This window comes from Myodes glareolus, chromosome 8 (genome assembly GCF_982192425.1).
Source record: "Myodes glareolus chromosome 8, mMyoGla1.1, whole genome shotgun sequence".
NCBI classification, from domain to species: domain Eukaryota; kingdom Metazoa; phylum Chordata; class Mammalia; order Rodentia; family Cricetidae; genus Myodes; species Myodes glareolus.
Window position 1 is genome coordinate 94,440,279 of NC_142033.1, and position 1,153,433 is coordinate 95,593,711.

The 1,153,433-nt window shown below is 39.7% G+C and overlaps 2 protein-coding genes, 3 long non-coding RNA genes and 5 pseudogenes across 13 annotated transcripts; 5 read left to right on the forward strand and 5 right to left on the reverse strand.

The window, feature by feature from the left end:
- Positions 1-56,006: 56,006 nt before the first annotated feature.
- On the reverse strand, positions 56,007-534,615 carry LOC125401168 (uncharacterized). 5 transcript variants are annotated; one of them, XR_015738615.1, is made up of 9 exons: positions 534,466-534,615; positions 322,822-322,882; positions 317,668-317,721; positions 155,677-155,824; positions 76,630-76,744; positions 74,376-75,131; positions 71,880-72,011; positions 70,407-70,496; positions 56,007-57,181 (listed from the first exon to the last, which is right to left on the reverse strand). It is a non-coding gene; the product is annotated as an uncharacterized LOC125401168 (long non-coding RNA). The 5 variants fall into 5 exon arrangements; XR_015738614.1 differs by lacking the exon at positions 534,466-534,615 and adding an exon at positions 382,427-382,517; XR_015738617.1 differs by lacking the exons at positions 155,677-155,824; positions 534,466-534,615 and adding an exon at positions 382,427-382,517.
- A 154,640-nt stretch (positions 534,616-689,255) lies between these two features.
- On the reverse strand, positions 689,256-689,409 carry LOC125401313 (U1 spliceosomal RNA; annotated as a pseudogene).
- Positions 689,410-704,060: 14,651 nt separating this feature from the next.
- LOC148121218 (large ribosomal subunit protein eL36 pseudogene) lies at positions 704,061-704,402 on the forward strand (annotated as a pseudogene).
- Positions 704,403-735,300: 30,898 nt separating this feature from the next.
- On the forward strand, positions 735,301-834,784 carry Fancl (FA complementation group L). 2 transcript variants are annotated; one of them, XM_048435390.3, is made up of 15 exons: positions 735,321-735,442; positions 739,427-739,510; positions 741,911-741,969; positions 752,582-752,642; positions 763,564-763,620; positions 774,237-774,337; positions 796,010-796,106; positions 800,328-800,396; positions 828,498-828,648; positions 831,209-831,292; positions 831,541-831,586; positions 831,675-831,756; positions 832,639-832,755; positions 833,856-833,927; positions 834,280-834,784. In XM_048435390.3, exons 1-15 carry the CDS (start codon positions 735,347-735,349, stop codon positions 834,313-834,315), a joined length of 1,212 nt encoding a protein of 403 aa, XP_048291347.3. In that variant the 5' UTR covers positions 735,321-735,346; the 3' UTR covers positions 834,316-834,784. The 2 variants fall into 2 exon arrangements, with proteins under 2 accessions (XP_048291349.1, XP_048291347.3); XM_048435392.3 differs by lacking the exon at positions 739,427-739,510 and having other exon boundaries at positions 735,301-735,442.
- Positions 774,424-776,846, forward strand: LOC146893969 (large ribosomal subunit protein eL8 pseudogene; annotated as a pseudogene).
- On the reverse strand, positions 834,358-951,699 carry Vrk2 (VRK serine/threonine kinase 2). Of its 4 annotated transcripts, none has more exons than XM_085692307.2 (13): positions 951,544-951,699; positions 949,494-949,634; positions 893,675-893,724; positions 893,051-893,120; positions 891,593-891,680; positions 882,450-882,555; positions 880,716-880,808; positions 865,571-865,703; positions 856,697-856,817; positions 853,829-853,887; positions 849,750-849,916; positions 844,040-844,186; positions 834,358-834,696 (listed from the first exon to the last, which is right to left on the reverse strand). In XM_085692307.2, exons 2-13 carry the CDS (start codon positions 949,627-949,629, stop codon positions 834,397-834,399), a joined length of 1,470 nt encoding a protein of 489 aa, XP_085548433.2. In that variant the 5' UTR covers positions 949,630-949,634; positions 951,544-951,699; the 3' UTR covers positions 834,358-834,396. The 4 variants fall into 4 exon arrangements, with proteins under 4 accessions (XP_085548433.2, XP_048291344.3, XP_048291345.3 ...); XM_048435387.3 differs by lacking the exon at positions 951,544-951,699 and adding an exon at positions 949,877-949,994; XM_048435389.3 differs by lacking the exon at positions 951,544-951,699 and adding an exon at positions 949,877-949,994 and having other exon boundaries at positions 834,545-834,685.
- A 22,812-nt stretch (positions 951,700-974,511) lies between these two features.
- Positions 974,512-975,321, reverse strand: LOC148121219 (dehydrodolichyl diphosphate synthase complex subunit Nus1 pseudogene; annotated as a pseudogene).
- Positions 975,322-1,028,883: 53,562 nt separating this feature from the next.
- LOC146893972 (uncharacterized) lies at positions 1,028,884-1,030,262 on the forward strand. The gene is made up of 2 exons (XR_015002590.2): positions 1,028,884-1,029,647; positions 1,029,981-1,030,262. It is a non-coding gene; the product is annotated as an uncharacterized LOC146893972 (long non-coding RNA).
- Positions 1,030,263-1,036,957: 6,695 nt separating this feature from the next.
- On the reverse strand, positions 1,036,958-1,037,885 carry LOC148121220 (olfactory receptor 5V1-like; annotated as a pseudogene).
- Positions 1,037,886-1,116,444: 78,559 nt separating this feature from the next.
- LOC125401227 (uncharacterized) lies at positions 1,116,445-1,118,199 on the forward strand. The gene is made up of 3 exons (XR_007232271.3): positions 1,116,445-1,116,640; positions 1,116,774-1,116,925; positions 1,118,040-1,118,199. It is a non-coding gene; the product is annotated as an uncharacterized LOC125401227 (long non-coding RNA).
- The last annotated feature ends 35,234 nt before the right edge of the window (positions 1,118,200-1,153,433 follow it).

Sequence of the window (1,153,433 nt, forward strand, 5' to 3'; positions counted from 1 at the left end):
AAGGCTGACTGGAGGGAGGGGTGGGATTGAATAACAAATCTAAGTGATACAATCACATCATTTACAATCGCATAATGGACCATATCCCAATTTTCAAAAGGCATAAAGTATCCTCATTAATACGATAAGTACAGCAGTCAAATCAGCGCTGTGATTTTTATCAGGGTTTTTGACTATACGTGAATTAGAATGTAAAATGCATACAGAATTTTTAATGGGAAGGCTTTAGCATTCACGGAATGTATTTCTTTCTGTCATTTGCATCACATTAAAGTGAAATTCTACATAAAGGGATAAAGAGAGGATGTCCTAAATTACAGTTTTCCCGTAGTTGTCATGCCCACACATAGAAGAATCTGATGCATGCGCTTGAGTAGGATCCTACCTCTGAAAGGTTGTGTCAGTCTCTGTTTGTTTGCGGGTTTTATGTGGCTGTCAAGGCTGGGTAGAGCTCTGGAAGGTCACACTATCAGGACAAAGCTAATAGAGATCATGGCAAGGGCAGGGGGGCATGGAGGGAGGGCGTGTGATTGTGTGCGTTGTCAGAACAACGCTGTTAAATACTGTGCCTGCATTTCCTCATTCCACAGTGCACTAGTAAAACCTCACTGGTCTTCCTTAGAAGTAGTCTGCTCTTTTAAAAAAAAATATGTATTTTTAAAAATTTACATGATAACTACATCTTTTAAAGAAAGTCTGTGTTGTCACAGTAGCCCACTTCAGTGAAGTCATGGACATAGATTTGTCATGGGCATAGATGTTGTGATATTAGCTCTACATAGTACACCATGCAAGAGTATGTATATTTACAAGACTGTTCCATAAAAGCTTGCTTCATATCCAACACGTGTGTATATTCTTGTGGGTAGAAACATGACTCATGGGTTATAGGTGAAGTTGAAAATAATGGCGATTAGAATCACAGTGCTTGGTAGCCCCTCTTCAATGAGACCCCAAAAATGAACTTCCAGTTTTCACTATCCTTTTGTCAGCCATGGTGTACGGCAGCTGAGGGAGAATCCTGGGAATCAAGGAGAGGGCACTTTGTGTCCTAGATGCCCTGCTCTGCTTCTCTGTAGCTGTGAGAAAACTCTGACCAAAGGCAACTTGGGGAGGGAAGAGTTTGTTTGGCGTATTGATCGCCTTACATCACTGAGGAAAGTCAAGGCAGGAACTCAAGACAGGAACCTAGAGGTAGAAACCAAAACAGACTCTGTAAGAATGCCATTATTGGCTTGCTCTCTATGGTTTGATCTGTTTGCTTTCTCGCCCAACCAGACACTGAATGTCCAGGAATAACATCACCCATAGTAGACTGCCCCCCCCGCCACAAAAATAATTAATCCACTAAATGCCTCAGAGACATGTCCACAAGTCAATCTGATGGGCAAACTCCCTCAATTAAGGTTTCCTCTTCCCATATGACTCTGACTCATGTCAAGTAGCATGATTGATTAAATGGAGTCAGAATCTACCCAAGGCCCTTCAGCCCTTCCCTTTTTTCTTTCCCCCTCTCTATCTGTGGGTTGTTTGTTTGTTTTTGTTTTTGACTGTGTTACAGTTTGACTTTCTGAGACGTGGTCTCACTTTGTAGCTGAGCATGGCCTTGAACTCACCATCCTCCTGCTTCCTGCCTTCAAGTGCTGGGCTTGAGGCCGGCCCTACACCAGCTCATCCCAAGCCATCTGTCTTCCCCCTCCCCCTCCCCTTCCACTTGACGCTCTCTGGATTAAGTTTGGAGTTGGGATTTTAACCAAAAAATGTATTCAGGGTTTGATTCGTTTATGCCACAACAGATGTTTTCAATACCTAAAGTAATTTTAAATAACAATTTGGGGTCAATGGGAAATTAGCATTAATTAGCTAGATATATTCTGTCATATGTGTACTACTTGTGCTTTGAAAACTAAATTAGATGTTGTGAAACTGGTCTCCACCGCTCGACTGCATTCATTCAGGGAAGCAAACCAAAGTTCCTCGGTTCAACCAGATATGATTTTGGTTTCCATCTAATCCATGCTGACCAGGAAGGTGCTAGCAAAACTCAGAAATTAGGACACTAAGTAAGAGCAAAGAGTGACTCTGTTAGTTATTGTTTAACAAGAATCAATAATTTTACCATAATTTATTAAACTGTAATTTCATCTAGAACGCTACTGCAAATTGGTCCTTGGTGCTGATATTCCTTTGATTTTTTTTTTTAAATAAGGTTTCCTCATTCTCACCTCCTAACTCATCTGCAGCACAACAACATTACATTTTTAACAAATTCATAAGCCCACAGAATATGTTCTTTTTTGCAATGATACTCACTTGTAAGTAACAGCAAAGTAAGTTGAAATTTGTTTCAATACTCCATGTCTGAAAGATTGCCTCCACATTCAAGCAAAACCAGTAACCAGTTATCCGCCTTAGCAGAGTCAACCTTGTGCCTCACCCTTTCCTTTCTTCCTGACGTAGGCTGTTGATGGGCCTTGGCACCTGTGCTTCATTGTTTTCTCATTTATTCCCATCATAAGAGCTGCTCTAATACTTACTATGTCTGCCTATGTTCAACTCACTGCCCAGTGATTTCTAAAACTGCTTGAACTTTTCTGTCTTCTCTCTAGCCAGGACTTATGCAGTCGCTACTCGCGTCTCCAGAGATGCATGCAGCTCCGATTGATTCTAGGTTGCTACATTGCAGCATTAAAGATTTTGTGCCTCAAAAAATGTCTGGTACCATGGAAGTCACTGAAGCATGGTCGCACAACCTCTGCCACCCATTGCTGTTTGTTTCCTGATTTGTTAGAAAGGAATAGCTAATTTGCGATGTTTGCAAAGCTTCTGTCTAAACCTGCCAAGTAAGATGTCATTTATACTCTTTCCGCCTCTTTGTGGTTTTACCTATAAAGAGGCAGGGCAAAGAGGCTGAGTAAGGTCAGCTGTTTAACTAATTGAACTGGCCTTAAGTTTATTATTCCTTCCTATGGTTTTAGCCGTTCAAGTTCAAGTTTTCTCTGAGACAACTGATTTATATGAGCATCCAAAGTCATGGGTGTAATCCTGACAGAAATAAAAACTTAGATTTATTTTAATCAGTATAAAAATGATGGATAAGTTAAGAACCAAATAAATATATACAAGCATATATATGTGTCTGTATATATGCATATATATATATATATATTCACTTAATTCATGGGGAGTTCTGTCTTAATAGCTTTGTATAGCATGTCTGTAGAGCAGTGAATACCTGGGACCTTCCTAGCATCATATTCTTTCAAAGTTTTGCCAGACCTGTTTTTCTAGATCATATGAGCATACCCTAGTGAAGGCTCCCTGAATCATTTTATCTGTCTTCTTTTTCTATGTAATAGATAAATTATTTTTGTATTCCTTCAATCTACCAATCAGGATGAACTTGCCTTGGTTTGCTCCAATGCCCCAGCTGCCTTTTGGGAAGGTACTCTTCAGTAAGGGACTGTTTCATAAGTGGTATTATAATTGTCCTTCTTCCTCTTCATGCATCTGACTTTCTCCCCCCCATCGTATGGATTTTACAGACTCTGCATCATGCTAGGAACCAGGCCTATCATATCCATCAAGGCTAGTGAGCTAATATACCCAGTGATGTTTACTCTGAGTAGTTAAGAAAGAAAGGCAGGTTTTTGGCTTACTTGTGGCCAGAAGGCTTGGCTTAGAACTTGCTCCCTCTACACTGTATTTCAGAGAAAATGTGAGGTGCCCCCAGGGCAGAAGTCAAAGTCTGGCTGAACCCATTTAATATTCTTCCAAACAGTATGAGATATGCCTTTACATAATGCCTGCAGGTGCTAGCAGGATTTTGTAGACCCACAAGTCAAGTGACTCTTAAAGATTTCACATTTTCTTCAAGTCCTATGCCACATATTTAATGTTGGAAATTCCCACTTCTCCCCGCCCCCCCCCCCCAGAAAAGTGCAAGAGATCAGAACTTAAAGTACTCCATTTTCCTGTTGCTCCACAATCACCATCTTCCCAGCTCCATTGAAACCTGCCAGCAATAAATTCCAGGCAGTTTTCTAATTCTGTCAGCTAGACCCCATTTCTAAATATGAAAAAGACCAGGGAAACTTGTCCTCTTTTAAGGTCTCAGCTTCCCCAGTCATGAAAATGTCCTTTTCCTTTTTGTTGGTAGATTTGTGCTTTACCCTGTTCCACATCCAGCAATCCATTTCATAGTCAAGCTACAGTATGAGGCATAATACTGCGAACGTATTTATGGGAAAGTGTGGTGTTTCTTTTCTTTTCCTCCCACAGGAAGATATGTAGAAGGGAACTGCGGTCGTTACTTATTTTTATTCCTCTTGCTTACATCCGAAGAATTGCCAGGCTAGTCTAGTTGAGGCATGCATGTTCTCACAAGTTCGCTGCTCACCCGGTCTGGGTCCCAGTCAATTCCTCCTGTATCCTAGGCCCTGGTGCATCGACACTGACACATTGATGTTCTCCTTGTGAGAATTAGCCTATCACATTCATTTACATCCACTTAATTGCTGCTGCTATTGTTTAGTCCGTTAACCTCCAGCTAGGGTGCAATTCACGTGAACACTGGGGAAGCACAACCATTCGATTAGTTCTGCAAAGTAGATTAAAATCTTCTGCCTAATTGGAGACTGTCCATACTGCTGCCTGCCTTCCAGCTCTGCAATGAGCAGGCCATGTGTCGTCAGGCAACGGTTCTCGGTTGGACGATGGCAGTCCTGACCCGAATGGATAGTGCTCTGTGAGTATGCTTCTATGCAGGGTGGCACTGTTAGAGACAGTGGTGACAATTATCACCAGCCTTGTCCCCAACAATTAGCAGCAGCTTGCCTCATTCATTCTTGTGAGGGCTACACACACACCTGGAGAATCCCAAGTTTGGTATATGATTATACCATTAATTTACCAAATTTGAAGGGATTTTATTTTAGAATTCAGATACTCAGTAAAATCCTATGAAACAATTGTATAGTTTGGGGAAGGAAAATGAGAATCAAGAATATGAGTTATAAAGAAATATGACTTGATCCAAAGCAGAAGGTCCTGTCGGACATGACTAATTTACACTGAGCCTAGCTTTGGCATGGCAGCAAGCCTGCACTGGTGACTAAGTTGCTGCATAGTGGTAATGAGGGAAGTCTTAATACTTCCTTGGCAATGTATTTTCCTTTATTTCCAGTGAAGTAAAGTGCTTTAGTATGTATGTTTTTGGTTGGTTTGGTTTGGTTTTTGGTTTTTGAAGATACATTTTTTTCTGTGTAACCCTGCAAACCAAGCTGGCCTTAGAGATTCACCTGCCTCTGCTTCCTGAATGCTGGGATTAAAGGTGCACACCACCAAGCTCAGCTGAGGTGCTTTAAGAGGTTGAATTATGCTTTATCTAAAAGCAATAAAAAGCTTAGATTCCTTACCCGAATTCAAGAAGTGGAAGTAGGTCAGATTTCTTCATTTAGTCTAGAATGCTTGTCTCAATTTACATTCAATCCATCTCTCTGGCACATTTTCTGATTTTACTAAAATTTATCTAACAGATAGGACTCAAATGTACTTGAGCCTTTTATGGCCTAGCATCCTTATGATGCTGGTCTGGCTAATGCAGAAGGGGTGGGGTGTTCTTATAGATATGATGGTCACATATAAGAAGTGCTTAGATTAAGCTTTGGAGCCAATCTGAGATGTAATCTAAAAGCATATTACATGGTGTACATCAATCACGTCATTTAATTGTCTCAGCAGAAAGCATGTTCTACATCTCTTTATAGATTGACTGGGGCTCAGAAGGGTTCAGTGACCCATATGAGGTAACACAGTCATATGTAACAAATCATTGAATTGAAAGTCAATTCTAAATGCCTGATAGACTATTTCATTCCCACTACCCATGCCCCAAGAAGAGAAAAATCATGAACTGCATCTTCAAGAAGGAGTAAATGTTCATAGGATGGAAAAGACGGGAGCCGATGTTTTCTCCGGGCATCAGTTGGGGCTGTGGGTATAGCAAAGCAACAAGAGCACAGGAACTTTGATGGAAGGGGATGAAAGGCATTGGTATAGAGCTTGTTACGGCTGCAAGAAGTCTAGGAGAGACAAAAAAAAAAGGTGGAACCTTTCTATCAGCTTTTGACTAGGACCAGCGACACACCGAGGCTGACTTGAGAATCAACAACTCTAGAATTTGAAGCCATATTGATGCATCTCTTGAAGTCTCCTTGTATTCTCTACAAAGGCTGAAGAAGTGGCAGTAATGCACAAGCCCACAGTGGTGCCTGTTGTGAATCAAAGTCTTTGGCTAATTTATCAATGCTTCACCCTCTCCTCCCTGATCTGCCTTCCCATTTTACACAAAGAAGGGGAACAAGAGAGAGAAGGAAGAAATAACTGGAAACAAAGACACTAAATTACAATTATCCTTCATGTTGGGAGAGATCCTTGGGGAGAGCAAAAGTGGGGATTCCATTTCATGTTGAAATATATTTGTTAGTAGTCAAGGCAGAAAACTATTTCCTAACATAGATTCTTTACCTATCACTTTATTAGCATATAGATATAGATATAGATATAGCCTATAACTTTATTAGCAGATGTTAACTAAAGATGCATGGGCTTCATTTGAAACTCCTTGGACTTCTTGGAGTTGGCAGCTACAGAAAACCCAGAGGCAGAAGAGGAAAATGAAGTCTTGTCCAACCTCTTCACAAGTCTGCACTTACAGGGGCCCTCACTTGAGAACACAGTACCACATCTTCACATCTCCATAGTCCGGCAACTCAGGGCTCATGGCACAGATGCCATTCGTAAAGGTGGAGAAAGAAAAGCAGCTCAAGGAAAAGAAGCTTACAGATCCTCCACATTTACTGTTCTCATTGCTGTGACAATAGCCCGAGATTGACATCTCAAAGGAGGGATTTGTTTGGACTCATAGTTTCAACGGCTTTGCTCCATGATTGTTCATCGCTGTTTGAGCAGAATATTATGGAAGCAGGAGTATGTGGTCATAGAGAAAGCAATTCACCTCATGGCATCAGGAAGCAGAGAGTGGAGGGGCTCAGGATCAGGTTCATCTTTAAGGACCTGCCTGTAACAACCTACTTTCTCCAGATGGGCTACCTTCTGAAATCCCAGAGGGCTCCCAAGGTAGGTCCACCAGCTGGGGAGTAAGTGCTTAGCACATGAGCCTACAGCTGTCATTTCCCCTTCAAATCCTAAGACCCTGAAAGTGGGTGCATCAGCACATGGGCAGAGAACATAAGGCCTTCATGTAAAGCATGACCCTTAAGTGGGGATCCAGGATTCGGCTGGAAAGTCTATTAATCCTTTCAACCCATGACCCTTTAAGAAGGAATAATTGGGGTAAGGAAAGGAAAACTAATGGCCCAGAAAAACAAAGTACTTAAGGCAGGAGCATTCTTCCCTGTGTCTTATAACAGTACTATACAAAATCTATAACAACATACCTTGTTTGGGCACCAGACTTCTGCCTTGGGGATTCAATAGTCCCACAGTATTTCAAGAGACCAGTGTTAATCATATCAGAACACATGGAAATCTGCACGGGGCATAGCCAGTTTTGCAAATGCACAGCCAAGTCCTTAACAGGGGAATCATATAGGCTTACTTTCTTAAGTTTTTAAACAGGTAAATGACTTTCAAATTCCATGCAGTTCAGTGTTTATATGTACAACACATACATGAAGATTCAAACTGACAGAAAACAAAGAAACAACTTTGAAAACCACTAATTTTTCTAGCACAAATATGCATAAACATACCCACACCCACCCACACACACACACACACAGAGATGCACACAGACAGACAGACAGAGATAGGAAGAGACAGCAACAGAGATATTCTTCAATATTTTCCTAGTTAAACATTTAACTCAGCATAAAATCTCACCCGGAAACCCTGTTCTTTGACTCTGTCTTCATGTAGATATAGAGCTTGTTCAATCAGAAAAGTCTTGGTGGCGGCAGGGAGTTCTTGTGGCCTGGCTCTGGAGCTACACTGGCTTGACATAGAGTCATTCAGCTTCGGTCCTACTGAAGTGTACCTTTTCCTCTGAGAAGATCATCTCTGTTGACCCAACTTAATGTTCCCTCCCCAGATGCCTTCCACGCAGCTTCTGTGTGTTAAGGTTGGGGAATGTCAGTTCTCTAGTGACAAGATTGGAAACAAAATTGAAACCCAGACACTGTGTTAAGAAAGCATAGGGAGCCACATTCATTACCAGCCCAGGCAACAGCATAACAGCTATTCTCCGCACTCCCTTTTGTCAAGATTTTAACCCAACTTCTCATTTAGCTGCACCTAAACCTGCATGATTATTGATCAGTTGTGCTTTACGGAGAACTTACGGTGTTTCAAACCTTGTGCTCAGTACATATCATGAACTCCAGTTTTATTATCTGACCATCTTATAAAATCTGTACCTTATTGTCCCACTATTCTTATCTTTGTAGAGATGAGATCACAAGCATTCAGAAGGTAGGTCATAGAATCAAAACCAAACACCAAGATCTCCTAAGCTTTCTGCTTCTCATCAGTGCTTGTCTGCATGTGTGAAAGTATTTCTATAAGATACAAAGAAGAAGCAAATTTTTGACTAACTTTTAATAAAGCTGCAACCAAGGATGAATGAAGACAATGAGGCAGTATCAATATGAAGTAAGGGAAATGATATTTACCTTCCTACCCAAAACAACTGAAAACAAATGTAGCATATGATTATATATGTGTGTGTATGTGTGTATGTATATATGTATATATATGATTATATACACAAATATTAATTATATTATTATATCTATAGGAGAGAACTTAGTTTCAGAGCATTGGAATTTAGACAACAAAATTGAGTAATAACTCAATGAAACATAGCAAACACATCTCCCTGAGATTGTCCCACATTTTTCTCTTGCCATTGTACTTAGGCTACAGAATATAAGGTAACCTACTCTGATATATTTTCTAAAGAGAAGGAAAATGTATGTCTGTTCAAAGATGTGACTACGTATGCATAGCAACAGTTGCATTTGTGACATCTCCAAACTGGAAACAATTCCTATTACATAAATAAAATGCAATATGTCCAAATGTTGACTTGTCCTCAGTAATAAAAATGAAGCAGTTGTTGATCTATGAAACAGATAGATGAATCACATATAACTCTCCCTAGGGAAAGGAAACTGAACAAGAAAAAAGTGGGCATATTATATGGTCAATTTATGTAAAATTCTTAAAATGGCAAATGAATATGAAATCCCAGAGCAGAGCATGGGTAGGCTGAGCAGAAATGAAGAACTGTGCAGGAATGGTAGGAACCTTTGGGGTAATGGGTATCTTCATTGACTTAACTGTGGTGACGGCTCTAATGTACCCTCATATGCCAAAATTCATCAAACTGTAAATTTTAAAAGTCTGCAGTTTATGTTATGTTAATTTTGCTGAAATGAATTTGTTTATAAAAATTGAATGCTTTGATTAATAAGTTGAAAGTTTCTATAATTTGTTTTGTAACCATAGTGTATAAAATGTATAAGAGGAGGGGAATAGTTTACCTTTTTCATTTATGACTTCTAATGCCCCAAATTGGGTGCCACAATTGCTGCTTCTGAATAACAAATCCCCCCAAATGTAGCAGCATAACATATTCATATGATATGTCATGGAGCATGTGTTCCCACCATCAGAACACAGTGGGATGATTTCCATTTGCTTTGTGATAGTCAGGGTCTAGATACACTGTAGCTCCTCTGCATCACTGGCCTCTCTGTGCTGTCAGAGTGGAAGGTAGCCAGACTTTGGATGAATCAATTCTAGGCTCCAAAGAGAAATCCAGGAGAAAGCTGGGTCCCAACAGCTCACATTCATTTCACTATTTATGTTTAAAACTGATATAAAGATTTGCTCAGATTTAAGGTGAAGAAATGCAAATCCCATTTATCGGTGGATCATTCTCAACACATATGTCAACACTGTAAGAAGAACACATGCCAGAAATATGTAGTGATATAGTCACATTTTTATTTATTTACTGAAAATTAGGTCTTTCTATTTTAGAGTCTTGGCTATCCTGAAATTCACTATGTAGGCCATGCTAGGCTACAGGCTAGCCTAGAACTCATGTGGACTCTCTGCCTCTGTCTCCCAAGTGCTGGGATTGAAGCTTCATGCCACCATACCCAGATGATATAACCATATTTAAAATTTTTACTCAGTTACACAGTGTCTGTATCATTTAAATGAATAAATGAGCATCATTTGTTAGAGTTTTGCAGTTTCACAAATATTCATCCTACAGAGACTATATATCCTCTTTAAACAATATGGATACAAGGAAGAACACATTATCATACACCATAGCAAGTATACAATTTAATAAGATAATACAGGAGAAAATAGGAAAACAAATAGTTTGACATAAATGATTGGTCTTGGAGAAGATATTTACTAATTTCAGGATCCACTGAAAGAAGCTATACTTCCTGCCCGTTCTGTGTAGCAGATCCTGCCCCACTGTGCTAAGTCAGATCAGGATCTAGTGAGTAATGGGCAGGATCTCACTGATCCCGCAACAATGTGTATAGAAGCCTGGTGTATAACTGAATTTGTGTGTGGGGGGTGTGTGTGTGCACAATTGTGTGTGTGTGGGTGCACCAAAGAGGTTGCTGAGTACACTTCTCAGTCACACCCAGCCTTACTCTGTTGGCACAGGGTTTCTCATTCTCTCTGCAGGGAGGCTTGTATCAGGTGAGCCTCAGGAATCCTTCTGTCTCTGCCCCTTGCAGTACTGAGGGTACAGGTACTCAAGGTACTCCTGGCTTTTTATATGGCTTCTGGGGAATCTATCTCAGGCCCTTGTGTGTCCCGCAAAGGCTCCTACCTTCTAATTCATCTCCCTAGTCCCTAGATTCTATTTCAGCATGGAATTTTAGAGCCATGAGTAGATTCAGCAGTCCTTTAAATAATTTGCTAAATATTATAACCCTATTTATTGCATCCTTAAAAGCTCACATAATGTTACAGATGCCCACTCTGGTATTCTATGTGGAAGAGATTGTGGAAGTTGGTTCAGTGGGAATTATTTCATTGGCAAAGTATTTGTGACACAAAATGTGTGTTTGCATACATTTTGTACCTACAACAGTGCCTTCATATTATTTATAGAGCACAGGCTCTGTTATTATTTTTATGCACTGGTATATTTTGGCACTTTTGTGATTTCCTTTGATATATGATTTACTATGTCGACTAATCTTGAAGAAAGGAATCCATAGTAAATAAATAGATTGACATTTGTCCTTCCTTAGAATATGTGTCACAAAAACGGTAAAGGACAGATGGGAAATTCAATTTCACTTCTTACCAAAACTTCTAATTAGCGCTCTTTCTCTCTCTCTCTCTCTCTCTCTCTCTCTCTCTCTCTCTCTCTCTCTTTCTCCTTTCTCATCTGTGAGTTTCTTGATAATAAATATGCCAAGGGGAGTTAGGTCCATGCTTCAGAACTAGGAACATTTCCATCAAAGAAAGGCTAGAAATCATGAAGCAAGAAGGGGAAAAGCCATTTGCTTTTTTGTGGCTCTGCCTCTGCCTCGGTCCTGCCAGGCCTGCCTGAACATCAGCGGAGTTCAGTGGTAATTAAAGCAAGAGTGTTGTGAGAAAAGTGTGAATTACTTTTACAGGGATCCTTGGATGTTGCTCCTCACTGACAAAGCACAGAGGGGGGCCTCTGCTGGATATTAAAGAGTGACAGTAGTCGGCCTAGGAAGGTGGCTTCCCAGCACAATGCAAAATTGTGACTTTTCACAAGTTGGTATCTCTGCCACCATCCGAGTTATCGGCTCAAATTTCAGATTTTTTGCTTTGGCATGTCTACGAGCAAGACTATGTCGCATTCAGGGACTGTGGTCTGGTTGCTGGAATTATGCAGAACTAAGCCGTTTTCTGTCTTTCTTTTTCCTGTTTTTTTTTTGACTGCATTATGGAATTATTTCAGCATTGAAGTTTATTGAAAATAGTAAGGGAAAGAGCCATGAAGGGGTCACATGCCTAAGCCTCATGGCAAGTTGCTGTGATGTTATGTCAAGGCTTTTTCTGTCATTTTCATTTTTAAAAAATTTATTATGTGTGCATGTGTGTGCATGTGTGCATGTGCGTGTGTGCATGTGCCTGCATGCGCGCACACACATGCCGTATGTGGAGCACAAATAGAAGTCAGAGGATAACTTGTGACGTTTATTTTTCTCCTTCTACTGTGTGGGTCTCAAGGCTTAAAACCGGGTCATCAGGCTTAGCAGCAAGTGCTTTTCTTAGAGGAGCCTGCTCACCATCCTTTTCTATCGTGTTTTTAAAAAAAGTGAAGATGAGCACTCTGCCAACGACAATGCCCAACACAGGCGGCTTTGTGCTCTTGGGATGTAAACCCCCAGGTGGAAGGACTCCTTCTACCCACCCTCCTACCAACCCAATTAGGAAATGATCAGACCGTCCTCTATGTGGTTCAGGCTCCTATTGGGCCAGCTCCCACGCAGATGTGATACCTTGTTGATTCTGCTCCTTATCTAACAAGAGGAGGAAAAATGGTGCTAGCCAAATCTAATAAACTGCTTTCTTCAGATGTGAAACAAGAGTGGAAAATAGCTCAGTGGACTATGAATCGCTTTTCCTTTCATAAGCGAGCAGACACTGTCAGGATTCCTGAGTCAGTTTCACAGGTCTGCAGAAAGGTAACACCAGTGGAGACCAGGAAGCTGCATGTGCACAAAACAAGGTCTCGTGAGCTGACAGGTATGTGAACCAGGGATGGTGGTGTGTTAAGATTATAGAAAAGAGTTTTAACAGCAAGGTAATACGCATGTCTTCTTTTTTTGCTTAACACACTGCCCATAAATAAATGGACAAAAAGTGACCCTGCCCAGGGTGACCATCAGAGGGGTGTGTGGATCTGAAGGCTCAGCCAAGCTCAAGCCAAGTGACATCATGGATAACTCTGGCTATGAGATTGGACGACAGAGTCCTGAGGTCTGCACACCAGCTGTATAGATTGCCTCATGACATTTTTATGTTATGAAACATAAAGTGGCATCTTCTTTTTAAGATAAGTAAATTAAAATGTAAAGGATATTTTTAGCAATGTAATTGACGAGCCTACCTTGTCATACCACTCAGACTGGGTAATATGATGAAGCATGGGGTTCCCAGAATGTCCTCTGCGAGTGGAAACACTGGCTGTGATTTCTCAAGCAGTGGAGAAATATTTTAAATAGAAGGTTATGAAATGAAATGTAGGAGATGAGGCTGCAAGATGCCAAACAATAGATGTTTTCAATAGACAACAGTCATATAAACAGAGCAACTGGCCTGCTCCCAAATGACATTCTTCCACCCCACTAGTGCAAAGTTTAATTAATATGTAAATAGCATGCTTGTTTATAATTGATATAATACCTCCTTTTCTAACTCTGAGCTGTCAAGATCCACGGAACTATAAAATGTTGGACAGTAAACATTTGCTGTAACCTGATCCTCCCCCAAGAAAGGTAACGAAAACTGAAAAGATGAGAATGACAGAAAATACTTAAAAACAAAAATAAAGGCCACTCCTCAAGTCTGTCAGCAAAAAGGGCCCAAACTGTTTTGGGAGACAGATTCACCATATTATATTGGACTGAGACTCCATTCTTTAAAAGAAAGAAATAAATGCATGAACCACCAACCTCAAAGTGATGAAAAGCAAAATGGGTAAGGCAAAAAAAAAAAAAACCCTCAATTGACACAGCTATTTTCATCACATCAAATCAGCCATCTGTTCTTGACACAATTTATTATCATTGGGAAGACTTTCTCAGTTCAGACATGGCGATGAAGAAAGATAAAGAATTAACAGATAAATAACCAGTTTGAAAAATTCAGGCTAAGACCTGTTTCCCAATTCCTATTCCCTCCTTTCTCCTTGCTCCAATTATTCTACAAAAAATTTCAATGGCATGATTAGATGTGTTTATGGTGTTGTTTTTTCCTCCCTCTTGTATAACAAACCACACACACTTGTTTGTGCCAAGTGATACCAAAGGTGATCAGCATTGAACAAGAAATTAGTAATTTGTAGTGATGAAAATGACCACATAAACTAAGAAAGGCAGGTGGCCACAGTGAAAGGGAAGGGAAGGGAATGAAATAGTATGAACCATGGTCTAAAGATACTGATGTTTTTCCTCTGGAATTCAGTGATCAGAAGTCCATGCATTTACCTATGTCAGGAAGACTTAGAGAAGATAGCCTGTGACGTCATCCCGGAGTGCTTCCAACAGCCCTGCATGGGTAACAGAGAAAGACCAAGCAGATGCAGAAAATGAATAATAAAAAAGAAACTATTTAAATCATGCGATTGTCACTGACTTCATAAAGCGAAGTTGGAAATTCACAAGAGTTAAGCTCATAAATTTAAGATGGAAGAAGTTAAAATAAAACTCTTGACAAATATCAACAGACCTGCTTTAAAAATTATCCAAGCTGGTTATTTTAGCTACTTAATGTCAAAGAAAAAAGTTTGACTCTTCCTCAAATAGTCCACAGATTCATAATGTAGATTTATAATACTCTAGCACACAGATTTTGGATCAAGCTGGAAATAATACTTTTTAACTACAAACTTGAAAATGCTAACTAAGAACAAGAACCATTACAGTTAAGCCATGCAGATTCCTTAAAACTTCTTCCATCCTAACACTCAGATAAGCCAGACATGGTAGCTCACACCTCCCAGAGGAAACCCTGTCTCAACAAAGAAGAAAATAAGCTATTGTGCTGAGTATTGTGTGTGGGCATATCCTTTCTTTGTTATATTTGTCCTGATCTTTTATTCTGATGATAACTGATTGCTAGGGATACATTTATAGCTCCGCATTCTACAACCTCCCTGCTGTATCATTCTGCACTCCATCTACTCCCTTCTCAGTTTTGTCTGCCATTGGCTTTCCTACTTTTTCTTATATTCCTCATTTCCCTTGTTGCTGTAGGAAAGCAAACAGCAAAATACCTTCAAAGTCATTCTACCACATTACCTATCACCTTAGCAAATATAAGTTAAGCAGGTCCTGTGCTAGACCATGGGCTTCACAGAGAGTGGGCCACATGCAGTCCTTGGCCTTCTGTAGCATAACTTTCTGGATCAGATAAAAAAGAAAAAGAAAAAAGAAAGGAAGGAAGGAAAAGAAAGAGAAAAAAGAAAGAAAAATTACACCCTTAGGCCAAATCCAGTTTGACATGTTTGACATCTGTACATAGATTTCCATAATTAGATTTTGTGAGAACACAGACCTTTGGTACATTTACATATTGTCTATAACTATATTGGGCTATAATGAAAAATTTAAGTAGCTTAAAATATTTGCTCACTGGCTCTTTATAGAGAATGTTGATGGGCTCCAGATTCATCTCCAACTGTTTTAGCTTGTCCTTTCTAGGCTTGGCAAGTAAGTCATTGATTCTTTTGTGGTTCAGTGATTCCATCCACAGAAATGGACACGTGCATGAATTTCAGCCTGCTTGGTTGAATCTCACAAATACACCACACCACACGAGAGAGAGAGAGAGAGAGAGAGAGAGAGAGAGAGAGAGAGAGAAACAAAGAGAGGATAAAAGGAAAGAAAAGAAAAAGAAGGGAGAGAAGGAAGGAAGAAAGGAAGGAAGGAAAGAAAGAAGAAAGGAAAGAAGGAAGGAAAGAAAGAAAGAAGAAAGGAAAGAAGGAAGGAAGGAAGGAAGGAAAGAAGGAAGGAAGGAAGAAAGGAAGAGACCCCTATTTGTTATGTCTAATCAAGTAGTCTTTTTCCTATTGCTAATTCCTCATTCTTGGTCCCAAAATCCCATACTTTGATTTTGATAGTCAAATAAGAATCACCTTGTACAAATGCTTTGACTTTTATCACATTGAGGATATCATCTTCCTCCACAGTAGCTTTTTAATGAAAATCTCAATCTTCGGATGAGGATCTCTTTTGCAAGAATGCAACAAAACTGCTTCAAGAGTTTCCCAAATACAGCAGTGCTTAGAAACAGAATCAATACTTAGTGTACTGGTTAGATGCACCACCATCTCCATTTCCCAAATGTGCACACAACCTGTGACAACTGAAATACGGAAGTGTTGACTGAAGTTCCTGAGTCATTGGAACTTTTTCTCATTTTGTATTTTCCTCAGCAATTGATTCTAAAAGTGCAATTCCTTTTGGAGTGTATTTTGTAAGATAAAGATCCTCGGAGGCCACTGAATGCTTACTCTGTCCTCAGGGAGGACTTTTATTGATTCAGAATGTACCTATGGGAGTGCAAGGCCTCAGTATTAGAGAAAAAAAATCAAAAGTTAAAAATAGCTAAATGTTACTTTCTCCTTCCCTCTCTTGGCCTTTCACCTTGGCGGAAACTATGGATTTGGAAGACTTTACAGGGATGCAGAAAACCCTTAGGGAAAGCAGATTTCCCAACCTAACATGGTTCTAGACATCAAGGGAAAGGAGCTTGAGGGCTCCTGGGTATTTCTCCATCGTCCAGCTCTGATGATGAAGATGAACCGAGGACTATGTGGATAGAAGTTCTCAGAAATGATGTGGCAGAGTAAGTTGCTCTGATCTAGATACAGCAGAATCGGACTGTGAATGACTCACCAGGGATATGCTGACGTTTATCCAGCCTCTGTGGTACACAGTCTGTTGTATGATGCTTTTTAACTTTGATTAAAAAGAAACAAAAAAATGTATATATTAAAAGAGATCCTTCAACTGGCTGTGTGTATAATGTTAAACAACAGAAGGAGGGGCTGGAAACTAGTTCTATGTGGCTTTCTAGCTTCTGCACACTTTATCAATCACCAAGCTATCTCTTATGAATATTTCTGAAGAATTTTCAAATCACTGCTATCAAGGAGACCATTGTTCAACTATCTTGTGTATCATAATCCCTTCCTAGATACCAACAGCTATTATCTCACTAATGGAAAAGGCAGAAAATATTTATAAGATATAAGTCCACACAATGAAAACGACAGTTCTTTAAATACATAAATAAGTTAGGGCTGTCCTAAAAGAGCAATTACTCTCCATTGAGACACATTGGTACCCAGAGGGTCTGGTATCTAACGGACCTACTTCTCAGAATGGTAGCCATGACTGTTGTGACTGATCTGTGCCTTAAATTCGTTCTCTGCGTCAGTCTGAAAGATACCTATGATTCCCTGGAGCTCAATCCCCTCCTGTTGCATGATGCTGGAGGAAAGTGGGAGAAACTCTTTATAGCTGGAACTTGCAGAGTGCAGCTCTCAAAGCTGGCTCACATGCAAGTAAAGAGTAAGTAAAATAGGAATAAAATGATGGCATTTTTCAAAAAACAGCTCTAGGTCCTTGAAAATGATTATTTCTGTTTGCCTGTAACTGTAAAAATGAGTTTCAGGTAATAGCTTTTCTTTTATATAGTAAATGATGAATGATCATTTAAACATTGACTCATCTACCAGCCAAGATAGGACAAAGCTATAAAAACTTACTGTGCTGAAAGGGAATTGTGAAGACAGAAGTCACCTGATTTTTCAACTAGGTGATTATACCATGGGGATATTCATTTGTCTTTGCGTCAACTCTGGAATTACATAAAATATATTTTGCCAGCCAAGAAAATCAAGCCCTTTAGCTTCTACAGATTATATTTTTCTCAAACCCTATAAATACGTTTTCTTCATCCAAGTTACTATATATCCTTTTAGACTTTGAAAATTGTGACAACCAATCAAATGACCCACCAAGACATTCAGCAAAAGTGACAATATTCTTTGAATATTTATTTTCTCAAAGGAAAATGTAGGAATTCTAAGTCACTAGTAGGGATCAGGCCTGACACAGATCAGGGTGGGGGAAGAAATGTATGAACAGTTCATGTAAGGATATGGACTTTTAAAAAAACTTTCTGGAACTTTAAGTTTTTAGTTTTTGCTTGTCATAGAATTATAAAAACCCCTTTTAATTTTCATAACACTTCAACAGCACTGGTAATACAGAGACTGAAATTTTAAAGAGGAGAAAGGGAAGAGAGGATGGGAATAGGTCAGAATGTCCATTATCTTCTTGCTTCAAGGAAAAAGAGAGGTTCGATATGCACTTCCCTGTCCAAATGCAAACGTCAGTGAATTTGATAGCCTCATTCTGTAGACACCACTGTTGAGGGATAAATAGTTCTGACCGTTGATGTCCATCACTGCTCATCTTCTCACAGTAGGATAAATTCTTAGGCAAATCCATCTTCCTCCCCATTAGTCCGTGGTTCTTAAATATAATTGCGAAGACTAAAGAATATGTCACTGGGAAAAATAATGCCAATGTTTAGTCCTTTTTGATTACATTTCTTAAATAATGCAAATCCCTACCCCCATCTAAGCGTTAAGGGACAGCAAAGTGAAGACTCCACCATACTCAGAGGAAAACATTTTATCTTTCTGTTTGCATGCAATTGTTATCAGATTCCATCAGTCATGTCTATTTCTATAGCATATTTATTCTAAAGGCCAGCTAGGGAATTTCAACAAAAAATTAAAGAAACCAAAAAATCTCTCTCCAGTCTTTTTTTTAATAATATTTTTACTTAATGGTTAGAATGAAATAAATATCTACAATATTAAATAATATTCGACTAATATACTTATTAGGTAAACCTAGAGCTCCCTCTCACACACATATAGATACATGTTCATATACACTTGTATTATGACTCTTTTCCTGGGGAGATATTGAGCAAAGGTCTCCTCAACCCTGAAGGGAAAGTATGACAGGTCAAAGTAACAATATCACAAAAGTCTAACTTGATGAAACAATGAATTTTCTTGGGGATATTTATAGGAGTTCAGGTAAGGGATTACTTGCAGAAGCGGGGGTGACTCAAAAAAAGCTACTTCACTAGTAGTCCATCCCATTCAGCATGGCTATGACTCAGAAAATATGGAACCATAGAGCCTGACAGGTTGGAGAGTCTTTCCTCAGAAGCCCTTACTATTCATACAACCTAGGTGAGGGAAAAGTCTTGTGAATCTTGTAAATTTCAGGAATTCTCTGGAAGTTATGAAGTATTTATTTTCTAATCTTTCATATGCGCTCTTCACTATGGAATGTTTCAGTTTGAGTCAATTGCTAGATATCAACACACACAGAGACACACGCACAAACTTGATCTGTGCTCATGGTATCTGGCTTTTCTACTGAACCTTGTAATATATCTAGCTCTTTGATAATTGCTATCATATATAGATCACTCTGTCAATAATCACAAAAAAGTAAAATGTTTATCTTCGCAGTGTTGGATATTAGACAATATTGATACATTTCTCGAAAGCATTATTGATGGGATAAAAAGAATTTGATTTGATTTATTTGTGTTACATTAAAAACTATTAGAACACTATATTAAATAAGTTAAAACAGGTATGTTTTCATTAATATCTCGTAAGAGGTACATATTAAGTTTATATGTGGCTTTACAATTGAGAAATATACTTATATACTTTTAAGTCATGGAGAAAGTGCCAAATTCATATTTAAATTGGTCTAAATTCAGCCACTCTAAAATAGCTGTCCTTATCTTGAATTAAACATCAATCTTGTTTTTCCATTATTTAGAAACAGATTGAAATATATATTAGCTTCCCATTATTATTAGAACAAATTACAAAGCTCAGTGAGTTAACAGAATTATTATCCTACAGTCCTGCAGGTAATACCTCTCACAAGACTAAAATAAAGGTGCATGGTGCTGTCTAGAGACTCAGGTAGATAATCAGATCCCTGGCTTTTCCAAGCTTGAGGGCTGTCGCATCACCCCCTTGATTTATGGACCTTTTTTTTTATTTTTAAAGACAAGACTGGATTAAGAACTCCTCAGATTGCCTTGGTCTGGCTTTCTTCCACGTGAAGGACTTCCTTTTGAAGATCTCTTGTGATTTTGTTATGTCTGACCAGTATATTTTCAGGCAACCTTTCTAATGAAAGTCATCTGATTATCCACAAATGTGTTTCCACTTGTGAGGTGCATTGCTCTTTGCCACGAATCACAACATATCTATAAACTTCTTTATTTTCTTTATTGTTTTCCAGTGTTGGTATTGAACTCAGGACCTTGCACCTGATAGCCAATCTCTCCACTGTTGAGCATCATCCCAAGCATGTATGCATGTTACTTTAAGGAGAGAAAGCTAGTTGACTCAAATTTAATTTAAGCCGAGCATTCTCCAAATTCAAAATTAAAACCAAAATTGAATTTAATGAACTATAAATGAATGTTTTTAGATGCTAACCATTATTAAAAATGAATGTTTGAGCTTGAAAATAAAATATTATCAAAATGCAAGGTGTTATAAATTGTGTTTTAAGATTATGTCTCCAAAATCACAACTGCTTGCATTTCCTTTAGAGAAATACAAAATTGCACCCCTTGTATTATTTTTATTTCCGTAAGGTGTAAAAAGTTGAACTCAGTCTTCACCACTGAATCTCTGCTAGCGTGAAGAGATTCCTTCTAGGTGAATTCAGTTAAGCAGTCCTCATTTTGAGTTATTTGTTCTAACTTCCCTCTTGTCGCGTGGGATTTACCTTCATCTATTTGTTTATTTTAAATATATTTTGGCTTATCCTTTGAGCATTTTATGCGCTTACCGTATATTTGACAATATTTCCCTCCCACCTCCAACTGCTTCCAGGACATCCCACTTCACGGTATCTCCATCCCAACTCCTTTTGGTTTTGTTTCTTAAACAGTTCAACTTCTTGTTCCTTCGTTTCGTTTTTTCTTGGTAGAGTCAGGGCTGCCCTTATGCATTCTTCATGGTTCTCCTGCCAAGGGCGGTACCTCCGAAGAACACTGACTCTCCTTCCAGCCTGGCAGCTGTCCCCAGCCAGGGTGGGGCCACATGACCCTCTTCCCACCTGTAGTGGATGTCTACTGGCTTGTCCTGCGCAGGTCACAGCAGCTCCTAGGAGTGCATGTTTGCAGTGGTCCTCTGCTGTCCAGAAGCCAGCCCCTTTTCCACGGCAGCTCTGTCAGCCTCTGGCTCTTACCTCTACCTCTTCCCATCCCCTTTCCTGGTATTCCCTGAGTCTTGGGGGAGGGTCTAAAACGCCCTTATACACCTGTCTGCTGGATCCTGGCATGTTGCACTTTTATTATGGTACCTGGGTCCACCAGACCACCATGCAGTTTTGAATAGATTTTTCTGCAGTTCACTAGAGTTGAGTGTTGTTTGGGGGACCTGAGGCTAGTCTCATGTTTCTCTACTACTCAAAGCTTCTCTGTCTTGATAACAGCAACAAAAGATCTTTAAAAATCTGCTTGATGATTTCTGTTTTAATCAAGCTACACTTGTACCCATCTTTTCCTAAGACTATAATATTTTTAATCTATTTAATCAGGATTTTCTTTAATTGTAGGACATTTTTCTACATTTACCTTGGTAGGATTTTTCTGAATCATTTCATAGGTGTTTTTTTTTCTTCTAGGATTCTAAGCACAAATTACATTAAATCATCTTAATCATTTTTTACAGTAATGTATTTCTGATTGCTTTTGTACTTGTAAGTCCCCACATACACACACGCACACACTTATTCAGAGTATCTTAAGACTTCTCTAGGTCAAAAATTAAGTATAGCTGTGTTTACAGATCTGCCGGATGAGTGGGGAAGGTTAAGTTCATGTGACCAACAAAAAGCAACCCTTGCACAGCACCTTTGAGGCTGTGCCCTGCAACCCTGACCATCTAAGCCACACTTAGTTCTCGACAGCTTATGGAGCAAGTTTGTGTAAATCGTCTCATTTAACCTTCAAGTCGTTCCAAGACGTAGACAGACAGTATTATTTCCACTTTTCAGATATGTGTAAAAGTTGATCATCTGAATCACTGCCCCATAAACAGTTAAAAAGATACTGTCATTTGAGTGATCTCGGCTTTTTCTCTTTTGCTCTTTCCCAAAGAAGATACATATGTCTCCAGGCTCCCTGGCAGCAGATTTGTGCTATAGACCTTGATGAGACAAGCGGTGGTAACAACAAAATCCACCATCCAGCAAGACCATGCAACACATTTCCTTCCATCCAAGCTCTGGCTGGCTCCATCCCTGCTTAGCTTCCAAGACCAGACAAGACTGAGCTGCGCTGGAGCTCCTCGGATACCTTTCTGACAAGGTGAGAAAACATTCGCTGTAATGCTGAGACTTAGGGAAAGGTTTTACTCTTCTGGTAAAACAGAAGACACAACGGACAAGGTTGGCATCTCTTCCTCCTCCCTTCTTCACTGCCTTGGTAAGTGTGCAGTGTCAAGAGATGGGCTGTTAGTGGAGCCTTGAGGAAAAGGGCAGGAATAAATCTGATAGGATTCACCCCAGCAGGGTTGACTCATGAAACCGACAAACCACTGCCTGCCCTCCTCTAAGCTCCTAATTCCATGAGACAAACAAACCTCCCTATACCCAAGTCATATGGGTAACAGTTTGTTACTTCTAGCCGAAGCATTCTTCCTACTTTCAATTGCTGATAACGTCCATGCAAGGAAACGTGTACACTTATCTTCAACTTACATCATAAAATAGTGGATATTTTTTCTATCTTTTCTTATAATTAGAAAGATTAATTAAGGAGCTGTGACCTCACCTGGGAAGAAATAAAACCTCCAGCATTTTAACTCACTGGGCAAGTATTCAAAATGAATTGCTCCCAGAAGCAGAGTTAATTTATGCCAGTTGAATAGAAAATAATATTAGTTTAATTCATTGTGTTTCCAAGTAAATCAGAAGAATAACAATGACTGAAATTTCTTTGTGTACGAATCTAAATATTTTTCCTTATTTGCAAGACTGTATTAGACACTGAATGATTATTTTCATTTACATGGTATAAGCAATTCACTTTCTCATACATCTTAAAAGTCTACCTACACAAGAGATAAGAATTATGCTGTTTTATATTAAAATTGATATAATTTCATGAATTATTTTCATTGGCTGATGATTTATAAACTATTTTCCTCTGGAAAAACCTCATTATTTTTGAAGACACTACTGTTACTGCTCTCAGAAAGAAAAAGAAAAAAGAACCCAACTTAAAGTGTACCTACCATGTTGTGCCAATTTACAAGTTTAGGAGTGATTTGGGCAAAATTTTTAATTGGCTTTGAATTGTTCCGTTTATCTCAGGACTAGATAAACATTAAATAATTCCAGGAGGAAATGAAACCTTATAACATGGCATACTAAAGCTGTTTGGGCAAGCGGTTTTTTTTTTGCAATAATCAGATAATTATATATAACTAGTCATCATTACTTGAAACAAATTACTTTCTGTTGAAGCATGAAAGAGGTTTCCTGGCACTATTCTGAGCACAACTAATCTTATTGACAATAGGTGTCTGTCTGCAGAACCTGTTCATTGGTCCTGTGGATGGGTTGTGCAGCATGGTATGGGCTCTGCGCTGTCGTGAGCCTCTCTTAATTATATCATTTTTCAAATAAATATTTGTATCTTTTATTTTGAAAAATCACCGGTTGCAGGAACTTGGCAAACAAGTGCATATTTCGAGTGCAGAATGCTTTGTCTGTCGTTCATTGTAGATTATCTGTAATAATACTCTGTTTCGGGACACAGCAGATCCGTGAAAGAAAAAAAAGGCACACAGCCATTCACCGTGTATTTTAAGTATTTTAACAGAGGAGTTGCCCTGCTTTCAGACAGTCTTGCTCCACTGAATCACTAGTATCAAATGGTTTCGAGTGCTGTGGTGTGACAACCAAGAGCATTAACGCACTTGTGTGGTGGAAAGGCCATGTTTGGGAAGGGGGAGATTCTTTGACTCTGTCTGCACAGATTAAATAAAATTAACAACTAAGGTATTTGTTCAATGAATTCTGGCAAAGAGAAAAAACAAGTGGGAATCAGTTATTCAAAGTAGATAAAGGTAGTGATGGACTTTAGTAGAGAAGTACTCTGTTGTCTTCACATTTGCTGTAAATAGAACTGGGCTTGTGTCCTAGGATAGTTCACTGGGATACTCTTAGGGAGATTAACTTGGGGGACAGCAAAGGACAGAGTCACAGGCAACTCTCCTTTCTTACTGAGATGATGATAAACCTGCTTTCACACGGAAGAGTGGATCCTGGGAAGATCAGCATCAATGGAACAAGGGACTATTTTCTGAAATCAAAACTTGATTTAGTCAGTGTCTGAGCAGGGTATTACACAAGAATGCTATCATTATTACTATATAACCATGATACACTGTGTTTTAGCCACAAGAGCAATATATTGTGCCCATGTTTATGTGTAGAAAGTTATTGCTTCGAGATTTAAAACCTTGTAATAATTACATACGTCTAAAATTTAAGTATAAATATTATGCCACAATACAGGTAAAATATAGTAAGTTTAAAGACAAAAGGAAATCATCAGCTAATTTCAATACCCACAGAAAAGCTTTGGATTACAATTTTGACTGATGCCATTTGTAAATTTTCTAAATTGTCCGCCATTGGATAACTGTTTTCTACCATTGGCACTGTTAGTTCGTTTTTCCCTTTGTATTTTCAATACCAAATACCACAAGTGGAATTTGCTTATATATGAGAGCCTCATGCTTTCCTCTAGAAAAAAAAAAACTCTTTTATTATCTACCTCTAGTTTCAGTGTAAGTTGGGGTTGACTGTTGTTTTTGTTTGTGCTTGGTAACACTTCTCTGTTTGTCCTTCCCTACAGCAAGATCCTCTGCCTCAATCCCTACAGCTACGTTCTACATGTCATGGTCGAAAAAGAAAACTCTTTCACTTTGCTCTTCCTGAGAAGTACTTCAAATTTCAGAAGGAACTCACAAGGATCATTATGGGGATTTCAAGTGGAATGGGACTGGGTCTTGCTCTACATAGCTATTGATTTCTGATTAATCACCTACATGTACTGGGAAAAAAAGGAATAGTTGTTGGGTTTTGCTTTTGTTGTTGTTGTCCTTTTGGGATTTTTGTTGTTGTTGTTGTTGTTGTTGTTGTTTTTTCACAGCTGTGCAGTAATTCCCCCATGAGTTCTCTGCCACGGTTTGGAGTAAAGGCTGGTCCTGTCTTCATGGCCATTCATTCCTCCGTGTGGAATCTGAAGCCAGGTGTCCACAGCTGGAACTATTGGTGAGAACTTAAATAATTACCTCCACGTGATCTCCTGACTCTCTTGTGATGTTGTGAATAGATTTTTGAAGTAATCGAGAAGGGGATCACTTGAGCTGAGGTAGTCCTGTTCTAAGCTCTTACTTTTAAAAGTCATATTGTGCCAGGTGAGAGTGGTACACACCTTTCATCTCAGCACTTGGCAAGCAGAGGCAGGTGGATCTCTGTGAGTTCAAGGCCAACCTTGACTACAGAGCTAGTTCCAGGACAGCCAGAGTTTTTGCACAGAGGAACATTGTCTCAAAAAATAAAACCAGAAGTGATACGCCCCACCTTTTCTATATTTTTCAGCTGCTGTTTGGGTTCAAGTCCAAGTGTATAACATCACAAAGCATTAGCACAAGAAGAACTGTCTGGTTTCTTTTCTTTCTTCCTTCCTTCCTTTCTTTCTTTCTTTCTTTCCTTCCTTCCTTCCTTCCCTCCTTTCTTTCTATTTTTTCTTTCTCCCTTTCTGTCTGTCTTTCTTTCTCTTCCTTCTTTCCTCCATCTCTCTCTCCCTCTTTCCCTCCCTCCTTTCTTTCTTTCTTTCTTTCTTTCTTTCTTCCTTTCTTCATTTCTTTCTCTTTAACTTGAAGCTTGATTTTTAAAATATTTATTATTTGTTTAGATTTTCATGTATTTCATTTCCCTCCACACAGTACCCCATTCAACTCCCCTCCTCTCTTCTTCTTCCTACTTCCTCTCAACTTCATGACTTCTTTAGACACACACACACAATCAATCAATCAATGAACTCAGTAGGTTGTATGTATACATATATTTTTCATATCATGCATACAATTGACTGAAAAAATGAACACACACACACACCACTTACTGAGTCCATTTAGTGTCGCTCATACCTGTATGTATTTAGGAATGACCCTTTGGAATTGGGTAAGCTATGAGGAGATTCTTTTCTGGAGAAGACCAATTTTCCTTTTCTTAGCAGACCTGAATTTCCCATATCTCTTTATCTAGGGATGAGGTGTTGTGAGATCTCCTCCTCTCTTTTGGACATGCCCACTATAATTGGCATTGTGTGGGATAGTTTAGGAAGCCATATTGCTGAGGTTTCATGGCGGCATATCCCTTTCATACATAGAAGGCACTATCTTGTAGCAGAAGTCCTGGTCTTCTGCTCTTTACAGTCTTTTGGTATCCTTTTCTGAAATATACCCCGAGCCTTAGGTGTAGGGGTTCTGTTGTAGATGTATCAATTGAGTACTGAACAGTCAGATGTTCTCTTCATTTTGACAGCTGAGGATTTCTGTAATAGTCTCTCTCTACTGCAAAAAGAACGATCTTAAATGAGGATGAGAGCTACACTTACCCGTGGGTATAAGGAAAGGTATCGAGAATGCAGCTGGTGCTTACATTGACTTAGGAAAATGGCAAGACTTGCTTCTCCACTAGGGTTCATGTAACATTAAGTATTATTCGCTAACACCCACTCCAAAACTGAATTGAAATCTTGTGCCTAGGATTAAATATACATTTGAAGAAAGTACAGGAAACAGAACAATTTCACACCAGAATTACTTTAAAAAGTCCAGAATGACACACCTTGAGAGCAAATTCAACTTCTTCCGGAGCTTAAAGAAATACAGGAGTAAACGGAGAGGAAACAATGAGCCCAGTGGCAGAGTACATATCAGACAACCAAGAGGGTTTGGGTAGACTTGCAACTGTGTATGTGCGATACCATGAAACTGTTCCTAACCTCAGCAGGCAGAACTTTTGTTATAGTTATGTACAAACAAGTCTATATTTTCAGAACTGGAGTTACAGATGGTTCTTAGGAGTCCAACCTGGGTGCTCAGAACAGAACTCACCTCCACTACAGGATTAGTACATGCTTTTGACATATGCGTCAGCTCACAAAGTGTTCAAGGATAAAACATTGCCTAATTTATTTGCCTAGTATTTATAAATTCTATATTTTACATATGAACCAAATTATCTATGGCTACTTAGTTCTTATTAAAGAATCTGTTCTAACTGATACCGAAAAACTAAATTGTATCCATTGATGGAATACAGCACGATGTTTCGGTGCACATGTAATATGCATATTTCACATGTGTCGTTCACACTGGAGTAAACATACATATGTCCTCAAGTAGTTTTTTGTTTCTTAACACTCAAACCCAGTTTTCATTTTAAGTTCCATCGGTTCCTTCTAGCCCAGTGTCCTCTACATTAAGCAATCTGTACAATTATGTTTTTCCTGTTTGTGACAAACATAAAATAGAATAGTGTTTCCAATCTTTTTTGTTCAACTATTTGCATTTTGGGCTATATGTTTATTTCACTGTGTTGTGTTCTCATCTAGATTTATTGTCGTTGGTAATATACTCATCTTTGCTTGTACTTTACTTTGAGCTAAAAATTGTTTCTTCTTTTATATTTGCTCCTGGTGGCTTTCTCTGCTTCTGAATAAAGTGAAATATAAATAAACTGAATAAATAAATAAATAAATAAACTGAAATAAAAATAAATAAACTGAAAATGTTTTCTCATGACAAATTTCCTTTTTCTCAAGCTTCTTTTCTATTCAAAGTCTCCACTAGGAAGTCCTTAGAGCTGTGAGACCTTTCAGCAAGATGTTAGAGCCTCCCCCAAAATTCCGACCACCCTGGAAGAGGAACAGAAAGCCTGTGAGAGCCAGCAGTTGAAGAGAAGCAGACCAAAACGGTATATCCGAGGCATGGCTGGACCCCTGCGTTTGTAAGACCCACAGCAATTGTGATTCCTTTCACAAAGTCAGGCCAGGCAATATTACAGCATGGATGGGCGGGTCCATGAGTGCACTTTCATAACTAGGACAGTATAATACTTTAAGTTGCAAGAGTTGAGTGGAGTAAAATACAGGCACCCTTTTAGTTCGCTTTCTTCTTTCAATGAAACAATCTACCACGACACAAGATACCTTCAAAAGCACCACTGAGCTCTTAAATTCAAAAAAAGAAGATCTATTCAATTGCTCCACACAGCTTAGAATCCAAGATAACATAAACAATTGTTAACTTCAGAATATTCTGTTCTGTTGGCATTGTTTCTACATTAAAATTATACCGCACAGGTATTGACTATGGCCATCCATTTTTAGGAATTTGGGTATTCTTATTGATAAAAAAAGAGAAGTCCGTTTTTAAGATATTTTACATATTTTATTGTTATTTGGAGGGAAATCCAAATATCTACTCCATGAACTTAAATTCCTATGGCTGCCAGAACTGACAGAGAATCGTCAAGGCAGAGCCAAGTTCACGCAAGACTGTCTACAGCACTCTTATAGCTAAAGGCAAACCAAATATTGACAAGATCTTCTCAAAACAGCATGTATAACGTGTGGCTGAAATAAGCCTGAGGTAAGAAAGAATACAGATGGCAGTATAATCATAGGCTGGGTCTTAAAGATGCCAAACACCCATTCAGGAGTGAAAGGCTCAGTAGATCAGTTGGTGGTTTGTGTACGTGCCATCAAGCAGCGGACTTTCTGATGTCACAGAACTGACAGGCTCTTTGACTCCACTTGAGCAGATGTATCATCATGATATATAATCAGTATTACTTGTCAAATCTGTAACTCAAATAAGTTGTATGAATAATGATGTCCTTCCCAGTGTCAATATAACCCAAAAATCCATAGGTCCCCCACCCTCTTTCTGATACTTATTCCTATAGAAAATTCCTAGATCCTCCATCTCATCCCTAGACCCACCACATGGTCCCCACTGTGAAGTTCAATCTCATCCCATAGGCACTCTAAAGGAAGGCAGACAAGCGATAATAAACTGAGACTGTGGACCTGTAGAAATCTTCCCTTCCTTTTTGGTCCAAGTATTTTGTCAGGAAATGTGGCAAACCTTGAGAGACTGATAAATGGATGCAATAGATGAGAAAACGGAAAAATGAAAGTGCATGACAAAAGCTCAAAAGCATACACTGCTCATTGAATTCCAACGGAGGATACATGAAGCATTGATAATATCGAGGAGGAAAATACAGGAACCATTCTGACTATTTGATTTTTCTACTTTGTTAAAACTCTTATTTGTTGTTGTTGTTGTTTTGTTTTGTTTTGTTTTTCACAGGAGGGGTGTTTAAATAGTGTTTAGGGCATTGACAATGCAATGTGTCTTTGCTCAGTATGATGAGGAACTGAACAAGGTGCACCAAAATCACGTGGCGACAATCCTTCCCTTCTATCTTTCCCCGAACTTTTTTTATAACCCCGTAAAAATTCTAATAAGTAAAACTTTCTAAGGTTTGATTAAAGATGGCACCTATAACTTGCGTAAAACACGGTTTTCCATGTTTTCATGACCAAAATACCTATTACTGAGAAAAGGCAGCCCCTTAAGAATGTCCAGAAAATGTTTGCAGAAAAAGGAAAGGCTTTGTGAAGTAGAATATGTATATGAGAATTCACCACTCTCTTTCCTGTTAATATCTGGTTTATCTTATTTAGTAACCCTTAAAGATTTGACATACTGGGTGGAGAAATTTTTTTTTCAACCAAATCAATCAAGAGTAGGTGGAAATTCAAATGATTTTTAATTGTGGCCAGGAAAATCTCTCTTACCTAGTGGTAGCTTGAATGTAATTGACTCCCCATAATTTCATAGGAAGTGGCATTATTAGGAGGGTATGACTTGTTAGAGTGAGTATGGCCTTGTTGGAGGAAGTATGCCACTACGTGTGTGGGGGGGGCAGGTGTTAAGGTTTCCTATGCTCAAGATACTGCCCAGTGTGTTGGTCAGCTTCCTGTTGCCTGCAAGGTATAGGACTCGAAGCTATTCTTCCAGCACAACATCTGCCTGTGTGTTACCTGTTCCCCACCATGATTATAATGGACAAACCTCTGAAACTGTAAGAGAGCCACCCCAATTAAATTTCTCCTTTTTAAGGGTTGCCATGGTCATGGTGTCTCTTCACAGCAATACAAACCTCACTAATATGAGCGTACCTATTATGGTCCATGAATAATTTGGCTACTTTGATACACATAAACAAATGCAGAATTGGGTTTAATTGGCCTTAAAACTCAACATAATAAAAACAGAGTATCTTAGCATCTACTACAAAAATATAGATGACTTGTTTGCTTTCATGGTTACATTCATTTTGCATTTTCTTGGGTTCCTTTATTTGTATAATGGCTTTTGATTCATTATACCCTTTCCAGATAATTAGTTAATGAGTTTATATGAAGCACCTACTCTGCATCAGAATTCAAACTGTGTAAGAATCTTGTTTTACTTTCAAACAAAAAGGTGCCAAATGATTACATTTGAGCAGGCAGTGCTTGATCAGACTTCTGCTCAGTGGTGCTGCTCGTATTTGTGTTAAAATATAACACATATGGTCTTAAAGCCTTGTTCCAAACTCAAGTGCACTAAAGGGCCAGTGGGTTAAATTTGTATCCACATGGACACATAGAACCATTTAAAACTATGAGTATTGTATGCTTGCAGTCTCTGATGTAAAAGCTGTCTTGTTTTGGAGGAACAAACTCCTTGGCACAACCTCCACGTTGGATAAATGGGCCTGGTTTGGGGAGTCACAGGAGGTTGGATCTCACCTTCTCATGCCTTTGGGAATCCTGTCACTGTCTTTCATGTAAAAATTATCTTCTCATCTACAGAGGGCAGTAAGTCTCAAGGGAAAAATGAGGAGGATTCAGTAGATCACATGGGGGTGAGCAGACACGTGATCAGTAAGGAGATGATTCAGGCAGCCTTTGCCCTCTGAGAGGAATGCTTTGTGCTTAATGGCAAAGCAATCTCAACCTCCGCCCAGTATCATACTTGTCAACATGGCCTTGGAATCTTAGTTTCTCTGAGACAACCCATATTTTCTTCAATTTTCACTACTTTGGAGACCATCTGACCCAAGGCCACTATGAAGACAATTCAAGGGGACTATCAGTTTAAAGGGGGGGGGGGGGAAGATTTTGTTGAGGGGGTTGAGGTTGCCAGTCAAGTAACTAAGCTCATTCTTATTGCCCCCATTATCATGGTATGACTTAATTGTTCTGATCTGGCTTCTCACCCAGGGTCTAGGTAATAGAAACTATGTCATAGCTGGTTTTCTGTTCATCCCTAATCAATAAAGTCTGTTTAGTATTTATGCTCATTGCAATGACCTTCTGCTTGAGGGATGTCACAGAAATAAAAGAGATAAAAAACAAATGAGAAATTCCCAGAGTTGCTCCAGCAGTAGCCTAGCTCCAGAGAGGGCTTGAGTTCAGGCTTCTTCAGGGAACAGGGGAACCAAGAAAATGGACCCTCCACTTGATTTTACTTGGAATTTCAGACGTAACTGACTCTGCCTGGAAGTGGAAAATGAGGAACCACCTGCTACAACATTTGGAAATTTTAAAGCAGTTATTCATTCATGCCTTTGCATTCCAATCAATATTTTGCAAAACAGAAAGAAAAGCTTGATGTCTCAAATGACAATATAAAAGAGTAGCATCCGTGTATAAAATGGTTTTGTGGATATGACATTGCTTCTTGTATGTTGACACATCAAGTAAAGACAAATTAGGTGAGAACCTTTTCTAATTTGCTGGCTATAATCCCAGGTAATAAAAACTTAGAAAATTAAAAAGAAAAAAAAAGGACACCTTCAAAGATCGAAGCAGTATTATAAGTCCAGTTTCTTTCTCCCACACACACAGCACACCACCACCAATCCTGTTTATTGGTTTGTGTGCTGCTCTTGGACGGAGGGCTCATCTGCATTTTATCAGGTATCTCTAGCATTAAAGCTTATTGCAAAGTGAGATATTATTGGTATATTTTATTACTTGTCTATGCGAGGTTGAACAAAGTGAGAGGCATAAATGAATTCAGTTTTACAGTACTTTGTTTTAAACAAATGTCACTAAGTACACACACACATACCTAATTATCAGTTCTTACACATCCCGCCAAATATCAAACCTATAGTTCATAAGCCACAAACACGACAGGCAGTAAATATATTCCCCCTAATTTAAAATTTTATTGCAAAATACCCCCTGCACTATATTAACCTACATTAAATCACATCCTACATCCTCAGCTTTCCTGGTGTTTGCCTACTTTTGGTTCAAAATGGAAAATAACACTAACTCTTCTTTCTATCATGACTAATAAAAGTAAACCAGAGAGAATAACTCCATACAAGAAAAGGGCCTAAAACTGCTGGAGAGATTAACTTGAACTGTAACAAAGAAAAACAGAACCAACCAAAACACCTGGAGCTTTGGTGTGGTGTCCAAAGATTTTGTGTACTGAAAGTCAGGGTTCCTCTGCATATTTTTCTACGTTCCCGTGGCTCTTTCTGAAGCCAAGCAAGAACTAAGGTACAGATATGAGCCTTCGCTTTCAAAGCCGGCAGGTTGTTTGTGTGGAGGTGAGCCACTCTTGCAGTAAGTACAATTTTTCTCTCGAAACTCATGTAAGGGAAAGCCAGTTCATCCTCATTTTCGCAGTGGTAAAATTCCCTGAGAGAGGCACCGGCATGGTGAGATGTGCCTGTGGCATCCTTTGCCCATCCACAGATAACTATTGCCGTCCACCCGCAGGAACAACTCCTCCAAGCTCAGCCCTAGCAGAGGCTCCCATACACTTAACCCATGGTCTTCCCATGCTTCACAGCCTCCCAGCCGCGCTCATTTATTATCATGGCAGACAATGGGATATGGTGAAGACGGACGCGTGGCAGTCATATTCCATTTGCCAGTGTGAATTATCCTCCGATTCTACTCCTCTGGTCGTGGTGGTCTCTGAATGGCCCACTTTGAAAACGAGTCTGAAGCCATTAGAACAAAAAGCACTGGAAGGGCTTAGGCTGCTAAAGGCTACATCTGGGCTCAGCAACATGCATACTAATAACATCATTACGGCCGAGTGGTTTGGAGAGCGTGTTTACTTTGTTGTGGTTGCCGTCACCTTCTACAGCTGAATTGTTAATATGTGGTTTTAAATTCAAATAGCACACAGGGCTAATTTTCTTGTATTTGCCCAAAAAATTAGGTTACATAGTTCATCTAATTCTCCCTCCACTTTTCCATGTGTGGGTGGTACTCCTTGTAGAGAGGACTTCTTTTCCATGACATTGAACTTGAACCTGACTGACCTTTCTATAATGAGTGAATTGAAAACATCTCCCCTTGGAATGTGGCTTGTAGATACTGGCTATGCTAGTTTTTCTGCGTTTGATGAATTAAAGGGGCAGAGTCTTTTTCACAGACCTAGGCCAAAGAAATTATTCAGCAGCGTTAAAAGTAGAGAAAAGTAGGGAAAAGGAAGAAGAAAGGAAGTAATGAGGGAGGGAGGGAGGGAGGGAGGGAGGGAGGGAGGGAGGGAGGGAGGGAGGGAGGGAGGGAAGAAGGAAGGAAGGAAGAAAAGAAGGAAGGAAGGAAGGAAGGAAGGAAGGAAAGAAGGAAGGAAGGAAGGAAGGAAGGAAGGAAGGAAGGAAGGAAGGAAGGAAGGAAACATTTTAAAAGCCTTTCACAAAAAACTCTGCTTTAGGAGAAATGGGAAGCAAATTAGGGTAAGGTTTGACTTGTCTCAGGAGTACTGAGTTTGTTTTTCAGTAGCATCATTGTCTTACCTTATTCTCCCTTCCATTTAAATATTAAAGAAAGAGCCTACCACTTTAAACGGTGGGTATTCTGACGAATATTTAAATAACACGTGTGTTACTCCTCTCTTTCAACCCTGATAGCTACATTTCCTCTTCATTGTTCTTTCTTTACTCATCTTCCCAGCCGGAAATCCAAGCTTCGGGGAGAGAGAGAGATGAGGGACCAGAGCTACTGGCTTGGTCCATCAGTAGGTTTCTTCTGTGTGTTCACAGCCCATGGATTCATTCATGGTTCTTCATTCTTTTTATGGGAGGAAAATACAGAATTGATGGAAGACAGCTGAGAACAGTCAGCCTCGGAAAGCCCAGCATTCCGGCTTCTGATCCTAATCATAATATATCCCCTGTCTGCTTTGTCAAAATCTATCACTCAAGCACACCTTCAATGGACAGTAATTTGAGGTGTGGCTTATTAGATCACACGATCTTATGAATAATAAAAAGTTATGGAAAATTGCATCCAGGACTGCTATCCAATTTTCAGTGTGTCACCCACTTTATAGTGAGGCAGCATGTTTATGCATGATTTCTGTTTCATATGTATTGACTAGATCATTTTCTCTGTTGTCCTGAGAATTGATGACACACACTGTATTATGAATGATGACCTCCACAAGGGGGATAACACTTCCTCTAGATTACACTATTGTCAAAACATATTGAAATTTTCTTTACACATGTTACTGCTGTATTTTTCTGCCTGAAAGACCCTGTTAAAGTGAAATCTTGTATTTGTTTTTTGTTGTTGTTGTTTTGTTTTTTTTTCATTGTTGTGATTGTTGATTTTTTTTTCTTTTTGCTAAGTAAGATCAGAGGGACAGGTGTCAATTTTTTTCCCTCCTCTTAATACTTTTGCGGAATGACCAATGAAAAATAATAACATCATCTTTCAAAACACCCTCTGGCAGGACTGTGTCAACCCTTCAGGGCAGTTTCCGTGACCTTTTGGGAGGAATTTGAGCAATACAACATCCTTTGGCGTGCTTAAAATGATCACTGTCTCAGGAGCCAAGGAACTCCATTATGTACAGACTCAAATATTCTGATGGGTAATAGGCACCGCAGAAAATCCAAACAGCAAAAGGCTTCAATGAAGATTGTTTTCTCTTCAGTTTCCCTGACAAAGTCTCATGGAGGGCGTTATTATTCTTCACGGCACCCTCCCCACACACACACCTCCTCCTGAGGAATCCACACAGCACTCAACTAGCAGTGATGCAACACCACTGCTGCTTCCGCCGGCACGTGAAAATAGTGTGCAATATTACTTTCTCCCTTGCACCGGATCAAAATGCAAATCCACTCTCTGCCAGAGAGTGACCCGGGTGTGGCCACTATACCACACAGCCCATGGCAGTGGCCTTGGAGTGAAAACGGGGCAGAAGACCACTGCTGAGCCCAAAGAAAGCCAGATTATTGATCCCAGGAAAATCTCCATATTGTATTTGAAGACAGCATTGATGGGATGTAGAAAATAACTAAACTATGGAACTAAGAATAATTCTGAAATCAAGCAGTAAATAAACACTTCTCCTACCTAACTGTATTCCTTCTTCTTACTATTTTCCCAAAGATTTGTGCTATTTTAATCAAAGGATGCCTGGTGATGCAACCTTACTGATTGGAAATCAAAACCTGAACTATATATTTGTGCAGGGCAAGAAAGTGTAGCATATTAAAGACTAAATGTCAAGAGGTATTAAGAATAGAAAACAGAGGTACGTGAGAAGGAATTTTATGTTTTAATTTAATTTAATTTATGGGACTTTTGTATTGGAGACTATTGAACTGACAGGAAATGAAGATAGTGCCTATCTGGCTGGAGATATGTAATTGAAATTAATTGTATGTTCTTTACATTCTCCATTTCCCTTTTAAAGCAGGATGGGTGGAATGCTTTAGGTCTTCACTTATAGAGGCAGGTTCAAAACCTTTATAGTCAATCTTCGGGCTTTCAGAACACCCCTCTGTCTCCACATCTCAAACACTCCCTTCCTGACTTCATTTGGTTTAAATCACAGGGCTCCATCCGCACCCCCACCGCCCCCAGGCCACCCTGGCTGCCTGCCCATCCACACATTTCTGTCTGCTTTTGGAGTGCTTTCAGAGGCCTATTCCATTGTGCCCTGGTGAGCCAGACACCTTCGCCCCTCCCAGAGACCCAGGGAAAGGGTTATCAAATTTCCTCACAGGCCCCTCAGAGCTTGCTCTCTGGAGCCTGCCGAGAAACTGTGCTGCTCCCGAGAGTCAGATGCTAGGATGTGTGGTCACACAGTCTGAGGATATGCTGTGGGCTGCGGTGGACCGCGGAGACCGGGTGCCTCTGGAGGGAGCGCAGAAGCTGGCCTTTCCAGGGAGCCCTTTTGTTTTCTGCGACAAGACAATGAGGGTTAATTTTCATCAAGGGTTTGCCTCTGGTTCGGAAAGGGCTTGCCTCCGGACAAGCTGTCCCAGTGGTTCTTACTGAAGTGCCTGAGATGGCTGCCGTATGAACAAGAGATGCAGGACCTTTACCTCCTCCAGGATAAAGTAGGAGAGCCTCCCTCTCCCCACAAAATGTACCGCAGCTCCCATCACTGCTTCAGTGAGACAGCTAAGGCCCTGATGAATTCCAAATCCAAAATCATTTGTGTAGCAGAGCAGAATGTTTTTGTTGTTCTAATTAGTCTAGACTCCAAGTCTTCAAGTTGATTGTAATTTACTTAGTTGGCTCCCTTTTCTATTCACCATGACCCCTGAATTTTGTTTCTACAACTATCAGCTAGTCATATAATTTTGAACAGCTATGTGTAGGCCTGACCTACTGCTGACGGCATAATTAAGATGGCGTAGTGGACTGAGTGGTAAGATCCCTGGGATCAACCTTCATTCTTGTCTCAGAGAAGAGAGGGGAATTGAATATACTGGGGAAGGAAGATGCAATGTTTCCTTTACTTCATCTCCCTTACCTCTCCCTCCCTCCTGCCCTTCCCTCTTCTCCTCCTTTTTCTTCCCTACCTTGCTCTTTTTCTCCCTCCCTCTCTCCCTCCCTTCCTTCGTCCTCCCCTCCCTCCCTCCCTCCCTCCCTCCCTTCCTTTCTTCCTCCCTCCCTCCCTTTCTTCTCCCCTGTTATGCACAGTATCTTTTGCCTTCTCTAAGAAATCTGATGGAAATTAATCTACAACATGATGCTAGACCGGAAGTAGAGCTACAAATCAGAAAGGGGGTGGAGGTGTTTTGTAACACACAAAACAAGCAGGACTGCTCTGGACAGCAGATAATGCAAACTAGCTTTGCTGGAAATGAGCTGCAAAATACCTTCATTTTCTACTACAGTGAAACCCTGATAAGATCACAACTGCTAGGGTCATACGGTATATCAGGTGGAATCACAGCCTTTAGAACTCCATTATTAATGCAGACAACCTCACAATCAAAGAGGATGAGAGCACAGTTTCCAGATGCCAATGATTTGATCCTATCTTACTTGGCTGTTTACATTCAAATAATGTGACTGTATAAATTTAAATAATACAAACCACCAACAGATGGATCCCAGTGAAAACCTGTGCTTTCGCTGAGACCCTGAATGTACACTATACAGTGCTTTACAATTTATTTGAGCAGAGCTCGCATTTAAAAAAAAAAATGGGAGGGGGATAAAAAGAGACTCATTTCTTCTACCATTATGGAAATAAAAGGACGGCGGCTTTAGTTCGCGCTGCCTGTGCCAGGGAAACATGCAGTTCCCTAACCTCTGGTACAATGTACCCATAAGGTAGCAAGCATCAAAGCATATTAAAAGATATTAACTGCATATTTGCTTATGAACAAGATAAAAAGCTGTAGGGCCTCCAGGTTCTCAAGCTGTGAGTGGAACAGCTTTGCAATTTGCCTGCAAAACTGCATTTTGATCTTAATGAATATAAAATGGCTGCCATTAAAAGTAAAACAGATTATTTCGGGTCTTCCAGGGCCCATAGCTCTTTGCCGGCCTTGGAGGGCCACTATGATCTTTCATTAAAATCTCACAGCAGGGCTCCCTCACCAGCAAATCAAGCCTTGCAGTCTAGGAGATTGGCTACATTTAAAAGTAATTTTCAGAAATCTACACAGATTTTCAATTTGGTAATGAAAGCCATAAGAGAATGCAGGCGGCGTTTTGTCGAATATTGTTACTGATCCAGCGCGCGCATTCGTTAGAAATTAAACTGCCCCGTAACTACCATGCTGATGGCAGCTTGCCATTTCGGCTGTACTCTAATCTCCGTTTGTTAATGAGTAGCATGTGCTAATTGTTGTCATCCTTACCACCGGAGCGGTCCTTTCCTAGCTAACATATTGTACCTGCCCAGAGGTAGAATCTTTTGCTTTGTCCCTGACCAAGTTGGAACGGAGACTGGAGTCGCTGTGCCTGGCAAGAGAGAGAAGCACCCTCCCACTCCACAAGAGGGAATCGAATCTCGAATTGGGTGTTTTCATGTCAGTCGGATGGATACCTTTTTTGTTGTTGTTGTTGTTGTTTTCGTCTGCTTGTTGTTTTCAGGCAAGCCTAAGTTTTATAAAGTTCCAGAATAGACAAAACGTTAAATGCAAAGAATGCTTTGAATAAACGCTAAGGATGAACGTAACCACAGCAAATAGAGTAACTTCCTAGGAGCCATGAGAGGCTGGACCGTCCCAGGAATCCGAAGTGTTCGCCAAAGTCAAAGGAAAACGTGCACATCCACCCCTGGAATAGCCATACATCCCGCAAGCTTTGGCAAGCAAGCTTGACTGGGTTTCTTGGTGTATTCCTGGACGGAAAATCTAGATAACTATCTGTGTATGCTGCTCTGAGGCGGCTAGTCCTAGTGGGGGCAGATGAGTGGACTCGGTCTGTGGTTCCCCTGAAGGAGACAAGAGGAGCTGAAAGAGGAATTCAGAAAATTCAGTATTCTGATGTGTGGTGCCGACTGACATCTGAATAAAGAGAAGTGAACGATAATTACAGATGAATAAATAGAAAGCATTTGTGTACATGCATTCAGGACTGAACAGGGCCGTTTTAGTTCCTTTATGCATGTCCTTCCTTGATATACGGACTAAGACGAATTATTTTCCTGAGATCCTAGAAACAAAATGTCAAGTATGCTTCCCTTTTGGAAAATGCGCTCAATAAATTTTCTTTACTTGGCAATTCTCTTTCCCTGGCACCTTTAGGGCAAAGCACTTCCCTGCACTAAAATGTGACGAACAAGAAGAGCTGCTCTCCACTCACTCTGACTGGATATAAATTCTTCCTGCTGATACAGAAAGAATCTCCATTTAGAATAGCACTTCTCCCTGGCAGAGTGCTGGCAGCCACGAGAACATATATGCAAAAGATATGTTTATTTTCAGAGAGCCAAGGCGGGCGCCGGGTGGCTGATGTAAGCAAGCCTCTGAGCTTGTCGCGTCGGAGACACTTGCCTGGGCCAGGCCTCTTTGGTTTTTCACAATGAACAATTTTAATTGGGCAGGATGTCTATGATTCTCAGGGAATGACACGGGGACCCTTAACAAGGTACCACTGCTAACGTGCGCTTTTGGATGTGAGGAGTCGGCTCACACCATAGCCTTGTCTCTGTGGCCTCTGGAGACCAGTGGGAAATAGCTAGGAACAATTTGGTAAGGCCGTTTTGAATCTGTCCACCTGTAGTTATTATTCTAATTGCGGGAAACAGCCCTATAAGACGTTAGGGTTTTTTTTTTTCTTCCCTAAAGTGACATTATAAGAAATTCTGCTGAATCTTCCCAAACTCGTCGGGCCGAGGCTTCTTTCTTTTTACCTGTCACCTGCTGTTCTAATATTCTGAGACTTTCAGATACATTTTGACAACTATATACTTTTAGGTCCCAGGTTATTATTTCAGCATATTCCAATATATGAACACAAAAAAGATTTATTATCATTTTTTTTTACTCTCAAGAACCAGAATGTAACACATACTAAAAATTCCTTTAATAACTATAGTGGGAAAAACAAGACTTTTGGTCTTAGAAGTTAGTGTAATTATTCCTCAGATACTCAAGGTAAATTTTACTAGTAATGATAGAGTGTAATTATTTGTTTATTATGTTTCAGAAATATAATATGTGGAAGCAACAATTGTCCTTGTCCATCACTTTAATTCATTAATTCTGTTAGAAAATATACATTTATACATAGACATATATATTTAGTGGAAAGTTTTTCCTTAAAAGTCAAAGACAAAGCATTTATGACCTTTTAAAGGGGCATAATCAAAGTTTTCTAAGGAAGTTTGTTATTACTTTATAAACATATGTTTTCTTTTGCAATTACATTTTTTAAACTAAATGTTAGGGCCCCCAAAAATTGGGAGGGAGAGCTTAAAGTAGTGACTTATAAACACATAACTACTAAAATCTTTAATAATTATATTATTAATTTGGGAGTCAAGGCCTGCATGAAATTCCAATTGAACAGATTTCTGGAAATGCTATAGCATTTATTTGAGTGCATGAAGTTTTAAATTTCATTATTTTTATGAAAAATATTCTAAATTGTATGCTAGGTCCCATAACTTGTTTGAAATATAACACTCTAATAAATATGAATTATTTTGAATTTACTCAACAAACCTCATAGAGCCAGCCCTAAAGGGACAAGTGCATTTCATTCCACAGGCTAACTGATAAAATACTTCAGAGTTTATAAATAATTTCCCCCCAGAATTAATACTTGCATTCCAGTTTGAGAATTAGATTTGGAGCCACATGCCTTTAGTCCCAGTCCTAGGGAGGCAGAGACAGGAGAACAGGTCTCTGTGAGTTTGAGACTAGCCTGGTCTACATGGCATATCCAGACCAGTCAGGGACTACACAGCGAGATCCTGTTCAAACAAGCAGACGACATCAAACCCTGCTTGGTTCCAGGTTTTGACCTTAAGAATGACAATTTTTATCACTTGGCTGAGCTAAATTCAAATGGCTTTTGTCTTGTCCTTTGCTTCTAGGGAACAGAAAACCATGAGCTGCAAGAAAATAAAGAGTTAGGCAGGTAACCAGGGGACTAGAATGGTGTGGAAAGATGCTATCCTCTCCGGAACCTCCTCTGTCTGTGGGGAGAGCATCCCAGACCAAGAGCCTTTGGTCCCACACTCCCCAAACTCTCTATGCTTCTTCTCCAAGTCTGCACAGATTTAGTTTTCATTACTTCAATGTCAACTGTGTTTTCCATCTTCGGAGGCCATTCATCATACTCTGAGTGATTCAAGAGGATGCTCAGAGCATGAGGAATGAGGCTAGGTGAGAGGCAACAAAGAAGTAACAATTGCAAAAGATATTTTTGCTTTGGTTTTAAGCAAGCAAGTTCAAACCCTGAGTCCTTCACGGTGTGCATAATCAACCTAGGTGCCCTAGCCCACCCCCACCATAGCAGCTTAGCAGCCTGCAGCAACCTAGCTGTGTCTAGGCACAGCAAAGGGATGAAAAGAAGAGCCAAGGCAGAGGGCAGTGAATGTGATGCCTAGGAAGTTAGCGCCACAGAGAATCTTGCTGCTTCCACTGTAGTTCCTCCCTCCTGAGTTCTCAGTAGCATGGATGCTGGATGCAGGGTGAACTTCTATCTTGAGCATTTCATGAGTGTCTTTCTGTGGTTCTAACTGGCTGAGAAGGATAAAGGTTTTGCATATGGCATTAAAAAATAGAACCCAGAAAAATAGAATAGGAAAAAATATTTTGAGACACTGGAGAAAATCTGAATCTGGTATCACAAGAGTAAAAGACTTTACTTTTAGACTGGCTTGAGTGTGTTATATAGGGACTGACTTCCATAGATAGTAACTGCATCCTTCTATAAAAGCAGTAACAATCTCTTTACCCAACATAGAATTTGGAAGGTTTCAGGACCGCATTGGATGAGCTTTAATAACTCTGGAAGGCAGAAGTGAAAAGAAAGAGCAGGGGACCCCCTACCAAGTTCAAAGGCTGGTGTCTCATGTTTACGCATGGGAGGCAAAAGGGAATGAACTATTTTCTAGAGTGGAAATGTAAACTGTGGGAGAGTAATATTTGCCCTGTGCTTACGAGTGGCAGTCAATGCTGTCTGCATGAAACGCGGACTCTGCTCATCTAGAGCCTCAAGAGGCTGGAGGCCATCCATACAGAGCGCTAGGGGCATCAGCCACGGGCAGGTTTGGGAAAGAAGCGGGAGGCACATTGCAGTTTTGTTTTTGCTATTGTTGTCTTTATCAATGGCACTAAATAGCAGTGAGAAAGACTCATCCATACAAGGTGAAGTGTTTCTTGGAAGACTGGAGAAAATGTGTGTGGGCAAAAATATCCTAACCAAACAAGCAAATTCATGCTTATCCATGAAGTTTAAATCAGGACTTGTGATTTAGAGGATATTAAATTGCAAATGAATTGGCTAGGATTTTCCAAAAGACAAAGCAGAAACAATATATACGGCCTGTATTTCATTGATACATGGTATTTACAGACTAAGAATAATAAAACAAATACTCAATTTAACTTTGAGCAAAGAATAAGAGCTGAATTCCTGAGCCAAAAGTGATGAGAAGTTTGAAAAGCAGTCTTCTCTTATGTGAGAGCATGTTACGTTAACAGAAGAATGACGCTAGTCATGGGCTTTATCCTAGACTCCAGAATGAAAGCGTCAGAATAGAGAAATTAAAAAAACAATTCCACAACCATATATTTTTCAAGGGAAAATAAGCCTGTTTTTAAAATCTTGGCCAAGTCCTCGCCGATTATTTTCGAGGTATATAAAAGCGATAACATGAAAGGCGTGCTCTTTTTCCCCTTCTGGGCTCTTCAGTGTAGAGCATAAAGGCGCGTTTACCCCAAATGGACGGCTGAAGACACAGTGAAGAGCCAGTATAAAAGTGCTGCAAGAATATTGTCGGGAGGGTTAAAGCCCGAGCAAAGGCTGAAAACCTGCCAAGGACAACAGAAAGCTCTTTTCAGCTGTTTGTAAAGAAGAACAAAGGGATAGGTGCATTGATTGGGCCGCACGGCAAAACGGTAACAGATGTCACAGAAAACAGGGCGACTCAGCAAAGGATGATCTTCGGACTGGAAAGGGTAGAGGGAAAAGACGAAAGAGAGGCCCAGGGCCCAAGATGAGTTCAGACATGCTGTGGTTGTCACCTGGCTGCACTAGAAAAGCCAGACAAGCTATCGGTGCAGTTAGTAAGCGAGCCTAAAAAACAATGAAACCGAGAGAATCCAGATGCAACTACAGAAAGCCTCACAACCATCCTTACACAATGATGGTTGTCCATAAAGTAATGTGGCTAGAGAAGGAAAGACCCAGTTTGCAAAACCAAAAATCTACAGAGAACGTATTCCGAGTAAGATTCTAGAACTAGGGGGAGCACTTCCTATATAAATGGGGTGAGTCAAAACTACTTGAATACATGTTCCCAATGCATACTTGTTAATTAATTGATGCAATTTGAGCGTTCTCTCCTGGCATGTGCCCTTTGCACTTTATGTTACCCTTTTGTTCTTTCTTTGATTCTCGCTTGGCTTGTGCACAGCTTCACTTAGGATTTTCCACATTTCGAGAAAATATATACTCTGTGCGTTATCTCAATTAGACTTAGCAATCATGCACATGGTATCCACCTATGAAGTAGGTAGGCTCCGACAATGTGAGTTGAGCAAGCATAGCCCTTTTCTCTCAGTAACTTACGGCTTATTAGTGAGTGGAAGAGGATGGCAGGGTAGGTCCATCCATACCGTGGTGAGATACGGGAAAAAGGCATTGATTGTGTACCACCCATCGAATGGCACTACATAGAGCTTTACATCTTTCCTCAAATCCTCCCAAAAGTCTCTGGGCCAAGAGCCCACTGACACTGATGCACAACACCAGTGGATAGTTCAGACCGAGATGAAAGGTTGTAGACAGTTGTTCAATGGCTACTGGGAGGGGAGAATCAGTTCCCTCTAAGGATGAGTTTCCACAAACGTTGTCAGTCTCAACCTAGTCAGTCCTGGACACATGAATGTATGAACAAAGCTAAATAGACTCAGTAAATTATATAGATATGTGTACACACATACGTACACACACATGCATGCACATACATGCAACAAAATTTAAGGAATAGATCATAAATTTGGAAGGAAAGAGACACGCAGGATTTGAGGCAAAGGGAGGGGCAGGGATAATGTAGGTGCCGTGATCAAAAATGGCTTTATCAAAAATTATTGAACCAACAAACCCCCTCAAAAAAAACCAAAACCAAAAATGGCTACTTAAGTCTGTTGTGGGTTTACACTTATAATCTCAGCACTCAGGAGGCCTAGGTAGGAGAATCTCCATGCATTCAAGGAAATTTTATACAGAGTGAATTCGAGGTAAGTTTGGACTAACGTGAGATCCTCCAAAAAAAATAAATAAATAAAAAGCAACTAACTGAAATATTTACAGAAGATGTGGGCCTAGAACTCAAAATAAGAATCATTGAATTCCATACCCACTGCTCTATTATACCACACAACAAACAAAGGCCCATTGATGACCAGTCTGTAGTGGTGGAGTCCCTTGGACATTCTAGAGATGACGCAATACTGTCGCAAGAGCACTTCCCAGAGGAGAAGACAGACAACAGTACTGAAGTTCTGGGACATTCCATCCTCTGATGAACTATTCCCAGCCCATGTCACTGAGGTGGAGCATAGATGGAGAAAGAAAAGGCATTGTAGGTGTGTCATTGGCTGCTGTTTCTCCTCCTCTCATCTCTGTCTCTCTGTCTCTGTCTCCGTCTCTGTCTCTGTCTCTGTCTCTCTCTCTCTCTCTCTCTTTCTCTGTGTGTGTGGGTGTGCGCGCGCACGCGCGTGCGCGCGCCCACGCTAATGTACACACAGAGATATCCTAGATATATATCATTAAACTGACAACTACTTAAAACATAAAGTTTCAGTGCAAGTTCCTTTGCCAATTTATTACCTGATTTATTCCTAACCACCAGTGTTCTCTTTCTCTCTTACCTTAGCTTTCTCTCTGAGTCTTCAACATATGTACTTCATTTTATGCATGAAATGAGTTCTTGTAAAGTTGTGTGATTTTTTTCAGAAAATGAAATATTATATTAAAGATACTAGGGACGTATTCTTTTAAAAGAACCTTATGGCAAATTGCTTTGTAAAGCAAATAATGACCCTATAACCAATCTTTCTTTAAATCTAGATTTCCATATATAAGATTTGACTAAAAAAATGGTACATCTGTACTTTATTTTTACATCTGTCTGCTAGCTGTACTGCAACATAATAGTATGCCAATTTGAAATACCATAATTTTTATACTTTCCCAGTTCTCACAATGCAATCTTAGAAAATGTATTATTTTCTGTATAATTCCTGCATATCCTTTCTTTCCTTTGGTGGAACTTTGGACTTGAGAGCTGTCTATCACACATGCACCCTGTTCCCCCAGTTTGGAGAGATTGGTAGCCGCTCGTCTTTCACAAAGCCGTAATAATGTGCCGCCATTAGTGCACAGCATTGTATGCTCCTCTGCACAGTTGATATTTACAACAGACTCCTGGATAGAATAAACAGCTGCCTCAATTGTTTTACAAGTCAGTAAACTAGACATCACCAAAACTGAACTTCTGCAGGTGTCTTGCCTGTCCACAACTCATTAATTTGGATTGGCTGACATGTATTAACATAGTCATCACACGTTACACACATGCAAACACACACTCATGCAGACACATAATTTGCATTTGTCAATGGTACCTTACTATATGGTGGTCAAAGCAATGATCAGAGAAGAACACTGTGAGATGTGTCCCCCAAATCCAGCTAAATAACACTACCTTACCCTGTTACTTGGAGGGTGTGTGTGTGATGTGTGTGTTAAAATAGGATTTATTCTTTTGAATTTAAGCACATAAGTACTATGTAGACTCACCACACAGAACACTGATTTTTTTCAGAATTTGTTCATATTTTGTAGATGAAATTTTGCATTCTCTGACCAGTTCTCTACGTCGCCCATGCATCTTAACAATATTCTAGTCTCTGCTTTCCTATCAGCTAAACTTTCGTGGATTCCATTTTTATGTAGTTTTCATCATTCCGTGGGTGGTTTACTTCAATTATAATGCCATCCAAGTTCACCTACACTTTCAAAATCACAGGATACTTAAAAGCCATATTTTCTATTTATTTTGTGGATATGAGTGCTTACCTACATGCATGTATACGCACCAGGTGCAATCCTGCTGCTGAATGAGGTCAGAAGATGAAATCAGATTCTCTGGACCTGGAGTTACAGATGTTTATGAACTGCCTTGTGAGTGCTGGGAACTGAAGTTGGGTCCTCTGTGAGAAGAGCAAGTACTCTTAACTGCTGCACCATCTCCCAGCTCCCAGACAGGATATCATTTTGTCAAGCTAAATATGATTATACTTAGTGTGTTTCTAAGCACATGTCATATTTTCTTCACCTTTGGAAATTCAATGCCCACCACTCTCCCCACTGCACACACCTTGATTGTGTGAATTATCGGGAATGAACAGAAGATTGCAGAGAACTCTTGAGAGACTGATTTTACTTCCTTTGGATATAAACCAAGGCATAAGATTGCTTGGTCAGAAGTAGTTCTTAGTGTAAATTTTGAGGGGATAACATTGTTTTCCATAATGGATGTACCAATGTGTAGTCTCATCAACAATCAAGAGTGTTGTTTTCTCTACTTCTCTAACCACACTTCTTCCCCTTCTGCCATTTGCTGGTAGAAATTCTAATAGGTTTGGGATGGCTTTCATTGTGATACTGATTTGCATTTTTCTAATGATTAATGATGGTGGGAATTTTTTGCAATTTTTTTACATTGCCCCCAGTCATCTGCATGTCTTCTTTTGAGATATATCTGCTCAGGCCCTTTGCCATTTTTAATTGGGCTGTCGTCTTTAATGCTGTGGAACTGTTCAAGTTTCTCATGTATTTTGGATATTAACCCCTTATCGTATAGATGGGTTGCAAATATCTTCTCACATGCTGCACATTGTCTTTCCACTCTGGCTATTGTTCCCTGCGCTGCAGACAGGCTTTGTAGTTCAATGCCATTCCACTTGTCGGTTTCTGCTTTTGTTACCTCTGCTTTCAGGGTCTCATCAGAAACAGTGAGGTCCAATGTCAAGAAGCTTCCCGTGTTTCCTTTCAGAACTTTTAAAGTTGTAGGCATTCCATTAGTCTTTAAACTCATTTGAGTTGAACTTTGAGGACAATGTTGTGTAGGAGTCTGATTTCATTCTATTGTGTGTAAGTTTTGAGTTTTCTCACTATTTATTGACAATATTGCCAGTTCCCCACTGCGTGCTTTGATACACACAGTAGCTACTATTGTATGCATATTCTTATTGTTGGAATAATGAACAATTTAAAAAAATGGGTCTCACAGAGAAGGCCAATCTTTGGGTGAAGAGTTGGTGAGAAAAGTATTTTTGTGTAAAGTCAGATTGATTTTCGTAATATCTCTGCTACCGGCTATCTTGATAGTTTCTTGTTCATTTCAGGCCTCGGTAATATTTTCTGTGGAGTGGGATGCTCAGTCCCACTCCCATAGGCACACAGAAGTTTTGCTGGCCTACTCAGATGAGATGCTGCACCTGTTGGATGACCTACTTAAATTTCTTAACATTTGTTCCTAGGAAGCAAGTTCACATTAACAGCATGTATATCACAAGGAGACACCATAAATGGCCATCTACACAACCAACACTTTTTAAAAAATGGAAACTGAAATTAATTCCGCCATTGTGTCTGCCCTGGATGACAGTACCGCCCACCCCAGGAACTCTTTTCCCAAAACCGAAGGAAAAAAGTGGTACAGCTATGATCGAGGATCTAAGAAAGAAGATGCAGGTCTTTACTAATTTGGCCAGACGGAAGGTTTCAGAGATGAAAATCCTGAACCCAGGCCTTCCGCTAAAAGAGTCAGACCCCTTACATGCTTTATTCCACGCACTTCAACGCATCAGCCTTCCAAACTGGCAACGAACCCGGTTTGTCTCACTCGCTTTCAGCTCCTCCCTCTGACGATCAAGGTGACTTATAAACAGCTCCAACAGAAATGATTTTTTTTTCTGAAGCATCTTCTCAATAATATCTCTGAAAAGGCAGGGAGGCTAAGAGATACATGACATTCTCCGATTTTGTCCCTGGAGCCACGGAATGCACATGAGCAATTTCTTCATTTGACCAAAATGAATGGTCATCGCAAAAACAAATGTAACTTTGGTATCCCTGATTTGGCAGAGACAGCTTAAGGGCTCAAACTTAATAGACTTTTTCTAACCGATTAGGATCTCAGAGTGGGCTGCATCATCCTGTCAGAGCCGATAGCCACAGCCAAACCACAGGCACCGGGCTGCCCTTCATCCATGACCTTAGCAGACGAAATAATGGGCTGTAGAACCACCCTCCTAAGATTCCCAAGGAAGGAAGTTGAAGGCAGTGTTCGTTTTGCTTGGTGGTTTTTTAGGGAGGCAATTAGGCATTAAGCATAGAATGGCGTTTAAAGAAAATGCCGAAGAGTAAAGCACATTTCTATATTCCAAAGGTCCAGGAGAAGCTATGCCTAAGAAGGGATTAGCTACTATCAGATGATATTACGACTGGATTAATGATGTTCCACATTCACTATATTTATAAAAAGAGAGGAGAAAAAGAATAGGAATCTTTTAAGGGGCAGATAAGTGATTTCTATAAACCTTAAAAGCTAAAAGAAAACTCATTTTTTATAGAAGATAGTGGTTCTAATAGTATATTTATTTATAAATCCTTAATTGGGGTATTTTCCCCTATAAAAACCTCTACATTTCAAGTAAATTGCTGTTAACATAGTCCGTGAGGCTTGAGGGAAGTGTGTGTGTGTCCCTGTAAGTGTGTGTGTACAGAGAGAGGGCCCTCTTGTATCAAAGCTTTATATTCTACCAAGTATTTTAACCATTCTTATTTTAGACAATTGTTTTTGTAATGGATATACCAAAGGTGATCATTTTGTTTTATTGCTAGTCATTGCTGACTGAAATACTTTGCCATATGAAAGTAATTACTGTGACTATATTACTTTTCTAACCTATTCATGTTAGGTCCCAAATACTCACAGTATGAAATTCTTTTACCCTGTTTAAAGAGAAAGAGTCATTGGCTATCACACTCTGACCTTCTTTACATAAAGACATGCAATGGTGATGCTATTGCCTTTTTCTGTTTCCTTCCAAGTGTTCTCAGTATGTGTTTTTATGATTCCAACGCTTGCAGGAACAGTCTAACATTGCATGGCATTACAAGACAAACGCTGAGAAGTGAAGTAACTGACATAAATGTTATAAGTCAGGAAATGCAGCAAATAATTTCAGGTCATCATAGCAAATATAAACAATTCATAGCATGTCTGAAACAGGAGGAAAGAAAGAAAGGAAGAAAAGGGGAAAGGGGAGTGGAGAAAGGAAGTAGGAGGGGGGGCCAGAAGGATGGAGGGAGGGGGAGGAAGGGTGACACAGAAGGAAGAGAAGCTGGGGTTTCTTATTTGGAGTCCTGGACCTCATCGTCTGGTTCTCTGGACTCCTCCAGGTAGAGCCACACCACAACTGGAACTTTTATTTGAAAACAAGGTTGAAGGAAAACATCACGGCTAACAAATAATGCCTGTTGACTTTCTGTTCTAGCCAGCTAGTTATCTGAGAGAGTCATGTCCTACAGCTTCAATCAGGCAGAAGAAAACAGCATTAGACCCATAACAGAAGCACAAAGGGCCTGGGAAAGGAGGAACTGACTTCCAAAGCTGAGCTCTTGTTCACTGACGTTTACCTCACGGACTACAGCTCGTCCTTCCTGGGCACCTGCCACCTCACAGTCCACTCTGTGCCCACAGTTACTGTGAGAAAAATCACGCAGCTTTCCCCGGGATCTGGTATTCATTCCAGAGGAGAGAGGGAGAGGATGCATTTCAGCTGCCAGCTTCTGAGGATGCTGTGCTCCCAAGGACAAATGAGCGGCAACTGTGATTCTGGGGGCTTCTGTCAAGCCATGCGAGGGTGAGTGCCCAGGAAACGTACAGAACCTTGCCAGAGTTTGATGAGCCAGGATCCCACGTGAAGATCCCAGTGCCTTCTGGTATTTTTACCATTCGTGTCTATACTTTAAGTATTAATTTCATTTAAAGCATAAACTCTATTGTCTTGGACCAGCGTCTTTAAAAAGACTGGCTGGATGAACTTTGCCAGTGTTAGCGGTAAGAGCCCTGAGTACTGCTCGATATAAAAGGGAAAACCTGCGCCTGCAAAACAACTAATGGACACTTGAGTTTATTTAGCCTTCCCAAAAGTCCTACTAATATTCTTGGAGTGAATGTCATAGCCACCGTCTCCAAACCATCCTGCCAATTGGTGGGTAAGGGCAGAAGCCTCCTTCTAAACCCTCCTTGTTATAAGAAACGACATTTAGCAGGTGATTCCGGCAGATAGTGCCAGTATGCTACGAAGTTTGCTCTGTCCTCAACCGAAATCTTACAAAGAGAACAGCTTTGGACATGTTTCAGTCTGCAGAGATGAAGGTACAGCTTCACCAGAAGAAAAGACAGAGAGACCGCTGGTTTTCTCAAATCTGGTCTCTCTCACAGCCCTAGTGATGCCTGTCTTCTGTAGAACTCTAACAGAGGCAGAAAAAGATTGCATGTTTGTCCTTATGAGGGACTTGGGTCCAGAGTCCTACAAGCCCAGCCTGCAGGTGAAGCAGTAGTGAGGTTCTTCGCAAATACTAGAGTAGATGGAGCCCACACAAGGTGTGGCGAGAAGAGGGCGGGGTCTTAGGCAGAGCCCACGGCACATCTTCTCCAGGCAGGATGAAGTGGGTGGGAAATGGAAGGGGAAGCCGGTCAAGAACACATCATTCACAAAGAGGAAAGGGGGTGGTTAGGGGCCAAGTCCACAGAGGAGCAAGGGAATGGCTTAAAGATGTGATCACGGCTCCCTAGGTTTAACACAGGGTTTGTTTTCATTGGCAACACAGTCACATATGCAGGCGTTCAGGAAAGCCGAGGACAAAGTGAATTTATGAAAATAGGAGGTGGGTTCCATCTCCTATTTGAGATGTTGGGAATTGACAACGAAAATGCAGAGACTGCCCAAAAGAGACGCAGGTCAAACAAAAGTGGCGGGGAGGGTGGGGGGAGCAAAAGCAAAATATAATTTACCTACATTGGAAAGCTACTAGCCAGCATGGGCTCAACTGGAAGTGAGAGAGCTGAAGTATTGAACATGAAAAGCTTAAAATACTAGCAGTGAAGATGGGTCAGAGGGTAAAGACACTTGCATCAGCCTGGCATCCTGACTCCCACGGTAGGAGCAGACAGAGAACTAACTCCTGCTGGCTGTCCGATGCCCTCCGGTTTTCTCCTGTAGCTCACGTGCGCACCCCCAACACACACACTGGGAACACAAATAAATACATGTCCCCAAAAGACCTAAGTACTCATAAATTACAAATGCCTGTGACAGAAAATTCACTGGACAAAGTATTATTTTAAATTTCATTTTTCTATTGGGTGCATTTGTCAACTAATCACATGACTCTTGCCCACAGTCTTCAAAATTCCTCCGAGATGGGCGTTGTGACTTGTGACTCCCACGACATCCGCATGGTTATCACTGTGTTCTGGGGCCCGGCTGCTGAGGCGTGGAGCTGGGGCCCGTGTCTGCTATGTTCTCACCCTCCCGATTTCCTTCTACGTGAAATTAATTCTTCGGCATAAGAAACAGGAACTGAAACGTCTTTTCAAGACTTAGGATGTAAACAGATGTTTTCTCGTATGCATCCTAAAACCACACACCCTAACTTTATCTGAAAGACAGCAAAGGACCACCTGCCAGCTCGGGATTGCTCCCTCCCTCCCAGGGCAGCAGGTCAGACTGCAGAAGTTACACTACCCCTACCCAAATACAAGTGCCATGACGGACAGGAGTGTGCACAGCCAAAATACACCACTGTTGTACTCACTCCAGCATTGCTCTTCTAACAAACATATAAAGACAAGTAATATTCAAAGATACTCGTCTCCCTTACATATTTTAAGATTGACAGCCACACTTCAGGTCAATTGGAATAATCATATCAATGTTTTTTTTATACCCCAAACAATCTAAAGCAAGATTTTCATAAAGGATAATTAAGCAAGCTAATATCGTAAGAAGTCGAGCACACAATAAGAATGTGTGCGGAAATACCTGCTTTGTGTAATTCAGAACTGGTGTTTCAGGAGATTAACAATTATGATCGCCAGTCCTCTTCTGATTCTATAATACTCCACACAATCTTTTTTAAATTACTTTATTAACCTTTCCTCCCAGCACAGAAGTGCCCGATTATAGATAATATTTCCAAATCATCTGAGGTGTAAGTGTATTTGATTTGCTCGGTAATTATTTGTCTACTTTATTACTCTGGCCAAGCACATGCGCTCCTTGACCAGCTCCATCTCAAGTCCAGTTAAGAACGGGGTCATATCCTTCTGTGCTTTGTTCGTTTTCGGCACTGAAGTCCATGAAACTTCCCCATTGGAGACCGGGCTGGTACCTGGGAACACAGCACATGTTAAATATGGAAAAACCATACTGTGCGCTGTCGTTCAAGCTTTAAGAACCCTGGGCTTAATGGAAAGAATGTTGCTCAGAAGTGAAGGATGGAGTTAATTCCCTGCGTGACTGGGAGGGGGAGTGTAGGTTCGAGCATGCAAATGTCCCTTGATAACTCCTAAAAGCCTATCATTCATATCCATCTGATGGCCTTGCCCCAAGGCCTTTATCTGTCCCTTGTCATTCATACCACCTAGGACATTGCTTCCAGTTTGGTGTGACTCAAGTATGCATTTTGGGCATCTACAGGAGCTCACACAGACAGGAAGGGACGTAATATGATTAAATGGGGAACATCACAGGGCCTGCCATTTTCAAAGGGACTTAGAGAAAAGAAGCCACTGAGAATCAATCTTGGATTTGTAGGGGGAAAATTTGTCTGCAGCAACTTCATAAGTGTACTTACAGATAACTTATAACGGAATAGTGCAAGGCACATGGCTCACTGTGGAAGGCCACCACCAGGCTAAAAATGCAAAGCCACGAGTGTGTTGTCCACAATCAACCAATCTTGAAATTTCCATATGTAGAAGGATTCCAAGACTGTGTTAGAAATACAGGACTCCAGCGTTCAGTTCAGTCACCCATGGAATTACAGTGTAGGGTACGGATGCCAGTATTTTAGACCCAAACCGAGCATAAAAAAAAAAAAAAACCCACAAAATAAAATTCAGTGTCAGCACAAAGTTGACAGCAAATGATTATAACAGCTCCAAAGCTTGAAAAAGAGTGTAAATAACTAGTAACCCCCGCGGGCTCACTCAGCCTGCATACATAACAAACCTGATGGACAGTCTCTGTGGTAAAGGCAGAACGGGGCACCGGGAAAGATGCGAAGATTCCGCCAACCAAGAGCCAGGACTGTCACCTTCCGGACTAAATCAGCTCCTTCCACGCAGGGAGGGAAGCAGCGCCCTGGGTGCAACTCAGCAAGGCCAGCGGGCCTCGCCTCCAAGCAGGAATGTTAATTATCGGCTCTTAGGCGGTTATCAAGGCTCTGCAACCCCACCAGCGTTTGCACTCTGCGAATCCTCCTTTCTCTGATCTTTAATCCTTGGCACTTTGAGTCCATAAAAGATTGTGATTCTGCCCGACTCTGCTCATTTTACAACGGAAAAAGAAAGGCAAAAGGAAAACCGTCCTCTGCTCCGCACACAAGTCTGAACTTAATGGGGTGCTTGGAAGAAAAGGGAATTTGTTCCTCTCTGTATGCATTTATACAAACAAATGTGCAACCACCCAAACCTGTCTCTGGCAAGGGGTGTTCACAAGTGCTGAGAAAAAGACAAGTACTTCCTTTTCCTGCCTTGGCCTCAGCCCTGAGTGACAGACTTCAGCTCTGAGAAGGCAGGGCACTGTCACCACCAGTACTAACAAACCCAACAGGGCAAAGAAAGCATAGAGGCCTTCTGCGCATGCCTAGAGACCACTCCACAGGTCCTAGATTCATTTACAAGATAATTAATCAATTAGCAAATGATCCTTTCACCTTTATTTTTTATTTACGAGGCAGGAGACCTACATCTCCAAATCCAATGGCAGACCACTGGGATTCCAACTTTGCCCTTCAAACGCATTGGTCTTATTTATCTGAACGGAGCAGATGCTTTACCGTGCCAGCCGTGGTGACTGGATTGTTTGCTATTAGAACCCGAGTAAGATTTAAGCTAAGCGGAAGAACATAAATATGACATCTTATAGACATTCATGATGATCAACTGTGTTGTATAGTCTCCAGCCATGACTACTTATTCATATAGGGAAAGAGGGAGCAAATACACTTGACATTGCTAAAAGGGAAGCGACAGTCATTGGAAGGACAGGCGAAGAGGCTCGCACGGCCGTTGCTCTTGAGGACAACTCTGGGGTCTTTAAATGCAATTAAATTGCTGCAGTGTGTACATCCTGTTATAGGCTCAACACTTCTCGTTTCTTCCGGAGCTCCCATGTTCTATGTGATACCTCTTTGGAAAGCAAAGATTGTCAAGCAGCTTTTGCTTAGGGACCAGAATGTTTATCAGGTCTCCCAGACAACCATGGCTGAGTGGAAGGTCTGACAATGATACCATTCCCCTCAGATCCCACCTTGGATCTGAGCTTTGGCCAAGGGGCATGGCGGCTGTGCAACCCTTTTTCCTCTTGGGGCTGCAGGAGCCTGTCCCATGGAATATGAAAGTGGAAAAGAGCTGGGCATGCTGACTGACGCATGGCTGTAATTCCAGCACTCAGGAGGCTGAGGCAGGAGGATATGAGTTAGAGAACAGCCTACATTAAACGGTGAGTCTCTCTCTAACAGAACAAGAAGGAAAAAGGAAAAGAAAAAGGCGGGGAAGGGAAGGAAAAGGAAGGGAGCTGTGTGGTTGTTACCCCTTCATTCCTTTTACTGCGACCACCCCCACCTTTCCCCATCCTTCTGTAATAACCGTTGCCAGATGGGATAACACCAAACATCTGATTTAGCCAGGGTAGGTGGCTGAGTCTGTCATTAGCTAAATAATCAGAAAGTCTGGGTCTAAGGCTACACTTTTGAGACAGTGATTATGTATAAATTTACTCCTTTGTGCACAGAACAAAGACAAACTCGTTCATTTCTCCAGCCATGGAACACTGAACTCCAGGTGTACACACGGCAGGTGTACACACGGCAGGGACATACTGTCATCCACTGTCGTTAGGACAGCAGTTCTCAACCTGCCGCTCTCATCTCTTTGGGGGTTGAATGACCCTTTCACAGGGGTCTCATATCAGATGTCCTGCATCTCAGATATCTACATTGCGATTCATAACAGTAGCAAAGTTACAGTTATGAAGTAGCAATGAAATAATGTTTTAGTTGGGGGGGCGGGTCACCACAACACGAGGAACTGTATTAAAGGGTTGCAGTGTTAGGAAGGTTGAGAACCACTGCCTTAGGGGCTTCAGAATGGGCTCAGAGACCTATGATCAGTCATCTGACTGGGGTCAACAATAAAAGAGTTATATGGGAAACTTCTCTAACCCTTAACTCTGTTTTAAAAAAACAAAAAAGAAACAAATTTGAATGCTTAAAAGAACTGTGAGACCTCATAAATGAGAATATTAGAGAAAGACCCTCGGAATATGAATGCCCTAAAAACAAACCAACGACAAACCCCATATCCCTTTTTACCTTGAGAAGACAACTGAAGGAGAATGGAGAAATGTGAGCAGAGACAAATGCTACTGGTTAGTGGAGCTGAGCTAACCATAACCAGACTTTTCACACACAAGAATAAAAGTCACAACAGTGAACCCTGGACACATTATTTCTCAGCAAAATCAGCACAACCCAACAGACCTGACATTAAAATTTCAGAAGGATCCCGAACTGTCCACGGATCATCAGCAGAGCCATGCCGCAGAGTTTCTTTTTATGGGTTTGGCAGCGTAGGTGTAATAGTATTAATAGTTTAATGTTTGATACATATTGCCTGTGATGCATTGCTTGCATAAATAAAAAGCACCAACATTCAATTGCCACTGAAATAATCACACAGTCTAGATCTTTATTATATCATGCATTATTTAATTACAATAATCAGAGCCCTTCTGAAGGTAAAACAAGATTAAAAAGGTTTTGTTTTATTGGATCTATATATTTGATTTAAACTTTACATGTTAGCTTTACATTAAGAATTTATAAGGCATCAGTTCAAATGGTGCTATTATAAGAGTTTATTTCTTTTATAATTAGTACAGTACTCTTAAAGTACTCTATGAGATAATATTTCAGTATTTTAATGAGCTTTTTAAGTGTAATTGATGTAACAATCATTGAATTACACATTTATACCTGAAGAATAATGAAGGAAACATTTTAATGAGAAATTTAATCATTATTAGCAAATGATCTACTAAACTGCCATTTGCTGACATTTAAAAGCTTAATAGAAGAAAACTGTATTTTCCTCCATCGGCATCGGCATTGATGGTGATTGCTTTTCTGTTACTCCGATTTCCCAGGTTCACTTTCCACCACCACTAATGTATTTATAAATTTGAGAAAACTTTCTTTAACCCACCCTTGTCAGCTCCTTCCAGAAAATGTGGGACTTGACACGTCGAGGGATAATTTAAATAAATTAGCCCCTTTCCAGCCTTCAGCAGTTTTCAGCATAAAAGGGTTCTTTCTGTGACTACTCACGCTTGCATCAGCTTGATTTTGATGAATGCCCTGCGAATTCCCTGATAGTACCTCAGACAGAGATCTTAGACCAGTGTCAACAGGGGCTGCGAGAGCGCCTTCATTTCCAGCACACATCAGCATTCAAGGCCTGAGAGACAGCGGGGGCAAGGGGAGTCACCAGTGGGGTAAGCAGAATACCCATGCCAAGGGAAAAAGGCTTAGAAAGGAGACATAGTAAAATCTGTAACACTGTGTTTTGAAGCTAGAGACCCCAAGACAATACCAAAAGGTCTGCATTTGTGGAATTGGAGCTGAGGTCCAGGCAATGCCACCTCTGGTCAGTGTGCATGCCAGGGAGGCATGATGTCTTGGGCAAGGACCCAAAGGGACCATGTCATTTTTCCACTCCACCTTTACCAGTGGGCAGCATGCTTTGGTATTTCTGTAAGAGACACTCCTTTCCAGACTACTGCAGCGGAGTCGAATGTCAAGGTGCAGTACACATGGTTCTCTGAGAGATTTCATCCATCTAGAAAGAAGAAGAGAGTTTGGTAGAAACACACTGTTAAACAACCAATACACAGTGAGATATTCAATTTCTGTGCACACATGTATGCATGCATTGGGGGGGGGCTGAGTGTGACAGAGAGAGAGAGAGAGAGAGAGAGAGAGAGAGAGAGAGAAAGAGAGAGAGAGATAGGTACAGGTGCCCTCAGAAACCATAATCAGGCCTCAGACCCCCAGAATCTAGAGATACAGGCACTTGTGAGGTGGCCAGTTTAAGTTTTGGAAAGTAATCTGAGGTCATTTGCAAGAGCAAGTGTTCTAACTTCTGACCTACGGCTCCAACCCAATACCATTTTGTAAAGTAGCTCATTTTAACTGTTCAACAGGTTCTATTAAGCACTGTATCTTGGTATATAATTGCAGCAATTACATTCCCCCCTAGCTCTTCCTTAACCCCTTCCTCACTGTCTCTTCTTCCTTCCCCACCCTTAGTAGCCCCTCGTTTATCTTCATTCTCTTTGACTTGCAATCATATTTTTGTTTAAGTGTTGCGCTCGGAGTCACAGTGGGAGTGGATTGGATTCAGGAAAGAACAGATGGTAGCACATGGTTCCCACCAGTCCCCTGCCTTGATGACCTCCTAAGTCCATCTCAAGTCAAGAGGTGCTGTGTTTGGCACAGTTCTCCTTGCCTCCTCTGCCCTTCTTCCCCTTCTGCTCCCCTCCCTCCCCTCCCTTCCCTTTCTCTCCTCTCTCCTCCTCGCCTCTCCTCTCCTCTCCTCTCCTCTCTTCTCCTCTCCTCTCCTCTCCTCTTCCCTCTTTTTTCCTTTCCTCCCCATCCCATCATTTTGCATGTGCTCAAAAAGATTTTAGATACACTTAACTTTTTTTTCCAGCACAGCTGAGGGAGCTTGTTTCTATGACTGACTATGCACTATAGCCAGCACCTTGGTGACACCTTCAGCCCTGATGGACTGTGCAGGAAAACCTCCCCTATCCTCTTGAGTGCCCAACACCCAGACCTCCTATTGGACACCAGCAATAGATTATGGCAATAATAAAAAAATGCAGAGGGTTAGAGCATCCAGGAGATATGGATAGACCACCTTTGAAGTGAAAGGGAAAATGGAGAAATCTCAGCTTCTTCATCTGTTGGCTTGGATAACAGTGGCACAGGTTGTGATACTGGTGTTATTCATTATAAGAGATAAGATTCCAGCATCCAAATACACTGGTCATGATGTACTGGGCCATATTTAAAGATTATGCATAAACCACTTCTGTCCTTATATTGGAAAATAAAATTATAACAGACCTCAAGTAAGAGGGTTCTTTTCTAAATAAAGGATAATAGTGACGTAGAAAATTGTTCATGTGTCATGTTAGAAAGGAATTTTGGGTAGCGCAGAACTTTATTTATTGACAACTTTCTTGAGATTTAGATCGTATGTGTTTATAGGTACAATATGCAATCATAGAGAAGTAAGATATGTTGAAACAACTTTCTGATTATAATTTTATGTTAATAAACACATTCCCTTAAAACCCCACATCAAAACCAAAAATATAGAAAAATCTTAGGATATGTGGTAAGAAATGTGAGCATATTTTCAAGGAATCTTGGCAAGGATTAGCCATCAGAAAGTTTTACCAAAATAGTATTCGAATGGTATTATTCAGCTGAGGATAATATACTGAGATACCCTGAAGTATTAAATATGAGCCACCAAATTTCCATTAACACACATTTTGTGTTGCAGCAGGATGAGAGTTATGCCTGTGCACTGGAACAATTTCACTGTCTCAAGATGAAAGGTGCGGCATTCTTCAAGATAAATAAATAAATTACTATTATTATTATGTGTAGCACTAAGCCAATGCAAAATAAAAGGGAGCATTTTCTAGAATGTGGAAGAACATTGCCTCCTGAGAGCATAATGAAGTGAGCCCAGGCAATAAGCGGCACTACGCAAACGGCAGTGCGGTGATAAAGGGCAGCCCCGTGAATTGTGCGGTAGTTGTGGATGCAATTTAATTCCTTCAAGTGTGCCACAAAATATTCTGATATTCAAGAGTGTGCCATTAGTGCAGAAAAGGGCATACAGGTGGAAATCAGAGAAAACTAGAACAAGAATTAGTTCAAACGGAAGCTGCTGTTTGAACAAAGCCTCCGTTTTTTTATAAACAGTTAAGGACTCTCGTCTTCTCTAATCACCTTGGTTTCACTCGCTGTGTTAGACTCCCAAAGACTAGCTCGTACAGTTAGCAAACCAGATATAAACAAATGGTCCATAAAAAAAAACTAAAAAAAGAACCCTGCACCTTTAAAAGTCTCCATCTAAAGGTCCTGGGAGTATGAGATGAAACCCACGGAGAAGGTTAGCAATGGCTGACCTCAGGGCAGCATCATGTTGCTGCCAACAAAGGTGGTCAGAGACAAGTTCTTATGGCAGCCGTTGGGCCCTGCTCCCAATTCAGGCGATGCTCCTCATCACACAAAGGCTTACACAGAAGATCGGAAACTGTTATGAAGGGAGATTCTTTAGCTCTCATTTGAAGAGATGGTTTTCATACAAAATATATGAAAGCTCCCTATGTAGTCCCGAGTAAATTTAATGAGTCCAATTAAAGCTTTAGACCTACTTTATTGGGACACTATCTGAGCTAAGTGAACCATATTTGGAATGGGTACACACAGACTTACACTTCACACACATGCACACACACACACACACACACAGAGAGAGAGAGAGAGAGAGAGAGAGAGAGAGAGAGAGAGAGAGAGAGAGAGAGATTTTCCTGGGACAACACCCAGTGCCACTAAGCTCCTATCTTTCTCAGAAGTCACTCTACCTCTAATGACTTGTTTAACTGGTCCACATTGACTTGTGGCTCCATCCTTTTCCTGATACTTTGCTGCTAATTACTTCCAAGAGGATACTTGGCTGAGATATTTATTTGAAGGGGAGTATGAGTTCCATTTGAGCAATGTTTGAAGGACTAGTGGTGTCCATTCCTTACAAGTACATTTAAGTGAAGACTCACGGCTTTGGGAAGTGTGGTGATCTGTGAAGAGTCAGTTCATGAGAAAGACATGTGCGCTAACAGGATGGTTCACATCAACATGGGATACAATTGTTTTAGAAGGAACTACTGGACTCCAGTCTCTCACAGTCTAGAAATACTGCCCAGTAGCTCTACAGTGGCTCTTTAGTCTACACAGGCCTTAGTTCCATAGAGTTGTTTACCTTCATAATCCCTGGATAGTTCCTACTTTCTATGTGTTATTAAAAATCAGATCCAGTTCTACGTTCTTTGAAACCTAGAGCCAATGACTGCAACAGAGAGATTAATTTCACAGAACATTATTCTGGGCCAGTAAATCAATAGCAGAGGTCATAACAGTTGTGGTTTTCCGAGATACCGTCCCATCTCTTGTCAAAGGGCAGGGGATTTTTGGTACACAGGTGTTGGCTGGGATCAGTCGATGGTGTGGGGCACAAGAGGTCAGGCATTCCTGCAGTGGTGCTCTTGGTGCAGAGGGAGACAACGACTATGAAAGCCTTTGTGGATGGGTGTGAAACCTGTCACCTTCCCAGGGATATATGGATATATGGCTATATCCAGGGATATAGTCATAGGGGACAGTAGCAGAAGAAAGGAAGCTGGGATATATCTTAAGAGGACTCAGCTAAGAAGCACAAAACAAGCTGCTATCTAGAAATGTCTAGCACCAAAGTGTAAGGAAGCTGAAATCCTCACAAAGCATGCAGAGAAGCCATGCATGATGGCCGCTGTAGTTTGGCTCTCTCTTGGGGCAGCATGGCAGAAAAGTGAAGGCAGGCTCTGGGAACTCTGGAGAGGAAACATTAACTCTGTGAGCTAAAAAAATTTAGTTATTTTTTTCCTTTCTCAAACCTGACAACCATTTCCATGTTAACGCCCTAGAACCTTTCAAAACATGGACTGAGGACTTAATGTGGTACTTTGTAATTGTCGGAACTTTTATTAATAATGTTTAATTCTAGCTCTGTAGATCCATCAGACAAAACTTACTGACATGTTTAAAAAAGCAAATGAACCTGTGAAATAAAGTCAGGGCCAGGAACAATTTTGGAGCTCTAGTTGTTAAAAAGAAGAAGAAGAAGGAGAAGAAGAAGAAAAGAAATAAGTCTGGACGTAAATAAGTGCTGCAAGTGAGCAGTAAAACATTCCAGCAAGTCCTCAAGATGTTGGTTGAATACGGATTTTGGAGCCTAGGATTTAGCTATTTATTTTGAGAGCAAAGCCATGGGTGTGCTAAGAAAAACGTACAGCCATTTTTATGGCTTGACTTTTTATTATAGGAGCCTTGTGTGGAGGCGGTCCAGATACAGTGTGGGCCGTAGTAAATGCTACAGACTAGAGTCACATTGCTGAGTGGCTGAGAACTCTTGGGCCAGGCTAGTTAGAAGTGTTCTTGCACACATCACTTCTGCCAGGGAGCACCAACTGAAAACACATGGACATCACTGAGGGGAAAAACTCTTCTGTTCCATCAGAGTTTATCAAAACAGGGAATTTAGAATTAGGTCCCAAGATTTCTGTTTTTGGTAAGAAGCTCTTAAATGAACAGTAGGGCTGAAAGCTTGTCTTTGCTCTTCAGTAGAGGGAGGGCAACATGTCCACATTAACTGCTACTTAAACAAAACGCAAAACAAGAACTCTAAAGACCAGGTGACATAAGATTTTCTAAGACACTTGTGCATCAGACAACTAAGGGCAGTGGTCTTCAAGGAGCAGGAAATAATGAATGAGCCCCTCCGTCACTCTTGCAGGAGCTCTATGGGTCTCCAGGGTGGAGAACAGGCCAAACTCAACCATACCCTTAGCTAAGGACATAGAGTTGGGGTGCTAGAGGGCAACAGCACGGAGAGTTGAGCAGAAAGAGAAGCAATGTAGTTGTCAGAGAGTCCTGGAGTTAACTTGAATTCTCACCAGCACAGTTGCCTGAGACACTGTGAAACTGAGAAATACCCAAAGACTTGGAAAAAAAAAAACCCTGCCAGGTAGCTAGACAGTATTAGGAGACTGCTTTTGCCAGCAGGACTGGGAGACTTCACAATGTTCAAAACATGATGAGGAAGATGCTGGAATCCTTGTTCCATGAGGAAAAGACACCCAGGGCTTGGATCAAGCACTCTTCTGAAGTCTCTCAAGATCCTTAAAAGTAATGTCCTTTGGAATTGAACATTTTAAGCAATATAGCCATACCTATAACAAGTAATTATTAAGAGAGTTAAAAATAATCTGTACTTACTAGATAAGCTTGTAATGCCAAAGGTTGGCAGACACACAGTCAAAAAAAAAGAGAAAGATTTATCACTCTAAGTCAATCATGGTGATACAGGCATCCCAGCACAGGAGAGGCAGAGCAAGAGGTTGGAGTAACTAAGGCATGTCTAGACTACATAGTGAAAACCTGAGCCCTACCCCCAATCCCACTGATGGTAACCAAAATATAGCCTGCGTAATTACATTGCTATCAAAGCACATGTGTGGGTGCTGGGGCAAAGAATATTAACAGTTCATAAAGAGGACAGTATGGATTTTCTAAATATTCATGCACTTAACAAAAGACCTTCAAAATATATGAAGATTTGCAGGATATTTAGAGAGAGAGAAGAGTGTAAAACTTCAGTAACCCTTTCTCAATAACTGACAGAAAAACAATCAGTCAGAGCATAATGGTTTTGACCTATTTTATACACAGAGAAAAATATTCTAAACACCTGAGAATACATATTCTTTTCAAATAAACACCAACCAGCAAGATAGCTCATAACCCACAACACAAAATATGTGCCTATAAATTTAAAAGAACTCAAGCCTCAGAAAAAGGTTTTTTAATACAGCAAAATTAAGTTGAAAAATGAAAACAGTAAGATTTATGATCAGTTCTCAAATATTTGGAAATTTTAATAGAATTCTAAATAAACCATAAGTTAAGAAAATAAAAAGAAACTGAAAGCCATCTGAGCTGAATAAAAATGAAAACAACAATATATCAAAACCAGTGGGACTCAGTAGAGCAGCCCATGGATTGGGAAAAAGGCATATTAACAGAAAATTCCTGTATTAAGAAAAGAAGAAACATCCAAATCAATAAAGCAGAGCTTCATCCATAAGAAACAAGAACAACAGTCACATTAAAAAATGAATTAAACAGAAGGAAGGAAATGGAAAATATCACAGAAAAAATCAATGAAGTAGATAATATGAGAATAGCCTTGCCTGTACCCATCAGCTGAGCCCTGAAGAATGGAGATCATAGCTCGTGGTGAGTACACTGGGATAAGTTGAGGAAAATCAGCACACCTCATGAACTACCAATGTAAACAGGCATGCGGCAGACAATAAGATCTATGCTATACTCCAGAACCAGTGGTTAAGTTAAGGTTGTATTGAGTGTAGAAGCTATGTTTGCATAATGAGGAAGAGGAGAGGGAGGGAGGGACAAAGGCAAGACCCAATGGAAACAGGATAGAGACCCTGAGCCACGTGTGCCCTGACACAGCAGCGCCATTGGATTCTAGTCACCATGGAAAACCATGAGAGGCTGTGGCATTGGAGGGTGTTGTAACCAAATCCTTATCATGAAAGACCGTCTTGGGAAAGCATGGGAGTCAAAACCCAGAGAAGGAAGCTGAAGGGGAACAGAGCTAGAGAGCTGCTTTCTTTTTCTATTGCTGCCTTAACACACATGGAGGATCCTGACGGCGGAAGGGAGGCAAGCCTCTAATTTCAGTTCTTCAGACAGAAACTCAGCCAGGTGGTTTGGAGCTAGCAGTGGAAGAGCCCTTGCCTTGGGAATCTGACAGAGAGAGATCGTGAGGTTAAAATATGGGCAGCAGAGCTTTCCTTCTGGAGACTCCAGAGAAAATCTTTGTCACGCCAACTCCTAGAAGCATTCCTTGAATTAGGTCCCTTCTTCAGTCATCAAAGCCAGCAACGATGCATCAAATCCTTCTCCCGGTCACAAACCTTCCTCCTCCTCTTCCTTTTTAAAAGACTCCCGTGGTCTGTTACTCCCATATCTTCAGAGGCTCAGTGACCTCGGTCCCTTCTCTAACTTACCCCCCACCCCACTGCCATGTCAACACAGCATCCTGGGGTTGGGACTTGGATACTTTTAAGAGACCATTATTCCTCCTTTCTCTACAGCTATTGCAAAATTCCATGTAACAGATGAGAAAGCCTCAAAGAGACATGGTGGTGGGAGGAGACAGGAAGGAAGGGAAATCTTGGTGAGTCGTCCTTAGGAGGGTAGCTGAAAGGGCAGAGGGAAGTGCTTAGTGGGCTTGGAGGACGCAGGGCATGAAAAGAAAAATAGGAAATCTCATTGATTAAGTTTGAAAAACTTAGTAAAAGACGATCTCATTAGCCCTTTGAGCCCAGCGTGACTGTCTCTAAAATGTTAGCACCAAGTTCTTACAGTGCACTTGATGGTAACCAGAGGACTAAGAAGCAATCATAAAGTTCTTATAGAGTATTAAGGGTGAGCTGTGCCAAGGCCTGCTGGAAATGTGAACTGAAGTGCAGAAAAGCAGGAACTCGAATAACTAGGGCATGCTCATTGCCAGGTAATTTGAAGTCTCTACCAGAGCCCTTGGCTGTAAGTTACTCCACACAGTAAAGGCTGACATACACAGCATCAGACTCAGGGTCTGCCAGCTCTCACGGTTGTTACTCGAGGGTTAACATGAGAACTGAAGCCCCTTTCTGCATCTTCAAAGCCAGCAGTAATTCATCAAGTCCTCCAGTAGAGTCACTTGGATCTTCTTTTCTGTGCCCCACTTCCTCTCTAAGACTCTGGTGGTTCAACCGGACTCACTCCCATAATTAGCTCATCATAGTTTTGTGTGGAGGGGGGGGGGGGAAGCACACAGATTCAATTGACCTGATTGGGGCAATAAGAAGCACAAAGACACAAGCCTAACTGTGAAATCCTAAGGAGGGATGTTTCCAGAACCAAGGGACTTGCCAGTTAAAAAGCCAAAGACCATAGAATGGTTGTGCCCTATGCATCAAAGTCTTGTGGCTTGGTGAGGCTCCTGACTTCCGAGGGCCACACTGTAGAGAACAATGGTTTGATGTTTGTGTGACTTCCTAGGGCCACACTGTAGAGGAAAATGGTTTGGATGCTTTTGTCCTTCCCAGTATTCAAGGTCACTTAATCATAAGAACAGCATTAGTGAGAGGTGGAGAGTGCAGGTCATGAACACTCCTGTCCCATAGGAGGTAGAAGGAGGTTAAAGCATTTGTAAATGAGGTTTCACACAGTGTATTATCCCTTTCCCCCCCTTTTAATCCCTCTGTCCTGAATGAACGCAGACTTTTATTCTTTCTAAAGAACTAAGCATTCAAGCTGCCAATACAGAGACAGAGCATTCCCCGCTGCACTGACTCTGACTGATTTTGAACTTCTGGGTCTCTACAACTGTAAAATAAATAAATAAATTTCTTTTCGTTATAGACTGCTCAGAGTCAGGCAATTGGTTATAGCAGCACTACACAGAATAAGCCATCATCTACTCATATGATATCATATCAGTTACCTCATATGAACCTGTGAGAATGCATGCTTATTACACTGGACACCAAGTTTCTATTTAAGATTTGCGGCATCTCCTCATTCAGTGAGAATCTTAAGTATGGGCATCATTGAAAGGTATGGTTGAATTCACTGCAGAAAGCAAGTGGAGTGAGAATAATTAGGTGGGATGCTAATGTTAACACACCTAGAAATAAAGGTCATTTAAAAGAGAGAAACTCAAGGCATTATAGAAATCTGCTCATTCACAGCATGGTAAACAGTGCGACATACAAACCATGCATCATAAAACATCCATGACAAAACTTTAGGGTCCACATGCATGGCTGAGAATGGCAGGAGAGACCAGGGAACTGGTGACGTATCAAACCTTCCTTCATTTTCTTCTATTGTAGGACCACAACAACCCAAAATAAGCTTCATAGCCGTGGCTGCGGTGACATATGAGCAGGGATGTCTGGCATGAACAGAGGTGAGCAATAAAAGTGAAGCAAATGAGCAAAAATATATCAAGGCTGACAAAAATGATGTGTTTTCATTGTTAAGAGATGTAGTGAAATTCGCATCTGGTGAATTCCAGTCCAGCGTTTTCATGATATATCTTTTATAATTTCCCTCTAATTATAATGAAAATCATTTCTCAATGTAATTTTGCAATAAAAATGTTTCTTTATTTCTCATTACATAAGAACATGATCTCGTACAGTGGTAGAGCGGACTTACAGTGTGCACTCCGTGTCTTCTCTTTCTTACCATTTAATCTCCTCATAGTCTACAGATGTCAAGAGGTTCAGATTAAGCTTGTTAAAGATCTGCTTCACTCGAACTCACTGATGATTATTTATTTAGCAGTTTTATGTAACCCTGTCATTGCTAAGCACTCTATTAATTTGCCGAGGGACAAATCAACACTAGTTATTTTTCTACCGGCTATTAGACTCGGTGCTGCTGTTTGCTAGAAACCACTTGCCAGTTAATTATAAATTATGGGTCCTCTTTGCCTATATTAATTGATATCTCCTCTGCCATTGTAATACTAGACAAATAAATTGAAGGCAAGATTTATTAAGCAGTGTGTGCCTTGTGTCTCTTGATTAGTATTCTTTACTTTTTTAACATTTATACTTGTTTATACAGATTTGACAGAGCAATGCATTAGAGAAATGATCTTTAGGGTGTTTTGTGGTTAGAGAAAAAAAAGGAAAAGAAAAGCACGGAGAGAAATAGAAAAATTTAATAGACTCACAATTCATCGCAAGCAGCTCCTAAAACGCTGCTGACTCTTGTGCTAAGAAACGGTGGTGACAGACTCCTAATTACACACAAGCTAATGCTCAAGTGGGTTTAAAGTCTATGTGTCCTGTCGTTATAAGATAAACTGATATGACCATCACCTCGGAACTCTCTTGCTTTGCGCGTGCAATGTCCTTTGTTGTAAATTTTCATCTGCTATACGTGCTTCTGTGTACAGACCCCTTTGATCCTCAAAGCCTTCATTTTGTTTAAATTGTGACTTGTTAGATGGTCTTTGTGCAGGTTTAATACATTATGAGACGATGCGTGACAGCTATTTTTAATTTTCAGCAGCATGAATTCTAGATGGCGCTAGCACAGAACCTGCGCCTTTCCAGTTGAGACCACAAAGGAACTGGAGTCAGAATTTAGGTGAGCTAGGAAGGGGAAATTACCAAATAAAATCTTAGTCTAATCTTCATACTGCCTGGACGGTATGAAGCACTGAAGAATTGCAGGTTTTGTGGAACTCTTTACCACAGCTGGTTCTTGTACTATATTCTGATGTCAAAGGGCACTGGGACCCAGCTAACCACCAAAAGAGCTGGATCTCTGAGATCCTAGTACATAATTTCTCCACTTAATTGACGGCTTTGGCCCAACTTGCTTTTGTGGCATGCTAGATTCCTAAATCCAGTCGATGGCCAGCAAGCTTGCTGGCGTGGTAGGCTATTTGCCTGTTAGTTCTCCAGGAAAAGGAGAGATCTATTGGCCAAGCAGATCTACTCCTAGTTCAGCTTACACATAACTGCATCTCTTTTCCGTTCTATCCATGGTTGACGATCTGAAAACTCTCCAACTATAATGCAAGAGGGTACCTTTTGAGTAAAATCAATCCATTCAGAAATAATGCACTCTGCTAATGTGACCATGAGCCACATTATAACAAGATTTTAAGACTCTTCTACACAGCATGCTCCCTTTATGTTGGCTGTTTCTGGACACCCCACTCCCCCGAGGACATAAGGAGTGACAAAATTGCCTCATGGTCAGGGTTCATTCAATTCAGAAAGCATGGTATCAACCATCACCAACCAAATTATTATTTTGTCTTTAGATCCTCCAGGTTACTCTTCCTGCCCACATCCACCTCAAGGCTCAAAATCCCTTTCCTCTTGGTCAAGCATGGTCAGAGCAAGTACATTTTTAGTCACTACTTAGAACTAGAAACCCCTGTGAATAGAGGAGGATTAAAGCTCACACACACACACACACACACACACACACACACACAAAGAAAAACTTAAATAATTCAGGTTTCTCATTTAATGTTGTCAATTACAATTCAATTTATCTTATTATTTTTTGACCTACTCTACTTTAAAAAAATGCCGAATATTATTTTATACCAACTTGGTCATTTTTTTTTAAGTTGGAACAATTTGCTCCCCAGGAAATATTTAGCAAAGTCAGGATAAAAGGCAGGGGCTGCTCCTAATCTCTAGTGAATGGCAGACAGCAATAATGCTGAGCACCCTACAATGTACAAATGTGCAAAGAACCATTGATTCTAAATGTTGATGGTGCTGAGACCGAGAAACATGGATCAACTCTCTCAAAATAGGATCAGCTCTCCTACTTGAGGGGCACCAGGGAATAGAACATGACTTTTAGAAAGGAAAGCTCAGAAACATAGTTATGACGCTAATATCTAGACCTGGGTGAGTTCCGGAAGTTGTCTGAATGTGGTATTGATGCTAGAGGTTAACTTCAAGTGTTCAGACTCTGCAAAGATTAAAATGTACATATTTGGGAACCTCAATAAGTTTTCCATGAAGTTTGCTGGGGATTATCTCATGAGAATATTGCAACAGAGCATATATGGTAAAGAATTCAGTTCTACTCAATTCAAAAGAGTGGAACTGGAAGTTGTAAGCTGGCCAGCAGGGCTACCATCAGAGGTAGAACTATGAATTACGTGGTTCGTTGAGAAAGTGGAAAGCAACAGCAGGCAATTGCACATTGATAGAGGACGTGAAGTAGGTTTTAGTGCATCTGGAAAAGAACTATATTAACCTGAGATATGGTTTTTAATAGCAATTGTTTGTCAATATCCAGTTGTTCATCAACTATTCAATATAATGGTTGCCCCCAAATCCATCTCTCAATATGTTTTGGGATTTTAGCACATATTTAACATACATGTGGGGATGGGGAGATGACTCAGACAGTAAGGCACTTGCTTTGTAAAGACAAAAAGTGAGTTTCATTCCAGAACCCAAATGTAGGGATTTGTACTTGGAAGTTATCTGAATGCTGGGGAGTTAGGAGCAGATTTCTGGGGCTCCTTGGCCATCCAGCAGAGTCTAGCTATTGAGTTCCATGCCAGTAAGTGATTTAGCCAAGAAAAAAACAGAAACGTTACCCTCTGACCTCCAAACGTGGACATACATATTCACACATATCACATATAAGCACACAATCCATATTAGAGACATAGGAGTTCACATATTCAATATTGAGCATGATTACTCATTTAAATTTAATATAATTAGATTTAATATCATCTATTGGCCTATTCTTTCCAAGTATGAACTTTGCAACCAACCCTTTCCTGTGTTCTCCTCATTCTGGAGATGACTCTCTAAGACATACAAATGAGATTGCTGATAAAATTTATACATTTGACACTAGCGACCTTCCTTGCTGTCTTTTTCTGGGTATCTCTAGTGCCCAGAACAAAACACTACTTCACCACCTGTGTATCTAGTAGGTTGTTGGTTTATAGCAGTAGGAACACATATGATGGATGTTCATATACAGATGCCACAAAGCAGAACTGTGATGCAGTAGGTGGAAGAATTGTGCATTTACACCCAGCAGAAACTCTCCCAAGGTCCACACTAAAGGTTGGACAAGAGGCAGGTAAGTCCCTCGCCCTCTAACATGAGTTTTTTTTCTTATTTTAATGAAATAAAGTTCTTTGTACTCTTACGTTGTCCATGGTCACTATTCTGCTGGTAAGAAGAGACACTGTGACCACAGGATTACTTATAAAGAACACATTTATTTGGGGCTTGCTTACAGCCTTGGAGAGACAGCCCATTATCACCATGGCAAGGGGCAGCCAGGTATAGCACTGGAGCTGGAGCTGAGAGCTTTACAACCTGATCTGCAGGCAGCAGGCAGAGCCGCAATGACACTGTGGTTAGTGTGGGAATCTGAAACTTCAAAATGCTCTCCCAGTGACATCTTCCAACAAGGCCACGCCCTAATCCTTCTCAAACAGTTCCACAACTGGGGACCAGCTAGTGAAACATATGAGCCTATGGGGGGCATTTTCATTCAAACCACTGCATCATCTCGAATGAATAATCTTGAAATCCATGTATGTACAACTAAGTCAGATGGTCTTACAATACCTGGCCATCCTCTTAATTTGTGTTTCCTGGTAAGCTTCTGTGTGTTCCTGTAGGACTCCCTTATCAGTGTTCATAAGCAGGGAAGCCAAGCTGGAAAGGAATCATGATGTCATTCCAGCAGAAAAGGGGATTCTCACCATAATCACAGCACAGCCACCACCAACAGATTCTGCAGCAGAATTTTAATAACTTGATCGTTATTTGAACTCTCAAGAGATTTTGTACCATGGCCATCTTGCCATCTTAATACAAACTAACACCAGAAAGTGAGTAACTCTTAGACGGTCAGTCCTCCATTGCCATTGACTAGGAAACTATGGATTTTTTTTTTTTTTTACCAATGCTTTGAAGGGTCAAAGTCATCCTTCCCTCCTTTGTTTTCCTTACATTTTCATATACACTGTGCCCACTCAGTTGGCAACCATAGATTCTGCCAGAGTGGAGAAAACTGCTTCCCTGGGCTGGGGGCGCGGGGGGCGGGGAGCTCTGAAACCACAGGTGTCCTTCAGCAAAGAGCATTCAAACAAACCCTTCTCTTGCATACAAATTTAAAATATGAGTATGAAAGAATGGTCAAACTGCAAGATCTGCTTATTCATTGAACAAATATTAATAGGAATCAGATGCTTGGCATACAGAACAATCTACATATTCCCTACAGGAGGAGGCATTTTCTTCCCCTATAGGTACAGGAACTAAAGAGCAAAAGAATAAAGACCTCTGCGTACCAGGTCACAAAGGAGTGAAGAGCAGGAACAGTACAGAGCATTTATTTCGAGGTAAATATACTTTGAAGTTCATTATTACTTGAAAAATCAGTTCACTTTAAAAGCCATTGTCCATCTGATGGGGCTTTAGAGTTTGATTGCAGAATTCTCTGAAAGGCCTTGTTTGGGATGTAATTAACATGACAAACAAGGCAAAGACACAAGTTTAGCAAAAAAAGCTCACTTCGAGTGGATAAATTCCTCTTTTTTCCTTTCTCTGAGCGAGAAGGCTGGGTGAAAGCCCATGAAATAACTGCTGGCAAGTGGTGCTCTTGAGCTGAGGACTTGTGCTGGGGAGACTCTACTTTGTCTAGCAAACACTGGCAAACAGAAACCTTGAAAGAGGAACATTTATTTATTTATTTCTCATTTTCTTATAAATACTCCGTTCTGACCTCCGGGCTTCCCTGACAATGCTCCAAGTTACAGGTGGTAGGCGGGGTAGAAACTCAGAAACGCAGCTTCTTGAGCCCCCACCCCCACACACACACACACACTCACACACACACACACACACACACACACACACACACACACACACACACGCAGGCTCACATTGCCCTGCTGAAAGTCGTGGCTCAACCTGGAAGCACCAGGAACCAAGGCACCTTTGGGTGACTGGGTTCCCGAGAGAAAACAGAGTCTGCACACTAGCCATTTCCAGAGTAGAAACTCACTGTCTCCCAACGTCAAAGCCATACAATACCTGAGTAACGACTTCCTTTTCCAGCATGGTCATGGCCAAGGGCACACAGAGGCAATTTCTGTTATTAATGTGTCTTGGAAAGGAGAACTCCTTCCAGTTACTTCAAGAAGGTGATGGTTTAGTGGCCATGAGCTGCGTGGGAAAAACAGAACAGAATGTTCTTCATGTGGTAACTCTGCAATCTACTGCCCTATAGATGATGTCCCTCCTCTAAAGAAGGGTGATTCCTCGGGTTTTGTTGTCTGCTCCCTGTTGTTATGTTGTTTTGCTTGACACAGGGTCTCCCCATGTCCCCCAGGCTAACCTCAGCCTCCTCTTAGGGGCATTGCTTACAAAACTCAGCCAATATCTCTTGCGATTTGAGGGGATTAAATGAGAGATCTAAGCAACACACTATTTGGCAACCATTGAATGGTGAAAACAATGTGAATTTGATTATTATGTTAAAAATGTGAATTTTAAGATCTTCCAGAAACCAGTGCCAAGATAGAACTTGATGTGCAAGGAATTTAGAGGAGTATTCGCCTGTGAAAGAAAATGACAGAGAAGTCCAGAGGAGCAGCCAGGGAGTCTGTCGCCCTACCCCAAGCCCAAGGAGAGAAGAAAGGAAGACTGGAAGACTTGCTTTCTCTCCCTCTTCCCCCTCCACCCTCTGACAATAGATCTTACTGTAGTAGTTCAAGATCACACCAGACTCACAATATTTCTGCTTCAGCTCTGAGTGATAGAATTATAGACATGAGCCCCCATGCTCAGCAGGCTGTCTACAGGTCCCAGAGTTCCCATAGCCTCCCCAAACAATACTACCTCTAGAAACAGCAGGAGCCTTCAAGGGACATTTCACATTCAAGTCACAGCACGGCTTTTAGTCAACTCTTATGTGATTTCCCCTGTTGTCGCTTTGTACTTGTGTAAGAATCTGAAGAGACCAGTGAACTCTTGCACAATGCACATACGCCAATAAACGAAAGGGTACAACTCTAGAGGTCTGGGGCCCGCTAAGGTCCACTCATGCCAGCAGATGCGAGGCTCAGCACCACAGCAGCAGTGTTTGGTTTCTAAAGCTGCTAGCCCCCCCAGCTCCTGGCGTATATGCATCTGTGTTCCTAAGATGACCAAATGGTTAGTCTGACGAGGATGCTGGACTTTAGTCTGACACACGAAAGCATCATTAACCAAGTTAGGCTGATTGGAGGCACACATTTAAATAACAGGTGTTTCAGACACCCTTCTCTTAGGATATGAACAAGTTTTCTCTTGCTCTCCTGAAACTCACCAGCGTCACAACCGCACCAAGATAGACAAAAGGGGCGAGGGGCACATGGAGACTCAGTCCCCACATTAAATTCTCTCTCAGGAAGATGTTCTGTGACATCCCGCATTCATCACACACCTCGCGTTCACCTCACAGGGTCCCTGTGCACAATGGGCAAGTCTGTTGTTTTACAGGAAAGCCTTTCTTCTTAGCAGTGAATGGCTCCAATCACTGGGTCTCCAAAGCGCTCACTCAGCCCTGCAGCCTTAGCTCTCCATTTTCTTTCCTTCGGAGGTTAGTGCCAACACTTCAACCTGGTGGTTTTTTTTTTTTTTCATGAGTTTAAAGAACATGGCAAGTGACAGAGGTCTGGAAGAATATATTTCTTCCAAAGCTGGTGACCAATTAGTTGCTTGCCACGGACTGTCATTTCCGAGCTATGGGGGCTGCGTTCTTGTAGCCTGGTGATAGACACACTGTTTATTTTCCACTTTACAGCCTTTGCCAATACTCCGAGTCCCACACCGCTGCCTTTAATGCTGCTCTTCTGGATGGCTTGTGACAGGGGACAAGATAAAAGGTATGTGAGAGTGCAAACTGGCAGCTGTGAGCAAAACTTATCTGGGGCGCACAGCAAAGAGAACGGCCGTCTTAGTACCGCACCTTTTATTCTAATGCTTCCAAATGAAATCACGGAAAACACCAAGTCCGTGAGGTTAATGCGCAGACATAAGCACTGTGGCTAAAGACTTTCGGAGGGTTATTAAGCTGTTGACAAGATGAGAATCAGACACATTCGCCACTCGGTCCGTAATTGTCTTCCATCTAGGAGCAAGGCCTCCCCCCAACTTTTATGATTCATCATATTTATTCTTTGTTTCCTCAAGCAACATTTTTTATTAGTTGCACACTCACTGCAGAAATTTAATTTCTGCCAGAGAACAACAAAGCTGTTGATTATTATTATTGAGAATCTGGTACAACATCGAGTGAAATAAAATCTATAAGGCATTAAAATGACAGATTAGGCAAGAGCTGTATTCATTTACAAGTGTTAGAACATCATGCTAATGCCTCACAAGCACAACATAAAATAAAAATCAACTCGTCTGTGCTGCTTCAGGACGGAATGCCGTGAAGCTCCCAGGAACACAAGCCAGCGCCAAGAAAAAGGCAAAGTCCTTTTGTAGTTTGCGTATAGGTCATCCTTGACAAACACGAACAAAAAACACTTATCTCACTTGCACAACCAGAAAGCTCTTCTCCTCCGTCATCCCAAACTAAACACTGCTAATCCAGCTCGGATTTATGCTTTCATGGGCGTCTTCTTGTTTTTACTGGAGAGTAACTCTGGACTCGTCAGGGAACTTCAACACTTTAGAGCCCGCTTCGAAACCCCAGAGAAAGTGGAAACCAGGGTCCTGAAATGTGTAAGTCAGATTTATTCTTTGTAAATAGCCTTCTCCCCCATAATTTACGTATACGAACTCACTCAAAGCTCATTAACCATCCTCCCCCCCATTTAAGACAGAACATCTGTGCTTTCCTATCATGCATTGCAGCTTAAGACCGATAACAGGCAAATTGTGAGGATGCTGGAGACCACAGGTTAAGCGTGTGAACATCAGATTAGGTGAATGCCAGAAACCACAGGTTAAACATGTGAACATCAGACCAGGTGGATGCTGGACACCGTAGGTTAAACATATAAACATTATACTAGGTGGATGCTGGAGACCACAAGTGAAATATGTGAACATCAGACTGGGTAGATGCTGGAGACCGAAAGTTAAATATGTAAACATTATAACCACAGGTTAAACATGTGAACATCAGACAAGGTATTCTCCTAAGAGAAGAAAACTCCATTATATCTGTCACAACATCTCAAAGAACTTCTAGACCAGAGTGTCAAAAACTGTTAAGACAGACAAATGAGCTGTTTATACAAGCCTCGTAGAAGGGACTTGGTCAGGTTCATGTCTCAGTTTTATATTCTGAAAAAGAAGTGCATAAAAGTGTATATCAAATCTCATCATCATAGTTAGCTCTCTTAAGTGCTTCAGTAAGGGAACTATTTGTAGATCAATTTACTTTTTGACATTATTAATAAAATAAGATGGTTACATATTTTCTACATGAATATATATTTTAAATAAAGCTTATAAAGCAGACATGTGCACTTTACAATAATAATATTAATTATATGTATAATTCTCCCTGGGTCATACAAATTCATAAATGAAATTTATAAGTCAAATATTTAAAAATCAACTTCTGATTCATTCAATATTTAATTCTCAGAAGGCAGCATCAGGTGTCAAGGGCATCCCTTCTTCAAACCAATGGTGGACAATCTTGACAAGTTTGACATCTATCTGCGATGGTTGATGATTAAATGGTAAGAACAGTTGAAAAGAATCTGTTAAGTGGCTGCTCTTAACACAAAGGGTGACAGGGTGAACCACAGAAGAGGGGAGACAGGTAAGCTTTCACCAAGGAGATGTCAGACACCGTTTGCTTTTTAATGTGCCACAGAGGATGCACCTAGAAAATAAACTGTTGGTGTGTCATAAATCTTAGAGCACATGGAATACTTCTACGTATTCTCTGCTCAAGAAAGCATATTTTAATGTAAGTCAGTGGGCACAGAAACCTTCTTTGCTATGGTTTATTAAACATACAGAGAGATAATTGTCGAAAACCTTGTGAAACTTGTCAACACATTCCTGGTGGTGCTATGTGGTAACTGAGGTGGGGAAGTGCAGTCCGGGAAGGAGGATCTGGCTAGGGCCTATTTCAGTCTTAGCTGCACAATCCCGAACAATTTAATTTCCTCTCTAAGGCAGTGGTTTGGAGAAGAGATTTTTAAAGAGGACCTGCCCTAGAATGCCTCAGTGGTGTTACAAAAGCTAACTGAGAGCAGATGATGTAGGAAAAGTAGAAGGAAAAACTAAGGTAGAAATAACATTAAATAAACAATCATCGTTCTCGTTTGGCCTTGCATTAGAGTTTCTTCCCTTACTAGACTATCACTTTTTAAACCATCTCTCACTGTGAAGAATGGAATGGAGTATTTCCTGAACCTGTGAATAAGTGCTTTTGGAATCGGGAATGCAGTGTATCCTGTGTGAAGAAGCAAAGACTGAATGAGCAGAGATTCACTGACTAATAAATCTTAGAGCTTGTATACAAGTCTGGGAATTGTGAAAATGTAAGAACATTGGTATGGGAGATAGACACATATTCCAGGCGCATGGTGGCACCTAAAGCTTTAATGAAGAAAAATCCATCTATGGGGGTAAGAAGGGAAAAAAAAAGAAAACACATGAATTTGAGTTTGGCATTCTCCCCACTGTCTGGCTGCTAATTTTTTGAACTTCACCCAGGCTGTATGTCCAACAGACCACATGGTGATTGCTAAATTGCTCAATGACCACAAGCTACAATCATGAGGAAATATTCATGAAAATTAACATCCCATTTAATACTTACCACATTTCCAGCCAATACTTTGTGTACCAGAAAGTCCTCGAACAGGCTCCAAAACTTTTCAGTTCCTGACAAATGCTCTGGCCTCTCTCCAAGGAGCTGGGCAGCAATCTGGGCTCTGTTGGAGAGTATGGCAGTGGCGTGAACGCTGGTGGAGGAGAGAGTTCTTCCCAAGACCATCTCAAGACCAGGGAGCTTGGAACAGTCCCAGCTACCAAGGTCTCTATTATTGTGACTGGAGGCAGCATCTTAACTGCCTCCAATCTTAGGTAATCAAAGCTGGAAGTCAAATCAGCAGCAAATATTTGATAAATTGTGTTAAATAGGAGAAAACCACATTTGCTTTTGAAGTATGATGGCATTTATCAGAATGAATTCTCAACTTTAGACTCTTTAAAATTTCCTTAAAAACAGAAGAAATGATACCCATTAGAAGAGTCTTATCTTCTCAGGAGCTTGCCATGCTATTAACTTATATAAAGTGTCTACCCTACTGTGTTGGGTTATTTATGCTTGTATGCTTAGCATCTACGTGCATACCTACATCTATCTCCTTATCATGAAAATTTATTTTCTCTCATTACCCTAAGAAAGCATAATTGTTTGTATTCTTTAGCATTTTAAAAACTCCTATTTATAGACATTCCAAGAAAAATTGAGTTTTCCACGAAGTTCAAACACACCCAAGTGACTGTCTGATACAAGCCTGATTTTCTTTAGACCATGCTATTCGGGGGGTTGTACAAATGATTACTTTCAATGATAAAACTTTAAAGTGCATGGCTACATCTTGAGCTCTTCAGAGTCTCTCTTAGGTCCAGCTCGGTCTTGCACACAGTGCCTCCATTCCATCCATGGATGATCATGCTGATAGATACCTCTACAGGACATAACAATGTCTAAACTCGATAGCGTCCAGAACTACCGAATGCCCACAGCAGACAAGGGTAAACGCCGATCCAGCATGGCATAACTGAAAGAAGACTCAGCCAGAAGCAGAAGAATCTTGTTCACTTCCTGTATCTGGAACTAGCAATGTGACTGCATTTCACAGCGTCCTTTGCTGTCCCTTGATAAGAAGTATTTATACTAGATGACTTTCAAGGTCCATTTTATCACTAACTACCACGCTGAATCTTTGCACTGTCTGAAAGAAATACCAGGTCACTGTAATCCATGAGGGCCATAGACCAAGGCACTACTCCTTTTGGGTTGCTTTGGTACTGGTGTTGGAACGCACAATGATGGTTGTCCAAGCACACGGTTAACTGAGTTTTCAACATCAACCTTCCCCCCTTTGATTGTTATTGCTGTTCCTTAGACAGCTCTATGAACATTGTCAAGAGTTTCTTTCTGCTTTTCTGATCTTCATGGTCCCCTTTCTAAAGATGTTTGCAAAGTAAGGACTCTCTGCGGGACCTCTGTGAAGTATCACAGCGACGGCAAGCCTGCACACAAGAGCACATCCTTGGGAATCCATGAAGATCTTGCTTTTGGAGTAGCGTGGTTCCTGACACTGTGCACCATGACTCCCCAGGCTACACTACAGCAAAGTGCCATTTCTAGAGGAGGCACGTAAGAGAATCACTCCATTCAGGTAGGCACATGTGGAGCGTTCTGGGCACATCAGAGAAGCAACAAAGAGAGTTCTGAGGCACACTCCAAACATCATCCTTCAGCAACACTGTAATATGGGCTATAAAATCCTACCGTCAGTCTCCTTAGACTTATCCCAATGCTTGATTTGATCTGATTTACTTTGAGAGAGAGAGAGAGAGAGAGAGAGAGAGAGAGAGAGAGAGAGAGAGAGAGAAGAGCGCGTGAAAATAACTTATTTGGTGATCTCCAGTCTACAAAATGCTGTAAGACATTCCCAAAACAGCTCAAAGGGGATTAGAATAAGCAGCAAGTGTTCTTATAAGGTGTTCTGAGCTAGACTATTAAAATAAATATGAGACCATTTCACTAATGTAAATAATTCAAAGACAAGTGTCTTTCTGCGCAAAATAACTGCTTGAGTCTCTGTACCTCTCTTTCATTTGTTTCAAAGGGTTTAAGAATTTCCCAGTGTCTAGCCTCAAGCCTTAGGACTTATCTGCTTTGTTTGTGAAGGCAGGCCTCTTTCCAGCCCTGGGGGGGGGGGGGAGCCAAGCCAGTGGAATGACTGAGATGATAAACCAGGAAGGCAAAGACCGGAGTTCCGACCCCACTTTCTGCTTTTCCTCCATATGCATCATGCAACTCTGGAACTCTTTGCACCTTCGTGGCGTCATCTGGAAAATGTGCCAGTGGTGTCTATCCCGTGCCATCTGCAGAACCTACAGAACAGACTAACTTACACATAATGCTTGCACACCTAAAGCTCTTAGTATGTGATGATTTATTGTTTCTATACACTATAGTTTACCCTTCCAATTGTTTAAGTATGGTTTCTTCAAGTTTTTCCATTGGTAATCCCTTTTATCATTTTACAGCATCAAATATGTAAGTATATAAAATCGATAATACAAGTCAAGGACTTACTGATAAGTTAAGATTGTGTTTGAAAACAATTCTTTGTCATCATACGTAAGATTTTTACCGCTTATTAAAGACAAAAGTAGATTTCCATAGTAAGGAGATAGGCAAGTTTGTTTAGTTTTCACACAGAGATTAGATCTTGTAAGTATTTGAAACTGTAGAGTATCTACAACCTTCTACGGAGTTCATGGGTGGTTTGGGATTAGAATCACCAAAGTCGAAAATTCTGTTTCACATAAATATGTAACACAAAACCACAGAAGTATGCTTAGGCCATTTCAGATATTGTTGGAAATTCTGCCCAAATTCAAGCCAAAATTCATTTGATGATTTTTTTTTTATGAAACTCAAGTCAGCAACTCAAATAGCAAATTTTAAAATCAAATACTAACACAATGTAATCCAAGTACTACTAATAATGATGGGATGAGGGAATAATAGTGAGAAAATATTCAAGGTCTTTGTTTTACATAACTGAAAATTCTGTTTCTTTAAGAGTAGAAAATTTTGTTCCATGAAACAGTACAGTTCGCAGCACATAGCAGTCTTAAATCTCAGGCAAACTGTTGAGACTGATCGGCATGGCATGTACAGTGGACCTTACTGCTGTGTGCTCAGAACCAGGGTAGCACCACGCAGCACGGCCAGTCGCTGCAAACGCACCCAGATTCATCACATGTTCGATTTGGAATGTCCTGGTTGTTGCATGTTCAGAAATCTTATACTATAGCCAAATATTTTACAGTGCCCCCCCAATTCGGTTAGGTGACCCGCTGTGAGGTCATGCCCCCACAGTGGACACATCTTGCATTTAAGACACTGAACATGTCATATTTACATGTGAGTTACAACCAGTCATGTCTAGTTTCAAAAGAAATGCCAGAGGCTCGTGTGGATGTGACATTTGTCTCCTGTGAGAGGCGACAGCAAAAAAAAAAAAATAAGGCAGAGGTCCAGCACTGTGGTCAAAGACGAGCTCACTGGAGGCACCCACCCCCCCACACACACACACAGACACACTCAGTTCCTGCTCTTGGGAAAATATTAACTGTAAATATTTCAATTAATGATGCAAGAATGTTGGAGGATGCTGCGGGAGGGTGGGAGGCGGGGTGTGGAGAAGGTCTTCACACACGTGCAGTTTCCTCTATCCGGCTACTCGATGACAAGTGGCCGACTGGGGGGCGGGGGGACAAAGTCAGAAATTCCAGAAGGCCTTAAGTCCTTGACAACGCGGGAAGAAAAGAATGAAATGACCCCGAGCAAACCTGGGACAGGACGCAGCAGAGCGTGTGTTTTGCAGCACTCTGACAAAGCAGAAACAACACACACAAAGATCTGTTTGGGCTCGTGGCTTTAGTCCACCGTGGCAGTAAAGGCACAGTGGAGCCGCTTCATTGTGGTGGTGGAAGTGTGTGACTGAACCAAGCCGCTCACAGGACCAAGAAGCAGGGAGGAAATCCAGAAATGAACAGAAACAACACATGGGAAAAATCTGCCCTTTGTCGCCTACTTCCCCAGCTAGATTATGCCTTGTCACATTCTAGAAAAGTGCCTCCAACCTGGATGCAAGTGCTGAATAATGAGCCTGTGCAGAACATTCCAGATTCAAACCACTGCAGAGACAGCACTGATTCTGAAAGAGAATCCTAACAGGCTTGCAAAGGCTAAAGCTTTCTGTGCAGAACACCGCCCTGACAGTCATAGAGGGCGGTGGCCACATTTTCCAGGTGAAAATCTGGCTCTGAATGCTAGTTCTGTCATTTGTCAGACATTCGTACACAGTTTGCCAATATGTACAATGGAAAAAAATATTCTCTATAGTGCAGGACCCCGTGGTCTCTGGCACAGACCTGGTGTTTAGCTGGTGAGATGTCTCTGCAAACCTATCCAGAGCTGTTAAACAGTTTCAGATAGGATTCTGTAGCCTTGGTCTTCAGTCAAGTTCAATAAGCTACCCTCCAAAGCCAGGCCCTAGACCGCACCTCCAGGACTGCGGTGAGACAGACCCCCAACAGTCCTCTGGCTGGCAGCTCCTCTTTGTTTGATTCTCCTGTGTTTCCGGTGTCTTTCATGGTCTTTTCTAATTCAAGCCAACGCTACCTACCGCACAGCGTCGTGTTCTTTATCATTTAAAACATACAGAATGACTAAGGCTGGGGCTATGGTTCAGAACGCCCTGCCTTCAGCAAAGGATGAGGGACCTCGATTCAGATCCTTCACCCCAGAAAAACACGGGGAGGGGTGACTCACACCTGGAACCTGAGTGCTGAGGGAGGGCTGGAGACAGGCGGTCTCTGTCTGGAGTGTGCTGGACTGAACTAGTGAGTTCTGGTTCAATGAAAGGCCCAGTCTTAAAAGATAGAGATGGGGCTAAGGAGACAGCAAGCAGGGTAAAGGCGCCTGCTGCCAAAGCAGGCAGACTGAGTTCCATCCTGGGGACCCACACGGAGAAGGGAGAGGACTCACTCCAGCAAGCAGTCCTCTCACCTCTTTGTCTGCATGTGGGGCTCAGGGACGCACACGCACGCGTGCACACATACGAATATATAAAGGTAAAACTACTTAAAATAATTTAGTAATGATTTTTAAAAGGTGTAAAGTAGACAAACTACATCTAACGTCATTCTTCCATACACACATGTACCCATACTGGCATGCATACACACATGTACCTATGCTGGCACACACACACACATACACACACGCACACTATTTTTTCTCATATAGCATTGATATGAACTGGAAAAATAACATAAAGTGAGAAAGGGAAGCACATTAGGGACAAATAGCACTGAAAATAAAACCATACAGGGCAGTGTAGGAGAGCTTTCTTTTTTCAAAAAAAAAAAATCACATCATCGTATTTAGTTATTCCTTGAGAAAATTAATGATCTGAACTAGTGGAAATGTTAGCACTTTTTTTGACACTTTCCCATACATACTCAGTCTATGTGCTGTCAAAACTGGATATTCTAAGAACAGGCTGTGAGAAAACATGTAGCGAATGTGCCTGCTGGAGGGAAGCATGTCCCTTTCAGTGTCCCCAGACACAGAAATGCATGAGATGGCCACTCTGCAGAGGATGCAGTTGTGACTCAAACAATCTCTGAATAGACAGAGGTCTGAGGAGACAAAGGTCACACTTGCCACTTGCAATATTATCAGTGATATCTCTATCCATTCCCCAGCTAGGAGAACCAGGAGGGGAGAAAGATCAAATGTCTGATCCCATTTCCCTTGGTTTACCGTGCTCCCAAGTCATTCTTCCCAAGTAGCAGTGTGGCTTAGTGGAATCATTGCAAATGTTTGTAAGGAGAACAATGGTGTGTGTGTGTGTGTGTGTGTGTGTGTGTGTGTGTATGTGTGCGCATATGTGTATGTGTGTGTCTGTGTGTGTGTGTGTGTGTGTGTGTGTTTTGCCATAACCACATCCTAGCCCCAGACATAGGAACCAGACATGCTATGATTCTATAGGACTTGAAGGTAAGGTAAAAATTTCTACCTTCAAAGCAAAAGTCTGGCACTGCCACATAAACACACACATAAACACACACACTCACATGCACTAATGGTCACATATATATGGGCACACACATGCATACACACATACTCAAGCACCATAAGGTCATATGCTATTTTAGATATCATTAGAGCATTATTACATTCTATGTGTCTGATAGACAAAACTCAATGTTTGTGATTTTGAAAGTCATTGATCATTTTAAAGTATAATAAGCTTAAACCAAAGACCTTCTAAGTATAACATGGCTCAGAAACTATCAAACACCATTACTGTACCAATGTGTTCATTATCTCCACACGACTTATGATGTATTAGGTTAGACCACATGAAATCGCCACTTTTCTCGAACTCATATGCTCAAATATCAGCAGTTTCACGTGGCTTGATTAATAGGCATTCGTGTCTCCCTGCTACCCAGGAAGGTAAGCGCTGTCAGAGTAGGGCTTTGTATGCTCACACTGCACTTCTGGAGCTGGGAATGGGCTATGACTTTGGGAAAGCTTTCAAAGCTACTTCCTGAGCAAATGAATGGGAGAATCTGATGACCACAGTTGAAAAATCTGTGTGTGTCAAGTATAGTGCTCAGAATTAGGACTACATCTATCAGGGAGACTTTCAGTTCTTCTGAAAGAGAAGGGTTCAAAAGGGTTCAGCAGCTGCAAACCACTAGGCAAATGTTGAAGCAGGATGACTTGGGACACTATGAGGGTGAAAGGTAAGAAGACAGTCTGAGTCTGATTGACAGGTGGGAGAGCAAAAGGACTAATGTGTGCTTCCCATCAATGATGACATCAGTCCTGGGATCCGAAGAGTAAATGTAATGCCAGTATATGAGAGTAAGCAGGAATGATCGTAAAAGCGGAGCCAGATTTTGGACATTAGACATGTTCACCTATGGCTTCATCAACCAGTGAGAAATGAAGAATGTCAGCCATCCATCATGAGTTTGACTGGCTGGGTTTTGGTTTTAGTATAGGATAAAGTTTAGAGCCTCGATCTCAGGAGCAACGGAGCAATACATTGGTATGAAAATCAATCAGAGAAAACTAACCAAGAAAACGAAGTAATTATACACATAATGCGGGAGTGGCTCTTGTTCCCTTGGCATATTTGCAGAAACTAAAGTTTAACCATTCACTGTATTTACATTCAAAGACAGCTCTTTATTCTTGTGTTTTAGAAGCATAGGTTTTCTGAGTTGGCAGGGAAAAATCACTACTACTGGAACATAAGTTCTAGCAAAAAAAGACAAACAGAAAGAACCCATTTCTGGGTAGCGGCAAGTCTTTTGTAGAGCCCATGGCTGGCATTACACAGATATGTAAGGCAGAATTTTAGGCTCCATCATTGCCATCCTGGGAGCAGGGTATAATCTTGGGGAAACAACAATAGGGCCACCTAGAAGATGGGGCCACTGGAAATAGAATAGAGAGTGAGATGGGAGGAGGTTCACCATGCAAACCCTGAATGCAGACTCTTTCTCTTTCTGGACACCTATGAGAAACAGTCAGGTCACATCATCATTGGCTTCATAACCCAAACCATTTCCCCATCTCCTCATTGTGATTACCCTTGCATGGTAAGGGGTGGGGGAGGGAAAGCAGCTTCCCAACCTTGTACTGCATCCAAGTGGCTCCTTCCCTGGAAGAGCATCTGATGGCATAAAAAGTCGCTTCTTCATAAAGCAGCATCCACTCATATCGAGTTGTTTGGGATGCAAGGCTACAGTCTGTGGTGCTTCTATCATGGGGGCAATTCAATGAACGTTTCATTTCCAGGGAAAATCTTGACTAGTTAAATTTGGTCCACACAAGCTACCTTGCTGGGAAACCGCAGCCTGCATTAAAATGACAATTATATTGTTTTGCTGTGACAGAGGGGAAGGTTAAAATCCTCCCCTGGCTGGACATTGTTTCTGTGATCCTGGCCCTCTGCGAAGCTGCTGTGTGAACGAGCCCAGAAATGATGTGAAATATTTCTAATACAAATTTTATTTTTATGTGAAACTATTCAAATGCTGCTGTACAACATGAACTACCTGAACCAAATCCAATCCTCAGGTCAATTCCTCCTTCCGAGTGCTCCTTAGATAACAAAGTCTTGTTCTGCGAATCTGTTCAATATATTAAAGTTGATTCACTCGGACAGTGTGTAAGATATAATACATTAATCTGGGCCATTTCAATTTCTGAGGCTGGGACTATAAAACCGGTGTGCTGCATATCTAATTTTTTTTGAATACCTGATTTATGCATCCCTCTGATGCTGAGTGTCGATGCTATGGCGGATGCGGCTGCTACATTAACAACTGGCTGCATCAGCACTCAAATCTTATCTTGTTAAATCAGACAAATGTAGCTCAATGAAAAGGAAGGAATAAATGCCTGGGACGGTTGAAAGGAGTGAATTTTAATCCTGTTGGTTAGGGGAATTTTGTGGTTTGTTCTAGATAACTAAGATGGGGGGTGTCCCTGGGACATTAGGTGTCATGATTTCTATTTTTATGCGATGCATATAATATACGCAGAGCACACATATGAAAATATATAACTTATGCAAATTAGCACACGCCCTCCTGGCAGATACAGTGCTGCAAGGTGCAGTGTCTATATTTTACAGGAGCCATAAAATCTCTATTAGATAGACAATCTATAAAAAATGGCTCTCTTTTTAATATTTCCATTACCAGTATAAAAACTGCTCCTTTGTGCATAATTCTCTATATTTTTTCATCAAAAAGAAGTTACCATGAAGGCTAAATACCAGGAGGATGGAATAGCTTATCACAATCATTATAAATATGATGATTCTAGGAACTTTTGTGGCACAATGAATGCAGCTACAATTCTACAGACAGACAGTATTAATTCTCATTGAAGGGGAATGTCCCTGTGTTTGCACAATCAACACAGCTTTATAAATGATCTTTACGCTTTCCAAGAAAAAAAAATTCCCTCTTTGCATAGAGCACAAATGGCCAAGGCATTTATAATAAATGTAATACACTTCAGAAATAAATTCTTAGGGAGGACTCTGTGATGCTAGTATCTATTTTAGGTCTCTTTTTCTTAAAGCATCTATAGTGCTTAGTTTCAGAAGTCAATCAAAAGCCTTCAAGAAAATATGCTTGGAAGCATGGGACCCATGCAATAGAGATGTAAAAATGCATTGGCTCTTAAAATATAAGCATCATAAAACAGAATGATTACAGAAGAGGCCATCATGGAGCTGGAATTATTTAATTGGCTCGAAGATGAACTTGCTTCCTTAGTGACACTTTGGGAAGATATTATTTAAGCATAAATCAGTTCTGCTTTCATTGGCTTCTCCCCTTCCTTAGTGTTTAATTATAGAAGGTGTATGTGTCAGAGATGGGAGGGGAAGAACGCTTACAAACAACAGAGATAATCATAGCCCCTCCTCTCCTGGTGGGAGACTTCCAAGGCTCTTTTCTGCTGGCTCAGTGTTACAATCACAGTGACCAGCGCTGTGGCATGCAAGCCCTGGTAACTGTGGCTGACTACTACAGAGAAGTACAGGGCTGCAGAAAGGCTCCCAAGCATATGAGAGAAAGACCGCATTTTATTTCTGGGAGTTATCAGAGAGAAGCTCTTGCCAAGTCTTGTCATTTTGCACATGAAGACACCCAGACCAACGATGGGGGAAAAAGCACCTTGGTCAAGTTCGAGGCCAGGACAAGACCCAAGTCTTCTGATAGCCACTCCACTGCTTCTCCAATGTGCCACAGAGCCAACGCTTCCCACACCTCACGCAGCCTCCACCTTCCTAGTGATAGCCCCAAGCCAGAGCCTCTCCTTTTGCCAAAATCATATTCCCCAGACTTCTCATTAACACTAAAATTTGGAAACGGTATTTCCCAAAATGTCATGAAATCTCGGCTCATATGAGCTTTATCTTAATAGTAGTAAATTGTGAATCTTGTCTGGGAAAGATTCAGAGAATAAAACCTTGAATCATCTAGCTCTTAAGAGAAGGGACTATTTCCACCATCTTTTTGCCGGAACACAAAACTGTGTTTTCAAGAGACAGGATGTAAATGTATCTTTCAAAAACATCAAGGGAAAGTTCAGAAGCAGGTCATGTGGAATGAGTGGGCGACTCAGGTGCAGAGAGGGCACAGCAGGAGTGATAGGGGACTGGACAAGGCGAACATTTGCGTCTGCGCAGTGTGGATTTGAATTTCGTAAACACAGAACTTAATATGAAGAACAAATGAGAAAGTGACTTCGAACGAGATCGACAACCTAGCAGTCTCTGAGCTAGTCAGGCAGATGGATTTGTGGGTTCTCTGCCTGGATCCCATCAAGCACGCAGGACAACTTTGCAGACCACAAGGCAATGTGTAACCCCTGGAGGGAAGTCCTGGACCCCGAGGTAGCTTGGATGGTGTTCTGGCTGCTGGGTGGACGAGGAGATGTGTGAAAATTAGACATTTCTAAAATATGATCCATTTTTGGAGAAGTTTATGTCACAGCACCACACAATGCTTGAGAAAAATGTCAACAGGGGTAGCAGAGTAGGCAGGTGACCGATGACTTTGATTGCTAAAAGGACAAAGAGACCTGTGGTTCAAAATGAGCCTTCCTTAGAACTCAGCTGATGCTGCAGACATATTAAGAGCAAAGAATGTATGATCCAAGCCTCACTAGATACTTGAATTTATGTCAACGCAATTCCATTACATATGTGTCCCCAGGGTCAGACCTACCTCAGGTGCTTTCCTCATTCACATATGATAAACATAAGAGTCAATGATGTACATCAGAAATGTCTCAATGTCTCTATAAAATATGCTTCTAGTGTCCACAGGACACTGGGCCAGTATATGTTTGCATGTATGTTTATTGCGTGTGTGTATGTGGGAGAGAGAAAGGGAGAAAGACAGAAAGGGAGAAAGGGAGAGAGAGAGAGAGAGAATGACAGGAGGAGGAAATGAACGGGAAATGTCTCTAAGGTCACAGAACACTGACCTCATTGGCAGGGCTAATTTGATTGTGCAGAACAATAGCACTGTACTCCTTTGCCAGCGAAGTGCATGCTAATTATGCGATTTGCCCTTGATAAGACCTTGGTGGGTCATTCAGCAGTTGTGATCTGTCACTGACTTCTAATCATGTATTATCGTCTGGGTGAGTCAGAATGGGACCCTAAGCTTTCTGTCTTTGCAGCAATGTGGCACTCTAATTACCTTATGCCAAGTGGATATGCAGCGAGTGAATTAAGTGATCAGTGCGATTGCCTTCAGAAATCTTCCCTTTCTCCTTTGTGTTGCTTCATGGCAATTTCCATGTTAAGATGCCGTGAAGCTTTGGGTGGGACTGACATTGCCACTCTTAAAAATAATTGTTTCATTTTTAATTGAAGCAGGATAATATAAAAGTGCAAGCTCTGGTGGTGTCTTACCTTGTAGTCCGTGGAACAAAGCAAGACATGCCAATCAGAATCCGAGGGACAAACTTGTGGAAAGTATCATATCTGGAGCCTGGCTTTGGCTTTCCAAGAATGAGAATCAGAATGGAGGGCTTGGGGTATGGCTTGGGTTAGGGAGAGACCACGGGGAACCAGGAGACATTTTTTCAGTTCATTATGCTTCTTTTTTTTTAAAGCACATTAATAATTTGGACTTTATAAGCATCATTTTCTACTGCTAGAAAGCACCTGAGCTTCACCAGAGGGATCCCAAAACCATAAACAAACAGACCAAAAAAAAAGTATAAATTGGGTAATGTAATCTGACCACAAAAGTCTTCACTACTAAGAGTCAATGAGAAATTGTGCTTCTTGGGCTTTTAGTTCAGTAGCAGGCTCTTGCTGTCTTAGTTAATGTGTTCTGTGGCCGCCGGAGGGTTCTCCTGCCTTAGCTGTGTTGACGAGGCTTGAATTCTTATTATTTATTTTACTTAACTTATTAACTTATTGTGAGAGCTAGGAAAGCAATTCTCAAAAAGTACCGAGTAACCTGTTCTGCCAAGCCAGCTGTATCCACGTTTGGATTTACCTAGAGAAAGATCGAATGGCTTCTGCAAAGAAAACGCATGAAGGCCTTTAGAAATGCGGTAAGACAGCCAGCCTGACGTGGACGATCCTTGGAAGTAGGAGCCCTCAAACCCTGCTTCAAAGTTGTCAGGAAGCAGACCACCCCCCTTCCAAAAAACAATCCACCTGACACCACAGCATCCCAGAAGTTGTTGAGGCAGGAGCAGGAAATAGAAGAGGATTTCAAAGAATTCCTGCCTTGTGTGTCAACATCACTGCAGAATTCTTTTATAGTAACTGGAAGGAAAAAAAAAAATCAAAACCAAAGAGGACAATTGAGAGAAAAATTGCAAGCCTTATTTTCCTTGAATCACATGATGTGGAAGGAACATTATTTGTTGAATCCTTGGCTTGTTTGGGTGGGAGGGGGAGAGAAAGAGCAGGCAGGCAAGATAGTGAAAGAAATGGGGTGGAGGGAGAAGGAGGGGGTTGAGAGAGCCCAGAGAGGGAGGGAGGGAAGAAAGAGAAGAGGCTAGAAAAAGAGAAACCTAAGCTCAGAATATTCTGCATTCCCTGGGTGGCAAAACAAAAGAGCCCAAGGAGGGGGAAAAAGCTACGGAAAGTTGACACAGTCAAGAATAATGGCTAAATCTATCAAGTTTGATCAGGTCTACTATAATGAAGTGAGGCTTCATATTCCAAGCAGGGACAATGAAGACAGGAGCCGGCTCTGGAAACGCACCGCTCACTTTGTGCTTGGAATATGCAGCAGCCAGCAGGGAGCCACCAGATAATTACACAGTATTTGTGCGGTTCCAGGAAGCTTCCCGTGCAGGTTGAATGCCCGTGCTATATTAAAAGGCAGCACAGTGAAATGTTTTTAATGAATATTTTTGTCAGAGAAAGAAAAGGCATTTGAATGATTGTGTGTGTGTGTGTGTGTGTGTGTGTGTGAGAGAGAGAGAGAGAGAGAGAGAGAGAGAGAGAGAGAGAGAGAATGTGCCTGTGTGTGTTTATGCTTACGAATAGGGAAACCAAAGGTGGATTATCACTGTCAAAATACCGGTACCTTTATTTATTTTTGTTACATTCTTTACTGTTTCAAGAGGCTGACGTCCTTTCAATAATATGAATCACAACATTTGGCTACTGTTCTTTCCAGCTAACTGTACATAGAACGCTGCTACTTCTAATAATAACTTTCAGTAAAATAATGCATCAAGCATAGGCTTAAAACTACTTCTAAAAATTCCAGTGGTAAATAAAATGCTCAGCCACACAGATTCAAGGAAGCTACAGAAGAGCTAACACAGATGTTGACACAGACTACTCAGTAGCCTTTGGCAGTGACAGCTCGAAGACATAAGAATGTACTGTTTCCGTACTCTTTAATTCGCACCTAACAGATGTGAATAATCCATTGAATTTTAAACCCACACATTCTATTCATGATGCCCTGTTTAAGTTCAGTTTGTAGGGCAAGGCCAGACACGTACACCAAGAGAATTCACTCTAAAAGGTGGTTTTTTTTTAAAAAAAGCTCAGACCCACTAATATAAAGCAGCATATGTTTCAAATATTTGATGAGAAAAATATAACTTTCTAAAACGAATTTTTTCAAATGCTGGAGCCTCCTAAGTAAAGACAGCATTTTAAAGGCTAAAGGATATTCAACAATTAGCAGTAGATAGCACACAATAACTTTTTCTCCCAAATTCAATATATTCTGTACTTCAAACTCTTTGGAGAACAAAAGCATCACACAGATATTTTGCCTTTCATATCAAATGATTTTCAGATAATATAATGACACACATACCAAGGTATTAATTTAGGCCTGAAACCTCCACATTCTAAAGGAGAATATTGTATTTCACGTGGCTAAGTGCAGATTGTGAACCATTATCATTGCTAACAAGCGCATTCTGATGAGGTACCAAGGATCTTTATTCGAAGGGAGAGTTGCTACCACATTGCATGACCCACATGGGAGAGGTCAACAGTTAAGAACAGTAAGAGTCTCAGGATTGGCTGGTCTGATGAAGCAATTCTCTGTCTCTCTCTTTTCTCCCTAAGAGTAATTTCAAGTAGGTGTCTCAGCCAAGATGGTTGCCACTCCCTCCAGCAATTGACTAAAATTTAATAGCTCTGACCACCACCACTCCCAACAAAAAAAAAAGGAAAGGAAGGAAGAAAGGGAGGAAGGAAGAAAGGAAGGAAGGAAGGAAAGAAGGAAAGAAGAAAGGAAGAAAGAAAGAAACTGACCCAAGATTATATTTTTTCTTCTTTTTTTTAAAGCAATATCCTTTCTAGAGCATCAAGAATTACTCTCAAGGTTCCTGTCATTGAAATGTTTCCTTTATAAGCTGCATTAATAACAACAAATACTGAAATGGAATCATTTAAATGAAAGCTGGTTTCTCTGATCACAATGAGGGAAAAATCCAACCCTTTTAGTAAATGAACTCAAAGCCAGGGTGGACCAAATCCTAACAAGGGAATTTCAACAGAGTAAACGGCAACATGTATTTCAGAAGAACAAGGGATTGCCTTGGCATGTCTAAATCTGATTATCAGTCTGTCCTCGAACACTTTCAGTCTGAAAATGTAAGCAGGCAGATGTGTCTTCGTTTGAATTACAGCTGTTATACATAGCACTCTGTTGCCAAGCTGTGCATTCAAAACGTAAGGCAAAGTGAGGCTTAGTAACCTTTTCTATTATTTCTCCATTGAGTAAATAGAATATACTATTATATTAAATAGCTTGTACATTCATCATGAAATTTATAAATCATACACATCAAATGGGCTGGACATCTATTTAAAAGATTTTTTTTTTCCTGAGTAAAGAGATTTTGCTGCAGTCTCATTTAACCAGAAAGAGAGAAGTCCTGGGAGCGTGGGATGTGGACTTGCTTCCTCTCGCAGGAATTGCCAGGATTAATTGACAGGGACAGTATCCAGTCATAGGACAGTGCTCAGCCCTAGGCCAATGCTCAGTTAGATGGCAATGCAAACGATTAACTTCAGAGCCAAATATGGAAGAATGTTAGGAAAGTTCTGTTATAAAATGACACCATGGTGCCCTATGGTGACAGTGAAAGCCACATCTACATCTATTAGAACTGTTAGAGGCAATTTCTTCTGTGCATTCTTCTTTCGCTTCCATCTCTGTCGTCTGCTTATTGTCCACATAAATGCTCCTGAATGGAGCACTGGGGACAAGACTCCCCAGGGAAAGGGTCAAGTCAAACTCTTCCTCTGGGTTGGGAGAAGGTATGGTGAGAGCGGAGTCTTCGCCTATGATAGCTGCAGCAACATTTCTACAATCTATCTCTCATTTGAGCACGCCCCGTTCTGCTAGGGCAGGTATCTTGAGTTAAGTGAAAAGATTTGTCCATGTTTGCAGCATGTGTATCAGACCGCGTCATTCCAAACTCTCAGCTTTCGCAGGTGTCTTTTGTGATATAAAGAGCAGAGTTTTCATCGACTCCCTTAGTCTGGGTACACTTGTGAAACACTGTTTTGGTGTGGGAGAATTGTCTGTATTCTGTCAATCATATTTTAATAAAATGCTGATTGGCCAGGCAGGCAGTATAGGCAGGAAAGCCAGACAGGAAGTAGAGGTGGAGCAATGAGAACAGGAGAATTCTGGGAAGCAGGGAAGTTCCTCTGGCATTCCTGTACAGACCACCGAAGAGGCAACATGTAAGCTGTCACACCGAGAAAGGTACTGAGCCCATTGTGGCTAACATAGATAAGGATAATGAGGTAATATATGTTATAAGAGTTAACTAGAAGCCTGACCTAATGGGCCAATCAGTTTATAATCTTATGGAGTCCTGTGTGTGATTTTCCTTGGGACTTGCTGGCTTGTTGGGGTACTGGGCGGGACAGAAACCCCAACAAGCCGGCCCTCATGTTACAAATGGCGCCAACGTGTGGACAACTGTATCCACATAAAGCCTGAGACAGCTTGGGAAGTAATTCTAGAACAAAATAACAGCATTGCATGGTTTCTTGGTGGCAGCAATTTCTCGCATCGGCTCTGCTTGCTAGAGGCAAGCAAGGCTCTCATCTAAGAGAGGCTTCCTGACTCAGCTTTAGTTGCAAAACCTTGCAGCTCTTTTAGGAGGTCCTGCCATGAAACACTTAAATGGTGTTGGTGAAAAGCTGAATGCATGCTTTTCAGGGTTTTAGCCGTAACAGGAAAAAAGCTGTTTTGTTTTAAAATGCTGGCTTTCTGGGCTGTCCTGCCAGAGCAAACTCTGACTCTTTCAGGCAGGCAGTCCGACTGAGTGTGTTCTGTGAGCAGAATGCTGCAGCTTGCTTGCTGGCAAGGACCTTGAAACGCCATAGAGTTGTGGCAGTGAACACAGCTCTGGCTGGTACCTCAGCCTTGAGGCTGAAAAGCTAAGGAATGAGCTGGATCTAGCCGTCAAAGCCACAGCTCTCCATATTGCTTAGTAAATTAAAGACTCATATGGTCAGAAAAAGAAAAATATACAGTAAAGAGAGATTCAAAGAGGAAGAAAACCTCTAAATGGTTTACAGTGTGTATATGCAGGCTAAAAGTTAAAGTTCTTAAAGTTAAAAGGAAAGAAAGAGAGTAGTTGGGTGTGGTGGTACACACCTTTAATCCCAATGCCTGGAAGGCAGAGGCATATTGACCTCTGTGACTTCAAGGGGTAGAGGTAGATTGACCTCTGTGACCTCAAGGTGTGGTAGTACACGCCTTTAATCCCAATGCCTGGGAGGCAGAGACAGATCTCTGTGAGTTCAAGGTGTGGTAGCATACACCTTTAATCCCAGCACTGGGGAGGCAGAGACAGGAGGATCTCTGTGAGTTCAAAGACAGCCTGGTCTACAGTGTTATTCCAGGACAAAGATATACAAAGATCCTGTCTCAAAAAGTAAAAGTAAAAATAAAAGAAATAGAGGTTAAAATAAAGCCACATAAAGATGGAAAATGCACAGAGAATCTTCATACTGTATGCTATTATGCTCTCTTTAAATTGTTTGATTGCTGGGGAAGGAGCAACAACTGCTAAAAGACTTTTGTTTATAAATGCTGCTAAACTAACCCAAGATAGGAATTTTGAAAATACCTTGGCTTCAAAACTGAAGTCAAAAGGTATGTTACTTTGGAGAAGAGATTTTGCTTTTGTTTCCACAGAAAACAAGAGACTCTGGATTTATTCAGAGTTAAGAATAATCACCTTTGACCAAGGGAGGCCACCTGAAAAATCTCCGATAGGAACTGATGGCCCAGATGACAGAGGTCTACATCCAGAACTGATCCAAGACTGCTGCCTGAGATGATCAAGACTCACAGGATACTCCAGTCAGGACTTGATTATAACTTTAAATTTTCTTTAGGTTCCCATAAGATCATCAGCGCCCCCAACCAGCAGGAAGTAGCCTGAAATACTACGCCCACATTCCCAACAAATGGACTATGGGTATTTTTCTTTGTTTAAAAAAAAAAGAGGGAAATGGTGTGGGAGAATTGTCTGTATTCTGTCAATCATATTTTAATAAAATGCTGATTGGCCAGGCAGGCAGTATAGGCAGGAAAGCCAGACAGGAAGTAGAGGTGGAGCAATGAGAACAGGAGAATTCTGGGAAGCAGGGAAGTTCCTCTGGCATTCCTGTACAGACCACCGAAGAGGCAACATGTAAGCTGTCACACCGAGAAAGGTACTGAGCCCATTGTGGCTAACATAGATAAGGATAATGAGGTAATATATGTTATAAGAGTTAACTAGAAGCCTGACCTAATGGGCCAATCAGTTTATAATCTTATGGAGTCCTGTGTGTGATTTTCCTTGGGACTTGCTGGCTTGTTGGGGTACTGGGCGGGACAGAAACCCCAACAAGCCGGCCCTCATGTTACACTGTTTGGTTCTTTTCCTTTGTTTTTTATCTGCTTTTTGTTTGTTTGTTTGTTGTTTTAGGATGAAAAGCCGGTGATCATTCTCATGGTGAATATAAAATGAATTTCTTCGTCTGCAAGGCTGAGTGCTGTTCCTCACAAACACTGCTGTATCCATAAGCAATCTCCTCAGATGCAAAGCAGTGTTACCCCGAGATGAAGTGGCCCTCGGAAAAGCCCAAAGCTGTGGCCCCGCCCCTTTGCATGCAGAGCTTTGCATCACAGCAAAAGGTTCCTCTCCACCTTCATTTTCTTCAGTTGGCCCCTTTTCACATTGTTATAGCTAGTGAATAGAGCAAAGTTGGATTCAGAAGAGAACCTTTAGCGTTATCATAATGCTTCGAAGAAATGGCTTCACACTGTATAATCTATCAAAGGTGTCAGATTTACAAAATGCAGATTTTCTGTCACATTTGGGCACTCCGAGCACTGGATCTTTTCACCAAGGTGCTGACTGCTGTTTTAATGAGGCCCTTTGGTGGCTGTAAAAACCTGAAAGAAGAGGATTAGAGGGCTAACCCTAGATATTGTCTATTTGTCTTACAAATTTCACACTAACTACCAATTACATCGCCATAAACCTTTTGGCTACTTCAAGCTGTATGCCATATAACACATAAAAAATATGCTGTGTTAACCTCTCCTATATTATACATGTTACTATGGCCACTGATGCAAGTAACATATCTAATGAAGCCAATAATGAGGCTCTTTAAAAGTAGTCTTGTTATAAGAATAATATTAGAGCAGCTCAGTTAGAGGCTAAGATCCATTATGGAATTCTTCCTGTATACTCTGGTCCAGGGTCTGGAGAGATGCTGACACGCTAATTCAAGCTAGGGAAGGGCATTAATCTTGCAACCTTCTGCTTGTCATGCTTAATGGGACATCCTGCCTAGGTGAAATGAACCTGATGTATTCAGGTAAACATAATTTAATAAGGAAAGATAAAAAGAAATAGACGTCTGGCATGACCCTAGGGAAATGAAAATATCTGCCATTTTATTTGAGAAACTAACTACCTAGAAGCATGGTGCCAGGTATGGGCCACTACTCGTAGGCACTCATAAATGTGCAAGCACTGAAGAATCAATGGGGAAACTACATGGGATAAAGTTTGAAGATGTCTTAGTTCATTTTTTTTTCTCACCAAATTTCATATTATCTACTTCCTTGGCAGGGAATGGTAGAATGGTAATACCAGATAGGGAAGGTGACTGCATCCATCTCGACGAAGACACAAATCGATGTGGAACGGAGCATCTGAGTGTGAAATCAGGATCTGTAACAATGCAGCATGACATTTAAAAATCATGACTGTCGGTGAGTAATAGAGCCTCCTCTTTCATTTGCAATCACTCTTAAGTCTAATGAGTGTCCAGAAATTGTGTCAACGTTTCAGATGAGCTTATGAAAGGTGTGTTGGAAAAGGTAGAAGTCCATCCTGTTAAATGAAACATGGTTTATCACATACACACACACACACACACACACACACACACACACAGTCCATACCTATATACCCATCTATATAACTGCTTTCAGAAATAATCTACATTAGCCTCGGAGAACGCTGGCTGGTCTCACCATTACCATCACCAAGCCAAGCAAAAATTAAGATCCTCAATATTCTGGCAGTGGGTGGCAAATCTCTTCTCCAAGTCACTAAATGGAGCTTGATGGTAGGAAGTGGCCAAGTTCTCTTTAATTTGAAACTAAAATGGAGACGACGTTATGTGATCAAGGTTAAAGCACTGGGTAAGTCATAAAGACGTTCAAACATATCATCTGAGAACACAAGAATCTCAGTTGCCTCTGCTGTTTCCTCAAGCAATTTTGATGTAAGTTAACATATGGTTAAAAAAAAAAAGCTCTTTGAACAGTAATGTGGCTGAAGCCATTGTTATGAATTTGAAATGAGCATATTTCTATAGTTTGTTGGCCAGGTACTTGCAAATCTTCAATGCTCATTTTTTATTGAAGATTCTAGTATTTCCCCCTCCCCCATAATATATGTTTCTTGTAAAAATGAGCATTTTACTTAGAATTTGTTTCTAACTGGGATAGAGAAAAGTGTAAATGTTTCTTCAACAAATGAATTAAAATTAAAAGGTAAAGGACACTTCCGCTAGTAAAACATCTAATAAGATAGTTGTGACGTGACAGGGCTCCTTTAGCTTCCGGCCCCTGGGACTGGGATTCCTCCAGCAGGTCCCCTGGCAAACATCTGCATTCATCAACATCTAGTTCCTAGTGGGTGCGCAACACTGATTCTGCTAGCCACGATCGCCCAAGATAGAAAAAGACCCACCGGTGGCAGAGGCAAAATTTGGTCTGTCCCAGGCATTAGGAAGAATACTGGAGAATAACTCCAGTAGAAGACAGTCACTTGGTATGTAGAAAATCAGGCATTTGGAACACTACAGCTAAGTTTTTACTCATATTGTTATTTTTGTCCAAATCTCTTAAGTGTATCATCTGCAAAGTGTTAAGAGGAGTTACTTATTCATTAAGCACTTTGCATAATCTTTATAAGTAGCACCATGGAAACCAAAAGCACTGCACTACTTTGGTCTTCTCCCTGGTTGAACTCAAAGAAACAAATTCCGCTCTGTGGAGAATAGAGGAAAAGGGGGAAAACCAGGAAGGCGGTGTCTGTATTTTCTTTATGATTATAGTGTCAGATTATTATCTCTCCTTTCTTAGCTCATAAATTAGCATTCCCGAGTCATGAAAAGCCTGTCTTGGAAGTAAGGAGGAGGCCCTCTTCAAATCCCCCAGGCCTACTCAAGCATTCTCCTTGCCTACATCCTCTTTAACACATCAATCTAGAGGGGGATTATTCCTGGGGCTTTTGTTTCAAGTGCCAATGATCTTGAACTCCATGCTCACAGTGTTAGGTGACACAGGACTCTAGCTGAATGTGTGCTGTGAAGTCCTGAGGGAGGAAAGTCTATCTGTAGAACAAACACACAGAGAACAGTTGGACTCTATGGCCCCAATTCCCAGGAATCAGAATTAACATGAAATTTGGGATCATTTTTTACGTTGGTGTTTCTAATCATTCTAATGAAGTTAACTAGCTTCTCTGGGTCGTTTTATATCAGGAGCTGTGCTCTATTCTATGTGGAATAGACTATGCTAAGCTGGCTTTAAAAAAATGTCACCTTAGGCACCTGAATTAATAGTTCGGTTATGTACTCCGTTAAGTCTTTCCTATAGATCAGCATAAGTGTGCTAGACAGACAATTCTTTAGAGCTAACATTTTTAAAAGGTGCCAAAGCCCCTTTGAGATCTGTGTGAATTATCCAGATCCAGGAGAGAAAGTTAAATATACAGTGCTTTCACCCCCTCCTTTTCTTAGTTGCACTGAATAAGTAAAATTGCAGCGAAGTTGGCAAGAATAAATACTTCCTCGGTTTTTCTAAAGCTGCAATTAATGATAATGAAGCCATACCTTATATGGCAAGAAATACAGTACAAATTGGATAAGTAAGAAAAATGATCAGCCATTGTGTGCCTCCGATATAGTACATCAAGGTATCGCCACTGTGGGGCTATCTTTATTTTAAACCATTAAGCAAAACAATATAAATCTGCAGGCAGGTGTTTCTTGTTGCAGAAGTATTGAAAGTTGTAATGCAAACAATCTAATTTTAGCATCTATGTAGAGTGTGAAGTAAATTTACTGATCACTGATGCATTGAGCAGAGGACGAAACAAGCAGCGGGAGCCTTCACCAAGATTATCCTATTAAAGCGGGAAGCCTTCACGTGGCTGCTGCGAAGGAAGTCGTCACAGGCAGGTGATGGAAGCGGGGGTCTGACGACTCGTCAGTGGGCCCAGTGTACATGTTAAGTTGTTGTTTTCTGCTCAGCTAAGCAGCAGAGAACTGAGATGTTGGCAATGAAGTGCAATGACAATTAAATTGTAACTGACCTACATGTTACCGTCATTACGCTTTCTCTTTTTTACTGCTTTCCCTCTTATTTAATCACACAGTATGGGGTTTTTATTAGGCTGTAATGTTAAAATCTTCATCCATTTAGCCATAAATGTGTGACTGGATATCTATCAGACTTTCCTGCACTATGCAAACAAAGCCATTTTGCTGAATCACTGTTGACTTGTTTGTGGCCTAATTTAATGAGCGCAATAATTTACATTACTATCCAGTTAACATTTAGGAGTCCAGAAAAGACCTTCTAGCATGCAGTAAGCCACTGTACACATTCTCTGTTCGTATCTCTACTGTTTGCAGTAAATTTTATATGAGAATCTGCACTGCTTGTAAGCCAAGCTCAGCTTCCATCAGCGGAAGGTAGCCCTGAGGGAGGCTAGCTGTGCTTGGGTTGAGTCGCTCCCTACAGTGGAGAACTAGCTAGTTAGGTCTCCCTTCCTCTGAGTACTACAGATGTTCCGCCTGAATCCCATGGAAACAATAGACTCTGGAAGTCACCAACAGGCAGAAATAGTTTAGCTCTTTCTCTCTCATTTTCTCTTCTTGTTACTTTTCACCCATTTCTACTTCACCTTCCCTCAAATATGGGAAGGAAAAATAGGTTACCAGGGAGAGAGGGGTGGGGAGGGAGAATGAGCATTAGTTTATCAAAATAAAGTTCCAGGATAGGCTATCAAACAAGGAGTTAATAAACAAAATGAGTTATATTTACAAGTTAAAATGGCCATGAACTTGAATTAGCTACTATTTCATATTTCCCTAGAAAATCCCCACTCTTCTACCCTCTTAAACTACAGATCTATATGCTGTCTTCTTTTCAAAATATAAACATAGTATAACTTATTTCTGTTTCTATTATAATACTTTGAAAAGAAGAGTAAAAGACATCTTTTTCATTTCACTCTGCCTTAGCTATTTAACTAGTATCTCACAATTCAGTGGCTCAATTAATCACCAAGAATTCTCATTATTTCGATATGAGTCTTATGCATAGATGATGAAATTAAGACTATTCACTGGCTCAAAAATAACCATTATTTTAAAGGCAACACACATGCACACCAAGTTAAGAGTTTACAAATAAGTATTTCCATACAGTGATTTGAAATAGACTTTAATTTATTTTCCTCCTTCTCAGAGCAATATCATTGCAGTATTTGAGTCAAGATTTAAGTCTTTAATTACTATCTATTATGCAATGCCTCAGACTGACATTACAATATTAGAAGTCTCTAATGATAATACAATGAGAAGAAAATCATGGATGAAATAGGTATTTTAAATTTTTATTTCTTCCCAGGAAGCAGACAAAGGCAACCGTCAGACTTCTTACTCCTGGAGATGTGTCACTCACATGAAAGATGACTTTGGTTTTCATAAAATAAGTGACAGGCCACATGAGATTCTTCACTGTGATAAACAGGGCCTCTATGTGTGGAACTGCATCTTCTTAAAAAAAGTCACTTATTATTCTATTTCATGTGTAGATTTGCATACCTGAATGTATAAGTGCACACCTCATGTATGTAGGAGCCTACAGAACTCAGAAGAGGCTGTGAGAGCTGCCTAGCCATGGAGTTACAGGTACTTGCGAGAGACCATGTGGGTTCTAGAATCCCCAAACTGTATCCTCTGCAAGAAGAGTAAGCAAGCATTCTTTTCCTGCTGGGCCATCTCTCTAGGTCTCGGTGGTGTGGGAGAATTGTCTGTATTCTGTCAATCAAATTTTAATAAAACGCTGATTGGCCAAGCAGGCAGTATAGGCGGGAAAGCCAGACAGGAAGTAGAGGTGGAGCAAAGAGACTGGGAGCATTCTGGCAAGCAAGAAGCTCCCTACACAGTTCTGCCCAGACCACCGGAGAGGAAAGATGTAAGCTGCCCAGCTGAGAAAGGTACTGAGCCATGTGGCTAACGTAGATAAGGATAATGGGGTAACATAAGTTATAAGAACTAATAAATAGCCTGACCAAAATGGGCCAATCAGCTTTATAACTTATAGAGATCTCTGTGTGATTGATTTTCTCTGGGACTTGCTGGCTGTGGGGTACTGGGTGGGAACAGATACCCCAACAAGCAGGCCCTCATGTTACACTCGGGGTTTCATCTTAACAACCACAAAAAAAAAAAAAAAAACCATAAAAAACCTAAACAAAACTAACACCTTTATGGAAAGAAAGTAATCTATCAAGTCATGTAAAGAAAAGGGAAACACCAACAGCAGTATAGTCATCTTCCTTCAACTCTATGCCTCTACTGAATTCCATGCACTGTTCTAAGCCCTGGGTGGGGAGTGTCAATATAAATGATCAGATCCATAGGGCACGGTGGTCAGGCCTTTGGCCCCAGAACTACCAACCTAGATTAGGCAGTCAGTACACTGAGAGCAAATCTCTGAAAATAGAACTGAAAGGCAAATGATCAGCATTCTGATCCCTGTGGGATATGTATTCTGGTCCGGAGAAACAAAAACAAACAAAACCGTAAGCCAAATGCCAAGTAGTATGTATACCAGAACATGAGATTCTATAAAGAAAAATGAAATTAGAAAAAAGAAGAAAGATAAGGAAGGAGAGGAGGAGGAGAAAGATGATGATGATGAAGAAGAAGAAGAAGAAGAAGAAGAAGAAGAAGAAGAAGAAGAAGAAGAAGAAGAAGAAGAAGAAGAAATAAATCTGGAAGAAAGGCTGGATTTTATATTACTGCTCTCAATAGATTCACCACAGTGAAGGTACTTTCAAAGACTTGAAGTAGATTGTTCAATTATTGAAAATATCTGTTTTGCATATAATATTAATATGTACCTCTGTATATTTATCATGTTGGAACAATATGATACAACAGATTTTGAATTTATTTTCCACTGAAATGGTTCAAAGAGAGAATAAAAAGAACAAGAGCTGGAAACAGTGTGCCATTGGTATGCCCTTAAGACAGACAGGTCTTCGTATCTGCCCCTGAATGCATTCATTTTGTATCTGTAGTTCATCATTTGCCCCTGGTGTAAACCTTTTGCTTGCGGGGTTTGCAGGGATGAAGTTCCAGTCCAGGTTGGATGAATATCTACCTATGTCTTCTTGAGTATACTATCCAACAGCTAAGATTTGAGATGACTTTTGGGCACCCACTCCAAGCCAAGAACTTCCCAATAAATATCATTATGAAGTAGGTACATGTGTGTTTAATACAAAGGCCAGTGTATCAGTATTCTGGAGAAGCAGTCAACAGGACCAAATCACCCAGATGCTAAGTGAGAGAGAACATTTTTTCTGTTCTGTATCACAGTTTTTCTTGCACTTATTAGGGCAAAGCAAAGGTGAAAACAAGAACAATATAATCTACACTGTCAACAAAGAATTTCAAACACATGGGAAAGCTGATGTCTGTTTGATGTCACTAATTTGAAATTAAATGTTCCCATTGCAGATTTTACCCACACAAAGGTTTCTAAGATGCTCTTCAATATAAAATGCAGAGTCTAGGTCAAACTTTTAATAGGGACCGACATTTCATTGATGTTTCTTTTCTGTGGATGGCTTCTGTGAATCTATGCAGCATCTATGCAAGACTTAAGACATTAAAGCCTTTCCAGGCAGGATGGCTAGTGGGAGAAGTTAGAGGAGCCCGTAGTCAAAAGATTTTTTCATTTCTTCGTCTTACAGCATCATCTTTCTTCAGAGACATTTTAAAGCTTTACAGTGGCAACAATAATTTTGATAAATTTAATAAGAACCTCCATGAAGACATTCATTTACTGTACCAATAGGACGATCTTGAATGAAAAGGTCAGAGGCTGCCGAGCACTTCCTGGTCAACTACTTTCTATTCAACTTTTTTTTTCCATCTCTGGAATCATGGCACTTGAAGTGGTATGCCTCGGGATTGAAAAAACGAGGAAAAAAAAGAAAGATAGAAAATAAAAGATTTGATCCAGAATCTAACACTACAAATCTCAGTGTTGACACTTTCAAACATCATGATTATCAACTAAATTCTTTTTACTGCATATGTGGAGTTCTTGTTGTTTTGTGTTGTTTCATTGCTGGTATCAAACGCAGGGCCCTCATATATAGTAATCTCTACCCTCCTTTATCTTTATTTCAATTATCAGTTAAGTTATTCATTTACATAAAATGGGATAAGAGATTTGCTTTCCAAATTTTGTTGAAAAGGTTGATTTTTTTACCAGGAGGATTCCTTTCTTCACTCTACTGTCCAAGCAATGTCTGTAGTACAAGACAGATGTCACTCTGCTGCATTTGCTCCCTGGTTCAATGCCCTCCCGATGCCAATACAGTTCCATCTTCACACCCTGTCCTAGTCACCATCCTCCTTCATTCTCACATAGTCCCTCCTGCATTTGTCATACTCGATGCAAACCTACGCGATTTGAGTCCCCAAAACATTTCCTGATGGTTCTCACTTCTGTACTTCTTGGCATGCTGGTACCCCTTCTTGGACTGGCTACTTTTTCCTGAGCCTGTAAGGATGGTTCCTACCCATGCAGAAAGCTTAACTTGGTTTCCACAAATATTCACTTTTTAGAAATGCATGCTGAATGCTCAGTGCTGTGACTCAATCACTGAATGAATGCCAACCCCTTCTTTCCGACACAAGCTTATGGCATGCAATCAAATGTGTTCTCTCTTTGTAGCCACACCATGCACAGTCTTTCTGTATAGCTCACGTCATCAGTGAGCAACAATGTGAAGGGCACAATGGAGGAGGCACTCCAGTGAGAGTCTGTGTCTGGCCCAACCCCAGCTGCTCCATGTTACTCACTCTGACATCTATAAAGATCACAGGCCCAACAGATGCTTCATCGGGAATACAGCATTACTTTACAGATAATTTAAGGGCTGTAAATAGTGACTTTATTGTAGAGGGTCATTTTACATTCCATTATTTTACGGTATTATTAGTGGACAATGCTGTCTCCCCATATCTATGTGAGTGGGACTTAAAATATCTAATCCTTAAAGTACAGGTTAAGTTCTTGCACAGTTAGTTATCGATATAAGAGAGTTGGAAAGCAGCAATGAAATTCAACACCTGATTATGGTATATCAAACTAGCTTTTGAGTATTTCCATGAAGTTCTGTTGTGTCAACACCGTCATGACTATTAACTATTCAGTGATCACCAAGTAATTTCATTACACCACCTGTCTTGCTAGACTACTGACTCTTGAAATATAAAGCCATTCACTTGGCATCCTTGTCTAGATTTGAAACTAGGTTTGTGTTCAAACCTCAGCTAAGTTGTCAACTTCTGTGACCTCGAGCATATTGCTTAAACTTCCTAAACTTGATTTCCCCATTTTCAAATGGCCATGATAACAATGGCTCCATCGGAGAAGAGTCTGAGACTGGAATGGTCTGACGTGTGTGGCAGGTTCTGGCATGTAGTACGTGCTCATTAAAGGTTAACCACCACAGCCCCGTCGCATGTTAGCACAGTTCAATCTCTGCCGCCGGTGACCTCAGCACCCAGCACAGGGCTTGTTTATGTACTATACAAGGAATTCGTTGAATCTTAGCTGAAAATTTCAGCAAATCCTTTTAAAAATTGAAATTTGTCACTTAGGTTTGCTTCCCAATTATGGTTCAGTTGCCTTACAGACATCTCCAGATGGCTGAGTGTGAAAAGATCACTCTAATTGGGCTGAATTCCCGAAAGTCAGTCATTTTCTCTGCACCATACTAAGGGCCCGAGGCCTTATCACCCAGTTACCTCTTGTCCCTCCTACCTTCCTCCACCAGAACTGGCCAGCCTCCGGGCAGTTGGCTTCTGTCTGCCTCTCCCATCAGCCACTGCCAAGGATGCTAGCCTGTCCTGTATTGGAGCCAGGTGGGGCTGGCAAAGCCAGCTGTTGTCTGCCTTGTATTGCCTAGACTTGTAGATGCCAATCTCCCTTCTTCCTGGCTCAGGATAAATCTTTGTCATCTTTGCTCTTTTCTGCAAATCCCAGGCATGGGATCCCATGCTTGAGATTTTTCTTGTGGGAATGGCACTGTTCTGAAAAGGATAATCCTATCACTCACTTACCTATATTCACTTGTTTGTTTTACTGAAACTAGATCAATGGAAATGTGAGGTGGCACGGTATGCCCTCCAGAACTCAAAGAAAACAAACAGACTTAATAAGGTTGTGGGAGGGGCACCCACCATATCCAAGCATGAGGCTTCTGGATCTCGGAGCCTCATAGTGAGTGCTTTAACTCAGCACCGCGCCTAGGATCTTCCATTTGTAATTATGCTGAGCTGCAAGCTGATTGATCTCTCTTTAGAGGGAAGTGGAAAAAAACAGAACTTAAGTGTTTTCAGCGTTCAGCTCTCCTCACTGCTATAGCTGCTTATCTGGCAGGAGCTAGTAGGACGCCTACAACCGCTTCAGCCCTAACTCTCCAAACGCTGGCAACAATTAAATGAATTCTTAAGAAGAGAATCAGAAAAGCAGGAGGCAAAATGAATGGCTTATCCAAGTGCTGGGGAAGGAGAGGCTGTGTATTCAAGATGGAAAGCGTATAAATACACACACACACATGCATATTATGTTACATATCTATAAAAATGTGAAATGTTATTTATTTTGAGAATACCCAGTCATTTCCATCTGTAGTAAGAATCCATAATAACATTCTCTGTTTATATAACTCTTTTCACCTCAAGAGATCCCGAATGCATTTCAGACAGCTCTATATACAAACAGAGGGCAGGAGCGCCGCCATCTCTACAGTTTGGTGGTGGGAGCCAGGGAGAAAATGCTCGTGTGGCTGCATTTATCTTAGGGAGAACTAATAAGACAGCAAAGAGCTGGTGAAGGGCAGGAGAAGCCCATGATCTTAAGCCATCATCAGAGCGACCTTTGATGTGTGTGTAACACTGGGTGACACCTCAAATTTTGATTGTTAACTAAGTGAAAAAACCCTGAGAACTCAGTGTATTTCCTTTGGAAGGATGAAGGCTGATACAGGCAAGGCAAGGTTAGTGAACTAGGGACTCAGGGCCATTGGAACCAGTCTGACACAGGCCACACCAAGTCATGCCTTCCAGTTTATGATATTGAATATGCCTGTGGCAGGAACATATAGAAAGACAGTACATATAGATTCAGCTTCCCCATGCTTTCACTCATAGTCTGTTTCAGATGAGTGGATGGATCACCTTGTATATTCATTGCTACTCATCAAAAATTAAGTCAGTTTAGTGCACAAGCTGAGTGCTCTGACTTTCACAGTGTACCATTTAAAAACAATGGAAAAGAAAATGACAGTAACAGTCTGTAGGAATTCGCATCTCATGAGCTAAAGCTTGGCAGAAGAGGATATTCTACATGTCTGTAAGAGTAACACACTGCAAACATCTTAGTATCTAGAGAAAAAACTGGAAAACAGCTCAGCCTTGTTAAAAGAAAATACTACTAAGTGCCCAGCTATAAAGACTGTACTGAAAGCCGTGAACCATGCTTGTCTGACTTAGCAGTGAAAAATGAACAAACACACAGCAGCAACAAAAGAGCCCTTGTCTCTAAGGAAAGAAGAGGGAGATGGAACCAAGAGATGCATCCACTAAAGAGAACAGAAACGAGGGCTTCTGGTATAGAAATATCTTGTTGCCAACTCTGAAAAGAAATTCATCCTGTTCTTCAAAATCATGGTGGACTATTGGTAACTCATCTAGTGCCTTGGTAGAGTCAAGGTCCTCCTCCTGAGACTCCCTCCTATTAAAAATGTCCAATCTCTGAACATAGCCAAATGTCCCTTCTCTGTTTTGTGATGAAAAGGACCCGACTCTTCCTAGGGCATAGGGCAGGAGTTGAGAATTGTAGAATATCATTGAGTACTTTTGAAGCGGTGTTGATGTTAATGATAAACCTTTATTATAAGCACGACTTTTAATCTTATTTTCCCTTGAAATAAGTCAAGGTGTTGGTGGGCATATGCCTCTAATGAAGGACTACAATCCAATGAGCCGGCCATAGGACCTGCATAGCAGCAGTGATTGCTTTGAATCACTCCACAAAAACTTTGAAGAAGCTGTATTGTAATCATAGCTGCTTGCTGCTCAAACACAACTCCAGCACCATATGGCCCCAGCCACAGTTGTTTCAAAGGGTTTGTAGCAGAATTTCTTTTTTTTTTTTTTGCGATCTCAAACTTCAATAAATTCTAGATGATCTTATTTACACTGCAGGTATTTTCACGCAGGGAAAAGAACTTTCTCTGGTGACCCAGCAGAAAGATTATGATGGGGCAAATACAGTCAATCATGAAGAACTTCTGTGGTTGATGAAATCCCTCCTTCCATGTCTCCTCTTTAAGCGTAAATGTAAGCTATACAGAGATAACAGAGATAATGTGGTCTGTGAAGAACAACAGTTGAGAAACTACAGGTCCTGGTCAGCGCCTCAGGCAACTAACAAAGGTCCAAGAGTTTCAGATACCTGAGGTCACATCCCTAACGGTCTGTAGATCTGTAATGCTCCAAGGTGGACTTGCTGCTCACAGCTGCTGCTGCTGATTGACAGCTTGGGACACTGGGGGTTTAAACACAACTGGTAATGTTCTCCACCACCAGCTGTTTTAGGTGCTATGATCTCCAGGATTTCCTCCACGGAGCAAGCAGCCCATGGAGGTAGCAAGAATACTGGATTCCTACCTGGCGTCAGTGTGGAGTGGGAAAAGAGGCAAAGGTCACATGGTGAATGCCTCACATGACTCCCTGAGCTTCACTCTGAAAAAGCTTGGAGACAGAGGTAGCAGGACAAAGGGCCGAGTTGAGTCTCAAGAAAGGTTTGGAGAAGATTGTCTTTTTCTCAAAAATGTGCCTCCTTTTGCCATGTGGCAGGAAGAGACACCTATAAAGACAGTTTATCTCATTGCCTTAAGGGAAGGCACGCCTGTGGACTCAGCTCCCAGATTTTCTCAATGGACTGGTGAAATAAATTTTTACCTAGGAAGAAAGCATGTAGGTAATCCAAATGGATTACCACAGCTGGAGCTAAAGGCTTTCCAGTTCTTTCTGTTGTTTCTTTCTCTAAGTTGTAGCTAGCAGATAGACCCAAACTGTTTGGAAACATGAAGGACTCAAGTCTTGAGGTAACCTTTAAGAATATCTAGGCTTCACTTTCCATTGGCCGGAAGTGGGGAGGAGGGTCTGGGAAGACAAGAAACTTGAATTCCCTTTGTCTGCCACATTCTACCCAAACACACATGTGGACAGAGGTGGAGACAGTAACACATTTTGGTCTATACACATTAAATTAGTTACCATTTCAGCCCTGTTAAATGGCAGACACCTCCATCTGCATAAATGAACATGAGATAGACAGAAGGGCAAGAATTCACGTGATCAGAAGTCATGGAGTTTAACACTACAAATGATGATTTTTAATGGTCACTAAGTGTTGGAAATCACCCTACCAAGTACTTTGAAGCTTATAGCAATTGACCAAATCCACTAGCAAGCTCAAGGATTGTGGATAATTTCAAAGATGGCAGGAACATAACAGCAGGCTAGGAGATTTGAAAAACAACCGTCATTTTTCTTCCAGCTATGGGTAGAAGCTGCTTTTTCCCCTCCTGTTTTAAATTATGTGTGTGAATGCATGTCAGAGGATGGTTTATAAACATAAATATGATGTTCAGAGTGAGAAGAAAAACAACCGAAGGTTGAAACCTCTGGAACTGTGGGCCAGAATGCAGCCATCTTTAAAAATCTTATTTTATCAGAACCACAAAAATACAGTAACATATCCTGTTTCTAGCTCTGTAGCCACTTTCAGCTTTGGGGAATTTGTACTAACAGAGGTTGGTGCTGTCTTTCTCACTAGCTCCGTGTGCCCATTGTTTACCTGCACAGAAATAGTGAGGCAGGGTGCTCAACTCATTAGGGAAACAAGGTTGACTATTTCTCCATCATCCTAAAAGTTCCTGTCCATGCTGTCCACGGGCATGGGCAAGAAGGGTGAATTGTTTATGTCATTCTGCACCTTACATTTTTTTCTGAAAATCACCCCTATCATTCAATTAGCCAATGTAAGTCACTCACTTTGCCATGGTTTAGGCTGTGAAGGAGGTAAAACATTACCGGGAATAGGAGAAAGAGTAGACTAAATATCACCAAAGATAGGAAAGCAGAAAGTCACTTTTATTGATGGTATAAGAGAAGCTGGAGAAATGCCAAGTATTTGTAGAGACAGGTAGACAGCACAATGTGTCAATGATCCAGGAAAAAAGATTATATGGTTTAAAGTTGAAGCTACAGGTTGTCAAATAAAAAGCCTGTACCCAGGTATAAAATACCTCCCCTTGAGTTGTTGATTGCCCCAGAGACCTCCCAATACAATGCAAGCTATTTCTGTTGCTCTTAGTTGCCTTCCAGAACGTGATGGCAAGACACTAACATTGAAGACTAATCCAGCTGGTACTGAGAAGACAGTTTCCTTCCTCCTGGATAGCTCTCACGGTGGTAGGAAGGTGTTGTACAGGCTGCAGGGGTGGGGAAGACCATCATTGACTGTCCAACTCAGCTGGGAACTGTAACAATAGCCCATCTTCAAAATACACCCATGGGTGATCTAGGAGTAAGAACATTATAGGCTTAACTAACGGCTTTCGGGTGACATTTAAGGACTATTCCATAAAAGGAAACGCATGTCTGATACTGCAAATCTGGCCAAAAACTCAGGGCCGGGGAGCTCATATTTCCTAGAGATGAGCCTATTACCATTCTTTTTGCTAAATGGACATAGTAACAAACTGTCCTCTAAATTCCTATCTCTCTACTTTTAGCATAGGGCAGCTCTCAGCTCTCACTGGAGAAGTATAGGAACTCCTAACTGGTTAAAGCACAGAGAAGGTGACTGAGGAGTGTGGTCAGCCATGACAAGGACACCTGTGTCACACACCTGCCCCAAGGCTCAGGGATCACCACAGAAGATAGGGTAGAAACATTGTAAGAGAAGATGTCAGGGGGGACAGGAACAAAGCAAACCTCTCTAGACATGATAAGACTGTTGTACTCATGGGCTCATAGCACATATGGGTGCCTTCACATGTTCAAGTCAGTCAAGATTCTAGCATGCAGTGAGGATGGGTTCATGAGTTCCCACCCGTAGCTGAGAAATTATGGACAGCTGATAGCTTTTGGGAAGAGAGAGATAGTTTTCTTCAGGGCTTTGGCTCTTGGGAGGTGGAACACAAGCCCAAGGAACGTCCCATCCCCAGAAGTATATGGACATCATAAATTGTAGTCAAGGGGTTATTAATTAAGGTTAGGGAGGTAGAGAATGGGGGCCGATGTGGGTAGAGTGTAGGGATGGACATAATCAAACCTCATCCTACAAAATCCTAAAATAATGAATGAAAGTAAAATAATGGTAATCATAAATAAAAACGGATAGAATCTATTATTCTGTGGAGATATGCACTCTTTCTTGTGATTTTACTTTTTTTTTTTTTAATAAATGGAGCTTTCTCAATTATCATGAAGGGACATTTACTTACTTCCACAAAAACACAGGAAGACCAGTGACAGATGGCTGCTGACATTGTGTCTCAGCTAAAGAGTTAACAGAGATTGGAAGGGACAGAGGAAAAAAATCATGGAAAATGACCCCAGCCCCAGCTCATGGCGATGTGTAGGAAGGCAGAGTCACTGTGACAGAGAATCTCACAGCTCTAGCTTTTAAAAGAAAGATCCAAGTTCTTGGTGTGCACACACATCTTCTCATAAAATATCTGCACAGCTATTTTCAAAAGACAGTATAGAAAACAAACAGATATGATATGAACTGGAGCTGGCCAATGGCTTCTGCTAGGAAAAAAATAATTCTTCTCTAAGTATGGCTGTGGAGGGAAATGTAGAATTATATGGTCTCTCAGCTCCTATTTGGGGGCAATAAATAGCACCTCTTTCCTGAATTCTTAACCTGCTTAGAACAAAACAGTGAACACATTGAAGGCAAATTCTACCATTCTTATTGAAGGAAGCAAGGCTGGGAAAGATGAGCAATGGAGATCGCTGGGATTAGAATCATTTCTACAGTTGGGTTAGGTCTCTCTGCTGTCCCTCTGTACCTTCCATATCAACCCAAAGATTTACTCCCTGCAGGCATTTGGTTTCCTAAAGAACGACAACAGAAAGCAGCTACCACCACTTGGTTTCTATTACGATATTCCACCCTCAGGAGGCTCATTTCTCTTCCCACCAGTGGAGGTGAACAAATGGGTTGGTGGACCCAGGAGTATTCCACAGTCGTGATGAAGGAAGACACAATCACCCCAATAGTTATTTTCAGCCAAGACCACCTCGAGAACACAGTGCATCTTTGTACAAGTAACAAAACGGCATTCCACCCTGGCAGACGAATGGCAGAAAGGCCCTTTCCTCCGGCCAATGCAGCCCCAACCCCGGGGGCACACAGCTTGGCAAGCAGCAGCAGGGCTAGATTCCAGCCCACACTTGCCTACTCGGCTGGGTGCCTAAGTACAAAAACCCACAACTGCCCGTAGCAGCCATGCTTCAGACACTAATAATACTACCAATTTGATTCCAGACTCTCCAGCCTCCAAAGTCATCACATTGTGTGGAGACACACTCATTGTCCATCTCGAATCGAATCGTTGGACTCAGTGTTGCCAGGCTGTGATGAGTGTGTGGGGGAATGGGAGTGGGAGGGTGGGAATTGAACACAGGAGAGGCTGACCGCCTGTGCGGCCTGATGCTTTTATTATTATTATTATTGTTCTCTCAATATCACAATCACCAACTTAGTGCAAATTTTCAAAGCACGAACAGCCATTTTTTTTTTCAGCATGTCAGAATTTAGTGAGACTATAATCATTTCCTCACAACGTTTTTTAGTAAAGAATATATTAAAGGAGACACTGTTTTAAAAGTTTCCATGTTCAACGGTGACTTGTCCCACATTCTTTCTATTCAGATGTCAGACTGTAATTGCTGGTTTGCAGCAAGGTTACTGGGTGGGTTCGAAAATGCGTTTCAAACGAAATATCCAAGGGACTGAAGGAAATGCAGTTACCAGTTCCTGTAGCCGAGGTGGGTTCGAGTTCTATTGCAAATAACCAAAGTGGCGTCAGTCTCATTCAAATCCATTACATGCTCATGACACAGCATCTTCCTTTGGAGAGCTCCACCCAGAAGGAAAACCAGAAAGACACGGGGATCTAATTAGATAAAAGCACACAGAAAAGCCATGGGCCATCTCACTTCTCAGAGATGAGAGGCGTGGCTAAGAAAGGAAACCAAAGATTTTCTTCAAGCCAACACCTTCACCACTTGTTACAGCCGAGGGATTTTTATCAGAGCTGTCTTCGGAGAGCTGCAGAAGCCAGTGACCCCTCCTTCCGCAGACCCCTACACAAATTAGGTTCCCTAGGAGAGATGAAAAGAATCCTGTGCCGCTTAGTTTAAAGTTAATTCTTTACCCTCGTCTATTACCAGCAAACAGGACTCCCTATTTTTGCCAAACAATTTCCAGGTGTCCAATATCCGTGAGGAAAGAAAAGCAGCCCTCGCTGTCTGCTCGACCCGCAAAGACTACTCCCTCCCAGACAGTCTGAGATCATTCAATCTTTTATTCAGTACTTATTAAGAAAATCCCAAATAGCGTATTGATATCTACTGCTGCTGCTTTCTCTACCACCCTTTTATAGGAACACAATGTATATAACCAAATCCGCCCTCATGTGAAGCTTAAAATGCTCATATATTTTTCTCACTGAGAGGAGCCACTGCCTCATTCATCCTTTAATGAGGAAACAACATCAGAGAGGCAAATGAACGCAACTCTGTCCCATAAGCAACTCACATGTGAAAAAAACATACTTATTGTTTCTTCCGTTTTAATGACAGAAAGATATCCCAAGTGCAGAGGTGAGTTCTTTGGACAGAGCAAGACAATGCCTGTTCCCAACTGTGCGTCCTCTAATCTGTGGTTAAGCCCTATACTGTGGCTCCTCCTTAGCTGTCTTCATTTATGTTCCTAACACTTTCAACTTGGAGAGTTCCAGGGTGAAAAGTCGGCACGCAGATAAACACCCTTAATGTAAGATGCCCACAATTGATGAGCTTGCTTTTTCTTCTGCTCTCTCCTCTCACAAAGATAACAAACAGAGAGGAGCGCGTGGCACATGGGGAAGTGGAGTTAAAATGTACTGCACGTTACCAATCCTAACATAACATTGGCAGCTTGCATCATCCCCCTGCCAAACCCAAATTAACACACTGCCTCACTGGAAGGCAAAGGCTGTAGCTATATTTATAGCTCAATTAACAAGTTTCATAACTAAACCTCCAGAAGTCCTAGGCAAACCCGACAAATGCTACGCGTCTTAACACCAGGGTGACCCTGCCAGAATGCCACCGTGTCCTCACGAGGAACAACTCCTGCTATCACCTCTGAGAACAATGATGATTGGCGCTGGCCCAGTGGATAAAGGGAGGCTTGTGGGCAACTTGGCACTCGTTGGGGGTACATTTCCTTGCAACACCCAACCAACACACATACGGTGGATTCAAGCAGGCGGCTAATTCTTCCCTCTGCAGATGATAGAAATGCTGTCTCCTCAGGAGCCAATGGCTGAGAAAATGTCTGCCATCTTATGACTCAGGAGTCTCGGTTCCTCCAGGAACAGTAGAATGCAAACAGAGTACGTCACTTGGAGGGTACGTTTTCTTCAAAACAAGAAGAAGAGCTCTTCATAAAAATCTTCAGAGGAGGTTATTTTGCGTGAGGGAGAAAAGTCTCAGGGTAGTTTTGCAGATCCAGAGAAAATACTGAAAATCTGATAGCATGGCATAAAGGTGGTTAAGCCAAAGAGAGGGGCTGTCATTGGGCTGACTGGAGTAAGACCAAGAAAATTCTGCCATGTGTCAGTTCCTCCTGAGTCTCATATAAGTCTTAAAACAAAGAAGTGCTGCCAACACCATAAAGAAAGGGCCAAATGTCTTTGCGTGGGTCATAGATAATGCACTTTATCTCTAGCCCCATCCTATCTCTTTCATCCACTTGTGATACTTGTTCTTTGTCAAATTGTGTTCTCCCACTAAACCAGAACGGGAGGTCCTACAAGTGTAAGACGGCCATTCCAGCAGGTGGCCAATCCTTTCTTCTGTAGATGACGGAAATGCTGTCTCCTCAGCAGCCAGTGGTTGAGCGAATGTTCCATCTTAAGTCTGGAGCAAGCATGTGTGCATAGATACACACACACCTAATATTACTTCTTTGTAAATATATTCTCTGTATTTGCTACATGCATGAACAGACAAATTAGTACAATTCCCCTGTCAACTGATCCCATCAGAGCTTCCACCACACTGTCCCCAAATTACCATAGGTTTTATTCAACAGAAATTTAAGTCCTATAGACTAAACCACCCATGATACACAAAAAACCCTGATATGAACAGTAGACTCCTGTATTTAAAACAGTAGACTCCTCACATTTTTGCTCACAAAATAACACACTAGCTTCCATGAAGGAGGCATGTTAGAAGCACTTTGAAAAGATTGATGTGCAAGCAGGAAACATTTTCAGTGTGCCTCAAGGGCAGTAGAAGCTCATGACTTATGTAGGAGAGGGAGGACACTAAGCACAGAAGGAAAAGGCTAGGCAAGCCTCCAGAGCTGTGAAAGTACGGGAGCTCAGACACAGACTATTTCAGTTTACACAGAAGAACTCAGCCAGGGTGAGCTGTTAAATGTACCCTGGGAAGGTAGCACACTTTATAAACCATTGGCACCCCCAAAGCATCCGAAAAGTTTCGATGTTATTCTACAAGAAAGAGATACATACTGTTAAAGTACCTCAAACATGGAGTACCAGGAAGGGAGGATGCCACGGAAAGGCACTGTGAGCTCACTGGAGGGAACAGCCAACATGACATTAAGTCAGGAGCTTGATACAAGGCATAGAGGAGACAGTTGAAGCCTAGGAGGGGTCAGGAAAGGTTCCTTCTCTTGGGAGAAGTCTATGTGACAGAAACCTCTAGAATTAACATATAGGCAACAGGGGAGGGAGAGGAACGTCCAGTACTGGCCCCCACTTCCTGGCTTGGGAGAGTTCATTTTTGGTGGTATTGAGGGGAGGGCAGAGAAAGCAATTAGCAGGAGCAAAGTACTGAACTGTTGGCCTCGTGATCAATAGCAATATTATTTTTCAAAAAAGTTTTATAAAAATGAAGGCAATAGAAGTGAATCCAGGAGATCAAAGAATGCGTTTGACATGAATAAACGAAGTCTTGCCAAGACAATGAGGTTTGTTTATTAGCTCAGAAAAGCTTGAGGAAGAAGAGGGTTGACAACATAGAGTCTAAACAAACAAAAACAAAGAGACAAACGAAATCCTCTTCTTTGTGATATAATAAGGATGAAAAACATGCCCAGACCCTAGACAGGGCAGCACCAGAGTGAACCCAGAAACACTGAAACACACTCTGGATTCGGGGGTAACGCTGAATGTGGCTCAACACAGGCTCATTGATGGTGATTCAGATACTTTGTGCATCACTACAGTAGAGGACATGACAAATTTTTTTGCTTTCTGCTTAATTTTGCTGTGAACTTAAAATCACCATAAAAATCAAAGTACACCAGATAAAAACCTTGGTGGGGTACAAAGGGATAAAGTGACAAATTGAGCCAAAAGCAGAAAATATGACTCTCACTGTCTCCACACAATCACAAAGAACTATGTAAGTATACATATGTATAAATAATTTATGTTGTGAAGTAGTCTGCAAAGAAAATATTCAGGACAGAAAATATATCTGATGTAGGAATGTCCTTGGGAAGGGCTCCCAGTACAGTGTTCTGTGCGTAGTAACTGTTAGACAGATATGTTATTTTCAGTCCTGTGGTAGTCATTTGTTTCCTTTTTATTGCAAAGCAATTGGGAACACGACCCCAGCTCCACAATCAGGCCATTAACTCATATAATGAATGATTTTGAAGACTTAGAGTTTGAGTTTCCTATAGAACTTCAGACAACTCTGTACACAGTACCCTCATGCACCGATCTGTTCTTCAACCCATCTCCAAAGAATGTGCTAGAACTGGTGGTCATTTTAGCTGTCCTTTTTATTCTGAGAAGTCTTTGAGCACTTTTATCCATATGGTACTTTTACAGAAAGTGGCTCAGGACCTCTTGGATTTAAACGGCAAATTTGCATGTACCAAATGTGAGATGCTCAGCTCCGTGCCACAGCATTACAAGTCCAGATGAAGACTGGGGGCTCTAACTGGAGTCACTGCACAAGAGATACCACATGACATCAAGCATTGGGCTCCTCTGCCTTTCTGCCCAGCTGGCGTCTGTTGCTTTTACTCAGTTTTCCTCTCCTTCAGTGACACACCATGGTTGCCACACTGTTGGAGGTCACAGGGTGCGTGAGACTGTTGCTTTCTCAACACCTTTATTTTGAGAATGAAGCTTCCCAAAGAACCCCCAAAGACCTGCCTGATACCTCACCACTGGCTGTAAATTTCCCAGGACCCTCTGTCTCATATCATTTTTAGGTGGCACCAGGAGTGAGGCTGCCACACTTGCCTTGGAATAAGCAGAAGTCATTCCCCTAGAAGAGAAGCTTTTAGAAGCACGTGACCTTCAGAAGACTGGTTAATCTGTTGTATGGTACAGGGTGGGCCATGGAAATGGATTGGGAATTTTTAGAAGTGAATTTTGATGATAATTGTCAGAATATACAGCATAAGAAAAACATTTTTTTTCTTTTGGTTTTTATCAAGACAGGGTTTCTCGGTGTAGCCCTAGCTATCTTAAAACTCCCTCTGTAGACCAGGCTGGCCTTGAACTCATAGAGATCTGCCTGCCTCTGCCTTCCAAGTGCTGGGATTAAAGACTTTAAAAGTGTGTGCCACCATGCCTGGCAAGAAGAACAAAACCTTTTAAATTTACACAGTTAATATGTAAATATAAAAAGTGCTTTGAAAAAGTATTTCTGGAGTGAATAGATAATATAGCAGAAAATTGTGAATGGGTTCATATTGGTTCAGAATTATTCTAGGGAACATAAGAAGGAACCTGCCAAAATCTGGAGACATACCATGAACATTAGTGTGCTGTCTCAGGAGAATGTCCATGATTCCAGGAGAGAGTCTTCTCATCCAGCCTACTGACATTAGGCTGCTTGCTTTAGCTTAGACACAATACTAAAATCTGGACATAAATGCTAATATGTCAAGTTCCTATCAATAAAAGAGGATATAATCCAGAAGAGACGTTCAACAGCTAAACAAATTACTGTAATGTGTGTATTTGGGCACACTGTGTGTGTACAAAGAAAAGCCTGGTCCCAAGAATTTCATAACAAAACCCAATGTTTGACTTGGGCCTTGAGAATTGATCAGTTGTTCACCAAATGTTCCAAGACTTGGAGGAAGAACATCTCCCAAAGAAGAAATACTGTGGACAAAGGCATGAAAATATGACCTAGTAATCTGTCCTTGTGAAGTTTCAAGTAGATATAGATGTCTGGAGAAGGGAATTCAACGAACGGTGAAGAAAGAAACATGTCTGAAAATCCTGGCAGGCACTAAATAATGGGCAGCCTTTTCTGCCTGTAGAAAATGAGCTTTTACGCAACATGTAAAACAAATAAGTAGGGTTTTTTTTTTTAAATAACCAAAGAAGTAAAGTTTAGATACTAATTTAGTATTCCATGGAAATTCACAGTATTGCTCAAGACAAAGCAATAAGAGAGACACAGGTGAAGGAAGAAAACATAATATTTGATGGAATATGGTAGAAATTCGGATGTGGTAAAAGATGGAAAATTCAGGACTGAGTGAGTGGAAGCATAATGAGAATCAGGAACAAAAAAAGATAGGAATTGTTAAAACAGGGAGAGATTGACTAGGGAAAGTCTGGAACTCTCTGAATTTAGCACTGAAAGATCCACATGCTGGGGAGTCCTTCAGTTCTGGGTAAAGCAGGGCAGCTGGTGGGAAATGAAGAGTGAGGGAGGATGATAAGGTAAATTTCAAAGGCAGCACATTTTAAACCCATTGCATAGTAGAACATTCTATTTGTATTGTCTTGTTCCCAAACAGATGGCCAGTTCAATGAGAATTACACTAGCCAGAAGGCAGATTCAAAAGCAAGTTTCTGCACTACACCCTACCTTGTAGTTCTCACCCTGGGGCTCTCGTGTACTTGATATTGGAGGTCCTAGCATGGGTGGCTGTCTGTCTCTCCACTTGAGTTCAATGGCCAGAGATCCAATGTAAAGGATGATGGATGGGCATTTCTTCAGCCATGGGTGAGAGCTGATTAGAATTATCCTTAAAGCAATATACATTTTTGTAGCCTATGATCATTTCCATCAAAGAGGTTACCATCTGTTTTTATTGTCTCCCAAAACTTGTAAATTCATCTGAAAACAGAATGTTTCCATGACTTATTAATGTTTGTACGAGGAAGTCATATACATGCTCTTCATGATTACTGACCAATAATTCGTGGTAACACTGAATTAAAATAAGTCAATAAAGGGAGATATTATGCTTATCACATGCTAATCCAAAACAGTGATGCTTTCTAAATTCCTCTCTCTTTTTCAAATTTGAAGTAAGAATCTGGAAGCAATGCGCTAGGCGCTGAGACATTTGGGAGGCCACTCCAAGAAGAGCCTGACCATTGAGCCAAGCTTTGGAAAAACCCAGGAACAGCACAGGAAGAAGAAATTCCATTCAAGACATTTATTTGTCCTTGAGATCAATATTATTCCACCAATAGCGCACTCTACAAATTGACCCAGTGCTCTGAGAGTCCCCAAATGTCTTATTTGAAACAATGGAGCAGACATAGAGGATGGTGTTCAACTCTTAACTTAGTAATTACCACTACTGATTTAAACCAGACCTTTAGTGTTATTTTAACATAGGTTTTGGATTTAATTATCTTAAATGACTCAAAGAATGCATACAATTCCCAAACTGTTTATCTCTTTTATGGTAAAATCTCTTTCCTTATCCCTAGAAATCTGTTTTAATTATTTAATCAGTTTGGCTGAAACTCACAAAGCATTAAATTGTTAGTTGTTACTTAACATTCCTTATAAATTGCATTTATTAATTTCTGGATAGAGACTTGTCCATTGCTACAGTAATTTAAATTAGTACCACATGGTTACCGACCGCTGCTGAATGATGATTAAATCTTTGGGGCAAATTCAGTCTTTTAAGATATTTAAATGGCACTTGAGATAAGCTAACCAAATTTGGGCCCAAGAAGTTACAATTTATCAAAAATGTAATAAGGCATGGCCAGAATATTCATCGTAAGCAGCACATAATGTGGTCCATGAAATGACATTTTAGCATCTCCCTCACTGTGGTCACAGGGAAGTGTGCTGACGCTGCAGACAGTGATGCTCGGTTGATATTTAACACTTCCCATCTACAAGGTGCTTTGCAATATCGTGGCTTTTTATACACTCCAATCCCCCGATACTCTATCCATCATTTTATTATTGGACATAGTGACATATTTCTTTCCTGGTACTTTACTTTCTCAAGCACAAACAGTCAACAGAGCCCACAATCCTAGGGAATCTTAGCAACAGAAGGAGAAGTTGGTGGCATTTCAGAATGACATAAATCTCGAGGAGAAAGGCTGCTGAGGCTGTAGACTCCACGCCTCTTACGGACAGATGATGAGGGGAAGGATCTAGCCAAGTAAAAGGAATGCAGAGATGGGGAGAGGCCTGGGAACATGGGGTGCCCACTTGCAATCCAGAACATCTCCTCAATCAGTGATTGGATTCCATTAGCCCAATCCTCAGCCTTCAGACTTGCTTGGATCTGTGAACTAACCTGACTGCTTCTTCCCAGTTAACTAACTGGGGAAATCAAAAGATACAAAATAAAATATAGCCTTGAATACCAATTAAAACAAAACAAAATCAGAGTGACAAATGAGAGCAGGGCATGACGGAGAATGTAAGTACCATCAACTGGAAAGACCGGCTGAAACACTTGGGGAAAATATCAAAATCAACTAATAAAATAATAGATTCATCTTCCTGCAGCTGAAGATAAATATTAAATAATCCTAGGTGCTGCTGGCTGAAAATTAATTTCCGCAAGGTAAATAGTCTAGTACGTATATGTGTTTCAATTTCTGTTTGGCAAGGTGCCTATTTTGAGCATCCTATGCAAGCCTTTGAAGTATTAGGACTGCTCAGATAACGCAGGTGCTTAACCAAGAATTGCTTCCTTGGGGCTCCTAAGCACTGAGGACAAGTCTGTTTTGGATCATCACACTCCTAAGTAATTTCAGGTAGTCAGCCTTAAAACACAACATTTTTTAATACATTAATGATACATTGCAACCCTTCGGGAGTGAATTGTGCCCAAAGAGAGAAGTGACACTCACCTATTAGAGAGCCACAAGTGCTGAACCACTGCAATTTGTGGTCCACAAATTACAGTCAGGTGCAGTTGCCTGCATGGGCAGGTTAAAATAGGATACACCGTGAGTGGGGGGTGGGGAAAGGGTGCTTCAGACAGAGTCCTCTAATGATTAATTTACAATAGGAAGAAGGATCAAAGGGCAAATAGCACATTGTATTCTAAATCACGCAGCTATTACAGTCAGCCTATCTGCCAGCCAAGCCTTGTCACCCCCTAGATGTCCTAACTGGTCTGCTTTCATCTGGTGTTTGTAAAAAAAAAAAAATAGTATGAAAAGTCCCCACGAAGACAAACATATTTCCATATAAATTTCAGAAGTGTTCAACTAAAAACCAGCAAAACAACACCACCACAATGCACAATCTGAAAAATTTCAGAAGATTCCTGCAATAACAAAACCTTTTTGTTTGCCATGTTTATTTATTTACTCTTTAAATTATGACTGTCTTTGAAAGACTCTCCTGAGAGGCACAGGGATTCAAGTATGCTGCTTTCTGGAGCAAACACAGTAAGTTCTCACTTGTTGAGGAGGAGAGTGGAAATCCATTGTGGAGTCAATGAATAGTGTGGGTCTCACTTCCAAACCTACTCAGATTCTTCCTATAGGACAGTCAACAGATTTTAGGGTCTGTAGCGTGAGATGCTTGTTGTGATACCCTTCCAGCACGCCATAATTCTTTCCAGAAGGAGCATGAAAGCCAGCATTCCAACCAAGCTCCACCGTGAGCAGCTGTGCTTGGTCCCCTGAACCCCTCCTGGAACCTCACCTGGTCCTCATTCTACATTGTAACTCAATCTGAGCTGTTGGAGAATTTCCCTTAAGGTAGATGCACTTCAGCACCAAGTAACATGGCTTAGGAGTATTTTTAACAGTCAAGGTCATATGCCCCTCTTCTATAAAGCATCATTCCATGCTTCCACAACACAGCGTGGCAGCTATTGGCAGGCACTTAGGGAAGAGAATCGAGCCAGATGTTCTCTCACAATCAGAGATAGGAAAGTTCCCTGGCTTCAGAAGAAAATTCCCAGTGAATTGGACTGAGAAAACATTTGGAGTTGGAGAAGCTGACTTTTGTTCTTGTAGCCTCTTCATCTATGCTTTCATGCTTGATTGATTTCTCACATTCCACATCAACTAAGAAAGAATCTCTGTAACAAGCCAACATTCAAGCTGAGCAAAGCCCTGACTCTGTTCTACACTCTCCTAGCAACTGATCAGAGTTAGGGTACCTGAGCGAGTGTCCCACAAGCTTGCTAATGGTCAGATCTACAGTGACAGAGAAGACGAAACTTTCCTTTCTCACGGGAGCATAAAGTTAAAGATGTGAATATCCAAGGAATGAGGTAAAGTAGAAGCAACCATTTGCAGCTCAACTCGTGGTGGAAATGGGACCCATAACAGGGAGCGGGATGTGGTAAGAATAGGGAAGAAGGGTTCCCGCAAAGAGGCTGGCCAACAAGATGGTCAAAATGGAGCAAGTGTAGAAATGAAAGACTGGAGAATACCCGAGACTCATTGTGGTAGGCCCCCATTCCTACCTTCTAAGAGCAAGTTCCCAAATATCCAACTTAGCTTTATTTATAAACAGCCATCTACTTGGAGTGGTCTAGCTGTAGTTGGCCAATTATGGTCCTGGCATGTTGAGATAATAATAAGAGAGGAATCTGGGTGTAAAAAGCACTCTGATGGCTCCTGCCTGCTCATGCTGCTGTGACACCTTTTGGTAGGCATTATGGGATTAATGTGTAGCATTAGAGAAGGGGCCTCGGAGGAACCTGAGATCTAATCGGAGGCTTTTATGATACAGAGGAACAAATCTGAACAACTTTGTTAGTCTAATATCTCAAGTTTTAGACTTAAGGCTGCCCTCTATTCCCTAGCTCCTTCCTCATATGAAAAAGGGACAAGCGGAGCTTATATAGCATATAAACTGAAGTTTGTCACCAATTGAGGGAGGCCAGGGCCAATGCCAGCTGAGGGAGGTGCACCTCTGCATGAAGCTAGAGCATCTAATGTAGACCGTAGCCTCAAAACCAATGTTCATTTTGGCCTTCGTTTCTCCTTTATCCCCCCTTCGTGGAAGTCAGCAAAAATAAGTTTCTTCTATTTGTGTAGTCAGACTTTCACACTGACCCTGTCCTCTGCTCTGTTTGCTCCAGGTTTAAATGACCTGAGTCTTCTTGGCCCCATGAATGATAATCGAATACAAACAAGATCTGTGAAATGCGAAAGAACCTCAAAAGTGAGAATCACTGTTCTCTTGACATCTGTAGGTCATGCTAAAATAAATGCCCTCTACATATGCGGATCACCTCGTCACAAATACCTGGACAAGACAAGAGTCGATCTGGCCTCATACTTTCAGGAAGGGTTATCATTAATTATTAGCATTTGCCATATTCTGATATTGCAGAATAGTTAATATTTGAAACCTGTCATGATCCAAGTGCTTAGACTATCTGGTGTCAAATATCCACATGGCTGGAGCAAATCTGCTCTCACACACCAAGTATCTGAGGGATGGATTGTTCATTTTTGTTGAGATAGGGCTGCTGTTGCTTATACATGGGTTTAATTATGTTCCCCATTTGCTTTTATATGCACTCTCACTCCTGTTGTGGCAGGGTTTTATTATTATTATTATTAATCTCGGTAAAAAAGGAACAGATTCAATACAGACAAAGAATAAATGTCATAAAAACCGACTGTAATAATGTGTTCAGTGGGAACTATGGTCATAGCCGGGTAAGGTTGCACACCTACTCATGCTTTTGTGATGGTTGTGTTTCTACTATTTCAAATTTAATACCTTTTTTAATATATTATATGTTACCTCCCATGTATTTAAGCTGTACTTAAAAGCATGCTAAGAACTGGTAATTCTTTAATGGTTGTTCACTTACAAGCGATTGTGGGTCATTACACAATCATTTAAAGGGCATTAATGAGAACCATTTAATGGTTTTAGTAGAATATCATTGTAAGGGACAGGGGAAAAGTTACTGGCTGTAAATTTTTATGACCATTTCTTACAAAACGTATTACTTTAAAGATTTATGTATGTAACAATGAGTACAATAAAAGCCATGCTAAAAATAATTTGAAATCAAAGTAATGCATATAGATAAGTCTTTGCTCTGCTGCAACTGGGTGGGCCCCTAAAAAATTTCTCTCCCCCTCACTCCCTCCCTCTGTCCTACCCTTTCTCCCCCACTCTCTTCTCACCTTCCACACCCCTTCCATTTATATTCTTGAACACGCTTTCAGTACCAAAAGATAGTTATTTTAGGGAAGACAGTTACCAACTGAAATCTTGACCAATGTGATTTTAGTTAGGGAGAGAAGTGGCTAGACCCAGAGGAAACGCAATAGGACAGTGAAGCAGAGATACCCCAATCCACTGTATGTCTTTGCATACAGAACCGTCCCTCACATATCATTATTTTAAGCCATTCTCTTATATAGCATAGAACCAAAATAGAAAATCCAATACTTTCTAGGACATCGCTCCCTAAGGTAGGCTAGAGGACTAAAGCCGAAGAGGAACCAACGCTGGCTGCATACCCATAGATAGCTGCAAGATACCTGTGCAAAGTGGCCTCAGGCCCACCCAGGGGAGTGCTGCGGATCTGTGTGAGTGTAGCCCCTCTCCCAAAACAGACGTGTGAACGTGAGGGGCTCCACTGCTGGAGGAGTAAGGGGTTAAAGTGCTGCGAGAACAGAACATTCCCTGCATTATGCTTGGGTCTGCCTACTTGGGGTTCTCACGGAGTACATAAAGAGGAAAGCACTGGCCCATTCCTGGTAACCTTGCATAAGCAGGAGGGTACTTCTAATTCAAAAGAAAAATCTGGAGAGGTCCAAGTGATGAGCAGAAACACATCCCTAGAAAGCCAAGACTGTACTGTTTGCGTTAAGTAACACTTATATTTCTCTCTGATTCTCGCCCAGGACCCTATTTCCAATAAGACAAAGATTTAAGTTAAATTGGTCAAAAGATGTGAATTACAACTTTTAATTAAAATGTAGAAAATGGTTGCTTTAAAATAAACATGATAATACTTTCAAGGTCATTAATATTTTATAGAGAGAACAACTACGGCGACCTGAATATTTTAGGATGTGACGTTTTCAAGTCCGGCAGAAGAATTTTCAGGAAGTTATGGATGTCCCACACGGAAGACTGCCGTGGTTCATTCCATTTCCCAGCTCTCTGGAAGCCCAGCAGTGTGCAGCCCACACATCTGAATCCACAGAGGGGTTTCTTAGCCAGTAATGACTAGGGTGGTGAGGATGACATAGCCAGGGATTCAATAAATGGTTGCTGAATACAAAAAGAAGCGGCCATTTCTTAATGTGAATTATGCATCCTGTTATAAAAAAATGATCCCAACAAAATTAATGCATTATTTAAACATGTTTTCTCATATCTTAGATAGAATGAAGCAATGTAATTGGAAGATGGGGAGAGTGCTCAAGTGTGCTTTTGTATATGTTGTGGTGTCCTTAATTAGTGCCTATTAATATAGGCCTAGTTTTGAACCTGCCAATATCTAATATCTCCTACATGCGTGTTCTTGCCTCATTAAGTGTTCCTTGACACAATGTGTAGCCACAAGGATTGCTGGGAATGGCTTTCCTTTTACCTAGTTGGATGTTTGGCTTCAAACATCCAAATCTGCCCCTATATAGGCGAGCCCTGGTGATACTCGCTGGGATGACAGAGCTGCTCTCCCGCTGTCAAGATGACATCCTTATGGGTCTTCCTATTTGTCTCATCCACAAAATGGGGAAATGACCACATCTGTCCTGTCAAGTCACTGTAAAATTAAACACCATGACAAATACATTAAAAAGTCATGTGATCGAGGAGCTTGCTTTCCGAACAAATGGCGACTATCCACCCACCTCTACTTCCTGACTCCGGAGAAAATCTTAAACTGCTCTGAAGTCATAATTTGTCATGTTCACTTTCTTGTGATTTTAAAATGTTTGTTTAGTGGCTCTCCTTTCTGTCACCTCTCCAAACTCGTCTACAGTTTCCTAATGGGAGGGGAACTTCTTCATGTACCTCCTTATGCCCGCATCATCTGGAATAGCTCCATGTGAACAGTTAGGGCCAACAAATATTTATTAGAAGAACGAATTGTAGTCACTCTCTCAAACACATCACGAAGTCCCCAGTCTCTGCATCTTCTGATATGTACCTGAAGTTACAGACACAGCAGGGCATTTGGTTGCTGCTTCCCCGTGCGCTGTCTGGTTTCATTAGGTAAAAGGATGGACCAGTGAGGTCAGTATTGGACCATCAAGCCCAATGTGAATGTGTTTATTTTGCAAACAGAATTTTCTGCGCCTAAGAGGTGGATCTTTGTCCTCTGTAAGTACCAAAATAAAGAGTGTGACTGATACCAAGTCAGTTTAGCATAATGAGAAGGGCATATCGACTCAAATGTTAAAACTTTCCTTCACATACCTGCAGGCCTGCAGCCTTGATAGTCAAAAGGTAGCGTATATTAGCATGCACCATACAAAGTGTAGGGGGGGGGGCTTGTGACAATGCAGCCAGCTGGGCACACGAAGGCAGCAGACAGAGCAGAACGCTCTGGGTTCTTGTCCTAGGCAGTGTTCCTCTGCTCCACAACATGGTCAGGTCACAAAGCCATGCTCTGCCTTGGTTTCCCGAGTAAATGCGAGCATAACAGTCTCAGGGCATTGTCACGGTGTGAGATGGGAAGAGGAGCACCGGTACAGTGAGGGTGACATGGGCGCGCCCTGGCAGCGGGCACGCTCTGGATCACTCCATCAGAACACCAGTACAGCGAGGGTGACGCGGGCGCGCCCTGGCAGCGGGCACGCTCTGGATCACTCAGCAGCAGCATCCACAACCATGTTTTTTCCCTCTCCTCACCAGCTCGTCCTCCCACACAAACACAAAACGGTATACTGGAAAATCTTTGATGAGGCTCGCCGCTTTTCTGCGGAAGTCAGAAGAAAACAGAGAGCCAATTCTTCAGAAAACGACCTCTTTTTGGTGGTGCCCAGTGTTGTGGAGGCTCTTGGTACTGATTCCTTCAAACAGATAATCTGGATTTAGAGAGTAATAAAGTCAAAGCAATCGAGAGATGCTATAGGAACAGAGATTCCCTAGGGATGAGAAAACTGAAGGTCAGGGAACATTGGGGGCCACAGTCATGAGAAAAGTGCTTCTCAGAAAGCATGGGGTGAGGGGAGCAGTCAGCTGTACAGTGGAGTCAGAAAGCACATTTTTTTTTTCAGAAAACAGAGCTCTTAGAGCTATGGATCTCTGGTACAGTTAGATGTATAGGCACCCCATTAAAGGAGGGGACCCACCCAACTTTGAAAAGGTTGCTGTATCATTGAAAGGTCCTCAGACATGTGTGCTCTCTCATTTTGATGTGGTTTCTGGAAAAAGAAAGATAAGTTAAGAATAGAGACTCATCTTTAACGAATGCTTGTTCTTGTCTTTGTTCTGGGTCTGAAAGATGCACTCTTCCCATTCACTGTGGCACCATTATTTTTCTAGAACATTTGCAGCAGTGTGTGGTGCTAAGGCACCCCTGCCAGACAGTAAGTGTAATGTCCCCACACCTCACGGACATCTTCCTACTGAAGGACTTGTCATCTCGGTGGGGAGGAAGATCCCCTGAACACAAGTCATGTGGTGATTTATTCCTTCATGCTAATTGAGACAGACTTAAAGGGACATACTTAATGTTCGACAAAAAAAAAAATGAAGTTTCTGGGGCCACTTGAGCAGGAAGATGATGTCACTGTTGCTACAGCAGCTGGAGCGTTAGGAGACAGTCAGACAATACAGACTGGGAGTCTAACAACACGGGTCGTTTCTGAACAGGGGAACCTCTGCAGACTTCTCCAGTACTCTGAGACAATCATCTTAATGCCGTTGTGATTGTTGTTCTGCTGTTGCTCTTGTTATTGCTGTTCTGTGTCTGTTTGGGAGGGATCTCCTCTGGGAAGTTAGTAGAGTTCACCTTCTGGCAGGGTAATCATTTTTTTTTTCTTGGATCACAGGGTATGATTTAGCCACTTTCTCTGAGTTGTTCAATTGCTGGGAAAACTGTGGGGTTTGGGCTTCATGCCTGAAGGAGACACAGCTGGAGATCAGCTAAGGGTGCCTGCTTCCCCCATCTCCCCATGTCCTTTGGGCCCAATTCACCACAACCTGGAAGAGGGAGCAAATTTGCCAGAAGGCAGCCTTGTCTTCAAATTCATTTTAACTACCACTTCTGAGGACCTAATAGGACCCAGGCCTGTGCTTTAGACTGTTGGAAATAAGACGTTCCAAGTTTTAGAAACAAGTTGAGGTTGAGTTGAGTCACATTGCTTGTGCACACACACTACACACACACACACACACAGAGAGAGAGAGAGAGAGAGAGAGAGAGAGAAGGAGGAGGAGATGGGAGGGAGAGAGGGAAGGAGGGACAGAGGGAAAGAGAGGGGGGGGGGAAGAGAGCAAACCTTTAAGAGCAAAGGAGTAGAAATGGTATCCAGCTCTCCTATCTTAGAAATGTATTAGAAACCCCAGCAAAGCCCTAGGGAAGGTAGAGTTGCTGGGACATTAAGCATGGTATTTGGGGATCTCTTTGCGACAGGAAGGAGGGGAGCAGAGACAATGTTAATTGCAAGAAAATGGGCAAAGAAGCAGGCTTTAGCTTTCATGCTCTAACAGGGCAGGGGAGGGAGATTACAAGGAAGGACAAAAGCAAGGCGTGTGGCCTTCCCCTGCTTCCCGAGCGAGGGTGATGAGCGCCACAGGATTTGTTGCCGAGCCCACGGCCAGCACAATCTATTAAATAGCTCAAGTTAGTCAATGTGGAAGAAATTTTTAGACACACATGCCCAACCATATGTGCATGGCCAAGATTTAAAATAGAAAAGTGAGAGACTGTTGGATGACTGAGGATTTTTCCCTTGCCAGGAAGTCCTCCTTAAGGATTTCATAGCTTGCAAAAGAGAATTGCTTGCCAGACAAGCCAAGAAAAAAAGACATGGAAGATTGGGACCTGCTTCCTTAATGACAAAATGTCACGCTGTTATGTAAATCAACCCGAAGAAAAGATCCGGGCATGGTTAAGATGGCCTTGCATGGACAAGAAAGGTCTTGACATCTCCTCTCAAAATTGCCTCAATTCTTCAAATCACAGGGCTAGAGGCACACATTGAATTCCATGGTGACTGCATGGAGCAAAATAAAGAAACCTCTCCAGGAAGAACCTGGGCTTCAATAAAAATTATACAATGTGGCTACAGTTAATAAGGGTTACTAAAGCTCCTGAATTGTTAAGTTTATGAGAGATTGAAGTGAGATCATGTTTCTGTGTGTGTGGAAGGAGATTATAACAGATGAAGACAGATCCATCAGCTATGTAAGCTTCAGTATCACTATAGCTGAGCTGCATGTGCAGGACATGTTGCTATTACATCTATGTGTGATAGTTATAATGTAAGACAGAGACACATCAGTTTTACCTGTGTAACATGCACTATTGGAAACACATCAGCACTACTCTATATGTGTAAAGTACATGCTGTAACACATATACACATCAATGCTATATCTGCGTGACATGTGCACTATACTATATACCAGTCAGAATTATCGTACCTTGGGACATGTGCACTACAGCATAACTATTCACCAGCATTATTTTAACTTGCAATATGTGCACTGTAACATAATAAATAACATGCTATTATATTTGTACAACATGTGCCAGGACTACTCATATGTGTTAGACAGGCATTGTAGCTCAAGTACTCACTAGGTTTATTGTATCTGTGTTAGCATGTACACAGCAGCACACATAGGCTGTTTTAGCAACAAACACCCATCTTTAGAAGCCCATGGTACAGTTCTTTCTACTTCTCTCTTTCCTGTCTTCCTGGCTCATAGAAACTGACGTAGGCAAGGCACCATTCCTGATGCAAGGAACACCAATTTATCCTCTAATGGCTAATGTTTAGCTATGTAATTTCCCAGTGCCTAAGGTTGAAGATAATCCCATTTTCCCCCCAGCAAACAGTGGCCAGGGTGCGGTCTAAAAACAAAGCTATCTTCTCTGACTTTGGAAGCTTTGACACTTCACTGCTTCAGCTCTTGGGTCATTTGTTGTAATTTATGAGTTACAGAAGAATTAAAATCATGTCTTCTGGAAGTTCCATAACTCAGGAAGCTTCCTCTTAAATTGTACCATCAATTTTCAATTCACTTAGATTCCTGTAATTTTATGACCAGAGGGGGACTTTAGGATTGATTTAATCAAATCCTGTCATTTTACAGAAGAGAAAGGTGAGGCCCTGAAATGTTAAGTGAGTTGTTAGCTCCCACAACTACTTGGTAGGTAAGTCAGGTGAGCAATCTGCTGCTTTGCCTTCCACTCCAGTATTTTTAATACTGTAACATGTTTAAGCCACGTGCTACATAATTACTCTTCTGCATTTCTAAGAGCAACCTGTATCTTTTTGCCAAAATCCACTTCCCCCATGTCCCCAGTTTCTAAAGTAAGAGGGGCATGATGATCTCCCTAGAAGAAAAGAATTATCTCCAAGAGATAAAATGATAGGGTGGAGTCACTGATGAAAATCGCAGTGGACTGTGTTGCGTTGTAGGCCATAGGCACATCACTAATCCATTCCAGACACAATCTGGCATTAGAGAAAATGACAGCATCACTGTATTAAAGAGCAGTCCAAGGGATACCCTGAGAATGTTTTTTTATCCAGTAGGGAGGAACCACTGCGGTGATGGGCTACTAAACTCCTCTCGACCTACTGCCAACAAGTGATGTGTGTGTCTTCTACAGGCAACATCGACAAAGTAATAGGAGTTGACCATCTTTGTTTATATCCCAGATGAAAAGGTAAAACATGCAGCCCACGTACCTTCCCTTCCTGGAAAAACAAGGCTATAACTTCACGCTAGGGGATGGAGGGTGCCATAGCTTCCCATGGGGTCTCATTCCAACATCTAGGCATCTAAGTCTCTAACCCATGGGCAATACTTTTATTTCAGTCTTACTTGTCAAGTTCAATTCCCGTTTTAGGGGACAATTGAAATCGTTCTTAACCCCGAACAAAGCAGGGCTTCATAACTGAGAAAGTCTACACCCAATCTGTCTTTGCTAAGTAGTTAAATGTAATGAAGACTCAGTAAGAAGGAAACTCAAATCAAACGGGACTGAGTTATATTGTTATAGACACGTTATTAACCCATGCCAGCGACAATCCAGTATTGTGAAAAATAACCATGTTAATATGATTAAAGAGGCACCCCAGAGCACAGCAAGCATAAGTGGTGTCCAGGTTGCTGTGCGGGAGTCCTGCCTAATAACTCCATGGCTTTGGGAGACGAAAGGGCTCTTTTCTGAGCCTCAGATGCCTCACCTCTTTGCTGAAGGATATGGACGCAGAGATTCTTCTAAATCTTGGTTACTCTGGGAACTTCCAGTAGTACAGGATGATTGCCAGCTAGAGCATATCAGAGATGATGAAGGTCTTGGCAGATATAGTTTAAAATTCCCTTAATTACAGCGTCTCTCTGATCCTGAGCCCCCAATAAATAATCAACAACTGTCAAAGGAAAGCATCTCCATACTATTTATTGCCCTGCAAGTTGCCATGACAAACTAATGTCAAGCACTGGTGATGGTACTTGAATTGCTGTATGTACTCAGATAATTACTATCTATAATTTGCAAATAGTCAACCGCATGTACACGGTAGCGATAAGGATAACAATACAGTGGATAATGACTTAGGCTTGCACGAAAATATTTTGCTCAAGGTTTAAAGTATTTCCTAAACATCACCTCATCTTTTCGAATCCCAATACTGCAAGGTACAGCCGGCGACAGAGAAAGGGAGGGTGCGGAGGGTTACATCCACACCTCGGAGATGGGCAATGCGGGCCCTGACAAAAGTGCTGATTTCCCCCGGGTGACACAAAGCCGGGAGCAGGCCTGGGAACATGGTCCCCATTTTTGAGTACACACACTGCTGCCTAGAACACATCCTCCCCCGCTCTCCAATTTACAGTATGAAGTTTATGATATGGCATTACCCAGGCACTTTAGGGTGTCAATTTCTTTTACAATTTTATAAACTATCATTTGGAAGGCGGAAGAAATGCATGCTTCTGCAGTAAGAGCTCTCCTGGCTGCCCACCCTCTTGGGATAAGGGTTTGTTTCACCTGAGCAGAGTTGCAAATGTGAGCCACGCAGTGCTGGGAAAGCCATGGGGTTTGTTTTTAATTTAAGGAAGTGCTCTGATTTGGTTACACGTTTTAAGCAGCCACTGTATAATACACATCCACTGAATCCACTCAGACAGGAACAAGTTATGCCCTCCTAATACTGTCTAGAAACCAGATGCATCGTGACTGTCTTCTTTTGGTTTCCTTTTTACTCGCTCTCTCTTGCTGCACAAAATTAGTTCCTTGGATACTGAGATTCTGGAGGCTCATTGTCTTGCAAAATATTCAGGTGCCTCACAATGATCTCCAATAATAAACCTCCAGTGCACCAACAAAACACAGATAAAAATGTGAAAGTATATGCATATATACATAAAATGAAATATAGATACGGTCCGAGGGAGTGACTCACGAACACAAATAAAGAGGAAACAGGGAGGCAGGGAGATAGCTTCCCTCCCAACCAGAGAACTGGGAAACAGAATGGATGCTCATTAAAGTCGTTTGCTGGGCTCCAATTTCTTCTGTGATTAAGAGGTATTGGTTGAAGGAGATTGGTGAGGGAGATCAATATACTTGTCTTCCTTCTTAATTCTTCTTTAATGTCTCTGTCTCCGCGGGGGAGGCTGAATCAGAGAAGTGGAGTAGATCTTTATTCACTAGGGGTTGAACTTCAGGGAAAATGGAAGGAAGAAAGGGAGGAAGGAAAGGAGGGGGGAGGGAGGGAGGGAAAGAGGGAAGGAAGGAGGGAAGGAAGGAGGGAGGGAAGGAGGGAAGTCCAGTCAGTTTTGGCTATAATAGATAAATCTATTGGATACCCAAATCTCTTTTTCCCCAAGCTCTCAGCTTCTCTTCAAGGGCTTCCATGTTTCTGGCCAATAGAGCACACAGGAGTGAGGCCCGAGACTACTGTCAGGTGGAGTCATGACAAGGCTCTCCGTGGCTTTGAAAATGGAATGGTGGCATGAAGTACCAAACATGGTCTTTGGCGTCAAAATGTCTGTCTATAATTTCTTCGGTATACTCACCCACAACCAGACACTACAGGGATTTCCTACCTAAAACAGACTGGTGCCACCATCTGAAGCTCGAATAGCAGGATCTGCCTGGCACTCTCCAGGCTTCCCAGATCCAACCGCTCTGTCTCTGTCTTTATTCTCTCTTTCCTTCCCTCCCTGCCTCCCTGCCTCCCTCCCTCCCTCCCTCTCTCCCTCCCTCTGGCCCCCCTTCCATCCCTCCTTCCTTCCTTTTTTTTTCCCTTCCTTCCTCCCTTTGTGTATGTATACATGAATAGTCATGTCTGGACAGGTACATCTGTGCATGTGTACATGTGAGTTTGTAGGTCAGATGTCAACCTTGGTGTCATTCTTCAGGGCCATCCACCTTGTTTTCTTAACTCAGATTCTCTTCCTGGCTCGCTGATTTCGGAAGGTTGTCTGGTCAGTGACTGTCGGAGCTTTTCCTGCCTCTCCCTTCCCAGCTCTCGGATCTCCAGTGCATGCCTTCACATCAGGCTTCTGACATGGGGACTGGGGATGCAGTGCAGACTCTCATGCTTACACAGCAAGCACTTTGCCGAATAGACTTTAGCAACAGAGCTACCTTTTCCGGTCACCAACTTTGAAAATCAGGATGACTCTACCCTCCAGGTACATATGCAAGACCCACAGACTCTCGATTGTCACATGAGGAGAACAAAAACTACTTACATCTAAAGAACAGAAGGCAGGAGCCCTGACAAACATCCCATAGCATAAGCAAAGGAGTGTTGCTGACAACCAAGAACTATCTAGCCCTACGTGTTCATAGTGCTGAGTTCGAGTGATGGGGCTATCTGGACACTTCCACATAAATAACTGTCACAGCTCACTTAATTCTGAATCTTTGCAGTTGAACCATCTGAAATTTAGTAATTGCTACGGTGTCATGGGTATTCTGCATTAAACATATTGTAGGGTCATACGGGTCAAGGGTTCTCAAAAAGAGTTGGGGATGCTTGGTTTTGGGGAATTGGAAGAACCTGAGAAATCTAAGTTATTTTTGTGCCACAGGCTCCTTTATGTTAATGAAAACCTGCTCTCTCTGCTTTCACATGACCTCCCTTGCAGTTGAGTGGTCATGTAAGTGAATTCTAGCCAACAGGAAGTGGGTAGAAGTAATACAAAATTTCTAGGTATGCCTATAAGAAGTATCATGTGATTGTTTATTGCTGACTCCTTCCCTAGAGTCAGACCAAATAGTGGGGTTTCAGCAGAAGAATGCATTGTCTAGCAGGATGACAGATATACCCACTGTAAAGTGTCAGAGCCCTGATGGTCTATGTTGAAGACCACTTGTTAACCAATAAAAATCTTCACCGGACTTTATATTAATGATAAACAAATAAATGTACAAGAGTTCACCATTGTCACAGTGTTTGACAATATTTAACCCACATTATATTAAGGTAAAATTATATTTTATTTCAACATATTATATTGAAATATAAATAAAAGTTTACAACTTTTATGAAATGCATGGTCACTTAGAATTTCTATCCTTGACTTTCTATAATGCTACTGACTTTCTCTTGGGAATGTAAGCTGATATGCTTTGTATTATACCTTAAAATACTTAGGTGGTTTCTGTTACACTTGATGTATTTTAAACCTTATCATGGTGGTATGACCTTCACAACTGTAAAAGAAAATATTGCTTCAGAATGTGCTGTTATAAGTACAAGCTTACCTCCTATTATAGAGAGCCAAGGGCCCACTTACCTCTTTCTACACTATGGTGATAAAAGCATAGGCTCGGATAATCTAACATTCCTGCTAATAATGACGCATATTAATAAAATAACAATGCACAAAGGGTGAGAAACGACTCAGGTAGAAACACTGCCAACAGGGCAGGAACTTGACACTACCTGGAATTCTTCAGCAGAACCTTCTCATGCTCTCCTACACAAGCTTCCTTTAAATCTTGCCTACTTCTGAACTTGGTCATGGATGCTAAGCATTCTCCTAACCCCGTGAACAAATATAAGTTTTCAGTTCTATTGACCGTACCACCTTCAGAGCCTGTGGCTTATGCCCCAAGTCCTTGAGTATGAATTAACCAAGACCGTTGTTCCAAGACTGAAGGTTCCGTGAGGACAGAGACAGTGTCTAGAGTGTTCGTCAGTGGATCTCCAGTGTGAAACACAGTCAAAGCTGATTTTAATATATAAAACTTATATATATTAAATATATAAATTTAAAAAGTATATATATTAAATGTCAAGTGAATACACAGAAAAAGGAAAGCCATCTATTGCCTCCTGCTGGTCAATGAGAGTCGTACAATAAATATATCCTTGAAAAACTTAAAGCAGTAAGTCTGCCCTCAGTACTTGCATATTCCATCAACAGCATTCAACTTATTCAGTCACTTCATTCAAAAACTGTGAGTAAAAATTGATCTGTACTGAGCACCTGGACATCTATTTTCTAAAATGGTGTTTACAGCGTTGGGTATTAGAAGTAACCCAGAGATGATGCATCACATGCCAGAGGATTTTGTTCATCATCAAAAACACGACTTCCCTCTTTGCTCATAATTTCATTCCTCACACTCTTCAACTGGACTTTGGAAGCTCAGCCCAGTGCTCTGATGCAGGTCTCTGCCTCTGTTTCCATCAGTTGCTGGATGAAGATTCTATGGTGACATTTAAGAGATTCATCAATCTGACTACAGGGCAAGGCCAGTTCGGACACCCTCTGCCCTATTGCTTAGGGTCTTAGCTGAGCTCATCCTTGTGGATTCCTGGGAATTTCTCTTCTTGCTAGCGCCATGATGGCTCCCTCAATCAAGACAGCTCTTTCCTTGCTCTCATCTCTGTCTTTCTTCCATCTCGACTATCCTCAAGTTCCTCAAATTCTCCTCACCCCTCCCCTTACCCCTCCTCTTACCCTTCCACCCTCTCTTTTCCCCCACCCCTATGTTCCCAATTTTGTCAGGGGATCTTGTCTATTTCGACTTTCCAAGTGAATCTGTATATGTTTTTAGGGTTTATGTTGTTACAGAGGTCAAGACCATGATGGGTTCACCCACTGAAACACTCTACCCGAGCTAATGGGAGCTCACCAACACCAGTGGACTAGGAAGGAACAAGCATAGGACCACCTCGTCCCTCTGAATGTGGTTGAAAGTTACATGGCTGGGGCGGGCCGAGAGGCCACTGGCAGTGACACCAGGATTTATCCCTACTGCTTGTACTAGCCTTTTGGGAACATATTCTCTTTGGATGGATACCTTACTCAGCCTAGATATAGTATAGTAGAAAGAGCCTTGGACCTTCCCCAAAGCAATGTGCCTTCCCCTCTCTGAGGACTAAATGGGGGATGGAATGGAAGTAATTGGAGGGAATGGGAGGAGGGGAGGAAGTAGGAACTTGGATTGGTATGTACAATGACAAAAAGATAGTTTGTTTTCTTTAAAAAAAATAAAACGGGAAACAATAAAACCCTAAACATGACTAAAAAATTAAAAAAAATAAAGAAATACCCCTTCCTGCCAATAAAACACAACTTCCCGATTCTCCAAGACCCCATGCTTCTAGGCACATTGGGATTGTTCCTAGGGAGTGAGAAACACAAGTACCTGTCTTGGAAAGTGGCTTTTTCTCTCTAACAGTCTGTGTTAGGCTCCATCTGCTTTAGCTGCCTGGTAGTATGACTTGAGAACATAAGAACCCAATATACTTCATACACTTTATACATTAGTTAAACCTTATATTAATATCATAAGAATCGTTATATTATCACAAGAATGGCAACACAAACTTGAGGAAACACCCACAGTTCTCAATAAAGACCCATGGTAGAGTACAAACTCAGTTTACATCGTAATGTCACTTTCTGCCCCTGGGTAGAAATGGGCCAATCTTGTTAGTACTGTTGCCCAAGAATGGAAAGAAGCTGACTCAGGGAGGCAGCACTAAAGGAATGAGGGCTGGGGCAAAAATAAGGGCCAAAGGGATCCGATGAGATTGGAGTGATGGGATTTTCCTGTGAACCTTTCTGCGGTTTCACATTCGCACAGTGAGTTCTGATTTGACTGATGCTGCACGTGTTTGTGGAGAACTCTTCCTCACTCCACGTCCCTCACTCAGAAACGTCATCCCAGAATATTCTCATGAGGGACACTGACGAGCGCCGGCAGAAGCTGCTTCTGATCCACAGTCCACTTGATGACAAAGAACTCCAGTCTCCCATTGTCCCTGCTCTAGGGCTGGACCTGCTCGTGGGCAGAGCAAGAGGTCACTAATCCTTCACTCTCCGGGGGACTCTGAAGCTGCCCTTAGACACACATGTGCACAGACAGTTCATCTAATGGCTTATGGTGGGAGCTTGTTTGAGGTGCTCAATAAAACCTACCACTAATCATAATGTAAATTTTATGGTTTCCATATATAAAAGCCCAATGTTTGTGCATGTTTTGTTCTAAGTGATATAGAAAAATATACCAAAAGGACAAAAAGAAGAAAGTTTGGTTCTCATTCTGGTTATACTACCAAATTTATCAGGCCAGCAGCCACAACCACAGGAGGAGAGAAAAGACAATAATGTTTTCTGTCTCATCAGAAGATCATGAAATACATTCTTATTACAGAGGAAAAAGTGTTAGGAGAGAAGTATAACACATTTATTGAACAAGGTTCTTCATGTCCTAGGTGCTTACACAACTAGAGATCTAACAGCTCTGGGGTTGGGAGGATACTTTTATCAAGACTTAATGAAAACAGAAATGATCCTTAAGACAGAAACACGACTAGACAAAGGCAGCTGTGATTAAGTGGGAATACACAGAGGGGCAATCCAACAAGGCCTGCTTCTTCTTGGTATAGCCGTTCCTTTCCTGTTGACACAAGGAGGACAACTATGTGGCTTGGTTTAAATGAGAGATATCACCTCGAGACTCTAGTATTTGAAAACCCCAGTTGATGGTACTGTTTGGGAAGGCTCAGGAAGTGCGGCCTTGCTGAAGGAAGTATGTCGCTGGAGATGGGCTTGGAGAGCTGACACCCTCAAGCCTCCTCCAGGCTGCTCTCGTAACTTCCTGTCTGCATTTGAAGATACGACCTCACGGCTTCTTAGTCATGTCACCGTGCCTGCCACTTACTGCTGTGCCTCCCCACCATGGTGAAATTTTAACTCTGTCTTCTTTAGGTTGCCTCCATCCTGGTATCACAACCTCGTCACATAACACCCAGCCCATAACAGATCTGCATGACTTTCAGAAGAGGTAGGTGGGAAAGGGGCCTTTCTAAGGGTTAGGGCTTGCTTTGGGGAGAAGGAGGAATAGGGACAAGAGGGCAGCGGGGTAAAGCTATTCTTGTTGCCCTCAAGTAAGTCAAGATACCATAAAACAGGGCGTTGGGTTTGGAACCTCAAAACCATCCTGAAAGTTTTTTTTTTCTCATGTATGAAATTAGGAAAGAGTGAACGAGGACATGGAAGGTGGAGGAGCACATGCTCATCTTATTCACAATGTGGACCTGATTTTGCTTCCAGTTGCCATGACACAAGGATGCTTTTGGACTGTGGATAAGGCTTCTCCACAAATGATGTTTCATTAACAAGAATACAGCAAGTGAACATCATATTATCCAGTTGCTGCTGGCTGGGAAACGTCATAGCACATACCTACAACACTGTACAAATATGCATAGACAGGATTCTCAAGTGTCAGTGGAGCTTCTGAACTTGCAAAGGTGCCTGCTTGCTTGGCTAGCTCAGAGGCAGTCCATCACACTCTAGCCTGTAAGGAAAGTCAACAGTCAGGGAGAAGTGAGCTGTATACAAAAACAGAAACAAGATCTGTTTCTGGCCACCTCTTTTATGCCACCCATTTTTGTGGAAGGATCTCCATCTCCAACAGATAGGCATAATTTTATCAGAGGATCACTGAAGCTCACTTTCCTGAGATGCATGCTAGGTTTGTGGCCCTGGTTTAAAACGTTATCTAGCCTGGGGTTATGCAGAAATCTAATGAAACAAGAAGTTTCCATTGAGAAGTTTCAACCTGGTAGAAAAAGAAGTTCTTGCTTTAGCAACCCCAATGAACTGATTAAAACTGAGCCCCACAAACACACATCCCAGTATCATCAAGAGCAAGTCAAATCCACACCAGAGCTAACAGGAAACTCAGTGATGGAGAGTCAGGGTGGCCACTGAAACAAAAGCCCAGGCTCTGAATGCCAGCTCAGCAGGCAGCCATCCTTTTCAATGGGACTCTCCCTTTGATGTGTGTTTTTTAACTGCAACTTTCATGTGGTGATGGAGGAAGCTAAGAGCAAGGTGGTAGCATTATGTGAAGACCAATGCTTTCAGATGCCCTTTGCCCTGCAACAGCACCAGGCAGACAAAGAAGAAGCACACAGATGGGAGAAACCTATACGTTTTTTAAAGAATATCCGTGCTGGCAGAATCTAAAAGGGTGAGAAGAAGCATGCCCTCAATGGCACAGAAAAAGAAATGGTGGGGCCACTAAGACAGACAGATTGGGCTTAAAATAATAGTTGACTTGGATCACAACCCAAATTAAAATTGTGTGTGTCCAATTAGCTGAAAGTAAATTATCCCTGGGTGTGGCAAATATTTAACACATTTGTTTTCAACCGTGGCAGAGTGAAGACGTAAAAGGAAGGGGCTTCCTCAGGACTATGAAGGTGGGTCTTGCTTTTCAGAATGCATATGTTCTCAGAAAACCCACGTGACAGTAAAACAATATTTTTACATGTAAGGCACCTGCTATTTTTTTTTTTTTTAAAAAAACATGTTAGGAAGAAGTTAAATTGGTTTCAAATAGTAGTCAGAACTTTACACATGTCTAAGTTTGCCGAGTGAGGTTGATCCAGCTTGAAGAATGACAGGTCTTTGTAGGGTACCCTCTCACTGTAAGTTTATCCTACAGGAGGATTTTCAAAACCAGTCTGCATGACCCTACCCAAACAGGCCCCAGGGAGTCAGAATGTCACTAAGTAGGGGCAGGCAGCCTAGAGGGTTGAACTGTTATGTGGAACGGCAGCTTACGGAAGACTACAGCACTAGGTGGGGCTCCCTTACCTTAGGTGGAGAGGTGGGAGGAGGAGTCACACAACAGAGGCAGAAGGCTAGTTAGGCAAGGGTCCACACTGCCAGTGCCACCCTGACGGTCCAGGGGTAAAGAAGGCAGAGGTCAAGGAAAACCAAAAGTGGAGTAGCTTTCATGAGGAAAGCAGGAAGTAGAGAGCCCTCTACACACACACACACACACACACACACACACACACACACACGGAGAGCAACCAATGCTGGAAATCATCTCTTCAGAGGTAGAGTGGCTGAGAGGCCAACTAATGTGTTAGGAAAATGAGGTAGAGTGAAAAGGTAGATGGCAGGAGAGATAGGAAAAGAAAGTAGTGTTCATCATGGCGGACAGGCACATTTTCTTCTGTTCTAGCAAAATAACAGAAATGGAGTAATTTGTAAAGAATAGAAATTTATTTTGTCTTAATAGACCTAGAGTTCCAAGAGAATTGGTCAACTTTTCATCATTGGGTGAGGACCTCCTTGTTAGTAATTTCTTTATGGGCCATCCACTCTCTTGATCTCATCTAATCCTAATTACCTCCCCAAGGTCCCACTCCCAAATATAACGCAGGTATTCTGAGGGATTAGATTTCTCACACATTGATATTTGGGGACATGTCTAATAACGACAAAAGTAGAAACACAAAGATTCAGGACTGGGTGAGCGTTTAACTTTTTAATGATTATTTTTAAAGTATTCCACCACGCAAAATCATTATGAAAAGCTAAGATGCTGCCGTCTGTACCTCATCCCTTGAAGCTTAATGGATGTGTCAGAATCTATTTTGAGAGCAAATAGAATGAAGGCAAACTACGTTGTCAAGAGGTGCTAATTGATCGTTGGCAAAACATTTTTAATATCACTCCATTTTATATAATTTTTACTAGTCCATTGCTGAGGAATATGCACTTGGGTGTGCATGATCAGAGACTGAAACTTTTCTCCTACACCAGCACTCTTCTGTAGACAGGAGAATGTTCCATAAGCTTGGCTCCCTTGCTGGTGTCAATTACATTTTATTATAAGAGTTCTCTGAGTTCCATTCTTAGAGCACTAAGCGGTGGGGACTCCACCCATCTGCCTTGCGTTTTACCTCGCCCCTCCAGCTCCATGGGGTCCTGGAGGGTAGAACACAGTTCTTTACAGTTCTTGGGGATCTCAAACCCAGAAACCAAGTACTCTTACTCTTTCCCTCCCTTCCACCTCTGAAATGATCTGCCTTCATTTTTGAAACAGATCCATCACTACTCCTAGTTTTCCATGTCTATTCTAGAAGATTCTCCATGTACCATCCCAACACTCCCTCAGAATTTAATCCTGTTCCAACATCTATCAAGCATTTAATTGTCCATTCCTGGCTGGCTTATAAGCGCCTGGAGAGTGGGGAGTAGGCCTTATGCAATAGCTCCAGTGGATGTCACATAGTCAAGCAAGGTACTCCCGCTACCCTTCAGAGCATATCATCACAGATGGTCAGCCTCCCTTTGCTGTCTTGACTGAGGTGTTGCCTCACCCATCTTGACATATTTATCCACCATTGTGGAGGTTCCCCTGTGTGTCAGGCATCCCCCTCTCTGCACATAGTTTATAGACTCTACTCTGAAGAAAGCAACGGTTAGTCTAGGAACCTGGCCACTGCCCACGGGGATGAAAAGTCTACATCAGATTTAAGCACTCCTACAAAGCTGGACAGAGCGTTTTTTGTGATTCGAGTGAGGTGAACCAGGGATTCATTTTGTGTTACACAGAGCAGAAATACTTATTTTGTATAATAGTTTGTGTTCTCAGAGAAGATGGGATCATGTGTGGGAGATGTTGAATGGGGCAAATGACAGTAACCAATGAAGGGATGGAACTTGGGAAGGTAGAGCCCTTCTGGTCTTGTGAAGGAGGAGGGAAATGAAAGGCCAGGGGGAAAGGCTTCCATCAGAACCACAGAGTTCCTGGGGAGATCCAACAAGGCCAACGAGGAGGATACATTTTCTCTACCCTGTTTTTCTCTCTGTTTCTTTCCCTGAATCTTTGAAATTTCAGACTGTATGTGACCTCAAGAAGCAGCCATTGTTATCATTAAAGCCGCCATTAAGTCCAGAAGCACCTTGTCTTAAAAGCCACCACGAAGGAAATGAACAACCTATTCTATCATAAGCCTCATTCTAGAGTCTTAACAGGAGCGCAGAGTATGGGTGACTGAGAAATAAAAACCACTAACATCTGTTGAGTAGCTGTAGGTGTCATGGTCCATCACAGGTACTCTGTATGTCTGAATTTTATTCAGCCTTCACATTAATCCCACAGAGTAAGTATAGAACTCATCTCCATTTAAAGATGAAGAAACTGAAGCCAAGACTGAAAAGATTCTTGATCACTACAAAGCTAGTAAGCCGCAGAAGAGAATTCAAACTACTTCACACTTGAAACTGATACACTAAATAGTAGCTTAAATAAGTTTGTCTACCCTATGACAGAGGCAGATGGGTAGTGTAGTTTCTCTTGTAGTGTTTTGAGTTTTGAGGGGTAGGGCCTCCCTCCCCCTCCCCTAGTGCTTGTCAATAGGTTGTGAAAGGAAGAGATTTTCCCTTCCCTGATAGAACAGTTTTAAGAAGACAAGGCACATAACCCCGGAGGCTGTCTCTTCCGTTGCCTGGAAGCACTGAGGCCCCAAATCTTAGTAACTATGTATCTCCATTGGCAGAGCTTCTGTTGACAGAGGTGTTTGAACCAGCATATACCTATTGACTTGAAACTGATGAGAAGAGGTGGAAACTGGTAAAGAGATTTTAGGGATGAAGGACCTCAATTCTTGTCTTTGTCCTCGGTTCTGTCTTGGTCAAAAGTCAGCAATGCTAGAAGTTTTGGGGTCTCTGGTTTCTGATTTATTTTATTTATATCTTTCTTCATCTTCCACACAGCTGCCTGGACACTGTCTGTGAAGTTGTAATAGGAACTCCAGCTCAGGCAGCTGGGATGGGGAGGCACACGAGTCCTTACTTCATGGCTTGATCAACTGTACTGACCAGATTAACAACCTGTCTTAGCCCCCATCCCACCAAAAGCATCACTCAATCTTACATGGGGCACTCAGTGGCAACCCTTTCTTTTGCTGTCTTCTTATTTTTTAAGTTCTCACCTATAAGGCTCTAATAAATTTCTTTCCCAAATTCGCCTCCTATTTTCTGTAAAATTTATTCTTGAAGTTCACAAGTTGATGGGCCCAGAAGCTATTGGGCCAAGATGACTTTGGTGCTGTGTGTTGATTGTCCAGGATTCTTAGCACCCCTGAATTAAGCTCACTGCAGGCAAGAAAACTTGTCACTTTCCAGGATCTCGGGTCTTTTCCTTATTATCTTTCTTGTAACAAAACCAACTTGTAGTTGATTTGTGTCTAAGTCATCTTTGACCAAGGAAGACTGTGCATACAGCAGTTACATTTCTGCCTAAGAAAAAGGAAGGTATCTTGCTGCAAACTGTGAAGTACCTGGCTCAAAATCACAAAGGTATCCACAGTAGAAATAAAATCCCCATTGACCTCATGGCAAAACTCTTGTTCTAGGATTGTTTTTGTTTTTGATTTTTTGAGGCAGGGTCACTCTGTAGCTTTGGAGACTGTCCTGAAACTAGCTCTTGTAGACCAGGCTGGCTTCAAACTTACAGAGATCCACCTGCCTCTGCCTCTCAAGTACTGGGATTAAAGGTGTTCACCACAACCGCCTGGCAAGATTGTAAAGAAGGGAAGTCAATAATAGGGCAGAAATCCGGAGTCTTGAAGTCCTAGGGAAGATGCTGAAGAAGCCCACTGCATCTCCTTGAACCAGTCTAAAAGGAGAGCACAGGAGACATAGTGTGGACAGAGAGCCAAATGCTGAGGGGGAAACATGCACCTGCTCTGAAGGAAGTCTGGGTAGCAAGCTCGTCTTCACTGAAGGAAGGGTGAGTAGCAAGTTTGTCTGCATTGAAGAATGTCTGGGTAGCACATGTATCTGTACTGAAAGAAGTCCAGCTAGCATACACATCTGCGCTGAAGGAAGTCTAGGTGGCACCATGGCATGTGAGATCAAGAAACCGACATGCAACAGGGAAACATTAAGGACTTTTGCATGGGGCTGATATGTTGCTAGGTATTTGCCATGTGTGAGAGGCTTCCACAGCATAGAAGTTAAAGAAGAAGGGGGCTTAGAGAAAAAGTTCTTGTAGACTGGGCCCTTGTGGTGAGACAGGGAAAGGGCAAAATCTGGATGTGTATGTCAACGCAGACAACCAAGTTGCTGCAGGCTGTCTACCTCACTTCATACTAGTTACACTGCCGGGGAGGAAGGGCTGCATCTGCCAGGTCTAACTATCAGGGTCTGGCTACAGGGCACTGAGCATCTTTATTAGGGGAAAGAAGCCAGATCCCCAGGCACGAAAGATCTTTAAATTCCTGGCTACCTCTGAATAAGTTGCCCCTGAACGTTTACATTTTTCACCCCATCTTTCACCCATGGCCACGAGGAAGCAATCTCTGAGGCATGGAGATCAGGTCTCAGGTGTCTAGGCCTGTCCCTTCCACAGCTCCTATACAGATCGACTATCTCTAGGCGACTTTTGGGAGGGGTAGATACAACTGTATGTTTTCTCTTGAGGACAAAGGCTGCTGACTATCCAAAAGTACATTGCCTACTCCTTGTGGACTGTGTATTCTAAAAACACAGAAGTGCTCTTCTGCCTTTGTGAAGAAGGTAAAAGCAAGAAAGTGGATGAAATGGACAAACAGCAGCCTACTTCATATTTGGATATTATATTGTCTTCAGTGAAGTGTGTCTAATGTTCTTGAGCCTTGTGAATAATGAAAAGGGTGTCCCCCCATTGAGATCCAAGTAAATACACTGTAATTGGTTTAGAGTGCCTGTAATACTAGTGTTCTCATATTTTAAAACTCTTTTTCTCCAAGTTTCAATAACATGTTCTTGAAAGATGTACTCTCTAAGTAATTCTTTGTCCTCAGAAAGGCACTCCAATCACTTTTCTCAACTGATGCTCTGGCATCCTTCCAAAACTGATTTAGAAGTTATGGCTCACACCCCGTGTCTGCGTCGTCTAACCTTGGCACATCCCTGAGTCCCATGAATAGGGTTGGCAGTTGGGAAGAATGGCTATAAAAAGAGGGAGAGCTGCTTGTATCTGGCTCTATTGAGCAAATTGTGCTTTCACGAAAATCCTAGAGAGTCAAAAAGAAATTGTCGTGCTACCTACAAGATCTTGGTAACTCATTGGGCCGTTCTCAATACTGAATACTCAGTAAAGAACTTAAATTATAGGGTGCTTTGTAGTTTTCAAAACTTCTATATTATCTCTCTCTATATTCTATATAGAGAATATATATTTTATTAATTTAAGAATCCTGGAAACTATGCAGAGTAAAGATTATTGTTCCCAGCAGACAGATGAAGATCCCAAGGCATAGAGGGAGTATGTCCCCAGAGAGCAGGTAAAAGGCTGCGCTGAGAACAAACCACAGTTCTCAGTACTGAGCTGAGTTCTCTTCCCACTGGGCCATGCGACCTGCTCAGAAACATTTAGCCATGGGCCATCAACTTCCAGACTGCCTCAGACTCCAGTCAGATTGTTCCTTGCACTGGTCACACCAGGCCCAAAGAAAAGAGTGGTGACTTCGAGGAATGGACTTCCCAGTAGACATCAAGGAAGCACCCGCTGAGCTGTGGGTAGAGGAGAAACCGCCTTGTCCTCAGCACCCTGATGCTCCAGAGCCAGCACTCACTCGTCTCATTAGTGTGTAATCTCTCTGCTAGCTCCATGGAGTGAGGGTTTGCTTTGCCTACTGTGAGAAAAGGCAACTGAGCTAAATTGGGCCCTCGGGCACGCACCCAGCTTCCTCAGAGCCTGTTCTGTTTAGGAGGAGTCCTCCCATGCACATCTCCCGGGACAGCTCTCCACAGCCATAAGTATACTTGATTTCCTTTAAAACAAGTAACCTAGAAAATGAAATAACGCATATTAGATTAAGCTCTGTCCCATTTGGCTAATTCAGAAGTTAATGGAAGGTCTCTTTCGGTCATTGGTATTGGCAGAGACACATTTAGTCAATTCTCATGGGAACCTCACACAGGTACAGTAGCAGCTCTTATCCATAAATTAAGGATGGCATTTCAAAGGAGTTTTTCCTCTCTAGGAGGTGCCGTGTAGGTCTCTCTGGACAAAGGCCCCACATACCAAACTACCAAGGCAATACGGAGGATGGGAGGGGAGCTGGGAAGGAGAGAGAGAGAAAGAGAGAGAGAGAGAGAGAGAGAGAGAGAGAGAGAGAGAGAGAGAGAATGGGGGGAGAGAGAGAACTTACAGTTAATTTCTTCACTTTGAGCTTTATGCAGTCCTTTACGCACACCTTTGTTAGACACATCACATATAATGACGGTGTATAATTGTTCGGCAAAGTAAATGCTAGCTTGGAAGATCATGTAAGTAAGAACAGATTAAAGGCAATCCATATCTTTTCTTTAACGGCAGTCTCTATTTTTAAGTTTAAAAAAAAATCCTGAATTAAATTCCTTCCTGGAAACACGCTGTCTAATCATTTCTGTGATGGTCAGAGCTGGGGAAGCTCTCCCACTTCCTGTCACTCCTGCAGCAGTGACCCCCTTCAGACAAAGAAGAACATGCAGTGGCCTTCACACTTCTTCCTAAACCGACCTTAAGCCAAACTAGCCTGACAGGGGAGCACTCAAACTCTGAGTGGCTGGGCTGCTTACTTCATAATCCTGTGTCTACATTTACATAGAAGTTCTGTGTCAGTATTTTCCCCATGTTTGCTATCAGAAGAATGCTAACCTCAGAGAGTAAAGAAGGCAGGTTGTTTTCTCCTTTCTGTAGGAATGAGTAGTTTTAAATCAGGGCTCTTGAAGATCTCAGGATTTGTTTTGTTTTAGAGGTAGCTCTTCTACTACTTTAACCACTGAATAAAATGAGATTTATTTAACTACTCCATATTCTGGATGGTCACTGCTTTTATTATTTATTTAGAATTATTTTCAACTTTCCTAATTTATACTTTGCAAGAACATTTTTCATTTTGCTGAGGTTTTCAAACTTATAGAAATGTAAGTACAAAATTCTCTAATTGTGTTTATTTTCAGACTTTTCCTCCCATACCTAAGCTTTTTAATATCTTCATTTTAGTATAAATGACAAGGCTTTATAATTTAATTGAATAAGTAGATAAGCAATTTATGATATCACACTGCAAACATGTGATATAGATACGGTTTATTCCATCTATAAATGTAGTAAAATAAAATTTAAGATAAAATGTAGTTTTCTAACCCCTAGGAATTTTTTCCTCAATCTTGCTATGTTTAGGTTTTCAATTCCTTTATCTCTGGTGTTTACTCTTCACTTCCTTCCTCGTGGCTCTATGTTTGCTTAGCTTTTCATTTTGACTTCAGTTCATTTGTAGACATTCTTTCTTAAATTCCTCAAGAAAATGAAGGCTTTTAGGCTAGTCCTTCACCTCAGAGAGCAGTATTGGATGGCCTCCAGGGGTCTTCTGAGCGCTGTTCTTACGTTTGTTGTTGTTATAAATTTTGGTTATTGTGAACACTGTAGCCTCCATGCTCTTTGACGCATAAGTTCCAAGAAGACAGGCTCTCGGCATCTGATTCGTATGTATCCGTAGTTCTTAGGGAGCTTTCAGCTTTGCCTATAGCATACTGGCAAATGATTCCCATTGTTTTCAAGAACTTGGGAATAATTTGTAGAACTTGGAAACTAAAAGGAATTAAAAGACTTTGAGGAGAATGTGCTAAACTTAAAAATTTCTGGTAAAATGTAAGAACTATAGATTCTATTATATATCTGTCCAAATTACCTTGACCTGTCAGCTGAACACAGCTTAGAATGAGGGAAGACTAGATGGCTGGAGGTGTGGCCTAGATTAGAATGGCCTGTGTGCGTGTCTGTGGGAGGGTGTCTTAATTGTTAACTGATACAGAAGAGTCCAGCCCACTGTGGGAGGGCCATCATGAGGCAGGTAGACCTGGGCTGTGTGAAAAAGCTAGCCAGTCCCTCCACGGTTCCTGCTCCAGGTTTCTATTGACTTCCTGTCCTGACTCCTCTCAAAGGTGGGTTGACACCCTTTCCTTCTGTAAGTTGTTCTTGGTCACACTGTTTGTCACAGCGACAAAGGGTACATAAACAGTGTCTTTTCAGTAAACAAGAGAGACATCCTTGCAAGGACAGGAACTGAGAAAATTAGCAATAGAGAAGAAAATAAGAATCAAAAGCCTCTCTTTCCTCTGGCCAATACTTGGATAAGCACTGTAAATATTGCTTCTAATTCAATTCTCCAAAGATTGAGTCCCTGTGTGTTTTCCCTAACTTTCCCTAGTTGGGCTTTATCACTCTTTCCTTCTTTTTCCCACCCTTTTTCCCTCCTACAGCAATGCACACGGCCACTCCTTGGTGAAAGGAGGCTGACATATTTTGTTGGACTTGTGTCTCATTTATGCAAAAGAACATGCTGCATCCAAACAGCACTCAGTATCCATCTTCTACTACTGTATTCATCACAGCCTCTCCCTTTCAATGAATGGACTAGACTCTGTCCCTGTCTCAGCATAAAGTCCCTATCTTAACAGGATAGTCACAATCCACACTGGGAAGCAGGAGGTCACCTTCTATCCATCCATGTTCGAAAAGGACTGTGGTAGAACATTGGAAGTTAATAAAAATGTGTAATTGTTTTTAAAAGCTTACAAGGAAAGTTAATAAAAGAAAATAGACTAGTTGTAGCTTGCCAGAGAATCAGATGCCGTGGAAATCACCACAGCATTTGGAATAGAATGTCCTTGGAAGAGAGGCAGAAGAGCTGAACCCAAGGCTGCTTCACCCACAAATTGGCACCGTTCGCTAGCATCTTGCAGATCCCATTGAAGAGGGGTGAATCCCCTTTAATAAATAGATGCACGGGCATTAGACAGAGAAAACATGCTTCCCATGGTGCCTGCGAACACCCCTTTCATACCACTTGCCCCGTGCTGCCCTCTAAGACTCCGCCTCCCAACAAAGATCTGCTTGCTGACCTGTGATGTATTTTTGATCTCGAGATGTTTAAACTAACTTTTGTGAATTTTCAAGTTTGATCCAGATATCTAAATTCCATGTTTTTTTTTTCTTTCAGAAAGAAGACCTTCTTTTTACAGATTACCTGTCTCTCCACAGTGTCAGCTTCCCCTGTTCTCTTCTGGAGCTCAGACACAGATACCTGCAGAGATCCATTGGCCATGAGTGAGTAACAGGGCAGAATGCAGGCTTCTGGAGGGCAGGGGCACCATGTAGATACATGTGCCAAAGAATTGTTCTACCTCAAGTCTTGGATTACTTTAGTTATTAGAGAAGAATGAGTAAGAATAACCTAAAGTTTGAAGAGAGAAACTGAAAAGCAGCAAGGGACAGATACCTATTATCCACTGAGCCCATGGGGAGGAAGCTGAGGGAGGTGTCAAAACAAGTATTCCTAGACACCAATTTCCCTAAGATGTCACATCCAGCAGCCACACTTGCTATAAAAATCTAAGCCTCGCACCTGCAGCATTTTCATTCTTCACAAACTCATTGCTGAACAGCAACTAAAGTCCCCTGAAGAGTTCCCTACTCAGGTATCTAGTGGCTTTGCAGAATGAATTGGGCATCTCAGAGTTTCACCCGAAAACTGCATTAGAACCTGAAACTTCCTGTCATAGGATTTCCCCCATAATTTTCTCGTGTATGTACACAGTCTACTAATTACTTTAATACTAATGTCAGATTTAGGGATCTAAAGGTACCATCCTTTTCAAATATCTCCCATGAACTCATGAAAACTTCCTTGTACTTCCAGAGCATCTATAACGTATATTTTACCTCCTTTTCCCACTGAGCAAAACAGAAACGTATAATTCCAATCGCTAAGAATTGAAATAGCCAAAAAGCAAACCAAAGAAAGACCGAAGTTATATACTACTTAGAGGCCCGGATGTCTGTCTGCCTTCCCAATCTGCCCTAGCCGGTTTTTATTGTTATGGAAAAACAATTTGTTTTGTGGGATTTCTGACATCTCCCTCGTCTGCATTGTTCTCCTGTGTCTGTGCATAGTTAATACGTAAGAAATCAAATTCCCTGGGAAGCATGTTATCTGAAAGTTACAATCAGTATATGCCACTATGTTTAATTTTTTTCTAAATTTTCCTTCATCCTCTTTGTCGATACCTATTTTTAAAAGTCATTATTGCCTTCCAGCTGTCCAAATTTTCTTCTCATTTTTCTCTTGAAAACTGACTTAAAGCAGGAGGTCAATATCTCGGCCATCATTAATTTCACGCCCTCCTCTTCTCATTTATTCCCTGGTCTTTTTTCTCTCGAGGATCACTTTTTTTTTTCCCTTGAAACATTTATAAAAGACTTTCTTACTCCATTTAACCTCTTTTACTAGCAATATCTCATTTCCCACATTTGTGCTTCTTATCTTTTTTTTCCTAGCTTTAACTTGTTACATCTATTTTTATATAGTCCCTGCCTTCTTCAGCAGCAGAACAACTCTCCTGTTAGACATGGGTCTTGAACAGCCACTGGGAATAATACACTGTATTTTTACAAGACTCTTGGATGAAGAGGGGTCCTCTACCCCTGTGTTCAGTCTGGTTCTCCTATTTCTGCACTGCACATGGAAGCTTGTGTGCGTTAATTATATTCTAGGACTACTTCTCATCTGTCTACAATAATGAATCTTAATACACGCTCCCATTGCACTGTCTGCCTTAGATTTCCCTCCAATGTGCTTCACAAGGAGAAGTAGTGTGCCTTGTGGTATAGCTATCAATGATCATATTTCTAAAAAAGCAATGGGAAGGATGAAAATGATTTGCCCTATTAAGGTAAAAATATTTGCATATAGCTGAGGGGTTTGCATGCTGGAAGACTCCAGAACCATGACTCAGAGATGGATGTCCCCATATTTCTTAATGGCATTTTATTCTGTTCTTTTGAAATGGCCCTTTTCTCTATCTGGTCATTTTCTCTCACTGGATTGAAGACTTAGCTACACAAGCACTTGTTGCCAGGTAGTTTCTGCTTAGTGAACTGATATCTTCTACAGCGTAGTTTATCATCTCCTCTGAGCTTTCAGGGCTGCTGACAATGTTGACTCCCATAATATCTGAATGAAGGCCTTCATAAATATTTTTCTGGGTGATTGATCTATCTTCTAGTTGTTTTTCTCACACCTCTTCCCCTCAACAGATAACAGATGGGATTCCATCATCATAACCAGATGTTGTGAAGCAAGTACCAGGAGCCCAGCTCTCCCATTAAATATCCTTGCTGTTTCCACAAAACACTTAACCTCCTGGAGCCTCCATTTTCATGTCTGTAAGTGAGGAGCAAAACACCTTTCTGAGGTTCAAGGTGATCAATCAGTGAAGACACACTCAAAAGTGTAGCCTTCTATGAAGCATATGAAACCCTTTGATACCTTTTGTTTCCTCTTTGATAATTTGTCATAACCAAATCATATATAAATTATTCTGTTTTGCCCAGTTCTCTTACCAGCGTGTTTTTTAGACTAATAAACTAACAATTATATGTCTAGGTCTGTTACTGGATGAGAAACAGTTCATGGCGAATCTGCAGACATTAAAGGGAAGGATCATTTGAGTCACTCCCACCTCCTCTAAACCCTGACTCACTAGCAGCCACAGTTCCCACTTTTGTTTAGAAGAGGAGGAGAGACCCTGAAGGAAGAACTAAGTGGGGCTCTTTGATAGTTAGCTGAATTTACCCTGTTGAGGTAAGGTGTTGGGTCGTCAGTGGGTCTGGAAGGCATTTTGGAAGGAAGAGGGAGACAAATGTGAGTCCAATCGTAAGCAAAGTCTCCTTAGTTCAACATATAAACAGAAACACTAAGTCAAATCAGATGCTTATACATTTTTTAATCCCATCATAAAACATTTTGTTTTGACAGCCTGGTAATGTAAGTAGAAACACCGATCGAAAGAGCCAGCGTCCCTGCCTACTACCTGCGAGTCTAGTCTTTCCTGGGTATAAATAGAAAAAAAAAATGTATGTTTATGTAAAGGGAAACCCTGATTTACTAGAACTGATTGCTTCGTAGTCTAATTACTTTTCAACTGGCTGTTCCAAATTAAGATGTCATTGATGGCTTTTGGTGATATATTTCATTTTAAGCAAATTTATTCTATAGTAGAGTACATCATAATGGGAAGCAGACTTCCGACTCTTCCCTCCTCTTTGTAGCCTGATATCTTGACAAGTAAATTAAATTTAGCAGTTAAAATGCTTCCATTAGTAATTTTATTAAGTTAATTAAAGTATCTCTCTTTCTGAATTTTAACTACCTTTCTTTCAGAACAATGTTGATTTCTTTCTCTCTTTCCTTTTTAATTTCATGTCTTTAAAGACTCTGATATGTCACAGGACCAATCAACAAATCCATCAGTATTGCATTCCCATGGCCAAGCAAGTCGAGCAATGAGCAGAGTTCTGAAGTTCTTAAAGGGGGGTCTGCTTCCAGAGGCAGAACTTGCGTTTCTCACATCTTTAAAAGCAGGAGGATGATGGGAGCAGAGATCAAGGAGAAGAATATGCATGCCTTTGAGGCTTGCTGCATTTTCACTATGAGCCAGCGTCTTCATATCTTCAGGTACGGCCTAAGTGGCTCAAGTGCAGTTTAGTTGATAGGTGGAAAGAAAAGCTCCAGCTCCTTGATTTAGTGTCCAGGCTGTCCTCGGCAAGACCAAAGTGGTGAAGTACACGCTAAGTGAGTGCTGAGCCCTCTCCAGAGAGTAACTTTTCCTTTTCTTTCCTTTATTTTAAGTAGAATTTTTAAAAATTTTATTCTTTGTGTCTTTCACATCTATGCATCTCAAACTCATTCATCTCCCTGTCCCTTTGTATCCACTCTCTGGCCTTGCAACTCCAACCCCCTCCAATGCCAACCCAATCAAATAAAATTTAGAGGGAAAAAAAGGAATAACCTTATCATGGAAGCTGTAGTGTAACATGGTGAGTCATACAGTAAATCATTTTATCCATGTATCTTTTCTTGCAAGTGTTCATTGCAAAGAGTCAATGGTCTGGTTCAAGGCCTCTGGTTTCTTCTATACTATCAATGCTGGGCCCTCACTGGGCCCCCTGTTGTTACCCTGTGTTGTGGAGATCCTGAAGCTTTGATATATAAGACTATCCAGGGTTCCAGAAGATCATAGATGGGGTGGATGTTTGGCTAGGTCAACTCTCAATTCTAGTTCTGGGCCTAGGTAGTTGCAGGGTTGGTCAGCCTGCCAACTCTCCTCCAGTACCCACCACCAGGGTAAGCTCTCTGGCATTGCCCCAGCTGGTTCACCCTATGCAGCAAGGAGCAAGAGGCAGGCCAGTATTCCTGCTCTTGGACCCTCAGGATCCACTCAGCCACACCTATACCAGAAGGGCCAGCTCTACTATGCTGCCTGGGAGATGAGAAAGGTGAGGAGATGCATGGCCTATTCTCAGAGTATTGGAGCTGGTAAGGGGCAGAGACAGTTTTCCTGTTCTTATGATATCAGTGTCAGCTCACCCCACCTGGCTATGAGGGGCAGGAAGAAGGCACCCACCCCCATCCACATCACCATATGGCAGATGAGGGGTGTGGCCAGATCTCCCATGCTCATGTTCTTAGGGCCAGTGAGAAGCTTTTTCAAATAACCCGAGCATTTGTAAGACACATGAATTGACACCTAGTTTCTTCATGGACTAGTGCCTGCTTCTTGGGGAAGGGTTTCTTAAACCTTAGAGTTACAGAAAATATTTTGGTAGACTAGAAGGAAGCATGGAGTAACTTTTTATTTCAAAAATGGAAAAAAAATGATTGTCAGAATTAACTGATGCGGAATTTCCTTCTGTGTGTTGTGATTACCATTAATGAATAAAGAAACTGCTTTGAACCTGTAGCAAGACAGAACTTAGGGAGGCAGGGAAAGCTAGGCTGAATGCTGGGAGAACAAAGGGCAGAGTCAGAGAGAAGCCATGGAGCCACTGCCAGAGACAGACATGCCAAAACTTTGCCAGTAAGCCACTGGAGATGGGTTAAATTAAAATGTGAGAGCGAGTCAATAAGAAGTTAGAGCTAATAGGCCAAGCAGTGTTTTAAGTAATATAGTTTCTGTGTGGTTATTTCGGGTCTAAGCTAGCCAGGCAGCAGGGAACCAAACAATGTGGCTTCCTTCTTGAACAATTAACAATGCCACAAGCACCAGAAACAGCAGTGAATGTAACAGTGATTGTTCACCATTATGAAGTTTTCTCTCTTATCTATCAGAACCTCCTCAAGGAAGATTCTTCTAAAGTCTCAATGTCTGTGAAAACATAGTATGATCACAGCAACACTTACACAGGAAAACCTTTAACTGAGGGGGCTTCTTTTCAGTTTCATAGGTTCAGTCAAACATCGTCATTGCCAGACATGGTGCTAGAGAAGGAGCGAAGAGTTCTACATCTTCATCTAAAGATATCAGGAAATGAACAGTTGCTTCTGTGTGTTGCTTGAGCATAGAAGACATCAAAGCCCACCTTCACAGTGACGCACTTCCTCCAACAAGACCACACCCACACTAACAAAGCCGCAGCTGCTAATAGCGCCACTCCTTGTGCCGACTATTTTCTTCCAAACCACCACAACATACAATCAGTGCCTAAATGTTAACTAATTAATGCAAAATGTATGACTTCATTGCTTTGTGCTTGGAAATTGGGTGAATATATTTACCTTTTATAAACGACTTGAGGTTCCAAAGTAGCTAGTGTGTTTACAATCTTAATACTCAGAGCATCTACCTTATAGACTTGAACTTCACAAGCTAGGCCATGTAAAGAGAAGAGAAAAAAAAAAACCAAGAACAAACCAAAACAACAACAAAAAGCCAAACATAAAGGGAAAGGGAGAGCTTGTACCTAAGATACTGTGGAGCCTCTTTTAAAGTATCTCATTGCCAGTGTACTAACTGGGATGTTGGCTTTGTGGGTGAAACTTTCGCATTGGGTGCACCCATGCATTCAGACCTGGAGCGACATCTTATTTATAACTGGGAAAGCCTGTCTGTCACTCATTCAATGAGGAAATAAAGGAAAGCCAAGAATAGGGTTCATGCCAATTACCATTAACACCTCCCATCTCCCCCTCCCGTTTTCTAATAGCACCCGTCTGAATATCTTTGTGAGCACTGACACTCACAGCTTAGTCTCCACCATCTCTCTCCAGATCGCCCCCATAGCTCCTGAAATCCTTACCCATTTACCCTCTTACTCAAGTCTCTCCACAGTCACACTTGGGTACCAACTCCCCGTCAGTCCACTGCTTCTGTCCTTCCGCCCTCTCTCTCTGTGAAACTGGAAACCTTTTGTTGTTATATTCTGAGATCATTGCTTTCCTCCTAAGCATAGCTCATCGTAGCTTTTGTTCTTTCTATCCATTCCCCACTCTTCAGACTTTTTTTTACAAAAGACCAAGGAATAGGAATGAATCTGGAAACTCACAGACCCTCTCTGTCAGGATAAAATAGATAAAGCCAAGAAATTATTTCTTAGGTCAAAAGAGAATAAAAACATATCTGTTTTTCTCTCTGTATCTCTCTATGTCTCTCTGTGTGTCTGTCTCTCTCTCTCTCTGTCTCTCTCTTTCTCTCATGTGTGTGTGTGTGTGAGAGAGAGAGAGAGATTTTCTCACATTGGTATAACTGAGATGGCTGATATCTATCCACCCCTTCTTCCTAAGATTCTTTCTGAATGCCTACTTCACCTACCTTTCTCTTTTACTCCTTTTCTCCCTCTCCTTCCCTCCCTTCCTGCCAGCTTTATTATCAAGATGAAAGGTATTAAATCGTTACTTCTCACTTCCTCTTTGACCCATAATATTTTAGTACTTGTTTTGAATAAGCAACTTGAGAAACAAACAAAAAATTGTCAAATCTCTGTCTGTCTGTTGGTCTGCCCCCCCACACTTTGTGTGTGTGTGTGTGTGTGTGTGTCACTTTTGTAGTAGATGCTTCCTTTATTGTGTGAGCAAGCCCTTTCCATAATGATGTTTTAAAACAGAGTCCAGCATAACAACTCTATAGTTAAGAGTCAGCTATACAGACTAACATGTGAGAGTATAGATCATTCAGGGCTTTTCTTCCCCCTGATTTAAAAACCTTCTATGTTGTAACCTCTACTAGAGATAGAGCACTAACATTTTCCTAGAAAAATAGTTTCTATAAATGTGATACAAGGAATGGCTCTTCTCACTCAAACTTACCTCTTATGTCCTTGATTTCGCTGTTTGCATTGCAGACACTCCTAGGTGAGAAGTTTGTTTCTGATGTGAAGTCTGGGTCCAGTAGTGAAACTGGTTTCATATTTATAGTTAGTTTTCTGCTTCTGGGAGAAGGCCAAACTGATAGGTCCTTGTGAGTGAGAAAAGAAGAGAATGCGGTTATCAAACACGAGGTTCTAGAAGATGAGAGCATCAACCAGATGACAACTCAATCAAGAAAGCATTATGTCCTCTCTTCCTTCTCCTTACATTCTTGCCTGACTTTCCTCCTGGGCAGAGCTCAATTAAATGTATAGATGCACAAAAGAGCCATGTGGATTGGAAAATGTGTGACAAAATCCCCATTATTGGTTGCATGGAAGGAAGAATGTGTTACTTTAAAATTAAATACCAAAGGCAGAGAAGTACTGATTTGGATGCAGAAACTGCAGAGAGCTGCAGTTCTGGAAGATTCTCTAAGCCTCTTTTTTGTCCTTCACCCTGGAGGCTTTTGAAGAGGCCTGAATGTCTGCCTTAAAGTGAGTGATGCTACTTGAAATGAAAATGCAAGAGACCACATATCGCTCTTCTACACAGGCTCAGGCTAAGCTACGGCACGCTGATGGACGATTTCAACGTGAGTGAGTGTGATTTCCCAGCAACAACTTCTAAACCCTATGCTGTCATTGACCTCCACAGTGCAATTGAACATGTTTATGAAGGCATACAAAATAGAACAAAATGTACTGGGAAGGATGTGGAAGTCTCTTTCCAGTAGCATAGCACAATCGAATCATGTGACCATGTCTACTATGGAATGCAGCCTTATGCCCTTCTTATGCTCAGTAGTCTGAGATGGAACCCATTCCAGCAAAGGAACTTTCTAGTACAGGGACCTAGTTGGCTTCAGTAGAAGAGACTGAATTAGATGGGAAGTCCAAAGTGTGGTCAAGGCCATAAAAGACTAGAATTAATAACAGGAGACTATGATGTTTGTCTTTTCTCTTTCTTCTTCTCTGTCTTTTCTTAAATCATAGATACCAGGAAGGTGAACTATGCCAAATCAAATATTTTCATATGTGCTGTAAGTGCCTGAGAAAGCAAAAGCTATGCATCCAGTCCACAGCCCCTTAAATCAAACACAACTATCTGCACATTGAAATGTATGGCTCATAGTATATGTTAAAGCAAATAGCGGAAAGCTTTCTCTAAAGAGTAAAAACCTCAAGTGCATGCCGATGCAGCGTGGTTGGCTAATATTTACTGCTTCTTTGCTAAGGTCCAAGATATTTAGTTCTGCAGACACCAAAAGCAGGTATGCCTTATGTCTACCAAGCATGCCTAAAGAAAGTTTCTTTTCAATTAAATAAGACATTAGCATTGACCTTCTTGAGCCTTGTTAGAGAGAAAAAGCAAACACCACCTCACAAAGCCTGCTTTTCATGAGATCACGAAAGCAACTGTCGGACGCAGCACTGCCTGCCCTCCCTTGTTCACTGAGATGTTCTACGGGGATGCCATTATCTTCTCCTGAGGCTATCTTCTGGGATACATTCCGTGTATTTCGTATATGTATCTGAATAGTTCTACCCAGGAATGTGAAGCAATTTCTGTTGGAGTCCGTGTAGGAAGATAGAAATTGAGAACAGCCATTAGTTAAAGCACGGGCATCTATATCATCGCTGCTCCCCTCCCTGGAACTCTAGCCGTGAATATTTCACATTCCACTGGTTATATCATTATTCCTATACACACCGATTGCACTATAGGATATTACAAGGCAGAGACCATCGTATTCAACTTTAAATTGCTAAAACATCATAATATTTGGCATATTGGTCTTGAGTAGTGAAATGATTGCGTGAATGAATGAAGCAGGCCATTTGTATTTAAATCCAGACAATAACTATTTGGGCTCCAGTCACTCTGTAATGGAAGTGTTTTCAGAGAGCACTGGAGAAAACTTGGCTGGCTATTCTTGGAGAACACACTGACTATTTGTTGGATGGAGACAGTTCACCGAGGAAGCAGATTTTGACCCTTCAAGAACTTGAATGTGATGATGAGCTTACGACAGTTCTAAAAGCCAACATACGGTCGGTGGCCAGATTGTGGTTCTGGACTCAGAGGCTTCCATTTGGAAGCCAGACAAGCATTTGAATTATGGGTCTAATGAAAGTGTCAATAGCAATCCTGTTACTGGAGGAGCTGTAAAACCCTGCTTAATGAACTAGGCAGGGACACAGAAACACAATGGTCTAAAATGTACTGTAGGAGAAAATGATAATTAGCCCAGATTTCATGTACAAGATAAAATGCATAGGGATGATATTACCACTGAGCAATATTATAGCCCTTCAGGGGACTGTTTTGTTAACACTGTTTGGCTCAGCCTTTTCCATCCTCCTTGTGTAAGTTGAGATTCACTCCACAGTCACAGGGCTGAGAGTTAGGAGAAGGATGTCAGACGGTAAAATTCCTGTCATAGATGCTGACGAATGTTAGTGACAAAGGGTTCGGGTACCCTGCTGTCTGGGAGCTGCAATATAAGATGCCTGTTTTACCACCTTCAAGAACCCTGGGACGCACTTGTTCTTGTCACCCTGCTTCTGAGCGAGCAAAGGGCAGAATGAAGGGTTTCATTTGACTCTGTGAGCTGCAGAAGTAGTCACCTCTCCAGTGTGTGTGTGCTTCTTCCCCAAAATTTTTGCTTTAAAGTACCATATTGTGAAGACTATAACTATCCCAAAATTAAAAGAAGGAGCAGAGTGTGGATGTGGGGCAAAGTTAGTGTGTTGAAGAAAGCTGGAAGGTTTCATGTACCTGAATTCACTCCATGCTTGTAGGTCTCTCTAGGGAAGAGGATGGACAGATAGCAGCCATATGACATGAGAAGTGAGGCATGAAAGGGGTGTTTATTTTGGAGAAGACAAGGATTCAAAAAGATTTTGTAAAGGGGAGCCAGGGAAAAACATATTGGAAACTGGTTTTCGTGTTTAATATGTACTCAGCACCCAAAAATATATACTCCCAGTGGGGTAGAGAAAAGGGAGCATGCTTTGCCAAGCTAACCCACAGGCAAATCCTAGATAACCCACATGCTAAACCTCCTGCCAGACACAAGTCTATTTGTAAATTACTCCACTTAATTCCCCAGGTCACATTGCCTTTCTCTGCAAAGTGGTTTATGACATTCACAATTAGGAGTTTGCTATGAAACTGAACGAACGAAGTATGAAGTAAACTGCTATGATAGTTGAAAGATGAGTCACTTTTGAAAAGTGGTTTTGTTTCCCATGTTCTGGATAATGTGTTTGAGAATGTAGTTTCTAGCCTCCCCCATCACCCCATTGTGAAATCAAATTGAGTGACTCTCTGCTTTCAGAATGATCACTCGTTCCCATGTATTCAATAAATGAAGCCCAAACACAACGAGGCACTTCTGCTAGAGTGTCCCAGAGAGCGAGGCCCTGGTCTCTTCCTGGATGAAGCAGAAACAGAAGTAAAGAAACCATTAACCCACATCGACTGCACAGAGTGAACAGAAGCCACATGGCTTCTGTTTGCTAGACTCTTCCAAGCCCATCACCTCATTGGCTCTTGTAGGGAACCCATAATTGCGTCATTATTCCTTTTTAACATAGAATCTAGACCTCAGAGTGGCCAGTGATTTCCCAAACTCATTCAGCAATACACAATCTATCTTTTCTAGGATTCTTGTCCCTTTTCTTTCAAGAGCAGAAAAAACACTCTTAATAAATACACAACAATATAATGTACATTGGTTAGAGAGCTGGTAAAGGAAGACTGAGATGGGTATGGTGGACCAGTGGGAGGCAGGGGCAGGGAGAGAGAGACACAGCAAGAGAGAGAGGTGAAGGGAAGAAGATGGTTTGGCCACAGTTTAAAAAGTTTTAAATTTACATGTACAATATACACTGAAAATTGAAAACAACACAAAATTCATTTTCCCCCTGAATCTTAGTCCTGATTTAAGCAGCCAGAACTGGGAGATAAGAGGTGAATTTATCTGATGTTAGGACTGAGCAGTGTAACATCTAAGAGTCAGGTAGAGGGGATACACCAAACTACAGAATAGCAGATTCCTAGACAAGGTAACAGATGTAGGGACAGCTTCGTTCTAAAACATAGCCTCCAAATGTCCTCCTAAACCAACAAAGAGCCATGCTCTCTGGTCCTCACTCCTGCTCTCTTCCCTTGGAATCAAATGTTCTACCCTGAGCTTCTGCCTTCACCATCTTCTCACTGGCTCTGGGACGTTCAGTGCAGAGTAGATGGTACAGAAGGCACAGATTAACAGCACAGACTGGTGCCCTAACTAGTTCCTCAGATTAGTTGATGCTCATGACCTATTCCAGTAAAATATTTAATTATCTTCTCTGCTCTATTAAAGTGTATCCTTTCTGTGTTTATTTTTGAGTGGCCATCACGTTTGAGGAACTAGTTTTCTTTATTGTAGAATACTGTTTTGTGAGTTGTGACATTGAGGGAGCCATAATTGACAGGGTTGATATTTGAGACACTGCTTCCCCCACAACTCCTAATAAGAAATCCATCCAATCAACTCATCCAGAGTACCAGAGTCTTCGTGCCTTTCAGTTAAAATCAGAGGCAGAAGTCCCAATTCCAAAGTTGAATTTCCAGAAAGGAAGGTGTCTCTGAACTGTTGCTAATTGCTTTATGTTTCGAGGTCTGCAGAAATTTATTTCTAGCAATATTTCCCTATACTTTCAAACTTGTTTATAAAAAAAATCAAAATAGTATCGTTTTTTTATAATCCAGGATTTACAGCAACTTTGTATTAAAAGTCATGTTGAGGTCTCTAAGCCATTCCAACTGTTAGAACCAATGGCTTAAGGAAAGAGGTTTTGTTTAGATAGCTCAAGACCTTTGTTGATGATTGAATCCTGGCTCGATGCCTCTATACATCTAAATAATTAGGAAAAATACATTTAAATGAGAAGCAGATGCTGTTTCCAGATTTCTATTTTCACTGTACAGAATAAATAGAACCGTTCATCTCTGTGTTTACTCTTTGAATATGGCGCATGCTACATGAATCATTATTTAAAGCATAGGGTGTTCCTTTCACAGAGGTAAAGGAAATAGGGGACCTCTGTGGTGCTCGCACTTCCAAAACACTTTCTGCTCCAAGAAAACTAAATAAGTTATTCATTCTCCTTTACTCCTTTGTATGCTCCCATGCCTGGTACTAAGCCAGTTACCCAAACAGAATGGGGATGCACGCTGCTGAGCGCAAGGATGGCAGGCCTGGCTGCTGATCGGGAGCTAGTACTTGGCAAGAGACTACAAGCATACTGCAAGTGCTCAGTATTCCTCCTATTAGATGCGAAACCAATTAGCAAGAAACTGTGCCCAAGCTAGGGAGATAGAGGACAGGCCATTGCAGGGTATTGTGAGAAAGGAAGGCAGTTTCCTGTAGCTTCTTTTCCTGTCACCGTGTCAGCACTCAAGCAGGCTGAGATTTCCAGGTTCCTATTTTAGCCGGAAAGTTACATAGTAGGTTCTTCAGGCAATCCCAGGTGCTTGAGGTGGATGAACGGAGCAGTTATGTAACTAACAGCAAAGGCCTCATCAACTCCAAAATACAGCTGGTACATGTGGAATCATCTCGTTGCTAAAACGGCAGTAGCCAAAGCTACCAAGCCCAAGGAAAATCAATAAACCATGAGACTGTCACAGAGTTTAATGGAGTTTAACTGTTTTCTCCTACTCTGCCACTTCCCCATTCAGAGTTCTGCTTCTGCCACACTTTAAATATGCCTCACTGCTCAATACGTCACACCATGTGGCACAGTTTTGGGCACATAAAACCATCAATTAATCAATACTTCTGAACTAACAATATGGATATAATTTAAATTCTTATTAACTGCCTGTAAATAGATACCACCATTAATGAATTGATGAATCAAATAATAGTTGCCACTTAAGAAGTATCTACCTGCACTAGGCATGGCTTTGTATCATGTTCAACATCCAAAATAGTATTAGAAAATATGTATTCATCTCTGTGTCTTACAGACAAACCAGAGGTCCTGTTAAAATGACTTGCCTGAAGTTTAGCCAGCAAGTGACAAAACTCTGTCTACTTTGCTTCACACCGACAGATTCTTTGACCACAGTATGATGCTGCCTTCCAAAGTCATTTCCCTGAACACTTGTTGTCACATCGTTTTCAGCAGACAAATTGAGTATAGAAAGAAAGAGTAATACTTTTAATCAGCTTTTGGAATGTCAGAGTCAGGTCTTCCTCAAACATGTAGTGAGTAACTGAACCAATAAGCTTTCAACGGAACCAATAAGCTACATAGACAATGTTGTCTTCAGCAGACAAAGGTCTGAAGGGCTCAGCCACCTTCATTGTGTGGCCAGGAAATAAACCAATGAAAAATTCATCTGAAACTTTTGACTTGAACAGAATGTAAAACATTTGAAACAAGTTTTATCCTATATGCATGCAGATAGATGCTGAAGAAAGTAAGGCAATGTTAGAAACAGAAAGACACACCCTAACACCCTGCTTCCTGCTGTGGTCACTGTAACTGTGATTGTCATCATCATGATAGGCAGAATGGGCTGAGAGATTGCAATAGACAAGACAGAGGTAAGAGTATTATGGACTTCTTCTCACTTAAAGTTCTCCAATAGCAAATATTAAGCCTATTGTGACAGGAGGCACAAGAAGGTGAGTAACATATTCATGGCCAAACAGAAATGAAGCCAGCTCTTTCTGGGTAAAAATTGAGTTCATATAGTATTGATTTGTATATTGTACATAATCACTCTATCTGTAATCCTGTGGTTTCACTTTATAATGTTTTTTACATATTCGATACCTTGGTTTGATAATCCGCACTAGCTGACAAACAGGAAATTATGCGCCTGAAGGGCTTGCGTTTTGCTGATGAGAGAACATGTAGAACATGCACTACAGTTTAAAAGCCTGGCCCCAACACTTGGTATGTTCCCTTTCTTCAAAGTAAGACTATTGACTTTGTTTCTCACGACACATAAGGAGACTACGAAAATGTGTCGTAGTGTTTGTTAATGATGGGTTCTTCTTAGACAGCAGGCAGTCCATACTCTGTCACTTGACACGTCTGTGGGAAAATTCCAATTAAAATTGATAGAGCTCTCCTTCTACAAGGACAAGGGATATTCTTCTGCCATCACTTTTAGCTTGAACATACTATTTACAAATGAAATCTGAAAATGAAAGACAGTTCCATTCACGGAATACAAGATGGTGGATACAGCTAACTGACCTTTGGCGAACATTTTGTAATTATATTTTATTTATTGAGTGCATGTCCTGGCCCAAGGTTCAAAGTGATGTTCAGTTTGTCTAAACAGGTTCTCTTTTCTGATCATTATAAATGAAAAGTTATACAAAGAACAAAGCTTCATTTGGATATTTAGAGGCCATGTGTTTTTAGGAACAAGCTGACTCAATTCTTCCTGTAGATGGGTATGAACTTGGAGAAGTCATTTAAATTCTTCAAGTCTTCCTTTCATATCATAAAATGTAGGGTTGAATCTTGCTTGTCTCAAAATCACTGTGGAACTGAAATCAGGGACTCTGAGCCTACAAGACTCAGTGCACATGCGCACCAGTACACTGCAAGCAGACTCATAAGAACCACGGAAACCGTCTCAACGAATTCCTGGGAACTAATTTGACAATGTGACTAAATTATAAATAGCTCTAGTCTTCTAACACATATAAGAAGGTAACAAGATTTTTCAGCTCAATGCTGCAGTGATCTTAGGCTTTTGGGATTTTTTTTCTCCATTGTCCTGAAACCTATGCATCAAGGCAGTAGGAGGGAGAAATTCTGTGCGTTCGCTTCAGAAGCTGATAACATCTATATTTGGCATTCTAGAATAACAACATATCCAGCAGCAGCTAAGATATGCATGTTTCAGAACTGAGAAACTTTTAAAATCTCCTTTTAAGCAATGTGGCCACAGAAGACTCTTAATAATTGATTATAATTGATTTTAACCTTGTCCTAACCTGGGCAAGATGGTGAAGCCAATCATCTTTGTCCAGATGGGGTATGAGAAAGAGCCCCCAGTCCACATCTTTAAAAGCTCCAGACATGAGCAGAAGATAAAATATTTAGTCTGCCAAAGCCTTGACCTCCCCATTCCAGCCAGTTTTGAACTTGAATTGATTTCCGACAAGGCATCTGGGAGATGATTACAACAAAACGCACTAAAGCTGGGCAGCCTTTATTTCAACATCCCAGCAGTTTAACCTGTTAATAACAGCAATTGTTTTAGATACAGTACTATTCCCGTAACCAGCACGGAGAGTAGGTAACGGCAGTGCAGTGTCCAGGGCAGCGCTGTAAGGAGACACATCACAGGCCAGAAAAGGGACTGGCAGGGCTGTCTGCAGAAACCCATTCCCAGGGTCTAGCTTTGGGAATCCAGTTCCTACTTTATTGTCAAAAGTCACAAACAAAAGAATTGTGGGGTCAGGAAGGTTGCATGCTGGGAGGTCACTGCAGGTCAGGGGCTCTAGGATCATGTCTGCATTTTGATAGAGCTGAGCTACACTGAGCAATGTACTTTATATACCTATGCCTAATATGCTTTGTTTGCAACAGTGCTGTTCATTAAAGGCATAATTTGAGCCACATAAGTGAACTCAAGGGTAAATTGCAATTTTCTTTTATCCATACTGAAAAAAGTTAAAAGGTAAAATGATGTTTAATGTATCATTTCACTTAATAAATTCCAAATGGCAAAATTTCTATGTATAATCAATATAAAAGCAATCATATTATATTTTATACTTATTTTTAATTCTAAGACTTTCCAAATGGGTGTATATATTACACTTCTGGCATGTTTAAGTTCATACTAGTTATATTACAAGCACAGAAGTAGTCACATGTGGCAGGTGGGTACCATGTTGGAATGCACACATTTGAAAAGTGATCAGGTTAGACAAATCACTGCTACTGTGTTCTCCAACTATAGGATCCCAGGAGGAATCCAAATGCTATTCCCGGACTTTACATTTTAATCAGCTACAGATGGAAAGCAATGTAGCCTGTTGATTGGCGAGATGAGGATGTTATAGATGATTGTACTGTGCTCACAAGTTTGAGCTTAGACTCCACTGAGACCTATGTTGACAAATAATATGGCCTATAAGTCTTATCTTGATCAGTTATTTTATACCAGTTACCCATAAATGGGTGGGTGGCTGCATAAAATTTCTTGATATAGCCCAATATTTTTCGATAAATGAGGTGATTATTTCATGCTTTCCCAGCACTGTTTATAGAGCATTCACATTGCTTATGTAAAATCTTTTAATCATCTAAACCACCCTTTGATGTGGGAATTATAAACCTTATTTAACACACATAAGTCTGAACCTTGAGGAAACTAACACACCCAATGTCATCCTTGTGGAAAATACTGTGTGGACCGAAACCAAGTCTTTCCAGATCCTAAGGCCAGACTCTTAACCACCAATTGATGAAGGTTTTACAAACACATAACAGCATTTGATCTTCAGTCTCCCTACTAGAAAGGTCTCCCAAACTGAAGTCAAGACAAAGAAAGGCTAATCAAGTTGCTTTCACTTCCAACACCTGGGAAAAAAAAATCAATAGGACCATACCAAAAGACAGGTATCTAGCACACACATATCTCCCTATTCTTCCAGCTGTGACTCCCTCCCAATCACACAGAAGACAGGAAGAATGGAAGGCAGAAGGAAGAAGTAATGAAGGATGTATCATTAAACATTGGTGTATTTCAGTAGAGGTTGAGGCTCAATGTACCATTTTTTATCCCTGAAACATGGACTGCATAGCCATGATTCAAATTCATATCAGAATATACATGTCACACTCTCTAGTGACTAAAGGCATCATTTCTAGTTAAATGTTGGGGACACTTCATTTCACCTTGACTATTCCTCTGCTTAGAGAGTTTCCCAGGTGCAAATGTCCACCATCACCAGGTTTTCAACAATAGAAGGAGACAGTTTAATCAGTAGAAATTTTTCAACAATTTGACAAAACATGTTAATTTCTTAATAATTCCTTTTTCACTGAGAAGATTGCTAGGCATGGGCAAAAGCACGAGATACATGTATTGTTTACAACAGTGGGTGTTTTTTCATGTCTCTGTCAGACATATAGAGTTCCAATTGTAAATTTGCAGACTAAACCATTTCTGTTAAAACCAGTATTCTAACTGAGTTGTTAACCGGACTCAAAACCAGCCATCCTATGAAGCCTGGAAAGGCCCCACCACTGACTAGAAACATGGCCTACTCATTTGTTTAGTATGGATTAACTTTAAGGGTGTCTGACATGGCTTCAAAGACACTTTTCTTCAACTTGGATAGTCAGACGCTGATACTCAGTGTGCATAAGATGGTAACAGCCTAGATGTGCTGTGTTCTTTCCGTGTGCCAAGCTCTGTCTTGAGTGTTGTATATGGATTATTTAGTGGTACGGGAGAATTGTCTGTATATTGTCAGTCATGTTTTAAATAAACGCTGATTGGCCAGGCAGGAGGTGTAGGTGGGAAAATCAGACAGGAAGTGGAAATGATGCAAGGAGAGCAGGAGATTTCTGGGGAGGAGGAAGCTGATTCCTCCCACTCCTGCCCAGATCACCGAAGCAGCAGGATGTGACCTGCCCCACTGAAAAAGGTACTGAGCCACATGGCTAAAATAGATCAGAAAAATGGGTTAGTCAAGATGTAAGAGTTACCAGTAAGAAACCTGACCTAAAGGGCCAATCAGCCTTATAACTTATAGAGATCTCAGTGTGATTTTTCTCTGGGACTAAACATCTGGGGGGTGGGGTGCGGGAAGGACAGAAAAAAACCCAACAAACAGTCCCTCTCATGTTATAATTTAACTCTCATGAATTCGACATCCCCACTGTAAGGTTAGGAAATCTAGACAAACAATACTGATCGATATTACCAGTGTGTTTGGTTGCCATATTTTTCTTATTTATTGCTTTCTACTGCACTTCTCAACATCCATGCAGCCATACATCTGCCCTTATCTGTCCATTTTCATCTTAACCACAAAGTTCTGTGTCTGTTGACTGTGGAGAAGTTTTTATACTCTTTATCAGTTCTTTGTTATTGTATAATAAAGCAAATCAGATATTTGCAACAATTTTGGGCATATTTTAATATTTATGTTTTAATTTCTAAGTTCATAAGTGACTAGCTTTACTTATGTATTGATCTTTCTACAGGTAAACAATTGCAGTTGAGCTTAACTGGAGAATTCACCTAGGGTCACTATGGGTCCTCAAACTGTCAGAGTTACCTGGTATTTCAAGAATAGTTCTGTGATCAAGGCTACCTCCTTCACCTGTACACAAGTGTCAACTCAGCCACTTTCCAGCAGCAGACAGGCCCATGTCACATTTTTTGCTTATTTTTCAATTGTATTTTAATTACAATATTTTCCCCTTGCCTTACTTCCTCCTAAACCCTTCCATATGCCCCTCCTTCAAATTCATGATATCTTCTTTCATTACTTGCTATTGCATGCATTTATAAATACATATACATTTATATATACACATGCATTTATATTAACACATGTACTCATAAATATAACCTGTGAATATATATGATGTTACTTCTATGTATTTTTTCAGGGCTGACCTTTTGGTACTAGACAGCAAATTGATGTGCTTTTTTCCTGGGGAGGGTCACTTCTGCTCCCAGCATTGCTCAATTGGCTGTAGTTCTTTGTGTGGAGTTAAGGCCCAGTGGGCTTTTCCCTGTCCAGCTTGGCATGTTTGTTGGTCTTCTCTTTATTCAGTTAATGTCTGAAGCCCATGTTTTTTAGCATAAGGCCTTGGCTATGTGCCAAGCCCTGGTTTGCCGGGACTTCAAAAGCCTTGCCTGTGTCACGGTTGTTGTTACGTTCTCAGCCCAAACGAGTACTCCGGTAGAGTCCAGGATCAAAGATGGAGGGAGTGCCACAGCAGTTTAAATGCATGTTAAATTGTCTTTAAACATGGTGAAGGAAAAGAATCAACTTAAATACAGGTAGAAGACTAAAGAAGAGATGAACATTGAAACTGTGCAGAAAAGCAAAGAATGAACCAAAATCTAAATTTGGCCTTTGGTCTGAGCCTCAGACGTGAAAGAATATCAAGTCATATATTATCACTGCAAAATATTTCTTTCCATGGCATCTTTTGGAAGAATAGCCACCAATTTTGCATTTTAATGGAGAGCAGTATTTTATTGGAGGTCACAACACTGTTAAAGACTGTTTTACAAAAGGCTGTTGGATGGTGACAACGGCTAATGCTGAATTTTTGCCATGGGAACTTTTATTTTACTGAAACATCAAGATTACAATCAGATGCGTTCATCCTCTGTTGAAGTAATGAGCAATGGTACATCTGAGGGGAGATTCAAAGTGCACCATTTATCTTATCTTCTTTTCAATTAGGCTGAATAAAGCATAAAGTTGGTTCCAAACTACATCAAAGAAACAGGGTGAGTAAATTTATTACGCCACTAGAGTGCTAATCTTGGCAGATAGTAGAAAAAATATTTTTAGCATCAAATACGCTAAAGCAGTAAATCTGAACAAGGTGGGTCTCATCAACTGACTTCTCCCCTGTGTGAGGTAAAACTCTCGCAGACAACTTAGCCCTCTTCAGAAGCCTCAGTGGGTATGGCTCGCTATGACCATTGATGAAAAACAACAGTGATGATCAAACAAAAAACCACGGGCCAGATAGTTGGTTCAGTGGCTAAAAGTACCTGCTCCTATTACAGAAGACTTGAGTTTGGTTCCCAGCACCCATGTTGGACAGCTCACAACTGCCTGCAAATTTTGCTCTGGAGCAATCCAACTCCTCTGGCGATGGTGTGCACCTGAATTCATGGACAAGCCACACGAACACACACACACACACACACACACACACACACACACACACACACACACTAAAAATAAAGAAACAATAAATCTTTTATAAAATAAGGAAACAAACCATGCACCCAAGACTTTACATGAAATGTAAAAAAGAAGAAAAAGAGAAAGGGAAAGAGAAATGCAACTGGACCATTCTGATGCTTTGGAATTTTGTTTGTTTGAAATCAAACCTACCCCAGAATCTTGTTAGCCTTTCATCTGAAAATTTTCCAAGGCAGAAAATTATACAGGTCTGTCTTGGATCAGATCAGTTTAGAGCATACACAATCACATGTCACAGAGCACTGTTAGCCAAGACAAGCACTGGAAGAGAGTGTAGTAAAAGGAATCTTTAAAACTGGACTCTCGGGTAGGGGAGACAGTGTAGTCAGGAAAATGATTGTCATACAAGGACCTTATTGTCTGCTTTTGTTGTAGTTTCTTTTTGAGACATGATCTCACTTTGTAGCCTTGATTGGGCTGAAACTCTCTAAGTAGACCAGGATGGCCTGGATCTCACAGATATCTACATGCTCTTTTCCTCCCAAATGCTGGGATTAAAGACATGTACCACCACACTTGGCTCAAGCCCAAGGAACTCTCCAGTACATATGTAAAAATCTGGGTGTATCAGTACATTTCTGTAATTCCACCTCTGGCTGAGCAGAGATAGGTGGATTCTAGGGGCTTAGCAGCCAGTCAGTGAAGGTAAACAAGTAAACTTTAGGTTTAGTGAGAGACTGCTCCCCAAAACAAGATGGGGAACAATTGAGGATGACACTGGACATCAAACTGTTTTCTCCACATGCATGCTCATGTACTCATGCATACACATGTATACACAAAACATGTGCATGCATCACACACACACACATACATACACACACACACACACACACACACACACACACACACACACTATGGACTGACTCAGGATACGTGAATAAGAGCTCTTGGTTTTGTAAGTACATCTAGTTTCTTTACTCCATAGTACACAGCCATTAGGACCAAGCAGATAGAACCAGCTGTTCCTTCAGAAGAGATAGTATATGATGCTCAGAAATTCTGCTTTCAAAAAGATGAGTAAAAATGAAGATTAACAAATAACAGAGTGAAAAACATTGATGTGTTGTAGAAATCTGAGAAGTAGCTGAATTAGATATTTTCTAGTCTGACCATAAACTATATACTTTTTAGCCATTTTGAATTTTACTACTGTTCAGATCTTAGAGAATTGATATGTTAAAATAGATCAGAATGGGGGTGAGTCCATGGTCAAGACACAAGAAATTCATGCCCACTTCTGCCACTTTCCACATGCCCAACCTTCCACATGACTGAGCTCATTATACAATTTTTCTTGGATTTCAATTAATTATCTACAAAATAAAGACTTAGACTCTAGTGTCAGTGCAGAAAAAATAAGTGTGAAGAAGGAAGGAATCAGAACCATTAGAACAAGTTGTGTTTGAGTTGGGCAACAACAAACAGGACCCAGTGACTCAGGAGTCTAGGCAGTCCTCTTAATTAATCCTGGCAATATATCAAATCATTTGAATTGTGCCTTGTTCATTGACTTGAATTAAAAAAAAAAAAAACAAGATGCCAAGTGTTGAAGAAATATAGTCTGAACAAATTAGAAGAATTATCTTGAGTGGATCATACTTCCATGGTTTCATAATAGACGTAGTAGTTGGAAATTAATTGAAGTTGTAAGGAGCAAAATTCTGACTCTGGCTAGTTTGAGTCAGAAGTGATAGATAAGAGGAGTCAGTGGATGATGCGACCGCCTCGAACCAGCAATGACGAGGCGACAATGGAGCTCTTCTTGCGTGCAGTTTATCTGGAACCTTGAACAGTTGTTTCTCTCTCGCTTCTCTCCTGTTTCTGTCCCAGGGCAGACCTCTTCCAATCCTTATATAGGCTATGGTCACCTATCCCGGAGTGCCACGTGGACATCGCCCATAGGCTCAAGCATACGCAAGCCACACACGATCATAGCAGGTCACAGGCCATCACCATAAAAGGAGTTGTTTATCACAGAGAGCGCTCGCTTTCGGGCTCGCAAAGGGCAGCAGCCGGCGCCTTTACACGGCTCCACGCAGCTCTCTACAAGTGGAGATGTCAGATAAGTCAGTCCTGTAGCTTTTATACAGCATTCTCCCTTTCCCAAATGTTGTCACTTGAGTCTCTACAACGCTAGGGCTGGCATAGCAGAGATATCCACAAAGTTTTAATGGTATTACAATGGTATTACGGGAGGACATTGTTGCTGTCCGTGGTGCTGACCTTTTTGATAGTCAGTGCCAGGCTGATTTTCCTGAGTAAGGGTTGCCACGAAATGAAGACCATTTTTCAGGTCACCCAAACAGAACAAGAATGTGAGTTACTTGTGAACAAGATTTTATCATAAAATATTGACAAAGAAGTGTGGGAGGGAGCCGCCGCAGGGAATAAACAAAGAAATGTTGATATAATTTGTAAATAATCACAGGTACTACCAATGAAATAATGTCAAAATGTGGAACTTGGTCAGGAGAATGTAATGGCTTACATCCAGTGAAACCCACAGAGTCACTTCCTTATATAAACAAGCACTGAGGGTGAGCTGTAGAATAGTCGTCTCATAAGATAGCCTACAGACTGTGTTTCACCAAGCAGCTTTCATGCCCATTAGCTTCATCCTTTTGCTCTTGATGGCTTTTTAAGACCTAGACTGAAACAGGACAAGCAGAACAATGTCTGCAAATTGTATGCCACAAATATCATTGGGCTATGAACCCTGCTTGCCTGTGTGGCAGGATCTAGTTAACCATTGGTATCTTTTAGAGCAACGATATGAAGAAAATTTTTTTTTTTGTAAAAAATATATATTTATTATTTGCGCAAGATATACATATATATTCATTAAAAAAGTCAACTAAAGTGTCTAGTATCTTCATGAAGAAAATTTTTATAGTGTTTTCCAAAGTGCTGACTGAATAAAGAAGAGGTGGTAGGCTCTTTAGCCCCTTAGTGGGGTTAAGTCTTGATCAAGAATGGGGCCTATGAAAGAAAGTGTTTGGAGAACCCCAATTTCTGTTCTCCCATTTTCTGATATTAATATAATCTTTAATAGGACTTCATAGAATTAAGATTGTATGGTACAATATTCTAGCAGTGCAAGAGCAGGGGGAGAGAGGGAGAGGGAGAGAGAGAGAGAGAGAGAGAGAGAGAGAGAGAGAGAGAGAGACACGTGGGGGTCTCTCCTTTATATTTTTTTCTTACCCTTCCTGTCTTGGAGTTTCCACCCACCAGAGCTACAAGACTGTGAGGTTGAAGGCTTGAGTCTAGGAGTGTTAGAGTATTAAGTTGGAGGGACCTTGGGGGACAGATAACTGTCATGCCAATCCTGGACTTCATTCCTCCAGATTTTCTTGACACATGGAAATAAGCATGTATTTTTCATCCGAAGCCACTGCTACTCTTTTTTTCTGCTACTACCAGCTGAACCTAATCCTAATTAATACACTATTCATCAGCATTTGATGAATGCACAGCAAATACTGCCACATGCATACCCAATCAAGAAAAATAATTAAACAAAAAATAATAAGCCATTGAGCGTCATGAGCTCCCGTGATTTCTACATGAATTCTCAAATATCTCTAACCATTGCTGTTCATCACAATAAATAAATTAAATAGATTTTACAAAATAATTTATTTACAACATGCTATTTTGAAGGAGCAATTTTCTTTCTTTAAACATTCCCCTCTGTCTGACTCCTGATGTGGGAAATGTGTTTGTGAGCATCACAACAAATTTTGGAAATAGCTGACTGGGAGAGGCTTGTAGAGACTACCCTCCAAAAACAAGTTAGCCATCCTTGATTTCTAGGTCTCTCCAAAGAGACTGAAGGTTCTATTTATTGGGGGATGAAGGTGTGCACTCAGAGCTGATTTTTGCACAAAACTTGGTATTTTCATGCAGCATTAGGAATGGCAAGAATCGCATTAACTATGCCCCGTATGGAAATTGCTGTGACCCTTATTTCCTGCATTTGGACCAATTGTCAATTGTCTTTGAATGCAAAGGCTAGAAGTGATCTCTGTATGCAGACAAGCTGTGTTTCAAAATGGACAGCTAGTTGTGAGCACATTACAGGAAGGGCCAGAGTCCCCTCCAAAGGCCCTTGCTTCCCTCTTCTTATTGCCTAGAAAATGCCAAGAAAGTTTAAAATTAATGGCAACCAATTGAAAAAGAAAAGGAAATCAAAGAAACATTTATTCCCTGAGAAATGGTCCCATTTTTTTTTTCACCTATACATAAGGGTACAGACAGTTTTTATTAGTTCCGGGTTTTGTGAAGGAAATGGGGAAGAGAAAAGGCATATGTATGGTAAGATCATATTTCTAAATCCAAGCAAAATATTTTCATATTATTTTATATATCATAGAAATACAGTACAGGCAGAACTGTATGTTCTCACAAATTCTATTAGCATTGTTAACTTTGGAGTAGGATATTTATGAACAAAATCAGATTTTTTAAAAAAATATATACATGGCTATATTTCCTGCACCACAATAATAAGAATATAATACCACTTATAATATTATGAGTTCTTAATTCCACTGTGTCCAGAAACCTGGCCATGGTCAGCAATTTAAGGATTGTAGCTGCAGGGACAAAGAGGGGTGAGAGCGCTGATGTGCTCAGTGGGTCCTTTTCTGAACACAAACTGGAAAAGAAAGTTAGCTTGGGCTTTAGTCCTCCTTCAAACCCTTCGTTAATCAGCAGATACTGCTCTCAAGCCAATGTTTAATTTGGGGTAAGATTTGATATAGAGGAATTAAGAGCGAATCTGTAGATGACTGAGGTTAGCGATAATCCCACTGTCAAAAAGACAAGGAAACCTATTTAATCTACTAATGGGCACTGTTGTAACGATCTTTATTTGCATAGGGGACAGAAGCAAATATTATTGCCAAGGCAATGTCACTAACAGAGCAATTTGATCCAAGACAACTCCAAGAGAAGAGATAAAATAAAACAAAACCTCTCTGTTTTGTCACATTTAGGAGATTTTTTTTTCTTCCTGGCCAGAAACACAGAACTGTTGTGAGGATAAGAGGCAGAGGTGAGCGGAGCAGGTCTGCGGCATACTGTTCAAGTTCAACAGGATATGGTGCTGCCGTCTGTGCCGAAGGCTGACATTCTGCTCCAAGGAAGCGGTTTCATTGTGTCTGGTTATCTCTTATCCATCCAACTTTATGCTGTCAGGTGTAAAATTAATTTCACTTACAATCTCTAAAGATGAACAGAGGGAAGCACAGACTTAATAAAATAGTTCAGAAATGGCTGTTCTCCTTCCTTTTGCTCCCGCTTTTCCTGCTCTTTAAAGTAAAAATGGGAACACTGCTGAACAGTGTGTGAAGACGGCAGAACATCCTGCCACCTCCGCGATCAGAGCTATTGCAAACCCCTGCGCCTGGAAATATGCATATAGGGAAGCGTGGACACTCCTGTAATTAAGACTCCATTTACAACCCCAGGCTTGTTATACTATACCACCCATTTAACTTTATTGTGATTGATCTGTGTCAACTTTAACTATACTCACAAGGAAGTCAATAAATAAAGATCAATAGATTTTTATTTCTTCAGCTTTTTTTTATTAGAAAGAATAGATGGGCTAAATAACACCATCAACAGCAGTACCACCGAGGCCGTTTGCTGTTTTCCTTGGTAAAACACTGTATTAAGACAAATCAGATTTAAGCTGGTGAATGGGCTTGCTTCATCATTTGATCTTCCATTAGGGCTGCCGTTGGCATTCTGAGATGGAAACATTGAAATAAGCAGGGCACATATATATTTGTAGCTTCTGAGATAAATCTTCTGTGTGATCTGCCCATTGAACCTCTCACTCACTAACACTGCCAGCTTTTGCATGCCTACTTTAATGTATTAACTATCTACAAAAACTGAATGGCACTCTGTGGATGAAGAATGTTCACATTAAGATGGGCCAATGAAGAACTCCTTCTTCAAAGGGGGAAGGATGAGTCTCACCATGCTCTGTGGTGATTAAAAGATGTGGTAGCTAAGAGTCAGAGAATGAACATATGGCTGTGCAATGGAGGCCCCATGGACCAGAGATATAGTGGGCTGAAGAGGGCCCTAACGAACCAGTCATTCTCATTAAGTTGCCCGACTACAAGGAAATAAGACGTTGAGGTGAGGTAGTGAGGATAAGTGACCATGAGGAAAGATTAGGCTTGCCTGGGAAATGATAAGGGAATGTACCATAAGTGAGCTAACATTTAATACAGAATGACTTGAAAAAAATTGAAAACTAACACCTACAAGTGTGAGTAACTATTGAGGGTCAGCTACCATAGAGCAAACTAGTGTCATTGCTTACCCCTAGGTAAACAGACACACACACACACACACACACACACACACACACACACACACACACACACACCACATTTGTGACCACTGACAACTTGCCTCACATGAGAATGTTGACTTTATGGTACTCGTGGTGGCTGTCATGAATAGGAGCAGCCTGAAAGCCTTCAGCCTGGCTCTTATTGGTCAGAGCTTTCTTTGGAGAGTGTTTTCACCCAGAAAATGATCATGTCTCCTCTTAACCATATCTCCAATCTCAAAAGAAAAGAATGGGAAACAAATGGAGGGACGTCTATATCTGTATTTCAAGTGGCACACTTTCTAAAGTCAGCATGGCATTTGACCCAATCTTGTGTGTCCAGAAATGTCTCATGTGAAGCTAGCCTAACTATAGCAACTTCATTTCATAGTAATACTATCTGTAATTTCCTGAGTTTTGAAAAGGGAATTCCCATGTGCTTAGTGACTTTGATCAGAAACATACTTACTATTTTTTTAATTCTTCCTCTGCTGCCTTCCTTACACGTACGGAGTAAATTATGATCTCTATTTCATTGGTCATTTCATTCAATTTAATCTAAAAATTAGGTGTCTACATAAAAATATTAACAGAAAAGGAGGAGGTATTGCGATGTAGCCTTAAAAAACTACCACATTTATAAAGAAACTCACCTAACGCAAGACGTTGTGCAAAAGTGCAAAACACAGAAATAAATAAAACACGATGACTAAAGAAATGCACAGAACAGTGAATCAGGGGTTTGAAGGAGACTGAGGGAGAACACGGAGCATAAACAACTCGGAGAAGCTCAGCAGAAGCAAGAGGCAGCAGTGTAGAAGAAGAAGAGAACACAGAGATAGCAGAATAGTCTTGTGCAAAGGGTGAATGAATGAAAAGATAAATTTGGCTTTAAAGACAGTGCTACTCCTTAGACCAACCTGAATGACTTCAGAAGACAGAGAAAATGTGAAAAATAAGGCTCTGTCTGAATTCATGTTGTGGAGGGCTTGCATCCAGGCTGAGGTACCCGTGCATGATTGACAGCACAAGGCGGACCCTGAAACCTCATTCCAGGGTGCACAGACCTCCGGTGCAGGTTGAGAGTACGCCTTCTTGCACAGTGTTGGTGAGACGTGGACTACTGAGCATTTTGGAAACCAATCTGTCAATACTCAAGCAAAAGACTCTTTAATCTCAGCAGTCGTTTTGTAGGTTCCTGTCCTGTATAAATCTCAGCACACAAGAATTCAATACAAATACATTTATAGGTCTACTGTCTTAAAGTAGTTTCTTTAAAGACAAATAATTACCTACCAAATGTAGAAATGACTGATGTCAACACTGTGCTGCAATTACTTTCATCTAAATCTAGAGTGTTCATGTTACTAAGTACTCAAAGTACATTTTATGTCCACACATTCAGGCACACACATACATTCGTATGCATAGTTATCATACCTATTGTAAAACAGACAAATGTAAAGCCACACAGAAAAGAACTCCCTTTCTTCACTTTTGTCTCATTTCATTTCATTCTGCTGAAAATATGTCACTGTATAGCCCAGGTTGGCCTTAAACCTGCAACCTTCCTGCCTGGGTCTCCTGAGTGCTGGTAATACAGATAGGAGCTCCTATGCCTGGCTATTTCCTTCCTATTTTGGGTTTGAGGTCAAAAGTAACAAAAGCTTGGGTGCGTTATGTCTTTCCACATTTACAGTGACCCCAGAGTGTGACAGACATGCTGCTTTCTTTGGGAGCCAGGTTCAGTCAGTGTCTCTACTCACTGACAGGATTTGAAACTTCAGTGCATGTGTAGCTAGAAATGCCTTGGCTTTCACCAACAGACACAGTTCGGCTCTTTCTAGTGAGCATAAAGTACACAGTTGAAGGGAATTTTCCCGACATTTGATAGAGCACATCTTCCGTGAGGATATACAACCCGAAAAGTTCTGAGAGGATTGCTGGCATGCCCTGTTCTTAAAAAGGGAACGCAGGTGCTAAGGAAATTAAAAATCAAAAGTCTGTAACTGAAATGTCAGGACAGTCGTTTACTGCGGCATTACATGTTCTGGGTAATGTCGGTCTTTTTTTGTGTTGTTGACCCTCTCTCTTATCTTAAGTTTTTAGTCCCCATATATAAACGAAGCATCCCCCTGAAAGAGCTGGATCTATTTGCCCATGGGTTTATGACTCATGTTTATATAGGTTGTAAATCCCTTTCAGGAATTACAAGGATACCTTGCTCTGCTTTTCCTAAGCTGTTTGTTTTTTCTATTACTTTACATATTGTTCTGTGTGTCCAAGAAACCAGAAATCTGTGCATTTGGCTCAGCAAATGTCCCCTCTACATTCCCTATATTAATGTTGAATACCACAGTTCATAAACTGTAGCAAAACCAACATTCTACTCCATGTCAGGTTTTTAACCAACTCTGTGAGTCAAGTATTTAACCTTGAACAAATATCCAAGGGATTTCTTTCACACAATGAAATATAACTCTGTGAAGGATTGGATTTCCCAGTGCCTAAATTTGGGGAAAAAATGAAAAAGAAAAAGAAGAAAGGAAATAAAAGGAATAAAATGTCAATAATTCTCCATGCTAGAAGGTTGCTGGGAGAGTCAGCTGGATTTTGGAGATGAAGGTGTCTTTTAAAGTTTCTAAGAGTGTGTGCAGTAATTAAAAACAAGTGTTGATTTGATCCATGTTAATTGTTTTAGTTCATGTCTCTATAATTAATAGTGATGAAAGTAATAGGTCATCTTTTCTGAGATCTTAGATTCACATTTATTTAAAAGGTCTTTGATTGATAACATATCAATATCCTGACTTCCCCAGTCTTCCCATCATCTGGAACTAATTTCCACTGAATTTTCTGATGAAATGACTCAGCCCAATGTCACAGATGGACAGGCAATTGAATCCCTAAATTGTACAGTTGGGAAGGGAGTCCAACTTTTCTCTCCACTCCCAAAGACCGTTTTCTGTGCGTATCTTCCTGGGCTCCCCTTTCCTTGACTACTTCACTCATGTATGTATCTTTTCCTCCATTTCCTTTGCTTCCTTCCAAAGACGATCCTTGTGAAGTGATGCATGCATCAAACTTGACCCTTTTAGCCTTTGGATGAAATGGAGAAATCACACAATCACAGAAAATAAGAACAATCTGGAAGTGAACACTGTCTTTTTTGAGCTTTAAGTCTCCTGGCCATCCTTGTCCCAGACGACTCTCCACCAGTCATTTGTTCTTAGACAATGAAACAAAAAGTGTAGCTACCCAATTTTGTTAACTATCGCCATAAAAGCCCAATTTTATGACCATTTTTATTATACAGAATGATGTTATTCCTTTATTTTAATTATTTTCAATATTAGGTCCAAAGGATTTTTCCTTTCTTCAGAGTTAAGGCTCCTTGGAGTATTTCCCCAACTGAAAAGAGTTATCTTCCTCGAAATCTCACTGTCCTTAGCCATTAATAGATTTTTAATTGTTTTAGGGTTCCAATTTTTTAATTCTCAGGGTTCCAATTTTTTTAGGCAGGCTGGAGAGTCAATGATGATGTTGGGATGGTCTCACTAAGGGCACTATGTTTTTACTTCACGGGGGGAGTTTGGAAGGCTTTCTGGCCTGTACAAGAGCTTGTCTCTGCAGAAAACACCAGGAAAATATGAGAAGCGGTCGATCAGGCTTGGGGCGTGGGCATCTAATTCCTCCACCAACCTCTGAGACAGAATCTGTAGTCAGTCAGAGCAGTCAGCACCGATATGAAGAGCAGTTTCTCCAGAGCCATGTCAGGTCACCAGAATTCCATGGCTAACAGTCTTCTGGAAAACAAAGTCCCACAGATGGACTCTCCAGGGATATAATGAAACCATCTGCCCAGCACAGGCGACTATGCTTGGAAAGTGACAAAGAGTATCATTTTAATTTCCATGGGTTTACTTACAATCATGATAGTTATAATTGTGCATGATAGAGAGAGTTGTATGCAAATGTTCATGTATTCGCCTGTATGTGTGCATATGCACATGGAGGCCTGAGGTCTATTCCAGGTCTTCCTCAATTGGTCACCACCTCATTTTATGCGGTGGGTTCTCTCACAGAGGCTAGAGATCACTGATTGGCTAGACTAGACTGAAATGAGTTCAAGAGATCATTTTGTCTTGCACCCACAGTGATGGATTTCAGATGCATGCTTCTACGCCTGGCTTGTACAAGGGTACTAAAGACCCGAACTCTAGTATGTTTGCTTTTATGACAGACCCTTGACTGATTGAGTCATCTTGTTTCTATCATACACAATGTGATGTTTTAAAGTATATATACATTGTGAAATTAGTTACTAATGTGGTAGTAAGGCTTCTGAAAATTAAAAGTGAAATCACCATACAACTCAGAAATTCCACTGCTGATTGATTCACGGTAATCATATCAATACGTGGAAGAGATATTTATAGCGCATGTCTGTTGCAGCGGTACACAATAATTAAGACAATGAATCAACCCAAGGGAATCCCAGGATAAAGACATGGAAAATGTGGGACCCAGACACAGTAGAATACTAGTTAGTCTTAAAATGAATGCAATCTTCTCATTACAAAAACATGGATGAACCAGAATAATATTATGCCAAGTGAAAAAGGTCAGAGTAAGCACAGTTATAGTTTTTGAGATCATACTATTCCACAGGCTCAGAACACCATTCTAAAATTGTACATATTATATATCATAATTCTTTTTTCCAGATGCTACACTCTTCCCAGGGCCATCGAGTTAAAAAGCAGCATGGCTTTAAATACATTTTCTACACAGTTCCCCATTCTCCTCCTATTTGGTTCAGAACTTGGCATCACCCATGCCTGTGTTCCCTTGAATAATGGGACCCACTACCAAGAGTTGTTCCAGAAAACAGGGTCTGAGAAGGCACAACTATCACCTCCAACAACCAACTTAAAGGTTGACCATGCCCTACTTCTCTTGAGAACCATTTAGGAACCTGCCATTCATAAATATGTCCAATCCCTTTTAAAATCCATTTATATTTTTGCTGGAATCACCTTTTAGGATAATGAGGTCCCTTATTTTATTACCTCTACATGAATTAGTATTCTCTTTCATTTGTCCTTAGCTGACCCCCTCATTTGCCCGAGGCTAATGGACCCTTAACCATCCTTACATCGTCCATCTAAGATGACAGAAGATTTAGAACATGATTGAGCCTACAGGTTCAGTGTTCTTCAGCAAACATAGTAAATGTTGGGCGTGGTTGGTACTGGCTACCTGTCCTTGGCTACTTGAATTTAGATGACTAATACATTTGGAGGCTGAGGACCAAGCAGTGACACTCTTAAGAGCCCTGTCCTGGGTTAGCTGTCATCCTGTGCTAGCATATCTCCTAACCTACCTGCTTGAGTCTCTGTCCATGGGAAGCCCTCAACATAGTAGCGACTGCAGGAAGGGATAGAGCTTCAGACCATCACTGAGGTTAAATAAGGACGTAAGTTTAAAGATACCACATTGCGGAAGAAAACATAAGGAGACTGAATTCAGACATGGGAAATAGGCGCTAGCTCTTCCCTGGGAAGAGGACACACGGCAATCACAGAATGAGGAGCTAACCTCATTATTGGAACTGGCACATAAAGTCAAGCTGATTTCCAGGCGAGGAACTTTTCTTATCCTTATGAGAAAATCAATATGTATTTTGGCCTGAAGAAAATATTCTCAAACTGCACTGAAGGAAAGCAATAACCGCCTTGTTCTATATGTACCTCATTTACTGAGGTGCGGCAACACACTGAGGGAGACACAAAGACAGTTAATATTTTCCTGTAGCTGTTTTCTCATTCTACTGGGTGTCAGACTCATTTTTTTCTTCCTCTTGGCAAATCATTGTCTTAATCTTAACGTCTTGTTCTAGCTCCATGAGTCTACAGTCCCTTTTGGTAGATACAGTGGTTTCCTTTATGGATCTCTATTGATCAGCACAGTTTTGACTTGCTCCATATCTGAAGTGGGCTGGTTCACTCCTCCTTAAGCAAGCTGGTATTTCCCTGCTCTCACCATGTTGGTGTTGAATGCTTTATAGACATCTGATAGGCTTAGTGCACTCTAGCTCAGAAATCCTAGACTCTGGGGATCCTCCTGCCTCTGCCTTCTGAGTAACCTCCTCGGCTAAACTGTTGTCTAAATATTTATCTTCATACCCACAGACAAAGGCTACTCACATCCTTAATCAGAAAAACTTCTTTCTGCCGTGACCATCAGTTAATTTGGAGACCCATGTCAAGTCATGACTCTTAGAATACGTGAAACCTTTGTGCTCATCCCTAAACAGAACATTTATTAACCCCACTATAAGGCTCAGAGAATATTGCAGACGAGAAGGCAGATGTAGGAGCCTGAAGACAGGGAGAAAACTTGAAATGCTGTCTTCAGGGCATGGCACGGCCATTTGCAAACAAGCTCTCACAGCATCTGTCGCCAGCACAGGACCCGCACAAGGCTGAGCCTGTCAGTAGCCACCATGAATCTAGAGACTTACAGGGCTCTATTTCCTCCTGCTGGGCTATGGGTGATTGAGGGATTCTGGGGGAGGGATAGGTATTGTCTTCAGCTGTGCCCCAAATGATGAACCCACCATACTCCTGTGGACACTTCCAAACGTACAACTCCACAGGTTAAAAGAGGGAGTCACTAAACAAAACATGAGTGTGGATGTAAGAAGGGGCCTGTAGGGAAGAAGAAGGAACGACACGGGAGGAGGAAGATCAGCAAGCAGAGGGCAATGGAAAACAATATATGATCCACATGTATGAAATTATCTGAGAATAAACTTAATCAACCAGCAATCACTATTATTTATGTTAAAACTTCAGTCTTAAAAATGTGTCTCCAAGTCCCTCTCTTATTTGGAATATGATCATCTGTGGTCTTCACCAGTTCAAAAATCAGACAGGGATAGAGGGTGAGAAACATTTCATAACACAGCCATGTGATGAAACAGCTTCTCTTCCCTGAGCCATTAGGGACTCCTAGACTTGGGAAACACTATACAATTCCAGTCACAGTGCTGTATGGACATCAAGGAGTATGGTACTCTGCCCACTAAGGGATACTTCTGTTATCCTAATGGAATCCCTGAAAACCAGTCACTGTGCAACAAACATACATGTCATTCCAGTTTAATTCTGCTGCTGTGTCAAGGTTTTGACTAAAGACAACTTATTGGGGGGAGGGCTTATTTACCTTACACTTCTAGGTTCCAATCCATCATGGATGAAAACCTGGGTATGACGGCAAGCAGAAACTCCAGCAGAAACTATGATGGAACACTGCTTCCAAGCTCTCTCTCTGGTTTATGCTCAGCTAACTTTCTTACAAAGCTCCGGGCCACCTGCGTAAGGATAGTTCTGCCCATATTGGTCTGGGCCTTCACGCATCAATCAGACATCAAGACGATTTCTCCCAGACATGGCCCCAGGCCAGTCTGATCTGGACCATCCCTCAGGTGAAGTCTCCCTCAGATCAGTCTAGGCTGTGTCAGATTGATAATGGAAGCTCATTAGAATAGAGGCCAGTTTGCCAGCTTCCACTATTGCTTGGAGGAAAGAGAAACTAATAGACAAATGTCTTCCCAGCTGGCCTAGAGAGGTAGCAGGTCCCTGCTCTCTATTTCTGACTGGTCTCTTGTCTTCTGAGTGATGGGAGACTACAATGTGTCACGGGGTTACACATGCAAGACTGGGGTTCTGCCAGGGTTGGATTAGGAATAATCAGCCTGCGAAAGAGACTTAACGTTGGTTCTACTGACACATCTGTTCTCCCCATCCTCCTCCTGTAAAAGTTGAGAATTCTGGCCTAGAGCCTGTTTAGCACTGTGGCATACCTACTGTCTGTTTGTCTGTAGTCTTCCTGCCACCACGATTAAAGAACAGTATTTTTGAGTATCACTATTCATATTCTCAAAAGATTAAAAGACATAACTTTAATTTTCCTTGAAGATCCCCCATGATCCATCCTATTTGTATTTGGTAGTAGGTAGTGTGCTGCTAGTTCATCAGTGTAGCAATAAACCGGGAAGGTGAAGTCACACCCTTCTGTAGGCTTGAGGAAGTGCCCATTTCCAGGCTTCCGGTTGGGATGTTTGGCTCCCTCTGTCTCCTGCCAGTAATGACACCCACAGGGCTCTGCCCACAGTGCTCTGCCCAAGATTGTAAATCTTCTTGCTAGAAATGACTAAAAACAAACTTACCCTGTATTAGACATAGCCATGGCACTGCAGACACATTTAAGCCCCCTCAAACAACCAATTGAAGACATCATTTCAGTTAGCAGTAAAATCTGTTCGTTGTCCTCACTGGTGATTATAATATTAAAAATATCTGCCTAAAACGAAGCCTTTATGGATGTTAACCCCCAGGAGCCTGAGTATTGTTTATACAGAGAACAGTGTGTCTCAGCCGTTCGTGACACTCAGAAGCATTTGGGACGAACAAGCGCTGAGTCATTTTCAAACTAACCAAGTACTACAGACAGTTATCACCCCGATACATTATTTATTGCCAGGGCCTCCTGATGCCGGTGCTTACTGAGGAACCCTCCTGTGATATTGAAGGCCAAAGCAGCGCCTCTCCCTAACAACAGTGTTGTATCTTTGGCAACTCGAGCAGGGACTCAGAAAATCAATACCACTTCATGAGCCAGGTCTTGGTCTTCTCTTTTTACGAGGATTCTGTCAATGCAAGGGGCCATTACTGTACTTTAAAGGCATGATATAAAATTGCTTCGACAAGATATAAGACACACCGTTTGCAAGAACCTGGTGAGAGTATTTTAGTCAAAGTTAAATAGTTTCATCACATAATTACTTCTATTGGCAAAGCTCCAGCTGAAAGCACTCTCGGAGGTGTGTGCTTTCTGTCACGGGTGGTCAGGGAGAGCCACCTAGGAAGTCTGAGAATGGGATCTGGGTTGTTCTAAACAAGGTCAAACTGTTAAAATGGAGGCAAAGCCTAGCATCTGATGCCATTCGCAGGGAAACCACAACAGTGTCGATGAGTAATTTTTCCCCCATCTTTATTTTTTTCCTTCTCCTTCTGAGTGGTTGGAAAGTAGCTTTAGTTTTATGGCTATAAAATATTTTATCCTAATTTGTAGTCTGGTAATTCATTTTCTAAGGACTCTTTAGAATTTATTCAGGGAGAAAAGGAAACCCTGTTGATTTCTCTAACCGATTCCCATTCTATGACAAAATTTCACGTTTGTCTTTTATGAGGTTTTATGTGTTGCACTCAAACCATTAGCTAGTTGTCTTCTCAATATAAAATTTAATCATTTATATAATACCTTAAAAGTCATGAAAACTTTGAACCTATTTAAGTTTTCTTTCATTTAAAAATGTGAAATATTATATATATATATGTATATATATATATATATATATATATATATATATATATAAAATCAGGGGTTGACACTAAGAATAGAAATTCTTTATCCGCTCAGTCTTTGTGATTTGCACAAGAATGAAGACCTCTCCCACAGAAGCTGCTTTGGATTTGCAAAATGGGTGCATGCTTGCTTGCTAATCCATGAACCCCACTCATATTGCAACTGTTGATTGAGTGTGCCCAAGCCCTGCATTTTTCTTCAGTCCCATAAAACCTACTTGAATGCTTTGAGATATTGCCAATTTAACAAAAATTTCAGCAATAACAATGAGAAAGAGACTTAAAGGACATGCATGCACATCTTGTAAAAAGTTGGCTAGAAACTAATCACATTAGCCTACCATTAGTATTCTAGATGCTTTCCCAAGCCCCTACCTAATAATATGGCCCAAGTCTGCGTGGTTAATAAGAACTAGAAGAAAAGTGACGTCACTTCTTCCTACAGATTTCCAATCATGGCATTTTGTAATCACCGCATGTATCTATTTTAGAGTTTTTTAAATTGCATCATTAATGTGTAGGTCTATTATTAGATTCACTGGAGCTAATAATTTGGAGACAAATTGCACTTTTCTTCCTGGGTCCATAACCATGTTCTTGAATGGCCTAATTTATTTTCTTTGTATGCTTTAATTAGGAAGTAGGAAAAGGGCAAAGGTCATTCAACCCCTTTTTGCTCAGGATAATCTTGACCCACAGATCAGAGACAGTAAACTAAAGGCTCTGTGCCTTCTAACTGCAATGGATAACTGAGCTTGGCTAGATCTTTAATTGTTAGATGTTGGGCAAAATGTATACATCGTTCCTCATGACACTTTTAGCAACTAGAATAGTAGTTGACATAAATGCTTGTGGAATGAAGGAATAAAGAGAAGGATCAATCAATTATCAGTCACTGAGAATGTCTGACATAATTCTACAAACAAGGGCAGTGCAAGGAAAAGCAGGACTATTGGCAGACTATACCTCCAAATATGAAGGTGGATGGGTTCCTCGTTCAAAGAATTGTCTTTGGTCTTAAGTAGATGTATTGATTCAAATATGGTACTGTAAGTAATAGCTTCAGAGAAATATGATTCATCAGCAGCCCTATTCCAAAAACATCCCAGCCTTCACAGGGCGGCAAAAACATACATATACAGAAACAAAGCTTTCTTTCCACGGTGAAACACATGTCAGTGATAAAGATGACCCTAGAACATTATTAGGGTAAATTGTGCAATGAGGAGAGACAGTTTTACAATGATGTTAATGACGTTAACTGCACTGGCCTTGGCAAAGGCATGACTTTCCATGGTCTTATATTTTCTTTCTGAGTTTTGAAAAGTTAAACTATTTGTGTGTTCTAATTTTGTAAGTGCCAAGCCTGGCACTATGAGAATTTCAAGACCCCTATACCCCAAATGTCACTCTGGCAGTGGAAGTAAATTTATTCTAAAATCTCTAGGGCCCAATGGCTTTCCTGTTTTACATAGGACAGTACATGCTTTTCCTCCACATGGTCATTCAGAGATCCAGTTATTATTCAAGTTTTCAGAGTGGGTCTACCAGTTTTGTGTTGATGTCATGCCAAAAATTATTTTAAAAAACTCATACTAAGTCTAAAGAAATTACCAGAAATTAAATTTCGTGTCTTCTCTTTCATATCTATTGTCCAGAGTGAGAGTGGATCAAACTAAGGCCAAGGGAGGCTGTGAAAGTTTCTGTGTACTCAAGGGGGGGGGGAGAAAATGATGTGGGAACTACTCATCTGACCACCTCTAACTTCCAAAGTAGACATCTGGCACGGCTCTACACAAATGTACCCAAAGAGAGTAGGTTGGCCCACTATGATGAGAAAGAACATCAGAGTAGTAGCTCCTCATTTTCAGCATCCTGACTTCAGGAAAACATGTTCCGTGTTCTAAAACTCCACTGAGAAGACCAAGCCATGAAAAGGAAGGGATGACCAATCCTTGGTGTTACCAGGGCCAGGCCACAGATCCCGAGGATTACAAGGTGTTTGGATGGTAAAGGAGTAATATTCTCAGAGATCCATCAAACTCTTTCAAAGTCCATTCCCTCCAATTTCTGTTTGGCTTCCAACTTTCTTGTCACACCACTTCTCCAGACTGTAGCCATGCAGAACAAGAGTGGTTTCCCAAGTCAGAACACACTGAGCTGTACTTGCCTTTAGCCTGAACCCTTACCTCCTACACCAAAAGTCCTTTGTTTTCTCTCCTCTCTTCCCAACTCCTTCTTCAAACCAACATTCAAACACCCCCTCATGTAGGACTCAAGCCCATCTTAGAGTTCTTGGCTGTAATACTCGGGATTTGCTCTCATGTTGTCTTCCCATTAGCTTCCTCCATGGGCAAGGCCAGAGTTTCTCCCAGTGTCTACTTGAGCCTTTGGAATGTCATCAGAATTGATGTGTTTGTTGCTGAATGCATGAAGAAATAGTGACAAGCAAACGTGGCTCTTACATGAAATATTGGGATTTCTAAAAAAGTTCTGAATCAGGTGACCCGAAACATAAAGGAGCCAATAAATGCAAGTGACCCCAAAATTTAAAAATGGGGCATTTTTTTAAAAGTAAATTTTGGTATGTCGGAGACTGCTCACTCAGAAACATATGCCTACATCTCTCTGCAGAGCCAAGTGTGGTAATTTTCAATTTGCTGTTTAGTGACGGCGTTTTCATAATTGGGATGAAGTGCGAAACTCCATGAACACTGCCCTAAAAAGTCACCTTTCCACCTGGGCAATGTGATGGTCCTGGCTTTCAAAGGTGTCTGAATGACTGTTTCCCGAGGGACCAGGCAGAAAGGGGATGTGCTTTGTAACACTACAGGGTTACTGACCTTCCATTGTAGCCGATCTGCAAATGTCAAAGCCATGAGTATCTCTAAAGAGAAAGCTACTGTTTCAAAACAGATGTTTCAAATAGAGGGCCTTGAGAGCTGGCCTCTCCCCAGACACACTTGCCTCAATTCTGAAAAGCACTGAATACAAAACATGAATCATGCCCCTGCCCCCGTTCCTCTTTAAGAGTAAAAACAGAATGCAGAATGAAGTTTCACTTTTTTTCTCCAGCTTAAAGACTGAAGAGTGAAAAAAATCCTAGAACTAGAGAAGAAAACAATGGCCTCACATTAAGGGCGGGGCTGGGGAGAAAGAAAGTGGATGTTTTCATGCCATGAGTGGAGGCAATGCCTGCGATTAGAGGAGTCTGGATTTGGGGAGCATAGTCCATGAGACGGCTGAAGTTGATCCATTTGACAGATGGGAGACTCATCACTGTCGTCACAGTTGTGACTCTGATTAACTATTGATAAGGCAGAGGGATACTCCCACAGGAAGAGATTTGGAGTGCTATGGTGGAGGGACTATATTATTACATTCCCAGTCTAAGTGTGTTATGAGGGAATCTTTACCCATCAGAAAGTTTACCTGATTTGTTTATTCATCCAACGGATAACTTTAGATGTCACATTACAGTTGAGTGTTAGTTAAGGGTGCGACTTGTGAAGAAGCCTAAGTACATCAGTGCTTAAAGAATGGAGTGCACAACAGGGCCAGGAGATAGGGACCAGCACTGGGCAGCAAAATCCTCACAGGATCTATACCGGTTTGGGTGAGAACCAACATTTAGAGATGGATAAAAATCACTACATCAACCAAGTAACCATTAAAATGGGTTTTACTCACTGGGGTTCTAGGTTGCAGGACCAGGATAGAAGGTCACAGTGGGAAATTGGTGCTAGGAACCTGGAAATGCTCTCTTCTGCTCTAAGTGCACCTTTGCAGAGGAGCCTGGGTTCTGCTCAGTTAGGAAAAGGGAGACTTTCCCTGCTCCCAGCCTGGATGGAGCTGGGGATGGCAAATGGACTCTCTTTACTTGTGATATGGTAAATGTATTTCCCAGGAGAGGAAGTTAATAAGAGAGAATCATTAAGATGCAAATCCTCTCTGAGGAGGAAACAAATGAATAGGGGAGAAATGACTAACACAGAGCCATTTCTGCAAGGCAGGGAGAGTAAGGCAGGAGGACTGGGAGAGGCAGGTAGGGAATGTGGGTTCTGTCCGACTATGCAATGCAGACCGCATCAGCACCTCCCTCATACTGGATATCTGAGTCAGAAGAATCACTCTAGGGCAGGCATTGGCCAGCTTCTACAAAAGCCATAGAATAAATATTTACAAGGACAAAAGCTAGTGATATATACATATGAAAGTATCATATTTTTCTTTCAGACTCACTTTAAAACAAAATGTTTTAAACCAAGAAAGAAGAGAAAACTACATGGATGACCCGATTCCTCCCAACTGAAGGAGTTCTAGGCACCAGGGACTGATTTCAAGATGCCCAGGACATCAAACTATGAATGCTTGATTCCCTTTTCTGTAATCCACGGTGCTGCCTGCCTTTACCCCCATTCATAGCCCACCAGGTTTCTTATGACATCTCTGCACTATTGACAGTGCAGCATGAATGCAGAGTAAATAGAAATTATATTGTTTAGAGAAAAATAGAGAAAGAAAAATCGGTTCATGCCAATGTTTTTCCAAATATTCTCAGTGTACAGTTGGCTGAGGAGTAGATACGGAGGGCTGATGCCCTCAAATCTCCTGTTGTGACCTGAAGAAGCCGTGAACAGGATGTGTGAATGGATAAGCAAGACTTGTTCTCATGAAATCCGTACAATGATGAGAGAGGACTCGGGAGCCACATTTCAGACCCTTGCCTTGGAGGGTCAGTATCTGTGTCCCCAGGACCAGTGACATCGGTATCTCTGGGGAGAGGACTAGCACCTTAAAGCTCCGGCCCCACTCTTGTCTTCCTAGAGCAGAAATGTGGGGTTGGCAGTCAGAGTCTTTTGTTTATTTCAGCAGAGAACCAGCCTCCCTCCATTCCTGCAGTACTTAGTTAAAGGCAAGTTTGCAGGACAGGAGATAGTAAGAGCTTCACCTTTGACCAAACAAAAGAGAAGCTTCACGATCTCATGCTAACTTCAGAAGATTCTCTCTGTGTTCTCTTGCTTGCCTCGTGGGCAGCTTTTGTGATGCATCAGCTGACAAAAATATGGGAGCAATACACCCTGCCTGGGTATGCACTAATCATGGAGAGAATTCCAGAAAACACTAAGAGCAGTTCTGGCGAGGGAGAAATTTGTGGACGACAATCTTGGTCTCCTTAATGGAAAACCAATATGCCTTTCTTCAGCAAACGGTGAGTAGTGGATTAAAAGGCATTAAGCTGCCTCCTTTGCCATTTCAAGTATGCATTCAAATTCAAGACAGCATTTAAAATATTAAAATATCCACTGAGTTTATTACTAGCTCATTTAAAATGGCGACCATGAAAAATTTAGTTTAAGCTACCCAATAAAGACTCAGGGGACGCTTAAAAACACACAGAGAGATAACTGAATTTTTAAAGGGAGTTCCTCATTAACTTTTCCCCCTCATCTGTTACCATAGCTATTTTCCAGCTGTATAAACAGTCTGGAGAGTATGCCCTGAATGAATTCACCGTTCAGAAAACAACATAATTACAGCCATTCCAGCAAACCGAGTGCCAAAAAAGTTACAAATTAATTGAAGGTTAGCACTGAAAATTAAATCCTAGTCAGCTTGAAGTCATCTTTCAGGCTCCTTTCTATAGAATTAAGTAGTGAATTCACTGCATATCAGCTTGGTTGACAGAGTTCCAAAGATCAGGTGGACAAATGGCCTTCTAGCCAGCTACCACTTTGCCGGGATCTGATATTGCTAATTTCCAGTGGAGCCTGCCAATAGCATCTCACAACATGCTGCCCGTGATTTATGCAGGATGTGGAAGTGCTTCCTCCTCTCCTCTAAGTGTCTACTGATTGGTAAGATATCAATCAAGTCATCTCACTCTTGACTGTTTTGATTGAGGCTGTTGAGAGATATTACCAATTTTTTTGTGTTATTGTATCTTTTTCAGACTTGCAAGACATTTGCAAAAATAGTACAAAGGATTCATGCACAACCTTTATCCAGATTCCCTAAATGTTAGCATATGTCAAGTATTAATTAGTGTTAATAAGATAGTTCAATTATCAAAACCAGGGAGTTAACTTTAAAAATCCAGTTATATAATTGACAAAATTTATCCAATTTCTCCCCTTGTCCCTTGAATGTACTTTCACTGGTCTAAGATTCCCAACAGTGTTATAGCTGGCATTTCTCATTTTTTCTTAATTTTCTCTAGTCTGATGGGAGCATCTAAGGAGGTGCTCCACAGTGCCCAGATTGTGGCATGCTCCAAAGAGTCAGAGATGGTATTGCCTTTCAAACATCTACAATTTAAGATAAAATCAAAATAAAACCAGAGGATAGACATTGGAAAATACACTGAAGTAGTCCATATTTTGAAAAGAAAAGAAATATGTTTAGATTTGGGGAGAAAATCCGTTAATGAAGATGATCTCAACTCAGAAGGTCTTTGCTTCCAAAAAGTGATCATGGCTAAATGAAACATCTGGAGTATTTATACACACCTTTCAGATAGTCTTTGTGGTCAATGTCTTATTCCAATCACTTAATGGATGATAATAAGCCGGGGTTCAGCATGTCACACCTAACAGGGATTTGGGGTCAGCTGTGAAGTTCACCTGAGGATTTGGAACAAACAGGCCCTTTCCTGGTGTCATTTCCAGATCCCCTGCTGACAGTGAAGAACTCACCAAACACATTAAATAAAAGTTCAGAGCCTAATTACCGTCCCATGACCTTTCTTTTTTTGGACTGCTTTGAAACAAAATGTATCAGAACATACTATGAAACACTTGACAGAGAATCAGAGGTTTAAGCTCAAGGTATTTCTGCTACCAACTCTTCTCCATTTATGCCATTTCTTTAGTATAGAATTTCATCCACACAGTTCACTCAAACCGCGTTCTGGTGGATTTCTAGGCTCGTGGGTTTGAGAGGCCGTTAGAAGTTTACTAACTGACATTTTAAGCACTTAATAGATGTGTGAGGATTTTCAGCTCACCTAAGCTACCTAGCTTTAGGAGAGCCTTCTGCCCAGAACCTCAACACTCATCCAGCCTCACTTCACAACCTTGATTTCCTACAGACTGCTCCAAGGCCTGCCTTCCCCTGTAACTTGCAATTGGTCAGTTCATCCATGTCTTCTGAAAGGAAGTTTGTGAAATGACTCAAAGTAGCCCCAGTTTTGTGTTAGGAGGACCAACTGTTGCTCCAGAAAGACGAGCATTGCGTACATGTCCATGGGTCACACTAGTGCTGTCTCTTGCAGGGCTTTCAAAATTAATAGACTTGGTCTTTATCAGCTACTTCGTTACCATATGGCTTCATTTTTATCTAGTATGAATGCCTAAGAATTGGGGATTATAAAAGTGTGAATCTATATTTACCTATTTTAGACTCCCCTTCATTATATTTGATCTACTGTTGCAGCCTTCTGGTAGCTTTTCGATAGTGAAGCAAATGCACGAGTTCTCTACCTTTTTTTTTGCCATCTACTAATCAGAAGAATAAGCCATCCTGATCCTTTAGCAAAGCTACCATTTAAAATAATAGACAGAAATGTGCCCCACTTTCAGAAATACAAGCACAGTCAATTCTGTAAAATTATTTTTTTCTTTGTTTAGTACCACATGTTGTCATGAAATTAAGTGATTTCTAATGTACGATCTATCATTCACATCTTACCACTTAAACTCCCCAAGACAATCTCAATTTTACAGAACGTGATGCAGCATACATGGCTGTCTAGATCAATATCCTCTCTTTGGTCAGGGACAGAAGGGAGAAACCCAGGTCAACAAGCCTTGGCTGGGGAAAGTCAGGATGAGTTGTGAACATGTCACATGTTCTACTCAGTGGAGCATTAGCTCTACCAGTAAGCAAGCTGATTCCCACCAATACTAAAGACAGCACCCATGTTTCCCTCCTGATCCTGTCTATATTAGCATCGTTTCCAGTGTTGTGATGAAATATTCTGGCAAATACAAGAGAGAAAGAGCTCATTTTTGTCTCATTGTCTCATAGGGATGGATTCCATCATGGTAAATAAGACATGACAATATTCGGGGGAGGTATGGTGGCAGGAGTCGCAAGCTAGCTGGTCACATCATATCTACACTTAGGAAAGACACAAAGAGAACACATTTGGGGCCAGCCCTAAAACCTCAACGCCTGCCCTAGTGACATGATTCATTTAGCAGTAAGGCTCTATCTGCTAAAGATTCCATGATCTTGCAAACAGCTCCAACATCTGTGGGCCAAACACAGGGCTCTCTGGGGGATATTCCACATTCAAATAATAACATATTATTATATTATATGATATTATTATTATTACTACCAATTTTGGCAAGGCCAGACTATGTAGGCCTAGATGGCCTGGAACTATAGCAATCCTTCCACTTCAGTCTTGCAAGAATGAATGTCCATCATATTTTATTTCTCTTTTAATTTTAAAAGAAGATTTTATGCATACCAGTTTGCTTGCTTTCTAGAACACTCTCTTTTCCATGTGTTTTCCTTTTATATACATGTGTATCTTCAAAAGAAGGTCTAACTTTCCTCACCAAAAGCTTGTACCATTGTCTCTAGTTCACAAAACTTCAGGACTCTCTTTGAGGTTATATTTACTTCTGAGTGTTAAAAATACTCACTTTATTTACATTCTTTCACACTATAAATCACCCACAGTCCACTGACATACCCCATTCTAATTCCATGACTAGGAATATAAAATATTGAATAAATAACTCTTGTATGATATATATGACATATAATACATATATACATATATTCACACATACATGCAATATATATATATAATACACACACACACAAGTATAACATTTGTTTACTCATATAATGGACTTTTATTTTAAAAGAAAACCAAAACAGAAATGTGAAACACTCGTGGTGCACATGTGTATATGCTTTTTGGAAACAAATTATAAGCACTTTGTGAGAATCACCCAAAGGGCGAAAGCAAGAGAAGCCTTAGATAATAAGCGCTATGGGGCTGGACTGAACCAACGATCTTAGTGCTCATGCTAATGAACTGTCAGCTAATATTCGTAAGATGATTGTAGATTTTTAATTTAAAAGCACTTTGCCCATGAAAAGTATAGGGATTTCAGATTTCCTATGCCATATGGCCTCCTACACATGGTGACAATTTCAGAAAAGTTTAGAAAAATGGATATATAGACAGATAGGTAGAAAATGGATTCCTTTGTTTTCTATTTCAAAGACTATTTTTTTTTCTCCTCAGAGATCTTTTGAAATTCTGTCTCACTCATTGCTCAGATTGTAGCAAGCAAGAAAAATAGTGGAGTAAGTAACCAAACCACAAACAGCACGTACAAATGTGTGAGCTACACTTTTAAAAGCAACAGTCACAGTGAATGCCGAACCAGTCCCTTCCTCACTGGCAGGCCTCCTCCCACAAGAATCCAATAGACAGTTCACCACAGTGATGGTTTCTGTCTCTAACCCTTACTTCAGGAGTGTCCTTCACCATCCATTAACACATCACTTTCAGGGGGAGAAGATACAACAAGACCCGGCATGAACTACATTCTAAGGAAGGAGAAACTGGGGGACAAAATTTAGGCCTTTCTCCCTTCATGGTCATGACCCAGGACTGGTCTCCAGCAACCTGATACTTCTCCCCAACCCTCTATCTTCACATCATAACACAGAAGTTGGGGAGCCAAGTGGCAACTTTAAAAAGGCCTCAACTATAACAGGAATGCACACACGTGAGTGAGCTGCTTTGTTTGGCATCACCTCACTGATCTGTCTTGCAAACTTTTCTCTTGAAGACATATTGCTTCCTCCCTTGGCAAATGAGGCAGGAGTAGTCTAGAGATGGGTACACCAGCGAAACTATTGATGTCAGGATGTGTGTGATCTTTTATCATTTAATATTTTATCTACTTTGTTATGTTTGAGTTAAAAAAAATTCCTTCCCTGCTTTGTCCTGACAAGACATGGTGGCTGTCAATCATCTCACAGACAGCCCCTTCCTTCCTGTACCCTTCTTTGTATGAACATGACATTGGTATCTTCGGGTCTCCAGATGCTTTCAAGAATCCTCTTAAAACCAAGAAGAGAGCTGGCAAGGTGGCTCAGTCAGTAGTGTTTGCAGAGCTAGTATGGATGGTTTGATTTGTGGTCTCAAGCACCCCCACAAAACAGCTGTGCACAGTGGGGGGAACCTATTATCCTGGCACTGGGAGGGGGCAGACACAGGCAGATCCCTGGAGTTTGCTGGCCAGCCAGCCTAGTTTAATCAGTGAGCTGCAGATTCATTAAGACCCTACCTCAAAAAGTAAGGAAGCTAGTGAGTGAACAACTACCCATCCCACCTTCAAATAAAAATCCTGACTAACCATGCACTTCTCATTATTATATGTTTTATTCCCTTCTCAGCTCAGAACCAACGAGCCATGAATCATGAGTGACCAGCAAAATCCTTCACCTCTCTTAGAGAAAACCAATAGTAGTAATTCATCTATTATTATTGTATTATTATTGTATCCTTAGCCACCTGACCCAGGAATGGGACTGAGCCACACGACCACACCTTATATGCGTCTCTTCATTTAGCACTAATTGTCTGCTATTGTTCAGTAGTTAGAGGACTGGGTTTGAGTAAGTCAAGAGCATCCTCCACAGAGGCTGGTATTTCTGAATTATCACTCTGCCTTTTCCTAAAAGATGAAGGATGTGTAGAGGACACATAAAACTTTAGTCAATAAGTCCATTATTATGATTGGCTGAAAACCAGAAAATGCATCCATCAAGCCATTGTGTTGCATCTTGTGTTAAATTATGGTGATAAATAGTCCTTTGTCTGTGACGTCACCTACTAATCTATTCCAAAACCTACTCACCAACACCATTATGCATCACTCATGTGCCTGCCAGCTTGCAAATAAATAAATAAATAAATAAATAAATAAATATCTCTACATGAGAAAGCAGACAAGATTGTGCTTGACTCTGCAGACACAAACACTCTCTGCTATTTTCATGTCACACTGTGAAACAATTGCTTCTTCAGTTCCCAAAGTTATCTCGAGTGTGTAGTAATTTCCTCAGTGCTCAGCTCTGGGGTTTGCAACTCACGTACTTTTAATTGTTTATAATTTACACTGGAACTGGACAGAGTCCATTCGGACTCATGCTGCTGTGTAAGTACTGGATGACATATTTTTGCCACCTTGCTCTGGGTCGAATTTAATCCTGTTGACAAGCCTTTAACATAGAAATTTCGTGTGGAATGCCCTAATATTCTCAGGAGCTATGTAAAAAGACATGTGGCAGTTGTTATCAGTATGTTTGGGATTTACGTCTGATTTTATACAAAATGTTCTCATACAATTAGGCATTTCTTGAGCTCTTAGAAAATGCTATTTATTAAAATGAAATTAAGAAAAAAATGGATAGATATTTTAATCTCTGGTCTATATAAAATAATCTCCTTTAAACAGACACATCAACCATGCATCCATGCATCCATACATGTGTGTGTGCGGAGTACACACGTGTGCACCGCGCACACACACACACACAAACACACAAACATACGATGACCTCAGGTAACATTCTATCTCACACATGTATACAAATACCTGATACATTGTAGTTTTCCTTATCAACAATCAATTGATAAATATAAATAACCCCATTTTCTCTACTCAGAATCAGAGGAAATGAGATACAAAGTAAAAGACAAACTGCTCATTGGAATGTCATTCAAAAACATGGAGCTGAAAATGTCTAATTTACTTTTATTTTTAATTCAAAGAATTGGGAGAATTGGTTCTTACTGAGCAACACAATGGAGGGGTCACAGCTTCTGCTTTTTCTCTGGTCCCATGTGCTATGACTGGCTTACACAGAAGAAATACTCAAACACACATATAAACCACTCAAACTTAAACAAGTTATATTGTACATTCATCTGCTGTGCTTGTTTATATATTTTAATTGTTCGAAAAATTTATGTTTTTGATAGACACATAGAAACTGTTTGCTAATATGTCCATTGGAGAGAAAGATAAAAACCAGTTGCAACTAATGGAATAGCATGTCCAACTATGGAACCTACAGAAGAGTATGAAAGATTCCAATCACTCTTTAAAGCAGTGCCTTTCCCCTGTACTGGACCCCCTCTCAACCGTCAACACTACTAGAATCCAAAGGAGTTACATGTTGGAGTGAAAAGAGAAGTTCTAAAGTGGGGCTCTCTTTAGCCACTCTTAAGGAAATTTGGCTCCGACTCAATACTCAAAGTAAAATACTTTCCAAACCTCTCCCACTCTAGTGTTTGCTGTCATGACTGGTGTCTAAGCGAGCAGATTAGCCCCTGTCTCCAAGAGAGGTAGCATGATCTTCAACCCAGTCCACTATTCCAGCAAGCTAGCTGGCTAGTTTTCTTCTGTTTCCTGCTCTCTCCTCTCCACTTCCTTTCTTATAATTCTTTCTCTTATTGTTGTGACTATACTCAGCATTGAGTGGAAGCATCTTTTCATTAGTTGCAAACAGTGACATTATTCTGTTATCACTCATGAAACACCACACACACACACACACACACACACACACACACAGCCACTCTTTCTCACTGTCACCTTGCACCGCATTCTGACAAGCTCCCGAATCCTCACTCTTGTCTAGTTGCTGCTGTTCTCACCACCCTTTTGCTTCCTGGTGGGTCTGTAATTGTCATTTCATCCCCGGAGCAACATCAGGATCACTCAATAAATTGATTGTCAGGGGATATCTGAAGAAGAGAACAGCTTGAGCTCTAGAAGCCAAGTGCCTGATGGCCTCCAGCCCAGAAACAGGAAGCAATGGAGATGAACCGGCCTCATCCCCCGCCATTGCTCTGACACTCCGATGGGAAGTCAGCAAATGGATTTCATCCTATTTCTACTCAAAGACAGCAAACAGTGGTAAAGAGATGGTTACAGAGTAAAATAAACCCTTCTTCGGCTTTGCTGGGATGTAGATGTCAAACTCTTAGTTTCTAACAGTTCACTTCAGTCTTCCTGATGTGCAGGTGACTTTCCCTTCTGTACAGATACACTATGTCTCTCCCATATGGAAATGAGGCCGTGGAGGGTGTTCCTCCATGGCTGAAGCTCATCTGAAAGATTGTTCAAGTGTTGGGTGTTTGAGCTTTCACTCTGAAGACAGAGTCATTCAAAATCCTGCTGCGGGGAACCCTTCTATCTTGGTAAAGTCCCTGGAAAGCATGCTGCTGTTTCTGTTAGCAAAGAGCCTGGGGCAGGGAGTGGAGAGAGCTCTACCTTTCAAGTTACCTTTGAGCAACCTTGATTTAACTTAATGAGGAAAGATCAAGACCATGGGGGGAATTGCTTCATGCAGGTGATATTTCTGTCAGGAGATCACTGCCATTAACCAGCGCAAGGGAACCCAGGTAAGTGTCGGAGATGCGGTTAGTCCCAGGTCGACCTTGTGCTTAGTTGCTAAATCCATCAAACTGTGAAAATAGAGCTTGCTAATTCCATTTTACCAAAAAGAAAAGAAATACTTACAGGCATTACAAAATTTAACAACAAAAAAATCACTGAATTAAACTCTATTGTTCATGCTTAAAAAAACAAAGCCATGTTCTTTCCCAAGGAATCCTCAGTGTGAGGCAGTGTTCAGACAATAAGAAGGGATGAGGATACTGTTCGCTGCAAAAAAAGAAAGAAAGAAAGAAAGAAAACCAACCTTAGCACATTCATCTACCCTGATCTCACAGTGCAGATACTACACTACTGTACCATAACTTCAACAAGCATCTATCAAGTCAATCCCACGGATTAGTGATGCTGCCGGCATCACCACAACGTCAAAGACTACACCCAGAATGACATCTGATGGATTGTTTCCTGGTTGTAAAGGCAGTGACTGAGTTTTCTGGACCAGTACCCTCTTAATAAATAAATAAATAAATAAATAAATAAATAAATAAATAAAGTAAGACCAAAACTGAATTTTCAAAGAATAATCAGATCAGGCACAGATGTAGGTATACAGAATTCACAGACAGATGACTGGAAGGGTTTCTGGATTAGGCTTAGGTGGAATTGGAAAGTCTAATTACACACTAGCCTCCTTGTTGCTAAAAATTTTACAGAAAATAAAGATGTGAAGAGAGAGTATCTAAGCAGTTTAGCTTACATATATTGGCTAATCATCCATCTGTGTCTCCAAAGCAAGTTTGGTTCTGAAGCTGTATGTCTGCTGCTCTCAGGCTGAGGACATCCCAGCAGAGGCTCTCCGAAGGAGTGAAGACAAAGATGACGAAAGCCCTATGCATGTCAGGCGAGAGCCTGGCTGCAGACCAGGAAAGGGCCCTGGAATTTGTTAGATGGCAAGAGACCCAATATCCAGCACCCTTTAGCCCTTCAAGTTCAGAACTAATCAAGGTGTGGGGAGAGAGTGATTGATGAGTCAGATGAATGCCATCTACTTGCTGATAACAGTTTGGACAGCACACCTTCCACGGACAGCAAGTAGGCCTGGGCACAGCACTCTGCACCAGGCACATGTGCCTTCCCATCTAGGAAGGGGCACATGTGGTAAATACATTGGCTGCCATGCAGAAGCAGGTTGCCCAGCTCACTATAAGAATGTAGACCAGGAGTCCCTCATCGATGACTCACAGACAGGCCTAAAGCAAAATCTTAAAAACACCTAAACCACATAAATTTACTCTTTCTCTAAACCAGTCTGAACAAACAAATAACTCCTCCACTGGGCCGGAGCCAGACAGTAGGTAGGTAAGCGGCAGGTGGATTTTTCTAGTGATATTTTCTGCCCTGGTCGTTTTCTCTGCACTGACCTCTACCTAGAGCCATTGTTCATGTAGAATTTGATACACAGGAGGCTGGAAGCAGTAGATACTGCCATCAGAAGTCACATGTGCTCACCCAAGCGCTAGTCTGACAGGGTGGGTGAGAATCTGGGCAGACAGGAACAAATGCTACCGTGTGAGATAAGCAAGAGGGTTGCCAAGAGACAGCACCACGGAGCAAACCTACACAGGTACAGCTCGAGACTGGGCTTCCAACATGTGTGAGGGCACGAATGAGATGGACAGACCACTGACATCACAAACCAAAAGAATAGCATACCCAAGCGAAGTGAAAACGGACGGGAGTGTTATAACCTTAAATAACTACATGTGATATCAGGAAAGCGATAGAGACATAAATACCACCGAAAGTAAGTCACAAGAGCAGAGCGTTTTTCTAAAGAGTGGATCAAAACGAGAATGGCCATCCATCTGAAAAACACTTCTTTACAATTTGATAAATGTAAATTTATAAAATTATTTTACCATAATAAATAGTACAAATAATCAGATAATCTGTAACCTAGTTAACAGAAGAGTTGTTGATCTGTGTGATGTAACTGAGAAGCCTTCTAGTCAGACAGCTCATAAAAAAGAAAAACAGGCCAGATGAGGCAGAGAAAGGAGGTGGATCCCAGTGAGTTCGAGGCCAACCTGGTCTACAAAGCGAGTTCCAGGATAGCTAGGGCTATTACACAAAGAAACACAGTCTTGAAACTCCCTCAAAATAATCACTGACGAAAGGAACTCCAAAGACCCATACATAGAGACAGGGAGACCATGAGGAGAATTATGGCTATTAGCATGGAAAAGGGGACAGAACAGAAGAGTAGAAACAGAAACCACAGTAGCAAAAATGACAGTAGGAGCCCATGCTTTTTCTACACATGCAGACATGGCTTCCCACACCCCACACTGGACAAGGCAATTCTGGAAGAGGTGACACATTGAATATTAAAGCCAAATCAGACAGGGAAAGAAAAATAACGAGATGGATAGGGTTTGCCTCTTATGACAAGATTTGGCTTCCTGTTGAATATAAAGAAAAGGTAAAGGGAAGATAGAAAAATTATTCTCAGCCTTTTAGCCAGTGAAAGACCACTGGGAAGAGTCAATATAGTATGCAGAACAGGCTTATGGGAGTCAGCTAGCGTAAACTTTCTCTCTCTCTCTCTCTCTCTCTTCCTCTCTCTCTCTCTCTCACACACACACACACATACACACGCACATACACACTTGTGCCATCACTAGCAAGAAATTATGTAAATATTAATGAAATCAGTATTTAATTTGTAAATCAGCAGAGAACTCTAGGAAAAAATGTTAGGTATTACCAACAAAGATCTTTCTGTTATCTTCTGTTAAAGAAAATCATTATCTCAAATCTACCAAAGAGATTCTTCTTTATCAGCACCTAATGAGAAGCTATTTTCAAAAGGAGAAATGGTTACACCAAGTGGCCTGGATAAATGGCAAAATCCTCATATTCTAAGAAACTAGAAAGCCAGAGGATCCTGACAAGAGAGCAGCACAGTGGAGGTGTTCGAGAGCCAGGCAGAGGGAAGTAGGGGTGATCTGCTGAAAAAAAATTAGAGCTGAAACAAAGATGGCAGTAGACAATGTATCAAGAAGCTGAAAGGATAGGGTGCTACAAATTAAAACGAAGAAAGGAAGGAAGAAAAAAGTAAGGAAAGAAGGAAGGAAGGGAGGAAGGAAGGAATGGAGAAAAGAAAAAAGAAAGGAAGAACGGGAGAAAGGAAGGAAGGGAGGGAGGCAGGAAGGAGGAAAGGGAGAAAAGCAGGAAGAAAGCCATAAAAGAGATAGACACAAGCACCTGCACCCAGGAAATGTGATTGATAATGCTTGGCTATGGTGAATTTTGTTTTGTAAGAACAAAGGCTATTGATAATTCAAAAAAGAAGAAGATGAAGGAGAAGGAGGAGGAGGAGAAGGAGAAGAAGAAGAAGGAGGAGGAGGAGGAGGAGGAAGAGGAGGAAGAGCAGCAGCAGCTAGGTTCTCAGGTTAATATAAGAACGACTTAGACCTTTTGTCGACTTAGACCTTTTGTTTACTAAGCATCAGATGTCCTGTTCAGTTTTGTAAATAAGAACGACACTTGCCTAGAGATCGCAAGGGTGTTGGTATGGTTTTTGCTCTGCTGGGACAATATGGGAGTGAATAATAAAATGAAAATCAAGGTTTCTGAATGATTACCAAAATCAATCTTTACTTCCCTAGGATGGATGGCTAAGTGGCTTTTGAAGACTTAGAAAACAGTTTATAAAGGAAGGAATCATTATCAAGAGCTTAGGGTGTTGGCTCAGACTAAGACTTTGAGGGGACCTTTGGAAATATTTAAAAAGATATATTGGCAAAACGATGAGGCAGAGATGAAGCAAGCCTGCATTCTGATCTGTCACGTGCATTGCAACTGTCAGGTTGTTTATGTTCCAGTGCTGACCCTAGAGGAGTTAAAATGACCTTTAGGAGAATCCTTACTGAGTAACCACAAGACACGTTTGAGGCAGTGGTTACCAACACACTTATATGGGAAATACAATTGTTTCGGTATTGATTCAGAATTAAAACTGCACACTTGCTTCATATGTGGATTCGAAATTAAAACTGCACACTTGCTTCACTACTTGGAATTTTTGGCGATTCTTTCTAAATAATTGTTTTAGTAAATGAGATTCTTCATTTGTACAAGCTCCTTTACACGTTGTGGTTGCTGGGAAGAGCTAGAGAACTCTTTGGGGATTTGTCTTTGCTTAAAATAATCCTGTATGTAGACAGAAGAAACTCACTGTCCCTTTTAGCAACTATATTTAGATCGAAAAGTGAGAACTACTTGATTCAAATATGACAGAGACTTAAGGAACGTCAGGATTGCCAGTCAGCTCTGTGCTGTTCACCTCCAGGAGGGGCTATGGGTGCTGCAAATTTGGAAGAGGAGGTCTTTTTGCAGATTGCATTACTACCCAGGCTTGGAGAGCTCACCCGGTAGTCCTGGGCTTTGCCTACAGCTAGACTAGATCTTAGAAAGGTATAGTTTTATCCAAGAAGAATTCGGTACATCCTTAATCTTGGGTGCTGACACAGAGAAGCCAAAGGAAGCCAATTTCTATACATGGAGGTCAGGTTTGAAGAGATATATCGTCCTCTGGTAAAATCTTAGTTCTCCTACTTCCTAGACCTGTGGATCTAGGTATATTATGCCGATTTGATGAGTCTGTCTCCTGCTTTGTAGGTCAAGGGTTAATAATAATAATACCTCCGTAGTCGGATTGTTGGAGAGGTAAAGGGAGACTTCACAGGTGTTCCTCCAAGTATGCATGGCGAGGATAAAATGTCAGCTCTGTCACCACCAGCACCTGCAGCAGCCGCACCCCTGCGGAGCCTCACACAAGTGTTCCTTTACCTTCTGCTCCTCTTCCCCTTCATTCCTACAACAAATTGATATTAATCCTCTACTGGGACCAGGTCTTTTGCAATGTAGGATAGTAAGATGAGTCGCACAGGTTTTACCTCTCTGAATGCAGGCAACCGGGCCTCATCACTGGAGTAAAAGTTCTCCCTGTAAATGGAAGGATGTCCATTTTTGCTGGATTCAATATTTGGAAATTTTAGGAGGTGGAATCTAGCTGGGGATATAGGTCATTTGTGATATGTCCAGGGAGGTGATCTCTTGCTCTGGTGTCTTCTCATGTGTCTAAGTCTATTTCCTCTCTGCCATACCACCATCCTGCCAACCAGTGGTGCGGGAGAATTGTCTGTAATCTGTCAATCATGTTTTAAATAAATGCTGATTGGCCAGGCAGGAGGTGTAGGTGGGAAAATCAGACAGGAAGTGGAAATGATGCAAGGAGAGCAGGAGAATTCTGGGGAGGAGGAAGTTGATTCCTCCCACTCCTGCCCAGGCCACCGAAGTAGCAGGATGTGAACTGCCCCACTGAAAAAGGTACTGAGACACATGGCTAAAATAGATCAGAAAAAAGGGTTAATCAAGATATGAAAGTTAGCTAATAAGTAGCCTGACCTAACGGGCCAATCAGCTTTATAACTTACGGAGTCCTGTGTGGGTGATTTTCTCTGGGACTAAATAATTGTGGGGACCTGGTGGGAGGACAGAAAAACCCACAATCCAGCAGGCCCGACCTCTTCATGTTACAAACCAGCACGAGGTGAGCAACTCTGTCTATACACTCTTGTTTCATGAGGTAATGCCCAGCCCAACCAATGGAGAAAGACAACCATAAGCCAAAACAAACTGTTCCTTCTCCCAGTAATGAATGAATGAATGAATGAATGAATGAATGAATGAATTCTGCTCCTGGTGTGACCTGCTGAAAGCTGGGAGTTTATGAGTGCAAGTCTTGGTTTCATTCTCTTGTCTCCCCTGTTTAGTTTCTTCTGGACCCATCTCTGTACAGTCTCTGGGGCGCAAGGTATGTCATGAGAAAGTATGACAGTGAAAAATGAATTTCACTTTAATAAATACAGTACTTAAATTCTTTGAAAATGTGGTGCTGTTTCAGCTGAAAAACTAGCCAGACTATTAAGGGAAGCTGGTTAAGACACCGAAAATTGATGACAAACTATACTGGATAACTGTGAATTTCAGTTGTTCTGGATCAGTTGAATTTTTGTGACCCCTCTCCCCCTGTGTATGTGGTAGTTCTATTTTTCTCCAATAAAACTGTTATCAGGACCATGAGGGGTGCGTCCACCCACTGAGACGGTGGGACTGATCTAATGGGAGCTCACCAAGACCAGCTGGACTGGGATTGGTGGAGCATGTGATCAAACTGGACACTCTGAACGTGGCTGGCAATGAAGGCTGACTGATAAGCCAAGGACAATAGCACTGGGGTTTGATTCTACTGCATGAACTGACTTTGTGGGAGCCTGGTTTGTTTGGGTGCTCACCTTTATAGACCTGGATGGAAGGGGGAGGACCTTGGACTTACCACGGGGCAGGGAACCCTGACTGTTCTTAGGACTAGAGAGGGAGAGGAAGGTGGGGAAGGGGAGGGAAATGGAAGGTGGGGAGGAGGTGGAAATTTTTAATAAATAAATAAACAAACAAACAAATAAACACTGGAGAAAAAAATAAAATAAATCTGTTATCTAAAAAACAAACAGTGCCTAATAATATTGTTTGGAGTACAAACCCAGGAAAATATCGGGAAAGTAAATGGATCCCCTTGTCGTTACTTCTTTGAATTGATCATGAAATTCTGACTTTGGAAGAAACCAAGGCTTTGGGTAGAAAGAATAGGTGCAGCCGAAGTCTCCGGAAACTCATGCAGAAGTAAACAAACTGACAGTGGTAGCTGAGTGTGAGTGGGTAAGTGGAAAGCCAAGTCCTCGCAGAGTGAGGCGTCAGGAAGTTCAATAGAGTAAAACAGCCAGGTGGGAAGTGAAAAGTTAAATAGAATTGCCGAAAATGAGGCATATCTTCACAGGAAAGCTAATTTCCCTTCAGATGCAATGCTTCAGGTTTGCTACCCCAAAGCATTCCTACCATATCACACATCACCCCACAGAGCAAAATCCATCCTTCCTTTGGCAGTTCCTAAAATTCACATCTAAAATGAACGCAACATGAGAGCTCTTTCTTCAACTAGAGAAATAAAGAAAATTACTTAACTTCATAATAGTTTGAATTACAGCATTTGAAAGAAAATAAAAAGCTCAATCTATTTTTAATTAGTTTAAACCCACAACAATGAAGAATTAAGAACAAAAGATAATCTAACCTTGTTATCTGCATCCATCTCATTTCAATCACATATGATTTCTTCCCATCATTGTAATTAAAAATGGGAACAGAAATTCTTTCCAAAAGGTATGTGTTAGAGAGTGCTACTATAGACATTGAGCATCTGAGGCCTAGTCTTACTTTCTCTGCTCGAGTTTAGTCACTTAACTGAGTTAGGTTAGTGTCCTGTCAACATGAGACTGCTGAGTTGGGCAACTGGTAAAAGTCTTAGAACATCAAACGATGATTGCAGCTGTATGAATTTATGTATCTGCTCTTCCAGACTTTGTGCCATAATAATACTCACACAGCACAGTTAAATAAACAGAGATAAGGAATTGTTTTCATCAATGGTTCTCTAAGTAGGAGCCAAGGGTATCAGATTTCCAAAGGTTTCTATAATAGAGTATGTTTTCAACTTCACTTTACATAGACATGTGCACATATATAATACAGGATATACTTAGATGGATAGAATTATAGGACATACTTTGATAGAATTATAGCTGGCTATCTTTTGTACTGCCTAGATGTGCTGCAGGAGATTTGTTCTCATTGCCATTCTGAGACTGTCAATAAAGTTAAAATTTGAATCAGAAAGTGGAGTCCACTTTCAGTTAGCCAGAATAAACCATAGAATTTTTGGTGGACCCTGATTAGGATAGACAGAGACAGAAAGGAATAGGGAAGGGCTTAGAAAGTTTCATGGGTCGATCTGGGAAGGTGAAGAGGCAAGATCTACTGATCATTCCTCCATCACTCTGTAAATCCATCAGGTTCATATCTGACTCCCAAGTGTTTAGTGATAAGAGTAACTTAGATGAACACTTCATGGATGCCTCCCGTGTTACCAAGTATTTAGCAGTCATGTTCGTGGTTGAGTGACATCACTGAGTGAGTTATGATTTAAAAGGTTAGCAAATGTTTCCCAATTTTGTTGACAAGTAAAAATGTCTGACTTACACCTAAAAATGTACTATGACAATTTTTCTATATGCCTTTACATGTATTTTTCTCACTGATTTAAAACAACAACAATAAACCTCCAAGTTTCAGAATAAAATCTACTGCATGCCTCATTCTTTTAATTGCTTTAACTTAAATTCTAAGCTTGGGAATCACATTCCTTGGCAGAAATACCTCACATTCTTATATCATTTGAATGAAAAAAACTATAATATAAATGTAATAGTTCTTCTGTAGGTATTTTCTAAGAAATACTTTTCTTAAAAATTGTGTGACATTCCCCAGTTGTAAGGCAAGACGCTTGGAAGAAAAGCTTATATCAAGATCTAGGGATAAATTAAGTTTTATGGGGGGAAATATGTATTATTACAAGCTTATCAGTTTAACATATTATTCTTTCCTGCATCAGCATAATACATATTTTTAATTTTTATAAAAATATGTGACACTCAAGAAAGGCTACAAGAACAAGAGTTATCTTTAACAAGTGGTAAACTTTGAAAAGTAAGCATCAAGTGGGAACATTAAAAGAGGAACAAATTATATCTTGAAAAGAGAGACAAAATTGTTTTCATTATGAGAGCCAAGGCACTTTCCTGTGCACCAGCTCTGAGCACCAGAATTTTATCTCCTTTGTTTGAAGTAATACTGTATTGGTTTGGGGGGCCTATTTGCAATCCTGAAATCTCCCCCATCCCCCCCCCAAAAAAAACCCCACAATTTCTCCTACCTATAAACTCATATCCATTCTGGCATAACCACAAGACAACCACATATTTCTCCACAAGGTCTCCTGCCTTCGGTGCTCCTCTCAGGTATTCCAAAGAATGAATTGCATTACACAAGTTATCTAAGAAGCCCGATTCTATTCCAAATGTCCCATCAGGCTGCCATTTTCCCATAATGTCATCCAGATGGCTTTCAGCCCACATGAAGCTACTAGAGACATAATAATATTCCTGAAGCCCTTGTCCCTCCCCTCCCTCATCTATATTCCATTTATTTCCTACAGACTCACTTGCTAACTAGGAGAAGATAGAGAAAAACTTTACATAAGTCATATGCATAAGCAGGAGCTCAGTTCTCCGTGCTGTATGAATATAAGTGCTCTTTTTCCATGGAAATAATAAGGGAAAAATAAAAGAAAGATGCATTGAATTATAAGACACCATCAGCCGATGAGTAAAAGACATGGGTTGTTTTATTAATTAAGTCAAATAATTGGTTTTAAACCTACCAACAGTTCAGCATTACATCAAATGTAGGTGAGTGTCAAAGGATACATGTTCCCCATCACAAATTTATTCTTCACAAACTTAGTGATTCTTCATCAAGGAAAAAATAAGCCATTGCATAGTGCAGGTTCAGCAACGAGAGCTGTCTGCCCTGGAAATGACACTAAGAAGTGTTGGACACAAAATCTTTGCACGGTAGGCTCATCTTGACCAAAATGCGAGGACAGGCAAATGCTGTGACATCTACGAACCATCCCAGAGCCCTGTTTCTCCAGGCAAAAGAATGTGTCTGGCCAGACAGATTTATGAAAAGTCAGTAGTTAATGAGCTATCCTCAGAAATTCTGGAAGTCTCCAGGGCCTCTCGTCTTTGCCCCTGGAGGGCTTGAAAAGGCGAGTGTTCATTTTGGGGTTGCTAGACGGCAGTGGCACTCCTTGTGGGCCTGGGTTCACTGGTGGCAGGATAGGGACCTCTAAGGAGGCCAGCATCTAAACACGCAGCAAGTCAGAGAGGCAGGGTCAAAGCAAGGTCACAGACATCTCTGTCGTCCAGAGAGGAAACTGGCATGACCAGTGGAATCCTACAGATGGGCTCATTTTTTCATTTGTTGTTTTTTTTTTTTTTTAAATGTTCCTGAACTTAAAAAAAAAATCAGAAATCAACAATCTCTCCCTTTGGCCTAAGTACTGTGGGTGTTCTTCCAGCCCATTTGTTGACATATACTTTCCTTGTTAATAATAGATAATTATTTGGCAAAAACAACTAGCAACCTACTTTCCCTCTCTCTCACACAAAATAAATAGCTTTGAGAAGACAGATTTTATAGTGAAGTGTTTTTACTTCTCTCTCTAATGAATTACACAGATTCAGATTCAGAACCAGAAGTCTTGATCAAACTCTTAAGACGGTAAGACAGGATTTTATGACATTTTAGCTTTCAAATATTTTTAGGAATGTGTATTGCCTCTTCTTTCCTGTTTTTTGCTTGTTTGTTTGTTTGGTTTGGTTTGGCTTTTTTCTTTTACCTTTTCTATTTTATTTTTAAAGAGTCGAAACAGGTATGAACTTAAAAGCTGACCCCTTGGAAGGGCCTTTTTCCCCATCCTTTGTGTGTTAGGAACACATAACTATTTTTTAATTTGGGTTTTTTTTTTCTTTTGAAAGCTTAGCCTAGCTTAGGCTCATTTCTGCTTTGCTCTTTTAACTTAAATCAAACTGTTTCTCTTTATCTACCTTTTTGCCTTTTTGCCTCGGGGCTTATTACCATTGACACTTAAGTATATTTTACTTTCACTGCTCTGGTTCCTGTCTGGCTGGATAGTGATTACTTGACTTCTGGCCCCAGGTGTCTTCCTCACTCTCTCCTCTTTTTCCTTATTCTTCTAGAGCCTATGTTTCTCCTCCTACTTATTCTCTCTGTCAGCTCTGCCTATCCTTTCTCTGGCTAGCTATTGGCCTCTTCAAATCTTTATTAGATCAGTCAGATGCTTTAGGCTGGGAAGGGGCAACAAATGCAACACATATTTACATAATTAAACAAATCAAGCATAAACAAACAATGCACCTTTACACAGCTAAAGTAATATTCAGCAGCATAAACCAATGTAGCACATTTTTGTCCAGTTAAAATAATATTGCACAACATTTCTCCCTTTTTGTCTAAACAAAAAGAAAGGTTTTAACTTTAACATAGTAGAACTTTATACAATAAGAACAGTAGTAGTGAAGAGGGTGCCTGAACTGGCATGGTCCTAATCAGATTGGTGACTATCCTAATTGTCATCAGAAAGCATTCACCCAGTAACTGATGGGATCAGATGTAGAGATTCACAGGCAAGCACTGGATCAAACTCTGGGAGTCCTGTTTTATAGAGATGTGGGAGTGTGGGAGGATTGTACCAGCCAAAGGGGTCAAGATCATGACAGTGGAACTCACAGAGATAGCTGACCTGAACTTGTGGGAGCTCATAGTCTCTGGACAAACAGCTAGGGAGCCCGCTTGGGACTAACCTGACATAGGTCCTCTGCATGTGTGTGACAGTTGTGTAGCTTGGTTTGTTTGTGGAGATACTAGCAGTGGGATCAAGATCTGTCCCTGGCGCTTGAGTTGGCTTTTGAGTACCCAATTCTCAAGCTGAGTTGCCTTGTCCAACCTTGATGCAGGGGAAGGAACTTGGTCCTGCCTCAACTTGATGTGGCCACAGGAAGTCTGCCCCTTTCTGAAAGGAAACAGAGGAGGAGTGGATAGGAGGGTGTAGAAGAAAGATGGGAGAAATAATGAGAGAAGGGGAAAGGAACCTGTGGTTGGTATGTAAAATAAATTATAAAATGTATTAAAAGAAAAAACAAGGAACACACAACTGCAGACTCAGGTGCTTTTTCCTGACGGGCAGTTGCGGTTTGCTTCCCTCCATTGTCTAGACTTGGTAGGGATGGAGGAGGGCAAGGGAAGATGTATGAAAACTGAGTGACTGACTCCTATCCAGACCACTCTCTTATGGTCTAGGAATTGCAGTTGCCTCTGCACATCAAACATCTCCTGAGCTTAGAGCTGATGTAATGCAAAGTCTGAAACTAATAGTTGGAGACAACTGAGTAGGCCCCTAAACCCTAAGTCTCCAAAGACCTTGCTCTTAGGGGCTCCTGACTGCTCAACCTAATGCCTCAGTGCCCATTGCTTTTCTCTAATCAGGGTTCATGATCCTCTGTCATTCTGTAATGCTGAGTGTGAAATCTGTGAGTGTAGACAAAGGTTAGAACACAATCATTTTTTTTTTGTCTGAATACTGCCAAATGCTTTCTTTAGGACCCAATATTCTCAGGGCAATATTGAGACTCAATAGTCCTTGTCCAACTATCCTGACATTTGGTATATTTCTTGTTTCAGTTATGAGGTCTTTTTGCTAATGTCTGCTAATTTTACATTCAAAAGAAATTTGGCAATCACTGTTAAAAATGGTAAAAGAAAAGAAAATCTATTTACCTCTAATACAGTAATACATTTTTGGATTAACATATTACCAAAGACAAATATTTTCTCACATTTATAAACATTCATGCATTGTTCTAGCATACTAAGTTGTGCATATACAATGGCAGAAATATAATGTGCACATTGCAAGCAGCAAACTTGTAGATGCTTGATTAAGAATATGAGTGAAAGCTATCATACTGTTTTCCTATCACAAAACTGACCTTCATGCTTGTCTAAAGCATGCATGCTACTTTAGTGACTATTTTTTTAGTACATGTTAAAATCAAAACACATTTACTGAATGTCTCAAAGGGATTTAATGATATAACAAAGAGAAAGACATCCTAGTGCTAAAAAAAAAAAAACCCCACTAATTCTCATTCTCAGGTCATTAGATTATTGGATGATTCTTTCCAACTTTTGGCTAAGAAGGTAAAACCAATGAACGATCATCAAGCCAGACTGGATTTCCTACACTTGCATCTTCCGAATAGCTCATATTAAAAATCACAGGTATAGGTGCAGACTCTGGTATGGTATTTAAAGTACAGTCAGTCTACAGCAACAATTAGACTAAGTACAGCTTTGCTTTCTCCAAGGTTTATTTTTTTTATTGATACCACACTAAAGAAGATCTGATGGTGAGACTCAGGGAACTGCATGCCCAATGAAGTATTATATAAAACTTATAGACTTTGTAGAAGTGACTGAAACAACTTGGGCTTTTGGTTTTGGTGTGTATGGTTGTGTTCAGTCATCATTCCAAAGTCTCCCATGCTCCCCTCACACAGTGGGCACAGAGTGGATGAGTCCACAGATTTGTGCCAACTAATTGGTGATTTTCCTGGTTTTGATATAAGAAAAATGGTCATATGGAAATATTTTGTAACACCATTTCTGTCTATATGCTTTAGGAATATATATTCCATATGTGCTATTGTAGTAAACACACACATTCACACGCACGCGCGCGCACACACACAGAAACATATAGTAAGATGTAGTAATGGAGTCAGACATTAATCCCAGCTGTGGTTTTGGTACTCACTTTCCTGAAGAAGCTCCAGATGTCATCTTGCATTCTGATCACTCACCTCTGTCCTCTGTGTCTTAAAATTGGAATTTGCAGCAAGTGCATTCAAGTGAGTCCAATCAAAATGTTCCCGAGCTAATCCTTCTAAGTCATGTGAAGATATTCATTTTATCTTTTATACTTTGCACAAATTGTTATAATCCTTTTGTCTTTGCCTTTTAATAGTGGGAAATTATTATGAGATAGAGCTAGACATGATAGCTTTCAAATCAAATGATCACTTAGAACTATTGCTGCTTGGCATCATGAGATGACATCTTGTCCTTTCCAGGGTCACAGTAGAAAAGGATAAAGAGTTGTTCCCAGGCCTGTGCACTAGAATGCTATGTGCATCCTTCTGTTTGTTGTGGGGTGGGTTCTGCTTCTTCTGAACCCACAGGACAACATCAGCCTTTGGTCTTTCCACACCCTTCTCACCTTTATGTTATCACTACCCTCACTGCTGATTTATAACCACCACAGTAGATACCATTGACTTTTCTTTTTTTGTGTGAATTTTTGTCTTCTTACTCTTCTTTCTGCTCCCTTTTCTGAATCACATTTATCAAATAGGGACATGGTTAATTCTCCAAATTACTTCACTGCCATAGCAAGTGTTTCTAGAGTCACCAGAGCTCCCAAAATTGTTTAAAAGAAGGATTTTACTTTTGTAGAGATCGTACCTTTCATGTTGTGCACTTACTCAGTGCTAACCAGTATCCCAAAATTTCACGTGTTAGTGGTCTACATGCCTTTATGAATTAGGCAATAGAGTTAACTTTGTCTATGAAGCCATGGAAGTGAAGACTGGTTGGTTGGAATAGCTAATTTTCTATATCACTCAACTAAATATCTATTCAATAATATCTCACAGAGTTTTGATACATTTTTAAAATTTCCCAACAGTTTTAGTTAAGCAATTCTCAACATCATCACCTTAAATATTTTTCTTATTAAGTTGGATGAGTTTCTTTAAATGTCCACATTCAGATAGGAATGCATATCACTGGAAGGAAGCCTGCCTACCATGTGCAATATCTTGGGTTTGATCTGTAGTACCAAAAAATCAGATGTACGTGCTATAAGTACATGAGTAGATGTCACCGAATCTGTCCAGGGTGCCATCCAGATCTGTAGACTTCGTGATAGTCATCCTCTTGATGACTGCCTTCCTCTGTACCTATCACAGCAAAGGAATTTGTCAGTAAATTGATGGCTCCCTGCTGGGCTGGAAATAATAAAATGGGTTACATGCAAATAATTTTGCTATAATGCTTCCAGTAGTAAATTGACAACTTACATAATGAACCAGTAGAAAGACATTAAACCTTTTTAAAATGATATGAAATGAACTGACTTGATGGAAATATTTTGATGTATTTATAAAAATGACATAATACAATTGCATAAAATGGTAATAAACACTAGCTTTCTTCTAAATCATGTATTGCTTCACTCCTGAAAATAAAAAGAACAATGGTAATTTCCCAATCGTTGGAGATGAAAGGGAACAAAGAACTAAATTCTCCCTAAAATGTAATAATATAATAGTTTTATATTTGAGGCTTAAGTTAAATAATGCTTATAAAGTGATTTCAATTGTGGCTAAATATATATCCCAAGAATCTGTTAAGTTTCAAAACTGTTCCTGCCAAATTTATACTTTGTTAATCATACCCAAGTTTTAAGTTATGGACTTTGCACAAGATAAGTGCGCACACTTAGAGGCTTTCATTTCTACTATTCACATATAATGAAATATATTAAGTTAATTGCTTGATTGAAACCTCAAAATATGGAACATCATAATGAAAGGTCCTCTTCCTACTCTACCAAGACTATATGGGTGTCCAGACGTTCTCACATGTTGACATCATTTCCAGTAACTTAAACAGCTCAAGGACAACAGTCATATACAGAGGACACACACACCATACATATGTATATATACATATATTTCAAATTATGACAAATCATATTCATTTTTCCAAAATCATATCCACCTTGCCTATATTTATTGGTCTTCTTTTTGAGAAATTTCCTGACTATTCTTGTTAATCTTCATGTGAATTATACAACTAACTTGTCTAGCGTGATGATGGATAAAGATGGGGTATTTTTATCAGGATCACGTTGAATTTATAAATAAACTCAGGGAGGATTAGCATGTTAATGACGTTGAGTCTTTCTATCCAAGAATGTGCTAAGCCTTTTCATTTTTTTTCATCATTTTTGTGGTCTTCAAAAATATTTAAATTTTTTTTCACCTAAGTTTCATATTTCCTATAAACTCATCTATAAATTTTACCTTTCTTAAAGTTAAAGCAAATGTTTTTCTCTCAATATTTCTTTTAATTTGTGGCTTATTAATGTAAAATGTTTTCATATCTGCATATTAACTTTATTCCCTGATTTTTTACTATTGTAATAATCTCCATGTATTTTCTTTGATAAAATAAATTGTTTTATTATTCTAAAGTTAAAACAAATTTCCTATTTTTACATTATCCTTTTTGTCCCTCTAATTGCACTGGCTAGTTCACCTATCTATACTAATCTATGATAGTGAATGTCCTTTGCTAGTTTCCAACATTAAAAGTCATATATAAAAAGTTGATGGACTTTGTTGTGTGTGATACTGAATATTTTTGTTTAACATTATAAAATTCAAAATGAATATTAAAATGAAAAACATACCTTTTAAGCATCTGTGAAAGTAAATTGCATAGTTTTTCTTCCCTTGATATTATATATCATTATGTGGAACCATTTTGGTGATATGATTTTCTTTGAATATTATACTGGAGCCAGATCCTAATATTTATTTAAGTTTAGAAGTAACCAGTGAGTTCTTGGTCTATAATAGTAATTATCCAATTGGAAAGCTTTTATGATTAATAGGGAGCTTGAAAAAAAAAACAACATAGCAAGATAAACAAATAATGACTCACTCTCAACAAATATCCATACCTACTGAGAGCAGACTGGGAAAATGGGGGAAGCTGTACATGCCTGAAATCTCTGTACTTGTCAGGCCGAGGCAGGAAGACTACCACAAATTAGAGGTGGCCCTAAGTTACACAATGAGACTCTGTCTCAGAAACAAAACAAAATCAAACAATCTATCAGTCTATGGCCTGGGCGTCTGGGCATCAGAAGTTAAGACCTATGAGCACAGGATTTTCTTTTCATGCCAAGGCTATGGCTGTTGTTTTTGTGGTTCATTTAAAAAGATATTTTGGGATTTTCCTTTGACCTATGTTCTTAAATTTAGTTTATGCAACGGTAGAATTGTTTACTTGTTAAAGAAGGTTTCTAGCAATTTCCCTGTGAAGGCATCAGAGTTTGTTTCATTCTGGAGAAAGAGTGGCGCACAGGTAACCTGGCTTGTTCTGTGTTTGTTCCACAGACCATTCCTTAAAGACGTTTCACGATTCTTTTAGAGTCAAGTACAATAAAATATTCCACCTGTGTTTCTTAAAATAATTTTGCGGATCACGCAGCAGCCAGGGAGGGCCCTGCCATTCTTCTTGTGTCAGATTTTATTCTACTCCCCTCAGTGTTACACTGCATTCAGTTTTACCTTGAAATTCTCAGGTAGAGGCTCAAATGCTGGACTTTATGTTTCTTATCTAGTTTTTAAATTCATTAAGTTTTCTTTCTCCTAGTCCTTTTATTTTACTGTCTCTACTTGGCATCAGATATTCCTTTGTTCATATAAGAGGGTAAGGCTAAGAGCTGGGATTGAACATTTCCACCAGATAATAAGAAATCTAGTTTTTCTTAAATGTATCCCGAAGTTTGGTTTACAGCTCCTCTTCAGCTCTCGAGTTAAGACATTGTTCTCTAGGAGGTAGCAAGTTTTGCTTTCTGATCTTGCCCATAATTTTATTTTTCTTGCTTTGTGATAAGGAGGATGCATGCTTATATATCTGTGCAGATTTGTTTCATTTGATTGCATAAAGCATGAACAGGTTTAGGGTTCATGATTCTTAGAAAAAAATTCTATTTTTATGAACTAGAACTTCATGTTTTATACTTTACTTCTCATGTAATCATAGACTGACTATAAGAGGTGAATAATTGTTTCTGTTTTTCTTTGCATATCATTTTACATGTTGATCCTATGGCATTAGTGCATAGAAAATTATAACAATTATATCTTCATCACTGATTTCATCCTTCCGGGTTACAAAGGTTTTTCTTGTCTTAAGAACTTCCCTTGTCCTCAGTCTTCATTGCTGTCAATGCCAAGCCGCTACTATCTATCATGGGTGTTCACACTGGGATGCCATGTTCTTGCCTATCCTGTTCAAATAGGAGGCAACTTTGTCTACCTGGTGATATTTGGCAATGTCTAGGACACTGTGGTTTGTCCTAACTGAAAAAGGCAAGGCTGTGCTACTAGCATCCAGTGGGAATAAGCCTAGGCTATTGCTAAACACCTCATAATGCATGGGGCAGCAGCGATATCAACCGTTCAATAATTCTCTAGTTCAAAATGCTAGTAGTGGTGACTTTAGACTTGACTAAACAGAATGGGTGTACTCCAAGGTCAAAATGCAAATAAGCAGCATTGTTTTCATCAATTTTGATGAGTTTCAAGGTTGTCCAGTGTTTTGATATTACAGAATGCCTTTGTGGTCTATAAATGTGTCAGACCATATACATAACTACCTGTGCTGCATGTGATCCCTGGGTGCAGGTTAGACACTTTCTACCATTGCCTTGATGAACATATACATCAGATTATTTTAGATTTTGTTGCAGGTACTATTAAGTATGTTTGGCCATCAGGTATTTTATACATTTATTGTTCTAAATAATTTAGCATGGTGTTTAGAAACAGATTTAATTATTGTAGCTATATCTTTATGTACTATTTCTTGGTCTCTAATTTGGGGGCATTTATCTGATAATTTTTTATTTTGAGCAATGAAAAATACATCATTAAATTTATGGGAATCTAACTGAGTTGGTAGAGTGCATGCCTTGAAAGCCCAAAGGCGAGAATTTGAATTCTAAAAAACCATTTAAAAAAATCAGGAGTGAGCACATGATTGCAGACTCAGGTGCAGAGGACATAGAAACAGCAGGACATTTGGGACTCACTGGTCAGCCAGCCGAGCCCATTTAGTGAGGTACAGGCCAGTGAGAGAAAGTGTTTACAAAAAATAGAGACTGAATGAAATCTGAGGTAGGACATCAAGGCTGACTTCTGACCTCTACTGTTCACACACACACACAAACAGACACACACACACACACACACAAGAGCTGACAGTCAAATCCGGGACATTATATGTGGGAAGTAAATTTTCTATCCCTCTGCTATATTCACAGCTCTCTCAGTTTTTCTATATTTATTTTTTATAATACCAAGAGATTGCAGGTAAATTTATCACAGATTATAGTCATCATACTTCTTTTAATGACCACATTATTTTTTCTGATAATTTTTTTGTAGATTATTTTTACAAGGACATTCTTAGCAGGAAAGAAAGAGAAAGACAGAGAGAGAGAGAGAGAGAGAGAGAGAGAGAGAGAGAGAGAGAGAGAGAGAGAGAGAGAGAGAGAGAGAGAGGAGAAAGAGAGAGAAGACAAAGCAGACTGAAAATCTCCACCTTCACCCAGACTCCTCTTTTCAAGGGTAATGTGTGTGTTTGGTGAGGTTTCAGAGCCTCTACCACAAGTAGACCTTGTGTTTGTGGCCAGTTCCCCTCTGGCTGCAGTCACAGTTCTGGTAGGCACATGGGTGCTGGTGCCCTGGTTGAGTTCTCCCAAAATCTTTCTTATTTTGTTAATGTTTGTTCTCTAATTGTTTCCTCCAGAAGTGCTTACTGAAAGAACACGCCTCATCTAGAGTGTTTGAAATAGCTGTTTGGTTGTCTTCCTCCTTCAGTCCTATTTTTGTAGGTAGTCTATAGATTCAGTTGTGTTATTCTTGGGAACTGAAGATTGCCGTGGAGAGTTTGTTACCAACCTGATTTTTAATCCATTATAAATATATTCACAACTTTTGTTTTTCTGTTTTAAGCCTGTAGTTTTGCGAGAATGTGTTCAATTTTGCCAAAAATGAGCCAAGGTGTCTGGGATGTGTGCCCCTTCAATGTATAGATTTATTTGTTTCCTTTGGAGCAAATTTTGTCAAATTGTATCCTTAATTAATCACTGCATTAGTACCAGGTTTTCTTCCATAAGGAATTCAAATAAGCATATGGGGCCCCCTGCCCCTCCTACTGGAGCTCATTACCTTTCTTCCTAGTTCATTTCCTTTGCCTGTCTTTTTATCCCCTCCCCTCTGTGCTGCTGGCAGTGGCCTCCCCAGTACTCTCCCGCCTTGTGGGCCAAGCACTTGCATGTGTTTCTGTACTGCCTTATTTTTCTTCCACTCCTCCTGCCCCCCCCCCCCCCCCCCCGAGTTCCCTCAGCTCACTTTTCATTCTTTCTGCCACCCGATCATTTCCCGAATTCCTACATTTCTGCTCTTTGGTTTGCTTTAAAAAGCAAAACCAAAGACAAATGAAATGAACCAATGGCATCAATTGCCTCTGTGTCCTAGTGTTTGCCTGTGGTGACAGAGTCCGGAGCAGGCGAGACTCTTTCCTATTCAAGAAGGCTCCTCTGGAGAGACAACTTGTCCATTTGTACTTCTGCGTTCGTGTGACTTGGAGTCTTCTGAAAAGCTGTCTAACATCCCCGAGTGTGAACTCTATTAAAGCAGACAAACACCATAGGGCTTTTACTTTCCTCCCTGTGTTGCTGTTTCAAGGGTATTTAAGAAGATGAAGGAGGCCCTGAGTTTATGAACACACACGTTTTGTTCTCCTCACGGTTCCTTAGGTATCCCGTCTTTCTGTCAGTACTTTATCTTTTTCTGTATTTGATTTACCATTGATACTTGTACATGATGCTTTTGGATCAAATCTACCTCCCATTCCTTCCCTTCCATTTCTCCCCTATCTCCCTATCTCCCATGCCCGTTCCCTTCCAAATCTGAGTGTGTTCCTCCCTCCCTCCCTCCCTCCCTCCCTCCCTCCCTCCCTCCCTCCCTCCCTCCCACCTCCCTCCCTCCCTAGCAATTGAGTCTATTTAGTGCGGCTTGAATGACTGTGGGTGTAGGATCACTCCATAGAGGCTCTGAGGACCCACATCCCTTAAGAAAATCCTCTCCCTCTCCCAGTAGCCATTGACTGCCCATAGCTGCTGAGGTGGGGTATGACACCCACCCCCACCCCCACCTCCCACCCCCCCCACCATCAAGGCCAGGGTTTTGTCAGTTTGTTTTTATGTGGGTTTGGTTCATGCAGTCACAGCTGCTGTGAGGTCAAGTGAATAATTACACTGTCATGTCTAGCAAATATTATTTTGCTACATGTATCTCCTGCCACTGGCTATTATAATCTTGGAACCCCCCCCCCCACCTCTTGTGCTCTGATTTCAGAGCTTCAGCATGTGCTCTAGATGACTCATTCAGAGCTGAGCACTCCACAGTTTCTTCCTGTCATCATGCTGACCTGATTTGGGCCTCTGTTGTTCCTTACAATCTACTGCAAACACAAGTTTCTCTCATAGGCACTGAGAGATAACTGCTGGTGCATTAGTGGCATGAGTGTCATGGCAGGGACCAAACACTTTTTGATTTGATTTAATGTCTGATCCACAAGACAGAACCCATGCTTGGTATCATTAACTGGGCCAAAGAATTCATGGCTGGCTAGACATAGATCCTCCAGGAGAACCTAATACTATCATCTTATTAAATGAGCATGATAAGAAATAACATTTTATATTTCATACATTTTTAAATTATTTATCTGGAATTCAATCCTTTTGCATGGCTGTAGATTGACTCTAGGGCCTCATTCATGCTAGGCAAGCACTATGCCCCTGAAATAAATTTGCAGGCATATCTATGGAGTTGATGTGCTATCCATTGTTTGGAAATAACACCAAAGTTAAATTATCATGTCATCAAGTACATTTGATTTGTCCTCTATCTCCTCTTTGCTTTCAATACTAGAATGACTTGTCCTAAACTTCTGTCTATAAACGATAACATAAATTTCATAGAGATGGCTCATATAGGCTTAATTTTTAGATTTAATTTTTGTAATTGATCATAAACATATGTTCATGTGCTGTAAAAAGCAAAAATTTAAATTAAATTTAATAATTTGAGACACATTTTTGTACATTAGTTACCTATTTTTATATTAGTTATTCACAAAATTAAATACCTTTAATTAGATATTTATATGAAGCTTAATTTCTATACTTTAATTCTGTTATATCTTGTCTATTTAATTCTATAGCATCTTCATTTTTTTATATTTTACTATAATGTTATATGTCAAATATAACTTTGACACATCACCTTCATTTCTGAAAATATTATCCATCTATGTTATGATATTTGTAACATGAGGGGATTCTCCTGCACCAGATATTTTCCTGAATGTTATCCTCAACTTGGAGATATTCACTGCATATATCTGAAGTGCTTTGAAGATATAAATATAGTTTAAAATAAATATACAAGGAAATACATATAACAGGGAAAAACCTAGATTATATTTTGAAACACCTACCTGTGTATTCAAATGTATAGACATTACAAATAAAAGATAACGAACATTTTTGAATAGATTTCCCTCTCCCTGACTCTATTAGCCTTCATCCAAATCACAGAGTTTTTCCTCACTTCAATAGTCATGAATTGTGGGGGAAAATGTTTTTTTTTTATTTTAAAATAGCAATTTTTGTTTTTAATCTCTGTATATTTCCTAAATCGGGTTCTTAAGTTTTATTTTTTTCCCAAATACCTTTTAATGATAGTTTAGAACCCAGAGGGTGTTTAACTCACGAGTAGAGAAGCGTGCTGCACATCCTGAGGTCCCGAGTTTGACCCCCAGAACACACATAGAGGTGGAAAGAGGAGCCGACTCCGCAGAGCTGTCCCCACACACTCATGTGAACACCTATGCACCATACACACGTGCACATACAATAATGGTAAAACAAGCCCTTAAATAATTCAATACCAGAGGGAATGAGGAGACTAAACTAAAGGAGTCATTGGGTAAATAACGGAAGAGAAAGGTACGAACTCAGTGTGCAAATTTTCAGATAATATTTTATACATCACCACGTTATTTCCAAGATAAATAACAACACCCATAGGCCAAAAACAAGAGTTAGAGGTACTGATTCACTGGGTAGCATTTATTGTTTGTCCAGGGTTCAGACAGCATCTTATCAAATTCCTCACAACTACAATAGAGACAGCTTCAGGACCTCAGTTCTGCAAACTAAAATATGGATGGACTCTCAGTCTGCCTGAGGCTCAGTGAAGTACTCACACCCTGCTTAATCTGACCCCAAGCCTCTTCTCTTGTCCACTGTGCAGCGCCGAGAGACTTCGCTCTCAGAGACCTGGACTCGGTGTGCAGACAGCAGAGGCCCTCATTGGGTTTTTCCATGTGTTGCAGCAGCAGCGTCCGCATACCACCAGCTGTCTCTGGCAATCCTCCTTCCTTTCCTAATGGGGACATACACGTCAGGAGACAAGAGATGAAGGCAGGGCTGGCAAGGCAGACAAGGGCTGAGCCATCCAGTCAAAGTTCAAATGTATGTATTGACTATTTAGTCAGGCTTGGTGCCACACAGTCTTAATGAGCTTGGGGTTTATCAGAAAATAAATTACAGAGCCCTGTCCACAGGATGCTTACATTCCAGCTAGGGGGAAGCAGGAAAACAATAGGAAACAGAAAACTGGGCAGCGGATTAAAATATGAAACAGAGAACGAACCAGAGTTAGGTGGAGGAGGAGGCTTGACAACTTGAGAGGAGTTTGCACCACGAGGCTGCTACAGTATACAGCAGAAAACCTAGTCAATTGCTGAGTGTTTCCCAAATGGTAGAGAAAGTTATTCTAGCCTAATCTGTGGCTGAGCACTGTAAAGTCCTGGTTGGCACCTGTGTTTCATCATCATCAACAACAACAATTAATTATTACACAGTATCATTTATTAAGTCAATTATGACATGCCAGATACCATGAAACCCACAATTTCATGAACGTGATTTCATTTACTTGACCTTTATTTTATATTTTCTTATTTATTTTGAATTGATACTTATGGGTGAATTTGCTTTGCTCAAGGTAATAGTGGAGAATGGGTCCTTCCTTGGCTTGCTTTCTGTTCCTCCCAGGGGGGTTGCACAAGGCCAGACCCCCAGCGCAGGGCACACAATACATAGATACTCAGAGCGTATTTGCTGACAACTGAAAAACAAATACGGATTCAGAGAAAAACACTGTGAGCACCAAAAATACGGACGGAAAGAATCAAATGGCAGAGACCTGCCTGTGTGCACAAGCCCAGGAAAGCTGTGGGAAGCCGGGCAAGAGGGCCTCGGCAGGAAAACAAAAGCACAGACATCAAGGAAAACTTCACACTCCCACTTTCCTCCTGTTGCCGGCTTCTCTTCTTCCCCTCTCTCCCGCCCCGCCCCACCCCCTCGGAGGGGCCTCTTGCCAAGGATGCTGCTTGATGGGCACCTGAGCAGCCTGTGCTCCCTCATAATTGATAATGGAGGTGTTTTCCAATCACCTTATAAATCATAGCATGCAAATGGTTACAGCCAGGGTGAGGACGAGATAGGCTAGGTTAAAGAAACCATGAGTACCTTGAAAATAAAGAATACCTCTTGCCAAACACCTAAGATCATTTCTTTTAGCACGATTGCCTGCCTACGTATTAGCCATGAAATTACAGAAGGAAAAAAAAAAACCCAGCACCAATAACAGATACGACTATTTCTAAGGGAACACAACGGCACGGTGGATCCCAAAGCAGCTTGTGATCATGAAATTACATAACCTGGTATGCTTTAAACAGAAATGGCTTGCTTTCTTCACTGTGTTTTAGCATGTTTGCTGCCCCAAATTCTCTTGAATGCAGGTGAACTATGAATCTCAAACTAATTTTTATTACATAAAAGGAAAAGAAGAAAAGATGACATGTCAAAGCTAAGGAGGTCAGGAGAAAACCAACACCAGCATGTGTCATTCTGAGAAACAAAGAGTTAAGACTGACTTTATAAAATAAGAGACATCTATGGTGGCTGAATTATTTTTGCATTCAACACAGTGTTCACGGGGGGAGGGCTTCTTTAATTTCATGGAAAGCATTGCTAAGTATTAAATATTTCTAGCACTGTTTACAGCCAGAAACTGTGGATTTTTTTTATATAACAGTCTATTGTTATGATTCAACCTAAAGAAAGCCAAATTAAAGCTGATTTACTAAATAGGTTAAGGATAGCGTCCCCATTCACGATTTCAACCCTATTTCATGCTTAGACAGGCAGATCTTAATTATACACAAAAGAATACAAATGTTATTAGCATGATAATAATTATTTAGGAGATGTCCTTTAAAAAAAATAAACTGGCATTGTCACTTCTGCAGCTACATTTTCAACAGAATGACAGCCTCACTCGTCACAAATATGTTCAAAGTACATATACACAATTCAAAGCCATGCAGAAGACCTGGACCGTCTGAGCTAGATACGCAGAGCCAGCGACGCACTGCACACCAATCATTGCGTCCTCTCCAGGCTACTGCTTGCAAATACCATCCTTTGTGACATTTTGTCAAATATTTGGAGGAATCTGTACTCCTTATCACATCTTCATCCCGATGTCCTCACCAACAATCAGGCACCTGGAAACTAGTGCCACCAACGGCATGGACTCCAGTTCAACATAGGCATAAAACAATGCCAAATGAATGAAAAGAACATGAGAGATTGACAGGAATGTAGCTGAACAGGCCGGACCCAAGCAAGGCAAACTGAAGTTCATGTTCACTGCCTTGCTGAGCTACGTGTGGCAGTCCTGAGAAATCTCTGCAATTCCACCCTGGATTTCTGTATTCAGAGATGTAAACATTACGTACAGTACCCAGTACATGGCATAAGAATCAATGAGCCTAAAGGTCCTGCATTTGGAAAACCTACACGTGCGGCGACTATCTCTTGTCAATAAGCCCACAAATGATTAGAGGGAGAAAACGTATCCTTGTCATAGGACTAAAGAGTTGGTTACAGTACAAGCAATGTATTTTTGAACATTAATTTGCCAGAAGTGTATCTGTTGTCTGTTGCTCCAGGCTGGCATTTTTAATTATTTCTGGGACAAATGGATCAGTGATACACAGAAAATCTGTAGGGCTTCTTGTCAAATTATTAAAATAATAATGAAAGTAGTCATCTCCAACTGCAAACTGTCATAGTCTTTGAGAGTCTGTGGTCATCTACACGGTTAAACAAGCTAAAGCGGTCTTGCACCCTATTTGGAATCCTAAGTGTGCTGACATAAAATAGATGGTGTAGTGTCCATTGTATACAATGACGCCCACTGTGACAAAACCCGACTATGTTTAATGACCTTTTTAAATCTTATACCTAGAGTCCATAAAAGCATTGTAATTCAGTTGTAAAACACACTTTAATAATCAAAATGCAGCTGTTAAAATAGCAGTGCTCATAATTCTAACTTGAGGCAATTTTTTTTGTTGTTTTTAATGTAGAAGAGCAGACCACAGTTTAAAATTCCTATGAGGTCACTATTGGCCATTACAGTGTTTTTTTGCAACTTAATAATAGATGTTTTAAAGTTTAAGTGCGGCCTCAGGCACTCATAAGCATTTATTACAAATCGCTGGTTGCCTCCCTTATGCAGAGAGGAATAACATTTACATACAGTAGCACGGATTAATAAGATAAAAAATTTGAAAAAGCCGTCAGTCAGGGAGTGAAACTGGCGCTAATAAAGCCCACTATATTCTTCGGAAATATCAAGCCGTCTGTTCCAATATTTTGCCATTCCCCATGAGGTATACAAATCCAAATCAGATAAGTCTCAAGCCATGCCAGAGACATGCTGCGCTGCTCTCCAGTGGCACTCGGCTGAATCTTTTATTTATCTTCAGAGCAATTGTACATTCTAGTACACTAAAGACTGAAATAAACTGAACATCACTCATCAGAAAGTTTCATAAAATGGGGGCCCTCTCCTTCCTTGTTTGCTAAAGCATGATTAGCGAGAAAAATGCACTGTGAAGCGTGTACCATGGCGAGGCAATGTAATAGCAGGCGTGAGACCTCTGTGGGCAAGGGCTAGTTAAACAGAACAGCGCCTTGCCGGGTTGAAAATGATGCTCACGTGAAACCAGACCTAAAGGACAGCAAGCTGCTTTAGGAAGAGGAGAAGCCTACATTTGCTTCTTCGTCGTAGGCTTCAACCCAAAGGTGCCAGGAAAAGAGAATGCCAATGAGCACACGGAATTTCACACGATGATTAAACGGCAAAGATTCTTGTTATAGAAATCACCATGTCACTCTCCCAAACTGCAGCATAACAAAACTGCACGCGAAACCATCTCTGCCCCTCGGAACACTGCTAATTAAAAAGTACAGCCACCGGTGCTCTGGTTGGGGAAGGAGCTGCCCGTTGTTTCCAACCCAAGTGAACATTGATAAAAGAAATTTATTTATTTATACATAATTATTATTGTTACCCCACTGAACAGTGCTGGGGATTTAGAGAAATGAGACGCCATGGTTCTAATTTTTCTTCAAGAAGTCTGCCATATTAACTCCACTGAATAATTACTGAAAAGTAATACACTCGTGTAATATTACCTTATGCAAAATTGCATTAATCAAAAAGTGAGCCTGCTGCAATCAAGTAATTTGAGGGAGGGGGAGGCATACATGCATAGCATATTTTTCTCGGGACTTATTTTCTTTGCAGCAGGGTATTACCTAATAGTTTTGTGGCAATGATCCCAAGAAAGAAGTAAATCAGAGAGTTAAAAAAAAATAATATACAACCTAGCCCCTGAAACTGGGGGGAGGAGTATTCATGGAAATAGCAAAGGAATGTCCATCTACTATCATGACACCTCCTTCACAACACCGACTCCCTACACAATAAAATAAATGCCGCTTGACCTCTCCAAGGAGTCAGACTATTGTTCCCCACAGGAGGAAGTTAACGCAGCCGCTTAATTACACCCAGGAAGCCTATAGAACCTGGGGCTTACGATAGAAAATGAACAGTTTCTTGTGATGGGCTTTCTTCAGAAAAGAAGGGGGGAGGTGGGAGGAACAAATGTATAAGTGGAAAAGATCATCCCAGGTGTGCATGAAACGTGGCAAATTAGTAAGGGTTCTTGTGCATGCATAATGTCTCATAAACACCCAAGCCCTAACAGCACTAATGTGAGTGCCATTGTTTTTATAGCCTTTTGTCTTCTAAGTTTTTGCAGTGGAGGGTGCAGAGGTGCCACTCAGAGTATAGACTTGTGCAACCACAAGGGACGAAAGAGCACGCATTAGAAATGTCTGTTTTCTTTCTTAATTTTGAAAAAGCTGGGTGGCAAGGTGGCAGGCAGGGCTGCTGACTATGTTGTTGTTGTTGTTGTTGTGAGATCGTTATTTTTTTTTTTTCTAGATTCATCGAAGTGGCCGCGCCTGCAGAGAGCGGTTTCTCCCACTAGCCTCTCCCGGGCTAGCTGTGAATAGTGCCCATTTTGAGATTAGGAGATTAGGTTATTCATCACTTGAGATGCTCCCCGCTGCGCTGCTCCTATCCGAGCGCAGCCAAATCAAAACATCTCTGGAAGGCATTTCAGAATAATTGAATGCATCATAATTTCCCTATTAATACATATCTCATATTACAGATTATGCATGAAATGTTCACATTATCTGTTACTTTTTGTTAACGTCTTGCTTCTCGCCAGTAAATTTAATACAGAGAGTGAATCAGCATGGTGTGATGAAGGGATAGGTTACTGATAGCCATTTGTTTTATTTTTTTATTTTTTTTTAGGATTCAGTAGAAAATTAAAGTAAATCGATCATTTTATAGCCCCACTGGAATGGCTACAAGGGCATGTTGCTAAGCAAATGGTAATTTAAATGTACTGTGTAATTTTTCTATGCAATTTACTGAAGGCAGATTTTATTTCTCAGTTAATATCAGATATTCTTTATCTCTTAGTGCATGATGTATCTGTAATGGACAAATTATTAATCTATGCTTTTATCAAATGCTACAACCTGACAACTGGCCTTGTAGGCACTATAGGAGTCAAATCCTGTGCCCTACAAGAACAAAGCTACTATTAATATCTGAATGGGGACAGGTGATCAATTCAATCTTCACTTGCATAAACGACATGCATTGAACTCTCACAGAAACGTAATCAAAGTAAATCCAAATGAGATGTAATAAAAGTGTCCATATCTCACAACAAGAAGTTTTATTCAGTATTTTAGAACTGAGAATTTGCATGTCATGACAGTGATCTAACATAAAATAACCAGTTAAAATATTTTCTGATTTTCTTCATCCTTTCAGTATAATATGGAAGCATATAATTAACTACTGGGAATATAAGAAACATTTGAAAACAATTACATAGAAGCATGCTGCAGACTTGTCCTCCAGGCATAGCCCAATAGTAAATAATTATTTTTCTCTTTCTTTAAAAAATAGGAGCCATCCTGTATACCAGGGTGATTTCATCTCGTGATGAATCAAACGGTCCATATTTTAAGACAAATAAGATACTGAAGAGAATCTCTGCTTCATGACATCCATCATCTTTATGAAATTAAACAGGAAGAAGGAGGAGGACCCATTTACCCTTCAGGTTGCTAACGTGAAGGCAGGATCCTCCTACTGCCGGTCCACAGAATGTAGTGTTGTCATTAATGAAAAAGTTAATGGGCCATTTTCTTATATATCAATTTACATTTTACAATTTGAGTATACAAATGATATGTACAGCAGAGAGCTGATTATTTTTGCTCAAGGAAATAGTTTTAATGTGTTTTTATGGACATCAAATGTTGTGAATAATGATGCATCCGCGGAATGAGAGAGAAGGCAGCTCTTGGGCTGTGACCAACAGTCCTTGGATAAAAGGTCTGCTGGGACAATAATGTTCAGCGGAAGGCCTGAACAGTAAAAACGGGAAACAAGGAGGAGTCTGGGATGGTTGCAGGGAGACCTGCAGCTGGGATTTGGAGTGTCACCCCCACACTCAGGTGTTACTCCCAGCGTTGAGAGAGAAACGCCTTTCAAAGAGAAGGTGCCCGTGGGACAGGGCAAAAGCAGACAGAAAGATGCTGCTGATTCTGGCGGACAGAAATCAATTCCTGAAATTAGAGATAGCTGACCATATAAGAGAGGAATTTTAATTACACCATTATAGCGCCGTCCCAAGACACCTTTGCTATCCGAACTTCTCTGTTGAGGACCGCTTTCCTCCCATCACCCCATCAAAAGGCGGGGATGGTCCCAGGAATACTGCAACAGTGCTTTGCAGGGGATGTGGAGAAGGATTTCTTGAGGTGACATGTACAAAGTCTCTTTTCCACAGAGCACAGAAGAGTCAGAGACTTACTGTGTGACCACAAACGGAGACCCTGACCAGCCTTCCTGGTTTTAGTCACTGGGATGTTTGAATATAGGCCATTGCCATGTAATACCCCTGAATTCATCCCTGTGCAGCTATACTTGGGAAGCTAACTGAAGGGCTTTCTGACTGAGACAACACAAGCACATGCACTTACACACACATACGCATACATGAGCGCGTGCGCGCGCATGCACACACACACATACACACACACACACACACACACACACACACACACAGAGGCAAACTCTTGTGTACTTGCCAAACCCATAGTTCCCCTGAAGTTGATCCTATCCAATTCTACCTGCAACTGAAAGTTTATAGCACAAGTCTACGGACACACACACACACACACACACACACACACACACAGCCAGCAGAATGCCAAGACATCTGAATGAGAGAGAAAAGTTCAGTCAATCATATATCTCCTATTTAAATTTGCATATTGGGGAAAGAAAGTTCAATATTCTTCAATCTAAGAGAACTCTCCTGAAAAATTGTAAATAAATATAAAAGCTTTTATAATAAAAGATTGGAAGTGAGTCTGAGCAATCTGAGTGGCAGAGACTCTGTAAGGGAACTTTTTACATCTAAACATGTCTGACACTGGAAGAAAACATACAAGGTCACACAGCCATTAGCCAAAAGTCACTTCACAGATAATTCTTCGCTTGTGTTTGCAATCAGTTTAGACAAGAAAGGGGCCACAAAGGAAAGCAAGCATGAACCGAAAAACTGACCACAAGCTGTGTGGGGAAAATTAAATTAAGTGAGAAAAAAATTAATGTAGTTAACATTTTATTAAAACACGTTAATTTTTCCAAAATAACAACACAACAAAATTAGGAAAGCATATTATGTTTTAGTGCATAGAAAAGGGGGCTCGTGATGAGGAAACACCTAACCACATGTGAATATTAACAAGAGCCATACTAGAATATGAACAAATCGCATCTTGTGACGAGTTACAAGTGACAGGAGTGGAAAAACATCGCTCAAGGGATCTAGGGTTATCACCACTTTATTTTGCTTCCTTCTTTTCTTTTGTAAAACAATTACAAAATGGGAAAAAAAAGGTCCAAGTTTTTTATTGTTAGCTTATCATCTTTATATGGCAGTCACTGCTTTCTCTTCTGCCACCCAAGCCTCAGGGACAAGAGCTGCCCTTAGCCAGTGTCCAGCAAATGCACTGCCTGGAAACCTACAGCCAATGCCTGTCAAATGCCTTTGCCCCAGATGAATGCAACCATCAGCCACTGGGAGTGGGTACCCATGGGCAGGTGTGGAGACGATGATGACTGGAATGATGTGAAAACTGAACTTTCTGAATGCCAAAATTTTTAAATTTGGAAAGGGTCCTAGAAAAGCATCTTAGCTTCACCCTTATTTAAAGAGAAAGGCCTTCCCACTCAGCCTGTGCAAAAAACAAAAGGACCTGTTTAACTTCCATCACACTGGCCCAGAAATCTTACTTCCACTAATATTCAAATTTATTCTCAAAGCCCAGCATCAGTACCTTTAGGCACACACAGAAGAAGAAGAAAGGGTTTAGATCTGCTATCTTTAGCTGTCTTCTATGCATGACTAAAAGCTGAAGAAAATTAACTGACCTCCTATGAATATGAACTAACTTACAACACGCCAGTTCTCTTGTAAAAGATAAAGGGGCAGAGATGTGTGTGCTTTTTAATTCTTAATGTAAGGGTGCTTGCGTGTGTGTGCAAACGAGCACAGACACAGACACACACAAACACACACACATACACACACACACACACACACCAGCTAGCATTCAGTTAATAAAAGTTTGCTACAAAATTTACACACTGTAGTACTAGTGTCGGTCCCCATACTACTTTTAAGAGTTTTTTAGAACTTATCAATCCTTCCACCTGATCATCCAGGAAATCTAAAGTGCTGTGGATCTTGAATCTATTTTCTCCCGACTGGAGGGATGCTATCCTCAGTGCATACTGTAGCAACATTTCCTTTTTATCTTTCCAGTCACTCTGATGTTCTCTGTAGACTGGGAATGGCTATTTCCGGTGGAATTATATACCACTTGGAATAGCTCCAACAGTCAAATGATTTAATTCCAACACACCCTAGAATGTAACATATTTAGTCTCAAGCACCCAAACGCACCACGGTTACAAAAATATCCAATGCCCTTTCCCTATAAACCGTGTTATAAAATAAACAGGCCAACTGTTTTTGTCACCTATCATCCTGTCTCCTAGAAAATGACTCATCTCTTTCCTTCCAAAACATGTCCATTCCACACACACGCGCACACACATTTTACGAAGAGCGTGCACAGTTCACTTCCCTCTTGGCATTGCAGATGCCGCATCCCCCTTTGTGACTGGACGACCTTTAAAAACCCATCTTTAAATAAATGAAGACGTTTTTCCATCAAAGAAGTATTACCATAATTTTGTTTTCAAAGGAGATATTTTTAATCCTCTGGTACAAAATAAAGAAGTCCAGGCCGGAGGATTATTTTTGAAAGCTAACATCTTTTGCATAAATGACAGTACCCATGATCCTCCACACTTTTCATCTAATGAGCTGTAGGTCCTACCTAGCAGACTCAACCTTTCTTTTATTCAAGCTCTCAAACTACGAGAGAACCTAGCCAATCAAGACAGTCCGGGGGTTATAGCTGTTTCTTTTCTCATGTGAGGGGCAGGCTTCTACTGACGAAATGCTTCTCTGACAAAAGACTTATTTATAAAATCCAAACTTTTCTTTTGGGGACTGTTCTCCAGAAGGCTGAGGCAGTACAACAGGCAGCAGGACCTTTTGTAGGCAGGTTTTATAGCTAAACAAAAAATACATGGAAAACATATTACAAAAATGGACAAAGTCGATAAAGAAAACATGCACTTCTCTCCAGCGCTCAGCAGGCACAGACTCATTTCCCACCATTCTAAAGTAAATCAGCAATCTATCCTGAAAACTAAAAAGAATATTTCACCACAAATTGACTGCATTTAATAAAATTCAAGCTCTCCTGCCCAGACAGAGAAAAATTGAAATCAATAGTCAAATTCTCCATGTCCTTTTCAATGAGAGAAACTAGCACATAACTTTATTGTTACCCCATGAATTACCCTGTGGCTCTTTGGGTTGTGGCAAGAACCCTGCCAGTTCTTTAGTGTTCAGGCAAAGAAGGAAGACAAAGCACAGGAAATAAATCAACAAACGACTGTCTCCTTTGGCAAATAGATGGATTGAAAAATAACAACTTCTTTGTTAAGAATGCAGTCAGGATACCAATCCTTGACACATTGTTGAGAAGTCTATTATGGGAAGTCTATTATCAATACACACACACACACACACACACACACACACACACTATATGGAGATATTTCTCAAATAGATTTTTATTGGAATTTCTCTAAAACAGCATGATGCAATGTTGCATTGATTAAGGAAAATAGGAAAGAAGGAAGGAGAGAAGGGCAAAGAGGTTGGGAAGTGGGGAGAGAAGGCCATTTAACATGGTGCTTCAGTCACCATCGTGGAGTACTGAGACACTGACATCGTGATGGCAGCTGGAGTAGACACAAGCGGTGGGTGATGTTTTCTGACTTCACCCATTCCACCATGGGGATGTGTCTGCCAACTTCTTGGGAAGAAGGTGTTCTATTCCTGGAGGGCCAGGGCTTCCTGGCCTTCGCAGCTATTGTAAACTGTACTTATGGAAAGGTCCCAGGGCAAAATTTGTGGCACTTCGGTGCCCCCTTGTGTCCAATTTGGCACCAGCATGAACTCCACCAAGTCTATACAGAATGTGAGAGTGGGGATTTCTTCCCAGAAGACTGCAGGGTGGCCTCTGGAAGAATTGATACGCTCTGCTTCTACATGCGTGACAAAACCCACTGTTGGGCGAGGGGAGAGCTTTCCATTCTGCTTTGTATCACAGCTCTTCGGATGCTTCCACCTGAGTGTCTGGGACTCATCTGGAGATAAACCTGAGTAAACGGTCATGTAGCTTTGCACCTAGACCCACCTCCACACAAGAAAATCTTATAACACTGATAATGCATATTCTTGTAATCAATATAGACTTGGAGAAAGTACTTAATATCTTTTTGATTAGTCATTGCTTGGTCTCAAATCTCTTTGGATTGTTGTCCTTGTCCTTTTTATGCATTTTCATGACACTATGTCATTCTGCGCATCATTGTTCTTTTTCTCCTATATGCAAAATGACTTCGTGGAAAATTCTGTCACCAATGGATGAAAGAATGTGTCTACATTTATCAGCCCTGTTCCCACTCCCTGACACACACCTCAAAGCATTAAAAGCCAATTCTACACGTACTGCAGCTTGGAAAGTTTTCAAATTTGATGCCGGGTTGAGGGCGAAGGACAATTTGTCCATAAATACAAATTTGTTTCTGATGTTTATCTCTGCGGAAGCCTTGACTGAAGATCTAGAATTGGATAGGAGTTCTGTCTGCAAAAATTACCTAGAAATCATCGACTCCTTCTTATCACATTTATTCACGCAGTTCCAAGGCATTCGGATGGGGAGGTTATAGGCTTTCTTTGAAGGAGACAACTGTTAGCTCTTTCAATCTCCATAATGTATCGAAGGATGGGACATGAGGGAGTCGGTGAGAAACCAGAGAAAGGAAAGGCAGAGAAAACAAGCTGAGAGAACAAAATCACTTGAATGAAAACCTGAAGAGAGGAGAAGGAGCCAGACCCTGTGTCCTGGTAAGAGTGTCCTTTCTGTCCTGGATGGGAGAAGGAGCTGTGGCCCCTGTCCTGGCCCTTTACTTTTGTTTTTGTTTTCTGGAAATAAATACCAATCCCCTTGAAGACGATGATGCTTCACTCGCAGCTCTCTCCATGTAGCATAGAACACAATGGGTCTCGGATAACGGCTGCTCACTGCAAAGGCCAGCCAGACCCCAGATGGACCATCATCACTGCCACTCTGACTCAATCAATTTGCTTAGCATTTTCAATAGGATGAGAACAGAAACCCTTTGGTGGCCATTGTGGATAGTAACTACCATTGAGCAATACTTCCACTGAGCACTCTAACCAGGAGGCCATGGGCTGGATGAAAAGCAATGGAGTTTGCTTCTTTCTCAATTTCAACTCCAATGATCAATTTCCATCTTCATTTGCTATCAATAGTACACTTCATTGGCACGTGACCTTCTTTGATAAGAATGGACTGACTTCTGTACACATGCTTCATATAACTAATGACATTTACTTTGAAAGAAACCTCACTCTAAGAATGGAGGTCTGTGAGTTCATTACTATAATTCCTATCATCTTGACACTGTTCTTCCAAGAGATTTCTACCTTCCACTGGCAGGGCTTCGCTTAGAATACTTAGAAGCTGAGGTCAAAGTGAGTCATGCGTTTTTACCACTAAAGCGCAAGGTTTGCAAGTAAATTACATTCGGACACACAGAAGTGAGAGGGGCTTTGCAGTTATACACAAAGTACAACAAGGGAGGTTGCAGTCCACAGTTTTATCTGTGAAGATGAAACAGAGAGTTGCTTTCTCAGGGCCCGGGAGTCAGGTCTGGAACCCTGATCTAGACAGATACACTGAAAGATAGCCACCAACGGAATTAAACCAACTCCTCTTACAGCAGCTGCCTTCAGCCTAAGGTTTTCCTGGGCAACAGAGGGTGGCCCACAGAGACCTACAGCCGGGTGAACTAAGACAAGAAATTCTGATAAGGAACTCTGTCTGAATTTTATCTGTCTGCATTTTGCCTTGAAATGCCCTTCCTCTGCTAGTAGTCCCGTAACTTGTTCCCTTACTATACTCACTCTTTGATACAAAGAGGCTTTAGGAAGGCTTTTGCTGATCATCTCACTGAAGCTACCAGTTGCTACTCAAATATTACTAATACCTATATCCCACTGTGTTTCCCTCCATAGCGGGAACTGCTGTTGGCGTCATAGTATACTTGCTTATTGTCTACCTGGCATCCTCTTCCAGTAGAACAGAGGTTCTATGATAACTTTGAGCATTACGGTCTGCAGAGGAATAGACGCATAGCAAATATTCAGTGACTATAAAATGGTCAATTGCATGAACTCTGTGTACTTACAGCTTTCCTCATGGAACCTCAGACCTTTACTACAAGCATAAACAAGGTGCGGTAGTGAGTAATTTCAGCACTCACAGGGCTGAGGCAGGAGGATAGCAACTATTAGACCAACCTGGGTTGTAGAGAAGGACCCTGCCAAAAGCCATCAGCACCATTAGCACCATACACAGCACCAGCACCATCAGCACCATCCCAAGCACCAACACCAGCACCATCAGCGTCAACACCACCAGCACCAACACCAGCACCATCAGCAATAGCACCAACACCAGCACCAACATCACCAGTACCAACATCAGCACCAATATCAGCACCAATATCAGCACCATCAGCACCAACACTACCAGCACCAACACCAGCACCATCAGTACCAACATCACCACCACCACCATCAGCACCAGCACCATCAGCGCCAACACCACCAGCACCAACACCAGCACCATCAGCACCAACATCACCACCACCAACACCAGCACTAGCACCGTCAGTACCAACATCAGCACCAGCACGGACACCAGCACACACACAAAAGAGCTTGAGAAGCTCTGCTTCAACTATTAGTATTTGGCTTTCCAATGTATGCATCTGAAGATTTTGACTTGTGTTTCTTGTACTCTTTCCGGAATCCCAACCACCTAGGATGCTTGTTAGAAGTCAGATCACTAGACCCCACCCCTAGAGTCTCTGATTCAGTGAGTGACTGTCTAAGAGTCTGCATTTCTAACAACTTCCCAGATGATGTTGGTGCTGTTGATTTACGGACCACACTAAACATTACTTTTTCTCTAAAATCTTGCAGTCATGGTTGTTCAGCATTTTAAGCAGGGGATGGTTGTTAAGTATTTTTGAGAAATTAAAACACAGACATATTATGGAATGCAATGTAAATTTCTCATGCATTTTTAAAACAGAAAGAAATAGCGTGCTGGCTGGGGTTGACTCATTATGCACCAAGAGTTTCAGATGCCTTGAGTACAACTGGGTGAAGAGGCCTGCCATAAGCCCTGTACGTGTTGGAGTGGATTTTTACACATGTCGCTGATTCTACAGTGCAGCGAATATTTCCCTGGGATACTCAGAAGAAATGCAGAGGTCTGGTCTAGAGCGGGGAGACCATCCGTTTGGCTAGTGACAGCTCTGAGACGGTCTCAGGAAGCACATTTCAACTTAGTAGTTAGTGGCCAGCACCCAGGGGCTCTTCCTTGCCAGAACTCACCACAGAGTGTGACAGTAAGATCATACCGTCTGTTATCTGGGTCAGCCATCTGGGTGGCTATTACTTTTAAATTGTCCTCTAGGGATTTGGGTTTCGTCATTCTCCTTCACCTCAAAAAGCAAGGAATTCATCCAGGAGTTCTGGCTTAAGGAATTTTGTTATGGTTTATACTTTCAATGCTCCCAAGACTGTGGCAGGGGGGGAAAGATTAAGCTAGTATGGATTGCATAGTAAGTTCAAGGCCAGCCTGGTCTTCAAGTGATCCTCTTCTAAAAGTTAATGATAGCTAAAAGTGATTTAATATATTTAAAAATACATAGACTACATAGTTCATAGCTCTGTTTTTCACACCTTACTGCTGATGATTGTGTCAAACTGAACCACAACAAGCTATGACCAAGGCCAAGGCCAAGGCCAAGAGTCTTCTTCGAGTTGCAGACTACCGAGAAAGTGAAATCCAGCAGCCCTTCTTCACCTTTCTCTCTGAAGAGCCTTTTCTTTACAATCAGTGCGCTCCTAAGAGTCCAATCCAACAAATGCTGCTCTCGCCTGCTTGACAGCTTAGATGATGAGAGCCTTTGTGGGCTAGTTTTCACAGTTGTCAGAACCAAGGCCCTACCTCCATTCAACTAACTTCTCTCCCCCAAATAAAACCAAGGCCTGTCTCTCACAGAGAAAGACATCTACTGATTCCTTCCTACCCCTTACATGAACTGCTCATGGAGATTTGTTTAAGGTTTTGATAGACTGGAAGCTATCCTCACACACATGCTATTTTCTACTCTAAACCCTCCGGGCAGCGGCCCCTCCTCCAATTCTGAAACTTTATTTCTGTTTTTCCAGATGTATGTGCCAATCAGTTTAGCTCCTGCCAATTCTTGTTTATTAATAATGCTAACGAAAGAATTGAAATTCTACCAGATTCCAATCTCTTTTTCATGCCTCAATAATGAGTCCGAAAAGGAATGAATTCTGATATTGTCTCAACAACTCAAAGGACTAGGTGCAGTGAGCAATTTAACTGGCTTTTACCTACCTTGCACGAACTCGGGACTATTCGTGGTGCTAACTGCCACTGTACATGTGCAGATAATTTGCATTTTCATTGTTCTTTATTTTATGTTATTAGTTATTCATGAGATGAATATCGCATCCAACAACTAATCTATAAAGCCTTTGCTTTAAATAACCACGCACCGTTTTTGTTGGAGGAGCTAGACTAGAGAATGGATGTCCATTTAGAGATCTTGTACAAAGAATTGAAAAATGAATGACATATGTGCACTCCCTAGAATCATGCAAAATCGTAATCTCAAAGAGACTTGCAGTAGAGTTGGAAAAATAACAGACTGTGCTACACAGGTCCATACATCTAAGGGCCACATTAGCCAGCTGGACCTACTGAGAAAGGTCTCTCACAAGCCAGCCAAAAGGAAGAGAAGGTCAAGATTAACCATACTATATAACGAACCTGTAAAAGACTAATTATTCTTCTCATCAAACAGCACAATCTGCATGTGAGGTGAAAAAACCGACACAGAAAGCATCTGAACTCCATTTATTTACAATTGGAAACAGTCCAAGTTTCGTACACATTGGTTTCTACTTCTCCCAATAAAGGCTCATGTCTATATTAACACATATTAAAAAGAAGAAAGGACTCTACTCTCCTTCTTGGTTCTCATTGAAAGTATGCAATTCAATAAAAGAAAAATCATTCAAGTGTGCCTGTGAGGCCTTCGCTTGAGGGATGAAGTTGGTCAGAGAATGGGTATCTCTGTTGTTGCTGAACATAAGCTCTGTGTCCCCTCCTATCTGGATATGAATGTTGAACATATGTAACCCCTAGATATGTTAGTCTAAAGGCACAGCAATGATCTCATTTTTCAAGAGTAGAATAAGTGGGTCCTTTACTCTATACTCAGAAGGGTTCCCTGAAATCCCTCTGTGGTTACATAGGGAGGGGCTCCTTCATTATGGAGGCTGTGAACTCTTTGCTTTTGACTTGTGCAGAATGAAGGTCACTATCTCTCTTAGGGACTAAAAAATAACTATAAGAAAACTAAATTTTTAAAAATAATATAGTTATGAAACTCAGAAATTCTTATAGAAAGAAATTGATGGCTATAATAAGACAACCTAAAAAATGAAAAAGGAGAAAGGAACCATCTAAGTCTTAAGAAAGCTAATTGAAAAGAAAACTTGGTTTTTCTTGCTGTTGTTGTTGCATGTTTGTGTGTCCCAACACGTGAAATTTGATAAGTGTCCCAAACTAATAAAGCAGTGATCGCTAGCATTTATGGAACTTCTTTGTGGCAGGCACAGCAACATGGGCTTCAAGGCTCCATTCCCTATTAAGATAGGTCACATTAGCAAGGTGCCATGATTGTCACAGATGTGGAAATGGCGATTCAGAGACCTTAAGAACCTTGGCTAAGGTCACATGACAGGTAAATGGCAGAGTGAGAATCATAGTCAAGGAGTTTGTCTCCAAAGTGGGTTCTTATCACATATATGTCTAATTACCTCTCACGCTACATAGAAAAAAATTGGTACAGAACTGCTGGACTTTGCTGAGGATGAATCAATTATGCCTGACTGGCAATGTGAATTGTTGCAAAACTCAAAACTTGTATAGCATGCCCAATAAATTGTGCACATTTACTCTGTAGTTTACAGTAATTAGATATGCATGATCACACACACACACACGGTAGCCATCTTATAATGCCATTTAGTTCTAAATGATTGATGTGCCCTGAGAAAATTTAATTCTTTTATATTATAGAATCTATTTGACTAATTCAACATTTCTGGACATTTCTTAATTGTAAATACAAGGCCAGTCCAGGAAAAACAATGGAAAATACAGTGTATCTTTTGGTCAGCAATTTTCCTTTCTTTCAGTGACTGTCCCACCCCAGGCTTCACGCTATGGATGGCGGTTTTCCTCTTTGTGTCCTCTATTACCTTAGTCTCCAAATCTGGTACTTCTGTAGATAGCACTTCAGCTCTGGACCTCCTATTCAGTGAGATCATCCTTAGTATCCCAAACCTCAAATGTGTGAAATGAGGTACAGAAGGGCAAGAATGTCTGTTCTGGGCAGTTCTCATCCTTGGATCCCAGGCTCTGAATCACTAAGCATAGAACAAACCGCTGTAAACCCAGGTGTGTGCTCTGTTGGGTAGTAAAGGCCAGGGAGGAGGATGCACAGGCACACTGGAGGCATCTCTGAAGCAAGGCATTTCAGATGGAGACTAAACCGAGAAAGTTCATTTCTGCCTTCCTGTGGTCCTCTTGACTGCGACCTACACCCGACAGTTTACAAATCACTTACCCAGCAAGTTGCCAAAAGGGAACAAGGGGGGATTTGCCACAGGAGGAGGGTTCTTTTTATTCTTCACTCAACCTTTTGCGTCTCTATTTCTCAAGATGAGATTTGTACCCAGCTACCACAAGGTCTTCCAAGGCCACACTCAAGCTAAGAAAATACAGTGGGACACTTACTGATGGGCTCCAAGATGTGGGAGTGGCCAGCTTCCGAGGATTCACTACAAGCCTACGTCCTGTTGTCTTTTGTGTTCAAAACTCCTCCCACAGTGATGGCAAGGAGCCAGCCAGAGGCTCTGGCCACCAACAATGTGAGAAGCAAATGCATTAGAGTGTAAATCCAGTCTTTGTGCAGGGTCATAGCTATTGACAATCTATCGATGCTGCCTGGAGGATTCAAAAGCTCTTATTCACCATGTGTAGCACATACCTGGAATCCCAACGCTCAGATGTCCAAACTGTCTGGGACATCATGAGCTACAGGCAAAACTACAAGGCTTTGTGTCAAGGAAAACAATACCAAATCAAACCAGAAATAGAATGTATGTTCAATGTAGGTCAAAGTGCAAAATTCAGATAACGAAAAACCCGAGTGATAATTCCTTTGATATTTTCCCATTAATAAATGCTTATAGAGTGAGGCAATAGGGTTTGACAGATTTTGATTTATATCACCACCACTGCACATTCACCATATATACCTAAAGCTTCAATTTAGTGGCGTAGGATGTTCCCCCAGCTCTCAGGTGAACCTCAGCTTGATACAACACGGCCATGACTATGGCATGAGCCCAGAGTTGAAGAGCATAGGTCCCCATGTGGTCCAAACCTGCCAAGCCAAAACCTGGCCCCTCCGGTTCGTTTTCTACTGTCCTCCCATGCCCTGTCTCACCGTACTTCCGGGGAGACTGATGATAAGAACGCATCTCATCGGGCTGTTCTGAGACTGGTGAGAAAACGTGTGACGAAATGAGAAGCACTGTTCTGGCTCCTTTTGAGCCGTCCATAAAGGCTAGCTGATTGAGTAACTCCTCGAGTGGTTATTTCTTAAGAAGACAAGCCTTGAGAGAAAAAGGGAAGGGTCACAGTACCCAATCCTGATGTCTATTATGGTTTTCCACCACGGGGCTGTCTACCAGTTCCTACTCCACCCCTAAGAAAGGCAGAAGCAAGATGCCCATCTGATAAAGCGAAAGCTTTATCAGAGCTTGCTGATAAAGACAGCCAGCACGGGATACACACATTCTCAGGCCTATCCAAACCTGGCTGTTTATTTGACAGCCTTGTGGTCCTGAACTTGAAGTTTTAATGACTTCATCTACCAAGGAAAAAGAAGTACGGAAGCAGGGATTCGCCATAAAATGCGTGACGGCGAAGGAAAGCAAATAGCTGAGGCACCCTTTTCCAGCTCTTTGTAGCAGCCTGGTTGCAGATGTGGCTCCCACCTGGGACCTGACACTACCTATTTCTGGACTTTTCCGATGGGTAGACTTCTAATGCAACCCAGTGCAGCCCACAGCAAGCACCTAGTGTGCATCAAGCGCTGAACATAACATGGATGCTGGAAACGGGAGAAGCAGTGAACCAGGGCACACTACAAAAGTAGCAGGGAACAAGTCTTCAGGAGGGAAGGGTGTGAATTAAATATTAAATATAATCTCAGGAAAAAGTAAATTGTTGGATTTTTTTTGACTTTCAGATTCCACTGAGAATATTTTTTTACCATGTTTCCAAACTCTTAAACAAAATTTTATGCAGATAAGAAACTGAGACAAGCAAACAACCACATCCATCACAAGAAGAGAAAGAAAAGGGGAAGAAAAATTGAAAAGAAAGAAAAAACAGAAAGAAACAAGAGACATCACCAGGAAGGCCCTGGGTGGGCCTGAGTCTGAGAAAACAGCCCTCAGCATTCCTGTCTACATACGCTCTAGGCCAGTGGCCTGCTGGTCCCTGGGATGCTGGGGTCTGTCAGGATGGCTAACGTGAGGAAGGGTGGGTCCTTCTCCAGCATGCAGAGACCAGCCTCAGCCCAAGCCGGGGCCTCATTCTTATTCTCAGTTCTCGCAAGCAGGCTCCCTTTCTGTCTTAATCAGCTCTGATCTGCTTTTAGCAGACAATACTGGGAATAAAGGGCAGCATGAATTTTGGCATGTGTGTGGCTTTTTTCCCTTAATCTTCCATCCAAAAGAGAAAGACAGGGAGGGGGGAAAGTCTCCTCTCTTTCCCAGACTTCCATTGTTTTAGAACGGAAAGAAATTAAGGCAGGAAGAACGGTGACTGTAGTGGGAAATATTTCCTTCATGCCAGGCTGTGTACTTGCTTACCTGCAGGGCCCATTTGAATTTACAGTGGATAGTGCTGGGCCTGGAAAGCTTCTTTATGAAACATGGAATGAGAAACATAAATAGTCCACCCTTCGATGCAAAACACTGACTAATTCCACTGGTGCTGAGTAGCATGTGCCGAAGAGATGGATTATCTATAAAACATAATTTCACTAAGTACTGCTATGTAATTTGTTAAGCATTTAGTAATAAGTATGTCTAATAAAATATGAAAAAAATATTTAGAAAATGAACCATAATTTTAATATAATTTTAATTAATGGGAGTGCAATTGCAGTGGTTTAAATTACATTCCCAGTGGTAAGAAGCCTTTCAAACCTAATTTGTAAGCCAAGATGGTGGCTCTAATGACTGGCAGCAAAGTTTCTTCAACAGATTTCATGGGGCATGATCCAAAGATAATAGGTTCTCAGCCCAATGACAATCCAATTACAATGCCAATCAAAGTCAACTTCATGCACTCTAATTATCAGATTTAGCTGTCAGCTCAAATACAAACATAACACTTTTATTTAAATAAAAATTTAATTTAGAGAAAAAGATGACTTCATGTGTGATTTATTGAGACTGCCAGAGCAATCTAACTTATTTCTCCGCTAATACAATAAAATCAGTCTTGTATTTAAAAAAGAAAAAAAAGAAAAGCAAAACCTTTTTCTCTCTCACATCTTCCTATATCTTCTATGTTGTATTATTTAGACATTAATTTAAGCAACAAAGCAAACCCTGGCATGGCAGCGGTAGTCGCCAACTAGAAATAAATGGGCATTAAGGTTTCTGTGAGACAAAATTCCAGGTGAATAAATGACAAAAGCTAATTAGTTTCTACCAGTCGTCAGGAGAAAGTGTGTTTCAAGTACAAACCCATTTACACAACCTGAAGCTAAAATGGAGACTTCTCTTAGCGAAACAGAGTGGGGAAGCAACGAAGGCAAGTATAATTCTCTCAAAGGTGAGTAGAGGGCATCTGATATTCACAAAGTAAACAGTACCAGTCCATGCTGTGGTGACCTGGTTCTCATGCCCCACCAGCCCAAAGAACATTGGCCAGTTGTCTCCACCATAGACGATCTGTGAGTCACAGATGTGGCCACCGAGGCCATCTCAAAGTTCTCAGTGGCCACATTTAAAAACAATAATCAGTACCAAAAAATCACTTAAATAACCTTGTTTACTTAACTTAGTATTTCCAAAATACCATTTCAACAAATAATCAATGATTCTCAACAGTATTAATGAAGAAAATTTACAACCGTGTTCTAAGCTTCAAGATCAATGTGTAGTCTACACTTAAACTTTAGATTTCCTGCCTGGTGGTGGCAGCACAAACTTTTAATCCTGGCACCCAGGAGGCAGTAAAAGGTGGAGTTTGTGAGATCGAGGCCAGCCTGGTTTCCAAAGCAAGTTTCTGTACAGTCAAAGAGGTTATAGATCAACCCTGTCTCAAAAATCAAAAAGGAAAAAAAAGAAAAACCGGACAAATTCCCTTTGGTCATATTCTTTGCTGTTTGTGGGATGAATTCACTACCAAAGCCTCATAGTACATATTAGAAGGAAGAGTGTTTTAGGAAGATTTTTCTTTTCCCATATATGTCTAGCAAACATACAATGTTTGTATAAAATAGTATTCAATCTCTTTATCATGCAGAGACACAGAGGATGGCAGTCTCTGCAACCCTCCCTTAGGGATGCCCATTGTTAAATTTTGGGATGCTCCAGTAACTTACGGTTAGGGACAGAGCTGTCTTTTTTGACACTCTGCAGTCTTCTGTGTCCTGCCCTGTTCCACACTTGCTAGAATCTTTTCCAGGTACAGAAGCTGTTAACAAGCACCAGCCTGCTGCCTAACGTTAGATAAGAATCTCATTGGGTTAAAACAAAGAGATAATTCATTTCATCTTATATACTTGGAGTTGGAAGTCACTTGAATTGAACATGCAAATGGATGCAAACATATGCAAATTGGGGTTTCTCCAGATAAATTGAATGGGGGGGAGCTTTATACTATTAGTAATATTCAGGGAATCTGTGGTATTGAAAAGGAAATTATTTCCTTCCTCCAATTCGAAATGTGAATAGCTTTCTCGGTCCTCGTCAATGAACCTAAAAGTTGCCAGAGTTTAGAGAATAAGATATTTTTTTGAAAGACTGAACCAGATATTAGTCACATTTGATATCTTACTATTTTTGAGCTTTCACCATTACAACCTAAATACAATTCTCCCGGGAAGCTAAAAAGCTCTTTATTAAGGAACAATGAGTTCCCCAAATAAATCATGGCTTTAGGTTTGATAATACCATAATCAACAGTGCTTCGAAGAACAGACAAAGTAATAATCCATGGCGGGAACACGAGAGTGAGAATGGAATACAAAGAGCCATCAGTCCTTGTTTTGAGGAATAGTAACACGTATTATGGTACCTTCGTGTTTATTACCCTGCTTTGAACGTAAATGCCTTCTTCTGGAATCAATTAATAGCCCCGTGGTGCTTGAGTTGTTCCCATGCAATGTCATGAAGCAGATAGCTGGGATATACATTGTCTATTTGCCTATGGTATCCTGAGTTCTGGCTCCTGACCCATTTGTCATCATATGAAACCAGTTCTTACTAACCCTGGACCTGTCCCTGTACAACTGTATCTGAATTCCAGACATCGCCTCCCAACCATGTGTAAAGTAAAGCTGTTCCCTATAAAATTTGCCCTCTGAGCATGCTGTCTCAGTGCCTGGCACAACCATTTCTCCAGTGGGGCAAACATAAATTGAAACTTACACTTAACAACTGCAGCTTTACACTCATATTGCAATACACACACACACTAACTTCTGTACAGGTGACCGTGCAAAGTTCAGCCCATAATCCCTCACAGTAATGTAAAGGGAAGAATCACAAGGGAGTAATGACGTCATGACCTCCCAACCACACATGAGGTTTCTCTTTCCCCCAGAAGCACACACTAAGAACTGTTGGCAGGGCCGCAAAGACTGACTTCCATTTCAAGTCTTAACCCAAACATGCAAACGACTTTCTTCTTCAGTTCCTCGAGTCCAGCTCAATCAAAAGAGAAAACAAGACTACACAAAACAAGAAGAGAAAAGGGGAAATATACAGAGAAACAGAAACAACGTTACAGTCTGGCCTGAAATAGATATCAGCCACCTTCAAATGGAATGCCTTGCTTTCCAGTTCCTCACCAGGAAGATGGTTCACTATGCTCGGAGGACCAAGCTCAAGGCCTCTGCGCCGAGGCCACCTACAAAGGGCTGACTTGAAAGAAAGAGATGGGAGTGGGGCAGCCATCTATCCTGGATAAGGCCCTTATTTGGAACTTCATGTTCATGCATGAGAAACTCAATTCCCCGCATGTCTATTAGAGAGCCCACCTTCGCCCTTAGCAATCAGAGGAGAAATAGTACAATACAACTGGCTAAGTCTTAAGTACAAGGAACACTTTTCTTCTTCCATGTCCATTCTTTTCAAAATATCCCTCAACGCTGTTCTTCTCTCTCCACTAGCATTCCAATGGCTGCTGGTACATCTCATTCCTAATTTCTACTTCCCTTTATAAGATCTATGGAGTTTCTGTAATGTTGAAGGTAATTTATATTCATTTAAGATATCTTTAAAAGTAATCTGAAATATGAAGATAAAATCACATAATCCAATTTCAAACAACATCTAAACTTATGCAGATGGTTGTCTCGGATCTAGCTCTATTTTCAGTGTTGACCCTGTATTATATTCACTTCACATAAAGTAAGCTCAGTCTAATTCAGCAAGTAATTTTCTTGCCTAGTTCTGTAGCAGCAGAGACTGTGAGACACTGTTAATGAGTCAGATCCTGTCTTCACAGAGATCAAAGTCATTCCACTCCCCTGTTTAGAAACCTGTAGATCTCCCACTGCCTTTTGAAAACACTTCAGATATCTCAGAGGACTTAGCTCCTAAGACACATATCACCATGGGATTTGCCCTCTGAATCCTCCTTTGCATTTTATGATGTAGACATGGGGTTTCACACTCAATTCCTGCAAACATGGTTGTTTTTGAAAACGCCATTTCCTCTAACTTTATCTCATCCATGAGTTATGTCCCTCCCACATACACTATCACATCATGACCTTAGTGAAACACTGAGCATTATATCTATCTATCTATCTATCTATCTATCTATCTATCTATCTATCTATCTACATACCTATCTACCTATCTACTGATAGATAGGTTTAGAAATAGATATATATTAAATACAATGAGTAAATCACACTATACCAAGCTTACCTAAGAGCAAAAGCCTTAGATATACTCAAGCACTTAAATTTTTTTCTTTCTTTTTTTTAATTGATTTTTTGAGCTATACATTTTTTTCTCTGCTCCCCTCTCTTCCTCTCCTCTCCCCTTCAATCGTACCACAAGGACATGTGCTCAACTATGTTCATAGCAGCATTGTTTGTCATAGCCAGAACCTGGAAACAACCTAAATGCTCCTCGACCAAAGAATGGATAAGAAAAATGTGGTACATTTACACAGTGGAGTATTACACAGCAGAAAAATATAATGACATTTTGAAATTTTCAGGCAAATAAATGGAGCTAAAAAACATCATATTGAGTGAGGCAACCCAGGCCAAGAAAGATAATTATCATATGTACTCACTCACAGGTAGTTTTTAAACCTAAATCTAAGAAAACCAGTCTACAAATCACAATGAGAACCCTAAGAGAGAGACATACATAGATCTAACCTACATGGGAAGTAGAAAAAGGACAAGCTCTCCTGAGTAAATTAGGAGCATGGGGACCATGGGAGAAGCACTTAAAATTTAAACAAAGGAGGACAGACTCTTAGCATTGTTAATTCCTAAGGAAGAAGTGTCTATTTCAGGTTGTAAGGGACGTTGAGGTTTCTGATCTCTAGATGAAAAATATAAATGTAAAAATATTCTGTAATTCTGCCAGCATTCAACCTAGGAGAGGGAAGTTTTCAGAATTTGTGTATAAAAGAAGTCTCTTTGGAAGATAGTACTGGGGCAATTTCAAGCACAAAATGGAAGCCATTTGAAAAAAGCCAAGCAATGGAAACACAATCTTTCGTCGAATTAGAGAGAGAGGGAGAGAGAGAGAGAGAGAGAGAGAGAGAGAGAGAGAGAGAGAGAGAGAGAAGCCATTAAAAAAAGAGTTGAAAGAGAGATTGGGGCACTAAAGTCTTTAGAGAATATGTCGAAAGGGACTGTGACTGTGGACTTTCTGCAACATGCCAGTACATTTCCAATGCATGCCCATAAGAGTAAGCTTTTCTTTTGTTAATGCACAATTGTCTGAAGATTAATCTAGTCATTTGGCCATGCCTAAATGGTCCATGTCTTTTCATCTGTCCATATCTGGCAACACACCCTCTTCTCTGCACACCTGTCCCACACTCCAGCTCTGTTCCCCTGTGGGTAGCTAAGCCTGTATTTCAGATTTACTCTGGCATACCCTCTTCTTTTGTCTGAGTCTGTCAATGATGACTTCCTGGGATTCTGACCGACACGGCTTGACGTTATGGTCTACCATTTAACTCTATTCCATGGCATAGACAAGCTATTTATCAGAGTCCTAAGGACAGTCTCACCCTGTCTGTTCAAGTTCTCCTAGACAAGCCCTAGGCAATGAAAACCTTAGAGGGAAAGTCTAGTGCCCTAAGTTCTACACTAGCGTGTAAGGTGATAAGCTTGTTATAGAAAAGAGTTACATGCTAATGGACACTGTCCCTATGGACTTCAGCAATACCTTACAAAGGACCTCACTTTTCTGCAAGAGGAAGACCCCGCTCATTTTCTCCTCACTGCTCAGAATTCTGCTCATCGTTAGTGCCCTGTTCTCTCTTCTTCAGTCTATCACACATCTAATATCCCTAATCTGAATCTTCACCTATTGGATTGATTCCTTTTCTTCCATCTGCAAACAAACACAAGATTGCAAGAGCCTTCAAAATAAGCAAAGAAACCAGTGTGTCTGCCCTTTCATGCACTACTTCCTTTGCTTTCTCTCCACCAAAAAACTGGTGGAAAGTAGTTCACAGTGGTTTTCATATATGTGAAATTTCATTCTTGTCTGCTCTCAGAACTCCATGGGGTGAAGAATCCCTATCACTTTTCTGAGGGACAGAACCATGATCCTATTTACTTGCCAGAAAGTTCTGACTGACCACCCTCCCAAAGTCAGTATGCAAATTTAGCAGCTGTTGCTTTGACCATCCCCTTTTGATTGTAAATACATTAGCAATACCCTTACCTTATAGATGGTGTCACTTGTTCCCGAAGCAGCTAATACATATCTTTGTACTGACAACATTTAAACCACAGATACCCTTCCAATATATCTACTGCGATTCCTGGAAATTATAGGTTTCCAGACTTTAGCTCTTCTCCAAATCTTGTCACATAAATGTCTGGGAAACTTGCCTGAACGCTTTCTGAAAGAAATGCTTCCAACATCCAGGAGGTGAGCTTGCCCCTTGTGTCTCTGTACTAGTTCTTACTAACTCTTTCTTCTTGGGAAGTAAGTTATTTATGCTGTGCGAATGGCCACTGACCTTCCAAAAATAATATAACTTTAGGGACATTAAGCATCTCCATGAGCCGAGTATCCACATACTTCTGTTTCCATTGCTGGAAGGACTAGCTCCGTAAGTAGTCTGTTCATGACAACATTAAAGCCTAGCTAGTTTCACTAGCTTATTGTCCATTATAACCATGTCTTCCTTCTCCTGATAGACTTCTTGTGATGATGACATCAAAGTAAGCTTTCAACAGCATTGTCAACCTGTGCAACATACCTTGTTACTGTTTTCTTTCGACAACAAATCTTCCTAATGCCTCCACATCTCCTTACAAGAGATGACTCAGTCTGCAGCCATCTTCCTCAGCTTCTTCAGCCACAGCACATGTCACCTGATTTTACGTTTATAGACTTAGTCATCACACACATAGCTTCTTTTCCCAGCCACACCTTCCCCAGTTCAGTTCAGGCCACTGCCTTTTAAAGCTGGGGCCTGTACTGGAAACCTGTGACTTTGTATGGGAATCAATGTCTAAAAAGGTTCCTGTATTGAAGGCTGAGCCCCCTACTATTGACAGGTGGACCTGAAGGGAGGAAGTAGAACACTCCCTTTGCTTCCTGGACCCCTTGGGATGAGCTCTACCTTACAGTCCCCAACGTTATGTTCAAATATGCTTTGTATATACTGTGATGGAGCTAAGTAACCAGGAGTTTGAGCCACAAGACAAAGTAAACCTTCCTTCCTTTTTAAGTGTTCCTGTTTCTTTTTTAATTACAGCAACAGAAAGCTGAATAACAATCTCTCTGCAACTCCAAACCATTCCACACTCTGCTATCATATTCATCCCAAACCATCCCATATCCTCTATATTCTATAAGTTTACGTGGGAGTCAATCCCTACCAGCTTAAAGGCAAATTGATCTGTCGTTCAAAGTCCTTTGCCCATAGATGTTTTGTTTCCGATTACTACTTTTTCTTCTGTCTAACTGTCCAGCAATGTGGATTACTTCCCCAGCATGGCTTACTAACCCCTCTCTCTCTGTGCCATCATTTGTGCTGTTACCTCTGCAGGGAGCATCAATTTCTTACCTTAGGAACAACAGTACTATCCACCCTTCAGTGACTTTTTTATGCAACCTCTGTAGACCTTCCTACAAAAGCGTTTCTGCTGTCTTTTGAGTTCCTTTACCATCTCCAAGTCAGGACCTTACAGCTATTGCAATTCTGCTCGCAGTCCTCTATCTTTGCATATTTGTTTTGTCTTTCTTAAAGAAATTTAGACTTAGCTGCGGCAGTCATGATAGGCAAAATTACAAGATGGAGATCCCTGATCTCTGGTATAAGTATTTGCCTTCCCCAAGTTGTGCAATCATGAATCTAACCCCTGCTGTGAAAAATTTTACATGTGAAATTAAGCTTGTGAATTAGCTGACATTTAGACAGGGAGATTAACTGGGTGGGTCTGACCCTATTACAAGAAATTGTTAAAAGGAGAACATTTTGAGTTGTGTTTGGTGATACAGACCTCGAATCCCAGTACTCAGGAGATGGAAGCAAGAAGAACATCACCAGCCTGAGCTACAGAGTGAGGCTATGCCACCCAAAGCCAAGGTACAGCTTGGTGGCAATATACTTGTCTACCCTATCAAAGGCCCTAGGTTTAATACCCAGCCTTCCTCCAATATCAAGCAAGTATAAAAGCCTAAGCTTTGGGCCAAAAGAATTGGCATCAGAAGATTCAAGTGCAAGGTAAGGGAGCAAATGAAGAATTCTCTGTTGCTCGTAGGAGGCCATCGTACAAGTGACCAGCAATACTGGAAGCCATAGCAACCCTGGGCGAGAAAACCATCGAGCAAACCGAGATCCTCGTCCTACACCTGCAAAGAACTGATCTTTTTCAGAGATGAACTTCAGGAGTAGGTTATTCCTCATCTCCCAAAACAAGTCATCCTCCACCCGATACCTTGACTTACCCAGTGAATCTCGGAGCAGAGAATCACGTGAGCCAGTTTCTGATCGACCTAATGTGATTTAACTTGTGGGTAGTGTTTTAAACTAATAAACTTGTGATAGCTTCCCATTTCCCCCATGTCCATGTGTGCATGTGGTATGTGACCATGTGCACCTGTTTGTGGGAATCCATGTGGGGGGATGCGTAGACATACGTGCGCACATTCGGGGAGATCAGAGCTTGCAATTAGGAATCAGTCCTGTTTGTTCTTCCACCATATTCATGGAGGCAAGTCTCCCAGTTAAGGCCGGGGTCCCTAAGCATCTTTGCCATTTGAATCTGGAATTACAGACAGGCCTTCATACCCATTCAACATTTAAGTGGCTTTCTATAGATGCAGCCTCTGGTCATCCTGCCTGGGTGGTCAAGGGTTTTAAGCCATCTCCTGCAGCCTACAATTAGTAATAATTTCTTAGGACAATAACAAAAAAGAGGAGGGGGAGGAAGGAAGGAAAGAAGAAAGAAAGGAAGGAAGCAGAGAAGGAAGGAGGAAATCATCCAGCAGGGATAGATGTCACTCACACTCAGCAACAGAAGGCTGAGTGCTATGAACAAAGAGGTGTTCTAGCACACAATTAACTTGTAACTGTATAGAGAAACATTTGGGCTGTAATCTTGTCAGAGAATAAACAGGCAATACAAAGAGCAATTAGTATGCTGTCTTTAGGCCTCTGTCTGGAAATACTTGGGAAACTTTTAAAATTTTGGCTCAAATAAAGTCATATTCTATCACACTTTAAAGTGCTCCAAGGTTAATCCCTAGAAGAAACATTTTGAAAGCTTCTTGTGGTTGGTAAACTTATTTAAGGAAATACCCAATTATGGGGGCTGTTGAGGTGCTTCAGAGGATAAAGGGACTTGTCCCCCCACTCCCGTACATGATGAACTGAGCTCAATCCCCAGAACCCACATGGTAGAGAGAACCACCGCCTATGAGTTACACATGTGCCATGGCATGACCACACACACACACAAACAAACAAATAAATATAACAAGAAAACACAAGACATGGAATTGGGACCATTTGCTGAAAACCCCTAAGATACTGAACAATAACCTAATTTTTTACCTGTGGCTTCAAGGCAAACTTATTTTACCAAGTTTCCAAAACCAACTTCAAATTTCAGCCCCAGACAACAAAGCTCCTCCCTCTTCCCAGCGCAGTCCCCCAGTCAGTTTCTCTAAATGCATTATCTTATCTAGGCCCAAAACATGAACAAAATGTATATGGCTAATACGGAGCCACCATACATTCTTTTTCTGAAATGTATACCTTCTGGCTTTGTTCCTGGCCTGTAAAGTCTTGTATAAGAAAGCTGCCCAGTGTCAGAGGAGTGACCCTCGCAGCCATACTCTCTGTCGGCACACAGGCCTGAAGAAACACCTCACACGACAGTGTCCTCACTGAGCAGATGAGCTGCCATGTGGACCACAAAGAACTATCGCCACTATTAGGTGAGAGGGAAGAATAGAAGGCCCTGGAAATGGCAGCAGTCATAGTAGTGAAATTATCCAAAGCTGATTTTTGACACTCCTACCAGCCCATACACACTGGTAATATTCTTCATTAAGATTATGGAAAGATTTGCAGGCAGGTGACATGCACACTGGACCATCTATAACTTTGGCTTCTGTACAGTCAGACTATTATTTACCCAAGAAACTTAACTGCAGTGAAAGCCCAATAATTCAGCATTGGAGAGGGATATATTGTACTTGCTATTACGGTCCATCAGATCAAAAACTCACTTTAAAAAAGTATCCAAATACAGATGAGCACAATGGGCTTGAACCATTACATACTATTGTGCAAATAATACACGTTTCCAAACTTACTACAGCACCGACATGTGCTTCCTTGTACTCTTATTCCACACAGAAGGAACTAAAGAGATTTTAAGAAAAGAAATAAAATAATGGGAAAAAAACAGCCACTATTTCAAAATATAAAGAACCAACAGAAGTATGAAAGTCTAAAAGGCAAAGAAAAACATTTTCCTCCTAATCCACATTCTGTCGGTTGTTTTTGTATTGTTACTATGTGTGCCTCCAATCAACCAAAAGGACACTGCTGGCCTACCCACTAAATGTTCTGCATGTTGTCTGCTTGTGTTATTCAATGGATCTGAACAAAGTTTCCATCTTCAGGCTATTCAGAAAACTACTGAAATTCCCAGAGATGCTGGACATCCTTGCTTCTTCCTATCCTGCATCACCAGCAGCAATGGCCTGTCACTCTCTGGTGTCATCTGCTCAGTTTCTGTCATTACTGTATACACAGTGCATGTGGCACATACAGGAGGATCAGGGCTCAGGTTTATGAGGAAAGCCGTGAAATAAATTCTCAACGTGCGAAGGTTTGAGTGTGGTAAATGACTTCAACTTCACACACAGGTGGAGAAAGCTGAGACTTATCAAAAGCTTATTTGTATTTAATAATGCTCTTGATTTGGAGGCTGGAGAGTATGCATTCAATGCAAGATCACTAAAGTCACTAACTGTGTTTGAGAAAGCGTGTGCGCGTATGCATGTTTGTCTGGGCATCTGTATGTTATGTGGGTGCATCTCTTTGTCCCTTCCTTCCCCACTTTGTCCCACCCCTTCTCTCACCCTCCCTCCTAACTTCCCCTCCTACTTCTCTCATCTTAGACACAGAGAAAACACTACATGCACATTATAGTGCCCCTCACATTAGCTTCTTATGACTGAGGAAATGAAGGGACAAATCCCTAAGCCTGTCTCCTCCTCATCTATTGTAGTATTTGAAAGGGGAATTTCTTTAAATATTTGTGTACTCTTATGACATAACTTAAAAATCAGAACCCTTTTATTTTCACTTTATTTTCTCCTTTTTATCAAGATCAGGATTTCTTTTTCTTTTCCTTCCTTGTCTAAAAATGATCCCTTCAAAAAGTCAGCAAAATATTTTGGCTTTCTTCAGCAGCACTTTGGACTTCTCTGTTACAAATTGTATAAACACTTTCCAGACAGGGGAATTTGAAGGGCTTAAATTATTTCTCAAATGATGTCTGTATCGCAGCAGCTTTGCACTTGCAGGACGAAGATGGAGGAAGAAGCAGCCATAGAGCATAATGTGTCTGGAATCAGGGGCTATTGAGCGCATGCAAATCTGGATGGGAAAATATCTTCCTTCTGCATTATCCACAGCAAGGATTCTGAGCTTCCCAGACTGAGGAGACACATGCTCTGGATGGATGTGGTCTGTCATTCATATTGAGCTCACATATTTTACTTCCTGAAACCAAACAAATACTGATAAACTACTTCTGTGAGCCTTTAATCAAAATTTCAGCACAACGCAGTTGGCAACAGAAATATCAGTCCATGGAGCCGGAAACCCTTTCATCATCAAATATACAGGAATAATAATTATATTTATCTGTTTGGCTCAGGCTGCACACCAAGATTTACCCTTGCCCTAAGGACATAGAAATCATCAGCCATTGTCATCTCTACAGAAAAAAAACCTTAATAACTTAGAGGTTAAATGGTTCTCAATAGTTGTGGGGGATGAGGAAAAGGGTAGAAAAATAATACATTACATTTAGCATTTTCTTCTGTAATGCTATAATACATTATGCTATGTGTTAACCAATTAGCAGTTCTGATAATGACCCCAAAAGCACTAATAAACATTTAGTTTGACTCATAATAAAAATTTGATAAGAGAAGAAGGGTGAGGATATACATATTTTAAATTTCCATCTTATTTGGGTCTGTGTACCTTTGTCAATATAGTTCAACTCAGCATATTCCAAGACATTTGAAAAATAAAAGAATTAACTTTGAAAATCATTTTCAGGTAGAAATGGTGCATATGTATCTGCATTGCCCTAAAGCAAAAATTGAGTCAGGAGTGAAGTGGGGGGTCTATGGACGGGACCCAGAAAGCCTGAGAAAAGGAATAGGGAGAATAGATTAAAGAAAAGATCAACACAGGTTAGGATGTTTTGAGGTGGTCATCACTATAGACATATGATACTCATTCCTTCTCATGACTCTTAGGAACCAAGTAGATATAAATCTCAAAATGGCAATCTGAAGGATAGATGGTACGCATTCTCTCTAACTCAGTTTATAAACGACAGTTAGTTTAACCTGGACACCTTTCTGTTTCCACCCACCAAAGGTTTCCTAACCCACTACCCCAGACTTAATGAGCAGAGGACGCTCTGAGTAGAGAAGCTGAAAGAACTCTGAGGTGGGAAACCAGGAGCACCACCTGGATTGTCTGTTAGAGTCCAGGGGATTTTCTGGTCTAGAGGGGTTTTTTTTTTTGTTTTATTTTCCTCATGAAAAGTGAATACTGACTGGAGAAATGGCTCTGTGACTAAAGTGTCTGACTTGCAAGCATGAAGACCTAAATTTGCATCTCCAGAACCAGATGCAGTCTGGCACTGAAGCAAGCATCTTTAATCCCAGTAACCCTATGGGGAGACAGAAGCCAGAGGCAGAAGAACCGGAAGCTAGCAGGCCAGTATGCCTGACAAGCACAGCAGTAAACAAGAGAGGCGTTATTTCAAGCAAGACAGAAGAATGGAAGGTGAGGACACAGACCCCAAGGTTGTCCTCTGGTCTCCAAATGCTTTCTATGGTATAGATACGCATGTACAGAGAAAGAAAGAGGGGGGAAATGGAGAGAGAGAGATGGAGGGAGGGAGGAAAGAAAAAATAGAATGGAGGAAGGGAGGAAGGGAGGGAGAGAATGAATCAAGAAATGCAAGAATGTTGCATTTTTGAAGAGGAATAACCTTTCAAACACAGGGATTCAAGGCAAGTCTGTATCACTCTTCGTGGTTTGCCTGAGATACTTAGCACCACCCTCTGTCCACTGTTATCGCTTCACATAACCCTTCTGTCTTCTCACTTCAAAAGTTTCCTTTTCCTTTGCCAACTGTTATTACCTTTCTACAACATTCTGTAGTTGTGAAACATGCCCCTCATTAAATTACGATGTAAAAGTTAACCCCCAGACTTGTATCAAAACAATTTGGGGCATTTGATCTTTAGAATGTCAGCAATAAAACAGCAAGACCGCTCTTGTTTGTTCACTGATTATTGGTCTAAAATTCTACACTGGCCTCTAAAGTTAGGGAAGGAAAGACAGAGAAAGAAAGTCGGGGAAACGAAAGGACAGAGGGAAGGGGGGAGGGAGTAAAGGAAGGAAGAAGGGAAAGCAATAGGAAAAAAGGAAAGAAAGTGGGAAGGATCTTTAAAATTTTGGTTAAAATCTTTCTTGGTTCAGTTAGAGTAGAGTAGCCATTCTCAAACCTTTTCTGGCAAAACATTCCCACAGGCTTCATGATAATTACTCAATCTATGGGTCATTAGGGTCTCTTGCTAGAACTTGCTATGTCTACAGTAGCCACACTGTTAATTTAAGAGGACACACATGTGCTTTAATTACACAGCCCTTGAGAGAAAACAAAATTTAAGTAACATGAGCAGAGGACAGCCAACTGCTGACACTCTTTCCAATAAAATGTGTTTAGCTCCAGGCTAAAGCTCACCGTCTTTTCTCTCAAGGTGTTGTAGGAAAACTGCTACTAGGTTGACTGAAAGGCCTCTCTCCATCAAGAAGGCACAGTAAACAAAGCTCACAGGTGGCAGGGCATCAGAGTCATCTTGGGCTTTTCTGTGTCATCAGAAGAGAACTTGGACCTGAGATGACTGCAGTGGACAAATCCTATAGAGGCTGTTCAGCATTTCTGTTTCCTCTTTCCTCTCAGTGGACACAGCCTTGTGAGACAAGTCACCAGCCTTGGGGGTTTAGTCCTTAGAATATTTGCTTTTTTAATTTCTGTAATTTTGGTATAGAATCTTGAAACAACTACAAAAAGTAGATTTAATGGTTTTCAATTTTCAGTGTTTTTGGGATACGCAAGAGCTCGAAAAGAACATCACTTAAGAAAGAATGGAGAAGGAAACATTCCCAGTCCCAAAACTATCTCATCTCACATCTAGACTTCCCTGGCATTGATCAGGACTTAGGTCACTCTCTAAGAATGCATAGAAGAATCGGTATAAGATAATTGCTCTTTTATGCACCGAGTGCTAGAGTTCTGAAAATGTCTCCATAGATTCTGAGGGATTCATGCATCCAAGTGGCTTTCACCTGCATCTGCCTTCTCAGCCACAGAACTCAAAGCTACAACAGAGAAAAAGACTTTGGAGGGAAAGACATGAAAAGTATAGTCCACAAACAAACCTGGATGCTCCCCACTCAATGGAAAAGTTAATCCATGTGCTGCTGGTTGGAAAAGGTCCCATAGAAGCAAATCACCCCTCAGTTATTGAAGAAGCATCCTTCCTCTGCTCTTCTTCTCAATAACATTATTCTTTACATCTTCAACAAAAAGATCCCTAAAATATCATTTCTTAGCATGTTACTTTCTGAGAAAAAGCTTAAGAATATTTTCCATGCTGGTGTCTTCATGTTACTTTTGTGTGTGTGTGTGTGTGTGTGTGTGAGAGAGAGAGAGAGAGAGATTTGTTTCTTAGTAAGCTCAGTCGTTAAGAGGTTATTATTCAAGATTTGTCTTAAAGGGGTAATACTGTGGTCAGCATTTAAAATCCAGATTTTGCACAATAACAGATCTCTGTAGAGGAAAACTCAGATGTTCACCCGTGTCTGCCCTCTTCACCCATCATCCTAAACAATGACCATGTATGATAATGTCAGGAAACACTTTTTAAATTTAATTGATCTTCATAAATTCTCCTGATTTTTGCCTCTACTTCCTGAAGCAAACTGGAGCTGTTCTCTCCTAGGAAAAGGACTGATGCTTCTTTCCAAACATGCATCAATCTACACAGTTCCATGAGGAAGAACAGACAGAGTGACGAAACGTAGATTTGTCAAGTGTAAGGGACTCCAACAAGTGCCATTTCCTCTGAAATCAGTTGTTCTGTTAGACATTTAGTGTAGGCACAATTATAGTGGTTTACTGATGAAGAATCTAATATTCCAGACTCTCACCTTTTCTCTGGGGCTTTGGCCATCCTCATCTTCACGACAGCCCATGCCCACATCCCTTCACCGAGGCTGGCTCCAGCTCCACCGCATGCCTCTGCTCTCGTCCACACGGCCTCATCATAGTTCTTCCCTACACTTCCTTTCCGGGCGGTTCATTCTCTCCCCTCCAGAGTATCTGGTCTTCCGACAACGCCGCACAAATTGCCATTCCCCTTCCCAATTTGGTTTGACGTGTCATCTCCACCAGAACAATTATCCACATACGACCCATTTCATCTAAGCAAGTCAGAAATTCTTATGAGGAGAAGTTGTCTTGTCCAGCATTTTCTGAGGCCCATAAGCATCCTTCAGGCCACATGGGCACATACCTTTTGCTAGCTTTCATTATTCTGTGTAGAACGAGAAGCTCTCCTTATCTCCTGTGCTTAGTGAAGGACCCAAATTCTACCGAGGCTGCCTTTACTCGACAAGCTTTGGGACCTTAGAGCTGACAGAGTTTAAAGGCAATATAAGTTTAAAGAAATCTTTAAAGTGCTTTGTTATAAATCCAAGGACTTTTGGGAAGAATTACACTCCTACTTTACACACCTCAAAGGAACTAAAAATTTATGATACATGGTGTAATTGTTGTTAACAGGCTTTTAATAATAACTGAAAATAGAATAAATAAGACTCAATTACTGTTGATATAATGTAGTGGCCTGTTTCTCATAAAACTAAGAGGGAGAAAGGACAATATGGGCAAATGTACTAAACCCATTTCAAGATTATTGGTTTTCTTATACATTCCATATAAATAGCTATCTATTTTTGCTTTTGTTTGTTTTACTCAAGGTCCTAACACCTAGTCTGAAATTCACTCTGTAGCAGACATTTGCCCGAAACAAGAAGCAATCCTCCAGCCTCTGCTTCTGCTTCCTGAGTGCTGGGATAAGGGCATGCTTTCACCTGTGTTGCTGACATTGTATGTATTTACAACACTGTCATCCATCCCTTGGCTTGTTGTTTTTTCCTCACATAGTGCCGTTATAGAAATGTTAAAGTATTTGTGACCTGGATTATTTCCTTTTTAAAGTACATGAGCTAAAGATTTTTAAAGAATGTTACTGTCTTGTATTAAATATGCCCAGACTATGAAGACATATTGGAACAGTGAGATTAAAAAGAAAATCAAATAAAGTTATAGCTCCTCAAGTTGCCAATAGATTTTTGTGGGTGGTCTAAGAAGACACAAAGTATTTAGGTGAAAGAGGGCAGTTCTAATTTCTATGTTTATTATATACATCTCCAAGTCACGTGCTTCCTCAGTCCAGCGACCTCTGGTTTGCAGACATAATTCTTAACTATACAGAGTGGGGAAGCTGGTGAACGTTGAAGGAGATCAACACGTGGGTGAGGTTTCTACAGAGTTGAGGGAGATAAGCCCTTAGCTAAGCAGAGGAAGCATTTCATCTAAGGGAAGTGAACAGGGTGATGCGGCTTGTGCCCACCAACCCCAAAGCGATGGAAATAGTAAGACAGAGACAGTCACAGAATAGTTTAAACTCTAGAGGTTTTCAAAGTATTCAGAACATTTATGCTAATTAGACTCACAAAGAATCTGATCATTTTGGTCTCTTCAGGAAGACTATTAAAAGATCTGGGATGACATGAAGGAGTATAAAAAAACTAAGCTGAATTATAGACACCAACGTTGTTAAAACAGTGACTCATGGTAGATTAATTTATTGAAGGCTATAAGTTTAATTACAATCATTTTCAAATCTTTTCCCCTTTTAAGTCAATAAAAAAAATGGAAAACGTATAGTTTTTTTCAGAGGAAAGAAAACCATACTTGGAGAAAAGATGGCAGAATCTAATTTAATGTCTACAGGGTTTTTTTTGTGTGTGTGACGTTTTAAGGGGGGAAAGGTCAGTAACATATGGTTGCAATTGTTGGTGCACGATTACAGCAAACACTTTTCCTTAAGACAGGGGAAAGATTTATGTTCTTTGGTAAAAGAACATGTATCATGTGAATGATAGTGAAGCACACCAGAACAGAGGTAATAGGGGAGATGAGGGAGCCGATATTCAGAGCCATGCTAAGAGAGCCATGCCGGAAGAGAAAGCCAGACACCCATGTGCTGCAACGACCACACGAGTCATTAAAGAGTGCTCCTCACTCCCCATACCATGCATCCGCTAGCTTTCAAAAACCACAACATGAAAATATACTGGCACCATCTGAGTTAATTTTGAAAGAAAGATGTTTCATAAAGGGAAGTCCGTGCTACTTGTGACCCCCAGAATAAATACCTGGAGTATGGAGTACACATGGCACTGAGGCAGGAAACAGTCTCTAAAGCACACATAGATGACTACCCTTTTCCAGGTGAGTTTTGCAGTTTTCCCCTTGTGTTTCATGAGGAAATAATTAAAACAGAGATAGGCAAAATCCAGTGGATAGTGTCCACTGCTAGAGAAGCCATGCTATCCATGCTTTCTAATTTTTCAAGTCAGAAGCAGTACAGCTTCCCCACCTTCTGCAGATCCTGTCCTTTTATCTCCCACAGTGAATGGTCAGCTATGCTTGCTCCATTCATTTCTAGAACAGTGCCTTCCTTATCAGAGGTTCCCTGTGTCTCCACGTATAACACCTGACAGAAGATAGCTAAGCAATTGCTGAGTTGGGTTGCCACCCTTTTCTCTTGCTGGTTTATAGCAAAGACAAAAGTTAGTAATCAGTTTAATGAAATAAATGTTGGCTGATGTCTGTGTAGGCAAACCGGAAATGTGGAGAAATGTAGACCACAGGAAAATGAGAGCAGGAACAATTTGAGACTAGGTGACAGAATGTGGGTTGCAATCCTAAGACAAAGCTCCAAGGAGCAGATGGAGTTGAAGCCAGGCTTTGAAGCACAGCAAGTACGCAGATGGATAGAAACTCAAAGGTGAAGAAAGCCACCATTTATCGAGAACCTCGTCTGAGACATGTGCTAAGTCAGCGTGCTTATTCTTAGTTCATACTTGAGAGATACAGGGCTGGGAGGGATTCAGTTGGGCAGAAACAAATCTCTATTGATTTGTGTAGGTTGGAAGCAAATCCATGTCTCTCTAACCTCAGTGTCTAAATTCTTCAGGACATGAGGAAAGGAAGTGTGGGAGGAGTGATGTGTGGTAGAGACAGTTGGGAAATCTGCCCAGCTGCCAAAGCTATATCTTTGAGACACTGTGGGCATCAGGTTTTCAGTTTTGTAAAGTGGTGTAATCTAAAGAGAAATCAAAGACAGATCAGCAGAACCTGGGGGTGAAGGACACACATTGCAAACGTTCTTAAGACTACTAGACCTCCTAGTCTTGGGGTGTTTTCTTTGGGCTGAAGTGTGGCCTCCACACAGTCTTCTCTTTCAAAGAACTCTCAATATTTGCTTCCTCTGAGTTGAATGGACCAGAGAACTGTTACCTGAACTAGATTATAACTCCTTAGAGTCAAAAAATTTGCTAATCCAGACGCCAAAGAGAGAAACACTGGCAACTGTGCACTAAGAGATAAAACAAGAATCTTTTTTAAGTTCTACCTAAACGGACAGCACTGTTAATGCATTTAGAAGCCCACAGTTGTGAGCTTCATATGGGCAACTGGCTTCTGTAACATAAAGCAGAGGTAAGCACGGAGACCCCAGGAGCAGCTCCACAGGGTTCATGCTTCCTCCTGGAGACTCACCTGCCATGTGACCTTTGGTAGGTTACCATTTGGGTCTTGGTTTTCCTGATCTGTAGAATGTGCAAATTCATACTACCTACCTCCCAGTGCTATTGCTAGGATTAACTTATATCGTGCAAATAAAGATCTTAGGCAGTCCCCCAGAACCTCGAAGGCTTCTATTAAATGCCAGGAGCTAAGGAGGTAAGCAGGAAAGTTTACAAGCCAGCACTGCTGGGGTTTGCCCTATTGCTCTATTTTTATTTCTCCTCAAATCATGCGTATGATCACACCAAGTATTTACAGGTACAAAAATGGATTCCTGCTCATCACTATTTTGCTTCAATAGTATTGTAATAATACTGTAGAGAGGCACATGTTTGATATGACAATCATAGTGAGCTAAAATTCTGATTCCTTTTAAGAGCTAATGTACAATTAATCACTGCATCATTAAGTTAACATGTACTGTAGTACCAAATAAGCCCTGACAGATATCACTCATCCTATACCAACACAGATCTCTGTCTCTCTCCCCACCTCCCCTGCCCTGCCCCAACACACAGCCTTTGTGGTTTGGACAATTTTCTCAGGGGACTCAGGAATTGAGGTTACTTTTATCTTGTAATTTTCTATCCTCATACACAAATGAAGAAAGGGAGAGAAGAATAAAGGGAAGCGAAGAAAAGAGGTGCATAGGAAAATCAAAGATGGAGAACGCTAGCCATTTTAAAGTGCCTTGGACGGGAAATGACATTTGATTTCCATTTACATCATATCAGGAAGCATTAGTCTCTCAAACACCTCCAAGGAAATAAAGCACATGGATAAAGCAATTAACATTCTTATCTGTGCCCCATCACAGGGTGATGTAGGTCTGTGCTGAAGCTCTCTGACCAGCATACAGTGAGGAGCCTTGTGGACACTGGGATCCCATTTGGGGCCTATTTATAGTGAACACACATTTCTCAAGTGAAGTGGACAGAGGACATATGTTGTCATAACAAGGTCCTGGGTGCAGAAGACATTTTAATAAAGATCCCCGGTCACTTCCTAACATATGTTATGAGGAGCAAAAATACAGATTTCATGAAGAACCTGATTTAAAAAAAAAAGTTGGACACATCTATTCTGTGAATGTAAAAGGCTACTAGAATAGAGTACATTCTGAGAAACAGCATACGACCTGGATCCGTGCCCATCCTAGCCTTGGGAGTGGCTGGAACAACGGCTCCATTTGTGGCTAAGACCACATGTTTCTCTATTAGAGGACCCGAGCTCAGTTTCCAGTACCCACATGCAGCAGCTCAGAAATATCTGTAACTCCACCTCCAGGGGCTCTAACTTCTTCCTCTAGCCTACAAGGGCACCTTCTCAACATAGCATACTCACACAGAAAAGAATAAACAAAACATTAAAATACAATTTTTTTTTTTACTGAAAAGAAAAAAGTTAGAGTGTGGCTGGGGAACTAGAATTTCGAGTGCTAGAACAGAGTTTGTCATCAACCAGACGCAAAGGCCATAAAGGATTGCCAAATACTTCCCCTGGAACTTAAGAACATTTCTCATTAAACCTGAACTCTGGAACGAAAGGAGTTATTAAAAAGATAGTTTTCCAAATATCGTATTGACTTCACTTTTTTCCAAAGGTCTTCTCATTTAAACAATTGCATATATTAAGTAATAACTCATTTTAAGTAGTTTATAAATCAAATAGATTACCATTTGTGTATGCACACAGCTCTCTTAGAGGACCACATCCCAAATAGGCCAAAAGAAAAGATCCAACAGCCCCTGAAAATACACTCAAAGCTTAGGAAAGGAAAGGTGAGCTATCCCCCAACAACTACCAGATTTATACAAACACATGGGCATGTGTGCAGACAGGTACACACACAACACGACTGCAGGATTTTGTTCCCAGTTTTTCAACAAACTACCATAGACTGTGAATTAAATTAAAAAACTTATACCAGAGTCTTCTTTCAGGTTTATTTCCGAGATGTCTTTAATTTTGATTTCACTTTAAAGAAATTGAAACAGACGATCACCAATACTAGATCACTTGCATACTTCATGAAGGAACACCAGGCAAATTCTCAATCATTGGGCCTATCATTAAATTTTAATTTATTTTTATGGCTTTATATCTTATTGACTTTTCCAATAACCTGAACAGCTCTTAATCCCAACTGAGTCAGGTAAGAAGACACTTACCAGACATGTGCTCAGACTCTTCTATCCCCGGTGTAGAACAACTATGATCAAGAGTATTATGTCAAGTTGATTTCCAAAAACATCCAGAAGTGAGAAACTCGTTATTGAAGTCAGCACATGCAGTCCCATCACAGAAACACTACAGGCAGCTGACAGGCCTCCAACACAGTTTTTAGGCACTACAGTATCTCCCAATTTAGTAAATGTTTATAGCTTCATAAAGCAAATAAAAGGGTATTTTACACACACACACACACACACACACACACACACACACCATGTTCTCTTAGTTGGATTGGACTGCCATAAGACAGTATAAGCAAGATGACCAACAATTATTTCCTGTAGGTTCTATGGGATGAAAGTAAGAGATAGGACATCTTAGGGCTTTCTTCAGGCAGAGACTGCCATCTTCTTACTGTGTCATCAGAGGATCAAAAGACAGCTAACCAGCGTTATGGTCCCCTTTTATAAGGGCACCAATCATCACCTTCCAAAGGCCTCAGATCCAAATATTATCATATTAGGATTAGAGTTTCAACATAGAATTGAGGATAACAAATACTCCATCCATTGCATATACATATATACCTACAAAATATAGTAAATATATTTACAAAATATTCATACATGTCTATGTGTGTTGAATGCAAATATGTACAATCCTTCCCTTGTTATTTCTCTCTCTCTTTTTTTCTCTAAAGAAACTAGGAACACTTTGCATTTGGGATAAGAAGAGTCAGAATCACACAGGTAAGTTCTACATCTCCACACATTTCCACATCTTTCTAGACTTCTTGGTGGGGAAGGAGAACTTAATGTTGGAGGCTCGTGGGCCTAAAATAAGACTCAGTTCCCAGGAACAGTGTCTCTGCTCTGTTCTTCCTTTTTGTTTATTTTCTAAATACAAGCTTGCAGATCTTACCCATTACCCACCTTATCACAAACAAGTTGATTTTGTGATAATGGGATCTTGTCTCATATTTTTTTGAGAGTGTCAGATAGTTTTTTTGCAGATCATCTCCAAAAAGAGGGACTCATAGCTCCAAGAACACCTTCCCAGCCCTGGGGTTGGTGCTTTTGTTCCAGGTCCACCCCCTATACAGATTACACTGGCTAGGCACTTCCCCACAGGGCTCTAGAACATACACAAATCAGAACTGGGTACAGACTTCGATCAAGACAATTCTAAACACAGAGCACACTGTAGCAGTCAAGGGGTAGTGGCATCTCTGCAGGGCCAGAAGAATCTTCACATAAGCATTGACATTTATTCTGCTCTTGGAATTTAAATGAAACAAAACTTCCTTATATAAGAAGGTGATGAGAATATTAATAAAAAAAGAACAGAATCTGCTATATACACCAGATTGGCCTAAAATTCAGAGATAGACCTGCTCCTGCTTTGGTGAGTGCTGAGACTATAGACATGTGCCATTGGGTCTGGCAGTAAGTTCATTTTAAGGAGGAAGACCCTAGAAGATGGTGAGATGAGAAGACAGCTCCTGGTTCTCACCTGACCCCTCCCTCCTTAGCCCTCAGCACAATCGCACAACCTGGTCCCCTTCTCGGGCTTCATCCATCCTTTCTCTTATCTCTCCAATCACAAAGAGTTCCACGTCCTACTCAGAACTTGGAGAGGACTTATGTCTCCCACCCCAGCAAATTTTTAGAGATACACAACTTTCAGGACAAAAGGGAGTAGAAAAACAAAACACAGCACAACGAAATAGCATAAAGCAAAATTTTTCTGTCTTCAACTTTTTTCATTTTCCCCCTTTAGAAAAAAAACACCTACCATTACGATAAAGTTACAAGGCAAGCAGGAAAACCATCTCTATATAACCTGCAAAGTTGTGGCTTGCATTAAAAGTGTCTAAATCCTAGCAATAAGGAAATTACAAACTGTGAAATGGTTATTTGGATACTTTCATTCTACCAAAAATATTGAATATCCTAGCACTTATTATACCAGTTTGACAACATTTTAAAACCAGAGTATGTCAGGGCACAGCATTACATAAAGGATACTTTGGAAGACAGTGGTGGTATATCCTCATCTAACCATCCAGACTCCACTTTTGGATCTGAAGAGACCATTCACATCATGACAAGGAAATTGCTTTGTGGGCAGAAAGCACTGAGCATCACTGTTGGAAAGCTGCCTTTGTGGTGGACATTGTTGGTTTTGATTATGCTAGTAATTATGATTATTATTAAAAATATTACCCCAATCTACCAAACTGAGCTATCTCGCCTTTGTTCTTATTTTGATTCTTATACAATCAATGAACTATTAAAAGCAGGCTCTGATGTTAGTGTAGAAATTAGATTGAGGCAACAGAGAAGCTAGGTATCAAACTGAAGCTAAAAGCAATGCACTGTTTCTTTTTACATTGATATGTCCAAAACAGAGTTAACTTTTTAAAGGTGCCATCCTGCAGTATTCAGTGTGAGTGTGACAAGGCAAGACGTCAGTCACTGCTTCCTGAGAGTTCAGGATTTGTTTTCTGTAATCTCAGAGTGAGTGATTGCTCTCTACTCACCAAGACTGATCTCTGAGAGACGAAGAGATATTTTCAGATCCCACTTCCTGAGAAGAAATCATGCTTTCACGATTCAACAAACAGCAGACTCTTCCAATAAATACATGAGCATCATTAAAACTGAGAACAGAAGCTGGTACTCTCTTTGAATGTTTGAATTCAGCTACAGACATGAAGCTGGTTCAAGCAACCTGTGACATGGCAACCTTCAACTTCTAATTGCCATTGGTTAAGCAGATTCGGGAGAAAAGTACCCTCGTCCTGTATGCTTCATGAGCTTTTGTCCCTGAACCATTCCCGTTTTCCTCCTTCAATAACAAAATCACTCTCTAGTCCTCCATGATTTTGCTATACTTATCTTTTATGACTGTCACTGATCTTTTGTTCTGCATCTGCTGTGTAATTGTAGATTCTGTCCTACCCCCACAAAACATATTAAGCTTAATAAATATATTTATAAGAATTACTTTGTATAGTCCTTTTGCAATCAGCCATGCTGGGCATGATGGCCCAAGATGATGAAATCCCATTGACTTTTTGTAGCAAATTAGTCTACCACCTAATCGGTGAACCCTGCTAAGCTTTTGAATTATGACAAGAACCAGCAGCTCAGTTAGAACACTCAAATGAATTATATCAATTCATAAACTTGTTCATGTCCAGATTTCATTAGCCACACATTAACAGCATTTTATGTTTATTACTGTTCTGACATAATCTATAAATAACTGAAATGCTAATCATAGTGTTCTGCCGGGCATCATCATTTAATCATAAAGAGATACATTATTATAAACTATAATAGACAATAACAAGCCTGGGTCAATGGCCGCGTATTAAAAGATCACAATTATATCCTATAAGGGTACGTACCTCATACATTTGATGACACCTAGGTCCATATCTAATCACTTGCAAATGTTTCCCCTCTGACACACTTGCAGTGCAAGGTGACACAATTAAGAAAATATGCTTGTGAAACAGTCCAATCCTTAAACAGCAAAGTAAACAGACAACAATTAATAGTGGGAGAAAATATCTTCTTGCCGTAGCCAATTCAATTAACTCTTCATTGTTAGGTATTTTCTTCAGTAGGAAAGGAACTCACATGCCTAAAATCTGGCAGAACAAAAAAAAATGAAAGAAAATATGCAGGCTAATCAACGTATATCCTGAAAAATCTATTAAAGAAAACTAAAAATCAGCTACAATCTAGCTAAAACTGTGAACAAGGCCTAACCACTGATCAGATCCCCTCCAAGCTTTGTTAATGGTTTGTAGAAACCTGTAAAACAGCAATCTTATATTACTTTACAAAATCACGTCATGAACAAAGATGTGTGCTTCCTTGAGAGAGGGAATAACTCCCAAACTCAGTAATGCCCCCAGTGTTGGATGGCCTGCTGTTCGTGCCCTTGAGATGCACTGCCGAGTTTTGACTGGCTGAGGACAGAACATCGGTCAAGTTTGGATATTGATTTAACAAGCTGATGGGGTCATTACTGAGGCCGGTTATATGTTTCTCATGCTTTTGCTTCAGGAAAGTAGCGTGATGAAATACCATCTACTATGCAAATAATTCTGACAATAGATTATCAACTGAAAGTCTTTTGGATGAGAAACAAAGCTGACCCAGAGTCCAAGAATTAATGACAGATTATTAAACTGAAGTATTTTATCCCAAGAATTAGCCACTAATTTAAAGTCCTGCTTGAACAGGATGTGGAAGTGGAGTCAGTGGGTCCCTGCCAGCACTTGCACCTCAGAGCTCAGGGTGAACCGAGGGAGATAAAGAAAGGGATGTAGAACGCTATGGAAACCAACCTCTGGGGACTTAATATTCTGATCAGCTCACCTCCGAACATCTGGCTCTTAAATGTTCACGCACAAAAACAAGAGAGCTAATGAAAGCAGCACATATTATCTCTCCCATCAATGTACCTCACAAACACCTGCTAAAATTAAAACAAATTGAATCTTGATTGCTGATTAAGTACCCCTTCTTTAGCTAGATATTCTGTCATTATTTGCCCTGGCGCACAATGCATAAACTGATGAATGGCGAGTGGTGGGCTGCAGCAGCAAAGGTGGCTAAAAGGGACTCCAAGTAGATGAATATAAATGGAGCAGATTAACTTTGTGTACTCTAACCCTGCAAAAGAAAGGGAGGTTTCACCCCCCTCTCCCCAACCCAAGAATCGAAAGGAGAACGCTGCGCTGCGTTTAAAACAGGAAGGTGAGCCAGCCATTCAGTGTGGCCCACCAGCCCTCGCCACCCTAGCCATGGTTCCTGTTGCCGCTCAGGCAACCTGCGCGCTATGCTTCATTTGCTCACCCTATCTCCGTGGCTAAGCTTAAGAGAAATCCGTTGGCTAGTATTTGTGATTGCGAATGCAAAAGCTTTGTTCTGTTCTCGTTGTATTATTTATTTGTTTATCTGTTGGTCTTTGGATCATTAACCTTTCCAGACATAGGCTAGTAACGTTAAAACTAGAACCTTCCAAGTCACATTTGGTTTGTCCACATTTGAAACAAACACTGCACTGTATGGGCTTTCTAATTTTTTTTTTCTTACTTACACGATTTACTGCCAATAAACCAAGAGACTATTCAGCATGCACACTTCAGTTAGAATAAAAATACCCATTTGAGTTTTCATCACACATATATAAATACCTTCCTATGTGAACATTGATGACAGATGTGTGGCTAATCTACCATGTTAACTTCATTTGAGAAATTGTGGTTTTATTCAAACTTTATTAGCTAAACTAAAATTGATCCTGATAAGTTTTAACTCAATATTTTACCTGGCTCAAGTATATTTCCAGAATTCATGCAACTCAACAGCCCCTCTGCATTTGCAACACATTCACACAAATTTCCTGTGAAAATAATCAACTTGTATTTGCTTCAATGTCTTTTGATTAAAAAAACAAAAGTAAGGTGAGGAAGAAATAGCAGCATATAAATCCTTGTTAACACCACAACCCACACAACCTGGTTTTATTTATTTATTTATTTTGACTGACACGATAAGGTCAGAACAGCACATATGTTTGGCATATGTATTTTATCAGGGATGTTTATGTTCTGTGCAAAAAGTTGCTTCAAATGACAGGTTTCATACGGGGCTATAAACAAAAGGAATGAAATGCCCATGAATCACTTCTTGTTCCTTGACTTTCTTTTCCTTATTGCATTCTAAATTATTTAAATATACTATTAGGCATCATATTGGAAAAAACAGATGTTTTCTAATTATGAACTGATTTTACAGTGTGATGGTGTCACATATTTAAATTACAAATACACATTTTTAGCATTCCAGCTGTGCTTTACAAGAGTTTAATTTGCTTCTTCTGATATGTCACATTGCACCTGCCTTTTTTAAACTCCTATAAATGTAAAACATTACTCAAACACAATTATTAAGACATGTTGAAGAATTCTAAAGATTCAGAACAGATTATAGAAGATGAATTTTATATACAGATTTAATAATGAATCTACCAAATGTGTATTTGAGTAACATTTACAAATATTTTTAGAGAGATATGAATTTTGACTGATGATTTGTATACATATGCATGTTCAGTGGTATGTAGAATTTAATTTTATTTTCATAGCACCTTCCAGTTAACTATATCTTAAAAGTCCATAATAAAAAAATGAGCTCAAAATATGCACTTTGTAGTAAAAGAACAAAAAAAGTAAAATCCAGCATCTATTAATAACTCAGAAACTTTTTATTACAACACATTGTGAGGGCACATTTTGCCCAGAAATTGACTATTACTTAACAGATACTCCTTGTCCCTTTAAGAACAAATCTGTGATATCAACAATTGCTTCAAAACAAAATATGCTAAATATTGGGAATTAATTAATTTGTACTATTGTATGAAGTCGATGACCAAAGAGTCCATGGTGATGGATATATTTATGCCAGACTGCTGTTGTCTCAGGTAGGATACTATTTCCAATGATCAGTTTTCCAAAGGGAAACAACTGACACGACAAAGTTCAGTGTTCACATCGTTATACTCTGAATATTAAGATAAATTGATACGTAGACATGAATGAAGGTATACACAGATGCCAAAATACTAGCACCACAATGGTTTTAATATGAAGCCCTGCCAGGGGAGTCAGAGAGGACAGTATGCTGTGCTGCTACAGTTTTCAGAAATTATTTTCCAACTTTTAAAACAAATGAATTTAGAGAAATCTATGTTTAAAATGTATATAGAGGGAGCATTTACCTAGGCAGGCATATGCAAAGGGTATTTACTTTCTCATCAATGCCCGAAAATATATTTTGAGAAATGTATATTTATATTAAAAGTGACTGTGAGAACAGATCAAGAGGAAATATACCAGATATAACTTTAAACCCAATCTCGTCTCAAATACAGAGTAGCAGAAGCTTTCTCCTAACACTGCTTTGAAGAACTGACATGCTTAAACGAAAGTGAGGGGTGTCTCTCCCCCTTCCTTATTTTCACAATAATGGCTGAAAAGAAACCATTTATAACCCTTTCAAATCTTAATATAGCTAAATGATTTATTTCTGTAAAAACCGCCTTCACTATCCTCAGAATAAAATATTCAAGAGAAAGCCAATAAGAATGTATATACTGTAAAACTGCCCCCAACTTCAGTGTGAGTAGCTAAACATAATGGTGAATTGACTTTTTCAAAAAAGAAAATTCTGAAGACTAAATGAGGATGGTAAAAGTATTATGGTAATAAATTTTACTAGCAAACAAATAAAATCACACTGTAAAACCTTTCCCAAAAAGAGGCTTTAACTGCAATGCATAATCATATATAAAAGCCTAAAATGGAAATTTTTATCCATTAAAGTGAGAACAAGCTAATTCAGGATAAATGGGACAGCATTTGGAACTATAAAGCATTCAGCTGCACTCTTGGTGAACAAAGACCTCATTTTAACCATAAGGTTATTGACTGAAAAGCAAAGTGTTTCCTCTTAAATATGGAACTTTCAAAAGGACCCATTTGTAAATCTGAATGTTCGTAAGCTTTGGTGGCCTGTCACCGGACTCCCTTCTAGATTAGACTTCATTCAGTTTCCTGACGGTCATCCCATGTGTACCTAGCTCTGGGTAAACTTGATTGTCCTTCTGACATTGCCTTCAACTTCCTGTCTCCCACTCTCTTGTCCTGAGAAATCCTCTTTGGTTCTGGTGACAAAACCTTTCCTCTACATCATTCTTTCAGGTTTTTCCTCTTGGTTTTACGTTGTAATATGTTTCCTGAGGTGACATGGAAGAAGAAAAAAAAAAAAACAAACCTCTTCACCCAAGAATGAAAAGTCACCTGCACACAAAGGATTATGTTCAAGCCTAGTTTTTTGACCAATAAATTTATGGGAATTACTCACAGGAGCATAGGTGGCTGCAAGGCAGCTACCCCACTAAGAAGTCTCATCCACAGCACAACCAACTCAAGAAAAGCTGCTACACTGTAGACTTCCTGGGCAGCTGAAGCACAGTAACACTACCGAGAAGAGCCAGCAGAAGGTGTGCCTACTAACCTCTTTTGACACTCTTGGGAAGAAGGGGATCCTTGTTCTTAACTTTGGGAGGACTCCTGTGTCATGTGAACTTCATGTGTCTTATGGATCATGAAAGCTCCTACTTTTCTTCCAGAGGGAGTGATTCTATACAAATAGTACTTCACAGGGTCTTCCCCAAGTGACTACAGTTGCCTAAGTCAAGATGGCGATGGCTATCCAATTCAGAAGAAACAGTGTTGCAACATCCCAGGTTTCTGACCATTTAAGGGAGGCTCATCTCAAGACTGGAAGACACTGAGATACTACTGTTGGGCTGTACAATGTAGAGTCCAAGGAATGAAATACAGTGGCCCCAATTGTATTTTGCAAAGGAGCCCTAGATCTAAAAAGCTTAATAGCAAGCAATATTTAATTATTTCAGAAACTAATAAGTACCATTCGGTTCAGTCTGCCGTAAAATGACAGTGACAGACCTCACTCTAAGTAGGGAAGTCTCCTGCAGCTACAGAAGCAGCTGTGCTATTCTGTACAGGGACAAGAGTGGGAATTCAAAAGCTGCATGCATGAATGGGAGATGTCTTTAAAGATTGCTCCCTCAGGATGCTCAAAACTTGAGAATAGAAAGATAGTTTTCCTGAAATATTCTTCTCAATACACAGCTGAGACTTCAATGAATAGATTATTTGATTTAGGTAATAAGAAGGTTAATAAATGGAATTGCAAAGATCTTTGAAATATTACCAGCTGATTCACACTCCCAGATCCAGATCCCTGGCTTCTTAGCATCCTAGGATATTCTCTCATACATCCCTTTTATTCATTGTACATGATAAATCAAATAGATGCTTAAATATGAACACACAAAAAGAATGTTTTGACATGAATAGTATTGAGATCCACACCTCTGTATCATACAGAAGCCATGAGGTTCAGGTCTCTTTGCATACTCACTATTGAGGGCATATTCACGGTTCACTGTCCTATATTCAGCTTACGGAATTCCTTTCTTTATAGGTTATAGATTATCATACTTCTGTGTTATTACAGGGGCTACTGCAAGCATATTTCTGTCATATGGGGAAAACAAGGGGTTTTTTTTTTCCTTTCTTTTTTTCAACACAAGTCAGAAAAGTAGAGATACTTACCACCCTCGTTGGCCTGGCTCTGGCAACCATAGTTTGACCCATGGAGCCAATAAAAGATGGAAGAAAATGATGGGTTCCAAAAATTTGTCCCCTGATATAATACACACACACACACACACACACACACACCCAACACACACACACACAAATCATGCACACACAAAGAGATAATTGTCAAATTATCTATTAATTGGTAATTGTGCATACTGCAGGAGAAATTATAATCAATGAATGCATGGAGCTTTAAGATAAGTCATGAAGATTAGAAAAAAAAATATTGGAGGTTCCACTCACCTCAATTCTTGCACCCCTGTTCGGCAGCATGAAGTCGGGGCTGACAAGTAGACCAGAAAAGTAGAAGAAGTTGCTGCGTAAGATAACCAGAGCTGATCCATCCTCTCTGCACCACCCGACTCTCAGCCTGTCAGACACCCTTGCTGTAAGCTCCTTCTAGGCTGTACTTTTCACAAGGCGCAATATGGATGAGTAGAACAGTTACTGACACACTGAGTTCAAGAGGGAGGTGTCCGCGTCAAGAAGTACCCTGAGACGGTGCTGTGGAGACTACAGCCTTAGCATGTTACCTCTGGAAGGAGAGAGTTCAAATGATGCATAAATGGTCCAATGGAAGATGACACAAATAGAACAGGCGATCTTTCTCCAGTTGGGAAGACATGACCTTACAGCAAACTGGTCAGTACTGAAGGTGCACCGTCAGTTAAGAATTTCAGAGGATACAACGAGGAGTACCATGGATAGCCCAACAGTGCAGAAACTTGACCAGAGGGATCACACCAGATTTTGGGGTAAAACACTCAATTGATACAAGATGTATTAAAAAATATTATTCTATATAACACATAAAATAAATGGCAAACAAGAAGCAGAGAAAACATGCACACAAAATGCTGTTTTCTTAACTAAAGATGGAAATGAAAATTCTTTAAAGAAACACTTTCAACATTTCTCCCGTAAGCCAAAGATGGGAGCCGGTCAGATGATACTTGTCTCCAAACATGACAACCTGAGATTGATCTCTAAAGCCTACACTGGGATAGGAAAGAACTGATTCTGGCCACCATCCTCTGGCTTTCATGTGTACACCAACAAACCACACACACACACACACACTCACATGCACACTAAATGTGGTGCTTTTGTAAAGCAAGAGATGAATAAAAGAATTATCAGGAAATGAACCAGTTTGGATAAAGATGTTTATGCTGGAGAAATTAAAAGATTAAGAAAAGATGGGAAAGAAATCTAGAGTTCTATCATCAAATAATCTGGATTAAAGAAATGATATGCAGATTGAGATTAAGAAATTTGGTCATCTACATACATGTTTCAGAAGGCACAGGAAAAAGCATAAAAAAGCAATTAGTCAAGGAAAAAAGGCATTAGAAAATCTAGAGAGAGAGCCAGGCTAAGCTAACTATGAGAGGATGTGCCAAGTGGGTAAAGATATACCAGCATCTTAATTGGAACTAAGCAGAAATGGCCTGGTTACAAAAAAGCAAAACAGTCAAACTGCTCTTACATCTCTGTTGGATTTCATTAAATCTTACCTAGGTGCCAAAATGCAAGAGGTACACGCTTTTATATTAAACTTTTTAAAATCTTACCTAGGTGACAAAATACAATAGGTACACAGTTTTATAGGAAAAAGTTTATGACCCAAGAATTCTGTATACACACAATTGTGGAGTAGAGCTAAGGGATGCACTTCTGTTTTTCCAGGACTCAGCAGGCAGGGGCTGGAGCATCTTGAGTATAAAGCCATCCAACATGGTCAGCAAGACATTATCTCAGAAAAAGAATGAATGAATGAATGAATGAATTAACGAATGAATAGCTGTGTTTTAGCTACACAAGTCCCATCTTTACCCTAGAGATACAATTAGAAGCTTGGTATGCTGACTTAGGTCTGCAATCCAAGCATTTGGCAGGGTCAGAGGATAAATAGATCTAGCTGTTCTCTGCTAACAGGAAATTTGAGGCCAACCTGGATTATATGAGACCATGTCTGAAAAAAAATTAAATATAGAAAACAAAAATAATAACAATCAACTAATTTTTAAGAGATATCCTCATTTTTATAAGGGTTCAAAACTCACATTTTCTATATATCCCTTACTCAAAGACCTATTTAAACTAACACAGAATATTCAAAATAGCTAAAAAATTAAAATGGCAGAGTTCAAAAACAAGTGGGGGAAAATGAACACAATATTATGTCATTTTTAAGAGTGAGTATGGCAATAAATTAATAAGCTTGAGATATATCTTGCAAAGTAAACAACATTTAGATATAATTGCTTTTGACATTTATTACCTGGTCCTAACACACAGGGTGTGTTGTTGAAAGCAGCAAGAAGACGTGACTTCCTGTCTTAGGTGATAGTATCGTCCTCAGCCTCTCCCCACACCAGTGATTAGAGTCATCTGAGATGAAGCTCTATTTTAATGTAGAGATAGTCAATTATGCTAAAAGTAAGTATATGCCTTACAAAAGCCTTTTTGGAGGGAAAAATACTTTTTAAAAGGAAAGAAGGAAAAAGAAAAAAGAAATTATAAGGCTACTAACACAAATAGAAGTAAAAGAAGAGTAGAAACTTATCACACTCACATAGTAAGAAGCAAGATTAAATATATCAGCTATGAAACAAAATATGAAGATAAAATACTATTTTGAGAAGCAGGATCAGCTATTTATTAGGGTGAGTACTTTGAAATGAATGTAGCTAATAAAAGCATGGCTAAGACAAGATGATGTCGTTGTCCTACAATATTGTGAAATCACAATAGAAACAAAGCAGGCGCTTCAACCATGACATCAAACACGGAAGAATTTGAATTTTAAAAATAAGTAGAACAACAGACTCAGCATAGTGAAAGCTGCGATGCAGTAATCTCAATAAGACTGCTATCTGAATATGTCATCTACATTCACAAAGGCAGCTTAACTGTGATACAGGATGTAAGGTTAAATGGATAGAAAGTCATAAATGATTACAAGAATTAATGGAATAGCAATAGGATCCTGCCATGGATTGAATGCTCAGACTGTTGCTCTCACATGACAAAAATCCCATTCACCTGTTTAATATGATGCTCATTAAGTCTTACTAACTGTTTAAGGTGATTGTATGATCTTCATACTCAGCTAAGAAACTAATATTTGTGAGTCACGCCTAACTTCACAGAACAGGGAGATGCAAAACTTCACTGCAGGATCTGTCTCCAAACAAAACTAAAAGCAAGAGGTTAAAAAAATGGCCAAATACGAACATGATATTAAAAAATGAGCAGGTTTATCCTATTAATACAATAAAAGGATGAGGGAATGAGATCTCTCAACATGAAAAGACATGAAGTACCTAGGAAGAACTGTAGTTAAGAAAAAACACAGTGGTCTGGAGTGATGGAGCTACAAACCCTGACTGCTCTACCTACCAGAGGACCTTGGTGCCATACCCAGTACCCAGCTAGCATGGCTGCGCATACCCATCTGTAACTAGAGTCCCAGATCTGATGCCCTCTTCTGGTCTCTGCAGAAACCAGGCACACAAGTAATATAGAGATACACATGCCTACAAAATACCCATATGCAGAAAATAAATTAAAAAAACACAGGGAAGAGAAAAGAACACTGCAGACATTCACTAAAAATCATAAGAAAATATATAAATAGGCCTTTCATGTCTCTGATATAGATCACATTTTCTGAGACGATCAGCTTTCTATTTTATGAGTTTGAGGCGATGACAATTAAAAGCTCTTCACATTTTTTAACAATGTTATTTTAAAGTTGAGTCTAGGAAGAAATATAAGACTCTCCCAGAATTATGTTAGTTGTCTGATGAAGACAGAGAATATATCCAGCATCCCTTGCCTAAAGGAGGAATTCCATAAATATTTATTGAATAAAGGATAGCTAAGAAAATTGTGAAAAATATTCTAATTAGTGTCTCTAAGAGAGTGTTTCTAATATTCTCAGTGGAGACTTGCCTTAGTGAAGGTTGATAGCTTTGAGATAGAAAAGGAACAAAACTGAAAGAAGAGGAGGAGGAGGAGAAAGAGAAGGAAAAGGAGCAAGGAGGAAGAGGAGGAGGAGGAGGAGGAGGAGGAGGAGAAAGAAGAAAAGATGTTTCTAAAGAAACATTTAGAAATTAAAACAATTTTAAGTGGGAATATTCGTTCTTTGGCTATTAATGGTTTAAAAATTATCTTTACCAAATGATAGTAAAGCAGATAATTAATTATATCATGTCCACATAAAGAATAACACACAGTCTTTTAACATACCAGTAGATAAGTAATGTCTTCTATTCAGCTTATTCATTCAAGAAACGCTCACAATATAATGATAACGAGAAAAGAAAAATGCATGAATACAAACTCTTCATGGCATGGTTCTTAAAAACACAGATCTAAGAAGCATGGAAAAATACCAGAAGCAAGTATATTAAAATATCAGAAGTAGTTATATTCGGATAGAGTGTTCATTGTATTTTATTTTCTTATTTATACATTTCAGAATTTTCTATTTTCTGTAATGAATGTATTTAACTCATACTATAAGAAAAATCACTCCCTAAAGACTAGTTTATTCAAGGTAATAGAACCAGATTACTGAATGTGGAAATAAATCTGGCCTCACTTTCTATTTTGGTGCCTCCAAATTTCAGAGTATGTCAATTTCCATATGCTGCAAAATCCCAGGAAAAAACTCATTTTCAATCTGTGGATCCAAAATAGGAGCTTTCCCCAAGAGTTGTTTTCTGCAGTCTCTCTCACACTCCTCACCTGAGACTCAAAACACCAACTTGAAAATATTTGTGTATAAAAAAAATGTGAGTAATTTAAAATAATTTTTAAATCACATTTCTCTACTTCAGAATGCTTATGCAGTACATGTACAGAATGTTTCTCTGAGATGAAAAGGAAGAAAAATGTCCCTGAAGTACATGCTAAGACTTTTAAAATAAGTAGTAACCAGAGCAAACGATTTCTCTATGTGGCAATTATCAAAACTATAAAAACTAATCGTCACACGATGTTTGAAAAAGATTGTATATTTTAATGCCTTTCAAGTTTCCTAATTCTAAAATCCAGAATGACAGCTTAGCCTTCTCATGAGAATTTTGCTACCATACCATATCTGGCCACTGAGAATTAAACAAAAGATTGTTTCACCAGATTAAATTGAGTCACCTTGCAGAATATTGGAGTGTGTGAAAATAACAAAATAAGTTTCTACTTGCGTCTGTAGATTGGGGCAAGAAAATGAATTATTTTGATTACATATTCTAAATTTGGAGAAGAAATGAAAAACATACAAATAGCTTCAGTGGGGGACCGGTAACCTTTTAATAAGATTTTGTTAATCTATGTATAACTAGATCTTCATTTCAACGCTTGTAGACAAGTTTTGATGCAATGACTTAATTTTAGGGAAATGTAACTTAACAAGTTGTCAGGATTAAAATAGGAACATGTATCTTACTCACGAGTCTTTTATTTTTAATGGATAAAGAGATGTGGAGCTTTTGAAGTTTCCAGATAAGCAATGTTAGACCAAACTTTTGGGGACTGACAATCGGAGTGCACTCAAGTACATAGGAGTCACCCTGGCAACAGCCCCAGTGGGATGGCCCATGATGACAAATCTAATTTCTCTGCAGCTATGAGAGTTTGATGTGGCATTATTAAATAACATAAAGCCAATATTAGCAATACTTAACATATTAAGTGATACGGAACTTACTTAATATGTTAAGTTACATGGTGTACTTGCAGCCCTTCATTCTTCAACAGGATGTAATTCTCGCACCAGTTCGGAGACATCCTGGGAAATCATTATTCTCACCTCACGTATGAGCTCATGAAGCCAATGAGAATCCACAGTTTACCAGTTCCTAGAGCTGAAGCCACCAGTGAGACTAGAACCGCGTCTTGGAGAGACTTTTCTAGTGTTCTTACCACTAAATCCTGCTGGTTTTCAAGAAAACAAGCTTCCAAATGAGGCCCTTCCTCCTCTCCCTTGGGTAACTTTAATAAAGTCAGTGTAAAACAAACAACAAACTGGCTGTTCCCAAGCAGATGGCGCTGCTCATCTGCGGGTAAGCAGGGAGGCCTCCAACATGCCAAACTCACAAGCGTTCCTTCCTGAGGACTCCATCAGGCTGGCGAGACAGACAACGCTCATTCCGCATTCTCTTCAGAACAAGAGCCACAGTCCCTGTAAATGGTTGGGTAGAATTGTCCAGCTCTTGTGTAGGAGAGCAGGAGATAGGTCACTAGTAGGGATGGAGATGACCAGATGCCAGCAAGTCCTGCCCCAAAGGGAAACTCTCAACTACAAACAGAATGGGGAAAAAGCAAAAGGGAGCCTGCACCCACTGGTTGGCAGCCAACAGGTTACAGCTGGGACCTAAGGCAAGATGGCTTTAAGATTTTTACAAAATTGTGTTTGTGAAGATTTATAAAAATTCAATACATAATATGTTACCTAATGTTTTTATTTTCTTTGTCCAACTATAATTAAATGGCATGTGTATAATACATATGCATTCATATATAATCTATTTTTAAGTTAGTACCATATAGATGTCTACAAGTCGCCTTCCGTTTGTCATAATATCAAGCAAATATTCTATTTTCTGTGTTCTGGGGTGATAAAATTTAGTCAATATTGGAATAGAAACTGCTCACAGGTCCTAATGAGGGTAAACTATTTCAGCACGAATTGGGGAGATGTGATATTCATTTATTCAGTAGCTTATGAAATATTTGAATTAAAGACCACTACACACCAGGCATAGACTTAAGAGGTAAGACACACAGAGAGTTAACACTTAATCTTAGGGGTTTACATTGTGACTGGAGGGAACAGACCATAAAACCAGATAAGTCACTTAAGATGGCTGTAAGGATCAAGATGGAAGTAAATAATGGCCATCAGTGACAGGACAGTTGAGAAACAGTTCATGGGAAAGAGCCCTGTGCAGAGATTGGGAGGGGAGACTTTCAGGGAGAGGGAGCAGAAAGGACAGTATTCTGCAAATCAGATTTTCTTCAAGGTTCCAAAACTGCTGAGGATACCTAGAGTGCCAAAGTTGGGAGAAGAAGGAGAAATAATTGTGTGGGGAATAAAATCCACTTATGGGAGATTCAAGCTGTCAGCATCAGAAAAGTTCAGCCTAAGGAGCAAGCTGAGACATGTTTCTGTCAAAGACCCAGGAATGCCAGCCAGACCGATGTGCTCCACCATCGCGACAATACACAGGCCGAAACAGTGAACTGGGTCTGTGACACTGAGCTCAGATCTTACCCACATGGGTTACAGCCATCCGCTAGTAGCTCCCCGATGTTCCTAGGAGAATGCTGTCCCCACACCAACAAGCCTGCCGTCACATGAGATCACACATATTCAAACCTGTACAAACCCGATCTCCATGCCGACTGTAAGGATGCTAACTGATTTGCAGTTTCCAATCAGGCTGTGTCCTATGTGGCCTTCCTGTGCACATCATCCCTGTTTATGTGCTCGTGTTCCCACTAGTGTAATTCTTTCAAGACACCTTGCTTTATGGTTTCTTTAAATAGAAGCCACAGAAGTAAATTTAATTTTTTTTTTCTCTCGGAAGAACAGAATTCGTGCACATTCCCTGCAGAACACCCAGGCAGCACGGTGAAAGAAAATGACATCAAGGCTTTGTGAGCAAGATGAACCAGAAAATAACTCTGACGCGGCCACATTCTGAAGCTCGGTGTGAACTTGCATATATACATATATATGTGGTGATACTTGTGGAATTAGGTTAATTCGATGGACCAGCGGTTGCATGAACTAGATATAGTGATTATAGTTTCACGTTTCATCTCATGCTATCCTTTGCGTTTCTGAGCTTCATCTCACAGATTCCTCCTCTCTCTACTTCCCTGCCAATAATCACTGTCTCATCTTAAATTATTAGATAAAATGGATTCTCCTTAACAAGTGTAGGGAAAGCATCAAGTTTCTGAAGAAAGCAAGCTCGCATAAGACAGAGGTGTGAGTGAATGCATTTTGTGCAGGTCATCTGTGTTCTATCTCCACAACTCCAGAGCCCTGACCCTTGGGGGGCGTTTGAGGAGTGGCTGTGGAGAAAGTCAAGGCCACTAGGGCAGACTGTCTTTAGGGAATTGTTTGTTAGCAAATGACCAAAAAGGTTGCGCGTCTCCACCCAAATAGTTCAATAATGATTTGAGCCGAATATTAATTGTTTAGTTTAAAAAGGACAAAGGAGACTAGAGAGGAGAGCTGAGCTCTGGGAGTAAAATAAAAGACTTCAGTCACCGGGTAGCTGAGGGGAAAGCAGAGTTCATTGGAAGTAATTTAGTGACTACTTACAGAATTACAATAAAGGTGACAAAAATCTCAGAATTCGTAAGGCAAATGTAAATATAAATATAAATCAATTACTGGCTTATTATTTCATTAAATTGAAGATGGAAAGGACCAATTCTTGAGTCACAGAGTTTGCCTCCTGGGGTCCTAGATAGCTTTCGCTGTCAAATTAAAATAAAAAAGATAAATAAACATGAGAAATTAAGAATGTCGAAGTGTATGAAGGGAAAAGGAAGAAAGGGAAATGATGTTTCACAGCTATTATCCAGGCTAAGAGCAACAAAATTACTTGATCATAAATTCAAGATAATCTGGTTTTCTTTATGAGTTCCCATTTTATTAATGAAAGGAAGGCAACACCTTATTGTACCCGGGTGAATTAAAATGCCTATTTGAAGAAGCAATCCTCCATAGGGGTCTTTAATAGAATCTGTGAATGGTTCTAGAGCCAGATAATTTAGCTGTAAAAAGGCAATATTAATATTAACCTCTCCATGTGCACAGACCTACCTTGAGGGGCACAAGAACAGGAAAATGTTAACAGAAGGAGCTAGGCACATGGTTTCTCCTTTTAAAACAATCCTCCCCCCCCCCCACACACACAAGTACTATTTCAGGGCAAAAACTGAAGAAACCTCTTCTACAAAATTGCTTAGAATACACACTGGCATCCTTCATGCCTCTTGCTCCTGACAGCACTGACGGGCAATTCAGCACTTTCAGCACCTCTCAGATTATTTTTTGACTTCATATTTAGGGGGTACGGCTTGTACAGAGGCTAATGGTCAAACATTTAATCGAAAGAAACAGAACAGAAAATGAACTTCCAAATGGAGAGCAGGAGCCATGACAACACGTCTCTAAATGAGATGCAGGTGCAGAAGGGACCCTGGAGAGTGTGACTTAATAAAGTTACCCCAAAAAACCATAATTTGAGAATAGAGGAAAATGTACTTTAATTGAGCAACTTGTCCTGGTCAGTTGGTGGGAAACATGGATATAACAATAGTGGTTTGCCTCTTTGCTCCAGACTTGGAGTCAGTTTTATTTTTTCTCTTCTTCTTCTTCTTCTTCTTCTTCTTCTTCTTCTTCTTCTTCTTCTTCTTCTTCTTCTTCTTCTTCTTCTTCTTCTTCTTCTTCTTCTTCTTCTTCTTTTTTGAGAAATGTCAACACATTTCTCTCCTCTCTCTCTCTCTCTCTCTCTCTCTCTCTCTCTCTCTCTCTCTCTGTCTGTACGGTGCCTGTCACTAGTCCTATCTCTGCCATCACCACCATCCTCCAGATTACAAGTTTCCTAGCATATTTCCGTCCTGTCTCCTCCATTCCATCCTGGATAACTCAGTTACACTCCTTCCATTGCCACATCTGTCCACACTCCAACCCTACTACTTAATCACCTTTAACTGATCCAATATATATTTTGTGATAAGGTATGCTGTTTCACTTTCATTGTCTTACTACAGAATTCTCTTGATCAGGTGGATTTGTGGACATGTCTATTCAGGATTGTCTTGGTTGCTAACTGATGTAGGAAGAGGCAGGTCACTACAGGCAGCACTGTTCCCTAGGCTGGAACCTGAAATATATAAAAGTGAAGAAACCAAGCTGAAAAGCAAACCAACAACAAGGGTGCATTCATTCCCTTTGCTCTTGGCTATGTTGAGTTCCTATCTTAACGTCCCTGTGATGAACTACAATCTCAAGTTGTAGGCTGAATTAACCCTTTCTCCTCCATGTTGCTTTGGGTGGTGATATTTTATTACAGAAAAGAAAATGTCACAAAAACATGAGGATTCAATCAGTATTTTTTGCCTTCTAATCCATTAATTTTCAACATATATTTCTCTACTGGGTGGAATGCATAGTTCCCCGAAGGATCCCTTGATCTTCCCTCTGTAGTTATTTCCCAACCTCTGGGTTTTGTTTGTTATTTTCACTTATATATATTAAAATTCTACTAGTTCCTCTAGTCCCAGTTCAAAGATTACCACTTCTATGATGTTCTCCCTTACTTATACAAAAAGTAGTACACCAAAGTCCACCAGACTTTTCAAAAATTCTTATCAAATTTCATCCTACACTAAAACTATTTTTAAAAGGTGGCTCTGCTAAGATTAATTTTGTTTTTTTCTTGTTGGTTTTTGCTTCTGTTTTTTGACTTTCTGTGATAGCATCTTTCTACACAATCCTGGCTGTCCTGGAACTCACTATGTAGACCATGCTGAACTTGAACTACTAGACATTCACCTGCTTCTGCCTCCTGAGTGCTGGGACCAAAGAGATGCACCACAATCAGCCTTAAGATTAATTCTTAAAAGAAATAATGTAGTCTTTCAGAAAAAACAAATTTCAGTCTAACAAAGCAAAATATGATGCCAAAGTTTTTTTTATACATGTACCTGTATAGGCTTCAACTTTCCAGGGTCTTATATTTATGTGATATTATTAGTTTTAGTTTTTCAAGATTGGTTTTCTTTATGTACTCTGGCGGTCAAAGAACTAACTCTGTAGACCAGACTGACCTAGAACTCAGGGAACTCCCCAGTGCTCCCCGGTGCTGGGATTAAAGGCATGTACCACCACACGCAGTTCAATTTATTATTAATCTTCTTTATTAGATATAACAAATAAAAACAGTAAGCCTTTTGCATGGTAGGAATGAAAAAATATGTGTCAGATAATGGTATGACCACATCTCAAGAATATTTCTGGTGTGATTAAATAGTCTCAAGAGTTGTCACATAGTGAAAGTCTGGGGTGGGGGTAGAATAAAATGGGGCACATATCTTTTTCTTGTTTCTACTACCACTATCATCTTTAATTCTGGGGAACTAGAAGAATAATCAACAAATAAAATATCTAATTTGTCAGAGTAATCCAAAAGTCATAAATATAATCCAGAAAAATAATTTATCCAAAATCTCCCCAATCTCATATTTACAAAGCAACCTCAGTCTTTTTACTTTATTGAAGAGCTATAGATTTTTCTCCACTCCCATCCCTTCCTCTCCCCTCCCCTTCTACCCTCTGACCAAGGTTTTTGTTGTTGTTATTTTGTTGTTGTTGCCATTTTTTGTCAGATTGTTACAGATGGCTCTCTACTTGGAATTAATTATAACTTCTTTTCTTCCCTCCACAAATAGAAGCCACACACCTGCTGAATAAGGTTTGTTTGCTTTGAGTATTTACTTATCTATACACCTTTTACAAGATTTCAATGTTGCTATAATGGTAATTAAAAGAAATGTCATTTTTCATAAATTACTACAGAGATATTTGCTGCCCTGTGTGTTCTTTCAGAATCTTCTCATTTTCTGCTAAGATACGGAGTCTATTTTCCTTTCCTTGAACTGTGGAGGCTTCTAATAGTTCAGTCAATCCAGCTAAGTGTCCTGAGTGATATTATTGACTAAGTCAAAAGATACAGCTTCTTCCCTGTGCTCTTGTGTCCACCCCCACCACATTGCAATACACGGAGATGCCACATGTAGGTCTTTGGGTCAACAGCCCCAGTAAGGTTTCAACTTATAGTCAACATTAACTTCCATAAATCTTGGCAAACCATCTTCAAATGACTCCAGCTCCCAGCTTTCAACTCTCCCAGCTGAGGCCCCAGACAATGCATTGGAGACAAGCTGTTCCTACCATGTCCTTCATGAGTTCCCAACCCACAAAATCAATGCACCTAATAAATGTTTTATGCCAATGAATTAGGGATAATTTGTTACGCAGCCTCAGTAAGTGGAACAGTAATTAGGTAGCTGGTTGTTTTCTAGGTGTCCAGCTGAGTTGCAGGGGGAAGAATGGAGGGAAACAACGGAGGAGTTGAAGTTCCTCTAAAACCTTAATCTAGACGATTAGTATATCAAACATGTGGCAAAGTCCATCTTAGGTAGGCAGAAGTTAGCAGCAATAAGGTCCCAAATAAATGAGATTCCATTCTGCAGACTACCTACCAAGAAGCAAAGAAGGAAGAAAGAGCAAGGTAGAAGTAGTAACCCACACAAAACTGGCAGCATAAAAGTTTACACAGGACTTATATTCATTTAGCATTTGTCAAAAAAGGTCTGTTTTTCTCTTTATCTTTGTGACTGTCTCCCCCTACCCTCTTTTTTTCTTTTTCTCTTTTTAGGAGATCTCAAGTACTTTTTTTTTTCTTTTCTTTTTTTAAATTATTCTCTCATGTATTACATCAGTGAACTTTTTCTTCTCTTGAGTTTCAAGGAATGCAATTTCTAATGCACAAATTTGCAATAGGGATGAAGAGGAGATTTTTGGTTCTTAAAAAAATAAGACTGGGAGAAGCTGACTCTCAGCTTCCACCTACCAGAGAACCAATAGGGCACAGCCCCTCTCCAACTGGTTCCTAAGGAGAAGGTGTGTGGTGGGGGACTATCCATGCCATTCTCTTGCTCCCTTGTTCTATTGAGGCTCTGTGAGGGGCTGATCAGGAGAGAGTTACTTATATGCTCTTGTTTTCCAAACTTCACAGAATTCATTAATCCCTTGCTGACATTTTATTTCCCTTTAGACAATATACTTCATGCCTGGGTAGGAGAAAACTTTCAGACCCACTACTGGTCGAATATAAACAGAAAACATGTAAATCACACAGCATCTAAATAATATTACAGGTTTTCAGTGCTTTAGACTTGAATAGAGAGACTGTTTTAATGGAAAGAAGGAAAAGAAGCCACCATTTCAAGTAAATTAGAATCAACCTCCAGGCAAAAGGACTATACCTGCAAAATCACTTTTCTCCCTACATGAAATTTAGAGCTGAGAACAGAAGGAGCCCGTTTCCAAAAGCGACGGCTTCCAATCCGTTCATTTACTGCTCACTAAAACTCAAAAGTCAGTTCATTGTCGAATCTAGTCATTACATACATAATATCAGGCTTGAGCAAATTGAGATTTCTTTTATGAATTTGTTCCTCTGTGCGGGATAAAAATAGCACCGGGTGAAAAAGCCACTTAGAAACTTAAGAGATGACAGAGTTGCCCAGGAAGGGAGGCTGGGATTCTGATGATGCAAATGTATTTCAGGAAACTTCATCTCCACACAAAACCTCCTTAACAATTCAGCAATTACCAAAGCCCCAATATTCTTTGAATGTGCACCAAGGGAATAAACGTTGATTATGCCGAAATTTGCAGCAGCTCTTCCAGTATGAAGAGAGAAGGATATGATGACCTTGTTGGATGACCCACACAGGACAGTGCCAAAGATGTGTCCTTTGACCCAACCCGGTTTATACCCAAATAATACTCAGAGAACTTGAGTGAAAGCTCCCTGCTCATCAATGGTGAACCTTGACACCTAGCCTGCAGGTCCAGTTTGAAACCTTAAAATCCTACAAAGCTTGGGGTAGTGGGTGGAAATTGGGCAGGGCTGGAATTTCTCAGTTGCTAGATAGTTGTGGTCTCTAAGTGGCTCACCATGGCAACAGCCTCTTGGTTACTTTAATGGGCATGTTTTCAAAGTTCTCCAACTCCAACAAGAATTTGCTAACTAAAGAAGTGAGAGGCATTCTCCCAGCTCCTCCACACAATGTTACAACATACTGAAAACACTCAGGTGATGATTGGAAAGGTGGCGGGAAAATCTAGCTTCCTGTGCAAGAAGCCTGTCAGCCTTGACCCCAGGCATGGTGTGCTTCAGCTGACTGACTCGCTGAAATGGAAAGGCCAAAGTTTTGTTTTCTCTTGACTAGAGAAATGATGCAAGGGCTTATAAGAGTTGGGTAGAGAGACACAAGATCGCTTAATCCTGTGTTTAAAAGACCCCATCCTCTAATTATAGGGACCTTATTTGTCTCCTCAGAAAACAAGAAGGAGCTAAGATACTTTCAAAGACATGCTTCAAGTAAATATCCCCAAATGAACCTTCTGGAAAGAAAAGGAGTCAGTATGGAGCATTCCGCACTCACAGGCTACAGCAACCATGATGGCAAGGACGGACAAGTTCTATAGTAGAGGCCTCCACACACTGCTGAGAAGAAGGGGGCACGAGTTTTGCTCCCCCTTGGAGAGAAGGTATTTGAGGACCTTTAATGAGCTTTTTATAATGAAGGAAGATAGCTTTAGTATAAAAAGACTTTCTCCATTAAATAGGCACAGCAGATTAAGACAAGCTCTGTTCAAAATGTCAGTGAAGATAGTCCCTTTTCTTTCGTGCCTAGTAACTAAAGATGAGAGCAGTGGTATCATTCCCAATCCACAGATAAGGACTAAGGGCTGTGGACACCACCTTTCTACATGTGGTGACATGCTACATATGGTGGGACTGCAACAGAAATCTGGGTTCTCTTGATTTCTGATGGATTCTTCTCTCACACATCGCCTATAACAGAGATGATAGCCTAGCTCCTATTTCAGACTTTTTCTTTGTTTTTAACAACTTTTCTAGCAACCAACAGAGACTTGCTGAAACGATCAAGGGGCATCAATACTTGGTAGGAGAAAGGGTGGGTAAAAGCATTAAAGTTGAGGATACTGAGCTTTTCTGGTTTTTATCAAGAGTCATAAGTAGCATAGGCTGGCTATATTTCTACACTGATTTAATTTACTTTGATTGACAAAGGTTATGGGACCTAAGAAACTTCTAGTTCAATAAAATAGGACTGCATTGTTATGAAATAATCTTTTTGTACCCTGTGAAGATTTAAATTTTCCAAGGCACCCCCTGATTCGTTTGCTAGAAGAGCTGACTGGCCAGTAGCTAGGCCCGAGGTATAGGTGGGCAGTAAGAAACAAAGGATGCTGAGAAGAAGAAGGATGGAGTCTGGGGAATTGTGGAGAGAAGCAAGATGAAATGCGCCATCTTGAAAGAAGGTACCACCCACATGACAGAGTGTAGATAAGAAATGTGGGTTAATTTAAAATGTAAGAGTTAGCTAGCCACAAGCCTGAGCTATCAGCTGAGCATTTATAATTAATATTATCTCTCTGAGTGGTTATTTGGAAACAGCTGCCAGGACCCCAAGAAACTCCACCCACACTGCATAAACTACTGTATCCCTTTCTAGGCTAGTGATTTTTTAATAAACAACTCAGGTATTTAAAATAAAGTGGCAAATATCCCATCAGAAAATATAAAAAGAAACTTTGTGCACATAAAAGTCATAAGAACTAAAAAAATCAAAAGAAAGATCTCATCATTGTGTGCTTTAAGCAAGCATCTTCAATACCCTGAACAACAATACACAAGTCAGGGAGACATAGTTCAATCTATCTTCACCTAACACATGGTAAACTTCTTAGGTTCTTTATCAAAGGTTCCCTCCTCAGAAGTGTTCTCAGGACTCTGGTCACAAGAGCCTAGCTCCTTAATGCTCAGTCCTGATGGAAGCATTGCAATTAGCACTCACAGACTGCCCGGCTTTTGCATGCCATTTGCATGTGTATGTCGATCTGTTCATGACCAAATGTGTCCCGCAGAACAAAACATAAAAAATGTGCACCTCAGATTAAGGCCTTCCAAATTTGGGGGGTGGGTTACCCTTGCAAATCCTTAGTTAAATTTCCTGATTTCTCTGTGACTTGGTTTCTTTAATTGAAAACTGAGACTCCATCTCCCTCTCCAGCCTATGTGCACATTAGAACACATTATAGATGCTTGGAGTACTGACTAAGGGTACTGACACACAGGAGACTGGCAATGAGCATCAGATTCCTCCTCAAGAGTAGAAATTCCCAGGGCGGGATATCACATGTCAGCAGAGCCTGTAAAAGGACAATCACCTCAAATATTGTGGGGCTCAATTATAGTGGGAGAAATGGAAAATAATAATGGGATGACTAGAAAGAGGTATAAAGCCCAAACTGCAAGAGAAATGGAATGAAGTTTTTATGTGGGCATATGACAGTCTTGTTTACCTCAGAGAATATGAGTGGATTATTCCTGGTGGCTGCTAGAGAGGAGGGGACTGAGTGCCATGTCAACAGACTGCAGGGCAAGCCTTTGACATTAAGGCTGGGTGGAGTGGGAGGATGAGAGAGAAAGTGCCAGGATGCCAGAGCCTGAAGAAAGACAAAGTGGGGAGTCAACAGGGACCCCTGTTTGAACATGAGGAAAAGTTAAAGTAACTATACCTCTGCCTTTGAATAAGTGGTTCTTGTTTGTTATTAAAAACATGTAAGACAACAAGAGGTAAAAAAATAAAACAATTAGCAACTCATCACCTTTGAAAACCGATGACATCCTATAGAATTAAAAAAAAATACACAAGTTTCATGCAACACTATAATTTGGCTATCACAGGTCTTTAGCTTTTAAAAGTTATAAATACTCACACTTACACATGCACATACTCACGAGTGACCATGCATGCATGCAAACACACACACAGACACACACATATATGTGTGTGTATATATAATGCATATATATATCATATATGTAGCTCTCATATCAGATTAATTGCACTGAATCAAGATCTTTTTCAGTTCAATGGTTGAACAAGTACAAACTTGAAAGATAATGTGCTCTTGAAATCTTAAGTAAAGTTGAAAACATTAAGAAGAGCCGAAGACCTTGGCGAGACTTAAACTCAGTTAATGACATCACCCAATAAAGATAGCACCTTCATGTAAGGGTGCCCTAAGAAATGTGCACTAGGAACACTACAGTATTTTACTGGATACTACAACAATGACAGACTCTACATATAGTGTGTTATCCCCAACTCCTCCCTTCAAGACACAAACAAAAACCTCACTGACAAATTCCCTCTAATTTCTCAACAACACAAATTTAAGTATCCCAACACTATTTTCCTGTGATGCGAGTCCCTCCATATCAACAAGATGGGGATTCGTTGTCATGACAACAGAATGTGACTTTGATCAGCTCCAATGATCATTGGCAGTCACACGCATTTGATAGATACCAAATTGTGAGTAAGGTTTCATTATCCAATTTTTCAGTCTCTCATTCTGTAAGAAGAGGCTCCAGGAGGCTATTCCTATCCGGAGGGGGCTGAGAAAAAGAAAAGAAACAACATAAACCCTGGAGGGCGGCTGCAGCTCTGGGACAGAGTCAAGTGCTGGTGAACGGAGTGGCGGTGGGGTAGCGAGAACTTTGCAAGTGACTTTGGTCCACCTTCTGGATAATTCATTGCCTGTGCCCTTGCACAGCACCGGGAAGGAGAGGCTGCTTCCCTCTTCCCTCCATGGCAGATGTAGGTGATATTTAAGGTTGTGTATGCAGGTGTTGAGGCTGATTTGTGTGGGAAGAGGAGAGGCGGTAGCCTGTAGCTTGACAGAAGAAGGAGAAAAAAAATCTGAACAATGTGTTGAAAAGACTACAGTCTGAGCTGCACAGGACCAGCTGTTTTTGCTAATTAGAATAACAAAAATAGCACATGCTAAAATGTTTTTCTTTTTTTTTTTCCTCTCAAAAGCAATGAATGCTCTAGGAACTCTAAGGAATGAGCTTTAAAATCCATTGAAATGGAGGCACATTTCAGGAACCATATGGGGAAGGAACTGCAAGGGAGATGGGGAGGACGGGAATAATATTTGATTTGGGGTGAATTGTTTTTGACAGATAATGCACTGAGGCTGTCCCCCCCCCCCGTTCTTAATATTAAAAGGCAATGCTGTCATCACGTCTAAGTTTCACAGAAACGCCGTTGTTTCTGTGGTTTGCAGCAACGCAATGTATAAGCACCATCCCCGCTCCAAACTAAGGGACAGACCCTGCAGAAAGCTGCTAGTGTTCTGTCGTGCATACTGTGTGTCTCATCTCCTTTGTCACGTTTCCACTGAGGGAGTAAGGAGCAAATCAAAAACTTCGAATCCAGGAATAACATTTGTGAGCATGACAACACTCTGGACATCTGCACTGTTAGAGCACTTATAATAAAGTCACATGGCCATGGGGAAATTTCACAGAATTACAATCACAGCAATTTGCCAAGGTGTATAACTAGTTTGTTTTCAGCTGTTCCTCTCATGAATAATTATCAAGCAGGAATATCCTAAAGCTACCACAAGCTGTCACTTAACCAAAATATTCAATATTTAACATTGAATTTAGAATTTCATAAATGAAAATAATTACTGCAAAAGCAAAATAATATACAGTGTGTATATTTGCATGTATAAATGCACACAGCTTACATGATAAAAATTCAGCTTCCAAAGTGTCCTTCCCACAGGAAAGCATATCTTGGGATCTGATAAGAAACATGACACGAGGAAATCTCAGCCATTTTCCAGTAGAGCAAGGTTTCCAGTCCTTTAAGAACTGCCTCTCAGCACGAAGTGAAGATGGAAAAGCAGCCTCTGCATAGTGATTGTAGCTGATTACAATCATGTTGGAATCTTTATTAGAGTTCTTTCAATGTTTGGAAACAAATACTATATAGCCATTAATAAGTTATGTTGTTAAATTAATACAAGCACATCACTAAACATCTCAGCACTAATATCTAGACTAAATATCTCAGATTACTCTTAAGTATCATAAAAAGTTTTCTATCTCTGCAGTGAGAATGTGAGGATATAGTTTCTTATAATACTACCAAGTTACTACACATGTGTGTGCATATAGTTCTTATATTTCTAGAACCTCTTTACAAATTATCTGGCTGAAGCAAATGGAGATACCATTCTCAGAAGCTGATTAGTTATCGTGAGTGCACATGGTGGGTACTTTAACTTGTTTCTGCAATTCTAGTGTGTGGTAAGGATTTCTGTATTTTATTGCTTGCTCTCCCATTAGTAAAAAGTTCCTCAGTAATAAGCCTAAAATATATATACATATATATGTACATACATTTCAGTTGAATAAAAGATAAATGATGTGAGAGAAGGAATTCAAACATGAGCAGCAAATCTATCTTACTGAATTGTGGGTAATAGGTAGAAATTCCTTTGGGGGATAAATAATTTTTTCACTTGGATAACACCATTTGGCTCTCTGACTAGATTATTAGTTTCTTAGAAACTTTAGGGAAATAATCCTACTTTGTCTTTCTTATGATATATTTTAATCATACCCAAATGAAATATAGAAAAGAAATATATTCATAGGAAATAGGACTTATTATAAGCATAAAAAGTTACAAAATCATCATGAGTTTTCAGAGAGTTACATGACTTTTATTGAGCAATTCTAGTGAAAGAATGTTTGATTGGAAAGCACAAAAGCAGGATTTACTGCCGAACTAGATCCAAAATGGATTCTTCCAGATCTGCATCAATTTAAGCTTAGTTTTCTGCTCACCAAAAATGTAACTATTTGTCACAATGAAAAGATACGACAATGAATACGAAGAGTGTAAAAAAATGGATTATTACAATAATATCATTGCTAGCAGAATTTATTGGATTACAACCCAAGCAATTAGGTATTAAGTGAATACGCAGAGCAGGCCAACAGCTGACATGGAGAAGCTGAGAACAGGGAGAGCTGGTGTTCACAGACTGCTCACTTTGACCTTGCACCCTATACAAAGCAGAACGTGAGCCGCGGCTCAGAAAAGTGACACAGACTTCAAACTGCTTTCTTCCTCCCTTACCCTTCAGTTTTCCACCTCGGACTACAAACCCATCATGACACATCCATTCTCCCTGCTGTTGTTCGATTTCACCCCTTCATTTCACTGGGCCAAGGATTTTCCTTTCTGCCATCTCTCATTCCCCACCTTTGTCCATCAAACATAGAGATGATGGCTTCCACACTCTTCAGCCCAATGGCCCACACACTATCTCCATGCCTGACCTAACACTACACGGGCTCTCTCCCTGGGCTCTTCCTTCTGCCGAGGATGGAGGGAATCTACACTTCTCAGCTTTGCATCTGAAAATCTATTACTGATCCCCAAATCACTCATCTTATAGTCTCTGTAGAGCCATGTCAGTTTCCAAAGGCGGAATGCAATCTTGAATCTGGTGTATAATAGGCCCTACAACTTTACTCTGTTACAGTCTTAATCAAAGCATTCTGGAGCAAAGAGGGCATTTCTTATTCTACTAAATATTGAGTAAGTTTTCTGTTTTTGATATCTGGCACATAGTAGAGACTGAATGCAAATAAATTCCTAAGAAAACTTGATCTGGTTTATTGAAGTAAATAAGAGCACTCCCAGAAAATGTATTCCTTATTTCTAATTATCAAATCCAAAAATTTCTTAAATGTCCTGGTACCTGCCACCAATTCCGGGCTCCATTTTTCCCAGTATTCCACATACACACAAGAAAAAAATTTAAAATTTTAACACAGAAAACCAAAATGTACAGGAAACCCAGAATCAGAAATTATTAGAAAAAAGTTAGATTGATTGTAAGACCATGAGTCCAGACTGAGAAAATAAAAGTGGGGGGGGGGGGGAGAGCCCTTAGAGGGTCACCTTATAAAACATGCTCCTATAGAAGTATTTCCCCTAGGCTGTTGCCTGCCGTGTAGCTAAGTTCAAAGACTTGAGCCTTTTTCTTCACAGGAAACTGAATGGCAATTCTGTCCAAAATGATCACTGGTTTTCAAAGACAATCTATACTTCTTTCCTTTCCAACTATATTTCTATGGGCTTCAGACACAGAAACTCAGAGAGATGGCATGGCAGGGAGTGGAAGGGTGAGATGCACTGCCTTCAGGAATGAAGCGCGAAAGGGATGAACCAGTACAGGGATAAACAGACCCCCAATGCTCCAGACACCTCCACCACTGGCGTGACACAGGAGGAAGGGCAGAAGAAACTATCTCAGTACCGGAAGATCACCTGACTGCCAACGAGGAACAGGAAGTTGGCAAGCAGAATGGACAGACGATCAGCCAACAGTGCAGTGTATACATGAAGGTCGAAGAAGAAAACATGAAAAATAGTGACTTTAGAGTCAGCTCCTATTTGTGTGAATGTAAGCAAAACAAGAGAACTACAGGTAAAGGTGGAAAAACCAGCAAAAAGAATATCATCTGCATCTATACAAACAAGATTCCACAACTTAAGGTAAAACAGAAAATACTCCAGGAAGAATAGACTGCTAAAATCCAGTATGAAAATCAAAATTTCATATAGATAAATAGAGAAGTTGGACAAGAAAACCTGGGGCAAGTTCCAAAATGATTGATCAAAAGTGCGGCAAATTTAAATATATTTTCAAATCTAAATGACAACATCAAAAATAACTCCTGCAACAAATAAATCTGAAGCTAAAAAGGTAAATGTAGAATGATATTATTGAATATATATCTGAATCTGAGGCGGCAGTCCTTTGGCTGGGAGTCAATGAAGTCGGCTTGGGAACTGCGGCCCAGTCCTTATGGGTAAACAAAGGATCTTTCTTTCTGGACTTTAATATCGGAAAAGGAAAACTGAATGCTTGGGAAAACAGGGCAAATATGCAGAAATATTATGAAAATATGCTGTTTTCTAGGCTGTGGTGATGGCTCAGTGGATAAAATAGATGTCATGCAAACCTGACAACCTGAGTTCAGATCCGCCAAACAAACCAAAGACATGCACTGCACACATCTGTGCTCTCAGCTTCCCTCCTAGGAGACAGCAGGCAGTGAGAGGAGAGTCTGTAACGGCACAGGTGAGCTAGCGTGGCCTACACAGCACTGAAGAGCCAGAGACAGTCATGCCACTGTCCTCCATGTGTGCTATGACACAGACATGGCATATGATTTAACACATGTGCACATATGCGCACATGTCACACACACGTGCCTCATACACGTACATAAAAACACTAAAATAAAGAATTTTACATTCTGAATCACTAGCAAAAGAATTGTTAACTGATTATTATCAGCCAAATTATCAGCCAAAACAAAGGCAGCATAAATTTAAAAATAGGTGAAAGAAATTCAAAACTGAAGAAAGGCTAGAGGCATGGTTCAGGAACGAATCAACTTGACAGACTGTTCTCTGACCTTCACACACACACACATACACACACACACACACACACACACACACACACACACACACAGAGAGGGAGGGAGAGAGAGAGAGAGAGAGAGAGAGAGAGAGAGAGAGAGAGAGAGAGACAGAAACAGAGAGAGAGCATAAAAAATTAAAATCTTGAAGGAAATAAATAAATAATAAAATGAGCAACAACTAATAAAAATAATTGGACTAAACTAAATTTACAGATTTGAAAAATTTGCAAATAGGCCGAGTTCTAGATTGAGAGGCATCGGCCGCTATGCCAGCTTTATTGGGAAGCACAGGCAAGCGTTTAAATAAGTTAATGAATAGAGATATTCCAAGCAAAAACAAATAACTAACTAGACTAGCAAGGATAACTATGAACAATGTTAAGATTTCAGATATAAAACAAAGGCTAGAATAAAATAAAGCAACTGTATATTGATAAACGTTATGGCAGTGAGCCTACAGGGCCAAACCATGGGTTTATGAGTCAAATTAAACAGCGTTCAAATATACCATGCCCAAGTCAGCAGGGAGGTAAAAGCGAAAAACTGGTGAGAAACCAGCTTGTTGTGATAGATATTAGATGAATTTCTTTCAGCCTTGGACTGATCATGAAGTTGAGAACACAGAGAATTGGATTATTGTAATTTAAATAATGGTAACATGAATTTGACTAGTATAGTGAATAATACGGATTGAGCTGTCTGTTCTAAGTGGATTTTTCTTCCATTTGGAGAATCATGTATGATATATTTTAAAATTGATAAGGTTCTAACTCATGAGTGGAAGTGCAATATATTATGACAAGCAGAAATAATATAGATTGAATGATCTGACTATATGATCTATAACTGCAAATATTTTAATCAAACTGAAATGATTGCATAATCACTTGAAAATGTATGTGTACCTATGCAACTATACATATATACATACACGCCTATATGCATATAAACAAAACCCACATATAAAACCCACATATATTATTACATATACAGACACAAAGGTATATAATAAACACTTAAGGAATAATAAGAAAAATATAAGCTAATAATAAAAATTTTACCATAGTCACAATATCTAGAGTTTGCAAAAGGTAATGGAAAAAAGGAATGGGACTACACGGAAAGAAGGACTGTCAAAATGTTGATAGTTGGAGAAATTTGGTGATAGGTCCCTGAGGGTTGAGAAGACTATTTTCCTTACATTCCTAATGTGTGAAATTCTTCTTAATATAAATATTTCTAAAGTACCACACATTATAATTTATGGGTTGCTTAAAAACCTCTTACCTGAAGGCAAATTTCAAACCCTAGATAGTATCCATAAAAGCGACCCAGAAAAATTAAAAATGAAGAAGTGGACAAATAATAATTGTACAAATGCATGAAGCTTTAGCATGGGAAAGAAGACAAGCAAGAGGGCGTCAAGGACAGGCTTCAGAAAGAAAAACAATCTTTGCCAACTGTATGTCAAACAGTGGATGAATACAGAGAATCTATGAAGAGTTCTAAAACTTAACATCAGAAACCAAATCATCCCATCAATAAATGAATTGATTTATTCAGCTCTCAAAAGAAGAAATGAAAATGGCTGCCTAATACTTGAAAAAGAGTTCAATAGATCTAGAAACACGGAAAGTGCAAATAATGTTTTGAGATTCCATCCATCTTCTCTCATCAAGAGAAGAGCAGGCTGGTAAGAAGCTCCGCTGTTTATGTACTTGAGACCTGAGGTCTGTTGCCAGCACCTAAATGGTACCTATAACTCCTATCTGAGGGCATCCACTATGCTTTTCTGGCATGTGTGGCGTCCTGTACCCATGTAGTGTACATGAAATCATGCAGGCACTCACGCTTGCACATAAAAATGATAAATAGAAAGTATTTTTTAAAGAAAAGAAAGAATAACAAACGCTGGAGGAAAGATGTGTGTGTTGGGAGCAGCTTTACTGATGGCAGGATGTAAACCGTCATAGTCACTATGAGAATCGCTGGAAGGATTCTTCAGAAACCTAAAAATAGAATTACCATAGGGTTCAGCTACAGCACTCATGGGAGCCCAAGTAAGTATATTACAGTGATACTGAGACAGCCATGTGTTTTGCCGCACTATTCACAGTAGCCACAATAAGGAACCAGCTTAGGTGTCGATCATCTGATGAACGGATAAAGAAAATGCAAGGCAGAGGATGTGTTTACACCATGGAATTTTGTTCAGCTGTAATGAAGGATGAAATTGTGTCATTTACAGAGAAATGGATGGAACTGGGGTTACTGACTCAAATAAATTATCACATTTTCTCTCATATATAGAATTTAGATGTGTGTGTGTGTGTGTGTATGTGTGTATGTACACAAGTAAATATTTATATAAAACACGAAACAGAATGGAGACTCAGAGGAAGAATATGAGGAAGAAGAGGAGGTGATGGAATATATCTATCATGAGAGCAGAACAGAGTCTACTTGGAGGTCGGAAAGAACAAAGGGAAAAGTCACTGAGGAACGAACAAATAAAATTTAAAAGAATGCACAGGGATCACTGTGCCACTTGCCACACTTAGACACTTGCCAAGCCCAAGGATCTAAGTTCAATCCCCAGGAACAACATAATGAAAGAAGAGAACTGACTCTTACAAGTTTTCCTTGATCTCCACACATGTGTTTTAGTATGCACACCCACACACATAAAATTAATTAAATAAAATGGAATCAGTGAATTCAAAGAAAGCAGAAAAGTGTCAAACTATCACAAAGTTTAAAAATGATAAAAATAATGTTTGCAAGAACTAGGTTTTATAGAAAGTTAAATATTTAATTAATTCAATCCCAAAGGAGGACACAGGTATTTAAAACTTAAATAAGTAAGAATATTAAATGTGGATTTAATACTCAACAAAACAAAACTGTGAAATCAGGATAAGACAACAGAATAATCTGGAGGGTGGTTCCTATGGAAATAAACATATTTCTTGGCAGATTAGCAATATATTGAAGAAACAGAGCAAATTAACAAATACAAATCTTAGTGGATATATTTAATGACAAAATTTATAAATAAGCTGAAAATGGTCCAAACAACACTGACTGATCATAAGCAAGAAGGCGTGGACATGTGCAATGTAAAGATGGGCAGGAGACGACTCAGGAAGTGGGTCTAGAGAGGTAAAATAGGGCAGGCAAATGACGACAACATAACAGGAAGACTCACAAGGTAGAAGGGCAAGGAGGAGTCCATATTTGGACTTGATGATTCAAGATGCAGCTTCATTTCCAGTTGTCAGACCACAGCATTTACGAATCTCAAGATGGGAGAAGGGTTTTGAGTTAGCAAGATAATATAAGTGAATTAAGTACAGGGGTGATCACTGTTGACACAAAAGTCAATAAAAGCATCCAAGGAGAGATGGTGCAGCAAGAAAAAGACAGGGTAAAGGTTTAAAACTAGAGAGAGTCACTTTTTACTTCAGAATCATGGAAAGGAAATCTGTGAAGAAAAATGAGAAATAAGAACTACAAGAGCAGGAGGAAAAACAGACACAGCTATGGGAAAGCCAAGAGAACCAAAGAATAGAAAGATGGATGGAAAGAGAGATATCTAGACGGCCCATTAGGCACTTCCTTAGTCTTAGACCCAAAACATGGTGGAACTGGTTCCCCACATATTCTGCTCCAATTACATTTAGAGACAACTGTCAGCTGTGAACTGGTCATTGGAATCAGAACACAAAACAGACATTCTGGTATGTGGAATACCAGAAGTGTTTGTCAGAGGTCCTGGGACTTCCTTCATCTCTCAGTCCAGACTTCTGGGCTTGCTACCCACCTTCTGGTTTTACTCAGTTATTCCAGCTCCTGTGAGCTAACAAGCTGATGGGGCTGCAAAGTGCAAAAGTGCCCAGCAAATCACAATAGCACTCACACACAATAGGTGTGCATTGTCACAGTTCCTCAAGAGATGTATTCTGTCTAATTTTCCTAAACCCAAGTAACTTTCTAAATAAGACATCTCTGTACAAAAGTAGCCAAATGAGGAAGAACTGTAAGTCACCTCTCTTACTCAGAATTATCTTGCTAGAGACAGACAGGCCCGAATTGGGCATGTTCAGCAGTTAGAACAAGAACATGCCTCTAACTGGGCACAATACTCACTCAACAAGAAGGAAATCACGCCTGGGACTGGATACCTAGCCAACTACCCAGAAAGAGTGATGTCATGAATCTTGGAGACAAACCTACAACTACTACTATACTAAACTAGCAAAATCCCTAACTACATTTTAATATTTATCCTTATACTCACAGATAAGTATAGTACTTGCCCCTCATCAAGAAAACTTCTCTTTGCAACATATGGAGACAATTACAGAAAACCAAAACTGATCAAAATGCAGAGCTGTGAGCCAAGACTCAACGGATACTTCTACAACATAACTCTAGCACCTAAAGTTTGGGGGTCATTGTGGGCAGATGTGTGTGTGTGTGTGTGTGTGTGTGTGTGTGTGTGTGTGTGTGTGTGTGCGTGCGCGCGCGCGTGTGTGTGAGAGGTGGGGGGGTTGTAGGAGCCAGAAGATCAGGAAGGTTGCTGTGAGACAGTATCTCCTAGAAATGTCAGAAGCTACACCCTTAAAGTCTCACCAACATGGCTGCCTAGGCAAGAGTTGAACAAAGACAGCATTAATATTCAGGCTAACATGGGAGGCAGGAACTCATGAAGCCTTCCCACAAGACATGGACTACAGGGGTCCTTCTCAAAACTTTTGAGGGCATCAGCCTCCTTTCTACAAGCAGATTTCTCCTCAGTAGGGCACAGAAACAGACATGGTGCATATTACATGGGCCTAGAAGGTATTCTTTCAGAAATACACTCAATTAACACCTCTTTTCTTATTCTTCAAGAGCACATTTAAATACAGTGCTACCTGTTTTGTGTTTCTTGATATATCCACTTACAATGGTTCTTTGCCTTATGAATAAAAATCCAACAAGAAAAGCTTCCAGAACTTCTTGTCAAGCATTATGGACATATATCTAAGCCATAATCTCTACTTTTTGGCATGTGTACATATGTGATTCAAAATTTTGAAATGATAGGTTGATTGATTAATACATTTATTTGGACGAACAATTCCATAATGTTGTTTCTGTAAAATTTCTAAACAAGATCTGATATTCAAGGTTTTTTTTTCCCCAATACATACTCTGGAAATGTATTTCTAAAAAGTATTATGCAATTTCATAGACCTAAATGAACATTTAAAATGGGATAAATTACAGTAAAATAGTGCAGTACTTTGCTGCCACCAGATCGCCGGGATACTATTATACTAATAAATAAGAGTGGATATGATAAACTGTTTTCAATTATGTAGTATTTGGAGCTATATTAAGTATTCTAATAAGAGGAGAAAATGGCAATATAAAAATGCTTATGGAGAAATGCAACAGAATAAACATTTAATGAAAGGTTCAGAGGGGAGAAATGTATTCTCTTACATTCTTTTCCAGAAAAACAAAGTTTCCCAATTCAAGAAACCAATTCAAATTCGGAACAAGAAAACCCAGGACGTGCAGTCTTGCAATCACTCAGAGCCTGACGCTGCGATGCACTTTTATTTATCTTATTCACGGCATCTCATGAGAAAACGTACAAGTCACTTAACATCTTTTTGCCTCACTTTACACCCCTGCACACCAAGAATATATTTCCACAGCAAACTTGTTTCCAGAAATTTACTAAAAACTGACATAAGAAACACACATCTAGGTCAATGTCATAGTTCATAATTCAAGTAATCTTCATCTTTATAAACAAAATATCATTTCAACATACATAGACGTTATTTAAGTAAAGGATTGACATTAAGCTCAACAGAAATAAGCTATAACTTTTAATTTTATCTAAAGGATAAAAGTGTAACACTTGTTTTTATAAAAAGCAACACAATACTAATTTTAAAATATACATTCTAAGTTTATAATTTATAGTAAGAAGTATTGAAATGTCCCCTTTCCCTTCTGAATGAGGCAGTAGGACCTGCGTACCAACATTTTAGCAGCTTTTCCTGTTGATTCAAGTAGACTTGTCATCTACAAACCATTCAAAAGATTTGTCAACCACATATTACATCCACACAAACAAATTCTGTACATGTACCACAAGGTGGCATCTTCCTATTTTAGTACAAACCTCAGAATATTTGCATAATTTCAATAATTTCATACACCTGAATTGTTTTTAAAAATTAAGGTAACCATTTAACACCTATCCAAGTATATTATAAGTCTGCTGGACAATGTAAGTAGTGATTGTGGATATTTCTGTTTCAGAATTCTCAGAATATTGAGTCTTTAACAGAACAATGAGCTGTTCACACTGAAAACTCAACAAAGAATTGTCTTTTCAATGTTCAGTTCACAGAAGCTACCAGCATATAGCACACACTGTAAAATGCACGCATTTGAATGGACACTTCCTAGAAAAAGCACAAATGTGGGGCAGGCTACAAACATCAGTGTGCTAATTGTCTTCATTGCACAGATAAAACAGAAGTGATATTAAATAAGTAAGTAATGCATGTCTTCAGCAATAGGACCTTGCCATCAGGTTAGGGAGGGTAACCAATAGCCTTGGCAATGACCTATAATGATGTGGTTGAAATCATACAGGACACCTCAGGCTAGTAAGTCACCAAGCAACTCCTTCCTAGAACAGGAAGTTTTTCTGGTGGCATACGATGTCTAGCTGGGGCATCTCTCCCAGTATATGGTGACTCCATTTAAATCCGTTCAAATGTGTATGCATTTTAGAAAGTAATGGACTTCCACTTATGCAATGCCTACTGAATCTATCTCAAAGATATACATATTTACCTACATTTTCAGAAGATTTAAGAAAATGTTAGCAAATATACTCATTCTACATTTAAATACAGCACTCCAGCACCAGACAGATGGCTTAGCTGGTAAAGGCATTTGCCTCCAAGTCTGTTGACCTGAGCACAACCCTGGAGGTGTGCACGGTGAAAGAGAGAAATGATTACTGCCAAGTTGTCCTCTGGCCTCCAAGAAAGTACTATGTTACACCCATAGACACACTAAAGTGACTAAAGTGTAATAATCCCTTTAAAATATGCAGTCTAGAGTTCCTCAAACATGGATCATGCAAATTGGGGGTTGGGGCTTGAAATGACATAAATGGTATTCTCCATGTCCCAATAATCTCACATACAAAACAGCACAATGCACAATGAAATTAAACTCTGTAAATTTTAAAGAGGAATTAACCTATAGTGAAAAACATCAATTGGAGACCTTTGCCAGGATCTAGCCAGATGAGTGTGTCTGGTCCTCCCCTCCATATATCCTTCTAGTTCCTCAGAACTCACACAGATCCCACATCCATCTTCCCTGGCCTAATTTGAACAATTCTACCTAGGAATCCGTCTGCTTACCCCAGCCATAATCAGTACATCTTTTGCTAGGGGATAGCTAGGTGGATCCACATAATCTTCCCTTCCATAAATCTTGCCAAACTCTTAGATCCATCATCAGACTCTGGACTTTGAGCAGGACACATACCTTATACATCAGTCCAGAATCCCTATACCAATCTGACTTCACTGTAGCTATGCCATATCCAACTTTTGGTCAATTTAACACACTTCTTTTGTTCTGACACAGACTTATCTGTTCATATCAGATACAGAATTAATAAATAAATCCCCATTCCCCAATTTCACTTCAAAAATACAGTGAATTGGAAAGATGAAGGCAGTGTCTCCTCAGTAAACTCATCAGCGGTGTGGAAATGCTGACTGTGAAAATTATGTAGATGAACAATAGGACATTTTAAGAGATGCCGAAGAAAACCAAAACATAATACTAATAAAAATAATAAAGACAATCCAGAATTTAAAATGATAAGAATTTGAAAGAGATAAAAATGGTAAAGAGGATTCAAGTTGAAAGGAAGACAAAATTGAAAAAGCCAATAACACAACTAGAAAATCCAAGGGAAAGCCTTATAAGTAGAATATAGAATATCAGCCCTCAAAGATAAAGTAGAGGATCTAGACAAAATAAGTACAGAATATTAAAAAATATCGAGGGAAGGAACAAATGGGAAATGAGGGAATTACAGAAATAGTTGAGGGACAATATTATCAGATCAATAGCATAACCAGACATTCAACAAGATCATAGAAGAAAACTTAGCCCCCACTAAGGAAAGGCATATAGATAAAGAAGCACACAGAACATCACACAGACAAGATCAGAAAAGAAACTTCCCACAACACATCATGACTTAAAAGACTAAGCATACAGAAAAATAAAGAATAGTGAAAGCTTCTGACAAAGGGGAGAGACAAAAGTCACATATAAAGAAAAACCCATCAAAATAACAATTGATATCTCATTGGCTACTTTGAAAGCTGGAGGAGCCTGGAACCCTGAATTCCCAGTCCTAAAAGACCTTGACACCAATCTTACTAATGTACCCAGGAAACTGTCTGTCATAGTTGAAAAAGAAAAATTTTCCTCATAGTTTAAATATCCTTAAATTTTTTTATAAGCAGCAGACAAAAACTTAAAGAAAATACAGAAAGCAATACTTCAGGCTGAATAAACAAATGAGCAATAACAAAGAAAAAATGTAGCACTGACAACACAAATAACACCACCCCAAATCAACAGCACAATGGCTGCAATGAACACACACCTTTGACTAATAACTTCAAATAGTAAAGGCATAATTAAAAGGTACAGGTTGCCTAAATGAAAAAAAGAAACAAATCCATGTGTCTGTGGTCTATAAGGAAAATATTTTAGCTTTAAGGATAGGCACAAGCTTAGGCTGAACGGATGCACAAAAGTGTTTCAGTCAAATGGAACCAGGAAGCAAGCAGATCTCTACTAAAAACAGAAACTCACAGAGATCAAATCACTCATTACTAACTGCTGAATGGATAATAAAATGTGGTTTTCAGGTAAATAGATCAAACTAAGAAAAGACTATATTGAATGAGGTAGTTCTACCCCCGAAAGACAGACATCTTATGTTCTCTCTCATCCCTCATCATAGCTCCATGTCTTCAGATATGGAGGTCATTACAGAAAACCACATTTGTTCAAAACACAGAGAACAAGACATGTTATGGTGCTGAGTCCTAACTCATATATAACACAATTTCTTAACCTCAGACCTGACTGCCATTGTGGAAGATGGGATGAAAAAGTTGTAAGTTTGCTGTGAGAATGTGTCTCTGAGAATGTCAGAGAACCTTTACCCATGAAGTTTCATCAAAACAGCTGGTTAAACAAGACCTAAACAAAGGTGATACCTGTAGACATGCTAGTATGTCTAAGGCCTCCACCCTTGACAAAGAACTACAACCAATTAAGGAAAACGGAGAGCAGATGAAACAGTCTTCCCCAGGGAAGAGCCCCTTGACTGGTTATAAAATATCAAGTAGTCAGACCAGAAGTCATATGCAAACAGCTACCATTATATGATTGAGAATTATGTATTTATATAGTTAGTAAAAATATGTAGCAACAAACAAAGAAAAAAGGGCCAGTTTAAAGGAATAACTTGGGAGGGTTAGGAAGGATAAAAGGGAAGAGAAAATACAATTGCATTATAATTTCAAAAGTATTTCGAGAAACAACCTTAAGATATTCCTGAAAAATAGTCTTAAAAAGAAAACAAATCTAAAATTTATTAGTGAACTTGTGTTGTTGAATTTTTGTTTAACTATGCAATGATGTGTTTCATTTGTTTCGCTATATAAAGATGCTTTCCTGTTTTACCTTGCCTGCCTATGGCACCCAACTGCTCTAACAAAAGGTTGAACAGCCGATAGTGAGGGATGAGGTAGAGACAAGACTTCTGGGCAGGCAGTGTAAGTAGGAGGAGAAATTAGAAAAAGAAACACCAGGGTGATACCAGGGACCAGACAGACAGACAAGAAAGCAGGAAAGAAGGACATACAGAATCAAAGAAAGGTAAACTCCCAAAGGCAAAGGGTAGATGGATAGAAACAGGTTAAATTAAATTAAAAGAGCCAACGGGAGAGGCCTAAGCAGAGGCCAAGCATTCATAATTAATAATAAGTCTCCTTGCCTTTATTTGGGAGCTGGTCGGTGGCCCAAAGAAAATCCCAATTACAAATTTGTGAGATATTTTTTGACAAATTTTGAATATATCTACTTTTCACAACCACAAAATCATAACTTTTATATGACCCACTTGAAACTTCATTTCACAGTTTCTTTGCCCATATCTACTTGAGAAAATTGATTTTAAGACAAATAAGAGTTTTAAGATAAGGTAAAAACATATAAAGTAAAACTTAACTCAGTCAGTGTGCTTTCTGATACAAATTGTATCTAATGCCTCATTTTCTGATAAATAATAGAAGATATTCACTATGAAAGCACAGATTATGTAGTGACAATACACTAGGGTCACAGATGGTGACAGAATATGGAGTGGTAGAAGTTTTCTGACTCCATATGGTTACCCACAGCAAGATTCAGCCATTAGCCCATAGAGTCTCCTGTGAAACATTCACATATATACAAACAGAGACATGCACACCTGTTCTTAAAGACATCAGTCTAGTACTGCTTTATGTGAAGAAAACACTGACCAAAGATGCAGACATAGTCAACTCCTAAGCATGCATATACACACACACACTGTGAGATATATATATCTCACAGCTACTCGGATGATTAACAATGTAGAGGTGGTTCCGAGAACCCTAATTCCATCCTCTAGACATGCTTTCTTGTATAACTTGCAAATCCGTGGAAATACATTCACAAAAGGAATAACTGAACCAATTGTAGCATTTAAACCTGCTTTTTTGACAGAATAATGAGGTGGTAGAACCACCATGATTTTCCTTGGATCTACAATATATGTAAACTGTTCAACACTAGTATTTTCAGTCTTTTAAATGACATGAACCTCATATATAAATGTTGATAGGCAACTGAATTTCTTCTTTTTTTCCCCTGGGACAAGGTTTCTCTGTATAGCCCCAGCTGTCCTGGAACTTGCTCTGTAGACAGGATTGGCCTAGAACTCAGAGAGGTCCACACCTCTACCTCTTGAGAACTGGGATTAAAGGTATGTGTCACTACCAGTTGGTTGAGAATTACATTTCAAATAAAAACCCTATTTGTAAAATAAACTCCTTCTCACACCACACGTGGTCTCTAACATCAGAGAATAAAACAAGTGATGGCGGATTCTGACATCCTTTAGACGGGATTGAGAAACAATTCATACAGGAATACAGCCCGCCTCTGGATATGTCTGTGAGGATGTCTCCAGCGGGGTGTAACTGAGAAAAGAAAACAGTGGCCAGCAACATCCCATATATAGGGACTGAAACTGGATTTTAAAAATGATAAGAGCAAACGGAGCACCACAACATACATTTATTTCTACTTTCTGGCTGTGGATCCCACCATGATTCCACAATCCCGTAGTGACTGCATCCATTCAACTGTGAACAAATGAACCTCACCCCCTGTAACTTATTCTGGCTAGGGGTGTGGTTAGAGCAATGAGAAAGGTATTTTAAAAAGCTAGGGGGCAGGGTGGAAGGAGAAACTGTAAGGACCTTCAGTAGGTACATGCCCTTGGAATGGAAATACCTGAATGTGTTATCCAGCTGCATAATAGGTGAGGATAATACATAGACAGGCTTACCCAAAGTTAAAAATAAAAACTTCAATGTTTAAAAAAATTAAAATTAAAAGTCAATAACAAAACTGGGGATATGTTTGTGAGAAAGAAAACTGTACATGTATGGTCGTACATATGCACACATATGTACATACATTTGAATAGAGTTTTTAGAATAGAAATCTAAGACAACAAGCAATAGGTTGGGAACTGGGCAAAGTAAGAGATTTGCACAGAACCCCAAATATCAGCAGCCTTAAGAAACCTAAAAACACCCTAGAAATCAAAGAAATTCAAATTAAAATAATAGGATGCCATTTTTTTCTTCTTGATTGAAATATTTTTTTCATCCTTACACTGAATTCCATGGAGGATGAGGAGAGGCCTCTGGAATCCTGCCTTGGGGAATGGAAACTTCTAGAAGGTAGTTTAACAACCTGTGTAAGGTTTGAGGATGTGCATATTTTAACTAGCAAGTTTATGTGCAGTAAGAGATTCAAAGACAACTGTGCGGAGATACAATGTCCTTAAGAAACAAAAAAATACAACCCCAAGGATTGAAATATTGAATCTATTAGTTATGACTTGCAAAGGAAATAATATTAATGAAGTGAGAAGGTGGCACACATATATGAATAATGAATTATGAAATAGAATAAACAATCTTTTGAAAAAAAAAGAAAAGATATAAGAGATAGAGCCCAGGAGTACATGTTAAGACTCCGTAGCAGCTCCTGCCCAGGTAAATTTCTAATACTTACTTTTGCCTTATTTCTATTTTCTAATGAATGTTCTGGCTAGTTTCACATGTCAGCTTAGCTGGACTGTGATTCCCAATTGTTTGGCTACACATCAATGTAATCATTACTATGAAAGTGCAGCTGTGATTAACATTACTATCTTTAGACTTCAAAGCAGGTTTACCCTGTGTGAGCCTCATCCAATCCACCCAAAGCCTAAAGACAAAGGAGGGCACCCCAGCAGAAGGAATTTTGATTCACATTAACAACATAAGAGAATGCACCAGAACGCCCAGGCTTCCTGAGGATTGCGAACTCAAGGTTACACATTCCTGCCTAAGTTGCTAGGATGCCTGCCCATTTTTGGATGGCTACACACACACCCCAATTCAGGAGGAAGGAGGAGGGGAGGGGAAAAAAGTCTAATGAGCACCTACAATTTGGGGATAAGAACAATAAAACCTGGAAAATATTGCAAGACTAAACAATAATGTGGGGATGAGAAAAATGAAAACTGAAAAACTACATTCTGCTGGAGACACATTAGCATCACTGAGAGAAGATGTCTTGCCTCCCGGCTTATTATTTAAGGGTCACCGGCTATCATGCAAGAGGTGGACAAAAAATGTTAAGAAAAATGTCCTCCTAGCCCTGCCTAATCACATCGCTGCCATCTCTATTATGTGAGACGACAAAATTTGTCACTTGTCTGCTATTTACAGGTGAAATTTTAATAATTTATAACATGTAACCATTTGCTGATAAGATAAACTGCAGTCCTGAAGGTATAGCACTTGAAAAATAAGGAACACTTTTCATTTTGTTGCCTTTCCATGTTAGTATCTGCTAGTCTATCATGCTAATTAATAAATGTAGCAGGCAGAGTCAGTCTCGGGGTTTTTTTCTAATTTTGTTTAATTTATCAAATGGAATATAATCTAGCAAAGAGTCATTAATTTAATTTCTTCTGAGAGGGAATCATTATGAGATATGTTAAATTTTCAACAATGCAGCTTCAAAACAGCTGTAGCCATGGAAAATTTTTATAGTTTTAATTGAACATCTGTGCATTTTAATTGATTAATTTGAAGAAAATACAGGAGAAAAGAAAGAACAGTAGGTAATATGAATTTAACAAACCTTTTTTTGTTCTCTCTGCTTCTTAGTTAATGATTTTTCAGTATAAACAAAACAAGAAAATATCAAACAACATTAAATAATTCCCATGGCTATAAACACAGCCAAATTGATTTAGTAGAGCAGACAAGTGTTTTATGATAGGATTATTTTCAATCAAAATATATAGAGGGATGCATATGTGAACACATAGAACATTTATTCAGGTCTCTGTTGAAAATGTCGGGCAGCTTACTGAACAACATTTCAAACACTGCAGAAATACTCAATGTCCCAGCAATGACAGCGGCCACCATGGGCACACAGGGAGCATGCAACCAGACACAGTTCTGTAACTTTTACAAGTGCCGAAGGACTGTCCAATATTTCCGTCTTCATATTTATCAGTTTCTTATCAACTATCATTTCTTATCAATAAACTTCTTAATAGCTCATCAAATTTATTACGAAAACTTTATTCTCTCTCCTCTCTCTCTCTCTCTCTCTCTCTCTCGCTCTCTTCCCTCCATGTACCTGGTGAGAATATTACTTCAGAATTAAAAATGAACAAACCTCTGAAAAATCTGTTGATGAGTAATTATAAAATAGCCACACAACTATTCCCATAGGCACTGAGTCATTCAAAAAACTCAGAGTCACCTCTGCTATCATTGCTGATAGCTGGTAAACACATTCTATTTTAAACAAGGACCTAATGATATTTTATCAACACCAGTCAATGGTGATGGCTGAAATGGATGAAAAGAGCCAATACACAAATGTATTGAAGAATAATCTGGGCTGCATATTTCATACAGTGGTGGAGTGATTGCCTAGAAAGAGCAAAGTCCTAGTCCAGTTCCCAGTGCTAGAGATGAAAAAAAAATATTAAGAGACAAGGCCAAAGTCCAGGTCTATTTTAGATAAAGAGACAAGAGCTAGTCATTGACCACAACACTGGATAAGAATAAGCACCACAGTAGTATGATTTCAAGACGCCTTCTCAGAAAGCAGTCAAATTAAAAGCTCAATAACAAATTTATTTTTTCTGTATGAGGAAGAATTTACATAGAGAGATACTTTCATTTTAGAAGCCGATGGGTACTTTACATTCTTTTCAGACCACAAGAGCAGGGAGATGGGGGTTCTGTTTGATTGAGCAAAGATGCTCACTTGACATGAGGATCACCCTGAGGCCTTCGCTTGAAAGGTGAATATACTACAGATAGTTTTCATATTCCTAATTGTTGTGGCAATAAAAAACAGGGATTTGAAAATGCATTCCTAGCTATTGAGTTTCTGTTTATCTGAATGGAATGTAAGTACAATCAGCCTTGTGATAATTCCATTCACAAAAGTGTAAACAGATGACTTTGTCCTGTCAGAGACCTCTGCAATCATCATAACTGTGTGGGGTCACCCTCATCCTGAATGACACTTCCCATTCCCAGCATTTCATAAGTGAAACACTACACATTTGTAAGTCATTCAAATTAGAAAGCCATTTATGTCAGGTGATACTGTTGGGCAGTACAGTGGATAGGTAGTTAAAGTTTTGTAGAGATAGTTATCAAGTCCGAGAGGAAAGTTTATTCACTTGAATTTCCTCATGAGGAAACAAATTTGGGTTAAAAGTAGTAAACATTTGTTAAATATAGCACAGGACTTGAAACAGAATTTTGTTAAATGAATGAATGATCTGTTTGAATGAAACGAACCTATATCCCAAACAAAAAAAAAGTGAGTATCAATGACAAGAAATGAGTCAAAACCTGTAGAATGATGACCTTCCTTCTGTTATTCCTCTTTCCTTTTATAGCATTGGGAGTATGTGTACACATGTGCACATGCATGTACACACATGCACATAAATCTACACATGCACAGGCCTAATTATGTTATTGAAACTGACAAATTTGTAGGTGTGTGAAAGAAGCTCTGGCTTAGAGGCTCAATCTCCTGTGCTGTTTGTCACAGATCACTTAGATTCAAAAGCATAAACATTCTCAGAAAGCAAGAAAAATAGAGCTACTAGAGATGGAGGATGTTTCCGAACTCATGTGATCTCCGAGAGGCAAATGAGTTCGCATCACCAGGACCCAGAGCTGAGGTCCTTGTCAAACTCCATACTAGAAGAATATAAATACTGGGAAGGATGCTACACAGAGTATTTGTCGTTTAAATGAAACACCTTTAAGTACCTTTCCAAATGAAAAACAAACAAAAATAGAAAAAAAAGCCTCACATTTTTAGGATTATGAATGAAATTGAAAAGTAGAAAAACAGCCCTCCCCCCAAAAAAAATGCTTCAGGTCTTGCAGTAGCAATGCCTAGTTTTACTCATTTTCCTGATGCTACAATGTTTGTTTATATTTTAAGAAGTATATGTTCTTAGCATAAATGCAGGATATAGAACAAATCAGTTAATAATGTAATAAAACACTTAGAAATTATTGGGGGAATTATAAAAATGTAAGCACTAAGAAAATATTGAGAAAGGAATTGTGTTGAATGCAAACACTAAAAATTCTAAGTATGGAATTCTGTTGTCAGAATTAGTTAAAAAGAGAATCTTGGTCTCAGATGTTATGAAGACCTACAGTTCCCTTACAATATCATATAATCATTATTAATGCACTGAGATAGATAATATGATTTCATTAAAAAAACAGACATCAATATAAAATAATTTAGTTCAGAAATATTGAAGTATTAATATTGCTTATGAGCTACCACTACTATCTTTATGTGTCAAAAAATTCAATCATCAAGATTTGAATAACTATGGTTCTGAGTGGTTTTTCCTTTATTTACTTTTTATTCCTGCAATTATTTGTATAGTGCTGGAGATAAAATTCAGAGCCTATGCTTGCTCAGTAAATGCTCCACCATTCTGCTAGTCCCTAGTCCTTGTATTTAATATTTATGGGTGAAAACCCTACTCTCAAAGCTAAAAGGAAGAAAAGTAATTGCACAAAAAAGTGCAATGAGTCTTCCAGTTTCATCATTACAGCAGAAAGTATGACTTGCCAGCTCCCTGTGCTAAAAACAAGCTACGCAAAATACAACCAGGTGAGTGCAATTCCTAGAGCCACAGCGGAAGATCTTAAAACCAGAGTGAGCTGCTTATGCCCCAGTTTGGTAAGGGTTGTGTCCAGGTACCCTTGGAGTTCTCTCTCCACAGTCCAGGAGCTTGACTTTGAGCATTTACTGAGATAGAAGGAAAGCAGTTAGCCTCAGGAGAAAGTCTAGAACATAGACAACCACTGCCTTTTACCAATAGGAAGAAAGGGTCTTCATAGGATTAATCACTACAGGACTAAAAGATCTAATAATTAACACTAGAAAGTGATGCAAAAAAAAAATCTCTCTAGATCCTGTAGGAATCTACAGTAGGGGAAAGTTCTGGGGAAAGAGTGAATGTTACTTGAGATTTGCCCAGTGGTTATGAATTCATAAACCATGAAGTTGGTCTGACTGCCTACAGATCAAGATATCCTTGTGATATCCAGTAAAAAAAAAAATCAAAAGTACTTTGTAGATGCATATGTTTAACTCAGGCAGCACAGGTGTCCTCAGACAAAGGCATTTTATGCATGAAATGTCATAATTTATAGGTAAAAATGCATAAGAAACTAAGTTTAATACAGCTGCACATTAATAGAAATAAAAAGACTGACCTTGGGCCAGCAAGACTGTTCAGTGAGTAAAGGAACTTTCCATAAACTAGAAATCCCAAATTTGATCCTTAGAACCCACAATTCTGAGAACATAGTGGAAGGAGAGAACCAACTCCTGTAAGTTGTCCTCTGACCTTTAAATGCATCTACAAACATAGAAACACACACTTGCAGAAAAATAAATAAATCAAAAGTAATAGAAAGGGCTACACTCTGATTAAATATTTTAATCTGAGGATTAAAATAGCTGATAAGAACCCAAATGTGTTTTTTTTACATCATGAAAAAAGTTAAAAGTCTTTCACAATTTTATAAAAATGATAATTTTAATATTTTAGGTAGATGGTAGAATTTTCTTGAATTTATTGGTTGACAAAGTTTTGATATAGCAATTTAGAAATCAATATGGCTATAAGAAATGAAGTCATGTATTAATATTTAATATTAATGTAACTATATCAATCTTTTCAGTTCCAAAATGTAAATAATTATTAAAAGTTAATACAGAAAAACATTATAATCAAAGTATATTATGTATGTGTTTGGAAGTATCAAAATAAAACTCAATAAAATTTTATTGTAGGATTTTGAATGAGAATGAATCCATTGCCTCATATATTTGAATACTTGGTCCCCAGGTGATAGGAACTGTTGGGCAACATTTAGGAGACATGACCTTGCTGGAGGAGACAAGTCACTGGAGGCAAGATTTGAGGTTTCCAAAGCCCATGCCATTACCATTTAGCCTTCTCTCTGTGTGTCTGTGCTTGTGGATCAGAGATGAGCTCTTAGCTACTGCTCCAATGCTATGCCTGCCTGCTTGCTGCTAAGTTAGCTCCACGATAGTCATGAATTCTAACCCCCGAAAACAGTAAGACCCAAATAAATTTTATTGTATACGTTACCTTGGTCATGGTGTTTTACAACAACAATGGAAAAGTAATTAAGACATTTAAAGAATCGATATGTGCTCATATAAATTTTAAAATAAAAATAAAGAACTGACCCAATAGGGCAAATGAAAATAATAAAAAAAATACTCAATTTTTCAGAAAGATGTGGCAAATGTAAATATATACATACCTAATAACAGAACCTCAAATGTCAGAAAAAAATAGTAAATCAAAAACAACAGAAAATTGCCTACTTGTAATACTTATGAGTATAGACAGAAACTCTATTTAAAAAATTAGCAAGTTGAACATAAACAATATATAAAAAGAGAATACATTATGTTCACGTATTTACTTATGAGAATTATAATTAAATACTAATGTCCTTTTCATATTTGAAAACTAATCAGCAAAATGCATTAAGTGAGCAGAATAAAACAGAAAGGCAATAGAGTAAAAGGGTAAAGAAATGACAAAATGTAACACTGAACGATTAATTAAAACAACAACAGAATGAAAACACTGGAAATAGAAGGCAACTATCTCAACCTGATCCCTTATCAACTACGACTCACAACTGGCATGATATTTAACAGTACTACTGAAAACGTTCCCTGCAAGACTGGAGCAAGGTCATGGGTTCCACTCTTATCACCTCATTTTACCAGAAATCCTCTACAATGCAATAAGATGAGAAAGAATAAAAGCCACCCAGTTGAAAAGAGAATATGTGAAATGATCTTTATCAGGCAACATCATCTATACATGCAGAAAATTCTAAAAGTTGTACAAAAACTTTATGTTTACCAAGAAATTAGGATCCCCTTTTAAAAATCAATTGTGTTTCAAAATATGCTCAGCAAACTTTGAAGAAATCAATTTCAATATAGCAATTCAATCACAGTAACAATATTGATGATTTCCTAGCTTGTTTCTCAGCTCCACCATTTTCCACAAGCCCCTCTGTCAGGGTAACACAGAAAAGACTGTGCAAACAAAAATACACATCTTAATACAAAACAAAACAGTCTGGAAACATGAATAAAAACATTAGGGAATCCATCGAATTCTTCAGTTTGCTAAGCTGAGTCTTTGACTCTTCCCTGATGGTGCCACAGTTAAATAAGAAAGAAATTCACTAACCTCCAAAATTATATCATTGTAAAAGGTCAACAAGATTTCACCATTTATGTTACCTGAGTTAATGTGGCAAAAATTACTAAGTATATATCAACTTTAGACATTTAAATGTCAACATGATTGTTACCAGATCATTTGTTTGAACATTATAACTACCACAATTATTCTTCTGAGAGAAAAAAAATGTGATAAGATCTGTCTATAAATCAATGCTAGATAAAATTGAAAATTATCAACAGGATATGAGAATTAAATTGTGTATCTTTTCACAAAATATGCCCAACACAGGACAGCTCTAACTTGGGAGAGTCTTGCTAATCATACATGATCTACATGCTTTCTTCACAACAGAATGAGAAAACACTACATTAGCTCTGTTATCACGAGGTGGAAGTATACAGAGCAAAGCAACTGGCGTGAACTGACACAGCCTGGATGTCAGTGGAAGCATTCAAAACTAGGGGATGTGACTTCTGTCTGCAGTCTCAGGCAGTGCACACACCACAGTGAACCCGTGTTAAAAAGATAAGAATGTGTGTGTTCTTCTGAAGCGTGTACATTAATCATGAAAAAAAAAAAAGGTATTTAGACGATGATAATCTTAGAAGAACACAAAATACAAGTAGAGTGACAGTGAAAGCCATGGGAACATGTGTAGGGAACGTTCCTGAAATATGAAGGAAGGGCATGTGAAGGCCTGGCGGTAAGGGCATCCTGCCACCTAAGTTTCAGATACTTTTATACATGTATGATAAGACAGAAACTCAACAGTGAGATATGTAAATATGAATTCCCAAGAAAGAGTTCACACTGAAGACAGAAGTGTGGGAGTGATCAGTCTGTAAGCAGCATCTCCAGGCCCCAGACTTAACTGAGTCACTGGGTTGAGAGTATGGTAAAGCAAGAAGCGAACTGAGGTCAAGACATGGCACTAGAGCACACAAAGTGACTGAGGACTGAGACTGAGCAGAGGTGACTGAAAAAAAAATAAAGGCACCAAGGTGAAGAAAACAAGGAGTAGAAAAAACATAGATAAAAATAATACCCAAAGTAGAGGAGGAGATGGCCACATGGGCTGAATTCTTCCTTGCATGGAATGGAAAACAGCCATATCCCCCTTTAGGCCAAGAACGAGTATCTAAAAGTCTTGTGTAATCTAGCGTTTAACGATTCATCTCACACAGAAAAGCCTGATACCTCAAATATAAGGCAAAAGGATGAATTTTTACAAAATGAAGAGTTCACCCTGATTAATTAAATGGGTAATCCTATTTTGTGTATCACTTGCAGAACACAGGATCTGGTTATAGGATCAAAGAAGAGGGAGATAAGGCTAATTGTGATTTCAAGCACTAAACAAAGAAGTCGCACTTCTTCCTCATCTCCCTTGTATATATGTGTCTACTGAGTCTTTGGACGTGCACCACACGTGTGCAGTGCCTGACGAGGCCAGAAGAGAGCACTGAATACCATAAAACTAGAGTTACTGGTGGTAATGAGCCACTCAGTGGGTGCTAGGAATGAAATTTCACCAGCCCCTTGTCTTTTATTTTTGCTGTTTTTTCATCGCAGAGTTCTTATGAAAAAGGCCATGTCAGCACAGCTAGCATTTATTATATGCGTATATCATATAATAAACGCATCAGATACTTATCAAAATATTATGGAATTAGATGATTTTATGATACCCACATTTTAAAAATGAAGACATGACTCTAAGAGGGATACATTTGATCTTACTAATCAGCAAGACTCTTTTAGGGTCACATGATTGACTGATCTTTACTCCAGTCTACAGTTATGTATTTTAGGACTCTGCTGTTTAAACCTGTTCTTTTGCAGCCCTTCTCAGCTATTCATCGCCTTACAAACTAAACCTTCCAATAAGAGATGAAAAACAACACAAAATAACAAGAAACGTTTTAAGGAGGTAAAATCTCAGCTATATAAGTAACCATGGCTGAGTTTTGGGTTTAACTGTCAAACAGGAAAAAATTGCAATAAATTACAAAATTTTCATTTACAGGAAAGAAAATTATGTCAGTTAGGCAAAAGGCATTTTTTGGTCTCAGTATATAATAAAGAGTCATATGTGTCTCAGTCTATATTATACAGTCTATATTACCTGTATTATATATTTAGAGTCTATATTCTCTATATCATATAATGTACTGAGTCATATAGACTCTATATGAACAAGAGTACTTCTTATACATATTTGTTTTTGGGCTGAATCAAGTACTTAATGATCAAAGCCTTCAGGAGGATTCGCTTCAAGGAGAAGGGCTAGTCTTCATCTGGTTGTATAGAAATTTCCACTAAAAATGGGGCAGCCTCTCAGAATCTTTAGAGTGATTTGTTGTCCAGGATGTGAATATCTCAGTTTCTTATAGCAACTTTAATGGATGCCCAATAACTGAAGAATCACAATCATGGACGGTCACAACTGTCGCATGAACTCTGCAAAAATAAGACATGCTGTAGTCTTTGCAAATAGCCTATATCACATCTCTTGAGAGCAATTAAAAATATAAGAAACAAAATTTTAGCAAAATTTGACACATGCTGCTTTCACCCCAGCTCCAATTTATGTCTCTTTACAAGAAAAAAAAAAAAGAAAAAGAAAAAGAAAAAGAGAAAAAGAAAAATCTGCGGATTTTAACTAATGAAAAACGGGTTTGTTTTTAGAAAACATCCTCACTCTGGGCTAAAATAACAGAAGTAACCAAGGAGAATATGCGTTAATATGGGTTGGATGTGAATACAACTCAGACGCTTTCTTCTTGTTGATTAGATAATCAAAACTATTAAATGCTATTTCAAAACGTTTTTCATAATCCTAGAATCATTGATGTCATGTTCAAATCACTGTGGATTTTTGTTGTTGCTGTTGTTGTTGTTGCCGCTGCTACTATTCATGGGGACACAATGAGTCACTGGCACATTTCCAGTGCAAGATGCATCTGAATAATACATGACATGCCCTTTAGCTAGCATCATGAGACCAGATTTAAAACAAGGTAAGAAGTTTCCTCCGTGTACACTTGCAGTGTTCAGCTGTTCATAATCTATAGTGTTAACAATTTATCATCAAACCCAGTGACTCGCTGCCAACGCATCAAAGTGGCCACTGGATGCATATGATGAAGTCTGAGCATCTGGCCTCCTCTATCCCTGACATTAGCACAGACAACAGAATCAGTGGACTATTGAATGCAATTACAGTAAGCGAGACAGACAATAAAGATTGATAGCGCCTTCTCTTTTTATCACACACAAAACTAGTGGGGGTTAGAGCTTTGCCTTGAGCTGCCTTCATTTAACAATGATTGAAAATATGCAATTGTGTTGGTAAAACACTGTAGCCTGTACCACTTCATTTACTGGACACATTATCAAATTAAATGAAAAGTGAACTGCCAAAAGCAACAGTTATTATATATTAATGATGAATATTTACTTAGCATTGTTCACACATCATACAGAGAACAGAATCCTTCTTGTTATCTTCTTTGCAGGTTCCACTCGAGCAGCTTTTAACATTTCTATGTTTACGTTGTCTTCTGTCTACAAATTTCTGAATACAGATGTGCACGATTGGTTTTGTGACTCTCCATGTGACTACAATGTGTAATTAATAAAAGGTTCTAGTCGCAGATGAATCCTAATTATTACAGAATTTTTTCATCCTTCGCAGCAGCTCTCATTCCTTTGGCTGCTTTTGAAGCAAGGAAAACTGAATGCAGGGTGCATCCAATGGTGTAAAGGTTAGGCATGCTAGCTTCATTGAGCTTTCAACATATGGAAAGTAACAAAGACCCTCAAGACACAAACAAGCCACAAAACTATATTTTAGATTTTTCACTACTGAGTATCCTTAGTAACCATCAAGGGATGTAACAGTTTGCCCACAATCTAACCTTAAAACAATAAGTACATAAAAGGGCAAAAGGCAAACAGGACTGCGGAGAACCAGTGAGCAGAAAATGGTAATGGATCAGATGCCACAGCTCTTAGAAGGGGAAACTGTGCTGAGCAAGTACCAACAGCTCTGAAATGCAAAACTCAGGGCTTCATTAAGTGGACCAACATTTTGTGTTCATACCTATGTCTCGGGAAGACAGGAAGCAGGCACTTGGATTGTTCAGTTATGCAGATTAATTCAAGGTTCTTTTTAAATCGCACACATCTGGCCTTGCCTTCCAAGGAGAGATACAGGAAAAGCAGGCACTCAGATATGAAAGGTAATCATATCTCTTTTCAAAGATTTCAATGACCTGAACACTCTGTGCTGTGTCCCTCACAGAAAGCAAACAGGAGACAGAAGGAGAGACGAGGCAGGGAAACAGCCATGGGCTCTCTGGTGCTATCCCACAGGCTAACTGTAAACAATTCTGTACAAACTCAGCTGCCACTGTGTTTGAAACGAGAACACCCACCATACGCAATGTAAACAAGAAATAGAGAATGCAGGAGGCTCCACAAACATGGAACACTTACCAAGACAGCGGACTGCTCTGCTCACAACAACACTTAGCAGAGGGGACTGAAAATCTGGAAGCCAAAGAGGAGTGCTGAGTTAGGACTCACGGCATGAAAAGAAAAAAAGCGTGCTTTCCAAAATTCACCTTCAGAATTTAACAAACTTTCCAGGCACTTTCAAATTCTAATCCCCATGTTGCCTTTGAGTTTTTTTGAGGGGTGTCTCCTGAGCCACCCTCCTCAGGCTCACCTAACTGCCAGACTGTCCCAGGAATTCCCAAAGGAGCTCCAGGTCACAGCACGTGGAATTTTTATTCGGCAGATTTCTAAAATGAATTTTCATTATAGAATATTTAGCAAATGAAATATGAATAAATCAGAAAGGAAATCTAACACCTTTAAAGTTTCCATTCATAATCTATTTTTTTCACATAAGACTTGTCAACATTTTTAGTAGCTTTGGGGATAGTCATGTTAAAATGAAAACATAATATATGCTTACAATTAAAAGTCAGCATAGCTGCTATCAATACAAGTGGAAATATGAACAGATGTCCTCACAGAACATCCAGTAGCTGTCCATCATAGTGTTTTAGAAGGTAAGCATATCTTCACAGTCTCTTTATTTTAATTAGTCTGGGCACATGTTTTATATAACCATAAGTCAACTATACCGAGTTAGCAACAATTCTTTATTTTTTACTTCATATTTTGTTGACTTTTATCTAGATCTATCCAGAGGTATCATTTCTAATGGATATAAGGTATGGTATTATAGTAAATCGTAATGGTTTTTAGCCCTCATCTTATATTTCTTAACTAGTCATATATATATATATATATATGTGTGTGTGTGTGTGTGTGTGTGTGTGTGTGTGTGTGTGTGTGTGTGAGAGAGAGAGAGAGTCATCTCTATACTTTATCTTCATTTACATGCAAACTGTTTTGCAATATAAATGTATAAAAATAGAATTTATGTTTCAGATATCTATGCTTTAAACTTTTAAGATGTTCTGAAACACTGTCCTATCAAAAGGTTATGTCATGCTCGACTCTTTCCTACAAGTATAGATGGGGACACATTTCTCCACAACTCATGACCTCCAAATATTGTCTATAACAAAATTTTAGCAATATAATGTATGGTGTCTCAGGAAAAAAAAGTCACTTTCAACTTCATCTCCTATGTTTATTAGCCATTTTCATCCCATCCATTAACTACCAACTTTGAAAAATATTCATTTTTCTGTTATATAATTTATTTTTCTTACATCTGGAAACTCTCCACCCCACCTTCTACCTTGTTTACAGTGTATGTATACAGAACTCCTTTTGCTTTTAAAATGGATTTTCTGGATTGAAAATGACAAAAATTAACCCCAAGTTCATTTTTATTGTTTCATTTTAAGAATCCATGAAAGGGAGTTTAAATATGAAAATATGTGCTTTTCTTTACTTTTGTTAAATGGGTAAGAGAGGGTGAGGCAAAATTCCCCCCAGGTTATTCTTATTTTCATCCACCTACAGACAGCTACCTGCCATGGTCTGTAGTGGAGTCCAGGTGCTAGGGTTTGACCCAGACTTCTTATTCCACCGCTCAACTCCAACATGCAGATGACACCCTTGTCTCAGAAACTTAGGGGAGAACAGGTGACGAGAAAATCAAATCTCACAGGGTGATCCCCATGGGAAAAACGCTGATGAGTTGTCTGTCCCTTCTTAACCATTTTGTCTGCGCTGCCTGCACCTTGCTAGCTTATATTTCTATCTTCCAACTTCTCTCAAAATTCAAGGGCAGGATCTTGGTATAGACTTTCAAAAGGATTTTAAGGACTCAAAAGCTGCTTCAGAAATGTCATTTGAAATGATACTTGTATTTCCTTGGTCACCATTCCCTTTGTAAGTAGGCGAGTATCTCAAGGAACTTCAGAGTAAAGTATTGTTGATGTGTGGCAATTACAGTACACACAGCTCTATGAGAGCTAATAGCAATGCTTTGCCCAATCAAAAACTGAGGTTGACTCATGGCAAAGCATTTTAAATGGTCTTTTGGCTACTCCAATTGACAACCCAGCCCACAGACTGAATTGTGTGTTAGGGCCTTCCAGGCTCAGTGGCCGAAATACTATCTCTAGGAGGTGGGGAGACAGTACTGACTATTCCTGCTACAGGCTCCATGACAACAGTTTGTTTACCTATGCTGTACAGCCTGAGACCCTCCATAGAAGAATCACATGGGTTTTTATATAATCTAAGGCTATCACAGGACCCACGTCATGCTTCTTCATGAACCTATCTCCTTCTTCTGCTTTGCAGCATAGAATGTGTATTGAAGGAAACAAAGAAGATATTTTAGTCTGTTGCTACAATGTCCATAGCTTGTAAATCCAAGATCTACTCAAACAACAGAGAAAGAACATACCGCTAGCTCAGGAAACAGACTGTACGTAAAGGAAACCCAGGAAAGTCATTTCATTTTATCCGGCACTGTGATACAACGAAATGTAAGTGTTTGTGGTTGTTATGAATATTAGATACATGCTTACTGAGCAATGACTATGAGCCAGGTATCATGTTAAGCATTTACATATACTATCTCATTACCTTTAGTAACCCATGGATGCTCTAATATCCAAGACATACAGGGGATGGATGAGGGTCAGGAAAACAGTGTGCTGCAATTTTAGGCCAATTGGCACATGGTACAACTGGTTCATAATTGCTTTTTAACCCCACAATAAGACTATGCCAAGCTTCCATGCTATTCCAACGATGGAGATAAAAAGACTTCCTTCCTAAAAGAAAAAAATATCAGATAATATTTGTGTACATAGATAAACTTTAGCCTCTTTGTAGATCCTACTTTTTAAGAAAATAAAACACTTTTACCGCTGGGTCTGTGGTACCTTGCTATGGTGGCAGCAATCAGTGGTAGCACAGCTGAGCGGCTGTCAATGGGATAGGAAGCAATTCAGAGGCACTGTGTCTACTGCTAGTCTTTCCTAATATTTCTCTTAAATAAGGAAAAGAAGGGGAGCCTGAGAGGTATTATACTCACCGGAAACCTGAAAGAAAACAACTGTCTTCACTTGAGTCTTGTACCAATTTTTCAAAAAAAAAAAAAAAGTTTAAAATTTTTCTTTACCTAGGAGGACTTCTTTCTTTCTCTCTCTGCCATAACTCCCAGATACTCTCTCCTGAAAATTTCTGTCACGGTCCTTACTGTGGCCAGCTATATTTTCTCCATTCATGGGGGTAAGACTACGTCAGATTATGGAGGAATGAGTTGGCTGGGAACATGTCTTAACATTCCCACTAGAAATGATCTCCTTAAGAAATGATCTCGATGTCAAATTAGATACTGCTTGAGCTGAACAAGTAGAAAAACATCAGCTAATTTAGCTTCTTGTGGCTTAACCACTTACATTCTTTTATCATAGTAATGATCCCTGTTTCTTCACAAGGCAATGGTCTAAGAGCAAAACCCAACATTGACTGAACCTAAAAATCCTTGCGATCACAGTCGTACTCTCTGGAGGAGCTGTTGAGTACCCGGCTTTACGGCAGGACTCACCAACCTTTCTCTTACCTAATCACTCAAGACATTGCCTTGCTACTGCTTGGATCTTAATGACCTCAACATTTCACAAGTAGTTTGCCTCCTGGTTCTCCGCTTGACACAACTATAAAATGGAAGATGATGCAGAGAAATAAATTTAGATGTAAAATACAATCCATCTTCTCATGAGAGAGAGGATGCATGCCTGCGTCTCATTGGCATGCACCTGATTGTAGTAAGTGGCACGTATTTCCCAAGGGAAGATAACCTCTGCTCACTGCTACAAAAGCTTTATTCCCCACACCATGCAAATTATTTAATTTAAACACTGCTTGATATGACTCTCCGAGGAGAAGGGTGTTCTTCTAGATCCATCTTTAATCTGTTGGTGTATACCTGCACATGAGCAGATAAAATGGGCCTCTAGTCCATATAGCACATGTGACAAAACTTCAGAATAAAGGACCAGAGGCAACAAATTGTGTCTAAAACTTGGAAAATGATGAAATGCAAATGGCATCTCTTTCCTAGGGGGAAGAGAGAGTTTGTACACAAACATGCAGTTAGCCTTCTCCTAGCATTTCCCCAACACTGTGTAGCTGCTACCCAAGATTTTTAAAGGTGCATGTGCATTGTGTGTGTGTGTGTGTGTGTGTGTGTGTGTGTGTGTGCAGGCACAAAGTTCAATGATCATTATACATAATATAAACAAACCAAATTAACCTATGTATTTAACTCAAGTGGGAAAAGTGATGAAAAGACTAAAGATCCAGCTCTCATCAGTTGTACCCTGTGCTGGGGATGTCAGTTTTAAACTCTTTTAATCCTTCTGTCTCTTCAATAGCTTAACTTCTGCTTTTCTACTACATATTAATCAGCTACAAAAACAAAATGAAATGAAAACTTCAGTGCTCTATTAATGTCCCTAAATTTCATCATGAAGACTCTTAACTTTTTAAAGAAGTCTTAAATGGGCCCCATCAAAATAATCTCCCTCCTAGAGGGAATCCTTTATATAAGGCATCATACAAGAAGGACTAACTGTACTAAGAGCACAAACGTGCACCGACAGGGACCCGACTAGAGAGAGAAGCTAACTTATTTTAAAAGCAAATACACATTAGACAATAATTTCAATATTAACTTACTCTCATCTTTTCTTCATCAGAAAAAGCCAGAAGGCTATGAGCCCCGTTCACCCTTCCCTTGGTCTTCCTCTAGCATTCTCCCTGTGTGGTACCCCCTGCTCTGGGGAGGTGAATGCCTTCCTCCTACCAGCCTTGTTATTTATTGACATAGCTTGCAAGCTGGGGCATTATCTGCTTAATGCATAATTCAAAATCTCTTGCATGTGCCCTGCACTTTTGCCTTATTCCCTGCAACCTGAATGAAAGATGAGAGGAAGTATTTCCAAGGCGGGCATATAAAAGGGTTCCTGAACATTGCCATCGAACCTCTCCCACTCTGGCCTGCCTGCCATGCAGTTCCCAATCACCTTCATAAGGTCTCATAATGAGGCAAACACAGTCTAAGAGATGGTCTCAAAGTTAGTATTGAGTGAGAAGCTTTGGGATACAGGGTCTGGACAAGCAGGGAGGAATGACAATGATTACCTTACTATCCCATTCTGAAAGGACAGTTGGACGTTTTCAGGAAGGCAATAGTCTCACGTGTCTGTAATTAAAAAAAAAAAAAAAGAGAAATCATGTTAGAATTTTAGTTTCCAGTGGGGCAGTGTAAGGCAGTGTAAGCAGAGGTAGAAAGGGACAGAAGGAGAAAGAGGAAGAGTCAGAGGCCATGGGGAAAGGCTTCATGGCATGGTGGAGAAGAAGTGTCTGAGAGAGAATTAAGACAAAGTAAGAAAGTCAATGGTGCAACAACCTGGGAAGGAAACTGGGGGACCCCAGTGCTTGAGAGGGGCATTCTACAGGGTCAACTCGGTAGGTGGTTGATTCATTCAGGAGCAATTCAGGAAGAGTGGTTGGATAAATTCTTTACAGAATCCCTAGCATCAGATTAATTTATTTGATTAACCAGCTTTTATATTTTTAAAATCTGTCAAAAGAGAAAATAAGCTATAAGCTAACCTGTAAATACTCAGATATAGGTAACCTGGACACTCTGATTTGAACACAATGAGCTATTAGAGAAATATGAAAATTTACATACAAACATCACCCCAGACATACACTCTGCATGTATGTATCAGTGTTGATTTCTAACAAGAAAGCATCAACATCCTCCAGAACACCGACAAGTTTGTTACACATACCTACGTATATGCATACATTCATACACACACACACACATACATGTAATATACGCTCTGAGTTTTCTTCTTTCTAGGGTCCAAAAAAATCTTTTTAGAAACCATTCTGTACTTTATACAATCTAAATGCTAACTACACTGCACCAGCACACATCTATGCTCACTTTGCCCTGACATACCCACATGAAAGCCAGAGGTGACATTAAAATCAGAAGGTCACCAATATCATTTGTGCTTATTACTAAGTGTGGGATTCTAGTAGAAGCTTTTTACATGCATTTTGAGTTCACCAAGCAATAATTCCTCTTTTTTTATAAACAGAAAGGCATGAATTATTAAAAAATTAGACATTTAGAATAATGGCCCTCCATACGCAAAGTATTTATTTCAACTTTCATCATTCATAGTTTATTGCATTGATTTTTTCCATCAGTTTACTTAGCATTAAGCTTCCACTGAACTCATCAATAAGAAATGAATTTTGGTAACTTTCAAATCCACTATATTATTTTCCTTTTATTTGTAGTGAATTTCTCTTCTCTCAGTGGTATTGCTGCAATAAGTCAGTCATTATTTCTTTATGTTTTCTCTTCTTTCTTTAGGATTTCATTTCCCTTTACAGCACATCTTGTGATCACAAAGAAAACAGGGACACTTATTTCTTTTAACAGTTGAAATTGCTGCAAGTGATTTAGCTGTCATTTAATTTGATTCCTCTCTTCTGTCTGTAGAGAAATATGTTTAATGTACTGGAAATTATGTTAATAAGAAAAAGCATTATCTCATTTAATGAAATAAATATACAAATATTTCAAAATAAAATAAAGAGGCAATCTTCACTGAGAAAAATGTCTCTTATGCTTTGTGTAAAATAAACAAATAAGAAAAATATGATGAATATATTGAAATACTGACAAAAGTGTGCCTATGTTCCAAGAAAAGAAGGAGGCTTGGTGACTAAATTAGAGAAACTTCATCAAAAAGACATATAATAATGATCAAATAATTAATTTCATATTTCCAATGATGGCAGGAAAGATCTTTTACCTTTCATGAACAGACCTTATAGTTTTGAAAGGTTCCCTTTGTATTTTCTCCTGTTATTTTAAGTGATTGCCATTGCTCAAATTAATAATTATCAGAAATCTCACTGAAAACATGACCAAAAACCTATATAACTATAAGAATAAGAAAGGTTAGAATTCTTTTGATTTTGCTAATCAAAACAGAGTCAATGAAGTCATTCTATAGCTTTTATATATTAAAATTTATCTAATGAACAAAAAGGTTAAATAAATATTGTTGATGATTTGTGCTAAACTTGAAGCAATTATGTAATAAAAGCATGACCACTGTAACAGAAACACATAATTAGCAATTTAATTACTGGCATGAAGACAAGCTAAAGATGTCAATAAAAAAAAATCTTTAGTGACAAGCCGATTTTACTCTTTCCTGCAATTTGAGAGCAATACTCACCACCTGATGAGAAAAACCGTTTTTCATACAAAGCGCCTACCTCTCTACAAACTGAGATATTCAATTTAAAGCATTCTTACTTCGTATTGCATAGTGAATCATTACATTTTCTCCCATCTAGATTAGCACTTTCTCTTCTCTGAAAACACAATATTTCTAGTCAGCAAGTAAAGAACATTATGTTTTTTTAAAATGAGTTAAAGTAGCAGGTGTTCTTTGTTTCAATTACATTTTTTTCCCAGTTTCAATAATATGTTTGACAGCAATATGTCCCTGGGTATGACATTCCAAATACCCCTCTTTTTTACCCCCGACTCTCAGCTAAGAAACAGATATAAACCAACAACTGTTAGAAAAGGTGACAAATGCCAATAGGAGAAAGAATGAGGAACATTCAGCATTCCTCTGTGTCTTGCACAATTTCTATCCCCTTCCCACATCTGTAGTTAAGGTTATGGGTAAGAGGCGAATAGAAAAACAAGTGAGCTAAGTTTATTGTGAAACGATCCACTTGTCTTTTTTATCACAAGCCAATTTTCAGACTTTTAAACAGTCTTGAACTACTCATCTCCGAATCTTCAATGCATTCATGCCACCTCCTGTGTCACTGGTATTTAACGGGTAGCAGAAAACAGATCCCTCAAGATAGAACCACATTAAAAGAAGTTATCCGTCTTGTGATAAAAAGTGAATCATCTTGGCTGGTGTATAATAGCCACTTGTACAAGCCCAGCACATAAAGTGAAATCATGAAAGCCAGACTAGCTAAGAAGTTTGGTCTATAAATATCCCTGGGGCATGATGGGATACACTTAAAAAATAAATTCCAGCTACTAAGAACATAAAAAAGAAAATATCTCAACGCCAAAGCCATTTATCTTGGGCCCACTAATCTTGATCATTTTTGAGATATTGTGCCAACCATATGTCCTAATTAGATAGTCCAGTCTTGATATAAAAATATCTAAATTTTTAAAGTCATTGATTTTGTGTGTATGCATGTGCCTGTATGTGTGTGCACGTGTGTGTGTGCGCGTGCGTGCAGTGGAGTTTATGTTTGTGGGCTATGCATGGATATGTGTTTGAGTACACATACCAACATGGGAAAGAAGGCCAGAGCAGGATGTTCCAGGCCCTTCTTTGTCCCTTCCCACCGTATTTCCTCACACAGGGTCTCTCCCTGAACCTGGAGATAAGCTGGTAGCTAGCAAGTCCCAGAGACACCCCTGACGCTGCCCCAGGCTGCATTCTGTAACAGACAGCATGGCCATGTCCAGGCATTCTGGAGATTTAGATTGGGTTTCCCATACATGTGCGGCAAGGACTCTTGCATACAGTATTGTCTCCTTGTTTCCAGACTGAGAAATTTTTTAAGCATATTAACAAACTCAACAGCTTCTTCTATATGTGAAGAAACCGAGATTGTGAGAGGTTAAGCAGTTTACTCAAGGATAGCCAAGGGGTGAACTCAGATATTGTTAGCAGACTTCAAGCCATGAAAGAAGTAGCACTGAACAAGGTTAAGTGGTCCAGAAACTGGCCATGTACAAACAGAACTTTTATGGCATGTGTAGAAGAAAGGTGGATGACCGATCAAGAAAGCAAGCAAGACTAGCCAAAGGAAGAGGGGAAATGAGAAGGGTGAAAGTATTGGGTAATCTTAGATGTGTTTTCTGCACAGTGAAGGGTTATGAGCAGTTTCCAAACAGAATGATGCAGAGTGCAGCAAGTATAGAAAACGAGAGAGAAAGAGAAAGGGAGGGAGAGAGAGGGAGAGAGAGAGAGAGAGAGAGAGAGAGAGAGAGAGAGAGAGAGGGAGGGAGGGAGAGTGGGGTGAGTGAGTGAGTGGTCACTAAGAATCTGAGCTTAGAATTCTATAGTTTTAGGTACTGTAGGTCAGACTGTGACTAAATTATCTGCAAGGAACGATGAAAATATCCTTCTAAAGTGAGGGAGCCCATCTAGAGATGAACTCTCATGTGTAGAGAAAGTGATACCAGGTTGCCAGAATAAAATTGAACCTCTGAATGTGGATGCTGCTATCCTTGCAATAAGGCCACCAACTCCCCTCAGTAGAGATTGGCTCTTCGCTGAGGTCACATCCACCGAGGTTCAGATTTGGTTCCCAAACCATCAATTACAGGGATGCATTTAAAAATGAAATCACTGGGTAAGTACACAATTAACTATGTGTAATCAAATTTTTTACATCTCATTTTCCCTGAAAGTAAAATAAAGAAATACTAAGGGAAAAAATGAGTGCCAATTCCTTTCTATTTGGCAAGAGGTGATCCTTCTTCATGAAGATACAGAATTGTGTTTCAAATGGAGGGAGCCAAAATTCAGTTTTGCTTATTCCTCTTGGACTCTTAAAATAAGCCATGGGGACTCCTGAGGTAAATGTAACAGTAGCGGCAAAGATAGTATGAATGAGGCAGGGCATAACATATTTAAATGCAATGATAAATTAATACTCAGTGTCTCCTCAATGCACAGCTCTGAGCAAACATGATGCAGTTATACCAGAATAGCTATAGTCACAGCACAATTGTTGTAGTTGTGAATTCACAATTGTGAATAGCTGTAGTCACCTCACAATGGTTGTAGTCACACCACAATGGCTATAGTCACACCACAATGGCTGTACTTACATCACAATAGCTGTAGTCACATCACAATGGCTGTAGTCACACCACAATGGCTATAGTCACACCACAATGGCTGTACTTACATCACAATAGCTGTAGTCACATCACAATGGTTGTAGTCACACCACAATGACTATACTCACACCACAATGGCTGAAGTCACACCACAATGACTATACTCACATCACAATAGCTGTAGTCACACTACAATGACTGTAGTCACACCATAATGGCTGAAGTAAAACCCCAATGGCTATAGTCACACTACAATGGCTGTACTCACTCCACAAAGGCTATGTACTTATGGGCTGTTTTGAGTGAAGAGTCATGCAGAAAGGTGCCTTATTTTTTAATTGAATATAATCCAAGCACGATTTGGCAGACCACATATTTAAAAGGTTGGGAAGGCTTGCAGAAATTGATTCATTCACACTGTTGTGAATCATTTAGCACACACTTCAACGAGAGCTGAGCTGCTCCTCTCTGCCTCCCACTTCCTAAGCAAGACTGTTAATCAAAATGAAGACTCTTAGATGCAGCCCTTGGAGTGCAACCAAGACAACAGAATGAAGCACCACCATTGGAAGGCTTTGCCTCCACTAAGAGCAGTACAGGTTATGGGGGCTTTATTTCAAGGGGGCAGTGTTAAAAACAGTAGTGCACTTTAAAATAGATTCTCTGACAGGGTCATTATTGCTGTTACAGAGACCCAAAAGCAAGTCTCATGTTTAGGAAGTGCTTCTGGAAGTCCCTTAAAGAGTGCACTGCCTGCTTCATTTAAATGTATATCACCCACTTCATTTAAAGATGAGAGAGGGAATAAAGATGTGTGTAGCTCGGTAGTAAAGTGTGTGCTTAGCATGTACCAGGTCAGGGTTTAATTTGTATCAATACAATACACACACACACACACACACACACACACACACACACACCAGAGAGAGAAGAGAAAGTGTATAAAAGAGAGTACTACTGAAACTTATCTAAATGATTAAGGGGAGACCTATTTGTAGAAATCTTGTGATTATAAAGAAAAGGTAAATATCTTTCTTTAAGAAAAATATGCTGGCACTTTCTGAAAATGAACAAATTTATGGGGCTCAGTGGTGGGTACGTGCCTTGCACACCTGAGGCACAAGGTCCCATCCCCAAGTACCTCAGGGGAAATTATCAATCAAACCAGGACATTTAAAGACCATTGCATAAATATACAAACGCATGTGCACACATGCACACACATACACAGACACACACAAAATGAAGCAAAAAATCTAATAATAAAAAAAAATCAAGAAAAATAAAAGTTGATAAACTACCTGGTTAAGCGAAATATGCAAGTAATAAATTGTTAGTAGTTAACTGATAAAACCTATTTTCAAATAACTAAAGTAACAAAACAATCATACAGAAAAAAAAAATAGAGAGTCTGGCAGATGGGCAAATCCACTCGTAGATCTCTTCCTTTATAAAGCCAGGGAGGCAGATGAGGGGCTGTGTGAGGTGATGTGGGATTCCCCTCTGCATCCACTCCTCACATGAAGCTGCTCCGTCACTGACACAGCCCCTGTTCTGGAGGCAAGCGCTTGCACAGCGGCCCCTGACCAAAAAGGTTACACAACTGCAGCAACCTGGTCGGCTATGCTAGCAACAGAATCGTCTAAAAGAACATAGTCATGGAAAAATGAGGAGGGTACAGTGGACCCTTAACCCCTTCTAGCAAAGAATATACACTCCAATACCAAACGTCTAAAAGACCACTCCCACTTGGCTTTAAGAAGCCCAATATACCACTATAATTTTAAGCTGTACTTTTCGTAGCTATAAACAAAAGCTTTGATTAAAGAAGTGGCTGCTTTGCTCTCCGGCCTGAAGCAAGAGCTATGGCAGTTAATCACAGCAGGCCTCCCATGTATCAGATATGTGATATCTGCAATTGAGTCTCCATACCCATTGCTCTGCTGCACATTAGATGCGATTCTGGAGGACCAGAGTGGGTGGGCAACTCCAGAACTTTGCACATTTACTCCCCCTCCACAGCCCTGGCCAGGCACAGAGGGGAAACACCAGGCTAGTCTTTGCTATCACATCCATCACCCTAGGTCAGAGCTCCCTCTCCCAGATCCCAGTCAAGTGTGCATGCTCCACTCAAGGGAGTTCCATCAGCAATTTTAGAACACGGATGCACTTAATTTTCATTTGGCCATTCGTGGCTAGCACAGTGTTTGCTGGAAAACCTATTCTTTTAGATCAGGATGAATCTGGATGCTGTTTAATTTAGACTAGTGCTTCTCGGCCCAGGCTTCTCAATTAGAATCGGTTGGAGAGCTTTTCGGAAGCCATCCTTGTCCAGGACGCATCCCAGGAGACCTGAATTAATGGGCTGGGGTGGGGCCCAGGCACTGGTATTTTTTCAAGAGCTCCCCAGGTGGCTGTAATGCACAGCCAGGGTGGAGATCCACTGATTTTACAGCCTAGTGCTGCAGCCAAGGCCCCCCTGCTGGGAGGCTGGAGAACTGATTTCTCACCCAGAGTCTTATGTAGATTTATGTGCTAGTAAGAAGATCTTAGTTTTGTAAGCAATAAAATGGGAATAATAGTGTATTACATACCAAAGCAAATGGATTATGTTAGAAGCATTTCCCTCATTCCTCCCAAATACAAGTTCACCTAAAGCTTAAAGAAGTTGTTTTAACAACCCCCCCCACCCCCCCCATGCACCCGAGGTTACCTGGGACTCTTGTCTATTTCCAATCTCCAGGCGGATAACTACCTGATTTTCTTCAGGTTCACTTTCTTGTTTAGCATCTCTAGGATCACGAATAATAGGCTCAAAGACCTTTAATTATGGCTAGAATCCACTTATGAGTGAATACATACCATATTCCTCTTTTTGGGTCTGGCTTACCTCACTCAGTAAAGCGTTTTCTATGTCCATCCATTTGCATGCAAAATTCAAGATGTCATTGTTTTTTACCGCTGAGTAAAACTCTAATGTATATATGTTCCACTTTTTTAACCATTCTTCTATTGAGGGGCACCTAGGTTGTTTCCAGGTTCTGGCTATGAGAGTTCACCAGGGCCAGTTGGACTGGGACTGAACGAGCACATGATCCAACCAGATTCTCTGAATGTGGCAGGATTCTCGGAATGTGGCTGGCCTGGAGTCTTTCTGAAGGGCCATTGACAATGACACTGGGACTTGTTTCCTCTGCATATGCTGGATTTTTGGGATCCGCTCTGTTTGGATACTCACCTTCCTGGACCTGGAGGGAGGGGGATGGAACTTGGACTTCCCACAGGGCAGGAAACCCTGACTGCTCTTTGGGATGGAGAGGAAGGAGGAGAGGGAGTGGGGGGAGTGGGAGGGTGTTGGGAGGAGGGGCGGAAATGGAAACTTTTATAATTTAATAAACTTTGAAAAAAAAAAGAAGTTGTTTTAGGAACTTGAAGAAGGGAGTATGGTCATGCAAAAATCAAAACGGGGGATATTTAATAGTACCAATTCTTAGAAAAGCAAGAACAGTGTTCTCATTTAAGGATAAAATACATTTGGTAAATACTGTTAAATGCATCTGTTAGACAATTTTAAAACTTGTAACAATTCACATTCATAACTGCAGTATCTCAGTGGCAATGAGTCATTTTGAGCCTTCTTAACAGTTCACGTCAAATAGGTTAGAATAACGGCATAGCCTGTATTCGGTTCATGCTCTCTCTAAGAAGTCTGCTAGGAAAAGAAAAAAAATAAAAATAATCTAATGGTTGACACTAATGTCAAAACTTAATCATTCAACTTCCTAAGTAAAAAGTTACCCCCAAATGATAGCAGACCAGCATTTTCTTTAATCTCTAAAGGAAAGTGTTCCAAATAGCAAAGGCATTTGGAAGCATTTTAACTCCTCAGATTCTTTTCAGCTTCTCGGTCATAGTGTCTGCTTATGCTAACATTGCCAAATCCTCACAGGATAGTCAGTGAGGCAAGTATTTCCCTAAAACTTGAGGTGTTTTTTTTTTTTTTAACTTGGTGCTACAATTGGGAGGCATGATAATTATGTTATATACGGATTTATTACATTCTGATATCAGGCGACCTGCTTCGGCCTGTATCTGTACCTAGGATATACCAGAGGTTTTCACAGACAGCAAGCCTAGTACAAGAGTGACGAGGAGCTTAGACAAAGGACTTGACCTAAATACATTATGTAGCACTGGCTGTCTGTTAAATAGGTCAGCCTGGGCGCTTAAAAGTTATGCAAAACTTATTTCTGCCACACAGGAGATATGCCACTAGTCAAGCTGTATAAAAATTAGCTTTCTAGGCAAGAAGAAAATATTTCTCATCACTGGGAAGGAAAAAAAGAACTCTGGCTCTGTGTAAGACGTCTTCAATACTCCACTACATTTGTCATATGTCTTTAGGCTGCAGAAGTAATAAAGGCAAAGAGGTTGATGAAATGCCTAACAATACTGGGGTTCCTGAAAGTGAGGGAGAAGTCTTTGAACACCACTATAGAAATGAGATTTCAGAGTTGCACAGGTCCGCTGTCCAAACCAAAGCATGTTTGCATAGCATGTAGATATTATTTATTGTTTTTAACAGATATGAACCCCAGAAAGTTTCTCTCATTAGAGGGTGTGGATGCCCACCTCCTCCTACACCCATAGTTTCTTTCAGGAGAGATGTGAGTGCCACCTCCCCCTCCACTTGTGTCTCTACTGTGGACAAAGTTTAACTTGGCCTCATCTGCTGTCTATGGTGTGGAAGCCACACTTAAGCAACTGAGGATGCACTCAATACACATTTCAGGCTCAAATCTACGGTAGGTAATAGTTCTAAACTTTCTGTTTCACCACTGGGCTCTAAAGAAAGTCACTAAGGATTCCCAAAAGATGATCTCAAAAAGCATCAGAAACAACATTAACTAGAAAATTATCAGGGATGCAAAATATACTATCACTGAGATTGACTTGAAGCAGAAAACCTGGGATTGGGTAAGACAAATAATTTGTGCACTAACTGTGCCCCCCAATTATGCTATTAATAACAGAGCCGGAGGGTGATGGACTCCCAACTTACAAGCTTAATTCTTAGGTGTCTTTAACAATAGGGACAAGGAGCAAGATAAATGAACCAGAACCCACAAGTTCCACATTAGCCAGAGTCAAACTTTTCCTCCACACGAACTTCTATTAACAATGGGCATCTACAATGTTTATAAGAGGCCCAAAGCCTTGTCAGCAGGAATAAGATACCTATTTAAAGCTCCCAGGAAATTCTCTGCTTCTGGAAATACGAATCAAAGCAGTAGATTTGCTGAGGACAAGTAGACATAAAGGAAATAGAAGCAAGCAACACAGACATTGGCTCATCTTACTGCTTAATACTAAGAAATTCAAAGAGAATAACAGCATCTAATGAAGACATGAATTCACAGTAAAACACGTTTTGTGGGGTTTTATGAAAAGTGTGTCTTGAAGAATGACCCTTCATGGAAAGTCACAAAGAATTATAAATTCCCCAAGTCCCCTCAGATTTGTTGGGATCACAATACATATTAAGTTCAAATATTTGGTCTTAATCAGTAGCTCTTACATGGCAAAATAAAATTAGATACTTCGGATTCTTCACTGAAGGACTGAATTTTTCCATCTCACCTCATTACCTTCTACACACTCAGAGTAGGTTTAGCTTAATGTATTTGAGTTCCATTTCTGAGCACAAACTCATACGATTTTGCACGATTGAAAGATATTCATTAAAGAGACAGCAAATGAAGTGTATGCGAATTTGAAGCAGGCTAATAAAAATACTTAAAAGAAAAAACATGCTATCTCTTCCCTCATAACATGCCGAGAAAAGAAAACTCTGAGCAAAAAAAAAAAAAAAAAAAAACCCCAAAACCAAACCAAACCAACCAAACAAACAAACAAAAAACAGCTGCACAACTAAAACGCAATGCACTCTGGGAAACAGCAGCCACCTTATCCCACACACCTGTTTGCTGACAGAGCTCAGCAAAGCTTGAATGAAGAAACAGAAGGCAAGGTGCAAACATGTCTCTTGGTTTTTGTGTCACACTGAACTCTCAAGCAGATTTTTGCTAGCAGCCTCTTGCTGAGACAGCCAACTTCAGGAAGGTTCGTGACATTCTGCAGGTAGATTGAGTCAAATCCGGTTCCTCTGGACCACATCATCATTGCCTCCTCCCTCTGACCTAGTGAATGCAGCAGCCCCCTACACACGCAGTATTTCTACCCAGCAGGCGTTTCTGTCCCACCACCTTACCCCCTCGTGCTCATAATAGCACCAAAGTGGGAAAAAGAAGTAGTCTGTTCTTAGTTTGCATATTGAGAACGAAATGCATCCAATTCCACCGCTGCCTTTATCGCTTTGTTATGTCATCGTTATTCACCACAGTTCCTGCCTTCATTTGCAGAGTTTGGGTTTTAATGTAATGGCCATTCAATAAAAATGTTGCTTTTAAGGGTTTGCATATCATCCCATTTTCTCTTCAACCCTTCAGCAACCATATGGCAAGCAATCAGGTCTGCAATCACTAGGTCCATATTATGTCGAGCATGATTTCAGCATTATGCTATTACCCATCTGTTTTTGTAGAAAAAGACATGAACCCATGTATAAGAGGTCAGTGGTTTCATTGCACACCGTATTCCAGAAATCTATCTCTGTTCACTTGAGATCACTTTTGTGATTTACTCTCATCTCCCGGCCAGACTTCCTCCCTCGCCCTCTCCCTCACTCTCTCTCTTTTTAAAGAAGTGCAGACAATCAGTGCCATTTGTCTGTCTGACTGTTGTGGACAGTTATTTGCGACTGTTGGGGTAGGCATTTAAACTTTCATACTTACGGATATTTATCCCCAGATCTTGCACATTAAAAAATGTGGGTGGTGGGGGAAGCAGAAATCAGCCTTACATGGTTTTATGCTTTTAGCTATCCACACAATAAAAATGACAGAATTTTCAAGCAAAATCAGAACAGAAAAGGAAGTTCAAATTCTTCCCTCAGTTTTGGATCTTCTAACACCAGTCTACAATATAGACTGATAATTCTTCCAGAGTTGAGGAAAAGAAACAAATGTATACACACAATCACAAACACACATGCATGCACACACTTACTTGTCCTAAGAAACACATGTGTACATATATATTGTGTGTATGTCTATGTATATACATGTATATAGACATACACACAATACATACACACACACACACACACACACACACACACACACACACATGGGTCCAGACTCAAGGACAAGAAACATCTGGGTACATATATACACAAGAATCCAGACTCAAGGCAAAGAAATAAGTGTGTATTTGTACATATACACACATGTCCAGACTCAAGGAAAAGAAAAGCATATGTTCATATATACACACGTGTTCAAACTTAAGGTAAAGAAATGAGTGTGTACATATACACACATGTCCAGATTCAAGGAAGAGAAACATATATGTACATGTACACACATGTACAAATTTGTACTATGTACCCCTGTCCTGTGTAATACATACACTATATCTGAATAGAAAACCCAATTTTTTGTGAATAATTCTGAGAAATACCTATTTGGATGTTTATAAACACCACTTACAATGAACTAATGAAGTTAGGTCAAATCAGCTGTGTCTGTGTGAAGGCTCCTAGTTTGAATTCAGCATATTCCAGTTAGCCAATGACTTTGTTAGCTAAGACTGGCAACAAGTATGTATGTAAGTACTCCACTGTTATTGGCTTGAAATCAATTTAGGAAGCAAGTCAAGTTCAAAGATGCAGGGAACCTACAGATCCTATTGGGGCTGTCAGTAGTGCCTTCCAACCCATGTGTCTTTCTAGCCTGACCAGTGGTTTCTCAAACCTGATGCAGGCTGGAATCCACTGCACAAAGTTCTAAAACTCTCAGTATCTGGGCCTAAGCCCCTGAGATTCTTGCTTAATTAATATGGGTGTGGCCCAGACAACTGGAATTTTATAGAAGAGGAGTGAGGCTGAGAGTCTCCAGCCCAGTAATATATCATTAAATAAAAGTCTTCTTATTCAATCCATCATTTTGAAAAATGCAATGATAAAGTGTATTGTAAATTTAAAAAAAAATAAGCTAAAGACATAAAATATTTTAGGAACAAGGTAAGAAATCATAGGCTGAGAATAATAAATTATGAATAAATGATATGAATAAATGACTTATTTATTCTTTAAATTTTCATTTAGCATTCATTTTTATCCCATTGTTATGGGACATGCTGGTCCATAGTCTAAGCATTAGATTCTATTCATTGTTTTTCAAACTCTAATTTACACGGGGATCATTCCCTAATAGTAGAGGCTCTGATTGAATAGGGCCAGTGAGAGGTTTGAAATTCTATATTTGCTACTAGCTCCTTCACTGTTGATGTTGAATGCTGACCAACACGTAAGACTTTGAATATCAAAGACAGATAGTCAACTTTGAAATCAGGGTCCATTCAGTCTACATTGCTGACCAGAAGACTACAACCACCTAAAAACTCAGGCAAGAACAACATGATGAAACCTAACCATACCATACATCTGCACAGATAGTGCTGAGTGGTTTTGGCAGTATGAGAATAAAGATAAGAACTCCCTTTGTGTCTAGTGATTTCACACACTGGGGTTAATTATTCACTATTGGTTGTACTTGTAGTCAGTTGAGGCGTTAAGCTTCTTGGGGGAACACATCTAGCTTATACATCTTTTTCTCTAGCTAGTCGTGGTCATTAGCATTATACATCATCGCTGAATTTCATCTACAGATCATGCTCAGTTTCAAAAACCTTCCATTTATTTGTGAATTCGTTAGACACTTTATGGAGAGCCTCATATCTTACGGTCTGTCATACTTGACAAAAACGAGTAAGTACTAAAAAGAAAAAGGATAACAAAAAGTACAGTATTAGTCTGGGTCGACTAAGAAGTGACGCCAACAAGGAACCTTGGTACCTAAGACCACAGCAAAGTTGAGACAGAGGGATTAGGACCGCATAGTCTACACACGGGGAGAGAGCACAGCATAGACTACACACGGGGGAAGAGCACAGCATAGACTACACACAGGGGAAGAGGACCACATAGTCTACACACAGGGGAAGAGCACAGCATAGTCTGAACACGAGAGAGGAGGAAGCATGGAGGCTTTTCAGCCTCCTGGACTGGAGAGTGCTCTCCCAGGATAGAGGAGGTGGCTGTGTCCCAGGAAACAACTTGGACTTATGGTGTCCAAGCCCAGAGACTAGCTCCTGCATGTGGGGGCACAGCTTCCAAGGAAAGTTTATGCACAGCATATGAGGATCAATCATAGTCCCTGTCGTTGAAGTGCACAGATAGATCTTGAGAACCGGCATGGGCACTCTCTAGACGGTGATACATGTATGACGCTACCCGCAGGCTGTTGGAATATTCAGATGTGAGTCCATGCAAAGAAGGTTCTGAGTTGACAGCTTTAAAGCAAAGTAGTGAAGATGTCACGATCATCTCCAGTAAACTCACCTGAACAGCCACCATGCACATATACCTCAATGCGATGACAAAACATCGAAAAAAGCACATTAAGAGAGTGCAATCTTCCATCAAATTATATGCATTTAAAAATGCATGAGTTTGCTTTTAAGTAGTGTAAGGATCTAAAAAATGCAAATGCCTTAAACCAGTGAATCTTTAAATCTAAATTTTTGCTTTACTTGATTTATTCCTAAATGCCATGTTTAATCCTCATGAGTCCCTTACAGAAGCAGTCTGCTCCATGGAATTTCAGATTTCTAATATGATCCAAAAAAAAAAAAATCTCAAAACTGGAAAAGACATCAAGATATACGTTTGTCATTGCTGGGATCAAACTTGAGGTCTTTACATATGTAAGATGTCTGCCAATGAAACATATCCTTAACCCGTAAGGTGCGAATCACCTGGCTTTGTTCATTATTTTTAATGCATGAAATATAGTTATTTGTTTTTTCTTTATATACACCTACAGTGTTATAAGTAAGTTTAAATTTAAAATACATACTTAAGTTAAAAATCAATGTAGTTACGATGATTAAGAAGTTTGACTGTTAATTGATAGTTGTATAAAATGATAGCTTTATTCCATCTTAAAACTCCTCTGCATATAAGTCAATATTATATTTTTTGGCAAGAGTAAATTATATTTCTATACTGTTTAATCACTATTTCCCATATCAGTTTTAAATGCACTAGGGGACATTTTAACTTCGATTTCTTATACCAATCAAATTTTATAATCCATTTCATTTGGTTGCCTATACTGCCATTTTGTGGCCAGCAATGAATCAGCTTCCCCTGAGTACAGATGTGATTGCCCAGTTTGATGTTCAAAGAATCTGGATGAACACAGTTTTCCAGGTCCCTTGGATTGTCCATTCTCCTGCCCAAGGAGGTACACTTGGCAGGTCAGGAGGGCACTGTTATAGTTAAACTGTTTGATCCCTGCTGCTGCTTCTCCAAGACAGAGAAATCAAAGATGCCTGTGGCTCCTCTATTATCCTATTTTGTCTTATTTTAAATGTGATGGCCTAACCTTTCCCACAAGCAGCAGGGAACTCTGAACTTTTCAGAATTCCTTTAAAATATTCAGCTCAGTATTTGTTAATGATATAAAATTGCATCACCAAAAAAAAAAAATGCTACTATGAGCCTGAGAAATCCACAAAACCAAAAGATGCTCTTGCTCTCAAATTTGAGAATGCAGTTTAAAGAGGGGGGGGGAATCTCAAATAAAATCTCTAGATATTGCAGGTAGAGTGGAAGAAAGCTGCGGCAAAGCTTAATTCTTATGGAAAGAGGTCAAACTCACAAGGAAAGAGAAAGCTGCACATGTGAGCATGCTGGGGATCAAGACAGAGAACGCCGTGTGGAGTGTTATATCTTTGCTATTAATGAACATTTGCCACTCCTAAACATGAACGCTTCTCATAGCAACTGCTGATGTTGGATTATGAGCCTAGCCTTTATCAGCTCAGCCATCTCTCCAGTCCCATCCCATAACAACTGTATTGGAGTGTTAGCTTTCCCAGCATCCTGTGTGCATTGTAATCGAACATTCAGAAAGTAGACTAAGGCATCAAAAGAGCCAGTGAAATGGACCAGTGTGTGAAAGTACTCGTGGCTAAGCTGATGACTTCATGTCGATACCCAGAACCCACATGGTAGGACAAGAGTCCTACAAGTTTTCCTAAAACAAGAAAACCACACAGACAGCATGATCATGTATGTTTCCTATGCTAATCCACCATGTGTGAATAGGGCTTCAAAACAACAGGGGCTAGAGGAGGGAGCACACCAGACGGTGTTGTGAAGAGTAACAACTGTAGTTAGCATCAGTGCAATTTCATAACTCACACAAAAACATCAGAAAGTGGAAAAGAGAAGAGTTATGCTGAAGAAATCTGCAAATGCTAATAAATGTGACTAGAATCTAGTTTGCTTCCTTGATGCTTTGGGGCAGGCTCATTTAAAGTACAGCACTGAAATTTTGCACAGAAAGGCACATGAGTTATATTTATTAATATGTTCTTTAAATTGCAGCCACCAGTCATATTTCAAAAATAACTTTCATGGCAATGTATTTTTAAAAAGATATGAACTAAATTAAGAAATAATAGTCATAACTATATGATGTCATCACCACAACTTGATATGAAGTTGTTATGAAGTCTTGATATGAAGACTAGCTGGCTAAGTCTGTGAAAACAGTAAATACACAGTATACCCACTGGCCCCACCCCAACTATCATGTTATGTGTTGATGATCAATAAGAAAACTTCTACAGCTAAGCTCACACTTATCTCAGAAGCCTTATTATAGCACCAGAAGCATCTACTACCAATCAACAGGATTCAGTAGATGATTTGAAACCTACCTGCCACTGACGAACTGACGATGGGGAACATGTATTATTTGGAAAACTTAATTTAATTTAGCATTTATGTATATAGTTTGGGATTCTATAAGTATGTAGTATGCACATGCACACATATCCCCCATGTGTGTGTGTGTGTGTGTGTGTGTGTGTATGTGTGTGTGTGTATGTGTGTGTGTGTATGAGAGAGAGAGAGAGAGAGAGAGAGAGAGAGAGAGAGAGAGGAAAAAGAGAACATAGGTTGGGAAGAAAGGGACGGATGGAGAGTCTCATATGCACAAATACACTATCTAATCTAGCAGGAAACAGACTATTCTACTCCTCCAGAACACCTTCAGGCAGGCACCCAGCACCAAGCTTTGCTCATGTTTTTTAACCAATAAATACTTCCTGGCATTTTACTTAAAAAAAAAAAAGAAAAGAAACCTGAGCTGGGAGTGTACTTTATTGGTAGAGCCTTGCCTAGCATGTGTGAGCCCCTGTGCCTGATTCCCAGCTCTGCGAAAGAAGAAAGGGTTTATCAGCAAGTTATTTGTACTTACTTGTTTGTTTGATTACAGAAGCCCATTTGGGTCTGAATGAAATACAACTTAGAAACTGTGTCAGCAAAGGTAACTGGAAGGGGTGAGCAAGTATAGAAATACTGGCCCACAATCTTCCATCTGCAACTCTAAAAACAAAAAGCTTTAAAAGGCTTTTCATAACTCATGTGGCAGCAAAACCAGACCTGAACTAATTTCAAGAAGATTATTTTGAATCTTTATTTATCCCACTCAGTGTGAATATTCATACATTTCAATGCAGAAACATGAATGTGTTTGATTATAGGGTGCTGCCCCAGACCCAGCTGGAATATTGCATAATCTGTACTGTGTGCACCATATTACCTTTCTAAAAGAAATTTCCTGAATGCAGAGACACATCTGCCCCAAGGGTTCTGGGTAAGGGATTGTGAACCTGCCTGTGTAAACTTCATACCACTCAGCCTTTGACCTTTGACCTTTGCACAAATAAGCTGCATCACTTAGTCTGAGTCAATATTTTTTAAAGAAGAGACGTTTGGAAGACACGGTGCTACACACATCAACTGTCACACCAATCAGATCTTCTCCTATCACGAAGGGTTAAGATGATTAATCCAGACTTTTGAGCCTTTGAGAATCAGGTTTCCCATCTGGAAACATGGCTCCTGTCCTTTCAGCGTGAAGGTATTCCGATCTATATCAGGTCACTGAGAATTTCATACTTCCTCTACCACATTTCAGGAAAAATCACATGATAAAGACCGATTAAAGCCCAGAGGGATTTTATTTGACATACACCCTCAGGATTTCTAAACATCCATAGGAACACACGGTGCCTCAGTAAACATCCCTTACTGGTGTCCTGTTGAAGACCTACCGTTTGTGAATGTACTCATACATACATATGAAGGAAAAGCATCTTCACGAGTGATTTTAATATCACCAGTATTGAAAGACACTGATCAGATCCTTACCAAAAACCCAAGAAGAGCATCGGCATGTGATTTTCAGTGGCGCAGAGCTGGCACTTGACAAAGGATTTAACAGAATCCTTCCAAAAGCTGCAGCAGCACCACTGGGCCTTTGCTAAAGGCTTCCCTTTTTGGGTGAATTTGCCACCTCCCAGCCGCGCAGTTCATTGTCCCATGTGATGGGGAGCAGACCTGTTTGTGCTGTCACAATGGCCAATAAAACTGCGCTGGAGACTCTTCATTTTAAACCCAGAATAAATAACGAGTTCCCATTTCCATCTCCCTGTGTGAGTCGCAGCAATCTTCCCCAGTCTTCACTTTAGCTGCTTTTAAAGCCCAACTACTTAGGAACCGTGAGTGTCGGCAAGTTTAGTGACTCTGATCCTCCCGTCAGTAAACTGATCCGGCGCTAAAACAGAAAGGGCCTTGTACTATTTGCATTTTTACTCAGTTTAGTCACAGACCACAAAATAAATTAGTAAATTGAGCAACGAGGCTTCCCATTTGCAGAACCCCAATGTTGCAAGTAATCATTCCTGCTCAGACTCACAAATCCCTGAAAACGTAATAATTTCCCTTCATCGAAAGAAAGGAACGAGCTGCAGCACCCATCCCTCGCCACAGCTGTGCCAAAGGTCGTGGGCTGGGTTTGGATTTGAAAATATTCACGACATGAACCTGTTGTCCAGGTGCGTGCCGGATAACACCTCTTCAGGATTTAGGCTGCAGGAAGAACACAGTGCGGGGGAGCAGTGGACAGAGGGAGCCTGATAATCCAGCCCACTGACCAGCGCTCAAGTCTACTCAAAGCTAAATGCAGGCTTAAATAATGCCACCTGCAGGTCTCCGGAGGCCCAGCTCCTTCTGTCAGTGTGGCAGTCGAAGTGGTCACCATTCAAGACAAAATCTTCACTCATGTCAGACGTTATGGGAAATTGAAGCGCAGTAGACGGCAGCCTTTCAATGCTGGAGCGACTCGCGACTAGGCACCTCCTCGGTGTGAAGCAGAAGCCTCCATCAAGGACGTTAAAGGCAGGACTGCTGAGAATAGACAAGGACTTTTCTGGCTGCATGGAGCTCCCAGCAAATTCTCTTGTCACCGTGGCCTTCCCACTTCAAATACGTGACTCCAGGAGAGGGACACAAGATGGGTGTCTACCACGGAAATTTTCACTGTAGCTTGGGGAATTGGGGGTGCAGACCCTAAAACCAGAGCCTGGCACTTCAGTTCTTCCGGGAGGAGAGATTCTCGGTGGAATCAATTCAGTCTTCTGAAGTAAGAAAGTCTACACCAACCTTCTGACTATCTAAGATCAAGATACACAGTAGCACATGGCCGTGGGTTTGCCCCAGGCTCTACAACAATCTTTCTCAATATCATTGTAGTACAAAACAGACAACTTAGAACCTTCGGCGCCCGCATGAGGTAACCGATGGCAAAGGGAAAGTATGAATACCTACAGGGTGGAAACAGGGAGCCAGTAGCCAAACTATTTAAGTTGAAAATGTCCGCGTTGTTTTGCTTTAGTGAAAACCACTGACCCCCGGGAAAAGGCAGCGCTAAACGTCCTCGGCTAAAATCACAAGCACCAGGCCCAACTGGTTTTGTTTCTACTCCACTTGATCTCTCCCAATGACTGGGAAACAGCAACTAAGTTAAAGACGCTGACCTAACAGACATAATGGAAAGGCTGCTGGGAGTACAAATGAGACGAAATAGTTCGCAGTCGCGTCAGTAGTAACTTCAGTTTTCAAGTAACCATTGGCTTAAACTATAATTTACTGTTGTTGATTTAAGAAAAATAATGCACTCAGAGGTAAAAGTGAGTAAATCAATTTTAGCAGCAGTGTAACTCTCGGGAATATACACTTATCTACTGCGGTGTTCCCTTTGTGTGTTGTAACGGTATGGACGAGAAACTGCCACGTGGAAGACGGTGTTTCTGAAAACGTAACGTGACTGCGCACAAACGCTCCCAAAGAGTCCGAGAGGGAAAACAGGGAAAGCCTGCTGTCCAATTCATCACCACACAAGCCTTGCTGATGCTAACCTCATTTCTTCACCGTGCTCCTCCACAATAATGGTGGTCATCTAAGTACTGCTAAGCCTTCCAGCAAGCACTAATAATTATGCATTAGTACAAACAACAGTAGAGCCTTTTTTTTCAAATAATTACATATATAATGGATGTGTCTTTTAAAAGTTGTTTACAGCTAATTAACCAATGAATAATTGTTTTCTCTTCCTGAACAGGGAAAGCTTATCTTAGAGTCACAGTTAAAAATGCTTTTTCCCCCAGTTTTACAGATGTTGTTAGCAATTAAAACTGTTAAAACACTATTAAAAGGAAAATATTGTATTAAAGGGCTTACTCATCCCTGTTGATGCTCGACAGTCCATCTTCTTAAAGTCATTTCTACTTTGAGAGGGTCCTGGTAGCCTCCAACCCCAGACCCCTCTCTACATAGTTCAGCCCCTTTGGTATCACAACACAGTTTGTTTCTTGCTATATGGACTAGTTTAATTGTGGGCTGTAATAAAGGTCATAATTAATATCCCAACACAGACACTAACAAACAATTTTAAATTGCCAGCATAATCAAATGATGCAAACATCTATGAGCTACAAAAGTTCATTGCCGCAACTGACAATTTCTTAATTGTATTCAGTCATTCATGGAAATTTTATTAACATCGAACTGATGTATCCTGCCCTTCCTCTGTCACAACACCAGGGATCTAATTTCATTATTTTCCACAAGATTTGCTTGACTACTGCCATGATTCTAATATTGCTTTAGTCCAGATGTTTATGCTATTTAAATTAGGAAGAAAAGGCTTTTGGGTAAACACAATTAAAGAAGTTTTTTTTTTCAAATTTAGTTTAACAAACTTCTTTTAATTAATGCATATAGCAGCACTGTTGTGGCTTTTCCACTGGGTTTATATTCATTCCCTACTGTGTGTAACACACATTGAGTTTGCAGCTAGCTTTTCATTTTCCACTTGCATCTAAATATTCATCAACGTGAAAAAGAAGCATAGGACTGCACTTTAAACAACCCCATATGTGTGTGCCCACAACCTATATCCAGGCATAAGCTCATTCACACACACCAAGATATAACTAGGAGGCCAGCCAAATTTGATATTTTATCTTTAGAATCCATTTTTTTCTTTTTCTAAATAATCCCCATAATAAGTTGATTTGATATCCTTAGTATTCTCTAAAGTTGAATTGTATTTTCAATGCTTTGAGAAACTTTAAAAAAAACAAACAAACAAATGGAAGGTAGTCTGTAAATGGTTTGCTGATGTGATGTGCGTGCGTGGGAGCTTTGGGATTCCAGGAGCTGAGATCTGATAGGTGAGCAAATCTTTGTTTCCTTGGGCCACCATTTCACTCGCTGACTTCCTCATTTACGTGACTAGAAGAACTCAAGACATGTTGACGTTTTATTAAGTACTAGAAAGTTAATAAATTCAAATCCTTTTTGGAAGATGTGTAATAGCCAAAAATACCAGTGTATGGCAAATGGACGCTGCTAAGCATCTCAGAGCAGATCACTCATCAGCATGGGCTAAGGATTCCCCAAGGACTCCAGGGAGTCCATCCCCTATATGACCGTGTTTGCAGAGGTCACACAATGAGGGACGACTGACCGATGATACCTTCAATACCTTTCAAATCATATGATTAGTCCTCCTCTCCAGTCACCCGATGAAACCACAGTGTTTTAGGCAGAACAGAGCCTCAGAGAACTTTAAAATGGTGTCAGAACGCCAGTGAGGACGCCTGCATTGTTTTACTAGATCTTCCTGCAGTTCTGGTATCAGGACAATCAATTACACAACTTGGACTGACGAAACTCCCCCAAGTATAGTTGAGAAAAAACAATAAAATTTCCTCAAAGATCTGGGCTTGAAATGTCTCAATATTTCACAAGCTCGGAGATATTTACAAACAACTGCAACCTCTGCCGGCATTCTGAAATCATACCTGCAACCATTTATCTGGAGAGGTTAGAATTTCTCATCCATAAACTCTCTTCCCTTCAGGAACTTGGAAAGGGCATGTTATCACTTTATCTATGGGCTACTCTTGCTGCTATTATTTCCCTGCGACTGCACTGATTGGAAGTGACTATTTCTTGGACCTTATATTACTTGGGAAATCCACTTGCTAAAAACCGCAGTCAGACACTCCCCTTCCTCATAATAAAATGATGATCTCCTCCCTCTTCCCTGTAGAATTCAAGTATCAATACAAGATTACACTTGAGACCGTGCTTAGGGATTTCCTTAGGTTGTTTACTAATCATACTGCTCCTGTTATCCAGAAGGGGGAACAACTGGAAAGCACTGGTTCCTCTGGATCCTGAAAAATAATTACAGGAAGATGCGGGTGGAAGGGAGTTCTTTCTTTCCAAAGGCTTCTGCAGGGGATGATGAGGCAATAAGAGCCCAAGATTTCATGTGGCAAGAAGGAGAGAGAATGAAAAGGCGAGTGAGAGAGAAGGAGAGATTGCGAGAGGCATAATTGATTTGGAATGCTAGGAAACTTTGCCCTGTACGGGTTCTATACCTTTAAATGTTATTTCTCCTCCCTCCTGTACTCCCTATTTTAGACAGCTACATTTGGCAAAGTTTCCGAGTATACCGTGTCAATTTTATAAAAACTAAAAATATTGTTGAAAAAATATTATCCCAAGAACATACGTAAAATTATAAATATTCAGCACATCAAGCTTTTGATATACTTTGGTGCACATGAACTGAGTAGCTGTCAAAATTACAACAGGCAACTCAAGTAATTATGCAGATTTATGCAAAACATTAACAAGAAGAATTAAATGCACAAATGAGGTGGCTACACTTGAATTGTTAAGATTATGAATAATTACCATGAATCTTTTTGCTCTTAATATAACTTGTTTTTGATAAACAAAGCCTTAATTATCAGAATACTTTTGAGAATTTTGGTGACCTTCATTAATCTTACAAAACAAGTCTCTTGTGTTCTGCATTGTAAAAGGCACATGTTCAGAATAAGCACATGGAACCCTAGGAAAAGCATATGCTAATGGCCACTGGTGAAGAATACCTCTGGTTTCCGGTACACGGCATTCTGCACACGTAGCCAAAATAACCCGAGAACTGAAGATACAACCAGGTGAAAAACAACAGAAATCTGCTCCAGAGCTGGAAAAAGATACTGGAGCGACCAGATGCGTTCTCAGTTTTGTAGAATAGTAGGTTAACTTTGAGACAGAAGGAAAATAGAAACCTATTAATCCTTCCTTTCTGAGATGGAAGGAGTTCAATAAATCACTTCTAAAATAACAAAACGCTGAAAATATTCAGTCATAACTCTTCTACATGTATCTCTCAGCCACCAGCTTTACTAAGGCAAACACCAGCGTGGAGAGTGCTCTTGCCACATGGGTTACTAGCCATGATTCTCTGAATGTGTTCTTCACATGCACTCGGCTCTACTGGTAATTTCTACGCTGCCCTCCTTCCCTCAGATAAGCAGTGGGACCTCTTCATGTCCCCTCAGTTAATTTCAGAATTAATTTGCAATGCTGTCATCAACACTGTAACAATCCACTGATCAACAGTTGCAATTCTTCATAACACTGTCAAACTCCCAGCTGCTACAGTGGCAAGCTGAATTGCCCTGCTACTGACACACTGCTTGGGGACCAGTGGAAGGAAAGGACTTTGGAAGCATCTAGGCTTTATAGCTAGCCACAGTATCTCTTCCCTGGGGAGCAAGCTGTCAGAGCAATGCTGTTCGTCATTAAAACACACACACACACACACACACACACACACACACACACACACACACCCCACAAGATTGGAATTTGTTTGGGCAAATATCAAATAGCTTTGGTGCATAAACATAAACTTATAGAGGTCACACTCCAACAGGGTACAGGCTTGCACTGTAAGAATGGCCGTGTCTTTATATATTGTTACATGATATAACAGCCCAGCCCAGGAAGGTCTCCGTCTCCAAGGGACAGTACAGATTGTGCAGTGACTCAAAAGAACAGACAGTAAATACTGCTAAATTATGCCCAGACGAGTTAATAATTCTCAAGCATATTTCTGAAGACCATCCTGGCTAAAACACATCACCAGCACATTGCCAAGTCCCTGCCTGCTGTCCCAGAAACTTTGAAGATTTAAAGAGAGTAACTTATTTAAAATGATTTCCCCCCCTAGGACTGCATCCAAGTCAACAGAAAAGTAGCCGCCTGGGACAATCTGCTCCCATGTCTGTCCCTCCTCTCATCCCATGTGTGACTGTACTAGCGGAGTCACACTGGTGGCCGATGCTGCAGAAACACAGAAGGGTTGACCAAGAAAAGAAAGAAAAGGAAACCCGTTTTAAATACAGAACAAAGAGACTTTATTATTATTTTTTAATGGGAGAAATGTGTCAAAGAACTTGGCTGAGATCAATAAAGTAATAACAAGATCATTTCCTCATTCATGAAAACAAAAAAAAAAAGAAGTCAAAGATAGACATGCTTACTCCAACAGGGAAGCTTTCCCTCCCTTGTTCTCATCAGCAATTTACCAGCAACATTTCCACCATTTCTTAGTTCCTGCATCCCAATCACACACACACACACACACACACACACACACACACACACTTTCACATACATATGCACACATTCTCACCCACAGACACACACACATATATTCTTAAGCATACACACAGGAGGGTTGCTTTGGCTGTCTGGATTCGGGGCTAGGTTGTTAACTAGACTCATCAAGGTGAAGCTACAGGTACACCAGACAGGGCCATGTCTGACTGTTCATGAACTGTGGCTGGTAAGTACAGCTTCCTCAGGTGGCACTTCATGACACTGGCTGGGTAGAAAAAGTAGGGAGGTACACTGAGGCTTCTAGGTGGGAAATCTACATACAGCCTCATATGCTAATTCCTTTGTTTGTTCAGAGCAAAAGTACATTTTAATTTTGTTGCTCATTCATGATAGAAAAATCTAAAACTTTCTTTCCAGTAAAATACCACAGATGACTCTTTTTGGTCTTCAAAATGATAACAATATCTAAACATAAAAAAAAGCCAAAGTTGATGATACATAATCAAGTAGCAGAGAGGAAGAGGCTCAAGGGTAACATTCAGCACTTAAGCGTTTTCACAGAAAAACAAAACCAAAAAAGGGCAGAAAGACCCCCTGTCATGGCAACTGCTGTTGAGGAAAGGGACCGGAAATGGTCAGGTCCTGCATGCTGACAGCAAGCCTCAGACCTTTCATGTGAGGTGTTTCTTTCTCTTTTGTTAGTGAGGCCTGCCTTATTGTGTAGGCAAAAAAAAAAAAAAAAGAAAAAAAAAAAAAGATTCCACCCAGGGACTGCACAGGAAGGAATGAAAGCTTCCTGTTTTCATATAAAATTTCATTTAGAGTCATTTAAAAAATGAATAAGAGTAGATGTCCAAGATAAATTACATCCAATTACAGTGTCTAAATTTGAAGGATGTTTCCAAGAACAATCCACTCATCCATCCAAAATTCATTCAAAGCTTTATTATGCACTCGAGAATGAGGTGTCAGTCTCAGAAGCCCACATTTACACGGCACGGTGGCTGTTGCTGTTTGATGGTATCCTGGACTTCCTAGGCTTTATCACGTCTGACACAGAAAGAATTCAGCAAGAGGGACATACAGTCATCTGCTCCTGACCTCAGATTCCCGAAGAACATCAGATTCAAACCAATGGTATGCAGATACGGAGAAATACTTGCATGATTGCTTCAAGCAATTGTCCTGTCCCTAACTAAGATGGCATTCATCACACTCTGTCATCTTCAAGGAACTATGAACAGTTACTTCTCAGTCCCTGGCAGCCAGGCAAAGCCTCATGACTGGATCTAAAAGATCAAAGTCCGCTCACACAGCACGGGTCTCTGGATTGCCAGGGCTCTCGGCCTTGTCTAGTATGTGTCAGTACCAACAGCCAGCACCATAGTAAGAAGTGAGGACAGGCAAGCAGCCTCCTCAGGCCTCACAACCGGCTCTGTAGTGACAGGAGGTGAGTACAAGTGAGCAACCTCCCATAGGCTCACAAGCAGCTCTGGAGTAACCAGAAGTGAGGATGGATGAGCAGCCTCCCTGAGGCCTCATTGGTGTTTCCCCGGAGGACTGTGCAGATCTGCAGGAGACTTTACATGAACAGGAAAACAAAAGCACCAAGATGTGGGCTCTCCTTATGTTACTTCATCACAGCTCAGCCCTTAGAGTCTTAAACTGTAGCTAGTTACCTCATATGACATAACTGAATATGGTAGCTATAACGGGGATGACAAGAGTCAAGGTTTTCTGAACACACAGTCACCCAAGTCAAAAACAAGGTGAATCAGAGGTGTTTTCGGCAGGATTCACCCATGTTGCATCCTGACACCTCATTGCAGCCTTGGTTTGAAATGCATGGCATGCATGTTTAGTGCTGTGCATGAAATTATAACAAGAAACACTAGCAAAGTTTTCCTGAAAGTCTTGGTTCAGATTCACAACTTCTTTTTATAATGAACATCAATGTTTCCACTATACACACACAGTTTTGTGCTAACTAGTAGAAACATAATGGTTTAATTGTGAAAACACATGTTTTTAATATTTGCTATTGACGGTCTTCAATATGTAAGCATCAAATTAGTGTTAATGTTGGGTTAGAGTGGTTGATTTAAAAGATAATTTTTGAATTGTTGACTTGAGTTTCATTAAATGAATTTTGGATTAAGGATAGGATAAAATTCCTAACAGTTTCTGAAATGACCCTCAACATCCTTGTGCCCTTGTATACTGCAGATTTATACAAGACAGTGTTCTCAGAATTGATTATCATCAAGTCAAAATAATCATCAAACATGAAGATCAATGACCATGCTCTATGCCCTACAATATAAAGTATTCAGCCAAGAATTAAACTGTTATCAAAAATAAACACATTCACCTCACTACTATTTACATTTGCTTGACTCCTAAATAAATAGTAAAATCAAATGTATAGCAAAGCATTCTCTTCAACTTGTATGATTTATTATCAATAAATAAAACTACACAGTTGGGAACACCTAAAACTTTCTCAGGTGAAGAAGAATCACAAGTGGAAAAAGTTCAAGATGTTTCTTCCACCTGAGCCTAATAACATTGACTATCACATTAGATCTTGACTATGCTGTTCTAAATAATGCATCTTTAATTGTGGTTTTTACAATATTATATCGCAAACTTGTAAGGGGTGCTAGATTTAGGGGCCGTGGGATGAATAGGTGGCAAACCTTGGAAACATTTAAGTGAAAACAATTTAGGGCTCCTATTTAGTCAAGGGTCCTACCCACTTTTCTATTTATTGTGATGAAATACCCTACCGGAGGCAGCTTAAAGGGGAAAGGGCTTAGTGTGGCTTATAGTCCCAGAGAAATACAGTCCTTGGAGGTGGGAGGCTGAAAAAGCATGGTGACTGTAGCAAGAAATGGCCGGAAGCAAAGAGTGAGGAGAAAGAGAGGCCCCACAAGTGAATACTTCTTTCTTTAAGGCTCACCTCCTAAACCTTCTAAAACCTTCCCAAGTCACGCCACCTGCTGGGCCCGACTGTTCAAACACATGATCCAGTGGTGGACATTTCACATTCAACCCACAACAGTCTGCCTTTTTCCTTTCCCTTTTCCTCTGTCTCATAATTTCTTACTTAAAACAACTAGTGTTTTAGGTAAGAAACACTTACTCGTGAGAGCAATGTTTTTGACTGAATGACTTACAGGATGAAAAAGGTGCTCTACAAAAACTCAAATCACAGCCTCTTGTCACTCGACAGAGCCCTACATCCACCTCCAAATAGCGTTGTGCAAGAGTTGGCCTTCATCTTCTTTATTCATTCATCAAAGACCTGTGCTGTTTATGCATCCTCAGAACCACTGTGGCTCACATTTCTAAGAAGATTTAGAAAAAAAAATAGTTCATAAACAGCTTCCCACTCTTTGAGCCCACAATCAACAAGAAAAAGGGTTGTAAAAGCATCAGCCTTAGGTACTTAGAGCACAGTAAAGATCCAGCATCAGTCTCAAAAGACACAACGTTGAACCCAGAAATAAACTGGGCAAACTCAGAATAGGAAAACGAATCAGGAAAGAAGTGTAGCTCACTCATAGCCATTGTGCCCTGCTGATGTCATTGTTTTGCATAGTGGATAACTTGCTACACTAAAAGCCTCTACTTCCCAGGCATTTTGTATCTGGATGGAATGATGAGACCAGAGTGGTGCAAATGAGAAGTAAATAGAGGAAGCCCTGAGGAAGGTGGTTGCTATCTAGAGGTCCTTGCTTTAACTGTGCTTATCTTTCTGACTCCTGTCTCTGACAGCTTCAGAATCCATCACCTTCTTTCTACTGACCAGGACTTAAAGGGATGGATAATGAAGAGAAAATGAACATATTTTCTTGACAACCCTCTGAAGTCTGATTGCCTACCCTAAACGACCCTCTTGCAGGCTTCTCTTACTTTATCAGGACACAGATAGGCTCATCTCTTAAGATGAGTAGAGGAGAATTCCAGAGAGATGTGGTGAGCACAGACGGATGATGGATGAAGGGTAAAGTCAGTACCGCCTGGAGCTGCTTGCCTGGAGCTGCCCAGTACCTGAGCCTTTTTTCCCCATAGCAGCTGCTGACCTGATCTCTGTTCTGAACGTGCAAAGTAGCATCAAGGACAATGTTACATGAGCACAGGTTGTCTGAGCCGAGTGAGCTCTGCCTTTGCTGCCTATGCTCCCAACAAGTCAGAGGACAGCGCTGAGCTGCAGTGTGGAAGCTTCCTCGACTACACATGGGGAATAGTGTCCTGGCCATGACCGTGCTCGAAGAATTAAATGAAATAGCAGGAGAAACATAATGAGTACATGGTGAGCTACAAAGGATTGCCACCCTCAGATGGAACTCCAATTACGGAATTGGGCTTACAGGTTTAGTTTCAAACGCTTCCAGACTGTCATGAGTGTTGTTGCCTCGTAGGACCTAATTCCATTTTCAATAGAGCAATATAGCTATGCAGGCATGCATGACCTGGGAAGACCTAAACAGTCATCAGGGCTTGGGTCTAGCTAGAAGATGAGCAGGGCGTGGACTCGGGCAGCCTTCACTTCAGCACTAATGGAAAGAAATGGTGCTTGAGCTGAAATGAATAATTTTCATCTTAGTACAAAGAAGTCCTTTTTCCTTGAAAATACAGGTCCTTAAAGTTCACAGTATGGGTGACTTTAGAATCCAAAAGAATCATTATCTCGAGGAGTATGAAACATAAATGTCTTTTATAGAAACAGATTGTCTACAGTTGACTTATATGTCTGGACTATATAAAATGCATATCTTTATAAAATTGCTCGATACATGGCTAACTGAAATTTTATACATGAATGTTATTATTACACACAATAATACCAAATGCAATAAAGAAACTACATGTCTTCTGTTTTCTTTTTCCCTTGTTGGACATGGAACTCTCACTTCACACATGCTGGGCAAACATTCTCCCACTTGAGCTTCACCCCCCTAGTTCATGCATGAATATTCTGTTTCTATACAATATTCTACAGGACCAGTTATTTTTAAAGTAAATAAAGTGGACCATCTTTGAACACAGAACTTTATAAGTTTGAAATTCTGTCAAAATTGAACAATAGCAAGCATAAGAAGAGAACTAAAGGTTCCACGCTGCCTGTCTCTGGCACATGACAGCAGAACCAAGTCTACTCCTGCCGCCACCGAGCTCTCACAGTATTCTCTCCTCATGGCCTTGCACGCTTCTCTGGTAATCTTGCACGTGCTTGGTAAACAAGGAAGTTTGGAAATATAAACACATAAATATGCCACCCTCTAATTAGTCTTCTTTTTTTTTCTCTTTGTTGATAGTCCCCTTGTCACTGATGGGCCCCTAATGACAGTCAGACAGTACGGTTGGAAAATCACTCGCTCAAATAGTACATTTCAAATTCCTACTTGTTCTCTCCCATCAGCACAAGCAAATGCTCAGCTGTGTGGAACTGTCCATGGTTTTTCCAGCTCTTTTTACTTGGCTCTACTAAGAATAATCCATGTATGTGTGGCTGTGTATGTGTGTGTGCGTATCTGTGTTTGTGTCGATGTGTGTCTTGTCTGTCTGTGACCGTGTGTCTGTATGTGTGTGTATGGGGTAGCATATGAAGGTGATGCACCATGTATGTACATGCAGAGGCTCCAAGAAGATGCTGAGCATATTTCCCTGTCATTTTCTACCGCATTGCCTGGAGACAGGGTCTCTCCCTGAACTGGAAATCTTCTATTTCATCTAGGTGGACAAGCCAGAAAATGCCTGGGATTCACCTGTCACATCTGGCCCCCAATTCTGGGATAATAGATACAGACATAGTCATGCCTGGCTTTTTATGTGGGTGCTAGGGATTTGAACACATATCCTCATGCTTGCACAGGGAATATTCTTACCCACTGAGTCTTCTCTCCAGCCCTCTGTTAAAAAAAAACTTATATTCTTCATCTTGTTGCCATGGTTGATACTCCTGTCCTGCATTGTAAAGTTTCTGAGAGGGAACAAATGATATTCGTCTTCTATTTTGGGTTCTTATATGCAATGTTTCTTATCTTGCACTGTGCTGTATTACAATCATATGCACCCCTGCCACCACCCTCTCCGTTGCACTGGTATTCCTCAAGACCATGTCCTCTTCCTTATGCATCTAATGGTCATGGTGCCTGCTGATGAATATTATATAAATATACACTCAATATCAATTGTTGGAAAGTAGGTAAATAAATTGATACGTTATCACACTGGTTAATTCAGTTAGGGTCTTTGTTGTTGTTATTGTTCTTGCTACTCTATCTGTTCTTCATAGTCTTATTTCAAAAGCAACAAATCATATTTTTCTTAGTTTTACTACAATGCTAGAAGAATAGATATATGAATAAAATCCTTTCCTCTTGAGGTAAATTCTATTTGACGGAGCTGGCATTCTGTCAACAAATAAAGAATCCTGCACATGGCAAGCTGTACTAACATCAAACATACCATAGAAATAAAACATTTGCATCCTACCCCAGAAACAAGACAAATGTATTTTTGGTAACAAGAAACCGATTTTGAAAATAAATATGGCATTCAAGTGTCATAAAAATTCAAAGACTTACCAGTTTTTGTACATTATATATTTCTAAAGTATGTTATTTCAGAGTTCAAGAAGACAACATAAAAAAGGCCTAAACATTGTCATATGGGTACCATAAACTTTAGAAAAGATGTTTTCAAAGTGTTACATGTAAAGATAAACAAGAATCAAGGCAGAGGTTATCACACCCAGACTACCCCAGAAAGTGCTGAAGAAAGAGGTGTCTACACAGGCCAAGGTCTCACCTGGAAAGCAATTTGATGACAACAGGTCCTATGAAGTTTTAGAGAACAGTGTGAGAGCAGGGTTCGGGTTAGAGTCAGGGTGAGGCCTGGAGAACCACTGGCAGTTGAGACAAGAGCCCAAATGGTGAGAAAGAAACACAGTGATGGTACAGTCTTTCAGATTCACATCCCTGGCAGAAGGAAGAGCGAGTAACCAGAAGCTACTGGCGCCAGAGGATAACAGAGGAAATGAAGTGGCTGCTTTTAGCGAAAAGGTGATTTTCTTATTTTTTTTTATATATAAAAGGCTAGGGAAAAGGTGGTGGAGGCCAAGACAGATGACTGAAAGATGTACAAAAGGCAGTACCTAGATAACCAAGAAACTTTCACACATACAATCACTGGAGGGATTTTGTTTGTCACTAAGAGAACTAGCCAGGTAAGGATGTGCTAATGGACCCATAGTGGGGAAATGGCCTCAACAGAACAGGGAGCAATACACTAAGGAACTCTTCCTTCATCTTGGGCAGTGTCTATGATTTGATTGACATGTAAATGCCATCTTTGTCAGATCTGCCAGTACCGCCACGCTAAGGAAGCCAGTGCTACATTCACAATGGAGGGCTGTAACATATCTGAGTACACTGCCAAGCAAGACTCAGAAACTGAGACTAAAGTTAAGAGACAAAATTATTAAATCTTCAACTACAGAGAAAGGAAACGAGAAAAAAGTAAAAGATTTGGAAAATGTGGCCTAGATATGGGAGCTTTGCTAAAATGCTCTTAGAAGTCTTTGCTATCGACAAGCTCCATATGCACAAAAATATGATGTGGTCGCAAAAAACAACTCAGACTTAAGCATTATGAATGGCAGTACAATTCCAATATTCTGGATAATGGTCCCACTCTACTATTAAAAGTATGAAAAATAAAATATTTTGTTTTATTCTGATCTCTATATTTAAGATAACACATGGCAAACCAAACTACGTTCAGAAAACAGCCATTAAATAGTGGCTGAATTGACTATGGTGCATTATCTGCAGACGGGAACTAAGAAGGAAATTATTGTCCTGTCTCCAACTGTTTGTACAAGTCTCAGATCAGATCTGTATGATGGCATCTTGTGCAGTTGTGGGAGGAAGTGATCTCTAACTGAAAGAGTCATCCTCAAATGTTTTGATCTCAGGACACCATTATACATTATACCCAACAAATAATCAAGACATTTATAAATTTCAATTTATGTGGACTATACCTACTAATATTTAGTATATTTTAAATTTAAAACTATTATTTCTTTAAAATAGCAAGCATATAACATGTATATATAAATAAAATTCCTTTTTATTGATTTTTATTGAGCTCTATATTTTACAATGCTCCCCTCCTTGCTTCTCCCCTCCCCTTCAACCTTCTCCCAATGTCCCTATGCTCCCAATTTACTCAGGAGATCTTGTCTTTTTCTACCTTCTATGTAGATTAGATCTATGTATGTCTCTCTTAGGGTCCTCATTGTTGTCTAGGTTCACTGGGCTTGTGGTTTATGGGCTGGTTTTCTTTACTTTATGTTTAAAATATACTTATGAGTGAGTACATATGATAATTGTCTTTCTAGGTCTGGGTTACCTCACTCAAAATAATGTTTTCTAAAATTCTAATGAGTTGTTCTCAAGTTAAATCATTTAATAGGAAAAGTAGTATGGCGTTTTAGTTTTTAAAAATCTCTTCAATGTCATATTTCATAAAAGACAGCTGTATTCTCATAGCGACATTAACATTCAGCCTGCTAAGATGTCACATGTCATGTAGTCTCTGGAAGGCTTCACTGTATTTTTTGTGCAAGATACGAATGAAAAAGACAAATGATGTCTGTGTAGTATTAGGAAAACAGTTTTGACCATGAAGGTCCCTGCAAGAGAGTCAGAGTCACTCAAGGTCCTTGGATGACACTTGAGAAGGGTTGATCTGGTACAAGGAAAAATTATTAATAATTAGAATTATACAAAATTGAGGTGGATCATGTCATGAGACAAGTTGGGGTTCCTGGAGCTATTGAATAAAAGCCCAAATTACCTAACTTGTCAGGAGTTTCACATTTTAGGAACAGTGTATAATAAACCCATCTCCCTTTTAAATGCCTGCCATAACTCTACAGCAATGTTAAAACTGAATGCCCTACTAATATCTATTTTTAAAGAAACTGCCATTTAAAAAATTACTTGAGTTTACTACTCAGACAGTCTTAGGGTTGCTGGGGAGTGCAGGCATGTGGGGTTCAATTTTTCATGCACTACTGAATTCTCTCTGTAACATTTCTGAGCAATGATGTAACCTCACAGGTAGGAAACAACCCTTGGCAACAGACAACTCTTAGAAGAGTCACCTGGCAGTACTTTCTGCATATTACAGATGCTTTTGCCTGCCTGCAAACGTGCTTATTCTACACCACTCAGAAGGTTTGCCTGCTCTGACAATCTTTGAGAACCCCTCCATCTACATGATAGGCTTTCAAATATTTGAAGATGGTGATTTTGTCTAAATGCATTTTTAATAAACAGGCTATCTTTTGTGAGATAAGCATGATTTCATTGGTAGTTTAAGATGTCATCTTATAATGAGTCTGGACAAGCATCTCAAATGAAAAAGGGAAATATTAGCAGAAAGTTAGTCTTTCTCGCTACAAGGGTTTTTTTTTTTCTTAAGCAATTCTTTTGAAACATTGCGCTGAGTTTCAAAGCAACTCTATCAATCACCCAACTCTTTGTACATGAACAATTAATTTACTAGGCTGGAGTTGACTTGTGGAGGTATTTTTAATCTATATCAAAATGGAGTTTTCCGTCTGATTCATAGTAGATTAATCAAGATAGAATACAAAGCAATTTTGTCTTTCATGAAGCTACATTATATGAAATCTGATTCAGTTTACTGAATTGATTATCGATGGAAGAAATATGCATTGGGTATCATAACCTGGAGTCAACATCTGTTTGTTTTGAGCTGACCTATCAGTTAGAAATGAACTTCCCCACCCACCTCCCACCCCAGTGATAATAGAACATGCTGATCAACAGGAGCCTGGGTACTCAAAATACCGGTATTGTAGCAGAGCTATACTAATCAGCATTCCCTTTCTTAGCTACATAATTCACACAAAATTAAAACCCAGGATCTGCATCTCCCATCCCACTCCCCCCCCCAAAATAATGCAAGAGGTATGGGTGAGTGATTATTCTCTGTAGCTGGCAGTGTATGGAATGGCATCTCAATTACAGCCTGCTCCCTGGAATGCTAACCTCCATCCGATGGTTTTCTACAGCAAACTTCCTTTTGACTCTTAGGCATAGAAACTGAATTTGGGGTAACACTTGGCCCTAGCCTTTCAGAATCGGAAATGTCTTCGACTTTCCACAGTGGAGGTGGTATTTATACTATGAGGTTCTGGAAGCAAAAAGAATGGACAGGACACTTAGATTCCTATGTTTGTTTGTTTGTTTGTTTGTCAGCCTGAAGGACAAAGTGAAATAACTATAGGCAGCTGCTTTATCTAAACTTAGAACGCTCTACTTGAGAACTAAGTGAATTCTCTTCCAGGCATTGTAAATAATATCCACTTTCCTGCCTATAAACCACTAACATCCTACTATCTTCCATCAGGTAGGTCCTTAATCCCCCCATTGTCAACTTTTCAACTTATTATAAAAGCATCCTATACTCTCCCTTTTTTTTCTATTCAATAGATAAAATTTACATGTGGCTGAATGCAGAGATCTTAAGAGAGCCATATAACATGCTTTGATAAATACACATTCCATTTATTCCCAATGAGGTTTTTAAGGCCTTAATCAAGATATAGATCACCCCCATCACTCAGAAAGATCCTCCTCCGGTCCTGCTCATTCACCATCCACCATGTCCGAGTCTTCTCTCCAACTGTAGGGGATGGCATCGTGAGCCTTCACCTACCGTGGTTTCTGAGCTTTGGCGGTGTTGTCATAGTCCTTCCCTCCACATTTTTGGATAACATTCCACTATATGAGTATCTCCAAATTATGACATCAATATCGAGCATTTGAGTTGCTTTCAGTTTGGGGCTTTTATAACACAAACAGTCACAAACAAGGCTTTGATGGTGGATGCCATTTTTCATCTGTCTTGAACAAATCCTCTTCACGAGCATCTCTAATAGTTTACATGCTGTGTCTGTCAGTTCTCCACATATGCACACCAAGGTGCAGAGAATGATCATATGCCCACCCTGGGTGTTTGTTCTTGTTTCCTTTGTTTGCTTTTTCTTCTTTCCATTTTGGGTATTTTTGTTAATTTTGTTATTGTTGCTCTGTTTTGTCAAATTAAACTTCTTGCATTTTACTGACAATATAACATACACATACATACATATTTATAATGTTTTTGACATCTAAAAATTTGCCAAAGAAGACTTTATAGCTCCCTCCTGAACTATATTATATGCATACATGTACTCTGATGTTACCTCCCATCTCCACACCACACATGCTTATATGCTTTCTTAAAGATTATCTTTCTTATATAGTAGATGCCTAAATCTTTTCATTAAAAATTTTTAATTTTACATACTAGCCCCAGTTCCCCCTCCCTCCCTTTTCCCCCTCCCTTCACTTCCCACCATCTTGCCCACCCCTACATCTACTCCTCAGAGGAAGTAAGGCCTCCCTTGGAGTCAGTGAAGTCTGGTATACCAATTTGAGGCAGGATCAAGCCCCTACCCCCTTTATCATGGCTGAGCAAGGTATCCCGCCATAGGAAATTGGCTCCAAAAAGCCAGTTCATGCACCCAGGATAACACAAGTTGTCAGTTCAGAGTCCGTGAGCTTGCACTAGCTTAGGTCAGCTGTCTCTGTGGCTTTTTCAACCATAATCTTAACCACCCCCACTTCCAGCTCATATGATCCCTCCTCCCTCTCTTCAACTAAGCTCCCAGAGCTCAGGCCAGTACTTGGCTGTGGGTCACTGCATCTGCTTCCATTAGTTACTGGATGTGGGTTTTATGATGACAATTGGGGTAGTCACTAATCTGATTAAAGGGGAAGGCCCTTTCAAACACCCTCTTCACTATTGCTAGGAGTCTTAGCTGGAGTCATCCTTTTGGATTCCTGGGAATTTGCCTAGCACCTGATTTCTCCCTAATCCCACAATGGCTCCCTCTATCAAAGAATCTCTTTCATTGCTCCCCCTCCCCATCTCTCTCCACCTTGGCCATCTTAAGCCCTTATGTACGTACCCATTGCCCATCCCCTCCCATCTACTCCCCTTCCCAGTTTTTCCAGGAGATCTTAACTATTTCCCTTTTCTGTGCCCTTTCATCCATGCCCCTCTTTGGGTCCTCCTGTTTATCTATATGTTTAAATTTTTAATTAGATTTTATGATCTAAAGAAATTTCAAATAAGACACTCCCCAATGGAAGTAAATTATAATTCATGCTACATATAGAATTACAAAATATGAGTCTTTAGTATAATCTGCCCAAAGCCTGAGTTTCATAGAAGAGGAACCAAAGACACAGAATATGAAAAACCTTACCAAAGGGAAGCAACTGTGAGTGACAGAGACAACATCAGCACGTAATCCTCCCTGACAATCTCAGGAAACCACATTGACCTATAGGTCTTTCTAAGGCTGAAATCTCACCACAAGATGGAAAAGAGAGAATATCAAAAAATTAAAGCTTGTGCTCAGCATGTGGTGTAGGAGGTTCTTCTGTCTGTGTGTTGCTTTCATTGGTTAATAACAAAACTGCCTTGGCCTGTTGATAGGGCAGAACTTAGGTGGGTGGGGAAAAACTAAATGGCATGCTTGGAGAAAGAAGGCAGAGTAAGGTGAAGCCATGGATCCTCTGCCTGTGATGGATGCTGGTTAGAGTTTTGCTGGTAAGCCACTGCCATGTGGTGATACACAGATTAATAGAAATGGGTTAAACTAAGATGTAAGAGTTAGCCAATAAGAAGTTAGAACTAACGGGCCAAGCAGTGTTTTAATGAATACAATTTCTGTGTAGTTATTTCAGGGCTAAGCTAGCCAGGTGGCCGGGAAGAACAAGCCAGCCCTACTCCTACAAGCGTGCACAGAGCCCTGGATTCAATTCCCAGCACACATCTCCAAAAAATGAAACAGTCACTTTATCTTCATATGATTTTCTCTTCCAGAAACTCTTTACTTATTATGTCTTTACATTCATGTTATGCAATATTTTCAAAAATGTTATACCTTGTCTGAGTTGAAACTAAATCCTCAGTCCATGTTATAAAGAAAAATGGACAGTGATCTATATTTTTATAAAGAGCAACTAATGTGACAGGACTGAGAAAATGCACAAAGTCCAGGAGGTGGAACTTTATCTTGCCATTCATGTGCGCATCACCATAGCTATTCCCTGTGTAAGCGTCTCCAAAACAGCCACCACCTTTCTGTAAGCTGTGTCTGGCTTTTGAGCATGTCAGTGTGATCCAGTTTTTGACCACACATTTCTACACTTACAGATTTTCCATGGAATGATATCAGTGGGAAGATTGTGTGACATGCAGTTCTGGGATTACTCTGTCCTTGAGCCCCAACAATAGCCCACCCTCTCTGAGCACATCCCCGGACTTGTGAGGATGACCTTCCTGCGCATCCCTGGACCTGTGAGGATGACTTCCTGTGCATCCCTGGACCTGTGAGGATGACTTCCTGTGCATCCCTGGATCTGTGAGGATGACTTCCTGTGCATCCCTGGACCTGTGAGGATGACTTCCTGTGCATCCCTGGACCTGTGAGGATGACTTCCTGTGCATCCCTGGACCTGTGAGGATGACTTCCTGTGCATCCCTGGACCTGTGAGGGTGACTTCCTGTGCATCCCTGAACCTGTGAGGATGACTTCCTGTGCATCCCTGGACCTGTGAGGATGACTTCCTGTGCATCCCTGGACCTGTGAGGATGACTTCCTGTGCATCCCTGGACCTGTGAGGATGACTTCCTGTGCATCCTTGGATCTGTGAAGATGACTTCCTGTGCCACTTCTGTGTGTTTTCTCTATAGCAGTATAAAACAAGTAAGGAAAAAAAATGGATTTTGTATAGATTTGTGTCAAAATCAATGATTTTTAAAAGTTGAAAAATTAGTTTTAAAAATTTCCTCAGACATAAATAACTCTCAATTTGCTACAGATCAAAGTGTTTAGCACATTTCAGAAGTATTGAATCAACAGAAAAATGTAAGCAATAAGGAAAGTTAAGATCTTCTTATAGTAAATTCTAAAGCACCTTTGGAGTGGAAAGACAAGATTTATTTTTATGTGTCAGAAACCTAGGTGGTTTGAAAATTCAATATGCTACATTACATCATTTTTCTAATATTGTCTTTTCTACACACATTTTCTCCAACATCAAACATTTCTTAACAGTACTATTTGGGACAGTTTTTATACACAATTACATTTACCTTAGAAAAACATGAATGTCTTTTATCTCAGGTAGTGAAGCCACTTTGTAAAACTTATATCACCAAAAGTCAAATGTCTGTCATTTGTTTTAGTTAATATTTGAGTTTACAGGGGCATATTCAAGAGGCGGCAGCTGCTGTACATTGTGTGACATGTAAAGTTGGCATGGATCTATCAGGTATGCAAATATTTATATCTCCATAGGCTAAGTACAATGTTCAGCTCTTGAGAAATGATGGGTTTGTTTAGAAATACTATTAGTGGCTTCTCTTGCACTGAAATTCACAATTAGAATTTGCCTAAAATTTTCAACATTGAAAATGAGCAGAAATCTGGAAAAATGATTCAAAGTAGTAGATGTAGACATAATTGCTAAACTTAAGTATGCACACACACACACACATAAACACACAACCATACTTGTGTAATTTGTTTTCAAAGAAATAAGTCTCTCTCTCTCTCTCTATTTCTCTCTATCCCTCCCTCCCTGTCTCTTTTCGGATATTACCTAACTGTGTATCCCTGACTAGCCTGTAACTTGCTATATAGATGAAGTTAGCCTAAACATCACACAGATTCCCTTACCTCCGTGTCCATGTTCTGGATTTGAAGGCCTGTGACACTGAACACTCCACCGCACACTCCACTGCACAATGCACTGTACACTGCACCTCACACTCTACCAGACATTCTACTGCACACTGTACAACACAGTGCACCACACACTTCATCTCACACTGCACTGCACACTTCACCATACACTGTGTCGCATACGGCACCACATACTCCGCTGCACACTGCACCACACACTCCATCTCACACTGCACCACACACGACACCACACACTCCACCATAACTCCACCATACACTCCACCGCACACTGCACTGCACACTCCTCCACATACTGCACCTCACAGTCCACTGTACACTCCACCACACACCCCACCATACACTGCACTGCACACTACACTGCATACTCCATTGCACACTGCACCCACACTGCAACATACACTGTACCCACACTGCAACATACACTGCACCCCACACGGCACCATACACTGCACCCCACACTGCACCATACACTGCACCCCACACTGTACCACACACTGCACTGCAAACACCACCAAACACTCCACAGTACACTCCACCACACAATCCATACTTCTTTCTTTGGGCCAGAGTTTGTAAGTAGAATTCATGAATCAATTTAAAAAATTTTAGAGACACTTACAAACAATTCTTGGGTATTTATAAAATAGAATGTATATAATGATGGATTATTGTCTCTTAACAATGTCTGAGACAAAAACAATCCTTTCCAAAAACCTGAATCTCAGACTCCTGGAGGCTTAGGAGGGAGAATCCCAAGTTGTAAGCTCGCCTGCTGTGTCAGAGTGAAATTTTTTTCTGAAAAAAAAGAGAAAGAAAAGGGAAAAAAGGGATAAAAAAGGGAAAAATCCTTTCTTTTCACAGTTTATAAACTGAAAAGTGCCGTGATACACTGCAACGTTCACAAACAGTATACAAGTGCACGACTTACAGGAAGATGAACAGTTGTCATCCTTGGAAGGTGGAACAAAAGAAGCTTCCTGTTTGCTCTTCTCTCCCTCAGTACAACCACCATGAAACTGTAGTTGTGTTGAGGAAGGGAGTTCACGGTCATCATGAATGTGGGAAGAATGAGAGAGGAATGGAATCAAAAATCTGTGTAAGCACCTTCACATCATTATCAGGGAGGACATAAATATACAGCCACCGGCGAAAGATCAGAAGCAAAGGAACAGCATTTGTAATCACATTGCATATGTGGAAGCAAAAACTATCTGTGAGAAGGAACTTTCTTTAAGATACAGTATGAAGTGAAAAGGATAAAGATGAAATTCTAAAAAACACCTGTCCATGCTGAGTATATATTCAGGAATATTGGATTAATGAAAACATGTTAGTTTCCATAGATAGATAGATAGATAGATAGATAGATAGATAGATAGATAGATAGATAGATAGATAGATAGATAATTTCGAATAACAGAACATGTCTTTATTTTGGCCCAATTATAATCTCAGATTTCCTTACCTATCCTTTGAGTTCACACTACCAAAACCAAGGCTGACAGTGTAGTCAAATGTCTTTCCCTGACCTTGAAGCACAAGGAAGGAATGATCAGGTACATGGTCTGCTAATCAAAAGCAGTTGGCTGAATAAAAGCCCCTCTTTCTAGACCCATCCCAAATTCTTAATCTAAATAATTATCTCCCCCATTTCCTTGTGATGTGTAAAGTACTCAGTTCAGGATTTTATCTGGCATTTTCAAGACCTAATCATTGAAGATCACTTGAAATTTTCAGGTTGACAAATATCTTGAAAATTAATCCTGTGCAAACTAGAAAATCTGTTAACGTGACACAGAGAAAAGGCAGTCCCAGGTTTATGTTCAATTTCTCGTTTGTAAGGAGAGATAATGGGCTAGAGGCCATTTCCACAAGTGCTTTTAATGCTTTTACTACCTGAAAAAAAAAAGAGTATAGAATACAGTCCTGGCCTTATTTTCTTAATGATGTTCTGCCAAAGTAAAGATGTTTAAAGATAGTCAATTCATAAAGTAAGAGATTATTAACTTGTTGAAGAAATAGAACACACACATTATATATTATATAATATATTATATATATATTCACACACATACAATGCCTAGTGTGCTATGTAAACAATCTTTTTTTTTGTTCTACTTTCCAGCAAAAGCACTATAAAGAGAGAGTAATCAGCTGTAATTATTGCTTTTGAAAACTCAAGCTTTAAAACCCACAAAATAGTTTAAAAATAAATGCAGGAAGCTTCGTAAAATACATTTTCTCAATTCAACAAAGAAAAAAAATCAAACCAGTTAGGACACTCAAGTGTTATTTGCAGCAATCATGATAAGTCAATTTTGGCTTAAACCATGATTGTCATAAACACTCACAAAACATATTATTTACCAGATGGCAATCTTACTCAAGCAAACACATAAAACTTATGTTTCATTATTATCAAATAAGGATGAACTTGCCACTGAGATAACCTCCAGCAGTTAAACAAACATCTATAAAGAAAGAGTGCTGTGGCTTCTTCCACTGGGTAAGCATACAGAGTAATGTTAATATTTAATATTGCTACCTTATATTAAAGAACCAAAGCCTACATAAGAATGCCCATGAAAAATGGCTTGTTTGAATATGTGGGTGGACTTGTAATTTTATTTTCCTGGTTCAAAAGCAACTATATTTTAGTATAAGAAGAAATAAGAGTAGAAAAATCATATCTAATATAAAAATGTATATGTATATATTTAAGTATATGTGTGAATTTCAAGTGTGTATGTGTGTGTGTGTGTATACATACATGCATACACCATATGCATGAAATACCAGCAGAGATCATAAGAGGTCATCAGTTACCCTGGAGTTATAGATGGTTGTGAGCAATAATGTAAGTGCTGGGAAGAGAACCCCGCTCCTCACAAGGCAGTTAAGTGTTGTAAGTGTTCTTAACCACTGAATTATCTTTCCAATGCCAAGTAAAATAAGTTTAAAAGAATGTTCAGTTGAGGAAACAGAAGGATTCTTCAGTGGTTAAAGCACAAGCTGATCTTCCAGCTAACCCATGTTCAATACCCAGCACTCAGACAGCACCTCACAATTATCTGTCAGTTGAGTCCTAGGGGATCTAACATCTGCCTCTTCTGCTCTCTGAGTACACTACATGCATGTGCTGCAGAACATACATGCAGACATACATTCAGGCAAAAAATACACACATGTAGAAATTCATAAAACATTTTAAAAACTTTCAGTCACTATTGTTAAATGTGTAATGCAATCAAAAACTTATAACTGTCTCTCTCCACCAAATACAATATCAGGATCTATCAAAACTTATCATCTATGGATGTACAGTATTAACATTACAGACTCATTAATGTGATAGGATGCCAACGGTCTATTTGTTCACTGTTGAAATTATTATTCACCTAACTTGAAACAGAGTTCTTAAATTCCCAGGATAGCCTCAACTCTGTGTCCTTCTGCCGCAGGCTTCTCAGTATTCAGATTATCAGCATGTGCCACCATGCCACCCCACTAAATGTTCCTTTGTGACAGACTCTGCAGAGTGATTTCAGTGTGTGTGTGTGTGTGTGTGTGTGTGTGTGCGTGTGTGTGTGTTCTGTTTGAAAAGTGCCTCTTTGGAACTATGAACATTTTTTTAATTTTTAAAAGATCATAGAAACTAAAATATACTTTCAAAATTAGATTTTGAGTTACATTGATTAAAATGAGTGGATCTTCTTTTGCCTGCTTGCTTGGTTCCTGGCCAAGCAACACTCTCAAATAGGCTATGACTAAGAAAACCATTGTTAAGTAATATGAACACCCCTTAACTTCATATGGGTAGAAACAAGATGTCCACTCAGTCTCAAGAAACATGCCAGAACCAGAAATCAAAGTCATGGACAGACATAATGACTTTCAGAGAGAATAAAATGTCAAGTCCTGTCCACATACCATGTCAGTGCTGCAAGGATCCAACTCAAGCACCACGGAATTAAACCCAGCATTTGCTTTGGCTGTACAGGACAAAAGGTCTACAGAGTGTCCTAACTACCTCACTCACTGCAGAATCTTCTGTGGAAATTTCTCCATTTGTTTTCACTCTTGAATGAATCACTGATAGATGTTGCTAAATTATCATCCTTCCAAAAGCAAACACATGTAAAGATCCAGGTAATAAAGCCAACACACCTTGGTCTAAGACAATATAATGGATATATTAAATTAGAGAGATACGTGGAAGAACACTTTGCTTTTCTCCAAGTTCTCCTGTATGATTAACAATTAAGGACAGGAATGCCCATTGAACAGCCCCCAAACAGAAGGTGGCCACTCTCTATTGGGCTGTAGGGAGGCACCACACCTCCCAGAACACTGCACCACTAACAAGCAGTCTGCCTTTAGATTGTAACTTCCATGAGGGTTGAGCTTCTCTCTATTAGATTCTAGATTTACTGAATCTAAATACTGAATACTAAAATACTGAGTACTTTCCAAAAAATATTGTTCTGTGATAGGCAAAATGGGCCACCTATACTGTCCATCAGCACCAAAAGCTGCAATGGACTCAAGTGAAATCATTTCATCACTACCAAGAAGCCAGAGAGCAAAAACTTTGATAGCTGTTCCCTCACGAGGACTCTCCTAACCTAGACCAAAATTGAATTCTCATTCTTGAAATATCAGCAAAGTATTTTTCTGACTCATAAGCTCTAACACCCAATGAATTTATTTGGGTTGCATTGTTCTTTTTTAAGTTCTATTATACTCATTTCTTAATACTTAGGAAAATAAAGCACTTAGTCACATGATATCCAAATACTACCTTCTACATGACCATTTTATACAGCTAACTGGCATATTTAAACTCTCATGCTTCCACTCAAATTAAATGCAGGTAGTAAAAATTGTAAATCTGAAAATAGCTGATAAATTTAGCAAAAGAATAAGAATTTTTATAATTCACTGGTAAACACGACTTTTGTGTGAATATGGAAACATCACAGAACAGTGTGGAAAACTATCATCGAGGAAACAACTGCCCACCATGTCTCCACCCAAGTCTGCCCTGCTATACACTTTATTGCTCTTTCTGGAAATGGTGAGCATGGTAAATGAGGAAGTCACTTTCAGCCTTCACTAAGCAGACTACCGCCCATCACAGAACCAGCCTCTGCTATGGAAGCACTGGGAGATATGTGTTCTAAATGATCCATCTGCATCAATTGTCCATGTATCACTGTCTTAATAATTCAAACTGAATTCCTCAACGGTGAAGACTGATATTCCTGATCAAAGGGAAAAGGAAGCCACAGAGAAATAGCAATTGAGCCTCCTTTTCCTAGGCAGAAGGAATTCAGTGAACAGGAGTTTCTCCTGCTAATGTGGCTTGAAATGCCACAATTCACTGGCAGAGGCTCTCTCCAGCAGGCCACTGGAAAATATCATCTATATACAAGTGTGCTGCTAGTTCTCACGTAGATCCCTTGGTGCCCCTGGTTAATAACGTGATAGAGATAGTTCCCTGAAAAATGAAAGGCAGGGAGACATTGCCCACAGACGCAGGACAAGGGTTGTCTAACTCTGAAATGGCATGGCAGTGACCTTTCCCCTCTAGCCTAAGGGCTTGCAGCAGCCGGGACAAGCACCTTTAAGGGCTGTTTCCCAAACTCCTCCATGACAGGCTCCCTTGGTCTGACCAAACCTCTACTTCTGTATCTCTAAAATGGGTACAGTATCAGACTTAGTTCATGTATGTCTCAAAAAGTAAAAAGACAGGGTAGCTTCTAAAGGCGTATAAACTCCTGCAGTTCCGGTGAAATACTGTCATTAAGAATGTAATCATGAGTTATTAATGCTAACATAGTAGGCAAGGCCATTGTTTTCTTGGCATGTTTAGAACTAGAAAGATAAGAAAATAATTCCTATTGATTTCACAGCTCGCAAAGGAATATAAAGCTAAAAAAAATGGTCACTTGTAATTAAGCAGCTCTGTTTCTTCTAATTTTTAGAACAAATGCAATATTATAACTCTTTACTTTTATTAACTGCCAGAATCAATCTGAGAACCCATTTTCCCAATACTCAGAATGAAAAGAACGGGAGTTTGTTTTCATTAGACACAGAGATGTGGTTTCATAAACATGCATGCATTGCAGAGGCATTATTTAAGCCATAGCGCATATAATGAACAAACTGTAATCATATCTTTGTCCCAACTCAATTACAAAGGGAACTCATAACTTAGAGACTTGCAATAAATATCTATTTCCAATTTTGGGCTGATCATTAAATATGGTTCACTCTGGGAATCTGTTAAATGCAAGAATGTTAAAATTCACTTACATTACTTAGGACATATTGATTCTCATGACTATTAATCCACATAAAACAAGTGGTTCATCTACAGAGCAAGAAGCATTTCAGCAAAATTCCACTCAACTCCCAGGAGTCTCTGGCTCTGTTCAAGTCAGAGTTCCAACGTTTTCAACCCCAGGAATCTCCATAATCTCCATTTCAGCTCCTTATTGGCATGTGAAATGAAGCTTATTTCTTCTTCTTTCTTCTTCTTTCTTCTTCTTTCTTCTTTCTTCTTCTTCTTCTTCTTTTTCTTCTTCTTCTTCTTCCTCTTCCTCTTCCTCTTCTTCCTCTTCCTCTTCCTCCTCCTCCTTTTCCTCTTCCTCCTTCTCCTTTGTCTTCTTCCCCTCCTCCTCTTCCTCCCCCTCTAATTTTTTATCCTCTTCTCTCTTACCATCCTTTCCCTCAGTTGTTGCCTCTTGATGGACAGCAATGTTTACTTCCTTCCGCTAACCTCCTACCTATCTTACTCTCAGGAGAGAAATGGAATAAATTATTTTCAGACATATGCCTAGTAACCAGATGTCACAAGTTAAAGTTCCCACAAATAAGTGCATTTCACCAGATTAAGTGTGCCAATCAGGAATGTTCACAGTATACAATCCAGGCAAATATCCCCATATTTGAAAGCTATGAATTTTTTTGCTTGATTTTGGTTTTGTTTATGGGCATAGTCAGTCTCATGCTGCAGAGCAGGTTGACTAACAACTCCTATGTAGCCCAGGCTTGTCTTGAACTTACAGCAATCTTCTTACCTCTGCCTCTAAAGTATAGAGATTGCAGGAATGAGTCATCACACTAAACTGAAACTCTGAAATATGAAATTCTTATGTTCCCAAGCACTTCAAGTAAAATCCATTCAAACCATAGCTTTGTTATTTTGAACAAAACAATCATTGTTTAAACTTCTATTTATTTGTGAACTGAGATGACAGATTTCTAAAAGTCAACAGTAATTTAAATTTTAAAATGGAATTTGCCACATTTTTAAGCTAACAGATTATAAGCGCAGTTATTTTGGAGGTTAACCAGGTTGCACAAACATGTCAGATGGGAGTTGTGAGAAAATAGGGATTATAGGAGCCTGGAGCAACCGGAAGAGCAATGTCTCATCAGAAGGGGCTCACATTAAAAATAAACCCTGAAAAACCACTATTCCAGTCAAACTCAATATTATGAGTGAAACAGTGGCTTATGAATGAATGCCAAGGTAGGCTGCAAAGGCTTCTCTGTAACATGGAGGGCCGGCTTGTTGGGGTATCTGTTCCCCCCAGTACCCCACAACAGGCAGGCCCCAAAGAAAATCACACACAGGACTCCATAAGGTTATAAACTGATTGGCCCATTAGGTCAGGCTTCTTGTTAACTCTTATAACTTATGTTACCCCCATTATCTTTATCTACATTAGCCACATTGGCTCCGTACCTTTCTCAGCTGGGCAAGTTACATGCTGCCTCTTTGGTGGTCTGTGCAGGAGTGGCAGAGGAACCTCCTTGCTTCCCAGAATTCTCTTGTTCTCATTGTATCACCTCTACTTCCTGTCTGGTTTTCCCGCCTATACTGCCTGCCTGGCCAATCAGCATTTTATTAAAATATGATTGACAGAATACAGACAATTCTCCCACACCACTTCTCCAGTTATAACACACTGTGACACTGTGACGTGCTGCGGTGTGGAGAGTGAGAGCTACTACAACATCAACACTGCTCTTGTGCAAGCTGGAGAAGTTACCGTTGACTTGTTTTGTAGAAATGAGGTAACAGCAACAAGCTCTGACTGTTGTAACCCTGGCTAGACAGGACCTCACAGGGGAGCTACTACGATTAGGATATCAGAGAGCAAGAAAGATGACGGGTCAACATGAGCGGAAAAGGAAAGTCAATAAACTGCCAAATTCCCAGCATGACAAATAGGGAAGTTGTGGAGCTTTGCTGTGCCTTCTCCGTTCTAAAAGACGGGAAGAAGGAAGAGAAAAAAAAAGAATGACTCCCAAACATATTACATAGCATCATTTGTAATGAACACAGTGAGTTCGTCTGAAATTCTAAAATAGGTCAACTAGAACTCAGAGGGGCTTTCTCAATATTTAAAAGGCATCTTTGAAGAATTCATGCAAATCATGAGCTCTTGCATACCACGCCCTTCTTTCTCCTTGCAGCATTAGCTAGATAAGAGACAGAAAATCCGAGTCACAAAAGACTGCTAACCCCACTGTACGAGCTTGGTTAGGTTAAATGCATACTCTCAATGGGTTATGGGCTTAAAGAAATCAATTTTCCCTACTTGAGCCAATTGTGGCAGTCTTAATATTGACCACATGGACTCAACTGTCTGCTGCACATACCTCACAGCTACTCGGGGCTCAGATATAAATGCTGTGCATATAACACACTTTCCTCAGAATAATAATAAAAAAAGGCAGTTTGAAAAATTCTTTTGCTCTTTTTCCTCCCTTCAATGGGGGCAGTACCAACAGGCCAGAGTGTCTGCATACATTATATAGATCTTTACCCAATCCTATAGTGAGAACAAACCAATAATTATCATCACAGCGCAGATGGGCCTGAAAGGTATGTGTGTTCCATTAAAAGTTGTGCATCAAAGTTCAGCACATACAGACACAATAAGGAAAAATATAACTCAACAAATTGACTTCTTTTGTCTGTTGCTTGTCTAAGACTCTTCACAGGGCCACATCTGGGATCTGATTCAATTCCAAATTCTATATACATCTGGCAAGATTACTTTTAAAGACATGCACACCAGAGCCAGCATCACTGATAATGTGTGATATACTTCAAACATACTTTTTTCAATAAGAGAGAAACAAGATGTTATTGGAATACATGGAAAAATTAAAAAGATTCAAAGTTTCTTGCTTAATTACCAAAGCAAATGTATTTGTTTCTGTTTCCTTTCTCTTAAGCATAGGTATTTATAAAACAGGAATGTCTAGAAAAGTATATATGTATGTATGTACATATATATATCCTGTCTTCTGAAAAAGAACATTTATTCCATAATGACATCATAGTACTTAGAGACTGGCCACCTTCATAAACAATATAGTGAATTAAGCTGACTAGAAATGTGATTATCAATATGAAATATCTTTGCCATAAGTAACTTAAAATCATTTTTAAAAGCTTAGTGATGTCTTTAGGCCTTGGATTTTCTCGCTACCATGTTTTATAGAGAAAAGCCTGACCATAGGTCACTGCTATTTACACCACACTAGAATATAAATACCTAAGATCGGATGGGAAGTGTTGCTGATATTTTCATGGATTTGGAAAAGCTCGGTATTGGAGAAAAGCCTATAAGCCATGTGCAGATCATGACACCTAAGAAGTAAAGTGGTTGCAGTGTGAAGGTACTGTGTTGGCTTATGACCTGTCTGAAGGTCCTGAGGGTTTCTCCGTTATAAAAATTACAATTCCAAATTTCTCAAGAAAAGCTTAAAATTTTAAACTTTTCAATCTTCCAAGATCAAATGTTGGCAATAGAACCAAAAATTATGAGGAAAGAGAGATACATACATACATACATTACATACATTACATTACATTACATACATACATACATACATACATGCATACATACATGAATATTTGGAGTCTGGTCTATCTCTGGTCCACAAATTAAGAAGCTACCTAGCCCAGGCTAAATCGCAGGTAGATACCTAGCACAGGAAAACCTATACATTAATCAGTTAATGCTGACTTTCTGACTTGCATTTCTGATAGTCATATTCTTGCTAAGTGCTTCTCTCCTCCGAATTTCGGTCCTTCTGTCTATAAGAACTGATCACTTCTCAAGTTACAGTCTGCATTTCAAAGAGTTGCTCACAGATACCCAAAGATAAACAGATAAAATACTTACTTAAATGAATAAATACACAAACTCTCTCTCTCTCTCTCTCTCTCTCTCTCTCTCTCTCTCTCTCTCTCTCTGTGTGTGTGTGTGTGTGTGTGTGTGTGTGGCAGTTTGGGGAAACTGCACATGAGCGTATGTGCCTCTCCTAGTTTACGGACATCAAGTTGTCACAGGCCCACTTTCTTTCACATAATTTCATTTCTGTAGGTTGAACAGAATCAGCATATTAGAAAGCACATAGTACGTTGTTGAGAGAAAGCGGAACACTATGGAAATGGGAGCGTAAGGGCAAGCCCTCCAGGGAGGACTGATGCAATCCTCCAAGTCATCCAACCCTGGCTCAGATGAGCTCATTCTGTTACTCAGGTCAGTGCATCACTGCCTGTGGACAATGGCCCTGTCCACTTCCTCAGAGCAATAATTCTGAAATACTACGTCCTACTCCTCTATCCTCGATCAATTCCTCTCGTATGTACATCCAATTCAAATTTCCACTTCTGGTTCGCAATCCTCCACGGACTCCAGCAGTCTACCCCACATCCTTCTGCTCACTTCAGTCTCTTCAAAATCACCTTCCTCTTCTACTTTTCCACAGGAACCTGCTGCTTTTCTGTCCTGCCTTTTGAAGCGTCTCTCAGTAAGTCTCCATCTTGGTATTCCTCCACTTAATAACCATTTTTCAGTCGCCCATCCCCAAAGAGCTGTTCTCCACAAAAGCCTCCAAGTGATAATTCCTGACGATGCTGGATGAGATAGTTGCGCACGGCTCCTCATATGTCATTTGCATTCCGCTGTGGAAGAATCCAAGTAATAAATGAATAGCATTGTGCTTTCTTTTTCTGTTTGTTTCTTTTTTTTCCTTCAGACATGTGAAAATGTAATTTTGTGACAGTTTTGTTAGGGGTGAGAATTTTGCCTTGTTTTCCCTTCCTGCAGTGGTCTCCGGTGTCATCACTGCCTACGAAGCGAGTAAAGGCCCTTAAGTTACAATGGCCATATCACTGCTTTTTAATCAGGAAGGGGTTGGATGAAATCTCCCTCAAGTGTTAAAAAGATAGCAGTTTATTTTTTTTTTAAGAAAAAAGTATTTAAACTCCTCACTAATTACTTAGGTGTGTGCACACTGATACCAGCGCAGGACATTACACCCTTCAACCATCTTCAATACATCATTAAATTAAATTCAGGAAGAGATGTGGATTTAAATCAGAAACATGCTTCAGCAATTGGGAATATAATAGCTTGCAAATTTCTCACTTTTTTTTTTCTTTAAAGAAAAGAAAAGCCAATAGAATCTTCCTTGGAGGCAAAGAACATTTACACAACTGGGCATCTATTCTCAGCACAACTACAGAATTACTGCCCTCATCTGACTAAAAGTTTTGTAGCAAAAAAAGTATCTCAGCATGCCCAGGAAAAAACATAATTGAATTAAAATAAAAAGAATGTTCAGGCTGACCATTTTAGAAGGAAAGGTCTTTAAAATATTCATCCTAGATTTGATAATGGAATGTCTTCTTGCAAAAATTCCTTCTGAGTTTTTCACTCCACTCATAGAATTCTCTGTATTCTCTTGCTTGCTTGCTTGCTTGCTTGCTTGCTTGCTTTCGATCAGTTTTACAGAGTAGCATCTATGATGAAATAACCATGTTTGGAGCTGGGGAGAAACCAGAGATAAGGTCTCTACTATCATGGGTTTCACAGCAGTATGTGGATGGAACAAAGAGATTAGTGTTTTTCATAGATAACAAATTAGTTCTACTTTGTAATTAGCATTGGATAGAAAGGGGTAACTGGGTAGAATAAAAGGCAGCATCAGATAGAGTTGAAAAGTCAGGTAACATTCTTTTGAACACGTAGAGATAAACAAAATGTTTGGTGCTTTCTTGATCAAAAACACATGACTTCATGTGCTGACCTAAAGAAAATGAATTAAAAAAAATTGAATCCACCTAAACTAAAAACAACAAATAAAATGAGAAAAACAAAACAAAACAAAAACCTCCTACTTGGTGAAATGGGGAATTCCAGATCAAAGGAACAGAGCAGATGAGAACACTTAACCAGGTAATGAAAAGGGTGCCAGAGGGTCTGGGACTCTGGGAGTGAAAAGGTGAGATGGCCAAACTGATGATAAGACAGGTAATAAGGCATCATTCAGGACTTTAGATTGTGATAGGGATTTTGATTCTTAGTTTTCGAGCAGGGAGAAAGATAATTAGAGAAAATGACTGGAAATTAGTTTGAGAGAGGACATGAGATTATCAGTCAAAAGACCACAGTCTAGAGGAAAGGTCCTGGTAGCTTCTTCCAGAACGAGACATTGTATTTGAGAAGTGGGTAAACCAAAAACTTGACAGGGCTGTCTGGGAAATGTTAAAAATGCTGAAAGGGTATAATGAAGAATACATTTAAAACAAATAGAAGACTATATTGGAGGAATATTGCATACAAATTGTGAATCTTAATTTATTCAGTGAGTATCATGGAGTTCATTGCACTTGTCAGACTAAAGGGAAGTCTACATCATAGACAGTTAAAAGTTATGAGGCATGGCGTCTATAATACAGAACATAGCTAAGTCCATGGGCAAAATTAAGATTATCAATGACACAGGCATAGAATGCAAAGAGGAGGGCCAGGACAAAGCCTTCCAAATCTCAGACATTTAAAGATGGCGAATGGGGGGAGGATGAGTCAGATAATGAATGCCAAATAAGAAGTGGTTTCATTCAGAAAAAGGGCCAGGAGACATGGTGTACAAGCCAAGGGAGGACCATGTCTATTCACTAGTGAAGAGGCAGTACATCAAAGGATGCTGAGCGGTCACTAAAGGATGCAGCACCAACAGGATGCATAGATGTTTTGCTTTGTCCTTTCTGGAGTAGAACGGATCTAATAGTGCAAGTCATGCTGCGTGTGTTGAACAGTTTGTAGGAGATAAGGAAGCAAGTACAGCAGGGAAAGATCCTTAGGGGTGTGAGGCTAAACGTCACGTGATGGTTGAGACATGTCTTGATGTGTCTAAATTGGGAAATCACCAGGAGGAAACATCAATTTCCATTTCAGATATTATCTCCCAATGCCACACAGTCTCCATGTCTAGAGTCTCTCCCGTTCAGAAGAAAATTCCTGTGTCAGGCTTCCCTTCCAAGTTTGTGCACACTCATTTCCCACTCTAACAATTTACTCTTTAGACCCTGAAATCCGGAGCAGAAATGGGCACTCTAGACAACCTTAACTAAGGGGACCTTTTCCCATGCCATTGTTCAGACACGTTCTAAAGGCACATTTAACTCATGAGTCTCACAGTTCAAAGGACTGATGGCTGATAATTTCTTAAGAAAAGGCATAAGGACTCAATTTTTTTTTAATGTAATAGGGAGTTAAATAAAAAAAGTGTCACCGTTCACTTGTGCTACCTCAACCATAACTGTACTGCATTGAAATTGTCCTTATCTATTCAATAACTAACTGTATCTTGTCATGTAAAAGCTCTGACATGACAATTAACATCTCTGTTATTCTGCAAGTAAAATTAAATCGCTCACTAGTAAAATAGAATAAAGACAACCGGAAAAGGCAGATCTGCCACCAATCTTCTGACCCCCATTCTTTTCTTGTGTGTCTTTTCCTTTGCAACTTACAGAGAAAGGCTGAAAAAAAAAACTTTGACGTTTGTTCCGTGATGTAATATATCACTCATCCATCCAATTATGACTCAAAGTAAACTCAGACTTGGAAAGCCACTGTAGCAGTGAAAATGAAATAGCCATAGACAGATGGGTATGCATCTTTCCTACGCAGCTCACCTTCCCGTCATCCTGACTGAGGCCCTTCCCAGGATACCTGTGAAGATCATCATATTGACACCAACTTCCATTCATCCTGAACCTACTAGGCCGGTCATGGCAACGTGTGAATTATGTGTGCTCTCTTCGTGACCAGCAAGTTGGTATTGCTGTTCCAATCTCTCAGACGTAGCTAAACTTAGAAGCTGACCAACTTGCCAACCGTCAGCTAGTAGCTAAATAGATAAAGACTAAACGAAGACAAAACTGACAGAGCCATGTTTTTCCACAGTGCTATACTGCTTCCATAAATGAAAGCTATTTTCAAGCACGAGATTTGAGTATGTGTGAATTTAGATAATAGATAAATACACACACAGATAGATAGATAGATAGATAGATAGATAGATAGATAGATAGATAGATAGATAGATAGATAGATAGAGGGGGGATAAAAACAGATAAATGATACAGATGGCTGACATATATAGATGAATATAACATAGACGAGGTTATGATGATAAACAGATCACAAATGATACATTATAGATGTGATACTATATAATAAATGGACGGATGGGGATTGTTAAAAGTTAACAGAATTAGAGAGGTGTGGGTTTCATAATTAGGAATGTAGAATCTATGTTTTGGATTCACATCTCAATTTTTCTTTATGCTTCAATATCTTCAAATGATATATGGACATAATAACATACAAAACTAAGAGTTCTTATAAGGATTAAAGGAACATAAATGTGTGTATAGTGAAATGCACAGTGAATAATAAAGTATTAATTTCTGATATTTTAGATTTACTCGTATGTGTGCATGCACGTGCATACGTGAGTACATACACTACATGCATGTAGGTGTTTGTGAAGGGCAAAAGAGGACATTGGATTCCGGGACAGCCAGAGCAGCTTTGAGAGACCCTGTCTTGAAAAGAAAAAAAAACCCAAAAACCAAAAAAAGAAAAAGAAAAAAAAAGAAAAGAAGAAAGAAGTTGATGAGAGTCACATTGAAGGGGAATCAAGTCAAAGGCACCCTTTTCTCCTTCAAAATAATGCAAGAATGTTTTCCACCAAAATGCTAACACCGCTTACTTCTGGATGGAGGTACGAATATGGGAAATATTTACTTCTATTTCATTCTTTGAGAATTTTTAAAATTTTTACATTTTTTCCCTTTAGACAAGGACAATTTATGTTGCTCATTCTAGCCCGGAACTTCTTCCTCCTGTGTTGTCATCTAAGTACTGGTTTTAAAAGAACCTTCTAGCACAACAGACACTATACACACTCTTTCTAATTCCGTGTTCTTGGAACTATTTTAGACACTAAAGGTGTTACCCAGTGTGAAACCAACCACCCCCTGAGCTTGTGAGCTTCCACTGGACAGGACAGGGGTACATTCAACAAACCGAGACTGAAGTCCAGCAGAAGGAAGTTCAGTTACCAGAGTATTACACGCGGTTGATCAAGCACCTCTCAGTATCTGAGAGGGGACTTGAATGGCGCAGATCACCCGACGCTGGAGGAAGAATATTCTAGACAAAGATTATACAAAGTTCCTGAGGGGAAAAATCCCACTTTTTTTCCCCCCTTCAGCTTTCTTTTTTTTTTTTTTTAAAAAAAAAGTTATTTAAATTTGGGTGAAAAGTAAAAGAACCCCAGGCCCTGGAGTGCCATCATTACTGCCATTCTGAATGTCAATAGCAGAACCAGGCAGGTAAAGCTTGGTTTCATCCCGTGACTGCACAGCACTGACTTGGACAAAAAATTATACCAGGGGGTTGAGTGGTCTCTTGCATTCACTAGTATCTAAGTGGCAAACAGGCATCAGATTCTTAACCTTCCCATGTCAAGAAGCAGCAGTTGGCTGCCTGCACCATGTGCAAGAGCTGAGGGATGTGGGGAGATGAAGAGAAGCATGTGGTACCGCCCTCACTGCCAAAACACCCTCCACAAAAGCACTGCACGTGGAGAGTGGTTAGAGACTCCGGCAGGACAGAGCACCATGAAGGGTCAAGCTGCTCCACAGAGACTTCCTCTCAGTGAGATCAGACAGATTCCATGGGTTCCAGAGGCCAGGAACTACGGTGGCTATTAGAAAAGTAAGGACAGTCACTGATAGACCCTTTTAAGTGCCTTCACCTAAATATGTCGGTATTTGGGGGAGGGAGGATGCCTAGAAAAGGAAGCATGAGGTCTGACATCATGCCCAGTCTGGCAGGGATAAGTTTAGGGCATGACCACTGCTAAGAACGAGCATTTTAGCTCCTGAAAGCAATAGAAGAGCATAGTGTTGTCACAACAGACTGACATCTAGGGCGGTAACTAAGCTTCCTCCTTCAGGACCTATAACCTGCCCTATTTACTTCCGTATGCAGAAACCCACCCCTTTTGCTGGGCTGCTTCCTGGGGTCACTTGCTCCAGCATTGATGACATCAGTGTACAGGTAATATCAGAAAGACAGACCAGCATTAAATCTATGGGACCTTGAACTTTTATCTGAAGAATGAAAAAGACTGAAATCTCCGTTTCTGCTTCTGATTGTCAGGAAAGCGTTGAGCTTGTCAGGCCTTACTGTAGTCAGAGACTTCCTCTGGCTGAGGAGAGTACTTGTGTCCCGATTGGTTACGGCCTATAGAAGGAGCACATGGATGTGGCAGTGAAGGAATTCTGCCCAGTTCTGAATAAACCAGGTCATGGCTTTCAGAACAGGTCAAAGAGTGCTGAGCTTCTCAGGCATTTCTGAGGAATACCGAGAACGGAATGGGTTCCTCTGTCAATCGTTAGCCGCTACACAACCTAAAGGGCACAGAGCTTTGGGGAGGGATTATTAGGGGTAGATTTTAAAGCTTTGAGGGACTTTTATGAAGAAGTTTAAAAACAACCATCTCAGAGTACTAAAAAGTTCTCTCCCCAGACTTGAAACCAAATTTCCCCTATCCAGATGGCTTCCAAGGCCAAGAGGGAGGGGAGCCCCGCTGCCTTTTTATGTTGGTCTTGATTGTTGCTAATGATCCCCAGCTGTAAGGATCCCACATCTCTTTAACCTCTCTCTGGTTGGCCTCACATATCTCTGCCTCTCTTGCAGAGAAAATGGAGCACAGCCCAGCGCCCTTTCCCCGGAGGAGCCTGTGCTATACAACACACGACGCACGTCAGCTGCCAAATGGACCCCAAACTTTGCCCAATCACACTGGTGAGATCCCTCGGCTGTCCCTGAAGAAGTGGGTATTGGCGTCCTAACTCCTGACATTAATGTGCAGGCGTCCCACGAACCAGAAAGGAAGATGAGGCATTCAGTACCCTGTGGCTGAGGCTCTGATGCTTCCTCCTCTGGTATGTAGGAGTACTACCTTCAAAGGTACCACCATTGCAGATGTATGACGTGTTATGGATTCTGATTTTAGAATCATACTCCTTGCTTCAAAGTTATCTTCCAGAATGATCAGCTAAAGCTATAGGATGTTCACAACAGTTTTTTCTGGTATTCTTGCTCATCATTCCAAAACCTTTGAACTGGCAGCCCTGTGGGTGCAGGAGGCACAGAGACAAAACAAGAGCGTCGGTCAAACCAGGATGGGGCAAAACATCAAATAAGGTCTGAGGAAAGGTAGTATTCAAAACAGAGGAACCGTCCCGACAGAAACAGCAGCAGCGCAAAGGGAGAAGCTGGACTTGGACTGCAGTATATGATCCATAGGAACGAACACATTTCCAGGCGCTAATAGGGACGTGAGGGGATGGGGATGGAGGTAGGCCAACCCTGGGACTGGGGACATAGCTCAGGGTGCCAGAGCAAGATCTTGCATTGGTTTACAGAGAAAACAAACAAATAACCTAGACATTCAATGGAAACTTCATTAAAAGATGTTATATGAAGCAGATCTTTGACCTTCCAAGGTCCACTCCTGGGTTGCTCTATCCAGGTTACTGAGTGCCCCACACTCTTGACCATTTGTTGAAACTTTGACTGGTTAATGATGGGCAATTCAATGTTTTACCTCTGCTGCTTTCACCGGTTTTACCAGTAAGGGGAGGGGGGGGTCGTAGCTACAGTATCAACCCAAGAGCACAGGGGACTATTGACTCTCATGCGCTGTAAAATAACAGGCAAATACTGCATATGAACTTAAAAATCTCTGTGTGAAATGGCTTAAAGTCATCTCAGACTTACAGAAAGTAGCAGCTTGGTGCTCCTCCCTGACACACACGTATTCTCTACAGCACTTCCGGGCCACAGAAACACCACTCCATTGCTTGCCCTGGGCCCTTCAGCCGCATCCAAATGAAATGCCCTGAGTCCAGCTGAGCCTTCTACTTAGGATTTTAAAAATGGACCCAATAAAGAAAATGTGATTTCCAAACATAGAATCAAGTTTCCTTTGTTTTTTCATTTGATTCTGGGCCAGAGGGAGCAAGACCCTCTCTCCACTTCTTTATTATAATTCTGAACAGGAAGAAAGGGAGAGATTTGAATCTTAACCCTGAAAACCCTAGCCAAGAGTAGTGCAGTGAAATCCAGCCCACGGATCAGGCAGGGGGACGCAAAGGAAAGCCGAGGCATCTCGGTTCACAGCACGACAAAGGCTGCCATGTTGGCAGAGACTTTCCGCTTTTGGCTACCCTGTGTCCCTCCCCCTGCCATAGTCCCACTTTCCTCTCTCCCAGGTATCTCCAATACCTAAGAAGGTTTCTCTGGGGACTTGAGAGATTGCTCAGGAGTTAAGAGAGCTTCCTGATCCTCCAGAGGACCCGAGACCAGTTCTCATCACCCAGGACAGACAGCTCACAATTACCTGTAACTTCAGCTCCAGGGCATCTGACCCCTTTTTCTGGCCTTCGGAAACACCAGCCTACACACAGCTCTTCAATTCATCACTTATTAAGGTGCAACCACAAAGAAAACCAGAAGTCTCTGGCTGTAGAGGCAGGCGTGTTAAAGAAAAGGTGTATCGGCTAACCATCAACAACTACTTGTGGGAAGCCTCTTGTCTGAGACGAGCGATGGCTCTGAAAAGGAGAATGAGTTTTACATTTCCCTCTTCCCACTACTTCTATTAGTCATTCTTTATAACACATCTTGATGACAAATGGACCAAACCTCTGAACTGTAAGTCAGCATCAACTAACTGCTTTAGACTTTAGAAGAGTTGCCATGGTCATGGAGGCTCTGCACAGCAATGGAAAAGTGACTAAGACAACCTCCTTTGGGAGGACATGTAGTCCAGGCCTATAGTCCCAGCCACCATGTCAGGGGCCACAGAAACACAGGCAGCAAACATGGAAGAAGGACGAGAAACAAAGAGTTCCCATTTCCAGGCCTCAGGAAACAAGACGATTTGTATGCACAAGCCAGAGCGTGTGAAACCCAGTGCAAGAGCATCGCTTCAAGACACATATCAGCCCTGCCAAGTGGACAGTTATGAAAACTCCGTCCAGAGAATTGTTGAGATTTTCCTCAAATGCCAAAAGTCAGTCTGTTAAAAAATCACACCCCAGGGACAGATCTGCAATCCATCTCTGACTCCATGTCATGTTTCCTCAGTTTACTTCCAGTCAAAATGCATATATTTCCCCAGTGCTCCCAAGGCTGGGGTCGGCCCAGCTAATGAAAAGCAAGCTGTCTCTTCTCCCCGCTACACACAGCGGTCAAATAACAAGATGCGGGTTCTGATCCTGGCATGTTTGTTGTTGGTGATGATGTAGAAACTGATGGCCGACAGCTTCATTTTCTCTGAGCTGGGAAGGCCCTGCTGGGAGACATGGGAACGAAAAAAAACTTTTGATTTTGACTAGAAGTAAAACAGTTGGATAAACATGACATGACACGGGTGTCAGAGTGCATGATGTCAGAGTGCATAAAAATGGGCCGAGAGAACTCACAGACATGGGCAGAATACATATAGCTGAGATGCAGGCAAGTGCTGGAGCCCTCTGTACACTGGTGGTATTGGGAACTCTCAGAATGGAGTTCTGAAAACAAGCAGAAAAGAAGAAGGTCTTGAAAGTTAGCTATTATCTTTTTACCACTGTACTATTAAAAATAAGACAAAACCCCCAAATCACTAAGTAATTTAAGAGCAAGGGTTGTGTGCCAGGGACAGGCATCACATGGGGTCATTACGGAAAGTCTAAAATTGAAATAACAAAGGAGCTGGAGCCTGTTTCTGGGAGAGTGACAGCTGAGTCGGAACATTAAGCGAAGTACAGAGGGCACTAAATGGGGGGACGGGTGCTGCTGAAGGGCTCAGACTTTCACTGCAGCTCCACAGAGTACACCAGGCAAATTATTCAAAGCAGAGCCAGCTAGGTCCCCCATAAGATGTAAATGTGGCTTCTTCACCCTCTCTTCTTGAACTCTGCCTCACTCAGATGATTCATCTCAAACAAGCAAAACAGCATCAGGCTATGTTCTTGCTACTGGAGAGGATGGAGTTCATCTTCTGCGTTAATGACGAAGGATTATTTGAGTAAACCAGAATACTGAATCATCTAGCTATCACAGAGGCTTGTCAACACAGCCTTCTCTCTCCAGTCCCTTGGAGCAGTGTTTGGGTTTAACCTTTCATAGACTGCAAACCACTTTGATACCCTGATGAAAGAATGGGAAATTTTCCCAGGAAAAATATGCAAAAATGCCAGACATAATTTCAGGAGTTTCAAGGATACCTTGAAATTAGGAGAGGCCATGAATTCTAGACCTGGCAGCAGTAAAAGGGATCACAAATCTAATCTGCTCACTAGTCTTCATGGCCACCGCCATTACAGCCCCTAAATTCATTTCCATATCCCGCAGAACCACTACTTAGAAAGGATTCCGTGACTTCGGTGGCTGTTTTGTGACCTCCAGTAAGCAGAGAGACCGAAAAAGGCTCCTGTGGTCCTCTATTTCCGAAGTTCTTGCATTTCTGCTGTCTGTTGTCTTCATGCTCCAAGGGAAAGCAAACACACCATAAGCTCTTTCAAATATTCTGAAGCCATGGAAAATGATTTCCTTTGTTCCTTCCCTCTCTGCTGTCTGCCTGTCTTTGCTGTACAATGTCAGACTAACGTCTTAGTCTGCCCTTCCCCAGGCTAAGTCCCTGCATCTTCATCAGTACCCCACAGCACTCTTGCCTCTCATCTGTCCTTAGAACAGGAGGAGAACTTTCTGCAAGGGTGAAGAGCGAAGAAGAGGGAAGGACTACAAGCCCCCAGAGGTGGGGGTGGGAGCGCTTCCTCTAAAAAGCTTGTGAAATGGCGACCAGCGAAGCAGTTTGAGACATATTATATCAATGTTCCCTTGCCTCCAAGACAGCCTTTCTTGCCAGAGGGAATATCAGTTTAATAGGGGGGGTAAGATCAACTGGCTCAGGGCAGGAAATCTCAGCTCCCCTAGTAGAGAGTCAATACAAAGGGGGTAAAATTAATGACCCTGTTGCATGCTTTTCCTATAGTCACAGTGCATCAATCAAGGACAGAGTCACCCTTCAAGGCTGATGAAATCAATACTGAGGTGCAGTAATCCTTGATTGTATACAAGGTTTAGCAGATGGGTTTCCAACTGGAACCCAAACTACCTTGCTCTCCACACTATCTTTGAAGCTTCCAGACCATCTCCAGGCGCAGATCTCAAGGTCTTTTTAGAACCTTGATCTTGGATCATGAAGATTTAAACTTACTAACAAGGTACAATCTTGGGTTTCAGCCCAGCTCTACTGAACCAGCATCTACAATTTGTAAAACTCAGATAATTCCTATGTACATATGCAAATTCACAATTAACGATTTGAGGTGGGTTTTGTTTTTTGTTTTTTTCTGTGGTGGTTATCTGCTTATTTGTTGTTTGGTTTTTTGTTGTTTTTTATTTTTATTTTTATTTTTTTTGTTTATACAAAGTCCAACATGTTAGCTTAAGGTGGTCTGTGTAAATGAGAGTGCGTTTTGGGTTCCTGGCTGCTCTGACCCGAATAATCACACAGGAACTATATTAGTTAGAACACTGTTTAGACAATAGCTTAGGTGTATTTCTAGCTAGCTCTCACATCATAAATCAATCCATTTATATTAGTCTGTGTATCACCATGAGGCTGTGGCCTACCGGTAAGATTCTGGCATCTTTCTCCTTCGCCAACTACACGGCGACTGTCTGATGCCCAGCATTCAGTTTAGTTTTCCCGCCTAGCTCTATTCTGCGCTGCCATAGGCCAAAGAAGCCTCCTTATTAACCAAAGGTAATACAACATATTCATAGCATACAGAGGGAAATCCCTCATCAGACCTGAAACTCACTATGTAGCCAGGTTGGTTTCACACTTATTAATCCCCACGTCTCAACCTCCTGAGAGCTGGGATTAGAAACATAAACCACCATGCCCAACGTTAAAGACATTTTAAAGGACCCAGAGATTTTTTTCACAGCCGTGGCAAAGACTTTTGCTCTTTAGAGAGAAGAAAACAAAGTTAGCTGGTCAATTTCAGAGGCGAGAGGATAATTTTTACACACACACATAACACCCAAAAGTTTCTTCTAAGCACACTGAAGATGAACTGCAAAAAAAATAGCCTCAGACATATAGGTGCAAAAAGTGGAGTAAGTTAAGTCTCGGCCACACGAGAGGGAGGCAGAAACCCCAGCCATCTGTGACCACGGAGTCTCAGGACTGAGGCTGTGAGACAGTCATCAGCTGCTTAGGATTTCCATTCCACTTCAGGCCTTCCTTCACCACACTCCCCTAATTAGTGCCTGTGTCCTGTCTCCAGGTGACAGGCAGTGATGGAACTCTGTGATAGGGTACCCTCTCACCATTCATCACAAGGCCCATAGGTTACGGCAGATCTAACAGAGAAGCAGACATGACGTGTTGTCCACAGAACTGTCACTTGTGATGTATGAGTTACACAAGACTTGAGTGTTGGAGGGACTCCTGTGAAGTGTCAGATCAAATAAAGCCATCAAAAACTTAGGGAAAGGACCACAAAGGAATATATTAGGCACTGCCCAGTCACTAATGCAGTAGGGCCGTGTGACTCGGGAAACAGAAGACTCAGATGTTGGGTTGCTGTTTTCACCTATGAAAATGCTTTAAAATGGGGATTTGTAGTCCAACCTCCAAACACAATATCCGCTGCGGGAATCAACAGAATTATCACTCTTCTTAGTCGTTCAAAACGCTCGTCCATGTCCTTTTTACTGTTTTCAGCACAGCATTTGTACAAACATTTTAAGAGAATTCTTCAGTCAGTTCGGAGAGGCTTATCCTTATTTATAGTTATAGATCAAAAGCCATCTAGCAAAATAAACAACGGACAAAAAAACCGTGCTTCATCAGACACTTGTTTTCAAAGCCTCTGACAGTCTTAGAGTGAACCACATAAGGGACAGAACTGACATATAAAATGGCAAGGGTGAACCTCAAATAAGTCAAACCTTGCTAGGATTCTGTACTCTGTAGCAATTGCAAGGTCAGTGGTCTTTCCAAGTGCCCTACTACATGTTCTCTATATGACCATGTGTCTTAATGACTAATTCATTACACTATAAATTGAAATGTATAGGAAGATAAAATCGACCTAAATACATTAAAAAGTCAAGCATCTAACATAAAAATTAAAAAACAGAATGCTGCAAGACATTTAATTATTTTATTCCCTTTCCTTTTGTGCAATGCTCAGGATTAAACCCAGGACCTTATATATTCCAGGCAAGCAGTCTACTGCTGTGCTACACCCCCAACCCTTTAGTCTTCTTAAATTACAGTTATCAACACAGGACACTGAGGCTAATACAGCATACTAATAACAGTCTGTCCTGAAGGGATGACCACCGCTTATCTGCCAGCTGCACACTTTCGTGAGATTTTATAGCACCAAATCTGGGAGGCTGTTTTAAAAACAAAACAGCAGTCAACATGTGTCGACGCAGTTAGTACCACTTTCACCCCAGGCCCCAAGAAGACTTTGATCTCTACAGTGGATATGCACAATACAACAAAGACATTGATCTCTACAGTGGATATGCACAATACAATGAAGATGTTGATCTGTACAGTGGATATGCACAATACAACGAAGACGTTGATCTCTACAGCGGATATGCACAATACAACAAAGACATTGATCTCTACAGTGGATATGCACAATACAATGAAGATGTTGATCTCTACAGTGGATATGCACAATACAACGAAGACGTTGATCTCTACAGTGGATATGCACAATACAACGAAGACGTTGATCTCTACAGTGGATATGCACAATACAACGAAGACGTTGCAGTTTTCTAGGCTCTAGACTCAATTATTGAGCACAGTTAATAGAAGCACAGTTAACTGAACTTTTAAACAGGAAACAGACTATGCCATTGATGCCTACCTACGTACAAAAATCATAAACTAATAAGAAATAATAATGACAACAATGTTCTGACTGCAATGGGCTAAGGGCACCACCCTTTTTCTTTTGGGCCACCAACCAATTTCCAAATTATGACACGGAGATTTCTTATTACTTATGAGTGCTCAGCCTTAGCTTAGGATCATTTCTTGCTAGCTCTTACAGTTATAAACTGTTTCTCTTCCTCTACATTTTGCTTTGGAGCTTTTTACCTTCATTTCCTTCTGTATATCTTCCTTTCACGGTTTCTTGTATCTGCCTAGGTGGCTGCCTGGCTTCTCCCTCTTTCTTCCTCTTTCTTCTCTTCTCTTGAGCCTAGATTTCTCCTCCCAGTTGTTCTCTCTGTACCCCAGCTCCCGCCTGCCCCTCTCTTGCCTACCTATTGACCGTTCAGCTGTTTATTAAACCAATCAGGTGTTTTAAGCAGGCAACACGAAACAGCAACACATCTTTTCATAATTAAACAAATCCAGCATAAACAAAGGTAATGCATCTTCACGTCATTAACAAAGGCAGCAGAAACAAATGGAATGCACCTTTAAAAAGTTAAAGTAATATTCCTCAGGACAAAGATGACACATCTTTGCCTAGTTAACGTTCTATTCTACAACAACTAAGTGTGAAATCCACAAACTCATAAACTGGAACCTTAATTTCTCAGCACATCAGTGTCAGGGAGACGGAGCCCAGTTAGAGGTCTTCGGGCTGTGGGAATAAGGCCCTCGCAAAGGGAATGATGCCTTCTCTGGGGAATGAATTTCCATGTGAGAGTTTTGTCTAATTTTCTCTCTTGAATGTAGACTCATTTGACCTTCTGTCTTCCACTATGAGTTTCATAAGGCCTTATCTGTTGGGACACACACAGATGGAAGCCTGTTTCACCTTGTCTGAAGGTCAGAGAACTTGAGCTTATATTTTGCTCTTTCAAAGTTGTTAACAACAGGTGTGACTATAAAACAAGAGCTCCTGACCCAGGGTGTAGTTACTTGGTATTTTGGACATTAAGATGGCCCATAGAGGTGGATCTGCTTCACCCTGACCAAACGTCAGAGAATTTGAGGCTACGTCTGCTCCTTCTTTTAAAATAAAAGGTTTGATATAGGGAGTGGATGCCTACAGAATACTTTCTCTAGGGTGTATTCATTGCCCCAAACATCAAATGTTTTACACAGAAAATAATGGCTTGATGTCTCAAATACTGAAACAAGTAACTGTTCTGGTTGTCCTTCGTGCCATATTAAAGCAGTCTTTTGCCTTCTTCCCCCTGCCTCCCCTTTTGTAGTGAGGTGTAAAACTGTATGAAAAATAAATGTGGGCAAACTGAGAACTCAGAATTCAACCTTTAGAATTAGTTGAGTTGCCCGTCCAGTACTATCCTATGTCTCTGTGTTTCTTCCTTTTCTCTGTTCCTCCTACCCAACATTTCTAATCCTCAAGCCCCTACACGCACGGGAACATACAAACCCACCGTGGCTGGACCATGACAGAAGTTACTCCAAAAAGGTGGCTTATGACACTTATCAGAACAAACTGATACCAGTGCCTTGCTCTTAGAGCCTCCAGACACCAGAGCCATAAAGCAAAAACATGCCTCTTTTTACTAAAATTGCATTTCCAAGTCTCATCTATTCTGTTATCATAACCGAAAATGAACTAAAACACCAACTCATTCCATTCCACCTAATGCCAATCCTTTTCAATAGGTTTCGATAATTATTAGAAGAAAATGACAGCATCCCTGTCATATTTGATGAGAAATAGCTGTTGGATCTAATGGACTGTATCACTGCTAGCACTGAAGCCCAGTGGTAAGAAAAGCCAGCACAGAGAAACCAAGGACAAAGAAGTGAGAAAATGTCCCATGCAGTTCTGTGTCAACTCTCCTTATCCTACTGTTGGGATGGTCACCGTTTAATGACAGGTGCTGCACAGACGCAATGCTCCTTGCCACTGCCACTGAGAAGTAAGCCGTTAGGTTTATAATCTCAGATGTCTGCCACCACGGAACAGAACCGGAGCATTTTAGCAGCCTTGGCTGTAGAGATAGCTGCTGTCCTGCTTTACATCTCTGTTGCTGGGATAAACATCACAATCAAAGCAACTGGGAAAGTACCAAAGGGAACACAAGACAAGAACTCAAGGTGGAAACTGACCCCAAGACCACAGAGTAGCACCACTTACTGGCTGGTTTCTGGGCTCACTCCTCAGCTAGTGTTTTCATGTAGCCCAGAATCACCTACCGAGGGATGGTATCGCCCACATTGGGCTACACGAATTAGCACTTATGAAAATACTCAAAACACCAGATCACAGACCAATCTGATAGAGGCAATTCTTCAGCTGATAGCCCCTGACCCAGGTGTGTCTAGTGGACAACCAAGATTAGCCACCACAGCAGCTTACTATGCCCTTCTTTTCAATATATATTATATAAAATATCAGAAAAGGCCTCAGGAAACTTTCATATCTTTATAAGTCATAAACTTAATAGGGGAAGAAAAGAAAACTGTGTAATTTGGACCCTTTGCCTTCTACAGAGTTCCCAATAGTTGTCATTGAAAAGATGGAAAGTCACCAGTGGTACTCAAATTCAGTGAAAAGAATTATGGGATGCTTGACTGCATCTTTCCTTCACAAAGGTCTTAATAAAGCCTCCTTGGGCTCTAGAAAAAAAAACACTTTTCTATATACCTGAATCATGGATGCCTGTGAGTTGCTGGTTACTTAACACATGGTTGTTGTCTGTAATCCACTTTCCTAAGAGCCCAGGTGGATGTGAGACGCTAGCTCACATCCTTAGGAAAGGATATTAGTGAGTGCTGAGTATGATTTTGAGCAGAGCTCAGGTTAGTCAAGAAAGCACAGCAGTCTGTCTGGGCAGCAGTGAGAGAACAGGGCACACTCAAGAGAAAGAGCAGAAGCATGAAAAGGCCTACAACTATGACAGTCTAAAAGAAAGGCAAGCCTCAGTCAAGCCCTGCAGCACAGCAGGGTGTAGAAGGTGAAGATGGACGTGAGAAGAGAGGCAGAGGGTAAAAGGTGGTGATGGTGAAGAGGAGGGGCAGAGGATAAAGGTAGAGGTGAAGAGGAGGGGCAGAAGATGAAGGTAGAGGTGAAGAGGAGGGGCAGAGGATAAAGGTAGAGGTGAAGAGGAGGGGTAGAGGGTGGAGGCAGAGGTGAAGAGAAGGGGTAGAAGGTGAAAGGGTAGAGGTGAAGAGGAGGGGCAGAGGATAAAGGTAGAGGTGAAGAGGAGGGGCAGAGGATGAAGGCAGAGGTGAAGAGGAGGGGCAGAGGATAAAAGTAGAGGTGAAGAGGAGGGGCAGAGGGTGGAGGCAGAAGTGAAGTGGAGGGGCAGAGGATAAAGGTAGAGGTGAAGAGGAGGGGCAGAGGGTGAAGGTAGAAGTGAAGAGGAGGGGCAGAGGATAAAGGTAGAGGTGAAGAGGAGGGGCATAGGATGGAGGCAGAGGTGAAGAGGAGGGGTAGAAGGTGAAAGGGTAGAGGTGAAGAGGAGGGGCAGAGGGTGGAGGCAGAGGTGAAGAGGAGGGGCAGAGGATAAAGGTAGAGGTGAAGAGGAGGGGCAGAGGATAAAAGTAGAGGTGAAGAGGAGGGGCAGAGGGTGGAGGCAGAGGTGAAGAGGAGGGGTAGAAGGTGAAAGGGTAGAGGTGAAGAGGAGGGGCAGAGGATAAAAGTAGAGGTGAAGAGGAGGGGCAGAAGGTGGAGGCAGAGGTGAAGAGGAGGGGTAGAAGGTGAAAGGGTAGAGGTGAAGAGGAGGGGCAGAGGGTGAAGGTGGAGGTGAAGAGGAGAGGCAGAGGATAAAGGTAGAGGTGAAGAGGAGGGGCAGAGGGTGAAGGTGGAGGTGGGGAGGAGGCTATGTGTGTCTGATGGAAATCAACCAAGGTGTTTGGACAGAAGAACCAATGATACCTGGATGTATACACAGAAGTTGTTATGTGTGTCCTCAGTTTGCTCCCTTCTGAACTTTACTAGAGAAGCCTTCAAGTGACTCCATGTTCCATTAATCTAAAGGAAGCTTCTCTGACAAGATCTGCTATAATGTATCTAGCCATTACCAACAATGAAATTCTTCCCTGAATCATAAAATGCAGAACACAATAAGACAAATTAAGAGAAATTATGGAAAGGTCAACAATTCACATAATAGTCTGTATATTTTCTCAAACAAAAACACTGGGCCTATAGAGACTATCTTGTTAAGTTTGCATATGGTATAAGCACCGTGATTTTATTATAACTGCAATGTAACTTTACAAAGTTAGATATCACATGGTCTTATTCTTGATCACTTAGGCTTCAAGAAAAAATTTGAATTTAAAAGTCGAAAAATGATGAGGGTTATTAGTTGAGATTAAAAATCTCATACACTCGAATTTTTGTTATTCCGTGGTCCTTAACTGAGGACACACATAACAACGTCTGTGTATACATCCAGGTATCATTGGTTCTTCTGTCCAAACACCTTAGTTGATTTCCATCAGACACACATAGTCCAAACCCAAGACAGTTTGGACTTTTATGATTCTCTGTTCCGGCATAGGCTCAGTCTCACTACCACACTGGAAATGAAATACCAGCCCATAGACCTCAAGCCAGGACGCAGTCTCTGAATCAGCAAACACATCAACCATTCCTAAGTGGCAGTTGGGGATGTATAAAATGTATTTAAAGAAAAAAAGAAGAAGAAAAAGCCATGAACTATGAAAGGGAGGTGTGTGTAAGTCAAGTGATTTTCTATAATCCAAACAACACTCACTCTTCCAGTTTGGTGTTCTTCTTATTACCACACATCAGTGAAGTAGGATTCCCTCCACCCTTAACAGAAACTTTGCTCGTCCTTTATCAGATTGTATTTTACCTGTAGTGTCCATGAATAGTTACATTTTTGAGAGTTTCTCTAGAAAGTGTGTGTGTGTGTGTGTGTGTGTGTGTGTGTGTGTGTGTTCATGTCCCTACTAGGATTATTTTGGGAGAAATATCCAATTACAATCCAAAGGACAAGCCCTGAGGATATCAGAAGTGTAACACGGTGGTTCTGCCAGTGTTCTGCTCACATGAGCTTTGTGAGTCAAGCACAGCACTGAAAGCATTTCCTGCACTCATGGCCCCCTTGGTCTTATCCCCATCTTGCAGGCTCTACTCAATTTGAACTCACCCCATCTCAGAGGATCCCCCCGGTCCTGCTTGGGTTCATTTCTAACTTCATTGGGACCTAACATCTACAAAATGTGTTCAAAACTTCTTTAAATTACTTTCAAAATACCCTGTTAGCATAAAGTTTCATAATTCCAATAGCTGCTTTGCAAAGTGTAGTTTAAATTCTCTTCCTCGAAATGTCTTCATTCTGGCTTAAGAACTCTCTAGGTTACATTTTTATATTTATGGAGCTCACATCACAGTAGCGTCAGAAGTTCCTTTTCAAATGCAGAAACGGAATGACCTGTGATAGGGACAGAAAGCAAAATTGAAATAAAGGCTCCCCTCCTGGGACCATGGATCCAACAGCTATGGGAATGTCTAGTTTGATTTCTCCTTCATACTCATCAATGTTAAAACACCAAAACAAAATCTAAGCAAAACGCTGACTTTAGTTACAAACCTTAGAACTAGTTACTTCTGTACACCTGCACAGTGCAGCTCCACTGTTGTGCAAGAAGCCAGGAGTCCATAGCACATTGACTTTGCAGATGCTCCAGGTAGTGGCCAAGAATGCTAACCACGATCTGACCATATTAGTGGATGGTGAGGTCACAGAGTGAAGAGTTAATAAACACATGCTAGGAAGCACGGCAGCAAAGGGCTGCAGATAAGTGTCTTTGAACAGAAGGAGCTCTCTGCCTCCACCTGCCCACTGCTCTCCCAACAACAAGAGTTTGATATTAGAGAGAGTTGTCCACAGAGCAAAAGCAAGAATCCTCTCCATTTTGGGAGACAATTTTACTCTGTGTTTTTTTTGTGTGTGAATTAATCCTTATTTTGAAAGAATGCTATTTTTTTTTTAACTAGACAATGTCTCTCTTCCCTACTATGGACCACTTGTAAAAATCAGACTCTTGTAAGACAAATGCTGAACACTTGAAACCCAGCCCAAGCGTTAAGAACCTTAGCAGAGTCTCTGACACTTTTACTGACTTTTGGTACCCTACCCCTCATACTGGGTCACCTTGCCGAGCCTTAATACACGGGGCGGTGCTTACACTTACTACAAGTTGATAGGCTATGATTTGTCAGTACTCATGGGAGACCTGCCCTTTTCTAAACAGAAATGGAGCGGGAGTGGATTGGGGAAGCTTCTCCTTTGTAAGCTTTCAGAACTTATATAATTTTTTTTCAGCAAATTCAGTATACTACATGGAACTTTCAGGTCATACTGATGGTGGGTTTGATGTAACAGACACCAGTAATTACTCAATGCAGTATGTCTACCCTTGCCCAGAACATTATTACAAGCCTCATTATCTATTCTGTGTGAATTTATCTGTCACTGCCTCAATCATCCCATCCATAAAATGGGGTAAATAATTCCCACCCTCATTTACCTTGAACAAATACTGCTGGGGAAAATGAGCATATAAATTAAATAGCTGCAGCTCTCTGGAAGGAAGTTGCCTTAGAAACACAGACTTATTATTTCTCTATAGAAAAAGCTAAATATATTAGAGTTTGCACAATGTTGTTGGCTGTGATTTTGCTCTTTTTAACCCTAGGCTGAAGGACTACATTAATTCCAGTCCCTAGGTAAACCTTTTATTCCATTTTCCACAAGAGGAATAAAAAAGTTACTTTGCAAAGAAAGGGAAGAAAGAAAAAAAAATGCAGTATTCCCAAACCTCATTTACGGAACATTCTGTTCTCCAAATTACAACGCAGCAAGCAGGCGAGTGGGAACTTTTAGAATCCTGCATCCAAGCCGGTTCCACACAGCACCCACTAATACAAAATGGCTTTAATTACTTTAATATAAATCCTGGAAATGTGCAGATGGATTGTAATAATTATGCAAAACTGCGATGGTCCTTTATAGCAACACAGATCTTGCGAGCTAAAAGAAAATGAAAGGAACACAAGTTCAACACAATATGTCAGGAAGCATATCTCCTAAGAAGTCCTGTATTGCAAATGCCAAGCTGCACGTTTCATCTGATGTGGCAGTTGTTATGGAAACTATGCTTTTGATTGAACAGCAGAATAAACACCTACCTAAAATCAGCACGATGGGCTACTGAATGAATTAAGAACTCCCCAAGACAACAATAACTTGGAGTTCTTCTTTGAGATAAATTTGGAAAAAAAACACCACACACACACATATGTGTGTTTGTGTTAATGAAATCTAACGTGAGCGTCAGTGTTTTGAAACTGAATCTCCTTCCTTACCTGGAACACTGAGAGTTGCTTCACACTGTGTGTGAATGACATTGTTTTATCTCCCAAACACACTCACTGGCACCCTCGTTCACTTAAGACTTAGCTCGTGGAAAGATCTGATGCTTTGCCAAATAGATCATCTTTTAAAAATAAAAAAGTCAAGTTCCTTTACTTTTCTTCTAAATTAGTAGAGCAGAAGACTTGAGAAACGAATGTGAGGTTATTACAGTTGTGATTCTTAAATCAAGTGGGTCGTATATAAATGTGAAAAGTCCCCAGGCACGACAGAAAGGTCATTTAAACATGGTTTTCATATTTTTATGAGTATGGTATTATACTATTGCTGGTTCCTATTGATATTAACAGCCTTTCATAAATCATAATACAAATATTTCTATCTTCCCATGCAGATATAATTTACCCATTTACTGACTTAATTAAAGGATTGCTCTAGAAAACATGGAATGAAGCATATGGAGGTTTGTTTTCTCCTTTACCTTCTGCACAGGTGATTTGGGAGAAAGCCGGTGCAACAGGCACCATCTTACAAACTTCCTTATAACGGGCATGCATTCGCCCATTGGATCAACATCTTTCAATTTATTAGCATGACAAAGGACACAATTATTTTGGATATGCCTGAATGCAATTTTCATTAACTTTGCAATGATTTATTAACAAAAGTGTCAGGAATGTAATAAAAGCAGCAGGGCTTCTTAAAATGCCAAAATAAAAAAAATTTAAAAAATGAAGAATACGGCAGAATTTCCCAACTCGCCTTACGGCATCAGGTCAATAAGGTTGCCTGATTCCATCAAATGCATCAGCATGGTGAGTGAACTCTGCAATTAACAAAGAGTAAGCACAAAAAATGCTAATATCTCATTTGAATGTAATTATGCACAGATTACTGTTCACTGGAACAAGAAACGGGATTTTAATTGTCATCCAAAGTTACATGCAAACCCTAGATTCTTGTTAACTTTTTTCTTTTTTCCTTTTTTTTTTTTTTTTTTTTTTGGTTGGGGAGTTTCATGTGAGACTAAAGCTTGCAATTCACAATTCCTATGTTCAGGTACATTGTAAAAGGCATGCCTTTGTTTAAGAGACACAAGTCACAAAGTTTTAAAATAGCATCATTCCATGGATACTGGCAAGGTTAGTTTGTAATAAGTTTCACCATCGTTTGCATTTTAATACTATTTGATCTCATTTACATGTTTAAATTTGTTCCTGTAATAAAATTCATTAGTATGTTTATCATAACTACATAATGAATATAGCCCTTATGTAAAATAAAAAATTGAAAGTACATTAGAGACATTACAAGCTGTTTGAAATTACTGTGCTTTGCATATTATACCTTATTAATTAAATTATAAATTATTTATTTATGTTATTTCTTTAATCAGGGGCAAGCACTAGAACAATATTATATTAGTATAAGAAACACAACACAACTCAAAGCTAAATCACATGTGGACCAATTTTCCATGCAGAGGCACACAGATCCATTCTGCCTTGGGGTGGCGAGAGTCATTCTCCCTGCTGTGTATTAAGGCTGCAGGAGACCTGCTAAAAGGAGACTAAGCATAGAGGAAACCAGTGTCTCCTGCAAGTTAAAAACGTCACTTGTTAGTATAATGTCTCCCTTTGCTTTCTCCTTTTATTAGTATAATTGGATCAGATATGCAGATGGAAGCAAAGAGCAAATCATTATAGGAGTTAATGCCCTGTCCCTTGTATTTGGAGTCCATGGGCAAGAAAAGAGTCATCTTTTCTATTCTTTTTATTTTTTTCTGAGTCCCTTTGTCAGCAGTCATAAAGAATATGAAGGAATAAAGTGGAGGGGGAGGAGGAGAGAAAGAGGGAGACAGAGGAAGAGAAGGAGAGTAAAACAGACAAAGAATGTGACAGAACCCAACATTTAGGGAAATAACATTAACTTAGATTTCTTTTAATTTGTCATATATATATACATGCATACATAAGCATATACATACATGTATTGTGTATATCTACATATATCTTGTATGGTAGCACATGCTTTGCGATCTTGGTGCTCAGCAGATAGAGGGAGGATCTTGAGTGGCAAGCTAGCCTGAGCTACACAATGAGACCCTTTTTCAGAAAAAGAAGCAACAATAGAAATCACTTAAATGTGCACAAAACATTCGTGTCTCTTTCTACTTCTGTGAAGCTCTGAGATCCATTTTCTAAGCATGTTTCTAAGCCCTTGTTCAAAAACTCTGATTTGACCAGGACTCGGCCTCTGTCTGTTTTCACGCGAGGTTTGATTATTTTGATAAGCACTTGCTTTGGTCTGTACACCAAGCATGTAGAGCTTTGGATAAGCACTTCAACCCTTAAAGAATCATGCGTGGGTACCAGCGGAGAGGCGCACCATTCACAGAACTGTCTGCCAGGAAAAGTGCAGGGCTATTATCAAAAAGGTCTGGATTTTAATCCAGATAATCTTAACTCACAGAGTTCTCCTGTTGTTTGGACCAAAGTGCAGCAGATTTTCTATATAGTGTCTGCTCAGCAAATATCAATTCTTGTGCAACTTTCATGCAAAAACAGGACGGAACATTATAACAGGCTGTGTTAGAACTCCCCAGGCCTGTGTGACGTCCGAGAACTCATTTCAGTAGATCTCTGCCTGGGACATAGAGAAACAAAAGTTGAGTGCTGAGAAGGCACTTATACATTTATATTTATATTTATATTTATATTGGTTTGAAACAAATATAAATTCCAACACCAACATGAAGCAAATATAAGCATTTCTTAATTCATAGATTTGATTTTGGAATTTCCATCATCTTTTGGTAGGCTTGCAATTCCATCACATTTTACAGTCCACACACTTTGATAAATGCCAAAAGAGGAAACAAGGAAAGCCGTGGGAGCCGAGCAATGGCCTGGTGATAAAGGTCTACTGTGCGTTGTTTGGCTTTCCAGTTTAACAGGATCTTTGGCAAATTGTTAAGATCAAACATGCCATGATCTCCCCTTTCATGACACTCAGGTAGCACATCCTTCTGAGCCCTGCAGGAAGACAGACTCAGATGAGCCAAATTCTAGAGAGCCAGGTTTTGGGTGCATAGAGTCGATAGGCTATTTTTCTGGATGGTCGCTAAGAACTGTCCATGCTACAGGCTAGCTCTTGGTCCTCTACACTCTCTGACTTCATGTGGAAAGCATCCAGCTGGGAAGCTTTAGTGGAAAGCTGGGGCAGGCCAAAATACAGGTTCTTTCTATTGTGTTATGCCTAGAGAGTCTGACTCCTCTTACAGCCATCGCTCTGTTCTTACTAGAACAGTGCTATAACGAAAAGCGAGAAACGATTGCTTTCACTGAAAGTTCTTTAGACTGAAAATGAAATTCCAGATATAACTAATTTCATTAATGTAAGAAAAGAAAATTTCCAGAAATCATTTTTTTATTTAAATGAAATGTGGAATAGACAAGGCAATCCTGCAAGACTCAACTGGAGCTTTCTCTAAGACTGTATATGACTTATATAGTAATAAATGACTACAAAAATAAAAAAAAACTTGAATATCTATTATGTTTCATATCAAGCTCTATATAGAACAGGACAAGAAAAAGAAATCAAGGCAGTTTCTTGAAGAAGGAAACCTTGCATAAAGATGGTCATTACAGAGAAATTAGATTCACTCAAAAAAAAGATTCATCCAGAGCATGTTTCCAATCACTGTGTTGTTTTCCTAAGGGCAAATTTCCTGCCAAAATGCTTCATTAGCAAGTAATCATGGAACCCCCACCTTAGTACTACTTCTAAACCCAGGGAGTATGAGTGAACTCCATGTGAAGATAGATAAAGGCTGTGGATAAGGGGAAAAAGGGAAGAGAGGGGTATATGGACCCACTCAATCATGCGGAGAGCGGAAGTGACATCAAGAGGAAAAACAAAAAGAATTTATTATAATTCTAATGATTCAATAGGTGAAACTAGCATGCAGTGCATGGCTTTAATTCCAACACTAGAGAGGCAGAGGCAGCCAGATGTCCGAGTTCAAGCACAACCTGGTCTACATAGCAAGTTCCAGGCCAATGAGGCCAAAACAGTGAGCGAGACCCTAGAGAGGACAGGAGATGGGGATATAAAGGTAAAGGCATGGACTGGAGAAATGGCTCAGTGGTTAAGAGCACTGACTGCTCTTCCAGAGAACCCAAGTTCAATTCCCAGCACCCACATGGCAGCTCACAATTGTCTCATGATTCAGTTCCAGGGGATCTGACACCTTCACACCAATGCATATAAAATAAAAGTTAAATAAACCATAAAAATATTTTTAAAAAAAGATAAAAGACTTTTTAGAGGTCTAGAATTTGATCAGCACAAGTTTAAAAATCTTAAAATATTAGTTATATCTGCCAAAACTGACCACAATATTAAGTGTCTTGGTCATCTTTGTGTATTAGTGTTTATTGAGGCATGTGATTACAAGTTTGTATCTATAAGGAGGAGGTGAAATGCTGTTCTTGCGTGATTATACAATATAATTTCCACAATCCAAATGGCTTGTTTTGTTTTGATGGTTTCTATTGGGGCTTTTGGGTCTCACTATGGTTAAGCTGGTCTTGAACCTAGGATTCCTTTACCTCAGCCAATCAAATACTGCAAGGAAAGTCATGCCCCACTTGCTCCCCATACCCACTCAGTTTATCTATTAATGCATACTCTTATGGGGTACTCACTATGAAGAGATAAATGAAAACTTCTTGGCTTAATTTAAGAGAAAGTATTTTAGGAAACTATTTTTACTTAAAATGCAGCGTCTATAGCCTGCATGTGGAAAACATGCAATCATGTACATACAGCAAGTAACTCTGAAGATAATATACAATAATGTATATACAGTAACTATAAAGAAAACATGCAATCATGTACATACAGTAACTATGAAGAGAACATGCAATCATGTACATACAGTAACTATGAGGAAAACATGCAATCATGTACATACAGTAACTATGAAGAAAACATGCAATATTGTACATATAGTAAGTAACTATGAAGAATATATACAATCATTTACATACTACAGTAGTAACTATGAAGAAAACATGCAATCATGTACATACAGTAAGTAATTATGAAAAAACATGGAATCATGTACAAACAATAACTACAAAGAAAATATGTAATCACGTACATACAGTAAGTAACTTAGCACCTACGTCCTTTAACAGATATTAAAAAATGGCTTGAAACTTGATTAGAAATGGAAAAACTCCAGAGAAAGGCAGGACCACTTGTGTTTGTCAATCACAAATTGTAACCAGTAATCTCAAAGCCCTACCTAACCCCACGCTTTTCAAGGGTACTGATCACTTTTCATGATTTCCCACACCCAGTTGAGACCTGTCCACAAAGTCCCAGACCAATGGATTTGCTGAACTCTCAGTTCAATCTTTATTTCAGAAGTCCTATAGGATCACAAATCTGAACACACCCGTTCAAGTTGGAACTTCTGCCTCTCCATTTCTCTTAGCCAGAAGCAACTCCCTCCTTTCAGTTCTTAAGTCCCAAAGCAATGTCTTTCCTGCTTCTTTCTCCTCTCACACTCCACATCTAACGCAGCAGAGGGTCTACACATCTCCACCCTGCAGCACCCGAAATTATTTTGAAACAATTCTTAATCCTGCCATTCTCTGCACAATGTTCAGCAGACTCCCAAACACATTCAAACAGAAACCGAAATCCATGTACCAACACAGAGTGCCAGCAGGTCCTGTCCCCAGTCTCCTCTCTAGCTCCCTCCCTGTACACTTTTGCTCATAGCATCTCCACCCACACTAGTCCTTGCATTCACTGAAAATCAGCATCTGCTATACTTCCTCCTCGGGACTCCTGTGCCTTCTGCTCTTCCTTCTCATCGTGGATCTTCTCCTCCGTTGCCTTGCCAATTCCTTCCTTTTGGTTTTGCTTTTCTCTATAGAATATATTGTTTGAAATCATTTTGTCTATTTACACCTATTTGAACGCAAGCAATTTGAGATTTTTTTTCCTAATTTGTTTTCTGCAATCATTCCAGAGCAAAGAAATTAAATTATTGGTGAATATACATTCTCAAGAGGACTATACTAGTTCATTAATTCACTTAAAGAAAACTAAAGCTCCAAAAGAATAATCAATAATCCATGTAGCATAGGAAAAAAGAAACAGTGGGTCTCGGTGTGGTGGCGCATGCCTTTGATCTCAACACTTAAGAAGCACAGACAGATAGGCAGATCTTTGAGTTTGAGACCAGACTTGTCTACATAGTAAGTTCCAGACTGTCAGGGCTATGCAATGAGACTCTCTTTTAATAGCAATAATAACTTTTTATTTTAAGAAAAAGCAGGTACATAATAAAATCCCAGCAGATCTTCTGGGACATTTTATGGTTTCCATCATATAACTGGCTAACACAAAGCATTCCACACATTAGGTACTCAAAGATTTCATGAACTTTTAAAGTATGAGATGATATAAATATTATGTAGTTGTTTTTGCTCTTTGTCTAATCCATTTTGTTGAATGTCATTGGCCTTACTTGAGTTCATAATCTCTTATTCGATGATAAGTCTAAGGTCATCTTTGGCTATATAGTAAGTGTGAGGCCAGGCTGAGTTATATGGCTCTCTGTCTCCTTCTTTAAACATCAAGTTAAAAATAAAACGAATGTTACACTGCACAAGTGGATAATAATTATTCTTACCCAAGCCTGCCTCACAAATCTAGAAGAATTTTAGAGTGTTTTTCTATATCGATTTGGGAAGCTTTATAAAGTATTATTCAGCTCAGAGAACAATCTGTAGTTGAGATTCACGTAGAAGAGACACAAAAGCGAAGAATTCAAACTCCAAGCTCACAGAAATAAGATAGACAATGTTCCACACATTCTGCAGACCTTTCTCTTAAGCTATCTTGAACATACTACTCTATAGAAAGATACAACCTCATAGATTTACAAATGGAAGTCCTTATGGCTAGACATTTAAATAAAATTGAAGATAGCATTTGGAGTAGAGATGGCTTATTGAGTATATTGAAAAGAGGGATGCAGAAGTTTAATAAGTGTTATTAATTTTTACCAATGAAGCAAAGTAGATGGAAAAGACCCTTGCAATGGGTAGGCTTGAGCTGTAGGGTGTGTGTGAAGCTCTGTCTTCCTCTGGAAAGGCCAGTCTAAGGTATAAAACGTTGACTTCGAGGCTTAAGTCGTAGTAACAACAATAACAATCAGCACCATGACAAGGGTTCAAGACCAGCAACAGAAAATCTGACTATGATTTGTCCTTTCTTTTGTTTCTAGCATTAGGGATTGAACCCGGGGGCCTCTAAGACCTCCACCACCACCTATTTCCCCAGTCACCTCCCTTTGTTTTTTGTTTTATTTTGTTTTGTTTTACTTTGAAACAGGGTCCAAGCCTTAATTCCTTCTGCATCAACATACAAAATAAGTGGGATTACAGGCTGCTAATTATTTTCTCAATTCAAAAGCCAGAGAGGGAAGGCAGGAGAGAGGGAGAGAGGGAAGGAAGGAGGGAGGGAAGGAGGAAGGAAGGGAAGGAGGAAGGGAGGGAGGGAGGGAGGGAACAAAGAGAGAGGAAGCTAGATGAAAAGTTATCCCTTCCAATCTCTCCCATTCACCTCTTAACTACCTCCCACTCTTGCTGCACACAGTATGAACTGAGGACCAGCCATTCCTGCTTCACCTGGGAGCTTGTGAGGCAAGGGGGCTCCGGAGGTCAGGGGAGACCTACAGAGGCAGACTGCATTTTATCAAGGTTCATTTGCACATTTAAGTCTGAGGAACATTTATGCCAACTATCATGAAATAATTTTAGAAAACAGTTATGGAAACTAAAGAACAGAGAGTCTGCCCAAACGCAATAGGCCATAGGAACAGGCTGCCTAGAAATTAGTCTATCAAAAGAGATCCTTTCCCCTGGGGGCCTGGCTTACCTGGTTTTTCTCTTTCTATTGAGAGGGCAGGCAAAGGGCCTTCATCACACAGGCAAGTCTTCTTAAACACTGACTTAAGTAATCAGAAAGCAATGTTCTTTCTTTCTTTATTTAGCTCTGTCAAGAGCATCCCCATTATCACCTGAATAAAAATAATTTCATTCTCAAGTCTAACATTTAAATGATATAAGATTCCAGTTTAATTAGGACAACAATATAAAGCCAGCGAAATCAAAAGCAGGGACGATTTTCTAATGGATTTAAATTACGAGCTTGTGACAGACTGTGACAGATGACATATTTACTGTTCACGGGAGCTAAATGAATACCTTAGATAAAATGTGAGCTAAAAACATAGCAAATTTGGAATTAATTAATCCATTGATGATTTAATACACCCAACTTTTTCGTGTAAAGGAAAACAGATGTGTAAAGCCAGTTCGTTAAAATGACAAAATTCAGCACATCATTGGAACTTAGTACCAAGTTGGGAATTTGACTTTCTTCAGAATTGAAGATGCTGTCATCAGAATCACCTAGGAGCTTGTGGAGTCCAGTGATACTGGAGCCTCGGTGTGGAGGTTCTGACTCACTCCTGATCTAGGGGGCTTCTCTCACCAGCCAGGTATTACCAGCTCTGCAACTTCAGAGCCATTCTCAGTGAGTATCATTTCTAGTGCATCAATTTTTTTTTTGCTGACCTGTACATAGAGGCTTTCTGCAAAATGTTTAATAAATTCAAGATCTAGCATTAGATCTAGTATCTTAGCATGACCTTTATTTCCTTAAGAAATAGAGAATTCAAATAGGACTGCAGAAACTGAGTGGGAAATGAGAATGGAAGTGTACGCGTGCTTGGAGCCATCACAGTGAACTAATGACTAATGACTGTGCAATTGAATACTAATGGAGAGACACACGAAATCAACATGAACAGGAAATGAACTCAATATGACCAATGGTTCTACAATTAAAATCAAATAAATGCCTCATAATAGAAAGACTTAAAAGATATGACTACGGCCAGCCCCATTATTCTTCAGGTTACACGTTAGTAAAAAATAAGCCCAACGTGAGGGAGAACTATCTGGCTTGATATCTTTTGAAAAGTTAATGTGTATCTGAAATGTGAATTATAGTATTGTAATTATCTTCAAATTAAAGTATGTAAAACTAGTTCAATAGCAAGTCGCTTATTAAAGCAAATCAGATAAACATGCATTTCAGGAAGGAAACTTGAGAGGTTAACTTTCTGGGACTGCTTAATTAATTAATTATCACTCTGGATGTTTAACTCCTTAGGTCTTGGCAGCCTAGGCAGAAAGCTTCCAACAGAAGCGCCAGGACTTGAAAAACAAGAAACAAAGAAAACAAACAATTTATTAAAGACTTTCACCTTCAAGCCTGGAGAGCAAATAGAAAATTTTAAGAGTTGATCATTAACTTTTATAACTACTTTTTAAAAATAATGGAATACATATTTCCTTTAGTTCTATTCCATTTACTTCCTTTTCCACGACCCAATGGCTGCGGGAAGCAGATTGAAATGAACTGCAATATTTTCTCTCAAAAAATCTACTCACTTATCAGCTGTGGATCTAATCAAGGACCTAATAAGTCCATAATGGCACATTTGCTTCCCAGGAGAAACCACTGCTTCTCATCACTACAGAAAATACCCCTCTTGCAAGGTGCAAGCAAGAGCCACAGACTCACTGCAACAGTCTAATAATTTGATTGGGAGCCCTTAGGCACGGATAACTTAGATGACAATTAGAAAGCCTTCACACTGGTGCTAACATCTGTGTGCTGAACCACTGTATACTGATTAAAGGTTTTTAAAAGAGAACTAAGTACTTCTCCCATTAGAGCGGAGTCAGTTCTAATGGCCCTCGTCCTTGGTATGTAATACTTCAACATTCCCTGCTGAGCTTCCTGCTTGCGAATCCACAGAATGCAAACGCTGGCTAATCACCAGCTTAGAAGTGTCCAATCAATGGCTCAGGTGTCAGTGGGCATCAGGGCACAGCCCTGGAAAGGGGAAGAAAGCACTGTTCATTTTGTTGCTTTTCCTGGGTAGATTTCCCTTGAGTTCGTAGCTACATAGATGAGGTGATTTGGGTTTTGTTTCCCTGTTGAAGGAGGGATTCTAAGAAGAGGGTCAAAACTCAGAAAAATTGCCATGGGGGCGCCAATTAATGGAAGTCACCACGAATGAGGGCATGCACACCACATCTCTCAGTGTCCTTCCTGAGTTGTTATTAAATGAGTCCTGTGTGCAAGGAGAAGAGAGTGGGGAGAAAGCACAGCCATGGAGCTCTCTCAAGCCCGAGCCACTCCTCTCCTTCCCCGCCATTCATTAAGGCCCTTTTCAAGCACATGGCTGCAGCAGATGTCCCTGAGAGAACATTTTGTTTCCCCCCTGCATCCCAGCTGAAACACCTGGGCTCAGACATGACGTCCAGTGGAGGCTATTTTCTTTTTCCTTTTTTAAACTTTCCTTTTATTTGGTTTGCATACAAGGCTAATAATGAGGTTTAAAAAACTATACACAATCAGTGTACAATTACACTCCTCGGGAGCCTGACATGTAATTTCTGATAAACCCATATAACTATGAACAGCAAAAGGAACCACAGAGCGCACACAATGTGTGGGGTCATCAGAATACAATGCCAACACAATCTCTGCGTCACGTCTTGTTGCATAGTATTAATCAGTGCAAACATTGTTTGGGAAATGAGAGGGGAGAGAAAGAGCAGTTTCCCAGCTGCCAGTGCTTTGCCATCAAATGTGATCGTCAGTTGCATCTCACAGAAGAACTTCACTGCTAGAGCTGAGGAGCCAGGGAGGACTTTGGAGGAACTGACCTAAGCTGTTCAAAATCAAAGAAAGAACAGACCCTTCTACATAGACCCAACCAGCTTGCTCATCTCACAAAAGGTATTTCTTGAATTATTTCATAATTCCCCACATTTAGGACATATATTTAAACCTTTGACTGCTACAGTAGGTGGGTATTGAGTAGGCATATAAGCTAAATGGTCAGTGTTACTGGCTCATTAAAAAAAATACAATTTTGATTTTCAGTTCCTACATATTGAATCATGATTATTTTCTTGCTGCTGTTATAGGTAAAGGATACGACAAAGTTTCATTAAGAAAGAATTACCCTGGACCACAACGTGACAGCTCAGGTCACCGGGAAGCCCAATGCAATACTATTGTCAATACTATTGATATGTCTTAAGAAAAGTGAGACTGGAAAACGCAGAAATGTCACAAGCTTTGTCTTACCTTCATTTTAATAGAGCATAGCATGACCTGTATGGGAGGGATTGACTACTTCAATTAGGTTTATGTTATTTTCAATAGGACTTCAAATCAGTGCATTTAGCTGGAAAGCACTTCCTGGCTTTATTATTACTGTTGTCATCCTTAAAATGCATTCTATTTATTTTTTTAATTCACCAGGAGGGGCGGAGGAATATGGGAGCAATAAAGAAAACGAGCCAGTAACATGCCCTTGGGGACCAATAGTAAAGGGAAAAGAATCTCAGAGGAAGAGGGATGGCAGACGAAAATGAAAGACATATCTTATTAAACCATCATAATTAAGAAGTAATGGGTATTCATAAAGAGGCCCAAGACCCAAGGCCTAAAGATGTCTTCAGTAGCAAGAGCAAATGTTGGCTCATGTAGCGATCAACAAATAATCTGCATTAAAAAGCCATCGGAAGCACAGGAGAATGAGAGGGCCCAGACCTGCCTTGTTGCAGTCCCTGCCTCGTGCCATAATTCACTGTGGGTTGACCTAACCTGAAATCACTGCAGAAGAGAGAAAGTAGGAATGCTTCCACCACACAGAAATTCTGGCAAACACAGGTAAAGAGCAGGCACCTGACTCCTTGTCACCTGTGGCTTATGTTGTGGGATAGTCCAGCCTGCAAACCCTGAGATTACAGTTGCTGCCAGAGAAGCCGGGGGAATCAGACACTGATGATGAACTGACCCCCCCCATTATTCATTTTGGTACAAAACAGGAATTAATTGGATAGGTTTTTTCCCCTGAGTTCCTTTGCTTTAAGTTAGCTGGACCTGAGAGCAGGAAGACGAGGCTAGAGGGAAGGAGAAATACGTTTGGTCCTTGGACACCCCCTAGTGTCTATGTGAGCATGAACACGGCTGGCAGGCAGGTCTCTGCTTCTCTGTTGTACTGAACAGAAAAGACCAAAAACAGAATGCTGAGGCGAAAGAAAGTCCTAGGACGCCATAGAGCTGGAAATCTACTCTCTAGGCCCGAAGGCAATGTCAGAGCCCCATTCCCCTTCCACACTTCCTGGAGTTCCTGTTTGATAGTGACTTCTCAGTGTGTCAAGAATTTGTCTCAAGAAAATATGGAAATTATACAGGAAGCCAGAAAGGGTCTATAATTTGTTTCCTTTTTTTTAAAAAAAAAAAAAGAGAGAGAAGGATCTCAGAGTTAATATAGTAAATGCAAAATGAAAAGGAGAATGGGGAAAGAACTCTATTGGGGAGAGTCTCTGACCATCTGTCTTGACACAGATAACGTGCAAGTGTTTGCAGAAGCACTGTGATGCATTTGCGTCTGCCCGGTGATTGGACATAAGTACTGAGTACAGCCAGGGAAGACCGCTGGTTGCTCCTCACCGTCAGCACTGTTCTGTGCGAGATCTCATGCGCATGACCAAGATAGAATTTAAAAGTGGCTTGGAAAAGCTTCCGTGTAAGTACCTTTGAAGGTTCCTGGACAAATTGGGTGACTCCCTTTCCATCTAGGTAAATTAATTTTCGGTATCCCAGGGTTATCTATGGGCTAGGCCTTCTCTGTTAATGTATTGTTAAAATTATGAAGTATTACTGTGAATTTTACCCGCCCTCATTTCAAAAGTGTGAATGAGCAAATGTTATTATATGTGGCTTTTGCACATGGCCCTACCTGCCCCAGAATTCTCCACAGTATTTTTTGGGGAAACATTCCCTATAAGACTTAATGAAAATCCAAGAGCCTTTGTGTTTTCCTAATTTTTCTAGAATTTTCTAACTGGTTGGGGAAAGCAACTGGTCATTCTATTGAACACTGAAGACTATATTATCACAGCAAAGGGAAGCTTTTCTTGCTGCATCTGGGATTTATCACCTAGGAAAGATCTGGGTCACATCATTTCAGAGATGAGGACCCTAAGAGAGCATTGCACTGGAGACTGTAAAGCAAGCAGATGTCAGAAGCCTCTTGGCCCACTCCACAACCACTCTGAGCCTCTGAATGAAACTTTCGGTTTTTATTTTATTTTTGTTTTTAATTCCTTCACAGGAAATGCTAGTGACTTAAATACCAAAAGAAGATAGCCATGTTTCTGGTTATAGCCAAAACAAAACAAACTGACTTTGAAAAATGAATCTTGGCATATGAGAACAAAACCTATATAATTCTTTTGATCTTTAATCCCTATGCCAATGTCTGTTTTGCAGATTATGACCTCAGCCCCTGACAAATCTGCTTAGTGAATTTTTGGCTGACAAACTTGGCAACGCAAATACTGTCTGACACGCACTCAAAGGCTAAACGTTTTCATAATGGCTACTTTACATAGCCTCGTAGGTTTCCCTTTAGGACACAAATTAGACTTTTTTTTAAGTGACAGTATTAATATTTGTGATTACACACAGAACTGAGATTTTTATTTAATATGCTGGGCCCTCTTTTAATGCTTTTCAAGGAGATCGACCGCTTTGCCAACAGACGGGTATTGCAGCAGGGGTGATTATAGTCATTTTTCTCATAATTGGGAGCCACCATTTGGTTGCCATCTTTCACTCGCTCATTTACTCATCATATAATCCTTTATAACAGGGTTTGCAGTGTGTCATAAGAATGTGCCAAACAGTCGGGAAAGAAAGAACAGAGCAACCCCTGACTGGTGGGGACAGGAGGGATTTTTAACCACAGCCCAGTCCTTCACACTGCAATAAATTTTCACTTAATAAAAGTGACCCAACAAGGGGGGAAAAAGGGGTTGGGGAAGATTTGTGGAGAATCTGTGTTTTCTCTCTGAAGACATCTTAAAGATCAGGTACTCATGCACGTGGTGAGAAAGTGTCTTTAAAAGATAAAAAGGTTTAAGTGCTCACTACAAATAGGAAAATCCCTGTGCTCCTTCCCTTCCAGCCAAAACCTAAACCCAAAATAAATGTAGCACGCTGTCCCTCGTATTCACTTATCATCACTTCAGGCTCATTTCACACCAGATCCCAGTAGTTGGTACTAAGTCATCAACAGTGGCCCTGTGTGAATTGTCAAATAATGGAACGACTCGGAGACAAATGCTGGGGCACCCGAGTTCTCAGCCCAGTTCTGTCGTCTTGGGAGAGGTGTGTGACAGAAGGTCTCGGATCCCCTTAATGTTCCGAGCAAAGAGAAACATTGCTCTGATTCCTGGGTTTCCATAAGAAAGAAGAAAAATAAATAACAGAGTGAGTCTGAAAATATTTCCTGATTTAAAGACTAAATACGAGGCCTTGCAGTTTAGCTTGCAATGATGCTTTCTGTTAGCACTCTGCCGTCTGGGAGCCAGTGAGGTTGGCGCAGCCATCTGCAGTGTGCATTCTATCTGACTCTGCATGTGCAATTTCCCTTGGAATTTTCCAAAAGTATTAGAACTAAGCTGCTCTTTTTTTTTTTTTTTTTTGGAGAGAACTATCAGATGAAAAGTCTCCTGCTCATTTGCTTTTAACTGATCAGTAACTGTTTTTCTTCCACAGGAGACCACTGACAGCTATGTTGCCTGGAAACAATAGCAAAGGCTGGCGCTGCTGGACCCAACTCTGGAATACTGGTTTGATAAAGACCTTGGATTTGTCTCTCTCTGCCAACTTTTTATTGTTGGTGGTGTTTTTTGTTTGTTTGTTTGTTTGTAATGATACAGATAGAATTCTGAAACCTGTATGTGATAAGCAAACATCCCTACCCCCAGAATTTTCTTGTGTATGTGTGCATTCGTGGGCAATATGTGTATGTGTGTGTGTACTTGGCCCTGTTCTTCCCTTATAGGTCCTCGCTTCATTTTGTGAGGAAGTTTCACTCACTCAACCTGGAATTTATTGTTTTAGCTACACTGACTGACCAATAAGCCCAAGAGCATCCTGTCTCTGCCCCCAGCTACTCTGGTCAACACTGCACTCAACTTTTGCAAGGATGCTGAGCATTGGAACTCAGGTCCTTTAGTTCCTAGCTCCAGTCTCTGGAGTTACTGTTAAACTTAATCATCTAAATTCCATTCTAAACTGGAGCACATGGGTTTTATTTACATAACTAAGATCTAAGATACTCCTCATGTGTTACCAACTAGCCCTGGCAGGAGGACCAGTACAAGCAAGACTAAACTAGGTACCATCAACAAACCTTGCAATTTTTAAATAAGCATATGAATAAACAAAGCCTAGCTAAGCAAGTATTTTGCTTATCAGGTTTAACCTTTGAGATTTCAAAATGAAAGCTAGAAAATAAGACACTCCTATTATAACTCAGGAGGTAGTGGTTCTCGCCCAGCACTATTTCCAGATATTTAACTCCACATACTCACTTCTTTCAAAAAGCCTCTGCAAGAAGTTCACTGGATAGCAGACCATCCAACAAGACAGTTTGAATAACCCAAATCTAATTTTATCTAACAATTGCCTCACTTAACGAAAAGACAAGACAGGATGTAGGAGACAATTACATCTATGGTAACTGAAACTTTAAATAATTAAATAGTTAACTTTACACTTTTAAAACCTCTAAGCACTGAGGACCCTTTGCTTGCCAAAGTTGAATTTGTCCATTTACACAAAATTATAATTAAACTGACAGTTATACAGAGCAAGTCCTTAGAATCAGGTGTAGAAGTCCACTTCATAAATTATAATTAGCTTTTAACTTAATCCTTTTGTGGATCTCAGTTCTACTATTTAGATGGAGGGGAGTTCTACTTCTTGTTTGTTTGTCTTGGTTTTCTTTGTTGTTGTTTTGTTTTGAAGACAGAGTCTCCCCACATAGCCCTGGCTGGCCTGGGGGGGCTCGCTGAGATCCGCCTATCTTGGCCTCTACCTCGCACGTGCAGAGATTGAATGTATATGCCATCACACCAAGCACACTACCCAGGATAACTTTTACCTCATTCCCTACCAGCATGACAAACGAACCCATGAAGCACCAAGTCATAAAACCACCTTAGCGGCCTGCTTTTTTTCTCAATGGGGGAAAGCATTCTTTTTCATCAGAGTCATATTGGAAAGTAGCAGGCATCCAAAAATTCCCTGCCTTTGCAGCTTCCCCTCCGTGTGGATATATATTTCTATCCAATGAACTACCTGTGCCCACTAGAACGCACACCACCATGTAGCAAAAATTATATACACAGGTATATCCCTGTATCAAAACAATAACGTATCTAATTCCCTTAATGCACTGGCTTCACTTTCTTTAAAGGGGAAATCATTTTCCTGTTTTAGTTTTTGTTTTTTCAGGAAAAGAGGGAGGCACATGGAGACACGATGATAGAGAGATTGATGTCTCCTCCAGTTTTCCTTCTGAGTTTAAAACTCATAAACTATGTGCTAGTGTGAATTCTTAGGCACAGCCTGTCATATCCATTGTGATAATTAATATAATGGCGTACTGTAAATGCCACTGTTGTTAAGGCTGTTATCTGGGTGGTTGCTGTTGTTTCTGACAATGCTATTAATAACATTCCTATGTTGATACTGATCCTAGCAAACAGTGTTAAACTCAACGAGCTCAAGGCACTGCCTCCTATCCATACTGGGATAAAGCCCGTTCTCTGGACAGCAGTGGACAGTTTAAACAGTGCACAGAAGAAGACATGACCTATCCTGGATAGGAGTGAGTGAGTCTTTGTCAAAGCACTGGCAAAACTGTTTTTGTGGAAATTCTTCATACGAAACATTCAAGGAAGAGGACTCTTTGGTAAGATAAGACCTATGTGAATTAAACAAGAGAGAAGCAAAGATTTCAGTTTTAGAATTCCAAATATCTATATGTAGCAATAAAGCAATGTCTTGATAAAAACTTTATTACTTCTCTATTATTTCCCTAATCTATTACAAATGCAATAAACTCAATTGTAAAAAAAAAAAAAAGCAAAGAAACAAAAAAAGGACAATACAGGGTCACATAAAGAGAAAAAAAGACTGTGTAATGCCATCAATGACTGGGCATTCTGGGTACTTTAAAGTTTGTGAAATTTATTTTATAATAGAAAATATCCTGATTAGAACAATTTATCTAAGAGTTTTTCAAATAGCCCATCATAATCTATTAGGGGAAGGTACCATCAGTTGGAGTTTATGCTCAGCATTGTTTTTACAAGAAAATGAAAGTTTTTTTTACTGCATAATAGTTTTTGTGGAACTTTTATTCATATATATTTATACATATACATATATAATATATATTACAATCAAGTGCAGAGTTATGATATAGCATGAACTTCTAATTGTAAATCATAGACAAGATACTGAAAGAAATGTCTAAAAAACTTTGTCATGATTTTCATTTACCTATCTGAAAAATAGGAAGGTATCTGTATAACATTTTAATAATATGGCATATTTCCCAATAAACTTAATCTTGGTAATAAAAAAAAGTCTTTAAAATTCTGTTTTATTGGGTTACAGAAGGAGATGTCAACTGCCTCTGCTTGGCTGCCCTCATGTGTGCTGGATGCTACTAAGCAGAAAGACACACTGTGAGCCCTTAGAGAGCTCACAAAGTAGATATTCATCAAGCAAGCAATCAAATAATGGTAAAGTGTTTAGTTGTGATAAACGCAATGGTGCTCACAAAGTCTAAAACAAAAATACAGTCTAACTTACCAAAAAATAGAGTTCAGGAAGTGCCTTGACTCATGCATCTTGGGTCCAGGAACCCTGACTAGGGGCTGTGAGGACATGAAGTAAAGACAGAGACAAGACACACATACAATGATGAAGATGGGATGGAGGCAAGGCGGCCTCCAACCACTGGTACCTAGAAACCGAATGTGCCTATTAGGTTACAGCACAGGGGAGGGGTTACTTTGTCCCTGTAGGTCAGTGGTCTTGGGCTGTAAATGTCCAGGACGAGGAAGCTGCAGCTGTGGTTCTTGACACACACGAATCAATTGTTCCTAAACATTTATATGTGGACTTTGAAGGACAGCTTTGTCATCCCTCTGGAACCTGGTTTGCCAATGTACCATGGGCCAATTGGTTCTCGAGTTCTTGACAGGTAGTACACATGTGAAAATACAAATTAATTCAGGGCTTCACTCCCTCGGGTTTCCTCCGCTCCTTCTAAGCAGGGTGCTTTGAAAGAGAAGATCGGTGGCATCAAAGCCTAAGAGGGCAGAAGGTATGCCGAGAAGTCTAGCTGGTTATACTTGGAATATGAATGGAGAAGGTGGGACAGTCCACTTTGTGTTGGTATAACAATGTGCCAGACATGGGAGGATTCAGAATGGTGAGAAAGTCGTTCTTCACATCTGGAGACTGGGAGGTCCAACATCAAGGCACAAGCCCGAGATGAGGGGATTCTGGTTGTGCATGTGTGTGACAGAGAGGAGCAAACTCACTCCTTTTATGTCAGCATTAATTCATTTGTGAATGCAGAGTTCTCATGACCCAAACAGCTTGTTAGGCTACACCTCCTAATACTGTACATAGGGAAACGTATTTCTAGAATATGAATTTGAGGAGACACATTCAGAACAAAGCAGAACACTGCATGATCCGTCAAGAACCTAGCAATCATTTCTTTATTTTCAATAAAGGTTTCTCGTGCGACAAGACACTGAACAGACCTTGAGTATTTTGCTCAACTTTTTATACAAGTGAATATGTATGCATCCACGGTAGTAACAGCTTCATAAGCCACCAACACACCCCTTGTAGTTATTATCACCCACCACTCTCTCTGTTAGTGGGAAAAGTACCAAGAGACTTTAAATGCATCCTGTATGTCCTGGCAAGCACATTTAACTGATTGGTCACACGTAGGAATTCTGAAAACCGGATTAGAGGCACACTTTAAGCTCTTGCTCTCTTTTCTCTAGAATTATTTTGCAATGTCATTAAATATTCAGCAATAGGAATCTTTAATTTAGGGAAAGTCAAGATTTCTAAAAAAGAAAATCACGTTTAATTTAAGTAGAAAGTTCTTAAAAGCTCAACCATCTTAAGTAACATAGCACAGCAGGAAGTAAAACAAAAAGTTATAGGAGATCTCCCCTTGTTTTACTAAGTGGACATACTGCCACATTGCCTTCTATACATTGTATTTACACGTAGATCAGTGTCGCTCCCAACTTGGCCAAAGAAGTTTCTTTGTGGTAGGCATCAGTTAAGGAAGAGACACATAATGGCTCTAACAGGTCATCTTTCTCAACCTGGCGCTCCAGGCTCAGGGAGCACTGGATCATCATGGAAGATGGGGTGGAAAGAATGGAAGAGACAGAGGAAGGGAAGAGTGCAGTGAAATGCTGTCTTCCCCACACACATATCACATGACCTGCACAAGACAAGATCAAACCAACACAATCAGGCAGCATTGCTGAGAACAGCACCGCAGCACTAATCAAAGATGGTGAATGACGAAAAAAATTCTAAGCGCTCTAAAAGGAGAGGACCTGATTGTGGGAAGAGGACGTGTTGGGGCCATCTGAAGGGAATGGGATGAGGGACCTAAAGATGGGGAGGATCAAGATACATTTTATGCATGCATGAAATTGAGAAGAATAAATAGTACATATATTAAAGTATGCGAGGTAAATTTGGTATTTATAGTATAAAATATTTATAGAACCATGTTAAAAATATTTCTCAGAATGTCATGGTGGCACATGCCTCTAGCCCCATCATTCAGGAAGCTGAGGGAGGAGAATCATGAGTTCCAGGCCATCCTGTGCAACAGAGCAAGCCTGTGACTCAACACTACAATCTCAAAATAATCATAATTATATTTTCTTCATAGCATTTTGGTAGGTTTTTCTCTATCTAGTAATGACTACCAAAAAATTGATTTTTTTTCTTTCATGCATCATACAACATAGTCACAAATGCAGTTACCCATGAACTCATTCCTTCAATTGATACAAACAGACACATGCAATTGTGATTTAAAATATTTATTGAATGATCTAGATACTAAAGAAACTCCTTCAATTCTCTTCCTGCAGACACAGATATGACTCTAGGAAACTTAAAATCTACTTAGACTATCTATCCAGTTTCAGTTGTATTCCTCCACACATTCGATAGAAATCTAAACTCATGTCATAGAATAATAAACTACAAAACTCTGATGCCTGACTATTTTCTGTCTCTATCTCCCTAGGCCTCACACGTTATGTTCTGGCCACACTTGCCAGTTAGTAGCTCCCACTGGGGGCATGACCAATGGCTACTCACATATCAGGAATAATATCTATCACTTCTACTTTGAACTAGAATGGTATTTCCTCCATTTTCAGGTCGCTACTTACACGTTTCAACAATGCAGTGACATATACCTCCCCAATGAGAACACCTGGGGTTGCTCCTTGTAATACTGATTACAGTATAAAACTATGGATAATTTGTATGTATCCTGCGTTTAGACTGCTTTTCTCCAGTAAACTGTCAGCCCCCAAAGTGTGAAATTAATATCCAATTCCTTCAGAAAATGTAGAGCTCTGCTCTTTATATGTCTATAGAATATGTTTGTTTTAATCATACAGTTATTGTTCAGAACTTCACTTGGTGCTTGCTATTTAATCTTCCTGAAAACAATTTTATCACCTAAAAATGACTACAATGATACCTTCCTTGTGTACTATATTTAGACCCTAAAAGTGCCATGTATGTACGGCCTGGAATAGAGTGGAACTAATAAATGAACTCAATGCTATCCCCCCTCATCTGTTCGTCGCCTTCATGCACATCAAAATGTGTTTCAACACTGTCCAAAGAAAAGAAATGTTTCACGAATCTGGCATCCTTGGCCATGAGTTTACTTTCTCATCCGACTCCCCAATTAAGAGGAAGCTCATTTTGACGCTTAATGGAGAGTGTCGCAGGTTCACCAGAGTTCACATCAGCAGTCTGGAGTGAATCTGTAATAATCCATGACCACAGACCAGTTTGTATTTTTCCACTAATAAAACTCAAGAATGGCTATGTTTAAATGAAATTTTGCAGGTCATTAATCCATTCTAAGGCCTGCCTTTTTGAGCTGTTTAATTGGTAACAGTGATGGTAGACCCAGATTAAAAATTTGGACCTTTGTAGTAGATGCGTTGATCAGTTGTTAATCAATGTATGGATTTATTAAAGAGTTTCTAAATGGATTAATTGAAAAGCTCTAAAAGCCCACTATCATCTGCCTACAACAAAAGGATTTGGATGATAAAATCTACAACGATTCTGTACAAAACATCAGATTCATCTGTGGCCGGGATTCAACTTTATGATAACCTGTGGAAATAGCACCTTTGGAAGAGAGGTTTTGTTTGGGAAGGGAGGGAATTGGTAGACGAGATTGAGTCTGAAAGAGGCAGCTTACAACTTCCAAACACTGACACCTCAGCAAGTCATCCTCAAACCGCATGCCTCTGATTAGTTCAAAATGAGCCAAACTAGGACTATGGAGCCCCAAATTGACCCCCAAACTAAAGGACAACTTGAGGTCAGTAAATACAATTAGCTGTGCCTTCCTGGCCCAAAGCTAACAAAAGGTTGAGTTTGGGGTCACACAAAACAGCATTTAAGCACCGAGTTAGGGGATTGCCATTAGTTGTGTATTCCCACTCGGCCCATGGGCCCAGGCTCATGTGAACAGAATGCTGGTTTCCTGCTCATCTCTACAGAGACTATGAGCATCTGGCTCTCTGTCCTCCCAGGGTGCCAACTTCCCCCTTCCCGGGAGCTCTCACAGCTCCCTTTGGTCTTTACTTCACCATTGGGAAAGGTGTTCTTGGGGAGGCATTCACATCACTATACAGGGTCATGGTTGCCCTGCTTTTGCTGCCTCTAGTTTTTCAAACCACAAAATGCCTGCTCTATGTTAGCTGCCTGAGAAAGTCAGTTAAGGGTAAGTGAAATAAGAAATACCATCCACACTTAGTACATGACAAATACAGAGCAAAGAATATATTTGTGCTCGTGATAGATTGATTAAGTTCTATGGTCTGGTAATTCCTCACGTTCTCCACAATCCTTTGTTTATTGCAACCAGCCTCGTTTTCTTCTTTCCTTCCTTCTTCTCTTTCGTTCTCTTTTCTTTTAGACTTTCACAGTGGCATGTACCTATAATCTCTACTACTCTGGAAGCTGAGACAGGAAAATTACGATTTCAGGTCAGCCTAAGCAGTGAGAATGTCTTAAAGTCGAATGTAAAGAACTGATAAGGGTAACTGACCCTGGGTCCAATCTCTAGTACCATAAATAACAATAACAAAAAATGAAAATCATAATGAGCTCTTTAAAGAAAAGATGTTCATTTATTAATTTCACCCACTGATGGTTGACTGGGTACATAGATGGACACATGAATAGAGACAGTAATTTCATATATATATATACACATATATATATATGCACACATACATTTAACATATGATAAGTAATTACTATAATCCCTTTTGTTTGTGTAGCAGACTTTCTACATGGAACAGTGGATACCTGACTCTGAGGATAATACCAGAATCCATACATGTTTTTTTCCTTATACTTATAATTTAACTCATAAATTAATCATAAAATATAAACCATGGCTTATCATAAATCTTAGCATCATCAACAGACATTTTTTTCTTTCCTTGTCAAGTCCAGAACTTTCACTCTTTTTGGTTTGTTTTTATTTTTCAAAACAGGGTTTCTCTGTTTAACAGACCTGGCTATCCTGGAACTTGCTCTGTAGACCATGATGGCCTCGAACTCACAGAGATCTGCCTTGCCTCTGTATTGTACACACATGTGAGAAGGTGGGTGCATAGAAGAAAAGAGATACTAGTTACTAAGTTATGAAAACCCAAAGCAGAGCTGGAAACAATAGCCAGTCCCCATTCACATTCAGTATTTATGTGAATAACTGGTGTTCTTTTTCAAGAACATTGATGGATGAGTTCACAGAAGCAGTGTTAAATTGTCTCCATGGTCTCTGCAGAAGTTTTAATGACTAACTGAAGTCCTATCCCCCTCCTGCATTCATCTGACACCTTGGGATTGTACTGACTCACCATAAAGATGATGACTGAATGTTGACAGTGATTTAATACTGTCACCCCCAGTAAGGACACAACTAAGAACGGTCCATGGCCAGGACACTCAGGAAATCCCTAATTCCTACAAGGCAAAGAAAGATCCCTGGAAAGGGTCGTTTAGATTTAAAGTTAGCCTATTGTTTATTTCTGCTACCAGCCACTCCAGAACTACAACCAGCCCATCTCCTTTTTCTCTTTTTTCATGTGCAGGAACACATTTAAACCACAGTTTAAAAAGACAAATGAGAAACGAAATGCTTGATTTTGTTCGCCCACCTCTGTTGGAAAACTTGAGATCTTGATTTCCACAAAATATACACTCCCTGTCTTTTGTTTCTACCTTAATTCTAGATAAATCAGACTGAACACACAGGATGGTCTCCTTCCTTCCTGCAACTTACAGGTCAAATTGGGATTTAAAAAGGAGAACTCTGCATGGAAGTATGTTTACTTGTTGTAATAACAGTGTAGGTATTTCTCACGTATTCATAAACAATGCGCCTCTCCTCCAGTCTCGAAGTCACTGCAAACATTAAGCCATTTAACCACTAGAAACAAACAAACAAAGAAGTTTTCTTCATTTGCTGGAGAAGATCTTTATATCACCCCTGCACATCCCCCTCTGCCCCGAACCCTTCTGCTTCACTGATCAGTGAGCCAGAGAGACATGCACATGGCTTGGTATTCAATAGACACCATACAGGATATCGGTGAGATTTCAGATTCTCAATATACTCAAATTTGCTTTCGCTTTAATATTATCATTTTAGAAATTCAGACTAACTGGTTTGAAAAACAGGCAGCCATTCCATGAATATTAAGGGTAAAAATGCATACTATTATTATAGGGAAGACATTAAAATATAATGCTCTGACATCTAAGATGAAATTATTGCCACAATACACCACTAACACAGGATACTACCGCATATATATATATATATATATATATATATATATATATATATATATGCGGCAGTATGCTATTTCCAGAAAAATTCAGATTTCAAAGTAGAGCTTATGATCTTTAGATGGCATTGACAGAGGAAAGAGTGGTAGATCTTTTCCATAAACAAAACAACCCATGGTATAATTACAGCCATAGCTGATCACTGTATCAGAGAGCAGGGAGCATCATAATCTGGGTTTAGGCAACTCATCCCACACAAAAATACCTAGGAAGTAAAAGTATTGAGGATTGGTTGTCTATCTGTACTTAACTATTAAATATCAGTTGAATTACTTTAAAATTCTGGGTTCAAACAAGCACATGGTTTCCTTTAAAAAAAAATTAGGATTTTAAAAAAAATACAGTTGCTTGGTGTTTAAGGTTTGATGGACTGAGTCCCAAGCCTCCCCATAAACACGTGAGGTAGTTTGTGGACATGCTGCAGTAGTATACTTGTGTGCAAAAATCCAACATAAAAACTGATCACATGCCCACAGCTGGAGGCCGTGTAGGCCTCATTCAGGAAGGCATCAGGCATTATCATTTAGCGCTCCCACAGCGGGAGGAAAAATGGTGGCACAGAGGAGAACCATCACATCAGACACACTCCAGGGTTCCCTTTCCCTGCATTGTTCCTCGCCCAAATGTAACTCTTTAAATTTTAAGCAGGAAAAGAACACACAGAATCATCACTCAGAACAACAACTGCAGCAAATAGGAAAGAGAAGTGGGAATGAAGGGGGACGGGGGAGTCAAAGCACGAGGGAGAGAAGTCCTCATTAGTAAATATCAGAAGCTTGACATAGCCTTTAATGTGTCCTTAAGAGCTAAACACACACACAAAGCCATGTACCTCATAACTGCACACAGGCACATGAACACACACACACACAAACACACACAAAAGCACACAGAGGCATACATATGCTCACACACACGTATTCACGTACACAATTATGCATATGCTCACACACACAAACACGCGCACACATGCACACAGCAATGCATATTCTCACACACACGCACGTGCAACACAGTTATGCATATGCTCACACACATGCACATAGCTATGAATATTCTCATACACGCATGTGCACACACAGTCATTCATATGCACACATACACACATGCACACAGTTATGCATAGCTCACACACACATGCACATGCACACACAGTTAGGCCTATGCTCACACACACATATATACACACATGCACACATGCACATGGTTATTTATATGCTCACACACACATACATATACACACGCACACATTCACACAGTTAGGCATAGCTCACACACACATGCACGTGCACACACAGGCATATGCTCACACAAACATATATACACACACTCACACATGCACATGGTTATGCATATTCTCACACACACATACATACACACACGCACACATGCACACGGTTATGCATATGCTCACACACACAAGACACTGAATACCTTCTTCAGTTCAGACACAGAAGTTTTGTTTCTTTCTTGGGAACTGGGCTATTTTATCATTGTTGATCACAAATAAGTTACTCCTTAGTAAGTAAATGCAAATGCATGCAAGAATAGCTCACTGATGAGAGTTCTGTCTTATAAACCTATACTTATCAAATATAATATATATTAATGCCCATTAAGATAATTGAAAGAGTTGAAGACATATGAACTGTGGCACCTCTTATTTTTCCTTTTTGAGAGGAGAAATCACCTTTAAACCCTATTATTTCATTCAATTTCCTCATAGAAAACTATAATTTAGGAATTAATTTTAACTTCCACAAATCTCAATTTCCATGTTATTTCTTAATATAATAATACTATCATCATTTTATGAAAAAAAAATGTTACATCTGAGGCTTATTTTTACCAGAAAATCAAAATTCATAGGAGAGGTGTAGTTCAGAAAGCAGGGGACTTTCTGAGGAAACCATTGCTCTGCTCATGTCTACGGCAGGCCTCTCCTTTAGTGGCTGTATGACCAGTCATCAACCCTGGGGGTCTGCAGATGCCCAGTGCATTTGGAGTCTGCTCCTCTCTGCATCTGTTGCACTAACTGCACACCTTGCTGCCCTTGTGGGTATCTGTTATGATGCAGACTAAAGAGTATCCCCTGGGTCGTGAACAATTTGTTGCTTACAGTGTTCTATTTATTGAGAGACACTTTTCGGATACAATGGCTGAGTAGAGATGGACCATAGCTCAGTGCCTCCATCCATGTGTAACCCCCCTAGGAGTAGAGATATGTCACTCTTATCTCTAGCATTTTTCTGCATCTTACAGTACATTTCTGATATGTTTTGTTTCTGGTTTTGTCACAAGTACATAAATTAAGCGGCAAGCATACCAATTAGGGATTCACAGTAACTGTTAAGCAACACTTAGATGTCACAGTTAGCTACAAAGAACAGTCCTGGGCTTCTACCCTGAGTGGTATGAGTTGTTCATGTGTGTCTGTATGTATACATGCATGCATGTGGATCTGGGTGCATATAAGAACCTACAGTTGTAAATATATGGCATATTATATATATGCACGAATATGCAAGCATAGACATATATGCACAAACATATACATGTAGATACACAGATATACAAACAACCTTTTTAAAAAATTTCTACAAATTTTCCTTAAGTAGAAAAATAGATAAATCCCTTGGCCAAAATAGGAAGGAACAAACTGAGTGTGTACATTTCCTCTTTAAACAGGGGATCAGATCAGGCTAACAAGATGTTTCCCTGAAATACTGGCCTCAAATGAGTCCATTCAGCCATGGCAAGGAGAGGTTTCCAGCCAAAACATTTAATTAGTGCCCAATTAAGACAGCCAGAATGATGTGAAGTCCGGGCTCTGGCCGCGTGCTTGCCTCAGGATGGGTAAGCCGCTTAAATGACTCTAGTCTGACTAAAAGCTGTCAACTGTCAAACTGTCAGTGGGCCATATGGGTCAGGCAGCATCTCTCTAAAGAATTCAACTTGTCCACTCATCAGAGAAAACACCTTTAACACCGTCAGGTTGACAAATACCCTGCAGCGCTTCAAAGCGTAAAGGAATTGGAGTGGTAGTCCGGCTAAGGCAGAACTCAGTGCTGGAACCCTCAGATACCAGGGGGGCTCCTAACTCTTCCTGTGGCAGAGAACAGCTGCCTACTAGAGGGGCCTCCTCTCTCACCTCACCCTTTCTCTTTGATCCTCGAGCACGGCTGAACAGCCTCATGCTCGGGCTATAGGCACATTGTCTTTCTGGACTGTCAATTTTGCTAACTTGATAGCTCTGCCAGCAATGCCATTCTTTTTTTTCTCATTCTGCCCCAACTAATCATCTCTCATTCACACTCAACCTTCTACATTAAACTTAACTGTGACAGGAAATTGGCCCTGCTCAACTCCTCTACCTCAACCTCAGTCTCCAACCCAGGCTTCCTATATCCCTGGGGCCGATCTTAACGTCAACCAACTCCTTTTAAAGCCATTTTGCTTCTTGACTCAATAAAACCCAATAGAAGAGGCAGAGCTTCTTTACCTTCATCATCCTAGCTAAGGGCCAACAAATTAACCAGAAATACTCAAATTAAAACAGATAATTCCCACGTTTATTTCCTTCTCTTGTCTTAAACTATACCTTTGATTCAAACATATACCACATAGTGGGACAGATTTGCCTATGTGCATACCATACCCCATCAGTGCAGAGATGACTCCTTCCTGCCCAGTACCTCCCCTGTGCCTGGATCACTGGTGACACCATGCCAAGTGTTGTAATAGGGCCAAAGGTTCATCAACTACAGGATCAGACCAAGAACTACCAAATGGAGGTGTGTGCTGCCAGGCAAGGGCAATGATCTTTAAAATAAGGCACTACTTGTTTTTAACTGTCAATATAGGGTTATCCATTTTAACCCGTGCCCTACTTTGGTATGAGGTGATAATGGACATGGCTATACGGGTGTCTGCAATATCTCTTTACCTCTCGATTTTCTAGGAGTCAGATCTGATCCTTAAAATATTGTCGTTTCTCTAAATAAGAGCTAGGCTTATCTCTAAACCTTAACATGAAACCAAAAATTCGACTATCGAGCTCAATCTCAAATTTACTTCTTTCTATTGAACCAAGTTTTAAGACATCTCATAAGGAAATTGAAGCAATATCTAAAGAAAAGAATAAGCATTCCTCCTAAGCCCCAAATAAAAATAAAACTTTATCATTTGACAAAAGTATCACCAGGGGAAAAAAAAACACAGGCAACTGCTATCATCCTGCAAATATCAACTATTGATCACACTCCCTAGTATTGATATATGAGACTGAAGATAATATAGCAGATCAAATCTGAATTATTATAACATTTTGGATAGAACAATTTAGAACAAATACAGAAATATGCCTTTTTTCTGGATAGAATTACAAGGGTAACAAACCTTCACACTGAGGTATTTTTATAGACATTTATCTAGAAGTGAACCTGCTTGTACCCAGAGGGTGGGCAATCACCTATAGAGAGCAAGAAGAATGGTTCGAACGAAACAAGGACCTCCTACACATAGTATCAAATGCCTGGATCTCCAAATGCCATCATGGCTTCAATCACAAGCAGTCACAAAACGGGGAGCTTCAATTTTTTTCCATACTGTCATGTGTGTCAAGGGAACAATCAGTCCTCAAGTCTAGGAAGGACTTTCCCAATGTCTCTAAATGCAAGGGGTAGTCCTGCCCAGGACACAGTCAGAATGGCTGACAGGAGCTCCCTCTACAATGTAGATCTAAGATATCAGCAGGTCACATGCACCACGTTTTTCTACAAGAGGAGTAGACAGGATACCAACTTTTTCTCTGTCCCTTATCATTTCCAGGGGTTTCCCTGAGCCTTTTTCAAAAGTTAGTAAGAAATCTTACGTGATGGGATGAGGCTTCCTGACCCATTTCACCTGTTTCTCCCCTTTTCTTGCCTATTTTTTTAATGAAAGAGGGTATTTAGTAGACCCCCAAAGAGTTATATATGTAGTTATTGTAAAATATAGGAAGTTAGACAAAGAAAAAACAAAAATTTCAGTATGCATGCATGTGTTTATGTGTATATCACATGTGTTTGTTTGTATTATATGGTATTTACTGTGTGTGTGGCATGTGTATGTTGTATGTGTGTGTGTATCTATGTGTTCCTGTATATGTGGTATGAGAGAGAAATATAGAGAGGCAAACTGTCTGAGTGGAAACAGAGAAAGACAGAGAGAAACAAAGACAGAGACAGCTTCAAGTACAAAGAAAGAAAGAGCAAGCTATTTGGTAGCTCACCTCAGGAAAAAAAAAAAGGTGGATAACATGCAAGATCTAAAATCCCAAGGGCCTACCACTACCACTTAGCTATATTTAGCAAGAAATTTGCGTGGAATGCATTGACTAAGAAAGGGAACTCTAAAGAGAAATCTAGATGCTGAGAGGGAGATGTCTTTTGATGACTCTCTGAAGTCCATGAACTGATAATTCCCTTCTTGGAAAAAGGAAAGTTTGATGCAATTAACTCTAGATGTACCTATATTTTCGAATAGATAATGACGGTAAGAATTTGAGGTGATGGTCATGTTGGTTTTCCTCCTAACTACCCCTCCTAGGTAAGACTTATAGTCGCACAAAGATGTGGGAACCCGAATTCCCCTTTGCTCACCTCTTGGGATTTCTTTCTTCCTTTTGGAGAGTGTTCCTTCTTTATGTCAGAGTGGAGACATGCACCATGACCAGGTGAAAAGCAAAAGCCATGGAGGACAAATCAGAGCATCCTCAAAGGAACCATGATGTTTAGGGACTGGGGAGAAGGAGAGGAAGCGTGCTTAGCTGAAAGGGAATGCTGGCAGAATCATAAATACGTCCAAGCATAGAGCTTGTTAAACAGTTAGATGTCGTGGTAGTATTGTTCTTCACGTTCTGGGTACCTGAGGAGGAGAAAACATACTGAAGGGGTTTCTCTAATGTGCCCTTTCTACCCAGAGATCAAACCTACCAAAGGACACACACAAGTCTTCAATCGTCCTGCTGAAATTTCATTAGCCAATGAAGATTGAACTCGTCACAGCGGAAGAGTGGGGGTTCTGCCCCAGGCCGCCATTTGTCCTTCAAGCCCTTTTATTTCCGCTAAAGTTCATTTACTTACCCCCACTACCAAAACTGCCAGCAGACTAATTCCTTCTCTTCAAGAAGAGGTATTTAAGCCCAACCATGGACGCATCTTTCTCCTCCCATCTACGTTAGCAGACTCCATTATTAAATGGTAAGAGGGAACGTCTGAATGCCTCTGTGTCTTCAAGGACTGACATGATCACAGAATCTGATGACATCAACGTGTGAATAGACATTAACAACAGCAAGTAAAATAAGAAAGTCAGAAAAGATAGTTATCCAATATTTATTTTATGAATGCATCTAGATCACAATGCAAAGAGGGGATTAAACTTCATATATAATGTAGGAATAATAAAAAAATGTGTTGGTACTAGCAAGGACTTATTAGCTGGATATCTACATCTATCTCTATCTATCTATCTATCTATCTATCTATCTATCTATCTATCTATCTATACACACACAAAGCAGAGGAAACCAAATACCAAGGTTGCTATCAATGTATAGGTCTTAAATTAAGGACAATGTCTGGTCTGGGGTCTATATCAGTTGATAGAGTACTTGGCTAACATGCATGACTCTCTAGGTTCAGTCTTCAATATTGCATAAAACAAATGAGAGTCCCTGGGTGATAATGACTCCAAGGCCTATGGACTATGTCTGTTAAAAAAGAAGTTGGTGAAACTGGCTAAAAATGTAAAAATGTTCTAGACAATGAAACCTTTCAAATCAAACTCTGTGAAAGAGAAAATTAAGAACAGAAGTTGAACAACACCAAAACTGTTTAGGTGACATGAGAATGCCAGTTTTCTATGCACTACCAAAGACTATATTCAACAAATATTTGCATAGAGAATGAAAAATATAGGAAAAAACATGAAAATTAAAGAGAATGAATTTCTACTTTCATTAGAAAAGTAATCAGTCACAAAAAATTAAAAGTAATGGCACTCTTGAAACCAGTATATTTTACAGAGAAAGTATATTTTACTGCCATGTATATATGGATACGCACACACACACACATTCTACACACTAAGTTCAAACAGTAAGAAACGAGTAAATATTTTCACAAGTTATCAGTCATCTAGGTAAATAGAATAAAATAGGGAGAGTTCTCTAGAGTATCCATAATGTTCAGTTTCTCAAACAGGCACTTGCAATCTGTGAAAATGCACAGAATTAGGTACACTCCTCTCAATGCATGCTTGAAAAATAAAAAGTTTTATAAAGAAAAAATGCTACCAATAATTCAAATCTTTCTAAATCTTTGTTTATCCTTTGCTAAGGTACTTAAGAAGGAAACTCAACACAAAAACCAACAACGGCATCTTGGATTACAGAGAAAAGGTCTGAAAGAACTCACGTGCTGTCAGCGTGTTTATAGTCTTGAAAATGGTCATAAGAAATAGGTGGTTGAGTCCTCAGAAAATGGGCAATGAACAAGGGAACTGTCCTGCTAGGTGTATGACTAAGCCTGCTTAACAAGACCGAACTGATTCTGAAGGAAAATACATTGTGTAAGTTCCATGAGAATCCTAATAATCTAGAAAAGAAAGACCTATTCACAGCCATGACACTGTAATTCCACATTGGATTCCCAATTTTCCCCAGGCATTAGGCATCACTGAATCTTTGATGTCTACATGCACAGAACTGCATGTCAGGGCCTGTTCTACCTACTGTCCTGTTCTTGCATGGTGTGGGCCCCAGAACCCTGTCTAGGGGTGACAAGTAAGTGTAGAAAGGACAGGCACACAGACAGCCACACAGAAGAGCTGGAATGAGGAAGATTGGACTCTCCAGTGGGTAAACCTCAGCGCCGTGGAAACTCAGCATGTTCATTATATAGAGTTGAACAGGGAGGCAGGACTACTGTACACAGCTTGGTCAGGGAGGTGGAGCTATTTCCCACAGATAAATAAGGAGGCAAGGTTATGAGACACAGCTGAACAAGCAGGTTAGGGTTAATCTTGGTAGGTGCAATCTCAGTAGGGGAGCAGCCTTTGGGATATTAACAACTGGAAGAAGAAAGCTAGGACCCAGGACGGGCATTCTCTTCACTGTCAAAGCTCACACTCAGACCCAAGGAAGTCCTTGCCATCTCCCTGTGCCTCCCCCAGGAAGGCTTTCCCACGTCCATGGATCTGCAGCACTGGAATCCTTGATGTGACTGTACTCACATCAACAACATGTTCACTCACGATTTCACTCGCCCCTCCCCCATTATCTTCCTCCTGAGTTATTTTGAGACATAAACGAGATAAAATAAAGGGTTCTGAAAGTGGCGTAGTCAAAAAAATATAAAATATTGAATAATCTAAAATCATTGATTAGTTCAATCTGCCTCCATTTATTCCTTTTAATCTACCTTGTTTATCCTATTTAAACACATCTACCGAGCCCTCTGTAGTTCCAGTGCTTTGGGTGCATTTGTGATCTTCACTCTCATCACCAACAATGACCCAAATGGATCCTGGCAGGGCTGCCTCAAATCATATCACCTCTTCCTGCCTCTCCTCACTTACTTCTGTCACACTGTGTACTTGCTGGACCTATCTTCTGTTCTTTCCAAATTCAGTGGTAGCATGGGTGTGTGCACGCACACGTGTGCGTGCAAGCATGTGTGCGTGTGTTGTGTGTGTGTGTTGATAAAAAGACAATCTCAAGCATCATTTCTCAAGTATCACTCATGGTTTTGATTTTATACAGGGTCTCTCCCTAAACGGATGCTCACCTATTTGGTTAGGTGACCCAGGGACCCACCTGTTTCCAACTTCCCAGCTGGAATTACAGTGCACACCATTACCCTTGGTTTTCTATTTTTGTGGATTTTGGGGCTGGAACTCAGGTCCTCTTGTTTGCAGGAAGAGAATCTTACTGAGCAATCTCCGCAGCCCAAAGTCAACTTGTATTGTAAGGTGTTGGCTGTGTCCTTTCTCATGTAGGGAGCTTTTTCCCTTAAGTCCACACACTATACTGAGCTATTTACTATTTACCTTCTGTGGACACTACCTTCTATCATGTATACTACGATTCCTTTTCTCAGCAAATTGCAAAATTCCTTTAATGGGGGGGATTGGCTTCTGTATCTTTGCTCCCTTTTGCAGCAAAGCGCACAGCATTCCATGAATGATGATAAGATCAAGCTTCAGTAAATACCGGAGATCTCGATAAAAATGCATGGAAATGAATTAAGTCAATAATTCCTTTAAAAAGCAGCCGACAGCCACACTGAAGTCTGTGTGGCCAAGGGGCTATTTCTTTTGCTCATTTTAAATCTGTCCCCTGGAAAGTGCTTTAAAGAGCTACAAATAAACATTCTCTACCAGGACCCAAGAACAAATCTGCCCCTGTCCCTGACCTATGAAGTAAATCTTTTTAAATAACAAGCCCATACACAGAACTCAAACAAACACGAAATCAATTAAAAGCAAATGGATACAAAATCTGAACAATCCAAAATCTATGTATACTAGGTGGGTAAAGAGTGGCTGAGCTTCAGCAAAGGGAGCGCAAAGTTCCAACCAAGATCAGACTCAAGGAAGCCAGTCACTAAGGCCCAGGGGAAGACAGAGAAAATTCAACTGATGTTGGAATTAGCTACTAAGTTGCATCTGATTAAATTCCTGCAAATAGGTGTGGCTATAAGTGGGTGGTGACACTGAACTAAATAAGCAGGACACAGAATGGAGAAGGGACTAGGACCGACAGGGAGGAGGGGAGGAGAGCTGGCAATGAAATGGAACACACAGGAGGAATGTCTTTGAGGAGGTCACTGGTCTCTGGTTCTTTCTTCAGCTTCAGAGGTCAGAGAGGTGTTTGCTGGAAACCGAATACAGCTAACTTTGTCATTTTTGTTGTTTTTTCTCTGTTTTGTACTCATGCCCAGATTCAAAGTGATGGCTTCATAATAATAAATTAATAATTAAGGAACCCAAGAAAAGATCCAAAAGATATGCCAAGAAGGGTTATAAGCTTGGCTCGATCTCTCCTTTTAGTGAGAGACAGAAAATAGGTTTGAATTTGCCTGCCTAGATGGCTGGAAGGCAGTGACAGACATCCAATTACAAAGCTCAGGGGGCATTTTCTCCTGCCACCCGTGGAAGCCAGGCTGCCTGGCATTCACATTTTAAAACACTTACTTTTCTTCCCAGACTTGATGCGATAGAGTCGTGTTACCCTGGCCCTTCCAGGGGTTTCGTTGTACAAATATCTTCCCTTTGAACTTTCTTCAGTGCAAGGATTGAGAGGTGCTTGGGGAATTCCTGAACTCCTATACCTTTAACATCCTAAAGAACTATGGCTCCGATTTTCCCAGCTGAGATTCTGTTGCCTTTCAACCTTTGCCTCTGGCTTTCAAGACATGACCAGTGAACAGACAGAACAGGGAGCTGCCGGTGCTGCCCACAAAACGAGGAACTGGACAGTAACTACCGGCTTGAGTTCATGACATGCACTGGTCTCAGTTTATAGAAAGTTCTCAGCCCTGGCCTCCTTTGCGCCCTGTGAAGATGGCAGAGTGGAGGCTGTCCTTTGCATTGTGTAAGCAGGGCAGAAGCCCAGCAGGCTAATCTGTCTGGTCTCATTCACACAGCTGGTGCACTACCATGCTGGCACTGGAACCCAGAGACCCCTGAGTCATGTGGACATGTGCAGGCTACAGGAACTGAAGGCTGAGCTCCAGAGAGCATGAAGCTCAGAGACTTTCTAAAAGATACAGACAGAGATAAAACTCTAACCCAGAAAGGGACTTAGCAAATATCAAAGGCCAGCTCCCTCATTTTGAAGATAAGGTCTCATGTGAATGACTGACTGACCTAAACTTACCCATCAAACCTACATAAAGAAAGTTCCCAGTCCAGTGCACTCTTTCACTCCATGACCTCCCTCTGTTTGGTGTGGCTTAAACAAAACAAAACAAAAACCTCAAAGGCATTCTAGATAGAAAGTCAGTGTGACAGGATAGAATTCATTTACGTACGCGGACCAAGTAAATTGGAGGTTTGATCATACATGGAATGAAACTCAGCCTTGCACGTGGGTTAACGAGGGCGAAGAGATTTCCACTAACAAACTGCAAGTGCAGAGGTGGCTTGGAAGCTAGGGCCAGAGCTAGTAGGCCTTCCTTTGCTTCCCTGCCTCCTCCTGGGGAGTACCTATGAGTCTGAGAGGGAGTCCGTGTCCTCATAACCAAGTGAACACTACCTGTTCCTCTGGCCGGAGAGAGCAGATTCTAAGGGGAAATGCTCACTGCAGTGGTGGCAAGGAATATTCATCCTTTCCCCGTGGTTTGTGTCCTGCACTCTCCCTGGACCCTTGTCAGCGTTGATGGGGCCTGTGCTAGCTGTCTAATACGGGAATGAAAGGCCATAATGTCATCACACCCAGACTACAGGACATAGATTCTCCTTTCTCAGACTAGCATCTTAAAGGACATGGTGAGAGTCAGTGGGTGCTAAACATGGAACATGGTATTAATATTAAGGAAAATAGCTACCATATTACACTGTTATCTGAAAATATGAGTAGTATAGGAAATTAGTTATTCATGACCAAAAAAAACTTGGGAACACTCAACTCATAGAATACAGATATTACTAATCAAGCTAAAATCAAATAGAATAAACAGGTTCACAAATCAAGAGTTTGTCATGGAATCTCTAATATTGCCCTGTTATGTGATACTTAAATATCTGAGTTCCAAGAGAGTAGACAAGTCCCTAAGGACCTGAATAAGAACTGGAGGACACTAAAGATACTAGCTTCAACCTGGTTATGTCAGCTAGGACAATGAATCATGGGAGCCAGCAGACGCAAAGCATGGAGCTTGCGGGATTTTTGTTTTTGCTTTTTATTTGCTGTATATGGGTATTTATCCTGAAGTATATCTGCATACCATGTGTGTTCCTGGGATCTTCAGAGGCCAGAAGAGAGTGTCAGATCCCCGGGAGCTGGAGTTACCGACAGTTGTGAGTGGCCCAGATACTCTAGAAGAGCTGCCAATGCTATTAGCCTCTGAGCCACCTCTCTAAACCCTCAGTCATGTTTTCAATGATAAACCAAGAATTAATTGCGTGAATTTCCTATGAAATCAGGTGGCAAATGACTAGTCCTGACTCTTCTCTCCTTGGTGGCCTTCCTCTCCTCGGTCCTGTTATCCTCTCAGGACTATATGTCTCAATGCACAGCATCCTCACCCCGGGAACTGTTACAGAGGCCAGCTCATATCTGTAAACACTACCTGGGTAGAAAGACACATTTCTCAAGGCATTCAAGAATTCAGCGACTCTTTGACATAAAGCAAACTCCAGAAGAAGGAAAGTTCCCTGGATCCCCTTCTAACTTCTTTTCTTTCCTCAAGAAGTTCACAGAGCCAACAAGCAGCTCCTGTATGTGAGAGGTACCCAGTCCCCAGAGTAATGGCACTTCTTCTGCACCCCTGAGCATGCATCCCACAGTGAGGCTGAAAAGCCAGGCCTGACTGAGTCTGCATCAGTCTATAAACAACGGAACTACATGGAAGACTGTACGCCAATAACCTAATAGTTAAAAAAAAAAAGAGGGAGAAATTTAACTAAACTATTTCTTTGAGATTTTATCTCCTAGGTCTCATTAATTTTTTATTAAATAAGCACATAGACTTTTCTCTTCTAAGTCTGCCAATTTTTGATAGGCACCTTGCCCACGAACCTTCATTATACAAGTCGCCTCCACCTGCTCTGTGATCACAGTCACGGAGACATCTGCGGCTAACATCCCAAACACTTAAGGTGGCAGACCTTTAAAATAAGGTTACACTCAAAATCAAGTACACGTTCAATGCAATTTTTAGTTTTTAGTTTTAGTTGCTGCATTGGTTTTTCATCTTGGCCATTGTTCCTCTTTCTCTTTATTTTCTCTGGGTATCTGTGGTATACATGTACGTGCACGTGTATAAGAGGGTCCCCGTGCCTGTGGGTGAGAGGCCAGAGGGCCACAACAAGCTGTCTTACGCAATTGTTTCTCTGTCTTATTCTCCGAGACAGCATCTCTCTGGACAGAATCTTACCCTGTCTACTAGACTGGCTGCCAGTGAACCCCTGGGATCTTCATGCCTATCTGTCCTCCAACCCCCACTAAGTCTCACCTTCACCCCCTAGGTAGGTCCCCCAGCTTGCACATCAAGCAGTTCATTTACCACATGAGCCATCTACCTATCCTCAGCCAGGATTTTCTCTTTGTAGCCCAGGCTGGCCTGAAACTTGTCATCAACCCCTGTTAGTGCCTCATACCTCCAGGCCTCAGCACTGTGATTATTTGAGTGCACTGCCAGACACAGTGCTAATGCTAATTCTTTCTTTTTTCTATGAAGTTTTAAAAAGGTCTGAAATACAAACCAGTGAGGAACTACATTAAAAAATAATAAACTTAATGATAATAGAAGTTTAAAAAGTGAATGAGTATACTCAAGGGGGGGGGGAGCCTTTGCAATTAAGTATTTGGAGTTAAAGGGATTATATTACTTTTCAATTAACCAGAAAAAGCAGTTAATCAGAATCACATATTTCTGGTGCTTTTCAGTTAATGACAATTTTAGGAAATTTAGTATCAATATACATTGGAGTTTGTCACAAAGATAATTTGAGGTTGTTATAAAATGTATTATGTAGAAAATGTCAAGGGATGTGGAGATTGTTAATAGAGCTAAAAGTGAAGAGGCAAGTGATTATGCTGAGTGCTGGTTATTTCAGAAATAGTCAAGAGTTAAAGAAGAGTAGTATTCCATTGTTCAACCTTAAATCCTTTCAGGATGGGATCATGGCTGGACCAGAAAAGTGAGAAAGATGCACCACAATAGGAAAACAGCAATTCCTTTCTCAAACTTCTTAATCCAAGTGGCCAATTGCTGGTTGTCATTGCATTAATCTAATTATAACTCTCTCCTATTGAATTTAAAAATACATGAAATGACTGGGGAAAAATAGCAATGTGTAAAAATCAAAGGCTTCTACAGTTAATGTTACATTCAAAGGTAATTACTTAACACAGGCAAAGCCGAACCACACAACCTACAATTCTGGAACTTTCTATAGGCCATTTTTCTTCTATTTTAAATAAAAGAAATTCCTTTCATTTTGTCAAGAAAACTTTTCTCTACCTCACTACTGCCTGACAAGGGAACAGATGGCAATTTAAGGGGAGAATTTATGAGAGCCACAATCTTAATGTTGCATAAAGGAAAGAAAAAGACTCGCATCAAAACCACTGACAAATGTACTTGCTAATATTAATGCACTCCCCATTCATCCAATATGCTTCCTAATTGCTTTTCTGTACATAATAATGTGGCACCTGCTGCTCAACATTGCAAACGCATCAGGATTTCTCCAAAGTCAAACAGCTCTGCAACTGGCCCTCTCCCAGTGATAAATGTAGACCACTGTATCACGCACAGTTCCTGTCAGTGGCATAATTAAAATTTTATACTTACAGAAAAAGATAGTAAACAATCAGTTCTTAAATGGATTCACAAGAGGAACTCTTGTTACAGCCAACTTTATAATTAGCATGCATCATGTGCTGCTAACACATCCATGACAAGAGGAGGAAAGAATTAGGAACTTCAGTTGTTCCCTTTAATGCTACACTCAAGTACAAGAAAAAGAAAAGTCTACTGTTACTGTACCCACAGCGCTACGATTCCACCATCTACCATCAAAGTCGCTATAGTGTCCCCCATACAATTAGTCTGTGTTTTCTCAAATGACAAGAACACAAGTTTAGATTAGGCTGCAGAAAACTTGCATGCTCAGTCATCAGTAAAAAAAACATGACTTCACCTTGCTATTAGTTGAGGTCCTCAGCTTTGTATTAGGAGGTATCAGGATCCAAAAGCTATATCTTGCTGGCCAAGTGTAGCATTCAGGTAGTATTAGTAAAGTTTGCGGATTAAAAATGGATTTACCTTCTTAAATACTTGAAAGAAAAGTAGAAAGAAAAATAGTATTCATTACACATGAAAATGATATGAAATTCAAATGTGTCCACAAATAAAGTTTTATTGTAACACACTTGGGTTCTTGCATTTATGCATGGTCTATTGCTGCCCTTTTGCTACAGGACATAGTTGAGTATTGCATTACAGACAGTATAGCCCTGGTTCCTGAACAGAAAGAGTTTACTGACACCTGATCTAAAGCATCTGTAGTCTAGAAATCTATGTAATTGGAGTGTATAGTTATTTATGTGTGTGCACACCTGAAAGATTAGTGATCTAGATGCAAGGTTCAGCAAGCTTATGTCAGAGTGTGAGCACATGTATAAGAGAAAGGCTAAAAATTGTAATTCTAGATGTAATTAAGTATCAATGTCTGAATTGTGATAAAAATCTAATTATATTAATTAACCATGTGGGCTTTAATCTTGGCTATAATTATATCTAGCAAATTTACTCTTTTGTTTCTGTATCTAAACACTGGATGCTTCTTATGTCTAAGAAGAGTTTGCTCTGTTAAAATAAAAAGGAAACAAGAGCAAAATAATAGTAATTTACTTTTGTCTATCATTCAAAGTTGAACTCAAGGGAGATTCGATACAAGATCTCCACTTTTTAAAACTATGACCTTACTTTTAAAAAGTTACTTGGTAAAATTGCTTGAAACTACAAATACACACACACACACACACACACACACACACGACACACAAAGATACACAGAAATATACAGACAAATGTCTGGCAAGGGTGTGAGGGTGAACAAAGACTATTTCCAGGGTATGACATTGTAGCAGGGTCTGGCAGATGTTATCAATGGAAGAAAGGAGGCAACGTTCACAAGGAGACCATTACGGACTAATCACACAATTTCCAGTAATTACTGAACCAACTACTCTTTTAAAAATAGTTTTTTTTGAGACAGGGTTTTTCTGTGTAGCCCTGGCTGTCCTGGAACTCACTCTGTGGACCAGACTGATCTCCATCTTAGAAATCTTCCTGCCTCTGCCTCCCAAGTGCTGCGACTAAGAGTGTGTGCCAACACCAACAGACTTTATTTTACTTTTAAAAGACATACAAAAGTATTTATTTGCTATTTATTAATTCATATGTGTGTGAATGTACGCCAGATGTGTGCAGGTGCCCCTGGAGGTCGGAAGTGGTCTTCGAACCCTTGGAGCTGAAATTACAGGCTGGTGTGAGGTGGGTGCTGGGAGGCGACCTCATGACTTCGGCAACAGCAGCAAGAGCTCTGAAATGCTGAGCTTTATCTCGGCCTCAATCATTGTTTTCAAAAGAGAAGCACTTAAGTTACTTGAGAACACAGTGTTTCTCTGGTTCTGTTCAGTCCTTCCATGTGAAATTCTATTTTTTAACACAATTATCTCAATTGAAAATAAAAAACAGTGAGAAAGGGAGAGAAAATGCATATATGGGTAGATTTCTTCCGACTCCCTCTGAGAAAAAGCGGTGAAGCATATCACATGACCTCTCATCACTGAAGAGGCACGGAGGTACACCATGTGATCTTTCCTAGTCACTGAGATTGGAAGCGGAGTGCATCACGTGATCTCTCCTCACCATTGTGGTGGGGAGCTGGGCACATCATGTGATCGCTCCTCGTTACTGTGATGGTGAGCTGGACAATGAAGATGAGGTCTGGTGGACAAAGCCTCAAGCTATCTGACTGACTCTTGGGTTTAAAGTGGATTGACATGGGCTGTTTCAGATCTGACCTGGGGCCAAGGGCTGGTGACTCTTTCTTACCTCCAGTTTCCCCTCTCTCCTCTCAGGTCACAGTCCCTCTCATTGGCCACAGTCCTTTACTGCACAATTACCATTTTTCACATCTGGGTGAAAATCCCTTTCTTCTCAGTTGAAGGCTGAAAAGAAATTTGAATCTGGAGGTTTTTCTTTGGCTTTTGCTTCACCAGCAGCGCATGCCCCATAGGATGTCAGATCTTTTTTTAAACGGCCATACCTTTGAGCAAATAGTATTAATTCCAACACTTTCAAAAAGAGGGGGAGTACTATCTGTGAATATAAATGAAGCAACAAATTCCACAGCTAAAGATCTCGGGGAGATTAAGGTCTAAATCAGAGGCACGAATGCAGATACAATAATTGGTATCATGAATGAAAATGTTACACACTAAACTCCTAGGAAAAACAAAAAACCGTGTTTTGAAGATGAAGCTGCATAAAAACTGCGGCTGCGAGTGAAAGCCAGGAAGTATGTGTTCAGATTCCATGCCAGGGAGGAGATGAGATCCATTTTTACACCAGCCCCACGGAGGCTGGCTAGCAACCTGCTTAGAATACAATAGACAGGATTTAAATTTCCTTCCCTTTGCAGGGCTTGCTCATTTGCATGCTAGGCCCCAGAATGGTCTCCTCTTTCTGCCATTTCACAGAATCGCTGCGGTCTGAGCGCTGGGAGCAAACTGCAAGGTTCAAGGGTGCTTGTGAGTTCAGCACAAAGCTCTTTTATCAGCGTGTTCGCAAGGGAAAATGCACTTCCTTTCCCACTTCATCGGGCAACTTTCCCTTTGAGGGGCAGCTTCAAAAATCTCCTCCCTAGAAACAGCTCTTCAGCCTAGAAAGGACTCGATTCCCCCACCAACTCGCCATGGGGACTGCTAATGAAGAGATGAAATTAGTGGTGCCCTGGAAGAACTTTAGAAAAAGGCTCCTCTATCCGTTTGCACCCTGGTGTCAGTTTCTCAAATTTCTTCGTTTAAAAGATTACACGTGGCTGTTATTCAGGCTTGTAAGAAAGTCCGACGGGGATGAGACACTGAAGCAGGACGCTATCAACACTTTCCGTTCAAACCCATTTCAGGATGATTAAAGCCTATGGAAATGTCCCAAATATCCAGGTCAGAGATGAATAATGGAAGAGAAGAAAAGGAAATAAACTCAAGACATTTTTGCAGCTCAAATAGAAAATACCAATCCAATGAGCGCAGTTGTTTTTGAGTGCCTAGACAACGCATTCACATCATAAAAGGACGTTCCGTATATAAAGAGAAATGTTCGCTCGTTGCAACATAAAGATCTCAGACAGGATGCTCGACAAAATAATAAAAGGACGATATTCATCAACAGATTTCAAACTGCAGGTTATCCTCTGTCACCGCCAGACAAGTGCTCCTAGGGACTGGGAGAGCCTGGGATGGCGTTCCTATGTAAATAAGGGGGAACTGCGCCCAAGTGGGGCTTTCTCCGGCAAGCAAGAGCCCTCACAGCAGGAAATGTTTTATTGTAATGCAAATGTATTTGATTTCTTCCAAAAATCCCCTTTCCTGTCGTTCCTGTCTGAATGTATCATCACCGTATTTGCAGTTCTATTAAGCACCATTTTATATTAGCCTAATTTACGTAACCTGCCTAATAGGAATCGGAAACTTTACAGTTATTTTACTGGATCCAATTAGTATTTCATTGTTTTAGCCTGAACACAATATTGTACAATAGTCCTCAATACTCAGCTAAATGGGATAGGATGTACTCCACGTAATACAATAAATGGAAGCATATGTTTTAAGCTAATTAAAACGCAGTTAAAACCTGCCTGAACTGAAACCAATTGCATCCTTTAATATCTGGTGAGTGACTATTTTTTTTTTGAAATCTAATAATGAAATGTCATATCAGGGTGAACTTAAGGAAAACCAAATGAAACCAAACCAAGAGTTAAGAACTGAAAATAGCTGGACTGAATTACTAGGGGCTCATTTCCTGGATGTTCATCTCACTCTCCAATCCTGTCACACAGAGACGAAGAGTGAGTGTTTCTCAAGCTAAATGCACAACTTCAAAAAAATGTGTAAACATCGTTGGTACAAATATCTGCCATCAGGCTAGGATGAGAAATGGCTTAAGCGTTCTTACAGATAAAAATAGTTTATCATATTTTTTAACATCTGCTCACTTTCATGAAGTATATCAAGTACTCTACATTCTGTGTATCAGAAATAATATATTTAGCAAAAAAAGCTACCAAATACAAATCAGGAAAAGTTATTCAACAAGGATATTACAAATGTGACAAAAAAAAATCAAAATCAGTTGATATCGGGCTGGCCTGAAGAAAACTCATCTGCTCAATCGAGGTTGTGAAGATAGTAATGGCAAGCAATGCGACTATTAGCAGCGTTAATACTTCACACTTGCTTAGACAAAACTCTTTACATTGCAGGAAAACACGCTGTTTTAATTGCAGGCTCCTCTTTCTGAATTCATCTGTGTGTCTGTGCAGATTCCTCCCTCCTCTAGGAACCACAAGCACTGCCGAAATACAAGTAGGAAATCTCTACTTCCAGCCAAGAAGACAAAATGCTGACACATGACCCAATTAAAAGCACATTTGCTCCTTATTTTTATAGTCTCATCTTCCATTTCAACGATCGAAAAATAGAATTTGAACTTGCAGGTTTTCCAAAATACAGCTTCCAGAAAAAGAAAGTACATACAAGAGGGTTTTTGAACACTTAAGAAAAGCAAAATGCTTAGCAAAATACCAAATGCAATATTTTTGTGGGAAAAAAAATCTTATTTTTCACACGGACAATAGTAAAAACTACATGAAAGTGGGCTCCTGTGCTGACTTCATTTTGACATTAAGATGGCTGCACCTCAGACAAGCGTGTACTTTATGTCATTCCTTTTGACTTTGCCATTAACTCCATAACAGCTGGCATCAAATACAACAAATTGTCATATAATGAGCTTGTATATTGCTAGCAATTACAGAGTTAAGTTGGATAAATCCTTAGAGTACAGGATAAGTGTGCCTTCCACCTGACAATAAATTAAAGGTGACACTCTCTTTAATTTAAAATGGCCTAAGATCATATACAAAAATCAACAACAACAAGAAATACAATGATTGAAACTCCATCTCCAAATTTTTCCACGTCTGACTATATCCACTTCATATGTTTATGAGACGTGTCATCTCCATCTATTATTTAAACACCTTTTATACATTTCTGAGTTATGAAGTATGTTTATGATAACCATACTTATGAATTTGGAAGCTCAAATTGTGAATGCAATATATCTTGGTTTCCTTGTCAATAAATATATTTGAACAGAAGTCAGGTAACCAAGCCATAATAGTTCTTAAAGTAAAACAACACCAGGGCTGTGCTTTGAGGAGAACACCAAACCTGGTTTTGCTTCGATGCTCTTGGGAACCACATAAACATGACTTCTCCTCCAGTGAATCCATGCATATCAAAGGACTAATTTTTCTTTAATTAATATTTAAGGATATCTAATTCATATAACCTGGAGCATGCATTATGGGCCATAAGCAAATGGAACTCAGATGGCAGCTGAAGTTAGATTCAGACAACCAGTGACTTGAATTTGATTTGTCAACATAAAAACACCCACTGCACATTATGTAAGGGGGCTAGGAGAGACACCAGATCAGGATAAGACTCCTCTCAATACAAACAAAGCAAATATTGAAGTAAAATGGGAGCCATGAAACCTAAGCCATCCCAAAGAAGAAGTGGTGATCTGCAAAAAGAGGTAAGAACTGAGCTGCAGGTCCCAATAGAAAACTTAAAATGTTTCTACACAGTTCCATTTTCCCATTCTAAATACTTTTAAAGACGAAAACAATCCATTTCCCATGTCAAGCAAGGACTGTACCCCTGAGCTGCATCCCCAGTCCAGAAACAGCACTTCTTAAAATATAAACTATGACATCTTCCATCCTGTGCTTCCCACACAGCAAATGATGATTAAATGCTCCCCCAAACCTTTTGGAATTCTAGAAGGTAGAAGTCTTCTTACGTGGTCTACACAAAATAAGACAAAGTAAAATAATAATATTAATAATAATAGTAAGCAAGCTGACTTTGGGGACGTTGACCAATTTCATCATTCCCTCGTGTTCCATAAGCAATTTGTATTATTGGGTTTGAAGACACAGATTGGCACAGATTCAAAGTACTTAAGCAGATCAGCCCAAAAAGAAATTAAGCTTGTTGACAGGCAAGAATTTGAACTGAAGTGGAAATTGCAAAATGTAGCAATTAACCGTTACTCTCGCAGACATTGGTGATATTCCGGGCATGTTACTCTAAAACTCGACACCTTGGCATAGTGAATATTTCAGGCAGGAGAAACTGAGAGGTAAGATTTGTGTGAGATCCTCCCTGACCTTGCTGTGCCCTTTCCCCTGAAGTCAGGAAGGTTCTGGGGAACTTTCCCTACAGCAGTGTTAGAGCAAAGGGAAAGGCTCATTGAGAGGACAGACTGGAAAAGACAGTGGAATCAACAGTCTGGGTGCAGACCTAACATTCCAATGGGGCAGGCCAGTCACCCAGCTAGGAAATCAGCCCTCCAGAAGGCAGAGAAGCCATACCAAAGAAACAGGAGAAAGAATTGCCCCTCTAATGAGGGAATGCATTTTCTTCCCCCATCACCCTTGCTTCTGTGTAATCACTACAGAGCGGCCCTGAGATTCAAGGGGGGTCTGCCCACCCGAGTCTCATCAAAAAAAGAAACTCCTTCTTTTTCTTCTCTTCTTCTCTTGGATTCAGGCCAGAGGCTAAGTATGCTTTTTCTGGTTCTTTGGTATTCTTGGGATTTCTCTGAAGCTCCCTGCCTCTTTTGCCATGCACTCACTTGCCTTGCCATGAGGCTGGCCTCCATGACTAACTCACAGGGCATGGTTGTTCTCTCTCTCTCTCTCTCTCTCTCTCTCTCTCTCTCTCTCTCTCTTTCTCCAGATACTGAGATTTACAATTTGTCTTCACAGTATTTTTTTTGTTTTATTTTTCTTTTAAAGTCCAATAAAATTCTCCTTGAACTTGTTTCCTGTTCCATTCTTAAATTCTTTCATTAACAACACTAAGAGCTGGATTCTGGTTTTCCCTGGTAACACATGATAACTCTGAAGGAACTCCCCAAACTTTGCAGTAGTGGCAGGTCATAAGACCCTTATGTTGGAGGCGCCTTCCTATACTTAAAGGAAATGAGCACCCCATCTCTAAAGACACAGAATCACAAAGACTCTGAACGAGCAATGTTCTCCCCGGGTTATCAGTGTAACATTGCCTATCTGTACACTGCCTACTCTTCGTTAAACCTGCTAAAAACACTTCCAACTGCTGCTTGGAACTTCATTTCCTTTTGAAGATTAACCTAAAATTTACATTAAATAAATGTGTATGCTATTCTCTTGTCACTCTGTCGCTGTTGCAAAAAAAAAAAAATTAGCTAAATAAACAAAACAGTAAAAAGGAAAACATACTGTAATCCCTTTGAGCACCCACTTCTCACACTATGAGAAGATGGAGACAAAGCTGAAAATGCTACATCTCATTTTTAATTAGCAGAAATGTTCTATTCCTTTTATAAACACCTTCAAATCCTCATCCAGCAGAGGAAGGCTGATGTGGTCACGTAACGTGGCATGGAGGATAGTGCATTCCAAGTCAGGGTGAGAAATGCTTCAGTGCCTCTGGCATTAAGAGCCCCATGGACCGCTGATTCTGTTAGTGCTTGGGTGTGGTCAAGAGTAGAAATTAGGGCAAATGTTACTCAGTTACTTCTACAACTAGGGATAGCACGTAACCCCAAATTCTCCTTCAGCATGCTCAACTCTTTGTGAGTTAGCTGTACGGTGTTAAGCTAAAGGACTCGTGTGGACAGCAATCATAACTGATGGCTCTGATACAAGGACCGCAAAGACAGACTTAGAAATACCATCTGCAAAGTCCAGTTGGATGCACATGTTGACAGATACACACATTTGGGACGAAGCAGAGACTAAGATAGGGTCTATAGGACAAAAGAGGAAGGATTATATGACAGAGTAGACCTTGTTTCAATTAACTTACAACTTTCTCATGTTGGCTTATCAGTGACAATAATAATACCAGCAAAAATAACATTTTACCAAAGAAAAACACCTGCAGATGATTTGGAAACAAGAAGTGAGTTTTAGAATCTCAAACTGTAAGAAGTCTTTTCTATCTTACAGATAAATCTGCTGACCAGCAGACCATTAATCTGAAATCTAAACATCAGACAAACTTTGCTTTTACCTCGAACTCATAAAACCATAAAGAACTTGCTTTCCATGGCCAGGCCTTCAAATGGGACAGGCCACTTTACCTTTGTTCTAGGTGGAGGATTTGTGGGCAGATGACAAGGTGCTAATGAGAAGCTAATGTCCCCACATCTGGCAAACTGCCAAGCTCAGGATGCAAGGATTAGAGCATTTGTCTGAATTAGCACTGTACAGAGGAGGGAAGGGCTAGGAGACAGTCAACTCTGGATTGAAAAACTTGACTATCCTGGACTTTATCTCCCACTCCTAAGGTAAGGGCTATTTCAAGACAATTCTATACTTTCTCTTGGTAGCATGGGTGATTCTCCTTTTGATACACTTGTCTCGCTTCTCACTGTGGGATAAATTAGTAAGAATTAGCAAGTTCAGAAGCTGTCCCACCTCATCACCACATCTGGATAGAAGAACAATGAAGAAGAAGGTAAAATTCTATATCTACATTCCTCTCATCCATCATGAATAGAAAAACAGTTTATACAAGTGTCTAGCCAATACAGTACTCGCATTCAAAATTTTTGTTTTCTAATTTTATCATCAAAAATTCACAGCATGTGTTTTTAAGTCAGGGAGTTAAGCTGATTCTGCCTAAGGAGAATGGAACAGAGGTGCTTTTACATGGCCCCTTTCATCGGGGTCAGCAACGTTCATTTTATAGCAATTAACCCTACTAAATTCAAAACCACGTGGCTATGCTGATAGAGATTTTCCTTTATATCAAGAAAACAAGGATGGGCGCTAGAGTGAAAATGTGGGTTTAGGGCGAAAACCAACCTGCCCAAGGCCTGCGGCTCATTTCTTAGATCCACAGGAACAGGCGGGGAGAGAAAAGAATGAAGAACGAGAAGAGGTCTTGTAGGATCATCAGACCTTTCAGTTGGGTGGTTGGTTCACTTACTCCTCTTTTCATATGATTCCACATTGTAGAGTCCTGCTTACCATCTGACCACAATGCATAAACCTTCATCTTAGCACTGCACAGTCCAGTTTCCTGCATCTCAGTCCTTTGCTCTCTTCAGGCCCAGGCTACACGTGCATTCTCAACGCTATCCTTTCCTAGTCTCACACATTCTCTCCAACAGAATAACTGATCCTGGTCATAACATTGCTGTTGAGTGTATTCAAGGAAAGTGATTGGGGGCACCAGATTTAGGAGACATAATAGGAAGAGTTGCCCATAAGCCTGTGGGAAGTCAAAGTGTGTGTTATTCTCAGAAGATGTTTGGTATGAGCTGGGGAAATGGTTGTAGCAAACAGACTCTAAACTAAAAGCTTGCAACAGGTACTGAAAAGTCAAAGGTCACTTGTGACAAACCACTTTTATTTTTTAAAGGCGGCAGACAGTCGTGACACAAAACGAAGAAGGCAAAATATTAAGCCGATTACCAGACAACAGTTCAAGGGCATGATGAGTCAGCAGGAATTTGGTAAAGGTGCAAAGAGACAAATTCCATGACGGCACTGAAAACTATGGCTAGTGAGATGGCTCAGGGGTTAGGAGCACTGGTTACTCTTCCAAAGGATCCAAGAGTGACTGTGAGCACCTACATGGTGCTCACAATTATCTGTAACTCAGTTCCAGAGTTCTGACACCTTCTTCTGCCTTCCTTGTGGTACACAGACATATATGGAGGCAAAACACTCAAACAAAAAAATATTAATTTTTTTTTTAAAAATATGGTAAAAACTGGATGGCTGGACGAAGGAATAGGGAAAGTACCAAAACCACGAGGAAGATGTGTCTTCAGTCTACTGCTGGCTGCTTTGCGTTTTTTGCTTTCATCGAGCATGGACTGACTGACGAAATTTGCTTGAAAACCTAAGTGTCCAAGTATGAGTGGGTAGCAAATGGTGTCTGACTTTGCTTAAGTTGTGATCCTGTCAATGTACCCTTGACCCCAAGGTTGACGCTTTCACTGGGGGTAGAGAAGCAGTAAATACTTGAGTCCTGTCATTGCGGCATCAACAAAAACATTGTACAGCAACGCCACCTGGAGAGAGCAGGGGAGACAGTGAGACAGCAAAAGACAGACACAGAGAGAGAGCGCAGAGAATGAGAGAGGAGCTAAGGACACAAAGAAGGACAACGTGTTAAAATTGTATTCTAATAGTACTCTATAATTGATTTTTCATTTATTTATTTACTTTTCTATTTATTTCTGCACTGTTGAGGATTGAACATAGGAAACTTTTTCTGACAATGACATGTGAGTTCCATATGATTTTCAGGTGTCATAGGATATTCTTCTTCTTTGATTTTGTGTCAACCACTAAAATATATAACGAAAAGCCATTTGTAACTCACTGGTTAGACAAAATCAGAATCTGATTTCCTCCTGAGACCATAGTTTTTCAAGCTTGACCTTTTGCTGTTTTAGGGAGACAGACTAAAGCAAAAGACACTCTAAGCTGTGCTGTTAAAATTCAGTCTCTCGGGTCAGCGAGACGGTTCCGTGTGGAAAGGAGCCTGCTGCCGGGACCTGAGATGGATGGCTACATTCACCAGGTGGAAGGAAGAACAACGCTTCAAGTTATCCTCCGGTCTTGGCACACTTATACACAGCGCCTGCATGAACACTCGTGCCAATGCCTCCCACACACATATATACACATACACAAAATGTAATTTTAAAAGTTCTAAAGAAGTCTTGGAACATCAGGTTTATTTTGGACTGTCCTTTAGAACCGTTTATAGACTACAATACCTGCAGGAAAATGTACAACTCAGAAAGTTTTCATGAATTTAACACAAGCATTTAATCAGCACCTAGATCAACAAACAGAGCAACTACCAGCGTCTGGAGTCTCCCTGGCTTTTCCTTCCCTGCCAAGCACCATCACCCAGCTCCTAGACTGGTCACTCTCCGGTTGTCTAAGCATTGGTAAGCGGTCCTGGTTGTTCTGTTTGGGGAAGGAGGTTATTGTTTGTATGGTAGCTGAATTTAAAAGAAATTAAACAAAAAAGTCATAGCATAAACAATGGTTGTAAGTCAGAAAGGAAGTGGGATGCTGCAATTGATGTTTCTGTTCTGAAATCAGACAAACACACACTCCAGAGAGGAAAGGGATTTCAGAAAACTTCCAGTGTTCTCCAGAATTCCAGAGGCAGAGATATTTATTTAATTATAATTCAATTGCCTGTCCAAATATTAGTTTGAAATGTATATATATAATATTTTATATATATAATATTTATATATAATATTTTATATATATATAATATTTTATATATATAATATTTTATATATAATATTTTTTATATATAATATTTTGAGGTGTGCCATTATTATCGGTCCTAATATCTTATTCATTTTGATTATTACAAAGTTAAAAAAAGTCTTTTGAAATGTGTATGTATTTCTATGTCTGTGCATCAGCTGCATTGTGGGGGGCTGAGTAGGTCCAAAGAGGCATCAGATCACCCAGGCTGAGAATTCGAATGTCTGGGAGTCAGGTGGAAGTGCTGAAAGTGGAACCTGGTCCTCTGTAACAGCAGTAAGTGTTCTTACTCATGAAGCCATCGTCCCAGCCTCCAAGTTAACAAATCCCTGAACTGTTTTACACTCCACCATGACTGCCCAACACCCGAATTATTAGCCTTTGTGACCAGCCACCAAAAGTACTTAGTGATTTTATTAGCTCTTTTCTTTGGTTTAGGTACTAACAGCTGACAATTTTAACCGTGACACCAAATAACTACCACACAATGCTAATTAGATTGACATGATAACGAACTTCCTTCTTAAACCAGTATCCCAAGATTAGACAGCTTTAACAACCTAGAAAGGCAGACACTTTGAATCTCCAGCCTTCAGTTCCAGGATCTGGGAGTTTTGCTAGCATAATCTCCTAGCAGATCTCATGCAGGGCCTTTCTCCCTGACTCTCATCCACCTTCAGATATCTTCACTACAGTTATTTTATACCAACAGAATCCTTCTGTTTATTTAATGGAGAAAAATTAAAATGCATTATTATGTGAATCTAAAGAGCAATATGCAAATTGTTCACAAATAACTCACAGTATCTCCATGTGTAAAAAGATTAATTCTGAAGATCGTTAGATCAGTCCTAAAGATCTCAATTCTGTCTCATTGGCATCAGTGTGCTTTTCACTTGGACCACGTCAAACCACCTAGCTTCCTCATCTAAAACATGATATTTTTACTGTCTTTCCAGCTATCTACATAGGTCACATGTAGTTATAAAGAGAGACTTGTCTATATATAGAATAATATGCTTATTATTCTAAGAATATGAAAGTAATGTTCAATTAGGAGAACCCTCCTTTTCTGAAATGCCTGAATACAATCTAGTTTAAAATAATTAAAGTTTAAAAATAATTTTCTTGAAATGTTATGAAGTTCTATAATATTTCAGAGGCTAACCAATAAAATGTTTCAACACAAACTAATGAGTATTTTTAAATTCCAAGAATCCATTCTCTAGCAAGCAGTGAAGATTTCCAGCTAATAGCCCAACACCTTCATCAGCTATCCAGTGTGAGAAGTCAGATTTCTGTTAGTCTTCCTAGCCTGGTCAGTATAAATTCCATCCAACTGAAAGCACAGCTCACCTGGGCCATCTCAGACGATCATTTTCTACGGAACTGCATTCCTATGGATGGCAGCCACAACAATGGAGTTCCACTGCCAGTATGGAGTAAGCAGTCCCATGCCATTGCCTCCCTGGAGGCACAGCTCCACCACCCATGGCGACATGAAAACAAATCTGCACTAACTCATCAGCATGAAGAATGAAAACAAAACAAAACTCTCTGGCTGTCTTACATACCTGTAGCTGATCAAAAGTAAAGTCTTGTTTTAGAGAAAATGCAAAACTTCACAAAGACTAAGTTGGGATGCATAACCCAGAAAAGGCTCTTGTCTTGCATACTTTAGTGCAAACTAATTTTGAGCAAACATGATATTTGCTTGCCCTCTCTCCCAAATTGCTTAATCCACCCAGAACAATATAAACAGGACATTTGGGAATAAGTGTAGTTCAAGTTCCTTTATTTTAAAAAAAGCAAAGATCACATTTCAGCAGGGGCAATGGTTTAGTGGTAACCCTCTAAAGCCCTGGGTTAGACTCTCACCGGCCAGGGGTCTATGGCAGGAACAAGAGAAGAAGCTTCCAAACATGAATTTAGGTGTGCCAGCAAATGCTTACATGCTGCCAGGACTGGGACAGGGGCATGGTGACTGACTGTAATACCAATGTTCATGGTGCATGAACATTGATTGACGGAGTTCTCAATGTGATAACAGCAAATCACAGAATGTGGGAGACACAGTACTGTAGCACACTGCTGTATAGAATCTTTCCATGAAGACATCTTGGGAGTTAAGGATGTCAGAAGTAATGGTAATAATTCACGAACTAATTAAGAAGTGATCATTTGGGGTACCTGTTACAGCTACATCTGAATACAGACATAGGCATAATAATTTAGTTTTTAAAGACAAATGTGTTTGACACTGGGCCCATCATATCCCTGACAGTTACACAGTTAATTTCTGGAAGTCAATACTTGCTGGCTTCGGCTTATCCCTGGGTGTTTTATTGTTAATTTTGAGCAATTAGATAGATGTTATGTTAAGGGTTACAGTGGACTTGCAACCAAGTGACTCATAGTTGAAATGGATGTCAGGTTCTGAAGAAGAATCAGCAACTGTTTCTTACATGGTTCATCCCATCTGACGCAAAGAAATTAAAAAAAATCTTCATTTAAAGTTTTTATGTAGAAAAAAACGAACTTATCTCAGGTTCCTTGACTTTGTGTGTTCTTTGGTTAATGTACCTTTTTGTGTCTTTATTATCTAACTTATAAAATGAAGCTAATAATAGTACACTATTGGTATCATAGGTTTTTGCCCTAAGTTCTTCTCAAAGTTTTACATTTTCAAAATACAATGACAATATTTAATTTCTGTCCTGAAATGCAGTGATATAAAGGGGGAGTTGAGAACTCCATGGTAACAAGATCCAGTAAGACAGGCTCTCATCATTTGTGAACTATGCGAATAAACTCTACCATTTGTATTTGGACTAAATTTTCCCTTCTCTCCAGTCTACAGTGTATTCTCAGTAACGGGTTTCAGCAACAGACAAATGCAACACTGGTATCTTAAATTTTTGCTATTACTTATTTCTGTTTGTATATGTGTGTGTGTTTGTGATTACGCATGTGTGTGTATGTGTGTGTGACTATGCATGTGAGTGTGTGTATGTGTGCATGTGACTATGCATGTGAGTGTGTGCATGTGTATGACTACACGTCAGTGTGTGCATGTGCGTATGACTACACATTGAGTGTGTGCATGTGTGTGTGATTTTATATGTGAGTGTGTGCATGCATGTGACTACGCATGTGAGTGTGTGCATGTGTGTGTGACTACGCATGCATGTGCAAGTGTATATGATTATGCCCGTGAGTGTGTGCATGTGTGTATGTGACTATGCATGAGAGTGTGTGCATGTGTGTAACTATTTATGTGTGTGTGACATTGCATGTGCGTGTGTATCTGACTGCACATGTGTGTGTGACTATGCATGTGAGTATATGCACGTGTGTGACTACGCATGTGAGTGTGCGCATGTGTGTGTGACTACGCATGCATGTGCAAGTGTATATGACTATGCACGTGAGTGTGTGCATGTGTGTATGTGACTATGCATGTGAGTGTGTGCATATGTGTAACTATGTGTGTGTGAGACATTGCATGTGCGTGTGTATGTGACTGCACATGTGTGTGACTATGCATGTGAGTATATGCACGTGTGTGACTACGCATGTGAGTATGTGCATGTGTGTGTGTGAGACTACACATGTGAGAGTGTGAGAGTGCGTATGTGTGTGTGACTACACATGTGAGTGTGTGTGTGTGTGTGTGCGCAATGCCTGTAGAGGCCAGAAAAGGGTATCAGATCCCTTGGAGCTGGAGTTACAGACGTTTCTTCTGATTCTCCCAACGTAGCTCTGAATCCCAAAGTCTGGTCCTCGTGATAGAGCAGTGAGAGTCCTCAACTGCCGAGTCATGTCTCCAGCCCCCACATTTGTATTTTAGATGTGCCCAGAATTTGTAGCTTTCTTGGTAAGATCCACTCTTTTCATAGACTTCTGCCTCAGAATTCTTAATTAGCACACTACATTCCAAAATGTTCTTTTTCACACTCAAAAAAAAAAAAAAAAGAAAAAAGAAAAAAAAGAAAAAGAAAGAATTTAAATTACAAATATGTTGAGTGATGAGACTAACAGCCATGTTACAATGCAGAATCCCAGATTAGGTCTGAGTACCCAGCATACAGTGTGGCCTCTGGCAGCTTCTTTTCCAATATAACCGACAATCCTACTGGTAGCCAAGTTTTGAGGGTAATAAAGAGGAATTCTGACTTCGATGACTCATTTACAAATGCCAGGGTCCTCTTCCAGGAGCTCTCTGTTGTGAGAGTATTGAGTCAGATGCTTCACGTGAACGGAACACGGGAAACAAAGCTTGGGGCTTAGAAACATTAAGTGTCTCTCCTTGGTTCCTCCACTGACTTTGATTACAATGGCCCTGCAAGATGTCGGAACAAAGAGAGAAAAGTCTAGATTTGCTTGCCAGGCTAATTGTAGACAGCTCACACCCCAGAATTCCAGTACCCCATCACTCCTTAATGGGAATCGCAACTCCTAGGAAGGAGGTGCCGCTGCTATGGTTGCCATTAACTCCTGGCTTCCTATCGGGAAATATGCCTTTACTGTAGGGTTTCTTCCATCCATCTCTCAAAGCATAGAAGAACGTATTCCTTTTAGTGGGAGTCACTAATAAACTCTTGCTTCCCCTGCCTGCCTGCCTGCTGTGGGCTTGTGCAGCTCAGCTACATAGATGACCAGATTTCCCCTCTCACGCCTCCATGTCCCACCACCACGCCCCTGGACCCTTTGCATTTCTGTCTTTAATCAAGGCTTTGTAAGTTGTCCTTCAGCATGCCATGCCGCGTCCTTCCGCTGATCAGATTCTATCAGGCAACGTCACGCAGTTCAAAAGCTTAAAGAAAAGTAAAAGTTAAGTTTCCAAATGGACCAATCCTAGAGAAAAAGTTAAAACGGAAACAGTGTTAGCAAGAAATTACTGCAGTTTTCATGAGGTGGAAATAGGATTGGCAGGGAGAGTAGGGAGAGCTAGTACACTGAATATGACTAGCAGAGTGGACAGGATCATGAGAGGAGGGGGACACTGAGAGAGGAAGTGGGGAGAGGCAAGAGAGCTGTGGCCTCTGTGGCAGTTTATCTAGGAATGAGAAGCTGGGGAAGAGCGGCCCATGAGCTGGAGAAGTTTAGGGTAGGGGGCAGGGTGAGAGGAGCCAAAGGTACTGAGTGAGCCTGGAGGCTACTGTGAGCTGTCATATGCCAATAGGCACCACAGATAGCCACTTGCCTAGAGTTTCTTTGGAACCTGACAATATAGAAGGGATTCGCCTGGATAGAGGTAATTTTAGAATCTTTAATGTCACATGTCTCAATATAAGGAATCCTACAGAAAAAATACAAAAATCAAGAATCTTGTTAACTTATTGACTTATAAATCAATAATTTCTTTTCATGCATGTCTGGGTACATGTATGTGTGATTGTGTGTGTGTGTGTGTGTGTGTGTGTGTGTGTGTGTGTGTGTGTGTGTGTGAATGTGAGTGTCTGTACAGGCCGAAAGAGGACATCAGTGGGTGTCTGTAGAGGCCGAAAGAGGACATCAGATTCCCTAAAGCTGGCATATAAGATACCTGATATGGGTACTGGGAACTAAAATCTGGTCCGCTGCAAGAACAATAAACATGCTTAACCACTGAACCTTTTCTCCAACAATCCAAATTTCGTTTATATCATGAAAATGTTTAAAATAAAAAGAAAGCCTTTACTACACTGCTATTATTTTATTACCATTGTAAAAAAATTGCTACTCTGGGGAGATCATCCAGTAACTTCCTGTTTTCTTCAAACGCCCTAACCCCTAGTGAACTATTCTTTCACTCCCTTTCCACCCTAATGTACCTCAATATTTCCTCTAACCTCCAAAACACAATTTCTTTTTATCATACTATTTATGCCAGGAGTGTTTTGAACATATTCTCAGCATTAATCTATATTTAATGCTTATGTTTCAAAGGAGACACAAAATATAGCCAAATAATGGGGAACCATTCACAATGTGTGAGCAAGTTGTTGCAAAGAAGCAGGGAAGTGGTTGTGTCGAAACTGAATATTTCTGTTATCACAAAACAGGAAAACATCATAAATATTTTTTGAAGAGCTGTTTTATCTATATATACTGTAGAAATGGCATCAGCACCAGGTACTTCCCACTCTTTTTTTTTTTTTCAGCACACAGCCCCAAAATTTTTCCTGGCTGTCACCTTCCCTGAAAAAGGTCCCAGGGCTATAGACAGCTCAAGTTGAAAGTATCATCTAGGTGCAACATTATTAAGCAAGGACTGAATTGTTTACAGAGGTTTGACACAGTATTTACCTTTCCCAGATACATCTTCCTCTCTCTTTTCTATTGTTTTCTTCTATCTACACCAACAACCTTAAAGTCCATAGAAACAATAATATTTTTAGCAACTACCAACATAGTAAAATCTTATCTTACAATGTTTTGAGTAGCATAGCTGAAAGGGAAGAGGGAAGGATTTGTATAGTTATTATACTACTTTTTAAAGTGTTTCATCTTATTAATTAAAATTTGCAGTGAATAATTTTTTGTTTTGTGATTTTAATTATGTGTTTCCTTGTGTATATATATATACATATATATATATATTTGCTCATTTATTTGTTTAATCTGGAAGGTATTGCCAAGGAGCCAAAACCTTTCTAAAATTTGCTATCCTCCTGCTTCATTCTCCCAGTATTTGAGTTTTAGGCCAATACAGCTTTCAGGCTGTATTTCATTTTCCTTTGAGATGGTCCACACAACAGTCATGAACTTGAGGAAGAAGAGAAACTAATAGAGTATTGGAGACACTAATTGACCAGCTTCGATGCTGTTTGAATTCTGTCCTTCCCAACTATAAGCAAAACAAGGGAAAAAAACGGACGGTAAATTTTCATTTTCATGGGTAGAACTGGTAGGTAGAATGCAGAATTCACAGGTAGAATGTAGAACTGGTGATCTTATGGGTAACTTTGGGACGTTTGAAATGCCAAACCCTCGTGTTTGTGACTCTTGGAGAGATGACACTGGCAAAGCAAACCACGTTTCTCCTTAGTTGAACCATGCCAGAATGTACTGAGTGATGCAAAGAGCCAGCGTGAATATGGAACTCTCAGGCCAGACCTCACTTGAAGAATAACTCCACTCAATTTGGGAGAAATTTTGCATGTTTCAACAGGCTGGATTTTCAGAAGGGAGATAAACAAAGGGAAAATGATTTAATTTTCTTAAATGGAGTTTGTGGTCTGCTCAGCTTTACGGTGTACTTTGGGGGTAATTCACCTTTCCTGGCCTCCCACAGCCACCAAAGTGTCTCAAGACACTCAGAGCCTGTGTGATGCCACTGTAATTTATAATGTTTCCTATGGGAGCGCCTGTGCTCTTGGGGAGGACTTGGGAAATCACAGGGAAGCCTGCCACGAGACACACAGGACACACAGGACACACAGGACACACGGGACACACGGGACACACAGACCAGCCAGGAAGCTTGTGTCAGGCACACACAGTTAACTGATGGAGATCCCGCTGATAAAAGGTAGAAAATGCATACTTTGAAAAGCGACTGCAGTTCTTCTATTGTGAATTTAATTTCACAAATTATATACACAGGCTTAACATTCTCCAAATGGAAACAAGATTCTGAAGCTACAAAATGGCTCCTAACACAACAAAAACCCAACTCTTAAATGTCCTTGCTTTATTTCCCTCTGCAAATGGTCTTTCTATTGGGAACTCAGGCTTCTTTCATTGACACCTCTAAAATACAGAAATGATCGGAAGACTTTTTCATCGTTTATGTAGTTTAAGATAAAAAATGGTAAATAAATCATTCATACATTAAGAATGATTACCAGCATGTAAAGTGGAATGCAGAATTACCTTAGATATATTATCCACGATGCTTTTCAGCACAGCAGCTAATTACCAGCAGAAAGGTCATGCAAAAAAATAATGTGATTAGAAGAGGTTGAGGGAAAAAAATAGCCACATATTTGGACATAGACCAAATTCCCTTTTTGCCACTGTAACTGAAAACCATTTCTTCAATATTTAATGAAACGCTTATGTTGCCGCACCTGGTCACATTGTCAGCACAGCCTAAGCGCTGCCTCCCCCGTGGGTCATTACTGCAGCCATCTGAAAGGGGGCAAACTGTTCATCGAGGACAATAATGCCAGTCTTTAAGAATCTACAGCTACAAAACAGCGGGAGACAGAGTTTTGGCTTTGATCTTGGGAAAAATGGCTGGGGGCAAAATGCTGTTCCCTACCATCAGAGACTGTACAGTTCGCAATAATTGTGTAAGTCAAAGTCATTCTCGGGACTCAACTTGGCTGCCCTGCTTTGCTTTCCAGTCTCCCCTTGCAGAAAGCTCGCAGCTCCTGGTGAGAGATCCTTGTCAACAGGAAAACACTAGTTCACGCTACCCTGCTAATGATCCAATGCATCAATACCTCAAACAATCACAACAAGCAGATGTCCTAAGTTAATATAGACTTCCCTGGGATTTTCCTGGTGAAACAAGGCTGTAAAAGGCATTAGTCTTTTGTCCTCACTAGAGAACGGCTAAATCCTGGCACCAATTCCTTGGGTATGTGAACCTCAGCCTAATGGAATTTAATTACTTTAGTGGTATTAATCATCTGTACAGTAGAGCAAAGAGTATTTTATTGCCACTTTTAAGGGTTATCGGCACATTTATTTCAAATGAACTGTCAAACTGCATTATGTGTAAGGCATGCCAGGTTTGAAATCTGCAGCTCAGGTGAAAATAGATTCACATTTTAAAACTCTTCCCCCACCATCAACATTCTACCCATTATTAGCAGCAGCACATATGTAGGACTCTCAAAATTAAAAGAAATTAAGTGTTGAATTACCTATTCATTTTTTACTCTCTGATTTTATCTCTCATTCCAAGCCTTTTGACTACTCATTTGCAAAGGTTGCTTTAGACGAAGGACCCCAGGAACACCGATTGGAGTCAAATAGGCTGTGACACCATTACAGGCTTAGTCACAGAAAAGTGAGGCTGGCCTTGTCCATTATCAGGCAATAGACTCGAGCTCAACACTGAGCTACACCCGTCTCATGCTAGGCAGCAAAAGCTTCTGTTTCCGTTCATAACCAAGGAAAATGAGTGTACTTGTCTGGATTCTCTTAGTTCGTTTTTAACCCTATCTGAACTGATTCATAAAGAGTTCTAAGAAACTCTGGCATCATGTCCAAAGCTTGCCGTCTGTGCTCAAGAGATCCAACACTGAACCGCATGATGACAAACTCAGGTTGATTCTGCTGACTTCCGGAAACTTCTTGCTTCTCGCAAAGCAGGTGACAGAACTCAGAGGTGGCAAGCTGAGGAGAGAGTGTGGAAACAATACACAAAACAAGGACAAAGACGGTGGGAAAGGCCTCCAGAGCTCCAGAATTCAGTCCTTAGACTTTAATCTCTCAAGGATTAGTTCTATTCCTGAATCATTTTTGAATTTCTTTGGCTTCTACATCCCCCAAAATGGTAATATTCTCATAGGGTAAAGGTTCAAGGATAACAGTCTATGTGGACATAAAATGACCTCAGCCCAGCCGTCTGCATCCACTGAGCCTTACTTGTTACTAGTGGCTGTGGTTATCACACCACTGGAGAAGCATACCCCGCCCCTCCGCTACACGGCTCTGCCATTGGTCAGTGGGACACTTTGTGAACTCCAGTGACATTTAAGATATCTTCGTTTTTCTCTGCCTCACCCTGCTCCTTCCCTCCCGATGTCCTCACAGTCCCTGACCTGTTCCTCAGCCACCTGTTTAAGGGATTTTCCACTCGTCTCATTTCGGAGACATTCTGCGGCAAGAAGCAAATGAGAGCAATTTGTGACATGAGATGCTGCATGTGCGAAAGACACATAATTAGTGTCAGAATGGATGCATTTGCTTTTTAAAGTCTATTTGTCCTGTGATTTCAAATGAATCAAGCTGCTATATCTCTCTCAACAGCTTCATACTACTCCATAATGAATTAAATGGCTCCCTTGAAAAAAAATGTAAGCATTATGAACAAAATGCTCTTTCAAATGTTGGAATCAGAAGGACTTAAAAGGACTCTTCTGTCTAGTACCCCTCAGTCTAAAGATCTATGACAGACACGGAATCATTGAAAGAAAAGCATTCTCTCAGAAAACACACACACACGTTTTTATCTATCTTTCCAAACATTATAATCACCAGTTGTGGATAGGGAAAAAAAAGCCACTATGTTGAGCAAAAGCAGAATAGCAAAGAGCTGAATTGCTTTAGAATGGTTCCATGTCCTAAGCATGCAATCAAGGCCCCAAACCCTTTCAAAGGCATTTCATAAGAGAGGAAAGAATGTTCTACTCGTAGCTCTAAAAGGTTTCCAGTCTCCCATTTTATAGAGTCCTCTATTTCCACTTTGTTTCTATCCCTCTTTCTTCTGGGAATCTCTTTGTTTAGTATTAATGTCTCCTATAAGTTGTCTCTCTAACTCCTCTGTTCAATACGCATGGTGCTTCCAAGCATCACAAACCTTGGTCTTCACTCATTCTCTTCGGAAATGAAACAAGAATATCTTTTAATCTGATGAATGGTAATGTGAGAGAAGGGAAGACAATCATGGAAGCTTTCAGGAGACAAGGGATACAACTAGTTAAAGATGATAGTATTAATAATGGAGTTGGTTATAGCCGGAAACTGCAAACTCAACCTGGTCTAGCAAAATCATGTATATGCAAATTATCTATCAAGTTCAGTTCCTAGTAATGATGGACACATCAGATTTCATAAAAGCGTTCAAATTACTGCTAGCTTTACAGAACTAACCATTTCCTAATTGAAAAGCAGAAAATAAACAAAAGGAAAGAATGGCTAGATTCCATGCCATGGTCCCTGACAGTCCGGTCTAGCTGATTGTCCCCTCTGCGGACTGCAACCTGGGCTGAGTAAAAGCCCAACTCTGGGATCCTGATTCCTTCTTATTTTTCCAGCCAACAGCTCTGCATCTTCATTTGTGAAATGAAGACAATGTTAATCATTTTAAGAAGCACACGAGGATAAATGAGAGAAAATTTATATGCCACGTTAGACTACATAAACCCAACGTGTTATAAAATGGCAACTATATTAGACGCAAATTAAATAATTTCATTTCTTTTCTTGGAGGAAGCCCCAGGCTTTACACTCATGAGCTCTGGCCATTAGTTCTAGGTAACACAGAGAAAGTAGCCTTGCGAGAGAGAAAGTCTATTCTGAACTCTCTGTTCAGAATAGAACTCTGTAATCTCTAAATACAGACTCCTCCATTCATACTGGGAAAGCCATTTGCTTTGATAACCAGAGGAAGAGAAGAAGGACCTTATTTTATATCTGTGCCACCGGATAAGAGTGTCAACTCACAACCAATATTAAACGCTATTTGGGGACTAGCTTTGCAACGCTGGGTAAAGAACCAAAGCACCCGCCCACAGCATTGGTCCCTATCACAGACTTATGCTCAATCCATTCCCATCAGCACATAGATTGCTGCGTTAAAGAGTATTTTTCCACTTATTAACTAATATGTTCATCTAAACATCAATCACTCCATTGCCAACATTGCCTTTAATGTAATGTCTTAGGCAAATGTGACTTTCTGCTTATAGAAATTCATCTTTTGGAGATAATTTTCCTTTCCAATAATTCTTTTGCTCCATTCTTCTGCCATCTCCCTGCCTGCCTGATATGCTTTAAGGCGCACTGACTGAACCTGGGCTTGGTGTTCTAGAGGAAAGGGTATCACTTGCTGTACCACCAACTCACTATTCCCGCGTCATTCCTGCCTGTCTTAATGTACACTCCGGAGTCCTGTCTGCCTCTCGAACCACTTGTGTCTGTTGGGGAGATTGACTGAGCTGCCCACGATGGCTCGCAATTCACTCACACCGCGCACACTGTTTTAATCATATCTGCTTTCACAGTTATCATATCTTTTATGAACTGAACTGTTCTTATACTAATTTGGCTTTTCTTTTATGTAAAATGGTCCAGGCAGGATGAGTAACACACTAATTCAAAGATCGAGTGATAAAAGCTATGTTAGCTCAGTGGTGAAAGAGCGACGTTTCAAACACAGTGTTAATCATTTCTACAAACACGAGAATCACATTAAAAGATTTTCAATATGGAGTTAATATTAAAATATTTAATACTTGTGACAGAGATTTATGTGTCTATCTTGTTTTTCATAAATGTCTTTCCCACTTGACTAATTAACCAAAGGTATCCGTGTGTAGACATCCTGCCTCCATCACAGCCTGCCTTCTTTCTGTACCTGTCACAAGGCAGCAAACGGAAAAGCTCAGTTCTGCCCACTAGTACCCTCCAAGGACAGTGTGCGGCAGGAAGATGAGGCCTTGGCTCCCTGGTCAGCCCCGCTTCTTGGTATGTGTTTTGTGCCTGGACCCAGACTGCTCACTCTCTCTGCACAGTACACATGGACCTTACAAAGGGCTGTGGCCCAGTGGTATACCTAGTTCAGATTCAGCATGCACAAGGTCCTACTACGTTCATTGCTAGTACAAAAAGAAAAAAAAATGAAAAAAAAGTTCCTTACAACGTGTCACATTTTAAATTTTTTAAAAATGTGATTCTTAGTTTTCACCTACATTTAGTATTTCCAGTCACACAACTGCTGACAATGATAACCATCAGGAATGCACCTGGTGCCTTTGCTCTAGACATTCTTTAGGGCTCAAGGTCATCGCTGAAACTCTCCAGCTTCTTTCTGGTCATTCTCAGTATTCCAACACATTCTTGCCTTCAAAATTAAAAGAAGTTTTTTTTTCCCCAATACTCATACCCTCCACCACCCTAAAGCCTTATTTGAAGAGAAGTAATACTTGTACTAATATTTAAGGCAACAATCCAGGAAGTCCTACTACTTCAGCCCCCTGTTAGATGGAAAACTATCAGGGCACAGCAGCCAATTAGGATTACAGTTAATATAATGAAGCACAAGTAGTAAAATAAACATGTTTTACATATCTGCATACAGCACTTATAGGCACATATGTTCAATGTATTAAATAAGAGTTTATAGGACTGAAGTGATGACTCAGCAGTTACGAGTACTGGTTGCTGTTTGATAGGACCTTGGTTCAATGCCCAGAAACCACATCATGTCTCACAGTCACCTGTAACTCCAATCCTAGAGGATCTGATGCCAACCACTACCTTCTGCTTCTTCAGGCACTGCATGTACAAGGTGCATAACTATACATGCAGGTGAGATATCCATACCAAAAAAAAAAAAAGAGGTTAAAATTTTGGGGGAGTTTATATTACATACCTATTTGGGATACTTATTTCCAATATCACTTTCAGTCCATATTAATTTAGCTACTGGTTTAAAAGTAAATGATTTTGTAGACAGGAGATAAAACAGGAGAGGGATGGGACGTATGCACAGAAATATTGACATCATACATCTAACATCATAAATGTGCAAAACAATGAGAACACGTAGCTTGACCTCTATGCCCAAGAATTCGTTTTGAAAAACACAACTAGCCAGTTTACTAGATATTTGAAAAGTTCTGATTTGAAATGGTATATGAACTTCCAGCTTTTAAAGAGTACTCAACGTGAAAACTATCCTTAAATTACAGCGGCAATGTTTTATAGAACAAATGGGGATTATGAAACCCTTTAGACTTATAGGGTTTCATTTTTAACAGTATAAAAATACAATCTTGCAGTGGTTGAGTCCATGAGACAGGATGTGGACCTTTACAAAAAGAATTGATGCAAGTGCCGCATTGTCGTGGAGTTGCCAATCACTACACAGCAAAGCTGACAGGCGCCACTGAGAGAAGGCAAAGGTAAAAGTCCAGTTGTTACCTGAATTTACAGTCTTCTTTTTCAAAAACTTTTTAAAATTTATTTTTGAGATTATAAGACAATTACATCATTTCCTCCTTCCATAGTCCTCATTGCTCTTGTTAAAATTACATTAGGAAGTTCTCAGAACCAGTCAAGAGATGGTGGCCGCCTAGACCATCTGGATAGAAGCAATGTGGTGGAAAGGAGTCATATTCAGACTGTTACTACTGATGGTGCTCACTAGAAAGGATGAGGAACAAAACGGATCAGCATCACCCAGTGTTTGACCTAGAAAATGGAAGGATAGATTTGCCTTTTTGATTAAGGTATGGAAAGAAATCTGAATTTCAGGATGGAACATGAAAAATTAAGAGTTATTAGGTACCAACTGAACCATCAAGTAAAGAGATACATAGTTCTGGCAAAGAGGTCAAAGAATGAAGACATACTTTTAATTTTTAAAAATTACTTTCTACGTATGGGTGTTTTGCCTTAATGTATGTTTTTGTACCATATGCAGGCCTGGTGCCCTCAAAAAACAGAAGAGTACATCACTGCCACTCCGCACCCCAGATTGTTGCAAGTCATTATGTAGGTGTTGAAAATAGAACCTAGGTTGTTTGGAAGAACAGTGAGTACTTTTCATCATTGGGTCATCTCTTCAGCCCCTGAAGGCATAAATTGATAGTTTTCAGTGTCTAGATGATACAAACTTACATGGATTGGATAGGGGAGTGTTATGCTTATAGGGCCTATCATACAGGCAAAGAAGTCAAGAGGGCTCAGGATTGAACACTATAATATTCTCCTTTGTGGACGCCAAGAAGGGGAGGCGTTTGCCCTAATGAGCAGGTGACAATCAAAGAGAATACTGCCCTGCAAGACCTATTGACATGGATAGTGCTTCAAAATGCAGAGAGAGATTCACCATGTCAGATATTGCCCTCTGTCTATGTTAGAAGGAGAAAGAGACATTGAGCCAAAGATCACGGGAATATATGGTGACATTCGCAGGGGCTGTTCTTAAGGAAAAGAGAAGAAACACCAGCTGGAGTGGGTTCAAGAGCACTTGAAACTGAGGGTGCAACTCAAAGAGCACTTCGGGTTGGGGTGCCGCTCAGTAGGTACCACTTGCCTAAGATGCCTTTGGTTTGGCCAAAGAAATAAAGGAAGAAAAGTAGAAGAGGCAAAATGAGGAAACATATATGTTAAATTATCAATAAGCCAAACACAGAAAGACAAATGCTGTGTTTTTATCTAATATATAGAAACTAAGAAAAGAAAAAGAGACAGCTATCAGAAAACAGCAGAATTAGTAAGAAGTGAAGAGAGGGAGTATCGTAACAAAGATAACAGATGTGATCAAAGCCATATACGTAGCACACTTCACTGCGTGTTACCAAGTGCAATAAATATGTATCAACAGTTATAACGTTAAAGGCTAGTGTTGGGGAAAATGACAGTAGATAATTTTTTTGAGATTTTGTGACTGTGTAAAACATAAAATTTCAGGTGTATTTTTTTTCCAGAGCAAATGATATGAATTTCTGAAAAGTGGTACATAATTAGGTATTATTGGATGTTTGGGCTCATTAACAACAAATAGAAGGTCAGGCATAGTGGTTATGGCTCTCACCCCATTACATAAGAGACTGAGACAGAAAGAAATTTCAAGGCCAACCTTGTCCTCCATAGGGAGTTCAATGCCAACTTGGTCTGTATAACCCATCTCAAAATTAAATAAACAAATAGATAATTAATTTACCTAGACATTTCATATAGCTAACACAACCCATTTATATCTTTAAATACTCAGATTTTCTATATGTAGCAATGCTGAATGGTTAAGTACAAGTTAAAATGACATATAAAATGGACCTCTATGGTGGTCCTAGCAATAGCCAGAGAAAAAGCTTGGCCCCAGCTTTGTTACTGAGTAATTTCAGTTTACACATCCTAGTATTAACTCTAGCATTTAGCTCAGTGAGTGGCATGCAGGTCAATTTGAGTTCCTTCCACTTTTATGAGTATCTGGTTTTTTTTAAAAAATACAATCACCCCTTTCTGAATGGAAGTATAACCTTGCTTTAGAAACTCAATCTTCAGACCGAAACACCAGTGCGTTTTTATCCCAAGAAGGTATTTAGAAGAGGAGACAAGGGTGGGGCCCCTGTGATGGTATAAGCGGTTTTACAAGAAGAGGCAGTAAACTGAGGTTAGACGATACACTTCTCTCAGCATTTAATGCCTTCCTACTTCTCATGGTGCAGCTCCAAAACTCAGTCGATGGGACACATCTAATGTGGATTTCTAAGCCTCTAGAGCCATGAGAAATGAAAGGGAAAATATCCAGGTATTCTATTAGAACAATGGAGAGGGAGACTGAAAGAAATGAGAAAAATACTCCAGCACAGCATATTAATTTCTGGATGTTGCTTACCCTCATTCTGCTATAAAGATCAATTGTAGGAAATAGCATTTGGGGCATTCCTTTGTCGATACCACATGCCATCCTTTTTATGAAAAGTAAACTTTATTTTTTAAAAAAATTCAAATACATTTCTAAGCACAAAAATTTATGAAAATCTGTTGGATGATTAAAATTAAATCAATAAAAACTGAACAGATTCTATATTTTTACAGATCCCAGTATCCAGACATAGAAGGTTATAGTTTGGATCTCGAGGGTTTTATAATATGAAAGGAAATATAAAGCAAACACACATGAAATTTACCTAAAAATGTGTTAGTCAGAATAAGGAGTTTAGAAGGCCAAAGGAGAGATGTCACAACATTGATAATAAATATGTTGTCAAAATAAGAGCTTAGATAAGAAAAGGACCCCCAAGGCAACAGCCCTAGGAGTGAGAATCATGAAAAGGAAGCTTTCCGAAGAATCATCTTGGAGTGGAGCTGATGGTAGGAACCAGAACAAGCAGAATCTGCCTGCGAAAAGGAACCCTCAGGGAGGAAGAGGGCAAGCTACCTGTGGGTCGGAAATCTGACATGTTTGGCAAGCTCTCCTTCAGAATGTCCCAGAACTGTCATTAGAGAACCAAATGGGCCAAACAGTGTCTAAGGTCTCTCAGCAAAGTGGATGAAAGATTCCAATTAATGCAGAGCTAAGTACTGGAAAGTGCTCTCCTGGAAGGCTGCCTTTCCAGTCCCCTGACTGCAGCCAGTGTTCCACCACCGGGCTCTCTCTCACATTCTTTACTGGAATTGTCGTCTTTCATTGGTGAGGCACTGGTCAGCTCCAAAGCTGTTTCCCTGGTGTGGACTTGACTTGTGCAGTTAGGAGCAATCGAATGGACCTTTTATGAAGCAACTTCAAGACAAACAGAACGGAGAAAGTGGACACATCTACTTAACCTGTGGAGAATCACACGGGATTTTTTTACAAAGCCATTTAAAAGTCACAAATGTTAATACAACTAGCATCCACAGTGCAGTGTAGCAACAGACTTTGTTACTAGCCCTTGTGAGGCCCAATTTAGGTCAAGTTTCATGAGTCAAAGAAGAAAGAAATATGATTTGCCTCTGGATAATTAAGAAAGGAAAATAATTTCTGTATTTCTTTCTTTACCAACTTCTTTAAAGCAATAACACCATTGATATTATAAGCTAACAAGGTATTAGAATGAAGTTTTCTGGTTAAATTAGGTGAATTGAATGTAATCTGATATTTTTCTCTCTAAATCTTGAAATGTTTATGGGCAGTAAGAGGACAAGCCTGAGCTGAACCCGACAAATTTGACCTCAGCTCAAGGGCAAACAGTCCACACTGAAAGCAGAGACCCTTAATCAATGGTTCTGGCCAGTTCGAACTCAAATCATAAGACTTCTAAACAAAACCAAAAGTTGAGTTTCGTATTTAAAATGTTGTGTTTTGACACTTACTTCACCTAGGCCAGACCTTGATAGCATCAAAGCTTTAGAATGAACTTTGATCGACTGAAGTCCTTCTTATCTTCCAACTAGATAATATTCAAGACAGCTTTCTTTTCTGAATACTCAGAGCCTTCAATTGCTCATCTTCTCAGCTTGCTAGCATCGTCAGGAGAGGCTGGAACCACAGCGTGCGCCGTCCAAACCTCCAGTCCACCTTGGAAAACCTTAAGTCACTTTTGACTCTCCAAATGCCAAAGACCTGTTGGATTTGGTTTTAGTTTTAAAAGAAGTTAATTTGGCTCTAATTATAAGAAAAGTAACTACCTATAAATTATAGCACGCACATGCAGACACACACACACAGACACACACACACACTTACACACTTGGTATAGCAAGGCAGGATTTTTATTGTAATCATTCCAAATTTGAAAGCTCATCTCCACAACTCTCTACCACAATGGAGCTGAAAATGCAAGAAAGAATTGTTCAATAAAAATGACTGCACATCTCCTTTGCTATGGAAGGCAGCTCATGTTTGTTATGTCAGGCACATAGTCTGTCAGTCAAATAATCTAGGAGGGAAATCCAAATAAATTTAGGACCCAGAAGAAAGCAGAAGGACCAAATCCCCCAACATGACTGACATTTCCTAACAATATCTAAAGTTTTGCTGACTGGATCAAGCTAGAGGAAAAATGAAGCAAGCAAACATTTCTCGTTTTGTTTTGTTTATTGTACATCGAAAAAAATCACGGATAATCATAAGCCTTGCTACACCAGGAAAAGAAATAACAAGATTTAAAATTGTTATAATAAGGCAGTGGTGGAGAATACAACTACATTATGTTAATTATCATGTTTATGCTATTAGCCAATGTAAATTACTACACTTATTAAAGAGGCAAAAATGACTCCGGTTTAGCATATATAGATAAGTTATAGTAAGGTTTATAGGCTGAGACTAAAATTATGCCTCCTTTGCAATAAAAATAATGACTTTAAATAGAAAATAATAAATAACATAAGTGAAAGAGCAAGTGTATACTAATTAGTCTAACTTTTATAGAGGGCAGGACCCCAGTTTTATTATCAATAGTGTATCATACTCTATTCAGCTCTGTACAACTGCGGCCTTCTTTAGTTAAAGTAAATGTTTAGTGTGTCATTATGACTTTAATTCGTAAAGAGCGCGGTTCTTTATTTTCCCCTTGCCATTTACATGCATGAAGAAAGAACCAAAATAATCTTCATGACCTTTTGACCCATTTGTTGTTTAAAACTTTCCCCCTAGAGCCCAAATTAAAAACCCAGGAAATATTTCACACACACACTTACACACACAAAGGTGCACTCTAACACACAAAGGCACATGGACACTTACACACAGAAGAGTGCTTTTGTTTATTTTACTTCTTTCATTAAGATTGAGTTTCATTTTGCAATATTAGGATGATCTTGAACTTACAATTCTCTTTCAGCCTCCTGTCTGATGGAATTAGTGGCATGTGCCAAATATAGACTAGGAAATATTCCTAGCATCTCCTCATAGTCAGAGAGAGAGAGAGAGAGAGAGAGAGAGAGAGAGAGAGAGAGAGAGAGGAAGAAGAAGGAGGAGGAGGAGAAGAAAATGAGAAGAAAAAGAAGGAGGCGGGGAGGAGGAAGAGGAAGAGGAAGAAGAAGAAGAAGAAGAAGAAGAAGAAGAAGGAGAAGGAGAAGGAGAAGGAGAAGGAGAAGAAGGAGAAGAAGGAGAAGAAGGAGAAGAAGGAGAAGAAGGAGAAGAAGGAGAAGAAGGAGAAGAAGGAGAAGAAGGAGAAGAAAAGAAATTGGAGGTATCGTCTTTATGAAGTAAAATTGTTTTTCAAAACCGGGGTAAGCAAAGGTTTCTTTTATTGGTAATAAAATGGCTCTGTATACTGTGTATGCAGTGACAGGGCTGGCAAGAAATAGTTAGTGGGCACATTAAACATGGTTCCCTTCATCAATGTTTTTGCATCACCTTGTATTTCCCTGTAACAATCACAGATTAACAGGTTGGTGCAACATGCAAAGATGAAAAACTCACAACTTTTATAATACTTGAGAGGGAGGAATTTATCTCCACAAGAAGGAGTGTGGTCAAATAGCAGTCATCAACTCTTTTTCTTGCAAATAAATATTAAAATTTATAGATTTAGCACCATAAATATGAGGATATTGTCTAGCCGCTTATTTGTAGAATGAATTCTTAAACTTACTGCTTTTAAAATCCAAAAAGTTTTTAAAAGTGATTTTTCTTGCCTACAGTAAAAATATTAAGATTGTTGACATGAACAAAAAAGGAAATTACAGAAACTACAAAAACATTGTAATCAAACAGTACAGGCCTGGAAAAGGAGTCAGAGATCAAAGGAACACTCTAGAGAAATCAGAAGGGAATTAGGTCACTAGTTCAACATGTAGAAGATACAAGATAATTTTGCTGAAAAATATTACTTAAAAATAACAATGCTTGTGGCTACCTTAGGAGAAAACAAACATAATACACTAAAATTACAATTGTTAAAAATTCAGATGTAAAATACATAAGAAAACTAAATGCCCAACCCAAAGATTAAAGAAAGGAATATATGATTAAGACATTCTCTAATGGTTTTTATATTTACTTATTTAGGTCTGTGTGCATTCATATAAATAGATTACATGGTGCACGTGTGGAGGTCAGTTCTGTGTTTGCATGGAGGCTCTAGACATTGAATTCAGCTAATCATGACTGTCAGAAAGCACCTGCATCAGCTAAGCTATCTCTCCAACCAGCCTTTTCCATAAAAAAGACTTCTATAACCCAAACCCATTGCACGCTAATATATCTAGGAAAATTACAATCCAGATAAAATTGAAATTTATGATCTATAATCTACAACTAGTTTTCATATTGACAATAAAGTGATAGACATACATCCCGTGTTGATGAACCTTGATAATACTATGTTAAGTGAAAAAAGTTAGATACAAAAGGTCGCACATATACTGAACATTTTTTATGTAAAATATCAGAATAGGTAAATTAACAGCAATCAAAGTATGGTCAGGACTTGGGAAGAAAAAACAATGGGCAGAGCAGAGCGATGACACTCTTTAGTGGGTACACATTTTCCTTTTGGAACCAGGCATATGATTCTGAAACAGTGACCCACCAGAAGCCACTGAATTGTTTAGTTTAAAAAAAAAAAAAACATTAAATGTTATGTGAGCTTCACCTCAATTACAAATCGAGGCCCTACCACTCTAAAGGTATAGAAAGCACTGATGTACATTTCATGGCCTAGTCCTAATGATCAATAAGCTTATTAAAAGATATTACATCATCTAAGTAAATAAGAAAAATTAATTTAAGGGGTTACTTTTTGCCTATCAGGTTTAAAAAAAATAAAAATAAGTCAGTCTTATAGCTGATGAAGAGTCTAGGAAACACAGTCATCTGTAAGACTACACTGCTAACCTACATATTTTTTCTTATTTTATATATCTATACATATATGTGCATATAATATATATATATATATATGAATGTCTAAATGTGGATAACTGCACATCTGATTGCAGTGCCTGTGGATTCCAGAAGACGGCATTGATCCCTTGAAGCTGGAGTTACAAGCAGTCATAAACCACCCACCCTACTTGAGTGCTGGGAACCAGTTCCAGTCCTAAGTGAGAATTATACTTTAAAGTGTTGAGACACTGCACCAGTGTCTGTTTTTCTGACTAATGTTTTAAAAATTATTTTAATTCATTTTTTAAAAATATTTTTTTTCACATTTTACCTTCTAATCCCAGTTCCCACTCTATCCCCTCCTCCTGCTCCCCTGCCTTCCCCCTACACTAAACCCATCCATTCCTCAGAGAGGGTAAGGCTTCCTATGGGGAGTCAACAAAGTCTGGCACATTACTTTGGGGCAGGACTAAGGCCCTACCCCCTATATCTAAGCAGAGTAAGGTATCCTTCCAAAGAGAACAGGCTCCAGAGCCCATTCAAGTACTAGGAACAAATTCTGGTCACACTGCTAATAGGCCCACAGACTGGCCTGTAGATGGAAGTTTCTGTCCTGCTCAGTCCTGTAGCCATTCAGTCACAAAGAAACATACAGAGGCTTATATTAATTAAAAACTGCTTAGTCTATTAGCTCAGGCTTATTATTAATTAGCTCTTACAACTTAAATTAACCTATAATTCTTTTCGATGCTTAGTCCATATGGTTTGGTACCTTTTCTCAGTAAGGCATTCTCATCTTACTCCCTCTGCATCCGATTTGTGACTGCATCTCTGCCTTACCTCTTCCCAGAATTCTCCTAGTCTGGTTGCCCTGCCTATACTTCCTGCCTGGCTACTAGCTAATTAGTATTTATTAAACCAACACTAGCAACAAATCTTTACAGTATACAAGAGTATTATCCCACAGCATTGCCCCAGCCACAAAAATGTCATCCACATTCAGAGGGCCTAGTTTGTACTTGTACAAGTACAAACAAGTGGATTAATAGCAGGGTCTTTGATTCAATTCCATTGGCTCACCTGTCTGCTTTTATGCCAATAGCAAGCTGTTTTCATTAATGTAGCTCTTTAATAGAGCTTGATATCAGGGATGGTGATGCCTCCAGAAGTTCTTTTCTTGCACAGGATTGTTTTGTCTATCCTGGGTTTTTTGTTTTTCCACATGAAGTAGAGTATTTTTCTTTCAAGGTCTGTGACAAATTGTATTGGAACTTTGATAAGGATTGCATTGAGTCTACAGATTGCTTTTGATAAGATTGCCATTTTTATTATGCTGATCCTATCTATCCAAGAGCATGGGAGATCTTTCCATATTCTGATATATTCTTCACTTTCCTTCTTCAACGATTTTAAGTTCTTGTTGTACAGGTCTTTTATTTCTTTGGTTAGTGTTACCCCAAGACATTTTATGTTATTTGTAACTATTGTAAATGGTGATATTTGTCTGATTTCTTTCTTAGTCCTTTTATTATTTATATATAGGAAGGCTACTGAGATTTTTGAGTTGATCTTGTATCCTGTCACATTATTAAATGTATTTATCAGTTGTTGGAAATCCCTGGTAGAATTTTGGGGTTCACTTATGTATACTATCATATCATCAGCAAATAGTAAAAGTTTGACTTCTTCCTTTTAATTCATATCCCCTTGATGACCTTTTGTTTTCTTATTGGTCTATCTAGAACTTCAAGTTCTATATTGAATAGGCATGGAAAGAGTGGACAGACTTCTCTTGTTCCTGATATTAGTAGAACAGCTTTGAGTTTTTCTCCATTTAATTTGATGTTGACTGTCAGCTTGATTGCTGTATATTGCTTTTATTATGTTTAGATACCTTCCATGAATCCCTGATCTCTCCAAGACCTTTATCATAAAATGGTGTTGGATTCTGTTGGAAGCTTTCTTAGCATCTAATGAGATGATCATAAGCGTTTTTTTTTTTTTCTTTCAGTTTATGTATATGGTGGAATACACTGACAGATTTTTATACGTTGAACTATCCCTGTATCTCTGGGATAAAGCCTACTTGATCAAGTTGGATGATTTTTTTTTCTGATGTGTTCTTGGATTCAGTTTGCCAGTATTTTACTGAGTATTTTTACATCAATGTTCATGAGGGAGAATGGTCTGTAACTATTTTCCTTAGTTGAATCTTTGTGTGATTTAGGTATCAGGGTAACTGTAGCCTCACAAAGAGTTTGGCATTTTTTTTCTGTTTCTATTATGTGGAACAATTTGAGGAGTATTAGCTCTTCTTTGAAGTTCTGGTAGTCAGAGAACCATTAGGTCATCCTTTGAAAACATGTCCTCCAAAAAAATTGAAAAATCTAGAAGATATGGACAATTTTTGGGGTATGTACCACATACCAAAATTAAATCAAGATAAAATGAAAATTTTAAATAGACCTATAATCCCTAAGGAAATAGAAGTTGCCATAAAAAGTCTCCCAAACAAAAAAACCCAGGGCAGAATGGTTGTACCAGCTTCCTAATCTGCCCTTTGGAAGGGAGGTCTTGGAGACCGAAAACAAGGACCTTGAGGATGCACAGGCCTTTGCTCTTCCTATCACTAAGCCCCACCTCAGCACTGTTAAGCCATTTCAAAGTGGAGGAATGTGAGGCTGCAGTGAGAAGCCATGGAATATCTGAAGTAAATGGAGATTCTCGCCTCATTCACAGAAACACTCAGCCATCTGTGCACACAGTCTGAGTGTAAGCTCCTAATGGGTAGTGATAGTGAGGAAATGGACACCATCCCCACAGACTTCTCATTTCTTGTCTAGCACAAGGTAGGTGCTCAGCTAGGAGAAACAGATCTAGAGCTCCTGACAATAGAAAATACACTATTTTCAAATACACTATTTTCACACTACTTAAATGTTCTTTCACCACTGTGATTTGAACTATACATTTGTGTGTATGTGTAGACACACACACATGAACACATGCACACACATACACACACACACACAACAATTAAGAGGAATAGAAGCTATGAATTTGAGAGAGAGAATGGGGTGTAATACATGGGAAGGTTTGGAGGAAGGAAAGGGAAAGGGAAAACAAAGTAATTCTATTTTAATTTCAAAAACATTTTTAGAAAAACTATCTCAAAAAACAACAAAAAAAATTTTCAAGATCACAGAATAGAGTCAACTCCTGCAGATAATACTAAGAAGGCATTAGTCTTATCCTAAGATGGATGCCCCCTAGAAAACATGGGATTCTGTTATCCATCCTGGCTTTGGGGGATTTTCATCAGTGATAGCAGGGCAAGAGTGTAGCATGGCAGAGTCCACATGGGTATGAATCTGTGACTTAGAGAGCTGCAACCATCATGGTGGGCCAGGAAGCAGAGAGTGGAACCTGAACCAGAACAAAGCTAAAGCTTTCAGAGGCTCACTTCTAGAGACTTAACTTCCCTCAACTAGACATAACCTCTAAATGTTCCCCAAATCATACCACAAGCTAGGAACAGTCACTCCAAACATGAGCCCCTAAGTCACATTTCTGATTCAAGCTGCAACACTCTAACCTTCCCACCTAAACTTCAATGAAACTCAGCCAACCAAAATCTCTAGTGGTTCACATCAGCTGCTAGCTCTTGCTTCCTTCATATCTTCAAACACATATACCATGTCACATAAGCTCCATTATATAATATAGTCATCACTATTATCAGAAGATGGCAGAATAAAAGACCAAAGACTATCCATAATCTAACCATTGGGACCTTTCAAGCTCTATCCTGAGTTGGGCTCTTCCTCAGCTTTGAGATCTAACCTTGTACATTCCAGTTCGAGAAAGAATCCTATCAGCTTAATTAACACACACACACACACACACACACACACACACACACACACACATTTGGCATCTTTCTGATTTCGACATATTAACCTCCATGTACTATTTCCAGCGTGAGTTCTACTGAGCTACTCCCTCTTCCCCCATGTTTTCTCTTTAAAAATATCCACCCACTCTCTGCTCCTGCTCCTTGGCTATTAATCCCTTTTGTCCCATTGGGGTTGAGCCTGCTTTCTCTTCGTGAGAGCAAAACCCAATGCAATACTCCATCTGCACATGGCTTGTGGTCCTCATTGAACAAAGTCTTTAACCAATACCTTTCTTTCTTTAGCCCATTCCAGAAAAGAGCTAAGTTTAAACATTGAGTTAAAAGCAAACTCTTTCTTTCAGATTTAATGAAAAAATCAAATATTTCAAATTATTAATTTGTAGAAGATTAATGAATGAAGCAGAAGAGTTGAATATTATTTTTAATAGCTGCAGTACCACACAGTAAAATGATACTTATAGAATCTACCTCGGGAAATGGAGCTGTAAAAAAAGAAATATGTATTGACCCAAGAAAAGGGATCATTAGTAATGTGAGGTTACCTCTAATTAGATAACCTTGATGGAACAAGGCATCACACACAAAGTAGGCCTCCTTAATCCTGCACTTCAGATGGGACTACAGAGACACCTTCTTGAAAATAATTAATGTTGCCCATGACTACCACTCAGCACCCTTTGGGTCATGATAATATGACAGGGGACAGAGCAGGTATATCTCAGAAAGGTTAATAGATGACATTGACATAGCAGAATAAAACAAAAGTTAATTCCCAGGGAGATCTAAACTTTTGACTAGATCATAAAAAATATTCATTAAGAGAAGAAAAAGAATTACATTGATTGGATTTTATATTTTAAAAGCTTTGAGCTGAGAAAGTTTCATTACTCTAAAATACAAAAATATGAGATATTACAAAGAGACTTTTAAGATAGGATGATGATTATTAATCTAGGAAATGTAAATTGGTATGGACCTTCTCAAGCCATGTCACTCAATGAGTCTCTAACTTTTGGCCCAGGTGCCATGGTGGCAGCCTCTTATGCACTGGAGGGACAAGAAATTTCCTTTGGCTTCTTTTTTTCTTCTGGGAGACTGCAACCTGTTTAGCTGGGAGGCAGGAAGTACATCTAGAACAATTCAGTTTTGCCGAAGAATAAAAGAGAAGCCATGACAACTGCATAGACACATAGGAGGAAGGCAATTTAAAAGAAAAGTAGCAATGAATTTTAAAGAGAGAGAAGTATATGGGAGGTCTTGGACGAAGGAAACTGAAGAGGGAAATGGTGTGATTATATTATAATCTCAATTTTAATAATTAAAAAAAGCAAAACATATACAGGAGTGGAGTTGGGGTGAGAGGGATAGAAACAATATCCTGGGCAGATACAGATGAAGCCCCTGGGGAGAAAGAGAGCAAGTTCATATACGGAGCCAGAAGGACACACAACACAAGAGAGTAACGCGACAGACACGACTGTGAAATATCAGAGGGTCCAGACAGAAGAACCCAGTATTGGCCATCCAGAGAAGACACATGAAGGTAGACAGTTGATCCACATTCCTGATACATAGTCACCACCCTTACTCAAACTCTGGTTTCCAATTTTTGTTTGTTTTTTGGATTTTTGTTTGTTTGAGATGAGAACTAGCTTGCTATAACTTTTTCCCAGATGACAAATTCTACTTTTTATACTTGTACAATTATGTTTTTTATTTTGTTTTGTTGCTGCTTTATCTCACACAATCAAGAGCATTAAAAAGGAGAAGGAAGAAGAAGAGGAGAAGGAAGAGGTGGAAAAGGAGGGAGAAGAGGAAAAGGAGGAAGAGGAAGAAGAAGGAGGAGGAGGAAGAGAAGGAGGCAGCAGCAACTTCAAAGATGTGTGTTGGAATCTAGATTCCCTCTGAGCCATGGCCTAGAGGGTATTGCCTCTGATGCACATCTTATTTCCCCGAACAGGGGCTCTTTTTTCCAGTCTGGGTTCCACTCAGCATCTAGCTTCTTGGTGATTTTTTTTTCCTACACTGTGCCAGAGACCTGTCTGAACTCCCTGCCTGGCCTAGCTCTGATCAATACTTTGCCCAGAAGCCAGAATTCTTTTATCAGTACTTCCTGTTTCAGTTCTTTCATTATTCATTTTGGTTCTAGTTAGCACAGGCTCCCATCCAAGATTAGAACTCACGTCTGTCTAGAGTTTCAAATTCCAGTTCCACATATGTCACACCACCACGGTGTGGCAGGTACAGTGATGCGTGACCCCTGTCCTCACTGCTGACATGAGGTCTGCAGACAGCCTTTTCATGGCTGTTTCAGTATGAAAGAGAAGCTGTGTTCAAGATCACACTCTCTAAGCTTGGTCAACATTCAATGATCAAATACAGTGAGACTGGAAAACTCTCCATGTCCCAGTACAATCCGAGAGGTTATGTTGGGGACCCCAAGACATGGAAAGTAAAGATAAACCCAATCATAGCCTGATTTCTGCTGATCATCATTCAGGGGATGCTGTTGGAGGTCATTTGGAAATACCCCGTTAACGAAACACTATCTCAAAGTATGAATCCTAGGGACTCCAACTTAAACCACGGTTTCTTCCCAATATGCGAGTACTGGATATTTGTTTCTTAATCTCCTTTTTATCTCAGCTCAAAGTTAAAGAATAACTTCCACCGACTTCACAGCAATTTCTTACGCAACATTTTGGGAGACATTTTAGGTAACAATTCCATGTAAAGATATTTTTTATTTTAAAAATTCCTGGATCTAGAGATTGCCACATGTTCATGTTTAAAATGTGCTATGATTTCAAAAACCTTTATGTCTAACCCCAATCTTTTTATAAAGACATATACATAATACTGACTTCCTTCCTGAGTGAAATGGACCCCAAACAGAACACTTCAAACAGTGATCAGCATCTCCTTCACACCCTACACAACAGATGCTCTCCACATGGTTCTCAGTGGAAAAGGTTAGAGGCATTTTGGGGAAGATGCAGAAACATTCATGGTTAGCACAGTAATAGAGAGGATTAAAAATCATTTTTTTGTCTAAGGTAAAAAAAAATGCCAGGTATCATGGCAGTAAGTGAGCCAAATCCTACCCCAACTCCCCCCAAAATTAACTGACATATAATGCTGAATAATTTTCTCTGGCTTTGTAGAGCATTCATGTAGATGAAAAATCAATATAATTGTATCCGCTTAGGATACAACTCCATTTCACACATAAAAATGTATTGTCACAAGTGTAGCGTAAACTCTTTTCCTTGCATTGTAACAGCTGTGGAATCAAGAGAAGACTACTCAGTGATTTATTGTGAATTTACCAAGATGTTCATCAATGCTAATTTACATTACTGGGTAGCCACCATATCAACTATGATGGTATACTGCAGCCAACTTTATCCCATATTCCAGGCTAGCCCTGCCAACCACTTGTATTCAGAGCTATGAATTATTGTATTCTAGATCATGTTCCCTTTTCTTCTAATTTCCTAACAACTTAGGAATTGTGTTGAAGGTGTTTTCAAAAACTGTATTAAATACATAGTTCTTCTTTGGATAATTGGGAACTATAAAATCTTTCTAATAAAAAAAATTATGGTCCAGATAAGTCTAAGAACCATTCACAAAGTGTATCTTACGGCCTGTCGAAGGTGTTAATTTAGATCTTCATTTCAAAAATGCTTTTAAACAAAGAAAATTCAAGGTTTAATCAGAAAGTACTGATTCTAAAATAGACCAGAATCATTGTTCACATTATCATTCATGGCAATTAAAATACGACAAACAACGGCTCACATGAGATAGAAGTGAAAGCATCTATAAAATGCTTTGTATACTTCTCTTCTGTCCATATTCTAAAGAATGAAGTAAAGCCTTCTCTCTACAGAGGCAATGCTTTATTTCCTGAGTCTTTTTTAATTAGAAAATTCTAATATTTAAAATGGTTTTTAGAAAGAAATTAGTAATATAAGCCTAAGGCTGTGGCAGACGGGACTAATGACTTTCGTCTCAAAAGTTATTCATTAAGACAAAGTTCCAAAGTGAATACAGACACCACCTGTGGTCACTGACCATGAACGCTGAGAACAGCACAGTCTGTGTGTTACTATGCCATTTGTCATCTCAGAGGAATCTACAGCAGCCATACTGGCTAACAATGGACTAAGTTATCCAGAGGCCTGACATACTGTGCTCTTTCTTTTGCACCTATGGGCTCACTATGTGTAAAGAAGAAGACACCATTCTGCTCCGAGACACCCTTAGGTCTTAACAGACTATTATTGTCATTTGAAAGCACAACTGATGTCTGGTGATGTATAAAGAAAGCCTTTTAATCTCACCACAGCATTGATCATAGACCTTTTCAATAAAGGGACATGGAGCAACACTATAACGACTCTTAGAATACTATGGTTTCCTTTCTTGGATCTCTACTGTGACTAATTTAAACAGCCATTCCCCCCCCACTGCCTCCATTCTTTCCATCACCTACCCCCAAGGTGGGGAGAAAGAGAAAGTTCCTGATTTTCACTGAGACAAGACTTGCAAACAACATTGCTCTTAATTATGCCAATGATTCCTTTCCTCTTTAAGGAACAGATCACTCAGCCACTTACTGAGCAGGGGAAGTGTAGAGGCTTTATATTCTATGAAATGTTCTGCTTGCTGATTAAAGTATTCCATACCCCACACTCTTTTACAGAGAGCTAAGAGAAGCTCTCTGGAGGATCTACTAGGAGTCAATCTGTTTACCATGACTCTATTTATCATCATCATCATTATTATTATTATTATTATTATTATTATTATTATTATTGTGCAAAGACAGCCTTAGGCCTTCCCTGCTGTCAATTACCCATCAGTCAAGTAAACCGAGAGCTGCATCATATAAACTTTAGAACAATGAGTCCTATGAGATCAAAACAGAGCCTTGGAGGAATCAAGGCGACTTTGCAGAGGACCTGAGAATAAATTAATGGGCTCCAGATTACACAAAAAGCAAAGGACCTGGGGGAAAGTAATTGATTGGTTTTGTTCTCAAGTATTCTGTACTCATTCAAGAATTTACCTCCATGTATTTTGCTTTCATTTTGTTTGTTTCATTTGTGATACTGGGGTTGAATTCAAGGCTGAAAGGCAGGTTATACCAACACAGTTACATCCCTCATCTATTTCCATACAAACGTTAAACAAGAAGGTTAAGAGGTAAAAGAGGCTCACTAATTTTAAATATTGCATTTACAATATTCTATAAAGAGACAAATATAAGGGCAATAGGTATGTAAAAAATGTCCTATATACTAATCATTAGAAATCCATAAAATGCTCCAGGAAGAGTGTTAAGTATTTAAAAAAATAACAAATAATGAGTTCCAAAAGATGTAAGAAAAAGGGATCCAGTGCATGGAATGTAAATTAGTAAAATCACTATGAAAAACTGTAGAAACTCCTCAAAAAAAATGAAAACTAGAATTATCATATGATCTGCCAATTCCACCGGTAGGATCATACTCAACTGAAAGAAAAGCCAATCTAGTAAAGAGATATCAGCCATATTTTTACAACACTAGTCACAGCAGCCAAGAAATAGAAGAACCTAAAAATCTCCAGCTTACGAGGGGCAAATAAAATGTGGTATGCCCTCACAATAGAATATTATTCATTCATTCACATATATATATGTGTGTGTATATATATATATATATATATATAGAGAGAGAGAGAGAGAGAGAGAGAGAGAGAGAGAAATCCTATCATCCATGACTACATGAATGAACTGGAGAGCATATGTCAAGCACAGAAAGACATATACAGCATGATCTCACTCATATGTGAATATCAAAAGGCTTTTGTCACAGGAGTTGAGAGTAGAATGCTAGTTAACAGAAGCATAAGGAAGTGGTGAGAACTGGACAGGCAGTTACTTGGGGGTTCTTTTGGTGGTTACACATTGGGGTGACTATATAATGATAATAAATGCTTCAAAAAAATCTAGAAAAATGCTTTCCCCATATGAAACAATAAATGGTGATCTGGGTACACTGGCACACACCTGCAATGCTAGCACTACAGAAGCTATGGCAAAAGGATCTTGAGTTTGAGGCCAGGCTGGCCTACAAGATCCTGTCTCTAAGTCTTCCCAGCCAAAAACAGCTTGAGAAGACTGGAATGCTTAATCCAACTGATGAATTGCATAATGCAAATGTTCAGGAAAATATCACAAGATAGTGATAAATATGCATAATTTTATGTATCATAAATTATAAATTCAAGATTTAGAATATTATATAAACAAATGCAAGTTATTCATTGTTGGAGAACCTTTAGTAATTATTTCATTATTTATAGTTTTAATGTCATCAGTCAGGATTTCATGAGGCCAAGGAGAGAAAAGAGAAAGACAACTGGTACATATAATGCTTGTGAGGTCCATTGTTTATCCCCAGTACCATATATTCCTATCCACGTGTGCACACATGCACTCACGTACACACATACAAAAAAATTTTTGAGAAAAATATGAACTGGCACATATGGAATTAAATGAACTGATTATATACATAATTCATTATGCATTATATATTCCTATTATAAAAGTGTTAAGCACAAAAACAACTATATCCCATATTAAAATACAACAGAACATAAAAAACCAGAATGTCCACCCATTTATTAACTAACTCCTGCTACAAAGAACAGTCAAGTTTGGGATCTCAAGATTTAAACATAAAGTTTCCCTAAGTTTTGAATGTCACCTCTTTTAGCCTTAACTGGACTAAAATTGCTGCTGAGTAGAAAGAGAAAAAGAAAAATCTCAAGTGTTTATTAAACAATAAAGCAATCAAAGTATCTTAAAACAAACAAAACAATGGATTTCTCATCTTTGCAGCTGGAGAAGAAAGCCACTCACAAGCATTTGTCTTTGCTTTGCTTCCAAGTACATTGGAATCCACACTGAAGAGGGAGGGAGGAAAGTCTGGTTTCAGTATACTATTGATCTATCAGAAAGAACTTAATCAATCTTCTTCATAAACTATTAAAGTCGAGCTTGAGAGATGAACTCACCTGATGCATTCAACACTGACTGCTGCTTTCGAAGAGCAGAACGGCAGTCATGTCTCCGTCTACAGCTGCAATTCGGTTTTTAAGGGACAAGAGTTTTTCTCCATTAGTGTCTTCAAAATGCTCAATTAAAGAGCACCACTTTGATACTGGCCCATGGTAAATGACTAGCAAAATGAAGACCATAACCTCGCGTTCTAGCCACAGCCTCCAGAGAGAGCAGGAGCCCGAAAAGGCATATGTTCATCAAAGGGAATTCAGCACTAGTCCCAAGATCCTGCTGTAGTGTGAATTCTGAAAAATGCTCTGGCAGCCTGAAACCAATGTTGAGACCTTAAGCTCAGATAAATCTTGGAAATTCAAAGGAAAACTCAAAGCAGCAGTAAATCTGTCTTTACTGCATATACATTTCAGCCAGGGGCTTCTCTATGTAGTATTAGCTTACATGACACCCCATTCAGCATCTAACTGCCTCATCAATACAAGCAGAAAGGTCATTTTATATTCAGAGGCCAACCTCAAAAGCACTGGATGCTGTACACTGGGGGTGGGAGGGAGGAGAGGGGCTCTGTACTCTCTTTTTATTAGGAAAGGCTAATAGCACAAATCTTCAATGACCAAAGAGCATTCCCTTTGGCTCAGCTTTCTGGCTTCTCTTGCCTCTTTCCAGGGCCCTCAGGATCAGGAACAAAATACTAAGGTAAGTGACAACAAAGAATTATCTGGAAATATCACTGCCTGACTGAGACAGTGACTTGTTTTCCTGGAGCCGATAACATGCCAGAGGAGATGAAAAGACTGCCCAGCCATTAAGAGCACATACTTCTCTTGCAGAGGACTGGAGTTCAGTTCCGAGCACCCACATTGGGTGGCTTCACAACCATCTATAACTCCACTTCCCACTTCTGTCTCTGTTCAGTATAAATTTGGCATGCAAGAGGCCCTGGGATTGATCACCGAAACCACAATTATACGTGAAAGTTTGCATGTGGTCAGCATAGAAATGTTTTTAACAAATATTTTAAAACGATTTAATCCACAGATATGTGCCTTTGGGTCCCACTGTACAGAGTAAAGACCTAGAGCATTTCCATAAAACTCAACTAACTGCCTACCCAACTGTGTTCTGGAACCTCTTTCAAAGAAGATTAAGAAGCCTCTTCAAAAACCACACAAGCTTTATCTAGCTGCCTCTCCCTCAGCCTTCATCTATGTGCTCATTGGCTTCACATTTAAGCAAAACAATAAAAGTGCCAACGTCTGTTATTAAGTAAGATGCTCTTGTGCATGTGGATTCCTTTCCAGATCTAGGGCTAAGGACCTCACTCTTTACCTAACGGATATAGGAAGATCGACACAGTATGGCGTCTAATGTTTATTTACTGTAAAAGTCAAGAATAGCTGCAAACCCATTAAGAGGATGCTTCAGCAGATTATACTAATTTGTAATTAATTTTCAGTGGTATTTATGAGAAAACCCTTTCATCGGTATAACTTAGACTTTGAAAATTATAATATTAACTAATATTAATTAAATAATAATTTATAAATTCCAATAGTTTTAATTATCCTTTGATTAAATTACCAGTTAGTCAATTCCACACTGCTTTTGATATTAATTAGCTAACTTAAACATGATCTACTGAAACTACTCCCCTGTGGATTAAGGCATATTGTCTAAACAGGTCAACACGGAAATACTTAAGTGTGACAATTTAGATTGCATGATTAGTAAAATTAATTGTTTAAGGTGCTGGCTTTTCCATTCTCAATTTGCCAGTGGGTAAGATCTTTAAAATATACCCTGGCTTTCCCTAGGCCCAAATTCCAAGACATCCCACATTCTGTTACTCCCCCCCTCCATTTTCCCTCTCATTTCTCTACCCTGTTACAGAACCTTCTAGTCTTCTGAGACCTAAATTAGTGTCAGCCTATTAATCATCCAACAAAATATGTCAGTGGAAAATGAAGTTACAAGCCTAACCCCTCCACAGGCAGCTTCTCTGCCCCTCTTCCTACCAGTGGGGCTGGGGACCCCAGTGCTACAGTCCAATTTAGGTCTCCTTTGTGAAGTGACAAGCAGCCCAGACCTCATTTTTTTCTGTGCGAATATTTAATTTAAAGCCATCTCCCACGCAAGTTCTCACAGAGAATTGTGCCTGTGAGTCCACACATGGCTCTTTCATATCGGATGCTTTCCCCACCCTGCTCCGCCCCACTACTGCAATGCAGAAATTAAGCTCTCCTTAATTTTATTAAACAGTTATCAAAATGACAGGCTATGTTAATCATTAAATCATCAAGAAAATTCAAGGATGTACTATAAGCAAGGAGAGTGGGGGATTTTATCTTCACTATGAAGGACAGAGAGAAAGAGTGCTGACTGGCTTCCAGAAGTTTCTAGGAAACACAGAAGACTACTGGAGCCTCGGGACCCAATCTCACACGCTTTACTCAAAGGTAACCCTGGCCAGACTCCTCCCTAAGAAGGTGTCACAGAAGATTTCACGACAATATGTGCCTGCAAGTGGGCAGCTTTCATGCTTCCACCATCGTGTGTGCTGTCTTCTGACTAAAGCATCCCCAAACTCCCTGTTTCCACAGATCAACGAGGCTAAGTTACATTGGGAATCCTTGACTTTCCTCCAGGACAGGTCTTGTTCTGGGTCCTCTGCACTGGAGCTGAGAAAGGAGCAGCAGCTGACTGTGAAAATCCACAGACCCATTTGCTAGCTCAGAAGCTCCACAGAGAAATGGGGGAAAAGGGGGAGCTTGAGAAGATATTGGTTGCTATTCCTGTTGTGCAATTTTGATAAACCAAACCTACAAATGTACAGATGAAACAAGAAGGGATATATTACACAGTCCTGGATTGCTGTTTGCTTGTTGTGCTTTTTGGCATTTCCAGGTCTAGTGATTTCCCTTTATTTTTGAATATTCTTGCTCTAAAACAATGAATGACTAGCTTCCTTCATGAACTGATATAGAAAATTATATCTATATATTTGAAAAAATTCCTTTTTTGCACAAGAATTGTTTTGTGTTATCATTAGGACAGGTTTGACTTGAGCCTGTGGGACGAATGGAACATACAACTGACCTTTTGTATAAACACAGTGAAAGTTTTTCTATAAATTACTTTGATAAACAAAGAGAGAAAGTAACAGGCAGAGGAACAAGTGACCATAAAGTGAAAGTATTAGAAATGTACACTTGTAAAATCACAGAGCAGCAAAGTCAGGAAGACATTTCTGTGTGAACATAATCTTATGTGGATTCAAATCTGAGCAAAACCGAGACAAGGTGAAGGGACAAAACACATGTGTTAGGGAATCGAACATGCCAAGTACAGGTCCCAGGGAGCAAAGATCCCAAAGAGACAGCATGTTGTATGTTCAACAACTGCAAGGTGGCTATGAACACAACATAGGAGAGGAGAAAACCAGGGAACAAGGGTGAGGAGGGAGAGGTGGGCCACTGTGGAAACTTAACAGTCTATTCTGTGTGATGTCACGGGGAAGGAATGACAAAATCTGAGTACTTATATTTTAATTTTTTTAAATTGCATTTCTACATGGTATGTTTGCACTATTCTCTCCCTCCTCTCTCCCTCCTCTCCTCTGACGTCTGCCTCCTCTCAAATTCAGGATAATCTAAATTTTGAATGAATTACTTTTCTTTCTTTCCTTTATTTTTTTTAAGAAAAAAAGGTTAAGGATGCAGTTAAAGACAAAGCAAGAAGCTGTGGCCTGGCAGAGATGTGAAAACCTGGAACACAGTAGTCAAGACAATGATGACAATTGGTTGAATTCAAGACACACTTTGAATATGAAGCCAAAAACATGTTCACTCATACGTTAGGTGTGAGATAGAAAACAAATTAAATGTTGCAAGAAAATCTAACCAAAACTTATCATTACATTGCTAACATTAAAAAAATCCTAGATGTAATTCAATGATGAAAGACTTTTGATGAACAAATACTTAGTGAACTAACGGTAGGTAATCCTATGAACGCATTTGGAGCATAGGAAGAAAGAGCTACAGACAACTGCTGTAAGTTATAGCAGGAAGCACAACCAGCTGTTTAACATCTGTTTCCACTGACCACTGCTTAAAATACAGACATTACTTGATATGTGTGAGTATAATTTATGAGGGAGGGAGGGAGTGAGGGAGGGAGGGAAGGAGGGAGGGAGGGAGGGAGGGAGGGAGGGAGGGAGGGAGGGAAAAAGGGAGGGAGAGTGAGAGTGAGAGAGAGACAGACAAGAGAGAGAGGGAGAGAGACACACAGAGAGAGAGAGAGAGAGAGAGAGAGAGAGAGAGAGAGAGAGAGAGAGAGAGCACAAATGGGAGAGAGGGAACACTCACTCTCAGCATCCCTCTGGCGCTGTCTCAGGTTGCTTGGCTAGATGATGTACCAATGGTTTCTCATAGTGTCTCTGCTTCTTAGGCTTCCAATTCCATAGTGAACATCATTTGGGGAAAAGATCTTCTGGGGCTCACATTTTACGAGGTTTCAATCCCTCATGGCAGTTTGGATATGACTCAAGACATAAGCCAAGTCACTCATGGCACAGAAGCCAGTAAGCACCAAGAGGGTGTCTGTGCCAGTTGAATGTCTACTGTCCTGCTAGTCAAAGCCATATCATGGCCTATGGAATGGTATGGCCTGTGTTCTGGCCAGTTCTTCCCTCCTGAGTTATCCTCCCCAGGAACGATGCTACAGAAGCATCAAGACACATGCTTTAGCAATCTCATGATGCTCTCAACCCATCCAAGGGGACAAAATTAACCACAGATTATATTTTAGAGAAGGATGTACACTAGGGACTAGCCCCAAGTTAAGCATACCAGTTTTTTAAAAATAAATGCTGCTATATCACTGTCTCATAAAATAATCACATTATTCTTAAGAGTTAACTAAAATCAAATTTTAACTATCATGTTAAAAGCTTTGCCACAAAATTTCTAGACATGCTAAAAGAATTTGTAAGGTATAACTAATGGTAATAATACATGGTTTTGGCCCTTGAATGTCACAGGTTGATTAAACTTTCATTTTATTTGAAATAAAATAATATGTACTATTTTTGTATATAGTATGACCTATCAAATGTTAGTAGAAAAATAAGAAATGAAAACAGCCAGGCATGGTAGTTCACTCCTTTAATCCCATCACTTTGGAAGCTGAAACAGGGGATCACAATTTTTATGTCAGGAAAGGTCTCAGAAGCCAAGAAAAAAGGTTATTCTAAAATTGACCTAAAAATATTGACATTGAAATAGTATTTTCCTCTTGCATGTACCTCCATCCATATCCTTGCATATGTCAAAATTTCCCACAATGCCTAGTTAGTAAACGTAGCTATGCAGCCACATCTCCTTTTGGGTTTCTCACTGAGGCCTTACAAAGCTCATAGTAATATGTCAACAAAGCTGACAACTACACTTTGACTTGTAAAATAAAATTCATTTTTAAAGTATCATAAATCTAACAGAGCATGTCTTATATTCTGCTTGGTAGAAAATTGGATACTAAACACCAGGGACAAACTGATCTTCTGAGTCTGGCGCGTGAGTAAGTACAAAAAGGAAAAAAATGAGAAAGCGGGAGAAAAAAATCGTTACCTGGAGTTGATAGTTTAACTGATCATGATCAATTTGAAGTGCTTATTGCTTAAGTAAATGACCTTTGGGGTGATTTCATTAGCTCACACACTGCAAAAGGTTATATCTGAATTCAATTTTATGATTGAGTCTAAGCATATAAAACCTCAAAATAGTTTGAATGGATAGGAAAGTAAAAAGTTCAGGTTCTGAAACAAAGACCTGCCCGTTAGGATGCCGCCTAGCCACGAATCTTTATTGTAAATACCTGAGAGAAGAATAGCAATGTTGATATTTTCACTTGATTCTATCTCCTCTTCCATCTTGAAAATTCAATATGGCATTATTCTTTAAAATCAGACACTTCCTTAAACATCCTTGAAAGGATTTTGCATGCTTCCTTGAGACACGCTAAGCAGGAGAACCAAGAAAGCGTTTGAAAACTGGACTGGGCATAGACACGTCTAGTCTTCAAGTACTTGGAAGAACCAAGGCGAAATGGTTTCTCTAAATACTTTGAAATTAAAAATAATAATGGATGAGAAAAGTGCTCAAAAGAAAAAAAAAGATATTTTTATCCTACTGACCTAGAAGTCAAAGAGAATAGTTGATTTTCTTGATGTTTTCTTAGTCCCATGACTTTTTTTTAGACTTTTTCAAGTTGGGGTTGAAGTTGAAGCTCTGTGATAGAAGGGGGGTTTAGAGGCACAGGTTCTGGACTCAGTCCCCAGCCTCAAAAGAAAATACAGTGCTGAAAACCCTGAGGTGCTTCTGTCTTGGCAGGATCCTGTTTTTTCATTTGCAGATCAAGGCCCCTTTCTGTTGTTCTCCTCACTCTTTTCTCCCTGAGGATCTCCCCTTTCCCTCCTAACTTTGATCTTCTCATGCTGGGGACCATTTCCCCTAGGCTCAGCTGCAAACTGGTGTGAATTTGCCTGCCTTTCAAGGACAGGCTATGTAGTCGCAACAGTCACAGTAGGAAAGAGAAAATCATGTGATTTGTCCATCTTCTCTTTCCCCTCTCCCCAAGCTTACTCAGTTCACATAAGAGAACCTGGGGAGGAGAGCTCATGTCTGTAACCCTGATATTCAGTAAGACTGCAAGTTCAAGGCCAGCCTGTGGTGTATAGGGAGATTCATGTCAAAACCGAAAGAAGAGACCAGCAAGAAGGGTCAGTGGGTACAAGTACCTACAACCAGCTTAATTGCCTAAGTTCAATTCTCGAGGCTAACACATTAGAAGGGAAACATTGACCCCCAGAAGTTGTTCTCTGATCTCCACATGTACACTCACACATAATTCTTGCATGTGTGTGTGCACACATGCACACACACAGAAATGTAATTTTAAAATTTCAATACATAAATAAAAATTCAAACCAACCTCCACTAAGCAGCGATTCTATGATATTATATTCTATGATATTCTATGATATATATGATATGATATATATGATATATATATATGATATTATAATTACTTTGCATTGTTGAACTTGTTTCTTCCTTTCCTTTCCTGCTTTCTCCCTTCCTTTTTCCTCCACTTTATGAACTTTTCCCACTGACACCAGTGGAAAGGGTCCTTCCTGCTTTCTAACTTTTCATACCATAAAGAGTAAAAAGATTGGGCAACTCCTTGGCCCTGTGCTCCTGGCTCTTCACTGTGAGCTCCGATCATGCAGCCTCTTTTCTTTCCCCATATAAGAAGCAAGCCAGCACTCAGGAGGCAGAGGCAGGCAGATCACTGTGAGTTCAAGGCCAGCCTGGTCTACAGAGTGAGCAACAGGCCTCAGTGCAGTACTCCCGTGTGTTACCTAAGGCATGGAAAACTCTTCCTGCAGAGCAATGACCCCTGACAAACCAGCAACATGAGCGTTATTCTGGAGTATTTGTTATCTTTTGTGTGAATTCACATTTGTTGTTATTGTTGCTGTTGTTTGGTCTTGTTTTTTTTTAAGATTAGTTTATTTATTATGTATACAACTTCTACCTCCATGTATGCCTATAAGTCAGAAGAGGGCATCAGATCTCATTATAGGTGGTTGTGAGTCACTATGCGGTTGCTGGGAATTGAACTCAGAACCTCTGGAAGAGCTGTCAGTGCTCTAAACCTCTGAACTATCTCTCCAGTCCTGGTCTTGTTTTTGAAACTGGGTTTCCCCATGAAGCCCTCTGTCCGTGAATTTACTTTGCAACTTTGACTGGTCGGGAATTCCTGATCCTCCTGCCTCAAACTCCCAAGTAACTGAGATTATGAGCTACCAGGACCAACTACATTTTGTTTGTGAAGTTAATATGGGTTTTTTTTTAAAAGATTTATTTATTAGTGATGTATACAGTGTCCAGTCTGCATGTATCCCTGCCTGCCAGAAGAGGGCACCAGATCTCATTACAGATGATTATGTGCCATCATGTGGTTGCTGGGAATTGAACTCAGGACCCCTGGAAGAACAGCCAGTGCTCTTAACCTCTGAGCCATCTCTCCAGCCCAGTTAATATGGTTTTATGTTTAAATGCAAAGAGGTAGATTGCTAATAGGCCGCAAGGTTAATAGCGAGTCTCTCCTTGGCCTAACCTTCCTTATACTTCCTGAGTTCTCAGCAGCCTGGGACATTTGGATTCCATGTTGTCTCTACATTGTCCATGCTAAGATATATTCTTCTCATCTCCACCACCGCCAAGCTGTTTCCCCCTGGTGCTGCTTCACAGGAGTTCTACCAAGTAGATTAGAAAGAATCTCCCTAAACCTGAGGTAGTGCTCTGCCCACTGACGCCAATCCTTCACTCTTGCTTCTTGACTAAAAATTCCATGTTTTCTTGTTGTGTGGGAGCTTATCTCAGTTTCTTTCCCATTGCAAAAACCCATAGGAGTGGTCTCTACACCTGAAAGTCCTGAATATGTCCATCCCCGTGCAATATCTCATCATTCTTTAAGGAAGCCATTAGTAGCCTTTCCTTTAAGAGTCGCTGTGCTTTGGTGGACATTGGAGGACCCAAAAACAAACCGAAAATAGAAGTAATGTGAGGACAGTAAACCTTTAGGGTGCAGGAGCTAAGAGCCTACGCTTAAGGAGGACAAGGGCATTCTGGGCACATTGGCAATTCTGGTCTCTTGGCCAGAATGCAAGTTGCTCTGTGATTACTTACAAATGTTCATGAAATCTCTGTCTTAGATATGTTTTCTTTTTCTGAATATAATGTCACTTAAAATATTAAAGTCGTAAAAACTCAACAGGAAAAAAATAACTGACAATTTTGACAAGCTTTCGAATTTAGAATTCTCATCTGGAAAGGAGGAATTCCGTGTTCTCGCGTACTTTTCCGACGACACATCCCTGAACAGTTCTCACATACACTGAAGGTCATGTGGCTGTGCAGAAGCATGGGTCACTAGTGCCACTGTCTCATGCACAAGTGACTAGCCACATGTGCACACAACCTACTCTGCTAACCTGTTTCCCGGATCTGACATACTTATTTGGCTGACTTATGAGTTATGGGATAATTAATTCCCATATATTCTGAAGATTAGGTAGACAGAAAAGAATTTTGTCCATTCTTTAGAATAGGAAATGTAGACTGAGGACACGTGTTCATTTCCTGGCCACCCAGACCCAAAATAATCACACAGAAACTGTATTAATTAAAACACTGCTTGGCCTATTAACTTATGCACATTTCTAGCTGGCTCTTGTATCTTAAATTAACCCATTTCTATTAATCTGTGTATCACAACATGGTTGTGGCCTACTAGTAAGGTTCTGTCCGGCGTCCAGCATCTGTCTCTGATGCAGGTACATGGTGTCTCTCTCTGACTCCACTTTCTCTCTCTCTTTTATCAGCTTAGAATTCCTGCCTCGCCCTATACTGTGCTGCAATATGCCCAAAGCAGCTTCTTTATTAACCAATGGTATTCATAGCATACAGAGGGGAATCCCACATCAAGGCAAGTCTTCCAACTCAAATATGTAAGTTATAATTGGGGTACTAGATTAATTATTATTCTTATGTAGCCAGTTCAGATTCAGCTAGTCTGTGTGAATTCAAAATACACATTTTCTTTTCCTAGTTTGTAACTTCGTACATTTGTGACTCTGATTTTGTGCATATTACCTCTTTCTGCCCCTTCCATACATGACATAAATGTTCTAGAATCGAAAGTCTCAACTAAAGCTGAGCCTTGCTCTTCCAAAATCCACAAACTTGCTCTTATTAAATCAAGTTTTTAAAATCATTGAGTCATTAGTGTGTTTAGGATTAGATTCCCAAGCTCTCCCTCATGTGTGTCCTTTAGACACCAACTTACATTCTTAAACCCCTCAACCATTACAGTTGAAGCTTTAAGTCCTTGGCACTGTGGAAGACTCAGATAAAAGTGCTCGAACCAAGTAAGCAACGGCACAAACTTCAGTGAAGCTCGGTGATACAGGAGTGCACACAGTAGCTGGAAAGAAAAGGATGCTGCTGTTGTTGGACCATACATTGGAATTAAGGCTTTAAAGAGATAATAGCTGTTAACTACATTTTAAACCCCTCAACCAGTCAATAGGAGAGTGATGGGTAAGTAATACCAGGCAATGGTATTAGCAGCTACTTCACATTGAGCATGTGCTCCTCTCTGTGATCCATCCTCCCCAATGTTCTTGGCAAGCGTCCTTCTGTAAATTCCTCTTCTATAGCTCAGAAACACTTACCCTCAGAGACAGGGCAGTTTCTCTCTTGTCACAACTATCCTGGGTTTGGAGCTTGAGACCACATGTTTAATGGCGACTCTACAATCTGCATTCAGAAACATGCGTAAGACCAGACAGCCCACTCCCTGAAGAGTGGAGCACTATTTCTCGGGAAGAGCTATGTATTTCTCCTTTTTCTAGGAACTCTAACAAAAATACACGACAGAAGCCACTTAAAGAAGGCGATGTTTTGTTTTAGGTCAAGGTTTCAAGAGTCCGTGGTGGCAAGAACATCGAGGGGAGCTACTTACAAGCTGGCAGACAAAGAGACAACAGCCCTAGGCCAGAATGATGGGCATGTCTGCCAGGGAGACCCCATATCCCAAAGTTCTGAAACATCACAAAAGTATCTGGATACCAGGTATTCCTTGTGGGGGAACACTTTATATCCAAGTGAGAAGCCAGTGAGAACAGGCAGGAGCAACCTGCTAAGGGGCATCCTCCTCTGTGCTGCTACCCGGTGCTTGGCTCTGTGTGGCAGGGATGGCACACTTGCCACTAGACAGTATTTACTGCTGGACAGGCACAATCAGATTGCCAATCAGCAAGGTCCTCTGGAGAAGATGCAGGGTATTGTTTGGAGGGAAGAGATTAGATAATCACGTGGATGTCTATTGCGATTATAGAAGCAAGAAAGAGTAAGAGGCAAGACCCATCACATTTCTTGGCATACAGAAGAGAAGACAGTCATTAGATATTCAGGATGCTTGGCTGAGGGAATGAACTTGACCCGTGAAATGTTTTGTAGTGAAAGATACATAATAGCATCATCAACTTAGAGCTCTAACACAGAAAGGGAATTAAATGAGAAGCTAGAATGTGTTACAGCTTGGATTTTGAACGTCCCTGAAAAGCACATGTGTTAAAGACTGGAACCGCAACCTGAAGAGATATTGAAAGGTGGTAGAATCAGTAAGAAGTGGGAGCCTAGCAAAAGGAAGTTAAGTGACTTGGAACATGCCATTAAAGGATTTGATACTCCAATCCTTTGTCCGTCATTGGTTCCCATTCATCATGAGGTAAGCAACCTATTCTGCTTCACGTACCCTACCATGATGTCCTTCTGGTCATCACAGGACCAAAAGCAATGAAGACAGCTGACAAGGACAAACTGAAGTCATGAGCTGAAACAACCCTTCTTCCTCTCAGGTCATTCGCCACAAGGTACCACTGCAATCATCAGCAACACAGAGTGGGAGTCAGTTCAGTTTTAGACTTGGTTTTGTGGTTTGGTGAGAGACATAGGAGGCCAATGGACATTCGGTTGAGATGGAAGAGTAGTGAGCAGGAAGCATACAAGTTTGAAATCTGGGGAACAACAAGCAAAGCACAGCAGGGCTGTCATAGATGTGAATGGCAGCTGAAAGGAGAACCTAACCTTAGCGGTAAAGAGGAATCTGAGAAATCACAGGTTGAGGGCTGACAGAAGGGATGCTCTGTGAAGCTGCTTGAGAATGTATACGGGAATGTCACTGAAGTCCCAGAAAGAACAGGCTCTGATGAGGCACAGCCAGGTCAGCAACAGCAAGTGCTTCAAAAATAGCCACAAAAATATGACAAAGGCAAACAAGCAGACATTCTCAACTTTATACCCTACCAAGGCATTTCAAAGCAAAATACCATCCAGTAGAAATGTAAATGGCTCTTTTTTATTTTTCAACTTGTTCATATAGGTGAGACTCTGCTGTGCATATAACTATTTACTGCACCGTAAAGTATAAGAGGAATTAAGGAGAAATCAGAAAACAAAACAACTTACAATGTTTCTGGCAGTGCTATTTATAGTTAGGAAACAATCTAAATAAAGAAGTTGAATGTAATAGAGCTGAGTGGAATTATGCTAAGGTTAAGGGGAAGGATGATCTTGGGGAAGAAAGCTACCGAACACAAGTGCCTCAATGACAAGGTTTTAAAGAAGTGTTTTTGGATTACTTACCAACTGTTCAGTCACATCAGGATGCACTAACAAATTCATCCATGTTGCATCTTCATGATACCCTCTAACCTCCACATTGCCCAGAGCACGGTAGATGACATCCCAGACTGTACCATAGGGTCTTAAAGAAGGGCACTGGCAACACTAATAAATGGGCAAAAGCAAGAATCAATAAATATGTGGTTAAAAACAAGGTCTTCTCTATCAGGAAGATCATGGATTACCACTCTTGTCTTCACTTACCAACTCTCCATACACTGGGCAAGGCTCTAAATTTCTGTGTTATAATTGATCATAGCCTTATTGAGGGTTTCTATTGCTAGGAAGAGACACTATGACCACAACAACTCTTATAAAGGAAAACATTTAATTGGGGCTGGCTTACAGTTTCTGAGGTTCAGACCCTTATCTTTATGGTGAGAAGCATGACAGCATGCAGGCAGACATGGTACTGGAGAAGAAACTGAGAGTTCTACATCTTGATGCACAGGTAACAAGAAGTGAACTGTCTCTAAACTGGGCATAACTTAAGCATATGAGACCTCTAAGACCACCCTTGTAGTGGCGCAATTCCTCCAGCAAAGCCACAACTACTTCAGCAAGGCTATACCTACAAATAGTGCCACTCCCTATGGGTCAAGCATTGAAACACATGAGACTATAGGGGCCATACCTATTCAAACCACCACAATCATATAGTATATTTCACTATATGACAAGATCATTTAAAAAATCACATATAACACTCCATATTTGTTACTCACTGTATATACTCTACTTTATCATTTAATCTATATTAAAGCTAATTTAATTATATATTATTATTGCTACTATCCTTTTGTAGATAAAGAAACAAAAGAACAACAGAGAATTCAGACACTTGTTCAGGAACACACAGTGCAAAACAGGCTATCTCTGTCTAAAGAAAATGATATTAGACCCTGTGGAATGATAAGAAACGGCATGGTGGCCTCAATTAAACAACTGTCTATTTTATGGATGCAGAAGGCTAAGAACGTGTGGTGACTGGTTTGAATAAGCAGAGGATGTGCTTATTCAAACATGGCTGCTATTCAACAAGTCTTTCTTAACCCCAAACATAATAAAAAAAATCCAATGACTCTAAAAAGATATTTGTGAATATATAAATACATATGTGCATATATTCACATGAAGGCAAGACATGTGAGTACAACCTGTTTTTATCTATACATTTTTGTATATAATATCAAGAACAGATTTTTAAGAACAAATATACCCAAGTGACAATGGTGATTTTTTTCCTTGCTGAAGGGAAAGCTATGCTGGTGGGAATGAAGTTTCAGCTCAGCCTGTTGCCCTGCTCAGAGGCAGACAGCCTGTCAATCAGCAGGGAGGGACCTTACCCAGGAGTGGAAAGGCAGTCACCTAACTGCTCCCTACCAATTTAGTTGGGGATTCATTCTAACTATTATTTGAAGTGCCTAGAAATTAATGTAATATTTCCTGTACTCATTTGCGATGCCTGCGGGCTAGAGGCGCCCCTGTGAGGGCCAGAGTGGGGTAGGGAGCTGTATCCAGGGCAACTCAGAACCAAGTTAAAGCAGGAGCAGTGCTTGTAGAGCAGGGCTGACACTGGGATTAGGAGCTGTTCTCGGAGACCGTGCCAGCCTGATAAATTGAAGTGGTAATTTGGGATTTCACCAGAGAGAGCAGTAAATGTAATAGAATGAGAAAAAAAACCCAAGGGGAGCCAAGACTGAGAGAGCCATCCAAGTTGGTTTGGGAGGTTTGGTTGGGTTAGGTTTTGCGTTTTAAATTCAAGTCCCTCTTTTTGCCTCTGCATTTGAATCCTGAATTTGAGCATCTCTTCTGCTACTGCAAATCTATTAGTAAAGTGGATTGCCTTTGTTAGTCTAAATTGCTGTGTGTTTGCAAATACATTTCAAGAGCATGCCACTCAAGAGGAAGCTTCTCAGGGACCCAAATTGCAGTGCCTATAAGTAACTCTTGACCTCAATGCATCTATGCCCTGTGTGTAATGAAAGTAGGTGCAGAAGCGGTTGACATCTCCCCAAACTATTCATCTCTTATTGATTCACTTGTTCTATTGTGAGCAGAGAGACACCTACACGCTAGTTTAAAATTAGGAGCTCCTGAGACCGTGATGAATGGAAGAGAAACAATTTGCCCTGTGGGATTTGGAAGTACAGAATTTTCTCGGCTAGGGATTGTTGGGGATCGTATTGTCCTGGCACACCCAAAGGACGTTCATTAATTTATTTCTTTAGTCTACACACCCCTGTACATTTTTAGGATTCTTATTTTTAACCACAGTTGCCTAGTAAATCTTTCATGTGCTATATAATTTTTAAATGAAGGAAAATTTTGAACATTCAAATTAATTGTGGGATATTATGAAAGTGAGAGGGGGGATAAGGCTTGAGATTCTTTCATCGAATTAAAATTCAGTAACTCACAAATAATACTGTCCATGCACACCAGAGAAAAACCAATCCATGTCAGTAAACAAGCTACAAAGGCAGCTTAGTCTGCTTTAAACACACAGTTTAGACTCAATTTCTACTAAAAGTATCTCTCATTTCTAACAGTTTTATTTGATTTTTATCATCATCATATTCACATGAGATCTGTCAACTTACTCTCAGGATTTATTTTTAAACTTTCTTCCTCCACCAACAAATTAGTAATAGGGAAAAACCAGATAATTCATTTGTTGCTAAGTCCTGAAAATGACCCTCAGGGCAAGGGAAGAATTGCAGGGGTCGAGTTACGCATGTTCTGCACCACAGCAATAACAAAGCCAATGGCCTCATTTTACATGGTCTTTGCAGATAGCTGTGCATACCCAGGTTCATCCTGTCCCTCCCTCTTGTAGACATGGCTCCATTCCTTTGTAACACCTTCACCAAAGTGCATATGCCAGAAGACATTGCAGGAGCCTCTCATAAGAGTCCATACTGCATTTTGTGTTTATATTACCGTTTACCTTTAAAAAGTCATTTCCAGGGTCCGTATACTTAAGACCCCACCAAAAGCATAGCATATCTCCTATTCATTGGCTAGACTCCTATTTATCTACACACACACACACACACACACACACACACACAACACAGAGGTCAAGTCTTGGCTCCCTCTCCTCATTTGAGCTCAAATAGCCTTGTAGAAATTTAAGAGAACAACAAAGTTTGGAACACAAAAACATCAGTTTTTCCACTAACTCACTCTCCTGTGATTAGTACAACCTCTATTTAACTAATGAGATACAGGTTAACCCATACCTTATAGAAATGCTATATAAACACTGGGCAACTTAATGCTTTAAAATCCAATGTCATGTCTGATTTTATTAAATTGCAAATGTTTTGTCAATGGTTGTCCTTTGCTTACATGCAAATATATGTTTTATTCTTTTTTTGCCTTAATTTGGATTTAAATTGTCAGACAAAATTGATTCATTATTAAGTTTTTATACTATAATCTCAAAAATTGAGTTTGAGTCTAAAGATTAAGCTCTATCCACACATGATGTGGGAGTCGCCTCTGTGTGCTGTGATTACCATTAATGAATAAAGAAACTGTTTTGGACCTATAGCAGGGCAAAACTTAGCTAGGCAGGGAAAACTAAACTGAATGCTGGGAGAAAGGAGGTGGAGTGAGAGAGATGCTATGTAGCCCACCCAGAGCCAGACAGAACTTTACCTGGTAGACCACAACCACGTGGCAATGCACAGATTAATGGAGATGGGTTAAATTAATAGGTGAGAGCTAGCCAATAAGAAGCTAGAGCTAATGAGCCAAGAAGTGATTTAAATAATATAGTTTCTGTGTGGTTATTTCAGGGTTGAGCAGCAGGAAATGAACAAGTGGCATCTAACAACAGACACATGAAGACAAAGATGAAATGCATTCTCTTCCACAGTAGGATCCTCGACACAATATGCCTGCAATTGCATAGTAGCTTCTTCGCCTCTTGCACGATAAGCTCTTGACATCTGCCACAGAAAAACAATCTTTAAGGCGGTATTTTATAATTCTAGGGGAAAGATTCCTCAGAAAGCAAAATATTCAAGTATTTCAGAGAATAATTTGTGAAAGCTAAACACCCAATTCCACTTCTCCAGAGAGCCACATCTTGACAGCTAGTTCCATACGGCCATCTTTGCATTAGGAAAATGGATGGGAAACACACAAAGAAGAGAAAGCACCCACTAACCTGTACTCTGCAGGCAAGCAGCTGTGTGCCTGTTTTAACAAGCCACAAATCGCAAGATCTTGGAGATTCTGAATGAACTGAGGTGGACTCAATTTGCCCACAAGCAGCCTGGTGATCACTGAACTACCCAGTGTAGCCGACAACTTCAAACAAAATAAGCACTTATTTTGTCTGTACACTCTTTCCTTCAATGTATAATTTTAAATACACAGATCAACTATCCTATGCTACTCCCGTCTCACGAATAATTTAGTAGAGCTATACATTTCTTTGTAAATACATAATTTTTCAGTACCTAATAGGAAAACTATTAGTGCATGAGTGGAATCTGCAGTTAAGAATAAGAGCTAGTTCTTCAGCAGGAAGTGAGGAAACTTGAGGATAATTGATGAATCTAGGACTAAGAACAAGAAAATCCTTGAAAGTCACTGAGCCTGATCTATTCATGTATAAAACAAGAAAGCAGGACATTTTTTCTCTGAGACTCACTCTTGTTTTTAGATTCAGAAATGTCGGCCATGGGTTTGCCCTAGTTGTAAAGGATAATGCACAATATGTTTGTTTGGGCCCCTTTTTTTATACCACCAGGCGGTGGGGATGCACACCTTTAATCAGGACAGCCTGGTCTACAGAGTGAGTTTGAGAACAGCAAGGACTACACAGGGAAACCCTGGTTCAAAAACAACCAATGGAGGGGGGGGGGGACCCTGCTAATTGAGAGAACCACTATGGGACTAGCAAGAAACCTGGCACTAGAGAAATTTTCAGGAATTGACAAAGATGACCCCAACTAAGGCCCTAAGCAACAGAAGAAAGGGTGCCTGATAATAAGATATTAATGAATATCTTAAATGTCACCAGAGAACCTTCATCCAGCAACTGATGGAAACGGAGGCAGAGACTCTCAGTGGACCACTGGACTGAGCTCGCAAAGTCCAGTAGAAAAGAGAGAGGAGGGAGAATATGAGCAAAGAGGTCAAGACCATGATGGGGACACCCACTGAAACAGTTTACCTGAGCTAATGGGAGCTCACCAACTCCAGCCAGACAGCGAAGGAAGCAGCATGGGCCCAAACTAGTCCCTCTGAACATGGGTGACAGTTGTAAGGCTGAGGCAGACTGCGGGGCCACTGGCAGTGGCACCAGGATCTATCCCGACTGTATGTACTGGATTTTTTGGAACCTATTGCCTTTTAGATGGATACCATGCTCAGTCTAGATAAAGTGGAGAGGGCCTTGGACCTTCCCCAAAGCAATGTGCCTTACCCTCTCTGAGAAGTGGATAGGGGAATGGGATGGGAAGCAGGTGGAGGGAATGGGAAGGAAGGAGGAAATGGGAAGTGGGATTGATATGCAAAATGAAAGAGAAAGTTTGTTTTCTTTTTAAAAATAAAAAATTATTTCTTATTAAAAATAAAAGAAATTACAAGAAACCAGCAAATCTTCAACCCACATATCTACTCATATTATCAGTATTACAGCACTTAGACTAGGTATTAATTAGTAAGACTGTTGAAAACTTTTCTTTTTCTTTGTTCATTTTTATCAGCTATAAACTTATAAACTCTCCTTTTCCTGCTTTACTCAGAGGAAAGGGTAATTCCCCCAAGAGGATCAGGAAATTTTGAGTGAAACTCTTTATCACGAGGAGAGGTGGGTCTTGATAAGGCACATTAGCTCCCATGAAACAAGTTTAGGGGTTCCCAGTCTATGGAAGGATTATGTGGTTCATCAGCTCACAGGAGTATATCCAGGATGCACAGGGATGTAGCTGCTGCTTTAGAAGGTTCTAGAAGTGCTTTCATCATTTTATCCATCTTTCCTAAATAATTTATCAGATACCCAACTCGAATATACTTTGCATATTGTTACGCAGACACTTTTCATCTATTTAATGATGGAAGTAGACACAAATATGCAGGAGAACCTCCTCGACATTGCGTGGAGCCATGGAAACAGATTTCCTCTGAAGAAGATTTTTATCAGGATAATTTAATGATCTGATAGAAAAAAGGAAAGAGGTGGACTCATTAATTATGAAATGCCAACTGTATAGTATATAGATATATGATCTCTCTGTGTATGTCTATGTATCAGAGAGATGAGAGAGACAGAAAGAGAGTCTCACAGCCATACAGAATTAATATTACAATTTCATTGCATTAAATTATATTACAATTTGCTGTAGAACATGAGGCTACTGAATTGGGGTTAACTGAATTGTCCAAGGTCATGCAGCTAGTCTCTTGTGTATTCAAACAAATTTGTTGGACTCCAACGCCTGCTCTTTCACTCAAAGGCCATTTTCTGCCAAGTAGAAAGGTTGTCTTTCAAAGCAATGTGAATTTACGAAATTGGGACTTGAAGGATTAGGGCGAACTGAATGAGTAGAAAGAGAAAGCGATGGAAGGCTAGTTTAAGCTGGGTCAAGGAAGGGTGATGAAAGAAGAGCCAAGGTGTATGTGGAGGTGCGCGGGGCAAAAAACAGACAAACATAAGCCCAGAGCTGCCAGAGGTTTAGATGCCAGATGAAGAGAATTCTGTACTTAAAGTGACAATGAAATGCCTTAAGCGAGGATGTTACAAGCTGAAGCAATGGTAGGGGATTTTCCTAGTAGACTGTGCCCGGGAGGGAGAAAGGCAAGAAGCAACAAACAGGCTCGCTTGGTGCCACCATTGTGACCGCAAGTGTTCCAAAGACAGAACTTCGGAACACTGTCAGAAGTTTCTCGAGTGTACATGTGCTGCATCTATTAAAGTCCGGTCCCATGTGTTCATTTATCTTTCTATTTTTTACTGAAAGAAAAATAAAAGTGGAAAATAGAGCCCTAGTCCTCATCAGTGGACCTCAGATCCCTCGTGGTAATGGGTTAGGTCCCCGGAGGGCCCCACATTTTCAGTAGGCTGCTTGCACACAAGAACAGGGCTCATACATTTTGTTCAGGGCCCTGAAACAATTGATGTACTCCAGCATATAGTGTATGCTTTTTATAATTACACCAGAAGAAGGCATTCTTTATGGAAACAAATGCGCTTTTTAAAAACACATTTCTGAAAAGCAGCAGGCAAGGCATTAATAACAAAGTGAAATGATGAACCGAATGGAGGTCTGAGAAAAATTCTATATTTGTATTATACAGGCATTGTTTTCATTCCCAGCACCTTATTTTTCATGTACATAAAGAGAAAGCAAGCTACAGCAGGGTGAGACAAAGATCAATGCTGAATGTATTACTTGGCACTGGTCAGATGCAGTTTAATAAGAAAAAAATTGATCCATTAAGCTAAACCTAATTTTTGGCCGAAAATGGTTGAAATCTCGTCTTTATATTGCTAGCTTCATAAAGACCTTTAATATTTGGAAGAAACAACTCAAGGCTGAGTTTAATAAGATTAAATGTATTGCAAATATACTTAACAAGAATCTATCAAGTTGTTAATGATTGCTATTAATATCAAACAATTTTTGTATAGAATTTTATATTAGAGCAATTGTAAAATGCAGCTATAAGAAATGCAATATAAAAAGGGTTTCAGGTAATTTGTAGCAACCACAATTGTAATCGCAGAACTCAAATCTCAACCTACAAGATACAGTCATTTATTTTATCAATCCAGTTTCTCATACAAGCACAATTCAATTGTACGTATTTGGCAGTGGTCTTTGGATCTACACAGCAAACTCCAGAAGGACCCCATCTACTTGAGGCAACGGCATTGGTTCATGACAGGACAGTAGGATACGCAGGCTGTGCTGAGGCAAGACTTAGAATTGTTTCCGAGGAATTCTTCTCAGTCTTAGGCTGTCAAGACAAATGCTTTCACTCTCCACATTTGTAGAGTCATGGATCTTGAAAGCTAGAAGGGAATTCTATGAGCACTTGGCGCTGTCAGCCCGTGTGCATATGCAGTCTGCAGCTGCTGATGACCCTGGGGTCTTCGGCAAGTGTACAGACAGTTGATAAAAGAACTGTCTTAACTTGCAAAGTAAAAATAATAAAACTAAAAAAAAAAACATACAGCCCCCAAAAAGTGAGATAGAAACTTGTTATTACCCCATACATTAACCTGAAACTATACTGGAAATGAGTTCCACTGTCTCTGTAACAAAGATGCTGGTCTGAATGCTCTAATTCCTCATTCCTTTTATTTATAGGGACGCTCACTGTTTATTATTCTACAATAAGCCCACAAATATATACAATACACACACACACACACACACACCTCTGAACCCAATCAGTATTTAAAATTCACGCACAAAAAATGAGAATATTTTAAAGGGCATCATTTTTATAAGCAGCTGCACTAGAAAGTGTTTACATAATAACTGTATCCACAAACTTTGAAAAAGGAAAATCCTGTTCTTGTGCTTATTTTTTTTATTTTTTTTAAATCCCTTTTGCCTGGTAACTGGGTGAGGAATTCTATTCTTTTACCCCAGGGTACAAATTTAAATTGCTTCTAAATCAGAAAGTAAAAACTATTTCTTCCATCTTAATGGCTGTTCAGTACTGTATGCAAGACAGATAGGAGTCTCAATGCAATTCTGAGTAGACACTCACATTAGAGACCTGCTCCCCAGAAGAAAGGACAAGAACTGAAAGATTATGGGGTGGGGGCGTATACCTGCCCCATACACTGTACATTCCCCATGTCAGGACATTCTTAGAAATGCCTTTCAGCCAGCTCATAAGACGTTAAGAGCATCTCATAATTCCTAGAGTCATTGTGGGCTGTGAAATCTGAACACTGACATTTTACAAAGATTTTCAAGCAGGACACCCCTTTGCAAGAACAAGAGTGACCAAATTCTAAAATGGTAAGGTCACAGGCAGTATAAAACACTCCTACCCTGGTATTTTAGCTCCTAAATATTTTAACTGCAAGGAGTGATATAAGAACTCACTGATGATTAATTTGTATTTTAAGCATATAAATCAAATCTTGGTTGTCATGCTAATACTGATTTAGAAAAATATACACTTCAGCTTATATTGATCTGTTTTTCTAATTCTTCATCAGGAGGGTCTAATATGGCTGTTTTTGCAATTTACTTTCCAAGTTATCCTTTTAGGAGATGAAGTAACCAAAAGATATTGAAAATCCAAAGTAAATTACATCGCACCAGTTAGACTTCCCTGAAGGAATGGATGCACCCTTCTAATCCGCTCAGCTCACAACTAATAGGCAGGGGATTCGGCTCTGTCTTAATCTTTGCTAAACTAGGACTCTCTTTTTAGTACACAACATTTGTCTTCAGGACATCTATCAAATATTCAGTATATCTCTAACAAAATTAAATTTTCTATTAAATTACAATCTATATTATGAATCAGAGCCTTGAAATACATACATATACACAACCCCCAATGTTATGTTGGTATGTTTACTAAAGTTCACAGAAAAGGAATCATTTTGAAACCATTATAACCTTTTTTTTTTAAGTTCTAAACACAAAATTTTAAAAAAATTTAAAACAGTTTGCTTATATAGTTGGCATTTATGTGTAGTTTGTCAACAGTGGAAAAAAAATGTTCCAAATAGCCATGATAAGGAAGATGAAATAAACAATGACAACAGAATCCTAACCTGAATGAAACTAAAACTTCATTATTGTTCTTACACAATTGTCTTTAGATGAGTTTAACTGACTCCTATTCTCTGTGTGCACATGCATGTAAACAGAGTACATATGTATGAATGTGTGTTGCACTATAGAATGATAAAGAAGGAGACATCCAACAACCAAATCTATCAAAATTGTGAACTTAAGTAAATGTGGAGTCTCTCGATGGAAACCATGGAAGGATGTGAAACACTTCCTGGTCCTTATCATTCACCGTCACCTAGAGAAAAAGAATAACGGGTTCACGCAAAGTCGTAAGCAGTGGACAGAAAACTAAGAGCAATCCACAGCCAATGTTGCAGACGTCACTGAACCACAGGAAGGAAATCAATACTAGAAATTCAACACTAATATGAATCCACCCTATGAGAATGGACATGGGGGAACCGGAAGCTGAGTGAGCCTTGAAAGGGAAGTGAGCTCTGAAAACCACAGTTGGATTCTAAACTATCAGTTGTATGATTTTTGAATCAAGAAGAGAATCACAGTGTAGGGTAGACTTTGGTCTAAAACACATGTGAGAAAGGAAAACAAACATGACAATGACTAGCCATCTCTTGAGAACATTAGGTTTTCCTTTCATTAGTATAAAGACAGAGTCATTCAATATGCTTCCCCAATTAAACTGATGGTCACATTGTTGTATTTCCTACAAGTGTTTTGTGAGTTATTTTCATTCAGGATGTCTCTGTGTGCCTTTAAAAACATTATCAAATTTACAGAACAAATAATGTGCCATGTAGCATCTGCCATGTTTACCTTGCTTACTGTATTCTTAACATAAAACTGTTTCTGTTAATGCACACAACATCTACATCTTGAGGCCGAAATAGAATCCATTTTGACTTTTACTTTAGATTAAAAATTAATTTTCAATGCAACATTCTGTGAAGTTTCCTAATGAAGTACATCAGTATTTAGTTAATCAGGATAATGGAGGAATGGAGATTATAGATCACCAAAATCATGATTAAGACAAAGCTAATAAAAATGTTTTTAATGGAGTCAATGTAAACTTACTTAGTTAAAATTACATTTAGCTGGCCTACTCAATTATGATGCATTCAGACAATGGAACACAGACCAACTCTGTATACATACATATTTAACATGTATATTTATTTTGTAGAACTAAAATGTAAATTCATAATACACACTAAAATACGAAAATATAGAAACATGTTACCTTATGTGAAACACTATGCAAATATAGAATTTTAGTATTCTAGTTAATTTTAAAATATGAAATGTTATTAAAATACAATGGTAGGTTATGATCTGGTCCTTTTTTTCAGAAAGTGTTTGTAATTCATAAGATGAATATACTTCAACTGTTGAGAAAAACACCTGTCGAATATCAGGCAGTCTGTAATGGAAAGGAAGGTGTTGATTGAATCAGTGCCTCTGATGAAACATGTCACTTTCTTCCTGTTCCTTCTCCTCCACTTTAAGGTCACACATGATGATTCCTTCAACACATAAACTTATTCTTATCCACTTGTCAAATGTGAGCTCTATGTTGTTGCTCAGATCAGGTTATCCAAGGAGAATGTGTATCAAGGTTACCCTCCAGCCTAAGTTACCCTCCAGCACTGAGCCTTGTCTACTCTGCAGCTGGTTGGAGTATCACTGTTTGGAAGTCCCCTCCAGAGGGCCTTTTAATGCTTTGGGGCTTTATCTTTTGATTTTTTTCAGCATACTTTAAAACATAGTCATATTCGTTAACTCAATTATATATTTTCTAATTAAAAGGAAGTCTTTATGATATTTTAAATCATAACACAGATTGTCCAACAATTTCTTTTTCCTCTTGGCCTAATTGTCAGATTATTTCAAGATTTTTTTTCTTGAATGTTAACATTTTAGGGCAAGTTGTCAATACTTTTGACTGTCTATCCACTCACTCCACAAGTAGGCAATGCAGACTCTTGTAGACAAAAAACAAAAAGCATTACGCAGCAGTTATTAGTTAATACATATTTCTTAAGAGTAAGTATCATCTAATATATATTATTTGTTTGAGTAGACTTAGAATGATTTATTTCACGTAAAACCTAGGAAATCTGGAAACTGCTTTAATTTCAATTAATCTTATTTAGTTTTTGACTCAGACACAAAACTGATCAAGACATTGTGTAATTAAACTGAGTCAGATAACAGAGTGGTACAAGAAAGGCATTTAGAGCAATGAGGGAAATCTTTTGGTCAGTATTGTCTTTAAGCCACCCCTTAATTTTTTTTCTGTTTCCTCCATATTGAGAAAACAATGAAAAAGGAAAAAAAGATAGATTTCTAATTCTTGGGATCAAGTATGCATTTGCTTCATCTAGGGCTTGTTGATGCCGATCAAGACACTTGCACAAGATTTGCTTAGAGATGTTCTCATGGGGCTCTAGACAAGGCTCAACATTTAGAGCTGGCTGCTCTTTAAGAGGACTGGGATCTAGATCCCAGAACCCAGGAGCAACTCACAACCACCTGTCACTCCAGCTCCAGGGAATTCAGTGCCTTCTCTTGGCCTCTGCTCACGTACACACACACACACACACACACACACACACACACACACACACACACACACGATAAAAATGAAAATAAATAAATAAATATTAATAATCTTCTCCTCCTTGCCCATCCAAACATGGATTTAAGGAATTTCGATGATAAAATAGCCACCGAAAGGCTGAGTGTAAACAAAATCTTGGGAGTGATTGCAGTAGAAAATAGCTCCCCCAGGAACATTACCCATGCTAGCCCAGCACTTTTAGGAGGGGTCTAATTAAGGTTGTCAAATACTATTGCAATTTGTTCCTAAAATTAATTACAATCGAAATAAGAGTAAATATATATTAATGACTGTGTGTGTTCAATCAGTAACACCACTAATTTAGTCATTTTAATACACAACACACATAAGTTTCATTTACATGTACACTTCAATTACTGAAATGCATAGCTACCCTTAGGCATATAGAACGTCAGATCTATAAATTTTACAAATTTACGTATACCTACAGGGTTGTAAATACCTGTACAATAGCCTTCGATATTTATGATCTTATTTTGCATAGCCAATGCCATGTAGCTTAAGTTTTAAAGAAAAAAAAAAACGAGATAAAACTTCTTGAACTGTGGTCTTGAGAGGAATAATGAAAGGAATAAAGAATCCACCAAGAGAAAGAAAGGGAACCTAGCTGCTAAGAAGAATGCCTGAAGACCCTGATTAAATTTTTCCAATGATTGATCCTTAACGCTTAATTCTTTTGTGCATACGTTCAATCCTTGCATTGCTGCCTGTGCGGGGTACACTCCTGTCCACAGAGTGGCATTGCTATCAAGGTAGGGAACATGTTCCATGGAGTAGTGTTGCTGTCTGTATGTGGTACATTCTCCGTAGTGTAACTGGCTCCTGAAAAGGTAGGGTTTAAGGAAAGCAAAAAGCGAGAGAAGAAACAAATGCAAGCGCAGTAAGCAAGCTAACTTTCCCGACTGCTCATGTGACCGGGTGAGCTGTCCTTGCCCACTGTTCACATGACCTGATCAGGTGACCTTTTCCACTGCTCGTGTGAGCTGCTGGGTATTTCCACTCCCCATATCACTGCAGAACTATGCACTAGTTTTCATTTTTATGGTTGTAAATTAGTATTCCACTCACTAGCTATGAAGGTGGTGTTACCATGCAATATCTATAAGTAGGCTGTATCCTAGTGTATAATCTGAAGAAAACCCAACACACAGAAAACACAATAATTAAAAAGAGAACACATGTGTGATTCCTGGGAAAACAAGTACTATTTACTTATAATGACTTCAGAAGAATTCCATAATCCATGGGACAGAACACAAAGGCTCAAATTCTCAAACTATTAAAAAGTATATGCATGCCCTGCCTTCCTTCCTCCCAGCTACACTGACATTACAATATTATTTTTGAAATAAGGCGTTATTTTTCTGTCTTGGACTCAGAGGACACTCTTCTGAAAGGGGACACATGAACACAAAGCTGGGTCTCAAGTGAGAAAGCAACAGAGAAATGATTCACCGTATTTTGTTTAAAAGATGTTTTAAATACGCAGCCTTTCTTGCCAAGGTCACTCACTGCTGTGCTTATAGCAATGTGAGACTGAATTTGTCAGCCCACTTTCATATTCAAAAACCCTAAGAAAAAAACAAAAACCTAACCCCTATAAAGTCATATGGAGATAGAAATGGCAAGATCTTCCATGCTTAAGAAGGCATTACAATTTAGAAGATAAAATAAGCAAATTATGTTATTGTCATTGACCATAGAGAACAAAGTATGCCAGAGGTTTGTGAAAGCTTAGGGAAAGATATTTTTAATTTTTTAAAAAAGGAAGAACATACTTGTATTTCTCTAAGAAGTAAGAACATCTGTTTGGCGTAGAGTCCAGAAGAATGTGAGTGTAGGCTTGAATCTCACTTTCACCATTTGCTAATGAAGGGATTATATAGAAGCTGTTTTTGGACTCTTCTGAAGCACAGTTAGTGAAATGAGATTTGCATTACGTGGGGAAAATCCCCACAATCACCTAGCTTCTTTACCTTAGGTCTGTTGGGGAGAAAGGCCTTGGGATTTAAGGTATTTCTTGTCCCACTTCCATAAATATTCTTATAGTAGACGTATATGCAGATAATTTCAGAAAATAAACGTGAAGCATTTTCATGCATAAGATAAGGGCATATCTATGTGTATATGTGAATATGTTAAATAGTGAAATATGCACTAATATCCCCCTGACAGCCTGAGAAATGGATGGTAGTATTTCTCTGCACAGCGAGACTTGGAGGGGTGGGAGGGGCACAATAAGAGAAATTTAACTTTCATTTTATCCCCTCCCATAATGTTTAAATCTTTAACAATGTACATAAATGATTGTGAGATTTGAAAATAATTTGGAACACAAACAAATTATTTCAAACAGCATGAGACAACATAACCTTTTCAGTATATGAGAGCAGTGAAACTGTGACCCTTTTCTCACAAAGACTAAATAATCTACGAAGCTAATGGTAAAATATTACCAAAATAATTCATTTTTAATAGGAGAATAAATGGTAATAAATGATTTTAACTATGCTTTCTGAGTACACGATGCCATGGGGCTAATGACTTAACATTTGCTTCAAAGATAGTACAAAATGCTCTCAACATTTGATCCTTACAACTTACTCAACCTGCTCTGTACAGCAACTGCCATTTCCATGACAAGGAGAACTGCAAACATCTTAAGAAAACAGGAGCACCTCTAAAATAAGGGGAAGGGCCGTTTTTAACTCATCTTCTACCTGCACTGCGTACCACAATGCTTGGTACATGGTAGTCATCACTGGTGTTCAGTAACCTAATAAATGAAAGAAAAAGTATGAGTGACATACAATCTACCCACAGCACTTCTTTCAGTCTGTCAGTGGACTTGTTGAAGATGTCCATCTTTTGTCCATAGCTCCATCATGCTTAGATAAGGGACCCTTGACCCATAAGACAAATATCACCTGCTAAATGCCCAGGGGCTCCTAGCCACTGATTAAGCTGATTGAACCAGCAAAGGAGACTAATAAACTAATAGCCAATAGATGCTTTTATGTGTGAGGAATTTTTCTCTATTTGACACGTGAGCAGGGAAGCTAAAATTGGGCTGGTAAAAATGGAGGCAAGAGTATTGACTATTACAGCAAAAGACATATGATCAAGGAAATAAGGTCTTTCATGAAGATTAACTACACTTAGCCACACTAGGTTTCCTGAGATGCCATGCATTCTCCTCACTTATTTAGAGTTTTCACCATTTTTAGCAGGTGTCTTTTCCATGCAAATAAACACCGAGATTCCCATGACCAAAGTAACCAAAGGATTCTCTAAGGCATGCTCTATCTTTGCATGCAAATGGCTGTAAATCCGAATGAGCTAAACTGTCCTTAAAAGACAGTCCCCGCACTTGTACATGCAATTTCTCTTCTCGCCACTCTTCAGGGTTCAATACAGAGCCTCCACCTTTCTTACCTGCATCATCAGCTTTAAGTCTCCGTGGATTAGTTCTTTTGGGATATGCAAATTATCTGCCCCCTCCCTTTCATCTGAAAATAAAACTGTTGACCCAGCCATGGCTCATACCGGCTTTCAAGAGTCTGTGTGAATGTGTTTTTTTAACTCTTTGTTCGGAGAAATTGGCCACTACCATGGGAAATTTATGCTACTGGTATTGACAAAAGCCACAAATCAGAATTCTATTTTCCTTCAAAGAGATATACTTGCCAGCACATCACCTTCCTGAGCTCACTGCCTTTGCCAAATATCATTTCAATTTTTGATCTCTTTACTCAATAAAAATATAACAGAATAGCTTTGCAAGAGTCCATTGGTTTGTTTTTGCCCCAGCTTTGAACATATTGTAGTCAAGGTTTTCACCCCACTATCCAACCAAAACTGTTCCTATCTAGTTCTCAAATTATTTACGGAACGCCCAATCCACCAGGCAAATTAGTCCTCAGGGGGCACCAACCATTGATAGCATTTCATCCAGGAATCTCAGTCGGCTTGCCTGGCTTTCTCTCCCATCTGATGTCTCAAAGATGGGGTGCTCTAGGGACTCACTTCTCCATTTGATGATCATCACCCAGCCTTTGCTATTCACCATCAGATTCCTAGCTTCAAATCCCATCTGCCAGCTCGTGGCTCTCCAGTCTACAGCTACCGCACAGACTTTTCTCCAAACTCTTAGTGCTGACTAACCCTCCTCTGGAATATCTGAACTACCTGTCAAACTCAACAAATCCATGCTGAACTAGTATTTCTTCCTGTGGATAGTGATGCTACCACCGCAGTTGCTCAAGTCCACACCCTGAAGTCATTTGACTCCTTTCTGTCTCCTGTCACACTCTATGCCCTGTCCAGAAAGAAATTTCCTTCATCCTACCTTTAAGATAGCTACAGAATAGGACATTTATCTATGCTGCTTTCCTGGAGCAAGCCTACAACATGAATTCGAAGATTATACGTGTGTCTAAGAAGCTCCTGTATCAGTACCCGAAACACTACACACTTCAACAGGAAAGCAAGAGTGACCCTTTAAAAATAAGGCCTGACGATGCCTCTTGCTTGTTCCAAGCTGAAAACTATACCTCTTGCTCAGATTAAAGGTTCGTAGCCCCCTAAGACATCCTACAGCTCTTTCATGATGCAGCCACTAAAAGTTCACATATCTAGGGTGCGGAAAGCCACTGACTTTGGGCCTTCGCTCATCTGTTCACATTGACTGAGGCCACCTTCTGATATGGATGTGGCTCCCTTCCTGCATTCTAGCCTTTTTTCAACTCTTCCTCTACTTCTGTATATTGAAATATGCAAACCTCCTGCCTGGGTGATGTCTCTTACCTTGTTCTTTTATCCTTTTTGTCACCTCTTAAACTACTTAATAATTTACATGTATGTTTACTGCCTGCCTGTCTTCACTAAAGTGCAAGCTTCCGAAGGGCAAGAAGCATTACCTGGTTTTTCCAGAACCTATGCATCCAGGATAGCCTGACCACCAGTAAATTCTCAATATTGTTCATTAAGAAAGAATTTAGGGAGTTACCATTAAATGGCAAAGATAGTATGTGATGAACTCAAAAATAAGACCAATTCTGCGACTGTAAAAATTAGAAGCTTCGACATCATCTTCCCAATGAAATGTGAGCTTTAGCAGCTTGCTGGCTGAAATTTAAGGTTTACAGAAGAAATGCAGCAGTATTCCCACAACTGCACCTAAGCCTCCTCATAGCTGGGACTCAAATCCTGGGCTCTTCCGAGAGCTCATGGCTCCTGTAGGAGTCGGGCATTTGTCAGTGCTGACACAAATGGGCCTGCACAGTGTTTTGTACATATGGTGTTAACTTTTATGCTTTAATATATACACACAATACGGCTGAATTATATTTGCTCTAGGAGCCATCACTTTTATTTTACTGACTTTTGTGTATTTTAAACCTCTGGCATAATATAGTATTGAATTAACGAAGTTTTGGGGTTGCTTAATTTCTGCAGAAGAAAGGGGAAAAGAAGAAGAAAAATTGCTCCAGCATTACATTTCTCCATGACTTGAACAATCAAAATTCTCCTAAGTTTAGGACGTGCATGACAACTAGATATTAGAAAATGAATGGGAAGTCCCTAAACATCTCTACATCAACTTCAAGAAAGCTTGTAACACACTTATCATTATGCCTAATTTGTCTAAAATATGTGACATAAAAGAATGTATGGAACTTGTAAAACAGTTGATGAAATATACTCATTCCAATATGAATTAAAAACTTATTGTAGCCATAGATTGCAGTCATTTCAAACTGAATCTAATTTTTGCTATTCAGCTTAATCGTATAGTTATGACAACACAAGCAAACATCTGAAAAAGAATGCTTAATTGATTTTAAATGCCATTCACTGGATGAAAAAGCAAAGAAGAATGAATACAAATATAATGAGGCTAAAAATTGAGTTTGAAAATAAATAACGCCACTCAAAAGAATAAAATATAAGAGCATTATGAAAACATCATGGTAGATTAGTATTAACTGAATTAGTCACTAGATGGAAAGACTTTCAAGGCTTTAGAGCTAATTATGATATAAATGTTACATATATCTCTCCACATAGATCAAAGAGGGCTTTCATGGGTTTGCAAGGGACCAAGATAAAATATGATCCTATGGACCAGGGTGACCAGTTGGATAAACCTGGTCTTGTTTTTGTTTATTATTGCTCATTTTGAGAGCAACTTACTCTATCGCCATATCTTACTCTATAGATTAAAACTACTGCACTAAGAATAAGTCTGTAACTCATTATGAAAACTAGGTTGGCTTTGAATTCTTGGCAATCCTCCTGCATCAGCTTCTCAAGGGCTGAGATTGCAGATGTAAACCAACATCCCAGCTGAAAAAAAAAAACTTAAGACATTACTTTGATTGGATTGTACTCAAATGTACAGCATTATTATCAAAATTGGGCCTACCAAATAACCAATGATGTACATTATAGTTGGAGTATCAGTATCGGCCTAGCTTTTCTTAAATATGGCTGATTTAAAATACTCACTCTTATTACCAATTTCTGCATCACTGCTTGCTTTTTCAAAGAGACAGTTTAAAGATTCTGTTTATTATACCTGTATGCTTATTTTTTTAAAAAAAATAGCTAATATTGATTTACACAAAATGGAAGTATAAGATTTTAGCGGGGGAAATATGTATTAACCTTAGTGTAATACAACTTAAGTTCGATTCACTAGGCTTTACTATTTGTTTAAAACTACTACACCAGGAATAAATAAGTCTTAGATTTTTGATCTGTAAACAAAATGCATTTCAAATAGGTCTTAAAATTAATGATTTTCTCTAACTCAGAGCAGCCTCTCTACTAATCCTCAGATTAGTTTAAATTAAAAACATTACTGGTTTAAAAGACTGGGCAGTTACCTAATCAAGTAGCGAATGCCTGAGTAGGCTTCCCACGTTCACCAACACTCATAGGTGGCTCTGGTCAGTGACAGGCTCTTAGGCAGCCTCGTAGGCAATGAAATCACTTATCTTTGCTTCAGATCTAGTTCAAGGCCAAGGGGAAACAGCCTTTCTGGGAAGCTCCCACCTAGGTCCACTTTGACCACTTACAACTCTCCCTTTAGAATGTCCTAATAATACCTGCACTCCATGACTGAAATGTCAGAGGAAAATTGACTATGAAGGAAGGACTGAACCTTGTTAGTCAAATTTGCTTCTATTCTGGTGGAAAAGCAAAAATAACAAACACAGAAAGGGGCCTGATAACTAGTTGGAATCAGCACAGGCAGAGGTGAGTGGGATGCTGAGGAAGACCATGGGAGCCTGGGACCCAGATGCCTCCTCCTCCCGCCAAGAACTATGGGTCCCCAGACACTTGAGCAGCCCACCAATGTTCTCCACTCTCAGCTCTTACTTCTCACCTTAGGTTTTAAACTTAATGATTTTGTTTAACATCCTATTAAAATTCATTAGAAAATAGAGTTCCAGTTTGACCAGTCAAAGGGCAACAGGTTGAACCAGGTCATGGTAATAACGGACCCACACTCCACATAATCTTCAGGGACTGTATAAAAATTCTGCAGAAAGCACCAAGCATTCATATTCAGCTTTCTTTCTGTATCTTTTTGCTTCAAACTCTTTGGTTTTGAGGATGATCTATACCACTAAGGAATCCTTCTTTTTTTAAAAAAAATGTAGTCAGTATTTGAATTAGCCTAAGATAATACAATGTGCCAGCAGATGGGATGGATTTAGATTTATAGTGATCTGTGAATACTTTCCAAGAAATTTTATACTGTTTTCTAGTCATATACATTTATATGTTTATATACAAACATTTATTTCTATTTTTAATTCTCTCCACAAATGAGATGTAGAATGAATAAAATATGACATATTTCTAATAATGGAAAACAGAAAATGCCAAAATAAGGGAGGTGAGCACAAATAAAATCCACACTTATTTAGTAACTATTCATTTCTTCAGTATTTACTGAGAATTATTTACAGAGGAACTATCAGATACAGAGTAAGGCTCTACATCTGGGTTATAGTCATAAGATAGACATTATGCCAGAAAATCTACTAATAATAATAAAACCAAAGCTAGGAAACTGACTCACATAGGAAGGCTGATGTGGATACAGTGGGCAGAGATGCTGCACCTGCAGGGGAGCCAGGAGGAAAGTGCTGAGAAAGAGGCATTTCCCATCAGGAAAATGGCATTCCAGGAAGAGTCGTCAACAAGGGAGAGGTCCAAAGAATTTCAAGGAGACCAGAGAGATGGACCACAGTGTTTGGTGGGAGCATGAACAAAGGAACTAGAAATGGAACCAGGGGTCAAGGTACATGCGGACCCTGCGATCACAGCAAGTCTCTGGGTTTTATTATATGCATGGTTCAATCATAGGATAAAGGGCTACTATTTGACTTGCTCCTCTGCAACTCACAGTTTCTCTGCTTGACAATGATGTGTATGTATAAATTGTGTGTGTGTGTGTGTGTGTGTGTGTGTGTGTGTGTGTTCTCAGGGGAATAGTTGGGGGCTAAACAATGGAGCTTAGAGACAGTGGCAGGGTGAGAGCCGTAACAAGAAAGAAGGGTCAAATTTGACATATTCTTGGAGATAAACACAACAAAATTTATTAATTCCTGACAGACAGGAATCAGGATAAGTCAATACAATGATATGCTATACAACTAACATGTGGTGATGAGTGGTGTCTTCCTGACATACAGAATAAGGTAGAGAGGAGGTGTTTTCAGAGCAAAGCTAACTGGAAACATTCTGTGTCACATGGCAATTTTGAGAGGTCCATTAGAGGGTGATTACAGCTGGATCCAGAAAGAGGCAAATGCCAGAGATACACATTGGGGTCATGGGCACAAATAGAGTATGCCAGCTATAGGAACAAGTTGGATGCGTCAGTGGTGAGTGTAGAACAAGACAAGGACAAGGAAAACTGGGTCCTGAAGGCCACCAACAAGTTGAGGTAGCAGGCAGCTAAGAGGAGGAGGACAAAGCAAAGAAAACCAGAAGAGACCAGAGATGGAGGTAACCACAGGCATGGTGTCCAGAATCACCAGCCAAGAATGTGTGGCAAGTGCAAAGGATGCTGATGAAAAGGCAAAGACAAAGGCAGGGAATCTGAGCAGGGGGGCAGTTCTAAAAGCTTGACTAGAGTGTGGTCCAGAAGGAGTAAGAGGCAGGCATGCAGAGAAAAACCAATGCTTTAGCAACAGTCTCTGGCCAAATTAACCAAGAATCACTTGGAATTGTGTCTCCTGTTGTTACGTAGTTCTCTGCTGCTTAATTTTCAGCATGGCCTCCAGTCGTTTCGAACTGAACTTCTGAGCTCACTGTTCAGTGCTGCAGCAAAAGCTCCACATTGCACAGTTTACACAAGAAATAAAAAAAAAATAATAAACCAAATAGTCAGAGACTCCAACTTAGGATTCTCCGACCAGCTACTGTGTCATTGCCACACTGTATTACACTAGTTAATTACCGATAAGTATTATCTGTTAATATTTATGCAGTTTTCACCCCCTCTGACTGTGTCAAAGAGGAAAACACAAAAAGTTTCAAAATATTCAAATCAGAGCACTTTGAAGTATATGTTGGCTTTAATGAATGTTTAGTTAAATAAAAATAGACTTTGTGGGCATAGGGTTCCTTGGGTCACTCTGAAGAGGAAGGAAAGAGGTGACAGACCTCGTGTGATTGCTATACTGTTCTTCCTTTTCTTTTTTCTCTTTTTCCTGGAATGAACGGGCACAAAGCAAGGTAAAGCCTTATATAGACTCAGGGCAAAGTACTCCCTCACCAAGAGGAACGCCATGGCTGTCTCTTTCTTTGTGTTGGATCCTTTCTTCACTGTGCCTGTTCACAACTGTAAAAGAAGCCATGTGAGTAAGAACTCCTGAGCATTATAGACATGTATGAAAACATATGATCTACATGTATGCAAATGTCATTATGAAACCATTGTGCAGAATTAATATACACTAATAAAAACTTAAGAATAATTACAAGGCTTATTAAATGAAAAGTCTTAGCACGAGGAACAAACAGTTTCATCAGAATGTATATGTTAAACTCGTTAAACTGTTTCTAGTTCCTTCTTCTCTGGAGGAATCTTTCACATGTAAGTTTTAATACTATTTTATCTGTAACTATTTGTTCCTTGGTTATGCTCTGATCCTCTTCTAAGGACTTCTACTACATCAGGAAATAGAGGGAAGGACCCCTTGCTTAGGGAGCTCCAATGCAAAGTACAGGACACGGACAATAAAAAATTACAGAAGTCTGGTGGTGTTGAAATAGCGATGGATATGGGAAATGTAAAATGTAGAGCAAAGGGAAGGGGGTACTGGTGGTTCCAGGTTCTAATGTCAAGGGAGCACTTACTGAGAAGGCAAAATCCAAAACAAAAAACAAAACAAAACAAAAAAGGGCTTCAAGGAAAAAGTTAGAAGCCTGACCTACAACGACAAGCCAAGATAGAGCTGTAAATACAGCTGGGATGGTAAGGGACAGAAGAAATTGAGGGAGAGGAAGAATGGCGGGAAGTGAGGTCCAAGGATCTTGTGTTAAAGGAGACAGTGCCAGGAAAAGGTCAGTCACCGCAGTGTGAAGCTGCAGAGCAATGCAAAATGACTTTCAGTTAAAAGGAGCCTCATGGCATTATGTGGGGACAGGTGATTATGTGGAGGGGGGGGTGAGAAATGGGGAATGCGGGGACAGCTACTCCCCCTGTGGTCTTGAGAGCAAAAACGAAGGCATCACAGACCTAAGCTAGTGGTGGAGTTGCTAAGAAATGGCTAGAGCTTCTAAAGTATACATTAAAGTTAGGTCAAGTTGGGCATGTATCTTCATACAATGTCTAGACTCTACCCTCTTCCAGGCCAGGATTTGATGTACTGCTCTCGACATTTCCAACAAATGATATTGAATATTTTAATGACTAAATGAGGGCTCACTAGACAAAGAATCTGTATCTCTTGCACACACCCTGTATTTCAAGACATATTTACAAATGGACAATAGCACCACCCAGAGCATCAACTCTGAATAATAGGAGAAAAAAAATAGAAGGAAAAGAAAGGACTAGGAACTGCATTAATGTGTAACTGAGGGCGGAATCTTAGAAAAGGAAATACGTCCTTTATATGTGTGAGCTTTATTTAATTTCTGACAAGTTTTTAGAAGTAATCTGCATTTTCTCTGCTTTCTCCTTGAGGTGAAATAGTAGCTAAGGGAGAGAGAAATTTCTAGAGCGTGCAGACAGGTTCACAGTAGGTTTTGTCATGGAAATATTCATCATTATAAAAGCCAGCGGAATGACATTCCATAATGCTAACCCTTACTGTAGTTAGCACTGCAGGGAAGAAATCTATCTTTGTCTTCCAATTCCATTATAATAATAAAAAAGAAAACAAGAAATGTATATAAAATAAATAACTCCTCTGACACATACACACTTGGCATTACAAAAGGCAAGTGATCCAATCATCTGCTATTAACTCATAACCTTACAAAACCTCATTATTTAGAGAAGTAAATTCCTTCATAAAAAGTGCCCACAGTTATGTCTGTTCGTGAGTACATAGCGAAAGAACTCTTCCTTTAAAATAAGTCGTCCAGCATTTAGATCTGCAGCATCTATTTTGGGTATAGAGTCTGAGGAAAGCTCCTGCCTGTAGGGTGATCTACAAAGGAAAACATCAGGAGGGGGGCAGATTTCAATTTCTCCTCTGAGAATGCAATGTCTTCGGAACAACTAACAGCAATGAGTCTTCAGGTAGCTGATTCCAAAGCCTGGATTTGGGACCTATGGAGATTCCTGAATGGCTGTCATTTGGAGGAGGAAATCTTTCTTAGTGATGTGCCTCCTTCTTCTATACGTTTCCACTCTTTGGAGAAGACCACACTCCACACGACAAATCTCATTGGAAAATAGGAGCCTGATATTTTACATGGATGTCAATGGTCTAGGGAAGTGGCTCTGGCAGCTAATTTTTCCACAAATATATATTCAGTGTTTAGTATTTCCTGCTAAAACGATAATAATTCCCCAGAAGAGTTAAAATGTTGTCAGAGAGAGATTCTTGCAGACAAGGAGTTTAGATAGCCTAACTAGGCTTTGCCCGGATTAGAGCGACCTTGGAGGATCCAGAGAAGCCCAGCAGGAGGAGGTTGGGAAAACCAAGCAAAAGTTACTGAGAAAGCAAAGAGAAAGCGAGTCTTCAGAAGAGGGTAGACATGATCTTATTTGGACATGATAAGACATGATGCTTAGATGCTGCCCTGGCAGTGTAGACGGCAAGGAAAACTAGCCTGGAGGCAGAGCAGTCACTCCGGATGGTGTGAAAACTCAAGCAGGACCTGGAGAAGTGAGGCTCAGACAATACTGGAGGGCATGGAAAGACACAACAAGCAGGTTCAAGGGACATTTGGAAAACAGACAACGATGTGTTTTTAATTGATAAGGTAAAACAAAGGAGAAAGGGATTAAGGACCTTCAAGGCTGAATGAATAGAGGCTGAACACGAGGGAAAGAAATACAGAAGTGGCAAGCAGAAGAACAGGGTTTGGGCTTTTTAATTATTTCTAAATTTTATTTTACGTGTATGTGTTAGTCAGTGTTCTATTGCTGTGAAGAGACACCACAAGAGTACCTTATGAAAGAAGGCATTTAATTGGGCTGGCTTACGGTTTCAAAGGGATAGTCCATTATCACCATGACAGGGAGCATGGCGACATGCAGGCAGGCACTGGGGAAGTAGCTGAGAGTTACATCATGATCTATAGGCAAAGAAAAAGACTCTGGGCCTTCTGGGGGCTTTTGAAATCTCAGAGACCACTTTCAGTGACACACATCCTCCAACAAGGCCACACTTCCTAATCCTTTTCTAGTAATAGTACCATTTCCTTATGACTAAGCATTCAAATATAGGAGCCTGTGGGGGCCATTCTTATTCAAACCTATAGATGTCTTCCTGCATCTATGCCTGTGCGCTGCTTGCATGCTTGGTGTCTGTGGAGACCAGAGGAGGGAGCTGAATCTCGTGGCACTGGAGTTACAGATGGTTGTGAGCTGCCATTTGGGTGTTAGAAATCAAACCTGGTCCTCTGGAAGAATAGCCAGTGCTTTTAACTGAAAGATCTATCTCTCCAGCCCCGTAGCAGCTGTTGGCTTAAAATTTTTAAAAGGAGGCACGGTATGTTTCCAAGGTTCTATCTGAATTGACTGACAGATGCTGATGTGGAGGCATTCTACCCTCCTGATTATCCAGGGACGTGTACATTACAGAAATCGCTGCAGAACGCACAAACCTAGCCCCTCCGTTCTCTCTGGTAACTGAATGAAGAGTATTGACAAGACGGAGTCCAGCAGCCGGGATGGATTTTAGAAACTTATGCCTAGTGAGTATTTGCTGATTTCAGAGCTTCCAGTGCACAATCAAAAGTATGCCTTTGGTTTAGTTTTGTATTTTTAACCTAGAATCTCATGTATCCCAGGTTGTCCTCAAACTTTCAGTGTAACTGAAGATGACCTTGGACAACCCTGCTGCCTCTACTTCCCAGCCATTAGGATTACAAACAAGTACTCAACACCTCACACTATGACTGCATTTTGAACTCTCTTTTCAATATCTCATTTAAAATTTTAAATTAAAAATCCCTACTATATTCTAGTGAACATTAAGATATATAGTAGAAAAGATAGCAAACCAAAAAAAAAAAATACCATATGCTATTTGACTTTACTTACGAAGCACTAGAAAACATTCTCATTTGGCCTAAAATCAAACGGACTTACTCACTGAAATTTAGATAAATGCCAATAGCCAATGAAATTTGGTCATCAAAACTTTTTTTTACTACAAAAGAAAGACGTAAGTGTTCTTCCTGATAAGCTGTGACTATTGGGTTGGGAGGCACCTGTACCATGACTATCCACGTGCCCAGCGGGATGAGTGGGACTGTGAGAGCATGGGTCACTGCAGCTTTCAGGACAAATTTCCCCAAGATGCAATGAGCACATCCTTATAATAATGGACACACTCTGTAGGCCATGAGTACTAAAGACATAAATTGGAAAATGTTTTATCTTCATCATGTATTTCTGGACTTACAAATAATAAATCAGCTTTTCTTGGCATACAAGACTATCATCTACCAAAAGACTTCCATTCCAAATACAACCAAATAGTATCTAGTCACTACAAACCCAAAACATTCTGCAAGGCTTAGTGGCTCGTTATTTAGTCAGAGCACTTGGGAGGCAAAAGTAAACAGATCTCAGTAAATTCAAGGCCACTCTGGCCTGTATATCAAGTTCCAACCAACCAAAGATAGAAAATAAGACTCTGTCTCAAAAAATAAACAAGAAACAAACAATATTATACATAATATATATATTACATATATATATTATATATATAAACAAACAATATAATATAGTTTGTATATATCAACAATAAAAAAGGCTTAAGTTTAACGCCATGATCCATTTTATGAATATGAAATCAAGTTAATGAGTTACAACTAATAACTTTGTAAAATTAAATAGGATAGCTATCGAAAGGCTATTTTATATATTTTATATAAAATATTTAATATACTATGAATGGACCTTTTCATGAATTCTCTGTGTCTCTGTTTGTACGTATTGAGTCCTAACATGGGATATTTATGGGGAACTGCACTAGAAGAAAACCCTTGTGAGCCCTTGATTTACATAATCTTGGGGACATTGCTGAAAAACGTCATGAAATTATAGCTTAACTATGAAGTTAGAATAAATTCCATGAAATTTGAGTATTTGTACAAAAATTCTCTCAAAAATCAAGCACTTGCTTTTTCCAAACTTTGAAATCCGGTATAGTTCCTAACAATAAGGATCTGAGGTCTGGCCCGCGCTATGCTGTGTTACAAAGAGCACATGGTCCCCACCATTCCACCATCACTATTTGGCAGTCTAGCTTACTTGGCTCAGCAGGAGTTATGGCCAGAAGCCTTTTCTACTTGCAGATGATGTTGTGTTTAGGTAGAATAAGTCCTGAAACTGCGATGCAAAATGCACCTTTCAACTCCTTAGTTCTTAAGCACCTTTAAAAAGTTAAGAGGACCAGCCAGGTGATGGTGGCACATACCTTCAATCCCAGCACCCAGGAAGCAAAGACAAGTGGATCTCTGTGAGTTCAAGGCCAGCCTGGTCTACAAAGTGAGTTCAAGGACAGACAAGACTGTATAGAGAGACCTTGCCTCAAAAATTTGAAAAGAGAATACAAGTTAAGAGAGTCTCCGTAATCCTCAGGAAAAGCACGAGTCCATGTGTTACGGTTCTACATAGCCAAGTCACACGTGCTTCAGCATCTTTCTGTCTGCAAACTGGACGTCTAAAAACAAGATTTACACTTTCTATTTTTATTTTTTTTAAATTGCATGTGCTTCTGTGTAGGTATATGCACGTGAATGTGGGTATCTGTGGAAGTGAGAGGAACAGATTCCCCTGGGGAGGAGTTTCAGGTGGTTGCAAACCCCCTGACTTGGGTTTGAGGACCCAGATTCAAGTCACCTGCAGGACCAGCAAGCACTCGCAACTGTTCAGTCATGTCTCTAGCCCACATTTTAACTTTTTTACTTTCCTTAATTTTGCCAAAGTCAAAAAGTACAAAAGTTGAATATGATGCTTCATTTATGCCTCCAAGCAATGGTGGAACACTTGGCCTTGAGTCCTTAAGCCACATTTTTACAAATAAATTTTAAGTCATTAATTATCAAGTATGAAGTACCAGTCATGAGTCTTACTTGACTCAGGATCCTCCTGTTTGGAGAGAGCTATAGTGTGGAGTTCAGATTTGATTCCATTTCTATCACTCCATTCCTTAGGTTCTTTATGACGTTTTAAAAATCCATAATATAATTCTATGAGAGTTAACATAATAGACTGTAGCAGCTGTTATGGTCTATTGTGTAAATAAGTAATTACAGAATTTACAGACTATCATGTAAATATGTAATTATGGACTTTTTAAAATGTGCATTATTTTCTCGATAGTCTATCGTTTACATATGTAATTATGGACTTTAAAACATGTATTATTTACTCAGTCTGTAACAGTTCCTTGGGACACAGTCGTTCTGGCCTATCGGGTAAACATGTAATTACAGAAATTTTTTAAATATGTATTATTTATCTGATAGTGTTGCTACAGATTATCACATCCATATGTAATCACAGATTTTTAAAAATGGGTATCATTATTTTGTATAATGCTTCTGCAAGTCAACTCAAGAGACTTCCAATTCATGGATTAGCTATCCAAAGCTAAGGAGAGATTTTAATGTATAGATTTTGCAAAGAGTCATGGGTTTTTGTATGTCCTAAGCACATTTTAACTTTCCTCAGAAAGTTAAAGAATCAACCCTAAAAAGAAAAAATTAATTTTAGGGAAAAGTGTGTTTTTAACTCCCCAGCTTTAGGACCTATATCCTAATTTTCAAAATTAGCTCTATTAACATATTTATAGTAAAAAAAACCCAAAACCCCTTTAACATTTTGATATCTCTGATAGAGTAACCTTATGGGCATCTCACATCCCTTGGTATTCATTCTGAAGCTCGTCCTATGGAGCAGTATGCTGGTGAATGAGCTGGGATTGGCTGGATAGGGGACAGGACTTCTATCAACCATCAATTGCTGGGATGTAAACACTCATGACTGATTTAAAGCAAAGTGGGGTTATTTAACTCACAATGCTGCTTAAATGGCAAAATATCAGAGAGTAAGAACCCATTACAACACACCATTGCCTTTTATACTGACTTGTAATAACTGAACGCCACCTGACACACACCCTGAAACAATTAGAAAAAAAAAAGTCTTGCTGCAAAGGGCAAATCAAATGTTTAAACCTTGAAGTCTTTCAATTCGGAGTTAATCAAAGATCCTTGAGTGGCCTTTGGTCTGATTCTGACAGTTCTTGAAACTTGTAGTCCTACTGTGTGTAAGCATCACATTATGTGTAGAGTTTGGTCAAGAAGCTAACCCAGAACCCCTGAGGTACAGTATCAGAAATGGCCTGCAGGCTGTTGTAGAGGGAGGCTCACATGGATGGCCAGATTGAGAATTTGAAGAAATTACAAAACGATGCCATGTTTTTGTGACAATAAATAAGTGGGATTAAAAATTGCGAACATGTTTCAAGGAAAAATCCTTAGACCCACATTCTGCATAAACAGATTCAATCACCATTGAATTGTGCGTATTCTGTCATTTTAACTAAATGATATAAACTCAGATTTGCAAGTCTAGAAACTAGACAGTCCTTACTTTGAGACAAATACCAAAAATAAGTGAATTTCAGAGGCTATGATCCAAACTAAGAATATATAAAAGTTTCATAATTTGAAGTTAAAAACAAAGGAAGAAAAAAATCTTAGGCATTTGTTGGCTGAGGTTTCTGTCCTACCTGGTCCTGAAGCCATTTGGTCCCAAAGAAACACACAGAGGTCTACATTAAGCATAAACTGGTTGGCCTGTTAGCTCAGGTTTCTTATTAACTAATTCTTACATCTTACATTAACCCATTATTCTTGTTTGTGTTTGCCACATGGCTTGGCACCTTCATCAGCTTCATCAGCAAGGGACTCTCATCTTGCTTCCTCTGCAGCTGGGTATCTACATCAGACTGAATCTTTCCTCTTCCCAGAATTCTCCTATTCTGATTGCCCCGCCTCTACTTCCTGTCTGGTCATCCTGCCTATATTTCCTGCTTGACTACTGGCCAATCAACATTCTATTAAACAAGTACAAGAAACAAATCATTACAGGGTAAAACCATGGTCCCACAGCAAGCCTTGTAGAAAAGACACGTTTGCATTATGTGTTCAGCAAAGACTGTTTAAGCCTGTGACTGAATATCTGCAGATGCCCCGTGAAGTCTAATTGTGTTATTATTTCAAAACTCCTAATTTAAAATGTGTAGAATAACATACAAAACACCAAGGATCAGTGTGCACATATATAAATAACTCTCCTATATGGCATGTAAAACATATAGATCGCTATCCCAAAAAGGTCAGGTGAACTGGGCTGTTCCTCAAAGGCAAATCATTTACCCTAGGATATGTGAGGCCATGGGTGCAATCTCCCATACCAAAACCGAACCAAATTCCTACCAAGGGCAGAAGTTATTACACACATTTGTCTAAAGGTGCTACCAGGGTTTATGCATCATGCCATCACTGACCCCGTGCGAAAGAAGGTGGGCCCTACAGAATTCTGGACTTCAGATTTTAATTCTGTAAAGTCTTTATTAAGACCTGACACCAGAGGTTGCATACCTTCAGGGAAAGATTGTGTCCCCCAATGTTTAAATCCCTACACAGAGCAACACAAACTATACATTACATTAGGGTGTCACATGGCCAACTCCAGACTAGTTCTTGCCAAAAAGAGGGCAGGTGCCGCCTGCCAGAAGCTGCAATTTAATATCCTGCTATAAAAGCAATAGGAGCCTCCAGTTCATCTGAAGCCTAGAACCTATAATAAAAACAGTGAACAATTCAAAATTGGCACGTTACCACCGCTGCTGGTTTATGTGCTGGGATTCTGTTTTGTTGTTCTATTTGTTTGGTTGGTGGTTTTTTGTTTTTTAACCATGCCAGAATTGCAAACTGTGTGCAGCCCTGAAACAGCTCAGCTCTTGTTGGGTACAGGGTAGAACTGTGGGTAGTGGGGTCTTTACAATAGGGGGCATTAAATTGTCTTTGTTTGGGGGGGGAATGGTTGTAATATATGCCCCAATTGTTATTTTGAGAACTCATCTCTTATGAGTTTACTAAATGGCTTAAGTACATGATTTTAGATAAAGTAAGACATTAACGGTTAACAGCTTGAGGGGTAGAAAAGAGAAAGGGAAGCCAGGGCACATAAACACTCATTTCATCCAGGTGCATCTCCCTTTAAACAATGAATTCATCCCTGGAGGGATGTGAAAATGAAATACCTGTAAATTGAAAGTATTTTAAATTAACCAAGGACACGGTTACTTAAAGAAAGTTCATACTTTCTTTAATATGGATTAACCAATTTTTAATTTATCAGTTTATGAAATGTGATTTTTCAGCTGTCAGAATTTAAAGCAATTTGTATGTATTTCTAGGTATGTATATTCTTGCATGTAGAGGTCTTAGTAAGCATACTAATAATTACGCCATTAAGATTGAAATACATTAAGGACATTTGAGTTCATCTTGTGTCTCATTTTTTTTTCTCAGATTAAGGGAACACATGAAACTTTCCCCCAAATAAGGGTGTATTAGAAAATAAAGTTTCTCTGAGTGCAGCCAGTTTTCTGTGCAGGAAGCCTCCATGTCTACTTGGCTGCAACAATTAGCATGGAGGTATTCTCAAGGCAGGATTATGGGTCCTGGACCCTCCAGGGATGGAGTGTTTTGCCCATGCGTTAAATCTGCATCCCCTCTGAGCCTAAGGGAAAGATGGCAGTGTGCTCTGCCAATGACTCCTCCGGCATGCAGTTGTCTCTGTCTTCCCACCGGCACGGGCTGAGGTGTGTGCTGCATTTTACGGACGGAAACACAAGAAAGGGTGTGTTTTTGACTTCACTTGGAACTTCTGAAGACAGAGACAATGTTATGTATGGAGATGCAGGCGGCCTAGAGCCGAGAGTGCCGGCTGCATGCACAGTTCGCTGTATTTGTAAAACTGTGCTGCGTTTGGGGGAAATCTCTAATGCTATAAAGTACCAGGAAGAAAGACTGGACTTTTTCTATAGCATTTTAAATTTGGCAGTAGCTATTTTTAACACAGGATTTTTGGGTTGCTCTTTTAAAAAAAAAAAAAAGCTACTTATTATTCTAACTAATTTGAATTCACATGTATGACGTCCAGACAGAATAAGGACCTGCTCTACACAGAAATGTCCAGAAGCTGTAAAAGGACAGACGGTATGCTCACTTCCTTTTGGTAAATGGCAGACTATTTAGGGTTGCCAAACAAATGCTTAATAATAACCAAAATAAAAAATAATAACCAAAAAAAAAATCTGAGTGGGATGGAAGCCAGCAGGAACCAGCAGGTCATCCATGCTTAGGAACATTTCAGCCTGAAGCCATTCCATTTCAGGGATGCTCAGCATCTCCCCACACGCCAAAGGATCAAGAACTAGGATGTCATGAGCACTGAACTCATGGCACTGGGCATACACGAAGCGGTCCTTCCACATCCACACCGTCGCTCAGGCCACAGTCAGACAGGACCCAGCCCAAGCACAGGCAGTGCAGGGCTGATCCTTGCCAGCAGGAGCAACTCAGTGACGTTAGTTCTGAATTCTGTCCATGTCTGGAGCCCAGACCGCGGCGGTTTTGAGATCTGCACGTGTCTTGGTCCAAAAGACTAGAAACAGCTTGCACTCGTGTTTGGTTTGAGCACCATCGAGTTCTTTGGGTGGAAGGAAATCTTAGAATTCAGTCAAACTCTTCACTTGCAAATTCAGAGGTTTATAGCCCAGAAAACTAACATGATTTTGGAGACAGTTGACTAAAAGTCTAGTCATGTCCAACAAAAGGGGACAGCACCTAAGCAGCTGTGTGAGATACTGCACGGTACCTTACACAGGTCTATAACGTCCCTAAAGAGCAGTCTCATCCGTCAGCTTCATCCAGAGCAGGACAAGCAAGGTTTAGAGCAGTTGACTACCCAATTATGAAATGTCATTTTTACCAAATAATGAATGTGAAACACCTTGAATGTGGTAAATTTACCAAGAATTAATTTTTAAACTCCCTGTAACCTTTATAGAACCAAATGATGTCCAGAATCATTACAAGTTTTGAAGATGCATTTAGTCATTAGTTTTTGAGGCAGGGCCTCCTATATCCCAAGATGACTTCAAACCTACTGAGGAGTCAAGGATAAACTTGAACTTCTAGTCCTTCTGCCTCTGATTCTCAGGCTCTGAGACTGTAGGCAGGAGTCACCACAGTCCATGCCTGTGAGTCTGGAGATCGAAGCCAGGGCCTGATGTGTGCTGGGCAAGCCCTCCTCCCACTCAGCTCCAGCCCAAGCTCCCAGAGGTTCCCTTTATTTTACCTGACTGATTTTCACAGCAACAACTCGCTGGAACTTCCGCTCACTTTGACTGTAATTAACGGATTGCGAGTTGGCATTCCGAAGAGCAAAGCCTGTTATAGACTCCTTCCTGGCACTCCAACTTCTCTACAACCACAAATAATTGTATTTCCTTTGGACTTAACAAACTAGCAACAAGTCGAAAGAAGCCGGGGAGAGAAGCCACAACCTTTCTTTGTTTTTAAGTTTCTAATGGATTGCGTTGCAGGAGACAGGCCATTTCCCCTTAACAACACCTTGAAACCAGTTTAAGTTTCTCCTATTCCCTTTAGTTTTTTTTTTTTTATCTGCAGCGTACTTGCCAGTCCATGTTATTTAGCCGTCGTTTTGTATGTGTTCTATTTCACGTGGTTCCAACATGCTAAGATTGCGCTTCAGGAACTCCGTTTGATTCACCCACTGAGCAAATCTAGGAACCCAAAATGCACAAAAGCCAACAGGCAAGAGGAAAACTGACTTGGATTCCAGGAACTCATCCCCTTTTTATAACTCAAGAATTCCTCAGTTTGTAAGACAAACCCAACCCTGCAGATCACAATACATAATTGCAAATTCCCCAAAGCAAGAGAAATCTGAAAAACGCGGAGCACAGTGAACTGAGGTAGAGCCCAACAGGTGCTTAAGGCGCCACAGGCAGGGCAAAGAAAAGGCAGGGTAAACCCCTGCAAGTGTCCCCAAAGCACCTACTAATTCTACAAGATTTTCAGGAGAAACAAGAAAAATATGAGAAATAATGATTTGGCAGGTTGGTCAGTTCGTGAATTAGCCAATAAAGGAATTAGACTTTGGTGCACTGACTTTCGAGAAGCAATTTGTGAAGAGATAAGAATGCAGGGAACTGGACTTCCATGGCTGCTTCTCTTGTGCTGGTCTGCCTTGACCACTAACTGGTGAAACATGGACACTGTCTACTGATGATAAAACCAACGGCTTATACGCCATAGCTTCCCCCCAGTAAACTATGTTAGTATTGTAAATAAAAAAACAGTGGGACCGGGTTCAGCGGGATGGCTCACCGGGTAATAGCACACGCTTACCAAGTCTAATGATCTGAGCTGATCCCGAGAATCCACACGGCAGAAGGAGAACTCCATGCCCACAAGCCGTCCTCTGACCATGAGCTCATCATGGCACAGACAACACCACTACCACCACCCACCTCATGCACAAATAATAAATGATCACAACACGGCTTTTATTTAGATACAGAACAGTAGGATTATTTTTCAAAGCCCTCAAAACTAAGGTCTGAAATTTTTAGGCCACTGAAGGAGTTCCCACCAAGTGGGTTAAGATACATATTCTAAATGACATCTCACAGCAGAGTTCAATGCACACAGATCCTGAACTGCCATGTCCCAGTGAAGAGTGAAATTCAGTGGTTTTGACTGCTGGGCAAAGAAGGCACTTAGCCTTGCTACCAAGAACCCTAATTTGAGCAAGACTCCAACATTGATATTCATACCGTGCGGACGTGTCTGGCCACAGTTAATTTGAACATGTCACCTGATTCCCTGTGCAGAATTTATCTTAAAGCTCCAAGGCACATTCCGGGAGCCTTTCGTCCCGAAACACAAGCACTCACACAACGCTCTCATTAACTGGAGCCTTCACATCTGCACCAAACTGAAAACAGAACCTAAAGCTCTCTGCCACCTAGTGTATGTCACATAAGGCACATTAGAGGGGGTGTGCTTGACAATAGCATTTTATTCAGGCTTTAGAGGAAAAGAGATGTGCACATCCCATACCTGCACATCCATGCAATAAAAACACCTGCAAGACCGTTTGCGAGTAAGAGGAAAATTTTAAAAACTTAAATATTATAGAAAGGAGATTCTTCAGTTGTTGTCTGACTTCCTCCAATTTTGCACAATCATTAAAAAGCCCAAACCACTGCTAGGTTACCTGGAGCCACATACTGAATTGGGAGTTTCTAGGGTGGGAGTAAAAGTTACTACTTGAAAGTAACTTTCTGTTTAAGTAGCCTGCCCACAGAAGTCGAAGTGAGCCACACACACAATCGCTAGCTTTCTAGTAGCTACACTCAAAGAGTAAAGGGTAAAACTAATTCTAATATGTAGTATTATTATTTTAATAAGATTATATTTTAATATGAACTCTCAATGTAGTCAAAGTATTATTGCCCTAAGTAATGAATGTAAAAATTGAAGTTTTTGTATGTCTTTGAAATCTAGTGTCCTGACCACTGAACACAACTCAGGTTGACTAGCCACATTTCGGGAGCTCTGCAGTCACATGTGGCTACTGGTTATCATCTCGGACCATCTCCTCTCAAAGAGAACATTCCTGTCAGGTTACAGAACTCTTTGCCTCTCTCTGGACTACGGGGATGTTTTTTTCTTGCTGGTTCTCGGCACTAGACTGTCATTGAATGTGTAAAGAAATGGACCAAATGAACACAACCCCAGGACCACCACATTCTAGCCTGCAGTACTTATGGAGTTTACCAATAATTCCTGCTTCAACGCTGTGTCTGGACGTTCCTCTTGTTTGAAAAACTATTTCCTCTACTTCTGAAGCCCGGGGGATAAGAAGTTCATCATGTCTCTTTTCTGCCCTGCACAAGACCATCTTTCTATGGACCATCAGAGCACCCACGCCTAAGTGTGGCTTCCCTTCTATTTTGGTACACGGAGTGAGGTGTTTGCACGCTAGGCTTTTGCTCAAGCCGCTCGCCCCTGACCACATCCCTCTGACTCGACCACTCGGCTGACTCCTCGACACCATCTGCAGTCCTCTTTATTTTTACTTGAACTTAAAATCCGAAGGTGATGCCAAAGTCTGCACTCAGTGTTCCTCCTCCTCCACGCTCTCACCACAAACACCCCGTACTCTTGAGCCACAAAAGCTCTTTCTCCTTGTGACTTTTACCCCACAATATTGTCGCATCTCTCTATTGGCCATTTTCATTAACCAGATGGTGAGACCCTAGGCAGTGTCTCGACTACTCCTTCAGTCACAGATGCAGTATCGAATAAGTGCTCAATTGCAGTTCATGACGTTGCAATGTTGAACATATACAGCAAGCATAAGCAAGTCCATACACTTGAAGAGTACTTTGAAGACATATCGAACACATCACATCATAGCCAAAATGCATTCCAAAACACAACAGTTACACATCTTGTCCCAGGCTACTGTGCTAAACTCTGGAGACTCGGGGAAGGCTCTCAAACACGGCAGTTAAAGCAAAGGTAAAGACTGGCGTTTCTCAAAAGACTGTGACTGCAAGTCGTCTGTGGAAGTTCTTTAAACAGACTCTGACTCAAGAGGTCGGGAGGACAGCCTGACACTCGGCATTTTTAATAAGCTCTCAAGTGGCACTACTGGCCCGAGAACCACACTTTAAATAGGAAGGACTATGGTCGAGCAGTCAGGGGAACTGAAATTCACTTGTTACTCGTGTCATATGGATGGGAGCCATTTCTCTTAATACTGCCAGATCTGCTTGCTCAGCTCTTAAATTGCCTGCGATTGGAGAGCAAATGGTTTCTGTACCCATGATCTATAAGCTCTACAGCCCCCCCATGTCCGTGTCTATGTCAGCCTACAGAGGGCGGACGGGAGCACAGCCGTCCAGCTCACCTCACTGGAGTTATCTGACATTACTTTCACAACACAGCCCGGCCAATTCTTCTGAGACATCTGCAGGTGAGGTCCAAGCACCCTGTAGACGTCCAGGGCTGAGAACTGTACAATAGTAAACATCATATGTTGACGATTAGCTCAACTGACTGGTGTCAGTGAGGTCAGGAATAAGCAAACGATGCTACCACCAGATAAATATATTCTTTCTCTGGCAGCAGTATGAAAGTTTGGCTGGCTCGAACAGCTAGGTCAACAGTAATGTGAAGTACAACTTCCAGCACACACGCATGCATGGACACACACGCACAAACACGCACGCACGCACACCACGTCCCAGGCCCTGGAGTGCAGGTATGCCAGTACCATACCAGCTCATTGGCTGTTGCATGCTTCACAAGCTTCTCCAGGCCACCTTTACCGTTATGACTCCTGGCATCAAAATGAAAACAGAGATTTGTCTCAGATGGAGAAGATTAAAGCCAGCCTTCGAGGAACCACTGCATGTTTCTCGGATTCCAAATGGAGTTCTACCCTGGGTTCTTTTGAAAATTACTTTTGGAAATTTAAAATGTCGAAATGAGAAACTCTGAAGACTTTTAAATTGTCCTTCATTGGTTTTGAAAAGGCGAAGGTCTTCGGTTCTCAACATCTCTCTCTCTGAATACGCTCAGCACGGAGAAACATCCTGACTTCCAGACTAAGCTGCAGGAAGCTTTGGTTTTAAATGTGTTGGTTTTCTCTCTTTACCTCCTTGATTGAATGAACGAGAAGGAGAATTCCTTGCTTTCATCCTTCCACTCAAGGGCCTTGGAGTAGAGAGCGGCACTATAATACACATTCACTTCCCTTACAGTTGTCATGTTGTTCATATTTATCCAAAACAGATTATTTGTGTTTTACAAATACAGCCACACAAAACTGGAATGCCACCCCCTTGTAAGAAAGGCATTCATAGATCTAATGAGGGGGAGGAAGACATTCTGTTTCCGTCAGAGACATTGAAACCAATCTGAGAAGATTTAGCTTACATTCTATGAAATGATAGCTAACATTATGAACAAAAAAAATAATAAAAGCTAAAATAGCTTTAAAGAGTTCAGAGGCGAGAGATGCCTCACTTCCAGCTGGGATGGGCAAATGGAAACCCAAATAAAGACAGGAAAGGTTTCACCTACACCTTCAAGGATGGCAGAGATGAGATCGTTAGCCCTGCAAAGCAGGCTCTATGATCGGAAGTATGAGCACAGAAAAGCACGAGATGGGTTCAAAAATAGTCACAAGATGAGTAATGAGGAGTGGGGTGGCGAGCCTGACGTGGTCCAGGTGAAGAGTGCTAGCATCCCAGCAACAAAGCAGAGGCAGCAGGCACAGGCTCTCCGCGGGGGTGGGGTAGAGTTGTCACACATGGGACCACAGAAGCTCAGAGGTGACACAAAAACCAGGTCTCTGGGGCCAGAATTGAAAACCCCGGGGGCTCGGCTGAGCACTTTCTTTGAAGTTCGACTATAGTTAATGGGAATTCAATGAAGACTTCTGTTTGCTTGTCTGTTTTGTATGACACTTAGCATTGTGTTCCAGAAAAAGCATATTTTGAGGCCCAATATAGTACAGTTGAGAGTGGGAGAGAGATCTGTAGACTGGGGCAAGAGAGGCCTCTAGCACTAGAAAGAGGGGACTCTCAAAGGAATGCTGGGACATTAAATGAAAGTAAAACATGACGAAGAATTAAAACTAGGAGATGAGTAAATCAATCCACTTGTCTCCCAAAATCTGACACGAACTTGCCCTCACACCTTCATGTGAAAACTACTCACTGTAAACACCTATGATCATTGCCTAAGGTCTTTAGCCTGCCTGGGAGAACACGGTTGGCGCATGTGCAGGGCCAGTAGAAGCTGCCAGAGAGGGGAAGCAGTGTGAACCAGCAAGGACGTGGAGAACAAATGCCATTCTCTCCATTCTGTTAGACTCGCATCCCACACTCTCCCCCAGCATCCCCCAGTAGGATGAAGCTTCAGTGTCCCAATTGCTATTACAGCCTTCTGTGGCTTCCTTCCCTATCTTACTTCCTCACCAGTCAGTAATTTCAATGTTACTCACAAAGAAACTTGCGACCCTGGCATTTTTGTTTCAATCTCTGCTTCTATAGATACCCACACTAGAATCATTAGGAGAGAAACGGTAAAGATGGGATAGAACTGTAGTCCCCAACAAGTGTCCACATCCTCACAGCGCATCAACAGGAAACCTAACACTTCAAATATGGTAATGGCACTCTGTAAATGTAACTCAAGTTAATAACTATGAAACGAGACAATCCTCACCAACCCACACGTGATCAATCAAATACTGAGAAGCTTTATGTGCACTGAGTCTCTCCCAGATGTACTTAGGAGATAGGACATGGAAGAGTGGTCCAGAAAGATGCAACACTGCTGCATCACTGGCTCTGAAGACAGAGGAAAGGCTAGCATGTACCAAGGAGTGTGAATGATGTTTAGAAACCTAACTCCCTAGAACCCTCGGATCCAAACACAGACCCAATTATACCTTGGCTTAAGTAAAATGAAACAGGTATTAAAGTCCTAATCTAAAAAATGGTGCTTTTCTTATGCCACAACATTTATAATTTATTTTCTATAAAATAATAAAAATGCATATATAGAACTCAACTTATGGGCAACTAAACTTTCCAAGGTAAGCATCAAAACAAAAATAAAAATTAATTTTTTGAACTTGAATCTCTGCAAAGTCTAGAGTGTTAACCGTTATACTATGGTACCTGAGAGAAGTATAAATAGAGAAAAAATATTAAGTTTTTAAGATGTTCATCTACATTTTCGACACAAGTTCCATGTACTCTTGACAGTGTGACAGACAGTCTTAGGGTCAAGTTACTTCTTTCATACATGTTACATTCTTCAATGAAGCATGGTATGGCAAAGAGGTTTCATATTGACTCCTTTTGTTTTGTTAACCAGAAGTTAACTATGTTAAATTTGACATAATACCTTAAGAAGTCATTAAAGAAATGCACTGGGGTAAAGAAGGCTGAAGCAGTCAGAAGTAGAACGATGCTTTCCAAACTCAGACCATTTCCCGGTGCTCAGTTTTAACACAGCTGTATTTAGAAGCTTTCATTTGGGAAGGAAGGCTCCATGACAAGCAGGTTGTAGACATATATATTCTTGAATTTTAAAATCTCACCATAATTTTGACATGTTAATTCTACATAAGCTAAAGTAACTTTTGGTGCCATGATGGAAATATGGAATCCTGGCTACACGGTTCCATTTGGGCATGAAGCGGCTTCCAAATCACACGCCATTGGGGTGCTGTGCCACAGATGCTTGTGCAGTGGAAATCTACAGTTTTCTCGGATTGCTACACTATCATCTGCTACATTTTTCTGTCCCATCCACCTCATCTTTGCGGCCAAGCTGGCTTCACCTCTTTACATGAATCATGCATAACAGAGACATCATTCCCCTGAGGGAGCAGAATTCTCTACAGGTTTGAGTCTATCACCGCTATGTAAGCTACAGGCATTCAGAAGTAAGAGCAGAGCCCTTCCGCGCACACTTCAATGTCACGTTCTGAATATTGCTGGCCCTGATTCACCATCTTCCTGGTTCTGAGCCTGTGTCCTGCTGGTAATGGAACAGAAGGCCAAGTGAAGCAGGGGCTTGGGCCTCTCAGCTCAGTGCTATTAGTCCCTGAGCTGCAGAACATTCCCTCCACCAGAGGCTGTGCCAACTCTGAGGTGCTTCCAAGGGTCAGGGATGGCGCAACCTGCTGCTCCTCTGAACCCTGCCTCGCCTCTGGCCACAGTGTTCACACCACTGCCTCTGAGGTAGGCAGAACTGAATACCGGGAAGACAATTGCTTTTGCAGGCCCATATCATTCCTCACAGCCTTTCCTTAAGCATGGAGCTTACCACAAAGTCAGCAATTAGTTAAAATTCTTATTTTTAATTAAACTAAATTTATATTTTTAAATCCGTCTGCAGATTGCCATCTGATAAGGCCAAATATCTTGCTTTTCTTTCTCCTTTTCCTCAGAAAATACACAGACTTAGTAAGCTCTTGCCAACAAAGTTTCAATAACTCCCTTACATTTACACACCACAAATTTGAAAACTGATTCAGGTCAGTGATTGGCAGAGCAGAACACGAAGCATTGCTCTTGGCTCTGGTGGCGGTGAGCAGATACTTCAAAGAAGAGTCTCTTAGAGTATATCCTCTACCTTTGCAAAGATGGTACCAGATTGCCAAAGACAAACAAATCCCCAAACATCAAGATGATTTGTAGAATGGCTGAGTTGCTATACACACACATTTCGGCGAGGCTTACAAAAACGAAACAGAGGTAAAAGAAAGCACTAAGGACAGTAAGTTTCAAGCCAGCATGAACTCCAAACCCTTCACAACCCAAAATAATCGGTGTATGTAGAGCTTGGTGAGCTGGGCAGACCTCAGCCTTGGGGTCACTTGTCCCTGAATAACTACAGAAGATGACTCAAGAGGATGAGCTATTGGTGCAGACTTTCAACATCACCAAATGTGCCTGCGTTTCAAAGCAGGTGCTCTCACAAATTTTATTTGCTGTCGAGTTTGAAACGTACCTGATGCTATTTTTATTCTGTGTTAACTAAGACTGTGTTTTCTCTGAAACTTGGTCCTGTGACTGAGATTTGTTTTTCAGCTTTAGTACCTTTGGATAATATCTTCCTCGTTGTTTACAATGATCTACTCTAGGGTTCTGACCATCTTCCTCCTCCTTGATCTCCTACAGTCTGGTCTGCATCCTAGCCCTACAGTCAGGGCATTCATCATCTCTGACAAAATACAGAAACCTTCCATGATCTGGAGCATCATTCCTTGACTTTTTTGATCGTTTTTTTAAGTCTTGGTTTTAAATACATAAAAATATCCTAATTCCCTTCAAGTTAAAGGAGCTTGAACCCTGTACTCACTCAATTATGTGACGGGTTAAGAGATGCATGCATGACTTCAGAAGGAACTCAGCTTTCCAGTCCCCCAAAGGAGGACTGGGAATTGGCTGTGAATCTCAAGGTAAGGAGTGAGCCCATGTCTGGTAGAAGTTCCTTATCACGATTCTTGGGTTTGACTCGATTTTTGCTGGCTGTTTTGGTTTTTGTCAGTCCCTGCCAGCCAGCCACTTCAGGTCTGATGAAGCTCCATCTGAATCAGTGTACACACCTCTGAATGAATTGCATGTCTGAGTAGATAAGTTTCAAGCTTCTCTAGTCATTTCCTCAATGTTATTAATATATCAATTGCCAACTGGTGAGGTTAAATAAAGATTACTGATGATTCCCAAATCACCAGGATGACAATGACTTTGGAATGTGCTTCAAACTTCAGGAAAGCCAAGAAAAGATGACATGGTGTGTGGATTTAACAATACAGTCTGCAGGCTGATTTCTAAGCTATGCAGATCACAAAAATGTTCTTCACTAGCACCTGAGACGCACACGTTCCCGTGGTCAAAGCTCAGGTTTTAACTATACCAAGCTAGCAAGTTACACAAGCCATCAATGGAGGTCTGGATGCCATGATTTAGTGTGCCTAACACTGAAATGCACACAGAAAGGTAACAGAGTAGCGGTACCGGTTACTAGCAAGAAGCCCTTAACATGCATATGTCATTTGTATGTTTCCTTCTCATGATGCCACTTCTTGCTGTGTATCCTTGTGCATGTTGTAAATTCATCAGCAGACAGTTTTGCAACCTCAACTCATAAATGTATTGAATTTCTTTAAAGAAGGGTCTAACTAGCCTCTCAGTTCAAAAAAAGTAAAACTATAATGAATATTGATTAACCTCAGTAACCAAAAAGTAAACATAAAAACAACTCCTAAGTCTAAGATCCAGTTTAACAATGTGCTAATAGCCCATAATGAAGACAGCAGACATAAGTTAATCAACCCATTAAGCTGGGATCAGAAGTGTCAACTCAAGTAGTCTACTAATTTACTGACCCGTAATGGGGCAGCAAGATCTATAATCCCAAAGCTGATCTTTCTGTCTCTACTAACGTCACTTTAGAAGCCAATGCACTTCCTCCCAGGATGACGATCTCTGACCCAGTATGAGCAGGAAGTCAACATAAAATCCATTTATGAGAATGAGTTCAGGGTTACTGAGTAATGGAATCTCGCTGGGGTGTGAAGCATCTGGTAGAAGCTCCTTAGGAAGCAGCGGCTTTGTTTTCCTTATGTCCACATGACTGTGAAAAACAAGCATGTGCTGTCTTCACCAAACTGTTGTCCCCAGCAAGTCCTAGGCTGCGTGAGCTAAGGTGCGTTACCTGGTCCGTTACTGTCCCTTTCGGAGAAAATACGTCTTAGTGTTGAAAATGACTGTGGGCCAAAAAAGAACTGAGAGGCAGGCTGGTAAGGTAAGGGCTGAGCCAGTCAACCAATCACTGTGAAGCAAACCATCTTGCTCTTCCAAAGAGGGAGTGAGTTGGGGAGAAGCTTTCGAAGTGTGTCACTTTGCTCACCGTTTATCTGGGCTTTACATGTTAATCCGTTAAATGAATCACGATTGCCAATTTTTGACACTTTCAAGAAAAAGTAGGGCTTTGTCTCTTTTAAGAGAAGAAAAAAATGGTCTATGTCTCATTCCAGGTGGGCCATCAAGAAGTATTATAAAAATTATGATTAAAATCTTTATGGTCTGGGAGTGTGACTCAGTGATAGTGACTTGTCTAGCACGCACAAGGCCCTGGGTTCAATCCCCAGCAGAAACAAATTATTAATTCCACTGGATTATATTTGTAAAGAGCCATATGCAACTGCTATGATAATACAAGACTATTTTAATGTCATCAGCATTTCCTTTCTAGATGATAAACCATTTCACTGCACCATAATCTGCAGTGTCTGTTGGTAACCTGTCAGCACTGTGACGCCACAGCATGCATGTAAGATGTATGGATGGATGGATGTAAGAAAACAGTTGCCCAGCAGACATTCCCTACTGTGATTTCCCCAAATACCACAAAGACAGGTCCGATATTAACTAAGGTCCTGAAAAGGCCAAACAAGAAGACGAGAAAAGGCAAGCAACCAGACCCAGTAAATAGTAAGGAAGAGAGAGGTTCCTGTGGACAGGAAAATTGAGAAGCCCTTGAAGGACGACGGAAGGACTGCTTTTCATCTCTAAACAGGACCTCTGTCAGTTACATGCTCATAATGCCTGATGGATTTCTCAAAGAAAACCAGCTTCTCTGAGAACACAGAAAGCCCCTCTGTTGTTGGTAACATTGCCCTGTGTTTTCCCCTACGTGTCGCCTTTGTTTTCCTAGCTTCTAAAAGGGCTGTACCAACCTCGTCACAAAGACACTAGCCTAAGAGCCTGGGTAGCAGCAAGAGTTCTGTCCAGTGGGGAAAGTGAGCCCTGGGGCCACAAAGGCGAGGGCGCAGTCACGCCTCGATTGGCCAGCGGGAGGTGACTACTTTGCACCCACTCCCGCCCGAGGCGGTCTGGGGGACGAGGGGAGCGAGGGGAACCGGAGGGGCCAGAGCTGAGGCGGGAGGCGGGGATGCAGGCCCGAGGGATGCTGCAGTGGGGTCCCAGGCCGCCCAGCGCAGCTACCCCGCTCGCAGCGGGCGCTCGGCGGGTCGCGGGGTCGCCGCTCGGGGCCAGGCCGGGGGTCGCGGGGAGGGCGCGCGGCGGGCCGGCCCCTGCCGAGGCGGAGGGCTCGGGGGCCACCCGCGGTCACACGGCCTCGCGGCGGCGGCGCCAGCTGCGCGGGGCGGAGGCGGGGGCGGCGCGGGGGCGCGGGCGGCGGGAGCGAGCGCGGAGGCCGCGTGGCGCCGCGTCACTTACCGGCCAGGGCGCGGGGCGGTCGCCGAGTCCTCGGGGCGCGCAGCCCGGTGTGCCTGCTCCGCCATGATTGCTTTGTTTCGCTAATTGAACCCGCGCTCGTCCCGCGCTCGCGCTCCCCGCTGCCCGGTCCCGGCGCTCGCTCGCGCCTATTTGTCTGTCTTTCCCCTCTCGGTCCGTCCAGCTCGCCCGCGTCCGTCGTCGCAGCGGCTTGCTGTGGAAGGCGAGGCAGCCCGGTGCTCGGGGTGGGGAGTACGGTGGTGGGTTTTGTAAATACAGGTGAGGCGATCCCCAAATCTCAGGCTGAGGTGCACTTGCTAAAGGAGGAGGAGGAGGGTGCATCTCGCCCTCCCTCACGCAGGAGAGTAACCTCCTAAGAAAGTGCCAGAAGATGCCCCTCTGGTCACCCCTGTCTTCCCGCCAAATTTTCAGCCATCCAAGCTCTCTGGCATATGTGGACTAAGCAGAAGCAATAGGTTCTGGTTTACTTCGAAAACCTCAAATGTAAGTTTTGCCCGGCTGTGGTAGGGCTGCTGAAGAGCCACCACCACACCAAGGGGCACATAGTCACTCGGTACTCGAGGTGGCCTACTGGAGCCACTTCAACTCCATCATAGAAACAGAATGCAGACTAGCACCAAGACCATGGAAAGCTCCACCAGAGTTTGAGGACTCAGCTTGCCATTTGTAATAGGACTCAGGCCTATGACACTAAATGCCCAAGTATAGACTGAGATTAAAACTTTAAGGAACTATGTAAGTCCTGGAAGAAAGACTTAAGATCCCGTTACATATCTCTCGTTAAAGGTATATTGGTACCAGGTTTGACTATGGTTAATACAGGCATGATTTTGTTTAGGCAGATTGATAATGAGGATCAGAGGCTCTGAAACAAAATCTGGGGTTGTGGCCTCCTTTATCCAAAAAGCTAGTCTCCAGATCTCACTTCTATTTATAACTACAAAGTTGAGACCAAAATGTTTCCGTGTTTGAATTCCCGATTAAGGACAGTTGAAAGTGACCTACATCTCGCAGTAAAAACTGCCACATGTCATTACTACATTAGTCTCATTATGAGAAGTTAGTGCTTTGTCCATTTTTCTTTGTTGTGTAGAGGACTCTCAAATACTCCATGAGTTTGGACCAGATGTTTACAGGTGACGTGATGTATTGGTTAGACGGGTAAAAGAGCCACCTGATCCAGTCAAGACAAATGGGTAATGAGTGTGTTTACACTGTTGGCCATTAGCATTCCTTGTGTAACCCTATGACCAATTAACAGGAAGTTAAGCATTCAGACTATAAAGCAGACAAAATCATATTGTCAAGAAAGGAGGACCCCCCCCAAGCACAGATGATCTTTAATATATTCTTTCAGATAAGTTCATCAGACGTTGGAATCTCTTTTTTAACCCGTTTGTGATGTTCTTTGTTGTGGAGTATTAGTTTAAGATGTATTCCATTCGTTTATACTGTGGTGTATTTGTTTACTATTGCAAAGTTATGTTGCATTCTTTCATGTTGTATTTGTTTAACTCTGCAAAGCTGGATTACTTTGCCTGCTTAAATGCTTAAACTATTGGATTGGTCTAATAAAAAACTGAATGGCCAATAGCTAGGCAGGAGCTGATTGATGGGCTCCCAAAGAGAAAAAAAAAACTATGATTCTTCACTGTATCTCACCAGATTTTTGCATGTTCTCCAATTTCTACCTTAAATCAAGCCTTATGAAACATAGCTTCATAATCATTTTCCCTCCCCCAAGGAAAGTTCTTCTCTTGGTGTCAAATATGAAATGCTTGAACTTCAAAACTCTTTAATATAGGGCTAATATATTAAGTACATGGAAGAATTAGTATCTCAGAAAAGTTAATCTTAAGGCACCATAACTTTTTTACTTAGATGAGAATACTATATTGATTTATCTAATGACTTTGATAGTATGTGGATAATTGCTGGTCCATTGTGTTTGTTTTCTTATTTGTTTGTTTTTGCACTGACACCTTGTTTCCTGTCTAGTCTAAGGTTGATTTCCTGCATCGCTGACTGTGAATCAGGTTTGCTCTGGAAATTAAAGGAGCAATTGGAGCTACTCTTACCATTCCAAACTCTTGTCTCCTTCGCCACATAGAGTCACACATAGATCTACATATGTGACCTTCTATCCTTATCAGTGAATAGCACTCTCTACATTCCTAATAAAGTGTTAATCAAGCACCACGCTTTCCTTGGACTTATATTGAAAACCTTAGGAAGAGTTACATAGCTGGGTTCTCCTCTTAGTGACTTAGACTGTTATGATGATGGCGCCTAACTTTTCACACAGACCTCTCATGTTTACAGTCATTTACAGTCCTCCCGGGTGACAGTCTGCTTGTGTGAATTGTTCAAGCCTGTAGGAAATGTGGGGTGAGCAAATGATAGACACCTGCGTATGGGACTTTGCCCTGTTGGAATCCAGCCACTGTGAGTTAAGCAAGTCTACACTAACGTGCTAGAGAGAGTGACCATGAGGAGGAGAGTCAATGCGTTGAGGCCCAGGCAAGAGCTGAATGCCGAGGCAGGAGTGCTTCCAGGCACCACTACCTGTGCAGAAAGCTTGTCCAGTGAACCCATGGAATGTGTCAACAAATCACTCTGTCTCCGAACACCAAGCTTTAGACTCATCTGATAGGCAACAATTGTTGGTACAGCGTTCTCCCTATTCAAGACTTAAGATGAAGTCAAATGTGAGGGGGAGAGGGAAGGGGAACGGAAAACTAACAGTGCGTCATAGGACAAGAATCTCATAGGCACTGTCTTTGAGCTCTGTGAAAATTACTCCGGAGAGGAGATGGCTACGCTAGGGATTAGACTCAAGTCATCCCCTGAGAATTAAGAACTGTGGACAGGGCTGGTGTGCTCACCTACAGGTGAGACATCTCTGTCACACTCCACCTCACAAGGCACTGAGACTATCCAAAAAGAAAAGGTGAAAGAATTTTAACAGCCAGAGGTGGGAGAGGACTGGTTCTGAACATGACAGGACCAGTGCCTTCATGGATTCGCAGTAGAGAAAAGAGGTGTGGTCCAGTCCTCGCCTTCGCCTGAGGAATGGATGGGTGGTGGCTGCTGGGAAAGGGGGTCATTAAAAGATGTGGCACTGTGAAGAGCAAGGAGGCCACATTTGCTTCAATATTGATGACTACAGACCGCATAGTTTAGAGGGAGGGACGTGGAAGGTTCCTGTGACAAGCCCTACCCCTACTTCAATCCCCCTCCAAAGGTAACAGCCTGGACAGGAAGCCACCTAAGAAAACTCTTTAAAAAGTGTGATGGTGATGCTGAAGTGTAGATCCCCACAGTTGATGACTTCGAGCAGGAGTGTGGGCAGGAAGGACTCTGCTCTAGGGGCAGGGACTGAGATGTTGACTATGCTCTGGCCAGTATCTAGATAACACAAATTGGATTGGGTTTTTTTTCCCCTTAATCTTAAATTCTTATTTTTATTTTTACTTCGTTTGCTAAGGGATGTCACACGGGTAGGGGGGGTGACTAGGGAGTGACTATGATGGGGCGCATGAAATGAAATTCCCAGATAATCAAAACATTACATTGAGAAATAAGTAAATAAAACAATGTAGTCCTGGTGTGTTGACCATGCCTCCGCTGATGGTCACACACCCATGAGTATGTATGTGTAAGCACAAATTAGATTGTATGGGTTATTGAAAATCATTTTGCTGTGTCACGTTTTTATTTATTCAAAATTTTTAACAATAAAATTTATATTTAAAAAAGGGGTGGGTAGGGAATATGATCAAGATACATCACATGCATGTATGAAATTTTTAAAGAATTATTTTTTTTTCAAAAGAGAATCTTGGAATAGGGAAGTAGTCAAACCAATATATTGCTACACAAACATAAGGGCCTAAGTTCAGTTCTGATTTCCAGAGCCCTCAGGAAGAAGAGCCAGTCATGGTAGCACATACCCATAATCCAAACCCTGGGAAGGCAGAAACAGGCAGATCCCTGCAGCCAACCAACCTTGGCTGCGACACTCATGAACAGGGCCATGTACACATGCACACGCACACCCCTCTCTCTTACACACATGCACCCAGGAATATTTGACTGTGAAAGAGATGCCAAGTTCAGATTGTATTTGAATCCCAGTAGTAATAGCCAGGTGACAAAGTACAGTGAAGGAAGGTGGCTTCTCCCCAGTCCTTAGGACTATGGAAGTTAAGCCCATTTTATCCATTTATTTATTTATTTATTTATTTATTTATTTATTTATTTATTCATTTATTCATTTATTTATTTACTAAAAATTTCCACCTCCTCCCTGCTTCCATTTTCCCTCCCCCTCCCTCTCTAATCCTAAGAGCAGTCAGGGTTCCCTGCCCCATGGGAAGTCCAAGGTCCTCCCCCTTCCATCCAGGTCTATAAAGGTGAGCATCCAAACAAACCAGGCTCCCAGAAAGTCAGTCCATGCAGTAGAATCAAAACCCAGTGCCATTGTCCTTGGCTTCTCAGTCAACCTTCATTGCCAGCCACATTCAGAGTATCCAGTTTGATCACATGCTCCATCACTCCCAGTTCAGCTGGCCTTGATGAGCTCCCATTAGATCAGTCCCACCGTCTCAGTGGGTGGACACACCACTCGTGGTCCTGACTTCCTTGCTCATGTTCTCCCTCCTTCTGCTCCTCATTTGGACCTTGGGAGCTAAGTCCAGTGCTCCAATGTGGGTCTCTGCCTCTATCTCCATCCATCGCCAGATGAAGGTTCTATGGTGATATGCAAGATATTCATCAGTGTGGCTATGGGACAAGGCCAGTTCAGGCACTCTTTCCTCTGCTGCCCAAGGAACAATCTGGGTACCTCTCCTTGGACCTGGAAACCCCTCTAGAGTCAAGTCTCTTGCAAACCCTAAAATGACTCTCTTAATTAAGATATTTACTTCCCTGCTCCCATATCCACCCATCCTCCATCCCACCCATCCCATTCCCCCAAGCTCTCCCGAATCCTCCCCTTCTCCCTTCTCTCTACCCATTTCCCCTTACATCCACCCCTCCCACCCCCGTGCACCCAACTTTTGTCTGGCAATCTTGTCTACTTCCAATATCCAGGAGGAAGACTATATGTTTTTCTTTGGGTTCACCTTCTTATTTATCTTCTCTAGGATCACGAATTATAAGCTCAATGTCCTTTAATTATGTTAAGCCCATCTTAAAATACACATGTGCACTAAGAAATTGTTTAATAAGACAGAATAGAAGAAATGAGTGAAATTAGGGGTATACAGACCTGAAACTAAAACTTAGATGTGATTTATAATTGATCAACATGGTTATTGTGCTTCTTGAGTTTGAATTAGGCATCAAAGAGCCTAGATCCTTAAAAATGAATTCCCTTGTCTGTGTTCTCAGCTGATATAAACACACACGCGCACACACAGACACACAGACACAGACACAGACACACACACACACACACACACCAGTTACTCAGATCTCAAACTTGTGAAAACAAGCGAGTCAATGTCTAAACTTGCCAGAGGACATATTTTCTAAACTTGAGAACACAAGCAAAACTTTGTCCTTAAAAAATTAAATCAAAATAATACTGAATATGCCCACAGATTTGATTTTTCCATCCAAAAACATGTATTTCCAAGTCAAGCTGAATCAAATAGATAAAGCCAAAACAATTTACCTTAACGACACTAACATACTATAACAATATTTTGTCAACACGTAGGTGTGCCTCCTGTCGGCTCTCCAGAGCTGAGCACATGCGGCACTCCTAGACTCCCATGTGCAGGAGTAACTACAGAAGGACGTCCCAGTGCTGCAAGCCGAAGTTCTATGCAGGATGTTGATTTTCTTTATGGCCCCTGACCCCATTCAGACAGATATATTCAGTTCTGATATGTTTTAGTCCAAGACAGTTAAAAGTGAGATATCAAGTACCAACTATAGGCAAATAGTTAGAGGTATAAAACTGATGTAGAATATACGTGTTTTTGAGGCTAACAGATTATGAATCCTATTGAAATAGATCCCTCTCTAGGTAACCAGCACTAGGATGAACGTCAGGGGACCTGGGTTTGTATCATGTGTTTGAAACTCAGTTTTCTAGAACTCTTAGTTCATGTCCTGGAGGAGCTGTCCAAGGATATACTGTGGCAGATGTGGGTTGGGGTTCGACAGGGATATTTTCAGGGTCCTAGCAGTCAGCTTTCTAACCCTGACTATAACTAAGTATAAAGGATGCTTTTATATCCCTCTGATTTGTCTGACTTCTCTCAAAGATAATTCTGTTATTTTTTTTCTGAAAAAAATATAGGCATGTGGTCAATGTTTCCTTCGAAAGTATGCCCAGTGGTGGTAAACTAAACCCTTCCTCTGTAACGTCTCACATTTATATACTAGGTTCCCAGGAAATAAATCAGTCTCAGGAAAAAAAATTATAAAGCTCTGGCTGAAAAAGATGATTTTTCAAATCCCAACAGAACAAACCCTGAAAAAGCCACGCGATTCTGGAATGCCCGTGGATGCCAGTCGGCAGCAGAGTTAGAAAGTGATCAGCTTCTCCTAGCTCAGGTTTATTTGCTTTTGTTTACTGAAAAACTACACCCAGGGCATCCATGCAGACCCAGAGTGAAGCCTCGCAGGTCCTGACAGTGCTGCTCCAGCTCTTGGCGCAGGCCAGGCACTTCTTGGAAGAGGCACAAGTTCTTCTACAGGCCCAGCTGCCGCTGTACTTGAGGGTCCAGAAGCCAGGCACAGCTCTCAGAGCAGCCAAATGAGTGTGTTCCCAGCCACGACCACTCACTCACTTTCTGTATCTTGAAATATTAAAATAAGCCCAAAGTGTCTTTAAAATTTAAAATTTAATTATACCCTTTGGAATCCGTGCTTTGGAAAGCATTTTTCCCCCTTAAATAAACCAATAGTTGGAACACATTCACATACACACAATATATATGTATATTGAAGTGTGCTTAGAAAACTCCGTTTACTGTGGTATTTGGTTTAGTAGAAAAATGGAGAAATCCACAGTTTATGCTTCCATGTGCTTTTGAAAAGACTTTCAAAACATAGCCAGCAAGCATTTGTCTGTTCACTGATGCATGCACTTGTGTGTGAAGTAAATCTTATCTCCTAGTAGTGACCTATGGGGCTAGGGAGATGAAAATGACTTCTCCTGTTAGAGTCTTATAGTGTACGCCTGCTAAAGAAGCCCCATGCTGCTCTATGCAGAATGATAAATACCATCCTTAGGAGACAGTGATTGCAGCAATGGTTGCTCTCCTGCCAAAAAGAGAAAAAGGTAACAAAGGCATTTTAAATTGTATTTTTATCATGATAGAGTTCAAATAATTTAGCTAATTTTGCCTAATAACTACTGAGAATTAACATTGCTATTTAATGTAATCAGTAATTGAACAGAACATAAATCCAAGAGGGAAGCGCGAGGGAAGATGTGTAACTGATAAGGTTGCGAGATTTGTAATTCTGGAGGATGCAGAAAAGAGAACCCAAAGGAAGTTAAATGCTGGTTTTTTCCCAATAACTGATTGGATATTCTTATTTCTTAAAATTATCCAACAAAGAATATTCTTATAACATGTATATTTTTGGTAATTTCTGAAAACCTACAATGAAGATTATATGCTTTCTCCATAAACACTTCTTGCTTCTATTTCTAGCTACTGTTTCTTTTTTCTCAAACACTGAAACAGACCATTACTTTATCTTGCTTTCATAGATTATTTGAAAGTATAAATTGTTCTTTAAATGCTTATATCTTATGAATGCCTTATCAACTTGCTCGATTTAATAAAGGCACTTAGCATTGCAGTTGCATTCCAAAAATAAATAAGCACAATAAAATTGTACTTACTATAGTCTAGCCTTCCTTCAGTAAACACTGACAATTCAGACGCCTGTGTAATCAGTAGCTGCCGGTAGCACCACTCTGTGATACAAGTTGGAAATCGCTACCCTGAAACATGAAGGAATTATTCTATAGGTTTATTCATTTCCTAGGGTTCTACCAAGATTGAACCAACTGGTACAAAAGCATGAACCTGAGAGAGAGCAGTGTGAGCAACCTTGGGTACTGGACTGTTTTTGCTGTTTTTCTCTCCTACTGTTTTTTTTTCTTTCTCTTTAGGTTACTTGAAAATAGAAATAAAAAGCAACTAGCATCTTAAAATAAAGTGAGAAGTTATAGGCGACAGTCTCCAAAGAAGATAATATTGAGACTTTTACCTGTGGCTATTTCTCAATTATTTCCTGCTAAAATTAAAATAAACTATGCAGACCTTACACATGAAGAAACATTGATACTTTGATGTGGCTGATTGCTGTTTGTCATGTATGGCCTCCATGGATCCCGGTGGAAGAAATGTATCTACAGACAGGAACTGTCTCAGTAGGCACAGCCACGACTGAATCTCATGCTTTGGATCCAACCCAACTTTGAAGCCTGAGATCCATTCAGGGGTTCCACATGTCCTCTTTGGGCATCCACCATTGAAACGAAGAATGCATCAACCCCTGAGAGCCCTCCCATGCATGGGGAGGGCAAGAATGGAAACCTGGATTTGGAGCCATTCTTATCCTTCCTGTTCCTGTGTACCATCTGCATATTTTACCCTGTACCCCACCCATTTTAAAGTGCTTAATTTGGCTAAACTAAGGGGAGGAAAGTGAAGCTAGCTACAAAATCTCAGTGGTCACTAGGACAACATACATCATGTTTTAACATGCTTCTCTTTGATCATGATTTCTTTCCGCAGTGCCAGCCCTGAAATTTATGTACATTAAAATAATCATATATAAATATATATACAATTATATGTGTGTATGTATGTATACATATATGAGCTAAATGTATAGGCGTGCATATTAAAGACTCCAAAGTTTTCAAATGAACGTCCCATCTCTTGCAAGTCTTTGATACTAAACTTCTTAAAATATTTATTTAAATACATTTAAATATATTAACATAATACATATCATTTAATTTGTACATATAGTTGCTTATATGTATACATGTAAATACATAGTTGCATAGTAAATAAATGGATAACATATAACATAAATAATGGATAAGTATAAATATATAAAATAGATTTAAATTGTATATAATATTTAATACATGATCTATTATTCATGTGCATTCTACTCTACTAATAAATTATGCATTATCCAAAAGATGAAGTGAATTTCTAAAGGTAAAATAAGGATTAAATAAACAATTTTGCTAAAATTTTAATTTTATTCTCTTCATCAATGATAAATTAATCCCTTTTTCTTTAAATATTTTCAAATTAAATGCACTCTGTCTCTATATTCTGCACATCTCAGTCAAGGGTAAGACAGAAAACAGAAGACTATCAAGACTTTTTCTTATGAGAAGAACTTAGTACTAAGGTTTTATGTATAGGAAACAGCAGAGCTGAGAACCCCAACCGCGAGCGAGGACAGTGCTCAGAGGTTTACAGCTGCAGCCTAGCATAGCTGGACTAGAAGCAGAAAGAGAAGATGGGACCTGGAGGGAGCAGAATGAAAGACACAGCCTCCCCAAGGATCTGCTAGAGACAGGGGAACATGGAGGGATGCTATGGCCTCTGCTTGCCTGGCCTGTGTCGTCCAGCCTGCCAGAGCCTCCCATCAGCAGGCCTGGCCCTAGCCTTGTGCAGATGTACAGGAGGCACCGGCTGCAGGGCGTCTCTGCTGTAACTGAGAGCAAAGCAGTCACACGGAGAATAGCAATGAGGCAGACAGCCCAGAACCTGCCAGTGGAGCCTCCCTCTACTTGCTAAATACCCAATCTTCAGATTTCTACATCTTGACATACCTCCATTCTGCAGACAGGCATGCAGTTCTTTCTTTTCTTGTTCCTATACAGTGGTCAAGAACCTTGTCAATTTCCTTGAAACCATCGTGGTGTTTCTGCCGTATGCAACGTGCGGTGTTCAGGGTCACAGAAACTACCTTTTCCTTTCGGAAAATAGCTCTATTCCCCTTTCTGAGGATCGCTGGGGAGTCGCTGTTATGTACTTAAAGACTTTGTTTCTAGGCACATGCTAAGCACATGCTCTATCACTGAGCTACATTCCTAGCTCTCCCTTAAATTAAATGCCCTTAAATACTGGTTGAACATGTACACTTGAGTAGTGCTGAGCAAGGTTTGAGGATCTAGCATGCCTGAAGTCCTGCTTCACACCCTGTCTCTGCTACTGGCTAGCTGTGTGAGGGCCTCAGCTTCTTCATCTGTTTCCTGTGGTGATAATAACATGGACCTTATAGTTGGGCTCATAATGCATATGTGTGCACATGTATATACATACATATATGTGTGTGTGCGTGTGTGTGTGTGTGTGTGCATTGTCAATGTAAAAAACATAATAGATGCTCAGCAAACGTTTAATTTTATTAATCATTCACCTTATTACACCTCTCCTGGGTCACAAATCATGAAACCAAGTAAGGCAGGCCAAAACCAAAATATTTTTAAGATTTCTGAGTAAATAAAGGATTAGCTTGTCACAGTTTGTAACATGAGGGCCGGCTTGTTGGGATTTCCGTCCCGCCCGGTACCCCAACAGCCGGCAAATCCCAAAGAGAAATTACACACAGGACTCCATAAGGTTATAAACTGATTGGCCCTTAGCTCTGGCTACTTATTAGCTCTTATAACTTATGTTACCCCATTATTCTTATCTACGTTAGCCACATGGGCTCAGTACCTTTCTCAGTGTGACAGCTTACATGTTGCCTCTTCGGTGGTCTGGACAGGAATGAAGGAATGGCTTCCTGCTTTCCAGGATACTCCTGTTTTCATTGCATCACCTCTACTTCCTGTCTGGTTTTCCCACCTATACTGCCTGCCTGGCCAATCAGCGTTTTATTAAAATATGATTGACAGAATACAGACAATTCTCCCGCACCATTTCCCTCTTTTTTTTTAAAAAAAAACAAAGAAAAATACCCATAGTCCATTTGTTGGGAATGTGGGCGTAGTATTTCAGGCTACTTCCTGCTGGTTGGGGGCACTGATGATCTTATGGGGACCTAAAGAAAATTTAGAGTTATAATCAAGTCCTGACTGAAGTATCCTGGGAGTCTTGATCATCGCAGGCTGCAGTCTTGAATCAGTTCTGGATGTAGAACTCTGTCATCTGGGCCATCTGTTCCTGTCGGAGATTTCTCAGGTGGCCTCCCTTGGTCAAAGATGATTTTTCTTAACTCTGAATAAATCCATAGCCTCTCATTTTCTGTGGAAACAAAAGCAAAATCTCTTCTCCAAAGTAACATACCTTTTGACTTCAGTTTTGAAGCCAAGGTATTTTCAAAATACCTATCTTGGGTTAGTTCAGCAGCATTTATAAACAAAAGTCTTTTAGCAGCTGTTGCTCCTTCCTCAGCATTCAAACAATTCAAAGAGAGCATAATAGCATACAGTATCAAGATTCTCTGTGTATTTTCCATCTTTATGTGGCTTAACTTTAACCTCTATTTCTTTTATTTTTACTTTTACTTTTTGAGACAGGTTCTCTGTATATCTTTGTACTGGAATAACACTGTAGACCAGGCAATCCTTGAACTCACAGAGATCCTTCTGTCTCTGCCTCCCCAGAGCTGGGATTAAAGGTGTATGCTACCACACCTTGAACTCACAGAGATCTGTCTCTGCCTCCCAGGCATTGGGATTAAAGGCGTGTACTACCACACCTTGAGGTCACAGAGGTCAATCTACCTCTACCCCTTGAAGTCACAGAGGTCAATATGCCTCTGCCTCCCAGGCATTGGGATTAAAGGTGTGTACCACCACACCCAACTACTCTCTTTCTTTCCTTTTAACTTTAAGAACTTTAACTTTTAGCCTGCATATACACACTGTAAACCATTTAGAGGTTTTCTTCCTCTTTGAATCTCTCTTTACTGTATATTTTTCTTTTTCTGACCACATGAGCCATTAATTTACTAAGCAATATGGAGAGCCGTGGCTTTGACAGCTAGATCCAGCTCATTCCTTAGCATTTCAGCCTCAAGGCTGAGGTACCAGCCAGAGCTGTGTTCACTGCCACAACTCTATGGCGTTTCAAAGTCCTTGCCAGCAAGCAAGCTGCAGCATTCTGCTCACAGACCACACTCAGTCGGACTGCCTGCCTGAAAGAGTCAGAGTTTGCTCTGGCAGGACAGCCCAGAAAGCCGGCATTTTAAAACAGCACAGCTTTTTTCCTGCTACGACTGAAAACCGAAAAGCATGTGTTCAGCTTTTCACCAACAGCATTTAAGTGTTTCGTGGCAGGACCTCTTAATGAGCTGCAAGGTTTTGCAGTTAAGGCTGAGTCAGGAAGCCTCTCTTAGAGGAGAGCCTTGCTTGCCTCTAGCAAGCAAAGTAGACCTGAGAAATTGCTGCTACCATACCAAGAAAACATGCTTTACTCTATTCTTTTCCAAGCTTTCTCAGGCTTTCTGTGGATTCAGATATCCACGTCTGGGCGCCATATGTAACATGAGGGCCGGCTTGTTGGGGTTTCTGTCCTGCCCAGTACCCCAACAAGCCAGCAAGTCCCAAGGAAAATCACACGGAGTCTACATCAGGTTATAAACTGATTGGCTCATTAGGTCAGGCTTCTTGTTAACTCTTATAACTTATATTAACCCATTATTCTCATCTATGTTAGCCATAATGGCTCAGTACCTTTTCCAGCAGGGGCAGCTTACATGTTGTTTCTTCAGTGATCTGCGCAGGAATGCTGAGAGAGTTTCTGCTTCCAGAATACTCCCAGTCTCTTTGCTCCACCCCTACTTCCTGTCTGGTTTTCCCACCTATACTGCCTGCCTGGCCAATCAGCGTTTTATTAAAATATGATTGACAGAATACAGACAATTCTCCCGCACCAACAGTTGACATTTATGCAGGAATCTACATTAAAGCATTTAAAAGTGTCTAGATGGGATGGGGCTATAGCTTAAACTGCAAAGTGCTTTTTGTGCAAGCATGTGGATCTAGAGTCAATCTCCCTCAATTCAGTGCACACACACATACATATATGTGCATACATGTTGTCATGTTATACGAAGACCAGTCTTTGAGTTTAAATTCAGTTTTCCACAGAACTACTCAGTGGTAAATTGGCCTTGATAAGGGTAAATTTCTGTCCCTGTGTGTTGAGGTCCTTCTGCCATTTGGGTTGGAGGTGAAAAGCTCAGAGATCTCAGTGTAGGTTTACCTGTGGGTCTAATTTACCCTTCCTGCTGTGTCTTATTACTTTTTAAAACGAAATTCCTAGTCCCCTCTATTCCTTGCTCCCTTCTTGGAATCTCCTTTCAGTGTCTAACAAGTCAGACGCTGTGACCTCTTCTGGCTGTTATCAGCATCTCTTTGTGACTTAGTCAGCAGGATGAAGACATTTCAGAATATTTTATCCAACATCCACACTCCCTCTGGAGTACCAATGGCCTCAAGCTTGCCTGTCTGAAAGCTCTCTGAACACTAACAGAGTGTTCATGTTTCCCTATTGTTTTATTTTGTTTATTTCAGCTTGAGGAATTCTAGCCACAGGCCTGGAGAGATGGCTCAGCAGTTGGGAAAACACCGGGAAAACTGGAGTTCCATTCCCAGCACTCACACGACTGTAGCTCCTGTTCTAGGAACTGTGATGCCCTCTTCTGGCTTCTGCACATGACACACAGACATGGAAGTGTGCCTCACACTCAGATCCATCAAGTAAAGTAAATTTCAATCCATGGAAGTTGGACAGCTGCTCTGCTTTACAAAACTGTAAACAACTGAGTATTTTACTCACACAGAGTGCTGGCATTTAGAATTTAATTGTACTAGGAATTATTATATAAACAATTGAAGATTTTCCTCACAAGGAGCACCAGCATTTGGAATTTAATTACACTAGGAGCTATCAGTCACCTACCACTGACCTAAAAGAGGATTTTTCTTTCCTGAAAGGGTGTAAACCCCAAGACAATCTTCTAGCAAGGTTTCACTGTTGTTCCCAGCAAGTCCTGTGTAATGGTGTTTGTGCCTCTACCTAGTTCCCTTTCACGCTAAGTAATATCTTCTCTTTCAGAAATGAGGGCACATGACTTCATGGGTTAGTTCATATAAATATTATAGCTTCAAAATGAGGTAGATTTATTTATAGAATGGAATACTACACAGCAGTAAAAATAATGACGTCTTGAAATTTGCAGGCAAATGGATGGATTTAGAAAAAACCATAAGGAGTGAGGTGACCCAAACTCAGAAAGACAAATAGAATATGTACTTACTTGTAAGTAGCTTTTAGACATGATTCAAAGAAAAACCAGTCTACAGTCCACAACCCCAGAGAACCTAGCCAACAAAGAGGACTCTAAGAGAGACATACATGGATCTAAATAGAAAGGAGAAAAAGATAAGTTCTCCTGAGCAAATTTGGAGACTGTGAGTCACAGCGGAGGGTAAAGGGAAGGAAGGAAGGAAGGGAAGGATGCTGAGAAAAATGTACAGCTCAATAAAAGCAATAAAAAGAAATATTACAGTCTCTGTTTCTCTTTATTGTAAATCACCCCCTTTGATGCCCGCTATGGTGTGAATGCACTCAGCCTGTGTACAGCTGAAAGATCCCGTCAATGGGCCAGTCCACTTAATTGCACTGTTAAGACAGGGGTGATGCCAGACTCATGTGACATCATGACTACAGACCTTGAGAATTTTCTAAGACCATAAGTGTGTAAGATTTTTTTTTCCTCCAAGTCTCTAAATTTTAGGATAATTTGCTAGATTACTTCTATTTTTAGCCACAATTGTTTGCTCTGCCCCAGGTATCTACATTTAAAAAAATATTTCCAGGATGAGAAAGAGTTTTCTCCTCAAACTCATTCTGCTCTACTTGACACAACAGTACTCCTTCTCGTGTGCTTTTAACCATTGCAAAGCACTCAGCGTCAGTGAATGATAAGTGGTACCCGTGTCCATGCTGTGCTTCATTGTTGAGCTCTAATCACCTGTGGGAGGACTGGGAAGGCGGATGGACAGATGGAAAAGAAACTGAATGCTAGCCTACTGTAAAAAAAATGCAGTACAGGTGTAGGATAGACCTTCCCCGTGCCTGCCCAGTGCCATGACAGACTGAGCAGGGCAAAGAGACCCATACTCAGGCCAGCCGCAGGCTTCGAGGAGAAAGCCTGGGCCCACCTAGCGCCTTGCAGCACCTGGTAAATGGGGCACTGTTACGGTAAACAAATGTTAGGTGTGTTATGGAAGAAAGAGAGAGAGAGAGAAAGATTCATTTCCAGTGGGCAGAGTCATAGCTAAAGAAACGAAAGCGGTGAGGAGCAGGCAGAAGTAGGTGGCTTGATTGCCACTTGGTGACATGGTGATGTCTGGGCCTGGACTGCTGCCAGGACCTGGTGCAGGAGAATTGTCTGTATTCTGTCAATCGTGTTTTAAATAAAAGCTGATTGGCCAGGCAGGAAGTATAGGTGGGAAAACCAGACAGAAAGTAGAGGTGGAGCAAGGAGAACAGGGGTATTCTGGGAAGCAGGAATCTCCCCCGAACCAGTCCAGCCCAGATCACCGAAGAAGCAACATGTGACTTGCCCTGCTGTGAAAGGTACCAAGCCATGTGGCTAGCATAGATAAGAACAATGGGTTAATATAAGCCACAAGAGCTAATAAGAAGCCTGAGCTAATGGGCCAATCAGTTTTATAACTTATGGAGATCTCTGTGTGATTTTCTTTGGGGCTTGCTGGTTGTGGGGTACCAAGAGGGACAGAAACCCCAACGAGCTGGCCTTCCTGTTACAAGGATCCATGCCTAGGTTCATTGTCCTGATGCAGCCAAAGTCCGTGCTGATATCTGATGTCCTTGATACCACCAAAGGAAGGATAGGGCTGTTCAGATTAGGTCCTGGCCCTCATTACCTGAAACACTAGGAAGAACTGGACCTGGCCCTCACCAGCTGAAGCACTCAGAAGACGGGGCCCTACATCTCACCTGGCAGCACGGCAGAGCAGACCCTGTTCACAGGGGTGTAGGTGAGCTGGCCCTGGGGCTGTGAGAATGGGAGAACAGGTTGGGTCCCTCTCATCTGGCATGTGGTAGCAAGGATGAGGGAAAGATGCCCTCCCCCTCCTCTATCACCAGCTACAGTAGGTGGGGGACCTTACCCAACTCCTCACTAGCCGCAGCACTCGGGAGAAAGGTCACTGTGCCTCAGTAGTGTTGACCCTGTAGACAGAGATTTGGGGGCATAACTGGAACTGCTTCCCTTGTCTGTGGTGTGGTGCCATCCCCGCTTTCCCTATTGCCCTGAGCAGGTGAGGGAGCTGACCCCTTTACCAGCTGCAATACTCAGAAAAGGCCCTGTGCCTTGTGGAGCTAACCCAAGCACAGGCACAGGCACAGGTGAGCTGGCCTGGGAACATGAGCACGGGGGGGGGGGGGGCTGGCTCTGTCCCTCATCTGATATATGGTAGCCTGGGCAGGAGAGAGATGCCCTCCCACCTCCAACTCCTGAGGCAGGTGAGAGAACTGTTGTAAGAGGGGGAGAGCTGCCCCTACCCCCACCAGCGGCAACCCTCGGGAGAGCAGGCCCTGCACCTCACCTGAGCGGCACAACAGAGCCAACTCTGTTGGCAGAAGTGGGGGTGAGCCAGCCCAAAGTTGTAAGCAAGAGAGAGCTCTCCCTGTCTCCTGTCCGTCATTCAGTGGTATGGGTGGGAAAGAGATGCCCCCCCCTTACCCTTCACCTTCCACTGCCTGCAACACATGAAGGAGTTGGAGGATGCCAACACTAAGGTCATAAGAGTGGGAGAGCTGTCCCAAGTTGCAACACTTGGGACCACAGGTCCTGCACCTTGCCTGGACAACACAACAAAGCTAACCTTTTTGACTGAGGTGTAGGTGAGATAGCCCCAAAGTTGTAAGAAAGGCAGAGCCGTCTTCTCTATTACTCATCTGTCATGTGGTAGCATGGGCAGGGGAGAAGATACCCCCACCCCCCGATCAACATCCGAGGCAGGCGGGAGAGCTGTCCCCTTTATCTGTCATGTGGTGGTATGGGCAGGAGAACCCCACCATCAATGCCTGAGGCAGGTAAGAGAGCTGACCCCAGTACTCACCTGTCATGTGGCTCTGGCCATCACTACCTGACCTCAGGTGGAAGAGCTGACCCTGAGGTCATAAGAGCAGGAGGGCTGTCCCTGCCCCTCATCAGTTGCAGTTCTTGGGAGAGAGGCCCCTACACCTCACCTGAGGAAACCCAGTAGAGCTGGTACTGAAGGTGTAGCTGTGGGAGATCTGCCCCTGAGGATGTGATAGCAAGAGAACTGGCCCTGCCCATTGCTCATGGCTGCAAGGGGTAAACTAGCCAGGATAGTTAATGTATAAATGTAACCCACAACCTTGTCAGTAACTCAGGGTGGAGAACTCACCCTGGTAGTGAACACAGGGGAGAGATGACAGGTTGACCAACCCTGCAACTACCCAGGTCCAGAACCAAGGTTATGTGTTGACCCACCCCAGCATCCACCCCATGTGATTTGATGAAGTACAGGTGAGGTGGGGCAGGGGACAAACTGTGGACCCAGGGCTACAGGGTCTCTACAACACAGGGCAGCAATGGGATGTCCAGGAAGAGTCCCAGTAACGGTCCAGTGTCAATAATATAGTGGAGACCAGGGACCTCGACCCAAACTGATGATTCTAAGCAATGAACGCCTGCACATAGAGATGTATGGATACAGGACTTTACTGTGTGACTCAGTGTGTCACAATGTAGCTTCCATGAAAACATTTTTTTTTCTTCCTTTCAAAAAAATTTTGTTTTATTTTTGTGTCTCGAGGCAGGGGAGGTTGCAGGGACAGAAGGCAGATGCAAGGATATGGGAGATGGGTGGGAACGAGATGCATGATGTTGAAGACATAAGTTATAAATAAAAAAAGAAAGTTAAAGAATTAAAAGAAAAAGGGAAATAAAACGCAGTAGACTGATGCAAAGTGACTTTTCTTGGAAGTCTGTTATTGCTCTTAACTCCTGGGTCATTAACAAATGGACATAATACATTATCTTTACCAATTTCATCTCTACGGATGGATTAATAACTAAGAATCCCGGGATCAGGTTATAAATACACTAATTTGTATCCCACAGCATTAACAGCAATTTCATTGCACTTTGGTTTTTCTTATATGTTAAAGGAAGAAAAAGTCCACAGGCTCAGCGCAGGCCACTAGGATGTGCTTGACCTTCTGTACACCAAGCCGTTTCTGGAGGTAACTGGGTCAACATGACTCCTGCCTCCTTGGATTCTGCAATGTACTCTTCACAGGACTTCACTATCAGAATATATTTAGGCTATTGTAGAGTTTACTAAGGGAGCCCATTCAATGTATACACATATTTTAGCATCTATAATATTGACTGAGCTAGGTGCCAACATTCTAGTACCTTAATCAAATCCCTCAAATTAATAATATTTTAATAATGAAGGGTTGCCTTAAATATTGTATAATGCTCATAAAACTCATGGGCGAATAGTGGGATTTGTTAACCAGACTGTCCACCACCTCCCCTTAATTCTTCCTTTGCTTAGGCAAGATTCTTTAGATATCAACTCTCAAAGTTATTTCTCTAGAACGTTTATTCCAGTTGATATTAAATAATGAACCACAGTATTTATTGACATTGTCTCCCCTCTAGATGAAACCATATTATTTCACCATTCTGTCCTGGTATTTAGAACACAGAAGGTGCTCAACATATGATTCCGATGTATATGAATTTATTTTCAATTTTGTATCTATGTGAATGAACAATTTGAGTCAGAGAACTTAAACAGGAAGTCACTCATTGACTTCTGCAAGAATCAAGTTGTTAGTACCTACAACACTTGTCTCGTAAGTAGCTTGTAGGAGTCCACGTCCCCGAAGTCTGAGTTTCTTGTTTTCATTTAGTCAGAGCAACAGCAGAGCTAACAGCACATGCAAACGGAACTGTTGAACAGAACACAATAAATGATTGGACACATAGTCCCTATAATTTGAGGTGTTGTTCTGAATACCATCCCCTTTAGCTAAAGAAGTTTTTTAATGTTCATAATTTATTATTCTTATGTACTTTATTATTCAAAACAATTTTTAAATTTGAATATATTTTTATCATATTCTTCCTGTCCTCCAAATCTTTTCAGATTCTCTTTCCCCCCTTAACAACCCAACTTGAAGTTGTTTCTCAAAAAAACAAGGGAAAACCCAACACAACAAAACCAAGACATCACACAAGAAGAAAAAAAACCTAACCAAATAAAGGCACACACACAAAAATTCTTTTAAAATCTGGCAATATGGAATTTTGTAGCTGGGGGAGACCTTCGAAGTAAATAAGTTTTTATAATATATGAATGGAAAATTGAACCAAGGATGGAAGCATTATTTTAACATTAGATATTATATATTGATCAGGAGCACGATTCCTTGAAAACTAACTGTGTTAAACTTAAATTTCATTTTGAAATTATCAGAGAATGTGGAAAATGAGGCTTAATGCCATGTAATTCCCATTTTTTCCCATTCCCATTTATGGAACCCTAATGAGTGAGTTTATCTAAATGGAGAATGTGTCTGTAAGATGTTAAAACAATAGTATTTTGTTTTCTCCTTCAAAAGTCAGCTCCTTTGTTTAGGAAACTATATTACCTCCCTGACGTGTTGTGGCTGTGCTCAAGTATCCGTTTCCCTGCAAAGGGTAGCTCTATTCAAATAGATTTGCCTGTGGCCATGCCATCTTCAAATTTTACTTAATTTGCATGCACTTCACAGCTCAATGAAAAATCTAAAATGTCTGACATAAAGTCTATACATAACAGTACTTTTGATTGACAGGAAGGTTTATTATGCATTGATGTGACATCATATTTATGTATAACAATGACTTTTTGACTGACAACTAAGAAGTGATAGAATTCCAGGTACCTTTTATACACCATTTTTTGTAAGGCACACTAAAATATCCAGATAATTGGCTGAATTTTTCAGTTTTCATGCCAATTGCTTGGCATGGGGAATGGAAAAATGTGTCTCATTCTTTATTTTTGGTGCCCAAAGATAATATTTTGTCTCAGTAAAACAGTATATATTTCACCACCCCCCTTTTTTTTCCTTTTGGTAACTTTATGTGCTAAAACTGTGCAACTCCAATATTCAATTACTGATTTTAATAATAGGCACAACTAACCACATGTCTTCAGAATATATATTCAAGATCCTGGTGAACGAAAACCCTCATGGTATCCTGCAATCTGGTGTCAGGATAAAGCTCATTCAGCAGCCACATCCATGTACACCAATGGACACCGTGTCAATCTATCAACAGGTATTTTAAGAGTGCTTGTCACATTGCTGGCACTCATTTGGCAATCATAAGCCAAGATCTGGGTACAAGAAGCTCTTAGAGAGAATCAACAAATAACTCATAATTAAGGGCTTTAATTCAGAAGACTAAGAATCCAGAAAAAGGTAATTAATAGCAGTGTGGTCTCTGCTGAGAAATGCAAGCTCGCTCTGAACCATGTTGACCAGCCAGGCAAGCTCAGGCGAACAGCTCTATGGCTTTACTACTAAAAATCTTCAACTGAGTGTGAGCAGAGTGCTGCTGCCAAGCTCTACTGTTTGACTTACATGGAAGGCTGGGCAAAGGTAGCAAGATCTGCGCTGACCCTGGAAATGGAATCCTGCCTGTCAGGCTTGGTGGCAAGTCGATTTACCCACCTCACCAGCTCACCAGCACTGAGCAAATTCTAACCCTCTTACCAAAAATAAAACCTGTGCTCATGGTCTCTTTGTGAATTGCATCTTTGTGTCCATAGTTTGCATATTACATCAGCTTTGTGCCCATGGATTTTTGTATTAATTAGATCTTTGTGCCCGTTTTTTTGTGTATTGCACCTTTGTGACTATTGTTTCTGTATTTCATCTTTGTGTCCATTGTTTGTATATTGCATCTTGTGATCATTGTTTGTGTATTGCATCTTTGCGCCTGTGATTTGTGTATTGCACCTTTGTGACTATTGTTTGTGTATTGCATCTTTGTGACCATTGTTTGTATATTGCATCTTGTGATCATTGTTTGTGTATTGCATATTTGTGCCCATTGTTTGTGTGTTTTATCTTTGTGTCCGTGATTTGCATATTGCATCATTTTTGTACCCATTGTTTGTGTATTGCATCTTTAATTATTCTTAATAACTACAAGGTTAGACTTAAATGTTTTCTTTTCTAACAATTGAATATGGGGTTAAAAAATACATGACAACAAAATTTATGTTCAGTTAATATTAATAATATACAATTTGTTCGACTTTGCTAAAGAAGTCACTTTAGAATAATAGTTAATATTAATAATATACAATTTGTTCGACTTTGTTAAAGAAGCCACTTTAGAATAATCTACATTGTTCTATTTGGAAATGCTAACCCCCATCTAGATTTGGCCATTGGCAAACAAATTTCATTTTCAATATTAATTAACAATAAAATAAACTTTGAACTTTTTCTCAGTAGAAGTTAAGTTCTATATTAAACTTTCAGGAGGGAAAGTATAGTTAAGATAGAGTTATTTTATTTCAAGGAAAATTTGATGAATATTACTATTTAAAATAATGTTACCCAATGATGTTTTGAGTAGAGTAAAAATAAAAATAAATGTCACAAATGTTATGTTTTGTCCAAAGACCTTTTTTAAACTATTTCATAGTGACAGTTGATAATTTTTTTCTTTTTTAAATTGTAGTTTTTAAAATTATAATATGATTAAATCATTTCTCCCTCCCTGTTTCTCCCTTTAGCCTTCCCCCATGTACCTCCTTTCCTGATATCATTCAAATTCATGGCCTCTTTTTCTTTAATTGTTGATGGTGGTGCTGGTGGTGGTGGTGGTTGTGGGGTGTGTGTGTGTGTGTGTGTGTGTGTGCGCGCGCGCGTGTGCTCGCATAATTCTGCAAGCTTCAAAAGGAGGAAAGCAACCAATATTCCTACTCATGATTGCAAGGGTGAAGCAATAGCACACCCCTTGGTTATGACCAACAGCTCTCTAATATAAACTTAAGACCCACTCAACAAGGAAATCGTGCCTGGCACTGAGAACTATCCAATCGAAGGGCAATTGGGAAGTCATGTATCTTGGAGGAGATTCTGCAACTGGCACTTTGCTAAATAGTCATAACCCTTAACTAAAGTTAACCTCTTACCCACAGATAAGTGTAGTTGTTACCCATCAAGGAAACTTCTCTTTATAACAAAACAAAACAAAAAAACCCTATTTTTAAATTGTTTTAGGTTCACAACAAAACTGAAAGAAAAGTTTGGATTCCCCATGCACCTTTATACAAGTGCTGCACCTTCACACATGGGCTGCTCTATCTGTTAGCAGTACTGCAACCAATCAGGGAATCTGCACAAGACACAAGTATTACCCAGGATGCACTCTACACCAGGCACACACTTGCACAGGATGCCCTCTGCACCTGGCACGTGCTTTGCACAGGATGCCCTCTGCACCAGGTACATGCTTTATGCAGAATGCCCTCTGCATCTGATACATGCTTTATGGAGGATACACTCTTGGCATTATGTGTCTGGATTTGGACAAATTTATAATGACATGTAGCTACCATTATTTTACAGATAGATTATTTTCATTGCACTGAAAAGCTTCTGAGGCTTTTTCCTGCCTCTTTAGTGTTGCCTCTTTCAGAATGTTGTCTTAGTTGAAATAATACAGCATGTGACCCAGCAGATGGTCTTCTCTCAGTAAGATGAACTTCTGTCTTAGTTATTTTTCAATTGCAGTGACAAAACACCATGACCAAGACCACTAACAAAAGAAAGCATGTAATTTGGGACTCACGGCTCCAGACGTTAGAGTTCATGATCGTGATGCTGAGGCACAATACAGCAGGCAAGCAGACATGATACTGGGCAAGAACTAAGGACTTACATCTCGATCCACAAGTGCAAAAGAGAAAAAGCTATCTGGGAATGCTGTCGGCTTTTGAAGCCTCAAAGCCTGTGCCCCAGTGATACACCTCCTTCAACAAGGCCGTCCCTTCCAGTCCTTCCCAAATTTTCCACCAACTGGGGAATAAACATTCAAATATACAAGACAATGGGAACCATTCTCATTCAAACCACAACAACTTCTTTCCTCCATATATTTTTATAGCGTGAGAGCACATTACTTATCAAAGACTAATCTTCCAGGGTTTGCCTACTTCAGCTTGTCTTTTAGTTGCCTACTGAAAAACATCTACTGAACAACTCCTATCAAATTAGAGAGGCATTGCTAGTATGCTTCTTGTTTTGTCTTTTGTGACTGCACTGACAAGAAAAAATCACTTGATATGACTTCATGCCTAAGTACATATGCCTTCCAATGGCATGGTTTGAAATTTCTCTGAAATTGGAAATTTAGGATTGAAAACACTAACTTGGCACTTCATAAATGGATGCTGCCATTGTCTAGAGATGTATGTCAAGCAACTTTGAGCTAAAGAGAAACGTCTCACTGATCCAAACTTCATGACAAGCATCTGGGAGAGCTCCTGGAGGTCTGGTACCCAAGAGCCAGTGCCACTGATGACTGGCAACCAGCAGCAATGCTGGCAAGTGTGCCACACCCAGCTGACACAATCTGGGGTGCTCTCAGAACACAGTCTCTGAGAACTTCCATAAACACCTCTCAGGGATGAGAGCTTTCCTGGACCCCGGAAGAACAGGTTTACTCCTATTTCATTTGGGGAAGCAGCGTAAAGGAACAATGATATCCAAACAGCGGTATTTGGATACACGTCTGAGAGTAGTCCTAGTGCACCTGTGCAGGCTGCTGCGCTCTAGGATGGTAGCGCTAATGAAGTTTATGGTACCTTGCCAAGGCTGAAGGAATTCAGCCTACAAAGAGAATCACTTCAAGATGGACAACCAATGAGTGTGCATGTAATTATTCACAAAGAACCACAGGCAGGGGGCAGGCAGAAACTGTCTACGTCACATCTCTCACCATAAGCTCCTTACACGTCGGGGACATGCTAATTACTTCATTTTCATCAAAACTGTGAAGTTACTAAGGTGGTGATGTATGATTGTAATTCCAGTACTGGGAAACTCAATGCAGAAAGAGAGTTTGAGACCAGTATAGGATATAGTAAGACCCTGACATAGATACACACACCACACGCACACTACACATACACACATACCACACACACATACACACCACACATACCACACACACATCACGCATAACAAATACACACATTATACACACACATACATACCACCCATACCACACACCACACAAACATACACATTCCGTGAATACATACCTCACATATACCACACAAACTATACACACACACACACCACATACCACACACAGTACTATAACGTCTTTTGAGAAGTTTATTTGAAATGTGATTTTGCTCTAATACTGAACCCAAGAAGAAAAGCTCCTAGAAGGGACGTGGTGTGGCCTAAAGGTCTGGAGTGGAAGCTGTTGGAGGTTTACATACATGAAATCAACCGAGATGACGCTGGGGGTGGTGCCAAGAGCGCCCAGAAACATGGGCCTTGGGAACTCTCCAAAACAGTCACTGTCTGAGCTCCCATCTTATCATCATTTCCAAATTGCTATACAACAGGCAAGCTCCTTTGTTGTCATTAAAGAGACAAAAGCCCAGAACGAAACAGGGTCACACATCCTGCCAAACTTGCTTTCAGCAGGTGACTGTACTTCTGCAAAAAGCACAGCTCATTGATGGAAACAAAATATGAGAAAATGGTGCTATTTCATTTGTTTTCAAATCCATTTCGGCTCCCCACATTAGCCTTTTCACGTTCTCTAGATGTTTCTCCTCCACCACATACCAGCAGGTCTGTCTACCCTGCATGTGCAGACCGAGCTTCTGTAGCATTCCTCCTACACACACACACACACACACACACACACACACACACACACGTGTGTTCTTTTTGCAGCAGGCTCTCCTTAATACATCTTAAAGAAGACCCTCATTTTGCACTCTTCTCATGCATTGTTTCAACTCAGTATGAAATTCTTCAGTTTCTGTGTTTGCTAGCAAAATAAATTGGTTATTTCATGTGCATACAAGTACACATGGAACTATGCATACATAGTTGCACCCAGGCCCACAAGTGGAAATTAATTTTACAACAAAGAAATTATAATCACACATAATTAAAAGATATTTTATTTAATATGTATGCATGTATGTGTGCCTGAGCTGTGTATGTGCACCATGAGTGTATGCGCTCATAGAGATTAAGAAAAGACATAGATTCTCTGGAATTGGAATTGCAAGCCATCATTATATAGGTGTTGGAAACCAAACCTGGGTTCTCTGCAAAGACATCAAGTGCTCTTGATCAGTGAGCCATGTCTCCAGTTCCAAGAATAACATATAATTTAAATTTGCAGATATTTCTTTAAAATTTTAAATAGATAAAAATTCTGACTAGAAAGAGATGGAGAAAATGGCTTAAATAATGGGGAAGTTATAGCTCCATAGAGGCTAACATCTAATGGTAGTGGTTTTAGTAATTTAAATGAATATATAATTTCTAGGCAATAAGGACACTCCACCATTTACCAAGCAAACCCCAAAACTTGAGCAATGACCCACATAGGGAAGTGTTTCCCGTTACAGTCTAGTAAATTAATTTTGTTACTGAAATGTCAGTATGTTGTCATATTTCCACTCTTGTCACTTATTCAAACATATCCATTTTTCCTTCATAATGTTTCATTGCTAGGATAATTGAACTTTGCAGTTTTTATCTCCAGCTTATATTACTTAAAAATCTCTGTGTGCATTATTACAAGGAAAAGGGCACAGACAGAGATAGTCCTTATTTAGCTTGTGTGGTTTCTGATTGCATTGAAGCTCACAATTGATTATAGCTTCCTAACCTCTCTTTTCCTACTCATTACCCTCTTCATTTTACACCAGCATATCCAGCTATTAGAAGATCTTTATTTAGGAGGCACAAAAGAAAAACACCAAGGAGGATTTGAAAGAGAATATATTTTTGTTTTGATGTTTCAATTTAATTGTGGTTTGAAAATGCTGAACTGTCTGAGGTATACTAAATATTCATTAGGCACTTTAGCTTTTACTAAATTCTAAATGAAAATGACCCAGCAAAATCAAATTGAAATTTCATGGGGTACTTTTCAAGTATGGTTCTAAAACATACATTAAACAAAATGCATTCATTGGAATGCAAGCTTGTCTCTTTCTCTGGAATCCGCACACACCCTAGGGTCTAGTATGCTTTCAGTTCAATGCCTCCAAAATGTGTGTGGTGTGGATCAAATAAATAGTTCAGCAGCTTTCAGAAGCAAATAGTCTTACGGTCTGGTATATCCACAAACCTCTTGTGCTGTTTCTTTATGCTTCCCCACTTACAAAGGTTAATGCAAATTTCAGTGGAATTCAGGCAATATATTCTGCATTATTTTCTACATACACAAACCTGTTCAGAAAGAGCCCATCAGAATTTATCCATGTGGATCCAACAGCCCTTTATGGACTTGTAGGAGCTAAATGTGCTCATATTTAGAAATCAGCTTTTCCTGTCAGACCGGGAAAATCACAGAATGCATAGCAGGAAGGACTTCAAATATCATACAGCCTACCTTCTTGTTAAAAAAGGTGAAAATTGGCTCACATTCAAATGTAAACCCTGTCATTTCAAACTGTTGTTTTATCTTTGGTAATATTCCTTGTCATGATGCATGTTTTACTGGGCATTCATGTAAGCACTGTAGCTGTCTTACAGTTTTGGATCCCATGGTCCATCCTGTTCTTTTAACATTCAGACAGTCTGAATATGTAAAATGCATCAGTTATAGACAACATATGCACGAGTCTTAGCTCTCAATCCTGTTTGAACATTTATGCCTTTAGAGAGTTAATATATATATATAGATATAGATAGATAGATAGATATAGATAATGCACTTATTTTGTTTTTCTTGTCATTGCTATTCAATATTTATCCATCACTTTTAAAACAAAAATCTTATGTTTTTTTTACCTCTTTAAACTTAATAGAATATTTTTTAAAAGATATTTTGCTTTAGAACAGCTTTAAGCATTTTTTTTAGAGGAGAGATGCTCCAACTAGACATTCTAGGCCCTCAAGTAAAATTTCCAGTGTCAGGAACGTGTTAGACCATGTTGAGTCATAGGCCAAAGGAGTTCCACGGAATACTCCTCCTCCAAAACATCATAGCCTATTGATTGCTTTTCATGGCCTCATGTCAAGGCTGTATTGCTTAAGACAATATTTAATTGTATCGTTGGACACAGAGTAGTCAAGCTGGTGCCTAGCTAGAAGCTTCGCTCCTTCTTATCAGCAATCATGGTACTGGAAGGTACTCTCCATGACACCAGAGGGGAAAGATCATCATCAATACTACAACAATGACATGCCTTCAAGATATATTTGTGCAATAGTGGCACAAATGTTATGGAAATAACCAACCCCTTTAAGAAAAAGTGAACATACGGCCCACTCCATGAGATGGAACCCACAATTGACTGTGTCCATAATATGAGCCTAGATCAATCATGTTCCTAGGGGAAAACCCACTACTATTATTCTACTTAAACAAAATAAAAATAAAATGAGTCACAATGATATACTGGCATACCGATAGATCAATGCATTGATCATTCCTCTCAGAGAAACTTCTTGCAGTAGATGGGAATGAATAATACAGAGACCCACAGTTGCATAATGTACAGAGAGTGAGAGAATTTGAAGCATGCAGCATTAAATGCATGTTTTCCTCCAACTACACCCCTCAAGGCTAAGGAATGTACGAAGAGGAGGTGGAAAGATTGAAAGAGTCAAAGATGAAAGATGACTCCAATGAAATTGTATCTCCCAGACACAACAGGATTGATGAACTCGCAGAGGCTGGCAGATGCACAAGACCCACACAGACAGAGTCACAAGACTGAGAAGGGAAAATGGACATTGGATCTCATCCCAGCCAACACGCTATCTGCAACTGAAAATCATTGGCAAAGGAAAACAAGTTTTCTATCATGGAGTGTCACTGGATATATTAACATACGCAAGGGAAGGAAGGCTGCAGACACAGAAATAGTGGCCAACACAAAATGATCTCCATGGTGGTTTTTTTTTTTTGTGAACTTTTTGTTTTGTTTTGGCACTTTTCTTGTCTTATCTTTTTTTTGTTTGGTTGGTTTGATTTGATTTTTTTTCTTTGTTGTGCTTCTGTGATTGTTTTGAAAGAAAGAACATAATGAAGTTGGGTGGATAGGGAGGTGTGCGTTGCTGTGAAGAGCTGAGAGAGGAAAACAAAGTGATCAAAATACATTATATGAAAAAATAATAAAAACACTATACTTCAGAGTTTCTATATATCTCTAAGCCAGTGTCTATTAATATTGATTAACATGGCTAATTACTGTTGGTGGAGAAATACGAATACATAGTTGCTAGTCAAACTCTAAGCTGCTCATATTCTGGGTCTTTAGCCATCTTTTGTTTCTGTCTCAGTGTCCCATAAAGGATGCCACATTAAATTTACTTGGTGTGTCTCTTCAAACTCTTCGATTGTCATGGTTTCTCAGACTTTCCTTCTGTTGTTTGACATGAACATGCTGAATAATTGGGTCAGATGTTCTATAGAGTGCTCTTCACCCAGGATTCATTTTATCTCAGTCATAATTAGACCGCAAGTATGTATTTTGGAGGGAGGGTGTGGTGGTTTTAGCATAATTGGCTCCCATAAACTCATAGATAATGATACTATTAGTAGGTTTAGACCTATTGGAGGAAGTATGTCACTGTTGGTGAAGGCTTTAAGATTTCCTATGCTCAGAATACTGCTCAGAATATCAGTTGAATTTATGTTACCTACAAGATATAGAAATTTCAGTTAATACTCCACACAATGACCTCTCTAGGCCTCCTTTCAGGGACACCTCTGCCACATGTCTGGCCTCAACAGCCTTCCATTGTCATAGAGGAAAAGTATACAGGCCTTCGCCCCTCTTTATTTATTTATGTAGTCATTTACTTATTTATTTTGATTTTTTGAGGCAGGCTTTCTCTGTGTAGCTCTGGAGCCTGTCCTGGCACTTGCTCTGTTGACCAGGCTGGCCTTGCATTCACAGAAACCTGCCTACCTCTTATTCCCAAGTGCTGGGATTAAAGGCATATCCTTGATTCCAAAACCAGAAGCAAGTGGCCGAAGTTGCCAAGCTTTACTGCTTGCTGGGGCTGGAACACGGCCCTTCATTCTGTTATATCTTCACTAGCGTTCTCTTCTTGGTGGTTCCCTTTACTGCCTAACATTGAGTGTCCTGAATCTCAATCTGTAGACCAGGCTGGCTTTGAATTTAGAGATCCAACTGCCTCTGTCTTCTGAGTGCTGGGGTTAAAGTTCTTCTTTACTCCCTTTCTACAGACTAGAAGTAAAGCTGGATGGGGTCTCGCCCTGAAGTCACCTCTCCCTTTATTCTTAATCTGTTTATTTCCTTGAACACCGGATTTAGCACTATTCCATCTCCTGGTGCCCCTTTGCTCAATCTGTATGTTTTGTATTTTTCCTTGCTCAGCTACTCCTTTACATTGTAAATCTTCATTAGAGTTAACACTAATAACCACAAGACAGAGTCTTTAATGGGCTGTTTTGAGATTTCTGCCAATGGAATGAACACAAAACACTTCAACCTCAGGCTTACTCTATGTACAAGGGCAAAAGAGAAAAGAAAAAAAACCCAGCCACATTCTTCAACAAAATATCACGAGATCAGTCTCTAGGCCATATACTAACCATTCTTCTCCTCTGAACCCTCTTGATCCAGGTTCCCATGGTTCAAATCACCTTCAGTACCACTGTCTTCAATATTCCTACTAGGGCGTATGGTCCACTAAGCCCCATTTAAAGAGTTCAACTGCTTTTCTAGTTGTTGAGGGAGGGCTGCTTGTTGGTTTCTGACTGCTCAGTCCCAAAATAATCACACAGGAACTATATTATTTAAATCACTGCTTGGCCCATTAGCTCTAGCTTCTTGTTGGCTAACATTTACATCTTAATTTAACCCATTTCTATTCATCTGTGTATTGCCATGGGGCTGTGGTTTACCGGAAAAGTTCCGGCTCTGGCATCTGTCTCTGTCAGGGCTACATAGCTTCTCCCTGACTCTGCCTCCTTTCTCCCAGCATGCTGTTTAGTTTTCCCCATCTACCTAAGTTCTGCCCTGCCACCAGGCCAAGGCAGTTTTTTTATTCACCAATGGTATTCACAGCATATAGAAGAGAATCCCACATCATCTAGTCTGAAGTCCCAAAGTATTTCATATTCCTCCAAAAAAAATGGTCAGACTAATCAGAGCAGTCCCCTACTCTTGTTACCAACTTCTCTTTTAGTTAGGGTTTCAGTTGCTGTGAAGAGATACCATCACCATGGAGACTTTTCTTCCAAGCACCACATATAGGTTATGGCCTTTGTAGAGACTGACTTCTTTCATGTGATTGTGAGTATTTAAAAGTCATCTGTATCTCTTCATGCTTAGTAGCTCACTTTCGGAATACACATAGAAAGAATACCACTGTTTGTGTTATTTTAAGACCTTTAGTTTTTTTATATTATATGTGATTATAAAACAGTCTGGAATTGGCAGAAAAACAGACAGGAGGACAAATGGAACCAACGTGAAGACCCAGATATTAATCCACTCACCTACAAACACCTCCTAATTTTTGTCAAAGAAGCAAAAAATATCAAATGGAAAAACAAAAGCATATTTAACAAGTGGTGCTGGCAGAAATGGAATTCAACAAGTAGAAGAATGAAAATAGAACCATAGCTATCACCGTGCACAAAACTCAAGTCTAAACGGATCAAAGAACTCAACATAAAGCCAGCCACACTGAACCTTTGAAGAGAAAGTGGAAAGTACACTTGAATGCATTGGCACAGGAGACCACTTCCTAAAGATAACCTCAGTATCACTGAGAGAAACAATTAATAAATGAGACCTCGGCAGGCGGTGAGTGCAAAGGGACGGGAGTCCCTTTGTTCTGATAGCTGGCCTGCAGCAAGCTAAGACCGCAGGCAGGGAGTCTTCTGACCAGCAAGGGGCTCTGATCCTATGGACGGGTAAGTGTGTTGACCGCCATACAAGTCCTGTTAGGGAACACACAATATTCCCGCCATCCTTATCTCCCTGGCTACTCCAAAGGGGCAGCTTCCCCCAGCTAATCCCTCTCTCCTGCTATGCCATCCCAGCTTTCGGCCTCGAACCCCTCCCCTCCTCTCTCCCTTTTTCAGGGCTTAAATTCCTCCATCTCAGCCGGGGTGGGCACCACGGGTCGGGACAGGTGGTGAGTGCAAAGGGAAGGAAGTTCCTTTGTTCTAATAGCCTGCCTGCAGCAAGCTAAGGCTGCAGACAAAGTGATTCCTGGATAACAAGGGGCATTAATCCAGTAGAAGAAGACCCAGCGGAGGGAAGAGCCATTGGAGAGGATCTGACGGAAGAGATGGGCAGGCGTCAAGGCAAGAATTCCTCCAACAATCTGAAAAAGAACATGAAAACACCAGATCCCAGCGATCTTACGACAGAAGGACTTGAACGCCCTATTCCGGAAGAAGTGAAAAACAGTGTCATTATGAAAGCAATAGAGTCTCTTAAACAGGGTATGAATAACTCACTTAAAGAAATAGAAGAGAAATATAACAAAAAATGGAAGAAATGAGTAAAGAAATGGAAGACAAATATAACAAAAAGTTTGAAGAAATGAGTAAATTCGTAAATGATACCCTGGGAAACCAAGAAAAAACAATCAAACAGGTAATGGAATCAGTTCAAGAATTGAAAACTGAAATGGAGGCAGTGAAGAAAACACAAACCGAGGGCCGGCTGGATATGGAAAATCTAGGTAAATGAACGGAGACTACAGAATCAAGCTTAACCAATAGAATACAAGAGATAGAAGAACGAATCTCAGATTATGAAGACACCATAGAGAAAATAAACACCCTGACCAAAGAAAACAGCAAATCCAACAAATTCTCATCACAAAACATTCAGGAAATATGGGACATAATAAAAAAACCAAATCTAAGAATAATAGGAGTAGAAGAAGGAGAAGAATTGCAGATCAAAGGTCCAGAAAATATATTCAACAAAATTATAGAAGAAAACTTTCCCATCCTAAAGAGGGATATTCCTATGAAGGTGCAAGAAGCATACAGAACACCGAATAGACTGGATCAGAAAAAAACATCCCCTCGCCATTTAATAATCAAAACACAAAGCAGTCAGATTAAAGAAAGGATATTAAGAGCTGCAAAGGAAAAAGGTCAAGTAACCTATAAAGGTAAACCTATCAGACATACACCAGACTTCTCTATAGAAACCATGAAAGCCAGAAGGTCCTGGATAGAGGTACTGCAGAAATTAAGGGACCATGGATGCAAGCCCAGACTACTTTACCCAGCCAAGCTTTCGTTCACTATCAACGGAGAAAACAAAATATTCCAGGATAAAAACAAATTTAAACAATACGTAACTACTAATCCAGCCTTACAGAGAATACTAGAAGGAAAATTACATCCCAAGGTGTAGGGAGCCACCTGGAGGCACAGGTGGTCCTGCAGTTTGGTGGTATACAAGTCCATACCTGGCTTAGCCACGTGGGGCTGAGCACCCTTGCTTGCACATGCTCAGACCAGCAAATGGCATTAACCAATCAGGACAGCATTCAAGCCTCTCCACCGTTTAAAAGCAGCTGCCTCTGGGCTCTACTTCCTCTCTCTAAGCTTTCTCTTGTCCCTGCACTCTCTCTTCCCTTCCCCCAATTTTCCTCAACCAAGGGCTCCAAATAGAGACGTGACAGAGAAGGAATTCTCGTTTTTAGTGGCATTCATTCCTGCTGGTCAGGAAGCGCGTCGCACCAAGGAATCCAACATTGCCAACACTGACTACAATAATTCAGACATCTAGCGACCCTTCACTAGCACAATTCAAAGAAGGAAAACACATACACTCTATTACCCCCCCCCCCCAAAAAAATGACTGGAGTCAACAACCAATGGTCATTAATATCTCTTAATATCAATGGACTCAATTCACCTATAAAGAGGCACAGACTTAGAGATTGGATACGAAAACAGGATCCAACATTCTACTGTTTACAAGAAACATACCTCAACCACAAAGACAGACACCTACTCAGAGTAAAGGGTTGGGAAAAGGTTTTCCAAGCAAATGGACCTAAGAAACAAGCGGGTGTGGCCATTCTAATATCTAACAAAATCGACTTCAAACTAAAATCAATCAGAAGAGATGGAGATGGACATTTCATACTCATAACAGGAACAACTCATCAGGAAGAAGTCTCAATCCTGAATATCTATGCCCCTAATGTAAAGGCACCCACATATGTAAAAGAAACTCTTCTAGAACTCAAGGCAGTCATCAAACCACACACGCTAATAGTAGGAGACTTCAACACTCCTCTCTCACCAATGGACAGGTCAATCAGACAGAAACCAAACAGAGAATTAAGAGATTTATTGGAGGTATTGAATCAAATGGACTTAACAGACATTTATAGAACACTCCACCCAAATAGGAAAGAATATACCTTCTTCTCTGCAGTTCATGGAACCTTCTCGAAGATTGACCACATACTCGGTAACAAAGCAAACTCCCACAGATACAAAAAAATATTAGTAACCACCTGTGTCTTGTCAGATCACCATGGATTAAAATTAGAATTCAACAACAATGCTACCCCCAGGAAGTCAACAAACTCATGGAAGTTGAACAGTCAACTACTAAATCACCCCTGGGTCAAGGACAAAATTAAGAAAGAAATTAAAGTCTTCCTTGAATTTAATGAAAAAAAAAGACACAACATACTCAAACCTATGGGACACTATGAAAGCAGTGCTAAGAGGAAAGTTCATAGCAATCGGTGCCCAAATAAAGAAAACGGAGAAAGCACACATTGGAGACCTAACAGCACACTTGAAAGCTCTAGAAAAAAAAAGAAGCTGATTCACCCAGGAGGAGTAGAAGACTGAAAATAATCAAACTGAGGGCTGAAATCAACAAAATAGAAACAGAGAAAACAATCCAAAGAATCAATGAATAAAAAAGCTGGTTCTTGGAGAAAATCAACAAGATTGACAAACCCCTATCCAAACTAATCAAACAGCAGAGAGAGCACATGCAAATTAATAGGATCAGAAATGAAAAGGGGGATATAACCACAGACACAGAGGAAATTCAGAGAATCATTAGATCTTACTACGAAAGTTTATATGCCACAAAGTTGGAAAATGTAAAAGAAATGGACATTTTTTTAGATAAGTACCATATACCAAAGTTGAACCAAGAACAGGTGAACAATCTAAATAGACCTGTTAGTCGTGAAGAATTAGAAGCTGTTATCAGAAATCTCCCTGCCAAAAAAAGCCCAGGACCAGATGGTTTCAATGCAGAATTCTACCAGAACTTCTAGGAAGAGCTAATTCCTATACTCCTTAATGTATTCCATAATATAGAAACAGAAGAGTCATTGCCAAACTCCTTTTATGAAGCTACAGTTACCTTAATACCAAAACCACATAAAGACACAACCAAGAAAGAGAATTACAGGCCAATCTCACTCATGAACATCGACACGAAAATTCTCAATAAAATCCTGGCAAACCGAATCCAGGAACACATTAGAAAAATTATTCATTATGATCAAGTAGGCTTCATCCCAGGGATGCAGGGCTGGTTCAACATACGCAAATCTATCAATGTAATCCATCATATAAATAAACTGAAAGAAAAAAACCATATGATCATTTCATTGGATGCTGAAAAAGCATTTGACAAAATTCAACACCCATTTTATGATAAAGGTGTTGGAGAGACTGGGGATACAAGGATCATACCTAAATATAATAAAAGCAATATACAGCAAGCCAACAGCTAACATCAAATTGAATGGAGAGAAACTCAAAGCCTTTCCACTAAAATTAGGAACACGACAAGGCTGTCCACTCTCTCCATACCACTTCAATATAGTGCTTGAAGTTCTAGCAATAGCAATAAGACAACATAAGGAGATCAAGGGGATTCGAATTGGAAAGGATGAAGTTAAACTTTCGTTATTTGCTGATGATATGATAGTGTACATAAGTGACCCCAAAAACTCTACCAAAGAACTCCTACAGCTGATAAACACCTTTAGTAACGTGGCAGGATACAAGATCAACTCCAAAAAATCAGTGGCCCTCCTATACACAAAGAATAAAGAAGCAGAGAGGGAAATCAGAGAAACATCACCTTTCATGATAGCCACAAATAGCATAAAATATCTTGGGGTTACTCTAACCAAGGAAGTGAAAGACCTATTTGACAAGAACTTTAAGTCTTTGAAGAAAGAAACTGAGGAGGATACCAGAAAATGGAAAGATCTCCCTTGTTCTTGGATTGGGAGAATCAACATAGTAAAAATGGCAATTCTACCAAAAGCAATCTATAGATTCAATGCAATCCCCATCAAAATCCCATCAAACTTCTTCACAGACCTTGAGAAAAAAATAATCAAGTTCATATGGCAAAACAAAAAACCCAGGATAGCCAAAACAATCTTATACAATAAAGGAACTTCAGGAGGCATTACCATCCCTGACTTCAAACTCTATTACAGAGCTACAGTATTGAAAACAGCTTGGTACTGGCATAAGAACAGAGAAATCGACCTTTGGAATCGAAGACCCGGATATTAACCCACAAACCTATGAGCACCTAATTTTTGACAAGGGAGCTAAAGGTATACAATGGAAGAAGGAAAGCATCTTTAACAAATGGTGGTGGCATAACTGGATGTCAACCTGTAGGAGGATGAAAGTAGATCCATACCTATCACCATGCACAAAACTCAGGTCCAAATGGATTAAAGACATCAACATTAATCCGTCCACTTTGAACCTGATAGAAGAGAAAGTGGGAAGTAGTCTACAAGATATAGGCACGGGAGGCCTCTTCCTAAGCAGGACCCCAGCAGCACAGACAATAAGAGAAACAATTAATAAATGGGATCTACTGAAACTGAGAAGCTTCTGTAAAGCAAAGGACACTGTCAGTAAGACAAAAAGGCTGCCTTGTGACTGGGAGAAGATCTTCACCAACCCCTCATCAGACAAAGGTCTGATCTCCAAAATATACAAAGAACTCAAGAAACTAGGCACTAAAACTCTAATTAACCCAATTAAAAAATGGGGTACTGAACTGAACAGAGAATTCACAACAGATGAACTTCGAATGGCCAGAAGACACTTAAGGTCATGCTCAACCTCCTTAGCGATCAGGGAAATGCAAATTAAAACCACTTTGAGATACCATCTTACACCTGTCAGAATAGTTAAAGTCAAAAACACCAATGATAGCCTATGCTGGAGAGGATGTGGGATGAGGGGAACACTCATTCATTGTTGGTGGGAATGCAAACTTGTGCAGCCACTGTGGAAATCAGTGTGGCGGTTTCTCAGGAAACTGGGAGTCAATCTCCCTCAGGACCCAGCAATTCCACTCTTGGGAATATACCCTAGAGATTCCCTAGCATACTACAAAAGCATTTGTTCAACTATGTTCATAGCAGCACTATTTGTAATAGCCAGAACCTGGAAACAGCCTAGGTGCCCCTCAATAGAAGAATGGTTAAAAAAGGTGTGGAACATATACAAATTAGAGTTTTACTCAGCGGTAAAAAATAATGACATCTTGAATTTTGCATGCAAATGGATGGACATAGAAAACGCTTTACTGAGTGAGGTAAGCCAGACCCAAAAAGAGGAACACGGTATGTATTCACTCATAAGTGGATTCTAACCATAATTTAAAGGTCTTTGAGCCTATTATTCGTGATCCTAGAGAAGCTAAATAAGAAGACGAACCTGATGAAGATTATTTAGCTATCCGCCAGGAGGTAGGAAATAGTCAAGAGTTCCAAGTAGCCTTGGGTGCATGGGGGTGGGTGGGAGGGTTGTTGGAAGGGGAGAGGGTTAGAGAGAAGGGAGTAGGGGAGGAATGGAGAAAGCTCGGTTGACCGGGATGGGGGGAAGGGAGGAAGGATGAATATGGGATCAGGGAAGAATATATTTCAACTAAGGGAGTCATTTTAGGGTTTATAGGAAACTTGATTATATATGGGATCCCAGATCCAAGGAGAGATCCCCAGATTGTTCTCTGGACAGAGGAGAGGGTGCCTGAACCGGCCTTGGCCCATAACCATACTGATGAATATTTTGCTTATCACCATAGATCCTTCATCTGGCGATGGATGGTGATACAGACAGAGACCCACATTGGAGCACCGGACTGAGGCCCCCAAGGTCCAAATGAGGAGCAGAAGGACGAAGAAAATGACGAAGGACTGCGAGGGATGCTATCACCCACTGATACAAGGGGTCGGATCTAATGAGAGTTTACCAAGGGCAGTTGGACTGCGACTGAACGAGCACGTGATCCAACCAGATTCTCTGAATGTAGCCGGATTCTCTGAATGTGGCTGGCCCAGAGTCTTTCTGAGAAGCCATTGACAATGACACTGGGACTAGTTTCCTCTGCATATACTGGATTTTTGGGATCCAGTCTGTTTGGATACTCACCTTCCTGGACCTGGAGGGAGGGGGGACGAACTTGAACTTCCCACAGGGCTGGAAACCCTGACTGCCCTTAGGGACAAAGAGGGAGGAGGAGAGGGAGGGGGGAGTGGGAGGGTGTTGGGAAGAGGGGCGTAAATGGAAACTTTTATAATTTAATAAAATTACTTTCAAAAAAAATAAAATAAAATAACAATGGCTGGAAAAAAAATGAGACCTCCTGAAACTGAAAAGCTTCTGAAAAGCGTGGTTAACAAGACAAAACAGCAGCCTACAGAATGGAAAAAGATCTTCACCAACCCCACATCTGACAGAGAACTGATCTCCAAAATATACAAAGAACTCAAGAAATTGGTCATCAAAAAAATAATCCAATTAAATAAATGGAGTACAGACCTAAACAGAGAACTCTCAACAGAAGGAATTTAAATGTAAGGAACCCTCTTGAAAGATATGTAAGGAAATGCTCAGCATCCTTAACCATCAGAGAAATGCTAATCAAAACAACTTTGAGCTTCCATGTTACTGTAAGAATGGTCAAGAACAAAAACACTGATGACAACTTTTGCTGGAGAGGATGTCAGGTAAAGGGTACACTCCTGTATTGCTGGTGGGAATGTAAACTGGTCCAGTCCCTTTGGATATCAGTATGGCGATTTCTTAGCAAATTACGAAACAACCTTTCTCAAGACTCAACAATACCAGTTTTGGGTATATACTTAAAGGATACTCAATCATACTCCAAGGACATGTGCTCAACTATTTTTATAGCAGCATTGTTTAGCATAGCCAGAAGATAGAAACAACCTAAATTCTCATTGAGTAGAGAATGGATAAGAAAAAAGTGGAACATTTACACAATGGAGTACTACACAGCAGAAAAAAATAATGACATCCTGAAATTTGCAGCAAATGGATGGGTCTAGAAAACATCATGTTGAGTGAGATAACCCAGACCCAGAAAGACAAACATCATATACACTCACTCATAAGTGACTTTTAGACATAAAGCAAAGAAAATTAACCTACAGCTCACAATCCCAGACAACCTAGACAACAGTGACGACCCTAATAGAGACATACATGGATCTACTCTACTTGGAAAGTAGAAAAAGACAAGATCTCCCGAGTAAATTGGGAACATGGGAACCATGGGAGAGGGTTGAAGGGGAGGGGAAAAGAAGGGAGAGCAGCAGAGAAAAATGTGTAGCTCAATAAAATCAATAAAAAAATAGTAAAAATGAAAAGAAGAAAAAATATTGTAATCATGCATGTTCAGGTTTTGGTAGGGTACTAAGAAATTACAGTGAGTCTGCTGTGCTCTGTAATGACCTGTATCTCAAAATGTTGAAACAATTTTTTTATTTCATTCACAAAGATGAGCATTCTGTCTGTTTATTTTTGACACCAATCAGTTTTTTCACGTTTAGAGCTTTCTTTGCCGTTTGATTATTTTAATAATTTGGATTTTCCATTATAATCAGTTGTTTAATATACCTGTACCAGTGCCATGCTGCTTTGATTGCTGTAGCTATAAACCTTGGAATTAGATAATGTTCTTTGGTGTCCCCCAGGTCTTCTGCCTTTCTATCTGATCTCTGAAGGATGACTGTCAATGTCCAGCTGGTGTCTAGAGGATTTTCATGAGAAGTGATTGATTGCTGATGCTTGGTCTTCAGACTAAGCTCAAGTGAAGGGTGTCGGATTTGCATACCAAACCTGAAAAACAGCATTTAATCTTACCCTTTATGAACACAGAATATCTCTCCATGTATCTGAATCTTCTTTAACTCACCAGTCTTGTAGCTTTTAGAACAAAGAGCCTTTGTGCAATTCGTTAGATTCATACTCAAATATTTTGTTCCCCCTTCTTCTCTTCCTCCTCTTCCTGCCTCTCATCTTTTTTCTCATCCTTCTCTTTGGCTTCTTTTTCTCTCATCCTCCTTTCTTTCTTTCTTTCTTCCCTTTTTCCCCTTCTCTTCACTTCTATTTATTTTTGTACTGGTATAAATGTTTACCCTTTAATTATGTTTTTTTTCAAAGTTTATTAAATTATATAAGTTTCCATTTCCACCCCTCCTCCCAACACCCTCTCACTCCCCCCCACTCCCTCTCCTCCTCCCTCTCCATCCCTAAGAGCAGTCAGGGTTTCCTGCCCTGTGGAAAGTTCAAGTTCGTCCCCCCTCCCTCCAGATCCAGGAAGGTGAGCATCCAAACAGACTGGATCCCAAAAATCCAGTATATGCAGAGGAAACTAGTCCCAGAGTCATTGTCAATGGCTTTTCAGAAAGAACCCATGCCAGCCACATTCAGAGAATCTGGTTGGATCACGTGCTCATTCAGTCCCAGAACAACTGGCCTTGGTGAACTCTCATTAGATCAGTCCCCTTGTATCAGTGGGTGATCGCACCCCTCGCGGTCTTGATTTCATTTTTCATTTTCTTCCTCCTTCTGCTCCTCATTTGCACCTTGGGGGGCTCAGTCCAGTGCTCCAATGTGGGTCTCCGTCTGTATCGCCATCCATCGTCGGATGAAGGTTCCCTCTGGTCTTGCCTTCCTTGCTCACGTTCTCTTTCCTTCTGCTTCTCGTTTGGACCTAGGAAGTTAAGTCCAGTGTTCCAATGTGGGTCTCTGTCTCTATCTCCATCCATCGCCAGATGAAGGTTCTATGGTGATATGCAAAATATTCATCAGTATGGTTATGGGCCAAGGCCGGTTCAGGCACCCTCTCCTCTGTCCAGAGAACAATCTGGGGATCTCTCCTTGGACCTGGGAACCCATTTATAATCAAGTCTCTTGTAAAACCTAAAATGACTCCCTTAGTTGAGATATATTCTTCCCTGATCCCGTATCCATCCTTCCTCCTCCCCCCCATCCCAGTCCCCCGAGCTTTCCCCATTCCTCCCCTACTCCCTTCTCTCTAACCCTCTCCCCTTCCAACAACCCTCCCACCCCCCCCCCCCATGCATCCGAGGTTACCTGGGACTCTTGTCTATTTCCAATCTCCAGGAGGATAACTACATGATTTTCTTCAGCTTCACCTTCTTATTTAGCTTCTCTAGGATCACGAATAATAGGCTCAAAGACCTTTAATTATGGCTAGAATCCACTTATGAGTGAATACATACCATATTCCTTTTTTTGGGTCTGGCTTACCTCACTCAGTAAAGCGTTTTCTGTGTCCATCCATTTGCATGCAAAATTCAAGATGTCATTTTTTTTTTTTTTTTTTTTTTTTTTTTTTTTTTTTTTTTTACCGCTGAGTAAAACTCTAATGTATATATGTTCCACACCTTCTTTAACCATTCTTCTATTGAGGGGCACCTAGGTTGTTTCCAGGTTCTGGCTATTACAAATAGTGCAGCTATGAACATAGTTGAACAAATGCTTTTGTGGTATGATAGGGCATCTCTTGGGTATATTCCCAAGAATGGAATTGCTGGGTCTTGAGGGAGGTTGACTCCAGTTTCCTGAGAAACCGCCACACTGAAAATATCTTGGGATAACTCTGACCAAGGAAGTGAAAGACCTATTTAATTATGTTTTTATTACTTGTTTTTAATTTAGCTAGCCCAGTCTAGCCTCAAAATTGGTATTTACCTCATGCTTGCCTTAAAGTCACGATTCTCTAGACTCAGTCTCTTAAGTAATTATGTGACACCAAACTAGCTCATAATTTCTTTCTTTTTTATTTCAAATTCTAATATTTTTCTATATGTAAGAAAGAATTCATTTTTGCATCTTACCTCATGACCTTACTGGTTTCATTTATTAGCTTCACACGCCTACTTTTGTTTGTTATTTTTCTTTTTCTTTTTGGTCAGAGGTTTGATATTTTCTAGATGAACAGCTATTTTATCTGCAAATAAAGACATGTTTTTTTATTTCCTGTCTTTGACTTTATTTTTTGTATAAATTCACTGGCTTTTTCTTCTAGTTTGGAGGTGTAAGACAAAGGATCATCTTGCTTCTTTCCAGTATTAAGTGTAGGACATCTAGCTTTTAGCTGTGTAGAATTCATAAGATATATGAGGCATAAGTGTGTCACAGTGAACTTTGAAGATCCTTTTTATCAAGCTGGCAAAGTTCTCTTTGATTCCTAACTTCGTTTAATGCTGTATCATTGGATCATGGGCTATTTTTATCATTAATCTGATGATATGATATCATAAAGTTCAATGACTGATTTTTTTTTTAATTTTCACACCAGCCTTTCACACTTAGAATACATCCCACTGGGATATGATATGTAATTCTTATACTCACTGCTCAAATTGGCAAATAATGTTGAAAATTTTTACATACATATTCAGAAGAAATACTGACAATTTTCTTTTCTATAAAGGAAGGTTTGTGGTACTAGTTTAATTCTGACTCCATACAATGAATTTCAAAATATTCTCTTTCCATTCTACAAGAGCATTTGGAGACCTTGTAAACGACCAGCCTTAACTATTTAATTAACATCACTGGCAACATACAACCATCTTGACATGATAAGTTTATTTCTAACTTTTTTCTTCTTTTTTCCTCTTTTATTGCTAAAATGTTATATTTATTGATTCAACTTTTAGAATAGAAACCTACTCAGATAATCTCGGCAGTTTGTGTCTTACAGTGAGTAAACACATTTCATTTAAATTATCGAATCTGGGAATAGGGATGCCTGTAATCCCCTTTCTTTGTTATCTTAATTGCATCCAGTCTGCAGCAATTTCTTGGGGGTGGGGGGAGCTAGTAGTTATAGTTTATGTCGTGTCTCTCTTTCCTTAGTCTGATTTTGGAGGTGTACATATTAATTGTCTTAGTTAGGGTTTCTATTGCTGCAAAGAGACACCATGACCATGGCAATTCTTATAAAGGAAAAACATTTAATGGGGGTTTCTTACATTTTCAGAGGTTTAGTCCATTATCATCATGATGAGATATGGTGGCATGCAGACAGACACAGTGATGGAGCAGTAGGCGAGTGTTCTATATCTTGACTTGCAAGCAATAGGAAGTAGGCTGCCTCACTGAGTGTAGCTTGAGCATACGCGATCTCAAAGCTTACCCACACAGTGACATATTTTCTTTGTCAAAACCACACCCCCTAATGCCACTCCCTTTGGGGACTATTTTCTTTAAATCACCAAATTACTCTTTTGGTAACCAAAGAACCAGGTTTTTGTTTCATTAGTATTTTCTATTATTTCTTTTCTTGAATCTCATTTATTTCTGCTCTAATTTTTCCCTTTTCACTAGCAAGCTGTGGACTCAAATGTTCTTCTTTTCTAGGGCATTTTATCATTGGTCTTTTAAAAAGCTAACATTAACATTTCATATTTTATTTGTGTCACTTGGTACATTTACATTAATTTTAATTGCTTATGGCTATAGTTATTTATACAATCTTATTTTGTCCTTTCTATACGTCTCTGATTTCTTCTACCCATTTTTTCTCATTTTGCTCCTTCCTTTACAATTTAAATTTCCATTTTTATTGCTTAATTTAGGAAATTAAATTTATACAAATGTGAATCACATATGCAGAATAGAAAACTGTAAAGCTAATCAATATTTTTGTTTCTTTTTAAATATTCAGAACCTTAACACTCAACCTTTCTGACTTCTATGATGTTGTTTGGGGGATTTTTCACTCTACTGTGTTTTCTTCTTATTTTACACTTGGTATTCCCCTTTTTATAGTTGATGGTGATATATATTTACTCATGTACTTACCATTTTCATTACTTCTTTTCCTGAGATTAATTTCTTATTGTTCTTGTTTGTCAGTGGGTTCTGAGAACACAAATACATACCTTTTAGAATTTTGTATAACAAACTTCTTCTGATGGCAAAAATCTATCAGATTTTATATTCTAGGAAATGTTGTCATTTTGTCTCATCTTGAAGAACATTCTGCTGTCTTGGAATGTAGGTTGACAGCTGTCTTGTTCCATTCCATTTAAAGTATCTCAGTACCTTCTGATTTCCATTTTTGTCTTCCGAAGATCCTGCTGTCCGTCTAATTCAGAGGCCAGCAAATCTGCTGTATTTGGATTCCTACCTCTTTAGGGAAGTTGTTTTATCGAAGTGCAGGCGAAGTTTAATCATTTACGTATTCCCTACAGCTGTTTTCACTACAGTGCTAGAGTTGAGTGTTTGTAAGAGATCTCATTGATCTCTGAACATAATTATTTACTCTCTGACCCATTCCTCTAAAGTTCACGGATTCTTGATCTGCAGCAACTATTGAAGCAACCAACTTTTTAAGATGTCATCTCTGTAATTCTGAATTGTATGTCACTGTTGACTTTTATAAGTGTGGACCTTTTGATGAGTGCCTGTACCTTCAGAGCTTATTAAGAACATAGATCATTGTCTGTAACTGCATTTTAATTTATTAAGTACATCAAATATGTCTTATAATCTGTAATTGTTAGTTGCTACACCTGCATTAACACACAGTCCATGCTTTTCTTTATCTAATGTGGAATAGTAGCTACCAGAATTCCTTGAAGTCATTAGAAACCTGGCTAGTCTAGGACCATCTGAAAAAAACAGTTATCCATTACAAAATGTTGAATGATGTAACCAAGGCAAATTGACCAACAAAACCCTAAGGCGTAGCATTTATTCAGCAGCTTTAAAAGAAAGAAAATCCTTTCATCTGCTCAATGGTCAAGTTTATGGCATGCTGGATTTTTTTTTTTTTGAATGGTTGTACAGAATTGGGTGAGTGCAAGAAGTATCCTGGCTTGTTTCCAGCTCACTTTTGTCCTCTACACAAGAGTGCATCTAGGGTCTTGGGGTTGTTTTATTTTTGATGTCCTCATCAGTTGTCTCCTCTTGAAATGGAAAAAGACTTTCTCAGCATCCTTAGGTGCCGCAGCTGAAGGATACATTAGGATGCCGTTCTGCCAGACTGAGGGAACAGGAAGCCCAGCTCTTCCCACTTTACGTGACCCCACTGAGTCCTTAACAGAGGGAACAGTGTGACAGAGACCACAGCTCTCTGACTGTTTGGAACAATAACTTATTGTCTCCTTTCACTCAAACAGTAATTCTCACAAAAGTTCCTTTAAATTACAAAATAAGAAATTTTCTTTAAAAAATTATAATTTCAAATATAACGAAATGGAATAAATGTAAATATACATCAGTATTTAGTAGTGCAGATTCCTTATAAACTAGATTGCCAAATAAGGAATATTTTAAGCACAGAGGACTGTCATTTGATTAAAGATTTTAATCCGATTCAAAGTTATTTCTACCTCAAATCAGTGTGCCTCAGACAAATCTTTCCCGTTAAAATTTTCTCAGCTGCCCTACTTCCGAAACACCAAGGGAATCCCCACCTACTGTCCTGCCGCTGAAGCTCAAATTCTTAGAGCTATCTTTGCTTTCAAATCTTTCTTCTTCCACGTATGCTCATTTATCAACCGAGGAGCTTCCTCTCCTGTCAATCCTTTCTTACGGCCAGCTGCTTTCCTGATTAGAATATTGTCAGTTTTATTCTGGTTTTCTAATCTCTAGCATCTATTTGGTTTCAATTCTTCGTAAAGCACACATATAAACTGCTCAAACACTATACACAAGTACACTGTACATCTTCTCTGGGCACCTTTTAATACAAATACTCAGAGGAAGTTTTCATAATGGTGTCTTTCTGGATTAAAAATTCCTAAACTTGGGAAGTGGATAAAAAGGGAGTTTTAGTTTTATGTGTGATAGCTTTTAATTTTAGGTATGTATCATGAGATGTTGTCACATATCGCTACTTAGATATCAAACGTATCTATCATCCAATATAAAAGAAGCCCTGTGCCTACTGTGGAGTCAACGTTTCTACTGTCCACAGTGATGTTGTACATCTTCACTAAGCCACCCAGAGGTTGCTCTTAGTTTATTTTTTAACATTTAAACTCAATTTCACAACTTAAAACCATTAAAACCTTTGTTACCAAGTCATCATTTTTTTCTATTTCTATTTCTTTTTTATTCTTTTTGAGACAAGTTCTCTCTAAGCAGTCATGCTTGTCTGTAATTCTTTATGTAGCACACGATGATGATACATTCACAATCCTCTGGCCTCAGAAACAACATCAAGCAAGGCACATCCTCCACTCTCCTGTCAAGGTAGGATATTAAGCATGATTTCTTACAGGTTTCTCTTCATCCTTGTCAGAAACAATTTCCTACGTGCTCTTCCTGCCTACGTCCTGCTCTCCGTATTGTGCCGATGCTTTGCACGCTATGCCCTTCACGCTGCCTCCTCTGCAGTCTTGGGGTTTCCTACACAGCCTCCCAAATCTGAAGTCTGATTATACTGGAAATTCTTTTCATTTGTCTTTATCTGTTTGCAAATAGCTGAGCCAAGGACCAATCCAGAATAACACTCAAAAGAACACGGGAGTGAAAAGCATCTACATCGGTAAGAAAATGAACCCAAGCTAGTGGTCAACACACATGGAGTTACCATATTGAAAGATACTATGCATATTATAGATACCAAATGTACACTTTGCATAAATGTGTCTCTGTCTGTCTTTCCTCTTCTATTCCTCTCTCTTTCCTCTTGAAGTTGAGGATCTTGAGTTGAAGAAACAATCTTGTTTGATACAAGGAGACCCCATAGCATCATCTGAAGCTTGGAGGCAAGAATCTCTTCTGCTTGTTGCCAGAGTGACATGAAGCCTGTGGGGTGGACGAGAGATGCCTTGGAGGTGGAGCAAGAGGAGTTTGTATCTGTTGAGAGGCCAAAGAATAATGAGTCGCTTCCTCGTTTCCATAGCTTTAATCCCATTTGTGAAATTCCTTTTGTTACCCATGGGAACATAGTCACAGGTTCTAGCATTTAAGATCCTGAAACTTTAAGGACCTAGATCATCCCTTGATTTATGCTGATTCAAGATAGAATTTTTAAACTTAATCATGGAATTGAAGCAATCCGCATTACACAGAAGCTGTCCCATAGATATTAAATGTTGAGCTCTTCCTTAACTATTGGAGGGTTGTGTTGCTCTCCAGTGATGTCAGGCTTGCCCTCCAAGTAAGCTGTAAAGTCATGAAGCAAAGTCCTATGAGGTTCTGCAGGTTGGCAGTGTTACATGCATTTCTGACTTAGGACATTTTCCTACGAGATGCATTTACAGAAACATAAAGCAACCATACATGAGAAAGGTATGGATTCTGTTTAGCTGAGGTATTGCTAGGTATTGCTAGATATTGCTAGGTATTGCTAGGTATTGCTAGAATTGGTGTTAGAATGTTGAAAAAGACTGTTGAAAAAGACATGTTGAAAAAGACTGTATTGAAACAATACTAAGTAAAATGGGTAAGAAGCTAGAATACTAACTTACATAGAAATCTGCATAGCTATACTGCAATCTCTCTGAATGTGAGAAAAAATGATTTTTATGAGTTTAATTTTATGCTAGATTCATAGGAAAATGTGTTCATCTTTATACACTGCCATTTCCTTGAAAAGATTTTCTTTCTAATTGAGCCCAAAGAATAAGAAAACATACCACACTCAGCATTATAATCTTCAAAGACTCAATACTTCCTGGCTCTTCTAGTTGGGGTGGGAAGGGTATAAAAATTTTCTGGGGTAGGGTACCACTAAGGGCACGAGAACCAGACACAATCACCAGAGAAGCAAACAGTTAGAAAAGGGTTCACATTGTGTAACAATTTATGATAATATATAGGTTGTATAATGTGTAACATATTAAAATGCAACCTATACACACATAGGTGTCCACACACTTTAAAAAGGCATTTGCTACAGAGCTTTGACATTGGACAACTGTGGAAGCTGCTGCTTTTGTGGCAAGTGCGTGTCAGGGCAAAGGGAGCTTTTCCCTCTGCCCTCAGAAGTTTTGCTGAAATAAACTGACAATCGGCAGCTGAATAGCAGTGGGCATAACAAATTCATTTGATCATAGTTTTTAGAGACATCAGAGTCTTTGTGTTGAAGACCCAAAGACCCAGAGTGAACTATTCGCTATTATGCAGGGGTTTTATAAAGCAGGACAACCAAGTGGAAATGGGATTTGACAAAAGGGGCCTGAGAGAATGGACAGAGACTGACTGAGGAGAGACAGCGAGGCTATCTGTTCACACTCTGCTTGACCCTCAGCTGTAGCATTTCTTCCTCACTACAATGGGGCAGGACCCCAGTGGAAGCAAGGTCACCATTTTTCTATGGCCAGCTGCTACCAAAAAAGCCAGCAAAAGTTAGAGTCATATTTTTAGGTTTTATGGGATGGCTTTGGAGAAAAGGTATTTCAGTTTCTGTGATCTCCCACTGCGAAGAGAAATTCTGGCTTCTGTAGGTGGCCTTGGGAGAGAATGTGACATGGAGACTGGGGGAGAGAGAAGGTCAAAAAGTAACTTTGCTTCTGATGCCTTCAGTCTGAGAGATTGTTTGCTGAGCCTCAATGTCCAAGAGCTTGAAGTCTGCAGGGAAGATGGAGTCAAGAAAAGAAGATGTAAAAGCCAGGGAGTGCAAGAACTAGCTGGAACTCACAAGCTGGAGCTGGTGGGAACTCATTCTCTGACACTGATGGCATGCTGTCCCCAGGAGAAGCGGCCATTCTTTGGTACCTGGCCCAAGATTAGGACATGACAAACAACATATGGAGGAGTTGTAGGCCTGGTTACTTAGCAGTGACTGTGTTTGACTAATGCTTAGTGTCTGCTATACAAATCTTGCACAAGAACCTCTCTCACCGACCACTCTATCTGGCTACAAGGGAATTTTGAAGTCATAACTCAATTTACCCATGTTAATGCTTTATAAACCTGCTACAGTGTGCCACCTACCACTTTAGCATATTTTGAATTGCACTTACTCACCAGATGAAAACAATAATGTATTTATGCCTAGCATGACAATTCCACATACAATGAAAACACTAAGCATTTTCCTGAAGTTAATAGGAAGTTCCTGTGTTTGTCAGTAGACAATGTTCATTCTTTGTCTAATTTGTAGATTGGAATACCGTGTTATACAAGCTAAATTCACTTTCTAATCTATCTTTGTATGGCTTGTGGCCTGAGAGTTTTGTTATATATATTAATATATTGTTAATCCAATATATATATATGTATATATATATATATACACAAATTAACAAATCCTATTCTTGGTCTTGGTATTTACACTCTTCCTTTATTTTGCTGTGATGTCAATATTAATATTAAAATTAACTACTATTCATTTACTCTATGCTTGGTAGGAAAGAGTTGAAAGAGAAGTAAACAAAAATACTTGGTCAGTCTGTACAGAAATATATTCACATTAAAACATAAAACATAAAAGATGAATGATCTTGGATGCTAAAAAATGTATGAGACCCTTCTTCATCCCTAATAATACACACATACACACTGTGATGATTAATGTTGTCTATCAGCTTCACAGGATCTAGAATTACCTAGGAAACCAGCCATCGGGCATGTCTGTGAGGGTTGAGTAGATTTGGTTAATTTGAATGCAATGACCCACCCTAAATATGGATAATCCCATTTCATTGGCTGTGGTCCTGGGATCAATCTAAAGGAGAAATTGAGCTGAGCCCCAACATTTATAGCTCTCTGCTTCTAGGCTTTGGATATAAGTGACCAGCTCCTTGGCACTAAGGCTGCTGTAATTTCCCCCACAATGTTCGACAATACCCTCAAACTAGTCAAACAAGTCGTCAGAATGCCATTGCTGAGTATTTAGTCACAATGATGAGAAAAGTACACACACACACACACACACTCACACACACACACTCACCACATACAATGTTAAATATACAAAAACTGTAACACGCTCTTTTCATTTCAACAACAGGTCACTTGACCATAGTGTTTATAATGTCTTTCCCCTACATCATTCATTGTCCTCACCCCATGTTAGTCATTATTGCCTTTGCCCCACCACCTAAATGCTCATCCATGCCTTAAGCTTGAAGGGCCAGGGCTATGAATAGCCCTGTCTTGAAGGCATAAGTCACAGACAATCCCACACCAGTTTGGAATTATGATTAATAGAATGGTTATTTATTCAAAGGGGAAAAAACTTACAGATTACCGTCCCAGACAACAACACCTCCACGCAAACAGGAAAGGAGTCTAGGAGCCGGAAGCGGAGCCGGAAGCCAAAGAGGGAGTGGAGGACAGCTGCTGCTTTTTTTTAAAGAGAGAGAGACCATGCCCTAATGGGCTGGTAACTCAGCAGCGATTGGCTGAAGGAGCAGAAGAAGCTCCCGCAGCATCTCCCCCTTTTGTTTAAGTAAGAGAGTTCTAAACCTACTACGAAATTATATACAATAAGTACAAACCTACGAAATTATATACAATAAATACAAATATCCTATTCTAACTAGCTTAAGTCTTGTATAACAAATAACTTGGCCAAGTCATGAAAGGAAAGTAACTACATTTATATAATCTTCAATCCCATCGAAGATCTGAGAAGGGAAATAATGCTATCTGAGTAATTGGGAAGTGCAATCAAACAACTTCCATAACATGTAACAAATCACAGAGACAACTGGCTACCTGGGCAAACACCCAAAGTCACGTTTGCAGCGTTGAAGCAACCAACTTTGGCTAAGGCCTGACGTAACTGACATACCATTTTCAAAGGCAAGAAACTTTTCAAAACTATCTTACCCTGTCTTGGCAGGATATGACAGTCCTATCTTATCCATTTATGGATATTCTGTAACTCTGTCAGTAGTTGAGGTATGAGCATTTCTTTACCCAAAGGCCAGTTCTGCCAAGAAGAAAGGCTCCAGGTGGAGTGTCTTCAGTGCTCAACATTCTCTCGAGAATAGATCGGTGTTGCCAAGAGCGATTGTGTCTCCCTACCACAGAACTCTGAATTAGATTAAAGGCCATTTTCTACAGCTCTTTGAAGAGGTTGAAGATTATCTATCTATACTGAATATAATCTCTATGTATCTAAAGAACTTGATTAGTCTAATTATAAATGACAAACTTAGATGACTGTTGATCTATATAATTCTCAATATCTATCTAACTTAAAGACTGAGATAATAAAGAATTGTGCAATAAATGAGGACAATGTGACCTCCAAATATAAACAATGTGCACGTATACATTTCAATATGGTAAATATATATATCAATACATAAACAATATATAAGTATCTTAATAAGAGGTAGAAGTGTACAATGCAATATGGTAAATATACATATATCAATACAATATATATATCAATACATAAAATTGTTTTAAACAGAGGTAGAAGCATGCATGCATAAAATAGTCAACATAATTTAACTTTGTATCACTATATAAAATTGATACCAATATGTTTGTCTAAAAACAATAGCTCACAAGTACAAATCTATTATCCCATAATCCAATTATTCCTCTTTTTTCTTAAGATTCCTGCGCTTATAAAATTCCTCCCACAACCCTCAACCGTATACTAATTATAACCAACCCCTAAATGATGTCCCTAAACCCAAGGACAAACTTTACTGGGAGAGGGGATGTCGTTGTCTAGAATTACTTCCAGCTGTCATGGGGGCGACGTTCTTTCTGGGGGATCCTGCGGAAGTAAAATGATGGTTAAATTTCAAGATCAATGTCTTTTAAAATTCAAATAGTCTGTGAGTATTTTGTGGAGGTCTGGCCAGAATGTTGTACAAGATGTGCACCATTTCAGCTAACCACGTTGGAGTCATCTTGTGCAGCTGGTACCCAAAACAGGTCTTGTAGTAGCACTATGAGTATCATGACGTCATCTCAACCAGGTGGAGTTGTTGTTATGGGGCCCCATCTTCTTCCTGGAAACTTCAAATATCACTGCAGGAAAAACTCATTGTTCATTGTGGAAAACTTAAACATTAATCATATAGACATATACAGACATACATATATTCAATGAAAGACATGATAGATATATTTAATGAAAGGTATGATAGATATGAAGAAAAGTAAAGATGTTTTCTAAACTCATATTCCTTTCTGTCCCATATCATGGCTCTTGACATGAGACAGAAACTCCAGAAACTCTGGGTTTTTCTTTTAACAACAGGCTTGGAATTAGAGAGGGAGCCAGAGTCCAACTTTAAAATCAGCTCTATAAATTTAGAAATATGATTTAGTACATTTTACTTACATAACCTATTCAGTTTTCTTGATAGTTCCTATTGGGCCATTATTTTCCATCTATCAGTATTCAAATATCCAGGGTCCCTTGAACTTTTCAAAGATCAGTGTTTTCCTGTGGAGATAAGAACAGAACCCTGCCCCCATTCTATATGTTTTTCTTACCAACTGTATGAATATCATCATTGTAGATGAGCTGTCATTTCTCCTTTTCAAGAGGTTTCTCCTCTTCAAATAGAACCTTAATTAATTTTGATGGTATCCACAATTTTTCATCTCCTGTGGAAACAAGAGCAAAACCCCTTCCCCAACATAGCACCTCTCCTGGCTTCCATTGAGAGGTCAGCATGTCTTTGAAATAAACAGGTTGGTTTAGTTCAGAAATTTTTTCCATTATCCAATGCCTCTCTGCTGCTGTTGTTCCTTTCTCATTAGCATTAAGAAAATTGAAGGTTAATAAAGCATTATGCAATCTATTTCTGGGGGTATCTTTCGTCCCTTTCTGTTTGTTTAGCATATCCTTTATAGTACGATTTGATCTTTCTATAACTGCCTGACCTGTAGGATTATTTGGTATACCTGTAACGTGTTTTATATTATAATAAGCAAAGAAGTGTTTCATTTTCTTAAATACATATGCTGGACCATTGTCTGTCTTTATTTGTGCAGGTATACCCATGATGGCCATAACTTCCAATAAATGTGTGATTACCGAATCAGCCTTTTCTGAGCTCAGGGCAGTTTCCCATTGAAAATCTGAATACGTGTCTATGGTGTGGTGTACATATTTTAATTTACCAAATTCCATAAAATGGAACACATCCGTCTACCAGATTTCATTTCTTTGAGTACCCTTTGGGTTACTCCCTGCAGGCAACGGTGTTTGATTATAGAAAGAACAAGTAGGACATCTCTTTATAATGCACTTAGCTTGTTGCCATGTAATGGAAAACTCTATCTTTAAGCCTTTACTATTGACATGATGTTTTTTATGAAATTCTGAGGCCTGCAGAACGCTTCCAATCAATAATTGGTCAATTTCAGCGTTACCTTGTGCTAGAGGGCCAGGCAAACTGGTATGGGACCGGATGTGTGTTATGTACATTGGACAAAGCCTATTCCTAATTATGTCCTGTACCTGGATAAACAATGAAGTCAACTCTGTGCCATCTGGTATGAATTCAGCGGTTTCAATATGCAAGATAACTCTTTCTGCATATTGTGAATCTGTAACTATATTAAGAGGTTCTTTAAAATCCCTTAGCACCATAAGAATGGCATATAATTCTGCCTTCTGGACAGAATTATAAGGGCTTTGTTCCACCTTACTCAATTCTTCCGATTTATAACCTGCTCTCCCTGATTTATTTGCATCGGTATAAAATGTCCGGGCTCCAGTTATTGGAGCATCACATACAATTCTAGGAAGAATCCAAGAAGTTCTCTTTATGAGGTTAAGTCTATCACTTTTGGGATAGTTGCTGCTAATTTCTCCCAAAAATTAGCACAAGCTCTTTGCCATGCTTCATTATCTTCCCATAACTTTCTTATTTCCTCAGTAGTAAAAGGCACTATAATTTCTGCTGGGTCTATACCTGCTAGTTGAGGAAGTCTCAGTTTTCCTTTTATAATTAATTCAGAGACCTTTTCTACATAAGTTTTTAATTTTTTCTTGGTTTATGAGGTATAAATATCCACTCTAAAATAATATCTTCCCTCTGCATTAAAATCCCTGTAGGAGAAATTCTGGAAGGCAGTATGACTAGGATGGAACTAAGATTCGGGTTGACCCTATACACATATGCCTCCTGTAATTTCTCCTCAATCATTGTCAGTTCCTTTTCTGCTTCAACTGTCAATTTTCTGGGACTATTCAAATCTTTATCACCATCTAAGGTTTTGTTTAAATGAACTATTAGATCAAGTGTTATCCCAACAGCTGGTCGTAGACTGAAAATGTCACCTAACAATCTTTGGAAGTCATTAAGAGTCCGTAACTGGTCTCTCCTAATTTGTGCCTTTTGCATTCAAATTTTCTCTAACCCTATTCGTTAACCTAGGTAATTAATAGAATCTCCTCTTTGAATCTTTTCAGGGGCAATTTGTAATCCCCACCTAGGCAAGACTTTCTTTACTTCTTTAAACACACTTTCCAAAACATCTTTATTTGAATCAGATAATAAAATGTCATCCATGTAATGATAATTTTGTCTTGGGAAATTGCTTACGAATTATTTCCAATGGCTTATTAACAAAATATTGACACAATGTGAGATTATTGAGCATCCCCTGTGGGAGGACAGTCCATTGATATCTCCCTAGTAGGCTGAGAATTATTATAAGTAGGCACTGTGAAGGCAAATTTTTCTCTATCATTTTCTTGCAAAGGTATAGTGAAAAAACAATCTTTCAAATCAATAACTATAAGAGGCCATCCTCTTGGTAATAGAGAAGGCAAAGGAATTCCAGATTGTAGCGGACCCATAGGTTGAATTACCTTGTTGACAGCTCTTAGATCTGTCACCATTCTCCATTTTACCAGATTTCTTTTTTTACAACAAACACAGGAGAATTCCAAGGGCTGGTTGATTCTTCAATATGATTAGCATTTAGTTGCTCTTGTACCAGCTGTTCCAAAGCCTGTAATTTATCTTCAGCTAGAGGCCACTGCTTGATCCGTATTGGCTTCTCAGTTAGCCATTTTAAAGGTAGGGCTGTTGGCACCTCTAAAGGTTTGCTATTGGCTGTATGTTCTTGTACAGCCTGAATGGCTGGTGACCTTTTTCCATAATACCTCATTATATCCTTCCCAGAATTGTGAGTTTCTGGAACTACAGGAATGTTAATCTGGGTATTCCATTGCTGTAGCAGGTCATGGCCCCATAAAGTTATTGCAATGTTTGCTATATATGGCTTTAGTCTTTCTATTTGCCCTTCAGGCCCTATGCATTCCACCCATCTTGTTCTTTGTTTTACACAAGATAGGGTTCCAATTCCCAGGAACTGAACATCTACCTCTTGAAGAGGCCAATTCGGATGCCAAGATTCTGGAGTAATGATACTTACATCCGCACCTGTGTCTAATAAGCCTTCAATAAAAATGCCATTTATACAGACTCTTAGCTTTGGTCTTTGATCGTTAATATATGTTTGCCAAAATATACGTTTACTCTGTCCTCCTGAATTTTTTGACTCATTCTCCACATGTAATTCATCATTTAGACCAGTATTAATTTTTACGGCAGACATTGGAGTTTTCAATTTTCTTGGTGAGACACATTTTCCACTGTAACTGGAAATGACTGGGCCACTTTTGTTTTGGGGGCCTGCGAGAGGCCCCTCAAGGAATTTTCCGATGGTATTGGGTTGCCTTGTCTGTCTGTTGTTGACCTGCATTCGTTGGACCAATGTTGGCCTTTACCGCATCTCCTACATATACCTGAAGGCTGAGGTCTTCTACTTTTGTCATTCCCAGAGGAGATATTATTCCTAGAATTTCTTTGCTTGCAATCCCTTTTCAGATGTCCTAATTTACCACAATTAAAACACCTGGTAGTTTGATGTCTCCTCATAGCTTTGGAAATCGCTTCTCCTACCCAGGATTCATCATTATAGCTAAACGTCTCAACATTCATTGTATACTGTATCCATTCTTCCATTGGTGCTGATCTAGATCTTAAAGGCCCAATTATCTTTTTACATTCAATATTTGCATTTTCGAAAGCTAGAGATTCAAGAAGTATTCGTCTAGCTTCTGGGTCTGTTACCCCTATGTCCAGAGCCTTAATTAATCTTTGCACAAAGTCAGTAAAGGGTCCTCTCTGTTCCTGCCTAACCCTGGTATATGATTCGACCCTTTTTGCTGGATCTTGTAATCTATTCAAAGCATTCAAGGCTGCTTTGTGACATTAGGACAGCACTTCTTCGTCATAAAGAGCTTGGACCTGTGGATTAGCATATGCTCCTACACCAAGAATTTGATCTTGGGAAACCTCCACACCTTTTGCTCTTCCTTGCTGTTCCATATGTTTGGATTCTTCTTTGAAATAAATTCCAAACATCAAGGAAGGTCCATCATCTAAAACTGCAGACACTAGCTGAGAGGGGGGTAGCTCTGACATTAGAAGCCCAAGTCCTTATCATATCCTTAACAAATGCAGAGTGCAAGCCATAATTAACGACAGCTTGCTTAATTTCTTTTAAATCATTCATTGCTATTGGTGTCCATCTAGCTTCTTTAACTCCCTTTGAGCCTTTAGAAGTTGACCCTTTGTCAGAATAAATTACAGGGTATGTTGTTAGAACCCTGGGTCAGCCAGTTCTAACAGCTGGTGGTGGCATTATATCCTGTCCTTGTGCCTTCTTACTCTGCTCACCAGCTCCATTAATTTCTTCAATCATTTCTAATCTTTTTATCATTGTCTCCCTTAAATCCTGAATCTCCTGACCTACCCGTGTTTCTAGGAATTTCACTAAGGTATCAGTTTTTTGGTTCCCATTCTGGAGGTACATTCTATCTGTTACCTTATCAAAATTTTGTGGTAACGTCTGAATGTCAAATTCAACAGCCTGAACCCTTTCAGGTAACTTCCTAGTACCCTTGGACATGGAGTCAATTTTGTCTATCATAGTATCCACTTGTTCAGATAACCGCTGATTTTCAATAATTTTAATCCTTTCAACTAGTTGTTCATTATTAGTCCGTAAAAATCATATCTTTCTTAATGACAAAATATTGAAAAGAAAACTAAAACCTAGTAACAAGTAAATTAATGTATCCCCATAGTCATATAAACCTTGCATGACATAATCCATTGCATTAATAAAGAAAACAGTAAAATTGGCGTTGGAAATAAAAACTGCCATATTACCTCTTGTCTAGTAGACAGTGCTGTTACCAAGTCGCGACTAGAAAGGTGACGGAAACAGGGTCCTGTTTCAATGTCCGCCTTAGTATTTGTTAAAAACTAGGAAATATAAGTTGCTCAAGAAAGGAAATGTAATTAAATCAATTCCATACACGGAACCAGAAACCTAGAATCCAGGGGTAGAAAAGAGCAACCCAGAAGCCGTGTATGCCTCCACGTGACCGCGTCGTTCTGACTCACGCCACTAAAGTGCTGCACTTACAGGGAAATTTAAAAACAACTTAGAAAAGAACAAACCAGGCAGACAGAGACTGTCCAGAGCCTGTGGAGCTTGGGAGGCGTGGGGTTTAATTGAACTGCTAGCTCCACACACAGGGCACAGGCCGCAGCTAAGGGAGGGCTCGTGACTAGCCGAGCTGGCAGCAAACAGTTGGGGGGGGGGGGAGTTCTACAACCAAACGTGGGGCACCAGATGAAGGCGTAAGTCACAGACAATCCCACACCAGTTTGGAATTATGATTAATAGAATGGTTATTTATTCAAAGGGGAAAAAACTTACAGATTACCATCCCAGACAACAGCCCCTCCGTGCAAACAGGAAAGGAGTCTAGGAGCCGGAAGCGGAGCTGGAAGCCAAAGAGGGAGTGGAGGACAGCTGCTGCTTTTTTTAAAGAGAGAGAGACCACGCCCTAATGAGCTGGTAACTCAGCAGCAATTGGCTGAAGGAGCAGAAGGAGCTCCCGCAGCACTGTCTGAATGGAGTTGCTGTAGCTTCTCACTTATTTTAATTAAATATAGATATTATGGCACAAGATCTCTTGAATTTCAACCATAACTCCTCTTTATTTCCACTGGTCTCAAGAGTAGTCAGAACCAATTACCTCAGTTTATCACTTCTTATTGATTTATGAGCATGTAAGTTTGACTAATAGCCAACAAAGAGGTTATCTTAATGTCCCATTTAATGACACCATTATTGTATCACCAGAGACAAACTATTGTGCTTAAGAGTGAAACTTTAAGTCCATGTGAAATCCAAACTACAAAAATGAGAAGCAATATTTTAGTTAGAAGATCTCTGAACTAGTAAGAAAAAAAGCAACTGTTGTTTTCACCCCTTAATTTCCAGACCTTGGCTGTCATAGACACGACCACGTATTAGACACTTTTTTACATCCTGGAGTTTACTGCCCTCAGCTTCATGTGGTATTTCTATCAGATGGTGGCAAAGCTGCATCTTCAGAAGCCTTTTCCATCCTTCAATCATCCATTTTTTTCAGAATGACAGAAATATAATAAAGAGAAATAAGTCCTGCCTGTCCCCCATCTCCATGTTGGTGACTATTGTTAGTAGACCAGGAGATCTAGAGTGACTGTAGCCAGATCAAACTCAGTGAGATAAAGTTCATGCATTGCATTTCTACCACATGTTTATTCTTGTTCTTCATGAACATATCAAACATTCACAGGAATGGCGGGGGAAGGAGGTTGATTGACACTCACATTTCAGAGTCATCATATCGTGTACCTGATTAAAAATTATCCTTTGCTGAGACAAGTATCTTCATATCTTGCCTATTGAAGATAGGCCACTGTGCTATTATTTGACTTTCTCCATCAAAACTTAAGCTCCATTGCTCAACCAAATTCTTAACCCTAGGTGGTTAGTTGGAAGATATCCATGGTCCTGGGCATCTACTTTTTCAGGTAATATGAACAATGGAAAAATCACTCAGAGAGCCATCCACCAGTGATTTCACTTTGCTACTGTTTTCTCAGAGTAAAGTCTAGGTGATTCATTTATTCCTTGTTTGGAATTGTGTCCAAACCTTGAAGAATCTATTCCAGACCGAGCCCAAATGCTTCCTTGCTCATTCCTCTTGCGCTGGGGAACTCCATGTGCTGTTATAAGAAGTTAAGTGGAAGAGAGCCCAAGACATATGCTCCTACCTAATATTGGAAGTGACAGCCATGACCTTTGTTATATTCCATTGGCCATTTACACTGATTCTAAAATAATATGGAAGAGGAGTGTCCAGAGCATGAATCTAAGGAAGCAGGGATAAGTAAATTTGATCTTAGAGACTGGTTGCCAAACAAAGACAAAGCAGAGTTGGGCCTAGATTTTACCAGAGTATTAAATGTGAGCTATGCCATGCTGTGGCAAAATAACTGAAAAGGAGAAATTGTAGACCCAACATAACATTAGGCTACATGGACTAACTGCTTTAGGGAACTGTACTCAGGCACTACATGATCCATAGTGATATTGATATTTAAACTCTGGTCGTGTTCTCAGTCCTTTTGATGGTCCAGGACTTCCTGCTTGCATCTTCTTTGACAGTAAATGTTAGTCCCTGATGATTGGTTTCTCAAGAGGCAACCTCTAACTTTACCAGAGTCAAGATAGCCTGACATTCTCGGTGTCTTGTTAACACTTTCAAACACACTCACCTGCAAATGAAATCTCTAATTTCTGTGCTGAGGCTTAAGCCCAGGGCCTTGCTCATATTAGGCCAGCTCTAATCCCTGAGTTGTAGTGCCAGATCTCTATTTATTTCGATACAAGGGCTTTAGTGAGTTGATACAAAGTTGCCCAGGCTGGTTTCCAATTACTGCCACCAGAACAACCTTGAATTTGTGACCCTCCTGTCTCAGTCTCCTAGAATTATAACTAGAGTTATCGGCTGCGCCACCCCCTCCATCTATAAGCTTAAAATAATAGAAGGATAAGTGGCTCTAAATTGAAATAAGACGATATTGTGTTGAAAACCCTTGATTTCTTGTGATAGTTGAAAACACTCTATCATAAAGTCCCTTTTTGAAAACGAAAGCACATGGTCATGGAGAGGGCTCTCTTCCTTTACCCCACACAAAGTGAATAACTCCATCTTCCATCTGAACTAAATGTTTTGTGGGATTCTGTACAGTGATTTAGCCAAGTTTTGCAGAGAAACTAAAAAAAAAAAAAAAAAAAAAAGTGGTCGTGGAGTAAAAAGAGGCAGTTGATATAAGTACTTGAAATGGTAATCAAGGGAGAAATTTTAGCAGGTGAGGATGGAGAAAAGATAAAGCGGCTCAGATTTATAGAGAGGGGAGAGTAGCCACGCAGGTGGCAGCAGCAAGGTAAAGGGTAAAGCACCATGAGTGTCAAGGCGAATAGAGAACCTGCCCAGGTTGTGTGACAGCAGGTCACCCACATGGGGGTGAACAACGACGCTGCTGCGAGAAACTGGAATTCTAAAGAACTTTTTATTCAGCTAATTTTGTAGGTAGTTGATGAACATTGATGACAGTAAGCCTTTTAACTATAATGGTAAAATAGTTATAATAAATGAGATAGCTGCTGAAGTGTTATTTCTTAACATTCTCACTTGTTTATATTTTTCCTTCCGCTATTTAAAACGAGGATAGTCTCTATCCCATCTCTGTTCCCAAACTGCTCTCATCTTCATTTGAACCCCATTTCCTCTTCCTTCACTGAGTCTTTCTGGGACACCTGAGCCAATAGAGTGTGTGTCCTCATATGGGCCCTTATGAACTGTACTTCATCGCATAATTTAGAAGTAGGGCATGAACTGTTTATATTGAAGTCATTTAAAATTCATTTAGCTGATGCATAAAGTGTGAAAATCATACATAATAATGGGGTGCCCTGTATTAGTTTATTGCATGTCCATAACAGGTAATGTTTAAATCAGGTTAAATATGGCCAGGTACCATACCCTACTCATAATCTCTGTGCTGAAAACTTCTAAAGCCCTTCCCATATATTAGCACCTACAGCCACCCTCCTTGCCATGACACACTGAAACGTCCTGCCCTGTGTAAATATAACGTGTTACCCATTGAGCCACCATTTCCCATCGCTCCCCTTCTCACTCTTTGCAGTTTGTGGTAACCACGTATGATATTATCTATCTATGATATTAACTAGAGATAGCCTGTGCATAGCTTTATGTTGTTAGAGCGCAAAATTGCAGAGAACTGAGGGAAGCACACTGTGTGTACCAGAGCATATGAACTTTAATATGCAGAAGCAGCTTAATTAAAACTATATAAGGGACGCCACAAAATGCAGTATCTTGGAAGTTTCAACCATAGCTGGAGCCTTGTTACTGAGAAGTTCTAAGCATACCTTACTGTTGGTGTTTGACATTCTATATTCCAGAGTTCAGCCCTTAGGAATGCACTATGCAGTACAATGCACTTCATTTTTGCAAGTTTATTTAATGCATTATATTATTTTACACGAAATCTGTGTATCTGTTCTCTCTATGTGAGATATTAACCAACTCTAAGCTCCTCAAAGTTAGAACATCTGATTTTCCACTATCCTTTACTTAGAAGACAAGTAGATACAATAAATACAGACACCTCACACACATACATTTTGAAATTTTATTGGTTTATTATAGTAATAGATAATAAATATATAAGATATATAATAATATATTAGTAGTAGTAAACTAATTTGACCATAGGATGCTATCAAGGATGAGACCTACAGATGTCTATATAAACATAGGTACAAGTGTCAAAAATTATTTTTAAATATAATTAATCCTTTGAAATGTATTGTTAGCCACACTTTAGACTTCACACTTTCATGAGGAGCTTTCTTTGTGATTTCTAGGCTGTGTACTGGTTACAGGAAATAAGAGAGATACTATCTCCTTGGGATGTGATACAAGTTTCTTAATTTACCAGTTGATATCTTAACTGATGGTATCCTATAGAAACTTTTTGTTAAAAATGTTATCATTGTTTGCCTCTATTAGCTAATCTTGTGAAATAAATTTTTTCACTGCTTCTTATCCTCCCTGCTTTATTTAGTTACTATAGCAATTTATACCCAGATGAGTAGAAATGAGTTAAGCTATTTTGAAATATATCATTTTTATAGTTGGAAGAATTATCACAGTTTTATGAAAAGTTTAGCTTATAGCCTATCATATCTATAATGAGAATTTGCTTTTTTAAGTCCCCAAAAGCAACATTTAAATTTTATATGATGAAATACGTCATCCTTGTTATACTGCTTGCCTTATTTCCTGAAGGAAACTCTGAATTTTCACAGTAGAAAATTTCAAAGTCTTAAAATTTGTTATAGATGTAGATATGATGAGTACAGACATAAGTAGTAGCTTATATAACAAACACTGTATTTCCATTGTGCTTTTTAAACTATCCATCATGGCCTTGACTTGAAGGACTTACTTTCTGTTGATGCTCATTATTCTTATTTCTTGGAGAAAATAGAAGTAATTAACATGCTTGCACCACCCAAAGTGCAAAGTTACCTACTTGTAAAATCACATTAATATTTTAGTTTCCCTGTTACAACAAGAGATGAATTGTAGGTAGCCGGGGTCCTTCTTCAGACTTAACCCTCACATCTACTTAATTACATCTGTGGCTGTCCCTCTCTTGTATCCCAGTATCCCCCTCTCATTGTCTCTAGAAAAGTTATTCTTTCAACTTGGCTTTCATTCCAGCTGTTCCTCCACTTCCATTCCTCACTTCCATTTCAGTGGATTTCACACCATCCAGGTAACTTACTGTTCCTCGATTTCAGTGGGGTTTCACTCCTTAAGAAAGCTTGCTCTCACTGTATCCAATTCTTCTCTTTTTAGTCCTATATGAGATTATTGCAGTCAAGTGTTCGCTTTATATCTTATTATTCTTGTCTATGCTCCATAAATGATAATCACATTAGCTCATCCACTGGAGAATCCCCATACTAATTTTATTTTGTTTTTCTGGTGTCTGTTGTCTTTCAAATACTTACTTCTTTAATACTCAAAAGGATTCCTTTCAATGCTTTTCCCACCTTATGGGCTAATATTTCTTACTCTCCTATGTGATACCCCTATTTCCAAACTTTAGTGTTACTCATGGCTAGTTTACTGCTTCTACTGTCTGGGATCTCATACAGTCTTGTGATTTTGATATCATCTTTTACTACCTCTCCACACCCAATGTACATTTGAAGTTTCCTTCAGAGCCTACTTTTGTGTATCCACATGTCTACGCATTTCCATTTCCTATGTGTACTCACAAGCACACTGAAGTTAATCAAAGTTTAAGGTTTTGATAACTACCTCAAAATATCTACTGCTTGATATTTGTCTATAAAAAACATACTCTGTAGGTTTCCAGTAGCCCAAAGATAAATGATCTTTGAAAATATATCTTATATATCCATTAGTTCTGAAAAGTATACCTTAAAATACATCCAGTTTTTAGCCATTTGCTGTCTTGTATTGCATTTATTCCCTTTTGTTTCGGTTCATTCTTCTTTGTAATCCTTACTAGTACCTAACAGTATTGGTTGAGTGGAATTCCTTTAAAATGTTATGAATAATTCCTTAAGTCCAGTGCCTTTGTATATAACTTTATTGGTAAATAATTTCACTGAAGAGCAATTAACTAAGATGAGGTCCTAGTGGAGTAGGCTGGCTTCTCACCCAAGAAGGTTGATACCCACATAAGAATGTAGCTTAGTGAACTCATGGAGACACACAAGGAAAATATTGTAAGAACACAGAGGAGATTGGAATGATGTCACGTACAATTCAAGGAAGAGAAAAACCTATGTGTAGGCAGAGTCTGCCCATTTGTCCCCAGCCACCAGCCCCAAAATATTCACACAGAAACTATATTAACTGTAATACTCTTTGGCCAATAGATTAAGCATGCTTCTAGTTAGCTCTTACATCACAAATTAACACATTTCTATCTATTAATTTATATTTTATGACAAGGCTCATGGTTTACCGGTATCAGAACATGGACATCTTTCTCCTCCATGGGTTACATGGTTTTGCTCTGACTCTGCCTTCTCGCTCTTCCTCTATCCATTGGGAATTCCCTCTTTACTCAATTCTGTGCTGAAATAGGCCCAAAGAAGCTTCTTTGTTAACCAATGGTATTCACAGAATACAGAGGGGAATCCCACATTACCTGACAATGAGCCATTTTAAGTGGAGTATCTGATGGAAGAAATATCATAACGACAGTCTTCTTATGTGTGGTATGGTATGATACACCTTTTTTTTTAAAAAGGGCCTACTATGTGCGTATCAAAATACCCCCAGCAAGACTAATGGACTAGAGAATATATCAGAGTCTCTGCAAGTAGCATGTCTGGAATGGGATTATAAGTAGGTGTGATGTTACAGTGATTCTCAACTTGAATGATCTAGAATCATCATAGAAACATAGAAACAAACCATGTAGCATATCTGCAAAGGATTTTCTGGATTAGAATAATGGGGTAAGAAGAATCATCTAAATGTGGCTATCACCGTTATATGAGCCAGGGTCCTAGACTGAATGAAAAGGAAAAAGCAGGCTAAGTATAATCAATCTTTGTTTTCTCCTTCTTGATTGCCGATGCTATAGGACTGGTTGCCTCAAGCTCCCGCTGCCATGCTTCCCACCACGATGGACGTCCTTTCTCAAATTGTGGGCCAGAATAAACCCTTTCTTCCTTAAGTAGTAAAGAATCATTGACAGCAAAGGGAGTCTTTGGGGATGTGAGGGCCTTCACAACAATGTGGTGTTCCTACGTTATCATCTATCCTGGGGTGGGTGTTTTTGGGATGCAGTTGCTTGAGTCTGCCATTCTGCAAAGAACCCCTCACTAGTGTTCCTGGGAGTTCTCATTTTGCTAATTTGCAATGCAGGATGTTCATGGAATTGTTTCTTTGTTTGTCATTGCCCTCTTTTTATGAATGAACAGAAATAGAGTCCCCAAGAAAAAACTGCTAAATAACAAAGAAGGAGCCTGCACTGTAGTGGCTTCAAGGAATTGATGATCCACCTGTGACCATGATTTCAGGCTTCTGACGTTTCATGTTTTCATGGAGAGTCATTGCTTAATTCTAAGACATTAATGTTCATTTTATTAAAGAATTACAAAGTTTTCTTTATCTTTAAAAATAAACTTTGTTTCAATATAAAAGTATTGTTTTAAGGTTGTTAAGAAACATGATATTATTTTTACTAAGACAAATAGAGTTTCTGGAGCTGGAGAGATGACTCAACTGTTAACAGTACTGGCTACTCTTTCAGAGGACCCAGCTTTGATTCCCACCACTGATACAGTGGCTTAAAACCATCTGTAACTACAATTCTAGGGGATCTGCTCCCCATCTTGTGACCTCCTTGGGAACTGCATGTCTGTGGTATACAAGCACATATGTAGGCAAAACATCATACATAAAATAAAAATAAACATTTTTCTTTTAAAAAAAAAAGTAGAGAGACTTCTCTATTAAAGGAACATTAATATAAATTTAGCAGTAGTGATTAGTTGTATTATTCTGAAACTATTTTATGTATACGGCAGGATAAATAAGTAAGTGATTCTGTTACTACTGTCAGGAATGAAGATTTTCAGTGTGAAGGAAGTTCATGTACAAAACTCAAAGAAGAGAAGACTGGAGAGCTGGTTCAATGGCAGAGAACAAACAAGTCCTGCTCTTGTGGAGGACCAGAGCTCAGTTTACAGTATCATCAAGCGTTCACAATCAGCTGAACTTCAGCTCCAGGGGAATCTCACACCTCTGGCCTCTGCAGGCACCTGAGTCATAAGCACACCGACAAACACACTCACAAACACAGTCACATACACACAGCAAACACACTCACATGTATACAGGCAAACATACATACACACAGGCAAACACACTCACATGTACACAGGCAAACATACATACACACAGGCAAACACATTCACAAACACACTCACATACACACAAGAAAACACACTCACATACACACAGGCAAACACACATACACACAGGCAAAAAAACTCACATACACATAGGCAAACATTTTCACATACACACAGAAGCACATTTACATATATACGGGCAAACATACTTGTATAATTAAGGATTTTTTATTTTTTTTATGGTTAGAGACAGGGTTTCTCTGTAGCTTTAGAGACCTGTCCTGGAACAAGCTCTTGTAGACCAGGCTGACCTCGAACGCATAGAGCTCCGCCTGCCTCTGACTCCCAAGTAATGGGATTAAAGGCCTGCACCACCACCGCCCGGCTATAATTAAGTTTTTTAACATTTGACATCAAAGAAGAAAGCTACAATTTTATAACTTATGGTTGCATTTTACTTGTAAAGAGAACTCATGAAATCAATTTAAAGTAAGTTCTTTGCTTTATCCACTGATAAAGCCTGTAGGTATTAAAGCACAGAAAAAATTGGAGCTATAAACTAACCCCCCCCCCACACGCACAACTCAGTTTATGTTTTGAAGACCTAATCCCCAATGTGACCTTATTTGCATCATTTAGACAGTGATTTGCTTAATTATTTTTACTGTTATGTGTATGGGTGTTTGCTTGCATGATTCCCTGGTGTCTGTGGAGTGCTGAAGAGGGCATCAGATCTCCTGGATTAAAGTTATAGAGCTGTGAGCTGCCATGAAGTTGATAGGAATTGAAGCTGGTTCTTCTGTGTGAGCAGAAAGTTGTCTTAACCCCTGGGCCATATCTTGGGTTACCCTCACTTGGATCCTTAAAGGGATAATTGGAGTTAAATGAGTTCTTCAAGGTAAGTCCTATATGAGTGGTGTCCTTGTCAAAGGACAACAACAGAGTCCTCGCTCCATCAGTACACATCCAGTGAAAAGGCCAGGCGCAGACACAGCAGAAGGTATCCCTGTACAAGCCAGGGAGAGAGGTCCCACTGGAAACCAACTCTGATAGAGCCTTGATCTTGGACTTCCAGCTTCAGGAAGGGGAACTGAGTGCACACTGTGTGGATCGCCAAATTTTCTGTGTGTGCTTCTAGCTTTAAGTCAGATTAGCGACTTTGTTGTTATTTGATTGCTGTGTAAGTTTAACTAACTGAAACAACAAACACGCTCAGAAAGTCTCCTTTCTCCTTAGATTGCATATATTTTTCACCTATTACAATGAACACATGTGTAGTGCATATGTGCTTCTGCCTGTCTGTCTTAGTACCAGTTACCCCTAAAAAGGATTTGCCTTTCAGAGAGAAAAAAAAATGCAAGCAAAAAACAATGACAAAAACCCTACTAAGACCCATTTTTAGTAAACCTGTCTTTGCCGGGGTTATATTTATTGATTGGAAAGCAAATTCTCTGTTGAGTGACCTACTTGTCAACATGAATGATCTTCCAATAGGCATAGATGGGGAATGTGAGTATCAAAAAGAATGGGACTGGATGAGGTGCTACATACCTGTTATCTTAGCACTGGTGGGAACTAAAGCAGGAGGAGTGCTGCAAGTTCAAGGCCATCTGTGAAACATAGTAAGACCATGCATTATAGTAGAGAGCCTGTATAGGTCTGACCTAGGACCTCTGCATATATGTTACAGTTGCAAAGCTGGGTGTTCTTGTGGGACTCCTAACAGTGAAAGCAGGGGCTACCTCTGATTCTTTTGCCTGATTTTGGGACCCATTTCCCCCTACTGGGTTGCCATATCAAGCCTTGGTATGAGGGTTTGTGCCTAATCTTGTATCTCCTTATGCCATGTGCAGTGATGGCCCTGGGAGGCCTGTTCTTTTCTGAATGAAAAGGAATGAGTGGGTCTTAGGGAGAGGGGAAGGTGAGGGACAGCTGGAAAAAGTGGAGGGAGGGAGGGAGGGAGGGAGGGAGGGAGGGAGGGAGGGAGGGAGGGAGGGAGGGGAAACTGTGGTTGGGACATAATAAAAAGTGCTATGCTGGGATGGTGCAAATGTATTTCTAAAATGCCCTTAATAAAGAACCAAAATAGATTCTGGTATTGGAAAAAAATAGCATTGAGTGCAATTGATTAAAAGTATTTAAGAGTACTAAATGCTGCCTTGTAGATTAGAAAGCGATCTTTAAAAACAGACAGAAGCATCTCAAAGTGAAGGGGTGGAGCGTGCACCTTAGTGGCCACCACTATAGATAATAAACTCTGAGGACTGGCAGTGAGAGGGAACACATAAGCATTTACTTTGTTGTAGAAACCATGGACTGGCAGAGAAACTCTAGGAAAGAGGGAGGAAGAGTTCATCTTAGAATAAACTCTGTAAACATGCAGTGGATGATGGAATCAGAAACATCACACTTTCCAAACTTTAACGAGGTTAGATGGTTTAGGGATACCTAACAAGGGATGAGATTTTAGATGAACTGTTGATGGAGGGTCAGGGCTATGGTGCAGTAGGGAAATGTGCTTGACTGGGAGCCTGACTGAGTTCGATCCTCAGAACTTCTCTGGAGAGAACTGAGGCCTCTGACCTCTACATGCATGCAGTGGCACATGTGTGCCTACAAGTATCACACCAGATGTGCAATCACAAAATATGTATGTTAAAAGTAAAAGCTGTGGGAGAGGTGAAGCTTTTTGTAAGAGGTCGCTTGTTTCCCAACCACCCGGCAGCTCAGATCCGAAATAACCACACAGAAACTGTATTAATTAAATCACTGCTTGCCCTATTAGCTCTTGCTTCTTTTTGGCTAGTTCTTGCATATTAACTCATCTCCATTAATCACAGCCTCGAGGCTGTGGCTTACCAGGTAAAGTTTTGGCGTCTGTCTTCAGCAGGGCTACATGACTTTTCTAAACTCCACCTTCCTTCTTCCAGCATTTAGTTCAGTTTTCCCCACCTATCTCTGGTCTGCCCTGCTATAGGGTCCAAACAGTTCTTTATTAATCAATGGTATTCACAAGCATACAGGGGGGGAATCTCACATCACCTCCCCTTTTCTGTTTAAACAAAAAGGAAGGTTTTAACTTTAACATAGTAAAATTACATATAACAAAACAGGTATTAAGTAAGAATTACAGTTAAAATATTTATAACTATTTTATTTTTATTATAATTAAAGAACACTATAATTCCAACTATTCATTTTTTAACTCCATTAAAGACTCCAGAAGGAACAGAAAGTACATTGTAAGCAACTTTTAAAATTAAAATTGACAGAGACATCTTGCTGCCTGGACAGTCATCAAAAGTTTTTTTGTATATTTATTTATTATGTATACAATATTCTGTCTGCAGGCCAGAAGAGAACACCAGACCCTATTACAGATGGTTGTGAGCCACCATGTGGTTGCAGGAAATTGAACTCAGGACCTTTGAAAGAGCAGGCAGTGCTCTTAATTTCTGAGCAAAAAAAAAGGGGGGGGGGGTTGGAGAGATGACTCAGAGGTTAAGAGCACTGACTGCTCTTCCAGAGGTCCTGAGTTCAATTCCCAGCAACCACATGGTGGCTCACAACCATCTGTAATGAGATCTGGCGCTCTCTTCTGGCATGCTAGCATACATGGGAGGAATGTTGTGTACATAATAAATAAATAAATCTTAAAAAAAAGTTTTTTGTATTGTCTGGGCATTTAATCTTTAGCCCACAGGCCCATAGTGTCTGGTAGACTTTTTTGTGAAGCAGGAAATTTTAAAGACAGTTCTGCCTATATTGGCAGTTTGTCAGTCACATTTTTTTGTGTCATGTAGAATGTCTAACAGACTTTTATGAAGCAGGAACTCTGAATGATAATCTCACCTTTAGGGAAGTTTAGCAATCATTTTTCTGTGAGTTTTGCATGTCCAGTTTATACAGCATACCCAAGCAGTCCAGGCAAGTACAGTTTCTTGCCCAAATGGCTAGCAAACTTCATGAGGAGCCTCTTTGAGGCTCATCATCCTCTTGAAGTAGATTATTGCTGTCAGGAGCAGACAATGTTTCTCATTGTCATGAAAAATCCTAAGTTTTAAAAACATTTTAAATGCTATATTTTGAAGGTCTCTGAAAGGTTTAAAAAACACCTAACTGAAATATATTTTTATGTATCTAAAAAACCTAATTAACATGACTACAAACTTGAGTATTTTAGATGATTATTTATTAACCTATATTTTAATTATACAATTTCAGTGAACTGCACGAACAAAATCCCTTAATTGAGAGCAGAAATATACATATAATAAAACTGACTCAAATCTATATCAATAGACCAAGATCTATACCAATGCAAATCTCTACAGCATATCCCCCTTTAAATGTAAAGAAACATTTATAAACAATATTTGGGGAATTTGGGCATAGTTTTTTAAACTGTTTTTTGCTTTTTGTAGGGTGAAGTATTTTGGGAAGTATTTACAGCAACCATTTAGGGGGTCTTGGTCCATCAAACCACCTTAGTCTGAAAAGATTCTACAGATGTTTTATCTTTTGTGGAAACAAAAGCAGAACCCCTTTGTAAAAGCAACATATCTTTAGACTCAAATTTTAAAGTCAAGATACCTTTAGGATGGTTTAGCTTGGCAGCCTGTATAATGAAATGTTTCTCTGTGCTTAGCTTGCTGTCAACTCTGAGTGCACTGGTGGATCTGAGCAGTCCTGGGAGTGGGACTGAAGATGTGATTGGTTTGAATCAGAGCACTTGATGTTAAATTATCCATTTAGACACTTGAATCTAAACATCAAGATGGAGGTGAGCAACTGGTATCAATGTACAGTAAACACAAAGAAGAAAGAATAAACAAAAAGACACCAGAAGAAAGCAAGCAGACAAATCCAGACTCTAGAATGTTCTTCAAATATATACACCCAGTTTTTTTTAGCAGGTCAAATACAGAGGCAGGGAAAAGCAGGAAAGTAGCAGAGAGAGGGGAGCTTGTGGGTATGAGGTGCTTAGGTGGCTTATCAAGAAATGTAATGTGTGAACCTTATTTGGATCCTGATTCAGACAAAGTAATTACAAAAATGCATTTCTGAGGTAATTGGAGGAGTATTTGATTACTGTATTCGATATTATATTTTTTAAGGTATAATTGTTAACTTAGGTAAAATAATGTCACCATAATTATAGAAGAAAATGTCTATGTTCATTTTGAAAGTTTTCCAGAAGTGTGTAGCAGTGTTGAACTTTTTCAGACAAAAACCATTTAGGTTGATGCAGTTGAAAAGAAGTCTTGAGTGAATCCTAACTGCATGGCAGAGCAGAAACCGGATGGACAGGTGTGGAAGAAGTCAACCACACTGCAGAAGAATAGCGCAAGTTGTTTTATTGTGCATGTGTTCCTTAGGTAGGAAAGAGTTGCAGTAACACAGGGAAGAAATAAAGAGTGCCCTTGTGAGGCAGAGATGAAGGCCATCCTGGATTACACAGTAAGACCATGTCTCAAAAACAAAACAAGTTGGAGAGATGGCTCAGGGTTTTAAGAGCACTGGCTGCTCTTCCAGGAATCCTGAATTTAATTCCCAACAACCTCATGGTGTCTCTCAACCATCTAACTGAATCTAATGCACTCTTCTGGCATGCAGGTATACATGTAGAGAACTCATACATTAAAAACAAAATAAAACAAAATAGGAGGGGATGGAGGGACAGGAGAAGAGAAAGAAGAACAACAAGAAGGAGGGAAGATTTCTTCCTGTGTTATATGTGTGTATATATGAGGACATCGGCACAGAGCATTTGAAATAAGCCTTAAGCATTTGAACAGATTATTTAAAAATAAACAGAAAAAAGTAAAATGCCCATTATTTTCTAGAATATTTTTATTTCATTTGTGCGCTTGAATGTGTCTTTGTGAACATGCAGTGTGTATAAATGCCTTGGGAAACCAAAAGAGGGTACCAGATACCCTGAATCTGGAGTCACAACTTCTGAACTGCTGAACTTTTTGGGGGTGCTGAGACCCAAACTCAAGCCCCCTGAAAGAGCAGCAAGTACTCTTAATGAATAAGCATCTTCCCAGTCTGTATGCACATTGTAAGCATATATATTACTTTTTTTTATTATCCAACTCTTAGAATTTTGCTCTGTATTTCTTAATGTCATTCCTCATTTTGTTCATGGCAGTTCAAAACTGAGGCAATAGTCCTTGATGACTTTGTGCTCTTATTCACCTGGAGATAGATTTTAGATGTTTTCAGCTGTGCACATATTTATTCGCTTGAAGTTCAAATGCCTTCATTAGGTTTTGACATTGACATGAAGAAGTTGATACTTTTAAATTTTATATGGTAGAAAAATTCAAACTCACACAAAGTTCAAGATTGCTCACCCCCCATCAATCGTCCCCAGTGGAGCATGCTGCTGCCTTGTTGACTGACACTCTCCCTGTCACTCCCTATTATTTTCTTCTTCAAGGTAAAGTTTGTACATCCTGAAATGCACAACTGTAAAAGTTTGATGCAGGAATTTAAAAATGTAACTCTTCAACTATCGAATCTCTTCATTACCTGATAATTTTTTGTTACTGGGGCATTGACGAGCATATAATTTATTCATTTAAAGCATTCAGTTTTGAGCTGACTGGATTGCTCTGACAGTAACGGCGCTTCCGGCGAAGTCTGACATGCTGAGATTGATTTCTGTCTCTGGTGCCAACGTGGTGGAAGGAAAGGAACCAGCTCCCTCAAGTTGTCTTTGGATTTCAGACTTGTTCACTGTGGTGTGATTCCCCCTTGTATAGTGGCATTTTATTTGGATTTTAATAAATAAAGCTTGCCTGAAGGTCAGAAAAGCAAAACAGCGAGTCACTGACTTTTACCTCTACCTCAGTCTGAAATGGTGATCCTGCCTCCAGGAATCTCAGAATGGACTGAGACTGAGAGCTGTCTCCTCTCTCCTGTCTTACAATCCTCTCTAGTTCTGGGATTAAGGGCGTGCACTACTACCACCTGGCTTCTATGACAGGCTACTGGGATTAAAAGTGTGTGTCATTGCTGCCTGGTCTGAAAGGCTGGCCAGTGTGGCTGTTTTACTTTCCTGATCTTCAGGTAAGCTTTATTTACTAAAAGACAAGTGAAATGCCATGAATGTCACAGAATATGTGTAATAAAAAACATTTTAAGAACACAGTTTAAAAGGTTTTTTATATATTCACATATTTTCATAATTACAACCACTATCAACTTCAGAATGTCTGTCTCCCCAAGGAATCCCTATATTATTAGCAGTCATATCTCATATCTCTCTCTGATTTCTCCCAGACTTCTAGGCAAACACTAACATTCTTACTGTCTCTATAGATCTGACAACTCTATACATTTCTTATGGGTGGGATCACATGTGGTGTTTACTTTCAAGACTGTCTTGAAGCACAATGTCTTAATGTCTCATCCTTGTTAAAGTGTGTATCCATGCGCTAGTTTCTTTTATTGGCGAATGTCAAGTCTTTCTATAAATTTGACACATTTGTCTACTTATCAGTAGCCTTTGAAGTGTGCTTCCATGTTAGAGGCCATCAACAAATCAAGCTACTGCTAGTTTTCAAGTATATGTTCTGATGGGATGTATGTTTTTGTTTCTATTGGACATAAACGTATGCTGGGTATTTGATTAGAATATTCAACACTTTGTAAAACTGACAATCTGTTTCCCAAGTGGCTGAATAGTTTCACATTTCTCACAGCTGCATGAGAGTTCTGATTTCTCCACATTTCTGTCAACACTTAGTACTGTCTGTTCCTTTTATCACAGCCAGTCTACAGGATGTCACTTGTGGTTTTGATTTTGCATTTTCAACAAGCATTAAGGGTGCTCACAGTTTCTCATGCTTAGTCTTCCCTTGTATGTCTTTTCTGGATAAATAACAATTCAAATCGTCTGCCTACTAAAAAAGCAGATTATTTTATTTTTATTTATGTATATGTGTATCTGTATGCAGCGTATACTACTGAATGCAGATGCCTGCAGAGGTCAGAGGAGGGGTCCGATCTCCTGAAGCTGAAGTTATAAGCCGCTGTGAACTGCCCAGTGTGAGTACTGGAAACTGAACTGGAACCCTCTGCCAGAGAAGCACAGGCCCTTGACTGCTGGGCCTTCTCTCCAGCCCACTACTTAAAAACTATGATTATTTTTTCATAATTACATTGTAAGAAGAATTCACATAGTCTATATACAGTTCCCTTATTGGATATAAGATTTTCAAATATATCCCCAAACTGTAGGTTCTTTTTCTTAACATTCTTGATTATATTATTTGTGGTCCAAAAGCTTTTGCTTTTGACATAGTCTGATTCTATTCTTCAGTTGGTTGTTTGTTTTATGTCTTAGACACAATTGCTAGGCTATGTCATACGGATTACTCGTTTGCCTTTCAATGACTCTTCTTGTTTTAGTTCTTCCATTTAGATTAAAATTTTATTTTATTTTTTGTGTGTGGTATAGGAAATTGGTAAAATTTCATTTTATGCATATAGACACCCAATTGTTCCACTATCATTAGTTGAAAGTAATTCTTAACCAAACTGTCATGGTTCTATAACCAAGTACAACTTATCCATATATTTTTGGGTTACTTCCTGAACTCAGTTCTCTATTGTTTACTGGTGTATATAACTTTATGCCCATGCCATGATTACCACATCACCCAGCATTGTATTCGCGCACACGGCTACCCATTACTCTTGCAGAAGTCAAGAGCAGTGATAAGAATGATGAGAAATCCTGTGAGAATCATGGCGACGTCTGTTGGTGTTAATGGGGGGAAGAGAACAGACACATTCTGGAAGTGGATCTTGGAGTAGCATCTTATGGAGAAGGTGAGAGATGACGTTGGGAGGTAGCAGAAAACTGTGCTGTGTGTCTACGGTCCACTTAATCCACCAAGTGCTCACAACTTTTAGTGAGGAAGAACAGATGAGGAAGGAAGCAGATTTTGCAGTGTGGTCCCAGAGCTGATGTGAAGCTTGTGTTCATGAGAAGTTCTGAAGCAGTCCCTTGCGGATACCATTTGAAGCCTTGGTGATGGAAGAATTTCTGTCTCTTAAAGTAACAAATCTCAGATTGTGCCTAGAAAGTCTTGCTTCACACCTCAGCTTGCTGGTGCTCATCATCCAGATCTGGGGATATCATCGTCTGAAATCATTTACCTCTGTTTTATGGTTTACTGCTTGTTTGTTTCAGCTAAAATGTATGCTCCATGGTCATGACCAGCCTGTCTGAAGGCATCCATAGGCCCACTGGATGCCATGTGGCACAGGCGAGTGAAAGACACCCGTAGGGAAGCCTGGGTTCTCATGGGCAGGCCTGCCTGAAGACATTCAGAGCCCCGCCCCGCCCCCCCCCCCCCGCACCTGTGACACCTGGCGTGTGAGGGCCATTATGATAAACGAGTATTCGGTGGAGAAATGGGAGAGGAAGAGAGGCAAAATGGTTCCTATTCTGTGGTAGGAAGCAGATCTGAAGAGGCATGGGCACTGAGGGATGCACTGATTTGGCAGCCTGTTTGCCTCCAGGGACCACTGTGGCAGCTGGGACCAGCCCACTGCCTAGTGCCATGTCAGGGTCCATTGTCCTACTGTGTTGATGTCCATGACCCATGTTGCCACCAAGGCCATGGGGATGCCTAGAGTCTAGGCCTCCTCTTGTGGCCATTTTGGTGTTTGAGGGCCATGCCACTGGCAGGCAATGTTGATCTGAGTAGCCTATGCTGCCCGCCTGGGGACACGATGACATTGAGCCCAAGCTGCTAATGAGGTTATGTCCGAGTCTGTGGCCCCAGAACACCCAGGGTCGGTGTTCATGTCCATAGCTTCAGAAACCACTGAAAGCTGTGTGGATGTCCATGGTCTGGTCAGATACCAGAGCCCATGGCGGTGTCTGAGGGGCATACTGCTGCTGGGGACATGCTAATCTGCGTCACTGGTGCTGCTAATTGGGGCCATAGTCACATCTGAGCCTGTGCCATGTCTTGGTCCATAGCCCTACCACAGTCAGGGTCTGGGTTGATATCCACGGCTTCTGATACCATCAAAGATCATTCTGATGCCAGGGGTCTGGGCCACCACCTGAGATGATGTTGATGTCTGAGGGTCATACTACCACTTGAACCATGCCAATCTGAGGGGCCTTCACTGCCACCTTTGGCCAAGGTGACATCTGAGCCTAGGCTGCTGATAGGGACCATGTCTGGGTCTGTGAATGCCCCAGGGTCTGGGCCACAATCTGTGGTCATGTTGGTGTCTGAGGGCCATGCTGCCACGGGGCCATGTCAATATGGGTGACCTTTGTGGCTACGAGGTCCACTGGTAATGTCCAGGCCCAAGCTGCTGCTAAGGGCCGTATCTGGGTCTGTGTTCCTGCTGCAACTGGAGTCTGTGATGAAGTCCGTGACCCATGTTTCCAGAAGGGGTCATAGGAACCATGAGTGTTGAAACCCAAAGAACATACTGAGCCAGGATGCCCATCACTGTCCCCAAAATAGCTGGTTCTGCCTCTCGATGGATACTACAGCAGGAGAGCTGGCTCCACCCCCGGGGGGGGGGAAGAGCTGCCCCCTGCACCTGGGAGATATGATCCCACCTTTCACCACAGGTGTGGGAGAGCTGGCACCATGCCATAGGTCTAGCAGAGTTGGCACTGCCCCTTGTCTGAGTCGGGTGGTCCCAGTGGCCTGGACCAACCTGTTCAGCTACCATATATTGGATCTTGAGTTGGCCCATCCTAACATCTACCGCATCTACGACCTACTGGAGTCCATGAAGGGACTGTCCTATGGAATGATAACCGCAGTATCTCCATGACTCCTAGCAACAGCAGGATATTCCAAAGAAGTTTGGGTGAGGGTCCAGTGATGATAGTGTGCCTTGAACAAGACTGATCAGTGACTCACTGTGATGAACATTTTGTTGGTGGGGATGATTGGACACACTGCAGCTCTGGATGCCTCTAATGTGAATAAAGAGGTATTGGAAAAATGGAGGACTGAGGGCTTTTGTTTTGTTTTAAATTAGCTATTGTGTGGGTTCTTTGGGGAAATCATGCTTCAGAGGGGAGGGGCCAATATGGAGGAACTGGGTAGTGGGTGGGATTGGGGTACATGATGTGAAATTTCCAAAGAATTATGTTTTAAAAAATGTAAACTCCACAAAAATGGATTCTTAAATTTGGTTCACAAATATGTCTGTAAACAGTTGCCAAGGATTTTGTCTAAACTGTATCTCCCCTCTCGTTTTTAGATAATGAAGAGGTAACTCCCAATTTTCTGCCTCTGAGAACTGATTAAAGTTAGGTGAGATTAGGCTGGTGGGGCCATTATGATGGGACTAGCCCCTTATCAAAAAAGACACTGAAGAGGCACAGCTGCAAATAACAAGAGACAGCCTCCTGTGGGGCACAGCTGAATGACACTTTGATCTTAAGCTCTCTAATATCCAAAAGTTTTCAATATTCAGATAATATTCAAAACTAAAATGATCAGTGATATGAACTGTGACATGGTAAGAGAAAATAGCCCTGAAAATTTATGAAGGAGTCTGGGAAGGAATGGCTAGAGGTTAGGGGGAAAAATCTCTCAAGACTATTGCTTGATTTTAAGAATAGACTAAATTACTAGTGAGAAGGAAAGTAACTTATTGTCAGCTCTGCTGTTATTTCTGTACACATTTACTGAGAAATCATTAAACAGAAATCCAGAAATCTGATGTGTGATAAGATTCATAAAGTATAACCAAAGGATATAGTGGCTTGTGTTTTAAGTCACAGCGATAGAGGTAAACTCAAAAATATTTTAGCTCTTAGGGGGAGAATAATAAAGAAGAGGATATTCATTCATTCACTCATTCATTCAAACAATAGTTTTTGAGTGTTTCTCCATGTTAACACAGGCTCTATGGTTAACTTAGAACGGTGTAGACAATTAGCATTATTTCCATAGTTTTAGATTGCAGATAGCTATCCTTTAGAATTCAAAGAGGGTGAACTCTTGAATCCCTGTACATCCCAACCTCTGGGATGCTCAAATTCTTTATATAAAATTGTATAATATTTGCATGTAGTCTAAACATATCTTCTAGCATATCCCTAACATGTGTAATCCCTAGTACACTGCTATGAAATATTCCTTTACACTCTGTGAATATATGTCACTGTGATTTGTTTAATAAAGAAGCTGACCAGCCGATAGCTGAACAGAATAAGGTTAGTCAGGAGAACAAGACTAGGAGAACCCAAGAAGAAAAAAGGGCAGAGTTTGGACTTACAACCAGATACAGAGGGAGCAGGACATTAACATGCCATGCTAATAAAGGTGCCATCACATGCCAGAGCATAAATAAGAAACATGGGTTAACTAAAAATAAAAGAGCTGGCTAGCGATACACCTGAGCTATTTACTGGGCATTTGTAATTGACATAAGCCTCTGCGTTGGTTATTTGTGAAGTGAAGGTAGAAACCCAGATGAACTCCACCTACAGCACACTATACATACTATGTAAGTAGACAAAAAAACAAAGTTCAGTATAGGAGGCCACCATTATGAGCTTAGCTACGATAAAACAGTCTGTGCATTTGACTTAGTTGTAGATGGGTGACCCATGGACACAAAAGACGAGTTGATCTACAACTGTCTGCAACATTTCTTTTCTTAAATATATTTTCTTAAATGTAAAGGAAGAAAATGATTCATCGACATTGGGAAGCCCATTATGTGGAGTTTTTCATAAAGAACTAAATTCATTAAATATTTTAGGGGTACCTAGTGTGTATCTTGCTTTAAGTTCAATCTTATGGTAAAGCAGGAGAAGTCACAAGAAGCTGTTAAGACAAACATATAGTTGGAGAATAAGTGAATTTTGGTTAATGACTTATTAACCAGAAATATGAGATGATTAACATGAATTAATTTAATTTCAAAACAGCGTTCTTTAAATAAATGAAGATGTCATCAAATGCCAGGTGTAGTGGCACACAGCTTTGATCCTAGCACGTGGAAGACAGAGGCAGGTTGGCCTCTGTGGGTTCAAGGACAGCCTAATCTACAGGGAGAGTATCAAGACAGTCAAGGTTACACACAGAAAAACACTGTCTCAAAAAACCAAAAAGAAAAGAAAAATGATGTCATCTAATAATGTACCTTAAAACTCTAGAGTCTTCCACACCTTTTAGCATCTGCTGAAGATAGTGATTTTTGCTCCAATGTGTGGGAAGAGCACATACACCACAGGCTTACTGTATTTTTACTAAGGCTAGAAAAGAACCTTACATCTTAGAAAGGCTGTAACAAAATGTTGGAGGCTGCAAAGGTATCAATATTTGCACTGAAAATAACCCAGCTTTCCCCCCATATAACTGGTATAAAAGTTCTTTTCATGCACTTTGTCCAGGGCACAGCCATGGGACTGTCAGTTACAATGAGAGCTGTGTGGCTCAGGCCCCATACTTTTGGCTAAATACTTGGCTTGACAAAGTGTCTGCAGACATAACAAATATAACAGCCACAGTCAAATTACAGGCTGTAAAAAAATATTGCAGTATGAATTATTTGTCAAGAAATAAAAGATGCATTGTAATTTGCGGAGAAACAACTGTCTAATGTGTTTTCTCGTTTTTAAAAGAAATGTGCTTGCTTGCAAAATATTTGGAAAGTAAATTATCTATTACTATTGCCTGCTTGCTAATTGTCAGTAATAATCCCTTTCAATTACCATGGTGAAGTAGGTCAGCCAATTTTTAGTGCTTATGAAACTTGCAATTTAGAGCAAGACAGCTTATCAGCAAGTTAGGCTTTAATACAATTGAGCAAGTGCACTTCCTCTCAGTCCTCTGAACCTTAAACACGAATCTCGACCTGCCATGGAGGACATCTGAAAGCATGCGTTACAGTTACAGCAGGTCATAACTGGTTTTCAATGATGGTAGCCAGGTTCAATATTTTAATCATGGTTTAGAAATTTTTTTGTATTTATAGAAATTTAACTAAGCATTTCAGATATCGTATACTTTTTGTCCCATTTCCTATTTTTATTCACCTAAACTTTTCTTTGAATATTTCATATTGAGAGGCAGCTTAGAAATTTGAGATTATTTTTGCATATTTTGATGTGATAACTATCCTCATACCCTATACCTCCACATTGGTCCCAGCCAGTTTTTTTTTTATCATCTTTGCCATTTAATAATTCATGTCTCATAGTCAGTGAAGAACTCAAGAATGCTATAATGATTCTGGCAATGATAAGGATTGTGTAGTAGAATTGGTGGGTGATGGAGCTGAGGCACTGTAATGGGAATGGAAAGGAAGAGAAAATTTGGAGAACATTTGTTGGTAACAGTGAAGTGACACAGAATGAGTCCCATGTGAATGCAGAAGAAAGATTTCCCAGGATTCTGGCTTAGTCTAATAGTGAAAAGCTCCTGTACCCCCCAATAATCCTCGCTGCTGACGTAATAATCAAATCAGATTAATCAAACCAAATTAGAAAAAGCATAGGTTTAATGGATAAAAATGCTCCTGGATGATTTTCCAGCCCCACAGAGAGGAGGGAGGAAAGCAAGACCAGAAAACCATGCATCTGTTTTCTGGAGTCAGTTTAAGTACCCTGTGGGAGTAGTCTTGAGCATCTCTGGGGGGAGAGGTTATCATTTGGTGGGTTTTCTGAGATGCAGCAGAGGTTTGGAGAGAAATGGGGGAGGGGGCTTGAGGTGGAGCTTCCAACAGACCATCCTAGATTCTTTCGGTATATGGATGTCAAGGGCCAGAGTGAAGCTTCCACCTGAACATCCCAGAGTTTGGGTATATGGATGCTGGTTTATGTCTGGCTGATTCCTGTGGGCATGGGATGATGTGGTGGAGGGGGGAGGGGGGAGTTGGTGAGCTCATGCCCAGCAGGAGGTGTGGGTGGATAAGCATCTAGCTATCTGCCATCCTGGAGACCTTAGGCATGTGTTCCTTGAGAGAGCTGAGAAGGCAGGTTGCTAGGAGAAAAGCTAGATTATCAGCCTTATGAACAGGGCTAGCCATGGGAAGGGTGACAACTGCCAGAAAGAAAGGACCGGAGAAGTGCCCTGGCTATACAAGGGAGGCAAGAGTGAATGAATGAGATGTGACAGCAGGCATGCCCTTTCAAACCAGATTCCAGGTGCTGGGTAGGTGCCTACTGGAGCCTGGGGTGGAGTGGGGGCGGGGGAGGCAGTACCAGTGGTGAAGTCCCAGGAGATAGTGAAGGTGCTGATATTATCTGGAGAGCCCTCTGCAGGTTGGTCTTGGCACGAGTCTGGCAGAAGGGGTGGACCTGTGTAGGAACCTGAAGGTATCTGTAGAACAACTGGAACAGATTTCATACATTAAGAGAGAGAGGAAGATTCGAGAAGAGTGGATTGGGGACGCAGGAAATACAGACTTGCCTTGAGTAAAGATGTCAGCTTTGAGTGCAATAGGGGCAGCAGATAGCTTAGGAAAACTCTCAGGACTAATTTAAAGCTGTGTGGGTCATGATTTTGCTTGAGTGTACACTGGAAAAGATATGTTACTGGATACGGAACACATGTAACAGGCTTAGCTCTTGTATACGGATGGGGGAAATCAGCTTAAAGGCCACCAACTTCTTGCTGTGTTGATGGTGTTGATGGTAGAATACTAAAAGAATGTGATGTTAAAATGGGTGACTCTTTTTAATTCAAGCTTTATCATCCAATTGCATAACTTCAGACTTTTGCACCCTGTGTGTGTTCATGTATGCATGTCTTTGTCTCTTACTATTGCAACAAGATAATGATGAAGTTTGCCTAATTTACCTCACTGCCTATCACCCAGAGATCACCTGACTCAGCTTTTCCTACGCATGACAACCCTAAGGTCCTGAGAGCTCTCCTGAGCGACCAAAGATGTCTCTGCTGATGAACACTGCTCAGGACAACATCCCACGCTCTTTAATCTGACTTCACCATCCCGGTTACAAATCCCCTCTGGTATTTACCAAACTTGGGAAAATTCAAAGTTCATACTCCCCTTTGACTTCAATTTTAATTCCTTAAGTGATTCAGGGCCTTTTGAACATCAATGTTTTCCCTTGTCCAAAAAACCAAAGATAATGGAAACTTGCAGCAAGCTTGATGTTTTGCTGTAAAGCCTACTTTAGGTTTTACAAATTCCCTACTCCACAACAGTAGGGTGCTTTGCATTAAAAAGGGTGGGGGGAGACAGATTTAAGTCACCCTTCATTTCTGCTTTTTATGACAGCGATCGGTGAAAGGGTGAGCAGAATTTCCCCACACCTGTTTCTTTTAAACTGAAAGGGACCCAGCTGCACTCTGTAGGGAAATCACATAGACAACTGGAGATTTTGTCAATTTACAGCCAAGCTTGGCTAGAGAAAAGTGGATGGCTGATTTGGGAAGATAGGGAGTAAGTCCATTTACCTGAAGATGAACGTGGCCTGGCTGAGGAGACCACAGATAACGAGGCAAGCTTCCTTTGGTTCTGTGGGAGAAATCGAGGTTCTGTAACATCAATCAAGACGGTTTTATCTGATTGCTAAGTTTCGAGAGAAGCAGCGAACATTTAAAATAGCTGTAGAAGAAGGGGAAAAGGAGAGAAAAGGTATAATCATGAGCTGCTATGTAAAGTTGGAAACCAAAGCAGCAATGATAGAGAATGGACATTAAAGTTTAATGCCAGGGAATTATAGAGGGAGTCTAGCCTAATTGTGTAAGAACAAAACATTTCCCGTTAGGTTTTCAGGCCTTGCCAGCATTCTTATAACCCTAACTAATGCCATGGAGGAGAAATGGTGGACCGGTGCCAGCAGGCTGGGCTAACAAAATCCAATACTTTACAATGGAACTTTAAAACATCTCATTAAGAATACACCCTTGTCATATATCCTTTTAGGTGTCCAATGAATGTGGATTAAAGTGACCTGCAACATGCTATTGTATGGTTCCTGTGTATTTCCTCATCTACCTGCAGTCTCTAGCTGCAGGAAGCTCTCCCATGCAGCGTAGGCACATGGGACACCGTCGAAGAATATTCGAGAACATACCTCATTTCTTCCCCCAAACATACACACACATGTAATGTGTGCAAAGAAAGATGATGTTAACTTGTCTTTAGTAATTTGATTCTGTCTGTCCAGCTGACTAACTCACCGCTGTTGCATGGAAGGAATTATGTGCAAAAGACACGCTAAAGCGGAAATCATCCGTGTTACGCTCTGCACTCTACAGCTGCATCTATAAAGCTGTACAACCGAGATCTTAAAGCCCACATGGTAATAGCAAACTGTCCTTTTTGTTGCGGGGCCACGAGGTTTCTGGGAATAGAAATTGAGTTCCCGTTTGTATAAAAAGTAGAGCTCAGGTAGAGGTGCAGAGGCTCGCCTTGATCTGGATCTTCCAGGATGACTGAAGGAAAGCCCCAAAAGAAGTTCTCAATGAAGGGGACAAGATGGAGGAAATGCAAAGAATGCGGAGATCCAAGATCCTGCACTCAGGAACGCAGAGACCACACTGACACCTGGAGGGAGATTCCTGAATGGTTGAGCATGGGAAAAAAAGAGGAAAGAGAAGCGCCTGTCAGCTTAGAATGCAGAGAGCCGTTTTAAAGGAAAAGCATCAGATCCCTTTCAGTGAGATTGAGTGGCTTTTATACCACTCTGTAAGGCCTGCACTCTGACAGGTTCTCCAGCAGCTGGGCGCCTTGGAAGACCCACTGACAGGATCTCCTTGTGGACCTGGGTGGACTCTGATACAGGGACACAGCCTCTCCTGACTAATCCTGCTCTAAAGGGGCCATGCATGCTTCTGAATACTAAGGAAACCTGACCCGTGCCTCTATCAGAGGCACCCAACCCAGGGTACTTCACACTTCCTCATGTTTCAACAGCGAGAACTCACTGTTCTTCCCATTCTTTCCTGCCATTAAAGAAACCGAGAACCAATCAGGAGTGGTCTCAGAAATGCTGAGGTCTGCCCAGGCTGGAAGCAGGACTGGGAAGGACATTTCCTCCTCCCTTACCTTGTCTCCTGTTGAGTCTTCTCTGGAAACAGCACTGCATTGTCTTGCTACTCTGAACTTGGACTCCCCCCCCCCCCACTTCACATTTTCTCCAAAGGAACAAACAGGGCCTATTACTTTTCCATTCTCGTTATGGGCTCATTTTCACGGAATTTATGCAATTTCGAGGTTTCTGAACATGTTCTAACTCTCGAAGATTCCCACAATAGTGCACTGCCGACCAGGAGTTCTCACAGTGAGTGCCTGGGGAGGAGACAGTGACATCACATCCTAAGTAAATAGTCTGCTAAATTAATAAGCCTCATAAATTACAAAACCCCTGAATACCAACTGCAGAAATACAATCACTCCTGACCTGAACCTAGTAAACGAAGAAGTCTGCTGTGCATAATTTATAGCAGTGCCGTGAATGAGAAGCAGCGCCCTAAAAGGGAGATAAAGCACAAAACAGTCTGGTTGTAGAAGCAGAACCACTGATTTACTTCAGGTCTTATTTATTTTAGTATTGGGTTACGGGTGACCTAATAATTTTGTCTTTCTTATGGTTTGGTTCTCAATGGCTCAATAAGCCACCTTAATATAACATTGCATTTTGCCAGTTAGATAAGAGTGATTACATATAGCTGTTGCTAGCGGTGTTGCCAACCTAATTGGTCCTCTTGTCTAAAAGGTTAAGGTATTTCAGAGACAGTAACTCAGCAACTGTAGAAATGGGAGATGGCGTTCACTAGGTGTCAGTCCCTGATAGTGAGTCTGGAGATCTGCCATTTAAAGAAACACCTATGGCTAACAATGCCAATACCATCCTGGGGACTCTGAATCTCCTTAAATGTGTTCCTTTTATAGGTGGTGGGCAAAGAAAGATGCACAGAACCCTTGCATGTGTTAGATACATCTATAAACATGACTGTAGCGATGGTGTCTTTGGTGTTTACATATGTTCAGGGTCATCAAGTTGGACACATACTCAATATGATATAAAATATTTGTGCGTCAATTGCACCTTAGTAAATCTGTTAAAAATAAAATTTAAATAAACAAATCAGTATTTGTCCAATGAGAGTAGTTTTTCCAGCATACTTATTAATACCTGGAAATAGTTTTGATTATGAAGATCAGGGAAAGCAGAGGCAGTGGTATTTAGGGTGCAGAAGCCAGGAATATTGCTGTATGGTTCACAGCACAAATCCATCTGCAAACTGTTATTTGGCTTCAAATGGTATGGAGCCACTGTTGAGGAACCCATACTAAAGTGAACCTAGACTTCTAGGTATTTAGAAGAAGAGATAATTAGCTAATTTTGTTTGTTTGAGACAGTATCACCCAGTAGCCTAGGCGTCCTTCTGCCTCAGCCTCCCAAATGCTGGGATTACAAGAATGAGTCAATGAGCTACTATACCTAGCTTTCTCGTCAAATTATTCTGTAGACATTTGCTCCAAGCAAAGATTCTGCCTACATTAGGCAGAATGAAAAGGAAACTCCCCTTCTTAGCTCCTCCGGAATTTTGAGTAAAAAGACTAGAAGGAGTCGCGCTTTCAAAGACAGGACAAGGAGCTTCAACAGATGTAACCTTCCACAGAGCTGTCACCAGAGGAGAAAAGTGGGGTAGGATATGTGCTGTGAGACTGCTCCTATGAGCAGGACTTTGGACCCAAATGGACTGAAGGAATTATAGAGATGGGGGAAACAATCCTATCCTGCCTGTCACACCAATCCTATAATGAAATCATTTAAAACCCCAACTTATCTATTACTGTGGGACTCTGAGGGTGAACACTTGCTGGATTGAGTGATCAAAAGAAAAAACATAAAGAAGGCATTCGGATATTGTACTGCTACATCAAAATACACAAATTATGATTGCAGTGGGCAGGATTCAATCTTTATCTTTTTAACCCTAAGGTCAGCTCACTTTTAGAAGTTCTTCAGGAAAATCCTGACATGCAAAGTAGCCACTTAGTTATTTTTAATTTCCTCTCAAGTTCTAGATTTCTTATTCCCATGTCTTTTAGTGTTATTTATTTATTTAAGGGTTTTCTCCCCCCAACTATACTCTCCTTCTGTAGATAGCAATACAGGACATACTAAATTTGTGTGGATTCTCTATAACAAAGAAAGAGTGTATTAAGCTGAAAAGGTATTTTAAAGGATGGTGCTTTTAGATCAACTCACTTTTACTGAGCCCTGAAATTTATGCGGTGGGATTCTGTGTTTGGCTCAAGCAGGCTAATGTGTTGGCTTTGAAACATTGTTATTTGCTAAACAAAGCAATATTGCTGGTGTGCCTGTCAACATTAACCTTCAACTTGACACAGCTAAAAATAACCTGGGAAGAGAGCCTTGGTCCAGAAATCATCCAGATCAGGTTGGCCTGGGCACTTGTTGCCGTGATTTATATAGATGGGAAGACACACTTGATTATGGGTGCTTCCATTTCCCTGGCGGGGTCATGGACTGTGAAGGGGGAAGGAGAGCCAGCTGGCAGGAAGCAGCGGGAGGCTGAGAGCATGGCTGCATTTGTTTCTCGCTGCTCTTGACTGTGATGTAATAACTGCTGGACTTCCTGCCTTGGCTTTCCTTCTATGATGGACTGTGACCTGGATTTGTAGGCCAAAGAAGCTCTTCCTCTCTGCACTTCTTTTGGTCAGGGTTTTTGTTTTTTTGTTTTTTTCTTCACGGCAACCGAAAGAAAACCAGGACAGTTGGTTTATGCATCAGACAGATAATAAGCCGAGGCCGACAAATAATGAGCCCCAGTTCAGGAAAAGTGGATGCAAGAATCCTTCCCATGGTGAAGAAGCAAGGCTCTGTTGTGAACAGGCAGGACTGGGTTTGAGTTGCTGCTCTGCTGCCTAACAGCAGAGCCTTGAACACTTGCATTGCCGATCCTATCTAGACCTTTGTTTCCTTGTCTAGAAAATTACCTAGGGACTAGTAATATCTACTAGTAATATCTACTCATGGACCTTCTGCATTAACAACTAAATGGCATCGTTTATATGTAGTACTTTTAATGATGCTTGCAAATCTCCACTTCTTCGTTTTCTGCTGTTTGCTTTTGTAATGTGTTATTTTGTATTATGAATTGTCTTACAGATCCACCACAGGCAGAGACACATTCTGAAGCTTGTTGGTAATTCATTCAGCCTTCTGTACATTGTTCTGAGTATCTAAATGTCACAGACCCCAGTGAGAAAAGCTGTTCAGTGTATGCTGCAATGGAAGAGAGAAGTGACACATTCTTGTAGAAGCTACTTGATGTTACCACCTTTATCAAGGCTTGGACTTTGTCCCTGGCCCCTACCTTCTGTTCTTTAACTGTCAACCTTCATGAGGTTTCATTTTAGCCAAAGACCATGGCAGGTTGGTTTTTCCTTTCACTATAGATTGCCTAGGTCTGAGACACTTGTTACACGAGACAATAGCTGGCAAAGTGAACTTTGTGCTCACTGGGACAACATTACCTGAAAACAAATCTCAAGTAAAAGCTGACCTCTTGAACCAGAAATGTTTTCCCAGAGAGTTCAGGTGCTTCTGTTGAGAGCTTTGAGACCTAAAATAACAGCTTTGTTTGTCCTTGCCAGTTGTGGCTATCCTGGGTAACGTGGTGATGTTTGTACGAGGTAAGGGAACTTTGTAAAGGTCAATTGGTGTGACAATACCAACTTCATGTTAACCAGTGATGGTCATGAAGTAGAAGAGACTGTGCTCAAAGTTGTTGTTGGAATAGCAAACCTATTGCGAAGTTACTCTGCTTGAATAAGTAAAATGACTGATAGAGGCATATAAGTTTCAGACTTATAAATTAAAGTTTTTTAAAATAGGAAAAAGAATTACCCTGCTTGAAAAACAAAAGAATGGAGGCAAGTAAGTTCAGGGTATCTAGCTTAGACCTTTAAAAATGGAAACAAAATGCTGTACTTGAAAAATAATTAGTGAAAGCAAGTAAACATAGGGCTCATGGGCGAAATAATTTTCCTACCCTGAACTTTGCTCAGAAACACTTTAAGTCTCCAATATTTGCTCAGGTCTTTCTTTTCAAATGGAAAGTATATAAGTGTTTTACCTCTTAATGTATCACGTCTGCACTTTGTTATAATATAACTTATTGCCAAGGTTTCCAAGTTACACTATGTCCACCTGGAGCCTTTTAAAATGCCTAGTGCCTTGGTCCTCAACAGTAGCAATTATGGTCCCAGGAACTATTTGACCACCTCTGGCGATATTTTCTCTGGGCTAGATGAGATGGGTTCGCTTGTCCCTGGGAAACAGTAGAGATCAGAGATACTGCTGAACCTGCTGCACGGCACAGAACTGCCCCCCAAACAAAGACTTCTTTTGCCCAAGAGCCAGTAGAGGCCTCCCTGAAAAATACTTATTAGGAAATCAAGGACGAAGTTAATAATACTTCCTGTGTAGTCAATCACACGCGGAAGCCCAGTGGACTTGCCCACTTCGCAGTTCCAAGACTGACTACCTCGCCGGACACAAAGTACAGTGTGGGGGCGAATCTGTAAAAGACTTGGCGAAGTGGGTTTGGGTGGAGTTCGGTGGCAGAGCACTCGCGTAGCATGGGTGAAGCCTGAGGTTCAACGCCTATCCCTGTGTTTAGAACAACACACACGGGGTGGGTGGGGGCCGGTCATGAGCATCATAGCAAACAACAGCGAAGCCCTTGCAAATAACAAAAATCCCTGAACAAGGTGGAGGAGGGAGGTTGGAAGTGACTTCGAATGACCATAGCAGACAACAAGCCAGCTAGGAGGACAGGACATCCCAGAGAAGAGGAGCAAGGCGGGTGTGGCCACACTTCTTGAAAGACAATTCCTCAGATTTACTTATATGACTCTACCTTCATGTTTCGTAGACAACCCCCACCCTCATCCCCCACTCCCCCACCCCTGCACTCCCCCACTCCCCGCAATCCCTTTCCAAGCACATCACAGCCAGGCAGCAAGCGGCAGATGTCCCCTACTGGTGGCACAGAAGATGCAAACTTTCGTTTTTCACACCAGTATTGCTTTTCTGATTCCTTTAATTTAACTTTTTAATCTTTTTATCTTTTTATTGTCATTATTTCTACCTTTCCTTATCCCTCTCCAACTCCTCCTATGACTCCTCTCTATCTCAAATTCATAACTACTTCTATGTTTGTTAGGAATATGCACACACGCATGCACGTGCGCGTGCGCACACACACACACACACACACACACACACACACACACACTATTGAATCCATCTATCTGTGCTGCTCTGATATACGTGTTTAGGACTGACCCTCAAAGACTACCTTAAATGATTTAAGTAACATTTGTTCATTTCTAACAAGTAATTCAAATAAAGTTTATAGTTCAGCTTACAATCCATTCCACCCTCTGTATTATTATTTTTTTTATTATTTTTAAAATTAAAATGGAATGATTTTAGATGATCCTCCCCTGGTTACACAGTCCCCCGCTGCGTCACCTGACCTCACTGTGAGTATGTGTGTCACCTACCCAGGTCCTCAGCTCATCCACTGTCAGAGAAATAGACCAACGCTGAGACTCCTGTGACCATACTCATCAGAATGATCCTGTGCTAACAATGAACAAAGCTTTACTTTCTTCCTCCCTAGGACATGGGCTCCCTTTGTGAAGCAGGCAGTGCCCACGGTTACTAAACAGATAGTGCCTGTGGAAGGTCCTGGGAAATTCATGTTCCTCTGCAGAAAATCACCTACATGGGAGCATGTGTCTTTCACAGAAGCCAACAGAACTCCCTAGATCCATAACTGACCTGAGAAAGGGAAGCTTAAATTTTAGTATATATGATATATATTATTATAAGCAGTAATGTATATGCGCAACACCTAAACATTGCCAAGGTGCTTCACAGCTTCAGTGGTACTAATAACAATAATAATGCAATAACAAATGCTCATTTCTGCATGGAATGTCTTGAGTTACCTTTTATTAAATGAAATCAACACCATGGGAGAGTGATTCTTGCTTGTCTTGTAGCTTCAGGTGCTTTCTGACAGCATGAATAATATGAAACAAGTGTGCGATGTTATTGTTACCCAGCTTTCAAGACCAAGCTTGAGAACGCTTTCACCGACTCTTCCTTGACCACCCCACCCTTGAGCTCCTGTTTTGAATTCCAGCAGTGGTTGTTTCTCCCTAGTTTTCTTGGCCATTATGTGTGCACATGGCCTTGTACCGCTTCCATTGCTGTCGCGCTGTTATTTAAATATTTATGCAATAGAGATGCCAGTCATTAGTTGTTTGTATGTTTATCTCATCTCTCCCGAACTGGATGATGAGCTCGCTGTGTCAGAGGCCATGTTCTATGCTATACTTTACTGCACACTCCCTCTGTGGCAGGCACCTGGTAAGTGCCTTTGATTTCATCTGAAGAGCATGTTGGATCCTACAAGTGCCAAAAGAATATGTCTCTTAAAAGTCCTCCTCTGTAGGCTTGTCCCTTCTGGAATGCAACCAGAGAATAGCTTTGAAGTGAGGTTATGGTGTTTTTCTTTCTTACTTCTTCCCAGAAATTGAAAGCCCTTGTTTTCTACCCTAGCAAAATAAGATCATTTGAATCTTTCTAATGCAAATTCAAATATATACTGTTCTTTGTCATGAAGGTCATGTGCTGGAATCTGAAAGTGTCTGTTGGTAACAATTATTTAAGTAGGATATTTCTAATCTTTGAAAGAACAGCTCTGTGTTTGAAATTATTTTCTTATTTGCCTATGGTTGCATCTTAAAACCCTTTTCCTTATATGCACTATAAAAATGTTAATAGCTACATATAGAGTGACTTTACGACTGAAGCGTCATTTTTCTCAGCTTGATCAGCTCTTTTGAACAGCATCATTATGATCAAAGTTGTTTACAGTAATAAAATATGAATAGTTTCTATAAAAAAGTAGACACCATTACAATTAAACGGAATCTGGCATTTTAGAATGTGATAACCAGTCATAATACTATTGTGGGATAAGCAAGTCTACATATAAACATAGCCATAAGGGTGACCCACACAAGTCTTTGAAGCACAAAAAGGAATATGAGTTGGAGGAAGCTCCCTGCCTCAGAGTTTGGTGGGATGCAGAATAATCAGCCTACCTGGATTCTATTAAAGGAACTGTGTGCAATTTATTAATATTTTCTTTATAATGATACCCTTCATCTAGTTCTGTTGCTGCAATGAAAAAAGCAGATTTTAAAATTAAGACAACATGCTAAGTGTCTTAATAAAACTTAGGTCTTAATACTTCACTTGATTATGAATGCTACAAAAAATGAGCGTATTCTTATTTGTAGGGTTTTTATTCAGTAATATTACCATGCTGTTAGAAAGTGAGACAGCCAAGGTATACAAAATAATACTTATATATCTTTCTACTGAGAATTAACTTATTCAAATGCCATCACATTTCTCCATCAGAGTATTGATTTTCACATTCCTTTCCCTTTTTCGTGAATATCGACCTCTTTCTGTCTGATGTATACACTCATTGCTTCCAACATTAGAAGAAGGATAAATGAGAAATTTGATGAAATTCTAGCCAACTACTGTTGCGATTTGCTTAAGCTTCTGACACAAGATTGGGAGACTATAAGGGATGTAGACTAGTTTTGCAGATAAAGGGACTGGTCTCAGCCATTTTGTAAGGTGATTGTCTACAGATTGTTTAAAGTAAGTTGAAATCGAGGACTACAGAAGCAGCTGAGTACAGTGGCTGTCTCCTTTGTTGTAGGAGAATAAGCAGTGTTTGAAATGGTTCCTGATACATGAGCGAGCACTGAGGAACTTGTGGATAAGGATAATTCAATATTAGCTTAAGTAAATTGTACATAATGCCAATAACAATATGATATGACATGTAAAAACTATTACTAATTCATTTTTAGTTGTATGAATAACGTAAGCATTTTGCCATGACAAAATAGATTCTCTGCTAAATGAGTGGAGTCCAAGATTCTCTAGACCTTCATCTGGAGCCTTGTACATATTGATCTTGACATATATGAACAAATGTAAAAATGCAACCTTGTACATTAATGCCCAGTTGACTCATGGTATCTTAAAAAATAGTTAAATACATGTATGTTTATGAAATCCAAAAAACATATAGAAACACACACACACCTCTACTGCCCATATCTGATTGCATCTGGAGACGTTTACTCCAATTCTTGTCTCTGAAGCTATTGAATTCTTCTGTCTCTTTTGTGACAAACCTCTGTGAGATTGGTTTTTTTTTTTTTTTGACTGTTGTTCCATTTTCTATACCACCCACCTAGCAGCTACAGAAACTATCCTGGATTTCTGGTTAGCTACTTTTGGTTGCATTTCACATTTTATAGCTGCTTGGTTTTGAATATTCATGATTCAGTCTCATTATAAGAGAGTTTGTCAAGCAATGAAACTAGAATCTATGTGCTTGATCTGTGAGTTGTGAAGCATTTCTTAAAGGTCTGGTGTGTGCACATATTCCTCTAAGGTTACAGTGCTTTTTCTCCCCTATATACTTTGCAGGGAATATTTAAGGAAAGAATGACAAAATTCAAAGACAAACCAAAAAGATTCTTCCATTTAAACAGTAGGTTGCTAGACAGAAAAGATAAGAGACACATACTGAGGTCTTATCTGCAACTATAGTGAAACCCACAGGACAAATCACCCCACCTTATTCTTTTGATTTCTGCCAACCCCAAAGAAAGATGATGTAAACATATGAAAAGACAGGTGATTTCTAGAGGGAAGACAGTAATAACATCCCATCACTTTGCCAAACTCAGCCATTTTATTTTATTTAATTTTTTGATTTTGTTTGCTTGTTTTTATTTTGAGACATGGTAGTCTTGGCTAGTTCAGAACTCACTATATAGACAGAGCTGTCTTTGAACTCACAGAGGCCTGCCTCTACCTCCCAAATTCTGGGGATTAAAAGTGTGCATCACCATGCCTTGATTTAAATAGCTTTTTTAAAAAGTGAAATTAGAAACTGTTAAATTAGCAAATAATTGTAAAGAAAAAACATATCCAACAAATCCAAATATTTTAGAACAACACAAAGAACAATGTAAATATTTGGTCAACTCAGATATTTTGATAAATATAAACTAGGTGAACTTGGTCATGCATATGGCACCTTTAAGCAGGGCGTGCAGTTGGGGAAGCTGTAGAGCTCAGACTTGCACAGTCCTGTAGATATTGGGAAACATAGCAAGCATCATCCTCGATGGAGGCCTTGTACGCAGATGCTCTTACCATTGGAGGCCATGTGCACAGATGTGCTTACCATCATCGTCTCACTGCATGTTCTAGGCAGCACAGGAGTCAGGTAACAACTTCAGACCTGGGCCACCCCTGCTCGGGTTTATATGATTTGCTACAGTGATCCTGCTTGTGGAAATCTTCCTAGAGAATTTTCTTCACAGATAGACAAGGAGTGCTTTGAGACAGTGACAATACAGCATTCCCATCCCCTTTCCTTTGCGTTATTAATCCTGTGAGACGATGGTCTCTTGATGGGATGAGAAAGCACAGTGTTGTCCTCGTTCTTCTCTAGTTCCAAGCTTCTTCCGTGACGTGCAAACCAACCCTGTTCTGAAGGCCGCTGCTGCACATGGGAGCACAGTCCTCTCTTCGGGGAATTAGCATGAAAGTGTTATAGTCTCTCAGGTGTCTGTGCACCTAGCCAACTTCACTAATAGCAAACAGTGAGTCCTAGGAGTAAGAGGGATTGCACTCTGGCACGTGACCCTTTTTTCTACAGACCTTCTGCATCTCAGTTTAGAGCAGCAACGTGTTCTTCTCACAAGCCTGACTTATCTCCTTTCCTCTTTTAGAGAAAGTTGGTTCTTTACCATAAGAACAGTGGGAAATTATACAATAATTCTATAGTTCCAATAAAAGCTATGGAAATCTACTCTGTTACTAGAGTCAGTGTGTTACATAGAGTATATCTAGAATTTACTCTTGACACTGTCTTCTCATTTCTGTATAATATATAGGAACTATATTAAAAATTACTCATCCTATATTCTTGATATATGGTGGGTAAGACTCATTGATTTATTCTGAAAAACCATCCACATATTCAACTTGTGCATGTTTATAAAACACCTTACAGAACTCTAGAAAATATTTAATTATATAACTCACAATGTGGACAGTGGAGCACAAAGCTACCCAGGGGTTTGCTCCAGACTGAGTTTATCAATATAGTACACATCAAATTTCTCCCGTCTTCCTGGCTGTCATGAGATGAGCAGTCTCTGCCACATGCTCCTGCTGCTGTGATGGTCCATCTCACCCCAGGCCCAAAGCAATGGATCCAGCTGACTTTGGATTGTAAACCCTGAAACTGGGAGCCCAAATACATCTTTCTTCCTCTTCAATGATTTCTTTCAGGTATTTGTCATGGCAGCAAAATCTCAACAAACACAGAAAATGAGCAATGATGTATAGGGCCATTGTGGCAATTCTGGCAGTGTGCTGAAGGCCTGACAGACCGTATGTGCTTTATAAACATGTATATAGCCTGCATGCATGGGCGGCTTCATGAATAAATGGATGAATCTCCCCACTAACATATCAATAATATGGGAGGGGTAATTTTTACACAGTTTCTGTATATTGTACAAAAGCAAGGAGGCAATGTAAAGAGCAAATCCTAGAGATACTTTCTGCAACACACAGACTATAGTAACAGTACTGAATTGTACAGTTAAAATAAACTAAGAAGGTGACCCTTCTGTTGTCTGCTGCCACACATGTACCTATAGCCTCATGGGTACGATTGGTTCCTCTTCCCTACGATTGGTTGACTGAGGAAGACTAGGACCCCACCCTGAGGTGGACTGCTGTAACACTGAAAGATACCAGGAAAGAGAAATCTTCACAGTGGACAGAACTTCAGGGAGTACACATGGTCATGCATTTTGTTTGGAAGGACAAATGGTCAGATGTGTGATTGTTCACTGATTCATGGGCTGTGGTCCATTGTAAGTTCCTGAGCTTACTTACCTGGCCAAGATTACCTGATATGGCCAGAGAGAAATAAAACCAGGCTCAATAGGAGAGGCCACAACAAACTGCAGTTGTGACAGATTTTATGGAGAGCAGTTGAACTTTTTATACCTTTATCAGAAACAGAAAATAAAGGTAGATGCCAGCATCAGTACAGTTTTAGTTGTCAGGATACAATGACAGGGTACACAAGATTAATGTCTAAGATCAATTGTCCTGTCAAGCTTCCATGCTTCCTTGACTTCTGGGGGGACATACAGAGAAACAATAAGCAACCTAAGCTTTTCACTGAGGGAGTATGCCAGGAGCCATGGACTCTAACCTGGAAAACCAGTAACACATGCCTGCCAGGGCAGCTAGGACAGGCCAGCTCCATGGCTCCCTACAGCCAATGGCTTGACAGGATGGTCAGGGGCTTGGAAAGAGCATGATTAGAAAATGGGTGAAAAAGACATCTGGGAAAGAGGCATGTGGATAGAACTCTCCAAGTGGGTGAAGGGCGTGAAGATACCTGTGTCCTGTGTAAACGCTCATCAAAAGGTTATTTTAGGTAGTTCAGTAAGCAACTAGACAGAATGACATATTCTGCGGACAGTCAGCTTCTGACCTCAGCCATTCTGGTATTGCTGCTGGTATTGCCCAGTGGGCTCATAAACAAAGTGGTCATAATGGCAGAGATTGGAGTTCTGCGTGAACCAGACAAGGGAAAGTGATAGTCATGTTTATGTACTTTATGCTATTGATGGATTTGCAAGTTTATACTTATTTATAAACTCATTAAAATGTGTGCACGAAATAGTTAGAGTAAGTATCTTTGCCGTGCTCAGCCATAAATTGGGTATCTTTATCATATTCTCTACCCCCAAGGTTTGGGAACCATCGTGGATGAGCAGGTGGAAACCGAAGGTCAAGGACGACTGGGTAGCATCTTCTGCATGTGAGGGAAGCACTGTAGCCATGAACTCACAGAGCTGACCGAGACCTGACCAAGATCAGGAAATTAACACCGCAGCATGGGAGGAATGGGCTGAATCCCAAGCTCCATATCCTAGCTGAGGAACTGTGTAGAGTTGATATTTTCTGGGGGAAAGAGTCAGGTTTTTTTTGATTTTTGTTTGTTTGCTTTGTTTTGTTTTCTAAGGATGTGACCTTTGGCAGGTGAACTGTGCTCCAGTAGATGACCCTTTTTACACTTATGAATGTATGAACAGAAAAGGGGTTATTAAAATAATGATTTTTGAAAGGACACAAAAATGAGAGCAGGTCAAGGGTAGGAGTAGGTCTTTGAAGCATTATGGGAAGAGATGTGAGTGGATGAAAATGATTAAAATGTACTGTATGCATGTATGAAATTCTCAAAAAACCAATAAAATACATTAAAATTGTTAAATGTGTGTGAATTTGTATGTGCCAAACACACTTTCACAAAGTAGTTTAAAGCTAAAAGAATGAGTCTCAGAAGAGAAAACTAAGTGCAATATCCCTTTCTTTGCATAATCCCTAAACCAATAAGTCATTATCAATGAGTTAGCCTAAATTATTATCAATGAGTTAGCCATGGCTGGTTACCATTTTGAGGCACTGGAACAATTAGCATCTTCATTCAGATTTTTCTCTGCTTTCCAAGAAAAAATCAGTGAGAACAATTCTTCTGCCCACTTCCTCTCTCTCTCTCTGTGTGTCTTTGTTAAGCTTATGTGTGTTCACACATGTGTACTTGTGGGTAGGTGTGCAAGCACATGTGTGTGGAAGCCAGTGTTCAATGTTTTTCTTTATTAATGTTGAGCTCACATCTTTGAGACAGTCTTTCACTAACCCTGACACTTACTAATCTAGACATGCTCTCAGCAAGTGAGCTTTAGGGACAGTCTTGTCTCGGCTTCTCGGCAGGGATTACAACCACAGGACTGGACTAAGCCTTTGTGGATGTGGTGTGGGTCAGAACTGGAGACCTATGCTTGTAGGGTAAGAGCTTTAGAGGTTGAGTCCTGACCCTTGGTTTCCTTCCTCTGGTATATAAGTATTTATGTATGTGTTCATCTAAGAATTATTGTACACCTATTCATGTGCAAGACATTGATGTAAGAGATCTAGCCCCATTTTGGAGGGGTTAACAGTTAATAAAAATGGAATGTTGTTAATTAAATAAACATAACAATACATAATCCATTGGACTAAACACACCTCCATTTAAAGAAAGATGCAACTCTTTTTATTTTGAGGAAAAAGAAAATGGTTGTTTATATAGGAATTAAGATAAATTTTTAATCATCTACCTTTTGAACTTCTTTTGTAAGAAATTTGCTAACCAAAATTGATTAATAAATTTTTAAAATTGAGATAGCTACAGACAAACCCCATACTGTTATTCTCTCGTGAAAAATTAAATTGAGTTACTGGATTGATTAATTTTGAAAGCTTTTCTTTAAGGTTATAGGCATCTGACAGAAAAATTGAAGCCATGATTGATTTACATGGCACACTTTAATGGAAAGCACCATAAAACATTGCAAAAGGCCTCTGACTCCTTGAAAGAAGAACCCCAGTGAGAAATGCCAGGTTTGTAGGGCAGGGAAAATGTCTTTGTAAGGAGCCTTCACCTCTGGCCTGCTTCTCCTGTGCCACACTGGCTGCCAGGGAGCGTTCTTCTGCTTTCCTGATGGATGTTCCTATGCAGCGCAGCTTCACTAAACAGTGGTGCTCTCCGCTCACACAGCGGTCACAGGGACCCTCATCAAACGGCTTCAAAATGCAGAGATAACAGCACAGTGTGAGTTCCAAGCCTACACATTGTCTAGTGGGGATCATAGACCAGCACAGCCCTCCTCTACCCCTTTATCAGGACAGACATAGCTAGCTATTAGACATCTAGGTACTACTGCAAGCAGAATCCATGGCACACTCTGGGCATTCATAGAAACTGTTAAACTGTGAAGAGTTAATACTGCTTGCAACTATATTATGAGATCACCCCAGTTTTATTTATTTCTTTGTATTTGTTTTTTTTTCCCAAATTTTTTTTTCCAAATTGTGCTGTTTTCTTGTCATGACTGGGGATGTAGCTAAGTCAGTGGTCAAGCCTTGGCCTAGCACTTACAGGTCCTAGGTATGATCCCTAAGACTGCAAAAGACAAACAAACCAACAAACCAAAAGCCTCACAGTCAGTGGAGAAGAACTAGGGCTGCATTTGTCACTTATGACCCATCAAGACAGCATCAGGTCTTGGAGCATCAGGCTGCAGATGTGTGACATCTCACTCGTCCCTCCTTTGGGTACCAGAACTTCTACTGTAGTGTTTCCTGCAAGTTCTGAACTCAGAGAGGGCAACAGTGAAGGTGATTGATGTTTGTCATATACTTAATGGGTTCAAAGCTTAGACTACCAAAGGTGTCTTCCTGCATTCTATGATGGTGCCAATGAGCTATTAGAATAGGTGGGTGATCTTTAACCCTGTGATTTTCATAATTTCAAATAAACTTGAGCAAAGATTATGTGTGTACCCATAAATGTGTCTTCAAAATAAGTTGTTTATCCCTTAGCTAAAAAGTTGCTATCCCCTGAATACTTCCTAGAAAAGGAATGAGTATCCACCAATACATGGCATCATTAGTACCTGGAGGGCCATCATTTTCCAGCTGAGGACAGAGCAGAAATCCCCATCAGGACAAATTGGCTAAAACAATGAGCCCAGGATACCTGTTCCCTTTACCAAAAAATCAGCCTGCACCTAGAGAACCATTTTAGCCAGATTCTACTGGAAGTGCCAGTTGAAGCAGAGGGTGTCAGTCCCAGAAGAATTTGCAGGAAGGAGACTGTATCCACAGAAAACAGGTGTGATGTTAACAAATTTGTTAAATTCATGTACTGGGGATTTAGTCAACTGTGCCTAAAGGAACTGGTTCTAGTTTTCATTTGCCTGAGATCTCTTTTGGCTTAGTGCTTTGCCCACGGCCTCCCAGTAGCTGGCCTTCTATCACCCATGGTATTTACATCTGTATATTGTAATGAGTATTTTCTTATTTTAGGGCTTAAATGATAATAACAAATATTTATTCATTTATTGTTGTTTGGGGAACCATTAAAGAATGCCCTTTTAAATCTAATATTAATACATTAATTTCTTCTCCTAACTCTGCTATTACTAGCTACTGCACAAATCCATATAATTCTGGAACACAGAGAAATACATGCGATGCCAAATTGCTCACTCAAATTGCTGGTTTTCTTATCTTTAGAATTAAATATCAATATTGGAACCATTTCTAGTCTTCTGTTTCTTGTGTTTAGAAGGGGGGTTTATGTAATCCTTGGCTTTTCTGAAGGAAGACAGCAATTATGATCCAAAACAGCCTTCCACCTTGCAGCTGATCACATTTGCTGTGACCGTCAGTATTGAAGTCCATAGGAGCCTCTGCGTTTCTGCCTTAAATAGATGAGTATGTAGTGTTTCTGGTCCTCTAAAGGACCAAGAACATTGAATGGAAAACTGACCATTATTCTTCCTGTGTCCGTTCAAATGCTACCAGCGGTAATTTCCTCCCTAATGTTGCTGCTGCCCCCTGCCTTCACTTTCCTTTTCTTCCATCTCTTCCTTTACTTCTTCTCCTTCATCCCCCTTTCCCTCTAAGACAAGTTCTTTTTGTATAGTCCAACTGTCCTAGACCTTGTTGTGCAGCTCAGGTTGGTATGGAACATGTGATCTCCCTGTCTTAACCTCAGACGTGTTGAGATCACAGACATGAATGACTTGGTTATAGAAATGACAGATGCATTCTATAACTTTAGGCAATTTTAATCAGAGTTAGGCTTAGCAGAAGATGGACTTGGGTATTGTTGAAGAAGGTCATGAAGTAAAAGCAGAGCATGGTGACAGCTAAAGAATAGGCATGTGGGGGCTGGAGAGGTGGCTCAGTAGTTAAGAGCATTGCCTGCTCTTCCAAAGGTCCTGAGTTCATTTCCCAGCAACCACATGGTGGCTCACAACCATATGTAATAGGTCTGGTTCCCTCTTCTGGCCTGTAGACATACACACAGACAGAATATTGTATACATAATAAATAAATAAATAAATATTTTTTTTAAAAAAATAGGCATGTGTTATCTATTCAGTGGCAGTCAGATAGAAAGTCTATAATTATCTAGGTGTGGTATCTTACACTTGTAATCTTAACACTAGGGAGGTCAAGATAGGACTTTGAGACTGCCCTGCACTATAAAGTGAAACCATGGTGACCATGTCTAAAAAAACACTGTCTTCATTCAAATCTACAAATAGGTATCATGTGAAAGCCACCTTGCTGGCCATAGACTGTGTGTCAGGGCCCAGGAGTATGTCTGTCCAGATAGTGCTCAGGAAACATGGCTGACTACAGTTCAGTAGTCACACTGTTTGCTATACATCTTTTGGACATATACTTAAAACTGTGTGAAGGCAGCAAGAGATATAAAAGCCATGGCATTCTCCAATTCTTTCCTTTACACCTGACTTAGGCATTTCCTCCTCTGTGGTTAAAGCATTGGGAAAGACCCTAATTTCTAGGGTTCAGGAAGGATCCCCCAGACTCAATAAGCCAAGCCAATGGATGCAAACAGCAAGAGAATTCTTTATTGTAGAAGGCACCAATGAGTGACTCAGTACTCCAGTGAGACTGAGCCCCCCGTGCATTTTTCCAGCAAGTATTTATTTATAGGGTCTCTGGGTTACATAACGGGGAAGCACAGCAACAGCAATATCATTGGTCAATTCAAATTAACATATGGAGTGGGTCAACATCAGGACAAAAACAAGTCTAGATTAAGCCAGTTTCAGCCAGTTTCTGCCCCCTTGGGTTTCGATACACAAAGGACTGGGTGTTTTTCTCAAGACTGCTTCTGCCGCCCACAGATATTCTGTTTTTCCCTGGCCTAGTTGATCATAAAAACGTCTTAAGTTGGGAACTAGGGTTGGGGTCTTTCATTGGACATTTAAGTTGATCATAATCTAGCACTTGCTTAGCAATGACACACACATTATCCCTCATCCTTATCCCTCATTGGTGGTCAATGGACATGAGAGAGGTCTCCTGAAGAACGTCAAAAAATGTCACTTTGCTCTCTGAGAAAAGAAAGGTAAAAAAGAATTTCTAAAAGAAACAAATAAACAAATATAGGGTTTTAACACTAAAAAACATGATGTCTAAAGTCACAGAGCACCAGAACGACTGTGACAGGACCAGGACTCAGAGAGCAGTGGATCATGAAATCCATAGTCTCCCCCTAACTGAGAACTTCCCCAAGTCTCTCCTGAGTCTCATGAGAGTGTTGAAGCTTCCTCTTTGCAACACCCCCAAACTTCTTGTTTAACCTACACTTCTCTTCCCTAACCCCAAACATCTGTAAATATTATTGGGAATTCGGCCATATTCTCATTAATAGAGCTATTCAGCCAGAAGATTTAATGAAATCCTTTTGATAATAAAGCAAATAATCATTTAAGCTAAAAAGGAAAAGATAAATCCACTGAAGAGTGAGCAAGGTCCATTCCTGAAACAAACAAACAAAATGCAAAACTCACTGCTCCACTGGAAACACCATCAGAATGAAGAGTTGGAAATCCAGCAGGAACTAGCTCTGGAGCTCTGGAACCTTCCCTGGAGCTCTGGAACCTTGAACCCTGCCCCCACCACCCTATCACCGCACACTCTCTCTAGGCTTGTTTATCTATGCTGTTTTTGTTCAGGACCAAAGAATGTATTTACCCACACCCACCCCCAGATACTTGTATCTAACACTACTTTCCAGAAAAGTTATTTGCTTCCAGAGACCCACACACCCAACCCACATCCTGGTCCTCAGTTGTGAATGTCCACACAATAGGCCTGGAAGGAGTCACACTTCAAGCTGCTTCCATTCTAACCAGACAGGTACACCCTTCTTTAGCTGTGCTGTTGTGGGTGGCTCACCCATGCATCTTGGTCACCTATGATAAAAGGGAACTTCTCAGAGTAGGGGCTGTCACTGAGAAGGTGCCAACAGAGACAGTTGGACCTATTTATATTGATTTTGTATTTTTTAACAATGAATTAAAGATTTCCACTAGCCAACTTATAAATTAAATTTAAAATGTAGCTTGGCAATGACTATGAAACTCCTTTTAGCAAGAAAGAATGAAAATGTGGGTAAATGAGGGAAGGATGGAAAGCCCTCAGAGGTGGCAGCTGCTGGTGGATGATATCATTCTCCAAAGTTCTATTGCCTGTGTAACTTACAATTGTTCACTGCATTTATTGTGGATTTAGGTAGCAATGCAAAAGCAAGGACGTTTAGTAAAATATATTTTGTATAGAAAAATCTAACTTCAGATGTAGATTGATTATACCCAAACAACCCAGCAATGAGACTCAGATCCACAATATGTGATGTCAGGAAACTTCTGATAACCAAGTAACATATGATAAAACAACCATTCCAGAAAATACTACCTGAATTTTAAGGCAATGAAAATGTTAATGAAAAAGCAGGATCACATCATAAGTGACATCGTGCATAAAGAATGAAATTTAAGCTATGCCAAGAATGCCCCTATGTAAAACCAATTGAAATTAAATGTTAATGAAGGTTAGGGGAGAGTACTAGTAAGAATTGTGTAAGTCATAAATTTTAACTATCAGACTTTTGGAGATTGAAATTCGTGTTCTATATGTGTCAAATCCAGTGTGAATTTTGTTTATTCAAAATGTTTTTCAATTGTCACAAGTTTTAGCAGCACTATGATTCACATCGTAAATTCTGACAGAATAAATGAATGTATAAAATACATACACATTGTATTTGCTGTTATATGTGGAAATACATGAGGAGAAAAACCTAGATAACATAAAACATTTTTGCAAATTAAAATAAGCAATAATGTAGTGTTTTAAAAGACTTCTGGGAATTTGAAAAGAAATGATATGTTGAAAAGATATCTGAATAATAAAGACAAGATTTCATAGTGAGATAACAGGATACACAAGAATGAGATCCTGCAGATTCAAACGCAGTATAGAAAGAGGTAGCCAGGATAAGAACTATTTAGTATAAAAATAAAACTCAGAGTACCTGTTTAGAAATATAAGAACCGAGAACAATATTACTCAGAAGAAAGGATAATGTCTTTCTTACATTTTTAGTTTTTATTTTTATGAATCTCAGCTTTTCCTGGTGTAATAGTTATTTTTTGTTGTTGTTTTGATAAACACCATGACTACAAGAAACTTAAGGACAAAAGGGTTTATTTTAGTTTATTGTTCCAGAGTGAGAATCTGTATGGTTGGGAAGGCATGGCAGCACCACCATTCCAGAAAACAGATTATAATGACTTAATTCTTTTTTTAAAAAAATTAATTAATTAATTATTTCTGTAGGTTTTCTTATCAGTGGCACTTCTGGCTCCCATAGTCCTTCCTCCCCTTCTTCCACAGGACTCCTTGAGCTCTGTCTAGTGTCCAGCTGTGGGTCTCTACACCTGTTTTCAGCAGTTGCAGGGTGAAGCCTCTCTGATGACAGTTGGGTTAGGCACCAGTCTATGAATATAGCAGAAAATCATTAGGAATTGTTTCATTGACTTTTTTCTTTTCTTTTCAATTTCTTTCTTTCCTTTTATTCCTTTTCCTTCCTTCCTTCCTTCTTTCTTTCATTCTTTCTTTCTTTTTGGCCAGTCATGTTTGGTTCTATCCTATATCTCTATCATCAGGATAGGATAGCTATTGGAATGGTCTCTCTTATTTGTCAGTTATCTATAGTCTAAACATTTAGTATGTGTTTGTGTTTCTTGGTTGAAGTCGTTCTTGCTGATTGTAGTTCTGTTTTTGTACATTACTCTTTCTTTCTCTTGGACAATAATTGATAGTTTTCTTATTAAATAAAGTTTTATATTAGATTTAGAATCTTCTTATTTAGACAAATGTGGGAAGTGTTGTGGGAATTTATTCGATTTATCTGATTAAATTGGATTATTTGGGTTGTTGATAGTTAGTTTCTTGAGTTCCTTATGTATTTTGGAAATCTATGTCAGATGTGGGGTTGCTGAGGATTTTTTTCCATTTTGTAGGCTTCCATTTTGTCCTTTTGACAGTGACAGTGTCCTTTGCCTTACAGAAGCTTTTCAGTTTCATGAGGCCCCATTTAATAATTGTTGATCCTAATGCCTGAATGATTGGTGTTCTGTTCTAGAAACGGTCTCCTGTGCTAATGTGTTCAAGATTATTTCTCACTTTCTCTTTTTTCAGCTTCAGAGTATCTGGTTTTATGTTGAGGTCTTTGACTTGGAATTTTTTATGGGATTTATTGATTTCCTTCAATTTTTCGCTGTCTTTTCTTCAATTTCTTTAAGGGATTTTTTTTTCATTTCCTTTTTAAAGACATCTATCATCTTCATTAAGTTGATTTTAAAGTTATTTTGCTTGTGCTTCAGCTGTGTTGGAATGTTCAGGTCTTACTGCCATAGGCTAGCTGGACTTAAGTGGTGCCATATTGTCCTTTCTGGTTTTGGTTCTATTCTTAAATTGGCATTTAGACATCTGGATTTGTAATGATTATAGACCTAGGTGTTGATTCCTGAGTTTGTCTTTGTATAATGGGTGTTTTATTCCTTGATTTCTGTTTCCTCTCTGGTCTTTTGACCTAAATATCCAGGAGTTCTGGTTACTAGTGAGGTTTTAGGTCCAGTAGGGTGCCTCTGCTGGGGATTTTGTGGTCTTCAAGACATCTGGGTTTCAGAGCGCCAATGTTGCCTCTGAGGTTCGAAGTACCTGTTTGGCATATGGGGTTCTGGATACCTGCTTGATCTCTGGGATTCCTAGCATGGAGTGGCCTCCAGTAAAGCAGAAGTCTGTTGAAGTTTTGAGTCGTTTTAAGCCCTGGGATGTTGAATGACCTTTCTGTCCCACCCAGTTCTGTAGCTGTTCCATCCCAAAGAATCACAGAGAAGTTTACATTAATCATAAACTGGTTGGACTATTTTCTTATTAACTCTTATAACATATATTAGCCCATAATTTTTGTGTTAGCCAAGTGGCTTGGTACCTTTCATCACGGAGGCATTCTCATCTTGCTTGCTCTGTATCTGGCTTCCTCTGTGTCTGGGCAATGACTGCAGACTGAGCTTTCTTCTTCCCAGAATTCTCTTGTTCTCATTGTCTCACAGCTAGTTCCTGCCTGGGCACCCTGCCTATACTTCCTGCCTGGCTACTGGCCAATCAGCATTTTATTAAACAAGTACAAGAAATAAATCTTTACAGGGTAAAACCATTGTCCTATAGCACTGGGAGATGCAGTTTGGGGTTGTTGGGTGTCCTTTAAAAATACATTGGGTAGCTCCTCATTTGTTTATCTTTAAATTTATTTTTATCATTTACATGTATGAGTATTCCTCCTGACTTTATATATGTGCACCATATCTGTCTCTGGGACACACTGAGGCCACAAGAATATATCAGGTATCCTAGTACTGAGGTGAGCTGCCATGTAGGTGCTGAAAACTGAACCCCAGTTCTCTGAAGCAGCAATAAATGCTCTTAACTGGTGAGCATCGCTTCAGCTCTCTTAGTCACTTAATTTTTGAGGCAGTGCTTTCAACTGGACCTAAAACTCAGAAAGTGTAGGCTAGGTGACCAGCAAGTTCCAGAAATGCATGATTCTTTATCTCCCCCCCATATCTGAATGACAGGCACATAATGTTACATTCATCTTTTCTTACGTAGGTGCTATATGTCCAAACACAACTACTCTGGAGGTGTGGCAAGTGCTTCCCTGGCTGAACCATTTCCCTAGTCCCTTCATTTTCTTTTTACTAATTCTTTGAAATTGTTTTGAGAAACTTTGAACACTATTACAAAGTACTCTCCTTGTATCAGCTGTCAACTTTCTCAAGTTTGTTTTAAGGTGGCATCTTTTCCCCTCACACCTATTTGTTTGTTAGCAATAATCCTATTATAGATGTAGAGTTTGCACTTTATAGGAAGCCTAGAGTCAAATGGACTTAAACTATGAGTATCTTGATCACTTCTCCTGTCAAAATGCCTTTCTAGAAAGCACTCAAAAGACATGTCTTGTCACTGTCCCACTCCATCCTTAAAACTACAGCTTTGAATTTCTGATATCATAGGGTAATTTACCTTAAATCTGGTATTTCATGTAAATGTGTCTTCATCAGGAGTCTTTGCTATATTTGCTAAAAATATATGTTTTTAGATTATTCTTAACTGCCATGCTGCCTTTTTTGTTGTTCATTTTATTGTTGAAATCTGTTCTTTTCTACGTATATACTACCTAATGTTTGAGTTATTTTAAGAGGGTTTTTTTTTGCCTTTATGAGAACATTATGAGAATTTATCTACAAATCTTTTTTTTCCCAACATACTTTCATTTGTCTTGTTCCCTATGATAACACTAGTATGAGTCATTGGGCAGCTGGGTTTTATAATTAACCATAACACTCAAATTTTGTAAAGCAGTCTCATTAGTTTACTTAAAGTTAGAAACACACATGAGAACTCTAAACCACATATTCTGTAAGTGTGAAGGCACAAGTCACTTCTGAACTAAATGAATTAATCAAGGAAAATGCTTTCTCCCTCTTTAGGTAATGGCTGACCTTCAGGGTATGTTTACCATTTGCCCTGCTATGGATCACATGTCTGTTTACCTGGAGCACCATCTCTTACCTGTTCCACTTGCTGCTGACTAGGTTCCCATTCACTCAGTCCCAGTTGGGAAAAAGACTCTACTCTCCCAACTGTGGTCCAATGTTTGGGAGCCAAAACCTTAATTTAGAAAAATATAGATTCACAGAAGAAAAGTCACTAGCTATCTGTTTACATAGTAACATAGTCAAGGCTTGCTTCCTGACATGTATCGGTCAATTATTGTGAGATGCCCTTCTGTATGCTGTGAATATGTTTTATTACCATTGGTTAATAAACAAGATTATTTGGTTAATTGCCAGGCAGAATTGAGCCAGGCAGGAAATCCAAGCAAAGATAAAAGGAAGAGGAAGGTGGAGTCAGGAAGATGCCAACAGTTGCCATAAGAGCAAGTTGTGAGGTAAAAAGTCACAAGCCTTGTGGTAAAGTATAAAATAATAGAAATGGGTTAATTTAAGTTGTAGGAGCTAGTTAATAATAAACCTGAGCTAATAGTCCAAATGGTTTATACTTAATAGTAATCCTCACAGTGGTTATTTAGAAACTGCTGGGCAGGAGAGAAACCTCCAGTTGCTGTCAATACTATAGCATTAAGTTTTAAAATAAAGAAAACTTTATTAGGAGAATGACTGGCAAGGAAACTCTTTTCAAGAGAAAGGTTAATGGAAGCTGTATTTCCAGAGGTCTTTAGTCTAATAAGGAAAACTCAATAAAATTTCTTTTTGTATCATATTTAAATCAAGTGTTTTTATGTTAGAATCCTCTTCATCATGTTTGTAGGGGCCAAAGTGCATCCCTACATCCCCAGCTAGATTTCCAAATGCAAATGCAAATATCGTGGGACCAAAGTTTCGACAAGTGGTACAGCAAATGTTTCAAGATCTCAGCCACACAAAGCCTCTATGGAAAAGCTTTGACCCTTTGCTATGGTGCTACCTGTGACTAACCTTTTAACCACAGTCAGCTCTTCTCAGGCCAGCAGTGTAAGAAGATGTTCTTTATGGCAATGCTTCTCTCCAAGTCCTAGCACACAGGATAGTGTTCACTGAAAGCCTCTTCCATTCTTGGGCTACAGACTGCTGTGGGAGCACATTCTGCTCCATCAGCCAATAGCAATTAAGATGCCAGCCTACTTGGTGTGGTCTCTTATACTAGAAATGCATCTGTAAAGCATGTGCTCGCTCTCTTGCTTCCAACTCTTGCTTCAGCTTTTAGATTCTGTTCCTGTTCCCCATTCATGCAAAGGACTGTTATCTAGGACAGTGATTTAGTGTAAATCTCCCCTAAATAAATAACCCTTTATTATTCATAATTCTGAACTAGTATGGGATTATTTTGTGACTTCCACCTTCATCTGGCACCCAACTATTTAGTTTTAGAATCCCCAGCTCTGAGTGCCCACACATCCTCCACCAGGCTCAGATTGAGCCTGGCTCAGTATGAGCCCTCTCTATGCCTGCCTCAGCCATGACCTGTGCCTAAGGTTATCAAAGAACATTCATGGGAGTCCATACTTATGACTGATCTAAAGGAAAATAAACAAGCAATTGTAACTTACAGACTGCATTTGTGCTTTGTTAGGGCTTCCAGTAACAAAGCAACACTGCAAGACTATACTCAGTTCATCTCAGCAGTCCTAGAAAGTGGACCCTAGTTACTTTGGAGGTGCTATTTTAAGGAGATACTAAAGTTTTAGAGCAACAGGAAAAAGCAAGAGGACTTGAGATTTCCCTAGATCAAGTTCTAGGCAAAGGACTTTACTCTAATCCTCAGAATCAAGCTCTTTATGATGAACATACTTTGTCTGAATGTAGCACAGCATCTTTAAAGGCTTGGGATAGGGATTCAGGAACTAGGAAAGAGAGTTGAATCATATCTTAGGGTTAAACAGGGTCAGAGAGAACTTTTTAGTGACTTTTTACAAAGACTAACTAAGGCTGTACAAATAGGGGTAACTGACCTAGAAGTTAGACATATAATAATTGAATCTTTGGCAAATGAGAATTCCAAATAAGAATGTAAATGATCCTTGGGCCTTTAAAAATCAGTTCAACACCCATGGAGAAATGGGTCTTACTTGACTGTGATACTAAAGCTTGGGTAGGGAGAAACAATTTCCAATGGTAAGAGAAGACATCAAAATACCAATTGTTTTAATTGTGGTGGAATGGGATATCTAAGGATGGATTGCAGACAAGGGATTTCTAGGAATAATGTCTCCTCTGGGAATGGCAGGAATAGGAGAACTCATCATTTGGGTATGTAGGAGATATGGCAAAGGTTGACATTGGACCAATGAAAGTAGGTCAATGAAAGACAAGACAACCCAATACCATCAGGAAATGCCATGGAGGCCTTTTGCAGGCCCCCATGTTGAACATGGTTCAGTCATTCCCAGTTACAGTGGAAAACATGTCTTACCAGGAAAATTAAAAAATCTAATGCCTAATGTAAAAAATAATACTGGTAAAAATGATGAAATAAATGTGGAGGATGAGTCAAAAATTCTAGTATGAAACATAGAAACCATATATTCTGGCAGACTTCTATAAATGATCAAAGGCCAAAGATAAGAGTATGTATAAATGAAATTTTTATTGAAGGCTTACTAGACACGGGTGCAGATGTAAGTAACATTACTCCAGAATCTTGGCATCCAAATTGGCCTATTCAAGAGGTAGATGTTCAGTTCCTAGGAGTTGGAACCCTATCTCAAGTAAAACAAAGCACAAGATCCATTGAATGCCTAGGGCCAGAAGGACAGAGAGGAAGACTGATGCCATATGTAGCTAATATTGTAGTGAATTTGTGGGGTTGTAACCTATTGCAGCAATGGAATACCCAGGTTAACATTACTGCAGTTCTGAAAACTTATGTTTCTGGGGGAAATACTATAGATGACAGTAGTCAGCCATTTGGGCTGTACAAGAACACAAAGCAATTGATAAACCTGCAGAGGTACTAATGACCCTGCCTTTAAAATGGTTAACTCAGAAACCAGTATGGGTTAAATAGTGGCCTCTAGCTGAAGAAAAACTGTAGGCTTTAGAATGGCTGGTACAAGAGCAAATATATGCTCAACATATTGAAGAATCTACCAGCCCTTGGAATTCTCCTGTATTTGTTGTTAAAAAGAAATCTTGAAATGGAGAATTGTGACAAATCTTAGAACTATCAACAAGGTGTTTCAACCTATGGGTCCTCTAAATTCTGAAATCCTTCTGCCTTCTCTATTACCAAAGGGATGGCCTTTAGTAGTTATTTATTTAAAGGATTGTTTCTTCACTATACTTTTCAAGAATAAAATAGAGAAAAGTTTGCCTTCACAGTGCCTGCTTATAACAATTCCCAACCTACTAGAAGCTATCAATGGACTATCTTCCCACAGGAAATGCTCAATAGCCCCACCCTGTGACAATACTTAAGCAATTTCGTAAATCTGTAATCTACCATTACATGGATGACATTTTGTTATCTGATTCAAATACCAATACTTTAAAAGGATGTTTGAAGAAGTAAAGAAAGTTTTGCCTATATGAGGATTAAAAATTGCTCCTGAAAAGATTCAAAGAGGAGATTCTGTTAATTACCTAGGTTACAGAATAGATTTTCAGAAAATTAAAAAAGAAAGTACACAAATTAGGAGCTGTTGGCACAATAGTTCAAGTGAATAAAACTTTAGATGGTAATAAGGGCATAAATAGTCTAAGAGAATAAACAGCTGAAGCAGAAAAGGAATTGATGATTGTTGAGGAGATATTACAGAAGGCACATGTGGATAAGGAGAATCCAAATCTTAATTGTATTCTAGTCATATTGTTTTTCAAAATTTCTCCTACAGGAATTTTAATGCAAAGGGACAATATTATCTTAGAATTGATCTTTTTACCACATAAACAAAGTAAAAAATTAAAAACTTATCTGTAAAAGGTCTCTGAATTAATTATAAAAGGTAAATTGACTTTGTCAATTAGCAGGTATAGACCTTGAAGAGATTATAGTGCCTTTTACTCATAATGAAATAAAAAGTTATGGGAAGATAATCAACCTTGACAAAAGATTTGTGCTAATTTTTTGGGAGAACTTAAGAGCAATTATCCCAAAAGTGAAAGACTTAACCTTATAAATAGAACTTCTTGGATTCTTCCCTGAATTTTTTATAATGCACCAATACCTGGAGCCTGTACATTTTATATTGATACAAATAAATCAGGGAAGGCAAGGTACAAATCAGAAGAATTAAGTAACATGGAACAAAGTCCTTATAATTCTGTTCAGAAGGCAGAGTTATATGCTATTCTTATGGTACTGAGGGATTTTAAAGAACCTCAAAATATAGTTAGTGATAAGCAGAAAGGGTTGTCTTACATTTCAAACTGCTGAATTTATACCAATTGATATGGAATTGACTTCATTATTCATCCAGGTGCAAGATCTAATCAAGAATAGACTTTGTCCTATATACATAACACACATCTGATCCCATACAGGTCTGCCAGGTCTTCTAGCACAAAGTAATGCAGAAATTGATCAAATATTAATTGGAAGTGTGTTGCAGGTCTCTGAATTTCATAAAAAATCATGTCAATAGCAAAGGTTTAAAGAGTTTCCTATTACATGGCAACAAGCTAAGTAGATTATAAAGATATGTCCTACTTGCTATTTCTATAACCAAACACTCTGCAGGGAATAACACAAAGGGTACTCAAAGGAATAAAATCTGACAGAATGATGTATTCCACTTGGCAGAACTTGGTAAATTAAAATATGTACACCACACCATAGACATGTACTCAGGTTTTCAATGGGAAACTGTCTTGAACTCTGAAAAAAGCTGATTTTGTAATCACACATTTATTAGAAGTTAGGGCCATCATGGGCATTCCTGCACAAATAAAGACAGACAATGATCCATCATATTTATCTAGAAAATGAAACAGTTTTTTGCTTATTATAATTCAAAGCACATTACAGGTATACCAAATAATTCTACAGGTGAGGCAGTTATAGAAAGGTCAAATTGTACTGTAAAGGATACGCTGAACAAACAGAAAGTGATAGAAAATACCCCTAGAAATGGATTTCATAATGCTTTATTAACCTTGAATTTCTTAACGCTAATGAGAAAGGAATAACAGCAGTGGAAAGGCATTGGGTAATAGAAAAAACTTCTGAATTGAATCAATCAGTGTATTTCAAGGATGTGTTGACCTCACAATGGAAACCAGGAGTTGTGTCATGTTGGGAAAGGAGTTTCCTCTTGTTTTCACAGGAGAAGAAAAACTATGGATACCATCAAAATTAATAAAGATTCACTTTGAGAAGGACAAACCTCTTGAAAAAGAGAACTGACAGCTCATCCACAATGGTGACAAGCATACAGGTGATAAGGAAAGGATATAGGGTTGGGGCAGGGTTCTACTTTTAACTTTACAGGAAAATAAACACTTCAAAAATTTAAGAGACCATGGATGTTTGAATGCTGACAGAAGAAAAAAATAACTATCCACTAAGGATCATCTAGAAAAATGAATATTGATTATGAGGTCAGCTACTAGATAAACATACATTTAGACACACACACACACACCACTTGTTTTGGAGTTGGACAATGAGTCTTAATTCTCTAAGTCCATTCTAGAACCAAGTCTCTTGCCAACCCTAAAATGGATCCCTTAATGTAGGTATCTTCTTCCCTGTTCCTATATATCTGCCCTTCCTCCATCTCCACCCTCCCACTCTCTCAAGTTGTTGCCAGTCCTTCCCTTCTCCCTTCCCTCTCCCCCTCTCCTCTTTCCCCCAATCTCACCCCCACCCTTGCCCCAACCCCCATGCTTCCAAGTTTTGCCCTGCAATCTTGTTTGCTTCCAATTTCCAGGAGGATCTATATATGTTTTTCTTTGGGTTCACCTTGTTATTTGGCTTCTCTGGGCTTGTGAACTATAGGCTTAATGACCTTTATTCATGGCTAGAGTCCACAAAGGAGTGAGTATATACCATATTCATCTTTTTGGGTCTGGATTATCTCACTCAGGATAGTGTTTTCTATTTCCATCCATTTGCATGCAGATTTCAAGATGTCATTGTTTTTTACTGTTGAGTAGTACTCTAATGCATCTATATTCCAGACTTCCTTTATCCATTCTTCCATCGAGGGGCATCTAGGTTGTTTCCAGGTTCTGGCTATTACAAATAATGCTGCTATGAGCATAGTTGAACAAATGCTTTTGTAGAATGATTGGGCATCTTTTGGGTATATTCCCAAGAGTGGTATTGCTGGATTCTGAGGTAGGTTGATTCCAAATTTCTGAGAAACTGCCACACTGATTTCCAAAGTGGCTGCACAAGTTTCCATTCCCACCAGCAATGGATGAGTGTTCCCCTTTCTCCACATCCTCTCAGCATAGGCTATCATTGGTGTTTTCAATTTTAGCCATTCTGACAGTTGTAGGATGGTATCTCAAAGTTGTTTTGATTTGCATTTCCCTGATCACTAAGGAAGTTGAACATGACCTTAAATATCTTTTGGCCATTTGAACTTCTGTTGAGAATTCTCTGTTTCAGTTAAGTACCCCATTTTCTAATTGGGTTAATTTGAGTTTTAATGTCTAGTTCCTTGAGTTCTTTATATATTTTGGAGATCAGAATCTTTGTCCAGCGACAGATGGGGATAGAGACAGAGACCCTCATCACAGCAATGGACTGAGCTACCAAGGGAAAAGCAGAAGGAGGTAAAAGATCAGCAAGGAATTCAGGACCGGGAGGGGTTAGTCCACCAACTGAGGCAGTGTGCCTGTTCTAATGGGAGCTCACCAAATCCAACTGAACCGGTTCTGAATAAGCATGTGATCAAACTGGACTCTCTGATTGTGGTTGACAATGGGGGCTGACTGAGAAGCCATAGATGATGGCACTGGGACTTAGTTTTATGGCATGTTCTGACTTTTTGGGACCCTAGTCCATATGGATGCACAGCTCCCTATGCCTGGATGTAGGAGGGAGGGCCTTGGACTTCCTACAGGGCAGAGTTTCCTGCCCTTTCTAAAGCAGGGTGGGAGAGAGAAGAGGTGGTGTGAGGGAACAGGAGTGGATTGGGAGGAGGGAAGGAAGTGTAAATAATTGAATGGAAAAATAAAAATTAAAAAAATAAAAAAATTTTAAAAAAGGAAATAGAGTGAATACTTGTGAGCTATTATTTATGGATAATTTACATTGGTATACTTTTTGTATATTGATACAAGTTCAAATTATATTTGCTATTTCTGTTTACAATATTTGTACACCTAAGCAAAGCTATTCTGTCAGATTGTATATATGCATGCTTCTACTTCTGTTTAGGACATTTTGTATATTGATACAACTTTTAGGATTATATTTTCATATTGCGTTATATATTACTCCTACCTCTGATCAAGATACTTATACATTGTTTACATTTTGAGGTCATTGTCCTCATTTTTTGCACATTTGTTTACAGATTATTCAATATTTTGACCTGATGTATTAGTCTTTAATATTTTATACAGGTATTAAATATTATAGGTCAATAGTTGTTCATGTTTGTTGTACATATAGTCAGATCAATTAGTTTCTTTAGATACATAGTGATTGTATGCTATCTAGATAGGTAATCTTCGACCACTTCAAGGATCTGTCGAACATGGTATTTAAATAACTTAAATTGGTCCTGACAGCACCAATATATTCCCAAGAGAATGTTGAGCACCAAAGACACTCCACTCAGAGTTTGTTTTCTTCTTGGAACAATTGGCCTTTGGGCAAGGAACTGCCCATACCTCAACTACTGACAAAGTACATGGTATCCAGAAATGGATAAGCAGGACACAAGGAAAAGGATTGTCAAATCTTGCCAAGACAGGGTAAGATGGTTCTGAAAAATTTCCTGCCTCTGAAAATTGTCTGTCAGTTACCTTAGCCAATATTGGTTGTTTCAATGTTGCAAATGAGACTTTGGGTGATTGTTCAGGTAGTTAATTGTCTCTATCATATATTACTTGATTTGGAAGCTGTTTGATTGCACTTCCTGCTTACTCAAGTAATATTATCTCCCTTCTCAGGCCTTTGATGGGGTTAAACGATTAGACAGTCATAATTACCACCCTCTTATGATCTAGCCAAGCGATTTCCAATACAAGATTTAGACACCTTAGGTTAGAATGCTTATTAAAACATTTGGCATATGTTCCTTGTTTAATATTGCTTATTCTGGTTATAATTCTAATCTTATACTGATATCTGTTCCTAGTATGTATCATTTTGTATTGGGTTTGGAACTCTCTTAATTAAACAAAAGGGGGAGGTGCTGTGTGAGCACATTCCACTCCTCTAGCCAATAGCATTTAAGATACCAGCCCACATCAGCATGGTCTCTTATACTATAAATGCAACTGTAAAGTGTGTGCTTGGTCTCTTGCTTCCGGCTCTCACATCTAGAGCTGCTAGACTCTGCTCCTGTTTCCCGTTCATGTAGAGGACTGTTATCTTGGACAGTGATCTGTAAGTTTCCCCTAAATAAATAACCCTTTATTATTCATAATCCCCAACTAGTGTGGGATAATTTTGTCACTTCTGTCTTCAACAGACTATCTTCTGTTTCTCCTATCAGGGTCATTTCGGTTGTTTCCTGCCCTGTGAAAGCTTCCAGATTTTCTTCCTCATACTTCAATACAACCTTCCCATGGTTTCCCATGGCTCCTTTTGCCCACCTTCATTCTCTTAATGATTGTGTGGGTTTATTTGGCCACTTCAAATTCACCATGTAAGAATGATTTTTCAACAAAAGATTGTTGACTGAGTGAATATGAGCATGATTGAAGTTTTTGAATACTTTGGGGGGAAATTCTTGTAACAGATGTCACAGTAAGTGGGGAAGGCATAGAGCAAGTGGAAAACTCCTGTTTTAAATGGATCATGTACTGTCAGGTGTAGGACATTCCTTTAGATTTCTTTATTTTTGTTTTGAGGCTTACAATGGTGGAAGCAAAACAACCATCATTTCCATTCAGGAGCAAATAGGATTGCACTGTTAAGCAATTGGCTAGTAACAGACAGAGCAAGAACTATGGTGTCCAGAAATAATAAGTCCTTTCCCACAGTTTTTTCTGAATTTCATTGTTCACTTTTTTTAACCTTGTACATGTTCTTGCCAATAAACACACACACACTCACACATGCACATACACAACTCACATATATTGACACATCCTCACACTTCCTCACACACATTCACACATACCCTCTCACACACACATACACACTCACACACACACCATCACAATGTGCAACATGGAACACGATAAGACAGAGCTAGAGCTCAGCTTTGAAGTCATGTAAACCACCCCCTTCCTCCGTGATGGGGTGATTTTGCTTTCCTGCCATAAAACATCATCGTCAGGGTACATGACTTAGGAAGTTGTCCCCTAAGTTGTCACTGTTGTCTTTGATTCCAGGTATCTTCTCTGTTGACTCATCAGAGATTTCAGAGCAAGGAAAATGATCGTCTTAAGGGCATAGATTGGAACTGAAAAGAAGGGAATCTTTCTTTGCAGCCCTAGGCATGATGGAAAGAAAGCACCATGCTACATATATTTATCATCCACCCTGACCTTCCTACTATAAACAAATAAATGCATAGAAAATGACAAGGTAGGTGCCCTCCATCCTGTCAGTGCCTCAGGAGTCTGGGGCTCGAGTGGGAATGAAGTCATCAATCAGTCCAGAGATTTATGAGAAGGGAGGCTGAAGAGCAAGCTCCTCATACTTCCAGCCTTCTGGACTTGCTCTCTAAGCGTCTTTTCTAGGACAGATGTGCTGTTGTGGAAGCAGTTTCATGATTTCTCTGTAGTTTGTTCAGCTTGGTGTATCTTTTCTTTTCTTACCTACTAACACTGTGGTCCCACTCAGTTTATGGAAGCCAGAACAAAAAGTTTTAAAGTAGCATAAATCATAAGAAGTGATCATAAGTGGTTATGAATCACTCCAGAAAGAAAAGTGTACCTAACACTAAATCCTAGAAAGGTAAGTGTGTATTTCTGAACTGAACATGACAACCCCAAATAAAAAGGAAATTCCATGTCCAAGACTGAATGGCAAACTTAGTCACTTCTCAGGACCGCGTTATAGTGTACATAAAGAATTGCTTGCTAATGAGCAGCAACACACGTTCACTTAGTGCTTCATTGCTGCCCTTCAAGTTTGCTTCAATAATGCTTTTCTGTAAGTGTTTTGGGAAGAACATCCAATGTTTGCCGATGTTAGATGGATTTCTTGGAACTTGGTAACATTTGCTGATATCCATTAGTATGTACAGGCATCTGGGCATCATTATCTCAGAATAAAAGCAAGGAGACTTGATGGCAAAATTTAAAAACAAAACAGGAATAGTTTTAATCCCTTAGAATGTAGGATATGTTATTTCTTTTGTACAGGTAGAGAAAAAATTAAGATATAAGAAGCTATGTTATAGTAAATGTAATCCTTCTACCATGAAATTTTAAAAGAAAAGCAAGAATATTGTGATGTATGCAAAACAAGCAAAAACTGGTAGGTAAAAGTATTATTGTATATTTTAAAGTATCTGTGATTTTATGACAAAAAGCTACCCTTTTTTAAGTAAAAATTAAAATTATTAATTTTCTAAAATAAGAAAATTTTAAGTGAGAAGAGTTTTGAAACAGTGCTAGGAAGATGGTTCAGTGCCACACAGTACGAGGTCCTGACCTAGAATCCTTAGCATCAGTGGATCTAGGCAAGGGGGTATGCACCTGTAATCCCAGCCATCCTGTATGAAGATGGAAGAAGGCAGAGACTGGGAACTCTCTAGAAACTCCCAGCCCATTTACTTAGCATACAAAGCATCAAACAACAGAAAAACCCTACCTCAAGACAAGAAGAAAGATGAGATCTGTCAGCTAAGATTATACTTTGAACTCCACATGCATTCTTGGGCATGCATATGCCTGTACACACACACAAACACACATACGCACACCAACACACATATCACACAAGTATAAAAGATCTTTGAAAGAAGAGAAATACTACAGAGGCAAGTGATAATTTTATCATCAGAAAAGCCCAATTGTTTATTATAGACTGTAGTCACAATGATTCTTATATCAATTCTTTCTATACCTTTTATCTGAAGTTAATTCAGAAAACAACAGTTTGGGGATATAGCTTACCAAAGTAAATAAAAACAATAAAAGCTAAATATATCTTTTAGACTTGAACAAAACAAACAAACAAAGAAAAACCCGTGAGTTTACATAGAGAAAGAGATACACAGCAATGACCAGAGTTAGGACATCCAGCCCAAGGCATCCTTGAGGAAAAACCCACAAGTCCTTTACATTATGTCAAAACATGTGAACTCATCACTTCCCCTTTTATCCTATTTTAGAGATTTGTGACTTAGGATAAAGAAAGTGCAGTTTATATGTATCAATATAAAATATCAATATAAAAAAGAACTTCATTGTCTCGGAGGCCATTTCCCATTGTAAATAGCACTTTGAATCTTTGTGACCTACACTGATTTTATTCTTCAAGGGTCTTCAAAGCTGATGAGTGACATTATAGTGATGTTGATCAAAATCAAGGCTGTTCTGGCATTATAATTTTAGGTAGAACATCATCAGAACAGAAAACATCTAGGTATATGTGGCACGGCTCGACCGCCAGCAGAAGAGACGACACAACAGGATTCTTCTCAGAACGTACTTTTATTGGGAGCACACAAACTTGAGCTTGGTGGCAAAGGGCCCTAGACCCTGGCGCACATGGCTTATAAGCCATGCAGAACAAAGCCTTAGACGCGTCCTGATCTTACGTGTCAGCTCACGATTGCCGGCTGGGTCGTGCCATTCGGGAAAGTGCGCCAGGCATCACGATTAGTGGCTGGATCGGGCCATTTGGGAAAGCGCGCCAAGCGCCTCGGGGCAGAGCTGAAGCTGCTTGAGAGGCAGGAAATGACAGCAGGGTTGTGGCGCCTTGGCGCCTTACATCTCCCCCATATATATATATATATTAATAGATTATATATATATATATATATATATATTAATAGATGCCCGGGATGTATCCGATCAGGTCGGAACCTCATGATGCTCCAACGGATCAAGGACAGTGGATCCGGAGGGAAAGGATGCCAACGCCTTCCCAAGTGCAAGGGCAACAAGGCCGATTGGGGTGCAAAGGCCATTGGCTGCCAACGCCTTCCCGAGTGCAAGGGCAACAAGGCCAATTGGGGTGCAAAGGCCATTGGCTTTCTGCAAGAGCCCCACCCTACCAGGTGCAATGACAACAGTGTCACTGGGTGCAAGGGCTGAGGCCTCACAAATCCCTCTTAAGGCTGGCTAATACCTGGGAGGAGACGTCCTGATCAATCGCTGCCAGCGCCTGAATGATCACAGCTTTATCTCAAGCCTATCGCGCTCGGAGACGGTACAGTAGCCACAGACACAGGGAAACACCTAGGCATATTAAAGCGCCAAACAATCCCACTCCAACCCATTCCTTAAAGAAGGTGAGAACTGAAGTCAACCAAGCGGTCAGTTCTTTGAGGGTGACAGGATCAACACAGGTTCCATTAATTTCAGCAATTTGGACCAGCTGCTGCTGAATGAGTTGTTCTGCCTCTCGTGACCAGTTTCCAGCTAAACAGTCTCCCAGCCTTTTGCTCTTATTTCCTGCATCAATAAATCTCAAAGGGGTTATGCACATATGTTTCATTTGTGAAATGCATCCTACTTGTATCAAACTATATAATTCTTCTACTTGTACTTGCACTAAATCTATTCTTTGATTAGCTGCCACAATGCCTGACAGCAAGTGTCTGTTAACCACATTCTGGGTCTCAAGGACCCTTGAAGTTTGTTCCACAACTTTGTTAATGGTTTGTGCCGTTTATACTTGATTGGCCATAGCCACTGCCGCAGTTATAGCGCTGCCTGCCGAAAAGACTATGGAAGCCACTATTGCAGAAGTAATACCAAAGTCCCTACATTCCCTCAGCAAGGTCATCAGCGGAAAAGTATCCGGATCTACTTCCACTGGAATGGGAACTATAGTAGGCACTTTAATGACCACTGCAGTTGGCCAGGTATTATTCCAGCATTCTGCAAGCCAGCATAGATCTTCAGCACAATTTACAATGTGATTAGTGGAACTCACAAGTAAAAACGCAAAAGGTGCCTGTACACACACCTCAGCCCTGGAATAAATGGTGTTAGACTTCTCTCCATTTACAGTGATATTATATAATCGCCCAGTGTTTACTGTTCCTGAGATGTTAAGCATTTTATGTACTATGTCATCAGTCTGGGCCAAGGCAGAAATATCAGACACAGCACCGGCCTCATTAGAGACAAGCCATTGAAACCAAGGCCAACCATGTCCAACACTTGAGGCATTTCCTCTTCCCCATACAAATCGCTTTAGTGGGGGTGACATAGTAAAACCCTCACTAACTGATTTTTTCTCCCACGATTTGCTTTGGCATATGGTAAAAACCGGGGGAAATGAGGTATCTGGTTCACAATGGGGCGAAGCTGCAAATCGAGTGCCAATCTGGGTCCCATTATAAGGTTGGGGTACGCGCGCAGTGCTTGTAATGGCTAGGGTGGTAATACTTACTGCATTTGAGCCATTTTCATCACTGCCACTGCCTGTATGCTGTCCTTGAGTATCCTGTGTTAGGACGGAAAATATTGTTCCGACAGAGACCTTAGAATTCTGAAGAGGATTTAACCAGGTAGTAATATTTCTCTTCCTTAATAGAATGCAGTTGGCATTGTTCAGGAAAAAACAATAGGAGCCTAACAAGTTAATCTTAGAAGCATTAAAGTGTTGCGGGTTACCGCCAATAGGAATTATGCAGGGCACATCCATATCGCAGGATGTAGAAAAAATTACCGGAAGTGCACTGGAATTAGCATGCACTGGCATCGGAATGGGCCAGGTTCTGGTCACTGCCCACAGCGTCATCTTCTTGGCGACGATTGTGCGGATCACCATCAGGCTCAGCACTATTATGAAGGTCTTCATGGCGTAGCACTTGAGGCAGTCTTTCCGGCACCCAAACAGGATTGTCTTGGTCCTGCGGAAAGACACAAACAGCTCCCCTGGATCTGGCTATAACTGGATCCGGGCCTTTCCATGTGTTAGTTAACACATCCTTCCATTTTACAGGAGGAAATTTAATTTGAATTGGATCCACATTCCTACAGGCAGTGGATTGTCCTTTATCAATGACAATCAGAAAATTTAAAGTAAAGAGCACAATAGATATTTTGTTCTTGGAAGAGTAGCATTCTGCTATTTCCCTTTTTTGTTTTTGTATGAGTTCTTTCAGGGATTGGTGAGCTCGCTCCACCACACCTTGACCCTGGGGATTATATGGCAGGCCCGTGACATGAGTCATCTGCAGTTGCTTACAAAAGGCTTGAAAACCTTTCAAAGTGTGGCCAGGGCCATTATCCATTTTAAGAATCCTGGGTTTTCCCCAGGCTGCCCAAGTTTCCAGACAGTGTGTAAGAATATTAGCCATTTTTTTTCCCGAAAGAGGGGAGGCATGGATAATGCCTGAGCAGGTGTCGACAGACACATGAACATACTGTAATCTCCCAAAACTAGAGATATGTGTAACATCCATTTGCCACATCTCACCAGGTCGCAACCCTCTAGGATTGACCCCAGTATGAGGCGGATGTTGGAAGGTTACACAAGAGGGACAGGAAATCACAATCTCCCTGGCAACATGGCATGGTATTTTAAACTTTAAGCGCAGAGTTGTAGCTGGAACATGATATAATTGATGGAACTGTTTAGTGAGTTCCAGGTCAGTCAGGACTGGCAAAGCTAGGGTCCTAGCAGCAGTATCTGTTAAGGCATTATGTTCTGCCATAGGGCCTGGAAGGAGAGTATGAGCTCTTATATGTTCAATATAAAAGGGTTTAGTTCACTGCCTAATGAGGCTGCAGAGTTCAATCAAGATGCTTGCTACAGGACTTTTTGGGCTGATAGCTGCAGCTATTTCAAGGTGTCAAACTACATTGACAACATAATGCGAGTCGGAGATCAGATTGAACGGCTCCGAAAATGTTTTAAAAACGTGAAAGACTATGTGACATTCCACAATTTGAGGTGCCTCTGGTTCAAATTGTACAATAACTGGGTTCTCTCCAAGCACTACATAGGCTCCTCGGCCACTTTTGGAGCCATCTGTATAAATGTCTTTGACTCCTGCCAAGGGCTTGGCGGAGGTAATTTTGGGAAAAATAACTGGGTGACGGGTTACAAGCTGTAATAAAGGACTTTTAGAATAATGGTTATCTATTTTTCCAGAAAAGCTACAAAGAAGAACAGCCCAATCATCTACTGTAGCCCCTAGAACTTGAATTTGGGATGGAGTGTATGGTACAAGCAGGACATGTGGGAAAATGCCAAAATGCAATACGGCTGACTTAAGACCTTGTAATGCTAAATTCGCCACAGCAGTAGGGTAGTGTTCAACTGTTTTTTGTGGGGAAGCATGTGCATGAATCCAGAGTAATGGGCCCTTCTGCCATAAAACAGCAGTGGGTTGCAAGATGGTGGGAAGAACACAAAGGTATAAAGGTTCGGTAGGCACTATGCATGTCAGATGTGCCGTTTCAATGGCCTTTTCTACCTTACTGATCACTTCTCGTGCCTCTGAGGTTAAAATGCGTGGGGACGTAACCCTGGGTTCTCCTTCCAGAATGGCAAATAATGGTTTAAGCTCGGCCGTAGTTATAGGCAAATATGGCCTAAGCCAATTAATATCTCCTAGCAACTTCTGAAAATCATTTAGAGTCTCCAAATGATCTGTCCTGAGCTGAATCTTCTGCAGCCGAATCTGAGTTGATGAAAGAAGGGCTCCCAAAAACTTCCCCACTTCGTCCCTCTGTACCTTTTCGGGGGCTATAACTAGGTCTTTGTTCTCTAGATCCTTAATGATCTGTACATAAGCTTCTTCCAGCAATAGCGACGTTGGTGCAGCTATTAATATGTCATCCATATAATGACAAACCCGGATGGTGGGATACTTCAGGTGTGCTGGATTAAGAGCCTGTCCAACAAAGAGCTGACACATAGTGGAACTGTTGGCCATCCCCTGTGGTAAGACACACCACTGAAATCGTGCATCTGGTTGTTCATGATTGACAGAGGGCAATGTAAAGGCAAAACGGCAACAGTCTTCCTTTGCCAAGGGTATTGAGAAAAAACAGTTCCTAATGTCAAGTATGATTACCGCCAATCAGCAGGGATACTAGAAAGGATTGGTAAGCCCCGCTGTACTGGGCCCATAAGCTGCATCTGCTGATTAACTGCCCTAAGGTCATGCAACAACCTCCACTTGCCTGATCTCTTTTTTATCACAAATATGGGTGTATTCCAAGGTGATTGAGAGGGTTCAAGGTGACCTGCAGTTAGCTGTTCTTGGACTAATTCCTGGGCAGCAAGCAGTTTTTTTCTGGGAGAGGGGCCACTGGGGGATCCAGACTGGGGAGGAGGTAGTCCACGGTATAGGAATTCCATCCCCTGTGGCCCCTACGAAAAACCCAGCCCTCTACGATCTATGTTTCCTTGTGCCTCTATAGGTTCCATCATGCCTTGGAGACATTTTCCAAGCCCTTTTCCTGGTACAAATCCTGAACTCATCATAATATTTTTGCTAGCCGAAGAATATTCAGTAGACAGTTTCATGTCCATTTGGCTTAACACATCTCTTCCCCAGAGGGTAATGGGAAGATTCACCACAAAGGGTTGGAATCTTCCCTTTTGTCCTTCATTAAAGGACCAGGTTAATTCCTTTGCACTTATTTCTGGAGCCTGGGCATAGCCCAAGCCTAGTAATATTTGGGAGGATGACTGCAGTGGCCAGCGTTTAGGCCAAGAGCCTTTGGCTATAATGCTATGGTCGGCTCCAGTGTCCAACAGTCCAGAAAATGTCCTCCCTTCTATTTTTAAATCTATTATCGGACAGTTGTCAAGTGTTAACGAAAGACATGCCAGATCAACTCCGGTGGAGCCAAGGCCCCTGTCACTTCTATACTTATCCTTAGCGGGGAAGCTCACATGCAGACTGGGTAAAATTATTAATTGGGCTATCCGATCCCTTGAAGAGATTGCTGTTATACCTCGAGGGGAAGCACACAATATTTTTACAACTCCTTCATAATTAGGATCTATGACTCCTGGAGTAATGACCAATCCCTTCAAGGCAGATGAGGATCTGCCAAAGAGCAGACACAACGTGTCCTTGGGTAAAGGGCCTTTAAAATCTGACTCTACTGGCTGTACTCCCATTCGAGGTGTCAATACCACTCTGGAGGTGGCACAGATGTCCAGCCCTGCGGATCCTGAGGTTGCTCTCCTGGTTGTGACGGGGGGGGGGGGGGCGAAATGACGGGTTCTGCAGTGTCCCATATATTCGTGGGCCCTGGGGACAGGGGCCCCTGTTCCCATTTTTTGGCCCTTGAGGTGTTGTAATGGGCTGCCCATGTATGTCTTTTACTGACCGACACTCATTTGCCCAGTGTTTCCCTTTCTTATACCTTGGGGAAACATCCGACTGGCGGTTTCCTGTTTTGCTCCCCCCTCCATTGTTTGGACATTATTTCTTGTAATGTCCTTCCTGCCCACAACGAAAACATCCACCATGCCCTTCACCAACTGTTTTTGCAGCTGCCAACACAGCCACAGCTAACCCTGAATTGGACAAGGGCCCTCCAACTTCCCTGCATGCTTTCATCCATGCTTGCAAGCCTTTTGCCTTCCACGGGGCTATGGCGCGCCTGCAGACCTTTGTACATTGCTCATACACTAATTGCGACCACAACAGGATTCTTCTCAGAACGTACTTTTATTGGGAGTGCACAAACTTGAGGTTGATGGCAAAGGGCCCCGGACCCTGGCACACACGGCTTATAAGCCGTGCAGAACAAAGCCTGAGACATGTCCGAGTCTGAATGGCTCTGGCTGCTCCTGATCTTACGCGTCAGCTCACGATTGGCGGCTGGGTAGCGCCATTCGGGAAAGCGCGCCAAGTGCCTCGGGGTGGGGCCAAAGCTGCTTGAGAAGCAGGAAATGACAGGAGGGTTGTGGCGCCTTGGCGCCCTACAGGTATATTTTTGACCAGAGAGCCCTGGGAACATTGCTTCTAGTTCGTACAAACTGGATTCCATATTCTGCATGGGAACTGGCTTGGCTAGGCTCTTACTCATGCCTATGATAAGCCTTGTAAACTTTGAATAAGTCTTCCCTTTTGGCCTAAATTAGCCTGAATGCCTTTCTGCCTTACACTTCTAATGAAACCTAACTGAGACAATGCACAGTATTTTCTCTTCTGTTTATGATTGTTGAGGAGCTAGAGAAAATGCCCCTTCTTTAATGCATGAGATAGGTTTTCATGACTTCAACTGTGATGTAGTAAGAAAAAATCTCAGTCAACAGATACAAAACCCTTTCACATTTTATTGGTGAGTAAATAGCCTCACTATTTATTGGTCATTTTGAAGTTCATTAAGATAACTGAGCATCAGTAGTGCTATTCATAAAAAGGGAAGGTATTTCCTATTTAACTGTGTTGAAAATTTGCTGAAGAACAACTTATTTAAAAATTTTTGTAAGTTGTAAAGCATCATTCAATAGTCAGATGTTATTATTGACTTCATCATGTAACTATGATGAACTGACTTGAGACAAAAATTTCAATCATCCAATGGAGAAAAAAATACATATTTTTATCAAATGGAACTGGAATAATTTGTTAGTCATACACAAAAATAATAAAAGATCTCAGACCATAAACAAACATTAATGTAAATGGATTAAAACCATAAATGCAAAATCTAAAACTGTAAAATATTTTAAAAGAAAACATAAGGAAAAAATTATTGCATTTTCACATTAGATAATAGTTTCTCAACTATAACACAAAAGCACAAGGAACAAGAGAAAAATGTATTTGACTCATACTTTTGCACATACAAAATACACAATAAAGAAAGAGAAAAGATAATCCTCGGAACAAAAGCACTTATAAACCAAACATCTACTATGAATTTTATATAAAAATTTACAAATCAATAATAAAAAGATATAATTTAATTTAAAATTATACAAAATAGCCAGAAGGTGGGGTGCACACCTTTAATCCAAGCACTCAAGAGGTAGAGTCAGGGAAATCTCTTTGAGTTCAAGACTAGTCTGGTCTACAGAGCTAGTTCTAGGACAGGCAGTGAAGATGGACACTAAAGAGAAATCCCACACTAGCTCAGAACTGAGTATAATAAATAAAGTTATTTATTTAGGGGTAGACTCACAAATCACAGTCCTCTGCGTGAATGGGAAACAGGAACCGAATCCAGCAGCTAGAAGAGAGAGAAAATGCATGTTTTACATCGGTATTTATAGTATAAGGGGCCACACCCAAGTGGGTGGGTAACTTAAAGTCTACTGGCTATAGGATTTACTACAGCACCTTCCCATTTGTTTAAATAATATAGTTCTAAATCTAACACAAAATTATGTACAATAAGAACAAATATCCGATATGAAAACTAGAATTACAATAATAAAATATAAAAAAATAAAAAAATTAGAATTACAACCAGCATAAACAATATGAAACAAAAACACATAATAAATATTTCAATAATTATCCTATCATAAGGAGTTTAAGTCTTGTTTTATAAATTAATTGGCCAAGTCATGAGAGGAAAGTAACTATGACGATCTAGTCTTCAACTCCATCAAAGAACCGAGAAGGGAAATAATATTACTTGAGTAAGCAGGAAGTGCAATCAAGCAACTTCCAGAATGTGCAACAAATGACAGAGACAACTGGCTCCCTGGGCAATTACCCAAAGTCTCATTTGCAATGTTGGAGCAACCAAGTTTGGTTAAGGCCTAGAGTAACTGACAGACCATTTTCAGAGGCAGGAAATTTTTCAGAACCATCTTACCCTGTCTTGGCAAAATTTGACAGTCGTTTTTCTTGTATCCTGCTTGTCTTGTCTGAACATTGTGGATTTTGTCAGTGGTTGATGCATGCGCAGTTACTTGCCCAAATGCCCGTTTCTTGCCAAGAAGAAAACAAGCTCCAAGTGGAGGGTCTTCGGTGCTCAACATTCTCTAAGGAAAAGATTGGTGCTGCCAGGGAGCAATCATGTCTCATGTCAACAGAACCCTAAGTTATTTAAAATGCCATATTTGATAGTTCTTTGAAGTGGTCAAAGAGTACCTATCTAGACAGAAATACAATCTCTATGTTTCTAAAGAACCTGATTAGTCTAACTATAATATGACCTATGAATCTTAATACCTTTATAGCTTAAAGAATAAGACTTATATATTAGAATATTAAACAATCTTCAAACAACTGTGCAAACAAATTAGAACAATGACCCTCAAAATGTAAGTAACCAGTGTATAAAGTATCTTGATCAGAGGTAGAAATGTATATTTCAATGTGATAACTATATCCTAAAATTGTTTCAATATACAAAATGTCTAAGCTTAGGTAGAAGCATGCATGCATATAATATGACAAAATAACTGTGCCTAGATATACAAATATTGTAGTCAAAAATAGAAACATATTCAATATAATTTAAGTTTGTATCAATATACAAGAATCTATACCAATGTAAATTGCCTTTAAATAATAGCTCAATAGTAATATATGTATTTACTATATTACTCACTGTTATTATTAAGTGTGAATAAGTTCACACCAATCTATTGTCCTATCCAATTTCCCTTTTTTATTTTTCAAGAGATCCCTGAGACTACATAATTTCTCTCCCAACCCCCAAGCCTATATCAATTACAATCAATCCCTAAATGATGTTCCTAAACCTGAGGATAAACTTTACTGGTAGAGGGGACATCGTCTTCTAGATTTACTTCCTGCTGTCATGTGGTTGATGTTCTCTCTATGGGAACCTATGAAACTGAAACAATAGTTAAGTTCAAAATTACTGTCTGGTATAATTGCAAATAGTCTCTGAGTTTTTGGCAGGGTTTTTCTGAGGTTCCGTATTTGGACTTCTGGCCAGAACACTGTAAAGAAAGTGCACTAATTCAGCTAACCGAATTGGAAGCATCTTGAGCAGCTGGTACCCCCAACAGCATCATGATATCATATCAACCAGGTGGAGTTGTTGTGGGGGGCCCTATCTTCTTCCTGGAAACTTCAAATATTATTGAAAGAAAATTTATTGTTCATTGTGGAAAACTTAAACATTATTTACAGAGACATATATTCAATGAAAGGTATGAGAGTGACAAAATAGGTATGAAGAAAAGTAATTTTTTTTTCTAAATTCTTTCTTCTTTCTGTCCCATACCAGATGGCTCGTGATATGAGACAGAAACTCTGAATTTATCTTTTAACCACATGCAGGATAAAGAGAAGGACAGAACTGTTGTCCAACTCCAAAGCCAGCTTTGATTTTTAAGTGAGTCATGACTATTATTCTGGTTTATGATCAGGGATTTTTACGCTCAGGTGACCTGTCCTCATAAGTCATAATTCTCTTTGCTTGGTGATCCTATATGGATAAATATCTTTTTCCTTTTAGACATTTAGTTGTCCAGAGTTTCTTAACTTTTTGAAGATGAGTATTTTCCTGCAAAAACAAGATCAGAACACTGCCTCAACCCTTGTGAGGTTTCTTTACCACCTGATTAGTTGTAACTTCTGTGGATGAGCCATCATTTCTCTTTCTTAAGAGATTTTTATTTTTCAAACCAAATCTTTATTAATTCTGATGCTATCTATAACTTTTCTTCTCTTGTTGAAACAAGATCAAAATCCCTTCCCCAACACAACACATCTCCTGGTTTCCACTGTGAGGTCAACACTTCCTTGAAATACACTAGCTGATTTAATTCAGAAGACTTTTCTATTATCCAATGTCTCTCTGCTGCTGTTGTTCCTTTCTCATTAGCATTAAGAAAATTCAAGGTTAATAAATCATTATGTAATCTATATCTGGGGATATTTTCTATCCCTTTCTGTTTGTTTGGCATATTTTTATAGTTCAATTTGGTCTTTCTATAACAGCTTGACCTGTAGGACTGTTTGGTATACCTGTAATATGCTATATATTATAGTAAGCAAAAAACTGTTTCATTTTCTTAGAGACATATGCTGGACCATTATCTGTCTTTATTTGTGCAGGTATACCCATAATGGCCATAACTTCTAATAAATGTGTGATTACTGAATCAGCCTTTTCTGAGCTCAAAGCCTATTGAAAACCTGAATAGGTGTCAGTGGTATGGTGTACACATTTTAATTTTCCAAAATCTACAAAGTGGAACACATCCATCTGCCAGATTTCATTCCTTTGAGTACACTTTGGGTTATTTTCTGTGGGTAGCAGTGTTTGGTTATAGAAAGAGCAAGTAAGACATCCCTTTACAATCTCCTTAGCTTGTTGCCATATAATAGAAAACTCTTCCTTTAAACCTTTGCTATTGACATGATGTTTCTTATGAAATTTGGAGGCCTTCAACACACTTCCAATCAATAATTAATCAATCAATTTCTGCATTACCTTGCATTAGAGGACCTGGCAGACCTGTATGGGTTCAGATATGTATTATGTATATGGGACAGAAAGTGTTCCTGATTATATTTTGAACCTGTATGAATAATTAAGTCAACTCTGTATCATCTGGTATAAATTCAGTGTTTTTAATATGCAAGACAACTCTTTCTGCATATTGTGAATCAGTAACTATATTAAGAAGTTCTTTAAAATCCTTTAGTATCTACCATGAGAATAGCATATAATTCTGCCTTTTGGACTTATAAGGACTTTGTTTTACCTTACTTAAATCTTCTGATTTGTCACCTGCCTTTCTTGATTTATTTGCATCAGTATAGCATGTATGGGCTCCAGTTATTGTTGTGTCCCAAACAATGTGGGGAAGGATTCAAGTAGTTCTCTTTATAAGGTTAGTTCTATCACTTTTGGGATAATTTCTATTAATCTCTCCTAAAAAAATTAGCACAAGCTCTTTGCCAAGTTTTATTGTCTTCCCATAATTTTTTAAAAATTTTATCAGTAGTAAAAAGCACTATAATCTCTGCTGGGTCTATACCTGCTAGTTGACAAAGTTTCAGTTTTCCTTTTATAATTAATTCGGAGACTTTTCCCACATAAGTTTTAAAGTTTTTTACTTGTTTCATATGGTAAAAAGATCCATTCTATGATAATATCTTCCATTTGCATTAAAATTCCTGTAGGTGAAATTCTGGAGTGTAATATGACTAAAATACAATTAAGATTTGGATTCACCCTATCAACATATGCCTCCTGTAATTTTTCTTTAAGGACAATCAATTCCTTTTCCGCTTCAGCTGTTAACTCTCTGGGACTAGTTAAGTCTTTGTCATCATCTAAGGTTTTGTTTAAATGGACTACTAGATCGAGTGTTATCCCATCAGCTGGTTATAGACTGGAAATATCTCCTAACAAACTTTGAAAGTCTCTCCTAATATAATAATTATAATTAATAAATATAATAATATAAAAAGACTAATAATTGGTCTCTCCTAATTTGTGCCTTTTGTCTTCTAATTTTCTGTAAACCTTTTTTATATCCTAGGTAATCTAAACAATCTCCTCTCTGTATTTTTTTCAGTAGCAATTTGTAATCCTCATTTTGGCAAAACTTTCCTTACTTCTTCAAATATTCTTTTTAAATATTCTTTCTAAAATATCTAAGTTTGAATCAGCAAAATATCATCCATGTAATGATAAGTTATACATTTCAGAATTTTTTGTATATTATTTCCAGTGGCTGACTTACAAAGTATTGGCATAGGGTAGCAATATTAAGTATTCCTTGTGGAAGGATGGTCCACTGGTATCTCCTAGTAGGCTGAGAATTATTGTAAGTATACACTATGAAGGTAAAATTTTCTCTATCCTTTTCTTGTGAATGTATAGTGAAGAAACAATATTTTAAATTAATAAATATGAGGTCTCCTTTTAGTAGTAGAGAAGACAGAAGAATTTCAGATTGTAGAGGGACCATAGGTTGAATTACCTTGTAGACAGCTTTTTGATCTGTCACCATTTTTCACTTACCAGATTTCTTTTTAACAAAAAATATCAGAGAATTCCAAGGGCTTGTTGATTCTTCAATATGGTAAACATCTAGTTGCTCCCATACCAGCTGTTTTAAAGCCTGCAGTTTGTCTTCTGTTAAAGGCCATATTGGTTTCTCAGTTAACCATTTTAAAGGTAGGGCTATTGGTACCTTTAAATGTTTGATAGTTGCTTTGTGTTCTTGCACAGTCTGAATGGCTGGTGACCTTTGTGTATAGTACCTTATAACATCCTTCCCAGAAATATTAGTTTCTGAGACTACAGGAATGTTAATCTGGTATTCCATTGCTGCAGTAGGTCATGACCTCATAAATTCACTGCAATATTAGCCACATACAGCCTCAGTCTTCCTCTCTGTCCTTCTGGCCCTATGCATTCAACCCATATTGTGTTTTGTTTCACTTGAGATAGATAGAGTTCCATTTCCTAGGAAGTGAACATATGCCTGTTGAAGAGGCCAATTTGGATGCCAAGATTCTGGAGTAATGATACTCACATCCACACCTGTGTCTATCAAACCAACAATTACAATGCCATTTATACACACTCTCAGCTTTAATCTTTGATCATTTATAGAAGTCTGCCAGAATATACATTTCCTATTTCCTATTGGAATTTTTGACTTATCTTCTAAGTGTATGTCATCATCTAGAACAGTATGGTCTTTTACAGAAGGCTCTGGATTTTTTAATTTTCCTGGTAAGACATATCCTCCACAGTGAATGGGAATTGCTGGGCCACTTTTGACTTGGGGACCTGTGAGAGGCCCCTCAAGGAGTTTCCCAATGGCATCTGATTGCCTTGTCTGTCTTTTGTTGACCTGCATTCATTGGTCCGATGTCAGCCTTTGTCATACCTTCTACATGTACCTGAAGGCTGAATTCTTCTATTTTTGCCATTCCCAGAGGAGATGTTATTCCTAGGAATTCCTGTCTACAATCCCTTCTCATATGTCCTATTCTTCCACTATTAATATATTTGGCATTTTGATGTCTCCTCATTTCTTTGGAAATTGCTTTTCCTACCAAACATCCAGTATTATAGTCAAATGCTTCAATGTTCATTGTATTCAGAATATATTAATTCATAGATGCTGATCTAAACTTTAAAGGCCCATGTATCTTTTTGCATTCTAAGTTGGCATTTTCAAAAGCTAGGAATACAATAAGTACATATCTAGCATCTGAGTCTATTACTCCTATTTGTACATCCTTAGTTAATCTTTGTAAAAAGGCAGTAAAGGGTTCTCTCTGGCCCTGTTTAACCCTGGTATATGATTCAATTCATTTTCCTCATTCTTGAATCCTGCCCCAAGCATTTAAGGCTGCTTTGTGGGATAGGGACAAGATTTGTTCATCACAAAGAGCTTGAACCTGTGGGTCAGCATAAGTGCCTTCATCAAGAATTTGATCTTGGGAAGTCTCAAGGCCTTTTGCTTTTCCCTGTTGTTACAAAATTTTTGCTTGTTCTCTGAAATAAATTCTAAACATTAATTGAAGCCCATCAACCAGCACTGCTGAAACTAACTGAATCCAATCATGTGGCATAGCTTTGATGCTAGAAGATCATGTCTTTATCATCTCCCTAACAAATGTGGAATGTAAACTATAAGTTACAATAACTTGCTTAATGTTTTTTAGATAATTCATTCTTATAGATATTCATTTACAATCTTTGGCTCCTTCTGACCCTTTAGAACTTCATGCTTTGTCACAGTAGATTACAGTGTAGGAAGCTAAAGCTGTCATCTCTGACAGCTACTAGTGATATTGCATCCTGTCCTTGTACTTTCTTTCTCTGTTCATCAGCTCCAATAATTACCTCAATTATTTCAAATCTTTTTACTATTGTCTTTTGTAAAGTCTGAATCTCCTGGCCTGTATATATTTCTAGTGATTTTATTGAGGCATGTATCTTCTGGGCCTCATACTGCACATGTGATTCTAAGGTCTGAAGTTTCTCCTTTAAAGATAACTTCTCATTCTTGGACATTACTTGAATAGAGTGCAGATTGCCATCCTGGAGAGATACTCTATCTGCTAATGTATCATAACTTTTTTTATTTTAATTTATTTATTAATTAAAAATTTCCACCTCCTCCCCTCCTCCCATTTCCCTCTCACTCCCTCTTCTCCCCCTCCTCCTCCTTCTCCAGTCCGAAGAGAAGTCAGGGTGCCCTGGCCTGTGGGAAGTCCAAGGCCCTCCCCCCTCCATCCAGGTCTAGGAAGGTGTGCAACCAAACAGACTAGGCTCCCAAAATGTCAGTATATGCAGTAGAATCAAAACCCAGTGCCATTATCATTGGCTTCTCAATCAGCCCTCATTGCCAACCATATTCAAAGAGTCCAGTTTGATCACATGCATGTTCAGTCCCAGTCCAGCTTACCTTGGTGAGCTCTCATTAGATCAGTCCCACTGTCTCCATGGCTGGACGCACCCTTCCTGTTCCTGACTTTCTTGCTCATGTTTTTCATCCTTCTGTTCTTCATCTGGACCTTGGGAGCTCATTTCAGTGCTCCAATGTGGGTCTCTGTCTCTATCTCCTTCCATCACTGGATGAAGGTTCTATGGTGATATGCAAGATATTTATCAGTTTGGCTATGGGATAAGGCCAGTTCAGGCACCCTCTCCTCTGCTGCCCACAAACCTAGCTGAAAACATCTCCTTGGAACAGCTCTGGAGCCAAGTCTCTTGTCAACCTAAAATGGCTCCCTTAATTAAGATATCTTCTTCCCTACTCCCATATCCATGCTTCCTCCATTTCAACCATTGCATTCCCCCAAGCTCTCCCCAATCTTCCCCTTTTCCCTTCACTCTCCCCATCTCCCCTTCCCTCCACCCCATCCCCACCCCCCGTGCTCCCAACCTTTGCCCAGTGCTCTTGTCTACATCCAACATCCAGGAGGATAAATATATGTCTTTCTCTGGGTTCACTTTCTTATTTAGCTTCTCTAGGATCATGAATTGTAGGCTCAATGTCCTTTGTTTATGGCTAGAATCCACTTATGAGTGAGTACATACCATATTCATTTTTTGGGGGGGTCTGGGTTATCTCACTCAGTAAAGTGTTTTCTATTTCCATCCATTTGAATGCAAAATTCAAGATGTCATTGATTTTTACCCCTGAGTAGAACTCTAATGTGTATATGTGCCACACCTTCTTTATCCATTCTTCTGTTGAGGGACACCTAGGTTGTTTCCATGTTCTGGCTATTACAAATAGTGCTGCTATAAACATAGTTGAACAAATGTTTTTGTAGTATAATTGGGCAGCTCTTGGGTATATTCCCAAGAGTGGAATTGCTATATCCTCAGGTAGGTTGATTCCCAGTTTCTTGAGAAACTGCCACTCTGATATCCAAAGTGGTTGCACAAGTATTAATCCACAAATCTATGAACACCTGATTTTCTACAAAGGAGCTAAAATTATACAATGGAAGAAAGAAAGTATCTTTAACAAATGGTGCTGGCATAACTAGATGTCAACCTGTAGAAGAATGAAAATAGATCCCTATCTATCACCATGCACAAAACTCAAGTCCAAATGGTTTAAAGACCTCAATATAAATCTGACCACAGTGAACCTGATAGAAGGGAAAGTGGGAGGTAGTCTGAAACACATGGGCACAAGAGATCTCTTCCTACATATATCCCTAGTAGCACAAACAATAAGAGCAACCATGAATAAATGAGACCTCCTGAAACTGAGAAGCTTCTGTAAAGCAAGGGACACTGTCATTAAGACAGAAAGGCATCCTTTGGTCTGGGAGAAGATCTTCACCAACCCCACATCAGACAAAGGTCTGATCTCCAAAATATATAAAGAACTCAAGAAGCTAGACATTAAAACTCTAATTACCCAATTAGAAAATGGGTTACTGAACTGAACAGAGAATTCTCAACAGAAGAAGTTCAAATGGCCAAAAGACACTTAAGGTCATGTTCAACCTCCTTAGCAATCAGGGAAATGCAAATCAAAACAACATTGAGATACCATCTTACACCTGTCAGAATGGCTAAAATCAAAAATACCAATGATATCCTATGCTGGAGAGGATGTGGAGTAAGGGGAATACTCATCCATTGTTGGTGGAAACATATCATAACTTTTTAACAAATTTTGATTGTCAAATTCAACAGCATGAATTCTTTCAGATAATTTCTCAGTACTTTCTGACATAGATTAAATTTTGTCTATCAAATTAATGTTATCCTTTTCAATAGTATTAATTTTTCAGGTAAGTTTTGATTTTCTATGATATTAATCCTGTTAGCTAGCTATTCATTATTAGTCTGTAAAGACTGTATCATTTCTAAAGGTGTTTCATTCTTTGCTCTGTTATCAAACCTTTATCTTAAGGGTATAACATGAAGAAAAAAAAACTGAGTACCAATATCCAATAAATGGCTATATCACATAAGGGTATAATATGAAGAAAAAAAACCTGAGTACCAATATCCAATAAATGTATATCACAATACCCATATAAGCCTTCTAGAATACAATCTTTAGTATCAGCAAAAAGGTTGCTTAAATTTTGCATGTTAATGTCTCCAATTATATAACTCTCAAGTTTATTGATTTATTAATTATTAAAATATTTACCTGTGTTATGAGGTCTGGTTAATTGTTTCAGGTATAATAATCTTTATTGTCCAGCAGGTGTCGTGGTTGCAGAGTTGTGACCAGTGGCGGTGCAACAGGTGGCACCACAAACAGTCCTGCACTGCTTTAGTTTTTCCCCTTGGTACTGGTTAAATACTGACAAATATGCTTTGTTTGACCAATTAAAAGCAATTAAATCAATTCTGTACACAGAGTAAGGAGCCCAGAACTCAGGAGCAGGAAGCACAAAGCAGAGACTGTGCAAATCCACACAGTAGGGAATGTGGCAATGGAGATGGGGAATGTGCGCTAGCTGGGGAAATTTTCAAGTTGCCATATGCCTTTAGTTCTGCTGTGGTTGGAGTTTTACAAAAAACCACTTAGTAGGTGAAAGCAAGCCAAGAGGGCAGGAGTGGGAGACCCTCTGGGCTGTGGACCATTTGGGCCTTCTAGACCAGTTCACCCATTAGGTGGAGAGTTTAGTTCAATGTGGGGTGCCAGATGAAGAGGGTTGCTAAAAAGAAATTCCATACTAGCTCAGAATTGAGTATAATAAAGAGTTATTTTTTTAGGGGTAGACTCACAAATCACAGTCCTCTGCACAAACAGGGAACAGGAATCAAATCTAGCAGCCAGAAGAAACAGAGAATGCACGCTTTACATTGGCATTTATAGTACAAGAGCCCTTGCCCAAGTGGGTAGGTAACTTAAAGGCTATTGGCTGTAGGATTTCCTACAGCAAGGCAAGAACTGCTTCACAGACATTTCCTGTCTCAAAACCCTTTCCTCTGCAAAAATTATATAAAATATCTGAATAGCTATCTCTAAAATTTATATAGCTAGCCAACACACATATGAAGAGATTATATTATTAGTCATCAAAGATCTATAGAGCCACAATTAGACCACACATTACCCTCATCAGGATGACTAGAGTCAAAGTTGGTTGATAATGTGTTGACTAAAAGCTGGAGAAACTAGAACCTTCAGAAACTCTTGACAGGGATGTCAAATGACATAGCCATCTTGGAAGACAGTCTTACAGTTTTTCAACCAACTAAATGCTGAGTTACCATATGCAAAGTTTATTTGTAATTGTCAGCTTGATTGAACTGAGAGATGCCAAGATTAGTAACACAATGTTCTGAGTATGTCTAGAAGACGAATCCAGAGAGGATTAAGGTATGAGCTCATCAGTGGCTTGATTCACTGATGGTTCCAAAAGCTGAGTGGACCATTGGAAGAACATAGAAGGCAAGTCCTATGTGGAGAAAGAAGGGATCACTTGAGAGTATGTCATTGGGCATGTGTTAATTTTGCATCTTCTTACTTTTTTTTATGTTTCTCAAACACAATGGAATGGTCTGCTCTGCTTGAGGACACTACCTTCCATGAGTTTCTGCCTCACAGCAGGCCAAGGTAGCAAATCCGACCCACAGTGCACAGCAGCCTGTGAATTCCCAACCCTTGGTAAATCTTTCCTCCTTTATATCATTTATGTCAGATACTTTCACCTAGCAAAAAGATTAAAAGAGCATGTACTCTAACAATTTTATATCTATACCCTGGGCGAAGGAAAAGGAATAAATGCAGGCTTGTACACACTAACAAGATTATGTCATAATAGTTTAAAAATAGAGCAGCCCAAATATTGACCTTGACAAATTGACTAACAAAGTAAAACATAGTATATCCATGCAGTTAACTCTAATTTAGCAAAAAGTAATAGTGACCAATGGATATACATAGTATATACTATGACAAATACAGCATTTCAATGTTAATTGTTGTTTAGGGCTTAGGAAGATGGGGCACAGAGGGTCACAGGTCCAGGGAACAGGGTTTCATATGGTTATTAAAAGTCCTAAAATCAACTGTGTTTTGACACAATTCCATCTTGAGCATATTAAAAATAACAAAATTTTACATTCTAAAGAGAAGAGTTGTATTGTTTATGACTTAAGTTTTGAAACAGCTGCCTATAAATTTACCATAGAGAAAGCAAATTTCACATCTCCAAGTAGGGATAGTCAATAAAAATAAATAACATATTTTTGGGGCAAAAATTACATAACGATAGGTTCCAAGGTCTACTCAGTTTTACATACATTTATAAATCATTTTATGCCCAATAATTAGCATATAAACTCTATAGCTTATGTTTAAGAGTCTTTAGAAGAGATGATGCTCCATATCTGTGCACAGGGTTGAGTGTGAGGTTCACTTAGAATATATACATACATATATGATATGCATTCTTTTGTAAGTGATTTGGGTTTTTTTTGTTGTTTGAATGCTTTGGTTATATGTACATGTGGAATGTAAACATGTTACTGCTATGGTTGCCCATGAGTCTAGAAGAGAGTATTGATTCTCCAGAACTAGATTTACTGGTGCCTTTGAGCCACTCACATTTTGGGTTCTAGGAACTGAACTCTGTCCTCTAGAGGAACAGCAAATGCTCTTAACTGCTGAGCTTTCTCCCAGCCCCAGAACCATACATTTATATGTGAATAGTTCTTATGCTGAGCTTGAGTATCAGGTGACAAGTTACTCAATAGTCTACTTTGTGCTTCTGGTTAATGATTGTTCTTACTTTTCATCGATAACCCCCAAAACAAACAAAATGAGGAAGAATTAATCCATCACTTTTTTCTTAACAGCTTTAATACTCCTTCATCACTACCAGCTCCAGAATTCAGTATAGCCATTTTCTCAGAGAACTTTACCTATAAAGTGCACCAGAACTTGTTTTTGTCCCTTGAGTTATTTCTGTATATTAAAAATACTTGTTATCTGAAGTAGTGTTTAAATATGTTGAAGTAAAAGACGATGTGTTATCTATTTCCCCCCCACTGGGATAGCTATCATTTTCTGTAGAGGGGTAAACATTTTTCATTTGTCTACCTTAAAAGATGAGATTTTTAAGTAATTATAATATGAAACCACAGACATTTGGTGCATAAAATTGGCCTTAGTAAAAATTTGGTCCAGTGTCTCAATGAGTCTAATCTTTCTACAACATTCTTTGGACAATGCCTTATTCAAGTCACTAGTTTAATATTTTTAATACTTTGAAATCTACTACCTCAGAAATAGGCTCATTATGTCCTTTTGGCAGAAGATTCATCACTAATGCTAAACCCAAGCTTGTAACTTCCACCCTTTGGATATTCTGAGGTCTGTCATGTGTGGCTATACAAGACTATCTAATTCATCTCCGTGACAGCATATTAATTATTTAAAGACACTATCATAATCCTCGTGTTCTGTGTGCCAATCTTCTCAGTTCATTCAGATGTTTCTCATGGCTGTGCTTTCTGGACCTTTCACTGTAGAGACGCAGCTCCTCTGAACACTACTAGATTGCCAATAACCCTCAAGACATACTTCCTGGAAGCAGAGCTCAACGCTTGTGATCAATGTCAAATACAAAGTTTCCCTTTCCTGCCTTAGTCTAAACCTGGACATTTGCTAACGGTCTAAAACTACCTCTGTTATCTGGAAAGTCACTGTGTCCTATAGTTGTTTGCTAAGCCTGCTGTAAACTGACTTTTGACATTGGTTTTGCAAGAGGTCTGTGAAATCAGATGTTATGAGTTCATAAACTTCTTATTAATCTTGTCACCACCCATACAAGATTCTACATTGATTTTTAATATTAAACTAAGTACCCTGCATAAACCAGGGAGTTAGCTAATATTGTTATTTTCTTTTATAGTAGGCATCACTGAAATACTACTGTTTGTTTATTCTGTGATTCGTGAGAACAGAGCCCAGATAGACTTGGCCATCACTTCATCCTCATTGTGCAGGAAGGTTGCTGCTGTGCAGTGGTGTTCAAGGACACTGTTTCCTTCCAATTGTTTGTATTTTCCAGATTCTAACAACTGCAGTCCAGCCAAAGAATTAGTCTGGTTTTAATGTCAGACACTTCAGCCCAAACTGTTAACTTAGTTAACACCATTTGAGATAATCTTTCTGAGAAAATGTCATCGCCTTCAAATTCCAATAAATGCCAAATTTCAAATTTTATCCAATATTACCTAAGAATCTAATTTACATCAAACAACAATTAATTCTTTTCCTTTTAGTGAGTGCAGTCACTTTTCACATGAGTGGTTTCTCTACCATCAGCTTCTAATCAGTAGGTCCCCTAGGACTACTATAGCAGGTCGATATCTAAAGGAAAAAGTTTAGAGTCTTCTTTTTTTAGTTTTACTAACTCAAAAAATATTGATTTGAACATTAACAATTTGTGTAATTGCTTGTATATAATATATAATATAATATATTCTTCCCTTGAATTAGTCATGGCAAATTCAAGAAACAAATCAGAAAAAATAGGGACAAGTCATTTTCAGATTTCAAAGGTGGCATAAATACTCCCAGGGTACTTTGTAAGAAACTAATTTTCCTGCAAATTAAAATTTCTAATTAAAACTGAACTACCCTAATTTAGAAGTAAAAGGGAGCCAAAGATTACTCTTTATATTATGCAACAATTTGAACACAGAATTTCATAAAATAAGGCTAAAATTATAAATAATTTTCCAAATCTTTGGCTATTCATTTTTGCTAACCTCATGTTATGGAAAAATTGGCAGACAAGCCTCCTGTTCTTCAGTAATACGACATTACGAACCTCTTGAAAACGAGACACAATAGAAAGGAAGGCTATTTATGAGTCAGAGGAACGCGTGGTACCAGCACCTCGAGTAAGAAGCATCAGTTATTTCTGGTGCTGAAAACCTTTCGGTGAGGTGAAGCAGGCCACGTTCGGCTCCTTTCATTTGCAGAGATGAGATGGATCTGAAAACCATCACCCGGTCTCCCGATGCAAGGACTCGCCATGTGAGCTAATCTCCAGCACATTACTTTGGCAAGCAGATCTTTCACCCCTTTGTCTCCATGCATTACAGAAAACGTTAAATCAGGTTGGTGTCCACACAAACTTTTGATCCTAGCAATAGCCTAGGATCCCACCATTATCTTCCCGCCCATGTGTAGGCCTGCAGTAGGCACTACTAATTTAATCTCTTTGCTAGACGAAAAAGTAGCTGATTTTCTAGATCAATATTTGATTGAATATGTTTGAAATGTTGGCAGATAAAGGCCCCTTTTCTGGTCCAAAGACTTTCTGAAGCACAGAGGTATAGCGTTCCAGCTCCCCTGGGACTTGAGTGGAAGGAGGTCTCACAGATCTGTAAGAAGCCTTCGTGCCTTCCCTTGTGTTCTTCCAGCAAGACTCTCCAAAGGTTGAGATGAGAAAGAGATAAGATCAAGAACGGGAATGTCTTTACATCCATTTTTTTTTAATCTTTCCTGGGGCTTCTCTTAACTAAAAATAATCGTTTATATCACTAGTTTACAAAAACCTCCTATGATAGGAAGGTAGAAAGAGAGCTCATCTGATCAGCTGCAAGGACATAACCTAGTGACTGTGGCAAATAATTTGAGACCTCAGACTCTATCATTTATACCACCAATTAAAAAAAAAAGTCAAAGTATCACAAAAAAGAAAAAATAGAAATGAAAGATCAAAGTGCTAGGGAGATTTAGGACTTCAGTTTTCTAGTTAGGTTGTTATCTTTAAAAACTTATAAATTGCATTTATTTTGTAAAAACATTTACAAAGAAAGCATGGAGGTTGTGGAAAACTTTCCTCCAAATAATACAGATAATATTTGAACATACAAAGAAAAACCTAGGTCAGTAAAATCAGAATATTTTCATTATAATCAGTGATTCCATTCATTTTAAAATGAAACTAGATACACCAACAGCCCTTGCTCAAAACAAAGCATAAAAGTCAAAGTCAGCCTACCCCTGAGTATTCTTCAGAATAAACAATTCTAGCAATACTGCCTTCTTAGTCTACAGAGGATTTTCAAAGAAACATTACTGAAGTGAGTACTTCCCTCTAATCTCTCCTTTGCTATAGAAATGGACACACACCCCTATAACAAAGATGGAAAGATACTGCATCCCTACAACAAAGTCAGAAGAATGCTGCACCCTTACAACAAAGATGGAAAGATGTTATACCCCTACAAGAAAGACAGAATGGTGCTCAAAATTCCCCCTGCTTCATTCTTATCACCCTCTCTGCTTTGGTTGTAGTTGAAATCTGTTACCCTAGCCCCAGCTGCTGGGTTTGAATGTAGAGGCCAATGTTAAGGAAAGGTATCTTCACACGCAAAGTCAATTGTAACCATTAGGAAATGCAGATTCTATGGGATTAATTTTCCACAGACTAAGCCAAATCAGTTTCCTTATTTTGAGATGGGAAGACTACAGTAATCTAATTTTTTAAATAGCAATTCCCTATCACTTTGATCTATTTTGGTAAAATCATCTAGCCAAAGTAAGGATGCAAATTCAACAACCATTCAGGGCATCATATCATATTTCTTTCCTAAAATGAGAAATGAGTAGGCTGTGAAGACGTACTTAGTTTTCTATATGTTTTATTTTATAACATATGCTTACTGCTAGGTGGGAAATAGAAATGTAATAAACACTTAAGTCAATTATGTGGATAAATTGAATTTTTGAATTCTGCTTTTAAGGAACAATCAGAATTCCAATTAAATAGACCAACTTTCTGTCTACAAGTACATTATGAAATGCATGGTATTGGAGCCACTGGAATATTCCTTTGTGGTGCTTGTACATCAGTTGAATGCATCATGGAAGTACTGCCCTAGGTGGAAGGATCTTAACTGCAAACTCAGACTGCCCCTCTGTCTTTGATTCAGAATCTTTGCTTCAGGGTCTTTCACAGTAACCACAATGTCCCTCATTGACAGGTCTGCTCTGATTGTTAATCCTTTGGAGAGTTCCATCTTCTCCCACAAGATGTTAAAAAGAAAAAAGGAAAGAAAACAGTGACATAAGATATCAGATATGAAAATGTAAAGAAATATCTGTATAAAATATTCTATATATCTTTCCTTAGTATTATTTACATAAAATTGTAACTCGTTTTCCTAAAATGTCATGCTCCGTGAGACTTGACTTATATATGTCTTATTGCTACTGTAACATAATTCCATTGTTATGCTGAGGTTTAAGATTTTAATTTCCTGATAACTTATGTGAATGAGATAGTAGGCATTGAACCAACACATGTCCACAGCACGTGGGAGAGCTAATCTGAAAGTTCTGTTTCTCTAATGTACAGATACTGGGTAACGGCCCAGATTCTCCAGCCTGTCTGAAACCAGAAGTTATGACTTAAATCGGGAGAAGCTGTATCTTTTTTACATGACCCATGGTTGTAGGGAAAATTGCCATTATTCACAGTTTCAGGAGGATTACTAGGAAAAAATTCCTGTAAAATTAGAGTAAGCAGGGAGACCTCTGGAGGAGAAGGACCTTGAGCCGTAAAGCACTGGAAGCCGACTTGGGGTAAGACCCTCCCTGGAAACCACAGAGAGCTTCCCAGGGGCACCTGAGGTTTGTTGCTAGGTAATAACTTCGTTTTTCTCAATCCTGTGATGTTTCCCTACTTTAAGGATTCCCGAGTTAGATCCCCTGGTTTGCTGTTGTCCTTGTTTTCAGTGACACAGATGCCATCTGCATACTGAGTGGTGTGGTAACTTCCCCCTTTCAGCTTCTATCTCTCCACATTTTGTCACGGCCACGGAAACACAGATTATTTGTGGGAAGCCCTATCTTCTCATCAAGACGTCATAGCCATGCCTAACACTTTGCTGTTTGAATAAAGATCTAAATTCTCTCTTTTTTTTTTTTCCCTAAAGAGTAGTCCATGATTTCTGAGGTTCTAGTCAATGCAGAAGTCAAAATTTAAAAGTACTAGTTTTAGGCTTGACTACCTTCTAAGTGACAGAGGCAGGCAGGTGGGGGGGGGAGTGGGTGTCCAGGAAGGTATTGCCCTGATAGAGAGACCCACTAGTGAGAGCACAGGGTTTAGTAGACCAGGCTCACAGTGGTGACGACCAACAGGTTCTTCATTTGAACAGAGGGAATATGATTTAAACAGTATCCCAAAACAGTTATGCTAACATGATTCCGTCAAGGTAAATCAAAAACATGACATCAAACACAGTGATATCATCAAACACACCAGGAACAACATTTGTGTTATAAGAATTCAGAAACTGAGTAGTCATAACACATTAAATATTAAGCAAAGTGAGAAACTTAAAGGATATGTATGTATAGCTGAGAACTTAATAAGAGACTTTAGGAAGAAATGAAGTTTACAAAAGTAACTGAGATTAAGTCTAGAGGTGTGTGATATACTCCCATCCTCAGCACCTGCTTTGATTGATTATTACCATTTTTTAAATTTATCCTTACTCTAAGAAATATGATATTATCTTTTGATGAGGAGGGTTTAATGTTCTTAAAGTAAAATGAAGATGACTCACAATGGGTAGTATGAATTTTCTTCTTAAATTTGGGGTAAAGGAAAAAGTACAACACTCATAGGCAACTTAATTAGAATAACATAGATATTTATACATATATACACACATGTATTTTATTATATATGCAAATGTGAATATATTCTCTGTATTTGTATACATATATTTTATACAAATAAAATATAAAATATTCTTTTTATAATTGTTTATTATTTTCCTTGGGGTTCATATTCTAGGGTTATTACATTAATCTTTAAACCAGCTAGGTAATAATGAAAGAAGAAATATAAAAGACAGTATTAAACATTCTAGGTGTGTGTGAAAGCTGATGACCGAGACACCATGTTCCCTACTTGCTAGACAAAGGGATTTATACAAACACAGAAATAAAGGTGTGTCTCAACAAGAGCAGAGGAAAAAAGCATGGGTCCTATATAGCCAAAATTGCTTTAGAAATTGTACATAGATGGGCTTCTGTCTTAGTTAGGGTTTCTATTGTTGTAATGAAAGACCATGATGAAAAACAACTGATGGAGGAAAAGGTTTATTTCAGTTTACATGCCCTAATCACAGTCCTGGATGAAGGGAAGCCAGGACAGGAACTGCAGGCAAGAACCTGGAGGTAAAAACTCAAGCAGAAGTCATGGAGGAATGATGCTTACTGGCCTGCTCCTCATGGCTTGCTCAGCCTGATTTCTTACAGCACACAGAACCACCAGCCAAGAAGTGCCACTGCCCATAGTAAGCTGGTCCTCACACATCAATCACTAATTCAGAAAACACACCACAGGGCTGCACACATGTCAACCTAGTGGGAGCATTTTCTCAGTTGAGGTCCCCTCTTCCTAAATGACTCTAGTTTGTGATAAGTTCTCACAAAACTAGCCAGCACAGGTTCACTCTGTGGTGGTTAGCTCTGACATTTAAAGCTTGGTCTGTAGTTGGTGGAGCTGCTTGTAGAGGTTTAGGAGGTATGACCTATTAGAAGAGGTGTATTACTAAGCCTGCTTTTGAGACTGTAAAGCCTCTCATGACTTTCATTTTGCTCTCCCTGTTTCCTTCTTATGCTCAAGAATCTGAGCACTCAGCTTCCTGCTCTGGGTACCATTTCTTTCTCTTGCTGCTGGGCTCCCTGGCTGTAATGAACTCTTGCCCTCTGAAAATGGAAGCCAAAATGAAGTCCTCATTCTTTGGGTTGTGATGGAAGAGTAACTAATACACACCACAACTGAAGAATTCATTGTCACAGAGTATCATTGTCAGGCATTTGCTAATGCATTGTCTGAAGTCACACAAAACCACTGAGCAACTGAGAAGCTGTTGTGCCCCTTCATGATGTTGTTTTCTTTTATGATGGGGTGAGGTTTCATGACACAAACAAGGTGGGATATTGCTGGCTCTTTTATTTGACTGGAATTAGAAAGTCTCTCAAGCCAATGAGAACATAGATACCAGCATTGGGTAGTAGAAGGAAAAGTAGAGACAATGCCTCATGTCTTTGAAAAATCCCACAGAAATAGGGAATGCTTTCCGTGAGGAAATGAACCACTGCCACTCATGAAATGAGGCTGAGTAACTTCTCCAAAAGGGAGAACATTTGGGAGTGCACTAGGTAATGTCATGATATAGATTTTTTTTTTTTAGAGAAGTCATGGTGTGTGCTTGATGATGCAAAGGATATGAATTATGCAGCTCTTGGTATTTAGCAGTACCCTCATAAACTGTGCACTGCACCTGAGCATTGTCTGTAAGGAAGACAGCTTAAGTCATGGTTCCTGCTTTCCCATCTTAGGCTGCTGCCAATAACTGCATTGCTTTTGGGAAAGCCCGAGGTGCAATCATTTATGAAATGAAAATAAGGAATTCAGTTAGGATCATCTCTAGGAAGTCTCAAAAAAAAATCCTTCATGTTTTGTACATCTCTGATAAACTTTCCAAAACAATGGCTCCAGCTCTGTTTTTCTTTTCCCACATAACTTGTGTGGTCATGTTACTGTTCAGTATAAAATATAAGCTGATGTGTTTTTTTTTTCTAAATCCCTGTCTTTTGAAGATTAGCCGCTCTCCCTCTATTTCCACCGCATCCTTAAGGAAGTTGATCATATCAAACTGTGATGAGTCACCACAGTGACTCCAAATGAGAAGAGACTAAGTTCCCAGCAGTGATGTTGGATACTCAATAGTCTCCAAGAGGATAAAAGTAAGCCTGGCAAAATCTTTGTTTTGTACCTGCCTCCAGTCCATTTGTGAAGGAGTGCTAATGAAAAATGAGAGTGATGTTCCCATCACACATTTTTGGATTACTGTGCAGCAACATCAATTGGAAACCTAATGAAACAGAGACCACCTACAGAGGAGGGAGATTGTGCTCCTCTGTCTGCCTGCATCCAATTTACCAAGCAACTGTGTGGAACAAGCTGCCTGTTTGTTGAGCCCCTGTACAATTGATCATGCATTTAACATTGATAATTGGCAACGCCAGTTGCCACTATCTTCCTCCTGTGGAAGAATGCTGCAGTGCCTCACCATTGTGGAATAATATAGGGAACAATCTATTTCTTCCAGGGTGATCTCATTCCTCCAGCAGTTGCACCATTCCGTGATAGTGGGTTGTGGAAATTATAATAGTTCCCAGAAAAACTAACTGGCCATTTCTCTGTTTACTCCTTCCCATCTACTAAGGGACAATGCTATATTGTTGTCAAGTAGAACTCCTGATCAAGAAAATAGCAATAAGAAACCTAGTAGGCGAGCTCCCACCAGCATGTGGGGCATATATAAAGAGAAAAGCTGATGTTCCAAATGGTAGCATCCTGTTCTTTGTTTTTGCACCTGTTCAAACTGGCATCTGGCGTTAGGCTGTGACTAGTCAAACATTACCGCTTTCTGTCAAGCTTGCTGGGAGAAACAAAAGAAAGAGAATATGGTATAAAATATTAGTTAGTCCTGTGTGTTATTTTGTTACTACATTCTCCTTGTCAGGTTCCCTACCTGTGTTTATCATCAACATCAGTGTTGTTTTCCTTTTTCTCCCTCTTAATTTGAGTCCTAGAAGCCATCTGGCACTCAGTCTCACTCCCATGCTGCAGCTCTCCATAAGTCAGTCGGCCGACTGCTTATCAGGTTACGGGATGATGTTTAAGGTTTTCTTAATTCACTGTGAGGTTCTTCGTGGATTTGATCTATTCTTTCTTTCTGAGCTTTGGTCCAGTCGTAGATGTGTGCACGTGATTTATGTTTAGCAGGTGTTAGTTTGCTAGAGTTTTCTAAATATTGGCTTCACAAAGCAGGGGAGGCTTCGGAAGACACTAGGACTCACACAAGTGGAGAATGGCTTCCCTGCTGAAACTCAGTGCTGCAGAGCTATTAAGTCCTAAAGACGGATGCTGCAATGCTTAGAAGAGTGGCGAGGCTCACACTCCATCACCAACTTGCCAGTTGCACCTCTGCATCCTGTGGCACTCTGGGTACTCAGAAGGATAATAGGTGGGCCTCAAACACAGACCGCTTTCCTATATATGGCTGTGAAATGAGTGTGGTTTTTTTTTTAATGTCCCACTTTTAAGTAGAATGCATTTCTTTGTATGACTTGTGCTTTCCTGGTGTGAAGTCTAAGTGTGTGATGAAAATGTTATTATTAGGGAGATAAGGAGGAACGTCCTGTCTTTGGAAAGAGGCCTATTATTATACTTTATTATGCGTTATGCATATGTTGAGATTTACACACAGCATTGAACAAAACGTAGCACAAAAAGTTAATTAAACGATGAATTATTGACAGGTGCATTTGAAAACTGTTATGAACATCTGTTTTTAAGTTATGTGCATTTTAATAAACTTTCCAGTTTTGGATATGGTGGCTTCCATATACTCATCTCTGTGGGTCATTCATCTTATCTTTATGTCTACAATGTGTGACAATGTCTAAAACTGGCCCCATAATAGTGTGTGTATGTGTGTGTGTGTGTGTGTGTGTGTGTGTGTGTGTGTGTTAATTTTAGCCAGTCTCCATCATTCATGATCTCATTTCCAAGTGTTCAAGAAAGTTGTTATACTCAAATAAGAGAGGGAAATAATGGGTGAGTAGGGAGCTATACATTGGTCACACTGAGACTTCATCAAAATTAACATGCAGAACTCTGTGTTCCTAGGTCACTGTTCAGCCCTTTGAGCAATAGCACTTTGTACTATAAATTGTTCCTATAATTTAAAAAATTTATAATATACTTACAATTTGCATATCTGAGTATGAATTACAAAACTTTAAAATTGGCTACAACTCCTCATCAGCCAATTTCTAGCAGAAAGGACCTAAAAGTTCTAAACTATGAAATATCGAAATGAACTGATGCATGTGTACCTTTGGATGAGCACCAGGCACACCGTTTGCTAGCTGTTCTTTCGTTTTCGGTACAAGGTGGTAGTTCAAACCTTGACTTATTCATAGTATTTGACCTTGAATTATTAGGATAATTTCTAATATTTTAAGTGAAAAAAATGTCTTTATAGGATTCAGATGTGATGATGCCATCTTCAGACATCAAATGTGAGGAGAAAAATACTTAGGTACATGCAAATCAGTAAAAATAATAAATTTCTATTCATCATTTGGAGATTGCTGCTATTGGAAAGATAAAATAGCTGGTTATGATAGCATATGTCTATAATCCTATCACATGGGAGGCAGAGGCAGGGGTATAAAGCTCTAGGAGTTCAAGGCTAGCCTATTCCACATTAGAAAAGCCATGTCGCATTACAGTATATTTGCATCAGATATGTACTAAGTGCCTTAGCTCTCTTTGTGGGGAGGTGGAAGATGATCTCAGCACTTTGTGAATCTTAGGCAAGAGCTATAACACTGAGCTGCATCTTAAGTGCACTAAGTTTGTTCTAATTTTAGGATTTCTTGATTTAAGTTGTATTCAAGTTTTATTTTGTGTCAGGGGTTAATGCATGACACACGCATGCGTGGATGCGGAGGCTACAGGAGGCTGTTGGATACCCTGCCCTATCATTCTCCCTCTTATGTTCTCAAACCAGGTCTCTAACAGAACCCGGAGCTCACCTTAAATGCTAGACTGGCTGTCAGCACACCCCAGGGATCCTCTAGTCTATGCACACCCCTCTCCCCGCACAACACCAGAGTTAAAACCTTGCAAGGTTGTGCGCAGCTTTTCTATGAGTGTGCTGAACATCGGAATTCAGGTCCATATACACATGAGCAGCAAGCATTCTCAGCAACGGAGCCAACCTCCAAGCCAGCTTTTCTTGATTTCTAAGGGGATCTTTTTTCTAACAAGTTTTCTACAATTTTCTGCCTTTGGCTGTCATTCTCATTCTTTGTCCTGTTATGGCTCCATTGTTTGGCTTTTCACAGTCAACCTCAGTAGAACAAGTAAGTATATAGCATTGATAAAAAAAATACTAACTCAAGAAGATTGTCAAAAGAAAACATACAATCCGGAATCTGTTTTAAAAGGTTGGCTGTCCCACTGAAAACTGTAATTAAAGAATGCATGACTCTTCCTATGTGTTTGCTGAAGGAAACTTGGGCTCCTATAGAGAGCTGCAATGGGAAACATTTTCATCGTCTAGTCTGTGCAACAAAGCACAGCTCTTCAGGGAGGAACTTTCCCACTGTGGGATCCGCACCACCTTCCTTTCAAATGCTGCTAAGTGTGAAATTAGTGTTGTCCTGTAAAGTGCATAGGATTAATTGTTAGTAATTGAACACAGTTTGGGGGCTAATTATATAAAAATTGATATTAAAAGAATACTACCAAATTGATTGAGTTTTACAGTTCACATTCAGCTTTTAAATTGCATGAGTTGAAAGTCAGTGGAAAGAGACAGAAATCCACTCAAAGCTGCTGCAGGAAATTAAGGTTTACTAGCTCTTTGAAAGACAAATTAGTCAAACGCTGTCATGTCGGCAAAGCAGTAAAGTGATTCTGAAATTAGTTATAGAATTAGAAGTGAAATGTTCTAAGATTGACCATGTTTTGTGGAGGTGACTGGCTTTTCCTGTGCTCTGACTAGTTAAGTTACAGCAAAACAGGAAACAAAGGAAGGCTACTAGCTTAGCACCCAGCTCGGTGGAGACCCAAGTTAGGGGACCTCTCACCAGTAGAGAATGCTGGGGTTAGGGACCTGCTTGGTCAAAAGCCTCTTATGTTAAAGATAAATGCTGCAAAAACCCGTGCACACACATGAAGTCTACAAAGCATGGGATGCATGTAAACCAGGGGTTAAAAAAAATGACCTTTGACCTTTAGAATGTCCTTGAGAAAGCACTGCAGACAGGCAGGCATCAGCTCTTCTGCTTCAGAAGTTCCTGCACTGACTTCATCTGACAGGAAAGACTTCATTTTTGGAACCCTCAACTTTTATATAAGGTTCTTCAGTCGTATGATATCAGCCCAGACAAACAAGGGCAAGGGCATTCCCACCCTGGTTTCTCTTTTGGAATTGGTGAAGGTTATTCCCACTCCTGGTCACAGTACATATCAGCTTCCATGTCTGCCCTTAGTCTTCCGACCCCATTCTCACTAGATTCTTGTGTCTCTCCCTTTTGTCTTTAATTACCTAGTGCTAAACCTCCTTCCCCCTATAGCCTTGGTATCTACCAGGGCATTTTTGCACTTCCAGACTCTTCTCATCAAATAATATCCCTGGCTCATCATTTCTCTCTTCCCAAGAAGCTTGTGGAAGAGCTGCATAGATAGTTGGTCTGACCCCAGGTCAGTCCTCACTTGGGAACTGATATTAAGTGCCAAGTAACAGAGACAAAATAGCAAGTCAGTTAGAGGGGGAAAAATTAAAGAACCAAAAAGGTTTTGACAGAATCACAATTATGCTAAGATACTTAACGTAATGCTATTTATCCATATGCACCAAGACAGGACAACTTGGCTAAAATGACAACAGCCTTAGAACCAACAATATTAATGGTTCAGAATTCCAAAATAATTAGTTTTTAATATAATTGTTTTGCAATTTATGCATCAATTCTATTTTATTACTTATTTTGTACAATGCATTAGAGCTTTTAAATTTGTCTTCCATAAACTAAAGATATCCTCAAATACAGGACCAAGCATGTAAAAAAAAACCAAAACAACAACAAAAAAAATAGGCAAAAAGCTTTCTTATTTTTATAAGTTAAAATTTGTCATAAGTTCTTGTTTAGAGAAAAGACTTTTACCAAAAAAAAGTTCGTTTGAAAATTTTCCATATACCAGATACATATTTAATGGGCAGTACATTTATCATTGAAAAACCCTAAGCAATACAAATGAATCCATAATATACCAACAGCAAACACGTAAAATAACTAGAAATTTTCAAAATGTAACAGAATAGAAATATAGAAAAGATTGCGAAATGACTACATAAAATTTAAAACTATCCTTTCATCAAAATAATCCAAAGCAATAGGCAGTGTCTATATCACACATGAATTTTAATGTACCAATTCCTTCATTTTATAAAACTTTTATATAAATTAATTAAAAACACAAAGCTCTCACTTTGGTTTTGGTAGAAGCAAATTATTTGGACAGTAATACCAAAAGGGTGATATCAGAACACTAATGCAAAAGGACAGGTAGAGGGAAGACGGTCATAGCATTAAAGTAAAGAGATGGTTAGGGCCTGAGATGCAGAGTGGTCTGTCTGACTCAGTTCATGGCCCCAGAGACAAGCAGGATTGTGAATCATCAGGGGTGGGGAGGAGAGGGCTTCGCAGACAGCACGCACTGCCATCTCTTCATCCCAGCTCGTGTCCTCCTACACTCACCTGCCCACCCCCACATAGAAAGAATCCTCAGGAGCCACACCTTTATTTTCCAAGTTGCAAACAAAATCAGAGCTTTCATTCTCAGAAGAAGAAAAAGGAGGAGAAGGAGGAGGAGAGAAGAAGAAGGAGAAGGAGAGGAAGGAGAAGGAGAAAAAGAAAAGCCTTTTGTCTAGGGGGAATTCTGAAGAGGGAGAAGCTGGCTTTGTTGCCTTTGGGCTTCCCTGTATGGTCAGTTCCGAGCTAACTTATCATAAAGCAAAGGACAGGGATATTATCACACTCTTCTACTTAAATAAAACTATCATTTGACATTGAATAAACCATGCAATATGAAAGAGGATGTTCCTGGAGTATAAGCAATAAATAACCTTCAAAGAAGAGCTGAAGTAATGCTGAAAAAATAAAGGAAGACAGAATAAATGGTCTCTAATAATCCATCATGAATATACAGAAAAGAGAGTAACCATAAAGTATAAATGTTACTAGGAAGAGGAATGCCAAATGGAGAATGAGAATAACTTATGTTATACTTATGATCCCTAAATAGCTACTGGGGCCAGCAAGATGAGTAGAGACGCTTGTTGAGCAAACCTGATAGTCTGAGTTTGGTCCTCAGAGTATGTGTAAATGTGGAAGAAGAAAACTGACTCCACAAAATTGTCCTCTGACATAGACATGGGCACTGTGGTGCACAGATGTCCTATACACACATTTCATATACTCATAAACTTGTACATATAATAATAATAAGTAATTATTATAACAAAAACTAGTGTGGTAAACAAATATTTGGGGAAAAGAATGCCTCATGGGTATGCAACTAGTCAGGTTAATGGAAAATACCTGGCTTTGTTTCGTTGGTAAGTTAAACAAAATAAAAAGCAGATGTTAATAAAATGATTCATTCTGTGGAGAATACAGTATAATGTGATTTGTGGTATTACACACTTACAAATATCTTTGGAAATGACTCAGCTGTAGGTGTATCCATGAAAACTGTTGGCCTAGTGCAGGACAGTTCTTTCGTGGCCTTGGACCAGCATAGTCTTTCTTCCTTTCTTGCTATTCTGAAGAATAATTGGAGAATGTGTTAAAAAATGTAATATTTCAAGGCTACAGTACCTAACATAAACTGGATGGCCTTCAGTGCATTAGCCAGCATGTAAATGTGTACAGAATGGGCCACACTCCAGGGCCCCTGTGTTGTGGCACATTTGGGCACCCACAGATCCTTCCTTACTTGACTCATCTAACCCAGTAAACAGAAAACAGTGACACTATTTCATACCTAGTAATTCTATTTTATTACCTCCAAAGTGGAAAATACAATGCAATTAAAACCAAATGCAGAAACAGTGAGGTACCTAAACATGCTCTTAAAATAGTATTTTGAAGGAAGTGATACTGTTTCAACACCTGTTCGTGCATGAGCAGCTAGTCTTCAGTGTATACTTCTAAAATATCCACCAAGGAGCACAAATAAGCATAAAAGCTCAGCCCTGGCAAATTCTGCTCTCAGAGGTGAATTGCTTTGCCTTCTCCTATTTCCACAGTTATTGATTGATAAAGTCTAGTGAAGGTATTGTTTGGAATGAGTTTTGAAAGATGAATAAGAGTCAGATAGTAAATTCTCAAGAGTTTTTACTAGTATTTCAGACACAGAAATAGCATGGACAAAGACACCCATCATAAAATCATACAGAGATTCTGAAAGAATGTAAATAGTTCGGAGTTTCTAAAGCTTAAACCATGAGGCTGGGTGAGTGTGAAAGTGTGGATGAAGAGATGGGTAAGGAAGAGCCAGGTTCTTCATTACGCCAATGGAAAGATCTACCTTCAGGTGTTAATGTGTCAAAAAATGTTTAGGCAGAGTAGTAAATTGCAGATTGTGTTTAGATGCACCAACATCACTGAATTCATCAAAGAGAAAAAATGTGAACTACAGGGAGGGGTGGGCAGAGACGTGCTTCACTTCAGATGATCCAAATATAGTTATTATAGGACATCTGAAAGGATGGTGTGGGTAGGTAGCTGAGTACCTAAAGAGGAGACGAATATTCACCGAGTTTATTAGCTTACGCAGCACTCAAAATCACAAAGAATAATGAAATTCCTAGATGATTACAGAGTATACGAAGGGCAAGGAGATTAGTGAGTGAAAACAAACTTCTTGGTGCATCGCTGTAGAAAGAATCACAAACCCAGAGATGAAGGAAAAGAATGAGACAACAGGCCGTGCAATGTCAACCAAACGAGTAGAGAGTGTCAAGAAAGTGTCGATAGTGTCAAACAACCCAAAAAGACAAGAGTACTAGAGAGGTACAGAGGGAGCATGAGTTCCCTGTCTTCTGATCAAACTAATTTAGCATAGGTGAGAGTGGTGGAAGCTGAGGAGGGAAAGGATGGGTGGGAGCAGCAACAGTGCTTATTTAATACTTGGAGGTGGCCAGACATGTGGAGAGGCTAATGTGGAATGAAGATGAGGTCCCCATATTTGAATGCTTAGTCACCAGGAAGTGGCACTGCTGGAAAGGATTAGGGAGCATGGCTTTGTTGGAGTAGCTGTGTCCTTGTTGGAGTAAGTGTGTCACTGGGGATGGGCTTTGAGGTTTCAAAAGCTTATTCCAGGCCAGTCTCTCTCTCTGTCTCTCTCTCTCATTCTTCTCTCTTCCTTTGGATCAGGATGCAAAGCTCCCAGCTACTTCTCTAGCACTGTAAATGCCACCATGCTTCCTGTCATGATGATAATGGACTGAGCTTCTGAAACTGTAAGCAAGTCTCCACGCAAATGCTTTCAGAGTAGCCTTGGTCATGGTATCTCTTCACAACAATAGAACAGTGACTACGATGTTAAGAAGATCAACTGAAGATAAAATACATGGATGACAACAGGAAATTCAGTCAGACAGAATTAGAACAGATAGAAAGTTCTGAAATCTCAAGCACAAGGATGAGCCCTCAGCAAAAGTGAGGCAACCTAAATTGGACAAGTCCTAGGCTTTACTACCCTAACCATGGGCTCTTGGCATTTGAGAAGACAGAAGGACTCTTTGATTTCTCTTTCTTTCTCCCCTGCAGCAGGCCATATACCAATATCTGTAGAATCTCCTTGCAGAAAAGATCATAAGACTTTTATTCCAGCAGAGTCCTTAACTCCCGAGGAAACAATGAAGACATGGATATACAGTGAAGAGTTGGAACAAATAGGCCCTACTAGGTTGGGTTGCCCTCCGTTTATTGTCATTAGACCACACCCCTTGCTGGACAACCACATTTCCAAGTCATTGTCAACTCTTGGTTTATATTTAGTTATGTGTGTGGCGGGGGATAGGAATGTAGGCATGTTTATGGGTGCCCGTAGAGACCAGAAGGGAGGTCAGATCGCCCAAAGCTGGAGCTATGGGCAGTGTGTGAGGTACCTGATGTGAGTCCTGCATCCTGAACTGCGGTCCTCTGGAGGAGCAGAAAATGCTCCTTTTGGCTGAGTCATCCCACCAGTCTCTGGCCTTCCTTTGTAAAGACTCCTGTTCTCGACAGTTGTGTTGAATAAATGTACACGCTTTCCTCTTCTTAGTCTTATTACAAGGTATGAACTATATGAAAAGTGGAAAAAAGTACTAATTATTCTTCCATAATTCTCTGTGATTGTCTTTTAATCCAAGGAAGAGTGCAAAGTCCCCCCACTACCACAAATTATGCAATCATGTTTCCCACATTTGTGGAAATCTTGGGGTCAGCACATCCAGAGTGCAATGGATAAGCCTCACCCTGAGAAAACCACCTCATTATCATGGTATCTCCCCTGCAATTCATCCTTGCTTTTCTTAAATCTCAAAGAAGTAATACTTACCTCCAGTGAGGTAAATGGGGACTAAAGCTAATGGGGAATAAAGCTAATGTCTTGTCAAATAATGACAAGCTTATTTGGTGATGACGTCAGGAGACACAGGATGTTGAAGAATTCAGATGGGATGGCAGACGAAAGGGTGCAATTAAGATTATGGTATAGCACTGACGTCCCAACCTTCCAGGCTGTGAATGTGTGATGGGACTAACTGACTGAAGGTCCTGGGGATTTTCCTTAGCTATTCTCAGTATCTAAAGTACAGCAGAAAATATGGTCTGTCACTTTGGCCATGCAAAGTGAGATATTGCTGACTGGAAAGGTCATGGCTGGAGATCTTTGGAGGAAATAGTTCAAGTTATAAACCATAATGTTGAGGTCAGGTAATTTGGCTCAAGGTGTAGGGTTATTAGATATGAGAAATATGGATGGGTCAAGGAGTGTTGTCCTTTCCTTTGGTCAAATCAAAGAGAATCTATTCATTGTTTCTCTGTGGCTGCGATTAAACACCATGATGAAAAGACACTTGCAGAAGAGAAAGTTACAGTTCCAGAGGAATAGGAATCCATTATGTTGGGAGAGAGACATGGCAGCAGGAACAGGATGCTGAGAGATAACATCTTCAACTGCAAAAATGAAGCAAAGACAGTGAACAGCAAGTGTGTGATGGCTATGAAGTCTAAGTCTGCCCAGTGACATGCAGAAACAAAGGTATCTGAGCCTGTAAAATGGATGCTTTACTATAGAAATAATCCCTAGGATTTGTTGTCATTGTTTGTTTGTCTTAATGGTTACTGGGATAATTGATCCCAACAAAATCTAGAATCACCCAAGAAGCAGGCCTCTGGGCCTGGCAGTGGGAGAGTGTCTTTACTAGGCCAAGTGCAACGTGGCCAACTGTTCCTGCTCAGATTTCTGCTGTTATGAATTCCTACCTGATGAACTGCAACCCTGAGCAGGGGGATAAAATGAACCTTTTTACTTTAAATTGGTTCTGCCAGGGTATTTTTATCTCAGCAACATAAAAATTACCAAAGACAGTTACTGCTCATTAAAAATGCGGGAGAACTTTATTTTAATAACTATCAAGAGATTAAAAGGCCATTTTCACAAAATGAATACTTTAATTTTGATATAAAAATATTTTGATATGCCTGAAATATGCTCTGCCTTACTACCTGGACCTCAATGACAAAGACAGGATCTCCAGAAAATCTATTTTTACATTCATTACATGTCAGGCTCTCCAAATAAAGGACTTGTGGGAGGGAGAGGAAAGCAGAAGCAGACTAAGATATTGAAAACAGTATTAGAAGGAGTTTTGAGGTTATAAACTGCAGAAAGTGAAATATAGCAATCACAAGGAATTTGGTTGGCTTTGAAGCCAAAGGTATATAGAAGAAAATCATCAGAATTAATGAAAAAGTATATTCAAACATTAAACAATGAACACTTAAGTGGCATCATTCTGGAAAGGAAGAGCCGAACTGATTGGGTGATTTCTTCACACAGGTAGAATGCAAAGCGCTGGGCAAGAAGAGGCAGCAAATAGTGTGTGGACATATATGGGTAGAGATTAATAAAACCATGAAATCAAATGTCAAAGTACTATAACTAGAATTTAACGGAACCAAAAGATCCAGCTATTGGAGAAAACAAGAGCAAAACAGGAAACTTTTATCCTGAAAGAAAAGGGTTTCCGGGAGAGCGACATGCTTGTGGCATGTCGCACAGGAGCAGTGGCTTTTGCTAGTTCGAATCTAACAAAGCCCTCTCCGTGACAGCGCCATTAATAAGGTCTTCAAATTGGTCTCCCTGAACACTTCCTCTTTTGATTTTTCATGATTTAATTAGAAGCATCTTTTTAAAGGCTGGTTTTACTGTGGTGGCAGCACAGCTGCCTCTTCAGCACTCTGTGGTTTAACGACGACGCCGATGGCGTAGAGCCCGCCCATTTCCCACTTTTAGTGCCCCTGAGTCATCATTTTCTATTTGTTCATCAACATTCTAAGTGTCCCTCTTTAAAAAAATGTAATTTGATAGTTAATTTTCTAAACTTGTTATTCTTTTATTTCTTTCCAAAGTAATAACAACGTTCATATCTGTTGGACGGGCATCGTTCTGCACCCGACTCCGTGTTTCTAACAAGAAGTTTTTATTCTCTAGTTTTACAACATTGCTCCTGCTCAGAGGATTTGGTTAAACTAAAGTCTTCTATGGATTCATGAGCATCAGTAAAGATGAATTAGCTCCTTTGTGGCGCGTCCTTCTACACTACAGTTTTAGAACATGCATAAATACTATAGTGGTTTACTGAAATTTATAGCATAAAATTAAAGGCCTAAGAGAAAATTTAAATATACAGCTGGAAAATTAAACACAGAACACTTGCTTCCATACAAATTCATTTTTCTAATAAAGATTGATTCTTCATTGATGTATTTCTTATTTGCTTATTTTTTCTTTAGCTCTCAAAGAGTTTTCAAAGTGAAATGCTGACTGAGCCTCCCACATCCTCATTCAGTTGAACAGAATCAAATGGGTACCAGTGGCTGATGAAGACCCAAGTTGCTTTCTCCTTTCAAGGGGACCTGTTCAGCATTCCCTGTCTACCATGTAAACACCCACAGTAGCAGGAGCGTTGCCTAGCAACATCAGTCACTCCTACCTTCCGCTCCACGCGCAACTAATGCAGCTATAGTTCTGGAGCCCGGCCGGGCTGGGGCCTGTCGTCATCAGTCCTACCTTGACAGATATGTGATTTGAGGCAAATTATTGGACTTTTCCCTAATCTTCATAGAATATAGTAGTAGTTTTCTACTTATGCATTTCACTGGGTGAATTTTTACCACATTTAAAGTATTTGGGACAATGACTGTCACATAGTAGGAGTCTGATCATTATCGACAGGTATGACCGTTTCCCTGTTCCGTCTTGCTGGCAAGACCTTCACTTTTTATGCTGGTCAACTTCCCATCCTTGCGACACAATACCTGTAATGTAGGATGTGCTTCTGTAGGCTGTGACTACGTGTCTCTCTTATTGGTTGATGAATGACACTGTTTACCCAATGGCCAGGCAGAATATACCTGGGCGTAAAATTGAAACAAAGATAGGGAGCGAGAGATGGCGGAGTGGGGAGACGCCATAGAGCCGCTGACCAGGGAAGCAAGATGTGAGGTAACAAGCTGCAAGCCTCGTGGTAAACTATAAAGTAATAGAAATGGGTTAATTTATAGTTAGAGCTAGACAGTAAGAAGTCTGAGTCTAGCAATTGTAACTGATAATAAACGTCAAAGTGGCTATTTCATAAGCAGCGATGCGGACTTGGTAGGTGGAGAGAAACCAGTTCAGCGGGCCCAGAGGGATGGAGAAAAATCTCCATCTACATACCTAAAAAAAAAATAACTGGAAAAGATAATAAAAAAAAGTAAAAGGGCTATGCCAGTTCATTTCACAGGCTTCAGTCCATGGTCATTCGGCCCCAGTGAGGCCAGGTGAAGCCAAGGTGTCAAGGTAGAAAATAGAGGTGCTTAGCTCACAGTAGCTGGACAGCAGAGCGTTCAGAAGAGGTTGGGAAACAGATATACCCTCCACAAGAAAACGCCCCAGTGAGTAGGGTCCCCTGAAATGTTTCCATGGTCTTTCAGTGGCACACCAGCAAACACCAAGCCTTTACCGTAAGACCAGCACACAGCAAACCTGGAGGAACCTCCCAGAATACTTGTCCTTCTCTCCTCCCTCCGCCCCTTAAAATGCACACGTAGCGCGTTCCTAGATTTCTTCACTAATTTATTGTTTTGCTCAATAGGCAGTGCTTGAGCACTTACTGTAGTCCATAAATAGAACTGGACTGGGGAGCCTTAAGAGAAAACTGGAGCCATATGGTTACCCAACTAAACAGGCAGTGAGAGCGGCGTTAGACCAGTGAGGAGGGGTGCCAGAGAGCCAGAGGGTGGGGGATTGCATCTGGTAGGAAGCCCAGCAGGTGGCATTCACCTTACTGCAGAACAGTCTGCCTGCACCCTCACGTTTTAGCTAGGCCTCTGCAGATTTCCTAAATGGGTCACTGGACCCCAAAGAAAGGTGAGGCCTCAAGAATCTGTGTGCTTAGAGCACTTCAGCTGATTCTGGTGCACAAGTCTATAAGTACACTTCTTAGACAAGATGGACAAGAACAAATGATGATCCTGGCATGCGGCTCCAGCATACCCAAACTGTAAGCAAATTGGCACCGCATTCCTAGAGCACACCATCAAAGAAGACCTTTCAGTTGCCACGTGTCTCGGCGAGAGATTCATTACTGAAAGGGCGAGTCCTCAACCTGTCACTTCAGATGCAGGACAAACCCAAGAACCCCGCATTTGAACACTTGCATGTAAGGGAATTTTTATAGTGGTCCTTGTTCACACTGCCGAAGGATTCCAGTGTCAGTGATCACATTCTTGGGGGCATTCGGGAATGAGCCTTTCTGCGGCTGTATTTAATTTTCTGCATGTTTTTAAACCTCCAAGTCCCCGGCAATTCCCTTTTTGATGTCTTATTTCACTTCTGTCTCCTCAATCCCCCGAGGGTGCCAACCTATTTGGAAATACCTGGAGCTCATTCTTATGAAAATCATGCAACGGCGATAAGGGATACAAAGCTATCTACCGGAAGGACGGCATCTATGTTATGGTGAGGAAAGCTTTAAGAAAACACAGAATAAAGTTTGGAATTTCACACACAAGATCACTGATGGTGCATAGCCGGGTTTTCTTGCTGTCCCTTAAACGACACCATTCTGGATGACTATGATTGACAGCCACTATGATCTTCAGGGTATTCAATTCCCATATGCCACGACTCTATATGTTGTGTTACTTAAAGTGCATGGTTCTTGTTCAGAGCACAGACACTGTTTCTGAGGTATGGGGGAGCAAAATGAAATTGTCCACAATAGTTTTAAAAGGCAATTGTTCCTCTTTATCCATGGCAGAATAATAACAATAATTGTCACCGCTTAAATAGTGCCTTTCATCCTCCGACCCCAAGGCACTTGAACAGGGAGGCTACACATTATTTAAGTGAATTTCTTTTGGGAAACGGGGCAAATGAGAGACATGTAATACATGGTTAGCTATGCTAATTTTGTTTTCTTTAACAAATGCAAAATAAATAGCCTCCTAAAAAGCCAGATAATATCTTGAAGACAAACCCTTTCCAAAGTAGGTTATTCTAAACAGATGTGCCTTGTTCTATGTCAATGTAATTTTTAAAAATTTTATTCATATACATGCAAACCTCCGACTTGATTAACACTGAATTTCTGGCCATTTTTTTTTTCAAACAGAAGCAAACGACTTACTTGCACATAGAAAAATTGTTTTAATGAACAGAAAACCTACAGCTTTTTGAAGCTTTGTTGCTTCCTAAATTTTATGAGTAAATTTTGTGGAAACTGTGTAAATAGAGCATAATTATTTTAAAAATAGGAGCCTTTGTTATTAACTGTCTAACTGTCAGGGGTATACAAAGCACCCTGCTGCACAGACAAAGGAGTGGAAAAAAGTTACCTGGAGAGAGTTTTCGCTATTGAAAGAATAAACACTGAAGCAATAAAATGAACTTTTGGTTCACAGATGCAAATACTGAATGCTAAACCTGACTGAGGGGAAATCACTTTCGCCTGATAACCAGATTACTTAGAACAAAAATAGAGAAAATTAAGAACTGAAGAGCAGAAAATTAAGGTAGAGGCAATTTAAAGAGTAAGTAGATGATGTAGGCTTTCATTTTCTTCCCCCCTGTGTCCAGCTAATTAAAATTACAATCAAAATGAAAGAGTCTAAACTTGTAAATATCTTTAGCTAATGATTTTGTCTTTTTAATCATCCTCACATTCAAAGTCTTCTTTTATTCATTTAGGTCTTTACAATAAAATGAAATTGTTTTTCCCCTGTAAAAATCCTTCCTTTAATTTTCGTTATCGGCTTCTCTGTGTCCCCCAGCTCTTTCATTTTTCCTCTTCTCTTCGGAGCTTTGCAACTTTGCTGTGAATATACTTCACAGAAGGCAAAAGTTGTGTGTGGAGTGTTTAGTTTATTTAAACATTTGAATGTTGGGGGTTGGACAAGTAGCTTAGTCAACTGAAAACATGCTTCACAGACACGAGGCCCTGAGTTCAATCTTCAGGAAAAGCAAATATAAAGCAAACCAAATATCAAATTCTGATATAAACACAGTACATCAAGGCTCTCTCATCCATAAAAAGAATAATACCTTTTTACAATATATATGCCTGTTATATAATTAAATGTGTATCACTGTGTATTATATAATATACAATGCAATTTTTATACATCAAGCTTACAGAAATTAATTTATTGCATATTTGGTATTTGTTATTGTCATTTATGCCAGAAATACCTCACATTCAGTATTCAATATTACCCCATAGCTAATAGAAATTAGGAAGACTTACCAGTTCTGTTTTTTTTTTTGTGTTAACATTTTCCAAACACCATCATAGCAAAGCCAGCTTATTTCAGATCATCTCAATTGATCTTCTTCCATTTGCTTTAATGAATGAAAAGCAAACCTCCTTGAAAGAAAGCCGTAGGAAAACACATTTCAAACTATCATGAGTTATCTAATTGCCTACTTAGAAGTGAGCAAAAGTAGTTAACTGACCTTTGCCCTCAAGCTAGCTCTCCTGTCTTGCTATACTGGTTAGTGAGGTTGTATATTCTAAGTGACATTGTATACTCTACAGAGTGATTTTTATCTTAGAAACAAGTTGTAACTCTGTCAGTTCTTAAAGTCTCATAAATTCTTCCCCTCTCTCTTAGTTAAAAAAAAACCTTCTAAGATTAAAAGAATTATTTTATTCCTCCTCAGGCTATTCTTTATACAACAATAAAACAGTTTCTTAAAAATTGTATGTAGCTTTGTAACTCAGAGGGACACCCTTGTACACATCATTCTCTTCTGTTTGCCCAACAAAGTCCTACCCATTCCTGCTATGATACTTTATAGCCCAGACTGGATCAGGCCTGAGATAGGTACTTACTTTTGCATTGATTTCTGCTTGTCCTCTATGATAGATACTATAATTGCATCACATTTTATCTGCCTTTTCATTTAGATATAAGCTCCCTCCTGGCAAGGGCTATGCTGGTTATTGCTCACTGTTTTAGCTCCAGACACTTCTTATATAAGCAGTTATCACTAAATATTTTCAGAGAAAGGAATCAAGTATTGAAGGAATAAACAAAGGTGTCGCACTAGATGCTGGGTTTGTGGAAGAATCAAGCAGGAATCTAAGCTAGAGTGAGATGTTTAGACATCCATCTCCCTATTCATCCCTAACTAGGAGTTGACCAAGCATTCATCTTGGCTCCATTTGAACACCAGTTAAAGTATGGGCATCACTGGATTCTGGGATTTGTTGTAAATAAACGTGCATGTGGACAGGACCTCTCATAGGTCTATTCTACAATCGTAGAAGCTGGAATATTGGATAATCTTGTTATTAGTAGAAAAAGCCAACATCCATTACTTATGACTAATTATTGTAGATGACAGATTAATATCCATTACTCCAACATGCATAAGTCAAGAAAAGACAAAATAAAGAATGCTTAAAGTCCATAAGCGATGGCAGCCTTCAAAGTGCATGCTTCCCCTGAGTGAAGGCCCAAGTTAATTTAGCAACCATTAGAACCATGTGGCTTACAGTAATTTAAGTTTTTGAAATTCACTCTTGCTGGGCTCTGGAGGCAACTCATTTTATTGCAGAGCTTTTTGCATTTCAACTGCAGGTTGGTTGCAGCATGAAGATGCATCTGAGTCCCTCCTGTCACCTCGGAATACAGGTCCCACTCACGGTGGTATTCTGGTGATCAATTCTGTTCAGATGTGCCTCAGATACATTAAGTGTCCCAAAATACTACAATTCACAGGAAAACGAGATGCTCCAAATCGTGCAGCTCACATGTTCACTAGCACTTCTATGACTATGTTTACTGAAAATTGATGAAATGAAGTAAAAATTTGTATACGTGGTAATTTATTTAGTAAATATTTGAGTTTCTATTATTGTCAAGGGAGGAGGAAAGCATTGTAGATACGGCAGAAAAGAATGCTTCTCCCATGGAGTCTGAACACACTACTGGAGGGATACAGATAATAAGCAAATAAATACTAGGTTGGTGCAGAAGAAATTGTGGTTCAATGCTGTGAGTTTTAGCCATTGTAACCAGACTCAGATACAGCTTTATTAATAAAAACAGAAGTCATTACAATGAATGTATTTTTCTGATGAGATAAGTTTGTTTATCCAAGTATCATTAAAAATTTGTACTTCAGGATTCACTGAACTAGTGGAAAGCATTTCATTCATCTTGCTGGTTGGACAAGTATTCTCCCTGCAAAAAGTTGCTGGGATACTTGTCGGAGTGGCAATTGGGTGTGTAAAGGTCAGATGAATATAATGAATATAATATAATATAACAGGTGACACACAACTCAGTAGCCTAATACGTTCGACTTTTGGAGCCTTGTTTGTGTGGCACATGGCTGAACAGCACCATGGAGAAATGGGTCCCTTTTGTTTACCAGTGCCAGCTGCAGGCATTGCAATTTTCAGTGCAGCCCACCAATGGTATTGATCAAATTTCTCAGATATCATAGTTTCATCACTGGGTTTAGAAAACTGTAATGGGTTAGACCGCAGTGACCACGACCCCTTTCTGGTGCCAGTTTGGTTTTGGGAAGGGCTTAAGAGCTTTGTCTCAATCGAACCACTGAGCCGGTCATCATCATGTGTCGCACACAATCCACTAGCCATCATATGTGATAATCCCACAGAAAAGTGTCTCATTGTGGCTTGGAGTAAGTCAAGGACAGATAAACAAAGAATTCTGTTTTACGTCTGGTCAGCTCATAAGGCACACACATATGGGCATTTTTACTCTTTCAGTTTTGCTTTAAATGATAACTATAATGGAATGCCACCCATGGAGTTTTGGGGGGGTGCTCTTGTAGAGTTGTAAGAGGATCTGTTTGGATGGTTGTACCCAAACGGTCATTTTCAATATCCAGTGGCTAGCTGCATTGCTCCCTATCAAGGTTCTTGTCACTTTTGCAAACCCTCTTGAGTCACCACTACACTCTGTGTTTGGTAGCAGTTCCTGGGCCAAATGTATTCTTGGTGTTCAAGTGGTCCCAGCTAGTTTGTGAGCCACTTTGAACTTGGATAAGAAAGTCACTCAAACATATTTTTTGTCTAATATCATTTCCATAAGTATAAAACAAATATAAAATAAACTAAACAGAAAGTAGTAAGTCATTAGTGAAAAAATGAGGTGGGAAATTTCATTAAAATGATACAAAACATAACCACATTTATTAAGAATGTATTCCAACATCTAACAGGAAATTTGAGCAAAGTCAAAATTGAAATTACTTTGTACAACCCAATAAGTCAAATATATATTTGCTAAAAGATAATGTCTACAGAAAAAGCAGGCTAAGAAGTGGAATGTAGTAATGTGTTGTAATTGTGAACAATTAACTGAGAGACCTTTATAACAGACACCATTTGAGCAACAATTTGAAAGAGAGAAAGAGAGAGGACTGCATGTAGAGGCAGTCATTTCCGGCACAATGACCAGCACAGAGATAGGAGCAAGACAATCTTTCTCAGGGGATAGCAGGAAAGCTATTGGCCAGAACAAGTAAGCCACAGTCAAGATGGACTCAGAGTGGGAAGCAGGACAAGAGAAACTATGGGTCTTTGTGAACTGCTTTTGGAGAAGTGGGTTTTTATTTGTTTGGAATGGGTATAGAAGAGAAATGAACAGGATGGTGACATGGTATTATGCGTATTTTAAAAGAATTATAGTGACCTGTATTGATCATAGAGAGACAAAGGTACAAGCAGAAGTCAATTAGGACACTGCTTAGTGAAATATTTTTTTGCAAACTTTCTATGTTTTAAGATCTGTAGATAAGGTCAAATGGGCTGATTTTAAGTTATAAATCTTGAGTCTTATTTCTGACACATTGAAATAAACATTGGATTAAACAGAAATTAAGTAGTTTCTGCATAACATTTATTTCTGGAAGAGATACTGTCCTTGGCTTGAAAGGCCAAAGCATTGCAAGGTAAAAGCAGCCATGTGCTGTACAAGTAGACAAAGCATTGCCAGGGAAAGCAGCCAGGCACTGTACAATGTGGATAGGTGGTGTGGGAGTCCCCTTTGAGTGCTGTACTTATCATTAATGAATAAAGAAACTGACTTGGCCTGTTGATGGGGCAGAACTTAGGTAGGCCGGGGAAGACAGAACTGAATGCTGGGAGAAGGAAGGGCAGAGTCAGGAGAAGCCATGGACCCGCTATTGGAGATAGACGTGCTGGAACTTTGCTGGTAGGCCATAACCTCTTGATAATACACAGATGAATAGAAATGGGTTAAATTAAGATGCAAGAGTTAGCCAATAAGAAGTTAGAGCTAATGAGCCAAGCAGTGTTTTAATTAATACAATTTCTATGTGATTATTTCAGTTCTGGGAGGACGGGAAACCAAGTGAGCCCTCCCTCTACAAAAGGCCCTCTGTTTTCTTGTCATTGCATTTGGATCATTTAGAAACCATGGTGCTTTAAACGAGAATGTCTCCCACAGGCTCAGGTATTTGAACACTTGGTCCCCGGTTGGTTGTGCTGTGTGGGGACATTAGGGAACTTTAAGAGGTAGAGCCTTGTAGGAGGACGAGCGTTAGTGGCACCAGTCTTGGAGTTCATAGCCTTGCCCTGCTACCAGTTCACTTTCTTTTTTTTCCTTGAGTCATCAGTCAGCTTTCTACTTCTGGAACCACAAGCCAAAACAAACTCTTCCTTCCATACTAATTTTTTGTCTTATATTTTTAGTGACAGCAATGCAAAGGCTAATACAGAAACCTATGCTATCCATTCATAAATGACAGGTTTTGCTGTCGTTTTTATAATTATACAATTTTAGCTGGGTTTTTTTTTGGTAAAAGATACTCAAGGAAGTAGCTAATTTAGTTAACCTCAAAGGACATGGTCAATAATGAAGTAAGAAAACCTTTATAGGAATAAAAGTTATTATAACTATTCTATACATTTGTAATCTGATATAGTCTCATTCCCAAAGCTTTACATTTAGAGTCAATACAATCGGATTATTTCATCATGTCATTTCTCCAGAATTCCTGCCTTACTATTGTATAGAGCAAGAGAAATGGACCTCCTCCTCTACATAGAGAGAAAAAATATCTTTGCTAAATTAGACACTGGTAAGAGAATATATACTGCTAGTAGGTGGCATTAAAAGTGTCTTTCGTATGGATCAGAGAGATGGTTCAGAGGGTAAAGGGGCTTGCCAACAAACCTGACTGTCTGAATTTGTTTCACAGGATGCATATGGTAAAAGGGGAGAATCAATTCACATAAATAGTACTGTGACCTCCGTGTGCATGCTGACACACATGCTCCCTCTATAAATAAATGTAATAAAAATATATCCTTTGTGATGGTTTTCTAAATGTTAAATAAAAGCAAAACAGCACCCACACTAATAAAGTAGAAACAGGAAGGCATATTCCCAGAATTTCTGGGCTTCAAGCTAAGTATCAATGTATTTTACGATAGCTGAAAGGACATAAAAGTTCATTTCAGTAGCAACTAAACCAGGCAATAGTTCCTAAACTTTGGGTGGTAGTCTGTATGTGTAGTTGTTAATTTTAAGTTTTGATGTGATAACAGTTTTGTAAGTACCACACCAAGCCATAAAAGTCAGCACATATGTCACAGACCTTTTCCAGCATATTTTCACACATTTATTTACATTTGTAAAGAACATGTTGTCTTAATTTGGTTCTAATGATTCCCAGCCTGCTATTTCTTCTCCCTCATTCATATGTTCAAAAGCTTCCAAAAGGTTTGCAAAAATTAGCAAGATTAATTGTGATGATTGTTTTTAAAGTCAAATTGCAACCAGTTAGAATCACCTGAGTAGGAAGAATCAGTTGAGGAATGGTCCTAAGGGTGCAGGAAGAGCCATCTTTGGTGTGGGATCTTCTGCTGTATATGTGTTGTTTTTACTGGTTGATGAATAAAGCTTTTAGCAGAGCAAAGCCAGGCAGGAAATCCGAATAGAGATACAGAAAGAAAGTAGGCAGAGTCAGGGAGGCGCCATGTAGCTGCTGAAGGAGACAGATGCCAGAACTTACCAGTAGGCCACACCCTCATGGTGATACACAGATTAATAGAAACTGGTTAATTTAAGATATAAGAGTTAACCAGGAATATGCTTAAGCTATTGGTCAAGCAGTGTTGTAATTAATATAGTTTTTGTGTGATTATTTGGGTTTGAGTGACTGGGAAAGAAAGAGCAGTCTCCCTTTATACACCTTTTCTTGGCTGACCCCCCAAGAAGGGCCAGGCAGAAGGAAGACAATGTGCCTTTTGCTTGATGGGCCTTCTGTTTCCCAAACTCCAGGGTAATCCTGATGCTGTCGTTACTGGTTGCATCACAGGTATCAGAACAAGTGTTTGCGGGCATCGTTATTAACCAGGGACCAATGATTTTAAGAAATCTCTAGGTTTTCAGTGCGAGATTGGGACTGCTGGGACTCTCAGCCCTGTGGATTGAGCAATTATCCACTTCTCAACCTCTCCAGTGTGAGACAGTCACTGTGGAAATATGTCAGCTTCTGAGGGCATGCAGCCTCAAGGACCAAGCAACTATCAGATATGGTTTAGCTGTTGTTAGTATTTTGAAGTAAGCTGAATTAATAAAGTACACACACACACACACACACACACACACACACACACACACAAACTCTTTCACACACTATACACACAGTCAAACACTCATGCACACACTCTCACAACACACACATTCACATTTTTATACAAACACATGCATGCACACACATACATGCACACACACATACATGCACACATTCTCACATATCCATGCACACTTACATACACATTCATCTAATCAGTTCTGTTTTTCTGAAGAACTCTTACTGATACATTTATTAATTGTCTAAGATTGTTTATATCCCTATCACTGCAGAATTCCTCTGTATAATCTTTTGCAAACAAGGAGTACATTCAAAGTCTATAACTCTTCCTGTATATTATGCTCATTTAAGAATTATTGCTCTAGATGAAGGACTGGATATAGGTATGGACATAGGTTATGAAAGAGGAAATAAAGTTAATTGTTCTAGTTCTAATTCTGCCATGGAGTTTTTTGTTTTGGTAGTGGATAAAAATATAAATTGGATAGTGAAATTGTAAGATTCAATGTTAATATCCATATCTTCAGGATGGCTGTTCTAACTGTATAGAAAGTCTCTAAAATGTAAACTGATAATTTTTATGTGTGTTGTTTATTTTATTTGCAAATTGTTTTTAATAATAAAGTTTGTAAAATTAAAAATAATACTATCCTAAATGAGACCTAAATTACTTTATTTACAGCTGGTGAAATAAGCCAGTTTCTTGAGTTGCCGTTGAACAAGACTTTTAAAATATAATGCTCAGAATCTTTGACACACCTCATAAAATGTACAAGCCTACAGCAAAGAATGTGTTATTTGAGAGTTGTTTAAAAAATAGAGTTTATCAAGCCCTGCCAAAGCCTTTTATGAATGGAGTAAACAAAGTGGTTTTTTTTTTCCAGGGGAAATATTTTCCGTGACATTACAAAGCAGCATTTGTCAAAATGAAATCTATTGGAACCCAAGGGGTCAGTTCATAAGAAGGTTCCATGAAAAATGTCGGCATGAGAGTGACGAATAGTGTCAGCACTAACAGAATGAAGCAATCTGTGGACTCAAAAACACACCAGTAACACTGAAGATGAATTTGCATTCCCTTATTTATTAGAAGTTCAGTAATTTTCTATGACTTTCATATTTTTTTTTCTGGCATAGATTTTTTTTTTCTTTTTAAGGCAGGCTCCTGCTGTCTAGTCCAGGCTAATTGAAGTTCATGATGCCTCTACTTTAGCTGACTGAATGCCGGGATTAGATCTGTGCACCACTCATCTGGCTACATGTCTTACTGTGTGTGCAATCTTTATGCATCTTACTGAACTTCAAGTTGAACTGAATCTTCATAAAAATGTGCTGTCTTAGTTTCAATGGTCCTGGGCTTTAAAGTTCACAATTTTAACCTTTTGGTCCAGGTTGCTTTTTGGTATTAGTCAATGTATGTTTTCAAAGATTGGAAAATATCAAAATAAACTCAAACTTTTGCTTCTTAACTCTAAAAGAAACACAGAATTTCAAATTCATCAGTAAAATCGTAGATCCATCCATCCAGACCTATCCATATGATCCAAATCAAACCAGACGTTCCTGACATCTCAGCAAGCATATTTGTGCGCGCATACGCCTGGGCGCTTGCTGGCAATTTCTCAGTTTGAGTAACGAAACCAAACTGGAATAAGTAAAACAGCACATGGAATAAGTTAAAACACAGTTTTAGAGACCCATCACCAAAGTACAATGCGCTGCGCTCCTGAGTCTTCACATAGTCCAAGATTAAAGTATAGGTCACAGTGGGCTTAAAGGAAGGTTATAGCCTGTCGCGGCCGCCATCGGAGAGGAGCAGCCATGGCCCTGCGCTACCCCATGGCCGTGGGCCTCAACAAGGGCCACAAGGTGACAAAGAACTTGAGCCAGCTGAGGCACAGCCGGCAGCGGGGATGCCTCACAAAGCACACCAAGTTCGTGCGGGACATGATCCGGGAGGTGTGCGGCTTCGCGCCCTAGGAGAGGCGCGCCACGGAACTGCTCAGGGTGTCCAAGGACAAGCGCGCGCTCAAGTTCATCAAGAAGCAGGTGGGCACGCACACACGCGCCAAGAGGAAGCGGGAGGAGCTGAGCAACGTGCTGGCCGCCATGAGGAAGGCGGCGGCCAAGAAGGACTGATCCCCTCCCCGTTCCCAATAAACGTTGTTGTGGCGCAAATAAATAAATAAATAAATAATAAAAAATAAAGGAAGGTTATAATTAGGGTAATTTGAAGAACACTTTTGGAGATGAGTTTTGAACAAGGTTTGTAAAGCGCTTGTGTGTGTGAACTGCCAGGTGCGGGTAGGGATTTACTGCAGAAGGAGCAGAGCAGTGGCATGGAAAGGAGAACCTGCGACACAGAGGGAGAAACACTACCAGACATCGAAGGCTGGGTTTCGAAAGTGCGGCGCTTTAGCTCAGGCACCCCAGTGCCAGCTCCCATTTGCTTAGTCCACTCACTGTAATTTTCTGTCTGTTGTTGATAGAGCTAGCGACCAATCACTGCATCCACTCTATGGCAGATTATCAATGCATTCTGTCCTCTCTTGCTGTCCCCAGGTATGGTCAGTTTTAGACAAGAGCCAGTGTTGTGACCTATGTAATGGTTGCTAATGAGCTCAACAGAAGTGACCCAAATCAGGTTATGTTTCTAATGAAAGTCACAGTCCCGCTCTTATGGTGTATATTCCCATGTTTTTTCATCAGAACCTTAACAATTCATGTCAAACTATTATCTCTGCAATTTCTTTAAATTACCAATAAATTAAACCAAGATTTTCTGGAGGGCAGTTGCTAACTGTTTGCCTCTCAAGCCGTGCTTCCGGTTCTGGTTCCCTGTAAACTTCAAAATGTGGATCATGTCTGCTCTTCGTTTTCAGTTTTCCTGGGTTTGTTTGGTTGTTTTTTATTGTGTTTTTGGTCTTTTGGGGACTTTTACCTTGCACACCTCTGCCTTTTGTTGCCTACCCTTCCCCTCACCACAAAGCTGAATACCAAACACAGGGCTTTGAGTGTCCTAGAAAATGTTCTACCCCTGAATGAGATTCCTAGCCTCTGTTTTTCTCCTCTTACATCAAGGATGTTGAAGAATTTCCATCTTCTCTTGTGGACTGATTTTGAGAAGCTCCTGTCTACTGCAATGTCTTTATCCAACTTTTACTTTACCTTCTGCTTTTTTTGATCTCTTAACTCGAGTTTTGGACCCATGAGATGGTTGGTCAACACTGACCTCCAAGGCCTTCCTGTCCATGAGATGACTTAGAAGTCTATTTTTAGAAGCCTATTAATCGACAATCTGAGGAATGTTTGCTTGAGGTTCAAACGTTTTCAGACCCTGGAAATATTTAAGAGCTACACCTCATAAACACATTTGTTTCCTATGCTTGCCTTCATTAATCCTTCTCTTTCATTCTTCTGGATAATCCATAGAAGTAGCAGCACCTGCCCAGAAATCTCTGTAGGTCTTTACTTCTAGATAGAAATTTCTATTTTTAGGACAGTATTTCATCATGTAACTCTGACTGACCTTGTCACTATGTAGACCAGGCTAGCCTCAAACTCACAGAGACCAACCTGCCTCTCTAGCCAGATTTTTTTTTTCCATGAAAAGCACTGGCTTTCTAAGTCCATCCCCTGTCTGTTAAAAGGATGTCTGTTGTCCAGTTCCCTAGGAACCAGGCAGCAGTCTTCTTTCATCAGGAGCAGGCATATTGCATGCAGCCATGTGAAAATTAGACCGAAGAGGCTAAAGAATGAATCACTAGTCAAGAGTGCTCGGTACTTTCCCAGAGATCCAAGTTTGGTTCCCTGCACCCATGTCAGATGGCTCACACTCACCTCTTAACATCCAATATCTTCTTTTGGCCCCTGCAGGCATCTAAACACACACAAACATGGACACACAAGCAAGCACACCACACACACCAATAAAAACAAAAATAAGTTTTAGGCTTACGGTTTGCCTCCTCGATAACTTGCCCAAAGGAGAATCTTTTGGTTAGGGTTTCTACTGCTGTGAAACAGTTTGTGCACAGTAACTCTTATTTTAAAAAAGCATTTAATTGGCACTGGCTTACAGTTCAGAGGTTTAGTCCATCGTCATCAATGGCAGGGAGCATGTTCGCACACAGGCAGCCATAAAGCTGAAGACGGAGCTGAGAGTTCTCCCTCTTGATCTGTAGTCAGCAGAAGCAGTCTGTGTCATACTGGGCATAACTTGAGTATAGGAGACCTCAGTGCCCACCCCCAGTAGGGACACACTTCCTCCAACAAGGCCATGCCTATTCCAACAAAGCCAAACCTCCTAGTAGTGCCACTCCCTATGGGAGCCATTTTCTTTCTAACCACCACACTCTCTTAGGCTTACTTGTGAAATGAACCAAGTGGGCCATTTGAAGAAGACTTAGGAACACAGGATCTATGCAGCTATTTAATTACAGAGTACGTAGACTTCGTGGCTGTTCAAATTAGATAGCGCTCAGTTCATCACCTGCCGTGAAGCCTAATGGAACCCAATGATAAACAAGTTCCTCCAGAGTTAGTTTCAGGCCAGAAGTTCCCCCATAAAATGCTAAGTACTGAAAGGTCCCTCTTTGTTTATCTCCTTTCTGGAGCTAGCGAGACTCTCAGTATCTGAGTTTTCTGAAGAAATACTTGAAACTCATAAGTTATGAAGACAAGTTGCTAGAGCACCTCCAGCTGAATCTTTGGGGCAGGTGCTAAGTTCCCATTTCTTATGAGCTTGAAACATAAACAGACAAAATTTCCTTTTTGGTAAATGATCAGAATAAGACCCACTGTACCAGATGGGAATGTAATAGTAGCATTGCCCAAGTTCCCAGGAAACAAGATTGCACACTAAAGTCAATTCCTGAGGTGGGATAAAAAAGATGTCAGGGGGGGGGGCTGGGCAGATGGCTCAGCATCTAAAAGCACTGACTGCTCTTGCAGAAGACCCAGGTTCAAGTCCCAGCATGGACATCACAACTCACAACTATCTTTAACTCTTATCTCAGGGGATCTGACTTCCTCTTCTAGTCTCTAAGGGCACTGCACACAAATGGTACTCAGGCATGCATGAAGGTAAACTACCCAAACACGTAAAATAAAACAAATAAATCTCAGAAAACATAAATATGTACAGGTTCTTCTTCTAGAGATAGAAAACTTCTGGAAATTCCTATAAACTACCTGCACCCTGAGTGCAAAAATGGCTACAGACAGTTGAAAACATCTAATAGCAGTTACAACTAGAGTTTGTACTGACTTTGTTTCTAGTAATCTTCTCTAATTATTTAAGAATCAAATGGTAAAGTCATAGAAAGCCTATTAAATTAATATTTAGTACTGATCTCTTAGGGAGCAACTTGTGGGCTTGTTCCCTATTTTGACACAGATGGAAGAATGCCAAGTGGCGTCTATCTGCTTTCCCAAAATATCCATCCTTATTTTATGATGACAGAAACGGAGGAGATCATGCCTGCTTCCCAAAATACCCACTTCAACAAGTAATTCGGAATCTGAGAATATGACCATGACCGCACCCACCTCCCGCCGGGCCTGGCCCTTTGACAGGGTTGGAGAGTGTGATAATTCTACTGTGCAATAAACTCTGGACATTATTTCTGTATTCTATAATTCTCCCAACCCCCACAAGTGGTCTGTAGTAGAATTCCAGATTCTGGAATCAGTCACAGCTCTGAGCCATATCTGGCATTTCCCAGGTTTGTTTCCATTTCCTCAGGCTTAGGCATTCAGTTAACAGCTGCCAGGCACTGTAGAAAGGACAAGGCAGAAGGCTCAGTGGGCCTCTGTGACGTGAAGCAGGATGTTTCCTCCGAGGCACTGGCCTCCCCTTCTCTGGGTCATGCTGGGTCTGTGAACTCCAAATTCTTTAACACATTGGCTCCAGTGAGATCTCTGTTCACCAGACCCCAAATAGCTTTGGTTAAATAAATCAAGACACACCTTAATTGGCTGTCTGTCTATTTCACTCCTGGAGACCCCATGATTAATTAACCACAGTCAGAAATTTCTGCTACTGAAGCCATTTCCGGGTCCCCGAGTGGAGCATCTGGCTATTAAAACAATACCCACTTTGCTTCAGACTGTTAACAGCCATCACCTGGGCCAGGCCTCAGCTGGCCTCGCACAGCCCCACTGAGACCAGGAATACCATTTTTATTGCAGCGCCTTCTACACGGTTCCCAGTTCAGGAAAAGGCAAGCCAGTAGAGCACTTTAAATATTTGGGTATTTCCTTTTTCTGTCTATTTTTCTTGGCAAGTGAAAGAAGTCTTCACGGCCCTGACAGGATATAGGGGTGAAACACATGATGTATTTATCCAACCTTCTCAGCTCCAAGAGCCTTAAACTCTTCCTCTACAGTTTGCCAAGGCCTTTCTGGCCTTTCATTTCACACACACACACACACACACACACACACACACACACACACACACATACACACACACACACACGCACACACACAAAGTCAACAGTGGATTCCCATTTGTTTTAGCAAACCTAGAGAACTACTTACTAAAGCCAACTTTCTGAGTGAGCACACTGACTGCAATTATGTCTTATGAATGAATGTAACAAATAGGCTCATTTGTGTTCCCAAAGAAAGGTTAGATTTCTAGCATTGCTGCCTATTAAAATAATATGGATAGTTTCAAAAACACGATGCCTGTGATGAGCCACACCTCTCCCAGACAGAATCAGTATCTCTGGGGTTAGATTAAGTATCTTCAGTTTTGCAGATCTGCCCAAGAGATTTTTCAGCCACAGGGAGGTGGAAATCCGACTGGTATAGCAGTAGTCATTCACTCCTAAGGTTGTTCCCATTGCTGCTTAACGCTATGCTAACAGCACACCTTGTAGATCCTTCTGAGAGCGATTACCGAGATCAGCCACGTGAACAGGATTTCCGTCTGTGCCCTCCCATCCCCACCTTGAAATTTTCCAAGAATTTGGAAGCTTTCACAATTTATAGGGGATTATTCAATATTATCATAGTTAAACTCTATGGCAGGAGCTGTGCCAAGCTCAGTGTAAACAAAATAGCATTGGCCTACCCTTCCTTTGTACTTACATGTAACTGCCTCTGGAGGGTTTCTTTCTCTTGGATCCATTGCCCTGTGCGGCTAGCCCTTTCTTTGTGCTGACTCTCGGGCGCACTGGAGAGTATCCTGCAGTGTTCGTGGGATCGACCCATTAGTACCCCTCATCTCTTGGTGTAACTGTCCACAATGAATTTAGACATTGCTAAATACATTACTTGGGGCTGTGGTCAATATTGCCCTCAAACTGGATTATGATATTAAATTTTTAAAAATTTGTTGTCAAGGTCTCCCTATGTAACCCTGGTTGGCCTGGAACTTGCTATGTAGATCAGACTGACCTTAAACACACAGAGATCCACTTACTTCTGCGTCCTAAGTGCCGAAATTGAAGATGTGTGCCACCTTTGGTGCTAAGAACTTGTATTTTAACTCGTTATGTATTAAATGTATCCAACTTCCCTCTATTGTGTCTCAACTTGGATGTTAAAATCTTTTCAATATTTTAGCAATCAGGAAAACTGCCTTTCCCGCTGAGGCTGTATATCCTTCTACAATTAATCTCTTCATATCAGGATTCCAACAGGGTTTTATCCTCTCTGTGGGGTTGTGCTTAAATCGCTCCTAAGCAGAAAGAGTCTGTTCTGCCTTTTCCCTCCTATGCCATTCACTGGATGAAGACATTGAGCCCATTGCTCAGAAGTTTTGCTGACACTCTGGGTTGCCAAAGTCATGCAGCTTGTTTCTCTGTGTCCAGGCTTCCTGTAAACTAGAAGTTGTAACCCTAAACCTGAGCAGTTGAAGGCCCAGCCCCATCCCTTGGCACATCAGGCGGTACAGATTGGATGGGGTCCTATTTCTAGTTATAGATGACTCCACTGTTCTGAGGTTGACAGTGTTACATTTTGGGAATACCTGTTGCACCACAGCCCTTCAATCAACAGCTTTAGCACCTGTTAACGTTTGGTGCCAACTCTCTTTCAGGAGCTATGAACATATTTTCTGGAGATCCATTTTTGATACAAACTATGTCAAGCTATATGTAGGTTCTAAAATAGATAAACACAAACCTGCAGGTTGGAGCTAAAAAGATAAATTTGGAAGCTATTCATATATGGATAGTATTTAATACCCATTATTAAATGTAATTACTGAAGGGGAGGGGCCCAGGAATGAGCTATGCCTTCACCCTAGTCACAGGTGAGCACTGCACAGAGGAGCGGGAAGTGCTTGGAGGATACATCCACCTCTGTCTATCATCCCTTCTATCTTTGCCGTCAAGTTTGCTTGGAGTGTGAGGTTTGTCTCCCCATTGAACTTACTGCCTCTTCCCGAATGTTGTCTTCTAGTTAAATTTGTCAGGTACGATAAATTCCCCAATTAAAACACTTGAGGGAGCACAGAATGCATGCTTAGCAGGATTCTGGGGTCAATGTTTAGAACCCAAAACAACAACAACATCCTCTTCTTTCACTGTCAGTAGATATTTTATTTTTGAGAATACAAATTGATTATAGTGTTTCTCTCTTCCATTTCTTTCCTCCAAGCCCTCCCATAAACACCTTTCCACTCTTTCAAATTCATGACCTTTTAAAATTTTATTTATTATTTTACTAATTGCCATAAAATTGTTTCCGATAGCCTTGAACTGCTGTTCGCACAGAGCCCCACTGTCTACACTCACCACAAAAGTCTCCTTCTATGCATCTGTCTTCTACCGACCTCACCTAAAATCTTTCCTTCTTACCTGCCATTGTTAGCTTCATCTCTCTACTTGAAACAAACCTAGAGTCATCTGGAAAGAGGAAGTCACAACTGAAGAATCCTCCAGATCAGAATGGTATGTGGCCAGGTCTATGTAGCCCTTCTTCCTTCCTAATTGCCATAGGAGGGTCCAGCCAGCTGTGGGTGTTGTCATCTCTGGGCAGGTGGGCCTGGGCTGTATTAGAAAGGGAGCTGAGAAAGTCAGAGGGAGTAGGCCAGTAAGTAGTATTTCCTCCACGGTCTCTGCTTCTGTTCCTGCTTCAAGGTTCCTGCCTGGAACTCCTGCTTTGGCCTCCCTCAGTGATGGACTGTGACCAATCAGCTGAATAGATCCTTTCCTCTCCTGGGTCGCTTTTGGTCACAATGTTTGTGACAGCAACAGAAGAGAAAATTAGACACACCTGAGGCCAGGCTCTCCAAACATTCCAAGCCACTTAGCGCTCTTGGAATTCAGCATTTTTTTTGGAAGGGTTTGTTTTATTTGCTATGTTTGAGCTATAGGAAATGCACCTATAAAATATTTCTAGACCACCAATTAAATATCCTGCTTTCCAGGTAGCTGTGTACAAGTTATCAAGCGTGAACCCAATGCAATGCTCTACAAAGTGAGCCCAGAAATGATCATTTGCTCTCTTCTCAATTAGCAACTCTTGTATACATTAAGTATTGACTTATCAACAAAATTATAAACTAGAATATTCACGAGCTGTTAAACAAATGCCCTGGTTCTTCTAAGCACACAGGATCTGCATGTGTCGACGCTCCCTTTGAAAGAACGAGTGACCCTGGTACTCATTATGGCTAATGAAATATAAGAAGGAATGACTTCCTAGAGGCCATTAGGCACAACACTTGATTTATTTCTTCCTTCTTTTTCCTTTATGGAAGTCTGGTTTGCAATGGAGTCTTTATCAGCCAGGGTCCCTGTGCCAAGAACATGTCAACTTGTTGGAATGTAGCATGAGTAAGAAATAAATGTTGCTTGTATGAAGCCACAAAGTTTGGGGATTGTTTGTCAGCACAGCACAGTGAAGCCAATCCAACTGGCATGCACAGAGGATGGGGATGGGGGCAGAGGGGTTGATGACTACAGTAAGGCTGGAAGCCAAGCCAAGCTGCTGGGGAGTCAGTTACATCCCTATAGAGGAGGGCTTCCCATTCAGGCACAGTTTGTGTTTGATGACTCTCTTAAAGAAGGTTTGTCCTATGTGTACAGGATGTCTAGCAATGTCCTGGTTTCTTTGACAAAGACACCAGTGGCATTCAAGAACACACAAGTTGTGACAACGGAAGTACCTCCAACCATTGCTATGCATCTTTGGGGAGGAGTCACCATGACCCACAGCTCAAGCTGGCTTCTAAATTTGACTCACTCTGCCGTAGATCTTTAAGACGGAAACATCCCAATGCCATTATGACTCCCATCAGGTTTCCAGAGTGACAGTTCTCAGGTTGGCCCCACTTGTCCTTGGAGCCCCATTCTGACCACCCCTCATAATCAGGCCACTCTATATACATTAGTTAGAACTGGCTCAGATATCTGTTTCTTGTGGTCTGAATTTACTACTCTAGGGTAGGGTGCCTATCAGTTTTTATCTTGTGAAAGCATATTTAATGTATATATTTCCCAAGGAAGTAAGTGATCTACAGGGTTTTTGCTCAGAATGTCTGATTGGAGTAGCGGGGAAAGAGAGGAGGACTCCAGGGCTGCTATTCCTCTGAGAAGGGGGGAGGACTCCAGGGCTGCTATGCCTCTGAGAAGGGGGGGAGGACTCCAGGGCTGCTATGCCTCTGGGAAGGGAAGGGTAATGGCTTCAGTGTTTCACAGTAATTTTTTTGTGTGTGAACAAAAGAAGAAAGAAAAAAAACTTTACAACCTTAATGTTAAAGTTTTGTACACATCCATTAGGAAACTCACTTGAATTTATTAGATTAGCAAAATAGGAAAGATTTTAAAATATTTTGCTGCTGAATCAAAGTTACCCAAGGCATGCGGAGACTTGGTTACGCCACAAGAGACAAAGAATACTGTTGGCACTACCCTCTTTTGAGATCTCTTAAACAAGAAAAGCTTGCTAACATTTTGGTCCATTAAAGTCATCCATGTGACTGCTGTCTGAAAGATTTTGAATAAAAAATTCTTCCTTCCTCCCCAGAAAACAGCAGTGAGGAAACCACCCAGAAACAAAGGTAAACGCAGGGGTGAGGGTGGTAGACCAGCATCTCCTCTCAGAGCGCCAGTCACCCAGCCTGCCGAGAAAGCCTCATGACAACACAGATTCTCAGACACAAGAGGCTGCAGCTGGCAGACGGGAGCACAGGGGTTTCATCTGGGGAATTTCACCCTCCAGTAGAAATGTCATAGTGACGACACTATTAAAATTTCTGAGACTATCAGACTAGAAGCTACCCTTCATCCCCCATCGCTTGTCTATGAACAGCCAGCACAAATTATGGAGAAACCACATTTGTCTCTAGTAGGAAAAAGTAGCAACTGATAATTTAAATGCTTTTTAATTAATTAATTAATTTTTTTATTTATAACTTTTAATTAAAAATTTAAATATTCCTTACTCTTGAGATTTTCTTACATGTATACAATGAGATATGACCATAGGTACCCTCAATTTCTCCTTCTAACTTCCCTTATATCTCCTCATACATGTTTCCCTTTGTCTTAGTTAGGGTTTCTATTGCTGTCAAGAGACATTATGACCACAGCAACTCTTAAAAAGGAAAACATTTAATTGGGGTGGCTTACAGTTCAGAGATTTAATCCAGTATCATCATGGTGGGGACATGGTGGCAGACAGGCTAACACAGTGTTGGAGAAGGAGCTAAGAGTTCTACATCTTGATTCACAGGCAACAGGAAGTGAACTGAGACACTGGGCATGGCTTGAACATATGGAAGACCTCAAAGTCCATCCCTACCCACAGTGACATACTTTCTCCAACAAGGCCACACCCACTCTAACAAAGCCACACTTCCTAATAGTGCCACTCCCCATGAGCTTATGGGGCCAATTAAATTCAAACTATCACACCCTTGCTTCATAGGTTCTGCTGTTGTTTTTGTTTGTTTTGATAACCCACTAGGTCCAATTAGTGCTGCCCTGATGTGCATGTGTGTGGGGCCATCCACTGGAGCATTGGAATCCTATCAGTGGGTACATCCTCAATAAAGGATCATCCTCCCTGAGCAAATATTCATGGCCAAAGCTTCTTAAGAAACTTAGAGTCTGGAGATCATCTAAGCCATTTCGCTAGGATTTTGGCTGGTGTAATTTTAGACAGGTCTTATGAGGTAACCACAGCTGTCATGAGATCATTGTGGTAGCAGTCATGTCCAGAAGGCAACATTTCATGGAACTCCTTCCTTTCTTCCAGCTCTGATATTCTTTCTGCCTCAGATACCTTGTTGTTCTGTGCCTCAGAGTGGAGGGCTTAAGACAGATGTTCTGTCTAGGGTCAAGCAGTCTCTATCCTTGGCTCTGTGACTGATGATGCATCTCTCCATAGGCTTCTGTCCATTGCAAAGGAAGCCTTTTGACTTGAGGTGACAGTGACCTGGATCTGTGGTTTTAAATATAAGTGTTTATAAGGTAGTTTGACAGTATGATCTTTTAGCAAAATAAAGATAACAGATTCTTCCAAAGAATATATGGCCTCCCAAGTCAAGGGCTTTTGGCTAGGATTGCATGTCAGGCAGGAAATACTAATTCAATTTCTCATTTTAATTTATACTTTTGTAGTTATTATTTTGTTTTTTATTTTCCTTATTTAAATATGCTATTATGGCTATAGGTTCTCTATACTTTTGTGACTATTTTATAATATTCTCTGTGTTATTTTTCCTATCTATAACTCATACACTTTCCTTCTCATTAATGTTTCTACTTCCCCTCTTTTTCCATTCTTTCCTCTTTCCACTCCCTAATCATTTTTGAGCTCTGGATGAAGAAAATAAAAACTACCATGTTGTATTTTTCTTGGTACACTATTGACACTTTCTGAAATTTACCAGTGACACAAGCAACATATACAAATGTCTTTTCCTGCAGGTTAAGACTTGGACTCCTGTGGAATCCTGGCCTCTGTTACTTCTATGACGAAAGGAGGCTTCCGCCTAGCTAGTAGTAGGAATAAGAATTGAAGTGAAGAAAGCTCACAGGAAGAATCACATAAAACAAAACCAAAAATGAACAAGCAGACTTAGAAAACAGAAAATAAAACAAATCTGGAGGACATCTCACTTTGCAGTAGATTATGCAAACCACAGAATATGCACATTTTTTGTCAGCAACCTTCAAAGTCAGGAAAATATAAAGGAATGTATTATAATACATATAATATATAAAATAAATAATTGTCAACCCAGAAAATTGTATCTATAACTTATCTTTTTAAATTGAGAGAAAGATACAAAACAAGGATATACTAGACTATCTTATAACAACCAAACTAACACTGCAAAAACAAAGAAACAAAACCAAAAATATTATGGGGATACTGTACACACAAGACCAACTACAGTGCTTTATTCTTGAGAGTACAGGAAAGAGTAAATCTCATGTGATTAAAAGAACAGGGAAGGAAATAATGAACAATATTTCCTTTATAGTATTGAAAATTATACTCAGATAAATGAACTAGGTAGAGCAGAAGTTAAGGTTGTTTGGAGGGGCACTTATCTGGCTTTAACTTTAGGTGAACTCACTTGGTTTGCCAATGTGGCTTTTTAATTTCTACATTATTCTGCATCTACCCTGGTTTTCATGAATACAGGTCTCTAGAAGAAGTAATTTACAATGTGACTTATACTAAATTAAGCATATTAAAGTTGGTAGATATTTTTGGAAACTTGAACAAATTTTAAAAAGAGAAAGTAACTTTTCCATAATTTGTATGAAGCGATATTGCTTCTTATGCTATATATAAGTAAATGTATTATATATAATACTTATATTAACATATATCCATAGACTTTACATTCACTAGAATGAATATCACTTACAGAGTCCTAAACCCTTTCATGATTTCCATCTTTTATCTGTTGTCTGTCCTGTCTTCTGGCCTTTCAAGATACCCGATCTGACCTGTCTTCCTTACAACACAATGTGTCCCTCTCTGTGCCCTTTTCCATTCACACTCTCCTTTCCTTTGGGCTAGTTATAAGATTTCAAGAAAAGAGATTAAAATGAATCCTGCTTAAATTGATAGAGCCATTTTCATAAAAGTTACTAATATTTTAATGAATATTTTCAAAGTCATGTTTATTTAGAATAGTTACTTAGAATATTATAATTTTGAAATAACTATATTTTGAATGTAGGTAGAGTTACTTTAATGTTGAAATGACAACTTAGGATGATCTTTGGAGGGCATGTAACTACAAAAGATATTGTATATATTTGGATTTGTAATGTTTCTATGTTTATCTTAAATATTTTAGAAATTCTCTATCCATCAATCAAAGTAATTCAAGTTCATGCAAAGGCAACTTACTTCAAGTCTTTATTGTGTTCAATTCATACTGCACATGGACTTCATCCTTGGCTGCAGTAATTGGTTGATGATTTTACAACATCATTTCTTGAATTTATTGTCCAAGTGAAAATGTGCACTATTAAACCATCATCTCTATTGTTGACAAATTCTAATAATAATCAACAAAGATGTTCTACTCATATTTCACAGAAACATTTTTGAGAAACAGCTAATATAAAATAATATATAGAACCTTGGTGTGTATAAAGAGATAAACTATAGATGAAAAAAGATAAATGTGACTTTAAAATAATCATTCACTCAACACATTTACATGTAATTATTGCTTTCAAAGACATTCATTTCTTACAGATTTACTTTTAGAGTTGTACAGGACCCCCAGCATTGTGAAGTGAGTTATGTGATGTGATGCATTTGTAAGACTAATCTACCATGGAAACAAAAGGGAACGGGAAGGACAGAAAAGGGAACAAAGGATTTTACACAACTAAAAATTCATTCAACTTCATCATATTAAGATAGATAAAATCTTCAAAGACAATGAAACCCTATCTTAACTACCAGATTGGTAGAGCTGAAAAAGTTTAGTTTATCATCTGAATCATAGGAAAGTAATTATTCATAAACTGTAGAAGAATGATCTACTGTAAATTGTCAACATGTAATCTGGCAAAATTAATTGAAATTATAATTTATATATACTTGATTTAAAAATTACATAAGTACACCTAGCCAGGACCTAGGTACCTGGTAGCAGTCTCTGCACATAGGCAATCACTCCCCACAGCATCTCTGACCACTTGAGCCTTGGCTTTGGCTGCCCCTGTAGAAGTGAGTGTTTGGGTTCACAGCTGGAGGGTCCAGCACTGTGGACCCTAGCCCCCAGATGTACTCACCCTAACCCCGTCCAGTGAAGCCCTGGAGACTTGGGAGACCATATTTGGCAACACCTGAACCTAGAGATCCTACAAAAAAAAGAAAAAGACTTAAACATCCTAATCCAGAAGAAGCAGAAAAATACCTCCTTAAATATAACTTTCTGAAGAAGATAGAGACCCTTAAAGAGGAAATGAAAAATTCCCTTAAAGAAATTGGAGGAAAAGACAAACAAAAAATTAAAAAAAAATCAATAAATCTATTAAAGAAAGCCAAGAAAACCAAGAAAAAACAATCAAACAGATGAAGCAAACAGTTCAAACAGTTCAAGACTTGAAAATTGAAATGATCAATGAAGAAAACACAAGCCAAGGGAATTCTGGAAGTGGAAAATCTGGGTAAATGAATAGGGACTACAGATGTAAGCATAACCAACAGGGATGAAAGAGAATTTCAGGAGCTGAAGATACAGTAGAGGAAATAGATTCATCAGTCAAAGAAAATGTTAAATCCAACAAATTCTTAACTCAAAACATCCATGAAATCTGGGACACCATAAAAAGATCAAACCTAAGAATAATGGGGATAGAAGAAGAAGAGTTACAGCTCAATGGTACAGAAAATATATTTAAAAATCAGGGTACAAGGAGCTTACAGAACACCAAATAGACTGGGCCAAAAAACAAAACAAAACAATTAAAAAGTCCCCTTGCAACATAATAATTAAAACACTAAACATAATAAAGAAAAATATTAGAAGATACAAAGGGAAAAGACCAAGTAACATATAAAGGCAGACCTATCAGAATTACACCCAACTTCTCAGTGGAAACTCTGAAAATCAGAAGGTCCTGGACAGATGTGTTCAGACACTAAGAGACCACAGATGCAAGCCAAGACTACTATACACAGCAAAGTTTTCAATCACTTCAGACAGAGAAAGCAAGATATTCTATGAAACAAGATTTAAACAATACCATATCCACAAAGCTGTCTTACGGAAAGTACTAGAAGGAGAACCCCAACCCAAGGAAGCTAACTTGGATTTAACAGACATTTATAGAACATTTCATCCAAACAAAAGAATACACCTTCTTCTAAGCACCTCATGGAACCTTCTCTAAAATTGACCACATACTCAGTAACAATACAAACCACAACAGATACAAAAAAATCAGAACCCCTTGTATATTATCAGACCACCATGGTTTAAAATCAGAATTCAACAGCATCATTAATTGCAGAAAGTCTACAAACTCATGAAAATTGAACAATGCTCAACTGAATCACCCCTTGTGGGGGGCCGCAGCCACATTCTCCATCATCAAGATGGTGCTGACATCCGGCTTCACCGCCAGGTGAACGCACACGTGTTGGTATTTTTCCACTAGTGTCCCCGCCTACTCCCGAGGCATTCACCTGGGATTATGGACAATTGACCAATCCAAGAGTAACACGTCCGAAGCAGGGTCTGTTTCCTTTATAAGGGATGGGTTCCATCTTATCTGGGTCCCCGGCCATGTTGGCTTATGCTCTAGCTCCCAAGAGGATTAAAGCCATTCCTGCAGAAGGATCCTAGTGTTCCGCGTGGTTCTTGCTGGCGAGGGTAGCGTGGGACATCTGGTGCTGATACCCGGGAAGAAGAAGAACTTTGCACCGCCGGAGACCAGGAGGATTTCAGAACTGCAGGCATGCATGCTTAGAGAGGTACGCTCTAAAGTCCAGAGAGCATATCAGAAACTGAGCAGCAGTGGGAGGTTGTGCGTGCACACCTAGATAAGTTAAAAAGGACCCCCCAGTGATTCTAAGAAAGTAAAAATGGGGAAGAAGGCTGATTTACAAGGTCAAAAGCTTTATGTTATGTTGTTCATGTTGTTTTTTATGTACTGGACAGGAGAAAGATATTTGAATTTAGAAACTGCTAAAAAAGGTAGTTTAAATTTAAAACATGGGCTTAAGAATATGATGTTTTGGAGGAGAGGTTCTGTTTTCGCCTCCACGGAGGATGGGAGCCTAAGTATGTGTTTGAGATCCACGTGGTTTGAATCACCGAGACCTCCTGAAATGTTATAATGTTTACCCCTAAAATACAGTGGCCCAACTCAGCAGGAAGCAGCCAAAGAGACTAACAGCGCCCAAATTCCCTAAAAGATTAAATGAGGTCCTTTCAATGGTTACAGAGCAGCAAGCCTGCTTCTCTGAGTTCCGCTTTGCTCCGTACACCGGTTTGGGCTCGGAGTGGGTGCAGCTGGGGCTGGAGGGCAGCTGGAGCAGAGCTTTGCTCTGTGGCTATGGTGGGAGGCATGTTGCACCGGCTCGGTTGGTGCCTGGCCTGGAGGATGTCACGGCGGTGCAGGGAGTGAGAGCGGTGCCACAGGCAGCCGGGCTAGAGGGCTTACAGTGTACCTGGGACTGTGAGGGTCTCTGAGGGTAAAATGGCTCTGGTTCCATTTGGCTATGCTAAACGATGCTGACTTCAGGCAGGGCTGGTCGTAATTATCATAATAAAAGCGCAATTAAGGTTTAGACGCAGTAAACAGGCAGTACCGTATTACATCTACATAGTGCGACTTAAGTTTTTAAAAACTGCTTAGCATTTTAAGAACTCAAGTCCTCCTGAAAGATTGCTGTGTATACGCTTGGCTTGTCTGGTGTTTCAGGATCTGCAGGGAGGTGGATGCGAAGGGCCCTTGGATTTTGGGGTGATTGGGTCGTTGGCTGGATCTGTGAGAGTTTACAGCCGCTTTTGCTGTGGCACAGGTGTTGAGAGTTGGCTAGTAGGAAAGCGGCCCTGGTCGCTGCCTCTCCCATCGGCCCCTTGAGCCGCAGAGGCTCTGGCGCGGACCTTGAGATGTTGCAGGCCTGTGCCGCCTTGGTCTGGGTGTTGGCTCCCGCCACATTCCCCCACCAACACAGCCGCGGAGGACTGGGCTGGCCCCGCGGGGAAGGCGGGGGGGGGGGGGGTGCCTGGGGGTGGAGCCGCCACTTCCTGGCTTGGGACACAGGGAGCCGCGCAGCGAGCAGACCCAGGGATCCACAGCCCTTGGATGGCGGGCGGGCTCTGGAACCCAAGGCCACCGTACCAGCAAGGAATACGGGAGCCAATAAATCTTAAATCTAATATCAACAAACAGGGCCTGGGTTTTTCCTAGGCGCCACTGGGACAGCATGGCCTATATCATGAAAAACAAAGACCCTCAATCAGTTATCTACCACAGTGGCTACAGCCCTGGATCAGCAGGCTACCATAGATACATCTATTAGAGATGAAATAATGGTTCTTAATCAAATAATTGACCTAGTACAAGAACAGGTGGATATCTTATGACAGCTTGCCCAATTGGGCTGTAAATGGAAAACTCCAGCCTTATGTGTGACCAGTGTACCATATGAGAACTTTATAAAAATGGCTAACTTGTCCTGAGAATTGTCTTTGTATCTTGCAGGAGAATTTTGATGATTTGCTGTCCTCCTTGAGACGGTCCATCGTGACAATCAACTCCACGTGAGTGGACATAAGCCTGGCCAAAGGATTCCAGTCCTGGATTGTGTCCTTCATCCCCTACTTCAAAGAATGGGTGGGGGTGGAAATGTTTTGGAACAGTCCTATGCTATGGAATAGTGTTTCTCCTCTGGATGGTCTGCTGACTCTAATCCCAAAGCCATAGGGACAAAGTGGTTTTTGCTCAGCGCTGGCTGCCCTGGAACAGGGAGCCTCTTCTGATATGTGGCTATCTATGTTAAAGCAGTAAGGTTTAAGCCAACCAGCTCCTGCACCCCTAGGACTGTGGTCCATGGCACAGGGTGGAGTGCTTGGCTTAGCTAGCCCTGAAGGTTGTCGAGCTGAAGAGCATCGCACAGAGAATGGCCCTCTCTGAGAGATATGTCGTCCTGCATAAGGGTTTCCTGCCGTATATTCCCTTTCCCAGAAAAATGGCAGAGGGCAGGCCGGATAGGTTCCAGGTGTCATGAACCTAGGGGCAGATTCCGTGTAAGCCCATTTTAATGTTTCCACTTTGGGAAGTGCGACCTCTATCTTTACCTCCTGAGGGAGTTGCCTTTCTGCAAGCAGTAATAATAAGGGGGAGATGTGGGGGGCCGCAGCCACATTCTCCATCATCAAGATGGCGCTGACATCCGGCTTCACCGCCAGGTGAACGCACACGTGTTGGTATTTTTCCACTAGTGTCCCTGCCTACTCCCGAGGCATTCACCTGGGATTATGGACAATTGACCAATCCAAGAGTGACATGTCCGAAGCAGGGTCTGTTTCCTTTATAAGGGATGGGTTCCATCTTATCTGGGTCCCCAGCCATGTTGGCTTATGCTCTAGCTCCCAAGAGGATTAAAGCCATTCCTGCAGAAGGATCCTAGTGTTCCGCGTGGTTTTTGCTGGCGAGGGTAGCGTGGGACAACCCCTGGTCAAGGAAGAAATAAGGAAATTAAAGACTTCCTAGAATTCAGTGAAAATGAATGCACAACATTTCCAAACCTATGGGACACTATGAAAGCAGTGCTAAGAAGAAAGTTCATAGCACTAAGTATCTGCATAAAGAAAATTGAGAAATCTCTATCTAGTGACTGAATAGCACACCTGAAAGCTCTAGAACCAAAAGAAGCAGACTCACCCAGGGGGAGTAGATGACAGGAAATAATCAAATTGAGGACTGAAATAGATAAGGTAGAAAGAAAAAAAAATACAAAGAATCAATGAAACCAAGAGCTTGTTCTTTGAGACAAATCAACAAGATAGACAATCCCTTATCCAAACTAATTAAAAGGAAGAGAGAGTATATCCAAATTAAGGAAATCAGAAATGAAATGAGAGACATAACAACAGACATTGAGGAAATCCAAAACTCATTAGATCATACTTTGAAAACCTGTCCTCCACAAAATTGGAAAATATAAAAGAAATGGACAATTTTCTGCATAGGTACCACATACCAAAATTAAATCAAGACCAAGTAAACAATTTAATTATGTCCACTAAGAACATAGAAAAAGTCATCAAAAGTCTGCCAACTCCCCCCCACCCCCAAAAGCCCAGGGCTGGATAGTTTCAACACAGAATTCTACCAGAACTTTATAGAAGAGCTAATACTTATACTCTTCAAAATGTTCAACACAACAGGAACAGAAGTAACATTGAAAACCTTTTTATGAGGCTACATTTACCCTAATACCCAAACCACACAGACTCATCTAAGAAAGAGAATTATGAACCAATCTCCCTCATGAACAATGATGTAAAAATACTCAAAAAATACTGCAAACCGAATCCAAGGACACATAAAAAAATTATCCACCATGAATGGTCTGGCTTAATTCTAGCGATGCAGGGATGGGTCAACACACGAAAATCTGTCAATGTAATGCACCATATAAATAAACTGAAAAAAATCCATATTATCATGTCATTAGATGCTGAAAAAGTATTCAACAAATCCAACACCCCTTCATGATAAAGATCTTGGAGAGATCAGGGATACAAGGAATGTATCTAAACATAATAAAAGCAACATACAGCAACCAACAGCCAACATCAAACTAAATGGAGAGAAACTCAAAGCCATTTCACTAAAATCAGGAACAAGACAAGGTTGTCCATTCTCCTCATATTTATTCAATATAGTATTCAAAGTTCTAGCTAGAGCAATAAGACAACAAAAGGAGATAAAGGGGATTCAAATTGAAAATAAAGAAGTCAAACTTTTACTATTTGCAGATGATAAGATAGTATAAATAAGTGAGCCAAAAAATTCTACTAGGGAACTCCTATAGTTGATCAATACCTTCGGTAATGTGGCAGGATACTAGATCAACTCAAAAAAATCAGTAGCCCTCCTATATACAAATGATAAAAGGGCTGAGAAAGAAATCAGATAAACATCACCCTTTACAATTGTCACAACAACATAAAATATTTTGGGGTAACACTAACCAAAGAAGTACCTGTATGACAAGAACTTTAAGTCTTTGAAAAAAGAAACTGAAGAAGATATCAGAAAATGGAAAGATCTCCCATGCTCTTGTATAGGTAGGATCAACATAATAGCAATGACAATCTTACCAAAAGTAATCCACAGATTCAATGCAATCTCCATCAAAATCTCCACACAATTCTTCACAGACCTCAAAATAACAATACTCAAATTCACATGGAAAAAAACTAGGATAGTCAAAACAATTCTGTACAAGAAAGGAACCTCTGTAGTCATTACCATCCCTCACTTCAAGCTCTACTATATAGCTATAGTAATCAAAATAGTTTGCTGTTGGCATAAAAATAGACAGGTGGACCAATGGAATAGAATTGATTACCCTGATATTAAGCCACACACATATGAACACCTGATTTTTGACAAAAAGTTTAAAATTATATAATGGAATAAAGAAAACATCTTCAGCAAATAGTGTTGGCATAACTGGATGTCAACCTGTAGAAGAATGCAAATAGATCAATTTTTGTCCCAAGTTCAAATGTATCAAAGACCTCAACATAAATCCAGCCATACTGAACCTCATAGAAGAGAATATGAAGTAACCATGAACACATGGGATTAGGAGACCAGTTCCTAAATATAACACCAGCAGCACAGACACTGAGAGCAACAATTAATAAATCGGACCTCCTGAAACTGAGAAGCTTCTGTAAGGCAAAGGACACGGTAAATAAGGCAAAACGGCAGTCTACAGAATGGGAAAAGATCTTCACCAACCCCACATTAGACAGAGGACTGATCTCTAAAATATATAAAGAACTCAAGAAACTAAACATTAGAATATCAAACAATCCAGTTAAAAAAAATGGGGTTCAGATCTAAACAGATAATTCTCAACAGAAGAACCTCAAATCATCCTTAGCCATCAGGGAAATGCAAATCAAAACAACTTTGAGAAACCATGTTACACTTGTCAGAATAGCTAAGATAAAAATCACTGAGGACAGTTCATGCTGGAGAGGATGCAGAGAAAGAGGAATGCTCCTCCATTGCTGGTGGAGGTAAAAACTTGTACAGTCACTTTAGAAATTAGTATGGTGGGTTCTCAGAAAATTGGGAATTAATCTATGTCAAGACCCAGCAATGCCACTTGGGCATATATACAAAGGAAACAGATCCATACCACAAGGACATTTGCACAACTATGTTTTTAGCAACATTATTCATAATAGCCAGAACTTAGGTAACTCTCAACCAAAGAATGGATAAAGAAAATGTGGTATCTTTACACAATGAGTTACTACACAGTAGTAAAAAAACAATGACATCTTGAAATCTGTGTGCAACCAGGAAAAAAAAAAAACATCCCAAGTGAGGTAACCCAGACCCAGAAAGACAGATATGGTATGGACCTACTCATAAGTGGATATTAGATGTAAAGCAAAGGATAACCAGCCTATAGTTCATGAACCTGGAGAATCTGTGGAACAAAGAGAACCCTGAGAAACATACATGGATCACCCCGGGGAAGGGGAAATAGACAAGATCTCCTGAGAAAATTGGGAGTGTAAGGGAGGGAGGAGGAAAGATGGAAGGGAAAAGGGAAGGGGGGAGGAGAACATGAGGGAACAAGGAAGAGCAAGGAAAGAAACATCTTGGTTGTGGGAGCCATTATGGGGCTACCTTGAAACCTACCAAACAGGTTTTCAGGATTGCAGGAATCCACAGGGATGACCCTAGCTGAGATCCTAAGCAATAGTGTAGAGGGTGCCTGAACTGGCCTTCCCACATAATCAGATTGATGACTACCTTAGTTGTCATCATAGAACCTTCATCCAGCAACTGATAGAAGCAGATGCAGAGATCCACAACCAATCACTGGGCTAAGCTTCTGGAGACCAGTCTAAGAGAGGGAGGAGACATAATATGAGCAAGAAGATCAAGATCATGATGGGGATACCCATAGAAACAGCTGACCTGAGCTAGTGGGTGCTCACTGACTCTTATCTAGCAGCAGGGGAACCTGCATAAGACCAAACTAGATTCCTTAAATGTGAGTGACAGACGTGTGGTTTGGGAAGTCTTTGTGGCCACTGGCAGTGGAATCAGGATTTACCCTGACTGTTTGAACTGGCTTCTTGGTGCCCATTCCTTTCGGATGGATTGCTTGCTCAGCCTAAATATAGGACCTTGTTCCTGCCTCAAAGTGATGTGTCAGAGTCTGTTGACTCCTGGTGGAGGGAGTGGGATAGGTATGTAAAATGAGAAAAGATTGTTTTAAAATATAAATTAATTAATTTAATAAAAATTAAAGAGGTAATACAAACTTTGTGTGAATTAAGCCTTAATTTTTGAAAGTAGAAAAAGTTAATAAGGTATCTTGAAAATAAATTCCAAGTATCTGAATTCAGCTTTTTCCACTCCCCATTTGTAAGTGCTTCATTGAGTCAGTAGATGATCTCAGTTCTGATAGCATTTACATTTCTTCTTTTTAAATTTTATTTATTTATTTATTTAATAAAAATTTCCACCTTCTCCCCGTCTACCTTTTCTCACCCTCTCCCCCATAGCATTTACATTTCTAAAAATATTTGCAGTTAACATTACTGTTAAGTAACTTGTTTTACAAAGACAAATGTCCCACTATTCTTGAGGTATAAGTTAATTATATAGACTTCCTTTGATCTCTTCAGTGCTGCTTTTTTATACAGATAAGTATTTCACATAAATTTTTATATGAAAATGTATTATGTATATGTAAATGGATGTTTCCTGTCCCACCTGCCAGTTCCCAAATAAATAACTACTCAGAGGTTTATATTACTTATAAATGCTTAGCTGACAGCTCAGGCTTATCACTAACTAGCTCTTACATTTAAATTAATCCATTTCTGTTAGCTACAGTCAGTCATGTGGCTCAAGGCTTGTTATGTTCTATGTGTCCTGCTTGCTTGATGGTTGGCTGGCATCTCCAGTGACTGCCCTGACTCTGCCCTTTTCTCACAGGATTCTCCCTGTATTAGGCTATCTTACCTAATCTCTTTTTCCCCTGCTACTGGCCAATCAGCTTAATTAATAACAGTGAGCATAGTCCACAGTATGTATATAGCTTAATGTCTTTTAGACATCTAATCATGTTGTTGTAAGCAAACCATTCTTATTCGACATAGTATTTCAAATCTGTTAATATTTGAATTTGTCTCTATTTCAATAAACTGTTTTGGATCATTTGAAGGGGGAGATTATATTTTCACATGTGGTATTTATTAAAAAGAAATTCATTTTTGCCCTTTTATTGGACATAAACAAATTGTTTTAGTAAGTGTTTTGATTACACATACTTATCAGAAGTAGGACTGCATCTGCCTCTCCATATATTTGCTAATACTGGCTTTTTATGGTTAAGAGCTTGAAGAATACTAATAGAGTTATTGCTTTTTGTCCACAAAGATACTCAAACGTTTTTTTTCTATTTTGAAACAACAATATATAATAAAATCATTTTTAAAATATTGAAACAAACTTTAATTTGCTTTGTTAGCTCAGGTAGATATCAATGCTTTACAAAAATCAGCTATTTTCTTATTACAGACAATTTATTTTTTAGACCTTCTGTTTACAGAGAGAAATAAATAATACTAAATAGAAACAAAGTTCTTCAGCAAAGGACTCTATAAAGAGCCAACATAGGATACAACCAAATCTTACTTATTTTTTACTTTACTTTCATGTTGCAAAGTATAATTTTATTGCTTCTTTACTTTATTCATAGCATATTTCATCACTGTGTATACAGAAGACCTTTTCCCTAAATGCAAAATGGGTTATTTTAAATTACTGTTATCATTTACTTATTTCTTCAATCAAGGTTTGGTATATGGTCTTGTAGGGATGTAGTTCAAGGCTGGCCTTGAGCTTTCTATCATCTTGCTGTGGATTTTATGTGCTGGAATTGTAGGTGTGTCATAATGTCCACCTTAAAACTGTTTCCTTATTGCGCTCTATGATGCTATGCACTTATCTAATGACTAATTCTTAAGGGATTTGTTGTCTTGTTTTCCCTTCCTCCCTCCCTCCCTCCCTCCTTTTCCTTCCCCCTCCCTTCCTTCCTTTCTTCTTTCTTCCTCCCTCCCTCCTTTCCTCTCTCTGTCCTATTTTTGATGTTTTGTGTGTGTGTGTGTGTGTGTGTGTGTGTGTGCACAAGTGAGCGAGTATGCATGTTTGTGAGCATGTGGGTGTACATGACTGTGTGAGTGTGTGTCTCTGTGTGTGTGTAGATAGAAATCAGGGCTTGTGTAAGTCCCGTAAGTACCACTGAGTTATAGTCTCAGCCCAATCCTTAGTAACAATATATAAACCTTTGCAACAAAATAAGTATAAATTCATAAAATATACATCAGCCCAATGAAAGGAAATGCCACCTTGAAACTGTGTAAAAAGAGGAAAATGTAACAAAATACTTTTGGAATTACTAATAATCAAGTTTATATTGGATTATAAAAATTCCTGTGTTTTTCCCATTTGAGACAGGTTCTCATGTATGTCAGGGTAATGTTGAATTTAAGAAATAGTTGAGAATTTTTTTGAATTTCTGAGTCCTGGAATTATCAATGTGTGTCACCCAGTGTTGGTGATAGTAGGCATCAATCTCCAGATAAAGTAAATGCTCTAACCACTGACCAACAACTTTAGCTCCTTTATCCTGGATCTTTAGAATGAAAATTGCTGATGAATATTTTGTACACTATCAGTAATGGTTTCAATTCTTTTATGATTGTGTGTGCGCATGCACATGTGTATGACAGAGAGAATTTCAAGTGCTGAAATAAGAAATAGTACATCTTATAATCATTTTCTCTAAGCATCCTTTTTAACACTAAAAGCCGCATCTGCGTCAGGGGATGGTCACTGTAAGGTGACTCATTCACACAGGCCTCTAAGAAACTGCACTGGTCTCTCATCCGGGGACAGCCGCAATTCCAGCGGTCGTCCTGCAACTTTGAGGAAAGATGAAAAAGGAATTCAACTCCCTAAAATCTGATACCAACTAAGATGGGGTTTTGTTCTATTTTTATAATTAAGGTTGTCCTTATTTTAAGTCACCCTTTAACTGTTTGACAATAAATTATATATCTTCGGGCCATGGTTGCGCAGGCCTTTAATCCAGCATTTGAGAGGCAGAAGCAGGCAGATCTCTGTGACTTTGAGGCCAGCCTGGTCTGCAGAGCCAGTTCTAGGACATCTAGGCTACACAGGGAAACAATGTCTTGATAAAAGAGAGGGAGAGGAAGAAAGAAAAAAAATCATATTTATTCATTTAGCTTGTATTTGCTAAACCAACTGTTTCTGGGTTTGGAACCATAAAACCTCAGTTAGAACAAATACTCACTTGGTTAATTCAAACCTCGTGGCTGTGGCTTCATAATGGATTAAAGGTGTGTGCCACCATCGCCTAGTGTCTTTATAATGGAATCAAGTATGAAAATTTATATGAGACAAGCTGAGAGAGACGGCTGTCAAATTTTAGCTTACAACAGAATCATTTTGATACAACTTAAATTTGCTATATATATGCTTGTTTAAAATAAGATTGCTGAAACGTCCTGCCAGAAGTCACATTTGTTATTTCTGGGGTGGAAGTTCCTAAATCATGCTGACACTGATCCAGAGATCATTCTTTGAGATCCAATGACAAGGGTACAGCTTGGAAACATCAGTACTTAAACAATTCACTATAATCATGATGGCTGAAACCCAATGCCAAGGACTGTTGGAGAGATCGCATGGCCTTTAGATAATTTTGATCAGCTTCAGTTTTCCAAATAAAAATCAAACGTCTGTAAACCTCTTTTCTTCAGATACACTTTCCTGGGTCCAGAATTATTATTAATTATTATTATTATCATCACCAACATCATCATCATCATCATCATCATTATTATTGTATCTTTGGGTAAATTGGATTGACTAACTATAGGGAAACTTTCAAAATAGAGTCATTTCTTTCACCAATATTTTTCTGTATCTTTCATCCTTTCGTTTATAATTGCTCTTTCCTAGCCTTTGTGGACTTAATATTCTCTCCTTTGGTGCAGCCTCTGCATTGTAGATGTTCCAGGTGTGTATCCTTGTGAATCAGTATGATAGATTCCGGGGTGATATGCATTTCTGAATTTTAGTTTTGGTTAGGTGTTAATATTCTAGGGGAATTGCTTTTAGTTGTTCATTAAAAGAATATAGAAGATTTGTACCATCATTGTCTTTGGCTTTCACTGGGTGTGGGGTCAGCTTTTTTCTTCGAAAAGCCATTTTGCTATATTATTCTTTGCTTTGCTGAAAAATATTTGCTTATATTTGAGACTGTCCTATTTCAGAGGGATTTAAAAGTCTTCAGAGACTTTTGAATGGCACACCTTCTTATCATTTCTTAATCCTAAAATACAGTTGTTTGCTTGTAGTTGGGTGGTATGAGGATGTCACTGCTCATCAAGTCTGCCTAGAGTGGAGCAGAAATCATTACTGCTGATTTAGACTTGCTGAGGATCCACATTCACTATTGTGAATTTTTTCTAGCAAGACAGTTTTCTCTAAGAGAATTAGACTGGTGTGATAGAAACTAGAATATCTTCTCAGAGAGTCACTGGCAAAACTCCGATCACAAAAGTAAGCTTTATAATTTATTTCTCATGAGTATATTGCTGTCAAAGGTTAAAATATGAAAAATAATACCAAAATTGTTCACTACACTACAATTTATGGGTTGCTTTTCAATTTCTGAATAGAAAAAAAAGGCAAGAGCAAAGTGCTGCTGCGAGTTAATCAATGTTTTGCAATAAGGGGATCCAAAGACTGATAATTATGGGGTCCAAACACCCCATAACTGTGAACTGTCTCCACCTTTTTTGTAACCTGCCACACAGTAACTTACACAGTAATCTTGTAGGACTCCCCTCTTCTTTCACCTATGACAGTGTTGTGCTTAAGAGACTATTATTGTTTTGCTTTTCCAGTCTTTGAGGCTCTTAAATAGCTCCATTCTTTCCTAATTTTGTTACTTCCTGAGCATAATCTTCATTTCTCTTCTCCGTAGACGCACACAGCCTCTCTCATGTATCTAACGGAAGTCACTGGCAGGCATCCTGTCTTCTTCCATAGATGGTAACTATCAGGAGAAGCCTCTGGGACAAAGTCAAATATTGATGCCATGCGGTTGGGGTAACAAGTGATGACTGAAGGAATAGAAACATCTTGTTTTAATATGAAGGCTGGTAATTCTTCAAATGTTTTAAAAAGGCCCTCCTCATCTCTTGAAGGGTAGGTCTTTGTAGACCATTTGGGGCTAGCTAGTGAGCTGCAGGCCTCCCTGACGGAGCTGCTGAGCATGGTCCAGAATATTTTCTGTGGGCATCTCAGCATTAGAGAAGATTCTGTGGAGGAAATCTTACCTGAATGTGTCATCTGATAGGTTCTGTCCTTTTATGGTAAAAATAGGGGTGATTCTAAATCACCCAGACATAAATGTCAACCACCTGGAGTCACACTTGGTGGATTTAAATCAAGAAGAAATGTGGAATCACATCGGAGCAAATTGCTGTCATTTCTAAATTCTGGAAAAGCTATATGACAAAAATTCAAGAGTCTCGGAACTAGAGCCTCTGGAAGAGTGGACTTTGGGACCTGAAATGGAGAGTTGATGGCAAGTCTCAGTCAAGGCACTCAGCTCAAACACATACCACTGTGGTCCTAATAATAGAGCTAGGGCAAAGAGAAGAGAAAGGTGAACACATGTGTTTGATGAGGTCAAGCCAAGCCATGAAGAAGATCTCAGGGCATATAAATGTATCAACATGCCTATTTAGCTAATGCAAGTGAAGATGGTAGAATGAAGAGCTAGAGTTGCTTGCTCTCTCTCTCCACTGATTAAAAACATCCCGTTCCTTGCTAGTATTTCACCATCATGTATTGGTCTGTATGCATAACTACATATGCACATGTGTATATACATACTAGAAAAGACCTACAGTAAATAACTGATGATGAACCAGATCATATAATACTAAGTGACTGAGCATAGCAAAAACTAAGAGGATTTACACAGGTATATGTGCATGCACACACACATACACACAGATATACATACGTACACACATATAGATAGATAGACAGACAGACAGACAGACAGACAGATAGATACAGAGAGAGAGAGAAAGGAAGCAAGAACTCTTTTCTGATCACAACCCCCATTTTTTTCTTCATTACCTTTCCCTAAGTAACTACTACTACCACTAATATATTCTGTGTATCTGTGTATTTATGTTAGCATCGACACCATAGCACTGAACACAATGTCTTAGTCAGTGGTTTATTGATGTGAAGAGACACCATGATGACAGTAACTCTTATAAAGGAAAACATTTAATTGGGCTGGCTTATAGTTTCTGAGGCTTAGTCCATATCAACAGGGAGCATGGCACATGGCGGGCATGCACACAGACATGGTGCTAGAGAGGTAGGTGAGAGCTATGTCCTGATCCACAGGCAGAGACAGAGATAGAAATAGAGATACATAAAATGAGAATGGGCCCCTTCTCATTCAAACCACCACGCATACAACTGTAGAACTTATATTTCTTATTCTTTAAAATATTTTTTAAGTTTTTCTAAGTTAGCAATTTAGTTTTCCAAGACCAAAGCATTTAAAGAGTACTATTTTGTGACACACTACAAAACAAATCGTACCCAAGGTGTCTCAAAGAGCTTGAAATTTGGAATGAATCCTCATATAACTTGCAAGCGATATCCCCAGTTTAAATCTTTGTAATGGTGCTAGAAAGAAGCTTCTTGGTTTTCTGAGAGTCAAATATACAAATTATTCTCTGCAGTTGTTTTTCACTGTGCTTCTTGTATGAACTGATGTAAACACAAGTTTTTACCACTCAGTCTAGAATACCTAAGCATAGTGGCAATGAAATATTCTTGTTTTGTTTTATTTGATAATGAACAGATTTCCTAGATTTTATTTATTTATTTTTGGGATGTCCTCATTTAGAAATTTAACCACCATGAAAATACTTAAGGGCTGTTTCCTTTAAAAATAAGATGATACTTTATAATACTTTTTTTAAAAATTCTTATTAAGTTAGTGATGAGAGTTCAGGGGCAAGGAGCCAACTGTCTTTGGCTACTGTGGCTAGTATATATCAATGACAGCAATGAGCATGATGTAAGATAATATGGAAAAGACAAGTATCATGAGGCCAACTTTCCACCAGACGTCAAATATAGAGCTTAAGCCTTGGTTCTATACTTTCTCTTCTTCATGACAGCAAGAAATAAATTTCTGGGATTCAGAAGCCACCCAGATTATGGTGCTTCTGTTATAGCAGCGTGTGTAGAAGAAGACACTTAACAAATAGCTAATGCTGGACTAGGAAGTACTCTAAACGATTCAGCGTAGCAACAATTTTAGCAGACGAGGGAAATTCCCATAAAGAGCACTTGAGAAGTTGGAGTGAGGTTAACATTTCCACAGAAAAAGCATGGTGATGGGAGAGGCTGAAGTACTAAAAATGGTCTTAGCCAAAAAGGCATAAAGTACCTGATGAAATTACATATCTTATTTTTGTATGGTCGCACTGCTGAATAGACTTAACTATATCCCCATCAAATAAAGTACAGTCTAAGTGTTCTTAATAACAAAGTTGTGCCGGGCGGTGGTGGTGTATACCTTTAATCCCAACACTTGGGGGGCAGAGGCAGGCGGGTCTCTGTGAGTTTGAGGCTAGAATGGTCAACAAAAGCTAGTTACAGGACAGTTAGAGCTGTTACACAGAGAAAACCTTTCTAGAAACAAACAAACAAACAACAAGTTGCATGACTGAATAGATGTTAATTCAGCATGCACTAGAATCATTGCATTAATATCATTTAATCATCAGTTAAAATACACTGCAAGGACCCTCTCAGCAGAATTTGAGATTCTTTAGGTTTGAGTTAGGGGTATGTGTAAAACATAGAAATATCTTTACTTCCCATCTTTATTCCCGAGAGTCATATAACAAACAAATTAGTCAGAATACTGCAGACATTGCTGTGGGGTGTGTGGGGTCCATTGCAGCTTTAGCAAGTGGTTACTGTCATGAAGATCCTGTGGGAGGAGGGGAGCTGGTTACCAACTGAGGCTGGCAGTTCAAGTGGACTGTTGAACTGAGCAAAAGGCATCAGGAGCAGTAATGGGGCTGTGGATAAGGAGACCCATTCCATCTTCCCAGTTACTTTGACAGACAAGTGTGTGACACCAGTGTCTGAGAGACAGACTGGATCCCGGTAGAAAAAAATGCTGCTAAGAAATTGCCTTGACTCCCCTTGGAGTCTGCATGAACCTTGGCATCATTTACAAGGCATCACAATACTACTGTGATGATGCTTATTAAAGTCTGACAAGGAATTCAAGCTACATTGTTCAGGTCAGAAGTTCTGTCAGAGTTCTGTCTATCTCACCTGTTTGGCACTGAATATTTACAAGTGCTAAGTCCATGGGATCGCTCCCTACATGTCTCAGACTTGCTGGCCTTTATTGAAATCCCTTCAGTAGTGGAAGAACACTTTTGTGAATATGAGAAAGTATCCAAAAATACTTTCCAAAAATATTTACCCTGTGATTCATTGCAGAAGCAATATTACAGTTATGAAGTGGTAATGGAAATAATTAAGACCTCAACATGAGGAATTGTATCAAAGGGTCACATCATTAGGAACATTGAGAACCACTATTTTTGTGTAACCTAATCTAAGCACAGTTGCAGCATTCTTGCTTTCTCTAAGTATCCAGGATACTGGGCCACATTTTGTCAAAGTCTAAATTTTTAAATATGATCTGCAGTGAGGGCAATAGGAGAGAAGAGGGGAATATCTTATCATCTTTGCACAATCTCTGGCATATTACAGTGATGCTGTGGGAGCTCCTTCAGCTCAATAGCCTTTAAGATAACATCCCACTTGGACGTGGACTCTTACACTATAAATGCAGCTGTAAAGCTTACGCTTCCGGCTGTTAGACTCAATTCCTGTTTCCCATTAGTGCTGAGGACTGTGACCTAGGACAGTGATCTATGAGTCTCCCCTAAATAAATAATCCTTTATTGTACATAAATCTGAACTAGTATGGGATTATTTTGTAACTTTCGTCATCACAATGATATCTTAAAATAGTAGGGATCAAAAGTGACTCACTGCAATACCAAATTATTGTATGATAACTATTAAGTTTCTTAAATCAACACTTAGTGAAAGGGAATGAGTAACAACCATTCATAAATCGGCAAGATGTATAGTAAAGATGGTCGGAGAAAAAGTTCACTAAGTCCATCATCAACCTTTGTGTTTTTGCCATACTGGTGGGTGCACCGCACCAGAACCTACTCAGGATTAAAATGAATCTCCCTCAATTTATATGCAGGTCTTTCAGATATATCCAATTAAACACTGTTCGCCAATGAACCAGAACACAATATATCATGTATTGAAGGTCCTACAGTTTATTTACATATGGCATCGGTTGAAGGGAATTTTGGGGGTATGCTGGAGACCTAGTCTAGGGCTAACAGGAGAATAGGAGGGATGATGAGACAGGTTCAGGATAAAGGACGCTGTCCAGTGAGGAAAGTCGGCTCTGGAGTTGCAGCAGTCTTCAGTAAAATCAACAGGAGGGTTTTTTTATTTTGTTTTCTTAGAGTCAAGGCCAGAATAATCCTGATCAGTCAGACCTACGGTCTCCTTTGGACTAGTTGGCCCAACTGAACTGTCTAGAGCAAGTCAGCTGGAGCCACCACCGCGGGAAGTCACCAAACTCTTCCCGCCAATGCCGGTTCCCGCCCCCTCCATCCGCAGACTGCGCATGTGCGGCGGCCATCCCTGCGCGCCATGGCGGAGTCAGACGCTAACCTGTTGCGCCACTTCCCGCTGCTGCTTCCTCAGAACCGGGAGAAAACAGTGTATGAGGGATTCATTTCGGCTCAGGTACCCCGCGGGGTCATTCTCTCTCGCCAGAGCCTGTCACTCGCAGCGCATCCCGACCCAAGAGCTCCGCTGCTGGCTCGGGGAAAGCCCGACTGGGAAACAGCGCGGGGGCACTGCGCTTGCGCGGTCCTGTGGGCGGGGTCAGCGCGGGCCGGAGGGCGGGGCCGCTCGCAGGTCCGGGCCTGAGGTGGGCAGCGAGTTGTGGTCGGTTTCCTTGGCTGAGTCCTTCCCGGAGTTCCCGAGTTCCCTTACTACACCACAAGTCTTTGAAATTTACCGAGTGCTCTGGGTTCATTATTAAGTAGAATTAAAAAAAAAACAAAACAAACCCAAATCCATCATTTTGTAGTTGAAATCAAATCCTGGGAAATTTAGAGAGGCTAAGGACCTTGGCCATGATGGCATCAGATAACCTGGAAACTGGCTGTTTTAAAAAGACAATTTCATTTCCCGCCTCTCCATGACATAACAAATTAGGATTTCGAATATAGACTTGTCCTCTATATACTAAACTCAACTGCGTGTAACTCTGCCCTGAGTGACAGGAGTCATAATTGCCATGTGTGCTGAGGTCTCCTTAAAGCAGTCTCTATAATATTGAGCATATTATCCAGTCTGCTGCAGAGTGAAACTTTTCCTCGTCCCTAAGCATTACTGGGAGTTACACACAGGAAGCTTGGGCTTTTTAAAATGTGTTTTCAAGACCATGTGAACATCACAAAAGAGAGAGGTTCTATTTTATTGTCAGAGAGGGAAAATCCACCTCTTCCTGCTTAGTTGTTGAAATATCAAGTTAGGCTGTTTTCCAGGTTCACAGAGCCATTCAGAAAAGTTCACGTTTTGTTATGTGTGCGGTGTTGGAGGTTGACCCTGGACCAGGCAAATGTGGAACAGGACGGGCAGAACAAGGTTTTTATTACACACGTGTATATATGCAGTAGTACTTTAGGAAACGGTCACAGCCATCAGATTCCACTGGAAACAAATTAGCCTCTGCTGTAGGCAATTTCTCATTTTTATATTCCTTTAAGTCTTGGATAATGTCTAAAAACTATCCAGCATAACCAGTTTTATCCAAAGTGTGATTGTGGCTGGTTCTGTACACACGTTTTCTTTACCCCTTGAGATTAAATCATAGACATAGTTCTTGCTTCTTTATCTCTGAACAATTTAGCATTCACTTCATAAAAGCAAGAGTCCATTCAGCCCTAGCTTCAGTACACTTAATAAAATCGCTATCTGATGTAATTTTCCCGGATGTATTTAATTCTTATCTCTTTATTTTGGAGGAGTTTTAGTCTATTTTTATTAACTTGAATTTTTATTTTTAAACCTTCTGCTTGTTAAGTTTGATATTTTCTCACCATTAAATTCTGGTAATGCATTTGGACAGGTGCACCTCAGAGAGTGCTGTGTTCCCTCCCTCGAGTTCCCAGAGCTGACATTCATAAATCAGTGACCACACTAGAGTGACTTCTCCCAGATTTTCTTTTGTAATTAAGAAGTACTTTTTTGTGTGTGAGGTTCTTTAATCCATTACACATTCACACACCTACCATAGCGTTTTGGTCCTTGGCTCTTGGTTCCAGTCAGTTAATAATAGTAATTGGTGGCAAATGATTATTTCCCAACACTCTTATGCCTTCTCCACCACCCATGCCATTCCCACTACTCTCATGCCTTTCCCAACTCTGCCATGGCTTTCCCAGCACTGCCATGCTTTTCCCATCTATGGACTGGCACTTTGCTAGAAGGGATAGCTCTCCCATCTTACTTCTCTTTGACTGACTGTGTGGTTGTGACTGTTACTTCCTTTGTTTTGTTTGCACTGTCCCAAATCAGCCAGTGACAGCACAGCTTCTGTTTGTGGGTTTCCAAAGTGTTGCCTTTGGTGTTGCTTTTCCTCATCTTGCTGTTATGAAAGTACCATGTAGATGTTTACGTGTAGTGTTTCATCACTATTTTTTGGGAGCTTGTATAACGTTTACGTCTAGTTCTTCATTCAGGTTAAGTTAAATGGAAACGTTTCTACATTTTCTAATTTCTGTCATGGTTATAACTTTTAGTTTTGCTACACCAATTAGTATTATGTATACTCGATCCACTTGTGAAACTTATGGATACATTTTTGGTGCCATAGCAATCAGTTTTTATGTGAGTGAATTACTTGTGAATAGATGAAAGGTGTTTTCCCTATTATTAGACTTTTTCTCTTGCACGAGCTTTGTTAGTTTGGGTTAGTCAAGGAATTAACTCTATCTCTCTCTTTCTTTCTGTGTGTATATGTATGTCGGAGGTCAGAGGTTCCCACTGGATGCTTGCTTCCATAGGTCTTCACATTGCTTATTACGGTAGTGTCTCTTGCTAATTCCAGTCAGTCTCATTAGCCATCTTGTCCCTGAGGTCCTTTGTATTTGCCTGGGGAGAATGGAGATTGTAGGTGGGTTTCATCTGGGCTCTCAGGAACCCAACTTCAGTTCTTAGGTTTCCAGCGCTTCAGTTGATGGCCTTAGGGCCCGTGCTGCTGACTTCATACTGGTTACCTCTTGCCCTTCATGTTTCTAACCCTTAAAACAAAAAGAACAGACTAATTATCCATTTCTGCAGATCAGGGGTTTGGATGCACCTTGGTGGGTGAGTCCTGCTCGGGGTCTCTCATGTGCTGCCAAGAAAGATGCTTGCCAGGACTTGTCTGTCTGAAAGTAAAATCGTGGCAGAGAAGCTGCTTTCCGGCAGGATTCTTCACACAGCTATTGGCCAGATGCCTCAGTTCTGGATCTCATGATGCGTGTGAGTGCCACCATGAGAGGGCACCTAGTTCTCCCGGATTTCACAATCTGTGCTGTTTTGTATTTGTGTCTCTTGATTTTTCTCCCCGTCATGGGCCTTATTTTTCTCCCTTGTACGTGTAATGTGCTTTGTTAGTATGCCCCTAGGAATGTTTTTTCTTGTCAGCGGTAGTTGTCACTTGAAGAGAATCCCACTGTTCTAAGCTTTCCTTTTATTTTTTGTTAAACACGAGCAGAGATTAATTTGGCTGTGCCTGTGAAGCAATACTTTTCTAGGTACTGTACTTAATGGCTCTTGTATGACAAGAATTTCTCTTTTGGTTGGTTGGATTGTGCCAGGATTGAGTGAGCTGGAAGATTCCTTTGTAGACTAGATTGGGAGTTAGTTCTGTAGTAGAAGCTATGTAGTGTGTGCAAATCCATGGCTTCTGTCCTCAGCTTCCTCCTGCCAAAACTAAATTGTTTTGCATACTCTATGTTGATGTCTCCTAGCTTTCATTACTTCCCTATAAGCCTCATTTGTAAGTTTTCCCTTTAAAATTGCATTATTTATTTTGTGTGTATGTGCATTTGTGGATGTGCATACATGTGTATGTGTACATGTGTGTGCTAACTACAATTGAATCTGGGGATCAGGGGATAAGAGGGAGGTCACTCCTTCACCGTGTGAGTAAAAGGAATGGAACTTACCAGGCATCATGGCGTATTCCTTACCCACTGAGTCATCTGTCTGGCCCCTTCTCCTTATTTTTAAATTCTGATACGTTTTTCAGACTGGGTTATTGTGACTCATTTCTTTCATGTATGCTTGCCCGTTTTAATGTGGTGGCTTTGAGAAAGTGGAGTTAGCTATGATTGTGAATACCCCTATCTGTGGCTCCTATTGTGTCTCTATTGGACTTTCTCTGGTGCTTTCTACTTGATCCTTATTTTTATTTTTTCATAGTCACTTGGCGTTTTTCTTGTTTTGTTCCACTGTTAAAAAGTTCTGTCTCACCCAGTTCTTCCTTTGGCATCTTTAAACTTACTCTCATTGTAATGTCATTATGATTTGTTTAATTTCCTTTCTGAGTTTAGTCAATAAGTCCATTGCTTCCTTCAGTTTCTGGCCTTGATTTTTAGACATCTTGGTCATGAAACATTCATTTCCTGACACTCTAGTCCTTGTTCTAATTAGTGTGTTCTGTTCTCCTAGGGTCCACCATCACCTGAGACACTTGGCTTCTCACGGCCTGTGTGTTGTAACACCTTTAGGCTGGGGACACTGATCCTTGTGCTTGTGAGTGTTTTGCTGATTGCAATAGTTTGTGAAATTTCTGGTTCAAGACCACCCTCTTCTGTTGGTGAAAGAAAGTACAGTCTATTTAATGGATCATTTTTTGGGGGGAAGCAGGAGTGGGAATATGAGGTGGGCTCTTAGTTTTGTCATCAAAGTTTAAGTTTCCCACTGTTATTTTTTTTCTTTCTGATGTGCAATTTCCAGAGGGTGTTTCTACCCAATCTTCTTCCTGCTGTGAAATGTTTTCAGACGTCTTCTTGGCTTTCTTTTCCCTTCTTTAGAATAGTATCTCACTGTGTGGGCCAGACAAGCCTCGAGCTCATGATCCTCCTCTGTCCAAGTGCTGAGAGCTGCCCATTGCCACCTGTCCTTGAGGATTTGGTTCTTGTCCGCTCTCCTATTTATTGTCACTGCTCTGCTCTTTCGGAATTCGTTGTTAGGATTTTTGCACTTAACGCCAATCCCCTCATTCTTTCATCTTTGATATTGTTTTATTTTAATGATACTTCTAACTCTCTACTGTTGGGCCCCAGAAGGAGCTCTACTCAGAAGTGATTTTCCTTCTGAGTAATTACAAATTTATTGTGTTCTCGGTGACTTCTGGTTGCAAACGTGGGATTTTTGTCGTTTTTCTTTTTCTTGTTTGTATGATTAATCACTCTAGTTTTTGGTAGGATGTGTCAGGACTTTCACGGTTAGACAACTCGCTGTGCTTTTGTTGTCCGGAAGCTTGAAAAATCTGCTTTTTGAGAAAGAATATTACTACTTAGTTGCTTTAATTACAGAAAGTCTACGTGTGTGTGTGTGTGTGTGTGTGTGTGTGTGTGTGTGTGTGTGCGTGTGTGTGTATTTTTGGGGGAGGGAGTCAAGTATTGGCCCACTTAAGAATCTTGACCTTTTACAGTGACTGGATTTCCCAAATCTGGGACTTTGACTTTTATTCTTCCAGGTAAAGCTGAATTGCTTTTACTGCTCCCATGTACAATGTGCATTTCATCTCGCTCTCAGTCCTATGTGTGGGGTGCCTCTGAAGTTAGGTGAAAGTTACTACATAATACCTGTTAGTGCTTTAATGAAATAGTGAATTATTGTTACTTGACCTTTTGAAAAGGTCAGTAGTACATTTTGTTTCATTTTTTAAAGGACATTTAAATGTAATGAAAGTCAGAACTGTAATATTACCATGAAAGTAAAGGTTATGGGGTACATTTAATTGTGTTCCTCTGTTTTCGAATCTGCTTGGAGGGAGTCTGCTAAAATTCCACATGGTAATTGTTTTTCAAGAATTTTATTACTCTTTTCATTTTATATTGTTGGAGTAAAAGATTACATTTCTGTTTGTCTTTTCCTGCTTATTTTTGCTCAGATTTCACATGTATCATCCTATTTAAGCTACAAAGTTTAAACTGCTTATCTGTTCACTTTTGAAAGAAAGTAAATCCCAATATATTTTTCAGAGACTCATATTTTCCTTTCTTTAGACTCTTGAGAGAAATTTTGTATAACTAGTGAATATTTAAATTTAAAAAGTTAATATACTACTTTTTTATTTATTGAAGGTTAACTATATAAATTGTTTCAGAGTGCGTGTTGGAGCATGTGTGGTGTGTGTGGTGTGTGTGTATGCGCACAAGCACACACATGTGGTGGTGTACATATCTGCTTTGGTGTGTATATGTGTGTGGTATACACATGTATGCATGCTCATGAACATGTTTATGTTGCAGAGGATGTTGGCTGTCCTGTTCTTTCATTCTCTGCTATTTTGAGACATGGTCTCTTATTAAACTTGGAGCTAGACTGGAGGCCAGCAAGCCCAAGAAATCCTCCTACCTTCACATACACAGCACTGGGGTTACAGGCTTTTTTTTGTGGGTGCTAGGATTTGAACTTAGATTTTCATGCTTGTGCAGGAAGCTGTTGACCAGCTGAGATGCCTCTCCAGCCCCTAAAATTATCTGTTAGGTCTAAATGCTGAGGTTATATAACACCATATTTTCATTCTATTAAAACTTAGAAATTGCAGACTGAATTATATGGTAAATTTTTTCTTCCTCATCCATAGCAACTGAAGCAATATTATTTTTAATGAGATTATGCTTTAAGAAGTAATTTTTATGTTTACTAACAATTTCATAGTATTTCCTTTTCTTATATATTTTTCTTTAAAAATCCAGGTCCTATTGTAATGTTCTGTGTTTTTCCGTGTGTGTGTGTGTGTGTGTGTGTGTGTGTGTGTTTGTGTGTATATAGTTATTTATATTTTTAAAGTTTAAATATTTGACTAAATTTGATGTTTTTTATAAGTATAGGACAATATTTATATAGGACTATGGTTTGTGTGACTTTAAATTTTTAGAATTAAGTGAAAGATTAAATTTGTACCTTTCTTTTCCACAGGAAAGCGACTTTCACCTTAGAATAGTGCTGCCTAAGGATCGGCAACTGAAGAATGCAAGGTGAAGTGGCGTTTCCTTTCATCCATATGTTAGTGGAGTAGGTGGCCTGATGTCAGATGGTTCTGCTGATGAGAGTTTAGCTTGAAGTATTTATCAATATAGTGCCAGTGTTTCCAGAACGTTTCTGCTTCTTCCAAAGCAGTTTGTCCTTTGCAAACCACTGCTTGGTGACTTTTCAAAGATAACACAGAAATTCTCTTTTTGTTTTTATCAAAGGCAGTAAAGAGCAATTGTGTATACTTCCCTAACAAATTCTGACATTGCGATGTATTAAAAAACTTCCAGAGTGTTCCTGTGATATTTATTGCACATGCATAGTCTTATAATTTGGGAAGAACCATTCTGTCATGTTGGTCCTTGGTGTAGGAGAATTGTCTGTATTTTGTCAATAATGTTTTAAATAAACACTGATTGGCCAGGCAGGAAGTATAGGTGGGTCAACCAGACAGGAAGTAGAGACAGGACGATGAGAACAGGAATATTCTGGAAAACAGGAAGCTCCCTCTGCAGTTCTGCCCAGAGCACCGAAGAAGCAAGATGTGAGCTGCCCCATTGAGAAAGGTACTGAGCCATGTGGCTAACATAGATAAGAATAATGGGTTAACATAAGTGATAAGAACTAGTAAGTAGCCTGAGCTAATGGGCCAATCAGTTTATAATTAATGCAGACTCTCTGTGTGATTTTTCTCTGGGACTAAACGGCTGGAGGACTGGGTGGGACAGAAACCCCAACGAGCAGCCCCTCATGTTATAGCTCCTGGTATGCAATGCCAGTAAAATTGCCTGTCTCAGAAACAGCTCTTCGGAAGGTAGGGCACACACCTCAGTTCTGCTTTTCAGTACCTGTGAGTAAAAAGAAACCAGAGCTGTTTAAGAGTAGAAACAGGGATTTTATGACTGATCATAGGTAGAGGTAGCTTTGGATTTTATAATGCATGAATGAGCAAAAAGGAAATTGAGAATTACAAATTGCTGTGTAGAAAAGATAGGTGGATCTGGAAGGAAGAATCATGGAGCTCTGAAGCTGATTTGTACTTAAGCAGCTTAATGCCTTGAGGAGAAACTATATGAAGGATATACTAGAAAGCACACAGTAAATGTATAATTAATAAGCGACCAAGTTGGTGGCAAGGGATGGGAAGTATTGGTGAGAATGCTGTTGACAGAAGAACAGTTGTGACGATTACTTTGCAACTAACAGAGGAGATAGGGTGGTAATGGAGTTTAACAGACTAGAGGGAATTGTGGTGGGCCAGAAAGGATGTAGTTGGAAAATCTAAACTTTTTTTCTTTATTTATTTTTCTTTCTTTATTTATTATTTGTGGTTTTTCAAAACAGGATTTCTCTGTGTTACCTTGGTTGTCCTGTAGCATCCTGTGTAGATCAGAATGACCTCCAATGTTGTTTTTATTTTGGCATGATGGCTGCACCTTAATCTAATGCTATTTCAGCCAGCAATTACTACTCTGCAGTTACCGGCCCGTTTCTCTATAGCAGCCCAGCTTTTCAGGCCACAGCCTGGTGGGAATTCTGTTCCAGCAGGCACTGGCCTTGTCTTTGCTGCTAAAGGCAGCTTTAACTAAATCTCTATCATTCTATTTAAAATTAAGACTTGAGAGTCAAATGCTGGGGTGAAAGCCTATGTGCTCAGTGAGGCTGAGTAGCAACTAGCTAACCCTGTCTCTTTTCTGCCCTCTCCAGAATACCTGTGTTTCTACTCTGCCAAACCAGAAAAGGCCACACCATTCTAAATCCCTCCCTCCTACTTCCTGTCACTCTCTCTCTCTTTTGGATGCCTTCTGATGCTCTATGATTACTTCCTCTCACCTAGTTGCTAACTCAGACTCCTGATCCAAGATATTTTTTTTTAATCAATGCAAATACAAACTTGGGTTTCATAGTGTGATTGAATATCCTCTAATATTTTCCCCTTTATGTCTAAATAAAAAGGAAAGGTTTAAACTGCAACACAATAAAACTATATGCATTGAGAACAATTATCAAGTAAGGATTATAATCACAATGTCCAGTCCATTTGTATTTGGCAAATTTAAAGAAACTACTCTATTATCTATCCTATCTTGGTGAGTCCAGTGTTTTATATCTAATTTACTTCCTATCCTAACTTGATTTACCAACCCAAAACTATCTTAAACCTCATAATATTTTCTTAGATAAACAATTTAAGCGTTTATGTCTCTTAACCCATATAATTTTTACTTCTTGTGTGAGTTTTTTTCTTCTGAATTTGGTAACAGGGAAAATTATAACTGTAACTAACTTGTCTTCAACTTGATCAGAGACCTGAGAAGGATATATTATTATTTGAGTAACAGAAGGAACAGAGCAACCAACTTCAAAACTATAGAAATGAAAGAAATGGCTGGCTACTTGGACAGTCACCCAAGGTTCCTGTGTAATGTTGATGCATCCATCTTTGGCCCATAGGCCTAGCATATGGGACAGATGTTTCTACAAAGTAGGAAATTTGAAGGACTGTCATTCCTTGTCATGGCAAAGTTTGGCAGTTGCCTTCTTTGTATCCTGCTCATCTATTTTGGACAACATATTGTCATTAGTCAATGCAAGGGAAGTTTTTTGCCCAGTAGCTAACTTTGTCACATTGAAAACAAACTCCATGTGGAAGTTCTTTTATGCCCATCATCTGTTTTGAAAGTAAATTGGTGCTACATGGTGCGAAAACGTGTCTCATTGTCATGAAAAAATTTAGGTTATTTAAACATCTTAAATGCCATAATCTGTATATCTCCAAAGTGTTTGAAGAGCATTTATCTAAAATATATCTCTGTTTAACCTTGAAAACATGCATAACATAGCTCAAATTTGATTTTTATAAATGACTAACTACTAACTTGTATTTCTTAATTATACATTACATTTTAAAATAGGCTGCATAGGTACAACACCTTAAACAAGAGTAGAAACATATATACAGTCTAACAAAAATAACCTTAAGTTTCTATCAATATACAAAAAATATTTTAAAGAAGAGTAGGAACACACACACACACACACACATATTTAGAGTATGTTCTCACAAAATAGCATTTTTGTATACAAAAATCCATACCAATGTAAAATATTTGAAATTAATTTTGCTGCTTTTTAAAGTAGATTCAATAATCTACCCTTTTATCCTATCCTTTCCATATCCTTCTCTTTTCTTTCAGAAAAACATGCTTGATTCCAGCCTTCCTTGTTTATTTTCCTCCATTACCATGATCAGTAACAGTTTGCAACCAGCACCCCATAAATGACAATAAGCATTCATAACCCATGCAGTGACTAAAACCCACCCACCCTAACTCTTGAGCATGTGGATGCCATAATCTTAAAATTAATTCCTGTTGTTTATGGGCAGCTCCATCTTTAGAGGACCCTGAGAAGATTGAGATCATGGTCAAGTCCTGGAAGAACTTGCTGTAACATTGGTTATCCACAGATTAGGAAAGTAAAGGGCTTATCTGAAGTCCTGGCTGGAGAATTCTGTAAGGATGGACCATATCAGCTAACCACCTTGAAATTGTCCTGAGCAGTTTATAGTTTGTCAGCTTACTGGTGTTACTACAAACCAGGCGGAATCATCATTTTGGGGCCCCATCATTCTTTTGGAGACTTCAAAGGTCACTCTTAGGAATGCTCACCATTCACTTTAGAATACATAAACATTTTAACTGTTACATGCAGCAGATCTCAGCGAGTTTAAAGAACCACAATCTATTAAGTATATTTGGTGTACACAGACTTAATTCCTTCTTACCTGCTCCAAACTCAAGCCCAAAATCACACACAGGAAGCTAGATGAAGACTATTTCTAGAGTTAGTCAGTACTCTATATGGCCATTTATATCATGAGAGAAAGTTTGAATATATGCATGTATAGGCATATATACACATATATTCCTATATATATTAATCTTATAAATTTTGGGATAATATTTATAGCTTAAGAAAAGTTTTGAAGATTAAAAATAAACCAAACAATTGTTTGATTAGTGGCGATAGAATAGTCCCTTAATTTTGATTTTTCTTCTATTCCACACTAGGTGTTTCCTCTGACATGAAACAGAGATTTTGGATTTCCCGCATGCTTGGGTTTAGAGAAAGAGAGAGCTATGCTCCAACTCCAAAGCCAGCTTTAATTTTTAATTGAGCTGGGATTACATAAAGACCATTTGTCTTTTATGTTTATAGAGAACAGCAGAAAAAATTCTTGGGAAGATTTATGAAATTTTACCTGTTTGGAAATGTGGTATATCAGTGGGCCAATGTTACTCTATTTTTGGAACATTTTTCTCTGGATGATTTGTTTTTCTTCAGATGTCTTATTTGTCTAGTAGTCTTCAGATTTCTGAGTTGGATGATTTTGTTCTCCTGGAAAGACAAAACCAAAATTCTTTACAAACCCTAACATTAGAGAATTTCTTTTTTTGTTAGGTTATATCTTTGTTAAGGCAAAATGTCTTTGGCAAATGAAAAAATATCTTATAATAGTAAAAAAGTATTTTTTAACCTGTTAATCAAAGACATATATTAGTCTTATAAGTTAGTTTAGATTCAATATCCAAGCTCTTTGATGAACTATCACCTCTCCTAATCAAGAAGCCTTTCCTTTTCTAATCTAATCTTTATCAATCTTGATGGTATTCATAGCTTTTCTTTTCTTATGGAAATAAAAGCAAAACCTCTTTGCCAGTTGAATACATATCCTTGTTTCCATTCTGAGATCAACACATCTTTAAAATATATAGGCTGATTTAATTCAGCAGTTTTTTTTCTCTCATCAAATATCTCTCTACAGCTGTTGTTCCTTTTTCATTAATATTTAAACAAACTTAGTAAGGCACTGTGTAATCTATATCTTGGGGGTTTGTATTATCCCTTTTTTATTAATTATATTTGCTTCTATAACTGCTTGTCTTCTATAACTGCTTGCTTCTATAACTGCTTCTATAACTGCTTGGGTGGTGTGGTATACCTGTAATGTGCTTTATGTTGTAATTTGAAGAAAACTGTTTTATTTCTCTAGAGACATGTGCTGGAGCATTGCCAGTCTTAATTTGTACAAATATCTCAATAATGGCCATGACTTCTAATAAATGTGTAATTATAGAATCAGTCTTTCAAGAACTTAAAACAGTTGCCCATTGAAATCCTGAATCTATGGTATGGTGCACATACTTTAATTTTTCAAGCTCTACAAAATGAAACACATTCTTTTGCCAAATTTCATTTCTTTGAGAACTTTTTGGATTATTTCTTACAGGTATGTAAGTGTTTGGTGTACAGAGAACAAGTAGGGCATTTCCTTATAGATTTTTGGCTTGTTGTCAAAAGATATGAAATTTTTTCCTCATAGTCGTGCTTTTAAAATGGTGTTTCTAATGAAATTATGAGGCTTCTAACACATTTCCTGTCAATAACTGATCAATTCCAACATTACTTTGTTCAAGATGACCTGGTATAACTGTATGGGATCTTGATGTGTGTTACATACAAAGGATAATTTCTATTTCTGATTTCTTGTAGTCAAATAAAATAACAAAGTTAATTCTGAATCATCTGGAATAAGTTTAGGTATTTCAATATTTATAACAACACTTTCTTCATATTGAGATTCAGTAACTATATAAAGAGTTTCTGGAAAATCTTATAACACCATGACAATATCTTATAATTCTGATTTCTGAACTGAATCATAAGGGATTTGAGACACTTTACTTAATTTTCCTGATTTATAACCTTCCTTTCTTGATTTATTTGCATCAGAATATATATGAAGGTGATCTAGAAATTGCAATTAGTTCTTTTTATAAACTTAAGTTTCTTGTTTGGGGGATATTTGTTGCTAATTTCTCCCAAGAAATTGCTGCAGACTCTTTGTGAATGCTCATTTTCTTCCCATAATAAGGTAATTTTGGTTTTAGTAAAGGTATCATAATTCCTGCTGGGTCTATTCCTGCTATTTGACCAAGTCTCAGTTTTTCTTTCAGGTTCAATTTAGAAAGCTTTTCTACATAGGTCATCAATTATTTACTTTGTTTGTGTGGTAAAAACATCTATTCTCAGATATTATTTTTTTTTCTACATAAGAATTCCTGTAGGAGAATGAGTAGATTGTAAAGTAACAAGAATGCAACCATGCTCTGTATCTAAATAATCCACATGTGCATCCTGAAATTTTTTTTCTACCAGATCCAACTCTCTCTTAGCCTCAGCTGATAATTTTCTCGGACTTTTTAAGTCTTTATTACCTCATAGGGTTTGAAATAAATTATTTAGTTCTTGAATTGTTAGTCCAATTGTGGTTGTAGCTAGTTACTCTCTCCCAGTAATTTTTGAAAATGATTAAGTTTGTAATTGATATCTCCTGATTTGTACTTTGTTTGGGTGAATTTTCTGCAAACCAATATTATATCCTAAATAATTAATAGAATCTACTCTTTGTGTTTTTTTCAGGAGAAATTTATAATTCCCAACAAGGCAAAATTCTCTTTACCTTATCAATCATTTTTCTAAAGCATCTGTGTCTGAATCAGTCAATAAGATATTCATACAATGGGAAATTAAAGATTGAAGAAACTGTTTACGAATTAGTTTTAATGGCTGTTGTACAAAATATTGACACAAGGTGGGGCTGTTTAACATTTCATGTGGCAGAATCTTCCAGTGGTATCTTTTAACAGGTTGGAGTTATTGTAAGTAAGCACTGTGAAGGCAAATTTTCTCTATCATGTTCCTGTAAAGGTTTAATAAAAAGAAGTTCTTTTAAATCAGTCACTATAATAGGCCATCCCTTAATAATAAAGAAGGGAAGGGAATTCCAGGCTGTTAAGAGCCTATTGCTTGAATCATCTTTTTTATGCCTATTAAATCTGTTAACGTTCTGCATTTTTCAGATTTCTTTTGAATAACAATTATAGGAGACTTTCAAGGACTGGTCGATTTTTTTAGTATGTTGATCATTTAACTGCTCCCATACCAGCTGTTCTAATGCCTGTAATTTTTCTGATTTAAAAAACTATTGTTCCACATACCCAGTTAACCACTTCATCAGTTAACAATTTTAAAGACAGAGGTGTTAGTACTTTAAAAGATCAACAGCTGTTTTGCCCCGCTTATGTATAATCAGCAGTTGGTGACTGTCCTTGATAATATCTTGTAATACTTTTCTCAGAAACATACATTAATTTATGGTTTGTTTCTGATAATGGAGGAATGTTAGTTTGTGTTTTCCATTGCTACAACAAATCACATTCCCATGTATTTATTCTTATGTTAGCCATATATAGTTTTAATTTTCTTGTATGTCCTTTTCGTCATATAGGAATATCTTACACTTTGTTTTACCTGAGATAAAGTTCCAATCCCTAGAGGCTGAACATTTACCTATTGAAGAGGCTACTCCAGATGCCAAAATTCTGGTGAAATTATTGTTACATCTGCACATATGTCTATGAAACACTCTGTTTCAATGCCATTGACTTGTATTTATTTTGGTCTTTGATCATTTATAGAAGTGTGCAAAAATACTTGCTTTATGATCTCCTGAAAATTACGTTTTTTGTTTTGAACCTATTCTACAATCCAGAGCAGTATGGTTTGTAATAACAGACAGTAAGTCTTTTAATTGCTTTGTGGAGGGGTTTTCCCAATGCTGACAGGGAATGATTGAGCCCAATTTGACATTGGGGACTATGAGAGGCCTACTAAGGTGTTTTCTCTTGGCAATGAGTTATCTTGCCTGTCCCGTGTTGATCTGTATTCATTAGTCCATTGGCAACCCTTGCCACACCTTCTACATATTCCAGAAGTCTGGGGCCTTTCATTTTAATTATCTCTAGGAAAAAAAAACATTATTTCTAGGAACACCTTGCCTACAATTCCTTTTCACAAGATCTAGTTCACCACAGTTTGATTTTTCTTGAAATTTTTAGAAATTTTACTTCTCCTACCCAAGTATCATCACAAGTGTGAGATTCAATATCAGCTGTATTTTGGATCCACTCATCTATGGGTGCTGATCTAGTCTTTAAAGGCCTAATCATCCTTTTGCATTGTGAATTAGCATCTTCAGAACCCAAATAGTGAACATTTTTCTAGCATCTGCATTTGATATCATTTTATTTGCAGCTGAGGTCAATCTTTATAAATAAAAATCTGTGAAGGTTTCTTTTGGGCCTTGTATAATTTTAGTAAGTGAATCAGTCCTCTTTCCTGATTCTTCAGCCCTGTCCTAAGCATTCAAAGCTGCTATACAGCATAGATCCAAGATGTTATCATCAAATATAGACTTTCTTTGCAAATCAGCATACTGGCCTTCACCTAGAGGCTGATCTTGGGAAATGTCATGACCTCAAGCCCTGCCTCATTGTTCTAGAAACCTTGCTTCTTCCCTCCTTCTTGTTTTTCATTTTAACTGAGAATCAGCTTTCAATACTGTTGTAACTAAATCTTTTCTGTCTTGTGGAATAATTCTGTTCCAAGTTGTTGATGAATTTAGCATCTGCCTCACAGATAATGAGTGCATACTGTATGAAATAACTGCTTCCTTAAATCTCTTAAATGCTAGCATTTCAACATTATTTCAGTCAACTTCTCTTTCATTTTGGGGTGCCTGTTATCTGGTGACCATTCTTGTACGATAATTTGGATAAATTAAGGTTTGTATTCTAATAGCCTTAGGCCACTGCTCTTCAGTTTCATAATACAATGGTGAGGTAGGTTCTGCTCTAAATTCCTTTCTCTATGTCTAAGTATTTTTGTTACTTTCATTAGTCGGTCTTTTTAAAGATTGTGTTTTTATCAATGTTAACTCCAAGACTTGTATATTATTAACCAATTTTTTCCCATTTTCATTAGTAAACCTTTCTAAAGTCTGTATCTTATAAATCAAATTTTCTTATTTTCACTGTTTTTTTCTAAGGCTTGCATCTCATCAGTCAAATTATCATATTTGGTGAACTTATCAAGCCACTTTTTAAAATTTCCAAACAGTAATTACAGTAGGCATAATGTCAGTCCCATCTAAGTCATTTCTCCCTTCATTTAAATTTTCAATTTTCAGACCATACTTTGTAGTGCTCTACAGGGTCCCTGCATTACAATGTTTCCCATTCTTAATGTGGAAAAGATTTTCTTTTTACTATTTTTTAACTATCCTCTAAGATTTTCTAGGTATCTCATCAAGTCAGCTGACTTCTCACTGCCTGTGTACAGTTTCAGCAGTGAACACAAGCCCTTCCTGCAACATCCAAGTGCAAGCCTGCTTTCTGGAGTACTGGCAAGTGGAAGTTGCTTTCTGTCAGTGCTTGCATGAAAAGGCCCAAGCAGCAACTGCAGAATAACTGGCTGGCGTGATTCCTCTGCCCCTGTGTGGCACCCAAATGTTGTTTTAACTTCAGGACCCTGGCTGTGCCTTATAATGATATTCCATCCAACAGTTGCAACACTGCAGTTACTGGCCTGCTTTTCTAGCAGCAACCTTGCCGTTCAGGGCAAGGCCTGATCCCACAGGCTCCAGCCCTGTTGCTACTGCTAAAGGAAGCTTAACTAGATCCCTGTTATAAATAAGACTTGAGATTCAAAGGCTGGGGTGAAAACCTGTGAGCTGAGAAGGAACTAGTCACCTCTCATTGCTGCTATCTCTGTCAAACCAGAAAAAGCCATGTCACTCCAAACTCCTCCCTACTGCTACCTATTTTTCTCTATCTCTTCCAGATGCCTTCTTATGCTCAAAGATTACTTTCTGTCAACTAGTTGCTAACTTAGCCCCCGATCCAAAGTTAATTTTATTTAATCAATAGAAATCCAAATTTTGGATTCAAAATGTGATTGAATAACCCCCCCCCAATTCTAACTCAGAGATGCCCCTGTCTCTGCCTCCCAAGTGCTAGAATCAAAGGTATGCACCACCACGCCTGTCCCACTTACTTATTTTTATTTCATGTATATGAGTGATTTGTTTGTGTGTATGTCTGTGAACCACATGAATGCCTATTGCACATAGAACAGTTATGAGTTACCATGTGGGTCCTGACAGTCTGACCTAGATCTTCTGGAAGAGCAGCCAGTGCAACCCTAAACTCAGACTTTCTACATCTAGATAATGAAGATAATTCCTTAAAAAAGTTACTGATCTACCAATATCGTGTTCTGAGTTATGGTAAGCTGGGGGTAATGAACTTATCAACACCTATATAGTTAAAAGTATCTGTTCAGTTACATTAATTTATAATTTGAGGAATAAATTGTACACAGCCTTTTTCACATGTATATTTGATATATTATGATTCAAACTGTGTATTCTATCTTCCTTCTGTGATAAAGTGTCTACTTCAATGGAGTTTTTATTTGAACATGTTATAATTTAGAAAAGGTGTGTTATTAGCATGCTTCTTACTGATAGCTGTTATTTATGTTTGAAGTAATAAGACTTTCAGCAGTGTGAGTGGTCAGTATTTTTATTTACTTGTCAGAATTATGCTTATATGATTTTTGATTATATGTACATGTTTGATAGCATAAAAATATTTTTCTCCTTGTAAAAGCAAACAATGAATAAACCATTTTTCCCTTTTAAAATTGTAGATTACTGTTTAGCTGGCAACTGAAAAATATACTTAATGAATACCGTCAAATAATCCAACAAGTAAGTATGTTAATAGTTTTATGATTCAAAATGAGGGTAGAAATTACTAAATTTATGCTCTAAAACCCTGGTTTATAAACAAGCTGATTTATTAATTGCTGTGTTTTGTATTTTTCAAGTGTTTTAAAGATTGTGTATTATGTAACATGTTTGCTGAAATCGTAAGCAAATGTCAAGGCAACATTGGGGGTTTGAAATTGATTTTCAGTCTTGAGACTTTATGCTTTCAAATGTGGTCACCCCATCCATATGTATTTTTTGGTTGATTTCTCTACTAAACTTGCAGAGTGGTGATAGGAAAAAAGCCTGAACCTAGGCTGTGTATAACAATAATGGATTTGTAGTTCTGGTTTATGAAGAGGTAAGGTGAAAAGGAAGTCACTTTATGATAGGTCCCTGTGACCTATCATAAACACAGGAGCTGATGGTGACTGAGGAGAGAGCTTGACAGAATTAATTTAGCTATTCTTAGTGCTTGGTGTACCCTATCTAAAAAGTCATTGGAAGAGAATAGAAACATTGGAAATGAAATTATTACTGAAATAAGTCAAATAGTGAAATGTCTTTTCCAGAAAAATAAATGTGATCTTTTCTTTTGTGTGTTTCTCCTGAGGTTCTGTATTACATTATGTGTTAAAGATATGTTATGGTGATAACAGGCAAGGACACTTGCCCTCTATGAAGGGTCTGGGTCACAGAGAAATGTGCGAGATGAACCTGCTTGAGTAGAAGAATGCAAACTCTTTTGCTAGTTGTGTGATCTCAGCATTGCTTTAATGGAATGTTGCGATTATCTCTACTCTCATTATCCTGCTCCCTCATTCTTGTTACCAATTTATATTGTACATGAAAAATTTAGAATGAGTCCATTCAGTCATTTAAATAGCCTGAGAAATGCACTCACAGGGACTAAGCAAACAGTGGGACAAATACCTCATTTCTCTATGCTTACTCTGAAAGAAGGGTTCTAAAGTTGCCATCACTTATATCCCCCTGCCTTCCAGCTGGTCAGAGAAAACTCAGCATTCAATTACCCCCCCAAGGTTCAATTAAATGTTACTAATTTTCTCTTATACTAATTTCAGTAAATGTGATCCAAACAGTCAACAAAGTTATTATAAAGATTGTTCAGGTTTCATAAACAACCATGCTCTGTCAGTTGTGGTATTCTGTTCTGACAGCAACACCTAAAGAGCCTTAAGTGAAGGACACAGAGGTAGGGCTGCATTCTAGTAGAACTCATTATAAAACAAGGTATTGAGCTGTGTTTAGTTGCTGGATTATGGCTCACAGGGCTTTGCTACAAGTTGTTCCATGTGAAAGCACCAGTGGTGTCAGATTTATTCTACAGGCATGCGCTCCACCAGAGCCATGTTATATGGGTGCTTTGCCATCATGTGCTATTCAAATACTTTAGGCTTTTAATTTTCTCTTCTGAAAAGATGGAACAAGTTTACATTTAGCTTTGTTTAGAACAGTGTGTGGCTAGTGCAATGCATCACAATGTAAAACAGAAACATAAAGTAAGCAGTATTTTTTTCAGCAGAGAAATGATGTAGTATTCTGAGAAGACATTCTAAGATATCACTGTTTATTTTGTAGTTGTTGTTGGAGTTTGGCCGCTTGTTGGTTCCCGGCTGCCTGGCTAGCTTAGACCCGAAATAATCACATAGATTCTGTATTAATTAAATCACTGCTTGGCCCATTAGCTCTAGCTTCTTATTGGCTAACTGTTACGTATTAATTTAGCCCATTTCTATTAATCTGTGTATCTCCACGTGACAGTGGCTTACCAGCTAAAGTTCCCAGTGTCTGTCTCCAGTGGCTCCATGGCTTCTCTCTGACTCTGCCCTTCTTTCTCCCAGCATTCAGCCTAGCTTTCCCTGTCTACCTAAGTTCTGCCTTGAAGGCGTAAGTCACAGACAATCCCACACCAGTTTGGAATTATGATTAATATAATGGTTATTTATTCAAAGGGGAAAAAACTTACAGATTACCGTCCCAGACAACCGCCCCTCCGCGCGAACAGGAAAGGAGTCCAGGGGCCGGAAACGGAGCCGGAAGACAAAGAGAAAGAGGAGGACAGCCGCTGCTTTTTTTAAAGGGAGAGACGACGCCCCAATGGGCTGGTAACTCAGCGGCGATTGGCTGAAGGAGCTGAAGGAACTCCCACAGCATCTCCCCCTTTTGTTTAAGTAAGAGAGTTCTAAGCCTACTACGCAATTATATACAATAAGTACAAACCTACGAAATTATATACAATAAATACAAATATCCTATTCTAACTAGCTTAAGTCTTGTATAACAAATAACTTGGCCAAGTCATGAAAGGAAAGTAACTACATTTATATAATCTTCAATCCCATCGAAGATCTGAGAAGGGAAATAATGTTATCTGAGTAATTAGGAAGTGCAATCAAACAACTTCCAGAACATGTAACAAATCGCAGAGACAACTGGCTACCTGGACAAACACCCAAAGTCACATTTGCAGCGTTGAAGCAACCAACTTTGGCTAAGGCCTGATGTAACTGACATACCATTTTCAAAGGCAAGAAACTTCAAAACTATCTTACCCTGTCTTGGCAGGATATGACAGTCTTGTTTTATCCATTTACGGATATTCTGTAACTCTGTCAGTAGTTGAGGTATGAGCATTTCTTTACCCAAAGGCCAGTTCTGCCAAGAAGAAAGGCTCCAGGTGGAGTGTCTTTGGTGCTCAACATTCTCTCGGGCATAGATCAGTGTTGCCAGGAGTGATTGTGTCTCCCTACCATAGAACTCTGAATTAGATTAAAGGCCATTTTCTACAGCTCTTTGAAGAGGTTGAAGATTATCTATCTATACTGAATATAATCTCTATATATCTAAAGAACCTGATTAGTCTAATTATAAATGACAAACTTAGATGACTGTTGATCTATATAATTCTCAATATCTATCTAACTTAAAGACTGAGATAATAAACAAGTGTGCAATAAATGGGGACAATGAGACCTCCAAATATAAACAATGTGCAAGTATACATTGCAATATGGTAAATATATATCAATACATAAACAATATATAAGTATCTTAATCAGAGGTAGAAGTGTACAATGCAATATGGTAAATATACATATATCAATACAATATATATATATACAAATACATAAAAATGTTTTAAACAGAGGTAGAAGCATGAAGCATGCATGCATAAAATAGTCAACATAATTTAACTTTGTATCAATATATAAGAATTGATACCAATATGTTTGTCTAAAAGCAATAACTCACAAGTACAAATCTATTTATCCCATAATCCAATTATCCCTCCTTTTTTTTTTTTTTTTTTTTTTGGATTCCTGTGCTTATAAAATTCCTCCCCCAACCCTCAACCGTATACTAATTATAACCAACCCCTAAATGATGTCCCTAAACCCAAGGACAAACTTTATTGGGAGAGGGGACGTCGTTCTCTAGAATTACTTCCAGCTGTCATGGGGGCGACGTTCTTTCTGGGGGATCCTGTGAAAGTAAAATGATGGTTAAATTTCAAGATCAATGTCTTTTAAAATTGCAAATAGTCTCTGAGTATTTTGTGGAGGTCTGGCCAGAATGTTGTACAAGATGTGCACCATTTCAGCACGTTGGAACCGTCTTGTGCAGCTGGTACCCAAAACAGGTCTTGTAGTAGCGCTATCAGTATCATGACGCCATATCAACCAGGTGGAGTTGTTGTTATGGGGCCCCATCTTCTTCCTGGAAACTTCAAATGTCACTGTAGGAAAAACTCATTGTTCATTGTGGAAAACTTAAACATTAATTATATAGACATATACATGAATACCTATATTCAATGAGAGACATGATAGATATATTTAATGAAGGTATGATAGATATGAAGAAAAGTAAAGATGTTTTCTAAACTCATATTTCTTTCTGTCCCATATCATGGCTCTTGACATGAGACAGAAACTCCAGAAACTCTGGGTTTTTCTTTAAACAACAGGCTTGGAATTAGAGAGGGACTGAGCCAGAGTCCAACTCTAAAACCAGCTCTATAAATTTAGAAATATGATTTAGTATATGGTACTTACAGAACCTATTCAGTTTTCTTGATAGTCCCTATTGGGCCGTTATTTTCCATCTGTCAGTATTCAAATATCCAGGGTCCCTTGAACTTTTCAAAGATCAGTGTTTTCCTGTGGAGATAAGAACAGAACCCTGCCCCCATTCTATATGCTTTTCTTACCACCTGTACGGTTATCATCATTGTAGATGCTGTCATTTCTCCTTTCCAAGAGGTTTCTCCTCTTCAAATCGAACCTTTATTAATTTTGATGGTATCCACAATTTTTCTTCTCCTGTGGAAACAAGAGCAAAACCCCTTCCCCAACGTAGCACATCTCCTGGCTTCCATTGAGAGGTCAGCACGTCTTTGAAATAAACAGGTTGGTTTAGTTCAGAAGTTTTTTCCATTATCCAATGCCTCTCTGCTGCTGTTGTTCCTTTCTCATTAGCATTAAGAAAATTCAAGGTTAATAAAGCATTATGCAATCTATTTCTGGGGGTATCTTTCGTCCCTTTCTGTTTGTTTAGCATATCCTTTATAGTACGATTTGATCTTTCTATAACTGCCTGACCTGTAGGATTATTTGGTATACCTGTAACGTGTTTTATATTATAATAAGCAAAGAAGCGTTTCATTTTCTTAGATACATATGCTGGACCATTGTCTGTCTTTATTTGTGCAGGTATACCCATGATGGCCATAACTTCCAATAAATGTGTGATTACCGAATCAGCCTTTTCTGAGCTCAGGGCAGTTGCCCATTGAAAACCTGAATACGTGTCTATGGTGTGGTGTACATATTTTAATTTACCAAATTCCATAAAGTGGAACACATCCATCTGCCAGATTTCATTCCTTTGAGTACCCTTTGGGTTACTCCCTGCAGGCAACGGTGTTTGATTATAGAAAGAACAAGTAGGACATCTCTTTATAATGTCCTTAGCTTGTTGCCATGTAATGGAAAACTCTTTCTTTAAGCCTTTACTATTGACATGATGTTTTTTATGAAATTCTGAGGCCTGCAGAACGCTTCCAATCAATAATTGGTCAATTTCAGCGTTACCTTGTGCTAGAGGCCCAGGCAGACCGGTATGGGACCGGATGTGTGTTATGTACATTGGACAAAGCCTATTCCTAATTATGTCCTGTACCTCGATAAACAATGAAGTCAACTCTGTGTCATCTGGTATGAATTCAGCGGTTTCAATATGCAAGATAACTCTTTCTGCATATTGTGAATCTGTAACTATATTAAGAGGTTCTTTAAAATCCCTTAGCACCATAAGAATGGCATATAATTCTGCCTTCTGGACAGAATTATAAGGGCTTTGTTCCACCTTACTCAATTCTTCCGATTTATAACCTGCTTTCCCTGATTTATTTGCATCGGTATAAAATGTCCGAGCTCCAGTTATTGGAGCATCACGTACAATTCTAGGAAGAATCCAAGAAGTTCTCTTTATGAGGTTAAGTCTATCACTTTTGGGATAGTTGCTGCTAATTTCTCCCAAAAAATTAGCACAAGCTCTTTGCCATGGTTCATTATCTTCCCATAACTTTCTTATTTCCTCAGTAGTAAAAGGCACTATAATTTCTGCTGGGTCTATACCTGCTAGTTGACGAAGTCTCAGTTTACCTTTTATAATTAATTCTGAAACCTTTTCTACATAAGTTTTTAATTTTTTACTTGGTTTATGAGGTATAAATATCCACTCTAAAATAATATCTTCCCTCTGCATTAAAATCCCTGTAGGAGAAATTCTGGAAGGCAGTATGACTAGGATGGAACTAAGATTCGGGTTGACCCTATCCACATGTGCCTCCTGTAATTTTTCCTCAATCATTGTCAGTTCCTTTTCTGCTTCAACTGTCAATTTTCTGGGACTATTCAAATCCTTATCACCATCTAAGGTTTTGTTTAAATGAACTATTAGATCAGGTGTTATCCCAACAGCTGGTCGTAGACTGGAAATATCTCCTAACAATCTTTGGAAGTCATTAAGAGTCCGTAACCGGTCTCTCCTAATTTGTGCCTTTTGTGTTCGAATTTTCTCTAACCCTATTCTGTAGCCTAGGTAATTAATAGAATCTCCTCTTTGAATCTTTTCAGGGGCAATTTGTAATCCCCACCTAGGCAAAACTTTCTTTACTTCTTCAAACATACTTTCCAAAGTATCTTTATTTGAATCAGATAATAAAATGTCATCCATGTAATGATAAATTATGGACTTGGGAAATTGCTTACGAATTATTTCCAGTGGCTTATTAACAAAATATTGACACAATGTGGGACTATTGAGCATCCCCTGTGGGAGGACAGTCCATTGATATCTCCTAGTAGGCTGAGAATTATTATAAGTAGGCACTGTGAAGGCAAATTTTTCTCTATCCTTTTTTTGCAAAGGTATAGTGAAAAAACAATCTTTCAAATCAATAACTATAAGAGGCCATCCTCTTGGTAATAGAGAAGGCAAAGGAATTCCAGATTGTAGCGGACCCATAGGCTGAATTACCTTGTTGACAGCTCTTAGATCTGTCACCATTCTCCATTTACCAGATTTCTTTTTTACAACAAACACAGGAGAATTCCAAGGGCTGGTTGATTCTTCAATATGGTTAGCATCTAGTTGCTCTTGTACCAGCTGTTCCAAAGCCTGTAACTTATCTTCAGCTAGAGGCCACTGCTTGATCCATATTGGCTTCTCAGTTAGCCATTTTAAAGGTAGGGCTGTTGGTACCTCTAAAGGTTTGCTATTGGCTGTGTGTTCTTGTACAGCCTGAATGGCTGGTGACCTTTTTCCATAATACCTCATTATATCCTTCCCAGAATTGTGAGTTCCTGGAACTACAGGAATGTTAATCTGGGTATTCCATTGCTGTAGCAGGTCACGGCCCCATAAATTTATTGCAATATTTGCTATATATGGCCTTAATCTTCCTATTTGCCCTTCAGGCCCTATGCATTCCACCCATCTTGTGCTTTGTTTTACACGAGATAGGGTTCCAATTCCCAGGAACTGAACATCTACCTCATGAAGAGGCCAATTCGGATGCCAGGATTCTGGAGTAATTATACTTACATCCGCACCTGTGTCTAATAAGCCTTCAATAAAAATGCCATTTATACAGACTCTTAGCTTTGGTCTTTGATCGTTAATATACGTTTGCCAAAATATACGTTTACTCTGTCCTCCTGAATTTTTTGACTCATTCTCCACATGTAATTCATCATTTAGACCAGTATTACTTTTTACGGCAGACATTGGAGTTTTTAATTTTCTTGGTGAGACACATTTTCGACTGTAACTGGGAATGACTGGGCCACTTTTGGCTTGGGGGCCTGCGAGAGGCCCCTCAAGGAGTTTCCCGATGGTATCGGGTTGCCTTGTCTGTCTGTTGTTGACCTGCATTCGTTGGACCAATGTCGGCCTTTACCGCATCTTCTGCATATACCTGAAGGCTGAGATCTCTTACTTTTGTCATTCCCAGAGGAGATATTATTCCTAGGATTTCTTTGCCTGCAATCCCTTTTCAGATGTCCTAATTTACCACAATTAAAACACCTGGTAGTTTGATGTCTCCTCATAGCTTTGGAAATCGCTTCTCCTACCCAGGATTCATCGTTATAGCTAAACATCTCAACATTCATTGTATGCTGTATCCATTCTTCCATTGGTGCTGATCTAGATCTTAAAGGCCCAATTATCTTTTTACATTCAGTATTTGCATTTTCAAAAGCTAGAGATTCAAGAAGTATTCGTCTAGCTTCTGGGTCTGTTACCCCTATGTCCAGAGCCTTAATTAATCTTTGCACAAAGTCAGTAAAGGGTTCTCTCTGTCCCTGCCTAACCCTGGTATATGATTCGACCCTTTTTGCTGGATCTTGTATTCTATTCAAAGCATTCAAGGCTGCTTTGTGACATAAGGACAGCACTTCTTCATCATAAAGAGCTTGGACCTGTGGATCAGCATATGCTCCTACACCAAGAATTTGATCTTGGGAAACCTCCACACCTTTTGCTCTTCCTTGCTGTTCCATATGTTTGGATTCTTCTCTGAAATAAATTCCAAACATCAAGGAAGGCCCATCATCTAAAACTGCAGACACTAGCTGAGAGAAATCATGGGGGGTAGCTCTGACATTAGAAGCCCAAGTCCTTATCATTTCCTTAACAAATGCAGAGTGCAAGCCAAAGTTAACGACAGCTTGCTTAATTTCTTTTAAATCATTCATTGCTATTGGTGTCCATCTAGCTTCTTTAACTCCCTTTGAGCCTTTGGAAGTTAACCCTTTGTCAGAATAAATTACAGGGTATGTTGTTAGGACCCTGGGTAAGCCAGTTCTAACAGCTGGTGGTGGCATTGTATCCTGTCCTTGTGCCTTCTTACTCTGTTCACCAGCTCCAATAGTTTCTTCAATCATTTCTAATCTTTTTATCATTGTATCCCTTAAATCCTGAATCTCCTGACCTACCCGTGTTTCTAGTAATTTCACTAAGGTATCAGTTTTTTGGTTCCCATTCTGGAGGTTCATTCTATCTGTTACCTTATCAAAACTTTGTGGTAACATCTGAACGTCAAATTCAACAGCCTGTACCCTTTCAGGTAACTTCCTAGTACCCTTGGACATGGAGTCAATTTTGTCTATCATAGTATCCACTTGTTCAGATAACCCCTGATTTTCAATAATTTTAATCCTTTCAACTAGTTGTTCAATATTAGTCCGTAAAAATCGTATCTTTCTTAATGATAAAATATTGAAAAGAAAACTGAAACCTAGCAATAAGTAAATTAATATATTCCCATAGTCATATAAACCTTGCATGACATAATCCATTGTATTAATAAAGAAAACAGTAAAATTGGCGTTGGAAACAAAAACTGCCATATTACCTCTTGTCTAGTTGGCAGCGCTGTTGCCAAGTTGCGACTAGAACCACTGCAAAGGTGACTTAAACAGGTCCTGTTTCAGTGTCTGCCTTAGTATTTGTTAAAAACTAGGAAATATAAGTTGCTCAAGAAAGAAAGTTTAATTAAATCAATTCCATACACGGAACCAGAAACCCAGAATCCAGGGGTAGAAAAGAGCAACCCGGAAGCCGCGTATGCCTCCACGTGACCGAGTCGTTCTGATTCACGCCACTAAAGCACCGCACTTACAAGGGAAATTTAAAAACAACTCAGAAAAGAGCAAACCAGGCAGGCAGAGACTGTCCCGAGCCTGTGGAGCTTGGGAGGCGTGGGGTTTAACTGAACTGCTGGCTCCACACACAGGGCACAGGCCGCAGCTGAGGGAGGTCTCGTGACTAGCCGAGCTGGTAGCAAGCAGTTGAGTGGGGGGGAAGGGGGGGTTCTACAACCAAACGTGGGGCGCCAGATGAAGGCGTAAGTCACAGACAATCCCACACCAGTTTGGAATTATGATTAATATAATGGTTATTTATTCAAAGGGGAAAAAACTTACAGATTACCGTCCCAGACAACCGCCCCTCCGCGCGAACAGGAAAGGAGTCCAGGGGCCGGAAACGGAGCCGGAAGACAAAGAGAAAGAGGAGGACAGCCGCTGCTTTTTTTTAAAGGGAGAGACCACGCCCCAATGGGCTGGTAACTCAGCGGCGATTGGCTGAAGGAGCTGAAGGAACTCCCACAGCACTGCCTTGCTATAGGTCCAAAGCAGTTTTTTTATTCTTTATTTCTTTATTCATCACATGGTGTTGTGCAGGCAGACATGGTGCTAGAAATTTAGCTCAGAGTCCTATATCTTTCAGGCTACAGGAAGTGGTCTATGACACTGGGCGGTAGCTTGAGCATATATGAGACTTTAAAGCTTACCTCCACAGTGACATACTTCTTCCAACTTGACCACACCTACTCCAACAAGGTCACATCTCTTAATAGTGCCATTCCTTTTGGGGGCCATTTTCTTTCAAACTTTTACACTAGACTTTAGAAGTTAGAATTTTGTATTTTATGTTCCTCTTTCTGCTCACATCTTTTTACTCTGCCCTTCTCCTTTTAAAATAATGCCTTCCTAAGTTTTTAGTGATGAGTACTGAAGAAATGAAGGCAAGTATGCAGTTTTATGTGAATTCATCCACTATTCACTACATTTCTTTTTTGTTGTTGTTTTTTGTTTTTTGTTTTTTTTTTGAGACAGGGTCTCTCTGTATCTTTAGGTCCTGTCCTGGAACTAGCTCTTATAAACCAGGCTGGCCTCGAACTCACAGAGATCCACCCGCCTCTGCCTCCCGAGTGCTGGGATTAAAGGCGTGCGCCACCACCGCCTGGCTTATTCACTACATTTCATCCAAGTAGACTAATTAGTTTTAATCAACTTGAGTGACACAAACTTGAGCTTTTGGAAAGAGAACCTCAGTCAAGAACTTACTTTCATTAGATGGCCTGCCAGAGGGTTGGTAGGGAATTTCCTTTATAGCGACTGCTGTGGAAGGTGCAGCCCACTGAGATGATACCACCCCTGGCAGGTAGTCCTGGATGGTATGAGAAAGCAAGCTGAGCAAGCCCTGGGGGCAAGGCCATAAGCAGTGTTCTGCTTTGGTCTCGGCCTTTGGTCCTTACCTGGAGTCCCTGGCCATGAAGACGGATTACAGCTCTAAGTGGAAATAAACCCTTTCCTTTTCTAGTTGTTTTTGGTAATTGTGTTTATCACAATAAAAAGCAAACTAAGGCAAAAATTTTATTTACTCCTTCAAAATGAAATTGGCAAGAATAGAAGTGATGACCAATATCTCACTAATGAATACTGTTAATATTTAGATGAAGTTAATCCATTGTCCACATTCATTTCAGCTTCAGTGAGTGGAACATTCATTGCATGAGTTATTAATTGAAAATCTTTTGATTTAGAGATTGAAGCAGTCTCCTGATCTAGTGAGCTTTATGATGGAGTTGAAGATGCTTTTGGTAAGAATTTTTTATCACTCTTTTTGTATTACTAAGTATCGATTGTTTCTAAAACTTTCTAATGGCATGTATCTATCTATGTATTGATGTCTGCATGTGTGCACATATGTGAGGGCATATGAACATGTATTTTCATTTATGTGGACATACTCATCTGTCAATTTCTTCAATTGTGTTCTACCTTTTTTTGAAATGGTGTCTCTCACTGATCTGAGACTTGTTGGTTTGGTTAACTACACTGACCATTGAGCCTCAGAGATCTTTTAGTGCCTCTCTCCCCACACCTGGAATTATGAGTATATGCTTTTATGTCAGACTTTTTCATATGGGTGATGGGGATTGAAGTCAGAGTCTTTCGTTTACATGAAGTGATCATCCTTAATGACATAGTATAAAATGGAATTAATTTTATACAGATACAGATTCCTGAAGGACTTTTCAACATGAATAAAAGAGAGGCAATTGTAGTGACTAACCTGAGTTGATGATGTGTCATTTACATTCTGTCAATCATATTTCTTCTCCAACATTTTTGGAAGAGATTATAGTAATTTATCAGGAAATCATGGAGACTGTACCAATTCCTTTACAAATATATCACTGTATATATCTTTAGCTAAGTCCTTTGCTTATTTCAAAATATTTAGTTCGGCCTGGCAAGGTATAGGCATTTGGTGTGCAAGCCTGGAGACCTGAGTTGAAGTTCCAGAACTCACATAAAGGTATAAAGAGAAGATCAACCCCATGATTGTACATGTGTGTTTACATGTGTGATGTGAGCACATGTGCTCCCCAACACACATCATGAACACACATGTACACCATGATCAGAATAAGGACAATTGTAGCGATTTTGAATGTTTAATAATAGTCCTTCCAGACAGATGCTTTGCTTTTATCAGGTTGAAGGTCCCACACTTGAATCGATGCTGATGTGAGGTTTAATTTATCCCATCTGTCTTTCTGCCTTTGCTCCTCTTCATCCATGTCCTTGTTGGACAAAACAAATCTTGTGCCCTATAAAATTTCTCACATTGCAAACTGAGGTTGTTAGATATCCATGGCATCTTTCAGCCCACTTTACTAAGGGTTGAATATTCATTATCTCCAAAACAGAATGTTTCACACTCCAATCTTTCTGTACACTGCATTGTAACACAAATGACAGATGTCACAGATTGAGACTTTGTGTCAGGCAAGAATTGCTAATGATATAGTTTAAAATTTCATTCAGGCATTGTGTTTCAGAAATAAATATGAATACTATGCTTTGATTTTGGTCCATTACAATATCTTACTATGTATTTGAAACTAATCTGTAGCATGACTGCTAAAAGGTCCTAATAATAAAAGCCCAGAGTCAGATATAGGGGAAAATGCTGAGAAATCAGAGAGATTAAGGAGCAAAACCACAGTCGCCTTACCTTCTCAACTTTCCAACTGAAAAGAGACCGAGTTCCTGTCTCCTTCTGCCTTATCACTTCCCCTGTCTGCCCAGCTGTATCACTTCCTGTCTGTCTGTACAGACCTCCAGACCTCTTTGATTAGCTAGTGACTAGTTCTTCTCTCTTTTCTTCAGGCAAGCTTTATTTGTACAAAAAAGTATCACATTTCTCCCTTTTTGTCTAAAAATTCAAAACAAAAGGTTATAACTAATATAAGAAGCTCTATATACAATAAGTATAATAACAATATACAATGTATCGGCAATAAATACATCAACAATGTCTATTATATTAACAAATGCAAATTCAGAAAAAAATACTCCATATCTATCCTATCTTGGTGAGTACAAAAGATTGTACCCAATTCATTTTTTATTCTAACTTGCATTACTAAAACTTTTTATGTCTCTCAACCTTATACAATTTACATTTCTTTAGTGAATTTCTTTTTTGAATCTGGTAACAAGGAAAATTATAACTATAAAATCTTCAACTCCATCAGAGACCAGAGAAAGATAATATTAACTGAGCAAGCAAGAAGTGTAAGCAAGCAACTTCCAAAAAAAAAAAAAGTGAAAATGACAGTAACAGCTGCCTGGACAGTCACTCAAGGTTCCTCTGCCATGTCGGGCCATCTGTCTTCGACCTACATACCTTGCATACCTGACAAACTTTTCTGCGAAGCGGGGTATTCTGAAGTGCTGTCCTAATTTGTCTTAGCAAAGTTCAGCAGTCCTTTCTTTTGTGTCCTGCTTGTCCAATTTGTATAGCATACTGCTAGCAGTCAAGGCAAGAGCACTTACTTGCCCTGTGACTAAACTTTGTAACAAAGAAAGTAATTCCATGTGGAGTTTCATTAATGCCCAACATCTCTGAAGTATATTGGTTCTTCCAGGAGCAGACATGTCTTATTGTCATTAAAAAGAAAAGAAAAAGAAAAGAACCTATGTTATTAAAACATCTTAAATGGCATATTGTGTAGATCTCTGAAGTGTGTGAAGATGACCTGTCTATCTAAACTCTATCTCTGTTTGACCTTGACATCATACCTAATATGACTGCAAGTTTGATTGTAATAGGTGACTAATTGCTAACCTGCATTTTCTTATTATCTTAAATAGTTGGTAATAATAACGTTTAAGGACTAAAAATTTGCATTACATTGTTAAATGAGTTGCGTAGGTACCATACCTTGAACAAGATTAGAAATGTATGTTCTAACAAAAATAATCTCAACTTTGTATCAGTATGCAAAAAATCTAAGCCAATATAAAACATTTAATACTAGTAGTTGCTGTTTTGGTTTAAAAGTACATTAAATAACTTACCTTTTAATCCTACTTCTCTATCTCCCTTTATTTCTGTTCAGAGTAGATTCAGTACTCTACCCTATATCCAATCATATCTATATCCCCTGTTTTCAAAGCAAGAACTCTGAATCCAATCTTCTTTGTTCAACTTTCTTTCTTACTGTAACCAATAACAACTTATAACCAATCCCCTAAAGAATGACAGATATCCATAAACCAAAAAAAAAAAAAACAAAAGCCACCCTCCCTAATTCTTGGGAACATGGGTGTTGTGTTCTTAAATTTACTTCCATTTGTGGGTGATGACATCTTTAGGGGATCCAGAAAAGAAAAATTCCGGTTAATTGTCAAGTACTGAGAGAGGTAGTTATATCATTTGTTGTCTAGTTTCTGTGTAATGGGAAAGTGCAGAGCTTCGCTCAGTTCCTGGCTAGGGTAGTCTGGAAGACTGGATCCTTTCAGCTAGCCACCTCAAAGTTGTCCTGAGCAGTTTGTAGTCAAAATCTGATCTTACATGGTGTTTTTCAGCTTAGTGGTGTTTTCATAGTCCTGGAGCAGTCATCATTGTGGGGGCTCCAACCTCCTTTTGGAGACTTCAAATGTCACTGTTAGGCATGGCTTTGGTTCACTGAAGAAAACGCAAATACTTTAAAACAATATATATATATATATATATATATATATATATATATATATATATATATATAGGAGCTGAAGTTTCAGAATAGCCAAAACACTTTTTTAAGGATAATTTTTAAAAAATATTTTATTGAGCTATACATTTTTCTTTGGTCTCATCCCTGACCCCCCCTTCTACCCTCTCCCATGATCCCTATGTTCCCAATTTACTCAGGAGATCTTGTCTTTTTCTACTTCTCATGTATATTAGATCCATGTTTGTCTCTCTTGGGTCTTCTTTTTTGTTCAGGTTCTCTGGAATTGTGAATTGTAGGCTGGTTTTTCTTTGTTTTATGTATAAAAGTCACTTATGAGTAGTACATATTTTATTTGTCTTTCTGGGTCAAAATTAATTTTAAATCTCATATGCAGCAGATCTCAAAGAGTTTCCAGAGTACAAGAACTTAATTCCTAGTTATTTGATAGACACTCAAACCTGAAATCATGCATAGATGAAGCCTTTTTCTAGAGTTAGTTAGTACTCTATATGACCATTTAATATCATGATAAAAACTTTTATATATATATATATATATATCTTATAAATTTTTAGATATTTGTAACTCAAGAATAGCTCAAAGACTTAAACGAGAACCAAAGGATTATGAGATTAGTGCCAATAAAATAGTCCTTTAATTTTTGTTTTTCTTCTGTCCCATATCAAGTGGCTCTCCTGACATGAGACAGAGATTTTGGATTTTACTTTAACAAAAATACATTGGTTTGGAGAAGGAGGGAGCCACACTCCAATTCCAAAAGCCAGCTTTAATTTTTAATTGTCTGGGACTACAAAAAGACTATTCGCATTATATTTCTGTAGAGTAAAGTAAAAAAAAAAACAGACATTTGGGAAGATTTATGAAATTGTATCCTGTTGAAGATGTGATACACTAGTAGGACAAATTAGTTTTTCTTGGGACATTTTTTTTTTCTGGGTGATTTGTCCTTTTTCCTCAGATGTTATATTTGTTTAGTAGTCTTCAGATTCCTTAGCTGGAGGCTTTCATTATTTTGAAAAGACAGAAATAAAACCCTTCACCAACCTAATTTCTTGGGAGGTTCCGTTATGACAAGTTATATCTGATAAAATGAAAAACATTTGCTAGCTTAAAGGTAGTTTATGCTGTTTGATTAAATATTACCTTTCTAATCAAGGGTATCTCTTGTTCAAATCAAATTTTATCAATTTTGATGATATCCATAGTTTTCTTCTCTTGTGAAAGTAAAAGCAAATCCCCGTTCCCAGTGTGACACAGGTTTCCATTCTGAGGTCAACACATCTTTAAAGTATACTGGCTGATTTGATTCCATATTTTTTTCTACTATCTAACTTCTTTCAGCAGCTTTGTTCCTTTCTCATTAGTATTTAGAAAATTCAAAATTAATAAAGCATTATGCAATCTATTTTTGGGGAATTTTATTACTCCTTTCTATTTATCCATACCCTTTAGAGTTAAATTTGATATTTCTATAACTGCCTGCCCTGTAGAATTATGTGTTATATCTGTAATATACTTTATATTATAATAAGCAAAAACTGTTCCATTTTCTTAAAGAAATATGGTGGAGCACTGTCTGGCTCAATTATTATGACATCTGCACCAGTGTCTACAAGACCTTCAATGACAACATCATTTATTCTCATTTTTAAATTTGGTCTTTGTTCATTTATAGAAGTTTGCTAAAATATTTGCTTTATGGTTTTTCCTGAATTTTTTCTATCCTCTATAGATTTTCTGTTTTCCAGAGCAGTATGGTTTGTTATTATAGGCATTAGGTTCTTTAATTGCTCTGGGAAGAAGTTTCCTCCATGGTTATAGCAATTGACTGAATCAAATTGGAATGGGGGCCTGCAAGAATCCCCTGAAGTCATTTCCCAATAGCAAAGTGTTACCCTGACTGCTCTTGTCGACCTTCATTTCTTTGTCCAATGCCTGTCCTGGCCATAGTTTTTGCATAATCTGGACAGGAGAGGCATTCTATTTGAATTATGCTTACAGAAAGCATTTTTTTTTTAAGGAATGCCTTGGTTATAATCCCTTTTTAGGTGACTGTGTTTGCTACAATTGAAACATCTTGACATTTCAAATTTTCTTCAAACCTCTGGAAATCTCCTCTCCTATTCATGCATCATCATGGTAATGAGATTCAATATTAACTGTATCTCATATCCATTCCTCCAAGGGTACTGGTCTTGTGTTAATGGCCTAATTACCCTTTTGAATTGTGCATTAGCATTTTTAAAAGTCAGAGATTTAATTAATATTTGTCTAGCTTCTGAATCTGTTATTATTCTGTTTACTGCTGAAGTTAGTCTTTGTAAGAAATCCATGAAAGCTTCCTTTGGGCCCTGTGTAACTTTAGTAAATGACTCAATTTTCTTTCCTATTTCTCCAATTCAGTCCCCAGCATCCAAATCTGCATAAGTCCAGGGGTGGTCATGATTGCCATTGTATGTCACCATAATCTCCCTCTCCAAGAAGTTGGTCTTGGGAGATTTCCATACATCTAGCCCTTCTTCATTTTTCAATGGTCTTAGCTTCTTTTTTCTACCAGATCTTCCATTGTAATTGAGGAACAGGATCCAAGATCACTTTAATCAAGTTTCTCCAGTCTCTAGGGATCATTCTATTGCAAGTTGACCATGAGTTTAACATCTCCTTCACAAAAGTTGAATGCATGCCATATGAGACTATTGCTTCCTTTAATCTCCTTAAATCTAACATTTCCACAGAATTCCATTTAACTCTTACACAGCCTTGGGAATATCTATCATTTGGCATTTGTTCCTGTAAGGTGATTGGATAGATTAAAGTTTGTTGTTTGAAAACTTTAGGTTGTTACTCTTTAACCTTATAATGAAATGCTGAAATTGGCTCTCCATTAAATTCCTCTGTCTGGATTTGAATGTCTCTATGATCTCTTTTATTAAGTTTATCTAAAATTTGTATCTTGGTAGTCATATTAACCAATTTTTTAGTGATTAAAAAGATGATAAAACTGATAATGTTTATAATTGACATTATGTAAGTCTGATCTAAATTAGTGAGCTTATCATTTAATTGTTCCAGTTTCAAATTGTCTAGTGTATTATACAGAGACCCAAATCCCTCCATAGTAATAGTGTTTCCTTTTTTTAAAAAAAAAAAATTCTAGACAGTGTTTCTCAGTGTAGCCCTGGCTATCCTGGGACTAGCTGTTATAGACCAGGCTGGCCTCACACTCACAGAGATCTGCCTGCCTCTGCCTCTCAAGTACTGGGATTAAAGGCGTGTGCCACCACTGCCTGTCTTAGTATTTCCCATTTTTTAATGTGGGGAAAAAACTTTTAACTAATTCCTCCCTTTAAGTATTCTGAAATGTCTTACCACATCTGCCGGCAGTGTCAGGGAACTGTGAGGCATAGCGTGTCTGAGCGGAGAACACAGGCAGTGAACAGCCTGGCTGAGAACAGCGGCGGTTCCTAGCATGTAGTCATGAACTAGAAGTGGCAGCCTGAGGAGAGGGGATGTAGGGAAAGCCCACAGCCCACAATGGAGCGAAAGAGCCTCTGTCTGAAAAATGCACGGGGGATTGTGAGGAAAAGGCACCACTTGTGGTAGGGGCTGCCTGAAGGTAGAGCCAGCCAGACTAGGGTGGGGAAGTTCTGTGGCATTTGGAGCCCAGGTGCTTTTGGAGTTTGGGTGGCAGCTGGAGACTGTTGTAGAGAAGTTAAAACAGGAAAATCCTAAACTTGCTTAGAGGCTTAGGGGAAAAAAAAATGAAAGAAAAGAATGCCTAGCTGGGCGAGGCAGTGCCTGATGGGAGCCCCACATGCAGCTCCGACCTGTGCTGGTAGCTGCAAAGTCACAGGCCAACAGCTTTTTGTGAATTCTTTCCTGTAAGTTGGGCACCAATATGTAGCATTAGTTCTAATAGGTCTTAATGATAAAATCCCAGAGTTAGATATAGGGGAAAATGCTGAGAGATCAGAGAGACAAAGGAACAAAACCATAGCCACCCTTTACCTCTCCACTTCCCAGCTGAAAAGGTACTGAGCAGTTTGTCCCTGCCTTATCAGGCCCTCTCTCCACCCAGCTGATCCCCTCCTGCCTGCCTGTACAGACCTCCAGACCTCTTCTGATTAGCTAGTGACTAGCTCTGCCCCCTGATGTTCAGACAAGCTTTATTTGTACAAAGAAGATATCACCACACTAATCTAAAATCAAAAAGAAAGTTAAAATCCTAAACATTTTCTAAACAATTTAGGTAAAGGGTAATCAATACATTTTCTTTGTAACCTGCCAGTCAGATCTCAGCATGTTTATTTTGATATGAGTACTTGGTGCTTTGTGCTTCTTACTTTAATGCTCTAGGAGTTGCTTGATGTCTGCTATTCTTCATTTGTTAAAGGTTGATCAGTAGGTTTAGATGCTTCTGGTCCAGTTTCCTATCATATACCACTTAGGAGATTTATCATCCACTGCCAGTTGCCCTGTATCCACCATTTCCCTGGCATTTGTAAAGGGCGTTTTATTTTCTTAAAGTTATACTGTACGTTTGGTTGTACAGGGCCTATGACCGTCCACAGCTTGTGCAATGGTCAGTATAAGAGCAGTGTCCTAATGGTGAGTAAAGGAAAAGATAAATTTGTCATTTAGGTTTATTAATCTAAACTATATGAATAAAGAACCGCCACCGTTCTTCTCTTAACACGAGGCATAGCATATACTAAAGCTACAAGGTGATTGCTTCTTTCTTTAAAAAAATTATTTTTACTGTAATGAGTTAGTGTCCATCAATTACCATAGGGAAATAATATGTTGGTCAGAATCATTATTAACTCAGGAGTTTTATGTTTGTTTAGCTTTAATCTGTTACAGTCATTTTCTTCCTGGTGCTTAAATTGTCCTATTTTTGATCAGTTCAAGCTGCCTCATGTTGGTTCCTGTGGTCTTTTAATATAAGCTAATCTTCCTTGCCTTGTGATGCCAATTGCTCTAGACATACTTGTCCATCCAATTCTAGAACTGTAATCAGCCACTCTAATAAGTCTGTAGGATTTCTTTATAGTAACACTAGTCCTTATTATCATGGGAAATGGTGTCAGATACCTCGGTCTAGAGAGTAGGGTGCACATTGCTGTTTCTCCTTCTAGCTCTTTTCAGTAGACACAGCTGTGGGAAGAGTAATAAACATGAGTTTATAACAATATTTCCAGTTGGCAAAATCCAGTTGGATTTTTCTTTGCATTTATGCTTCTGTCTCTTTATTCTGAAATGTTGGTTTCTAATTACATTTACTTTATTATTTATTTGTTATTTATGTTGGTTATTGTGTTGGCTTATTTCTGTTTCTGAGAGAGCACACCTGAGAGCATTTAAGTGAAAAGGGTGTTTTTTCTTATTTATGTTCAGAGGTGTCAGTCCATGGTCATTTGGCTCCACAGTCACTAGGTTTCTACATGGTGAGGCAGAAGATTATGTTTGGGAGGAGAAAAGCGGCTTAGGTCATGATGTATTGGAGGCAGAGAGAGTGACATGAGGAGACAAAGACAAGATAAACTCTTCAAGGTTCTGCTACTTTTTGACTTTCTTTCTCCATCCATGTCTTGCTTCCCAGTGGCCCATGGAGCTCTGAACTCATCAGTGCATTGACCCATGCAAAATCTCAGTAGTGTTTTCCATGGGGACCACGCCTTAAACATGTGAGCTTTGTTGAGGGATATTAAGCTGCAAATCATAATAGTTATACTTAACTTGTTAAGCTTCTCTTATCTTTGTTTATGTCAAAATCATAATGCTAATATTGCTGCTGACAATTGAAAACATTTTGATATTTCTTATTTTATAGTTTTTTTTTGGCACTTTTTACAGTATCAGGTAGTATGTATTGAAACAGTTGTGAGAGCTCTCTTCTGAGTTCATTTTTTGTCCTCATCCAACTCTTGGAGGTATATCATTGATAAAATGCTTAGAATCAGAATTGCTGAGGAAATTCATAAATTTTGATTTATGAATTTGTAAACTCTAATAAAGGTTATCAAATGTCCCAAACTACATCAAAGACCACAGTATATGGCTGGAGAGATGGTTCAGTGGTTAAGAGCACTGACTGCTCTTCCAAAGGTCCAGCGTTCAATCCCAGCAACCACATGGTGGCTCACAACCCACTATAATGTGTTCTGATACCCTCTTCTGGCATGTAGACCTACATGCAGATGGGACATTCATATACATAAAATAAAAGAGTAAGACAAAGAAGCATTTGTTTCATATTGCCTTATTATTTGAGAAAATTAGGAAAATTTCCCCCATTTATTACGATTTTAGTATGCAAATATAAGAACATGCGACCAGAACAAGACTATATTCCATTGAACTCTTATTGGATTGTAAGTTATGGCTCTGTTGGTTATTTAATTTTCAAAAAACATTTATTAGTTTCAGCTAAAGGAAGACCCTCTCTTCAGTCCTTGACTCACAGTACTTGTTTTGTACATTTGTGCTGTATTTCTGAGTATAAATGAGATCCTAAAGAAAGATCTTCAGAGACTATAGACAAGGATATACATTTATAATATGTATAGACCAAGTTGGCATTTTTTAATCACTGTTTAAGATAATGTCCATAAAATATGGGCATACATAGTTTACTTCTGAGGCCGTGCCCTTGCCGACAGTGTACCTAGTCCACAGTGATGAACTTAAGAATGGTGCTCACAGGAAGTCATAGTTATGGAAACTGTTCATGAAGGTTTGTAAATTTCTTGTGGCACTTCTTGAGAATATCTAGGCATGTGTTTGCTTAATTAATGAGAATTGCGAATGTCTGAAAATAATTCTCTGAGGTAGATTATTTTATTTCCATTTGTTTTAAAACCAAACCAGTGAGTCTCTTTTGTTTGAACTAGGAAATGTTAAAGTCAGGATTTAAGCCTCTGGAAGACCTGTTGAGAACGTTTGCACTCTCTGGTAGCTGTTTTCAGTTTCCCTAGATTATTGAGTAGAGACTCTGGCTGCTGTGCCTGGTGTTGTCCACCATCTTTAAACAACAGCAACAAAACCAACCATCATGTGGGTTTCCTATAAAAACAGTGAGCACTTTAGTTACCCAATGATAGAATTATGAAATTTTGTTTTGTAACCAGTTAATAATTCTCTTTTTAATATTCCATAGCTGATTAAAAATTTTTTTTCAACAGGAAGTTGCTTTAAAGAATCGACAAGAGTTGTGTATACGACCAGCTTCTCGAAGTTTCTGCACAGACCTTCTTAATGAGATAGGAGCTGTCGGTTGGGATAAGTATGTCTATTTAAACATATATCTTTAGTAATGCCTTTGTTTAGCACATTGCAGCTTTATCTATTTCTAGTCGTCACAGCGTAGTTTTGTGCCTGCTTTCAGTTGGTGTTTTGCTGTACAGTATCAGATGCTGATTGCTGCAATCAGTTACAGACAGGAGCATTGTGAAATATTAATCTGACAACCTTCATGTGATTTCAAAAAATAGCATTTGAGGCACCTAAGATTTATCTTAACGGGAATTTTCATTAGGTGTGCCTAATGCATTATGAGCACCTAACAGTATCCAAGTGTGCTACATGTTCCGTGTTTAAAAGTTATAGTGGGTGTTGGGTTGGTGCTCAGCAAGTAGAGTTTGCGCTCTGCAAACATGAAAACTATGAATGTGCTGAGCACGTAGGTCAGACCACACGAAACAAGTTGGCTAGCTACACTACCTGATCAGTGGCCTTTGACTCCAAAGGAGCTCCATTCCCTCAATAAGTAAGCTAGAGAGCTATTGAAGAAGAAATGGAGCATCAACATCTGGCTTCCACATGCATGTACACAGATATGTACGTATACACATATACATATATGCATGTGAAATGTAATACTAATAAATATGAATGAAAATGGAAAATTCCGGTTTCTTGATATGACCGTGTACATAGCTATGTTTGACTGTTATTCAGTTTTGCGTTCCTTAATTTAAATACCAATCTGTATTTTACCTGCTTTTGTACTTTTAGCAGTAAATATTTCTTTCTCTAAAGAAATAATGACTAAAGGAAGGCCGGGTTGGTTTGGTGCACCTTTAATCCCAGCACTTGGAAGGCAGAAGCAGGTGGATCTCTGTGAGTTCCAGGACAGCCAGGGTTATGTACAGAGACCCTGTTTCAAAACATGGGGAGAAAACAGAAAAGAGAGACTTAAAAATAATTCAGTAGATGGAAATGTAAATCGTTAAAACTTTATCCATACATCATCTGGAAAAAAAAATGTCTGGTAATTTACCTGATTTTCAGTTGCTGAATTCAATTCTCAGTGTGGACATTTTAAAAACATGTTTTGTTAGTAAGTATATTAGCTTTCTGCCCGGGCTGAAGCGTTAGTGCGAATAGGCAGTTTAGTTCTCAGTTTGTAACTGCCACCAGTTCTACTTCAGTGTTTATTTATTATTTCAGTTCAGAGTTCTTTATTACTAAGATAAATCATGGGCTGACTTCAGTTACCACATAGAGAGTGGAATTTTTCACCAGCAAGTTTTCCTGAATGTATTTAAGACATTTCATTACTCTTGTGTGTGCTGCTTCTTTGCTGTTTTCTGAGTTGACCTTTTGACCACTCATATAAAGAAGACAAACATCAAATTGCCGTTGAAGAGAAAACAAGGAGTCCATCATAGGTAGAAGACATAATTCTCTCTGTCCTCCAACCAAGAAGGATGTTCAAGGGGAAGAAGACCAAGGGGAAGAACGTGGCCTCATCCCCTGTCATTGTGAAGAAATAGAAGGCCAAAAAGGTAGTGAATCCTCTATTTGAGACAAGGCCTAAGAACTTTGGCATTGGGCAGGACATCCAGCCTGAAGGAGATCTCACACACTTGGTCAAATGGCCTGACTATATTAGTGGCAAAGGGACATCTTCTATAAATGGCTCAAAGTACCTCCTGCCATTTACTAGTTCCCCCAGGCCCTGGACCAACAAACAGCTACCCAGCTGTCCAATCATGCCCATAGCTACAGCACAGAGAGAAAGCAAGAAAAACAACATAGGTTGCTGGCCTGGGATGAGAAGATGAGAAGGAAGCTGCTGGCAAAGGGGACTTCCCAGCTAAGAGGCCACCTGTCCTTCCAGCAGGGGTCAATACAGTCACCACCTCGGTGGAGAATAAGAAGGTTCAGTTGGTGAATATTGCCCACAATGTAGACCCCATTAGGCTGATGATCTTCCTGCTTGTCCTGTGTCGCAAAATGGGGGTCCCCTACTGCATGATCAAGGGAAAAGCCAGGCTGGAGCAGCTGGTCCACAGGAATACATGCACCACTGTTGCCTTCGCACAGGTTGAGTCAGAGACAAGGGTTCTCTGGTTACGCTGATGGAAGCTATTAGGACCAATTCAATGATAACTGAGATCCACCACCACTGGGGAGGCAATATTCTGGGTCCTTAATCTGTGGTTCGCACTGCCAAGCTGAAAAGGCAGAGACAATAAAGAACTCACTACTGACCTGGATCAAATGTACACTGCTAAGTTTCCTGTGCATAAATATAATTATAAAATTAGAAAAAAAACAATTTTCTTTAATAAATTTACACTATAACCATACACAAACTGTGTCCCAAGTTATCTTCGTGTAAATTTGTTTTCAGAGACAGTGAAAATGGCAGTACATTTATTACTGTTAGAAGGAGGAGTCTGGTCCTTCGTCCATGTGTCCAGTTTCTCATTCTGTTCCTTGTAAATCTTCTCTTAGAACAGTTTCCCCTCTTGTCCACAGATCATTGCTTTCCACACTGGGTTTGACTGGAACTTATATCTTTTGTGTACCTCTGTGTAGAGATGGGTTGGCCATTATTTCAGACATGTATCTTATTTAGACTTCTTAATTTTATGTAACTGCTTCTTAACTTCATTTTCTTCCTGGCTAATAGTGACAGAACGTAGATCTGTATTTATGAGCCTTGAAACTCATACGTTGGTCTCTTGTCAAAAATTACAACTTAAATATCCAACTATTAAAACTTCACTAAAATCATGATTGCAAGTAATGGTGTTTCAGAATAGCCGAACTGTTGAAGTGAATATAATAGAACTATGTTTTCCAAATTGGATTTTACAACTGAGAACCATTATTGTGAAGTCACCGACGATGTGCATTAGGGAATGATAAATACAGTTGCCCCATGAGACGCAGGAAGTTATATTGGGCGCCTTCCCTTTTATGATACAGTGTTTTTGAGAAGTAATGAAGGACATTTTTCTTTTCCTATGTTAAAAGTCATGTTTCTCTGGAATATCTGTCCTTTAATTCAATCAGTCAGTAATATGAATCCTGTACTTGATTAAACTCCTTTTGAAATAGCTAATAGGAATCTTAGGGTCAGATTTTGGGTCCACTTTAGAGTTATTATAGGTAATTTACTTTTGGGAAGGATGTGTTTTAATACAGAATTTCACTGTGTAACAGCCCTTGCTGCCCTGGAACTCACTCTGCAGACCAGGCTGACCTTGAACTCTCAGAGATCTGCCTGCCTCTGCCTCCTGAGTGCTGGGATTAAAGGCATATGCCACCACTGCCCCACATCATTTTGGTTAATTAATATTTCTGTGTTCTCCTAATATTACCTTGGCTTTTGTTTTATTGCTATTTTTTATTTTCTATTTTTCTAAACTACCATAAATTTTTATGAGCAATATTAAAAATAAATATGTTGCATTGAGTGTCACATTGAAGTTATGCTCATGAAAACTGACACACGTCTTTGTACAAATCTAGTTTTTTTTTCTACTTATTTTTCACTTTTCCAAGTATTTGATATTTTCCCTAACTTTTACTTCTTACAACTTGTCATTGTTCTTGGAAATTTTTCTTTTCTTTTAATCTATCTGTGTGGTTTGACTTTTCTTTATTTTCTTTTTTATTATTGTTTACTTATTTATTCATTTGTTTATTTTTACATACCAATTTCAGTTCGCCCTCCCTGCTCTACTCCCTGCTTCCCCCTCCTTCCCCTTACTCTGTGGTTTCACATTCTAAATGCTTTGTAGACTCTTGCTTCTCTTCTCTCAGAGAGAGACACACTTTGTAGTTTGACTTAAGATATTTTACTTTTCTACCAACTTGGATGAAAAGACTTGGCAATAATGTTTTGAATTTATTACCTCAGACCACCCTCAAAAACATTTAGTCAACGATTTAAGCAGAGTTCTCATCTACTGACAGTCTTTAGTTCTTGATATGTCTTTAGTTTTGTGGACTGGAAGACATCTTGCCTCTTTCTATTTCTAGTCAGTTGTCCATCTCTCAGAGTTATGATGGAAAGTTCTGATAAGTAAGTCTTAATTTTGAGCAACCCTTATCTCTAATTTTTCTTACTTGTTCTTTCTGTTAGAGCAGCTTACTGTTTTTTACCCACAGTCACCGGTTAGCAAATATGTTCAATACTCTGTATGCCTGATACTCAGTGCATTGACATACATTCCTTAAGGGAAGACTTAGCTGGCATCCTCACTTGCACAAACGGCTTTTGTAAAGGAAATTGTTTGTAATCTCTCAAATTCCCATGTTTCATGAAGTCAGTAAGAGGGCTCCAGAAGAATGCATATTTATACACTTTCTTGAATATTCATCTATAGAGCAAGCCTAACCCTGAGCTAACCCTGACCTAGAAGCTAATAACATATGAAATAAAGTTATAATTGTACCTGCTCTTGTTTCCTGCTATAGACACTAAGCCTCATAGCCCCTGTGTTCACATTTGCAGCTCTGGGTTTTCTCATTTCCTTGAGAATCTTTGCTTTCTCTGCTCGATTTAATGATTTCTAAAACCAAAGTAAAGGACTTTATATTAGGCTGTGTTGAGTTTTCCTATTGCTTTGAACACAGTCATTGATTTCTTTCTCTTTCTTCCTCCTCCTTATCTATTTTCTTCTTCTCTTTTTCCTTCTCATTTTCTTCTTCTTAAACCATTGCTTCTTTTCCCTGAAATTATGAATACTTTTTTTTTAAAGAAACTAGAAAGTGGCATAATTTGGAAACAGCTCAGTGAATGCCCGTGATCAGTGCTTCCTGCTGCCTGATCCTCAGTATTTGCCTTGTTTCTACAGGCTGCAGCACTATGCTAATAACCTTTTGTTCTATACTGAAAAGTGTGAATAAACAGGTTTGAGACTCAGGGCAGCATTTTCCATCCCTCAGAAGATTTCTTTTGCTAGACAGATAAAATTGGAAGCGACTGCTGCAGGGTGCTGCTGAGGTCAGAGTGGGTTCCTTCCATGAGCTGTTTGGCCTGATTGCTTCGCTCTATTGTCTCTTTGAAGGAAGAGCCAAGTGTATTTGCTGGCATTTCTTCCATTGGTGGATCTTAAACTCTTACTTCTTTCTATCTATCTACAAGATTACTTTTCATCTCAATTAAAATCCCTTCTATCTAGAGTTTATCCGTTTCTTACTTGCAGTCTTTTTAAGAGTCACAGTTCATGAGTTCTCATTGAGATCATTCGGGGGTCTTCATTTCCGAACTCGCCTTTTCCCCGTTGCACCCTTCAAGTCCATTATTTTCATCTCTCATCCTCAGTAGATTGGATTGCCAAAAGTGCTGTTGAAGATTTAGGTTTTGGTTTTTCATTTGTTATTGTTTCTTTGGCCACTTAATCGCTGCTTCTTATCTGGATCCTTTGCTCAGAATATTTTCTGTTGTGCTGTAGTTTTCAAATCCTGGTTGCCTCAGCAATTCTTTGAGCCCCCCACCCCACCCCTGCCTTTCTTCTTTTATCAGGATACTTAATTGAGTTATTTAGAAAAGTTTTGGTCCATAATACATTACTCCGTTTTAGGTAGAAGTGGATTTTACATCTAGTTTTCAATGCACTATTCTGCTGATATTAGGAATTGCTGAATATTTTTTTCATCAAATCAGACTTTAGGTGTGCTAAGGCTTTGTTCTGCAGTAGGACTTGAAATATATGTATCTTTTAAATAAAATTAGTCACAATAATTGGGCACAGAAGAGAATAAAAACAAATATTGAGATGTTATAGTAGCAGTTTCAACTGAGTTTATGAAGATGGCTTGGACCATTTGTGTCCTGGAGTCAATCATTTTTTAGATATAAATGATCAGAGAAGAACGAAATCATTTAAATTCATTTTCAGATGCTTCCATGTTATGCTCATAATATTGGGTATGTAGGAAGGGCTTGGAATTGGGAGAGACAATTTTTTTTCCCTGTTACCTTGATAAAATGCGTTTAAGGCTGGTTTCCAAATGGATCTGGCATGACTAAGAGAAATGTAACACTGAAATTGATTGAAACATTGATGATCAGAAATGGGAGTTTTGACTCACTCAGGGTCTTTTTTTTTTCATCCAGCTATTACATGTTTAATATGACTTAGAGCAAAGAAGATGCATAGGCAGCTTAAAATACCACATGGAACTTAACATTGAGTGTAAGAGGCAGACTTCTAAGATGATTACAATAGCACTTAATGACTACTGTGATAAGTACTGTAGAGTATAATTGTAGCATTATGTGAGAGCCATTAGCAATAAATTTATAGAAGAAAGAGTACAATATGTGAAGTCTTTATGGAATAAATGTTTTAAGAGACACATTAGGAATGTTGACTTTTCCTTTGAATTGTACACATTGTTCTGGTATGGTGAAAAGGGACTAGATTTCTAACTTGCATGAGAGATGGAAGGATGTGAAAAATCCTGGCATATACAATTCATTAGACATTAATTATATATCTTTAGACTAAAGTTACTACATAGAAGACTACCTGTTTCTCCTATGTGCTTTTTATATTATTTAATTCTCAGAATAAATCACAAGATAAATTCTTTCATACAATGTATATATGGATGAATAAATTCAGTTGAAGCATGTTGAGGATACTATTGCTTGAAACTGTGTCTGTCACAAGACACCCTAGATATGGAACCTTTAATGAAGTTCCCCTAGATCTAGAGATAGATATACACTGAGGGAAAAGCTAGTCAAATTTACCCTATCATGAGTAAAATGTCTGTTAGCAAAACTATTCAGCTTTTGAGACACTTGTACATTCTGTTGCTCAGATTATGAAAGATCACGATTTAGCTGTAGGGACCCCAGTGAGTGAGCAACTCAGAGCACAGTATTGCTGCTTGTGAAGAATTTCTTAGCAGAGGAGATTCCATGTGAATGGATTGTGAGAAGTATGGAGTATGAGCTTTGTCAACATTTATCCGGCACCGTCCAGTCAAGTAAGAAAATTGTTGCATGGAACCACTTGTTTGCCTTGTCCGTCCAAAACTGAAATAATCACACAGAAACTGTATTAATTAAATCACTACTTTGGCCCATTAGCTTTAGCATCTTATTGGCTAACTCTTATATCTTAATTTAACTCATTTCTATTAATCTGTATATTGCCATGTGGCAATGGCAAAGTTCCAGCATGTCTATACCTGGCGGATCCATGGCGTCTCTCTCTGCCTTCCTCTTCCCAGCATTCAGTCTAGTTTTCCCCACCTACGTAATCTCTACCCTATCAGTAGACCAAGGCAGTTTCTTTATTCATTAACCAATAAAAACAACACATAGACAGAAGGACCTCCCACACCATTTCCCCTTTTCTGTTTCAATAAAAAGGAAGGTTTTAACTTTAACATAGTAAAATTAACATATAACAGAACAGGTTTCAAGCAAGAATTACACAATATTTATATCTACTTTATCTTTTATCATAACTAAGGAAAACTATAATTATAACTCTCTATTCTTCAACTCCACCAAAGACTCCAGAAGGATATAATATTACCTAAGTAAACAAGAAGTACATTGTAAGCAACTTCCAAAACTCTAGAATTGACAGAGACTTCTCACTGCCTGGACAGTCACCCAAAGTTTTTCCATACCATTGGGGTGTCCATCTTCAGCCTACAGGCCCATAGTATCCAACAGACTTTTCCATGATATAGGAGATTTCAAAGACGGGTCTGCCTTTATTGGTAGTTTGCCAGTCACTTTCTTCTGTATCCTACAGAATGTCTTGTAGACTCTTTCATGAAGCAGGACCCCTGAAAGATCATCTCACCTTTAGGCAAGTTCAGCAGTCATTTCTTTGTGGGTCCTGCATGTCCAGTTAAGTAGTCCAGAAAAAAGCAGTTTCTTGCCTAAGTGGCTGACCAACTCCATAAGGAGCCTCTTTGATGCCCATCTTTCTTTTGAAGTAATTGGTGCTGCCAGGAGCAGATGTGTCTCACTGTCATGAAAAGTCCTAAGTTTTTAAAACATTTAAATGCCATATTCTCAAGGTCTCTGAAAGATTTGAAGAATACCTATCCAACTGAAATATATCTCTATATATCTAGAAAACCTAAGTAACATGTCTACAATCTTGACTATTATAGATGAGTATTTATTTGCCTATATTTTTAAATTATGCATTACATTTTTAAATGAGCTACACAAACACAATATATTAATCAAGATCAGAAATACATATACATTTAACAAGATTGACCTTAAATTTGTATCAATAAAGCAAGGTCCATACAAATGCAAAGTATCCATCTCTATAGCATATCCCCCTTTAAATGTAAACAAACATTTATAGACAATATTTGGGAATATGGGCATAGTTATTTCTCTCCAAACTGCTTCCTGCTGTTTATTGGACGAACTATTTTCTTTGTGGAGGTGTTCACAGCAATCTTTTGGGGGATCTTGTTCCATGAAACCATATTGGTCTGGAAGCAATTCACAGGTTCTCATCTTCTGTGAAAACAAAAGAAGAACCTCTTTTCTGAAGCAATATATCCTTAGACTCAAATTTTGAAATCAAGATACCTTTATAATATACATGCTGGTTTAGCTTAGTAGCCTATAAAATGAAATGTCTCTCTGTACTTAGCCCATTTACAGTCAAAATATTTCAAAGAAAACACAATAATACATATAATCCAGACTCTCTGTGAATTTTCCATTTTTATGTGGCTTATTTTTCTTTACTCATTTTAATCTATGACTATATGGACTGTCACTTTAAAGACTTCTTTAAAAAATGATTTACTTATTTTTCAACTCTCTGTACTCTTTTTCTTCTCTCTCTCAAGCCTACGTGCATTTATCCAACACTGTGACCCATTATTGGTCTTTTTTATCTGGATTTGTCTTTATTGCATATCTGTAATTATTTTTTTGACCAGAAGCACTTCTTAAAATGCTAAGCACTTAAGAATCTAAACTCTGACATTACTAAGTCAAATATGGTACTGCGTGCTCGCCCCACCCAGTCCATCATGGAAGAGCCGCTTGTGCCATTGAGCCACACACGCTGCCCAATTTCAGGCACACAGCTGGTCCAAGTTGCCATCAAGGAAGCCACAGCACTCTTCTCACAAACCCCAGTTAAAAGCGCTGTAGCTGGACCTCTTGCCTTGAAGAGTCAGAGTTCACACTGGCAGGGCCCAGAAAGCCAACATTTTAAAATAGTGTGGCTTTTTTCTGCTATGGCTGAATCAGGAAAAAATCTCTCTTAAAGGAGCTGCAGCATGATGCCAGATGAAAAACAAATGCGGCTAAACTTTATTGTTGTTGTTTTTTTTACATATGCTTTCTCAGGTTTTACATGAATTTAATTGGCTATGTGGGCACCAATTGTTGCAAGGAACCACTTGTTTGACCCGGCTGCCCAGAACTGAAGTAATCACACAGAAACTGTATTGTTTAAATCACTGCTTAGCCCATTAGCTCTAGCTTCTTATTGGCTAACTCTTACATCTTAATTTAACCCATTTCTATTAACCTGTATATTGCCACCTGGCAGTGGCTTACCAGCAAAGATTTGGCATGTCTGACTCTGGCGGTGGTTCCATAGCACCTCTTTGACTCCATCCTTCTTCCTCCCATGCTATAGGCCAAGCCAGTTTTCTTTATTCATTAACCAATGAAATCAACACATAGACAGAAAGACCTCCCACACCAGAAAATAAGAAAACCCATAATCTATATTTTTGTAATTCTTAAGAGTGGTCTACCAGGATGTGACAGACCCAAGGCCGAGGCCTGATTATGCTGGCCCCTGTTAGACTGCCACCCTCTGAGGCCTTTTCTGAGCAGATGGTCAGCTGTAATTTAAAATATCCTTTAAACTTATATTTAACCTTTTAAATATATTTTAAAATATCCTTTAAATTACACACAGTAATTTGTATGACTTCCATTTTCAGAAATGTAATGATTTTGATCATGTTCAAGTAACTGTATTTTCCATGTATTTGAATAAATAATCTTGAAGATTAGCCAGTGTGAAATCTGAGAGTAAGAGAAAGATCTTTTCATGGATAATATACACCTCACTTTGTTTTAAATTAAATAGTTGGCATTTCTGGGTTTTTTTGTTTGGTGTTTCTGTTTTTAATTTTTTAAAACAAAATTTCTACATCCTAGGTTGGTCTTGAACTTGATATGGAAACCAAGTAGTCTTGAACATGAGGCAGTTCATCTGCCTCAGTCTCCCAAGCAGTGGTTCTCAACCTTTCTAATGCTGTGACCTTTATTACATTTGCTCATGGTGTGATGACCCCTAACCATTAAATTATTTTCTTTGCTGCATCATAACTGTAATTTTTCTACAGTTATAAATCATTAAAGTAATATCTGTGTTTCCCAAAGGTCTTAGGTGATGTCTGTGAAGGGTTTGCTAGACCCTCTAAGGGATCACGACCCACAGGTTTGAGAGCTGTTGTGCTCATGGGTGGCCCTGCCTACAGTGGGCTGGGTCATCCTACTTCAGTTATTAATTAAATAAATACTGCCTATGGGCCAATTTGGTGGAAACACTTTTGTAAGTGAACTTACTTTTGTAAGTTCACTCTTCCAAGATGACAGAAGAAAAGAAATAGGAGAAGAAAAGGAAAGGAAAGGGAAGAAAAGAAAAAAGAAAAAAAGAAAAGAAAAATTCTAACCAGGACATTATGAGACTCACACTGTTCCTTTGTAAAATAGACATAACTTGTTGCTGCTATACTAGTTCATCCAATAATGTTAGGCTATATATGGTTTTTATAGTACTTAATTAGGGTAATGATTTAGCTGCAATGAATGACAACCTGTTTTATAATAGGTAAGGAATAAAATATTAATTTAATATCGTAACAAAATAAATTATTAGTGTGATTTCATTCTAAATACCCTACTAATATGTTCAAAGTATTGAAATAATACAGTAGTGAACTTGTTTTAAAGATTGGAATATATCTGTAGTAGTTAACTTGACCAGCATTTACATTAAATGCTAGTTACCTGAATCAGTAAATAATCAGTAAATAACTAGTGAGTCTCACAGTAGCTCTTGCATGTTCATGAATACATGCTGCATTTTCACAGTCATAGAAATAGAAAGCTACACATTACTACATGAAAAGCTTGTTTAACTGCCAATCTAGAACTCAAAGGAGAAAGCATGAGTTAGTGTAAATGAGAATGAAGCTGAAGTGGATTTGGTCTGTGAACACTTGGCCAAGTTCTTCAAGCACAGTAGGAATGGGGAAAAACATTCAAGCCTAAGAGTGAGGCGACAGGATGGGCGGTGCAGTAGGTCAGGTGATCACATGAAAAGATGGAGCTATGGGGATCTACTACAGGATTTCCACTGCCGGGTCAAAGACCGAAGGGGATGGGGCTCATTGACTATTTCGGCACAAGGAGTTAAAGTGATTTAAAAGAAAGGGTAGATGTTGACACAGCAGACAACATGGATTGATATTATAAAGAGAAATGAAGTGACCAAAGTGAAGAGAGCGGGAGTTTTGAGTAGTCTAGGAGTGATGTAATCACTCCTATAAAAATTCCAATAAAAATGGAAACTTCCTACATCATTTCTCAGCTTGCCCATTGATGTTAGAACTACTAAAATTCATCTAAATGGTTAAGGAAAAGAAGCTAAATAATTCAAGTTGCTGTTCAAACTAAGTACAGTATTTCAAGAGATTTAAAAAAGCAAAAACCATTAGGTTGACTGTGTTTTAAATCCTGTTCATGTTCATTCAGTTCATTATGTAGCTCCCGACTTTCACTTGAGCAATTACAGATTGCAGTTTCTTAATCTTCACTCTGAGCTTCTCTTCTTGGAGCTTCCCAGGGTTGTCATCTCTTCCTTCCTTTTTCATTGCAGTTGTTAAGCAGATTTACATTGGTTTCTGTAGCGACCATTCCTTTTTTTTTTTTTATCTTGTTGGATTATAAAGGTTATAAGTAAACAGTTTTGATTTTATGATTACATAAAACTTTTTACTGAAAAGTTACTAGCAGAACATTCTTAACATTTCCATTTGTTATTATTTATAAAACTTTGAAGGCGTAAGTCACAGACAATCCCACACCAGTTTGGAATTATGATTAATAGAATGGTTATTTATTCAAAGGGGAAAAAACTTACAGATTACCGTCCCAGACAACAGCCCCTCCGCGCGAACAGGAAAGGAGTCCAGGGGCCGGAAACGGAGCCGGAAGACAAAGAGAGAGTGGAGGACAGCCGCTGCTTTTTTTAAAGGGAGAGACCACGCCCCAATGGGCTGGTAACTCAGCGGCGATTGGCTGAAGGAGCTGAAGGAACTCCCACAGCATCTCCCCCTTTTGTTTAAGTAAGAGAGTTCTAAGCCTACTACGCAATTATATACAATAAGTACAAACCTACGAAATTATATACAATAAATACAAATATCCTATTCTAACTAGCTTAAGTCTTGTATAACAAATAACTTGGCCAAGTCATGAAAGGAAAGTAACTACATTTATATAATCTTCAATCCCATCGAAGATCTGAGAAGGGAAATAATGTTATCTGAGTAATTAGGAAGTGCAATCAAACAACTTCCAGAACATGTACCAAATCGCAGAGACAACTGGCTACCTGGACAAACACCCAAAGTCACATTTGCAGCGTTGAAGCAACCAACTTTGGCTAAGGCCTGATGTAACTGACATACCATTTTCAAAGGCAAGAAACTTCAAAACTATCTTACCCTGTCTTGGCAGGATATGACAGTCTTGTTTTATCCATTTACGGATATTCTGTAACTCTGTCAGTAGTTGAGGTATGAGCATTTTTTTACCCAAAGGCCAGTTCTGCCAAGAAGAAAGGCTCCAGGTGGAGTGTCTTTGGTGCTCAACATTCTCTCGGGCATAGATCAGTGTTGCCAGGAGTGATTGTGTCTCCCTACCATAGAACTCTGAATTAGATTAAAGGCCATTTTCTACAGCTCTTTGAAGAGGTTGAAGATTATCTATCTATACTGAATATAATCTCTATATATCTAAAGAACCTGATTAGTCTAATTATAAATGACAAACTTAGATGACTGTTGATCTATATAATTCTCAATATCTATCTAACTTAAAGACTGAGATAATAAACAAGTGTGCAATAAATGAGGACAATGAGACCTCCAAATATAAACAATGTGCAAGTATACATTGCAATATGGTAAATATATATCAATACATAAACAATATATAAGTATCTTAATCAGAGGTAGAAGTGTACAATGCAATATGGTAAATATACATATATCAATACAATATATATATATACAAATACATAAAAATGTTTTAAACAGAGGTAGAAGCATGAAGCATGCATGCATAAAATAGTCAACATAATTTAACTTTGTATCAATATATAAGAATCGATACCAATATGTTTGTCTAAAAGCAATAACTCACAAGTACAAATCTATTTATCCCATAATCCAATTATCCCTCCTTTTTTTTTTTTTTTTTTTTTTTTTTTAAGATTCCTGTGCTTATAAAATTCCTCCCCCAACCCTCAACCGTATACTAATTATAACCAACCCCTAAATGATGTCCCTAAACCCAAGGACAAACTTTATTGGGAGAGGGGACGTCGTTCTCTAGAATTACTTCCAGCTGTCATGGGGGCGACGTTCTTTCTGGGGGATCCTGTGAAAGTAAAATGATGGTTAAATTTCAAGATCAATGTCTTTTAAAATTGCAAATAGTCTCTGAGTATTTTGTGGAGGTCTGGCCAGAATGTTGTACAAGATGTGCACCATTTCAGCACGTTGGAACCGTCTTGTGCAGCTGGTACCCAAAACAGGTCTTGTAGTAGCGCTATCAGTATCATGACGTCATATCAACCAGGTGGAGTTGTTGTTATGGGGCCCCATCTTCTTCCTGGAAACTTCAAATGTCACTGTAGGAAAAACTCATTGTTCATTGTGGAAAACTTAAACATTAATTATATAGACATATACATGAATACCTATATTCAATGAGAGACATGATAGATATATTTAATGAAGGTATGATAGATATGAAGAAAAGTAAAGATGTTTTCTAAACTCATATTTCTTTCTGTCCCATATCATGGCTCTTGACATGAGACAGAAACTCCAGAAACTCTGGGTTTTTCTTTAAACAACAGGCTTGGAATTAGAGAGGGACTGAGCCAGAGTTCAACTCTAAAACCAGCTCTATAAATTTAGAAATATGATTTAGTATATGGTACTTACAGAACCTATTCAGTTTTCTTGATAGTCCCTATTGGGCCGTTATTTTCCATCTGTCAGTATTCAAATATCCAGGGTCCCTTGAACTTTTCAAAGATCAGTGTTTTCCTGTGGAGATAAGAACAGAACCCTGCCCCCATTCTATATGCTTTTCTTACCACCTGTATGGTTATCATCATTGTAGATGCTGTCATTTCTCCTTTCCAAGAGGTTTCTCCTCTTCAAATCGAACCTTTATTAATTTTGATGGTATCCACAATTTTTCTTCTCCTGTGGAAACAAGAGCAAAACCCCTTCCCCAACGTAGCACATCTCCTGGCTTCCATTGAGAGGTCAGCACGTCTTTGAAATAAACAGGTTGGTTTAGTTCAGAAGTTTTTTCCATTATCCAATGCCTCTCTGCTGCTGTTGTTCCTTTCTCATTAGCATTAAGAAAATTCAAGGTTAATAAAGCATTATGCAATCTATTTCTGGGGGTATCTTTCATCCCTTTCTGTTTGTTTAGCATATCCTTTATAGTACGATTTGATCTTTCTATAACTGCCTGACCTGTAGGATTATTTGGTATACCTGTAACGTGTTTTATATTATAATAAGCAAAGAAGCGTTTCATTTTCTTAGATACATATGCTGGACCATTGTCTGTCTTTATTTGTGCAGGTATACCCATGATGGCCATAACTTCCAATAAATGTGTGATTACCGAATCAGCCTTTTCTGAGCTCAGGGCAGTTGCCCATTGAAAACCTGAATACGTGTCTATGGTGTGGTGTACATATTTTAATTTACCAAATTCCATAAAGTGGAACACATCCATCTGCCAGATTTCATTCCTTTGAGTACCCTTTGGGTTACTCCCTGCAGGCAATGGTGTTTGATTATAGAAAGAACAAGTAGGACATCTCTTTATAATGTCCTTAGCTTGTTGCCATGTAATGGAAAACTCTTTCTTTAAGCCTTTACTATTGACATGATGTTTTTTATGAAATTCTGAGGCCTGCAGAACGCTTCCAATCAATAATTGGTCAATTTCAGCGTTACCTTGTGCTAGAGGCCCAGGCAGACCGGTATGGGACCGGATGTGTGTTATGTACATTGGACAAAGCCTATTCCTAATTATGTCCTGTACCTCGATAAACAATGAAGTCAACTCTGTGTCATCTGGTATGAATTCAGCGGTTTCAATATGCAAGATAACTCTTTCTGCATATTGTGAATCTGTAACTATATTAAGAGGTTCTTTAAAATCCCTTAGCACCATAAGAATGGCATATAATTCTGCCTTCTGGACAGAATTATAAGGGCTTTGTTCCACCTTACTCAATTCTTCTGATTTATAACCTGCTTTCCCTGATTTATTTGCATCGGTATAAAATGTCCGAGCTCCAGTTATTGGAGCATCACGTACAATTCTAGGAAGAATCCAAGAAGTTCTCTTTATGAGGTTAAGTCTATCACTTTTGGGATAGTTGCTGCTAATTTCTCCCAAAAAATTAGCACAAGCTCTTTGCCATGGTTCATTATCTTCCCATAACTTTCTTATTTCCTCAGTAGTAAAAGGCACTATAATTTCTGCTGGGTCTATACCTGCTAGTTGACGAAGTCTCAGTTTACCTTTTATAATTAATTCTGAAACCTTTTCTACATAAGTTTTTAATTTTTTACTTGGTTTATGAGGTATAAATATCCACTCTAAAATAATATCTTCCCTCTGCATTAAAATCCCTGTAGGAGAAATTCTGGAAGGCAGTATGACTAGGATGGAACTAAGATTCGGGTTGACCCTATCCACATGTGCCTCCTGTAATTTTTCCTCAATCATTGTCAGTTCCTTTTCTGCTTCAACTGTCAATTTTCTGGGACTATTCAAATCCTTATCACCATCTAAGGTTTTGTTTAAATGAACTATTAGATCAGGTGTTATCCCAACAGCTGGTCGTAGACTGGAAATATCTCCTAACAATCTTTGGAAGTCATTAAGAGTCCGTAACCGGTCTCTCCTAATTTGTGCCTTTTGTGTTCGAATTTTCTCTAACCCTATTCTGTAGCCTAGGTAATTAATAGAATCTCCTCTTTGAATCTTTTCAGGGGCAATTTGTAATCCCCACCTAGGCAAAACTTTCTTTACTTCTTCAAACATACTTTCCAAAATATCTTTATTTGAATCAGATAATAAAATGTCATCCATGTAATGATAAATTATGGACTTGGGAAATTGCTTACGAATTATTTCCAGTGGCTTATTAACAAAATATTGACACAATGTGGGACTATTGAGCATCCCCTGTGGGAGGACAGTCCATTGATATCTCCTAGTAGGCTGAGAATTATTATAAGTAGGCACTGTGAAGGCAAATTTTTCTCTATCCTTTTTTTGCAAAGGTATAGTGAAAAAACAATCTTTCAAATCAATAACTATAAGAGGCCATCCTCTTGGTAATAGAGAAGGCAAAGGAATTCCAGATTGTAGCGGACCCATAGGCTGAATTACCTTGTTGACAGCTCTTAGATCTGTCACCATTCTCCATTTACCAGATTTCTTTTTTACAACAAACACAGGAGAATTCCAAGGGCTGGTTGATTCTTCAATATGGTTAGCATCTAGTTGCTCTTGTACCAGCTGTTCCAAAGCCTGTAACTTATCTTCAGCTAGAGGCCACTGCTTGATCCATATTGGCTTCTCAGTTAGCCATTTTAAAGGTAGGGCTGTTGGTACCTCTAAAGGTTTGCTATTGGCTGTGTGTTCTTGTACAGCCTGAATGGCTGGTGACCTTTTTCCATAATACCTCATTATATCCTTCCCAGAATTGTGAGTTCCTGGAACTACAGGAATGTTAATCTGGGTATTCCATTGCTGTAGCAGGTCACGGCCCCATAAATTTATTGCAATATTTGCTATATATGGCCTTAATCTTCCTATTTGCCCTTCAGGCCCTATGCATTCCACCCATCTTGTGCTTTGTTTTACACGAGATAGGGTTCCAATTCCCAGGAACTGAACATCTACCTCATGAAGAGGCCAATTCGGATGCCAGGATTCTGGAGTAATTATACTTACATCCGCACCTGTGTCTAATAAGCCTTCAATAAAAATGCCATTTATACAGACTCTTAGCTTTGGTCTTTGATCGTTAATATACGTTTGCCAAAATATACGTTTACTCTGTCCTCCTGAATTTTTTGACTCATTCTCCACATGTAATTCATCATTTAGACCAGTATTACTTTTTACGGCAGACATTGGAGTTTTTAATTTTCTTGGTGAGACACATTTTCGACTGTAACTGGGAATGACTGGGCCACTTTTGGCTTGGGGGCCTGCGAGAGGCCCCTCAAGGAGTTTCCCGATGGTATTGGGTTGCCTTGTCTGTCTTTTGTTGACCTGCATTCGTTGGACCAATGTCGGCCTTTACCGCATCTTCTGCATATACCTGAAGGCTGAGATCTCCTACTTTTGTCATTCCCAGAGGAGATATTATTCCTAGGATTTCTTTGCCTGCAATCCCTTTTCAGATGTCCTAATTTACCACAATTAAAACACCTGGTAGTTTGATGTCTCCTCATAGCTTTGGAAATCGCTTCTCCTACCCAGGATTCATCGTTATAGCTAAACATCTCAACATTCATTGTATGCTGTATCCATTCTTCCATTGGTGCTGATCTAGATCTTAAAGGCCCAATTATCTTTTTACATTCAGTATTTGCATTTTCAAAAGCTAGAGATTCAAGAAGTATTCGTCTAGCTTCTGGGTCTGTTACCCCTATGTCCAGAGCCTTAATTAATCTTTGCACAAAGTCAGTAAAGGGTTCTCTCTGTCCCTGCCTAACCCTGGTATATGATTCGACCCTTTTTGCTGGATCTTGTATTCTATTCAAAGCATTCAAGGCTGCTTTGTGACATAAGGACAGCACTTCTTCATCATAAAGAGCTTGGACCTGTGGATCAGCATATGCTCCTACACCAAGAATTTGATCTTGGGAAACCTCCACACCTTTTGCTCTTCCTTGCTGTTCCATATGTTTGGATTCTTCTCTGAAATAAATTCCAAACATCAAGGAAGGCCCATCATCTAAAACTGCAGACACTAGCTGAGAGAAATCATGGGGGGTAGCTCTGACATTAGAAGCCCAAGTCCTTATCATTTCCTTAACAAATGCAGAGTGCAAGCCAAAGTTAACGACAGCTTGCTTAATTTCTTTTAAATCATTCATTGCTATTGGTGTCCATCTAGCTTCTTTAACTCCCTTTGAGCCTTTGGAAGTTAACCCTTTGTCAGAATAAATTACAGGGTATGTTGTTAGGACCCTGGGTAAGCCAGTTCTAACAGCTGGTGGTGGCATTGTATCCTGTCCTTGTGCCTTCTTACTCTGTTCACCAGCTCTAATAGTTTCTTCAATCATTTCTAATCTTTTTATCATTGTATCCCTTAAATCCTGAATCTCCTGACCTACCCGTGTTTCTAGTAATTTCACTAAGGTATCAGTTTTTTGGTTCCCATTCTGGAGGTTCATTCTATCTGTTACCTTATCAAAACTTTGTGGTAACATCTGAACGTCAAATTCAACAGCCTGTACCCTTTCAGGTAACTTCCTAGTACCCTTGGACATGGAGTCAATTTTGTCTATCATAGTATCCACTTGTTCAGATAACCCCTGATTTTCAATAATTTTAATCCTTTCAACTAGTTGTTCAATATTAGTCCGTAAAAATCGTATCTTTCTTAATGATAAAATATTGAAAAGAAAACTGAAACCTAGCAATAAGTAAATTAATATATTCCCATAGTCATATAAACCTTGCATGACATAATCCATTGTATTAATAAAGAAAACAGTAAAATTGGCGTTGGAAACAAAAACTGCCATATTACCTCTTGTCTAGTTGGCAGCGCTGTTGCCAAGTTGCGACTAGAACCACTGCAAAGGTGACTTAAACAGGTCCTGTTTCAGTGTCTGCCTTAGTATTTGTTAAAAACTAGGAAATATAAGTTGCTCAAGAAAGAAAGTTTAATTAAATCAATTCCATACACGGAACCAGAAACCCAGAATCCAGGGGTAGAAAAGAGCAACCCGGAAGCCGCGTATGCCTCCACGTGACCGAGTCGTTCTGATTCACGCCACTAAAGCACCGCACTTACAAGGGAAATTTAAAAACAACTCAGAAAAGAGCAAACCAGGCAGGCAGAGACTGTCCCGAGCCTGTGGAGCTTGGGAGGCGTGGGGTTTAACTGAACTGCTGGCTCCACACACAGGGCACAGGCCGCAGCTGAGGGAGGTCTCGTGACTAGCCGAGCTGGTAGCAAGCAGTTGAGTGGGGGGGAAGGGGGGGTTCTACAACCAAACGTGGGGCGCCAGATGAAGGCGTAAGTCACAGACAATCCCACACCAGTTTGGAATTATGATTAATAGAATGGTTATTTATTCAAAGGGGAAAAAACTTACAGATTACCGTCCCAGACAACAGCCCCTCCGCGCGAACAGGAAAGGAGTCCAGGGGCCGGAAACGGAGCCGGAAGACAAAGAGAGAGTGGAGGACAGCCGCTGCTTTTTTTAAAGGGAGAGACCACGCCCCAATGGGCTGGTAACTCAGCGGCGATTGGCTGAAGGAGCTGAAGGAACTCCCACAGCAAAACTTCATCTTCTGTTTTGATTTGTTGTGTTAGAAAGGAATGCCCTTATTTTCGGCCCGTTAGAATCCTGCTCTGTTTTACAGATCTTTTCTTTGCCCAGCTGTCACGCATCTGGGCTCCTGCCCCCTTTAATCCGCTTTCAGCCAATGCTTTTAAAGCTGCATCTGCATGAAAGTTTCTATGCTTTTGCTTTAATCAATGCTCCTTTTTGATTTTGAAAGTACAGTTTATGCTTTGAAAATCCCTGCATTTTTAAAAAGCTGGGCGGTGGTGGTCATGCCTTTAATCCCAACACTCGGAAGGCAGAAGCAGGTGGATCTCTGTGAGTATGAGGCCAGCCTGGTCTAGAAGAGCTAGTTCCAGGACAGGTCCCAAAGCTGTACAGAGAAATCTTGTCTTAAAAAAAAAAAAAGAATCCCTCTATTTTTAAATACATAAAATGAAAATGTTTATTAATCGAGGAAGGACAAATCAATCAAATCAATGCACATGCCTCTCGCTTTGGAGCTGAAGAAGTTTCTCATCAGATACACATCATCTAAACCTATGAAAAAGGTGATGGAGACTAATGCGTGCATTGTTTGCATGTGAGAAGTTTAATAGGTTATTAGTAGATATCAATGACAAAGAAGAGTGACCATGTACACAAACATGTTTTCTACCATAATTTTACTCTGTTTTCTAAGACTCTAGACTTTTTACTGATAGATAGAACTTTTACTCTTGATACTTTTTTTTACATTTTAATCCATTTACATTTTAATCCATTGTTGAACACACATATGCTCTTCTGATTCCTGCCTTTTTTATTAGTCTTCCAAAGCTCCATTGTCCATAGTTTTCTTTAATTGAACCATTTTACCCTTGTCCCGGGTCAGCAACCAGATGGACTATAGTGATACTGAGAAGTCCACCTGTGTTAGATGCACATGTTAGTTCTTACCACCTCTCTGCTGGATGAGTTGGTACACAGTAGTCTCAGCCTGCTTTCTGTCTTTACAGAGAATAGTATTATGTAAATGTCCAGGACTAGCCACTCTCCTGGTGCACTGGTAAACACACTCCAACTCTGAGCCACTTTGGCAGTAGCTTATGCTGCTCAACGAACTGTATTTTTACAGAATGATGTATTTCAAAGGAGATTGGTTTTCACTGTAGAGAATTCATGCTTTTAAAGCAATTCAGAGCCAAAACAACTGAGTTTGAGCTATGTGTTTAAAATATTAGTCATGTTGAATACATGCCTAGGTTAAGTGTCAGAGGCTATATTTTGTGCAAAAAGGAAATTTATTGCAAAGAGACCAGTCCATTCCTATGTTTATGCAGTATTTTCCATAGGTTTAATCTGAGTATATGAACTAATATCAGCCAGATTGTTGTCCAGTAACATTATTGATAACAAAGGAGAAGTTCATTGAGGAGAAAAACAAATAAGGGAAGCATAAAAATCTCATACTGTATGAAACTACAGAAATGGATCAAAGCCTTTGACAGGAAGTTTAATGTGTACATAAGTAGATGCTGACAGAAACATGCTGTGTGTGCCAAAGGGTCCAGTGATGGAAAAGCGAAACATAGTGCTCACTGACCACAGCATGAGCCTTGACACACATTGTAAATAATCCCGAGATCTATGGCCACATTAAGCGCTAGGCTGCTGTATTAACTGCAGTAAATCTATAGCAGGAGGAGAAACTGGCACGCAGAAATTCCTGATTAATTTTCTCCATGTAGTAGTGGGAATGGTACCCTCCCCCACACCCTATAGCCCCCCTCTGGGTGACCATTTTTTATTCTCTTTTGCTCTCCAGGCTTGTGTGTGTGGATACTTCCTTCAGCACCATCAAGTTCAAAGCAGAAGACGCTTCTGGTAGGAAGCATCTGATCACTGTCAAGTTGAAGGCGAAGGTACGTGCCTCGTTACTGTGTTCAGGAAAACTCTGAGCAATGAACTCTGGATGTTTTCAATGTTGAGAAGTGCTGGTTATTTTAAAAGGACATGGGTCATTTTCAAAATTAACTTTAAAAAGCCTCGAGGAATTTACTTATCCAGTTTCCAGAGGTCTAGATATAATTTCGTGTCATCAATATGCAGACCTCATAATCAAGAAATATGAGAGAGTCAACATCCCCACACACTGGGACGTTAGTGTTGTGCTATTGTCTGTAAAACAGAATGAGTGACAAGTCCCCTGTCCTGTTTAAGGTTTTAGGAAGTCTCTTGCCTCAACTTCTGACTGTGAGTTGTTTTTGTTGTTCTTATCTCTTTCCTCACCCTACCCCCAACACATACACACACACACACACACACACACACACACACACACACACACACAAAGAGCACATATACATGCATGCACAGTTTATTATTTATTTTGGCTAAAGTTTTTGGGTGTATATATTTTAAGAATTTTGAAAGGCCATGTCTATGTATAAGCTTGTGTTTGCTAGTGATCTATAAATGGTCACACAACATTTATTTTGCTATATTTTCATTTCATCTTTAAGTGTTAGTTCTAGATTGAGAATTTTAAGAAATGAATAAGAAAGCTCAACATATTAATCATTCTCTTACTAACAACTGGGGAAACATTGAAATTTAAAGGAAACCAGGACATCCAGATTTTTATTGTTTCTAGTAGTCATCCATCAATTCTATTTCAGAAGATGGTAGTGATGAAAAGATCAATTGTATTTGTCCTTTTTAAAAATGTCTGGCATTTAAGGTTTTCAAAAGAGAAAATATACAAACATATAAAGCTCTATTGGGTGGTACAGAAAAGCTGGTGTGCCTGAGGGGCTGCAGGAGACAGCGTCAGCAGTAGCTCATTTCCCTTGCACACACAGAACGTGCAGGTATAATTTTAAGGCATATCAATAAAAAAGTTGGATATGAATTTAATTAATCTCATTTTGAAAATGAGTTCGAGGTTTGTTTCATGAAAACAAAGGATATTTTTTTTCTTTTTAAGTTTTTAAAGGTATTCTGTTAAAGAAGGAGAAGAAATCATCCTTTATTCTTACAAGGTCACACTCAGCAGCAACAGTGGTTCTGCCTCTTCACGCAAGTCACTGCTTAGACTCTGTACACCGATGATACTTGCTTTGCCACTGGGGAGGTCAGAACCCGGGATTTTGATACATCTGCTCTCAGAGTTAAATCACTTGCGCTTACTAAGCAGACAGGGCTTCTGTCCCCACTGCCTTCTATGCTTCAAAGGCTTTATTTATTTTTCATTAGTTTTAAGTATTGTGGAGGTCACCATAGCAGAAGGTTTTTTATTATTAATCTATTTAAGTATAATATTAACTTCATTACTTGGTGATACTGCAAACGATGATGTGGACATAAGTATGTTCCATTGTTGTTTTAAAAAATAGCTTTGCAATGTAGATATTTCTCTAAAAATATTTTTCTGTGTCTCTTTTACATCTATAGTTTCACAATACTTACTCCAGACAGATACAGGCAGAGAAAAAGCAAAACTTTGAGATGGGAGGAGATAGGGGTTGTATTTGAAAAAGACATGGGGTCTTAATCTTATGTTGGTGGTATTTATTAAACTTGTTTATTTCATTTAGATTTAAAGATATGCCAAGTTTGTCTTCAATATGTGGTTTCTTCCTCTCTCTTCCCTTTCTTACCCACTCAGTATGTTGACTTAGGAATGAATATCAGTTAAAAAACATTAATCATAAAAGTTATGTGGTAAGATTGTACAATATAGTATATTAACTCAAACTATGACTTTTTTAAAACAAACCTTAAATTTGGGGGGGGGGGGGGCGGGTACATAAGCAAACCTTTGTTTCTTGACTTGACATTTAAAAGAAGTGCATTTTGTTTTGTTTTGTTTTTATTCTTGAGCACATATTGTACCAATTCTACCACCCTCCTCACTGTCTTCCAACCACAGTGAACACAATACTGATTTGGACTAGACAACTCCTGTTAAACATAAATAAATCCCTGAAAAACAACTCATTGTGTGTTGTTTGAGGTTGAACGACTTGGGCTCGGTGGCTTGTGTGTGTTCTCTTTGGAGCAGCCTTTTTGGTCAGAGCAGACTAGGACTTAACTCATATGTTTTGTGGAGTAATAGACTGTAGAATCTAAATGTTATCACAACAAATATATGTACTTCATGGCATATAATCCTTTGAAAATTTATCATGTGGCTTGCTTCCAGAGACATTTACAGAATTACTAGACAAAGAAATTATTAAAACTTATGCTTGAACAATTTTTGATTCAGCATCTCACTGTGTAATCCTGGTTGACAGGAAGCTGCTGTGTAGACCCGACTAGCTTCCAGCTTGTCATGGGTCTGTCTGCTGAGGACTATGCATATGTGTCATCTGCCCCCTTTCCTATATGCAGACTATAGTTGTCAGTTAGATTTCCAAAGTTTTCAGGTTGGAACTCCAGGTCAGTTTATGAATTGCCTTACCCAAGACTATGGATTCTGTGCCCAGCGCCATCGAAAAATGCAAAAATGACAATTTAGTTTTTATAACTACTGAAAGTTGGTATTTACCCTGAAAACTTAAGAATCATCCTAACTTTGTCTGGGTGGGTTAGGTACATTGTATTTATTACTATACTGTAATTTAGCTATTGTAGTCCAGAAGCTATTTTGAAAATAAATTTAGACATAATGGTTCATTCCTATGATTCTAGCACTTGAGAAGTTGAAGAAAAAGGATTGCCCCACGTTTGAAGATCACCAGACTGTACAGTGGCTTGAGGTCTAGTGGCCTACAGAATCAGACCCTTCTCAAAAGTCAAAGAAAGGAAAAAATGAATACCAATTGTGTAACTTTATATTTTAATAAAAAATGTCTCATAAGGACTGTGAAAGTTGGGTGACAGAGTTGGAGCCAGAGACTGGAGGGGTTGGGCAGGAGCGAAGGGGTGGGGGCAACTCAAAGAACCAAAAGAAATCAAATCAAATAAACGTGTTTATGTTTTCCCTCCATGGTTGCAGCTCGTGCTCTGAAGTAAACCTGGAATACTTGGAGTTGTCTGAATATACTCCATTTTCCTTAACCCTATTTTCTTTTTTCTTTTTCTTGTTTCATAATTAAGCATTATAATATTTTTTTCTGTGTCTTTTACTGTTAGTTTGTTACTAACTTTATATAGCCAGACAGAGTTCATTAGTATGCATTGATATTTAGTTTCATTATAGCCAAACTTACCTTGATAGCAAAATGTTAATTCTTTGGAAAACATTGATTTTAAATGTAGTTATTTTTTTTTAAAAGAATGAGTTGACATTCTGTCTCTGTGACATCCCCAATAAGGTAATGAAAAATAAGAGATCAAAACTAAAGCCTGGAATTTAAAATAGTCATAGGAAACTCATTTTCTTTTAAGGAGTTAGCTTTTTAATGCAAGTAATGAGTATTTTCAATTATAAATGACTTTGAAGATTTCAGAATTATATTTTAATTGATTTTGAAATATAATTCTTTGATAAGAAACTTAATTTTTAAAAAGCTATTTTTTTGTCCTTGGTAACATAGAAACCTGATTTGCTCTTATGGGTATCATTTTTTTATATAAGCAAGTAATTAATTTTCTAATTGTTTTTACCAGTTTTAAATATTTTCTTGCTTAAAACTCAAAGTTTTATTTTTCCCTAATTTCATTTCATTATTTCTGTTTTGTTTTTCTTTTCTTTTTCTTCTTGATATTAGCAGATGCTTATTATGTGAAGCTAATTGATATTAATGACCAGAAGGGATTGAATAACAATCGATTTAATCTCTGTTTAAAGAAATACTACATTTAGCTTTCCCCCCCTCCTCAGATCCCACCAGCAGCACTGATATTGACTCAGATTGCTGCTAGTTACTCAGCACTTTTTGGAACCCCCTCACCACTGAGCCCCATACCCCCTAAGCCTGGGGTGGCTATTCATCAGCTCCCGATGTCACTACGATAGTACAGTTCCAGTGTGTGCATGGGTGTATATATTTAATGTATATATATCACATAATTATTACAGCATTATGTATATTTGTAGCTATAGTATTTTCCTTGTGTATGTAGTCTTTCTGAAGTGCCGCAGGGCAGGTTGTCACATGGACACAGGAGTGACCTGCTTTCATGTTTTGTCACAGTACCCTGTAGAGCCACCAGAATGTGTTGTGGACTTTCCTGTTCCATTTTCTCTGTCCTGGACACCACAGGTAAATAATAAAGTTGATTTTAAATAATTAAATATTATATTCTTTTTAGTTGAATGATCCTTTTTAGAGTCTAAAATTGTTAAATTGTTTGTTTTTCAGCATTTATGTTAACCCTTCTGTAATAATTCATATTTTTCAAAAATTAGTATCTATATCTTTATCTCTACATGTGAGCATGCACACATACTTGTCTAAATTACTTTGGACGAACATGTAGAAACTTTATGGATGTACAATGTTTTGTTAAATTAATTCTTAAAATAACTCTTTAGAAAGCAGTGAAGATGAGCAGAAAGTGTGTGGAATTTTGTATATTGCTGAATTGTTAATATTGATGACACATGTAACTTTGTAAGAGAGGGATGAAATAGGAACTGTTTGTCCTATGTCATGTCAGGGCTTGCTCTTCTGAGACGAATCCAGTTTCCTAGTTCACTGATAAAGACCAATGTCTTTCTATTCATGATATAAACTGATGTTCTGTACTCAGAAGATGATATTAGTAGTAGCACATGTCAAAGGAGGCCAGTGTCATGAGGTTGTTCCCTGTCCTCTTTCACACCAGTTCTGTCTGTTTTGTCAGTTGACAGTACTACCAGAAAACACTTCTGTGTACAGGAAGTGAAAGTGACCTTGACAAGTGTGCTCTATGAGAAGTCATCTGTATTTTTTTTCTGAACTGCTTAAAAATAGGCAAAAGTTTATGTTTAAGTATGCATGAGTACATTGGTTTTAAAATGTATTTATGATTATTGTTCGTGTTGGCGTGTGTAGGCTCTTGTGTGCTCTCATGCACATGTGGTGATCACAGGACAACTTTGTGGAGTTGGTTCTCCGTCTTTCTGTGGGTTTCGGGGACTGAACTCAGGTTGCCGGCCTTGAGTGGCAAGTTTTGCCCACTGAGCCGTCTCACCTGACCATAAATTAGTTTTAAAATGCTTAAGAAGACTTAAGTTTGTGAGGGTTTGAATAATTAATCAGATATTTTAAGTAATCTTTATTTTTCTCTCTCTTTTCTTTTCTTTAAAAACAACAACAAATCCCATTTCCTCTTTTGGAAATTGATAAAACTCAGAAACTAGAAGGAAAATGTCTGCGATTTTCTTTGAGCACCAGATGTAGCTTTTAAGTTTATAAAAATAATGTTTTATTTCTTTTCAACAGTCCATTTGTCTACAAATTGTATTTTTTTTCTTTAGAAACATCTTTTTCGTTTGACTCTGGCAGCCTCGTCTTTCAGTTAGTCTTCCTTGAGGTCATGAGTAGACACTGCATCTGGGTGCAGGCTCTTTCTAAAACCCTGTGTGGGGCTTACACTTTAATATTTATCTTACTTGTGAGGTCCTTAGTTTCCCTTTACTGTGGACACCATGTAAGTTTATTTGAAAGGCAATGAAGAGTATGTGTGGCACCAGAATTAGTTTTGGCTGCTGGACTGGAAACTGGGAGCCGTTTATCTTCAATTTGGTGTTACTGCTTTACATTAGCTGGAGTCGTAGGCTTGTGAGTGTGCGGTTAATATAATATTAGCCCCTTAAAGCCCTAGATTTGACTGGTTCGAAATTTGCTTTTGTAATAGCTCCAAGCAAACAGGGTTAGTTAGTAGTAAATGGAATATAATAGGTTTTAAATTTGTAGACTATGTTAAAATTATTATCAAAGTTCTAGAAAAGTGAAGACTCCTTTTATTAACCCACAACACACTTTTGACAAATAGGATTTTATCCCATTTGCTTTAGATGTGTATCTTGTTCTCTCCCTTTCCATTAGAAATAAATGTTCTTGGAGCCACACTGGCCCTATTCCCTCTTCTGGGCCCCACTTCTGTGGTATTAGTTTTCTAAACAGGACTCTCTTTCCCTTCAATTCTAAGTATGCTATCTGTGCACATTCTTTTGCTATATTTGCGATATAAGGGATTTTAAATCAGTATCATTTAGTTCATTGTCTACAGTCATCTCTGTGTGTCGTTTACTCATTTAAAATGCTAAGTTTTATATTCATCAATCGGTTAATTTATTCACTGCCCTTTTGATAAAGTTATCCACAGTTTCTTATCAGCCTGTAATAGAACACACGTCTATGTACTTCCCAGTGCATATGTATGAGGATTTCTGTATGGATTATTCCTATAACTGTTACATGGTATATGCCTTTTTGAGTTTACTAATTACTGCCAGCTTGCCTTCCCAAATTGGTTGTATATATCTGTACTTACATCCAGGCACACATAGTAATTCTTACATTATCATATTTATTTTGATCATAGTCTGCCTTTGATTCTTACCAAGAATTGATAATCATTGCCGTTCTCATAATCTTTGCCTGTTGGAAGTATTTTTAGAAGCTGTGTTTCTCTCATATTGTTTTGATGCCAGTGCTTTGCTGGTTACGTAGACTATGGACATCTTTTCATGGCTTCTGTTTTAACTCTGTTTTCTATGTTTTGTCAGACTAACAGAGTGCTTGTGTATATCAGTCTTCACGGCTTTGATTTTGTTTTTGTATGTTAAGGAAAATCTATATCTTTTTTCTGAAAAGATATAAATTTATAGTTTGTTCTAACAGCTATAATTTGTTCATATTCAATTCAAGTATTATAGAGCAATCTAAACTTACTCTTGTCTGCATTATACATGTAGTTTGGAGATGTCTTCATTCTTATCAATTTGAGGGAATTTCAGTTTCTTTTAAAATATAATACATACAATTAAAATTTTGAAAGTTTTTAAAATTTTTGTTTGCATGTATCGACCTATGCTTTTGTAACGGAATATGAACTCTGGTTCTCTTCAGCACTGAGTGTTGGCAACACTGACTTGTTTCTGGAAAGCAAGGTGCGAGGTGCAGCGGCATTGCACACAGTCCTTTATAGACTGGCTGGGGCAGTTCTGCTCTTCAAGTTTAGGGTTTTTCCTTTCCTTTGTTTTTTTTTTAAAATCTTTTTTGTTTTTCTTTAATTATTTTTAAGCAGTTTTATTCTTAAGCAAATGAATGTTATCATTGTAGTCTTATAATGGAGTCATATTAAAGCACTGTATATGGAGTCCACGTAACGATTTTACAAAGCCTTTGTCTGCTTCTGTTTCTTCTCTGGCTTCAGTGTTTCTGGACTTTAAACACGGAAGATCTCTATTTTCCTTTCTTTTTGTAGCATAGCAGACATGGCTTTGTGGCATCATATTAAAAATGGGTAATTTTCCTTATGGTCCCCGTCTTCCTGCTGGGCTGATAATGTTGTGATGTATTTTTCCTTTGCCCTGATGAGAGGTCTGCCGCTGCTGCTCTGACATGTTCATTTGGATGAGTAATTATAACGTGCACAGTGTCAAGCTGAAGATGGTAGGGTCTGTGCGTCATGACAAGCCCAGTAGCCAGTGCAGGTGTCTCACAGCATGATCAGCAACAGCCAGTGGATTCTGGCTCAGAGGGGACGTTCAGAGTCGTAAGACTCCGCGGCAAGGGCAAGGCTGCTGCTGCTATGGCTGCAGTGCTCTGTGCCAGAGCCACAGTGTCTGCGTCTCCTCCGACGCTCATTGTGTTCACTCAGTAAATCCTGCTTTTAGATTTTAGTGTGGAATGTAAGAACAGCTCATGATTTTTATCGCCCCCATACCACATGTGCTGTGAAATATGTTACCTTTAAGATTTTACACACAGGCCATATATGTCAGTATTGTCAACTGATGGGTTCGAGTGTGGCTAATGTGATTTTTTTAGAACAAAATGAAAGTCTTTTTACCCAGGTCACAGACTAATCAGAAGTAGCCATTTTTTTTTTTACCTGAGAGTGTGTCATTAAGTACAGATTTGAAGAAGCAGCCTTGCCACAGGCAGTTGGAATATTTAGATTCGATCAAGTACATTGAGCATGACCTGTGTGTTTGCTGCCCTGGAGGAAGCTGCTCCTTCTGGGACAGTGCATAGAGTGACACTGGCGATGACGCCTCTGGCAGGGGTCTCCCGATGACTGAAGAGTGTCATTAAAGGCAGAGCCCTGGTGAGCGGCAGGGGCATGGTCCTTTCTTCGAGGCTGCAGGCCTGTAGTCAGACAACTTCACTTCCCTTCGGTTTGCACGTCACCATTTTTTGTTTGTTTTTGTCTTTTAGGACAGACTGTGCAGGATAGCCCAAGCCATCTTGGAACTCATTGTGTAGCTCCAATGGTCTAGAAACTTAGGGCAATCCTTCTGCCTCAGTCCCCTGAATATAGATTGTCGGTCAGTGATGAGCTATATACTTGGCCCTTAATCTGTGTAATTTCATACAAGTGTCTTGGCTGCCTTTTGCCTCAGTTCTTACATACATGAATTTTTCCTCTTCACAAATGTTCAGGGAAATAGACTTTGTTACAGAAACACAACTTCAGCAAGGCCCATGGAGCACAGCTATCTGCTCTTTCTGGGCCAGAGTAGCACAGGAAAAGAGAAAACAGATTCTAAAAAGCCGAATCAAATCCTGTCTGGGCACACCAATGTATGGTGTTGTATAAGTTTTTAATTTTTAAAAAAGAAAGAAATAACATTTGTCTCTTAGACTATATATGATAAAATTGGGATATGAACAAAAGTTCTTTTGAATTGTAAAGTATAATACAAATGTAATAAGTTTTACCCTAATGAGCTCTTAACATGGAGCTCAGAAAAAGAAATGTGTTATGTTTACACATATTATATATCTATCTAGTAATAGCGTAGATGTTGTTATGTTTGTCTTAAGGATTCTCCAAGTCTCAAAAACTGAATGATGTTCCACAACGAGACATGGCTGAGTAACGAGAAATGCCTAGATCTCAGTGAGCTGTGTGGGTGTGAGGAAGGCTAAACACATGCACAAAAGAGGAATTTCTGGCTTTTTATTGGCTAATGTATTGCTTTCATTTAAACTAATATTTGATCTTTGGCATCAGTTGATAAAGAATTCATGCAGAGCAGGTGCCTCAAGAAAAAGGAAAAATATATCAGATTGTGTTTTAAATATTTTATTATTGGATGAAAAGATTATTTTAACTAATATATATGAAGCACATATATAATATTAGCATTATCATCCATTCTGGTAAGTTCATATGTTACATCTATTTGTTCTTAAATTATTTCTTAATGGGCATGCAGAATAATGATTTCCATAATGGCATTTCCATGTGTGTCTGTCATTGTACTCTACTTATATTTGCTGCCCCCCCCCCTTCTCTCTACTCTTTCTCTCGACGTGGGACTAATTTGGAACAAATGGGTATTAGCGTACTTATGCATGGGAGTATTTGCATTTTGTAAAGCATTCTTCAGGGGCCAGAGATATGATTCAGCAGGTTAGCATGCTTGTCACCAAACCGGCGGGTTGGGCCTGAGTTCAGTCTCCAGGACTCATGCTGTCAAAGGAGAGAACTGACTCGCACAAGGTATCCTCTGACCCTCACTTGTGCACTGCAGCATTTGCACACACACACTAAGTATATTGTGTTTTTTTTTTCCGAAAGCATGTTAACGTATTCTTTGGAAAAATAAACATTCCGTTTGAAGATAAAAATGTCGGAGGTTGGAAACAGAATGGTGATCGTTTCTGAAATGTGTGAAAGACACCAGTTCCTTCTGCTAGGAAATGCCTCCCCGCACACAAGGGGATAGAAATCGAGTATTGAAAGCCAAACTAGCTCGGTAGGCAGAGAGGGAAGCAGAGCTGGAAGAGGAGACAGTAGAGGCAGCACAACAGGGCATATTTTTAAAGAGCTGTCAGTGTAGTTAGTTCCCTGTGTCGGGCTATGGGAATATGATTAGTGGCCAGCATACAATAACAAAGTTAGACTGGTCCGTGACAGTGGTTCTGTTGGTAATGTTCATCGCACAAGCCCGATGAGCTGTTTGAACTCCCAGCACCATGTAAAACTGATACATGGTGACACTTGTCCATAACGGTAATGGTGTGAGGCAGAGACAGGCAGACCTTAGCATCTTGCTGGGCTAGCTGAATCTGGGAGCTCCAAGTGCAGAGGAAGACAGTGTCTCTAAAATAAGGGGAGGCTGATGAAGCAGTGGACCTGGAGCTGCTCTCTGACCTTCACGTATGTGCAGACTTATGTGCACATACACATACACTATACATGCCTCACACATACACACAGACAAAGGTAGACTGACTTAAGTTTTAGCCAGTTGACTCAATTTTTTTAATAGTGTAAAACATGGGATAGCTAAGGATAATATTAAAAGGGCTACTTCTTTTCAACATGAGCTTAACAGACTTTTTCTTTCTTAGTAGGATTGCGCCAGCTGTTCTGTCCAACATAAGGTGCTTCTGCTTCATTTATCCCCGGCAGCACATCATACCTTCTTCACACAAATTGAAAACAGCAGCAAATACTTACATACTTGAGATGGTCAGTTGCAGTTGAAATAATATCAGCGCAAGGGAGACAGCAAGTCCTTCGTGGATTTGCCTAGTAGGAAACATGGGCTTGGATAGTTCCAGTCACAAATATAACTACAGATTCCAATGAGGACAGCATTGGAGATGCAGGTGAAATCAAATGGGTATGCAGATTTGTTTAGAGATCCCTGGCTGGAAATATTGCAGTCAGTATGAAAATTAAATTTCTGAAGTTTAATCTCTTCATGTTTTTGCATTCTGTGTAAGTCTCTTTTGAATCTCCCAAAGATAAAGATAAAAATGGTTATTATAGGGTTTATCTGCAAGTACTGTAGAGAAATATAAAAAAAAATCAGAATGAGAAGCAACTATTGCAAGTACCAGAAAATTATGCTATTAATTTAAGTGTCATCAGAGCACAAAAGCTCACATTCCAGGACTTTGTGAACATTAGTAAAACACTGGAAATAATAGTGCTTAAGAGGAACACGTTAAACTCCGAGATCTGCGGAAGTGACTGCTGCTATTGCTTCCCTTTGGGTATTAGGAAAGGAACACAAGGCTTTTTAGAGACAAGAAGCAGTGCGCTTTCAAACCGGCAGTGTTGACACTTTGATGCTTAAGTGCTCTCCCAGTTTGACATAATTTAATAACGGCTATGGGGCAAGTGCCAATATCTTGTTTTCCATGTATATGTCTTTCCCTTCTCCAGTGTTTGTACGTTGTATTTGATAAGATCTCATCACCTCTGTGGGTATATGAACCGGCTGCTCCTTTGTCTTTTCTTAGCTGTAAAGAGTATTGTTATTTTTCCCAAAGTTTTTAATTCTTAAGGAAAACATTGCTGAAAGTACTGCTGGGTCTGTTACTGTCCAGAGAGTGCAATGAGTATTTCTTGAACTGGTTTTATTGAGCTATAATTGACAAAATAAATAGAGCACATTAAATATGTAAACATTTGGGTGAACTTTGACAAATAATTGCCCATGAGGTCATCTCCATTCTTACGATAACCGACATTTCTACCACACTCTCACTCCCTCCTTCCCCTCTAGTCTCCTGTCTTGTCCCGTCCGTTCCATTCTCATCTCTCCTCTAACTTTCCTCACTGTTTGTGTCTTCTATGCACTGCCCTGTGACAGGCTTCTTTCCTTAATACAGCTGTCCTGAAGTTCCCCAGAACGCAGCTTGTCATGAAATGCTATGGATGGGGCCGGGCGGTGGTGGCACACGCCCAGTCTCAGCACTTGAGAGGCAGATGCAGGTGAATCCCTGTGAGTTCGAGGCCAGCCTGGTCTATAAGAGCTAGTTCCAGGACAGCTAGGACTATTACACAGGGAAACCCTGTGTCAAAAAACAAAAACAAACAAACAAACAAAAAACAGAAAGAAAGAAAAAGAGAGAGAGAGAGACAGAGAGACAGAGAGAAAGAAAGAGAGAGAGGAAGAAAGAAAGGAAGGAAGGAAGGAAGGAAGGAAGGAAGAAAGAAAGAAAGAAAGAAAGAAAGAAAGAAAGAAAGAAAGAAAGAAAGAAAGAGGGAGAGAAAGAAGGAAATATTATGGATGGACCACATGGTGTTTGTCATTCCCTTGTCTGTGGACACAGATGTTCTCAGGGTTGCCTCAGCTTAGGCTGGGGAAGTGACTCACTGGCTAAAAGTGTTTGCCTCACAAGGATGAGGACCTGAGTTAAAATTCCCAGAGCCCATATAAAATCTGGACGTGGCGTGAAAGCATCTGTAATCCTTGTGCCTGAAGATGAAGAGCTTGCAAGCCAGTTAACCTGGCAAATACAGCAGGACAACACCAAAACCAATGAAGTCACGTGTCAAACAAGATTCCGGCAAGGATTGGCACCAGAGACCCCTCTGACCCGCAAGCTACTGCCGTGACACACACGTACACATGACCATACATACTATTTAACCCTTTTTATTTAAATGGAATATAATTACATCATTTCCCCCATACCTTTCCTCCTCCAAGTCCTCCCCTCTTTCCTGATGGCTCTTTCCAGTACCTCTCACTTCAGCGCTGACCACTTGCTGTTTGATAACCAATCAGGGGCTCATGGCCAGGGAAAGCTACTCGTCCTTTGCTCAGCGGTCATTAGTTGTCTGTGGGTCTTTAGAGGTGAGTTCCTGGTAGATTCCTGTCTTCCGGGTTAGCATGTCTGTTGATGTTCTCCTGTTCAGATCACGTTTAGGCAGCCATGTTGTTGAGGGTTTATCTTCCCTACCATTTCTAGGAGACACAACCTCACAGCACACTTCCTGGTCCTCTGGCTCGTACAAGCCTTCCACCCCCTCTCCCTTGACATTCTCGAGATTCAGGAGTTTTGTTGAACTTGTAACCATTGGGACTACGCACCCCAAGATCAGTTGATATCTTCATTTTGACACGCACACATTGTTGACATGGTAAAACAAAGCTGCTTTTATGAACAGTGTGTGCCATTGTGTAAGTATGTTTTGATTTCTGTTGAGTGCATGTTTAGAAGTGGCTGGATATTACAGGAGTTGTGTCTTGAGCTTCTTAGGAAACTACCAGAGTATTTTTCACTGTTGTGCTCTTTCCCCTTTTTAACAATGGTGTTTGAGACTTTCTGCGTGTCAGCTTCCTTGCTGACCTTGCTACGCTCAGTTTCTATAATTTTGGTTACCCAGGTGGACATTTATTGGTATCTTAAATGTCTTTAATTTTCATTTTCTCAGCGACTAAGGGGGAAGCATCTGTTGGTATGTTTGGCATCCTTGCATCTCTGCTGAAGTGCCTGCATAATTTTTCTCAAATTCTTCCTGGACAGAGAAAACCATGTCTATGCATTGGAAAATTCAGTGTTGTTGCAATGGCATTTCTCTCCACATTGACCTGTCTATTTTGTAGAAGCCAAATAAAAGTTGTGTTTATTTCTTAAGGCCTGATAATTATTTTACGATGATATCGAAACACAGAGGATACCGATGGACAAACAACTCTGGTGAACTGAGTTGGGGAAATGGCCATATCTGTTTTAAAACTTGGGAATCCTCTGTTCTTAATCTGGTGTCACAAAGGTAGACAACTAGGTCACTGGGACACAATGCAGAACAGACTCAGACATCTGTGTTCAGCAAGGTGCACACAATGGGTACAGCAAGGGCAGCCACCTTAACAAATGATGTGGAGACAATTGGAATCTGTGTGCCAGAGGTCAAACTGACTCACACAAAAAGATGAACTTCAAATGGACAATAAACATAGCATAAAAGCTGAAACTCCAAAATTTCTAAAACAAATGTAGAAAATAGCTGAAGTTTTATGCCAGACATCGGCTTCTTGTCTTGTTATTCACCAGAAAACAACATCTAGAAGGGAACTACTTGGTAATTGGACTTCGTCAAAATTACAAATTTTTCTTTATGATGCTTTATTAGTGTGGAAAGGCAGCGTATGGATTAGGGGAAGATCATATCCTAATAATGTACTTGTGTTTAGATTATGTAAAGAACTCTCAGATGTCGAGGAAACCTCGCATGGACAGTGTTTCTTGCAGGCAGAGATTTGTTTTACCCTATTGCTTCCATTAAGCCTGTGTGTACTGATGACTTGTGAGCATTTCAGAGCGCACCTAAGGAAGTCTTAGAGAAGGGAGCTGGCCTCACTTGTTGACTCCTTTGGCCATCTCCCTCCCTAGCCACAGTCAGCCATTTTGTTTCCTTTAGCTTCATAATGGAGTATGCTTCCTTTTTCTAGGGTTTTTCCTACCACTGAGGACCAGGAGTCTTGAGGCACTTAGTGGGTTGTGTGTGTGGGAGCACATGTGAAATTGTGAGATTTAATACCCCTGTGGCAGCCGATAGACGGAGAGTGGAAACCAGTAAATAAAGCCTCCTGGGATGGGGTTAGGGTGGCGAGGAGAACTTTCTCTCAGTCTTATCACAGTGTCTTTATTGCCACAGGACCATTTCAAAAGGAGGCCCCCTGTTTGGCCAGTCCCTCCCATATTTCACCTTACCAGTTCCTTATTTTCTTCCACTCCTTACGTTCATTTCTAACCATTTCCCCCTTCTTAGGCTTTGCTTTCTGGAGGTGTCTTAGGCTCAGAGAGATAGTCACTTTTATATGCTTTAGGTAATGGGCACTTACACCAGGAACACTGAAAAAGTCCAGAAGTTTGCCTTAAAAAGACTCTTGCTTCTCCCTTCTCTGTTGTCTGATTTGTTTCTCCGGGTTAAGAAGACCTATGCAACAGTTTAAGGCTCTCTCAGAGATTGGCCACCAGGGTGTCTTCACCCTCCACTCATAAAAGCAGGGCCACGAGGCTTCTTTCAGCCATTTCCTTGGCCCTAGGTTATTGTGACCTCCCTTACAGTTCATTTGATTTGGGATCACTACGTGGAAAGCTTTCTATAACTTCTGTTTGAGTAACAGTGGACCAGGGGCACTAGCCGTAATTCTACTTACTAGTAGAGTAAAATCTGTAGAACGAAAGAGAACTATTTTTACACTTTACAGGGACAGGTGCTGGTTCAGCACACGTCACTTCCCGATGATGTGGTGATAGAAACCAAAGAAACTTTTTTCCAAAGGGGCGGCATCCAGCCATGGAACAAATAAAATCATCTACCTTCCTGCTCATTTGCCTCATACTTCATGAGCTGTGATTTAAAAATGCCTAACCCTTGCTGCCTTTTATTCTATGTGGTTGTCTTCTGTATGCACATTGTGTCAACTGGACACAAGCCAAAGTCACTTGAGAGGAGGGCCCTCAGTTGAGAAAATGCCTCCATAAGATCTGGCTGGCAGCAGCAGAGCTGTAGGGCATTTTCTTAATTAGTGATTGATGGGGGAAGGCCCAGCCCATTGTAGGGAGGGCAGTCCATCCCTGGGCTGGTGGTCCTGGGTTCTATAAGGAAGCAGGCTGTACAAACCAGTAAGCAACACCCCTCCATGGCCTCTGTAGCAGCTCCTGCCTCCAAGTTCCTGTCCTGACTTCGTACAGTGGTGAAGGGCATCCTGCGTGGCCCTCCACTGTGAACACTTTCAAGTAGGTGGAATAGAATGTTCTTGGAAGCCGTTTCTTTTTACTTCTGGATAGTCTCCAGTTTTCTCCTAATATGCTATAATCATTGTTGTTTTCCTCCTCCTTCCCCTCTTCCTCCTCCTCCTCTCTATCTTCTGATCGCTATCTTTTTAGCTGTCTGTGGCAGAAGATTCTGGAAGACACTCTGTAGCATTTCTCCTCCCACCATAATAAGTTTAAGCTTTAAGACATCTGTGTTCTTGTTGCTTCTGAGATACTTTTCTCCTCGGTGAGTTTATTGGTTTAGAGGGCACTTGGTCTGTGCGTTTGTGTGAGTGTGTTCACGCATGTGCATGTGTGTGTATGCGTACTATGCTTCTGTTCTGTGTCTCTTCTGTTTTGTTTGACACCGGTTCTTAGGTATACTTTCTTTCTGTAGCCCAGACTGTCCCTTAATTCCCGGTCCTTTCTTAGCTTCCTTCGTGCTGGGATTATAGGTACCTGCCGCTCATGCTGGGATGATAGATACGTGCCACCTCATGCCGGGATTATAGATACGTGCCACCACTTCTGGGTCCGATGTTCATTTTTTTATCCTCTCACTTCATATTCTTTAACCGTCTTCTTGGAAATATGTACACAAGCAGTGGCCAATTGCCCTGACATCAGGTTGAAATTGTTAAATTAATTTTAATATGTGTTTTAGCATTTATAAATATCATGAAATGGAAAGACAGTCAAGAGATCATCAATTCCAGTTTCTACATAGGATTTTTATTATTAAAATTATTATTATTATTATTATGAAAATACATTATTATCATATATTTCATACAATATATTTCATAATTATTATTATGAAAATAATGTTGTCTTATAGGAAATAAAAAATACAAAGAAGAAAATAAAAATTATATAGAGTAATACATGTGTGTGTTTGTGTGTGTGTGTGTGTGTGTGTGAAGCCATTCTAGCTAGCAAACAGTAAAAAAATGGAATAAAGTTGTTCAAGCAGATTCATAATGAAGCTAAGATTGGTTATTTTGGAAAGGGTTGGGCATGGATTAAGATCTCATAGGATCTGCAAAATATTCATATCTTCCCTGAGGCCCAGCCATAGCTTGTGACAAATATCAGGAGCACTGCTGGATAGTTGAGAGCAGGGTTGAGACCATGGCGGCGAGCTATCTGTTGGAGGAAAAGTCACTGTAGACAACTCGGTTATTCCAGGCACTTCATTTTCCCCCTCATTTCTGAACTCTGAAACTTTTGTTTCATTCCTCCCCATGAAGCTCTTCAATTAGAGAAGTGATGTCTCAGCTCACAAGGTGAAATCTGTCAGATTATCTGCTTGTTGATGTTAGGGGACTAATTAGTGCCTTCCCATTTTATGTTAATGTTTGTTCATTTCATTTTACTGGTTCTTTAAATAACCTTTTACATATAAATGGTCAGTATCCTTAGTGTCATTTGGTACAGATATATAGAATATCAAGGATATTCTATATTTCCTTGATAAGGATATAAAATTCTTTTAAGTTAGGAATTATATATCTTAAAATACTTGCTACGAACGTGTAAATACACTACATACTGGGCAGTAGACATTTTATATACATTATCTTGCTCCAGTCTTGGAGGAACCTCTGGTGCAGGAGTGCTGTGGTGTGGGTGACTGTCCCCCAGAAGCCTGGCTGTTAGAGTTGCTCTGCAGAGTGGTGCTGTCGGCAGGTGCACGAACTTGTCGTGCTGGAAGGCCTAGAGGTCGTTTGGTGGCACTTTGTAGGGGACTGAAGTGCCTTGATTTCTTCTGTCTCCTTTGCTTCCTGGCTATGTGTGTGAAGTTTACTCCCCCATGTTTTCCCCAAAGCCCTATTGCCAATTGACTCCCTCGTCAGTTGGCCAAAGAAGTGGGGCTTTCAAATTTGGGACTGAAAACTCCAAAACCGTGAGTTAAAGTAGACCTTTTTGTGTTGTTAAAGTAAACATCTTGTATGAAAGAAAGCTAACTACCACATGAAGCTGAGATCCAATTACTTGCTGAGAAAGATGTACTTAGAGAGTACAGTGCAGGATTGGAAATCTGATTGCAGTACATGATCTCACCTGCCGAACTTTATAGTGTCTTATGGTCATTGATAACTAATATAGGACATAACATTTAATAGACTCACGGTTTGTATTTGCTCTTTGAATTGGATAAGGAAGGGCACAATTCATTTCTGTGGAGTTTGCTTATTTAATTTTATATTGTGTGTTGTAGATGATGACTGTTGAATATGTTTGGAATTGACCATCTTAGGTTGAAGATGGTCAATTGATGATATTTTTCTTCTACAGGACCAATTTCATAAATAGACTCAATTTTTACAAGCCACTATAATATTTCCAAAGATACAATATTGTAAAAGTTGAAAGATGTGTATCTAATTTCATTCTTTTGCCGGTTCACACTAAGTTTACCCATACTCATTTATGAAATAGGCTAACTTTTTTCAAACTATGACATCAGAAATTTGAAGACTACTGAATTAATTTTTTTCACAACCTTAATTCTGCCAACCTGAGATTTGTAAGGTCTTTTCATCCTCTGAAATCTTTTTTGACTTCCATTTTAATGTCTTGATGGCTTTATTCTAGAGTTTTCCATTCATTTGGTTAGGTGCATGTTCCCAGGTACTTACTTTTTTTTTAACTTTTGAGTTATTTTGAATGGAATATTTTTTTCTATTTTATTTCTCTGAGATTTCATTGTTGGTATATATGGTGACTTACTTTTTATAATAATTTTGCATCATGCAACTTTATTGTACAGTTTTATTAACTTTAAGAATTTGTTAGTAGATTCTATAAGGTCTTTTAAATACAGAATCATGTCATCTGCAAATAGGGACAATTTTACTTTTTATTTTTATTCATTTTTATGTCTTTCTCTTTTCTAATCGGTTTAGCTAAACATTGAATTCTGTATTCAATAAGAGAGGGTAGATTGTAATAGAGAAGTTTTCCAGTTACAGAGGAATGAAATTAGATACATATATCATTTAACTTGTATGAAAACTACTTTAAAATGGACCTCATGCCTTAATTTAAACGGGGAATGCTGAAACTGACTGCTAGAGGAAAACTTAGAGTATACTTTTCAAGACACTGAGGTAGACAACCATTTTCTGGACAGAACTCCAGTAGCATAGGAAGTAGAGCCAGTGTCAGCACATGTGACCACATGAAAGTAAAGTTTCTGCACAGAACAAAAAGCAGAAACAAAAGATCAATAAAAAAAAGATTCCATAGAATGAAGAAACAATTTATCAGTTGTACTTCAGACATGGAGCTAATATCCAGAATTTTCAAACAGCATAAATTAAACACCAAGAAAATAAAACTGCCGGTTAACAAATGGACTAATGAACAGTTTTTTTAAAAAGAAAAGAACACAAATTACCAATAAGTTTTAAAAGGTGTTCAGTCTTCCTAGAGATCAAAGAAATCCAGATTAGAACTACTTTGAGGTATCTCCTTACTCCTGTAAGAATGACGAACATCAAGAAGTCTGACAGCAGATGTTAGAGGATGTGGGAAAGAGCGGCCTTTATTCACAGCTGGTGGGAGCGCAAACTAATAGGGCTACAATGGAGACCAATTTGGAGGTTCTACAAAAAAATTAAAAATAAAACACTATATCACCGAGATATTTCACTCCAATGAATATACCAGAGAAGCCATGGCCTACTGTAGAAATGTCTGCACATCTATGTTTATTGCTGCTCTACTTATAGTAGTATAAAATGAAACCAACCTAGATGTCCACCTACAGATCACTAGATAATGAGAGTATGAAAGTTTGCAGAGAAAATGGAATGTTATTCAGCTGCAACGAGAAATGAAATTGTAAAATTTGCAGGAAATTGCATTGTCTTAGAGCATCTAACATTAAAGGGAAGACACCCAAAATTTAGAAAAGAAACAAAGGAGATCCTAGCCCGTAATGTGTACATATTTATATGTTAGTGGCTGTAGGTAGTTGCCCTTGTTTGCTTTCCGTTGCTTATGTTAAATACGATAACTGGACATGATTGAGGAAGAAAGGGCTTACTTCAGCTTACACTTCCAGGTCATATATCATTGGCAAAGTAAGAGCAGGAACTGAAAACAGGAGTAATGACAAGAACCATGGAGGAAAGCTTGCTCTTTGGCTCATGTTCCATGTTGTCTTACATAGTCCAGACCCACTTGCCTAGTATGTACCACCCACAGTAGGGGAGGCCCTCCTAATATACAATTTGCAAATTATATCAATTAGCAAATAAGAAAATTCCCCACATACATGTACACAGGCCAGTCTGATAAAAGTAGTTCTTCAGTTGAGATTCCCTCACCCTGGCAAGGTTGTGTTTAGTTGACAATAAAGCCAGCCAAGAAAGTTCATCCCTTATTAAGTTGGCAAGCACACCACCATTAAACCCTAACCTTTTCTTTCCTGTGTTTCCACGAACTTATGTTGATATAATAAAATATAATGATATATAATAAAATAATTTAGAAGTCCCACCATTAAAAAAAAATCATTGATTTAAAACTTTGTTGTCTCTTAAAAGTCCATAGTCTCCCAACTGTGGGTTCCCATAAAATTGAAAACAAGTCACACACATCCTTACTCAAAAGGGAAGTACCAGGACATAGGAAAAACTTAGGCGAAAGCAGAACCAAGCTCCAGCAATGTAAATCTAAATGCTGTATCTCTAAGTCTTGAGACTCATTATCCTCTATGCTCCAAAGGTTTTGAGTGGCCCATCTCTCCAGAAATGTCATCCAGTGTACAAACAGCTTGTCTTGTCTTGTGGGCTCAGACCAGCTCCACTTCATACTTTACACTGTTCCTGGTAGACATCCCATGCATGGTCCTGGCATCTCCAGTATCATGGCTATCATGGCTTCTCGGCTGCAGCAGAGGCTGCACCCTAACCATTGGCATCTTCAGGGACACAGACCCCATCACAGAGTGACAGACCTCAGCCATCCTCCATAAGCCCACCAACTACCTCTCATGCCTCCAACCATTACCAGGTGTATGGCTTACATATTACCAACTTGAGATGTGGCGTTGTGCCCTTCCAAGACCATAGCTTCTGTTCCTGACCCTGAGAATATTTCCCCGATATTTCACCTCAGTGATGCTGAACTCTCATTAATCACAGCTGATTTTTCAGCCCCAGATGACTAGCATCCTTTGTCCTAATAAAGAACAGATTTCAGTTCAGTGGTGCTGGTCTCCTGTTACGAAAGATTATTTTTCAGCTTCAGTTGACCAGCAACCATAGATTTTTAGAAGAAAATATCTCACAAATGGCCCTGTAGAGCCTTAGCTTTCCTCTGACACTTCACAAGTCAGGCCTCCATTGTCTGCATTTCTCCCACCATTCTGATCATCCAAGATCCCACAGCACAGTCCTTTAAGTTCAGGACTCAGTGCCTTGTAGTTCTCAAAGTTCTAAACCTTCCTGCAATCCTCCCCAAAGCAACATGGTCAGTTCATTACAGCAACACTTCACTTTTGGTACCAGTTTCTGTATTAGTTACTTTTTTTGATGCTGTGATAAAACACTCTGGCTAAAAAGCAGTTTTAAAAAGGGTTTTGCCCAGAGGAATCTAAAATGGCTGAAAGATACTTAAGGAAATGCTCAAAATCTTCAGCCATCAGAGAAATGCAAATCAAAATAACTCTGAGATTCCATCTTGTATCTATAAGAATGGCCAAGACCAAAAACACTGATGACAACTTATGCTGGAAAGGATGTAGAGTAAATGGAACACTCCTCCATTCTGGGGAGAGTGCAAACTGGTACAGCCCCTTTGGATGTCAGTGTGGCGATTTCTCAGAAAATTAGGAAACAACCTTCCTCAAGACCCAGTAATACCACTTTTGGGTATATATCCAAAGGATGCTTAATTGTGCCACAAGGACATGTGCTCAACTATGTTCATAGCAGCATTGTTTGTCATAGCCAGTACCTGGAAAGAGCCTAAATGTCCCTCTACTGAAGAATGGATAAGGAAAATGTGGTACATTTACACATTTACACAGCAGAAAAAAATGATGACATCTTGACATTTGCAGGCAAATGGATGGATCTAGAAAACATCATATTGAGTGAGGTAACCCAGACCCAGAATGACAAATATCATTATGTACTCACTCATAAGTGATTTTTAGACATATAGCAAAGAAAACCAGCCTACAAAACACATTCCCAGAGAACCTAAACAACAATAAGTAAACTACGAGAGACATACATGGTTCTAATCTACATGGGAAATAGAAAAAGATAAAATCTCCTGAGTAAATTGGGGGCATGGGGACCATAGGAGAGGGTAGAAAGGGAGGAGAGAGGAGTGGAGAAAAATATATAGCTCCATAAAAACAATAAAAAAATTTTAAAAGGTACAGTCATTCTGTACTGACATGAGGGTCTTCTTGGGCTAGTTCTTTTTAATCCAAAATTTAAAATTTAATAAAAGTGGGGTTTTGTCATGGACTGTTCAGTTTGTGGACTCAACTAACTGGGTGGTCAGGGATTGGGTGGGCCATAAACTCTGATGTAGACCCAAAGCTCGCTTATATGAGGGCAGAGGTATGTGTGGGTCTCTGCAAGGAGAACTCCCCTAGCCTCACACATACAGGACTGGAGGTGTCTCATAGTCTCGCTGGCCTCTGTGCTATCTGTATTACTGAGGCCATACCAGATCGTCCCCTAGGCCCTCAGATAACCTGTCTTTAAAACCCATCTACCTGGAAGAAATGCCATGTACTTAGAAGAGTTGGGGTGTAATTATGTCTCCTTGTGCACAAGAGATTGTGTTACACCAGGAAACACAAGTCAGTAGTTGATATTGGTTCAGACTTCTATAGTCTGGCATCAGGCAGTTTATTTCAGGCACATTTAATTTCAGTACAATTGGAAAAATAGTTTCCTGTAATACCAGAGTCCTGGCAGGTACCAGTTTGTTCTCATCACTTCTATAGATTTTAATTAGGTTAGGGTTAGGTTAAAGTTTATTTTTTTTCACGGTTTATAAATTTTATTTTTTATTTTTCTCAAAGTTTATTAAAATGCAAAAGTTTCCATTTCCGCCCCTCCTCCCAACACCCGCCCACTCCACCCACTCTCTCCCCTCCTCCCTCTCCATCCCCAAGAGCAGTTAGGGTCTCCCACCCTGTGGGTAGTTCAAGCTCCTCCCCCCTCCCTCCAGGTCCAGGAAGGTGAGTATCCAAACAGACTGGATCCCCAAAATCCAGTATATGCAGAGGAAACAAGTCCCAGTGCCATTGTGAATGGCTTTTCAGAAAGACTCCAGGCCAGCCACATCCAGAGAATCCGGCCACATTCAGAGAATCTGGTTGGATCACGTGCTCGTTCAGTCGCCATCCAACTGGCCTTGGTAGACTCTCATTAGATCAGTCCCCTTGTATCAGTGAGTGATAGCATCCCTCGCAGTCCTTATTTCCTTTTTCATTTTCTTCGTCCTTCTGCTCCTCATTTGGACCTTGGGGGGGCTCAGTCCGGTGCTCCAATGTGGGTCTCCGTCTGTATCGCCATCCATCACCAGATGAAGGATCTATGGTGATAAGCAAAATATTCATCAGTATTGTTATGAGCCAAGGCCGGTTCAGGCATCCTCTCCTCTGTCCAGAGAACAATCTGGGATCTCTCCTTGGACCTGGGATCCCATATATAATCAAGTCTCCTGTAAACCCTAAAATGACTCCCTTAGTTGAAATATATTCTTCCCTGATCCCATGTTCATCCTTCCTCCCTCCCCCCATCCCGGTCCACCGAGCTTTCCCCATTCCTCCCCTACTCCCTTCTCTCTAACCCTCTCCCCTTCCAACAACCCTCCCACACACCCCCCCCCATGCACCCGAGGTTACCTGGGACTCTTGTCTATTTCCTACCTCCTGGCGGATAGCTAAATAATCTTCATCGGGTTCATCTTCTTATTTAGCTTCTCTAGGATCACGAATAATAGGCTCAAAGACCTTTAATTATGGTTAGAATCCACTTATGAGTGAATACATACCGTGTTACTCTTTTTGGGTTTGGCTTACCTCACTCAGTAAAGCGTTTTCTATTTCCCTCCATTTGCATGCAAAATTCAAGATGTCATTGTATTTTACCGCTGAGTAAAACTCTAATGTGTATATGTTCCACACCTTTTTTAACCATTCTTCTAATGAGAGGGACCTAGGCTGTTTCCAAGTTCTGGCTATTACAAATAGTGCTGCTATGAACATAGTTGAACAAATGCTTTTGTAGTATGTTAGGGAATCTCTAGGGTATATTCCCAAGAGTGGAATTGCTGGGTCCTGAGGGAGGTTGACTCCCAGTTTCCTGAGAAACCGCCACACTGATTTCCACAGTGGCTGCACAAGTTTGCATTCCCACCAACAATGGATGAGTGTTCCCCTCACTCCACATCCTTTCCAGCATAGGCTATCATTGGTGTTTTTGAGTTTGGCTATTCTGACAGGTGTAAGATGATATCTCAGAGTGGTTTTGATTTGCATTTCCCTGATCGCTAAGGAGGTTGAGCATGACCTTAAGTGCCTTTTGGCCATTCGAAGTTCATCTGTTGTGAATTCTCTGTTCAGATCAGTACCCCATTTTTTAATTGGGTTAATTAGAGTTTTAGTGTCTAATTTCTTGAGTTCTTTGTATATTTTGGAGATCAGACCTTTGTCTGATGAGGGGTTTGTGAAGATCTTCTCCCAGTCGGGAGGTAGCCTTTTTGTCTTACTGACAGTGTCCTTTGCTTTACAGAAGCCTCTCAGTTTCAGTAGGTCCCATTTATTCATTGTTTCTCTTATTGTCTGCACTCCTGGGGTTCTGCTTAGGAAGTGGTCTCCTGTGCCTATATCTTGTAGACTACTTCCCACTTTCTCTTCTATCAGGTTCAAAGTGGTCGGATTAATGTTGATGTCTTTAATCCATTTGGACCTGAGTTTTGTGCATGGTGATAGATATGGATCTATTTTCATTTTTCTACAGGTTGACATCCAGTTATGCCAGCACCATTTGTTAAAGATGCTATCCTTCTTCCATTGTATACCTTTAGCTCTTCCTTGTCAAAAATCAGGTGTTCATAAGTTTGTGGGTTAATACCCGGGTCTTCTATTCGATTCCATAGGTCGACTTCTCTGTTGTTATGCCAATACCAAGCTGTTTTCAACACTGTTGCTCTGTAATAGAGTTTGAAGTCAGGGATGGTAATGCCTCCAGAAGTTCCTTTTTTGTATAAGATTGTTTTGGCTATCCTGGGTTTTTTGTTTTCCATATAAACTTGATTATTGTTCTCTCAAGGTCTGTGAAGAAGTTTGATGGAATTTTGATGGGAATTGCATTGAGTCTATAGATTGCTTTTGGTAGAATTGCCATTTTTACTATGTTGATTCTCCCAGTCCAAGAGCAGGGGAGGTCTTTCCATTTTCTGGTATCCTCCTCAATTTCTTTCTTCAAAGACTTAACGTTCTTGTCAAATAGGTCTTTCACTTCCTTGGTTAGAGTAACCCCAAGATATTTTATGCTATTTGTGGCTATCATGAAAGGTGATGTTTCTCTGATTTCTCTCTCTGCTTCTTTATCCTTTGTGTATAGGAGGGCAACTGATTTTTTTGGAGTTGATCTTGTATCCTGCCACATTACTAAAGGTGTTTATCAGCTGTAGGAGTTCTTTGGTAGAGTTTTTGGGGTCGCTTATGTACACTATCATATCGTCAGCAAATAACGAAAGTTTAATTTCATTCTTTCCTATTCGAATCCCCTTGATCTCCTTATGTTGTCTTATTGCTATTGCTAGAACTTCAAGCACTGTATTGAAGAGGTATGGAGAGAGTGGACAGCCTTGTCGTGTTCCTGATTTTAGTGGAAAGGCTTTGAGTTTCTCTCCATTCAATTTGATGTTAGCTGTCGGCTTGCTGTATATTGCTTTTATTATATTTAGGTATGATCCTTGTATCCCCAGTCTCTCCAACACCTTTGTCATAAATGGGTGTTGAATTTTGTCAAATGCTTTTTCAGCATCTAATGAAATGATCATATGGTTTTTTTTCTTTCAGTTTATTTATATGATGGATTACATTGACAGATTTGCATATGTTGAACCAGCCCTGCATCTCTGGGATGAAGCCTACTTGATCATAATGGATAATTTTTCTAATGTGTTCTTGGATTCGGTTTGCCAGTACTTTATTGAGAATTTTCTTGTCGATGTTCATGAGTGAGATTGGCCTGTAATTCTCTTTCTTGGTTGTGTCTTTGTCTGGTTTTGGTATCAGGGTAACTGTAGCTTCATAAAAGGAGTTTGGCAATGATTCTTCTGTTTCTATATTGTGGAATACATTAAGGAGTATAGGTATTAGCTCTTCCTGGAAGTTCTGGTAGAATTCTGCATTGAAACCATCTGGTCCTGGGCTTTTTTTGGTAGGGAGATTTTTGATAACAGCTTCTAATTCATCACGACTAACAGGTCTATTTAGATTGTTCACCTGTTCTTGGTTCAACTTTGGTATATGGTACTTATCTAAAAAACTGTCCATTTCTTTTACATTTTCCAACTTTGTGGCATATAAGCTTTCGTAGTAAGATCTTATGATTCTCTGAATTTCCTCTGTGTCTGTGGTTATGTCCCCCATTTCATTTCTGATCTTATTAATTTGCATGTTCTCTCTCTGCCGTTTGATTAGTTTGGATAGGGGTTTGTCAATCTTGTTGATTTTCTCCAAGAAACAGCTTTTTGTTTCATTGATTCTTTGGATTGTTTTCTGTGTTTCTATTTTGTTGATTTCAGCCCTCAGTTTGATTATTTCCATGGTCTCTACTCCTCCTGGGTGAATCAGCTTCTTTTTTTTCTAGAGCTTTCAAGTGTGCTGTTAAGTCTCCAATGTGTGCTTTCTCCATTTTCTTTAATTGGACACTTAGTGCTATGAACTTTCCTTTTAGCACTGCTTTCATAGTGTCCCATAGGTTTGAGTATTTTGTGTCTTTATTTTCATTAAATTCAAGAAAGACTTTGATTTCTGTCTTTATTTCTTCCTTGTCCCAGGGGTGATTTAATAGTTGACTGTTCAACTTCCATGAGTTTGTTGGCTTCCTGGGTGTAGCATTGTTGATGAATTCTAACTTTAATCCATGGTGATCTGACAAGACACAGGTGGTTACTAATATTTTTTTGTATCTGTGTAAGTTTGCTTTGTTACCAAGTATGTGGTCAATTTTTGAGAAGGTTCCATGGGCAGCAGAGAAGAAGGTATATTCTTTCCTATTTGGGTGGAATGTTCTATAGATATCTGTTAAGTCCATTTGATTCAATACCTCCAATAATTCTCTTATTTCTCTGTTGGGTTTCTGTCTGATTGATCTGTCCATTGGTGAGAGAGGTGTGTTGAAGTCTCCTACTATTAGTGTGTGTGGTTTGATGACTGCCTTGTGTTCTAGAAGTGTTTCTTTTACATAAGTGGGTGCCTTTATATTAGTGGCATAGATATTCAGGATTGAGACTTCCTCCTGATGAATTGTTCCTGTTATGAGTATGAAATGTCCATCTCTATCTCTTCTAATAGATTTTAGTTTGAAGTCAATTTTGTTAGATATTAGAATGGCCACACCTGCTTGTTTCTTAGGTCCATTTGCTTGGAAAGCCTTTTCCCAGCCCTTTATTCTGAGTAGATGTCTGTCTTTGTGGTTGAGGTGTGTTTCTTGTAAACAGCAGAATGTTGGATCCTGTTTTCGTATCCAATCTCTAAGTCTTTGCCTTTTTATAGGTGAATTGAGTCCATTGATATTAAGTGATATTAATGACCAGTGGTTGTTGACTCGACTCCGGTTTTTTTTTTTGGGGGGGTGGGGTAGTGGAGTGTATGTTTTTCCCTTCTTTGAGTTCTGCTTGTGAAGGGTCGCTAGATGTCTGAGTTATTGTAGGCGGTGTTAGGAATTTTGGATTCCTTGGGTTGTGATTTTCCTTCTAATTCTTTCTGTAAGGTTGGATTTGTAGTGACGTATTGTTTAATTTTTTTTTATCCTGAAATATTTTGTTTTCTCCGTTGATAGTGAACGATAGCTTGGCTAGATAAAGTAGTCTGGGCTTGCATCCATGGTCTCTTAGTTTCTGCAGTACCTCTATCCAGGACCTTCTGGCTTTCATGGTTTCCATAGAGAAGTCTGGTGTAAGTCTGATAGGTTTACAAGTTACTTGATCTTTTTCCTTTGCAGCTCTTAATATTCTCTCTTTAATCTGAATGTTTTGTGTTTTGATTATTATATGGCGAGGGGATGTTTTTTTTTTGATCCAGCCTATTTGGTGTTCTGTATGCTTCTTGAACCTTCATAGGGATATCGTTCTTTAGGTTGGGGAAGTTTTCTTCTATAATTTTGTTGAATATATTTTCTGGACCTTTGATCTGCAATTCTTCTCCTTCTTCTACTCCTATTATTCTTAGATTAGGTTTTTTTATTGTGTCCCACATTTCTTGAATGTTTTGTGATGAGAACTTGTTGGATTTTCTGTTTTCTTTTGTCAGAGTGTTTAATTTCTCTATGGTGTCCTCAGGGTCTGAGATTCTTTCTTCTATCTCTTGTATTCTGTTGGTTATGCTTGATTCTGAAGTCTCTGTTTACCTAGATTTTCCATAGCCAGCCGGCCCTCGGCTTGTGATTACTTCATTGACTCCATTTCAGTTTTCAAATCTTGAACTGTTTCCATTACCCGTTTGATTGTTTTTTCTTGGTTTCCCAGAATTTCATTTAAGGATTTACTCATTTCTTCAAACTTTTTGGTATATTTCTCTTCCATTTCTTTACTAATTTCCTCAATCTTTTTGTTATACTTATCTTCCATTTCTTTACGGCAGATTTTCACCTCCTGTTTAAGTTCCTCTATTATTTTCATAAAGATCTGCTTAGAGTCGATTTCTTCTATTTCTTCTGGAGTAGGGTGTTCAATTCTTCTAGTTTCGTGATCCCTGGATTCTGGAGATGTCATGTTGCCTTTCAGGTTGTTGGAGGAATTCTTGCATTGGCTCCTGCCCATCTCCTCTTCTCTGGATGAAACTCCTCAGCACTCTCTGGATAGAACTCCTAAGCACTGCAGCAGGGCTAGCTGGTGTTTCCAGGACCCCGGAGACAAAAGGGCGGCAGCAGTGGGGGTGGGTGGGGTCCCGTGGGACACCGAAGACCCTGCCGCAGAAGCTGAGGGGGGAGGAGTTGTGCTCTCTTTTGGGACAGAGAGCCCAGACAAGTACCCACTCACCTCTCTGGATAGAACTTCTCAGCACTGCAGCAGGGCTAGCTGGTGTTTACAGGACCCAGGAGACAAAAAGGCAGCAGCAGTGGGGGCAGGGAGGGGTCCGGTGAAACCTAGGTTAAAGTTTATTGAGCCTGTTTCAAACATCATTTAAAGAGACACACTGTTGTAGAATATTATTTTAAAATGTGGTTTTTTGTTTGTTTGTTTATGCTGTGGAACATTTGTCTTCATGATGCAAAGATATATTGAATTCTTTTATGAAGCTGTGCTACCTTGCCTGTCTAAAACACATGATGGTCTAATAAAGAGCTGAACCACCAATAGCTAGGCAGGAGAAATGATAGCCAAGGCTGACAGACACAGTATAAATAGAAGAAGAAAGGAGGAGAGAGGAAGAAGCTAGAGAGTACAAGGAGAGGAGGACGTCAGAGGCCAGCCACCCAGCTACTCAGTCAGCCATGGGCTAAGAGTGAAAGTAAGATATAAAGAAGAAAAGGAAAAAGTCCAGAGGCAAAAGGTAGTCGGGATCATTTAAGAAACGCTGGCTAGAAACAAGCCAAGTGGAGGCCAGGCATTTATAAATTTATATATAATTATAAATAATAATAACCCCCATTATCGATTTCGGAGCTGGATGGTAGGCTCCCCAAAGATCAAAAAAACAGAAGAGCCCCCCAAAGACCTAAGGGCCAAAAGAGTAAAGAGTAAAGAGAAAAAAACAAACAAAACCCAGCATACAGTGCATGCTTTTTTGTGTAGGCTTTGTTCCCCTAGTTTAGTTTTGAAATTCATGCGTGTGATGGTGAAGATGAAGAGTTTATTCCTGTTAGCTTTCTCTCTCCTTCTTTTCCAGGGCATCTGGACTTTTATAGGTTTGGGGCTTTTGTGAACATGGCTGCACTAGGTATCTGTGTAGCTGTGTGACTGTGTGTTCAGTTTTTCACTTCTCTTGAAGTGGAATTGCTAGATTGTAAGGTAGGGATGTCTTTAGTTTGGAAATAGATGAAATCCCAGATTTGTTCAGTGGGGTGTGACTTTTCCACACCCATCCTCAGCCCATGCGTTCAGGTTCATGCATGTTCCTAGCAGTGGGCTTGGCTTTGGTTTATCGTAGTGTAGCTATTACTAACATAGTTTCACTTACATTTGACTTAAGTTTTCACTTTTTATTGCATATTTCAAGTTGATAGGCTTTATTAAAATACCACTATATCAACTATAGCAGTAGTTTTGGTGACATCTAAACTTGTTCACATTACAAAATAAAGAGTTGGCTCTTTGATTTCAAAAAATATATACCTTATTTCCCTTGTAAAACTTAATGAATTTTTACTTTAACTTTTGCCACACTGTTTTTTGTTTTGTTTTGTTTTTGGTACATCTTTGTAAGTATTATTGGTAACGTATTGAAATAACTTAGTATTTTAATTGAATAATTTCAAAGTAAGGTTTTGTGTGTGATTTGACAACCAAATTGAACAACTTGAGAATCTGTTTTCTAGCTTTTGGTGTAGTGAGGGGCTGCGGGCAGACATGCTTTTTGCCTCACCCGGCTCCCGCACGGCTAGCTTGGTCCCAGAAATAACAACACACAAATTATATTCATTTAAGCACTGCCTGGCCCATTATCTCTAGAGAGTTAGTTACTGACTAACTCTCATATCTTGATATTAACCCATTTCTAATAATCTGTGTAGCACCACGAGGTGGTGGCTTACCAAAAAAGATTCAGCATGTCTGACCTGGTGGCTGGCTCCATGGCTTCTGCTTCATAGCCCTCTTCCCAGCATTCTGTTCTGTTTACTCCACCTACCTAATTTTCTGTCCTATCAAGGGGCCAAGGCAGTCTCTTTATTGACCAATGAAAATAACACAATAGACAGATAACCCTCCTCCATCATTTTGGTTGGTGGAATTGTTTTACTCCAGTCTCTTTGCCTGGAGTGAGTGTGTATCTAGGATTGAAGCACTTACTCTGCAAGTCCCTCTAGTGAAGTCCCATAGTGGTTTTCCTGGCTTAAGGTTCAATTTTTTTTTTTTTTTTTTTGCCATCTACATCTGGTCTGAAGGTTATTTGTTTTTTTTTTCTCTTCCATAAACTGCTGTTTTCTCATTTTAAAAGTATATTGTTCATAATGCAGTTAGGATTTTTGTATGTAGGAGAAATGGCCAATGTGTTTATAAATGCTTTCAAGTAAAGAACACTACTATAAAAATGCCTTTTCATTTCTTTTGAATAGAGTTAAACATTAGGTAAACAGTGAAATAAGTCACAGATTTTAAATACACTGATGTCGATCTAGATGGGACAAGGGGAAGGCCAGACATACTGATTTTAGAACTAGTTGTATAGTTTAATTCAGTGAGTTTCTCTTTTACTTACATCTGTACCTCAGTGTGGCATGCCATAAAGACATTCCCCTTCATGTTTGAAAGGTTATTTTCAGACATAAGGTCTAGTTTCCATTCTTATCCTCTAACCCCATCCTTGAAACTCAGTAGTTTAGACGATATGAAGCCATTTCTGCTAACGGAGCCAACAAGGCATTGAACTCTACAGTGCAGTGATGGGATGGTGATTGTGAGGATGTCCACTCACCGGCGTCTAAGGGACACTCTGCTTCCCTTGTCACTACTTTTGAATGAATACATCTGTACTGATATCAGAGTTGGTATACATCCTGATTATTTGAGACAGTAAAGCCCTAATTCTTTTTTAAACTGCTATATAAAAACTTTTAGCAAATAGTTGTATCTTTTAAATCATCACAATATTTTATGAGAAACACTTTCCTTTCCTAAAGGAAAAATATAAATTATATTTTAAAATCAATCATGGCTTATTTAGTGAAGTATAAGGAAATGCAAACCTTGGTTGGAGATAATGTTCAGTAGCAGACACTTGACTAGCATGGTCTGTGGTTTTGGTTGAATGCTCAGCTCAGTAAAAAACAAGTAAAATACAACAAAAAGCATCTTCATACTTTTGTACTAATTAGCTCTGCAAAGCTCGCTAATTTGCTAATGTTTAAAGATAGTCCAATCAAAAATACCACTGTGTTTAATTTCTTTTTGTAGTGAAAAAGAATAATAATTTTTAGTAAAATTATAGGTGTATGCCCAGTGCATTGCGTATGATAAACATCAATATGTTTATTCATATATACTTCACTTTGTGTGATTTCTGTTCATTTGATAGCATGTGCCATGTGGTTATATAAAGACCATTCCTGATAATCTGTAGACCCGTGCATGACACAGGTCATACTAATGCTAACTGGGGTAAAGTATGAACAGCAAGGAGGCGTGATTCTGTCAGTTCACATTCTAGGGGAAGAGAGACAGCCACAGAGGCCCGAGTGCACTGTTTTGAGTGGAAGCCAATCAACTATTTCTGGAGTGCATTAACTTCCCAGCTTCTGCCTTTCACAGAGCTCCTTGGTAAATGTCCACAGTCAGTTCCTGGCGGCACTGGACTCACTGAAGGCATTCTGGGATGTTATGGATGAAATTGATGAGAAGACCTGGGTTCTGGAACCAGAAAAACCTCCGCGGAGTGCAACAGCACGCAGGATTGCATTGGGTAGGGAAGGAGGATGAGAATGTTTTCAGGTGTCCAACTTTATTTTATATTGTTTGCAAAAATGGGTTTGAAAATGGCATTTAAAATCTTAGATGAAACTTCTTTATATGGAGTCAGTTTTTGAAACTCTTGGAACTAAAACCTGATTTTTATTACTCCATTGGTGTGGGAGAATTGTTTGTATTCTGTCAATCATATTTTAATAAACACTGATTGGCCAGGCAGGCAGTATAGGTGGGAAAGCCAGACAGGAAGTAAGGGTGGAGCAAAGAGACTGGGAGTATTCTGGAAAGCAGGAAGCTCCCTCCCCAGTTCTGCCCAGACCACTGGAGAGGAAATATGTAAGCTGCCCCGCTGGAAAAGGTACTGAGCCATGTGCTAACGTAGATAAGGGTAATGGGGTAACATAAGTTATAAGAGCTAGTAAGTAGCCTGACCTAATAGGCCAATCAGCTTTATAACTTATAGAGATCTCTGTGTGATTCATTTTCCTTGGGAGTTGCTGGCTGTGGGGTACCGGGCAGGAACAGATACCCCAACAAGCCGGCCCTCATATTACACTCCATGGTTAATAGTAACTGCTCTTGGTGAAAAGGCATGTGCTAAGGTGTTTCAGAAGGTGATGATACATTGGAAGCCACATTCAGATAGCATTTTAATTAACATTAGTTAGCAGAAATTGTGGGGCAGATAATTCAAAATGAATGCTACATAGACTAGAAGCCTGTGTTAGAAATAATGATGTCTTCATCTTCTGTGGAATCCAAAATTTGGCAATACTTTCTGATAATAAATAGAGGGAAAATCCAGGCAGTAGTGGCACATGCCTTTAATCCCAGTACTTGAGAGGTAGAGGCAGGTGGATTTCTGTGAGTTTGAGGGCAGCTTGGTCTACAAAAGCTAGTTCCAGGGCACCAAGTGAGCTGTGAGGTGATGGGTTCTTCCTTTACTGTAAGTACAGGGCATGTGTGCAGTTCCCATGGTCTGTAGCCTGCAGATGGCTGTTTTCTTTATTTTAGAGTTCAAGCTCTGTAAAGATTTTAGATTTTTAAACTGTATTTCTCAGTACGTTATATATTTGCTTCTGGTCTGCTCATTTAATATTTTTTCTTTTTTTTTTTGAGTCTGGTTAAATGCTATTGTAAAGAATATGTTCCAGTAGACATTTTGAAACAGTTATGTGAATCCGACTGAAGTCAGTGAACGGCGCCTATACTTTCTATACAGCATAACAGGAGAGTATAGGAATGCAGCTCTTTACTAGCAATAGTGTTACTTTCCAGTCTGGGAAAGTCTAATAGTATTTAATTTGGAATAATCAACCAACTATAATATATTTGTTGGCAAGTAGATGGTAAGAGTGAAAACATTCTTTAGAGAAATGTCATGATTTGCAATCACCATGGCCCCCGTTAAAATAATTATCCTTGAACTATGCTTTCTAGTAGATTTCTCATAGTTTGGCTTGAACAGCCAAGCTGTATTCATTCTGTGTATTTACTTTTAGCTCTTCCTCCTGCTTCAGGCAATGATTTGCTGTCTTCGGGCCAACCTTTGAGTTGAAAGATGTGTTCCTACAGCCATTGCCTCAGAGACAGCATTTTCTGGTCTTTAGCAGACAACATTGCTCTAGGCTAATAAAAAAGTGTGTGTCCTGTACTGGCAAATAAAGTCGGCAATTTTAACTTTTCTCATTGAATTGACTACACCACGTATTACTGTTTCACTTTCACCATTTCTTTTTGCCTGTTTGTGTATTTAAATTTATTATTTCCAACTTTATCAAAAAGCTTAGAGAATTTACCATACCACTTCTGTTATAAAAAATGAGTTCAAATTGATCTTTACTATACCACAAACCTTCACCAACTGGTGGAATTTGTACATACTCAGTAGAGTTAAACTTGTAAGAAAATCTAGTGCTAAGTGAAGTCATTTTTCTTAGCTTCAAAAATAGCTTCTTTGAGTTATTAAGTAAGAAAAACATCTGTTTTATATGAATTAAACATTTGTTAACTTACAAAGAAAAGTCTCAGCTTTGTGTCAAGCATATTCACTAAGTTTTTATGCAAGTTTTCTTAGACATGTCAGTTTTTAACAGTTGTATCATTAGCTTTTCTTACTTTTGACCATAATTATATGAAATATTAAGTTTGTAAAGAAAGTTATAAAAAGTAATTTAGCTCATTATTAAGTATATGGTTTTTTATATATTAAAGGCCTCTATAATTCCACTGATTTTTTTTTATTAAACTTTACTGGAACATAATTACCAGAATATCAATTTAAGTTCATCATATAAATTTTGGTCTTGTCTTTTGAAACTTGAGGTCCTTGAATCCTTAATGATAGTCATAATTTCAAAAATACTTCTCACTGTTAAAAAATAAAAAAAATAGTATATTTACCTCTACACAACACTAAAATAAAAACAAAAATAAAAGTCAATTTGGCTAGTTTTTCCTAAGAGTAAAATAGGTCGCCAGGTCAGCACGTCCTGATTTTGTACTGGCTTGCTTGATGAGCTGCCCACATCTAAAAGCCTCTTCTTTCATTTCAGGGCATAATGTTTCCATCAACATAGAGGTAGACCCCAGGCACCCTACCATGCTTCCTGAGTTCTGCTTTCTTGGAGCTGACCATGGTATGAGATCTTAAAGTTAAGGATCTGGAACAGATTCATAAAATCCTGCCTAACATTAAATATTCAAAAAATATTAATACTACCATTGTTCTATAGATTTCTCATTCTGAATTATGTACTTTAGTTAATAGATAATTTACATTTTAAGCCAACTAGCAAAACAAATACTGTAGCAGTTATGTCTTTGCAAAAGAAGATCAACCAAGCCTAAATTATTAAAACTTTTCCCCTCTTTTTAATATTCACAGTGATAAAACCCTTGGGAATCAAGATGAGTGGGAACATACATTTATGGTAGGTACCTTGGCACTGTAATTGGTACTGTTCTGTGCCTTAACAAACTTTATAGGGAATTTTTTTTTCTCTGCATTTTCTTTTTCAGGGATCCAGAAAATAGTCTCTTACAAAATTTGAAAGATGTTTTAGAAATTGACTTTCCAGCTCGTACTGTCTTGGAAGGATCTGTAAGTTTAATTATTGTTTTAATAGACTACATTTTGTGAATAATAAAATTTAAATGCTTCTCTTAAAAAATTTGCAGGAATTTTGTAACACAGACCTCAGTTACAAGAAAATATTTCTATCAATGAACTTGTTAGCCTCCGATAGATGGGAACATTGGCATCACTGAACTTGTTAACCTCCGCTAGGTGGGAACATTGGCATCACTTAACTTGTTAGCCTCCGCTAGGTAGTAACATTGGCATCACTGAATTTGTTAGCCTTCGCTAGGTAAGTTACATGGGCTTTGTTCATGGTCTTCAGCAGCAGGTGCCTAATGACAGCTACACATATGAAAAGTACAGAGGAAGGAACACTAATGGGATTTTTGATATTTTTTGTACTGTCGGCTTATGGATAGCTTACAGTACAGTTTTAAGCTTGCCGTAAGTTTGTGGAGAGCAGCAGTGGTTTTCAATGGCGAGCAGCTCCATTGGTACTGTAAAGATAATGAAGGCAGGGCTGACTTTGGACTGAGCCACTGCGATCAACCCTAAATGATGGCGATGGTTTTCTTTTCCCTCTGTTGTAGAATTGTGCAATTTTGTGTTCACTAGCTGATGTCAGATCTGTCTTTGTGTATACACAGACATGATTATGTATATGGAAAAACTGCTAACATGCAAACATTTTGCCAGCCAAAGATGAAATCTGTGTGTATTTGAGTGCACAAGGGAAGCACTAAGCAAATGACTAGGTGGTATAACCTGCCTGTATGTTCCACAATACAGAAACATGGTTTGTAAAACAGATATAAAAACAAATATTAAGTAGTGCTATTCTTTCTTTCTAATCTACCACATGCTCATTAAACAGACGTGCTAACAAAAACTTCTCTTTTGAAGGACTTTAGTATGGACTGTGGAATCTGTTATGCCCATCACCTTAATGGTGCCATTCCTGATCAAGTATGTGATAATCCCCAGTGTGGACAGCCTTTCCATCAAATGTGCTTGTATGAGGTAAAGCTGGCAGCCATGTACATATGAAATAGAGTCTAAAGTCTGTTTACTAAAGGTATTTTCCTCCTTTGCCACAACCCCCTACTACTAGTTAATTTTAGATGCTCATGGGCTTTATTTCTTCATCTTGGATTCTATTGAGTGTGCCAGAGAATCCCAGGGAGAAAACCAGTAACACACTCGCGAATAGCAATATTAACCCATAATAAACTGGTGGTAGGTATAACCAAAATCTTCCTAGTCTTCCACCACTATGCAAATTCTCTAAATCTGCCAGATGAGGGCGATGAGACGGGAATGGAGTGAGGAAGTTCGGAAGTAGTGCATACTCCTTTACAGACTGCATATAAGTATAGACTAAATACAGCAATTCTCCTTTGAAAACCCAAAGGTTTCTGTGAGCTGAGCATCTCTCAGCTTTTTATTATCTTTCCTACATGACTTATGGTAGCCTTCATCTCCCAGTCATTTCATTCCTGTAGGACACAGCTCATATGATTAACTGTCTGCATCCATAGCACCTTACAGGGGAAATGCCATTAGCTTTCAGTCTCTCCCTTTTGACATAGGTTTAGTATGTAGTTGGTGCCGTTTGCCCTTTCTTAATGGGAAACTTAGGAACAGTCATTTTACCTCAGACAATCAAGAAATACCAGGTCTACTTGGGAAATTCTAGTGGAATCTGTACTTTCCTATTTTTCAAAACTGTTGCCTTATACTTGTAATCAGTGCAGTGAAAATTAACCCATTGTTGAGCTAAGATGAGAATCTCGAAACCCTAAGATATATTTTATAAAGTAATTGTTGATAGGTCATTAATTGGCTTAGGTATGTGAACCCCAGGAACTTGCATGAGTCTCTGTGTGTCTATTTTGCATTTAAAGTGCGTAATCGTCAGCCAAGTCTTAAAGGGCACATAATTTGCTTATACTAGGAATTTACATACCAAGTTTTAATGCTGATTTCCCAGTTATTCAATGTAATAATAATTGGGCATGGGCTCAGACGAGGTTTCCCTTTCATAAACAAAACAAGGCAGAGTCAGTCTGGGGCGGCCGGCATGTGTGCACTGATGCTGTCCAACACACTCTTTCATGCAGTGGCTGAGGGGGCTGAGCACCAGCAGACAGAGCTTCAATGTCCTCTTTGGTGACTGTCCCTATTGTAGTAAGGTAAGCCAACTGTCCGTCACATTTCATGGAGTGTCTGGCTCTGGGGAATGGGGTACAGAAGTTTGATATGCAGTATATTAGGTTGTATAACAGCTTTGAAAATGTGATGTTCTGCATTTGATGAAACTGATCATTTCCTGTGAGATGAATTATCCTGGATATATATTAATTTTCAAATTATCTTTGATCAAAAAGATTTGTCTTCTGAATTTCTTGGTGGCCTTAAGTATTTCAAAAGTATACGGTGAAATATTGTCTAATAGAAAGTCAATAGTAAATTAAAATGCTATTTTACTTCTTAAGAGTATGCCCAAAGTTAAAATCTCTCTCTCTCTCTCTCTCTCTCTCTCAGCCAATTACCTTGAAAATGTCTGTGAGAAAACCCTGAAGGAAGAATGAGACACCTGTGAAGAGATGGAATCCTGAAAAATTGTTTTATAAAGAAAACAAACCAATTTATTTGATGACTTCAGAGAAAATACAAAGCAAGACAAACTAATATGAGCAGGCAGACTATAGTGAGTCCATAGTAATACACTTCTGCCTTCGTCTCCTCACTGAGAGACAGCTGGGAAACTGCCCTACCAGCGGGGCAGGTATATCTGAACTGAGGAGACCGTGGCTTCCTGATGGACTCTCTACTGGTGCAATCCAGATAGGGCTTCCAGTATGAAGGTTGGAAATCCAGGTAGCTGGGTGTCTGTTGGAAACTGTGAATTTCACTCCGAAGATCTGAATACTCATATATATTTCTTCTCCTTGAGTTTTCCTACGAAATAAGTATATTTTAGATTTGTATTATCCAGGCATTTATTGTGTATTCTTTAACAATGCTAATAAAATAACTCAGCAAGCAAGTCTGTCATTAATATAACTTTTGAAGCTGGTCAGTGGTAGTGCACGCCTTTAATCCCAGCACTCAGGAGACAGAGGCAGGCAGATCTCTGTGAGTTTAAGGCCAGCCTGGTCTACAGAGAGAATTCCAGGACAGGCTCCAAAGCTACAGAGAAACCCTGTCAAGAAAAACAAACAAACAAAACCATTTTGACATTTGGCACATCAGGAGAGCAGAGAGTGCCTTTGTAAGGCCGTGCGGGCTCTGCAGCTCTCCAGCAGGCCAGTTTTGTTTTGCCTACTCCTCTTGAATCAGGAACAGTAGAACTACTGGTGATTGCTCACTACTTAACCAAGGTCATTCTATTTCCACTTTAGCTTGGTGACCTCTGACACGCCCTCTCCTACTACCAGTTACTGAAACTCAGAAAAAGACAGCCTTGTTTTAAAGAAAGCAAGACACCCGGCTATCTTGGCCATGTGAGCTCCATCCAGCACACTGCATCCTCAGAACTGCTACTCTTCAAGCCGCTTTTCTCCCCCCTCTCCCCACACAGTCACTTTGAAAGGTCAGAAAGGGTTCCTATATGAGATATGGGTAGGCCAAGCACACTGGTCCACACTTATAACCCCAGAACTTGAGAAGATGTCTGAGTTTGAGGCCAGCCTCTACACATTAAATTTTAGGTCAGTCAGGGTTCTACATTGAGATCCTGTCTCACACAATGCCATAAACCAAGCAAAAAACAAATCCAAACAGAAGATACATTGAGGAGAGATGTTTTCTTCTTAAATAGAAGTCTATTCTTATTTGAGATTCATATGAGAATAGCATTTTACTGACAATTTCAGTCACTAAAAGAAAATAAGTGACTTTCTTTTCTCCAGGATTGGTGTAGAAGTGTCTTCTTTCTATGTGTTGCTTTCATTGGTTGAATAAAGAGACTGCCTTGGCCTTTTGATAGGGCAGAAAATTAGGTAGGTGGAGTAGACAGAACAGGATGCTGGGAAGGAGGCAGGCAGGGATAGCCGCCAGCCATGAAGCTGCCAGGTCAGATATGCTGAATCTTTCCCAGTAAGCCATGAGCACGTGGTGACATACACATTATTAGAAATGGGTTAATTAAGATGTGAGAGTTAGCCAATATGAGGCTAGAAATAATGGGCCAGGCAGTGTTTAAATGAACGCAGTTTCCGTGTAATTATTTCGGGGTTAAGCTAGCCAGCCAGCAGGAAGTGGCCCACGCTCCTGGTTATTTCGGGGGTTAAGCTAGCTGGGCAGTGGGACGTGGCCCATTCCTTCTTACTACACAGGATGCCAAATCATTTTCACAAGGGGAAGAAACATACTACCAAATACATTCCCAAGGGCCACGAACCATTGGGAAGTTGATTATATACCAATCAAGAACAGAAATCATAATACTAAAATTTAAGAGGGACCTCCTGTGCCTTTTACAGCAATTCAGTAACAGCTAATGGTATCGCATAGGAAGGTAGTACACTGGTTGGGAAGGCAGGCTGGGATACAAGCTTACAAATTTTCTTCATTAAAATCTTGCATGTTTTGTTAGTAGTTTTATTGGGACACAGCCTCGTCCATTTGTCTATGTTTCATTTATGGATGCTTTTGCACTGAAGTAGCACAGTTGAATAGCTCTGGCAAAAACTATGCATTGTAAAACCAAAAACATTTTCAATCTAGACACTCAAGAAGAATTTTGCTGGGCTCGAGTGTAACTCCATGGTAAAGAGTTTGCTTAAGTCCATGTGAGGTCCTGAATTGACCCTTTTGCACTGAGGAGGTGTTTGCTGGTCTCTGCATAGGAAATTGGTTTTCATGCATGAGAAGGCCGTTCAGTCACTTCCTCTCCCCTGAGAAATACCCTAACAAAACCACTTAAAGAGAAGGCTTATTTTGGCTCAAAGATCCAGAGGAAAGGGCCTTGCATGGAGGCAGGCGAAGAGTGAACAGAAGGACTGGTGAGCTGTAAACTGTCAGTCTTCCCCAGTAACTCACGTTCCCCAGCATGACTCCATCTCCTCCAGAATCCACAAGCTTCTTAAACTACCGCCAACTGGGAGCCAAGTATTCCCACATGAAAGGTTAGAGGAGACACCTCCCATCAGACCTCAACAGAAGACAGACAGATGATCGTGTTAAAATATAGCTCTCTCTCAGAATTGGGGTATATGTGTGGCTGCAACTCCGTGTTACCTCAAAACTGGGTAATTTTGGCACAGTTTGTTATATATGTAGCAAAGGCTTAAAGCAACACAGTAATCTATCGGTAGGATACTGGCTCTCAACCTAGACTGATGGTAACACACAGAAAAGAACAATTTCTAGAAATATTTGGGCTGCTACAACTGGGCGAGAGTACTCTGTGCATCTAGTGGATACATATAGAAATGCTGAGCATTCTACAACATGCAGGGTCATCATCCTACAGCAGTTAGCCCAGCCCTAAATGCCAACAGTATTGCTTCCAGAAGGCCATCTTCCGAGCAGTTATTCACCTTAAATGTACATTACAGTCAGCTGGGGAGCTGTGAAAATCCCAGTGCTACTTCTAGTCAGGCCATGCATTATGGGCATCAACAACTTCTTGCTATTAAGCTGAAGAAATGGACACAAAACAATAAAATTAGACAAAAGTCTACAGAGACACTTTAAAAATATCTCAAACTAGCAAGGAATACATGAGGAAAGAAAATAACCTAGACTTCAGAAAGTCTGCAATTTAAGATTATGAAGACCACAGCAGAAGAAAAATTATAAGTAGAAGTCCTGCTGTGATCAAGTTAAGTGAATAAATCCATTTCCAGGGAGCAGAAGAGATGGTTTGGTGGTTAAGAGCATGTACTGCTTTTGCAGAGGGCTCCCAGCACCCACAGCCACCTGTAATTCCAGCTTCAGGAGATCCCATGGCCTCTGTAGGCACCTGTACTAATGTGCACTTGCAGAAACATGCACATGCAGAAACAAACACACATGCAGAAACATGCACATGGGAACATAGTATTTTAATGAAGAAAAATTATCCACTGTGAGAACAGACTCCAAATACTTTAGAGGACTTAGAGGAAAAGTTAAACCTCATTAGAAAGAATCTTAGCAGAGATATGAAAATATAATCTAATTCTGCTGAAAAATACAACATGGAAAATTCAAACAATTACTCACTAGACTCAGTTGCTAACTAGAAACTGATGACTTGATAGTTACCCTGCCGTTGAGACAAAGAAATGACCTAAAAAATGGTGCCTCAGCTGCCCATATATCTATGCCAAGAAATCTTACATGCATGTGCTTGGAGCAGGAGGAAGAAGGAGGGAAACAACATGGATGAAAACTTTTCTAATTTAATGACAAAGTGAAGTCAGAGATAAAAGAAGCTCAACAAATTCCATGATCAATAGCATAAAGGTGACCATCCCTAGACTGCAGCAGGACAGATGCCCTCAGAGCATCTCAGGGACAGCGACAGCATCATTCACTACAGGCTCAGACATGACAAACCATGGGTTTGAGTAAAGCTTTAAAGAAACCCCGGGGGTGGCCCACCTGCCAATGATGGCTTTAGGTTTCACGCTTCTAGGATTCATGCCACCCAGCAGGTGATTTGATTGTATTGAAATATGTAGCCCAGGCTGGCCCAACTCATGGCCACTATCCTGTGCCAGGACCCTGGGCTCCGGGATTATAAGAGTGAGCCACCACCGCCCAGTCCGTTGTATTTCCACCAGTGTTTTAGTTTTTTAGCACACACCAGAACTGATTGTTGAATTGCTTATAACATCCCAGGCTTTCTCTAACACAGGGCTTCATAAATTTTTCATCTGTTGACCCTTTTTTATGTGAACCAATTTTATGTGACTCCAGGTACACAAAAATCGGTATACAAGTGAGATGAGTACTTACCATAATTACATAATTTAAAATCATTTGTATACATAATTATACTACTTATTAATGCTGAAATCAGTTTATAAAACACTGTAATAGCAGTACTTGTTCTTTCTCACAAAAAGATATTAAACATAGATAAATAATCATCGAGCTGATTTTTGACAAAGCTCGGGTTGTAGAACACTTGAGCGGCAGTGTTTCCTTAGAGAGCTGTTGGATTTACTAACCACTCGCTAGAGTTCCTGTCTTTATACACTGCAAGACCATCATGACTAAAGCATATAGGAAAACTAGTACTTAACGATAAAAGTGAAATGTTTAAATAATTTTAAAGGAAAGCTATAGCATACATATATGAAGAAGTAGAAAGTTTTGTTGGGACAACACAAATGGAGGGAAGTACCAAGTTGATGCACTGTGAGACTGTGGTGGGCTGCCTGTCCTTCTTAAACTCCCACCAAAATCTCATTGTCCTGCTTATGAGTAAGTTAACAAGATAGTCCTTAAACTTTGACAGAGATGGGGCGGTGAGGGAGCCGAGAAAGGATGAACTGGGAGGGATAGTTAGCACTAATGGTCTTTTGAGGGATCATATGGAAACCTACTGCAGTGGAAGATTCTTAAAATAGATATGTATGTGTATTATGAAAGCACTCTAAATTGGAATCATCAAATAACAGGGGAAACAAAGCCCCAACTATACATCTCTCACCACCAAATGAAGCCTCCAGTACCAGGAGTGGGTGCCATCTAAATGAGCTGTTGGCCAAAGAAGCCCCCAGATAACCTCCAAACAACTCAGACTATTGCCAAATCTACATGTTGATCTCCATGAACTGAAGGGAAGGCCCTATTGCTGACAACAACACCCACATACCTCTCTGAACACAAAGAAGTCAAGCTGGTGCCTGACTAGAGCCTTCACCCAACTGACTAGTGTTCACGGTACTGGATGGCACTCTGTACACTACCAGAAAGGGAAACACCAACCCAGCTACAATGGTGAGGTTCCCAAAGGTGACCTGCTTGCATGATACACTGGTGCAATTGTGGCACAAAATCTGTGGGAGTCACCAACCACTCTGACCAGATTGAAGTCATACTCCATGAGATGGAAACCATGCCTTACACTGAGTAGGTGGCCAAGAACCCAAGACAAGAAAACCAAAGACTATTCTGCTAAAAGAACTTAGCAGTAAAATGACTCCTAATTACTTGCTCCACCATCAATAGAGAAGCTTCCTCCTGTAGTCAGTGAGAGCTAATACAGAGACCCACAACTGGGCAATAGCAGGGTGAGAGACCTAGGAACACTCTGTTGTAAGTGGGATGTCTTCATCGAGTCCCTCTCCTCAGGGCTCAGGGAGCAATGTGGAAGAGGGAGGCAGAAAGGTTGTATGAGCCAGTGGGGATGGAGGGTACCAAGGAAACAACAGGACTGATAAACATATGAACTCACAGAGACTGTAGCAGCATGCACAAGATCAAACCAGATGGATTGCCAGCACTGGGAGGGTAAGTGGATATGAGCACCTCTCTAACTCAGAAGTGATAGCCAATTGATAACAACTTGCAAAGGAAAAATAAGTTTTCCCCATGGAGTCTTACTGGGCATACAAACTACACTTAAGGCAGCTCTAAGTCCAGCAGAAGATGGCCAACAAAAAATAAACACAATGGTATTTTAGAGATGTTTTGTATCATGTTTTGTTTGGGGCATTGGGTTTGTTTGTTTTGTTGTGTTTTTCCTTGTGAGTCTTTTGCTTTTATATTATGGCTTCTGATTTTGTGTTTTTATGGATTTTGTGTGCGTACCTGCGTTTTGTGTCTCCATATTGGAAGACCCCAACCCTAGTCTCCATCTAAAGATGTTTTGATCAACTACGCCAGGGCAAAACAGGATATCTGTGGGCGGCAGAAGCAGCCTTGAGACTGGCTGCACCTGCCAAGGGGGTTAAAAACAGGTTATCTGTGGGCAACAGAAGCAGTCTTGAGAAAAACACCTAGTCCTTTGTGTATCGAAACCCAAGGGGGCAGAAACTGGCTGAAACTAGCTTAATTTAGACTTGTTTTTGTAGATTTGTTTATGTCCTGATGTTGACCCACTCCATGTGTTAATTTGAGTTGACCAATGATGTTGTTGTTGCTATGCTTCCCCATTATGTAACCCTGAGACCCTATAAATACTGACTGGAAAAATAAAAGGGGGGCTCAGTCTCACTGGAGTACTGAGTCTCCCGTTGGCACCTTCGACAACAAAGAATCTTCTTGCTGTTTGCATCCATTGGCGTGGCTTATTGAGTCTGGGGGATCCTTCCCTGGACCCTAGAAACTAGGGTCTTTCAGTATATGCATTTCTTGTGCTTTTTCTGTGTTTTTTTCTGTTTTGTTTTTGTTTCTTTCCTATTTTTAGTTTGCTATTTTGTTTTATAAAGAGAGAAAGGAGGTGTGGAGTTGGATGGCTGTGAAGAGATGAGGGAAATTGGTAAAGAATATCTGCATAGGAAATTTTTATTCAAAAATATTGTGAAGAAGGACTCAGTTATCTTTAAAGGGCTGGGCACTGAGAGTTTGACCATGCTCCAATTATAACACGGGCAACACAAATTGAACTTGGTGAAATTTTTTTCTTCTTTTTTTGGGGGAGAGTACAAGGATGAGAGAATGGACCTAGGAGGAATTGAAAGTTAGTGTAATGAGGTACACTGTATGCAATTCCCAAATAATACATGAAAATATTATGTTGAAATAAAAATAAATCTTATGGAGGGAGCAAGAATTCAACTGTTAGGCACTGCAGTTCATAAAGAAGACTGAAGGAGTTGCCCTCCTAGCTTTAGAATGTGCTGTAAAGCTGCAGTGATACATGTAGTGTGGTGCCAAGGGGAGGAAAAGAGCCCAGGAGCAGTCCTCACCAACACACCTGGCTGGATTTTAAAAAAGCATCCAGAGGAGTTCAGTTAGGAAAAGAGAAACAGCGCCCCAAGGAATGATGTTGCAGTCAAGTAAGTATAAAGAGTGGACCTCAACTCCTACCTCTTGCTAAACACAGGACCTGAGAGCCAACATGCAACTATGAAGGAACAAGATGAATAGACAGAGGCTGGCCATATTACAGAAAGATGACGAGGACCTTGTGTGTGGACTATGAAAAGGAGTTCCAGAGCTCACCTGCAAATACTGAGTTACAGCACATGGAAAGACACTTCATAGAAGATAATGTCCATGACTAGTAACCACAATACTATTGGCCATCATAGCTGTACTCAGAAGTTGATACTAACATACATGTAAATGTGGTTAGATGTAAAAGACTGCAACATAAAACACTGGGGAGAAAGTGTAGGAATGACCAGAACACTTGCATGTATTGGAGGGAACATAAACAATACAACTACTTTCCATGCATATTCGCCAACATTTTTAACCTATTTATTTGTTGGGGTTAACGCTATGCTCACGTCAGGTTAGCACTATGCTCACATCATGGCTCATGTGTTGAGGTTCAGAGGGAAGCTTGTGCGAGTCAGTCCTTTCTTTACACCATGCGGATCTCTGGGGTCCACAGCAAGCTTCTTTACTCGCTAAACTGTCTGGCCTGCTTATATGCAAACATTTTATAATTGAACATATATTTATCTGACTAATGATCTCATAATTCCATGTCTTAGAAGAAATGCAATATACACAGTGGACTTGGGGTAGAATGAACATAGTATTTTCTATAAATACATTAAACCAGAAGTGAGTTATGAATCCACTAGAAGGAAAATGGACACATGAGTTGTGCACTGACAAGGAATTATTGGTATATTCAAGAATATAGAGAAATCTCTAAAGGTAATGAATGAAAGGGTGGACATAAAACGTGCTATTACTACACGGTCGTGAAATTTAAGAGGCAAACCTAACATAGACATGATTCTAAAGAACTCACTCTAGCGTCAAAAGACTGAGGAAAAGGAGCACGGGCTACTGGAGTGAGTGAGGACACCGTATCACACAACCCACCACACTGCACATTCCACCGCACCGCACGTACCAGGGCACTACACGTACCACGGCACAGCACATACCATGGCACTGCAATACCGCCTCACGGCACTCACTTCCCACTGCAACAAACATCCCACTGCACCGCACATACCACAGCTCTGCACATCTCGCCGCACTGCACATACCACGGCCCTGCACTTCACACCACACCGCACCGCAATTCCACCACAACGCACATCCCACACAACCAGCCGCACCACACATCCCACACATCCCACCGCACAGCACACACTTTCCACTGCCCCGCACATCCCACTGCCAGGTCAGCCAAAGCAAATGTATTTCTTGTCTTGAAACCTCGGCATCTACTTTTCACAGGACCTCCCTGCCTTGCATGACAGAAGATTCCAGTACACACTAAAGACTTAGCATTTCTGATTTTGTCACCCTGCAGTATTTGTGTTTAACTTTACAAGTGGGACTGTAAAATATGCCCATCTGAAGTAGATTTCTGGATAGAAATTTAAAATAAAGCCACAAATAATGCTATTTCATACTGAATAAATGTAAAAGGTTCCTCTGAGCACTAAGAGCAACACTGCTCTCTGGATAAACTTGTTTGCTGCTTGGATGAGAGATGCATAACACGCTACTTCTAATTTTTGCCTCAGCTGCCAAGAACTTCAGAGCCAAATTCAGTGCTCAGTTTAGTGATTAACATCCCAGCTGCCCCATATATCAATTTTTCTTGGGTGGAGGGTGAGAAAGGTGGGGGTATTAAATTATCCTGTTTCACACTGTGAACTGCTTCGAACCGTTGGAGAATGATGGTGCACAAATCAAATGAGACGCTGGCTATTCTGACATAATTAAACTTTACTTTTCTCTCCAGATAAATTTTGTGTGCTTTGCTTTCCCATGCTAGGATGTCAGCTGAGGGAGGGCTTTTGCTGCTTTCTTCATGAGTCACCTGCAAAGGGCAAGCTCTCTCCACTGCAAGGATTCCAAACCCAGCCCACTGACTGGCAGACACTACCCTGATGTTTAATGGAGAGGATTAGAGGACTGGGATCCAGTGAAGTGCAGCTTATGCAGGGGAAGGGCCCCTCATGGACTCCAGACAGTGGAAGAAATCCAGTGTGTTTCCTTCCATTCTTAGGGGAACAGAAGGAGTCAGAGCTATCAGAGTGCGTGTTTGTCTCTAGTCCTGTAACAAATGCTGTAGGCTGCTTTGATTTTACCAGGTGGACAGGAGATTTTCTGTCCACATTGAACAAAATCACACAACACTGGGCTCGGGAGCAGGGAGTCTGTGTTCCCAGTGTCTATGCTAAGGTCACCTCAATGAAACAGTTCCACCAACTCTCACCCGGGCTGCTGCTCTGCTCAGCACAGTGCGGGGCTGACGCTCTTCATGTTCCATTCTCGGTGGTGCACTTGCCCCATGGAAAACATTCTTTGGAAACTTCTCTGGCAAGTCATTGGCTGCTTTCGGGGTAACCTTTGGTGAATCCACCTATTGGTATGGGGTAAAACTACGTCATGAAATGAAAACTATGACATATCTTTAAAACAAATTCACTCCCATCCCCATTCCCTAAAAACCTAAGCTGGGTGATGCTGGACTTGACAAAGACACAAACAAGAAGCAACAATGGCTAGCATGGAAAAAAGGCAGTACTGAGTGAACTGCAGACCCTTCGTCGTCAATGGGACAAGACCAGTTAAAATCAGTGTCACTGTTACGCATGCTTTAAAAATCATCTCGACAGAAAACTTGCTTGCAGTGAAAATGGTATTTTTATGGAACACTGTCACATTTTCAAACTGCATGTGAATTCATTATTAACCTTTGCTGTGAGTGGAACCAGTGTATCGTTGTAGCTTAAATTCCTATTAATTAAGATCTTATTTTCCTATTGTTGAAGAGAGGCTAATTAATGTGAAAGTATACAAGGAGCTTATGATGTTGCTTACACAGAGTGCAGGTAGTTTAACCTTTGTGCAAGATGAGTTCACGTCACTGGCACCGTGTCCTTGGGCCAGAGGTTAACTTCATGACAAGCTTGCTGTCTCGCAGGCTTCTTTGTCACACTGTGGTGACATCTGGGAAAAAACTGACTCTCAATAACCTTGAAGTAGACACAGAAATAGAGGGCAGATCCTATAACCCACGTGGAAGACGGAAAGCCAGCGAAGGTCCTTGAGTGAAGTGTTTGTTCTGCAGTTTCGCGTTCACAGCAGCTCCAAGCGCCGTCGCCTTTTCCCTCAGTTAAATGGAGGGCAGGAGACAGGAACAGCAGAAGGGGAAATAATGGAGTAGCCAGTGCCAAAATAGAGAATAAATTATGCTGGCTGGGCAAATAGAGTCTTAATTTGTAGTCTCTCAATTTCCAGTTTCTGTTGCCAAGTGTGTCCATTCCTTCTCTTTGGAATAGGCTGGTTGTCTGAAGGTGGGGCTAAGTTGTCACAACACCCTCCTTTACCAACCTCCTCCCGGATCTCCGCATCATAATGAAGAGCGAAACCACTGCCTTTCACTAACCTGCAAATCGGAAATGTTTCCCAATCACTGGAAGTTTAACAGTTTTTCCACCCGTCCTCTAACTCCACTGGGAAAGTTGATGGTCCTCGAAACCCTGACATCACCTTGGTAAGAAATGTGTACTTGCTACATACTACACTAATGTGAAGTATGGGTCCCCAAACCGGTTTCATCCCCTGGAACACTGGCGTAGCAGTCACTGTGAGACATGCTCTGGATTAGCAGAAGTTTTCCCTTCCATCCTTCTTGAGATACAATCAACAAATGAAGATTTAAGTTGTCTGCTGTGATGTTTTGATGTCCCACATTGTGAAATACCATGATCGAGTCCACATATTTATCACATGTGTATGTAGTGGAAATGACACCTATTTTCTTAGTGGGTTACAAGCACATGTCACAACACATGACATTAATAAGTACAGCTGCCATGCTGTATAATGCATTCTTATAACTCATTCATCTTAAAACTGAAGGGTTTGTGTCTTTATTCGACATACCCCTGCTTTCCCCAACACCAAACCTTTGGTATCTACCATTCTACTCTTTAATGTCACGTTGGGTTACATTCCACCTACGAGTTACAGCTATGCAATGTCTGTCCTGGCCTCTTGGGCTCATTTCACCTCTTATTAAGGAAAAGGGGAATTGCTTTCTCTTTTAAAGCTACATGACTCTCCTGACTCCGTTCATCGCTATTGCTTCCGTTCAGTCACTGCTGGATACTACAACAATGAGACACACAGGTCTTGGCGACACCATGTCATTTCCTCTGCCCGTGCCTTCAGAACAGGAGCTGTTCCTAGTTGAAACAACTGAGGACTTTTAATCTCCTATGTACTAAGCATTTAAGGTAGGAGTTTTCCCTGAGAACCTCTGTCATATCGAACAGGATTGGGCATAGCATATTCCATCCTGTCTGCAGCTCCGTGGAAGAGATGGTCCCTCAAGGTAAGGCCAGTGGCCCGAGGCTGAGGCTGAAAGTCCAAGGGTGCTTTTATCTAATATGCAATGTTTTTGCCCCTTATGGAAGAGTTATATTTCTACACAAATTTAGAATGCTAAGAGAAAGATGGAATACATAAATCCTTAATTTTGAGCAGAGTGATATGTTCATATTTACAAAAATATAAAAATAAATACAAAAAACACTCCTGGCATCACAGAGTATCAAAAGGGATACCACCCAAATACACATCATTTTCCAAAAAAACCTCACTACTTAAATGAGATAATATGTTACTTAATTTTCCAGTGTAACGTCATACTGTTCTATAAAACTGGAACACTTTGCACTCCTAAACACTGATAACGAAGAATCCTTCTAAACAGGGATGTGTGTTCCATATCTCTCATATAGAAAACACACAGGAAGACAAGTTCATAGAATTACTTTAAGAACTAAAGGTTCTCCATGAAGATTTGTACCCCAACAACACACATTCCCCTTTGAATTGCTGGACTTTAGGAGCAGACCGAGAAAGCAACCATATTTTATGGTGTGCAATGAAGGGAACTCAAAGTTCTGCACCGAGCCACAGCTTGCCCGCTGCCTTGAAATGGGCAACCCATCTGAATTCCTGCTTCTGAAGGAAGAGGCATGGACAATCATGATGGATGCGGAAAAGGGGCGGGGCTGCACAGTGGGGTTCTCCCACATATTTCACACTCTGAGAACTCTGAGTCACAGCTGACCTCAGCAAGCACAGCTGAGATGCAAGTTCATTCACTGAATTTGAAAAAGTGAATCACAGAGGGCGACCCGGGATATCGCTGGATAGTAGCATGCCTGTTAAACAGACTTTAAGCCAAACATAACACAAAACAGTATCAAACAAAATGAACTAGCAAACCCAAATGCTTTCGTGGGTAGCACAGGCAGCTGGCAGGTCATCCAGGGGATAAACCTTGGAAACAGTCTGGTGACAGCCACCACCTCCAGAGCTGTTGGATGCTATTGCAAATAAAGGGTTTGCTTTTCAGGAGACAAACATACAAAACACCAACCAAACAAACAACAAACAAACAAACCCCCACACAACAGCATCTCTGCTAGACTGACAAAATTTCATTTCCAGTTTAGCTCCGGAAGAAATCGCCCATTTTACTGCAAGTGGTTCACCATACCCAAACAACTATGAATAAAAGATCTCTTCACTTGGAGGAGCACATTGTGAGTTCATGTGGACGGGTGCCACTTTCTAAGTCAAAAGCATTTTGTTAATCCTAAATTCTAAAAATTTCATTTGAAGATGAAATAATATGCTGAAAATCTTAATATACATAACTTCCTTCCCTTGGAATAATAAATGGTAAAAAGAGCTTATTTGCATAGGTCTGTTTTTTCAGGTACAATGACTTATTGTTAAATACCTCTCCATAAAAAAGTAGAAGTAATAATATTTCATTTACCACTCTACCACTAGCTGCAGTATCCCACACACACAGTGACAGGAGTCACTGAGGAGACACTGGCACTTGAAAGAGAAAATTTGTAGCCACCAGGCTGACTCAACTAATTCTGTTAGGGAACCATCAGCTGCAGAGGCCGTCCTGTGTGCATCATCAGTGGAACTGGGGACAGGATGGTAATGTCTGCATAGCTTCAACATTTTTAGGTTTGATTTTTAGAGCATTAATAAAAACCTGTAAACCGTAGAAATTAAAATTAAGATGAAATTTACCCACAGATAGTCACACTATATTTTTGACATATTTAAATATATATGTGCCTGTGAAATAGTAGAGAAATAAAGTCATTAATTAAATGTTGATATGCTATGAAATATGTCTTACTAGCTACAGATCCAGACTGATCACACTGCTGGCAGGAATTAAGATGCTAAAGTTGCATGTTATTTTTAAATAGTGTTACTTATAATTAAAGTGCTCTAATCAAAGGGAATAAAATATTTTTCATGAAAGCTCATTGGAAAATGTTCCACACTGTATTATTCTCTGCTTAAGAAATTGGTTTCACAACAAATGCTCTTTGATTTGGTGAACTGCAGATTGTAGAGGATACTAATTAGAATGTTATATCAAAAGATATAGTATTGTTTGTAAATGACTTATATTTCAGTGAAGCTGATGAAACTGAAAACTAAAAAAGAAAAAAAGGTGTGAATCTTAAACCACTAGAGATCAAGTGCTGACCATCACTGTAAGGGACACAGCCAAGGAGACGGTTCTTTGTTCCCATCACTGGAAGGAGAACACTCTGTCATGGAAATGGTTCTTTGTTTTGTTGGGAGAGTGATAAAAATACAGAAGTCAATAAAACTGTTAAAGAAGTCTCCGTAATTACCAAGATCAAAATCCAGTGGCTTTTCGTTAAACATGAACTTTTGTTCTGCCTCCTGCAATCTGTAAACAGTGCTGACAATCGGTCTGTGAGGCGCTCGCTACAATAAAATGTAATTGTATCACGAGAGAAAGGTGACAATCAGGGGATCATGGAAAAATTACACATTCTCACTGGTAGTTAATTAGCCATGCAAACCCTCCTCAAACAGATACTCTCTTCTATTAGGAATGATTGCTATGCGGGCCTACAGATGTCAATACCACAGTCATACAAATACTTCTCTCCCTACTAATTGAAGGTTGTAAAGCTCTGGTGCCAAGGTTTTGCTTCCAAAGAGCTAATTTATGACTAGAAGGATATTTTATGTCTTCAGTTGCAGCAGCTACAAAATTCAGCAAATCAGAACCATCTGTGCACCGAGACTCGACTCACCATTCACCGAGCAGCCTATCAGTCACATTAGCCTGCATCCTGCATTCTTGGCTCACCAGCACTTGTGCGGATCCAAGGTTCAGAAGAAATATTAAAGTAAATGACATTCTAACCCTAACTTGTACCTCCACCAGAATGCCCTCCACATGCATACAAACATGTATTTACTTATTTATTAGGTACTTATTTATTTGATATGGATAGCCTCAAGTGAGAAAAAGTCACTTCCTCATCTGTGGAACAGTGCTGCTAATCACAGACGCAGGTTCCTACCATCCTCTTCTGGAAATCCTTTGGCTTTATAATTCTTTGCTTTAAGTATTAACTTTTTAAAGTTGATCTGAGGGCATCCATTCAAATAAACACAACAAAGGAGATAACAAATACAGTAACAACTTGGTTAACAAGTAATTATTTCTATAAGCTGAAATATCAACAGATGTAAATCAATAACGTCTAAGAGTATTATTCAGCTCCATAATGAAAGCGGAAGGCAAAGACACAGGGCAGGAGTCAGAGGAAGCCTAGTGAAGCACAGAGAGGCTCTCACGAATCGAGGTGGAGTGGCCTTTAGCTCTACCCTAGCAACACACGAGGCCATCGATGACAGCTTCATTCTTTATCAACACACAGCAGGCACAGATCCCATTCTATGAGATAACGTGCCACAGGAACGTTCCGGTTTCTAGTGATGAGCTACCAACGCAGCGAACCCCTCCTTTTGGCTAAAACGTCTTCTCAGGAGCACATTCATAGTGTGCAATCGCAAGAGCACAAGGATTATGTGATACTTACTTTTTGACAGGTTGTAGGATGCACATGGACAGTATATGCTTCAGTGGAAAACTCCAGTGGCCCTAGATATACTCCATCTGGATTCAAAATTTTCTTGAGCTTCTGATAGTCTGGTTTTTCATCATAAGCTAAGTTATGGACACACATCAAGAACTGGGCGAGTTCACCTGTGAAGTATCAAAGTTTTTACGTTACACATAATTGGGAAGAATTATTAAAACTCTAACAATCCCAAAATTTTTGTTACCTTTTCCTCCACACACACACACACACACACATGAATGAACTAAAAATAAACAAGTTAATAAGAAGCATTTATAATGTTTTTTATTTTAAAAATTGAAAAAAAAATTAAAAACGACTGACATGACTTGCTAAAAACGGGATCCACTGACAATCTTTCAACATGTCTTCGCTGGTGTGGTTACAGGCGCTCATGTGCCAGGTGGAAGCACCTGTGTGGTGATAGTTCTAGCGTGGCTGTGTGATGTGCAGCTACTAACTACTCAAAACACAGCAGCTCAACACACTTCAGACTCTTCTTCTGCGTTGCCATTTAAACGTTCACTTAAAAACAAATGGTACTCACTATAAATCTGACTTCAAGGGAAAAGCACTGTAGGTTTCCCCTACAGCTTCCATTTTGCCATTATATGGCTATATTTAGAAATGACTATGGATTCCATATTTTCAGTGACGGCTAGCTTTGACAAGGAGGAACCCTCCAGCGTGTCCTCTGTACCTCAGTATCACAGTGCATCCCGCTAGTCCCGATTTTAGGTCGGTGGGCTGAGGAACTGGCTGTTTTCTCTCCAATGTAAAACTGTGTCAGCAGCGCTACACAGCAGCTCCCCATGGCAGCTTCTGTTTATTTTAGTGATAGGCTTTCAAACCAAGGCCTCACACGGGCTAAGAACTCACTCTGACACTAAGCTATTTCCACCCACTAGTTCTTTTTTTTAAACGAAGCACAATGAATAATACGAAGTGACAAAGAGTTGTGTTCAAATGCCTCTGCTCCGTACTTTCGTTTCAGGAGGAGGGTCACGCTAAAATTATCGTACTTTTACTTGTTTAAACAATTTCCATATCTGCTTTTCCCCTTCCAAAATTTATTACTGACTCACACTACCTCATCCTCTCTCACGTGGGTGTTTAAGCTCCATGGCAGGAAGGCCTGGTCAGCGTCATCAGCTGAGGGTAACTACTTAACACTTTCTTTTCCTTTGCATTGGCCCTCCATTCAAACAGACATATAGAGGCACTAGGACTCACTGACTAGACAGAAACTAAACAAACAAGCAAACAAATACATAAATATCCAAAAGTAATAACCACATCCTTTCTTTTAAAACCAGATGACCTGTGTGTGTGTGTGTGTGTGTGTGTGTGTGTGTGTGTGTGTATACACGTGAGGACACTCGCACAGGCACGTGTGAGTGTAGGTACCCACGTCCAAAGAGGTCAACAGATTCTCTAGCAGTGGAGCTATAAGTGATTTTGAGCTCCCCAATGTGGGTACTGGGAACCATATTCTGGTCCTCTGCAAGAGAAGTAAACCTGCCTACTAGCTGAGCTGTCTCTCCAGCACCCAGAGTGACCATTCTATACCACAGTTAGAATGACTATCTAGGAATGAAGAGCTAACATAGTTCAGATCAGAACTCCTGGTTCTGCTACTGTTTATTTTCTAACAGTCTAGCCATTCGGAAGCTTACTTCCCCCTTTCTTCCCTAATGCATGAGACATGTCAAGCCCTGTTGTCTAACAGTTAGTTCATCAGATGGCTCGGAGTTAACAGCTCCTCTGTTAAAACATAGTTGAACTGGTGATTTCTGGTGTCCCTTTGGGGGCATCCAAATCCAGTTATTAAAGAAATACTCAACAACATTCTCTGGCATTTTCAGAGACATGTTCTACTGCTTTTTAGTCCTGGAATAGCTGGTAAGCTGAGCTTAGTATAAACTATAAGTCTATTAATCAGAGGACCCCAAATGGAGAACAGGGCAGAGTTTGTAGGAAATGAATGCCGGTTACAAGACAAAGGAGAATTCCCGGCACACCACCAACAGAGAGCAGCTGTACAAAAGGAAATGTGGCATCAGAGAGACTCAGGAGGGCAAAAAAAAAAAAAAAAAAAAAAAAAAGGATCACGCCCACAATGGATTTATTATCATAAGCCTGAAGTTCAGAGCATGGTGAGGGAGTACTGGCATAAGTGTTAGCCTTCCAAGATCTGGATTTATTTCATGAAGTATAATGTTGGTCTCCTTGTGAATTTGTGGAGCTATTAGACAGAATTCATCAAGTATCACAGAACTGGTATAGTCCTGAATTACCTGCCTTTTGGGCTAGTGACATATAAGCATCATCACTGACTACTTTACAACTTTATTCAAGACAATAAAGACTTCTGAGCGTACTACACTGAGCTGGATACACATGCTGCAAACTTCTGCATTGTTTTATATAAAACAGGATAGGAATTAGAGTTTTGTAAATCAGTTTATTTTCAAGGCTGTGGTTGCTCTACATTCTCCAGAGAAAATGCTGCTGTGAAGCTCTGTGCTCTAAGAACAGAAACCTGTTTATGTGTAAGAGCATAGACTAAATTCATGGCTAAGAACACAAGGAATCAGGTGTGACCCATCACTAGACTGTTCATGTGAGTAAAATTCTAGCCTATACCTAATGACTGATGTATCATAGGACACAGACTAGCTCACAAGCATCCACCTTGTTCAATTGGAGGCATCCAGGCCTTCTGTTCTAGACCTGAGCTGAAAGGACTGGAAGTTAAGGAAGGCATATAATCTGAAAGGAAATGGCTCTGCTCCATCTTGTTTTCTATCTCACTGAGAAAATATACTATCTGACTTGGTCAGAATAATGTCACTTTTATCATGTTCTCTAATGTGGTTACAGACTAAAACAAACAACAATAAAATTTCCAGCTTATCTCCCTCTTTTGTCCTTTCCATTAGAAGAAAAGTGTCACAGAAAGGGGAAGATGGGAACCTGGCACTCTGATGCACAATAAGACATAGGAAATGGAGGCCTGGGTTGCTCCTCTTTGATTTCCTCTGTAAATGACAGCTTTGGTTCATAGTGGAGATGAGCTGAGGTTACAGGCTAAGACGACACCTCGACTGCGCTACTCACAATATGCGTTCTGAATTTAGGAGAAGCCAGAGCACATGTGTGTTTCTAGAAGTCAGCTAAACACTGACCTTGAGATGGTCTCCAGTCAATAAAGACTAAGATCCACTCTGCTGCCAGGTAATCCCATCACCTGGAAGGCAGAGGCAGTTTGATCTTTGTGAGTTTGAGGCCAGCCTGATCTACAGAGGACAGGAGGACAGCCAGGGCTACACAGAGAAATAAATAAATAAATAAATAAACAAACAAACAAATAAAGACTCACTCTGCTAACCTGCTACTGGCGAAAGAAAAGTCTGATGTTCTGGTTAGCTGTCTCTTCCCTACCGTGCTGTAGTCACTACGGAATGACTCACATATGCAGAAACAAGTGGTAGAAATGGGAACTGCAGGCTGATTTACCATTCACACCAATATGAATGTCAAAGAACCTGAAAACAGCCTCTACAAACTTCAAGGAGAAAATTGTTTCTAAAATGCACCTCTATGTCCCCACATCGGGTGACTTTCTAATCTGAAAACTTGTGCTGACTGATCAATAGTGTGACCCAGGTATAAAGAGCAATCAGGCATATAATGGTTAAGTTTTTAAAATACACTGACTCAAAATAGTCTTTTTATAAGTTGATTTTACCTCCATTCAAAAGTGTTTTAATTCTAAAAATACCAGTTGCTATTGACTAACCTGTGAATGACTCTGAAAATACAACCTAAAACTCTAGATAAGCCCAGAAAGACAGCAAGCTAGGGCTCCACTGCTTTGGCGCTAATGTCAGAGCTGATTTAAACATCTTCTCTAGCAAACAAACTATCTGTGACCCAGAAGCTTTCCCGCTGTGGGAAGGGGAGTGGATGAGGCTAAGTGGCAACTGTGATGACCTGTGGAGAGAGAGATGCAGAGGCTTTATCTTCCAACTTACGGCAACTGGTTCCTGGAGGGGCCCACGTAAGCACGGACTCTGGGAGTTCATCCAGCAGACTAAACAAAACAGGGAAAGCACATGGTAAGTGTCCTCAGGCCAGGCTCCTTGTTTCAGTCAGAGCACAAAACTCTGGTCCTGCGTTGACAGGATCCACAATTGCGCCCCTTTTTACCCAGCTGTAATGGATAGGAGGATTGGCAAAGGGTGGGGGTGCTTAGTTCTAACTGATCAATTTTACAGTTGCAACCACCACCTAGAGGTCAAGCAATGAGAAACAAGGATGATTTATCTCAAGTTGTATATTACTGAGGACTGCAGAGGTAGGAATGCTTGCCTTAAAAACAACAACAAAAAATACATATAAAATTGTTTGTGGATGATGAAGTCATTTTGTCCTCACATATTTGTCGCTGGAGAGCTGTGTGGGTCTCTGCAGATGTCATAGCGCAGTAAAACTATCAAGAAGGGGTGAGAATAAAAACTCAGTTCAAATTGACTTCGCCAACCTGGATCAAAACTTCTGGGAGTCTGATGCCAGGAGGTTTATTGTCAGTACATTTAAACAAAACAGAGTATGGGGAAAAGGTTTCCAGGAAATAATCATTTCAATTCCAGGTACACAATAAAGCTTAGTTGGCCACATGGAACGTGGGACCATGAAGGTAGATTCTATAGCTAAAAGGTTTAGAATCTAGGAAAAAGGCCATAAACAACATGTGACATCCCCCCTAAGGATGGGTTCTATTAACTGGAAGCTAAAGATAAGGGTTTAGGGAGGGAGAGTCTGGGATAGACATTCTGGGGGACTTGGGTGAGGTCTGTCTTCATTGAGAGCAAAGGTCACCAGGTTGTTGACAATATCCACTCCTAGGCTTCAGGACGGGAAAACAGGTATTTTTTCTCCTGAGGAGAGGCCCTGGTATGTTCAACTTTCCTGGTTTCACTGGTGATCTTTGGGCAAAACACGTTTGTGGTCCTTCCTCTCCTCCCAAAAACAAAACCATATTTTCCTCATGTATTTACCACTGGCAAAGGAGAGTTTCTGATTGTCCATGTGCAACAGTTCTCCCCTGGGGAGAGTCCGTACTTACCAGTGACTGGATGAGTTAACAGAAAGTATTAACACAACACACCAAATCAAAACAATGAACAACTGGTAAGTACTTTCCAGGATTTTTGATTAAATAAATATGACGCTCTTAAGTTGCTGTAGCAAAAATATATAAAGTCTCAGCTAAAATTATAGATATGAGTGAATGGTTCACAAAGAAACTCAAGGAGAAAAGTGTGGTATGTGCCGTAATCTCAAGCAACTCATGACAGCAAAAACGAAGGAACATTGTGCTGTGGCCAAATTTACCATCCTGCCTCATGTTACACCTTCATCGACAAATAAAGGACTGTTTATTATGTAAGAAATCTGAGAACTTTTAAGTTTTGACACATAATATATTAGCTCTACTAATGTTTGGATTTATATTGTTAATCAAATAAAAATGAAGATAATATTATGTAAAGTAAAGGTAATGTTCAACTTATTAAAACTCTATCTTTACACAGTATCCTTTTATTATACATGAATACATATGTAGACATACTCACTAGTTATTAAAACGAAGGCATTTATGTATACATGTTGATACAAGAGTAAAACAAGCCATTTGTAAGTCTTATTAAAATAAAGCCTGCCAATCAATGATCATTAGAATTAAAATGCTGGCCTTGAACTGAAATGCACTACTTACATTAGATACACTGAGCTGCCACACTGTATACAAGGACTGCTTACGAGTGTCCGTGCCTGTGAGTTGACTTGGCCAGAAATGTCAGTTACGAAGGCTGAAATGGGCAAAACTCATTCGAGAGGCGCAACTCTGACTGGCACAACTGTGTCAGGGACTAGGGTGGTCACGATTACAGGTAGAACTATTGCACATGTCCGTTTGCAAACATCTGTCATTTCCAACCTGTACTCTAAACTTTCTACCTTGATTACTGATCCCCCAGTCAGACCAACTGTGGTGGGGCACACCTCCAATCCCAGCACTTGGGTGGCTGAGGCAAAAAGATCACTTATTGAGGTTGAGACCACTTGGACTACAGAGTGAGACACAGTCTAAACAATTTTTGAATTTGAAGATTGATTTATATGGCCGAGCTACACCTCTCTGTCCATTTTCATTGCTTTTTTTCCTAAAGCTCTACTCTCTTGGTACAACAGCAGCCTCTCCACGGATAACTATCTCAGCCTATCTTTATGTGTGAGGGAAAGCTGGCTACTCAGTGCCCGGAACCCAGCTGCCCAGTGAGAGAATTGTAAAACACACTGTTTTGAAACTGACCTCCTTGTGCTAACAGAGTCGAGGTAAAAACTTTGAAGGTAGAAGTGTTAGAAAGGTTTATGAAGGCTACAAGAGTATTTCACATAAATGGCTCGTGTAAATGTTTTCTTTCTTTCAACCTCAAGAAACAAAGCCTGGGCCTTCTGGGGTAGGAACATGAGGTATGCTGTCCTCACCTGAGGACTGCAAGCCCTGCTCTCCTGCCTCACGCGTCTGCTGCACAGCTGATCTCAACCACACCAAGAACAGCCTCCTTCCAGACTCAGGTGCCACACTAATTTTAAAAGAGTCCGCTGGAAAATAGCAAGTCCAGAAAGAGATATTTTAGCTCATATTTGCATTGTAAAATTATCTCTATTTTATAATAGTGTGGTCTTAATGGATTCTATGTCTGTTACTGATTTTGTTTTTTAAACATTAGTTTTCAACCTAATGATATTTGTGTCGTCATGGTGGCCGAGGGGTAATTTTGTCTGGTCTCAGTCCTGTCGCAAGAAGAGATCAGATATTTAAGAATCCCTACTTGGTTTTAGCAGTCTGGACTGCCACAGGGTCATCCAGGATTTTGTCCCAAGGCAGCTTCCCACATAGCCAGTGCAGCATACAGTAACCAAGGATCTCAACGTCGCTTCTTCTGGAAGGGGCTGCAGAAAGGGGAGGATAAGAAAGTTCGTGAGAAATAGAGAAATCTTTGAGTGAGCTCCCATTGACGAAATATGAAAAAGCCAAATGGCAAAGTGTCGTGTTTACTCAGCTGGAGTGAAGTTAACCGTCTGGGCCTTGGGCCTCAGCCCACAGGCAGGCAGGACTTGCTGCTGAAGTAAGGGTCAGTTTCCTCACCTCCTCCAACTTCATCTTTCCTTAGTCTAGTCTGTCACATGAACTTGATCCCGTGGCCTCTGACATGATCCAGACAACCCATAACCCAGCACTAACACTTTCTCAAAGAGCCCAACAGTAAAACAAAGAAATAAATGTCTGCAGCTAAATTGCTAACACATGTTCCAGGAAGTCCATGGGGTCCGCCTCGGTCATGCAGAGACCCTGGGAGAGCAGACTAAACACCGAAGGCCTTTCCTATTCTGTCACGCTAGTGGTCGCACTTGAAGTCAGAAGAATATGACAAAACTGCCATCTAGTGTGCAGTCTTTAAAACCAGGCCCAGGAAGACCTGTAGTTACTTGGAAGCACAGCAAACTGTGGGCACACAGCTCCACGGTGCTACACACAGCATCTCTGGAGGGAAGGGACTCCCTCGAAAAGACAGACTTGGGTCTGAAGAGAAAAGCCAAAGGTGAGGGAAGCATGGAGAGGCTGTACTGTAGAGGCTATGGTGGGGAAGGAAGCTCGGAAGCCAAATAGAGACAAACTCTCAATGCCGTGGACTAATTTCCTCTCATTTTGACATACTTTCCTCAACCACCTTATATCAAAAGACAATGAGACCCAAGAATTGGGAAATATAACTGACACTTGCTAGTAAGTCACTGAACTGATGACTGCACAGTCAGAGAATACCTGTAAAATGAAGTCATTTTATAAGCATTCCAAGCCATTATAAAAACAATAGGCTGGTATTTATACCTATTCTATTACTTGAATGTTCATCTGTGCAGGGATATATAATATCCTGAGCAATCTGTGGCTGTTAAAGTTGTTCTAAACAGGTATCCTATTTCATAGTCCTTCACTAAATAAATTCTGAAAAGTCACTGAGTGAATGAACTAAGTCTTTAATTTATGCCTCCATCTACTGAGAAGAATGGTGCTACCTCACTGCGGCTACTCTGGGTCACCATACGTAAATTATAATACTGCCAGAACACTATAGCTGCTCTGGGTCACCATATATAAGTTCTTAGAAAAGCAGAGTGCACAATTACTCCTACACATAGTCATACACATCCTAACTGCTACTTTAGTACTGGGTTATTACAGTCCTTGAATCCAGTACAAGGCCAGGCCCATGGGTGCTGTTTATTTTCTGCACAGGCTTCAACAGTGTTCGAATGCAGGTCTTGGCTCTAGTATTAAATAAAAACAGTCTCTATCATGCTGCTTTGCAGTGATTTCCTTGGTGATAAATCTCCCATTAATAATAGAATGGCTCCATGTGTACAGATGTGTACACAAGTCTCTTCCATTACAAGAATTCCCGATGACTATCAATTAAAAAATTCACATCCTTTAATATTAAAAAATGATATTCTGACACTTGTTTGGGAATACTGGATATACACAAAAGGAGAGGGAAAACTAATATGAATTAATGTGGAATGAACCTTCCCAGTGACTCCAGCCACCCTCCAGCTGCATATATTGGCAAGTCGTTTAGATTTCTGAAACCAATATTTCATAAACTGGTCTTTGTGTAAAATAGTCCGTTGAAGGTTGATTTCACTATTATCTATCTTATTAAATATCAAGTTTTCAATCTTTCCCTATATGCACTACGTTAGTAGGTGTGGATAACAAATATTTTATGCTCTTCTTGCTAAATACTACAAAAATATTTGTAATGTTAAAAAGAACAATTATGTTTTCCTAGCCTAAGAAGTACAACAAAAGTAACAAAAATGTTTCTGAGTTTGTATCTCTGACTGAAAATTGACTCCAGGAGAAAAAACACTTGACTTGTTTCAGGAAAATTAAACTCTTCCAATCTACAAGTATCGTGTTCTACCCATATGGAGAGGAATAATTTCAATAATTGTTAATTCAAAAACAATAGTTGAGAAGTACACAGTCACTTGGTACTGTGGCAGAGGACTCAGTCTTGGTTTCCAGCATCTCTATGGTGGCTCACAAACATCTGTAACTCCAGTTCCAGGTGGTCTAATGCCACCTTCTGGCAGCCACAGGTATCAGGCATGTACATGTTGCACATACATGCCTGCCGACAAAACATTCATTCACAGGAAAGAAGATGTCTGAAAATATTTTTAACCTTGAATCTGACTGTTCCAAATTCATTAGAAAATGCTAAGTGAACCAAGAAATGAAAAGAGAGCCAGGATAGGAATTCGTACAGCAGGGGTGAGTCCCAGTCCCAACTCTCTCACGCTGAACTCTGCAATTCAATGTGCAGTCTACTGTCTTCAATACACTGGATTCATTTGGAAAGACAAAAGACTGTGGATTGTTCTCTCTTGAAAACATGTTTGCATAACTCACTGTACTGCATAAGGTTCTCACTTGCATTTCGTAGCCAATAAATCATTATTTAATGGTCTTCATACAGATACACAGCAATTCAGACTTTTACTTTCTGTTGGAAATTTTGTTATCAGAAGTTTTCCTCTAAACTTTCTTAAATTAGTTTCCAAATACTATTTAGCATCTAATTTTATTGTGCTTGCTAGCACGGAGCGAGGCAGATCTTTCTTTTCACTGAGTGTGTGTTGTTCACAATTGCTCAACATTTCAAAATGATAAAGTGTTGCCAAGTACAACAATAATAAAAAATAGGCCCAGGTGAGGACTCAGCCTCTATTTCAGAAAACAGATTCCAGAAATAGCTGACACTAGAATTGAAAATTAAAATAAAAGAATTTACATGATTGATGGAGAACATCTACAGTACCACACGGTGAAGTACTACTGTATTATTACTTTTTAATCATTCCAACAGCGTCATTGCTACTAATCATAATTGGTACTTAAAAAAACAGAGGCTTAAAAGGTTAAATAACCTGCTTCATGTCAGAGCAATCCTGAAGCTACACTGTTCGGAATGCGGAAGCACATGCGCAGACTAATGTCCACCTCCAGCACCAGCTGAGAGTCATCCAATCGGCATTCTCTCACTGCTCTCAGTTATGGAAGGAGCCAAACACACAGGCATTTTGAATACAATACAAAAAGACACAGCAAAAACGTATTTACTTGTGCAATGAATAAATAAGTAGCAGACTCCAATCTTTCCAGAATTACTGACAAAATTGTCCTTGCGCCCATCCTTCCTGGAAAGCTCCCTCCACTTCACCCATTATGATAAAAGGGCCTTGTTAGTAATATTTATTTACAAAGTAGCAATGTCCATCTAAACTGGTGTAAGATCAACAGAAAGGTCACACTAGAAGTCTAGCTTGCACTCTAAAGACAAACAGGGTAGTTAACTGGGCCCACTCACCAAAGGTAAAGAAAGAAGAATAGGAAAGTGTTTTAACTCCATATGCATCTGGCAGTCTGGTACACTTTCCACTAAGTTTCATTTCTTCTGCATTATGGAGGGTGAAAAGACACAGGGTTTGGTAGGAAACAAAGCAAACATGAAAACACTTGTTCCCAGTAAGAAAGATGTAAATGCCTAACATGTTACTATATGTGGTCGGAAATTATGAGCAAGTAGAAATGTTTGAACAAGAGGCTCACTGGATAGAGGGGCGGTGACTAATGGCAGGAAAATGTGTATTTTATTCTTAGGTTTCCAACTGGTGACTGTGTTCTTGAATATTTTGTCAACTCAGACGTACAGAGAGCAAGAAAATATTACGGTGGCTCTTGTTATGGTTTGATTATGGCAAATCTGCCACAGAATTGTGTCGTGGGCCTTAGCGGCAGACTGGGGATCTTCTGGGGTGCACAGGAGGGGTGGATCTGACGGTTTTACTCCTTTGATGAATTAATCATACATGGCAATACTGGAAGTGGGTAAGGAGTGAGGAGTTAGGATACTGAAGGAAATAGTCCCTGGGGGCTCGGTCCTGGGAGCTGTGCTGTTTGCTCCTCCTTTCTCATCGCCCCCTTTTCTACTCACTGTTTGTCATGCTGAAGTGCTTCACGTGATCCCACTGTCTGCAACATGTAACCACACTGCCTCCACCACCCCACTGCCATGATTTGTGGCTTCATATGCATCCAGCATGGAAGAAGGCAAAGACCACAGAGTGGAATATTTAGGTCTGTGAACTAATATAACTCTGTTGCCTACAGAATTATTTCAAGCATTTGCCAGAAAGCAAAGTCTGACTAACACACTACCACTTGTTACAGTCTCAGAGGGGTAGTGGGAGTGAAAGTCAAAGTCACATGTTTCAAATAAACGAGAAACCTAGGCATCTGGGTTTTGCTTTTCCTCTTTTTAATACCGTTTACAGACTAATCCCTGGTGTGTGTGTGTGTGTGTGTGTGTGTGTGTGTGTGTGTGTGTGTATGATTAATGTAGAGCTATTAGGAAAAGTTAGTCAACTGAACAAAGAGACTTTACATTTAGGCACTGGTACATTCCTTGCCAAACAGTTCAACTAAAAAAGCCAAGAAATATGACTTAGGTATAAATGTAAAGGAGTATATGAATGAGATGGGTCAGCAAATAAAGGTGCCTGCCACTAAGTTTAAGGACTGGAGTTTTACCCCTGGCACACACATGGTAGAGGGAAGAATGAAATCCCAGAAGCTATCCTCTGACTTCTACATGTGTGCCACAGTATCCATCCACCCAAAATAAATGTAACAAAAGATCAAAATATGAAACCAAAGGGCATATGTCACATCGCCACAATGTCTTCCCTGTCTTTACATGCTAGCCAAAGGCTATATATAGCATTCAATTTTACCTAAAAAGAAGAGATTAACAGTATAGTTCTCTAACTCCTTGGGAAACACTTAATGGTATTTAATTCAGTATTTAATAGTATTGCTTAATATCCCAATAGAAAAAGGTATTTGTTCCTTTGACTTTGTTGTAGGATATAAGTTGTGTCACCCACGCCATCTCTCCAGTTTAGCAGCACGAAAACATAATCTCAGTTTCGTTCACAGATATTTTGTAAGTTGGAGTTCTAAAGTGAGATGAAACCACGCAAGAAGCAGGCCAAGACTTGGACTCTATGTGCTGTAGCACATGGGAAAAAGTTAAATATGCAATATATTTTTTCTTTGACACTGAATATATTACATAAGCAAATAGACATTTAAAATGCAATTTAGATATTATACTGTATGGCATCAATGATGTCAGATTAGAACAGGTATTATATACCCAGTGCCCAGCTCTGAAGTGTGTAAGAAAGCTCTATCTGTTCAATGCAGTCTGTCTCTAGAGAAATTAGGTATTGACTGCATGCCCCAGTGAGCAGAAAAATCTACAAAAATCCATATTACTCATTGATCCAAATATTGCTTCTTAACATTACTAAGAATGCAACAAATTTTAAAACAGTGTATTTGACACACATATAATTCTCTTTAATTATCTTGCAACAAGAACAAAGTATGTCAGTGCTCGTACATGCTAGTTTTATGGAGGAAAAATTAATAATGAAGAACTACGCTTAACACTCTTCCTCTGATTTTCCCTGATGAAGCAAGTCAGCTACAGAAAGTTCCCTTCAGTTACACAGAGTCGGAGTGTGGAAGAACAACCGCTGGGTTTAGAAGTCATGCCCTTCCGCAACACTTCCAGGAGTCACCACCTTCCCATCGTCCTTTTGTTCTTCCACCTCATCTCAGTATGTCCCTCTGCACAGCTTTTGGCTTAGTAAGCTACACAGTAGAAAAACTGTTCTTTCCCTCCCTTTCACCACTCCCTGTAACCGACTACAAATTAGAAAACATGGAGGTAGGAGGACTAAATGGTACCCTAGACAAATGCAGCTATGTTGTCAGGGCCTAGACAAGGACTAGGAGAATCTCAAGGCCGGCAGGCAGCCCACTCAGGGCGAACACCCCTCTCCTGAACTGTGCAGAGGCACAGCTGCTGTGCAGGAGCCTCTTTGACAAGCACAGGATCTGGTTCACAGGGACAGCTCTTCTTGATTCTTGCTGTTTTCTTTTGCATCCTTTTCTCCCCTGGACTGGAACAGGAAAAGGTGGCTGATACTAAATCACACAGGCACTATGCTTAAAGATAACATACAGATATTTAAGAATCTGATTTTCTCCATTTCAATATAGAATTTGAGCTCTTTATTCTGGTTTCTAAAGATGGTCAAATGATTGGTTCATTTTTAACAAAATTCTGAGCTGAAAAGCTTTATTTTGCAAAATTAAGTCAAAAATGTTAGGAACAAACACTGTTCAAACACAGTGAGAATATTCAATCTTCCATTTTTATTATGAAACAAATACATATGTCTTTGGTAAATATATGTATATATGTATACATACATAGGTAGGTATATGTGGGCAAACATACATGTACTTAAATAGATGATAATATGCACAATGTATGAAAAGAATCCACTATTTTATAGGAAAGCTGGTCAATTTGTGATTAAATGAATACTCACTCAAGCACAAGACCACAAGACTTCCCTGCAAATCTCAAAATAGTTTCCCTGGCTCTATCCTGAATGTTCTTTCAGATGCAGCCCCATGTCTATGATCACGCTCAGTCCAGTCTTCTCCCCGAGACCCAAGTGGAGAAATCTACCCAGAGTCTCAATCAGCGCATACTATAATTGGGAGGAAGAAGTTGAAGTAGAGTACTGAATAGAAATTGGATTACATATTTCATGAAGACAAAACACAATAAATACTATGCAGAATTAACTAAAGAAGACTTTCCCAAATACTGCTGTCTGACGATCACGCTTTAATCCTCCTACAGTTAAACTGTGCCTTCGACGGACTCAGCTTTAGAACATTAATAACAGTGCTTAAGAATATGTGTGGTATAACACCAGGTCAGGAGTTCTTTTGTATCTCTGAAAATTCTATTCTCTATCACAGGGTAAGTCTGGCAAACATTCCTCGGCTCAATGAAAATGAGAAAACTTAAACTTAGAATGCACCACAGTCTGGGCTGGAGAGATGACGTCGTGGGTGAGAGCACTTGCTGTTCTTGGAGAGGACACAGGCTCAGGTTCCAGCACCCACATGTGGCTCACAGCTATGGAGACCTCCAGTTCCAGGGAATCCAATGTTCTTTCTGACCTTGCTTGGCATGCATCTGGTACACATAGACACACGCAGGCCAAATACTCATATACATAAAATAAATCTAAATAAATTGTTTTAAGAAGCACCACTGTCAATTGGCATGTTATTTTCCTATTTTCTAATTTAATCAAAGTCATGTCACACTTTACATTAAAGGGTTAACTACATCAAAAACGTAAATGATGAAAAATTCCACAACACTAACCATTATTTTTCTAAGAAAACCAGACTTGACAAAGACATATTCTGATTTCTTTCCCTCTGCCGCAGAGTATAAAAACTGGCTTTCATTTCAGAAACTGTTCCCTAGAAGTCTTCCTAGGAAGAAGGTGGCACACAATCCACACATTGGCTCCACCTTCTTGACGGCCTTCCCTAAAAGACTATGGGTTTTAATTGCTCTGGAAAATGATCAACACCCTCTGCATTACATGGCCAATGGTCCTTTTAATAGAAAAGGCAATAATATTCAGTTGTTTGCACCAAGTAAAACTCGTTAGAAAGTATTAGTTTAGGCTAACAGTCCGAAGGCCATTAACAGCACAAAAGTCGAGCTGACACCCAGTGAGGATGCATCTTTCACAGCTGTTTAAAATTATGTTTGCTTTACCATGTCTGAAAACACTTTCATAAACAAAGTTTGCAAAGAATATAATTTTGAAAGCCAAAGTTTTTTAATAATCGTCATTTTTTTCACTAGCATAACATTAGAATTGACTTTTTGTCTTGCTGACAGAGCAACTAAGAAAGTACAGTTGCACTGAGCATATTGATTGTGAGCAAAGCAGCCATCAGTGGGACTCGGCACCATATATTTTCAATATTGACCTCCTACTTCCTTTTCCATGGCTTTCTGGGCTGGCTATTGGATTTGGACTGCAGAGTAATAAACAGCTAAGGTTTAATTAATGGTAAATGAATACAAGACATAGGTTATGACTTTAACTAATTAGGGAATTGTTGAATTAAGTCTGCCTTGGAATGCAAGGCAGTACAATCAATATCCAATAAAAGGGCTATGTATGTAATTTACCTGCAAATGTGTTTCCAATACCATCAAAGTGAGTTTAAATAAGTAAGATCTATGAAAGGCGACTGGGAGAGATTTCCCAAGTTAACACTTTGGGCGTTCAGAGGATGCTGCTGCTGTGTAGACATGCCTTTAAGGCTCTGAGAAGGACACAATGCTAACATGACAGCACGTGACCGCCACTGATCCTGACGCCCCCACAGCACCGTCCAGCAGCCTCACACACAGACCTGTGACTTCTCAGCCTAATGACTGGCAGGCTTTCCTCCCTTCTGGAGAGGCACAGTCTCTGTCTACTCGTGTGGTTTCGGGTTTCTGTCAGATACTCACTAAGATAAGAGGAATTCACTACTTTGCACAAAAATCTCGCCAGTGTGCTCCTCCTTTAGCTTGACCATGCAACACTCACCTCACTTATCTTCAGCACTCTCGACTCAGTCATCCTTGTGAGATAAAAGCATGAACTAGAAAAGAGCGACTTACCTACTCCTCTGTGAGCATCCAAACTTGTGAACTCTATTGTTCCATTGTGGCCCTTCCTGGGATTTTCTTGGTACTGTTTGTGGTTCCCGTTGGGACAGTATCTGTAGGACAGTCCATAGTCTGCAAGATAAACCTGGAAGAGACAGAGAGGCCAATGAGTAATGCTTTGTCCTCTAAATACATGACCTTCACAATAAAGTCTTAAGAAACTGGTAAGCCCAGTGAGATGGCTCAGTGGGTAAAGGCACTTGCCCACAAGTCTAAATACCTGAGATCAGTATCTGGGACTCACAGGGTGGAAGGTCAGAACTAAGTCCTCTGACCTCCTGACGTTCACATATGCACTGTGCTACAAGTGTGCACGCACGCACACACACACACACACACACACACACACACACACATACACACACACACCACAAAATAATAAATTAATTACAAGTTTTAAAAAGGAGGTTGAGGGGGCTGGAGAGATGGCTCAGCTGTTAAGAGCACTGACTGCTCTTCCACAGGTCCTAAATTCAATTCCCAGCAACCACATAGTGGCTCACAACCATCTGTAATGAGATCTGGTGTCCTCTTCTGGCACACATGAAGGCAGAACACTGTATACTAAATAAAGTTGTTGTTTTTTTTTAAAGAAACTTGAAACTTAAGAGAAATGTTAGACTTCAGATAAATGTTTCACTAAACCAACCAAATGGTGGCTAAAAAAATGTACCAGGAACCAGGAAAACCAAGTTCCTAACTTAAATCCATGCTTCATCATAGGCTCAGACTTTTTTTTGTCTGTTGTCACATAGGTTACTAAACTATGCCTTTTAAGGAACCCTTTTCTGAAACCTTAACTGTCTTGTGTACAGAAGGCAGAGCATAAGAAAGCAATGTTCTTAAAGTATGAACATGGCAAGTCTCTACTGGCAGGAAGTTGAAACGCAATGAGCAGTCTGGCAGGGCTGATAACTCCAGCAGAAAACAAGGAACTAAAATGCCAACCCCCAAGCCCTCACCAATTGTGTTTGGGTAAGAATGGATGATTGCCAGGTGGTGGCGCACGCCTTTAATCCCAGCACTTGGGAGGCAGAGGCAGGCAGCTCTCAGGGTGTGCAGCCCAAATAGAGAACTGTTTTGAATACATGTTTCTGTGTCACGGAGAGGTAGAACCATTCCACGGGTCTCAAATACACTGTACCATACCCACCATGCCTCACAAAAGCAGTTTCAACTTAAGAACATATTGCTTCCAACACATTTCTTTAGAATTTAGGTATTTGGACAATGTTTCTAAATACAGCCTCATGACAGTAAAGTGTCACAACCCATTGAAAGAAATTTTAGTATGTATATAGTAGTTTCTTAAATATTTCATTTTAAGTTCTCTCAAATAGAAGATATTTGGAATTTCTACACATAAGACACACACTTTTCTTTAGTTGTTGGAAAATACAAATTTATTGAATGATCTGATGTCATAAGCACCAGACTAGGCTGTTATCTATCATAAGTTACCCTTTTGTGGGTGACTTCTGCTGTGGTCTAGCTACAGCAGGTTCGTACATTCCAGGGTAGGGGCTTGAGGATTAGAAACATTAGGCAAGAGGAATAGAGATAAGAAAGAATCACAGAGACATAGGATAGAAACGGGAGGGCAGTTTAGCAGGGATACTGGATGTTGAACTCACCCATGTTTATTTTCCATACACTTTTATACCCCAGTACAAAAGGGGAGGGGGGAGAAGGCATAAGACTGCTGTAACATGGCATAAAGGACAATCAGAGCAGTTACTGGCTTCAATACTTGAGACAGCAAGCCATTATTTCCTGAGTAAAGTATTTGATGTTCCAGGCAGGAATATGCAGCAAACACACCCTAGACCAAGTATCCTGTAGGCAGTTACTCCCTATTTTAAAAGAAGGAGCACAGGAATATGCTTGAATTCTCTGGTCAGGGTGAAGAGGATCCACCTCTAAGGGCTATCTTAATGTCCAAAACACCAAGTTACCCAACCCTAGGCCAAAATCTCTCGTTTTGTAGCAACACCTGTTTCCAAGGACTTTAAAAGAGCAAAAATAAGCTCAAACTCTCTGACCATCAGACAAGCAGGTACAGGCTCCCATCTGTGTGTGTCCCGACTATCTGAAACATGTATTTACCAGTTTTTTTTTCTCTCTCCCACAGTTAAGTAGCTAAAGATCTCTAGTAGCTGGGTGCTTCAGATCAGGTGAGCAATCAGTTCTGCCTTCATTAGGTCTCATGCACTCTTGCCTTTTTTTTTTTCAAGAACTGAATGTACTTCATTTGCAAAGTAGATTTTCCCAAAAGATGCAGCCCTGATGTGATCCGGCAAACACCTTTATTTTAATACACTGGAGAAATTTGCTGTTTTCCGAAAATATCAAGAAGCTTTTCACGTACATTAGCTCAACAAGTAAGATCTAATTCTTTTTTAATTTTATTGATTTTTATTAAGCTCTACATTTTTCTCTGCTCCCCTCTCTCCCTCTCTCCTCCCCTTCAACCTCTTCCAAGGTCCCCATGCTCCCAATTTACTCAGGAGAACTTGTCTTTTTCTATTTTCCATGTAGATTAGAAGATTTAATTCTTTAAGGAGTGAACACCATGTGCTATTCCATGCTCAGTCATTGGCCCAAGGTAGCAAGGAGTCCTGCATGTAGGTCAAGATGCCCATTTTATTTATATGGACATTGAAGCCCTCCCAAGTCATAGAAAGAGAGCCAGAACCCTAGAGCAGCTCTTAGCATGCACAGGCACTTTCACAATCATGCTAGCTGACAAGGGACATTTCATTCGGGACTACTCTAATAGGAAAGAATATAATAAAGAGAAGCCTGAGAAGAGAGAAGCCACAGTACGGGCCACAGGCCAAATGCTTATGCCTCCTCTGTTTGCTGATAAGCACTTAAACTATTACCCTGCACAGAGACTTCCGAGGTAACTTCTGGGTCCTCAGTAAAGACTGACCCAACCACTCAAGAAGGAGAGAGACACTGGAGACAGTTTGAGTCTCAAAGAGGAAAAAGAAGGACTTACAGTTTCACTTTCCTCGGTACACAAGAAAAGGGAAGTGAGCAGATGAAAGTCAGAAAGACTCCAACCATTTTGGCCATCACTGAGCTCTGCGTCACAAGAGTGTGTTCAGAATGTGAAGGGTGCAGGATTCACCCTGAATATAAAGACAAAAGCTAACAGTTCAGTGGAGAAGATACATGAACCAAATTTTAGTCAATGAATATTTCAGACCTAAGTGATTTAAATCATGCATAGTCACAGCCTCAAGCAACACAGCCATCAGAAATGCTACTGGAGTCTGAATAGAGTCACAGGAAGGAACCAAATCATCATGAGAAGACACTGACCATAAAGTGAAAGACTCAGCAAAATGAGTAAGTCTCTATTCCCCAAACCTACCTTCACACGGACCTTTTAAAACTCAGCCCTGTTTAGAATTTTAGCAATTAGTATAGCTTGTCATTCAAAATATATACATACTTTTATAGCTTTAAATGTACTAAATAGTCACAGATGGGTAGACGGTGTGTCAGTCACTGTGGTATGGTAGATGGTGTGCTAGCCACTGAGGGGAAGATGGTGTGGAGTCACTGAGGGGAAGATGGTGGGCTAGCCACTGAGGGGAAGACGATGTTCTAGCCACTGAGGGGAAGATGGTGGGCTGACCACTGAGGGGAAGACGATGTGCTAGCCACTGAGGGGAAGATGGTGTGCTAGCCACTGAGGGGAAGATGGTAGGCTAGCCACTGAGGGGAAGATGATGGGCTAGCCACTGAGGGGAAGATGGTGTGCTAGCCACTGAGGGGAAGATGGTGGGCTGACCACTGAGGGGAAGATGGTAGGCTAGCCACTGAGGGGAAGATGGTAGGCTAGCCACTGAGGGGAAGATGGTGTGGAGCCACTGAGGGGAAGATGGTGTACTGGCCACTGAGGGGAAGACGGTGGGCTGGCCACTGAGGGGAAGATGGTGGGCTAGCCACTGAGGGGAAGATGGTGGGCTGGCCACTAAGGGGAAGATGGTGGGCTAGCCACTGAGGGGAAAGATGGTAGGCTGGCCACTGAAGGGAAGATGGTGGGCTAGCCACTGAGGGGAAGATGGTGGGCTAGCCACTGAGGGGAAGATGGTGGGCTAGCCACTGAGGGGAAGATGGTGGGATGACCACTGAGGGGAAGAGGGTGGGCTGGCCACTGAGGGGAAGATGGTGGGCTAGCCACTGAGGGGAAGATGGTGGGCTGGCCACTAAGGGGAGGACAGTGTGGTAGCCACTGAGGGGAAGACGGTGGGCTGGCCAGCGACGGACAAGCTCATAAAACAAACAAATAACAACAACAACAACAACAACAAACACTCTTTCTCCTGTAAGGAACACAGCAAGCTGAAAGCCTCCAGAAAGCTGAAAGGCCCCAACTGGGTCACTGGCATTCTTCAGGCAGCTGACAACCGTACCCAACCACAGTTTTCTGGGCAGTCTCCACTCACGACTAATCATGGAAATGACTCTACTGCCTTTTCTGACTGACACCTCCTCTGCTGGGCAGTCTTCACTGTGGAGCACCACAGCTGGATAGGCTGCTGCTCAGCTCTGCTGCTCCCTCTACAGGCCTCACGGGTCATGGCACACAGAAAGCACTCCATCTATTCCCGACTCCCTTTTATCTTTCCGTCAGGTTCACGTTTCACATCCCCCGTAGACTACTTGAACTCCTAATTCTGCCTCAGTATCTGCCTTTCTGACAGCCTGATTTGATCAAAGATCAGTAAATCATAGCCTTGACTGAATGACATGAAATTCTCCTTTAGCGTAACCATAAAAAAAAAAAACCACAACTTTCCTAGATGGAGCAAGCCCATATCGAAATTCAGGTTCCTTTATCACACAGCCAGAGTGGCTCCCACACCCTGAGTCCTCCAGCTCTATTCTGCTAAGGTTTCATTTCCAGTCTCCTTGGCCACCGGAGGTCCTCACACTTTGGCTACTCTGATTTTCCAGTTTGGTGGGTAAAACTACAGGTGACTAAGGAGCATCTATGATGATCATCCTGCAGCAAGGTCCCCCTCACAGATACAGCCCCCTCCCCTCTTCACTCCTACCAAAATCTGAAGCCACACACACACTTTCCGGTACATCCCTCCATGACGTGACAGACCCCTTAAACCACAAGGTAATTTGTTAGGGTTCACTTATGTTCACGTAGATTTGCTGTTTAACAACAAAGAAAAAACATTTCTCTTTTCTTTGTATTTAAAAGTTAGATAGTCCTAGAGGAGGAGGCAGGATAAACTGGACTTTATGTACTTTATGTACTACTTTATATATAGCCTGCTGCTTGACTTGAATGGGCAGCACACAGATAAAATGAACCAAATTACCTGCAATAGATCAGGGGTTAAAATAAGTTATTGGGGATCATAAGCTTAAAAAAAAAAAGCTTATTTACTGGGTTCTTGCTAAGTGAGAAGGGTTAGCACTTGCACTAGTCAAATCAAACTTCCCTAAAAGGAAGTTATTTTAAGGCCATTGTGGAGAATTAGAAAATGGGATGAGTGAGGTTAAGTGTTCTGTGCAAAACAAATTTCCAGCAGCTGGCAAGCTGCACTTCCATCCATCTGACCAGAAGCTGAGCTTTTTCCACTGGCAGACACAGAAGGAAGGGAGAGGGCAGTGGCACATCTATAGATCTGGAAACAGGTGCTCTAGGGACAATAAACAGCCTGTGAAGTTTCTGATCAAGAGCAGCCTGCATCCATCGCAGAGACTCAGAAAAAGAAGCAACATTTCAGGTGGGTCTCAGACTATATCAAAAAGTCCTAGAGACAGAAACAAAGAAACAACACAGGAGGGAAATGGGGGAGGGGGAGGGTCACTGCTTGCCCCCATCATACAGGTCAGAGGAAGCAGTATTTTCAGGAGACATTGAAGGCCGCTCCAAGAGGCTGGGACACAGGTTGCTGAAAGGCTCTGGAAAGAACAGCATGAGAGGCATTAGTAGTGGGCAAAGTAGGAAAGAGAGAAGGAAGTGTGGTGCAGGAGAATTATCTATATTCTGTCAATTATATTTTAAATAAATGCTGATTGGCCAGTAACCACACAGGAAGTAGAGGCGGGACAATGAGAACAGGAGTATTCTAGGAAGAAGAAAGCTCTTTTCGAAGCCCTGCCCAGACCACAGAAGAAGCAGGATGTGACTTGCCCCATTGAAAAAGGTACTGAGCCATGTGGCCAACATATATAAGAATAATGGGCTAACATATGTCTCCATTCTTTAAAAGTTTTATTACATTTATATATTTGTTCATTTGGGGAGCATGTCTCACAACATGCATTTATTTGTCGGAGGAAAACTTGGAGTCCTTTCTCCTACCTCCTTCCATCATGTGGATCTTGGGAATCAAATGCAGATCATCATGTTGAGTAGAAAGAATCTTAACTCACTGAACCATCTCACCGGCCCTGTGCATGTTTTTTTTTTTGATTGTTTGTTTGTTTTGTTTTCTTTTGTTTTGTTTCCCCAGAGATAACTCTGTCAGTATGTTTGTAAAGACAAGCAGTAGGAACTGCTTTGGGTTAAATGTATCCCATCAAAAACTGATGATATTCCATCCCTAATACATGAGAGTGAGACCTCATTTGAAAACAGGGATCAAGTAATAGAACACAATTAGGGAGGGCCTATTCCAGTGTAACTTGTGTCCTAAAGAAGGGGAGACTCTGGAGAAAAGTGGGCTTAGAGGGAAGCTGATATGGAGAGACAGGGACAGCTGTATACAGGGAATAGACCTGTGAGTCACTGAGGAGATGTATGTGGGATGCTTATCTTCCACAGCCCTCAGGAGTGATCCCTAGTAACTAATGTTTTTATGATTTTCATGAGGACAATAAAAGATCTCTTGCTTTATCTGCTCCATAAATGTTCATTTTTATGAAATGTGGCATGTGTTCTGGTTAGATAGTGTTTCCAAGTACTTACTCTGTACTGGATGCTGGTCTAAGACTACTGTGTGTAAATCATTTTATCCTTACAGTACCACTTTGAAGGAAATGTTGTCCTTTTTTCTTGGATGATAAAACAAAGTTCAAAGAAGCCAAGTAACTTGGCTAGGACAGCAGTGGGCTCACAAGGTGGGGCTGCTCCTAGACTGATGGAGTTGACTCCAAGGCTCATGCTCTCTGCTCTGCATCCTTGAGTCAGTCCCCTGAACTGAAAGCTGCAGTTTTGTGGTAGTGTAACTCATCTCTACTCAGAGTTTCCCACTGCTTGAAGATGTCACCCCCAGCAGGAAGGAAATCCTGTGCTTTTCCCATAGCCACAGTTGTCACACAGCCCTATATTGATGACAAAACCTGGAGCTGAGTGGATAGAGGTGTCCATTACTGATTGGTTAGTTTGCTTTTGACAGGCGTGGCTATTTTCTTTTAAAATATCTTCGTCCTCCCTCCCACTCCCAGTTTGTTCACAGCCTTCTTTGCAGCCATTCGGAGTTCTTCCTGGCTCCTCCCATGTGTGATGACAACTTCTGGTCCTCTTTTCTAGATCTCTATCTGTCAGTATGCTTTAAATTTTTCACAATGAAGTTTAAAAGTATGTACCTTCCTCATGATGAAATTTTATATTGAACACTTCCTCTGAGTCAAATATTGGGAAGTATATTTTGTAAAATATAATCTTAAGTATGGACATTCTAATTTTAAATCATTTTGTCTTTACTGTCAATATTTCCTACCCATCACTACTCTCCAAAATTAATAAGATGTTAACACACCATATTAAGAGTGCTACCATTTCTGTACCTTCAAATGTATATTTTTAATACAGCTCTAATCTGATTTCAAAAGAGGAATTTTAATATGCAATGGTGAAAATAATATTAAAGAGTAGGAACCTTAGTTAACTGGCTATGCATGTGATTACTTAAACGACTTAAAAATAATTCAGAAAATCAACTTGAGTTCAGATAACTAGTATTAACATATCATAAAAGTTAAATGTAAACTAAATTTTGGGCTGGTTTTGATTCATTTGACAAATCAGACTAAAAGAATTAGAAAGTAGCTTTAAGAAAATCTAGACATATAGCAAGAAAGCAATGAGACTAATATCTTAAGAAATAACATTTCCAGTCATGTCCTACACTCATGTGTTGGCATGCACCCTCCCTTGGAGGGTCATTCTCTCTGACATAGTAGATGGCTCTGAACAGAACATGTGTCTCACAACAGGTAAGGAGTCTCATAGGCTTCATAGGTTTCTCATACTCCTGGTACTAAATCAGGCAACATATAACGCATCACCACAAGTATTTCTTGAAATGTTATAAGGAAGAAATACAGACACAGGTGCTATGAGAAATAAAGAGAATCAACAACAGACCTACTCATAATCCTCCCAGCTTAGGAAGGAAAGTAACACAACACAAGAAAGAGTTGTGTGTTCTTGAGGGTAAAACAGTCTTGGCGTTAAAGAAATCTACCATGATCAAGATCCATCAAAATCAGCAGGGACACCTCCACACACAAATGGATATACCAGGCACATGAAAAAAAGAATACACCCCTGATAAACAAAAGGTAGAAATGGAACAGCTTCACTGATGTCAGTCAAGGTATTAACCCCTGCTGTTGTACTAGAAGATAGAGCAGGATGGGCTATTGCTCAAAATCACCATGCAGCATCACTTCAAGTAAGGCCAGTGTGAGCAAACACAATAAAATTGGCATATTCTTTTTTAAACACTAGGTCAGCATGCATGTGTCTAGGTTCTGAGGACCAACCAGGCAACACTGTCCAGTATTCTACAACCAGTAAGGTTTCATAAACATCTTTAAAAGAGCTTAGGAAATCCACAGTGTTGACATCCAGAAAACACGGACTTTAAATTCTATTTTATAAGAACATGATAGAATGCCCATGGCATAACAAAGTTCAGAACATGGGCTAAAATTTATTTAATGTCCTTTCTCTAAAGATGTCTCTTTTGTAAGTATACTTTCTCAATATAACTTATTCTAAAATAACTTGTAATTTAGGTATTATAGACTGGAGAGATGGCTTAGAGGTTAAGAGCAGCTGCTGGTTGCTCTTCCAGAGGTCCTGAGATCAATTCCCAGCAGCTACATGATGGCTCACAACTATCTATAATGAGATCTGGTGCCCTCTTCTGGCTTGCAGACATACATGCAGATAGAGCACTATACATAAAAAATAATTTAGATATTATTAACTAAATAAACACAAAAGAAAAATCATATTTCCTGTACTGAATACAATATTACCAGTGAAGCAGATATAATATTACCAAGTACAGAGGAAGTACATTGTAAGCAACTTCCAAAACTCTATAATTGAAAGAGACACCTCACTGCCTGGAAAGTGATTCTAAGTTCTTCTGTAACATTGGGGCACCAATCTTCAGCCTACAGGCTCATAGTATCCAGTAGACTTTTCCATGAAGCAGGAAATTTGAAAGGCTGGCAGTTTGTCAGTCACTTTCTTCTGTGGCCTAGAGAATGTCTGGCAGACTCTTTCATGAAGCATTAATGTTGAAGGACTGTCTCACCTTCTTCAGGCAAGTTCAACAGTCGTTCTTCTGTGGGTCCTGCATGTCCAGTTTATACAGCATATCCCTAACCAGTCCAGGCAAGAGCAGTTTCTTGCTCAAATGACTAGCCTTGTCATATTGAAGGCAAATTCCATTGAACAAGTTTTTTCAATGCCCATCAACCTCTCTGAAGTAATTGATGCTGCCAGAAGCAGACAAGTCTCACTGTCAAGAAAAATCTAATTTCTTAACAAATTTTAAATGCTATATTCTATAGGTCTTTGAAGTGTTGAAGATTATCTAACTAAAATATATCTCTATATATCTAGAAAATCTAACTAACATGACTACAAGAATGACTATTTGGTGTGGGAGTATTGTCTGTATTCTGTCAATCATGTATCTTAATAAAACACTGATTGGCCAGGCAGGAAGTATAGGCGGGTCAACCAGACAGGAAGTAGAGGCGGGGCAATGAGAATAGGATAAGGCTAGGGAGGAGAAAACTCCCTCTGCCATTCCTGCGCAGACCACCAAGGAGGCAGCATGTAACTTGCCCAGCTGAGAAAGGTACGGAGCCATGTGGCTAATGTAGGTAAGGATAATGGTGTAACATAAGTTATAAGAGGTAACAAGAAGCCTGACCTAATGGGCCAATCAGTTCATAACCTTATGGAGTCCTGTGTGTGATTTTCCTTGGGGTATCCCGGCTGTGGGGTAACGGGTGGGACAGAAACCCCAACAAGCAGGCCCGTCATGTTACAACTATTATAAATGACTATCCATTAATCTGTAATTTTTAATTATACATTACATTTTAAAATAAGATGTATAAACATAATACCTTAAACGAGAGTATAAATATACATACAACAAAATTGACCTTAAATTTGTATCACTAAACCAAAGTCCATGCCAATGTGAAGTATTTGCTTCTATATCATATCCACTCCCCTTTTTATAAAGCCCAGGAAAGCTTTTTTAAAAAAGGCTTTTAGACCCACAGAAACAGGAGCCATTTGGAGCTTCTTGGAAGTTGCATATTTTCATATAGGTTCTGCTTGCTGAGGCAAGCAAAGGCGCGGCTCCTTTAAAGACGGTTCCTAACTCAGCTTTGGCTGCAAAAACCTCGTGGCTCTTTTAGGAGGCTCTGCCACCAAACACTTAAATGGTGTTCATGAGTAGCCAGCAGCATGCTTCTCGGTGATGGCATGGACCTAGAAACCACAGAGTTGTGGTAAAAAGCAAAGGTCCCACCAGTTCCTCTGCTGCAAAGCTAGACTCCCAGAAAGCTAAGGAGTGGAGCCAATCCAGTTGCTGGGAAACTAAAGCTGCAGCTTTAATTCTAGTCCTATCTCTTAGCAAATTTTAGACTCATGTGGTCAGAAAAAGAAAAAGATATACAATAAAAACATATTCAGATAGGGAAAAAAACCTATACACAGATTACAGTGTGTTTTAAAATATATATATGTTTGGGAGAGAAAAGAAAAAGAATGGAGAAAGTCTTTTAAGAAAAAATAAATATAGTTGAGTGTGTTGGTGCACATATTTAATCACAGCACATGGGAGGCAGAGGTAGGTGAATCTCTGTGAGTTCTAGGTCTGGGCATGGTGGTGTAAGCCTTTAATCCCAGAACTTGGGAGGCAGAGGCAGACAGATTCTGTGAGTTTTAGGCCAGGCTGGTCTGCAAAGTGAGATCCAGGACAGCCACAGAACACAGAGAAACTCTGTCTCAAAACAAAATAAAACAACTGATGGAGGAAGGTTATCTGTCTATTGTGTTATTTTCATTGGTCAATAAAGAGACTGCCTTGGCCCTTTGATAGGACAGAAAATTAGGTAGGCGGAGTAAACAGAACAGAATGCTGGGAAGAGGGCTATGAGGCAGACGCCATGGAGCCAGCCACCAGGTCAGACATGCTGAATCTTTTCCGGTAAGCCACCACCTCGTGGTGCTACAGATTATTAGAAATGGGTTAATATCAAGATATGAGAGTTAGTCAATAACTAACTCTCTAGAGATAATGGGCCAGGCAGTGCTTAAATGAATACAATTTGTGTGTTGTTATTTCTGGGACTAAGCTAAGCGTGCGGGAGCTGGGCAGGATGAAAAGCAGGCCTGCCCGCAGTTCCCCACTACAAACAACAATAACAAACCTACAAAAATTAAAAATAAAAATAAAGGAAATAGAGTTTTTAAAAGCTACATGAAGATGGAAAATGCATAGAGTGTCAGGATACTGTATGTTATTATGTTCTCTTTGAATTGTTTGATGGCTGAGGAAGGAGCAACAGTTGCTAAAAGATATTTGATTATAAATGCTGTTGGATTAATCCAGCCTATATATTTTGAAAATACCTTGATGTCAAAATTTAAGTCAAAAGATACATTACTTTGGAGATGAGGTTTTGCTTTTGTTTCCACAGAAAATGAGAGGCTGTGGATTCATTCTGGGTTAAGTAAAACAACGTTTGACTGAAGAAGATTCCCTAAAAAATCTCCAGTAGAAGCAGATGGCCCAGACAATCAAACATTTCAGAGCACCTCTGATGCAGTTTCCTCTGAGTTCTATATCAAGAACAGCTTCAAGACTGCTGGCTGAGATGATCAAGCTTCACACATTCCAATTGGGGAACTGACAATAATCCTAATTTTTCTTTGGGTCTCATAATATAGTCTGTGCCCCCAATCAGCAGGAAGTTCCCTAGAAAACACCACTCACATTCCCAAAAAATGGATTATGAATGCTTGCCTTTGTTGAGGGTGTTGGTTAGAAGTTGTTATAGATAATGGCCAGCAGAAAACATAAACGAAGGAGATTGGATTCAGAGTTCTTGTTTTGAAAGGAGAAAAGGGGGAAGTGCTGTGTGATAATGTTCTTGTAACCCTGTGAAGATATGTTACTCGCAATGGTTGAATAAAACTCTAATTGGACAGTAGCCAGACAGGAAGTATAAGCGAGGCAACCTGACTAGAAGAATTCTGGGAAGAAGAAAGGCAGAGATGTAATCACCAGCCAGTCTCAGAGAAGCAAGATGAAAATGCCTCACTGATGAAAGGTACCAAGCCATGAGGCTAATATAGAAAAGAATTATAGATTAATTTAAGTTATAAGAGCTACTTAGCCATAAAGCCTGAGCTAATAGGCCAAACAGTTTATGATTAATACAAGCCTCTGTGTGTTTGACTGAATGGCTGTGGGACTTGGCAGGACAGAAGCTTCTGTCTATAACGTCAGGTCTCAACCAAATTAATTTAAAAATGTACCAAAACTTCAGTAAGAATACCAAATATGTTTTTTAATTTATCTATATAAATGACCATAGAAAATATGACTAGGGTGAAAGTGAAAAAGAAAAACATAATAAAAAGAAAATACATAAAGCAGGGTCAGAGGTAAGAAGGAAGCTGCAAGGGACAGACAGATCACCTAATGCTGAAACACAGTATAAAGCTCAAGAAAGCAATGCACCAATATTCATGGTACTGATCTCTCTCTCTCTCTCTCTCTCTCTCTCTCTCTCTCTCTCTCTCTCTCACACACACACACACACACACACACACACACACACACACACATTAGGATTCAAGAGAAGAAATTGTGGTAAAACATTGTGATGCCAACCAAGTGTTTCAGAAACAAGAGAAACCTAAAACTTGCAAACAGTAAAGCTAGGTTCTTTGTCTTTTCCTGTAGAAGAATAAATTCTAAACAAAAATCAAATTATGAAATGAAGTTCTTGTAAGCAAGTTCCCTGGTTATAAACAAAATCTACAATAAAGAAAAGGCTTGTACCTAGTCCATATTATTAATGATCATCTGTATGGAAATAAAATGTCCAAGGTACAACCTAAGTTCAGAAGACAGATTGGAGAGCCAGGCACAGTGGCTTCTTCCTGTGGTCCAGCATGCTGGAGCTGAAGGTAGGTAAGCTAGCCTTGACTACATGAGCAAATTCAATGCTAGCCAGAACTATTTGAGATCCTCTCTAAAACCCCAAAAAGGTAATGTATAAGGAAATAAGACATGTAAGTTATGCAGCAGCATATAAAATCTCTTCAAAATGGAGAGAAAAATTAAAATAAATTAAGATAAGAATGGGCAAATGGCGAGAACAGAAATTCTTAAAATTAAATTATTTAAGCTGGCATTTTTGATTTTAGAAACGATGAAAGTGAGAATTCCTGGGTGTATATCCCTGCTGGACATAATAATCATGAAGTAAATCAGTGTTTGGAAGTTTTAAACATATAACACAGGACTGTGGTCCTCGAAAGAGCCACCAAGAGCTGAGAACATCCTACCTACAGCATGGAGTGGGCAACTATGGGAGGTCACAGGCTCAGGCAGAAGCTGAAGGTTCAAAAGAGAGAAAACCACAGGCAGATGTAGCATCCTGAGGGAGACAGGAAGCTAAACCTCTTCCAGTCCTCAAAGGGTTGGAGATGTTCTACTCCTGACTAGCGAAGTGATGAATACCACAAGGATATTTTATATGTGCTCATTCTTTATGTTGGATTAATTTAGAGATATATTTAAACTTTTAACTTATTAGTATGTTCTGTTGAGACTTTTTCTCTTATTTAGAATTTTCAATACTTACAGAGGTCCATTAAGCACTTAATTATACTTCTCTATATTTTTGAGTCTTACTGGTTGTTTTTTTACTTTAAATCTGTTGCGATATTAGATAACAGTTGCAAAATATGATAGTTAAAATTGATTTAAAAGTAAATTTCAGTCATTTAGTTACTTTTGCCATATTTTATAACTTATTTTATTTGGAGAAACTTTTGTGTTTAATTTAGATAAATTTTGAGTAACTTGGGTAAACATAAGCAGCAAGTGCTCTGAGTTCCCATATAACCCAGCCCCTGGACATGCAGCTTTCACCTCAACACTCCTCAGTAAGACTTTTGTTAATACGGATAAACCAACAATGACAATAGCATCACCACGATGTCCAATAAAAGTGGGACTTGACAAAGAAATAACGATATATGTGCACTGCTGATGAATACAGAAGTTTCACTGCCCTAGAAACCATTAGAACTTTGACAGTTCATTCTTCCTGCTTTCAAACCTGGGCTACTAATAATTGCTTGAAACTGGCATTGTCCTGGCCACATCTCAAGAAATGCTATGATATTGGGTAGAAGTTCCCTACCACAATAGAAATCTCTTTAGGACATGTTTCTTTGCTCAAACCACAGGGAGAAGAAATGGAGCCCCACGCAGCTGTCTTTCTGCACATATCCATCCCCTCTCCCTGGATTGCCATGGTACTTTATCTGCATTTGCTTAGAAACTCAGATTCCTGCTCAGACACTTCTTCAATGTGTGTCCATTAGCAAATGATTTAACCCTTCTGACTCTTGGTTTCTTCATCCTAATTACTCATTAATCTGGTGCAAGGATTAAATTAGGTAAGCAAGGCAAGACAAATTGAAACATTCATCATACTAAGCCCTCGTTTGTAAACTCTTGTGGGTTAAGGGTCTGTCTCTACTAAATTTGACTACAATACTCCAAAGACGCTCACTGAAAGCAAATGTTAACGTTCTCTTTACCCGATCTGGATTTGTGTAACCCAACAGTAGGTTTGCAGCTTTTATATCACCATGGACATATTCGTTTTCATGTATATACTCCAGTATGTCCAGCTGTGAAAAGAAATAGATAAGATTAGTATCAATGTTTTACACTAGAGTAAGGGTTTATTTACATGCATGGTAAAATAATGTATCTCACTATTATTGATTATCCTAAAGTATCATTTCTGGTTGCTCATCCCATAAAGGGTTGAATAAAATGATCCCCAAACATCAAATATTTGTACTTGAACCTCTGAGGGAGGGAGGGAAATCAATATTTAACAATACTTATTCTTATGGCACTGAAAGCCCAACGGTCAGACCAAAATGTACAAAGAGGCATGTGATGTTTAATCTCAATCGTCAAGTAGAAAAAAAAAATCTAGAATCATGTGGGAGATGAGCCTCTGGGAATAGCTGTAGGGAATTATCTCGAGTAGACTAATTTTGAAGAGAAGATTTACCCACTGTGGGTGGCAGCATTCCCTGGGATGAAATTCTGAACTGTAGCAAATGAAGAAAGAGAGCTGGCACAGGAACACATCACACTTTCCTGACTATGGATGCAATGTCATCAGGTGCCCCAAGACTCTGTTGTTTGTGACTTTCCCAACAGGAGGAACTATAACCCCAAATTATAAAACAATGTAAATATTTTCTCCTTTGATTTGCTTTTTCCAGGGTATTTTTATCACAGTAACATGAAAAGCAATTTAGGCTGGAAATAAATAGCTGAAAAGGAGATGAAAATAGTCACGACATCGATGAGTGAGAGAGTTCACTCATCAATCAACAGTTAGGATTCAAATCTTGAAGACATCAGAACAAAATATTATACCTCTGATTATTACCTGTGTAGTAACAAAATCTTAGGCATCATTAAAACCCTAGAACCTTGCGTGTTATACACACACACACACACACACACACACACACACACACACACACACACGGGGGAAACATATATGAGAGAAGAGAGAGAAAGGAGAGAGAGAGAGAAAGAGAGAGAAGTGTTCTGCAAACACCTACTAAGAGAATGGATAGATGATCAGATAATGGAGAAATTAATTATTTTCCACATCACGGCCTGACATGAGCTGTTTCAGTCTACTTATGATTGGGTGGGAAAAAATGCAAGCAAGACACAAACAGATAAGGGAAATACGTGGTATGATCAACAAATGAATGCATTCAAGGTTATTTGTGACTACAATGCTTCATTGGTTAGCAGCATGTGTGTGTGTGTGTGTGTGTGTGTGTGTGTGTGTGTGTGTGTGTGAGAGAGAGAGAGAGAGAGAGAGAGAGAGAGAGAGATCCATTGGTATAATCAATTGTTGCCACCACCCCCAAACTTATACTCACAATACTTTATATCAAACCATATCACATGATGCAAGAGAAGTAGTCTATTTGGCCATAATTTGCAGTTAGAAATGCAATAAACAAAAGAAAGGTTATTTTATAGCTAATCTAAGCTTGGTCTGATATACAAAACTAAGCTGTAAGGGAAAACTGAGTAATAGCAATGATCAAACACAGCATAGCCTGTCATCTGCAGAACCCATGGTTAATAATTTCACCAAAATGCTTTCTACTCTCTGTAACTGACATTGCTAGGAAATAATCTTTATTTTCTCATAATTCTGTAAAAAATGCAACAAGAAAGTAATCTAAAGTTGAGGCATTTGAAGTAAAGAATCTTAAACTCACCACCCTGATTCCAAGCTGCAGCACAGTTGACTTTTTAAAAACACCATTCTTGTCTGAGAGCTTTTGTAAATCTATTCCCAGTCTTTCCATCACCATGAATCTGTAACTGTAAGAGATATCAGAAAAGAGATCTTCCTGAAATAAAAATTCTGAGATTCTCTCTTAACAAATTTTAAAGGACAATGCGTGCCACCTAACAACAGGATAATCAGTCCAAGCTGCTGGGGAATGCGTGCACAATAACCCACTATCCCACCACTGCTGCCACCCATTGGATACCGTAACCTACAAGACCTGCTCTGCCGCCCAAGCCCACTGAACCCATCCTCCTTCCCCTGACCAGTCATGACTCTGCAAGATCAACAGCCCCTAGAGGCACAAGTACCACCTGTACCAATTGAAAGAAGAGGTCAGTGACTGGTAACCCAAATAAACTGACCCAATTCTTAGGCCATAAGACCCAGGTCACATCTCATGCCCACCCCCACCCATTTCAGTCCCAGCAGAAGGTCAACAGGCAAGAGTCCAGGAGGCAGGACTCTCCACCACCACCGCTAGCCACCGGACTCTGTAACCTACAAGACCCACTCCTCCACCCAAACCTACCAAATCCATCATGCTGTCCCTGACCAACCATCTGCCACGAGATCAGCAGGCCCTAGAGGCAAAAGCAACACCTGAATTATCCAGACGAGCAGCCTCTAGAGACACAAACATCACCTGCACCAATTGGAATAAAAGCAACCTCCTCTCGAAGAACCCTCTTTGGAAACATCAGCAGAACCTATAGGTGCAAGCGCCACCACACAAGTAGGAAGAACAGGCCCCAAAGGCACAAGTAAAGTCCACACCAGCCAGAAAAACTGGATGATACACTGGATCTACACACCCAAATACCCAGAAACCTCACCTGAGACAACCCTACTCCAACTGACAACCAGCCAATTACCAAAATCCTTGACCAATCAGGCCAAAAGACAATGAAGAAAATGGACAACAAAAAAACAAAAGACCCAAACAACAAAGACATCACAAGAATAAACACCCGACTATAGTTTTCCCAAACCCAGATGGGTAAATGGAAGTGTAAAAATACATTCAAAATCATAAAAAGCAAAAAAAAAAAAAAATGGCATCACCAGAAACTAGTGATTATTCAACAGCAAGATCTGAACATCTCAACACAGATGAAGCAGAAGAAAGCAATCTTAAATATAACATTATGGAAATGATAGAAAAATTTTAAAAGGAAATAAAAAATCCCTTAAAGAAACAGAGGAAAAGGACAAATTAAAATTGAAAGAAATCAATAAATCCCCTAAAGAAAGCCAAGAAAGCTAAGGAAAAAACAACCAAAATGGTGAAGGGAACAGTTCAAAATTTGAAAATTGAAATAGAGTCAATAACGTAAACACAAACCGAAGGAATTCTGGAAATGGAAAAACTGGGTAAATGAACAAGAGCTACATATGCGCACACAATCAACAGAATATAAGAGATAAAAGAGAGAATCCCAGGCACTGAAGATACAACAGAGGAAATAAATTTATTGATCACAGAAAAGTTTAAATCGAACAAATTTTTAACATAAAACATCTAGGAAATCTCAGACACCATGAAAAGACCAAACCTAAGAATTATAGAGATAGAAGGAGAAGACTACCAGCTCAAAAGCAAAGAAAATATATTCAACAAAATCATAGAAGAGAACTCTCCAAACCTAAAAAAATAACATGACTATGAAGATACAAACAGCTTACAGAACACCAAATAGACTGGACCAAAAAAAAAATCTTCTTGCCATGTAATAAAACACTAAACATACAGAATAAAGAATATTAAGAGATGCAAAGGAAAAGGCCAAGAAACATATAAAGGTAGATCTATCAGAATTACATATGTCTTCTCAATGGAGACTCTGAAAGCCAGAAGGTCCTGGATAGACATTTTGAAGATACTAAGAGATCACAGATGGCAGTCCAGACTACCATACCCAACAAAATTTCAATCACTACAGATGGAGGGAAAAAGATATTCCATGACAAACCAGATTTAAATAATACTTATCAACAAACTCAGCCCTACAGAAAGAACTAGAAAGAAAAGAACAACCCAAGGAAGTTAGCTGCACCCATGAAAAACATAGTCAATAGATAATCTCAAACCAACAAATCAAAACAAACAAACAAACAAACACTCAATACCACCAACAAGGAAAAAAAGCAAAAATAACAGAAATTAATAATCACTGGTCATTAATATCTCTTAATAGCAATGAACTCAATTTGCCTATAAAATGACATAGGCTAAGAGAATGAATACAAAAACAGGATCAATCCTTCCGCTGCATACAAAAAACACATCTCAATCTCAAAGACAGACACTACTTCAGAGTAAAGGGTTGGGAAAAAAATTTCCAATCAAAGAGACCAAAAAAACAAGCTGGTGTAGCTATACTAATATCTAACAAAATAGATTCAAACTAAGATTAATCAAAAGAGATGGAGGTCATTTCATATTCGTCACAGGAAAAAATCCATCAAGATAAAGTATCAATTCTGAACACTTATATCCCAAATACAAGGGTACCTACATTTGTAAAAGAGACATTACTAAAGTATAAATCACACATCAAACCTCACATACTAATAGTGGGAGACTTCAACACCCCACTCTCACCAGTGGACAGGTCTACCAGACAAAATGTTAACAGAGAAATGAGGAAACTAACAGATGCTATGACTCAAATGGCCTAAACAGACATCTATAGACCATTTCACCCCAAAACCAAAAGAATATACCTTCTTCTCAGCACCTCATGGAGTGTCCTCTAAATCTGACTACATACTTGGTCACAAAGCAAATCTCAAAACATACAAAAAAAAATTGGAATAACCCTCTGTATCTTATAGAATCAGTGAGAACCCAATAATAAGACAAATTACAGAAAGCCTACATGATGTGGGATGTCTTTCTGTATACCATGAATATGTTTTATTATGGTTGTTTAATAAAGAAGCTGATTTGGCCAATACCCAGGCAAAATAGAGCCAGATGGAAAATCCAAGTGAAGATATAGGGAAAAAGTAGGTGAGTCTCAGAGATGCCCATAGCCATTGGGGAAGCAAGGAGTGAGATAATACCATGGCCATGTAACAATACACAGATTAATAGAAATGGGTTAATTTGTGTTGTAAGAGTTAGTTAATAATAAGTCTGAGCTAATAGGTCAAAGAGTTTGGTACTGGCATAAAAAGTGACATATGGATCAATGGAATTGAATCAAAGACATAGACATAAATCCATATACCTATGAATATCTGCTTTTGACAAAGAAGCCTAAAAATTATACAATGGACAAAAGAAAGTATCTTCAACAAATGATTCTGGCATAACTAGATATCGACATGTTTATTTGTTTGTTTATGCCCAGGTAACGCTGATGCATGCATGGGCAGCCTGTAGATGGGGGGTTCTGTTGAACTTATCCATATAGGGTTTCATTGTCTATGTTGATATGGACAGCTGACCAGGTCTTTTTCTCAAGAGGGCACCAAATCTCATTACAGATGGTTGTGAGCTACCATGTGGCTGCTGGGAATTGAACTCCAGACCTTTGGAAAAGTGGGCAATGCTCTTAACTGCTGAACTGTCTCTCCAGTATCTTCAACAAATGGTGCTGGCATAACTTGATATCAACATGTAGAAGAATGGAAATAGATACATATTTACTCCCATGCAAAAAACTCAAGTCCAAGTAGATCAAAGACCTCAACATAAATCCAGTTACACTGAACCTGATAGAAGAGAAGGAGGTAAGTATCCTTGAATGCACTGGCACAAGAGACTACTTCCTGAATATATAACATCAGATCAACAATTAATGAATGGAAACTGAATGGAGACTTTCCTAAACTGAAAGTCTTCTGTAAGGCAACGGACACAGTCAGTAATACTACCAAACAGGAAAAGATCTTCACAAACCCCACAACTGACAGGAGACTGATCTCCAAAATATATAAAGAACTTAAGATATCAAATAATCCAATTAAAAATGGGGTACAGAGCTAAACAGAGAATTTCCAACAGAATAATCTCAAATGGCCAAAAGACATTTAAGGAAATGCTCAACATCCTTACTCAACATGGAAATGCAACTCAAAATGACTCTGAGACAGAATCTTACACTTGTCAGAATGGCTAAGATCAAAAACACCTATGACAGCCTATGTTAGAGAGGATACAGAGTAAGAGAAACACTGCTCCATTGCTTGTAGAAGTACAAATTTGTACAGTCATCTTGGAAATCAGTAAGGTGGTTTCTCAGAAAACTGGGAATCAATTTACCCCAAGATCCAGCAATACCACTCTTGGCCATATACTCAAAGGATGTTCAATCATATCACAAGGACACTTGTTCAACCATGTTCACAGCAGCATTATTAGTAATTGCCAGAACCTGAAACAACCTAGATGCCCCTCAACTGAAGAATGGGCAGAGAAAATGTGGTACATTTACACAGTGGAGTATTATTCGATGGTTATTAAAAAAATGACATCACGAAATTTGTAGGCAAATAGATCAAAGTAGAAAAAAATCATTCTGAGTGAGGTAACCCAGACTCCGAAAGACAAACACGGTATGTTCTCATACATAAATCAACATAAGATGTAAAACAAAGGATAACCAGGCCACAATCCACAGCCTCAGAGAAGCTAGGTAAGAATGAAAAAAATTGCTGGCAAATAGATGGAACTAGAAAAAGTCATTCTGAAAGAGTAACCCAGACTCAGAAAGATAAATATGCTATGTATTTGTCTATATCTGGATATTAGCCATTAAATAAATGATAACCAAGCTACAGTCTGTAGACTCAGAAGTTAGGCACAGAGGAAAAGACTAGGAGGGATGCATGGTTCTCCTCGGGAGTGGGGAGAGAATAAACTCTATGGGTAGACTGAGCCAGGGTGAAGGTAGAAAGTGGGGAGACTAGCACTGGAGTATCAGTTGAGAAGGGGGAGGAAAGATGGGAATGAGGAGAGAGAAAGCTAGGAATGAAGAGCATTTGAGGGCCTGTATGAACTCTAATGCAGTGGGAACTTCCTATAAATATACAAGGGTGATCCTAATGAAGTCTCCAAATATTGAGCAAGAAGGAACCCCTACTGGCCGTCTCTTGTAACCAAGTGAAGTTTCCAGTGCTAAGACTGGGTTTCATCCAACTGAGTTGTTGGCCAAAGGGGTCCTATGAAAATCCCTAAACAACTCAGGTATTGCCAAGACAATAAGTTGCTTTCCATAAACTGACAATAAGATCCCATTGTTGAAGACAACACCCACACAATTCACTGGGCATGGAGAGGCCCACATAGAACCTTCACCCCCATGTTCTAGTTTCTGTGACACAGAGAGGTACTCTGCAGGCTACCAAAAGAGAAAAGTAAACATCAACCCAGCCACGAAACCTTTGATCTACAAAATATGTTAGGGCAATGGTGGCACAAACCTTGTGGGAGAGACCAACCAACGTGTGATTTGACTTAAGGACCACTCCATGAAATGGAACACAAACTGAACACTGCTTGATTGTCCAAGAATAAGAGTCTAGATGGCCCAGTGACCTAGGGTCAAAGCAAATACTACTAGTCTTTTAAAAAAATTAATAAAATGACTCTTACTGATAATCTGCTATGCCAGCCAATAGATGAATCAGAGAGGATTCCTCCTGCAGCATGGAAACAAATATAGAGACAGAGACTCACAGTCAGACATTAGGAGGAGAAAGAGAGACCTTCAAACACTCGGATATAAATGGGATGTCTCCATCAAAGCCCTCCCCTCAGAGCTAAGAGAACCAACTCATGAAAGAGATGGCAGAAGTAGGATGGGAGACAGAGAAGATGGGAAACACCAGAACAAGGCCCTCTGAATCAACGTAGGAAGGCTCATAGAAACTCACAGAACTAACACGCAACCACAAGACCCACACGGGTATGCACCAGGTCCTATGCGTGCGTACTATAGCTTTCACTTTTGTGTTTTTATGGGACGCCTGAACATGTGAACAAGTGGGTCTCTGATTCTTGTCCCTTATCTTGGGGCTATTATATTTTTCTGTTGGCTTGTCTTGTCTAATTTTATCATGATGGCTTTTGCTTTATCTTATTTTATTTTCTTTTGTTGTGTTTGGTTGTCATTACCTAGAATCTGCTCTTTTCTAATGAGAGACAGAAATGGAGTAGATCCAGATGGGAGGGAGGTGGGAAGCACCTGGGAAGAGTAGAGGGAGGGGAAACCGCATTCATATGAAGAAATAAACAAATAAATAAAAATTTTAAAGAAAGACCTGCGTTCTTACTATTAAGACTTTATAAGTACCAGTTTTCATCACTGCTACACTGGATGTTGCTATGTACATTCACAGAGTCTTTAGGCTCTACAGTAGTGAACACTGGTGAAGGGTCACTGGCTCACTAAAGCATGTGGCTCTGCCAAGCCTTACCCTATTCCCCCATTCTCTCTTCCTTGCTAACCCATTAGATTACATTTCTAAAGTTAGCCACCAAGGTCTACTCCCTTATTTGACCACTTCTTCCTCCTAAGGCTGACTACCAAGGTCCAGCTATCAAAGTACTGATGTCCAACAATCAAAAGCCTCATTTGGCTTACCTAATTAGCATACACAATTAAACACCTCATTCTAACATGAGGTTTCCCCCTTTTCCTTTATAAACCACCATTTTTCTATGTGCCACATCTGTCTCCTCTCTATCCAGAGGCAATCCTTTGTCCCTCCAGGGCAAATACCTCTTCCTCTTCACCCTTCCTCCCTTTCCCTCCTCCCTTACCCTCTATCTCCTGTCTTTGTCTTTTATTCCCTGACCTCTGCTCCTCTGGGAAAAATCTATCTTTGTGCTGAGAAATTGGTCTTGAGCTGACACTGGTCCTTTCAAGGGTTCCATAGGTGATCCACCCACTGACCACAAGCTCAGAGTTATCCTCAGCTGATGAGATCTGTTCTCAGTCATCAAGAACAGAACTAAGTTTATCCATGTACTTCAGCGTGAGCAGGCTCCTCCAGCCTTCACCCTTTGATGGTCCTGTTGCCTCTGGCTTTCACACCACTTTGTATGGATGCCTCTCATGCTGGTGCTGAGACAAGTTAAATTCAGGTTCTTGGGCTTGTGATTTCTCCAAGGGCTGTCTACTGCCCTATAAATCATGCTGAGTGACAAAACAGTTTGTTTGTTTGTTCTGCTGTTGACCATCAGAAGAATCATCATCTCACTAAAAGCCACAACCTGTATTAAGGTGTTGTAAGACAAAACATTTTCTAGGGAGACATAACACACACATCTACTCGCCCCCAGATAGGAAACCCACAACAAAACAAAACATGGATACCACCGAAGTCCAACTTGGTGAATCAGTGAGTTTTACTGGGGTTACCGACAGGAAAATGGGCCAGTTACTTAGAGGAGCAGAAATGACTCAAAGAGCTACATAACCAAAGCCGACCACAGCATGGTTCACAGCTCAGGAAGCTGAGAACCAGGAGCATATTGCAGAGGCTGCAGGAAGCTCACTGGGGGAAGTGTCCCTTCCAGGTGCCTCAGTTTGGCTAAACCTCTCCCAGGCAGCTCAAGCTGGTTCTGCTTCTTCTAGGCAGTTGGTCTGGTCTGAGAGACTGAGAGACTATTTGTGGCTTGGTTTTGCTTCCTCTCAGAGGGGCTTTCAGCTTCTGTTATTTGCTCTGGCAGGGAGGGGCCTAGAGTCTGTTCAGTTTCAAGGACTCTGATAAGGCAGTTTGATTGTTGATCTCCAGCTTCAGAAGCAGCACTGCCGGATGGAATGGTTCAGGCTTGGAGGAAACTGTCACCCAACGTGGGGCTTGTGAGGGATACGGAGATTGTTCTGAGGACTTGTTTTGGGTGTTTGGGTTGGTTGGTTTGGTGTAGTTTGGTTTGGCTTTACCAGAATCTGTCTGTATTACCTTTGAGATGAGGTTCGGGCTTCCCCTCCACCAGTAAAGGAAATATGTGGCTGGGGCCCTGCATCTCTTGGTTTCTTTTAGGGTATGTTGCCCATCTTTGGTGCCACACTTCTGGTGAATCCTATCACTGTGAATCTTCAAAGGTCTTCCTCTTTTTAGGAGAGTCTTTTTTTTTTTTGACAGTTATCCTTAACCAGAACACACCAGCAACTTTTGCTCTTCCATTTTACCCAGAATTCTCTCTATCCTTTCTTCAGTAGTATGGCACATAATTCTGAAGCCAACTCTTACAGTGCTAGATGATTTATCAGTACATGTAACATGCTACGGATGCCTCATGATTTCTGTAGTCCATTCAGGACCCTGTAGGAAGCACTTTACTTTATTTGTACTATTTAAAGGTATCTAAACAAAGGGCTGACATCCAGGCCTGTTTTCTCACATCTAAAGTAAAACTATCACCTGTCTAAAATTGACAAAGTAGGATAACATCTATGACATCCCCTGCAACAGAATTGGTGCAAAATAAGTGACTTTTCTAAAATCATAATTAATGAATTTTGTATGTGCTAATAGACACATTCAAGGCTAGCTTTAAAAAATTTTTGCTGTTTCCCCTCAAGGTGAACAGTGATTTTTTTCTCCTAGTTTTCAGAGGTGACACAGTAATTGACTGCTGACAAAGAGAAGGAGGCTGTGTACACACTTCTCTGTGCATTTAGATTCATAGTCTCTCTCTCTGTGTGTGCATCTGTCTCTATCTCTCTCTATCCCCGTGTTTGTGGGTGTGTGTGTGTGTCTGCCCTCTCTTCCACCCTCCCACTGTCACTGGGGAAACCCGCTGTGCTCTCTTTTAACACACAGGTACCTCCTTGCAGGGACACCTTAGGATTGTCAACAGTCATAGGAATGACCACTGAAAGACGATCCTTCCCTGGTAGGACCTAAGATGACAGCAGCCTGGAAGACACCTGGTTGCATTCTCCAGAGAGACCAGAACCTAGAACCAAGCCGATGAGCCACCAGAGGCTTTCTGATGCCTAGGAACCAAGATATATTTTGAGTTGCATCAGCTAGATCACTAAGGAAAGGTTTGTTGGTAATAATAACTGATCATATGAATTTGATATGATTATAATTTGCTTTTACCTTCTTCCTTTAAAATCGGTCAGACCAAATCCATAAAACAGAGGAACTCCTAAATAATCAAGTTTTCTCTGTGCTGTCCACTTTTGAACTGCGGAGGAAAGTTAACAAAAAACGTGATTTAGAAAAGTACCTTTGTATAGATGCTAAGACTTAATTATCTAAGCAAAACAGTAATCAGACCTAAGAAAATAAAAACTAAATAAAAATAGATATATCTATGTCATGGTTTCAAACTTTTTGTTTCCAGTATAATTAACACAAAATACATGTTTAGAAACAAAATTAATAGTACCATAAAAGACATAGTCTTACAAAGTAGATTGTTATCGCTCAAAAATATTTCTCCTCATGAAAACAAGTCATTTCATTATATGCTAGCTAAGTTTCTACACGTAACACATGTTGACTACAAAGGAGGGCACCTATTCTTACTACTGCCTTCATTTCAGAGCCTACAACCATGTCAATCTAAAAAATACAAATTGAGCAGAAGTACCTGACTCTGAAATTAAAAGTTATTTATTCTGTAAAACAACTGTTTTGAATAAATTTTGTTTACCAAAAAAAAAATCATAATTGAATTGTTTAATCCAGTTAAACAATCGGGTAGTTTAATCACTGTTTTCACTTCTCTCCCATATGTGTTTCATGCTTAAGACAGCTTTCCTGATAAAAACAATCAAATTTAATGGATTCTATTTGTCACTGTGACACCGTTGAAGCAGTTGGTGGAGACTATAGTCACAGTCTTTAGAAGCTTTATTAAGGAAACCAAAGTTAATTATTCAGGCCAGATCCATCATTCTTTCTCCTAAACAAGATAGAGAGGACCTTGCCCATTCTAGTCATTCTGACTCCTCCCAACTTCCACAGTGTCTCCCTGAGCTCTCAGAAGCCTCTCCACTGTCCTTCATCTCTGCTTACACTCACTTCATATTCAGATCTCCAACTGGCCGTTCTTACTTATGATATCTAGCTCCAAATAACTTCTCAACATTCACCTTTCTACTAGTTTCGTAAATATCACAACATGTAATCATTTTCAAATACGTTAATCCACCTTTTACCCTTCCCTGTGTGTGTGTGCATGTGTGCATGGGCGTGCTCTCCCTACTTTAGTTTTGTCACTATATAGTTCTATCTATGCTTCTTTATAAAAGAAATAATTTCTTTCTACACTCTTTTATGCTTAGAGAATTCTTGATAATTCCACAAGTCAGCATGTTATGTAAAGTAGCAGAAAAACTTTGACTTAAAATATATAACCCATTATGTGTGCCATATCAAGATGTGTATACCATCTGTCTTGCTTTTATATGTTATAACAGTTCAGTATATCACTTTACAATAAATTTCATATGGAAAAGAATTTTCCAGAAGGCCAGAAAAAGACCAAAATATTAAGCCTCCCTTTAGCAAGTCCACACACGGCATAGCTGCTTAGCTATTTCTACTTACTATATTCTCTTTTTGCAGCTCTCTGATAAAATTTAAGTTCTGAAAATAATGGACCATTCTCTTGGTATTCCTATGAAAGAAAAATAATAATAAAGTTTAATAGGAAGACTTATCCCAAAGATAAAACAAATTGTATTTCAACTGTGAACATATAAGCGTACACATGCAAAATATGTAATAGTTATAGAATTCTTCTTCATCAAACGAGCACCAGATTTCTCCTTAAAAAAAACCACTAAATAAACTTGAAAAGTCTCATTTTAGACAACATATTGTAGCTATCCCAATATATTCTTACACATGAAGGAAGTCTTCTGCAAAGATCGTCCTAAAAGCAATGAGAACTGTGCACATAAATAAGCACTGGCTGTGTGCCAACATGTCTTCAGGGCAGGCACACTGAGACGTACCATGGGGTCCCCTCACACATGACTCCTTCACTAACTGAACTACATGTTATTCATTGTGCTAGGCCCAGGGGACAAGAACAGAAGTGGAATCCTAAACCACTCTAAGGGCCTTCCTACCTAAAAGAGTGGAGGAAAGACTGTATTTTTATGAAAATAAAGCAGAATGGGGGAAAAGTCAGAAATACAGGACTATAAATGTAAGAACAAAACTTACCACTTTTATTACATGTCTTGCATCTTTGTTTGGTTTATTTGTGGGGAAAGCTGCAGAAAAAAAGAGACAAGTGGAAAATAATAGTTATTCCAAACCAGTACATATCTACCAAATCACAGAGAGATCTTAGATAGAAGTCCATGAACTAGATTAACCCCAAAGCCTCTCACAACTGTGGCCCCATCTCTACTTATAAAAGCTGCTGCCGAAGCTGGGGAAATGGAATAAATGTCTCACTAAGAAAAACAGATTGGGGTCTGAAACTCATGTCTATCTGACACGGAATACACTACTTATCATATTCTATAGTCAGGTATTCAGATATAAGAAATGAACAGATAATGTTAATCACATGTTCCAAGTGCAGGAAAAGGTAAGAAAGCTAAAACAGATGAGATTAAGCATGTTCAAGGGTGTTCCAAGGATATAGTTCTCACATATGGTGGGCTTCTCTTTAATCCAGCTGCCCAAATGACCCATGCTCCTGTAGGAAGTCCCTCATCCATGCTCCTGTAAGTAACACCAATAAGTTTGGTAAACTAGTTTTAGGTAAACCTTCGGTCTGTCACTGGCATCATATCTGGGGCTTCCTCAGGAAGTGGCATGATGTATGAACACAACCAACAAAACCAGAGAGATGCTAGAGAGAAACAATTACAATGGAAGATAATATATGCAACTAATACTAATCTGTCTGTGGGTGAAATGACAGAAGGGGCAGTCCTGATATGGCTGCCTTTACCCATGTTGTATGGAATGATGTGGCTTCTCCCTGTAGTGACATTTGCATGTTCCCTGCTATGTTTTGTAAGACAAGCAAGTAACTAGCTTGACCAATCTGAGGAATGGAAGCGCTTGGGAGGAACACCAAGGTTGTTGTCTTCCCTAATCTGGTATGGGGGTGGCATGTCTCCTTGTTGAATAGGGTCTGTCCCATGCCCCCAAACCAACCACCAATAGACCTGAAAATGTACAATAATCCTTTGAGACCAGCATGTACAGGAGAGATCTTCAGCCAGATACACTGTTAGTTGTACGGTCTCTCTGTTGTGAGCACTAAAACAACTAAAGCTGGCCTGTCTGCCCCGGAAGAACTGGTCCAAATAAGAAAAAAAAAAAGTGGGTGCTACTTTAATGTGGTAGGAAAGGGGCAGAGGTGAGGGGGTGAGGATGAAATGGAGATGGTGAGTGTAAGTGTCGGATTCCCTTCTTGGGATCCAAACTTGGGCTCTGAGAGATAATGAGTCCATAGAAAAAAGAGGGAGATGTCAAAGTGATAGAAAATATTCTTCTGGTCCAACCTCTACACAGAGGAAAGGAAAATCCATGAGTCTGCCTCCACATGGGGGCCTGAACCATGGCCCAGTAGAGGAAATTATAATCCTCACAGGTACTCATCACCTGAACTATATGAATGGAAAAGAGAAAAGTAGGAAATGAAGGAGCCCACGCTCAAGCCTGACTCATGAGGTTGCTGAACATATAGTGGATGAGGTCAATCTGAGTGACACGGAAAAAGAAAAAAAGTATGAAATTTCCCATTCCTTCTTGAAACCAAGGCTGCATACACACGCAAAATCAGTCCCTGAGTGATGAGTCCTATGAGTCATTAGCCACTTGCTTCTCACTAGCTGAAGTTCCCATGAGCATCACTAACTGGAAAGCACAGGAGGAGGACAAGCATTCCTGAGGGAAATGGACATGTGAGAGACAGTGTTCGCTGCTTCCTTCACTGAGCTAATAGAACTATATTCACGGGAGACTTAAGAAAGGGGCCAATCCAGTAGGGACTTGGCAAGTGGTATGGGGTTTCAGGGACTTCGCTGAACCTCATGGTGAGAATAGATCTTAAGGAGCTAGAAGAGGCTGTGGCACATCACAGCGATTTAGACAAGCATGTAAATAAATCAGGATTATACGGTACTAAAGCACTTGTCCAGGTTACTTAAGGGAAATGCATCAGCATTAATGGCAAGGCAGAGTTCTTAGGGGAAACAATCAGACAGAAAACTAAACTCTGTCCTAGTAAGAACAACCAAGGAAAACAATACAAATACAGCTTATGCTGGTGAGTGTGAGGAGTAAGGGGAAACACTCATCCAATGGTGGTGGGAGTGCAAACTTAGACAGCTTCTATGAAAATCAATGTGATGGTTCCTTAGAAAGCTGGGAATATTTCCACCTTAAGGCCCAGCTACCCCACTCTTTGGTATATACCTACAGGACTCTATAACCTACTACAGAGACACCTGCTCAACTATGTTCACTGTTGTTCCATTCACAATAGTTAGAAACTGGAAACAGTTTAGATGTCCATCAATCAAAAGTGAATGGAAAAAGAAAATGTAATACATTTGCACAATGCACTCAGATTTAAAAAAAAAAAAAAAATGAAATTCACAGGTAAGTAAATGGATGGGACCTGAAAAAAGAATCATCCTAAATGAGGTAACCTAGAGCAAAATAGAAAATTATAATATGTATTTACTTATATGTAGGTATTAGCTGTTAAACCATACATAAGCTTGCTACAATCTATACAACCACAGAGTTAGGCATAGAATGAGGGACTGGGGGAAAGGAGAGTTTCCCCAAGAATGAGAAAAAAACATAGATTATTATAAATTGAATGGAAGAGGGGAGAGTGGAACTCAAAGATCAAACGGAGAGGGGATGTAAAGAGGGCCTTAAGTGAGGCAATATGGGGAAGAGCTGCAAAAAAACATAGGGGGCCATTTGAGGGGCTGTCTATAAACCTAATATAGTATAAGATTCTTAAAATAAATACATACATAAAAGAAATATAAATTGTCATTATCAAATAATAGGGAAGGCAAAGCCATGAGTAGATATTTCTCACTACCAAATAAAACCTCCAGTGCCCAGAATAGGTTATATCTAAATGAGTTGTTGGCCAGAAGAGCCCTCATGAAAACCCCCCAAAAAACCCCAAGACTATAACCAAGGCTATTTGTTGCTCTCTACAAATTAATGGTAAGGCTGTAATTGCTGAAGACAACACCTACATAACTCACTGAACGTGGAGAAATCTAGCAGGTGTCTACTAAGAGCCTTCACTCCTACTGACTAGTGTTTACTACTCTTCACACTAACAGAGGAGAAATGTGAATACCATCTTAGTTACATACCCTGAGATCTATAATGGGGGCATGCCTGCAAGATGTGTTAATGTAACATCTCACTATTGAGTGAAAGTAACCAACCACTATTTGATTGGAATTAAAGAGACTAGAACGACCATGGACCTATGAGAAAACCAAACACTACTATTCAGCTAAACTAACATAGCAATGTCTCCTGACAACATTCTGCTATAGTCATAGACCAGTGACACAGACATGTCTGATAAGAAAGACAGAAGTCATAAATCAAGCAGACCTGTTTGACAAAGATCCAGCAAAGCTGAGTCACATGATGGCCTCCATGCCATCTTTGGTTTTCATCTCCACCTGTTGCACATTTGGGAGACTTTTAGTATGTATACAACTTGGGGATATTGAATTGATGGAAAACTTCTAATGAATCATGTCTTCCCAGGAATGCTATTTCTAAACTTCCCTGAGACCGTCCTGAGCATACTATTCCCCCACATTAGAGAGATATCCTTATCTACTTAGAGGTCTTCCTTATGCCTTGGAGGTTGTGACACACATAAAGAAGCCAGAAGTCTCTTTATGAGGCTATGTGACATTCAAGAAACATCTGTCCCTATATTTATCCATGAACAAGACATTCAAAACAAAGTAAACTGAAAAAGGTCAACAAGATTCCGCAGGCTAGAAGAGTTGGCCACAGATCAGATTGCGTCTTCCTACTATACACTCAGAAATCTATGGCATATACAGCAGCAAAGTTAGGTGAGCTGAAGTTACCTCTGCCATACACAGAAACTGACATTGATGAACAAAGAATGAAGTGGAAGATGATCAAAGAATGCAACATCAGGATCCCCCCTTTCTTAGAAAGTTGGCATGTGCAGAGTCACCTTGGTGTCATATGACCAAGGAACAACAGAATGCCAGGATTCGACATATGAACAAATTCTATAAAGAAATAAAATGGAAACATTGTATTATGCCAGAATTTGAATACAGCAGCTTTGTCCTGAGGATATTTCTTGGGCACTCTGACTATTAAGAGTTACCAATACACTGCTTGGGACATGGCAGAATGCCAGGGAGAGTTTGATGATTGTTTTGGTCTAATGTCCTTGTAGCCACAAAAACAACTAGCCAGAGAACAGCTTGTTAGATTTTTAGAAATTGGCTTATGGAGCTGATAAGTAAAACTGGTTATCAAAGATAACTGTTCATCAATGAAAACGGTAACTCTATCCTGTCATAGTTTATTAATGATGACTAAAAGAGGAGCAAAAGGAAGTGAAACACATGTCCAAAAACAAAACAAAAAAATGATATAATCTATGTTTTGGAATACATGAATGTATCCCTACTTACTAAATTCTGTATAACTGAGAAAGCACTCTGGCTGACAGATAGTCAGGATGCAAGATTCTCCAGATCACCATGGTCTGGCTCATTTCCTTCCCTCTCCAACTTCTTATATTCTCTGCTGGGACCTGTGTCTCCACCAGGAATATGCTTCCTCTCTGTCCATCTCTCCTAATAAAAAACACTAAGAAGTGTCCTGAGTCCGATTCTTCCTGTCACTTCCCTTGTATCCACCCATCTTCAGGCCCTGTCCTCATTCAGAGCTGGACTCTGGCAGATCAGTATCTTAATCAGCCAACATCAAAGAAGCTTCCTAAAAGGAGCTGGGAACTAATACAGAGACTGGACACTTAGAACACTCAGTCTTAAATGGAATGTTTCCATCAAATCCCTCACCTTGGGACTCAAATCTTCAGAAGAGAAGGGGGAAAGACAGAAAAAGCCAAGGGGGATAGAAGACATCAAGGAAACGAAGGCCTTTTACACAAAGGAGGACTGGTGCCTATGAATTCACAGAGATTGGCAGCATACACAGGGTCTTTACAGGTCTAAGCCAAATAGTCTCAGCCAGTACTGAGACAGAAGTAAACACCAAGCCTCATCCCTAATCTAGAAGCTATTTCTAATTGATAACCAAACACAGCTGTGGGAATTCGTACAGCCAATAGCCTTTAAGTTACCCACCCTCATGGGCGTGGCCTCTTACTCTATAAATGCCAATGTAAAATATGCAGCTGTTCTCTCATCCAGTTGCGGGATTCAGTTGTTGTTCCCCATTCAGCAGAGGACTGTGATCTGTGAGTCTACCCCAAAATAAATAACCCTATATTACACTCAATTCAGAGCTAGTACGGGATTTCATTTTAGCATCCATCTTCATGTGGCGCCCACACGGATCTGAATTCCACACCTACCGGTGGACCACCTTAAAAGGCCTAAATAGTCCACAGCCCAGAAACTCTCACACCCCCACCAGCTTGGCTTGCTTTCACCTACTAATCAGTTTTTTTTGTAAAACCCCCAACAGAGCTGATTGTGCAGAACAACTTGGAAATTTCCCAAGCAAGCACACATTCCCTACCTCACTGCCACGATCCCTCCCACACTGTGACTTGCACAGCTTCCAGTTTGTGCTCCCTACTCCTGAGGTCTGGGCTCCATGCTTAATGTATGGAATTGATTTAATTACTTTCAATTTGTCAAGCAAAGCATATTTGTCAGTATTTAACCAGTACCAAGGTAGAAAACCAAAGAGTTCCAGGACTGTTCCCGGTTGTGACTCTGGAATCACTACACCTGTTGGACAATAAAGATTATTACACCTAAAAAATTCACCAGACCTCATCACACAGGTAAATATTTTATTAATTAATAAATCAATAAACTTGACAGTTATATAATTGCAGACAATATTAACATGCAAATTTTAGTAGCCTTTTTGCTGTTATTATGGATTATATTCTGCAAGGTTTATATGGTTATTGTGATACATCCATTTATTGGATATAGGGACTCAATTTTTTCTTCATATTATATCCTTAAGAAAACGGTTTGATAACAGAGCCAAGAATAAGGCACTTTTAGAAATGATACAGTCTAATGATTACAGATTAATAATGGTCAGCTAACTGACAGGATTAATATTATCGAAAATCAAATTACCTGAAATAATGTATACTATTAGAAAGGGTAACATTAATTTCACAGACAAAATTTGAATCGATGTCAAAGGGTACTGAGAAATTATCTGAAAAAATCATACTATTGAATTTGACAATCAAAATTTGTTAAAATGTTATGATAGGTTAGCAGACAAAGTATCTCTCCAAGAAGGCAATCTGCAGGCTTTCCAAAGGAAGAGATGTTATCTTTAAAGCAAAAACTTCAGACCTTGGAATCACATGTGCAGAATGAGGACAAGCTAGGTGTCTCAATGAAATTATTAGAAATATATACAGGCCGGGAAATTCAGGCTTTATATAAGACAATAGTAAAAAAGATTTGAAATGATTGAGGAAATATTGGAGCTGATGAACAGGAAAAGAAGGTACAAGACCAGGATTTAACATCACCTGTGGCTGTTAGAGATGACTTACCCAGGGTTTTAGCTTCCAACCCTGTAATCTACTCTGACAAAGCTTCAAGTTCTAAAAGCCCAAAAGGATCCAAAGAAGGTAGATGGATACCTATAGGAATTAATGTTCTAAAAGAAATTAAGCAAGCAGTAGTAACTTATGGCTTGCATTCTGTATTTGTTAGGGAGATGGTAAAGACGTGGGCTTCTAGCATTAAGGCAATGCCACACGACTGGCTTCAGTTAATTTCAGCAGTCATGGATGATGGAAATCAACTAATGTGGAGATGCTATTTCTGGAAAGAGGCAAAAATTTTAGGACAACAGGGAAAATCAAAAGGATTTGAGGCCTCCCAAGTTCAAACTCTTGGTGAGGGCACTTACGCTGACCCACAGGCTCAAGCTCTTTAGGATGAACAAATCTTGTCCCTATACCACAAAGCAGCCTTAAATGTTTGGGACAGGATTCAAGAACCAGAAAAATGAATTGAATCATATACTAGGATTAAACAGGGCCAGAGAGAACCCTTTACTGACTTCTTACAAAGATTAACTAAGGCTGTACAAATAAGAGTAAAAGACCCAGATGGTAGGTGAGTACTTATTGAATCTCTAGCTTTTGAAAATGCCAACTTAGAATGCAAAAAGATATTTGGGCCTTTAAAGGTTAGATCAGCACCAGTGGAGGAATGGATCCTGCATACAATGAACAATGAGACATTTGACTATAATACAGAATCTTGGGTAGGAGAAGCAATTTCTAAAAGAATGGGGAGTCTTCAAAATGCTAAATGTTTTAATTTTGGTAGAACAGGACATCTGAGAAGGGATTGTAGACAAGGAATTTCTAAAAATAATGTTTCCTCTGGGAATGGCAAAAATAAAAGGTATCAATCTTACAGATTACGTAGAAGGTGTGGGAAAGGCCAACATTGACCAATGAATGCAGGTCAATAAAAGACAAACAAGGCAATCTAATAACATCAGGAAACTCCTTGTGGGGCCTCTCGCAGGCTCCCAAGCAAAAGTGGTCCAATCATTGCCACTCACTGTGAAGGACATGTCTCACCAGAAAAAATTAAAAAATCCAGAGCCTTCTGTAAAAAAAAAAAAAAAAAAATATTGTTCTGGATAATGAAATAAATATAGAGGATGAATCAAAAATTCCAATAGGAAAGAGGAAACATATATTCTGGCAGACTTCAATAAATGATCAAAGACCAAAGCTAAGAGTATATATAAATGGCATTTTTATTGAAGGCTTCTAGACATGGATATGGATATAAGTATCATTACTCCAGAATCTTGGCATCCAAACTGGCCTCTTCAAGAGGTAGTTGTTCAATTCCTAGGAACTGGAACCCTATCTCAACTGAAACAAAGCACAAGATGGGTTGAATGCATAAGGCCAGAAGAACAGAGAGGAAGGCTGAGGCCATATGAGGCAAATATTAGAGTGAATTTATGCAGTCATGACCTGCTGCAGCAATGGAATGCCCAGATTAACATTCCTGCAGTTCCAGAAATTTGTAATTCTGGAAAAAATATTATAGGGTACTATACACAAAGATCACCAGCCATTCAGGTTGTACAAGAATGTAAAGTGTTGGGAGCTGTGAACCCCCAGATCCTGAATTTCTTGTAACCAACTTGTTTTCCTCTACTCTGAGACAGCCTGCAGCTGCTCTGAGCATGAGACCCTCAGAAGTTCCTGACGGCAGGGGAGTAATTTCTGGTACATTTGGCTGTTGCATGACTATCAGTTAAGGATCCCTATATACACTGCCCCTGGACACAATGAAGGGGGCATTCCTGTTTCAAGGATTTTGGCATCAAGGATGACCTGTGTCTCTGTCTATGAGTCTTTGTGTGTCTCAATCTTCAGTCCCTTGCCCGGTTCAGGAATTGTACAGTAGCACATAGAGTGCGGACGGGTGTGGTGTGCTACAGTAAAGCAACTAGCAAAACTAAAGGCAACAGTCCTACCTTCAAATGGTTAACTGAGAAATCAATATGGGTTAAGCAATGGCCACTAACTGAAGAAAAGCTGCAGGCTTTAGAACACCTGGTACAAGAGCAACTAGATGCTCACCACATTGAAGAATCAACCAGCCCTTGGAATTCTCCTGTATTTGTTATTAAAAAGAAATCTGGTAAATGAAGAATGGTGACAGATCTAAGAGCTTGCCTCTGAAAATGGTCTGTCAGTTACTCTAGACCTTAGCCAAAGTTGGTTGCTCCAACGTTGCAAATGAGACTTTGAGTGATTGCCCAGGTAGCTAGTTGTCTCTGTCATTTGTTGCACATTTTGGAAGTTGCTTGATTGCACTTCTTGCTTACTCAAGTAATATTATTTCCCTTCTCAGGTCTTCTATGGGGTTGAAGACTAGATAGGCAGTTACTTCCCTCTCATGACTTGGCAAAGTTATTTATAATAAAAGACTTAAACTCCTTAGGATAGGATAATTTTTGAAACATTTGTCACATTTTTTTTTGCTTGATATTGTTTATGCTGGTTATAATTCTAATTTTTATACCTGATATTTGTTCTTATTGTATATAATTTTATAGTAGGCTTAGAACTCTCTTGTTTAAACAAGAGGGAGGTGCTGTAGGTAACTCTACAGCCAGTAGCCTTTAAGTTACCTGCCCACTTGGGTGTGGCCTCTTATACTATAATTGCCGATGTAAAGCGTGCATTTTCTCTCTCTTCCGACTGCTAGATTTGGTTGCTGTTCCCCGTTCATGCAGGGCTATGATCTGTGAGTTTACCCCTAAATAAATAACCCTTTATTATACTCAATTCTGAGCTAATATGGGATTTCTTTTTAGCGTCCATCTTCAAAACACTTTTTCAAAGGAAAAATTAGTTTTCCCCAATGGATTCTCACAGGATATAAAAACACACACTTAAGGGAAGGCTCATGCCCAACAAAAAATAAACTCCATGGTAATTTTGGAGGGTTTTGGTTGGTGCTTTTTTGTTTGTTTGTTTGTGTCACAATACTTTGCCTGGGTATTTTTTTTAACCCTTACAGATCTGCTTATATATTATGGTCTCCAATTTTGTTTGTATAGTTTTTCTGGGTATGTGAATGTGTGTGTCCTAGCACCTTCATGTGTTTTTTGTAGCTTTTTTTTTTTTTTAGTATTTTGGACTCTTTTTCTTTTCTTTTCTTTTTTTTTTTTTTTTTTTTTGGTGGTGATTTTTTTATACCCTGGTTTTTTTTTTATTTTTATTTAACTTTATATGCCTGTTTGTATTTTAACTAGAGAAAAGAAAGGGTGTGAATTGGTGTGGTAGGGAAGTGGGAATATATGGCAGGAGTTGGGGGAGGGGAAATTCAAAAATATACTGTATGAAAAAATCATTTTATAAAGAAAATACTATAACAAAAATAAAGCTATAAATATTGTACATTATAGTTCACCCAACCTGTGCTTGATTTCCTTATTCATTTTCCAAATTTTCTAGTGTTAGCAATGTTAAGTGCTGCAGTTTTGAGGGAAAACATTTCCCCACTGGTGGTATTACATCTCTAACAGGGAAGAATTCCCCAGTGCTTGGGTTAATGAGCACTGCTCTAGGATAGGGGAAGTTTCCTCAATGCAAGTGTTCCAGCTCTGAAGGGAAAGGTATCCTGGTAGTTGGGGGTCAAAGAATACCATAAAGTCAAATCACACAAGAAGCCTCACAAAAGAGATTCATTGGGAAGGAAAAACCAGAAGGGTGGCTGAATCTGCTTGGGCAAAAAGCAACAGAGAACTGAGCAGAAAACACAGTTTATATAGAATTTCTTGGGGGCAGAGGCAGAGCTTTCCAGGGTGGATATTTCCAGGGTGGGGATTGGTGGGACTTTAAGTCCTGAGCTTAAGGAAAGCCCAGGAATTGGTAGGATTTCAAGCTCAGGAATTCGTGGGTTTTCAAGTCCTGAACTTGGATGTTCTACTGTGTAGGACAGAGCTTGGCTGCCTGTGTCTTGGGGAAGGTTTGTGTCCAAATGTCATGAAATTAGAGTGTAGTGTTCTGTGGGTGGAACCTGGCAGTTAGACATCCTCAGGGGTAAGGCCTAGCCACTGGCACACCTCAAGGGACTCACAAGCAATATGCATTGATCTTAGGTTCTGGATCCATATTTTAAAAAGATAAACTACACATATCAACTAAAATTATCTTTCCATATGCATAATAGAGTTATTTTATTTTCACATATGCAGTTCCAACTACTGGAGGAAGGGATTACACAGGTTTGAGGAAGAAGAAAATGAAGAACATACACACAGAGAAGGGTTATGTTGCTGGTATGGGCGAATGATAAGAAAACCCATCTTCCTTATTTATGACAAATTTATTTAACATGATACCTCAGGCTGGAGAGAAACATCCCTGTCCCAATCTTGGTCCTTGTGCAGCAATACCTATGTAAGGTCTGTAAGTATTACCGCTCAGATGGAAAGGTATCCGAACAGTCAGGAGCCAGAGAATAACACAAAGTCACACTGCATAACAAATCTCTCACAAAAGATTCATTGGGAGGGAAGAACTCAGGAGAGTGGTTGTCTCTGGTTAGGCAAGAAACAGCAGAGAACTGAGCAAAAGACACGGTTTACATAGAGTTTCTTGGGCCTGAGATTAGTGGAATTTTTCAGGCCTGATTTTGGGGCAAGCTTAGGGATTAGTGAGATTCTGTTTCTTGGCATTGGTCTTGGGCTTGGGATTCCATCAAGAGCAGAGTATTTTTCCTTGACCCTTTTACCCTACAAGGTAAGTTTTCTTTCTTGCCTTTTGTCTAGAAGCAACTGACCACAACAACAATTAAATCTTTGAAGCTTTTAATAGAATGTAAGAAACTGAAGAGTACAGAAGAAAATGGAGATTTCTCATACAGAAATAATTTATATTACCACTGAAGGGAAAATCCAGCCTGTTGAAGGTCTGAGTCCTGGGTGATTTCACTGTGTGTTCCCACTACTATGTAATCTGAATCATTTTTCATGTTGTTTCATATGAACATAATCATGTGTTCACACACATTTGAGACATCTCCATACCCATCATATAGCTACACTACAGCCTTCCTGAACTTTCAAGGCCAGTTATATTAGATCCCCACAGTCTAAAATCAATTACCTAGAAGGTCCCTGGAGATAAACATTTCACATACATAAGTACTATCCCCCTTACTATCTCCCTTACAGAATCATCAGTTAGCTAATTGGAGAAAGGAATATCTGCTTTTAACGAAAAGCCAAGCCTATTCTAGATATTAAATGACAACAAAAAACCTTCCATAGTATCTGCTTTTACCGTCTGGTGAAAAAAAAATCAGATATTCATCAACTACTTATCTAAGTGCAATAGAGAATAAAGTCACTAAGAATAAAGCCAAAGACATTGACAGAAATTGTATTTAACACCTCTGATATGTGATGCCTTAGGAACTAATGACATCTTACAGATGTTGTCCAGTACACGGCAGCTAAACATAATGTCATTGCTTGTGCATGAACTCAATCCTACAAGGCATTTTTTTCAACTATTGATCTTGCATATTGATGACAGTTTTGCACAATAAATTTGCCATTGAATTGTGTAAACAAAACTTGAATTGGCATTAACTAAAATGATTACACATGTAGAAAAACTGATGAGCCTTGAATAGAGTAGTGAAAGGAAAATTTGAAATTAGTTCGGGAAAATATTATCACAACATGACTGTGATAACTGAGTACTCCATGAGCTGCCTGGATGACTATTTTTAAAGTATTCTGTCAAATTTTAATGGGAAACAGTGAATATTAGATCTATAGCACATCTCACAAAAACATAAGAGAAATTTCTCAAGAGGAAAAATATTGGTTCTAAACTGTGTTAGCATCTAACATGAGGTCAATACGCACACATGAAATAATGATGTATATTAATTGATAAATATCAAGAATCTTCATGAGTTTGAACAGACTAGTTCATCAGCTAAAATAAGAAAATGTCATGCTATTAAAACTCAGATGAATCCATACTATTGATAAAACACAAACTTAAGCTTGATGATGGTAAATTGCTAAGTTAAACAGATGATAGAAAATAGACCAATACAACAGAATTAATTCAAACAACAAATAAAGCTAGAATATGGAGTTTCAAAACTAAAGAAACTGAGGGAAAAATTATTAGATAACAACCCAATCTTGAAGCCCATGAAGCCAGGCAGTGGTGGCACACGCCTTTAATCCCAGCATTCAGGAGACAGAGGCAGGTGGATCCCTGTGAGTTCGAGGCCAGCCTGGTCTACAAGAACTAGTTCCAGAACAGGCTGCAAAGCTACAGAGAAACCCTGTCTTGAAAAAAACAAACAAACGAAAGAAAACAACCCAATCATGAAAGAAACTGTGTAATAAAGATAATATACATTGAAAATATATATATAATAGTAGTTTTAAAATATATAAATCTACAACTAGCAGAATTATAGGGAAAACCTAGTGACAAAATAGTAGAAAATACTAATGGCATTCAATACTGTACAGGCAAACAGACAAAACAGATCCAAACTGAAGAGTAAATCTAATTAATCTTTATCAACAAAAACTAGGAGTCAGAAATCAGGGTAAAAACCTACAGGATCAGAGAAGCAGCGGAGCAGCCGCCAGTGACCTCCGACCTCTTCTGATCCAGAGGAGCCGCGGAACCTGTCTCAGCCCCACCTACCACTTCCTCTCCTCTGTCTACTTACTTCAAACTCCCCGGTTAACTAATAGCTAGCTCTGCCCTCTGACTGCAGGCAAGCTTTATTTGTCAGAACACAAAAGATTATATGACACCAAACTGTACAGCTCACCATTTTCCTCTAGAAACTAGACTTAAAAACACTAAAGAACACACACTCTCTTCAAGAATGAATAAAATATTACTTTTAGAATGTCCAAATTTATATCTGGAAAATAACTCCTGTCTTCAATTCCTTTTTATAATTTAAAATAAATTTTTTTCATGTGGTATGTTCTCTCTTCAACTCCTCTCCAAACCTTCCCACCTCCCTACCCCCAGCCTTGTGAGCTCTCTTCAAACCTTCCCATCTCTCTAAACCTTCCCATCTCTCTCCTGTGAGCCCTGTAAGCTCTCTCTCTCTCTCTCTCTCTCTCTCTCTCTCTCTCTCTCTCCAAACCTTCTTATCTCCCTAGCTTCTAGCCCTGTGAACTCTCTCCAAACCTTTCCACCTCATCCCCCAGCCTTGCAATCTCTCTCCACACCTTCCAACCTCCCTATCCCTAACCTTGTGATCTTTCTCTCAAGATCAAATGAAACAATAAAAGAAACCACAAAGACCAAAACAAACACATAAAAAAAAACAGTAAAACAAAAATACCCAAAAGAACAAAACAAAAGGAACACACACAAACATGGAGTTTGTTGTTTGTTGGCTTACTGGACACGAGGCCTGTCCTGGTGATATACACAGTGACACTGTACTGGAGAAAATAGATTTTACATGTCCCAACAGGTATCAACTATAAATAGTTTATTGGTTGGCAACGGAACTCTGTGTCCAGTTCCCCTTCTGCATGTTGTCCATTGAACACGTGAATTTCTTCTCAGGTTGGTCTGATAGCCAGCCACCTGTTGGCTTCCTGCAAGTCTCTTACTTCCAGCTATGAGTTTCCATTTACAAATAGTATATTGTAGAGGGAAATGCTGACACTTGGTTCTCTTCATCCATTTACTGGTTAATTTTAGCCTTTACTAATGACTTTTGCTTACCATGGTCATCACTGCGATGTTCACTAAAATTGCCTTTGCATTTTTAAGATTTCATCTACATTTATTAACTGAATAAGAACTGCCTTATCTTTCTTATTTATATATTCAATTACTTACATCACTATGGTCAATGAATATTTTTCTTTTGGCTAAAATTTATTACTATCATGTACTTTATAGCCTAAGTACCTTATCTTGCTTTTCCTTGTCCATCAGTGGAGTCAGCCATTTCTCTATGCACTCCTGGTTCATTTAATCAGGAATAGCATTTAGAAACCTCAATATGTGCCCTAGATATGCTCATTACTACATGGAATGAATTTGATTTTTATTAATTTCTGTTCATATCTTTAGTTTTCTAAGTTAAGTTGACCACTCAGCTCATTCTTTTTAGAGTGTTTTTAAGCAAAAAATTTCACGCTATAAATTTCCAACTGCAGCATCCATTCGTTAGCACATCTATTAAATATTCACTGAATATGAATAGATTCTAAACTTAGTGCTTGAGACACAATTCAATGAAAAAGAACTATTTCTATTGTTTGGTTTACACCCTGGCAAAAGAAGACAATCATCATTTTAAATGTATTCCAATTAGTTTTGATATATTCTCAATATTATTCAGTTTTATGCATTTCATGGGTTCTAGTACACTTTCCCATATCCTTTGGGACCATTTACTGTGGTCAGATAATATGGCTTAGTATTTTTAAGAGTTACTTCATTAATAAGCCAAGACTTGTACTTGTCGTCACAGTCTCTATGAGTTCATACGTGCAACAGCCCCATTGTCTCCGGAAGACACCGTTACTTTGGAGTCATCCACCACCCCTTGTAATGCCCCCTTTCTTCATAGGTCTCTGATCTCTGAAAGGGGGGGTTCAGAGACATTACATTTAGGGATGAGTGCTTCAAAGTCTCCCACTCATTTTACATTGTGTCATTGTGGGTCTCAGTTAATTACTAGCTACTACAAGAGGAGTCTTCTCTGATGAGGGTTGTGTGATACAGTGATGTATGGTATGGTAATCGTCATTAAAGGTCATTTCATTGCTTTGTTCCTTTAGCAGGTAATAGGAATAGATTTTCCCCTAGAGTCTATAACCTATCTAGTCCCAGGTTCTTAGTCACTTTAGTAATATCAGGAATGGATTTCATCTCATGAATTGGGTCTCAAATCTAAGTAAAAGGTGGTTTGTTCTTCCCATAACAATTGTGTCACATTCGTCCCAGAGGATCTTGCGTGCAGATTACTGTTATAGGTCACAGTTTGTAGCTGCGTGGTAGTGATGAACAAAGTTGTATGGGCAGTTGATCCTTCTTCTTGAAGCACAGAAACAGTTAAGGAAATAATAGAACTCAGACCAATTCTCTTGCAAAAGGAAGAAGGGACAATTATATGTGGTGTTATTGACCTTATTCTTGTAGCAAAAGAACAGATGCCTCTGTAGTGCACCGTGGCAGCACAAGAGACTCCAATATATTTGATTTTCACACTGAGTTTTCAACAGGGCTAGAAGCTCTGGAGAGCAGCCAAAGGGAGTGCGAAAGGGTGGGTGGAGTACTTCATGCATTATTCTGGTCTCTTTCCTTTGGGAGCACCTTATAAGTTTAAGAGTAGTTACTTCTTGGGACCAAATATAGACATTTTTAATCCTTTCTGTACGGTTCCATAAGCATGCTGAAAAGAGGATAGGAAATGGGGACACCATTGTCTACGTAACATGAACTTCTCTAATAGGAAGAACTCACCTAGAGAGGCTGAGATAGGGGACAGAATGCTTCAGATAGGGCTTTTCACTCATTCCAAAGACCAGAGATGACTAGGAGGAAGTCCGTAAATCAGAAACAGAGACTTGTGTTGGGGAACTGAGTCAGTGAAGCAATAGAATATTCCAGGCTTTACTTACTTAGTATTTGTCCCCTGCATTCCTAAGTGTGCTAACACTAAAATTTCTGAAGTCTACCAACTAAATACCAAGGAACAGCTTAAAACATGAGGACAAATGTTCTAACTCCATACATGACAAAAAGACAACAGAAGAACCACCGGACACTGTGCATGTGCATGCAATCATAGATAATCAACAATCAAGAGTAAGGTGGGCACCAATCAGGCTCTAAAGTTGGAAAGCAAACTGAACAACACTACAAGACTTAGTCTCAGTAAAAAGACCAAGGAGTTTACTCAGTGTTAACAAACTAATAGCTATTGTATTTTCTGGGATTTAAGATTTAAAAAAGAAAAAGCCATTGGGACATCCAGCAGAGTATAAGAGACACTAACAAGTTAAACTGTGTCACAGCTGATGACCAGGGTACTGTCATCCAGATTTCCTAAGACTTGGTGCAGACTATACATAGGTACTCTCTTCTTATAATCTTTTTAGAAATCCAAAATCTAAAAGTGAAACTTTAAAAGTAAAAATGTGAAACAAAATAAATGAAAATCATAATTGTTATTCTTTGGGTTTTGCTTTTTTTTTTTTTTTTCTTTTTGGTTTTCCAAGACATGGGGTATTTTTTTTTTCTCTGTGTAAAAACTCTAACTCTCCTGGAACTTGTTTTATAGAAAAATTGTTCTTAAAAATTTTTTTTCAAATGAGAATTTGTTGTGAAATATTCCTATACACAGGGTGAAAAAGCATTGCTGCGAATGGTGTCTAAAAAAAAAAAAAGATTGAATGGCCAATAGCTAAGCAGGAAGTACATGTGGGACTTCAGGGCAGAGAGAGGACCCTGGGAAGAAGATGGTGGAGTCATCAGCCAAACACAGGGGAAGCAGCAAGAGCAGTACAGAGAGATGAAGTAACAAGCCTCATGCTAGAAGATAGATTTAAAAGCTTCAAAGAAGAGCTAATACCTATATGTCTCAAAGTGTTCCACATAATAGAAACAGAAGGAACATGGCTAAACTCTTTTTATGAGGCTACAGTTAACCTGATAACAAAACCACAAAAAGACTCAACCAAGAAAGAGAATTACAGACCAATCTCACTCATGAACATGGATGCAAAATTACTCAATAAAATACTGGCAAATTGAATCCAAGAACATATAAAAAATCATCTAACGTGATCAAGTCTGCTTAAACCCAGATATGCAGGGATGGTTCAACGTAAGAGAATCTATCAGTTTAATCCACTATATAAATAAATTGAGGAAAAAATCCACATAATCATCTCATTAGATGCTGAAAAAGCATTGAAAAAATTCGAACACTCCTTCACGATAAAGGTCTGGAAGAGATCAGGGATACAAGGAACATATCTAAATATAATAAAAGCAATATACAGCAAACTGACAGGAACATCAAATTAAGTGGAGAGAAATTCAAAGAGATTCCACTAAAATCAGACAAGACAAGGCTGTCCACTCTCTCCATATCTATTCAACATAGTCCTTGAAGTTTTGGCTATAGAAATAAGACAACAAAAGGAAATCAAAGGGATTTAAATTGGAAAGCAAGAATTTCAAACTTTTGTTATATGCAGATGATATGATAGTGTACATAAGTGACCACAGAAACTCTCCCAGAGAACTCCCACAGCTGATAAATACCTTCAGTGATGTGGCAGAATACAAGATCAACACAAAAAAATCAGTAGCCCTCCTATATGCAAATGATAAAGAAGCAGGGAGGGAAAGCAGAGAAACATCACCTTTCACAATAGCCACAAATAACATAAAATATCTTGGGGCAACACTAACCAAGGAAGTGAAAGACCTATTCAACAGGAACTTTAAATCTTTGAAGAAAGAAATTGAAGAAGGTATCAGAAAATGGAAAGATCTCTTATGTTCTTGGATAGGTAGGATCAATATAATAAAAATGGCAATCCTACCAAAATCAATCTATAAATTCAATGCAATCCCTATCAAAATACCAACAAAATTCTTCACAGACCATGAAAGAACAATAATCAACTTCATATGAAAAACAAAAAACCCAGGATATCCAAAGCAATTCTGCACAATAAAGGAACTTATGGAGGCATCACCATCCCTGATATTAAGCTCTATTGTAGAACTACAGTAATGAAAACAGGTGAGGGCATAAAAACAGACAGGTTGACCACGGGAATCAAATCAAAAACCCGGATATTAATCCATATACCTATGAACACCTGATTTTTGACAAATAAACTAAAATTATACAATGGAAAAAAGAAAACATCTTTAACAAATGGTGCTGGCATAACTGGATATCAACATGTAGAAGAATAAAAATAAATCCCTATCTATTGACATGCGCAAAACTCAAGTTAAAATGGATTAAAGACTTCCTTATAAATCCAACAACACTGAAAATGATAGAAGAGAAAGTGGGAAGGAGCCTTAAATGCATCAGCAATGGAGGTCACTTCCTAAATATAACCCCAGTAGCAGAGACACTGAGAGCAATAATAAATAAATTGGAAAAGAACTTTACCAACCCCACATCAAACAGAGGTCTGATCTCCAAAATATATAAAGAACTCAAGAAATTAGACATCAAAATTCTAAATAAGTTTTAAAAAAATGGGATATGGAATTAAATAGAGCATTCTCAACAGAAGAATTTTAAATGGCCGAAAGACACTTAAGAAAATGTTCAACATCCTTAGCCATCAAGGAAAAGCAAATCAAAATGACCCTGAGATACCATCTTACACCAGTCAAAATGGCTAAGACCAAAAACACCAATGACATCTAGTGCTGGAGAGGATGTGGAGCAAGAGGAACACTCATCCATTGTTGGTAGGAATGCAAACTTGTACAACCACTCTGGAAATCAGTACGGTAGTTTCTCAGAAAATGGGAATCAACTTACCTCAGAACCCAGCAATATGACTCTTGGGCATATACCCAAAAGATGCTCAATCATACTACAAGGGCATTCATTCAGCTATGTTCATAGCAGCATTATTTGTAATAACCAGAACTTGGAAACAACCTAGATACCCTTCAACTAAAGAATGGATAAAGAAAATGTGGCACATTTACACAATGGAATACTACTCAACAGTAAAAAATAGTGACATCTTGAAATTTGCATGTAAATAAAAGGAACTAGAAAAATCATCCTGAGTGAGGTAACCCAGACCCAGAAAGACAAACATGGTATGTATTCACTCATAAGTGGATAGCAGCTATAAAGCAAAAGTTAACGACTTTTAAGTAATAGAGTGAACCCTAAGAAAAACATATATAGAACCACCTGGGAGGGGAAATAGACTAGATTCCTGACAAAATTGGGATCATGGGGATGGAGGAAAAAGGGAAGGGGGAAAGGGTAAACCAGGGGAGAAGGGGAGGAAAACTTGTGGGGATGGGATAGTAGAAATGGAGGAAGGGCAGATGCTGTGAGACAGTGGTCTGTACCCTGTCCCTTGTATTTTAAATAAATGCCGATTGGCCAGTAGCCAGGCAGGAAATAGAGGTGGGACAAGGAAAGCAGGAGAATTCTGGGAAGAGGAAAGATTCAGTCTGCAGTTGTCACCCAGATATAGAGGAAGCAAGATATGAATGCCTCACCAAAAACGGCACCATGTAGTAAGGAGCAGGGTCCCTTAGTTTTGTCCCACCTGGCTAGCTTAACCCCTAAAATAACCACACATAAATTGTATTAATTAAATTACTGCCTGGTCATTAGCTCTAGCCTCTTATTGGCTAACTTTCACATCTTGATTCAACCCATTTCTAATAATCTGTATTCACCACAAGGTCATGGCTTACTGGCATGAGTCTAACCAACGACTGTCTTGGGCAGGAGAAGCATGGCGTCTGCCACACTTCCCTTCTTCCCAGCATTCTGTTCTGTCTACTCTGCCCACTTAAGGGCTGCCCTATCAAAAGGCCAAGGCAGTCTCTTTATTAAACCAATGAAAGCAACAGAAATACAAAAGGACCTCCTACACCACTTCCCCTTTTCTGTTAAAACAAAAAGGTAACCCCTGTAAAACATCGGGCCTACACCCAGAAGACTCTATAACCAATGGTCACCATGACCAAATGGTGTAAAAGGGTCTTCGTTCTATGTGTTGCATTTCTGTGTAATTATTTCAGGGGCTAAACTAGCTGGATAATAGAATGCAGCCCACCGCTCCTCTTTACAATAGTACCAAGCCACATGGCTAACATAGACAAGAATTATGGGCTAATTTAAGTTATAAGAGCTAATAAGAAGCCTGAGCTAATAGGCCAATCAGTTTATAATTAATGTAGACCTCTGTGTATTTCTTTAGGACTGAAAGGATGCAGGACCGGGTGGGACAGAAACCTTGATCAACAGACAGAGATGAAGAACAAGAAAAGAGATATTTTGATTGACGGAGCCATTATAGGGCTAGCAAGAAACCTGGCACTAGAGAAATTTCCAGGAATCCACAAAGATGACCCCCACCTAAGACCCTAGACAAGAGTGGAGAAGGTACCTGAACTGGTCTTGCCCAGTAGTCAGATTGATGAATATCTTAAATGTCACTATAGAACCTTCATCCAGCAACTGATGAAAACAGAGGCAGAGACATATAGCAGAGCAATGGGCTGAGCTGTCAAAGTCCAGTTGAAGAAGAGGAGGGGTGAAAATATAAGCAAAGAGGTCAAGACCATGATGGGAACACCCACTGAAACAGTTTGCCTGAGCTAAGGGGAGTTCACAAACTCCAGCTGGACAGGGAAAGAGCCAACATAGGTCTAAACTAGTCCCTCTGAATGTGGGTGATAGATGGATGGCTGTGGCAGACTGTAGGGCCACTGGCAGTGGCATCAGGATTTATCCCTACTGTTTGTACTGCCTTTTTGGGAACCTATATTCTTGAGATGGACACCTTGCTCAGCCTAGATATAGTAGGGAGGGCCTTGTTCCTTCCTCAAAGCAATGTGCCTTACCCTCTTTGAGGAGTGGATGGGAGGTGAGGTGTGGAAGTAGGTGGAAGGAATGGGAGGAGGGGAAAAAGTCAGAACTGGAATTGGTATGTAAAATGAAAAAAAAGATAGTTTGTTTCCTTTTCTTAAAAAAAAAAAAGAAAAAAAAGAAATCCAAGAAAATTAATAAATCACAAGAGCTAATTCTTAGAAAAGATCAATAACATGAGATCTCTAATCCTAACTGACGAAGACAAAATAGAGAAAACACATTGGGCTTGTATCTCATTCCCCAGGCACTATGAAAAACAATAACATGGACATTACAAGGTCAACAATGTATACATTGTATACAATGTATCTGAACTTCATGTGTTCAACCTACTAGAAGATTGAGGAAACCTACCAAAGTCTGAACACACACACACACACACACACACACACACACACACACACACACACAAATTAGCCTGCCAAATGGAAAGACCCACACCCAGCCCAGCTGGATTAACTGGGGAATACTATAAACACATAAGTAGGAAATTATAGCAATACTTTAAAACTTCTCCTAGAAATAAATGTAAAAGGAACACTCAGCAGATTCTATGAAATTTGCTTCACATTACTACCAAGACTACATCAATACATTAATAGAAAAAGAAATTACATGAGTATAGACCTGATATTGAGGCAAAACTTCTCCATTTGTGGCTGGAGAGATGGCTCAGTGGTTAAAAGCACAGACTGCTCTTCCAGAGGACTCACGTTCAATTCCTAGCACCCACATAGCAGCTGATAAATGCCTATAACTCCAGTTCCAGGGGATCTGACACATTCATGCCATTGTACATGAAAGAAATTTAAAAGAAATTATTTTTAAAAAAACTTCTCCTTAAAATATTAGACACTCATATCATGAAAAAATAAAAAGGCAAAACTAAAAAAATATTAGATATTCAGATAAAAATTTGAAAAAAAAACCACCAATTTTATGTGAAAATTTGCTACAGGCACCAGTGCTATGCAAGGTGCCATACTTGTGGAGTCCAAGGATGTGGGAGACTGAGACAGAAGAATGCGGAGTCTAGGCTGAACTACACAGTTCAACTGTGTCAAAGAAGGAAAGGACAAATGAACGAGATGGGAGAGAGGCAGAGATGAGGAGAAGAAAGAGGCAGTAGATATCAATGTAAAGTGTGACAGCAAAATAACGGGTGAAAGACAGCAGGTGAAAATTGAGGAAATGTGGATTTCAGAATCAACCACACCATAATCAGTGAAGGAAAATTTAAAGACTGAACTTAATTTTTTTTTTCTGCTCTGTAAAAGACACTAAACAAATTTTAAAAAGTCTGTGAGAAAATATCAGGAAAACATACATTGGAAAAAAAGCATAATAAAATAAACAACATGCTCTTAAAATTCAAAACCCCAGTGCCTGGCAAGAGAAATTTCTGGTCAAGGGAGCCCCAGAGACCTTGACACCACACACAAGTTATCGTCACTGTTAGGTCTCTGGCAGTGCGTACTCCAGAAATGAGCTCACTGGACCATAGAGGGATGTCTAGTGGCTAGATAAAGCCAGAATTCCTTGGGAATTTATGAAACAGGTTCATTGCTGTCTTCAAAAGGAATCATTTCCCCTGTTCCTGGCAGCAGGGACATAGGGCTCTCAAAAGGCATATACCTGTGGTTGAAAGGGCTCTCAAATGACATATACCCATGGTTGCATAGTAAAGCCCATGCTGACCTCCAGGCTCCCTCAGTCTCTGTTCAAGTGTCCTTGTTATTTATTTCAAAGCACCTAACCAAGCCTCCTGGCTCTACTCCACTATGCTAGCCCCAGGCAGTTCCAGATCCTGGGCTCCCTTTATAATTGGAAAGTTTCCACCTTCCACTCCCTCTATTCTTCCTTGCTTTTTTTCCCTCTTCTAGTGCTTCTCTAGGCCAGGCCATGTCCAGTCTGCTTCCTGCTCTCTGCTCTGGATCTCCCTAATGCCCATGCACATATTCTCTGTCTTATTCACAATAAAAACCTTTCCTGTAATCATGGAGTAGCCATATTGTTGGTTCTTTCCTGTGTTCCTTGAATACAGCCATGGCCTTTGATTATCTCCTGACCTTGAAGATAAGACCCTATTGCTAAAGATATCACACACTTCAAACACAGGAAGTGGAGGGTGAAAGGGAACTGAGTCTCCTCCCTGAAGTCTGGTTCTCAGAGATTCCAAGGGTTCACATAAATGTCACAGAAAGGTTAGAAGAGCCAAAGGACTAGCCAGGATGGCTGCGGTGAGACAGTGTCTTCTAGGTATGTCAAGAAAGCTGCACCTGTAAAACCTCAACAATATGACTGTTCCAACAAGAGCTATACAATGACTGCACCAGTTGATAGGACAACAGTGGGACATTTCACATGGCACCAACCTAATTAAAGAGCTATAGGCAGCCAACAGCTGCTAAGAGAGGGAAAATCAGTTCTCCGAGTAGGAGGTTCCTGACAGTTTATCCAATTTCAAGTGACCAGCCTTAAACACATACAATATGAGCGACACTAAATGGTGTGTGTCTGTGTGCAACAATTTCCAAAGAGAAGATCATAAATTTGAGAGAGTAGGATCTAAGTTGCACTCCCAATACTATCCTATATCTATATCTATATCCTATATCTATATCTATATCTATATCCTATATCTTTGTGGTTTTTTTTTTATTTCTATTCCTCCTACCTAACATTTCTAATCCTCACAACCTATTCTGGAATGTATGAACCAGCCACAGCTAGGATCATGCAGAAGTCAAATCAAAAAGACAACTCCCAAGAGATTAAAGGTGTGAGCCACCATTTCCTAGCTTCTATGGCTAATCTGCAGCTTAGCTCTCCCCGCTGGTCTTCAAGCAAGCTGTATTCGTTAGATCACAAACAAAATATCACTATAGTTCCCTTTTTGTCTAAAAAGTGTATAACTAATATAAGAAAAACTATATACAATAACTATAAACAATATATGCAGACAATAAATACATCAACAATGTCTAGTTCATATGCATTTGACAAATTCAGAGAAAATACTACATCATCTAGTCTATCTTGGTGAGTACAAAATCTTGTACCTAATTCACTTTCTATCCTAACTTGCATTACCTATCTTTTGATGTCTCTCAACCTTATGCACTTTATACCTTCTTAGTGAGTTTCTATTCTGAGACTGGTAAAAAAGGAAAACAATTACCATAACTATATAGTTTTCAATTTCCTCAGAGTCCTGAAAAAGAAATAATATTAACTGAATAAACAGGAAGTGCACACAAGAAAGTTCCAAAAATAAATGTGAGAAATGACAGGAAGAGCTGGCTGGCTGGCCAGCCACCCAAAGTTTCTCTGTGACATTGGAGTATCCATCTTTGGCCTACAATACTAGAATATTCTATAGACTTTTCTATGAAGCAGAATTTTTTGAAGGACTGTCCCGCCTTGTACTGGCAAGGTTTGGCACTTTCTTTTGTGTCCTGATTATCCAATTTGGACAGCACACAATCAGCAATTGAGGCAAGAACACTTTCTTTCCCAGTGGCTTACTTCTGCCACTCCATGTGGAATTTCTTTGATGCCCATTACCTGAAGTAGACTGGTACAGCCAGGAGCAGGCATGTCTCATTGTCATAAAAAAAGAACTTATATTATTAAAACATCTTAAATGTCATATTCTATGTATCTCTGAAGTGTTTAAAGACCACCTGTCTACCTAAAATAAATCTGTTTGAACTTGAAAACATGCCTAACATGTCTCAAGTTCGATTGTAATAGGTGACTAAGTACTAAACCTACATTTCCTTATTACCCTAAATAGCTGATATTAACAACATTGAAGGGCTAAAAATTTACATTACATTGTTAAATAAGTTACATAGGTACAATATCTTAAACAAGATTAAAAAGATATGTACAGTATGTTCTAACAAAATAATCTTAAAATTGTATCAATATACAAAAACCCATATCAATGTAAAATATTTAAAACTAGTGTTGTTTCTTTGGTTTAAAAGTAGATTGAATAATCTATCTTTTATCCTATTTCTATATCCCCCTTTTTCTTTTCAGAGTAGATTCAATAATCTTCCCTTTATATAATCTCATATCTGTAGCCTGTTTTTTTTCTTTTCAAAACAAGAACCCTGAATCTAATCTAAACAAATCTAACTGATCCAGTCTCCAACTACAAAATGGTACCCAACAGTCAGCAACTATATCCACATAAAACCTGAGAGAGCTTGAGAAGGGATTCTAGTCACAAAAGAACAAAGGTACACATGGTTTCTTTGTAACAGCATTTTTCTCAGATGGACTCTGTTTGATAGAGGCAAGCAGAGGTGTGGTTCCTTTAAGAAAGGCTTCCTGACTCAGCATTAGCAGTAATACCCACACCTCTTTTAAGAGGCCCTGATACCAAACACTCAGATGGCGATTCTAAGCATCTAGTAGCATGCTTCTTGGTGATGACATGGATCTAGAAACTCCAAAGAATTATGGAAATAAACACAGCTCCTGGCATTACCTCTGCTCTGAAGGTAGACTCTCAGGAAGTCAAGGAGTGGAGTTGAGCCAGCCGCCAAAGCCGCTATTTTAATCCTAAACATTCCGCTTAGCAGATTTAATGTTGGCCATTCTGTTTAGCAGATTAAAGATTTATTTGATCAGAAAAAAAATAGAGATACACAGTAAAGACAGATTCAGATTTAAAAAAACTCTAAACAGTTCACAGTGTGTTGCAAAATATATACAGACTTGGAAGAAAAAAAAAGAGGATAGAGAAAGTCCTCAAAAAAGAAATAAAGTAATAAAAAGCCATGTAAAGATGGAAAACGCCAGATTAAACTGGATACCGTATGTTATTGTGTTGCCTTTGAATTTTTTGACTACTGAAGAAGAAACAGCAGCTAATAAAAGATATTTAATTATAAAAGTTGTAGGATTAAAACAACCTATATATTTTCAAAATATCTTGACTTCAAAATTTAAGTCAAAAGATATGTTATTTTGAAATAGAGGTTATGTTTTTATTTTCACTGGAAATGAGAGGCAGTGGATTCATTCTGGGTTAAGAAAAATCAGGTATGATTGAGAAAGACCCCCTGAAAAATCTCCAATAGGAGTGGGTGGCCGAGATAATCCAATGCCTCAGAGTGCATCTGTTGCAGTTTCCTCTGAGTTCAACACACAGAACAGCTTCAAGGCGACTGGTTGAGGTGATCCAGTCTCATAAAATACTTCAATCCTAAATTTCCCCAGAGTCCCCCAAAGATTACCAGAAAATCCAATTAGCAGGAAGTAGCCTAGAAATCTACACCCATATTCCCAAAACATGGATTATAGATGTTTGTTTAGAGGGCTGGATACAAGTTGTTATGGATAATGGTCAGGAAAAAAGGTAAACAAAGGATATTAGATTCAAGGTTCTTGTTTTGAAAAGAGAAAGGAAAAATGCTGTGGGGTGTTTTTGTGCACTGTAAAGATTTGTGACTTACATTGGTTTAATAAAACTCAGTCTGGCCAATAGCCAGACAGTAAGTATAGGTGGGGTGAATGGACTAGAAAAATTCTGGAAAGAGGATAGACAGAGACAGAGTCGCCACCCAGACGCAGAGCAAGCAAGATGAGAATGCCTTATTAAGAAAAGGTACAGCTAAACATACATAAGAATAATGAGTTAATTTAAGTTGTAAGAGCTAGTTAGTAATAAGCCTAAGCAATGGATCAGATAGTTTATAATTAATATAAGCCTCTCTGTGTTTATTTGGAATTGAATGGTTGTGGGGTGCAGCGTGACAGAAACTTCTGTCTAAAGAAACTGTTATATTCTATAATGGTTTACTAAAAAAGGGATCAGGAAATTGCCCTGTCTCTCTGTAGACTCAGTTTATAAGTTTAAAGTTTTATTTGATATTAAAAGGAGCTTTAATTCATAAACTGTTACTTTTTATGGCTCAGACTTAACTATATACAGTTATAAAGTATAATCTTATAAAAGCTCACAATTGTAAACTGCTAAAAATGGTTAAGACATCCAATTTAATAGTCAACTCATAATGATTGATTTCTTTAATATGCTCAGAAGTATACTTGTAGTCATTCTAAGCACTTTTGTAATTCATTAGAGGAAAAATATTTATTGTTGTATATGTTTTCAAGGTTAAATCTATTTTTGTTTAGTTCAGATATACCTAATAGATAATGGTCTTCAAACTTGGCAGAGATCTGTTGAGTATGACATTTAAAAAGTTTGATAGAAAAAAACTTACTATGAAAGAGATCCCAGCTCCTAGGAGTGACCCCAAGAAGACAGAGCACCACAATGACTCCACCTGAATTATGTTTACACAAACCACTGGGCAAGACTGCCTCAATGCTGCACCCCAGGATAGTAGAGAGCTATTGCTCCATTTTGCCTAGGCCAAGTAAGGTCAGTCCCTCCCATGTTCCCACACAGGAAAGCTTCCACCCTTCTGGGCCTGGCAGCTGAGGACTGAGTTGTCCTGATACCTCTGTCCCCCACAGGAGCCTGGGACTACCATCTAGGAAATGAACTAGTCTCTGCCATTTTAATTAATATGCAGATCGTTTCAATTATACTTTCTGATATACTTTATCCTTCTCAGATCTCTGAAGGTATTGATAGCAAGGCTAACTATAGATTTATGAGCTTGACAGCAGGCAACCAGGCTCTTCCCCAGCTTGTTAGTTCATTTCATATGTAAAAATCAAGTCTAACTTTTGGTAAAGCTACAAGGTCTTCTGTAGATAAAAGGCAAACAGGTTTGCCTTGGTAACAGGCTTCATATCACAAGATAAACAGATTTCAGATGTAACTTTTTCCTAGAGGGACATGGTTTGCAATGACTGTTCTCAATAATGACTATTTGTATCTCTAGTAAATGACTAGATAGAAAGAAAAGGGGTTAAATCTATATAAGTTTTGAGGGTCGAAGAAAATATTCCAAGGTGTATAGGGTGGGTCTAAGGATATGTGAGTCTGCATAAGTTCTGAGGATCTAAGTATTCTAAGATATGTATAGGTCTGAGGATGTGGAAGCTTAAATAAGTTCTGATGGCCTAAGAAAATGACAAAAGATGTGTAAACTCAGTTGTAAAGGTGTAAGAAACTGATTTAATGTATGGGACACCTTTTGGATTTCTTTTCCCTTCTATGCTATTGTTACACTGAGATTTCAAACGTTTAGAGCTTTAACATTGATTAATGGAGTGGTGAAGCTCATAGAACAGTAACTACTCAGTGTTTAGTCACAAGAGATTTTAAATCTCCTTTGTTTGTCTTCTAAGTATAGAATTAAAGATGTTTTTGATCAGGCCGAAGACTTCCCTGTCCAATCTATAGTGAACCCTCAGAACAGAGAAAAAAAGTGTTCATGCTTTTTAACCCAAGTCTATAACTTTTACTAGGAATCAAAGGTGTTAATCTACTCCAGTTGTTTTACAGACACCTGTTACCTGCTTTTTCTACAATGTGGATTTCAGTACAGATTGTTAATGCTAATATATCTAAAACTTTTATGTCTTTTTGTAAACTAAAAAAAAAAATAATGTAAGTTTCAGAGAATCTAGGGAGTCATAAGACTTGGATCCCACCTCTCACAGGACAAAAGACCCCAGGTAAGTGCAGTTTAAGCTTCCCCACCTGTCTATTCCTTGGGATGGAATCTTTCTCTCTCCCCTGATCTTCGGACTTCTTACCTCCCCCAACTATTATGACTATGGGTCTAAAAATTCCAAATGTAAGATTTCCCTTTAAGTTCCTAAATTTTAACTTCTGTCCTAGTCTATATGTATCTCAGAAGATTTCCACTTGGCTGACAAATATCATTCAAGCATCAACTAATGACTGCAAACCATTCCAAATGGCTGCAAGACCTGGACTTGCTGAAAGCCGATGTGGAGCAGTCCCGTCAATGTCCAGTCCCTGTCTCTTCAGCTGGGTGAGCAAACCACATGCTTCTGATGAGATGCCCCACTGTCTGAATTACCTCCTTGCCTTCAACTAGCATCCCAGCGTTCCTGGACCTTAACAACAGCATCCTAGCCTCAGCAGGAAGTAATTATAAAAGAGTATGTCATCCTTGCCCACCAACAGGCTGGAATGTTAGATCAAAAGGAAACTGGGGCGCCTTTAATCTCAGCACTCGGGAGGCAGAGGCAGGCGAATCCCTGTGAGTTCGAGGCCAGCCTGGTCTACAAGAGCTAGTTCCAGGACAGGCACCAAAAACTACAGAGAAACCCTGTCTCGAAAAATCAAAAAAAAAAAAAAAAAAAAAAAGGAAACTGGGGATAAAATGGCTAACATAATGCCTATTGGGATACCAGGAAAGATAGCTGATAACATCAAATAGACTCAGATCTACAAATAGGTAGATTCATTAGCTTTAATAGTTCTACAACATGATAAAGCACTCAACCCGTTCTATATAAAACTGAGAGGTTATTGTATAGTTTTAAGAGAAATCACTGTTTCCATATAAACCATTCAGGAATCATTACAAATAATGTAGAGGTACTAAATAAAAGCCATTGCAAAAACAGGAACCTGAGAAGAAGTAAATAATTGGTCCCCATTCTCATTTACAGCTTTCTTCTACAAAGCAACTCTGATGTCAGCCGTCACAAGGTCATTGTCCCTTCTGATTCTGATAAATGATAATTCAGATCTGAGTACCATTAAGATAATGGTTACTAGATCCCAGTATAAACAGGTACCCATCAGAGAGTAAAGGATTTGACTGAGAATACAACACGAGAGGAATGTGAGAGTGAAAATTATATTTTAAGTTTTAATTACTGTGCCTAAGAGATTCATGAAACAAAAGTGCTTCTGATCTGCAAGAGCCTTGCCCAAGCCCAGATAGTTCCTAAAATGCTGGAGACTGTTGTCTATGTAAGATAACAAACCACAGGCTTACATTCCCCTAAACAAGTTTGTTTGGTGCAATTACACCAGATGTCCTTGATCACGTGTAGACAGGAGAAGCACAGAAAAGAAATATGTCATGATGTATACTTGCTCCTGATTGGACCTGACAGAAAGTAACTTTAAGCCACTGCAAGCTGCGACTCAGGGCTATTTCCTGGGAACGCTAGTATGGACTTTGCCAGAGCACATCTGCCTGGCCAGTATTTAATTAAAGCTTGCTTCAAATTTGACTTTAAACTGAGGTAGTGGGCTTATTCTTGACCAGTGTAGTTAACAACACAACAGGCATATATTCCATTTCTCTCTCTAGGAATATTAGAGAAGAGGTAAATGGAGTGCACACTTCTAGCATCCATTATCTGAACTCAAAACTGTACCAAACCTTCAAGTTGATATCAGAACAGACAGCAAGATCTTCAGAAAAAGCCCTTTGATTAAAGCTGGATGAATAGGGAAGCAGCAGAAATGAGTATCCTAACATTGACTCTGAAAAACTCACTTGTCCTTAGTTCACTCTCAGTCAAGCAACCAAGGGATTCTCAGGAGACTCTGAAAGAAAGCCAAGGCACATAGACTGTGAACTGAAGGAAAAGCTCCTTTTCTAACCAGATGAACTGCCATCCTTCAAAGCAGAGCGACCTATTTACACTTTCTGCACATCTTTCCCAGACATGGATACACAGCATGATAACAAGGAAGGAAAAGGGCCGAGCTTCCTAGATAATTCAAAAAGAAAGATCCAGGGAATCAGTGCCTCAAGATCATTGGGAATAGGGTTTGAGAAAGCTGATCAGAAAGTTCTTTATGGACTCCAATCTCCTCAAACTTCTCACTTGATTACCTAACACTAAGCAGCATCCACACCAGAAAAAGTGAAGTACAGGGCAAATTGCTAAGTTTTGGGTGGAACATCTTGGGGCTGCCCTGAATAACATTTTCAGCTCTGCTGAAATGTGAACTAACAGCACACAAAAAACTAGAATGTACTTGTCAGAACTTGAGGCTTGAATATACCAGGACAAGTTTCCTGATATTCATATCCCTAACTATTCAAATTCTGTTTGAAATAAATTAATAATATTCAAACATACTCAAGAAAGCTATATTGCAATCCAAAAGCATCAAGTACAGAAAGAACAAAAACAACAAAAACAAAAATGAAACAAAACACCTTCACATAAAAAAGGCAATAGAAGACAGCAATCTAAAATGACAGAGAGATTCAAGCAATCTAACAGACATAAAAAGTAACTGTTCTCTGGTGTCCCAGCAAGAAAAGGCAAATGCATTGGAATGAAATAGAAAGCTAGAATGAGTGAGGAAAGATATAAAAACTAATAAGAAGGATGAATATCTACCTCTGACACTAAGAATATTTAACTAAAGCATGTTTTAAATTATCAAGTGGCCTTGATACAGCAATAGATGCAGTACATGGAAGAGTCACAAAACTTGATAAAAAATCAATAGATATTCTCCAATAAGGAGAACAGAGCTTCAGGAATCTGAGGGCAGTGGGAAAAGCAGACTATGAGGGATCATTGAACTAAAGAAGTAAACATTACTGAAGGGAGGGGATAGAAAGGGATCCCAAGTATACAAAGAACTCACAAAGTTTAGGCACTCCCCCATGGAAAAGTATGAAGACATTAAAGCCCACAAATATAGTCACGCTGCAGGGAGCTATGAATAAGGAAACTTTCAGAGGGATCTAGAATCAAACAATACATTCTCTGAATGGTTAGTTTTCTCACCAGGAAGAAGGTGCTGGGAAAAAAGAATTTTCAACTTAATATTTATCAATAACAGCCTTTAGAAAAGAAGGCCTGATGATAAAGAAGACACTGTGAAAGGAAAAATTAGACATGGAGATGTGGACTACCAGGAACAAAGGAAGCAAAAATATAGTTACATAGTCAGAGAGGTGCTGCGGGAGAATTGTCTGTATTCTGTCAATCGTGTTTTAAATAAACGCTGATTAGCCAGGCAGAAAATATAGGCGGGTCAACCAGACAGGAAGTAGAGGTGAGGCGATGATAACAGGAGTATTCTGGGAAGAAGGAAGTTCTTCTCCTGAGTCCTGCCCAGACCACCAAAGAAGCAGGATGTAATCTGCCCGGCTGAAAAAGGTACTGAGTGATGTGGCTAACATAGATAAGAATAATGAGTTAATATAGGTTAGAAGAGCTATTACGAAGCCTGAGCTAATTGGCCAATCAGTAGACTCTCTGTGTGATTTTCTTTGGGGCTTAAAGACTGTGGGAACTGGGCAGAACAGAAACACAGACAACAAGCCAGGCCCCTCATGTTACAGAGAGGGAAATAGATTTCACATCTCTTTTCTAGTTCCTTAAAAATATATTTACTTGAAGCAAAAACTATAACATGTATTAACAAGACTTTTAATGAACACAAATAGAATATATAAAATAACTACAATATATCAAATTTGTGCAGCACTGACACATTAAAGATATAACTCAGGAACTAAGGTACAACTGGAGTATATAGCACTTGTCAAGCATGCATGAAGTTCTGGGTTCAACCATCAGACACACAAAATAGGGTAACAAGTCAATACTACAAATTAAATGCATAAAGTTGACAGTTTAGATGGATGGAAAATATTTTTTAAAACTGAAAAATAGGAAAAGTCATAAGATAAACAAATGGCCAGAACCTATTGGTTTCAAAACATTTTTAAACAAACAATTCTAATCCTACACACTCATTTCCAGAAAGAAAAGGAGAAAACAGTCCAGAATTTATTTTACGAGGTTTATGTTAGCATTAGCCTAAGACCCAAACCAGAAGACATGCTAAGAAAAAAGGGAAATATGGGAGGGAAGGGAGGGGATAGAGAGGATGGAGAGGAAGAAGGGAAGAGGGGTAGCTATAGACTAGTAGCTGTCTTTAACACAGATTTTTAAAAAATCCAACAAAATGCAAATAAATCAAATCCAGAAATTAATAGATATATAGGTTAATGATGATTGATTTGAAAACACAAGAACACTTTAATATTCAAAATTCTCATTTAGCATCTACCATAATGAATCTCAGTGCAAACTTATAGTATTCTATCAATTGATACATAAAAAAGCATTGGAAGAAGATAATATTCACTTCTGTTAAAACTCCAACTCTCAAGGAAACTTCTACTTAGTTTTGATAAACAGTATCTACAGAAAACTACACCTAAATCACTACATGATGAGTGGCTGAATGCTTCTACCCAAATGGACGCAGGGAGTGGAGGGAATAGGGCTGTTCCATCTCACTGTTCCCACTCAAACTGCAAGTGCTAACCAATCAATGTGGTCAAGAAAACAGACAGGAGAAAGGGAAGGGAGCATGTGAGAGAGATGGCATGTCTACATGCATCTCCCCAAAGTCTATTAAAAATGTCAAGAGTAAGACTGTTACCAAGATCCTAAACGTAATGAAAAGTGAGTCCTCTCACCAACACCCATGACCCTCATGTGTTCACCGAGGAGTGTAATGTCTTTCCAAATACATAAAAACTGTAAAAGACAGAGATGAAAATTGAAGCTGCAATCAATACAGGACAAATATGCAAAAAATTATCTAAAACCTGATTAAAGAAATCTAAGAGGAGAGGCATGCTGGTTTGGAAGGCTCTATAGTTCTCAACAAAGTGAGCTATAGATTTAATTCTATGTCAAACAAAATCCCAGGAAGTAATTTTCTCTAATTACAGAAACACTGATCACAGACAAACGTACAAAACTAAGGAACTCAATAGTAAAAGCAATTTTGAGGAACAAAAGTGAAGGAATCACATTACGCAGATATCTCTCAGTGTCACAGTCACAAGTGTCCTGCATGACTCCATTCACCGGAGTCTAAGATAAAATGGGAGAGGTACCATGATGAGCTTAGGTAGCAAGACAAGCTTAGAAGGGTGGCACATTCTGTGTCCTAACATGTTTGTGATATATTAAAATTGATGTAGATGGGCCTTCTGTCTATGTGTTATTTTCACTGGTTAATAGAGACTGCCTTGGCCCTCTGATAGGACAGAAAATTAGGTAGGCGGAGTAAACAGAACAGAATGCTGGGAAGAGGGCAATGAGGCAGACGCCATGAAGCCAGCCACCAGGTCAGACATGCTGAATCTTTCCCGGTAAGCCACCACCTCGTGGTGCTACACAGATTATTAGAAATGGGTTAATCAAGATGTGAGAGTTAGCCAGTAACTAACTCTCTAGAGATAATGGGCCAGGCAGTGTTTAAATGAATACAATTTGTGTGTTGTTATTTCTGGGGCTAAGCTAGCCGTGCGGGAGCTGGGCAGGATGAAAAGCAGGCCTGCTTGCAGCTCCATACTACTGAAGAAATACACAAACACAAGGCCAATTTTGTACTATAATAATTTTAAAATAAGGAAGGATACAAGTGTACACAAATTAGAAAATGATTAGAAAAAAAATAGAGGCCTAAATTCTGTAGAAAAGAAATATATAATGTACAACCAGGTTTTAAAAACATATAATGAAGACAATAGACTTTGAATTGAATGTGGACTTCAGACAGGAACACTCTGGATGGGAGGAAATAGAGAAGCAGTAAGTATGCATACCAGAACAAGCAGATGATCACGGAACTTATTTCCAGCAATAGATTCCGGGAATGACATACAAGACCCTGCATTTCTGTGTTAGATAACTACACATTAAATCTTTAAATGAATCTACATACAGACAAAAGTCTATTCTTTATAATACCAGTAAGGACTCCAAATTAAAGCTTTCCTTAAATAGTACATATTAAGTTGCATAGCTTAAAAATATTTTCAGCATAATTGTTTACACTATTTAATTCAAAGTCTGTTGGTGATAGAAATCCTCTTGGAAGACTGATACACAGAATAAATGAAGTAGGAATGGGTAGCGGCTGAATGGGTGAGGGGCACTGGGGTCAACAGTGAAGACATTTTCTGAGTTTACTATAATATTTATTTGGCTATTTACAGTTTCCTATTGTATCAGCTACCTTTCGTTTGCTCCATTAAGCTCCAATGTTTTTAGTAGCTGTATTGTGATGACTATTTTTAGAAACTACATCTGGAACTAATTAAAACCCAAGCAGTTGGGCATACCTGTGAGGGCCTTTTTTTAATTAAACCATTTGAAGTGGGAAGACACACCTTAAATCTGGGCCATACCTTCTAGTGTCAGCCTAGACACAGAAGAAGGAAACTTTGGTTCTTTGCCTGCTTACCACCACTCTCACTGGCAAGTTCATTTCTTTGCAGGCATTAGAGCCTACTTTTTTGGATTCTAGCATCTACAAAAGACCAGTAGAGGCATCCAGCCTTACAGACGAACAACTACTGGATTCTTGAACTTTCCACAGCAGATAGCTGTAGTAGGAGGTCACCTGTTTGTTCCCAGCTGCTCAGCCCCGAAATAACCACACAGAAACTGTATTAATTAAATCACTGCTTGGCCCATTAGCTCTACCTTCATATTGACTAACTCTTACATCTTAATTTAAGCAATTCCTATTAATCTGTGTATCACCACATTGCTGTGGCTTACCAGCAAAGTTCCAGTTAGTCTGTTCCCAGAGGTGGCTACATGGCATCTCTTTGGCTCCACCTTCTTTCTCATCAAAGACTCCAGAAGGATATAATATTACCAACGTAAACAGGAAGTGCATTGTAAGCAACTTCCAAAGCTCTAGAATTGACAGAGACAATTGCCTGAACAGTCACCAAAATTTCTTCTGTATTGTTGGAGCATCCATCTTCAGCCGACAGGTCCATAATATCCAGCAGACTTTTCCACGAAGCAGGAAATTTCAAAGACAGGAATTTCAAAGTTCCACCTACATTGGCAGTTGGTCAGTCACTTCTTCTGTGTCCTGCAGAATGTCTGGCAGACTCTTTCATGAAGCGGGAACCCTGAAGGATCATCTCACCTTTAAGCAAGTTCAGCAGTCATTTCTCTGTGGGTCCTGCATGTCCACTTCATACTGCATAACATCAAGCAGTCCAGGCTCCATAAGGAGCCTCTTCAGTGCCCATCATCCTCTTGAAGTAGATTGGTGCTGCCAGGGGCAGATGTGTCTCATTGTTATGAAAAGTCCTAAGATCTTAAGACATTTTAAATGCCATATTCTGAAGGTCTCTGAAAGACATGAAGAATACCTATCTAACTGAAATACATTTCTATATATCTAGGAAACCTAACTAACATGACAAGCTTGACTCTTATACATGACTATCTACTAACCTATATTTCCAAATTATACATTACATTTTGAAATGAGCTGTACAAACATAATACCTTAATCAAGAGCAGACATATACATATAAGAAAATTGACCTAAAATTTGTATCAATAAACAAAGATATGTACCAATGCAAATCTCTATAGCAAATCCCCCCTTTAAATGTAAACAGACATTTATAACAAACATTTAGAGAATCGGGGCACAGTTCTCACCAAATTGCTTTCTGCTTTTGTTGGGCAAAGTAATTTTTGGGAGTGTTAATGGCAACCTCTAGTGGGTCTTGGTTCATCAAACCACACTAGTCTGGAAGGAATTCATAGGTTCTGATCTTTTGTTGAAACAAAGGAAGAACCTATTTTCCAAAGTAACATATCCTTAGACCCATATTTTGAAATCAAGACACCTTTAAGATATATATGTTGGTTTAGCTTAGCATCATGTACAATGAAATGTCTCTTTGTACTTAGTTCCATCACAGTCAAAAAATTCAAAGAAAACACAATAATATACATAATCCAGACACTCTGTGTATATTTCATCTTTACGTGGCTTTTCTTTCCTCTTTTTAACCTATGACTGTCTGTACTCTGTCTTTTTAAAGACTTTTACCTTTTTTGTTAAACCATTTACTTCTTTTTATAACAGTCGACATTCTTTTTCTTTTCTTTCCCACGCCAACGTACATTTATTCAACATTGTGACCCATTTAGAGGTCTTTCTTTTAATCTGAATCTGTCTTTATTGTGTATCTGTAACTATTTTCTGACCAGAAGGGCCTTTTTTTCCCAATGCCTAGCAGGCGTGAAGAGGGCTAATATGATCCTGACTGCTTGCTCTGTCCAGTCCAACATGGCTGCAGCATGTTCGCTGTCTCTGAGAGTCATGTACACTGCCCATTTGTAGGCACATGGCAGGTCTATGCTGCCATTAAGCTCACTGTAGCAGTCTTCTCACAGACCCCATTTAAATGCTCTGGAGCTGGACCTCCCAAAAAGAGTTAGAGCCATTTGTGCTGGCAAACCAGAAAGCAACCATTTTTCTTTTTAAAAGAAGCCCCGCAGTTTTTACTGAACCTCTCTTAAAACAGCCATGGCAGCAATCACCACGAGCACATCTAGAAAAAAAAAAAAAATGTGGCTACCAAGAAACTGTGCTGAACTCTGTTCTTTTGTGTTTAGAATTCCTTTTCAAGCTTTCTCGGGTTTTAAGTGGATTTAGTTGGCCACATTGGCACACCAATTTGTTGTAAGAGGCTGCTTGTTCGTTTCCTGGCTACCCAGACTCTCAAAATGATTACATAGAAATTATATTATTTGCAATACTGTTTGGCCAATAGCTTAAGCGTATTGCTATCTGGCTCGTACATCTAGAATTAACCGATTTCTATTATTTTATATTTTGCCATGAGGCTGGTGGCCTACCAGCAAGGTTTTAGCTTTCCCCTCTGGCAGCTACATGGCTTCTCTTTGACTCTGCCTTCTTTCTCCCAGCATTCACTTTAGTTTTTCCCCACTTAACTCTATTCTGCTAAGTCACTGGCAGAAATAGCTTCTTTATTCACTAACCAATAAAAGCAACACATATACAGAAGGACTTCCCACAGACACTCATTTTTGAAAAGGCTGGACAAGTCTGTAAGCCACTCTAATAAATCGTGTGTGTGTGTGTCCTACACATTCTGTTTCTCTAGAGAACTCTGACTACTGTACTCCTAGAAGTGTTAATTATGGGATGTAAAATGACACACTGTCATTGCTTTAGCCTTCACATGTCTGCAAGGAAATCTTAATCCTTAGACTTTGTGTCGTTTTGTTTTAGAATTCCTCACTTAACAACTATGATTCTGGAATTTAGTGAGTTATGTTCTTTTTTAGAGATTTTTTTAATGATTATTTTTAACTGGGGTGTGTATGTACATGAGTGGGTTCCCACAAAGGCCAGAAATATCAGAGCCCCTGAATCTAGAGTAACAGACAGTAGTGAGTCTTCTAATATGGCTGCTGGGAACCAAACTCAGGTCCTCTGGAAGCGCTTTGTGTGGCTTTGCCCACTGAGCCATCTCTCCAGCCTGAACTATCTTCCTTAGTAAAGAGCTTATAACTTCCTACCTACTGTTAACTAGAAGCTGAATTATAACCCAGCGCTGTAAATTTTATCGGAGTTATTCTGCCAGCTAATCACTAATTGTGGTATATACTATACATAATTCCATTCTGTAAAACTTATATTTTTCAGTCCACTTATTGTTTATCTAATTCCTAAATATTCGTAGACACTGATACATATCTGATTTTGCTTTAGCTGTCTCCATTATTAAGTATATTTGGAGGGTAAAAATACGATGCTTTTGTTAACACATATTTACCATAGTTCACTGATATATTTTTAAAGTATGAGCTACATTTAAAATTTTATTTATAATTTCTATTCTTAAAATTAGCTCCCCAAATTTTACTAAACTAGTCTATATAATAAAAATTTTATTTTTTAACTAAACTTACCTCATTTCCTCCCTTTGTTTTCCTCCCTCCAGTCATTCTCACGTACCCTCCCCTTGCCCATTCTCTCTCAAATTCATGGCCTCCTTTGTTGTAACTACTAGCCTGCTCAGTTTGTATCCAATCCTATTCATGTGTGTGATATATATACAGGTATATATATTCTTCGGAGACAAGTCTCACTCTAAACCCCAGGGTAGCCTCAAGCTAACGATATTCCTCCCAACTCAGCCTCCAGAGTGAATACAGGTGTGAGCCACCATACTCAATTCACATATTATAATTCATTTATTTTTTTGATATTTCAGTCATGTGCTACAAAATGATGTCAGGTTCTCTGAAATCTCACCTATTAATTTTTATCTCCTCAGTAACATAAACTTTGGTCACACAGCATGCTGGAATTACAGTCCTATTTCTCTTAACTATCATGAAGTCTTTCTATATTCTGGGTCTGTAATGTTTTTTGATTTTTTATGGAAAATCTGTGTGCTAGGTTAAGAACCTTCATCATCAGCCCATCCCCATGTTGAAGTCATTTTATAACACACTGAAGTCAGATACAAACAAGAGAAAGTCTAAGTTTTATAGGTCTTTATAATTTCTTTTGACACAATCTGCTAGACATACTGCTAATATTTTCTATACTAATTCTTGATAATTTTTTATATCATCTTTGGCTTAGCTCTGCACTACTTACATTAATAAAATACATGTGTTCTTTTGCTAATGCATCTACAGGTTTTAACATCATCCTCTTTCAGTTGTAGAAGGAATAGGAAAGTTCTCCCCAGTAACCGTCTCTTCGTTCAGAGAAGTTGGATGATACGAACAATTTATATTAAGTAATTAATTTGAGAACACTGAGGCCTGTTCCAAGCTGTCTGCCGCAGAGGAATTTTTTCTGATTACGGAAGTTCATAAAATCTTCTCCTCCTCAACCATATAACATCCTTCCATTAGCTATGTAGATCTTTGCTTTCTTCTCAGAGTTTACTATATATGGGCTTTTCCCCCCATCCACCTCTCAATATTTTGTAAAGAGGGAAGGTTTACACTACTCATAACCATTCTCAATTACACACTGGAGATCTGTTTTAATGCATGATCTCTTGATATCAAGACTATCTAGTACATTGAATACCTTTCCTTCACATTCGACAGAAACTGAAATGAATGACCCTATATCACAGTGTTTTTGTTTTTAACATATTTGAATTTGCTTCCTTTTTCTTTTCTTTTTCTTGAGAGAGTGGTAGAGAAAGAGAGGGAGAGAGAGAGAGAGAGAGAGAGAGAGAGAGAGAGAGAGAGAGAGAGAGAGGGAGTTAAATGCACTGTGTATCTGAGGCTGGCCTTGAACCTCTGATCTTCCAGGTCTCAGCTTTCCAAGTACTGGGATCACATGGGTATGCAATGAGGCTTGCTACAAATATTTTAATTTAATGTAATAGCTTGTATTTTGCTCATTGCTTTTCGTGTTATGTAGACATGTCAAATAAAAAGGTATAAAAACTCTCATTGTAAAACATAGCAAGTACCTGTATCAAGCACCTAAACTCATCTCCACATTAACAATCTTAATTTTTCCCACAAGAGCAACACGAAAGAAAGGTTTTTCAAAATCTAGAGTTCTATTGTAAATACTTTTATCTGAAACAAGTTCTTTAGAACGAGAAAATTCATTAGCAAGATTCTATTTACTCAAGTATTTTTTGTGCTTTGCTTTTGAAAATACCTAGTTTTCTAACTGTGTGTCTTTAAACTATCCTCTAGGAAAGAAAGACAGGTAAGAACTCAGTCTGTAAAGTGGTCTCTCACAGGGTCCTTACATTTACATCAAAATGTGTCATAACAAAAGGGGCTCCTTTTGTTGTCCTTGTTTTTGCTTATTAGACTTAAAACAAATAGCTGGGCAGTGGAGATGCACACTTTAAACCCAGCACTTGGGAGGCAGAGGCAGGTGGATCTCTATTAGTTCGAGGCCAGCCTAGTCTACAAATTGACTTCTCGGACAGCCAGGGCTATATAGAGAAACCCTGTCTTGAAAAATCTAAATAACAAACAAACAAACAACAAACATCCCTATAAATGAGACAAATTTATTCAGCTTTGAATAGCCTGAAAACTCATCAACTCTTTCTCATCAGACCACAGCACACTAGTTGAGTAGTCTCCCTCTTTTTTCACAAGAATATTGTATGACCTAAGCTATAGCACATTTTAAACGTATTTTCTTTTTCAGTGCTCAGCACTGGGTTTACTGTAAACATCAGATGTTCCTTCACAGATTTGGTGATCTGAATAATAAAAACCTACCACCAGGGCCTGCGCCTTGGTTGTCAATCTCAATGAAAATGGCACCACCGTAAACATCACCACTAACAGATTTTGCAAATTAGCTGCCAATACCATCAATCGCTTATTTAGCTGCTGTGTTAGAAATGAGCTTGTCACAAGCATGTCACTTGCCATATTTTCTCTGGCTAGCTATAAACTAAAAGTGTTCACAAGGGACATCAATTATAAAGCAAAGAAGCCTGTGTTCAAAGTAGAAAGGGACAGTCTTTTAAAATGTGGCTTGGAGGCATCTTACTACCTCCATAGGCCTCAATGGCATCAAGTTCCCAAGGAAGGAAATAAGGTATGGAAGCCATTTACGTCAGCACTAGGTACTCTAGGAAACGTTCCAGTAGCCAAGGATGACCTCCTAAGGAGGACTGCACAGGCTCATCTCAGGAGTTATCGGACTCACTGGACATACACACACCTCTCTTTCGTTCTTTATCACGTTTCTGTTCTGTGTTCAGGGTCCCCTCAGTAAGGCATTCTCTCTGCAACTGCTCATTAGAGGGCATGCGGAGTACCTGAAAGGGAGCTGACTGCATTCTTCTAGGCCTCTCATGCATGGTGAAGCTTCCAATTGGTCTTGTTTGAAATGAATTTGTGGGCACTGCCTTTACTCCCCACTAAGCATAGGGGAGAAAAATGGCCAGTGTCTCTGGGGAGTAATTAACAAAAGACAGTTTGTTTCATCTTCATGATAAAATACAGCATTCCGACTAAAAGGCAAATTCATCATTCCCCAAAGTTAAATAGAATGACACTTTAAAAGTAATTCCAGCTGATTAAATTTAGGATTCCGGAAAAAAATTAATTCATGAATATACTCTGAATCTTTCATTTGATTTTAAAATGTATAAATGTTCATTTAACTTTGAGCCCTTGCCTCTCCGAGTTCTATTCTGAGCTAGTCAAACAAGTGGTAGCAGGCATGCTGGGCTCAATACTACCGCCTCTCATATTTAAATACTCTATGTCACTTGGATTGCAAATTAAAGACAGTCTCTGAACACTGACATGTTGCCAATGCCTGACTTCGCAAGGCTTGTTGGTTTTCCTCCACTGTTTGCCTCTGTGTGTGTCAACTTTGGCCTCCTCTGCTTGCTCCCCTGAAGCACCACTGTCTCTTTGAAGGCATGGGCGGCCGACACAGACTACGTGCATTAAACCTTGTGACTAATTATACAGTAAGGAAACGCTGAACCTCAAATATAAAATACCCATGTTTGGAGACTGTGACAAAAGCTTATGACTGTGCGTAAATCCCTCCATCAGACTGTTCGGAGACTTGGGTTAGAGGAGTTCCAGAGCTGGGGATGCAGCTCAGTGACAGAGTGCCTGTGTAGCACACACCAGGCCCTGTGTTCGATTCCCAGCACCACACAAAAGGGCGAGGGAATAGTTTATTTTCTGCTAAGGTTACTTGTGCTTATAACTTTTGTAAAGTTGATTTTTTTACACACTCCATGCCTAGCAAAGAGTAGTGCCCACAGGAAACCATACTTGCCCCTAAAATAGTTAGCACTGGTTACTAAATATATTTCAATTAAATACTACCCAGCAAAACTGTTTTATTCTAAACACAGAAGCGGTCTGATTTAATACAATGGCCATATATTTTTAATTCCTCCATATTATGTATTAGAAGAGCAAACATTTCCCATTAAGTCCTATAATACATGAAAATATTTTAAAGACATTAGAAATAATAAACATAATACACTTGCCCCCAATTCCCTAAAATATACCTAATACTGTCTCTAAACATGAAATTAAAATGTCTTGCACAGAGACCACACACTGTACTTAAAAAGAAAAAAAAAAAACCACAAAATTTAGTGCTCTTTCTAAAATTTTTCTATAGCTTTTTCCCTATGAAAAAATTAGTTTTTAGTAACTCTGGTATGCCTGTTAGGACTGGACAGCATGGTGCAAAGTGATCACGGCCATGTGCAACATGAAGGGTTTGAAAATTTGGTATATGAATAAGCGGTACAATAATGACTGAGGACACATGTCATGGGAACAAAGGGGAAGCCCTGGTTCGCTCCTGCTTGTCTCATCATGCCTAGGGTTACCCGCCAACTGGTCCTAGCAACAACAGGCCTCCTTGACTCCACCCAACAAGTCTAGGTTCTCTGCTGCTTGTGAGACCAGCTCTCCGGAACCTCTCTCCCTCTACACTGAACACGGTTCCCAAGTGCAATCGGTGTACCACGTGACACCAAATCAGTGTTCGAGCAGCAACAATGACTGGGCCACACTAACAAACCAGCCCAGTGCGGGGCAGGGAGTTGCCGTTGTCCAAGACTGTTACCTGAATGGGGAGAAGAGGAGAAAAAGTCGTAACCCACGCTCTCTTCAGAGTCGGCCACAGTAGCTAAGCAGAACAGGTTGGATGAAGGTCTGCATAAAGCCGAAACGTAGAATTTCATTGCCTTTGTTGGCTCGTGTCATTTCTTTAATTAATGTCACTTTCTCTGGTTTAATATCAGAGCAAGTGACAAGAGTACTTCTGGACGAATTGTGTTTTCCGAGGACTGTATGGCACACTCTCCTGCAGTCTGACAGGGGACGTGCCAGTTTTACTTGGCAGTTACAGTGCACCAGCTTTAGTTTTAGTAGTTTAATTTGTGGCAGTTATATGTTTTGAATACGCTGAAGTATTCACAACGGCCTCGTGGAATCTGTTCCATAGATAAAGTTTACACAGTGGAAAAGCAAAAGCAAGGGCTATAATGCCATTAGCGAAGCTGCTCCTGGTCACAGCTGGTCTTACAGGCATGTCTACGAATTTAACAGCATTTAGGAGCTATGAGGAAAATGATCACACGGATGGTGTGCTCTCTTTCTGGTGTGGGGCAGTTCTGTGGTGGGTGTGAGACAATCATAAGGAATATGATGTTTAGAACTCAATTTTATGCAAAATCCATTATTCAAGAAGCAAAGTTTATATACATGATAGACATGCAAGGAAATGAAAGTAAGAATAGGAAGTTTATTATGTATTAAGTTGGTCCTAACATCCCAGTAACCTAAGATTTTATTGACAAAAAAAAAAAATTCAGAAAGATTTCTGCACTGAGGGAAAAGGACTCAACTTTTTCTTTTGGTTTGTTAAGGATCTTCCTGTTTCAGGCTGGAACCCTCTGAAGGCTTTCTATTTGGAGTTTTCCCTTCATCTCCTCCTCTGTACACTTCTGTGAGGCTCCATCAGCTCGTGGTGAGAAGAGCCACCACCACGGAGTTCTACTAAACTTCGCCTGCCCTTTCTAAATTTAGGGTTCTTTACTGCAGCGGGCTGAGGATCTGGCTTTGATTGCACCTGGCTCTGCTGGAGAATAGAAATATTCATCTTCACTGAACGCATGCTGCTTAAGTGCTGGAGGGACTTGCAGGGGAGTCAGTCTCCTCGGAAACTTCATTACAATACTTTCTCTTCCCTACATGAAGTAGTAATTCTCATTCACCAAAGACAGAATTTTGCCTGACACCACCACAGGAGTTCCTGTTTGACTTTCAAAATTAATCAACCTCTAAGCTGGAGTAGAAATGGCATGTCCTTTAACCTTAAGCACAAAAAGCTCTCAACAGACTGCAGTTTTTATATCCCTGGATGGGAGTTTGGGCCCCTGATACTTAAACTTGATTCACATACTGGGTTTCTGGCATGCCTTTGCCCATACCCATCTGCTAGCCTGGCACAGTGCCCATTCAGAAGGTGTGATGCCAGTTTCAATAGGGCATAGGTGCCAATCAAAGATGGGTTTGGAGGGGCAGCATGCAGAACGCAGCAAAAGTCAGCTCTTCTGCCAGGAGATCCTCCTGTTATCATCTAATGCCAATGAAGGGCCACATGCTTCATTGCCTGGGATCACAGTGCATCTGTAGATGTTTCTGGCCTTCATGGATATCTTTCTTCAAATTCATTTCCCTGGACCAAAGATGCTAAGGACAAGCTCAGCCCGCCTGGCTGTTGTTTGTAAAGAAAGAGTACAAGTCTCTAGCAACTGTCTTGCAACAGTTGCTGAGTTTTCCCATCTCTTCTCCTAAAACAGTCTTTGACACAGTGTTCAGGAGGAACAGAGTGCACATGAGAGAGATGTAAGAGGCAAACATTGGGAAGCAGTTTAATTACAAACCAAGCATGGAAGCCGTGCTGAACCCCACACACACTTTGTACCATCTAATGTGAGCGCTGTTAATGTCTAGTGAAGGCTCACCCCGAGTCTTGAAGTTTCCTAGATTTCTTCCTAATTTGTTTCATATACACGGATACCCCTGGGTCTTGAACGGAGGAATATACCTCTTACTATTTATTCCTCTTCTCCCTTCCCTTACAGAAGCAGAAGTCCATCCATATTTCATGAGGAAGCCAGAAGCTCTCGAACTCAGAGAATTCTTTTATTGTGGCAACAGAGGTGAGCTCATTTCATGAAGAAGAAACTTCCCCACAGCAGTGAGTTTCCAATTTAAACAAAGAAAGGAAGAGAAGGAACTTTGACCACTGCAAGAGCCAAGGGATGGCTGCCATGCAGGGAAAGGGAGAAACACTTGAGTGTGAAGCACAAGCAGGGAGCTGATGAACTGCCCATGAGACCACACACTGACATTTAAACTGCTGAAAATGAAGATACAGAAGATAAGATGGTTTTTAAGGTCAGACATTGTCTTTTTTTCTTTTTTAAAGTTAAAACTTCAATGAAGGCTAAGCTTTGGTAGAATCCCTCCCAAAACTTCTTCGCAAAGAATTTTTTTTGGAACATTTGCTCTGGGTAGCCCAAGTTGTCCTGAAACTCTTTATAGACCAGGCTGGCCACGAACTCACAGAGATCCACCTGCCTCTGCCTCCTAAGTACTCTGTGCACCACCACTGCCCAGCAACAAACTTTCTTAATTACCTGGATTTCTTGACTGGGAGGGAAAGGAGCAGCAAACACTGTCTCGTGTAAACTCAAAACTAACAGCCTGCTGACAGCACAAGTAAAATTCAAATTCATATTCTAGATATTTTTACTCACCTATAGGTCTAACACATTAAATAAATTTTAAAAACACAGGTGAACTTGAGTTTATATCTCTTAACTATGCCTTCACTAGGAACTAGTTTATTGTATATATATAATAAATATAGCTACTATAATTTCTAAAACAAATTATCCTTCTTTTCCACTATCCCTTTTTCATTTTCACAAGACTAACTGCCTTCTCTATAAAACATTATCAAAATAACATTTAATATTGCTGCTAGTATTATGATTTGACTTTCCTCAATATTATTCTGCATACCTTAAAAATCAATCCACTTTAGCCAACTAAATAATAAATAAAACAACACTGTGCTACATTCTTCTACTCTTTTATAAGTAAAAACATTTCATCAGAAAACAAGTTAAAGTTGATAATTCCTCAACTCACCCCTCACACACACACAGATTCCTTCTGTTTCTGAAGGCAATGTAATAATAGTAACAAAAATCTCCAAAATGTACTTAACAGAGTTTAACTACTCATCCATAAGTGATGGTCCTTAATACTGAATCACCAAATGGTCCATTTTAGCTATAATGTGTTACTCTTTGTAAAAGACAATAACATCAATTTATTATCAATAAAGCATATGTGCATTTTTTTTTTTAGAGAAGTGGTTTTACAACCTGTAGGTTGGGGTCACAAGACCCTTCTTTTACAGGGGTTGCCTAAAATCATCAGAAACGGGTATTTACAGTTATAAAGTAGCAATGAAGGTAATTTTATGGTTGGGTGTCACCACACCATGAGGAACTGTATTAAAGGGCTGCAGTATTAGGAAGGTTAAGAGCCACTCTTTTTGAGGATTCAGTGAGAGTCACCTTGAGCTGGTCTGTGTCTCACAGACCACATCTATGCCTCCTGACTGGGCTACAGCTGATATCTGTGCTTACGGCAGAGAGCGGAGCAAGTTCACTTGTGTGGGCTGAGTACCACAGTCTCAGTCCTAGTCTCTTCAGCAATGAACTCTTTTAAAGGAAGGTAATAGACATTCATCCTAGAGTTCTTCTTTTCTAAATTTTCATTAAATTTTAGAATCCAATTCCTTTCATATCTGAAGCAAATAGGTAGCAGTCTAAGTGGCGATGTTCACCACATACTGTACCAACCCAGTGAATTTGAAAGGGAACAGACACATGGCAGTAAATAAAACATAAAGGCACCTGGAGACAGTCCCTGTGTTCTTAGTTTTACATTAGTAGCAAATCTACCACAATTCAAGGCAGAAAAAACAGAAAATCCCTCCAATAAAGGTCTCTTCCTAATGTGTGATGGCACCAGATATCTAGAATGGGAAATTCTAAATAGATTCTACTTATTAAGTGCTTACTAGGTTCCAAACTGTTTTAAAACATCTCATTTAATCTATGCAATTATTGCTACAGTTATACAGAATAGAAACAAAAACTCCAGAGAATTAATGAGGTGGATTACTCGGTCTGTCAGTGACTTAGTGGAGCAAGTCAGGTTTCAACTCAGATTTTCCCAGCACCAAAACGCCTGCTCTTATTATGCATGTCTCCCTTGGGTTAGTGGCTTCCATGTTGCATGCAGCATTAAAGGGAATTCAAACCTTCAGTTCTTTCTTTCCCTGGAGTTTCAGAAAGTTTTTTGCTCATTTGGTACTGAAATGACTGCAACTTTCCTGTACCCTAACCAGTTTCTGTCCCTCCTTCCAACCCCCTTTCATATACAAAGAGAGAGCACAGACTTTGTTCTTGCATTCAGACTTCTTTTCCCTCTTATGACGATTGCTATGAATGCTACAGGCACATTATCTCTCCAAGAGTAAACACAGAATTTCTCTGCCCCTTCCCCTTTGCTCCAAGTTGCTGATTACCGACAGGCCTGTGCTATTGATCTCAAAGCTAGAGGACAGTTGTACATGCACAATGAGCTAGGCAGAGCAGCTATTTTCTTCTCAGCCTTAGGCCACGAGCGCTGATAAAGGGGCTGCCAAAGTACTGTGTCTGGGGAGCATACCTGAAAGGAATCACTGGACACGGTTATTAAGTAATGCTTGAATTTAAGTGCTTCTCAATACATATGCACAACATGAAGAGAGCCATGGTAAACTGCCACAATCAGACGGCTTCACCATGATTTCCTTATTTGTAGCTTTGGGAATAATCAGTGAAAACTCACATTAGCAAAGTTGAGCTGACTCTGATTCACTGCAAGCCAATGAAGCATTTGTTGTATAATTCTGAAGAAGGAAGCATTCTCTGTCTCTGTTTCTCTCTCTCTCTCTCTCTCTCTCTCTCTCTCTCTCTCTCTTTCCCTCCTTCCTCCCTTCCTCCCTCTGCCCTCCCTCCCTCCCTCCCTCCCTCCCTATCAGAATAACTGTTTCTTAAAAGTCTGCCCAATGATGGTGAGTATATGCTAGTGCAGGTCTTTCCAGGTACAGTTCCTAAAATTCAGACAGTGGGAAGGAATGCCACCCAACATGCTGGATCTTGAAATGCACTGTAAAACAAGTTATAGCTGGGTCATACAAAACAAAGTAATTAGAAGTCACATGACATGTACTTAGACTAAAAAAACTTTCTGCACTTGAATAGAGATGTCAATTGCTCCAGAGCACAGAGAGTCCTCCCCAGAGCCAAACAAGTGGTGCATATGAATACATAAAGATTCACAAAACATGTATAAACATGATAGTTAATCTTCAATATAAACCTGAATTCAAACAGATGTTATGAATCAAATGGACTTAACAGATATCTATAGAACATTCTACCCAAACACAAAAGAATATACCTTCCTCTCAGCACCTCATGGAAACTTCTCTAAAACTGAACACATACTCGGTAACAAAGCAAACCTCCACAAATACAAAAAAAACTGGACCACCCCCGTGTCTTATTAGATCACCAGGGATTAAAGTTAGAATTTAACAACAATACTACACTCAGAAAGTCTACAAACTCGTGGAAATTGAACACTCAACTACTGAACCAACCCTAAGTCATGGAAGATATAAAGAAAGAAATTAAAGACTTCCTTGAATTCAATAAAAAAAAAAGGAGGCACAACATATCCAAACCTATGGGACACCATGAAAGCAGTCGTAAGAGGAAAGTTCATAGCACTAAGTGCCAACATAAAGAAAATGGAGAAAGCTCACAGCACATCTAAAAGTTCTAGAAAAGAAGAAGCAGATTCACCCAGGAGGAGCAGAAGACAGGGAATAATCAAATTGAGGGCTGAAATCAACAAAATAGAAACAAAGAAAACAATACAAAGAATCAAAGAAACAGAGAGCTGGCACTTTGAGAAAATCAACAAGATAGACAAACCCTTATCCAAACTAAACAAAAGGCACTGAGAGAACATCCAAATTAACAAAATCAGAATGAAAATGGGGACATAAAAACAGACACTAAGGAAATTCAGAGACTCATGAGGTCATACTACAAAAACCTGTACTCCACAAAATTGGAAAATGTAAAAGAAATGGACAATATTTTAGATAGATACCATATAACAAAATTAAATCAAGACAAGTTGAGCAGTTTAAATAGACCTATAAACTTCAAAGAAATAGAAGCTGTCATCAAAACCTACCAACCAAAAAAAGGCCAGGGCCAGATGCAGAATTCTACCAGAACTTCCAATAAGAGCTATACCTATATTCCTCAAAGTGTTTCACATAATAGAAACAAAAGAGACATTGCCAAACTCTTTTTATGAGGCTACAGCTACCCTGATACCAAAAGACTCAACCAAGAAATAAAATTACAGACCAATCTCAGTCATGAACATGGATGCAAATATACTCAATAAAATACTGGCAAACCGAATCCAAGAACACATCAAAAAAAAAAAAAATCATCTAACATGATCAAGTCGGCTTCATCCCAGAGATGCAGGGATGGTTCAACATACAGAAATTTATCAATGTAATCCATTATATAAATAAACTGAAAGAAAAAAAAAACATATCATCATTTCATTAGATGCTGAAAAAGCATTTGACAAAAATCCAACAACCTTTCATGATAAAGGTCTTAGAGATATCAGTGATACAAGAAACATATCTATATATAATAAAAGCAATATACAGCAAGCTGACAGTCAACATCAAATTAAATGGAGAGAAACTCAAAGCAAAACAACTAAAATCAGGAACATGACGAGGCTGTTCACTCTCTCCATATCTCTTCAACATAGTTCTTGAAGTTTTAGCAATCGCAATAATAATACAGAAGGAGATCAAGGGGATTCAAATTGGAAAGGAAGAATTAAAACTTTCATTATTTGCAGATGATATGATAGTGTACATAAGTGACCCCAAAAACTCTACCAGAGAACTTGTACAGCTGATAAATCCCTTCAGTGATGTGGCAGGATACAAGATCAAATAAAAAAAATCATTAGCCCTCCTATACACAAATGATAAAGAAGCTGAGAGGGAAATCATAGAAACATCACCTTTCACAATAGCCACAAATAACACAAAATATCTTGGGGTAACACTAACCAAAGAAGTGAAAGACCAATTTGACAAGAACTTTAAATCTTTGAAGAAAGAAATTAAAGAAGACACGAGAAAATGAAAAGATCCCCCATGTTCTTGGATAGGAAGGATCAACATAGTAAAAATGACAATCCTACCAAAAGCAACCTATAAATTCAATGTAATCCCCATCAAAATTCCAACACAATTCCTCACAGACCTTGAAAGAACAATAATCAACTTCATATGGCAAAAAAAACCCAGGATAGCCAAAACAATCCTGTACAATAAAGGAACTTATGGAGGAATCACCATTCCTGACATTAAGATCTATTACAGAGCTACAGTAATGAAAACAACTTGGTATTGGCATAAAAACAGAGAGGCTGACCAATGGAATCGAATTTAAGACCTGGATATTAATCCACACACCTATGAATACCTGATTTTTGACAAAGAAGCTAAAATTATACAATGGAAAAAAGAATCTTCAGCAAATGGTGCTGGCATAACTGGGTGCCAACATGTAAAAGAATGAAAGTAGATCCATATCTATCGCCATGCACCAAACTCAGGTCCAAATAAATTAAAGACCTTAATATAAATCCACCACACTGAGCCTGATAGAAGAGAAAGTGGGAACTAGTCTTCAATGCATGGGTACAGGAGACCACAATATAACCCCAGTAGCACAGGCACTGAGAGCAACAATAAATAAATGGAACCTCCTGAAACTGAGAAGCTTCTGTAAAGCAAAGGACACAGTCAATAAGACAAAAATGCAGCCTTTACCAACCCCACATCAGACAAAGGACTGATCTCCAAAATAAATAAAGAACTCAAGAAATTAGATAGTAAGATTCTAAATAACCCAATTTAAAAATGCGGTACTGAACAAAACAGAAAATTCTCAACAGAATAATCTCAAATGGCCAAAAGATACTTAAGGAAATGTTCAAAATCCTTAGCTATCAGAGAAATGCAAATCAAAACAACTCTGAGATACCATCTTACACCTGTCAGAATGACTAAGATCAAAAACATCAATGATAGTTTATACTGGAGTAAGGGTTTGGAGTAAGGGGAACACTCATCCATTGTTGGTGGGATTGCAAACTTATACAACCACTTTGGAAATCAATATGGTGGTTTCTCAGAAAATTGTGAATCAACCTACCTCAAGATCCAGCAATACCACTCTTGGGCATATACACAAAAGATGTTCAATTATACTACAAAAGCATTTGTTCAACTATGATTTTTTAGCAGCATTATTTGTAATAGCCAGACCCTGGAAACTACCTAGATGCCATTCAAACAAAAAATGAATAAAGAAAGTGTGGCACATCTACACATTAGGGTACTACTCAGTGGTTAAAAAAAAAAAAAAACAATGACATCTTTAATTTTGCATGCAAATGGATGGAATTAGAAAACACTTTCCTGAGTGAGGTTACCCAGATCAAAAAGATAAATATAAATATGGTATGTACTCACTCATAAGTGGATAATAGCTATAAACAAAGGACATTTAGCCTATAGTTCATGATCCTAGAGAAGCTTAGTAATAAAGTAAACCCAAAGGAAAAAAATATATAGACCCACCTGTAAATTGGAAACAGACAGGACTAGCAGGGCTGGGAGCATGGGGGTGGTAGGAGAAAGGAGGGTAAGAGGAGAGGAGGAAGGGAGAGGGGGAGGGTAGAAGAGAACTTGAGGGAATGGGATGGTCAAAATGGAGGAAGGACAGAGATGAGAGCAAGGAGAGAGTTATCTTGATTGAAGGAGCCATTATGGGGTTATCAGAAACCTGGCTCTGGAGAAATTCCCAGGAATCCAAAAGGATGACCCCGCCTAGGACCCTGGGCAATAAAGGAGAGGGGGTCCAATCTTGACCTGCCCTGTAGTCAGACTGATGAATATCTTAAATATTATCATAAAGCCTTCATCCAGCAAATAATGGAGGCAGAGGCAGAGATTTGCATCGGAGCACTGGATTGAGCTCCCAAGGTTCAGTTGAAGAGTGGGAGGAATGAGAATATGAGCAAGGAGGTCAAGACCATGATGGGTTCACCCACTGAAACAGTTTGCCTGAGCTAATGGGAGCTCACCAAATCCATCCAGACTGGGAAGGACAAGCATGGGACCAAACTAGTTCCTCTGAATGGAGCTGACAGTTGCATGGCTGGGGAAGACTGAGGGGTCATTGGCAGTGGCACTGGGATTTATCCCTACTGCATGTACTGACTTTCTTGGGAACCTATTCTCTTTGGGTATGTACCTTGCTCAGCCTAGATATAGTAGGGAGGGCCTTGGACCTTCCACAAGGCAATGTGCCTTACCCTCTCTGAGGATTGGATGGGAGTCAAGTGGGAGAGTGTGTGGAGGAAATGGAAGGAGGGGAGGAATTAGAAACTTAGACTGGTAATTTTTTAAAAGTCTAATAAAAAAATCTGAATTCAAATAAACACAAATAAATATTTACATTTTAAGAATTGAGAAGGGATAAGACCGTTATAGTTGAATCCTTCCTCCCGTTCCTTGAAATTATTTGAATAACTCAAGTCAGAAAAGTAAGCATGAGATAGGCTGTAGATACAAGGTCACAGTCACAGTAGCAACAATTTATTCACTTCTATCTTTGACCTATGGTCAAGACAATATACTAGAGATCTTAACTCACTGCTGTAGGAAAGAGTTCACTAACCTATTTCAAATAGCACTTATTAGGCAGGTATTCCAACATTCCACACACCCAGCTCTCACTAGACTCATGCCTACATTTTTGCACACCCAGCTCTCACTAGACTCATGTCTACATTTTTGCACACTCGGCATTCACTAGACTCATGCCTACATTTCTGCACACCCAGCATTCACTAGACTCACGCCTACATTTCTGCACACCCAGCTCTCACTAGACTCATGCCTACATTTTTGCACACCTGACATTCACTAGACTCATGCCTACAGTTCTGCACACCCAGCTCTCACTAGACTCATGCCTACATTTTTGCACACCCGGCATTCACCAAACTCATGCCTACAGTTCTGCACACCCAGCTCTCACGGAACTCACGCCTATATTTCTCACGAGCCACTCGTAGTATTAGGCTCTTGACACTTGATGCTCTCTAGATTTGGACTGCCACTCAGACGTAAAGTATTTCCCTATTTCTACATGAACACAACAGAATGAATTATTTGGGATATTTTAAGTTGAATAGTGCATACTAGTAAAATGAATTTCACTTGATGCTCTTAATATTTTTTTAAGGTGGCTCTTTGAAATTTTTTAACTACATAGGTGATTCCCATTATGTTTCTATGGGAAAGTGTTGCCTGTCTATTATCATGTTTAGTTTCGTTTTGTTTGTTTGCTTGGTAACAGGTTCTAATGGTGTAGCCCTGTCTACTTCATCTCAGAACTGGCGGCTGCAGCTCCTGCAGGCTAGGAGCTGCAGGTATAAGCCACCACACACAGTGACACTCTTTAAATTGAGAAACTGCTCTTTACTCAGCCCATAAAATCTTTCTGTCCTAATCTTTTTTATCAATTATATTAGACACAAATAATAGATAGGCAGTTGCTGACTTAGGGAATTTCTTTCATTCATTGAAAACTACAGCCAGGTATGTAATTCCAACCCAAAGAGGAAGGAACAAGAGGACTGGGAGTTCAAGGCTAGCTTTAGCTGCTTGAGACTGTCTCAAAATAAACAAACACAAAAGGCAAAAAAAAAAAAAAGAATAGTATCTTAATCTTTTATGATCCAGAAACATGTCTGTATGACAAGGAACCCAGAATTCCCCGAAAATAGGTTTTCTTTTGTTTATTTGTTTTGATATTTTGAGAATATTTTTAGTCTGATATTTGAGGGGAGGGGTGCTTTGGTTGTTCTTTATTTTTCCTTGTTTATTTTGTGGGGTTGTTCCCCTGGTGTTGTTTGATTGTTTGCCTGAGATATGATATTACTGTGAGGACCTGGTTGCCCTACAACTTCTGACTTAGACCAAGCTGACCTTGTCTCTACCTTTCAAAAGCTGGGGAATGAGTCACCATGCACAAGCCCCAAAAATGTCTATTACAGAAACAGTTATAGGATGGATGGATATATGTAAGATAAGTCTTACATTGTGCTTTTGTTTCAGGTGGGATATGCTTAAGAATGGACCCAAGACTTCATGGGCTACACTCCAAACCCACATTATTCTTTTCTTATCACCAGCATTTTATTCATGAAACGCAATCATGAAATGGATACCTTCTCCACCACACCACAGCATTAAGACAGTCCTAAATGGTCTCTTCAACAGAATTTTTAAATGTTTCAATCCAATGTACTTCTGTACACCCAAGCAGGGTTCCCTACCTGTATCATAAGGCACAGAAGGTAATTTGAGCAACTACTTTGTCAGTTTTTCCAAGAACAGCCTAACTACTAAACTCCAGCCACACAAGAGAAGTTCGTTCATTCCATGTAATAGCTTTCAGTCGCTAAAGCTTGATTTTATATGGAACATCATCATGAAATCGTTAGGCCCTAGCATTGCCTAGATACTAATGATTAAGAGTCATACAGTCAGGGCCAGAATACAGTTGAGCAAGTAAGGGTGTCTAACCACCCGAGGTAAGTCCCAGAACCCATAGAAAGGTGGAAGGAGAGAATCAAAGTTGTCACCTGACCCCCACAAGTGCTTTGTGACATGCCTTAAACACATTATACACATAATCTAATAAGCATTTTTAAGATTTATATTTATATAGTTGTTGTTTATGAGCTATAAAAATCAGCGAAAACAAGTTCCCAAAAAGAAAATTTATATTCTGTCTGGCAGATTGTGCAATTATGCTCTGAAAAGACTTCTAAAAGTTATTGAGGAAAAAAAGACAACAGCAAACACGTTAAAGTCATAACATGGCAGTTATGACTTCAACCTAATGTTCAGCTAATGTACTAAACATTAACTATCTTCAAATTGCTTTAAAATAATTACGAATTCTGCTATTCCAGTTATCCCTTAAAATACCATTGCTATCATAGTTACAATGATTACAGTCATAATTACACTTGGCGATTTAGTCATACGTTACCTAAGTATATCAGTCCAAACCCTCCGGAGCCGATCATCTTGCCGAGTGCCCACTGGTTTCCGTCCATGTCATCCAGAATTTTGCCTTCTGGGAGTGGAACCGGAAGTTTGTATTTCTCTTTTCTTTTCGGTGCCATCACATCTGTTGACAGAGGGGTGAGATAAACAGTGAAAAACAAAACTCGAGCGTCAGAACTCATTTCTTCCAATGTTTTCCCCAGAATGAAGATTAGGATCCTGAAGTCAGTTCCAACTAGAGAAGTCTATCCACCATAATCAAGTTAGAAATCCATATGCTTTGAAAAAAGATACTGGCATATACATTATATATATATTGACTGGGGCTGGAGAGATGGCAGGAGGTTTAGAGCATAGAATGCTTACATAGACGACATGGTTCGGTTCCCAGCACCCACATGGCAGCTTGCAACCCTCTGGACTCCAGCTCCAGAAGTCTGATGCCATTGACCGTTCCCACTGGCACCTGCACGCACACACACACACACACACACACACACACCTAGTTAAAAATAAAAAACAAACCTTTAAAAAATATCCACTGTGTTTCGTTTAAATCAATTCTTCACAACTCTACTTACCGGTTTATTAATACTTAGCAACACTACAGAATACACTTTAAGAAAATGATTTCACACACAAGTAAATACTCATTTGTTGAGAATGCTGTGTTAACATGAGGCCAATAGACTGAAGAGGTATGCGGCTTTAAATTCAAAGGTCAGACACTATGAGCATCAAAGAGCAAGGGTTTTCCTGGCTATCTAATCGGGCAGGTCAGACCACTGGCTAGTTCAGGCTAGTTTTGTTTTTTCTGACATGCCCTCTTACCCACTACCATCAATATGAAAACAGCTTTGCTTTTGAGATTATGGATATACAGATAACAGGTATTCCATCATCCATGAGAAAACCATACAATCTTAATCAATTATCATTGTATACAGATTAGCAAATTACTAATGGGAGCTTTGGGGGGTTGGCCAAGAACATTTATACGGGGCATAAAATTATATTAATAAATATCAGAATAAATGAACGAAACTAAATGTGAAAGCAACCATGAACCTCTTAGAATTTCTAGATAAAAGCAAAAATGAGTTCTGCTTTAGTTTGGTTTCTATTGCTGTGATAAACACCATGGATAAAAGTAACTTGGGACAGAAAGGGCTTATTTCACTCAATAGTTTACAGTCCATCCTGAAGAGGTGTCAGGGCAGAGTTCAAAACAGGAACTCTAGGCAGGGACGGGAGCAGCTAGGAGGGAAGAACCCTGCCTAATGGCTCCTTGCTGCCTGACAGGCTTGGAGGAGTTGGCTTTCTTAAACACACCAGGACCTGCCCGGAGGGCACTGCTTACAGTCATTCCTTCAGAGGGCCATTGGGCCAATCTAATAGAGGCATTTGCTCGTTAAAGTTCCCTCTTCCCAGATGACTCCGGGTGGTGCAAAGTTAACGAACAACCACAACAAAACCCTACCCAGGACAAACGCTTTCGTGAAAATGATTCATAAGTACACCCAGTGCAAACTTTGTCCCATCTTCAGTTTCCTCCACTTACTGAACCCAGTGCCGCCGAGGCCGCCCCTTAAAAATATTCGGACTGAATCCAACCACAACCAGGGCGGGAAACCTAAACTTTGCCTAGCGCACGATGCTGAAGTAGGACGTGTGTCACCGGATCCCCGTAACCGGGCAGAACATCGTGACACCCACGCCAAAGTTGCTGACTGAAACTTTCAAGTCTCCTAGAACAACTTCAGAGCGGGCGGCTACAAAGATACGTGAAGTTTGGGGTACTCGGTACCCCCGGGGTGAGCCGCTCGCCGGGTGCAGACCCCTCCCCCGCAGCGGGCAGCGGCGGCCGTGTTCCCGACCGGACAGTCCCGGGTGTGCAGAGCTAGCGACCGGGTTCCGGGACAGGTCGGTACCCAGGGGCGAGCGGAGGCCCGGCCTGCAGCCGTCCGGACCGCGTGGCAGCCCCCGAGCTGACCTCGGCGACCGAGGGATGGAGGGACGGAGGGAAGACTGACCTGCCGCCCGGGTCCCCGCCGCGCCGGTCTCGGGGCCGAGGCCTCGCAGGCGGGCGGGCAGCGCCAGGCGCCTCCCAGGGGCAGGGCGAGCTCCCGGACCCTCCCCGCAACACCGGCTGCCAGAGGCTACCGAGCCTGCCCGGGACCGACCGGAGGGCGAGGCCAGCGTGAGACTAGAGGGAGGGCCGTCCTTGAGCACGCCCAGGTCTGTCCGGAGCGCCACCCGAGCGGCGTGGGGTGGAGCAACCAGGGCGGGCACTTGTGAACGGGAAGAACTCAAGACTTCCTGTACCAGTCCTGACTACCAACCGCTTTCATATGGGCGCAGCCCTCACCAAGAGCTCGCCCAGCAGCCAGGCACACCCACCCAGCCCTCAGGGACCTGGATTGAAAGTGTGTGCCTCTTGCTGGGGATTGGGGGAGGAGGCTGTACCTGAGTGTGACAGTCCCAGCCAAGACAATGTGACTCGGCCAAGTTTAAAACTTAATTTAGTTGGTACATTTCTACCTCCCGTTTGCAAAATGGAAAAGATTAGTTATTGGGTTTCAAGGTTATTGTGACAACTGAGAGAAATACGTTAAGTATATTTCTAGTTTTTTCTTTGTTTGTTTGTTTGTTTTCAAGACAGGGTTTCTCTGTAGGTTTGGAGCCTGACCTGGAACTAGCTCTTGTAGACCAGAATGACCTCGAATTCACAGAGATCCGCCTGCCTCTGCCTCCGAAGTGCTGAGATTAAAGGTGTGTGCCACCACCACCTAGTTTATTTCTAGCCCTTTGAGGCTGGACAGGAAGTTTCTATTTTAGAGTAAACAAAACAAATCCCCCCCCCAAAAAACCAATTATTTAAACAGTCCTTACGTTCCTTACCTAAAAACAGTGAATAATTACCCAAAACGCAAATACTGAGAGTAAAAACTGATGCTCTCCCTTCAAGGGTAAAGTTATGTTTAAGTTTAAATCGCCGTCCTTAAGAGACGTATAAAACAAACAAAAAAAAAAATGCCTCTAACTTGTAAACCCGACTTGTCCAAGGATAGGTAAACCTGTAAGTCTCACTTACCCAAGGAGAGAGAACTTCTTGGAATGGCAGGGGCTGCTGTTCATGTAACAAGCTGCAGGCATTCACTGCTGTAAACAAGTTTGGTTGCTCCAACTGCACAGGATTTACTTAACCACCTGTAGGTGACAGGAACTAAGTCAGGAGGTCTGCTTGCCCCTGATTGGAGGAAGGCAGGATGTATATAGCTTTGTGGGGTTTGCTCTTATAAGCCCTTGTCTAAGGTAGTTCTCAGTCACACTCTATGAATCTCAAGTATGACCTGGCCAGTGTCCATTTTCCTGGCCACTATTTAATAAAATTGTTTCAAATTTGGCTCAAATACAGTGATAGTGGCTAGGTGTTATTAACATCTCTTCATTAAATTTGATAAGTAAGGAATTGGCACTTTTATCAAACTCCCAAAATGGAAAATGGCACTGGATGGTGTGAATGTAAATGCATTTTTTTTTTCCAAAAGAATTTTGGAGACAGGAAATGTAGCTTCGTTGATGTTTGCCTGGCCTGTTGGAAGCCCTCAACACAATCCCCAGTGCATTAAATGGCTCAGTGGCACAGGCCTGTGATCCTAACACTTGGGTGGTGGGAACACAAGGAAAGACCTGAAGTTTAAGGTCATCCTCCCTGCTTAGGAAAGGCCTGTATAGTGCCGCCTGCATGAAACACAGGAGTGGGATGTATGTGTGTTTGGGGGTTGCTCAGAGGACTCAGTCGTGCTTCTTTCCTGCCCTACTGCTCCTTTCACTTATATACAACAAGCAGCCAAGGTTTCTTGATTTTAAAAAAGAATGAAAGAAAACTAAGTTAAAGCTGAGCCACCCCTGGGTTGTTCTAATTTACTCCATTGATAAGCGGGTCCTTGCTTTGAGTCAAAACAATGCTTCTCAGCACTATTGGTGATCAGGTTTGAAAGTCAGATTAGGACGACCAGAATTTCCACAGACATTACCAAATTTTACCAAACTGCCCCTGGTTGGAAGAACCTTTCCTAAAATGACCTACCTGCCCACATCTGCATTCACATCTCCAGTTCCTTTTCTTTCCCAACTACAGAGGCCTCCTTGCGTTTTACCCTTAGCAGCTTTGTAATTCTCATTCAGTACGAAGCCTCTAGAATCTATCTGTACCATCTACCCCATCTCTTTCCTTGGATCCATATTCCAACATCATCTCAGCCCTTTCCAACCAACCTCCCTTAACTTCCAAGCCACCCACATACTTGACAGCTTCCTACCCGTTTTCTTCCCAGTACTGCAGTATACAGTTTCCTGTCGTTATAGCAGCAGCACGTCTTGCTGACCACTGCCTGACTTCATCTGTAAATCAAATGCTTCCTGGGAGCAGGGAGGGAGTGAATATATATATTAAAAGGGGATGCATTTGATAGGCTTACAGGATGCTCTCTGGTTAGTCCCACAATGACTGTCTCCCACCGGAGAGGCCAAGAATCCAGTCATTCTTAAGTTTACTGATAGATGTCTCAGCAGTCCCAATCAGATGCCGGGGCCTGGAGGATTCTCGGAGAACTGGTAGTCTTTAGTCTATACTGGTTTGGTGAAGGAATGCTTCAGCAACAGGACAGATGAATTTGCCAGAGAGAGTGAGGGCAAGCAGTTAAAAGCAAACTTGCCTGCTTGCTGTCCTGTGTGGGCTGTCACCAGAAGGTTCAGCCCACCTCTCAGGCGGGTCTCCTTACCTCAAGTAGTCTGACCCAGAAAATTCCTCACCTGAGTGCCCCACAGATTGTGTTTGAGATAGTTCCAGCTGCAGTGAAATGACAACCAAGATTAGCCACTAGAGCAGGTGACATTGTGTGCCTTTTTTAAGTCAAGGCCCTTCAAATGTATCCATAAACAAACCACTGTCCGGTGGGATGAATAAAGCAAGTGTGGCCGTCTCATTCCCATTTCAGTGATTGGTTGGTAAGTAGAACTTGTCCAGTTTAGGTCTAAGAAGTGAACAAACCTTTCTTGAATGTTCTAGAAAGAAATGGCATTGTCCAGCTATTGTTCTGCCCCTTTTGATGATGAAAGAAAGACAAATATAAATCTAATATGACAAAAATGGCAAGATACTTAACGTTCGTGCTTAGTGACTTGTACAAAAACGAACACATTTTAAAAACGTGGAGAGGAAGAAAGCAAAGCCCGCAGTCCTTTGCGCATACCGTCCTAAAGATTAACGTAAAATTGGTTACAGATTAGTTTAAATATAGGAGACAAAACTATAAAACTTTTCCAGAATAAACCACTGTGCCACTTGATTCACGTATTTAGAAATTATTTTTAAATGCTGGATATTAAAAGTCGGTAACTTACCTTCATCAAAAAGTAAAACAAAAGGAAAAAAATCTTTGCACTCCAGCTACCTTTAATCACCGCACTCAGGAGATGGGGCAGGCAGATCTCTGAGTTCAAGGCCAGCCTGGCCAACAAAGTGAATTCCAGGACACACAGCACTAAGTAGGAGTTATCTTAAAAAAATAAACAAACAAACCTCTGCTTCTAAAATCCTAAGAACAACACTGCTAAGGGCCAGGGAGGTGGCTCAATTGACAAAGATCTAGCAGACTTGGTGTAAGGACCTATTGAATCCCCAGAACCCATGTATAAAACTGGGAGAAGGGAGTTTGACAGAGAGGGAGAACTGTTATAATCCAAGCACCATGGGCTGGGATGTGGGGGGGGGGGGGGCAGGGGAGGTGGTTGTTAGGAACAGAAGCAGGTGGGTCACTAAAGTTCATGGGTCCACCAGCCTTGTCTCAGAGATGAACTTTGGGCTCAGTTAGAGACTGTATCTCAAACAATAAAGTTGGAGAGTAACCTTAGGGTTCCACATTTACCAGCCAGCACATGTACACACACCCACACTAACACATATAGAACATACACACACATTAACAAGTACACACACTAACAAGTACACACATAAACATACAACACCAATAAGATACACAGTGTTGAGAAGGATATAGAGGAAATAGGGCTTTCTTATACTGCTTATCCAGACTTTTATGATTTTTTTAAAAAATGCTGCAAGATTCCCTGTGGCAGTAGGCAGCAGAAATGCTGTAGGTCCCAAATGGTGGTAGCGGGCCATGTGGCAGCAGACAGCGAGCCCTGGGAGCAGCCAGTCCCAGGCAGAGACTGCTGCCAGTCCCCGAGCCATGGCTGGTCCCAGACAGGGAGACACATGGTGGGCAGACAGAAGACTGAGACTTGGATAGACACAACATGCAGAGTGAAGGTTGAATATTTATTCCGAGGGGGTTATGTAGGGGGAAGGGAGAAGGGAGGGAGAGAGGTAGAGAGAGAGAGAGAGACAGAGACAGAGACAGGACAGAGTCAGAGACAGAGACAGAGACAGAGACAGAGAAGGGGGAAGCAGAGAAGTGGGGAGAGAGGCAGAAGCGAAGCTGCCTCTCCGAGAGGAAGACAGAAAAGAGAGTGAGCACAGGCCGGAAGCTGAAGATCAGCCTGCCTCAGCCAGATGGGGGAGGGAGTGGGCGTGGCTTGTCTCTTAAAAAGACAGAACAACCATTACACAGACACTTTGGAATATGATTTGTCAGACTCCTCCATAGAATTAGCACCTCCATCTTGTACATAGGGAATATATTCCCAGATTCCCAAAGGATATCTGAAGCAGTAGCTAGAACCAAATCTTACATGTTATATGATTGCTATGTTTTGGGGGTAAAATAATTTTTATTTTTCTTAGAAGAATTGAACTTACAAATTAAACAGAGGGTAATCAAAATTAATAATAAGACAGTTATAAGGATAAATCGCAGAGTTATATAGATGTGATTGTATCTATTACATTTCTCTTGCTATGATAACATTCCACCACCAAAGGCAACTTAAGAAAGAGAAAGTTTATTTTCAGTTTTTTGTTCCAGAGGGATAGGAGTCTCTGATGGTAGAACAATGTTGCGGCAATGGTCAGCAGCTATGGTGGCAGGAACAGCAAGCTGAGAGCTCACATCTTGAACCGCAAACACAAAGCAAACTCTAAACTCTGCTTCTCCATGTCTAATGTCAAGACATTCTTCAAATTTCCAACTCCTTTCAGCTCCGTTGACTGCAACATACTTCTTTCTCTTGGGCTGGTTCCACTCCACTAGTAGCTTTCCTTGGAAGGTATCTTATTAGCTCTGGCATCTCCAACACACTGGGGTCTTCAGAGCAACCCAGGCTTTACCTTCACAGCTTTACACGACAGCCCCTCTGGGCCTCGATGCAGAGATACCCCTAACACATGGCTGGCCTCAGTGGCTCTCCTTAGGCTCAGAGGAAGATTCCATAACCCCTTTCTGCTATTCTGAACTCTAAAGTAAGAGCCACATGGCAGAAGCTGCCAAGTTCTGCTGTTTACTTGGGCTGAAACATGGCCCCTGCATTCAACTACATCTTTATCAGCTTTCTGGTTTCCATGGTTTCCCTCACTACCTAATTTTGGCTATCTGGGAGCCCAAAGTGTAGATCAGGCTGGTCTCACACTTAGAGATCCAGTTGCCTCTGTCTCCGAAATGCTGGGATTAAAGGCATGCACCATGACAGCCAACTCTAAACTTTTCTTTAATTCCTTTTCCCAATTTGCAAACTTAGCTGTGTAGGATCTTGCCCTGAGGTCACCATGTCCTTTATTCCATTCTTTAACCTGTTTGCTTACTTGAACACAAGACTTAGCTCCATTCCACTTCCTGGTGCTCCTTTTCTCCTCAACTTGTACATTTTGTATTTTCCCTTGATTAGTTTTCTCCTTTTCATTATAAATCTTCAGTAAAGTTAACACTAGTAATCACATACAAAGTCTACACTAGGCTGTTTTGAGATTTCCTCTGCCAATGAAATTAATCAAAAATATTTCACTTTAACCTCAGGGAGACTTTTCAGACAAGGGCAAAAAGCAATCACATTCTTTATCAAAATATCATAAGAACAATCATTAGGCAACATACTAAAATTCTTCTCAAAAACCTCTTGAGCTAGGCTCTCACTGTTTAAATCACCCTCAATACCATGGCTTCCATGCTCCAACTAGTATGACTCATTAAGCAGTGTTTAAAGCATTCCACTGCTTTCCTAATCTGAAGTATCAAAGTCCAAATTCCTCTAAACAAAAACTGGTCAGGCCTATCACAATAGTACCACAACCCATGATACCAGCTTCTGTCTGTTGCTTTGAAAAGACACTATGACCACAGCAACTCTTATAAAGGAAAATAGTTATTTGGGGTGGCTTACAGTTTCAGATGTTTGTTCCATTATCATCATGGTGGCATGCTGGGCAGGTATCATCCTGGAGAAGGAGCTCAGAATTCTATATCTTTATCTCCAAGCAACAGGAAGTGAACTGTGTGCCACATTGAGAGTAGCTTGAGGAAAAGAGACCTTGGAGATCACTTCCATAATGACATACTTTCTCCTACAAGGCCATGCCCACTCCAACAAAGTCGCACCATTGGGGGACCATTTTCTTTCAAGCCGCCACAGGCACCCAGTGTTCAAATGACATTTCTTATTCAAACCACTACCATGGTCTCACTCTTAAAACCTCTCGTTGTCTCTATGTGATGAGACAAAAATAAGATGAGAATTGTGGGTACTATATATGAATTTAGGTTATTTTATAAGGCTCATTTGAAAATGAACAGTGTAATGCCTCAATAATCAATCTGAACACCCTTGCAGTTACTAAATGACTGATACTACACTGTACACAGTGAGTATATGAGACAAAAGGATGATTGAAGCTCCAACTGTAACAGGACAAGATTATATCATACAACTATGCAATTTTTAAACATAAATTGATTATTTTGGGGATTTTCTATTTCATATTAGAGGATCACAGTTGATTGAAAGTAACTGGCACTTAAAAAGTGAAATAAGCTGCTAGTATGGTACTCAGCATATGATCATATGCATGTCTTAGACATTTCAAGACAAAGGGTACTGAAGAGGTAGTTCAGTGGTTAGGAGCACATACAGCCCTTGCAGAGGACCCAGGTTCCCAGTACCCATGTTGGACAGCTGACTGTTCCCTGTTAACTCCAGCTTCCAGGAACAAGAGTCCCGCTGTTGGCTGTTGGTCTCCATGAACACACTGCACTCACATCCTCACCTACTCACGTAGAGATATACACTGAAAAACACATAATTCAAAATGAGATACATCCTTTGAGAAAAAGAAATATAGTCCTATATTAATACAAAGACTGCATACAAGTGTTGATTTGAAGTTGAATGCATGGAAACCACAAACTGAAACCAATTTACCATTAATTAGTGAGTGAATAAACTACATGTAAATTCGATCTTATATGATAAAATATCACCCAGCAACAATAGGGAGCAAGTTATTAATACAAGGATCAGCCTGAGTGGACCTAATATGTCTCCTGCCATGAAAGAAAGAACACATGGGTGGAAATATATCAGAATGTTCCATTTAGTTAAAGTTGCCAGAATTTGAGTTGAAGAGAAGCAGCAAGCTAAAAGAACTTTATGGACTCATGAAAATATTTTGAGTCATGCTTCTATAATTACAGCCTTGCCAAAATCCTAAACATACACTTAAAATTGATGAATTATAAAACTGACTTAAAAGAAAAGAATGTCAGAAGAGCAGGAGGAAAGAACCCAAGTCCTTTAAGTCATTCTTAACTTATAAAGACAGCTAACTTTCCACCAGTACACATTTTCCCATTAACCATGAGCCAATTAAATGATTCAGCCTTGGGTTTTGTATTTCATACCATCAAACTCTACCTAACTTTCCAATGAAGTTGAAATTTCATAATTGTTAATGACTTTCTATGGCAATGAATTCATTAAACACAAAAGCACAGTACTACAGGTAAAGCTGCACTGAAGACATTTTCCAACTGTTAGGATTTAATGCAGAATTTTATGATTCAGAGAATGTTGCTGTGTGTATGTTTCAAAATGAAAACTGGCAGAATATAAAAATACAGATTTCAAAACTATTGAAAGATCTTCAGAACTAATGAAACAAGAAACATGACTGAGAGGAATTTAGACATGAAATTATTGAAGCCTGAGTCATACGGATAAAGATTAGGAAAATTAGGATTTCAAAAAAGTTATTTTGATAGATCTTACAGTCTGTGAGTGACTCACCATCAACACACAAAGAGGCTTTTTTGGTTGTATGCCAGTTCCTAGGTTTGGTGAACATTCTGTTTTCCAAGGAGCTAAGTGTTGTGAAATGCTTATTCCTGCTCAAAGGGCTAGGGAAACCCCAGCATTTAGTGAGCATACTTAACAAGGCCAAGATTGTTCAAAATCAAAATGTTAAAGATATTGCACAGACAAAACATTTAGAAAGAACTGAAGGCATAAGTCACAAACAATCCCACACCAATTTGGAATTATGATTAATAGAATGGTTATTTATTCAAAGGGGAAAAAACACTTACAGATTACCATCCCAGACAACAGCCCCTCTGCGCGAACAGGAAAGGAGTCTAGGAGCCGGAAGCGGAGCAGGAAGCCAGAGAGAGAGTGGAGGACAGCTGCTGTTTTTTTAAAGATAGAGAGACCGCGCCCCAATGGGAGGGTATCTCAGTGGCTATTGGCTGAAGGAGAAGAAGGAGCTCCCGCAACATCTCCCCCTTTTGTTTAAGTAAGAGAGTTCTAAGCCTACTACGAAATTATATACAATAAGTACAAACCTACGAAATTATATACAATAAATACAAATATCCTATTCTAACTAGCTTAAGTCTTGTATAACAAAGAACTTGGCCAAGTCATGAGAGGAAAGTAACTACATTTATATAATCTTCAATCCCATCGAAGATCTGAGAAGGGAAATAATGTTACCTGAGTAATTAGGAAGTGCAATCAAACAACTTCCAGAACATGTAACAAATCACAGAGACAACTGGCTACCTGGGCAAACACCCAAAGTCACATTTGCAGCGTTGAAGCAACCAACTTTGGCTAAGGCCTGACATAACTGACATACCATTTTCAAAGGCAAGAAACTTTTCAAAACTGTCTTACCCTCTCTTGGCAGGATATGACAGTCCTGTTTTATCCATTTACGGATATTCTGTAACTCTGTCAGTAGTTGAGGTATGGGCATTTCTTTACCCAAAGGCCAGTTCTGGCAAGAAGAAAGGCTCCAGGTGGAGTGTCTTTGGTGCTCAACAATCTCTCGGGAATAGATCGGTATTGCCAGGAGCGATTGTGTCTCACTGCCACAGAACTCTGAATTAGATTAAAGGCCATTTTCTACAGCTCTTTGAAGAGGTTGAAGATTATCTATCTATACTGAATATAATCTCTATGTATCTAAAGAACCTGATTAGTCTAATTATAAATGACAAACTTAGATGACTGTTGATCTATATAATTCTCAATACCTATCTAACTTAAAGACTGAGACAATAAACAGCTGTGCAATAAATGAGGACAATATGACCTCCAAATATAAACAATGTACAAGTATACATTGCAATATGGTAAATATATATCAATACATAAACAATATATAAGTATCTTAATCAGAGGTAGAAGTCTACAATGCAATATGGTAAATATACATATATCAATACAATATATATATCAATACATAAAAATGTTTTAAACAGAGGTAGAAGCATGCATGAATACAATAGTCAACATAATTTAACTTTGTATCAATTATAAGAATCGATACCAATATATTTGTCTAAAAACAATAACTCACAAGTACAAATCTATTATCTCATAATCCAATTATTCCTCTTTTTTTTTAAGATTCCTGCACTTATAAAATTCCTCCCCCAACCCTCAACCATATACTAATTATAACCAACCCCTAAATGATGTCCCTAAACCCAAGGACAAACTTTACTGGGAGAGGGGACATCGTTCTCTAGAATTATTTCCGGCTGCCATGGGGGCAACATTCTTTCTGGGGGATCCTGTGAAAGTAAAATGATGGTTAAATTTCAAGATCAATGTCTTTTAAAATTGCAAATAGTCTCTGAGTATTTTGTGGAGGTCTGGCCAGAATGTTGTACAAGATGTGCACCATTTCAACTAACCACGTTGGAACCGTCTTGTGCAGCTGGTACCCAAAGCAGGTCTTGTAGTAGCGCTATCAGTATCATGATGTCATATCAACTGGGTGGAGTTGTTGTTATGGGGCCCCATCTTCTTCCTGGAAACTTCAAATGTCACTGCAGGAAAAACTCATTGTTCGTTGTGGAAAAAATAAACAGTAATCATATAGACATATACAGACATACATATATTCAATGAAAGGCATGATAGATATATTTAATGAAAAGTATGATAGATATGAAGAAAAGTAAAAAATGTTTTCTAAACTCATATTTCTTTCTGTCCCATATCATGGCTCTTGACATGAGACAGAAACTCTGGATTTTTCTTTTAACAACAGGCTTGGAATTAGAGAGGGACTGAGCCAGAGTCCAACTCCAAAACCAGCTCTATAAATTTAGAAATATGATTTAGTATATTTTACTTACAGAACATATTCTGTTTTCTTGATAGTCCCTATGGGGCCGTTATTTTCCATCTGTCAGTATTCAAATATCCAGGGTCCCTTGAATTTTTCAAAGATCAGTGTTTTCCTGTGGAGACAAGAACAGAACCCTGGCCCCATTCTATATGTTTTTCTTACCACTTGTATGAATATCATCATTGTAGATGAGCTGTCATTTAACCTTTCCAAGAGGTTTCTCCTCTTCAAATCAAACCTTTATTAATTTTGATGGTATCCACAACTTTTCTTCTGTAAAAACAAGAGCAAAACCCCTTCCCCAACGTAGCACATCTCCTGGCTTCCATTGAGAGGTCAGCACACCTTTGAAATAAACAGGTTGGTTTAGTTCAGAAGTTTTTTCCATTATCCAATGCCTCTCTGCTGCTGTTGTTCCTTTCTCATTAGCATAAAGAAAATTCAAGGTTAATAAAGCATTATGCAATCTATTTCTGGGGGTATTTTCCATCCCTTTCTGTTTGTTCAGCATATCCTTTATAGTACAATTTGATCTTTCTGTAACTGTATGACCTGTAGGATTATTTGGTATACCTGTAATGTGTTTCATATCATAATAATCAAAAAAGCATTTCATTTTCTTAGATACATATGCTGGACCATTGTCTGTCTTTATTTGTGCAGGTATACCCATGATGGCCATAACTTCCAATAAATGTGTGATTACTGAACCAGCCTTTTCTGAGCTCAGGGCAGTTGCCCATTGAAAACCTGAATACGTGTCTATGGTGTGGCATACATATTATAATTTACCAAATTCCATAAAGTGGAACACATCCAACTGCCAGATTTCATTCCTTTGAGTAACCTTTGGGTTCCTCCCTGCAGGCAACGATGGTTGATTATAGAAAGAACAAGTAGGACATCTCTTTATAATCTCCTTACCTTGTTGCCATGTAATGGAAAACTCTTTCTTTAAGCCTTTACTAATGACGTGATTTTTTAAATAGAATTCTGAGGCCTGCAACATGCTTTCAGTCAATAATTGATCAATTTCAGCGTTACCTTGTGCTAGAGGACCAGGCAGACCCAAAGGGGATCGGATCTGTGTTATGTATATAGGACAAAGCTTATTCCTGATTATGTCTTGCACCTGGATAAACAATGAAGTCAATTCTGTATCATCAAGTATAAATTCAGCAGTTTCAATATGCAAGATAACTTTTTCTGCATATTGTGAATCTGTAACTATTTTAAGGGGTTCTTTAAAATTCCTTAGCACCATAAGAATGACATATAATTCTGCCTTCTGGACAGAATTATAAGGGCTTTGTTCCACCTTACTCAATTCATCTGATTTATAACCTGCCTTCCCTGATTTATTAGCATCAGTATAAAATGTACGGGCTGCAGTTATTGGTGCATCATGTACAGTTCGAGGAAGAATCTAAGAAATTCTCTTTATGAGGTTAAGTCTATCACTTTTGGGATAGTTGCTATTAATTTCTCCCAAAAACTTAGCACAACCTCTTTGCCATGGTTCATTGTCTTCCCATAACGTTCTTATTTCCTCTGTAGTAAAAGGCTCTATAATTTCTGCTGGATCTAAACCTGCTAGTTGACAAAGTCTCAGTTTACCTTTTATAATTAATTCAGAGAACTTTTCCACATAAGTTTTTAATTTTCTACTTGGTTTATGTGGTATAAATATCCATTCTAAAATAATATCTTCCCTCTACATTAAAATCCCTGTAGGAGAAATTCTGGAAGGCAATATGACTAGCATACAACTAAGATTTGGGTTCATTCTATCCACATGTGCCTCCTGTAATTTTTCCTCAACCATTGTTGAGGAACCATTCCTCAACCTTTTCTCTTTCAGCTGTTAATATTCTGGGACTATTCAAATCTTTATCACCATCTAAGGTTTTGTTTAAATGAACTATTAGATCAGGTGTTACCCAACAGCTGGTCATAGACTGGAAATGTCTCCAAACAATCTTTGAGAGTCATTAAGAGTCTATAACCTGTCTCTCCTAATTTGTGTTTTTTGTGTACTAATTTTCTGTAAACCTATTTTGTAACCTAGGAAATTAACAAAATCTCCTCTTTGAATCTTTCCAGGAGCAATTTGGAATCCCCATTTAGGCAAGACGTTCTTTACTTCTTCAAGCATCCTTTCTGAAGTATCGTTATTTGAATCAGATAATAAAATGTCATTCATGTGATGGTAAATTATAGACTTTTTTATGAATTATTTTCAATGTCTGACTTACAAAATATTGGCACAATGTGGGACTATTGAGCATCCCCTGTGGGAGGATAGTCCATTGATATTGCCTAGTAAGCTGAGAATTATTATAAGCAGGCACTGTGAAGGCAAATTTTTCTCTATACTTTTCTTGTAAAGGTATAGTGAAGAAACAATCTTTCAAATCAATAACTATAAGAGGCCATCCTTTTGGTAATAGAGAAGGCAAAGGAATTCCAGATTGTAGCAGACCCATAGGTTGAACTACCTTGTTGACAGCTCTTAGATCTGTCACCATTCTCCAATTGCCAGATTTCTTTTTTACAACAAACACAGGAGGATTCCAAGGGATGGTTGATTCTTTAGTATAGTGAGCATCTAGTTGCTCTTGTACCAGCTGTTCCAAAACCTGTAATTTATCTTCAGCTAGAGGTCACTGTTTGTTCCATTGTGGCTTCTCAGTTAACCATTTTAAAGATAGGGCTGTTGGTACCTCTAAAGGTTTGCTATTTGCTGTATGTTCTTGTACATATTATTTTTCTATAATACCTCATTTTATCCTTCCCAGAAGTATGAGTTCCTGGAACTACAGGAATGTTAATCTGGGTATTCTATTGCTGTAGCAATTCATGGTCCCATAAATTTATTGCAATATTGGCTATATATGGCCTCAGTCTTCCTATTTTCCCTTCAGGCCCTATGCATTCAATCCATCTTGTGCTTTGTTTTACACGATATAGGGTTCCAATTCCCAGAAACTGAGCATTTACCTCTTGAAGAGGCCAATTTGGATGCCAAGATTCTGGAGTAATGATACTTATATCCGCACCTGTGTCTAATAAGCCTTCAATAAAAATGCCATTTATACAGACTCTTAGCTTTGGTCTTTGATGGTTAATAGAAGTCTGCCAAAATATATGTTTACTCTGTCTTACTGGATTTTTTTGACTCATTCTCCACATGTAACTCATCATTTAGACCAGTATTGTTTTTTACAGCAGACATTAGAGTTTTAAATTTTTTTGATGAGATATGTTCTCCACTGTAACTGGAAATGACTGGGCCACTTTTGGCTTGGGGGCCTGCGAGAGGCCCCTCAAGGGGTTTCCCGATGGTATCGGGTCTGTCTGTTGTTGATGTGTATTCATTGGCCCAATGTCGGCCATTACTGCACCTCCTACATATACCTGAAGGCTGAAGTCTCCTATTTTTGTCATTCCCAGAGGGGATACTATTCCTAGAATTTCTTTGCCTACAATCCCTTTTCAGATGTTCTAATTCACTACAATTAAAACACCTGGCAGTTTGATGTCTCCTCATTGCTTTGGAAATTGCTTCTCCTACCCAAGATTCATCATTATAGCCAAACATCTCAATATTCATCATATGCTGAATCCATTCATCCATAGGTGCTGATCTAGGCCTTAAAGGTCCAATTATCTTTTTACATTCTATGCTTGCATTTTCAAAAGCCAGAGATTCAAGAATTATTTGTCTAGCTTCTGGGTCTGTTACTTCTATTTGCAGAGTGTTAATTAATCTGTACAAAAAGTCCATAAAGGATTCTCTCTGTCCCTGCCTCACCCTGGTATATGATTCTACCCTTTTCCCTAAATCTCGTATTCTATTCCAAGCATTCAAGACATAGGGACAATACTTCTTCGTCTTAAAGAGCTTGGACCTGTGAATCAGCATGTAACATGAGGGCTGGCTTGTTGGGGTTTATGTCCTGCCCAGTTCCCCACAGCTGGCAAGTCCCAAAGAAAATCACACAAAGATCTCTGTAAGTTAGAAGCTGGTTGGCCCATTAGCTCTGGCTTTTTGTTAATTCTTGTAGTTTATATTCACCCATTATTCAGATCTATGTTAGCCATGTGTCTCCGTACCTTTTCCAGCTGGCAGATCACATCCTGCTGCTTTGGTGATCTGGGCAGGAGTGGGAGGAATCAACTTCCTTCTCCCCAGAATTCTCCTACTCTCCTAGCATCATTTCCACTTCCTGTCTGGTTTTCCGACCTACACCTCCTGCCTGGCCAATTAACATTTATTTAAAACATTATTGACAAAAATCTCTTGCCTGTTAAAATCCGGAAATGGATAAAATCCAAAAATGGATAAGCAGAACTGTCAAATCTTGCCAAGACAGAGTAAGATGGTTTTGAAAAATATCTTGCCTGTTAAAAATAATCTGTCAGTTATTCTAGGCCTTAGTCAAAGTTGGTTGCTTCAATGCTGCAAACATGACTTTGGTGATTGCCCAAGTAGCCAGTTGTCTCTGTGATTTGTTGCATGTATTGGAAGTTATTTGATTGCACTTCCTAATTACTCAGGTAACATTATTTCCCTTCTCAGATCTTCTATGGGGTTGAAGACTAGATAATTGTAGCTACTTTCCTCTCATGACTTGGCCAAGTTATTTATTATGCGAGATTTAGGCTATTTAGGATAAGACATTTGTTCTTATTGTATATAATTTTGTAGTAGGTTTAGAACTCTTTTACTTAAACAAAAGGGGGATGTGCTGTGCAAGCACCTTCCACTCCTTCAGCCAATAGCCACTGAAATACCAGACTACTGTGGCATGGTATATTTCTCTTTAAAAAAGAGCAGCAAACCTTGGCTTGCTCTCTTGGTTCCGGCATTTGGTTCTGGCTCCTGCTTAAGCAACTAGGCCCCTTTGCTGATGGTTGGTGTTTTGTAAGTTTTACCCCCAAAATAAATACCCCTTTAAAACCTAACTGGTGTGGGAGTATTTCACACATTATCAGTATATGCTCCTACACCAAGAATTTTATCTTGGGAAACTTCCACATGTTGTGCTCTTCCTTGCTGTTCCATATGTTTGGGTTCTTCTCTGAAATAAATTCCAAACATCAAGGAAGGTCCATCATCTAATACGGTAGACACTAACTGAGAGAAATCATGGGGAGTAGCTCTGACATTAGAAGCCCAAGTCCTTATCATATCCTTAATAAATGTGCAAGCTATAATTAATGACAGTTTGCTTAATTCCTTTTAGATCATCCATTCCTATTGGTGTCCATCTAGCTTCTTTGACTCCCTTTGAGCCTTTAGAAGTTGATGCTTTGTCAGAGTAAATTACAGGGTATGACACTAAAACCCTGGGTAAGCCAGTTCTGACAGCCAGTGGTGACGTTGTATCCTGTCCTTGTGCCTTCTTACTCTGTTCACCAGCTCCAATAATTTCTTCAGTCATTTCAAATCTTTTTATCATTGTCTCTCTTAAAGGCTGAATCTCCTGATCTGCATGTTTCTAGTGATTTCACTAAGGTATCAATTTTTTGGTTCCCATTCTGCACCTGTGATTCCAAGGTTTTAATTTTTTCCTTCAAAGATAACATGTCCTCCTTGAACTTTTCTTGTATATCCTGTAGATTCCCATCCTGGAGGTACATTCTGTCTGTTACCTTATCAAAACTTTGTGATAACGTCTGAACGTCATTTCAACAGCCTGAACTCTTTCAGGTAACTTCCTCTTACCCTTGGGTATGGAGTCCATTTTGCCTATCATAGTATCCACTTGTTCAGATAACCTCTGATTTTCAATAATTTTAATCCTTTCAACTAGCCGATCATTATTGATCTGTAAAGATTGTACCGTTCTTAGGAGTGCCATATTCTTCCTCAATGATAGAATATGGAAAAGAAAACTGAAACCTAGTAAACAGCAAATTGAGGTACCCCCATAGTCATATAAACCTCGCATGATATAATCCATTGTATTAGCAAAGAAAGCAGTAAAAGTTGCATTGGAAATGAAAAATGCCATATTACCTGTTATATAACAGGTGGCACTGTTGCCGAGTCACGACTAGAACCACTGCAAAGGTGACAGAAATGGGATCCTGTTTCAGTGTCTGCCTTAATGTTTGTTAAAAACTGGGAAATATGAGTTGCTCAACAAAGTAAATATAATTAAATCAATTTCGTACACGGAACTGGAAACCCAGAATCCAGGGGTAGAGAAGAGCAACCCGGAAGCTGCATATGGCTCCACATAATAGAGTCACCCCAAGAGGTTGTAGCTTTTGGCAATCGCTTGCGCTCTAATTAGTGCCACTTAAGCGTTGTGCTTGCCAGGGAGATTTAAAAACGACTCAAAAGAGAGCAAACCAGGTGGGCAGAGACTGTCCGGGCTTGTGGAGCTCAGGAAGTAAGAGTTTAAATCCGCATGGGGAAGCAAACTATAGTGTGTGGGGGGAATTGAAGCCAATCTGAGGCGTGTAAAGAGAAAATATAAAGAATTGCAGCAAGAAAAGTCACTGCGTAATAGTTTATATTGAACTGTTGGCTCCACACACAGGGCACAGGCCATGGCTGAGGGAGGGCACATGCCAAGCCAAGTTGGCAGCAGGCAGCCAAGTGGGGGGAAGGGGTTTCTAAAACCAAACATTTGGGTGCCAGATGAAGGCATAAGTCTCCAAAAATCCCACACCAGTTTGATATTATGATTAATAGAATGGTTATTTATTTAAAGGGGAAAAACTTACAGATCACTGTCCCAGACAACAGCCCTCTGCTTGACCAGGAAAGGAGTCTAGGAGCCGGAAGCAAGAGAGTGAGTGGAGGGCTGCTGCTGCGTTTTTAAAGAGATTGAAAGAGACCATGCCCCAGTGGGCTGGTATCTCAGAGGCTATTGGCTGAAGGAGGAGAAGGAGCTCCCACAGCAATGCACAATAAATATCTCAGTAAAATTTGTTTCATAGAGTCTCAAATTCTCAAAGAGCACATGTTCACAGAGGAACCTTGTAGAGCAGTGGCTTTGCTAATCTACTATTAAACTCTGAGCTTGTGTCTACATTAGCAACATTTCATTATAGTTAAAAAATACAATTAGCTTGAAAAGTGAAAACTATTTCTCCAGCTCACAGATTTGTAGACTTAGTCTATGGTTTGCTAGGACAGTGTCTCTTAAACATGCAACAGTCCAGGATGTCATAGGAATTTGAAAAGTGGCGCAGTTATTACTCCATGACTGGCATTTGAAATGGAAATCAGAAAAAGGCAAGGGTTTCCACAATCTCCTTTTTGGGTGTGTCATATATGTTCTAGAATTGCCCTCTAGTCCTTACTGTTTACTACCAACTTCTAGAACCAAAGTTGAGCACCCAGTATTATGTAGCTGGGCTTGGGAGGAGAGTCCACAGACAGAACACAGTGAAGCCTTAAGCACAGAAGCATCTATGAGTAAATAGAAGTGTACCATCATCTATAAGGCTACATCTACATGACAGAGAATTCACAATGTCACCATGCGAAAGAATGCCTTCACTCAGTCACAGAGACTCTGATTAGCTCATTGGGTAAACAGATGTGTTTGAAACCCAGCTTTTTAAGTCAAACACAAAGAACAATCTTCAATAGCAAAAATGAATTTCATAAGCTGAGCTATATATAAACTAATAATTCATATAAATCATGCTAGTTTGCGATGTAAATTACATCAGTGTTCAAATGTAACTGCAAGAATTTGAGAAGAATAATAGGAAGAGGAAAGTGGTGAAGGGAAGAATTGTCCTACATGAGGGGAAAGTTCTCCGCACTGAAGTATTGAATGTGAAGGACAAGGAGAATATGATCCTGGGACTATATCTTCCAGGTTAAAAAAGCTGAAGATAGAAGTCTGTACCAGGTTAAGATGCATTACTGTGAATGTGAGCTGTGAGGTGACTGAGAAGGCACATGCTGGCTACAAACACACACACACACAGAGAGAGAGAGAGAGAGAGAGAGAGAGAGAGAGAGAGAGAGAGAGAGAGGGAGGGAGGGAGGGAGGGAGGGAGGGAGACAGAGACAGAGACAGAGACAGAGAGAGACAGAAAGAGAAAGGAAGAACTGAGTTGTGTGCCCAAGACATGGTGGCAACTGTATCCTACTTCAGTGGTCTTGTGTAAAGATGGAACAGAGAGACAGGATAATTCCAAAAGGCCATATGCCTGACAGCCTGTTGATAACAGGCTCTTTATCAAAAAGAATGGCAAGTGAAGAACAACAACCCAGGATTCTCCTCTGAACTCTGTAGACACACTGTTTAATGCTCCATGAATGTATATTAGTTTGTGGATTACAAATTGGAATTGGATCAATGTGGGGGATCTTCCCTCAAAAACTGACTATCCTGCGCTCAGGAGGAATTTGTTGCCTGTAAATAAAATTCTGGACCTGGTTAAGGTCTAATGCTAACAGAAGAGCCAAATGAGTTTTCCTTGTCTGGAATGCATGCTCATATTTGTTGTCCAATTTCAGGTCTTCTTTGGCAGCCATGTTGTTGGAAGATCACAGGTTAAGCTTCTATGTCATTTCTAGGCAATGAATTTTCTGCTCTTTTGGCACTTGTTATCATCTGCCTGTCCTTTCCACAAGGCTTCCCCAGCCATAGGTGCAGCAGACACTTGGAGCATTTATTAATTCAACCTATGCACCATTAGGGAACGCTCATCTTCTGTTCTCACACCAGGTATGGTTTTCTGCAGTGATCATCTGTTTCAAAGACGAGTTTCTTTAGTGAGTCATGAGTGTTATACTTATCTGTCTGTACAAGGAAAGTATTTAATGTCATTAGAAATAGTTCAGGATTAAAAAGAAAACCCTAATTTTAAAGGACTAGGTGGCTAAATGGAGAATTTTATTGCATCTCTCTGTAATAAGAGGTGGAATGTGCCTTTTCTTCTGAATAAACATGGCATTTTCCCTCATAGAAACACCAAACACAAAGAAAATAACATTCCATTTTTATGAATGAATAAAAGTATCCTCATATGAGCAAGAATTCTGAGTCCTCTTTCAAGGACCTACTAAAAAAAAGTAGTAAAAAAATCCTTCCTTTCTGAGCATTACATGGTGAAAACAAAATTATATACCATACATCACCAATCTATCTTAGCATGAAAGATATGGCAGCCATCAACAGCCAGGCTGATATTGTTTTAGTTCTTTGACCTCAATGAGTCCCTTCCTCAACTATTAAAAGCGTGCCTTTCAAAACTTTAAATTGTTCCCCAAGATTTTCTACCTCCAAATCACTTACAGAAACTTCTTAACCTAATATTACTCACAATATATATCCCTAAGTTCTTTCTAATGGTGGTGGTTGGATCACTAATCTGCTTCAACAGCAATGCTTGGGAAAAGTCAATCAATAATATCATAAGTATCAATAACACTGCCCAGTGAGTGGCTAAAACCCCCTTGATAGTATTCATACAACTCCTAGATTATGACGGATGTGGTGAACGTGAGTACAATATGGAGAAGTGTTCTCGGTAACAGCATGAGGTCCTCAAGACAAGTAGTCTTAGGGCTCTACCTCTCAAAGGCTTTTTCAGGCATGAGCTTGCTGACTGCCAAGCCATGTTCCATGAGCTGCTTGTTGTTCTCTTTGTATGGTCCTTGTCAACCATTGGTTGAAGATACTTTTATTTATCCTGTGTATCATTCTGGATGGTTGATAAAATATCAGATTCTCATAGATGTGTGGATTTATGTCTGTTACATTAATTCAATTCTGTTGATAAAGTATTTGTTTTTATGACAATACCATGATGTTTTTATTAGTATAATTCTGAAGTACAGCTTAAAATCACAGATGGTGACATCTATAGAAGGTCTTTTATTTTTCAGGATTATTTTAGCTATTCTGGGTTTGTTGTGTTTCCATGTGAAGGTGAATATTTTTCTGTAAAGATCTGTAAAGAATTTTAATTGGGATTGTGGTGAATCTGTAGATTGCTTTGTGTAAGATGGCTATTTTTCCTATTAATCCTGCCTATCCTTGAGCATTGGAGTTGTTTTATTCTTCTGATATCATCTTCAATTACTTTCTTCAAAGACTTGAAATTGTTGTCATAAAAATCTTTCCCTTTTTGGTTATAGTTACCCCAGTATATCTTATATTTTGTGTTGCTATTATAAAGGGTGCCATTTTCCTGATTTCTCTCTCAATCCATTTGTAATTTGTATGTAGGAGAAATAATGATTTTTAAAAGTTCACCTTGTATTCAGACACTTACCTGAAGGTGTTTGTCATATCTAGGATTTCTCTGGTAGAATGTCTGGTAGACAGAAAGAGACTATTAAAAATTAAATCAGAAATGATAGAAGGACATACTAACAGACACCAAAATCCAGATAATCATCAGGGCATACTTCAAAAAGCTGTGCAATTGTGGGCCACCAAATTATAAAATCTAAAATTAATGGATAACATTCTCAATAGTTATTAAACACCAAAGTTAAATCAATAGCAGGCAAATAATTTAAATAGACCTATAATCCCTAGTGAAATAGAAACAGTCATCAAAGTCCAGAACCAAAAGTATCTGAGGGCCAGAGGATACCAACACACAAGAAATCTAGAGTTTGTAAGATCAGTTAACACCAACACTCCTCAAATTATTTCACAAAATTGAAATAGAACAGACACTGCACAATTAATGTTATATGCCCAGAGTTACCCTGATACCCAAAACCACACAAAGATCCACAAAAGAAACAATTGCTGAACAGTTTTCTCTTTAAACATTGAGGCAGAAATAATCAATAAAATATTCACAAACTTATTTCAAGAAAACATCAAGAAGACCAATTAGTGTTTAAGAAAGAAAACACTTCATTTTATTTTTGTTATTATTTGTTTGTTTGTGAAGCAGAGCGTTGTTAGGTAGCTCTGGCTCCTGGTATTTGTTATGCAACTGTGACAGGCCTTGAACTCGTGACTATTCTGTTTCAGCCTCTGAATACTGACTTATAGATATGTGTTATCACAAATGGTCATTATCTAAGCCCCAGTCCTGAGAATTGAACCCAGTGCCTTCAGCATAGTAGGCAGGCATTCTATTTCTGGGCAATATCCAAGCTAGTTTATATTTAATGTGAAAAGTATTCTAATGATTTATTAGGTTCTAAATACTAAACATAAAATTGGATTTGGGAGCATAAGTAGTGATGGTGGTAAGACAAATAATAGTGAACAATTACAACAGACAAATTTATTATAATAAATATTCCTCCCATTTGTGTATTTGAAGGATCTTGGATTTGTTAATACCACCTACTAACTGGGCTTGTGACACTGGTCCAGACAAAGTGAGCCCTGTTTACTGGGCAGTGTTTGGAGGACGGGAAGAGTGCATGGAAACATTACTACAGAATGGTTCCAGCCCAGATGTGCAGGTGTGCTTGGTCTTTGAATTCAGTTCCCCTCTGCGCATGGCTTTCCAAAAGGAGTAAGTATATTTGTTACATTTTGCTTATATTTAATTCCCAAGTGACTTTTCTTCATAGTAAAACTTGGTATCTTTCTTCATACTAAGTTGCTAATCTAGAAAAGGCCTGCTTCAGGATATGTTGTTCAATCTAGCAGAAGTGAGGTTGATAACACCAGGTTATTTATCTTTCCTTTTTGAACCTGCATTATACTTTTAGTGTAACAATGTTAGGAAATACTTTAAACATATTACCATAAATATTTAGGCCTTAGGCCTACTCTGATGTCTTTGAAACAATTCAAGATTCAAAATTGTACTTAACAAGTAAGGCAGTAACTGCTTCAGGTTTTTTAACTATAAAACTTATTTACTTATTTATTTATTTATTATTTTATAATCCTTTCAATAAAACTTTGGTTTCAGACAGTTTTTTATTACTTTTTAATGTACATGGGTATTTTACCTGCATGTAGTCTATGCACTACTTTCACACAATGTCCGCAGAGACCAGAAAAGGGAACTGGAGTTGCAGATCATTGTTAGCTGCTATGCTGGGAATAGAACCTGGGTCCTCTGGTTTAGCAGTCAGTCCCCTTAACTGTTGAGCCATCTCTCTGGCCCCAGTACTCTTACTTTTGACTGGTCTGAGATTTAGAAGTAGAAACTCTCAGTGAGGACAACCTACATCTCTTGACAATCTGTTCCTGGCTTCTTTCATTCTCTTCAGTTTAGCATATTCTGCAGCCTCCTCTTACTGTCTTAGTGTGTTGTTCCTTCAGAGCAATATGTTGGCATTTATGCTATAGGACACTTGGATAACAAAAGCCTGAATCATGGGGGCCTTGGTCCTGGGTTTCTTAGATTTTTTTGGGTGAGTACAAGGTTTTATGAACATCAGAATCAATTGGGTTCTTTTCTCCAAAAGCATGATGTCATATTACACGAACCGCTATTTTCCCAGGCGCTGTTCACAAGTTGTGTTCTGACGAAGGGCGGAGAAATCGTCCTCATAACTGATCGTTTTGGTGAGAAGGCAAGAGACAATCTCAATCAATCTGATTTGCCAGGGAAGAAAGCCTAAGGTGCTGTCCACAGGCTCAAACTTCCATACTAACTCAGGGTCAGGGAAACCATGTGAACCTAGTAAGTCTTCTAGCAGATCTACATCCAAATCTCTGAGTGTCCTCTGCTGCTGAGCAAAAGTCCTGAGCAGCTCTCAGAATATCTGCTTTTCCATCTTCCGGGGACAGCACCTTCACTGCTGAAGGGCAATTTAAAACTTGGTCGTCTTTGTCATTACTACTTGCAAATTCTGGTGATTATTTGGAACAATTTCGGCCCAAAAGTTCCTGTTGTTTCAAAATTTTATCCATCAATCAGACACTAATGTAGAGATCCCCAAGGCCATACACCACACCACTGAGGCTCACGGTGTCTGAGAAGCGGGGCTCGTGTTCCTCCTTGGTGACCACCAGGCCCATGTGCAGAGACCCGCCCTCGGAAGACCAGCACGGCCTGGGTGGGGTGGCAGCCAGCCTGGGGCCCAGTGAGGGTGCAGGTGATGATCCTGGCTCCTGCCAATGGCCAGGGCTTGCTGAGCGTGAAGCCGAGCGGCGCTAGGACCGCAGTGGAGGCAGCACAACAGCCGCTCCTCCGGATCCAGTTCCAGGGGAAGCAAAGGCAGAGCCAGGAGGTGAGCGCTGTGCAGGCATAGCAGCACGTGCAGCACCAGCCACACCAGTTCCCACAGCCCGGTCATACTCCCGTGGCACGCGGGCACCGTCTCCTCCCTCCGTCCCACATCCCCATGCCCGAGCCCCTCACCACTGCCAACTCCTCACCTAGCCCTCCCGCTGCCATCTTCCTCTCCCCTTCTAGTCTTTTTATTTATGGCTTCCTGACAACAAATTGGTGACATCTTCTTTGAAAGATTGAACAGTTTTCAGATTCTACTTGTTCTTTTGTGTCCCGACCACCTAGTAATGGTAATATCTGTCAGTTCAGGAATATCACTTCAGTAGCCCCAATACATCCCTAACTAATTGGTGCTTTCTATCCCTAGTTCTCCTTGGAACCCCACCCCTGACTCCTGTGGCCATAGATGCTATCATCTTAATGCTGCAGAAGTGGCTACAAACATACTACAAATTTCATTGACTTTCTTGAACTCAGTGTTATGCATAGCTAGCTGTAATATAACTTAACTCTCTCCAAACATTTTCACCGGCCCAGCCAGATGGCTAGATAAAAACACTTGTCACCAAGTCTGACAACCTGAGTTTTCTTTCATGTAAGTATCATATTTTTGTCTATTTCTAACATGAAACACCATAGTGGTGAAAAATAGCCTTCAGAAATTTTTTTAGATAGAAAGATTTTCTTTATTAATGACCCAAACCGTATTTCTTTAGATACAGGAGTTTTGAACTCAAGTACTTAGAAGGATACAAGTTAAGATTGCATTATCTGCAACTCATTACCAGTAACACATTGCAAAGCAAACAGCTTGGAAAAGGGGAAAAGTTAGGGGAGTGAGGGAGGGAAAAATAAAAGAAGGAAATTAAGTTGATCCAGTGAAAATTTTTTTCTTTTCTTAAATTCTTGGGAACTAGGAAGTCCTTGCAAGCACAGCTCGTTTCTGCAGGTTATTTGCCAAAATCATACAATATGGAACGCAAACAGAGAATCCCTTAAGAACCTGGAGAGGTACAACATGAAGGCCTACAATTATCCAGTAGCAAGCAGTCCTGCCTTCCATCAACAGAGCTTCCTCCTCAGTTCCCAAGCAAAAGCGGGATGAAAATGTCTTTCCTGTGATTGTTGGAGTATGTTTTGTCATTTTTTTATTTCCTGATAAATCTTCATTTTACTGAAACTGGAAACTAAAGATTTTTATGTAACTATGCTGTTTTAAGTTTTTCCTTATATGCTTGTATATTAAAGAATTAAGAATTAAGGGAGGTGACTCAGCCTTTGCCTACAAGCCGGATGATTGGGACCCACATGACAGGAGAGACCCAGTTCCCCCAACTTACCATACACAGACACACATGAGTTTTTTAATTTGGGAATCATTTTTTATACTCTGTTCAGTCATTTCATGTATACTTTCAAATACAAAAAGCAAGTTGTTTTGAGATGAGTTTGGAGTATTATTTAGTTTCTTTATCTTCTGTTTCTTTGTGTTTGTGTTTGTGTGGGGTGTATTAATTAGTGTGCATGTGTTTGAGGAGGTCTGAGGACACCGAGGGTTCCCTCTATCCACCACTTCCTTTTCTCAGTGTGCCTTCTGAGGAACCTGCAACTCAACTTTACTTCTAGCCTCCTGTTTTTGTCCTCTCTTCAGTTGCTCCCTATTGGATGTCTTCAGAAATTGAACTTGAAAAGAATTTATTTTGTATTAATTGAATAAAAGGAAATAAAAGGAGGATTATGACTGCTCCTAAGGAACTGAGGGTCTAATAAAGAGATAGAAGGGAGAACAAAGGCCCAGGCAGAGGTGGGAGAGAGAAGTAGAAAGAGGGGGAACCAGGAGACAAGAGGTCAGTGTAACTAAAATGGCTGGGTTATAATGTGAAGAGAAGCAAGAGGAAGACACATAACCCAGTCACTGGGATGGAGAGTTTAGAGTAGGTGGAATGCTATACCAGCCAGGATGTCTCTTTAACAGGTCATAGCAATACTGAGAGACTGGCAGACAGAGTCTGCTTTGATATGTTAAATAGGAACCTAGGTCTGGTTTGAGACCTAACAGTAATGCTGTAGACCTGTTTTCTTCAAAGGACATGAGGCTGTCTAGTTGAGACTTACATAAGTAATTTTGGTAGTAATTACATAAGTAATTTTAATAAGTAATTTTGAGTTTTCTTAAAGTTTTGACTGAATTTCATGTGTATAATGATGTGAGGTCTCCTGGAAAGTACAATACTGAAGTTTCCATGTCTTATTAATCATCAGTAATTAATATATTATAGACAGTTTTGGTTTTTCCAGACAGAATTTCTCTATATAGCTTTGGAGCCTATCTTGGAACGCTCTTTGTTAGACCAAACTGGCCACAAACTGAGAAATGGGCCTTCTTCTATTTCCCGAGTGATGGGATTAAAGGTGTGTACCACCACCTCCCAGCCTATATTGTAGACTTTTAAAAGTGTATTTATTCTCTTCTTGGTTATTATTTCTATAAAGTCTGCAGAAATAGTTATGTATTATGTAAGATAGCTTAAAGAATTTCAACATTTAAGTAGCACAGGTATTTTAGAAATTGGGACTTACTTTAAATTACTGCTCTATTCCTAATTTTCAAGTATTTCTAACACTTGAGGAAGGCTCTTCTGGACAAATTGGCCAGGAATTTTGTGTTTTGAAAGAAGAGAGGAGTAACTATTAGGGTGGAACTCATACTTCCCTTCTTAAAGCTGAATTTTATATTTGGATCACCCTTTAGGGCTGAATCTTTAATGAGGAACATTCTTAGAACAGCTGCACAATCCCTGGGAATGGTATGGAAGCTGGGGATGGAGCATTGGGGCACTATCATTCCTGTATATTCAGCTCAGTGGTGAATGGAAATATTTGAACTTTATCCTTTTATATGATTCTGTGACTATTGGGATGGCAGAACTACATTTGGCAAGAGAGCTTAGTTGGGAGGAGGTAATGGCAAACTCACCCAAGACACTGCTGCTTTTTCCAATGTGGAAGAAAGTACCTGCTCTTCATGAGGATGGAGATTCCTTGTGAGGCCCCTCAGAGTCTAGTCTAGTCCATGTCTAGGAGTACCCTAGATTATTATTGTCTATTGAACTGGCCCTAGCTTTATGGATACTTTCTGTGGTCTAGTTTTTGTTAATCTTCATCATTAAGTTCTTGTAAAAAAAAAGAGTGTGATATTTGCTTTTAGTGCTAGCCCTAGATATGTTAATATTTTGCTTTTGATGGCCTGTTAACTTGTTGTTAATACAGGGTTGACACGGTCAGCAGTGGTGTCCCTGTTTTTACTTTGGTACTTTGTAATTGGAAGAGACTTCTACCACCTGTTTAGAAGATGATCTCTGCTCGTGCAAACTCTTCTTGGTCTCTTCAGCAACATATGGGTGAGAAAGTACAGATTCAAATACACTGCCACTTTTCCTTTTCTTGATTTTCTTACTATAGTGTAACTTTTTGTGGATTTGTTAGAGAACATATAGTAATTTAGGCAGAATTTGTGTTTCCCTATATGTAGAAAGCATGGGGAAAGAAGAGTAATTTTTTCTGAGAATTGTGTCTGTTCATAAGTTTAATCTACAGATCTTATAGAGAGCAGCCAGTTGACAGTTTTTACTCAGTGATATCCTTTTGCTTTTCTAAAGTTATAGGGGCAAAATATTTAGTTTTTAGTCAAATGAATGCTGAACTTAATTTTTCTTTACAAATTTCTGTAGATTTGGGTTACCTCTGTAATATGCTATCATCTCTAAAGGGAAATTCTAACATCTTTTATTTGAACTGTCTCTATTGATGGCATATCAACTTTTGGTATACCCTGTGAGCTGGGTGAAAATTCTGTGAACTAATTGCTTTGTTGTTGCTTTTTTAGAGAGGATCTTTCTTTTTTCCACATTAATATATTTATTTATTAAAAAATTTCCACCTGCACCCTGCCTCCCTTTGCACTCCCACTTCCCACCTCCCCCTCCTTCTCTAGACGTAAGAGCAGTCAGGGTTCCCTGCCCCGTGGGAAGTCCAAGGTCCTCCCCCTTCCATCCAGGTCTATAAGGGTGAGCATCCAAACAAACCAGGCTCCCACAAAGTCAGTTCATGCAGTAGAATCAAAATCCAGTGCCATTGTCCTTGGCTTCTCAGTCAGCCTTCATTGCCAGCCACATTCAGAGTGTCCAGTTTGATCACTCCCAGTCCAGCTGGCCTTGGTGAGCTCCCATTAGATCAGTTCCACTGTCTCAGTGGGTGGACACACCCTTTGGAAGTCTTTGGTACTCACAACATCAGGCTGATGCCTATATCTTTGTCTTGCCCAACATGTTGGGTATCTTCTTATAAAACAAGGGAAGGGAGAAGGGGTGTAAAACACAGTTTAGAGCTGAAGAAAAAAACATTAGTGACATTATCATGGGATTCTTTCTCTTGGATTTGAATGGTGGAATTTATTCTTGTATATTCTCTTCTGTATTGATGTGAAATTACCATCTTGAATTAGAACAACTGTGATCACCTACATTTGACCCTCATGAAATTGTGTTTTCTAACACAATTAGATTTCTACACAATTGTTAGATTTTCTAACACAATTTCTACACAATTCTTGTTGTAGGGGGCAGTCAATTTATCATCCCAGCAGCCCAGAACCAAAATAAACACATAGAAACTATATTAAGGTTCCACACAACCCTGCCTCCCCCAAGCCTGCCCTTTTGTCTGTGAGGTCCTTGACCCAGCAAGGGTCCCTGCTCCTGTACTGAGGACATCCATCCAGAGGGGTAAGTGTGTGCCCTCCTGACCATTCCAAAGAATGGAGTACAGGCCCCCTTGATTCCCTAACGTTTCTGGCCATTCAGCAGGGTGTCTCCCCGGCTACTAGCTTTCTCTGGTTACCCCAACCCATCTTGCCCACAATTTTTCTTTCCATCTGCGGGTTCCATAGATCCACCAGCACAGCCTGCTGCAGGGCAGAGGGGATCTGAGAGACAGCTCCAGTGCTAAGTGATCCTAAGAAAGGGAAGACCAAGAAAATCTCCCAAGTACATAGTCAGTCACAGCAAAGATTGGACCAAGACAACAAGACTCTACTGGCCACATTTGAAGAAAAAGATGGGCAGGTGCCAATGCAAGAATTCCTCCAACAAACTGAAAAGCAACATGACGACACCAGAATGCAGTGAACACGCAACAGGAACACTTGAACACCACAATCCAGAAGAAGTAGAAGAAATTGACTTTAAATGTAACATTATGAAAACAATAGAGGCCTTTAAACAAGATGTGACAAACTCCTTTAAAGAAATGGAAGAGAAGACAAACAAAAAGTTAGAAGAAATTAATAGATCCATCAAAGATGCCCAAGAAAGCCAAGAAAAAGCATCAAACAGGTAAAGAGTTCAAGATGTGAAGACCGAAATGGAAGCAATAAAGAAAACACAAACTGAGGGATGGCTGTATATGGAAAATCTGGGTAAATGAACAGGAACTACAGAAACGAATATAACCAACAGAATACAAGAGATATATAAAAGAATCTCAGGCACTGAAGATAGTATAAAGGAAATAAAATCATTGATCAAAGAAAACAGCAAATCCAACAAATTCTTAACACAAAACATCCAGGAAATCTGGAACACCATGAAAAGACCAAACCTAAGAATAATAGGGGTAGAAGAAGGAGAAGACTTACACCTCAAAGGCCCAGAAAATATTCTCAACACTACTATAGAAGAAAATCTTCCCAACATAAAGAAGGATATTCCTATGAAGGTACAAGAAGTGTACAAAATCAGAAAGACTGGATCAAAAAAAAGCATCCCCTCACCATATAATAATCAAAACACAAAACATACAGAATAAAGAAAGAATATTAAGAGCTACAAAGAAAAAGGGTCAAGTAACATAGAACAGTAATCCCATCAGAATTATACCTGATTTCTCTATGGAAACCAGGAAAGCCAGAAGGACTTGGATATATGTGCTGAAGACATTAAGAGACCATGGAGCAAGCCCAGACTACTATACCCAGCTAAGCTTTCTTTCACCATCAATGGAGAAAACAAGATATTCCAGGACAAAAACAGAATTAAACAATATGTAGCCACAAACCCAGCCTTACAGAAAGTACTTGAAAAAAACCACAATCGAAGGAAGCCAACACACCCATAACAACACAGATATCTGACAACCCTACACCAGCACAACTCGAAGAAGGAAAATACACAAACACTATCACCAAAAAAAAGATCTGGAGTTAACAACCATGAGTTATTAATATCACTTAATATCAATGGACTCAATTCACCTTTAACAAGGCACAGGTTAAGAGAATGGATACAAAAACAGGATCCAACATTCTGCTGTTTACAAGAAATTCTTCTCAACCTCAAAGACAGAAACTACCTCAGAGTAAAGGGTTGGGAAAATGTTTTCCAATCAAATGGACCTAAGAAACAAGTGGGTGTGGCTATTCTAATATTTAACAGAATTGATTTCAAACTAAAATCAATCAAAAGAAATGGAGAAGGACACTTTATACTCATAACAGGAACAAGTCATCAGGATGAAGTGTCCATCCTGAATATCTATGCTTATAATAAAAAAGCAGAACAGATAAATAAGAGAACTAACACAGGTAATGAATCAAACAGACAAATATAGAACAGTTCACCCAAATAGAAAAGAATATACCTTCTTCTCAGCATCTTATGGAACCCTCTCAAAAATTGATTATATACTCGGTATCAAAGCAAACATCCACAGATATGAAAAAAATTGTAGTAAACCACCTGTGTACTATCAGATCACCATGGAATAAAGTTAGAATTCAACAACAATTCTACCCCCAGAAAGCCTACAAACTCATGGAAACTGAACAGTCAACTACTGAACCACCCCTGGGTCAAGGAAGAAATAAAGAAAGAAATTAAGGTCTTCCTTGAATTCAATGAAAATAAAGACACAACATAGGGAAACCTATGGGACACTAAAAAAGCAGTGCTAAGAGGAAAGTTCATAGCTCTAAGTGCCCACATAAAGAAAACAGAGAAAGCTCACATTAGAGACTTAACAGCACACCTGAAAGCTCTAGAACAAAAAAGAAGCAGACTCACCCAGGAAGAGTAGAAGACTGGAAATAATCAAACTGAGGGCAGAAACCAAAAAAATAGAAACACAGAAAACAATCCAAAGAATCAATGAAACAAAGAGCTGGTTCTTTGAGAAAGTCAACAAGACTGACAAACCTTTATCAAAACTAATAAAAAGGCAGAGAGACAACACACAAATTAACAAGAGTTTTACTCATCAGTAAAAAACAATGACATCTTGAATTTTGCATGCAAATGGATGGAAATAGAAAACGCTTTACAGAGTGAGGTAAGCCAGACCCAAAAAGAGGAATATGGTATGTATTCACTCATAAGTGGATTCTAACCATAATTAAAGGTCTTTGAGCCTATTATTCGTGATCCTAGAGAAGCTAAATAAGAAGGTGAACCTGATGAAAATCATGTAGCTATCCTCCTGGAGATTGGAAATAAACAAGAGTGTTAGGTAACCTCGGGTGCATGGGGGGTGGGAGGGCTGTTGGAAGGGAGAGGGTTAGAGAGAAGGGAGTAGGGGAGGAATGGGGAAAGATCGGGGGACTGGGATGGGGGGGAGGGAGGAAGGATGGATATGGGATCAGGGAAGTATATACCTCAACTAAGGGAGTCATTTTAGGGTTTACAAGAGACTTGATTATAAAGGGGATCCCAGGTCCAAGGAGAGATCCCCAGATTGTTCTCTGAACAGAGGAGAGGGTGCCTGAACCGGCCTTGGCCCACAACCATACTGATGAATATTTTGCATATCACCATAGAACTCTCATCTGGCAATGGATGGAGATGGAGGCAGAGACCCACGTTGGAACACTGGACCTAGCTCCTTAGGTCCAAAGGAGAGGCAGAAGGAAAGAGAACGTGAACAAAGAAGGCAAGAGCAGAGGAAACCTTCATCCGACGTTGTATGGCTATACAGACGGAGACCCAAATTGGAGAACTGGACTGAGCCCTCCACGGTCCAAATGAGGAGCAGAAGGAGGAAGAAAATGAAAAAAGAAATCAGGACTGCGAGGGACGCGAGCACCCACTGATACAAGGGGACTGATATAATGAGAGTTCACCAAGGCCAGTTGGACTGGGACTGAACGAGGACGCGATCCAACCAGATTCTCTGAATGTGGCTGGATTCTCTGAATGTGGCTGGCCTGGAGCCTTTCTGAAAAGCCATTGACAATGACACTGGGACTTGCTTCCTCTGCATATACTGGATTTTGGCGATCCAGTCTGTTTGGATTCTCACCTTCCCTGGACCTGGAGGGAGGGGGGAGGAACTTGAACTTCCCACAGGGCAGGAAACCCTGACTGCTCTTAGGGATAGAGAGGGAGGAGGAGTGGGGGGAGTGGGAGGGTGTTGGGAGGAGGGGCAGAAATGGAAACTTTTATAATTTAATAAAATTTTTAAAAAAAGTGAAAAAGAAGACATAACAATAGACACTGAGGAAATTCAGAGAATCATTAGGTCTTACTACAAAAGCTTATATGCCATAAATTTGGAAAATGTAAAAAAAGTGGACTTGTTGTTAGATAAATACCATTTACAAAAATGAAATCAAGACCAGGTGAACAATTGAAATAGACCTATAAGTCATGAGGAAATAGAAGCTGTCATAAAAAACCTCCAAATCAAAAAAAGCCCAGGACCAGATAGTTTGAATGCAGAATATTATCAGAGCTTCCAAGACGAGCTGATACCTAAACTCCTTAATGTGTTTCACATAATAGAAACAGAAGAGTCATTGCCAAACTCTTTTTATGAAGCTACAGTTACCCTGATTCCAAAACCACACAAAGACACAACCAAGAAAGAGAATTAAAGACCAGTCTCACTCATGAACATCGATATAAAAATTCTCAATAAAATTCTGGCAAACAGAATCTAAGAACACATCAAAAATTATCCATTATGATCAAGTAGGCTTTATCCCAGAGATGCAGGGCTGGTTCAACATACAAAAATATATCAATGTAATCTATCATATAAATAAACTGAAATAAAAAACATATGATCATTTCATTAGATGCTGAAAAAGCATTTGACAAAATTCAACACCCCTTAATGATAAAGGTATTGGAGAAATTAGGGATACAAGGATATAATAAAAGAAATATGTAGCAAGCCAACAGCTAATATGAAATTAAATGGAGAGAACCTCAAAGCCATTCCACTAAAATCAGGAACAAGACAAGACTGTCCATTCTTACCATATGTCTTCAACATAGTGCTTGAAGTTCTAGCAATAGCAATAATACAGCATAAGGAGATCAAGGGTATTCGAATTGGAAAGGAAGAAGTCAAACTTTTGCTATTTGCAGTTGATATGATAGTGTATATGAGTCATTCCAAAAACTCTACCAAAGAACTCCTACAGCTGATAAATACCTTCAGTGATGTGGCAGATTACAAGATCAACTCAAAGAAAATCAGTAGCTCTCCTATACACAAAGCATAGAGAAGTAGAGAGGAAAATCAGAGAAACTTCACCTTTTATGATAGCCACAAATAGCATAAAGTATCTTGGGGTAACTCTAACCAAGGAAGTGAAAGATCTTTTAGACAAGAACTTTAAGTCTTTGAAGAAAGAAATTGAAGACGATACCAGAAAATGGAAGAATCTCCCATGCTCTTGAATGGGTAGGATCAAAATAATAAAAATGACAATTCTACCAAAGGCAATCTATAAATTCAATGCAATCCCCATCAAAATCCCAACAAAATTCTTCACAGACCTTGAGAGAACAATAACCAACTTTATATGGAAAAACGAAAACCGAGGATAGCCAAAACAATCCAATGCAATAAAAGAACTTCTGGAGGCATTGCCATCCCTGACTTCAAACTGTATTACAGAGTTACAGTAAGGAAAACAGCTTGGTATTGGCATAAAAACAGAGAAGTGGACCAATGGAATCTAATAGAAGACCCGGATATTAATCGACAAACCTATGAACACCTGTTTTTTTACAAAGGAGCTAAAACTATACAATGGAAGAAAGAAAGCATCTTTAACAAATGCTGCTGGCATAACTGGATGTCAAACTGTAGAAGAATAAAAATAGATCCATATCTATCACCATGCACAAAACTCAAGTCCAAATGGATTAAAAACCTCAATATAAATCTGATCACACTGAACCTGATAGAAGAGAAAGAGGGAAGTAGACTGCAACACATGGGCACAGGAGACCACTTCCTACATATAACCCCAGTAGCACAGACAATAAGTTCAACGGTGAATAAATGGGACCTCCTAAAACTGAGAAGTTTCTGTAAAGCAAAGGACACGGTCATTAAGACAAAAAGGCAACCCACTGACTGGGAGAATATCTTCCCAACCTAGCATCAGACAAAGGTCTGATCTCCAAAATATATAAAGAACTCAGGAAACTAGACTTTAAAATTCTAAATAACCCAATTAAAAGTGGGGTACTGAACTGAACAAAAATTCTCAACAGAAGAATTTTAAATGGCAAAGAGACACTTAAGGTCATGTTCAACTTCTGTAGCAATCAGGGAAATGCAAATCAACACAACTTTGAGATACCTGCTTATACCTGTCAGTATGGCTAAAATCAAAAACACCAATGATAACCTATGCTGGAGAAGATGTGGAGTAAGGGGAGCACTCATTCATTGCTGGTGGGATTGCAAATTGGTTTAACCACTTTTTAAATCAGTTTGGAGGTTTCTCAGGAAACTGGGAGTCAACCTACCTCAGGACCCAGCAATTCCACTCTTGGGTTATACTCGAGAGATGCCTAATCATAGTAAAAAAAAAATTGTTCAACTATGTTCATAGAAGCATTGTTAGTAATAGCCAGAACGTGGAAACAACCTAGGTTCCCCTCAAAAGAAGAATGGTTAAAGAAGTTGTGGAATATATACACATTAGAGTTTTACTCAGTGGTAAAAAACAATGACATCTTGAATTTTGCATGGAAATGGATGGAAATGAAAACACTATCCTTAGTCAGATAATCCAGACCCAAAAAGGTGAATTTGGTATGTACTCACTAATTAGTGGATTCTAGCCATAAACAAAGGACATTGAGCCTGTAATTCATGATTCTAGAGAAGTTAAATAATAAGGTGAACATATATATATATATATATATATATATATATATATATATATATATCTCCTCCTGGAAATTGGAAGTAGACAAGATTGCAGGGCAAAAGTTGGGAGCTTGGGGATGGGGTGTGGTGTGGGGAAGGGGAGAAGGGAAGGGAGAAGGGAGAAGGGGAGGATTGGGGAGAGCTTGGGGGATTGGGATGGTCAAGATTGAAGAAGGACAGATATGGAAGCAGGGAAGAAGAGATCTTAATTAAGAAAACCATTTTTGTGTTGTCAAGAGACTTGGCTCTAGAGGGGTTCCTAGGTGTCCACGGGGATGTCCCCAGCTAGGTTCTTGGGCAGTAGAGGAGAGGGTGCCTGATCTGGCCTTTTCCCATAGCCAAACTGAAGAATATCTTGAATATCACCATAGAAACTTCATCCGGCAATGGATGGAGATAGAGACAGAGACCCTCATCAGAGCACTGGACTGAGCTCCCAAAATCCAGTTGAAGAGCAGAAGAAGGGAGAAGATGAGCAAGGAAGTCAGGACCGCAAGAGTTTGGTCCACCTACTGAGACAGTGTGCCTGATCTAATGGGACCTCACCAAGGCCAGCTGGACTGGGGCTGAAGGAGCATGTGGTCAAACTGGACTCTCTGAATGTGGATGACAATGGGGGCTGATTGAGAAGCCAATGATAATATCACTGAGATTTGATTCTACTGTATATACTGGCTTTTGGGGGTCCTAGTCTATTTGGATACACACCTTTCTAGGCCTGAATGTAGGGGAGAGGGCGTTGGATTTCCCACAGGGCAGGGTTCCCTATCCTCTCTGCCCTCTCTGCCCTCTCTGAGGACTGGAGGAGGAGGGGAAGCATGAGTGGGAGAGAAGGAGGGAAATGAGAGGAGGTGGAAATTTTGAATGGTATTATTTATAAAGCAATAACAAAGAAACTATATTAATTAAATCATTGCTTGGCCATTAACTGTAACTTCTTATTGGCTAACTTTTACATATTAACTTAACCCATTTCCATTAATCTGTGTATCATCATTAGGTCATGACCTACCAGCAAAGTTTCAGTACATCTCTCTCTGGCAGCAGATCCATGGTGTCTCCCTGACTCTACCTTTCTTTCTCCAGCATTCAGCCCAACCCCCCTGCCTACCTAAGTTCTTCCCCATCAACAGGCCAAGACAGCTTCTTTATTCATTAATGGTAGTCACAGCACACAGAGGGAACTCCCACATCTGTTTAAATATAAAAGTAGCTTTTAACTTTAAAATAGTAAAATTACATATAACAAAACAGGTATCAAGGAAGAATTACAGTTACAATATTTCTATTTACTTTAACTTTTATCATAACTAAGGAAAACTATAACTATCTATTTTTTCTTCAACTGTATCAAAGACTCCAGAAAGATATAATATTACCTAAGAAAACAGGAGGTACATTGTAAGCAACTTCTAAAACTCTAGAAATGACAGACATCTCACTGTCTGGACACTTACCAAAGTTCTTCTGTACCATTGGGGCATTCATCTTTAGCCTACAGGCTGATAGTATCCAGCAGACTTTTTCATGAAGCATGAAAGTTCAAAGACAATTCTGCCTATATTGGTAGTTTGCCAGTTACCTTCTTCTGTATTCTGCAGAATGTCTTGCAGATTTTTTTTATGAAGCAGGAACCCCAACAGATCATCTTACCTCTTTAGGCAAGTTCAACAGTCATTTCTCTGTGGGTTCTGCATGTCCAGTTCAACTAATAAACTCCATAAGGAGCCTTTTCAATGTCCATCATCCTCTTGAAGTAGCTGGTGCTGCCAGGAGCAGATATGTCTTACTGTCACGAAAAGTCTTAAGTTTGTTTACATTTTAAAGGTCTCTGAAAGATCTTAAGAATACCCATCTAACAGAAATACATCTCTGTACATCTAGAAAATGTAACATGATTACAAGCTTGACTATTATAGGTAAGTATCTATTAACATATATTTCTTAATTATATATTACATTTTTAAATGAGCTATACAAACACAATACCTGAATCAAGATCAACAATATATATAACTAAATTTACTTTAAATTTGTATGAATATAGCAAGATCCATACCAATGCAAAATAGCCCCCTCTATAGCTTATCCCCCTCTAAATGTAAAGAAACATTTACAAACAATATTTGAGAATATGGGTACAGTATTGTCCAAACTCCTTTCTGCTTTTTATTGGGCAAAGAATTTTCTTTGTGGGACTGTTTACAGCAACCTTTCAGGAGGTCTTGAGCCATCAAACCATATTGGTCTGGAAGCAATCCACAGGTTCTCATCTTCTGTGAAATCTAAAGAAGAATCTCCTTTCCAAAGCAACATATTCTCAGATTCAAATTTTGGAATCAGGATACCTTTATGCTGGTTTAACTTAGCAGTCAATACAATGAAATGTCTCTCTGTACTTAGCTCTTTCACAGTCAAAAAACTCAAAGAAAACACAATAATATATATAATAATATAATATATATGATATATATATCATACATATAATCTAAACTCTCTGTGAATTTTCCATCTTTACGTGGCTTATTTTTCTTTACTCCTTTTAATTTATGACAGTCTATACTGTCTCTTTAAAGACTTTTTTTTACTTCCTTTTCAACTCTCTATGCTCTTTTTTCTCTCTTTCAAGCCTATGTACATTTATCCAACACTGTGACCCAGTTAGAGTTTTTTTATGTCTGAATCTGTCCTTATTGCATTATCTGTAATTCTTTACTGTCTGGAAGAGCTTTTAAAATGGTAAGCAGATCGGTTGCAGCTGCTCTGGATGCTGGCACTGCCTCTCTCCACTTTCAAAATGGTAGACATACCATTACTGCCTGGTCTCGGAGGAGCTACACTCAGTACTTTAACTCTGAGAATGAGTGTGCAGCAAATGAACCCTTTTTATCTGAGTAATAGTTAAATCTGTCATGCAGCACACTGCATGGCCTGGAAATATCTCTGTGTATGGAGGCAAGAATCTGTCATGTTCTCCTGCCTGTGCATACCTAGTAGACCTGATCCTACCAACTGCCCAGGAGGAGAGCGCTGAGCCATGGGCATGGTCACAGTTTCTTTCCTCCAGACCCTGAGTGGGCACACAAACACCTGAGCCCACAAATGCCATTAAAAAGCTCCATAGCCAGAGTTTGCACTGGCAGCATGGCCCAGGAAGCTGTCTGTTTTTAAAGGTGTAGCATTTTTTATGCTACCAGGGAATCAGAAAAACCTCCCTTAAGAGAAATGCAGGACACCACTAGCCAAAAAAAAAAAAAAAAAAATGAAGCTAAACTTTGTTTTACTGTGTCTAGAGTTCCTTTTCTTTCTTTTTCTAATTTACTTTTTTTTTTATTAAAAATTTCCACATCCTCCCCTCCTCCAACTTCCCTCTCCTCCCCAAGCTCCCCTCCCGCACTTACCCCAGGCCAAGGAACAGTCACAGTTCCCTAACCTATGGGAAGTACAAGGTCCTCCCTGCTCCCCCCAGGTCCAGGAAGGTGAGCATCCAAACAGACAATGCTCCCACAAAGCCCGTTCATGCAGTAGCATCAAAGCCCAGCACCATTGTTCTTGGCTTCGCAGTCAGCCCCCACCATCAGCCACATTCAGAGAGTCTGGTTTGATCACATGATCCATCAGTCCCATTCCAACTGGCCTTGGTGATCTCTCATTAGCTCTGTCCCACCGTCTCTGTGGGTGGATCCACCCCTCACGGTCCTGACTTTCTTACTCATGTTCTCCCACCTTCTGTTCCTTGTTAGGACCTTGGGAGCTCAGTCTAGTGCTCCAATGTGGGTCTCTGTCTCTATCTCCATCCATCACCAGATGAAGGTTCTATGGTAATATGCAAGATATTCATCAGTGTGGCTATAGGACAAGGCCAGTTCAGGCACCCTTTTTTTTTTGTGCTGCTCAAGGAACAAACTGGGGACATCTCCTTGGACACCTGGGAACCCCTCTAGAGTCAAGTCTCTTGAAAATCCTAAAATGACTCCCATAATTAAGATAAATACTTCCCTGCTCCCACATCCACCCCTCCTTCATCCCAACCATCCCATTCCCTTAAGCTCTCCCCATCTACCCCTTTTCCCTTCTCTTGCCCCATCTCCCCTTATCTCCACCTTACCCCCACCTCGTGCTCCCAACCCCTGCCTGACAATTTTGTCAAATTCCAATATCCAGGATGATAACTATATGTTTTTCTTTAGGTTCACCTTCTAATTTAGCTTCTCTAGGATCACAAATTATAGGCTCAATTTCCTTTAATTATGGCTAGAATCCACTTATGAGTGAGTACATACCATATTCCTCTCTTTGGGTCTGGGTTAACTCACTCAGTAAAGTGTTTTCTATTTCCATCCATTTGTAGGCAAAATTCAAGATGTCTTTGTTTTTTACCGCTGAGTAGAACTCTAAAGTGTATATGTGCCACACCTTCCCTATCCATTCCTCAATTGAGGGGCATCTAGATTGTTTCCAGTTTCTGGCTATTACAAATAGTGCTGCTAGGAACATAGATAAATAAATGTTTTTGCAGTATGATTGGGCATCTCTTGGATATATTCCCAAGAGTGGAATTGCTGGATAATGAAGTAGGTTGATTCCTAGTTTTCTGAGAAACTGCCACACTGATTTCCAAAGCAGTTGCACAAGTTTGCATTCCCACCAACAATGGATGAGTTTTCCCCATACTCCACATCCTCTCCAGAATAGGCTATCATTGGTGTTTTTGATTTTAGCCATTCTGACAGATGTAAGATGGCATCTCAGAGTTGTTTTGATTTGCATTTCCCTGATTGCTAAGGCGGTTGAGCATGGCCTTAAGTATCTTTTGGTCATTCGAACTTCTTCTGTTGAGAATTCTCTGTTCAGGTCAGAGCTCCAATTTTAATTGGGTTAATTAGCATTTTAAAGTCTAGTTTCTTGAGTTCTTTATATATTTTGGAGATCAGACCTTTGTCTGATGTGGGGTTGGTGAAGATCTTCTCCCAGTCAGTAGATTGACTTTTTGTCTTAATGACAGTGTCCTTTGCTTTACAGAAGCTTCTCAATTTCAGGAGGTTCCATTTATTCATTGTTGCTCTTATTGTCTTGTGCTACTGGGCTTCTATATAGGAAGAGGTCTCCTGTGCCCATGTGTTGTAGACTACTTCCCACTTTCTCTTCTATCAAGTTCAGTGTGGTCAGATTAATACTGAGGACTTTAATCCATTTGGACTTGAGTTTTGTGCATGGTGTTAGAAATGGATCTACTTTCATTCTTCTACAGGTTGGCATCCAGTTATACCAGCAGCATTTGTTGAAGATGCTTTGCTTCTTCCATTGCATACCTTTAGCTCCTTTGTTGGAAATCAGGTGTTCATAGGTTTGTGGATTAATATCTGGGTCTTCGATTCAATTTCATTGGTCAACATCCCTGTTTTTGTTCCAATACCAAGCTGTTTTCATTACTGTAGCACTGAAGTCAGGGATGATAATGCCTCCAGAAGTACTTTTATTGTATAGGGTTGTGTTGGCTATCTTGGGTGTTTTGTTTTGCCATATATAGTTGACTATTTTTTTGGTATTTTTTTTTAGAAAGTAATTTTATTAAATTATAAAAGTTTCCATTTCCGCCCCTCCTCCCAACACCCTCCCACTCCCCCCACTCCCTCTCCTCCTCCCTCTTCATCCCTAAGAGCAGTCAGGGTTTCCTGCCCTGTGGGAAGTTCAAGTTCCTCCCCCCTCCCTCCAGGTTCAGGAAGGTGAGAATCCAAACAGACTGGATCCCCAAAATCCAGTATATGCAGAGAAAACAAGTCCCAGTGTCATTGTCAATGGCTTTTCAGAAAGACACCGGGCCAGCCACATTCAGAGAATCTGGCCACATTCAGAGAATCTGGTTGAATCGCGTCCTTGTTCAGTCTCAGTCCAACTGGCCTTGGTGAACTCTCATTAGAGCAGTCCCCTTGTATCAGTGGGTGATTGCATCCCTCGCAGTCCTGATTTACTTTTTCATTTTCTTCCTCCTTCTGCTCCTCATTTGGACCTTGGGGGGGCTCAGTCCGGTTCTCCAATTTGGGTCTCCGTCTGTATAGCCATACAACGTCGGATGAAGGTTCCCTCTGGTCTTGCCTTCTTTGCTCACGTTCTCTTTCCTTCTGCTTCTCGTTTGGACCTAGGGAGTTAAGCCAAGTGTTCCAATGTGGGTCTCTGTCTCTATCTCCATCCATCGCCAGATGAAGGTTCTATGGTGATAAGCGAAATATTCATCAGTATGGTTATGGGCCAAGGCCGGTTCAGGCACCCTCTCCTCTGTCCAGAGAACAATCTGGGGATCTCTCCTTGGACCTGGGATCCCATATATAATCAAGTCTCCTGTAAACCCTAAAATGACTCCCTTAGTTGAAATATATTCTTCCCTGATCCCATATTCATCCTTCCTCCCTCCCCTCCACCTCAGTCCACCGAACTTTCCCCATTCCTCCCCTACTTCCTTCTCTCTAACCCTCTCCCCTTCCAACAACCCTCCCACCCCCACCCCATGCACCCGAGGTTACCTGGTACTCTTGTCTATTTCCTATCTCCTGGCGGATAGCTAAATAATCTTCATCAGGTTCACCTTCTTATTTAGCTTCTCTAGGATCACAAATAATAGGCTCAAAGACCTTTAATTATGGCTAGAATCCACTTATGAGTGAATACATACCATGTTCCTCTTTTTGGGTCTGGCTTACCTCACTCAGTAAAGCGTTTTCTATGTTCATCCATTTGCATGCAAAATTCAAGATGTCATTGTTTTTTACCGCTCAGTAAAACTCTAATGTGTATATGTTCCACACCTTTTTTAACCATTCTTCTATTGAGGGGCACCTAGGTTGTTTCCAGGTTCTGGCTATTACAAATAGTGCTGCTATGAACATAGTTGAACAAATGCTTTTGTAGTATGTTAGGGAATCTCTAGGGTATATTCCCAAGAGTGGAATTGCTGAGTCCTGAGGGAGGTTGACTCCCAGTTTCCTGAGAAACTGCCACACTGATTTCCACAGTGGCTGCACAAGTTTACATTCCCACCAACAATGGATGAGTGTTCCCCTCATTCCACATCCTGTTCAGCATAGGCTATCATTGGTGTTTTTGAGTTTAGCTATTCTGGCAGGTGTAAGATGATATGTCAAAGTTGTTTTGATTTGCATTTCCCTGATCACTAAGGAGGTTGAGCATGACCTTAAGTGCCTTTTGGCCATTCGAAGTTCATCTGTTGTGAATTCTCTGTTCAGAATCAAGCATAACCAATAGGATACAAGAGATGGAAGAACGAATCTCAGAGTCTGAAGATACCATAGAGAAAATAAATGCTCAGATCAAAGAAAACAGCAAATCCAACAAATTCTCATCACAAAACATTCAAGAAATCTGGGACACAATAAAAAAACCAAATCTAAGAATAATAGGAGTTGAAGAAGGAGAACTGCAGATCAAAGGCCCAGAAAATATATTCAACAAAATTATAGAAGAAAACTTTCCCAACCTAAAGAATGATATTCCTATGAAGGTTCAAGAAGCATACAGAATACCGAATAGACTTGATCAAAAAAAAAATCCCCTCGCCTTATAATAATCAAAACACAAAACATACAGATTAAAGAAAGAATATAGTTGACTATTGTAATCTCAAGGTCTGTGAAGGTTTTGTTGGGATTTTGATGGGGGATTGCATTGACTCTACAGATTGCTTTTGGTAGAATTGCCATTTTTACTATGTTGATCCTCCCAATCCAAGAGCAAGGGAGATCCTTCCACTTTCTGGTATCCTCTTCAATTTTATTTCTTCAAAGACTTAAAGTTTTTGTCAAATAGATCTTTCACTTCCTTGGTCAGAGTTACCCCAAGATTCTTTATATTATTTGTGGCCATAGTGAAAGGTGATGTTTCTCTGATTACCTTCTCTGCTTCTTTCTTTTTTGTGTATAGGAGGGCAACTGAGTTATTGAAGTTGATATTGTATCCTGCCACAGTACTAAAGGTGGTGATCAGCTGTAGGAGTTCTTTGGTAGAGTTTTTTGGGTCGCTTATGTACACTATCATGTCATCTGCAAATAACGAAAGTTTGACTTCTTCCTTTCCAATTTGAATCCCCTTGATCTCTTTATGCTGTATTATTGCTATTGTTAGAACTTCAAGCACTATATTGAAGAGGTATGGATGGAGTGGACAGCCTTGTCTTGTTCCTCATTTTAGTGGGATGGCTTTGAGTTTCTCTCCAATTAATTTAATGTTAGCTGTTGGCTTGCTGTTTATTGCTTTTATTAAATTTAGGAATGAACCTTGCATCCCTAATCTCACCAAGACCTTTATCATAAAGGGGTGTTGAATTTTGTCAAATGCTTTTTCAGCATCTAATGAAATGATCATATGGTTTTTTTTCCTTCAGTTTATTTATATGATGGATTACGTTGATAGATTTTTGTATGTTGAACCAGCCCTGCCTCTCTGGGTTAGCTTTCCACACTATCTCTCAAAGACCCATTAATTTTAGCTGTCTCTCCCTGTATTCCCTCTCAACCCCTTGTCACCTCCTCCGCCTCAACTGCTCACCCCATTTCAGCCCCCTGCCCATTCCATTCATATCTATCATGTTTGCCATTCTTTATAAAAGCTATCTGTTACCTTCAGTCCCTTATTCTATTCCTACCCTCTGTATTTCTATGAATTATGGCATGATTATCACTGACTTCATAGGTAACATCCACATATAAGTTAATACATACTGCGTTGGCTTAGCAGTTCTCCACCGTGTAAATGTACCACATTTTCTTCATTCTTTGAAGGCGTAAATCAGAAAATAATCCCTTACCAGTTCAGAATTATGGATAATAAAAGGGTTATCTTTTAAGGGTTAAACTTACAGGTTACTGTCTTTGAAAACAGCCCTCTGGGTGAAGAGGAACAGAGTCTAGCAGCCAGAAGCAGGAACCAGAAGCAAGAGAGAGCAGGCACACGGTTACCACTGCTTTTATAGTATAAGAAAACATGCCCAAATGGGCTGGTATCTTAAAGGCTATTGGCTGAAGGAGCAGAATGTGCTCCCACATGTAGTATGAGGAGCCGCGGGCAGGCCTGCTTTTCATCCTGCCCAGCTCCTGCACGGCTAGCTTAGCCCCAGAAATAACAACACACAAATTGCATTCATTTAAACACTGCCTGGCCCATTATCTCTAGAGACTTAGTTACTGACTAACTCTCACATCTTGATTAACCCATTTCTAATAATCTATGTAGCACCATGAGGTGTGGCTTACCGGGAAAGATTCAGCATGTCTGACCTGGTGGCTGACTCCATGGCGTCTGCCTCATTGCCCTCTTCCCTGCATTCTGTTCTGTTTTCTCTGCCTACCTAATTTTCTGTCCTATCAAAGGGCCAAGGCAGTCTCTTTATTAACCAATGAAAATAACACATAGACAGACGGCCCACCTACATCACCCACATACCTCCCCTTTTTACTTAAATAAGAGAGTTCCAAACCCAATACAAAACTATATACACTAGGAACAGATATCAGGTATAAATAGAATTACACCCAGCATAACCAATATTAAGCAAGGAACATATGCTAAATGTTTTAATAAACATTCTATCCTATGGAGTCTAAGTCTTCTATAGGAAATGGCTTGGCTAAATCATAAGCGTACAGTAACTGCAACTATCTAATCTTTAACCTCACCGAAGGCCTGAGAAGGGAGATAATATTACTTGAGCAGGCAGGAAGTACAATCAAGTAGCTTCCAAAGCAAGCGATATATGATGGAAACAATTAGCCAACTGAGCAATCACCCAAAGTCTCATTTTGCAACGTTGAAACAACCAAATTTGGCTAAGGCCTAGCTTAACTGACAGACTATTTCAGAGGCAGGAAATTTTTCAAAACCGTCTCACCCTGTCTTAGTAAGATTTGATAGTCCTGCTTATCCATTTCCGGATACTATGTAACTTGTCAGTGGTGGAGGAAATGTCAATTCTTTGCCCAAAGGCCAGTTTTGCCAAGAAAAACACAAACTCCAAGTGGAGTGTCTTCGGTGCTCAACATCCTTTCAGGAATTGATCAGTGCTATCAGAAGCAATCATGTCTCATGTCAACAGAACCCTAAATTATTTGAATGCCATGTTCCACAGATCCTTGAAGTGGTTGAAGATGACCTAACTAGACAGAATACAATCTCTATGTATCTAAAGAACCTAATTTATCTGACTGTACAACAAACATGAACAACTATTGACCTATAATAATTAATACCTGTATAACTTAAAGACTAAAACTTCATGTCAGAATATTAAATCATCTGTAAACAAATGTGTAACAAATGAGAATAATGACCTCAAAATATAAACAATCTATAAGTATCTTGATCAGAGGTAGCAGTAATATATAATGCAATATGAAAATATACCCTAAAAGTTGTATCAGTATACAAAATGTCCTACACCGAGACAGTAACACACATACATACAATCTGACAAAAGGACTTTATGTAGTTGTACAAATAAAGTAAACAAAAGTAAAAAATATAATTTGAACTTGTATCAATATACAAAAAACTATACCAATATAAATTATTCATAAATAATAGCTCACAAGCATTCACTTTATTACCCACTTTACTGTCCCCCCTTTCCTTTGGACAAACACAGATTTCACCCCAACCCTCTATCTAGTACAAGTAATAATAACAACCCCTAAACAGTGTTCCCAACCCTAAGGACAAACTTTTTGGGGATAGGGGATGTCATCTTCTAGAATTGCTTCCTGCTGTCTTGGGGGCAATATTCTCTGAATGGAATCCTGCAAAAATTAATTAGTGGTTAAGTTCCAAAATTACTGTCTAGCATAGTCCAAACAATTTCTGAGCAGTCAATGGGTTTTTGTTTCTTTCTTTTTGTTTTTGTTTTCAAAGTTCTCATTTAGAGTTTTGGCCAGAATATGAGAAGGTGCACCATTTCAGCAGCTGGTACCCAAAAAAGTGGTCTTATATTATCACTGTCTATATCACGATGTCATCTCAGTTAGGTGCAGTGGTTGCTGTGGGGCCTCATCTTCTTCCTGGAAACTTCAAAGTTTATAGCAGGAAAAGGATCTGTAGGAAAATCTATTGTTCATCATGGATAACTTAAATATCATTCATATAAACATACATACAATGAAGAATATGATATAGACAAAATAGGAATGGAGAAAGTAAATTTTTTTCTAAAGTCTTCTGTCTCATACCAGATGGCTCCTGATATGAGACAGAGCCTCTGAGTGTTCATTTTAACAAAAATACTTGGATTTAGAGAAGCACAAAGCCCCTTCAAAACCAGATAAACACACATGTGTGTGTGTGTGCATGTATATAAATTGTAAGTGTAAACAGTACCTGGATTCATAAACCATATTTTGTTTTCTAGATTCCCCTTAGTAGATAGTCATTTTGTCCTTCTGTAAGATTATAGAAAGAGCAAGTAGGACACTTTTTTATAATCTCCTTAGCATGTTGCCATGTAATAGAAAACTCTTTTTTTAAACCTTTGCTATTGACGTGATTTATTTAAAATAAATTTCAGAGGCCTGCAACAGGATTCAAATCAATAATTGATCAATTTCTTCATTACCTTGTGGTAGAGGACCTGACAGACCCGTATGGGATCAGATGTGTGTTATGTACAGAGGACAAAGCCTCTTCCTGATCATGTCTTGCACCTGGATAAACAATGAAGTCAATTCTGTATTAACAGGTATAAATTTAACCATTTCAATATGCAAGATAACTCTTTCCACATATTGTGAATCAGTAACTATATTAAGAGGCTCTATGAAATCCCTTATCACCATAAGAATGGCAAATAATTACACCATCTGGACATAATTATAAGGGCTTTGTTCCACCTTACTCAATTTGTCTGATTTTTAATCTGCCTTCCCTGATTTTTTAGCATCAATATAAAATGTATGGGCTCCAATTATTGGAGCATCAATATGATATGAGTAAGAGTCCAAGAAGCCCTCCTTAGACGGTTAAGTCAATCGCCTTGGGGGTAGTTGCTATTAATTTCTCCCAAAAAAATAGCACAAGGTCATTGCCATGGTTCATTGTCATTCTATAACTTTTTGATTTCATCAATAGTAAAAGGCACTATAATTTCAGCTGGTCCTATACATGCTAGTTGACAAAGTCTCAATTTACCTTTTATAATTAATTCATAGACTTTTCCCACAAAAGTTTTTAATTTTGTGCATGATTTATGTGGTAAAAAGATCCATTCAAAAACAGTATCTTCACTCTTCATGAAAATTCCCATAGGAGAAATTCTGGAAGGCAGTATGACTAGGATACAACTAAGATTTTCATTCACCCTATCCATATGTGCCTTCTGTAATTTTTTCTCAACCACCGCTTCAGCTGTGAATTCTCTTGGACTATTCGAATCTTTATCACCAGATAATGCTCTGTTTAAATGAATTATTAGATCAGGTGTTATCCCAACAGCTGGCCGTAGGCTGGAAATGTCTCCTAACAATCTTTGACAGTCATTAAGAGTCTGTAACTGGTCTCTCCTAATTTGTGCCTTTTGTGTCCTAATTTTTTGTAAACTTATTTTATAACCTAGATAACTGACAGAATCTCCTCTCTGTATTTCTGTATCTATAATCCCTACTTAGGTAAAACTATCTTTATTTCTTCAAACATTCTTTCTGAAGGATTTATGTTTAAACAGCAAAATGTCATCCATGTAATGGTAAATTATAGACTTAGGAAGTTGCTTACATATTATTTCCAATGGCTGACTTACAAAGTATTGACACAGGGTGGGGTTATTGAGCATTCCCTGTAGGAAGACAGTCCATTGGTACCTCCTAGTAGGCTGAGAATTATTACAAGTAGGCACCATGAAGACGAACTTTTCTCTATCGTTTTCTTCTATAGGTATAGTGAAGAAACAATCCTTTAAAACAATCACTATGAGAGGCCATCCCTTTAGTAACGAAGAGGGCAGAGGAATTCCAGGTTGCAGAGGGTCCATTGATTGAATAACCTTGTTGATAGCTCTAAGATCTGTCACCATTCTCCATTTTCCAGGTTTTTTCCTTAACAACAAATACATGAGAATTTTAAGGGCTGGTAGATTATTCTCTATGTCAAGCATCGAATTGCTCTTGTACTAGCTGTTCTAAAGCCTGCAATTATTCCTCAGCTAGGGGCCATTGCTTAACCCATATTGGTTTCTCAGTCAACCATTTTAAACCAGGGCTGTTGGTACATCTGAAGGGCTATCAATTGCTTTGTGTTCTTGTACAGCCCAAATGGCCGGTGGTCGTCATCTGTAATATCTTCTAACATAAGCTTTAGGGGCCTTAGGAATATTATTCTGGGTATTCCATTGCTGCAAATGGTCATGACCCCACAAATTCACTGCAATATTGGCTATATATGGCCTTAGTTTTCCGATTTGCCCTTTTGGTCCTATGCATTCAACCCATCTTGTACTTTGTCTTATTCAAGATAAGGTTCCAAATCCCATGAACTGAATGTCTACCTCCTAAAGAGGCCAATTCAGATGCTAAGATTCTGGATTAATGATACTTACATCCACACCCGTGTCTAATAAGCCTTCAATAAAAATGTCATTTATACACACTTTTAGCATTGGTCTTTGCTAATTTATAGAAGCCTTTCAGAATATACCTTTCCTCTGTCTCACTAGAGCTCTTGACTCATTCTCCACATTTATCTCATCATTCAGACCAGTATTGCTTTTGACAACAAGCATGGGACTATTTAACTTTCCTGAAGAGACACATTCTCCACAGTAACTGGGAATGACTGGACCATATTTGTCATGGGGGCCTGCGAGAGCCCCCCCCATTTCCCAATGGTATTGGGTTGTCTTGTCTATCTGTTGTTGATTACCTTCATTGGTTCAATGTCAGCCTTTGCAACACCTCGTACATATGCCTGAAGGCTGAGTCCTCCTAATTATGTCATTTCCAGAAGAGGCATTATTCTTGGAAATCCATTGCCTACAATCCCTTCTTATATGTCCCATTCTACCACAATTAAAACATCTGGTATTTTGATGTCTTCCTTTACCATTGGAAATTGCTTCTCCTACCCAAGGTTCAGTACCATTGTCAAGTGTCTTGACAATCCATATTTGTAAAACCCATTCATCCATGGTTGTAGATCTGCTCTTTGAAGGCCCCATGATCTCTTTGCACTCTATGTTGGCATTCTTATAAGCCAGAGACTGTGTCAGTTATCCCTACTTGTACATCCCTAGTTAATCTTTGCAAAAAGTCACTAAAAGGTTCTCTCTGACCCTTTTTAACCATAGGATATGATTCAACTCCCTTTCCTAGTTCCTGAATTCTATCCCTGGTCTTTAAAGCTGCTGCAGTACATAGGGACAGGGTGTGGTCATTATAGAGAGCTTGATCCTGAGGATCAGAGTAAAGTCCTTTACCTAGAATTTGATCTAGGGAGATCTCAGTTCTTTTTGCTTATTCTTGTTGCTCTAAAATTCTTGCTTCCTTTTTAAGAAAGCATCTCCAATGCAATTGTGATCCACAATCTAGGACTGCTGAGATTAACTGAGCCTAATCGTGAGGTATGGCTTTGCTACTGAAAGCCCACATTTTAACCATTTTCCTAACATAAGATGAATGTAGTCCATAAGCTACAATTGCTTGTTCAATTTCTTTTAAATCAGTCATACCTATGGGCTCCCATGTCTATTCCTTGACAACTTAGGGCAGTTGGAGCTGGATACCTTTTCTGACGTTATTACTGGAAAGTCAGGTAGAACCCTGGGAAGGCTATCCCAGAGAGTTTTACATATTGATGAAGTTAAATTTTGCCTTTATACCTTTTGCCCTGGTCATCAAAGATGATAATTCCATCAATCTTTTCAAATCTGTTTACCACTGTCTTCTGTAAAGTCTGGACCTCCTGTCCAGTATTCTGCTCTAATGCCCTCATTGAGGATTCCAATGTATGAAGTCTGTCCAGTAGAGATAATGTCTCATCCTTGGATATAATCTCCATGGCATGCATTTTACCTTCTTGGGGAGACAGTCTATGAGTCAATCTGTCATACCACTTTGACAGATTCCGATTAATACATTCAACAGTGCAAATTCTCTCAAGTAATGTTTCAGCACCCACTGTCATGGCCTAGGTTTTATGTGCCATATCAGCTGTTTCCTTCTCCAGAGTGCTGAATCTCTCTTTAAATAAATTGCTACCAGACTTTTCTACTTTAATACTTTACTACTTTTATGTGTCAAGTCAGGTTTTTCTTTCTCCAGAGTGTTAAATCTCTCTTTAAATAAATTACTACCAGACTTTACCTTTTCCAAAGATATCTCAGTTGAGCAAGTCTTCTTAAGCAAAGTCCTGGTATCTTCCTTCAGTGTGCAATCTCTTTTTTGAAAAGTTTGTTATTAGTCTGTACCACTTCTAAAAGCACCTCATTCGACTGGGTTTTGGTATTCAAAGTGTTTGTTTTCTCTTGTGGATGTATGACCTCCTCTTTAAGAAGCTTAGTACCAGTCTGTACAGTGTTTAAAAGTACCTCAGCTGACTGACTATTGTTAGTTAAGGTGGTCGTGTCTTTTTTCAGATTTCCAACTTCTTTCCTAAGAAGACTGGGTTCAGTCTGCAAAGACTGCACTTTTTCCTATTGTCAAACCGTATTTTTCAGAAAAAATTGAGTACAAAACTAAACCCTAGAAATAGGAATAGCAGTGTAGGAGGGACATCACATGCGTCTTGTAAGACCTCACACATGTTGTAAGTGAAAAGGCTATTGAAAGCTTGGATGATTAGATTGTCTGACATATTGCCCATTTTAAATCAATAACTTATGGATTAGAGTTAGAATAATAAATCTCTCCTGTGGTTTAATCAGCTGGAATAGGTGCAATAACCATTGCCTGCCAGTGGGTGTTGCAGTTTCTTGAATCTACGGGCTCAGTTTTTATCATATGGTTGCTGAATAGTGGATTTTGTCATGAGTCTACTGCTTGTCCTAGTACATGGTTGTTGAATAAATAACAATTAAAAAGCTATGTGGCATTTAGCTAGACGATAACAAAGTCTAGGTGCAACCAAAGGCATATTACATTCTTCTCATTTTGTGATATCGTGCTGAGGTTGAGCTTTTCTATCTATTTTCTGGTCAAGTGCATCATTGTTCCTTTGAAGCTCCTCCCTCAGGACCAGCCCTTCTGCCCAAGTGCTACCTCTTTAAATATTATCCATATCACCAAATACTTTGGTAGAGTAGGCAAGGCAGTAGGAACCTTTTCATGAAAATTTTTGATGTAGAAAGGCCCAGCTTAGTGTGGGTAGTGGCAGTCTGTACAAAGGGTCCTCATTCCCATAAGAAATCAGGCTGAGAAATCCATAGGGAACAGGCCAATAAGTAGTGATCCTCCTTGGCTTCTCTTTCTATTTCTCTCTCTCTCTCTCTCTCTCTCTCTCTCTCTCTCTCTCTCTCTCTCTCTCTCTGTGTGTGTGTTTGTGTGTGTTGAAAGACAAGGTATATGTGTAGAAGTCAGAGGACACCATCTGGGAATTAGTTTAATTCTCCTATCATGGATTCCAGAGATGGAATTCAGGTTATCAGGCTTGCGTGAAAAATGGTCTTAGGTGCTGAGACATTTCAGTGGCCCTATTCTCAGGGCTTCATCCTGTTAACATTCTTTTCAGTAAAAAATAAAACAGAGAAGTGTTTCTTATATTCCTCTCCCTTCCTAAATAAGTAAATGCCTGTAAAGTGCTAGCTATTATGGAAAACTTCGGGCTGAGCATGCAGCTTGGGCATAGTGTGAGCTTGCCTTATACATGGAAGGCTCCAGGTCCCCACTCTAACACTAAAAAAAAGCAACAACATTTTAAGATAACTAAATTTTTTCAGTACAATCAGTAATTGTATAACACACAAGGACCCGATGATCAAGTCCCTGCTTTCCTTATTCCTTTAGACCCAGAAGAAATCATTATATATCCCCTGCTGTTGTATTTCTTCCCATGTATTGTATATAACCATATATAGGCCTATAGGAATTTTTCTTCAGAACGTATAAATTTCTTATGACTCAGCACTAGAATGAGAGCCCAGTGACACAGAGGGCAATGGATCTCAAGAGATGTTTCGTTAGTATTCAGCCACATCACAGCACCTCATGCCCTATGCCTGGTTGTATAGCAATGGTACCCTGTCCCTTTAAGAGATGCTCTGTCCCCTGCCAGTCTCTCTAGTGCTCTCCTTTCCTCGCTCCTTCCCTCCTTTCCTCCCTCCCTCCCTCTCTTCCTCCCTTTCTCTCACCCTCCCTTCCCCTTCTCTCTTTTTTCCTCACTGAGGCAAGCTGGTCTCATCCTCTTTCCCTTCTCCCTCCTCCCCCTCTCTCTCTTCCTTCCTTCTGTCATTTCCTCCCTCTACACTCCTCCCTTTAATAAAACTTTGCACTCAATCTCCGTCTGTATGCATATTTGTCTGTCCCTTACCAGCCACAGTTTGAACCTCAGTCATGTGTTATAGGACCTGAAAAGATTTCCAAATGTCCCACTGGCACACTGGAAGATGTTCTACACCATCAGCCCTCAAATACTGCAAATCAAAGCTCAATGAGATGATACTTGATATCATTAAGATGGTGAAAATATAAAAGATAAGTCAATCATGGTGGCACAGCTCTGCAATCCCAGCACTTGGTAGAGGAAAGTGTGCATGCATACGTGTGTGTGAGTGTGTGTGTGTGTGTGTGTGTGTTTGTGTGTCACATATATGAGGTTGAAGATGGACAACAAAATCTGGTATAAAAATTGAAAAGTATATGAAAATGTTGCATGCTGAGGATATAGGTCACAGGTAGAGCACTTGTCTAGCATGCACAGGTGCTGGGAGACATTTGAAAGTGTAAAGATACCGGAGAATAGGAACCTGCTACATTACTGCTGAAATTGTAGATGAAGATAGTGCAGCCATTAGTGCCTGAAAAAAGAAAAAAGGGTGAAACCGTAATTACCTACTTCTTGATGAGTGAGTAAACAAAGGGTGGTGTGTTAATACAATGATCTAGTTTCTAGCCATGGAAAAGGGTAAAGAACTGATACATCCTATAACATGAATAAATATCACAAACATTAAGCTTGGTTGAAAGTAGCCAAAAGACTGAAGAATGGGACACTTTTTGTTAGATGATTTGATTTTTATTAAATACCCAGAATGAGACACTTGAAGCAAAAAGTTATATTGGGAACTGATAGGGGGTGGGGTCTGGACGAATGAAGAGTAACTACTCATGAACAAAGGGTTTTTGTCTCAAATGACGAAAATATTTTAAAAATAAATAGGGTGATGGTTGCATAATTTAAAGAACATATAAAAATGTACTAGGTTGTATACTTTAAAAGAGTAAACTTACTACATAAATTACTTCTCACTATTTATAAATCACATTTCTTTCATGTCTATGTATGTTTTGTCTGCATGTATGTATGTTCACTGTGTGCATGACTGGTGCCTTCAAAGACACAAGAGGGGGCTGGATCCCCTAGAAATAAATTTACAGATGTCTGTGAGCTTTCTTCCATGTGGGTGTGGTTGTAGGTTGAAGGGTTTGTGCTGAGAGGTATTGAGGACTCCCTTTCTCCTCCAGGAGCACGCAGAGTACCTTCCAGTACTGTGAACTCTGGTTAGTAGGTGAATAACCTAGCTATACAGCAGCTCAACTTCTCCATATTCAGTGACAGAAGTGTCACCTTCAGAAACAAGACCTTAACATCAGGTTTTGTGAGCAACCAAGAACCTTGGCAATAGCTGTGCTATTTGCTGGTTTCCATGGGTCCCTTTGCTCAATGACTCAACAGGCTGTAACCTGTTCCTGGCACTGGAGGTTTCATTTGGTGGCACAAGATGTCTAGTTGAAGCCTTCTCTTCCCTGTTGTTTTTTGTCTCCCTGTGGTTTCCTTTCACATATGTATAGGAAGCTTCTAGGGTAGTCGGCTTCCATATAGTTTTACAAAGAACCTTTAGTATTGGTTGTCCCTTTCTATTTTCACTTCTTTATCTTTCTGTCCCATCCCCCTTTTATTAAACCATCCAATTCTAGTTTTCCTTTTAGCTTCCAAACACTATAGACTATTTACTTTCCTTGAGAGATACTCTCCTCCCTCCTGGTCCCTTTGTAGGTTCCAAACCTCTGTGTATTATGATTGTAGTTGCCATATCAGAACCTTAAAAGGGAACATCCTTAAAAGAGAAAACATACAATATTTGTCTACATGTGCTGAGGACTGTAGGCTTTTGTCGCTGGAGTCTGACATGGGCATGCGCAGAACACACATGGTGCACAGCTGCTGAGCATCATTGTGTGCTCACAGCACATCACTATGCCCATGGAACTCTGTTTCTAAGGAGGAAGCAGAGTTCCACTCACACTGAACCAAGGATCTGCCCTAGCAGGACGCTTATTTGGTTCAGTGGGGAAACTTAACCACTCTTTTGAATATTTATTCTTGGGTTTGGGAGGGTGTGGGTGGCTAAAGGGGAAGGAAGGGAGGGCTGGGAGGGCCGGGGGCCGGCCGGGAGGGCCGGGGGGCCGGCCGGCCGGGAGGGCCGGGAGGGCCGGGGGATGATCGGGCTGGGAGGGCCTGCGGAGCCTTGAGGCTCAACATGGAGGAAGATTTCAAATACGATGCCCTAACTTTTAGAGCCCCCCAGCGGAACCGATGGTATACCCGCCTGTGGCCCACATGCCTGGGTCATGGGTGCTGTGGTCGGGATCGACAGCGATTTCCCGTGCCCCTCATTGGATACGATCCTGAGGGGCAACTCCACAGGGCGGCCGGTGTGGGTGATGTGACTTTAGTCGAAAGATTCATTAATGGCAGCGAATACTACATAAATGAGTGCGACAGGAGGGGCAGGTAATGGGGTCTGGGAAGGGTCGAGAGGCAGGAGGGGTGGAAACTGTTGGGGACAGTCAGGGTCTACCAGGGAGAAACATACTTTCCAGATCTGCAGCCTGAGGGAGGGCAGAGGTCATGCTGCTTAAGGCTCTTCTTTCATGGAGACCACTGGGTTTTGTGCCTGCTTTAGGCTCCTAGGCACCTGAAACCTGCACACCTTGGAAGGGCAGCTCCAAGGCCTTCTTTAAGAAAGCGAAACAAAAAACTTCAGTTAGTTTACAAATCCTTTTACATTGTCTCTTTTAGAGCATTTTATTGAGTGCTTTAAAGGGATTTAGCTAAGGAAACCAAGTACATTTTTTTACCTGTGCACTTAAAATTTTATAGGCTTGAGGGTTTTGCCTGCATGTATTTTCAACGTACCACACACACATAGGAAGAGGGTATACCATCGGGTCCGCTGGGGGGCTCTAAAAGATCTCCTGGAGAGATTGAGTCATGGAGCTCCTAGGTAGTCTAAGTGGTAACTAATAACTAACAGTGATTGGGGTAGGATTCAAATCCAATCTGAGATCATTCTAATAGGTGTTCTCCTGTAATCCAGAGAGGCTTCTCTGAGGAAGGATGAAGCTTGTGATAGAGCACTTTCCTTGAATGGGACAACCATGCTCTATCTGCCTAGCACAGCAAATGAACACCTAAGTAGAGAAATAAATAAATAAGAACATTTTAGTTTTTTCTCTTACATCAGAAGGAAATGCACTTTTCCATATAGTATTTACACTTGAATGTGACTTTACATAATAATCTTTAATTTCCTAAAATGTCCTCTCAATTTGTAGGACAGCGCTCCACTATGCCTGTGCACACAACCACCCGGACATGGTAAAGTTCTTAATATCTAACGACTGTACGAATATAAATATACAGGATGACGAAGGCCGCACGCCCTTAATCAAGGTAGCTATCAGGCAAGAGTTTTGGTATGAAATGAATTAGATATTATCCTTGTTTGGTTTTGTTGCTGTGATGAAACACTGACCAAAACCAGCTTGAGAGAAGAAATATTTATTCAGTTTACAGTTCCACATCACAGTCAGTCATGAAGGGAAACCAGAGCAGAAGCTCAATCAGGACCAGAGGTAGAGGTCATGGGGGTATGCTGTTTTTCCATGCCCAGATTTCTTATACTACTCAGGACCACCTGCCCAGTCATACCACCTCCCCTAGGAAGCTGTGTCCTCCCATATCAACCTCAATCAAGAAAATGCTCTACAGACTTCCCAGAGTCCAGTCTGGTGGAGGTGATTCTTCTAGTGAGGTTCCTTCTGTCCCGGTGTCTTCAGCCTGTGTCAAGTTATCAAAGCAAGCAAATGAACAAGCAACCTCCCCCACTACAACAATGGCCAAACAGTGCTGGTGTAATGCTTTAATATTGAGGTGTGGTGGCACACCCTTGAAATTCTACCACTTGGAAAACTTTGGTGGGGAGGTTATGAATTTAGGCAAGCCTGGGGTACTTGAGAGGGCCCAGTCTCGAAAAAGAGATAATATGCATAACCTAAACAATTGGTCTGATCCAAGGGTAACTAGTCAATGCACTTGTTGGAATGCTTATCCTGACTTTCTTGAATTCAGAATCTCTTTCTTTATACAATACCCACAGGCGACCCAGCGGGACAGCGTGGAATGCGTGAATATACTACTCACGCAGGGTGCTGATCCCCACATCACAGATTTTGTTGGGGATGCAGCCTTCCACCACGCAGTACTCAGAGGGAACATCATTATTGCTGGAAAACTGCTTAAGTACCAGGCTGACATTAACGCCAAGACAAGGGTAAAATTCATTCAACTTCATTCGCAATGTACTTCCAGCATTGACGCTCAGATCACTTTCCACATTCTGAAGCTCAAGCAGTCTCTCTGAATCTGTTCAAACATTTTTCCCAATCTGTTTTTCATAGTTTTGCAGGTAACTTAAAGAAACTCGGCACAGTATATTTTGTTTCAGACTTGGGCTTTACTTTAAAATTGAACAAGTAAAGTACTTGGGCCCACACATACTTCAAATACACACAAACAATAAAAAATAATGTTAAGGTAAATGTCTGTAGAAAACCCAAGAAATCTGTTACAGTTAAGAAGCTACTGATGTGCTTTGTCTCCCAGAGATGAGGCTAGAGTGGAAAGGTCACAGGGACACAGGCAAATGTGGAAATTTGATCATTGAAGAAAACATACTGAGAAGACATCTTTATTTAACCTTTTCAAATTTTCTATGTGACTCCATCCTAGACAAGTAGTGACTCCATTTTAATTAATTTCCTAAGCCTGAATCCAGGAAGTTCCCAGTCAAGTTTAGCCAATCGGCTAAACAGTTCCAAACCTGGCCTTATAGGGCTGGGAGACCCAGAGTTGCAGGATCTGGCTGCAATATGTGACAGAAAAATGGTCAATATGTGACAGAAAAATCCAACAATGGATGAAACTGTTACTAGTCCTGTACAATCAACATGCACCTCATGTAACTGCTTCTTGACTGCCCAGTTATAAAGCCGATACTTAGAGTTCCCCATGTCCCCTTTAAAAGGGCATCCATGTCTTTGTCCCTGGTCCTCATTAACATTTTATATGGATGATGGACTGCATGCTGGCTATTTCTGAAGAATAAGCACTCTGTGTTTACATACCATTTGAGTCTGGGGTCTTCCTCCAGCATTTTTTGAACCACTACAATAGGAAATGATGTTTGGTTTGTGAGATAATTTTTAGTTTAGGGAAAAAATAGTTCTGAAAAAACAGATTGAGAAACTGCTCCAGAGATGCCTCTTGAGTCCACTCATTCAACAGAGGCACATCAAATCTAACTCGATGTTTTAGGGTTGGGAAATGGAGGCACATCTCCATGGAGATAAGAAGCTTGGAACCAGCGAGCATTTGTGGGAAGTTCTGGAGATGAGTGGTGTTCATGGGCAGTGTTGGACAGGGGAAGGTGTGTCAAAGGGAAAGAAGCCCCTGTGTGTATGTATCTGCAGCAAGGGCTGAAGGAAACTATCCTTTTGTGACTCTTTTTGTTTACAAAATCTGTGATACTTTTTCAGTTGAGAAGCATGTCAATTTATAAAATGATTTTTTTTCTTTACAGTATGGGTTGACCCCATATCAACTCGCAATCTACAAAAAACATCAAGAAATGGCGGATTTTTTACTACAACATGATGCAGAGGCACATTTGGTGCTTAAGCCAAATAGGTACTGTTTCTCCTTTTTACAATCTTAGCGCTGTTCTTGAGGGTGACATTGCTTAAGTAATGAACACTAAAGTGGTAGAAGGAATATGGCTTCAATTCAGAAGCGCATATTGAGAAAGCCTAGCTCATAGGGAGTGTGAATGAGACTCTTCCAACATAAACAAAGGAACAGTGTGTACGAGGGCTCAGCTTCCCATTTAAAAACAAGTTTGTCATTTCTAATATGATTTGATTGGCAATTTTCTACTAGTTAAGGCAACTTCACATTAATGTTGTTTACACTGAAAAGTGTCAACTCTATTTTCCACACTGAAATTTATAATTTTAGTATTTTTATTCTGTTCCTTATATATTTTTCAATATACTATGTTCAACATAGTTTTTTAAAATCATGTTGTCTCTTTGATCACTCACTCTGCTATAAATGAATTTTTAACAAGCAAATACATTAGGTTATCCATCAATTAAATGATATTGCCAGATGCTGTTATTGTTTTCTTCTGTCCTGTTTGAAATGTCCTGACACTGTGTTGGTCAGATATGAATCTGTGTACCCAAACTAGCTAATCTGCTTAGGGACACTTGTCCACAATGAGTACAAAGAACTAAGACTCCATTGAGAAAATGCCTCCATAAGATCTAGTTGTAAGGCATTTTTTTAAATTAGTGATTGATGGATGAGGACCTAGCACATCGTAAGTGGTGCTGTCCCAGGGCTCGTGGTCCTGAGTTCTATAAGAAAGCAGGATGAGCAAGCCAGCAAGCAGCTTCCCTCCATGGCCTCTGTATCAGCTACTGCCTCCAGCTTCCTTCCCTGTTTGAGTTCCTGCCCTGACTTTCTTTAATTATGGACTATGATGTGGACATATAAGCAAATGAATCCTTTTGTTCCCAAGCTCATATTGCTCATGGTGTTTTATCACAGAAATAACAGCTCTAAATAGGACACTAGGTATTCAAGATGAGTTCAGGTTTAAAACTCAAATGATTCCTTTTTTTGTTCACACATGTAAGTTTAATGTCAGATGAATTAAAAAGTAAAGACTGTGTGTGTGCTTTATTTTTATTGTAAATACACTTTTGTACAAACTATATATTCTAAACATAGTTTAGAATCCCTCATCTTCATGTACTTGTTTTTGTGTCAGGGGACACACATTCCCTGATATTCCCATCCAAGATACAGAACAACATGTGTGATGGCTTTGCCTTCCATCTGATTTGAGGCAAGTCTTCTATTTTTATTTGTCATTTGGCCACTTACTCCAGGTGTCCTTTAAAATGGCTCAGAAATGCCCTTGAGCATAAAGAGTTTCATCACATACTTGTGGACAGACTATCAAAAGGCCACTTCAAGGCACCAAAATATGGTGACTTCTGAGATTCTTGGCGGCTTAATGCTTAGACATAGAGTCTATTTTGTGTTTTACCAAAGCAACTGCTTGGGAGAGAGTGTGAGACCAAATGAAATGCCTAAAAATTTTATTGACAGAAAACAGGCCAACGTGCTTTAGGGTTGGGGAAAAAATGAAATAGGAGCATTAAGTGCTTAGAGCACAGAGCAATCAGTTACTGCAACCATCAGAACAAAGTGTGTGGAAAAAACCACCATTCACCCCTTTATGTGTTTGGGTGTGTGTGTGTGTGTGTGTGTGTGTGTGTGTGTGTGTGTGTTTGTACTTTACATGTTTTTTCTGTGCTTTGCATATTTCTCTGTGCAGACATGAAGGAAAGAGGAGGATATTGATGTCTTGTATCATTCTCTAACTTTTCCCCTTGAAATAAGATCTCTGACTGACCCTGAAGCTGGTCTGGCAGCCAATAAGCCCAAATGGTAACCTGTCTCCTCCACCCACAGTACTGGGGTTACATGTGCATGTGTCCATGCCCAGTATTTTATGTGGATGCTGAGGATTTAAACTCAGGTTGTTTTGTATGGGCAGCAAACATCTTATTGACTGAGCCATCTCCAAAACCACTGTCTTTTTAAATTTTATTTTCAAATGGAACTATGACTGAGTCTTCACTGAATGTTACATAGATTACAATAATTTGAAACTACAAAAGCAACAAAAACCTTTAAGACAGAGATCAATGTTGAATTACATGAATGCAAAAAATGTTACTTAGTATACAGGTAACAAATCTTTCAAGAGAGTTTCTCTAAGGACCAAATTCACCAAACACTACATGTTTTTATTCTAAAGGCTCTCTGAAAATGCCAAAGATGCTGCACGTGAAACAGAGGGCAAGGACCCTACCTCTGTTATTAAGGTAAAATTCTCCTTGGTGAAATCTGTTTTCTTATGAATTTTGTTAAAATGCAGCAGAAGTCTATCTATCACAGTTTTTATACGGAGATTTGGTCAGAGAAAAACATTTGGTATTTGTGAACCATCCTTTCTAGAAATTCCAGTGAGCAGTAAGTCCTTGCAGGTAGCAGTGGCCCAATAAGAGAATGAGCTGGAAACACAGGAAGGTGCCTGATGTTTGACTAAGGATGGTGTGCAGAAATAAATACACATTAGGCTGATTTTTAAAATGACTGAGGTAATGAACCTGAATACAATTTAACTGGTCCAGTTATTGCAGTGGTCCAGGCATTACCCAGGTGCCTTTTTCTTCAGCATAATTGCAGGTAGGTTTTCTCTTCCCTTTGATATTCCTATTTCAGGAGCACAGATAAGAACATCTCCTCAGTTTGTCTCTTTGTTTCTGTATTACACAGGCAATAAATTGTGCAAATTTAGATATTTGTAATCTGTTCAACCAAATTTTCACTATGAAGAGATTACAGCATGTTTTCGATTTGATTCCACCAGAAGGATAATGAAAACACTTCATCCAGTCACATTTTAAGTATTTTCCCCAAAAAGCCAGGAGTTGTAGACGTTAAGATTCAATTAACATATAGTAAAACTTTGATTTCTAAATTTTTGGTATATATTTGACAATAATATACACTCTGATTCTTTGTATCATGTTCACAATTTACAATATTTAAGGGTTGTAATTAGATATTTACCTATTCATAATAAAGTGACCTCATCACCATGCATTGCAGGAGATTATGAAACCTGTTTGTAAACTGGAACCCTAAAGTAAGGGTTTGAGTGAATCAGAAGGTGAATATTAATGATGTTGAATGGGACTCAGTGGAAAAATGGGTATCTCTGAAGCAGTTTCACACATACAATGATATGAAGGACAATAGTAAACAACAGTTTATTACTACTGGAAAATAAAATGCATTTTTAATTCTCATACAAAGAATAGAAATTTTGATGAAAGAAACACTGGCATTAACAGATAAGATCTTCTAAACTGAAAAAAACTCAGAGAAATTTTTAATGAAACCTAACATCTCACAATTTCCGTAAAGGTGGAAAGAACAACACAGGAGGGATGTCTTCCCGAAACTTATGACTCTACAATTGGGCCCCAGCCTACCTCCAACATGGACGTACAGCCATCTACAGGTACAAGTGACAGAGGTGACACTCTTCAGGCATCTGAGAAAATTACACTTCACCACACCGCTCTGGATGACACATGTACTTTAGGACATGCCCTGGGCATGCAACGGGGAGACCACATGCTGACACTGAGCTTGCTCCTGGTAGCCACACTGGTGACAGCATGGACCCACTGCAACAGTATTTTTGGACAGATTATAAAGATTTGGATTTCTTTGAAAAATTTCACGACCAGAAACTTTGTTACTTTTAGAGGCCCTGTTGATTCTCCACAATGATACTGAGTATGCTCACAAGGGACTCCCACTGTTAAGTCTAAAAACAATCATCGTTAATTGAAAAAAAATATCAGCACACTTCCATTTAACTTGCTTTAATGTTTCTTCACGAATGGTTAAAACACTAAAGTACAGGCAAGAAATAATCATAATGTTGTGGCCAAGATTGGAAACATAGAACTGAAAAATTTAAAACGTTTTCATGCTTAACAAAATATATCTCGTCATCAATGCAGCTCTGCAGGCCTCTTTAGGAAGGCCTGTCTCTTAAGTTCCTGACAGTACTCACCATCATCCATTAACCCAGGTCCACCAGTTCCTCCAGATCCACTTCTTCTTAATTATTTCTGTTCCATCAATGGTCCAGGAACACTCCCAGGACCGGGTCGAGTCGCACCACCAAAGCCTCCTCGGTCGAAGAGATGTGCAACTCCGAAGCCATCTCTGTCTCCTCCACCTCCGCCACCTGGGACGACTACTCCAGGACCACCAGGGTCCGTAAGTCTGCCTCTTACTCCCTGCTTCGCACCAGGGCAGCATCACGAGGTGAAAACCGAGAGCCTCCTTATGAAGGTTATTCTTTACCCCGCTACACACACAAAAAGCTGAGCAGGTCCTCTTTTGAGACTCTCAAACTCTGGGCTTTGATTCAAACAGAAAGGAAACAAAGCTCACACACTATGAGTGGTTACAGTGATAAAATTTCCCTGAGCAATCAAATATTTGAGGACTATAAATCAAGACCCTGGCATTCACAGACTAGTTCCTCTAAAGTGAATAAAAATCAGAGAAATTTTTAACGAAAACTAACCTCTCACAATTTCCTTAAAGGTGGAAAGAACAACACAGGAGGGATGTCTTCCCGAAACTTATGACTCTTCAAGTGGGCCCCAGCCTACCTCCAACATGGACGTACAGCCATCTACAGGTACAAGTGACAGAGGTGACACTCTTCAGGCATCTGAGAAAATTACACTTCACCACACCGCTCTGGATGACACATGTACTTTAGGACATGCCCTGGGCATGCAACGGGGAGACCACATGCTGACACTGAGCTTGCTCCTGGTAGCCACACTGGTGACAGCATGGACCCACTGCAACAGTATTTTTGGACAGATTATAAAGATTTGGATTTTTTTGAAAAATTTCACGACCATAAACTTTGTTACTTTTAGAGGCCCTGTTGATTCTCCACAATGATACTGAGTATGCTCACAAGGGACTCCCACTGTTAAGTCTAAAAACAATCATCGTTAATTGAAAAAAAAATATCAGCACACTTCCATTTAACTTGCTTTAATGTTTCTTCAGGAATGGTTAAAATACTAAAGTACAGGCAAGAAATAATCATAATGTTGTGGCCAAGATTGGAAACATAGAACTAAAAATTTAAAACGTTTTCATGCTTAACAAAATAAATCTCGTCATCAATGCAGCTCTGCAGGTCTCTTTAGGAAGGCCTGTCTCTTAAGTTTCTGACAGTACTCACCATCATCCATTAACCCAGGTCCACTAGTTCCTCCAGATCCACTTCTTCTTAATTATTTCTGTTCCATCAATGGTCCAGGAAAACTCCCAGGACCGGGTCGAGTCGCACCACCAAAGCCTCCTCGGTCGAAGAGATGTGCAACTCCGAAGCCATCTCTGTCTCCTCCACCTCTGCCACCTGGGACGACTTCTCCAGGACCACCAGGGTCCGTAAGTCTGCCTCTTACTCCCTGCTTCGCACCAGGGCAGCATCACGAGGTGAAAACCGAGAGCCTCCTTATGAAGGTTATTCTTTACCCCGCTACACACACAAAAAGCTGAGCAGGTCCTCTTTTGAGACTCTCAAACTCTGGGCTTTGATTCAAACAGAAAGGAAACAAAGCTCACACACTATGAGTGGTTACAGTGATAAAATTTCCCTGAGCAATCAAATATTTGAGGACTATAAATCAAGACCCTGGCATTCACAGACTAGTTCCTCTAAAGTGAATAAAAATCAGAGAAATTTTTAACGAAAACTAACCTCTCACAATTTCCTTAAAGGTGGAAAGAACAACACAGGAGGGATGTCTTCCCGAAACTTATGACTCTTCAATTGGGCCCCAGCCTACCTCCAACATGAACGTACAGCCATCTACAGGTACAAGTGACAGAGGTGACACTCTTCAGGCATCTGAGAAAATTACACTTCACCACACCGCTCTGGATGACACATGTACTTTAGGACATGCCCTGGGCATGCAACGGGGAGACCACATGCTGACACTGAGCTTGCTCCTGGTAGCCACACTGGTGACAGCATGGACCCACTGCAACAGTATTTTTGGACAGATTATAAAGATTTGGATTTCTTTGAAAAATTTCACGACCAGAAACTTTGCTACTTTTAGAGGCCCTGTTGATTCTCCACAATGATATTGAGTATGCTCACAAGGGACTCCCATTGTTAAGTCTAAAAACAATCATCGTTAATTGAAAAAAAATGTCAGCACACTCTACCATTTAACTTGCTTTAATGTGTCTTCACGAATGGTTAAAATACTAAAGTACAGGCAAGAAATAATCATAATGTTGTGGCCAAGATTGGAAACATAGAACTAAAAATTTAAAACGTTTTCATGCTTAACAAAATAAATCTCGTCATCAATGCAGCTCTGCAGGTCTCTTTAGGAAGGCTTGTCTCTTAAGTTTCTGACAGTACTCACCATCATCCATTAACCCAGGTCCACTAGTTCCTCCAGATCCACTTCTTCTTAATTATTTCTGTTCCATCAATGGTCCAGGAAAACTCCCAGGACCGGGTCGAGTCGCACCACCAAAGCCTCCTCGGTCGAAGAGATGTGCAACTCCGAAGCCATCTCTGTCTCTTCCACCTCCGCCACCTGGGACGACTTCTCCAGGACCACCAGGGTCCGTAAGTCTGCCTCTTACTCCCTGCTTCGCACCAGGGCAGCATCACGAGGTGAAAACCGAGAGCCTCCTTATGAAGGTTATTCTTTACCCCGCTACACACACAAAAAGCTGAGCAGGTCCTCTTTTAAGACTCTCAAACTCTGGGCTTTGATTCAAACGGAAAGGAAAAAAAAATCACACAATATGAGTGGTTACAGTGATAAAATTTCCCTGAGCAATCAAATATTTGAGGACTGTAAATCAAGACCCTGGCATCCACAGACTAGTACCTCAAAAGTGAATAAAAATCAGAGAAATTTTTAACGAAAACTAACATCTCACAATTTCCTTAAAGGTGGAAAGAACAACACAGGAGGGATGTCTTCCCGAAACTTATGACTCTTCAAGTGGGCCCCAGCCTACCTCCAACATGGACGTACAGCCATCTACAGGTACAAGTGACAGAGGTGACACTCTTCAGGCATCTGAGAAAATGACACTTCACCACACCGCTCTGGATGACACATGTACTTTAGGACATGCCCTGGGCATGCAACGGGGAGACCACATGCTGACACTGAGCTTGCTCCTGGTAGCCACACTGGTGACAGCATGGACCCACTGCAACAGTATTTTTGGACAGATTATAAAGATTTGGATTTTTTTGAAAAATTTCACGACCATAAACTTTGTTACTTTTAGAGGCCCTGTTGATTCTCCACAATGATATTGAGTATGCTCACAAGGGACTCCCATTGTTAAGTCTAAAAACAATCATCGTTAATTGAAAAAAAAAATGTCAGCACACTCTACCATTTAACTTGCTTTAATGTGTCTTCACGAATGGTTAAAATACTAAAGTACAGGCAAGAAATAATCATAATGTTGTGGCCAAGATTGGAAACATAGAACTAAAAATTTAAAACGTTTTCATGCTTAACAAAATAAATCTCGTCATCAATGCATCTCTGCAGGTCTCTTTAGGAAGGCCTGTCTCTTAAGTTTCTGACAGTACTCACCATCATCCATTAACCCAGGTCCACCAGTTCCTCCAGATCCACTTCTTCTTAATTATTTCTGTTCCATCAATGGTCCAGGAAAACTCCCAGGACCGGGTCGAGTCGCACCACCAAAGCCTCCTCGGTCGAAGAGATGTGCAACTCCGAAGCCATCTCTGTCTCCTCCACCTCTGCCACCTGGGACGACTTCTCCAGGACCACCAGGGTCCGTAAGTCTGCCTCTTACTCCCTGCTTCGCACCAGGGCAGCATCACGAGGTGAAAACCGAGAGCCTCCTTATGAAGGTTATTCTTTACCCCGCTACACACACAAAAAGCTGAGCAGGTCCTCTTTTAAGACTCTCAAACTCTGGGCTTTGATTCAAACGGAAAGGAAAAAAATATCACACAATATGAGTGGTTACAGTGATAAAATTTCCCTGAGCAATCAAATATTTGAGGACTATAAATCAAGACCCTGGCATCCACAGACTAGTACCTCTAAAGTGAATAAAAATCAGAGAAATTTTTAACGAAAACTAACATCTCACAATTCCCTTAAAGGTGGAAAGAACAACACAGGAGGGATGTCTTCCCGAAACTTATGACTCTTCAGGTGGGCCCCAGCCTACCTCCAACATGGACGTACAGCCATCTACAGGTACAAGTGACAGAGGTGACACTCTTCAGGCATCTGAGAAAATTACACTTCACCACACCGCTCTGGATGACACATGTACTTTAGGACATGCCCTGGGCATGCAACGGGGAGACCACATGCTGACACTGAGCTTGCTCCTGGTAGCCACACTGGTGACAGCATGGACCCACTGCAACAGTATTTTTGGACAGATTATAAAGATTTGGATTTTTTTGAAAAATTTCACGACCATAAACTTTGTTACCTTTAGAGGCCCTATTGATTCTCCACAATGATATTGAGTATGCTCACAAGGGACTCCCATTGTTAAGTCTAAAAACAATCATCGTTAATTGAAAAAAAAAATGTCAGCACACTCTACCATTTAACTTGCTTTAATGTGTCTTCACGAATGGTTAAAATACTAAAGTACAGGCAAGAAATAATCATAATGTTGTGGCCAAGATTGGAAACATAGAACTAAAAATTTAAAACGTTTTCATGCTTAACAAAATAAATCTCGTCATCAATGCAACTCTGCAGGTCTCTTTAGGAAGGCCTGTCTCTTAAGTTTCTGACAGTACTCACCATCATCCATTAACCCAGGTCCACCAGTTCCTCCAGATCCACTTCTTCTTAATTATTTCTGTTCCATCAATGGTCCAGGAAAACTCCCAGGACCGGGTCGAGTCGCACCACCAAAGCCTCCTCGGTCGAAGAGATGTGCAACTCCGAAGCCATCTCTGTCTCCTCCACCTCTGCCACCTGGGACGACTTCTCCAGGACCACCAGGGTCCGTAAGTCTGCCTCTTACTCCCTGCTTCGCACCAGGGCAGCATCACGAGGTGAAAACCGAGAGCCTCCTTATGAAGGTTATTCTTTACCCCGCTACACACACAAAAAGCTGAGCAGGTCCTCTTTTAAGACTATCAAACTCTGGGCTTTGATTCAAACGGAAAGGAAAAAAAAATCACACAATATGAGTGGTTACAGTGATAAAATTTCCCTGAGCAATCAAATATTTGAGGACTATAAATCAAGACCCTGGCATCCACAGACTAGTACCTCTAAAGTGAATAAAAATCAGAGAAATTTTTAACGAAAACTAACATCTCACAATTCCCTTAAAGGTGGAAAGAACAACACAGGAGGGATGTCTTCCCGAAACTTATGACTCTTCAAGTGGGCCCCAGCCTACCTCCAACATGGACGTACAGCCATCTACAGGTACAAGTGACAGAGGTGACACTCTTCAGGCATCTGAGAAAATGACACTTCACCACACCGCTCTGGATGACACATGTACTTTAGGACATGCCCTGGGCATGCAACGGGGAGACCACATGCTGACACTGAGCTTGCTCCTGGTAGCCACACTGGTGACAGCATGGACCCACTGCAACAGTATTTTTGGACAGATTATAAAGATTTGGATTTTTTTGAAAAATTTCACGACCATAAACTTTGTTACTTTTAGAGGCCCTGTTGATTCTCCACAATGATATTGAGTATGCTCACAAGGGACTCCCATTGTTAAGTCTAAAAACAATCATCGTTAATTGAAAAAAAAATGTCAGCACACTCTACCATTTAACTTGCTTTAATGTGTCTTCACGAATGGTTAAAATACTAAAGTACAGGCAAGAAATAATCATAATGTTGTGGCCAAGATTGGAAACATAGAACTAAAAATTTAAAACGTTTTCATGCTTAACAAAATAAATCTCGTCATCAATGCAGCTCTGCAGGTCTCTTTAGGAAGGCCTGTCTCTTAAGTTTCTGACAGTACTCACCATCATCCATTAACCCAGGTCCACTAGTTCCTCCAGATCCACTTCTTCTTAATTATTTCTGTTCCATCAATGGTCCAGGAAAACTCCCAGGACCGGGTCGAGTCGCACCACCAAAGCCTCCTCGGTCGAAGAGATGTGCAACTCCGAAGCCATCTCTGTCTCCTCCACCTCTGCCACCTGGGACGACTTCTCCAGGACCACCAGGGTCCGTAAGTCTGCCTCTTACTCCCTGCTTCGCACCAGGGCAGCATCACGAGGTGAAAACCGAGAGCCTCCTTATGAAGGTTATTCTTTACCCTGCTACACACACAAAAAGCTGAGCAGGTCCTCTTTTAAGACTCTCAAACTCTGGGCTTTGATTCAAACGGAAAGGAAAAAAAAATCACACAATATGAGTGGTTACAGTGATAAAATTTCCCTGAGCAATCAAATATTTGAGGACTATAAATCAAGACCCTGGCATCCACAGACTAGTACCTCTAAAGTGAATAAAAATCAGAGAAATTTTTAACGAAAACTAACATCTCACAATTCCCTTAAAGGTGGAAAGAACAACACAGGAGGGATGTCTTCCCGAAACTTATGACTCTTCAAGTGGGCCCCATCCTACCTCCAACATGGACGTACAGCCATCTACAGGTACAAGTGACAGAGGTGACACTCTTCAGGCATCTGAGAAAATGACACTTCACCACACCGCTCTGGATGACACATGTACTTTAGGACATGCCCTGGGCATGCAACGGGGAGACCACATGCTGACACTGAGCTTGCTCCTGGTAGCCACACTGGTGACAGCATGGACCCACTGCAACAGTATTTTTGGACAGATTATAAAGATTTGGATTTTTTTGAAAAATTTCACGACCATAAACTTTGTTACTTTTAGAGGCCCTATTGATTCTCCACAATGATATTGAGTATGCTCACAAGGGACTCCCATTGTTAAGTCTAAAAACAATCACCGTTAATTGAAAAAAAAATGTCAGCACACTCTACCATTTAACTTGCTTTAATGTGTCTTCACGAATGGTTAAAATACTAAAGTACAGGCAAGAAATAATCATAATGTTGTGGCCAAGATTTGAAACATAGAACTAAAAATTTAAAACGTTTTCATGCTTAACAAAATAAATCTCGTCATCAATGCAACTCTGCAGGTCTCTTTAGGAAGGCCTGTCTCTTAAGTTTCTGACAGTACTCACCATCATCCATTAACCCAGGTCCACCAGTTCCTCCAGATCCACTTCTTCTTAATTATTTCTGTTCCATCAATGGTCCAGGAAAACTCCCAGGACCGGGTCGAGTCGCACCACCAAAGCCTCCTCGGTCGAAGAGATGTGCAACTCCGAAGCCATCTCTGTCTCCTCCACCTCTGCCACCTGGGACGACTTCTCCAGGACCACCAGGGTCCGTAAGTCTGCCTCTTACTCCCTGCTTCGCACCAGGGCAGCATCACGAGGTGAAAACCGAGAGCCTCCTTATGAAGGTTATTCTTTACCCCGCTACACACACAAAAAGCTGAGCAGGTCCTCTTTTAAGACTCTCAAACTCTGGGCTTTGATTCAAACGGAAAGGAAAAAAAAATCACACAATATGAGTGGTTACAGTGATAAAATTTCCCTGAGCAATCAAATATTTGAGGACTATAAATCAAGACCCTGGCATCCACAGACTAGTACCTCTAAAGTGAATAAAAATCAGAGAAATTTTTAACGAAAACTAACATCTCACAATTCCCTTAAAGGTGGAAAGAACAACACAGGAGGGATGTCTTCCTGAAACTTATGACTCTTCAAGTGGGCCCCAGCCTACCTCCAACATGAACGTACAGCCATCTACAGGTACAAGTGACAGAGGTGACACTCTTCAGGCATCTGAGAAAATGATACTTCACCACACCGCTCTGGATGACACATGTACTTTAGGACATGCCCTGGGCATGCAACGGGGAGACCACATGCTGACACTGAGCTTGCTCCTGGTAGCCACACTGGTGACAGCATGGACCCACTGCAACAGTATTTTTGGACAGATTATAAAGATTTGGATTTTTTTGAAAAATTTCACGACCATAAACTTTGTTACTTTTAGAGGCCCTGTTGATTCTCCACAATGATATTGAGTATGCTCACAAGGGACTCCCATTGTTAAGTCTAAAAACAATCACCGTTAATTGAAAAAAAAAATGTCAGCACACTCTACCATTTAACTTGCTTTAATGTGTCTTCACGAATGGTTAAAATACTAAAGTACAGGCAAGAAATAATCATAATGTTGTGGCCAAGATTGGAAACATAGAACTAAAAATTTAAAACGTTTTCATGCTTAACAAAATAAATCTCGTCATCAATGCAACTCTGCAGGTCTCTTTAGGAAGGCCTGTCTCTTAAGTTTCTGACAGTACTCACCATCATCCATTAACCCAGGTCCACCAGTTCCTCCAGATCCACTTCTTCTTAATTATTTCTGTTCCATCAATGGTCCAGGAAAACTCCCAGGACCGGGTCGAGTCGCACCACCAAAGCCTCCTCGGTCGAAGAGATGTGCAACTCCGAAGCCATCTCTGTCTCCTCCACCTCTGCCACCTGGGACGACTTCTCCAGGACCACCAGGGTCCGTAAGTCTGCCTCTTACTCCCTGCTTCGCACCAGGGCAGCATCACGAGGTGAAAACCGAGAGCCTCCTTATGAAGGTTATTCTTTACCCCGCTACACACACAAAAAGCTGAGCAGGTCCTCTTTTAAGACTCTCAAACTCTGGGCTTTGATTCAAACGGAAAGGAAAAAAAAATCACACAATATGAGTGGTTACAGTGATAAAATTTCCCTGAGCAATCAAATATTTGAGGACTATAAATCAAGACCCTGGCATCCACAGACTAGTACCTCTAAAGTGAATGAAAATCAGAGAAATTTTTAATGAAAACTAACATCTCACAATTTCCTTAAAGGTGGAAAGAATAACACAGGAGGGATGTCTTCCCGAAACTTATGACTCTTCAAGTGGGCCCCAGCCTACCTCCAACATGGACGTACAGCCATCTACAGGTACAAGTGACAGAGGTGACACTCTTCAGGCATCTGAGAAAATGATACTTCACCACACCGCTCTGGATGACACATGTACTTTAGGACATGCCCTGGGCATGCAACGGGGAGACCACATGCTGACACTGAGCTTGCTCCTGGTAGCCACACTGGTGACAGCATGGACCCACTGCAACAGTATTTTTGGACAGATTATAAAGATTTGGATTTTTTTGAAAAATTTCACAACCATAAACTTTGTTACTTTTAGAGGCCCTATTGATTCTCCACAATGATATTGAGTATGCTCACAAGGGACTCCCACTGTTAAGTCTAAAAACAATCATCGTTAATTGAAAAAAAAATGTCAGCACACTCTACCATTTAACTTGCTTTAATGTGTCTTCACGAATGGTTAAAATACTAAAGTACAGGCAAGAAATAATCATAATGTTGTGGCCAAGATTGGAAACATAGAACTAAAAATTTAAAACGTTTTCATGCTTAACAAAATAAATCTCGTCATCAATGCCACTCTGCAGGTCTCTTTAGGAAGGCCTGTCTCTTAAGTTTCTGACAGTACTCACCATCATCCATTAACCCAGGTCCACCAGTTCCTCCAGATCCACTTCTTCTTAATTATTTCTGTTCCATCAATGGTCCAGGAAAACTCCCAGGACCGGGTCGAGTCGCACCACCAAAGCCTCCTCGGTCGAAGAGATGTGCAACTCCGAAGCCATCTCTGTCTCCTCCACCTCTGCCACCTGGGACGACTTCTCCAGGACCACCAGGGTCCGTAAGTCTGCCTCTTACTCCCTGCTTCGCACCAGGGCAGCATCACGAGGTGAAAACCGAGAGCCTCCTTATGAAGGTTATTCTTTACCCCGCTACACACACAAAAAGCTGAGCAGGTCCTCTTTTAAGACTCTCAAACTCTGGGCTTTGATTCAAACGGAAAGGAAAAAAAAATCACACAATATGAGTGGTTACAGTGATAAAATTTCCCTGAGCAATCAAATATTTGAGGACTATAAATCAAGACCCTGGCATCCACAGACTAGTACCTCTAAAGTGAATGAAAATCAGAGAAATTTTTAATGAAAACTAACATCTCACAATTCCCTTAAAGGTGGAAAGAACAACACAGGAGGGATGTCTTCCCGAAACTTATGACTCTTCAAGTGGGCCCCAGCCTACCTCCAACATGGACGTACAGCCATCTACAGGTACAAGTGACAGAGGTGACACTCTTCAGGCATCTGAGAAAATGACACTTCACCACACCGCTCTGGATGACACATGTACTTTAGGACATGCCCTGGGCATGCAACGGGGAGACCACATGCTGACACTGAGCTTGCTCCTGGTAGCCACACTGGTGACAGCATGGACCCACTGCAACAGTATTTTTGGACAGATTATAAAGATTTGGATTTTTTTGAAAAATTTCACGACCATAAACTTTGTTACTTTTAGAGGCCCTATTGATTCTCCACAATGATATTGAGTATGCTCACAAGGGACTCCCATTGTTAAGTCTAAAAACAATCATCGTTAATTGAAAAAAAAAATGTCAGCACACTCTACCATTTAACTTGCTTTAATGTGTCTTCACGAATGGTTAAAATACTAAAGTACAGGCAAGAAATAATCATAATGTTGTGGCCAAGATTGGAAACATAGAACTAAAAATTTAAAACGTTTTCATGCTTAACAAAATAAATCTCGTCATCAATGCAACTCTGCAGGTCTCTTTAGGAAGGCCTGTCTCTTAAGTTTCTGACAGTACTCACCATCATCCATTAACCCAGGTCCACCAGTTCCTCCAGATCCACTTCTTCTTAATTATTTCTGTTCCATCAATGGTCCAGGAAAACTCCCAGGACCGGGTCGAGTCGCACCACCAAAGCCTCCTCGGTCGAAGAGATGTGCAACTCCGAAGCCATCTCTGTCTCCTCCACCTCTGCCACCTGGGACGACTTCTCCAGGACCACCAGGGTCCGTAAGTCTGCCTCTTACTCCCTGCTTCGCACCAGGGCAGCATCACGAGGTGAAAACCGAGAGCCTCCTTATGAAGGTTATTCTTTACCCCGCTACACACACAAAAAGCTGAGCAGGTCCTCTTTTAAGACTCTCAAACTCTGGGCTTTGATTCAAACGGAAAGGAAAAAAAATCACACAATATGAGTGGTTACAGTGATAAAATTTCCCTGAGCAATCAAATATTTGAGGACTATAAATCAAGACCCTGGCATCCACAGACTAGTACCTCTAAAGTGAATGAAAATCAGAGAAATTTTTAATGAAAACTAACATCTCACAATTTCCTTAAAGGTGGAAAGAACAACACAGGAGGGATGTCTTCCCGAAACTTATGACTCTTCAAGTGGGCCCCAGCCTACCTCCAACATGGACGTACAGCCATCTACAGGTACAAGTGACAGAGGTGACACTCTTCAGGCATCTGAGAAAATGATACTTCACCACACCGCTCTGGATGACACATGTACTTTAGGACATGCCCTGGGCATGCAACGGGGAGACCACATGCTGACACTGAGCTTGCTCCTGGTAGCCACACTGGTGACAGCATGGACCCACTGCAACAGTATTTTTGGACAGATTATAAAGATTTGGATTTTTTTGAAAAATTTCACAACCATAAACTTTGTTACTTTTAGAGGCCCTATTGATTCTCCACAATGATATTGAGTATGCTCACAAGGGACTCCCACTGTTAAGTCTAAAAACAATCATCGTTAATTGAAAAAAAAATGTCAGCACACTCTACCATTTAACTTGCTTTAATGTGTCTTCACGAATGGTTAAAATACTAAAGTACAGGCAAGAAATAATCATAATGTTGTGGCCAAGATTGGAAACATAGAACTAAAAATTTAAAACGTTTTCATGCTTAACAAAATAAATCTCGTCATCAATGCCACTCTGCAGGTCTCTTTAGGAAGGCCTGTCTCTTAAGTTTCTGACAGTACTCACCATCATCCATTAACCCAGGTCCACCAGTTCCTCCAGATCCACTTCTTCTTAATTATTTCTGTTCCATCAATGGTCCAGGAAAACTCCCAGGACCGGGTCGAGTCGCACCACCAAAGCCTCCTCGGTCGAAGAGATGTGCAACTCCGAAGCCATCTCTGTCTCCTCCACCTCTGCCACCTGGGACGACTTCTCCAGGACCACCAGGGTCCGTAAGTCTGCCTCTTACTCCCTGCTTCGCACCAGGGCAGCATCACGAGGTGAAAACCGAGAGCCTCCTTATGAAGGTTATTCTTTACCCCGCTACACACACAAAAAGCTGAGCAGGTCCTCTTTTAAGACTCTCAAACTCTGGGCTTTGATTCAAACGGAAAGGAAAAAAAAATCACACAATATGAGTGGTTACAGTGATAAAATTTCCCTGAGCAATCAAATATTTGAGGACTATAAATCAAGACCCTGGCATCCACAGACTAGTACCTCTAAAGTGAATGAAAATCAGAGAAATTTTTAATGAAAACTAACATCTCACAATTTCCTTAAAGGTGGAAAGAACAACACAGGAGGGATGTCTTCCCGAAACTTATGACTCTTCAAGTGGGCCCCAGCCTACCTCCAACATGGACGTACAGCCATCTACAGGTACAAGTGACAGAGGTGACACTCTTCAGGCATCTGAGAAAATGACACTTCACCACACCGCTCTGGATGACACATGTACTTTAGGACATGCCCTGGGCATGCAACGGGGAGACCACATGCTGACACTGAGCTTGCTCCTGGTAGCCACACTGGTGACAGCATGGACCCACTGCAACAGTATTTTTGGACAGATTATAAAGATTTGGATTTTTTTGAAAAATTTCACAACCATAAACTTTGTTACTTTTAGAGGCCCTATTGATTCTCCACAATGATATTGAGTATGCTCACAAGGGACTCCCACTGTTAAGTCTAAAAACAATCATCGTTAATTGAAAAAAAAATGTCAGCACACTCTACCATTTAACTTGCTTTAATGTGTCTTCACGAATGGTTAAAATACTAAAGTACAGGCAAGAAATAATCATAATGTTGTGGCCAAGATTGGAAACATAGAACTAAAAATTTAAAACGTTTTCATGCTTAACAAAATAAATCTCGTCATCAATGCCACTCTGCAGGTCTCTTTAGGAAGGCCTGTCTCTTAAGTTTCTGACAGTACTCACCATCATCCATTAACCCAGGTCCACCAGTTCCTCCAGATCCACTTCTTCTTAATTATTTCTGTTCCATCAATGGTCCAGGAAAACTCCCAGGACCGGGTCGAGTCGCACCACCAAAGCCTCCTCGGTCGAAGAGATGTGCAACTCCGAAGCCATCTCTGTCTCCTCCACCTCTGCCACCTGGGACGACTTCTCCAGGACCACCAGGGTCCGTAAGTCTGCCTCTTACTCCCTGCTTCGCACCAGGGCAGCATCACGAGGTGAAAACCGAGAGCCTCCTTATGAAGGTTATTCTTTACCCCGCTACACACACAAAAAGCTGAGCAGGTCCTCTTTTAAGACTCTCAAACTCTGGGCTTTGATTCAAACGGAAAGGAAAAAAAAATCACACAATATGAGTGGTTACAGTGATAAAATTTCCCTGAGCAATCAAATATTTGAGGACTATAAATCAAGACCCTGGCATCCACAGACTAGTACCTCTAAAGTGAATAAAAATCAGAGAAATTTTTAATGAAAACTAACATCTCACAATTCCCTTAAAGGTGGAAAGAACAACACAGGAGGGATGTCTTCCCGAAACTTATGACTCTTCAAGTGGGCCCCAGCCTACCTCCAACATGGACGTACAGCCATCTACAGGTACAAGTGACAGAGGTGACACTCTTCAGGCATCTGAGAAAATGACACTTCACCACACCGCTCTGGATGACACATGTACTTTAGGACATGCCCTGGGCATGCAACGGGGAGACCACATGCTGACACTGAGCTTGCTCCTGGTAGCCACACTGGTGACAGCATGGACCCACTGCAACAGTATTTTTGGACAGATTATAAAGATTTGGATTTTTTTGAAAAATTTCACGACCATAAACTTTGTTACTTTTAGAGGCCCTATTGATTCTCCACAATGATATTGAGTATGCTCACAAGGGACTCCCATTGTTAAGTCTAAAAACAATCATCGTTAATTGAAAAAAAAATGTCAGCACACTCTACCATTTAACTTGCTTTAATGTGTCTTCACGAATGGTTAAAATACTAAAGTACAGGCAAGAAATAATCATAATGTTGTGGCCAAGATTGGAAACATAGAACTAAAAATTTAAAACGTTTTCATGCTTAACAAAATAAATCTCGTCATCAATGCAACTCTGCAGGTCTCTTTAGGAAGGCCTGTCTCTTAAGTTTCTGACAGTACTCACCATCATCCATTAACCCAGGTCCACCAGTTCCTCCAGATCCACTTCTTCTTAATTATTTCTGTTCCATCAATGGTCCAGGAAAACTCCCAGGGCTGGGTCGAGTTGCACCACCAAATCCTCCTAGGCCCAAGAGACGGGCACCTCTGGAGCCACCTATGAATCCACCTGGCCACAAGAGATGGTCACCTCAGAAGCAACCTCTGTCTCCACCTCTGCCACCTGAGAAGGTATCTCCAGGATCACCAGGGTCCGTAAGTCTGCCTCTTACTCCCTGCTTCGCACCAGGGCAGCATCACGAGGTGAAAACAAAGAGCCTCCTTATGAAGGTTATTCTTTACCCTGCTACACACACAAAAAAGCTGAGCAGGTCCTCTTTTGAGATTCTCAAACTCTGGGCTTTGATTCAAACAGAAAGAAAGGAAACAAAGCTCACACAATATGAGTGGTTACAGTGATAAAATTTCCCTGAGCAATCAAATATTTGAGGACTATAAATCAAGACCCTGGCATTCACAGACTAGTTCCTCTAAAGTGAATAAAAATCAGAGAAATTTTTAATGAAAACTAACATCTCACAATTTCCTTAAAGGTGGAAAGAACAACACAGGAGGGATGTCTTCCCAAAACTTATGACTCTTCAAGTGGGCCCCAGTCTACCCCCAACATGGACATACAGCCATCTACAGGTACAAGTGACAGAGGTGACACTCTTCAGGCATCTGAGAAAATTACACTTCACCACACCACTCTGGATCACACATGTACTTTAGGACATGCCCTGGGCATGCAACGGGGAGACCACATGCTGACACTGAGCTTGCTCCTGGTAGCCACACTGGTGACAACATGGACCCACTGCATCAGTATTTTTTGACAGATTATAAAAATTTGATTTTTTGAAAAATTTCACGACCATAAACTTTGTTACTTTTAGAGGCCCTGTTGATTCTCCACAATGATATTGAGTATGCTCACAAGGGATTCCCATTGTTAAGTCTAAAACAATCATCGTTAATAGAAAAAAAAATATCAGTACATTACCATTTTACTTTCTTTAATGTTTCTTCACAAATGGTTAAAATACTAAAGTACAGGCAAGAAATAATCATAATGTTGTGGCCATCAGTATAAATATGAAATTATAAATTTAAAACATTTTCTATTTTTAAAAACTAAATCTCGTCATCAATGCAGCTGTGCAGATCTCTTTAGTAAGGCCTGTCTCTTAAGTTTCTGACAGTACTTGCCTTTATCTATTAATCCAGATCCACCAGGTCCTCCATGTCCACATCTTAATGTTCTGTCTTTTTCATCAATGGTCCAGGAGGAACCCCTAGTCATCACTGTGTTCTGCCTCCAAATCCTCCTCGTCCCAAGAGACGGGCACCTCAGGAGCCACCTCTGAATCCACCTGACCACAAGAGATGGGCACCTCTGAAGCCAACTCTGTTTCCATCTCTGCCATCTCGAAAAATTTCTCCATGACCTCCAGGGTACGTAAGTCTGCCTCTTATGCCCTGCATGGCACCAGGGCAACCTCACCAGGTGAAAACAGAGAGCTTTCTTATGAAGGTGATTCTTTACCCCCGTACACACAAAAAGCTGAGCAGGTCCTCTTTTAATATTCTCACCCTGGGCTTTGATTCAAACAGTAAGGTAACAAAGGTTACACAACATCCGTGGTTACAGTGATAAAATTTCCCTGAGCAATCAAATATTTGAGGACTATAAATCTAGACCCTGCCATGAACAGACAAGTTTTTCTAAAGTGAATAATATCAGTGAAATTTTTTAATGAAATCTAACATCTCACTCTTTCCTTAAAGAATCAAATCAGGAAGAATATCATCATACAACGTTTGTTGTTGGCCTTGTGGACCAGCCTGTTCCCCACACTGATTTACCACTTTCCCCAGGTATAAGAAATATTGCCTTGTTCAGTTGTTTCAAGGCTATGATGGGAAAAAATTGAAGCAAATGTTTTTTGCAATCAAACGCAACTCTAGATACTAATTTGTTTTACAAATTGTTTCCTACAGTTGAGAGTTTATCTGTCATGATTACTTTCATATTTCCTGAAATAAAGATGATATATAAAGGTATTAAAATATTGTTTTTGGCTTGGTGGTTGTTGTGCACATATTTAATTCCAGCACTTGGGAGGTAGTGCTGTGGGAGGAGTGGGCCAAGTTCCTGCTACCTGCTAGCTTAGACCCAAAATAACCACACAGAAATTGTATTAATAAATTACTGCCTGGCCCATTAGCTATAGCCTCTTCTTCTCTACTTCTCACATCTTCATTAATCTGTCTCCATTAATGTGTATTGCCACTTTACTGTGGCTTACAGGCATGAGTCTAATCAGCGTCCACCTTGGGTAGGAGAGCCATGGTGTCAGCAACACTTCCCTTCTTCTCAGCATTTTGTTCTGGCTACTCTATCCACCTAAGGGCTGCCCTATCAAATGGCCAAGGCTGTTTCTCTATTCAGCCAATGAAAGCAATACAAACACAGGAGGACCTCCTACACCAGGGTAGAGCCAAGTTTAAGGCCAGCCTGGTCTAGAAAGCAGCACTTCAGTTAAATAAATGTCATTCCTAGGACTCTAGTGCAGCGACTGACTACCTACTGTAATTCCTGCTAAGATGATCCCATTTCTCTGGCCTGCCTAGACACCTGCATGCATATGTACATGTACAAGACTAAAAGCAGAAAAACTGACATCACATGGTTATAGGTAAAATAAATATTTTTAAATTAAAATTTTCATTGATTTTATATCCCAAGTTTCATTTACCTGATTCCTCTTCTCCAGTTCCCTTCCCCCATGTCTTCTTCACCCCCAAGCCACTCCTCCTCTCTCTCATTTATAAAGGATCAAGACTCAATCATGACACATCCATTCAGAATAAAAAAAGAGAGAAACCAAATTGCAGCCCAAACATGGCATGAAACTCAGCATACCACCCCATCCCATAACACTACACTCCCACCCCCACCCCTACTCACAACCCAGGCACCCATCTTCCCACACCAAGCCCCATGCCTCCTCCATCAGGAACACAAATGATTTGCAGGAATGAGGGGCACGTTGGGGCACAATGAGGGTGCTCGATGAGGAAGGAGATGGAAGGCAGAGAATGCTGGACACTTCTGGCTTTGGATCCTGGCTCCAGGCTGTGGCAGATGACTGAGGAGGGCCCAGATGGCAGGGGGGTTGATGGGCAGGCTGGTCGGCTACCTGACTTGGCCTGGTGTGACTGTGCCATTTCAGGAGCTTTGGGCAGGGAGGGCTTGTCGGGACTAGGTGGCCGAAAGGGGTGCAGAGGGCTTGCAGATGGGTGTGCAGACAAGCACAGCAACAACAGGCTCTTTGGGCACGGCAGCGAGTGCTACCTTCATCTGTGGCCATACCACCCTGAAAGAGCCCAATCTCCTTTAATCTCAGAAAATAGACTGGGTTGGGCCTGGTTAATACTTTGATGGGAGATCTCCTGGGAATATCAGGTGCTATAGGCTTTACTTTTGGCCTTTTCGTCTCTTGTGGCCTTTGCAGCAGGCCACAGGTCAAGAGTCACACTGGACAGGACAGGCTACTGCAGTCTCTGCACACTGGAAAGCATGCACACCTCTGATAAGTTTCGAAATCCATCCACTGTTCAGAGCCCTGATGCACACAGGAAATCCACAAGGGGAAACACCCCAATGGGGAATCCCAGGACCACCTAAAGAGCTAAGAATCACAAAGTGATATGCAGCCCAAGCTGGCCTTGAACCAGACCAAACCCTGGGCCAGCCACCACCTCACTTGGCTCCTCAGTTCTCCAGCTCCCCAGATCCACAGGCAGGTTTCTGGGTGTATACTCTCTCCAGACATTGGGTACAGACATACTTGACCTGAAAACTGGTACAGTCCAGGAAACAGGATGACAAACACAGCACCACCTGCCCTCCTGCAGGCCCTGTGACCTGAGCTATGTGGGGTAGATGTTCCAGACTGGAGCTGGCCAGGTTCTGGCATGGGCTCAGTAACATGAGAGGGAGCTGGAGCCAGAGCCAGTGCCAGAGAGGGAGGGGCAAGGTACAAAGGATGCCTGGGATAACAGTCCTGCAAAGCTCACCACTGTGTATTCAGCAACAGATGGCCAACTTCCTCCAAGCTCAGGACCCTAGGGAAGCAGTCTATAAGAAAACCTGCTCTCCCCAGATGCATAATTCTAGACCCACCCCAAGGGACTGGGGATATAAGTCAACCTGTGTGCCTGTGTGCCTGCTTGCCTGTGTATAATGTGCATGTTATGTGGGTGGACATTCATTTGTGTAGGCCACAGTATGACTTGTGTACGTGTGTGTGTGTATGTCTGTGGTTGTGCGTGCATGCTTGTGCTTAGGTGTCTTTGTCTGGGTTTTTGCTTGGGTGTCTGTCTTTTTTGTGGGGAGAAGATTAGGAGTGTGTGTGTTCTTGTATGACGTGTGTATGTTGTGCATGCCTGCTTGTGTATGTGTGTTTGTGTGTCCATCTGATTGTGTGTGTGTCTGTAAGCTCTGATCATGTGCTTTCATACAAGTGTGCTTGGGTGTCTTCCTGCGTGTGTGTGTGTGTGTGTGTGTGTGTGTGTGTGTGTGCATACTTGTGCTTAGGTGTCTTTGTATGGGTTTTTGCTTGGGTGTCTATCTATTGAGATCATCAAAAGTATCTAAGATGTTTGAAATGAACTTTACAAAATCAAGATTTTTAAGTGGCTGTTTTCTATTAGTAAAGACTATAGAATAAAGCGTTTTGTCTCTATCTGGATGATTATAAATCAATGATTATTAATTGATTTCATTCACTGCATAAACAAAGGAGATAACTTGGTTCCCATATTAAATGAGTCTATGGAGCACTAAAATAAACTATAAAGTTTTTTTTTCGAGAGTTTTCAATTTACTTTTGGTACATAAATGACTGGGATTAACTAAATCACATAAAGTAAAAACAAAACTAAGGGTAGACTGATGTTTTCAAATTCTGGCCATGTCTCCCCTCCTCATTTACTTTAGCCTAAAAACTTAAGGGGTAAACTAAGCTCTTAAAATGAGAAAAAAAAAAAGATGTATGGCATATGCTGTGTGAGTGTGTTCCTGGGTGCCACACCAGTGCGGCTTGGATGCCGAAACTAGCAGGGGATGTGGGGATTCAGACACAGAGGTTTCCTTGCAGGGAGAAGAGCAGCAACCTTTATTCTACCCCAAACTAGAGCCTTTTATACCATTAGGCAGCTGGCCAGAGAGATGCTGAGCAGTCAGAGGTCAAGATCAAGGGCATCCTCTACTGGGAATGCTTCTGTGGAAAACCACTTGTCAGAAAGAAGACAAACAGCCTTGTTGATTATAGAGGACGAGGAAGTTTAGCTGTTGGTCAGCGGGAGTGGGGGCAGCCAGATCACAACACCTGGGGAGTCATGAAACACATATCTTTGTGTCAATACCAGGACCAATAATACATAAAATGATGGTTACATAAAAGTTCAACTTGAAGAACCAAGGTGTTTGTTAGGGTTGCTTACAGGAGCTGGGATGATTTAAATGTTGCCATATCACCAGAAAGTCCACCACAGCATGAATGTTATAGCCTTGGAGTTCTCTGCTAGACTTACAGAAAGCTGCCCAGGTTGGAGAATCTCCTCCAGGAAGCTTAACTGCTCAGACAATGTTCCCATCAGAAGTTGTTTACAACTTCCAGAAGCTAGGGCAGGGCCCTTGTGACTCTTGATTCAGCTCCCCAGGACTTGTAAGGTTGTTTACTTATTAAGTCTCAGGAGCTCCTTCAATGAGACAATGTTTCTATTCAGAGGAACTGCTACACTCCACTCCTTTGATGACTCTTGATTTCTCCCCACCTTATTTTCTGTGATAGTCTCAGCCTTCCTGTTAGTGACAAGAATACCTATGTATGACACAGCCAAGGTTACTTGTCATTAAGGACTGAGCCAATGATTATGACTCTCTGAAATGCTCTATCTATTGCAAAAATCGAGTTTTGTTCCAGGAGCTAGGGAACTGGGGAGACAAGTGCGATGCTGGGTGGCCTATGATTGTGATCAGTTTCGGAGCTGCGTGTCACTCAAAACTGCCTCTACCTTGTGATTCTTAGCTTCCTTCCTTGGCCCTGGGATTCCAAACTGGGGTATTTCCTCTGTGGGTTTGCTGGATGCCTATTTAGATTTCGGACCTTGTCAGACGTGGGTGGGTCCTTTCTTCAGGGTGCAAATGAAGTGGCCTGTTCTGGCCCAGGCTGGCCCTTGGCCCACAGAAGATCAAAGGGGAAAAACAGCCAAAAGAAAAGCCTAGGGCACCCAGTATTCCCAGGTGGTCCCCCATCCTACTACTAACCAGGCCGGACTGTGCTTCGCTTCCTAAATCAGACAAGATCGGGTACATTCGGGGTGGTATGGCCATAGAAAGAGGCTGCACAGGCTGCAGAGGCTGCAGGGCTCCTAGAGTTTGCCGCTTTGCTTGCCTCTACACCCACCCCCATGACCTCCAACATCCCTTCTGGTCGCCTAATCCAGCCAAGCCCAGCCAACACTCTACCCCTGACCTGGCTGAAGCCACACCAGGCTGCTCCAGGAAATCTACCCGCCGACCTGCCAGCAAGGCTCTCCTCAGCACTGGGCCCGGGCCAGGACCCTGGACCCAGGGCCAAAAGTTGCCACCATTACCAACGGACATTCTCTCCCTTCGGTCCCTTGTCTTCTATTCCTCATCTGGCAGCTTCACCCGGCCCCAACCGAGTGCCTGGCAGGTTTGCTGGCCCACAAACCATCTCCTTCCTTGCCCTGGGTCTACGGTCCAGTTTGTGCACACATCTGGCTCCCTTGGTGGGGAAACCATTGGTGTCAGATTTGGCAGGGCCTCAGATAACTTCCAGGGCATGGACTGGCTTTGGACCCCGACTCTACCCCCATCCCCACCTGGGGCCTGGTAGGCAGCTTTTGGCTTTGGGCAGGTGAGAGCCCTCCTCCATCCTGCAGCCATTTGTGTCCCAGTGAAGGAGACATGGGGCTTGGGGTGGGAAGGTGGGCACCCAGGTTGGGAGAAGGCCTGGGTGTGTGGTGGGGGTGGGATACCACTGCTGCAGCCTCCAGAGCATCGAACCACAGGCTGGCAACAGCACCAACCCCAGGGGCCCCGGCAGGATCTGCTTGGTCTGGGAGGTGGTGGCCACTGGCGGAGGGAGCAGCAGCAGAGAGGTCCTCTTCTTCAGCCCCTTCCAGCTCTTCCTCCTCTAGCTCTGCCATATGGGAGGCTGGTCAGTTGGGTTGAGCAGTCTCCTCCAGAGCCAGCTAGGTCCCTGGCCTGCCTGTCCCTGCGCTGCCAGCCACCAGCCACACAGACCTGAGCACTGGACTTCCCTGGCTGGGGTCTTAGGGGCTGAGGGTTGCCAGGAGTTCCCTCAGCAGCAGCCCGTCCTCCTCAAGCTCTGAGACTCCCTGGGGCTGCATAGGCGGCTGAAGCAGGGAGCCCTGGGCCATGGCCAGAGCCAGAGCTGCCGCTTGGCATCGCAGCAGTGTGCTGTCAATTTAGGAGTGTGGAGACAAAAGAGAATTTGTTGTTGAAGGATCTGAAAACATAAAGGAGACATCTACATCAGGCTAGACAGTATTCTTTATAGTTTCTCACTGTCTTGTCTGTAACAAAAATCCTCCCCTCCCAACTCTGTTCTAAAAAGAACTTTTGATAAGTGCACAATATATCAGAATAAATAATATTTTGTACCTATGAATGTTACTTCAATAGTATGTTCAATATAATAGATAGTATCAGACATGCATTACTTAGTGGGGAAAAATTTTTCAAAAAACTCTCACCACAAAATAATAGATATTTGATAACTATCATGGTTTAGTTGTTACTCACAGTGTTTATAAACAACAAAACCAATTTAAACTTAATGTTTAAACTTAAATGTTTATAATAACTTATCACTTAAAGTAAATTATGGAGTTTTTGAGAGATGGCTCAGAGATTAAGAAAACCCATGTTTAATTCCCACAACACAGATGATGAACTACAATCATCCTAGATTCCTGTTCCTGGGAATATAATGTCCTCCTGTGGCCTCCACACTCACTGAATATATAGTACACTGATATATACATAGACAAAACACCCACATACCTAAAAATAAACCAATATTTAAATTAAAAAATTAATAAAATTTGTAGTGGAAGGAATATTTCAAAAGATAAAAGCAATTGTTGCTCTTACACAAGACTAAGATTTTGTCCCCGACATCCACATGGTGACTGACTATTCTCCATAACTCCAGTTGCAGGAGGCCCAACACCCTCTTATGGACACTGTTTGCATGAAGCCTGCACATGGTGTACCGATAAGCAAGCAGCCAAGGCAGTCATGGTCATATATAAAAGTCTTTTAAAAGGAACAAGACAAAATAGAAACATAATGAAGATTTATAACTACATGGATAAATGTAGATTAGAACCAAAAAGAAAGTGGTAACATAGATATATGTAAATATAAAGGCTGGCGTTCTTGTGGATATAGCTATTGAGACAGATAAGAGAGCAAGAGATACAGTTATCTCATGTAACCTACCAATCCTATGCAGTATCAAAGATTTTTATCTTTCAATTACAAACTTTAAAGTGGGTACAGAGATGTGTGTAACAATATGTGAATTTAAATGCAAGTTTGCTATCAATTTTTTTCTATACATACATCGTTTTAGTACTTTGCTACCTCTTTTTGTATATTGATTCTCAGAAGAGTTTGAGAGACTCTTCAATCATGTTTTCTATGGACATATCCTAAGACGTAAAACTTTTCTGAGTGCTCCTTTGACTTCTCTGTTTCTAAGACTGTCAATAATTGGGTTTAAAATGAGGATAATGATCCCATATAGCATAGATATGAGTCTGTCTCTAGCAGGACAATGTTGACTGGAGGATGGGTGGATAGAGGTAAATATGCTTGTGCCATAGAACAAGAAGACTACAAGAAGGTGGGAAGCACAGGTGGAGGAAGCTTTGTGCTTCCCTTCCACTAACTGGATCTTCAGGATGGTGAGAATGCTGTATATGAAGGAGATCAAAGTGATGAGAAAAGAACCAACCCTCCAAGTGCCTCTACCACTAAAACAAGCATTTCTGGCATGCAGGTGGATGAATAGCACAGGGCCACCACAGGTAGGATATCACAATAGTACTGGTTTACTCGATTGGACTTGTAGAAAGACAGACTAAAGGTAGACTTTGTGTGGAGAAAGGAGTTGAGAAACCCAGCTACCCAGGTCCCTAACAACAGGTGCACACAACGAACCTTGGTCATGATGAGGGAATAACACAGAAGGAAGCATATGGCCATATACCAGGCATAAGTCATCACAACCAGCAAGAAAACTTCAGTCCCAGTTAGGGCCATCAGGAAATATAGCTTCAAAGCAACCCAAAAAAGGAAATGCTGTGATCTTCAGTCAAGCGATTCTTGACCATCTTGGGGTCAGTGGCTGATATGTCTAGCAGGGACAGATTTGCCAACAGGTAAAACATGGGAGTTTGAAGCGTTCTCTCAGTCACTGTGGCCATGAGGATGACCCTGTTTCCCAGCAAAGTTGTTTGATAGATGGTGATAAAGGCCACGAAGAGTGGATAGCACACCTCAGGGAGGTCAGAGAGCTCTATGAGGATGAACTGAGTCACTGTGTTAAGATTGTAGATGTCCATATTATATATCCACAGCGATGTTTCTAAGGGAAGTGAAAGTAAAGAATGAATATTCAAGTGATTAATTAATGATCCCAGTGCTGAGAAAGTGGGAAAACAGCAGAATATGATAGAAGATGGATTGTCTTACCGTTATCATATTTACTATTATCTGATTATGGTAGATCATCTTTTACATGTGTTTTTGATTTTTTTTCAGGTATTTCATTGAGTGTTTTGTATCTATGTTCAAATGGGAAATTGATCTGCAATTCTTTTATTTTGCATAATCTCTATGTGGTTTTAGTATCACAGTAACTGTGGCCTCATAAACTGAATCTGTCAGTGTTCCTTCTGTTTCTATGTTGTGGAATACTTTGAGGAGTGTTGGTCTTAGAAATACTGGTACAATTCTGTGCTAAAAACCATTTAATCCTGAAATATTTTCTGAGGGATGGGGGTTGGAAATTTCTTCTAATTCAGTAGGAGTTATGGGTACATTTAAATTGTTTATCTCATCTTGATTTAACTTTGTAAGTGGTACCCATCAAGAAAATTATGCATTTCTTTTTACCTTTTTAAAACTTGGTGTAGTAAAAATATATCCTTATGATTTGTATAGCATGTCTTATGACTCTCTGGATGGCCTTGGTGGATATTATTATCTGGATTTTCCTTTTAGGCATTCTAGAACTTCTGTGTATCCATACATTTTTTAAATATACAAAATTACCATCCCATATCGAGAATATTTATCATATTATTCATATATATATTTATTCATTAGTAGATAAAATTTTAATACTAGGAATAATCAAATATATAGGTAGTCACATCAACAATGAGTCATGAATGTATGAATGAATTATATATTCTACTTGGAACAAATAAATATAGAAATAATTCTTGTCACGCCAGCATGGCAACTGTCATTCTTCTGAGCGAGGGACATTAGGATTAACACACACCACAACTTCAGGTTCTGCAGACAAGCCTTTATTCCACTTTCTCACATAGTATATATAGTCCTCAGCAGTGGAGGTAAAGAAAGCAAAAGCAGGAAGCTCATCACTGTAACTCAATTGCTTAGGGGTAAATATCCTTAGAAACTTTGCTGAAAACAACAGATTGTTCCTTTTTTCAACCAACTTCAAGAGTGCAAAACAGATCAAGTGGGGGTGCAAAGGCCTGTCCTCTAGGGACCCAACAATTCCCTCCTTTTTATTTTAAAATCATGAGAGCCCCGTCTTAGGACTGCACCACTTCAAAACACAGTTTCCTGGGCTGTGCCGCTGGTACAAATGCAAGCTATTAAGCATCTAAATGGCATTAATGGGCCCGGATGTTTGTGTGCCCACTCTGGATAGGGAACAAAGTACCTGAGACTATGCCTTCGACTCAGCACTCCTTGCCTGAGCAGGCAGCAGGATCAGCATTACTAGGTGTGAGAAGCAGGAGAACATGGCAAATTTCTGCTGCCATACAGAGAGATGTTTCCAGGCTGCACAGTGCTCTGTGAGGCAGATTTGGCTGTATTGTTGCATGCTCATTCTCAGAGTTAAAGTGCTGAGTGCAGCTTCTGCCTGGTGGCCCCAGAGATAGCAGAAATGGTAGGTTCACCATTTTGAAATTGGAGAGAGGTGGAGCCAACATCCAGAGCAGCCACAACCAAGCTGCTTAGCATTTTAAAAGCTCGTCAAAACAGTAGAGAATTAAAGACAATGAAATAGGACAGATTCAGACATAAAAGACCTTTAAATGGGTCATACTGTTAGATAAAATTGTAGGCTTGGGACAGAAGAAAAACAGTATAGAAAGTCATAAAATAAAATTAATGCTTTAAAAAAAGGGTAAAGTCTTTAAAGACACAGAGTACAGATAATGATAGATTAAAAGGAGTAAAAAAAATAAGCCACATAAAAATGGAAAATTCACAGAGAGTCTTGATTCTGTGTATTATTGTGTTTTCTTTAATATTTTTGACTGTGAAGGAACTAAGTACAGAGAGACATCTCATTATATGGGCTGCCAAGCTAAACCAACATGTATATTATAAATGTATCTTGACTTCAGAATTTGGTTCTAAGGATATGATGCTTTGGAAAAGTGGTTCTTTTTTGTTTTCACAGAAGATGAGACCCTGTGGATTCCTTCTAGACCAATATGGTATGATAGACCATGCCCACCTGAAAGGTTTCCATAAACACCCTTTAAAAATTACTTCACTCAACTGGTGGCTGAGATGAACCTAGCACATAGGATACACCATGAAAGATCTGATTAACAGTGCCTCCATTCACCACAAAGCAGTTTGGAGAGAAATAACTATTCCCATATTACCAAATGCTGCTTATAAAAGATCTTTTACATTTAAAGGGGGATATGATAGAGATATTAATAATTTACACTGGTATGGATTTGGCTTTATTGATGTAAATTTAAGGTCAATCTTGTTATATATATTTCTGCTCTTGATGAAGATATTGTGACTCTGTGTATTATTTAGAAATGTATTGTATAATATAGGTTATTAATTGATAATTATCGATAATAGTAAAGCTTGTAGTCATGTTAGCTACATTTTCTAGAAGTGCATAGAAATATTTCATATAGGCACTCTTTATATCTTTCAAAGATTACAGAATATGGCATTTAAAATGTTTTAATAACTTAGAGCTTTTTATGATAATGAGACACGTCTACTCTTGGCAGCACCAATCTACTTCAAGAGGAAGATGGGTATCGAAGAGGCTCCTTATGGAGTTGGTTAGCCATTTGGGCAAGAAACTGCTCTTGCCTGGACTGTGGCATGAACTGAACACAAAGAACCCACAGAGAGAGGACTGCTGAACTTGCCTAAAGGTGAGTTGATACTCCAAGATTCCTCATTCCTGAAAGAGTCTGTGATACATTTTGTAGGATACAAAAGAAACTGAGTGAACTGTCTTTAAAATTTCCTGCTTCATGGAAAAGTCTGCAGGATACTGTGGGCCTGTAGGCTGAAGATGGATGCCCCAATGGTACAAAAGAACTTGGGGTGACTGTACAGGCAACAAGATGTCTCTGGGTTATCTCACTCAGGATGGTGTTTTCTACTTCCATCTATTTCCATGCAAAATTCAAGATGTCATTGTTTTTCACGCTGAGTAGTACTCTAATGTGTAACCATGTCACACTTTCTTAATGCATTCTTCCATTGAGGGCACCTAGGTTGTTCCCAGGTTCTGGTTATTACAAATAATGCTGCTATGAACATAGTTAAACAAATGCTTTTGTAGTATGATAGTGCATCTCTTGGGTATATTCCCAAGAGTGGTATTGCTGGGTCCTGAGGTAGGTTGATTCCCAATTTTCTGAGAAACTGCCACACTGATCTCCAAAGTGGTTGTACAAGTTTGCTTTCCAGTCAGCAATGGCTGAGTGTTCCCCTTGCTCCACATCTTCTCCAGAATAGGTTATCATTGGTGTTTTTGATTTTAGCCATTCTGACATTTGTAAGATGGTATCTCAAAGTTGTTTTGATTTGCATTTCCCTGATAGCTAAGGAAGTTGAACATGACCTGAAGTATCTTTTGGCCATTTGAAATTCTTTTGTTGAGAATTATCTGTTCACTTCAGTACCACATTTTTAATTGGGTTATTTAGAATTTTAATATTTAGTTTCTTGAGTTCTTTATATATTTTGGAGATCAGTCCTTTGTCTGATGTGTGGTTGAAAATATTTTCCCATTCAATAGACTGCTGTTTTGTCTTAATAACTGTGTCCTTTGCTTTACAGAAGCTTCTCAGTTTCAGGAGGTCCCACTTGTTCATTGTTGCTTTTATTGTCTGTGCTACAGGGGTTTTATTTAGGAAGTGGTATCCTGTGCCCATGTATTGCAAACTACTTCCCACTTTCTCTTCTATCAGGTTCAGTGTGGTTGGATTTATATTGACATCTTTAATCCATTTGGACTTGAGTTTTATGCGTGGTGATCGGTATGGATCTATTTTCATTCTTCTACAGGTTGACATCCAGTTATGCCAGCACCATTTGTTAAAGATGCTTTCTTTTTTCAATTGTATAATTTTAGCCTCTTTGTCCAAAATCAGATGTTCATAGCTTTGTGGACTAATACCCAGGTCTACGATTTGATTCCATTGGTCAAAGTTTCTATTTTTATGCTAATATCAAACTGTTTTGTATCAGGGTAACTGTAGCTTCATAAAAAGAGTTTGGCAATGACTCGTCTGTTTCTATTATGTGAAACACATTAAGGAATATAGGTATTAGCTCCTCTTGGAAGGTCTGTCAGAATTCTGCACTAAAACCATCTGGTCTTGGGCTTTTTTTGGTTGTAAGGTCTTTGATGACAGCTTCTATTTCCTCATGGCTTATAGGTCTATTTAAATTGTTCACCTGGTCTTGATTTAATTTTGATATATGATATTTAGCTTAAAAAATGTCCATTTCATTTACATTTTCCAATTTTGTGGAGTACAGACTTTTGTAGTATGACCTAATGATTCTCTGAATTTACTCAGTGTCTGTTGTTATGTCCCACTTTTCATTCTGATCTTGTTAATTTTCTCTCTCCAACTTTTGATTAGTTTGGATAGGGGTTTGTTAATCTTATTGATTTTCTCAAAGAACCAGCTCTTTGTTTCATTGATTCTTTGGATTGTTGTCTGTGTTTCTATTTTGTTGATTTCAGCCCTCAGTTTGATTATTTCCAATCTTCTACTCCTCCTGGGTGAGTCTGCTTCTTTTTTTTTTTTTTTAGAGCTTTCAGGTATGCTGTTAAATCTCTAATGTGAGCTTTCTCCATTTTTCTTTAATTGGGCACTTAGTGCTATGAACTTTCCTCTTTCATAGTGTCCCATAGGTTTGGGTATGTTGTGTCTTCACTTTTGTTAAATTCAAGGAAAACTTTAATTTATTTCTTTATTTCTTTCTTGACCCATGGGTTTTTTTTTTTTTTTTGACTGTTCAGTTTCCGTGAGTTTGTAGGCTTTCTGGGGTAGAACTGTTGTTAAATTCTAGCTTTACTCCATGATGATCTGATAAGATACAGGTGGTTATTCCAAATTATTTTATCTGTGGATGTTTGCTTTGTTACCAAGTATGCGATCAATTTTCAAGAAGGTTCCATGAGGTGCTGAGAAGAAGGTATATTCTTTCTTGTTTGGGTGAAAAGTTCTATAGATGTCTGTTAAGTCCATTTGATTTATTACATCTGTTAGTTCTCTTGTTTCTCTGTTAAGTTTCTGTCTGTTGGACCTGTACATTGGTGAGAGAGGAGTGTTGAAATCTCCTATTAGTTTGTGGGGTTTGATGAGTGATTTGAGGTCTAGTAAAGATTCTTTTACATAAGTGGGTGCTTTTATATTAGGGGCATAGGTATTCAGAATTGAGACTTCATCTTGATGAATTGTTTCTGTTATGAGTATAGAGTGTCCTTCTCCATCTCTTCTGACTGATTTTGTTTGAAATCAATTTTGTTAGATATTAGGATAGCCACTCCCACATGTTTCTTAGGCTCGTTTACTTGGAAAACCTTTTCCCAACCCTTTACTCTGAAATATTGTTTCTCTTTGAGATTGAGGTGTGTTTCTTGTAAACAGCAGAATGTTGGGTCCTGTTTTCATATCCATCCTCTTACCCTGTGTCTTTTTATCAGTGAATTTAGTCCATTGATATCAAGCGGTATTAATGATCAGTGGTTGTTAACCCCCGGTTTGTTTTTGTTTGGTGCTAGTGTTTGTATGTTTCCCTTCTTTGAGTTGTGTTGGTAGAGGGTTGTCAGATGTCTGTGTTATGATGGGTGTTGTTGGCTTCCTTGGGTTGAGGTTTTCTTTCTAGTATTTTCTGTAAGGCTGTGTTTGTGGATACGTATTGTTTAAATCTGTTTTTGTCATGGAATATCTTGTTTTCTCGAGACATCGATGGTGAATGCAAGCTTTGCTGGGTATAGTAGTCTGGGCTTGCATCCATGGTCTCTTAGTGTCTGCAACACATCTATCCAAGGCCTTCTGACTTTCATGGTTTCCACTGAGAAGTCAGGTGTAATTCTGATAAGTTTACCTTTATATGTTACTTGACCTTTTTCCTTTGCACCTCTCAATATTCTTTTTATTATTATGTATGTTTTGTGTTTTGATTATTATATAGCGAGGGTTTTTTTTTGATCCAGTCTATTTGGTGTTCTGTATGCTTCTTGTACCTTTATAGGAATATACTTCTTTAGGTTGTGAAAATTTTCCTCTATAATTTTGTTGAATATATTTTCTGGGCTTTTAAGCTGGAATTCTTCTCCTTCCTCTACCCCTATTATTCTTAGGTTTGGTCTTTTCAAAGTATCCCATATTTCCTGGGTGTTTTGTGTTAAGAATTTGTTGACTTGCTGTTTTCTTTGATCAATGAGTCTATTTCTTCTATAGTATCTTCAGTGTCTGAGATTCTTTCTTCTATCTCTTGTATTCTGTTGGTTATACTTGTCTCTATAGTTTCTGTATGTTTGCCCAGTTTTTCCATATCCAGCCATCTCTTGGTTTGTGTTTTCTTTATTACCTCCATTTCATTTTTCAAGTCTTGAACTGTTTCCTTTACCTGTTTGATTGCTTTTTATTGGTTTTCTTGGGTATCTTTTAGGGATTTAATAATTTCTTCTAACTTTTTCTTTGTCTTTTCTTCCCTTTCTTTGAGGGAATTTTTTACATCCTGTTTAAAGGTCTCAATAATTGTCATAAGGCTACGTTTAAAGTTGAATTCTTCTACTTATTCTGGGTTAGGGTGTTCAAGTCTTCCTGTGCATCACTGGATTCTGGTGTTATTATGTTGCTTTCAGGTTGTTGGAGGAATTCTTTTTTTTCAAAGTTTATTAAATTATAAAAGTTTCCATTTCCGCCCCTCCTCCCAACACCTTCCCACTCCCCTCACTCCCTCTCCTCCTCCTTCTCCATCCCTAAGAGCAGTCAGGGTTTCCTGCCCTGTGAGAAGTTCAAGTTCCTCCCCCCTCCCTCCAGGTCCAAGAAGGTGAGTATCCAAACAGACTGGATCCCCAAAATCCAGTATATGCAGAGGAAACAAGTCCCAGTGTCATTGTCAATGACTTTTCAGAAAGACTCTGGGCCAGCCACATTCAGAGAATCCGGCCACAATCAGAGAATCTGGTTGGATCACGTGCTCGTTCAGTCCCAGTCCAACTGGCCTTGGTGAACTCTCATTAGATCAGTCCCCTTGTATCAGTGGGTGAACGCACTCCTCACGGTCCTGATTTCCTTTTTCATGTTCTTCCTCCTTCTGCCCTTCATTTGGACCATGGGGGGCTCAGTCCGGTGCTCCAATGTGGGTCTCCGTCTGTATCGCCATCCATCGTCGGATGAAGGTTCCCTCTGGTCTTGCCTTCTTTGCTCATGTTCTCTTTCTTTCTGCTTCTCGTTTGGACCTAGGGATTTAAGTCCAGTGTTCCAATGTGGGTCTCTGTCTCTATCTGTTGGAGGAATTCTTGCATGGGCGCCTGCCCATCTCTTCCTCTCTGGATCCTCTCAGCACAGGAGCAGGGACCTTGCAGACAAAAAGGCAGGCTTGGGATGCAGCATGGGGCAGTACAAAGAAGCCCCAGTAACAGGGATACTCTCACTAGCTCCCCAACATCTCAGTCCCAGAGTAGACTGAGTTGGGGTATCCAAGGACCTCGCAGATGATAAGGGGTGCTTGAGGGCAGGATGGAATGCCTTAAAGAGAGCCAGCGGCCTGGAAACACCCTGCTGGATGAGAGAAAAGTTTAGGGAACTGGAGGAGGCCAGTACTCAGTTCCCTGGGGACTGTCTGGCCAACAGGGCCACCCACTCACCTGTCTGGATCCTCTCAGCACAGGAGCACAGGAGACCTCTAGCCTTTTATAGTATTTTCACCTGTCAGGGTACAGGATTAACTGTCATTTGACAGTTTATTTTTTTAACTTGATAACTTTTTATTATTATTATTTTATGTTATTACTTTAAAAAATACCAATACAAATTCCTACTTCCTCCCCTCCTCCCATGTCTCTCCCACCCTCCACATACCCTTCTCTCCACCCCCTCCAATCTTAAGAAAGGACAAGGCACCCTGCCCTGTGGCAAGTCCAAGTCCCTCCCCACTACATCCAGGATGAGAAAGGTATATATCCAAAGAGAATAGGATCCCAAAAGCTAGTACATGCAGTAGAGACAAATCCCAGTGCTGCTGTCATTGGCCTCTCAGGCTGCCCCAACTGTCAACCATATTCCAAAGGACTATTTTGGTCCCATGCTCGTTCATTCCTAGTCCAGCTGGAGTTGGAGAGCTGCCAATATGCAGGAACATTGTCTCAGTGGGTAACTCCTCATGGTCTTAACCTCCTTGCTCATACCTTCTGTCCTTCTGCTCTTCAACTAGACATTGGGAGCTCAGTCCCAAGCTAAAAAAGGATATTCCTATGAAGGTACAAGAAGCATACAGAACAACAAATAGACTGGATCAAAAAAAAAAATCCCCTCGCCATGAAATAATCAAAGCAAAAAAAAAATACAGATAAAAGAAAGAATATTAAGAGCTGCAAAGGAAAATGGTCAAATAACATATAAAGGGAGACATATCAGAATTACACCTGACTTCTCAATGGAAAGCACGAAAGCCAGAAGGCCTTGGATAGATGTGCTACAGACACTAAGAGACCATGAATGCAAGCCCAGACTACTATACCCAGCAAAGCTTTCATTCACCATCAATGGAGAAAAAAAAGATATTCCATGACAAAAACAGATTTAAACAATACGTATCCACAAACAAAGCCTTACAGAAAATACTAGAAGGAAAACCTCAAACCAAGGAAGCTAGCTACATCCACAATAACACAGACATCTGATAACCCCCAACAGCATAACCCAATGAAGGGAAACACACAAACACTACCACCAAACAATAACCGAAGTTAATAGCCACTGATCATTAATATTGCTTAATATCAATAGACTCTATTCACCAATAAAAAGACACAGGCTAAGAGAAAGGATATGAAAACAGGATCCAACATTCTGCTGTTTACAAGAAACACACCTCAATCTCAAAGACAGACACTACCTCAGAGTAAAGGGTTTGGAAAAGGTTTTCCAATCAAACTAACCTAAGAAACAAGCGGTTGTAGCTATCCTAATATTAAACAAAATTGATTTCAAACTAAAATCAGTCAGAAGAGATGGAGAAGGACACTTTATACTCATAACAGGAACAATTCATCAAAATGAAGTCTCAATCCTGAATATCTAATGCTCCTAATATAAAAGCACCCACATATGTAAAAGAAACTTTACTAAAACTCAAATCACACATCAAACCCCACACAGTAATAGTAGTTTCAACACTCCTCTCTCAACAATAGACAGGTCAATCAGACAGAAACTTAACAAAGAAATAAGAGAACTAACTGATGTAATAAATCAAACGGACCGAACATACATCTATAGAACATTTTACCCAAAAAGGAGAGAATATACCTTACTCTCAGCAAACCTTCTCGAAAATTGATCATATACTTGGTAACAAAGCAAAAAACCACAGATACAAAAAAAAATTTGGAGTAACCACCTGTGTCTTACTCGGATCACCATAGAGTAAAGTTAGAATTTAACAACAGAGTGCAAGGCACCTATAGCTCCTGCTGCGGGGGCTTCTTGGCTCTGCACAAATCTCCCCTTCCCCTCGAGTTCGCCCTTTTGCCTGCGGGGTTCTTAGACCTTCAAGAGTCCTGCCCCTGTGCTGAGGACAACCTTTCAGACTGGTGAGTGGGTGCCATTCCGGGATGGGGCAGAACATCCGGGAAAGGAACACTGGGCTACTTTAGCTCCTGCTGCAGGGGCTTCTCTGTTCCACACTTCCCTTCCCACTGCTCACCCCCCTAAACCTGCCCTATTGTCTGGGAGGTCCTTGGCCCAGGAACAGGAACAGGTTCTGCTCCTTCACTGAGGCTACCCACCCAGAGGGGTGAGTGCGGACCCACCCGACCAGAGGGGAGTGCACGGCACCTCGAGCTCCTGCTACAGGGGCTTCTTGGCTCTGCACAACTCTCCCCACCCCCTTGAGTCTGCCCTTTTGTCTGCAGGGTCCTTAGACCTCCAAGAGTCCTTCCCCTGTGCTGAGGACAACCTTTCAGACTGGCTAACCAGAGAACCGTTCCTGCGCCTGCACTGAGGAGATCTACCCAGAGTCAGTCACGGCAAAGGTTAGACCAAGACACCAAGACTCTCCTGGCTGCATTTGAAGGAAGAGATGGGCAAGCGCCAATGCATGAATTCCACCAACAATCCAAAAGGCAATATAATATCACCAGAGTCCAGGGATCACAAAACAAGAAGAATTGAACACCCTACTCCAGAAGAAACAGAAAAAATCGACTTCAAACAGAACTATATGAAAATAATAGAGGAACTTAAACAGGAGGTGAAAAACTACCATAAAGAAATGGAGATAACAAAAAGGTAGATGAAATGAATAAATCTCTCAATCATACCCAAGAAAAACAATAAAAACAAGAAAAAGCAATCAAACAGGTAAGAGAAGCAGTTCAAGACTTGAAAAATGAAATGGAGGTAATAAAGAAAACACAAACCAAGGGAAGGCTGGATATGGAAAATTTGGGTAAACAAATAGGAACTGCAGAGACAAGTATTACCAACAGAATACAAGAAATACAAGAGAGAATCTCAGACACTGAAGATACTATAGAGGAAATAAACACACTGATTAAAGAACAAAACAAATCCAACAAGTTCTTAACACAAAACATCCAGGAAATCTGGGACACCGTGAAAAGACCAAACCTAAGAATAATAGGGGTAGAAGAAGGAGAAGAATTCCAGCTTAAAGGCCCAGAAAATATATTCACCAAAATTATTGAAAAAAACTTTCCCAACCTAAAGAAGGATATTTCTATAAAGGTACAAGAAGCATACAGAACACCAAATAGACTGGATCAAAAAAAAACCCTCGCTATATAATAATCAAAACACAAAACATACATAATAATAAAAAGAATATTGAGAGGTGCAAAGAAAAAAGGTCAAGTAACATATAAAGGTAAACTTATCAGAATTACACCTGACTTCTCAGTGGAAACCATGAAAGCCAGAAGGCCTTGGATAGATGTGTTGCAGACACTAAGAGACCATGGATGCAAGCCCAGACTACTATACCCAGCAAAGCTTGCATTCACCATAGATGGAGAAAACAAGATATTCCATGACAAAAACAGATTTAAACAATACGTATCCACAAACACAGCCTTACAGAAAATACTAGAAAGAAAACCTCAACCCAAGGAAGCCAACAACACCTATCATAACACAGGCATCTGACTACCCTCCACCAGCACAACTCAAAGAAGGGAAACACACAAACACTACCACCAGGAAAAATAACCAGAGTCAATAACCACTGGTCATTAATAACGCTTAATATCAATGGACTCAACTCACCTATAAAAAGGCACAGGTTAAGAGAATGGATACAAAATCAGGATGCAACTTTCTGCTGCCTACAAGAAGCACACCTAAACACAAAGACAGACACTACCTCAGAGTAAAGGGTTGGGAAAAGGTTTTCCAATCAAATGGACCAAAGAAACAAGTGGGCGTGGCTACATTAATATCTAACAAAATTGATTTCAAACTAAAATCAATCAGAAGAAACGAGATGGACACTTTATACTCATATCAGGAACAATTCATCAGGAGGAAGTCTCAGTCCTGAATATCTATGCCCCTAATATAAAAGTACCCACATATGTAAAAGAAACATTACTAGAACTCAGAACATACATCAAACCCCACATTTATAACCTGCTTTCCCCGATTTATTTGCATCCATATAAAATGATCCAAGAAGTTCTCTTTATGAGGTTAAGTCTATCACTTTTGGGATAGTTGCTGTTAATTTCTCCCAAAAAATTAGCACAAGCTCTTTGCCATGGTTCATTATCTTCCCATAACTTTCTTATTTCCTCAGTAGTAAAAGGCACTATAATTTCTGCTGGGTCTATACCTGCTAGTTTACGAAGTCTCAGTTTACCTTTTATAATTAATTCAGAGACCTTTTCTACATAAGTTTTTAATTTTTTACTTGGTTTATGAGGTATAAATATCCACTCTAAAATAATATCTTCCCTCTGCATTGAAATCCCTGTAGGAGAAATTCTGGAAGACAGTATGACTAGGATGGAACTAAGATTCGGGTTGACCCTATCCACATGTGCCTCCTGTAATTTTTCCTCAATCATTGTCAGTTCCTTTTCTGCTTCAACTGTCAATTTTCTGGTACTATTCAAATCTTTATCACCATTTAAGGTTTTGTTTAAATGAACTATTAGATCAGGTGTTATCCCAACAGCTGGTTGTAGACTGGAAATGTCTTCTAACAGTCTTTGGAAGTCATTAAAAGTCTGTAACTGGTCTCTCCTAATTCGTGCCTTTTGTGTTTGAATTTTCTCTAACCCTATCTGTAACCTAGGTAATTAATAGAATCTCCTCTTTGAATCTTTTCAGGGGCAATTTGTAATCCCCACCTAGGCAAGACTTTCTTTACTTCTTCAAACATACTTTCCAAAGTATCTTTATTTGAATCAGATAATAAAATATCATCCATGTAATGATAAATTATGGACTTGGGAAATTGCTTACGAATTATTTCCAATGGCTTATTAACAAAATATTGGCACAATGTGGGACTAATGAGCATCCCCTGTGGGAGGACAGTCCTTTGATATCTCCTAGTAGGCTGAGAATTATTATAAGTAGGCACTGTAAAGGCAAATTTTTTTCTATCCTTTTCTTGCAAAGGTATAGTGAAAAAACAATCTTTCAAATCAATAACTATAAGAGGTCATCTTCTTGGTAATAGAGAAGGCAAAGGAATTCCAGATTGTAGCGGACCCATATGTTGAATTACCTTGTTAACAGCTCATAGATCTGTCACCATTCTCCATTTATCAGATTTCTTTTTTATAACAAACACAGGAGAATTCCAAGAGCTGGTTGATTCTTTAATATGGTTAGCATCTAGTTGCTCTTGTACCAACTGTTCCAAAGCCTGTAATTTATCTTCAGCTAGAGGCCACTGCTTGATCCATATTTGCTTCTCAGTTAGCCATTTTAAAGGAAGGGCTGTTGGTGCCTCTAAAGGTTTGCTCTTGGCTGTATGTTCTTGTACAGCCTGAATGGCTGGTGATCTTTTTTCTATAGTACCTCTTTATATCCTTCCCAGAATTGTGAGTTCCTGGAACTACAGGAATGTTAATCTGGGTATTCCATTGCTGTAACAGGTCACGGCCCCATAAATTTATTCAATATTGGCTATATATGGTCTTAGTCTTCCTATTTGCCCTTCATGCCCTATGTATTCCACCCATCTTGTGCTTTGTTTTACACGAGATAAGGTTCCAATTACCAGGAACTGAACATCTACCTCTTGAAGAGGCCAATTTGGATGCCAAGATTCTGGAGTAATGATACTTACATTCGCACCTGTGTCTAATAAGCCTTCAATAAACATACCATTTATACAGACTCTAAGCTTTGGTCTTTGATCGTTAATAGAAGTCTGCCAAAATATACGTTTACTCTGTCCTCCTGAATTTTTTGACTCATTCTCCACATGTAATTCATCATTTAGACCAGTATTACTTTTTACAGCAGACATTGGAGCTTTCAATTTTCTTGGTGAGACACATTTTCCACTGTAACTGGGAATGACTGGGCCACTTTTGGCTTGGGGGCCTGTGAGAGACCCCTCAAGGAGTTTTCCAATGGTATCGGGTTGCCTTGTCTGTCTGTTGTTGACCTGCATTCGTTGGACCAATGTTGGCCTTTACCGCATCTCCTACATATACCTGAAGGCTGAGGTCTCCTACTTTTGTCATTCCCAGAGGAGATATTATTCCTAGAATTTCTTTGCCTGCAATCCCTTTTCAGATGTCCTAAATTGCCACAATTAAAACACCTGGTAGTTTGATGTCTCCTCATAGCTTTGGAAATCACTTCTCTTACCCAGGATTCATCATTATAGCTAAAGGTCTCAACATTCATTGCATGCTGTATCCACTCTTCCATTGGTGCTGATCTAGATCTTAACGGCCCAATTATCTTTTTATATTCTGTATTTGCATTTTCAAAAGCTAGAGATTCAAGAAGTATTCTTCTAGCTTCTGGGTCTATTACCCCTATGTCCAGAGCCTTAATTAATCTTTGCACAAAGTCAGTAAAGGGTTCTCTCTGTCCCTGCCTAACCCTGGTATATGATTTGACCCCTTTTGCTGGATCTTGTATTCTATTCAAAGCATTCAAGGCTGCTTTGTGACATAAGAGCACTTCTTCGTCATAAAGAGCTTGGACCTGTGGATCAGCATATGCTCCTACACCAAGAATTTGATCTTGGGAAACCTCCACACCTTTTGCTCTTTCTTGCTGTTCCATATGTTTGGATTCTTCTCTGAAATAAATTCCAAACATCAAGGAAGGCCCATCATCTAAAACTGCAGACACTATCTGAGAAAAATCATGGGGGGTAGCTCTGACATTAGAAGCCCAAGTCCTTATCATTTCCTTAACAAATGCAGAGTGCAAGCCATAATTAACGACAGCTTGCTTAATTTCTTCTAAATCATTCATTGCTATTGGTGTTCATCTAGCTTCTTTAACTCCCTTGGAGCCTTTAGAAGTTGGCCCTTTGTCAGAATAAATTACAGGGTATGTCGTTAGAACCCTGGGTAAGCCAGTTCTAACAGCTGGTGATGGCATTGTATCCTGTCCTTGTGCCTTCTTACTCTGTTCACCAGCTTCAATAATTTCTTCAATCATTTCTAATCTTTTTATCATTGTTTCCCTTAAGTCCTGAATCTCCTGACCTACCTGTGTTTCTAGGAATTTCACTAAGGTATCAGTTTTTTGGTTTCCATTCTGGAGGTACATTCTATCTGTTACCTTATCAAAACTTTGTGGTAACATCTGAACGTCAAATTCAACAGCCTGAACCCTTTCAGATAACTTCCTAGTACCCTTGGATATGGAGTCAATTTTGTCTATTATAGTATCCACTTGTTCAGATATCCCCTGATTTTCAATAATTTTAATCCTTTCAACTAGTTGTTCATTATTAGTCTGTAAAAACTGTGTCTTCCTTAATGATAAAATATTGAAAAGAAAACTGAAATCTAGTAACAAGTAAATTAATGTATCCATAGTCATATAAACCTTGCATGACATAATCCATTGTATTAATAAAGAAAACAGTAAGATTGGCATTGGAAACAAAAACTGCCATATTACCTCTTGTCTAGTAGTAGGTGGCACTGTTGCCAAGTCGTGACTAGAACCACTGCAAAGATGACAGAAATGGGGTCCTGTTTCAGTGTCTGCCTTAGTATTTGTTAAAAACTAGGAAATATAAGTTGCTCAACAAAGAAAATGTAATTAAATCAATTCCATACATGGAACCAGAAACCCAGAATCCAGGGGTAGAAAAGAGCAACTTGGAAGCCGTGTATGCTTCCATGTCACCGAGTCACCCCGAGGGGTTGCAGCTTTTGGCAACTGCTTGCGTTCTGATTCATGCCACTCAAGCACTGCACTTACAAGGAAAATTTAAAAACAATTCAGAAAAGAGCAAACCAGGCAGGCAGAGACTGTCCCGAGCCTGTGAGCTCGGGTGGCGTGGGGTTTAATTGAACTGCTGGCTCCACACACAGGGCACATGTCGCAGCTGAGGGAGGGCTCGTGACTAGCCAAGCTGGTGGCAAGCAGTTGAGTGGGGGGAAGGGGGGGTTCTTCAACCAAACGTGGGGCGCCAGATAAAGGCATGAGTCACAAACAATCCCACGCCAGTTTGGAATTATGATTAATAGAATGGTTATTTATTCAAAGGGGAAAAAACTTACAGATTACTGTCCCAGACAACAGCCCCTCTGCGCTAACAGGAAAGGAGTCTAGGAGCCAGAAACAGAGCTGGAAGCCAGAGAGAGAGTGGAGGACAGCCCCTGCTTTTTAAAAGAGAGAGAGAGACCATGCCCCAATGGGCTGGTATCTCAGCGGCTATTGGCTGAAGGAGCGGAAGGAGCTCCTGCAGCAAAGAACAATCTTTGTTATTTAATGATGTAAAAGGAGCCTACTCCCATGGAAATACTTTGCCCATCAAAGAGCTAGGTTTTGTTTTATAAAATCAGAAGACCTTGTACAACTCCTAAACCCACAATACCTGGATAGCTAAGCAATTACTGACATAGAAAATTTGAAAACAATTCAAGTAATCAGAACCCAAGTCTTTCAGAAACACACCCCAACCAGACATTGATGTCCTTTGATTTGTTGATATAAAATGTCTCAAAGGTTTTGTAGTGAAGGCTTGGTCCATCTCTCATGGGGCTTTTGAGAAATAATTGGACCAGCAGGATGTGAACTTTGTTGATGAGTTCATATTCAAATGAATTATCAGGCGGTGGAACCTACTTGGAGAAAATAGGTTACAGGGAGAGGATTATTCTTTTAACGAGTGTCTCTTGTCCCTGTTTTGCTTTCTTTCTTTGTTTCCCGGGTGCCATGAAGTGAGCAGCCTGCTCTGCCACATCCTCTTCCCATCTTGATGTTTGACCTTAACACAGTACCAAAGTAACAACCTGCAACCTCTAAGCTGGTGAGCCAAAATTTTTCTGCGCACGTTAGGTTGATTTCCTTAGGTATTTTGTCATAGTAATGGTAAGTTGACTAGCATGAGACCATTGTAAAATATGAGCATGGCCATCCAAAAGACATGATTATTGATTATCCATATAATTCAAAATGTCATCTTCTGGGGTTGGTACTAAGTTCAGTTCTTAGTACAGCATTCAGGGGACTCACAAGTGCCTATAGCTATTACTCCAGGGGATATGACACCGTTCCGTAACTCCTTGGGCAACACACACACACACACGCACACACACACACAAACACACATACAATTTAAAACAAAATGTCATTTTTTCATATGTCAACAAACTCAGTAAAGTCTTATAAGAAGCATTATTTTGTAGAATTTGGGTAGAAATATGGATTAAAACCCAAATGTGGTAAAACCCAATATTTTACAATCTAAGAGTAATATCTTACCATGTCTATTTCCCTAACACAAACATCATTAAAGTTTAACAATGTGACCGTGCTGATACTTTAATTTCCCTTTCTCTTTCGCTAACATGTCTGTAATAGTCAAAAGCTTGAGGTTTCTCGCAAATGAAGAAGACCTTGCTTGATCATTTCCATGCATATGTTCAGCTGACGTTGACTTGTTGACTTGCAACTTGCAGAGACCAGCAAGACAGTTTCCCTGTGTGCCAAGTGAGCTACACTTGTAATGTTCCTTTTTCATGCATTTTCATCTGTCTTCTAGGAGACATGGACAGACTTCTCTGTTCCCTAAGAATACCTAGTCATCCCATAACTCAAGATATAGCCCTAAATAAACCTCATCTTTGAAGAGTCCAGAAATAGAATATAAAAATCAAGGGTCCAGTCTAGGAATATAGAAATATGAAGTTGTAAGCCCAAAATATTTAGGGAGAAAAAGAATGAAGCTGGCGTCTACTGTTAGCCTTAACAAACACTTTCTGCCCTTAGAGCAGACACCCTGGCTGCCACTGTGTACAGAAGTAAACTTTTAACAATTGTCTTCCGCCTCCCAACTTCCCAGCTGGGCAGGTACTGAAAACAAAGGTTAACTTCTAACTATTGCCTCTATGGGACTCTCTGCTTGTATTTCCTTAATTTTTAACCGTCCCCCATGAGACTCTACTCTCTGCCTTGCATTCTTTCGGGGAGAGTGAAGTGGCTGAGTCAGTCACAGGCTTTCACAAACACCCTACATTAACATTCTAACGTCCTATAGCCAAAAGTTGTAAAATTTAAAATGTAATATGACTTTAAGCCTGGCTGCAAGGTTGTAAAAGCTCTTTGGTTCACACCTGGTACTTGATTTCGCTATAAAAGGAGGCCCTAAACCAGCCTCCATGGCTACGGGGACAGAAGCTCCATCTCTTGCTGTGATCACAGCCATAGCTGATAAACTTTTTGTGAACCAAGGTGATTTTTTTTCCTTTTTGTGGAATGAAGCTTGTTTCTGGTTTAATAAACTTTGGTTATCTGTCCCCCATCATTGTGTAATCCTGGATCCAACAATCTTCTCTCTTTGCATGACATTTTCATGGATGTCTACTGCTGAGATATAGTCTCTCAGATAAGCTATGGTGCAAGATTCCAGTGGATGGAGCTGGTTATGTTTTTCCACACAGCTCCATCTCTGTTACTCTGCAAAGATATGCAAAGGGTCAAAGCAGCCTTTGAGTTTTAGAACTCTCAAAGCTTTCAGCCGAAGCTGTAGACTGTATGCAAACCAAGGCATCTCTTGTCCCTTGGGACTTTGTCTCAAGGACTCGTTCCTTTGTCACCAGGGCTGACAAGTGTTTCAGTGTAATGACTTTATTCCAGTTTTCTCTAAGGGTCACTGTCAACTTTAGGACTTAACGATACAGTGGGAAGTGAACGTGCACATAACAGTGGTTATAACTCGATTCGTTGTCCATTTATGTGAGGCAAGGCTACCAACAGGAACTGGACTACCCCACTCTCAGTCTTCTTGATAAAGGGTCCTTGTTATTTCAGGCAAGTGGGCCAAAAAAATCATCATACTTCCTAACTCTCTTTATTTTATATACACACTTTTCATAAAGGTCTGGGGAAGTGTGGAGGAGAAGTAGCTACAAGAACGTGTAGAGATACCCAAAGAAAACAATTCAGACTTCTGTTAACTCTGTAAGTGGACTAGCAGTTGCTATTTTCTTCTTGTTCTCTCAGAGGTTATAGATTACCTGCGTTTCCTACACTGTGCTCATTTATGTAATGTCTTTATTCTGTTTCTTTCAGTTAGCCTTGTAGCAAGCATCTATCATCTTTGTCTTGTAGTGTTCTTCATACCACCAAGATGATGGTCTCACAATCATGCATCTTTAAGATGCATGCTGGGTTGAGACAAGGTCAGGAAAGCAAGGAGTTTATGTGGAAATAAACATGACCCTTTATTTAACCTGAGGAAGGCTTTGGGATATGAACCTGTAATTTTAACACTGTGATGTAGGTGGGTCTTCTATCTATCTGTTGCTTTCATTGGTTAACTAATAAAGAAAACTGTTTGGCCTGATAGGTCAGAACATAGGTAGGTGGGGAAGACAGAACAGAATTCTGGAGGGAAGAAGGCAGAGTCAGGCAGACGCCATGAAGCTTCGGCCCAAGATGGACACAAGTTAGAATCTTCCTGGTAAGCCACCACCTCATGGTGCTACACATATTGACAGAAATGGGTTAATCAAGATGTGAGAGTTAGCTAGTAAGAGGCTAGAGCTAATGGGCCAGGCAGTGTTTAAATGAATACAATTTGTGTGTTGTTATTTCAGGTGTAAAGCTAGCTGTGAGGGAGCTGGGCAGGACGAAAAGCAGGCCTGCTCGCCTCATCACTACAGCAGTCAGGGTGCCTGAGGCAGGAGGATGAATAAGTAGAAAGTCTGGGACACATAGCAAATTCAAGGCTAGCTTGAATTACATAGCAAGACCTCATCAAGAAAGAGAAGACTGGGGGGGGGGGTGGCTCAGTTATTGAGTCCTTACCTAGCATGAAGCACAAGACTTGAGTTCAGTGTCTAGCAACACACACACACACACACACACACACACACACACACACACACTTGAATGTGATAGAGAAGCAGGAAAGATTAGCTTTTTGTCCTGTTGGCTTGTGGGGAGGGCAGGCTGTGGAATAAGGGAGGAACGGTAAAGCTGTAGTGGAGAGGATGAGCCCTTAGGTGTTCGATGCCTTTCCTGCTCCAGTGAAGTGTAGTTAAAGGGCGTGTTGATTTTGATTCTCCCTGACTACAGGACAGTTCTTAGAATATGATTCTATTCTAAGACTCTTTTCAAAAAAAAAAAAGTGCAACCTAGCCAGGATTATGCAAGTTACATAAAAAGTGTTTAAATTTTTTTTTTCTGTAAATGGGACAAAACTTGCTTTCACTTTGTGACTTTTGTCAACTAAAATCTTCTCATTCTCCTGCTGTTGTCAGCAACTCGTAAACATTGGCTGAATTTTAGTTTTCCATGTTTTCTAACATTCGAAAACATAGATGGATCTTAATTCAAACATTTTCTTTTAGGTGGATATTAGTCTTTTTCAACTTCATTACCAATCTTGAAGAAAGTGGGAGTGGGGAGTTAGAAACTCTCACCAGCACTGGCAGTAGTGGTTGGATATTCTGTAGGGGCTGGAAAAGTAAACCAAGAAAAGACAGGCAAATGGAGAAAAGGCATATCCTTTGCAGATGTTAGTTTTTAGTTTATTTTTACCTGCATAAGATTTCAGAGAAAAGAAGTATAAAATCAAAGAAAGTTAGATGTGGGGGCTTGTAAATCATCTTAACAAAGAGTGGGAAAGTAACTGGATAAAAAAATAGCGACCTTAAGCCTCCTGGGTACAGCCAATTATAGAAAAGAAACTAGGATATGTACAATAGCAGTAAGTTAATCGGGATGGCTTGTTATAAACATCAATCATTATTTATTTTAGATCTAGTTATTTTATCTTATAGATAGGAATGTTTTGCCTGCATGTGTGTCTGTGCACCATGTGCATGCCTGTTCTTCAGAGAGCAATGGATCTCCTGGAACTGAAGTTACAAATGATTGCAAGCCACTATGTGGGTACTGAGAAATGAACCCAGAGCAAGAAGTAGACCAGGCTGGCCTCAAACGCACAGAGATTCCCTCTGCCTCTGCCTACTGAGTGCTGGGATTAAAGATGTGCCACCAATGCCTGGCTTAAAGAAGTATTCTTAACCACTGAGTCATCTCCTCAACCTTCAAAGTCTTCTCATGCTGAAGGAAGAAATCTTCACACACATTATGTTGCCTTCCAATAGAAAAATTTCCATTCTGCTTTTATACAGAAAGGGGAGGTCAGAGTTCTCCTACATCTGTTCCTTGTCAACTGTTTTCAGATCACAATGGCCTTCATGCAAAATGGTGTGTTCTAAAGTGTCATAGTCTGCTTCCCAAATGGCCTGTAGTTAAACAGCCCCTAGAGAGAAGGGTGCTGCTCCGTGGTGGTTTCTGTCTATCTGTTTTACTTTTTCTGTTGCTATATAAAACACACTGACAAAGACAACTTAAGGAAAGAAGAGAGAGAGGAAGGATGGGAAGGATGTAGGAAGAGAGGGAAGGTGGGAAGGAGAGAGGAAGGGAGGAAAGAAAGTAAAGGAAGGGCTATTTTGACTCGCAGTTCCCGGGTAGAGCCCATCATGGTGGGGAAGCAATGGCACAATGGCACAGGAGTAGGAGGCGGCTCTTCCCATCACATCCTCAGGTAAGAAGGTGGTGGAAATGACCGCTGGTGTTCAGCTAGCTTCAACAGTCTTACGCAGTCCAGGACTCAAACCTAGGGAATGGTGCAAGTGTTCCTTCCCGGAGTTATCCGATTAGGACAGTCCTTCACAGGCATGCCCAGGTAGCCTAACCTAATCCAGGTACTCCTCACAGGTATGCTCAAAGGCTTGTTTCTGGGGTGATTCTAGATCCCGCCACTGTGGCAATCAATATAAGCCATTAAAGGGTCCCTCCATTAGTCTGATTTGTCCTGTTAATAGCACCCCTCAATCCTAACCCAAGGCCCAGTTCTCTTGTTTTTATTAATTTTTTTCTTTAGGTCTTTCCATGGGGCCTTCGGACTTGCTTGACTCTTAAGCTTGTTATATGCCTCTGTCCTAGAGCACAGCTTGTGGTGTTGGATGAGAACAGAGAAGCCATGATGAGGTAGACAGTTTAGAACAGGGGAAGTAGCAGGGAGTAACTTGCAACAGAGAAGTTTCTATTTCACGCTCTGCTTTCCCTTCCTCAATTTTCTTTTCTTTATAAAAGAAAACTTAAAAATAAATCTTGCTAGCAACAACAAAAATCATGCAGCAAGTACGAAGGTAGTGGTTCACCCTTTAAAGTGCTCACTTGGAAACACGTACTTTGATCACCGTTATCCATAAACATCTTTTATTCTTTAAATTTCATATTGCGTAAACATTCAAATATTTATGAAGCAAGAGTCAAGAGTGGCCGTACATTCCCACGGCCACCATATACACATAGAATATGAACAGATTCTTACAGGGCTCAGGTTTTACCTTCAGGTTCTGCAGGCTTTGCACTCAGATTATCTGAGCTAAAATAACAAGGATGCAAGGTGCTTGATAAGAAGTCTGATGACATCAGAGACGGTGCAGTTAAATAAAACATCATTTCCAGTATCTCAGTGTCATGAATCATACTTCAAGTACTAGATAGCCACATGGTTCTGCTGTCTAACCTGCTGGAAAGTGAAGCTATAGACTGTTGTTATCTTTACAAAGTTCTTATGGAAAACACTACATACAACATGCAGTGTCCCTGCCAAATGGATCAGGAAGGTTACGTTGACTGATGGCATGAAAACAATATACCTCAGAATATATATTACATATATACCAGAAATAATATACCAGCACTTAGCTCAATGATAAAAATTTTGTAATACATTTAATTCGTTATATTGCCTTGACTTGTTTTATATCTTTATTCCCTATATAAGTTTATATTAATTTTACTTGTATGAACCTAGAGGAGAATATAGAAAGTGCACACTTATCTTGATACCGGTCAACCCAAATGTGCAGACCAGTGTTATGTTAACTTGACACACAAACTAGAACTATCTGAAAGGAGGGAACCTCAGTTGAGAAACCACCTCCATAAGATGTGGCTGTAAGTCATCTTCTTAGTTAGTGATTGATGGAAGAGGAGCTAGCCCATTGTGGGTGGGGCCATCCCTATGCTGGTGGTCCTGGGTTCTACAAGATAGTAGGATATGCAAGCCAAAGAAAGTGTGCAACACCCCTCCATGGCCTCTGCATCAGCTCTTGCCTCCAGGTCCCTACCCTGTTTAAGTTCCTGTCTTGGTTTTTGTCAGTGATGAACAGCAATCTGGTAGTGCAAGTTCAATAAATACTCCCCCCCCACTTGCTTTTTGGTCATAGTGTTTCATCAGATCAATAGAAACCATACCTAAGATACTGGATTGTCATGATATATAGAGGAGACTGATGAGAGCTGGTTAAGACCTTGGTTTAGACCTTAGGAGTGTTTATGTATAGCAACAAGTCCCAGGAGCATTATCTACACACAATGAAATTAATCATATGTCCATGCTAGTTACTTTTATGTCCTTGTGACCACAATACCTGAGAAGGAATTACTGGGTTTGGATCATGAATTCAGAGTTCAGGCCATTAGGACAGAAAGGTGTAGTGAATTTGCTCAATTCACATCATGGTAGCCAGGAAGAAAAGCAGAATTCAGCGGCCTGCTGGCTTTCTCTTACTACCTTTCCTGGGTCTGGGACCCTAGGTAATGGGATGGCACCACTCGTATTCAAGGTTCTTTCCTCCTCAGTTACCACACACACACACACACACACACACACACACGGTGCACCTCTTCATCTCCTAGGTGACTCTTGAAGTTGACACGAAGACTAAGCATTGCATGCACTCAGTCTTCTTACCACTTTTCTTAATTAGTGGGAAAGATAATTTAGTATTACATAGAATGTAGACACTTTACAGTATTATTTTATTTTTAAAATTAGCCCCAAATAATATTGTTTTATCAAATATATTCCTTTTGCTTCATACAAAAGAATATACAATATTGGTCACATTTTATATTCTGTTTATCAACTATATTAGGTTTTAAAAAGTGTATAATTGGCAACAAGGCACTACAATGAGGAAATATGTGGTGGAGAAATGGCGGAGAAAGAGAAGTAGGACAGCTTTGTGTACTGTGGAGAGAGGTGGAACTGGAGACACAGTGATGGTGAGGAACAGGCTGATGTGAATGATCTGAGCTGCCACCTGAGGCCAGGTGATGTCCAGGTCTGTGCTGCTTCCACTGAGGGCCACATCTGGGTTCCTAGACTTATAGCAATGGTGGTCTGTGTTGATGTTTCTGACTCGTGTTACCACCAAAGGCCGTATGTATGCTCATGGTCTGGACTGCTGCCTAAAGCCATGTTAATGTCTGAGGGCCACACTGAACAGGCCTTTTACTGGTCCTGGGAGAGCTGGCTCTGACCCTCATGGGAGAGCTGGCCCTGGTGGTGGTGCAGGGAGCTGTCCCCAGTGGAGGGGAACATGGGAGAGCTGGCCATACCCCTCATCTGGGTCCTGATGGAGGCCTGGACAAAACAATTTGATACCACCCAGACCCATATCTAGGGTTTTGAGTTGGCCTAACCAAATGTCTACCCCATGTATGAGTTAATGGAGTATGTGAAGGTATGGGTCCTGTGGAACCAGAGCCACAGGATCTCCATGACTCTGGGCAATAACCAGATATCTGAGTGGAGTTTCAGTGATGGTCCAGTACTGACAGGGTAGCAGTTGTTAGAGGCTTTGAATTAGACCATCAACTCATTGCAAGGACTATTAGCAAGCAAAGCTGTTTGGGCAAAGGGTATACTGTGTGATGGATCACAGGTCCCAGTGTCACTCTAACGAATATGTGATGGAGAGTCAGGCAAGACAGGGGATCAAAGGGGGTTTTGTGTTGTTTTGTTTTATTTTTAATTATCATCATCATTGTTATTATTTTTTGAGGGGAGGCTGCAAGGATGGAGGGCAAATATAGAAGGACTGAGAAAGGAATGAGATGGGATGCATGATGTGGAATCCTCAAAGAATCAATAAAATATATGTATAAAATCATATTTAATAATCTCATGGGAAACATTTTTACTTATAACAAAAAGAAACTAATAAATAACAGACAGACCATCAGCACAGGATTAGAATGCAGAAAGGAAGTCATCCAAAGTATGGCCAATAAAGTGTGGGCAACTTTTGACCTTCTGCCACCAAATTTCCGTGAAAATGTTCCATATAATTTTTAGAAGAACAATAATTTATGCTACCAACAGAGAGTGATGTGAATTTTGGCCATTCACAAGAAACTTAAAGTCACTTGTGCTGAAAGCACTACACAGATAATAATACCAAAGAAAAGCAAGGAATATCTTTGTTAAACACACCCTTTAAAACACCACATAGTCAGAATTCAGCAGAGGAAATGCTGGCCAAGGAACACTGTTACGCCATTCAGTTTGGAGGTGTTAGAGCTACAGGTAAAACAGAGGTGTCTCATCACCAGAGCCACAAACCTAAGCAGTGATCAAGACTTTGGGACCATAAATCTACAAGGTCTCATGGAGTGGATGTGCTGGTACCACTGATAGTTTTCATATCCAGAGAGAGCCATTGTGCACTGGCAATATCCAGAATAACTTGTTCAGAGATTTCTGAAAGAATGAATGTAGTTTCTTCTTGTTGTTTTACTTGTTTGTCTGCACTGGGTTGAGCACTAGGGAACTTACATGAAAGATGGAGTTCGTATTCTGAGACTGAGGTAGACTGATAGGGCAGAAGGTAAAGTGTGATGTACAGAAATGGCCAGGAGAGCCACAAAGGCATATCTATTCCATATCTATTCCTTGCCTTCACTCAATATCCTTGTCCCTGGTCTCTGTAAAGGACATGGTGTCTGCCTCCTGAAAACTTGAGACCAATGGAGGGACAGCTATTAAATTAACACTGAGAAAAAGCATAGGATTAACTAACTTAAACCAGCAGACTGGGTCAAAGGAAACCTTTGAGGTAGTAAAGTTTAAAATGGAATATGGATGATTAAGACTGATTAGAAGACAGAAAGGAGGAGGAGAGGTCACATGCAGAGGTCCTATGGAAAAAAGAAAGTTGGTATGTTAAGGACACCACACAATAATACTGATATCAGACAGCATGTTAAATAAGAAAAGGGAAATTCTAAGTCCAAAGATTTTTAGTTTTGTTAAGTTGGTTTTTCTCAAACAAGGAAATGACAATTCCTGATTATTCTAGGTACTGAGAAGTTAGAGTTCTGAATTAGAGGTGGCAATATTTACTAAAATTTGAAAACATTTACCTGAAATCTTGAGGGATTTGGAAACAGCTAAATTATTTATACTCATATTGAAGTTCCTTTAATTTCATGTTGAAGAATTATTCTGAAGTCCTTGAACTTTGGAGACAGATCATAATTTCAACACCAGATCTACACAGGATAGCTTTTAGTAGGAAACCATAGCAAGTTACCCCAAGCTGCAGTCAGATTTTTCTTTAGGCCACCAGTTCACAAATAATGACATGCAGGCGTGTTATTGATTATGAAAACTTGACCTTAGCTTAGGTTTGTTCCTAACTAGTTCTTATTACTTAAATTAACCCAGATCTATTAATTTACATCACAGCTCGGTTACCTTTGCTCTGTGCTTACCATCCTGCCTCTTCTGTGCCTGGTTGGTGACTCCATCTTCCTTCCTCCCAGCATTCTTTCTCTCCCCGGAGCTCCTGCCTAGCTCTCCTGCCTAGGTATAGCTATCTGTTGTTCAACTTTGTATTACGCCAATCACAGCCATACATCTTCACAGTATACAAAGATCCATAACACCAACCGTCTCTGTTTCCATTTGGTCTTAAATAAGACCAGGAGAATAGAGCCCTAGGTAGAGGTTCAAACAGAAAAGTATTACTGTATGCACAAATACCCTAGAACTTAGAGACCATTTTCCCTGAAAAGTTGAAGTTTCTTGAACTTAAAGTCACATTTATTACAATAAAGAGAAACTATCCAAAAATGTTCAGATAGCGTTACATGTGAAACTAAAAATAGCATCATTAATTTTGGGTTAACAAATTACTGCAGACTTGAATCCTAAATAGTATAAAATTTTTCTTACTGTTTGAGGGATAGGGAAGTAGATATCCAGAAATGAAATGCTAGTAATTCCACCAGAGGATCCATTTACATAGCTTTTCCAGCTTTTAGGGGCAGTCCACTTTTCTTGGCTTACAGCCTCATCCATCTTTAAGGCAGCAGTGAACTTTTCTGTGACTTTGATGGCTCTGCTGCCTTCTCACAGAAGATGCTCAGGATCTCATTCAGTTATCCGGCCAATCCAGGGTCACCATCTCATGCCAGGAGCCTTAATGTAATGACATCTGAAGATAATAAATTCGGAGCATTAGAATACTCCTTTGGAGAGGAGAATATAATTCTGAAAGAGAGAGAGAAAGAGAGAGAGAGAGAGAGAGCGAGCGACAGCACTCTAAATTTTAAATCGAAAATGAATGTAACACAATTAAGATTGTAAATTTAATCTCCCAGTAGATAAAAAGCCCAGTGTGTGTTACAGACAGCGAAATGAGTGTGGTACAATTATGGAGAGTTAAAATATTGCAGAACAAAGCTAAACTATCTTGTGTTATTTTTAGTCCCTTTTGGAAGCCTTTTGTTGCTCACCCCGTGTCTGACCTAGCACCCTCATGACTATTGACTATCCAGACCTTTGGAACATGGTATTTTGGGTAACCCGGGTCTGGGCCACTGTCACTCACATTTGGCTTCAGAACAAACTTATTCCCTTTGACGTAAGAGTTATATTTGAAGGCCGAGAGTTACTTGAAAAAGCAAAATTAGTTATTTCAAAGACAAACCTGTAAATTTATTTTTTAATTCAAAAGGAAGAATTACATCCACATCTTCAAAGCTGACTCCTCTTTGTACAAACGAAAGAAGGAAAGGAGTGCCGACCACAGATCTGTGAACACAGCGATGGCACTTAAGAATTGCAAACATAGTCAAGTTATCCTTATGCATGAAAGCAAAAACGGAGATATTTTCAAATATGTAAATGTCAGAACACATATGTTATAGACCGAATGTTTGTGTCCCCCCCGGATTCATATGTTAAATCCTAACATCCAACGTGATGGTATTTGCGAAGCAGGTTCACTGCGCACTGATTCCCAGCTTATCTAAGTCTGGTGAGACAGAACACCCACACACATAACAAGTTATGCGGAGCAGATTTATTACTTACACACAGGCAGCAAGGGACAACAGAAGCCTAGGATTCCTTGAGAGCAGCTTTTCCAGCTCAGCAAAGCTGCCTGGGGGATAGGGAGGATCGAAGGCACAGGCTTCACTTGCCCAGCAGCTGAGGGTCTCCCCACAGCAGCTCATGCAGGCTTTAAGAATCCAGAGTGGTAGAGTATACTGGGTTAAAGCACCAAATGTGGGACATTTTGTTTTGGGAGGGGAAAAAGAAGCAAAGCCTGGGCTGTGTTGGCCAGCTCTTGGCATCTTAAGATGGCACCTCGTGCTCCCTTCCCCCTCCTTCTCTCCCGTCCTTGCCTCTTTCCCTGTAAATGGAGACTACTCATTTGCTTCCTGGCCACTCAGACCTGAATAATCATACAAAACTATATTAATTACAATTCTATTTAGCCAATAGCTTAGGTATATTTCTACCTAGGTCTTATATCTTAAATTAGTCCATTTCTATTAATCTGTGTTATCACCACAAGGCTATTACTTCCAGTAGGTTCTGGCATCTTTCTCCTTTGGCAGCTACATGGTGTCTCCCTGACTCCGTCTACTCTCTCTCTCTCTATCTCTTCCAGCCTGACTATATTCTGCCCTGCCATAGGCCAAAGCAGCTTCTTTATTAACCAATGATAACAAAACATATTCCCACATACAGAGGGGAATTCCATATCATCGCCCCTTTTCTGTCTAAATAAAAAGTAAGATTTTAACTTTAACATAATAAAATTACATATAACAAGACAGATATCAAGCAAGTATTACATTTACAATATTTCTTTGTGATTCTAAAGTTTCATGTTAAATTTATCTTTTTTTCAGGTATTATTATTATTATTAAAAATTTTCACCTTCTCCCCTCCTCTCATTTCTTTCTCCTTCCCTCCATTCCCCTTCTCCCTTCCTCTCCAGTCCAAAGAGCAGTCAGGGTTCCCTACCCTGTGGGAAGTTCAAGGTCCTCCCCCCGCCCATCCAGTTCTAGGAAGGTGAACATCCAAACAGACGAGGTTCACCCAAAGCCAGTACATACAGTAGAATCAAAACCCAGTGCCATTGTCCTTGGCTTCTCAGTCAGCCCTCCTTGACAGCCACATTTAGAGAGTCCAGTTTGATCACATGCTCCTTCAGTCCCAGTCCAGCTGGCCTTGGTGAGTTCCCATTAGATCAGCCCCACCATCACAGTGGGTGGGAGCACGCCTCGTGGTTCTGACTTCCTTGCTTATGTTCTCTTAAATTTATCTTTTATCATAACTAAGGAAACTATAATTTTAACGATCTATTCTTCAATTCCATCAAAGATTCCAGAAGGATATTTATAATATCCAAGTAAACAAAAAGTGCATTGCAAGTAACTTCCAAAACTCTAGAATTGACAGAGACATCTCACTTCCTGGACAGTCTCCCAAAGTTCCTACTTCATGTTGGGACATCCATCTTCAGCCTATAGGGTCATACTATCAAGCAGATTTTCCCACGAAGCAAGAAATTTCAAAGACTGTTTTGCCTATATTGGCAGTTTGTCAGTCACTCTTGTCTGTGTCCTGCAGAATGTCTGGTAGTTTCCTTTGTGAAGCAATAGCCCTGACAGACCATCCTATCTTTTGGAAAGTTTAGCAGTCACTTTTTTTGTGGGTCCTGCATGTCCAGTTCATACAGCATACCATCAAGCAGTCCAGGCAAGAGCATTTTCTTGCCCAAATGGCTTGTCTTGTTACATTGAAAGCAGATTCTATAACAAGTTTCTTCAATGCCCATCAAACTCTCCAAAGTAATTGATACTGACAGAAGCAGACATATCTCACTGTCAAGAAAAGTCTAAGTTCTTAAAACCTTTTAAATTCCATATTCTTTAGATCTTTGAAGTGTTGAAGATTACCTATCTAACTGAAATACATCTCTGTATATATAGAAAACCTAACTAACATGACTACAAGTTTGACTATTATAAATGACTATTAATCCATAATTTTAATTATATATTACATTTTAAATGAGCTGTATAAACATAACACCTTAAAGAAGAATCGAAACTTGCATATAACAAAATTGGCCTTAAATTTGAATAAACAAACCAAGATCCATACCAATGCAAAGTTTTATATATCCCCCTTTAAATGAAAACAAACATTGATAAACAATCATTTTGGGAAGTTGGGTACTGTTTTCTCCAAAATGTTTCCTGCTGTTTGTTGGGCAAAATATTTTTAGGAAACATTTCAGGGGATCTTTTCACATCAAACCACATTAGCCTGAAAGAAACTCACAAGTTCTCATCTTCTGTGGAAACAGAAGCAAAACCTCTTTTCCAAAGCAACATTTATGACAGTTTAACTGAGTAGCCTCTAGAATCAAATGTCTCTCTGTATTTAGCTCAATTAGCAGTCAAAAAATTAAAAGAAAAAACAATAATATTCTTAATCTAGAGTCTTTGTGTATTTTTATCTTTACATATCTTATTTTTTAACTCTATTACTTTTTAATAATATTTATTTATTTTATTATCTTTACTCCTTCAATCTATGACTGTCTATACTCTTTCTTCTCTCTCTCCCAAGCCTATGTACATTTTTTGAACATACTGTGACTTGTTCAGAAGCTTATTTTTGTCTGAATCTGTCTTTATTGTGTTTTTGTAATCATTTTTTGACCAGGAGCACCATTTTTTAAAAAAATGTTAAGTGGGCGTGGTTAGGACCAACACTGAGGCCCTGCCTGCTGGCTTTACCCTTTCCAACATGGGTGGGGTTGTGTTTACCTCTTCTGCTAGCCATGCTCACCACTCCAACTCCAGGGTCCAAGCAGGCCTATGTTGCCATTAAGCAACTAGCACCACACTGCCCATTTAAGTTCAGGACTTTCCGAAAGAGCCAGAGTTTGTCCTGACAGCATGAACCAGGAAACCATCTCTTAAAGAAGCCATGCAGTTTTTGCTGCTAATGTTAAGTCAGGAAGCCTTCTATTAAAGGAGGTGTACCTCTTCTAACTTCCGGGAAACAGAGCCTATCTGAAAATATTTGGCTACCACGAAGCTCCAATTGACTCCCACTTTTGTAGGTTTAGAAGCAGGGTTTTTTAAAGCTTTCGTAGGCTTTATGTGAATGTACATTGCCCCACATTGGGAACCAATTTGTTGACATACAAAAGCATTCCACAGTGTAGAATGGAATATAACAAAGGTTTATTTATTGGGGAATAAGCTCACAGAAAGAGTAGCCATCCTTAGTACTATGCATGTGCTGGGAGCTGGAACTGAATCCATCAGCAAAGAGCACCATGCATGCTTTTCACCTGCATTTATATACATGAGATCATACCCAAAATCGGCCAGTATCTTAAAGACTATTGGCTGAAGGACATTCCACAGCATCTCCACACCTCTATTTCTTTTTATTCTTCCTTGTGCTGGTTATTCAAGGTCTGGCATAAGTCAAACAGATTCTTCACTACTGAGATATCCCCATCTGTTGACATCACTGCTGGGATATTTCTATTTGTTGACATCACTCCTGAGATATCCCCAGCTGTTGACAGTTATCCCTGAGAATTATAAAGAAGTGGAGGTTGGTTTATGGCTGGCCACCAAAAGAACTGTTCTGTAGTTTTGGGAAGCTGGAACTTCAAGAGGTGATCAGGAAAGAAGAGTTTATAAACGGGTCCTTTATAAATGGGATGGTTTCTGTATAACAGATTCTGATAATCCCCTCTGCTGTGTGAAGAGGACACAGTCAGAAATCAGCCTTCTATGAACCAGAAAGCATGACCTGACACAGACATGGATCTATCAGATCCTTGATCCTGGATTCTCTAAGATCAGAGTAAATCTCAGGACTGAATAAATTTGAGAATACAATTGCATTTTCTATAGAGTCACACTGTCCCTTGGATCTGCTAAACAGTCTAAGCTGACAAGGGCCATGTCTTTCAGTCCTTCCAGAGATCAGTCAGCTAACTCTGCAAACAGAGGACACTCATGGGAATGAATGTATACCTTCTTTCTCTTCATGATCACAATGGCTCAATGAAGATACTTCCATTCATTAAACATTCTCAATGAAAAAACTATAGAATTAAGAAGGAATTTTGGCTTCATGAGTTTCCATAGAATGAGAAAAAGGATGGAGGAAGACAGAGAAAGGAAAAGAGATGAATGAGTAAGGCAGGTTGTGGGCCTCTGGATGTTGAATGAAGGACAGGTCACTGGGAGATACAGGCTGTGAAATGAAGTGACTCTTATCATCAAATGCTTGTGCTGCTGTAATCCCTGCTGATCTCTTACCTACCTTCCTCTTCCTTTGGGCATCATACTCCACAGCTGAGCAGATGTCCTGTGGGAAGCTTCAGTCCATGAAGAAGCCTTTGTCCAGAGAGAGTCATAAGCACACAAGGCCCTAAAGTTCTTGACAAACTGTACATGGCTTCTGAGTCAATTTTACTTATATCCAGGGAGATCAGGAAATGCAGAATGCTCACCTGGCCTGTTCCTGAATTTGGGAAATTACAGCTGGTAGATACTGGTGATACGTAACTGTTAATGAAATCAGAATAATTGCCTTAAGTATTATTTTAAAGTATACTTGCAATTTTTTCTTGCTTTGTCTTCCCAGACTTCATTTTTTTCTCTGTCTCTGCTGGCAAGATCTCACTATGAGGGAGACGAAAAGTTGCCATCCACGCTCTTGGTTTTCTTATCTCAAAAAGCTCATTGCTTTCATCTCAATGGTTTTTTTCACCATTTTATTTTATGTGTATAGATGTTTTGCTTACATGTCTGTGCACTACATGTGTGTAGTACCTGAGGAGACCAGAAGAGAGTGGCCCCTAGGAGTTAGAGTGGGTTGTGAGTTGCCACTGGGTGCCAGAAATCAAACCTGGGTCCTCTGTAAGAGGATTCAGTGCTCTTTACTACCGAGCCACCTCTTTAGTACCCCAGTCTCAGCTCTTGATTTAGTGACACTGAGCCACCATCCTGTAGCAACTGGAACCTTCTTGTTGTTGCAGTTTAATGTCTTTCTCTGTATTTGAACCCAAAGTGCAGATACACACTGTCTTTTATACAAGTGTGGTAGGAAGACTGGGTGTTCAAGGACTGCTTACCTGGCCTCAGACTGAATGAAGTTTGTGCTCATCAGAGTTCAGAGCCTACATGTTCATTCAAGAACTGCACCCTTGTTGGAACTCTGAAAGACAGTCTGCTACAATACAGAGAGGACCAAGAGGTGAGTGACCAGCTACCTGGTAGGGCACCCCACTCTCTAGGACCTTCATATGGGAGAAAAACCCCAGGCCTCTCCCCCACCTGCCTTGGCTTTTCTAGTCAGCCAGCAGGAGAGTTTCCTGCAGGTAGCCTGTCCCAATAGTCCCCCATCCACTGAACCCTACAAGCTACAAGTTCCACCCCACCAAAAAACTCACCTATCCTCCCACAACCTCAGTGGGACTCTGAAACAAAGCCTACTACAATAAAGAGAGTACCAAGAGGTGAGTGACCAGCCACCTGGCAAGACACCCCACTCTCAAAGACCTCCATATGGAGGCAAAATCCCCATATACCTCCACCACCTGCCTCAAGTTCTCTAGTCAGCCAACAAGAGTTTCCTGCAGGTAGGCTGCCTCAAATACCCCATCCCATCCATTGGACACTGCAAGCTACAAGTCCCACCTCACCCCAACCTTGTCTATACTCCCACAACCTCAGTGGAATTCTGAAACACAGCCTGATACTACACAGAAAGGACGAAGAAGTGAGTGACCAGCCACCTGGCGAGTTTCTTGCATTCTCCAACACCTCCATCCCATCCACCAAACCCTGAAAGCTACAAGTCCCACTCTGCCCCCAAACCATCCAACTTTTCCCACTCCACAACCACAGAGGATGGCTGAAACACATGCTGAAACTACACAGAGGACCAAGAGAGAGGACCAAGGGAGGAACTCTAAAGCAAAAGCTGTGACTTCACATTGTGGACCAAGAAAGCAAACCAGGAGAGCAGACCAAGAACGCAGGCTAAGAGAGACCTCAGTGGCTCCTTGGGGCACAGACATTGACAGTACAGAGCAGACGAAGAACAGTTCACAAAGTTACAGACAGCCACTGCAAGGATTGGACCAAGAAGAAAAGACACTTGCTGACATAAATTGAATGAAGAAATGGGTAGGCACCAATGCAAGAATTCATCAAACAACCTAAAAAGCAACATGGTAAAATCAGAATGCAGTGGTCATATGACAGGATCATGATCATCCTAACCCAGAAGAAGCAGAAGGAAACTATTTTAAATGTAACTTTATGAAGATGATGGAAACCTTTAAAGAGGAAATGAAAAACTCCCTTTAAAGTAATGGAGGAAAAGACAAAAAAATGGAAGAAATTAATAAACCCTTCAAAGAAACCCAAGGAAATCAAGAATAAAACAATAAAACAGATGAAACAAACAGTTTAAGACTTGAAGACTGAAATACAGACAGTAAAGAAAACACAAACCAAAGGAATTCTGGATATGAAAAATCTGGATAAATTACAGGAATTACAGAGGCAAGCGTAACCAACAGAATATAAGAAATGAAAGAGAGAATCTCAGGTGTTGAAGATTTTATAGAGAAAATTGATTCATTGGTCAAAGAAAGCATTAGATCCAACAAATACTTAACACAAAACACTCAGGAAATCTGGGACACCATGTAAAGACCAAATCTAAGAATAATAGGGATAGAAGAAGAAGAATTCCAAATCAAAGGTGCAGAAAACATATTCAACAAAATCATAGGAGAAAACTTTCCTAGTCTAAAAAAGGATATTCATATGAAGGTACAATAAGCTTACAGGACTCTAAATAGACTGGATAACAAAAAGTCCCCTCACCATATAATAATCAAAACACAAAACATACAGAATAAAGAAAGAATATTAAGAGTTGCAAAGGAAAGAAGTTCAAGTAACATATAAAGTTAGACCTATAAGACACCTGAGTTCTCAATAGAAACCATGAAAGTCACAAGGTCCTAGACAGATGTGCTGGATACACTAAGAGACCATGGATGCAAGCCCAGAATGCTATACCCAGCAAATCTTTTAACCACCATTGATAGAGAAAACAATATATTCCATTAAAAAATGGATTTAAACAATATGTATTCACAAAACCAGCCCTACAGAAAGTACTAGAAGAAAAACCCCAACCCAAGGAAGCTAACTACACCCACTAAAACACAAGCAACAGATAACCTCCAACCAGCAAATCCCAAAGAAGGGAAACACACAAACACTACCACTGAAAAATAACAGGAATTAACAACTACTGGTCATTAATAATTCTTAATATCAATGGACTCTGTTCACCTATTAAAAGACGGACTAAGAGAATGGATACAAAAACAGGATGCATCTTTCTGCTGTATACAAGAAATACACCTCAACTTCAAAAACAAATATTACCTCAGAGTAAAAGGTTGGGAAAAGGTTTTCCAATCAAATGGACCTAAGAAACAAACAAGTGTAGCTATCCTAATATATAACAAAATAGGCTTCAAACTAAAGTCAATCACAAGAGATGGAGAAGGACACTTTATACTCATAACAGGACAATTCATCAAGATGAAGTTTCAATTCTGAACATCTATGTCCCTAATACAAGAGCACCCACATTTGTATAAGAAGTGTTACTAAAGCTTAGACCACACATCAAACCCCACACTAATAGTAGGAGAATTCAACACTCCACTCTCGCCAATGGACAGGTCAACCAGACAGAAACTTAACAGAGAAATAAGAGAACCAACAGATGTCATGACTCAAATTGACTTAACAGACATCTACAGAACAATTCACCCAAACATAAGAGAATATATCTTTTTCTCAGCACCTCATGGAACCTTCTCTAAAATGACCACATATTTGGTAACAAATCAAACCTCAATAGATACAAAAAAAATGGAGTAACCCCCTGTATCTTATCAGATCACCATGGTTTAAAGTTAGAATTTAAGAGCAACTCTGCTCACAGAAATCCTACAAACTCATGGAAATTGAACAGTCAACTACTGAACCACCTCTGGGTCAAGAAAGAAAGAAAGAAAGAAAGGAAGAAAGAAAGAAAGAAAGAAAGAAAGAAAGAAAGAAAGAAACTAAAGATTTCCTAAAATTTAACGAAAATGAAGGTACAATGTATTGAACTTATGGCACGCTATGAAAGCAGTGCTAAGAGGAAAGTTTACAACACTAAGTGCCTACATAAAGAAAGTGAATTAATTTAACACTAGCGACTTAACAGCACACCTGAAAGTTCTAGAGCAAAAAGAAGCAGACTCACCCAGGAGAAGTAGAGGACAGGAAATAATTAAATTGAGGACTAAAATTAATAAAATAGAAAGAAAGAAAACAATACAAAGAATCAATGAAACAAAGAGCTGATTCTTTGAGAAAATCAAGAAGATAGACAAACCCTTATCTAAACAAATTAAAAGGCAGAGAAGGAACATCCAAATTAATAAAATCAGAAATGAAAAGTGGGACATAACAACAGACACTAAGGAAATACAGAGAATCATTAGGTCATATTACAAAAACCTGTACTCCAAAAAATTGGAAAATGTAAAAGAAATGGACAATTTGCTGGACAGATATCATATACCAAAATTAATCCAAGACCAAATGAACAATTTAAATAGACCTATAACTGCAAGGAAATATAAGCTATCATCAAAAGCTTCCCAACAACAACAACAACAAAAAGCACAGATGATTTTAGTGTATAATGCTAACAGGACTTCCATGAAAAGCTAATACTGATACTTCTCAAAGTGTTCCCTATAATAGAAACAGAAAGAATATTGCCAAACTTTTTTGAATGAGGCTACAGTTACCCTAATACTGAAACCACATAAAGACTCAACCAAAAAAGATAATTACAGACTAATCTCACTCATGAACATAGATGCAAAAACACTCAATAAAATACTGGTAAACCTAATCCAAGAACACATCAGAACCATCACCTACCATGATCAAGTCAGCTTCATCTCAGAGATGCAGGGATGGTTCAACATACGAAGATCTATCAATGTAATCCACCATATAAACTGAAAGAAAAAAACCAAATTATCATCTCATTAGATGCTGAAAAGAATTCAACAAAATCCAACACCCTTTCAGAATAAAGGTCATGGAGAAATCAGGGATACAAGGAACATATTTACCATAATGCAATATACAGCAAGCTGACAGCCAACATCATGTTGGTTGAGAATTTGGAGAAAAACTCAACGTGATTCCATTAAAATCAGGAACAAGACAAGGCTGTCCACATCTATTCAACACAGTTCTTGCAGTTCTGGCTGTAGCAATGAGACAATAAAAGGAGATCAAGGGGATTCAAGTTGGAAAGGAAGAATTCAAACTTTCATTATTTGCCAATGATATGATAGCATACATAAGTGACCCCAAAATCTCTTTCAGGGAACTCCTGTAGCTGATACATACCTTCAGCAATGTGGCAAGATACAAGATCAACTCAAAAAAAAATCAGTAGCCCTCCTATATGCAAATGATAAGGAAGCTGAGATAGAACTCAGAAAAAGATCACCTTTCATAATAGCCACAAATAACATAAAATATCTTATGGTAACACTAACCAAAGAAGTGAAAGACCTATTTGACAAGAACTTTAAGTCTTCAAAGAAAGAAATTGAAGAGGATACCAGAAAATGAAAAGTTCTCCTATGTTCTTAGATAGTTAGAATCAACAAAATAAAAATGGAAACTCTACCAGAAGCAATCTATAGGGTCAATGCAATCATCATTAAAATCCTAGTAAAATTCTTCACAGATCTTGAAAGAACAATAATCAACTTTATATGGAAAAATAAAATACCCAGGATAGTCAAAACAATCCTGTACAATAAAGGAACTTATGGAGGCATCATCATTCCTGACATTAAGCTCTATTACAGAGCTACAGTAATGAAAACAGCCTGGTATTGGCATAAAAACAGAGAGTTTGACCAATGGAATTGAATTGAAGATCTAGATATTCACATACCTATGAACACCTGAATTTTGACAAAGAAGCTAAAATTATGCAAAGGAAAAAAGAAAGCAACTTCAACAATTGGTGCTGGCATAACTGGATGTCAGCATGTAGAAGAATGAAAATAGATCCATAACTATCCCTATGCACAAAAGTCAAGTCCAAATGGATTAAAGACTTCAATATAAATGTGATCACACTGAACCTGATAGAAAGTGGGAAGTAGCCTTCAATTCATGGGCACAAGAGACTGCTTCTTAGATATTTTACCAGGAACAGAGACACTGAGAGTAATAATAAATAAATGGGACCTTCTAAAGCTTAAAAGCTTCTGTAAAGCAAAGGACACAGTCAATAAGACAAAAAGGCAGCCTACTGAATGGGAAAAGATCTTTACCAACCCTATATCAGACAGAAATCTGATCTCCAAAATATATAAAGAACTCAAGAAATTAGACATCAAAATTCCAAATAACTCAATTAAAAAGTGAGGTACAGAACTAAGCAGAGAGTTCTCAACAGAAGAATCTCAAATGGTTGAAAGACACTTAAGGAAATGTCCAACATCCTTAGCCATCACGGAAATGAAAATCAAAACAACTCTGAGATACTGTCTTACACCTATCAGAATGACTAAGATTGAAAATACCAACAACAGCTTATGCTGGAGAGGATGTGGAGTAAGGGGAACACATATCCATTGATGGTGGGAATGCAAGCAATGACTTTGAAAATAAGTATGGTGGTATCTCAGAAAACTGGGAGTCAACCTATCTCAGGACCCAGCAATACCAACTCTTGGGCATATACCCAAAGGATGTTCAATCATATTACAAGGGCATTTGTTCAACTATGTTCATAGCAGCATTATTTGTAATAGTCAGAACCTGTAAACAACCTATATTCCTCTCAACCAAAGAATGGTTAAAAAATGTGGCACATTTACACATTAGAGTACTACTCAGCCATAAAAAAACCAAAACAATGACATCTTGAATTTTGCTTAAAAATCAGTGGAACTAGAAGCAACTTTCAGAGTGAGGTAACCCAGACCCAAAAAGGTGAATATGGTATGTACTCACTGATAAGTGGATAGTAGTTATAAACAAAGGATATTGAGTCTATAGTTCATGATCCTAGAGAAACTAAGTAACAAGGTGAATCCTTAGAAAAACATATATATGTTCACCTGGAAAGTCAAAACAGACAAGATCACCTGACAAAATTGGGAGCATGAGGTTGAGAAAAGAAGGGAAAGTGGAAGTGGGAGAGGAGGGGAAAAAAGGGGGGGAGGAGAACTTGAGGGAAAGGAGTAGTCGAGATGGAAGGACAGATATGAGAGCAAGGAAAGAGATATTTTGATTGAGGGAGCCGTTATGGGGTTTGCAAGAAAGCTGGTTCTAGAGAAATTTCCAGAAATCCACAGGATGACTCCAGCTAAGACTCTAAGCAATAGAGGAGAGGGTGCCTGAACTTGCCTTGTCCTGTAGTCAGACTGTTGAATATCTTAAATATCACCATTGAATTTTCTTTCAGCAACTAATGGCAACAGAGGCGAAGACCTGCATCAGAGAACTGTACTGAGGCCCCAAAGTCCAGTTGAAGAGTGGGAGGTGAGAACATAAGCAAAGAAGACCATAATGGGTACACCCACTCAAACAGTCTACCTGAGCTAATGGGAGATCACCAACTTCAGCCAGACAGGTACAGAAAAGCATAGGTCCAAACTAGTTCCTCTGAATGTGGTTGACAGTTACATGGCTGGGGCAGACTGAGGAGTGCCACCAGGAGTTATCCCTACTGATTTTACTGACTTTTTGGGAACATATTCTCTTTGGATGGATACTTCTTTTTGGATGGATACCTTACTAAGCCTAGATATAGTAGGGAGTGCCTTGTATCTTCCCCAAAGCAATGTGCCTTACCCTCTCTGTAAAGTTGATGGTGGGTTGGGTGGGGGTGTGGTAAGTGAAGGGGATGGGAGGAGTGGAGGGAATGGGAACTTAGATTGGTATGAATAATGAGAAAAGGGTTTTTTTAAAATAAAATTTAAAAAAATGAAGACACAAATTATGCTGATGTCTTCTGGTACAGGAGGTCCTTCTGTTTTGTGTTGCTTTTATTGGTTAACAAAGAAACTTCTTTGGGCCTGTTGATAGGGCAGAACTTAGGTAGGTGGGAAAAATTAAATGGAATGCTGGGAGGAAGAAGGCAGCATCAGAGACACGTCATGGATCTTCCAGAGACAAATGCTGAGAATTTTACCCAGTAAACCACTGCCACGTGGTGATATACTGATTAATAAAAATGGCTTAAATTAAGATGTAAGAATTAATCAATAACAAACTAGAGATAATGATCCAAGCAGTGATTTAATTAATACAGGTTCTTTGTGGTTATTTCGGGGCTAAGCTAGCTGTGCAGCTGGGAGGAACAAGTGGCCACCTCCTTGCAACAATTGGTGCTCCAACATGGTCAACTATATCCACATAAAACCTGAAAAAGTTTGAAAAAAAATTAGACACAAAAACACAGAGTTTAAAGCAGCTTCTTGCTGTTTGTTGGTGGTGTGCCACAGCTCCTTTAAGAGAGATTTTCCTGACTCAGCCTCAGCAGTAAAAAAGTAGAGGTTTTAAAATGCTGGCTTTCTGGTAAGTGCTGCCAATGTGACATCTGGCTCAGCAGCATGCTGCAGCTTGCTTGATGGTAACTTGAATGTGCTGTGTGCCTGAAAGTGGGGTGGTGTGCTTGGCTTTCAGAGGTGCAAGCGGCTCGGCCATGCTGGACTAGGTGGGGCAAGCAGGTGGTACCTTATTTGAACTACTAATGTTGCAGCTTAGATTCTTAAGCGCTTAGCATTTTAAAAGCACAAAGCAAAAGCGCTCCTGGATAGTAAAGAATTACAAATAACACAATAGGACAGATTTAGACATAAACAACCTCTAAATAGGTCAAAATATTGAATAAATGTATGTAGGCTTGGTAGAGAATAGAAAAAGAGTATAGAGTGTCATAAAATAAAGTTAATGCTTAAAAAAAGGGTAAAGTCTTTAAAGAGACAGAGTACAGATAATCATAGATTAAAAGGAGTAAATTCACAGAGAGTCTAAATTATGTATATTGTGTTTTCTTTAAATGTTTTGACTGTGGAGGAACTAAGTACAGAGAGACAGTTCAGTGTATGGGCTGCTAAGCTAAATCAGCATGTATATTGTAAAGGTATCTTCACTTCAGAATTTGGGACTAAGGATATGGTGCTTTGGAAAAGAGGTTTTTCTTTTGTTTCCACAGAAGATGAGAACTTGTGGAATACTTACAGAAAAATATGGTTTGATAGACCACATCCCCCTAAAAGGTCACCATTAACACCCTCAAAAAATTACTTTGCCAAATTGTTGACTAAGATGAACCTAGCAAGCACAATACACCCAACTGACCTGATTGATGGCACCCCCCAAACAGCAGGAAGCAGTATGGACAAAACTATGCCCATATTCCCAAATATTGTTTATAAATGTTCTTTTACATTTAAAGGGGGGTAATGATAGAGATATCAATAATTTACATTGGTGTGGCTTGGATTATTGATACAAATTTAAGGTCAATTTTTTATATGTATATTTCTGCTCTTGATTAAGGTATTATGATTGTGCAATTCATTTAAAAATGTAATATATAACTAAGAAATATTATGTTAATAGATAATCCTTTATAATAGTCACGTTTGTAGTCATGCTAGTTAGATTTTTCTAGATGTATAGAGATATATTTCAGTTAGATAGGTAGTCTTCAAATCTTTCAGAGATCTTCAGAATATGGCATTTAAAATTATTTTAATAACTTAGGACTTTTCATGACGGTGAGAAATACCTATTCCTGGCAGCACCAAGCTACTTCAAAAGGATGATGGGCATTAAAGAGGCTCCTAATGGAGTTGGTTAGCCATTTGGGCAAGAAACTGCTCTTACCTAGACTGCTTCACTGGACATGCAGGACACGCGAAGAAAGGACTGCTGAACTTGCCTAAAGGTGAGATGATCCTTCAGGGTCCCTGATTCATGAAAGATTCTGTAAGACATTCTGTAGGATACAGAAGAAAGTGATTAAACTGTCTTTGAAACTTCCTGCATCATGGAAAAGTCTGCTGGATACTATGGGCCTGTAGATTGAAGATGGATGTCCCAACAGTACCGAAGAACTTGGCTGATTGTCCAGGCAGCAAGATGTCTTTGTCAATTCTAGAGATTTGGAAGTTGCTTACAATGCACTTCCTGTTAACTTAGGTAATATTATATCCTTCTAGAGTTTTGATGGAGTTGAAGAATTTATAGTTATAATTTTCCTTAATTATGATAAAAGATAAAGTAGATATAAATATTGTAACTGCAACTCTTGCTTGATAACTGTTTTGTTGTATGTAATTTTACTAAGTTAAATCCTTCCTTTTTGTTTAAACAGAAAAAGGGAAATGGTATAGGAGAACTTAGGTAGGTGGGAAAAATTAAATGGAATGCTGGGAGGAAGAAGGCATTTTTCCCACCTACCTAAGTTCTGCCCTATCAACAGGCACAAAACAGTTTCTTTACTAACCAATGAAATCAACACACAAACAGAAGGAAATCTTATACCATTTCCCCTCGGAATTTCACCTGGTAAGCCACTACTATGTGGCGATACACAGATAAATTGAAATGGGTTAAATTAGGAGGTAAGAATTAACCAATAAGAAGCTAATTGCTAATGGTCCAAGCAATGATTTAATTAATACAGTTTCTGTGTGGTTATTCCCGGGCTAAGTTAGCAAGGCAACTGGGATGAACAAGCATCCTCCTCCTTACAACTGTCTTCATGCTAGAGATCCGTCTGTCACTTTTCTCTTTTATTTACTTTGTAATAGTAAGATAGAATAGTTAACCAGTTTCTACTGAACTGTTTTCAAAGTCTTTATCTGAGCGATACAAAAACAAAAACAAAAAAAAAACAACTTTAAAGGAATTATTGGATGACTAAAATATAATTAGATTTCTTACCTTTCATAATTTCTACAAGTATTTTCTGGAGAGTTGAAACTGTTAAGTATTTTAGTATAAGTGCCAAGAATACAAAATGCACAGGAACTATTCTATCAGATTACACTGCAGTAGAAACTGCCTGTCTCCTTTATATTCCTGTTCATGATGTCAGGCCACAAAAAAATGGAACTAGAAAATGATATGACTTCTTGTCTCTCCTAAGTGTCACCTCTTTCTGGGAGCCTTAGAGCACAAAGCACTCAATCAGGATCAATAGAAGCTCCAAGGTAAAAACAGTTTCTCTTGCTCTGGGTCCTAAAAGTGGCTGCCCACTCCAAATGTGATATTCAGACGTATTTCATTCAGATTAAAGGCTGCGATTCTGGGGTTATTTGAGCCCTGCTTAATTATAACAGATATTCACCGTCTTTCTTGCTAGGGAGTACTTGACATGAAAACCTTGTATGCCGCATTCCTTCTCTACCAGATAGATAGAGAGGGCACAGTCAGTCACAATCTGTAAAGCTGCTATTTAAGGACATCTGATTGCCCATCACAGGATCACATAAATGCAAGGACATTTGTGTTCAGAAAGAGACTTTCTCTCTGCTTTGTTGTATCACTGTTTTTGTTTTCTTCTTTTTGGTCCCTGCTATGTTTCATTGTTATTGTTCTACAAATCTTATAGATGGATTCAGTATTGTTTCTCTAGTCTGAAACACTTGTAATGAATTTATGTCAATATTTCTATCTGTACTGGAATCAAATTTATATGCATTGACTCAAGTGTACAAAAAAGTAATTTTAATTTATGTAGTTGACTGACTTTGTAATTTACCATTTTCTTTGACTCTATAGATTCTAGATTCTACTTCCACACATGACTGGCAAAGCCACAGACTCTTCCAATCATTTACCTCAATGACACTATAATGATATGCTCCAAATAAAATCATACTTTGAAAACAAGTAGAAACCAGTCTCCTCTTGATTAAGAGACTCCACGGGTTGAACATATATAAGGCTAGGGCATCAAACATAACTGCTCTTTTTCTCTATAGAAGCCTTTCTTGTTATCCTTTCTTGATGTTTTTCTCCAGATTGATTTAATTTGATTATCTGTGGAAACTTGCATGTGATTATGGGTCAGGTGGAAAGACATTCAATCTTTAATCAGGAAAGCCCCTGAGTTCTCAATGGGCTCCCATGAGACTTTCCTTATACTGTGAATCCTAGAATAGCATCCTTCAATATTGTAGCACCTTCAATACTATAGTATAATGGAATGGAAAGACTCAAACATTAAAGCAGGAAAATTGTTAGGAGACTAAGAAACCTCTAGTTTGCATGAAAAAGTGTGGCTGTTTAATTTATCATTTTTTCCTAAATAAAAATTGTATCTATGGTTTTGCTTAAAAAGAACCCCCTAAAACATGTACATTCCCATTTCTTCAGTAGACAACAAAAAGACTTCCTTTTGATATCAACCTATAATAAAAATGAAGTTACTAAATGGCCATACACTCTATAGTAGTCAATACATTCAGTAAAGGAAACAGTTAAACCCATTCTTCCAAAATGCTCCATATGACAATACAAAAGCTTCATTCATGAACGCCTCATAATATGGAGACTTCCTAAGCTTGCTCCTGCTCTTACTGATGTAATACATCATGGAAGAGACAGATGATCAAGATATCATCTCAGTTATGACATAGGGCAGGAGTGTTAATATATCCTTGAGGCAAAATAGTAAAGGTATACTGTTGACCTTGTCAACCAAAACCAAATTGCTTCTGGTGGTCGTTATGGACAGGTACTGAGAAAAAGGCATTTTCTAGATCAACAGCTTTATACCCTGTACCAGGAGATGCCTTAATCTGCTCAAGTAAAGATACCACATCTGGTATGACAGCTGCAATCTGAGTCACTACCCAACTGGGTTTTCAGTAGTCAACTGGCATTGTCTATGATCTGTCTGTATTTTGCACTGGCCAGAGACTAACATTAAAGGGAGATGTGATAGGAACCCCCCCCACACACACACACATCTTTTAAGACCTTGATGGTGGTATGGTACCAATTTCTGTAATTCTTCCAGGGATGTGATAGTATTTTTGGTTCACCATGTTCCTTGGCAGAGGCAACTCTAGAGGCTTCCATTTAGCCCTTCCAACCATGATAGCCCTCACTTCACAGATCAGGGAACCAAAGTGAGAATTCTGCCAACTTCTAAGTATATCTTTCTTAATTGTGCAGTCTGGGGAAATAACCACAGGATGAGTTCAGAGACTCACTAGCTCTACTGTGAGTCATACATCAACCAAAACTCCATGAATCACCAGACCTTCATAAGCCCCTACTTTGACTGGAGGACCACAGTATTTCTTGGAAACTCCTGGAATCTGTGTTAACTTAGAACTAGTAACCAATAGACCTTGGAAAGTCTGGTTGTTTTATTTCCCTTAGTGTACAGTTACAGTTACCTTAATGAAAGGACACAGGTCTCTCTGGGGAAGAACTGGAGAAAGGGTAGCACTAAAACTTTTAGGTATTTTATCAAATCCTACCGCAAAGAAACCTGGTCATTCCTTCATTCATGGGGTTTGGGGTCAGTAAATTGGCTCATGTGATTCATGGTCTAAGATTCCTTTTGCTGTCATGATCCAACGCAGCCTTTCTTTTGTTTGTTTGAGACTCTTTCTGCTTATACAGATCAAACAAGAATTCAATAGGCTTTTTTAAAAACCTATTTCATGACTGGAAACAGCATGATTGAGTAGCCAGTACCAAAGGTCCCTATAGGTCATGTCATTATAAAATTCACTTTACCTGTGCTGACCATTTTGGGTTAGGCCATTATGAACATCACTTTGTTCTCATGATAACTGCACTATGATAGCTACGTTTACTCTGCCTTTGCCAGTTCAGTGCTGCCACCTGTCCACTGTAAGCTGGGGCCCCAACTAAGCACACTGAATTTAGTCCATTCAGCTGAGCAGAAGCACCTCCGACCCTAAGGTGTGGTACAAGAAAAAAAGGTAACAACAAAACTTTTTCAATACCCCTCTTGCCATTTTGTGTCTTATTGGATTAGTGAAGGATGTGTCTTCTGGGTCTTTCTATTGCAAAGGATGAGGTTTTACACAACATACCACCCACACTAGCATGGCGTTTTCTGGGCCTTAAAATCCCCTCATCAACACTCAGCCAAGGGATACCAGGTATCTCCAACTTCTTTTCAGTAAGACCTCTGTAGCACGAATTCTAGTTGGTCTTAATAATAAAAAACCCACAGTCATACACAGGGGTTAATTCTGAAGATCAGAGAAGCAAAGAGGCCAGTCACTAGAGAGTTCTATGACCTCTACCAATGTTCAGACTGAAGGGGCGGTCCTGTCCTCAGACTTTCTCCACCCAACCATATTGCTTCTGTCTCTACCTCCCTAGTGCTGGGATTAAAGGCGTCCGTTGAATCCCAAGGGCTGGGATCACCTTTGTGTGTACTCTGTTCCCTTTTCAGACTGGATCAATTTCTTATAGCCCAGGGTGGCCTTGAACTAACAGAGATCCCTCTGCCTCTGTTTCCTGAGTCCTGGCATTAAAGGTGTGTGCCACCACTCCCTGGCAGTGGCTTAGCTTTGTACTCAGAATTTCAGGCAAACTCTATTTGTTAAAACAAACAAAATATCACTATAGCCATCTTCTCACAAATACTTCAGTCAACCATACAAACTTTAGACCCACCCTGGTTTTTTGGACTGAGTAAACTTCCATGTTAAGCTAGAATCTCTATTCATAGGGCTCATACCCAGAAACTCAGCCTGGTCCAGTTTCATGTTTTTTCCCACTGTTATCCCAAACCCTTAAACATCTGTTCTCATACCCGTACCCCAGACTCCTGCTTGAATAAATTAGTAAACTCATTAAGCTCTTTAGTAATATGGTGCATCTCCTCATGGACTACACTTTCTACCTCCTCTCTAGGTCTGTTTTGCTTTAGGTCTGGTTATAGGTCTAGAGTCAACTATTGGGGGGGGCCCTGAGGGACACCATCAGTATTGTCTTGCCTTGTCATTTCCTTTAGAGAAAGTAATTGCTGGTTTAGCAGATAATGAAAGGTTAAGTTTCTCAGTCAGAGGTCAAAAAGGTAGTATTTCAAGGGGATGGGACTGAGGGTGAAGAAACTACTTCCTCGGGTGATATAAACCTTTGAGAATTTGAGAGTTCAAAGTTCTCAGCTTCAATAACTTCCTCCCATGCATCCCCATCCCAAGTAACTGGATCCTATTTTTTTATTTTATTATTTTAAATCAATTAATTCCTTTAACTTAAGACAACCTCCCAAACGGGAACTTGAATTTTCATTGTAATTCAGCCAACCTTATAATCAGGGCTTTGGTTTTTTGCAACTTGAGTTCTGTGGCTGCAGGAAAGAAGATTCCAGGGCACACTTGGAAACATTTAGACTGTCTCTGCACATCTGGAGCTGGTCATTTTTATCACTGGGTTAATTATTACCCTTCATTGTACTCTGAGATGCTACAAGTTGGTTAATTTTATCACAGAACTCGTCCCTATTCTTGGTCGATTTATCCAGAGATGCTAAGGACAACCAACCAGCATCATCGTTTTCCTTACTTTTCCACAAACTGTCAAAAGTTTTTTATACAGAGTCAAAAAAATCTGTTGCTGCCCACAGTTGGTGAATCAGGATAATCAAATGCATTCATCTCCTTAAGTTTGCAAAACAGTTCCCTCCATGGGTTTTTAGTGCTCTGCAAGCTCCCAGTAGAGGCTTTGGTAACAGAAAGGCTTCAGTAACTGTAGGTGTTGGCAAATTGGAAAGCCTATTCCAGATACTTAAAAGAACCGTCCTTATACTTCTGTTGTTCTAGCAGTACTTTTGTTACCAAAAATTTGTATTAGGGTTCTCTGAAGCAACAGAGGTTATAGATGAATCTCTCTCCCCCTCTCTCCCTCTCCACCCTCTACATATATATGTATATAAATATACATATATGTATATATATATATATATATACATGTGTGTGTATGTATACACAATGCATGTATAACGGAGATTTATAGAATGACTTAAGGATATGGTCTAGCTAATCTAACAATGACTGAATATGAGCAGAAATTCTAAGAAAGTGGGGGATGGATGTCTCAGCTGGTCCTCAGTATACTCTGGAATCCTGAAGAAGTAGGCTCTAATGCCAGTGGAGGAACTGACTGCCGGTGAGGGTGAGAGGAAACAGGCAAAGAGAGAGATTTCCTTCTCCCATGTCCTTTTACATAGGTTTCCAACAGACGGTATGACCCAAACTAGATCTGGATTAAAAGTAAATCTTCCACTTCAAATTAAGTAGAAATCCCTTACAGAGATGCCATCTATTTTAGGGTTTTAACTAATTCCAGATGTAGTCAAGTAGGCAAGCAAGAATAGCTGTCACAGGGAGTCTCTCCTCAATGGACTAACATTGAATGTCATGCATCTGCATTTACGTTTGTTTGTTTGTCTGTTTGTCTGTTTGTTTACTCTGTGTGTGGGTGGGGAGATTGGGCACGTGCCACAGAGTACACATGGAAGTCAGAGGACACCTTGCGTGAGTTGGTTCTCTCTTTCTACCACGTGTGTCTTAGGGGTTGAGCTCAGGTCATTGGGCTTGGTTGCAAGCATCCTTAACCTCCTGAGACATCTCGCCTGCTAAGAATTACAAATCTATTGAACTGAAAACCACACTACCAATTGAGGTTTCAATGGACCAAGTATTTTAATTTAATTCTTACTGAGTGGCACAATGCCCCACAAATCTTGTGTTAGTTTTTTTGGTTATCTTAATTTCTAAGTCTGACCTTTCTACCCTTCTTTACAATGAAAGCATTTGTCACTGAATCTTTAAGCTGTTTATAAGAGTGCGCCCATCTCTAGTGACTACAATCCAGCCTGAACCCATATTTATCTTGAGCTGCCTTTCTGTTTCTTCATCTCGATACTGTCATAAACGTATGCATTCATGTGCAGGACTATACTGCTTCAGTGAGCTCCCATGTTTTGATAGCTTTTTGTATCAATGTAAGCACCATTCTCCTCCAAAGGTCAATACTAATTCTGCAATAGTGAGCCCGTGCTGCCCCAAACTGAGCTCTCTTCACAAGTCTGACAGTGTTAATTCTTTTCTATCTGACCAGAAATAGGTCTCTTACTTTCATTGTTTATCATTGCATGTAACATGAGGGGGCCGGCTTGTTGGGGTTTTCATCCCTCCAAGTACCCCAACAGCTGGCAAGCAACAAAGAAAATCACACACAAGACTCCATAAGGTTATAAACTGATTGGTCCATTAGGTCAGGCTACTTATTAGTTCTTATGACTTATCTTAACCCATTATTCTGATTTATGTTAGCCACACGGGCTCAGTACCTTTCTCAATGTGACAGCTTACATGTTGCCTCTTCGGTGGTCTGCGCAGGAGTGACAGAGGAACCTCCCTGCTTCCCAGAATTCTCCTGTTCTCATTGCATCACCTCTACTTCCTGTCTGGTTTTCCCGCCTACACTGCCTGCCTGGCCAATCAGCATTTTATTAAAATATGATTGACAGAATACAGACAATTCTCCCACACCATTTCCCTTTTTTTTTAAACAAAGGAAAATACCCATAGTCCATTTGTTGGGAAAGTGGGCGTAGTAATCAAGATGTGAGAGTTAGCCAGTAACTAACTCTCTAGAGATAATGGGCCAGGCAGTGTTTAAATGAATACAATTTGTGTGTTGTTATTTCCAGGGCTAAGTTAGCCGTGCCAGAGCTGGGCAGGATGAAAAGCAGGCCTGCCCTCAACTCCTCACTACAATTGCATGTTCATCTAAAGAAGCCAGAAACATGAGAGTGTGGCACTTCGAAAATTTTCTCCATTTAGCTTTCAAATTAGTGACCATTTTATTTACAGATATTTTATTTTAATTTTTTGGTTAGTGTCTTGGGTAGAGTTGAGGCTGAAAGTGCACGTTTAACGTTTTATGCTTTAAATAGCCCTTCAGACAAAGGATTCTAAATTCTATGCTGAACCATTCCACTCCCTCCTTGTTCTCCAAACACACTTTCTATCATGAGGTTGTGAAAGGCAAGTCCTCTATTCTGCAGGTTTTGTGCAACAAGCCTGGAATGCTTCCCTGTCTCCAGAACCTCATCACCCTGCAGTTTACAACCATTTCATCCAATTGATCTCTGTGCATCTCTGGATGTTATTTTTCTTTCTCTGGAAAATTTCCTGTATCATCAAACTTTGACTTCTAGTCTCATCACTATGACAACAACCTGTTTTGAGTTTTTGTTTCTTTGTTTGAGACAAGGTTTTACTATAACAGCCCAGACTTGCCTTAAACTCACAACCCTCCTACCTTAGCCTCCCCAGTACTAAAACTCTAGGTGTGAAACACCACACCTGCCACCTATAATAATACTTTTAATATATTTACAATGTCTCTTTAAATGACTTTCCTAGCATACAAACTCGTTCATATTGATAAGAGATTAAATCTTCTTTGAATTTGTGCTTATAATGCCCTTAAAATAGTATATATGAAAAAGAATTTGTGTAACTGAATACTAAATGATTTTAGTTAAACATTCATACAAGAAAAATGTTTAGATTTGCTATCACACAGCAGCACAAGATCATCAATATAAGAAAGTCTTTGGGTGTAAAGTTGCAACCTCCTTTACCTCTATCTCTGTTTGTCAAGGGTTTATTTAAGCTTACACTTGCAGGGTACAGGTCCATCAATGAGGGGAGTCAGGGAAGGAACTCCAACAGAAGCCTGAAGCAGAAAACATGGAAGAAAGGTGATTGAGTTCACTGTCTGCCTTGAACATGCTCACCCAGCTTCCTTATATAACCCAGGACAGCCTGGCCAGGGAATGACAGCACCCACAGTGGACTGGGCCTTCTTACATTCTTTAACAATCAAAGCAATCCATCATTTATATGCCTATAGACCAACCTCAGAAGGACAATTGCTCAAGTGAAGCTCCTTTATCCCAGTGACTCTAATCTGTTCCAAGCTGACAGTTAACACTAACACAAACCCTAAACAACTATTAATTATAAAAGTAACAGTTTTATTCTACGTGCTTATATGTAATGTATGTATTACAGTGCAAAATAAACAGTTTATGTTCTTAAAAGGCATCAAAATAAAGGTCCTATATACATGCATATACATGTATATACATTTATGCATCTGTAGGCATAAATTATCCACATAAGCAGAAACAGGGTGTTTTTGAAAGGCTCGTAAAGAACTATGGCTGCTTCTGGTAAGCAGAATGGGTGGTGAAAGTCTGAATTCCCATTGTGTAACTTTTTATTCAATTCAACATTTTTATTTCATGTGAATTTTTTAATAAAACAAATATATGAAGTAATTCTGAGACACCTACAGTTAAAAGCTCCAGTGTCTACTATAAAACGTGTGAGCCTTAACAAAGCTACTGCACAGTGGAGAGCCTTTAAGTATTTTCTGCACAAAGCCCTTTAACCAGCAAAAAAGCCATGGATCTATTCTCCATGAATTTTTGTTATTTTAAAATTGAATAAAATAAAATACATAGTTCTATAAAGGAAACAAATGCATTAAATCTCTTGGGTTTTGTTTGTTTGTTTCTGTGTTTTGAGACAGTATAGGCTGGCCTCCTCTCTATGTCGTCAATTATGCCCTGAGCTGGACCTTCTACCTCTGCTCATTTTGAGTCCTTTGATTACAGAAGTGGAACACCACATCTAGGCCACCACACCTCAGTGTTTATTCAGCCATAGGTAAACAAGAAGTGTATTAATTATCCAGGAAATTTATTCTTTCTGTATTTGCAGACACTAAGTGTGGCTACCCCCCTTGCTGTCTTTGTTTCTTCTTTAAAAATTCTTGTAATATCACTTCACTCTTTCCCCACCTCAACCCCAAATTGGTAGATTAAATGCTTAATATTTCCTTTGCCCTTTTCTTTCTGCACAAGACTCACTCAGTAGCATCTCCCATGTCTCTTCACAGTGCATAAATGAATGGGGACTAAGGCCCACATGTTCATTTAATTTTATATTGCATTGAATTTTAATCCTAGAATGTGAACCTGGAAGACACTGTTCACATCCCAGTGCCATTAACTTTTAAATATCCATTGATTCTTCTTTTTGTTTTAATAGTTAAATCTGCTAATGCTTTGAACCCTCTTTAAGTTGCAAAATGTCCACTTGAAACCCTTAATCAGTCAGACTGTTGGTAAATTATACCTTCATGCAATCCATATTGAGTACCCATTACTCCAGGACATAGCACATTAACTGACTCATTAGCTATTTCCAACCATATGGACTTGGGTTTGGGTGGGTCATCTTGATAATATCCTGAGGTGAGTTTCCTAATTATTGCAATTATGTGATCTCATTCATGAGACCAGGCTCACAAAATAGTGTCAGTGCCTTTAGAGTGGGTGTCGCTGCACTCAGACAATGACTGAAATGAGTAACATGCTCTTTGGTTGTTATAAGTCCCTTGATACCCAAAAAGTAATTACTTGAGAAGTTCTGGGAAGCCATCAGAAATTGTCTGAAAACGGAATAAACTGGAATGTTGCAGTACTTAATGAGTATGGCTGGCTTGCCCCGAATTGAAGGTGCAAAATCACAAGTGTCTCAATGCTGGCAAGATTCACACATTACATTTCTAATGTTAATTTCATGCAGCATTGTAAGGAACAGGGAAGAGTCTTTCCCAAAAATAAGAAGTAAAGAATTAGTGAGAATCTCTCATTGTTTATAAGAAATGCTGTGAAATCATCTTAAAACAATGAGAGATTCCAGATTCACTCACTGGTGACTGGAGAGATGGCTGGAAGTTTAAGAGCATGTGTTCCTCTTGCAGAGGGCATGAGTTCAATTCGCAGTAAGTGTATCTGTTCAGTGGCAATGTTTCTGGCCTCTGTGGACACCTGCATTCACATGCACAAGCCATATACACACATGTACACATCATTTAAAATGAAAAAATATTTTGATAAAGAAGTTTAAAATACATGTGTATAATCTTTAAATATATATATATATATATATATATATATATATATATATGAGCTTTTTAAAAAATTGAACAAAATATTTACTGTGGTAAAATATAAATACCTAAAAATGTATCATTTTAAAGTGTACCATATCATGGCATTATGTGCCTTTGTGTATACAGTTCCACGGCATTACCACCAATATCTGTTTCCAGAAAATGCCCAACTCCATGACCTTTAACCAAGAACTCTTTATTTTTTATAGTCTCAGGCCTCAACAACTACTGTCCTATTCGTCCTGAATTCCAACTACTTTGACTAGTCATATAAACCAAATCATTTGATGTTTACCCTTTGGGGACTTTGTTATACCACTTATTATCTTCAAGGATCACCAATGCTGTGCGTGTCAGAATTTCTTTCCTTATGACCCTCCGGATGGCACATGCCTGTAATCCCAAGTCTTGGGAAGTGGAGGCAGAAAGATCAAGAGTTCAAGGTCATCCTCAACTACATAGGGAGTTTAAGAACAAGCAGAGCTTACAGGAGACCCTGTAAGATTAAATAAATAGATGCATGAATTTTGTCATCTTTAAAGATAAGTACTATTACTATTCTATTATATATACATATTCCATCATGTATTTAAGCATAAACCTATGATAGTCTATCACAACATCTTGTGCGTCCATTCAACTATTAGTAGACTCTTGTTTTTTGGCACTTATGAATAATACCACTATGAACACACCAATGAAAATATCTGAAGTCTATGCTTTCTCTCTCCCTCCCTCTCCATCCCTCTTTCCCTTCTCCCTTCTCTGCTTCTTCCCTCCCTCTCTCTGTCTTCCTCCTTCTCTACCTTACTCTATTATGGCACTATGTGTTTTATTTTCATATAATTATCAAGTAGACATTAAAATCACGTGACCTGTTTTACTAGTTTGGTTTTTTTTGTTTGTTATATTTCTTTATTTGAGATAGTTTCTACTCCTTTAGCTCAGTTTGCCTCACATTTAAACCACCCCCTGCCTCAGTTTCCCCAGTACTGAGTTTATAAATGTGAGCTACCAGGTCTGGATATCTATTATTTAATGAGATCTTATAAGCAAATCTTAGTGAGTGGTTTCAGTCTCATTAACACAAAGTTGAGTAACTGGCATCTCTTTCAAGGAGATTCATTATGTATTTAATCACATCCTTCAGCTAGTGTTCAGTGTATGCTGAAGTTAGTACATAGGAAACTAAGGCTCCACCCTCACAAAGGAGAGGAAAGTTGTCTTGTTCAGGACAATAATGTGATTATGCATGCATGTATAATATTTTTCATATCACAAAGAGAGGATCAGAGACTAATTATGGCTGGTCCTGGAGAGACGGCTTAGTGGTTAAGAGTGCTCCCTGTTCCTCCTGAGGAGTAGGATTTGGTTTCCCTCACCTACACTGGTCAGTCTTCTTTTGTTTTCATGGGTGCCTGCACACAGTGGCATAGACAAAGACAAAGATACAAACACACACACACAAAGAAATAAATATTAAACTGTGGGGAAATGAAAAGGTAATATTTAACAATGTTAAAAATCAGAATAGACATCCATAAAGAGGTCCTTCTTAAAGGGGTGTCTCTACAAAATCCACTGCTCCTTAGATTGAAGTGCAGATTGTAACAACTAACCCATGGTTGGGTACTTAGGATTTTAAAACAAAAAGTTCACCCAAGAATTAAGAAGATTTTAGTCTTTTCTCCAAAATTCAAAGTTTGATCAGAAAGTGGACATTGAGTTTCCTGAATGGTTGGGGGCACAAACAAAACGACTTTGTCTGTTGTCTCCACTGATCAGGTTTGATGGTGGTGATGTGGAAATAAAAGACGAAAGACAGGCATTTCCAGATGAAGACTTGTGCGTTTCATCAGAATAACTGAGGAAGTGGACTGTGTAGTTTGGCACAGGGAGGCTGAGGTTTTGTAAGACTTGAAATGGGGGAAGGCATATCTGGGTGGGGGACAGTGGATAATTTTCTGTCCTTAGTTCTGCTTTTGCAGTTTCAGATAGGAACTATCTGTATCGGCACTTCATCTTGAGCTTTGGGGGTTTCCAGGAAAACGTTTGCTAGACTGAGATATTTTTACCCTTTGCCCACCAAAAGGAAAAGTAGCTGACTGCATGGGCAATGCTACATGGGCATTGCTGCATGGCAACGCTGTAGCAAGCACGTTTGAGACGAGTCAGCCTCACTCTTGATTAGCCCTAAGAAGGCTGAACATCTATGGGAAAGAAACCTGCAAGGAAGCAGAGAATTTCTTCCTGTGGAATGGAGTTCCCAGTATTTCTTGTGCTATTCACAGTTCCAAAACAGTAGCAGGGAGTTTGTCTCTTCTTCTTTGCCTAAAATTTTAAGATAAGAAAAAAAAAACCCATTAAATTTTTAGTCAAACATATCAACTCTCTCAATTGCATAAAATGCCTCATCCTGTAAACTTGAGGAAATAGAGAAAAGATGCCAGGTAAATGGAAATATTTGGTATTTCCAGAAAAAAAAATCTTCCAATGAAGAGTCAAAGCAAATATCCTCTGGTTGAAAAAGAAAAAGACTCCAGGATGGAAATGGGAGCTGACTGCCATATTCTCTATTGAAATCTAGAAAACAAATATATAGAGGCAACAATTCAGATTTTTTAAAATTACACTTAAAAGTAAAATTTATTTTAAATTACAATATGTCATGAAGAATTGGAAATTCGAAATTTTCTTGGGACAGTGTGGCACACACCGTAGTTCCAGCTATGTAAAAAGATGTTAATTCCAAAGTTGATGACCAATCTGGTAACACATTCAGATCATGATCTCATGAGAAGAAAATCTATAAGAAAATAGTGATTAAAATGCCACCAGTAAATATTAATGTTTGTCAACACAATGTGCTAGCAAAGTTTTGATCTTTTCCATGCAGTAATAGATTTATCCTCAGTGTGCTTCCTGCAGTATGCTTGAGGAAACAGCTGAAGTTCAAGTAACTTTCCCCAAATCAAACATGTGTAAGTGACAGAGCCAAGCAGGGACCTAAAAGTCCATGTGATTAATTCCAGGCAGATTAAAAGGAAATAGACAGAAAACCAACCAAAATGGAAAACATTGGACAAAATTAACCTATATATAAGACTTTCCTTATTTTTTTTCACTTATTTTTTTTTTAAAAAGCTAATTCAAAACAAAAAAAATCATGTTTTCCTACGAATTACCCTCTCTACAATATGAATGTCTGTAAAGGGTTTCAAATGTAAATGATTACAATATTCTATGCAAAACCAAGTTAACATTACCATTTGTTGGCAAGGTATTTCTTTTTCCTACTATGAAAGATTAATTGAATATTTCACACCTTCATTTTTCTCAAAATTTTATCCAAAGAATATTCATCAGATAAGAAACATATTTTAATAAAATAACAAAAATGTTAGAATGAACAAAGGAAACTTTAAAAATGTTTTGTTTTCCAAAGGATGTACTGATGTCCATGGTCCACGTAACCACCAAAGGCCACGGGGAATGTCCAGGGTCTGTGCTGCCCCCTGAAGCCATGTTGATGTTCATGTGGAAGTCCAGATCTACACTGCCTCTGACTAGAAAAAGTAAGAAAATTTCTTTTGCAGTGGCATTGGTGACTGCAGGCTCACAGTTGAGAATGGAAGACACAGAAGGCTCCTGTGACACGCCCCCACTCCCTCTCCACCATGCCCCCCCAAAAATTTGTCTAGACAGGAAGCCGTTGAAGAGAATTCTTAACCATTGTAATAAAGATGCTAAACTGTAGCTCTTAACAGTTGATGGTTTCTGGTGGGAGTGGGCGTAGGGGTGGGAAAAGACCCGATTTTCTTAAAGGGACTGGCCTCTGGGAGTTTGACCATGCTCCTGGAAGAATATGGGCAACATATATTGGACTTGGTATTTTTTTTCTCTTTTTTTCTTTTTTTGTTTTGAGGTGGTCATGAGGGCAGGGGATGAACCTGTGAGAACTGGGAAGTGGGTGTAATCTGGGTGCATTATGTGAAATTTCCTATTCAATAAAAATATTAAGTTAAAAAGAAGAGAAAATGTTATATTTAAAGCACTGGATGTTCAGTGCTGAAAGTGATTGCTTCCAAAGCTTTCAAATGATCTGAATCTGATCTCCAGATCCACAGAGTAGAAGAAGGGAACCAGCTTTCATAATGCATAGTGTGACAAACCCTCATTACTCAATTTTAAAATTATATTTATATAAATAAGCATGTATAATAATAAGGCTTGAGTACTTAGCACTAAGGTTAAAAAGAGTACCTGAAAGAGAAGATGTTTTACATAAATCGAGGGATTGTTAAGTACCAGGGGGCTGGCCAGATGGCTCAGTGGTTAAGAACACTGGCTGCTCTTTCAGAGGTCCTGAGTTCAATTTTTAGCACCCACATGGAAGCTCAAAACTTTCTATAACTGTAGTCTTATGTGATCTGATCTGGTGTGTGAAGATACATGCCAACAAAGCATCCCTATACATAAAATAAATATATCTTTTTGTTGTTGTTGTTTTCAAGACAGAATTTCTCTGTAGCTTTGAAGCCTGTCCTGGAACTAGCTCTTGTAGTCCAGGTTGGTCTTGAACTCATAGAGATTGGCTTGCCTCTGTCTCCTGAGTGCTGAGATTAAAGGTGTGTGTCAATACCACCCGGAAAAATAAATATATCTTTTAAAAAAAACATCAAAGCAACGACAACAACAACAAAAAAAAACCAACTCTTCCAGGGCAAGCATAGAGTGATGTTGGCTCAGCACTACCCTTGGATTTCAGCACAAGTGGTTCCTATAGTCGCATTTGTTAAATTGGACCACAGAGATGGGCACAGCCCACATCTGCAGCAGGACCATGGACCCATACATGGCTCTTTGCAGCACCTCAAGTCAGGAAGTTACATGGCCTCAGGGGCAGCCCAGACCACCAGGATCAGTATGCCACCTGCAGCAGCATGACCCTAGGACATCAACATAGTCACAGGTGACTCTCAGATATAAGTATCCACACGGCCCTTGGTGATAACAGGACCCATGGCCATCCAATCAAACCCTGTCTGCTGTAGGGTCACAGACCCAGACATGACTCTCGGCAGCAGCTCAGGCCCAGATGTCACCATGGAACTGGATGGCAATGCAGGGCAGATTGGCATGACCCCAGTGGCCACAAGGTCCTCAAATACAGACATGGACCCAGGAGAAAGCTCAGAACCCGGACATCCACATGGCCTTCAATAGTAACAAGAGACATGGACATCATTACAGACCCTGGTTGCTTGTAGGGCCATGGACTCAGACATAGGCCGGGAGGACACCATAGCCACGTATGTCAGTGCATGCCACTCGTATCTGCATGGCCCCAGCTGCAGCCACTCCTAGGCCACTGCAGCGAAAGAGCTGGCCCCACCCCTCACAGGAAAACTACACTCAAGAGAGATGGTCCCATCCCTTACCACAGGTGCAGGAAGCCTGATGACTGACTCCACCCCTTAACTGAGGGGGGCGGCCCCCGCAGCCCAGACTGACCAAATCTACTGCAACCCAAAGTCACATCCAGGGCTTTTTGTTGACTCACTCCAGCCTTTACTCAATTCATGATTAGTCAGAGCATGGCTTGGGGCTCTCCAAGACTCTGGGCAATGGTGGGATATTTTGGGGGAGTTTCAGTGTGGGTACAGTGTTGTTGGTGTGCTAGAGGCTAAGGGACCTTGAACCAGACCAACAACTCATTTTACCCACAATCAAATTCTTTTTTTCATTAAAAAAGCGACATTTTCACACAGCTCTCTGCCCTACTTTTTTCCTCCTCTGACTTTCCACTGAACATCTGGCTAAAATCAGTGGCTAACACCCATCTCACAGTCTGGATACGAGGCTCTCTTGAAGTTTTCTTTGCTAGATAAATTCACTCATTACTTTTGAATTGATCTTCATTTGAAATTTTAGAGCACAGTCGTCATGCAGATGCATTCCTCTCCAGGATGCAGCAGAAACTGCCTCCAGCTTAACTCCTCCCATCTGTAAGTGGTTAGTGTTTGAATTTCTGCCAGTATTCCGGTCTTCTGAACTCCCATCAGAACAGTCTATTAAGAGGAGGGTGTGGTAGTGAGAATGTCTCTACCCTGTATCTCCAAACTTCCACATCCCTCCCACAAACCAGTTTTGAAGGCCTAGAAACCACATGGTCTGTTTCATCATAGCAAGATCCCCTATTCACGGCACCAATTTCCTGCATTGATTATTATAGCAAAATAACTCATAGAAGCGACTCGATGGAAAAAGGACTTCTTTTGGATCATAGTCTCAAGAGATTTTAGTTCATCTTGCTAAAGGAAGATATTGTATGCAGCAGGCTTTCTTTTGGTCACCAACCAGATCATCCCAAATCATGACACAGAGACTTATTATCAGTTATGAATGCTCGATCTTAACTGATGCTTGTCCCGTTAGCTCTTATCAAGTAATTTAATCTGTTTCTCTTCATTTGCGTTTTATCATGGGGCTTTAAGCCTTACTTTTATTCTGTGTGTCCTACTTTGGGGCTTCCTCTGTGTCTGACTGACTGGTGGCTGCCTGGCAGCCTAAACCTGGGCAACTCCTTTTCTCCTTCATTCTGTCTGGAGTCTAGATTCTCTCTCCAAGCTAGCCTCAGTTTTCTTACTACCTAGCAGCTGGCTGTTAAGCTTTTTATTTGACCAATCTAGTGGCTTAAAGAGGCAAGGTGACACAAATGTGTTACATCTTTACATAGTTAAACAAATATTCTATTCCACAATGATAGTGGAGCACGAACTTCTCAAATCTTGGAAGACAGATCATAAAAGTAATATGGGGTCAGAAACAGGGTTAAGTTTAACTCTCTTCAGTCAGGCAGGACCCACAACCTCTCCAAAAGCAGTGCTGAAGTTCTACCATGAGAAGTTAAATGCATAAAGTCGTGTGGAACACACAGATTCAAACCATAACAAATGATGACTTTAGCTGAGATAGCATGTGAGGACAAATACTATGTCTGGTTTTAATGGTTAGCCATTATGACAATTTCTCTTACACTAAAACTAATAAACAGTTAGTTTAATCATGTCTCATAATATCATTTCCACATAGATTGAGGGGTTGTAATCAATGAGTGTGATCACCTAATAGGAAATAATTAGATGTATAACTGTAAGAATATCACATTGATTAGAGCTATTTCTAACCACATAATATTGATAATTTGTAGAGCTGTTATCCAATGCCAAGATTTGGTAGTTTATCTTTTTAAGAAGAAAGGACAATGGGCTAGAGAGTAAATCACAATGTGATATTTTCCCATGTTTCTTCACTAATTTTAAATACACGTATCAAATTTAACACTGATAAAAATGAAAATTCTCTAGTTAGCAGAGAATTGTCTTTGCTAATATTAGTTGGCCCTTGCTATAAAAAAATGAGAACACTGTGATATCATTATTTGTAGTTAACAGTTCTTTTATCTTCTGTAATCATTATTAAGGTGATAACCTAGGGTATAGGAAAATTTGGGCAAATTGAGAATATTTTGATTACAATCTAAAATTAATATGACTATTTTAAATAATTGATATTGTAGAAAGTATTGTGTGCATATATTTCAAAGATGGTTTAAATCTACTTATTTTTACAACATAGAAAGGAATTTCTTAAAATTATTAGTTAATTAAAAAATATTTATATAGCTAGCATTGAAAAACAATTTGGTATTTTGTCAGTATTACATAGTTTATTAACAACTGAAGTATAAAATGTATTCTTTATCATCCAGTATTCTACCATTGAAACCCAATTGCAAAATTTCATGATTTTAGTAGATGTCCAAATGGTAGCTACTAATAAATATGGACTGAAGTTATATAAATACATTATAAATGCTTATGGGCTATCTGCTGGTGATGATCAAAACCTCATTAATGGTAGAAAAAGATCAGTTTGCCATTTTGTTTCTATATTAAAATGTTTAACATTTATGGAACAGGAATTTCAACAGCTCCACCCCCACTCACCCTTGGGATTTTGTTGTTGTTTTGGTTTCATTTTTTTTCACCTAAACTAGAAATAAAATTATTTTTACGAATGGCATACGTAGAATAAATCTGATTTAAATTCTTCTCTTTTCAAAAAGTTTATTCTTTTAGTTTGGACTTGTTTCTCTCTAGTTTGGACTTGTAAAACCTTATACAATTTACATTTTCAGGTTTTGACATGCTTAATTGAGTTTCTTGTCACATAATATAGTGGAAGATTAATATGCTATACTCTTCACTTTAAATCTTTCTGTATAAAGGTGACCAGACTATTGAGTGTCTTTTAGCTGTAGCGCATAGAGCATCTTGAGCTAGTAAGTAGATTTTTTTTTATTGAGATAGAGTGAAAAATATCTGGTTCCCCAGGAGTGTTTTGCTCAGATTAAACCTGGCTTTTTAAATTCAGTTTGATTGGTTTATTACATTGCTTTGAATTCTATCTTTTATGAACCTTGTTTTTAGGACAGGACAGGAATTATTGTACAGAAACATATCTTAACCCAAAGTATATTAAAGACCGAATACTGACATACTGATGCTGCACCTCTGCCTTCATGTGGAGGGATGAATCTTGCTGGCAGCCAGATGTTGTAATTTAAGAGTAAACCTCTTGATATTGATTTATAACAGTAGATTGTTTATAATGTTAAGATTTGGTTTTGCCTTCTACAGATTAGGGTTATGCTCGAAGTCTCAGGACCACAACTGAAAACTTGAGACTGAAATATTCCTCCTAATACTCTTGCTTTTGCTCACATTGGTCAACTGTAGAAGGGCTGAGGAAGGTCCCCAACCTCAAAGGGTCATACAGGAAGACCCTTTGGACTGCCAAGCTCCTGGGATATCCATGCTGGCACGACCTCTCCAGACTCAAGTGGGCACCTATTCAGGATACTTGGTCTGTCCAACAGCTGGAACCCTCCACCCTCTGGTTTTCCAAGATGTCGCTGTGAAGGGCCTGTCTGCTCTTCTTCCTGGTATGTTCATCTTTGTCAGCACAGCTAGGACAGGTGTTAATGATCTATTTTTTCCCTAGCAGCTTGCCTTTTCTGCCTCCTTGAGAAACAAATGCCGGAAGTCTCTAGGATGACAGTTAACCAGATGCCTTTCCACCCACACCTCCTGCTGAATGTGAGCCCACTGACTCCCGACTGCCCCTCCTCACTTCTTCTCACGCCCACAGGAAGCATCCAGACATGAACTGGCATCCATATACTCAAAGAAAAAGGATTGTTTTGCAGAAGCTTCACCCAACCTCTGGCATCCATATACCCAAAGAGTCTGGACTGTTCTCATGAGCCCCTGGCTTCCATATACCCAGAGAGTCTGGGATATTCCGGTGGAGGCTTCACCCCATCCCTGGCATACATATACCCAAAGAGTTTGGGATGTTCTGGTAGAAACTTCACCCCAAGGTCCCTCGCCATTTCTTTCCAGACCCTGCCACATCTCAGAAAGCCCACCAAATGATGACTCCTCCCCGAGAGATTCTCAGGATCACAAGGTATTTAAACTGCCCCTCCCCCAAGAAAACAGACACATGGTTTTCTGGTCTCTCTTTTTTGTCTTCTCTCCGGGGGGGGGGGGGGGTGTAAAATCATCCAGGAGCATTCTATATTGAACCTGGACCTTTTCTAATTCAGTTTGATTTGGTCTGACTTGGATTACTGCATTGGAGGAGAGACTTATCGGGGTACAGAAACTTTTCAAATATGTTAAACATGGATGTAAAGACAAATAGGAAAACTTACCTTAACAGAATTTTCTAGGAAATAATAATATTTTAATAAGTGTGATAGTTAACCTTGGTTGCCAATTTGACACACTTGGTAAAAGGAACTTCAGTTAAAGAATGGCTTCTCTCAGATAAGCTGTTGGAGCCCACAAGACAGACCAATAGGCAGATCCTCAGGAAGTATATCCACATGGAGAGCCCATTTCAACAGAGCTGAGGAAACACCTGCTTTTTGGATGGTAGCTGTCAAATCTGTAAAAACCTTACAAAGCCATGATTCCTCACTTCAAAATGGGATTCATTCTCAAAACCCATCAGCAGTATAACTTTTCCTGCATGGGCATTGGAATAAATAACCTTTCCATTCCCTGACACCATGAGGCCTTCGAGAGATAACATTTACTCTTTGTCCTAACAAATTCATAGAGTCAATTCCACAACTACTCTTGCTAAAGACCACATAGAAATTTCTAAAGTAGACAGGCACTGAGCAGGAAGGTAGCATGCCCTACCCTTACTGTGGTGTGGGTAAAGTCCAGGTTCTGGGATGTTTAGTAACTTTAGCTAAAGCTTTGGAAGGTCGGGTATTGCCGCTTGAATGCTGGCTCCTTCCTGGATGGTGTCACCTGTTCTGGAGTACTTCTTTGTCAGATCGTACCTGCTCTTTTTGTGATTTTGATATGCATTTTATCATTGTTTTTGCCTATGGAATTTTTTTCACATTATTATTTTTTTCAAAGTTTATTAAATTATAAAAGTTTCCACTTCCGCCCCTCCTCCCAACACCCTCCCACTCCCCCCACTCCCTCTCCTCCTCCCTCTCCATCCCTAAGAGCAGTCAGGGTTTCCTGCCCTGTGGGAAGTTCAAGTTCCTCCCCCCTCCCTCCAGGTCCAGGAAGGTGAGTATCCAAACAGACTGGATCCCAAAAATCCAGTATATGCAGAGGAAACAAGTCCCAGTGTCATTGTCAATGGCTTTTCAGAAAGACTCCGGGCCAGCCACATTCAGAGAATCCGGCCACATTCAGAGAATCTGGTTGGATCATGTGCTTGTTCAGTCCCAGTCCAATTGGCCTTGCTGAACTCTCATTAGATCAGTCCTCTTGTATCAGTGGGTGATCGCACCCCTCATGGTCCTGATTTAAATCATGTCTTTAAAAACTAAAAGGCTGGTCGAGATTGCCCCTTCTTCTCTTCTCATTGTTTCTTAGCAAACAGGAATAAAGAACATGTAGAGGTAACGTACATGAGTTGACTTATTCCATTTTGCCCCCAGATTCAATTAGCCAAGTTTCCGCTTGCTATAGTGAATCTTAGCTGACCCCTGTGTGGTTGCTGAGGCTGGCACTCAAGGCCCCTGATAATTAGCCTCTGGGCATGTCTGTGGGATATTTTCCTGGCTGCTAGTTGATGTAGGGGTCTAACCTACTGTGTGGGATGTCATCATTGGACAGGTGATCATGGGATGTATAGCTGAGCAAGCTGCAGGTAGCAAGCCAGTAAGTACCATTCCTCTAGGATTTCTGCTTTAGTTCCTGTCTCCAAGTTCCTGTCTTGAGCTCTAGCCATGACATCCCTCAGTGCAGCTAGCAACCTCAATGTTGGATTGAAGTCCCCAAGACGCTTTTGATCATGATGTTTATCACAGCCACAGAAACTAGGACAAGAAGCATCTGTGCTGTGCTCTTTATATTTAAAAATTATGGACACTGCAGGTAGTGGAAAACGAGTTGGTCTGGAATGTTGAATGCCACAATAAGGGTTGTAAGGAACAGAACCAACACTTGAGACAGTCAAGTCACCCAGTTAGATAAAGCATGCACAGAATTCAACTTGGAACATTACAGGGGAGCAAAATGACTGATCTACGTGTTAGAAGACATTCTAAACCTAGTCATTGTGCTATTTCATAATCAAAAATAAGAAAGAAATAAACCTTTATTAATATATGCTGTAATACCGCACTGGATATGGTCATACACAGAGAAAAGGATATAGAAGGTTCTGTGGGCCTGGCTAAGTCCCCGGTATTATTTGCTTTTTTGTCTAAATACATTAATGTGTGTATTGCCTACATAATATATTCACTGTCTAGTAAGATAAATTCATAGATTACATTGTCTTAAATCATGGGATATTTTTTCTCAGTATTGCTATTGATAAAAACTCATTTATTCACATATGCCAAAGTCTTGGCTACAAAAATTTAAGCAAAGATTTTGCATATGCATAGTTTCAGGGATGTTTGAAACTTTTTACTGAAATTTAAAATGAAAGCTGGTGAGATGGCTCAGTGGGTAAAAGCTCTGTTGTACAAGTTTGGCAGCATAAATTCAATCCCTGCAACCCATGAAGAAAATCGGTTCCTGAATGTTGTCCTGTGACCTCCGAATGCATCACACCCACACCACACACACACACACACACACACACACACTAAAAGGTTTTTTAAAATAAAAATGACACCACACTTCGGTTATTGTAAAAAACAATTGTTCATGAATGGCAGAAATTTATCCATTAAATGTCAGCAAAATAAATTTGTCTAATTAGTTTATACATTGTATCAGAAAGCACTAAACCGATGTTTTGAAACAGGTGGGCCATATTCAAATGAGACATATTCAATTGCTACAATGAAAATTATTACGTTATTACAAATTTTATAAGCAATATTTTGTAGCATAAAGAATTTTTGTTTTAATGTGTAAGATGAAGTATTGTTTAAAGTGTGCATCCTATATTTATTGTGTGTCTTTTTAGATGTCTGTCTTTGTACATATTTTGTGACATAGTCTACGTGTATGGTTTTAAATGAATAAATAGAGATTTACTGTGCTGTGAAACAAACCAACTGTGACTTACTTCATTTCAACTCAGGGACACTGACCCCTTAGCCAGACCACGTCGTAAATCATGCCGATGGTGTTTATAAGGGAAGACAGTGGAGAGAGCCTACTTCATAAAGCCTTTTAGCACGATAGACACGGTCGGTCTGAATCGCTTACTGTAAATCAACCTGCAATTTTTAGATTTATGGGTATGGCTTGCTGAAGAATAGACTATGATAACACAAAAATATTCGCTCTGTGTAACTGAGTGTGAAAACGGTACATCACAAAGTAAAAGGCCTTTTTGAGAAAAGTCGTTTCCACAGCCAGTGTTCAGAACCTGCTCGCTGTCTCAGCCCAAATTGCTCTCTGAGAACACGAACCTTTTTGAATGCTTTGATGAAAGCACGCAGTCATTTCCAGAATGATATCTGGCATCTTGTATTGTTTCTTGCTTATGTCCTTAAGCATTAGTACAAATTTTTACTGTATCTTGGAAGTGTCTATGGTTATCCTGAAATGAATATTATATGAAATTCCCACCTGTGGGTGAACTGCTAGAGCAGATTCTGCTGCTGGTAAACTGCCTTATAGGAGCTACAGAACCAGGACAGTGGGCACCATAAAAAAGAAAATCTCAGGGAGTTGAAAACAAGTGTTTAGAAGAACAAACTATAAAATTATTTTTGTAGAAAAAGCAATTATGCTATTAGAACATGAAAGGACTTCCATGTCAGGTGCATATATCTTTTGCAAGTGACAGACAAAGCTCAAACTGATATAGCATGATGAGGAACTTTGAAGTTCATGTTTAGATACAATTGATAATTAGTATCATATGTAATATAATCGAGAAAGAAAGTGTAAAAGAATATTAAAGAAAAGAGTATATGAAGTCAACCAGAAGTACCAAGGATAGAGGTGTTCATACTACAACTCTGAATGGAATGGTCAAAAAAGGTCTGGTTAAATGGTTGAATAAAAACATAGTAGCTTACTTCAACCCTAACAAAAAAAGAAATAAAGCTCAAAGTTGCTTTTTGTTTTGTTTTGTTTTTAGAAAATGTCTCCTGTAGATCAGGCTGTTCTTAAATTCAGTATGCAGTTGAGTATGACCTTGAGCTTCTGAGTTTCATGCTTTCAATCTGCACCCAATACTAGACTAGGACCATAGGCATCTCCATGTTCAGCCTTTATGCAGTGCTGGGGATCAAACACAGGGTCTCGTGTGTGCTAAGTAAACACTTTTCCAGTTGAACTACACCCCTAGCTCAAACCAAGAGGGTTGAAAAGAATGATTCTCATGCTGGACAATAACAATAACAATAAACAATAACCTATCCCAAGGCCCCCACAATCTTTTTCAGAACATAGTTCTGCAAGAACAGGTTCCCAATAAGTGTCTACGTTTTAACTGTGGCCCAGTATCACCCATGTTATTTATTAATCTAGAACCTCTGTTCCAAGATATCTGATGCAATCGTCTTCATTTCAACTTTAAAAAGCATGTCCTTTCTTTAATACAGTCTTCTTGAACACAGTCAGTTATTTCGACATGCACATTCCCAGGGCAGTGATATGTTATGATATATAAGATATGTTCATATCTTTTTATTCTTAGAAGAATCTCTCTGACTGCTATTGAGTTGAGAGCCAAACTGATACGTCCTGAAGGAGATAAAGGAACAAATTTGATAATGCATGTGGATGAAATGAGGACTTGACCACTTCAAGGTATGGTTGAGGAGGCGCATTTTATTATAAACGTGAAGAAGAGGATAGCCAGAGGCATCTGGAAGAATTCAGGTAAGTGTGAGAATGAGGTAGACCGAACATGTCCAGTACACTCAACTGGGTTATGGGGATGGGAGTGTGATATAGGAATAGAAAAGAGAGAGAGCAGAGGAGAGGGGGCATGAGAATCAAAAATAAAAAAAAACCCAGAGCAGAGCCAAGAGAACGTAGAGAATACATGACCAAAAATGTCAAGTTTTTAATAGGCGTCAGAAGCTGGGGGAAGGGAAGCAAAGTCCCTGGGCTGGAGAGTTTAAGACAAAGATCAGGGGTGAGAAGAGCAGAGAGAACCCACAGAGAGTACTGAGTGAGCCTGGTGGCCGACGAGGGCTTTGGTATACTAATAGTCACAACAGTTATCTATTTATCCTGAACTTCTAATAGACTTGACAATCTTGGATTAGGGAACAGCGTCCAGACAGACAAAACAGCTCACTTGAAATAGAGACGGTGGGAATACACCTTTCTATTCATTGAAAGTCAATATAGCTGGAGTCCAGCCAGCAAAAACAAATACCAGGAGGTTTATGAATAAAATAATACCCTTAAGTTACTCATTGTGAGAAAGACAAAAAAATTAAACACAGATGCATAAACAAAACAATATTTGTTTGAAAGCCAGTATGGATTAAAGCAGAAGTTAGTGGATTAGAAACAGAAAACACATGGGTCTTAAATTTGTTTCCTCATAATTTTGTCATGAAATATAATATATAGAATAAGTTTGTTAAGAAGTCAGTAGTACTGTTGAGGAATTGTCTGTTCTCTATTTTAGCACATTGCTTTGCGAGTTCTGAAGTTATCTTATTAAGCACACACAAATTTAGAAGTCATGTATTATATTGAAACACTTATCTCCAGGAGCTGTCTCCATCTCCAGTGAAAATATAACCATGGTTTCCAAAAAAAAAAAGAAATAAAAAAGATAGTTTTGCATCTAAACCAACCAAATAAATCAAAATCCCCAGCCCCATGGAGTTCATTTTGTGTCCTGAGCACAGGGCTTCCCCTGGAGTGTGGTTGATAGATCAGGACAACTCCACTGAAGAAAACCGACTTTCCTTCTCCCTGCAGTTATCAATAGCACATAGCTTCTTAGTTGGGGGTGAGGCTTTGTGTCCACTTCCCCATGCGAACCTGTGCAGGTCTCGGGCATGTTGTTATGGTTTCTGTGAATTCACATGTGCATCTGTCCTGTCATGTCTGGAAAACGCTGTTTCCATGGAGTTATCTATCCCCACTGAGTCTTGTAATCTTTCTGCCTTCTCTTCCTAATATCTCCCTGATTCTTGATGGGGGGAGTGTAATAGACACAGCCCATTAAGGGCTGAGTGCTCAAATGTCTTTCATTCTCTGCTCGTTGTGAAACTCATCTACTTTGAGAAGAAGCTATGTTGCGAACAGTTGAGTAATTCACTGATCTATGGATATAGTAATATGTCTTTATAAGTCAATTTATTGCTATGTTCCTTTAGTAGAATAAAGTAGCAGTTTTCCCCTTAGGGCCTATCACCTATCTAGTCCCAGGTTCTTGGACTCATTAAAAGTGTTGGGTATAGGCTCCATCTCACAGAATAAGCCTTAATCCGGTTAAAAACAAAACAAAACAATCAGACAAAAAGCTGGTTCCTTGCTCCTCTGACATTTGTGCCACTATTGCATCAGGGGTTCTGTCTCACAGCTTGGTCATTGCTGTGACTTGTGGGATTTGCAGGTGAGTGAGGGTTACAGCTACTTTTCTTCTCCAGCATGTGTACAATACCTTCCTGCATTAGAAACAGCAGTCAGCAGGAGTGAAGCTAACTGGGTACCACTTGAGAAAACCCTGTTTGATGACTAAACATGTGCTGTTGTCAGTCAAAGGATCCTACTATCAGGTTATGGAGAGTAACCAATGGCAGCAATTATTGTGAGAGACATTGCCCACTCCCGATAGTAGGCTTTACTTGGTAGCACATAATCTCTAGTTTGAGCACTGTTATATGGTAACTGTATTTAATAATTTCTTGTGTATGTCTAGCTTAGGAAGTTTCTACAGCAGTAAGTTTCTGACTGGCTTTTCAGAAACAGGAGCTTTGTTTAGTGTTAATTATCCACAATCCCTCCTTTGCCCTGCCTTCCCATCCCCTCCACATTTAATCCTCCAGTCTAGTCCATTTTAACGCAAGTTTTTTTTGATAAGACATCCGTTTGTAAGTCTTGGAATTAATACATGAATTCACTTTTCTATTGAACTACTCATTACTAAATCTTAAAAGACACACATGTACCTGCATACACACATGAACACATACACACACACACACACACACACACACGCATGGGGGAGGGATCACAATAATCTTTTTATATCTTCAGATAATACAGAGTGTCCTAATTCTCATATGGCTTCAAGAATAATGGTATTGGAATGGGACAACTTTATGTGTATTTTTGATGGTCCGGGAAGTGTGGTGTGAGTGTGAGTGTGTATGTGTGTGTGTACTAAGCAAAAAAACAAACAAACAAACAAACAAACAAACAAACCCTAAACGCTAAATGTAGGATTCTGAGTAAGGACCAATTGTTGTCTATGCAGAAAGTACCTTGAAAGAGGACTGGCTTTACTTATGTATGCAGGATTATATCTTGAACTAAGAAAGCTGCATATCTGTGCCAAATAGAGCAAAGGTAACACTAAGAACTCAATTTAAAAGAAGGACTTTATAACATAATTAAACCAGTTAGGTTTAAACATCTTAGCATGGAGCATCATTTTGTGCAGTAAAATATGTAACTCTCCATTGCCTTTATTCATTCTGACTTAGAGTTATAGCTAAAAACCACAGGCCAGACAACACCATTGTGTTAAATAAAGAGAAAAAATATGCTGCTGAGACAACTGATTTTGAAATTTTTTTTAGGCTAGAATATTGAGACAAAAAGTACAGTATGTTTGGTTAAGTTTGAATTTCCAATAAACAATAACACTCTGACCAAAAAAACAAAAACCAACCAACAAATAATAAACGAAAGGAAACAAAAAGCTGTGTAAGGTTCATAATCTATAAACTAAAAATGTTTGATTTCATTTCTAAAGAATTTCAGAGTAGAAACAGGCCGTTCATTTTTAATTTGTATGCTGTATTGGGGTAATTTAAATGCAGAAAACTAAACATAAGAATACTACTCGGAGTTTCTTCTTTTATTGTATAGGGCAACATGTGGCAGGATTCACAAGGAGTTCGGGTAAGGCAACATAATTGAGCATCAGATTATATTGATTATAATAATCTTATAATGATTAAGTTTCCTTTGAGATCCGATTGTTCCCCATGGATTAAGGCACAGATATATGAACAAATATGAAATATATTAAAAATAATTCAAATTATCTTTGATTTTAAAATTGTCTTGGGATTATTTTTTATTTGGTATGAATCTTTGGTATTTCATTTCATCCATAAGAAATATTTCATAATTTTGGGCATCACAGCTGCCTATTAAAATATTATATTCTGTAGATAGACCACTTATATAAACAGAAAAATGAAGAATCCAGTGTTTGAAAGCCTGGCTCATCTGCTGTGCATATTTGTCTTTTCCGAGCCCCAATAATTTCAGGTTTTTCTGTGCAGTCATCACAGAAGCAAATCCAAGTCCAGAGTCTGCAGTTCTATTTGTATTATCATAGTCTAATGAATTCTGCCGTACAGCAGGTGTCAGATCATATCTGTTGTTTTGCAATTGTGGATGAATAGAAGATGTATTGCCACTGCAAGTGAATCTAATATGAAGCTAATGAGCGGTAATGAGCAACTGTTTTGTCATTATTGAGGCAACCACTGAGATGCTAATAAACTCTCATTTTGCTCTTTAGAAAAAGCAGTGACCAGGATTTACAGCATGGCCTTAATATCCCCCAAAGCCTGAGGCAAAAATAAATAAATAAATAGTGAAATCTTAAACTGAGAGTGATTTAGCCATTTTCTGTATGATGGTCCTTCTGCTTAGTAAAATGAGCTCAAGATAATGTCTCTCAAGAACTCCATAACCAAAGAAAAGATGAAGGACGTATGTCCATTAAGTGAATATGAGGTTGAGAAGAAAAGCACTGTGGCTCATTTTCCTTAATTAAATATGATTTCAGAGTTTCTCTCTTGCCAGGTCCTTTGCAGTATAATGAACTCTAACATAGGCAACATTGTTGTTTAACTGGGTTATTAGAAGGAACATTATTGAGAGAGCTTATTTTTTGTAATTAACCTTATTTGTTCCTGTGGCTAGCCTGACTTGGGAAATGACCAAGAGTGCTACTACAGTACTCTAGCCCCTGTTTGAAGTCTCTGCTTTTTCTTCAGTAGTATAGAGCAGGGAGCTCAATAAATATTTATAGGACGAAAGATGAATAAATAATCGAAAGAATGGAGAAAATCCCTTCCATTAAATGTGCTTTCTTAGGCAGAAATAATGTTGTGTAAAAGAGTTGTTAATACATATCCATTTAAAATGTCCTAAGCCCCAACTGGGGTTTGAATACTTTATATTTCTGGGTAAACGTTTTAGTGTATATAACCAAAACTGTGCTGCTTTGCATGATTAGTTTATGCTAACTCTGAAAACTAATTAATTTTAGTACTTTCTATAGATTGTTCCTATAACTCATGTATAAATGTGTACTTTATTTAACTAGTTAACTCTTTGATAAACATGCAAGGAGTTGGAATCTAGATTGATTGTCAAGCACTTGCCAACTATATGCAAGATCTTAGTTTCAATATCTAGAAACATGAAAAAAGTGATTACTCATATAAATTTTATAGCCTCTGTTGCAAAGACCTGCTTGTTTGTTCCAGCTGCCCAGAACTGAAATAATCACACAGAAACTATATTAATTAAATCACTGCTTGGTCCATTAGCTCTAGCCTCTTATTGACTAACTCTTACATCTTAATTTAACTCATTTCTATTAATCTGCTATCACCACTAGGTTGTGGCCTACCAGCAAAATTTCAGCATGTCTCTCTCTCTGGTGGTGAATCCATGGCATTCCCTTGACTCCGCCTTCTTCCTGTCATCATTCCATTTAGTTTTCCTGCCTAACTCTGTTCCCCTATAGCTTGGTTATAGGCCCAAAGCAGCTCCTTTATTCATTAACCACTCAAAGCAACACATAAACAGAAGGACCTCCCACACCAAGCCTCAAAAGTCCACCACTTCTCTTAAATATAAAGATTTGACCTTGCTGGCTGTTAAGTAAGCTGTTATAAAAATGTATACATAACAAAGTCATTCAATTTGAGCTATTCTAGATCATATCCTGTTTATGACCTTTTTCTAACCTCTAACGTGATTACTTTATATATATATATATATATATATATATATATATATATATAGAGAGAGAGAGAGAGAGAGAGAGAGAGAAACTATTTTAATGATACATATGACCAAGCCAGGTGGTGATACACATCTTTAATTCTAGCACTCAGGGAAGCAGAGGCAGGCAGATTTCTGAGTTGGAGGCTAACTTGGTCTCCAGAGCAAGTTCCATGATAGCAAGGAATACATAGGGAAGCTGTCTTGGAAAAGCAAAACAAAACAAAACAAAACAACAAAACAAAGAAAAAGAAAAAGAAAAAAGAATAAAGAAAAGAAATAACACATATGAACAAACATGTACAAATATAGGTATCTTCTTTAGGTTCTATAGATATTAAGCAACAAACAAAAACATTAGCTCGTGGAGAGCGGCACTATTGGGAGATATGGCCTTGCTGAAGTAGGTGTGGCCTTTTGGAGGGAATGTGCCACTGTGGAGACCAGTTTTGGGGTTTCCTATGCTCAGCATACTGCTCAATATCTCAGTCAACTTCCTGTTGCCTGCAAGATGTAGGACTCTCAGCTTCTCTACTTGTCCAACACCATGTCTGCCTTCATGCTCCCTACCATGATGATAAACCTATGAACTGTAAGTCACCCCAATTAAATGTTTACCTTTATAAGAATTACTGTGGTCACAGTATCTTTTCACAGCAATAGAAACCCTAACTAAGACAGAAGTTAGTACTGGGAGTGGGGTATTGCTATGATAGGCCTGACCATGTTTTTGTTTGGAGGAATTTGGACTTTGGTACTTTAGTTTAGGAAGGCAGTGAAATGGGCCATACTAGTAGAAGCTTGGAAGACAGTGGTGCTGAGGGGGATTTGAACTGTGGAGGCCTGGATCAAGAGGATTTAGAGGAGAATTTTAGTCTGATGCCTAGAGATTATTCATGTGAGATTTTGGTGGAAAAAGTGACTGCTTTTTGCCCTTGTCTGAAAAGTTTGAGACTAAAGTGAAGAGTTTTGGCTTAATTCCATTGGTGAAGGAAATCTCAAAACAGCCTTGCACAGACAATGTTGTGTGGTTACTAGTATTAACTAATGAAGATTTATAATGAAAAGGAATAAGGGTAAATTGAAAATTGTCGAGCAGGGTAAATTGCAAAATGTAAAATTTAAGTAGAAAAGAAACACCAGAAAGTGGAATGGAATTAAGTCCTGTGTTCAAGAAAATCAACAGATTAAGAAATGAAATAAAGGGAGTGGTGAACTCAAGGTAAGATCACAACTGGGTAAGTTTCCGACTTGTGAAATGGAACTGAAGAAAAGTTTAGAGCGAGGTGTGGTGGTGCATACCTTTAATCCCAGCCTTGGGAAGGCAGATGCTGGCAGATCTCTGAATTCAAGGCCAGCCTAGTCTACCGACCCAGTTTTAGGAAGCCAAGCTTAAACAGTAAAGGTAACACTCAAAAAAGGAAATGTGGTGAAGATATAATTGAACAAGAGGGCAATGTTCCATCCTGAATAAATAACAGAACTTGGCATCTTCAGCCATGTGATTCTAGCATTAAAGTTAAGGATAGAAGAAAGGGGCTGTGGAATTTGCCTCTGTATCTAAGAAAAGCCATTGAGGCCAGGCATTGTTAGGAGTGCCCCAAATGGAGGCCTGGTGAAGAGGCCATTGTGTGAAGCTGTGAAGTTGATGTCTGGATTACCTTGGAGAACCCAAGATGGTAGAGATGCCAGAGTCATGGAATGCCTGATGAAGAGAGCTGCTAACTTCAATCAAATGTTTCCTTTAGAAGAGTTGCTGTGGTCATAGTGTCTCTTTACAGCAATAGAAACTCTGAGATAATATTTGAATGTAAATATGGAACATGTGGATGTATAAGGAATTAAAAAGAAATTGCTATTATACCAAGGAAGTACTGTCTATCATTTTAAAAATCAGATTTATTTATATTGATCAACAATTTCTTATAGGGGTTAAAGAGAGTGGCAGCATATTTTTAAAATAGTCCCATTACTGACAAGATGGCAAAATGCATTTTATATATTGATATTGTTTCCTGTTATAGTAATGAATGCATGCTATAAAAATGAGAATAACCCAGAAAAACTTTCAGTAATAAGCAAATGCTCACTATTTCAACTCTACCCAACTTTTGATTTTTTTTCTTTGCATCATTTCTTTTTTATGTGTAGTAAAAGGAGTGGCAGGCTGCTTCTCCCCGCCCAGCTCCCGGCTAGCTTTACCCAAAATAATTACATGGAAACTGTATTCATTTAAACACTGCCTGGCACATTAGTTCTAGCCTCTTATTGGCTAACTCTCACATATTGAATCAACCCATTTCTAATAATCTGTATTGCCACTTGACTGTGGCTTACCGGCATGAGTCTAACCAGCATCCGTCTTGGAGAGAAGAGCCATAGTGTTTGCCATACTGCTTTCTTCCTCCCAGCATTTTGTTCAGTCTATTCCACTTATCTAAATTCTGCCCTATCCTAAATCCAAGGCAGTTTCTTTATTTGACCAATGAAAGCAACACATAGAAAGAAGACCCTCCTACACCATTTATGAATATTTATTTTTGCTCTTTTTTAATTAGTGCACTGTGTGCATAGATTTGTGCACATGAGTACAGGTGCTTGCAGAAACCAGAGGAATCAGATCCCCTTGGAGCTGAAGTTACAGGCAGCTGTGAGTTTCCTGATGTGGCTACTAAGAACTGAACTAGGTTCCTCTAGAAGAACACTATATGTTATTAACTATCTGAATGCCTGAGCCATCTCTTCAGGAATATTTAATGATTTCTTAATTCTTTAAAATTTTTATTTATTTCTAAGTAGTAATCAATGCCCCCTTTTTCTTTTAAATGTACTTATTTTTATTTATGTGCATGCATATGTGTTTGTATGTACATAGGCATGCAGGTGCCCATGGAAGTCAGAAAAAGAGGTCAGATCCCCTAGATCTGGATTAACATACAGGTGGTTATGAGCTGCCCTATGTGATTCTGGAAACCAAACTTCAATTCGAAAGAGCGACACATTTTCTTAACTGCGGAACCATCTTTCAAGCCCCCAATTCCCTTTTTAATCACTCAAGACTTATGTTTGAAAATGTGAGCCGTACGTAGTTGGTGTTCTTAGGATGTGGCAAGTGTTTCTAGTAACTAAGGTTCCCCCTCCCTTCTTTGAAGCAGAGTCTCACTCTATAGCCCCAGCTGGCTTGGAACTTACTTTGTAGACTAGGTTTACTGCCTTGAATTAACAACGATCTCTCTGCTTCTACTTCTTATACACTGGGATTAAAGAGAGGCCTAGGCCACCACACCAAGGACAACTCTCTAACAAGCCAAGTCAGCATCCAGGCCAGACACTGTCTCTGCTCCCGAGTCAAAACTGTCATAGTAGCTGCTTGTTTTTTAGATCCCTTCCATGTTATCTGTGTGGCCTGTTGGTCCCAAGTGTCTGCAGTACCCTAGTGGAGGCTGTAAAGTCAAGTACCATTTCATATAACAAGAACGCATCTTTTCGCCTGGTCCTTTGTCGTCTTGAGAGCACAAAAGTGATGGCAGGGAATGACGGTGGTGTCATAGCTTGAATCCAGATATCTATACTAACCTGGACTCACAAACAAAATGGAGACAAGGAAAGGCAGCATCACAGAGTGTTCCTGGTAAAGAAGGGAATCATAGTACCGTCATTGGAACTTGATTCTTGAGTGCAGGATTGTTAATATTTCCTGTGGCCAGGGAGCAAGTACCTGTTTTGAGTAAATACCCTGATGTGGTCACTTGAAGACTGAGATGAAGGAGACTTTTTTTTTTTATCGTGTAAAGTCAGTTTCATTTGACACAGTGTCTGACAAGCTAGTAAAATATTGGTAATATTTTTTTTTGATAATGTACAAGGTAAAACTGTTCAAGAAAAACAGCTGGTTGCATTTGTGTCCAAAGATATAATTTAAACTTTCAAGCAAAAGTTTTGTAAAAAGCCTCTATCTAATAGTCTGAGCTTGGTAGTTTTCCAAAAGTACTTTTTTTTTTCTATTGAGAATAATAGTGATACTAATCAATGCGATTTAAAAACTGTATCATGTGATTGAAGACGGATGTAATTCAGTGAAGTGTTCTTTGCAAATGATTATAGCATGATTTCGAAAAATCACTCATGAATGAAAAGAAGTTTGCTCACAGTTGCATGTTGATTTCTGGATTTTATTCGAGGATTCACTGATATGGTCTTGTCTTACAGACTGCATCTGGTATATGCTAGTATAGTGAAAAAAACCTAAAATGGTCTGAAAAGAACATTAAAATACTTTGTGTCTTTCCTATAATACTTTGTGTGACAGAATTTTCTTGAATTTTTTTAATCAAAACTTAAGATGTCATAGCAGATAATCCAGGCATTGTGTACTGAACACATGTAATCCCAGTGTTAGGCAAGATGAGGCAGGAGGATTGTGGGTTTGAGACCAGCCTGGGCTAATTGGGGAGAACTTATCTCGAGCAAACATTATGAAACAATACAAGTCAAACAATAAAACCACACCACAAACCTAAGCCAGAGCTATCACAGCAGGTGGGACAGGGCAGCACATACAATTGACTGTCTTTACAGCTGCAGATGTGAAAAGACATTTGTGTAAGATATTTGTATCATTTGTAAAAATATGCTATTTGTATGATAATAGATTGACATTGTTTTGAAATATACTAATAAATGTATAATTTTTTAGGTTCAACTTACAAAATTGAGATTATTGAAAAACTATAGTTCATGTAAACAAATATTGGTTGTGTCTTCATGCATTCTTAAGGGTTCACAGGGACCCAGAGATGAAAGTGTTTGAGGACAAATTATCGACTTTTTCTTAGAAAATCTGAAGAGATGCTGTTTCCTTTATGCTTAGCCGAGGTTTTGTTTCTGGCTCTTTATCAGTATTTTTCTTCTGTCATTTAGTTGAGTGGATTAGGGTAGAAAATGAGAGACTGGCCGCTGTCTTCATTCTATAGCTTATGCAAGACAGCAGCTATTTTAGGTTCCCATTCTTAAGAACAAAGGTTCTTCTCTTCGGACACATCACTATCTGCTTGAATTATGGGTTATTGAGTTTACCTTGCTGACCTGAATTGACACCCCTATGACTTTGAATAAATACAGTCCGTGTTATAATATTGTTTCAATGTGATTCCCCTCCTAGCAAAGGTAGTCCTTCCTCTCAGCAAAGTTACAGATTTTATTTTCTTTCTGGAAAGCAAGCCATGACCTCATCACTCATCCTTTGCAAAGAAGAGGCACCTTTTAAAATTTCAGTGACTGCAAAGTTTTCTTGAAGAATGTCGAATAGAACCACCTATAAATGTTTCTGGTACTTTTATAAAGTCATCAGAAGACAAAAGCTGGGAACAGCCTTGGAAAGGGGAAGCCTTGATCACGGTAGAGTTGCTTCATCTCTTTCTGTGTGATTTCAAAAGTCTGCTTTCGGTAATTTATGTTAATGCTTTATTTTCGAAGTTTTCTTTCTTCCATAAGCCCCTCACACTTTGACCAAGAACTGACCTTTCCCCTCTTTGAAATCTACCCTCCAACCCACCCCCTTCTCCAAACTAGCTTTTCATTAAGGAACACGGAGACATCCCCTCACGTTGCTCTGCCTTGTGCTCTGGTGGCAAGCCTCCCTGACAAAAATCAAAGAGCTGCGGGTGCCACAAGGGTGAACTCTGTGATCTCAGCCCCCTAAAGAGAAGTGTCCCCAGAGAGAGGTTCAGTCCATGTCAGTCACATCTTCATTCCTCTGAGAGATGGGAAGCAAGCGCCTGTTTGAACACTTTTATCGAGAGGTCGATTCCAAATTGCAAATCAGATTAGTGACTTGCTTACTCCTTTGAGTGGGTGTAGCCAAGAGCTTACATGCAGTAGACTTTAAAAAGAACTTTTAAATATTTTAATGCAAATTTTGCTGTGTCTTTTCAGGTTAAGCAGGAATGCACATTTTCTGGAGCGGCTTGACTTCCGTGAGCTCCCTAAAGCCTGGAAGTATCTTACTCGATTGCAACCGTGCTTGGGATTTTCCAGATCATCAGTGGAAATGAGTGAAGGTGCACGGAGGACATAGAAGCTCCCAGGTGTGTAGTAGGGAGAGAGTGGTGGCAAGGCTGAGCTGGTGCTGGCCTCTGTCTTCAAAGGGGCACCAGATGGGGCCATTATTTTTCTGGTTTTAAAAGGACTGAGTTTAATTTTAAAGCTGAAGAATATCTAACCTTCATGGGAAATGTCTTGGGACTTTAGATGGCCATATGAAAATGCATCAGGCACCATTTTAACCTGCCTGGACTCAGTCCCTAGAACTACTTTAGAGTGCAGCAACTTCTGTTGTCACTATGGGAACAGAGACACTTAGGGTTTAGAATCTTTGTCAAAGAGAATTAGCAAGATTCAGAAATTAAATTAAAAAGTTCGCTTCACAGAGGGTGAATTTAACTGTAGCATGGTTTTCCTTTAACACGTGAAGTAAGGAGGAAGACAGACATAGTATTAAGTTTTGGTGGCAAGTTAAAAGATTTTCATACCTTTTCATCTTTGGCTTTTCTGATTTACTCATCTTTCACTGTAAAGCAACGGAGAGTTTCACACCTTACCATAATCCAGTGCTTTCCTTTCTTAGTATTCAAATTCTACCCTTTTAAAAATTGCCCACTTCAAATTTAGTTTTCCTCCTGAAGCTATGTCTTTAAAAATCACATACTTTTGAAATTTGACAATTGGAATATGACATGCTAGACTGCTAATACAGCTTCCATTGAAGGTAAGTAATTACTAAGACAACTTGGATACTGGCATTTTCCCATGGAAGACATGCTGTTATTATATCATGTCTGTCTCATGTTGCTTTTCTGTTTCTGTTATAAAACCCTGACCAAAACCATCTCGGGAAGGGAAGGACTTCTTTTCACTTCCAATTTTAGGTAACAGTTCACAACTGAAAGAAGTCAGGGCAAGAACTTAAGGCAGGAGCCTGAATGTAGGGACAGAAGCAGAGACCATGGAGGATGATGCTCAGCGGTTTCAGGTACATTTGTATATATCCCAAGCCCACATGCTTAGGGGTGGTACTGCCTACAGTGGATTTGTGGATTTGGCCTTTGAACATCAATCAGCAATCAAGAAAATGCTCCAATCATCACATGTATAGGCTATTATCGTGGAGAGAGTTCTGAAACTGAGATTCTTTTTTTCCAGATGTACCAAGGTGATGACTAATGCTAACTACGACAGTGCCCAGCATCTTTCCCTTGGAACCATCTAGGAACCAACCGCTCCAATACTACTTGTGACTACACACGTTGTTTTGGTCCAAGATGTCTGCTTATCTGGGTATTTGTCATTAATCTCTTTATTTACTAATAAATGTACATTTTCTATAAATTTTGCTTTTAGTTTTAAAGGTTTACTATTATTTTCAGTGGGGAAAATGAAATAATAAGGTCTAGACCTGGAGACCTGATCTTTAAAAATCAGGTACTTTAGGTTTTCTATCCTAGACTAGGAAAGTAGGGGATGGCCACTGACAGTGAAATCTGATTCCAGATTTGGAGAAGGAGTGGAATGTTGATGCTTGGAAGAATGGAGGCAGAGCATAGGGGCTGATGGAAATACATGGGGTAGTTGTGCTTGACAGACAGACTGCTCAAGGTGTAGAGAGTTTAGGTAATTTGTGGGAGATAATGAAAGGGAAATTGCCTGGCATTTCACTCTATAGCATATGATCTTAAACTAGGGCCAAGAAAGAGTACTCTAATGTTCAGGAGGCTGCAGTACTCACTGATGGTTAGAGCTGGGCAAAGTCTGGTGATGATAAATAAATATGAAGCATTACAGCGGGGTTAGGGGGTGTATTACAATTTCCAAAGCTGGGACTTTATTTTTCTAAGTTGTTTCTTCTAATCCATGAGAATCATTTGAATTCTTTTCCTTAATATTAATTTCCTTTTCCTAATGCTAATTTTGTTTTTTCTTGGTTCAATTATTAATTTTAAGCTTTTCATACTTGATCATTTGCACATTTTAAAAATGGATTGATTTTCTTGTTCAATTTAATCACATATTTTACCTTCACTTGATTTTCTGCTTCTGTTTTATGAAAACCGTCTCTTAAGTCTTTTTGGCACACCAAATAAAGGTTTTGCATAATATGTTTTGTGTAGGAAGTAATCTCAGTGATATACTTTTATTTCAAGTTTTGATGGAATTGTATTTTTACCTTATGTTCCAGCATTTTAAAATATATTTAGATAATGTGAAAATATATGTGCTTTATATAATATATACTTGCAGATATATTTGTCATTCAACTTGGAATCTTTCAGACATGTGTGTGTCTGTATATTTAGTCTCCTAACTGTATATTTTAACTTTTAGATAATTTGTTCCAAGTTCTATCTGTGATTTGAAAGTCAGTGTTTATGATCTTTGGCTCCATCATTGCCCACCAGGTGATTTACTGACTTCCTCCAAGTTTTAGTTTCACAGTCTCTATTCTGGAGAACCAAATAAAGCCTCTAGTTACCAGAGAATTTCCCAAGTGTTGGTAGAAAAAAATTTCTAGGCATGGGAATGGAAGGTCAATCACAGAGCCACGTTCTGTAGCAAAGAAACCTGTTCATTTTTTTAATTGTAAATCAAAACAGAACAATATTTATTAAACTTAGGTTGCAAAAAGTCAAGTTATTTTCATGCCTGTTAACATTCACTGGACTCTAATTTGGTAAATGCACTGAGGTGAACACAGCTGAGTCCACAGAGACAAAAAAAAATATCATTGTTGGTATAGAATCTTATGGCCTTAGTGCCATATGATACCACATACAGGTACTGCATTCTAGTGGGCACTGATTAAACTTAGTCATCTCGGAAGACTTGCTTCATGCTTCAAGACTATCTTGGTGCTACTGGTAAATACAGACTGTGAACATACTAGAGGGGAAGATAGAATATAGAGGTTTTTTTTTTTCTGGCAACACTTGCCATTTTGTTTTAAAGAGGACATCCTGAGATACTGAAAGGTGTGAAATGATCTCTCCTCCTAGAGATGAAAATTCTAAAAATCAGATGTCCAAATTCCTCACAGACTTAATAGGTAGTTTATGTTCTATACGTTTGCCTCCTCGTGTGTGTGTGTGTGTGTGTGTGTGTGTGTGTATGTGTTACAGAGAGAGACACAGAGGGACATACTATACACTGAGAGCCTTTGCCATGCAGAACAGCCAGCGTTTTGTAAAAAACAAAGCCTTATTGAACAGTCACATATACTTCTCTCATCACTGCAGCTCTCAGCCAAACGTGGACAAAGATTTCCATATAAAGGGCGTTTTTTTTTCTGCCATTGATTGATCACACAATGTGTGAGCTGTTCGGTTGCAGTGGGCAGTGCTGCAGGAGAGTGACTGTCTTTAATACTTGAGCAGTTTTCTGGTGGTATTTTTGATGATAAGGGTAAGAAGCTGCCATGCCTTTATAAAAGGCAAGCCTTAGTGTATGTCTGCCTGTGATCCACTCTCATGATATGGACTGTATTTACCCTGTATAATTCCTTTCTTTCAGTTCAGTGTGACATTGTTCGTTCTTAGTACAAGATGGGTCATGTTTATCTGTTGCTCTATCTATGGTCCAGCGATCTTTTTTTGTAGACTAAGGAGAACTGTGTGAAAACTGAACTGTGTCAAGGAGACTAAGAGTGTTAAAGTTCACCAAGGAATCAAGATGAGGCTTTGCAGAAACAAGAGGGAGTTAAAATTAGTATGAATTGATTTCCTACTCCTTTTCAGAATTGCTCTCACATGTTGAGAGCCTTCGGCCATTTATGCTCTGCTCTTTGTTAAGACGGTGACATGACTATGCCAGAGGATGGCCAAGGTCAATGACGTGACCTATTTTTATTTTTCCTTAATAGGAGAAAGTTGCCATTCTTTCCCAACACTCGCAGAGTCTTTCTGTGTGGTGGCTCTGCAGACGCTCTTTGTGAACATTTCACATCTTTTCCTTTGATTAAGCTTGTTACATTGCAGACCTCCTTGAACTCTAAACTTCTCATTTCCAGCTTTTCCAGTTAGATGTTCTAAATCTACTGATCTATTATACAATATTATTAACTTAGTGTCGTTGGGCACCTTCTTTATCAACTTCACATTTATTTTTCTTTTAAAAAAATAAAGCAAGGAAGAAACATTGTTTTAAAATATTTCTGATTTAATTTGCAAGTTTGAATTACTCAAAGAAAGTAAGAAAGAACTCATTATATAGATGTTTCATACATCTCAATCTATCTTATAGGTTTTCCTTCAATGGCTGGGGTTACAAAGAGGTTTCATTACTTGATTAAATCACTTTATTGGTTTGGACATGAATCTACCTAAAATAATTACTAATGTATTAAAAACCAATGCATTAGTCACCTTAGAAAATAAAGAAAATACCATATATTAAAGTACGGAAGATTTTAAATAAAATTGAAGTCACATAATAGGTATGTAAAATATGTTTTGTATTTTAGCTAAATTTCAGGCAAATGTTTTTTCAAATTGTGCAACAAAACCCATGCCCTGAACAATTTTTTGTGTACGAAGAAAATCAAGCAATGTTAGAATTTTGTATCAGGGAAGATTGGGGTTTTCAGTTAATGTGACAGCCACTTTCTGGATTCACTCATAGAGAAATGCTAGCAAAAAAAATAAGATAACCTAAATCTAAAAGTTGATTATGAAGCCACAAAGGGGTAAGTTGTATTGACAGAAGTGAAAGAAGAGACAAGTATGTGAGCCCCTGCTGAAGGGAAAGTCCCTTGGTGCATCTCAAGTCTGGTGATGAGGACAGTGAGGAGCTGGATCCACAGCAATCAGTCAACTGTAGCTATGCAGCAACAGAGTAGGAGTGCAAGAAACTTCTGCTTGAATTGGCTTAGGCAAAAGCTGCCATTTTCTGAGTGCCTTGGGTTGGAAAATTCAAGAACTAGAATATACATCTCAAAAACATGCTTTCAATAACTATGGGGGCCCTATTAAGAAGGGTTCTATAAAGAAACAGAGCCAATAATATATACATAGAGTGGGTAGGAGTGGGGAGGGAAGGAGGGGAATTGAGTAGAAGTTTATTATGGGAATAGGTTCATAAGAGTCTGGTGTCTGGACATTGCTATGATTTACTTCTCAGTGCGAACAAAGAAGGACAACCAATGGAGCAATTCTGTTGGCCAGAGAACCAGGGGCAGGTGAACCAGTCAAGTTAAAGGCCTGGGAGGGCATGGGAGGAATAAAGATGGTCTATGATATATGTCATAGGGTCTGAAGTTCATTTTTAAACACAATTGTTCTTCCAACAGCTTTAGCAGACAGAAAGGAACTTATCTCTGTGGGAAAAAAGTCTTTGTTCTCAGGTTCTAACTCAGAGCCTGAGCTCTGCTGGAGATACCCTGATACTCTTTGTTAGTTTTCTGGGCATCCTTAGATCAGTCAAATTAACCATTACAGAGTTGATGTTCACACAATTTTATGGTAGAACCCTAATCAAAGCTGTTAAGAAATGTACTGGTATTGAATCATTGCTGGAGAGAAACTTTCCCAAGAAGTAGAAATCATAAAACAAGGCAAAGAGATTTCTTAAAATAAACCATATCAAAATTTTAAAGAGGCAACACAAGAGAAAGCATCAAATTCGGATTGAATAAAATGGAGAAGGAAGGACTTTTAGTCTCATCATTTTAATTTAAGTATAGTTTGCATATAATAAATTTATCCTTTTAAATGTGCAGTTCTGCAAGTTTTGGCAAACATGTATAGGGACCACTGCTGTAGTTCACTAACACACAGAACAAACTTCCTGATTTTATATGTGACCCTAGTTTCTCACAGTGTCAGCAGTAGTAGGGGCTGAGACATGGTCCTAGAAAAGTCCAAGCAAGCCTAGAGAGGCCTTTTCTCAGGCAAAACTCGATTTCAGGAAGCAAAGTTTCAGTTCCTTAGACAGAATTTTAACTCAGATTAATTAAAGGGACTAGTGGGAATAGAGGTGCTCAAGGCAAGTAGAAGGTAGAGAGAGTCCTGCTTCATTGTCTTTGCACTTGACTTTCTAAACCACATAAGTGTGTAATTTACAGAAAACTTTATTTTTTTATTAATTAATTTATTTATTAAAAATTTCTACCTCCTCCCCACCTCCCTTTTTCCTCGCCCTCCCTTCCTCTCCCTCCCTGTCCAGTCTGTAGAGCAGTCAGGGTTCCCTGCCCCATGGGAAGTCAAAGGTCCTCCCCCCTCCATCCAGGTCTATGAAGGTAAGCATCCAAACAAACCAGGCTCCCATAAAGCCAGTCCATGCAGTAGAATCAAAACCCAGTGCCATTGTCCTTGGCTTCTCAGTCAGCATTCATTGACAGCCACATTCAGAGAGTCCGGTTTGATCATATGCTCCATCACTCCCAGTCCAGCTGGCCTTGGTGAGCTCCCATTAGATCAGTCTCACCGTCTCAGTGGGTGGATGCACCCCTCGCGGTCCTGACTTCCTTGCTCATGTTCTCCCTCCTTCTGTTCCTCATTTGGACCTTGCAAGCATCCAACAAAATTAAGTAAAGTTTAAAATCTAGGTAAAAAACAAAGGATCTGTCTCACTTATTCTTTTCTGAAAGATTTTCTTTTGTAAATGGAATTGTATGCAGTTGTGTAATTTGGTCTTTGGAGATAAGTAGGACTCCAAGATGCAGGGTCACCTGCATACTGGTCCTAAGTAGGCATTCATTGTCTTCAACATCCTTGTTTGACATATCTTAGGAAATGCATTGTATATGGAGGCAACTTTGACTTTCTCTACTGGGTTGAAGTTTTTTGACTGTAAGGAAGGGCAAACAGATCCCAAATCAAAGAGATTCTTTCTATTTCCACATTCCTTTAATTTTGTTTTTCATAAATATTTTTTCATTTTTATGTAGTCTTATCATTATTAATTATATTGTGTGTTATACATGAGTACACATGTGAGTATGAACATCAGATGTGTTCAGTGGAGAGTCTGTTCTCTTCTCCTACTGTGGGATACAAGGATCTAACACAGGTCATCCCCAGGCTTTCCTGCCAAATGTCAGTACCCACTGAGCCACCTGCCCCCTACTCTTATTTTCTTTCTCTCTGTGATGCATCAATAATAGCAGGCTTGTTGATGCCCTAACAGTTTTTCCAGGATACCACCCAAAGACAGTCATACAGTGAGCACTTTGCTTTTCAGGTACCACAGTGCATTGAAGATTCAGCTATGCGTACAGCTGTTTCATAAGAAATTTCTTAGACTCTATTCCATTTCTGATTAGCTTTTTGTCAGGTTGACACATGCTAGAGTTATGTGAGAAAAAAATCTCAGTTGAGAAAATGCACCACACAACTGCCCAATAGACAAGTCTGTGAGTTATGTTGTCTTGATTAATGATTATGTGGGAGGTCCCAGCCCACTGTAGGTGGTGCTACCACTGAACAGGTCGCCTTAAGTTGTCTTCCCATAACTTTTTTAAATTTCATCAGTAGTAAAAGGCACTATAATTTCTGCTGTATCAATACCTGCAAATTGACGAAGTCTCAATTTTCCTTTTATAATTAATTCAGAGACATTTTCCACATATGTTTTTAATTTTTTACTTGGTGTATGTGGTAAAAAGATCCATGCTAAGATAATATCTTCCCTTTGCATTAAAATACCTGTAGGGGAAATTCTGGAAGGCAATATGACTAGAATGCAATTAAGATTTGGATTCACTCTATCCACATGTGCCTTCTGTAATTTTTCTTCAATGACAATCAATTTCTTTTTCACTTCAGCCATTAATTCTCTGCGACTTTGTCATCATCTAGGGTTTTGTTTAAATTAACTATTAGATCAGGTGTTATCTCGACAGCTGGTTATGGAAATGTCTCCTAACAATCTTTGAAAGTCCTTAAAAGTCCTCAATTGGTCTCTCATTCATAATTTATGCCTTTTGTCTTCTAATTTTCTCTAAACTTATCTTATAACCTAGGTAATTGACAGAATCTCCTTTCTGTATTTTTTCAGGAGTAATTTGTAATCCCCATTTTGGCAAAATTTTCTTTATTTCTTCAAATATTCTTTCTAAAGTATCTATAAATTAGATAGCAAAATATAATCCATGTAATGGTAAATTATAGACTTAGAAAATTTTTTACATATTATTTCCAATGGGTGACTTCCAAAGTATTGGCATAGGGTGAGGTTATTGAGCATTCCCTGTGGAAAGACAGTCCACTGGTGTCTCCTAATAGGTTGAGAATTATTATAAGTAGGCACTGTGAAAGCAAATTTTTCTCTGTCCTTTTCATGTAAAGGTATAGTGCAGAAACAATTGTGTCAGATGAAGGTGGACACTAAAAAGAAATCCCACACTAGCTCAGAATTGAGCATAATAAAGTGTTACTTATTTAGGGGTAGACTCACAGATCACAATCATCTGCTGCAATGGGGAACAGCAACCAAATCCAGCAGCCAGAAGAGAGGGCTGCTCTTACATTGGCATTTATAGTATAGGAAGCCACATCCAAGTGGGTGGGTAACTTCAAGGCTACTGGCTATAGGAATTTCTACAGCACACTTTTAATTTGTTTTTCTCTAATTACTAATGACCAGTACAAATACTAATTGATGAGCTATTTATTTAAAAATGCACTCCATTTTATTAGATTGGTCTGTTATTGATTATTTTGAAACTATGATAGCCTGGCTTTTTGATGTGACAACTTGAATACAGAATTTTCCTTGGAGGAAGATCTGAGGTAAATTCTGAAATTGGCTTTTATATTTTTTGAAGGTAGTTAATCCCCACATATTAAGAGTACAGATGGTGAAAAGAACCACCTCTTCATTTTTGGTTGCTCAGAACTCCAGGAAGAAATTCAACAGGGAATCTTTATGACATTGGTCTGAGCAGTGATATTTTGAACTTATCAGTAATAACAGGCAACAAAAACAAAAATAAATATGTGGCTGTTTGTTGTTTACCTGTTTCCTCTGAATTGAGACATTCCTTCCTGGAGGGAATAGGGGGAATCCAGAGACTAATGAACATGATTCAGCCTGTGCAACCAACAGAAAAGTCCCAAGATTCACAGGCTGCTGAGAGGAGCAGGCTCTGCAGGAAGCTGGGGTTGCAGCTTTCCTGAGTCCTCACCCTGGTGGGATTTTCAGTGATGCAGCTGTTTCGATTTACCTTCTACTTGCGAGTACCCTCACCCAGGCTCCTGTGAGTACCCCTCACCCGTGCTTCTGTGAGTACCCCCACCCGTGCTCCTGTGAATACCCCTCACCCGTGCTCCTGTGAGTACCTCACCCATGCTCCTGTGAGTACTCCTCACCTGTGCTCCTGTGAGCACTCTCACCCATGCTCCTGTGAGCACCCTCACCCGTGCTCCTGTGAGCACCCTCACCCGTGCTCCTGTGAGTACCCTCACCCGTGCTCCTGTGAGTACCCCTCACCCGTGCTCCTGTGAGTACCCTCACCCGTGCTCCTGTGAGTACCCCTCATTCGTACTCCTGTGAGTACCCTCACCCGTGCTCCTGTGAGTACCCCTCACTCGTGCTCCTGTGAGCATCCTCACCCGTGCTCCTGTGAGTACCCTTACCCGTGCTCCTGTGAGTACCCTCATCCGTGCTCCTGTGAGTACCCTCACCCTTGCTCCTGTGAGTACCCTCACCTGTGCTCCTGTGAGTACCCTCACCCGTGCTCCTGTGAGTACCCTCACCCGTGCTCCTGTGAGTACCCTCACCCGTGCTCCTGTGAGTACCCTCACCCATGCTCCTGCAAGGAGCCCCACTAAACTTATTGCTTCACCAAGCTCAATGTGGATACAACTGTTCCTTTACTTGGTTGTTGGTGACTTATCTGGAGTGAACAGATATTTGTTTGTTCTTCCCCAAGAAAATCTATGCAACAGGTATCTTGAAAAGGTATCTACAGTCTCACATTCATTGTATCATTAATTATGATATACAAAAACCCAAACAGTGCTCAATGGCTACGTGAATAAAGAAATATGCTATATTTATGCATGGTGGCCTATTATCCAGTCTTAGAAGACATTGTCACTTACAGCAGTATGGATGAAGTTGGAGAACACTACGGTGTGCGAACTAAGGCAGGCACCAAAGCTACATGGTCTCATATATGTTGTTTTTAAATGTGGACCTTATAGAAACAAATGCTTGAGAGGTGAAAAAGTTATTTCTTGAGATTATAATATAATTACATCACTTTCCTCTTCCCTTTCATCTATCCAACCCCTTCCACATATACACTCCTCCTAGTTCTCTTTCATATTTATGGCCTTTTTCATTAATTATTATTACATATGTGTATTTACATAGATATATAGATGAATATAACCTGTTTAGTCTATATAATGTTACTGAGGGGAAAAGATGGTTTAAACATTAAAAATGTTGAACAAAGGATACAGATTTTCAATTAGAAGGTAAGTTAGTTTTGTAGACTTGATTTGTGTAATGACTAAAGTTAATTATGATAGTACACCCTAGAAATTTTTGAGAGAGTAGATTTTAAGTATTTTGATTTCCCTCATGTACTACACACACACACACACACACACACACACACACACACACAGAAAGAGAGAGAGAGAGAGAGAGAGAGAGAGAGGATGAGTTCACTTGTCACTCATTAATGATTCTGATAAAAAAGGTTTAGTATTTATTTCAATGCTACTTACAGGATCTTCCCTTTTACTGATTTTTCTAATGAAAGTTTATTTTTCTCAAATATACAGCAAAATATATTACTCTACTTTCTATGTTATTTCTGTTATTAAATACTATCACATAATTTGCTTTTTATTATACATTCTATTGCATGAAGATACGATTTGATATGATATAATTTTGCTGTCAATATAGTTTTACTTAATAGTTCCTCAAGTTAAGTTGGTTTTTTTTTTTTTTGGCAACTTAACACAAACTTGAGTCATCTGGGAAGAAGGAGCCTCAGGTAAGGAAATTCCTCCATCAGATTGGCTTGTGGGCATGTCTGTGGAGTATTATCTTGATGTGTGAGGCCCAGCCCATTGTGGGAAGTGCCATCCCTGGGTGCTGGGTGTGAGCTGTATAAGAAAGGAAGCAGAGCAAGTCAAGGGAGGCAACAGTAAGGGAATTTCTTACAGGAACTCTCCAGGTTCCTGCCTTGTGCGTCTGCCCTGAATTCCCTCACAGATGGCCCATAATATGTAACCTGAATAAAATCCTTTACTACCCCAATTTTTTGTTTGTTTGTTTTTCTTCCCAGTTATGGTGTTTATTACACAACAGAAAGCAAACAAATATACCTTTTTTGTAAGTCAAATTTGTAAATGATATGCTTTTAAATTCCAGAAAATTAAAATATAATATCCATATATGTAACACTGGCACATTGGCATAATGCTGACTTTTTAGGGCCTCCCTCATGATGGTGTTTTATTTTATTTTTTCATACATCCTATATAATTTGATTCACTTCTCCCTACACCCCATCCCCCTGCTTTGGTAGGCTCTCGCTATATAATCCAGGTTAACCTCATACCTGAGGTCCTCCTTGCTCAGGTCTGTGAATGCTTAGATTACAAGCATGCACCTTCACAGACAGCCACTTTTATTTTTATATCTTAAAAAGCATTTTTTTTAATGTTTAGCATGTTTTCCACTTCCTTTTTACCAGTAGGTTGGGAAGGGTGTTGAATTTTAAGTGCCTATTTTATAATTATCCCTTGAAAGAATTTTAACACTGTAAAAATTAGGTGGTTTTCCATGTTCCTTTTGGTAAATTGTAAGGCTAACTAACAAGTCCCTTAGTTTCCCTTTCAGCAAGGCACATCTCATTATCTTCCTTTCATTGCAAGGACAATATGAAGCAGTGTTTGGAGCCAGCTGCTTTCCCATGCACAGTAAAAGGTTTCATTCACTATGTCACTGGAAGGTAGGTTTGAGATAGATGTCTTTCTGTGTGTTAAACGAGAGCCTTCTTTTAGTCTAGTAAGGTTTTTGCAAATGTTGAAAAAGTGCTTGCCATTCCCGGTACCTGATACTTTCAGCGTTTAAGACAGCTGCATTGTTTTTCTCTTACCAAAAATAAGGTTATTAACAACAGAAGCTGAATTGACATATTTGCCATTCTTGAATCCAGCAAGCAACTTCTGTAGTCGTTGAGTCTTTTTCTCTTAAAACACTTTATTAGAGTTTTATGTGGATGATTGATTGGGGTTATTTTGCTTTATTTTCAAGTTTTGTGCAGGTGTGTGGGTGTTTGTGTGTGTATTGTTTTTGTTGTTCTTATTCATAGTGCTATATGGTGCTGAACTGTAGAACTTTGAACTTGTTTGGTATTTTTTGAAAATTATAAACTGTGATTTCCCTAATTTTTATGCAGATTGTTTTATTTGAAGTAACCTAACCAGTCCTCCCTACCTGATTTATAGGAATAGCTTATAGCTGTACTTTCAATACTATGTTGTAAAAAAATACATTAACAATATATGAATACTTCATGACAGATTTAGTGCTGCAACGGTAGGGCTCCATAACTGAGTGCAAGTAGTAGGAATGAATCTGTTTTCACCATGTGGTCCCTTACAGATGCTTGCCCACCCTACCTTAGAGGATCAATGATGACAGCAATGTGTTGTGTGGGAATTCCTGTGATCTTTTTGTTGTTACCTCCTCTCTTCAATGATTCTAATCCAAATTGATAAATTTATCTTTGTTTTGCTGACTTTGTATTAAACTTTAGCCAAGGAAGAGTCTAACAATTATTAGCCAAACTTCTTATTAACTGTCTGAGATTATTATAGTATATATATTTTTTAGTCTTTAAGATTTCACTCTGCTGGTTACTGAGGTTGGTTACATAGATGGAACCAAAATAAGGGGCTAACTAAAAAAATGATTTGACAAATATAACTAGAAACCATGTTTTGCTTCATATAATGAAATCTCCATGTCATTGACCTTGCAGGCATTCATGTGATATGATGTCACATTCAATTAACCCATATAAAAATATCAAAGAGGAGTAAATTCTATTTATAGAAAATCACAATCCATTCCTAGAAGTCTTTGATTTTTTTCCCTTAAGTCATGAATGATCCTCCCTTCTCATAATTTTCCATTGTGGAATAACGTTCTTATAAAAACATGAACAAATTTCTTCTTATCCTGGTTAAGGCTCCAATAACATGCAAAAGAAACCATCCTGCATAAGGCCAGGTTAGTGAGCCATTGAGCTTATTGGGCTCACTCAAGGGACTATGAGTGAAAGGCTATGGACAACTGCCTCACAGCAAAGTCTCACCCCAATATGGGACCCACCTTTGAGAAACTGCATCATTGGAGTTCTCAATGACAGTCGGCCTTCCAGCACCTGTGTCCTCTAGCCCCTCTCAAACCACATACAATAGAAGAAAGATTACATCATCTGATGTGGGAGTGGAATGGGTAAAAGAGAACAAGGGACTGGAATCTCAGGTGAGGGTCTCACAACCCTCTCAACCTTCCTTCTACAGGGAATGGTAATAAACCAATTCTTGTGAGAGTTTAATTCACAACTATTTTCATGTCAAGAGGTCAACAACTGTGTTAACCTCAGAGGACAGAATACCACGAATCCATAAGAAATGCTACCGAAACATTCCATGTTGGGCTCTCTTTTGAGAAGCCTGAACTCACAATTGAGTGTCTCTTCCTTTGCTTGGTAATAAATTTCCTCTCAATTCCTTACTTTTGCCTTTTTTTTCTGATTTTTTTCTTTGGTAAAACAAGAACCTGGAAATAAATAGTAGAGGTCTAAATCTGGTCTGTTTACAGGGTTTCACTGTAGCTTTGGTGCCTGTCCTGGAACTGGCCTGTTTGTGGTATATTCATAACTGCTGGTTTGGGAGCCAGAGATGCAGTTCTGAGTGTAAGAAGTCATGGACAGGTGAAGGGAGACTGTGGCTGGTATTCTATTGCAGTTCTAAGGATGAACCTGAAGGATTGGGTCTGCTGGAGGAACAGGAGGATGTTCTTGTTAAGATTTTTAAAAATCAGTTTTTAAAGGTAGAGGTGAATTGTTTGAGTCTATCTACACCTTTCCTATTGCTGTTGTTACAAGTCATCGTGTCTTTTGCAGCTCAAGCCAACACAACTATCTTAGAGTCTGTCACTAGCACCCTTATCCTGTCTCTATAGCCAACAGTTGCACTTCTTTAGAAAGCTTCCTTAACTTTTGCCAGAAAAACAAACAACACACATTTTGAAAATCACTCTCTGAAAATCCAGAGAGGAAACAGAAACCAAGGAACAAAACACCCACCCAACAAAGCCAATCCCAGAAATCAACAACTACATCTATATTAACTCCAAACCCAGATGCCTAGATGCCAACCTAAGAACAAAATCCATAACAGCCAAGACAATATGTCTTCACTAGAGCTCAGCTATCCTATCACAACAGGCCCTGAATATGCCAAAATACTGAAGCATAAAAAATGACCTTAAAACCAACTTTATAAAGATGATAGAGGGCCTTAAAGAGGAAATGAATTTAAAGAATTGAAGAAAAGACAATAAAAAATTGGAGAAAATGAAAAATACTTTCAAGAAAGCCAAGAAAAAATAAACATTTGAAGGAAACAAAGCTTATCAAGATCAGAAAATGGAAATAGAATCAATAAAACAAAAATGGAGGGTATTCTGGAAATGAAAAATCTAGGTAAGCATATAGGAACTACAGAAAGAACTACAAAGGCAACATTCTCACCTTCAGAATACAGGAGATGGAAGAGAGAATCTCAGGTAGTGAAGATATGATAGAAGAAATAAATACATTTTTTCATAGAAAATGTGAAATCTAAAAATTTCTGACCAAAATGTCCAGGAAATCTGGGATACTGTGAAAAGACCAAACCCAAGAATAATAGAAATAGAGGAAAAAGAACAACCCCATTTCAAAAGCCAAGAAAATATTTTCAACAAAACTATAGAAGAAAAATTTCCTAACCTAAAGAAGAAGCAGCCTATAAATGTACAAGAAGCATACAGAACACTAAATAGATTGAACCAGAAAAAAAGTCCCTCATCACATCTGTAACATATTGAACAAAGAAAGAATATTAAAAATGGCAAAAGAAAAAGGCCAAGTAAAATATAAAAGCAGATCTATAGGAATTACATTCAACTTCTTAATTTAGACTCTAAAATCCAGAAGGGCCCAGACAGATTTCCTTCAACGACCACAGATATCAGCTCAGACTACCATACCCAGAAAATTTTTCAATCATTACAGATGAATAAAATGAGATATTCTATGATAAAGTCAAATTTATGGAAGATATTATAAGGAAAATTCCAATCCAAGGAGGTCAACTACACCCATGAAAACAAAGGCATTAATAGTCTCAGAGAAACAGAATCAAAAGAAGGGAAACAATCCCTCCACACACAAGCACACACAACTAATACCACCACCACCAAATAGCAGAAATTAACAATCATCGTCACTGATATCTCTCTGTTGTGGGAGTAACTTCCGCTGCCTCAACCAATAGTCGCTGAAATATGAGCCCACAGTGCAGCGGGGAGAGACTTCCGCTCCGTCAGCCAAAAGCTGCTGAAATACCAGTCCACTGGGGCATGGTATATTTCTCTTTTAAAAAGAGAAGCAGATCTGGATCAGGCCCTCTTGGTTCCAGCTCTTGGTTCCTGGTGGCTGGCTCCATGGCTTCTGGCTCATAGCCCTCTTCCCAGCATTTTGTTCTGTTTACTCCGCCTACCTAATTTTCTGTCCTATCAAGGGGCCAAGGCAGTCTCTTTATTGACCAATGAAAATAACACAATAGACAGATAACCCTCCTCCATCATCTCTCAATATCAATGTACTCAATTTCCCAATAAAAAAAGTCACAGACTAACAGAATGGATGTGAAAACAGTATCTATCCTGCTACATACAAGAAACACACCTCAACATCAAAGATAGACATTACCTCCGTGGAAAGGGTTGCAAAAAGATTTTCTAAACAAATGGAGCTAAGAAGCAAGCTCATGTAGTGTTTCTATCATCTAACAAAATAGACTACAAACCAAAATTAATCAAAAGAGATGGGAAAGAACACTTCTTACTCATCAAAGGAAAAATCCACTAAGATGATGTTTCAATTCAAAATGTCTATGCCCCAACACAAGGATAAAACCCACATTTATAAAAAAAATATTACTAAATTACACATAAATCCTCATATATTGATTGTGCAAGACTTTAATATCCTAATTCTACAAAAGGACAGGTCATACAGACATAAACTAAACAGAGAAATAATGGCGTAATCAGATATTATGAACCAAATGGATCTCACAGATATCTTCAGAGCATTTCACCCAAATACAAAAGAATATAGCTTCTTCTCAGTACTTCAGAGAACCTTCTTTAAAGCTGACCAAATACTCAGTCACAATGTAAGTCTCAACAGATACAAGAAAATTGAAATGACTTCCTGCATCCTATCAGACCACCATGGATTAAACCTGAATTTCAACAACATAAACAAGCAGAAAGCCTATAAGCTCATAGAAAGTGAACAACCCTCTATTAAATGACTACTAGATCAATGCAAAAATAAGTTAAAGACTTCCTAAAATCCAATGAAAATGAAAGCACAACATACTCATACTTATGTGACACAATCAAAGCAGGGTTAAGAGGAAAGTTCGTAGAACTAAATGCCTACATAAAGAAATTACAGAGATCTCATGCTATCAACTTAACAGCACACCTAAGACCTCTAGAACAATAACAAAAAGCAAGCTTACGCAAGAGGAGTAGATGGAAGGAAATAATAAATTGAGGGATCAAAATCAATAAAACAGAAACAAAAAGAAAAACGAATCAATGAAATAAAGAGTTGGTTCTTTCAGAAAATAAACAAAATAGACAAACCCTTATCCAAACTAATTAAATGGTAAGGAGAGAATATCCAAATGAACAAAATCAGAAATGAAAAGTGGGTCATTTTAAAATAAGGAGGAAATACAAAGAATCATAAGGACTTACTTTAAAAGCCTGTGCTTCACAGAATTGGAATAAATAAAAGAAAGGGGAAGTTTTTTGGTAGATATTACTTAACAAAGTTAAACAAACATTAGATAAGTAGTTTAAGTAGACCCATAAGGGTCCGGGCGGTGGTGGTGCAGGCCTTTAATCCCAGTACTTGGGAGGCAGAGGCAGGCAGATCTCTGTGAGTTCACGGCCAACCTGGTTTATAAGTGCTAGTTCCAGGATAGGCTCCAAAGCTACAGAGAAATCCTGTCTTGGAAAAAAAATAGACCCATAAGTCCTAGTAAAATAGAAACAGTCATTAAAAGTCTCCCAACCAAAAAACACCAGGACCAAAGTATTTTATTGCAGAACTCTGTCAGAGTTAGAGTTCTTTCAAATATAAGTTAGTGCCAACACACCTCAAATTATTACACAAAATAGAGAGAGAAGTAACATTACCACATTTATTTTATGGAACTACAGCTACCCTGATACCCAAACCACATAAAGACTCAACAAAGAAAGAGAATTATAGAGCAATCTCCTTATGAAAATAGATGCAAAAATATTCAATAAAATACTTGCAAACTGAATGAAAGAACACAGTCAATAGATCATCCACCATAATCAAGTGGGCTTCATCCCAGAGCTTCAAGAATGATTCAATATATGAAAACTACCATATTAATGTAACCCACCATATAAACAGACTAAAAGACAAAAAAAGCATATGATCACCTCATTAGATGCACAAAAGGCCTTTGGTAAAATTTGGCACCCCTTCATGATAAAAGTTCTGGAGAGATTATGAACACAAGAGACATCTCTAAACATAATAAAGGCAGTTTACAGCAAACCTATAGCCAATATCAAACAAAATGGAGAGAAACTCAGAGCAATTCGACCAAAATCCAGAAGAGCACAAGACTGTAAACTGTCTCCATACCTATTCAATGTAGTACTTGTAGTCTTACTTGGAACAATAGGCAACTGCAGGAGATCAAAGAGTTAAAAATTGGAAATGAAGAAATCAACCTATCTTTATTTGCAGATGATATAATAGTATACACAAATGACCCTGAAAATTTCACCAGCAAACTCCTATAGCTGATAAAACATGCAGTGAAGTGACTGAATACACTATGAAGTAAAAAGGAGTCAGAAGCCCTCCTAAATGCAAGAGACAAACAGAAAGAAATCAGAAAACAACCCTTCACAATAGCCTCAAATAATCTAAAATACCTTGGGTAACTTCAATTAAGCAAGTGAAAGACTTGTATAAGAAAAATTCAAGTATTTGAAGAAAGAAATTTAAGAAGGTATCAGAAAATAAAAAGATCTTTCATGCTCATGGATCAGTAGGATCAACATAATAAAAACAGCCATCCTACCAAAAGCAGTCTACATTCAATGCAATTCCCATCAAAATTCCAACACAATTCTTACAGACCTTGAAAGGGCAATCTTCAACTTCATTTGGAAAAAAGAAAACCCAAGATAGTTAAAAAAAAATCCTCCAATTTCAAATTGTACTATAGAGCTATAGTAATAAAAACTGCATGGTATTGGTATAAAAACAGACATATTGATCTATAGGATCAAATAGAAGACCCAGACATAAATTCACACACCCATGTGCAACTTACTATTCACTTATTTAAAAAAGTCAGATACACACAGGAGAAAAGACAGCATCTTCCACAAATGGTTCTGGTCAAACTGCATGTACAAGAATGCAAATAGATTCACATTTTTCACCTTGAACAAAACTCAAGCACAAGTGAATCAAAGACCTCAACATAAAACAAAACATATTGAACTTGATAGAAAAGAATGGGGGAAATAGCCTGAAATGTATTGCTACAGGAGGTAACTTCCTGTACAGAACACCAATAGTGCAGGCTCTAGGATCAACAATTAATAAATGGCACTCCATGGACTGAAGAATATCTGTAGAGCAAGCAATACCACTAATAGGACAGAACCTCAGCATCTAGAATAGGAAAATATTTTTAACAACTCATGTCCAATAGAAGACTAATATTCAAAGTACATAAAAATTCAAGAAACTAGACATTAACAAACCAAATAATCTTTCCATTCTGTTGAGTTGCCTTGTCCAGCCTTGGTGTGTGAACTTTTTGTCTTTTCTTATTGTGTTTTCTTTTGTCATATATGGTTGTTGTCTCCCAGAGACCTGCTCTTTTCTCAAAGAAACTGAAGGAAAGTGTACGGGGGAGAAAGAAGTGGGTGGGGAAAGCTGAAAGGAGTGGAGGGAGGGAAAATTGTGGTCGGGATGTATTTTATGAGAGAAGAATGTATTTTCTAATAAAAAACACAAAAAATCATAAAGATACTAGTTCATTGTTTTCTGATACTCAGTGTTGTTTTTGAGAATTTTTTGCCAGTGTGATATTGCGATGATATTTGTGTATTTTGCGTCTGATTAATTTTGGAATGATTAGACTCAATTAGTCATATTATCTATAATAATTTACTATTAAAAATAGATTTTTTCTTCATTTCTTGGTAAAAAAATATTCCCTCTCTGATTGCAGAATGTTGTTTATACAAATTCTAATTTTCTGAATGATAGAGGAGTGGCCATGGTATGATTAAAGGATTTTTATAAATAAATCTTAGAATATAATATACAAATAGCGTGTATTCACTACACATAATTTAAAATACTTTGCACAATTTAGTTAAATACATCTTTTTAGAATGTGTCCTTTAAATTACCTTCATTAGATGTATAGTCAACCTCCTCTCACAAGCCTGAACTATGGTCACTTCTTTGTCATAACAGCCAAGTCTAAGTTTTGTTGTGTGTGTGTGTACAATGTCTTTTCCTTTTTATATTTTGTTGACATTGTTCATCAAGCAAGTGTGGCTGTCATTCTGTCTTATCCCCTATATTTTAAATTTAAAATGTCTATATGTTTTCAGTTCTGTAGGTGGCTGCTTCCAAAAGCTTCTTGTAATACTTTCATTTAACAAAGAGCATTCAGCTATAAATGTTAGCTGGGTGATTGTGGCTTTACCCTACAGAGCCTGAAGGGCTGGTATCCTTTAGCTAACTTTTTAGAAGAAGCTCCATACCATTTTTACGAAGTTATAATTTATGTTTACTCTCTTGTTCTTGGACCTGTACTCAAAGGACACGGCATGTCTATTTTCTTGATTCGGTGGGATTTTGCTGTGTATCTAAGCATGTAGACAATTTGTAAAAATTTGTTTACGTATTCAGCCAAATGCCTCTTGGACTGAGGAAAGTATCAGCAGTTTGTGTTAGCTGATCATAGGACTATCTGGGTATAAATCTATTGAATCACGTGATTCATTGTATCTTATATATCCCATTTGGTAATTATGAAAGTAAAACATAAGCAAATATTGTTCAAGCTTGATGGGTCACTCATTACTTTCTTCTCAGCATAGAAAATGGTTTTAGATGTGCTAGCACTTCTATTTTTCCCTTCAGAGCTTCTGCTCTATCCCTGTTCTCTGAACCACTTCCTCCTTTCTACCCTCTCTTCTGTTTCTCCTTGTGAGGGTCTCTTCATCTGTGCTTTCTCCTCAGTGTGTAGTTTCAGGAAGTTTGATTGTTTTTCTTCATCACAAAAGTCCACTAAGATATTAAGAAAGGTTCTTCTTGAAGAACAATTTAAAAAGCAAAATATTCTCATATTCTCTCTCTCTCTCTCTCTCTCTCTCTCTCTCTCTCTCTCTCTCCCCCCTCCCTTCCCCCCCCCCCCGTTTCTTTTTCTTCTCCTGCACTAGCTATCAGCACAGAGTCCCTCTCTGACGCTGGGGACAGGTATCCTCAGTCTTCCCGGAAGCTGTCCTTTCTGTGATCCTCTCTTTTCCATGAACATTTGGCACCTGGAATGAGAATGAGTCTTTGCAGCTATAATGAGTTTCATTCTATTTCCAGAATTTCCAGAAGCTGCGACGATGGATTGCCCCGTTGATAGTGTACCTCACAGCTTAGCAATGAGGCTGTGTAATTATTCATCTCCTTTCACTTTGCTGAGAGATGGGGAGGTGTGTGAGAACAGTTTGTGATATGAAAATTCAAATTTTAAAAAGCTGAAATCTACAGAATATTAAAGGACATGCTGACAAATGCCCTTTGGCCTATTTTGAGTAAACATACTTATATTTGGTAGACATATGCTGTATTAATTAGGTTCTTGTTAACTAACAATTTTGTTTCTTTAGGATACATTTATGAGCTAATAGGAGATCATGCTTTTCGTGTATTTTTATACTTACATTTTTCTGACCCTAAAAGTTATTAAAAGATGTTTAAATTTATTCATAATAGGAGAAATGGCAATTAAAATTATAGTGAGCAATTATTTCTTTCTTATCAAGTTGGCAAAAGCCCAAGCATTTGATAAGTGTTGGCAAGGCTTTGAAGTAGAAGCCATTTTCCTGCGATGCTAGTGATATAAATGTAGACTACTATGGGATAAATTTGGCAATAGCTAACAAAGCATTTACCCTCTGACCCAGAAAGCTCATTTACAGGAATCTATCCCAAAACTACCCAGGAAAAATGTTAAAAGACATGCACAAGGCTGTTTACGGGAGCACCATTTATCATGTTCAGATCTGGAAGGTACTCAAATTCTCACCACTGAGGGACCAATTGAACTCTTGTGCATTCATCCAATGGGAATACAGAGCTACTAGAGGAGTAATGTTTTATTTAAACATGCGAAATAATTTCCAGTATAGGTTCTTAGAGAAAAATGAAGATCAAGTCGACGAAAATTGTAAATGAAAGAACATAGATATTTAAAAGAAATAATTCAGATACTTTGTTTTATGGATTTTAATTTGTAATCATGAATATGTTTTGCATTTATATTCAAGTTTTAAATGTAAACCGTTGCAAACAAAGTTAAAATGAAACAAACAAATCTAAATTTATGTTTAATTGGTAGTTTGATCATTCAGAAAAGACATTATAACAGTTTAAAATTATAGCAAAATTACTGAGTTTTCTTAATGAATTATATTCTAGGACCAAAATAATAACAGAAAACCATCAAATTGTTTCTGGTCATCTCCACTCAATGATACTGTTCTATAACTATTGAATGCTGTCTGATATAATAAAGCACATACATACGTTGATGTTAAAAACTATTTTTAAGTATAAGACTTGAGAGGTATAGGGGCAAATTAATTGATTGAGTAACTTGAAACTTCACATTTTAGTTAGGAATCTCAAAATGATGTGTTAGTAATTTTTTATCTTTAAATAAAAATAAAACTAATGTATTTCTTAAATTTTCTACTAAAATCTTAAGACTAGAGAGAAGGTACTCAAACCCCCATGTTAAGACTGTGGTCAGAGCTAACTTGGCTGACACTGATTACCCAGAGAGATGTGGGTTTATAGCGCTGGCACTTAATTCATATCTGGAAGTTAGATTTCCCTAATATGAACATCCATTGTGCCTACATAGTTTGAATGGGCATCATGGTTTTTGGAGAGCCCTGCCTTTTTTTCTGAGAGCCCTGCCTTTTTTTCTTGCATTGTGGCATGTTCATGCACAAAGTGCCTTGACGACAAACCTCTAATAAAAATATTTAACTTAGAGTCTTTGCCAAGCATCTCTGGTACATGGCATTGGAATGTGTTGCCATTTGTTGCTAGGTGAGAACCCTGTGATTTCATCCAGGAGAAGCCTCTTGAAATTTGTACCCACTATCCACATCCATTTGCCCATTTTTGTTTGTATCCTTTCTGTAAGAGAGCATGGCCACGGCTGTAACTATCTGTAGAGTTCTGTGAGATAACTATGTGAATCACTGAAACTGGACCCCAAAGGCTCAATACCTTACCTCATTTGCAAAAAATACCTGGAACACAAACAGAAATACCGCCTATGGTACAACCGGCACAACCTAGACCTTGGAAGGCTCTAGAGCCTACTTTTCTTTTGCATTTTAAAATGTTCCTTATTGATTGTGGGTGTATGTGTGCTATAGCACATGGGACAGACTTGGGCAATCAGTGCTCTGCGTCCACTATGTGGGATCTAGGGAGCCAACGTGGGTCATCAGCCTGGGCAGTAAACACTTTTACCCACTGAGCTAGCTTACCAGTGCTCTGCATCGTCTCTTAAAAATGACTGGAAACAAGGGAAAGGGGAATTTAAAGGCCTATTGATGACTAATCAATGGCATAAAGAAGAGAAAGACAAATGAAGTCTATCTGTGTCTGACTCAGTGTAATCTCCTAGTGTAATGAAAAAGAGTAGAATTCTAGAGGAAAGAAGATTGGTCAAAAATTCAGGTTAGGAAAATTTATAATAGGTTAAATAGATTCATCATACTTCATAATAATAATAATAGGATTAATTCAGTGTATATGAAAATTGAAAGGTAAATGATATCTCAAAATTTTGTATGCTAGTTTAATGTTTTTCATGTATATTCATAGGTGAGATTTCTAATTTCCTTTCTTTCATCATTTTGGGTTGCTTTTAATGTTACATTCATGTTTTCATCATATTTTTGCTATTCTCTGAGCAAAATATATTTTAAAAGTATGGTCTATTATGTAAAGATTAGAATATAGCCCACAAATCACTTATACAAAAGTAGTTTTAAATAGATAATTCTTTAGTATCTATTTTTTCTCTTTTTTTGTGGTGCTGGGGGTTGAATCCAGGTCCTAGTGCATGTTAGGCAAGCTCTTTGCCACTGAACTAAACACTTATTCCATTCAATTTTTATTTCTGTTTTTACATTTGAAATAGTTCTACTTTATGCTTCTTTTACAGCTATGTAATATTTTATATCTTTAAAGAAGGTATTCATTTAAATTCTACTATAGGGAAACACAACTTTGCCTTATTTAATTGTAGTATTTTATGTGAATATGAATCCATATACACATACTATATATATATATATATATTTCAAAGGGTGCATTTAACATGCCCTTTGACATCATAATTGTGTAATCTTTCCTCCTACATTTAAATAAACTCATGTCTGAACTCCATCTACTCTTGTGAGATAAAGGATTTGGGAAAAGTTGTAGGTAAGAGAGGAAGTGGAATGGAAGCGCGTCTGTCCCAAGGGTCAGTGATGTCCTTTGATAGAGATGCTGAAGGACCTTGACCTTTGGCCAGGGGACCTGTTTGAAGTTCTTAGGTGGACAATGGGGTTTCCAAATCAAAGCAGGCGTGCTCTGCATCAGAGCAGGAGAAGAGATTTCCTAAGCTGCTTAAGCATAACCCCAGCTGGTTCCTCCAAAGAAATCAGCTCCGGGCTTTTGTTCTTGTTATTTGCTGTACCCTTTCTGTTTTACATTTCACGTATGTTTGATCTGACTTTAAAATCCCCTTTCTCCTGCTTTGCTTCTTGAACCACTCTCTCTGCAGCCAAATCCTGTACCACTGAGCTATACCCTCGAATCACTTGTTCTAAATTTTTAAAATAAAGTTTAGTTCATTTAGTTCATACTTTCATTCTTTAGTAAAATTAGTATATAAGACGATAATTTATTTTTGATGTATCATTATCCCTCTCCCCAAAGTTTGGATATATAAATAACCCTCAGTTTCATGATTGTTATTTTTAAAATTAGTGCTGTGGATAAAATAAAAACTACAATTTATAAGGCATTTCATCCTGAATCCACACTTAGGCAAATATATTTATGTTTTCAAATGTTTGATTTGCAAAATACTTATTCTTAAGGTTTTTTTTATTAGTGCATTAGTAATCGTCAAATAATGTATTTTGTGCTAGCAATGCACTTCATATATATGTAATCTCACCTCATTCTCAAACACATCTGCCTGTGTCTACTTATAATTAAGTACAAAATGGCACTGACTTCTCATTAGAAGGTGGAGACTCTTGTTTTGCCTGCTTTGTTCCCACGCATTACTGACTTCTGCATTGACTTCATCTTGTCTTCTTAGGAGTCCATTTCTTCCTCCCCATTGTTTCTGTCATTTTTGCACTTTTCATTATGTGTTATGTGTGTTCATTCTTAATGTTTAGGGTAGCATTCTCTAGTTTGGAAGTCCCAAGACACTTGATACTATTTGTTTAAAGTGTTCTGGAAGAAGAAGTCTGGGGATAATTGATTTGCAATGAGGCAAGCACAGTTCCCTGGCAGACCTGTTGAAGGCACTTTGAGACAGATTCACACACTCCTCGGTATTGACTCATGTGCGGGAAGATGCACTTCCGTGTATTCTCTCCAGAGTTCTTGACTATGGAATCTAGTGTGTATGCCACAGAACACCACCCTCGTGAACTTATTTCTAGGACTTAAACCGATATAAAATCATACATTTCTTTCTTATTTAATTTTTAGTTTTGTTAATCTGATGACATAGGAAAAATCATCCTAGATTTTGTGTATGAGTGGAAATAAAAAGTGGTCTATTTTTGATATGTTCAAAGCTGTAAAACAGTATTTTTGTAGTCATGACTGGCTAGTGTCTAACAACTCTTAGACCATAACATTTTTTTCCTCAAAGTGCTGCAACCGTTTGTCTGCTTTGCATTTGCAGCCCAGCTGATCCATGGCTGTTCTGGATCAATTCATCCTAAACTAAACAGTCCGACGGGTCACTAGACTGCATCTCAGAATGAACTTCTCTTGTCCAGGTTTTCCTTAGCTGTTATAGGCTTCTCATTTTGTAGATTTCAATCTTAAGATGAGAAAGACCTTTAGTGCCTACTCTGTTATTTAGACATTTGTTTGGATTTCCTTTCATTGTGCATAGTTTTAAAATTCGTACTTTTTCTTAACCTCTTACCCTAATCTATACCACTTTATCCTCTTCTTTGGCATAGAAGGAGCACTTACTTTACATATCTCTTCTTCATAGGATGATTCAAAATTTCTCTAGTTTGAACTTGGCTCTTCTGATGCCTCTAAGATTTGGCAGTTTTATTTGGGAGCAATTTCTTTCTATAGTACTTTTTTCCACCTAAAGTCAGGGCATATCAATTAATCTCTTCTTGTGTGTAAAATTTCATCATGATAGACTATCCATGCACACACACACACACACACACACACACACACACACACACACCCTACATGCATCTTAAACTGAAAACATTTGTTTGGAGGAGGTAACCATTGTGACTGATGTGGAACTTTACGGGTAGAAGACTCATACACCCACCAATGACAAGATTGTTTAGATATGCAGAGAAGAATGGCATGTTTGGGTTCAGAATCCTGAAGCAATGTTGGAAAGGAATTATAATGCATTAATCTCACAAGCAAGATCCTCCGTAGCCTCCCAGATCTCCTTTGCTCGAGATCAGTCCATACATTTATTTGTGACATCCATTCTGTAGTCACCCCATTTGTTGCCCCTCGATGGATGGCAGGAAGTCAGAATAGAATGCAAATGTCTATCTGGTGGGCCAGGATGAGAGATTGCCATTTATAAGCTGTCAAGCACTGTGTTATGGACAGTATGTAAGCTGAAAGGCATTTATATAATCACAAAATTAAAATATTTGAGCTCACAGAATAAAGCCACACATGTCAGGCTCACTGTAAAAAAAATGAAAAATGTATACATATTGAAGAAAATAAACTTTATTTTTTCAAATTGGATTATAATCCACTTTTATGTTTGCTATGCTGGTTTCTCAAAAATATTTAGAACATTTCAAATGTTCAATTAAACACGTAAGTGAATTTTGTATACTTTTGTATATGGTGAATAGTGGCTTAGGGAATATGTAGTTCTGATACTTCAATATTATTGCCAATTTGAATACATGATTTAATTTATTTAATATTGTTTGTTACACAAAAAAGTCATGTACAAATATGATCCCAGTTTCCCTTTCGAAAGTTTTTACTATAATGTATTTTTTTTGGTGTGTGTGTATCTGTGTGCATGGTATATGTATGTTATTGTATGTGTGTGTGCATGTGCCTTGTACATGTGGAAAACAGAGGACAACTTGTAAGAATATGTTCTCTTCTTGTACCATGTGAGTCACAGTGGTTGAACTCGGGTCATCAGAGCTGACACAAGAGCTTTTAGCCCCGAACCATCTCACTGTCCCCAGATTTCTTTTTACAGGTAAGCCACCGAGACGCTGTGAAGATGCTTGTTCAAATGCTCCAATAATGGTGGTGTGGACTATATGCTACAAGTGCTTCAGTTTCATCTCTGCTGTATCGATTGCCTCCCCTTAGATTTGTAATAATTTCTTAGGATTTTATTTTCCTGACTCTTGAAAAAAAAACCTACTGACTACTGGGAAAAGGAGACTTAGTCTGTCCTAGGGATAAGTCCCCTGATTGGTTCTACAATGCAGAGGGGTCAGACTTGAAGATGTATACACACAAACAACAAAAAAGAACTCAGCAGGTTGTGTGTGTGTGTTATGTGCATATATATTTGTACATACATATTTACATATACACATATAACAACAATAATCAAACAAAAAGAAGGGACCAGCTTTAGATGAAGGCATGGGAAGGGTTTGGGGAAGGGGAACTTGAAGGGGCTACAGTTGGAAGAAAGGGAAGAGGGAAAAATGATTAAAATTCTAATTTTATTTTAAAAAGTTTTAAAAAGCTAAAGAAACAGAGATTTAGAGGAAAACAATGTCTTCTGTATTGTTACTAAATTTACAGTGAATATTCAAAATTGTTCAAATAATTTGCTGGTTTAACTCTTTGGTGTGGAAAAAAGATAACACAAATTATATGAAATTATGTATATCAATGTGATAACATTTACATTAGTGGAAAAGTAGAAGATTTGATCCATATATTTAGGATAAATATGTAAAATGTTCCTTATGATATGGTTCCTGATTTATAATACATATATGCAGATAATTCCTCTTTTCTGTAATATTTCTACTGGGTTATCACAGGGACTTATGCTGATCATTCTTCACTGGACCCCAGGGTTGCCTGACTTATTAATTAGTCCACTGGGACAAATAAATGTCAGTTGCACAAATATTTCTGTTTTTTATTACACTTAGCACACATTTAATATTTCTGTATATTCTTGGAGGGTCATTTGTACTTTTTTTCCTAAAAGAGTCTCCACCCATTTTTCATTGAATAGATTTTTTTGAGAACATCATTCAAGGACACTGCATCTATACCGCTCTTCCCTCTCTCTTCTTCTGCATTTCCTGTCTCTTCCCCTCCCAAATTCACAATCTCTTCTTTAATACACACACACACACACACACACACACACACACACACACACACACCACTGAATCCACCTAGTTTTTCTTGTATGTACGTGTGTCCATATCACTTGAAATTAGACAACCAATGTGGGTGCTCGTCCCCGAAAGAAACTGATTCTCACTCTCTCAGCAGAGGTTGAGCACATGAAGCGTCTAGGTTTGGAAACATGGTGAACTTTCTCTGTCCACATTGGCACATCGACTGTTTTTGTCTCTGGGTTAGTTGTGTTCAGGTAGTTCAGATAACCATGCCGTTGAGAGTTCGTGGGTGCCGATTACCTGTTTAATGCAAAGGACACTGGTCTTTTGGCTCTTAGATTCTTTTTACTCCCTCATACACAGAGTTCCCTGAGCCTTAAATGAAGTGCTGCATTTCACTTAGCGTTGGATACCCCACTGTCCCTTCTTCTCTGTGGTTTGACCAGTTGTCGATTCCTGCATTATCCCCAGTCCACTGCAAAGAATAGCCTCTTAGATGAGGTACATTTATCTGTAAGTAGAATGATAAGCACTTAGAATTCAGTTAGAAATCATATTGGTTTAAGAAAATGGCACTAGCAAGTTTTCTTCTCAGCCTATGACCTCTCCAGCCATTGTTAGTTGATTTCAGGTCTACACAACCAGGTATGAGTTTCCTCCCATTGGGCAAGACTTAGGTTTAATTAGGTAACTGTTGGTAGCTCCAAAACAGAGGTCTCACAAGTACAACATTGTGGATATTTTCTCATCTCCATCATTTTTGTGATTTTGGCTTCACACATGAGTAGGATTACAGACAGGCCCACTGCCTTGGAAACTCATACAGCACTTTGTGACATGATGAGATCTAACCCTTGGCGAGAGGCTTTCAAGTCAGCTCCCGCTTATTCCTTCGAGTCCTGTGTAAAGCAAGTAAAGTGTACAGCAATAGGGTCTTACCTTGTTAGCTTGCACTGTTTGGGATTCTTTGTACAACTCTGACCAACAAGACAGAAGGAGGCTTTCCATGCTATGCACTTTTGTTAGGTAGTTTATGACTCATGGTGCGGAGACATCATTCCCCATAAACCTTTAGCTTTGTCATAAGTATAATTCCATAGCATTGATAAATATTTTGTTTTTATTATTTTGTCTGTGTTTTACTTTGTAGTCTCTCTGATTATTCAACTTTGGGTTATTTATTTTCCCTGAAAAGCATCTATGTATTTATTTAGTGTTGTTATATAATTATATAGCGGAAAAAGTAACTTACATATATCCATGCATATAGTAAGAATCATAGGAGAATCATAGATGATAACATTGTTCAGGGAAAATCTTTTGTTTTCAAGCTGGATATTTTTTAAGTGAATCTAACTTGAAGGCATCCCCTAGGACGTGCAAAAAGAAAAATCAGGTGCATAAATAAACCAAATAGTTAATTCATGATGTCTTTCTTGTGGCACTAAATAAATTTAACAGCTGCCCATGGACTGAAAGCAGTTGTCTAAGGTGATCAGCATGCAGTTTATTTCCTGCTCAGTACAAAAGGTTAATTCTGGGATCACCTTTTCTTCAACTGACTCATAATTCAACTGTCTGTACATTAGTCATCCAGACTATTAGCATACCCCGAGGAGAGGAGGCAAGCGGGGAAACTGGCACCATGATGGGTACCTTTGTTTACCGTCCTAGGAGTAGTCCTAAACTGTTGTTCTAGGGCAGTTCTTACTGTCGACGGCTGCAGCGTGGTTAGCTCTGGCCGTTTGCTTTATGACTGGGGTTTTTGCCTTTTTACTGCTTCTGAAGATATGCTCAATCTCTTAACTCTCTAACATGGAGGAGAAATATTAAAAACAACTTAGGAAATCGGTCGCTTTGGTAGGCATTTCAAATATTTTATAATTGCCGTCCATAGATTCCAATGTGTTTTTCATTTACTAGATTAAGGGACCCATTAATATATATCGTGTGGATGTGACCTGATGAATTCTGGCCTGCCATAGTTGTGATAGGACCTATCTTTTCAATTATGTAACTCGGGGTCCATCCTCAGATTTTGTGTCTCACCCATTGGCTGTTGTCACAGACTAAAAGTGTGGTATTGTCTTTAAAACCAGTAAAGGTCAGGTCTAAGTCAGAGATATACAGTTCATTGTAAGAAATACCCTCTCTAAAAATGTGAGAGAGGCAGTATTTACTAATTTACTAAGGAAGTGACCCTTCTTTCATCAAGAAACCCAAGGAGACAATTTATAATCCAACAATTGCTCTATAAGGCTAGAATCACGCAAGGAAGGTACTATTGGGACCTAAAGAAGGGCAGCATTGCTATTGCTCAGATGCTCCTATCACTAGCCCATTGCCAGATATGAAAATTCTGTCATTTGTAAATTTGCACCTTTACTCTGTGATAAATAATAAGTATATTTTCCCATTAGTTGTTTAGGGTGAGACTGGACAAATAAGCATGTGCAGAAGTTAAAATTTAACTTAACATAAATGCTGCCATCTTGAGTCAAAACCAACATGATTGCTTTAGAGCAACTTGGTTAGTGTTTCTGCCCTCATTTTCCAACATAGACAGCTAAGTAAGACCATTAGAATGAAATGTGGCACTTTGTGGCAAGCACAAGGAACGCATCTGACGTTTTCGAGATTAGCTTGAGGTAATCCATGTCATACTGACAACTTTATATGTCCCCCTGTGATTCCAAGTGATCTTATTGCCACCTAAGATGTGGTTTTATCAATACGTCCCCAATAAATTGTGTTCTGTGAAATCCTGGATCTTTCTTCTCCTTTTAGTTTCCTGGTGCCTTGGACCAGTTCCACACAGAGTGGGTTATTGAAGAAGAACAGCAGCTTTTACCTTAACCTCTGGAAGAGTTCCCATTCTTTAAGGTGACCTGACAAATACTCAGTTTCATGTATGTGTGCTTATTAGTGTTGTATATTTACAAGTTTTCAAGATATTCCAATGTTAATACACCATATATCTATGATTGAGTATTGATATGCTTCAAGATAATGTGCTGTGTATGTCTTTAAAAATACGTATAATGGGTCAAAGTTCATTTATTTAACCAAAAATGTGTATATCTGCTGTATAATCAAAGCTATTAGGCACTTGAGACAGTAACTAGAAAGGCAAACCTTCTTCTCTAACTGAATGTATTCACAGTAAGGGCTAACTAGTATGGGTGTGTAGGACTGGAAAGATGACTCAGTGATTAAGAATGCTTTTGTAAAGGACCTGGGTTTAGTTCTCACTAACAACATGGCATCTAACAACCATCTATAATTTTAGTTTCAGAGAATCCAACACCTGTTTTTGACCTCTGTAGGCACTGTATGTATGTGGTACATAGACATATATGCAAGCAAGACACTTCTTTGGGACAATGCTCTTGTATACTGTAAAGATGTATCATTCCTATTAATTTAATAAAATATTGATTGGCCAGTAACCAAGCAGGTAGTATAGGCAGAGTAACTAGACTAAGAGAATTTTAGGAAGAGGAAAGGCAGAGAGTTAGTCACAAAGAAAGCAAGATAACACAATACCTCACTGAGAAAAGGTACCAAGCTGCATGGTTAAACATAGACAAGAATTATGGATTAATTCTAGCTAAAAATAAGTTAGAGTTAATAGGTCAAACAGTTTATAATTAATATAAACCTCTGCGTGTTTCTTTGGGACTGAATGGGTATAACATCAGGCGGGATAGAAACTTCCATCTATAAATGGTGTCAATATGAGGCAGCTATATTATTGTAATTGTAATTTGTATCGCCAGTTTACTGTGGCTTACTGGCATGAGCCTAACCAGCATCCATCTTGGAGAAAAGAACTATGGCGTCTGCCTGACTCTTCTTTCTTTCTCCCAGCATTCTGTTTGATCTACTCCACCGATCTAAATTCTGCCCTATCAAAAAGCCAAGGCAGTTTCTTTATTTGACCAATAAAAGCAACACATAGAAAGAAGACCCTCCTACACCACTATATCCACATAAAACCTAAGGGAGCTTGAGAAGGGATTGCAGACATAAGAGAACAGAGTTAAGCATGACTTTTTGGTGGAAGCATTTTCTCAGGGTTCCGTTTGCTAGAGGCAAGCAGAGGGCACAGTTCTTTTAAGAGAAGCTTCCTGACTTAGTATTAGCAGCAAAAACCATGTGGCTCTTTTAAGAGGCCCTGCTACCAAATACTTAAATGGTATTTGTGAGCAGCCAGGGGCATGCTTCTTGGTGGTGACATGGACCTAGAAACTCCACAGAGTTGTAGCAATAAATGTGACCCCCACCAGTACATCTGGCATGAAACTAGACTCTCAGGAAGCCAAGGAATGGGCTGGCCTGCAGCTTTAATTCTAGCCATGACACTTAGCAGACTAAAGACTCTATGTGTTCAGAAAAAGATAGATATACAGAGTAAAGACAAATATAGAAGGAGAAAAAGACCTCTAAATGGTTTACAGTGTGTTTAAAAGTATATGTAAGCTTGGGAGAGAAAAGCAAAAGGGTAGAGAATGTGCTCTGTAAAATAGAAGTAGAATAGCTGGGTGTGGTGGCGCATGCCTTTAATCCCAGCATTTGGGAGGCAGAGGCAGGCGGATTTCTGTGAGTTTGAGGCCAGCCTGGTCTACAGAGTGAGATCCAGGATAGTCAAAGATGCACAGAGAGACCCTGTCTCAAAAAACAAAATTAAAAAATAAAAATAAAAGAAATAGAATAAAAACAAAGCCACAAAGAGACTCTGGATACTGTACGTTATTGTATTGTCTTTGAATTGTTTGCGGAGGAAGGAGCAACAGCTGCTAAAAGACATTTGATTATAAATACTGCTGGATTAATCCAACCTATATATTTTGAAAATGACTTGATGTCAAAATTTAAGTCAAAAGATATGTTATTTGGAGATAAGATTTTGCCTTTGTTTCCACAGGAAATGAGAGGCAGTAGATTCATTCTTGTCTAAGAAAAATAAGGTTTGATTGAGAAGAACCCCTGGAAAATCTCCAATGGGAAAAAATGGCCCAAGTGATCCAGCATTTCAGAGCACCTCTGTTGTAGTTTCTTCTGAGTTCTGCATTCAGAACAACTTCAAGGATGCTGGCTGAGATGATCCAACCTCACAGAATTCTCTAGTAAGGACTTGACCAGAATCCCAAATTTTCTTTGGGTCCCTTTAAGATTATTCTCCATAAGATTATCTGTGCCCCAATCTGCAGGAAGTAACCTAGAAAACCACGTCCACATTTCCAAAAGATGGATTGTTGGATGTTTGTCTTTGTTTAGGGTGTTGGTTGTTATGGATAATGAGCAAGAAAAAGGCTAAACAAAGGAGATTAGATTCAGAGTTCTTCTTCTGAAAAGAAAACAAGGAGGGAAATACAGTGGGACAATGCTCTTGTACACTGTAAAGATTTGTCACTTGTATCAGTTTAATAAAACACTGATTGGCCAGTAGTCAGTCAGGAATTATAGACAAAGTGACCAGACTAAGAGAATTCTGGGAAGAGGAAAGGCAGAGAGTCAGTCAGTTGCCAGGCACAGAGGAGGCAGGATGAGAAGGCCTCACTAAGAAATGGTACCAGGCCATGTGATTAAACATAGACAAGAATTATGGGTTAATTTCAGTTGTAAGAGATAACTAATAAGTCTGAGGTAATAGGCTAAACAGTTTATAATTAATATAAGTTTCCATGTGTTTCTTTGGGACTGAATGGCTGAGGGACTGGGCAGAATAGAAACTTCCATCTGCAAAACACACAAAGGCATAAAATAAAAATAATAATGAATATACCTTATAGCATTGCTTCATAAAGCAATAAGCTTATGAAGAGAAGAAATCTACTCAAAAACTGAAGCAAATTAGAGGGGCTGTTTTATATAGTACCAGGATAGTTTTGTAGAACACTAAAGACTATCCTGCAAAACCCATTAAACAAGTAGATATATTTGCTGCTTCTGTGGTTTTCAGTCTAACATGTTGTAATGATGATAATATGAGCAAATCATTAATTAATAAGCTGAGAATCTCTCCTCTTTGTTAAACAGATATAATCATTGATTGGTTATAAAAAGAATAAAAAAATTATGTCCAAAAGCAATTGGTATATGAATACTCAGGGGACAAGGTGAACAAGACTGATATTTGAATGTGTGATGGAGTGGAATAGGTTCTATAGGAATTCAGACAAATCTAAGAAATTATCCAACTTCAGTTAGCGTATTAATCTTCTGTTCTTTTATAATATATAAAAATGTGGTATGCGGTAATGTGTCAAGATTTTTTTAAAAGCCTATTTATGTGTCCAAGTTCACATAGATGCATCTTCTTTTGTGTGTTACATAATGATGCTGAAACATGAGGCCATTTAAGGATTTGTCAAACGTGGAGAAAGAAATATATTTGCAGTTTTTACATTAGGATACAATTATGCTGTGGAAAAGTACCATTGCCTAAATACATCTTGAAACTACGCTTCTGAGAAGCAATGAATAGCACACAAATTCTGATTTCTTCTAAGTCATCTTGAGAAACAGACTATAGAAAAATGAGCTGAGTTTTAATAAAGTGTAAATTAGGAGCATATGCCACAGTTTGAAAAGTGGCTGTATGAAACGCATGGAAAGCTCAGTAACTGAGAACTGGGACAGGGTGTGCGGGACACGCTGACATCTGGGGGCCGGCCTGATGGTGGTGCATATCTGTGGGGAGGCCACACTGATGTCTGTGGGTCGTCCTCTTGATGTTACATAGCTGTAATCTGTTCACGCTTGCAGGACTTGTGGGAATCTTTTCAAATCTCCATTTGTAAAAACGATCGTTTAGCCTGGAAAGTGACTTGACCCAAATCACCTAGCAAGCTGGTCACCTAGCAAATGAATTCAGACTTTTGACCCAAACTGCCTCCTGCCCCACCTCACTTTCCAGCTACCTGGTTGAACTTCGCAGAACCAAGGCTTAGAAGTAAGGTAGACCTTTCATGTCTACTTGTTATTTTCCTTTCCTTTTTTTTATTTTTGAACACGGTGTCCCTATCTAGTTGAGATTGGTATCAAACTCCTGACCCTCCTACGCCTGCCTCAAAACTATTAGAAGTGCTGGATCAATCTGTCTGCTGCTGCCAGCTGCATTAGCAGACCATTTCAGGAGAGAAAGGAACAACAGTAAAATGAGCAGTGATGTTTAACGGTTTATGTCCTGGTCACAGACATTCTTACAACTTGTAAATAAATACCAGTAGGAAGACCCAGAAACAAAGTTTGGGAGGAGAAAATTGGGCCACAGCTGTTAGGAGAGGAAAGAATGCCAGGCTGAGGGCTGGAGAGATGGCTCAGTGGTTAAGAGCATTGCCTGCCCTTCCAAAGGTTCTGAGTTCAATTCCCGGCAACCACACGGTGGCTCACAACCATCTGTAATGAGGTCTGGTGCCCTCTTCTGGCCTGCAGGCATACACACAAACAGAATATTGTATACATAACAAATAAATATTTCAAAAAAAGAATGCAGCTGAGATAGAAGATCGCAGATTCTAATCACTAGCGATGTGTTCGATTCTGAACGGTATTCACTCCCCTAGTCCTCTCTTGGTCTAGGAAATGCAGAAAAGTCTCCTTGGTTAATTTCTGTGATCCGTTTGCAGAACTGGTCAAGGAATATAGGTACATGCTCGCCCCAGAACTACACCTCAGCCTTGTATGTGCTTCTTGAGCCTTGTATGTGCTTCTTGGCTGGGCCTGTAGCTGCTCTTCACACACAGCAGGGATCTCCTGGTCCATTTTCAGGGAGGGAGAGAGCTTTTCTGGGTGTCCGTCAGTACATCTACTGTCTTGGAATTACATTCAGCTGATTACTGATTGGTGGGAGTCATAACAAGGAAGATTCAGAGGGAGAATTTCATGGACCATAGATCATGTGCCAAACAGAACCTCAGCATGAGGGGTCAGTATAGGATGGTAGTTAATATCATGTAGGTAGCTTTGTGTTCACATCTGAGCTCTCTAGTTTCTTGCCATGAAAAATCCGGCAAGGCTTCCAAGGTCTTAATTGGCTTGTGACCATGTCTTTAACTCAGTGTCCTTTCCCCCACGCCAGCTGCCCTACCCCCAGCTACCCCATGTTCCTTTCACTACAGTCCCCAAACCATCCTTTGTGTTCACACAGAGCATGCCTCTGCCTCAGGACGTTCCTCACACGCCCTTTCAATCTAGCAATCTTTTCCTCTGTATGAAATGGAACTCGCTTCAGGTTTGCCTCAAACACCATAGAGTTTAGAGAAACTTTCCCTTGCTGTACTGATAATGATATAAATCTAAATTTCCACA

Excerpts from the sequence above, each read along its gene's own strand:
- Vrk2 (XM_048435387.3), bottom strand. The coding sequence starts at position 949,910 with ATGTGGGTGCTGGGAACCGAACCATGTCGTCTAT. Across the intron at positions 891,681-893,050 it reads AGCTGCAAAAAGAGAATATA|TTCAAAAGTGGACAGCACAG; the intron begins GTAAGTAGAAAT and ends TTTCCTCCGCAG. Across the intron at positions 853,888-856,696 it reads GTCCAGACTGCTAAAACCAA|TCTGCTGGATGAACTCCCAG; the intron begins GTAGGGATTCTT and ends TGTTTTGTTTAG.
- Fancl (XM_048435390.3), top strand. The coding sequence starts at position 735,347 with ATGGCGGAGTCAGACGCTAACCTGTTGCGCCACTTCCCGCTGCTGCTT. Across the intron at positions 739,511-741,910 it reads GGACACTGATCCTTGTGCTT|GAAAGCGACTTTCACCTTAG; the intron begins GTGAGTGTTTTG and ends TCTTTTCCACAG. Across the intron at positions 763,621-774,236 it reads TGGAGTTGAAGATGCTTTTG|GAAGTTGCTTTAAAGAATCG; the intron begins GTAAGAATTTTT and ends TTTTTTCAACAG.